This window comes from Balaenoptera borealis, assembly GCF_965194805.1.
Source record: "Balaenoptera borealis genome assembly, chromosome: 10".
Taxonomy (NCBI): Eukaryota; Metazoa; Chordata; class Mammalia; order Artiodactyla; family Balaenopteridae; genus Balaenoptera; species Balaenoptera borealis.
This window is the reverse complement of record NC_138874.1, coordinates 103465821-104619253: the sequence shown is the minus strand read 5'-3', so window position 1 is coordinate 104619253 and position 1153433 is coordinate 103465821. Positions and strand designations below refer to the sequence as shown.

General features: G+C 38.3%; 3 protein-coding genes and 2 long non-coding RNA genes across 13 annotated transcripts; 3 read left to right on the top strand and 2 right to left on the bottom strand.

Annotated features, from left to right (window-relative positions):
* Positions 1-10418: 10418 nt before the first annotated feature.
* On the top strand, positions 10419-232049 carry GFRA1 (GDNF family receptor alpha 1). Of its 4 annotated transcripts, none has more exons than XM_082407847.1 (11): positions 10419-10522; positions 11370-11663; positions 12537-12830; positions 14025-14108; positions 68497-68511; positions 157229-157565; positions 183699-183808; positions 186485-186619; positions 196214-196395; positions 228968-229021; positions 229954-232049. In XM_082407847.1, exons 2-11 carry the CDS (start codon positions 11624-11626, stop codon positions 230107-230109), a joined length of 1407 nt encoding a protein of 468 aa, XP_082263973.1. In that variant the 5' UTR covers positions 10419-10522; positions 11370-11623; the 3' UTR covers positions 230110-232049. The 4 variants fall into 4 exon arrangements, with proteins under 4 accessions (XP_082263973.1, XP_082263971.1, XP_082263974.1 ...); XM_082407845.1 differs by lacking the exon at positions 10419-10522 and adding an exon at positions 10993-11069; XM_082407848.1 differs by lacking the exons at positions 10419-10522; positions 68497-68511 and adding an exon at positions 10993-11069.
* An 80238-nt stretch (positions 232050-312287) lies between these two features.
* On the bottom strand, positions 312288-1017420 carry ATRNL1 (attractin like 1). Of its 6 annotated transcripts, none has more exons than XM_082407776.1 (29): positions 1016529-1017266; positions 990802-990885; positions 989550-989663; positions 982213-982341; positions 980639-980847; positions 967479-967653; positions 964820-964907; positions 953600-953855; positions 924014-924197; positions 899807-899961; positions 880939-881023; positions 879430-879638; positions 878254-878372; positions 873804-873936; positions 869448-869629; positions 860610-860823; positions 858703-858891; positions 847606-847824; positions 828961-829098; positions 811376-811469; positions 793359-793411; positions 773450-773544; positions 769716-769794; positions 767574-767731; positions 728639-728700; positions 701828-701906; positions 555101-555208; positions 441986-442100; positions 312288-327393 (listed from the first exon to the last, which is right to left on the bottom strand). In XM_082407776.1, the coding sequence occupies exons 1-29, from the start codon at positions 1016828-1016830 to the stop codon at positions 327269-327271; spliced, it is 4152 nt and encodes a 1383-aa protein (XP_082263902.1). In that variant the 5' UTR covers positions 1016831-1017266; the 3' UTR covers positions 312288-327268. The 6 variants fall into 6 exon arrangements, 5 of the variants coding, with proteins under 5 accessions (XP_082263902.1, XP_082263903.1, XP_082263904.1 ...); XM_082407777.1 differs by having other exon boundaries at positions 323002-327415; positions 1016529-1017274; XM_082407778.1 differs by lacking the exon at positions 1016529-1017266 and adding an exon at positions 1016091-1016448 and having other exon boundaries at positions 323002-327393.
* LOC309635956 lies at positions 433229-439837 on the top strand. Its single transcript, XR_014249120.1, has 2 exons — positions 433229-433413; positions 438453-439837. It is a non-coding gene; the product is annotated as an uncharacterized lncRNA (long non-coding RNA).
* Positions 1017421-1021259: 3839 nt separating the features above from the next.
* Positions 1021260-1044064, top strand: LOC309635951. The gene is made up of 4 exons (XR_014249119.1): positions 1021260-1021293; positions 1023634-1023690; positions 1038474-1038520; positions 1041247-1044064. It is a non-coding gene; the product is annotated as an uncharacterized lncRNA (long non-coding RNA).
* A 72925-nt stretch (positions 1044065-1116989) lies between these two features.
* Positions 1116990-1152977, bottom strand: TRUB1 (TruB pseudouridine synthase family member 1). The gene is made up of 8 exons (XM_082407850.1): positions 1149363-1152977; positions 1146008-1146106; positions 1139912-1139967; positions 1133678-1133759; positions 1123967-1124039; positions 1122493-1122632; positions 1120400-1120456; positions 1116990-1119595 (listed from the first exon to the last, which is right to left on the bottom strand). Exons 1-8 carry the CDS (start codon positions 1149640-1149642, stop codon positions 1119336-1119338), a joined length of 1047 nt encoding a protein of 348 aa, XP_082263976.1. The 5' UTR covers positions 1149643-1152977; the 3' UTR covers positions 1116990-1119335.
* Positions 1152978-1153433: the final 456 nt, after the last annotated feature.

The following is a 1153433-nucleotide window of genomic DNA, read 5'->3' as shown; positions in this document are numbered from 1 at the left end:
AGCACATGACTTTTCAGAGTTTTTAATATGCTAATATATATCCTAAACTCCAAGAGGGGATAGAGTATCCCAAACTTATTTGACAACAAAGCTTTTCTCCGCCAGTGCATTTCATGGGAATCAGTAGACTGAAGAACACACTTTGGGAAATGCAGACCCAGGACTTTGAACTTAGCTAAGGGTTAAGGAGGCAAATATGCAGTGAGTGAATGAGTAAACAAGTTCTCCCTGAGTTGTGAATAACTAACAGCCATTTAACATTCCTGGACGTTCTCCTCCACAAAGTGCATCTCTAACTGGTAGATGTTGAGGCCCTGTGGAAAACTGAGGGAAAAACTGTCAAGGGTGAGAGGATAAACATTTGGGGGTGATAAGATATTCCATCCTTTTCTCTCTTAACTACCACGCTGATCAAGGTCCAGCTGTATAATTTGTGGGGGCCAATGCAAAATGAAAATGCAGGATCCCTTGTTCATAAATTATTAAGAATTGCAAAATAGTGACAGCAGAGCATTAAGCCAAGCTCAGGCCCCTTGTAAACATGGGGCCCATCTCATGCTCATGAAACCACTCCTTCTTTGATGGATCCAACCTAATCCTTCATGATCTTATACTGCTGTCTATTCATTTCATGAATTACATGTAGAATATTTCTGTATTGGAGGTCCCCCATACCACCCCCAGGTTCAATGATTCTCTAAAAAGATGCATAAGATTCAGTATCTAGTTGTACGCATGGCCATGATTTATTACAGTGATGGGAGACAAAGCAATATCAGAATGGGAAAAGGCACATGGGGCAAGGTCCAAGGAAACCAGGCACAAGCTTCAGAGTCCTCTCGCAGAGGAGTCACACAGGACCCGTTTAATTCCCCCAGCAAAGGGTTGTGGCAACGTGTGAAGTGCTGTCTACCAGGGAAGCTCACTAGAGACTTGGTGACCAAGGTTTCTACTGGGGGCTGGTCATATAGTCACACTCTTCCCAGCATGATCCAAAATTCTAGACTCCTAGAAGGAAAGTGAGTCTTTAGGATAAAGCATATTGTTTTCACAAACTGTTTAGGCATGGTGAGTCATTCCTGTCAGGAAATGCTGGGAACCCTCCTAAAATCCAAGTTCCCCGATGCCAGCCAAGGGCCAACCTCGTAAGCAGGACTTTCTCAGGATAGTGGTTCCAGGCCTGCCACGTTACCTCTTTTCTGCACAGTCCAAAGGTGTGTTTTCTACAACTCATTAGGTTTTGCTAATAAGTGTTTACACTAACAGGGAATAGTGAATTCGGACACTAATCAGCTTCTCTGAACACTCTTTCCAACTCATGGTGAGTTGATATACTTGTCAATGAATTCAGATTTCTTCTGTTCAACAATTTAAGACGACTCCTCCAAGAAGCCTGTAGAAGATGACACACAGTGAGTCTCAGCTATTTGGCAAAGAAATCTTTCCATCTCTACTCCTACAACTTACTTGAGCATGAGGTAAAAGTGGGAATTTATCATACCTTTTTTAGAAGCATTACACTCAAGCATTTGGGTGCTGTTACAAACCAACTCCAAGCTGACCACCAGTTTCCAGAAATGAGTCTCTTTTTGGGAGCTCGATGCTCATATGCTCCAGAACATGGTGTAATTTGGCGCTGCAGCCCTTTCTCCTTCCAAGCAAGTGGCCGCAAACTCAGCCACACTAAAATGAAATTGACTGAAAACACTTCTAAGTTAACTCTCCCAAGGATGTTGGTGTTTGACAGAGGACACTAAGTATATCAAAGCCTTAAAGATGGCTCCTCAGCCAACAAAGCAGGGAATCATTTTGGTAAGATAGGAAGCTATCCTGAAGCCTCTGATGAACATTCTGCACACTCAGAATTGGATGCATTTAACAGAAGTCCCAGTTAGTTCACTGAAAGTTTGCACTGACTTGACATTCTTAACCATTTCTTAGTCTTCACAGTAGGTACAGTGGCAATGACTCAGGTTAAGCCAAGTGTCTTGTAATATTTTTGGAGAGGCATGTAGGAGAAGGGGTCTGGGGTAACAATCCAAACTATCCAAATTCCTATTTGTCCAGATTGTGTTTGGTCTTGATCAATTCTCATGAGGTTACTACCTTAGTATTTCACGAAGGGAGCAATTAGACAATTCAATCATTTTCAAAGCTATATTAGTATTTAACACATCAATTGAATGTACTGGGGAATGTAGAATATAAAAATATGGATTTTGATCTTCAGAACATCATGAAGTGTTATCTTCGATAAACACTGTGGCATACAGGAAGGGACACTGGACTTAGAGCTTGGCTCCTTGACTAAGAAGTTGAGTGGCCTTGGGCAGTTCACTCTTTGGCAAGTCACTAGACAGCTCTGAGCTTCAGTTTCCTCATCTGCTCAGTGGAGAAAATAACCTCTCCATCACAGAGTAGGTATCAGGATCAAATAATGTCGTTGAATTCATGTGGAAGTGGTTGGTAAACTATAAACTGTGTGTGTGTGTGTGTGTGAGTGTGTGTGTGCACTTAAAGAATAAGGAAAAGTGACTGCATTTAAGAAAACCAGCACGTCTAATAAATGATGGCAGTAACCCAGCCCCATTATGGGGAGCAGTTACTGTCACCGTCTGCATCGCTGATGGTACAATTAACTTAATTAACACATACCTCTGTGGCAAGTCCGCTGAAATAACACTTTTCCTTTTCACATGCCCCAGCTTTGCCAGCGAGGCATCTCCAAGTCATGCATCTTCCAAGTTGAGAAGCCAGAGTGTTAAATGGCTTTGAGTTGGTATGCAGAAAACAGAATTCCAGAATACCCACATGGCTGGCATCTCAAATTACCTAAAGCAATATCAGGAACCTCATCGAAATCTTGTAGAATAAGGCAGAACGACACCAATCCCTCCTAAAGTGGAGGTATGCCTGGGTGGGATGGTTGGGACCCCCTAGGGAAGCCATTCTCACCAAATCCAGAATAACTTTCCACAAGGATAACATCCTGTCCCTGCATGAGGTACAAACAAGGGAGCCTTTGGTCTGTCATGATGGTAACAAGGGGTAACAAGGGCTTTTGACAAATGGGAGTGAGTCTGTGTCTAGATAAGGAGCAAGTCTGTTGATGGGCCACTTGGCCATAGCACGGACCTCTGCTGATAGCCTTGGTTGAACGCTCTAGAGGGGTGGTCTGGGGAGACCTGGGATAAAGGGACATACCACTTCTATTTGGGGGTCTTTAGTTTCATTCCAGTTCTTTGGAGTAATTGAAAACCTCTTAGGAACGTTCCTGCTACTCTATTACCCTCTCTTTCCCCCTTTTCTCAAGTCCATGCATCCACTCATTTTCTACTTTTCTACCTATCTCTTCTGACTCTGTACAGCTTTATTTTTTATTTCCATTCATGTTGACAATTCGCCCTACACTCCTTTACCGTATTGATTATTTCAGATATGCAGCTCATCAATGAGATTACACTTTCCTTCAGGGCCAACATTCTTCTGTATTTCCCACAGCAACCTAGCAGGGGGCTGGTCCATGATAGAGGCTCAGGCAATAACTGTTGAATTTATTTTTTCTTCTTTCACTTCTTTCATTAAAAATTGGATGTACTAGTTCCAGTAGATTGCCTGCTTGTATTGCAGACCCAGTATAACACTGGCTTAAATAAGACAAGTTTATTTGTCTCCCACATAATAGTATGGAGATGGAAGGTCCAGGGTAGGCAGACAGCTTTGCTCCAGGAGGTCATCCTGGGACTCAAGTCCCTTCTCTTTGCTGCTCTGCTATCTCTAGTTGCTATTCTCACCTGCCTGGTCAAACATAGCACATCAAGCCGCAGCATAGAAGACAACAGAAAAATGTAGAGTAAGGCTGGCCCTCAGAGATTCTTCACGTCATTTCTGTTAACATCTAATTCATCGGTTCCAGGCCACAGGACCACAACTGGCTGCAACTGAGGCTTGGAAGTATAGTCTTTATTCTGGCGGGCCAGATGTCCAAATAAAAATCAGAGTATGATTAATATAAAGCAGTGATTTTCAAGGTTTTAAACCATGATTCACAATAAGAAACATATTCTACATGACAATACAATACAGGCATCATACACATACAGAAATTAAAACTGTTTGGAAACTATTTTTACCCCTTCTTTGTGTAATGCATTTTTATATTTCACAAATTTTTTTTGTGATGAATGAATGGAGTGTGGCCTGCAATTTGAAAGGCACTACTTTAGAAGGATGAGAGAAGACTCCTAGGGGGTAATTAGGGCTCTCTACCATTGGGAAGGAAGTATTTGGGTCTGACCTTAGGTGAGATCATTTACCTGCATCCTTTGTAGTGTACATCACAGTACTATCCACAGTACTGGAGAGATACAAGAAAATAAATAAATCAACCAAAGTAATCAGACCACAAATCAATTGAGCAATCAATGAAATCTTAGAGGGTAAAGGTGAATCTCTACTGACACTTGAGACAAAATATTGAAGGCTAGAGGGGCTTTTCCACCAAGAGATCCTCTAGGGATGGGAAAAGAAGACATTCTTTTTGTCTATTAATATGGGTTATGTGTAGATAAAACACTCACACAAATATCCATCCTATTGATCCTTCTGTATTTTAAGCTTAACAGATAATTCAGATCAAAACCAAATTGATCTCATGTTAATTCTTTGTCATGGCCTCAAATTTATGAACTGTGTCAAGGGCAGCCTCATATATTCATTGTGCTAGTGTATCTCCTAGACTATCTTAATTCACTTTTGTGCTAGAATAATCTATATACCAGATTTGTCATTCCTGCTATATACTTCAAATCTGGGGAAAACCTCAGATCATGTGATGTTCTTTCCTTGACAGTTTCAACTGACTTTTGTCAGATTTTTGACAGGGGAAAATAAAATCAACAACTCGAAGAACATTACAGTACATTTGTTATCAGAGCAACCGTTTTGGATGAGTTTGAAAGGACTTTTAAATGATGTCACAATAGATGCTTTAAAACAGGCCCATATCCTTTGTGCTACGAGCACTGTTGGCTTAATTAGTTCTGGTGGGGGCTTCATCATTAACTGCGAGCTAATTGTGTTAGTGGGCTCCTACTGCAGTGCTGCCAGAGGTTTTGGTTTTGGTAAACAGTGCATTTCCATGGCATTTATCGAAAGACGCCTGGTAAGTGGCAGGACAAGGATACGCTTCACTACAGAGCTTTTCATTGTTGCAGGCAGGGCCTCTGAACCGCTCACTCCCAAGTTTTTGGTCACCTTTGCTGTTTCCCTGCTTCATCACTGCTTGCAGAGGCCCCATCCCACCACTTCAGACCTAATAAGTAGCAATAGAAGTCAGAAGTTTTTACTGCCTTAAAGGCTGCTAAAAGGCTTCTGAAGAAATGAGTCAGTGTTTTCAGTCTTGTTTTCATTCCACGTCCCAAAGCTCATCCGGATCGGCCTCTGTGTTTGCTGCCTCCGGAGAGAGAGGCTAATTACTGGACAAAGCTGGGGATTAAGCTTCCCTCTTGCCCTTATGAAGGAACAGTCCCACTGGGACAGGGTTTAGGGCTTATTGGCAGAGTAGTGGAGAGAAAAGGTGTCTCCTCAGTACAGCCATTCCCCGTCCTTTTTGGATGAAGAGGAATGAAATGTACAGGGCTTTTCATCAAGCACCTTTGGCAATCACTAAGAGAACCTTGCAGGTCCCCCGCAGATGGGGTATCTTTTGCCATCTATCCAAGCAATAAGACATGACAAGCACTTTATTTCATCAGGGCTGCACACCTTGAATGCATTTCGTGGCAGAAGGCCAAAGTACAAATGACTTTAACTCTCACGAAATGCAATATTCTTTCACAAATGCATTAAAACCCTTGCACTGGCTTATTACTACTAAGAAATGAAAATTACTTGAAAACTAAGGAGGAAGAGAGGTTTCCTAAGACAGGGTCCTAGGGGTCAGGCACCTTGACAGCCAGTAAGAAGCTTCCATTTGCAAATAATGTTCAAAAGACACATCTTAATATAGTCAGCCTGGAAAAGGGCTCTGAAATCTGGAAGCAACTGGCTCTTCCTGTATTGCCAAAGGGCAAATGTTGAAGTACAGCCCTAGAAGGTTAGATTGTGTCAGCATATAGACTGTTACACCAGCCTTCTGGGTTTGGATGAATACTATTTTCTCATTTTCCTAAAAGATTACACAAGGTCTTGTGTGTTTATAAAAGAATTTTTAACACTTTTGGGTGAACTTGGCTTTTAAAAATTTGCCTTCGAGGATGAAGTCTCCAGGGTAACTGCAATCTGGCCCTTCTAAATCCTTCTCTTCCAGAGAGAGACACATTTGTAGATGATTAGAGAACTTCAGGTGGGAACTTTACTCTGCCTCTGGCTTTATGCCTTAAAATATGACCTAAGGCCAGCTATCATTTCCCAGAAATGAAATATGTCATATGTTACTATTAAAGTGAACCAGAAAAAGAGAATTCTATTACAATAATGGGTTTTGTTTTACAAAAAAGTAATGTCAAATCCCCAAAGGAATAATACATATTTGATACTATTATTGGAACAGCAATACCAGTAACTGCATGAGGTACTTATATTTAGTACTGTTCCTACAGTAAAGGGATTTTATGTAAACCTTTCAGTAGAATTATTGTGTCAGAGGAAAATGATAAACAGCATCACTCATTATTCATGCAATCAGTATACATTTATTGGAGGTGACTGTGTGTCATTTATCAGTCTAAATGCTGGGGATGCAAAAATAAAATGAATAGAACATCTTCCTGCCTTCAAGGAACTCACATTCCAGTTGAAGATACAGATATAGCAACCAACTACAATGCAATGTCACAACTGCTGTAATAAAGATTCCAACTGGTCCGTGAGAGTACACACTACAGAGAATGATTCTTCAAACAGGAGTCCTTGCTATCCTTAGTGGCCTGTTAAAGCTGAGCTGGATCTTCACATATTCATCTATCGGGATGAAGTGTATATGAAGCAGATGGAACAGCATGGGCAAAGATGTTGCAGCAAAAAAAAAAAAAAAAATGCATGGCACGTTTAGGTAATAATGAGTGGTTTTGTGTAGCTACGGAGGTAAGCCTGTCAAACTGTCTAATGTCAAATACTTTGATAGACTAGTTTGAGTTAAAAAAAAAAACCTTGAGTGATTTTTGAGCGGTATAATTTGACAAAATGAATGTATTTTGCATTATACTCTATAGGGCCAAGGCAATGAAAGTAGGAGACAAAATACTGCATGGAATAACACTGTCATACTCACCATGACTCAACTGTTAACTTACAAAAATACACTTACATCAAGAAATGCAAGAAAATTGCTTACTTCATGTGCTTATGGGTGGATTGAACCTACTTTTGTAGCATTAAAACCAATTTCCCACTGAGAAAACATGTCACAGAGGATGGCATGAACCTTTCTAATTATTAACAATATTTGATATTTCAATGTCACCTTTCATCCCGAGATCAGTCCTGTACACATGGGAACAGATAAGATCCAAGGAAACAGAGATAATACTAATACAGTAATTCACACTGCATTTCTATCGTCTATATTCCAAGGGCTTCCCAGCCGTGTATTTCTCTTACTTTTACTTTTAGAAGGTGGTGGATACAGTTGTAAAGAAGAGTTTTTTTGGTTTTGTTCTGTTTTTTGTTTTTTATTAGCTCCTACTACAAGAAATCTTAGCATGGAGTAAGGGCCACATCTTTCCATACACAGCTATCCTTGGGAGATCATTCCCCTTTCCTTAGCTTCTTTGCTTGCTGATCTCCTTCTGAGACACAGCAGTGGGTTGTGTTTTCATGGATTCTCCAACTTTCTCAAAAGATTAACATCATCATCATCATCATCATCATCACAACAACCTTAACTACTATTGCTGCTCCTTATAAAACACTCACTTTATGCCTGCCCTGTTCTAGTATTTGAGGAACTTTAGAAATACACCACATTAACTAATTTCACACCAACATTATAGAGTAGTGCTGTTCAACAGAACTTTCTGTGATGATGGTAATGTTCTATATCTGTGCTGTCCAATATTGTATCCACTAGCCACAGGGAGCTATTGAGCACTTGAAATGTAGCTAGTGCTACTGAAGAATTGCATTTTTCTTTTATTTAATTTTCATTGAAATAGCCTCATGGCTAGTGACTACTCCTACTCTATTGGACAACACAGTACATACTTCGTGGTTTATTAAAAAAAAAAAGTCTGTTTTCATCATCAGTAAGAACTTAATGAAGACTAGTGTGAGTGAAGAGTTCAGAAATATCTTGAAGCTACAAATATTTTAAAAGAAGTCCCATATTTTACATTTGGAGAACTTTTATTCCACCCTTTCTGCTCGCTATTAACATTTTATTTAAAAGATGCCTGTGGAATGGTAGGAAAACATAGGATCATTTCTAAACAAAGAACACTTAAAAAAGATGCAGATGATGTCCTTAAATGAAATCTCATTGTCATCCAACCATCCCACATGGTCAGCAATGATAGGCTATAGGCCATCCACTGAAAATTGGGATTCCAATTACTGATTTTTCCAAAGGGAGACATTCAACCTCTGCTTATAAAAAGGAATGATGAAAGAGAATTTTATGTTTTGGGTGTCCATGGAGAAACAGACTTCAGATAAACTCTTAATTCACATTTCCGCACTTCTCTCACTAAAACCACCTCCCCAGGATTTCTCTAGTTTGTGTGTGAAAATATGGGAATAAACTTACTTGACGTGAATAAGCTGATTGGAAGACAATCACATTTCCGTTAGTCCACTCTGTAACTTAGACTGTTACCACTGCCAGAGAAAGAGAACTTAAGTAGCCCTTGGTTTGAACCATCTGCCGCGAAAATATGACATATGTTTGCTTTGTTTACTCAACAACCAAGTGTAAACTGATACACTGAACAAGGAATCCGTGTGTGGTGTGACTACGTGTGTGTGTGTGTTCGCGCGCGTGAGGAAGGGGGTGCTTGATGAGGGCTTCAGTCTCCTCATACCTGCCCCCGAGGAACACGTGCACAGGAGCGCAGATCCATGGGACGTCCCCGGGGTTTGGGGCGCCAGTCGACGTGCAGACACACTCCAAACAAAGCGCCGCACGCAAGAGAGTGGCCGCCGCAGCAGCAAGGGGCGCGCCTGGCTGATGTCTAGTTGAATGGAGAGCTACCCAGCCCTCCCCTTTCCTCCACCCTTTCTCCCCGCTCTTACACCCCGGTTTCAAACTTCAACCAAAGCCCTTGCCCTTTTCAATTACCCCCAGCCCCACCCCTCGATCTTTTCTCTCCTCGGCAGCCCATTGTCTAGTACAATGGGTTTGCATATTTGACAGCTGGGCTCACCCACACTTGATTCAAGCTCTGTTTCCCTAAGAGATGAACTTAGACATCAGCAAAGATCCCTAATACAAGTCCTGAGCGGCCGGATGAGCTTGCCACTGCGAGCTGTTTCCCAGACCCCTCTCTGGACACAGTGTAGACTTCGGTGTCCCGGGCGCCCCCCGGCGTGTGTGGAGGGGAGCGTGTGTTCAGGGCGCGGTATGGGGGTCGGCAGCCCGGCTGAGAACGAGTGGTCCCAAGGATTGCGGTGAAGGGCTGTGCGTGTGTTGAACCTTTAAATTTATTATTATTTTAAAATTTACTTTTGAAACAGCCAAGATGGAGGTCAGTTTATAAATTTCCCAAAGCCAGGTCTGACGCGGTTTAAATGCAGTGGGTCAGGGGTTCCGCTTTTGTCTCCTTGTACAAGCGCGAGGAGAGAGGTAAAGGCTGCGTGTGCATGTGTGAGTGTGAGCGCGTTGGCGTGGAGGATTGGGTGGGCGCATCCCGCGATCGCAGCTCCGAGGGCCGGGGTCTGAGTGTGTTTTTAACACGCCAAATCTTGAGTCACAGCCGCGAGTGACGTGGGGAAAAACTTTGTTCGGAAGAAGGGTCTAGTTTGATTGCGCTAGGACGAAGAAAGAAAGAGCCCTTGTGCATTGTGCCCTCGTGTGTGTGTGTGAGAGACAGAGAGGGAGAGACAGACACAGAGAGAGAGAGAGAGAGAGACAGAGAGACTAGCGGCGCTCGTGGCCGGCTGCAGAGCGCTGTGTGTCCTGTGCGCGCTGGCGGGATCCGGCCCCGGGTCCCACCGCCCGCGAGCGTGTGTATCTGCGGCGTCCCTGCCGGCGAGTATCAGAGGGGGCTGGCGGTGTGCTGCGGGGTGGCAGGGGCAGGGGCAGGCGGAGGGGCCTCTGGCAAAGAACTCTGGCCTCGGAACCCGCTGTCCGCCGCGCATCTCCCAATAAACAGTAACATCCCTAAAGGGCATCCGAGCCGGGGCTCTGCTGGGAAATCATCCTGGCCCAACTTGGTCTTCTGAGCTCTCGGAGATTACTGCATCTTTCTTCGTAGCGCAGAGACGTGAGCCTGGAAAGGGAAGGAGAGGGCGAGAACACCCCCCCAAATAAATAAATAAATAAACTGGCTTCTCGCCGCAGCTGGAAACGGTCGATTGAGCCCAGGTTGGTGGCATTTGGAGAGAGTTTTCTCATTCTGTCGGCTTGGGAACCCGTCGCCGCTCCCCCACTCCCCTCTACCCCTCTTGTAGGCGCCCCTCAACTTTGGGGCCCAGGGGCGTGCGCGGCGCGGGGCTGCACCTGCCCTGGCGCTCCGGGGCTGCGGGCCCGTGCGCTCGGCCTGGGTGGCAGCGTTGATACGCCGGACGCCAGGGCGCCGGGCTAGTGTGTGCGCGGCGCGGACGCCAGGGAGCAAGCAGAGGACCGAGCGGCGGGTAGGGGCGCAGGAGCCGGGTTTCGGCCCCAACCGGGACGTCGGTTCCCCCTCTCCAGGCTGCTTCGGAACGGAGGCGAGCCCGGGGAGGAGGGGATACAGCGACGGGGGGCAGCGATTGGTGGTTTGGGTGGGGAGGGCTGGCTGAGCGAGCGAGCTGGCGCGACGAGGGGGGTGGCGAACTTCCCGGGAGAAGGGGCTTTTTCCGCGAGAGAGAGCTGCCGCCGCCGAGTGCTTCGACTCCAGGCAGCGGCCGGCTCCGCTCGCCCCGCTCGGAAAGTAACGTTATTTATTTATTTGCTTGCGTTCAGCCTGTTGGGTTGGACCCAATAGACACCCCCTTGGACTTCGGGAGCCCGCCTCCGACCTCTCCAGCCTCCACCCTGCCCGTGCAGGCGGCTCCCCGGAATACACGCACATGTACCCCCGGCACCCCCTCCCCGCGCCCCGACCCGGGCAGGGGGTGGGCCCTCACCCGGGCGCTAAAAAGTCCCCCTAGGCGGGAGCAGGGGAGAGCAGAGGGGCGGGGGAGGCTCCAGCACTCTCCGCTCTCGTTTCAAAGCGCGCTCTCCCTTCCAGGTTGGGTCGGACCTGAACCCCTAAAAGCGGAACCGCCTCCCGCCCTCTCGCCAGCAGCCCGCCCGGAGCTGAGTCGCCGGCGGCGGTGGCGGCGGACGGACCGGGGAGTTTCCTCTCGCATTGGATGGAGCTGAACTTTGGGCGGCCAGAGCAGCGCGGCCGTCCGGGGATCGCTGCATGCTGAGCTCCCTCGGCGAGACCCAGCGGCAGCTCTGGATTTTCGGGGGGGCGGGGACCAGCTGCGCGCCGGCACCATGTTCTTGGCGACCCTGTACTTCGTACTGCCGCTTCTGGGTAAGTCGAGGCCGCCGCTAGCTTTCTTATCCGCTGAGTCTTCTTGGAGAGTACTAGAGGCAACCCTCCAGACCCCCCCCAAAAAAATTGCGGCGCGGGCGCGGTGGGTGTGGGACGGCGAAGTTTCGTTTTGGGTAAGGGGATCCTGAATCCTCAGCACCCCGGGCTTGGGAGTGGGGCAGGGGCCCCGCGGCACTTGCCCGCAGCTTTTCTTCCTTGGTTTTTGTTTCCTACGTTTTTAATGACCTAGCCTGGCGGGAAATTAAAGCGTCCGAGCCCTCCAGCCCCAAGCCCGACGCCCCTTGCAAGTTCCGGGGAGCTTGCGGAGGCGTGGGGGTCAGGTGGGGTGTGGGCGAGCACCGGGCCAGGAGAGCAAACTTGGAAGGGAAAACTTTTCCCGGAATAGCATCTCGGTGCTCCCCGCCGGGCGGGCCGGGTATCAGGGCTCGCCCTCTCCGCGTGCAACTCCCAGCCCGCCGCCGTTCTCCCCTGCCGACAGCCCCCGGGCTTCAGTCGGGCCGGGCCGAGAGAGTGGCTGGAGCCGGGGACGGCGGGAGGGCGGCCCTGGAGGCCGAGCAGCCGCTGAGGCTGGTCGGTCCCGGGGCGGCAGGGCCTGCACGCGCGGTGGGCAGCGTTGGCTCGCGGGCAAACCGCGAAAAGCCCGCAAAGCCTCGGGGCGCCCCGGGGGTTGGGTGGGGGGAGACTAGCGGCAGGAGGTGCCCGGGCGGTAAGATGGACTCCCAGGCGTAGGGGGGCGGACGCGCTCCGGCAGCCGGGAGCCGCAGAAGGCTGCTCGCGCGCGCGTCCTCCGCCGCGGCTGGCGCACCGCGCCCCAGCCCAGCCGCACTCACGCTCCCTCCCCTCCCCCCGCAGACGTGCTCCTGTCGGCCGAGGTCAGCGGCGGGGACCGCCTGGACTGCGTGAAAGCCAGCGATCAGTGCTTGAAGGAGCAGAGCTGCAGCACCAAGTACCGCACGCTCAGGCAGTGCGTGGCGGGCAAGGAGACCAACTTCAGCTTGACATCGGGCCTGGAGGCCAAGGACGAGTGCCGCAGCGCCATGGAGGCCCTCAAACAGAAGTCGCTTTACAACTGCCGCTGCAAGCGGGGTATGAAGAAGGAGAAGAACTGTCTGCGCATCTACTGGAGCATGTACCAGAGCCTGCAGGGTACGCGACCGTCTTCTGCCCCCCTCCCCCAGCCCCTGAAGGCAGGCGGGTCCCTAGGCCCGGGGTCGGCTGACCTCATCCTCCACTCACTTCTCCCCAGCTGCAGAATGAGAACCTTTCATTGGGCCTCAGGGACGTGGGCAGCTGGTGTTTGCTGCCGGCCTGGTTGTTGGAAAACCCGTGAGGGGGTGAAGGGACATCCCAGGGACCCCGCTGACCTCTTTGAAACTTGGTCAGAACATCAGAGTAGGAATCCGTTTAAGGCCACGCCAAGGAACCTGCAACTTCTCTCCAAAGAGGAGAGCTGGCTTCACAGAATAATCCAATGGCTTGCACTGCATCTTGCCTGGAGTTTCCCCCTCTCTTCTTTCCTTCTATCTATACTGACATAAGATAAAGAATTGAGAATGAAAGGTCCAGTGGAATCTATTCTATCTTTATCCCCCTCAAACCTGATCAAAGGCAGACATGGGGAAAAAAAATTTTGTCATCTTAGATTAACTGAGTCTTAAACCAGCTGGTGTAGTTCAGCCTTGGTTAATGCAGAAGTGGCTGAGAGAGGGAAAGGTCTCCTTGTCACAGCCATCCATTACAATGGCAATTTTTTGGTCCTTGTGTGCCAGAGGTGGCTCATGTTTATAAATCTAACACAAACATTCAGTGCATTCATTCTCCACTGAGTCTCATGCTGAAAATTTGTAATATACAGATTTGACCTCTCAGCTGCCACTTTCTCCAGAACCTATTAATGAAAACCTGTTTCAGAGACTTGAGTGTTTAATAGCCAGGGTACCTGCTTTCTGACTGCATGCCACTTTTTGGGAGTAAGAAAAAGGGCCAGCTTTTGGGCCATCTTTCTTCTGTTGGCTCCTGGAGGCAAGCTGGGCTTGTGATGTCACTGGTTCCTTCCTCTCTGATTTCATTCCTTTGCAAAGAGTGGGAGAGTTTTCTGGCAAGATCAGGCTGGGTTGCTCTCCAATGTTTTCATGGCACTATGGGGAGAGCAAGGACAACAGAGGCAGAGGGAATGAAAAGAAATAACCAGAGCCAAATAGATGCATTTGAAATCTTTGAAAGTTTCAGCATCTTTTTGTTACACAATCATAACATAATTAGAATTTAGATTCAGTAACAAAAACTGACTGAAATATGTCTATTTTCCAGATCTGAGCCCAATCTTTCTGTTGTTTTTAGGAAATGATCTGCTTGAAGATTCCCCATATGAACCAGTTAACAGCAGATTGTCTGATATATTCCGGGTAGTCCCATTCATACCAGGTAAGCAGATTTATACTTCCACTCTGATGCCTTTGCCTGCTTGAAATCCATTGGCTTACATTCTCTTTGGCTCTCAAGTAGTGTATAAGTAGATAGTTGAATGGCACAGTGTTTCTGGGAAATTAGAAATAGGATGATGATAATGAAGAGGCAGAATGCCTAGAGATGATTGTGTGACTTGAAAGTAATTCTAAATGAAGTAATGTTGTGTGGTGGTTTGAGAGAGGTTGGAAGGGGGTGACTTTGTTGAATTTTTTTTTCCGCATTAAAATATGATTGGCCAACTCTTGCAAAGGGAGTGCCACTTCTGTCTGTAGGTGGCAATCGTATTCCCTTCTTGCTGCATACTGTACACAGTGCCTCCCTGGAAATGGGATCTGTTTAAATGATGCCACTTTACTTTACGAGACACCTGAAGATAATCTTAGATTGTTGAAGAATTTTGGATGGACTCACTTGTCTGCTTTTGATTTAAAAGATTAAGCTCAATCATTTGTTAACAGTTTTTTTGTGTCTAATTTTTCCTGAGCAAGTGTGTGCATATACAGGAGAATGTATTACTGCCCTTTCAAAAGTGGTCTCAATTCCCATAGTCTGTTTTGTCTCTCTTTGCAAATCTACATATGGTTTGGAAGTGACCTTAGTTTTCGAATTAAGTTTTTCATAACATCTGCATTCAGACAGCCCCATAAATAATGAGTAAGGCAGTGATTTCCCATAATGACATACAGATTCCAGACTGATGTTGTCTTTTTTTGTTTACAGTTAAGACTTTTTCTCAAGTGTATATAGCCATCACAAATTGTATGTTTCTTGGTGGTTAAACATGGTGGTTCACGTTGAATTTGTTTCTGTGAGTTGGTGGTTTGGTAGTGGGAGAGTGTTCTGGTGTTCTGAATGTTTTATGTTTTCCTGCAGAAAGACATAGAACCAAGGAAGTGTGTAAATACTGAAATTATGTGTGGGTGTATTATACACACATTCATTCATTCGTTCATTCACGGACATCCATTCTACATACATTCTTGCCTTCGGGATTTTGGCAGTGAGCCAGACAGATGTCATATCTGCCCTCGTGAATCTTAGAGGCAGCCAGCAATTGACATTTATTAAGCTCTTATTATATGCCAGCTACTGTTTAAGATCTCTTCATCGTTAACTTATGTAGTCATCATCAAGTGCGTCTTAGATATTGTTATTTCCATTTTACAGATGAGATGATTCAGGCAGGGTGAACTTAGGAAACCAGCCCAAGATCACAGAGCTCCTAATTGGTAGAACGAGAATTTAAACGTATATTTGTTTGCAAGATTTTGTAACATCTGCCCCTTGCTACCCAGAATGTGGTCCTCAGACCAGCAGCACGGACATCACCTGGGAGTTTGTTAGAAGTGTGGAATCTCAGGCTGCATCCCAGAGCTACTGAATGAGAATTTGCATTTTAAGAAGATCCCTGGGCTGGGTGCTTCATAGGCACATGAAGCTTGAGAAGCACTCCTCTATATTATGCTTTTGGTTCAGAGGAAAAGTGTGTGTGTGTGGTCTGTTTCAGGATAAAATATAAGGGGGCAAGTTTAATATCAGAGGCGTTCATGTATTATCCTGAATAATGCTGATAACTTCCACCGCAAATCACTATTAATGCTCTCTGTCCCTTTGGCCCAGCCAGGACAGTGGCTGAAGGCAGTGAAGTGGGGACGCACAGACAAGAGTATATGACCATCCGAGCTCTCATGGGAGCAGGTCAGTAGGAACTAGGATGGGGTGCCAGAAGCCCACCTGGCCTTCCTAGCACCGTGAGGGGCAGTGCCTCTTGCTGACTGCCTGCTCCACGGAAGCATTACTCCTCAGTCTTTGTACTGATGCCTGGAAGGATACGAACCTCCCCAGGGACCATGAGGGTGAGGAAGTAGGTAAGGAGGAAGGTTCATTTGGGTTTTAATTTCAAAACTGTTATGAGCTATAGGGCTGCAATAGACTCATTTCCCTCTCTCTGGGTCTCTCTTTTCTTGGTATAATGAGGCCATTGGAGTAAAAATCTCCAGTCCTAACAGCCCATGATTCTGAGGGAAGATTGAGGACACCTTCGGAATCCCTCCTCTGTGCTCCTACATTTGTTCTTTTCAATCCTTGCTTTCATTCTCCACTTAACGTGACTTGGTCATTCTCAGATACCACTGGCTTGTCTGGATTTCTTTGATGAGTGTCAGAAATTCTTCCGCACGGACCAAGTCCCCCCTCATTCACCTTTTTGGATCCCTCTCTCAAACTGGTGTCTTTTCATAGCAAATATGATCCTCAGTTTGTGAGACCCAGCCTACCGAGGTCCCAGAAGCCGTAATGAATGACTCAGAGCCAGGAAGGTCTTGTCTAGAGCTACATTTTATATCTCAAGGGCGTTGGATTTAGGTTCCAGCTGTAATGAACTTTGACCTCTGAGAGTGACTGTGTTCCTTAAGTGGCTATAGGAAAGCCAAATGGAGCCTTGAGAGGTTTTAAGTCATTGAGTAATGCGTATTATCCAGTTTGGCATTTGTAGGATGGAGAGGGACAGAGGATCAGGATGATGAGTGTTGCTGTTGATGAGAATCTCTCTGTCTTGAGAGTCTCTCTGAGGAATCCAGGACAACAGGGCCTTTGCCTTTTACAGATGGGGTAGTAATCAGAGTTTCCATATTTGGATTTCTCTGCCCAAGGAGAAGAGGATGTTTATCCACATACACTAAGTGTGAGCTGAATCCTCTCACCGAACAAGACATGTTTGACGTTCTTGAGTTTCCATTTTCTTTGGACTCTTCAAACCCACAGCCATCTTTGCCATTGTTTACTTGATCACCAGTTAAAAGGCCATATTGAGGTATTATCCATGGCGGGAACAGGGAAGGGAACAAAAATAAGGTAGAATCTAAAAACTGTCATCTGAGGCCTGAGCTCCAGAAGGGAAATAAAGCAGCCTAGTCTGGTGAGAATTGCAGTGGGAGGTCGGAGGGATTATTCTCCTGGAAACGCAACAGCAGAAGCGGAAGCGTTGGCCTCTAAGGCACTTTGAAGGGCTCTAGGAAGTGCCTTTTCTGTGAGTGGATGCTGGTGTGGTTTTTAGGGGTCTCACCAGGCAGTGAGCTAGAGGACCCAAAGGAAAAAGTGAGCCAGTGCAAGAGGACGTCGGAGGAGAGGAGAGAACAGGGAAAGTGTCTTGGGAGCCAAGAGGGCAGAGCTCTGTGGGCGCTCAGAGGCTCAGAGGATGGAGTGATCAGGTGGTGTTTCACATCTGTGTCTCTCAGCCACAACTCTGCTCTTGAACCTCCATTCTGCCTCACCTTTTCTTCTTCACAAACGTTCAAGAAGCAGCAAGAAATAGTGATTTGAAAGGAAGATGAGAGCCTGTTTGCAATGTTTTTGGACTCTCTGGAGGGGGAGAACAAATTTGGAAAGTGCAATGGGTGCAGAGAAAAGCCTGAAGATGGAGGACCAGAGGGAGGATGTAGGCCCTCTATGGCAGCGAGAGATTAAAAAAAGGGCTCCAATGTTTAAAAGTATTGACTGGGAGGTTAGATTTTGTAGAGAAGAATCAAGAAATGCCAGACCTTCCTCAAATGTAATCAAAGTTGATGGTATTGTAAACAAGAGTCAAGTGGAGAGATCATGGGGAAAGAGTGATGCTGGGATTTTTTTTTTTTTTTAACATCTTTATTGGTCCTGATGCCGGGATTTGAACATCCTAAATCTGATTTGGTGAACGACAAAGTTCTAGGTCTCTGGCTTTGCCACCATTTCCCTACCAAGTCCCAGGAGTGGCTTAGACCTTCCCGTGAAGCCTTAGGATCTTGAGATTGGTCCCCAAGTAATTGGAAATGGCTTGCCCAGAATCAGATGCCCCTAAACTCTCTGTTGAGTCTGTCCCCTTTTTGAATGATGCTATCAATAATAAGCCATGTTTAGTATTTCTGTTTTAATGTACCATCATATATGTGTAACTATTAAACAAAAACTTTCTTAAAATTTTTTTATGTTGAAGAAGAGCCTGATAAGATCATCTTCTGTCTTGTCAAATCATGATAAGAGAGAAGGGCTTGTAAATACCAGCTGCTAGGGGTATATGGTGGTCCTCTCCTTTCCACTCAGCTCTCTAATCATGTTGTCACTATATTTGAGAACTCCTATAAGTTCTTTTTTATCTATCCTGGCATATGGTAAATTCCTTTGTAGGCTAGCTTGGCCCTGCCCTTCCTCTCTAAGCCACATCACCTCTCCAGTCAAGCTCACTGAGCAATCCATTCCCAGATATTTCATGTGCGTTCACTTTCCCATGCCTTGACACTTGGCTTTGCCTTTGTTTGGGAGGTTTCTATTAGTTCTTCAAGATCAAGATCAGGTTTCATCTCTGAGGGCCATGCTGGAATTCCCCCAGACAGGCACTTCCACTCAGGACTCTCTCATGCTGCAATTCACTCTTGCCTTTATGATAGCTGTTAATCACAGACTATCGAGAGGACTTATTTATGTGTCTGTCTTTCCCACTGGAAAGTTGGGGGTTTGCTTGTAATGGCGGGTGTTTGCTCAGCACCGAGCATCTTTCCTGGTTCTGAGCAGGCGTCTCATTAACCATGAGTGGTTGAATATCAGAGAAAGGACTTAGAGATCGTCTAATCCTCTGCTTTTACAGAATTGAAGTTCAAAGAGGGGAAGCAATTTGGCCAGGGCCACACTGCTTGAGGGTCACCTTCAGAACCTTTACTTGGCACTGCCTTTGGGGAGATCAGTGTCGGCCTCTTTCTCTTCTGCATACTCTCTGGACAAACCTCATCCATCTCTGGGACCTCAGCTACCATGTACAATGATGACTCAGAGCTCCCTTCCTACTCCATCCTCTCCTGAGCTCTAAACCAGCATTTCCAGCTGAATCCTGGATGATTCCATCTGGATGTATCTCAGTTACTTCAAACTCAGCACATCCAAAAAGGATCTCATCATCCCTCCCATTTTCTCCTTACATCCTTCTCTTCCTGAGTCTCCTGTCTTATATAATGGCATTATCTGCCTAACTCATAAGCTTTGGAATCATCTCCAGCATCTCCTCTACCCTCCTCATTCCTTCCACTGGACCCATCACTAAGTCCTGCTGAAATTGCCTGCTGTCTTTTGGATTGCTCTTCTCTCTCCATTCCCTTAATCTACCCACCTTATCTTTTACTTGAACTTTGCAATGGCCTTCTTACTGGCCCCACCCTTGTGTCTAGTCTCTCCCGGTCCAACCTGGCCACCCATTGCCAGATATTACCTTAACACCTTGGTGACTTCCAGGAATGATCTGGTTTCAGTCTGCCTTCATAGATTCTTCTATTAATCAACCTTCTATCTCACCCCAGCGACCCCATGTCTAAACAACCCAGGTTGACCGGCTGCTGTCCTACCAGTGCTCTGGGCAGCTTCATGCCTCTTCATCTTTGTACGTGACGATGAAAGAACATGTGCTCTGGAATTCCACTCACCTGGGTGCATCCCCAGCTCTGCCGCTTACTTTGTCCTGGGCAGGTCGTTTGATCTCATTGTACCTCAGACTTCTTGGATGTAAGATGAGATGATGATAATGCCTCCCTTACAGGTTCTTGGGAATTAATAAGGCTATATGTAAAATGCCTTGCTTAGTGCCTGAACTATAATTGGTCCTCAATAAATCTCAGTCATTCTTAATGCTGTACCAAGGCCGTGTTAGCTGTTGGCTCAGTCCTGACTCCAAGAGTGGGACTCTTTTTCCGCAGACCGTATTCCCGGATCAGGGAACAAGGATCCTATGTCTTGAAAAGGATAGCAACCCCAAGCCTTCAGGAAGGCTGCTCGTAAACCAGCTTGGACAAGAAATAAGAAATCTGTCCAATATATAAAGGGCCCTGGAGGAAGGCCTATCTCTTAATAACCCAGTTTGAGTCTTAAATCCCCTTTGGGGAAGGTCTTCCTTTTTCCTGCTCTGAATCCCCCTGTTCCTCTGGGACCCTATCCTTCCTTAAGCTCTTTGGTTGGAGGCGAGTTTGCTGCAGCTGGCTATCACCCGGGGTGGGAGCTCTTCCTGTGCTTAAGGATTCTTGTGATCAGCCTGCCCTTCTCAGCTTGACTGATTCCCATTCTTCTAACCTCTCCCCATAAATCTTCTCTGCAACGCCCCTCATAGCAGGAAGAATTACTGCTCCCTGAGAAGGGCAGGCCTCAAAGCTGGGAGAGGCTTCCGTCTCTACAGGCTCTGCTAAGTACACTTACATTTCACTTTCACACACCACTACTTTTGGCTTTTATCCTCTCGCTCTCCAGCCCTTCAGCGACCCATTTTTATTGTACAACAATAAGAAATTACAAACAGATAGAGAAGGAAAGCAAATTTAAACCACTCATAGTCTCTGCTCTCAAAGGTAACCACTGTAAACATCTGATACAAGCCTTTTCAGGTTTTTTTCCTATATATATATATATATATATATATATATACACATATATGAATATATATGTGTGTGTGTGTGTATACACATATATATTTATCTTTTTTTTTCCTTTTTTACAAAAATGGAGTCGTAGTCTACACATGCTTTCTTTTTTTCTTTTTTATAAATTTATTTGTTTGTTTGTTTATTTATTTATTTATTTATTTTTGGCTGCGTTGGGTCTTCGTTGCTGTGCGCAGGCTTTCTCTAGTTGCGGCGAGCGGGGGCTACTCTTCGTTGCGGTTCACGGGCTTCTCATTGCGGTGGCCTCTCCTACACATGCTTTCTTCTTACCTGCCGTATGACCTGAGGAATCTGTGTCTTCTTGTGTCACTGGCCACTTCCTAAAGGCAAATTTTATTATTTAGATTAACTGTCAACCTCAAGTTGACAGTTTCATGAGTAAAGTTTCATGAATAAAGCGTCAGGTCATTCCACTGTCTAGATACTTCTGGCAAAGGCTGGAATGTTCCAGTGCAGGCTGTGAACTTAGAGACAGTGAAATGTTTTGCGTAGAGTTACTGTAGGTCCCGTTACCGGAAGAGGGGAGATAAAACATCAGTGAGTGACAAGTAATTGCATGAACTGAAGATTGTTACAAGGTGCAAAATTATTTATAGTTAATATGTCTGTCCTCATTCCTTTTCCTTAGTCCTCTGAAGTATTTCTTTCTGCCATCTCTTAATTTTTCTGCTGTCAAAGCTTATTCTTTCCAAAGGATGTCCATTTTTGTTCTTTGGGATACAGTGGCGAATTCTCTAGAGAAGTTACCGGGATTGTTTGGTCCAAAGAACACTGGTCCAGGAGTCAGGAGACTGTGTTCTGCTTCCAGCTTTACCTCTAACTATCTGGTGACCTTGGGCAAGTGTCTACCCTTCCTTAGAGACATCTCCTCCTTTTGTAAAATGAGGGCAGTGGATGAGGATGACCTGTAACATATTTTCCTTCTTTCTCTAAGGGCCTGCGTGTTGAATCTTGTATTATTCTGCGACTTACAGTTTTTCTTTCTAGCCTTTTCTTCATGCTAGAGAGACTCGTCATCTTGCCATATATATTTTTCATATTAATAACATTTATAAAGTATGATTTATTCAATATGTACCTTACTTTGAACCAGAATGTATTTAAAGCATCTCATTTGAATACATGGAAGAAGATAAAATAAGAAATAAGAGGAGAAAATAAGGAAAAGGGGAAAATGATAGTAGGAGAGAGAAAAGGAAGCCAGGAGTGAGTTCAGAAGACAAAATGCATGTCATAAGATTATATTTAAACAAATTAAATTATCAGAAGTACTGTGTGAAAACAAAGGGGTAAATAAAATCCCTGGATTGTAGGTGCCGTAGGACTTTTGGAGGTCATTCTAGTCCAATCCCCTTATTTTACTGATAAGAAAACTGAGAGTTCCATAAATTTCTGGGACAGTAAAACATAAATTGTCTAGGACAGTGATGACAAGTAAAATTAGGTATGTGTTTGTTTTTAAATGGATATTTGAAACTCTCCATCTCCTGGCATTTCCCTACCTCCTTTAAAATTGTCCTTCACCTGCCCCTCGGCCCCTTTTAGGATACCAGACTTTGTTCATACAGTTAGGGTGAGAAGCACAGCCTTCGACTTCAGTTAAGCGGTTGGCTGTCCATTGTTTCGGAATTGTTTCAGAGCAAGGGTTATTTAATAGGTCTCTGGTAACAGGAGCCAGTGGCCAGAATGTTGATTTTCATATCTTTTGGCCCCCTTCAGAATTGTCTGCAAGGAAAACTGAGAAATTATTTGTCGCTTTACACCCTCTCAGCCTTCAGATTTTTAAAAAAAAATAATCTTTTGTCTGGAATTTTTTGTTAAAGAAGCTAACCGCTTCCCGTAATTTAGAGACTCAACTAGCTGGGTCAGTGATGAGAACAAATGGGTAATTTGCATAAGGGGCTAATTTATTATGTCCCCTGGGCATTTCTTTCATCTCTCTTCCCATTCTAATTAATGTTCTAAGAGGGTCTATCACCATATCAGAAATTAGGGGTGAAAGCAGCCACTGTTAACCTTTATTCTTATGATTTTTTATCTTCTTTGATCTTTTAACCATTTTCTTTTCATATCCAGGGATTTGCACAGATCGGGCTGGGGAAAGCATGGAGAGGAGATTTTAGGGGTGTGCTCTTTTCTGATCTTTCTTCAAATAGTAGGCTGTTGTAAAAATAAAAATGACTCAGGATAGCTCTCTAACCACAGAGGGATTTGTAAAACACACAGAAGGGTACGGTCATGGTACAGAATTGTTTCTAAATTTGAGCCCTCTAGAACATCTATATAAACATGTATATACACATGCACAGATAGAGATATATGTATATATCTGCCTGTTCATGTGTGTGTATATTTATAGTGTGTGTGAGTGTGGATGTCTGTATTATTAAACATTTTGCCTCGAAAAGATCTTCCTTGACACGTGTTTCAGTTGGTTCTGGCTGTGACAAAGGCAGCTATGGGTGAGAGAGTGTGACACAGCTGAGGAAAGGCAAGAGAACAAGCAATTTCTTCGAAAATCAATTGCAATTTACTCCTACTAAATTGGCCCTCGGTCCCGCCCCGTCCAAGCATTAGCATATGACAGACTTTTAATCATTTGGTCAAATGGCCTATTTTTGGTCAAACCACAGTTGCCTCTGGGACTCTGCCCATAGTCCTAGAGCTGTGTTATCTCCAGACCTGCAGTCTCTTTAAAGAGGAGGTAAGTGTGGAGAGAGGAGTTCCCTGGGGAGCCCCTGAGTGCCCTGCACGGGCTGGGCTGCCTGTTCAAGGCCATTATTTCCTTTTGGTCCCCAACCATGCTAAAAGGTAGGTATAATGATCTCTGATTTTTGAGAGGGAAACCTGAGATCAGAGAGGTTGATTAATTTTCTCAGTGCCACACAGCCAGTAGGTGGAAAAGTTAAGTTTCGCATCTTATTTCTGCATCTCCAAAGCCTGTGCTCTTTCTACTGTTATGTGATGAAATTTTAAGTACCGACCTGATCCTTTATTAAGGAGGAACTGTCTAGAGCCTACTCTCCCTCCTTAATTCCCAGCTTCCCTTCCTCTGTCTTCCACCTTAAAACACTATTTGAAAAAAAACCTTTAAAGTTGAAATATAAACCAATATCTATTATTTTAATATTTAGCCTTGCATTCCAATCGGTTCTTAATTGACAAGCAAAATCCAGAACATGCACGCTATTAAAACCATTCCTGCGGAACTGCAGAAATATTAACCAGAGAAGAAATTTCTGAATTGTATCTTTTTTCATTTCAGTGTGAGATGGAAGGTTTCTAAAGTAGAGCAGAATGCCTGGGGCCATTTTTTTTGTCATGTTGTCATATAAATAGCATTACACAGTGGTAAAGAAAGGAATACATAGTTTAGTCCCACTTTAAGGTGACCTAATATGTTATTCATTTGTCTTCCGTCACGCTGGTACTACTTTCCTTTACGTCCCTCCTAATGGTCTAAGAAACACTGTGCCAACTGTTATTTCTGTTGCCTTTTGTACATGATTGTTTTGTGTACAGTTAATTATGTATGAAAATAAGTATTGATTGCATTCTTTGTAGGAATAGGCCAGCAGGTTTCTTAAAGCCCATGTTTATGAAATGTTGCATTGATCCCTGTTAGTATGAGTTTCAAATAAACTCTTTATAAGAAGATACCAGGAGATTGGAGAATTCTGGAGAGTCCTTGATGGAACCATTATATTCTTGTATGCTTCGGAATGGCGAGTGGCATTTGAATGGGAGAAGGAGTGAACAGGCTGGAACTCTAAACATACTCCCAATTGAAAATGGTTACCCTTCCCTTGAGACCTTAAGAGAAATAAAAATAGTAATTACAACAGCAGTGAGAGGCAATGAGCTAGGTGATTTACATGCAATAACTTGTGTCAACCTTGTTTAGTAGAAGGTATTCTTAGCCCCACTTGGTAGATAGGAAACTGAGAGCCAAGTAAGGAACTGGCCTGAGGGCACACGCCTAAGAATGGGTAGAGCCACATTCTAACCCAGGAAGTCTGGCTTCAGAACCCATGCTGCAGCTCCCATTTGCACACATATAACCAGAGAGATAATCCCTGAAAAGTCAAGAGCACAAACTGCATGAAGAAGTCTTAGACACTTTGTACTGAGTTATATATATATGTGTGTATGTGTATGATATACACATATGTAATATATATTATATATTATATATAAAATAAGTATAATATAATGAAGAGAAGAATTGGTCAGTTTCTGTGATCTCTTTTAATTTTCAGTATTTCGGTGTGATGGAATGGCATTTCTGCCAAATTCATTCATCACATATTTATTGAGAACTTACTATGAGCCTAGTGAGAGGCCTAGGTGATTCAGAGGTAAATAGGACCCTGCCATTGCCTTTTAAGAATTCTCTTTTTTGTTTTAGGGCTAGGTATAAAACAAATAAGTTATGTTGGAAAGTGGTAGGTGAGTAAAACTCCGTACAAGGCTCAGATGTAGCCCTAAGAAGGGAATAACTGACTAGATGGAGTTATGGGTCAGAGAGGGCTTGCTGAAGGGGACTCTGAACTGGGTTTTGAGGAGTAGATAGGCGTTTGATAAGGAGGGGTGGTTGGAGAGGGTATTCTAGGCAGCGGCAACAGCATGGGCAAAGGCACTGAGTGTCCAGGGTGCTGTAATAAGCTGCTTTCTATGGCAGGGGCCCTTGGTATGAGCAGTGGTGGGAGAAGAGCTGGGCAGAGAGGCAGGTTTGCCACGCTCAGGGGCTTGGCCTTTGTCTCAGCAGAACCAGGGAAGGATGATGGCTAATGGAACTCAGCATTGTTGGGATTTTTAGGTCGAATCATATGAAATTGCCATTTTTGTAGGTCAACATGGTAGAATGGCGCACATTTCATATGGCTCAACTTTATATAATTTTGTGTCATAAAAGCATATACAGGGCTCTGGATGCTTCCAGACTAGAGAACGACATAGGTCTGCTGTTAGGGTTAGTAATTCCTCATCTCAGAAGGTACCTGTTTGCCTCAGCTCCTGATGGACACAGAGCAAGTGTAGGTCTAGTTCAAGCTTCTCTCTCCCAGGCCTTCTCCTTGGGGGGAAAAGATGCACAAGGCACCCAGTGCACACAGCTCCCCAATTAGGTGCCCAAGGTCGGCAGAGGAGCAGCAGTCAGTGAGGCCGCCTGGGCCTCACAGGGTGGTCCTGGGAAGGGACTGAGGCACATGGAGAGCAGGTGACAGCAGAGCAGAGAGGTGCCAGCAGGAGTGAGTGCGGGAAGCAGGGTGGTCTAGAGCCAGGTCATGAAAAGTCTTCATGCTCAGAGGCATTTTGGCTTGTAACAGGAGAAAAGGTGTCATTGAAAATTGTTCAGTGGGGCCCCTTAGACATTGAGTGACCTAGCTGGTGAAAGGAGGCAGCCTGGAGGCCAGTGGGAATGTGGACAGTCTTGGACCCCCCCCCCCAGAGGAATGGTTCCCCATCTGCCTTCTGCAAAGCCCCAATCCCAACCCCAGGGCTGCCCTCTAGCCTGGAATCAGGATGGGCTTCTGCTTTCTGATTTGGGGACAGTGGCCAGGCATGGGCATTTGGATCTCCAGGCCAGAGCTGTCCTCCTGGCTGGGAGAGATGGCCCTGACCTACCTGTCTGTGGTCCACCTGTTTGGAGGACTCGATGTATGGCTTGTTTCTCTTCTATGTACTATTTTATTCTTCTGGCTCCCTAGTCCTGGGTCGCACTTGGCAGTTTTCTGCACCACATTGTCGACTTGCTTCAGAACATTTCACAAGAGACTGTCTGAAAAAAAACTCAAAGATTCTAAATGCAGGGAGTTGTCTTAATTGAAAGAGATGCCCGCTAACCCCAGGGCAAGCCCAGTGAGAGAAGGATGAGGTGGGAGGGGCTTTGGGCCCCGCAGCCAGTAATTACCACAGCTCACAGAGCAGTTCTGAAGAAGTAAGCAATCCCTCTCTGTCCTTCTTTGAGCCCAGGGTGTGTTTATGACGTTGTTTTAATGATACTGTTGGGGTGGGAGAGGGGAGAGGTGGTGCTACTGCCGATTTCCTGTAAGAACACACCCAGAGCTGGGCAGCTCTATCCTCAAGAGCCACCAGGCAGACTATCTGTATTCATTCCAGAGATTGGGGTGGGGCTGGGGAGGGACAGGGGATGAGGTCCCAGTGATCCTAGGAAATTATGAAATGCAGAATAGCAGCGGTAAAGAGCAGAGTTTGGGGGTTAAACACACCCAGATTTGAGTTCCGCATTCTAGCACTTACTAGCTGTGGGACCCTGGGTTAATAGAGACTCTGTCTGTAAATGGGGATAATAATAGTATCCAATTCATAAGGTTATTGGTGGTAACACTTAGGAAGAGCACTGGAAAGTGGGAAATGGTAGGAGAATGACTGCCAGTCGCTTCCTTTTATATGCACCTTAACTCCCTTCTCCCTCCTCTCCCAATTAATTAGCATGAAACAGCAATAGTAGATTGAGTGGATGTAGATTTTTTCTGCTCTGAAAGAAAAAAAAGACACCAATAGCCGTACCGGAAATGATGATCACCAATTCAGTTCAGTCCAAAACATCAATTATCTTCTCTAAAAATAACAGTAGTCACATTCTCTGAGAACCTACTCTGCGCTTGGCACTGTGCTAGTTGTTGGGGGGATGATGAAACCAGAAAGAGGGTGCAGAGCACAGGGAGTGCCAGGGAGGGAGTGGGAAGAGGAGCAACAAAGGGAACTAGGATGCAGGAAAGAAAAGAAAGCTCTGGAAGGAGGTGGCCTAGACTGGGATGCAGGGCTTCGGGGAGTGGACTCCAGGTGAGCCAAGGCAGGTCGGCAGGAAAGGAGAGGAAACCCAGCACAGAAAATTAACATTAGATACACTAGCCCTGTGTTGAGCGGCTGCTAGCATGGTGAAAACCTAGTGTGTCTTTTTCCTGATTATTCTCAAGAATGTTTAAAAAAACGTAATGTTTGCAAACAAAGTAGAAACAGTTGAAGCATTGTTTTCTATTAGCAGTATAAGGTTCACTGGCTATGGGTATATTTTCATTCTTGTCTTCCAAATTGTAACTTTAAAAGATGAGGCATTTCATATTCAAGAGTTTCCTTTGTCTGAAATAAATTATTCATTTCTACCCACTTTCAGAAACAATGAACATAATACTTAATGCATCACAATTAAGCGGGTGTAGCTTCATATAAAATTATGTTCTGTGCATTTTGTTGGCAAACAGAGCAGTGTATCCTATATCTCGTCAACATTTGTTCCTCATAAGCAAAACATAAAGAAGGAGAGACTCAGAAATGTGTTTCCTTTCCTCTCACGGTGGAGGAGGGGTAACTTTAGACCCAAGCAGCCTTGTTTTTGACATTCCACAGCTGTTGGGGGCTATGTCACTGGGCAGAGAAAGTGAACTTACTGCTGCTATATTGTACATGGGGTCAGGTGAGGGTCAGGATTCTTGAGCACTACCCATTCATCTCAGTCCCCTTTGTCTGGGTTTGAGATCCCTCTAGAATCCTCTTTTAGAAGGGCATTGCCTGGAAGTGACTTCCTTTTGGATTTAGTGGCAACTGCTTCTTGAATGCTGGCTGGTTGGTCATGTGTATCTTTTCCGAGGATCCGGCTTTTTGAAATACCTTTTATTTGTGTGACAAGATTTCTCCTTAGGAAAACAGGCATTGCCAGCAAGGATTGAGATGTCCATGGAAAGCCTCTTCAGGCTTGAAGGTTTAGCTGTGATGGTCCCTAGGAACTCAAGTTCCCAGCTTTGAGGTCAGAGTCAAAGCTGGCTTTGACTGCCAGAGAGCAACTGTGGAAAAACATTACTTGCGAAATGCCTGCTGGCTGCCCAGAAGTAGGATACCAGAGGCCTTCACAGGTGATTTCATTTCATCCTGAGCGTTGGCCCAGAGTGGCACTGGGGCATTATTTACATCTTATATAAGAGGAAACCCAAACTCAGAGAAGTTGAGTGACATGCCTAAGGCCACACAGCTAGTTTTTGGAAGATGTCAAGTTCAAGCCAGGTTTGTCCAGCTCCTAAGGCCTAGGTCCTTGCATGCTCTTCTGCTTGTTGCCTTTTTGATTGCTAGCTCAAGAACAAAAGCAACCAAATGCAAGATGGGTTCTCAGGTACCTCTGATCTAAGCACGGTTTTGTATTTGAATAGAAACAATGGCACCTTTCGAATTTTAGGGAGGCTTAGGAAGAATACCCTGGACTTGGCCAGAAATTTTCCCAGACGCTTCCGTGCCCTTGACTCTGGTTTAGTTTGCTGAGTACCTGCCTGGGCTGGACTGACTGTGCCTAGTTCACAGGTGCTCACAGGGCCTCTGATTCCACCTGCGTGCCGATGCCGCTCCTCTGGGTTTCCTGCCGAGTCCCTTGCTCTGACCAGTATTTCCCTTGGAGTCTCTGGACTCTCAGTTTGAGGAACCCTCTTTGAGCATATGTCCGTCCAGCTGCCTGCTGGGTAGTGCCCCCAAGTGTTTGAGTTATCCTGGCCGTAACTCACACATGCTTCATGTTGAACCCACCTTCTCTCTTAAACCTGGGGAACCAGGAAGAGGCCTGTTTAGAACCTTAGGGAGGTATTTTTATAGGCTGGGGGGAGTCGTGCTGAAGTGTTTGGAGTCCGCCCTGGGTTTGCATCCTGACTTCATCGTTTCATGACTTTGGCAAGTTATTTAACTGCTTTTAGTCTCCGTTTCTTGATTTGTCCAGCATGGATGATATCTGCAGCGTCACTGTGAGAACTGGATCTGAGTTATGAGACACTGTGTTTAAGTAAAAGTGAAGGAAGTTCTTACTAAAGAAACAAGAACTCACTCATCAGCCTCAAGACATTGCACTGCACCGAGGGTGGGCTCGGCGGGCCCTGTGCTCATCCTTCTAGACTTCTCTCAGCCTCGGTGGCTGCTTTCTGCAGACCTCTTAGTGCATTTGTAGTTGCCACCTTGACATGCCTGGTTCGGCCCGTAAAACCGAGCTGCCATGCCACGTGGTGTGTGCGAGCCGCACGCCTCTCTTGCTGTCATCTGCGGTCCTGCCTCACAGCTCCTTGATTTCCCCAAACGTGCCGCAGCCTGGCCAAGCCTCTGCAGTAGCACCCTAAGCGTAGGGTCAGTCCTGGACTTGTTCCTCCACGCCCTTGCCCTTAATTAAGAGAAAGGGCAGCACACACAGAGAGACCTTCCAGAAAGTGTTCTTACGTAGATCCAGCGGCTGCTGGCATCCTGGGTGCACCTTGGAGACTGGGGGAAGGAGAGTGCTTGTGGGTCACATGCCGGGTGGGTACGCTGGGTTGAATGTAGAATTTTCCTATCAGGAGCAGAACCAAACAGCTTTTTAGATAAGCACTCTGACGTGAGCCAGAAATGACTGGCAAATATTTACCCTAGATGTAAAACACTCACTAAGTTAAATGTTGTTTAGAAACCCTGAAATAGAAAAAGTTACACTCGGGGTTTTATATTTGGTAACTGTAAAAAAAAAAAGACCTACTGTCGTTTTTCCTTTCCTCTGAGCTGCCTTTTGTAACAGGGAATGACAGCAGAGCAGTGCTCCCCTGGCCTGCCCAGCCCATTCTGGAACCTTCCCTCTCTCAGTCCACCTTCACCCCTGTGCCCCTCTCATACACATACCCCTCCCCCAACCCCAGTGACTGCTTTTCTGCTTGATGTGGACCTGGCACCATCCCACATGTCCCTCCTCATGAATCTCCACGTGCCAAGTGTGGGATGCTGGCTTCAGCAGACTTCCCTCCCTACCAGCTTCCAGCTTCTATTGACTGAGGTGTTCAGACTCCTAGAGGACCAGCACTAGGGGCTTGAGAAATTCTTTGCCCGTGTCAGACACCTGAGTTTGAGTCTCTGAATGTCCCATTAAAGTTACTTTCCTTTGCTAGACCCTTCTGTTCCTCTCCGGCAAGCAGAGTGTGGGGGCCAGGCCGGTGGTTCTAACCTCGCATCATTAAGCATTTTGCGCCATCACGGTCCTGTGGGGGAGGTGTCTGATATCCTGACGGCTCTCCTCACAACCACCCCAGATGTGCTGTCTTGGGTGAAAGTTGTTGGGCTACAACGAGCTGGTTTCCTTGGGAGCTTTACGGTTCTGACCTGCCTTGTGGTCTTTGATGCTTTTTCAAGGCTCTTAGGATGACTTCTTCCTTCTGTTTATCAACAAAAAGTTCTACCAAGTCAGCCTTTTGTGGGCTGGACACTGAGCGAGGTCCTGAGGACACGGCATGGGTAAGTCAGATGAGGCTCTGAACTCAGGAAGCTGACAGTCTAGTGGAGGAGACATAATGAGTGCAAACAAGGAAGTGGTTTCGATGGCAGTAAGTAATCTGAAGAAGATAAACCAATATGACGGCAGATAGAGGGGAGAGGGAAACCCCACTGCACAGGGACGTCAGGAGGGCATCTATGAGGAGGTGACTTTGCCCTAAATGACAAAGAACTGCCCATTCTCAGCACTGGCTGAAGGGCGTTGTTAGCAGAGTGCAGAGGCCCCCAGGTGCCCTCTTCACAAACAGGGAGGCCATTGTGGTGGGAGACTTGTACTCTTTTGCCAGCGATGATCTACTGCTGCTGCCCTGGGCAGGGGGCCGGCAATGGAGGCAAGGCCACCCCTGTGCGTCAGGAGGGAACTATGATGGTGGGGGGGGGTCCTCGTGGGGGCACTAGGAGACTTTGGGGCCATGGTACCTGCTCTTGGTGGGGGGCAGGGGCGCGCCTCCATGCACCTTACACAAGAAAGCATCCGTGGCTGCATTTTACCACTCTAGAATTCTGCGATGTGAGCAAAGCAGCTGTTGGGGTCAGACCCAGAGATTTTGTGTTTGAGCATTACTGACTTTGCCCTGTTGCCCTTCTGATGTATGCTTTGAAAATGTAATTCTTCAATGAGAGTTCTCTTTTGGGGATGGGTTCGTGTTTTCTATTGATTGGTTTCTTTCTTAAAAGACAATGCAAAGAAAAATAATTAGAGAACGTTGGAGCTGAAAGAGTCTTTTCTGATCCCCAAGTCCAGGCCCTTGGCTGAGGGATGGATGGATGGATGGATGGATGGGTGATGGAACTGGAGACTAGAATGGTTGAGGGGCTTGCTGGGGGGCAAACGGGTCCTGGGGCCAAGTCCCACACTCTTTCCTCTCTCGGCTGACATATGCAGTGTGTCCAAGTAAGGCAGGCCTGAAGGATGGGGAGATTGAAGGCATGATGACTCTGTCCCTGCAGGCATCTGACTATCCTCGGAAGAAGAATTCTTAAGTAATCGGGTCCCTGTCCTCTTTATCTTGTCCCTCATCTTGTCCCGTTCTCCCCGCAGGGAGGGTGATTGATAGATTCTTAAGCCACTCTGCCTTTTTTTTGCTCCTCAAACACATCAAGTTTGTTCTGTCTCAGAGCCTTTGCTCTTGCTTCCCCTGTTGTCTGGAATATTCTTCTGTGTCATCTTCACTTGGCTGACTCCTTGTCATTTTCAATGCGGAGGTCTTCCATAACCACCTAGATAAATCTTTCCCTTCTCCCTCCTTCTTTATTTCATCTCCCTGTTTCATTGTCTGCATAGGTCTTACCACTGTCCAAAATTATGTTGTTGACTTGCTTGTTTGTCCACTTCTCTCACTAGAATGTTAAGTTGCATAAAAGCAAGGGACCCCATCTGGCTTGTCCTCTTCTCTCCCCCGTCCTAGGAAGCTACACAGTAGGCACTTAGCAAATATGTGTTGAATGAATAAATGAGTGAATGAATGTGCAGCCAGCCTAAGCCAGGTAGGTGAAAACAAATTATTAAGTACTTATTTGATGCCCAGCACTTAGGTGGAACAGGACGAAGTGTACAGAATGGGGCTGGGAGCTTACAGTTCTGTTAGAGAGGTCCGTCCATCTGTTGGGATTCTTTCTCTTATAAATGTTGGAAAACTCACCTCTAACAGGCTTGGATGATAAAGATAAATGGTTAGCTCTGAGAATGTGTAAGATATCCAGAGGTGGGGCAGGTTTATGGCAAACACTGTCACCAAGGACATGGCTTCTTGACCTCTGGCTCTTGGATCTGCCCCTTGCATTGAGGGAGCCCCTCCAGGGACCACAGGGCGACATCTTCCAGCAGCTCCGTGCTCCTCCCTCACGATCACAGAAGGCCCTCAACATTTCCAGACCTCACAGCCTCGCACATGCCATCCCTGGCTGGGCACGTGGTCGTATAATGGTGAACACAGTCAGATTAGCCCTGTCCTCGTGGAGTTTATAGTCTAGCAGGGGAGAAAGACATAAACATGTACATAGAAAGCTCCAGGTATAAAGAGTGCTCTTAAGGAGAGGCAGGTGGGGCTTTATAAGAGCCTGTAATGAGGGTCAGACTTGTCTGGGTGGGAAGAGCATTCCAGGCAGGGCAAGGGAGAGGCCGTGTGGTGTGAAGGAGCAGGCCGTGAAGGAGGCCAGTGCGAGCTGAGACTGGAGAAGCCATCTCGGGCTGGTTAGACTGGGCGGGGGAGGAGCTGGCCTGGACACTCAGCCTGTGCGCCTAAATGTCGGAATGCACCGTGGCAGGAACTGTGGGCCCTGCATGGTTTTCTCAGACCATTGTCGTCATTGTCACATTTGAGAAGGACCAACTACAGCCATCTGGGAAAAGAGGCCCCAGAGCACAAGTGCTGGCTTACTAGGGATTTCACTCACTTGCTTTTCAAAGAGAAAAGCGCCCCCCCCCCTTCTCTCAGATGCCCCTCTACCCTCCCAAGCTCAGTGTCCTCAGCAGTGGACTGGGGTCACACTCCTACCCCCTGGGTACTTTATAGACTCACTGGCCGGCCGGCATGAGATGACCCGTGGCATGATGCTTTGTGAATTGCACAGGTCAAAACCAAGTTGTTTTCGGGTGTTTTGATTTTCCTTCAGCTATGGGGAGAGAGATGGATTCAGGACAGTTTGAAATGATGAGTTCTAGGACTTTGGGACCGGGAGGAGCCTGAGGGAGCCTTTGGTTGAACTGTGGAAGGTGAGATGTGAACTGGAGGGGCGGCCTGCCTGTCGGGGATTTGAGGTCATCTCAAGGTCGGCCACCTCCCCTCCCCTGTGGGCACCCCAGCCCCTCCGTGCCCTTCAAGGCTCCGGGCAGGGAGCAGCTGCTCCTTTTGCCACCCGACTGGAGCAAACCCGACATGTTGTAGGTGGAGCTCAGGTCTGGAGATGGTAAGGGACTCGCCCCCAGCCTCGCAGCGAGAGAAACGGGAAGCCCAGCGGCCCTCCTGCTCTCCAGCTCTGTGGGGGCTGCTCTGGTTCTCCCCCGCCCCCTCGACGCCCAGCCCACCCCATTCTAGAAGGAGCGCAGGACCACAGAGCTGTCTCATTCAGCCTATGGAACACATTGGCTCCTCAGTTTGCCTCCTGTCTTTTTAAAAAGGAACTATTAGAGGTAAAGCTGAAGTCTACAAAAACACCACTGAATAATTGATTAATTTTACAAGTAATTTCTGAGTGCCTTCTCTAGGCCAAGGAGCTGTTCTGTATGTTGAGGATAAAGTGAGGAACAAGCCAGGAAAGGGCCTTGCCTCAAGGAGCCCACATTCCATCCAGGGAAAGACAGTCGATAAAGGGATAAAGGATGAAGACAAAGAGAGGAGGGTGGGGGGGGGGCGGTGAGAGCGGTGGAGGGTTGGGGGGTGAGAGCGGTGGAGGGTGGGGGGGTGAGAGCGGTGGAGGGTTGGGGGGGTGAGAGCGGTGGAGGGTTGGGGGGGTGAGAGCGGTAGAGGGTGGGCACTCTCTTAGACAGAGGAAGCCTTCTCTGGTGAGACGTTTGACCTGCAGCCACAGTAGAGTCTTTGAGGTTGAGGAACCAGCCAGTGGCCAGGCCCAATGGTGGGGGGACCGGTGGGTCCTGGGAACACGGTGACAAGTGGGAGTGCAGTGGAGCGAGAGAGGGTAGGAGAGCCAGCAAGGGCCGGTGACATGGTTAGAGGACTCGCTGGGCTATGATAAGGTCTCTGGGTTTGTTCCAAGTGTGATGAGAAGCTCTTGGAAGGACTGTAAAGGGTTTGGGGCAGGATGAAGTCATGATCTTATTTATGTTTGAGAAAGATCTCTGTTGACTGTAGATCTTGTCTCTGGTAGAGAAGTAGAAAACCCGGGTAGAAGGCTGTGTGGCATCAACTCCAGAGCCTATGGGGGCTCACATTGGGTTAGTGACAGGAAGCAGTTGGATTCAAGGGATGCACTGGACTTACTGACGGATTGGGTAGAAGGAATGAGAGATGGAGAGAACTTCTAGGCAGTTGGGGCGCTGTCATTTACCTAGGTGAATGGCAGCACCATTTTCTGAGATGGGGAAGACCAGGAGTGAGTGCTATTTTTGCTTTGGGAGGTGAGGATTTAGAGTTCCATTTTGGACATGTTAAACTTTGAAATGCCTTTTAGTCTTCTGAGCAGATGTCTTCCTCTCTGGAATTCCGGAGCTGTTGTTCATCTTGTCCGTGTTTTATGCTTTACTGCATATATATTTGCGTGAACAATATTCCACTCTGGGTGGGCACTTAGGTTATTGCTTTGTTTTTGAGATTACAGATAATGCCACAGTAATGTTCTGACTCTAGCCTTTTTGTGCATATATGGCGGAATTTATACTTGGAAATAGAGCTACTGGGCTATCAACCATGTACATTTTTTTTTTTTTTTTTTTGGTAACAGTTTTATTGAGACATAATTCCCATACCATACAAGAGCATGTATATTTTTGCCTGTTTTTAAATCCTCCAAAACCAGTTTCATTGTTTTTAAGTAGTCGGTACATCTTTCAATTTACTAACATATTAAGCTGATTTATTTGCTAACCCTTTTGGGTGTTCTTTTTGCTGATGCATATCATTTAATAGTTATTTCATCAACTGTCTATGCATAGTAATTACTGTCCTTTTTTTTCTTTTTTAAATTCATAGACAATGTATTTTAGAACAATTTTAGATCTAGAGAAAAATTGAGCAGAGAGTACAGAGAGTTCCTATATAGCCTCCTCCTCCAGTTTCTCCCATTATTAACATCTTGCATTAATGTGGCACATTTGTTACAATTAATGAGCCACTATTGACATGTTATTATTAACAAATGTACCATTCCCTTTTCCTGTTATTTTGGTGTAGGCTTTAATATTTCAACTATAAGTTTATCTGCAGTGACAATGGCTTTCCCTAGGAGTCCTGTGAAAGACTTGAAGGCAGTATAACTTGGTGTAGACAGAGTCAAGTCTGAAGTTTTGGAAGCCTGCTTCGAAAATTTGACTAAAAACAGAGATCATTTCTTTAAAACTCCACAATCTATAAAAAGTCACTTAAGCAGAGAATGACAGTTTGTCCCCCAAAATGAATCCACATTAAATAAATCATGTCCTTAACTGCCCTTCTTTGTTTCTTTTCATTATTTGAGAAGTGAAGTTATCCATGAAGACAGTTTGTTTGCTTTTTTTTTTTAATGGAGGTATAGTTGATTTACAGTGTTGTGTTACAAGACAGAGTTTTTAATAACAAAGAACCCCTTCAAAAATTGCCGCCTCCTTGCTTCAGAAACAAAATTCAAGACCATAGGGTGCTCAAGTAATCTAATATTGCTTGGCTGGGCCTTATGGGTTTCATGGGTTATGGGCCTTGAAGTGAATTCCTTGGCTTGGAACTCACACATCATGTGAAGGGTATCCTTGGGACTCTAGACTCTTACAAGATTCAAGCTTCTTTCTGTGTCTTGTCCCCAGGCCAGTGAGCAGAGATACTCTGGGCCTGTTTTCAAGTTCTGGATCTTCCAGGCCTCTGGTTTCATGTAGGGAGGTCTTTCAGAGTTTCCTGGTCTAAGGCCTGTGACCACAGTGGCTGCTCTCTCAGGTCCCTGTAACACTGTTCTGAAGATGGGTTGCACATTGGAATCACCTGGGAGCTCTAGTATCCCCAAACCTGTACCCCACTCCCAGAAATTTTTTTAAAGCCTCTATGTGCAGCCCAAGTTGAAAATTACTGCCTTATAAGCACGTGCCCAGTTCCCCAGTTTTTTTCTAGTTTTCATGGGTCTTTGTTGTTGTTACATTACATTTAGTATGGTATCTTTTTTGGGGCGTTGGGCGGAGTTTGTATATCTGCCTTAGTTCAGGTTATCATACTGACCGGAAATGAGAAACACCAAATTTTCACCAGTGTGTTTAGATAAAAGGACTTAAACAGCAGGTTTCAAGAGGCCTCCCAGGCTTATTGAATTCTTCCTGTGATTTTTAATTTCTCTGCAAAAGATAAGTCTTTTTCTGGCACCCTCTCCTCTTCATTTCTTTCAGCATGTGTGCTTATCAAATATCTTTAATTAAAATGAATTTATAGTTTGGGGCTGCATTTGAGTTAGTGGCATTTTTTGCTTCTCCTTTGTGATACAAATATTTGAATATATTCTGTAGTTGGAGATATATTGCAAAATAAGTTAGATTTGGAAGGGTATACATGGGAATTATGGACATTTGAGGGGGGAGAAAGCAGATAGTTCAAAAATCAAGGTGAAAAGAAATGGTATTTAGAAGGGAGGTCATTTTTCTAGTTGATTTAAGAAATATATTTCTGAAGTGAAAAGGGGGCAGTTTTTGAAGGGGTTCTTTGTTACTAAAACATTCGTTTTCATGAATACTTTCCTCAAATAATCAAAGAATCAAAGTAGGACAGTTTTAAGGATTTGTTTTTATTATATATGGATTAGTTTGGGGGGATAAATTGTCATTATCTGCTACAGTGACTTTTTATAAGAGGTGGAGTTTAAAAGGAATGATCTCTGTTTTTAGTCAAATTTTCAAAGCAGGTTTCCAAAACTTCAGACCTGACTGGTCTGGTCTGTGTTGAGTTACATCTGCACATACTTGTGACCATAGACACTTGTGGCCCTAAGTATGTACATCTGCAAATAATTGTATTTTCAATTGCCGATGCACAAGATGGGTTTTAGGCTATGTCTAAATAAGAATAGTGGAGAGATGAAGCAATTATCTGGATAATTCAAGCTAAAAAATAAGAATCCCTCATATTATATCTTCACTTTTCTGGATATTTCAGTTGAGAGGATGTTTTGATTGAAATCATCTGGGTAATTGCCTCAGTTTTCTACTTCACTTTGTATGTGTAAACACAGCTGTTGTATGATAGACTTTTTTTTTTTTTCAATTTCCATTTTGGAAAGCACCATTTTTCAAGATCAAAACTCTTACTTATGGACTGTGTACTTGAGCCTACTTTTCAGATACTTGCATAGTACTCTCTGTCTTCCAGGGAAAATGGCTGGGTAGCAAGTTGATTTTCCAAATTCTAATGCTGAAGAAACTTCTATCTGAATCTAGTGATATTTCTAGCTAATCTTTAGAGAAAATAGATGTCTAGCCAGTGCTATCAAATCCTGCACATTAGAAAAGCTTCAGTCTTCACCTGTATCTAACAATCACAAATAGCATGGCAAATACTCCCATGTTTAGAAAAATATCCAATTTGACCATCCTATCAGTTCCAGATGGTACCTACTTCTGATGAGCCTCTGTTTCCTGCCAAAGTGGAACCTTAGCCAATGCATTTTAATTCCATTCCCAAACTCATCTGCATCGTGTGCCAATACGGATTAATACCCATTGAGCTGCTGCTTGGATCAGCTGAGGATGGTAACACGGTGAAGGGGGACGATGTTGAGACTCTCAGCTGGGAGGCTTCGGAGACCTTCCGAGACTCTGCATTTTTGCATCGGAATGAAAGCAGGATAAGAACTGAGAAATTGTGTGGCTGAGACTTGTTTTGACAGATTTGGTTCTCCAAGGCGTCTCTGTTTTCTCAGTCTCTTCCAGGCAATTTAAAATGCTCACAACAGGAGAGTTGGACCAAAGCGTGGGGACCGTGAACCTCTTGGTGACAGGTTCTTGGAAATGTGTGAATTCGTTTTATCCCACTGTCGTTGATTTTAAAAGTTCTTTAAGTTCTCCTGGCAAAAGACACTCTGTCACTACAATGTCTGAGAGTATTGTTTTTCCAAAACACACATGTTTTGGAATTCCAGTGTATTATGAAATTATAAATTATCCATTATATGTAAATAGGTGCATCTTAAGTAAGGACTTGTTTTTGAGGATTGAGAGCCATTTTATTAATCTCTTAAGTACTTTAGCACAGTGCTTGAGAGCATAAGGTCTGGGGCATATGGGTTGGTATTAGATCCCAACTCCTTAAGTCTTAGCTGGATAATCTTAACCTTTCTAAGCCTCAGTTTCATCATCTGCAAAATAGGATGATCTTAACTGTGGGTACTTTATGGGATTGTCTTGTAGATTAAAAGTTTAGTGTCAACCCTGACATAGAGTTAGCACTCTGTCCGTTAGCTGGTTTCATTCATTTATTCCTTTCAGTCTACACATATTAGTGTGGGCTGCCAGGGTGCAGAGATGCATAAGATCTAGTCTCTCTCCTTTGCCAAGCAGCTCAGGGCTAATGCATTTGAAAGGCAGGTGAAAGTTACCTGTGATACTCTATGATGAGTGGAGGGTAGATAGACAAACCCTTTCTAGTTGTTTCCTACCTATTTGAGGACCCTCTTTTTGCCCCACCCAAGTATTCATAAAGGGCAAATGTTCAAAGTGAGTCATTCACTCTTTGGATTCTTTTGATTTTTGAGAGATGGTAGGACTCAACCCCTTGAAGAGAAATCCATCTCTAGAAAACACCTCTTTGTAAATGTGGTTTTGTTACTGTTTATGGGAAAGAAAATAGTCATGGGTGCTAAGATTTCAGTCTTAATTTTCGCTGCCTGGGGAGATGGGAGGGGCATTGTCTGAGCACAGGAAGGGTGATGGAAGGATGAAATGGAGTAAGTGAGCCTGGGGTTGGGAGGTCTCACCGTCCAGCAAGAACAGAGCTGTGGAGCAGTTAGGTCACAAGGATGGGAGTAAAAAGCAAGTGTGTTAGGTCAGCTCATGGCAAAACAGTAGGAGCTTTGTCCTGAAGATTTAGGATTATGGCAGCTGCTTCCGAACTCAAGTCACTTGGATTTTCTTGGTGGCTTGATGAACCAGATACAGAATTTTAAAGTGCATTGGCTTTCCATTTTTGATAATATACCATAGAGAAATGAGACAAACACCTGCTGTAAATGCCCTTTTTCCCTCGATGAAGTACTCTGATTTCCTGGATCCAGCAAAGCTCTAAGGGACACATTGTGACCTTTTAGTCTGATGACCCTCAACTAATATAATGAGAAGCCATGCTAATGGGGCTCCATTGTGCAACATTTTCAAGATTGCTTTTATGGTTTTGCCCAGATTTAACTCTACAAAAGTTTTGATAAATCCTGGGAGACTTGACTATCGGCTTAACGTTTTGCTATTGTTGTTAGATTAAAAGAACCCCACAAAAACCCAAGTATAAATTATCTTTTAATGAAGACCAGTAACCTTCTTTTGTTGACCATGATACTTGTCTAGTACAAGATAAATAATCATTTTAATTATTACAGTGGCATGAGAAACTACTTTTTTAAAAGAATGTCATTCTAAATGTATGACAGACTAAATTAGCATTTAGGAAGTACTAAAAGGAATTCATTGTTAAGTTATGTTTTTATCTTACAGCCTATCTGGCCTTCTTTCTTTAATTGAATGTTACTATTTTGGACCACATAATATTTGCTGTGGGTAAAATAACAATAACTCATTAGATTCACTGCCTCTGCATGAGATCAATAACAAAATTTCCATTATTTATTTTCCCAAAAGACCTTTAGACACTGCACTTCCAGCATGGTATAAAGGAAAGGGATTCTATAAGGATTTACTTTAAAAAGATTTTCACCTCTGATATATATCTGGCAAAGACGCGCTAGAATTGCACTGTGATAATAATAATTATAAGACAAAAATGTCAAGAAATTGTTCTGTCGTGATCTGCATTTTGACTGTATGTGAAACCTGAGAAATACAAGGCATGCAAAGCATACCAGTGTTTAGACACAGGCTTTGTTCCAACAAAATTTATTAACATGATGTGTTAGGAAGAACCATATATATAAACATTTTTAATGGAAATCCACAAATGAAGATGAACATGTTTGTTGATTGATTGGCTAGCTGATGTCTCTTGCTCTCTTTCTCTCTGGACATCTTGGTGAAATGCATTTTTCTATTTGTTTCTAACATAGCTGGACATGGCTCATGATATTCCTGCTTTGATTTCTATTCTACATCTTCCAGGGTGAGCCCAGTTGAGGACAATGAAAAGCTAACACATAAGCTTTAAAAGTTTCTCACTTTAGGGGACTCGCAAATGCTAATCCTGTAGCTAGCAAGCTAGCCTTCAAGATGGGCAAAAATGATAGATTTTTTTTTTTTTTTTGGTATTGCAGCCTTTAAAAGGAATGGCCATTTGTATTGCATGTCAATAGTTTGAAATTAAATGTGGAGGAAGAGATTGAAATATTGTGTCAGAAGAATCTGTAATGTCGCATAGATTTTAGATTAAATGGATTAGATTAGAATCATTGGAGAGGACATTATTTCTTCAGTGAGCAGATTACAACCAATTAAGTTGTAATTGTGAGCCCTTGTTGAATAAATACCTCTTATTATCAAACACGACAGCAAAGGATCAGAGGAAAGATGGGTGTGTGTTTCTCGAGGCCATTGCTCACTTACCAGAAATTTCACATGTATATGGAATATATACAGAGAATGTGAACACGGAATGGTATATGTCACATTCTGAGTCATTTTAAGCCTGGCCCATCTGAAGGCAGGCATTCCGTATCTTTTGAGGGGCTGGGAGGCTGAGTGCAGATGGCGATGTTTGTAATGTTCTCCTGACACTTACAAGTCAGAGAAATTAAACCATTCTGATACCTTGTGAGGTCACAGGGAGGTTACCTTTCAGGCCAGCGTTCCCCGGGGTCTGTAACGTTGAAAGACACAGCTTTCCTGTTGTCAGATGCTGCACCTTCCCAGCAGCTGCTCACAAAAGAGCCTGTGAAGAAATCAGCTGTGTTTGAACACACTTAATGTTGTATATAATTCCGGTGTTAAATTTATTGGACGGCTGAGCCAAGTGTAAAATGCAGTGTAAAAACAAGGCTGCATGTGTCAGCTTTCTGGCACATTTGGGAGGAGTTGAAGGTTTTCGGGACGTCTGCATTGTAGAGGAAAACCGGCTGCGAAGCCCAGGAGTGAAGTCTGGAAGTTGACCGTCTAATCTGCAGTGATGCTCACATGTGTCAGTGTGACCCCTGGGAATCTAGGCACAGGTGTTGTTTGCCCCCAGGAACTCTCTTTTCCCACCTCCTTGTGACCTTCTTGAGCACACCTTTGGGGCTTTCGGCCAGCAGAGGTGATGTTGCATCCATTCTAGGATGTCCTTCATCCAGAGCTTGAGTAGGAATAAATAATGTGCAGGGATCAGGCAGGACCCAGGTTTTTGGAGGACCTAGGAATGGCTGAAAATCTTTGTTCTACTACTCTGATGCTGTATACAGGAGTGGAGGCAGATATCTAGAGAGGGAAAAAGAACAGTGATAGCAGTGAAGATGAAGGAAAGCGAGAGCAGAGTTGCTCCTCTTGCTATTTTTTCTTTTTTCTTTTTCTTTCTTTTTTTTTTCTTTTCTGTTGGTTTGTTGGTTCATTAATCTACTCATTAAGTATTTATTGAATATCTGCTACATACTAGGCGTTGTGCCAGGCAAAATATACAGCAAATTGCTTAAGAGTTCAGGCTTGAATCTAACCAGCTTGAGTCCTTCCTCTGCCACATAGGAGCTGTGTGACTTTGGACAAGTCGCTTAACCTCTCTGAGCCTCAGTTTTCTCATCTGTAGAATATAATAATAGAAGCATCCATGTGTCTATCAATAGAAGTGTGGTTGAATATTTTCTGGTTCAACCAGAGTGGAATAACATACAGCTGTTAAGAAAAGTATGAGATAGTTTTCTACATAAAGATCTTGAAGATAAGTAAAAATTTCAAAGTGCAGAGCAACTTGTATAATGTGCTACCTTTATTTAAAACATGAGGCTTATATATAAACTCTGATGGATACATAAGACACGAATAATAATAAGTTATATGTGAAGGGGGTGTGGGAACTTGGCATATGGGGGACTGAAGTGGGAGGGAGACTGCACTGTATACCTTTTTTGGTGTTTTTATATTTTTAGACCATATAAATATATTGCCCCATAAAATAATAATAGCACAACCTTGTAAGTTAGTTGTGAGGATTAAATGAAATAATGCACGTAAAGTTCTTATCCCAAAGCCTGGCTCAAAATAAGCACTTAAGTTACATTTTTACTAACATTGTTGTGCTCCTAGTGTTGAAACAAAGTTACATACAAGAAGTAAACCTTTCCTATGTGGTGGGGAAGACAGATAATCACAGGATATTACCATCGTGGTGCCTGGGGGAAGGTATAAAAAATGTACTGGAAGCACAGATGAGCTTATGCGTCAGTTTTTTTAGGGAAAGACAGGGAGCCTCCCAGAGGTGGTGACAAGACTATACCTTCAACTCCTTTCTTGATTAAATAAGTGTGGCATTTAATTCTAACAGCTGGTCCTTCCCTCACATGGGATACCCATAGTGGATGTTTAATTTGTATATATATTAGGGATTTATTCAGTAGTTTTTATTAGTTGCCTTCTTTTAATCTTTTTTTTTTTTTTCACCTCTGGGTCTGTTTTTCCTCAGATCACCTGCCTCTTGGAAGGCAGGAACCATATGAATTTTGCTTGTTTTCTTCATAGTGATTTGTTCTTACTTGGTAATTTTTTGTAAATATGAAACAATATGTACTTTTCTCCTTTTGTATCTGAGAAGGTCCTGGCAACCTTCTTTTTGGGAATGGAGGGAAAATTTTCCACCCCGGGTCCCCTTTCTGTGCTAAAGGGTGTCATTGTTCCCAGTTCTGTGGTTCCTGGCAAAGGCGTTGCCTTCAGGGTCCTGAGGGAGTTATTTGGGTGAAGCAGGCAAGGGAGTGGCAGCCCCATTCTTATGGTGCCCCTTCCCACTGGGGACATTGGGCGGGGGTGGTTATCCTCAGCAGACACTAGGGGGCACCCGTGTTCATGGCCTGCTGGTTATGTGCTTGTAACAAATGTCAAAGCAAACGTAGATAGATTCTGGTCAGAACAGAGGTGACCTTCATCGCTCCCTTCAGTGGACTCCTCTTCTGTCACTGTTCTGAAGGGCAGTGACAAAGCTCAGAGAGGTGGTGTCTTAGCTTGGGCTGCCATAACAAACACTGGGTGCCTTAACCAACAGAAATGTGTTTCTCTTCTGGAGGCTGGGAAGTCTGAGATCAGGGGGCCAACAAGGTGTAGGTTTCACTCTGAGTCCTTTTCTCCTGGCTTGTAGGTGTCTGCCTCCTCTCTGTGTGCTCACATGACCTCTTTGTGTATGCTGGTAGGGAGGGTTGGGAGAGAGGTCTCTCTGGTGTCGCTTCTTCTAAGAGCTCTAATCCCAGCATGAGGAACCTCACCTCTACCTAACTGCCTCCCAAAGGCCCCATCTCCCAATATCGTCACATTGGGAGGTAGGGCATCAACATGATGAATTTTGGGGGGGCTCAGTAACATTCAGTCTGTGACAGATGGACCTCTGTCAGCTTTGGGGAGGGAAAGTCGTTGGAGCTGATTCTGGTGGACTCCCCCCCCCCCCTCACTCAGTGTCGGGCAGCCACTGGCTGGATCAGTTTCCTTGGTTTGGATTGGGGTTCCCGGTGCTGGAGGTGGGTCATGAGTTTCTCGGTGCTCAGAGGTGCAGTGACCGAAGGACTTTAGCAAAATGTTTGGATCTCCAATCAGATGTTGTCAGCACCATTTTACTCATTGTTAGGGAGAGTATATGCACTTGGAGACTCATTTCTTATGCAAAGAAACTTGTGGATCAGAAAATGAAATTTTAATTAACAGCCTGGGGCTACTCTGGATACCATAAGCTTTCAGATAAGCTACAGTGGCCATTTCAGTTACATGCCTCTTTCCTTTGACTGGCCTTGGCAAACCAGCTCCAAGGGTTTGGTGTGGTTTTGTTGTCTGCTCTCTGAGAGGAGTACAGATGGCCCTGACTCAGTGGGTCTGGAGCTTGAAGGTTGTGATTTTCCTAGTGCTACTCTGAGTTAGTGGTATAGGTCCTTGCATAACCTCGGGGCTCCATGTAGGAGCCTGATTAATACAGTTTTTAATACAGTTTTTGTATGTCTGTAGTGTAATTTACATTACAGAATATTTGTATATGTAAGAGGGACATTAAGAGATTAAATGCATAATCTAATAGAGGGCATGACTAGGTTTACAGGCCCATGTCTATGAAAAGTTAGCTAAACTGGACCCAAATGAATGGACCTCCCTTGAGTGAAGTCTCTTTTGCTGTGTATCCTAAGTTTAAGCTATACTCTGAGGATTCAGAAATACCTATCCCAGGTGAAAAAGGCTGGCTAAATTTTAGGATTCTAGACTCTATTTCCCCACACCAGTTGGAGCTGGTTTCTTCTTTGTGTTTGTCCCTTCATTTCACTGGATTCCTAGATGCTCTCCAGTTAAAAGTAGGTAGTTTGACCCTAGCCAAATGAGAACTAAATGGGTTCCCGTAGCTGGAAGTTCTTCCCAGCATTTTAAAAGTTTCACTGGACAGGGAACAAGGTTACCCAATGTGGTCATTTTTCTCGAAAGGTAACCAAAATCAGTGACAGTGGGGTAATCAGAGCTCTGTTCTGGATTAGCACAAAAAGTCTGTATTTATCAGGGTTGTAAATATAAGTACACTTCTACCTTCTCCCAAAGAGTAAGGAGATTTAAAATGCTTATTTAACCCAGGGGCTGAGGAACGAGACAAAAGGAACCATATCCAAAAATGAATCGATCTGCAGCTGCCCATTCCAGGCCTCGATTATAGTACATAACAGACTGTTCCCCAAAGCCATGTTCAGTGAGGTCTAAGGAAGATAATTCTTTTTTTCCCCCTTTTATGTAAGATGGGCTTTTATACATAATTTGTGTCGGGGGGAAAATGAAAAATCAAGTATGTTTTGTTAAAAGAAACCAGGCAAAGTATTTAGATCGTTCAGTTTTCAAAGAGGAAGCCAGTTGGGCCAGACAGATGCCCTTGAAGGAGGCAGATGCTAGTAGATTGGGAGCGTCTGATGGGTCATGGCTCTGGGTGAGATGGTGAGAGGGGCCGGGTGAGAAAGGGGAGCAGGCAGACAGTGCCTCCTTGGAGCTCCTGGTCTAACAGGGCTGAGCAGGGAGAGAGAGGAGAGCCACCGGAGAGGAGAATGAGCCCTGGGTCCTTAAACCAAGGGGGACTCAGCATCGAGGCTGGGCCAGGCCAGGTTGCAGTAGTATCTGCCCAGGGTGTCTGTGCGGGGAAATCTGGATTGCTCTGAGACGCTGGGGATTAATCCTGGGAACTCCCTAAGGCAGGGAATCCTTATAATTTAATATGCTCACACACTGCCAGGTGTACTCAGAAATCTGACTAGCTCAATTCAAAATAAGTACACCTTTTAAATAACCACAAGAAAGAACTGAAGAGGGCTTCTTAGAATTCTGGTTTAGGCCTGAACTTAAAGTACCTTGTCCTTTGACCTGAACAACCAAACTGTATTTAATGAAAGGTCAGAGGTCTCCCTAAGCAGCAAAATACGTGAGAAGTGGGCTTTCCAGCAGCTCCCTCTAAACTGGCTTATCAAGATCAAGGTGGGGCTTCACACTAGTGACAACCCTTAGCTGGAGGTCCTGGGAACGTCTGAGCCTTTGGCACCCCAGAATTGGAGGTGGTCCCATAACCCTCCGGATAACTTTTTTTTCCAACACCGTTGAGGAGTTTAATGATTAAAATGTGTTCCACTTCCGACAACTTCAGAACAAGCTGTAAAATGTATTTGCAACTCTTCCTTTCTCCATATCTATGCCGAATGTGGTGTTTAATTACTCCATAATAGCTTTTTGTTCTGGTGATTTGTTACAAAAATAGACAAGTCCTTTATCATCATTAAACACCAGGATTCGTGTTGTTTTTTTTTTAAACCAAACTCATCTTCTTCCCCCAACTCCGATTCTTTTTTTTTTTTTTTTTAATTTATTTATTTATTTATTTTTGGCTGTGTTGGGTCTTCGTTTCTGTGTGAGGGCTTTCTCTAGTTGCAGCAAGTGGGGGCCACTCTTCATCGCGGTGCGCGGGCCTCTCACTATCGCGGCCTTTTTCCTGTTGCGGAGCACAGGCTCCAGACGCGCAGGCTCAGTAGTTGTGGCTCACGGGCCTAGTTGCTCCGCGGCATGTGGGATCTTCCCAGACCAGGGCTCGAACCCGTGTCCCCTGCATTGGCAGGCAGATTCTCAACCACTGCGCCACCAGGGAAGCCCTGTTTTTGTTTTTGTTTTTGTTTTTTGATTAGGACTCATTTAACTATCTTAAAATGTTTGAAGAAAAATCGCAGAGAACTTTTCTTGATACGAAATTTTAAGCACAATGTCTTGATATTTACAATAAATGGATTCATTCAAATGGTGTATATTTCAAGAGAAGTCAAGGCACTAAAATACTCATCTCTTTAAATCACCCAACAGCTATTTAAGACAAGATCCTGGAGGGTGGCCAAATTACACACTGTAACGTATATTCCCCGGGAGGGTGAAATCGCTGGTGTTTTTGCTCACGGTATTTCTGAATAGTATGGAATATGTTTAATTTTTTTTTTTTTTTTTTTTTTTTTTTTTTTTTTTTTAATTTATTTATTTATTTATGGCTGTGTTGGGTCTTCGTTTCTGTGCGAGGGCTTTCTCTAGCTGCAGCAAGTGGGGACCACTCTTCATCGCGGTGCGCGGGCCTCTCACTATCGCGGCCTCTCTTGTTGCGGAGCACAGGCTCCAGACGCTCAGGCTCAGTAATTGTGGCTCACGGGCTTAGCTGCTCCGCGGCATGTGGGATCTTCCCAGACCAGGGCTCGAACCCGTGTCCCCTGCATTGGCAGGCAGATTCTCAACCACTGCGCCACCAGGGAAGCCCTGGAATATGTTTAATTTTTAACCTGTCTCCTTTAACAGTTTCCAGAGTCCAATAGCAGATTTTGATAGTTTGACATAAAGGGGCAGCCCTGTTACTGAAACTCCCGCCCGTTTGAATCGTCAGATATTTGTTGGCAAGAAGAGAACGTGAGCCATCGAACAGGAGAGAGGTTTGCGTTCTCTCTCTTCTCCTCGGCCACCCTCGTCCTCTTCATGCTGGGGTCCCGATTTGATCCCAGTAATAACATCTACTCATCCACTGTAGACGCAGCCACATTTTAAGAGAATCCCTCTGAAATGGTCTTTTTTGCAGAAGGAAGTGCAGTTGATTCATAACTAGGTTGAATTCGTTTTAAATAAGCTTGTGTGCCCAGGTCTTGATTTAGGGTGCTGTGGAAATGTGCAGTAATGCCTGCCACAGAGCATTAGCTTTTATATTGTAGTTAGAATTTAAATTTATGGGTATATTCCAACAGATTATTTTTCTTCACTAAGCAGGTGAGTTGAGAAAAAGTTGGCAGCTGGTTTTAGTTAAGACAAAGGTCTAGGTTTGGAAAGGGAAAAGAGTAATACTACTTTTTAAGTCTGGGAAAGGAAAACATTATTTAAGCAAGGTAGCATTCAGAATAAGAAGGTTTCACCTGGATTTACATACATTGAAAAAAAAATACTTTATATAAATTATGTCTTTTTACGCCACAATGAGATCCAAGTGATCTTAGGACTAGTTATCTCCATGCTTTTTATGATGCAAAGGCACATTTGCTGTGGTGTGTACAGATTTATAACTTTGAATCATAACATTTTAGAGGTAGATGTAGTTTTAGCAGTTACTTAGTTCAACCTCATCATTTTAGGTATGAGAGGACTGAGTCTCAGGAAGTTTTGATAACTTGACTCATGCGCAGAGTCAGCTAGTGAACAAGCTGGGACTGGAAATCTATGTTCTCAGACCTCACAGACTCTTGGAGGAGTCCTGAAGACTGTACAGGGACCCATCTGCCATTGCTAATCCCCATACCTCTTTCAGGAATTCCCTTAAAGCACAGCTGTAAACAGTTCATTTCCTTGCTCAGAAGTCTTCATGGCTCCCCATGGAATGAATTTAAAATATATATATATAAAACAATATTTTAATGATAGAAAATAAAATCCAAATTTTCCTTAACACCATATTCAAAGTCTGTCTTTCCCAAACTGGAATCTAGCCTTGTCCTACCTTTCCAGCTTCCTCTCCGTTCTCTTCTCCCCTAAGAACACTAAGATGCTCCATTCATCCAGAGATGCTCTGTATTTCCACATCCCCTTGTTTTCCTTCTGCTTCTGCTTGGAGCGTACCTTCTCTCTGATGCTTACTGAATTAATTTCTGTGGCTGCTACGTATTTCTGTAACACCTTTCTAGCTGACAGCTTTGATAAAGTTCTTGTTTTCTGTCTTATAATTGTGTGTATGTGTGCACATGTGTATGCAGGCCTGATTTCTTTAGTAGAAAGTAGGGGCTCTGGCCTGTTTATATGCATGGCCTCTGTCTAGTAGTTGCTCAATAAATATTTCTAGGGTTGAAAACAGTCTTGTTTATGTCACCAAGAACCCTTCCCTGAACTAGCTAGACAAGCTAGATTTCAACTGAGAATTGGCCGTTCTATATGTATATTCATTGTAGCACTTTTAAAGAAATTTCTGGGGAACAAATAGTTTGCATCTTGGAAGGCTGCACAACATAGTGAGAAGAACTTGGATGTTGGCATGAGAAAAACTGAATTTGAATTCAGCTCCTTCATTTAATATCAGTGTGACCTTGAACACTTTATCAGTCTCAGTTTCCTCATCTCTAAAATGGGATAATAAACTCATCTTTTGGGGATGCTATTGGGATTAAATCAGAAAATACATATGTAGTGCTTGGAATAGAGTAAGCACTCAGGAAATGGTGGTAAGAATCATCACGATGGATCAGGAATCCCTTTGGTTAGGAACTGTACTTTAGACAAGTCTGTACGTTCTCAGTTACCCTATTTGCTATTCAGTGATGCTCTTTGGGTTGATGAGATTAAACACTGAGGCCTCCAGAATGTTGTCAAATAGGTGATGACTACTTCCTTGGATGGATGATTTGGTAAAGTACAAAACAGCTCAAAGAGGCTCCAACACAGATATTTCTATCAGTGAGAACTGCTTAAGATAAACTATCATCTCCTCCTTAAGGAAAAAAGGAAGAGGGAGAAGGGTACCCACCAGCCCCTCTGACCTCATAGCCCTCCATCATGAGCTAAGCCCCAACAGTGTCCAGGAACTAACATATTTCCTTGAAACATGTATGTACTGTGGGGAAAGGCACTCCTACAGCTGATTGTCCGTATAGAAGCCTCATAGGTCTATGGTTTAGGCCAGGAGAGGAGCAACCTCCTCATCTTCATTAGTCACTCCAGGTATCTATCCTGCATTGAACACATCACGCAGTACTTAAGGAGGGTCGGGGAGGATCAAAGTCTTAGGAGCAAGACTCTGAGAATACTACCCTTGTGTTCCCTAATCTCCTTCCACGTGAGAAGAGGCCTGTGTGATGCTGTTGTTGGTGTGAGCAGGTTCCAGACGAATAAGGCTTGAGGGTTCTGTGGGACCAACAGGAGCGTACAGAAGCAACCTGAGGTGTTGGCTCCTTCTCTGTGGTCCAGTGCTCTGATTCAGTTTGTACTTTCTGTTTCATCTTTGACGTGAGTTGTACTGGGTCCTTCCGTAAAAATGCTTGAGCTTTCTTTTGGACAGAATTGACGAGTTGGTTAAGCTGATTGTTTTGACTGTGCGGTCACTGTCCCAGTCACTTGTCCTCGTCGCCTGACTATCCCACTGTTTGGTTGGGTATAACCAGTGAGTTAGTTAGTTTTCTGTTGCTGTTCTGAAAATTACCCCAAACTCAGTGGCTTAACCAACACAAAGTTGTCATCTTATAGCTCTGTAGATCAGAAGTCTAGTATGGGTCTTACTGGAATGAAGTCAAGGTGTTAACAGGACTGTGTTCTTTCTGGCGCCTCTACGGGAGAATACCTTTCCTTGCCTTTTCCAACTTCTAGAGGCCACCTGCATTCCTTGGCTCGTGGCTACCTTCCTCCATCTTCAAAATCAGCCTCATAGCATCTCTCTGATCCTTTTTCTGTCTGAACATCTCTCTAAGGAAAGGCTGTCTACTTTTAGGGATTCATGCGATTATATTGGGCCCACCAGATAATCCAAGATAATCTCTGCATCTCAAGACACTTAGTTTAATCACATCTGCAAAGTCCTCTTTGCCATATAAGGCAAGATAGCACAGGTTCCAGGGATTAGAACATGGACATCTTTGCAGGGGCATTATTCTGCCCAGTGTACCCAGAGATGAAGAAGGGGGTGTTGGCCCTGGCCATCCTTTGGAGCCATCTGGCCTCCTAGGAGTCACCAGCTGGAGATGATTGAGGCACCTTTAAATAGAAGACTCCAGACTTATGGTGGCCTGCAGTGACATTTCCATCATAATTCACTTAACTTTCCAAATCACACCACCCAGGGTTTTCTAAGGCAGCCAATTGCTTACTTACTACCAGGCCTGGAAGATAATGGGAGTGGTGGGAGGAGAGTGGTTAATGAGGGCTTTGATTACCCAGGCCCTGAAACAGACCATCGAGAAATAGCCATGTTACAGCCAGTTCTTTTGAAACTCGAAGTCAGGTACATTTTGTAACAACTGCTATAATTTGAGACATCTCAAGCCACAAACCGGCTCCAGAAATGAGCTTTGTTCTTGATGGCACACTTTGCCCCAAACACAGACCCTTTAAAATACCTTGATAGGCACTTAAACTGAGGAACATCCTAGAGGGGCAGAGAGCGCGTTGTGTTCATCTTTGTATACGCCCAGTGCCGCACACGGTGCATGGTCAGCCCTGAGTGCTAGAACAAGCATGGTACAGTGTGCTCTCCATTTGGGAGCGTGTGGAAGAAACAGGTCTAACGTGACAGGACATGGAATGAAGCACTGTGTTCCCCACTTCTACCCACTGCACGCCCGGAGGAGATTAAGGACCCTGAGATATTTTGTCTCTGCTTCCAATATGCACAGAATGGAGGCCATTAAGCCAATGAAACTGTCTTCCATTTCAGTGTACTAGAGATTCTGAACAAAAGTAGGTGTAGGAATTTAAGAGCATCTCATTTGAGGAGGCAGGATTCTAGTGCATATGTCTTTTCAAAAGAGTCACCCTAACCTTCTAATCCCACAGCACGCAGCACGGAGTAGTGTTTGTGGAATGAAAGGGTAACAGTATTGTTCAGTGCTTAAGAAGGGTATTAGCTTTGGAGTTAGGCAGTCGCAACTTGGAATCATGGCTGTGCCGCTTACCAGGACTGGAACTCTGGACACCTTACTTCACCTCCAGACCTGCTCTTTTAACTCTAGAGAGCCAGGAAGTGAAAGGGTCAGTTGGCACAGTTCTTTGGGCATTGGCTGAGTAAAGAAGGAGCAACGAGACGCATTGGTAGGGTCTCTGCTACTCTTGTGATAACACTTTATCTCCAGAGCCTCCCACATCTGAGGTCCATTTCTGTGTCCTCTCTCAGGGCACAGACATACCTCTGGATTTCTTATAAATGTTTCAGCAGAGCCAGAAGTTTAGAGCTTGCCTCTGCCCCACAGGCCCAGTTCTTATTACCCTGGACCTGTGGATCAAAGAGGAATTCGAAGAAGGAGAAGCAAAAATCCCTCTAAACAATTCAGGGTTCACAAGTGAGGGCTGAAGGGGGAAACCCTCACAGATGACATGCAAAGCCCCTTTTAGATGAAACTCCTTTCAGAAGAAGTTTTCTTTCTGTGAATAGGGGGTCTGTTATCTCAGTCTGATCTTTAATCATTTTCAAAAGGCAACTCTTTTGATCATGAGTCTTAAAGAGTTCAGATGAAGTTTTCTGGGCCTGCCTTTTTTGGGGAACATTTGTGCTTTGTAAAGACTCAGGCACGCCAATATTAAAAGGCCAAGCCGAGCATCTTCGTCTCTAGATCAAGGGACCAATTGGCAGAGGGCAGCAAACAAGAAACCTTTTGTGCCTCCATAATTGTAGAGCAGTGGGCATTTTATAACTGCTGAGTGGACTTCAAAGTTAATTACCGTTTAGAAGGCTGCATAAGATAATCTTCCAAAACACTGGGGGTCAGGAAAGTTTCAGTGATTTATTTATATTTAAAAACCTAAACTGGCATTACCCAAGAGAAATAGAATGTGAGCTACAGAAGTAATCTAAAATTTCCTAGTACCACATTCAAAAAATAAAAAAGCACAGGTGAAATTCATTTTAACATTTACTCTCACCCAGTTTATCCAAAATACCATTTCAGTGTGTGATTCAATGTAAACAATTATTGAGCTGTTTTACTTTTTTCACTGACCAAGTTCTTGAAATTCAGTGTCCCTTTTACACTTTTCATTCAGACTCACCACATTTAAGTGCTCAGTAGCCACGCATGGCTAGGTGTAGACTGCAGCACCAGGTGGTGATACCTTGAGAAGAGGGGATGCTGTCTTTCATCTGTGCGCAGCTTTCTCCATGCCCAGCGTGGTACCCAGTACCCGAGCATGGTTCTTTAGATGCGGTCATAGGATGAAGAGCTGGATGCAGTTACAAGATTGGCTTGCCCCACTGTGGCCCAGAGAAGCGGAGGTTGACGTTGCCAGTCATTAGAAATGTAGTCAACAACCCAGGACTCTTTTTTCCCCCCCAAAAAACAGCTTTATTGAGATATAATTCACATACCATACAATTCAGTCACTTAAAGTGTACAGTTCAGTGGTTTTTAGTGTATTCGCAGAGTTGTGCATCCATCAGACATCGATTTTAGAATGTTTTCATTATCCCGAAAAAAACCCTGCACCCCTTAGCTGTCATTACCCTCATCCCCTCTTTCCCTGTAGCCCTAGGCAACTATTTATTTTCTGTCTCTAGATTTGTCTACCCTGGACATTTCATATAAATGAAATCATGTAATATGTGGTCCCTTATGACTGGCTTATTTCACTTAGCATACTGTTTTCAAGATTCATCCTTACTGTAGCATGTATTAGTACCTCATTTCTTTGTATTGCTGAATAATATCCCATTATATGGATATACCACATTTTATTTAAATGTTTACCAGTTGATGACCATTTGGATTGTTTCCACTTTTTTGGCTATCATGAATAATGCTGCTGTGAACATTCGTGTGCCAGTTTTTGTGTGGATGTATGTATTCCTTTTGGGGGTTAAATACCTGGGAGTGGGATGGCCACATCACATGGTAAACTCTCTATTTAACCATTTGAGGACCTGCCAGACTGTTTTCCAAAATGGCTACACCATTTTACATTCCCACCAGCAGTGTTCCAGGTTCCCCAGATCTTTGCCAACAGTTATTATCTTTTTGCTTATAGCCATCCTAGTGGTGTGAAATGCTATCTCACTGTGGTTTTGATTTGCATCTCCCTGTTGCATAGTGATGTTGAGCATCTTTCCATGTGCTTATTGGCCATTTATGTATCTTCTTTGGAGAAATGTCTATTCAGATTGTTTGCCCATTTTTTAGTTGGGTTGTCTTTTTATTTTTCAGTTGTAATACTTCTTTATATAGTCTAGGTACAAGTGTCTTATCAAATACATGATTTGCAATTATTTTCTTTAATTCTGTGGGTTTTTTCATTTTCTTGATGGTGCCCTTTGTGGCACAAAAGCTTTTAATTTTGAAGATTATCTGTTTATCTGTGTTTTTTTGTTGTTGTTGCTTGTGCTTTTGATGTCATATTTAAGAAACTATTGCCTAATCCAAAGTCACAAAGATTTATGCCTGTGTTTCCTTTTAAGAGTTTTATAGTTTTACCTCTTTGATCTGTTTTGAGTTGATTTTTGTATATGGTATGAGATAAGGTTCCAATTTAATTATTTGCATGTAGATATCTAGTTGTTCCAGCACTATTAGTTGAAAAGATTATTTTTCCCCCATTGAATTGTCTTGTCAAACTTCAGTTGATCATAAATGTAAGGGTTCGTTTTATGGACTCTCAATTCTATTCCATTGACCTATGTGCCTAAACTTTATAACCATACCACACTTTCTTGATTACTGTAGCTTTGTGGTAAGTTTTGAAGTTGGGAAATATGAGTCTTCCAACTTTGTCCTTCTTTTTCAAGATTATTTTGTCTATTCAAGATCCCTTATGATTTCATATGAATTTTAGGATCAGCTTGCCAATTTCTGCAAAGAAATCTGGAATTTTGATAAGATTTGTTGAATCTGTATATCAGTTTGGGGAGTATTGCCTTTTTTTTTTTTTTTTTACTGTAGATTAATTTGCCTGTTCTAGAATTTCATATTAGTGAAACCCCACAGTATGTACTTTTATGTAATGCCTCTTCCACTCAGCATAATATTAATGACATTCATTCATATTGTGTCTTGTTATTGTTTCTGTTCCTTTATATTGTTAAGTAGTGTTCTATTTGATGAATATATTGTACTTATGGTTGTTTATCCATTCTTCTGTGTTGGACATCTGGGCTATTTCTAACTGTTATGTAGAAGATTTACATACAAGTTGTTTTTGAGGAATTTGTTTTCATTTCTCTAGAGTGAATACTTAGGAGCAGAATTTCAGGATCATGGTGTAGGTGTATTTTTAGTTTTATAAGAAATTGCTAGACCTATTCCCAAAGTAGTTCAATTTTACTTCAACCCTAGCAATGAATGAGAGTTTTAGCTGCTATTTATCTTCACCAACATTTGGTGTTGTGAGTCTGTTTAAGTTTAGCCATCCCGTTGAACGTATAGTGATATATTATTGTGGTTTTAATTTGCATTTTCTTTATGACGAATGATGTTGGACACTTTTTTATGTGCTTATTGGTTGCTTGTGTATCTTCCTTTGTGAAGTACCTGTTCAGATATTTTCCCCATTTAAATATTGGGTTGTTTGTCTTTCTATTAGTGAGTTGAAGGAGTTCTTTACATATTCTGGATACCAGGCCTTTGTTAGATATAGATTTTGTGAATATTTTCTCCCCAAAATATCTTATTGATTCATTTTCCTAATGATGTTCTTTACTGAGCAGAGTTTTTTTTTTTTTTAATTAATTTATTTATTTTATTTATGGCTGTGTTGGGTCTTCGTTTCTGTGCGAGGGCTTTCTCTAGTTGTGGCAAGCGGGGGCCACTCTTCATCGCAGTGCGCGGGCCTCTCACTATCGCGGCCTCTCTTGTTGCAGAGCACAGGCTCCAGACGCGCAGGCTCAGTACTTGTGGCTCACGGGCCTAGCTGCTCTGCGGCATGTGGGATCTTCCCAGACCAGGGCCCGAACCCGTGTCCCCTGCATGAGCAGGCAGATTCTCAATCACTGCGCCACCAGGGAAGCCCCATGAGCAGAGTTTTTAATTTTAAAGTAGTTTAACTTATTTTTTTTCTTTTATTGCTATTGTTTTCAGTATACAGTCTAAGAAATTTACCTATTCCAAAGTCACTAGAGTATTTTGTTATTTTCTTCTAGAAACGTTATAGTTTTAGCATTTATCTACAGGTCTATGACCTATCATGAATTTTTTGTGTATGGTGTGAAGTAGGGGTCTAATTTTTTTTTTCTCTGTATGGATGTTCCAGTACCATTTGTTGAAGAGACTTGCCTTTCCCCATTGGATTGCATTGACTCCTTTGTCAAAAATCAAATGATTGTAAAACTGAAGTTCTGTTTCCAGACTTTCTGTTCTGCTCCATTGATCTACTTGTCTGTCCTAATGCCAGCAACACTCTATCTTGATGATTATAGCTTTATTATAAGTTTTGAAGTCAAGTGGTGTCAGTCCTCTGACTTTGCTCTTCTTTTTAAAGATTATTTTGGCTATTCTAGATTCTTATGTTTCCTATAAATTTTAGAATTGGCTTATCATTTCCCACAAGAAGTCTGGTGGAATTAATCTTGGGATTATGTTGAATCTATAGATCAATTTGGGGAGAATCAGTATCTTAATAATATTGAGTCTTCCTGTTTGTGAATACTGGAATATTTTCTGACTCATTTATCCTGCTGCTTCTTTTTCTCTCATTTCCACCTTTTGAGTCCTAAGGAGAGTGGTGTCAAGGAAGTGCCCTACAGTCAGGTTGCCTGTGGGATCTTTGGAAAATTAACCTGACTGGTAAAATGGGGATGAGAATGATAGTTACTTCATAGAGTTTTGGGGAGCATTATGTGAAATCTTTAAGAAAAGCCTTTAGAAATGAGAGCTCCATAAATGTTGGCTTTGTTTAGGACTGCCCTTCAGGATCTAGCTTAGATTGTACCTGGTCCTTGAAGACTGCTCCGAGTCCCAGCCCTGAAATATCTCTTTTCCTCACAGTGTTGTTTTCCTCCCTGTGTAGAATTTAGTACCTTTTCCTTGAGTGTGTCTGACTCTCCTTATCACTGTAAGCTCTTTGACTGTAGAGTCTGAATTTTAGCTTCTTTTGGGTCCATTAATTGCTCATTATAGTGTGTCAGCTCCAGTGGACACTAAAAAAGTATCAAGAATTTTAAGTTTATTTTTTCTTAGTGTGATCACATCCACTGTCTTACTTTTTCCTTGAAGAAATAGTTAAGGCAGGCTTTATTCTCAATTACAGATGAGGAAACTGAGGTTCCCCATGAGAGGCTAAGCCACTAGCCCTAACCAGTTAGGGACAGAGCTAGAACTAGAACCCGGCTCTCTGGACTTGAAGAATAACAGCTATGATGTTTTACTATATTATATATTATTTATGTATTATATTTATGTATATATTATATATATTCTATTGTATATGTGCACATTTTATTATGTTACATGTGCATATTATATATTATGTGCATATTATATATGTAATATATAATATGTATATATAGTATACTATATATATTTTTTATATATATATGAAAATTTCTTAAGCTCTGTGAGATGCTGGAATCCCTTTCTTCAGGGCAAGCCAGCTGCACAAATCCTTCATGAAAATGACATTGACATTTCATGACTGTGTTGAGCCAGTGACTAATATCATACAGGTTTAAAAGTATCTTAAACCACCAAATGAACTTCCCCTTCTGTTTTTGAAAAGGCGCTCAGTGGGGTATGGTCTGTGGTAACCACGTTTACTGCCTGCTGACTCTTCTTCACAAGAGTGAACACTTACAACTACAGAGGTTGTTTGTAAGGTGTCCTCAGCATTCTCCCTTCCCTGCGCCTCTGAAATGCCTGGCTTCACTGTAGCAGAGCCCAGTTCCGTGTGAGGTCCTACCATGCACAGCCGTGACTGATGCGAAACGATGGAAGGAGAGGAGCTGTGTTAGCTACTGAGCCTGTGAGTGGGTGACTTTAAAAAATGTACTGTCTTCCAGAAGAAAGGCTTGTGCTCTGACAAATTCATGATGTATCTATAGTTCCCCTTTAATTACTTGCTCCCAGCTACCTCTGAAAAATACTAGCACTTATGTGATCTAGAGTGTGGGGTAATACTTTTAGGGTTGAATGTTTGTTCACGTAATAAACATTGATCTTGCTTCCCAAGAACACATATGACTAGGAGAGAATGAGTGCTCCCGTGCTAGAGATGTTTTCTCATATCTTCCCCCCAGCTGCATTACTCCACGCCGGAGGCTGGTGGGCGTGGGGAGTAGACTTTGTGATATTTTACTGGAGTCTGATTTTTCGGTTTTAGAATCCATGCAGATACATTTTATTCATCACAACAAGTATAGTGGCCAGGGTGCCAAAGAATTTCATTGATCTTAATGATATCCTGAAACTTAATTTCTCCCGAGTCTCTGTCCAAATTACCTGCTTCCGTTAAGTACCTTATATGTGTCAGACACTGTGTCAAGTCTTTAGGCGCTTGATATCCTTTAATCCTCACAACAGCCTCTGTCACTTCCACTGTTTCAGGTGGAGATGCTCAGACTTAGAGAGGGCATTTAACTTTGTCAGTGGCAGAGCCAGGATCAAAATGCAAGCACTCTGACTCCAGAGCCTGCATGTGTATTGCCTGCACTGAGTTACCAATCACCCTGGTTCTTTCCTTCCCACCACCTCTCACACCCTCCTTTCCATGAATTCCAGTAGGATGACAGCTGGATCAGGGGCAGCTGCACAGATCTTTGTAGCTCAGCCATGTGTCCTTGTATTGTTCTCCTTTTCCTGACCCTCTTCTTGGAATTCTCATCTTTTTATCCAGCTCTACATCCTTTCCCCATGCTCTACCTTACCTTAGCGGTTGCCATAAACCTACTGAGATAGTTGCATTTTTTTAAAAAAGAGAATTTGTAAAGTTTTTAAAAAGTAAAGGCACATCTAGGTGTTTTCTGCAATTGGACCCCAAATTCACAGGTAATGAAGGTTGGAGTTCTAGATTTATAGGGATTATGATATTAAAAATATTATGGGCACGGCTCAAGTTAACTCTCTGGGGGGTTTTGGAAAGAATGTGTATGTTTGCGTATTCATCCTTCCACACACCTACTAACTGGGCATTCATTGAGAGACAGTGTAGTGTAGTGGTTAAGCGTTTGGATTGAGAGGATTAAGGTAATGTCTGTAATACACTTAAAATAGTGCCTGATGTATGGTATTAGTTATCATTAATGTTAAAATGTGCCTGCTGTGCTCTGATATTCTGCCCTGGACTTTGGGACTACAATGGACAGAATATCCCTGGAATCATAGTGCTTTCAGCTTAGTTGGAGAGAGAGAGAGAAAATTACAAGTGTGTATCCGTGCACCAAGGAGACATACAGGTGAGGTGCAGGTGTATAGCAGAGGTTCCTAATGAAAGATCCTGGTTGTGTTCATTAAAGAACTTTAGAGCTGGAAAGAACTGCAGAGATTTTCTAGGCAAACCTTCTTTGGAACCTAGAGAGCTTCAATGACTTGTCCCCATTTATACAGGGGATTTATGGAAGAGCCAGGACAGAACCTGTACCTCCTGAAACTGAGGTCAGGCCGATGAGTGTCACATGGCCAAACCTCCTCCTTGAAGACTTGGGCCAATTTGCTGAAACATATTTACTCCCAAATCATTCTCATCAGCAATACTTGATGTCGGGGGCAGCTTCTCCGAACTCAGACTTTAATTATCTCTGGCTCCTGGGAGCTCTCCTGACAGTAATTTGTGCCAAGCCATCAGAATAATGATGATGGCCATTGTTTTATGTTTACTTTAAAGTTGTCCATACTGGTAATGATCACCTGGAAAAGAGAGATTTATTCTGCTGGACATTTGTAAATATCTAGTTTGAATTTAGGAGACTGGGTAACCAATCCAACTAAAACTAGGATCTCACAGATCTGCCCGAAGAATACATATACGATAAAACTAATCAGTTGACTTTGAAATGGAGACGAAAGAGCATCTTTCGGAAAGTATATGTTGGGCGGGAGTGGGGGGTTGGATAGAAACTGATTCAAGGAACTATAACCTTAAAGGTTTCAGATGGTTTATAATTTATCTGTAATGGGAAAAATACTTTACCATCGAGATAATATCTTGGGATAAATTTGAAATAACCAGCTGTATTATGGATGTTTGTGGATGTATGTGAATTGTAGGGAATGAATTCTTTTTCTGTGAATGTAATTTAACATGGATGAGATGACAAATAAGCTATGTGCAGTAAAGCCCATTTGATATAATGTGTGTAATTTTAAACTTAAAACCATCATCTTTAAGAACTGTAACGGACCTTGGAGATCATCTAGTGCAAACTACTTTGCAGATGGAGGAACCAAATCCCAGAGACGATGAGTGGCTTTGCCTATAGTGTGAACTAGAATCCAGATATTTAGATTATTGAGTTTGGAGACTTTTTAGAAGATAAGACTTGATATCCACAGGCTCACTTTTAGTATTTTTACCCATAGTGGTTTCATGGCATTGCTAATCATAGTTAACTGATTTCTTCTGGAAGATGAACCAATTCTTCAGCCCTTTGTATATGAGGATGCTTAATAAAAGTGTTTTCTATGACTTCTAATGAATGCCCAATTAAATAAGTTCAGGGAAATTAGAACAATACTGTTTGTCAACCTCTTCTTTAGTTTGAGCTATTAATGTGGCTTCTTATGATTTCTCAGTTAGCTGATTTAAAAGAATTCAGAGAAAGTCATGTATGCTGTTCTTTTCAAAGAAAAACACTGGTTGCTAGAGGGATTGAGTTTAATATAGTTTCATATCATAGAGGTTTTAATAATGCAGTCTGAAGTATTTGTACATGAATTCATTAAGCCCAGATTAGTCTTATTATAATTACTCAAAAAGTAATTCAATTTAAGAGAAAACATTTTAAATGGATATAAAATACCCTGTTAGCTGGGAAGCCATACTGTTCTACTTTATCAGCTCCATAAAGTACGAGCAGATTTGAACATAACTTTCACAGTATACAGAATGCAGTCATAAAAAGTACTATTCCTAAATCTATTTTTTTATGTTCTTTCAGTAGTTAAGAGCATTGTTCTTCTGTGCTAGGAATGAGATATACTCTGGATAGAAGGTCATAAAAATGTTAGGGACTTACTAGCTCATGGGCCTTGCACTGCCTTCCCAAGTCGCTGTCGGCTGATGGGTCACAAGCACAGGGCCTCAGATTGATGTCGGTCGTACATTCCCTAGAAAATGGAGCAGGAAGAGACTTCGGGGCTTTAAAAACTTTTTTTTCTTACTCACAAATAAAAGACATTTACAGAGCGCCATGTGCCTTCAGAGGAACAACAATGACAGGCCAAGTATCGGTCTTCATTTCTAACATGGTAAAAGGTGAGGGGAGGCCAGGAGCAAGGAAGACTTTCCCTGGCCTGCATCCAAAACGGGACAGAGAAGAAAAAGGAGAGAGAGATACAGACCCACATTAAAGAACGGTGGTATTTGGCACGGAGGGCTGGAGACGGGGAGTGAGGCCTTCCGGTTGGTCCTTAATAACCGAGATGCACCGGGGCTCCGTGCAGTTGGAGCTGCGTGGGTGCGCCTGGGGGGGAAGCAGGAGGGGCGGGGAGACAAGCCACGCGGCTGCCTGAGCTGCCCGAGCTGTCTGGCTTTGGAGACACAGGAAACTAATCACGGTCCCCGTACGGTGCCACTGAAGCCACGCAGGGGCTCTGGAGGAGCCCTTGGCTCTGGCCGTGCTCCAAGAGAGCACAGATCGGCGCTCGGACAGGAAGGGGTTCCACTTAAGCGGTTTTGTTGGGTTCAGACTTTCACTAATTTACTTAATGCAGCAGCAGAACCCTTTCCTCAGGCAAGTTCTTCGCAGCTCCCCACGGCGCTGAGCACAGTGGTTCTCAGGTCAGCTGCCCCGTGCAGCGCCTACCTCTTCTGAACCCTGCGGCTCCACTCATCACACCCCAGGGCAGGGATGGGTGAGCCCCTTATGTGGTGGCCTCGAGAAATAACGACAGGGCCAGAGGAGACAGGCAATGTCAGAGAGTTGCGTGGTGCCCAAAATGAAGGCTGGGCTCTGGGTTTCTGGAACATCTGGGTGCTAATCACAACCCCTTAGATCGTTGGTGTTTGGAGATAGGATGTCATTGGACCTCTGAGTTTAAAGATTAAAAATCATTCGTTCATAAAATAATGTTTGATCATTGCTTTAGAGTTTCTTAATGGCATGTAGCTACATGATGACAAGAAGGAATTAAGACAATCATTTAATTTTAATGGATTTTCCTCTTATGATATTTTACAGTCCTATACAAGTCACAGTTGGTGATATTTTCAAATAGTAGGCAATCGATAAATGTTTGTTGACTAATAATGCTACAATTTATAGAAGTTCTTCTGAATACTAGTTATTGTGCAGTCTTATATGCTCTACCTCCTTTAATCTCCATAGCAATTTATGAGACAGCATAAAAATTAATTATTCTTATTGTCTGTGTGTTGCTGATGAGAAAAGCAAGGCTTGGGGAGGTTAAGTAATTTGCCTAAGATCACACAGCAAGACACGGGGCTCTGACTTCAGGACCTGAGCTCTTTGCTACCCTATTCTATTGCTTATTATTATAATAACATTAACTTTCACTTGTTGAGCATGTACCATAAACCAGTTACACGTGCTACCTGCTTTACAGGTATGATCTAGATTGTCCTTATGAATTTTGAAAGAAGTTTTATTATCCTCATTTTATAAATGTAGAAACTGAGACTCAAAGAGGTTAAATAGTTGCCCAAGATGGCTGTCCAGTGGACTAACAAGAATTTGAACCTGGTATTATGTGACTCCAAAGTCCATGTGCTTCACACTGATTAAATTATCTAACTTGATCCTCATGATATTCCTGTGGCAGGGTAAGAGCTTATCTGTATCATCCCATTTTATAGATGAGAACATAGGCTACAAGAAGTTTCACCTCGAGTTTCCACCTGGTGAGGGGCTGGGACCCAACCTTAGGTCCTGGGATCCAGTGGCCACAATCATGTGGTGACCCGGCACTGGACTGTATCTGGGAGATAAGGAATGAACCCTGCCCTCCCTGGGAAGCCCACCTGCCATTTTTGGGCCTAGACTTCCTCAATTTGAAGCAGAACTACTCTGGAGTACTGGGGAGGCTTTGGTGGGCCCCACTTTTCAACCTTGAAAAGAAATATTTCACTTGAGTTACGGAGATGTGCAGAAGTATACAGACTGAATTCTAGAAATCCTCATAGCCATGCACAGAGCTTGCCGGTTTTTGAAATTTGGTGAGGGGCAGCTCAGCTGATCTTGAAATTGACTTTGGTTAATGGTGAATTTGACCCCATTCAAGGAAGCAGCGTTCATTCCAGCTGCTCCCTACATCCTTTCTCTTGTCCCTGGTTAGTTGGGTCCCAGTGACATTTACAGTGCTTTACTGTAACAGCACTTGTACTTGAAAGAGAATTTTCTTTCTGTAGCTCAAACCACAGGAGGACTCGCAAGACAGCTATCTCCCCAGGTGAGACTTCTTAAATGGGAGTTAAGTGCATGCATTTTCAAGAAACTAAACTCCCCTCATATATAATTTAACCTAGAAAAGAAAGCAAAATTGAGAGAGTAGTATGATTACATTGTTTGAGGACTAGTAACTTTACCTCCCCCAGTCTCATGGAAGTCATGCACGCTTTCACTGTTTGGCATATCTTTAATGCTGTGGGGTGTGGGCTAGATGTGATATTGTAATAATAGTGAGGGTTTCTCTAACCATAGTTACGAGCTGTGGATTGAAATAGTAAATTATTCCTAGCAGACTGAATGGGCAATAAGACTGCCATCCAGTTCTACTCATAAAACAAAGCAATAGATAAATAAAGAAGAGCCAACTCACTTAACCCACGTGGCTCTGTGCACTGCTAATTATTAACCCAGGCACAAGAGAGGGGTTCACCCAGAGTGTGGTTAAATCATTTTTAATAGAGGTAAACAGTAGCCATGTGGATGAGTAGCACTCAAGAAAGTTTTTAATCAGCAACATTTAGGGATCACCCAGCCTAATTGCCATAACTTATTAATAATAATAAATAATCTAGTCTTTTTATGGCTCCTGTCTCTGGAGGACTCAGTGCATTAACGATCTCTGGGGTGTGAAGCTCTCAGTAGCTATGGGGGAGGTGGGCAAATATCCTTGATGCTCGTTCCTAACAGTAGAAATTGGACATTGAGGCTAAGAAAGGCAAAATCTGAGTTCTTTCTTTCTTATTTTCTTCTCCCCACATCTGAATCACCAATTTATAGATATCCTTTCATCTATACATAGGACCAGAATGGCTCCAGGGGGTGGGTGTGGGGCTGGAGAACAGGCTTTCTTTGTTTATTTGAATGATTGGGGTTGAGGTTTTTTCCCTTGGGAAGTGAGTATGAGCAGAGCTTTGTCTGAAGGAGTTCATTTCCTCTGCACAAGTGTCCCTGGTGTCCTTTGGGCTCAACCAGACTGAGGCTTGGCTGGGCGCTGCCAACTGCCAACTCCTTACTTCTGTGATTTCTGATTTCTGGGAGAGCAGAGAAGACGGTGCTGAGTCTTATTACTCTCAGAGTGATTCTCCATAGCACTGGATGGGGGGATGGGGAAATGTTTGTGTGAATCATCTAACTTAACCTTCCCAACACAGTGGTATTAAATATCTCCAGGTCAGTTCAAGTTCAGAGATTATAAGTGATTGACTCCCAAATAATTCTTAGTGGTTGGTTAGAGCGGAAGGAGATGATTGCACTCAAATTTGACGTCATTTGATTTTTATAAGTGACTAGACCCTGTGAGTTGGGAGCTGGGGGTCGTGACTGTGTACACCAGAATAGAAGATGATGAGAGTATTTCTATGGCTAATGTCCTCTGAGGTCTACAGTTTGGGGCGGGGTGGGGGGTAAAACAGCACAGAATCTGCCTTCTTCTCACTTATTTTCCATTCTTCTGTCCATGAATCATTTGAGCGCGAGCCTGGATGGCTGTTTCAGTGTGCAAAAGTGAAATTTTAAGGAAGGTACCCAAGCAGTTATAATTCAGAGCAAAGAGCTAAATAATGCTAAGAATGGAATGATTTATGCCATAGACCACAAAAGACATAAATTTAGAGTGTAAGTTACAAGATAACTCATGTGCAAAATTGTTGTAATATTTATACTAGTGTTTATTAAAATTTACATTTGAATAAAAAGGTGCAAAATGTAAATGAAGCTGAAAAAGGGTTTTTAAAAAATCTAAAATAGCTTATATGAAAATCAGGAGAGTTTTCTGGAATAGAAGATATGAATAGTACTCTATGCAGATTTGTCTGCTAAACCATGATATAGGCAGTGGAATTGGAAGGAATAAGGTCTCTTATTCCTGAATCCCTGCCTGAATTTCCTCCCTCCCTGCCCACTGATACTTTCCAGGGACTCAAATCAGTACTGAGTTTCAAAGGAAGTGCTCCCTGTCAAAAGCCATGGAGAGGAGGGTGAGGATTCTGGATGGATGTCGAGACTAGATCCGTGTTTGAAAGACTAATCTCATTTCATTGATGTTTTCAATGTTGGAAATTTTTGTCTGTATTCATTAGAGGAGAATGATAAATCTCTAATTTGTACTTTGCTAATAATAAGGATGAGCTTTTGTGCTTCATTAAGGTTAAATGAATCTCATGTAGTCCCGGCTCAGCCTCTAACAGACGCCATGTGTGACCTGGGGAAAAATCTCTTACTTCTCTGGGGCTCAGTTTCCTCATCCATAAAATAAGGGAGTTGGATCAAATGTGTGTTGAGACAGACCAGCCCCTCTGTCCTTCCCTCCCGTGTGGGAGCACACCATGCCAGGCAGTTAGGATTCACAAAGGGGATCAAGACACATAGCTCTTGTTCTCAGGAGCTTGTGGTCTACATAAATAACTAATTATAATATGACGTATAATTACAACATGCACAAGTTACTCTGGGAGCACAGAGGCGGAAAGAGTGACTTTCCTCTCGTGGGGATAGGCTCTGAGAAACTTCACAGTGGCTGTGACATTTGAAGGCGGAGGAGGAGGGCTCCTCCAGGTGTGCGAGCTGGTTAGAGGGTGGGTGATTCAGACCGTGCGTTGCAGGCAGCAGATGCGCGTGATCATGGTATATTTAGGGAGCTGCACACGGTCCTTTTCACAGTCTCTGGACAGTCAGGGCATGGGAGCTGAGTGGCATTCTACACACTGCTGCATCAGAACTTATGCCGGTGATGAATTACTGAGGTTAGAGAATAATGTATAGCATATATAAATTAAAGCAGGGTTAAAGTTTTCCCATAATGACACCAGTATTGCCCATTTACATACCAACTGGCTTTCCTGAGTGTGAGAGAAAGGGTGGTGATTTAGCCAATTCCCTTGTGAGTTGTGAGCCTGCATCTGTCTTATCTGTCCCACAGCCATCAGCCTGGGTATGCCCTGGGGAGCATGTGTATTGCATGTGAATGACACCCCTCATGGGGGTCACGTGCGCACCAGTGGAATGAAAACTGCTCTCACTGGTGTTTTCCTTTGAGTCTGTTTAACCCACCAACTACATGTTTCATCCACACCATTTGTGGCCCCTTGGCTCTTTGTGACCTTGTAGGAACTGATGTTTTAGCTGAAGACTGACAGCAAATTTAGATGTTGATGATATAATTCTCATTTAGTTTTTAAGATGCAGATAAGTTTTAAATTCAGATTATGAATGTGAGGCATGTTCATACATGCATGTGCATGGGTTCAGGATACATGTTCCATGTCTGATTTCTTCACTCAAAAATAATAAAAATCTTTAACCATTTTCAGTGGTTGAACCATAATCCATTGTATGGAATATATTATTTTTGGTTTGATTCTCTGTAGACAAACAAATAGGCAATCTCTGTTGTTTGTCCATTATACACAATGCTGTAATGAACATCTTTGTAGACTTTAGGTATTTGAAGACCTTTAGGTATTTCATTAAATGAAATTCCTAGCAGTGGTATTGTTAGGGTAAGGACGTATATTTAACATTTCCATACATGCTGTCAAACTATCCTGTAGAAGTTTTATGCCTATTTACAACCCCATGAGCAGGGCAGGAACTGGCTCACATCTGGGTGGTGCTGTCTGTATTCTTGCCAGTGCTATCTTCCATCTTTAAGTTACTGGATGAGAAAGTAGGAGGAGATAAGAATACTTTTGGGGTGATTGAAAGTGGGTAGAAGCAGGGTGAGCCTGATGTCAAAAAGTACCTTGCATATGCACATATGTTCACCAAAAGATATGGACAAAATATCACAATTCCTAATTGCTCAACACTGAAAACAATCCAAATACCATCCACATTAGGATGGAGAAATAAATTATGATAAAATCATGTGGTGGAATATTATCCAGCATTGAGAATGAATGACCTACTACATGCTACAGCATGGGTGACTCCCATAATCACTGTGGAGCAAAGAAGGCAGACAGAACAAATTCAGTCCATTTATATAAAGCTCAAAAACAGGCAGAACAAATGTGAAGTGTTGTAAGTCATGCTAGCGGTTACCCTTGGCAGGTGTTAGCCACTGCTTATTTGTTTATGCTTTTTGCTAATATGCATGTTTCCTGGTGCCAGACCTAGTGCTTGGCATATGGTAGCTTCTCAAATATTTATTGAAAAAGATGAATTAATATTTTTTCACCTTTTAACAGATTTTGACCTAGGATTTAATATGAAGACATAGTGTTAATTAGTTGTGAGTTAAAATATGGAGAATTCATACAAATGTGCTTATTATGATTTAAATATGAAACTTTATTCATAGGCCCTTCCTCTGTTTATCCTGTTGTGTGCCTTTGTTGCTTTTGTTGTTATTTATAAACCAGCCAGGCAGCTTAGTAGCGGGTAAGAAGATGGTTTCTGGAATCAGACAGACTTGGGTTCAATCCTGAGCTTATTCCTCTGTGGCCTTGGATGAGTTACTTAACCTTCCAGAAGCTCAGTTTCCCTATCTATAAAGTGAGGATAATATTACAACTTGCTTGATAGCATTGTTGTGAAAATAATAATATTAACATGAATAATAACTGGCAACTTTTGTATGTTTACCATGTCCTGGGCACCGATCTTAACCTTTAAAACATGGGACATCATTTGTTTAATCTTTCCAGTACAAATCTATTTGTGGTTTAGGGAACTGTAAGCCACAGAGTTAGTAAGCATGCGGCCAGAATTTAAACGCAGGCAGTTCCCTTCCAGAGCTCAAGCTCTTAACCACTGCCTCTGAGTAGAGGAAATATTGTACCAAGAGTGTTTAGCATAGTCAGTGTATGTTAGCTATGATGATCATCACTGTCATTTTCAACATTATTATTAATTTTTTTTTCTCCTTTCTCTCTCCCTCTCTCCGCCTCTGTTTTTCCTTCCTCCTGGCAGATGTTTTCCAGCAAGGTAAGCTCTCTGTCTCCTGCCTGCTTTTCCATTGCTTGTGCTCTTTTGGGAGAGTATCACCTGCGTGCAGAGGGTTATGGGGCTTTACATTCTTCTGTGGACGTATCATGGGAGCTTTCGGAGGTACCACGAGGATGATGGCCTGAGGTGGCCTGAAGTGCCATCAGCATTCCTGGGCCTCCACTGTCCAGCCTCTGCTTCTTCCTCTGGACCTTGCTTGGGGGGCAGGGTCGGGGCTGGACAGTCGGGGCAGAGACACTGGGGAGGGGTTCATGGCCAGGCGCCTATCCAAGGGCAGGGCTGCTGTGGGGCTTGTGAGACTGGTGGGATCTAGTGTCTCTGGAGGGGATTGGGTGGAGGCCCCTGCATCAAGGCCAGCTGCAGCTTGGTCAGGGCCCCATATGCCACCTCCACCTGGGGGTTGCTTTGTCAAGCAAAAGTGTCGCTGACCTGGAGGTGTGGGCCAGACCATGGCTGGCTGGTCACTTTCTGCTCTTCAACCCAGGGACGCCTCACAACCCCTCCAATTGGTCCAGTGACTGAGAAGAGCCTGGCGAGGGTGTGCACTGTCTTACGTGTTTTGCCAGCCACGTTCACATGCTTGGGGGAGCTGGAGAGGGAAAGTGTAACCTAGACTGTGTCTTCCAGTACGTGTTTTAGTCCCCACTCAGGATACACAGCCACTGTGCTCTGCGAGACTCACAGGCATGGTCTTACTGAACCTGCTAGATACACATTCAGGGGCAACTGCCTCTTTCCCTTTCTTTATGGCAGCCTGAAACCACCAGGAGAAAGTGGCAGGACCTGCCTGTTTATATTCAAGTTGGGAAATACGCTTGTCGCCCACGTCCGCCACATCTTTCTTGAATCCCAGGCTGGCTTAGAATAAAAGAGACCGGTTTAAAAATACATCCAGGCATCCCATAGATAGCTTCCAAAGAAATCTTACAGGCTGGATATTTTCACAACGATTGTTTTCATCCTAAACATGCAGCATGTTATGGAGAAAGTCGGTCTGCTCTCTCTGATAGAAGCGCAGTTGTGGGTAACAATGAGGGGACTTGTGTTGTCTTTTAAGAGTCTGGAGTCATAGACCTACTTTTATAAATAATTCATAAATCCCAACAAGCCGTAAGTAATAAGTTCCATTTGGCTAGAGACGAAGCCATAAGCAAAATTGAGAAGGTGCCACGACTGGGGGTGTAACGCACGTGCTGCTGTCAGGGCACTGGCTGCGGTGCGTTTTCTTCCTTGACAGATTGGGGCTTCAGTGGGATGCTCTGGGAGGGCAATTTTTTTCAATGAACTAGAGAGCAAGCGCCCCTACCCCCAACACTGAATTGCATTTCTCCTTTTGAGACATAAAATGCTCGAGTTAGGAAAGTCTTGCTGGAGCACGTGTGCCGAGGCCCCTGGAGGTTGGGGAGAGAAAAGGTTGGTATCAAATCTGGCTTTTCTACCCACAACTGTGAGCGTTCACGGTTGTTGTAGTCGGTATAAAAAATGGCTTATCAGACTGCTTATGTCAAGTTTGCCTCCTTTTTAATCAGTCATGCCATTCGATTGCTGGGATTTGCCTGTCAGGAAAAATGATATGCAGAGCAAAAGTTATAATCATCTGCAAATCACAGTCTATCGAGACTGAATAGCATCTTCCAGAGACGGAAGCTGCTAGCTACCCGTGGCCCTGCGAGATGGCGGGCAGCAGTTCCCTCATAAGATATTACTAGGATTTCAGATGGGGAGAACTGAACTTGCTTTTGTGAATTATTTACATGGCTCTGGCCTTGCAGGACCATTTCGTACGGAGAGAGACATTCTCTAAAATGATGGCAAAGAACCGCCAGCTGGTACCCCCTCCTTACCTTTGCTTCTGGCCATTCTGCCTGTGAAATGAATGCTCAGTAAAATGTGACAGCAAAAATGTGCCAGTGCAGATGTAGAGAAGGGACTTGAGGACACAGGGAGGGGGAAGGGTAAGCTGGGATGAAGTGAGAGAGTAACACTGACATATATACACTACCAAATGTAAAACAGATAGCTAGTGGGAAGCAGCTGCATAGCACAGGGAGATCAGCTCGGTGCTTTGTGACCACCTAGAGGGGTGGGATAAGGAGGGTGGGAGGGAGACGCAAGGGGGGGTGGGGATATGGGGATATACGTATGCATATAGCTGATTCAACACTTTGTGTTGTAACACAACACTGTAAAGCAATTATACTCCAATAAAGATGTTAAAAAAAAAAGGTGCCAGTGACAGTAACATCAGACCAAAACAAAGGTGTTGGGTCTTACAGACAGCATCTGAAACATGACTGCACAGTATCTTCTGGGGTTGAACTCTTGTTCCAGAATTGTGCCGTTAACTTGAAACAGAGGGGCCGTGAATTGTGCTAGAAATAAACAGTAGAAAGCTGTGTGACTTCAGATGAACAGAAGCCACGGGGTCGGTTCTGCAGCCCATCCACACAGGACAGCTCTGAGTGGCTCTGGACTGACCACGCTGTGGGCACCCAGGCCCTGCTGGCTTTGGCTTGCGCAGGGACTCACGGGCAGCCTGGGGATACTGCTTTGCAAATGTGTACTCTGGCGGTGAGGGGGTGAGGCCTCTTTGCCCAGAGGAGTCCCTGCACACTTGGGCTGCCGTACACCGGGGCGGGCAGAAGAGGGAAGCAGGCTTGCAAGTTGACAACATCAGACGTTCTCAGAGGAAACCGAAGTTCTTTCCTCTGGATCGCATTATCTTTAACTTCCCTACAAATCAATCTTGTTACAGCAGGTGACAGCGCAGCAGCTACTGCCGGGCCTTTCTCTGCTGTATCTGTGGTGTGTGCACGTGGGAGTGGATTTCTACCCTGTGCCGTTTTCAAGCTCATCTAGGTTCTTTCATCTGTAAATGCCACTTGCTGTGGCTGTTAGACCACAGGGCATGAGGACTGTCAAGGACCCGTGGGCCCACAGCTGGGCCTTCTGTATGTATGAGATACAGGGCCACGTTTTCAAGGAGGCTTAATTGACCCACATTTTCTGTTATCCGCAGAGCTCATGAGCCATTGGATGGCTCTCAGGAATTCTGAAGAGCCACAGAATTGCTCTTCACCACATCAAATGCAATTGGAAATGCTATACGTGCACACGTGTCTAGAATCTTGAGTTTTAGAGCACTTTTATACCGATTGTTTAATAATGAAGTCAAGACCACAAACACAGACACACACACATACACACACACACACACACACACAGCTCATTTGAAGTTACTGAAGCACCTTTGAATGCTCATCCATAGGCTTAGCCTTGATTCTGAAATCGAACAGAAACCAAGAGAGTGGCTTGGAAATGAGAACACGACCTCTCAGCTGGGCATTTGAGAGCATCAGAGAGCACCGTGTAAAGATTTCACCATTGAGTTGATTCTCTGCTCAGTGAACTGAAGTCCCTTATAGACTCCTCTGTGCCCAAGAGGCATAGCCTTCCCTCCTCCTCGGTGCTCACCCGGGGCTGGGATCTTGCTATTAGAGAAATGTTTCTTCCAGCTCAACTAGTTTTTGATACCTTTCAAACATAGTGCGCTCGTTTATTTTGTAACCAGTAACCGTGTGCCAGGCACTTTCTAGGCCTTGAGGATAAATGAGTGACCGAGACGGCAAAGACCCCTGTGCTCTCGGAATTCACGGTCTAGCTTGGGGAACATTCAGTGCCAAGCGTGCAAATTAATAAACAAGGCAAATTCCAAGAGGGGTACAAGCAGTGAAGAAAATACCATGGATGGTGCGATAGAGGCTGGGAGGGCCATTTTAGATGGGATGGCCAGAGAATGACAAGGAAGACGAGCTATTGGAGAATCTGGGGGACCAGCTGGGGAACTTGCAAGGGAGTGGCCTGGTGGGCAGGAACACCCCAGTGTTCCAGGATCAGAAGGAAGCTGGAGTGAGAGAGGAAGTTGTGTGAAATGAACGAGGAGAGGAGGGCAGGCGTGTAGTCTCGGGATCAGAGGAAGGAAGTCGGTGGTGGGTTTTAAGCAGAAGAGTCACCTGGTCTTATTTACATTTAAAGTGGCCACACTGGCTGCTGTGAAAATGCACCAGAATGTGTGAGAAGTTAAAACCAGGACCAAGGCTGAGTGCTGAGCAGGCTCAGGCCGGGCTGAGATGCGACCCTGCCCACAGACCCTAGTTGCTCCCTTAGTGGGTCTCTGTGCCCCTGGGCAGTGGGAACGGATGGCCCCCTTCCCAGCCAGCTGCCCTCCACTGAGCGCCACACTTTCTGCATGTGTCGAGTCTTGTGCCATGACTTAAGGCTGGAAAATTATGCTCATCAAAGGCATCTTTAAAATATTCCTCTATGTGTCTTCAGATTTTAAAAAGCCACTTTTCTCCAATACATACCGAAGTGTATATCATCTGGATTACATACACTGATACATCATTAATGTATATATATTGCTATATACCTAGGAGATCCCAGTTTTGCTCACAGCAGTGTTGCTGCCTTTATTGAGGAACTTGGGCCAGCTGCTTTGCCCTGGAGCCTCAGTTTTCCCATCTGTAAAATGGGAGACTTGGGGATATCCCTGACCCAATGTGGCTTTCTGCTGATGCTCTATCTTGATCAGTTTTAAGTGGATTTGAGTTAATAGAGTACAAAATGTCCCATGCTGCAGGTTTTGAGTATTATCCAGAGAACTTGGGTAAAAGCAGAGGTTTCCGAGTGGCTGAGAATTAAGGTGAAAAGAAATGTGGTTTCAGAAGTGTAACCTACTGTCATGGCCATTTGGAAACATCAGTTCTTTCCCACGTGGATTAATACTGGAATTCACACTGGATAGCATTGCTTTTACTAATCTGAAGAGAACAATAAATCATAGTTGGCTTTCTGGCAGCCCAGCCCAGCCCATTACTTGTTGAGGTGGGCTTGTGGTGACAGGGACCACTGCCATTTATAATGTGCTTGACTTAAGCTCTTTTGCATATTTCAAATGTATTGGTCAAACTGCTGGGGCTGGATCTTAGGTTTCCCCAACCACTTCAGAAAACCCATCTGGGGACTTCCCTGGTGGCTCGGTGGTTGAGAATCCTCCTGCCAATGCAGGGGACACGGGTTCGAGCCCTGGTCCGGGAAGATCCCACATTCCACGGAGCAACTAAACCCGTGCGCCACAACTACTGAGCCCGCGCTCTAAACCCACGAGCCACAACTACTGAGCCCATGTGCCGCAACTACTGAAGCCTGCACACCTAGAGCCTTTGCTCGGCAACAAGAGAAGCCACCGCAATGAGAAGCCCGCGCACCGCAACAAAGAGTAGTCCCCCCTCGCCGCAACTAGAAAAAGCCCGCGCGCGTGCGGCAACAAAGACCCAATGCAGACAAAAGTAAATTAATTAATTAATTAATTAATTAATTAAAAGAAAAAGAAAAAAGGAAAACCCATCTGTTATAAAGCTCTGACCCTTTAGCCATGAATTACGGACCCCCTGGTAACGTTACACATTATGAAATATTGTTTGCTTTATGAGTGTGGGATTTGGGTGAATAAATTAAATCTATTGTTACCACTTCCAGGGAAAAACTCCAAGTTGTCATATGATACTAACTAGTAAATGAGAAAAATGCATGAACATTTTTATGGTGGAAAGTGGTTGGTTCCCTGGTCACACTTCCTGTATGCTAATCTTTACCGTGTATATATATCATCCCCCATTCTGTCCAGAATCAGTAGAATAGCCAAGTCATGTAGGAAATGCATCCATCTTTCCAGAACAAACTGAACAACATTACCATTTAATTTCATGTCGACTCACTTTGTGTGTTTGTGTGTGATGTAGGAAAATGATAGGCATATTTAAATAATCCCATTCTCGGAGATGCTTTACCACGTTCTGCGTGGGCTGTGCAGGGTGGCCTGTTCCCTGCCAGGTGGCCTCGGGTGGGCTTTTCCTTGTAGCAGATTCAGTGTCCTCACTCCAGTCCCGGGATATGAGTCTCAGGTGAAGTTTCAGAGCCTCTCCTCCAAGGTACTTGAGTTTCAAAATTGCCAGATCAATAAAGGGGGAAAGTTTTATTGTTGAGATGGTCACTAATAAGAAGAGCAGTTTTTCTTTTTTAAATTTTATTTTATTGGGGTGATGAGGGTGATGATGATGCTGCCAGCATTTGTGCACCTCCCGTGTTCCAGGCATTGGGGCAGGTGCTTTACACACGTTTTCTCATTGAATCTGCCCCCATAGTTTATGAAGTAGGTATTATAACCAATAATCCCACTGTACAGATGAGAAAACTGAGGCACAGAGTAGAATCCATCTAGTGATGTTTATATAACTCGTGAGTGGTAGAGCCTGGATTTTTTTTTTAGTTGAAAGGCCTTATTCTACAGAACAGTTTTAGATTTTTGGAAAAATTGTGAAGGTAGTACAGAGAGTTCCCATATACACCACATCCCATTTCCCCTAACATCTTACATTAGGGTGGTTCATTTGTTACAACTAATGACTCAATATTGATCCATTATTATTAGCTAAAGTCCATAGCTTATTCAGATTCCCTTAGTTTTTACCTAATGTCCTTTTTCTCTTCTGGGATCCCATCCAGGACACCACATTACATTTAGTTGCCATGTCTCCTTAGGCTCTTCTTGGCTGTGACAGTTTCTAAGACTTACCTTGTTTTTGATGACCTTGACAGTTTTGAGGAGTCCTGGTATTTTGAGTCTGTACTGTAGATGCCCTTCTCTTGGAATTTGAATGATGTTTTTCTCATGATTAGACTGAGGTTATGGGTTTTGAGGAAGATCACAGAGGTAAAGCTCCACTTGCATGACATCATATCAAAGGCATTTACTGTCAACGTGATCTATGACTATTGATGTTGATCTTTAACACTTGGCTGAAGTAGTGTTTGTCAAGTTTCTCCACTGCAAAGTTACTTTTCCCCCTCCTTTCCATACTGTACTCTTTGGAAGGAAATCTATGCATAGCCTACTCTTAAGGAGTGGGGAGTTATGTTCCATCTCATTGAGGGGAGGGTATCTACGTAAGTTACTTTTCTGCAAAGGAGATTTGGCCCTTATCCTTCATTTATTAATTTATTCAATCATTTATTTAGATCAATGTGGACTCATGATATTTATTCTATACCTTGGGCTATAAAGCAATACCAATTTTATTTTCTTGCCTTGTCCATCAGGAGTTCTTTCAGTGGGTTCCTTGTGTCCCTTTGATATATCCTTGTCAATTATTTTTTGAGCCCTTCTTCAATACTTTCTGATACTATTGTGTAAGATGCTCCAAGTTCGTCTTGTATATTTCCCATCTCTGTCCTAGACTGTCGTTTCCTTAAGGAGCCCTGGTTCCTTTCATTGGAGAATGATGTTAGAAACCAACATCTGGGTGCTAGATGTGCTTGTTGTTATTGGGGTGTCATTTCTTTTAGGCCCTCTCAGCTGACAGAGCAAGGAAAAATATGTGTGTGTATACTAACCCCTGTATATATGCATATCTATTTCTGTATGTAACCAGTTGTATCTATATTAAGTGTGAGTTCTTACTGGTGTCTCTAACTTTTATCCATTACCTCATAGATCATCTTAGCCTCCTCCCCTTGCTTATCTGTACTTTCCCACTCCCAAGGTGTGACCCCTGAGCCAGGAGTTTGAACGCAGGCAGTCTGACTTCAGGTTTTGCAATACAATGTCTTGATTCCCATTGGAGGACTTTCTTCTACTCCTGGTGAAACACGGTCACAGATCCTTGACCCTCACTAGGCCCAACAGAACCACCCAGGTGCAGAGGAGTGAGTTTATTAGATACCTGTCTTAGTTCTGGCTGCTATAACAAAATACCATAAACAGGGGGGTGGGGCGGGGTGTCAAACAGCAAACATGTATTTCTCATGGTTCTGGACCCTTCAAGTCTAAGATCAAGGTGCCGGGAGTTTCCACATCTGCTAAGGACTGGTTTTGTGGTCCATAGAAAGCTGTCTTTTCTCTGTGTCCTCATGAGGCAGAAGGAGGGAAAGGATCTCTCTGGGGTCTCTTTTATAAGGGTACTAATCCCACATGACGGCTCTACCCTCATGATATAATCATTTCCCAAAGGCCCTCGTCTCCTAATAGCATCATGTTGGGGGATGTGATTTCAACATACGAATTTTGGGAGGACACAAACATTCGGTCCATCGCAGTGCTCCTCTGCCTCCACGTCAGACCTAGGCTTGCTCTTGTGACTTCTCAGCCAGTTCTAGCTCCAGAAGCTTCTAAGTGGGTTTGCCTCATCTCAAGCAGATTGCATAGTGCCTTGTTTCTGAGCAAAGGCATTTGTACTTCCTCCATAGCCTGGGCAGGCTAGGGGTAAAACAACTGGTCTATTTATAATAGCCCAGCTGTTGAGTGCTTAAAGCTCCCTGCACCTTTCTTAGATTGATTGCTGCTCACTGGAGTCCAAGACAGACCATCCTTTAAGTCACTGAGTTTGTCCTGGAGACAGATTATGAGGCTGTGAGTGTTTCCAGCTTAGGCAGGAGGGAGCGTGAGAGGTTGAGCGTGTTGTCTGTTTGGGCTGTCACCCACCTGCCAATTTTCCCCAGCTTTCTCTCTCTGACGCCCCTTTCCAGATGCCCAGGCTGGTACACTCTCCCCTCGAGGCAGAGGGGATGTTCTGACTTGGAGGCCTGCCTGTGACAGCCGCATTCATCAGGCCCGCTGATGGGGGCACCTGTGGAGACAGGTGGTGCCCATTTGCCCATGTCCTCTGCTACCTCTGGTACACTTGGTCCCCTCTAGCCCAGCAGTCAGGGGATGGGGGCTCTGGAACCCCATGATGTTAGGGAACTCCATTTCCATTGTCTTTGGAGCTTGGCTTGCTGGAAGCCACAGAACATTACAAACAATCCTAGTTGATTCATTCAAATTTTTTGATCTTAACTGAAGCAATCTTTTGGGAAGCATTTTGCCAGTTGATAGGAATGTGTTCTTTATACTTGACAGTAGGTTTGGCAGCGTGTTCTCACAGTGATGGCTGGATATGGACACTCATTGACATGCTGCTTTCTTCTAGGAGACACTAGGCCAGGCCTCCTCAAGCCATGCTCACCTTAATTTCTAGCATCCCCCCCCCCATCTCGTCCTGTTTATCCCCAGAAGGCTCTACCCGATTGATCCCAAGTCTTAAAAATGCTCGTCCACACCTCTGTACCTTTGGATCAATTGATTGCTTTATTTGGAATGCTCTCTCCTCTTTTCAGCAACCCTTGTCCTGTTCTGCACCCTGGCCTCAGAAGAGTCCCCAGGTTCTGCCATCACGGTGGGTGGCCCAGGGGTGGGTGCTGTAGGTCCTCAGCCTGATACTGATGCTTCCAATGCGTGTGTGAGAAGCAGACTCTCGTTTTCACGCGGTCCTCTGCTGTCTTGTTAGGACAGTGTCTACAGCCACTGTGATGACGTTTTACCTGGAAATAGTTGAGATTTCAGCTCCCCTCACAGTCCCCCTCCTAGCTATGCCCCTGCTCACTCTGTAAAACTCAGCCTGAGTCTTCTGTGCTGGGTTATCCTGACTCACTCCCACCCCAACAGCTGGGGAATTCGTCCTTCCACTCTGGAGTTACCCATCGCCTCCTCCCGCCTCTGTCAGAGCTTCTCTCACATTGTCATAATGATCTGTCTAAGCCTCCCCATCCCACTCCCGGACAGAAGGAATTGTGTCTTTTAATTTGAGCTCCTAGCACCAGATGCAGTGCTTGGCACAGAGTAGGTGCTCAATAGATGTTTGACGAATGACAATGGAACGAAACGACAGTACTCAGAGGAAGCGGCATTTTGTGTGTCGCTGGTGTGCATGTGCGCACGTGCACGCACATGTACGCGTGTGCATGTGTAAGCATGTACACACACTTCTTTTATGTTTGACAGTTTAGGTTCTTTAATAAAGTTGAGACAGGATGTTGGCAGTGCAGCAGCTGGTCATGTTGACAGCCACGACAAATCATTTTCCTGTCCGTGAGTCCAAAAGTCTTTTTCCATTCTTTGCCTTCACCACTGTTTTTTTCTTTTTTTTTTTGAGGGGACAGTATTTGGACCTAGAATGAATCAGCAGATATTTACCAGCTCCCGTCTGTGCGGGTATGAGCAGGAACATAGGATATTTAGCAGACACTGTTCCTACCTCCAAATGCTGACGGCTTCACTGGAAACTCAAAGCCAGTCAGTCTGTGGGCTGGTGGGCTCTGTCCTTTCCCAGTGCCGGAGGAAGTCATAGAGGACGGGGGTCCCTGGGAAAGGGGCAGAACTGCGGCAAGAGTGGAGCTGGAGATGGTTTTGAAGGAGGTAGAAGGCCTGAGTGGGCAGGACCAGGCTAGGCCTGTGGGTGGGTGGGTTGGAGAGAGAACAGTCTGAATGGAGGTGGAGACAAAGACAAGCATGGTGCTGCGTTTATGGAATTTCGAGAGGGCAGTGAACCCGCCAGGCTCAAGGTTGGGATCGGATGGGACCAGCTACGGAGCCTTCACAGGCTGTCCATAGCCAAAAACTTCTTGTCTTTTTGTGCCCCCAACACTCCCAGTGTGATTGAAAACATTTTGTCTATCACATGCATAGTATTGTTACTGAGCTATCCCATTTTTTATTATTCATTCTATTACTCCTTTGGCTATTTAAGGATGACCAATCAGTGTTGTTGATCTTTACAGTGAATTAGTTATGCCCCTGAGTTGATGGAATTCCAATCCAAAAAAAAAACCAGCTTGATATTTTAGATAGCTTGAACAATGGTTTTCTTGGTTATTTTAAAATCTAGGCAGCAAAATTTAGACTTGTTCTAGGAAGCACAAGAAAGTCATTGTAGCTTTTTGGGCAGAGAAATAGCATGCACTGTGCACACGATAAAAGTGCTGTGTGTCGGGTGGCAGAGGATAAAGATGGCCTCTGCTTACTTAAGTACAGTGTGCCAGGCACATACTTTAACTCCCTTCTTCCCCAGAATAACCCTATGAGTTTCACATACTGATTTGTCTCCATTTTTATCCCCATTTTTCAGATGCTGAAATTGATTCATAAAGCTTACGTAGTTTTACTTTGCAGAGGGGCTCCCGTCTAGTAAAGGATAGAGTCTGAATTCAGACAATTGGACTTAGTCCGAATTCTTATGACTGTATCACAAAGTCATCTTGGAGGGACCAGATTAATGGTTAATGTAGGTGATAACTATATGGGTGTTCACTGCAAATTATTTCAACTTTGCTCTACGTTTGAAGACTTCATAATAAAATATGGAGAAAACAAAGAAAACCTAGTTGGGTTCTTTATATAAATAGAGATCACATGGCCTCAGTAGTCATGGATACAGAGGACAGTCAGAAGGTGGGCCTCCCCAGAGGAGAGGGCAGGGCCTGGGGCCCGGCTGTGGGGCCCCAGGTGAGGTGGAGGACCCAGGTGAGAGAGGGGTGGAGAGCAGGTTGAGTGCTCTGCTAGTTTCCTGGGGCTGCTGTAACAAATAACCAAAAACTTGGTGGCTTAAAACGACAGAAATTTATTCTCTCGCAGTTTTGGAGGCCAGGGGTCTGAAATCAAGGTGTTGGCGAGGGCACGCTCTCTCTGAAGCCTCTAGGGGAGGATCCTTCCTTGCCTCTTCCAGCTTGTGGAGGCTCCCAGCAATCCTTGGTGTTCCTCGGCTTGTAGCTACATCTTTCCATCATCTCATCACATGGCCTTTTTCTCTGTGCGCCCCCTCCTCATCTTATAAGGACACCAGTTACTGGATTCAGGGCCCACTCTAATCCAATATGACCTCATCTTAATGATATCTGAAAAGACCTTATTTCCAAACAAGGTTACATGCGGAGGTTCAGGGTGGACATGAATTTTGGGGTTGGGGACACCATTCAACTGCGATGGGTGACCAACCAATCTGGGAGGTCCAGAAGGAGGAGCGGGGATTATGGGAGGGCCGGGACAGAAAAGAGAGTAAAGGGCTGGAAGATGGGGAGGAAACCCTGAGCAGAGTGGAGAAGGAAATCAAATTAAATTTGGCAAGAGAAAGAAACAAGGGCTCAGGAGAGAGGAAAACAAGGCAAGTAGGTTTTCGAGGAAAGGGCCATGCCTCAACCTTAGGCCTCTCTATCCATTTATCTCCTGAATATCTTAAAGAATTAAAATGTAAATCTCGGAAATTAAATCCGTGGGCATAGTGTAAACAGAGGGGGCTTTTGCAGAACAGACAAAGCTGTTCTTTTTCCTTGTGAAACAGCCATGGTGGGAAACCACGTCTGTATGCACAGAATTTATTTGAGATGGATTAAGGCTAGTGATGAGCGAATCTCTGAAGGATTGGAGGTGCAGTTCTCATAAGCCTGCAAAAGTTCAGCTCCTTATCTGAGGCTTATCCAAACCTGACGAAACCTTTTAGGCCAGCATGGAGGTTAGGGACCTCCAGCAGTTGAAAGTTAATATCCTGCATCAGGAAACCACCTGCATCGCCAGGGGAGGTGGGGAGAGAGGCCTATAAATTAATATGCTCTCGGAAGGGAAGCTGGCTGTGGTTTGGGGCTTCCTGAGCTTGGACCACCTACTCTCTTTGGTGAGGGGATTACAAGTTCAGTCCTTTGAGCACTCTGGGGGAGGGAGGTAATGCATCCTAGTTCTTGAGATCTTTTACCATCTTCAGTTCTCACATCAGCTCAGTCGCCTCCTCAGGCCTCTATTTGGATGCTTGGACCCCGGAACATTCCTCCTGTAGCGGACTACTCTTAGAGTTAGGCAATCACCTCCTCAGAGGAGCCTTCTCTGGCCATCTTTGCTGAAGATTTACCTCTAGACACTTTGCCCATCGCCTCATTTATTTCCTTACGGCACTTCTGCAAAATGGGTAATGGGTTGAATAGAGTGCTCCTGAAATTCATGTCCCCTGGAACCTCAGGATGTGACCTCATTTGGAAATAGTGTTAGTGAAGGATCTTGAGATGAAATCTTCCTTGATTTAGAGTGGGCCCTAAATTCAATGACTGGTCATCCTTTTAAGAAGAGGAGAGGACCCAGAGAGATGCAGAGAGAAGGCCATGTGAAGATGCAGGCAGCGATGGAGTGATGCTGCCACAGCCAGGAACAGCTGGAGCCACCAGAACCTGCAAGAGACAGAGAAGGATTCCTTCCTAGAAACTTACAGGGAACACAGCCCTGCTGACACCTTAATTTTAACCTTCTGACCTCCAGAACTGTGAGAAAATACATTTCTGTTACTTTAAGCCACTAAATTTATGGTCATTTGTTGCAGCAGTCCTAAGAAACTAATACAGCACTCAATACTGTCTGAAATTATTTGTTCATTTTTTTGTTTACTTCTTGTTGGCCTGTCTCTCCAGTTGGAATATAAACTGCTTAGGTACCAGGGCCTTGCTGTGTTATTCATCCCTACATTCCAGTGTCTAGAACAGTGCTGGGCACAGTGTAAGTGCTCAGTAAATATTTGTCAAGTTAATGAACCCTGTGAGATAAACATTGTGGTGTTGCTCTCTGGGTGACAAAACTGTCACCCAGAGAGGTTTATTAACTCACTCAAAGTCACACGTTTGGAAGAGTCAAGATTCAAACTCGGGCCTTCTGGTCCTCAACTTCAGGATCGTTCTACTGCACCACCACAGCTTTATTGAAATAAAAAAAAATTATCCTTAATAAATTTACACCTTATTTTGAAATACATCCTCCCAAAATAGTATAGTATTATACCTTACCAAGTCAGAGCTGGAACTTTCCCTAAGAGGTTTCGCATCTTAGCCTGCCCTGGAGGGGAAGGAAGTTCTCTTAGGCACAGAGACATGCAGCCTGCATGCACACACCAGCAGAGCCAAGACTGGGTTCTCCTGTGGCCTGACCTTCCATGAGGGAACTGGATGCTGATTGCACGTTGGCCGGATGTGTGTGCATTTTCAGACAGACTGGGAAGGGCACGATGCTCAGGTAGATTGTAACTCTGATGGTCACTCCTCCTCTCCTGTCCCTGCAAAAGGAAAAAAGAGAACTTGGATTTGACTTTTCTTTTTCCTGCTCACTCAAGCACATCTGTATCACCCATTAGGTTTTATCTGGGGCCTGCTTTTTGTCTTGGGATTGATGATTGTGGATTTGACTCCTTATGGATCCCTTGATGCCTGCCCTGAACTCTCACCTCTAGTTTTCAACTTCAACAAGCTCGCATCACTCATCCTTTTTAGCTCCTGTGGAACTGCTTGTACCTGCTTCTTTACTAGTCTACTCTAGTGCTGTCCGCCTGCTTTTTTTCTCTCTCAGACACACAGACACACACGATTTTAACTTTTTTTTGGTAAAATGTGTACATACTTTTCACTTTTTTATTTAAGGGAATATGCTTTGATGCGCCAGCAGAACTGCTCTAGTTTCTGCAGACCGTAGGACTATGTGGCTTCATATTTAGTACCTATGAACAGATGTACATTTTTTACACTTTTTAAGCAAAGGGAGTTACATTGTAGGACTTTGGTGTAAAGCTTGTCTTCCCCCTTACTCCAACTTTTTCTCTTTTTTTTGGTAAATAAATAAAACTTGGTTCTTAAGAAAAAGAATAGTATATAGAGTATAGGTTTTCTAATATCCTTTCCTAGTGCATGTGCTGGTTATATGAGGATGACTCTGGATTTTGGAAATAAGGTCAAGGGCATTCAAAGTTCATTCTGCTAAACAAAGTGAGCAAATCATCAGGTGTGGTATTGCCAGTCTGGGTCTGAAATAGGATGTAGTGTTAGGGTTAGCAGAATGGCTTTCCTCTCCGCCCCACTAGACTACAGGCTTCTTGTTGGTGGGACCTATCTTAGTCATCTTTTTATCTCCAGGCCTCGTACACAGTCGGTATTTAATGGATGTTTGAATGAGTGGATGGGTGAATGGATGACTAATAGCCTTACGGTGAGCCTTATTCTGAAAAATAATTTTCTATAGCATTTAGAAAAATGATTACACATGTGGCCACTCTGAAGGTACATATCAGCATTCTATTCTGTTCAAGGAGGCCCCTGGCTGTATGGTCATGGCTTATGTGTTTGAGTGGATCAACGGTATATTAAATTCTTGTCTTATGTTTTCTTATGGCCACCAAAGTGTGGTTGCTCTAAAATCTAGAAAAAGTATAGATACAAAGTAGAAAATTCACGTCATAGTAGACTGGCATTGAGGGGACTTGGGGACTTTTTTGGGCACCATACCTAACTACTGTGTGATATCACGAAAGTTAGTTTTGATGCTTGAATTTTCTCATCTATAAGATGAGGGGATTAGACATCATCTTGAAGACTCATCCTGTATAGTCTATTATTCTGAGGAATGATGACTTCAACCACTTCTGCTTTGATACTCTAAACTCTTTACCTTGTCTATCTCCCCCCCGCCCCGCCCCCCAATTTGGATCTTTCCTTCTTAACTAGCTTTTAGGCCTCTCCTTCATCATGGCATCCCCAGAGGCATGGTGAGCTGAGGCTGGCATGTATATTTCATCTCACTCTGGACTAAGTGTTAATCACCCTGAGACTGCCATGGTTTTTGGAACAGCTGAGGACTGTGTCATTTCTGTGAACTTGCTTCTTGTTTGAAATAGTGGTATGAAGGTTTCCAAAAAGTCAATCAGAATTTTGAGGGGGATTTCGAAGCCTTATTCAAAAGGTTTCTAAGCTAAGTGTGCTGGTCCTTGCCCTTCTTTGTGTCTGGTGAGGATTCCCAGGGGGGGGAACAGCTCAGCTGGCAGCACAGCTCTCCTTCAGAAACTAATGCCTGTCACTTTGTCTCACTTTCCTCATTCTCTTAGACTTTAAAGATAGTATGGTAGACAGAATAGTGGCCCACCAAAGATCTGTGCATCCAAATCCTTGAAACTAGCGAATACGTTATGTTGCATGGTAAAAAGGACTTTGCAGACTTTTGCTTAGGGCACCCATCTACGTGGGGGTGAGGGTGGTAAAACATCATCAAATATGGCTTCTTAAAAAGAGTATGGGATGTATATGGAAAAAGCTGTTTGATAAGTAGTTTGGGATAAGAAGTGGAACCCTAAAGGAACCCCTTCCTTGGTGAGGCTTAGGTTTCACTGCATAGTGTTTGCAGGTTTGAGTCTAAGCAGAATTGCTTGGAACTAAGTAGGGGGATATGAGTGCCCCACTGATGGACCTTGTTACCCTCCCCTAAGACAGCACTTAGTTTGCCTTCTCCAAGAATACTGAGCAACTATGTAAAGGCTATCAGTTTGAAAGACACAAAATCAGCACTCTGCCTGGCATGCCATATATCTCAGTTTGACCGTGAAAGTATAACAGAAAAGATAGAACTAAATCAGTAGGTCAATTTTAAGTACAGAAAAAGTTCTCCTAGAAAGCACTAAGGAAGACTCAATGGGGGATGTTTTTTCTAAACTTGGCTGTGAAAGTATAACAAAAAAATATAGAACTAAATCAGTAAATCGATTTAAAATAGAGAAGTTCTCTCAGAAGGCACTAAAGAAGGCTCAATGGGAGATGTGTTTTCTAAACTTGGCCAAGAAGGAAACAGAAACATTATTTCAGTGCAGGGGTTAACAAACTGTGGCCGCTAGCTGGCTGCCTATTTTTGTAAATAAAGTTATATTGGAACCCAGCCAAGCCCCTTCATTTAAATGTTGTTTATGGCTGCTCTTGCACCACAGTGGCAGTTGAATGGTTTCCACAAAGACTATATGGTCTGTAGATTGAAAACATTTATTATCTGGCCCTTTACAGAAAGAGTTTGCTGACCCCTGCTCTCCTTTGCCTCCACAGCAGGTATTTGGTCAGCAGACATAATGAATCAGAAGTTTCAGCGACGGTTCTCAATCTGTTGAGGGAATGAAGATGAAGATATCGATAGAGTGAGGAAGTGAGCTTACCAGTGTCTCAGAAGGGCTCCTAAGTGTTGGAGTATCTTCTTAATTCATTCACATAGCAAAAAATTATTGATGCTCTGCTGTGTGTCAATCAGTAGGTTAAAGGTTGGTCATAAAAAAAAAAGTTTCTCAGTGGTTTTGTTTCTGTTCTAATTTTTGAGCATTGGTAATCCATGGATATAGGGTAATTCTATGTCAACCAGAATACTTAATTATTCAGGAAACTGGTCCTTGATCCAGCTAAATATTGTGTACTTAGTTAGATATCGACAAGAGCTATACTAGAAATTTTAATTAACCTTTTAAACTCCCTTTCGATTTCTTCAAGATAAATTAGAAAGCATGGGGTGTCTACTGGGTTCATCCGAAGTGAGGGGTAGTTTAAAGTTGACCCTTTAAAGGTCAGAAAGGTGAGCTGGGTCAGGAATGATTCATTGGACATGGCTTTGTTTTCTTGACTTTCTGGTGGGAAAGAATTCATGTGGTTACTTTTAGATTTTCTATTCTCATTTATCAGTCAACTTCAGCAACATGGATTTACCTAACAGACCTAACTTGTAAATAGTAAAATAAATTCGTGGGAATATTTAGAAACTAATTTCTGCATATATAGCAGGTTGAGAGACAGAAAATTATTAGTAACTCATTCGCCATCCTAAGGGTTCTCATTTAAGAGTTTATAATGGGCTTCCTTTTCAGAGATTGTTGACTCTGGTTGGCTTTGGGACAGGGCTGGCACAGGTACATGGACGTGGGGGGAGGGCTACCGGGAAGCAGGTCCAAATGCACGAGGACCCCCACTAGGCTTGGCTTAGAGACTGTCTGCATCCCCTCTGCCTGTCTTCTCAGGTAGCAGAGCACAGAATTTTCCCAACAAAGACAGGATTTGTGTCTCTTAGGAGACCGGTCCTTCTCTGCTGCCTACATCGGAAAATACAAAACAGATGTAATTGATGGTGAGGGATTGGTGACATTTCCATGAACTTGGAACTTAACGAAGCCCTTTATCTTTTATCCCCAAAGTATAGTTTTTTTTTCACCTCCTGTCCCCAAAGTGTATTTGGTTTTAATTTCCTTTGAATGGTAAAGAATATGTTCATAGATTTTTAGGAATCAACTCAAAAAACCCCAAAGTCTTAAAAATCCTTTCTGTTTCCTGCCCCTCCCCAAATTTTAATAGCCCCTAGAGTGGGTGTGGAGGTAGCAGGAGTCTTTTGTACTTTCTAAACCTGCTGTTTGCACAAGTGGCTGTTATGACTGCAGCCACATAATTGCTCTTAAAATGCCTTGGTAATAAAAAAAAAAAAATCTATTTTTATTTTGTAATCCTGATGCTCCTTGGCTTCCACTTTTCTAGGCCACTTTAGTAACTTCTGAAAATTAGCCTGATGAATATGGTTTCCCCGCTTGATTGAAGAACAGCTCTTTGTCATGGGGGTTGGCTGTGTGCGTGGAGGGGAGTTGTGGAGAGATGGAGGGGGTGGAGTTGTAAAAAGGGTGTAGGATTTGATTCCTAGGTGGCAGCTGTTTCTGCCTTCACTTGACCACTTAAAAGAAAACATAAAGATAGAAAGTGTACTTTCCAACACTCCCCTGGGACTGCCTCTGTTTCTCCAGGTCTGGTTGGGAATGAAAGGAAGCGTCTCTTATTCCTTGACTGTTCTTGGTGCCCAGAACTGGTTGCTGGGACAGCCAGTTTGGATCTTCAGCACTGTGGAGGACCCAGCCACATTCATATGGAGTCTTCTGTGCTTTTATAAGCCACGCTTCTAAGAGGATGCACGCAGGCTGAGGCTGGGTGGTCAAGAGCTTGTCAGCTTTGAGAGAGAGGTTTCCCCCTGGGGTGAAGGTGCGCTAGGCAGCTTCTTCTGATTCTCAGATTCTGCAGTTTGACTCTTTGTAGATTCAGCCTCCAAACAAAGCCAGCTCTGTATCTGCTCTGGACAATTCACTTACCCTTCACTAGACCATTGTGTTGATCTGACTTGGGATGCCCTGGAAGTAGGGACTCCCAGGGAGGACCATCCTAGAGGAGTTTTCAGGAGCTAGTGGTGGTGCCGAGGGCAGGTAATTGAATGGCGGTTCCTGGGCAGACCTACCCCTAACATCTGGGGCCCCTGGGCCGGGGTGCACGCAGAGGCCTACCTCAGCTCCTTTTCTAGATGAGAGGCCTCAAGACACCCAACCTGCAAACCCCAACTCCCAGTCTCTGGTAGGAATGAGAATTTATTTGTTTGCATTAAGATAGATATTCCTGGCCCATGGGGAAGAGGAATTGGTCCGGGGCAGGGCATTCAAAACAAGGTTATTTTATATCAGTGCAAGCAACAAGCCCCAAACCACTAAGGAATGAAATTACTCCTTAACTCATGGTGAGGAACAAAAGAAAGGATTCATTTGAATTTTGCACTGCTATCCAGACAACTCCTAACCTGCTGGTGACTGCAGACTAACTTGGAATTTTTCACATTGCCCTGATCACTGAAATACCAGGCCTTTATTTTTCTTTCAAATGCTTTAGCTCATTTTAAAATGTTTTCAAATACAGTCCCCCTCAGTATTCGTAGAGGATCCGTTCCAGGACCTCCCCTTGGATACCAAAATTCAAGGATGCTCAGGCCCCTTATATAAAATGACAGTATTTGCATATAACCTACGCACATCCTTCCATATACTTTAAATTATCTCTAGATTATTTGTAATACCTAATACAATGTAAATAGTTGTAAATGCTATGTTTTACTTTTTGGAACTTTTCTGGAATTTTTTTCTTTTTTTTTCTGAGTACTTTTGACCCACGGTTGGTTGAATCCACAGTGTGAAACCTGTGGATACAGGGGCCAGCTGTTTTTGGAGGAGGCAGTCTAGTAAAAACCTTGTCATGTTTCCCTGGCAGTGTGTGAGTTAGCCCTTCTTACAGGGTGAAAACAATTAAAATTAAGTCAGGCTGTAGGATGCTGTATGGTTTAGAATATCAGTTTTTCACGATGTGGCTGCTGAAAAGTTTATCGCCTTGTGCCAAAAAAAGTCATTCTGATTTCATTTTTGAAAGTTGAATATACTTTCTTTATAATTATGCTTCTTATTTGGCAACATATGGTGAAAATTTATACAGCCTATCAATATAAAAGAACAGAGCTGAGGCTCTAGGCTTTTATGGTGATTACATCTACCTGTATGGGGGCTTTATGTGCTTACAATTTGAATCATTTATAGATGCACACTCAACAGAGTTCTAGCATAACTAGTACTGTGGGTTTTTTTTTTGCTGACTAAATGATAGGCAAAGCAATTTTCAACAAATGTCTCCCAGTAGGCTGTCATCATAGAAGCCTTCAAATATTGTTTTTTAACCTTAGCACTGGCAGCTATCCAGAAATTATTGCATTGATACCAAACCGCCTTGCCCCAGGCAGTTGCCCTTTTCTCCACGGGAACCCGGCGAACTCTCAAGTAGGCGCCTGCTCCCCGGCTCGTGTTCCCTTGTTTTTTATTTCAGGGAGATCTTTTACCTGTTCTTGTTCAGCTGTAGGTAGCCAGGCACATGGAAGTTTAAAAATACAGCAAAACAGTTCTCTGGATTGTGTTATTATACCTTTAATGCATTCAATTAACATTCAGAGCTTTGTCACCAAATAAATGACGCACATTGGTGGCCCAAAGGGAAGGAAGGGAAAGGCTTTGTGTTTTGTTTTTTTTTCCTTAGGCAGAGTCAGATCCCCAGCTTCCTTCCTTCTTTCTTCCTTCTGTCCCAGCTCCTTGCCTTTTTTTCTCTTTCAGAACCTCTTGTAAATGGCTTTTGGGAATTGGTAGATCCTGATTCTGTGTTTGGGGGAAGAATTTTTGAGACTTCTGGGGAAGGACTGAATGAAACACAGATTCTGCCATTTTCCCACATAGGAGGTGGTGGGATCCAGGCACCGTGCTTCAGGTCTCTGCAGGAAGAGAGCCCGCAGCGGGAAGAAATGGCTTCCCCCCACTTCCTGTCTGGGAGTATTGGCTCCGGATGGACCTGACCTCCTGGGAGCCCATTGCTTTTCTTGAACTTCCGCAAGAGGGGTGTACTGCTCACCTCTTCTGTCTAGGTTGAGAGAAGAGCAGTCTGGTGACGATTAAGTTCTAGAAGTTTGATTTCAGACACCCATCAAGTTTTGGGTACACCCGCTGTGTGTCGTGGTGGGCACTGGGTACTTCACAGAGAATGAACAATTCTTCTCTTACTGGATGGCAACCTGCTGTTGTGTTCCTTTCTCTGTCAGCTCTGGGCCTGACTGCTTCCCACAGCTGCATCCCAGTTGACACATGGGAGCCCTCCGGAGCTCTGGTTTCTCTTTCTGCCTTGCCTGGGGCTCTCATTAGGTTTGAAATGCCTCTCGGTGGGGGGGGGGGGGGGCATTTGTCTTCTCCTAGAGCGCTATGCCCATCTTCACCTTCATCAGGAAAAGAGTCCTTAAAAAAAAAACCTCTGGACTAATGCTTTTGCCTTGACCTTCTAAAATGATGAGTGCTATATAAATGGAGAAATAGATAACTATTATATATCTCTGGTTCATAGAAAATTCTGTCTTTGACTTAGAAAAAAAGCATTGTACTGGATAAAATTGGAACTGTAAACTGTAATAGAAAATCAAACTCAAAGCGTTGAATAAAATTGGGGAAGTTAGTGGTTTTCAACCTACTTTCCTTATTTCTCTTGCCTAAGAGATGTTTCACTCAAGAAGTATCAATGAATGGCTGTATGAATGAATTTCAGAACCTGCGTCACAGAACCTGTGAGTCAGTGAAGAGGCAGAACCAAGTCTCTGACTGCAGGTGGATTCATTAACTGGTCCAGGGAGTGTGCTTAGGTGCATTGAAAATGCCCAATGGCTCGCCCACCTGTCTTTTTCTTGTAATTGTGGTAATATATGCCTAACCTAAAATTTACCATTTTAACCATTTTTGTGTGTACAATTCAGAGGCATTAAATATTTTCACATTGTTGTGCAACCATCACCACTGTCCATCTCTACCACTTTTTCATCTTCCCAAACTGAAACTCTGTACCCCTCATACAATAACTCCTCATTCCCCCCTACCCCAGCCCCTGATAGCCAGCATTCTACTTTCTGTCTCCATGAATTTGACAATTCTATGTACCTCATACACGTGGAATCACACCATATTTGTCATTTTGTGCCTGGCTTATTTCACTGTTGCCTACCTTTTTGGGTACTGGTTTGTCATAGGCAAGAGCCTATGTAGCAGGGACGCTGGTATTTGTTCTTCTGAACCTCAGCTCCTGTGGGCATCTCTTCATATGTCTGGACCCCTCACCCTGCAGATATTGGCTTAAATGGTGTTGCCTCAAAAGGCTCCCCCACCCCAACCATCCTATTGTAAGAGGTTCCCTTTCCCCTTCTTGGTCCCCATGTTCTGCTTGTTGCCCTGATTTTTCCGATCTGCTTGTAATTATATATAGGTTTATGGTTTCCTCTTCATTGGCTGACTGGTCCCCCAGCTTATAAGATCTGAGAGGGCTGGGACGTCTACCATCTAGATATCTATCTGGAGCGTAACCCAGTGCTTACTTATCACATGGTAAGTGCTCAGTAAACACTTGTAATGTGGTCGGAGGATGAAGGAAGGCATCTCTGTCTCTAGCCTTGGCTGTGAACCCTTATGATGTCATACGTGTGGCTGTGTTTTGAGTGCCTCAGAGATGAATACTAACTCAATGCTGCCATTCTCATTAGAGTCTGCACAGCCTTCACATAGAGTTTCTAGGACAAATGCTTAGATTTCAAATTGGCCCCTCTACTAGCCCGGCAAGTTGTGGACTGCTTTGCTCTAGCCCCTCCACGGGTGTGTGCTCACAGAAGGTAAACATATTTTAGTACCAACCTAAATAAAACACAAAAGCTAAAACTGCTACAGAAAAGTCAATCCCTGTGTTCTTGTGCCCGATAAAACGATAAAATGCCTTTGGATGAGCTCTTTCATTGGATTCTCCAAGCCACTGACTCCTATGTTATTATGCTAATTAGACTTTATTAATATTAAAAATAAGATAGCAGTTTTCAGGCCTGAGGAATTAGAATATAACTCCTTGTAGAAAGCTGAAGTCTTGGAGGGGCCTCACTGAGCACCTAGTCCAACTCACTCATTGTGTGAAGGAGAAAATCGCAGGCGGGTGACATCAGGGGACTCCCTGAGTTCTCCAGAAATACTGGCCAAGCAAACACTGGACCAGGGTTCTGGCCTCATGACCCCAAATGGGCATTTTTGAATGAAAAAAATAATGTGCAAATACTAAATATTCACGGAATATTTGCATTCAGGAAGAGTTAAGTCTTTTTCTAGAATACTTGGTGCTTTTTCTAAACTAATATAAGTATCGCCCTCATTGTGTTTTATACCCTTGCTGCCTTGAAACCTCACCTTCCATTGAAATGCAGCGCTTTGATCATTTAAATAGCAGTTATCTGAATGCACCTTCTCACGTTAAAGTTCCCCAGGAACATTACTGGTTCTTGAGAAAAGAACGGAGACGTGACCCTGTATGAACAGGTCATCTCTAGCTTTCGGGTTAATAGCTTGAAGGGACATTAGACTGAGCCTGGCTGTTGAGCGGAAGAAGCACCTGAAGCTTGCTTAAAGCTCACAGGGGCTTGAGACACGAACTGCTGTTAAAATTGTTCTGTTTCTTTGGGGGGAAAGTCGTACTCCTTATAAATACCATACTTTCATTTGCTGGGAAAATCTGATTTCTTTTATGTTCTGTTCACCCGAAATGCAAACTGGAGTTTACTTGCGATTAATTAAGCAGATGATAGATGGCACTTAAAATGAACATTCAGCATTTTCCCCCGTCTGTATACAGAGTACAGAGTTAATTGGATGGGAAACAACATGGCGTTTAAGTGTGGATTTTTTTTTTTAAAGAGCCTTTCCCCTTTGACTTATATAGATAAAGAATCTGGCCTTTCAGAATGATGTAGTGTCACCGACTCATGTGTAAACCAATCAGTTGTGCCACATGCCCTCATTTTGTAAGTGCCCCGCTCATTTGGCTGTTGGCAAGACCTTGCTTAGTGGTGCATCAGTAATTAGGAACTGCCACCACCTCTGTGTGAAGTAATGTGGCTTTTTTCTCTTGTCACTTAGCTCCTTGGGGGGTTGTGGAGAGTCACATTTCATCACTGGTAAAATGCAAACCTATTTGGAAAATGACAAGGTGGTCCCGGACTGTTTTAACTGCATTTGAACCCTCAGCAGTGTCTCTCTTTCCTGGGGCCTGTCACTGGGACAGTAGTGCCTGCTGCCCCTCCAGTTAGCGCCAGTGGTTTTCATGCCTGTGGTGTCATTTTGGGGTCCTGTGTCAAGGGCATGGTCAAACCCGGGAATGGCTGCTGCTGGCTGACCCAGTGTTCCCCATGGTACTTCCTCCATCACCACCACCTCCCCCGCCAAAAAAAAAAAAAAAAAGAATAAAGTAAAATAAATTTAAAAGGCTCAAAACTGCAGCTTTCCTGGAGGTACACAGAGTCCATGCCTGGATGTCAACTAAGGCAATGCAGTCCTGTAAGACACTGTGAAAGGCACAATAATAGTTACAATAATAATGGTGCGCAGCCTTTACTGTCCTGCTTTCAGCAGACTCTTGAGATGAGAATGCGTGTGCAAATGATTCCTTCAGGAAGAGCTCCCTGAAGAAATTAGGAAGGGAGCAGGGGAGGCAGGACAGAAGTGGAAGAAGCCAATGAAGATTCAGATGAAGGCCTCTTGGGGGCACGTGGGCTCCCGGTGAAAGGGGTGTCTCACCAAGGATGCTCTCCACATTGGTCCTGGCTCCCAGTTCAAGAAGCTCCCAGTTCAACGGCCAGGGCTCTGGTTAAACAGCCGAGACCCTGGGGTAACTGATGTGGCCAGTTTTCCCTGAGCCTCCTGTTTTGAGAACTCAAGCCAGCCTCACAGCAGGGCAGGGAAGATGCACTGAGAGGGCCTCATGTCCCTGCTGTGACCTCTGAGGTGACATTTCAGTTAGTCCTGGGGCAGCCAGCCAGGGAACCCAGCTGCAGTGCCGCCTCCTCTTGGAGATCAGGGCCTGTGAGAGAGGCAGCCTTCTCTGGTGGCCAAAAGCCACCCCCAGCCTGTTGGGCGATTGATTTGGCACTGTGTCCAGGAGCTGCAGGTCCCTGCCAAGCCCAGTAAGGGAACACATTGCTCCTCTGGGGAATGCTGTCATTCATTGTCAGCTTGGTGAGTAAGGGCATTTCTGAAAACTGGGGAAGCTGATGGATGCTGGCAAGTGGGCCTAGAGAGAGAGAGAGAGAGAGAAGGCTGCCATCCAGACAGAAGGCTGCCATCCAAGCTGTGTGGACCTCTCTTCTAACAGCCTGCCAGGAGGTCCTGGCAGCCCACGATTTTCTGGGGCTCCCCAAGCCATCTGGGGGCTTTGGTGGGCAGCTCTTCGTATGCCTGGAAATTCCACAAACTGGTTAATAGAAGGTCAGGAAAGCTGCCCCCCTGGACCTATCTTTACAGCATAAGGGGAATCAAAGGGTCTGTTAACAGTGTGCATTTCATGAGTAGTTGGGCTTAGGCAAAAGCAAGTGACTTTCTTAGAAGGCTTCCAGGTGTGGTGGGCACCACACCTTGTGGAAATGATCCGTGCAACCTCAGGAAACACTTTTAGCAGCCAGTGCCCTGGAATGCTCCCAAACACTGGCCCAGGCAGTGACCTTCACTCCAGTAAATTTCCCAAGGGAGGCAGTGGTGTGATGTGAAGAACATTCATCTGGTGATCTGGAGATCTGTCCCAGGTCCTGATAGTGAAATTGGAGCATGTCCCTGGGGATGCCGAGATGGAGGAAACACTCTCCCAACCTTCAGGGATCTCGAGCAGAAATTGGACTGATACGTGGGCAGTGATGCTCAGATCAGTGGCCCTGGTGGGTCACCAAACACAGAGGAGCTTGGCACCAAAATGCCCGGTCAAGCAGTATCAGCTGTTGTTGCCCTGAGTAAGAGACCCAGTGAACATAGAGAAAGAATAGGTGAATGAGCAAAGGAAGAGAGGGGGACAAGGTGAAAGAAGATGGAGGACCAAAAACTAGACCTCTCCTCCCAGCCTGCAGGACCCCTGGGCCTTTCCCAAAGAGGAGAAGGGTGGGAGAAGGAGGAGCCCGGTAATGCTTTTCTCTACCTGCTCCTCATGCCTTTATCAGTTGATGGCATATGAGCACCTTGTCCTACATCCATTGAGCTCAACCCACTTGGTGTGAAAGTGGGGTGAAATAGCATGACTTCAGACCCACCGGTGTTCACATCCAGCCTCTTGATCTTGAGCAAGTTAGCCTCTCTGAGCCTGAGAGCCTCCATTGAATGGGTATAATGAAGGGCAGCTCATGGGCTATTGAGACAGTTTCATAACATAATACATTTAAAGTCCTTAGTGGACATTGGCACATGACACGCACTGCAACCAGTGAGTATGAGCTATTAGAATTAGGTTGGATCGATCGGTGTGCTCCTTGAATGGTGGGTAACCTCCCAGTGGGAGCTGCTGTTCTTGCCCACCAGGCTTTATCTGACCTGAGGGGATCAATCAGCATTGAACCCCAGTCCCAGTGAGCAAAGCCTCTTCCTCATCTTTCTGGAATGTACTGATGAGATGATATGGAAATGGTGAAAGAAAAGGAAATTGATCAACAAATGCCATGCTTGTTCTTTCAGAGGAAAAGAATACATTTTTCCTTTCAATACTAAAGACTTGGGAAAAGTCAAGAAGTAAAGAAAAATGAAGAGGGCAAAATGTTTGGGAAAGCCCTTGGGTGACCTTGATTCCAACAGATAAATTGCCCAGTGTTGGGTCATCACAAGCTACTGGGCTACTTTAGGCTGGAAGCATGGGGAACCAGGATCTCAAGATTCCTGTGAAGTGTCTTCCTGGCGGGTTCACCCCTTGGTGAAACTTGAAGGTGGAGGTCATTGCTCGAGTGACTGCAGGCTTCAGACCTAGACTTGGCTTGCTTCCTGCTGCCCTCCAAGCTTGGGCCTGGGCAGCTGTCACAACTGGCAAAGTGATAGCAATGAGTCCTTTGCATTTCTTTACTTTTGTGGTACTTGGGAACAAGATGAGTAGGGTTTCTAGTGCTCCCAGAAGTTGGACATGAGGTAAATGGTAGTTTGTTGGCTCCTGAGTCCCTGAGCTGCTTCTGGGTCATCTCCAATTCAGAAGGTGGGGAACAACTTGATCTGTTTTGGAACGGGCCTTAGCATCTAGGGTGTTCCTGAATGTAGTATAGTGACTGCTACTGGCCACAGAATCAAGAGCTCTCCAGATCTGCTTACTCGGCAACTTTCTGAGTTTCTTGTTTAGTTAACCTTTGACTTTTGGGGGTTTGAGGCAGGGGAGTGAGTACAGACAGAGCAATGTTCAGTCCAAACTCTGCCACTTAAAAAACACGTTTACTTTTTAACTAAACATTTAAGACATGTTTTCTTTCTATGGTTCCTAAATAAAATACAGAGCCAGCAAGAAAGTTATTGTGTTATTATTAATATCATCATTCGGTCAGTCATCCTCCATGATTTATGGAAGACACTTGTCATTGCATTGTCAAAGGGGCAGCCCCTCTCTTTGGTTTATCTAGGTTTCCCCCCTTTATTTCCCATCTCTGCCCTCCTCCCCACCCCTGACCCCCACTCACATGTGTTTAGTCTGTGTTCTTGAATATGTGTGTTCTTGAATATATGTGTATCCTTGAAAAAGATATTTTTATGTGCCCATTTTTTTTTTAATACAAATGATATTGCACTTCAGAGCTTGCTCAGTTTCTTATATCTCCACCCAGAACTTTCAAAGATCAACCCATGTTTTTGGAGGTAGAGCTAGTTCATAACTTCTGCTGCAGAAGTTAGAATAAGTAAATTCTTAGGAATTTATGAAAAAGTGTGCTATTATGGCCATTTTACAGATAACGAAACTAAGACTTCTAGCACAAGGACATATATGAAGGCATACGGCAGAGCTAGGCCTTACTCCTACTCCCGGCCTGTGCCCTTTCCACCACTGGGCCAGTGACCTCAGTTTTTTCAAGCCCCTTGGTGACTTGAGCCTGTAAAAGCTTTTGGCCTTGGTCGTCTTGATGGTTACATCCTTATCAAGCCCTTGGGCAGAGGCTGGGCACCCAGGCCTTTGGCCTCTCTCCCAGCCCTATTCTCTTATTCTCACGATGGCTGTGCTCACAGACCATTTCTACCCATGTTTTCTTCTCTTAGCTACTCAACAAGAGAGCAGTGCCTCCCCCATAGTAGTACAAAGGTAGTATCCCCAGCATGTGATTATTCTTACGGGCATAAGAATAATAGTGTCTTTGTTCCTCGGTTCTCACAAATGGAGTCCAATGGGCTTATTTCAGTTCATTATTATCATCCACCTGAAGAGCTTCATCAAAATCGACTCTCTACCAGGAAACACATTATTTATGGATGACAGTAGTTGCATGTGATGATTTAGAAGGAGGGAAAAGATTGGGCTTCTGAATCCAAGGCCTTTCCCTGTTAAAATTGTGGATCCATAAAAGGCTTATAAACACTGTTCAGAAATGGAACAAAGATCTCAGAAAAGGGATGCTTTCTCAAAAGAGACTGCAGATACAATTTATAGAAGGGTCTAGAAAGAATATTATTTGGCGGGGGGGGGGTGGCGGTGGGGCTGTGGAAGCCCAGAAGGGATGGAGCTTTTCAACTGGAACAAAAAAAGAAGCTTCAACTCCAGAATTCAAAACCAAAACAGAGCACTTAGAACCCTTAAAAGAAGATAGAAGGAGCAGAAAAACAGGTAAAAAGAGGCCAGTGTTGTCCATTGTTGGGTATAGAAGCTAGAAAGTAAGGATGAGGGACAGGCAGACCTCAGAGATACTGCAGGTTGGGTTCCAGACCACTGCAATAAAGTGAGTCGCACAAAGTTTTTGGTTTCCCAGTGCGTGTAAAGGTTATGTTTACTCCGTACTGCAGTCTGTTAGGTGTGCAATAGCATTATGTCTAAAAATATGTACATACCTTAATTAAAATACTTTATTGCTAAAAACCATCATCTAACTATCATCTGAACCTTTACTGAGGCTTAGTGGTAACATCAAAGATCACTGATCACAGATCCACCATAACAAATATAATAATAATGAAAAGGTTTGAAATATGGCGAGAATTACCAAAATGTGACACAGAGACAAAGTGAGCATTGGAAAAGTGGCACCAATAGGCTTGGTCAACACAGGGTTGTGACAAACCTTTAAATTTGTAAAAAAATGCAATATCTCTGAAGCACAATAAAGTGAAGTGCAATCAAACGAGGTCATCCTGTAATTAGTTTTGTTGGGAGAAAAAGTTAAGAAGGTGACAAAATTTGTAGTGACTGAATATTGAATGAAAGTTGATACATAACTTTAATTATATCTTTCTGTCATTTGTTACTCTATTATTACCACCCTTATTGTTTAGTAACTGAATAATGAGAGACTTGATATTGATGAAGACCTTTACGCCAAAATATTTATCATGGGACCCTACTTTCTTGGAATATGTGTCAGGGAGCATAGATTCACAAAAGAAAATTTCTTATTTGTGAGGACAGTATAAGTATTTGGCTTTTATTTATGTTCTCACACGCTGCACAAATAGGTTTTCTGTCCAGTGTGCTGGAATTTATGCTGCAGAGTCTTATTACAATATTGTAAATTGAGCTATGTATGAATTTTCCTTTGGAAATACCATTATTTTTCCTGAATGTTCACCTCAGCCAGGCACTTTAAAACCTATGAGTCAAAAAGGTGTTGTCTGAATTAATTATGTATTTGTTTGGGAAGAAATATTTGCTGACTGGCATGGATAGGAGTAACGATTATTGGGGAATCTAATTCATTTGGCAAATTGCAGATTGCCAGAGTTACAGGAGTCACAGCACAGGAAACAACATGCCTCCTTTGCAAGGTCGGCTTGGTGGGTGACCTAGAGTCTGTGTTTCATTTCTAGGGGACAGTGCACAGGGCCAGTCTCTCTGGGCCAATGACCCCTGGAACTCTAGAATCTGCACCCTGCTCTTCCGTTGCCATGGAACATGCATCTCTCTAGAGCGTCTGCTCACTTCCAGACCCTAGTGGCTCTCCAGAGCCTTCAGGACTGGGGTTAGTTGTCTCCAGCTGCCATGTAGAGGCAACCTTTGCTCCGTGGGAAGCACAGGACACATGCAGCCTTCTTTCCCATGACTCTCTCCGTGCCCCCAACACTCCAGCCAAGTCAGTTTACTCAGGGTCCCTCAGTGCTTTCCCAACTCCTTCTGACCCCTCTACTGCATGGAGTGGCCTGTTCCCAGCCCTCTCTTTCTGTCTAAATCCTGCTCATTATTCCAGACCCACGCCATGCCTCTCCATCTCAGACCATTCTCTCAGACCACTGGCCCCAAAGGGTTGGCTGTGTCTGCTGTCTCCAGGGTCCAGCTCTGGTGTCTCCATGAGTAAAGGCAATGTTTTGTGGTGGTGAGGAGTGTGGGTTCAAATCCCTGCTCTACCACTTACCAGCCATGTGACCACCAGCTAGTCACTTAACCTCCATGCCTCAGTTTTCTCATTGGTAAGACGGTGATGACAGTAGTTACCTCATAAGGTTTTGATGAAGAGTTAATTAGTTACCATTTATAAAGTGCTTATATCAGCGCCTGACATATTACCATAGGCATAATGTGTTAAATCAAATAAAGTCCTGAGAGTATAGCTGTTTGATACTGAGGGCCTAGCTGATTAGGCTGGGGTTGCATTTGGTCTTCTCATCTTGACTGTAAACTTCTTGGGGGCCAGCCAACCCCGTGCTTCTGAGTAATTCCCTCTGCGTCTATCACTGTCCGGTGCACATCGGCATGGTTAAGGGGGGGAGCAGATGGGAGCCGGGCCCTGGCTGGGGAGAGCCCTGAATCCTGCAAACAGGGGTGCTCCACCTACATACGGAGTGCTCCAGAGCGCACGGAAGCTTCAAAGGATGGACCCAAGATTCCTTTCAGTGACCCCGAGAGGATGACCCCATCAAGGGAAGGGCCCTAGAAGAGCACAGGAGAGAAAGCCCTCAGTCTGCGGAAGGCACAGGGTGATGCTGTTCTATTTGTGCACCTGTCTTCCTTCTGGGACATTCTTTCTTTGGTCCCACTCAGGGCACCCTTGGGTTGAGTGTATTTACTGACTTTAGCAAAGACATGTACCATGGGGGACACCCATCAGATCAGAGGTGGGAATTAATCCTTGCCTTCTTCTGGGCGTCCACTGCCCACCATTTCTACCTCCTTTAGAACTTGGTACAGTTACTCATTGGTTATGAATCTGTCTCCTCCACCCAATTTTGAAACCTTGGATTGCTTCCCCAAACAACTGAATTAGATTCGTGAAGTGACGAAGTCGTTGAGTACATTCTGGCTTGGTAACCCATAGAATAGTGTAAATCTGCCCGTTCTTAAGAAGCCTGACATATGGGTAAATGACAAATAATAATAAATCAAGAAGTAGTTAATTAACAATATATTCTGTATGAGTCTTGGGAGAGAGAAAGCGCCCCCCAGCCCACCCCACACACACTTTGTGGGCTGGAGTGTTCCAGGGAAGGGCTCCTGGCACAGCAAAGATCCCTGTGTTTATAATTCGGCTTTATTTGAAAACTTCACGATTTACCAGTTGGGAAGAAGCCAAGCCCAGACAAAATCTGTATGCAGTTCCACCTCAGGTACACTGCAGGCAGAACTGTCCCTGCTTTTGAAAGTGTACATTTTATAAGTCTAATGTGCATACTTATAAAGACGTACCAAAGTACAGATTTTGAAAATGCAATCGTGGCAGTAGTTGTTGGACCCTGTTGTTAGCGGATATGGCAGAATGGGCTCAGACCGGGGTCTCTAGGGCCTCCTACCTCTGGCTGCCATGATCCTGGGCTCTTTGGCGGACACTGTTTCGTGGCAGCTCAGGAGTTGGGACATTTGGCTTTGTCCTCGGTGCTCCCAGATGTACAGGTGTATATACTTATTTGTCAGGAGGAAGAAATAGCAGGGGCTGGGTAGAGGTGTTTAATATTTATAGTGACACCATTCAGATATTCAGGAAGCAATTTTATTGTTTTTTGTCCATGTGATCCATTTTTCAGCCTAAATTACCCTCTCCTTGATGGTACCTCATGTTCCAATGGAGAGCGGGAGTGGATGCTTGGTGCCTCCTTTCCCCCCTGGTGGTGCCATCTACCACCCTGGTTTCAGTTACCCACCTGGATTCTGACACCTGCCAACACCTGCCAATCCTTATTTCTGATGCTTTTCCCTTGGCCTCCTCGGCCTCATTGTTGCCCCCAAGCCCAGGCCTGCCGTCTTCCTGTTTCCTGTCACAGATGGCAGCACCACCTCCGCCCTGAGCCTGGACTCAGCCTGTGTTCCTCCTCCTCCCCCCGAATCCACTCAGCTCACGGTTGCTCGTTAGGATCCAGGATTCCACCTTCTGGGTCAATCTCAAGTCCTTCCCCTCTTTCCCATTCCCATGTCTCCTCTCCTAGCCCAGGCCCTAGTTATTTTCCCTGCACCATCGCACAAGCCTCTTGATGGGCCACGGTCTCTCTGTCCTCCACACTGTCACTACGGTCACCACCATCACACATAGATATGCCCCTATACTTGTCTAGTTCAAGAAACCTGGGTGACTCCTTGTTGCCGGAGGAGGAAACTTACATCTCTTATAAGCCTTTGATGTTCTTCACAGTCAGTCCTCCACTTTCCTTTCCACCTCATCTTCTCTAGCATACTCTATTTTCTATGACTTTTACCATTTCCCAGACAAGCCAGATTTGGTACAGCCTCCGTGCTTTCAATCGTGCTGTCTTTTCGCCTCTGTCTACCTAGTTTCCCTCATGAATGACAGCTCAACCTTCAAGCCCCGGCTCAAAAGTCTCTTCTCTGTGAAGCTCTGCACCCAGACCACACCTCCACATCACCTGCCGCACTGCCTGGCGGTCTCCTGCTTGGCTGTTGGTGCGTTAGTAGAAGATAACTTCTTGAGGGCTGACACTGAATCTTTTTCTTTTTTTTTAACATCTTTATTGGAGTATAATTGCTTTACAATGGTGTGTTAGCTTCTGCTGTATAACAAAGTGAATCAGCTATATGCATACGTATATCCCCATATCTCCTCCCTCTTGCATCTCCCTCCCACCCTCCCTATCCCACCCCTCTAGGTGGTTGCAAAGCACCGAGCTGATCTCCCTGTGCCATGCAGCTGCTTCCCACTAGCTACCTATTTTACATTTGGTAGTGTATATATGTCAATGTTACTCTTACTTCGTCCCAGCTTACCCTTCCCCCTCCCTGTGTCCTCAAGTCCATTCTCTACGTCTGTGTCTTTATTCCTGTCCTGCCCCTAGGTTCATCAGAACCATTTTTTTTTTTAGATTCCATATATATGTGTTAGCGCACCATATTTGTTTTTCTCTTTCTGACTTACTTCACTCTGTAGGACAGACTCTAGGTCCATCCACCTCACTACAAATAACTCAATTTCATTTCTTTTTACAGCTGAGTAATATTCCATTGTATATATGTGCCACATCTTCTTTATCCATTCATCTGTTGAGGGACACTTAGGTTGCTTCCATGTCCTGGCTATTGTAAATAGAGCTGCAATGAACATTGTGGTACATGACTCTTTTTGAATTATGGTTTTCTCAGGGTATATGCCCAGTAGTGGGATTGCTGGGTCGTATGGTAGTTCTATTTTTAGTTTTTTAAGGAACCTCCATACTCTTCTCCATAGTGGCTGTATCAATTGACATTCCCACCAACAGTGCAAGAGGATTCCCTTTTCTCCACGCCCTCTCCAACATTTATTGTTTGTAGATTTTTTGATGATGGCCATTCTGACCAGTGTGAGGTGATACCTCATTGTAGTTTTGATTTGCATTTCTCTAATGATTAGTGATGTTGAGCATCCTTTTACGTGTTTGTTGGCAATCTGTATGTTTTCTTTGGAGAAATGTCTGTTTAGGTCTTCTGCCCATTTTTGGATTGGGTTCTTTGTTTTTTTGCTATTGAGCTGCATGAGCTGCTTGTAAATTTCAGAGATTAATCCTTTGTCAGTTGCTTCATTTGCAAATATTTTCTCCCATTCTGGGGGTTGTCTTTTTGTCTTGTTTATGTTTTCCTTTGCTGTGCAAAAGCTTTTAAGTTTCATTAGGTCCCATTTGTTTATTTTTGATTTTATTTCCATTTCTCTAGGAGGCGGCTGACACTGAATCTTATCTTTGCATCTCCAGTGTCCGGTCCATTGTGGGCTTGATTTTATTGCTGCAGGGATGGTTAGAAAGATGGAAAGAGGGATGGCTGCTAGACGGAAGGAAGGAAGGAAGGAAGGAGGGAGGGAAGATAGGAAGGAAGGAAGAAAAGAAGGAAAAAGGGGGAAAGATGGAAGAAAGGAATGAATGAATTCCATTTAGAATCCTATTCTCCATGCAGGCCTTCTGTCCCATCTCCCTGATGCCTAAGGATGTCATGTACCTTTGTTTTCTGCTCCATATCTAACCAGGAGCACTGGCACACAGTAGGCTTTGTGTATGTGTTTACCAACTGACATGTCTGTGGAAAATGTGCTTTAAAACTCTTGGGCTGTAAAAAAAAAAAAAAAACCAGGCAACTGGTTGGTACTCTTTTTGCTTATAAATTAAAGATTTTGTTTGTCATTTTTTAAAAAGATAGTGCACTTGCCGGGTTATTTGTGGTGGAAACTGTCTGCCTGCATCAGACATTAGTAACCCCTATATTTTTTAAAGCATCCACTTAGGACAAAGCTAAAGGAAGGACATTTGGTAACCAGCTAGGAACTCCATCTCCCATGCGGACCTGCTTTTTTGACTTAATGCTTAGGTCCTACAAAGTTGAAATGGCCAGGGCCCTTTGGGAAATAAGGAAATGAACTTAATAAAAAGAGAAAAATCAAGAAAATATCCATTTCCTCCTGAATATGGACAGCAATGCAACTGAATTCTTTCCTTTTATTACTGTATTGATGTTTACACTTTGTACCTATGATAAAATGGAGCAGCCCAATGGTGAGGCATGTGAGGTAAGCGGTTCCCCGTGGTAGGACAATGGCGAAACATAGGGACCCTGAGGATTGGCGAAGTCTGGGCGGTTACCTTTACTGATTTTTCTGAAGTTCCTAATTCAGCTCACCAAGTAAAGCTAAGCAAGGAAATTCTAAGATGAGGTTCCCGGGCAAGGATTGTAATGAGCATAAAATCAACCAGCATTCATCTCGCCCTTTAATGATCTATGCATAGTAATCTAACACTGCATTTTTTTCCTTCTCCGTCCTTGGCGGAAGGCAGCCTGCTGGGCTCCCACTTGCTCAGGCTTTCTGATAAATGTCAAGCCTATCTTTTGGAGCTGGCATGTAGTTAGACAGCTAAGAAGTCACACATTTCCTCCAAGTCATCCTTTCTCCCAAGGATAAGGCTCCATGTTGAGGATAAAACCCAGTGCACATTCTGCACTCGGCACAGAACAAATGCTATTAACCTGGAGGAAAGCTGACATTTCTGCAGGCTGCCGCAGTGTTGGTATTTTATTTGCTTCCCTTGGGGCCTGACTGTATCCTGCCTCTTCGCTGTGATGTGCTCAGGTGAAGCTTGAATGCTGTGTGCAGGTTTTCTAACAGGTTGTGGAAGAAAGAGATTTCATTTAAGAGTCCTAGGACAGAGGGAGCGAGGTGCACCTGCCACCTGAAATTGATAAGGACAGTACATTTGCAGGCAGGACCCGCAGTTGGGGCTTTCTCATCAGTTATGGGAAATGGTTGTGCAAATCTTTTGGAAAAGAATACAATAAATCCATACCTCTCTCAGAGCCATTTACATATTATATTTTGCTTTCAACATCGAGAGAGAAAAATCATGTTTTAAAGCTTATTAAAATGTTACCCTTATAGATAGTTTTAAAAGATAATTTATATTAGCACTGGTGCATAGCCTTTTAAATTAATAATTCAGTCCTGTGACTGGAGGTTTCAGTAATCTCTAGTAGTATATTATCTGACTGTTCCACTGAGAAATTAGCACTTATGGACTAAGGAATAAAATTGAAAAATCTAACCCATTTGGTAGTCTGTTCTCAGTTAAGAGAGAAAGACTATTAGTGTGAGAATTCTGATTTCTAGAATCAAATCTGTTTTAGGTCATTATGGAGTTTTATAAAGAAAGGCCTCCTCTGCTCAAGCCTAACAACATGTTGAAGTCTTAAAAGTAGGCAGACTATTGATTTTTAGCAAGAGCTTTACTGCCCCAGACACTGAAGAATGATTCTCATGCCTAAAATTTATAGGTTATTAAGGAGAAAAATGCAGGGAAAAGACTAGTTGGAAGATTCACAAAATTAGCTCATTTTGTTCTTTAGAATTCACTTAGCGCTCTTTCCTGAAATATAGATATATCTGAGTCTGGAAAGGGCTTCTTGGTTACATGGTAAATGTATATGGATCAGAAATACACTGGAATCATATTTTAGCCCACAAGGACACTATCACTCTTTGGAGGTTTGCAAAGAAAAAGCAAAGCGATTTTTTAAAGAAGCTTAATTCGAAAAGATCAGGGTTGGCAGATCTGGCCACTGGCGGACTTTTTTCACCTGCAAAAAAACCTGTTCGGCCCAAACTAAACAGACATATTACAGAACACTTTTTCTAGTTTAGGGTGGTATTTAATGCAATGTTTTCTTTTAAAAATATCAAATTCTATGCCTCAGTTTAGAATAGGGGAATCTGTCTGAATCTTTTGGGGGTACTAGTCTATCTTGTGCCCTTCAAAGGGAATATGTAGAGTTATTGGAAAGGCAGTTCAGTGAAAGCAATAGGTGTACTCTTCATCGTACATGGGTTGGAATATAAAATGTGCCTTGTACCAGAGGCAGTGTAGTACAGGAGAAATCATCGCACAGGGAAGGTTTGAAAGGGGCATCTTGTCTCAGCTCCATCACTGAGCCATGGTGACACTGGACACTCTGAACCTCAGTTTCTTTATCTGTAAGATGGGAGCCATGGCACCCATCATGCCTCCATCAGATACATCCTCAGAACTGTAATCCAGCCTCTCCTATAAAGGAATCAAAGACAGCATGGCTCAGCAACCAGGAAAAGCACCAGCCCCTTAGCACCCACCCCAGGAACTGAGGTGTGCTTGGTACCCAGGGCTGTGTGGGTGAGGATGAGACCGAATCATCTATATGGAAGTGGTTTTAAAAGTGTATTGATGTAAGAAACTGAGCATGTAACAACTTCCAACTTTAAAAGAGTAATGGGGCTTCCCTGGTGGCGCAGTGGTTGAGAATCCGCCTGCCAATGCAGGGGACACGGGTTTGAACCCTGGTCTGGGAAGATCCCACATGCCGCGGAGCAACTGGGCCCGTGAGCCACAACTACTGAGCCTGCGCGTCTGGAGCCTGTGCTCCGCAACAAGAGAGGCTGCGATAGTGAGAGGCCCGCGCACCGCGATGAAGAGTGGCCCCCGCTCGCCGCAACTAGAGAAAACCCTTGCACAGAAACGAAGACCCAGCACAGCCAAAAATAAATAAATAAATTAAAAAAAAAAAAGTAATGTATCCAATACCAGACACAGAATATATTCCACAAATATGTGTGTGTGTGTATATATATATATATATATATATATATATAATTAGTGTGAGTGAGTGAATTTATATATCAAAATTGATATTGGCTCCTTCAAAGTAGAGCCCTGAAAGGTGCAATTCACAGTCCACTGAGGATGTTTGCGTATCAGCATTTTGTCCTTACATCCCTGGATGTCGGCAGCAGCTAACCAAGGGGCTCTTGGCTTCTGAGCATGCCTTTTCTTAATACTGTCTTCTCACAGCTGCTAGACATGTCTTCCTCCAGCGCCGAGCTGAGCAAGTGGGTCTGTCCCGTGAGCAAGCGGGTGGGGGGTTGAAACCCTCGGGTGGTGGCTGCCCAGCCCTATTGGAATAGGGTCCCCGCACCTCGGCCTGGGACACACGGCCCTGTACTTTGTGACTCCGGCCAACTCTCCAGCCTCCTCATATGCGGTCTTCCCTCCAGGCCAGCTGGAACTACTCGAATACCCCAAAGTGCCAGTCCCTGTGTGGCCTCCTGCTTTCACACCTGCTCCCCTTTCTTTCTGGCATGCCCTCTCTGAATCTGTTCCCCTTCAAGAAGGGACTCAAGTGCCACTTTCTCTCGAAAACCTTTGCATCCTCTCTTCCAACTAAGTCTGGGCTTCCTCCTCTTTCCCACTGACTACCTCACCGTGTTGTACTTTAATTTTTAGGATCCGTGTCTACCTTCCTTACTAGACTCTGAACTTATTGAGAGGAGGATTCCTGGGCCTTTATTTCTCTTCCATACCACCTCAGCAGGAAACACATCATAGGTTCTCAGTAAATATCTGTTGGGTGGGTGGGTGAGTGGATGGATGGATGGAGGTATGAAAGCTCCCATGTCTTAGCTGGTAACTTCTAGTGTATCAATTGTTAGGAGCGAAGGGCCCCACAAAGAGATTAGGGACTGCATATTCTATTAAGTTTGTGAGTCATCCCAGATTCTTTCTGCTCTTGTTCCAGTAAAACCCCAAAGGCTTTGTAAAGATGGCAGCATCTGGCTCAGAAACAGTTGACCTGGTCTCATCTTTCAAGGGGTTCTCAGGGCTGAGGATAGCCGAGGCTAAAGTCCCGAAGTGTAACCTCAGGACGAGGAAGGCATTCAGAGTGGAGCTGTTGGAGATTCAGGGGAAGGGAAGAGGCGAAACCACCAAACTGGGGCGTGGAACATTTGCGTGTGGGCTAATCTGAGTGTTTTTTCCCTGGCGCACCTCCCTCTGCTTCTTGCCACACCAACACGTACAGAGTGACCCTTCCTGAGGACTCTTCTTTCATTGTGAGCAGGAGGGAGTCAGTAGGCAGGGGCCTTCAGAACCCCCGAGGCCGTGGGAGAGGGCATGTGAAACCGATGCACACTTGGTCTGAGCAGCAGGGAAGTTCAAGGGAAGCTCCTGCCAAGATGTGCTTGTGGTTCAGCATCTGCCAACAATCAGCATCGTTCCAGCTGTGTGTATGCGGCTTCAGGAAGCCTAATAAATCTGGTGATTTAATTACACTAAATTACTTAATCAGAGAAGTTTTTTAATGCTACCAATGATTACTTTAATAAAGAGAGAATAAAGAATTCAAATTTCTTGAATATCTTTGCCAAATCAGTCTAGGCATCTATTTTCAATTTAATAACTAATAGCAGAGGAGATTGAAATAGATGTTATTACAGATTTTTTACAAGGCAAAATATATTTAAGCAGGATCAGAAGGTTAATTAAAATTATAGTTGGGTCTTGTCGTTACCGAGCCACTCTTTTTCTTCTGCACAGTTGCTCCGAGTTTAGCGTCTGTTTGATTAAAATGCTTAAAATGGAATCCTCATTCAAAAGAAAATTATACTCAGGATTATTTCTGAGCCTGATCTCACGTACCTACGTTGGAAATAAATGCATAATTAACCCTTTTTCGTGATAAATTAACATTCATTTTCCTAGGATTAGTAGGAAATAGCATAATACAGGGCAGGGTTTGCCTTCATCCCAACAGTCTCCTGGGACCTCTAACACTCTTAAAGGATTAGCGAAGCCTGTGATTCATTGTGTGTCTATGTGCAGGAAAATAGGTGGCAGTTCCTGACTGTCAAGAGAGAGAGGTTTTCCTAACTGACAGCTTTTACAACTAAGCATAGAAAGATTAGCCTGCAAATATTGTGCGGATGACTTTAGAGCCCTGGCCAGGGTGTGTTAGCAAAAGGAGGTGTCCTGTGAATATTTAACATGGAAAATGAATTCTTCCAGGACTTTTAGACGTCAGGTTAACAGGATCCATGGAAATCAAGGTCCCTGGAGAGCAGATAAGCTTTCGGGAGAAGCTCTTTGTCTGGTGCCTTCTCGTCTAAACTCTTGGGGGTTTTCTTGCTTATCTGAGCCCAGCTTTATTAACTGATAGGTTTAAATTTACATACAGTGTAGTTTGTTTCATTTGATTTATTACGATCAGGTTGGAGAAAGCAGGGGCCTATTGGAGAATAGAATCCTGAGCCTCCCTGAGTCTTTAACTCAAAATTCCCAAAGCCTTGAACAACATGAATAAGTTGCCATCAAATATTTATTGAGCACCCCGAAGTCACTGGGTTGGAGCCTGCATTTTAAATGTTTAAGGGCCGGGGTGGGGGAGGAGAGAGTGGGAGAGACTTCTGCTATTGCAGTCAATAACAAAGAGGGTATAGGTTTCCTTTGATTTGGCCCAAAAGACAGGAGTTTAGCAGGGTGAGTGGCGCACCATCTGTTGAGTAGTTATATTGTCCAGGTCATATTCCAGGCGTTTAGTGTGAATTATGTCAGTTGAGAACTTGAAAGTAAAGAGTGAGACATTTGTGAGCCGTGTAGCCCAGAGAGAGGAGGAGGTTGACCTCCCCCTTCCTTTACAATGCCACACACCTAGTAGATGCTAAAAAATAGTTAAGGATTCTCCTTGATGTGTCTTCTTTACTTAATAGACTCGACCAGCTTGGTGTCACATTGTGGATAACCTTGGTCATTTACCTCTTGATCCTAACCTTAAAGTGAGTTCATTGGAGGCCTTTGATTAGTGGGTGGTTGGGATCAGCTTTGGGAGAAGGAGCTTTTTATTTCACTTTTTAAAGCTTAGGGTCCAGGCGAGCCTTTGGAAAGCAAAGAATGAACTATAACAGTCAAGTCAAGGAGAATCTTAATGATCGCAGGGGTGCTGGGTGAGTATGATAGTGGCCCTGGAGTTAGTCCTGTGCCCTGAATTTGGAGGCAGGACTCCTTGGTGGTGAGGGAAAACCAGTGCAGGGAATGGGTGAGAGGTGAGTAAAGGAAGGAGGAGGCCAGGGAATGGGACCCAGCCCTCGGCCTGCAGCGAGAAACGGCTGCTCATTTCCCAGGGGCAAGATACACTTGACTGTCCCTTCTGGAACCCACCTTTAAATACCACTTAGGGTTTTGTTTTCTAAGGGAAGCTATTGAAGCAATCAGAAGTACTAAGAGACTGTTTACATAGCAGAGTCATGGTGGGTTTTATTTTTGAAAGAAATTCTGGTACGCATGTAATCTGCATGCTGGATGTGGATGGCGTCAAGAAACAGTTGGATCAAATAAGTGATGATGAATAAAACAGCTCTAGCAGCAGCCAGTACACGTGAAAGATTCAGCACCAGCCCCACCGCCTCTGCCTGCCAGACAGTGGAAGGGCGGCTCTCTGGGGACCTTAGGAAAACCCTTGCCCAGACGCCTCAGGCTTGCCCTGACCACCCTCCGCCCCCCATGGCCATAGTCACCTGAAGGGGGACTGAGCATTTACTTCCATGGGCCAGCACCCCTGCCCTTCCTTCAAAGGCCTGCTGAGCAGGTGGGACCAGACCAGGACCAAGGGTGACACAACAGCAGCTAGACATTTGGGGAAGGAAGTAGCTGATCCAGAAGGACATTGGGCCAGGGCCGCCCAGTGTGGAAACTGGTTACACAGGCTATGGACACACTTGTGGTTTGACCCTACTGGAAACTTCAGGAGCCAGTTTTCCCCTGCCTTGTTCTCTTTTGAGACCTGGTAACATGGTTAGGGGTACACTGGCACCCAGGCTCCTCCAGAAGTCAAGCCTCGGGAGGACAGGTTTTTTTTTGCTTTGTCTGTTTAACTCATTGCCATAGTCTAAGTACCTAGAATAGTTCTTTGGACCTAGTAAGCTCTCAATGAATAATTGTTGATGGGCAATCACACTTGCCTGCCTGACCTAAAAGACTCTTGACCATTGACTCTTAATAAGAATTAAGAATTTCATGAATCAGGACTGAATTTTGCACTTGATCCAGAGGTTAACTCTCATGGGTATTTTGTAGGAATGGTTATATTGAAATTATGAATATAAAGCAAGCTTCCTCAAAGTGTGGTCTGGTCTCATGGAGTGCTTGATAAAGATGCAGATTCTTGGAATCCACCCTAGACCCACCACTTCAGCTGATATGAGGGTGGAGCCTGGGAAATCTCCATTTTAAACTCCAGGTTCTCTGCATTGTTCTGCACAGTAAAGACTGAGAGCTTTGGTCTTCCAGGGATGCCAATTGAGAGTCTAACAAAGAAACTGGGAAGGAAAAAAACGACTTTGGTCACAACTAATTTTGAAAATGAACTCCTTCAGCACTCAGCAGGGGTTATGTACCAGGCATTGGGCCAAATGCACAGAGATTTTTAGAGGATTGAGGCAATCTCCACCAGCAGCAATTTTAGGATCTGGCCAGGGAGGGACGATGCGAACAGAGATGACCTTGAGGTAGAGAGTAAGAGGACTGTATCAGATAAAGTGTTACAGTTGTTGGGACTTCCCTGCTGGCACAGTGGTTGGGAATCCGCTTGCCAATGTAGGGAACACGGGTTCGAGCCCTGGTCCGGGAGGATCCCACATGCCGCGGAGCAGCTGGGCCCATGTGCTACAACTACTGAGCCCTCACACCTAGAGCCCATGCTCTGCAACAAGAGAGGCCACCACAATGAAAAGCCCACACACCGTGATGAAGAGTAGCCCCCACTCGCCGTAACTAGAGAAGCCCGCACCCAGCAACGAAGACCCAACGCAGCCAAAAATAAATAAATAAATAAAATAAAATATAAAAAAACCCAAGTGTTACAGTTGTTCAGGGGAGAGAAAGATGGAGGGAGGCAAAGGCAAGGCCTCGTGGGGCTGGACCTGTGATGATAGGTGGGAATCAGACAGTGGGTGACGGCAGGGAGGACAAAGTTCAAGTTTGAGGAATTTTTTAGCCCAAGTATTGATGTAGGAGAGGCTTGCAGAGCAGATGGCATATTAGGAAGACCTTGAGAGTCTGGTGTCAGGGAAGTCCATAAAGGGAACAGTTGACAGTCTCCTATGTAAAGGTTAAAGAAAATATGTCTGAGAACACGCCGTTGGATTTGAGATTAAGGAGATTGTTGGAATCTTTCAAGGGAGGAGGTTCCATGGCACGTTTTGGCTGAAATCAGAGTTCAAGGAATGGGTGGAACTGGCGGATAAGAAAAGGAGATTGAAGTGTCAACTCCACTCTTCCCTCCTCCAGGGTGGGATCTGGATAGTCAGTAGTAGGATGGCAACTTGAGGAGCTGAGGGGAGGTGTTTTTAGGAGAAGGAGGTCTGAATGTGTTTATGCACAGAAAAGGACTTCATGGACAGAGAGAGATTTACTGAAGATGCAAGAGAGAAGGGAAGTGGTCCCACAAAACAAGGATAGATCTGGGAGCGTTAGCGCAGTGGGTTTAAATAGCATGAGATCCTGTTCCTGTCTCTGTCGTCTCTGTCTCTCTCATGTGTATATGAGGGGGGGTGTGTGTGTGTATGTGTGTAAGAGAGAGATAAAGAGATAGATGAGATAGAGACAGACAAACTGAGACCAATGCAGGAACTGGAAACTTCACGGGTGCACGGTGACTTCCAGAATTGTTTCATGGGCTGGGAGGGTAACAATAATCCCCCAGACTTATCCTGGTTAGAAGTGATTTCAGGGACCAAACAAAATGCTGTTAATGGCTGTGGCTGAAGAGTTGATCTGAATTACCCCTGAGAGAGCAGAAAGTATAATTTATTGTGAGTTACAGCCTGGTACTGTGACTAAGAGTTTCTCTCTTGCGATTTCCTCAGTGTTATAAGGAGAGAAGTGGACCAACCATTTCAGGAATATTTAAAGTAATTTCTTATTCATGATAGGAGACCCATACTTGAGTGATAAAAACAAAATATCGCAATGCAGAGTCTTTATATGTCTGCTATTTTGAGCATTCCTAAGATATTTTTGAGCACTAGAATGTGTTGAAGGCACGCCAAGGTACTTAAGATAGAACTGCCAAAGAAACTTAGACTAGTTTATTCAAAACTCACCTCAGGGGCTTCCCTGGTGGCGCAGTGGTTGAGAATCTGCCTGCCAATGCAGGGGACACGGGTTCGAGCCCTGGTCTGGGAAGATCCCACATGCCGCGGAGCGACTAGGCCCGTGAGCCACAACTACTGAGCCTGCGCGTCTGGAGCTTGTGCTCCGCAACGGGAGGGGCCGCGATAGTGAGAGGGCCGCGCACCGCGATGAAGAGTGGCCCCCACCTGCCGCAACTAGAGAAAGCCCTCGCACGAAACGAAGACCCAACACAGCTAAAAATAAATAAATAAATAAATAAATAAATAAATAAATAAATAAATAAATAAATAGAGTAGCTATTAAAAAAAAAAAAAAACTCACCTCAGACTCAGAGATTTTAGGACTAAAAGCTCCGAGAAGCTTGGTGTTTCCAGAGAATAGAGTCTGAAGGACAGTTATAAAATTCAATAACCCATTATTAAGAACTGTCTGTCCCTTGCAAGGTAGAATGAGAAAACACAATATTGGAAAATAGTGCTGGTAACATACTTAAAAAAAACAGTAGTTTTTATAAGAAATCTTACAAAAATTTTGTATAAATGATTTCATGAGTGAGGAACAAAATGCCTGCAGTACTTTTAAAAGACCTTTCTGACAGTGGTCATTGGGAAGGAAACGAGGGGTGGTTTTTGGAGGGAGGACAGGTCGGGTCGGGCTTACACTTGCTAAGGGCAACACTGGGTTGCTGCTGTTTGAAAGTGAAGCAAAGATCTTATTTTTCAAGTGCAAATCGTATTTGACTTTAATAGTATGAATTCTGTCACGTAGTCCATAGAATAAATTTGCACACAGTTTAACATAACACGAGTACATTAAATAGGATTTGGCTTTGAAAGACCCAACACCAAATGGGAATCCGAAAATAAATGCCCACATTTTCCCCAGAAGACCATTCACCCTGAGGCCTTGGGCATTAATTTAACTGAATGAGGAAGCCACTGGGGCAGCTGTCAGGAGCTTATTTGATTTGTGAATACACAATGCCTTCATTTTAAATGCTGTTCACTCTGGCCCAAACCCAAGCAGGACCAAGAGCACAAAAGAGACTAATTGGTTATACAAAAACTACCGAAAAACAAAACAATCTGAGATTTTTTGGGGGGTCAGCGTTAGATTTTTATTTCAAGGGAAATGCAGAATTGGAGAGGTGCTGTAAATTTTGAAGCCCAGTGAATGGTACCCAGCCCCAGGTTGTGTCTTGCTGTTCACGGATACAGTGCATTCAGACATCCAGTGATGAAGAGCTGGGGTGTGACAGGCCATCCAGGAGAGTCTGATCTTTGGGCTTTGTCAGTCTGAATTAGCCGGCATTCTGTCGGTGGCATACAGAACCCGTGTGACAAGAGGGGCTGAGAAGAGTGGCTGTCCTTTGTCGATACCCTCAGGGGATCTAGTGCTGTGCAGACCTCTTCAGGGGTAGGAATGGTGTCAGCTGAAAAAGCACCAGGGGGTTCAGTGGGAGCATCTATGAAACATCCACAGCAAGGACTGTTGACGTTGCACAGGGTCCAGTGGCATTGGATGTCTGCCATCTCCCTGGTGCTGGAGAGACAGATTAAACTTGAGGACACAGACCCTTGAGGGTTCCCTTGAGGTACAGTCCCTAAATGAGTGGGGCCACGTGAAAGAGGTCTGTGGCCAGTGTTGGAGGAGGGTGTGAGGTTGTGGCTCACCTAGGTCCCCCTGCCTCCGTGACCCTCACAGTTACCATGTGCCTTCCAGGCTGAAAACAGAAGGTGGGGGGACCCAGAACCCCCAAGTGGAGGCCATGTGCTTTGTGTTCTGTGGACCTGCCTCAGGCCATCTGTTACAGCGGGCGCGGGGGAGGGAGGCAGCCCAGCCCAGCGGGGAGGGAGGCCTCGTGGGAAAGGCCAAGGCCTGTTCCCAAGGAGCAAATTGTATTTATTCACGAATTCACATGAATTTCAAGATGCTACTGGGCATTTGCACATAGCAACTGACAACCCAAGATGAAATGGGCCTTGAAGGCACCATAGTGATGCTAGAAATCTTGGTCTGTGGATAGGTTGTTTTCAAACAACATCTGTCTTCAGTGAGTTGAGAACGAATAGCTCATCTGTGGTGTTGGCCTGTGCTTTGGCCTCTGGTGTTTCTCCAGCAAGTTATCTGACATGTAGGTACTTAGCGAATTCTGGGCCCAAACAAGGGCTGTGGGATCTACAGAGGAGGAAAAATGTTAGCTAAAGTGCCCACGAGTCCTTTTCCTCCCCAAATCACATGTGTTAATAGAGCATGGGGTTATGCCCTCTTCATAGACTTTTATGGTATTTTCTTTCCTAAAGAGCCAGCAAATAACCAGAGGTGTTTAGTGACCTTCTTTATGAGCGTGTTCCTCTTATGGGTCATTACATTGATTTCCCCATCCAGGCCCGGGGAGATTAAGAGTGGGGCACTTGGCCTTTCCCACACTGTGACCAGGCGTCGCCTGCCAGCAGCAGCATGTGACTTTAGAGTGGTCAACAGCCTTGTGACCATTATGATGAGGAAGTGGCTATCTTCCTATCCTGTTCCACATGCAGGTATATCTTGCCTTTCGTAAGACAGGAGATCCAGATCCAGATGTTGTGAATCTAGTCACATTGTCCATCTACCCAAGGCATGCACACCTCTGGCAAATAACATCTTTTCTAAGTCAGTGTCTTTTTTTAAACAATTGAGATATACTTTACATATCATAGACATCACCCTTCAGAGTGCTTTTTAGTGTGTTCCAGAGCAATCATCACAGCACAGGGTCCTTTGAACAATGGAATAATTGTCTTTTTAAAAATCTTTGCTGATGGTTGAAAGGGTTTTTTTGAGGTTTTATGCTGATTTTTGCCCTCATTTTTTTTTCTAACATCTTTATTGGAGTATAATTGCTTTACAGCGTTGTGTTAGTTTCTGCTGTATAACAAAGTGAATCAGCTATATGCATACATATATCCCCATATCCCCTCCCTCTTGCGTCTCCCACCTACCCTCCTTATCCCACCCCTCTAGGTGGTTGCAAAGCACTGAGCTGATCTCCCTGTGCCATGCAGCTGCTTCCCACTAGCTACCTATTTTACATTTGGTAGTGTATATATGTTAATGTTACTCTCTTACTTCCTCCCAGCTTACCCTTCCCCGTCCCTGTGTCCTCAAGTACATTCTCTATGTCTGTGTCTTTATTCCTGTCCTGCCCCTAGGTTCTTCAGGACCATTTTTTTTTTTTAGATTCCATATATATGTGTTAGCGCATGGTATTTGTTTGTCTCTTTCTGACTTATTTCGCTCTGTATGACAGACTCTGGGTCCATCCACTGCACTACAAATAATTCAATTTCATTTCTTTTTACAGATGAGTAATATTCCATTGTATATATGTACCACATCTTCTTTATCCATTCATCTGTCGATGGACACTTGGGTTGCTTCCATGTCCTGGCTATTGTAAATAGAGCTGCAGTGAACATTGTGGTACATGACTCTTTGTGAATTATGGTTTTCTCAGGGTATATGTCCAGTAGTGGGATTGCTGGGTCATATGGTAGTTCAATTTTTAGTTTTTTAAGGAACCTCCATACTGTTCTCCATAGTGCCTGTATCAATTGACATTCCCACCAACAGTGCAAGAGGATTCCCTTTTCTCCACGCCCTCTCCAGCATTTATTGTTTGTAGATTTTTTGATGATGGCCTTTCTGACCGGTGTGAGGTGATACCTCATTGTAGTTTTGATTTGCATTTCTCTAATGCTTAGTGATGTTGAGCATCCTTTCATGTGTTTGTTGGCAATCTGTATATCTTCTTCGGAGAAATGTCTATTCAGGTCTTCTGCCCATTTTTGGATTGGGTTGTTTGTTTTTTTGCTATTGAGCTGCATGAGCTGCTTGTAAATCTTGGAGGTTAATCCTTTGTCAGTTGCTTCATTTGCAAATATTTTCTCCCATTCTGAGGGTTGTCTTTTTGTCTTGTTTATGTTTTCCTTTGTTGCACAAAAGTTTTTAAGTTTCATTAGGTCCCATTTGTTTATTTTTGTTTTTATTTCCACTTCTCTAGGAGGTGGGTCAAAAAGGATCTTGCTGTGATTTATGTCATGGAGTGTTCTGCCTATGTTTTCCTCTGAGAGTTTTATAGTGTCTGGCCTTACATTTAGGTCTTTAATCCATCTTGACTTTATTTTTGTGTATGGTGTTAGGAAGTGTTCTAATTTCATTCTTTTACATGTAGCTGTCCAGTTTTCCCAGCACCACTTACTGAAGCGGGTGTCTTTTCTCCATTGTATACTCTTGCCTCCTTTATCAAAGATAAGGTGACCATATGTGCATGGGTTTATCTCTGGGCTTTCTATCCTGTTCCATTGATCTATATTTCTGTTTTTGTGCCAGTCCCATACTGTCTTGATTACTGTAGCTTTGTGGTATAGTCTGAAGTCCGGAAGCCTGATTCCTCCAGCTCCATTTTTCTTTCTCAAGATTGTTTTGGCTATTCGGGGTCTTTTGTATTTCCATACAAATTGTGAAATTTTTTGTTCTAGTTCTGTGAAAAATGCCATTGGTAATTTGATAGGGATTGCACTGAATCTGTAGATTGCTTTGGGTAGTATACTCATTTTCACAATGTTGATTCTTCCAATCCAAGAACATGGTATATCTCTCCATCTGTATGTATCATCTTTAATTTCTTTCATCAGTGTCTTATAGTTTTCTGCATACAGGTCTTTTTTCTCCTTAGGTAAGTTTATTCCTAGGTATTTTTATTCTTTTTGTTGCAGTGGTAAGTGGGAATGTTTCCTTAATTTCTCTTTCAGATTTTTCATCATTAGTGTATAGGAATGCAAGAGATTTCTGTGCATTAATTTTGTGTCCTGCAACTTTACCAGATTCATTGATTAGCTCTAGTAGTTTTCTGGTGGCATCTTTAGGATTCTCTATGTATAGTATCATGTCATCTGCAAACAGTGACAGCTTTACTTCTTCTTTTCCGATTTGGATTCCTTTTATTTCTTTTTCTTCTCTGATTGCTGTGGCTAAAACTTCCAAATCTATGTTGAATAATAGTGGTGAGAGTGGGCAACCTTGTCTTGTTCCTGATCTTCGAGGAAATGCTTTCAGTTTTTCACCATTGAGAATGATGTTTGCCATGGGTTTGTCATATATGGCCTTTATTATGTTGAGGTAGGTTCCCTCTATGCCCACTTTCTGGAGAGTTTTTATCATAAATGGGTGTTGAATTTTGTCAAAAGCTTTTTCTGCATCTATTGAGATGATCATATGCTTTTTATCCTTCAATTTGTTAATATGGTGTATCACATTGATTGATTTGTGTATATTGAAGACTCCTTGCATTCCTGGGATAAACCCCACTTCATCATGGTGTATGGTCCTTTTAATGTGCTGTTGGATTCTGTTTGCTAGTATTTTGTTGAGGATTTTTGCATCTATGTTCATCAGAGATATTGGCCTGTGGTTTTCTTTTTTTGTGACATCTTTGTCTGGTTTTGGTATCAGGGTGATGGTGGCCTCATAGAATGAGTTTGGGAGTGTTCCTCCCTCTGCTATATTTTGGAAGAGTTTGAGAAGGATATGTGTTAGCTCTTCTCTAAATGTTTGATAGAATTCGCCTGTGAAGCCATCTAGTCGTGGGCTTTTGTTTGTTGGAAGATTTTTAATCACAGTTTCAATTTCAGTGCTTGTGATTGGTCTGTTTATATTTTCTATTTCTTCCTGGTTCAGTCTCGGAAGGTTGTGCTTTGCTAAGAATTTGTCCATTTCTTCCAGGTTGCCCATTTTATTGACATATAGTTGCTTGTAGTAATCTCTCATGATCCTTTGTATTTCTGCAGTGTCAGTTGTTACTTCTCCTTTTTCATTTCTAATTCTGTTGATTTGAGTCTTCTCCCTTTTTTTCTTGATGAGTCTGGCTAATGGTTTATCAATTTTGTTTACATTCTCAAAGAACCAGCTTTTAGTTTTACTGATCTTTGCTATTGCTTCTTTCATTTATTTCTGATCTGATCTTTATGATTTCTTTCCTTCTGCTAACTTTGGGGATTTTTTGTTCTTCTTTCTCTGATTGCTTCAGGTGTGAGGTTAGGTTGTTTATTTGAGATGTTTCTTGTTTCTTGAGGTAGGGTTGTATTGCTATACATTTCCGTCTTAGAACTGCTTTTGCTGCATCCCATAGGTTTTGGGTCATCGTGTTTTCATTGTCATTTGTTTCTAGGTATTTTTTGATTTCTTCTTTGACTTTTTTCAGTGATCTCTTGGTTATTTAGTAGCGTATTGTTTAGCCTCCATGTGTTTGTGTTTTTTACTTTTTTATTCCTGTAATTGATATCTAGTCTCATAGCGTTATGGTCGGAAAAGGTACTTGATACGATTTCAATTTTCTTAAATTTCCCAAGGCTTGATTTGTGACCCAAGATATGGTCTATCCTGGAGAATGTTCCATGAGCACTTGAGAAGAAAGTGTATTCTGTTGTTTTTGGATGGAATGTCCTATAAATATCAGTTAAGTCCATCTTGTTTAATATGTCATTTAAAGCTTGTGTTTCCTTATTTATTTTCATTTTAGATGATCTGTCCATTGGTGAAAGTGGGGTGTTAAAGTCCCCTACTATGATTGTGTTACTGTCGACTTCCCCTTTTATGGCTGTTAGCATTTGCCTTATGTATTGAGGTGCTCCTCTATTGGGTACATAAATATTTACAATTGTTATATCTTTTTCTTGGATTGATCCCTTAATCATTACATAGTGTCCTTCTTTGTCTCTTGTAATAGTCTTTATTTTAAAGTCTATTTTGTGTGATATGAGAATTGCTACCTTTTGATAGCTACCTTTTGCTTTCTTTTGATTTCCATTTGCATGGAATATCTTTTTCCATCCCCTCACTTTCAGTCTGTATGTGTCCTTAGGTCTGAAGTGGGTCTCTTGTAGTCAGCATATGTACGGGTCTTGTTTTTGTATCCATTCAGCCAGTCTATGTCTTTTGGTTGGCACATTTAAGCCATTTACATTTAAGGTAATTATTGATATGTATGTTCCTATTACCATTTTCTTAATTGTTTTGGGTTTGTTATTGTAGGTCTTTTCCTTCTCTTGTGTTTCCTGCCTAGAGAAGTTCCTTTAGCATTTGTTGTGAAGCCGGTGGTGCTGAATTCTCCTAACTTTTGCTTATCTGTAAAGATTTTAATTTCTCCCTCGAATCTGAATGAGATCCTTGCTGGGTAGAGTAATCTTGGTCATAGGTTTGTCTGTTTCATCACTTTAAATATGTCCTGGCCACTCCCTTTTGGCTTGCTGAGTTTCTGCTGAAAAATCAGCTGTTAACCTTATGGGGATTCCCTTGTATGTTATGTGTTGCTTTTCCCTTGCTGCTTTCAATATTTTTCTTTGTATTTAATTTTTGATAGTTTGATTAATATGTGTCTTGGTGTGTTTCTCTTTGGGTTTATCCTGTATGGTACTCTCTTGTGCTTCCTGGACTTGACTGACTATTTCCTTTCCCATGTTAGGGAAGTTTTCTACTATAATCTCTTCAAATATTTTCTCAGACCTTTTTTTTTCTCTTCTTCTTCTGGGACCCCTATAATTCAAATGTTGGTGAATTTAATGTTGTCCCAGAGGTCTCTGAGACTGTCCTCAATTCTTTTCATTCTTTTTTCTTTATTCTGCTCCCCGGCAGTTATTTCCACCATTTTATCTTCCAGCTCACTTATCCATTCTTCTGCCTCAGTTATTCTGTTATTGATTGCTTCTAGAGTATTTTTAATTTCAGTAATTGTGTTGTTTATCACTGTTTGTTTGCTCTTTAGTTCTTCTAGATCCTTGTTAAATGTTTCTTGTATTTTCTCCATTCTGTTTCTGAGATTTTGGGTCATCTTTACTATCATTACTCTGAATTCTTTGTCAGATAGGTTGCCTATTTCATCTTCATTTATTTGGTCTTGTAGATTTTTACCTTGCTCCTTCATCTGTAGCAAATTTTTTTTTTTTTTTTTTTAATGGGTGGTGCTGTATTCCTGTCTTACTGGTTGTTTGGCCTGAGGCATCCAGCACTGGAGTTTGCAGGCAATTGGATAGAGCTGGGTCTTGGTGCTGAGATGAGGACCTCTGGGAGGCCTCATTCCAATTGATATTCCCTGGGGTCTGAGGTTCTCTGTTAGTCCAGCTGTTTGGACTCAGAACTCCCACCATAGGAGCTCAGGCCCAACCTCCAGCCTGGGAACCAAGATCCCCCAAGCTGATCGCTGGGGGTTCCTCCCATCCCTTTAGGTGTCCATGGTCCCCCACCGATGCCTGGTGGGTGCCCTAGTTGTGAGGAGACATGAATTCCACGTCCTCCTAGTATGCCATCTTGACTCCACCCTTCTGAAAATTTTAAACATGGGATTTTTACTCTCCTGTGAGCTTTTGCCATTAAGTGAAGTGCCCATGTTTGTGCGTGTGCATGTGTGTGTGTGTGTGTGTGTGTGTGTGTGTGTGTGTGTGTGCACGTTCTCCAGAACCTCTGTAGATGAACTTTGAGATAGACTGTGAGGCCTCACCACGTGAGCTTGGCAAGAAGGGCCCCAGAGCCAGCCGAGCTTGGGAAGTCCTGCCCAGGAAGCCAGCAGTGCTGGGAGGCTATCAGGGCTGCCTCAGCCCCCAGCCGCTTCCTGACTGTGACTAGTGTGGAGTTCAGGTGTTCAAGCTGGTGGAGAAGTACACGCTCTGAGCTCTGAGACTAGAGTTAATGCTACTCTGTAGGATCTCTGATCTCTGCCTCTCTCTCCCTAGACCTTGGGTTCCTGGCCTTCTCTGGCTTGACCTCCTCCTGCTCTAACCCATGATATGGCCCAGACCAGTCCTGGCTGCACAGACTCCAGGTCTAGCTACTGCTGGTTAACCCAGTCTTGAGACCTTTGGATTCTGGGAAAGCTGATAAAACATGATGTGGTCAGCACTTAGGATAGTCCCAGAAAACAAAGTCAGGAAAGATAATCCTGCTCAGAAGCTGTGAGCTTGAGAAAAAAACTGGTAAGCAGGAAACAACCTGGAAAACGAACCCCTTCTCAGCCCGGTGTTATTATCTGAGGTTGTGATCTAAAGTAATTCTGAGTGTTTTAAATGGCCCTAAATGCTGCTTCTTGTTTGAACAAGGCCAAGGTGACCCATCTGCAGAGTAGCCTACGATTTTTGTGCACAATAGTAGTAGATTGTACCAAGGATGTCCTTTTTCATGGCATAGATGTAATCAGCTTCCTTCTTGACATAGGAAGTTTCCAGGCTGTATTACAGAAATGCCACTATTTCCACATTTATTCTTGTAAAACATGGTGGAATTCATCATAAATGCGAATCTGCATGTTTGGGAGTTAGATGGTGAGAGTCTTGGATTCAGAACCAACAGGAAAAACAGCACATCAGATGCTGTGAGTCAGGGCAGAAGCATCAGGTTAGAAAATTGATCTTCCAGTGACCTCACTGAAGAAAACTTAGAGTTTCAGAAGCCCATGGAGAGTGTGTTTTCTAGTGGAAAATTTCCCAGACTGTGCTGAAAGATGCACCCACCCCCCGCCCCCTGCCCAATCTGGATAGTCTTATGGATGAACACGGGGCACTGGGGCTCACCTCTCTTCTCCCAGTTGGCATCACAGCTCTCATGCCTATTCTGAGTTCTCCCTCCCAGGCCCATCCTACAGGCTGAAAACCAGCCTGCCTCTCTGGTTACCTGCTGAGAAGGAGACACAGTCCCGGGTATGTCCTGGTTTCTACTCTTGCATGGATTTCCTATGAGGAAGTGAGCAGTAAATTAAGATTCTGCAACCGTAGAATTAATAATTCATTGTTGTTATTGACAGGTGTCCTCCTTTCCAAGTAGTTCAGGAACCCACGGTGGCTTGCATAGAATTGAATGTGGCATGTGAGTGGAGATTCAGATCTATTCATGGCTGTGTGCCTGGTGGTCCCTGCCACTTGGGGGTTGTCTAAAGGCATGATTTGTTAAAGGCAATACATCCTTTTGTGAAACTTATATTGCCCATTAATTGGTCATTGATCTCCAGCCCATTTAGGATAGTTACTCTTACAGATAATTGCATGCCTTTGTCATGTTGTATAACAGTAGATCTTAGTTTATTGCTTGTGGATTATGGTTTCATCCTAGGCACTTGAATGATGTCTAATGATTTCTTACTGACATTCATCCAGCAAATGTTCCTTGAGCATCTACTGTGAGCAAGGTGAAACACCAAGCATGTGCTACACAGAGATGGATAAGTGATGTTTGCTGCCTTCCAGGCATTTTCTGACTGGTTGTGAAAATAAGACATATACCCAAATAACTATTATGGGAAAGTGCTAAGCACCCTTCTTTAGTGTAGGCAGGAATGTAAAATGGCTACAGCAGTTTGGGGAGAGTAATTTGACAATGTCTTTTAAAATTTAAAATATCCTTTCCTTTGACTCTGCAATCCCGTCTCTAGGAATTTAGGGTACAAACGTGGTACATAAAGACATAAATTCCAGAATACTTACTGCAGTATTATTTGTAGCAACAAATAATAAAAGCCAAAAGAAAAAAAAATGGAAAGTCTTTTATGTTCAGCAACAGGGGACTGGGGAATAAGTGACAGTTCTTACAGGTGTGTAAAGTGAAGTTGATGGCATGGATGAGGAGGTTCCAAGTGTTGACCAGGAAAGATGTCCTTGATATACTGGTTGGTGAGAAAAAAAAAATTCACCTTATTCTGTTTGGTAAAGAAAACAATTCTGCATATTGAAATCTTTAGGGTTCAGTTATCAATGGGAGGTGGGATTAATTACTAACATATGAGTTGGAAATTGCAAAATTATTGGTGCTCTTCACTTTTTGCTTTCTGACTCTATCTAAGAGCAGGTGGGGGGGGTGGGGGGTGGGGGCAGGATGTGCTACTCTCTGGCCCTCTGCGCGTGGTCACCTGTGGCCCGCGTGCTGCAGGGGGGCACCTGGTGGTCAGCAGAGCAGGCTTGGGGCCCCAGCCTCCCCGGCAACCACACTCTCTCACCTCACTTGTCCGCGGAGCATGTGAACCACACAAAAGCAGTGCAGGCTAAAGTGAGCTTTCCGAGCTCTCGCTTCCCGCCGGCCAGACCGAGGGCCCAGGCAACGTGGAGCTTTAGACCCCGGAAGGAGCACTGTCCTGTGGGGAAGTTCCCTGTGACACGAAAGGTGTGGCTTCCCCTGTTCTGGGGCCCGTTCTGTGAAGGGAGGGGGGAGACACGTCACAGTGGTCGGTGTCGCCCGCTTGGGGGTCCTCCACACGGTAGCCTGTGAAGGCTCTGAGACGTGCTACAGTGACAAAACGTGCTTGGGGGGAGAGGGACTGGGCCCAGGAGGCAGGAGGAGGGAGGACACATGCAGGAAGGAAAACGAAAAAGAACCGTGCTCCACTTCTTTTAAAGCAGGATGGTCCGAGTTTATTGGACTGAGGAAACCTTCTTCACGTGCCCCTTCCTCCAGTTCTGAGGAGCACATTTGGGAAGTGCTGGGTTGGAAGACCCGTGGGGCTAGAAGGAGCCAGGTGGAGGGGGGTTCCAGGTTACTCTGCCCTCTGCAGAGCGGCTGGGTCAGAAGATAACCTGGGGCCCTGATTTTAGTGACTTCGAGGTCATGATGGAGACAGGTTTATTTTTCCGGCACCATTTTGACCTACACTTACTGATTTTGGTCCACGGCTACATCATCCGTAGTTGAATACAGTCAGGATACATGCTGGCGTTGGTTTTTAACTAGCTGTATCATACTCCGCATCTCAGGGTATGCAGTGTACTGTTTCCTTCAAGTGCAACGTTCCGGTGTGGAGGACGGGCAGCCGCTGTGTTTGGTGGCACCAAGGTGTCCAGGGTGTGTGCCTGTTTGGAAGGACCACGTGCATCGCTCATGGGGGCCCGAGCCTGTGTGTCAGTGGGGGGCCTTCAGCACTAGTACCAAGCTTGGGGCTCCCTGCACCCCTGTGAGTTCGCCCCAGGGCACCCACTGCCTTTGCACCAGCGTAGCCCCCTGGACTCTGGGCTCCAGCTTTGTACGGGAGCCCTCTTTTTGTGGCTCTCCCTGGGGGCAAGAGGAGCAGATCTCTCTTCCCTTCCTTGTTTTTGGTGCCCCCGGCATCCGCTGAGCATTGGCTAGATCCTACTGGCTTCATGCTGACTCTGTCCTCCCAGCACTGCTGGCTTCTCCTCTAGACGTAATGGTCTCCTGTCTGGTGGTCTGGCCGCACTGCAGGACCTTAAGCCACGCGCCTGCCTTGCATTGGAAACCTGAAGTTCAACTCCAACTCGTACAGAGCAACCTCTTCGGGCCTGAGAATTTCCTCATGAATAAAATGGAGAGAAAACCACCTGTTTTGCCCACCATCCAAGTTTTTGCCTGAATCATTCCTTCAACAAGCATCTTTCAAGCCTGGCACCATGCCCATCGTTGGTCCCAGCCCTTGTGGAGCTTGCATTCCAGCAGTCTGGTCATGGAATTTCTGAATGCACTTGATCACTGGCACAAAGGAGATCTTCAGTCACGGGGTCACTCTCACTCCATTGCTCTCTGGGCAGCAGGCTGACCGGGAGGGATGATCTCACCTTCCAGCCCATGGCCGTTGACTCTTTGCAGAGTATACTTACCGCCTCCACTGGTGGTTGGGGGGTGGGCGGCGGATGGATCTGATAGGAATTCTGCATCAACACAACTCAGGGACAGTCCCTAGTGAAGTGGGAATGACAAGTCATACACCACCAGGACTAGTCAGTGGGAGTAACCCAGAGATTGGGGACCTTCCTATTACGGAGGTTTTCAGACCTGCCAACCTTACCCAGTGAGGAATGGAAGGCTCGGGTCTGTTCAAACTGCTGTGCTTATGCAAAACCAGTAGAACATCAGAGCACAGCAGAGATGCCCCTCCTCACCACCCCTGAGATTCAAGGCAAGAACTGGACTTAAGCTGGGACAAAGTGAGAGAGTGGCATGGACATATATACACTACCAAATGTAAAATAGATAGATAGTGGGAAGCAGCCGCATAGCACAGGGAGATCAGCTCGGTGCTCTGTGACCACCTAGAGGGGTGGGATAGGGAGGGTGGGAGGGAGACGCAAGAGGGAGGAGATATGGGGATATATGTATATGTATAGCTGATTCACTTCGTTATACAGCAGAAACTAACACACCATCGTAAAGCAATTATACTCCAATAAAGATGTTAAAAAAAAGAAGAAGAAGAACTGGACTGTGTGGCAGTCTGTCCGTCCGTTCATTCAGTCCTTCATCAGGAATCACCATTGTATATGGTTCTGGGAATACAAAGCTTATTAAGGTAGTTTTGTGGTAAAGAACTCCCAATGTAGCAGGACAGACAGACATGCAAACAGGTGCTGGGACAAGTGTCATTGGCTCTGTGAGGGTGTGGCAGGGCCAGGAGGAAGACGAGCCTCCTTGGAGGCGAAGGCAGGATGGTGAGGTTGGCGGGGAAGGCTTTTTCTTCAGGGACAAGGAGGAAATTGGCAGGAGGAAAAGGAGATGCTCAAGGCATAGGGGCAGTGTGTTCAGAAGAATGCAGGCTTGGCCGAGCAGAACTCTAGATTCTAGGGAGAGTGGTGACTCGGATGGCGCCTCCCGTTGCCATTAGTGACCAGATGCTGGTGTGCTGGGTATTCTCCAGGTGGCTAGTTCAGAAACATGCAAGAAACAGCATCTCTGCCCCTGCTGGGCATTTGACACCCCGATCTCGCAGCTTTTGAGTATCGGGCCCTCAGAAGAAGTCACTAAAACCCTACTTTGGAATCCGCAGGGGGAGCAGTTTGCATTCAGGTCAGCCAGCAGGATTTCCTTGATAAAATACTTTGGAATGTTCCACCTCCACATTTCCCTGTCCACTCACAAATGGCGCCCAGAGAGCTAACGCCAGGGGAAATGTTTGGATTAATCTTCCCCTTAAATTTGTAATCTTTGAAAGCACCTTTTCATTGAGTTCCCGCCTTATTCATTCTACCTGGGAGAGCAACGCGGGTTGCAGTCGAGTCTGTTGTTGTCTGATGGTTTGAAGACAGTCCTGCTGCTAAACTCTGCCAAGGAGTCATTTGGCGGTTGAGTGTCGCTGGTTCTAATTAGCCGGCATTGGCAACATTAAATTTATAAATGAGGGCACCCCAGTGCAACGCGTTGGAGGAGGAGATAATGAACCCTCCCCTAGTTTGCTAACACAATTGGTACAACTCAAATTAAAGAACAAAAGGGAAACAGTGTAAAGCCTGCGATGAAATATCATCCCTAATTGGGGTTTCCTTCCACAATAGCACAGATTAAATGCACAGTATCAACATAACCTTTCCATTTGCCACCTTTGTCAGCCAAAGACAGATGGTTAACATGATTTATATTTTTGTTCTTATTGTAGTTCTTAGCTGTTTAATTGGAAGCAGGTTATCAAACCGTTTTGTAAACAACCTGAAATAGATGTGTTTGTTTTATCACTGAATAAAATAAATAAAGAATAGGTTGAGATGGAATGCATGATCGATTGAACCAGAAAAACACTGCATGGGAGGTGGGTGGGAGCAAGACAGATGTTTGAAACAGTTTTGGTTGTATTTCAGCATTCAGGCCTCCACATGGTTCTTTGCACATGAAAGGTTTTTAAAATCATGTAAATATTATTTGTCTTCTGAATGAAACAAGCAAAATAAAATTTTTGGTAAATTCTTCAGAAAACTGAAGAGAATCATTTAAACCCGTAACTTAATTTGAAATTACTCCTAATGACCTGTAATTTCCTCCTTTGAAATGGTCCCATTACATTAATCCGATTGATGTAGTGGTGATAGATTATTCTCATTAAAAGGAATATTCTTTTGTTGTCCTTGCCCATCTACCATCTAAATCCTCCAACCAGGAACAGTTCAGAAAGCTATGTTTCCACCCCACACTTTGGCTTGGTTTGATGTGGAGCCCTCCATTGCTTCCTTGGGTGACTAAAAGAGACCCATTTGTAGATGGAAATAGTCTCATTCAGTACCTGCTTCATGAGAAACCGATTTGCCTGGGCCACCCAGGCCTGCGTGGAATGGTGGCCTTCTTGGTTTTCTAGCATTTTCTTTCAGCAGGCGTGCTGCAGAGCCTGTTCTAACAGAGGGCTTCTCCCTTTCTACCCGGCCAGATTCATAACCCAGAGTTGGTCTTTACAACCGTCTATTTTTTACGAAGTCCATAAAGCTCTATGGCGCTGGCACTGCCCGCGACTCCAGCATGCATCTAGCGTGATGATTTGGTGGCACAGAAGCAGGGCTGTTTACACCCTGATAGCCAAACCTTCAATTTTTCATTAGGTGCTAGAGGACTAATTGTGCCTTTCCGCATTTTCCCCAGCACATTGCTTTCAGAGCTTGCCTTTGTTAAACTTGTTTCCTTGAATCTGACTATTGATAAAAATTTCCCAGCAAATCAGTGAATCTGGGGGTGAAATATAATCATATTTTATCATTTTGTATTCCATTAATGTTTTACCAATTTCTGGGCTCTGGAAGAAAGGCCTTTGTTTTCATCGGGGCCTTCTCTAGATGTTTGCAGGTGACTCGGAGCAAATCACTCTCATCTTGGGGCTGCCTGTCTGCACGCCGTGAGTGACAGGCGGGTGACAGGTGGCCTCTGCTGTTTACCTCGTCCCTCCCTCCACTAGAGGGTGGAGGATTTAGAGGGAGAGTGTGTCACTGTGCTGGGAACAGCACCACCAGTTCTTAAAGGGTGCATTTAATTTGTTTTGCTCTTCCAGTCCCCAGCTTTGTGACCTGGGGCAAGTTACTTAACCTGCTTTAAGTCTACTTCTGTATTTTAAATATGGGAATAGTAAGATATGTCTCATAGGATTACTGTGAGGATTAAATGACATCAAGTTCTTGACATGTAAGCATTCTGAGAAGCTCTTACAATAGTATAACTTTAAGAGGAGGCTGAAAATAACAAGTATTTTCAGCATGACTCTATCTGGTATATAAATCCCCACCCAGAACACAGGTAATAAGGTCCTGCGCTGTTGATTGTGTTACTCGAGGTGATTCCGTTTTCTGAAGAACTGGTAGAGTGACTTTCTATAGGGCCTCCCCTGATGAGTGTCTGTTTAATAATCTATGGATTTAATAGTCTCTACCGATTAGTCAGCAGCAGCCGGGGGGAGGGGGAGGGGCCCAGGGACTTCAAAGCTGGAGGGCCACTTGGGTGGGAACCTGGTCTTATGCGTGGGCAGATCCCCTCTCCCCTCTGCCTCAGGCCAGGACCTCGTATATTGTAGGTGCTTAATAAGTGTTTGCGATGCAGGTGTCAGGAGTCAGTATTTTTGAAGTTAACTTTTTATTGAAGTTAGCGGAGGAGTGAACGAACCATAACTCGACAGCTAGATGCAGCTTTACAGAGTGAACACAGCCATGGAAGCACCACCCGATGGAGAAACAGGGCGTTGCCAGGATCCAGGAACACCCTCCTTCCCCCTCCTCGTCACTCTCCCCCCCGGAGGTAGCCACCCCGTTCTGCATCCCGTCAGCATGGATTAGGTTTGCCCATTTGCACGTTTCATAAATGGAAATGGTATGCACTTTTTGAGGCTGCTTTCTTTTGCACAAGTTTATTATGTTCACGAGATTTATCCATGGTGCTGCATGGAGTGACAGTCGGTTCATTTTCATTGCTGTATAGTATTCCATCCTGTGACTGTATCACAGTTTATCTGCTCTATAGTTGTTAGACATTTGGTCATATCCAGTTTGGGGCTACAGATAATTCTCCAATGAAAATTCTTGTACGTTTCTTTTGGTGAACATGTATGTACATTTCTGCTGAGTAAAATTGTTAGGTCGTAAGAGAATGCTTATATTCAGCTTAACACTACCAGTTTATTTTTCCAAAGTGGTTGTACCAATTGACACTCCCACCAGCAGACTATAAGAGTACTAGAAAGTCCATATTCTCCCTCATGTATTTTTCTTAAATTTTTTTCCCTTCATTTTAGTCATCTTGGTGGGTGTGTAGTGCGATCTCATTATGGTTTTATTTTGCATTTCCCTGATGACTAATGATGTTGAGCACTTTCCATATTTTTTTTTGGCCACTTGAATATTCTCTTTTGTGAACGCATGTTTGAGTGCTTTGCCCATTTTTCTACTAGGTTGTCATTTTGTGATTCATTTGTAGAGTGCTTATAAAATCCTGACACCAGCCCTTTGTCAGATAAATATATTGCAGTCCACACTGTAGGTTGCCTTTCATTTTTGAAATGGTATCGTTTGATGAATAGAAGTTTATTTATTTAATGTAGTCCAACATAGTTTTCTCTATGGTAAATGCTCTTTGTGTTTGTTTAAGAAATCTTTACCTGTCTCAAGTCGTTAATATATTTTCCTATTTTCTAGAAGTTTTTTTACTTTCACAGTTAGTAGAGTCGCTACTTTTTAAAGAACTCTCAAATAATAGGAAGCTATCCAAAGTGATGTCTTAAGGTGATGGCTGTTGAATTTCCAAAGCAGCAGATAACACCCAACTTGGCAGGAACTCTAGCATTGTTTAGGTGGGATGGATTTGACAAAGCCCTGTTGCTCCACGAAGGGCCTGAACCTGACCAGGTAGTCATAGGAGATTGCTCACTTTTCACAAATATCCTAGTCCTCCTATGTAGTAACCTGCTCCTGCTCTAGAAGTTCCAGAAAGATGTATAAAGGGAGGGGGTATGGTGAAATGGTAGCCCTGGGGGCTCTGAGAAAGGCTTCATCCTCTTTTCAGAACTCCCCTTCCTCACCCTGTCTCTGCATCCTTTGAAAATCCTTGTGTCCACCTTCTAACCAGCTCTCCTGGCTCAGGAACTCTATAGATTGCTGGCTTTGTAGTGTTAGACAAATCACTTAACTGTCCTGAGTCTGTTTCTTGATTTGTAAAATTGGGACCACTTAGAGTATTTATTTGTTGGATGGATGGATGGATGGATGGATGGATGGATGGATGGATGGATGGTTGGTTGATCGATTGTGCTGTCCATTAAATAAGACTAGGTTTATAAAGTACTCAGTCCAGTGTTGACACACATTTCAGCACTCAATAAAAGGACTTGTCTTCCACTCCCTGCCTAACTTCAGCAATAATTATTTGCTAAATAGTAAAATGTCATCAGCTTAGCTAATCTAGTGCAGCAGACACTAAAATAAGTTTAAATTATGTTAAGTCCACAGTGCAGCTTTGCCATATGATCATTGTAGCAAATGTGTGTGATTTTGAAATAATATCCAAAAAAATAAATACATAAAAGACACTGCCTTAAAGTGTTTAAATTGGAGTGTACCTGACTGCTACTGAGTAGGTGAATATGCTATTAGAGAGGTCCTTTGGGTGATTTTTAAATGGTAGTCATGAAGATGATGTTGTGATATTACACAGCGTGGGGTGCTGAATTATTGCAACAGCCTCCAGACTGGTATTCCTGCTTCCTCTCTGGTCCACCTGACACCACCATGCCCATCCACTGTCCACCCAGCAGACATGAATTGGGTCTTGTCACTTCCCTGCTGAGAACCCTTCAGTGATTTCTCATTGCACTTAGGATAATATCCACAGGTGTCTCCATGCTTATGAATCGGTGCATACCTGACCCTTGCCAGCTTTTCTGTCTTATTTCCTACCACTTCTCCCTCTCACATTGTGTTCTAGACACAATGGTCTCCTTCCTGGTGTCTCCAAATCACCAGGCTTGGCTCAGTCCTCAACTTCTGGGAAAGCTCTTCCTTGACTTCTCCCCCTAAAAGTGGGTGGTAGAATTGACTCTTCATCTTAACCATGATATTATCCCCTCCATAATACGTATCTTGTTTATTTATTTGTTTATTTTTCTTGCTTCTCTCCCTCACTGGAATCTAAGCTGTGGTTCACTTCTGGAACACAGTAGATGCTCAATAATCAAATAAATAAATGAATGACCATTTGTTACCAGCCTCTCCACATCCTGGATTTTAAGACCACCACACCAGCCTGCCAGGTCTTCATCATATATTTATGTTCCTGCATGCTCCCCTCACCAACCACCAGGCCTGCTCTCTTCCCCCTTCAGTGTCATGAACAGATTCCAGATGGGCCCTTTTCCTTCAATCTTGCCATAGGAGCTTGCAACCTCTCACCTGCCTAGCAGATTCATCGGTTCCATTCAAGTATATTCTTAAATCCCATTTTATCCAGTGACAAGTTACGGCTCCAATCCCCTGTTAATGATCATCGGCTACCTTCCCCTGAAGAGTTAGTGGTTTTGACGTAATGGGTGCCTCCCCCCCCGTATGGCCTTGTGGCAGGTGTGGGTGTTCATAGCATCCCTGCCTGGGGAGGGACTTCCTCCTCAGTAGCATAAACTATCTCGGCTCCCCTTTGGAATGTTTCTCAGTCAGTGGTCTCTTGATTGGGGATAACAGAAACCAACTCAACCTGCTTAATTCATAGAGGGAAATAAGAACTCAGATGTGTCTTATGGAAACCTAGGCGCCGAAAGCATAGGGGCTTATAAGGGGCCTTACCTTGATATTCTTTCTTGGTTTAAGAGGTCAGCAGAGAGCGCCAGCACCAGATTTCTGGGAGACACCCTTTGATTGATCCAGGTGGTGACCTCCGGTTCAATCAGATGTGGTCAGGGTGGGGAACTTCCAGGGGGATGCTTTTTGAATGTAAGAACAGTTCTTGTGGAGATGGGGACTGTGCAGACACCCAGGGGACCCCTACTCTGGAACCCCTCAGAGACATTTCCCTGTCCCTTGCCTAGGAGATCACACGTCAGGAAAGGCTGATCAGCCCCGATCTGGGAAGCTTCCTGGAGGAAGTGCAGTATGGCCAGGGTTTTTCTTTAATGAAGAGCAGTGGGATAGCTAAGAAGGTTAGAGTAATCTTGTTCACCAGGGTGGAGGGAGGAGGAGGACTTGGAACGTGGTGGCCTGGGGTGGGGAGAGCGAGTCGGGGAGAGAGGAGAAACAATAGGCCTTCAGGAGTGCAGTGGACCCAGAGGTCAGGCATCTGCCTGAATTCAAATCCCAGCCCCACCACTTAGCCTTTCTGGGCTTCCATTTCCTCAGCTTTAAAATGGGGAGGACAGAGTAAGATAATGTGGGTAAAGCACTTAGTTGGCGCCATGCTAGACATAGAGTAAACCCTCAATAAATATTAACTATTAAAAATATAACCAGTAATCTTCAGAAGGCTGTGAGTGCCTCTGCCCCCAGTGGGGTCATTCCTGGAGTACTTGGAACATGTTAAGAAGGAGGGTTTCTGTGTGAATCTCTCGTGGACCCTGGGACTCTGATTTCAAGCTTTAAAATGGTAGTGGCTTTATTTTTAATGATAATGAAGAATGGTTTGATAAATAGTAAACCACACTCATATCTGACCCACCCTGAGGAATTAAGGGACTGATTCTTGTATTTACATCACTGGAAATGTACATAAGAGGAAAAGTCCTAAATCAGTTCCTCCTTTGATGTCCTCAGTGAAGGTGCTGGAAGATGCAGCATTAGGATGGACTGAGTCCTTTAAGTGGATTGGCAGGTGACTCTACTGGAACGATACGAAATGCTTGGAAATTGTTAAGCAGTAATCATGTACCAGAGAAAGAATACATCTTCTACCTCTCAAATTATAGGTGCCTTCCTGCAGGGGGGAAACGTGTTTGCTGCCCCCAATGTGTAGTAGGCAGTTTGTGTGCACACAGTTTAATACCCCTTCAGCTATGCGTTCCCTTTGATCCCGGGCTTATTAAAAAATGCAAATCTAAATTGTATCTTATTAATGTGATCCTTTGTATTAAAGCTGTGCGGGGTTAAAAATCCCAGTTTCTCTAGCATATTTGGATTTTTAATGTGCGACAAGAGCCTGATTATCCGCAGGCCACATTTTCTAATCAACCGTTACGGAAGATTTTTTATTGTGCTGCTATTTCTTGCTTTCTTGGAATTCAAGGAGATAAAGAGTAATGACTTCATTGTTATACCCCAAGTATTCTCAAGCATGTCGAGATCCTTATTAATTTGCTATAACTTCTCCAACATGACAGTGACTGTTTTCCAGGAACATCCTGGAAGCATGTTTTAAAGATACACATAACGTTGGAGATAGTTAATCCATATAATTTACTAGTGACCCCCCCAGGCTTGTGGGGAGCTTGCGTGGTGACAGTGCCCGGCCAGTCCCTTGTCCAGATGTGTGTAGCCACTCTTAGACCCGGTGTGCTCTTGTTATTAGAGCGATTTCTTTCCTTTACAAAAATACTGTGTTTGAGATTTAATTTGAATCAAGCTAAAAATTGACCCCATGAGAATATACAGATGCATTTTTCTCACGTGTCTCATTTCTAGTTCATCCAACTCCTCGTTCTCTCATCCTTCTCTTTCCTCCATGTCCTGAATAAGCTGCCTCCTCGTGCTTAATATTTTTTTCTTAAGATCAAAGCCAATTATTTTACAAAAGTCACCATATGGAAATGCTCATTTTCTGTTTATTAGGCTGTCAGTAGGAACCCCCAGTAAAGCTCTTTCTGGAACAAGGCCTGTGATAGTGGAATCATGGCAATATGGTAGAAGTAAGTGAACCGGTTAATCATAAAACTAAAACAACCAACAGTGTTGGCCCGTCTATGTGTGAGGCATATATTATCTCATTTAATCCTCATAACAACTCTATGAGATTCCTACTATGATACCATATCCCCATTTAACAGATGAAGAAGTAGAAGAATAGAGGTTAAGTAATGTGTCCAAAGTCCCATGCCTGTAGGGGTCTGGTTTGAGGGTCTGTGCCCATAGCCTCTCATGTACTTGCTGTGGGAAGATTGAGTGCTCATAGCTTAGCTGTGTGGCTTTTTCTCACCTTTAAATTAGAATATTGGACTAGATCATCTCTGAGTTCACATTTAGCCCTAAAGTTTTATAATTTTTGGTAATTGTAATAAAGTGTTTGAAGTTTGAGCCAGCAGACAAAAGGCAAATTTCTCAAAACATCTTCCGTCCCTCCTCCCACCAAATAATTTTCATTGTTATCACACTCGATGACAGCACAGTGGAGAGAATTCCAACAGTCACATCCAATAATATCCATCGTTTCATGAAGAAATGGTTACCACTCATATTCCACTCTGTGTGGCTTTTTGACACCTCCATGGTGGTCCCCAGGAAACGGGTATCTGGGGGAGGAACGTTCGTCGGGGGGAGAGTGGAGGGTCTATTTTTAACTTGAGACCTTTTGTAGAGTTGCTTCCTCCTCTGTTGTCTCCAGTTGTAGGAAATGAGATTTCACCTCGTTCTCATTCACCGACGTGGCATCGTGGTTCATAAAGGAAATTTTCTCTTGGTTGCTGTTGACGTGTTTTACAAAAGGAGGTTCGATGTGCTCTGTGAGAGGATGGCATGTGGCAGCTTCTTGTGTCACTCTTTGGCATGTGCCAGCCGATATGAAGTGACATGTGGTGACAGAGTCACGCTTGGGGCTAGCGCTTTCTTTTGTGTTGATAAAACAGGTAGCCTTTCTGTGGAGAGTCAGGAGTGGGGGGCATGGGCTGGCCTCTTCTGGAAAAAAGGATGTGTCACCGCATGCGTTTTTAGAGGCAAAGGTGTGGTGTGAACCACCACCTCCAGCCAGTTGTGCACGTGAGCTTGACCTTTGGTGACTGACAGCTGTCACAGAATCCGTCGGGCTGTCCCTGCACCTGCAGCCCAGCAGCTCTCTCACAACCATTTCTGCAGAACTCTCCACCGCTGTTTCCCAGGAGACTTGAGGATGCAGGCACACTCAGCGGGTTCTGTGTTCCCTGTCTCTATCTCTTAATGGAACATTTCGAATAGACGAACAAATATAAACAGTAACATAAAATGTACATACAAGCACCCACCAACCCAACTTGATCAAATCTTAACATTTTGCCGTATTTGCATCTGATCTCTGTCTCTGTCTTTGTTTCTGTCTCTGTCTCTCTCTCTCTCACACACACACACACACACACACACACACACACAGATAAATAAATCATTGCAGATCCCCTCATCATTCCCAGTTCCCCAGGGATGGATTTACTGTGAAGCTAATGAAACTTAAGATGTTGGTCCCTTCCTTCCACAATCCCTAGGACAGGCCCTAGCAAAGTGTTTCCATGATTATATGTTTTGGTAAAAATTTGTAAAATTCGCAAAAGTAAGAGATTTTAGCTGCAATTGGTGAAATCACCATCTCTGTCCACTCTGACCTTTCTTCCATCACACGTTCCCGCCTGTGTCCAGAGGATTGGACTGTTCTCAGATACTCGAGCATCTGGATACGGGGAGGCTGACATTGGGCATGCGTTTAGGTTGGGTTTAGCAGGATATATTTACATGGCTCCCAGTTACTTCACTGTATTTTTAAGTTACAGCTAGACGTCCCAGTGGAGGCACAGCTTCCAGGAACACCCTCCCCGACCACTGTGCCCGCTCACCAGCAACATGACACACAGGCACAGGACCGGAGGTCATGGAGTAACATGGATGTGTCCTGTGGTGCCCACACGTGATGTCTGTGGGTGGTAGAGGAGAAACAGTTTGAAAGGTATAGAGCCAGAAACTAGTCTATGGAAAAAATGTCACGTCATTCAACAAGTAAAATTATAAGCAATTTATTCTACTCTTATCAGCCCCTACTCAAATTGGAAGTGCTCTCCTATTAGGAATATACTTGATAATGTAGCATGTGCAGTGATAAACACATTGTATTTTCTGTTCAAAACTCTGTGTTCATGTTTCAAAGAGCGCCTCCTATTGTACATGCTGTGACCCCACAAACCTGGGGCCTGCTTAGATATTGGATTCTGTTCCCCTCTTGATTTGGTGTTTCTCATTCTCTTGCATGTTGTTTTTACCGTGTGTGTGTGTGTGTGTGTGTGTGTGTGTGTGTGTGTGTACACTTGTTTTCTAGCTATTCTTTATATAAATGTTGTTAATTCAGTACGTATACTTCTACAACTTTCCTTATTTTCAGACGTTGTTTTGAGATTTATCCATTTTGATACATATAGCTCTTGTTTATTCATTTTCATTGCCATTTATAGTATTTCATGGTGTGACTATACCATAATTTATTTGTCCTATCTTCTGTCAGTGGGCACTGGGTTATAATAATGACTAAATGGAAGTAAACAGCATACAGTGAAAATCTTATTCATCTGAGTGAGAGATTCTTTATAGCCATGGTCTGCAAACTCTTTTTGCTTAGGTATTCCCTAAAAGAATTTTGAAAAACTGTGTACATCTTCATACATTCTTTAATTGGCATCTAAACTATTTCAACCCAAGTTTATGTAGTTGGAAAGGATTTAATCTGCATATATTGTAATATAGATATTTAAATATAAAACTGAAGATTGAAAAAGAATTCAGTGAAATGAAAATAGTGTAATGATCTGACTCTCACTGGCATCCATTTAAATAATATACTACTAAGATATTCCTTAATAGTTAGATAGTTTATATTACTCCCTTTGCCCTCTGAACTTGAAATTATGTTCTTTTCCATTCTTAGAATTTTATCTTAATGCAATATATTTTTACGCTTGACAGTCTTTTATTGATAATCGCATCAAATTTCTCTCCTACTGATTCAGAGGAGTTCTAAGTGACTTCTGGATATCGTGCTCTTATTGTTTTGTGAGTTTAAGTATCTTTTACTAGTTGTGGCTTATCTTTGTTCTGTGTTTTTGGATGTTTTTTGTTGTACTAGGTTTTTAATTTTAATGCAGTCAATTTATTAATATTTCCTTTATGGCTTGGGGGTTTGTGTGTCTTCTTTAAAATTTTCTTTCTTATCTTAAAGTCGGAAAGATAATCTCCTACGTTTTCTTCCAAAGGTTTTAAAGTTTTGTTTTCGTATTTAATTCTTTCATTTGTTTAGAATTCATTTTTGTGTATGGATGTCTTAGAAATCTAATCTTTTTTCCAAGGGAATACCCAGTTGTCATAGGACTGTTTTTAAGTAGTTCATCCTTTGCCAGCTGATAGTTTCTGCCAGATTCCTATATATATCTAGCTCTATTTTATTCCTTGAGTGTACTTGTTCCTTGAGATTTTCAACAAGAAGGGCCTTTTTTTGCTTAGCTTACATTATTTTGTATTCCTCACTGGTAACCAGCACTACAGTTATACCCACGCAACTTGTTTAGTTAATATTCACTAACTTGACCTGAATGTGATAGGGAATGATAGGGGGAAATTTTATATGGCTTAGCCTCATAGTAAACACTATAAATCTTAATTTTAAAATATGAATGAATGAATGAATGAATTGATGAATGAGTTATGTGATAGAATTATTAAAGGATACTTGTTATAGCTTAGATTATTACTGGCTTATCTTGTACTTTAGGATGCAGGAAATTGATCTCATTAATGGATTTAGCTTTCTAGGAAGCCATTTTCTTTTAGCAGAGCCATATTTCTCAAAATGTGGTCTAGCAGAATCACATGGGAAGTGTATTAAAATGCAGATTCCTGGATCTTACCCCAGATCCACTGAATCAGACACTATGGGAGTGGGATCTGAGCTCTCCAGGAGATTCTTAGGCTCAACAAAATTTAAGAGTCACCGGTTTAATGAAATGTCATTCAGAGCCCCTATTCAGATGTTGTACCCAACAGAGCAGTGTCATTTAGGCTGCCTCACCTCTTTTAGCAAAGCCATCACCCTTGCAGGTCAAAACACATTAGAGGGGAGAAAACATTGGCCTGGGATTGGATCCTAGAGTCCCATATTCCAGGCTTCTTTGGAGTTCATGTGACCTCCTCGTGCATGTTTTTAGTTCCCTGTGTATTAATTTCCCCATCTGTGGCTCTTCCTGCTTGTTGGAGAGGTACAATTAAATTGGCCATGTTCGTTGTAGGGGAGAGAGAGAGAATTAAACCAGGACCAGAAGCCCTGCCAGCTGCTATCTTGTTCTCTCCCCCTAAATCTAAATAGCATTCAGGTAGCAGTTGCAATGTATGGATATTTTGTCATCAGCTTAGAGCAAAGTGACCCTTTCTGAAATTTGGCTTGGGGTCCTAGCCTGGAAACTGCCATCACTGCCATTTGTAGGTTGTCGGCCACTCAAACAATTGTTTACACAGACTGCCTGAGGGTTAGTGGACCCATCATGCTATGCTAAAGACAACTGAAGAATTGTATTCAAACCAACCTTTTTAGTAGAGTCATTAGGACTTCTAGGTATTAAAAGAATAAATAAAAGAGAACTGACAGTTCCTGTTTGTTTGAGAAGTGCTTTGCCCAGTGTCCTAAAACCCAGCCTCAGGAACTGGTTCATCACAAGTCTCCAGAATACTCCAGCTTTTTCTCTTTGCAGTAATTCAGTTTGAATGAACATACACTCGGAGTACATGAACCGTACAACTGGTTTTAAGCAGAGATAAAGCTGGGATCATCCCCACCTCCATCCTGAATGGTACAATCATTTTTTATGTCATTCTGCTCGGCAGTGGTGGCAATTAAAGCTCCCAAAGTATGAAATGTTTTCATCAAGTCAGGCATTAAAAATATCGGCCTGTCAGAGGGGGCAGTGGACCCGTGCTTTACTGCAGCTATTCTTCAGCTGCACCAGGGCATGAAGTGGTGAAAAGCATTCATTTCATGCAGTGGGAAAATAAGGCCAACTTCAGCTTTAATCTTTATTATGAGGAGGCTAGTCCCTGTTGGAGTGTAATGAGTGGATGCACCCCATTTAGCTTAAAGTAACAGATCTATATAGACTTGTTTATTTGTAGATAAATATGGGTTTTCTACCATTGACGTTTCTTGATCCACACAAAGTGGTTATATTAATACTGAAACATTATTAATCAATAGTTTGCTGTTTAAAAATACATCAGTAGGACTACCCAATTACCTTTAAGTATATATCAAAGGGCACAAAGCAATCTGACGTATACTAAAAGTCCATTAGAAGTTACCAGACATATTAATTGAAATTTCTAGTTACAATGAACTTTACAGTGTGCATAAAAATTTCTGCTTTGGGTAACAAATAGTTACAGGCTAACTGAAAAGCTGAAGCTTGCAAATCTACTTGGGGGCATGGGAGCGTCTTGGGGATTTTTGAAAATAAAGTCTGGGATGACTTTGTTTTATTTGAATCCAGCATATAAAGGGCTATTACTCAGGACTGTGAATGGAAAGATGCAGGCTTCTCTCCTGTGTGTGTGTGTTGAAGGGAAGGGAGGGATTCTCATAATTTGAAATTAAGCGTTACCAAAGTGGTAGCGGTGCAGGAAGAACTTCACTGGAGGTCAAAGACAAAACAGAACACTAAGATGTGTCTAATACAGCCCTTTCTGATCCTGCTGTGTGGCTGGGCATCGTTGAACTTGATCAATCTGGTTGTGGTAAAAGCCCACAATGAATGATCCCCACCGTATGGTCTCTGCCCCTTCAGTAGCTATTTGTACTAATGGAAGGCTCTGAATTTGTGCTGAGAGGTAAATAATCTTTTGTTTTGTCATCCAGCAATAGCAATAAGCTTTCCCTTCAAACTTCAGTTCTCACTGCCAACAGCCCAGCCACATCTCTCATCTGAGAAGACTCATTTAACCAAACTATTTACCAGACCGACCCCAGAATCACAGACAGTCCAGGAGCTTAAAGAAAAAGAGAAGGCCAAATGTGAATGCCGTCCCCCCTCCCTCAGCCCCCCACACTTGGGTTCCGTGCATCTGGTTACTTATTTCAAGGAGAGAGACAGAGCATACATAAGCCCTTATGGTCCAGGAATGGGATTTACAGTAATATGCTCACTAACCAAAACTCAACAACTAAGACCTCGATGCCCTGAGGAACTTGCTATAATGGTACTGGATTGTACAGCCTCGTACATTTCTAATGACTTTGTCAGAAAGTGACAGCCTCATCAGATCTAAAGGAGGCGGCATTTAGACATGACATCCACATTTAAGCATCACGTACCTGCATCGCTTGTTTGGGGATATGCTCTCCCCCTGCCCCTTGGCGTGTGTCCCTGGGCCATTATCCAGCACAAGTCATCCACCAGACTAGTGTCAGGTGTAACTGATTGTCATTCAGTGCAAGTGAAATCTTTAGTTGAACATTAGTCACTGCTTTAGACATGTTAGCTTCAAGTGGAAGCAGTCAATTATAGACCAGAGGTTTTATGGCTACATTATTACCATCATACGATTAGGTTTTCAGCACTAGCATTCTGTGTGATCGATCTGTGCCAGGACATTGATGGATAGCTTTGTTCTTCAAATGTCAAATATGTGAGACTTCTGTACTTTATGTATTTACTGACACACACATCTCTTGTGGATACCTTTTCCCCTCTGTGATGTTCAGTTTTAGCAGACGATTGTGATTGCTTTCCTTAGAAGACTGTGTGGGGTTTGTAATCACATTTACAATTTCCTTTCTATTCTCTCTCCAGTGAGAAGCACTCCTGAGTTATTGGTACTTTAAAAAAGTCTTCACCACACTAAGAGGACCTCTCTCATTGGTGTCCAGAAATAGATGTGGACAACTGCTTTTTTTTAACTTCTAGTATGCAGGCACCATACTAGAAATTAATCCCCAATTTCAGGGTATAGGTTAGACTTCCAAAACTTTGACTCTCTGTTATTATGCTATTTGACCTATCTTTCTTAAAGCCACGTTTAATTTTTGCTTTTCTTTTTACAAATGTATTTCTAAGTCAAATCTCTGAACTGCATAAGCCACCACTGTAACCCTCAAACATCACTAAATATGTTCCCACTTTTAATATTGAACAGAACTTCTTATGTGAAATCCTTGAAGAGCTCATAGAAGACTCTAGGCTATGGGTCTCCTTTCAGTTAAAACTAATAGCTCTTAAATCTAACATTGAAGGTCATCCATCCCAAAAAATAAATAGCAATAAATAAAGTAGAAACTGGGAGAACCTTGTTCCCCAACAAACGGCCAAGTGAGCTTCCATTTTGTTTTGTTTTGTTTCAAGAGCTTCTTGGAGGGTACCCTGTGGTCCTGGGGATGCCAGCTTTCTCACTGAGTCAAAGCAGTCCCCATTTCTACTCCAGGAACTATAGTTCTACCATATTTTTTGCCTTAGGAACGTTCTCAACTCTCTGGGGCCTTTCATTAGCTAACACCACAGAGAGGAGACCATCCAGTCTTTCCTGGTAAGAGAGGCAGCTCTAGACACATCAAGGGAAATTCTTAGGAGCTGTTCATTATTCATTTTTTAAGCCCAAAGGGTCAAAGGCTAATACCTGTGTTTGACAATATCATGGTAAGAAGGCTAAATCACAGAGACATAAGGTCTGGCTTTTTGTGGTTCCTCCTGTGTCTTGAAATAGGATTTTCTGCAACATAGAGACTCTTCCATGAATGCAGGGGGGTTTGGGGAGCCAGATCTTCTTCCTGTAGGGCAGAAATTCATAGCTGCTTTTTTTCCCTCCATCCCTTCCCCACCCAAGGGCAGCATGGCTGGCCATTCTGAGGCCAGCTTCCTCACTTCTCTTGTCCCTGAATGCCCTAGCAAAAGGGTGACTCTGTACCTCTGGCATGTCCAGGGGTGCTGAGAGTAGCATTAGCAGCTGGCCTGCACCCTGGCACTTGTGCTGAATGTCATTCTGATCTCGCTAAGCATAAAGCTGATGGAATCATCTTGACCCCCCCCAACACTCATATCCAGCTTCAGCCAGTGGTTTAATGTAACCGTTCAAGTGGCCATTTCTCAAAGAAACTAGCTAATGTCCAAGTCCAGCTCTCTATCAGAAAAGGCACTCTTTGAAGTTTGAAGAAGCTTTAGGGTAGAACACATACATTTTGCCTAAACTATACCTGTTTTTACTAAGCAAATAGCTAAGTGGAAATATCAGGCTCTGGAAGCTGGGATTGTTCTCATTTAGCCCAGGGTTCTTAATTTACGTGTCCTTCAGGGACACACCACGTACGTACATCAGTGACACAACCGCTTTCTAGCTGATATGCTCCTGTGAGAAACTGAGGAAAGAAACATTCCAGAAGCAGTCTGCAGAGTGCTGGGTTCCCCACTGCCTCAGCCTACTTCAGCAGCCTTAGAGCATCCCGTGGACAGGAGCCAGGTGGGAGGACGCCTTGGGGAGGAGATGTGGCTTGGTGCCCACGGAACACCACGCGGAGATGGCTGTATTTACTCTGCAAATCCTGCCGGAGACAGAGCCGCAGATTAAGTTGCACAGACACAGTGGAGGTCCTGGCTAAGGAATTTTAATGTAAAGATTCTGGGGTTTTAAACTTAATCCTTGAGCTAACTGGTGTAGTCCTTCAAATGGGGATCTAACTAGAGTTATACTGGGGCTCAGAAGGGTAAATGTGTGAATGCATTTGGAACCAACTTAAAGCTAGAAATGAAATGAGCAGTGACGCTTGCCAACACACCATTAAAATAAAACCCAGAGGTTCACTGAGGTGCACATAGATGGGCGCACACACGCCTGTCCTGCCGTCTGCTTCCTCTGCAGCTCACAGGAGGCCATGGCGGGTTGATGGGGCGGGGCGGGGGGGCTTTGTCTTAGCCCACCTTAGAAGAACCTGGGCTGGGACTACCTGGCAAATCTAGTCTGGGCTTAATTATGAAGTTGCACTGGGAACACAGGCGAAGAAAGTCTTCTCCTCAGCAAGATCTTCATGGAGTGAGGCCTGAATGAACCACCCACTAGAAGGCACCTCTTAGGGACTGCACTCCAGAAAGTGTGACCAGAAAGCCTAGATTTATCAGGAAAATAAGTGGGTGTGCAGGTAGATAGCAAAAAGAATGACTTAACTGACTGAAGACCAGGGAATTCCAAGTCTGATCATTGGTAGTACCTGGGAGCTTTGTAAAAATACAGATTCTCAGAGGGTAGGACAGAAAGAACCCAGGAATCTGTGTGTTTTGGGTTTTTACTTACTTTTTTAAACTTTGTTCTCCAAGGGATTCTGATGCCCCCTGGGTTTGGTCACTGCTTGAAGGAACCAACTTTTCAAACACTTAAAACCTGTTTGCAAGCCGCATAGCACAGGGAGATCAGCTCGTTGCTTTGTGACCACCTAGAGGGCTGGGATAGGGAGGATGGGAGGGAGACGCAAGAGGGAGGAGATATGGGGATATACGTATATGTATAGCTGATTCACTTTGTTACAAAGCAGAAACTAACACACCATTGTAAAGCAATTATACTCAAATAAAGATGTTAAATAAATGAACTGTTTGCAAAAAAAGAGAAATAATGTGCTAATCTTCATTAAAATAGGTCACCTAAGAACCTTTAGCCAAACAAAATTTTATTAACCCAACTTGATATGAAATACCTTCTTGAATGAAGCAAAAACATCATTTAAAAATTATATACATATATATAAAATCCAGATTCACAAATCTGACTAATTAAGATGCACATTCCTTCTCCCCATCATCTTCTGGAATGTGGCTACACTCATTCTAGACATTCTGCCCAGCTAGTGGCTTTCTCTCCCTGAAATCTGCCTCAGCTTCTGGCTACTGTCTTTTGAGAATTCACACCCTGTAAATACAAAACCCTGCCATTATTATTCATGCAGCTTTTGTTTATCTTCCCAAAAGAAACAATTGAGCTGTAGCAGATGAGTGATGGTTGCAGGGCTGTGGCGAAGGTAAAAGCCACTGCAGGTGGAGCGGCTTAATGGGGTATTAATTGGGAAGCAGGTGAAGGCAAATAGGTAGCACAGCAGGTATGTAAATAGGCTCCTGGGGAGAAAGGCATTGAATTTTATGCTCTTTAACTAAAAATAAAGGCCTGATATTTAGCTTATCTTTGCTGAAATCCTGCACTGTGAGGGCCCTGACAACCGTCAACATCATCAATGATTCATTATTATCTCAGCATCATCCAGGCTACTTAATAGGATCTTCAACCTCTTCATTTTTCATTGTTTCAGCTGATTCTTTGGCTTTAGAATGCGTACTTTTTCTTCTCTGTATATATATCATGGGTCAGAACAATTTTTGTAGACTGTATAGTGGAGGTGACATTTCAGCCTGTATCCTACCTTCTGGTACCATCCTTGTGCTCTGGCTCATTGGAGAAACACAGCACATGTACAGTATGAGTATGGATAATAAGACTACCAAGAACAGATACATCCAAATGCATACTGTCCTTCAAAGTAGTCACCTTGAGAAGCAAAACACTTGTTCCAGAGATATCATTGGCTCAAAACCTCTTTAGGAGAACCACTTCATTGGTTATTTTCAGGGCCAATTTGTAGGTGCCCCATATGAAAAAATCTTTATATATATTCATCACTTATTTTCTACCCCTAAACATTGCCCAACATCATCGCCTTTTTCATGACCACACTTAGTGCTAAATGACATTTGACTTTGAAAATCCATCCCTGATACAGAGGTTTGCTGCTGTTCAGAGTATTCCAAAGAACATGCCTTGGGCTTCTAGGGAAGAGTTCCATGAAATGTCTGGAGTGTTGGCAGCCTCTTTGGGATAAGTGTCCAGCTTCTCAGAGCAATGACTTTGCATGGCACACACTTAGAAACTTCTAAATTTAGGTATGCTAGCTTAAAAGTTCAGGCACATTATTTTAAAGCTACCTTTTTATTTTTATGGTAACTTAGAAAACTGTTAAAAACAAACCACTCCATATTTCCCTTCCAGTTGGTGATATGTTGGTGGAAGAGTGACAGGGAACTTAGGTTCTTGGGTACCTGGTTGGCCCACATTTATTGTTTTCTCTGGGAAGAAGGAGCATCAGTTTTGAAGATGTGTTTTTAGCACATTACTGTTGAAATGGCTAAATATCAGTGAAGCTTGCACAGGCTAAATATTAGTGGATTAGTTTGTACCCCATAAAATGAATTAGGTTTACATTATCATGCAGATCTTTTCCTGTAGTTGAAATACTCATTTATTTTATTGCTAATGAGATGTTAGTAATTAAATACCTTTAATTAATGAAAATCAGACAAAAGCAAGGGCTGCTCTTTGTGTCTTCATAAAGATAGTTTGTAGCTCTATCTCATTGCAACTTTTGTCTGTAGGAGGACCACAAATCTGAGCTAGTTGGGATCAAGTGTTCTGGTCCAGAGAAAGTCATTAAAAGATTTCGCTTTTGGAAAATTAAAGGAGTAGGCATTTGGGGATGTTATAAAGATGATCTGAGATTGGGAAAAAAATACTCATAAATGAGAGTCAGTCCTACATGTAATAGCAAATTTCATGGTTGAAGATGCAACAGCATGGAGTACAATTAATAGTTCTGAAGCAGTGGTTGAGTTCTGGGGTAGGCCCCGAACACATAATTAGATTATTAAAAATGGCCTGTCTTAGGCTGAATATTACTAAATTGAAATCCAATTATGGCTTTATGATTTTGCTGGAAAATATTTAGCTGTTTTGCTTGAGTCTTCGTAGAAGATCATTTCCTCTTTGCATCACCATTAGCACATGTCACAATATATTTTCCAAACAAATCTGACCTCAATTATCTTGAATCAATCTTACATTAGATAAAATATATTTTAATGAGTGTTTTTATGTCTGATATTGTAATTGTGCCTCTCCATACTTGAGGAATTAAAAGATGGCGATAGAAGACTTTGCAAAATATCTTTTTAATGAGAGGCATGCCTATTTTAGAAATAACTAAATTGTGCCATCTTAATACACGGAAAGGCATTACGCTCAAATATGTGCCCGAGTGTGCGGCAAGACAAACTTGGTTCAGTTCTCAGTAACTGGCACTGGAACTGTAATAAAGCAGTTGTTTGCAAAGAGATGAGCTTGGAAATTTCATGCACTCCTGCAGTGTGGATTTAAATGCTAAGTTAAATATTTATGAACCCGAGATTTTTATAATTGATCATTGTATGATTTATACACAGTAATTATAATTAGGTTGAAAGAGATTTTAAAAAGCCAGGTTCCTGGTAGCCAAGGCCATTAAATAACGCTAAGCTCCCAAGACAAAAATTAGGTGGGAACCCAGCCATCGAGTTCCGAGCGCCTGTCCCTTTATCCCGTGTACAGTGAGGTACCGCACCTCACCAGGCATCTCACCTGGGCACCAGCTCCTGCATCACCTGCTATCATTTTTCATGCCTTTGTTTCAAACCTAGTTGAACATAAACAAGTAGGAAACTTCAGAGATCCAATGTATAACAAAAGGAAAAGGTGGAGGAGGTTGGAAAGGTTAATTAAAAATGTAATGATCCCATTTGCTGAGACAGCACTATTAATCATTTTGCAGCAGCAAACATGTGACTTACCACTTATAGGAGGCATCTAATTTTTTAAGATATGGATGGTGGGGGGGGGCCACAGTGTGTACTTTATGGAAACGGAAGCTCTCATGGGTGAACTTGGGGTGAGTGAGCATGGGGTGAGCCCATGACTTGTGGTGAACACTGGACACTGTCTTCACCAGACAGAAGAATTATTTCCAAATTCACAGGTATTCAGAATAATTCAGTCACTGTGAACCCCAGAGAAAACTTGGGTATAGCTTGAGGCTTAATGTAGTTGTGGAAGGTATGAAAAAAACGGTGAGGAGGAAATTCATCATCGTGTAATACGATGTGTCTGAAATGGTGTATGAATGACAAAATGGGCTCCAAAGAGCCAACATGTGCCTTTTAAATGTAATTTTTAGCACCCCAGCTGGAAAAGGCCAAGCTCTTGAAGGATCGATTACAAGGGTCACAACCTGTATGATCAAATTTGCCATCTGATCCACGTGGATAGCAGAAGACCAGACTGTAAATGTGAGCTTCCAGAAAAGCTTGCCCTACCTACCCCCTGTGAGGATCTTGGAGCTTTTTACCCATTTTTTATTTGCTAGGATAACACGTTAGAGGGAGCCTATTAGGAGAAGAACAGTAGTTATGTTAACACGGCAATTAATCAAGTCAGAAAGAAAGGGAAAATGAGTTGTGAACTCAATTCTGCAGCCCTAAAAAGAAAGACAGAAAGATATCCGGAAATTGGCAAGCATTTGTAAACAATGGTCTCTCACTGTCTCTTGGGAACTTTCTGCTTAATAAAGCACACCTTCATGCGGGCCATGCAAATTTTAATATAGTTACAGTTCTATTCTACCTCCTAATCTATAGAAATGGATTTCTAGATCCTTGCATCTGTGTTTCATCCTAAACCATTTTGACTGGTTAGCTGGCCCTGGCATTTGCCAATAACAGTGGCGTTTTCTAAGTGTAAGTAATGAGGGGCTGCCAGCCACAGCGATAGCCTCTTTGATTTGGGACAATGTGAGGATTGTACTTGGGATAAAGGCAGTTCCTCGCTCCAGAGGAATTTAGAATGTGAAAGCTTCTCCTAGTGCATAATTCATCCTTGACACCTCCACGTCTCCCTGTCGTTGGAGGGACGTTTTACATTTGCTCTGCCTGTAGGTCAGGGTTGAAATCGTTGGTCCGTGTATACTCTTTGGAGCAGCAGACAACTGAGAGGTCAGCGCCATCGAGCGCTGGGTTGTTTTTGCTTTTTGTTTTTTACATTCTGTCCCTGATCAAGTTTTATCCTAAATAATACTTGATTTTATAATCAGAAAAGGCAGTTTACATTGTAATCGTCAAATCAAAAACCTTGAGGCTTAAACGGACCTTAGATATATCATCTTACGAATGGGGAAACTGAGGCCCACCGAAGGAAAGACACTCAGATAATTGGACCACGTTTAAACCCCCTGCCCCCTAATTCATTGCACCTGACCCTTTTTATTGCATGATCTGGGAGCTGGCCCTCCAGTCGCTGTGAAAGTTATACCTCCCATGCCCAAGAAAACAGGAAACAAGTCACATTAGATGTGATCACAGCCAGAGAGGCTTAGAATGATGATAGAGAAAGCAATATGTAACCTGCAAAGGAACAGCACGGTTATGTGTAACTTTGAAAGGAAAAGCTGGGTAAACGGCCTTCTCCATCCCACAGTGCTGGGCGGGTGCCGGAGGGAGTTCATTAGCCCTCAAAACCCACACGCATACGCCCTCCCCCAGAAGAAAGAATTTCTAGTAAACAGCCTTCATTCTGAGAATGCTTCCCTTTCAGACAGCATCCCAGACATTCTACCGAGTTAAAGAATGAATAAGAGCAGATGGAGGGAGAGATTAGAGGTGGAGGAGGTGGTGGTGGGGTAACATTTTAATGCTGAGCTCTAAAACGAGCTGTGGTGAGGATGGCACTCAGAGTTACAGTAAAGCTGTTCAGAAGCCTTCCTACGCAGGCCAGAAGGCGTGTGTGCCCAGACCGTAAACCAGGAGCGTGCCTGCTCCTCCTCCATGCCGTGTGTGAGTTTATGGGGAGTTAGGTGTGAATCAGTGGCCTAAATTGAATCCTTCCGCCCGTTCCTCCCTCTGCCCTCAAGTCACTGAGGGAGCAGTTTTGTGCACTGGCGGACGCATTTAATACAAACAGGGGATCAATCTTCTTACCAAGTAAAAACTCAACTCTAATTTAAATGTCCTGTGATTTCAGGAGTGTTTATTTTGAACTTCATTACAGCAGGATACCTGAGAGAGAGTTGGAGGTGAATTTGTGAGGACACTAAGAAGGGAGGTGAAATTGGGGCTAAGAGCTGTTTTACATATTCTGTGCATGTGAGACTTTTTTTTTTTAAGAATAGGGTATACATGAATCAAGTTTTTTCAATATTTTGTTTGAACGTTTTCAAACACACAAACAAGTGGAAAAAATTTTACATCAACCTACCATCTAGAGTCTACTATTACATTTGAATGTAGTTGGCTCTGTAAGTATGCATCTACCCATCCTTCTGTCCATCTGTCAATTCATCAAAGTTTTAAAAATGCAGATATCAATATACTTGCCCTAAGTGCTTCAGCATATATACTGTTAACAAGTTTTTAATATTTGTTTATTTCTTTTCCTTTTGAGGTGAAATTTCTATATGTACAAACCTTAAGTGTACCATTCTCTGAGTTTTGACCCAGACTTCTATTTAGAGAACATTACCATCGATCCAGAAAGTTCCCTCTTGCCTCTTCCCAGCCAATCCCCACCTCCATCCCCTGGAAGCAACCACTCTTCTCTTCTGATTTTTTTCTTCGTAAATTAGTTTCACCTCTTCTAGAACTTCACATAAATAGAATTATTCAATGCGTACTTTTTGTGTAAAGCTTTTTTTTTTTTCCACTCAGAACTGTGTTGTTGAGATTCATCCATGCTATTGTGTGTATAAATAGTTCATCTGTTCTTATTTCTGAGTAGTATTCCATTAGGTGGATAGACCACAGTTTGCTTGCCATTCCTACTGATGGATACATGAGCTGTTTCTAGTTTTTCGTTATTATCAACATAGCGCTATCATACTCTTGTCCAAATCTTTTTATGGACATATGTTCTCATTTCTCTTGGATGAATACCTAGAAGTGGAAATGCTGGATCATAGGGTAGGTATATGTGTAGTTTTATAGAAATCTGCCCCAAATTTTCACAAGTGGATGGACCATTTTACATTCCCATTGGAATATATGAGATTCCAGGAGCTCCATGTCTTTGTAAACATTTGGGGTTTTCATACTTTAATTTTAACCACCAGTATATAGTGTATCTCATCATGGTTTTAATTTGCATTTCCCTGATAACTAATGATGTTGAACACTTTTCATGTGCTTACTGACCATTCATATATCTTCTTCTGTGACGTGTCTGTTTAAATATTTGACCCATTTTTCAATTGGGCTGTTTATTATGCTTGAGTTTTAGGCATTCTAAATATATTTTAGATACTTGTTCTTTGTCAGATACATGTTTTACAAATATTTTCTTCTCATCTGTGTTTTGTCTGTTTTTCTTCATTTCTTAAGAAATTGTTTTTTGATGAGTTTTTAACTTTGATGAAATCTAACTTACCATTTTTTTTAATGTTGTTGCTTTCTGTGGTCCTCTCTAAGAAACCTTTGCCTGCTTCTAAGATTATCTTGTTTTCCTCTGAAAACTTTGTGATTTCAGCTTTTATGTTTAAGTCTGTGATCCATCTTGTATTACTTTTTATACATGGTGTGAAGTAGGGATTGAAGTGTTTTTGTTGTTTTTTGTTTTTTACATTGATTTTCGATTATTCTAGAACCATTTGTTGAAAAGATTTCTTTCTGTGTTGTATTTCTTTAGTGACTTTGTAAAAAAATCAGATATGTGGGTATATTTAATCTGAGTTCTGTTTTCTGTTCCATTATCTCACTTGTCTGTGCCTATGCTGTACCACACTGTCTTGATAACTAGCTTTATGGTAAATCTTGAGGTCAGTGTAAAGTCCTTCAATTTTGTTATTCATTTTCAGTTGCTTTGACTATGCTGTGTCCTTTGCACTTCCATATAAATTTTAGGATCTCCTCCATATAAATTTTAGGATCTGCTTGCCAATTCCAGAACACATTATGATTTGGAGATAATTGACATGTTGACAATACTGAGTCCTCTGATCTGTGAACATGGTATATATTTCCATTTACTTACATCTTCTTTAATTTTCTCAGCAGTTCTTTCTGGTTTTCAGTGTAGAGATCTTGCAAATATTGAGTTAAACTCGTTGCTAAGTGCCCCTTTTTTGGTGCTGTTATAAATGGAATTATGCTTTTAATTTTGTTTTCTAGTATTTTTGCTGATAGCTTATAAAAGTACAATTGATTTTTGTATATTAACTTTATGTCCTTTGATTTTGATAAATTCACTTCTTAGTTCTAGTAGTTATTTTGTAGATTCTTTAGGATTTTCTAAGTCATTTATAAGTAGAGATGCCTTCCTTTCCAATACCTTTTACATTGCTTTATTGCAATGGCTACAACCTCCAGTACAGTGTTGACTATAGGTGATAAGAATGGGCATCCTTTCTTTGTTCCTGATTTTAGGCAGGAAAGAATCAGTATTTCACTGTTAAATATGGTTTTAGCTATACATTTTTCATAGGTTCTCTTTATCAGATTAAGAAGGTTCTCTACTATTCTTAGATTGCTAAGCATTTTTTTATTATGGAATGAGTGTTGAAACTTGTTGAATACTTTTTCTTTGTCTGTTAAAATAGTCATATGGTTCTCTTCCTGTCTGTTAATATGGTGAACTACATTGATTTTTAAATATTAAACCAACCTTGCATTTTGGGATAAACCTTAATTGGTCGTGGTACATTATCCTTTTAACATATTGCTAAATCCTACTTACTAAACTTTTTGAATCTATATTTGTAAGGAATATTAGTCTGTAATTTTCTTCTTTTTTCTTATTCATATTCTGCTATTTGGGTAATGCTGGCCTCGTATATCAAGTTGGGAAGGGTTATGAGAATGTTTTGTGTGAGTGAGAATCATAAGCAAAAAGGAAGTCACACATTTACCTGTAATCTGGAAATCAGTTAGTAGTTTCTGCCTCTCTGAATGTGCCAGGTTGTGCATTCTGGAATTTGTCACAGGCTCTGAAATAATGATAAAGAGATGGTGCTCTGCCAGTGTCATTTATTGATGAAAACAGAATCAGCTCAAAGTGAGGCTGAGGCACACCAGGTGCTAAATGGAGTGAACTCTGAGCAATTGGTTTGGACATTAAATCGTTCACCCTATTCCCACTTCATGCAAAACTTTTCCTTTGAAATGTTGCTTTTCTTTTTTGATAATACCAAGAGGAAAACAATTAATTAGTATTTTATGTAGTTTTAACAACTTTGAAAAGGAAGTAAACATTATTTAACAAAGCAGGCATACACTAGGCCAATTTTTTTTCTTCCAGTTTTCTTGAGATATAATTGACATATAGCACTGTATAAGTTTAAGGCATACAGCATAATGACTTGACTTACATATATTTTGAAATGATTACCACGATAAGTTTACATCCATCATCTTATATAGATACAAAAAAAGAAGAAAAAATGTCTTTTTCCTTGTGATGAGAACTTTTAGGGTTTACTCTCTCAGCAATTTTCAAATATATCATACAGCAGTGTTAACTATAGTTATATGTTGTACATTACATCCCTAGTACTTAATTATCTTATAACTGGGAATTTGTACCTTTTAACTACCTTCATCCAGTTCCCCCACCCTCTCCCCTTGCCTCCGATAACCACAAATATGAGCCTTTTTTTCTATGAGTTTGTTTTTTATTTTTGTTTTTTTTGGTTTCACATATAAGTAAGATCATACAGTATTTGTCTTTCTCTGTCTGACTTACTTTACTTAGCGTAATGCTCTCCGAGTCCATCCATGTTGTTGCAAACGTCAGTATTTCCTTCCTTTTATGGCTGAATAGTGTTCCATTGAAAAATATATACCACATTTTCTTTGTCTGCTTTATTCCTTGGTGAATACTTGGCTATTGTAAATAATACTTTAATGAACATGGGAGTGCAGATATTTCTTTGATAAAGTGATTTTGTTTCCTTTGTATATATACCCAGGAGTGGAATTGCTGGATCATATGGTAGCTCTGTTTTTAATTTTTTGAGGAACCTCCATACTGTTTTCTATAGTGACTGTACCAATTTACAATCCCAGCAGCTGTGCACAAGGATTCCCTTTTCTCCACCATCTCACCAGCATTTATTTTCTCTTTTGATGACAATTGTTCTAACAGGCCTGAAATGATATCTCATTGTGGTTTGATTTGCATTTCCCTACCGATCAGCATCTTTTCATGTACCTGTTGGCCTTTCATATACCTTCTTTGGTAAAATGTCTCTTCAGGTCCTTTGCCCATTTTTTTACTTAGGTTATTATTATTACTGCTACTTTTACTATTGAATTGTATGAGTTCTTTATATATTTTGGAAGTAAACCCCTTATCAGAACATGACTTGCAAATATTTTCTTCCATTCCGTAAGTCACCTTTTCATTCTGTTGATGGTTTGCTTTGCTGTGCAGAAGCTTTCTAGTTTGACGTAATTCTACTTGTTTATTTTTTGTTGTTATTGCTTGTGTCATATCCAAAAAAATCATTGCCAAGACCCATGTCAAGGAGCTTTTTTCCAGGCCAATTTTTTAAAACTTGTGTATTATATGGAGAACTTAAAGAGAGAAATAAATTTTCTGGACCTCATGTGTTAAGTTTATTTTTATTATAATTTTATTTGAAGTTTATAAACATAAAACTATCAGCTCTTCTTCTTTGCTTTTATACAATTATAAAGGCAACACACACCAATTAGATATGAACAAAACATTTAAAACAATGAAATACAAATTAATAACATAAATTTAATATGAGGAATGATATTGTTTTGCTGAAACTAAATTGGTGCTTACAATCAGGATGTAGTTCTCTGTTTCAGCATGAGTTCTTTTGAGTTTGACAGGCCTACATTACTGGGTGCCATGTGATGACTTAATTTTTCTGTCATTTTTCTCCATTTGAACTTACATGAACCGTTTGTTCATATATCCCTGGCTACGTCATTTAAGTATTAAGTCAACCTGTGTGCCTCTATTCTTTTCTTTTTAGCCAGAGATCATAAGGTACCATTGAACACCAACGCAAGTGAAATTGTGTTCCGATATCCAGCCTTAAGGGCCTAATCCAGATGACCCAGGATTGGTCATATTAATTTCTTTTAGATTATCATCCCCAAATGCATAATTTAGAAATCTCCTAGCTAGCTGTAGACCTTCAGGAATATCAATCACTGTTGCCAGCGGGCCCAACAGCACATCATTAGAAAGTCTCAAAAGAGGAAAATGCTAGAAGTGTCACCAAAGCCTGGTGGTGGAGGCCCTGGTGATCTGTCAGGGCACATGGTGAATATTTCACTCCTTGAGTCCTGAAGTGCCTGAGTGTGAAAACAGAGGAGCAAGAGAGAAGCCACTTTGGGAAAATCACGATGGAGAAAATGCACCAGGTGTGCTTGTTAAACCAGCAGGATGTACGTGCAGCTGCTGGCTTCCTGCACTGCTCACCTAAGAAGGGCTGAATGTCTTGTTTATTGCCTTCCCCATTAAATTGTTGAATTCAGATGTCATAGGCAGAAACACGCACCTGGGGCATCATAAAATACTGCTTACGGTGCCAGGGTATATCTTTGTGATTCCAGCATATTGGGTTTTCTTAAAGCAAGGCATACCATCAGTAGACCAGGGAGAGTTTTTCATTTCCTGAAATGCTGAACTTGTTGTGTCTGTTCTTCTTTTCTTGTATAAAATTTTATTTTATTTTAGTAGAACATTTAACATGAGATCTATATTCGTAACAGGTTTCTTTTTTAATTTTATTGAAGTATAGTTGATTTACAATGTTGTGTCAATTTCCTCTGCATGGAAAAGTGACTCAGCCTTACACATATATACATTCTTTTCCATATTCTTCTCCACCATGGTTTGTCACAGGATACTGAATATAGTTCCCTGTGCTGTACAGTAGGACCTTGTTGTTTATCCATCCTATATGATAATAGTTTGCATCTGCTAATCCCAAACTCCCATTTCTTCTCTCCCCTACCCCCGCTCCCCCTTGGCAACCACAAATCTGTTCTCTATATCTGTGAGTCTGATTTTGTTTTGTAGATATGTTGATTTGCATTATATTTTAGATTCCACATATAAGTGATATCATATGGTATTTGTCTTTCTCTTTCTGACTTAGTTCGCTTAGTATGATAATCTCTAGGTCCCAATGGGCAGAAGACCTAAATAGGCATTTCCCCAAAGAAGACATACAGATGGCCAAGAGGCACATAAAAAGATGCTCAACATGGCTAATTATTAGAGAAATGCAAATCAGAACTATACAATGAGGTACCACCTCGTACCAGACAGAATGGCCATTGTTAAAAAGTCTATGAATGACAAATGCTGGAGAGGGTGTGGAGAAAAGGGAAGCCTCTTACACCTGTTGGTGGGAATGTAAATTGGTGCAGCCACTATGGAGAACAGTATGGAGGTTCTTCAAAAAACTAAAAATAGAGCTGCCATGTGATCCAGCGATCCCACTCCTGGGCATATACCCAGACAGAACTATAATTCGAAAAGACACATGCACCCCTATGTTCGTAGCAGCACTGTTTACAGTAGCCAAGACGTGGAAACAACCTAAATGTCCATCGACAGATTAATCGATAAAGAAGATGTGGTTTATATATACAATGGAATATGACTCAGCCATCCAAAAGAGTGAAATAATGCCACTTAACAGATTGTTAAGTGCACAATACAGTATTGTTAAGTGTAGGTGTGATGTTGTACAGCCCATCTCTCGAACTTATTCATCTTGCATCACTGAAACTTTATACCTTTTGAATAACAACTCCCCATTTCCCCCTCACCTCAGCCTCTGGCAACTACCATTCAACTCTCTGCTTCTGTGAGTTTGAGAGTTTTAGATACCTCATATACGTGGAACCATACAGTATTTGTCCTACTGGGACTGGCTTATCTCACTTAGCATAATGTCCTCAAGGCTCATCCATGTTGTTGCCCATGGCAGGTCTCCTTCTTTTATTTAAGGCTGAATATCCCATGTGCCTTTTAGATACTAAATGCACTGCCCTGTCTTTTGGTCCCACCCAACCCAGCTAGACTCTGTCTCCTCTCTTGCTAATTCTCAAATGCCTTCATGGTCCCCATCAACTGGACGCATAAAGAGAATGAAAGGGGGTTGCAGAACCCATGAAGGGGCTGAGGCCTGAGCAGGAACTTGCTGGGGATTGAATCCCACGATTGTGTGGTGCTTGTCTGCTGCCTTCTTGCTGTCTCCGGAGGGTCCCTGCTACACCTAATTATCAATTTTCCATGGGCCATCTCATAACTTGGCTCTAGGAGGTTTTTCCATCACTTCGCCTCGCTCGGTAAGACCTATATTATGGGAAATGAGCTTAATTTCCCTTGTCCATTCATCTTTTAACTTTGCCCATTAGACTTGGCCCAGCCAGCCCACCCAGCCACCCCAGTGAGCCCTGCCTCTTCCGTGCTTTCTCTCCAGGCCTCTCAGCGGGCAGCCTGGCAGTGGACAGCACTGGTTTCTCTGACAGCATGAGCACAGAGGGCTTGGACAGAAGGCAACATATGTTTTGTGAGATTCCTAAGGCGTATGGTTTGTAAGCCCATTGAAATTCTATCCAAATTACTAACTGAATTTTTCTAATCTGCAACCTCAGTACTCAGATCCCAAATTTTCTATGCGGTAAGTTAAATGGTAATTGAGGTTTGCAAATTTTTATATAATTTATTCTGGTTTTCTTCCAGTGGCCTGTGAGCTAGAACTTAAATACAGCTTCGATGTAGTTGCTTCTTCCTGTTTAGAGAGCTAGCATAATATTTTGTCTTCTGGGCTCAAATAACCATGCAATTACTCTGTAATCATATAGTAATTAACATGTACTATGTGCATTTATTACATAATTATATTCCTGGAGGATTGCATGGCAATTATACTTACATTCAGCATATCATTTTATATATTATATAATAAACAAGTATATAATTTGTTGCTTTTTTCTTTTATCCTAATTTCAATTTACCAACCAGGAGCTGGAAACTTGTTCTCCTGTTGCCTTGTTTTATATATAGTCGGGCAGGTGCCTGAGCTCCTTTGGCCTTACTCAATACCTCCTAATTATACATCTGAGACAATGCTAGGAGCTTGTGTGCTGCCGTGGGCTCCCAGCCTTTGTGCCCCTGATACTTTCTCATTGTCATGAACTCATTAAGTTATTAGCTTCAAGACTGTACAGAGTTGATCCGAGCTGCCAGCACTGCCAGGTGAATGGCCAGATCCCGGTGAAAGCAGAGCAGCCGCAGCACCCAGCCCTGTGATCACGCTGCCTTTCTCTCCTTTTGCAGCGGAGCGTATCCCGAAAGGGAACAATTGCCTGGACGCCGCCAAGGCCTGCAACCTGGACGACACCTGTAAGAAGTACAGGTCTGCCTACATCACACCGTGCACCACCAGCATGTCCAACGATGTCTGCAACCGGCGCAAGTGCCACAAGGCCCTCCGGCAGTTCTTCGACAAGGTCCCGGCCAAGCACAGCTACGGGATGCTCTTCTGCTCCTGCCGGGACATCGCCTGCACCGAGCGGAGACGGCAGACCATCGTGCCGGTGTGCTCCTACGAGGAGAGGGAGAAGCCCAACTGCTTGAATTTGCAGGACTCCTGCAAGACGAATTACATCTGCAGGTAAGCGCGTGCCGGCAGCCTGGTGATTAAGGAGGTGGTGGAGAGAACCTTTATGCTGCTTCAGTGGCCAGGCTTCTATCTTCTGAATTTCTGCAGGGGGGTGGCGGAGGGGAGTCATTGGGATGGATGGGCCAAAACCTGACCTCTGCCTCCAGCACGAGGTTCTTCAGCAGCTGATCAGCCTTTTGTGCTGAGGAAGGTTCCCGTCTTTAACCTGAGGAAAGCTTTGAGAGGTGCTGGAATGAGGTCAGTAGGACTTCGTAAGCACAGAGGGTCACCTGAGCCCAGGTGAGCTTGAAGGCATGTGCCCCCTCTGTTAGACCTGAGAGCTGCCAGGGGTCAAAAGCGTTAAGTAAGTGGGGTAGCAGGTGCTGGAAATACGGGAGCTCTTGTCATCAAGGTCAGAAAACTGGAAGAGAGCAGCGAGAGGGAGGGATGGAGCTGTATCCAGCCCCGAAGAGGAGAACTTCCAGAATGCCTGAGTCTGTTCTGAGCCATTCAGTCGACGACGTGGCTGAGAGTAGATGCCTTCCATGCTTCTGGATCTCAGCCCCCGTCGAAACCTGGCTGTGTTGTTGAAAAGAGTCACTTCCTTTTCCTTTTTGGCCATTTATTAATTTATTTTAATGTTTGAAGGACTCCATGAATATATTCAATGTGTTTCTTTTTAAAAAAAAAAAAAAAGCAAAAAAGCAATATAGAATTAGTAGAGGGAAAAGGAAGGTTCCGCTTCTCTCTGCTTCTACTTGCTCCCAACCATCACTGTCAACAATTTGATGTGAGTCCTTCCAGAACTTTGGGTTGAATTCATTGCTGATCGAAGCAAGTAGATTTTGGTAAGCAGAGACTTGACTCTTTGCAGCCGGAGGCAAAGCTGGTGCTGCATTCAGAGCACGGGGTGGATGTTGAGTTAGAGATGCAGACGCGGCATCATCGGACAACACCTGTACTTTGCCCCCAGGATAGAGCCAGGAATCTTCAAATGCCATCGCTGACAAAATCCTATGCACTTGATAAATGTTCACAGGTGGGCAAGTAGGTGAGGGTGTGACTTTGTGTTTGTTTTCTTGTAAGTTTCCCATTTCTAAAGAGCAGAGGGCAGGGAAAAAACTGTCTGATAGTTTGAGGATTCTGGTAAACTGAGTTTTGTCAGTTTAAGTTTTATTCTGACAGAATGGAGTCCCATTCTTTCCTTAGACTAGCTCTAATAGTGACCAAAGAAAAATAAAAGTCCTTGTTATCTGTAGATCTCCCGCATGCTGAAGACTTTCTGGAAGTAATATCCCTCCATTTTTTTCCAAGTTTGAAGCTATCTGAGGAAGAACTCAGATGGCCGAGCTTGTCCTGGGAGGAGTCAGGTGCTCAGGCAATGCAACTTCTCCAAAGACTCTTCCTCACCTTCACGCCCCTCTTCCACTGAGACCCTCTTAACTGAGGGCTAGGATCAGGGATCACTGTGCTCTAAGGATCCTGAGGAAGAGGCAGGACCTCCTCGCAGCTATAACCGGGGGAAGCCAATCAGCCAGGGACTCTAAGAACCCCCTGCTCGAGATGAATGTGGTGAGGACAGGACCAAGGGAGAAGCTGTGGGAGCTTAGCCTGGCGTTAGGATGTCAGGGAACAGAGAATCTGAAGACCTGTCCTCTGAAGACCCCAAGTTCCTCTGCCCCTTTAGTCTTTGAGCAGAGGAATCCCTCTGCTAAAAGCAGGACTTTCCAGGGTCTTCCTTGGCTTGAAGCCAGACAGCCCCTCCCTGTCTCTACAGGAGACATTATCCTGTTCGCTGATGGGTCCAAGCCAGGAAGCCTGGAGATGGGAGGCTGCTGTCGGGGGAGGGAATGGAGCAGTGCGTGAGCCCTCCGTCCGCTGGTCCATGGCTGGCAGGCGGAGAGAGCGTGGCGATGGAGCCTTTCCTGCTCTTCTCACGAGGTCTGTCTTGCACGTGAGGTCCAGAGGAGGCTCCTGACACCCCCTGTGCAGGCTCCAAGCCCACCGTGAGGGGTCCATTTGCATTACCTGGCCTGCCCTCCAAAAAGAGAGAATCCTTGGAGAGTTGGTGTGAATCAGTCGAATCAGATTGCTTCCCTGCTAAGCTGTGGTGAGAAATAGCTGGAAGTTTGGGAACTTGGGGTGTTCCGAGGAGGTGGCAGGAGGAATCTGCAGATAATGGGATGGTTTGGGTCCTGTTTGGGGACCAGACTGGTTCCAGGAACTGGTTGTGTTGAGGCAGCCCAAGTAGCATAGCGTGGCCTCAGCTGATGGGGCAGAAAGGAACAGGGGACAATAGGACAGCCCTCACCTAATGACTGACTGCGCCTGGTCACACCAGGGTCGGGCTGTGGTGACAGCGGCCACCAGGCGGTGGGGTGAGGTCGGGCTGGGCTGGAAGCTGCAACCAGAAGCAGTCTCTGTGCTGCTGCCAGATTCCTGGCTCTGGGATGTTTGGGAATCCAGATCCTAGACTCTCGAGGGCCCTCCCAAGTGAAATTTGCTTCCGTGTGATTGGTGGGTTTTATACCGTCTCGAGTCTTCTCTGGGAAAGTGAATCGGTGACTTCCCCTGGTGTTACCTGTCCTTAAGTTATTTATCCCGTAATTTCTTTCCAGAGCCTGAACTTATTACTCATGATTACCCCCTCCCTGTCAGATGTGGTAAATGTAATTTAAGCTGCTAGGTAGGCTAGCGGTGTTTTCTTACATCAGGTTTTATTAATCTTGTCTTTAATTTTATGCCTTTTATTGCATCTCTTCTCAATCCGTCTCGGTGAAGCCCTTGTAGTTGCTACTACGTAGAGCAGCAGCTGGGGCTTCGGCAGGGTTTCGTGTTAAAGCTGCTCTGACACAGACCCATTTGGAGGAATGGAGGTACCCCCAATGGGATGACTAAAGGCCCAATTTGAATATCCCCAAAGCGAAGGGATAGCAAGAGGGAAAATCGCTTCCTAAAAAGCATATTCTTTGAAAGCTTACATTTCAAATGCTCCGTTGCCATCTCAACATCAGGGACTGTCAAAGAGCTGCTGCAGCTCATTAAAACCTCCCTGCACTTAATGTTTTCCAGCTCGAAGCACACAGGTTTCCTTCCCCAGAGTCCAGCGGTGCCTCTGTGCAAAACCTGTCTCTCCTGCGTTGTGCCTTCAAACAGAGGAGATGCAACTTTAGCTTTTCCTTTTGACTTTGTTTTCTTTCCTCCTTTTCCCTTTTAGGGAAGCTGACAGGTTTCTTTCCTCTTGGGGTGGTTGGGGAGAGGCGAGAGCTTGACTGTTTAGGCCTCCAAGCTCGTCTGCAGAAAAGCAAACGCAGAGGTGTTATTAGAAGGCTGTGATGAAATTCAGAGCCTCCAGTTCTTCCCCTGAAGCACAGTGTCTCCCATGCTAGTTGTCCTCCGGTTGCTTTCCTTAGTGCCTGGAAGGATGTCAGGATGGGGTTTGGTCCTAAAGGAAGCATATTCCTTTATTCCCGATGCAAGTGGTTATATATACAAAATTTAAACTTGTGCCTCTCCTCCTTTCCCTCAAATTCTGACATCCACACTAAGCTCAGCACTTGGGCTCTGGCTCAGGATGCTACAAATATGTTCATAGCTCTTTAATTTTTCTAATTAATCACTCAGGCGCCTCTGCTGTTCTTCATTACCAAAAGGGCTGGCATCTTCCTCTTGAGCATGCCCCCTCCTGTTTTCATCTAAGAATTATAGTTATTTTCCAAAACCTGTTCTGCTTCCAGTGCCAGGAAAAGAGGGAGCCCGAGGCTACTGGCCAGCCTGCCTGACCTGTGGGTTTAACTGCTGCCACACGGTGTCGCTGTTGTGGACAGCCCAGAGGTTGCTTTGTGGTTTGGTGACTGTGCCCTTCTTGGTCGTTCTGCACCTGCAGCAGAGGTGCTGCATCTTGGGTGCAGAGTAACAACTCTTAGTTCATACTCAGCATGCAGCCAGCGTTTCCCAAAGCGTGACATTTTGCCCTGGGGGCTGGGTCCTAAGGGGTTCCCGCCAGAGCCAGCCCTCCAACTTGAGCACACAGTATCTCAGACTCTCCCTTTCCTGGCAGTGTGTGCTAGATGGATTTGAGTGTTGTATTTGCATTTTCTCTCTTTTCTTGTTTTATTGTGGTAAGAACACAACGTGAAATCTACTCTTTTGACAGGTTTTTAAGTGCACAATATGGTATTATCTATAGGCACAATATTGTACAGTAGATCTCTAGAACTTATTCATCTTGTATAACTGAAGTTTTATTCCCACTCATCAGAAACTACCTTACAAGGGGATAAGGGGTGGGGGAGGAATAAATTGGGAGATTGGGACTGACATATGCATACTACTATATATAAAATAGATAATTAATAAGAACCTGCCGTATAGCACAGGGAACTCTACTCAATACTCTGCAATGGCCTGTATGAGAAAAGAATCTAAAAAAGAGTAGATATGTGTACATGTATAACTGATTCATTTGCTGTACACCTGAAACTAACACACTATTGTAAATCAACTCTACTCCAATAAAAATTTTTAAAAAAAAGAAACTACCTGCTTACCCCTCCCCCTAGTTCCTGGCAGCTACAATTCTGTTCTTTGCTTCCACGAGTTTGATGATTTTAGATACCTCATGTAAAGTGGAATCATGCAGTATTTGTCCTTCTGTGACTGTTTTATTTCACTTAACATAATGTCCTTCAGGTCAATCCATGTTGTTCCATATTGCTTTTTTTAAGGCTTAAACAGTGCTTGGTCAAGGGTACCTCATACCTTTTGGAAAGATTCTGATAATGCTGAACCTCAAAAGGGAAGGGATCAGGGCCTCTGTGCCCTCTGTCTCCAAGGCTTTTTTGCGCTGGCCCCCTTCCACCAAGATTTACTTGCTCTTCCCGGTGCCCAGGCTGTGTATCCTCATTGTTTCCAAGAGTGGTAGCTTTGACCAAGTGACCAAGTACATATGGTTCTACCTTTTCCCAGGGACTAAGGATCCTATAATTGTATCCTGGAGACCTGTTTTTTTTGTTGTTTTTGGTGGTGGTGGTGGTGGGTTTTTTTGGTTTTCTTTTTTGTTTGTTTGGTTTTTTGGGGTGGTTTTTTTTTTAGCATAGCCAAGAAGATCTCCCTTGGTATAGCTCCAGAAGAACAGCATATGTAATTTTCAAAATTCTGCCCTAGCCAGCACCGCATTTTCCACACTGAGGCTGACCCTATTATACTTAGAGGAAATATGTTGTTGTTAATTTGTTAACTGGGGCAACTGGGGAAACATGTCACAAGACCATGCAGCAAATTTCTTCTCCAGTAACTTACTTGGTCTGACAGTGTTAGTGCACCTTTAAAAGGTGAGGAATGTATTTCCTTTGCTTGGAATCAGTCCTCTTTTGCACAGTAAACTGTGGCTCTTAGAGATCTGGGACATCCTCTGCTGTTTGGGCTACATTCCTGAGTTGAAAACTGGATTCTACATCACTGTATCCGGGCCTGTCTTGACATGTGGCAAAGTGCAGGAGAAAATGGCTCAGAGGATAATTAATGCCTAAAACTAGAAGGGTAGATTAATTTGGCACTCAATTTTACTTTACGCTGATTCATTCACAAATGGAAATCAGCAATTAGACAATGCAAACTTCTGAACCATGGAAAGAAAGGTTTGGGAATATGAGAAAATACAAGTAGAACATTTTCCAGTTCATTTGAGCAGTTTTCATTTCAAATGATTACATGGGTGTCTTTAGCGATGCAGAGTGCCGAATCGCTCGTTTTTTAATGCGCCCCACCTGCGCGAGCTGCCTGCCCCGCCCCGGCCCCCTGCATCTCTTGGCTGGAGGCCCCCTGGACTCCTGGTGAGGTGGGGGGCTCCTGTGTGTGTACGGTGGTTCATTAAGCAAAAAGCACGGACGTCCTCCAGCACGTGCTGGATGGGGGGAGGAACGCACCTCCCGGTGGATCTTCCAAACCTCCACCCCCAGCCTGTGCATCCACTCAGCGCCAGCTAAGCAGGGTCTGAGCTCACCGCATCCCTGGCCAACAGGGGTAACCTGAGCTGTGAATCAGGCGGGAACCCGCTGCAACTTGCTCTATCTTGTTGCCTCCTATCTCTTTCCTTATCTCTCCTTTGGCAGGGACGGGTGTGAAGCCATTTGTCTGTTCCTGCTGGAGCCTGTTGCTAAAAAACACCTGTCCAGATTTACTCAGCGTTTCCCACTCTCCCCAGCCAGCCCCTCCCGGTGCTGCCCAAGCTCAGGGGCTCCACTTCCTTCCCCTCACCCCTTCCCTCACCTGCCCACGTCCTCACCAGAGTCACACTGGCCACTCTTGGCCCTGAGACAGAGAGATTCAGACACTGCTTTACATTTGTACATTCTGCCAGTTATTAGAACCACGTGGACAGATGGAGTCTTGACAGCAGAACTGTCTTTTACTGCCTTTGAGTATGAAAGCGGAGGGGAAAGGAATGGAATTGTATCTGCCCAGAAAGCCCAAAGAGAGCCCCATATTTCTTTGGGGGAAGAGGTGTCATAGTGGAGGGTCTCAGGACCCATATTCAGACTGAGCCTCAGCAGGTGAGAAGCAGGGAACATCAAGCAGAAAGAAGGCACTCAGTTTTGGGAGGACATAGTGAAGGGAGTGGGAGATGTGGGTCTGGGGTCTGTCCTGGAGCCAGAGGGAGAAAAATTAGTGTGATACAAAGGCAAGAGGTTGAGGGCCTCCGGTGCCATGTTGAAGTGTTGGATTTTACCCTACAAGGGGCGGGGGAAGCGAGATATGATCAGCTGGACCTCAGAGAGTGCCCAGGTGGCAGTGTGGGGCAAGGATTGGGGTGGGGAGAGGCCAGGAGGCCAGATAGGACGTGCTTGCAGTGGACCAGATGAGGGGTGACCAGGAGAATAGAGTTAGCGCATAGGAAATCTATCCATTCATCCATCCACCCAGCCACCCACCCACCATCCAATCTATCCATTCATCCATCCACCCAGCCACCCACCCACCCATCCATCCATCCATCCATCCAACCAGCTGGTCTGCAGTTACTGTGCCAGGAGTAAAGACCTGGCTCCTCACCGGCCGTGCAGAAGAGAAGGCAGGTGCACATATGGTCATTACAGCCTGGTGTGGGAGTCTGTGGTCAGGAAGGTACAAAGTGTTGCAGGAGGACAGAGATAAGAGCAGCCAACTTGGCCTTGGCCTGGAGGGTCAGCAAGGCTTCCTGGAGAAGCTGTCATCTGAGCTGGGCTGGAAGGACGAGAGGCATGGGAGAGACCACCAGGGGTAGAAAGGGGACAGAGGCCCGGGGCTGCGGATTTGAGGAAGATGTGGGAGCAGCAACCCGTTTACTGGGTTTTAATGATGAGAGGCACTGAGCCCCATGATCTCAGCCCACGTGGAGGAGCTAAGAACCAGCCTGATCTTGCTAACTCCAAAATCTGGTTTCTGTCATTCTTTCCAAATGATTGTCTTTCATGACAAGAATACAATGTTCTTACACCGTTCAGCCTTACTACCTTTAGTTCCAGACAGGCAGAATGATAATCCCGTCCAGCCTCGGGTCTAGACGCTCTTTATGGCTCAGTAACTAAGACAGCATCAGTTTTAAAGATAGTTTTCACAGAGCGTTAGGACATAATGTCCATCACAGCCTCCTAGCATCACTTAAAACATTAAAAAAGAAAAAAAGCTACTCAGGTAATATGTGGTCATTAAGTTCTTACTTTAATTTCCTTTTGAGCATTCATTGCTTTTTATAGAGTGGTTTCTCTGTGACAGCTTACTGATTGCAAGAGTCATTTCTACAAACAGGAAAAAAATCTTTCCAGACCACACTGGTTTTCTTCTTATTATTAACTCAGTCATTTACTCAGGCACATTCACTGAGCACAGTCTGTCTGACCCAAGGGTCCTAGGTGTGTAAGTCATGTGACCGTTACCCGGGAGCTCCCACGAACCTGGTTGCTTGGACTCCGTAACTCCCTGCTGAAGTGTCACTGGAGTTTAGAGTCCTTGACCCTCACGTCTCCCCAGGCAGCAGATACCAGGGACCTGGCTGTGTATCTCACGGGAGATGAATTCTCTGCTGTCACAGAGCGGCAACCAGCTCTAACAACCCATGGTTATGTCACCAGGGTGGGGTCATCCAGGTGTTTGCCTTCCTACCTTCTCCTTGCCCTCTGGCCATTTCATTAATCATAGGAAAACTTCCATTCTGTGGATTGCATCTTGAATGCAGTGCTGATAAAACGTGCGGGTGAGGGGGGGGGGCGGTGGTGAGAAGCCTGAAATTGTTCCCAGATGTGCTGAAGTAGGAGTGGGTGGGGACTTGAAGGGAGTTTCTAGAACCCAGATTTCAGGCCACTTTGTCTAAGACCCCAGTTGATCCCCTCTGCTGCTTTGTGCAGCTTGTTCCTCTTCAAAGGGGACCCTTCTGCTCTGCCCAGTGAGCATTTCACGTACTAGGACCCATGAAGTTCCTAGGCAGGGTAAACTAGCTCCCTGCTCAAGTCTAGACCGAAACCCAACCATACAGATTTTACAGTCTCTTTTTTTTTTCTTTCAAGGGAAGGGGATGCCTCCATTTTATATCGTTCTCTTTTTCAAATGTGCTTTATCCACGGAGCAAAGAGTGGGGAAAGGGAGACCCCAGTATTCCTAGAGGGCTGCCCCCTTATCCAGACCAACATCCTTTGGGGTCCAAGGGCATCCCATGCTGACTGGTATGCTGGCCCCTTAAGCTGAGGCTGTTACCTCCCTGTCCCGGCCTCCACAGGACACAAGACTTCTTTTGATCATGCATGGTTTGCAGTTGACATAAGTTCCCATAGCCTGTGACCCAGAGCTGTCTCATTTTTGTGCAGGGAAATCTGCGCCCCCCTCATCGGGTGGCTGTCGTGTATGATTAGAGCCCGGGTCTCACAGCCAGGCTTGGAGTCCTGCTGCGCCCAAGGAAACCCCAGACCCCCACTCAGGCACCACCCCAAGTTAGATATCCTGCAGTCACGTTGGCACTTACATTTCTACGGGGCATTTCCAACTCAGTGAATGGGAAATTGCTCTGTGATTTCCAAAAGCAATTAATTACGCAGAAAATTTTACATCCAAGAAAAACAAGAATCTAAAAGAACCATCAATGTGAAAAGTACCACACCAAGCTGGAGTTGGGACTTTTTTTTTCCTTCCCCAGTAACTGTCAATGTGTTTGTGAGTGAGGCGACCCTGGGCTCGCATCCTGGTTATGATAGTTCTAGAACATGGGCAGCTCGTGGCCTCAGTTTTGCATCTACAAAGGGAGGTAACGACTCCATCTTCACAGGGCAGCCGTGAGGATTAAATGCGATATCTCTGCAAGGCATCAGCACAGTGCCTGCCACGTAACAAAGCAAAGACTCAATAAATACGTTTTTCTTTCTCCCTCACACTTTCCACAACTTTTGATCACAGAGGACAAAGAAAGCTTATGATTCCAAATACAGCATCCCCCCGCCATCCCTGCTCCAGTAGCAGACAGAGACCTTTAAAGCAGGATTTGTGAGTGGAAGGGGTAGATTTTTACTGCTTTACACTTTTATGCACCCACAGCATTGAGGGGCACGAGGAAATTCCAACTCCATTATGTGAAGCTGTGTTGCTAAGCTTTGTACATCACCATCTTTTCAGTTGGTGCCATTAGGGAAAAGTGGGGGGCAGAGGCGGTGGTAGACAAAGTCCAAAAGTGTTTGGACCACGTGTCATCTCAAGAGCATTTCTGTCTAGAATAAACAATTATCAGCATACAAAGATACCCACTGAGACGTGGATGGAGCTGGCCACGAGTTTGTTGGGCCTGGAGTCCTAGATTCACTATTGTTTTAACTGAATAGGCAGTGGGGGCACCCCTGGCAGCCTCTTGGGACACGTGCTGCTTCAGTGACCCAGAGTAACTGTGAATAAAGGGTCCTTAGAGGTGCTTGTGTCTGAGTCAGTGATGTGAGCCATCCAGCAAAGGGCAGTCACTGACTCAGTGCCACTGAGTCTGAACCTTCCTCTCGTCTGGGTGGTTCTGTGCCATGAATCATCTGATCATCCTGTTAGGAAGCGAGCCACAAGGGGTGGGGGCAGGGTGGCTCGTTGTACAGGACTCAGGGGCCCAGAATCTGCAGAGCCAGGGACATTATTGCAGGAAGCTGTGGATGACGATGATGGTGATGAAGATGATGACGAAGAGGGTAACATTTATGTGACATTTGCAGTGCGCCGGGTACTGTGCTAAGCACTTCACAACGACCCCGGAAGTGAGGGCCGTCCTCGTCCCCGGCTCACGGATGAGGAGGTGCAATCTTGAGCAACTTCTGCAGTCACCCACGTGGTGCCACTGGAATGAACGCCCGGAGGGTCTGCAGGGCTGCAGAGCCTGGCTTCTGTCCGCTGTGCCCCTGCTTCGGGTGCAATGTGTGCGTCTCTTGAAAACCACCCACATCACCTTCCTCAGAGTGTGTGGAATTGGAGACTGGAGGTGATTTTGTTTTTAACTCTTTATTTATTCATTTTAAAACAAAAATTGTAAGTAAGAGGACTTTGGATCTTGTCAAAGTAAGACTTAAGTGCCCCTCATCAAAAGTATTTCACTTCTCGTTAGAACAGTAGTTTTCAAGCCTTTCAGTTTCAGAACTCCTTTATATTGTTAAAATTACTGAGGATCCCAAAGGGCTTTTGCATCTGTGGGCTAAGTCTATCAATACTTACCATATTGGGAATCAAAGCTGAAGAAGTGTTTACGTATTTATCACTTCATTTAAAAATAACACCGACCCCCTACCCCTCACCTCCAGAGAAGAAAAAAAAAAAAAAAAAAAATAACACCGAGATGCCCGTTACATGTTACCATAAATAACAGAACATAGTTTTATTTTAAAAAATCATTACCTTTTCCAGAACAAAAAAGTTTAGGGAGAAGCATGGGATCATTTTACACTTTTACAAATCTAATGTCGGACCAGATGACGCCTTGATTCTTCTATCTGCTTCGGCATTCAGACTTTTGCAGTATCCCACGTCACGTGGCCTCTGGAAAAACTCCACGGTACTCTCTTGAGAGCCTGAGAGTTAGAAAGATAAATCAGAACTTAGTATGGCTGGGAAGATAGTTTTGACTTCAAGAACCCTAAAAGGCTCTCTGAGATTGCCAGGGTCCCCAGACCTCTCTTTGAGAACTGCTGCACTAGGACCAGAATCATCTTGGGCTAGAAGACGTGTGTGCACAAGTGTCTCCGTGGTCTCCTGGAACTAAGACAGTCTGGGTGTGTGTGTGTGGCTGCCTCGTGCCCACGTGTTCACTCCAGTGTGTCAGGATGGTGAGGCTGGGGGAGGTGGGGATGGGAGCCAGAGCCATGGCCCTTCCAGTTGGAAACGGGTACCAGTAACCAGAAAGCTGCTGAGCTTCCCATCGGCTGTCACTCTGGGCCTGTGTGACAAGGGGATCTGGCTCAACTTGGTTTCCTGCCCTGAGAGATGCCCTCCTGACAACACCTTCCTTCTGGTTTCTAGCTCGACAAAGCATTTCAGCCTCGTATTCAGCTCAGTCAGGCGGAAATCTGTAATGACTTGTAAAAGCACTTTGTGCCCAAGACTCGGTGGTAGGGGCTTGGTCAGAGTGTCACAGGTAAATGTCTGGTCCTTGGAATGTGAGCCATCTCAGGTGCAGCCCCTCTCTGCTCTCCCCACTCCATCATCATTTGCCATGGCAGAAACTAAAGGATTGTAATGACCTTGGGCCTGGGATAGCCCTTAGAATCGGAAATGCCGGGAAGCTGGCAGTTGGAGAGTTCTGTGAGCACCCAGCAGTTGGAATTCCTATTGGAGGGTTAGCTGGCTCCGTCTAACAGCCTTAAACTTCTTAGGATGGGGTCTGGGGAGAGAGAATGTCACCTTTCTGTGGATGTTCACTCCAGCAAAGGATCTTGATATTGTCATGCTAGAAAACCTTTCTGTGGAAGTAGACCAAAGCAAATGGGAAATGCCTCTTCCATGTTCCAAGTTCAAAAATTCGAGTTGAAACATTTTTAGCTGCAGATATGGTTTGAGAAAGTTTTCTGCTCAGCGTTCTGGTGGGTGGTTGGTTCATTCACTGGCTCAGCAGGACTGGAGTGCCGGGTGCTTTGCAGGGCCCAGGGCGTCCACATGGAGTGTACGCGCACACCCCCTGCAAGAGGGGGTCCCGGACTTCTCCCAGGTGCCGTTGCTCCAGGGCGGTGGTTCTCCAGCTTTAGCCGGCAGTCAAGATCAGTTTCTGATCTATGAGGTCCAGGGTGGGGCTGGATAATTTGCATTTCTAGATCATTCCCAGTGATGCTGCTGCTGGTCTGGGGTCCACACTTGGAAACCCACTGCCTGAAGGTGTGTTGACCAGGTGATGACCTAGGCTGATGGGCCTCACTCTGCTCTAGGGGTCTGCAAGCTGAGGATGGGAAGGAGTGAGCAGCCAGATGGGCCCTGTGGGGCATTGAGACTTAGCAGGGGACCTCGGAGAGGCCTCACCACTGTGACTGAGGTGACTGTTAGCCCAGGCTGGGGAAGGGGAGGAGAAAACACCTGGGCAGTTTCTCGGCTGCACTAAAGTTGGGCTTTATTTGAAGGGCTGTGGGATCCACTGTGAAGGACTCGAAGGTCTGCCCAGGTGATAGCTCCTCAGAAACAGAGGCTGCTGAGCTATGGCCAACATGTATCTATTTACCGGCCCCACTGCAGGGCGGAACCTTGCCCTCAGTGTGCAGAGGAAGTAGACAGCCTGTCGTCCATAGGCTGAGCTTGGCCTGAGATTGGAATTCATTTGTCTGAGTTATGCTGGAAAAAAATGCAAAGCAAAACGGTGTTTCAGAGCAATTATTTGAATAGAAATCCTCCTTCTAAAATGACCTTCGGAGCAATCTTTGACCTGAGCTATTCAAATAAGGAAAGCTGACATGCTTTACTCTGCTTTTCTTGTCACTTTTTCCAAGTGGAAGCATCTTTGGTTTTCAGGAGGGAGCGTGGGATGGGCAGCGCCTATGGTGGGGCTATGACACGGGTTACTCAACCACACACGGATGTTCAAGATTCCAAAGTGCTATGATCCCGTGAGCCAAGATCACCGTGAGCCTTGACCTACACAAATAAATATGCAGGCTGTTTCACTCCTAGCTCATTGCTGGTCACAGGAGAGGGCAGGTGGTGGGTGCAGCTGGTGGGAGGTCAGATGCAGTGTCCCAACGGGGCTGTATCTCCATCTTCGTCCTTGTCCCACTACAGCCACTGCTTCACACACAGCATCTTGCATTGTAGGTGCTTAGTGGCCCTGGTCCTTGGAAGGTCGGTGTCCTTGTTGAACCCAGTGCGTCAGACACTGTGCTAGGTGCTAGATGACCGAGTTGGAGATCAGCACCCTTGGTCCTGGGCGACTGGATGCCGAGGCGCCCCTACGAGTCCACTCCACAAGCCTCAGGCCCGGGGCTCTCTCTGGGCTGCTCCCCACCACCCCTAGGCTCAGAGAGAGCAGGAAGCGGTGTTCTCTGGGTACACAAGAGGTGCCACTAAGCACTGCCTGTCCACGGGACTCTATTCCAAGCCGCGTGGGAGAGCGCCCTCTTGAGGGAGCCAGGCTTAGTGTCCTTGTCCGCACTGGGGCAGGGTGTGCTGGCCTCAGGTGCCTCCAGAACCCAGCTGAAGCTGTGACCCTCCTTGGCTGAGGGTCCTGGAGATTGCACGTGCTTCCCATACACCTGTCCCTTCGTGTGAAGGAGGAGAGACATTACCTGCCTCACTAGGCTGTGATTGGAGAGATGGGGCCAGCGTTGAAAGCACCCTGAGAGTAGTAATGGCAGCACTCATATCGGCCCTTCATTGAGCACTGAACTCTGTGCCAGGCACTGGGTTCTGGGCCTTAATCCTCCCACAGCCCTGCTCTTGGTGCTTGTGTTTCATACCTGGGGAGATGCAGAGCTGAAGCAGCAGCAGGGGCTCTTGGGATTGGAACCCACGGTCTGACTTCAGGGCTCACTCCCTCTCCCACTGTGCCCGGCACCCATCAGCTCCGGGAAGGGGCCCACATGCGTGTCTGCCCTTCCCGGAGCCGATGGGTGCCGGGCACAGTGGGAAGGCACCCGAGGAGATGATCCCGGCCAGGCCAGCCCCTGCCTGGTGCCTCCTGTGCCCAGCCTTAGGAGTGGTCCCTGCAGCCAGGAAAGGGTGCTTGAGGGGCTGCTGGCTTCTCCCTGTGGGCCTGGGGAGCCCCACTTTTTGCCCCCCTCACTTCTTGATGAGGGGTGACGGTGTACACAGCCTGGGGAGGTGGGATGCTCAGTGAGGGACAGCCTGGGCCAAGATGAACACGGCTGTGTCGTAGGATTGCATTTGGGCCTTACTGAACAGTAACAACAGATATTATTTTTTTTATGTTTTTAAACTGCAAGCACTATTAAACCAAAAGAATGCCCACTGATTCTGTCATTACACTTTATTGTGCCTAGTAAAGATCACTTACATCCCCTTAAATCAGATTTCGGCTTCTTGTGTGCACAGATCACAGCAAAGTGGCGGCAAATGTCCAAGAACTAAAATGAAAAGATGGAACATCAATTCTTTCATTGCTGTGGGGGTGAGTGTGAGCTGGAGAGTCTGTGGTTTTCTTTTCAAAATCTGGCTCTAACTCTTACCAGCTCCGTGATTGTGGCTGGCTGGTGGCCTTTCTGAACCCCAGGGTCCTCCACTGTAAAATAAGACTAACCTGGCTGGTCAGGTTATTGGGTATTAAGTGACCCAGGCTTATGACGCATCAGGCACAGTGACCGACTCTAGACGAACATAGCTGTTAGTGCAGTGTCTGGAGTAGTTAGACGTGGGCTGCTGTTTCTCCTCATCTGTGCCCAACTGTAACGCCAAGATGTCCATGATGAGTATTGGTCTCTAGGTGATTGGAGCCATAGTGTGTGGCACTTGGATTCATTCATTCATTTATTCACTCACTCATTCAACACATATTTTCTGAACATCTGCTTTACGCCAGGCATAATCCCAGGTGCTCACCTTCTCATGGTGCAAGCAGTGTATCATCAAAGTGAAGATGTGAAGAAGAGAGTGATGGAGGGGAGGTGTGGGCCCAAAGGCCAAAGCCACGCCCTCCATGGGGCTCAGAGCCAGGGAGGGGATTGGTGGGAGGGCTCAGAGGAGACCCTTGAGTTCACTGTGAATGGGTCAAAATAAGCCCTGTTTGAGTGGAGTGGTTGAGGGGACAGTTTATTAGAAAATGGCTTATGCGAACCATGGAAAACAGCTGCTCTGCCCTACAGGGAAAAAAAAGGAGGAATGTAGTTTTAAATTCAGCTGAGAGCTTTAGGTAAAACGTAGAAACGGGTGGCGGGGTGCAGTGGGGTATGGAGCGGGGTGGAAGGGTGCTGTTGACAAGAGGATGTTAAACATGAGAATGGATCACTACCAAGAATATGGATTTTCTGAAAAAAGGGGAGAATTATCATCTGATGGCAGTGGAATAAGTGATTTATTCTTTTGACATGTAACACCACAATTCCGTCTCCCGAGCAATGCCCCATCTAGGAAGGAAGATATTAGGGACTAGTTGTTTGCTGAGCTCAAAGTCTCTGTTGACCTTAAAACAACTTGCCTGGAAGAAAAATGACCTAGTGTGTATTTACTATTGAACATAATTTTCCTTAGGAAGTCTGAAACCCTATTAAGGATTAATAGGAGATCTTCTTTTCATATGTTTCTGCTTAAAGTCTGTTTGTGCAAGTGCAGGCTGTTACCATTCAGACATCCATGTGTCTTCCGCCGTCCCCACACCCACTCCCAGGGCACAGCAACTAGGCTCCTTCAATGTGTGGAAGATAAATTAATATTTGGCTGAGCAGAGCTTGAAGCTTGGGGCTCAGGTACCACAGGGCTGTCCTTTGGGGGTAGGGACAAGGGGGGAGTTTTGCAAATTAGTAAAGTCAAGAGAGCCTGTGTAATTTTAATTTTTCATCTTCTGGGAACACTTGAAGAAGCAAGGTTTGACTGAAGGAGGCCAGACAGCACTTGGGATAATTTCTAGAATTTACCTGTGTTTCCCTGAAGTCATTAGAGTTCAGTTTCTCTAGCTATAAACATCATGGTTTGACATTTGCTTCTGAGGCTGCAGACAGCACCTCCTTAAATTGACACAGGCCTGATGCCAACCAGGCCAGCAGAGGACATCATATAGGAATCATATGTAGTGACCTGTAGAATTGCCTTGACCTGTTTTTCTGTGGGTTTGAGTCCATTGTCCTGTAAAACTCATTTCTCTGCTTGAAGACGTAGAGGACTCACAGGAGAAATCTCTCTTCGGTCCTAATGGAAGTTGTAAGCCCGATGTTAATCGTGAGATTATCGAGCACATACAGACCTTGAATAGGTGAATTAGTGACCTCAGGACAAAGCATTTCATCTGCCAAGTTATTAGCAGATGGATTCTAAGGGAAATACCAGTGCGGTCATCTCTACCCTGGGGCTTCATAGAGGTCTCAAGGTCAGAGCAGAGCAGGAAGCAACAGCGCTATGAGCCCTGTCCTCATCTAGGAATCTGGAACAGTTGTAAACAGGTGCTAGGTGCCAGGTACATGTACGTAATCCTTCAGGAACCCTTGGAAGGACTTCCTGTCATTCTACCAGAGTAAATTAAGCTTCAGAAAAGTTAAGGTACGTGCCCAAAATGTCATGGTTAGTAAGTGGTTGAACTGAAATTTAAGTCCTGGGCCATTTTCAGATTCCATCTGCAAAACCTTTACTGCCGTTTCATAGTGTTTTCATTTTCCGTTGCTGCTGTAACAAATTACTACAGACGTGGTGGCTTTAAGTCACATAGACGTATTCTCTTCCGGTTCTGAAGGTCAGGAGTACTGCCCCGATCCCACTGAGCTGAACTCAAGGCATCCACAGGGCTGAGTTCCGTCCAGAAGCTTTAGGGGCAAATATACTTTATTGTCTTTTGCCCTCATTCCTTGACTCATGGCCCCTCCCTCCATCTTCCAAATCAGCAAAGGCTGGTCCAGTCTTTCTCCCATTGTATTACTCTCACCTCCTTATCTGTCTCCCTCTTCTACTTTTAAGGACCCTTGGGATTACATTGGGCCCACCTGGATAGTGCAGGATAATCTACCCCCCTCAAGGCCCACAACTTCAATCACATCTGCAAAGGTGCTATTACCCTGTCAGGTGGCATAGCCTTAGGTCTCAGGTTCCAGGGCCTAGAGTGTACACATCTTCGTGGGTCATTGTTCGGCCCCCCACAGTTGATTTTCTTTTGAGCATCTGTCTGGTTTCTGATTTTTGGTATATCACGAATTGTGGAACTAGTTACTTCCCCCCTCTTCCCAGTGGTTTCTAGAAAGCACAGAGCCAAGTGCTTAGCTTTCATCTAGCCAGGTGTGTGTGTGCATTTTGTACTGACTGCACCTCTACCTCTGTCTTATCTTTCTTTGGTCCCAAATACCCTCGCTAATTTTTACATTTATTCTGTTGCATCAAAGCTACGTTCAAATTCATGTCAAAATTTTTTCTGAAGCAAGAGTGGGCATAAGTAAATGGAAGCATGGTGGGTGACCTTTGCTGCCCTGGGTACCTGAGCAGTTGACTTAGAGCTTCTTAGATTTCAGGATGAATGTAAGGCAACTTCTGTAATTCACTCCTGAAGGTGGAGGTACCTGCACAGTTCTACATGAAGTAAATTCACAACGTGTCGGTCTGGAGTTTTAAGGTATGGTTCTACTGGCGAAAGATCGGCTGAACATCTAGATTTCTATTTCTCTTTCTCCTTGTGGCCAAAAGTCACAAAACTGATTACTAAAGATTCCCTGCAGAAATATAGAAAACTTAATGGATACGACTTACTCAAAGAGTTTTAGCATCTTTGTCACAGACAGCTGTTGGATACCTGAGAGATTAATGATAATTTCATCATCCAGAAAAACCCCCAATTCCTTTTCTCCCTCAGTTTCTTCCTGTAAAAGCAAGTACCACCAAAGCTACATTTTCTGCGCTAGAGACGTGCTGTAGCATGGATAATACAAAAAAACTTATTTGACTTGACCACGAAGCATAGGGTTGTTCGCAATGTGTCTGTGCTCCCATGATGACGTACAGTCTGTTTAGAGAGTGGCCATCAGTGTGTGCATTGGAGAAATTTGCTGAGGGAGGGGAAGGGAGGAGTCCCAGCTGAAGGGCAGCTCTGGGGCATCCAATCAGGGGCTGCAGAGAGCCTCTTCTAGGTTGGGATGGATTCCGTTGCCAACTTCCAGATTTGCCACGTAGAGATTAGTTGTCAAGCTGTGTCAGCCGCTCTGCAGATGTTGATTGATGGCTGTCAGTGTTCATGCAAGGTGACTTCCTGAGGGATGCCGAGATTGATCTGATGCTGACCTGGGCTTCCCTTGGTGGGGGGGTGGGGCAGGGCTGCTGCAGTTTGATGTGATCAGAAAGGCTAAGGATGCAGTTTGATGTGATCAGAAAGGCTAAGGAGGCATCGCATCTCTGCCCTTGCAGCCTGCTTTCACTGAGCCCTCACCCTTAGAGATAGACCCCAAGCAGGACACATGGGCTAAAATGATGCGTGGCTCCACCTGCATTCCGTCTTCCTGTGGGTCAAGTTCAGAGGGCAGTGACCTCAGCCTCCTGTGACCCACGTGCTAGGCCAGGAGCTGCCAAGGAGCCAGATGAGAAGGGACTCCCCAGGGTGAGGGGCGCAGGTGTGGGGCATTTGGTTAAATGGGCCTAAGAATCTGGATGAGGCTGAGCAGGGATTTGGGGGCAACAGGCATTGATTTCGACTTGGTCACAGGGGCCTTCCTGTCCCAGGAAAATAAAGCATTAGGCAAGTCTTGAGAGCTTCTTGGACCTCACGGCTCTATTTCCCAACAACATGTGGCCGCGGTCTGGCTAAGTCACCAAGAAGCACATCGTTGGCTGAGGCTTTCATCATCCCGCCAGGAGTGGGGACCCACATTAAGGGGCTGAGGAACACAGTGGAGCTCTGAGCATCTGTGCCTGGGGCGTGCAAACCTGCCCCAGGGCCGTTGCTCCAGAGAGGTCACATTGGCTCCCAGGCAGCGGGAGGACCTGATTTCTCTGAAGAGCAGCCCGAGCCCCCCAGCTTCACAGCCTGCCCCTGGCAAACACTGGGCCTCTGCTTCGGGAAGCCAGAATGTTCAGTCCAAAGTGGGAAACAGCAAAGCAAGAATACACCCCCTGCAAAATATGTTTAACATAGGCTCTGATTTGCTGAAGGATGCTTTCCAGATGTGCTCTCCAGTAGGCTGCCGGAGAAGAAGGGCTAAGGTAATTTTCTAAAAACAGAAAGAGGAAAAATCTGTTTTGTGTCACTGCTCCAGAAAATTACCATTCCAGTGCTCTTGCTTTGTCATCCCAGGGCTGATTTGGGCAGCATGTTTTTCTAATTGATTTTATTCTGCATAAAACATTAGCAGTATTAACAAACTTACTGATATTTAGTCATTTAAAAAAATATGTCTTTTCCCCCTAAATGCATGGGAAAAAGTAGCTCTTCTTAAAATGCTTTTATTCTATAAGCTCATATGACTGAGAGGTTTTAAGTAACACCTCAGGATACCTGGCTTCGGACTCGTCAAATTTGTTTTGGTCAGACTTACCGCCCTCAGTTACACAGATTAACCTGTTCTAAATACGTACTTCATTTTATTGCACTTTGCAGAAACTGTGTTTTGTACAAATTGAAGGTTTGAGACAACCCTGCATTGAGCAAGTCTGTCAGCACCATTTTCCAACAGTATTTGCTCACTTCGTATCTCTGTGTCACATTTTGGTAATCCTTGTAATATTTAAAACTTTTAAATTATTGCTGTATTTGTTATGGTGCTCTGTGATCAGTGATCTTTGATGTTATTATTGCAGTTGTTTTGGCATTTTTAGCAATAAGGTATTTTTAATTAAGGTACATACATTTTTTTAGGCATAATGCTATTGCTCACTTAATGGATTGTGGTTTAGTGAAGCATAACTTTTATACGCTATGGGAAACCAAAAAATTCGTGTGACTTGCTTTATAGCAATATCCGCTTTATTGCAGTGGTCTGGAACCAAACCCGCAATGTCTCTGAGGTCTGCCTGTATGTAATATAAGGGCCAGCAGAAGATAAAGATATATGTTTCTCTGTGTTGAGCTTGCTATATGTTTTTGTTGCAAGGGCTTCACATTAGAATGGACCAGAAATTGGGGAGAAAAGATGAAGGGATGTGAAGTAAAAATGTATTGGGCAACGTGTATTCCAGGTTCTGAGCGAGGTGCTTTATATAATTGTCACTTAGGTGTCACAGCAACCATTTAAGGCAACTCTAGATACCATTGGCCCCATTTTCCAGGTGAAAAAACTGAGGATTGGAGATGTTAAATACCTTACTAAGGTATTTAACCATGGAAGGTAGGGCTGGGATTAGAAACAGATGCGTGTCACTCCCAGGCCTGTCATTTTGGGGCTCCTCTAACTGACCCATTGAGAAAGCTTTCAGAAACTAAATGGCTTGAGTTGAAAACCAAGACTTGAAAGCCCTAACATTCACGTTGGATTCAGAGAAAAATGCCAGTGATTTCTTACCTGAGCAGATGAATAAATGGATCCTGTTCCGAGTTTGAGTTGCTGGTGGATCAGCAAGTCTTGTATGGGCAGTGATGTTGCCCCAAAGACTCCTTAATAAAGGGGAGCCTCATTCATTGACAAACTCACCACCCTCTTGGGCAGAGTCTGTCTGCACCCTCTGGCCCCTCCTGAGCCCCAGCATTGCAGGCAAAGCACTCGCTGAGGCTGTGAAATCAGGGGAACCTTAGGTAGAAGGCTCTGAAGAAAAGCTGGTCAGACGGTGGGAGGCACAGAGCAATTAGACACTTGACGACTTTAATTCAATCCCAGGGTAATTAAAGTCCAGCACCCTCCTCACTCGCTCCTTCCAGGGCTGTTACAGGCAGTTGGTGATTCCTCTTCCAGTGAAGGCCCCTCTGCCACCACTTACCATGTGACAGTGAGCAGGGCCTTAACCTCTTTGGCCCTCAGCTTTCTCGCACATGAGACGAGGGGATCCATTAGAAAGATCTGGTCTCTATACTCAAAGGAAACCAAATGCCTTGGCACTAAATCATGTGTAATGGTGGAATGGGATCATGGATGAAAATAATAAGAATTCTTCAAAAACAAGTGGATTTTTTTTTCCAAGTAGCTTCAAGTGTCCAATAGACTGTCTTTCTGAAGTGGAAGGGAAATCCAAGAGCTAAGTAGTCAAGCATCGTGTTCAGGAACTCTGGTTTATTAGTGTCAGAGCCTGGATCTCTTTCAGGATCTCACAATTCTTTGTCCAGGTCTCCATTCCAGCAAGCACACAGCTTGTGTCCAAGTATGGGATTTGCCCTGGAAAAAAAAAAAAAAAAAACATTTAAAGGATTAGAATAATCCACGATGAGTGAAACTGGGCATTACTAGTATGTTTTTTACCTGTTTGCCATAACACTATTTTCCTTAAAATGGTAACAGAAAAAGTAGGTAAATGATTTTCCCCCCACTGTCAAAAGACCATCTGCTGTTTAAGACGCTCCTAGATTTTATCATTATAATCATTTTTCTATTTCCAGTTAGCCGCATGCTTCCTTTAATATGATATTTTCTGCATAAACCAGTGTTTTCTCTTCAGCAGATTTCCTAAGGCCAACTTGGCATTTGCCGGCCTTTTTCTTCTCTTTAAGGGTGGGAAATTTCTCTTTCGCAGGGAGATACATTTCTACTTTAGTGCCTATTCATTTTCTTAGAGAAAAACAATCAGGTTCATCACTGCTGTCGTCATGGAGATTTCATGTCTCCAGAAGAAATGCAGTTGTGGAATTTCTTTGTTAATCCCACACTGGCCATGTAAGCTCTCTTGTTTGCATCACTGCAGCCCAGGCGGAGGAAGCCACTGAAAAAGGTTACGGCGTGATTCTTAACCCAGGGTGGGCAGGAGGTCGTGTGCAGGGGGCGGTCCTGGGATGCTGGGGCTGGTTGGCAACTGGACAGATGAAGGTCCGGGGCTCGCACAACCTACTAGGCGCTTGACTCCCAAGGCGCCATGACCTTAGCACACCCACAGGCCACCTCACTATCTTCCTTGCAGACTGTCCTCTCCCGGGTCCCCCTCCACATTCCATGGCACCCCTGTCTACTGAGCTGTTCACACCCTGATTCTGCCCCCACCTTTTGGCAGTCTTGACTTTCATTCTAGCAACACCCACCGTTCAGGGCATCTTCCTTCCCTCCTCCCCTTCTGGCCCTCAGTTCTCCGCCGGCTGCAGCCTCCAACACCATTGTCCCTCCTGCCTTTGGCCAGTGTCCTGCTCTTCTCATCGCTGTTAGAGCAGGGGGGACACAGAAGAGGTCTCAAGCAAATCTTTGCTTAATAACTGAGACACCCAAGAGTCTTCCTGCTCTGCAGATCTGCTCATGTTACTTCTCTGTTTAAAATCCTTCTGTGACTCCCACTGCTTTCAGGATAAAATCCAAACTCTTAGGTCATTCAAGGCCCTTGGTGATCTTGCCAGCACCATCTCTGTCACTCAGCCATTTGCCTCCCGTGGTCCCACCATCTCAAGTGATCGACTGACAGTTTTCTGGATGATGCACGTGTTAGGTGTAGTGGTTGAGAATGTCCTCCAGCTCTGGAGTCCCACAGAATGTGGTCACATTCCAGCTCCAGCACAGAGCTCTACAACCTGGAAGGAGTTACTTAACCTCTCTTTCCCTCAGTGTCTCCATCTGTTAAATGGGGCTGATAGTATCACCTACTAAGGTTGTTGTGAAAATTAACTATGTGAATACATGCCAAACACTTAGATCAGTGCCTGGCAGGTACAAACACTCCATAATTGTTACCCTGGGATTATTAAGAATATGGTTACTTTATCACATACTGCTTCCTTCTGCCCGGAGTACCCTCTTCCACCTTTTCCTGAAGGATCCTAGCCGTCCTCCAAGTCTCAGTCTCAATATTACAGCCTCTCAAGCTGTGGTTTCCCCCTCTGTAAAATTAGGATAACAAAGTAATAGTCCTTACCTTATTAGAGTTGTCAGGAAAAAATATAAAGTGTATGAAGGCATACCTAATATATACTAAACACTTCATTCACGTTGTGTTATTTTTATTAGCAGCTTTTCTTACCTTTTATCAAGAGCTAGCCACTGTAGTATTATAATCTTTTTACTTGTTTCTCTCAGCTTCTAGATGACAGGTTATTTGAGCTCAGGGACAGGGAACTTATTCATCGTTATTATCACAAGCACTTGACCCATCATTCAGTGAATGGAACGGGCAGGAAGTCAGAGGCTTTGTCAATACATGTAATCATTTGCACACGTTGCTTTGAGAGATTTCAGAGGACTGTGCTGCTGGGATGTGAGGATCTTTGGGGAGGACTGTTTTCTCTCTTTGGAAGATACTGGAGACTGGAGGTTAATTTACGACACCATTTCACATGCCATTTGACACAAAGGGAGAGGAAGCCTGTCCTGGAAGAGCTGGGACTCAACTCCCAAGACCCGACACATCCTTCATCTCTGGGATTGACTACATCATGCTGGTTTTTAAAGAGCACTGTGCCAGTAAATATGTAACAACTGGTTCTCCAAGAACAGCACAAGACCCTGATGTGTAGCGCTTGCTGATTACCATTGTGTAAATACTCCCACCAAGGCCACTTTCAAGCTACCACTGTGATGTTAACCAACTTGCAAAATTCGTGAAAAGGTGCCAGTCTGCCCGTAATGAGCCGGCTCCAGGAACCACTGTATAAACTTCCTCTGACGTCAGTTTTTCTATCTGTAAAATGTGAATCACAGAAAGTGGCCATCCTGTCTCCAAGTATAAACGGCAGGGGGAGGTGGGTCAAAAATGAAGGAACCAGGGAAATGTTAGTGCTTTAGCTACGCTGCATGTGCTCACGATTATTTTGAAACTCTTGCCGTCCACTGGCTTGGTTTTGCCTTAGGACCGGGATCTGTGCGGACAATCCTCTCTCCAGAACCAGCCTGTCTGGGGTGATGCTCAGAGCAGTATATCTAGTTTTAGCCTCCCAATCAGGGTTACGTTCTCTGCAGCAGACGGACTCAATTAGCCTTTCATCCCAGAGTCCAATTGTGAGTCAGTTCTGAGGTTGTTAAGTAAAATGAATCTGGTGACATTAGCCTCGCGCTGGAGGATAGTAATCCGCATCACGGTGCTGTTCAGTTAATAGTCTGCTCAAGAGGCTACGAGAAACAGGAGACTCGGAGACAGCGCGACCTTTCGACCGTCTCCGCGGGGCAGCTGGGAGCGCGGGGCTGCCAGGTCGGAGAGCTGATCGGGTTGTGTGCAGAACTGGAGTCTCAGCTGCCTGAACCACAGTTGGCCTTTGCAGAGTTAGTAGCCCAATGCCATGAGATCATTAACTTTCATGACCAGGGAAACTCTTCTGAAATTAACACTCAGTCCAAGCTGGATGCCATTGGTGCCAGTTGAGTAAGCCTGAGTCACCTTTAGGGATTTCCTCTGAAAGGTAAATCCTTTAACCAGGCTAAAGAAAACGGCCAGGTTTTATGCCTTTCAGTGTGTTCAGTTAGAGTCAGGAAACACCAACTAGGCTTAGACCGTGGGAGAGATCCAGGCACGTACACAGGCATACGCACAAGCCTCATTTGGAGGATTTTGCCAAGCCACTTAGCTTCAGCACATGGCCCTGCTTGGGAAGCGTTCTAAAGGGCCTGTCTGAGGAGTGTCAGGTGCTGTGCAAAGAAAATAAAGCAGAGCTTCAACACCTGCCCCGGGGGGTCACAGTCATGGAACCAGGCACATGACATACGGGATGTACAGATTGGCACAAGTAGGGAAGCTCAGACACGCCTTGTTTACAAGGGTTCAAGGAGAAACCAATCCCATACGAACCATCCTTTTCAATGTGCTGTGGACTTAGATAATTTCATCAGGCCTTTTAATCCCCTTCCAGTTAAAGTTGTAGGAAAGGGACACAGAATGTGCATCCTACAGGCCTTTTACAAACCTCTGTGTTCTCCAGACGTCCTACCTTGCTCAGCTCCACCCAGGCAAGCTTGTTTATATCATTAAGTATGCTAAGTAAATACAGTTTCTTGGGTGGATAGAAGTAAAAACAGCCCTGGGTATGTTGGCTGCCAACTCGGGTGACCTAAAGGGAAGAAAGCTAAGACAAACGTCCGTTGTCTCCCATAATTGCCAGATAATTTAAATTCTCTTGAAGTCCATTGTGTTCTTCACATAGAGCTGTGGTCTGCTCGGATGACCTCAGAGGTGCCCCAGCTCTCATTCAGGATTTCTCCAACAATATCCTCTTTAGACTGAAAAACAGCCAGTTGGCCACAAAGAGCCCTTTTCCTCCCCAGACCGGTGTTGTCTATGGCCCCGTCTTCACTTCTGCACCTTCACCACCACCCAGGGCTTCTGGGTGGACTGAGCTGGCCCCTGGAGGCTTAGCAAACTGCAGACAGATGCTTCGCTTTGATCAGTGGACCCCCTCCACCCGGTCAGACAGTGAAATTGCACCCGAGCCAGCGTCACCCCGTCGCTTTTGCCTTTCCCTTCAGTTCTGGAAAGGCGAGCTCCTCCTCAGTATCACTTGGCTGGAATAAACCACTGCCCCCTCCCTGGGGTGGTGGATGAGACATGACTTAGATGACAGATAACACGTATTTTTAAAGCCACTAGTAATTACAGGAGCAGTTGGGCTATAGCATCCTCTTTTGATGCCAGGGACGTGTTTCTGTATTAAGTAAATATTTTCCCAGTGTGGATCTCCGGTGAGTGTGTGGAGAAGCATATTTCCTAAAGATGCAAATAAGTCTAGTCAGAAATAAGTATTGAATGGAAACTTCAAAGCAGCTAGATTTCTCCAGTTATAGGCCCTGAAGACTTCTCTGCAAGACGCCCACACAGGTGGGCGAGGGGACGGTTAGGGGCACGTATAAGAGAGGATGCTAATATTTTAAGAGTTCACATTCTCTGTATTTTTCGGTGTGGAAAAAGGCCTATCAAGAAAGGAGTAAAGAAAAGTTATGTCTGTCCAGAAGCTTAGGCTATTTTAAAGCATATTCCCCACCCCCTACTTTCTTCCTGTTGCAGATCTCGCCTGGCGGATTTTTTTACCAACTGCCAGCCGGAGTCAAGGTCTGTCAGCAGCTGTCTAAAGGAAAACTACGCTGACTGCCTCCTCGCCTACTCGGGGCTTATTGGTAAGACTGGGGAGACATGGGATGGGAGAAAATGCTGGTTTACAAATACTCAGACTCCTTCCATTGTAGCCTGCAGCTCCCTGTGGATGTAAAAATCTCCTAGGAATGCTCTGTGCTGGTGTTTTGATGTTGGGACTCGCCTCTGAAGAACGGGGGGAGAAAAAAGGAGGGCAATGGATGCGCAAAGGCAGGAAGCAGGGATTATTAAAGAACGGGAAGGCAGCAAGTGTGAAGACCTGGGAAGCGTCTCAGTTGGAGAACTGACCGCACAGAACAAAAGTAGGGGGGAAGGCGTGGTTATGGAAGAGGAGAGCAAGTCAAACCAAGTTAATTGAATTAGGGAACTTTGGAGAGAGGGAACTTGGAAGTCATTCAGTCTGGGGAAGTCAGAAAGGCTGTTTTCCAGAAATGGCCCTTTGGAAAGAAAATCCCTGAGTACTGGGGGTCCTGCTCGCCATTAGTATTCTGGGTGATTCAGCTCCTGGTGGGTAGGGGGTGTTTCACCTAATTTTTTCGCCTGAGAACAGACATAGCAGAAATAGTGTTTTCGGTCTTTCAAGACCTAAGGCGTTAGAGGAACCAGGTTCTTGGAATTCCGGGGAGCAGTGCAAATAAACAAGGCACCAGTGCGAGTCGGAAGAGGGACAGAAAGAGGCAGATCTGTACCCAAGGATAAACGGGGGCAGCAGGAGGAAAGGAAGGGCTCTGGGGTGCCAGGGCTGCAGCAGCCTTGGTGGCAGGGCTCGCTCACGATTGTCGTTTGAGAAGGAACACGTAATGAAGGCTAGGGAAGGATGAGGGAAATCACGGTTGTCAGAAGCCTGATGGCTCAGCCAGGGTGTGAGCGCCTGCCAGGATCACACAAGTCACCAGGCAGAAAGAAAGTCCCACCGAGAGTGACAGCCCAGACCAAATTCTTTGTCGCCAGAGTGTCTTCAGCAAGAGCCACTGGGACAATCACTGACTGTACTTAATGCAGGGATATTGCAGGCGCCTGCACACTCATCCCAACTATTTTTTTGCAAGGATACCTGTGCTCTCTTGGGTAATACCATTCACCAGCTATTGACCATTCTCATGGATAGGTCCCATCAGCTTATCTCCCTTAAGTCAGCCCTCCAAATTTGCATTCACTCTCTCCTTTTCTTAAATAAAGTAGTCCCTAGTAGGATTATTTATCAACTATGGAATTACAAGTTTAAGAAATAACTGAATTAAGTAAGGAGTGCTCATTGTAAAGAGTTTTTTAAAAAAAAATACAGAGAACCCAAAGGAGACAGTGTTAAAGATCTACAGCCCCACTCCAGGATATAATCACTGTTTACAGCTCAGTCTGTACCTTCTAAGTACACATGCTCATTAAATACTCCGTACGGGGCCAAGCCTCAGGACTGCCAGGTGTTTCTGGCCTGAGGATGATGAAATCCTCATTATTTAAGGGAATACCTGGTTGAGACAATGCATTCTATGCACCAAAATTTATTTCTCCCTTGGGTCCAGCTCTTTCCCTCCACTCTGGTCATTGGGTTCTAACTTCTCTCAGGACAGAGCTTGTTCCTACTTCTTCCAAATGTCAGGGATCCATTCTGGTGCCAGGCATACAGTGGGTGCTTAGTAGGCATACTCTAACCTCTTCACCCAGCGTTTGGGGTGCCCGTTCCTTTCTCACCCAAAGTTAGAAGCTTCTCTCTGCTGTGGGTTGACGTTTTCATCCCAAGGTATAATGGGACGTTATTTAGTTCAAGTCAGTAAGGAATGTAGGGCAAAGAAGTTATGCCCTTGACCCAGAAGGGCTTAAAAAGAATATTTTTTTCTGTTTCTGAACCAAATATATCCTGTGGCTCACTGGACTGCCTGTTACTTCTTAATTCCACAAACTGTATAAAAACAGAAGGCTTCTTGGCACGAGTAGGCATTGCCCGGTGTGAGCCACCCAGGAGGAGACATTTGGGTCGTGTTAAGTATAAACGCATCGTTTATTTGTTCCAGTACAGAACTCATCAGAAGAACAATGAATACACGGGAAGATGTAGGCAAGAGCGGCCACCCAGCATTTCTTTGAGGACTTTTGAGGACTCTTAAGACAATACTCCAGGAGCCATTGGCTTAGAGAATTTCCATTGTTTATTTCCAATTCCATCACAACTTGGAACGCTAAATCAGTTGAGAGCCTCCTTGTATACATCCAGAATGTGGGGTAACCCATAAGGATAGCTTCTAAGCTTCTCTGGGTTACTCTGAAGGAGCCCGTTGCTTCCGAGGGAAGTAGAGGCAGCGTCCTAAAAGGATTTTTTAAGATGTGTAAAACCAGCTCTATCTGTTTTTGAAGATTAATGACATTTTCAAGAAAATGCAAGGGATTTGGCAACTCATGCATTCTAAGTTAATTCTCTCCTACTCCATGACATCCATACCGTTTGTGCAGCGAAAAACACCCTAAGAGCAGCTCAAGGAGTTCTGTTAGAATTTTTTAAGTAAATGTGTAAATTATTTTATGTGCTCAAGATAAATTGCCAAGAAAATGCACTGCTTAACCTAATTTTCCACTCAGCAAACACAATGTTTGTAATTATCCACGGTGCATCCGCTGTCAGAGGAACATTTGTTTCTTTTTAGGCTCTAGGAAAGTTTATACCATCACACAAGAATAAAACGCCTTGTTTTTTACTCTTCTAGGTACAGTCATGACCCCCAACTACATAGACTCCAGTAGCCTCAGCGTGGCCCCCTGGTGTGACTGCAACAACAGTGGAAACGACCTGGAGGAGTGCTTGAAATTTCTGAATTTCTTCAAGGACAACACATGTCTTAGTGAGTTTGAAAAACAACAGGCAACAAACACACAAACATGTTTTCCCCTCTAAGTTCAAGCTGTCCCTTTGTGTTTCTTGTGTCTGCCTTGTCTCTCTCTCTCTCTCTGTCCCTTTTTTTCCTGATCGCTGCCGGTGAATCCAGCTCCTTTTGGCCACACTATGTAATGCAGAGGGGCCGGAGCAAGTGATGAACTGGGTGCTGCTAAGATGGCGAGTCCAGAGGCCCAGGAGAGTGAGAGATGCAAATAACCGAGGGTACATTGTGTGGGAAAGAACATTTCTACCCACAGATGAGATTTTGATCTTGGCAACCAACCCCAAGTCAGTTCCAGCAGTTCTTAAAACCTGGTCAGAATATACAATGTGAGACGCTCAGACAAGTTAGATGGGGGTAGGCCTCCAAGGGCTCTCTGCGAAAAATTAGAATGTTAACATCAATAGCCCCCTGGATGTTCAGGGTTGGCTCCGAGGAGAAGTAACAGTGCTTGAGTGAGATCGGCTGGCGATGCAGCCAGGAGCTTCAGGAGGTCGGTTATCTCCGGAGATGAGCTGAGCCGGGGCTGGGGGGCGGGCGGTGGGCTCTGCTTGGGAACAGTACTGGTTATTATTGCAGGGTCCTTTAGGCAACTTGGAAACATGTTTCCCAAAGGGAGAGGGATAGAGAGAAATGTACGGGTGTGAGCGATGGGCCTCATCAGATGAACTCTGTAAGCACTGTGCCAGGTCTCCCTTCTGTCCACCGAGATGTGCACGCTCTAGGCGATGATCCAGCTGAGATGCTTGAATACCTTACTCGCATTTTGCGATGGCAGCCACCATTAATTTATCGGGTGCCTGCTCTGTGTGCAAATTCAGTCTGTGAGAAGTGTACCGTATACATTGTCGCACTGACTGTAACGTGCACCTAGGAGATGCAGGTGTTATCTCCGTTTCACAGTTGAATAAACAGCTGGTATTCACCTAAACCAGCCGTGCCAGAGATAGGATCCAAAGCCCCCTGTGCCCTGAGGGCTTCTGTGTCAGGCCTGATATTGAAGGGCCTGATGGACAAGAACACGTGCCTGCACGTCGGGGACCAGGTATGACTTCCCAGTGGGAAGTGTGGACCAAGGTTCACCTACCCCTCTGAGCACTGTGCCCTCAGGTGACAATTTCTCCATGGTGCTCTGAGTGATTCCTAAAGAATTAGCAAACTATTTACTGCATGCACATGGGAAAGCTTTTAAGTGTTACTTCTAAAACCTCCTCAACTGTTTCTTTTGTTGAAAAGACAAATCTTAGTGATTTGCTCAGTAGGTACTTGGCTATAACCAAATGCTTTGATCATCTTAAAACTAAAACAAGCTTTTGGACACTTAAGTGAAATTTAAACCCATAAAACTAGTCTAAAGTATGGAGACATTTGCCAAGACATTGGGCACACCGCGGAACTACACCTTAAGCCTTTTATTTGGTCTTGACTAAAAAAAAAAAAGAAATATATATAAACACACACACACACATATCCTCTTTTTCACATCCTGCACACTCTTCTGGCAGAATCCAAGTTTTAATGAAGATAAAGCAATGACAATAGAGGTTAGTGTGAGAAAAAAGATTATACTCACTTGGGCTGGAAAACCACTGCCTCATAGAGAAATTAAAGTTGTCCCTGCTTAATAATATTTTGGTGAAGGGGATAATGGTATCTTATTGCTAATGACTTTTCAATAAAAGTAAATGCGTTTGGTCTTCACCGGTGACCAAAGCCAGGCAGAATTTTTCATAGTCATTCCATTTATACTTTGATTAGATGGAACACAGGGCTGTAAATTCAGTCTCTTGCAACAGGCCCTAGAGTAGAAAGAATTAGAATTTGTAGATTCCAGCCCAAACGCAATAACCCAATTCTGCTCCCTTCAAATTAACCAACACCCTCCAATTCCCCTATCGTGAGCATGACTCCAGTCTGTTGTTTACTTCTGGTAATTGGGGAGGAGACAGTTATTTTCAAGTCAAAGTACATGGCCGAGGTGAAGGGAAGAGAGCAGAATGGTCTGGGGGCAGAGATGAGACATCAGTTACTGTCACTCAAGTCTTTTTTCAAGTGCCACCTTCGCCTCCCTGGACCACTCCATCGAAACTCCAGTTCCCCGTTCCCATCCTGGTGCTCCCTGAACCCCACCTCTGCGTCATCTTCCTCCAAGGATTTCTCACCACCTAATGTATTATATACTTTACTTATTTGCTTCCCCAACCAGAATGTGACCTCCACGAGGACAGGGACTTTTGTCTCTTGTTGCTGTCATTGTTGTCCCCTGCCGATTCCCAGCACAGAGCAGTGACTGGCGCTCAATAGATGTTCCATTGACACTTGAACGAATGAATGAGCAAGTAGACAAACAGTCTCCCCAAATGGCAAGGCAAACACGTTGGAAATCACAGACAGTTTCAACAAATGACATGGGTTTCCTGAATCTACATGCCTTAACAAGAAAAAGGAAGGTTTTGCTGCTTTCTTGTTGTTATCCTGGGTCATTTAAGGAAACTGGTCCCCCAAGTAACCTCTTTCTTTACGTTCCTCCCACCAGTTAAGCCATGTAACATGGATGGGAGCATTAGAAGCATTGATATTAATTTGAAGCGGTTTCTTACAGCCTAAAAAATGTAGTTTTAGAAAACAAGCTTACAATTTGCTGAACTTAAAGGATAACAATTTTAGAACAAAATGTCCCTTCTAAGATGAAGATTAGGCTTAAATTATTCTGTCTTGTATATTGAAAAATGCCAGCTAAGAGTCATATATTAAAAATTTACACATTCAGGTCCCAAATGGAAGAGTTTCATTTCTTATACAATGAATATGAAATAAAAAATTCCTAAATCCATGCCAAATCCCCGAGGACCTGATTATAAACTGTTTTTTATTCATCTTGTGGGGGAGAACAACACACAACCAATTTACTTGTGCCATAAAAACAATCTAATCCCATGAAATTATAATAGGATTTTAAAGTTTTACATTTTAAACTTTTCATTTAACAGAGCTGCTCCTTCCTAATTATGCAGATTTTGTTTGGACCACTGGGAACAAAAAGGGAAAAAAATAATCTTTCTTAAATTTTCACTATATATTATTGATGAGGTTTGGGATAGATTTTTCTTTTAAAGAAACGGGTTGCGTTTGTACTTTGAGCAATGCTGGGCTCATAGTAGGTGCTCTGTTGTAGCGAATCACACTTTTTTGCTGTTTGATTTTACTGGCTGCCAAATTTCTATGAATGCCACTGAGTTACCCCAGTATCATAATTAGGGATGTGGTACTTTAAAAAAACAGTAAATAGACTCCCTCTTTTGAGAACACCGGAATCACAACTAACTGCTGAACAATCATCGACACAAAGACACTGGAACTCACCAAAAAAAATACCCCACATGCAAAGACAACGGAGAATCCGCAATGAGACGGTAGGAGGGGTGCAATCACGATAAAATCAAATCCCATAACTGCTGGCTGGGTGACTCACAAACTGGAGAACACTTATACCACAGAAGTCCACCCACTGGAGTGAAGGTTCTCAGCCACACGTCAGGCTTCCAACCCTGGGGGTCAGGAAACGGGACGAGGAATTCCTAGAGAATCAGACTTTGAAGGCTAGTGGGCTTTGATTTCAGAACTTCGACAGGACTGGGGGAAACAGACTCCACTCTTGGAGGGCACACACAAAGTAGTGTGTGCATTGGGACCCAGGGGAAGGAGCAGTGACCCCATAGGAGACTGAAGCAGACCTACCTGCTAGTGTTGGAGGGTCTCCTGCAGAGGCGGGGGGTGGCTGTGCCTCACTGTGAGGACAAGGACACTGGCAGCAGAAGTTCTGGGAAGTATTCCTTGGCGTGAGCCCTCCCAGAGTCCACCATTAGCCCCACCAAAGAGCCTGGGTAGGCTCCAGTGTTGGGTCGCCTCAGGCCAAACGACCAACAGGGAGGGAGCCCAGCCCCACCCATCAGCAGACAAGTGGATTAAGTTTTACTGAGCTCTGCCCACCAAAGCAACAGCCAGCTCTACCCACCACCAGTCTCTCCCATCAGGAAACTTCCACAAGCCTCTTCGATAGCCTCATCCACCAGAGGGCAAAAAGCAGAGCAGGAAGAACTACAATCCTGCAGCCTATGGAATAAAAACCACATTCACAGAAAGATAGACAAGATGAAAAGGCAGAGGGCTATGTACCAGATAAAGAAACAAGTTAAAACCCCAGAAAAACAACTAAATGAAGTGGAGATAGGCAATCTTCCAAAAAGAGAATTCAGAACAATGATAGTTAAGATGACCCAGGACCTCAGAAAAAAAAATGGAAGCAAAGAACTAGAAGATGCAAGAAATATTTAACAAACATCTAGAAGAATTAAAGAACAAACAAACAGAGATGAACAATACAATAACTGAAATGAAAAATACACTAGAAGGAGTCAGTAGCAGAATAACTGAGGAAGAAGAACAGATAAGTGACCTGGAAGACAGAATGGTGGAATTCACTGCCGCCAAACAGAATAAAGAAAAAAGAATGAAAAGAAATGAAGACAGCCTAAGAGACCTCTGGGACAACATTAAACACAACAACATTCGCATTATAAGGGTCCCAGAAGGAGAAGAGAGAGAGAAAGGACCTGAGAAAATATTTGAAGAGATTATAGTGGAAAATTTCCCTAACATGGAAAAGGAAGTAGCCACCCAAGTCCAGGAAGTGCAGAGAGTCCCATACAGGATAAACCCAAGGAGAAACACGCCGAGACACACAGTAATCAAATTGGCAAAAATTAAAGACAAAGAAAAATTATTGAAAGCAGCAAGGGAAAAATGACAAATAACATACAAGGGAACTCCCATAAAGTTAACGGCTGATTTCACAGCAGAAACTCCACAAGCCAGAAGGGAGTGGCATGATATACTTAAAGTGATGAAAGGGAAGAACCTACAACCAAATTACTCTACCCAACAAGGATCTCATTCAGATTCGATGGAGAAATCAAAAGCTTTACAGACAAGCAAAAGCTAAGAGAATTCAGCACCACTAAACCAGCTCTACAACAAATGCTAAAGGAACTTCTCTAAGTGGGAAACACAAGAGAAGAAAAGGACCTACAGAAACAAACCCAAAACAATTAAGAAAATGGTAATAGGAACATACATATCGATAATTACCTTAAACGTGAATGGATTAAATGCTCCAACCACAAGACACAGGCTTGCTGAATGGATACAAAAACAAGACCCACATATATGCTGTCTACAAGAGACCCACCTCAGTAGGGACACATACAGACTGAAAGTAAGGGGATGGAAAAAGATATTCCATGCAAATGGAAATCAAAAGAAAGCTGGAGTAGCAATACTCATATCAGATAAAGTACACTTTAAAATAAACAATGTTACAAGAGACAAGGAAGGACACTACATAATAATCAAGGGATCAATCCAAGAAGAAGATATAACAATTATAAATATATATGCACCCAACATAGGAGCACCTCAATACATAAGGCAACTGCTAACAGCTCTAAAAGAGGAAATTGACAGTAACACAATAATAGTGGGGGACTTTAATACCTCACTTTCACCAATGGACAAATCATCCAAACAGAAAAGTAATAAGGAAACACAAGCTTTAAACGACACAATAGACCAGATAGATTTAATTGATATTTATAGGACATTCCATCCAAAAACAACAGATTACACTTTCTTCTCAAGAGCTCACGGAACATTCTCCAGGACAGATCACATCCTGGGTCATAAATCAAGCCTCAGTAAATTTAAGAATATTGAAATCATATCAAGCATCTTTTCTGACCACAATGCTATGAGATTAGAAATCAATTACTGGGAAAAAAAATGTAACAAACACAAACAAATGGAGACTAAACAATACGTTACTAAATAACCAAGAGATCACTGAAGAAATCAAAGAGGAAATCAAAAAATACCTAGAGACTAATCATGATGAAAACACGACGATCCAAAACCTATGGGATGCAGCAAAAGCAGTTCTAAGAGGAAAGTTTATAGATATTCAAGCCTACCTCAAGAAACAAGAAAAATCTCAAATAAACAATCTAACGTTACACCTAAAGGAACTAGAGAAAGGCGAACAAACAAAACATAAAGTTAGCAGAAGGAAAGAAATCATCAAGATCAGAGCAGAAATAAATGAAACAGAATCAAAGAAAACAATAGCAAAGATCAATAAAACTAAAAGCTGCTTCTTTGAGAAGATAAACAAAATTGATAAACCATTAGCCAAACTCATCAAGAAAAAGAGGGAGAGGACTCAAATCAATAAAATTAGAAATGAAAAAGGAGAAGTTACAACAGACACCGTTCTAAGAGACTACTACAAGGAACTCTATGCCAATAAAATGGACAACCTGGAAGAAATGGACAAATTCTTAGAAAGGTATAACCTTCCAAGACTGAACCAGGAAGAAATAGAAAATATGAACAGACCAATCACAAGTAAAGAAATTGAAACCGTGATTAAAAACTTTGCAGCAAACAAAAGTCCAGGACCAGATGGCTTCACAGGTGAATTCTATCAAACATTCAGAGAAGAGCGAACACCCATCCTTCTCAAACTCTTCCCAAAAATTGCAGAGGAAGGAACACTCCCAAACTCATTCAATGAGGCCACCATCACCCTGATACCAAAACCAGACAAAGATACTACAAAAAAAGAAAATTACAGACCAGTATCACTGATGAATATATATGCAAAAATCCTCAACAAACTACTAGCAAACAGAATCCAACAACACATTAAAAGGATCATACACCACGATCAAGTGGGATTTATCCCAGGGATGCAAGGATTCTTCAATATATGCAAAACAATCAATGTGATACACCATATTAAGAAATTGAAAAATAAAAACCGTATGATCATCTCAATAGAAGCAGAAAAAGCTTTTGACAAAATTCAACACCCATTTATGATAAAAACTCTCCAGAAAGTGGGCATAGAGGGAACCTACCTCAACATAATAAAGGCCATATATGACAGACCCACAGCAAACATCATTCTCAATGGGGAAAAACTGAAAGCATTTCCTCGAAGATCAGGAACAAGACAAGGATGTCCACTCTCACCACTGTTATTCAACATAGTTTTGGAAGTCCCAGCCACAGCAATCGGAGAAAAAAAAGAAATAAAAGGAATACAGATTGGAAAAGAAGTAAAACTGTCACTGTTTGCAGATGACATGATGCTATACATAGAGAATCCTAAAGATACCACCAGAAAACTACTAGAGCTAATCAATGAATTTGGTAAAGTTGCAGGATACAAAATTAATGCACAGAAATCTCTTGCATTCCTATACACTAATGATGAAAAATCTGAAAGAGAAATTAAGGAAACACTCCCATTTACCATTGCAACAAAAAGAAGAAAATACCTAGGAATAAACCTACCTAGGGAGACAAAAGACCTGTACTCAGAAAACTATAAGACACTGATGAAAGAAATTAAAGATGATACCAACAGAGAGAGATATATCATGTTCTTGGATTGGAAGAGTCAATATTGTGAAAATGACTATACTTCCCAAAGCAATCTACAGATTCAATGCAATCCCTATCAAATTACCAATGGCATTTTTTACAGAACTAGAACAAAAAATCTTAAAATTTGTATGGAGACACAAAAGACCCCGAATAGCCAAAGCAGTCTTGAGGGAAAAAAACGAAGGTGGAGGAATCAGGCTCCCTGACTTCAGACTATACTACAAATCTACAGTAATCAAGACAATATGATACTGGCACAAAAACAGAAATATAGATCAATGCAACAGGATAGAAAGCCCAGAGATAAACCCATGCACCTATGGTCAACTAATCTATGACAAAGGAGGCAAGGATATACAATGGAGAAAAGACAGTCTCTTCAATAAGTGGTGCTGGGAAAACTGGACAGCTACATGGAAAAGAATGAAATTAGAACACTCTCTAACACCATACAGAAAAATAAACTCAAAATGGATTAGAGACCTAAATGTAAGACCAGGCACTATAAAACTCTTAGAGGAAAACATAGGAAGAACACTCTTTTTCATAAATCACAGCAAGGTCTTTTTTGATCCACCTCCTAGAGTAATGGAAATAAAAACAAAAATAAACAAATGGGACCTATTGAAATTTAAAAGCTTTTGCACAGCAAAGGAAACTGTAAACAAGACTAAAGGACAACCCTCAGAATGGGAGAAAATATTTGCAAAGGAATCAACGGACAAAGGATTAATCTCCAAAATACATAAACAGCTCATGCAGCTCAATATTAAAAAAACAAACAACCCAATCCAAAAATGAGCAGAAGTCCTAAATAGACATTTCTCCAAAGAAGACATACAGATGGCCAAGAGGCACATGAAAAGCTGCTCAACATCACTAATTGTTAGAGAAATGCAAATCAAAACTACAATGAGGTATCACCTCACACAAGTTAGAATGGGTATCATCAGAAAATCTACAAACAACAAGTGCTGGAGAGGGTGTGGAGAAAAGGGAACCCTCTTGCACTGTTGGTGGGAATGTAAATTGATATAGCCTCTATGGAGAACAGTATGGAGGTTCCTTAAAAAACTAAAAATAGAATTACCATATGACCCAGCAATCCCACTACTGGGCATATACCCAGAGAAAACCATAATTCAAAATACACATGCACCCCAATGTTCACTGCAGCACTATTTACAATAGCCAGGTCATGGAAGCAACCTAAATGCTCGTCAACAGACAAATGGATAAAGAAGATGTAGTACATATATACAATGGAATATTACTCAGCCATAAAAAGGAACGAAATTGGGTCATTTGTGGAGACGTGGATGCATATAGAGACTGTCATACAGAGTGAAGTAAGTCAGAAAGAGAAAAACAAATATCGTATATTAACGCAAACATGTGGAACCTAGAAAATGGTACAGATGAACCGGTTTGCAGAGCAGAAATTGAGACACACAAGTAGAGAAAAAATGTATGGACACCAAGGGGGGAAAGCGGCGGGGATGGGGTGGTGGTGGACTGAGTTGGGAGATTGGGATTGGCATGTATACACTGATGTGTATAAAATGGATGAGTAATAACCTGCTGTATAAAAAAATAAATGAAATTAAATTAAAAAAAGAAAAAAACAAAAAAACACTAAATGGTTTGCTTTTAGTATAGAATTTTGACACAAGCATTTTCTTGGAAGATGGACCAGTGACTGTGATCCCAAATAACAGGTCTGAGGCTGGCTTTCAAAAGGCTCGACTGATGGGTGTTTCAGGGCAAGGATCTTGCTCCACACCTGGTACGTGAATAGGGACACAATACATATTTGTTGTACTTAGAGCAGAGCTAAGTGTCCAGCTCAGGGTTTAATGAATGAATTAATTTTTGAGCACCTGACCCATGGCTGGCTTTCAGCATGTGGAGGGTGGATGGATGGATGGGTTTTGTTCAGAGAAGTCCAGTGCTCTCATCAGAATTTCTAGTGTGCCTCTATGCCTTCATGTATCCTGTCTGTTACATTTGCTGCTTGACTTTGAAATTGAATTTCCTCCTGTTTTACTGCAGAAAATGCAATTCAAGCCTTTGGCAATGGCTCAGATGTGACCGTGTGGCAGCCAGCCCTCCCAGTTCAGACCACCACTGCCACCACCACCACAGCCTTCTGGGTCAAGAACAAGCCCCTGGGGCCAGCAGGCTCTGAGAATGAAATCCCCACTCATGTTTTACCACCTTGTGCAAATTTACAGGTAAGAGCAGGGGCCTGAACTCCCTGTCGGTGCTTACTTCTGAGGGGAACAGAGATTCATTTTCTGAAATGCATTTAGAGATGGAGGGAGAATCTTGGAATGCTGCTCAGGTTTGAGTCTCAAAAGTGCATTTTAACCATGAGAGATGGAGACCGTGATGTTCTCTAGAGTGGAGAGAAGGATGGGCTCCGGAACTGACTCTGCCATTGACAAGGGCTAGGGCTTTGGTCAAGGTACTTGTATTGGCCTTGGTGTCTTCACCTATAAAATGAGGGGTCTGGGCAGATGAATCCTTAAGCTTTCTGTTTGCAGGGTGGTGGAGTTGAGTTAGCTATTTATTTATTTATTTATTATGCTTTTTCAGTGTTCTGTACAAAGCAGCAACGTACAGAAAAGGAAGGAGCTCTTGGATTTTTGTTTTTAATTTTTAAATTAAAAAAAGATTCGCATACAATTTGTAAAGGTTACTTTCCATTTACAGTTATTACAAAATATTGACTATATTCTCTGTGTTGTACAATAATACATCCTTGAGACCATCTTACACCCAATAGTTTGCACCTGATGCTCCGCCATCCCTGTACTGCTCCTCCCCGCTTCCTTCTCCCCACTAGTAACCACTAGCTTGTTCTCCATATCTGTGAGTCTGCTTCTTTTTTGTTACGTTCACTAGTTTGCTGTACTTCTTAGATTACACATATAAGTGATATCATACAGTATTTTTCTTCCTCTGTCTGACTTATTTCACTTAGCATAATACCCTCCAAGACCATCCATGTTGCTGCAAATGGCAAAATTTCATTCTATTTTATGGCTGAGTAGTATTCCATTGTACATATATATACATCTTCTTCATTCATCTGTTGATGGACACTTAGGTTGTTTCCACATCTTGGCAATTGTAAATAATGCTGCTATGAACATTGGGGTGCATGTATCTTTTCAAATTAGTGTCTTTTTCTCACATATATACCCAGGAGTGGAATTGCAGAGTCATGTGTAGTTCTATTTTTCGTTTTTTTGAGAAACCTCCATAATGTTTTCCACAGTGGCTGCACCAATTTACATTCCCACCAACAGTGTACAAGAATTCCCTTTTCTCCACATCCTCAAAAACATTTGTTATCTGTGTTCTTGTTGACGATAGACATTCTGACAGGTGTGAGGTGATATCTCATTGTGGGTTTGATTTGCATTTCCTTGATGATTAGTGATGTTGAGCATCTTTTCATGTGCCTGTTGGCCATCTGCATTTCTTCTTTGGAAAAATGTATATTCAGTTCTTCTGCCCATTTTTTTTTTAATTTTTGAATTTTATTTATTTTTTTATACAGCAGGATCTTATTAGTCATCCACTTTATACACATCAATGGATACATGTCAATCCCAATTTCCCAATTCATCACACCACCACCCCCGCCCACCGCGGCTTTCCCCCCTTGGTGTCCATACATTTGTTCTCTACATCTGGGTATCAATTTCTGCCCTGCAAACCGGTTAATCTGTACCATATTTCTAGGTTCCAAATATATGCGTTAATATGTTTTGTATATATTTGTTTTTCTCTTTCTGACTTACTTCACTCTGTGTGACAGTCTCTAGATTCATCCACATATCTGCAAATGACCCAATTTTGCTCCTTTTTATGGCTGAGTAATATTCCATTGTATGTATGTACCACATCTTCTTTATCCATTCGTCTGTCGATGAGCATTTAGGTTGCTTCCATGACCTGGCTATTGTAAATAGTGCTGCAATGAATATTGGGGTGCATGTGTCTTTTTGAATTACGGTTTTCTCTGGGTATATGCCCAGTAGTGGGATTGCTAGGTCATATGGTAATTCTATTTTTAGTTTTTTAAGGAACCTCCATACTGTTCTCCATAGAGGCTATATCAATTTACATTCCCACCAACAGTGCAAGAGGGTTCCCTTTTCTCCACACCCTCTCCAGCATTTGTTGTTTGTAGATTTTCTGATGATGCCCATTCCAACTGGTGTGAGGTGATACCTCATTGTAGTTTTGATTTGCATTCCTCTAATAATTAGTGATGTTGAGCAGCTTTTCATGTGCTTCTTGGCCATCTGTATGTCTTCTTTGGAGAAATGTCTATTTAGGTCTTCTGCCCATTTTTGGATTGGGTTATTTGTTTTTTTAATATTGAGCTGCATGAGCTGTTTATATATTTTGGAGATTAATCCTTTGTCCATTGATTCATTTGCAAATATTTTCTCCCATTCTGAGGGTTGTCTTTTCGTCTTGTTTGTAGTTTCCTTTGCTGTGCAAAAGCTTTTAAGTTTCATTAGGTCCCATTTGTTTATTTTTGTTTTTTTTTCCATTACTCTAGGGGGTGGATCAAAGAAGATCTTGCTGTGATTTATGTCAAAGAGTGTTCTTCCTATGTTTTCCTCTAAGAGTTTTATAGTGTCCAGTCTTACATTTAGGTCTCTAATCCATTTTGAGTTTATTTTTGTGTATGGTGTTAGGGAGTGTTCTAATTTCATTCTTTTCCATGTAGCTGTCCAGTTTTCCCAGCACCACTTATTGAAGAGACTGTCTTTTCTCCATTGTATATCCTTGCCTCCTTTGTCATAAATTAGTTGACCATATATGTGTGGGTTTATCTCTGGGCTTTCTATCCTGTTGCATTGATCTATATTTCTGTTTTTGTGCCAGTACCATATTGTCTTGCTTACTGTAACTTTGTAGTATTGTCTGAAGTCAGGGAGTCTGATTCTTCCACCTCCGTTTTTTTCCCTCAAGACTGCTTTGGCTATTCGGGGTCTTTTGTGTCTCCATACAAATTTTAAGATTTTTTTATTCTAGTTCTGTAAAAAGTGCCATTGGTAATTTGATAGGGATTGCATTGAATCTGTAGATTGCTTTGGGAAGTATAGTCATTTTCACAATATTGATTCTTCCAATCCAAGAACATGGTATATCTCTCCATCTGTTTGTGTCATCTTTGATTTCTTTCATCAGTGTCTTATAGTTTTCTGAGTACAGGTCTTTTGTCTCCCTAGGTAGGTTTATTCCTAGGTATTTTATTCTTTTTCTTGCAATGGTAAATGGGAGCGTTTCCTTAATTTCTCTTTCAGATTTTTCATCATTAGTGTATAGGAATGCAAGAGATTTCTGTGCATTAATTTTGTATCCTGCAACTTTACCAAATTCATTGATTAGCTCTAGTACTTTTCTGGTGGCATCTTTAGGATTCTCTATGTATAGTATCATGTCATCTGCAAACAGTGACAGTTTTACTTCTTCTTTTCCAATCTGTATTCCTTTTATTTCTTTTTCTTCTCTGATTGCTGTGGCTCAGGCTTCCAAAACTATGTTGAATAAGTGGCGAGAGTGGACATCCTTGTCTTGTTCCTGATCTTCGAGGAAATGCTTTCAGTTTTTCCCCATTGAGAATGATGTTTGCTGTGGGTTTGTCATATATGGCCTTTATTAGGTTGAGGTAGGTTCCCTCTATGCCCACTTTCTGGAGAGTTTTTATCATAAATGGGTGTTGAATTTTGTCAAAAGCTTTTTCTGCATCTATTGAGATGATCATATGGTTTTTATTCTTCAATTACTAAGTATGGTGTATCACATTGATTGTTTTCCATATATTGAAGAATCCTTGCATCCCTGGGATAAATCCCACTTGATCATGGTGTGTGATCCTTTTAATCTGTTGTTGGATTCTGTTTGCTAGTATTTTGTTGAGGATTTTTGCATGTTTATTCATCAGTGATATTGGTCTGTAATTTTCTTTTTTTGTAGTATCTTTGTCTGGTTTTGGTATCAGGGTGATGGTGGCCTCATTGAATGAGTTTGGGAGTGTTCCTTCCTCTGCAATTTTTTGGAAGAGTTTGAGAAAGATGGGTGTTAGCTCTTCTCTAAATGTTTGCTAGAATTCACCTGTGAAGCCATCTGGACTTTTGTTTGTTGGAAACTTTTGTTTGTTGGAAAGTTTTTAATCACAGTTTCAATTTCATTGCTTGTGATTGGTCTGTTCATATTTTCTATTTCTTCCTGGTTCAGTCTTGGAAGGTTATACCTTTCTAAGAATTTGTCCATTTCTTCCAGGTTGTCCATTTTATTGGCATAGAGTCCCTTGTAGTAGTCTCTTAGAATGCTTTGCGTTTCTGCAGTGTCTGTTGTAACTTCTCCTTTTTCATTTCTAATTTTATTGATCTGAGTCCTCTCCCTCTTTTTCTTGATGAGTTTGGCTAATGGTTTATCAATTTTGTTTATCTTCTCAAAGAAGCAGCTTTTAGTTTTATTGATCTTTGCTATTGTTTTCTTTGATTCTGTTTTCATTTATTTCTGCTCTGATCTTGATGATTTCTTTCCTTCTGCTAACTTTGGGTTTTGTTTGTTCGTCTTTCTCTAATTCCTTTAGGTGTAACGTTAGATTGTTTATTTGAGATTTTTCTTGTTTCTTGAGGTAGGCTTGAATATCTATAAACTTCCCTCTTAGAACTACTTTTGCTGCATCCCATAGGTTTTGGATCGTCGTGTTTTCATTATCAATCTCTAGGTATTTTTTGATTTCCTCTTTGATTTCTTCAGTGATCTCTTGGTTATATAGTAATGTATTGTTTAGCCTCCGTTTGTTCGTGTTTGTTACGTTTTTTTCCCCAGTAATTGATTTCTAATCTCATAGCATTGTGGTCAGAAAAGATGCTTGATATGATTTCAATTTTCTTAAATTTACTGAGGCTTGATTTATGACCCAGGATGTGATCTGTCCTGGAGAATGTTCCGTGAGCTCTTGAGAAGAAAGTGTAATCTGTTGTTTTTGGATGGAATGTCCTATAAATATCAATTAAATCTATCTGGTCTATTGTGTCGTTTAAAGCTTGTGTTTCCTTATTACTTTTCTGTTTGGATGATTTGTCCATTGGTGAAAGTGAGGTATTAAAGTCCCCCACTATTATCGTGTTACTGTCGATTTCCTCTTTTAGAGCTGTTAGCAGTTGCCTTATGTATTGAGGTGCTCCTATGTTGGGTGCATATATATTTATAATTGTTATATCTTCTTCTTGGATTGATCCCTTGATCATTACGTAGTGTCCTTCCTTGTCTCTTGTAACATTCTTTATTTTAAAGTCTATTTTATCTGATATGAGTATTGCTACTCCAGCTTTTTTTTGATTTCTGTTTGCATGGAATATCTTTTTCCATCCCCTCACTTTCAGTCTGTATGTGTCCCTAGGTCTGAGGTGGGTCCCTTGTAGACAGCATGTATGTGGGTCTTGTTTTTGTATCCATTCAGCAAGCCTGTGTCTTGTGGTTGGAGCATTTAATCCATTCACGTTTAAGGTAATTATCGATATGTATGTTCCTATTACCATTTTCTTAATTGTTTTGGGTTTGTTTCTGTAGGTCCTTTTCTTCTCTTGTGTTTCCCACTTAGAGAAGTTCCTTTAGCATTTGTTGTAGAGCTGGTTTGGTGGTGCTGAATTCTCTTAGCTTTTGCTTGTCTGTAAAGCTTTTGATTTCTCCATCGAATCTGAATGAGATCCTTGTTGGGTAGAGTAATTTGGTTGTAGGTTCTTCCCTTTCATCACTTTAAGTATATCATGCCACTCCCTTCTGGCTTGTAGAGTTTCTGCTGAGAAATCAGCCGTTAACTTTATGGGAGTTCCCTTGTATGTTATTTGTCATTTTTCCCTTGCTGCTTTCAATAATTTTTCTTTGTCTTTAATTTTTGCCAATTTGATTACTATGTGTCTCGGCATGTTTCTCCTTGGGTTTATCCTGTATGGGACTCGCTGTGCTTCCTGGACTTGGGTGGCTATTTCCTTTTCCATATTAGGGAAGTTTTCAACTATAATCTCTTCAAATATTTTCTCAGGTCCTTTCTCTCTCTCTTCTCCTTCTGGGACCCTTATAATGCAAATGTTATTGTGTTTAATATTGTCCCAGAGGTCTCTTAGGCTGTCTTCATTTCTTTTCATTCTTTTTTCTTTATTCTGTTTGGCGGCAGTGAATTCCACCATTCTGTCTTCCAGGTCACTTATCTGTTCTTCTTCCTTAGTTATTCTGCTATTGATTCCTTGTAGTGCATTTTTCATTTCAGTTATTGTGTTGTTCATCTGTGTTTGTTTGTTCTTTAATTCTTCTAGATCTTTTTGTTAAACATTTCTTGCATCTTCTTGATCTTTGCTTCCATTATTTTTCCGGGGTCCTGGATTATCTTTACTATCATTATTCTGAATTCTTTTTCTGGAAGGTTGCCTATCTCCACTTCATTTAGTTATTTTTCTTGGGTTTTATCTTGTTCCTTCATCTGGTACATAGCCCTCTGCCTTTTCATCTTGTCTCTCTTTCTGTGAATGTGGTTTTTGTTCCACAGGCTGCAGGATTGTAGTTCTTGCTTCTGCTTTTTGCCCTCTGGTGGATGAGGCTATCTAAGAGGCTTGTGGAAGTTTCCTGATGGGAGAGACTGGTGGTGGGTAGAGCTGGCTGTTGCTTTGGTGGGCAGAGCTCAGTAAAACTTTAATCCGCTTGTCTGCTGATGGGTGGCACTGGTTTCCCTCCCTGTTGGTTGTTTGGCCTGAGGCGACCCAACACTGGAGCCTACCTGGGCTCTTTGGTGGGGCTAATGGTGGACTCTGGGAGGTGTCACGCCAAGGAGTACTTCCCAGAACTTTTGCTGCCAGTGTCCTTGTCCTCACGGTGAGACACAGCTACCCCCTGCCTCTGCAGGAGACCCTCCAATACTAGCAGGTAGGTCTGCTTCAGTCTCCTATGGGGTCACTGCTCCTTCCCTTGGGTCCCAATGTGCACACTACTTTGTGTGTGCCCTCCAAGAGTGGAGTCTCTGTTTCCCCCAGTCCTGTCAAAGTCCTGCAATCAAATCCCACTAGCCTTCAAAGTCTGATTCTCTAGGAATTCCTCCTCCTGTTGCTGGACCCCCAGATTGGGAAGCCTGACGTGGGGCTGAGAACCTTCACTCCAGTGGGTGGACTTCTGTGTTATAAGTGTTCTCCAGTTTGTGAGTCACCCACCCAGCAGTTACGGGATTGATTTTATTGTGATTGCACCCCTCCTACCGTCTCATTGCGGCTTCTCCTTTGTCTTTGGATGTGGGGTATCTTTTTTGGTGAATTCCAGTGTCTTCCTGTCGATGATTGTTCAGCAGTTAGTTGTGATTCTGGTGTTCTTTCAAGAGGGAGTGAGAGCACGTCCTTCTACTCCGCCATCTCGAACCAATCTCCCTCTTCTGCCCATTTTTTAATCGGTTGTTGGTTTCTTTGATGTTGAGTTGTATGAGCTGTTTATGTATGTTGGATATTACTCCCTATCAGCCATATCATTTGCAAACATTTTCTCCCATTCAGTGGGTTGTCTTGGGGGCTCTTGGCTTTGTCAACATCATTGCCATTTAGGCTCAATGTGGAATATTTAACTCTATCTAAAGATAAGCCAGAGACAGTGTTACTATCCAAGTGTTAAGGCAAATGTAGAGTCCTACTCGGGTTCATTCTTCAGGAAGCAGAAGGAGATGCTCTTTCGTGGTTTGAGGAGCTATAAGGCACTGCAATGAAAACCCCTTGTGTGAATAGAGTCCAGTGAGAACGGCCCAAAAACTTCTTTGGAGTTGATTCAGATCTCCAAGGGAAAGAAGCACAATGACATACAAACAGTCGTTTCCTAACTTTAGTCAAAGCAGAGTGTTGATTCTGCCTTTTTGTTGATTTTTTTCATCATAATGCGTATTCAGCTATTTTGGAACATCTTCATATACTCACCAAGTATTTTCACACACTTCACCTCTTTGGATGTTACCCTCCTGACAGCTGCTCGAGAGATGCTATGATTGTGTTGTTACTGCAGCCTTGGAGGACATGGGGCTCAGTGAGGGGATGCTTTGGCTTGAGCCTGCAGAGCTAGCAAGTCACAGAACCAGCCCTGGAATCTAGAGGCTTGTGTTCTTTCCACGGTTCTTCCTGGATTTGAGAGGCAGCAGTGACCACATGGTGACTTCTGCCTCCTGCCATGCCAGGGGAGGGGACATGTGCCAGGCACCGTGCTGTCACTTCACACTTGTCACTGGAATCCATCCTCCCATCTCCCCACCACCCCCGGCCCAGGCCCTGCCAAGGATCAGCCTCACCAGAACACTCACCAGAAACTTCTCTGCCAAATACCTTCTTGACTCACAACCCAGTCTGTGTCCTAGAAAGTATTGGGGCAGTTTTTCCACTTGTGATTTGCTTGGTATCTTCTCACCCCCAACACTCCCCTCTTTTTCTTAGATATCCTACCTGCCATTCAGCTGAGCTTTAGTCTCTGTCTTCGTCCTCCTGGGTCCCCACCAACACACACCATCTTATACACCCACACACAAGCCTGAGGAGAAGGCGGGTAGGGAAGACACAAGCTAAGGTCAACCAGATGTTCTTCATACTTCTAAAGTGTTTCCTGAGCCCTTCGCATGTCCAGTGCACTGTGCAGGAAATGCCAGAACTAGGAGGAGGCTTGGGGAATATTATGGCATCTAACTGCCCCATCCTGCAGTACAGCCCTGCGGTTCAGGGCGGGGAAGTGACTTGCACTAAGTCCCCCAGCTGGTTAGAGGTGGGTCTAGAGGCAGACATAGCACCACAGAGCACAGTTTCTTTTTTATCTTTGGCCAGGCCTCAGCGTCCTGCTTCCTCTTAGGTCAGCCTTCTGTTCTTGTCGGGTCTGCTCAGCTTCCAGCAACTGTGAAGACAGGTGGCCAGATGAGGGTAGGACCCTGTTAGGATGAGGCGATGACAGTGGCCAGAGGTGGTTCCTGACCACAAGAAGAGGCAAGCTTTGGCTGCAGCAAAACCGGTTTCTTCTCTGCTCGTGTCTAAGTGCACAGAGCATGACGGCAGAGGCAGTGTTCACCCGGTTTATTAAGCTCCTTTTGTGTTCTGGAAACTTCATGGAGATGGGCATTCAAAAAAAATTCTGTCCTCAGTGAGCGTACAAATAGTGGGCAAGACGCAGCTTGTCAGCATTTTTGGAAGGTCAGACTAAGTTAATAGATGGCATCTCAGAAGAATACTCATCACTGGAAACTCCCTGAAATTAGTTTCCCCCATGAGAGAGGAGTCTGACAGCCATGAAGAGGTGTTCTCCCCATCTCCCTGCCCCCCGGCCCACCAGATCACCTGGCTTCTGCTTCTCGGGGTACAGTGCTTGGCTTGGCCACATGGTATTTACCTCCAACAAGATCTGCCCGACCACCCCTCCCTGTCAGGGGGACTCTGTGCCACTGCAGGGTCACCCTGGCAACGTCAGGGGAGACATGAGCTCTTTTCCCAAGAAACAGCCTTTCCTTCCCCTGTATTAGTGATAGGAACTCTGCCTCATAAACAGAGGGGCAAAGTAAAATTAAAGCATGATGTTTCTCTCAGGGCTGCCATTTAACTTCTCAGCAGAAGGGGAAATGGAGACGTGGGAACACCAAGGAAGGAGGGGGCGGCCACACCTCTCTCCCCGATGACACACACACAATCCACACATCTTGGAGCTAAACAGCATTTTACTTCTAGGGAGCTCTTAAGGGTTCCACAAAACCTCACCTTACCTCCTAAGACGACTGCCTGTCTGAGCCCATTTTTTGCACACATGAGGCAGGGGGTGAGGGCTTGGGTTTTGCAGCCAAGCCTGTGTGCAGACCCAGGCTCTCGTCCTTACCAGTATCATGACCTCTCCAAGCCTCCGCTTCGTCATCTACAAAATGTTACGACTGCCTAGCTGCTAGATTAAGAGGATTAAATGGGGGTAATGTTTCAGTGCTTGGGGCAGAGTGAATGCTCCAGAATGTCACATGCGATGCTTAATCTCAAGTCAGTTGGCCATTTGGCCCTTTGCAAGGGATGGATGGTGGCGTTGTGCCTTGCTTGGGGTGTTACACTAGGGAACATTGGTGTGAGTTGCACTAACAGGTATATAGTGTGTTTCATTTTGCAAAACATTTCACATGCATTGTGCCCTTTAGTCCTCACAGCAGCCCATGAGTCAGGTATGATAAACATCCTTCTCTTTTACAGATGAGGCAAGTGAGGCAGGGACAGGCTAGGAACATAACTGAGATCACACAGTAATTCTGTAGTGGGGCTAGGATTTCTTCTTTATTTTTTTTTTTTTTAATTTTATTTATTTATTTATTTTTGGCTGTGTTGGGTCTTCGTTTCTGTGCGAGGGCTTTCTCTAGTTGCGGCAAGCGGGGGCCACTCTTCACCGCATTGCGCGGGCCTCTCATTATCGTGGCCTCTCTTGTTGCGGAGCACAAGCTCCAGACGCGCAGGCTCAGTAGTTGTGGCTCACGGGCCTAGTTGCTCTGCGGCATGTGGGATCTTCCCAGAGCAGGGCTCAAACCCGTGTCCCCTGCATTGGCAGGCAGATTCTCAACCACTGCGCCACCAGGGAAGCCTGGGGCTAGGATTTTTGACTCTGAGGCCAGTGTACTTTTGCCTTGTTCCGTGACCTTGGACAACCTGGGCTCTTTCTTTCTTTTTTTCTTATTTATTTGTTTGTTTATTTATTTATTTATTTATTTATTTTTGGCTGTGTTGGGTCTTCGTTTCTGTGCAAGGGCTTTCTCCAGTTGCGGCGAGCGGGGCTCACTCTTCATCGCGGTGCACGGGCTTCTCTTGTTGCGGAGCACAGGCTCCAGATGCGCAGGCTCAGTAATTGTGGCTCACGGGCCTAGTTGCTCCGCGGCATGTGGGATCTTCCCGGACCAGGGCTCGAACCCTTGTCCCCTGCATTGGCAGGCAGATTCTCAACCACTGCACCACCAGGGAAGCCCTGGGCTCTTTCTTTGAAGTAGGAATGGACAGAGAGTAAGAAGTAAAAAAATAGTAAAGGAGGTCATGCAGTATTTGTCTTTCTGTGTCTGGCTTATTTCACTTTGTATAATGTCCTCCAGGTTCGTGATCTTATTGATATGTGGATTCTAAAAAAGTTGAACTTTTTAAAGCAGAGACTAGAATGGTGGTTACCAGTGGCTGGGGGTGGGGAAATGGGGAGATGTTGGTTATAGGGTACAAACTTTCAGACATGCAAGTTGAACAAGATCTGGATGCATACAGCACGGTGACTATAGTTAGCAGTACCATATTATATACTTGAAATTCGCCAAAAGAGTACATCTTAGTTGTTCTTATTACCCCACCCCCCAAAATGGTAACTATGTGAGGTGATGAATATGTTAATTAGCTTGATTGCGGTAAACCTTTCACAATGTATACATATATCAAAACATCAAGTTGTATGCCTTAAGTAAGTACAACTTTTATTTGTCAATTATACCTCAGTAAATCTGGGGGCGAGGAAGAATAGTAAAAGAGGAAGGGAGAAGCTGGATTTGAGAGACCCATATGTCCCAGTGCTTCCTGAAGGCGGTGCTTCGAATGATGGGAAAAACAGAAAGCTTGTAGGCTGGGATGCTTCATGCTGAAATCCCAGCAGACAGGGTATAGGGGAAAGACTGAAAGTTTGCCACTAAAACTTTTTGCAGCTTGATTATCTCTTTAGAATGACCTATATTAAGAATGGTTGAAAGAATCATTGGAAGCCAGAGGATTGGGGGTGAGTGGGTGAGTGATGAGAGGGGACTTAGCCTATGAGAATGTGGTCCCTGGCGTTGATTTAGGACTCTTGCTTCAACGTAGGGCTCCCAGGAGACTTATTCTTCCCATCTGTCCTTCCTTCGCCTGCCTGGCTATCTTCAGATAAATTACCATTTGCCAGGGGGTCCTAGAAATATCTTAGAGTGGCGTTTGTCCCAGCCGTATGTGTCATTACTCAGAATAGAACTGACTTAAACCAGCTTGGGATCCATTGGTAACAGATTTGGAGCAAGTCAACTATCTTTGGCAGCTCTAAAGTTCACTACCCTCGAGAAGCACCCTCTTGTAATATTTTTAAATATACAATAATATGAGAAAACTCTGAGGGACTTGGGTTTCTGTCTTAACATTTGAGATAGATTTCCCCTTGGAAGGGAAGAAATAAGAATAAACATTTTCAAAAATCGACTTCAGAGTGTAATTATCAACAAACCAAACACAATTCTGTTTGGGGAAAATGAGTGGCCTTGCGTGTGGTGTATATAGGACTCATCTGCAGTTCCTATGAAAGGCTCAGCTTTAAAAAAAGGAAAGTTGGTTGATTAGTATAAAATGTCATAGAAAAGTCCAAGAGCTAACCCCCTGAGATGATAAAATACCAGGTTTTGGGTAACCAGCCAAGCTCCCATGTCAGGATTAATTGGCAGGCATATTAGTAACAAGCATGACACAGGCTGTGCTGTTGCTGGCATATCCCTTTGACTTGCACAAAGTGGTCACATGACAAAGAAACATTAAAAATCCTACCAATTATTTCATCTTCTGTGCACTTGAGTGGTCTGGTAGCTGGAAAAAGCTCAGAATATTTAAATCAAATGGACTGTACTTGTCACTTATTTAAAGTAAATTTGGGAAGTGTAGGTGTTGGAAAAATCTCTATTTTGCATTATTATACATCACTTAACTCTGGTGGCTTAAAGTGAAGACCTCTTAAAGTGGACTTTATAGGCCCTTGATTTCCATGGTCAAATAAGGTTGTAGAAACTTGGGGAATACAGCCTTGGGACTAAGGCTGAGGACCCCTGAGAAATTTTCACTGTCTCTGTCCTTTTCCCCAGGAAGAGATGCGACGTGTGACTGAGAGGAGAAAGTCTGCTGGATGGGGGCGCACACCCAGAGCAGGGCTGGCAGAAGGGTGTAGGTAGCTGTGAGCACTTACTGGGGGCTCCAGGGAACAGGGCTAGCCACATCCAAAGTCAGTTTTTTTGTGAACCAAATAAAATAGATCTATGAGTGAGACATGGAGGTACAGCAATTGTGGATCTCAAGTTTAAGTCTCCTCCCCCCCCTCATCTTAATGGGACTTTTCAGCAGCGTTCTATATAAAAAGGAATTCGCAAAGCAGCTTTCTCAGTCATAAAAGAGATGTGAGCAGGGTCCAAATGAATAGCTTTTGCAAGAATGCTTACTGCTAAAGTCAGCAATGCAAAGGCTCCCTGTCCCTTTACCCCCCTTAACAATCATGTCATCTACTTTGGCAGTCAGACTATGCTAACCCTAAGAGGAACGGTGCTGGCCATCTGTGGGCCATGGGGGCAAAGGCCTTGAGGTGAGCGTCTTTCCTGGAGCAGAGAACCTGGGTTCAGTGGATTTCAGTCTAGGTCTGCACCTCCCTGGCCTCCCAGGAAAGCCTCAGTACAATCCCTCTCTTGGCCAAGCACAGTCTGAAGCTTATAGAAATGCACTGGGCACTTGCATGTTGTAGCACAACGTTTACAGATTGGTAGTAGGGGCAGGGGGCAGATGCACTTTGGCTCTTTAACACCTGCTTATAACCTGTTTAACTCCTACATATGAAGAATATTTGAATATTGAATTAGAACACTGAATATTAGAATACTGCAAAAATCTCTATCTGAAACGAGACCTTCTTCCATCCTGGAGGAACAGCATGTGTTACCCCCTCCCTGCCCCGGTACCTCATCAGACCTAAACAGAGTCCTTCTGTACTGGATAGGGCCAGACCAGACTGGAAATGATTCTGAAGCTCTTCCCAGGGCCAAACCCCACAAGTCTCAATGTGGCAAGAAGGTGATTATCCAAACCTGCTCAATACCCAGGACTCCACTGGCTGTGACCAAGTGAAAATTTTAAGTGTTGAGTTTTAAAAGGAAAGCTGCCAATGGGTGTTTTGTAAATCATTTGTGCCAGCAGGCTGACCCCATTTGTCAGCTAATCCTGGAAATACAGGACGTAAATTTAAATCTTCTAGCATGAAGCACTTAATCAATATTCTAAATGTTTTTCTTGCAATTTATGCTAGCAGAGCAATGGGGAGCTTTGGCGTCCTGTTAATCTTCTGGAGAAGAGTACTTGAGAGCAAGGCCAGGGTGGTGGGATTTTGCACAGGCTGACTGGTGGGAAGGTGGGAAGCTGGAAGGAGATGGGGAGAGGCGCTTATTTCCACACCAGGCCCCTACTGCGGGGATACTCATCCCCTGTACTCACGCCACCCTTGCCAGTGGTTAAAGCCACCCTCCGGTACCTCCATTTCACCCTGTGGCTGACAGCCTAGGAGTTGCTTTGCTGGGGTCGGAGCATGAACTTTGGAGTTGGTTGAACTTGAGTGAGGTTCCCAGCTCACTTCCTATTGCTCTGTGACCTGGGTCATGTTTCTTACCATCTCTGAATGTCTCTTTTAAGCTATCACCCACCTCTGGGGTTTGTTGTGAGGATTAAAGAACTAGTGCCAGTATGCAGAGGGCCTAGCACGACAGGCCAGCCCTCTGCACTTGGAAGTGGACACCACTGTTATCGTGGTTGGTGACACATGTTAGAGCTTTAACTGTGGACCCTGGGGCCATATAGGAAGGTTGTTCCCAGGGATTGGGGTGGGGGTAGGGGCACATGGATGGAAAAAGATGGAGCTCTTTAGGTTTTGCTTCCTTAATTTGTAAGAAGGCTTTGAACCGAGTGATATCCTGCTGGTTCTATGATGCGGTCATTGTAGAAAGTCCCAAGGAAGGAGAGGAAGGGGTGGGATATTCTATGGACACCAGGCCAAGAAGAAAAGGAAACCACAAGACAATAAAGAAAGAATCAGGTCTTGAACTGGGCTTAGAACTGTTTCAGATTCCATGTCTCCCTGCCCAGGAGTCTCTCAAGAGATCCTCCTAACAATCAGATTCTTGGTGCTGTGAACTTGGAGCTGTGACAGTAGTCAGGTCTTGGTCCAGCCTGGGTGTCAGAGTATGACCACCTGCCAGAGGCCATTGCCATATCTCTTTAACTAGTGCTGACAGTGGGAAGAGGTGACACAACTGTAAACAGGAAACACTCTTATTTGCAGAAAAGATGGTATTTGAGAGCTAGCCCTGCCTCTTAGCCTCAAAGACCAGGAATTTGCAGGCTTTCCCATATTGCATTCCACCAGTGCTATTGTTTGCTTAATATTCATCTTTAAACTCAGTATCGAAATACACTGTTAATAACATTTGTGAAACGTGAATCAATGCAATAGCTCTCTCTACATTAAAAAGTCATTATATAAATATTAAAATGAAAGCAATAAAAATGTTTTTTATGCCACCTAAATAAAGTCATACACACCACTGGTTCCAAAACCCCACTTTGGGAAACATTACAAACGATCTAATCGTATGACAGATCCTAGAGCTATTTTCTTCGGTAACTTGCATCACCTCTGCTTTTTGTGGTTTTGTATTAATAAAGCAAATATGCAAATAGTACTTTCCATGGGTCAAGTACTATTCTAAGCACTTTATATAAATCCATATATATATGTATGTGTGCATATATATGTATATATATAAACTAATTTTGACAGTAACTTCATGAGGTCAATACTATTATTATTCCTATTTCTCAGACAATAGACCTGAGACACAGAGCGGCTTGATCAGAAGAGAAATAGAACAGCAGCATGTTTCTCCTCTATGCATTTTAACTGGCTACACTGTAATACCTAAATCAGAGCATTTTACCTTTTTGTTTCTGGATAACATTATTCATTCAATAGAGATTAAATCAGTCCCTAAATTCTTGTCGAACATCTGGCAGATTGAGGTGCCAGACCGGTTCATAAACGAGCATAAAGGAAGCTAACGATGCCTGTTCTAACACCAACTGGTATCCTGCAGTACAACTCACTCCTGACGCTGGCCCCCTGAGCTAGCACAGATACCGCAGGTTAAGGGCACGGTCCCCAACAAGACTGCCCACTTCAGATGCCAGCCATACTTCCGGAGTCCCCAGGCTCTTCTGACGAACTGGCTACAAATTTAGGTGTTCCCATGATGCCCTCAGGTTCAATTCACTAGAATGACTCAGAACTCAGGAAAGCACTATACTTACAAGTACAGTTTTATTTTAAAGGATACAAATCAGGATAAGCCAAATGAAGAGACACTTAAGCTGAAGCCTGGGAGGAGAGCTTCCATGCCCTCTGCCTGTGAAATTCCTGTGGCGTTCAGGCGTGCCACCCTCCCAGCACATCAGTGTGTTCATCAACCAGGATGAACCAGGCCACTGGGCCTCAGTGACCAGTTTTTATTGGGGTTCATCATATAGGCATGGTTGATTGATCCATTGGGCATGTGATTGAACACAATATTTGATTCCTCTTTGCTCCCTGGAGGTCAGGAGATCAGGCTGACCTCATGTGGCTCAAAGCCCCAACCAACCCCTTGACCCACGGTTGGTCTAAACAGAACCATAACCATAATCAAAACACTCCTATCCTTCATGAACTTCCAAGGATTTAGAACTTATCTCCTAGGAACCGGGAATAAAAGTGAGCGGAATTTTAATTTTAATTCTAAGGACACACTGTGAAACTTCTCACAAGGAAGCTGGAGTTGAAATTTTGAGCATGGGCTCACTTCACCACTTACCAGCCACGAAACCTCGGGCAAATTACTTATCCTCTCTGCCTCAGTTTTATCGCCTGTGAAATGAGGATGGCAGCCAGAGTGCCTCCTCGGGTGTTATGAGGATTAAATGTGATCCTACTTGTCATGCGTTCTCAGGGCAGTGCTCCGCCCTAAGGAAGTTTCTATTAGCTGTAAGCTTCAAAGGGCTTTTAGCACTTGGTTATCACTGGCCCCCTTTGTCCCACCTTTAGTAACAGAGAAGTGCTCCAAGGGGCCAGGCTATAAACTATGCATTGCTTGTGGGTCCTGTTTTCCAATGGCTTTTTTTGATATTGGTGGCCTATGGGGCTTTGCACCTGTAGAGTAAATGAGAACATGTGAGGCCTTGTCACAGTGACGGTTTTGAAATATAGTTTAGTGTCAGATGCCTCTCCAGGGGAAGTCACCTGCTTCCCTGGCATCTTTGCTGAAGATGGGCTACACACCTCACTACCAATCGTGGAAACTTCAGTAAAGGTTGTTTAGTGACTTCTTGGCTATGAACTGAACGGTTCTCCAGGTCAGGCTTACTCAGTCTCAGCCCCATTGACCTTTGGCCTGGTAATTCTTTGTTGTGGGGCTGCCCTGTGCCTTGTAGGATGTTGAGCAGCACCCCGGCCTCTGCCCTCTAGATGCCAGGAGCCCCTTTCCCCGATTGTGATAACCAAAAATGTCCCGCCACACAGCACACGTCCCCTGCAGGACAAAATCGCCCCTGGTTGAGGACCACTGCCTGGGAAACGAGGGCTGCCTCAAAAACCCCCTTTTCTTTCTGCTAACATGGAAAATGGAGGCATGTAAGAGTCTTTTCAGGTTTCCTTCTCCTTGTGTGGTGAGGAGCTTCAGGATATTGAAGAGCAGACGGGTGCATTGGACCAGATCTTTCCTAATTCATGCCGGCAAGAACAATGAAGCGGGGCTCTGGTGACCACGAGATGCCCAATTTGGGACACTTAAATTAATGTCCCCGAGGCAACACTCCCCTCAGAGTGACACTGGGGTAGACTCATACGTGGTGTTAACCGAGGCTCTTGACCTGGTTCTCATCATCCAGGGGCCCGCAGGAGTCCACGGCCTTCGGGGCCTCCCACCCTCACCCTGTCTGAGTGATGTTTTCCCCCATCCAGCATCCCAGATGAGTACCCTGCAGGTGACATGTCAAAGGAGACTTTTGCTGGATGACCACAGTAGATGGAAGTGCTTATACCAGGCCACAGCTGGGTTTCTCATGCATGGACTTTGAGGATGGGGGAGTTTTAGGAGGGGCTGAGATTGACTGCTGACCAGACAGGTCACTGTCTGGATCTAAATGATTGTGGCTTCTAGATGCCATTTCCTGGGCCTTTTGTTTAAGAAAACGGTCTTGGTGCAGCATGTTTTTTATGGCATTTGGTTTATGGTTTTTGTGAGGTTGCCATCATTTCTGTGTAATACACAGTGTTTTCTAGCACCCACTGTTGTTTTCGTTTCATAAAAATAATTCCATATCCTGGCTATACCTAGCATTTCCTTCGCATAATGCTCTCCTGCTTAGAGCGAGTTTAAGTCCTAGGAGAAATGAGCTGTGGGAGGGTCTTACCTTAGCAGAAGTGCGAAGCCACAGGGCACACCACCCAGGCTGCTTCTGGGCTCCCCTGGCAGCCTCCTGACGGAGCTCAGGACCAGAATGCCAAGTGGCCCTGGGGCCCTGTGTGATGGGCCCGGCTACTCGCAGCATGGAGAGACTGACAGTGGCCTCCTGGGATTTAATCTTCCTGGCTTTAGGTGCCAGCAGATGAGCTCAGAGGGAAGCTACATCCCAGAATCCACCCATGTTAGCGCTGGGAGGAAATAGGCTGTTGTAAAAACACTTTTTGAAATAACTGCTTATAGAGCGTTTTCAAAGCCCTTCTTCCAGGAGAGTGCTTGAATTCAGAGCTCAGAATTGCGTATTACTCTGTTAAGGCTGCCATACAATCCAGGATGCCAAAAGGCATTTTCAGCTGTGTATTCAAACCCTATTGGAAACGGAAACTTGCAGGGTATAACTGGTACCAAAAAACAGGAATTTCATCTCGGAGGCCAGGCTTCCTAGTAGGTACATATACATATCACCCTATATCACAGAGTGCAGTGTCATACATTGTATTCGTTTGCTGGGGCTGCCATAACAAAGTACCGTAGACTGGGTGGCTAAAACAACAGAAATGTATTTCTCACAGTTTTGGAGGCTGGAAGTCCAAGGTCAAGGTGTCAACAGGTTTGGTTTCTCCTGAGGCCTCTCTCCTTGGCTTGCAGACGGCTGCCTTCTTGCTGTGTCCTCACATGGCCTTTCATCTGTGTGTGTGCACCCTGGTGTCTGTGTGTCCAAATTTCCTCTCTGTATAAGGATACCAGTCAGATTGGCTGAGGGCCCGCCCTAATGACCTCATTATAACTTAATCACCTCTTTAAAGACCCTATCTCCATCCATAGTCAGTCAAATCCTGAGGTACTAAAGGTTAGGACTTCAACATATGAATTTTTGAGGGACACCATACAGCCCGTAACATACATGTAAGTGGCAGGTACTCAGCAACTAAACATCTGACATTTAAAAAATCTCACCTATGGGGTGACTTTAAGGGGAGAAGATTGCTATTACCACAAGCATTTCCTCAATCCCCAGGGCCCTGCTAAGTGTCACCTGTACAGCCTTTGATTATGAGAGGCTCTGACTATTGGCTGGTTCTGTGGTCGAAGGAATGTGGGGAAAGGCACCTCCCTCAGGGGACCAGCTATCTCACCCAGCCTGCAAATATCAGGTGTTGTCTGCCTTGCTGAATCAGATGCTATCAGATTTCGGGCTTCTGCAAACTTAATTCAAGTAACGGTTTCTTTGTGAGTGGCATATTTGCATTGTAGCAAACTTTGGTTCAACATATTGTTAGAATACACAATACTGTAATTTAAGATATTTTATCAGCAGCAAAGGGTTTTATAATTCATTTAAAAAGTTGTAATGGGTTTGAGCATCTTCATTATAGTTTAATAATATAGCATTTTATACCTGGCTGTAAAATTTTAGATTACGGTTTTATCAATTGTACAATTCTATTTTATAGTTTAATAATTGTTCAAATGAAGGAGAGTGTAAGGTTCCTAAAAACCAATTTAATGACTTAGAAAAATAGCCTTTATGAAAATCTATTTGTATACCTTTAATGAACCCAAATGTCACCTTTTCAACAAAGGCAGATCGCGGCATCTATTTTTCTCAACCACAAAGCCCTGCAAATTAAGCACGTAGAGTGCAGTATCTCTGAGTTATAACTTTTCTTTTTCCCTCTTTTATCCCTCATCTCCTAGAGCTGGAATAAGCCTATTGCCCCCACCGGGCGAACTGCAGCCAGACCAGAAGAGCTTCAGTAGGAACAGGGAGTGAATTGGTTTTCTCTTAAGAAGGTTCTGTATTTTACAAATGGCCCCTTGATCTCACCACTTCAACCCCGACTCTTAACTCTAATCAGGTCTCTTATCTATGCCTCCAAATAACCCCTACTTCACCATTCTGTGAAGTAAGTGGCAAAATGGGGAGGCCTACATTATCATATAATTGTACACTATCATTACGCTTAATAAAAGTGTTGGCATATAGCATCAGGGAGAAGGCACTGTGTCATATTGTCGCTGGAATTGTAATTCACGTTATTATATTTCTGGGATTTTCCGGGGTGTATTTTCAGACCACTAAAGTCAATAAATAGGAGGCCCTGAGCCAGGTACACAAACACGGTAACCATGGAACATATGGGGCATACCTTGGGGATGCGGTCCCAGGATCCTTGGGTGCAGTGAGATTCTTGAGCCGACCAGCTCTGGCTCAGAGCCCTGTTTCTGTTACAGAGAAATGGCAACAGTCAGAGGAAGTCCCACGTGGCTGGGCTCCTTCCTCTTTAAGGTGCAGTCCAGGGACTTGGGGCCCACAGTCCGTTTCTACTTTGTGTTCTATGCAGCTGTGTCTGTGATGTGGATGGCGGGGAGGCTGGCTCTGAGCTGCCCACCTGCGAAGAAAGCACGGGAGAGGTCACCGGCAGTGGCTGCAGCCCCTCTCCTGCATCACCCCGAAATGACACGAGCTTCCCTCCTTTTCTGTCTCCCACTCAGTGTTCTAGTTGCCTCACCCTTCTTAGTCAGCTCCAGAGAATTTCTAGTTGAAGTTTGGTGTTGCTTGAGAACAACATAAAGCTGTCCATCCCAACAGCATTTGGGTAGCTTTTGCCAGGTCACGGTCGTCTCAGCAGTGAGGCCACAGCTGGAGGGTATTCTTGCTGCCCAGGGACAGGCATTTGCTCCAGGCGTCAGCTGTTGTCTGCACCTATTCCCGGCCCCAGCACACGGCACCCGCTACGTTATATCAGGGTGAGGGTAGCACTTAGTGATTCCGAGTTCCTTTGGAGAGTCAAGGCAGTGCCATCATTTGTTTTACTCCAAAACCAAGCTCACTTTCAGGTAATATAACTCAAGCCTTGCTGTTCCGATGCTTGACAAGGGATCATGCAGACAGTAGGCAAACAGCGGCATGGTTGTTTCTCAAAGTTGCTTTTTTAAGAAAAAGGCTGTTGTGCTTAAGAGTAGAAAATACTGAAGGACCAGACTTCTCGCTACGATAAAATCAAGCCTTCCTGTGGACTACAGTGGAGAGTAGTTTCATCTCCTTAATCCTTGGGTTTGTTGTCTGTAATGTGGGACTAATGGGCACAACCACCTGGGAGGGTTGTGATAATTAAACAAATTAAAATTCTTCAGCATGGGAACTGAGCCTCCAGCATAGTAACTTTTTATCATTATTTTATCCTCCTGGTTCGTCTCTGCTGACCATGAGACAGAAGGAGCCTGAGTACTGAGGGACAATTTGGTGACTTTTATCCCAAAATTCATCTGGAAAATGAACTTGGGCGTTGTATAGGGTGTGGACCCTGTGGTTGAAACAATTTTTATGATCACCCTTTTATGATGTCTTCTCCTAAACTTTTTTTTTTTTTTTCTGCTACTTTTCTCAAAAAGTGAGAATAACCACTTAAGGATGGGAACGGGAAGACTAGGCCCCCTCAGTGCATTTCAGGAAAAGCCATTAGGCCACCCACCCCTGTGGTCCAGAGGGTAGTGAGGCTGGCCCATCAGAGGGATAGTAATTCAGCAGTTGGACAATTGCTTAACCCAATTGGTGCATAATAAACATGCTTAATAAAAAGGAATAGGACGTCTGTACCATCTTGGCTATAAATATGCTCTCTTGTTCTGGGCAACCTACGAGAATACTTCTGAGCGCACTTAGATCACATACTATAAATAAATCCAATTTCTTGTATCCCCTACTGACCTTTTATCCTTAGGACTTCTAACCAACTGTGCTTCCCTGAATAATAGACTCTGCCGTGCACTTGAGCCATGCAGCACACTTGTGGGAGGAAAATGGCTCTGGTTCTCTTGGGGGTGAGGTTCAATGCAGGGCTCCCCTCCGCTGTGCTCCTCAGATTTGAGGCCCAAGAGGAGTCACATCATGGACAAGGCTAGAGAGGAAGCGTAGGATGGTGGGCACTGAGAAGACATTGCGGGAGTTTTCCCCAGGGTGGCTGTCCCCTGCCACCCTGAGGGCTGCAGGGACCTCAGATATGACATGCGGGGTGCTCATCTGTGGAGGCTCTCGGGGGAGTGAAAATCACCAGCCCTGGCTTGACCTCTGACTCCTTGGGTTGATTCTAGGTTGCCTCGGCTGGCTCTGTCCATGCTGCCTGTGTGACCCTGGACTTATTACCCTTATTATTCTAAGGGTTGATCTAAGGATTATGAGAGATAATGGTACCGCATCTGGCAGAGTCAGTATGCGTGGGCTTTAGAGTCGAAGAGACTGAAGTCAAAGAGATTCAAATCTCAGCGCAGCCACTCTGGGCTGTGGAATCTTGGGCAGGTCCCGACCTTTCTGAAACCCCTGCTTCCTGATCTGTACAAAAGGGGAGTACCCCCCTCAGAAAGTCACATGAGTCCTTGGGGAGTATTCAGTAAAATGCGGATGGGATCATTACCAGTGGAGGCTATTCTTAAGAGTAATCGACACAGTCATTATCACTATTAGTCTATTTGGTCTTCCTCTATTTTCTTTTTTTTTTAATTAATTAATTATTTATTTATTTATTTATGGCTGTGTTGGGTCTTCGTTTCTGTGCGAGGGCTTTCTCTAGTTGCGGCAAGCAGGGGCCACTCTTCATCGCGGTGCGCGGGCCTCTCACTATCGCGGCCTCTCTTGTTGTGGAGCACAGGCTCCAGACGCGCAGGCTCAGTAGTTGTGGCTCACGGGCCCAGTTGCTCCGCGGCCTGTGGGATCTTCCCAGACCAGGGCTCGAACCCGTGTCCCCTGCATTGGCAGGCAGACTCTCAACCACTGCGCCACCAGGGAAGCCCCTCCTCTATTTTCTTGAATATTTTCCTCTGTCTACTAAAAGTACATTTTTTTTAAAGTTTTAAAATTTTTTGCTTTCACCTTGTTTCTTGCAGCACCACAAGTGCTCCATCTTCCCACCCAGAGACTGAACAAAAGCCCTGGGTCCGTGCTGTCTCCAGACCTGGCGTTTTATATCAAACCTTAGTTACCACCATAAGTCACAGAGCCATTACAGGGCTGCTCTCAGCTGCACATAAATGCACAAGAGAATGAGAGGCTTAATAAATATTATCTGATGGTGATGAGGGCGCGTGTCTGATGAGATCGGCTTCGTGCACTTCTCATCAGGGACCACGATGAATCTTTTCTGCTGCTCTCTGTACACTTGCGTTTCCAAATGCACATTTTGAGAAAACAAATGTTTCCTTTTAGGGCCATCCCCCTAGTTACCATTACACCATGATCACTGAATGTTTGCTCTACAAAACCCCTCCCCCACCCCAAACTAAAACATCTTTCACATAGTGTTTGGCATAATCTTATTGTTAATTGGGCATAATTTTCTAAAATGCAGCTCATAATTGCTTCTTGTCTGAATAGTTTACTAATCAAGCAAGTTAACCATGAACGAAAACACACAGTTCTCTAATGTAGTTGGCAACCTGTGTTCGCCCCAACTTGGGGAAAAGCAAAATAGATGTCAGATGACCCTGTGGAGTTAGGGGAAGAAGAAAGTCCAGCCCAAGCGCCGTGTTAAGCTCCCTGCTGCAGACAGTGTCTGCACACAGCGCTACTTGCCGTCCTGCCATTAGTGTTAAATTACAAACGCAGGGCTGCAGACATCCTTTTATGGTGTGCGGGAGACTGACAGGCAAGCCCGAGGGACTGCTTAGCTAATGGAGGACTGTTGATATATCTTACAGGACTGTATCTCTTTCATTGCATTCATTTTTAAATCCGAGGAAAGAAGATCATGAGCCAGTTCTATTCAGTATCACATTCACAAGCCAAATTAGCTTAATCTTTTGTATTTTTCACACCCCTGCCTGAATCCAAGAACATCCAGTATAGGGACCACAGAGAGGCTAAGAGATCATCAACAGCAACTTGGATTTTAAAAGGACTTCCACCCCGAGTATCACGGGGTTTTTTTTTGTTTTTTTGTTTTTTTTTTTTAATCAGAAGCCTTTCTTGGGGAACTTCTTTTTTTTTTTTAACTTTTTGGGTTATTTATGTATTTATTTATTTATTTATGGCTGTGTTGGGTCTTCGTTTCTGTGCGAGGGCTTTCTCTAGTTGCGGCAAGCAGGGGCCACTCTTCATCGCGATGTGCGGGCCTCTCATTATCGCGGCCTCTCTTGTTGCGGAGCACAGGCTCCAGACGCGCAGGCTCAGTAATTGTGGCTCACGGGCCTAGTTGCTCCGCGGCATGTGGGATCTTCCAAGACCAGGGCTCGAACCCGTGTCCCCTGCATTGGCAAGCGGATTCTCAACCACTGCGCCACCAGGGAAGCCCGAGTATCACGTTTGATTCGCACAACTCTGTGAGGTAGGCAGTAGTAGGGCGGGGGTTATTATAATTATAGGTGATGGTTGAAAAGCTAGGACCAGGACCTTCCTAACCTGTCGTCTTTTTAGCATACCTTATCAGTCAGTCTGGTTCCAAGAGCAAGTTCTAAATCATAGTAGAAGCTCTCTTAACGGACCCTCATTTCACCAGCTCACCACAGAAGCCAGCCTCTCTGCCATTCCCATGTAAACGTCCAATGCCCAAGGCAGGCTGAATGCCCCAAGCTAGTGGGCTCTCTCCCTCTGCTCACCTGGGCCCCTTGCTCTCTCCAGTGGAGGCGCAGGTTTAAAAGATTTAGGAGCATTTGTTCTCAAACCTTTGGGTGCTGTTGTGTTTGGTATTTTGCTTACATAATTTAATTAAATATTACATGAATGATTGAAATAGGAGCACAAAAGAAAGAAAGTTGTTTCAATGAAAACTAGGTTGAATACATTAGAAAAGTTCAAATTCCTTTAAAAAAATACCTTTGATTAGGTGTGGCCCAGACAACTCTAAAAGACTGAGAAAAATTGTAAAAATGTAGAAAGATTCTGCACTGAGATTCCTCAGTGGGTGTCAGACAAATGCCATTCCTGTTTTAATGAAACAAAAACTGGAAATTGTAGATTGTAAATGATAGGTGTAGCTTGCGCAGAACATAAGCCAGGGAATTCCAATCGGCAAACTCTTTCTTTAAAAAACCTTTTTAAGAAAGTGGCCTTGATCATGTATCCAAAAATCAGTCAGTGAATGACATTCAAATTATAAATTAAAATGTTTGATGCAATACATACAGTGGAATATTATTCACCTTGAAAAGGAGAAAATCCTGTAATATGCAACAACATGAATGAATCTGGAGGACATTATGTTTAGTGAAATAATCCAGTCACAAGGACAAACACTGCATGATTCCATTCATATGAGGTGTTTAAAATAGTCAAACTCATGGAAGCAAAGAATAGAATTTTGGTTTCCAGGGGCTGGGGGAGGGGGACACGAGGAGTTGCTGTTCAACAGGTATGTAGGTTCAGTTATGCAAGATGAGTAAGTTCTAGATCTGCTGTACAACATTTGCCTGTAGATAATAGTGCTGTGTTGTACACTTAAAAATTTAAGCAGGTAGACCTCATGTTAAGTGTTCTTACCACAATAATTAAAAAAAGAAGCTTCTAAATTAAAACATGGGATACAAATGTGTAATTTTTAAGTGATTTAATGATTTTGCTCTTTAACGTCATTTCTCAATTGACCAATGACCTAAGGGCCCAGCCCCCAGTGCTGTCAGGTAAAAAAGTTTCTACTCTAGGCTTGGCCCTAAGCTCAACCTAAATTGCACTGTTAAACTTGGAACAACTCACAGGTGCCAGGAATCCAAGACCTTCTAGACTCTAGAACAGGAATCCATATCACCTTTAAGGCTACGACCACCACACACACACACACACACACACATACACACACAATCTGGCCTCACTTCATGGAGGCCTTGTCTAAACAACCCATCTGGGATCTGAGCCTGTGCTTCCTTGGGCTAAGGAAGCATGACTTCAGGCCTCCAGTCCTCTCCCCACCCCTTTTTATGACCAGGCTCGACCTGCCCAGAGCCTGCCAGACTAACTAAACTTGGTACCCAGTGGGCCTTCCTAAACCTGTGCAGGGTGAAACATCTTTACAAGGTCTTCTTAGAGCTTAATGTAATGAAAGCCTTTTGGCTGAGGTTCAGGTAATATGTAGACACAGTGTCTTGGAGGGAGAAGGTAGATGAGACATGGTAGAAAAGCTGCCCAAGAATGATCACCACCCACATCTCACTCTGTCCCTCCTCATGGCCCCTCAGCCCCTCCCCAGCCTGTGCCAGAGCCCGTGGGGCTGGCAGAAATCGGCTTTGAGGAAACAGAGCCGAACACAGGCTCTGAGAGACAAACACCCACGCCCAGGGGCTCAGAGTAGACCTTATTTATGTGTCCACTTCTTTTAAGCACTGACTTGACTACACATTACTCAGACCAGTGGTTGTTACCAAGTTCATAGGAAAAGCAAAACTCACCGGGAAGGTGAGTTTCAAAATAGACAGTGGCAAGGATTTTAGAAAGACTGGCCAATTGCTTGTGACCAGACCGGAAATAAAACCTCCCCTGGCTCTCCCAAATCCAACAGGCAAAATCCAAAAAGTTGAAAAGAGTATAAGACTACAGCGCACTGAGCACATGACCATTCCTTAGCTAGGATTCACTAAGCAGGCAACTTCTTTTTTTTGTCTTTTTTGTGTGCGTAGAAATTAATTTGGGCAAGTGTGTGTCTAGTGCACAATAGAATTGTTATATAGTAAGTTCTACCCGTAGAAGTGGTGAATCCATTTTATTAAAATGCAAAGTGAAAAATGAGAAAGTAATAACGGATTACTCTGCTCAGTTATCCTTCAAATTAGGTACACAGCCTTCTTATGTTTTGCCTTACGAGAAAATGTAAGATGCGTAGATTTAAATTGAGAAATGGCTTTGAGTTCTGAACTGTTTTGGAAAGAACTCATGCAATGGTTTTCCCTAGCAAAGGTCCAATTTATGCTGCAGAAGAGGCTCGTATGCTGATAAACTGATATTGACAAGTGTGATAGATGCAGCTCGGTACTCTTAGTACTGGAGAGCAAAGTTGATTGCGTTTTACAGTCTGTGTATTTCTGTTTATTGCTTGTATTCTGTCATTAAGCAAACAGGTTCTTAATATAGCAAATCTCTCTAATCAGTAAAGCAAGGGAGAAGAGAAGCAGAAGCATCGTTAATTATGACCATTTGGCTGCGGCCTGGACAATCTGTTGCTGTTGGATTGAGCATCTTCCTCTGGTTTTATTTTCTGGAGGTAGAGCAGAAACTGGCTTTTCTTATACATGGAGGAGAGTAGAGAAATGTTCCATGCCCTGCTGGCTGACAGCTGCCTAAAAACCCAAGATTAAACACTGGCTTCTCTACAGAAATGGAGTCCCGGGGCAGCAAAGGCCAGACTGCAAGTGGGTATGCTATTAAGTCTCCAATTCCATAAACAGAGCAAGTGTGCAGCTCCAAAGCCTGATCTGACCCGAGGCTCGGGGAGAACCCACCGCGGGCAGAACGCGTTGTGTACACGGTGCCCGATGAGTTGGCTTGACTTGAGAGCTATGAACTGTACGTGTGCCTGGGCATCCTGTACCGGAGAGCAGTCGGCACCAGGCAGGCTTTCCAAATGCTAATCACAGGGGTAAAAAGCAAGGGAGTAACAGAGGTTAACGGCATCTAATGCATTTATTAACCCTTTAGTGCCAGGGACTGGGGAGGTCTGGCCACAATTACAGTGCCATGGAAATTCTATTATGCGACATGCCTGGACTTGGGGATTACTGCCAGTGACAGTTTTATAAGACTGCTGCAGGGACAAGGCTTATGAAGAGCCTAAAGAACAAGTTCCCTAGTTTTCCAGAATGACAACAAAGCTACTGGTTTGTGGATGGTTTCTCCAGTATCCTCTTCACCTTCTCAAGATGAAAACCTTGTGGTACTGTGTTTTGGTGGTGTTGTTTTCCCCAGCTCGGAGTCAGGCAGCTTCTCCCATAACCGCATAACTATGGGTTAGCTCTTATGAAACCCGCTTTCATAAAAGGGATTAAATAATTCGTTTTTCAACATGCTGTAACAACGGTTAAAATTTACTTTTAGAAAAATTGAAATCCATTCTCTTCTCTTCTTCTTTATTCCTCTCTCCTTTTAAAGAGATACCATATTTTAAAGCCACAAACTGTAAGGTTTGGTGCCTAGATAGGTCTGGGCTGGCCAGGCTCTATGTTGGGCCCCTGCCTATCCTCTTAATGAGCAGGGCTGTAGAGCTTGCAGACAGGACTTGTTCCATTATTACACCCCTGGTTTTACCCATTTAGGGCTCGGCAATGGTGCTCTTCCAGTTTCTAACTTGCCTTATACCTTGCAAGGTCTCAGAAGTTTTTGTTTTCTTTTTGTTTTTTTAATTTTCCTGGGACAGTCCCAATTTTCATCAACGGAGGCAATGTTTAAAATACATAAATACTCTTTGCAATAGTTGAAGGTGAGGGATGCCCTATAATTTTATCTTCTTGCGTTTATCAGACCTGACTAGCAAGACAGCGATAGCTTGATGTTTTAAAAAACGTTCAGGATAAAAACCTTTACAATGTGGAAACAGCAGGTTGCTCAGGCTTCTACAAGGGGCTTTAAGAGCCAGATTTTCCTAAGTGGACTTTGGATCTGCATAGGTAGATTTCTGACCCTCGGTGGTCACCCGAGGGGTTCAGACTGAATACAGGACTTATAAGCATGCCACCAGCTAGACATACGTAGGTCTGAATCCCCAGGCTCTGCCCCTCCATCTGCAGCTTACGAACCCTTAGAGTCACTGGACACCCAGTTGATGCCACTCAGTCCAAGCAGCAGACCCACTGGCCCTCATTTTGTAATATATACCCCAGGTTTGATGTGGGATTTTAAAAGATCTCATGTCTGTGTGCAACGCTTCGATTCTTTTACCAGGTGCTGCCTGCCCTTCCAACAACCAATAACATCTGTTCTTTGCCTTCTAATCACACTCACAGATGTTAGTTTGGTTCATGCAAAGTTCTGGCAGAACTGGGGGGCTGCTCTTCTTTGCCTCTGCAGTTCTGGGGGGTTTCCCGGCCCCCCAGACCTCTCAATGGGAAGCAGTGTTAATACGCTATGCAAGCCGAGGCTTTTGAGGCCAGTGTGCGTGGACCGCTAAGCCTCTGGAGTGCTAGGTGCTTCTGCTGGGTTAGGAAAAGGTCTGACAGGAGAGAAGACATTTTCTCAGAGCCTTTGCAGAGTCCTGGTGGTGTATGACTACGTTCACTCAGCAGTTCATCCAGTTCTGCCCACCAGACTGGTTCTCAAGGCCAGATGAGCTTGGAGCTGCTGCCTCCACCTTAAGTAAAGCCAGTGGGGACACAGGGAGACAAAGCCAGAGGTTGATTATTTGCTTTAGATAGAGGCCAACAAGATGCCTGCTTTGGGGGAAGAAGAGCCCGGAGCCTTCACAGACTTGGAGCTGGTCTCAATGTATTTTCTTGTGTCGTTCGAACAGTCATCCCAGCCATTCTCAGATGGGAGGCAAGAGCATGTCTACCTGGTGGTATGACTCAAATCCTGTACAAAGTTGAACTCTCAGTGACCACTGAGGACCAGAATCTACCTATGTTGATGTAGAGTCCACTTAAGAAAATTGGTTAAGATAGAAACCTTTTCTAGTCCGTTGGTGGAAGCCCCCTTTACAATCATGTAATAGATGGGCATTTTACTAGTACGTTAACAGGTTCCTGAAGTGACTAAGTGTAGCTAGTGAGCCTCTCAGATGGTATAGATGATGAGTGACACACTGCATGCTGGTGCTAATCATATAGAACAAAGTAGGAGGAGGCCTACCAGCCCTTGGATCTCTTAGAGGGCACTGCAGTCTAAGACACTGAGGTGGAGCTTAGCTGTGACCACAGCACGGAAACAACTTGGAGAAATAATGTGTCCCAGACTAGAAGTCAGGCTGCCTTCTCTGCACGTTTTAGTGAACTTCTTAGTTATGCAAAGACCCTTAATGAGGGTTGTCTTTTGTAGATTGCCGCCTAGAAAAGACAGAATGTGATGTTTTAGGGCCATTTTGGTGCCTGGCACAATTCCAAACTTGAACAGAAATAAAACGTGCAAAGTTCTACATATTATTCTCTACAGGTTACAATGCAATGGACCAGATTTGCTATTAATATAGATTAAAAGTAGGCTTTTGAGTAAGGCTCAATTCCTCTTCTGATTTGCCCTCTGATCTTCTTATACATAACATTTAGTGACCTTTGAACAGCCCAGGGATGCTTCACACTGTCTTTTTCTTGACGCCTGTTTAAAGGTTTCTATTTCATATTCACAGCTGGCATATGCAAATAGAGGTAAAGGTTATGACACCTGCCACGTAGCATTATGGTCAATAAATTACTCCTTGGGAGAACATGCTATCGTTTCAGGCTAGCACGTCTTCAACAAGTTGCAAACGTTGTCCTGCAGTAGGCAGCCTGCCAGGGCATTCCCACAGAGCTGGTTGCCCAGATACTCCTAGATTCAGGTGTTTTGCTTATCCAGGGCCATCCTGTCGACAAATGAGTTCTCGGTCTTTCAATGCCAAAGGGCTCCTAGTTTCAGGGGGAGGGGGTTATGGGAGGGATTCTTTGTGTGGATTTTGGGGGCAGGTGGAGCATGAAAAGTCAAGCATGCCAAGGTTGCCTGGGAGAAACACTGTAAAGCAGGAAAGAGCACAGTTCCATTCAGGAGTTTCAGAGACTTATCTAAATCTCGACTCTGAAGTAGTTCACTGTGTGCCCTTGGATAAGTCACTTAACTTCTCTGAACTCTAATTTGTTTTCCTTTACAGAACAAGAGAGTTGTACTGGGTTAGCAGTTTTTATTGTAATTGTTTGAGCAGTGGAACCTTCCCTCCACCTCAGTTCTCAGGTAGAAACCCAGTGGAAACTTGCTTCATTTGTGAGGAAATAGGGAGCTTAAAGCCCTCACAGCTCAGGAACTTGTAACTGCCCTAAAGCAGTTTTCAATAAAATATGTATTTATTTGTATTGCATAGGTAATGTACATGTATTTTTTTTTAAACATCTTTATTGGAGTATAATTGCTTTACAGTGGTGTGTTAGTTTCTGCTTTATAACAAAGTGAATCAGTTATACATATACATATGTCCCCGTATCTCTTCCCTCTTGTGTCTCCCTCCCTCCCACCCTCCCTATCCCACCCCTCTAGGTGAACAGTATGGAGGTTCCTTAAAAAACTAAAAATAGAACTACCATACGACCCAGCAATCCCACTACTGGGCATATATCCTGAGAAAACCATAATTCAAAAAGAGTCATGCACCAAAATGTTCATTGCAGCTCTATTTACAATAGCCAGGACACGGAAGCAACCTAAGTGTCCCTCAACAGATGAATGGATAAAGAAGATATGGCACATATATACAGTGGAGTATTACTCAGCCATAAAAAGAAACGAAATTGAGTTATTTGTAGTTAGGTGGATGGACCTAGAGTCTGTCCTACAGAGTGAAGTAAGTCAGAAAGAGAAAAACAAATACAGTATGCTAACACATATATATGGATTCTAAAAAAAAAAAAGTCATGAAGAACCTAGGGGCAAGATGGGAATAAAGGCACAGACCTACTAGAGAATGGACTTGAGGATATGGGGAGGGGGAAGGGTAAGCTGGAACAAAGTGAGAGAGTGGCATGGACATATATACACTACCAAACGTAAAATAGATAGCCAGTGGGAAGCAGCCCCATAGCACAGGGAGATCAGCTCGGTGCTTTGTGACCACCTAAAGCAGTTTTAAGATGGATGGATCTGGGGTCCGTAATGCCCTTCACGATTCCTGAAGGGGACCCGTCTGAAAGAGTCCTTGCCCTGTGCCTTAGCCCCCGAGCACTGAGTGGTTTTCCCACTAGAGGGCAGCCACATGAGCCCAGGACCACATCCTTTTTTGTCATATCACCGCATGCCCAGCACTGGAAAATAGCTTGGTTAAGTGTTTGTGGACTGAAACAAGTAATAAACAAATGAACAAACACACAAGCTTCAGGAAGACCTATCTTTACGTTACTAATAAATGTGGATTTTTATTGCACCATTTTTACCTAGAAGGCAGTTCCTAAACATTAACTTTCAGAACTATAAATGAGTTCAAGATGTAAATGACTTCAAAATTTTTTCTCTTGTAACCTGTGCAGTGACTTTGAAATGAGGTGGGTACAAACTGAGATGTACTATGTCAAACACACCAAATCTGGAAGACTTAGGATGAAAATAAAAGAATGTAAAGTATCTCATTAATCATCTTTTATATTGATTACATGTTGAAATGGTAATATATTGAGTTAAAGAAAATGTTATTAAAATTTTCTTCACCTGTTATCTCTTACGTGGTTAGGAGAAAAATTTAAATTGTATATGGGCTCGCAGCTGTGGCTCACATATTTCTGTAAATGGCACAGCCCTAGACAGTTGATCATCAGTAATTACTCTTCCATAGTATGTATGAGTGATTTTGTGTGTGTGCGTTTTTGTCTCTTTCCAGGCACAGAAGCTGAAATCCAATATGTCGGGCAGTCCACACCTCTGTCTTTCTGATGTAAGTTGTTTCTTTCTGAGTCTCCCTACATTTATAGGAACAGAGCCTTTGGGACCCTGGAACAGGAAATGATGTGAAGGGCTCAAAGACAACAAGGTTTCAGGTCCAGAAAAAAATCTAAGTTACCCTCAGTGTCCCTCTGCCCTTTGAGCCAGGTGCAGTCTTCAGATCCTAATGCCCAAAGTGAGAACCAAGTGTGGACCCCAGGATCCTCATCTCAGAACTGGACCAGCACAAATACCATTGCCCCAGTACCATGATAATCTCTGGTCACAGTCACATAAAAATCTGGCACAGAGAAGATACATAACAACTCTTGCTCCTTACCAGATGTCCTTTGACCTCCACAGCAACCCAGAAGTAGCCAAGGCGGGCCGCATTACACTCCCCAATCTACAAGTGAGAGGGTGGATGGTTCTGTCACAATCATAGCTCATTGTGGCGGGATGTGGCATTATGGGATTGAGCAGGTGCTAGGGATGGGGATGAGGGAGTCAATCCTGGGGAAGGACAGCTGTGCTGACTGGGAATTTGGGAGCCTGGGTTTTGGTCGGGACTCTCTGACAAGCAGGGCAAGACCCTTCATCTATGAAGTCCATGGTTGAACCAGCCAATGGAGGGAAAGGCTACTGCCTTCTCTGCCAGTCTCCAATGCGATTTGTGACCCACCTCTACATGAACCCATACTTGCTTGGGCAAGGTTCCCAAGATGATTCTTCCTGATGGAGAGAGACAGCAAGCATCCCTCCTCAGTCATTGGTACCCAGAAGGAGAATGGTTCCATGTTGCACAGTTGCTGGGGGACCTTGGGAGTGGGGGTAAAATCTCGGGTCAGCTTTGGTGAGCAGTGAGAGAGAAAGAGTGCGGTTAAAATATGCCTTGATAGAACGAACACATGCAGTGGGTGATAATGAAAACATTCTTTCTTACAGCGTGATTACGAAAAGGATGGTCTTGCTGGGGCTTCCAGCCACATAACCACAAAATCAATGGCTGCTCCTCCAAGCTGCAGTCTGAGCCCACTGCTGGTCCTGGTGGTAACTGCCCTGTCCACCCTATTATCTTTATCTTTGGCTGACACATCGTAGCTGCATTTAAAAAACAATATGGACATGTAAAAAGACAAAAACCAAGTTATCTGTTTCCTGTCCTCTTGTATATCTGAAATTCCAGTTTTAGGAGCTCAGTTGAGACACTGCTAAAACAGTTTCATCCAACTGGAACTTATTTCTTTCTTTTTTTTTTCTAAGAAAGCTTCTTGTGATCCTTAGGGCTTATATGGGATCCCCGATACAGTGCTACATTCCAAACTCAGAAGGCTTTGGGGCATGCTGTATTGTAAAGGGACAGTTTGTTGATTTGGCTGTAAAGCAAACTGGGGCCATGTTTTTCAAGAGGACGATGAGGATGGTGATTTTAACAATTTAACTCTGGCCTTCACTAGCTAGAGAAGGAGTTAGTATTTCTAAAGAATCTTCCATATCTCACGTAATAGGTTTTATTTCTGATGACATGACTGCAGCAGTACGTGGATGCCAAGTTTTTTTTTGTCACAAAGTGAAGATCCTCATCAAGACAATCTTGATGGACTTTGTGCAGACAAGCTTGTACCAATGTTCACTTTTCTATACGTACTAGTATTTTCCGCGCTGCGTTTATGTACTCTAAACAGTTCTGCACTCTCCTACAAAAACAAAAAATACCTGTCACATTCCACTGTAGTGTCTGTCTTCTAGTCAAAATAGAGAGTGAGAGTGGGCGTGAGACTTCACAGAACCTTGATCATTGAGACATTTTCCTAAGCCTTACCTGAGTGAGAAGCCCTTAAACTAACAAGAGTCAAATATAGCTGAAGCATCATTCCAATACTCTTTACACGTATGAGGTTATATGTAGAAAAAAAATTTTACTACTAAATGATTTCAACTACTGGCTTTCTATGTTTTGAAAGTAATGACATTGTCTTCGTTTTTTTACTGGTGGTTTAATACAAAATACACGGAGCTTGTTTTCCTCTCATAAGTAGTGTTAGCTCCGATGTTCGTGAAGACAGCTCTTCAAAAGCAGACTCTGAGGAGCCTCGTGCTTCAGCAGAAAGCTCTGCATCACGTTATTGTGGACAGGCAGAAGGAAACAGAGCAGCCAAGCATTGTCTTTTATCATTTCTTGAAACGCAAGCGTGCATACCTGTGAGGAAACCAGCAGCCACTCGTAAATGTTCTACAGTGTCCAATGGCACCCTTGCCAGTTGACACAGACCAGTACCTTGGTGTTCCTGTTACTTGACAAAGGCAGCCTTGACTGGGACGGGGGGTTGGGATGTGCTGCCCTTTCTTCTGAAGCAGATCCATGCCAGGGTACACAGTTCTTTTCCTAACGATTGTCTTGACTCCCAACTGTCATGGCTTGGGTGCTGTGTAGAGCAGTTTGGTCTGAAGGTCGCAGGGGGTCTGCTTGCACCGTGTTCTGTGTCCTCCGTGACAGACTGTGACTGACTCAGATGCAAAAAAGCAAAAAAGATGAAAGGTTTGTGGATCCAGAGGGTCACCATTAGGTCTGTGGAGCTGAGTTGATTGGCACAGAGACACAGAACAAAACAGGAGTCTGGATATAAGGCATTTGGCTTGTTAACTGCACGTCCTCTTCTATCGTTCTTTTCCTTAAACGAATAGACTCAGAAGTGCACTTTTGAAGTCTGGTTGAAATGGTGAGATTCGATATCTACAAGGATCGCGTGCTAGTAGCCATGTTTCTTTGAAACTGAATAGAGGCGAGGAGATTCCACCCAGTAGAGTATTGGAAGCGTTCGCTTTCTTCCCATTATCAGTAGAGGGGTGGAGGGGGCAGACCCACAGTGCACATTTCATCCTGATTCCCTTTGCCCACGGATGTTTGCCTTGTAGGAATTAATCAAATTACTAGGGTGGGAAATCTGTTAAACCCAAGATGAAGGCATAGCCTTTTAGCTCTATTGGTGTTTGAAGTACATTTATATCCAAATGTTAATAAACATAAATGTATATACTAAGTACCGAGTTTTTTCACTTCAAAATGTTTTCAAGGGAAACTCATCAAACAAATTCAATTAGTGAAAGATTTCGTAAAGACTCTTCCTTTGAATAAACACATTAAACATGTCGAAATACTTGGAATTCCAGTCACCTGTGAAAGCATATCTCTTACAGAGCATATTTTGTTTTAAGTAAGGTATCTCTGTGTATCTACATTGGACTAATTGCACAGAGGTCTGATCCTATGTAATCTACTGTAGAAAGCTATTGATTACTTCTGTAATAAACAGCAGCTCTAATTAGCTTCAGATGACCAAAGAGGAAATAGGAGTTATCAGAGCTAACAAGAGTGGCCTTCAGTGAAGAACGCATGGATGTGCAGGACATAAATTAAATTTTGAAAAGCCTCATCTTTCACCAACACAGATCTCATTTTTCTTCAGAGATAGAAGCATATGAGAGTTACCAAATCGTCAATTTGAAAATAAATTACTGCTTAAGTAAACAGCGGGAAGGATGTTCCATGACAACTTGTTAGAGAGAGTCTTATAAAATCATACCAAGCAAGTGTTTCTGCCGTTCGGGGTGATCTCAGTTTTACACGGTGACCCAGAAACACCATCATTTGCCCCAGTACTGGAGCAGGCAAAACCTTTTACCTATCCAGCTTCCTCGGGCAGTGCTAAAAGCAAAAAATGATTCACTACTTCCTGTCCTGCAGGCCCTGCATGGAAGGTGCCACCAAAATACAAGGGCTGTCTGCTGAGGTTTGGGCCTGTTGGAGAAGGCATCTCATTGTAGTTGATTTTGACAAACAAAAACGGTAACTTACATCCATGGAGACCATGGCTCCCAAATCAAGTCTAGCTATGCCCTACTCATTTCAGAGAAAAAAAGGCAAGATTGCCAAACCGATTAGAAGCACATTCAGTCCCCTTGATGTTGAATATCTTCGACCGAGAGGTGTTTGTTTGAGTATCTTAAAAAAATAGAGCACATGAAGGAAGAAGGGCACAGTAAAGAGAGGGAATTCAGAATGCCACCTGAATATATTTTTCCATATCTGGTTTTTTTCAAGCCTCTAGTTAAAAAAAAGTGTAAGTTGAGAATGACATAGGTTATTTTTCATTAAGTATAGCAAACTGTATCCAAAGTGTGAAAGGAGTGTGGTTTCCATTAAAAAAAATTTCTTTTAAACGATTCTTTATCCTGTAGTAAAAAATGTTTTAGAAGCTACTTCTTTAAGGAAAACAACTATAGGACAGGGCTCCTCCAGAGCTGCTGTGGCCTTTGATCTAGTCTATATTAGGGTTGTTTCTATCTTGCACATGCTCCGAGGATGGGTTGTCTCCAGCTGCATCCCCATTTCCCACCTGCCTCTTTGTACTCTGAATCAGACACTCCCAAACACTCCATCTGCTGAGCTAGGAAAGTGGGAGAGTGGAAGCATTTCTGAATCAGTGTTAAGTGCTTGGGAAAAGACATGTAAGAGCAGTGAGAGTTTATATAATTAGCAAATTCTGTTCTTAGAATCCAGCAAAAATGTATTTCTGTTGTTCTTATTTACAAAACAGTGGCCTCAGAGGAGCTGTCTTTTGGAAAATAAGTTTTCATTCATGTAGTCAGGCATGCACGACTTATTTGAGTCAATAAACTGGGGGCCAGAAAATGACCTGCTTAAATGAATGCACATTTTCTCATTCTCTTTCAAGCTGTTCTTGAGCTCTTGGATTCATACCCCCGCGATCTTTGTTGTTTCTGCTCTTTGATAAAACAAATGAGACCATGTCAGACCCATCGTTTCAAGAGAGACCAAAAAGCAATGACAACACACAAGAGTCAATTACCCATGGCCTGAACATGATGTTGGCCAAAGTGCCTGTCTGCATTGAGTTTGGGGAGTTTGAAGAGATGAAGCAAAATCAAGGTACCACAAGAGACCATGTGCCATTGGTGAACGGAGCATGCAGTCTGATCCAAACAGAAAACTTGTCCCGACAAAACATCCAGAGTTCCTTGAATTAGACACCAGTGCCTTTGTAGGAAGCACGCCACAGCTAATATCTGGAGGGCAGAGGAAGGAATTTCTTTTTGGAAATTCTAAAACAGCAAAACAGCTGGGAATTTGGTTAGATATCCTTACAAGCTATGTTTTTCTCTCATCCCTAAGATAAGCATCTCGTGTGTAGATCTGATACCTCTTGACTTTGACACAGCCTTTATTCTCAAGTGACCATTTATTTGAACTCTGTTGTCTAGAATTCTTCAAGACCACTGTACCTCTGAAATATATTCTCATTGCAGAGGCCTTAAATCTGTGGGTTTTGCCACTGCCTCCATCCTGGGATGTATTCAGTGGGACATTTCATTTCCCAAGAGTCGTTATCTTAAGACATTGGCGGATTCCCTTCTGTCACATATCAATTATTGATAACCCCAGTCCCCACCCTTGTTTCTTATTGCCCAAGTATTTAACAGAATCCCTTCCCATCGATTCTTCATTGTAATCATTCTAAAATTTAGTCCTACCCAAATTAATTCTTGTTCTGTCAGATACCCATCCTACACGTAACCCTGGCTTTTTGAAGACAGAGAAGTCTCTCTGAGGAGCCAGGCGATCTGAAGATGATGCTAATCCCGGAGTAGAAAGTTCATCCATCCAGCCCTCCCCTGAGCTCCCCCTTCTTAGCTCTGGGATTGTCTTGTCTCCTGCATCCTCGCCAAGCATCCCTTTGTAGTTCCCAGAGCTCTCTGACGAGCTTCTCCTCCCTCCCGGAGAAAGCCTGGGTCTTTCAGCGGGATGCACCACCTGCACTTCTGATTGTTCTGAGACCCAGCCCAGAGGGGTGGGGAAGGCACGCCAGCCCTGTTTCAATAAACTGCCTGCAGAGAACCGCAGCCTGTAACAGTCATCGAGCTCCCAGCCCCCTGAGGTCTCCAGGCTCATTTGACCAGCGCAGCTGCGACTTCGGCGGTCTGCCTCTGGCAGGTGCCCATAGCAGCATCTTGTTCCACTGCCACAGGGAGTTTATTTTTGCTCAAGGGCAGCTGCCAAACCCAGCACCAGCATCAATAGAAGGTTTTCTCTGATTTTCTTCTCTTCATCCCAGGTCCGACTATCTTACCAATCCCCACTTTTCGTTTTGCAGGACGTGCCAAGAGACTGGCCAGAGACCATCAGTCTCTTTCTTCTTTTGCACCTCTCTTCCCACCCACCCTAACAGCTTCCCTAGCAGAAAGCACGACCCATAGTAGGAAATTAAACACTGCTGGGTGAATGAAAAACTTTAGGACATTGAAGGGTTTCATTCTGAAATACAGTAGCAAGGACTGGCCCATTTGCATCATCTTATGGCACTGAGCTGTTATGCATCGATGCTGAAGGTGTCCTCCTGAGGTTATTGAGGGTGACCTGGGAGAAAGGGTGAAAAAAAGTGTTAGGATCAAAGCGGCTTTGTCTGATGCATTCCCTGCCGAGAGATGGAAAACTAGCATTTGTCCCCAGAAGAGCTGAGCGTGACCAGCCAATCCCAGCAGGCTCACGGCATCCACCAGAAAGGACAGGACCCCAGGTGGGGTAGACTTTGTGGGAAATTAGCCAGTGAGTCTGCTGATGTTTTAATCTGCCTCAAGTGCAGGATGCTGGCAAGAAAGATGGACCACCCTACCAGTCCTGACCAACCCCAGGGATGCAGCCTCCGCCAGCATCCTGAGAAGTGAACTCAGGTGCTTAACAATTCAGCACATTTATGGAACATCTACTGTACTTGAATGAAGCTTCATTTGGAGCCGAAGCTCCCCCACGAGTAACTTGAGAATATAGGGCCCTTTGACAGCAGCTTAGGGGAACAACCGTCGTTTCCAGATGGGCAGAATCCTTCACTTGGATATCGTTCAGAGAATCTAAAATCTCTGTATAAATAGTCCGTGAAGCTGTTTTTCAGACTCAGTCTCGAAGAGGTAAGTCCCAGCCCACATGCATACAACCCGCCCAGCCCGCCCAGCCCACCCATCGTGAAGCAGGCAGATATACCCACCCTCAGCCTGTGCCCGCAAGGCCACCATGGAGAACCCAGTGGGGTCACCCCTCTGATCCTCAGAGGGCCATGAGCACAGCTAGGCCCAGAGGCCAGTGGAAGTCCCAGCTGTCAGGGACCAGCCATGGTGCTGGTGGGAATGGGAGACACCAGAGCTGTCCGCCAAACATAACACAGATCTTAGAACCAGAGTAAAGTAGGATGAGGAATTGGAACACCCAGTAGATGCCCCGGGTGTAGGAAACGCAGGCTGTTAGAAGTCGGTAAAGGCCTGTCGTCTTGTCGGCAAGCCGGCCGGGCGTCTGCAGGTCCAGGGGAGGGTACTCGTCTTTCTTGGCACCAGTGGCACTTGATAAAGCTCCCTCTCTCTTTCTGTGTCGCAACTGCTACAGGGCTGTATGGTCCAGCTTTATCTTCCTGCCATGCAAAGCATGCTTGATCCGGAATTTGTTTTTTTTGTTTTTTAGCTTTAGCTGAGGGCATTTCTGAAATGGGGTGGGGGGAAAGGAGAATGGAAGCCATAGAACCAAATCACAGATTGCCCTGCCTTATTTGGTTGTGGTCTTCTAGTAATCAGACACTTCTGATGTGCTTTTCTGGATTCAGAAATAGCTGATTGTCCTCAGAGGGTTGAAGAAATGGTTTCAGAAACCTGAAATGCAGGGCCTTATAGTTCTCCTAATTATCTGTTTTTTCTCTTTTTCTCCCTTCTCTCCCCCAAGGGAGGTGGGGAAATGCTTTTTACCAGAGTTTGCTTTAAAGAGTTTTCTCATCCTCTGTGCATTTTCCCTTGATATTGAAATTATTTTCTCTTGTTTAGTCCAGCTCCTGCTGAGAAGCTGTGTGAGCTGTAGGAAGTGGGGTTGTTTTGCTGTATCTTTTGGACGGTGTTGCATTCTTACTCTTAACCCGAGGGTATGTCTCAGTTCTGTTCTGTTTCATGCAAGTTAACAATACAGGTGGAAGAGAAGAAGGATTGTGGTGTTTAGGGTCATTTTAGAATTCTGTCCTGGGAGAGGGGTTCAGACCCTCAGCCTCGCCAGAGCTGGGGTGAGGGGGGGAGTGAGCCCCACTGAAGCCCCCAGTTAGGAGAGGATACGATGAGCAGCTTTCTTTCCGGTCGCCATTTTATATTGTGTGTTTCCTGAGTTTTCCACATGTAGAAGATAACGCGTTTATTTCATCGTCTCGTGTATCTGCTTCCTGAGGAACCTGGACGCTCTCCTGGGGTCCTTCCCTCGCGGCTTCCTCACCCAGCTGTTTTGCAACGTGCTTTATTGCCGTCACCCACGGAAGACCATCTCCATGCAGAAGTACGCGTTTTGTTCTTTGGACTTTGGAAGTAGTTTTGTGATGTTTAAATTTTCTGTTAGCATATTGCTCAAGCATTACAGAATGTACGTACGTAGTCCCTTCAGCCATCTCCCCCACCCCAGAATATCCTAATAAACATTGTTTTCTTTCTTAAAAAAAATGATTATTGTGTCTTCTTCTTTTATCTTAATTCACTGGAAAGTGATATTGAAATCTCCAAATACTAGAAATTCCCAGTGTCAAGACATTGAGGGGTGTCTGGTCCTGTGGGTGTAGGATGTTTAGAAGCATGCCTGGTCTCTACCCACTAGATGCCAGTGGCAACTTCTCCCCTCTGCCAAAGACAATGTCAAATCCCTCGGAGGGGGAGGAAGCCCGCCTTGTTGAAGCCGTTGTTTTAGACCCAGCCTAACAGCTTGTATGTGCAATACCAAAAGGAGCTAGGTTCTAGTGTAGGGCCACGGCTGATACTTATCTCGTCTTCAACATGCAGTTTTATATTGAAAGGATAGAGTGGGTGGGTTCTCTAGTTACTATCATATGTGTATTGAATTATTTGTATAAACTTAGTGTTTTGATAAAAAGTAAAGACAGAGTGAGCCATTTTCTTATTTCCAGCATCCAGCTCAGTGCCTGTCAAGGAAGAATCACTTTGTATCACGTGAGGCCAGATTTTCTCTTTTAGAATTAGCATCATGATCATGGTTGCTCAAAATATGACTCCCCCACTTCCCTGGGGAAGTTATCATTTCTGGCACCTTATCACCACCAGGATTTTTTAAGGCGAATTATTAAAACCCAAATCACAGTAATTAACTTCACCATTGTCGTTTGCTTCAGTCTGAAAATTGCAGCCCACTCAACCCCAAGAAGACCTTGCTGTTTGTAGGACAGAAGCCTGTGTTTCACTTGAGATTCTGTAGAACATTTTTGTTCTTTGTGATTTTTCATTCAACTAGGTTTTCCTACTCCCTTGCTTTCTGAGCTGCTTTCAGTTGACCAAGTTTAGGATGACTTCCGCCAGACTCCACAGCTTGGATCCAAAGTTTGTGAGCCTTTGGAGCTGGGCTTGGTATTTCAAAGGTATAGCAAAACCCTAGATCCCAACATCTTACCCGGCTCTGGGTTGCTCAGGACAGCCTGAGCAGAAATCTCTAAGCTCAGTCGCAGGGAAGTGAACCTCTCATGCCAGCAGCAGTGGGCTGGCCCCAGGAAGGGAAGGACTCTGATGTCCCCTGAACCATCAAACAGAAAGGGGAGGCAGTAGTGCTCTGGGGACCTGGAGTTTCCTCCCACAGTCTTTAGTATTCTGATCATCTCCCTAACACAACCAAATCTCAGCATGCAGGTGATCGAAATTTTAGGAGCTGCAACAAGAAATGACTAATAAAACCCTGAGAGAAATGCCGAGAAAGTAAATAAAAACTGTGACAGAAACCAGATCCAAGACTGCTTGTGTTTGGTGATATAAATAAAGCATAAACGAAAACACAATGATGTGAAAGATACGAGCAGGAGTATCCATAAAAGTCACATAAACTGGCAGTGCTGGCTGCACGGATGGCTTTCATCCTCGTGAAGAGTTCTCCCATCCAGGCTGGTAGACAAAGAATTCACCATTTTTCAAAGATAAAGTGAGCGCTTGGCCTGAGAAAACCTTGGGTGGGTACATTAAAAAGGGCAATCTTTTTTAGAAAACTGTTTGACAATAGGTATCATAATTTTAAATCTTCATCCCTTTTGAGCCAACAATTCCTCTGTAAGGAATTTACCTTGCATTCTTACACAGCGTGGCAAGATCCATGCAAAAGGGTTTTCATGGCAGAATAGTTTGCAATAGCAAAACACTTGAAACAACTTGAATGTCCATCCACACTGAACTGGTGAAAGAACTCATGGTGCATCTGGATAAGGGAATATTATGCAACTATTTTAAAAAGTAGATGTACATCCACTGAAACAAAGTGGTCTGTGGTATACTAAGTGAAAAGGCAAGGTACAGAACAATGAAAAGTATAGTCCTACTTGTACACATTTTAAAAACATAGATGATAGATGTAGATAGATATATAGATGATAGATAGATAGGAGATATAGATGTGTGGATAGACAGACAATGAATGGATGAAAGATGAATGGATGGATAGATACTATCTAGATACAGCATTTTTACCATGTCTGGATTTTTTTTTTACCAATCATTTTAAAGAATAAAGTAAGCTGAACTGTGCCATGGCTGGAACCCAGCTCAGGGTTTGGCCCCTGCTCTTTGGAAGAAAGAGGCAGATGCGGCCGTGGCTCAGTGCATGCTCAGGACTGAAGTTTCCTACTGAGTCCAGCAAAGCCCCGCAGAGTGAGTGTCTGCCCCGCAGAACCTCTTCAGAGATTAATTGCTGCAATTTGGGGAAGAAGCACCTCACGGGCTCTGTGTACACTGTGTGCATAGGAGGATTTTTAAATAATTGCTTACTCTGTGGTTGGTGACACAGGATGAGTCCTCTCTACGCAGGGCCCACACAGCCCAAGGGGAGACTGGGTCGGCTCCTTTGGTGGCAGGTGTGTCAAGGGTTAGCCCACCCTGTGGATAGTGCCCTCAGAACACTCATGACAATAACAGCTGGTGGTACTGGGTGCTCACCACACGCCCCCCACAGCAGGATGGATGGGCTCTGCGTACATGATCTCATTCAGCCCTCACAACTCCCAGGTAGAATTAATCTAACTTTGCTATGAAAGCAACTGAGGCTCAGAGAGGGCAAGTGACTGATGCGAAGTCATACAGCTAAGGGCGGCAGAGCGGGACTGGAATTCAGTTTTTCGATGCCAGTGCCTGTTCAAACTCTGCCCTGAAGCCTTGTGGGGAAAACTCTCCTGGCTTCTGAGTTGGAAACCTCACAGACCCACCCGCATCCCCACTTCATTTCCCTCTACCCACACTTAGGGCCGTGTTATGAGAGCAGCCCAAGCTGACATATTGCAGCATGCGTTTGTCTTCAAAAGATAATTACATTACCTCCCTCGCCTTAAGGAAAAGAACAGCAGATTAAAAAAGAAATGTGACAAGCCATCTGAGTGCCAGGACCGCTCCCCTGAGAGTCCCACTTCCATCTCGGTCCCTCACTCTAGACATGAAACCAATTAAAGTCGTTGCAACATACGCAGTTAACACCAAGTGACAAAAGCCTGCCTAACGGCTTTAAAGATCTAATTTACCCACAGACTGTGCCCAGAAAAACATGGCTGGCCTGTTACTGTGCAACTTTGGAAGCACTTGACCTAGCTCCAACTCTGAGGGGCGTCCAGTCACCCTCTTCAGAACCTCCCCCCACCCCGGCAGCTGTCACTCCTGGGCCTCCTCTGTCTTCAGTACAATGATGGTGGCCCCAGAGAACCGGAACCCTTGCCACTGGGGACGTGGTGAGGGCAGGAAGCAGACCCCTGGCAGGGGGGTTGGCTCAGGAAAACCATTTAGTCCTTCGTAGCCATCTTGCCCTGAATGTTGACCTCTCCCACTTCTGCCCGACAGCTGGAAGATGTAGGGGAAGAGAGCACATTGCTTTGGCAGCCCTCACCTGGAGAACTATCACACAGTTGCTCTCATCTTACCTCAGGAGCGGGGCAACTACTTCTGAAGTGGACAGACCAAGATCGGTGATGGAAAGTGGGTTTTATTCCTTGATTTGCCAGAATTTCATTCCAAACTCCAGGAAAGGATCTTCAGAAAGAAAATGTTACCAAATGGAGAAGAAAATGGACAACAGGCAGAAAGAAAAAGGTGGTTCCTGCCATGCTTGTTGCTTCTCTAAGTTTGCTTCCCTTCCAGTCCATTGAGAATAAATCCCTGACCCCCTCCCTCTGTCTGTGGGTACCAGCATCAGAACAGGAAAGCGACTGCACTCTGATGCAAAGCCCTTTTGTTTTCATTCTTCCAAAACATTTCTGTCCCTGGAAGATCCCTAGGGTATTCAGACAACATCTCCTTAACTTGCAAGGGCTTTACAGTTTGCCAAGCTCCTTCACACACGTTCTCCTTCCATTCTCCCGCTGGCGGGTGGGGAACTAGTTGATCACCCCCATTTTATGGATGTGGAAATGGAGGCCCAGAAAGGCCCTTACCGGGTGAGTGGCAGAGGAGCCCCTGCAGCTCAGCAGCTCTCGCTCATCCCCCCCCACCGTGTGACCTTCTCCTTAGCTTCCTGTCTCTTTGCCGGCAACTTCCTGCTCACTGGGGAATTGCAAACTATTTTAATGGACTCTCAGCTTTTGCCGAGCACATCTAGGGTGTCTTTTTTTTAAATTCCACTGAGTTTTTCAAGGCAGTTTTTAGAGGGTATTAAGTGTTCTTTGAATAATGCCTTCTGTAATCTAGGGAAAGCCAAATCCAGATCCTTAGCGCCCGTCTGCTAGGCGATCTTGCTCTGTGCTGTTCATTTGTTCAGAAGCCTCAGCTGTGATGGACCAACAAATGTAGCAGAGGCAGGGGATGGTGGCTTCCCTGCTGGGGATGGTGGCAACCTCAATAAAATGCCTCAAGGTTGTACACCAAGACCAAGGTGTGTTTGGGGTGGGGTGTGTGTGACGAGGGCAGTGCCCGTGCTGCCCTCTGGTGGACCCAGTTACCTCTAGGTACTGATGAGCTGGCCTTGCCCCACCCTTCAGGGAGCCCCTGCGTTCAGCATGGCCTCACCCTCAGAACTCAGCGCTCACACAAAACCCGCAAAGCCCAGATTGCTCAGGCGCCAACCGGGACCTCCAGGTCTGCCACAGCACCCCACTACCCAAGCACCACCCCCCATATCGACTCCATTTCTAGTTTGGTCCCTGTTTGCCCCTTGCCTTTGCACATCTCCAGTAGAAGACCTGTATTTCCCTGCATCTTTCCATTCACTGAGTACTTACTCTTCTAGGTAATGCTGACCATCCCTTTGGATCTTTGCAGCAGCGCTGAGACAGGTGCTGCTGTCCCAGTTTTGCCGATGAGGAAATCAACTTAGGGGTTAGGTAGCTTGGCAAAGTGCCCTAGGTCCGGGAGAGCCCAGAATTCAAACCCCAGCAGCTCAGCCCGAGGCTCTGCCTTATAACCCAGGTGTTATCCTGCAACCGCCTGGCTCCAGAAGTGGCTTCCTGCACATCACATCATTCTGCAAAGCCCCAGAGGGATTAGGTCTTTAAGCAAACCTGAGGTTTTAAATTGGTGATCCTCTTGGAATGTGAAAACTCAATGTATGTGTTTGGATGTTTTGTCTTACTTTGGGATTTACTGACAATGAAACAGAATGTCTTTTAGGCAATGAGTGAAATGGTGACATTTTCATGAGTTCTGACTGCACGTTGCCTGTGTATCTTCACAAGCGGCCCCCCTGCCCGGGAAGGCTCGGCCTCTGTCCCTCTGCTCTTTCTTGCTGTCCTGCCCTCTTTGGAGAGCTCCTTCATTGCTGGGCTTCAGTTGCCACCTGGAGTGACGGACGGCCCTGGGCTGTCTCCCCTACATCCCCACTCGCTTCCAGTATTTCCCACCTCCCTGGGAAGAACCAGCCCCCTCCTCGAACCAGCCTGCCCGCAAAGGAGTCCTCCTCCCTCCACCTCCTCTGACCCACTGGCTTTCCTGACACAGGTCAGCACTTACTCCGTGCCGAGCATCCTTCCCGGCAGGGGGGATGGAGTGGAGGATGGGAGAGGTCACGCCTTTCTTCTCACTGGGCTTACACAGTCGTGGGAGGAGAATTTATGACGGTAAACACATAAAATGTGAGCTGGCCAGTGGTCTCGGTTTCCTCATCTGTAAAATAAGGATGATAATGGCACATACGTCACAGGGTGAGTCTGAGGATTACGTGAGCTAATTCAGGCAAGGCGCCCATGGTGTGGGCACGCAGTAAAGCACTAAATACATGGGAAGTGGTTATTACTTTGAAATAAATAGGGTGTGATGAGGAAAGGGACTGGGACGCCAGAGGATGGCTCTTTGAGGAGGTGTCCTCAGATATAAAGCCTAAATGTTAAGAAGGCACCAGAAGTGGGGAAGGAGTGCTCCAGGCAGGGGAACAGCAGTGTCAAGGTCGGGAGGTGGGGATGAATGTGGTGCATTCATTCAAGAAAGAAAAGTCAGTCCAGGGCTTCCCTGGTGGCGCAGTGGTTGAGAATCTGCCTGCCAATGCAGGGGACACGGGTTCGAGCCCTGGTCTGGGAAGATCCCACATGCCGCGGAGCAACTAAGCCCGTGAGCCACAACTACTGAGCCTGCGCGTCTGGAGCCTGTGCTCCGCAACGGGAGAGGCGGCGACAGTGAGAGGCCCCCGCACAGCGATGAAGGGTGGCCCCCGCTCGCCACAGCTGGAGAAAGCCCTCGCACAGAAACGAAGAGCCAACACAGCCAAAAATAAATAAATAAATTTATTTAAAAAAAAAAAAAAGTCAGTCCAGGGAGGCTGGAGGCTGGCGTGGAGGGACTGTGGAGAGATGGGGAAGCTGGAGAGGGGTAGGGACCCCAGGCACCGGGAGAGGGCACAGCGCTGTAGGCAGGAGGGCTCCCCATACCCACGCGGCCAGCAAAGGGACAGAGAGAACAGTCAGGGCTGGTACAGGGCCTGTGCAAGAGAGGGTGGGGCACGTTCAGTGGGTAGGAGGGGCGGAAGGAATTGGGAGGTAGGAGTGATGGGACTCGATGCTTGCAGTGAAAGGTGAACAAGCATAGCTCCCAGGTTGGGCTTAAGCAGTGGGGTGAATGGTGGCCCCTTTGCAGAGGACAAGTGAGGGAGTCACAGGTTCCCAGAGGGTGGGGAGAAAGGCATCCAAACTTCTCCTGTTATGTGTGGTGTCTGCACACCCCCGACCAGTGACTGGCCTCAAACCCCAGCACTCTCGGTGATGCCTGTCCCTCTCCTTCCCCGCCGGGCTCTGTAGCTGATTGGCCAGCCCGGCTTTGCCTTCCCTTTGTCCACCCTGCTGTTCCGTTCCTGCTGCCTCCCACCCTCCAACCCGCCCCCCCACCCTCCAGGGGAGGGATCTCACTTGCCTTGAGCCTCCAGCTGTTCCCTGTTCAGCCTGGACTGTTTCTCCGAAACTCCACTGTAACCTGCCTCTGGCTCCAGCTACCTCTCAATTTTCTCCCCTGCTGTCCTGAATGAGCAGAGCCCCCTCACTGCCTTCTATCCTCCCACCTTCACCTACCACTGCCTCTTACCCACCCTGCCACTCCCCCGGGAAGCCTTCCAAGTCACTCCAATTTACAAGGAGTTCTCCACCTTTGGGGCGCCCACAGCTCTCACAGCCCACCTCACTCACTCCTGTGCTCACATGTGACCTTGCATTGTCTCTTAGTTCTGTGGACATGAACCTCCCCTCCCCAGTAAGGCTTTGAACACCCCCCAAAAGTGAGGATAGGCTCCTCTTGTATCACGAATGGGTGCTGAAGAGTATAAACTCTAGAAATAAAGTTCTTGACCTCTCTGAGCCTTGGTTTCCCCAGTTGTCAAGTGGGATAAATAATAGAACCTACCTCAGGGGGTTGCTGTCAAGTTCCCGTGTTGGCAATGGCTCCTGCCATAAAGATAATGACAACAAAAATTAGTGATGACACTGACAGTCAAAAATGAAGGTGACACTGGGACCCAGGCTAGGCACATAGTAGGGATCTGAGCCCATGTAGACTTGGTCTTGAGAGGATGTATGAACTGAGTTTCCCCCAGGCTCCTTCCTTCCCACCCTTATCAAATTCACTGGAAGCCTGCCATGTGGTGGACACTATCTTTGGGAAACAAAGAAATATAATCCCTCCCCTCTTGGGTGTTTAGGTTCTTTTCTTTCTTCCCTCTGTCCTGGCCTGAAGCATGCAGACTTCACAGAGGCAGGAGAGAGCCTGGTTCACACCAGGGAGACCATTCCATCAGATCTACATTTGGAAAACACAACAGAGTCTATGACATCCAACAAGACAGCTGGTTCTTATTAATGGGATTTAGAGTCTTCTGGGTTACAATGCCTCATATACCCCCTCCATTTATCTTGCTAGGAGAGGGTGAAGTCTTCAAAGGACATCTGAGTCCTATCCTACCATACGCTAGATTCTTCTGAGACAGGGTCCTACCCTAGTGACGTGTCTGCACGTTTACCCAGCCAGTTGGATGGCATTGCTCCAGGACTTGATAGAAAAGAGCCACTTATGCATCTACTGATTTCCTGTCACTTAATCGACATTGTATAGGAGTTCATTGATGTTCCCTTAATCTTTTGTGAAGAGTTAAAAGAGTTTCAAATCTAGTCAAACTCAAAACTAGTTTATTTGCCTTTTATGGTGATTGAAATGATGCACACTGTAAAAAAAACCTTATGTTCAACACTCAGCGATATTAATTTCACTTGACTTCATGACTTAAGGTCAAATATGTTAATCAAAGCCGTCATCATTAGCACAGTTTCCTTTTCTATTAAGCAATTATGATGGCTTACTATTAATGAGTCGTGAAGTTTTAATAAATTTTTGCTGCTGTGAAATTGCAAAACAGTAATTATGACACATATTGTATGGATGGCTTGTTCCACGACATCAATTTGGCCTAATGTTGGTAAAAATGAAAAAGAACGTTAAGTAATTAATTAGTTGCCTCCATGAAACCAAAATAAGTGTTTACCATAGAAGTAAATGAATGAAAAATGAAGAGCCTTCTGCTGTCATTAGTGAACTGTTAAACAGTGGGACCTAGCCACTCAAAAAGACCCAATCCCCTCAAAATAATATCTTGACTTAAGCCAGAGGAGAAATAACTTTGCAAGAATTTCTTGCATTGACGTCAATATTTCTGGCATGGGGCTGATTATATGACAGTACGGGGCAGGAGGAGGATTCTGAAATAAAATTAAATGTTGATACACATGGATTGATGGAAATGGGATCAAAGGATTACTGTCTCAAAGCTGAGAGAGGTCCGGTGAGCCTAAGATAGAACCAGAGGCAAGCATTCAACACCCACAACAGCAGTTCTCTGCAGGGCGCATAAGAATCCCTAGATGATTATGTTGAAATGCAGATTCCTGGGCTCTGCCCCCCAGTAAGTCTGAAATAAGGTCTAGGCATCTGCATACACTCAGGATTATTCTGATACAGATGGTCTCTGACCCACACTTTAGGAAATAATGATCTAGAAGCCCAAAGTCACAGTTCTGTAAAACTATATAGGGAGTCAAAATTCTCACTGAGCAAACACTTATGTGTCAGGCCCCATAATAAGTACTAGCTTATAAATTTTCTGGGTTAAGTTTACAATTGAATAAGAAAGGTATGATATGTATGTAAATAACAAATATATCATCATCTAAGATTTCCTGAGCACTTATTTGTAATGTGCCAACCACAGAGCTGAGTATTTTATATGCATAATTGGATCTGACTTCATTCACCCCATTCCAATTTACAGGTGTGGAAGCTGAGACGCAGAGAGACTAAGTAACTTACCCAATGTCACACAGCCAGCAATGCCAAGCTGAGAAGTCGGTTCTATTAGCTGTAGACAGTTTAGGCAGGAGAAGAACACAGCCAGAGGGTAACGAAGATTCCTGCAGTGACAGTGGCATGCAGCAGGCGTTGGGGGCCCTTTGGAAGGCAGTTTCAGTTGTCCAGGGCAGTGGCTTTCAAACTGCTCCCCAGAGCCCTGGAGGCTTTGGGGTGAGCCCCAGGGTCAGTGCTGAGGGGGAGGGTTAGGTGGTGGTCCTCATCCTATTGCCCTCCACTTCACACTTCCCATTCTCATTTGTATATCAGCTACTGAGGAATGCTGCCATGTAACAAAATGTTTGAAAGTCCCTATCTTGGGGAAAGCAAGCAAAGAGGCAGTGGATGCAAGTGTAGGTTCAGAGATGCTTCCAGGGTTGCGACCAGGCAGAGGTGTGAGGTGGGAGGTGAGATTGTGTAGGAGGCCAGGGCCACTCTGCTGGCAGAGTGTTGGTGGGAAAGTCCACCTGGGGGTCAGGAGATGAGTTGGCAGTTAGGAGGTGGGAGACTTGATGCTTGTTTTGTAATCACCTGTGGCCAGTGATTCCTCTGGAAGGTAGTGTAGCCAACCAGTTCAACTCAGAGTGAGGCTGAGAAGGATCCCAGTGTCAGGGATGCTAAACACCCGTCTCCTGCCCTGGGAGCCCCGGACTGTTGCCCTGCCCACTTGGTAGGAAAGGCTCACTGAGTTCAAGTACCACCATTGGCATCTCAGCTACCCTCACACAGCACCCACCATGTGTCAGGCACTGGCAAAGCACTTTACGTTTCATCTCATTTACTCCTCGGGGCAGCCCATAAGGAAGACATGATTATTTCTCCCATTTTACAGATGAGACTAATAAATGCATCTCACTCCTAAGCAAGCACATTGGGAAGTGAGATTCCAAAGCGTGTGTTCTTTCCTCTCCACACATGGTGACATGGATAAGACTTGAACCATCTTAAAAATTTACCAACAAAAGAAGAGCAGCGGGCTTCCCTGGTGGCGCAGTGGTTGAGAATCTGCCTGCCAATGCAGGGGACACGGGTTCGAGCCCTGGTCTGGGAAGATCCCACATGCCGCGGAGCGACTAGGCCCGTGAGCCACAATTGCTGAGCCTGAACATCTGGAGCCTGTGCTCCGCAACAAGAGAGGCCGTGATAGTGAGAGGCCCGCACACCGCGATGAAGAGTGGCCCCCACTTGCCGCGGCTGGAGGAAGCCCTCGCACAGAAACGAAGACCCAACACAGCCATAAATAAATAAATAAATTAAATTAAAAAAAAAAAAAAAGAAGAAGAGCAGCATCAGTTACACAATGTAAACTGGACAGATGGGCCCTGCCAGTAATGCTAATTTACAACAACATAGCTGGGCCATTCAGGCACGTCCCAAAGCCCACCTTATCTTGGAATCACCCCTCCTGCAAGGAGAGGTAGGCTGTCTAAATACAAGAATAAGTGAAGAGTGTCTGGAGACCAGAAGTCCTGGGAAGGGATGCAAAATCTCGCAGAAAATGGGCACAATGTTTCCTATTACCACCAAATACTTTATTGCACTGGATCAGTTTGCCTAGGAACTGATTCTTTCCCCTTAACCATTACATATGTCATTGTGAAGCCATGAGTCTTACAAGAATTTTCTGTTGGGTTCTTCACTAAAAAGTCTCAGACCTCACAACCTGGGCACGGGATCCCTGCCCTTCAGATACCCGTCTGGAGCCACATCCAGGTTTGCCAAGAACAGCGTGAGAACCAAACCCCAGCGGGCAAATGCTGCTGCCCGTGTTCTTCACAAATAGGGTCCTCTCCCTTATTCTTGGCAAGACTGGTGTCATCTGGTCTTCACTTCAAAGTTTTTCTCAATCTTTACCCACGCAGGACGCAAAACTGATAAGTGACTTGAAGACAAGATAGTGCCAACACAGAAAGAAAAATAATGAGTTGATAATCTGCAATTCAGCAACTCACTCTCAACTACTTCAGGACAAAAAGTTATTTGTAGCACTCGTGTCAAATTTTTTGGTAGGTTTGAGATTGTTTCACACAAAGTTTGGAAGTCACTGGCATACAGAATGGATGGGCTGCATATCAAGGTCCTGAACGAGAAGAGGAAGCCACTCCATCTCCACTTGGCCATGATGAAAGATGCACCTGCAGACAGAGCCAAGATTTTCCATAGCGCACATCCCCAAATATCTATTACAAATAGGGATCAATGCCTAACTGTTTCATGTCATATATTGTAACTGTAAAAATTTTATCTTAGGATAAAATAGGAATACTAAATTGGAAAACTAAATACCTACCTCATCCATAAGAGTACACCACTGAGGGACTTCCCTGGCGGTCCAGTGGTTAACACTCCGAGCTTCCACGGCAGGGGCACGGGTTCGATCCCTGGTGAAGGAACTAAGATTCCACATGCCGTATGGCGCAGCCAAAAGAAAAACAATACACCATTGAAACATCTATGGGGTGCAATGCTGATAGTTCCACCCACCTACTTGACCGAGTTGCCAAAATTAACGCCAAGATGAGTAAATGAGGTGAGTGGCTGAGGTGGTTTATTAGCCATACAGCAGTTCTTGATCAGTTTTGATTCTGGCAATAATTAAACAACAAGGCCAGTTGTTCTTGAGACTAATTAGATGAGATCATCTGGATTGATTAATCCAGGTAAGTCCCAAGTATGGTGAGTGGTACAGAGTAAACACCACTGTCGTCATCCTCTGACTCATAATTGTTAATGGCCATTCGCAAGCAGTAACAGCAAGCTATCTCCCTGGCATATTTTTCTATTCTTCATTGCAGGTGGGCACTCTCCAAGCTCATTCAAAAAAGTGGCACCAATCACTGAGGAACAAGTTAAAAAGATGCGGATGCCAGAAATTGTTTCCTCAATGCTGGAAATTATTCACTGATCAGTCCGGCAACCATTTGGGCTGAGACAGTGATTTGCTCAGTGGTGTCCCAGTGTGTGGTCTGGGAGAGCCTTGATAACGAGAATCTGTTAAGTTCACATGTGTTGGCCTATAATTGGTTGCAGCCAGGGAGTCAACAAGGAAGGAAATTTCTTGAAAACAGCCATCTAATAGTGCTCCTGACTTATTTTTCCATCTGCACCTCCTGTAAAAACACTGACCTGAGAAATTCAGGCTAGCTATGCACTATGGATAAAACATGTTTAGTTATAAATGACATGCCCAATAAGCTAATTGGTCTGTAACTAGGGAAAGGAAAAAAAGGGAACTCGATATTCATTTCCAGCAAAATAACAAACGAGGTACCCTGACCAATTTTCCCATTGAAAATAGCTAAAAACCTTGGCAAAAAAATTGTAAACACCTTCTGAAGTGCATTGATGAGCTGGCAAGAAAATAAGGAGCACAAAGGCAAAAAACAAAGTAAAGTATGAACCCAAGAGGTAAGTAGAAAACTGAACCGCTTTCATTCACCCTGGGGCATTTGCAGAGCTAGGTATATTGAGCTTAGTTTTCACAGCTTCACAGGGCACAAAAGACAGAAGGCAGGGTCCACCTAGGAGGATGGGAGTAGAATAGGAGATCCTAACTAATAAAACCAAGATTCCAGGAGCCAAACCTTCTGTGTAAGGATGAATTAGAAATAACTCTGCTACCTCCTTACTACCAATGGGATTCCTGGAAATGTTACCTTGAACTTTGGAGCAAAGAATCCCTGAGAATAGATACCAACCAGTTAGTCTGCACTCAGGTCTGCAGCCAGAATTCTTATGACCTGGAGTCCGAAAACCCTCAAACCCACAATTTAAGTGGTCCTAGATTAGTAGTGATTCCAGGCATCCAGCAGAAGCTAAATTAAATCCTCCCTGAAAAAAGCCACCTTCATTCCACAGATGAAGAATTCCACATATAAACTTCCAAGGAAAATGAGCAACTCATCTGAGGACACAAGGAAAGGAGGGAACAAAAGTAAGTATTGGCAAAAACAAATATCAGTAACAATGACTTTGAATACTGAAATTATCAGAGACAGAACCTAAGAGAATTTTGTTTATAGAAATAAAAGATAATATTGAACGTAAGCGTAGATAAGGAAACTATAAAAAATGACTAAGATAGCTGAAGAAAGAAGTAGTAAAGAAATTATCCAAATTACAGTCCAGAAATAACAAAGATTTAGAATATATGAATAAGACATTAAGAAACAGGAAAGATAAATCAAAAGGTTTAATATATGTCTAAGGAAGTAATTCTCAACCAGGGGCAGTTTTGCCCTCCAGGAAACATTCTCGGTTGTAACAACTGGTAGAGGGTAGAGGGTATGTGCTATTAGCATCTAGTAGCTAGAGGTCATGGATGCAGACAAACAGCCTGCAATATTTTGGACAGCCCTGTGCACAAAGAATTGTGGCAATAGTGCTGAAGTTGAGAAATCTGGGTCTACATTAAGTTCCAGAATTAGAGTTAAAAGGAATGGAGCAAAAGCAATATTTGAAGAGGTAAAAGAAATAAATCACAATGATTCCCCCCTCCCAAATACATAAAAAGAAATACACACATATGAAACTTTAATACACCAAAGAGAAAGAGTAAATATTTAAAAAGCCAGAGTATATTAGGCTTCATTACACTGTTCTGTATTCTTTGAAATTTTCCACATGTAAGATCTGAGGTTAAAGAAGGAATAGAGGAAAGAATGTGTTTAAATTGAAACATTGATTGCCCAGAATGATGATGATGATAATATTACTACTACTAATAAGAGTAATGTCTTGAGGGTTAAATTCTAACCAAATTTCTACTGGAAGAAAGTTGATGATGTCATATTTGTAGCAGATCAAATAGATTTTGAGAAAAAAGCATTAGTAGAGATTAAGATCTTTAAAATGATAAAAGTAAAACACAAAGAAACTTATACAGATTTTAAAGTAATATATCTTCAAAACGTGATACAAATACTGACAGACTACAAGCATGAATAGACATAAATCATTTGGAATATTTTCACCCATCTTCCAGCAACTGAGAGATTAAACAAGCAAAAATTCAGTAAAAATAAAGAATGTTTGATAATAATCAAGTCTGGTCTAATGGACATGCATAGAAGCCTGCACCAGACAAATACTTACTCTTTTCAAACGCACATGAAACGTTTAAAAACTTCAGCACATACTCAGCCGTAAATAGGTAACACACATTCTGGTTTCTAGGACAGTACCAGTTTATACTTCTTGTCTTAACATCTATGCGGTTTAGCATTTATTCCAAACAAAATTGTCCCTCTGTGTACGTTGAATTATATGATCATTCTAGCCATAAGGCAAGTCTCAAAAAATTCCAAATAACTGTTATCATGCAAAGCATGTCCTCTCTATAATATAATTAGGTTGGAAATCAATCACTAGTGTAACTAAGAGGTAGGGGCTTTCTCCTTCCACCCAGCCTCCACTCAAAGGATGAAATCTCTACCTTGATCAAGGCAAGTAAGAATACTGGGTCCTAATCACCCTTGTCCTGGCTCACAAGGTGGTGGTTCCACGTCAGGAGCAGCAAGTTGAGAAGTTCTGAGTCTACTGTCTCCCCACCTACACCAAGTGCTCAGCTCCTAAAAGTAGGGTTGTCACTCAGAGAGAGTCACACCATTGTCCCTACACCCAGCTCCGCAGCTGTAGTGCAGAGACATTGCCCGGGGGGTGGGAAGGTGGGGCTTGGGGAGAGAAGCAGGTTACAAAACAGAGAACTCCTTATCTCTTTTCAAAGTAACTGACTCGATTGGCAATGGAGTGTGGAGAAGTTCAAGTCTAAGTCTAAGTTCAAGTTTCCACCCTGAAAAACAGTGGAAGTTGTGGTAAAAGGCATTTTGGGAGGAGATTGGTAGATTCCTTGGAGATATAGGTTAAATTGTAGACCAGTTAGTTTGCTGGAGAGAACAAGGGAAAAAGACATCTGGGAGGAGCCTTCCTAGGGTCAGAACAAATCTAAAACCTGGACTCTGGGAACTACCCCGTCAGAGGAGCCTGGATTTGATTGTTTATCAATTTGTGCCCTCAGGGCAATGCTGACAAAAATAGAATAATCAGATGGCAATTAGTGGAAGTTAACAGCTGAGTATGGTCAGGGAGAGAGATGTTCAAAAACAACCCTGCCAAAACTACTGTCATCCCTGGGTGATTGTGGGCTTACTCAAAGCCGTGCCCTCTAACAAGTAACATTGGCAGCTTCACATTATCGGGAGGGGAGGTAAGGGATGAATAGAGTTACTTAAATGATCCAGCCCATCACTAAACAAATAAAGAAACAAATAACAATAACGAGTCTTAGGGAGGGGCCACTAACCAGAGTGGCTGAGGTATATTATCTAAAATGTCTACTTTCCAACAAAATTTATGAGACATAACATAGATACAGGAAAGAATGGCCCATAGACTAAGGGTAAAAAAAATTAGGCAACAAAAAATACTCATGGAGGTGACCAGATGTCATATATAACAGAGAAAATATTTCAAAATAACCATTATAAATACATTAAAAAAACTGAAGGAAGCCATGCTTAAGGAAGTAAGGATGACACTATTACATCAAATAGAGAATATCAATAAAGAAATAACAATTTATAAAAAGAACCAAATGGAAATTCTGAAGGTGAAAATTCAATAACCAAAATTAGAAATTCATTAGAAGGGCTCAACCGTAGAATGGAACCAGAGAAGAAGGAATCAGCAAATGAGAGAAACAATAAGGTGTATCACCTGTGAGGTTGGTAAAGGTAAGTTGGAGAGGCACCTCTCTAGAAAATGAAGCTATGGTTATTATTTTTTGCACATTATACATTACTCTTTTGCAATAGGCCATGTGGACTTTGAAGTCAAATAAATTGCTAAGGACAGTGTGTGTTATGTGGAAGTAAAGCTGATAACAGTGTTGCAGTCAGAGTGATTTTTTTAAATAATAAAAGATGCATCTCCTCATCCTGGTTTCAAAAACAAGAAACCAGGATGCCTTTCCCTGCTAACAAATACTCTGGATTATCCATCCATCCATCCATCCATCCATCTACCCATCCATCCATCCACCCATCCTTCTATCCATCTACCCACCCAAAAGATATTTATTAAGCACCTACTATGCTAATCGAACTAGGCACTAGGAATACAGTAGTGAACAAGAAAATGTCCCTGTCATCTTGATACTGACATTCCAATGGCAGAGTGGGAAAAGTGGTAGATATGCAAACAAACAGATACATGAATAAACAAGCAACAAAAAAAAAAGAGAAATAAGATTATGATAAGTGCTATGTAGAATCTTAAAATAGGGAGCAGTTCTAGGGAAACTGGAGGACTACTTTGGCTTGGATGACTTCCCTGAGGAGGTGACATTTGAGCCGAGACCTGAGTGACAAGAAGTTCTGGAGGAAGGGCATCCCAGGCAGGGAGAACAACTTGTGCCAAGACCCAAAGCCGGGCCTTGGTGTGCTCATGACACAGAGAGATGGTCATTGTAGCCAGAGCAGAGCGGGCTGGCGGTGGAGGGCTAAATAAAGCCCCAGGCTGCAAACCTAGTTCTTCAGAATCTCCACCACCTTCAGGGACTTAAAGAAAGAACCTGCTTAACCTCCGTCTGGATCCTGGGGGCATGTGAGTGAGGTGGCAGCTGGGCCAGAGCAGAACAAACCACACAGTCTGCAGGGACAAACCGCCAGCAGATGACCAGCCAGAGAGTCCAGAAGTCTCCTTCCCCTGATCTCAGCACACGGGCGCGAAGGATGGGGCCGCCACATAGGGTACTTTTCAGGAAGCTTCTGATCCTCCTGTGAGAGGAGGTCCCATTGGGCAGGTTTGTGCCTTTATTGATGAGTCTCTCACCACGGCCAGTTGAAATAATTACCACGTGTGTGCGGTGCAGGGTCAGATTTGAGGTTTCCTGGGGAAACTGCCCCTCCTTCCATCGCCCTTCCCTAAGAACTCCCCTGCCCTATGCCTAACCGTAGCTCCCATTTGAGAGCGTGTTATGTGCCCCAAACTGTCCGAAGCAATTTACAAATACTAACTCATGCAATCGTTAAAACAGCCCTAGGAGCTGGATACTATTCTGGTAACTATCTACACGTGTGGAAGCTGAGGCACAGAGAGGTGACGTAATGTGCTCATGGCTAAGAAGTGGTGAACGTGGCATCTGAATCCAGACACCCTGACTCTAGAGCTCATGCTATTGAGTTCTACACTATGCCTGAAATTTTACTATTCCAGAATGTGTTTTCAGATCCCTACCCCTGGGGTGTTTTTTTTTTTTTTTTTTTCTTTTTAAGACAACTTAGAGATATTCTTAAAGACTAATATTAAATTGGTACCTATTTAGGTTTGCTTTCCACCACTCCAGGACCCTGTCACTCCCAGATGGCCAGGTCCAGTGTAGCAAGGAGCCCTGGCACAGTTAGTGGCATCTTGAAGTGGATTGAGCCAGAGAGTGGGTGTAAAATTCTGTCTTTTGGGGGTAGACAAAATTTATAAGGGCTGTATCAGTTTTGAGCTTTGAAGGTTAAGGGTAGGGCCAGCGCAGGGATGGGGTTTAGTGGCATAGATTGATTTCAGGAATGGCCCCAATTTTCCATGGCTCCCTGTACCTATGCCCTTTGTAAGGTGCCTTTGCATCTCCTCCCTCAAGGAATGGCATCTATTTCTCCACCCGTGAATCGGGACTGGCTTGTGACCTGCTTTGCCCAGCAGAGCACAGTGGGAGTGATCTGCCAGTGAGGCCAGTTCTGAGCCCAGGTTTCTAGAGGCCTTGAGCCCTTCCCCTGTCCCAGAACCCTGGCACCACCCTGTAAGTGAGCTCAGCTGGCCAGATGGCGGGTGAGACACCGTGCGAGCAGAGCCCAGTCGCCCTAGCTGAGGCCCCCTTAGGCCAGCGAGGCCCCAGCCGGCCCGGCAGCTCACTGCATGGGTGAGCCCAGCCAAGACCAGAACCACATGGTTCCGACCAGCCCAAATGATCAACTCCTAGAGTTGTGACCCGTATCCAGATGGCCTCCAACTTACCACGGTCTGACTTGGGATTTTTCGACTTTACAGTGGTGTGAAAGCTCTACGGGCTCAGTAGAAACCAAACTTCAAATTTCGAATTTTAATCTTTCCCTGGGCTAGTAAGATTCCCTGTGATGCTCTCTCATGACGCTGGGCAGAAGCCCCAGCTCCCAGTCAGCCCTGCAATCACGAGGGTAAACAACCCGTACACTGACAGCCATTCTGTTCCCAGGCAACCGCGCTGTTTTTCATTTTCTGTACAGTGCTCCATAAATTACACTAGACCTTCAACACTTTATTATAAAATAGGCTTTGTGTTAGATGATTTTGCGCAACTGCGGGCTCGTGTAACTGTTCTGAGGATATTTAAGGTGGGTGAGGCTAAACAATGATGTTCTGTAGGTTAAGTGTGTTAAAGGCATTTTTGACATGATAATTTCAACTTACGATGGGCTTATCCCCATCATAAGTCGAGGAAGATCAGTAAATTGTGGTTGTTTTCAGCTACGACTGTGGAGCGGATTGTAACACAGCAAGAGCTGTCCAATTGGATTAGCGGTGAACCAGGCTGGGAAGTGGGTAAGTGCAGCAGCGGCCGGGAAGCCTGGGCCAGGCTGAAGGCAAGCAGGTCAGGCACAGACCTGAGAGAGGATGGGCACCCAGCCCGCGGAGGTGCAGGGAAGAGCAGGGTCAGGGGCACTTTTCTTCCAACTGGAGGGACTTGGAGGAGCTGAGGGCCTCTCCGAGATACACAGACCCAGCTCTCATGCCGGTCTGTAATGCTCAGGAAATAAGAGTACTTGGCACAGGAAACAGGGGAGGATATGGATGGGGGCCCCAGAGGGGGGTGGGCAGGCTTTCCAGATGTGCCAGAGGCAGCTGACTCAGACTTGACCCTCTGGCCACAGACTCAGATCAGATCCAAACCCTGGGCAAAGGGCCTGCAAAGTATCTTCACCAAGCGCCTGCAGAGAGCCGGGGGCACCGCCAGCCACTCACTTGGGGACACTTTTCCTGCAATTAGTGAAATGGAAATGTGCTACTAACAATCAGCCAGATCGAGAAGGAGGTCTGCCCTTTGCAGGTGCTCTTCTGAAGTGCCATCTGTTGCCACTGGCCTCTCTTCTCAGGGGCCCAGCGTTCCAACAAAAGGGATTACAAAAAAGAAGAATTGGAATGGAGTTGAACTTGCAATGTCTTTATGATTTAGTGCAGGCAGTAGGCCGGGTCAGTCAGGAGTTACAGGGTGAGGTGGTGAACAGGTACAGCCCTGACGAGCAGGTGGAAAGATTCCCCCAGGTCCCTCGCTTGTCCCCAGACAGTGGCTGCTGGGGCTGGAGGTATGGAGAGTGGGGTTAGCTAACCTTCCATGGGTACCAGCCTCAGCTTCCCAGCTCCCCGAATCCCCTCGTGGACAGCCAGCCCCATGGGGCTTCCCTCCATCGTAACACCACCCCACTCCCAGACACCAAGAACCCCCAATCAACCAAATGTACCGGATACCAGCCCCTCCACTGGAGTCAGACACACTGGCTTTGAATCCTGGCCCTGACAGATATTAGCCGAGTGACACGGGGCAAGTTACTCTTCTGTTTTCCTCATCTGCCCCATGGATCTGAAGATGGCACTCCCTCCACCCCCTGGGGCTGAGGTGAGGACTGAACAGCACAACTGAGGGCACGTGCTCAGCACAGGGCCTGGCACAGAGGAGACTCACCCTCTGTGAGAGCAGCTGTCATTTTCAGTGCTCGAATACCCACCGGGCATCCGCTGAGGGCCAAAGTTGGGGGGCGCACCAGGTGTGGTTCCTGCTCCTGAAGGACTCCCCTGAGTGAATGAATGAATGAATAAATGAGTTACAGAGCAGCTGATTTATGAAGAGCTCCTACGCCTCAGTGAGCCCCAAGGAAGGCCATCCTGTAAATTCAAGCCTGAGCTGTCCTCGTTCCCGGAGCAGGAAGAACAGATGGAGCCCTCGTTGGGGGGGGGAGACCTCCTTCTCTGTCTTTCGCCTTTGTTCCCTCACTGTTCATCCACTCAAAACTTGAAAACTGGCAGAAGGGTCATCACTTTTTATAAATGAAAATTGCCCAAGTACAATATAAATATTTCCTGCAAAGGATACTCCAGGGAAGCTGCTCCAGAGACTTCTGTCTTGGAGAACCTTCCCAACAGACCCAGGAAGCTGCAGGATGAGGCTCTCAGAGAGGTCAGAGGCTGTGGGTGACTCCAGAGGCCTGGGGAGGTCTATTACAGCAGCTGCTTCTCTAACTTGAATGTGCACAGGAAGCCAATGACGCTCGTCAAAATGCAGCCTCTGACCCAGCAGGTCTGGGGGCGTGGCTGAGGATCTGTACTTCTAAGAAGCTCCAGGTGAGACCTGTGTTGCCTCTCTGTGGACCACTCTTCAAGTGGCAGGTGTTTCTCAAATCGAGGCCACAGGAGAATCACCTGCGGAATTTTTTTTCTTTTTTTAAAAAAATTTTATTTATTTATTTATTTATTTTTGGCTGTGTTGGGTCTTCGTTTCTGTGCGAGGTCTTTCTCTAGTTGCGGCGAGCGGGGGCCACTGTTCATCGCTGTGTGCGGGCCTCTCACTGTCGCGACCTCTCTTGTTGCGGAGCACAGGCTCCAGACGCGCAGGCTCAGCAATTGTGGCTCACGGGCCTAGTCGCTCCGCGGCATGTGGGATCCTCCCAGACCAGGGCTCGAACCCGTGTCCCCTGCATTGGCAGGCGGATTCTCAACCACTGCGCCACCAGGGAAGCCCCCAACCTGGGGAATTTTTTAAACATGTTGAGCCATAATTCACACACTATACAATTCACCCATTTAAAGTGTACAATTCAGTGGTTTTGTTATATTCACAGTGTTATGCAACCAACACCTAATTGATTTTAGAACATTTTCATCTTCCCAAAAAGAACCCCCATATCCATTAAATAGTCACTTCTCAGTTCTCCCCCATCTCCCCCGAGCCTTAGACAACCACTAATCTACTTTCTGCCTCTCTAGATTTTCCTCTTCTGGGCATTTCAGGTAAATGGAATCATACAATGTGTGTCCTTTGTGTCTGGCTTCTAAGCATAACGTTTCTAAAGGTCAGCCATGTTGTAGCATATATTGATACTTCATTTCTTTTTGCTGCCAAATGATAGTCCATTGCAGGATATACCACATTTTATTTATCCCTTCATCAGCTGATATGCATTTGTGTTGTTTCTACGTTTGGCTATTGTGTATAATGTTGCTATGAATACTCACGTACAAGTTTTTAAGTGAATGTATGCTTTCATTTCTCTTGTGTTTATGCTTAGCCGTGGAATAGCTGGGTCATGTGGTAATTCTACATTTAACATTTTTGGAATTTTCAGGCTGTTTTCCAAGGTGGTTGCACATTTTACATTCCCACCAGCAATGGATGAGGGTTTCAATTTTTCCACATCTTCGACAATACTTGTTATCATCTGTCTTTTAGATTATAGCCATCTTAGTGTATGCAAACTATCTCATTGATTTTCATTTCTCTGATTGCTACCTGGGGAGCTTTTAAAAAAATACTGATTTCCTATCTATACCCTGACCAATTAAATCAGAATATCTGATGATGGGGCCCAGGAAATCAGTATTTTTTAAAAGTCCCTAAGGCTTCTCATGAGGTTCATGTTTGAAAATCTGTTGGGTCTTCTATTAGTTAAGGTTCTCCAGAGAAACATAACCAACAAGAGATATACAGATAGAGACAAAGACAGAGATAGAGATAGATAATAGATATAGTCAGATGTCTGTCTATCTATCCAAGAGATTTATTAATTTTTACATTTAATTTAATTTATTGTTTATACAGCAGGTTCTTATTAGTTATCCATTTTATACATATTAGTGTATACATGTCAATCCCAATCTCCCAGTTCATCCCACCACCTCCCCACCCCCCGCCACTTTCCCCCCTTGACGTTCATACGTCCGAGAGATTTATTTTAAAGAATTGGCTCCCATGATTGCAGAGGCTTGGCAAATCCACCATCTGCAGGGTAAGCCAGCAGGCTGGAGGCCCAGGGAAGAGTTGCAGTTCTAGCCCAAAGGCCGTCTGCTGGCAGAATTTCTTTTGTTTGGGGGAGATCAGGCTTTTTCTATTAAGGCCTTCAACTGATTGGATGAGGCCCACCAACATTATAGCGGATAATCTGCTTGACTCAGAGTCTACCAATATAAACATTAATCTCATCCAAAACAATACCTTCACAGAAACATCTAGAATAATGTTGAATCAGATATCTCAGTACAGTGGCCTGGCACAGTTGACACATAAAATTAACTATCACAGGTTTGTCATCCCTTATTTAGCAACACTGACTACCTACCTCTTATGAACTGCCACAGGCACTGCGGGTACGGAAATGAAGACATGGTCCCTGCCCTCAGAAAGGTCACAGTGTAAAGCAGGGCCATTCTCACTGCCTGCCTCATAGGAAGAGCGTGAAGAGTAAATGGGAAAATGGTACGTGTGGCAGCCAGCATCACGCCTGGCAGCAGCGGGTGCCCAGAGCGGCATCTACACATTAAGAACCAAAGAGCAACAGTTCTAAGTAGTATTTTTCTAGATGATAAGAATAGTCTTATTTTCAGAGCAATTGCATATACTAAGCCACTGCCAGAGCCGTCCCCTGGTACAGTACACAAAGCCCTCACTCGAGAGAGATTGACTGCCATAAAAATATTGCCCTACTGGCCAGGAAAGCCGCGTGCCTGCTGCGCCCTACAGCGGCCCACCGCCCACAGCCATACACACCAATCTAAGCAGGATTATTAAAGCATAAATCCCCATCTCTTGTCTCCCTCTCATTGGGCCGGAGCATTACCAGGTTCATTATCAGGAAATGTGAGGTTATATCATCTAATTTTTATAACTCTCCAAGGATAGTGTGGGTCATACATTAGGCTGAGATTTCAACCTTTAAAGATAAGGGGAATGTCATTTTTATTAAAAAGGACCACAAAGCATAATGAGAATTATTACCCCAAAATAGGCAAAATAACCTGGAATCCAAAGAAAAGAGTGTTTGTAATTCTCTCTAATAGTCTCTGAAGCAGGAGTGCAAATTAAGCAGCTCAAGGGCATTTCCAGGACTAACCAGATGTACCCGAGCCTGGCACACAGGCGCAGGCGGGTGTAGGGCCTGAGTCCTGATGCCTGGATGGCGGAAGTCTTGCCCGGGTTCCGTCTGCATTCCCTGCCTGCGCGTGTGGGGTTCTGAAAGGAAGCAGGGCCAGGGAGGAGCAGATGCCAGGGCTGTCCCCACCTCCCTCCCGCCACAGAAGCCCCTGTGGTTCACGAGAGAAGACGCACTACTCTGTCCGTTCCAGACCTGCACGTGCCAGTGCCGGCCACCCCCTCCCGGCCCCAGCAGCCCCTCTCGGGCCTCTGTGAGCTGCCGGGACAGATGACAGTGCTCCCAGGATGAAAGTGCTCTAGAGTCAGATGTGACCCCATAGACATGGACTCGGAGGCATCAACAAGTCACCAGCATTTGGTCTGTCCCTTCATATGTTCAAGCGATCCCACAATAGGTTTAATTAACTGTGTACAGAAGTGCAAACCCATTGGTGGCCAGCATGTTCTTGACTTTCAGAGTTGCAAGACATTCAAGAAAACTTAAGACTCAAAAGCTTCGACCTCGAATGGAATACAAATCCCTGGTTTCCCTGGTAAGCCCGTGGCTCTGCCATGCTAGTGGCACATCCCACCATGCTCAGGATGTGCGCTCTCACACGTGGGCTGTTTCCCTCTTTGACTTTTCCTGTCGCCAGTCCCCATTCACGCAGCCTTGGATTGGGAACTCATGAATTCAAGTCTGGCTGTTCTCCCACTGATCCACTGCCCTAGCTTCCCCTGGGTTCCCCTGCCTACCGTCTTTGAAGTTGTCTTACTCTGTGGGTGAAACCGTTTCCTGGATGGTCCCCACTCCCTGCCCTTTCTCCTTTCTCACTTTCCTGCAGCTCTGCCTGTGGGTGAGGTTGCTGAGTGCCCATGGCTTGCCTCATTGGCCAGATGATAAGATGTTGAAGGCAGCCACCCAGCACCCAGAACAGTGCCCAAGATCGTCAAGCTGGTCTCAGTCATCCTTCGTAGGTTAGCTCCAGCAGAATCCGTCACAGTTGCACACATGGGAAGTGAGGAAACAAGCTAAGTTTCTTAAAATTCACTTTCCCACATTTCCAATTATGCTGGAGACACTTACAACCTGTCTACTCGGCAGCTCAGGGAGAAGTTCAAGGTCCAAAGAGAAGGAGATGGGATGGAAGTCCGAGGACATAAAGGCCCATCTCAAAGTCCACTCCCAGCCCTTTATTCTCATAACCCAGGGTTGCTCAGGCAGGAAGTCCTGCCTCAGCTAATCTACATCTTTCTTGTTGCAGTTTAAGCCAGTCTCCTGAGTAGTATGATGCACTTTTCATCAAGGACACATGGGTGGCAATTATCTTTGAGAGTGGCTATTACGGGCAGGCTTAGCAGATGACAGACTTTTAAGTTTTCAGAAGTGTATGTGTCTTTATTCCATGCCATATGGACTTCCTGCTCTGTTGTTCTGCATATTTAAACCCGTCTCCTAGCTTATCTATTTGAAATACATTTAATCTATTGGAACGGTCAGGACATCAAGTAAAACCATATATGCAGTTTCTGATCAATACCCCACCAAGGGAAATGCTTAAGCAAAGATGACTTACCCATCAACCCAACCAAGGCTCTCTCAAGAATGTTGCAGACCTTCACTTCTCTCACTCCCTAAAATTTGAAGCTCCAGAGATTTCTGATAAAACACGGAGACAGATGTTTATAACCAGGTCATCCTAACTTCGAAGGTATGTTTCCTTAAAACATATGTGCTATTTTGCAAATGTTTATTATCAGGTTATCCTAACTTTGAAAGTATGCTCCCTTAAAGCACCCTGTGCAATTTTAAATAATAAACTTTTATGTACAATTTAAAACGTTATCCAAAGAGAACGTTGTAGCTGGGATTTTGGTAGCTCCTTTCCCACAAAGAGATCTAGGCCCTGAACACAGACTATGTGGAAATAAATATTAATTGAGATTCTGGTGCTAAGCTAAATCTCATGTTGTCTTTGCAAACTATCCATAGTGAAACCAAACATTGCAAAAAAATTACTCTGCGCTTTAACACAGATCTGGATGAAGACTGAAACTTTAATTAGAAGTGTGTCCCTCACCCCTCATTTTGTACAGGAGATGTGTTTTCTGTCTGGGTGGTCTGCTTTGGGATGACATTAATTTTTCATAATATGTGTCTATAAGAACTTATTCTCTTCCCATCACCCTCCACTTCTCATTAGTGCTGGGTGTGAGGAAAATACTCAAGTTTTGAAATAAACCGTTGAGGCAGGAGGGACAGACAGCTCTTTGCTGAACAAATCTTTGCTTACTATTCAAAACAGGGAAAGTGTTGATATTTCAAAACAAGTTTGGGGGGTTCACCAAGGCAGGCTTCTAGTTTCTAGATGTCAGACCCACTAGATGCCCAGGACAAGGTGCTCTCCTACACAGGCTGGAGTCTCCCCCCAGGGAAGATGGCACTGTTGTGACCCAGAGTAAGGGAAGGTCTTTGTAGGGTCAGGGAAAAATGACACAGTTGTTTTGGTGACAGGGTGGGGTTGGGGAGTGGCTTTTGGACCTCAGTTCTGGGACTTGCAGCTCACAGAATGTTTCTGGAATGAAAGGCCAAAAACACAATTAACTTCAGCTTCCGTGAGTGACTGACCTGTTTCTCCCAATGGTTTCATGGAACAAAACACCCATGGAACATTGGCAGAAAGAAAACCAATCCTGGGCAGGAAACCAGTGAGATTCCCAAAGGGGATGGAAGAAAGAATGGAAAGTTATTTTCCTGATGGAGCAAGAAAGTATTTTTCATCCAGTTATGACTGATAAAACAAAAATCGTAATTGCCATTAAAAATCAAAGGATTCATTGTTCTCTTTGGAGACACCATTGCCATTTCAGATCTGAATAAATCGGCTTGGTTTTTTGTCAGTTCAATAGATGTGTGTGCAATTTTAGTGACAAATTTTTTAAAAATATGTTTATTATCTGGATTTTTCCTTCTAATTTTCAATACTTTTTCTCTCTTCTGGATGAACAGCAAATCAAGAGATATTAGAATAAAAAATTCACTGCAAAACCCCTCGAAAAACCAAGTGCATTTTATTTGTGTCGAAATTCTAATAGCTAAGTCTATCTGTTAATACAAATAGAAAAATATGAAAATCAAAATCACTTTATACTAAAATATCCCATTACTCCCTCTCAGCTTCCACCCCCTTTCCCTTTACTTTATTGTCTTTATTATAGTCAGCACAAGAAGAAATAAGATACAAAAGCAAGGAATCCTGGCTCCAGAGAGGCAATTGCATTTCCAAGCACAAGAATTGATCACCTACTCTTCCTCTTCATGCTGTTCAAACTCCTATTGGTCTTTCTAATTTTAACAGCAAAAGTCAGCTTGGAAAGAACGATTTTGTGCATATTTTCACAATATGTTAACAATTCCAACAGCGAGGAGTCAACCAGTTACAACATACATCATAATCATCACGACTGCGGTAAGAGGAGATAATTATGAATGGAAAAAATATATATTATTTGTGTCTAATAGCGGCTTCGGATGATGAGAAGAGGGCCTTGCTCATGAGAACACATGTTTGGTAATTGAGATCTCATTTTGAAGATTAATTGTTCAGTGACAGCTGTCTGAGACATATTCCCTTGTCACTGACAGAAAATGGCTCCTCTGTGTCTGTCCTTCTGGAGTCCTCAGCTTTGGGCTGACAGTTGAGCAAGCCATTGAGGGCCCAGGGCCACAGTTTTGCAGGGGCCTTTGGTCATGGTTCTGCCTCAAATAAATATTCCTTCCTTAGAAACTCACTCTCCCACCAGATTCTTGGGGCTGTATCCCCCAAAGGATGCTTTGTGTTCCAAAGTTGGTGGATGAAATCATTTTATGTGAGACAGATGTAGATTTCATTTTAATATCTATGTAGTCACTTTCCTGTGTATTATTGAAAATACAATCAGCACACCCAAATGTAATTTCAGAGGTAGGATTACTTAGAATGAGGCAAAGTAACAAAAGTCAGTATGTTTAGGTAAATGCAAATAACAATAAGTAAATTATAAGACAGGTATTACTTAGACATGGCAGGAGATATGAAGATGGTTGGAGAATGACTGAGGTTGGGAAACCACTGCTGTGAAACTTTGTTTCTCCCCAGACAGACAAGACAGAAGTCCTGATTCCTTTCCCTGGGAGACAGAGCTGGGATGGTGGGAGGGTGTTTAGATTGCATGTGTCCAACACTCAACTTTTGGACACTCAACACTTTTTTTTTAAATCATTTTATTGTTTATTACCATAGTCACATTTGAATTGGCAGAACTGTTCCCATGACAGACAAGACAGACCTGTCATTCAAGGAAGAATAAGTGAAGGTTTTCATAAAGCTTGAGGAGAGAAGTGCCACAGTAACTAAACACAAGGATGGCTGCAGCAATCTCAGACAATGGTGTGCAAGTAGGTAGGAACAAAGGGTGTTCCAACAGTAGCTGGCCTATGTGTGTTGGCCTGAGACCACTGCTGTTTCCTAAGGGGAATTTCTTAATATGTGGGTAAGCAGATCACTTGCAACAGACATGCAAGTGGAGTAGGGTGACACTTCGCAGAATAAATTCTATAAGATTCTGGGCAGGTTCTACAAATCTCATTGGTGATAAATGTTTGCTGAATTATGATTCTGCAAAGGTAATCCCATAAACAGACATCAGGGAATTTTACAACTGGTGAAATTCTTAGGCCAAAAATTAAATAGCCATACATACCAAACCTACACACGGTGAATTAAAATGATGCCATGTTAGGCCTTCTGAATTCAGATATGTCAGTGGTCTCTAGTGGGCTTAAAAACAACACCTGTTCGCGTTGCCAGGGTTGTCAACACGTGGTCCTCAAAATTACAATCCAGACTTCGATTCTGGCATCGAAATGGGAAAAGCAGAAGCAAAACAATGTGTGCGTCTTTGAATTCTATGCCTTAAAAGTCTCCCAAGCCCTGCTTCCAGGAAATCTTAACCTCCCGGATGCAGAGACTCAATCTATTATAGAAACACTGAGACCTGCAGCAGCAGCAACAATGTCTGAGCTGTACGGGGGCAGGCCCTGCTCTAGGTCCTTAACCGGAATTATCTCATCCCAGCCGCCATCACTCCCAGGGCGGGGTCGTTAGTCCCTTTTTAAAGATGCAGAAGCTGAGGCACAGAGAGTTAACCCCTTGTACATGGAAGAACCTGGATGTGAACCCAGGTCCAGAACCTGCCCTGGTAACCATCACAAGTGTTATAAATGCCTCACATTTTCTATCACTCAGTGCTCTCCCCTCATCAGGTGCTCTGAAATGTGAAATTCACAGTGAGGCCCAAGTCCAGACCTCCTGAGCCAAGAACGTGGAGGTTGCTGAAGCACAACCTATTCAACCAATTGTCTGTCCCTTCTCCTGAAGGCTGTGGCCTTGGCTGATCAGCAGATCAGCATTTTTCAAGAAAAGAGTAGAGGTGCTGTCAGTAAAAGGTGATGCTTGCAAGAAACTGATAGGTAATTATTTTCTTTCTTTGTGTTTAAATTTATGGTAAGTAAGAAATTTAAAATTGTGGTAGCAGGATGGAAAAAAGTCTGACCACTATGTCTCAGCTTTATCAGGAAAAGGAAACACCTTTAGTTTTTCTTTTCTTCTTTTTTTTTTTTTAAACTTGATTTTCTCTCCCAGACTCCATCATTTCAGGATCGGATATGCCTTTTGAGGAAACATGATTGAAGAGCATCTACACATCATTTCTCAGCTTTCCGTGGCTTTTCCCAAAAAGAGCGCCTGTTAGGGTGCATAGAGGTAATTTTTCAACTCTGCTGTCAAATTGCCTATGAAAATGACTCTTCTTCTCAAGGTCAAATTAGCCTTTGAAGAATATTTAGGATCACTGAAGGAAAATTACTCTTAGGCATCCTAATGATAGGTAATAGAAAGAGAACTCCGGTCCCTTTTTCGAGTTATGAGAATTCACCAAATGCTAAACTTAAGTAGTAAGAAAAATATGCACTGTGTGAAGATACACACACGCCATTTGAGATGGGCAGGCAGTGGGCTATGAGTTAGTTCTGCTTTGGCACTGATGATGGTCAAGGCCAAGTTTCTGACACACACATGGGGAAGGTGCTAGACCAAAGCCCTGGGGTATTTTCAGGTTACAATAAACCTGTTACGTTAGGTTGCAAGAAACACACTTGTGCTTACCAGGGGAACAAGACAAAAAGCCATCTAGAAGCTCTTATCTCCTTCCCTTCGTCTGAACAAAGGTATGAAAGGAACACTTAAAAAAAAAAAGAAAGTCAAACTGTCTGTGTATTTAAAACAGCTTGGAGAGAACTCCCCAAAGCCAATCAGTCAAGATTCACCTAGGTTTTGACATCAGAATTCTCTCCCATTTTCTTCTTTCTTTTCTTCTATCATCTCTATGTCAGACCAGTACCAACCAATGGCAAAACCAGATCCACCACCCTCACTTCGAGCCTGGATTCTGTGGGGCAACCAGATGGAGGGGCTTCAGTGAAGGGCACAGCCAAGTTTATGGCCTCAGTGCTTCTCATCAGGGCAGCTGACTAACACCCTCTAGACCTGTCATTGAAAAGCCCATTCCCAAGAATTCCCTGGCGGTCCAGTGGTTAGGACTCTGCACTTTCATTGCCAAGGGCCCAGGTTCAATCCCTGGTTGGGGAACCAAGATCCTGTAAGCCGTGTGGCACAGCCAAAAAAAAAAAAAAAAAGAAAGCCCATTCCCATTCAGAGCAGTAACAGCCACTGACATCTGCATTCTCAAAATTTCATGAATTAAGGACATTCATAGAGCCCGCACTAACGTCATTGTCTACACTGCCTTTCTCGTGGCTAACACCTAAGGGAGCTGACCAGAGCCATCCTATCCAGTTCAGTGATAACTGACATAGCCCAGTCTCTTACTGTGCCAGGCACTGTGCTAGCAACTTTGCTGAATGAAGGTAGTTTTTCTTTACAACAGCAAAGATTCTCATTTTACAGGTGAGGAAACCAAGGAGGAGAGAGGTTACCTTGCCAGGAAGCACATAGGTAGACCAGGCCTGAGACTCCAGCAGGGTAGTAAACCCCAGAGCTCATATTGTCAATCCTGGTTAGTTCAAATCCACCTGAAGTTGGGCTCCTGAGTGTGGTGCTGACACCCACTGCTGTGCTGTACACATCCTTCAGGAGGGACCCACCCCAAGGGCAGGGTTGCCCTGAAAAACATACTTTTCCATTCATTATCTCCATAAAGATACGAGCATCTCCCATGAACTAGACACTGCTCTGGATACTCAAGATATAGCAGTGAAAAAAAAAGAGGAAATTCCATTAAGCCAAGAAGCTTATATTCTAGTGAGGAAGTGAGAGACAGACCAATGAGCAAAGAATATGGCCAGTGGTTAGTGATAGCAAAAAACAAAGTTGTGTGTGGGGGGGTGGTATTTCATACAAAGGGGTCAGGGAGGTCCTCTCTGAGGAGGAGACACTGAGCAAAGACCTGGAGGGAGTGAGGGAGGAAGTCAGGCAGATAACGGGGAGCAGCGTGTCCCAGACAGTTGGGAACAGTGAGCGCCAAGCCTCTGAGCCGCAGTGCGCTTGGAGGAACATCAGAGAAGGACGGCAGGTCTGCGGTTAGAGAAGGCAGGACAGTGGGACCCTATGACCACTCACTCACTCAAACACACGCTGAGCACCTCCTGTGAGCTGTGTGGCCAAGGGAGAAACATCAAGAAGCAATCCCAGCCTTGAAGGAGGAAACACACCCATTGGCGACTCAGGACACAGAATCACGGAAGAATTCCTGGGGGAAACAAGAGAGAATAATGCAAAATGAGCTAAAGGAGAATGTAAAGGAGTCAGGAGAGATCCCTATGGTCTGGGAGCACCTGAGAAGGTATAGGAGGAAGTGGAAACGTTCTTTGACCTTGAAGGATGGCAGGAGTCCTATAGGTCTAGAGAAAAAGGGGCCAGGTTTATTTAGCACAAGTACGGTGCCTGGCACATAGAAGATACTCCATGAACATTGGTTGCACAGACTGAATAAATTAATCACCAAACAGGGAAGCAGTGGGAGATAAAACACGGAGGCTAATTGGTGTCATTCTTTAGAGAGAGCTGAATGCCACCCTACAGCATTCGGTAGAGAATTAGGGCATTTCTGTTCATCTCAACCTTAAGAACAATTATTAATGTACTGTGTAAATTGCAATCTTATTTTTCATAGGCAACCATTTTGAATGCATTGTCTAGGCTACTAGAACTGAAAAATATTCAGCACATGAGTTTAAAGTTTTTCTTTCAGTGGCTTTGGCCCAACTGTCATTAACAAGATTGGTCTATAAAAGCTTGTGATCACATTGTACGTTCCACAAAGAGATGGAAGGCCAGGCAGTGCCCAGATCTTGTGAAGGAGAAACTCAAAAATTCATAGATAATTGCCTCAGTAAGCCCAGATTCTTGCTAATGTTAGAGGTGCATGCCAGTGTAGATTTAAAGTGCTGATGGACCTGTTTCTTGGGAAATGACTGCAGTATTTTACCACAATCCCTTATTGCACCAAAGCACTTGAAGGAGACTAGTAAATTACATCACGCTGGCTGAGGGGGGTGGGGGAATCTTTGTTTTATTGTGGACAAAGTCTCAGGCTAGATGAAGTGTTCTATTTTCCCCTCAAGAATCAGGGCACATGTTAACTTCAGAAATGGACCATCCATATCCAATTGTCAGGAGAATCGGTTTTGATGTGAAATTGCAGTTTGGACTGAAGACCAATATCTTACATGCCATATTAAATAAAACATCACATACAGCTTAGAAGAAGTAGGAGAGAGAAAAAAAAGTTTGAAAAAATTTAGCAGAGTCACAGATGCCAGTTAAACCCAGGACAGAAGCTCCCTTCCCAAGACACCGTATGACGGCCTATTGCTTCTAAAACAATGCATAAACAACACAAGCAATTGAGCCACCATAGAGCTAGGAACGATTATGGGAGAAAGTGATTTGTTTATGTGATCAGCAGAACTCTCCAACAGCAGCAGCTGCTCTGCAAGAGGTAATTCACAATCAACCATCACTTGGCGCTGTTGCTGAATTTATTAAAAATTAAAATAAAAATCAACTCCTTTTGTCAACTTCTTCTGAGAAAACAAGGCCAAGGTTCAGCATTTCAAGCCTTTGAGATGGGGTGATAATGGCTCCTCAAAGAGGGAAATGTAGAGAGTAGAGAACACCAGGTATCAGCTTTATCCTTTCATCCCCCACTAACCCGTTACCCCTCCTGCTCTTCAGGGCTGTCTAAATACGCCCCATACCAAAGGCTTTGGTGTGGGCTTGGATGCAAGTGAGGTGAGAGGTTTTCTAGCCTCTAATTTCTACACACACACTTTCAGCTAAGCAGCCGCTAAAGGAGAGGGCACTTCTTTTACCCTGTTCTGCTCCCACTTCCACCAATGGCAAGAGGGCACTTAGAAGTAAAGGTCTCAAAACTGAAAGAAAGCTCAGCCTGCCTGGGAGAGATGAAGTGGCTCCTATTTCTTTTAAAAATCACACAAAAGGCTAATAAATGAGTGCCTCCCTGTACCTCCTCAGGGCAATGACTCAGCCCCAAACCCAGGAGAGACAAGTTTGATGAATTTTCCGGAGATTAGAGCAGGGACTTCTGTGATCGATTCCCCAGAACCACCCATCTTTGGGATGGAAGACAGGCGTGTTTCCTGTGCTCTGATGAGGACTTTATCTTCTTAGGTCCAGGAAGAGGAAGAAAAGCTTGACTGATCTTTCTGATGACAGCATTATTAAAACTTTCTATCTCCCATCATTCCCTTTCTTTCTCATTGTCTAGTGACCTTTTCTATTGGATGGTGAAGGGAGAGCCTTGTTGCCTTAAACTTATGATCCATTGCTTCGATTTAGTATTCTATTTACTCAAAAACATATCTATTGCCCAGAACCTCTGGCAATATGTTGGAAATACAGATGGGAAAAATATGACTCTTATCAGCTCAAGTGCTTGGTTTAAAAAATAGCCCAAAGTATTATCTAGCAGAAAATATCAGACATCGTATGCAATGTGTTGTATCCCAAGTGAAAAGGTCAAAAAAGCGGGAAGGTGGCCAGGTATGGGGCTGCTTGTTTTCCAAGGACACTGGTAAGATCCAAATAATGTGGGTACCAAATTGAAGTCACAGATCTGCTCAAAAATATGGGTAAATCCTTATGTTCTAATTCTTCCCTCCTGGATGTAGTTGTCCCATTTATAGATTTGCTTTGATGAATTACAATCATGGTTATGAATGGTACAAGAGTGCTTGCAAAGTATATTTATAGAAGGCTAATTTATTCATCAGATAATCTCCAGGGAAGAGGGCTTGACTGATGGTGTATAATTCTGTGCATGGGGGCAAGCAGCTTTTCTCCTTTCTTCTAGTGGAAAATAAACATGCATTTCCATTGCTGACAGAGGGAATCAGAAGTTCCAGGTAGAGAAATACAACTTGAAATGTCCAGCTCTTTATAAGAATGTCTGCTGTGGAATCTAAAACTTGGAAATGTGTGATTTTCAGTTCAGCTGAACTTCTGGTGACCTCAGAGAGAAAGGCAGTGAGTCAGGATCATCATAACATCTGGGTCTGAGGAGACTGTGATCTTCAGGGGCAGCCAATGAGGAAATAAAACCAAAGAATCAAAACTCCTGGAAGTTGTCAAGCCTCTGTTTAACATCAGCTCTGACAAGCATGTCTCAAGTTCTTAAATGCCTATGGAAGGAGGTGCTGTGAAAACAGAACTTCATGGCTTTCATTCCTGCCCTCTTGGTGATTATAGTGTTAGAAAAACACCTACTGAGGTTTTCACTGGAGTTTAGTTTTCCCTGAATTAAGATTTGGCAAAGAGCGAGGGAAAGACTTTTTCCAAGACTCTTCCAATCCTACAAGACCGATACTTACCACTTTTTTATCAATTGGCCTACTATCCAAATCATGTTAGGATTTAAGAAGCAAACACTAGTCAAGAAGAAAAGGCCATTTTTGGCAAAAATGAAAACTATTCCAGATCCAAGGCAAATTCAAGAGCCAAATGAAAGTTCAAAGAAGAAAGAAATTAGTTCCGAATATTAGGAGTTCTAAAAGTAGTGGCATGGAAAAAAAAAAAGTGGTGGTATGAAAACAAATCACTGTCCCGGGTTTGCAGTAAACCCGCACTCCAGTTAGAATACTAGATAAGCTCAGGACTAGGCTGGTATGTTGACCTGCAGCTCTGTGTCTAGATCTGAAGCGATCCCTGAGGACATTCCTCCAGCAGGTAAGGGTCTCAGAGGAGAAAGAACTGAGACCAGAGGCCCTCCTGGCCTTCCCACTGAGGCTGTAGCTAAATCTAAGTCAGACAAGTCCTTCAGAGGAAAAGAACATGTGACATTAGGACCTCTTCACGCAGCAGGTGCATTTAAGGTGCTGCGTCAGAAGGTGAAGTTCAATTTCTTTGCCTGCATCGGGGCTGGTCCTGTGGCTGCTTAGCCAGAAGAAGGCTGTGGAAGCGACACTGAGCAATTTCTGAATCTAGCCCGATTTCTGAACCCTTGGAGCCTCCAGCTCAGCAGCGGAGATAGCCATGACTATCAAACAAGCAGTTATAACCATGATGGGTGCCATAGAGGGTAAAGACTAGGATGCTGTGGAAGGTGCACAAAATAGCCAGCACCAGACAATGTAAAATTCGCAATGTTTGGTATCTAATCAAAAATTATCAGGCATGTAAAGAACCAGGAAGAAACAACCCATGAAGAGGAGAAAAATCAATAATAGAAACAGACCAAGAAATGACACAGATGCTAGAATTAGTAGGCAAAGATATTTATGACTATATTCCATGACATGGAAGATATTAAAAAGGACTCAAACCAAGCTTCTAGAGATGAAAATTAAAAGAGATGGAAAATACACTGGATAGTATTAACAGCATATAAGACAATACATAAGAAAATTGAACATGAAGACAGAGCAATAAAAAATACCCAGAATGAAGCACAGAGAGGGGAGAAAAAAGACTAAAAAGGAAACAAAACAAAAAACAGTGCTCCTTGAGCCAACATCAAGTCCTCTTGATGGGGAGGAAGGGGCAGATAAAATATTTTTAAAATAAGAGCTAAATTTTTCCCAAATTTGATGAAAACTATAAATCCACAGACCAAAGAATCTCAAGGAACCTCAAGCACAAGAAATACATATATAAACTACACCAAGATACATCATGATCAGGTTGTTTAAAACAAGTAACAAAAAGAAAACCCTTAAAACCAGGCAGAGGAAAAATAGTACATTATGTACAGAGGAATAAAGATAAGAATGACAGGAAATTTCTTCTCAGAAGTAATGCAAGCTAGAAGATAGTGGTGTGACATTGTTAAAGGGTTTTTTTGCTTGTTTGGTTTTTGGCTTTGGGGGTTTTTTGTGGGGGAGGGTTTAGGCTCTCAACCTAGAATTCTATAGCCAGCAAAAGTATCTCCCAAAAATGAAGATGAGAAGCTAAGTCAGCTCATCATCTTACATTTTCTGGCTTCACAACTGTTTTCTACTTTTTTTTTTTTAAATAAATTTATTAATTAATTTATTTATTTTTGGCTGTGTTGGGTCTTCGTTACTGCATGCGGGCTTTCTCTAGTTGTGGCGAGCAGGGGCTACTCTTCGTTGCAGTGCGTGGGCTTCTCATTGTGGGGCTTCTCTTGTTGCGGAGCACGGGCTCTAGGCACGCAGGCTTCAGTAGTTGTGGCACATGGGCTCAGTAGTTGTGGCTCGTGGGCTCTAGAGCACAGGCTCAGTAGTTGTGGGGCACAGGCTTAGTTGCTCCACAGCATGTGGGATCTTCCCGAGCCAGGGCTTGAACCCATGTCCCCTGCATTGGCAGGTGGATTCATAACCACTGTGCCACCAGGGAAGCCCTGTTTTCTACTTTTGAAGTTGAGGAAATAAGCTTGGAAAGACAACTGTCAATTCTCCTCAAGTTGACCTATAGGTTTGACACAACACAATCCCAGTAAAAATCCCAGCATGCTTTTCTTTGTCCAAAATTGACAAGCTATCTCTAAAATTCATATGGAAAAGCAAAGAACCTAGAAAACCAAAACAAACATGAACAAAAAGAACAAATTTGGAGGGCTTGCACTAAATGATTTCATGATATTACAAAGTTACAGTGGTTACGACAGTATGGCATTGGTGTAAGGTAAACATATGTATCATTGTAACAGGATAGAGTCCACACATAGCCCTACTTTGGTCTTTTTGATTATGACAAAGGTGCCAAAGCAATTCAATGAAAACTGTACAATCTTTTAAACAAACGGTGCTGGAATAACTGAATAGCCAATAAATAAATAACTAAATAAAGTCAAAAAGAATAATTGGATTGAAAGAAGAAGAAGTACCTCAACCCTTACCTCATGTGATACACAAAAATTAACTCAGAATGCATCATAGCCTTAAATGTAAATGTTAAAACTATAAGACTTTTAGCGGAAAATATAGGGGAAAAAATCTAATCCATCTCGGATTTCACAGAGATTTATTAAATAGGACACAAAGTACAAAAGAAACAAAATCAATAAATTGGGCTTTATCGCATCTAAACTGTATTTAAAAGGCACTATTATGAATACAGAAATGCAAACCACAGCATGGTAGAGAATATTTGTAAAACATATATCCTAAAAAAGACTCGTCAATAGATTATAAAAAACTCTTACAACACAATAATAAGAATACAAGCAAGCTACTTCATCAGAGAATATATACAGACGGCAAATAAGCTCATGGAAAGATGCTCAACATTATTAGTTATTAGGAAACACAAATTAAAACCACATTGATATACCATTATACACTAACTGGAATGATTAAAATTACAAAGCCTGACCAAAGCAAGTATTGGCCAGGATGGGGAGTAACTGGAACTCAGATATGCTGCTCTCTGGAATGTAAAATAGTGCAACCACCTTGGAGAATAGTTTGACACTTTCTTTAAAATTAAAGTGTACAGCTACCATACGACCCAGTCATTCCACTCTTAGGTATTTATCCAAGAGAAATGTAAGCATGTGTTTACATACAGACCTGTAAATTAATGTTTATGGCAGCTTTATTTGTAATAGCCCAAAACTGGAAATAAACCAAATGTCCATCAAATTGTGGTATAGCTATCCAATGGGATACTACCATTAATAAAAAGGAATGAAGTATTGATGCATACAACATAGATGAATCTCAGAATAGTTATGCTGAGCGAAAGGAGACAGAAAATCAAGAGTGCATACTGTATGATTCTACGCATTTTAAATTCTTGAGAATGCATGCATACCACCACCACATTCAATCCATACCACCTCTTTGGACAGCAACTTGCAATATGTAAAAGTATTCAAATGCACCTACTTTTTAATCTGACAACTCTACAAATATGAATTTATCTTATAAATATCTATAAGATATTAGTATACAAACAACCTAATTAAAAAATGGGCAAAGGACTTAAATAGTTATCTATCCAAAGAAGATATACAGACGGCCAATTAGCACATGAAAAGAAGCTCCACATCACTCAAGATTAGGAAAATGCAAATCAAAACTATAATAAGATACTATTTCACTCCCACTGGGATGGCTATTATGAAAAAAACCAAACCAAACCAAAACAAAAACCAAGAAAATAACAAGTGTTGGCAAGGATATGGAGAAATTAGAACCCTTGTTCGTTGCTGATGAGAATGTAAAATGGTACAGTCCCTGGAAAATAGTATGGCCGTTCCTCAAAAAACTAAACATAGAATTACTGTACGATCCAGCAATTCCATTTCTGGATATATACCTAAAAGAATGAAAAGCAAGGACTCAAACAGATATTTGTACACTCATGTTCACAGCAGCATTACTCACAATAGCCAAAAGGTAGAAGCAACCCAAATGTCCACTGATGGATGAACGGATAAACAAAATGTGGTATGTATACATACAGTGGAATATTATTCAACCCTAAAAAGGAAGGAAATTCTGACACATGCCACAACATGGATGAGCCTTGAGGACATTAGGCTAAGTGAAATAAGCCAGCCACAAAAAGGACAAATACTGTCTGATTCCACTTATATGAGATACCTAGAGTAGTTAAATTCATAGAGACCAAAAGTATCAATAGAATGGTGGTTGTCAGAGGATAGGAGGAGGCAAGGGTGTAGGGTGGTGGGACTGGGGCAGAGAAGAGGAAATTATTGTTTAATGGGTATGGAATTTTAGCTTTATAAGATAAAAAGTTTTGGAGATGGATGATGATGATGTTTGCACAGCAATGTGAATGTACTTAATACCACTGAACTGCACACTTAAAATTTTTATTTTATGTATATTTTATCATAATAAAAATAGAAAAAATGTTAATATAAGATATTCCCTGCAATGTTGTGTATAATAGCAAAATACCAGCAACAACCTAAGTGCCTGTGAATTGGGAGCTGGTCCAAAAAAAAAAGCACATTTAAGAAAATGTAGCCATTAAAAGTAATTAGATGGGGCTTCCCTCGTGGTGCAGTGGTTGAGAATCCGCCTGCTAATGCAGGGGACACGGGTTCGAGCCCTGGTCTGGGAAGATCCCACATGCCGCGGAGCAACTAGGCCCGTGAGCCACAATTACTGAGCCTGCGCATCTGGAGCCTGTGCTCCGCAACAAGAGAGGCAGCGATAATGAGAGGCCCGCACACCGCGATGAAGAGTGGCCCCTGCTTGCCACAACTAGAGAAAGCCCTCGCACAGAAACAAAGACCCAACACAGCCATAAATAAATAAATAAATAAAATTAAAAAAAAAAAAAGTAATTAGATGGCTCTCTATGGGATAGAAGATGATCTCCAGACCTTCCTTGTAAAAGGGAAAAAATCAAGAAAACAGTGTGTGCTCCCTCCCAATTATATAAATTAAACAGAGGGGCTGGGATTTTACACGCAAACTTGGACACACACACATAGTTGCATGTGGAAACATTATCTGGAAGGATATATAAGGAACTGGTACCAGTTACCTCTGGGAAGGGTGGGAGAGACACCTTTTCATTCTCTGAATTTTTACCGTGAGCACGCATAGCTTTTTCATTTAAAAAGAGTTAATTAAAAGAAATTGTCACCTGCACTCTAGATTTCATACTTTCGCAGCTCCTGAGGAGCTTGCTTCCCACACTTAGCACCTCCCTCTAGTAATTTCCCCAGCTTGCTACACACCAGCTTCTTGTCATCTGCGCTCAGAAGAGCACCGTTCCCCACAAAAGCCTCTACTCAGACCTGCTCCCTCCTCTAGAGATGCGTTTTCTCGTCTTCCTCTCACTGACAAGCTTCCCGAAGTGGTGGTGATGGCTGCCGTCTCCACTTCCTCACCTGCCACTCACTCCCCAGTCTCCTGCAATCTGGCTTCCGCTCTCTCCATCTCCCATAATTGCTGTCTCTCCAAGCCCCCGGCGACAGCCGCCTTCTTGCCAAACCCAAAAGCGTTATCCAGGGCTCCCTTCCCTCACTGACTTCTTGGCAGCACTCGGCAATGACCATGTCCCTGTTTCTGAACTTCTGTCTGCTTCTTCTCTCACTGGACCGTATGTCCCATGAGTCTGGGAGACGTTTGGGTTTGGAACATCATCATCACCACAACACCCTCGGCGCCAGCAAGACGCTTTGCATACAGCAGGTGCTCAATGAATATTTGCTAAAAGAACCGAGCCCTCCTTCCCCCTCCTACTTAACCACCTGCCCCGTTTCTTCTGCAGAATGTCCCTCACTGTGGGTGTTCCTCAGTGCTCAGGCTTTGCCCTTCTGCCCTTCTCTATGGCGAGACATCTGCACACATGTCCCCAACATAACCAATGATGTGCCGGCCCCGCATGTTGGTCCCTCTACAGCTCCACCTCCAGTGCTTTGTAGAAGCCATTCCTTGGATGGCTCTTCAGTTCAGAGTAAGAGCTGGTCTGAACTTATCTGCTCCTCCAAGCCAATAACCTCTCCACTTTTCAGGAATTTTGTATTGTTAATTCTCATCTATTTATCCGGTCAGCAATCTGACCAGCTCTGCCTGTAAATGTTGCTTCCTCTTCCTCACCCACTCTCTCCACTCCCGATTCCCTGCTACAAGCCTCAGCTCCTCAAACCCAGTGCCCTGCCCAGACTTCCAACTGGCCTCCCGGTCTCCTATCTCTTGCCCTACTAATACATCCTTCATACGGGCACCACATTAACATTTAAAAAGCTCTTTCCCAACCACAACTAGAAATTAAGGTACTCACTTTAAAATGGTTCATTTTATGCTATGTGAATTTCGCCTCAATTAAAAAAAATTCAATTACTGAACTTTTTAAGATGTTGTAACATCTTACTGGTTCCCTCATTAATTAATGAGTTAAATAAAATCTTCAACACGTGTTTATTTTTAAAAAATTAAGCTACTTTACCCTCATGTAACCTGCTTAAATACCATAAATGATTCCCCGATGCCCTCATGAAAGAGTCCGTATTCTTCAGCTTCGTATTTAGTATCCTCGAATGTCCATTAGAACTTTCTATAGGGATGGAAATCACTGTTCTATAATTGCACTGTCCAATACAGTAGCCACTAGACATATGTGACTATCGAGCATTTGCAATGTGACCAGTGCAACCAAGGAACTTCATTTTTAATGTATTTCACTTTAATTAACTTAGACTTAAATTTAAGTAGCCACACATGGCTACTGACAAGCGTAGTGGACAGCACAGTCCTAGACCATCTGTTGAACGCTGGTCTTTCCTTCCTACCATTTCTCCTGCTTGTCCCCAACATGAACTTTTTTTCCCCCAGCCAGGCTGGTCTCTTTTGAATGGGTTATGTCACTGAAGATTTTCATCCTTTGCTCTGACTGCCCTTCCTACACTCCTCTACTTATCAAAGCCTACCCATCACTCCAGGTCCAACCTCCGTCCCACTTTCTCCCAGGAGTTTGACTATTGGTCCAGTCAACAGTGCTCTCTCCCTTGCTCAGGTCCCAGAAGACTTCACCTGTAGCGCTCACTCTGGTGCTTAGTGAAGCTCTGCTCTTGAAGAAATGGTGTCCTCTGGGTTCATCTAGACTCCCTCTAACCTTCTAGATTGTGAAATCTTGATTAAAACACTTTGTCCTACTCCTTTTCCCCCACCTCCAGCTCTTCCAATGCCTTACTCATAATCCGCACTCAGAGTACAGTTATGGGACAGCTGCGCAGTGAACAGACGACCACAGTGAGACCATATGCTCACACTTCAATTCACACCGACCACGACGATGTGTAAATGAGCATGAAATGTTAAGATGAGAAGACTTCCCTGAGCTTCTATATCTAGAGGGAAAAATGGTGACTAGTGTCACATATGGTCTTTATATTTTTGTCCCATGGGTGGTTTCCTTTTCAGTTTAAACCCCAAAGATTGTTTAATATACCCCACCAATCATGGCATTGTACTGCATGTAAACAAAACTGCAACCCAAGAGGACTCAGATTTGTGCATCAAGCCAAGAGAGTGAGAAGCTGGGCTTGGGCTACTGAGAAAAGCAGGCAGAAGCATTTTGGTGGGTGTTTAGAAGAAAACACAGTCTCTTGTGCAATGGAATTGATAGGTCTGTGCTTAAATATGAGCAAGTCCAAAAGCACAGACTGAGCGAAAGGTGCTTAGTGTGATGAAGAAAAATCTGAGTGCCAGGTAGGAAAACATAAGGGCAGGGTGACGTGCATAGAGAGAATCTGATGATTTGGACAATGCCTGAAAAGCCGTATCACTCTTTGACCACGAAGTCTCTCCTCTTCTTACCCATTTTTACTGAAAGGTTTACTTGTTGTTTAGTAAAAAAAGAAAAAAGAACTAGAAATGAATCAGAACCTCGCTAAATACTAACTACTACTACTGCTACTACTACTACTAATAATAAGGTGGAGAAAAAGGAGAAATTAAGAATAGTAGTTGAAGTAAATAACCCAGTTGACTATGGTAAAATGTATATAGTTTTCCCTCCACACTGTGTTTTCAGTTGTTCTCAACTAATTTGTTGGCTGTCTTTATAAAGTCCCCGAGTGAAAGAACAATGTGATGTGCCCTTACAGATAAGTATCTTAACTGAGCACACCCTGCCTGACTTTGCAGTCAAAATTATAGTGCCCAGAGCAGATAAAAGCATGGAAGCAGTCAATTCCCCTACAGAACTGTGTCTTAACAAAACTTATTTCTCTTGGGGTAAGTGTAACTCAAAGGCTTAGAAGCAAGTGGCCCCGGAGGATGATGAGTTGGTCTTGTGTCCAAGATGTGGGTAAAGGGCTTAACTCTCCCCACCTTCCACAACTATTCTGAGGATTAGAGAAAATGCATGTAACTGCTTGGAGCATAATAAAAGCTTAATAAATGGTGGAGATGACAATGACAGTGAAGCTTCCAGGGACTTGGCAATGGAGTGGTAAGGGCCTTTTTGGCCTATGGCTCTGGAGAAGTAGACCCTGACTCTGAGGGGTTTTGCCAAGCCTGCCTCATGGACATTGGGCCACAGTCCTGGGAGCAGCGGCCAAGCCATGGAAAGAAGATCCAGAGGAGACGGGACCTGCCCCAATCCTCTTCCCACCCAGGGACTGGGAGTAGGTGATGTTGCAGGTGGAGACATGAGGCCAGATCAAGTTTGCAGTGCAGTCAGAGGCCACACACACACATGGAAAATTAATTCAAAGAAATACAAAAGAAACATGAGTATTGTGGAAAACATCAGGCCCCCTAGAGGTGGGCTCTTGTTTTAGAGTCAAACACACACACATACACACACATGCACACATGCATACACATGTACACTGATCATACCAGAATGATCATTCCCAACACCCCTTTCCCCTTCCAAAGAGAGGAAATACATCTCCTCTAGTTGGGCTATCGATTTTTGAAGAGGGCAATGTGACAAAGGGACTTCCTGATCAGAACTCAAGCGATCAAAAATGTGGTACAACATGTTGGAGTTTGAAAGGAAGAAAGTCATGTCTCAGCTTAATGTACCAGGTAGAGCGTTAGTACATGCAAACGACCAACAGGAAGCAATGGAGCCACCCGGAACCTGGCCTCCCCCTTCTCTCCTACCATTCCAGTCTTGAAAGCTCATGACAAGTGACCAGACACACATGGTACCTGCTGATGCTGCTTGTAACAGAAACCCACACTTGACCAACTTTTTACAGTTCTGAACAACACAGAAGAGCTACCATTGGGGGTACCAGCCCCTGAGCCAAGGACTCTGTCACCTACCCTATAAAGTAGGTGCTCCTGTTGTTCTCATCTTCCAGATGAGGTAAACAGACTCAGAGAGGATACACCATTTGCCCAAAGCCCACGGCTGCTAAGTGACAAAGCCAGGATGGCTGGCATAGAAGCCCCTGCTTGATCCGCCTTGCCGTGCTGTGTGCGGGGAGCGTCTCTGAGGGCCGTTGCCATAGCGGCCATGTCCTCCGCAACACTGCGAATGGAGAGGCTGCCCTCTGACCATGTGTCCCTGGGCTGCCAGGAGGTTGACTCAGGGAAGGGGGTTTGGGAGAGGGAAGGGAAAAGTCCTGCCTCAGCGTCTCTGCCTCTGGAGATGCATATGCTCTCAGCCCAGCTTACAGGCTCCTCTGTCCTTGGCATCATGGCACCTTCTGTGTCCTGCCTCCTCTAGAAAGCTTTCTTGGAGATTCCAGTCCCCATCCCCCACCCCCATTCATTTCTTCCTAGTAATTCAGTACAGGGACATGGTGCCCACTTCCCAGGCTGACTTGGCACAGTCTTCCATAAACCATCACACGGCTGTTCCCAAACAGCTGGCAGGCACTGAGAGAGCGGAGCCTGTTAACTTAGACCTGAGCTGCCCATTATGGTACCACCAGCCACATGTGGCTATTGAGCACTTGAGATGCGGCCTGGCTGAACTGAGGTGTGCTGTGTCAGGTACACGGGATTTCCCAGCCTTAGCACTGAAAACGATCCATGAATAATTTTTTTATATTTATTCCACGTTGAAATAACATTTTGAATATGTCAAGTTAAATAAAATATATTATTAAAATAATTTCATCTATTTCTTTTTTACTTTTTTTCATGTAGCTCTTAAAAAAAATGTATCATTTCATAGGTGGCTCATGTTATTTTTCAGCTGGACAGCTCTGACTTAGGCCACCTCCTCCCTTGGGAGCTCAAGGGTACAGACTGCCAGGTGACAGGTCCCTAGAGCCAGGGAGATGCCCAGAAGTGCCCTCTGGGGTCAGCCTCCAGGCACACTTGGCTTCGCTGTTTCCCATCAGCACACAGGACCAGAGGGGAGCCAGGGGCAGGGCAACATTGGGTTAAAACCCAGAAAAATCCACATGAGGCTCTTACGAACTTTGCCTCCAAAGGAGTTTTAAATAATGAGCGGGGGAAATAAAAACTCAATTCGCAAAAATATAAGAGAGAGAGGGAGAGAGAGAGAGAGAAATTAAATTAAATTGAAAAAAATAACTTCTCGGGCTGTCAAACACCAGAAGAAAATTTGCGAAAACATATTATTTTAGTTTCAGGGGTTTACCAGATAGATTGATTTGGTGATAAAGGGCTCTGAAAGCTATTTTCTCAGCTTCAGCAGAAGTTAACCACCTCAGAATGCCTCAGTATTTAGCTCTGCAGCTGACAGCAAACATGTCAGGGAAAAGCAAGATAAATGAATGAACACACTGGATCAGAGCCCCTAGCAGTCTGTACAGCTTTATCCCCCGTGGCCCTGATTAACACTGAGGCCAGCTTAGAAATCTCACATTGTTTCTGTGGGAGCAGGACAGCAGCCGAAGTTCAGGGACATGGAACCTCCTGTAGCAGCCCCACAAATGGACAGGAAAGTTTTAATTGGGATTTTAGCTGGGCAGACAAAAGGGGAAAGGGAGAACTTTTTTGCCTTTTTTAAAAAAAATCTTCTCCTGTAAGCTACTTCCAGCCCCCAGGTCCCAACACCCAAAACACACACACGCTCACAATTTTCACTTGCTTTTGCTCTGATTGGAAAGCAAAGCAAAATCGTTTATTTATGTTCCTTACCGTGAGACCCAGCAAGTGACACACACATAAACATTTGTTCTTGCAGGAAAAAGGAGAAACCTAATTTCTTTTGTGACACTTGTACAACCCCACTGCGTTTGGATATTTTTTGAGATGAGAAATAAAAGCTCTGTCTTTAAAGGCTGCTTTGTTCTTGCCTTTTCTTGAAATAAAAGTGTTCTTGAAAAAAACTCCTAGAAAACGCTCACGAATTCCAGGTGCTGCTCTGGTTCTCTCTCCCCTCCCCCTGCCCAGCCTCCCTGGGTAAATTCTAATTTCCCATCAGATCCCAAACCACAGATATATAATATTGCTCTTCTAGCCGTCAGGGAGAAGGAAATGCCTTTTATTAAATGCTGATAGAGCAGAGTGACAGGTCGGAGGTCTGGATAGGATTCACAAATCCGAGTGTGTCCCTGGTTTTGTTGTTCTGTCTGCCCAGGACAGTTGTCACTCCAACCTCTGTCTGACCTCAAGATTATATCAGAGCAAAATTCACTCCGCCTACTCCTTCATCAATCAACAAACCCATGTAGAGTTAGGACTATGCCATGTTCCTAAAAGACAACACTGAACAAGCCAGCCAAGTTCCGGAGAGCGTGCAGGCTGGGGCTCAGTGGTTGAACTTGAACACCATGGGCTCCCAGCTTAGAATGGTCCAAGGAGTGATGAGACTTTAATCACACGTGATGCTGGTGTGCAAAACACATAAACACTCCCTCTTTCATTAGCCCATGGGTGAGCTTTAATTTCTTACTGAGAATCAAAATACACTTAGTGAGTCATAAATTGGGGAGACAGTAAAATGAAATGGTCACGTATACAGTGTTTAAAGCCAGACAGACCTGGGGTCAAATCACAGCTCCTTCAATTACTGCCCATGTGACCGTGAGTCATTTATTAACCTTTCTGAGCCCTACTGTCCTCACCTGTAAAATGAAAATAATAGCCCTTGTGATTTTGGCTCTGAAGCAGTGCTGTCCAGCAGAAATATACTGAGAGCCACAGATACAAGCCATGGATATGATCCAAAATTTTCTAGTAGCTACTTAAAAATAAGTAAAAAGAAAACAGGTGGAATTAATTTTAACTATTTTTTATTTAACCTAGTAGATCTGAAATAGTAGCTTTTCAACATATAATCAATATAAAATATTAATGGTGTTAATGAGATGTTTTATAATCTTTTTGTCACACTAAGTCTGTTAAATCCAGTGTGCATTTTATACTTACAGCCCATTCAGCTCAGACTGGCCACTTTTCAAGAGCTCAGTAGTCATACATGCAGGACAGTGGGGTTCTGGGAGTTAAATAAGCCAACACAAGCCCAGACACGTAGAGAGCGGTCAATAAATGCTGGTCACTATGATGTCATTAACACTACTCAGGGAAATGTGGCCAGTGGAGTCAAGACTTTCTTCCTCTGTGATTCTGGCTGCACTGAGACAAGGTGAAGCCCACCCACCCAGAAGTCAGCCTGCAAGGACTTACAAGGCTCCCCTAATGTGCTTCGCCCCCAGCTGGGTCTTACAGGGCAAAGTATATCCATGCCAGGAAAATCTGCCATCCCTTCCTGCAAGAAACTTTCAGACTATTGGATGATAGAGTTAAAGAACCATGGAAAATTCTATTAAAGACAAAAAAAATAGAGCTGGAGAAGGGAAGGGACTTATTTAAGGGAGGAAAGAGAGCCCAAGGCCAACATTCTTTACACATGAAACAATCAGCCTCTAATTAAGCACTTGGTCAAAGCAGAGGGCTGTAGCCAGTAGAGGGTGGGATCAGGTAGGGCTGCAGGACTCCAGGAAATTTCACCTCTGAGGTTTGTGGGGAGAGGCAGGGAAAAGCTACTTGTGTTGGGGGCCCCTTGCCATCCTCTCTCCTTTGACCAAGACTCACCTGTCCCAGCCCCATGCTGGGTCGCGTCCTTGGCAGTGTAGTTTGAAGGACCAATGACTTCGGCAGCTACCCCAGGTATAAGAAAATATATTTACCCTCAGCAGGGTGAGCCCTCTCTACAAAAGTCACAGCCCACTAATTAACCCAAGCTCACCACATTAATGGGAATTTTGGCTCTAGCATAGGTCTGTGGGTGAGATGTTTGGGGTCAGGAAGACACTCCAATCCCGTCCCATGGTCTGCTACTCTGAGCGGCCCTGGTAGGCCATCAGGTAGGCATTCATCCTGCTCCATATCTAGCAGCTTAAGCATCACTTTCCTTCTTTGGGGGGGTCTCGAATTTATACAACTTCTGAACAAACAATAGTGCCTCACCAGCAATCAACTACAAAGACCAGGAGAATGTGAAGGAACCAAGTGCTCAAATCAAGCAAAGCAACCAAGTTAAACTCAACTCATTAAATGGTGTGCAATGATGCCACAGGGTATCACATGACCATCTGCCCTGGCAGCAGCCCTGGTGAGGAGTCAGGTGACCTCGTATCTGAGGGTGGGTGAACTTGTTAAAGGGTGACTCTCTGAACCATCACCAGAGGCTCAGGGGGACCCAGATGCTTGGGGAGAGGTCTTCCAAAGGCCACTAGAGCAACCTACCTCTTCAGACCAGATGTCCAGCCTGCCCTGCTCTGCCTTCCTTGCCGCTGCCCTCTCAATTCGTAGATTAAAGGGAACAGACTAAGTCAGGAACCAGGTACTCAGAGCAGCATGGTTTCTCTTTGACCAGGTCAACAGCCAGAGAGAAGCTGGTGTAGAAAGCCTGACTAGCCCTGGTCAGAAGCCCTGTCTGGTCACCGCCTCCCCTCCCCTCACTAGTGAGTGTGCAAGAACTCAGAAAAAGGTTCAGACTTGACCCTGGACGATAACCCGTGGCTCCTGAGAGTTCCTGCTTGGAGTCCAATCACTTTTCCAGGCGACTTTGTGCTCTGAGCAAGGGCAGGCCCCAAGTGACTGGAGGTGTCCCCACCCTGGTCTGGGTTGGGAGACTTGAGCTGCCTGGAATGTCTCCCCATGTCCTGGGGGGCTGCAGCTGTTAAATGACATTGAATAACACCAATACATAGATTTCCTAAAATACCTCTTTTGTTTTGCCACCCTGAGCTCAAATTTTCCCTATGGTCTACCACATGAATTCTTTTCAATACCAGAATTCCCTTTTCAAACAGCTTCATGTTGAATCCCAGTATATGATGGAATTGGACCCTGAGGTATCGGCCTTGTGCTATGTTCTTCAGAAGGTCCCCACAGGTGCTGACCGTCTTTCTCCTTTTAGCCACAGGGGCTCAACTCCTATAGGGGGTAGGTGAGCAGCAGATGCCATGATATACTCCATCATCTTCTCCAAGAGAAGCCCTAGCCTGATGTACAGTTTCCTAGGGCTGCCATAACAAGTACCACAAACTGAGTGGCTTAAACAATAGAAACGTATTCTCTCACAGCTCTGGAAGCTAGCTAGCAGTCTGAGATCAAGGTGCTGCAGGGCCATGGTCCCTCTGAAGCCTCGTAGAGAATGTTCTGTTCCAGGCCTCTCTCCTAGCTTCTGTAGTTCTCTGGCTTGTGGTGACATGGCATTCTCCCTGTGTGGGAGTCTGTCTCTGTGACCATAATTTCCCTTTTTTTATAAGGACACCAGTCATATTGGATTAGGGCCCACCCTAATAAACTCATCTGAACTTGATTACCTCTGCCAAAACCCTGTCACCAAATTTAATAATGTGGCCCCTACATTCTGTAACCTACATTCTGAATTACTGTAGGTTAGGAACCCAACACACCCTTTTTTGGGGACACAGTTCAACCCATCATCTTTGCTTCTGTCCCTCAACATTAGCTAACTTCCCTCCCCACTCCCACAGCAGTTTTTAGCTTCTTAAAGCTATGCCTTGAATCTCAAATACCTCTCTTTCAGAAAAGGGTCTTTTCTACATTTCCATAATTAAAAACCTCAGTTGGATGTTTTTCTCAAAACAAAGAAACCATTTACCCCAAAGGAGGTCTGACATCACCACTTCTTATAAGATGATCAGTTTTAGTTTGTTAAAAGGCAGGTTGGGTTTTCTTGGTTGCTTTTTTTAGCTTCTGCTCAATAAGATTTCAAAAATCTTAGGTACCCTACAACATTAATATAAATTTATTCCATAAGTCCAAATGATTAAACATTTGTGAATACAATGAAGTCACTCAATGAGAATAATGAAACTGATTTGAGCAACATAGAAATTTGAAATCTGGGTTTATGGAAGAAAACAGTAATCTTATATCAGCCTCAGCATGTAATTTATTTCTCTATGTGATTTAAGTTGCATAAAATGAAGAAAATCTTGATTCGCATCAGAAAACCGACACCCTTTACAGCTTAATAGCACATGGCAATCTCAGAATAATCTTCAATTAAATAGCAATGGCCAGAATTTTATTCAGAGAATTGGTCAGTAGCATAAGTTAATTGACTGGAGGTCAACAACGTGTTAAAATTTAGTGTAAACCAAATTTGTGTGTGCCGATGTAATTGTATTACTGTTTAAAATATGTAATTTGGAAAATTAAATTTAAATTATTTTCAGAGCTCCAAGAGCACCTCTGCTTGCCTTGGGGTTTCTTGGAAGAACATAATTAGAAAACCTCTGACCTACTCAGTCAGGGCCGAGCTCACATGCATTTCACTTTCCCCTTCAACCTCATTCCCTTTGCTCCTACGATGGTGATGGTGGGCACTTCCATCCTCAGGGCGGCTGATATCTCAGGGCCCCTGGTTAAGTCTTTTTCAGGTGTTTTGTGTATGCTGCACCCCTGCCTGGAATCTCAACAACCCCTAGATTTCAAGCCCCGCCCATTCTTCAGGTTCAAGTCCATCCACCCACTATCGCTTGCTGGGTGTCAGGCATCTGCTGGGCACTGCCAGGTACAGCCCGGCTATAAAGACAGCAGACCACAGCCGTGTCCTGTGGGGCACCCAAGGGCGGGGGGCCGGGAAGACAGGTGTGAGCAGGCATTCAAATGCAGTGAGGTCACAGCACGAGCTGTGCCTCCCTAGACACAGTTACCTGCAGGATCACAGGGAAGCTAGGACCTCATTCGGAAGCCCCCAGCACACCCCCATTTCTGTAGTTCCTGAACTTCAGTTCACTGCTGGCTTTTCACTTCATCATTCATGAATGTGTTCACAGGTTCTACCTCTCTTCCACAGCCCCTCTTCCATCCTAATTTCTTCAGGGGCGGGGCCTCAAACACCTCTGCGTGCCCCTCAGTGCCAGGCACAGGGAGAGTCTCATTAAATGTTCAGGAAATGCATGTTGTTTAGTGTTACTGACCAGCAGGATAAACAAGAAGACAAGTGCGGGTGGGGTCAGAGCAGAGAACCATTGTAGGCAGAAGGGTGTGGGGAAGGGGTGCCCAGAGGGCTCTACAGTATAGCCCAGAGGGTCACATTGGCCCTCCCAGTGTGGCATCCTGTAGGGCTACATGTGGCTCTCATGCTGGCAGGTGTTCCTTCTTTCACACTCCCTTGAATTCAAAAGTAAGATTTTGTATCTTCAGAATGGTTATGACTGGCTGGCCCAGAGTCGGTGGGCTCCCTCCATGTTTAATTTTAAGCTACCGATATGACTTCTGAACAGGGATCGGGAAGAGATGTGCACCATCGGCCGCGGTGAGCTGGCCAGAGCACAGCACTGCTTGGAATCAATGTTTCGTACAAGAGATCGCATTCAAGGAAGGCCTCTATAATCAAACAGGACGTCCTGTCTTTGATTAATTTCAATTACAGTCAAAAATAGAATATACAAGAGCTTATTCACAGTACAAGACAGAGACAGCCTAATGCCTCCCTTCCTTCTAACTGTCTGTTTTGATGAGTAAATAATGACTGACTGGCTTATGGATGAGACAGATCAAAACCAAGAAAAAGATGCTCTGCTTGCAGGACTGTGTGAAGGCCCCAGCTCCCAAGTGTCTCGTTACATTTGAATTCCACAAGCAAAGGCTGTCTTTCAAGATCCTACACAATGCACACCACCCTGTGGGGCTTGGGATTTGTGCAAATGCAGATCTTCATCCCATCCCAACCCCACCCTCAGATTCCAATCCAGTAGGTTGGCAGTAAGGTCCATAAAATCAGCACTAAATTTTAAGACCCACCCCTCTGTGTGATCTCGGGCGGCCTCAGCCTACAGTGGCTTGAAGCAGGATTTCGGTTTCCAGCCAGAGATGGAAGTCAGGCAGCAGCAGTGAGAGCGCTGAATCCCAGCCACTAGGCCACTAGGGACCAATGACCAGCGACAGGGCCCTGGCCCATCAGCTGTGCAGAAATGAATTTCCACATAGAGACGGAAAGTAGTGAAACAAGTCAAGTGTTTATTGGGAGGAAAAAGGCTACGTGTGGCTAGACACATGGGTTTCCTGTGGCCAATCATCTTGCTTTGCCTGGTTCTGAGTCCATATTCGGTATATCTCAGGGTTCTCCCCTGTGTGCACGTGCATCTCTTAGCCACAATGGATTCTAGTGAAGAGGTTTATGAGTAGGTTGACATCACCTACTATGGGGTGGCGCCCCCCCCCACCTTTTTGACCTTCAAGGAGGCTTTCTGCGCGTGCGTAGTCAGGAAGGCCTCCTTGACCTCAAGAATGAGATACATGTGGTCTCTTGTCGGGGCAGGGCTTGGCTTCTCCTCCCTCCTGTTATTTTGGAGGATCTGTCCACAGGGGATGAACTCCAGCTGCTCAGCCTGGGACCCATCTATCTCCTGCGTCACGTGGAAAGACTTTTCGGAGATAAGCAAGAGTGTTCATGAAACAACCTACTATGAGCCAGTCTCTGCTCTGGGTGCCGGGGAAAGAGTGACAAACAAACCAGATGCAGAATTTAAGATCTATTGGAAAGAAAGTATTTTAAAGCGTGGCTGGTTTCCCCTTTCCCACTCACCCTGCATGACTCTATCCCTCACCCCACCTAGTCTTACTATAGGACCTTGCTCCCCAGAGAAGGGCTGGACTTGGCTCAGGTGGCCCATAGGAGCCTTCAGGAGCTAAGCCCCTGACCCGAGAGGGCACAGGGGATGTGCTCAGCCCTTTGGCCCCCCCATCATCTTGCTGTAGGAGTCGGAGAGAACAGGGACCTCAGACTCCACAATCCCAGCATTCTTCAGAGATAGATGTCTTGGGAAGGAGTTGAGCTTTGTCAACACACACCTACCTATCAGGGAGGAAACTTCTCTCAGAAAGTCACAGCCCCACCACTGTTCCAATGCCCCACTTTGACAAGTTCACTGCAGATCTTTTATTAGACTCATCATTTTCTCCATTCAAGGTCACCAGTTCCGACTCACTGGGAGTAGCTTAATGGGCTGAAGAGAATTCAAAGCGATTGGGGTCTCTTGGCTACACTTTAGTATCAGATGTATGAAAGCTGCTTGTCAGCAACAGTTGTTGCTTTGACTGATGAGCCAGCCTCCAAGAGCAATGATTAAAAGTGACGTCTGTGAGATAGTTATTCAAACTTCTCTTTCCATCCCTGAGCCATCATCTGCATGTCTGCACTGATTTTGAAATGCAGATGGCGGACATCATTGTTCTGTATCCGGATACCCTCCTTAGAAAGCTTTTGCTGCCATGAAGGAAGAAACAATCCTCTGAAGTACATGTATCTACAGCCCATCTGTTGGAGCCCTCCTCTGACAGGCGCCATGGGTGCAGGCACTCTTAATTTGTCTCTGTCTTTACTGCTGCACCGTCCCATATTCATGAATGGGAGTCTTCGCTCACCTCCTGTAATTAATCTCTGTCTCATTGGGAGAAAACCCAGCTAGCAACAATGCAGCTCGTGTATCTGCAGGCAGCGGACACCACACCTATCAGAAGTGCATGCACCAAGTTCATTTTCCCATCATGAACTCCCTCACGTTTCTAAACCAAGACAGCTGGGTGAGCACACAAATGAGCCTGTGTAACTGGGCCACCAGGGCCAGCGAGCAATGGACAGGGTGCATCAGGCCCGAGGACTTGATGCTGAATGCCCGCCCCAGGGAGCACCTTCCTCCTCGGCATGTGTCTATAGTGGAGTGGAGCAGGACAGACCAGAAGCAGTTTTCATTCAGTCAAGAGGCCATGGATCCCTTCTGCTGTGTAACACCCACCACTCCTGCACTGGCAATTAAGGTGGATGCCATAGTGGTTTTTAAGAGGTGCCATTTTCCTTAAGTGGGCTCCATCTGTGAACTTGCTGAGCTCTGGCCGCGTCTGTGTGTGCGGTGGGGAGGGGGAATAGCACGGCCTTGGCCATTAAATTTCTGGTTGGAAATTTTTACTCTCTCCTTTTCTGCAGAAGAATGACATCTGTGATGGGAAGCACACACATGCACACAGTCCTGCTTCAGAATACGGTCATCGGTCGCTGGACATTTGCTGCTCTGGACCATGGGAGCTGCTCTCCATCTTGACAACACGCTGAGTGGAATCTCTTGGCTTGTGGAATCTGTTAAAGCAGAACAGATGGGGCATAGGTGGGAGAGGGGGGGACGAGAAGTGGAAGAGGGTTTTTCAAAACATGGATGTTTATTACCTGAGGCCAACACATGCAAACTACCTTTTGGATGAAGGTTAAGATAATCTTTAGAGAAAGTGTTTACCTTCTAGAAACTCCTCCGGGCCTGATGTGCCTGATGCCTTGGGTGCCTGTTCTCCTCCTACCTGTCTGGCTATTTCTGCTCAGTCTTTATGTGGAGACTCTTCTACTGCTGCTCTGTAGGACAGCCTTCCTCAAACTGGATGTACAAAAATGGTTCTGTGTTTAAATCAGAGTGGGGAAGTATGTGCCTTCTCTTGGAGACCCACCAGCCCTATTAGTGCTTACACGCTCTGGGTGGATTGGTTGACATCTAGACACTTATTCCAACCCTTCTCCCCCACTCAAAATGATTGGTTCAAGACAGCTGATTCCATTCCCCTTGCTGTTGACTGATTTAGGCATAGGCTTGCAGCCCAATCCAAGCCAACACAATCTGAGGGAAAGAGAAACCTTAGGAAGAAGCACTTTCCTTCCTCCGTTTAGCAGAAGTGTCCAAGTCTCCACCCTGGTGAAAGAAGACATCCCTGCTACATTTTCAGTCACCACGTCTCTCCTAGGCACCCCATCCCTGTTTCCAGCTGCTTATAGAAGTCCCAGCTGGGTGCTTCCGGAAAAGCCATGGGCTGGCATTCAGGAGAAGTGTTGTCTCCTAACCTTTCTGAAACTGTTCATCTATTGGGTTGATCCACATGACTCATGCTAGGATTCCATTTTTACAACCAAACTCGACTCCCACCTTCTGAGCCCATGGCCCCTAAAACAACTAGCTGCTCCTCTGTCATCTCTGTTGGTTAATGTTGTCACTATTCCTCCTGTCAGGGTTCTGTAATTCCTTCTGTAAAGGTTTCCTTCTTTCCAGGCTGAAAACCTCATGTTCCCCTGCAATTCTTCTTTTCCTTTATTCTACCGCATCCAACCAGTGCCCTTCCCCATAATTCAGTCACGCTCCTGCCCCTCTCTGTGGGCTCTTCTCTTTACAGATAACGAGAAAAATTATAATAGCCCTGGATTTAGGATGCTTTGTATAAGCTCTTCCCTCTGAAATTATCTACTATGTGGATACCATACAGTGTCTAAAGGCAGTGATCTGACCCCCCTCTATCTCCTGTTCAGAATCATTGAAAGCCAACCCATTGCCTTTAGAATAATTCCAAAACTTTCTTCATAAATCTGCATGATTGAGCACTAAATTAAAATCCCAGCTTTATCACTTGCTATACTCTCATTTCTTTGATGCATCCTTCACAGAGCCCGGACAGGTTAGTGTCCCCACACCCCAAATTCGCTTATTTCCAGAACATCAGAATGTGACCTTATTTGAAAATAGAGTCTTTGCAGATGTAATTCATTAAGACAAAGTCATACTGGATTAGAGTGGACCCTGATCCAATGACTGGTGTTCTCATAAAAAAGCTATATGGAGACACAGATACACACAGATGGACGGCAGCCAGGGGAAGGAGGCAGGAACTGGGAATTGTGCTACCACAAGCCAGGGGACACCAAGGATTGCTGGCAAGCACCAGCAGCTAGAATGGGCATGGAAGGACCCTCCCCTAGAACCTTCAGAGGGAGTATGACCCTGCTGACACCTCCACTTCGGACTTCTGGCATCCAGAACCGTGAGGAGCTAGTGTTCTAGGCTAACAGTCAGTTCGTGGCCCCAGGAAAGCAACAGAGAACCTCTCCTTTTCCTTAGGATTTATTTAATTTCTCTTAGCAATGTCTGGATTTTCAGTGTACACGTCTTTGCTTGATTGTGCCTGCCACTTCATACAAAATACTCCAGAGTGTTATACCCAAAACAGGGACACTATTCCAGGGAACCAGCACATAACCTCCCAATGAGGAATTATGGTTTCCACATTATAATCCAATCCACAGGCCCACTTAATCTTTCACCAGTTGCCCCAAGAACAGCTATCTTTCTGTTAGATCAATCCCTATGTTTCATATTTTGTGATGCTATTTTAAGTGATATTTTTGTTTCAATTTTCAATTGTTTGTTTCTGGTAATTAAAAATAAAACTGATTTTTTTACATTGATCTTGCCTTCTGCAACCTTGCTATAGTAACTTATTGGTTCTTATAGATTTTCAGCTTTGTTTTTGTTTTGGTAGATTTCTTATGCAGACAATGACATTGACTGTGAATAAAGAGTGTTTCACTTCTTTATTTCCAATCTGGATGTCTTTTATACTTTTTTCTTGCATTATTGCACTGGCTAGCATCTCCCAGTTTTGAGTAGAAGTGCTGAGAGCAGAAATCTTTGCCTTGTTCAGATGTTAGGTGCAAAGCAATCTGTCACCGTTTTATATGATGTTAACTGTTGTGATATTCTGATGTATAATAAGAAATATACGTTTGATCTTCCTCCCCTTTTCTGGCACAGAATTCCAAAACCCTTGGGATTTCCTTGATGAAGAGAGCTATAGAGGTGTCTTTTGTTGTGTTAGTGAAGTGAGTTTTGGAAAGCCATAGGTATAACCAAAGGAAAAGGGCTGATTGTCAGAGGAGCCAACCATGTGATTAGAGAATTGAAACGTCCAGTCCCACGCCCCAGACCTCTCGGGAGGGGAGAGGGGCTGGAGATTGAGTTCAATCACCAATGGCCAATGGTTTAATCAATCATGCCTATGTAATGAGGCCTCCATAAAAACCCCAAAGGAGAGGGTTTGAAGAGCTTCCAGGTTGGTGATCATTTGGAGGTGCTGGGAGAGTGATGCACCCAGAGAGGCCATGGGAGCTCCAAGCCCCTCCCTCATGCCTTGCCCTATGTAGTTCTTCCATCTGGCCATCCCTGAGTCATAGCCTTTTATAATAAAATGGAGATCTAGGAAGTATAATGTTTCTCTGAGTCTGTGAGCCACTCTAACAAGTTAATCAGACCTGAGGAGGGGGTCATGGGAACCCCTGATTTATAGCCAGTTGGTCAGAAGCACAGATAACAGCCTGGGCCTCCGACTAGCTTCTGAAGTGGGTGGGGGTCTGGGGCAGCAGTCTTGTAGGACTGAACCCTTAGCCTATGGAATCTGATGCTGTCTCCTGGTAGACAGTGTCAGAATTTAGTTTCATTCTAGGATACCCTACTAGTATCTAAGAATTGTTTGTTGTATGTGTGGGGAAATCTACCCCACCCCAATGCTGAAATTGAGTCTCAGAACACCAAGAGCTGTGTTTTTCAGATGTCTTTCTCTACCTAGTTTGCCAACATCTTCTACTAGGAATAGATACTGATTTTGTCAAATACTTTTTTTTCTTCCTTCCTTCCTTCCTTTCCTTTCCTTTCTTCCTTCCTTCCTTCCTTTCTTTCTTTCTTTCTCTCTTTTTGCATCTATTGAGAGGACTGTATCAATTTTCTCTTTTATTCTGTTAACATGAAATAAATTGATTGATTTTTGAATGTTAAACCAGTCTTGCACTCCTAGTATAAATCCCACTTGTTATGGTGTATTTTTCTTTTGATATACTGTTTAATTCTATTTGCTAAAATTTTGTTAAGAATTTTTACATATATGTTCATGAGGGATATTGGTCTGTAGTTTCCTTGCAATGTATGTCTAGTTTTGGTATCAGAGTAATGCTGCTCTCACAGAAAGACTTGGGAAGTATTCCATCCACTTCCATTATCTGGAAGAGTTTGTGTAGAATTGATATCATTTGTTCCTTAAATGTTCAGTTGTAATTCAGCAGTGAAGCCATCTTGGTCTGGAGTTTTGTTTGGTTTTGTTTTATGGGTATGTTTTAAATTTATTTAAAATTTAAATGAATTCAGTTTATTTAAAACTATAAGGTTATGCAGGTTACCTATTTCTTCTTGACTGAGCTTTTGTAGTTTGTGTCTTTCAAGAAATGTGTCCATTCATCCAAGATTTTACATTTATTGGCATAAACGTGTTCCATTTATTGGCATGAATTTGTTCATATTATACCCTGCTATTCTTGCAATATCTGTAGAATCTGTGGTAAAATTACCTCTCTCATTCCTGATATTAGTAATTTGTGTCTTTTCTCTCTCTTTCTCTTTTCCTGATTAATCTGGCTGGAAGCTTATTAATTTTACTGATGTTCTCAAAGAACTAGATTTTGGCTTCATTCCAGTCTTTCTATTTTGTTTGTTTCCTACCTCACTGATTTTCACTTTGGTCTTTATTTCATTTCTTTTGCTTATTTTTGGTTTAATTTGATTTTCTTTTTCTAGTTTCTTAGGGTGGAAACTAAGGTCACTTATTTTAGATTTTTTTTCTTCTCATATATAGGCGTTTCATGCTAAAAATGTCATTTTAAATACCACTTTAGCTGTATTCCACAAGTTTTGGTACATTGTGTTTTCATTTTCATTCAAAGTATTTTCTAATTTTCCTTTTGATTTCTTCTTTGGTCATATGATATTTAGATGTGTATTATTTAGTTTCCAAATATTTTGGAATTTTCCAGATATTGATTTCTAATTTAATTTCACTGTGGTCAGAGAAATAACTTTGTGTGACTTAAATCCTTTTGCATTTATTGAGGCTTGTTTTGTAACTCAGAATGTAGTCTGTCTCGGTAAATGTTCCTTGCATACTTGAAAAAAAAATGTGTATTTTCCTGTTTGGGGGAAATGAATGTTTTATAAAAGTCAACTAGGTCAAGCAGGGTGATATTGTTGTGCAAGTCTTTTACATCCTTATTGATTTTCTGTTTTTTCTTCTTCTTTCAGTTATTGAGAGATGGCTGATGAAATCTCTAACTGTAACTGTGGATGTCTCTATTTCTCTCTGTAGTTCTTGGGGGGAGAGGGATGTGGAGGTCAGAAGGTTGAGTACCACTCCCACCAGAAGCTGAGAATAAAACCCCATAGTTGACCATGTCAGGGAAGGGCAGTGGCTTGAGAGTCTACAGGAGAGCAGGGTGCCAGGAGAGGCCCCACCATACTGCCAAAGATGGAGGTAATGTCTCTTCCAGAAGGAAAGACGCTCAGTTGGGCTAAATTCTGGTCTAAACACTTTACAGTTCCTCTAACATGGTGATTCTCAGACGAGGATGTGCATCAGGATCACTGAGAACTTGTTAAAATGGACTTCTGGGCCCCGCCCAAAGAGTTCCTGATTATGTAGGCCTTTGTTGGGGCCCAAGACTTCACATCTCTAACAAGTTCCCAGGTGATGCTCATGATGCTGGTCGTGGACTGCTGCTCTAGTGCAGCCTCCCCTCCACGCTGGGCCTTACACCTGCTCTCCCATTGCCCTGAACCCTATTCTGCCCCCACAGCTCCCACCCAACCTGGTTAACACCTATGCAGCTTCCCTGAGGCTCCATGTCCAGAGGGTTGCCTCCCCAGATGCCCCTCGAGCCCCCATACATCTCCACGTCACATTACACAGTGACTGCCTGTTACCTGTCATCCTGTCCTCCCCCGGAATGTCAGATCTCGGGAACAAAGGCTCCGTCCGGCTTGTTCACGATTGTACTCCTGGAGCAGAGCGCAAGCTCAGATACTCACTGCACAAATGATGTCTAATTCCTCAAAGTGTGAGTGTTCACAAAGACCTCACCTGAGCTTTCCATACATTCTGTGAACTGAATACTAATCGTAATGTCAACATTAAGATACCTGGAAATGGATCCAGAGTCTCCTGAGACCATTCCTTCCTTCCTGGGTGTTAGATTTGGGCAAGAAGCACATGAAGCAGGATTGGGGTTTGGGAGGGCAATAATTTCAAACACACATCCCCTCTTTGGAATTTCTCCCCCAAATGCACACATTACGAGTCGGGGGGTGGTTTTGGCTCCCTCCCAGAGGAGTGGTGCCTGTCACTTCTTAGCCCTTCGGGGCAGCGTCTGCTTTGTGTCGGTGGCAGCTGCCAGGTGCAAAGATGAATGACCCAGGTTCCACCTTGATGGATAGCTGCCCCCAACAAACTGGCGCATGATCTACGGAGATCTTCTTTAGGAAATGTGACAAACAGTGATAGATGAGGAAGGTGAGGGGCTCTTCTGCTGCCAGAGACACCAGCTCTGAAGACACTTTTCTGTGGCCGATGAAAAACAGTCCACAACACAGATCCAAAGGGAAAAAGAAAACAAGACGCCAGTTCAAGTAGTGGAAATTAACAGTACCTTGCATTTGGATAATCTGCACTTCTCAGAGATTGCTTTCACTCAGTTATTATAATTACTAGTGAGATAGACAGGATAGGTATTAGTATTCTCATTTTTCCCTTGGGTAAACTGAGGCTGGAAGAGGTTAAATGTCAATTCCAAGGTCACAAGTACACTGCGGCAGAGCCAGGGCTACAGTCTGTCATCTGATCTCCCACCCAGCGCTCCTTACACCCACTAGCCGGACAGTGGGGTGGGAAAAACACTGTCACCTATTTTCCTACAAAGCAGTAAAGAAAGTGCTGACTGGTAAGAAATGTTTGTCTACGCATGCTTTATTCTCAAGGCTGATTTATGGGAGAAAAACATAATGGGAAAGCATTTGGTTGGAGCTGAGAATTAAAAAGTGCTTTTTGTCATTTCAGGTATGCTGCATGCCACGTTACCCAGCAAGCCCGAGGTGAGCGGAGCTGTAGCCGGTGGTCGCTGCCACCTGCCTTTGATGTGGCGACACCGAGGCTTTATTCTTCTGGTGAAAGGCCTTGCCAAAGCAGCTCCCCCCACTTTCCGACTGCAGTGCCACGTGCATTGCTTTAGAGGACAAAGCCGGGATCCATGTACCAGCCTCAGGCCAATTAAGCCTAAAACAAATGCTTAGGCTGCCAGAGCACCGATGACACTCGCAGTGCCGTGGGCCCCGACCCACAGCAGAAAGGCTGCCAGACATGCCCCAGGAATTGGACTGACGCACCGGCTCAGCGTCCACGGCTTCCCTAATGACCAGTGCTGCCGGCTCTTGGTTTAGGAGCACTTAAAATGCGAAAGCACTAGAAAACGCAGTCGGTGAGCCCACAAGCCAGGCCCCCCTTGAGGCCATTTGCTGGACACACACTCTGGATTTTTCTACCATGTCTAGGGGCATACATAGGAAAGCTGAGATGCAAGGTCAAAAAAGCCAGAGTTATTAAAGCAAGGGCTGAGAAGTCTCCAAGGGTGAGAGGACCCTCAGATCAGGTGGGAAAAAATCATGGATTTTTCATCAAGAAAACACAAGCTCAGCATGGAAGAGGAAACAATTATTCACAAAACCCACACGTTGTAAATGCATGACCTCTCGTCCCATCCGAGAGAGATTCCAAATGGCTAATAGCTTCAGGGTGATTAACTTGAGCTAGACTAACTTTGTGTTATAAATGGATCAAATCCACACAGTTTAGAGGTTACACAATTGTTTGTTCCCACCAGTGTATTTTCATAAGCAGCAGAAATAAGAAAATGAGACTTAAGAAGAAGATAACTTCATCTATTTGATTCCAGAAATGTTTCCTGAGTGCCTACTATGTTTTGATGAGAAAAATGCCTCCCTTTGGGAAGAAAGAAACAATCTCCCAGGAGTTTACAGTCTCCGGCAGGAGAGGTGCACTGACAGAGCATCTGGACGGGGAGGGACCCTGACAGTCATCATTTTCACCAATTCATATCAACCAAGGAACGCACATCAAAATACACAGGCTGCCCCTTCCTCGGAGACTATCAAATAGGTCGGGACCAGGCAGGTGTGGTGTTAGAAAGCTCTCCAGGTCATTCTGCCAGACAACAATCTAGTCTAGTTCTTCTGTTGTCCAGATATACAAACTGAGGCAATGCAAGGTCTTTTACTCCTTCTTGCTACATCTTCTTCATCGTCACTTTTTTTCACTGACTCACTGACAGTCACCTCCCATGTTGGGAGTTAAGACAGAGAGGGAAGGAAGAAACCGAATTCAGCTACTTGCCGTGACGTGGACGGGGAAGGGCTGGGTTGACGGGGCCACCATCCTCTGTGAACGTCACCTTGTCCACATCCGTGACATAGCATCAGAGAGTGACCCCTGCTGAGGTGGCTCCCAGGACAGAACTGGAGGCCACAGACACATCAGATGGCCTGCTGCCCCCATAGCTCTTGACTAAGATGTAAGGTGCCATTGCTTTATTCCTCATAATATCAGAATGACTTTTACGTCCTCGTGCAGGCAGGGATCACTTCTTCTTTCTTTTTCCCCTTTACCTTTGATATTCTAAATTGCTTTGGACACACTAGGAGGAAAAGCCAGAAAGGGGCTAACGCAAGTCTTCCCCAGGACCTGGGACTCTTGGAGACATGGTGCAGGATCCCAGCTCTTGAGATCAGAGCTAACCTGGGAATAGAGTCAGCTTTAAAAAACCCAGCTCAAGAAAAAGCCCCCTCACCTAGAGGGGTGGGATAGGGAGGGTGGGAGGGAGACGCAAGAGGGAGGAGATATGGGGATATATGTATACATATAGCTGATTCACTTTGTTATAAAGCAGAAACTAACACACCATTGTCAAGCAATTATACGCCAATAAAGATGTTAAAAAAATTAAAAAAAAAAAAAGAAAAAGCCCGAGTCGAGCAAAAACTGCATTTGTTAGGAGAATTTATGGAGAAAAAGAAAGTCTTCATAGGAATAAACACGATTTTTTATTAAAACTCAAAACTTGCCAAGTATGTGCAGCTTGCTGTCTGATTATCGTCCACAGGGAATTTGAAAATCTGGGGGAAAATAATGCACTGAGGAAAAAGTGCTGGATCAGGGAAACAGAAGAGAAGCAGCGGAGGGCCCAGGAGGCCGGTCATTACCGATGCAGGAGATGCAGGGTGTCAGGGATCAGAATATCACTTGGAAGCTTCAGGGGGAAAAACTCAGCCAGAGGGAAGGATGGTGTGGGATCCCTTCCTCTGCAGGCCCCTCTCCGCCTCCCCACTGCAGCACCCCAGCTGTGCAAGGGCTCCTTTCCCCAGATCAGGACAAGGGGCAGGTGAGTATCACTGAGGCTCGTGATCACTGAAGTCGCTGGTTCTACCCAAGTCCAGGGGCTCACGTCCCCAAGAGCCCTTTCAGCTGGGATCAGACTCCATCTTTGCCTCTCAGTGATACTGAGAGAGTCTGCTTCCTGGTCTGTTAAGATGCTTCACAAGAAGTCTTTGCTGGGCAGATGAAAAGAGAAAATGTAAAGTCCCTTGGCCCAACACCTGCGTCTTCCAGCAATTCAGTGCCCATCAATTCATCCATCCATTCATTCATTGTCAGTAATTTGATGGCTCTGATTTTTCCCCCGGCAATAAACCTGGAGTGTGCCCTACACAGAATTGCCAGGTAAAAAAGTTTCGTTAAATAGCAAACTAACCCAATAGAAATGAAACAAATCTTATACAAAACTCTCTCTCCCAAAACACAACCAAGAGTCTTAGGCAATAGGTATAGTTGCTTCAAACATCACACTTCTGCCCAGTGCTTCCCAAACGTCAACCTGTTTTTGTGTGTCTGAACTATCTGTGTTGGTGTGTGTAGTAATACATGCTCCTGTTTGTTGAGTGCTGCCAGAGCTATGGAACCCAGACTCCATGAGTCTCCCTGTGGTTGCTGAGAGCACAAATGTGAAGATTGGCTGCCTCACCCACAGCTAGGGAGTCCAGAGCCCAAATCCACAGCCCCTTCCACAGGCATCCCTCAAAAGCTCAGGATTCCTCCAGCCGAGGCATCTTATGGGGACAAGGCTCAGGGTGGGGATGGAGTCTCCCCCCCTCTCCCTGAGTCACCTAACTCATTCTTAACAACAGCACCAAGCAGCTGGTTTTTAACAGATAGCAGGTGAAATGGATCACATTGCAAAAGGATCAGAGCCCTGTTAAGTAGCATCTTCAAATCTTCCTTTGCAGGTCATTAAATACTTAATCTGAGATGAAGCCGAGGTGTTTTAAATAACTGCTGATTAAGGAACAATTAGACATATTTAAGAAAATAAATTTGACACCATAGCGACAAAAAATATTAAAAATCCTCACATATGGAGATGCAGTCATTGAAAGTTGTACTCTGCTGTTTGTTTTTATTGTTTGATTTAGTGTGGGTGCCTCCAGGCCTCTGAGGTCCCCCTGTAGCCCTAATCCCATCCCCGCATCAGCCTTCCTGAGGTGGGACCCACGGAGACCAGGGCTGAGGCGCACCCTACCTGGGTCTAGGGCATCTGCTTTTTTGCTATTGCAAGTCCAATTTCTGAAGCTGACTTCTAGAAGGGCCTTTTGAAAGCCCTTGAGCTGAGATGCATGCAGAGCTGCTTCAGACTAAGGGTTTATAAATCCCTTTTCCCAGGGAGAGACATAGCTCGGGGAGCATTTCCAAAATTGGTGCAGTTTGGGACAATGAGATGTTTAGTCTAACAGGCCTCCCTTCCCACGAGGCAGTTTCCAAAAGTAGAGAAGATTCTGGCTGCCTCCGAAAGAGCCTGCTGTAGGCTTTCTTTCCCGGGGCTTTGCAGCATTCTTCCACAGCAGACAAGATCCTTAGAAAGAACTGGAAGGCCTTCTCGCTGCACTCCTGTGCTGGCCCAAACCCTCTACCTCTCCCCGTGGAAGCAGAGAGAGGCTGCTCGGATGGGGCAGGAAGCTGCCAACCAGGAGACGGGGTGGGTCTGGAGAAGGAGCCGAGCTGGGCCCACCCCAACCCTAGCAGAGGCCAAGGGACCTGCTAGAGCCCCACTAGCAGGGGCAACTTCCTGGGCTACAGTTTCTGTCCCCACTCAAAGGAAATAAGCCAAGGGCTCAAACTGAAGCCCAGAGTTTCCTGAAGTCCATCAACAGCTTTTTTGGAGCATCTATTAGAATGCCAGACACTGTTCCAGGCAGTGAGGATCCAGAGGGGCACAGATGCCCTCTCCTGATGGAAGAAGACAGTGAATACACAAACTTGGAAGATAAAGGAAGATCACCCAAAGGAGAACAAGCGGAGGCTATTTATTCAGAGCTTCCCAGAGCAGCGAGTCAGCCACTGTCACTGGTGTTAGGCAGAGCCAAAGGCGGGCAGGAAACTGGGACGCCTTTAAGTTGGACATAAGGGAAAGACTTCCGGTGTGCCCTGACTGGAGGTTGCTGGTCTCAGGAAGCTAGAGAGGGGTTAATAGGGCATCCTACGTGCTTCGTTAGGGGAACATATTTGGCTCTCTTGGGTAGGTCCTGAGTTGGAAAGGGGGGCAAAAATTAGAGGGAGCTGGCACTCTCTGACTCAGTCTGGACCGTTCTGGGCTGGCCGCTGCAGAAGTGGTGGGTTGTAGTTTATTGCCATATGTGCTCTAGCCACTGTCCTTTTGTATATTTAGTCTCTCACAAATCAACACGTAATGACGGGACCATGACGAGATACCACTGTACACTGGTTAGAATGGTGAAACAAAAAACAAACCAAAAAACCAGCAACACTAAGTGCTGGTGAGGATGCAGACCAACTGCAGCTGCCATCTCTTGCTGGTGGAAATGTAAGATGGTACAGCCACTCTGGCAAAGGACTGCCAGATTCTTGTAAAGTTAAACATATAGTTACCGTACAGCCCAGCAATTCAACTCCTAGGTATTTACTCAAGAAAAAATGAGACCTTATGTGTTCACAAGAACTTGATCACAAGTTGCTGTAGCAGCTGTAATCATGTTCACTCAAAACTGAACACAACTCAAATATCCTCAGTAGGGAATAGATAAACAGCCTATAGCCACCCACACAATGGAATACTACACAGCAATAAAAAGGAATGAACTGCCATATCCAACACCGTGAATGAACCCCAAACGCATTACCCTAAGGAAGGAAGACAGATGCAGAACACCACCTACTGTATGACTTCATCATTTATGTGATGTTCTGGAAAAGGCAAAACTGTAAGGACAGAAAACAGATTGCTGAGGACCAGGTGTGGAGGGCTTGACCCCAAGGGGGCACGAGTGAATTTGGGGAGTGATGGAACTGCTGTATATCTTGATTGTGGTGATGATTAAAGGGCTGTAAGTTTTTTGTCAATGTTCAGAGAACTGTGCATTAAAAGGGGTGAATTTTACTGTATATAGATTGTATCAGAAAAACGGAAAAAATATAATGGGAAGTTATAACTATTATGAAGAAAAATAAATCAGGCTAGGGGAGAGAAAGAGTGAGCTAAGGGGATGCATTTTAGATGGGTGGTCAGGGAAGGTAGGGGAAGTGACATTTGAGCAGAGAGTGAATGGGGGAAGTGGGGCATGTGAATGTCTAGGGGAGAATGTTCCAGACCAAGGGACATAGTGCAGGGGCCTGAGGCCTGTGCCGCAGGGAGGGTTTCAGGAACAGTTGTCTGGAGAGTGAGAGAGAACATTAGAGTTGCAGCCCTAAATCCCAGCAAGCACGTTAGATTTTAAGTTGGCCGGTGGGCATCGGAGGGTTTGAGCCAGAGAGTGACATGATGTGACTTATACATTAAAAGGCTTACCCTGGATGTAGCATGGAGGATGGAGCAGGGGGCTGGTGAGGTGGTAACAGGTGGTGATGGCTCGGACCAGGCAGGTGATGGTGGTGACGTGAGGGGTGGTCCACCGATCTGGATTTGGGGCACCTGGGGTGGTTGAGACAGGATTTTGCTGATTGGTTCTCTGTGGGTGGTGAGAAAATATGAGAAGAGGAGGGTCTGGAGTGAGTTAAGTGGTAAGCCAAGTAGGGCAGGCCGGGCATTGGGCACAGACAGAGCAAAGGCCAGGGAGGCCAGGGAGGTGGGAGACCCCTCTCCCTCAGGGATCTTGCTCTGGATCCCAGGCTCTGCCTTCACCAACCTCAATCCTTGGAGGGCCCTGAAGGAAGTCTCCACCCCACTGTCGCCAGGTCTCCACCTCCACCTCCTGCCACTGTTCTCCCAAGACATAGCCATCGGTGTCCAGCCCGAGGCCCCGCAGGCCGCCCCTGCATGCGTCCTGTCTCCCATCCTTGGGCTCCTCTTGTCCCCTCATTCTTCTCTGACAGCCTGGCCTTGGCTTCTGGCCCTGCCCCCCTCGCCTCTGTCGTTTCATGTGTCTCTTCCATTTCAACGTCCGGCTCTCCCTTGGCTACTCCCGAATCTACCTTCCGAGTCCTACTCCTTTCCCATCTGCTGCCCCATGTTTCCTTCTGACTGTGGGAAGTTCTTTGGCAACTCAAGTTCAAGAGTTCGAAACGCGAGTCTTTGCTCTGTGCCCTCTGAATGCGCAGGGCGTCCCCAGCCGCCCACGCTGGAACTCCCATCTGTCCCCAGTCTTCAGTGACAAGCTCCAGAGACGTGGCAATTAACCTCTTGGGCGCCTCTGGTCAAGTCTGTCCCCTTCCTGTCATTGTCACAGCCATTGCCTGGGCTCAGGCCCACATTCTGGACCCCGGCCATGACCTCCTGATAGGTCCCTCATTTTTCTCCAACCCCTCCCCCCATGCTATCGGGATAACTTTTCCAAAATTTCCACCTGCTGTCAGAGTCTTCCTTACAATCCTCACCAAAATAGCTCAGTTGAGAGAGTGTTAGACTGAAGATGCGCCTTCCTTATAAACACCTGTGGGGTGAAAGTCTTGTTCCTTAGCAAGAAGCCCCTCCTGGCTTCTCCTTCTCGCCCAAGGTAACCATGCAATTTACCATCCAAACCAGGACACTTCTGAACAAGAGGGCGCCAGTAGAGGTCAGGCTGGGACGACAGCATTTACCAGCAAACAAGGGCACCTCACTCTGGCCTCATCTGCTGCCCTGTCTCCCATCCCCACCCCAGTCATGACCCCCATGGGGTCACAGGCACAAGATCAGCCTTGTGTCCGTGGGCCACATTGTTCTTTTTGTTTGTTTGTTTGAAATGACTCTCCTCCTCCCCCGCTGAATTTAACCCTGCTTCTCCTTCAGACCTGGCTCTACCCCCATGTGCCTGTGAAAGTCAGCTAGAAAGTTCCCGGGGCGCCCTCAAAAACCCCTCCTGTTCCCTCTGGCTCTGCAATGGTGAGACCTCTGGCCCTGGACTCCTGCAGACAAGGCTGCAAACCTCCAGCAATTCCTTAAGATTAGACACCTCAGTTTCCACACCTATAAAATGGGTGTAACAGCACCATCTTTCAGGCCCTTGTGGGCATTGAACGACTGACATAATGTACGGGAATCACCCAACTGTGGTGGGAGACACTCAAATGATTACAGTCTCACAGAACTTATCACACTGCGGTGCAGACAGTGGTTACCCCCATAAAACCAGAAAGCTTAAAGCCATGGTTTTCTCCGCTCTACACCCCCGGCACAGTCCTGACTTCCTAGCAGGTGCCAGCAGACATCTGAATAATGGAGGACTCCGCGGGGAGGCGACAGAGAAGGCAGGCAGCCTGGCTGACTGACTGGAGGCTCTCCTCTCAAGTGTCAAGTGTAATCACTAGCTGCTCCTTTGCAAGGGGTCCCGGGGAGAAGCCGAGTCCTAGGAAGGTCTGGAGAGAAGAGATGGTTTATGAGATGCAGACTTGAATAAAACATCTACCTGCAGGATAACCCCCTGGGCTACTCTTCCGATGGTTCCACTGAGTATGCTGTGAGCTCATTAGTCGGAAGCTCATGTCATTGGTCTTTAATAATTGAATATTTCCCCATCTTTTGGCGCATCTTATATATGTGTTTAAATCCCATTAATGCCACATTTCACTGCTCTTCTATGGCCTTTTGCATTACGCCTGTTCTCAGCAGAAGCTGTGAGCACTCCTACCAACTTGCAGTCACCACAGGGCAGTTCAGAGGCCTTTCTTAATGAATCCGGCATCACCACGGACCTCGTGGTCCCCTAATCCAAGGAGGTGAGAGAGAGGCAGCATGCAGGACCTGAAATACAGGCAAAGGCTATTTGCTATTTTGCTAAAGCTGGAACAAGGGAGCTTCTTTCATGGAGGATAAAAGACTAAAAATCAATGACAGGGTTGTCTGTAGGCTCAAGTTTCATCTCATCTCAAGAAAGAAAAAAAAAAAACACACACAGGAATCAGTTACTCCAGTCTTTCTCTATTAGATTTATTTCAAAGATGTCTCTGGCATTGGCAGTCAAGGGGTATTGGCTATTTATCTGAAGGATACTTGATAATCCATTTGTTTATTGATTGGGTTAAGCAGGTGTATGTAACCTTGTTTACTTGGAAGGAAAAGAGATCTTGTATTATGTGAAAGAGAAATTTTCTATGGGTTCAAAAGAGTTCTGTTAACATAGCAAAAGACAGAAAGTTATTGGGGTGGAAAAATAAAATCAAGTGCTGTCTAAGCTCTCAATAAATTCAGAGGAACCCAGAAAATTATGTGAAATTGAAGATCTGCAAAGAGTGGGGACATTTACTCATAAAATCATAGGTGGAGAGAAATGAACCAGTGCCCGGGACCTGTTGGAGGGGTGGGAGCTCAGGAGAGATTGCTCCCCAGTTTTCACGCTGGATGCCTGCAGACGTGAATTCTTGTGAGGAACACGAAGAGGGAGTTGGAGACTCAACTGTAAAGACGGCAAAGTGAAATGTTAGTACGTGTGAAGGAGGAAGCTTGCCAGAGGAAAATCACTGGAGCCTTATAAAGGGTCAAGCATTTTAGACAACGGTGAATTTTCGGTTGCTTAAAAAATGTTCAGAAAACAAGCTACACATGGACAAAGTTGTAAGTCAGTTCCTCTGAGACTGGAGCAAAGAATCTTATAAGCAAACCTTTGTAACTTTGAATGGCAGTCACATCACCATGAGCATGGTTTTCTTTCTCTGGGAAGAAAACCATTTAATAAACACTTTGGACTGATTGCATTTACTCAAGGCTGAAGTCAGGATTTTCTCCTTGTCAGGTGCTGTTGTCTGAATGCTTGTGCCCCGCCCCCCAATTCATATGTTGAAATCCCAACCCAAAAGGTGATGGTGATAGGAGGTGCGGCCTTTGGCAGGTGATTAGGTATTGATGGTTGAGTCTTCATGATGAGATTAGTGTCCTTATAAAAGATATTCCAGACAGCTGGCTGGTCCATTCTGCCCTGTGAGGACACAGTAAAAAATCACTGTCCGGGGGCTTCCCTGGTGGCACAGTGGTTGAGAATCTGCCTGCCAATGCAGGGGACACGGGTTCGAGCCCTGGTCTGGGAAGATCCCACATGCCACGGAGCAATTAGGCCCGTGAGCCACAACTACTGAGCCTGCGCGTCTGGAGCCTGTGCTCCACAACAAGAGAGGCCACGACAGTGAGAGGCCCGCGCACCGCGATGAAGAGTGGCCTCCGCTCGCCACAACTAGAGAAAGCCCTCGCACAGAAACGAAGACCCAACACAGCAAAAATAAATAAATAAATAATTAAAATGAGTTTAAAAAAAAAAAAAATCACTGTCCGGGAAACAGGCTCGGCAGACACTGAATCTACTGACGTCGCGATCTTGGACTTCCCCGCCTCCAGCACTAAGAGAAATAAATTTCTGTTGTTTATAAACCGCTCAGTTTATGGCATTTTGTCATAGCAGCCTGAATGGATGAAGACATCGGGGCTAAACCCACTTTACTATAGTGAGAGAATCACAGTGTGTTGAAAGTGGGAGTGGCCTCAGCTCTCCCCAGCGCTCTCATCTTGCAGAGGAGAATGTAAGAGAAGAGGTAACTGTGGTTCTGAAGAACCTAGGGGCAGGACAGGAATAAACACGCAGATGTAGAGAACAGACTTGAGGACACGGGGAGGGGGAAGGGTAAGCTGGGATGAAGTGAGAGAGTGGCATGGACATATATACACTACCAAAGGTGAAACAGATAGCTAGTGGGAAGCAGCCGCATAGCACAGGGAGATCAGCTCGGTGCTTTGTGTCCACCTAGAGGGGTGGGATAGGGAGGGTGGGAGAGAGACGCAAGAGGGAGGAGATATGGGGCTATATGTATATGTATAGCTGATTCACTTTGTTATAAAGCAGAAACTAACACACCATTGTAAAGCAATTATACTCCAACAACGATGTTAAAAAAAAAAAAACAAGAGAAGAGGTAACTGATCCCTCATCATGCAGCTACTTGCTCAGCAGAAGAAACTGATCCATGACCACAGAGCTAGCTGCTGGCACCCTGAGGACCATGCCAGGGCCAGCGTGTGTGTGTGAATGATGGCCACCAGACGGAGAGGACGGTCATTTGAGGAGATGATGCAAGGCATTCCTGCACCAAAATATTTCTCTAGACCTCAACCCCTCCCCACCTCACTACTGATGTGGGTAGGAGAGGAGACAGCCAGTGACACTTGGGCCATGCCTAGCTCTTTCACTTGCCGATGGCATCTCTTGGATTTCTAGGTTCTGTGTCGGATGCCATGGTTATACTAGATTCTGCTATGCATCTTACTCTTTGACTTCTGTGGGCTTATGATTTTCCATGTGATGTCCATTTAATCAGACCCTTTGGTGTCCTGCGACCCACTGTTTACTGATTATGCCTCATCTCAAATTATTTCCTCAACTACCATCCACCAGACTGAACCCCAGCCTCTGGAGAGGGAGTCCCCCGGGTTGAGGCGTCTCGAGTCCCGTAAGGGGTCTGATTTGTTCAAAGTCAGCATTTTCTCCCTTCTACCTCTTAGGTCTCCTGTGGATCTTATGTTCAGTGTACTTCTGAGTTTGCTTGGCAGGCAGCTCAGTGTGAGTCCCGCCTCCTTGCGTAGACCAGCAAAACTCTGCTTCTCCCTCTGTAAGTGGAGAGTAACAGGTGACTGGTGTGGACTGAATGGAGCGAGAGGTCATATTCTTAGAACAATGGCGTCACAACAAGTATTAATAAGTGTTAGTCCCCTTTGGATGGCTCTTTGCTTATATCGTGGATATTTTTAGTTCATGTATGAATCACATTTGATGAGTTCACAGGGTGAATGAGACCACCCAGAGGAAGCCATCATCTGTTCAGATTAGCTCTGCTGGGAAGGCAGTAAAAGTGGATAAAACGTCCACCCAAACTCTCTCCAAACATTGAGCTGAAATCTACAGCTTACAGTAAATTTTTCGTTCATGGTGGCTGAAATAAAGTTGTCATATTGGGTATAATACTTCATAAGCCACTTAACTCAGGTGTGTAAGAAGGGTAACTATTCCCCGCTACTCAAACTATTTTTTCCCCTCAAGCTTCTACTCCAACTGTGGCAGAATTTAAGGCAAGTTAAGGAAACTCAGCTACTTGAAGGTCTCTCCTAAGGTTTCCAGTCATTATCAGTCCCTCAAGGCACGTCTACCCTCTTGTGGGTAGGGTGATGGGAAGCGGGGTATGTCCCACGTCAATGGGGAAGATGCTCTTTGTCCCCTGCCACCTTCTGTTCACGGTGGCATCTCTGGTGATGGCCACCACCCTGTGTTGCTCTGCCTACCAGCATCCCCGTTGGTATCTGCCGAGGCAGCTGGTCCTCCACTGGCCTTGGACTTGGGCGATCCACAGGCTGTTGCCAACAGCCGAGACCTTACGGCCCCGATGTACACAGGTGTGCATATGCGTTCTCCCACGCCCTGTGGTCTTAGAGCAAAGAGAGGGACAAGGGCTTCAACTCTTCGTCCAGCTTTCTCTTCTTCTCTAGATTCCCCCCGTTGTCCATGTAGGCATCCTCAGCCCATTTCCATGGCTGAGGATGTCTGAAGGCAGAGGCCCATTGGCTAAACATCCTGTCATACCTCTTGCTCGTGCTAAGCCTTGGACCTCAGGATCTCAAAATCCAGAACTGAATGTTAATGTATTTTCTTTCTTTTTATATTTTACTTGGTCATTCTTTCTCAGGGAACAAGGAGCCAGATCTGCTTTGCTTGACCATCTGCTTTATTTGTGGGAGGTGTACCACTAAGATGATGTAAACAAAAAAAAATGAAAGGACAAAGTCCAAAAAATAAAAACAGAAATAAAAACAGAAGCCCACCCAATAAACGTCACATATCAGCCCTCTCCATGGGCAAAAGTTTGTGATGCAAGGCACAGCAATGGTGGCCAGAGAGCTGAGCAGTGAAAGGTAAGCTGGCGCTTTCCAAACAAAGGAGTCAGGACCAGGGGCGAGGCTCTGTGCGTCGCAGAACTGGAGGTGAGAAGCCGGCTCCGGAGCGCCCCGACTCCCTGCGGTGGGATGGGCGGTTACTAGCATCATTTAGCAGCACAGGGCGTTTAGGAGCAGACATCAAGGCTGAGAGCTTACTTCTGAGAAGAAGCTGGGCTTGCAAGATTGTGACAGCTTCTTCCCCCTCCTTCCCAGCAGTGCAAACAACGATTCTTCACATTAGTCTGTCTCACTTCAGACCCTCATCCATCTCTATCCGAATGGCCTGTGATGAACACTGTCCAAAGAGCTTCTTTAAAAGCCTCACTTAGCATAAATGTGCCAACGCCAGGAGTGGCTCCTTCTCCCTGCTGGAGGTCAGGCCCCACCGTCTGCAGAATTACCGTCCCCCTGAGATGGGAGCTGTGGCCTCTGCCCACCCGCGGCAGCCCCTGCTTTGCATGAGACCTTCTCATCCCCACTAAGTCTTTTCTGGACCCCTCTTGCGTCTCTCCATGGCTGCTAATGACCACCCTTTATTCATTTCAGTGGCATGTTTAGTCCCCTCCGAGCTTCTGCTTTTGACCTTTCATAGTCTTTATCGTCCTGTCAAATGGTTTTGGTGGAGAAAAGTGCAATTTACCCAGCACTGGAAAGCACAGGTAAAGTTGGTTTTCTAATTGTACTTCTTTAGTCTGAGCTGCTGAAGTCAGGCTCAGCGGTGTGTGTGTTGAGGGCGGTGCTAACCTCATGCCTCCCTCCTCCTTCTCTCCTTTCCCCCACATGCCCTTTCTGCATCTGGTTGGGGCAAGATGATGACGGTGACCAGGGACCTGCAGTGATCACGCACAGGTGATTGCCTCCCTAGGCTTCCTAGGTCTAATTTCTTATCCTAACCCAAAGAGGATCTTATTTTGACAGTGTTTGAATGTCTTATAAAAATGAATCTATAATTCCATCTGCAAACTATATTAAAATAGTGAAAATGCAACATTGCTGGATTAAAAATTGTGCCACAGGGAATTGTAGGGACTGAAAGACGGGTGTATTACCTTCCTGGGGCTGCTGTAACAAATTACCACAAACCTAGTGGCTTAAAACAACAGAAATGTATTTTTTTACAGCTCTCGAGGCCAGTAGTCTGAAATGAGTCTTATGGGGTTAAAACCAAGCATTTGGCAGTGCTGCTTTCCCCTGGAGGCTCTAGGAGAGAATCTCTTCCTTGCCTCTTCCAGCTTCTGGTGGCCAGTGGCATTCCTTAGCTTGCAGCTGCATCACTCCAATTTTGGCTTCTGATGTCACATTGTCTTCTCTTTAGCTGAAGTCAAACCTCCCTCTGCTTTATTCTTATAAGGACACTTATGATTACAATTAGGGCCTAACTGGATAATCCAGGATAATCTATCCATCTCAAAATCCTTACCTTAATCATATCTGTAAAGTCTCTTTTGCAGTAACTTGTACAGGTTTCAGGGATTAGGACATGGATATCTCTGGGGGCCATTATTCAGCCTACCAAGACAGGGAGACCATTTTCAGCTTGGGCCCTACGCAGGAAGGGATCTTTCTAGCCAAAGGGAGTGGGTGACACCTGTGCCCTTTGCCTCAGCACTCGGGGAGATCATCAGCATGATCCAAGTGCCGGCAGATGAGGGACATTGCTGCAGGGCCACTCAGGTGGACCAAAAGTATTCCCTGGGTTAGCACATACTGTAAGCAGACATCATTTTGCAGAGATGTGATGGAGAGAAAATCATAGTCACCAAAACAAGTGATAATTCCAAGTGATGAGAGATTAGAAGATTGTGGCAGACACTGCTGGTTGCCCACCCCAAGGCCCTTCCCATCTTTATTGCAGGCATAATTCTGATTTTCCCAAACTGAACATGCCCAGCCCCAGGGGATGAATCATCATTGGTCACAGTTTCATGCCCACCTGATCACCATGGGGCCTCTTGTTAAATGCAGATGCAGACTCAGTAGGTCTGAGGTGGGTCTAAGACCCTGCAATTCTAACAGGCTCCCTGGTGAAGTGGATGTGCTTCTCCTTGGACCACACCTCGAGTAGAGAGGATCTAAGCCAATCACAGCAATCACATTGCCCCTTGCCGGGGACTAGTCCAGGGTGAGCATGTGACTCAGTCTTAGCCAATGAAAGCTACAAGAAAATGAGCTGAAGGTCAGGGTGGACTTCTGAGAGAGATTTCCTTCCTGATGAAAGACAAGAGAAGTCTAAAGAGAAAACAATATTGCCCTCACCCCTCCCTTCCTGCTTTGTGCAATGTCATCTGAGGACATGAGGCCTTGAGCTATGGCAGCTATCTTGTCACCAAGACGCACATACTTGAGGAGAAAAGCGCATTCACTGAGGAGGGAAATAAGGGGAACATCTCTGAGTCTTCAAAATCCCAGGACTCCTACTGCCAGATTTTCTTGTTAAGTAATATATAAATTCCATATGGTTTAATCCACGGTTGCTCAGGTTGCTATTGTTTGTAGCTGGATACACCTAACCTCAGAAGGAACCTACAGAACAAGGAAAGGCACAGAGAATTGGAGTCCAGACACGACCACCAGAAGAAGACTAAAGACCCACCAATTCTTCATAGTGAGGAGCGACTTTAAATTGCTGTATGAACCTCACTGCACGGCACCCAATCATTACTATGAGGCTTTATGCAGTTACTATATGGTAAGTGTGCCTTTGGTTCTTGTTCCTGAGTTTGTAACAGGGTCTCAAGAACCCTTTAATCATCTTAATAAGTCACAATTGGGTAAATCCTACCTACAATAATTAGGATTCTGATGTTGACACTGAACTGCTAAACCCTTTAAGTCACACACTTCCCCTTTTATCTAAGATATCTAAAACCCCTCCATGTTAGATAGTTCGCGCATGTCCTTTTCAGTATGTTTATTTCAGCCGGGGTACCACATCTCATGCACACACTTTCCACATCAGCCAGATGCTCCTCAGCTCCATGCATCACAGCAATCAGTCACAGGATTGATTAATCCTCAGTGTAACTTAAGCTGCTTTAAAGAAAATCCCAGGCAAATAGACATAAATACCTATTTTTCTTGCTGAATTGTTTGTTCGAATTCCCTCTCATTCCCTCATTGAGATCAGACTTAATTATGCAATATCGTAGAAATACACAAACATCTGCGGTTATTTCTAAGCACATTTGAATGACAAAGATTTCAATGTCCTGTGTGGTTTCAGGAACATGATGAACCTTCTTGAGGCTTGGGGTAGGGGCAGTGGGGAATAAAGAAAGAAGGAAAAAGTAACTTCCTTTATTCAGATGATATGGAATTCAAAATATGTCAAACAATCAAAGGAGAAAGACCTGTGACATTTCATAGTGCAGGTTCTAGGTTCTATACTGATTTTTCTTTTAAGGAGTAAATCTTAAGGACGTCACCATTGCCTTTGGGATACGGTTATAGCATGCCTGTAGCACTGATTAGCTACATAACTTTTAATCGAGGAGGTTAAATTATGTCTGACAACTCCCCTCCCATCCAGCGCTATCCTTCTATTTTCTGAGTCAGCACACTCACTCTTAGAGGAGCCTGCATCTTGCAGAGCTGTCACTTCTATCAAACACAATGCCCTCAGGGCTTATGCTCATCATTAAAGAAAAAAAAAAAAAACTTGTTAGAGTATTAGCCGAGCCCAGTGCAGCGCCGTTAAATTAATTTTTAGGGATGTATCTAGGTCATACATCTGCATGTTGCATATAAACACACCAGCTAGTTACCCAGTATTTGCATGTTTCTGAACTGTTAGAGCCATGCTTGTTGGAGAATTGCTGTTTATTTTGGCCCTGAATGGAGAATAATTGTTTCTCCATGATACAATCATAAAGTAACTGGGATGTTTCTTCTGAAAGTTGGCCACCACAAAAATATTTCCAACCATCTCTTTTGGAGACTAAAGGACATTAACATTCCCGTTTCTGTTAACTAGCAGTTCTTTATATAGAAGAATCTTTTGATGCCCAAATGATTTAGTAATTCTCCACATCTCATTTTATCTTCTGAGTAGAAAGAATGTCCCTTTAGAGGCAATGAAGGTTCGACACACAGCTGAAACAATGAAGTCACAATATGCTGTCCTTTGGGTAGAAATTAAGCTTCATTGAGAAATAAAATAAGAATTGAGTATTTTGGTGGTGGTGAATAAAGAATATTTGAAGTATGTGTACCTCAAAGTCTTTCTGCTATAAAAGATAAAAAAATGTGTGAGAAGCCTGCAATACCCATTTCTTTCAGTGTGATACCATGCCAATCCGAAATGTAACCCAAGCGGGCCAAAATCAGAATAAAAACTTTGACCTTGTAAATGCCACCCCTGTGAAGATTTGTGTGCCATTTTAAGGACATGTATTTCTTGTGAGGCTGAACTAACCTGATGGGTTCTAACACAGCCTTCTCACAGCTGATGTCATAAAAATCTAAGGAACAGGAACCCAGGAAAGCACAATAGCATCGTCAGCCGGTAAGAATTCAGAGACAACCAGCCAGTATGTCCTGAGATGGACCTTCGCGAGACGGATGAGAAAACTGAGACTGAGAAAAAGTGAAGGACCCTGACTAGTTCCATGATCACACTTTAATTGAAAAGTGCTGTGCGTCAATTCCTATTATTGTGGGACCTGTGTAAAGAAAAGTCTTCCAAATGTAGCTGGCATTTATGATAGTAACACGAGAGTTCTAGGAAAGAACTGTAATGCTTCTCATAGCAACTTGTAATGCGATTTGAACTGATACAAATTTAGGGCACCCATTATAACCTGTGCTTTATTCTCTGAGAGCTCAGAACCCTGGGAAGAGCTGGGTAAGCGATGGTGCAAGACAGAATCCAGCAAAGGGAGGATTGTTCAGTAAAGGGTGAGGAGAGAGTAGAGGAGGGTGGTGTGCTGAACGTTATCCAAATGGAGTAGTAACGATGAACAAGTGAGTCCCTGTGAGGGCCCTGACCGCCTTTCTGATGACCTTTAGCACTGAGCTTCAATGAACATTCCAACTACAGTCTAGAGATTTGTCAGTCCCAACAAAGTGGAATACTGACAGTATGATCACATCAAGATGTAACTTGTAATTGCAAAGTCACATTCGATTAGATCACTGGCACTTTTGTGACCCAGTGATATGACATGATTAGGTCTGAAGCCAGCCCATGAACACGCACGATGATTGTGTGATTAACTAGGCCGACTAATGGGCACGGTGAGTCACAGGCAGCTGAAAGTCTGAGACCGCCTGGAGCTGGGGAGAGTTAGAGCTCATTTTCATGATAGCTCCAAAAGATGAGATTGCTCACTAGAAAGGGGAAAATATCCCTTCGATTAAAAATGTTTCAGTCATTAGATATTATAGTAAGGGAATGATGGCTGGAGTTTCTGACATCATTTTTCTTGCCATTGTCTGAAGGTTTTGTGTTAATTAATCACCACCAGGTTCAGGGGAAGCAGCACACTGTGATAGATTCTTTCCCATATCTGCCACTTGCACTTGGGAAGCTTAATACGCTAAGCCTTAGTTTCCTCATCTGTAAAATAGGGATTCTAATATTCCTTTCTTATTGGTTGTAAGAGGATTAAATAACATGCAAAGTGCCTGGCACATAGTAGGTGCTATTAAATATTTGAACTTTTAGGAGATACATGTCAAAACAGAATCATCTTCAAGAAGCTTGTTCCATACCCACTGATTGATTTTAAGGGCAAATGTAAATGCAATTAAATTACCATTCATACGTATACATGAGAACCTAGTCTCCCCAACCCCCAAACTGCCTTATGATACGGGAGTAAGAAAAACCCTACAGCACTGATGGAACCAAAGCAAATCACAATTGAACTTATCACATTACGTGGGATAATTATACAGCTGAGGGACACACTAGGCCAATTCATGACCCACATACATAATTATGCCACATGTCAAGGAAAGCTGAGCAAACGAGGTCAGCCTGTGCAGTGGGTGGGTGGGCAGTTGCCCAGACAGAGGCTTTATGAACGGGCTTCCCTCCGAAGCTCTATATCGGCAATTTTAGCACCACTACGAGAAAGGAAAAAGAATTGGGCCCTTAAGTAGAGTTCCCCAAACTTGTCTGTTGAATTAATTGGAGCCCTTATTAAAAACATAGATACCCGACAGAGCCCCAGATCATTCCTATCATCAGCAGGGCTGGAAAACATCAGCCTGGTCCAGCTCTTTACAAGCCAGTCTGGCTTCTGGCATTGCCCATTAGCACAGGTGTGCTACATTGTTATTTCCATTCAAAAGTTTGTTTTCAAATGTTTGTAATTCCAGCAAAGCCCTCAGGGAATCTCCATGAATTAAAATGTAGGCACTGATGTCATCTCTCTGCCCAAATTCCCCACTTAGCCCCTGCCCATCTGGTCCAGAAATTCACCCAGAGTTCACCTCAGAGACACACAAGGCCCACTGCTTTCTGGTAGACAATCTCTGAAAACACACTGGAATGTATGAGGGACATGGACTCATTGCTCAGTGCTGCACTCAAACCATGGCTGCCTCATTCTGATTGATTTGTTTACAACAGGAGTTCTCAAAGTGGGGTCATCAGCTCCTGCCTCAGCATCACCCAAGAACTTGTTAGAAATAAAAATCTCGAGCTGCATCCCAGAACTTTTGAATCAGAAACTCTAGGATTGGGCCCCAGAAATCTATTTTAATAAGCCCTCCAGGTGATCCTGATGTACTCTAAAAGTCTGAGAACCACTGGCTAAAAAAATTTTTTTTCTTTCTCACTTATTTCAATACAGTGAACCAGTAAGTATTTAACTAGTTAGGCCTCTCAAGCATTTCTTGAGATTGTTCTATATTCGGTTAGAGGAAGGAAAAAAAAACCTACCTCATTTCACATGATTGACATTCCTGCAAAGTGGTCTTGATTTGAGGACATCAAAATGAGATGATCAAAACCTGATCGTTAGAAAAGAAAGGCAGTATTTTAATTTCATTACTTTGAGTATTTATGTTCATAAGCCATAGTCACCTGATGAAGTCATTTTTTACAAAAACTATGGTCTAATCATACTGTAATGCCTCTTCAAGGTGCAACTTCTACATAGATTATGAGTGTTTCCATGTACATAATGCAATGTGACTCAGCAGCCCAGATTGTGAATAGCCATTCAGGACATTGTCCAAGGGGTGAAAAGAATTTTTTAAACCTAATGCTCATTTATGACTCAACTTCTGTTATTCATTTGTAACATATATGTGAATATACTGTTACATAAACATGTTCTACATTTCCAAGTGTATATAATAAATAAGGGTATGAGATGTATGTATAAATACATCCTATGCAAAGAGAGAAATGTTTGTAAATAAATAGGCTTTAAATGGGAGAAGAAGTCCATGAAATATACACACAAATATATGAGGAAAACCATATTATGTAATACAATATACTCTATTTAATAATTCTCATGTTGGTTTATAAAACTCAAAAGAACAAAGTTAAATGAACAGGAATTGAAAGTGCATGATGGATGCATCCCTCATAGCATTTAAATCTCTTCCACTTGATTAAAAATTCCTAGTTCCTCTTCACTGAATTGTTTAGAGTTTTTGAGCAGCCTCTGCCCTGATTAAAACAAATTAGCATCAAAGATCCCCTGTTGAATGAGAAATCATTAATTGAGAAACATGCAATGCTCCTTAATTACCTTTAGAACAGTGAGAGAACAAATAATCTCAGGTTCCAGAGGGACCTCCTGCTCTGCACTGTGGACTCATTTCGTGTAGCTGCTGGAATAAAACTCAAGTTGCAAACACTATTGGAGAATATCAATGCGAGCTTCAGTAAACACAATGCCGATCGTTTATCTAAAAGAAAAATATCTAGATAACGACTAAGAAGGAAGAGGGAAAAATATTTTAGTTTATTATCTTGTTGAGAGCTTTAAAAGTGTTTTACATGTGCCAATAGTGATTGAGAAATAATGTGAGCTGTTCCTTCTGATACAAATTTTAATGCTTTGTGTAAAATACTTCATTTACGTAATTACCTGCTAAAATTTCAGATGCTTATGTACAGATGAGTAACTTTGTCACTTAACAGTGGAACAGAAAGCACCAGTGTCAAACTTCACCAAATCCAGCTTACAAATGGAAATTCAAATCATGATGCTGCACCTGAGTCATTTATTCCTTTATCTATCGACACAATAGTTACAAGAGCTTCTGTAGGTCAGTGAGATATGATGCATCCCTCTACCTTCAAAATCTAGAAAACACTGAATACTAACCCATGGGAAAAGCATTAGGGAATGAAATTGTTGTAGGTGTTATGACAATGTAAAGAATATTACCAAAGGCTTACACACAGTGCCATCTGGACAGCCTTCTGATAACAACAGTCATATGGGACTGGATCTGAGGTTCTGAAAACTCTCTATTTCTCATAAGCACCCTGGAAGGAAGGAAGCATGGTGTGTGAGACTTGTCATTCAGCTGAGGATAGAATCTTGGTTTTATTCTAGTTTTCCCGGGTCTCCATTTTAACCACTAGATCATGAGTCAACAGCCTTTGAAAAAATTGATGGAATTGATTCAACTGCCTCTGCTTCCTTGGATATTTTTGGTTCATGTATAGTTTACAGACTGGTTCATATAATATAAAGCACAAAACTTCCAAACAATGCTGCCATTTTGAATTGATATTAACGTGGTTAAGACCCGATTCTGGAAATTTGCTTTAATTTTAGTGACACGAAGTGACTTGTTTTATAAGTGGAATTAAACTTTATACCAACAGTCACAGTAGATTCCAAACTTGTAGAAATGACTAATTATTATTCTTTGTTTTCTATTCCACCAAGATGATATATTTGACATTGCCATAATCTTTGCAAATATTGTAAATAATCTCTTAGAGACTACACTGCAAGGGCAATTATCAAGACTACATCAAGAATATGTACACAAAGTAATTTGCACCAGAGAGAGAGAGAGAGAGAGACAGAGAGAGATCATTAATTGCATTTATGCAGTGTGAAAGGATATAAGAATCTTATGACATATTGAAACAGTAGAAAAATTGTTATTTTTTTCTCAAGGGATTCCCATGAAGGTATATTCTTTCTTTGGCCATTCCACTTTAGGACAAAGTAATTCTCAATTCACTAATGTGCAAAACCCATGTGGTTCATATGTGCTATCAAAGTAAGAATTACTACTGAAAAGTCTACCACATAACCATCTTCTAAGTATGGTTTAGAAAAGGAAAATCTTGTCACTAAAACATTGCATATCATGTATGAAAACACAAACAAAACATCGTTACATATCCTTACAAACTTCTAGTTTGTAAAGCTCATCATGGACAACTGCTTCCTGAGAAACAAAATGATGCTATTTGGTATTTTTCCCTTACAGAAAAGCTGTTTCCTTTAACAGCCAACATCTTGAATTTCTGCACTGGAAGGTCAAACTGGAGCTGTCGCTTCAGAAATCAGCAAGGAGTGGATGTTGTATATTCAGTCTTTGTTTCCTCTTCCAACTAGTTCATCTGCACATAAATGTTCAGGAGACCATATTTTTTTATACTCCCAGGGCAATGAGCTTCAAATGAACCTGGAGTTCTAACTCTCAGCAGGGAATTGTCCTGATAAGTAGAATATCCCATTTGCCATTATCTATTTGTGTTGCAAGGTAATTCATTTTGGGTTGAAATCAAATTGTTTTAAGCTGAGCTGGTATTTTTATTGGTGTCCTTCCAGACGGCCTTCCTTTTAAGTACCATCGTATTTCAAACAAGCTGATCTAAAGGAAAAGATTACTGCTGCCAATGTGTGTTGTCACAAGGGAACAAAGATGTGCAAGACCTATTTTGTGTTATTTATTTATTTTTAAAGCATTGATAGAGGTTTGAGAGCACTAGTCTGCTGCTGGGGGAAATAAGCTGACTAATCGATGAAGGGTCAGGAAAGATGTGTGATGATGGGAAAGAAAATCTAAAACACTCTGGTGGTATTTGCTGTAAAATTACCATTTAAAGTTGAGGAAGGTAATATTTGCAAAATGTAATAGACACTGTAAAAATCCTGAAAAGCACCACTCTGAATTACCAGGTAACATATATCAGTAGTTTCTATTGCAATTTAATTATTTGGGAACTTTGGCACATATATGCCCTTTAGTGTTACCAAAAATAATCAAGAGAAGAATCGTTGCTCATGATTCCCCAAATTTAACCTTAAATCTTTTCATAGTGTAAGGATAAAACATTTAACTCTAATCTACTTCCTATTTCAACAACATAAACCCATCATAACACCTAAGTAAGGTAGGTGAGCATTTTTATCCCAGGTTACTTAGAAATAGTTTAGACAACTGTTCCAAGGCATTAAAAAAAGTTGGCATTTGAGTTCACATTAAAACTCAAGTGTGTCCCACACCGGACCTATTCCAAGATAACTTATACATAACTGAAAAGCACACTGTTTAAGATATCTTTCAGCAATAGGGGCGACAGAGGCACAAAGAACTGTTAGAAGAATTTGCTCACTAATGCCATTTTCTTAGGTGGATTTTCTAGAGTAGGATCTCCTATCTGACCACGCACACAGCTGGTTTAAAGAGGCTTGTGCTTAAACAGCTATCTCGCCTGAGTGAAAATTTCACTTCTGCCCAAAATAAAAATGGTCAAACCTTTTGATGGCGAGGAGAATACAGTGTTTCTGCAGGGATCTTTGAGGGGTTTGGTTTCTTGTTCACTTAGGGCTGCTCCACAACCAGTCCTTGAACAGGGCAGAATTATTTCCTCAACAAAGGGTGGGAGCCCTGGAAGGCAGACAGGTCAGAATGGGGGAGGGGGGTGCAGTTTCCAGAAGCTCATCCAAAATACAATGTTGTCTCGTATTTAGAAAGCAAAATAATACTTGCTGTTTTCACTTGAACAGCCGGAGAAAGTAAAGCTCAACAAAATTTCTTGGCTGTTATGGCTGTGCCAGGCACCCTAATGCTAAACAAGCAGGGGAGCCTGTTGGAAATTGGAGAGGGAGTTGCATGTTTATCAGAAAGGGCTGTGTGTTAGACCTGAAAGAATGCCGGCCCCTCACTTCAGCCACTCACAGGTAACTTCCCTAAGGAAACCTCTTCAGGGCAAAGAAAAATAAATTTTGAGTTGAAATCTTCAAATCCTTTGATAACCATTGATCCACCATCAAGAAGCTGAAGAGGCGCATGTGCCAGGCTCAGATGTTCGGAGAAGCTGCTGCTTTTTAATTTTTTTATTAATTAATTAATTAATTAATTAATTAATTAATTTTTGGCTGTGTTGGGTCTTCGTTTCTGTGCGAGGGCTTTCTCTAGTTGCGGCAAGCGGGGGCCACTCTTCATCGCGGTGCGCGGGCCTCTCACTATCGTGGCCTCTCTTGCTGCGGAGCACAGGCTCCAGACGCGCAGGCTCAGTAGTTGCGGCTCACGGGCCCAGCTGCTCCGCGGCATGTGGGATCTTCCCAGACCAGGGCTCGAACCCGTGTCCCCTGCATTAGCAGGTGGATTCTCAACCACTGCGCCACCAGGGAAGCCCTAAGCTGCTGCTTTCTGTTGTAAGGGAAAGGCGCTCCAGGATTCAACTCCGAGGCCTCCCTGCTTCAGACACATCTTCATCTGGGCTCCTCCCCAAAACTCTTCTCCCTTCTCTAATGCTTCTGGGGCATGCTAGCCAGGCTGGGCAAGTTTCTCAGGGCAGAGTGGTCCTCTTCCCTGGCCTGACCTCTGGGAGGTGTGGTGTAGGGCTGCCCAGGAGAAGGGGGTCTGCTGTTTTATCCCCCAGAGCACAGGCAGGACCACCCTCAGGGTTAGGCCTCAGGTCAGGCCCTGAGCACAGGAGGTGCTTGGTCCTCCTGTGGGGTTGGAGAGAAAAGAGGCATTTGGATCCTCTTGGCTGCTCTGCCTCAGTAACACTGGACTGAGGCCCAGAAGAGCAGTCAGTAGCACTGACATAGGCCAGGACCCAGAGGGCAATGTGGGGACTAAACCCAAAGCTTGCCAAGGAACAAGCAGACCTTTCTTAGAAAACTCCTCAGCTGTGCCATGGCTGCACCAGTCTTGGAAAGAGGACTTCCATTGTAAGTAAGAACAACTTATGTAAACACATGGTCAGGGCAGAGACCCTCAGTTTTGGCTGGAATCCTGGCCACTTAGGCTCTTGTGAGTTTTGCTTCCATTCTCAGGAACAGTCAAAGTGTTCAGCATGTAATTCAAAGAGAACACGTAGAAAAGGCCAAGAAAAATCAGGTGAAGAGAGAAAAATGGATTTTGAATGTGGAATTCCATAACCAAATTTTATAACCAAGTCTTAGATGGCAGATGGGCTTTTCCCGCGGTTGAATGCTTTTTCCTGGATGATCTTGGGAGGGTAAAAAATATATATAACAAAACTTCATTTGGCAATGGGGGTTGGAAGATCCAATGTTTTTATTTCAGTAATTAAACTCCTGATCAACAGCATACTATATCATAAAATGTTGGCTTTTTAAAGCCGGTTTGAACTTTCACACAATCTGTTTTAACACTGGCATGCACACCTACATACATATATACTGAGATGGTTCTCATTCACTTAAAAAATTTGATAAAACTAAAATGTTAAATGTACACTGTAATGAAAACACTGTTGTAACACCAACCAGATGGCTTGTATTCCTCAGAAAATTATTTAAAGCATTTTGACTTCGATAATTTCGTTATTTAAAGACATTCTTCTAACTGTAAATAAAGGCAGCTCTTTGGCCCAGTGCAATGGCTCCTTAATTTGCCTAATCATAAGAATCACCGAGGTGCTTATTAAGCATATGAATCTCCAGGGTTCATCAAGTCCTTCCGTATCTTAATCTCTAGAGGTAAAGGTAGGAATCTGCACTGACCCAGGTAGTCTTACGATCAAGTAAGTTCCAAACTCACCTTAGTAAAATAGCAAATGGTCTTTGGAAGCTGATATTTTTTTTAAGTCTATGCGGGTAGAATTAGTTCATTTGATCAGTTTTAATTTTTTAAAACTTTTTACATGAAACACTTTTCAAATCATAGTTTTATGTTCAATGAAAAAAAGATGTATTATGTATGACAACCAAACATAAGGATCGATCCTTCTTGCCAAATTTTGACGAGAAAGTGACAATTGATGTTTCTGTCTAAATGTCACCAAGCAGTCATTTAAAAAATGCTTTACTAAAACTGTATATATTTTTGAAAGAGTTAGAGCCACTATTGATCAAAATATCCAAGTGGTTTTTTAGAAATCTCTATATCCTAGAAATACAGGAACTTAAGTTTTTATGAAATCTTCATTTGTAAAAACCTACTTGGCTTTTACCTATGGTGAAAAGAATGAATGAAAAATTAATAGATGAATTCATAAAACAATCGGTAGAAAAAGAGCGGCCTGGTGGTCCCATGATTGTCAATACCAGCTACAGTGCACTGAGGGCCCGTCGTGGAAGCTCTATGTCTATTATCTTCTAGGCTCACAACAGCTCTGCAAGGTGGGCACCAGTACCTTCCCCCACAGATGGAAAGTCTGAGGCTTCAAAAGGTTAAAACGTGCCAGCACCACACAGCTCAAAGCTGGTTGCAACATCTGTTCTCAGGTCCAGCCACCAGTCTGCACTCTAAATGATCCTGCAGCAACACAAAGCCAGGCAGTCACTGCTGTCTTACTGGAACTCAGAGAAAATGAGATATTGAGAAGCATAGCAAGTATCGATTACAGGTTGAAATATATTCTACTTGAAGTTTTCCTATTGAACATAACACAGTAGTATATGGCATACATTTTCCTTCTATGTGTATCACTAAATAAATTTTCATTTAAAAGCAATTACGAAAATCCCAATCCTCTTAAAATGTATTAAATTGATCTGTAAGCATGTGCATCTTTTTTCAATGAGAATTCTCTAACTGTCCAAATAGTGTCCCCAGGTTAATTTTTAAAACTCCATTCCACTTAACCAAAGTTTTTCATATTTGGAAGAATAAGAAACCCTAAAATCTAAAGAATTTTTCAAAGTCATTCTAAACTGAAATGTACACAATTCCATTAAGATGAGTTTTCAAGAGAATCAGTCATTTAATGCCTAACTTCTTGAAGAGTATCTGCATATACTTGTGGTTTGATTTAAAAAAAAAAAAAAAGCTTCCAAATTAAAAGTGTTTGGGATGTGGGGAAAAAAAGAACATGACACAGATTCAAAGTGATTATCCCTAAGGTCTTTTCAATCCACTTCACCTGAGGGTGAAGAGTTTTATTGCCAGTAAAAAGCTTTGGAAAGTCGAGAAGATATTGCATAATTAGTCACAGAGTTAGCAATATTTGGCCCAGAAGGGTTTAGTATGACTTTAACTTAACATTGCATTATGTCCCGTAATTGTCTGAAATTCAAATTTCTGAATTTTAAGAACCTGATGGGATTCGAGGTGAATGAGGATTGACAATTCTTTCACAGTAATTCTGTTTGCTTAGCCTCTCTAAAAATATAGATGAAATAGATTTTACGGACAACTCTGTATGTTTCCGTATTTTTGTTATATATGCTTTCTCTCATGACAGTTGTTACAGAGTATTAAACAAATTGGGCAATCATTTTATTTTTAAATGATTATATTTTTGTATTCACCAGTTTTGTCAATTTATTTTTCCAGGAGAAAAATATCAACATTTAAAGGGCCCCCCAAAAAACTAATAAAATTGCTTGATGGTTTTCAGGAGACATTTACAAACTTCGCTCAATTTTCTTTTCTTTTTGAGAGAGAGAGAAAATATCATAGGGAGGTAAAAACAACCAGCTCTACTCCCTAGCCCCCAAAAAACCCCATAGGCTATAGATTAAATTGATCTAAGAATTAGTCTTATTTTTAACGCATGGAAAATAGCAAAATTATCATGCCAACATAAGGAATATATACTATAATTCATAAATGCCTAATTATCAAAACAATGACATAGTCATGGTTAGATGCAACCTAGCAATCTTATATATGATGCAACTACATAGTGTATGATCATTCCTGTTATATATTACATTCGTTCCCATCAAATTAAGCTGGCTATGTCTAAATGGCATTGTGAAATAAACATTTAATATCACAATAGGGTCATATTCTGCTACTGCACAACCATAGCATGCAAGTAACTATGCATTAGCTGTAAACAGTAAAGTGTCATTACCTTCCAGAAATCCAAAGAACATGATAAGTACATAGATAGTACTAAACATCAATTATAGTTAAATGACTTTCATATTGAACAAAACTATATTGTATAAAGCAGTTTTAGATATTTCTGTCACTGCTCTCTACATATATTTTGTAGTTCCCTTGAAGTTAAGAAACTGCAATTCCAAACAAGATCTGTTAATCTACTGAGTTCTAGTGAACAGTTGTCAAAATTAGGACACAAATGATTCTATGTTCCAATGTGAAAGCTGTCTTCTATCATTTTTCCTTTCTGCCGTAATTCAGATTTTTGAATCATTAACAATATGCTAAATGTGGGCAACAATGAACTTATTTTATTTCTTAAACTGGAGACTCTCTCACGACACCAATGTGCTTGTGTTAGAAACAGGAATACTGTAGATGCTTGCCAGCAAATGCTCTTCTCTACTTGTGTTCTAAGTGAAATAGTTGGCAGGAAGGAACCTGGGTCATTTTATGACTTGGAGGAGGCGCTGTCTCTAAAATACTTTTCATAATGTTTGTAAAAAGTAGATAAAATCTAGCCGCTAGGAGAGGAAGGCCAAAAGAACATGATCTGTTCTTATAAAAATGCAGATGGATCATTTAGGTCTGATCCAATGATTCCTAGGCAATTAAAAAATTACCATATTAGAGCAGAAGCTTGCACACTGTAAAATAACTATTTCAGCTCTCTTTAGGTTTGTGGTATTGGAGGCTGGTTTGGGAAGGAGGGCAAAAATTGATTGCTGGACAGGCTTTTCCATGCTCTATCAGCTCTGATAATGAGTTAGGCGGTTGGCATGGACGAGAGCAATGTCCTCTTCACTCAGAATTCTAATAAACCTCCTGTGAAGTTGCATATACCATCCATCCAAATGGACTCATTTTGGTCTGCATTCCAGTTAGGTGGAAAATAGTCACATTTGAAAACTGAGTTTGGACATGATATGGTCCTGTGAAATATTTAAATACATTGCTTACATCCTACTAAATCAAAATCCTGCTTTTACGTTTACATGAGATAAAACAGCATCTAAAGCCATTGCAATTTGTTCATTTCCTGCTCATATACAAGTGACTTAAGTTTGCTTATGAGGCAAAAACTGTACAATTTTCATCATTCAGGCATTATAAAATGTCTTTCTTTAAAGTCTTGGGATATAAACAGTTTGGTTTATATGAATTACATATTTTTTATCTCCATTAAGAAACAATATACATTTTTTTCCAGAGTAATGTTATCTGTGATAAGCCTAAGATAGTCTTAAAAACTAACTTTATCACCTGTGACCATCAATACTGTTACTTTGATAAAACTCATGAACATTCTTTGGCCACTCGGGTCATTGCCCATTTGCAGGTAACTGTATCTGGGCCCTGGGACCATACAGAGATTTGCCTCCATAAAAATCGAGGCCACAGACCAGCCTTAATGGAAGCCATTTACAAAGTCAAACATTACAGAACCTCCAGGAGCAGTTTCTGCTTCTCAGACACACGTTCCTTGACGTGTTGAGAGGTGGTGTTTTCGATTTCGGACTCCTGAAGTCTTGTCTTTACTATCTGAAGGTTTCTGTTGTGAAATATCTATTAGGGCACTGGCAATTGCAAGGCCTGGAAAAACAGGAAAAAAATACTTAAATGTTTGGTTACATATTTCTGTGATGGCAACAGTGGTGGCCTAGCATTGTTTTACATTCAGCAATCAAACATTTAGCTGCTTATTGGAAGTAGTTTACCCTTTACTTAAAATATTTTTTTTAATTGAAGTATAGCTGATTTACAATGTTGTGTTAATTACTGCTGTACAGCAAAGTGATTCAGTTATACACATATAATATATTCTTTTTTTAAAAAAAAATTTCTTACCTTGGACATACGAACTGTACACATGAAGAAGAGCAAGGATCTAACAAAATTAACAGACTGACATTGGACAATCAAATCAGTGTGTGACAAAACATCACAATCAGTTGTGGATATGACTCCACACCTTTGTTTCTATGTCTGAACACACATTTGTTTTAAAAGTATAAAGAATTTTCAGTTTTGTGTGTGTGTGTGTGTGTGTGTGTGTGTGTGTAACAAAAGTCAGTATATTAAGATTTTTTTAAAAAAATTAGAGCAGCTTTAGGTTTACAGAAAAATTGAACCAATATTGATACATGATTATTAAGTAAGGTCCATAGTTTACATTAGGGTTCACACTTTGTGCTGTACACAAGTTCCATAGGTTTTAACAAAAGCATATTGTCATATACTCACCATGAAAGTATCATACAGAATAGTTTCACTGCCCTAAAAATCCCCTGTGCTTTACCAATTTATCCCTCCCCTTCTCCTGAGCCTCTGGTTATCACTGATCATTTTTTAATATCTCTATAGTTTTGCCTTTTCCAGAATGTCATATGGTTGGAATCATACAGTATGTAGCCTTTTCAGATTGTCTTATTTCACTTAGCAATATGCCTTTAAGTTCCACCATATCTTTTTTTTGGCTCGGTGGCTCATTCCTTTTTATTGCTAAATAATATTCCATTGTATCGATGTACTACAGTTTGTCTATCCATTCCCCTATTGAAGGACGTCTTGATTGCTTCCAATTTTTGGCAATTATGAATAAAGCTGCCATAAACACCCATGTGCAAGTTTTTGTGTGGACATAAATTTTCAATTCCCAAATACCTAGGAGCACAATTGTTGGATCACATGTAACTCAATGTCTTAGCTTTGTAAGAAAGTGTCAAACTGTCTTCCAAAGTGGCTGCGCTATTTTGTATTCCCACCAGCAATGAATGAGAGTTCCTGTTGCACCACCTCTCTGTCAGCATTTGGTGTTGTCAGGTTCTGGATTTTAGCCATGTGGCTGTATCTCATGGTTGTTTTAATTTGTAATTCCCTAATAACATATGATGTTGAGCATCTTTTCATATGCTTATTTGTCATATGTAAATCTTCTTAGGTGAGGTATCCGTTCAGATCTTTTGCCCATTTTTAATTTTCTTGTTTTCTTATTGTTAACTTTTAAGAGATTTCTTTTACATTTTGGATACCAGTCCTTTTTCAGATACTGTAAGTTCCTTACATATGAATGAGTTTCATTCTGAGAGAGTGTTTGTAAGTCCAACAAAGTTAGCCTAGGTACCCAACTAACACAATTGGCTATATAAGTACTGTACTGTAATAGATTTAAAATACTTTTCACACAAATAATACACAAAAAACAAACACAAAAAATAAAGAAAACATTTTCAATCTTACAGTACAGTACCTTGAAAAGTACAGTAGTACAGCTACAACGTCACTGCTTTTATGTTTGCTTCCTGACATCCTGGGCTTGAAATAAAGATAATGTACTACTGTACTCTATACAGTACTGTACAGTAAAGTACACAAAAGCACAACCACTTGTAGCGGATGCAAGCACATGACAATGTACACCAGACATGTAAACTAATTACGTGATTGGACATGTGAAAGCACGTTCACATCTTTGACAGTTCACAACTTGAAGGTTCGTATGTAGGAGACACTGTATATGTTTGGAAAATATTTTCTCCCAGTCTGTAGTCTGTCTTTTCATTCTCTTAAATTGCTTTTAAGAAGTAAGAAAGTACCCCAGGGACAGAGTTGTGGATGCACATAGAAGAAAGACGACTTGTAGAAATTTAGCTGATGTCTTAAGTATAAGAAAAAGACCATTAGTATTATCAATAGAATATCTACACAAAAGTGGATCTCTAGTTATCATAAGTAATTGAAAGAATATTGTTTTGTTACATTGTTTTGTCCATTGATTGACAGGAACATCTGGTAAGATGTTCAGGAATAGTAAAGCCTTTTCTAAATTTACACAAGAAATGGCTCAACCAGATACCCTGGTTTATCACAGCTACATAGGAATCATTTTATCTAGTTTTGGTTTTTGAGTAAAATAAAATGTGCCAAATCCCCATATTAAACCACGAGACCAGACTGCTTGCTTTGAGAAGAGGTCACCAGTTTCCCTTCCCTAAGGTCTTGGAGGCTTGACTGTGAATTGAGCTGAACCAGTCCCTGAGCTCTCACAGACATCTTCTCCATGTGCTGCTCTTAGAGGAAGGCCTCACTTTTGGATCTCATCCTATACAAGGTGTCATTGAATTATTTCATTCCTGTGGGTCAATTTATTCCAGGTAAGTCTCAAATATGACCCGGCAAGAACGGACCTCCAGAGATTCATGAACAGAAGGAAATGCCAGTGGGGGGAAATGGACACTGTAAGAGGAAGTTCGACTAGCCTAGTGCAGTGCTGTGGAAGTCAAGGGAGGAGAGAGGTCAAGGCATCTGCAAAAAGTACCTAAGGGGCCAGCATGTGAGGCTTGCCAAAGAGGCCTTTGGATTTCCTCAAGGAAGATTCTGGTGATCCTTGAGTCATTTCCATACTTAACTGAGGATGGAAGCCTGACAGTTAAGCAGGGAATGGAGTGAGAGGGAGTGTGGCCAACAGGCATAAGTCTCATGTGCAAGATGTTTGTCGATGGAAAGAGGTAAGTAAGCTGGTACGTAGGGGAAGCAGCAGGGTCAGATGAGATGTACGTGAATGCATACGATTATCTGGGTACATATATTTTTTTTAAAGATAAAAGGAGTTTCAAGTACATTTGAAAACAGAAGAGAAGGTATTTATGGAGAAGGAGAAATTAATGGTGTTAGAGAGGGAAGGGATTAAAAAGTTACAGTCATCACTGGCTAGGCTGATAATCTTACATATTTACCTTTTAAGGGTTGATGTTAAGTAACCTACTCTTTCAGGATATTAATAATTATCCTGAGTTTCTTAGAGACAACATAAGTTCAAAGGTTCAAATTTAAGTAAAATTTACTTTCTTGACCTTTGAAGAGCACAGATGAACTTCTGAAGTGTCCAAAATAGATCTTTTAACCACTTATTAATGCTGTGAGAAATAATTAGTTTGTTATTTCTGTAAGGGAGGGAGCTGAAGCACATTATTTACAAAAAATGAGACCGTGGTTGTGCTAAGTGAAAGTTCAGTACAGACAGACCTTAAGTTTCCACAGACCTCCTGGCACACTTCTGGCAAAATTTACAACCTTTTGTTATTTCATCTTTGGTACCATCTTATCCAGAGACAGCCAAATATGACAAATAATATACACCTCTTTTAATGTGAACAGAGATCACTTACACTAATTCCAGTGATCACAGCATCCAAATATGAAATCATGTTATTCATTAAACTACGGCATGACCTCGTCCAAAGGAGCCCTGAGAAACAACACTTTCCCACTTACATGTGGCTGCAAACATTGTTTTCCATACAGAAGATACAGAGCCAAGAGAGAAGTAAACAGTTTAAGTGGCCAAAACAGGAAATTCTATGCTAATCCTAAACTGTCACTGTATCTTTGTATTTTGGGGTATGTGAATGTGAAGTCTGGGTTTACTAATGATCTGTAAGCTTAGAAACACATTCAGTTGAAAGTAATCAATCATAAACCATATTTCAGTCCTTAATTTAAAACTAAAATTACAAAGCATGCTTATTTTTAATTTAACAGCTTTTTGTCCTTTCCTATGAAAACTGAACAATCAACTGAATTTTCAGATTCTGTATAAATGGCAATATGTATGCGGGAAACCCTGCTTTCCTCCGTGCAGTGATATTTGAGTGTCCACCACGTGTACTCACAGAGGACGCCCAGAGGGCCACTTGCCCAGGTCTTATCGTCTTAATGGGCCAAATGATGCTTTCATTCAAATTTAAGCTTGAGTCCTTCCCTGGACCACACAGCTGGTGGCACACCATGAGTTCTTCTGCATTTTAAATCCTGTAATTTAATTACAAACAGCACAATAATCATAATAACTCTGTGTGTGTGTGTGTGTGTGTGTGTGTGTGTGTGTGTGCACGCCTTGTGTCAAATTGTTAAGTGTAAGTTTTTATTACTATGCTTGAATTTCTTCATATTTTAGAACCTTAAAACACAGCAACAACAACCCAGAAATTGCTAGGTCCTCCTTCAACCTGTAAGAGGCCCTGGACACAAGAGTAAACAGGAGAGACAAGAACCCTGTCTTCTTAAATTGTCTAGTGTGTGGAAGACTCATGAAAAAAGAGAGAAATTAATTTCTATCATTACCTTTCAGCTAAGGAATCTAATTTTCTTAATTGAGAAAAAGAAAAGTCAAGTCAGTAGCTCTTTAAAGAAAGACAATATTGCTCCCCTTCTCCCCCAAAATGTAACAGTTATATGCTGGTGAGAGACCGAGGATACAAATAGACAATGGCCAGACCATATATAAAAACAGAACTCTGGCCCACAGGCTGTAGCAGCCTGCACAGGAAACCAGTCTCTTATCTATAATAACCAGCCCAAGAAGCCAGCCTGCTATGTCAGGCTTGTAGGAGTCAGACTTCCATCTCTAGTAACAACCCAGGGAGTCAAACAATTACCCTATAACAATGGGCCCCAAACAGCCAGGACTTGATTAATAACTGACAGCTTCCCTAATGTTTGTCCCTGCTTCCAACTTAGGACCAACCAGAGAAAGGGAGATATGCACCCCTCACCAACCACAGAGAATGCCCCGCTTCTAGTTAGCCTGCCGCCAGCTTTCCAGCCTTCTGACGCCAACAGCCTCCAATAAGCATATACTTGAAGCTTTCTCTTTTTTCCATTATAAAATGTTCCCACACATTTGCCTGTCGTTAAGTCTCTGCCACAGTGCAAGCAAGCGATGGTGGATGACTCCCTTGCTATATGGCAAGTTCTGAATAAAGAATCTTTGCTTGTAATTGGGTTGGTCTTGGTTCATTTTCACAATGACAGTGAAGAAATAAAGGTAGCTTGATATCTTCCCTGGATTTTAAAAAAAAATACGTATCAATAAAATAAAAGCAACTTAGAAGTAAGTTCTCCATATCGCCCTTTGACGCAAACGCTCTCTCCCGGTTGAGATTTCCCGAGGAGCTTTTTCCCAGTGAGAGGTTTTCTGCCGATGACCCCACACTCTCCGTGCCCTAGGAGAAGGTGTTTCCTCCTGGTAGGAGGCCGCACAGTGGCACACCCCCGTGCCATTAGAGTTCCATTAAAATAGGGTCAGTCCAGAAGATCATTTTTCAACAAGTCACACAAATCATCTGGTGAAATCCACTTATTGTGTTCTCTAGGCCTAGCATAGTTCCTTGTTATCAAAGCAATACAATTAACTGGGGGAACAATTCATTATTTTAGACTGGTGTTCTAAAGGAATTTCATTTACCGTGTCAAGATGATGCACAGACACTGCAGGCTAGCAAAATTTACATCAAAATATGTCAGTAGATTCAATCAAAATGCTGGGGTTTAAATATTTATTATAAGCTTTACCTTTTTTGCACTTTTAGTTCTTAAATACCAGACACTATGACATTTAGATTATTTAAATATGAATTATAAACCTCATAAGAAAGAAAGTGCCATCTTCTATTTCCTCTTCCATTTCCCATGGCCTCTTGGCATTTTGAACTGGTGCTCGATGATGGGGAACATCACCAGTGGCTGCTCTGGTTCGCCCAGGGCAGGACAAGCTGGGAAGGAAGCAGACTTCTTTGGGACCATGCAGATTTCTTTCCGAACATGGGCACAGTTTAGTTGTTACTGGTTTGGATGCTAAGAGCTACCAGAGATATTTAGTAAAAGTAGAAGATGCACCCAGATCAGGCCTTTACCCAGGACCTTGGATAAAAACAATATTTTTCTCCTAAATTTAAGAACTACGTTTCTCAATAAGCATGTGCAGGCATGCCCTAAAGAGGAAGCGACGGAAATGAGTAACAGCTAAATATTTAAATCGTAAATATATCTTTCTAAAACCACTAAATTTGCAAAACCACCAAGGAGAAACATCAGGAATTTAGGTATCTTTAGTAAAACTCTAGCTTTTCCTAATGGAAGTGAAACGGTATTAGTAGATGCCAGCAGTAACAATCTAATCATAAAATTACTGATGTGTGTTTTTTTTTACAATTATGCAGAACAATTAATAAGTACAGTAATAAAATACTGCATATCAAATGAAATTGCCTCATTTTATATACAAACATAGCACTTCCATTTTACATTTGAACAAAGCCTCAGATAAGTCATTCATTTTGAAATGCTCTCCTCCCAAGTCTGTGTAAGAGCAGGCACCACTATATATTTTAATTTCCCAAGAAAACAGCTTCATTAGGTGTGAAAGGTTAATTGCGGGTGTAAGTGGAGCTCAGGGAATGGTTCAGGGTCTGTAGTGAATTGCACAACCTGCTTCAGGAAGACTTGAATGAGCGCTGTTAACTGTTTGCCCTGCTGAAATGTTTTTACTACCTCATTTACTATGTCTTCTTTTACGGCTTATATTTGTAGTTCTTCTAAACCTTTAATGGCTACAGTTTTACTTCACTGTAATCAGATTTAAATGGAAATACCATGCTGGGATGTTTAAATGTTTTCCCTCTGATTGTATATAGCTACATACTACTGATCAGAGCCCTGGCTATCCTTCACACAATTAAGAAAGTGACTTTGGGAAACTTTGATGTTGCATAGACTCTAGCTGTTGTGCAGACTTAATTTAACATTCAGTGTGGCCACCGTTGCCAATATGCAACTAGGGCTGGATGCATAATTAGAAAATATGCATTTCCACTTTAATTTATCTGTTGGAAGGCCAGCACAACTGAAGTCATTATTAGGCAAAACTCCAAAGGTTACACTGTTGGACAAAAATTGAAATACTTCAAGTGCTGAAGACACCGGAATGACAAATGGACCGTATTTGTCTGAGAGTTTAAAGAAATGTTTCCCTTCACCTACTAGAAACCAGTGACAACTACAGATGTCAATGTTTAAATACAAATGATAATTGTATTCTGGTTATAAAATTTTGTTTGGCCTTTAACACATCCTTTTTTTTTTTTTTTTCCTGTGCTGCGCGGCTTGTGGGATCTTAGTTCCCTGACCAGGGATTGAACCCTGGCGGGCCCTCGGCAGTGAAAGCTCAGAGTCCTAACCACTGGACTGCCAGGGGATTCCCAACACATCATAACATTTTAAAGTTTAATTCAGACATACAGTAAAAGTTCTACAAAATGTAGAACTCTAGCACCACAGTGCTGAGCACTCCCTGAATTTTATGTGAACTCTTCCCTCAGTAGTTAGAATGAGCTGAACAAATCATGGCCATTACTGTCTCAAGTCATTGTTTACTGCAAATCCTTACGGTTCTTCACGAGTAAAGCTTCTTTTAGATCGTTATCAGTTTTGATTTTAATTATATACTAGGAAATTTTATTGATTCATTTAAAATATTTTGTGATTCTTTTTTTAGAGCCACAAACATTATAAGAACCAGCTCTGCAGCTACCATGTTTTTAAGTAAATTTCCAATTGAGAATTTCCTGTTTCCAAGGCAACTGGGAAAATATTTCCTAGTATTTCCTTCCTTCAATTAAACAAATCTGATATATGATAATCCCTTATTTAAAAAAATTATCCTTAATTTAATTGAAGAGCTTACTGTTCATTGAAGAAATTGAACCATAGCAGTTTTGTAAAAATAGCAATATTTTAATTTCCATTAGGTAGAGACATCATATTTTAGCATTTCTAGTAGTACCATGTCATTGTTTGCTTTAGATTAAAAGGGATTATATGTGAAAGTATTTACAAACTATAGAGTATTATACAAAGTGAGTTAATAATTTCAATAACAGAATAAGTTACTACCATTAATAATAAGAAATCACAAACAAATTACAAATATTCAGAAAACTCCAAAGTCCTAAGGGTCAAAAAATTGTTTAAACAGCAAATCACTTCATTCAATTATTACTTCTCGAGTGCCTACTATATGCCAGGCACTGCTCTGGTCCCTAAGGGTTAAGCAGTGAATAAGACAGACAAGACATAAAAGATTCTGTACCTCATGGTGCTTATTACATTATAGTGGATCAAGCTCATATATTCTTTTGACCAAGTTATTGTGAGGCCTGAATGTAAAGGGCTTAGAGAAGTGTCTGGCACATAAAAGCTCAAAAATGTCAATCATCATCATCATTAACAGCAAGTGGGAAGTTTGAAGTCAAATTGGAAATTGATAAAACATTGGGCACTCAAGATTTTGCCTCTATTCTTTAGGATCACTCATTCATTCAATAATGTATTCAAAACCCAGTATGACTATCATGTGGAATGCCTAATAAGGGACAAAATTTGATAGAAAGATGGATTCAAAGACTCACAGACAGTATCAGTTTAGAGCAACACCGTCTGTGAGGTGATAACTGTGTATAGAACTCAAGCCAGGATTATTTTGATGTTTTGGATAATAAAATTGAGAACTTGCTCACGAACGTATGGATGACTCGTGCGTGTCACCTGCTCATTACGGAATGTAAAAATAATTGAAAGTGATAATGGCAAAACAGATGAATGACAATATTCAACAGAGAAAACACTGTATGAATATTACTTGTACTATTAGAGATACCACTAATAATTAACTTTCATCCATTTTTTAGAGTTTAAAAATGCTTTTACGTTAATTATCTAGGTTCTGTTGAAGTGGGTCAGGAAGCTATTTTTGTCCTTGCTTCACCGATGGTCAGAACGAGGCACAGAGTGATTAAATGACTAGTTCAGGCTTGCACAGCTGGTGGTCATGGGGGGGACCTGAACCCAGGACTCCAGATCCTTTGACTTGCACTCTGCTCACTCTATAGCCGTTAGAAGGAAACTGCTGATTTGGTGCAAATGACTAACACGCGATTGTGAACCAAAAGAAAAAGAAAAGCAAAAATTGGTAGGGATGTAAAATCAGTTATGGTCAAAGGCATTAATTAATGTTGATGTTATAAAAACAACAATAATAATATAAACAATAACTATTCTGTTAACATCGATATGATATGCCAGGCATTGCCCTCCGCACTTTACATGCATTATTTTATCCGTTTATGCAGGTAGGAGTGGGTGATAATACAGGGTAAACCCATAAACATGCATTGAGGGCATATTGCAGGCAGCGTGGTTGAGGCTGGTTGTTGTCAGAGTCATTACCAAATAGCATCAAGCGAGGACAACGATGCAAGAGCTCCTAGATTCGCTAACAATCACACAGACAAATTCTATGAAGTTGGCACAAGGCAAGAGGGAAAGAAAGATAAAGGTGAGATCTGCAAGGTGGGTGCGGAGATCAAAGATTCCCAGGGGAGATGATCTCTGAGCTGAGGTTTGAAAGAGGAGACGGAAGTTGTCAGATAAAGAACACTGGCATGAGGGGTGTGGTATGTTCTGGGTAGAGGGAACTAAAACTTCAACAGCATGGAGAGAAAGGATATTTGGGAAACTTCAGGACATTTGCTATGGGTGGAACACAGGTGCAAATGGGAGAATGATGAGAGGGAAGAAAGAGAGGTAAGCAGAAGAGGGTCACACGATTTTTAGGAGTGGAGAGGCACAATCAGATTTTTATTTCAAAGAGACACCTCTACCGGTAGCACTGACAGACTGGAGTGGTGGGTGAGGCTATGATTATTAAAACCAGATAAGAAAGCGACAATAAGGAGAGAGAAAAGGGATGAACAGGACAGATATTTAGGAAAGATTAATACGGGAGATTAAAAATAGGGAGAAGCCTAGTATGACTCCCACGTACAGCTTGGTACGCCTTGTATGCTGGATGCATACAAATGCTATTTACTACCATATGAAGGAGGAACAGGAAGAGTCAGGGTATGTGGAAGGTGGTGGATCATTTCTTTAGTTCTGGACATCCTGAGCTTGATGACCTGCGGGGCGTCGTAGTGGAGATGTCTAGTTGCATATGCAGGTGTGAAGCCCGGGAATAAGTCTAGCCCAGAGAGGTAGAGTTGTGGTGATCTGCATGAATTGAGTCTGAAGACTGTAATTGTGTGGATGGGTAATGCTAGTTGTTACAATAGTTAAACCCTGCAATCACAGTGGCTTAGCAAAAGAGAGGTTCATTTCTCACTGTATAAAGTCTGAGGTAGGAGTCCTGATTGGTGTCAGGACATGTGTGGGGGAAGAGGAAAGAAGCACGGCACCTGCTTTATGTAGTTATTCGGAGACCCAGACTGATGATGCTTCTGCCATCTTCGATCTGGGGTTTCCAGGGCTGCCTTGAGCACTGATGTCTAGGTGGCAGGTGGGAGATGAGAGGGTAAAAAAGGTTCAACCCCTTCTAAACCACCGTGGACCAGAAAAGCTCAAGACACTCTGTTTCAATGCCATTAGCGGGTACTACTTCCCAGAAACAAGTCTCCACCAGGGGAGGGAAGCAGAAGTCTTGGGTGGAGAGCCAGCAGTCTCTGCCACTGGAGTGGGTAAGGTCTGGTAGAAAGAGAGTAAGACAGAGAGAACGACCAAGAAGAGGCCTGGTAATGGAGGAGCAGAGCCCATGAGAAGATCCGAACACCCAGCGAGGTAGAAGAAAGCCAGGACCGAGAAAGTCCACAGACTCTGTAAGACTAGGCAGTGGCTGGCCATGACCTGCGGATCCTGTTCCTGTTTGCAACAAATAGCCCCCAAATTCCATGACAACTGTAAGCCAGCTGAGTTTGTGGCTTCCAAGCTTTTCTTGATTTGAAATTCAGAACGTCCCTTGAGAGATTTCTCCTGGAAGGAAGTTGGAGTTGGTGGCTGCTAAGGTCACTTCTGGCTTGACGAATTTATGACTGCAGCTGCCCTTCTTCAGCAGGCCAGCAGCGAGGACCCAGTATCATTGCTGGCCTCCTCTCTCACACTGCTCTCACGTGGCTGCCACAAGCATCACTGTGAAGTCAGGGGACTGGCTGCGTTCAAGAATTTCCTTGTTAGAGATCTGCATTCGCTTTTGCTAGCTGGGAAGGAATGGACATACTTCTACCCCGGTGAGAACCACACTGGTAATAGGAGGCGTGGGTTGTACTTACTGTTTGTTAGGTGTGGTTTTTATGATGCCAATAACACGGGTAAAGAAACTGGCTCTAAGTCTCAAATTGGAAAAGTGAAGAGACTGGGCAGCATCAAAGACCAGCCTGGGACTTGATCTTACATCTAGCAATCTGAGAACAACCTAATAGACATTTTTTTAAGTTTAGTTTTCTAATTTTTCAGATTATATTACAATTCTGTCTTTATAACTCTGCCTACCCCTCACGATTGGGAGCACCTTGAAAGTGGGGATTATGTTTTCATTCACTTTTATATCCCAATGCTTAGTCTATGACGGGTGGTCAATAAACATTACTGGAATGAGAATTAAATGATGTATCACGATGCTATGTGCTTCTAAGGAGGTGAATTCTGATTAGAATTAGATTACAAGTCTCAATGTTACTTTACCTTAAAGGTATTTGGAAATATAGTCTGGCCTCCTCCTTGTTTCTCTAATCCTTGTACTTAGTTGCAGAGAAGTTACTGAGAGGAGGGTGGGAATCAGGCAGGGCGGGGGAGGGACACCACAGCACCAGTGTGGCTATCGTTAATCTACTGTCCAAGAAGGTGACCCAGGGGAGAGTTACCTGCATGATGCCACTGTGCTGCAAAGGTGTCCAGCCCCTTCCTGAGAACTGGGCGTGCTCATGTCCCAAGTGTGAGAGCTACACTCGTGAGCATCGGGCTTGGTATTTTGGTCAACACTGTCCCTAAACAGGTTTTAATATGTGTGGCTGTGTGTACAATATTGATGAAAAACTGAAACAGCTGCCACACTTGCTTGGCATCAAAGCATTAGCAATTTAACTCTCCCTGAATGTCTTTGCAGAGACTTTTAGTATTTTAAATCAACTTTGGTAGTTTGACCATAAGCTTCCCTCGTTCCTGGATGGACCACTTCCCAAAAGGAAAAATCAGTTTACCTTTCATGTTCTGAGATCTCCCTGGAGATTGTTCAAAGTTAGAGCCAACACAAACACACAAATGATTTTTTTTTAAAGAAACTAGATTACAATTTTAAATCAAGGTTAAACAGTGTTGGGTGGTGATGTGAATCATTGCTTTCCAATCATTGCTTGCATTTACAGGAGAGTATAGGAGACAGTTACAGGGCTTATATCCTCTATACAGATAAACTCCACTGAATATTAAAAAACAAGCTATCAACCAAAAAAATGAATTTTAGTATCATCCAAGGTGATGTTTCTGCTCCTCTAAGTTCATAACAGTCAATATTTTAAAAGATATTTCAACATTAAAAGAAGTTGAAAACATACAACTATCTCTGCAAAGTCAAAATACAATTTTAACAAACTCCAATGGTAAAGCAAATTTATGCCTTCTATATAAAAACTCAGATCATTACAAAAATGGGAGGGAAAAAACAGATAAAATTATGCAAATCCTCACCTCTGGCCATTTAGATAAAATGGATGAGAAAATGCTATACAGAATCATGATTTTTCCATTAATATTACTATAAATTTCTTAGACCTTACCAAAAGTTATTACGGATAACTTAATGGCCAAAGGCATTTTAACAAAAACAGATGTGTCTGTAGCCAAATTGATCCTTGATAAATCTCTTTTGCTGAAGGAAAAGGCAGTATAGTTGGACAGTATATTTCTCAAAATGGACTTCAAACCATTCCTCTGATGTTTGCTAAGTGATCCAGGATCCCAGATAGTACATATTCTCTCCAGTAATTCAAAACAGGGACTTTGGGGAAGAAGTTTGTTTAAATGACCACCTTTAATCTCACAGAGGATAGTATAAAAGAAACCTTCATTCTCTGATGCAATTTTGAGAATCTGACTGAGTACATCCCATAAATGCTGACCCTTCTGAGTGAAAAAAGTATCAGTTTGCCCCACTTTGCCTTTGGGAGGAATGAAAGTGGACTCTGAGCTACTGTAAATTGAGAAGTGTCACAAAGAGTCAGCACTAGTGGAAACCTTTCAAACCCTACAGGCAAGTAAATCATAGAGAGAGCAGACTTCAGAGTCACCTGGAACTTTCTCATGTTATATCCAGGGGGATAAACATTGCTCTGCATTCACTCCAAGTTATCTCCAGACACAAAGAGAATTCTCACACATTGTTCCACAAGCCTGGACTACAGTTTCCTAAGTGAGTTGCCAAGTGTATCTGTAGAAGGGACATCTTGCTGACCATAGGTTCCTCACAGGTAGCAATGAAGTGGGTCAAGAGATGATGGATGGAGACAGAAATTCTTACGAGCACATGTGATTACAGAAGGCCCGCTGGACACAGTCAGAATGTCACTTGTGGGGAGGGATGGAAGACTTTGCCCTCTTTATCTGGCATATTCACTTTAGATGTTATCCACTTACTTTCAGTAAGTGCCTCAGCTAGCAGAAAGATGAAAAAACTTGCTTTCAGGTCAATAAAGGAAATCTCTTATGATCAATGGTTGATTAGAGCAGGATCTTCTAAGCAGGACGCTCTGGCCTGCATTTTGTAAAGGGTTTTCAAATTAGTCTTACTATGAGATCTGGGCAAGGGGCCAGTTCACCACCCAGCTGCCGCTGACTTTCAGCCCAATGGTCCATGATGAGTTCCCATAATTAGAGGAAAAAAATTTTTTAAATAAGGAAAAGAAACTTATATTTTAGAGGCATTGAATCTAAGAAAGTAGAGTACAGCAGAAGCATGGTACTATCAGGTTTTAAAAAGTACATATATTTTGTCAGATTTGGTTTCATATTCCTTACTCCAAACACTTACTAAAGTTGGAGAAATGCAGATTATAATTATTATTCGCAAAGGTATTTATGACTTGCCCTAAAAAAAACATAAAAGGGGATTTTGAAAGGACAAACTATAAATGGCTTATTTATAATTGACTAAGTATGTTGAGTCTTCCCTGCTTTGTGTGTGTGTGTGTGTGTGTGTGTGTGTGTGTGTGTGTGTAAAACTACCTTTTTAAAAGCATTTTGACAAACTGGGATCATGATAATCAAAACAAAAGCAAGTCCTCTATGAATAACTGCATATTTTAATTAATCATATATCATTCTCATTTCACTTTCTATAGTTGCAAATAGTCAACCAGTTGTTTGTGTTTCTTTGGTCAACAGAGAATTGAGAGAAGAAAACAGAGAAGCAAAAATATTGATCTTGAGCTAATGAGCCACAATGCCAAAGGGCTACCCATTATTTCTACAGAGTTAGAATAATTTGCAAAGGATGGAAAGTCAGTGTTACAGAAAAGCAGATCCTAATGCTCATGACTTAGATGTCCACCGTCTATCAGTAGGACTCTTAGTTGCAAGTTTAGAGCACTCTTTGAAGGGGATTATAGACAACGTGATCTGTAACAAATGTTGGGTGAGCTACCTGAGATGAAGTATGACTGTCTTTGTAAAAAAGAACCTACTTGCTTGGCCAGAACTGTCCCAGCTGAATCAACAGCTAAACCAGTTATATTCAAAATTTAATTTTAATTCAAATAAAAGCAATTGAATTGTAGGTGACTGAATTACCTGGCTGTTTCAACTGTTCATATCAGTATCCAGTTATGGTGCCCTTTGTGTATGACTAGATCATATTCTGAAGCTTATTATCCAACATGAAGAGTTGTTACACTCCAATTCTGAGCATGGCCTTTATTTAGATGTGTAATTAAACATGGCAGAAGCAATGTTCGGGGCAAACGTCTAATAAATCTCTAGTATTCCTGTGGGATGAAATATATTATTTAGTAATTTTAAATGACTAAGTTTTAATTTGGGGAAAAGCCTGTTTAGAAGAAGGAAACAGGACACATGATGCCACATGAAGATAACTTTAAAATATGGAGCATTGGCATTAAAATGTGAATTAAACATAGCGTATCAACCATAGCCACACCACCTTAGACCAGGTAATGAGGAAATATTTCCTAAACTTCCCGCAATGGCCAATATTTTAATATGCAAGGATCTCTAGCACAATCTTTGAAAAAATTTTAGGAACTATACCACCAAACTTCAAGAGGTGCTTCTCTCACAGGTTATTTAACCTTTCTCAAACATTTACATTGGATTGATATTTGAAAAGAAAGGTGAACTGAAAAGAGAAAAAAATATATTTTATATACAAAAGCAATCTGTTCAACTTTCAATCTTTAATATATTGACATGTGTTTTGTTCTAGCATTACTCAAAATTAGCTTTGAGATAAAAGTTCACATTAATTATCGATAATGTAGTCTAATCACTGCTGACATTTTGAAAGAAGATATTAAGGCAGCCAAGATAAACTAAAAAGTGGGTGAAAAATATTACATATGTTCATCACAGGAAGCCTATAGTGCTCCTCAATGAGTTCATTTTTTTCTTAAACTAAAACCCTGGAGTCAAGGTAAATTAATTGGGCCCTCTGACCTTCTCAAGCATGAGCTCCTTCATACTTGGCACTTCTCTGGTTCTTAGATGATGAGACAAAAAGATTTTGGATGTATTTCAGTTTTAATTTCATCGTTCTATCGATTTTTATGATTTTAAGTATGACATAAAAATAAGATAGGGTGTGTCAACGGTTTCCCTTTCTCAATTTAAATAATTAGCCCTAGAATTAAGTGAAGATTAAATCTAAGCTGGCACTACCTTTTGAATTTAGTGAATATTGCAAATTTTACTATTTAAAAAAACAGGTACTTTTATTATTATACAAAAATTCCTAAATCCCAGTATGAAATATTTGCAACCAAACTCAGCATCTGCAAATTTTTCCTTTTAAAAAACATAAGCATAAATTAGCTCCAATAGTTTGTTTATTTAGTCAATATAAAAAGTTGAAATTTCTCCTAGTTGAACTGAGTGAACAAAACAAGCATTAAATGCAGTTATAATACAAATGCAAAAGAAAATACTGATTTTGATTGTCTCATGTTCTTCAGGATAAGTATTCTAGAAAATGAGGTTTGTGGGATAGTTACCTCAGTGAGTTTGGAGATGCCTTTATTTCTTACAATCTTATTGAAATGAATTTAATAATCTTAAAAGTATGAGGGAATCAAGCTCACAGGACGCGTTTCTAAAATCATTTGTAAAATCTTATCCTACTAAAAAGAATGCTTTTCACACATATAAACACATACGTATATGCATGGAGTTTTAGATTAAGTCCTAAGAACCAAGAACTTACAAAATATTCTATTAAATTTATACTGGTTCTCTTTGTACTATCAATATGAACAAAAGCAAAATACTCCCTATGTAAAAAAAGAAAAAGAAAAAGAAAAAGAAAAAAACCTTTTATTTATGGTTTTGATGAGAATATTCAAACAAGGAAAAAGGTAAGACAGTGATCATCAAAAACTAAATCTGGGGCCCTTGGTTTGAGATAATTAACTAATCAATAGACAATTCTTCTCAGGGACACATAGGACCAGACATTTATTAAGGAACTCTTCAGAGTTTCATACAAGGTAATTAATACAGGCTTCACTATAGAAAATTACATTTTAATGACTTTCTGTTCAAGTTACATGAATTTTATGTAAGGAAAAGCTTATAAAGTCTAAAATTTTCTTTCCACCCAAGTTATTAAAATTTGTATTTGAATATAGTTCCTTTCATTAACATTAAATCCGTTAGCTTTAATTTATGAAAAAGGACTGCTAAGTTTTACCACAATAGTTTGCACGGCTTTGATTTGCATTCATGAAAAAACACAATAAATTAATTTGCTACTTGGAAAGAATTTGACAGATGCATTAATCATGAAGAAACCTAATTCACTTTTCTTTACTCTTTCTCACAAAGATAGATCTAAGATAAGAGACTGCTGATTTAACATTCTTTAAGCAAAATGAGGTGTAATGATAATAATGGAGATATTCATAGAACTAGAGAATTTTAGAGCTGGAAGGAATCTTAGAAATTCCCTGATTTAACAAATGCGGAAAGAACAATTCCGTCTCCCAAACTGTCCATGGAGCAGAGTAGTGAAGAAGGAGTATTCTCATTTTCTCCACTGGAAATCAGCACAGAAGTTAGAATTATTCAAGGGCTGACTAATTTGGCTTTTAAATGACTTTGGTTCCTCCTGAACCATGCTACTTCTTGTCCCTAAGGTTTTGAGAGTATAGTCTGAGCTCAGAGATGATGCTGAATCATAACATGAAACACCTATTGCAGAATTTAGATTTTTTAAAAATAGCATGAAAACAGCACTAAAACTGTTCCCGACATCTACACTGTGCACTGATTCTTTTGACAAGTCAATTAGATATTGTCAAATACATTTACAAGTTTGTATACTGTGAAAAGATTTGGGTAAAGATATTCAACAACAATATATTGTACTGCAAATATTTCTCTAATTTTGTTATTTGTCTTTTTACTTTGTTTTATTTTTCTTTCTCTTAGCATCAAACTTTTGTTTTCAGATGTAGTGCAAGTCACAGATCATCTTTATGACTCCTATGTTTATATGCTGCTTGGAAAAGCCTCTCCTACTTAGACCATCACAAGGTATTCCTACGTTGTCTTCTATTGCTTTTTTAAATTTAAATTTTGGTATTAAACAAAATACAAAAATTACTGAAAGCAACAGTAATCACAATATTCTAAGCAAATGTTCAAATTTTAAAAATCACTTTTAAATGAAATGTAATTGTGTTTTTGATGCACTACCTACATATTACATACCTGTATATATATATATAAACATACATATACATTAATTACTGAGTTACATGAAGATTTTGGTATAAAAATTTAAATCATGGGACCATTTCATCAGAGTCACTTCACCATCATTAGAAACCTTTCAATCCTCCAGTAAAGGCTTTGGACAAGAGAATACTGTAAATGCCTACAGAATGATCTTAATATAGAATCAAAAAGCTTTTTGTGGTTCACACATTATGTTGAATCATGGAAATAATTTATATTCTCCCTTTACTGTGGGGCAAAGAAACACTAGTATCTTAAGGAAAAGAAGAAAATAACCCAGGTGCCAAACTTACTACACTTGGGTTGTGTTTTCCTTGTGCTAAAGATTCTAAATTATTTTTACTCCATTGGTTCTTTGTTTCTATGGAAATAAATTTAATTTCTTCTTCTCTAAGCCTACAACTATTTTCTCTCTCTGTTATTCGCTATATAAAAGAGCTTGCCTTACTTCTTATTAGTTTTAAAATTTTAAAATCTGTTCTTATACTACCACATATGTCAGCATGGAAAAGAGTATTTTTTGCTAGAGATAATCCTACTGACTTCTGAGAAAGAATATTATCCTGGTTACTTATTTATATATGTAGAAGGGTCACGTTATTTTTTAAAAATTATACTTAATTTTGATGGGCTATTTATCTTCAGGAAATATTACTGATACTCAATTCTAACCAAATGATTACGGACAAACCATTCTTCATTCTGTTTTCTTTAACAAAACATACAAATCCCAGTTGACAAAATGTACTGTTTCTCCTAAAAGATAAGAACTAAAGTAAAAATATTCTCCCAAGCTCAAGGAATGCCAACTGCCTATGTATATCCACAGAATTTGTCACTTCAGGTAAATCTTAGTGCCAAAATATTTGGTGGGGATGTGGGACCAGGTTCAGAGAAGTTTCAGGCCCTGGTCCTGCACCATCTCACCTACAGCCCGACAGGGTAATTACCCGACAGGATAATAAGGCTGACAGCAGCCTCACTCAGCCAAGCAAGCCTTAGCCTGCTACTCCAGGTGGGTCAAAATCCCCAAGACAGGGAGCCCACCAGTGGTTAAGAAACACTTTCACTCATAAGTTTGAAACAGAAAGTTTTGGTTAACCCTGAATTATCCACGATATTCAGTTAATCTGTTTTTATTTGACAATATTTAAAAATGCAGTGTTATAAAATGGTTATTAAATTTAAGATACATTTCACTTCAATATGAGGGGATTCACCAATATTTTATACTGACGTGCTTCTTAGAAAATCAATGACTGCACGGGTTAATTCACGTTATATTTCTTCTGGTATCGGTAGTAGGTACACTCGTGTGGCACCTGCTACTTGCTGTTCTCAACACCTGCGCGATCCCCTTAGGACCATGGAGAACAGCTGCAGCTAGCAGGTAAATGGGGAATGTATTCTCAAACTGCAGCGCAGTACAGACTGGAAGCAAGGAGGCAGGAGGTATACAAGAATGAAAGGACCTTAACGTTAAAAGGTATTGTGGTTTGAGCCTCTCACCTCATCCTTTTCTCACAAAAAGGTGCTAATTTCTACAATTTTATTTTTTATCTTTTAACACATATTAATTCATACATAAATTTTTGAGGAAAAAATACTGCAGAGCTACACCCATATCTTTTAGATTGTATGCAATTATTTTTTCGCTTCCTTTTGTCATTTATTCATCCTCTGCCTCTTTTTAAAACACTCCCTTTAGTTCCTAGCTTCTTTTACTTTAAAAAGCAGGTGGTATGATGGCTGGGATTTGACATTCTTGATTAAATAACTGCATTATCTGAGCCATCTTCTAGTTTTCAGGGACCTCCTTTTGTGAAACTACAAAACTGTCTACTATAATTTCTCTAATGCTCTCTCCTTCTGTGAGCAACTTAGACTGTCATATCAGTATTTGATACTGTGAAACTTAGAGGAAATTTCAGATGGTTTCAATAACCATTTCTGTTATTGTGCTGCTTTTAACTTCTCATTTTGGTTCACAGACAATTTATATTTAAATATCTTCTATATATACATCAGTAATAGAAAGAAGTACTGATATTTTGATAATTCTTAACATCTTCATTTTTGTCTAAAAAGTTTTTTTGCAATTTTAGTACCAATATCTATAAAACATTGAGTTTAGATGACTTCATTTTATGTATACTGACTAGAAGAGCTCCCTCTTTTACCAATGTTTCCATCTAAGGTTATGAAGGTGATTTTTTCAAAAGGCTCAATGGAGGGAGTTCCTTAGTGGTCCAGTAGTTAGGACTCAGTGCTTTCACTGCCATGGGCCCAGGTTTGATCCCTGGCGGGGGAACTAAGATCCCACAAGTGGTGTGACCAAAAGAAAAAAACAAAAAAAGCACGAGGGAAGTGAATCCAGATTTTGGTTAATAGTGCAAGGTCACTTTAAGGGACAGCTTAAAGCCATTCTATACACTTTGGGGCTGCTCTGCCCCTTCTAGGAGTTCCCCTTGAGCATCTCTACCAAATGAGTCTCATGCCAGATCTGGCTACCTGGGGTCTTGTGCCCGCCTCAGACTCTGGGTGTCTGTAATACAGATAAGCAATCAGATTCCTCCCCAGCAGAGATAGTTGAATCTCAGAATTACTGTCTTAATATTACCCCTTCTTGCCCACAGTCTGGCTTCTGCCATTTCTTTGGAAGTGCTTGTGATAACTCTAGCTTTTGCTCGTTTGAGTTCCATGAGTAGCAGCAGTGGGGACTGAGACGAGGACAAAAATACGTTTTAGCACAACTCCTCATATGTGCTAGTGTCAGAAAGAGGTTCTATTCACCAATGGGCCCAGAGGAGAGATCAGAGGACAGCATGCATCAGAACACACCAACTCTCGGACTCCCCCGGTGGCGCAGTGGTTAAGAATCCGCCTGCCAATGCAGGGGACACCGGTTTGATCCCTGGTCCGGGAAGATCCCACATGCTGCGGAGCAACTAAGCCCGTGCGCCAAAACTACTGAGCCTGCGCTCTAGAGCCCGTGAGCCACAACTACTGAGCCCGAGTGCCACAACTACTGAAGCCCGTGGGCCTAGAGCCCGTGCTCTGCAACAAGAGAAGCCACTGCAATGAGAAGCCCGTGCACGGCAACGAAGAGCAGCCCCCACTCACCACAACTACAGAAAGCCTGCGCACAGCAACAAAGACCCAAAACAGCCAATAAATAAATAAATAAATAAATTTAAGAACACACCAACTCTCAATACTGACATCCAAGTCATCGTGTCCTCATGAGAGGAGGGATGTGGAAGGCGGGGGTCCATGGTGACTATGGGAGAAGCATAGATCCCAAATTCATTGTGTTTTATTGAAGCTTTGGTACAACACTTTGTATGGCATGGGTGACAGTCATTCTCTGCATCAGAAATATAACTGAAAATGTTATTCCATATTGGAAAAAATCAGAGATACCTTAGTTTGCTAATCATTTTAATGCGTTACTTTCAAGCTCTCAACTGACTGAAGCTCTCTTTACTCTTCAGCTAAATGATACCTTATATCTCATTGGGCTTCTCTATTTTTATTTTTAAGCATAACTATTGTTAGGTTTCAGAATCAAGCTGGCATCCTACCTAGCACACCTGGGAGGAAAAAGCACACCGATTTGCCTATTACAGAATGGATCAAAACAGGTACTATTACTTACCAAGATATGAATCACTGTTACAAACCCACAGCGGGCCATGCACTACTCTGAACACTTAAAACATTAACTCTAACCCTACCAAAAATTTGCAAGGTAGTTGTTATTACCTTATTTTACAGATGAGAAAACTTAATCCGGAAAGAGGTAAAAGCTGCTAACTCACAGTAAATGGTAGAACCAGAATTTGAATCTGGGTCTCTCTGTCACTCTACTTCGCCTCTCAACACATCTGTAATGACTGAGAGCAATGGTTCTCAATACGGAATGCTTGGATATGGCTCTAAGTAGTCATATACTTTTACTTATTTGTAGAATCACCAAGAATTCTTCAGGTACAAATTCAGATAGTTACCAGTGTCTTATTGGTGAGGCTTGAACAACACTAGAAAGATTATAAACCAATAAAAGTATAATCTGCTATCAACCTACATAGTGGTTCTACTTCTGGGAAAATTCAGTATATATTAAAACCATTTGAAATTGAGTTTAATATAAAAAAGAAGATCCAAGTTCAGACAATTTATTACAGTTTTTGCTTTTACCTTCAAGAATGTCCAGCAGGTCACTCTAAACTGGTGAGGGAGTTAGGATGACTCTTTATTGTGTGCTACTGTCCATGTTCTACCGGGCATCTAGGAGCCCTGTGCCCTGCTGCTAACTGACTTTATAGTGGCCCCAATCATTACGAAAACCCAGTGTCCTACAGATTTCTGAAAAAAACTTTAGGGGGCAGTATTGCCCCCACTGGGAATCACTGCTGTCAATGTGTTCCTTTGGCTAAGATGTGAAAAATAGTAGTGGTGGACCAAGGCTTATTCAAAAAATGAGGAATTCTCACCTAACTCCTTGTATTTTTTTTTTTTTTTTTTTACTTCAGGATAACACATTACACTGCTAGGTCATTGTATTAGGTCACAATAATATAACAAATTACCCCCAAAGGTAGATGCTTCAAATAACAAGCATTTATTAACCTCACAGTTACTGTGAATCAAAATTGGGGAGCAGCTTAGCTGAGTGGCTCTGGCCTAAGGCCTCTCATGAGGTCACAAGTAAGATGTTGGCCATGGCTACAGTCTTCTGAAGGCTTGATTAGTATCTGAGGATCCACTCTGAAGCCCACTGGCATGGCTGTCAGCAGGAGGCCTCAGTTCCTTCCTGGCTGCTGGCCAGATGCCTCAGTTCCTCACCACAGGGGCCTCTCCATACTTTGTGTCCTCATGATCCAGCAGAGAGAGAGAACGAAGAGAAGCTTAAAAGCCTTTTATAACCCAGCATCAAAAGTTGCACACTGTAACCTTTGCCTCATTCTATTTGTTAGAAGGGAATCACTGAGTCCAGCCTATGTTCGGGAGGAGGAAAATTAGGCCCCATTTTTTGAAGGAGGGAGTATCAAAAAATTTGTTGACATATTTTAAAACCACCAAAGTCATCAAAGCCAGGGACAAGCTGTCCCTGTTTGGAATACAAAAGACCTAGAGAATTAACAGGATTCCCACAAACGTAATATAACATGGGCATGGCGTAATGGGAAAGAGTGTGAGAAGAATGGCTATCAGTGGGTCTAGGTTTTGAGATGAGTTAGGAAGGATGGGATTGGAGAGAGGTGAGAAGAGGATGCTGGGGGGCATGACACGGGCAAGTGAGCAGACTCTTAAGACAACTATAAATTTCATTTTATGTATCATCTATATATATCTAGAACTATACTTATATTTACATATATCATCTATAGTGCAGAATTCTAATACCTTCATCATCATTTTATCTGAAGAAGATAAAATTCACTGTGATTCTTAAATGTTTGCATTTGTTGATGACAGACTTAGCTGGGAATAATTAGAGATGTGGAGAGCTTCCATATGCCTTCTGCACCCATCACTGGAGTTGCTGAGGTCGTAACGAGTAAAGCTGTATTAGAAAACATTCTCCATCCTGCTACACTTCCTCCAGGCTGAATGAACCCATCATTTCTTATCAAGTATTTTCTATTTAGTATTTCAGCCAGCTTTCCAATTTAGCTAACTTTCAGGTTCTCTTGTTTACTATTTACTTGTGCTCCCAAGTAGAATTCCAACATCTCATTTGCATAAACATAATCTGTTGACCCCTTATCCTTTGAAGATCTGCATGGAAAAACTCAGGGCAATACTGCATGCCAACTGGAACAGTGGGCCTCAGTGGGAGTATTCCCTCTTCCCATGGGTCATCTCTGAAGTTTTACTGCTGAGTAAGGGCCAATCACTTCAGCCACTCATAGTCAAGTTCTTATGTTTGCTAATTATCTAGAAATGTTTTATACACTCAATAATGTGAAAGAATTCACACTTTATGTGAATACACAAAATAATGTGAAAGAGTCTTTCCACTACAGATCAGAAGTGCAAAACACTGAAGGAATATGCTTCCTCTACATATCCAAATTCTGTTCATCTATTCTTCAAGACACAGGCTAAGACCTGACTTCTCCAGCAAGCTCTTCTGATTACCAAAGACTGCACTAAAATTTCTCTCCTGAACTTCTTTAGTACCTGAAGCCTGCATTACATAATTCAACTCTTGGTGGTTTTTATTGTTTATTGTTTTATCAGCTAAGACTGAAGAGGATCCTCAAATCCCTAACCCCACTAAACCTCTACTATAGAAACACTCATTTGTTAATGTTTTTAAAAATCTAATTATTTCCTAATAACTGAACTAATTGTCATAAAATTATTTAAACTTTTCCTGAGAATTTCTTAACCCTATATTCTACAAGGCATGTAAGCTAGCATTATTTGTTCATCTATATAACCACTCAGAAGGCAAAAAGAAGACACTGGAAAATAAATTGCTGTAAGCTAGAATACATATCACTCAAGTCTCAGATGCTTCATTTATAGCAAGGCAAGAAACACTTTTAAAAGGATTTTAAAATGATAGTAATCATTATTTCTGGTACCTATTATTTACAATTTTAACAATTAATAGAAATAGGATTTCATATAAGAAAAGTCAACCAATCAAAGAATACTTGTGTATCATAATTATAATAGCAGGGATTTCTGTTGTTCCCACTTATTTTGTTGTTGCTTGTTTACATGGAGAATATCAGGTGAGTAAGAACTGAGATGACCTGAAATATTAATAATCAAGCCCTGCAGAAAATTTTCATTCAAGTATTATTATGAACAAAATATAGTTATCATAACTATTTGGTGAGCTTATTTCACAGAGTCTTTGTTTTCCTTTTATGAAATAGCATTTGAGAATAATAAACAAGAGTTTTTTTCTTTAAAATATTAATCACATATGGACTTTTTAAACCCTAGAAAGTCTATAACATTTAAATAACCCTTCTCATTCAAAACAAAACCAAACAGAAAACAGAAAACCACTACATACTGAGTGGGCTTTTGGCATACTTTAATATGTCTAGTCCACACAATTACTCTAGAAGGTGGATATTATGGCCTCATCTTACAAAGGCCATAGATTGAATCCCAGAGATCAGAATCCCAGAGATTGCCCAAGGTCTCACAGCTACTAAAGTTGAAGGCAGAATTAGAACCCATCCCAAAACCCCTACAATATTCCCTTCATCATGCTGCAAGATGGTACCATTTGCAGGGTTTCCCTATGTGAGTGGGCTGGACCTGCAGGGCTGTATATGGCAGCCCTCTTCATTTGCATTGCAAAAGGGAATACTCTGAACTCAATTTTGTGCCCCACCTAGAGAGGACTTCTGATCGAGACCAATCCTAAGCCTGGTCCTATTAAGCATTATAAATACTGGGACAAAAGGAAAAGGAGGGGTGTTGGAACATGAAGGCAGGGTATTTCAGTGTGGGAGAAACAACTTTCTAAGGGTCAGAGAAAGAGTGCCCAGTGAAGAGAGATCCTGAGCTCCCAGGGCTGCAACTCGTTTCAGCATCAAGAAGCACCCTGCAGACCCAGGGGAGCTGCGGAGCTGCGGTGTCTGGCAGTTCACATCATCTGGATCTCTCCCCACAGAAGTTTTCAAATAAGACTTTCGTGAATTCTAATGCACGTGGAATTATAGAGTGGAAGTCAGTAGAAAAATAGGATTTGCTTTACAGAAATTTACCATGTAGCCAAATGCTATAACACATAGTCCATAAGGTGAGGGAAAGCTGAAATCACAATGCTGTGCTCACTGGCTGTGTAAGTTCAGTTGCTTTAAATGTTATATTTACAACCATTTTCCCTCTTTGCACTATGTTGTTGCGGGACTGACAGACGGAGACTATTTCAAACAAAGGGTCTCTGAGGGTCAAGGCTATGTTGACTTAACTTGCAAATGTGGGACACGGGTCATAGGCATTCTATGAATTTATAATGTATGTTATTTGGGGTTGGTAATTATGATTGGGCTACAGCTTCAGTCTGAAACAATTCAGCAGTAAAATCGAGACTAAAAGGTGAGGTCATTGCCTCCCAGCAGTCATAATCAAGTTACTGGTGCATGAGTATGACACGGAGATTTTAGGGAAGGAGACTGCCTTTTAAAACGCTCCATTCAAGCTGGAAAGCCTTCTGGACAAACGAGTGAGAAGGAGCTGACTCACTAATGTGCCTGAAAACACTTTAAAACTGTACTTTAAATGATGCTCTGCTTTGAACAGATAATTAGCCCAATTCTTCCCTTTCTCTGTGTCTGTAACTCCCATTGAAATCAATGAGAACTGCATATTCAGAAGGATGAGAGAACAAAGTTGCAGGTTGAATTAATGGGATAAAGGACTGCAGATCTCTTAAAGCTTGTGCAATTAAATTGTGGCCTCACACAATTCTCTAGGGTCACCAGCAATTTGTTGGCCTAGGAAAGCTAGCCGACTTCGTTTTCAGAGGTGTCACAATTTATAGAATGCATGCTTTTAAACATCAACACGTGAGCCTTCTCAGCTCAAAATCTACCTCCTCACTCTAATCTCTTTAGGACCTGATAGCTTGGAGTCTGGGATTTTATTCACTTGCCCTTATCACCAGCTAAGATCATCAATCAGTCAATCAGCAAAATCTCCATTTAAAAGTCATGCAGGGGCTTCCCTGGTGGCACAGTGGTTGAGAATCTGCCTGCTAAGGCAGGGGACACGGGTTCGAGCCCTGCTCTGGGAGAATCCCACATGCCGCGGAGCAAGTGGGCCCGTGAGCCACAACTGCTGAGCCTGCGCGTCTGGAGCCTGTGCTCCGCAACAAGAGAGGCCGCGATAGTGAGAGGCCCGCGCACCGCGATGAAGAGTGGCCCCCGCTTGCCACAACTAGAGAAAGCCCTAGCACAGAAACGAAGACCCAACATAGTAATCAATCAATAAAATAAATAAATCTTAAAAAAAAAAAAACTCATGCAAACTAAGCACGTGTGAATATCTCATTTTTCTATAAAAATATCTGTCTATGCATCATTTGTATGCATATTAATTATCTGCTGTCTCTCCCAACTAGAAAGAAAGTTCTAACTGGCAAAAACTTTGTCTTATTTATCATTACAGCCTTAGCCCTTAACCTGTTTGTAACTGTCAAATATTTTTAATCTTCAAAACACTATGAGCATGTTTGATTAGATATTCCTAAAGCCACAAGAACAACACTGGCCTTTAAATATTGTAAATGTATAAAATGCAATATCTGCATTTAAACATTTCTCCACTGAAGAGAAAGAAGATATTTACTGTCTACTATATGCTAGTTTCTCTACAAGTATTTCTTTTTCACTGAATTCTCACAATAGTGGGGTGGGATGTAGTATTTTTATATTTATGTTACAAATAAGAAATGGAGGCTTAGAGAAATTAAATAACTTTCCCAAGGGCACAGAATTAGGAAGTAGCAGAGCTGAGGTCTGAATCTTCTTCTGACTCCAAAGCCCAGGCTTATCTCCCATTATTTCACTGCTTAACGTTCGAAAAATAAGGAAAGGAAACACATTTATAAATTGGAGAGGGTCTCAACCTGTGCCTCATAAGAAAGGATGATGATTACAGAGCCATCAGCCTAGAGAAGTACTGAGCAGGCGTACAGACAAGCTGGAGGGACGTAAGGTGACAAAAAGGAAAAGGCCCGGGATTGGCTGCCCATCGGAAGTCCACAAGGCACCTGGAAGGCTGAACCCCTCGCTCGCTGGCTTGCTGAGGACCTGACGACTCTAGCTGGGTACGTGTGTGTGACACAAGCATATTTCCGTCTGCTTTGACTCATTTGTGGCCTACTTCTGACCCCCAAATCCCTGCTCTCTGGTCACACTACTCCAGGATTCCATCATTGCCACATGCTTTATGGATCACGCCGGATTTCTTCCTCTCCATGCATATCTTTCCCCAGTGTTCTGTTTCCCCCGACACACTATCCCTCCCAGTCTCTCCGTGAAGTGTTTTCAAATGCTAACCATTCCCAGTTTGCACTTATACTCAAAACACACATCAAGGTAGGGGTCTACAGTTTCGGGTTCACAGTCTGAGGGGATGCACCAGCAGTCCGGACATCCGTCAAGGTTTCCACCATGTTCTGTAACATCATCTATGTTTTCTGCACTGACTGACATGTCCTGGGCTCCTTAACCAGACCGTGATGGGAATGCTGGGAAGGGCACAAGCACTGCTCTGTAACTGAAAACTGAAAGTTATCTAGGAGTTTGGGGCAGTAGTAATAATAATAAATCCTACCATTGGTCGTTGACTCTGTGCCAGGTGTTGCACTAGCCAAGCCCTTACCTGGATTATTTCATTTAATCCTCCCACTGTCCCAATGAGGTAGAGGTTCCTATCTCCACATACCCATAGTTGAAGGAACTGTGGCTTTACAGCAGTATAAGCATGACGACTTAGGTTTTGCAACAGGTATTGTGATAAAACTGGTATTTGAACCAGGTGTCCTAACCCCAGAGTTGGTCATCTTAACCACATCGCTACCCTCTGGGTGAAGCTGAAGCCATCTTTGGGTGCTGGTGTAGGTGGGCGTGATCAAAGGACCCAAGACTGTTTGTGGAGGTCATCACATAATCAGGCAATCATGATTATGTTTAAGATACTGATGACAGCCGGGGAGATGAATGCTCTCTATGTGGGAAAAAAATGATAATTAGGAATCAGTTAAAATATCGTCTTATACATATACTACAAATTAGTTTATAAAGTACTTTCACAGTTTATTCTCCATCCTACTAATACTTTTCTATCTCTAGTGCCTGCATTCTGTGCTAACAGCAGCCAGCTTTCTCACCACAAGGCAGGTTTATACACTTCATCTCACAATTCTCCTGCTGAGGTAGAAGCAGGGGGCACCGGGAGGAATTGGGAGATCTGGGTAGTCTAGTGGCTTTGCCAAGGCCACATGGTTAGTAAGTGGGAGCGGCCAGGGCATCTGGTCCTCAGCCCAGTGTCCCCTCCCTGCCTTATATGCCCTCCCAGGTGTGGAGAAGGTCCCTTCTTACTTCACTGTTCCCACCATATGAAGAGCAATTACATTCTTCCAAGATTTTAGGTGAATGAATTTTGGCGTTTAACAACTTGACATTTCTCCATGTCGTTAAATATTCTTTTCATTATTATTATATAAGACAAAGCTATATAATTCATGTAAATTTTTCTTACCATTGTTTATCTAAGTTTTCAATTTTATACTATTATAAATAATGTTGGGTTGACCATCTCTGCCTTCGATTATTTGACCAAACTTCTGATCATTTCCTTCAAGTATATTCCTAAAAATTAAATTACTAAGTGTAAGAATATGAACTATTTTGAAGCTTTTGATACACAGTCCCAATTTATTTTACAGAGACTTATACCTCTACCAGCAGTGTTTAAAGTATGCCTGTTTCATCATGTATATGTATAATATATATTTAATTTTTCACTAATTTGACAGACGAGGATCACTGTTTTCATATCTCTTTTATTGACTACTAGTTACACTATAGGCTTTTAATATTTTCTATTGGTCATTAGTCTATTTATCAATTGCTTCCTTGTGTATTTTGTCCCTTTCTGCACTGATACGTTAGGTTTCCCTTATTTGTATGAGCTTTCCCTATAATAAAAACAATCAACATTCTGCTGGATTTGTTGGTGACAGTTCCCTGGATTTGTCCCTCCTCTTGCTGTGGTTGCTGCTTGGTGTCTTCACTATCAATAAGGACCTTCAGGACTGGGGTGCCACTGCCTCCTGTGGTTCTTCCAACCAAGTTCTTCCTGTCACCCCGATGGATGGAAGCTATTTAAGTCAGAAGCATGACTATTAAATCATTTTATAGTCTTTTGTTAGCACATGGTGTGGTGGTAAGAAAAACAGTATACAAAGGAAGCACACCCTACGGAGCTCTGTTAAGGTATGCAGACGTAGGACATGAATCACAAATTATGACTTTCCAGATTTCAAACTCTCCAACTGAGCATGGACCAAATAATAAGTAGCTCAAATAAGGAGTAAGGGGGAGAAACACAGGATGGTGTATGGGGAAAGCAAGGCAGCAACTCCTTGAGAGGAGAAACTATAGCTTGTTTATCTGTGTCTCCTTGTGCTGTTAATATGCCCAGGACATGTCAGCTATCTGCTAAGGGCTTGCTGGAGGATGGGTAGATGGATGACCACACCCTCCTCTCCTGACTGCCACCCACTGGCTCTGTTACTTTAGACAAGTCAATTGCCCTTTTTGGGTCTCAATTTCACCATTTGGTAAAATGGTTACTGAACAGGGTTGTTGCCAAGATCCAGTGAGATAATGATATGAAAACAACCTGTGAACTATAAGGGCAAAAGAAAATATAAGTCATGCATTTTCATGGAAGTTGTGCTGTTGTTATTTACTATCTTAAAGGAAAAATTCATCGTCAAGCAGGATAAGAAGCCATGGTTTTTCTCAGATGATTAGTCTGGTTTCTTTTCATTCTCCCTCTCCCTCTTGCCCCTGACCTGTGATATACATCTAAATGTCCCTAAAACACAGGCTTTGTAGTCATTCAACTTCACTTCCTATGGTAGCCAGCACAGCCTGCTGAACAAAATTATGAAAAGTCTGCAGGAAAATTCTGTTATACACACATACATTCTGTATAATACATTAAAGGTTAGCATGCACTATTGATTAATGACCTGCCCTTGCTTTGTGCGATGGGGTGTGCTGGTCATCAGGCAGAGCTTCACAGATATGATGCTGGGTACTGACAACAAGCAGGAATTGCCTGGTGTGCAGGTGGGGAGGGTAAAAGGGTGGTTCGGTTACTGGAAGAGCACGTACAAAGGTCTCGAGGTGTGAAGGAGCATGGCGTGGGTCCTGGATGGCTTCTCTGAGAGGTGGAGATGGGTGCTGGGGAAAACAACCTGTCAAAAATTCATCCACCCAGAACAATCAAATTGAGCACCCTTAACACAGCTCTTAAAAAGTAAACGAGGTCTGGGTAAAGGGTATAAGGGCAAAGAATGAAGCTGAGAATGTAGGAACAACAATTTCTTTCCTCTGTTATCACAGCCCTGATCCCTCAGCACAATATTCTTGTGGTTTAGGCGTCCTGTCTCATAGGAAAGTGACCTGAGGAGGATGTGTTAATGACCCTTAAATTGTTTTTGGTTGCTTTTCACCAGGTAACTGGTGCTAAGAGATCAGGTGACTCCAAAGAGGGACCCTTTAAAGGTGAAACTTCTCGATGCCCAACCCTTCCCAAATCAGGTTGCAACATCCCAAGTAGAAGATGATTTTCCATTTATTTGCTTACTCTTAATGTCCACTGAGTGAAGTAGAAACTCATTTATTCTTAACTCTCCCATCTACTTTATTTAGGGAAGGTAAGGCTTAATTAATAATGCTTCAAACATCCTTCTGGCTTGGTATCACTAACCACTACAATGTTACGTCTGATTAGCTGTATGTTTTAACTGAAGCATACATTTTACCTGAATTTAAACACACCATATTTCCTCTCCTCTTCCAAGGCAAGATGATCATTCTAATATTTTAAAGAATCTCTCGAACAATGGGTGACACTTGCTCTTCCCCAGCCCCAATTTTTCCCATTTATCAAAGTGAGAAAAAAAAAACCACACAGAGAGAACTTTAAGTCATCTCCTCTCTTTGGCATGTTTGGGGCCAGGAAAGAAGAAGGGTTTTGTTGGAAGGCTGCGTGCAGTGGAAGCAATGGAAGACAAAGCTGGAGAGTTAGGGTAGGATCAGATTTTGAAGAGCCTCTACTGAAGAGTTTGGCCTCTATCTTGTAGGCAGGCTTGATGGCTATTTTGGAAATCAAATGTGTTTCAGTAAAAGAGAAAAGTGAAACACTGGTTGCTGAGTGCAGTATGAAGCAGAAAAGCTACCGCCACTCACATTTTCTGTGTGAGGAAACTGAGGCACAGAGAGAATCAGAAATTTGCAGAGGACTCACAGCTACACGGCAGATCTGACTCCGACAGCTTTACTTCCCTGCTGCCTTCGATTCTTTTCAATGACAAGGAACAAGGAAGAAGAGACGTGGGGACCGGCACAGGGAGAAGGAGAACAGGGTCATTATTAGCCACGTCCATTAGCAACTCACATGACATCCTGAAAGGATTCCTTGCCTGTAGCAATTTTCTTAAAATTTTTTTCTGAATAAAAAGTAGAGAAAACAGAAACAAATATGGGATAGAAAAATATCAGTATGGATGTGCAGACACCTCACACACGTTTCTGCGAACATAGCTGTCGCTCCCATTAAGGGTCTCTCCTACAGGGTATTATTATCAAGAGAATAAAGAAAGACAGTGAATCATACAACTTCCCTATCATTAGGTTTAAGGGTAAAGTAATGAGTAGGAAGAGGTGGCAGCGTCAGCTTTAGAGGCAGAACGTAAGGTACGTTAGGGGAGCCTTAGGGGGAACACAGCAAGAGGAGGCGAACTTGCCTCTGGAGATCACTCAGAGGCCCCAAGGGGTCTACTCGCCTCGGCTTTGCCAAGTGCCTCCGTGGTGGGCAGAACGATGCCAGCTCTCCAAAGACGCCCACTCCACGTCCTCATCTCTGGAATCTATTTTACATGGCAAAAGGGACTGATGTGATCAAATGAAAGATTTTGAGATGGGGAGACAATCCTGGATTATCTGGCGGGGGGGGGGGGGGCATATAATCACAAGGTCCTGAAAAGTGGAAGAGAAGAGGGAAGGGCTGGTCAGAGTGATGCAGTGTGAGAAAGACCCCACCAGACACTGCTGGCTTTGAAGGTGGAAGAGAGGGGAGGGGTTGGGGGGGGGGTCAACTGCCAGCAGCCTCTAGAGGCTAGAAGAGGTGAGGAAGCAGGTTCTCCCCCTAGAGCCTCCAGAAGAAATGCAGCTCTTCAGACGTGTTTTAGATTTCTGGCCTCCAAAACTGTAAGATAATAAATTTGCCTTGCAAGCCACCTGGTTTGTGGTAATTTGTTACAGCAGCGTTAGGAAACCAAAGAGCCTCCGACACGCTCAGAACTGTAAGAGGTGCTGAGAGGGAGTCATGGGATATTCAAAATAATGCAAATGGGCCAAGGGCTCTGGTTTTATGTATTCATAGAATCCAAGTTTTCTGGACCCCAGATGTGTCATCATCCTTCAGGAGTTTATGATCTGGGCGGCGAGCTAGTTCATCCGTCACTTCCAGCCCTCCCCCCCTCCCCTAGTTCATCCATCACTCCCTCTCCTCCCCTCTCTTTTCCCTCTTCCTGATACTGCTGTTTACTGCTGCTTCTTACAGGAAGTATTTCTCAGAATTACCAAGTCAGAAAATGGAGGAGTAATAATTCAAGTATTTCCATGGCAGTACTTAGGAAAAATACCTATTGATTTTTAAAAATTGGTTACTTATGAAACTCATAAATCAGACAATGTACACTTTGTTCTTTGCTTCATTCAGCATGGCTTCTGCTACAAGTACAGGGAAGCAGGCTGCTTGCTGTGCAGTTTGTTAAGGATTGAAGTGAAGTGAGTCGTAACAAGCCTCCTTTAAGACCTTCATAAACACTTCTATATGTCATACCAAACACAGTAAAATGTACTGACATGAAATATTTATTATACAGTATTTGAAAAGCTTTTTATAATTTTATTTAAAAATATTTACTATAATATCTCATAGAACACATGATTGATTATGATTATTCAGTGATGATCCTGCCTACTGAGGAATTCTAATGAAGTAGGCAAATTAAACCTAGATTGTTCGCAAGTGTACTGAAATGTTTATGAATGCTAAATTGAATAGTTAATAAAGTTGGCATTATATTACATTGGGTAGATATTCCTTAATTTAAGTTTTATTGTTTTCTTATTTTAGAGTAGAATTTTTGTTTCTGTTCTTAAACATTTTCTACGCCCAAGGCACTGTGCCCACAATGCTGCTAGATAAGACGGTCCCGTGTACCAACACCACGGCCACAACACACGGAGCTCAACTACACCAGCGCTTCTTCTATAATGTACACATCCCACGACGGAAGAGTTAAGGTTACTATGGAAACCATAACACAAAATCTAGCACTGAATGATTGCAAATTCAATCCGCTTGCTTTTGCAACTCCCTTTTCAGTGATATGATCATCATTTTCATTAATGGGAGTCAGCACAGTGCAAGGATCAAGAGAACGGACTTCAAAGCCAGGCAACGTTGAGCTCCATTCTGGCTCTACCACTTTCTTAGCCATATGACTTTGGTTAGGTCACTTAAGCTCACTATGCCTCAGATTCCCCATCTATAAAATGGGGGTAATGAGAGTAGCTGTCTCAGAGGATCAAGAGGATGAAGTGGGTTGATATTTACAAAGCACTTACAACAGAGACTGGTACATATAAGTGTTCTATATGTGTTTCCTGAATTAAAAAATAGTATTTATTCAGAAGTTACTGAGTTTGACTACATGGCCCCCATTGTGAAGATGAAGACTAGGGTACAATTCCTGTCCTCAGGGCCCTGAAAGTCTAATGGGAGGTGTGTGCTGGAGCAGAGGTGTAAACAAAGTAATATAAAACACTGGAAAGTGTTTCATTTTAATAATAAAAACCACTTTACCCAGTTATAGTTGAAATTGTTTAAAATAATTAAAGTATCTCCAAATATTGAAAATAAAATTAATCAAAACATTTATTAAGTACCTATTTTGTTTGCTGTCCTGTATGGTCCACTGTGACTGCTTTGTATAAAGGCATATAGAGAGCTGCTCTGTGCCAGGGGCTTTAAAAATTTTATTTAACTCTCTCAATCTTGCAACAAAGTTTGAGTTATGTATAATCACTCTCATTTTACAAAAAAGTTACCTGAGTCTCAAATATGTTAAGGCAGAGAAGAATTTGAATCCAGATAAAACTCTCTGGCTTAAAGCTAATTTTACTGTTGCTGAATCAGTGATTTTCAAACTTTATTAGCAGAAAACTAGCTTTAAAAAAATCATACTTTGTTAAATGAATTATTTTACTAGTATAAATATAAATTCTGTTTATAGCCTTTTAAACAGTTAGTTATAACAGTAAACATTTGTCATAAAGTCAGTCAATGAAAATAATGGCTATAGTGACGAATTTGAAATCAGAGGTTATAGATGACACTCACAGTTATACTGGTCTCACAGCCTGACTTATTTCTGCTTTTCTTTTTTTTGCATAGTATTTAGAAAATCCTGCATCACATAGTTGTAAATTATAACAGATTTTTAACAGGTCACCTTGTAAACCAGGCTATTCTTCAATTAAAGTCATATAGAAGCTTGAATGACATGAGTAGGAATTAAATTCTATTAAATTCTATTTTATTACAACAGTTGTTTATCAACCCCCTTCTATATGTTAGGCACAGTGCTGGATGCCAGAAACTCCATGGTGCACATGACAGACGTAGTTCTTGGCCTCAGGATAAGTGCTTTGAAAGGAGAAGTACTGGGTCAAGAAAATTCACTGGAGTGGAACATTTACACAGATGGATTTTTCCCCATAGATATAAATGTATGGGGTCTAATTAACCTCTTATGGAAAGATTTTTCCCAGTTGAATTTATTCTCACAGATCATGAATTCTGGGCATCAGGCATAGACTGACTGGAATCCTTGGGAGACTAAAACCAAGATTTTCTCCATCTATCCTCCTTCACTCACTTACCACTGAATCCCTGCTGTGGTTTTGGTAACCCGGGGGGGTGGGATAATTACTTTAGGGGCTGGGGACAAGCTCCATTTCTACTGTGGATAAGTATGAGGTCAGGGTTGTAATAATCTCAAGGTTCCTATGAACTTTTTGGACTCTTTCAAAATTATGCTGAAGTACTGAAGGAACTACATCCATCCTATTTCCGGACAGTCCAGGATGAAGCTGCTACGGAAACCCTAACTTCCCGTAGGTATCAAGAACCCCAGTAGCTGGCACTGAACAACATAAAAAATTGGAGAGAGTGCACTCTAGATTTAAAATTTTTTTTTAATTCAGTAGGGCAAGAGGGGCAAGAGAACCTGATTGCAGACTTTATTTTCTTTGAACTTCGATTTGTAAAGTAATTAAATATTTGGACTTAAATTTTTCTCCAGGAATTTGAACATGGGAATAGGTTTATATTCAAACTTAGGGCATCTTCGCGTTGGCAGTCTATTATTAAAGTGTCTTAATGGTGTTTGAGCTCTATAACCTGTTACATGCTCTATTAGAAACATGGTTATGCATAATTTGGAATGGGGAACAGTAAATGGATTTTCAGCCTTGGCTACAGCACTGCCTTGGAGCTAATTTAACTGATGTATGATTTGCATCAATTTCCGAGTTTTCGGGGGGAGGGAACAATCTGCATCGCCCATCAGTGATCCCATAATGATTCCCAAAGGAGCAGTAGTTGGTACTGGGAGATTGGCCAGAAGGAACAGATTGCTCTCATGGTTTGCTGATATCTTACCCTGAGGGCAATAACCGCACTGCAAGTGGGAAAACAAATAGCTGGGTGTGGCGGCCTACAAAGGTGCCGGTCAGATCTCCTAGCAGTGGCCTGACAGCCCTAACTGTCACCCCTCAGGTCCCTGAGGCCAGGCTTCTCCCAGGTGGTTCCCAGCCAGTGCTGAGCACGGTGGGGGTACTAGTGCAGCCCCGTTCCTGCCTGATGAGGGACTTCTCTCGCAGCTGACTGGCTTGAGGACTTCCCCACCGGCCTGACCAAAGCTTTCTGAGAATGGCGCCACACGTACCCCATCATCCTTCCTCCCCCCTCTCCTTTCAGAGGTGTCAGATGTACATCCAGGTCTGAGGCTCTCTGTACCATGCTTCCTCCCTGTATCCTTCACAGGCATTTCCCCTAATAAAGCTATTGTACATCTAATATCATCTTGGTATCAGCTTCTTAGGGGACCTGAACTAACACACTGGGGAACGTTAGGGGAAATCAAAGTACTTTAGAAACATAAAGTTAAAATGAAATGCCTATGGGGCCTCCTTATTGTCATCCCCACTTACCCCAACACCACTTTTCACTGGATACATTGCTCAAACCACTTCACAATACCAAGGATGGAAAAAAACACGGTTTTGTTGTGAGGGGAAAAAAAGGATGATTCTTTAGGGAATTCGGACCAGAGCAGATCAAGGTTGAATTGGATCCCAAGACAAAAGAGAGGATATTAAAGGTGATAAATAAAGGACAGGGATATGGTCACATTTTAAGCTAAAAAAAGAATGCTGGTTACAGGAGTTGAATTTCTTTTGGCTCCAAAGAAAGCTGCAGGTAATGCTCTGAAGCAGGGCATTTGTCACAGTTAAGAAAGGAAGGAATTCAAGTAGGAAACATCTCAGAAGCATTTTCCGGGTCAGTATGAATAGTAACAGCATTCCAGAGATAGTGCTAAGCAGTCATTGGAAGGGAGAGACTGCAGGCAGAAAATGATACTGCTGAGCCCCTCCAGGCTAAGGAAATGCAGGGCAGACTGAAAGATACCAAGGGGAGGGCTGCTAGTCAGAAGACTGCTTCTACCCTTGAAGCACGTGTTCAAAGGTTAAAATCTAATCTGAATGCAACATTCACCAGATGCAAAATGAATGTGTCAATACTTTTAAAGAAAAGATGATGGCATGGGGACCTAGTCACACTTTAAATAATTTAACTCCCAGGCAATTAACCAAAAAATAAAATAAGCAAGAAACTTCCCCAATTTGTGGCAGATATTTGTCTAAAATTTAAAACTTTCATAAGGTACGCAAGAGGGCCAAGAGGATCACAGATTCAGAGGCTACACTGTAAAGTCAGAAGCAGTTTCCAGATTTTGATAGATTTCAGGCAAGATGTGTCAAAAGGTAGGCTTGACATAGACAGCCTGTCTCCCCTGAAAATGAAGCTTCTGTGTACAGAGTTCTTCAGGTAACCAATTTCTACTTTCACCTCTGCCTCCAAAAGCAGGTCTCACAGGACTCTGCTTCAGCTATAACCTGTCAAATCCCCCAACTGCTTTTCATTACTGAATTCCTTCTGTAAGTTGTGTCATTTGTGTTACAATAACAAATTCACATCCGATTGACTTGTGGAGGAAGGAAGTGCCTCAAAATTATTCACCGATTTTCTTTAATATACAAACAACAGAAAGCGTAGGGGGAAAACACATTTGTGAATTGAGCTGTTTGCTCTTGGTGCAGCTTCTCTAGAGAAAAACATGGAGATGTTCATTCCAGATTCTGCTTTTTTTTTTTCTTTTCCACTTTCTAATATGATGGCTCCACTCATCTCCATGCAAGTGTTTCCCTTCCATTAATGTTAATGGAAGTCACTCTTGTGTATCAAGGGGAGACTAGACCCCTTTGTCTTTTTAATTGGTCCTATAAAACAATAAAGGAATGCACTATGTGAGTTCTATCTAGAAATAGATTCTGGCCATCAGTACTATGCTGCTTTAAAAAAAAAAAACACGTTTTTTTAAAAAAGAAGATAATATGTAGCTTCCTGGTTGGATACTAGCTAGAAACCAAATACATAAAAAAGTACATCAAAATTAAAGGGATAATAGGTAATTTCGTTCTTTAGGAAGGTGATGTTACTAAGTGTGTCTGCAGAGCATGAGGCAGAATACAAAGCACAAATCGCCTGTTAAGATGAAGCAATTGCAACCGCAATTTAATGGAGGACAAGAAAGCAATTAACAGTGTAAAGTCATTGATGCGAAGGATAGACCTCGAGATTAGAATCTTATTAAAACAAAGGCTGGTAAACTTGATTATAATGAGTAAAGTTGAAAGATCTCCAAAACAATCTCAGCGTGCAGCTGTGAGAAAGAAAACATAATTTACCCCAATATTATACTTTGGGCCCCATAAGCTGCTGATAACATTGGGATGTTTCACAGATCAATACCTCAAACAAACTGAACAGGTGCCACCTCGGGGACTTAATTCTGCAGGACTGGACCGAGGTTTAGAGGGGCGGTTTTTGTTTTTTCTTAATCACTACAAACTATGATAGTTCAAAGCATGATGATTTTTAGCACTGATGTTAGGAAACTTTCTAGAAGAGGAAGGCTTTTTTTTTCTCTTAAATTCTTTTCTTTTCTGGCCTTTTTATAATAACATCACTGAGACTCTTTTGCAGGCCAGTGTAAAGATATGCAGTGGTTTGAGATGAACTGAGCTGTAATCTTCTGACACTTCTCTTACTGATTCACTATTTTAAGATAAATATCATACAAGGAATAGTGAGAAATGAGGCAAAGGGCACCAGATTAAATGATGAATAAAACGCAGCCTAAAACCCTGCAATCAATTAACAGTTATAATTTTGGTTTGTCAACCCCTCCAAACTGGTATAAAAATCCTTCTTAAATAGACTCAAGAACAAATTAAAAAAATTTTTTTCACTCAAGTATGTACCAGATACTTAATTAAAATAGACTTGGGCTTCCCTGGTGGTGCAGTGGTTAAGAGTCCGCCTGCCAATGCAGGGGACATGGGTTCGAGCCCTGCTCCGGGAAGCTCCCACACGCCTCGGAGCAACTAAGCCCGTGCGCCACAACTACTGAGCCTGTGCTCTAGAGCCCTCAAGCCACAACTACTGAAGCCCGGGGGCCTAGAGCCCGTGCTCCACAACAAGAGAAGCCATCACAATGAGAAGCCCGCGCACCACAACGAAGAGTAGCCCCCGCTCACGGCAACTAGAGAAAGCCGGCACGCAGCAACGAAGACCCAATGCAGCCAAATAAATAAATAAATAAATAGGTACATAAATAAATAGATAAATAAATAAATAAATTTATAAAAAAAAATATTGAATGAGGCCCAATTTTTCCATCAATGATGGTTATAGATCACTGTATAAGTCAGATGGCACAAATCGGTGTTTTGTGAGTCAAATTTGACCTATATATGTAAATAAAACCCACATGGTGTTTTCTTTTATCATTAGGTTTCAGAATCCAATTTCCAGCTTCTTTTCCAGAAAACTGGAAAACCTGGCAGCCTGGCTCAGCGTTATCTCACAGCAAGAAGTAGCTGGAGCTGAGAGTGGTGGCCGTCCCCTTGAGAAAGTAACTGTCCTCCTCCCATTCTCTCCAGTCCCCATCGCTCCCTACTGTCGCACAGCTGACCCACTTCCCTCAGTTCACTCTCATCATAATCCATCTCGGCATTTAAGCTTTTTATATCTGTCTAGATAAACTGTATCTCCTTCTGATTAACATTTAGGGCATTTCTAACTTCATTATTATACAAAATGCTGAAATCGACAGCCTTGAATCTACCCTTGAATACTCGTTCAAATATTGTTAGTTCCTAAGAGAGACTGATAAAGTGCACTCCACATTTTGATAAATGTTGCCAAACTATCCCTCCAACAGTGCATGAGCATGGTCCTTTCTTCAAACACTGCTAACATGGATATTATGAAATTGTTTCTTTTTTGCTTATCTAATAGGTCATTAAAGGTCATATATTAGAGTCACAACTTGCATTTCTTCAATTATTAGCAAAGTTTAATACATTTTCGTATTCTGATAGGCCATTCCTATTTCTTTGTTTAGTATGTATGTTTGTCAATTCCTGTTCACTTCCTTTGCCTAGTTTCCTATTGGCACATTTATTTTTAAAAATTAATTAATCAGGGCTTCCCTGGTGGCTCAGTGGTTGAGAGTCTGCCTGCCAATGCAGGGGACACGGGTTCGAGCCCTGGTCTGGGAGGATCCCACATGCCGCGGAGCAACTAGGCCCGTGAGCCACAATTACTGAGCCTGCGCATCTGGAGCCTGTGCTCCGCTACAAGAGAGGCCACGATAATGAGAGGCCCGCGCACCGCGATGAAGAGTGGCCCCCACTTGCCGCAACTAGAGAAAGCCCGCACAGAAACGAAGACCCAACACAGCCATAAATAAATAAAATAAACAAACACAAAGTTAAAAAAAAAAAAATTAAAAAAAAAATTAATTAATGAGGATACTTTATGTTAGGAATATTGACTCTGCTATAAATGTAAATAGCTTGTCGGCTGGGTTTTAATCTTTCCCTGTGGCTCTGGTTGTGGAAGTTATGTGTCAGTATTGCAGCCACAGCCACTAGTCTTTTTCTTTGTGGGTCTTCCCAATGAAAAGTTATAAAAATGTTTACTCATATTTTGATTTAATATATTTATGTGTATCTTTTAATAGTGCTATTTTATCCATCTGGAACTTATATGAAAGTAAGGAGTGATATATGAATTCATATTTTTTAATAGTATAAGGCAACTGTCCTGATACTATTATTGAAAAATCATCCTTCTTTTACTTATTTGATATTATTATTGCCTTGAGTTACCATAAATATTTGTGCACATTTCTGTACTCTTTATTTTATTGATCTGTGCTTTAGTCTAAGCCCCACAGGGTTTTAATTTCTATAGCTTTATATTTTAATATCTAGAATAATTATTCTTTTCTCATTATTATTTTTCCAGGCTTTTACTAGATATTTTTATACCTTTATTGTTTTAAGTAAACTGTATAACCATTTTGTCAAGATATCCTTTCACCGTGCTTTCTTTGTCAGGTTTTGCGTTATAGTATAGTTATACTTGCTTCAGAAAGAGTTGACTTAGTCCTCTATGCTCTGAAATAGTTTAATTAGCATTTGAATTATTTTTTTCTTAAAGGTTTAAAACTATTTGCTTATAAAATCATGTGGATCTAGCACTATTTAGAGCATATGTTTAAAATAGCTTTCTAAAATTATTTTGTGATTACTGGTCAATTTAAGTTTTCTGACTTGTGGGTCATGAGTTTCTTTATATTAATAGTACAGCACAGGCAGAAAAATAATCCAAGAGTACATGTTATACATTAGGAAGACAACATACCATTGGATCCATAGAGAATGGGCAATATGGCTTTTTTATCCATCTGCTGACTACATTAGGGGAATGGATTAGAGAAATCCAGTTTGAGGATGATGATGGTGATGAGAATAACAGTGACAATAACACAGAGAAAGTTAACTGGGCTTCCAACATGCATCCCATTTCCTCCTTTTATGGGTCCCTTTCTTGGTTTATGGCATCCTTATCCATCTGGTTGATCAAATTAGCAAATATAAAGCCATCCTTTCTGCCTTCACGTGTGCTCTTTCCTCTGTCTGGTAACATCTCTGCTTTCTATTTGATCCACCTGACGGAACTCCTCACATCTTTCTAGACCCAGTTCAAGGACTAGCTCCAGTGGGAAGGTTTCCATGAATCCTCTTCTGCACATCACCTTTACATGACGCCCACAGAACAAAATGCCATGAGCAAAAAGGAGAGGGATAACCTAATTGTCTAAAGTCTGTTTCCTTCATAGGACATTAACATCTTTGAGCACAGGGTCGGTTCTTATTCACCTTTTACCTGCCTGGTGTTTAGCGGTGTCTTGAATTCAGCTGTGTCCCCCGTGGACCAGCGTGGATTTGTTCCTTCAATACACACAGCCACCTTGGACTTTGTACCTCTTGTTTCATTTCAGATCATGCAAATCTCTGAATATTTGTGCTAAAGTTATGAAGGTAAATTGCTCCTTTTATTTTATTGCTTTTTTAGAAATGATCTGTGGAGGAACTCAGAGAACATTAACTGTATAACAGCAATTTAAAATAAGAAGCTTTTGATGAAATTGCTTTAATTACATAGCCCACTTTGGCGTACTTCAGTTTTGATCATTATTCTGGATCTCATGCACACGGCAATTTGAGTTTTACTTAAGAAAACAAGTAAACTAGAATGACCACACACAGCTTATGAGTAAAACCACAGTTACAACTGAGCGATTAGGAGCCATTTAATTGACCTAGAGGTATAGTAATCAACCACCAGGGATAAACTAAAAGCTCATTTTGTAGACTACAAGTGTTTCTACACAGGCCCCCGTGTTGTCTCAGTCTGCCAGAAGCAAAAGTCATTATGGTTGCCTTTGTATGAACAGAAGGAGGTAGATATTTGTGGTAGATTTTAGAAGAAATGCTATTGCCACTCTCACTGTCCAGGAGTATTATGTGGTAGCATCCGGACACCACATGGTTTTGCTGTTATCTTAAACAAACAGGATAAAGATTTCTTTTGTAAGAACATACTCTTGACCATTATAATAATGCAACAATGATTAATATCTTGGTAGCTACCTCAAAAACTAATTTTCTTCAAAAAAAAAAAACAACTAATTTTCTTTGGGAGTTTTTGGAGATTGCCAGAATATTTATATTACAACTCCAGTATTTTGCAGAGGCCTGGTAAATGTCTTTGAAATTATAAAGAAGGAATAAAATTCCCTTAGGTTTTACTGCCTTACGTACATTGCACCTGTCTATAGCCAATTTCAAAGCTCTAATATTTTTGTGGAGGTGAGTCTAAAGTACTGCTTACTGGATAAATAGTGACGAGGCCAGCAAGTTCCTGAACAAAGCTCAATGTGACTTCCTAAAGAACAGCAAAGTTAAGGAAAAGCAACACGATGCCAAAGTTCTGTTCCAGTCATTAATTTCATAGCCTATAAAGCAGAAAAATATAACCATCACCTCAGTCCCATTCCTCCAACCACTTGCTGGACAGTGGGCCGTCAACAATCCCCTCTGGTGCATCTCCAATCCAAAGTTATGCCAATTAGATCATTGATTCAGTATCAATTATGTTTAAGAAACCAGGCTTTATATGCAGCATAGGAGCTAGCTCAGGGCTTCCTTGTCCCCTGAAGTCTCATTAAAATTTCCCTACATTCCTCTTGCCTCTTTCCTCATCCTGTGGAAGCATAAAGTACTTCCAAAGATTTTTGTTCATTCTTTAAGATGAGATTAGAGTGGTCTTTTAAATTTCCTTGAATTCTGGCTTCCTTGGGAAACTTTCCTTTGTCATGTTGACTCAGGTATGTAATAAAGATCCTTATTTGCTTTACATCATAAAAATATCCATACTGAGCATTTGTGAGTTCAGCAGACATTACAAAAATTATTTTTGGAGGGGGTTCCTAGGAAAAAGTCACATTTCATTCTATGTCAGCTGTCTGTCCCATTTGCTGGCCTTCCACTCCCGACTGCCATCCCTGCTGCCCAGCCCCTGCCCCCTAAATCACCTCTGGGAGCAGCCAGATCTCTGTGCTCTAAATGTAGAGCAACTCAGCTCTCCTCAGACCTGCTCCCAAAGTGTTTCTGCTAAATCCATCAGTGTGCTCAGCACAGCACAAAGTCTTCCAATTGGACAGGACTCACCCTTCTTAGAAGAAAGGTGAAATATAAATAAGAAAAAAAAGTCTGCTATATAATCTACATTTAATTTTATCCCCCCAGCTATCTTTTTTAAAAAAATTGAAGTTTAATTAACACACAACATTCCATTAGTTTCAGGTATATAACATAATGATACAATATTTGTAGATCTTGAGAAATGATCACAGGAAGTCTAGTTAACATTGGTCACCATAAATAGAATTTTTTTCTTATGATGAGAACTTTTAAGGTCTACTCTTAGCAACTTTCAAATATGTAATACAGTATTATTAACTATAGTCGCCATGCTGTATATTACATCCTGATGACTTATTTATTTTATAACTGGAAGTTTATACCTTTTGACTCCCTTCACCTGTTGTCCACCCCTCCTCTCCCCACCTCTGAGAACCACCGATCTGTTTTCTGTAACAATGAGCTCGGTTTTTTTTTTTTTTTTTTTTTTTTTAGATTCCACATATAAGCAAGATCATACAGTGTTGTCTTTGACTTATTTCACTTAGCATAATGCCCTCAGGATCCTTCCAGGTTGTCATAAATGGCAAGATTTCATTATTTTTTATGGCTGAGTAGTATTCCATTGTATATATATACCCCATCTTTTTATCCATTCATCCATTGATGGACACTTAGGTCGTTTCCATATCTTGGCTATTGTAAATGATGCTGCAGTGAAAACTGGAGTGCATATCTTTTCAAATTGGTATTTTTGTTTTCTTCAGATAAATAGCCAGAAGTGAAATTGCTGAATCATATGGTGACTCTATTTTTAATATTTTTGAGGAGCTTCCATACTGTTTTCCATAGTGGCTGTAGCAGTTTACATTTCCTCTAAAAATGCACAAGGGTTTTCTTTTCTCCACATCCTTGCTGACATTTATTATTTCTTGTCTTTTTGAAAGTAGCCATCCTAACAGGTGTGAGGTGATATCTCATTGTGGTTTTGATTTGCATTTCCATGATGATTAGTGATGTTGAGCATCTTTTTAAGTACCTAGTGGCTATTCTTCTTTGGAAAAATGTCTGTTCAGTTCCTCTGCCCATTTTTAAATCAGATTGCTTGTTTGTTTTTGCTATTGAGTTGTATGAGTTATATATTTGGGGTATTAACCCCTTATCAAATATATGACTTACAAGTATTTTCTCCCATTCTGTAGGCTGCCTTTTTATTTTGTTGGAGGTTTCCTTTGTTGTGCAGAAGCTTATTAGTTTGACGTAGTTCCACCTGTTTATTTTCACTTTTGCTGCTTGTGCTTTTGGTGTCATTCATATATATATATATATATTTATTTATTTACTTATTTCTGGTCTCTCTATTCTGTTCCACTGAACTATGTGTCTCTTTTTATGCCAATACCATACTGTTTTGACTGCTATAGCTTTGTAATATAATCAAGGAACATGATGCCTACAAATTTGTTCTTCTTTCTCAAGATTGCTTTGGCTATTTGGGGTTTTTTGTGTTTCCATACAAATTTTAGAATTGCTTGTTATATTTCTGTGAAAAAAAAAGCCACTGGAATTTTGAAAGGTATTGTACTGAACCTGTAGATTGCTTTGGGTAGTATGAATATTTTAACAATATTAATTCTTCCAACCCATGAATGCAGAATATCTTTCCATTTATTTGTGTCTTCTTCAATTGCTTTCATCAATGTCTTACAGTTTTCAGAGTACAGGTCTTTCACCTCCTTGGTTAAATTTATTGCTAGGTATTTTATTCTTTCTGATGCAATTGTAAATGGGATTGCTTTTTTAATTTCTCTTTCTGATAATTCATTGTTATGTACAAAAACAAAACAGATTTCTGTATATTGATTTTGTACCCTGCAACTTTACTGAATTCATTTATTAGTTCTAACAGTTTGTTGGTGGCATCTTTAGGGTTTTCTATATATAATAACATATCTACAAATGGTGACAGTTTTACTTCTTCCTTTCCAATTTGGATGCTTTTAATTTTCTTTTCTTGTCTAACTGCTCTGGCTAGGACTTCTAACACCATATTCAACAAAAGTGGCAATAGTGGGAATCAATGTCTTATTCCTAGTCTTAGAGGAAAACCTTTCAGTTTCTTACCATGGAGTATGATGATAGCTGTGGGCTTGTCATATATGGCCTTTATTATTTTGAGGTACATTCCCTCTATACCCACTTTGTCAAGAATTTTTATTGTAAATGGATGTTGAATTTTGTAAAATGCTTTTTCTGTATCCCTTGAGATGATCATACAATTTTTACTCTTCATTTTGTTAATGTGGTGTATCACATTGGTTGACTTGCAGGTGTTGAACCATCCTTGCATCCCTGGAATAAATCCCACTGGATCATGGAGTATGGTCCTTTTAACGTATTGTGGAATTTGGTTTGTTAATGAATGATTGAAGATTTTTGCATCCATGTTCATCCGGGATATTGGCCTGTAATTTTCTTTTCTTGTGGTGTCCTTGTCTGGTTTTGGTATCAGGATAATGCTGGCCTTATAAGATGAGTTTGGAAGTGTTCTCTCCTCTTTTATTTTTTGGAAGAGTTTGAGAAGAATTAATTTTATTTCTTATTTGAATATTTGGTAGAATCCACCAGTGTAGCTGTCTGTTGGGAGGTTTTTGATTACTGATTCAATCTCCTTACTAGTAATTAGTCTGTTCAGATTTTCTATTTCTTCATGATTTAGTCTTGATAAGTTGTACATTTCCAGGAATTTATCCATTTTTTCTAGGTTGTCCAATTTATTGGTGTTTAATTGTTCGTAGTAGTCTTTTATGATCATTTATATTTCTTTGGAATCAGTTGTAAAGTCTCCTCTTTCACTTCTGATTTTATCTATTTGAGTCCTCTCTCTCTCTCTCTCTCTCTCTTTTTTTCTCTTGTCCATACCTCTGAGGTGAGTCTTTTATAGGCAATATATAGTTGGGTATTTTTTTAATCCATTCAGCCACTCTATGTCTTTAGATTGAAGAATTTAGTCCATTTACATTTAAAGTAATTATTTTTTTAAATAGATTTTATTTATTTATTTATTTATTGGCTGCGTTGGGTCTTTGTTGCTGTGCGTGGGCTTTCTCTAGTTGCGGCGAGCAGGGGCTACTCTTCGTTGAGGTGCGAGGGCTTCTCATTGCGATGGCTTCTCTTGTTGCGGAGCACAGGCTCTAGGCACACAGGCTTCAGAAGTTGTGGCATGTGAGCTACAGCAGTTGTGGCTCATGGGCTCTAGAGCGCAGGCTCAGTAGTTGTGGCGCATGGGCTTAGTTGCTCCACGGCATGTGGGATCTCCCCGGACCAGGGTTCGAACCTGTGTCCCCTGCATTGGCAGGCGGATTCTTAACCACTGTGCCACCAGGGAAGCGCTAAAGTAATTATTGATAGGTAGGTACTTATTGCCATTTTGTTAATTGCTTTTTTGGCTGTTTAGTAATTCCTCTACTACTTTCTTCTTCTCTTGCTCTCTTCCTTTGCTGTTTGATGACTTTTTTTAGTGGTATGCTTAGATTCATTTCTCATTAACTTTTGTGCATATACTATAGGTTTTTGCTTTGTGGATGCCATGAGAGTTACATATAACAACTCTATAACTTCTCCTTTCTCACCACTTCACCTGGCTGCTGAATGATCCACATAGTCAAGGTCTCCATATCCTACACCTATCTCCCTCCACCTCAAGCTTAATATCTTGAAATTCAGCTTTTGCTCTCACACATTTAATGAAACTTTAACCTGGCCGGTCAGCAGTGGCTTCTGAGTTGACAAATCCATGGTCTTTTCATATTCTTTATTCTCCTCCTATTCTTGAGGCATTTGACACAAGAATTTGACTCCTTCTTGAAACCCTTTCCTCCCTAAGTTTCCATGACATACATGAACACGTATAATTCAACAGCAATTTTTTAAAAGCAACTTGTCTTGATTAAGTAATTCTAAAGCATTAATTTTAATTGAAACAATTTTTGAGCTAACATTTTACTAGTTTACAGAATATATAATTTGAACACTTAATTATAATACAGTACAAATATAATTAGAGTTAAAATTACAAATGCAGGTGCATAAACAGGCTTGTGAAAGAACTCAGTCCCTCTTCTTTTCCCAGTTGTCTGAATTTCCTCTTTCTAAATATACTCTCTGATCATGAAAGATTTCTATCAGAATTCAAATCCATTGTACAATATGCAGTGCTATGACTTATTAATATGGGTGGCTTGAGGGGGCTTTAGGTCTTCTGTAATCTCCATTTGCTTCCTCCCCCAATAAGTATATAGGATGGTATAAATGATATACTTGCTATGCCTGCTTTCAAAGAATTCATAGTCTTACAAGATACATATTATCAGCATGAAACAGTGCTAGCCTAGAATCCATTATTCTTAGTAAAAGGCAATAAGAAAAGTGGTATCACTCTGAATGACGCTGTGTCACATACAAGTTTTTACGATTTACTGGAGATACTGAAATTACTGGTGGTTAAATAGGACAGAAAATGTATTACCAGATGCATAAATTACAAGGAGAAATTGGATGGCTTTTACATTACGCTTTTGGAAACTGTAAATTCCCCCTTATTTGGTAAATGGTCTCTTACACAAAACTTTACCATACTCCTTCAACATGGAATAGTAACTGGTTGTGTTTGTACTGTCTAGCAGGTTTCTGAAACAAAAGCCATCAAATTTTGCTTTAATGAAATCCACCTTTGTAATGTCTTGAAATTTCAGAAATATTGTTCTGAGAGGAAAGAAAAAAAGACTCATGTGACCTGACTCCAGAATAAACTTTTTTTTTTTCTAGGAGAAAAAATTCCCCAAACTATTTGATAGGGTTTCAGCAGTCTTAATAGACTCTTATTATCCCTATTCACATTCAGTCTTAGTTCACAAATTTTACTCTCATCCACATAAGGATGAAGCTGTTTTTTTCTCTTACCCTGCATCCTATCATTCAGTAAGTAAATGGGTGAGCATTTGTATCACACATTTGTAATGAACAGATGAATTGAACTAATAATGTCCTATTTAAACTGTAAACTATTTCCCATATGTAAAATTATCTGATCAACATAGCAAAACACTATAAGTTTTATTAAAGAAAAACAAACTTTTACTAGCTTACTGGACTACGTTAAATGAATCTCAGTCAGATAACCTAATTGCCAAAACAAAAGAAAACTAAAGCTATCATTTCTTGGGACATTTGAAAGTTCTTATCCATTTTGAGGAGACAAACTCTCTACAACAAAGAACTAAATGATCTTATAGTACAGTGTTTGGAGATGACACATTTTGAAACAGAAGAAATTACGGAATAAATATCTAATGAATGGATCCAAGGGTAGAGAAATAACTGATAGGAAATCTATGATAATTCACCTTGAAGCTGAATCATTGTTCCAAACATGGCATAATTCTAGGTACAATTTAATTTGATATACTGTCCACATGAACTTTTTGCTTGGAAATAATTAAGTATTCCTCCATTTATTTGCCAAACTCCACATTTCAAAAGAGAAGGGCAAAGCCAAAAAGTCCACTCCCAAGTCTGCTCTTGGATGAGGTTAATAGGCTTAGGCAGTTTAGGGCTAAAATTTGGCCTTCCCACTTCCTCGGGACTTCCAGGAGTCTATACCTTGCATTCTCTGCTTCCTGACCTGAATTTCTCCTTCCATAAATGTCCTCACTCTCAATTTTCTTCTCTGGCTACCCATGTTTTAAATATAACAATGGATCCTATTTCATATATTGCAAGCTTTCATTTATCATTAAAAGAATATGCTTTAGGGAACTCTACTCAATATTCTGTAATGACCTATATGGGAAAAGAATCTAAAAAAGAGTGGATGTAATGTATAACTGTATATGTAATGTATAACTGATTCACTTTGCTGTACAGCAGAAACTAACACAACAGTGTAAATCAACTATACTCCAATAAAAATTTTTTAAAAATCAAAAAAAAGAATACGTTTAACATAAGATAAACATATGATTTTTTTTTTAATTTTTACCCAGGGAAGATAGAACACATTTTTTAAAAAGTTCCCATTAATGCTGTGGGCTGGAGGTGCCCTTACATACCACACACCTTGACTTGCTCCTTTAAAGTCAACCAAGAGTTTCTTTGGCATGTCATGAGTCCCCTGGCTGCACCAGCAGTAAAAGGTACCATTAGAGATAAACCAGGCTGACCACCTACAATTCGATGACCATAACTCTTAACATTCAAACTGAATATTCTTCTCATCAGAAAACTCTCTCAACACTAATTTGGCACAGAGGCAAACAGGCCATTGAGCAAACATGTAAACCAAACGTGTCAGATACAAAAAGGTATTCTTAAACTGATAAAATATCTCTGCATATGAGTAGGCATCATTATGGGGCTGTATTTCTTAGTACCTAAAGTTTATTGGCTCCTTCTTCAAACCTGACAGTGTCCTTCATGAACTGCCAAACATATCACAACACAAGCTTTTAAGGGAAATAGAAAGTGTACGTTTCTCTAAGCAATCTTTTCCTGTAGCAGGCAAACTTAGTGCACTTCGAAAAAAGTAATGTGAAATAACGAGAACGACAATTTTCAAAAGATGATCTGAGAAAAAAAATCTTATTTTATAGGCATGATGACCCACATAAAGTCCCTTTATACAGCACCATTATTGCAAATCTTAACAAAGATACAATGAAAACAGGTGATGAGTGAGAGTGGTAGAGAAAGATTCATACTACCAAGTGCTCAATCAAATGTCTTTATGTTCAATAAACAGCTTTAAAAATTAACCATACTAGAGCTTGTGAAAAAAATGGAATCCTTCAACTTCTCAATCTGTGCTAATAGGCTCCACATTACATTCTTAACACCACACAGGCTGCCACTCCTCCCAGTGTGCTTTCATGACCACCACCCACAGCGATGTGGGTGCAGAGACAATGATGAAAGGGCTTACGAGGGCTTCTCTGGCTTTCCTGTGATGAACACTTTCACAATTTAATGTTTTGACTGTATGTAAAGCTAAACATAAAGCCAAGGCTAGTCTGACTTATGCAAATGTAGATGAGTATATACAACAAATAAAAAAAGGACAAGGCACTTTGTGGCCATTGTCTCAGCTGGAAACCTCCCTCCCCCACAAGAAACACAACCAAAACAACACTGACCAATTGTGGGAATATCACCTTGGCTTTAGAATACATAACTCAATTAAATACAGATACTTACATTGCTTGGAATTTGCCTACAGTCTTGGAAAATTCTACAAGTGATCCCTCAGGGTCGATTACCTAAGGTAGGTCATGGGGATTACAATGGGTAGATTAATTACACTACTTGTATGTACTCATTCTCAAGGTTGATAAATATTCAGATGTTTAACAAACTCTTCAGTGTGGCATCGTGGCTAAATACATGGGTTTTAGAGTCAGGCAGATCTGACCCACATCCTGAGGCAGCTAATTGTGACCTCTGTGTTCTGGAACAAGACACACAAGCTCTGAGATAAAAATGATTAGACTGCAGAATTGTTGACAGAATGGCTGTATGGCAGTGCATATAGACTACCTTGCACACTGTCCAGCACAAAAACATTACAGCATACCTCATTCTTGTTTTATTGCACTTCACAATTGCATTTTGCAGACATTTTTTTTTTTTTACAATTAAAAATTTGTGGCAACCCTGCACTATCATATGATGGTTAGCATTTCTTAGCAATAAAGTATTTTTAAATTGAAGTATGTACATTGTGTTTTTGGACATAATGCTATTATTGCACACTTAACAGACTACAGTATAGCGTAAAATAACGTTTATGTGCACTGGGAAAAAAAAATTCATGTGACTTGCTTTATCGAGATATTCACTTTATTGCATGGTCTGGACTGAACCTGCAATATCTCTGAGGTATGCCTGTATTGTGAAAATTTTTGTTAATTTCATCACAGTATAGGAAGCCATAATATTACAACAAAACCTGACTTTTTTGAGGGGAGGTGAGGCTCAGGCTGTTGACCAGGTTAGTTAGCATTACCCAAGTGTACGTCAGTACAGGAAGCAGCAATGGGTTATGAAAGAAATGTCTGCTAGTCTTGTTTTGTATCTGCCTTTCTGTTTCTCTCTGGTTTTGTCTCCCTCTCAGCTTTTACCTTCTGAAATCTTCAGTTATTCATTAAACCAGTAATTTGTATTAATTGCCCAACATGTGAAAGTTCAAATACTTCAGTGTTCTTGTAAAGTTGACTCAGACTTTGACCTTGTCCTCTTTCAGGAGTTTATGGCTTGGAAGAGAATACTAGTTTTCACTCATATCTGGTTCTGTGCACATTCCAAGGCATATGGGAGGATTATACTCCATTGTCCCATCCATTTAGGAGGGGTCAGATTACTAGTTTAGTAGAAATGACATGCCACTTCTGGGCTAGGACATTTAATAGACTGTGAGGCATCTCCATGCTCTGTGACACCCTTGGAAGCCACATGCTGGGAAAACAGCACAAGATGAAGGGAACATAACCACTGAGTCACTGGATGGAGGACTGCTTCACTCAGCCCATTGGACTGGGTGTGATGAAAATTAAACCTTTGTTTATTTTTTAGCTAGGAGGGGTTACTTACACCAATTAACAAAGAGAGAGAAAAAATATATAATTATTGTAGAAGGTAGTAAGTACCTTATAAGAGGTTTTGAAGAGGACTTCAGCTGGGAAGACCACATGCAGGCACTCAATCTTGAAAGACAGGTATTATTTGCTATCTGACAATGGGGGAGAAAGGAATTCAACATGGAAGAACTACTCACGAACAAAGGCAGAGTGGTAAGAACTTGCAGGACTTTGCCTGTTATCTGCCAGGCCCTGAGCTAGGTTACAATAGTGGGAAAAATGATGTATGGTCCCTGCCTTAATGGAGCGTGCAGTCTCATGGGGAAGTTAAATATTAACCAAAGACTTACCAAAGATATTAACGAAAGAAATGAATGTTGAGTTACAACTGTGACAGCTATGCAGGAGAATAAGTGGAATGGATGAGATCACAGAAGAAGAGGAAGGGATGTAATTACAGAGGCCAGAGAAGGTTCTCTGAGGAAGAAATGATTGATCTAAGGTCTAAGGAAAAATGGGAATTTACTAGATAAATTGTCATGGTGGGTAAGAGAGCAAGGTGTGAGATGACTGAAACCTTAGAGGACATGGCATGGAACAAGTCTGGAGAGGCAGGCAGAGGGCAGATCTCCCATGACCACATTACAGATTTTCATCTTTATCATGAGAACAAAAGAAGGTCATTGGGATGTTCTAAGCAAGGTGGTGATATGATCTAAATGTGTATCCAAAAGATTACTCTTTTCCAAAATTTATTGTGGAAAATCAAAATAAATTGGAGCGGGTAAGAATCAAAGCAGGGGAACCAGTTGGGTAGCTACTGCAAAATGTCCAGGTAATAGACAATGGTAGCTCAGACAAGGTTGGTGGCAGTGGAGAGGGCAATGGACAGAACAGGAAGGATGTGTGAGATTGTGAACTTGGTGATACATTATATATGGGGGATAAAACAGAGCAAGGTTTCCATGTGCGTGGCAGAGTGGATGACTACGCTGCTCATTGAGATAAGGTAGCCCGGAAAAAGAACTAACTGTGGTGAAAAAAATATAAGTTCTACTTTGAATATGTTGAGTTTGAGGTTCCTTTGAGACAGCCAAGAAGAAATGCTAGGGAAGCGGTTCTACCTCTGGGTCTGGTTCTTAAAACAGTGCATCTTAAACTTGAATATGCCACAGATCACTTGGGAGTCTTGATAAAATGCATATTCTGACTCAGTAGGCCTGGGGTGGGTCCATGATTCTGCGTTTTTAACATGCTCACAGGTGATGCCAATGCTGCTGGTCTACAGACCTAAGTAGCAAGGGTTTGGAGGACAAGTTTGGTTGGAGCTAAAATTTATGGGAAACTATAATGAAAGCCTTGGGTGTGGGTGGGAGTGCTTTAGAGGGAGTACAGAGTAGTAAGAGATGATGGTCTAGAATTGAGCCATAAGTACCACTAACTTTGAATGTGGCTGGAGAGAGGCATATAAACCTGTAGGAAAGCAGAAAAGGGATAGATAGAAAGAAAGGAGGAAAACCAGGAGAATACTGTACAAGTGAAGTCAAGACAGGGGAGTATTTTAAGAAAGAGGGAGCAAGACTGTTTTGGTGTATGAGGGGCCAGAATGTAGGCTGGAGTGGAAATGAAGAGATGCCGTCAGTGCACATGGAAAATTCTTCAAAGAAGTTTGATGTGAAGAAGATTAGAGAGATGAAGTAGTAGTGGGAGGCAAATGTGGGCTTCTGGACTTTTTGTTTTATTGATATATCCTTAAGCAAATTCCCTAATCTTTGAGTTTCAGTTTAATCATTACTTAGCTGTGAACCCTTTCCTGACTTCCACGCAGACTGAGGCGCTCTTTCTCTTATTCTGTCACAGGGCACGGTGCATCCATCCATCACATAATAATCATACTTCAGAGCAGGGGTTCTCAAAGTGTGGTCTCCAGACCCTTAGGGGTCCTTGAGGCCCCTTTAGGAGGGTAATGAGATCAAAACCATTTTCATAATACAAAGACATCACTTACCAAAATAAGATATCATTTGCCTTTTTCATTGTGTAGATATATTTGTACTGATGATGCAAGTGATATGCTGGGTAAAACTGCTGGAGCTTTGGTGTGAATCAAGACTGTGGCAACAAGCTGTAAGCGCAGTCAGGTATTCTTCATCTGCTACATACTCACGGCAAAATAAATAAATAAATAATACCAATTACACATGAAGCACTTCCGCTGCATACCAAAGTTGTCTCACGAAAGCACTTATGTGACTGAATTGCCGGCTGAACTAGCTGTAGTTTTTTTCTTTAACTGGACACCATTTCTTTCTTAAATGAATGACTGACAAATTTTTCTTTTTAACATTTTTATTGGAGTATAATTGCTTTACAATGGTGTTAGTTTCTGCTGTATAACAAGTGAATCAGCTATATGTATACATATATCCCCATATCCCCTCCCTCTTGCGTCTCCCTCCCACCCTCTCTATCCTACCCCTCTAGGTCATCACAAAGCACCGAGCTGATCTCCCTGTGCTATGCGGCTGCTTCCCACTAGCTATCTATTTTACATTTGGTAGTGTATATATGTCCATGCCACTCTCTCACTTCGTCCCAGCTTACCCTTCCCCCTCCTCGCGTCCTCAAGTCCATTCTCTATGACTGCATCTTTATTCCGGTCCTGCCGCTAGGTTTTTCAGAACCATTATTTTTTTTCAGATTCCATATATATGTGTTAGCATATGGTATCTGTTTTTCTCTTTCTGACTTACTTCACTCTGTAGGACAGACTCTAGGTTCATCCACCTCACTACAAATAACTCAATTTCATTTCTTTTTATGGCTCAGTAATATTCCCTTGTATATATGTGCCTCATCTTCTTTATCCATTCATCTGTTGATGAACACTTAGGTTGCTTCCACATCCTGGCTATTGTAAATAGTGCTGCAATGAACACTTTGGTACATGACTCTTTTTGATATATGGTTTTTTCAGGGCATATGGCCAGTAGCGAGATTGCTGGGTCGTATGGTAGTTCTATTTTTAGTTTTTTAAGGAACCTCCATACTCTTCTCCATAGTGGCTGTATCAATTTACATTCTCACCAACAGTGCAAGACGGTTCCCTTTTCTCCACACCCTCTCCAGCATTTATTGTTTGTAGATTTTTTGATGATGGCCATTCTGACTGGTGTGAGATGATACCTCATTGTAGTTTTGATTTGCATTTCTCTAATGATTAGTGATGTTGAGCATCCTTTCATGTGTTTGTTGGCAATCTGTATATCTTTGGAGAAATGTCTATTTAGGTCTTCTGCCTATTTTTGGATTGGCTTGCTTGTTCTTTTTCTGTTGAGCTGCATGAGCTGCTTGTATATTTTGGAGATGAATCCTTTGTCAGTTGCTTCATTTGCAAATATTTTCTCCCATTCCAAGGGCTGTCTTTTCGTCTTGTTTGTGGTTTCCTTTGCTGTGCAAAAGCTTTCAAGTCTCATTAGGTCCCATTTGTTGATTTTTGTTTTTATTTCCATGTCTCTAGGAGGTGGGTCAAAAAGGATCTTGCTGTGATTTATGTCATAGAGTGTTCTGCCTATGTTTTCCTCTAAGAGGTTTATAGTAAATGGCTTTACATTTAGGTCTTTAATCCATTTTGAGTTTATTTTTGCGTATGGTGTTAGGGAGTGTTCTAATTTCATTCTTTTACATGTCACTGTCCAGTTTTCCCAGCACCACTTATTGAAGAGGCTGTCTTTTCTCCATTGTATATTCTTGCCTCCTTTATCAAAGATAAGGTGACCATATGTGCGTGGGTTTATCTCTGGGCTTTCTATCCTGTTCCACTGATCTATATTTCTGTTTTTGTGCCAGTACCATACTGTCTTGATTACTGTAGCTTTGTAGTATAGTCTGAAGTCAGGGAGCCTGATTCCTCCAGCTCCATTTTTCTTTCTCAAGATTGCTTTGGCTATTCATTTGTCCATCTGGTCCTGGACTTTTGTTTGTTGGAAGATTTTTAATCACAGTTTCCATTTCATTACTTGTGATTGGTCTGTTCATATTTTCTGTTTCTTCCTGGTTCAGTCTTGGAAGGATATACCTTTCTAAGAATGTGTCCATTTCTTTCAGGTTGTCCATTTTATTGGCATAGAGTTGCTTGTAGTAGTCTCTTAGGATGCTTTGTATATCTGTGGTGTCTGTTGTAACTTCTCCTTTTTCACTTCTAATTCTGTTGATTTGAGTCTTCTCCCTTTTTTCTTGATGAGTCTGGCTAATGGTTTATCAATTTTGTTTATCTCCTCAAAGAACCAGCTTTTAGTTTTATTGACCTTTGTTCTTGTTTCCTTCATTTCTTTTTCATTTATTTCTGATCTGACCTTTATGATTTTCTTCCTTCTGCTAATTTTGGGGGTTTTTTTGTTCTTCTTTCTCTAATTGCTTTAGGTGTAAGGTTAGGTTGTTTATTTGAGATTTTTCTTGTTTCCTGAGGTAGGATTGTATAGCTATAAAATTCCCTCTTAGAACTGCTTTTGCTGCATCCCATAGGTTTTGTGTCATCGTATTTTCATTATCATTTGTTTCTAGGTATTTTTGATTTCCTCTTTGATTTCTTCAGTCATCTCTTGGTTATTTAGTAGCATACTGTTTAGCCTCCATGTATTTGTATTTTTTACAGTTTGTTTCCTGTAATTGATATCTAGTCTCATAGCATTGTGGTTGGATAAGATACTTGATATGATATCAATTTTCTTAAATTTACCAAGGCTTGATTTGTGACCCAAGATATGATCTATCCTGGAGAATGTTCCATGAGCACTTGAGAAGAAAGTGTATTCTGTTATTTTTGGATGGAATGTCCTATAAATATCAATTAAGTCTATCTGGTCTAATGTGTCTTTTAAAGCTTGTGTTTGCTTATTTATTTTCATTTTGGATGATCTGTCCATTGGTGAAAGTGGGGTGTTAAAGTCCCCTACTATTATTGTGTTACTGTCAATTTCTCTTTTTAGGGCTGTTAGCATTTGCCTTATGCACTGAGGTGCTCCTATGCTGGGTGGATAAACATTTACAATTGTTATATCTTCTTCGATTGATCCCTTGATCATTATGTAGTGTCCTTCTTTGTCTCTTCTAACAGTCTTTTATTTTAAAATCTATTTTGTCTGATATGAGAATTGCTACTCCAGCCTTCTTTTGATTTCCATTTACATGGAACATCTTTTTCCATCCCTTCACTTTCAGTCTGTATGTGTCCCTAGGTCTGCAGTGGGTCTCTTGTAGACAGTGTATATACGGGTCTTATTTTTGTATTCATTCAGCCAGTCTATGTCTTTTGGTTGGAGCATTTAATCCATTTACATTTAAGGTAATTATCGATATGTATGTTCCTATTACCGTTTTCTTAATTGTTTTGGGTTTGTTATTGTAGGTCTTTTCCTTCTCTTGTGTTTCCTGCCTAGAGAAGTTCCTTTAGTATTTGTTGTAAAGCTGGTTTGGTGGTGCTGAATTCTCTTAACTTTTGCTTGTCTGTAAAGGTTTTAATTTCTCCGTTGAATCTGAATGAGATCCTTGCTGGGCAGAGTAATCTTGGTTGTAGGTTTTTCCCTTTCATCACTTTTAGTATGTCCTGTCACTCCCTTCTGGCTTGCAGAGTTTATGCTGAAAGATCAGCTGTTAACCTTATGGGGATTCCCTTATATGTTATTTGTTGCTTTTCCCTTGCTGCTTTTAATATTTTTCTTTGTATTTAATTTTTGATAGTTTGATTAATATGTGTCTTGGTGTGTTTCTCCTTGGATTTATCCTGTATGGGACTCTCTGCACTTCCTGGACTTGATTGACTCTTTCCTTTCACATATTAGGGAAAATTTCAACTATAATATCTTCAAATATTTTCTCACTCCCTTTCTTTTTCTCTTCTTTTTCTGGGACCCCTATAATTTGAATGTTGGTGCATTTAATGTTGTCCCAGAGGTTTCTGAGACTGTCCTCAATTCTTCTCATTCTTTTTTTCTTTATTCTGCTCTGTGGCAGTTATTTCCACTATTTTATCTTCCAGGTCACTTATCCGTTCTTCTGCCTCAGTTATTCTGCTATTGATTCCTTCTGGAGAATTTTAAATTTCATTTATTGTGTTGTTCATCATTGTGTGTTTGCTCTTTAGTTCTTCTAGGTCCTTGTTAAACGTTTCTTGTATTCTCTCCATTCTGTTTCCAAGATTTTGGATCATCTTTACTGTCATTACTCTGGATTCTTTTTCAGGTAGACTGTTTATTTCCTCTTCATTTGGTTGGTTTGGTGGGTTTTTAATTTGCTCCTTCATCTGCTGTGTATTTCTCTGTCTTCTCATTTTGCTTAACTTACTATGTTTGGGGTCTCCTTTTCGCAGGCTGCAGCTTCGTAGTTCCTGTTCTTTTTGGTGTCTGCCCCCAGTGGGTAAGGTTGGTTCAGTGGGTTGTGTAGGCTTCCTGGTGGAGGAGACTGGTGTCTGTGTTCTAGTGGGTGAGGCTGGATCTTGTCCTTCTGGTGGGCAGGACCACGTCCGGTGGTGTGTTTTGGGGTTTCTGTGAACTTATTATGATTTTAGGCCACCTTTCTGCTGATGGGTGGGGTTGTTTTCCTGTCTTGCTAGTTGTTTGGCATGGGGTGTCCAGCACTGGAGCTTGCTGGTCGTTGAGTGGAGCTAGGTCTTAGCATTGAGATGGAGATCTCTGGGAGAGCTCTCACCAATTGATATATGTGGGGCTGGGAGGTCTCTGGTGGTCCAATGTCCTGAACTCGGCTTTCCCACCTCAGAGGCTCAGGCCTGACACCCGGCCGGAGCACCAAGACCCTGTCAGCCGCATGGCTGCTGGTCTTGGAGTCCCCTGGAGAGGTGGTGGCAGCTGCCCCTCACTCTGGGGTAATTCATCCACATTGACTAACAAAGTATGCTTATTCAGATTTGAGTATATGGCAGACATTTTCTCAAAAATGAAAAAAGTAAGCCTGTCATTTCAAGGAAAACAAGTAACAGTATATGTGGCCAGTGATAAAATATAAGCTTTAAAGTGAAAGTAAGAATCATGGCATTTAAAAAATTTATCTGTTTTCTAATACAGTAAATATCAAGACATAACTCACACCCCCAAAAGCTGTTTGGGGTCCTCAATCATTTTTAAAAGTGAAAACAAACGTTTGAGAACTGCTGTCTTAAGCCATCACCTCCCTGTGAGTGGGTGGGCTCCAGGGCAGAGACTGAGTCTTTGAAGGCCCAGTGACAAGCATGATGCCTGTGCGTGGTCAACACTCAATAAATATTTGCAAACTGAAGTGAATGAATTATTGCAGAAAATATTAAAAATGAAGGTGAAACTAAAGGAAGAAAAAGTAACTTCAAAACTCTGAACTCAAATTTGCCAAAAACATCAAAAGCCTTAGAATGTTTACAACATTTGACAGTAATTTTATGTCTAGGAAATTTCCCCAAGGAAATACTTTATTCTAAGAATATGCATAAAGCTGTAGCTATGAGAACAATGCAACCCAAATTGAGAAAATGTATAGACCCACTTTAAAAAAAAGCTTCTTACAGACCCCTCAATGTTTTTTGTTTTTTTTAAACCAGTCATCAATTTTATACACATCACTGTATACATGTCAATCCCAATTGCCCAATTCAGCACACCACCATCCCCACCCCACCACAATTTTCCCCCCTTGGTGTCCATACGTTTGTTTTCTACATCTGTGTCTCAACTTCTGCCCTGCAACCTGGTTCATCTGTACCATTTTTCTAGGTTCCACATACATGCGTTAATATACGATATTTGGGGCTTCCCTGGTGGTGCAGTGGTTGAGAATCCGCCTGCCAATGCAGGCGACACGGGTTCGAGCCCTGGTCTGGGAAGATCCCACATGCCGCAGAGCAACTGGGCCCGTGAGCCACAATTACTGAGCCTGCGCGTCTGGAGCCTGTGCTCCGCAACAAGAGAGGCCGCGATAGTGAGAGGCCTGCGCACCGCGATGAAGAGTGGCCCCCGCTTGCCACAACTAGAGAAAGCCCTGGCACAGAAACGAAGACCCAACACAGCCAAAAATAAATAAATTTAAAAAAAAAATTAAAAAAAAAATTTAAAATATACGATATTTGTTTTTCTCTTTCTGACTTACTTCACTCTGTATGACAGTCTCTAGATCCATCCACGTCTCAACAAATGACTCAATTTTGTTCCTTTTCATGGCTGAGTAATATTCTATTGTATATATGTACCACATCTTCTTTATCCATTCATCTTTCGATGGGCATTTAGGTTGCTTCCATGACCTGGCTATTGTAAATAGAGCTGCAATGAACATTGGGGTGCATGTGTCTTTTTGAATTACGGTTTTCTCTGGGTATATGCCCAGTAGTGGGATTGCTGGGTCATATGGTAATTCTATTTTTAGTTTTTTAAGGAACCTCCATATTGTTCTCCATAGTAGCTGTATCAATTTACATTCCCACCAACAGTGCAAGAGGGTTCCCTTTTCTCCACACCCTCTCCAGCATTTATTGTTTGTAGATTTTATGATGATGCCTATTCTAACTGGTGTGAGGCGATACCTCATTGTAGTTTTGATTTGCATTTCTCTAATAATTAGTGATGTTGAGCAGCTTTTCATGTGCTTTGTGGCCGTCTGTATGTCTTCTTTGGAGAAATGTGTATTTAGGTCTTCTGCCCATTTTTGGATTGGGTTGTTTGTTTCTTTAATATTGAGCTGAATGAGCTGTTTATATATTTTGGAGATTAATCCTTTGTCCGTTGATTCATTTGCAAATATTTTCTCCCATTCTGAGGGTTGTCTTTTCGTCTTGTTTATGGTTTCCTTTGCTGTGCAAAAGCTTTGAAGTTTCATTAGGTCCCATTTGTTTATTTTTGTTTTTATTTCCATTACTCTAGGAGGTGGATCAAAAAAGATCTTGCTGTGATTTATGACAAAGAGTGCTCTTCCTATGTTTTTCTCTAAGAGTTTTATAGTGTCCAGTCTTATATTTAGGTCTCTAATCCATTTTGAGTTTATTTTTGTGTATGGTGTTAGGGAGTATTCTAATTTCATTCTTTTACATGTAGCTGTCCAGTTTTCCCAGCACCACTTATTGAAGAGACTGTCTTTTCTCCATTGTATATCTTTGCCTCCTTTGTCATAGATTAGTTGACCATAGGTGCGTGGGTTTATCTCTGGGCTTTCTAATTTGTTCCATTGATCTATGTTTCTGTTTTTGTGCCAGTATCATATTGTCTTGATTACTGTAGCTTTGTAGTATAGTCTGAAGTCAGGGAGTCTGATTTCTCCAGCTCCGTTTTTTTCCCTCAAGACTGCTTTGACTATTCGGGGTCTTTTGTGTCTCCATACAAATTTTAAGATTTTTTGTTCTAGTTCTGTAAAAAATGCCATTGGTAATTTGATAGGGATTGCATTGAATCTGTAGATTGCTTTGGGTAGTATAGTCATTTTCACAATATTGATTCTTCCAATCCAATATATCTCTCCATCTGTTTGTATCATCTTTAATTTCTTTCATCAGTGTCTTATAGTTTTCTGCATACAGGTCTTTTGTCTCCCTAGGTAGGGTTATTCCTAGGTATTTTATTCTTTTTGTTGCAATGGTAAATGGGAGTGTTTCCATAATTTCTCTTTCAGATTTTTCATCATTAGTGTATAGGAATGCAAGAGACTTCTGTGCATTAATTTTGTATTCTGCAACTTTACCAAATTCATTAATTAGCTCTAGTAGTTTTCTGGTAGCAGTTTTAGGATTCTCTATGTATAGTATCATGTCATCTGCAAACAGTGACAGTTTTACTTCTTCTTTTCCAATTTGTATTCCTCTTATTTTTCTTCTCTGATTGCCATGGCTAGGACTTCCAAAACTATGTTGAATAAGAGTGGTGAGAGTGGACATCCTTGTCTCGTTCCTGATCTTAGAGGAAATGCTTTCAGTTTTTCCCCATTGAGAATGATGTTTGCTGTGGGTTTGTCATATATGGCCTTTATTATGTTGAGGTAGGTTCCCTCTATGCCCACTTTCTGGAGAGTTTTTATCATAAATGGGTGTTGAATTTTGTCAAAAGCTTTTTCTGCATCTATTGAGATGATCATATGGTTTTTATTCTACAATTTATTAATATGGTGTATCACACTGATTGATTTGCGTATATTGAAGAATCCTTGCATCCCTGGGATAAATCCCACTTGATCACGGTGTATGATCCTTTTAATGTGTTGTTGGATTCTGTTTGCTAGTATTTTGTTGAGGATTTTTGCATCTATATTCATCAGTGATATTGGTCTGTAATTTTCTTTTTTTGTAGTATCTTTGTCTGGTTTTGGTATCAGGGTGATGGTGGCCTCATAGAATGAGTTTGGGAGTGTTCCTTCCTCTGCAATTTTTGGGAAGAGTTTGAGAAGGATGGGTGTTCGCTCTTCTCTGAATGTTTGATAGAATTCACCTGTGAAGCCATCTGGTCCTGGACTTTTGTTTGTTGGAAACTTTTTAATCACAGTTTCAATTTCATTACTTGTGATTGGTCTGTTCATATTTTCTATTTCTTCCTGGTTCAGTCTTGGAAGGTTATACCTTTCTAAGAATTTGTCCATTTCTTCCAGCTTGTCCATTTTATTGGCATAGAGTTGCTTGTAGTAGTCTCTTAGGATGGTTTGTATTTCTGTGATGTCTGGTGTAACTTCTCCTTTTTCATTTCTGATTTTATTGATTTGAGTCCTCTCCCTCTTTTTCTTGATGAGTCTGGCTAATGGTTTATCAATTTTGTTTATCTTCTCAAAGAAGCAGCTTTTAGTTTTATTGATCTTTGCTATTGTTCTCTTTGTTTCTATTTCATTTATTTCTGCTCTGATCTTGATGATTTCTTTCCTTCTGCTAACTTTGGGTTTTGTTTGTTCTTCTTTCTCTAGTTTCTTTAGGTGTACAGTTAGATGGTTTACTTGAGATTTTTCTTGTTTCTTTAGGTAGGCTTGTATAGCTATAAACTTCCCTCTTAGAACCGCTTTTGCTGCATCCCATAGGTTTTGGATCGTCGTCTTTTCATTGTCATTTGTCTCTAGGTATTTTTTGATTTCCTCTTTGATTTCTTCAGTGATCTCTTGGTTATTTAGTAACGTATTGTTTAGCCTCCATGTGTTTGTGTTTTTTACGTTTTTTCCCCTGTAATTCATTTCTAATCTCAAAGCGTTGTGGTCAGAAAAGATGCTTGATATGATTTCAATTTTCTTAAGTTTACTGAGGCTTGATTTGTGACCCAAGATGTGATCTATCCTGGAGATTGTTCCATGCGCACTTGAGAAGAAAGTGCAATCTGCTGTTTTTGGATGGAATGTCCTATAAATATCAATTAAATCTATCTGGTCTATTGTGTCATTTAAAGCTTCTGTTTCCTTATTTACTTTCATTTTGGATGATCTGTCCATTGGTGTAAGTGAGGTGTTAAAGTCCCCCACTATTATTGTGTTACTGTCGATTTCCTCTTTTAGAGCTGTTAGCAGTTGCCTTATGTATTGAGGTGCTCCTATGTTGGGTGCATATATATTTATAATTGTTATATCTTCTTCTTGGATTGATCCCTGGATCATTATGTAGTGTCCTTCCTTGTCTCTTGTAACATTCTTTGTTTTAAAGTCTATTTTATCTGATATGAGTATAGCTACTCCAGCTTTCTTTTGATTTCCATTTGCATGGAATATCTTTTTCCATCCCCTCACTTTCAGTCTGTATGTGTCCCTAGGTCTAAAGTGGCAGACCTCTCAATGTTAACCTAAATTATTTTTACTGTTACTTAAATGTGTAAAAATATGAAATTACATAGTAACTCTTTGTGATTACAGTTCTTATACAACCCAAATTTAATACAAATCTACAAATTAAATACAATATTTACAAACATAATTCAAACCAACAGCATTAATTTAGGGTGACTAATGATATTTATTTGAAACTTGATTACTGTTTGCTATGTGAATATGGTATCAACTTCTTGGGTATCTTGATATCTTGGTATCTTCTTCTTTTGTATCTGCACTACTGCCATGTGATGACTCAATCCTGCCACCACTTTTCTTTATTTTAACTTCCATTTGTCCTGCACACTATGAAGTCTTTTGGTTTCGTTTGGTGGTACGAAGTATACCAGCATTTGCTTAAGTCAACCTCTGCCATTTCTCATTAGTCCATGACAATGAAAGTGACACACCAGAGCTCTAGTACACTGTGCATACAGATGAAAACTCAGGCACTGGAACTGTCACAAGGTAATTATTTAGGATGGAGAAACTAGAATATGCTTTCATGGAAATATAATATTTAAAACTTCTCTTAGAGAATCCTCAAACAGTGAAGAGCAAAATAATAATGATTAATGGTGAAAAACGGGAAATAACTTAAATGTCCATTAAAATGGTTAAATAATTTCGGGACTATTGGTATTACAGTGTATTACAGGATCATGGGAAATATGAGAAATCATACTTCATTAGAAGGTTCCTAATACACTGCTTTAAAAAAGCAGGTTGCAATGTTTTATATATATGTATACACACATTTATATACATATATGTGTATATATATATATACATATACACAGAGAGGGAGAGACTGATTCATTTAAAAAAGATACTGAAACTCCTCAGCAAGTGGTGTTGGGAAAGTTGGACAGCCACATGTAAATCAATTAAGTTAGAACACACCCTCACACCATACACAAAAATAAACTCAAAATGGCTTAAAAACTAAAATATAAGACATGACACCATAAAATTCCTAGAAGAGAATGCAGGCAAAAGATTCTCTTACATAAATCGTACCAATGTTTTCTTAGGTCAGTCTCCCAAGGCAATAGAAATATAAGCAAAAATAAACAAATGGGACCTAATGAAACGTACAAGCTTTTGTACAGCAAAGGAAACCATAAACAAAATGAAAAGACAACCTATGGACTAGGAGAAAATACTTGCAACTGATGCAACTGACAAGGGCTTAGTTTCCAAAATATACAAACAATCCATACAACTTAATAAGAAAAAAACAAACAACCCAATAGAAAAATGGGCAGAAGACCTAAATAGACGTTTCTCCAAAAAAAAAGACATACAGATGGCCAACAGGCAAATAAAAAGATGCTCAACATCACTAATTATTAGAGAAATGTAAATCAAAACTACAATGAGGTACCACCTCACACCAGTCAGAATGGCCATCATTAAAAAGTCTACAAACAATAAATGCTGGAGAGGGTGTGGAGAAAAGGGAACCCTCTTGCACTGTTGGTGGGAATGGAAATTGATACAGCCACTATGGAGAAGAGTATGGAGGTTCCTTAAAAAACTAAAAATAGAACTACCATATGACCCAGCAATCCCGCTATTGGCCACATACCCTGAGAAAACCATAATTCAAAAAGAGTCATGTACCACAATGTTCATTGCAGCTCTATTTACAATAGCCAGGACATGGAAGCAACCTAAGTGTCCATCGACAGATGAATGGATAAAGAAGATGTGGTACATATATACAATGGAATATTACTCAACCATAAAAAAGAAACAAAACTGAGTTATTTGTAATGAGGTGGATGGACCTAGAGTCTGTCATACAGAGTGAAGTAAGTCAGAAAGAGAAAAACAAATACCATATGCTAACACATATATATGGAATCCAAAAAAAAAAAAAAGTCATGAAGAACCTAGGGGCAAGACAGGAATAAAGACTCAGATCTACTAGAGAATGGACTTGAGGACATGGGGAGGGGGAAGGGTAAGCTGGGACAAAGTGAGAGAGTGGCATGGACATATGTACACTATCACATGTAAAACCGATAGCTAGTGGAAAGCAGCCACATAGCACAGGGAGATCAGCTCGGTGCTTTGTGACCACCTAGAGGGGTGGGATAGGGAGGGTAGGAGGGAGGGAGACGCAAGAGGGAAGAGTTATGGGGATACACGTATATGTATAGCTGATTCACTTTCTTGTACAGCAGAAACTGACACAACATTGTAAAACAATTATACTCCAATAAAGCTGTTAAAAAAAAAAAAGTCTACGAATAACAAATGTTGGAGAGAGTGTGGAGAAAAGAAACCCTCCTACACTGTTGGTGAGAATGTAAATTGGTACAGCCACTATGGAAAACAGTATGGAGTTTCCTCAAAACACTAAAATAGAGTTGCTATATGATCCAGCAATCCCACTCCTGGGCATATATCCCGAGAAAAACAATTCAAAAAGATACATGCGCCCCTATGTTCATAGCAGCACTATTCACAATAGCCAAGGCATGGAAACAACCTAAATGTCCACTGACAGATGAATGGATAAAGAAGATGTGGTATATATACACACTGGAATACTACTCAGCCATAAAAAGGAACGAAATAATGCCATTTGCAGCAACATGGATGGACCTAGAGATTTTTATACTAGGTGAAATAAGTCAGAAAGAGAAAGACAGATACCATATGATATCACTTATATGTGGAATCTAAAACATGACACAAAAGAACTTATTTACAAAACAGAAACAGACTCACAGAAATAGAGAACAGACTTGTGGTTGTCAAGGGGGAGGAGGGGGTGGGGGAGGGAAGAATTGGGAGTTCAGGGTTAGCAGATGCAAACTACTATATATAGAATGGATAACAACAAGGTCCTCCTGTATAGCACAGAGAACTATATTCAATGTCCTGTGATAAACCATAATAGTTTATTATGAAACCATGGTTTATTATGGTTCTAATGGTTTATTAGAACATGAAAAATTATATATATACATATATATATATAACTGAATTACTTTGCTGTACAGCAGAAATTAATACAACACTGTAAATCAACTATACCTCAATATAATAAATTTTAAAAAAAGAGAAAAGAGACTGAAAGCATATAAAGCAAAAAGTTAACACAATATGGCATTATAAGTGATTTCTATTTTCTTCTGGGTTTTTCAATATTTTACAAACTTTCTACAAAGAATACATATTAGCATTATAATCAGATAAAAATGTTATATTTGAAAAGAATTCTTACACAAAGCATCTGACACAAAACTATTGGACTTAATAGCTTAGAGACAGGCCATATTTAGTAAGACAACTTCTAAGTATTTGGGTTTTGATGTACACCCAGAGAAAACAGTGAGCACTGCTTGGTGCAACTCATCCCTCATGGTGAGATGAATCACAATGGACATCTTCCTGACGGTGGGGCAGTACTGCCATCTTCCCACCTCCAAGGAGTTGACAGTATTATTATTAATTCTTGACATGGTATACAATCTCCTTGAGAACAATGTAATTTACAATGAGATGTGGTTCTTTGAAACTGTTTATTTATTTATTTATTTATGGATAAGGCACACATTTTACATAAGTACTCTCTACTTACACAGGCACTGTTCATCAATTAATTATACAGCTAATGCCACGGATTACAATAGCAAGTGCACAAAGATGTAATTATGGGATAAGTACCTGGTAATTTCTATTCTCTAAAGTGAAGATGGAATGTTAATTAGCTTTAAGCATATTACAGTAGGTGCAATTATCAGGTAATCTTTGAGAATGTGTACTTTTTGGATCAGCATTTATTAAGGAAATCCTATGAAGTTACTGAGGAAATGTCATAAAAAGCTGCAGACCTTTGTGCATTGATAAAAAGAAAGAATAATTAGAGAAGTTAATTCCACTGTCACTTTATTGGTATTACTATATTCCCATTGCTTCCTTGTAATTCTGTCCCTCTAAATGCTCAATTATTCAATATTCCCAGCTACCTGGGAAATTTGGAAAAGCTGTACATGCGGTGCATATCTAAGTACAAAATGCCAAAAGAAGCCAAGTCCATCAGCAGTTTTTGTATTTAACTCTGAAGCCATAATGAAGTGTCCAGGTGGCAAAATTTTTGCTCCAGCAGCTGCCGTACCAACTCAGGAATTCAGAAGCAGAAGCCCAACAGATTAACGATTCCCCATAATATTATCTCTGTAACATGCAATTTGTTCTCAATGATAATTAGATATTTAGAGAAAGCCATAATTAGGAAGAAGCGGCTTAATGCTTTTTGTTGTTTTTGTTGTTTGCTGAGAATCTCCTGACAGCCAAGGGATCCATTCTGGGAATAATATGATTCTGATACTGGGGTTTGCAGTAGCTGGCTATGTTGAGAAATGGCTTAAACATTCTGCATGGTGAAATAAAACCATCCTAAATCCAAACCTTTCTATAGTTAATTGGTGTGTCATATGTCGCATCCTTGAAAATAGGCCAGAATTCTGTTTATAAGTGCTTTATAAGCATGGATTACCAAAAGAAATACTGAACCAGATATAAAGAGAAATAAGATACAAGTTCAAATCCATTTTGGAATGATGATGGCTAAAACAGCCACGGAAAGGTAAGGTCCAGATGGGAATTGCTATTTTCTTTTGCCTTGTTATGACAGCTGGTTCCCTTTTTCCTCAGCTCTAGCACTGCTGCTACCAGAGCCCATATCTAAATGCACAGTTTTCCCTGGAATTTTATTTACAGAATCTACCACTAGGTTTCTTCCTCTGAGCAGAGTGGACAAGCTACTGAAAAATGTCATTCCCCACGTCCACCTTACATGTCCCTCCACAGGCTGTCAAGTAAAGAGGACAAAAAGATCCAGGCAACTTTTGAACGGGTCAGAGATCTTTACCCCAGCAGAAGGTCAAACTTAGTCAGAACATTCACTCCCCAAAGTCACAGTTCTCTCTACACCAAAACCCTAGAAGGCTCGCTCTGCTCTCCCCTCTCCAAAGGTAACCACTAAACTGACTCCTATCACCACTGATTAACTGTTGCTTAAAAACCTCTGTATAAATGGGATCATACAGTACACACTCTTTTGTGGCTCGCTTCTTTTGCTCAGCCTCACGTGAGGCTCATCTGCACTGCTGCAGGTAGCCATGGTTTTATTCCACTGTTACAGACTATTCCTGTGAATACTACACTTTAGATATCCATTCTACTGCTGATGGCTGTTTGGCTTGTTTCTAACTTTTAGCTATTCCATTATGCTGCTATGAACATTCCTGTTCAAGTCCTTTTGTATACATATCTACCCATTTCTGTTGGGCTTATTCCTAAAGATACAATTGCACTGCAGACTCCTAACAGCTGTAACTCACTAACTCATAACAGAGAGTTTTGTTGAGGAATGGGTCTGAGTTGGAGTGAGAAGTATAGAAAGAAATGGCATCTATTTTCCCACTGGGGCTTGTGGACTGGATGTAATTTCCCTGTGAAGGAGGGGTAAAGAGGTGCCTACAGGTTGGGATGGGTATGAAGTGAGGTAGACCAGATGGTTCATTCCCACTATCCTGTGCAAAGCTGAACCAAGAAAGTAGAAAGTAGGAATTTGGGATTATAAAGAGGCTGCAGCCTTGGACAGCTACTGGCATCTGTTCCCCTAATAGGCCAAGGGAGTGGAGGCATCTAAAGGCTTTGTGTGCAGGGGACATGGACAAGGGACAGCTCGAGCCAGAGGGTTCAAACAGAGCTGAAGTCACATGGCAACAGTGATTCATTTCTTTGGAGACTTCCAGGAATAACTAGCAGCCCATTGGGAGGCAGGGAGGACTAAAGGCTCACTGTCTGGCAAGGGTGGAGGTATCTGCAGACATCCAGCTAATTATAAAACTGGCCAATACACAAAGTGGTTAATGCTACAGCAGTATGATGAGCAAATACCCAAGAGCCAGTAATGAATAGATGCCATTCCATTCCCCTCTCTGCTTCTCACTCCTCAACTCAGACCCCTTCCTCCCCAAACTTTCTGTCTACCCCTCTGTTACAAAACCACAGAGAACACTTTTAACCCAGCCTAGAAAGAGTCTGGAAGGCTTCACAGAGGAGACAATGATGTTTGACCCCAGGGAGTGACAGGATTTTTCCAGGTGACAAAATGCCTTTATAGGCTGAAGGGATATCATGGGTAAAGGAATGGATGTATGAACATACAGGGCACCTTCAGGGAACCATGAATAGCTCAGTACGATTAGAAAGCAGAATGTGAGTGTCAGAGGCTGGGTGGTGCTTTTAAGGCCACTTATTTAGGCTGTTCAGTAAAAATTGCCCCAACAGCACTGGGTGGGGTGAACCTGGCCACTAGTTTTCTCCTGACACTCACCACACGTCCAGTCGTCTGGGCACCCTGAGGGCATCACAGTGTATGTGGTTACTTGCTCAGCTCTCAGTTTTTATTCAAGGCCTTTTGTGGCTCAGATTCCCCACCCCCAAATCCCTTTGTCAGAGACAACACCTCCGTGTGAAGGCTGATCGCTGAGCCTGAGGGTCCCCCAGTTACCATTTGTGCCCAGCACCTTGGTTGTGCTGGTCTCAGTCTGGCAGTGTTGGAGATGAGTCCTGCGTGTTAGAAAATTGGACTGAAAATATAAGTGAGGGCTGCCACGCTGTGGGGTTTGAATTTTCCGTGTCAGAAACGGCTAGCCCTCAACGATCTTTGAAAGAATAGACTGAATGTGTTTGAGGTCTTTACCTCTAGCTCCTGTGTGGGTGGAAGATGGCCTGGGGAGGTGAGAGTGAGGTAGGGAAGCCATTTAGAGGCCCTGGAGCAAGTGATGAGGACAGTGCGGTGCAGTGGAAAAGTGCGTGGGATTTGCAGTCACGCAGGCTCGTTTGGAGTCGAGATACTTAAATCGTCTAAGCATGAGTTTCCGCATTTATCAAATGGACATAATGGACGAGAAAGATAAAAGATATACAGTTCCTAGCTTTTTGAACTACAGAAATAGTCTTTCAGAAATCAGAGTTGGGATCAGCACTAGTGTTCCACTGCACGGAGAGGTTGAGGGAGGAGTGAAAAGTGATTCTAATATTCTGATTAAAGCAAGCACAGAGGATAAGGAGTTGTGGGGGAAAGCTACTGGGTTCAGTTACGGCCTTGGTGCATCTGAGTTGCCCGTACATTACCATCCAGGCAGGAACAGAAGCAATCCTCAGGGGTGCTCTGAGCGGCTGTGCGAGCTCACCACTGTGCAAGAATGCCCGGGGAAGGGGCGAGTGTGGCCCGACGTGCAGCTCACACTCTGGGTGCCAATCCACGAACGCTGGGGTGGAACTGCATTGGCTCAAAGGCAATACGTGAGCTAGTGGCGGCCTTGGCAATACAAGACCCCCAACTCTAACTGAGCGGTGAGCAGGGTGGGCAGCCTGGCCCCCAGAGGAGGACTCAGGGATGGGAAAGCTCCCACTCACACCAGCCAGGCATTGCCCAAGCACAAAACTGAGAAAGCCCTCGGGAGAGGGAGCCCCCTTGCCCCTGAAAACACAGGTCAGGCTCTGGGGGCATGTGCACCAGTGCAGCTCCACAAACACATGCGTACCCCGTATCTCTGAGTAATTTTTACTCTAGGGGGATCATGTGATTCAGAGATTTAGGATATGTCAAAGTGGGAAGGGGCCTCATAACTATCCACCCAGAGCTTGTTTGTTTTGGTTTTTCATGGGGAAAGAAAACCTTTCTCTTGGGATTCACTGCCTCCCCCATCTCTTCTAAGGCAGTCCTTTCACCCTCATTCACTACATACACAGTAAATACTTAAGAGCGCAAAGGGCTTAACTACACTGAAGTGCACAAAAGAGTCAGGATAAAAATTCAATCCTAATTAGGCAAATGACAGAGACACAGATGGTCTAGGTGTTTCATAACATTAATTACATTCTTCTAGGCCCTTTCAGTTCCACTCCTTTTCTAATGATAACAGGTCTTCTTCTCTAGCCAGAGGCCGGAATTCCCTCGCTTTTCTCCTAAGTCCACCCTCTCCCATGGCCAGGCTCAGGTTGAACCCACTGTCTCAGATCGCTGGGTCCTTCAAAAAGTAAGCTTTTCAGTCTGAGCTACAGATCTACGTCCTGGGCTGGCAGCACCTGGCAGTCTAGGTAAAGCATTCTACATGAGGGCTTGAGCAAGGTGACTTTATCCTGAAATAATTCTGGTCCGGCATACAAGATGCTTCATGTCTGAGGCAATCTTTGCTTCATTTCCGGATACTTTTTGGCATCAACTTCGCTGTGTCAGCTTTTACCAGCTGGTGAATTTTGATTTCTAGCTTCTGAAAATTTTCTTGGCTCCTGAACTCAGCTTTTACTGCTCCACTGTGACTCCAGCCTCCTTCATACTGTTATTTCATCTAGTTCCCATCCATCATCCATCGCTTCATCTTGGCTTTGATTTACTGGTGCCCACGAGTGAGGGCAACCTTAGTTTCAGGTTGAAAATGTTTTCCTTACAGCCGTAATTTGAATTTCCTTGCAGCTACTTGAACCACAATTTGACCAGAATCTTTCATTACTTCTTTAAAAAAACTCTTGGTGATTATTATTTATTTATAATTTATCCACTATCTGTTTCTTAGAAAGAATTTACAGCAGCTAAGCAACTACTATTTTTATTTTTATTATTTTTATTTAATCATCATAGTCAAGGTCTTCCCCAGTCAACCTTTTTCTTGATTCCTTTCAAAGTTCCTAATTTCTTTCCTCACAATTTCCTTTACCTTATTAAACAGCTTCATTGAGTTCACACTCTCCTTTAGGCTTATAAAGAAATCTGCCCTCTACCTACATACCCTGCAGAGGGCTTAACTAGCCCCGTGGCTGCATAGCATTGTGCTGAAAGCATTGACTGGACAGCTAGACCGTCTGGATTCAAATCCTGACTGTCACTTATTAGTCGTGTGATCCTGGGCAAGGTGTTTTACCTTGGCCTCCCTATCAATGAAGTTTCAGCAGCACGTATGTTTATCTATGAGGCTTTTGTAATGTTTAAGTGAGTACGTGAATGCACGCACATATATCATTTTAATATTGATAGTATCTGGGTTAGAATATGCGACATACATGTGATAGCCATTATAATTTTTCTCTTGTACTATTATTATGCCTAAAATCCCACATTTTCACCTTTCTTCATTCCACCACTGGAATCGACCAATCCTTCAATCAAACAGTTAATATTTGAGGGGTTAGGGGGTCAATTCTTCTCCATGTACAGGCCATGTCGCCGCCGGCCCAAGAGGCTACTTGTGCTACTCTGCGTGCACAGTGTCAGGGGCACTAGCATTGAATGGTAACGGTATTAACAAAACATATACGTTATACAGCAGAGAACACGGGATCTTGAAACTATAGGGTCATAACACAATGTCAAGTTGTACCTTCTTACTCTCATTATAATTGAAGCACATCTCCAGGTCCCTCTTGAATAGGGAATGAGCAAAAGAAAACTCCTATAGGGTATATGGCCCCTGCCCCATTTATCTACCAAGACTGGAGACACAGTGATTGAATTTTATTGAATATGATACTCTACAAGTTTAGATCCTTTTGGCAGTTTCAAAGCATTTGGCTGACATGCAGGTTTGTGTGCGTGTGTGTGTATGTGTGTGTGTGTTTAGGTATACTGAGGTTTCTTTCAAGTTATCCATATCTATTTCTTTCTTACAGATACCCATTTCCTAGGAGAAGAGTCTTCCTAGTGGTACTCTCTCCTGCCTAAACCATGGTGACAAATAAGATTTGCCCCTCATCGCAAAGAGCAAACTGTGGCGCATTAGGTTGGTTGGAATGAAGTTCTGTGCCCTTGGTGTGTGGCCAGAGTGGGTAGGCTGGCCAGCAAGATCTGAAATAGGTTTAGCCAGGATGGTGTCCTGAAGAGTAGAGGTTTCCCCATCTTTCTATACATCCGACCACATGTAAAGTGGTTTTCAAACTAGGTTCTCAGAGCCCTAAAGAGGTTGACCAGAGGGCAGTGAAGGGAAGAGGAATGGCAGGTTTCCTGCCCTGTTCCACTTCTGCCAGAGCTGCTCCATTTTTATCTCTTGGGAGTCCTCCAAAGATGTCATTTGCAGAAAAGATCTTGTGGTACCATTTGATTCCTGTCTCCTGCACTAGACTGTAAAGGTCCAGAAGGGCAGGAGTCGGTGTTTACCGTATACCCAGTGTTGTATACTCAGTGCTTAGGATTTTGCCTATACTCGTAAATAATTTTGAATAAATGAGTAAATATATGTCAAATCTACTTGTTCAGGGAAAAATAGCGTCAAGTTCCTAGTGAGGTTAAATGAACATAGCATTTATGTAGATATGTGGTTGGCTGAAATATTTGAAGTTAATTGTGTAAATTTTGTTTATTGGTTGTATTTACTAGGATTTTCACATTCTCAAGTCATGCTTTTGTCCCCAAAATCCAAATAAAATAATCTTATCCAGGTATTATCACAGAAGAAATATTTGAACATGAGTGTACCTTATTGATTTGTCACTAACCTATTCCTGACCCAACCGTTTATATGAATAGGGACTCTCTGGATTGGGTCTATCTGCACTGCTATATTCTGAAGGAAGAGCTAAGGGGAGTTTTCAGTAACTCCCTGCAGACATTCTTGATTTGAGCAAATCTATAATAATCTTCCCACTGTGATTTCCATAATGGTCTCCTTGGGTCTGACCAGATTCAGGGATGCCTAAGTCTACACAGGCAGCTTCATTTCTAACCACGTGTATTGGCTACAGATCTGTTTTGCAGGCTACATTCTGAAAAGGAGTGATCTCTCTATTCACATTAATAGCAAATAAAATGACTGCCATTCTGCCTAAAGTGAAGTACAAGGCAAGTAACATCCTAGCTTCAATCAGATAGATTCCTTCTTCTCAATTTTGTTCTCATGCTTCTAAGAAAGCTGGATAGGTATTCTATGGTAACAGCAGCTCAAAGCAGCTCTATTACAATATACCAGTTACTCATTTTAGTTTGCAATTGCTTATAAAGCACAAAAGTTGTATGGTTTTTGGCTGGGATCCATAAGGCAGAAAATTTACTGTACTATGCTTCTAATTGTCTGCTATTCTTTTAAAAGGGAAAATCATTGTAGATAAATTGTTTAGCTGAAATGCTAGAAATGTTTTAACAGAAAAAATGTTTCCTTTCCTGGAACTGTCAGAACAGTTATCTAATTAAAACACGGTAGGCGTATAGCTAAGAGAATATTCAGAGAGCAAGAGGTTAGAATTCAGTTTACCAATCACTTCAAAACACAAAATACATAAAGATGTTTTAAAATTATTCTTTAATATACACTAACTTAGCAATTAATTAACTACTCTTATTGCTATCAAGTCTCTGTAATTATACAGTAATCATTCATTCATCAAATCTTAATTGAGCACACACTGAATCCTATGTCTAAGTGACTATATTTACATGCTAATCTCTTCACCCTCCTCTGATCTGAAGATTTCATTTCAGAGAGCCTCAAAAGTATGAAACACAATTAGAAGTCGAGAAAATGGTGGAAAGGACTCAGACAAGTTTCTGAGCAGCAAAGAAAATGTCAGTTATAAAGTTCATGCATTTTACTGTGTATATAGATATCTTCATGTTATTACCCAAACAAACATGAACCGAATAGAATAGCAAAAGGATTGGTGACATGTGAAGGCAGAGCCTATTTGTCTGTCAGGCACTGAATTAAGCATGTTATAGGCATTATCTCTTTTGAGCCTTACATTATTCCTCAGAGATAGGTAGTATTTTCCCCATTTTACAGAATAAAAAACTAAAGGTAAGAAAGGCCAAAAGTGTCTTCTCCGATAAAACACCTAAACACCTAGCAAGTGTCCACATGCATCTGACTGCAAATCCAACGCTCTGACCAGTAAGCCACACTGCTTTTTCCATTTAGCTTGTGCCTACAGGTTCTGGGAAGGATAACATGGGAACCGCACAGACAGTAGTTCACCAGCTTATGTTTACTTCTGTCCCATTTTCACTCTGTCTCCAAGATTCTCAGTATTTGGTTTCTTAATTTGCCTTTCAATGCCCCTATGACTGAACGCTGCCTCAAACCTCGCTCTGGTCTTTAATGGTTGGTTTGACTCAGGGATTAAGCTCTCTGCACATGAACTCAAGTCTCTTGATGACTAGATCTCAGCCCTTGCTGCCACATCTTTGGAATGCTAACAGCTCGCCCTCTGGCCCCCTGCAAATCACTGGCTTCATTTGTGCCCCGAATCTCTTTCTTCTAGTCTTTGCCTGAATAATTCCTGGTTATCAAAGTTATCAAATTCAAAGTTTCCACTGCAATGTCATTTACTCAGGGAGGCCATTTCTGACTGTCAAATCCAAATGAAGAACCCTTGCTATACTCTTCACTGCAATGACCACAATTTGTAATTAGATACGTATTCATGTGATTATTTGTTTGATGCCTGTCTCCCACACCAGACAGTAAACTCCAGAAGGTCAGGGACCGTTCCTGCTTTGTTCACCCTGAGCTTACATCTGGTAGGTGCTCAATGCACATAAATAAAACAGTCTATGCAAAGCCCTTAGCACAAAATAGGTGCTCAGTAGACATTAGGAATATTACTGCATGAATGAATAAACTCTACTTAGATCCTTGGATCTTTAACCTCATTCCATGTTCCGTTTTGTCTCAGGGACTGATACCTTGGTTTAGAGGGATTTGTTTTGGAGTCCCTTTCCTGGCTATTCTTAGAAAAATCAATCCTGAACTTTTTCTTCCACTTGTCCCTCAGGATATCTAACCTGGAAGTACTTTCTGACTGGCTAGTCACTCTCCTCCTAAAACTGGGTAATGACATTAAGTTTCAATTGTCTCAATGTTTTATTTATATAGATTACCTAATTTTTGATGATGTCTTGCTTACTAAGATCTTTAGGGTAATTCCGATAGTCTAACAAATTTATTCAACTGGCAAGGAGCTCTCAAATCAGCTTACATTAAGAACTTTGCTGTTAACATAAAAATATCTTTAACGAGTTCACTGGTAGAGATATATAATGCCGAGATGCACAAAAGAATACATGATATATTAGTGAATTTAATTCAATTTTGTCACCAAATGCTATCAATTCCTACTTTGCAGTAACTTTCAGATTCATCAGATAGTCTCCTTTCCTATCGCCATCTGGACCCTTACCTGCCTGGATTACTGTAATTTTTTCCTAAGTAGTCTTCCACTTCTACTCAATCTTGTACAATTGAATTTGTGTACTGCAGCAAAGCTAATTTTCTTAAAACCCTGTGTTTTAGGCCTTTCCCTGCTCAGCAACCCATAATGGTTTCCTAATACCCACCAGATCAAATTCAAATGCATCCTGGGAGTAAGGGCCTTCCTCTCACCTTCTATCTGCCTTAGCAACTCCCCACTTACAAGTCACTCTGACTTCTGACTCTTCTTTATTCATGAGTCCCTTGGCTTAGATTGACCTTTTCCTTCTATACTGTCTGCCCATGTCCTGCCCATCACTTGAAAATCTCAAGTTCTACTGACTCCATTTAACTTTTAATGTATTAGTCTGCTGGGGCTGCCAGAACAAAGTATCACAGGCTGAGTGGCTTAAACAACAGAACACCAAGATCAAGGTGTTGGCAGATTTAGTTTCTCCTGAGGCCTCTCTCCTTGGCTTGCAGATGGTTGCCATCACTCTGTATCTTCACATGGCCTTTTCTCTATGTGCACACACCCCTAGTGTCTCTTCTTGTTCTTATAGGGACCCCAGTCCAATAGAATTGGGCCCTACCCTGTGACCTCATTTAACCTTAATTACTTTTTTAAAGGCCCTATCTCCACATTGTGGGTTAGCGTGGCAATGTATGAAGTCGGAGGAATACAGTTCAGTCCATAACATGCAGTAAGTGTTTTTTCTCCTCATTTTTTAAATATAAATTTATCTTATTTATTTATTTTTGGCTGCGTTGGGTCTTCATTGCTGTGCGCGGGCTTTCTCTAATTGCGACGAGCGGGGGCTACTCTTTGTTGCGGTGCGTGGGTTTCTCATTGCGGTGGCTTCTCTTGTTGCAGAGCACGGGCTCTAGGTGTGCAGGCTTCAGTAGTTGTGGCTCGCGGGCTCAGCAGTTGTGCTCATGGGCTTAGTCGCTCCATGGCATGTGGGATCTTCCCGGACGAGGGCTTGAACCCGTGTCCCCTGCATTGGCAGTAGGATTCTTAACCACTGAGCCACCAGGGTAGCCCTCTCCTCATTTTTATCTTTTGTAGAAATGTTAACTTTCACATACTTATCATCTGTCTGAGGAGATTACAGTCTCCTTTAGAAAAATAATTATCCAAATTTTCTTTTCTATTCCTAAAGTTTGTACATAATTAACATTAATTTCTTTCTTCAATAATGCTCAGTACTTGAGAAACAGATTCTCAAGAAGCACCTGTAAAGGTAAACAACATATTTCCCCAAGTCAGAAATGGAGGGCAATCTAAAATAAGGCAGGAACCTGATTCCAGTAGGTGATTCAATCTGCTTCAATCAGTACTGGTCAGTGTGAGAATGGAAACTTCAGTTGAGAGGTAGGGCAATGAGGGAGGTAATCTTCAAGGTGGAGGAACTCAGCCCAGCAAGTACAAGGCACCTCTGGCTTTGGACTCTGTATTCTAAGGAAGCCATGTGGTGTAGCCAAGATGTGGAGGCATATGTCACTGACAGGCAGAAAAGGCAACAGATTTTCTCCAGCAGGCCGTCAGAAAGACAGCAACAGCAATCACTCTGCCCCCGAGTTGAGAAGCATGGAGAGCTGTGCAGGAAATAAGGGGACGGGAAAGACGAAAGAGAAAAGAGTGGTGGTACCACCTCTGGGCATTACTGTGCTGTCTCAGTGTGGTTCTATTAGACCTATTACCCCTAGCAATTCCCACTACATTTTCAGAACCTTGTTTTTAACCATTTCAGCAGTTATTTGTATTTGGGTTAATATCCCTGCCTGATTAATCAATGGAATTACTTAAAACCTTCTTAAAGAATTCTCAATATATTTCTTCAAAAAACTAAAAATAAAACCACAGTATGATCCAGCAATTCCACTCTTGGGTATATATCCAAAGAAAATGAAAACACAAATTCAAAAAGATGCATGCACTCCAATGCTCATAGCAGCATTATTTACAACCACCAAGGTATGGAAGCAACCTAAGCATCTATCAACAGATGAATGGATAAAGAAGATGTGATATATATATATATATATATATATATATATATATATATATATATATACATATACAATGGAATACTACTCAGCCATAAAAAAGAATTAAATTTTACCATTTGCAACAACGTAGATGGACCTAGAGGGTATTATGCTTAGTGAAATAAGTCAGACAGAGAAAGACAAATACTGTATGTTATCACTTATATGTGGAATCTTAAGAATTAAAACAAACGACTATAACAAAACAAACAGACTCATAGATATAGAGACCAAACTAGTGGTTACCAGTGGGGAGGGGGAAGAGGGGAAGGGGAAGATAGGGGTAGGTGGTTAAGAGTCACGAACTACTATGTATAAAATAAATAAGCTACAAGGATATACTGTACAGCACAGGGAATATAGGCAATATTTTATAATAGCTTTAAATGTATATAACCTATAAAACTTTTGAATCACTATGTTGTACACCTGAAACTAATACAACTAAACCTCAATTTAAAAAGACAAAAATAAGGGACTTTCCTGGTGGCACAGTGGTTAAGAATCCGCCTGCCAATGCAGGGGACACGGGTTCAAGCCCTGGTCCGGGAAGATCCCACATGCTGCAGAGCAGCTAAGCCTGTGCACCACAACTATTGAGCCTGTGCTCTAGAGCCCACAAGCCACAACTACTGAGCCCATGTGCCACAACCACTGCAGCTCGCTTGCCTAGAGACCATGCTCCGCAACAAGAGAAGCCACTGAAATGAGAAGCCCGCGCACTGCAACGAAGAGTAGCCCCCCCTCGCCACAACTAGAGAAAGCCCGCGCACAGTAATGCAGACCCAATGCAGCCAAAAATAAATAAATAAAATAAATTTATTTAAAAAAAAGACAAAAAAAGACAATTCTCAGTATCATTTTTCCTACCTGCACACTAAAATTGTTATTAATTAAAATGTTGTGAAATCGTCCATAGGTGTTCTGATATTAGTCTTTGAACAACGAATGAAAAGTCTATTTTCCTCCGTCATTTTGATTGAAAGTAAAAATGTTTATCTAATAGACAATCAACAGAGTAGATCCCAGAAAAAACTTTGGAGCAACAAAGTGTTTTCTCCTTCTGGTCCAAAGGGCCCTCACTCCTCCCTTTCCCCAGGAAATACTTCTTTAAGGCATAGAATTTCAGACCTGAGCAAGTCAGGGGGAAGTATTTTATGGATGGACTAGAGTGGTGAAGAGAGAAAGGCCACAGTTCTTAAAATCATAAAGTATGCAACTTCTCACTCTGAACAGGAGCTTTTTTGGTCCTACTCAGATTCACCTTTTGGATGAATTTAGCAGGATGTGAAATATACCCAGAAGACTCCTCTGTCTCATATTTGCATCTCTGGTGTCTAGGTCCTAGCTCCTGGTCATCCTTGCTTTGGCAATAGCTCTCTTTCTCATTGTGGCATCACCAGTGACTCACAAAAACAGCTTCTCTGCTGACGGCACAGACAGAGCTGTATGAAGGTCACAGACAAGCAAACAGGTAGACAAAGGGATATCTTTCTCAAGCCAGCCATATCCGGCATGTGGGTCTCAATTGATTATGCTCATTTGTTACATAGCTATTGTCTCCCATTTCAGGGTACTTACCTCACAATGAGGAAAACAATGAAAGGACTCTGTGAAATATGATCGGAAGGATCTTCTTAAATGGCCAATAAATAGTGTGTACAGCTTGATTTTAAGGAAGAGCAGCTATGCTGTAATCTTTGAAGATTCCCAGAAAATCTAGGCTTCCCAGAATTCTGGCCTGATTTACATAAACAAATCAAGAAAATGTTTTACTCATGGATTCTTCATTATGTCTCTGACAAACGGTAGAAAAATTGGCAAACTGAAGCATCTGCCTAATTTACAGTTGCTCTTTCTCTGGAGCTCCTGCAGTCAGAATATAACAGTATCTCCAGGAAACTGCAAATATTCACTTTATTTCAATTAGTTTTCTCCACACAGTCCACTGCCTCTTCAGCCATCTCAGAAAACCTGACTTTTAGTATTGCTTAAGCTGCTTGACTTGTGGGATAAGCACTGAACTCCTACCTCGTCATTCCCTAGGAAGATTGGGTCCTTTGTGTCTTATCAGTTTACCTGCTGGTATTTATTTAACACCATTTATGATGAGCTCTCACTTTTTTTTTTTGTCCATTTGAATTCTGACTTGATATTAATTTATCTTTATCTTCCGATTAACACAATTCTACCTTTGTGACCTAGAGTCAAATTTTTCTTTCAATAGGCTCATCTAAACACAAACCTCGGAAATGAACAGTACCCACTTCTGAATAAGACTTTTAAGCTGGCACAGTCTCTATCAGGCTTTTGAACTTTTAACAAGAGAAAGCACTGACATCTTTCTGTCAACATTTTCCTGAACCACAAATTGCTCATGCATTAGAAATTCTCTAGAAATGACATAAAAAAAGCTACGAAGCAAATGTATTCTTGTGGTACAGGTCTGCAAGTCAGGGTAATTTCAGAATATACCACATAAGCTGAAAAGATGGCAGATGCAAGAATTGGATTTAACCATAGATGATAACCCAATTTTCTCCATAGCATTGTAACTCAATAAGTCTTTAATGGCTTCTTAGATAAACAGATGGATGTCATCAAAAGGCACAGGATGATAAATCTGATTGGTGTCTGAATAATTTGCACTGCTTTATCCCCCAAACAAGTAGCAAGAGCAAAATGGGAGAACCCACCCTTAAGCCCCAGCATGGGAGTTTAGATTATTCGATTAGAAACAGTTGTATTTTCCCAGGGGCATAATATTGAAAACAACCAGAATGGCAAAGTTCAGGAAGTGCAGTATATCTTTTTAATTAGGGTTCTTCTTTTGAAGATTTATACTATTTAGTTTATTAGCTGTGTTTATTCTTATTTAGTTGACTCAGCTTATTTTTATACAGATTTCCAAATATTCAATTAAAGCCCTTTGGAAGATTATGACTTTCAATTATCTGTGATGGCCCAGAGTTTATAGACTCTCAAGTCCATGGCCCAGTTTCTGCTGCTCAAGCAGTTCCTGATTCTTTGAACAGTTCCTTTACTTGGATGCTTTCTCATTTAGCTCATTTTTTCACCAGGATCATTCAGTGGAATTAGATTTCAAACAGTTCATTGTCCGAAGTTCAATATATATATGAAAAATCTGATCAAGCCTTTCCAGGGACGGAACTGTCAAATTCTAAACACACACGGATAACCTTAGCGAGATTGTCCAAATGAATCCAAGAGAAAGGATATGGCTAAAACAGTTCTGAAAGGAAATAGGTTGTTTGTTCTCATTACCATTGTTATATCTGGGTTGTGAGATTATGGGAAAGTTTTATGGTTTTTAAGTGTTAATTTAGGAAATTCCTTGCCTTAAACAGAAGAGAGGGCTAGATTTTTTTAAAGATGTTTGATGCTAAAGTGTATCATTTTTTTTTATATTAGAGGGAAAAGTATCAAATGGGATGGTAATGCTAATGGTCTTTGTCTCTCATAGAAGATATAGTTTTCAAATATTTCTGAGAGATGCAAAAATTTACTTAGTTGTAACCAAAAGCTTTCTCCCTTCCTCCCTCCCTCCCTTCCTTCCTTTTCTTTCTTTCCCTCTCTTTCTTTCTTTCTTCCTCTATCTATCTATCTATCTATCTATCTATCTATCTATCTATCTATCTATCTATCATCTACCTACCTACCTACCTATCTATCCTTTTCAAGGACAGAACAAGAATATTCTTGGGAACCTATTTGAAAAATAGTCTTCCTTTTATCCACAGAATCCAAGCAATTGCTTTAAAATATTTTTATTTTCTAATATTGTTTGTCTGTTGAAGTTAATTCTTAGGGATTTGAAAAAATAAAAATGGGAGATTCACATATAGCATTACCATGGGCCTGAATACATATGCTAAATTCCTAGTATTTTAGATATATTAACCCATTTACTCTTCATGACAATTCTAAAGGAAAGAACTACTCTTATCCTCAGTCTATAGATGAGCAAACTAAGGCACAGATATATTGAGTAACCTGCCAAGATCACACAGCTATTAAATGGTAGAGCTAGGAATTAAACCTCAGGCAGTCTGGCTCCAGAGTCTATGCTCTTAACCATTTACATATTTTACTGCCTTTCTTGATTGATGTATAAAGATATTCATGATGTTATCAGTAATCAAGTAGAGATGGATTGATTAGGTCCCACTGAACATGGCGATAATAATCTCTGCTCTGGAATCTGGTTACTGAGTTATACAGGTGGGGGAGCTCAGGGAACACTCCAGCAGGAACAGTCTCAGACGGCCAGGGCTCACTTCAAATGCTTTTAGGATGCCGGTGGGGTGTAAATAATAAAGCATATACTACCAAATGTATAGATATATATTGATAAACTTTACTACCAGCTTCTTCATATGCTAATGTGTGGCCTTGTCTCAGTTTCAGATGACTTCTACTGTACTCTTCCTCTCCTAGGCCTCTGCAGAGGCTCTGGTTTGATGAATGCAGGGGCCTGTCACTAGTCAGTTGCAATTAATCTTTTCATTGTGGAATCTGTCTCCCTGTGTCCCATGGGCATTTTCATTAGGGAGGGGATGTGGCCATAATTCACAACAATAGTTTTCATGACACTCAAAATGCCTCAGTTGGCTGAATATAAATTGGTAAAATTTTCCTGAAAAGCAACTTAACAATATTTCTTGGAAACCACCCCCCAAAAAAGGTTCATACCTACCAGTTTCAGAACTAATCTTGTATCCTTAGGAAACAATCAGAGATGTGGACAAAAGTTTTACATGAGAATCTTTATCACGGCATTATTTACAATACCCCATCCTCCCCCATCCCCCCCCCCCAAAAGAAGCAGCAGCTGCCTGGGGACAACATAAATAGCCAAGAAGAGGAGAATAATTAAGATGTTTATGATACATCCATAAATGCAGTATTATACAGTCATTAAAATTGTTTTTGAAGAATTGTTAATGACACAGAGAAATACTCATTATATAACATTCAGTAAAAAGTCAGAATACAGAACTTCATAAGAAACGATGCACTTATAAAAAAGAAAAGAAATCTAAGTATGTCTAAAGTCCTGAGAGGAAATATATCTTTTGTTCATTATCTCTGAGTTGTAAGATTTTGATTTCTCTTTTCTAAATTTTCTAAAATGAAAAGATACTAATTTTAAAATCAGAAAACCAACCAATAAAACATAAATACCCATGAGCTACAGGGGGAAGAACTGGCAGGTATTTGTGTGGTGGTGGTGTTGGTGTTGGTGGCAGTGATGGTGTCGGTGTTGTTGTTGGTGGAGGTGGTGATGGTGGTGGTGGTGATGGCAGTGTTGGTGGTCATGGTGGTGGTGGTAGTGATGGTGTTGTTGTTGTTGGTGGTGGTGGTGGCAATGTTGTTGTTGTTGGTGGTCATGGTGGTGATGTTGTTGGTCGTGATGGTTGCAGTGGTGGTAGTGGTGTTGGTGTTGGTGTTAGTGGTGGTGATGTTGGTGGCGATGATGGTGGTGGTGGTGGTGATGGTGGCGGTGATGGTGTTGGTGGCGGTGATGGTGTTGGTGGTGATGGTGGTGGTGGTTGTGGCAGTGATGGTGTTGGTGGTGGTGGCCGTGGTGGTGGCAGCGGTGTTGGTGGTGATGGTGTTGTTGTTGGTTGTGGTGGCGGCATTGGTGTTTGTGGTTGTGGTGGTGATAGTGTTGGTGGTGGCGGTGATGGTGATGGTGGCGGCAGTGGTGATGGTGGTGATGTTGGTGTTGGTGGCAGTGATGGTGTTGGTGGTGATGGTGTTGGTGGTGGTGTTGTTGGTGATGGTGGTGGTGTTGGTGGTGATGGTGTTGGTGGTGGTGGCAGCGGTGGTGTTGGTGGCGATGATGGTGGTGTTGGTGGCAGTGATGGTGTTGGTGTTGGTGTTGGTGGTGATGGTGATGGTGGTGGTGGTGGCGGTGGTGGTGTTGGTGGCGATGATGGTGGTGTTAGTGGCAGTGATGGTATTGGTGGTGATGGTGTTGTTGCTGGTGGTGTTGGTGTTGGTGGTGATGGTGATGGTGTTGGTGGTGGTGGCAGTGACGGTGGTGTTGGTGGTGGTGGTGATGGTGTTGTTGGCTTTGGTGGTGGGAGGCAGTGGAGGTGAGCTGCAGAAGAGAAATGAGGCCTCGTTTTCCAGAAGAAATGTCCCAGTGCCTCTTCATCCTCCTCCACCTGCCCAGTCCTCAGCAGCTGTGTGTGTGAGATGTGTGTTCACCTGTACATACACATGTACAAACACCTGATCACCAATCTCGTGTAGCTATTTCCTACAAAAGTTGAGGATTTCTGGCGACTACAAATATAAACAAAGCTAACTCATCTCAACGCATATTTTTAAGCAAATTACTCTGAAGCCTGGCTCTGATAATGCTCCCACAATGGGGCCTTAAATTCTTTAGGGTAAAATAGTCCTTTCACACACACCTTCACAGATTTTTGTAATGCATCATGGGTTGTGATACTCATTGGCACTTCATCGTTTTGCTGAATACCAAGTTCCTGTGCATCTTCTAACTTCCATTTAGTGAGCTAAAATAATATAAGATACGTGAAGACACTAGCTCAATCAGTGCTCATTTCCTTCCTCCCTCTGTCTTTACAGGTTAAATCCTTTTTTTGGAAAGAATATGAATGAAGATGAGTAGGATTTGGGCATTTTAGGAGTGAGAGAGGAAAGACATTCCTGGCAGAAGGAACATCATAAGCAAAGGCCTAGAGCTGGGAACACCGGGCTCTGTATGAGAAACAGTGAGGATCCTGCTTCTGCGGAATGACAGATCTGCACGTGGGAGTAGTGGAGAAAGGTGGCTAAAGGCCAGATCACAGAGGCTTCTGGTAACCTTCTGATGCCAAATATAAAATCCACCAATCAAGAGAATATAAAGATTCAAGAGACTACATTGCGGGCTTTGAGAGCAGTTCAAACGAGTAAGCCAAAACTTATTTTGAGCAATGGCAGTAGGGTATGAAACCAACTGGCCTGGGAGTTAGAAGAACAAGGGTCATATGCTGGTTCTGCCAATAATAAGCTCTTCTGCCTTGGGCAAATTGTACGCCTTCTTTAGGGCTTCTGTCTTTGTATACGTAAAATTAGAGGGACAGAATCTGTGAATGTATTCATTCATTCTTTCATTCAGCTAAGTGTTGAGGACTTGTTGTGTCAGGCGCTGTACTGGACACACAGGACACTGTGATAAAGGAAGATGGTCCTTGCTTGCATGGAGCTCACAGTCTAGGTAAGGAAGCTTTCAGTGTAATGGGTGGGTCCGGGAAAGTGAGAGGTCACCAAATTGCCCCCATTAAGAGAGATGGGGGTCACTGGTGACCTCAGTAGGAGAGATTTAATAGAGAAGTGGCTGCTGAATAGATTACAGTGGGATGGGGGGGGGGAGATAAATGAAGATGGTGATAATAGACACTGAGTATGAAGTTTGGCTGAGAAGAAGATTAACAAGAAGGAAGGGGCAAGAGCTACAGTGAGTTTAAGTCCTCTGCATTTCTAAAATGCTAAGAGTCATATCACTCCGATAGGTATATTTAACCTTCCAAGGTAACAGCCTTGAAGAGTTAGCAGCAACCAAGGGTCAGCCTTGTTAACTTCAAGGGTTAGCCTTGAAGGGGGCAGCAACAAATTCAATGCATAAGCTCTAGTATGTTTGTATGAAAATCAATCATGCAGTGGCCACATTCCAAATACTAAAAGGAAATTAAATCTGGAAATTATTGCAGTGAGAACCTGTATTGTCTCAATCCGTGGATATGTTTAAAAATATGAGATGGGAGCTGCGCAAGACAGGGGGCTGAACAAAATGAACTCTAGTTGTCTGATCCTGTTATGCTAACAATACTGAGACAGGAAGGGAGGAAGGAGGGCCAGTTCAGGGAGGAAAAAGCATACCAGGAACCCTAAGCCGCCAGCCAGGCTGCTGCTTCCAGTAAGCAGGCCTTGATCTTGTCTCTACCATTCTTTTGTTACTAAAGATGGTGTAAATAAATGGAAGCTTCCTCTGATTATATGACATTAGAGAGATGTTAATGCTTAAGCAGTTAGTTGCTTAAAATTCCTAGATGTATTATCAAGCTGACATTAAAGCCAACAAGTGACAACATGGAATTCTATTGTTCTAAGAAAATGCAACAGTGGAATTTAATTTTATAAAACAGCTAATATTTGCAGTTAGAATTTCTGGTAATCCTTACATTACCACTTTAATGCTAATAATTTTTTTTAAAACGCAAATGTGTCTATTTTTTAAGGGAAATTTTTTTTTTTTTACTGTATGAAAATATAGGGATTTCAGAAAGGCAGTAACATTAATCTTTGTGGTCAGAATTCAGAGTTACTATGGTAAAGGGTTGGATTTACTTTTTCATTAGCATTTTATTGATTGGAACAATTAGCCTGAGCAAGCCTGAAATTCCCAAGATTTCCTGAAACTGACATCTGTGCATTTCTTAAGCTGCTGGTGACACACATGATGTAAATTTACCAATTACAAGACAGAGATTGATGTACATCAGCAGCGGTGAAGCCTTGGGTTTGAATCTGAAGTGCTCTGGGACAAAAGATAAAATAATGTTTGATCTCTCAATCACTCTTTAAAATCCCTCCTTTCTTTTGGCTCTTTTTTTAAAAAAATAACAAAATAGAGCAAATTAAATGTAAGCTTAATATATTTCATGTAAATGCCTTTTTTCCTTCTTAATTTTCTATGCTGTATTTAATACTTTCCTGCCAGGGAAGCATTAGAGTATAGGGATTAACGGCATAAACTTTAGAGTCAGAAAAAAATCTAGGTTGAAATCTTGATTCTGTCAGTTATTAGCTCTCTAGACAACTGGCAAGTATTTGAACCTCAATTTTCCTAACTTGTAAAATACAAGTAGCAGTATCTAAGTTATAGGATTATTACAAGATTAAATGAGAAAATATAAGAAAACAATTGTTATAGCAACTGACTCATAGTAAGTACCAAATAAATGGTAGATTTTTTTTTGGTTGTGTGTGTGTCTGCTCACTTTGGACATTAATGTAGCCTACCGAATATATTTTTTAAATTGAGAAGGGTCCATAATAGAAATGGCATTTGCATTAGAAGCCTCACCCTCTATAATTGTTCAGTACAACATGTCTATGTCAACATAATTTAAGAATATTTTTAATAGGAAGAGCTTCTTAGTCTCAACATGGTCTTGAGATGCCTAATTATTTCAAACACTTTCAAAATTTTAACCAAAAATATGGTAACACGTTGTAAGTATCAATACAAATAATTCAGTAAATGAGTATCATCTTGCTTTAAGCTTTTATTAACCTTGCTCCTCCTGCTGCATGAGAAGTTCTACACTTTCTGATTTACCCATCAAATATGATTTAAAGACGGGAGGAAGAAAAAATCCATAAACTACTTAAAGTTAATATTTTAAGAGTAAGGCATTCTAATGGACAAAATAAGAAATGAACATGTAGTTCAAGGATCAGGGAACGATTCAATGGGATAGCACAGAGGCATCCATAAGATTTTCAATGTCTCCAATACGTGAGCAACTGGATTGGCAGATGGGGCCTCAGAGACTTCAACAATGGGGCAGCTCAGCATACAGGTCACATAGACCTGGCTCTAAAATCAGCTCTACAACTTGCTTGCTCTAACATCTTTGGCAAATAAAACATTTTTGGCAAGTATAAAACCTTTCTGAAGCTTGGTTTCTTTAGCTGTAAAATAGGCATAAATTCCCCTATGGGCTGTAGTAGGAAAATGAGATGATTTTATACGTATGTGCGCGCACGTGTGCGCACACACACACACACCCCCCTGGGATAGTGACTGTACATGGCAGGTACTCAGTAAATCTAATGTTGTTATTTAGTTACTGTAAATTAAGTTTTCATTTATATTTTAACACATCACATAATGGCTAGATAGACTTTCACCAAATTTGGAGGTATGTTTGGGATGGCCTGGCTTAATATACACTGTGTGGTTTATACAAGATTCACTTTGGAAATTCTGAGGAGGAGCTTCAAAGACTGTGATACCCATTCGCTTGAACAGCTGAAACTGAGGCACAAAAAGCTCACGTGCCTGCTGACTGGGAAAGATCATGGGCACAGACAGCAGAGCTTTAAATATTTGAGCCCCAAACTGAAAGTCACACGGACAGATACTCCCAACTGAGTTGCAAGAACAAGAGCAGGTTTGTGATTAGGCTGCTTCTCATCTGGGCAACTCTGTGTAGCATTTTCTACAGTGAGAAGCAGCAATACTCCTGATGATGATCAATCATTCTTTCTAGAAACACAGGAGGGGCCAGGGAGCAATCATGAAAATGATCATTGTGACCATCTCTTCTCTCTCTTCTCCCAGAGCTTCTTGGCATGCTATTTTCTCATTCTGCACCAGTCCCTACTTTGCTAGATCCTGTGCAGGACCATTTTCAGAATTTAGAATTAGAGAAATCTGTGTCCCCAGTGTTCAAAGGTGTATGTGTGTGTGTGTGTGTGTGTGTGTGTAACCTCACATGCATAGGGACCCTCAATATGTATTATCTATTCTTAATCTATTGTTCCTCTTAAAACCCTAAGGAACATGGCCAGAGTAAATTGTTTACATTCTAGAATACGGTGAGGATAGTTAATAAATAAGCAGAGACACACAAACATACAAAAATTCTAGGCTAAGTGAGCTCTTGAGTGCTAGCCCAGGAACCATATAACCAGGGAAATATAATTTCTATGAGAAAATATAGCCTGTAATCTATAGATTAACTTTTGGAAGGCAGCTATGCTCACCACTATACCACCAACACGGACTATAGATTAAGTTTTGGAATATGACCCACTTGGAGAAGAGGCCTGAGAAATACTCTTTATTAACTTTTCACTTTGAAATAACTTTAGACTTACAGAAAAGGTACAAAGAATTAGAGTTTTCATTTGCCCTTCACCCAGCTTCTCCTAATAACAACATTTTACATAATCACAGTATAACTGTCAGAATCAGAAAATGAACATTGATATAATACTGTTGAGTAATCTGTAGACCTTATTTGAATTTCACCAGTTTTCCCACTAATGTTTGGTTTCTGTTCCAGGATTTAATTCAAGATCTCACTGCATGTAATGTCATTAGTCTCTAATCAGTGTTAATTCCTCAGTCTTTCTTTGTCTTTCATGATCTCGACACTTTTGAAGAGTTCTGGTCAGTTTGTTTTATAGACTGTTCTTCAACTTGGATTTGTCTGATCTTTTCTCATGATTACATTGGCATTATGCATTTAACAAGAATACCGCAGAAGTGATGTTTTGCTTCTTTTCAGTGCAACATATCAGGGGTATACGATTTTTATGTCCTATTACTGGTGATATTAACTTTGATCATTTGGATACGGTCATGTCTGCTACATTTTTCTACCATAAACTAATTATTTTCCCCTTTGTAATTAACAAATGTCTTGTGGGAAGATACTTGGAGGCTATGCAAATGTACTATTTATATTATATTTTCTCCCACTAATTTTAGATTTCATCAATGGTTCTTGCCTGCAATAAGTACTACTCTAGAATTTACCTAATGGTGATTTTTCTGTTTTCCTTATTTTCTATATATTCATTAACTGGAATTCTACTGTAAGGAAGAGCTGCCCCTTCTCTCTCATTTATTTATTTATTCAATTATATATCTCTGTTAGTGTAGACTTATAGGTATTTAATTTATTCTTTGAGCTATAATCCAATAGTATACTTATTTATTTTTTGTTCAAGTTGTTCCAGCTTTGGCAATTGGGTGCTCCTTCAGGTGGGCTTCTGTATCTTTTCAACATGTCTTCATAATTTTTTGAACACTTACTTTCTGGAACCAGATGTTCCGTTTCAACTTGCATTTTCCCTTCCTAGCCTTGGAGTAAACTATTTCCCCGAAAAGCCCTGGTTCCTTTGATTGGAAAATGGTGTTAAGAAACCAAGATATGGGTGCTAGGTGTGTTCACGGCTACTGAGTTATCACTGCTTCCAGGCCCTCTCAGTGGACACAGCTAGGAAACATGCATATGTATACTAACGCACTTACACACATCTGTATTTCTATATTTCTCTATTTATCTACCTGTATCCTCGCACATAGTAATGTCAGAATTGCTAACACATGCCCCTGTTTCCAGAAGAAACAAATGTACTAACCATAGTACGATGTTTGTGTGTGGTTCCCTTTGCCTTTAGCCTTACACTATACAGGCAAAATACTATTTTCCAAAATTACTTAGGTTGCTCTTTTCTTTCCTATCTCCTCAGTGTAGTTATGTTATTCATTTGTAATGCATTTAAGTTCATGTTTCACCATTTGTATTCCATTTTGGGTTCTTCACATCCCAATTTTATTTATTTATTTATTAGGTATGTGAAACATTCCAGTGTTTCTAAGAGTCAGAGATTTTTAAAAAGGTCCACTCAAAGAAGTGTCACTTCCTCCTCATCCCTAAAACTCCCTCTCTTATTTCCCCATTTTATACTCCAGTCCCACTTCATTTCCTGTAGGTAACCAATATCATTAGTTTTTGATTTATCTTTCTTATAATCTTTTGCAAAATTTAGTAGTTATCTGCATATTTGCTTAAATTTCTTTATTTCTTACATAAAGGATTGCATGCTCTAGGTATTATTTTGCACTTTACATTTTTCACTTAATAATATATCCTGGAAACAATCTCATATCAGTTCATAGAGATCTTCCTAATTCTTTTCTACTGATGCATTATACTCCATTTGTGAATGTATCATAATTTATTTTACTACTTTCCTATGTATGGTCATTTAGTTCATTCCCAATATTATGTGATTACAAACAATGCTGAAATAAATAACCAATGGTTGTGTATTTTCATACTGCTGCAGGTGTATTTTAGGGTATATTCCTAGAAGTGGGATTGCTGGGTCAAAAGACTACAAGTGTAGTTTTTTTAGGTATTGCCAAATTCTCCTCCAGGAGGGCTGTACTAGTTTGCATTCGAACCAGCAATGTGTTGTCATATTTTAAAATTTTCACCAACATGATAGGTGAGAAATGGTATCTCAGTATTGTTTTAATTTGAATTTCTTAGAAATACTTTTAATGCAGATGGACAAAGGAAGTTGAAGGGAAGCTCAGATGAACAGGCAAGACCTTCACAAAGAGATAAAATGGAACTTAGGAGTGTCCTAACAAGACTAAAAGTCACCTAAAGAGCCTAGGAAAAGATGATGTTTCTGAAGCACTGAAGAAAGCGAAAAGCATTAATGTAAAGACTGAAGTGACCCACTGGAGATATAAAGGGAAATAAAACATTATCTGTTGTACACCAAGCATAAGCTAGGTTTAAAGAGACAGACTTGTTTTTACATGCAAGAGAAAAGGTTAATAAAAATTATGCTTAAAACAGACTCAAAGTGCTAGAAAAATCTCAGTCTTAAGAACAACTGTGATCTGAATACCAGCAACAAGAGATGTAAAAGCCACATAGCCCAGCAAGAATTAGAAGATGCTGAATATCCATGGTCCAAGTAGCAGAAGCAGGGTCTGGTGACCCATCTAGGCCACCAAGTCCCTGGTAGGGACTCTGATACCGCTTAAAGCACCAAGAATGAAGAAGAGCCTATGAAACATTCATTTTTAAGAATAGGAAAAAAGAATGGTCTTAGAAATGATCAAACAATGATCTTTAGAATGACCAAACCATCAAAGTGAAATTTTTATATGTGGAAAAAATAACAAAACACCCAAAGAAATCTGTTAATAAGCATAGAAAAAAATCATATTGCAAAATGAATAACATGACCCATGACAAATAGGTCTCCAGAATGAGGCTGAATAACAGCCCTGGTCAGTAGTGAGGAATCAGTCATTTTAACTTCAGTAAAGTTTTCAATTCTACTTCATAAGCCAAAATTTAGACCAGAGATTAAGGAGGGTTTTTTTTTAAACCTAAGAAGTATTTTGAATTAATTTACATTAAGGTACAAATAATAAGTACATGGATAAAATGCAGTCAAAAGTATGAATTCACAGGAAGCTTAAGAGCTGGACTCTGGGAAGTTATCACCGATAAAGACAGGTGAGTAGGAGAAAGAAGGAAAATAATTAGGCAAATATATTGTGTTTCTATTATGCTCTAGGCACCACTTAGCCCCTGGAGATATAATGGTAAACAATGGGGAAATCCCTGCCCTTAGCTTGTCTGGGTAGAGTAGTCATAGTGTAATAAAATTTTTATAGTAATAAATTAAAAAAAAAAAGTATGGTTGGGCAGAGATGGGGACAAGCCCCACAGAGGAGGTGACCCTTGAGTTAGAAAGCCTCTTGGGGGAAAGGGTAGGTGTGTGTATTGGAGGACAGTCCAGGCAGAAGGACTAGTACTTGCAAAGGGACAGAGGTATGGTGTATTCATAACAAGTGGTATTTTAAAAGTCACGTTGGAATCCAGCAGTGTGAGGCATTTAATATCTCCCTGAAATCATCATATTTGCAAATAACACAAATAGGGACAGGGCACGAGACTGGCATTTGGAATGATAGGATTAGACTTCAAAAATGACCTTGAAACATCAGAGAAATGAACTGAAACTCACTGCTCCCTTTTCTTGTGCAAGAAAAGTAGTAAGCATAAATACAAAATGCAGAATGGCAGAAAAGGTTAGGACTCCTCCTACAGAGGAGTCCCACTGAACTGTAAGTGGGAAAGTAACCAGCGAGGCAGGGCAGTTCATTTTACAAGAGAGGTTAGGCACTGAAAAACAAACAGTGAGAATAAAGCCAGAGAGAGCCCCTTGGGTTCTAGCATTGGTCCTGCCATGTAATAAATATCGGACTCTAAGGAAGTCTGTTCAGGCGAACCTCGGTATCCTCATCTGTCAAACAAAGGGACAGAACTACCTCTAGAATCCCTTTCTGCTTCATGGTTCTTAAGCCAGAGATATCTGGGAAGGTCAAAGAGCATTCTGAGCGTCACGAGGTGACCTAAGCTGGAAGTCCTAAGGCAGGGATGGAAGGACCTGGAGTCCTGTACTGAACCTGAACTGAAGGCTGGGAGGTGATTTCAAAACTGCCTTCCAGCACCCAAGTGACAGATAATTATAAGGAACAAACTCAGCTGTTCTCTATTTCTGGAAAGATGAGAACAAGAAGAAAGAGAACAAAAGAAAATGGAATCAAATTGCAGTGAAGACTGTTAAATAACAGAATGAATTAGTCCCGGAAGTTATGGGTATGTCTTTTGGGAAAGTCTTCAGAAACAGTCTGTCTGTCTGAGATGATTCTGGACAGGGTCACCAGCTGTGGCTGCAAGCAGTTGGATGAGCCAGATGTCATTTCAGTGCCCTTCCTATCTCTGTGTTTCTGCAGTGGTATAATAATATCCATCAATACAGTAATACCAAAGTACCCTATTTATACATTTTGTGTATCTATTAATATGGACAACAGTTCCTTTCTATTTTACTGGTGGAGTTTTGAATACAAATGTGACTTGGCCCCTCGCCATTGCAGCTCTACCGTCAGAGCTAATTGCCTCACAGAAAACTTAAGGAGTCATTTTTCATTATGATGGAAGCAGGTGGCATAGTCATGTTATTGATTTGATGATCCTTGCCTGGCTCGCTGAATAAATGGAACTCAGTGTATGGTCACTGCATCCAGACTTCTAGGGCCTTCAAGGTTCAGTTCAAATTATGTCAGACAGCAGGTTCACGGGGCAGAAATCCATTTATTCCTCTAAGGCTTCTAAATGACGATCCCAGGGACCATGCAGACTCTTCAAACCACCTCCTGGGAGTCCTGTGGACCCATTTAGCCTCCCAGCTCTTAAGGAAGAGGATGAGCTCTCTCTTAAGTTCTGCCAGTGCTTTACCTGAACTTGCTGCCCATCAGTTAGGGAGGTCGGCCCAACTTAGATGGGTTATGCTAATTTGCAAATAATTAGGTGAATGAAAGGAGGTAAGTCACTCACTTTTCAGAAGGCCGTTAACTCTTTCCCTGAAAGCCCTTAAGCCTTCTGGTCTTAAGGAGTTAATGTAATTATAATCAACATTTACCTTTTTTTAGAATTCAACATTACTACTACTGGTGCTTGTTCCTCCACTGGACCTTTCATTAAGAATAAAGGCATATCGAAACTCAAAAATGCCTTTGGTAGATATGGCACCATTTTACAGGAAAAGTAGGATCTGAGACTAAATCAGCTAACAGTGTAACATAGAATTTTTATGAAAACTTGAGTGTACTCCCACCGGGTTTGCTAAGGGACCACCGGCCCTTTGAAGTGGTCCCCAGAAAAATGTTTATGTGAGAAGAAGGAACTCCCAGGGCCCTTGACCCACATTTTCTTAGCATTTTGTCAGTTTGCTGATAAGGAGACACATTTTCTCAAGTTACTTAATTTCCCTTTTTGGATCTAGGGAGTTCCTTTCTGTCTGCCATTTCTGCCCTGGTGGCAGAACATATGCGGTACTGCCTTCTAGTAAGAAGTGGATTGTTATTAATTTTTTCTGGTTATATTTTGCAACCTGGCATAATAAACATGAGGGAGGGGTAAAGTCCATTCCTGCATGAGGGATGCAGAGACTCTGGCTGTAGTCCCTGCTCAGCGTTGACCTGAGACAAGTCCCTCCCAACCTCTGGCTCTTCAGGTTTCCTCTGCAAAATGTGGGATAGAACTAAGTGATTTCTAAGGCCATTTCTAAAGCTCCAAAAATTCTAAAATTCTCTGACACTCAGGATTAGCCGTCTATCCTTGTTAAATGCAGGAGGTAGCCTTCTGCTAAATTCCCCTAAACCTACGTAATGCAGGACTACTTAATTCATGACCAATTAAAAGTAAAATGTTTTACTAATTGGCAGTTTTATATATAGACCATGGTGTTACCTATCAAAAGAAATACGGGGGCAGGGGGTGATTTAGCCTTTAAATTTTATTCATACCCACAAAATTCTTATTTTGTTGTTTTGTGGCTTCAAGGGCAGCTTGCTTATTCCAAACAAATCTTGATTTTTCCCCTTTGGCTTTGTAAGTTGATTTGTTGAGTTGCTTACTTTTTCCTATTTTTCTCTTTGACCACAATAATTATTTACCAGTCAATTCTAGAAATACCTGAAAGGGGTGGCACGTGGGGAGAAGAAAAAGAAAAGAAAAATGTGTTGGCCATGCTTTCAGTGCTGGTGGTCTCATTTTTCATGTCCATAAATTCTGACTTTTTATGTGAGTTTGTTTCTAATTGTTCTATCTTGAAAGTATTTGAGTGGGTTAACTTTTAGGGTATTTCACTCACTTCTGCAGCATGTTCAATTAGCCATGTTCACTATTCTTCAAGTTTGTTGTCTTTATTTTCTTCTTTGTTTCATTTACACATTCATCAATTTCTCTCAATTGACAATAGCACAGAGATAAACTTTAACATCTCAAATGAGAGAACGATGGCCATGCTACTTCACAGTGACACTGTCAGTAAAAGAAAAAGCTCGTGAGCCTGTGCTATCCCCAAAAATCCACCCCCCGCATCCCCAAAAAAAGATATGGAAAGAGCACCATGGTGTGAAATTCTCTGGTTTTAAATTTTGGCTCCATCACTTATTTACTATGTAGGCAAGTAAGCTCCATGAATTAATTTTCCTCATCTGTGAAATAAAAGTGATAATATATACCTCATAGGGCAGTGATAATTCAAAGAATAGTAATGAGCATAGAATAGATTGTGTTAATGGTGTATGTTAATGGTAACAGCTACAAGAGCAATTGATACTTTTTATTTGCCAGGTGTATCTTGTGACATTATTTGTCCTGTGTATAAGTAATATGTGGACATTTATTCCACAAGGTTCAATATTATTTTTCTGATCATAAAGGGTGGAACTGAGTTGTGCTTTTTCAAATTTAAATTAAATGGTTTTGTAAAAATTATTATCCAAGAAAACAAAGTCCAAATTATAAAAACAGAATAACTTTATGATAGGTTTAGTATACATTACATTGGAAATATAATTTGCTTTATTATTTTGTGTCATCTTTCACTAATATTCTGATTTTCATTGAACCTTAAATCTGAGCAAGTAAGTTTTATAGATATTTTTTATCAAAGGTTCAATGTTGGGCTTGATTTTAGTCCCTAAGAAATGTAGCTTGACTCCTACATGAATCATGAAAACATAAAATCCATTCTATCAAAGAGTATGGGCCTGAAGTGAAATTTTACCTAGTAAAGTTTACATTTGTGTAGTATATATCTACATATTTCCTACATATTTTTTTGGTGAAGAAGTTCTACCATTTAAGGATAATTAACTTTATTCATTAATTAAATACTTATCAAGCAACTACTAAGTACCAAGAACTTGTTAGCTACTAGGGATTCAGCGATAAACTAAGATATAACCACTGCCCTCAGAGAGCTTACTACCTGGGAAGAAAGTTAAGAAAAGTACACAGTGACTTTGATATATGTTAGAAAGCAGTAAAGAAGTGACCCAGTAAATGCTATAGGATTTCAAGGAGAATGAAGTCACATTTGTATGGAGGAAACTGAAAAGGCTTCATGGAAGAAGAAGTGGCATTTGAACTGGGCTTTGAGCACAGGCAGCTGAGAGGGAGAGGGCATTTCAGGAACAGGGAACAATAGTGAACGTGACAAGAACACATACACACTCATGGAATCACAGGGAGAGATACACATGCGGAGTTACAGGCCTAACAGCAATCATAAAGACATTCTACCCAGTCATCTTCCTTACCTTACAGACGAGGAAACTGAGGGTTCAAGAGGTTAAAATAATTGCACAAGGGCCCCAAACTAGCCAGAGGTGCTGTGCAGGTGGGCACTGGCAAGGACTCTGTGCCTGCTAAACCTGAAAGAAGGTTGGAGAGAGGTCAAGGAGGACCTTACAGCCCAGTGTAAATGTCTGGACTTATTTCATCAGGCAATGAAAAGTCAGCAAAGGTCTATGACGAAAGGAGCAGTATGATTCGAACTGTGCTTTCCTTTGGCAGAAGTCCAGGTGAGAGGCAACCAGGGTCTGAGCAAAACATGGAGGGAGTAAGAATGGCAGAAGGAAGTCTGTTCTATCTGCCTCGGGGGTAAAATCTAAAGAGCTTCGTGGTTACTTGGAGGTCAAAGTGGAGAAAGAGAGAAGAAGAAAAGCTAACTCCAAAGTGTCAAACTTGAGTCACTCTGAAATGGACTTTACAAAAGCAGTAAAGTCGGGGTAGAAGAGCTAGTCTGGGGAGCAGGGACGGTAACAGGAGAGAGGGGGAAGGAAGAGTGACTTTATACTGAAACACTATCAAATCCAGTGTTGGCTGGAGACCCATGCAGTTGGGAGTTATCATCTGAAAAGCCCCCTAAATGAGCAAAGAGAGCATCACCCTAAAGGGAGAGAGTGGAAAAGGAAGAGAAGTGGGCTACGGACTAATCCTCAGGGAATGCCTATCGGTACTCAGAGGGCAGAAGAAGTCGGTAACGAACGGAGGGGAGGTGCTCTACATCCATTATCTCTAAGTAAATTCTAAGTAGGCACCTGTGATAGACTGAGGTAAAGAACACCAGAGGGAGTTTCCAGAAGTTGGAGAGGCATGATGGGGAATATTCAACAAACACTACAGAGACGTGATGACAAGTGAGAACTGAGGACAGGGCATTTTAATGACTACGTTTACCATTTTGTTACTACTATGGAAAGATATTAAAGCTTAGTAATTGTACATCAGTTTTATTTCACCTCTTTCTCATAACACTGTCTACTCTTTACTCATAAAATAACATATTTTATAATTACGGGTTTATTTGCATGATTATTTGTTCATGTTTATCTCCACGTAGGCTCTAAAATCTGTGGGGGCAAGAATTCTGTTTTGTTCACCACCATATATCCAGTGCCTGACACGTAGCAGATACTTTTAAATATTTCTTGAATGAATAAAGGTAACAAATGAAGATTCATAATAACTATATTTTAGATAGAAGATAAAATTAGTTCCTACTGTTGATTTTGTTTACTTTTAATATCAGGGTTGTTTTTTTTTTATTTGATACAAAGTCGTATTATTAACAATAATCTCAGACATTTGTTCTTATCTCTGTCATTCCCTGGGCTCTCTCCTAATTTTGTAGTTTGTTTTGCCATGAGTGCCCACTTTTTCTTTCTTTTTATGAAGACCCATATGTTGGATGTAAACAATATTTGAATTTGCGCTTAAAAGGTCACTAACATGACAGATTTTTAGAATGAAGTTTTGATACAATTCAGTAGTTTTATTTCTTATTCCAGCCACCTCAAACAAAGAGAGCGCTAAGATTAGATCAACAGGTGTGTTTCTACAAGTGTGAAGATATTGTGGCAGAGTTATGGAAGGAAAACAGAGTCCTAAAGGACAGGAAACTCCAGAAGCTTCTGGAAAATGCAAATTAGCTTTAAAAAACTGGCTTCAGATGCATGAGTACTGCACTGAGAGCCAGCAGACCTGGAGTCTGCTCCCAATTCATCTCTGAGATTGTAGAGACCCTCTACCTCTCATTGGTGCTATGAGATTTCTTTTACTTATTTCTAAAGTGGGGCAATATGAACGATCTACATCTGCTAAACATGCTGAGAAGATTGAGAACTAGCCTTTATTAATAAAATTATTAAGAATTTTTTTTAAAATTTAAGGATCTGGGACTTCCCTGGTGGTGCAGTGGTTAAGAATCCTCCTGCCAATGCAGGGGACACGGGTTCGAGCCCTGGTCCTGGAAGATCCCACATGCTGCGGAGCAACTAAGCCCGTGCGCCACAACTACTGAGCCTGCGCTCTAGAGCCCACAAGCCACAACTACTGAGCCCATGTTCCACAACTATTGAAGCCCGCGTGCCTAGAGCCCATGCTCCGCAACAAGAAAAGCCACCGCAATGAGAAGCCCCTGAACCGCAACTAAGAGTAGCCCCCGCTCGCCCCAACTAGAGAAAGCCCGCGCGCAGCAACGAAGACCCAAAGCAGCCAAAAAATAAATAAATAAAATAAATTAATTAAAAAAAAAGAAATGGACTAAAATTATTTAAAAAAATTAAGGATTGATGCTAATTATTTTTATTCACTAACAAGCAATATACATAGGAATATAGCTTCTTAACTGGTCCTGAGCCGCTGGAAAGATAAGGTACTACTTAGAAACAAGTTATTTGCTCTTCCTACCCCAAACTGGTGTGACTTAGCATAATCTGTAGTAGAACTGTACAACAGGAGTAGAGTGAAATCCATCTTAGGATTTCCTAGCCCAATCCAGTCATTTTATACATGAGAAACCACGACCCAGAGATGAAAAGACTTGGCCAAACAGTTGGCTGGTGGCAGAGCTGGATCTACAGCTTGGGACTTGTGACTCCCAAGTCCATAACTCACACATACAAGCCGAAGTTCTTTTCCTATAAATACATGCCCCAAGTTGTTATTACACAATGGAGTCATACTTTCATTAGCAGATGTGTCATGGCACGTGCACCTTTGCATTTTACCAAATTTCTGGAGTTAAATCACCAGGAAAGGTAAATATGTCCTTCTTGCCCCCTTAAGTTCAATGCTTAGCAGAACCCTCCAGGTCCTTCCTCTTTGATCTGAATATAAAGCTTCTTCTGGAATATGGGCTATCCCGAGTAACCCTGTATCTTTATCCAGAGAAGCACAGTGATGAGGGAGAGTCTCACAGCCTGAAGATCTAGATGGCCCTGAATTTGAATTCTGGTTCACTCACTCACTGGCTGTATTGGCCCTCGGACAAGTCATTTAATCTCTCTTGAGTTTCCAGATTTTTTTTTAATCTGTCAAAGTGGGATAATAATAGCTACTTTTCAGGTTCATTACGAGGGTTACAAGAATTAGTGTATGTAAAGAACCTGCTTCAGTGCTCAGAATTACTAGTTCTTGTTCTCCTCTTTTCATTGGACTAAACCAAAGTTCTCTTTTTGTCATTATTACCCATGACACTGTGGGTAGACTATCGTTTTTAAACATCGTACAATATTTCTAGATTTTTCAAAATAATCCGGTCATCCTGCCAAAACTTCTAAGCCTAAAGAAAAAAGTTTCAAAACCTTAGACTTTCCAGCAGTTTCTGTTTGTTTTGTTTTGTTTTTTTGCCAAACATAAGGCAAGATTAGGGCAAAATTCTACATTTAGGTGAAGCACTTAGCTCCCTTTTGGCAGTGGACATTTGGGCCACTGGATTTTTAATCCAGTGAGAAAAGTTAATCTGCTTCATATTACTAAGAATCCATAAAGTATGAAATCCATAATCCTTCATCACAAAGTGACACAATCATGATCATTTTCAATTTATGCTTTTGAAGAGCTCTATTTACTTTGTCCACATTTCATCTTAATGTGACTCTAAAATGCTTGGGGACTTTGCTGTCCAAGGTGATTGGAGACATGCAGCAGGGTTACTTGATATGCCCTGTTTTTTACAGGGACATCAGTCTTCCAACCACTTTGAGACAGAAGAGAAAGTGGCTGTGTACATATGTCAACAGCAGAAATCCCACTTTAGCCCAAGAGAGTCTGGCATTGTTGGCAGTGGTTGCTCACAGAAAATACAGGAATGAAGCAGCAGGTTTACAGGGCTGGGGAACAGGGAACCTAATTAGCCCAGCTCCAGGAGTGCCAAAAAGCCTATTTAATATTTTTTGCTTTTACTCTTCTAAGCCACCTAGAGGGAGAATTGCTCATAAACGTCTAAATTCATTACATGGAAAAAAAAAAAAGAAGAAGAAGGAAAAGATTACTGCATGGGGTAATCTAAAGGATGAATCTGCAATTTCTCTTTTGACCTCTGTTAAGATGAGAGCCATGCAAGGGACTTCACACATTTTAGACAGACATTAAAGGGCCATGTCTAATTATTACTTGCTAAATATTACTGAAATATATGCTGGTAGAAAGAGAATAACGTCCAAAGACAATGCCATATTTTGAATTAAAAAAAAAAACACCACTACTTGCTACTTAAAAGAGATGGCCAGAACTAGCCCCTGCTTCTTTCCGAATCACTTATTTGTTAGTGCTGACATTCAGGTTCTGAGAGAAAACCACCATGCCCATAGGATGCTTCCACCTTCTCCATACCCCCAAACTTGTCCTTCTCTTAAATGCTTTTATTCATAGTAATGAAGAGTGCATTATGAAAAGCATCACTCGACATTTAGGAAGCTACATTTCAAAAAAGGGCCTGATAAAAAAAATTAGAAATTGTGCAAAGTACTGCAAGAGGACTTTTAATCTAATAATGAATGCTTATTCCTCATTGAATAAATACACTCACATTAGGAGACATAAATAGCCCAAGAGACAAGAGAAGACTCTGGGCGCCCTGCCCTTCACACAGTGGGGATGGGGTCAGGAGTCTGTCCACGAAGCTACTTCTCTACCTCCTTCTTAACTTCCCTAACCTCTAACCCTGCACCAATGCTGGAGGAGGCGCTTCAGCACGTAAGGCTCCTAGCTGTGCAATTTGAGAATCAATGAATGGATTCTAGTTCAATTGCTCATTTTATTGTTGTTCACTGAGTCTCATAGACAGAAGTGGTTGCTCAAGGTCATGTTTCCCAGGTCTCCTATCATTATCATAATCATCAAGAACATTTATGAACTGCTTTCTAAACATAGGGCACTGTGATAAGCCTAGGCACACAGATGGACTTCCTGTAAAGATATGAGATAAACCAAACTCTAGCAATGAGATAAACCAAACTCTATCAATGAGATAACCAATGTCAATATTTCCCTCCCGAGAGCCAATATGGTTCCCAAACTATCACTGGAAGGCATTTCCTCTCAAATATTGGATGAGACTATGTTAAGTTTTAATTGACTGGGTACACACCAAATATCTTGGTGAAAAGTGAAAAAATAAGCCATTTCATTTGAATACTGGTGTCAGCATTTGCCTTGTTTAGGGAAAACATAGATGTGAACATTAGAAAATTTCTCTCTATAGGCACTGCCTTTACTTTCCCCCAGTAAAGTCAAGAGTTTTCAAAAAATTTTATTGTTTCCCACATCTTACCATAAAAAATTTCAAACATACAGCAAAGTGGAAAGAATTTTACAATGGACTCCAGTATTCCCATCACCTAGATTCTACCATTAACATTTGCTTTACTTGCTTTATGACATATCTGTCCATCTACTCATCCTACTATCCATCCATCAATAACATTATGTCTTTGATGCATTTCAAAGTAGACTGCAGACAGAAGACAATGCTTTATTTTAAAGGAGTAGAATCAGTGACTCTTCCTCTTCCTACTCCTATAAAGTTAGCTAGAGAAATTTTATTAGTTTTTTTTAAACAAAGAACAAACTCATCCTGAATTATTCACACAGATATTCAACATAGTTCAATCTACAGTCACTGTAAAAAGTGTTGTGAATTAACTCAAGGTTTTGTCTACTTGTGTTAACCCTGGGGACATTTTCAGTACTCCTCCAAATGTTTGGCTTTGTGAAGACATGGGCTGTAGATTATAGAGAAATAAGCTCTCTGCTATAGATCATCAGGAAAAATTACCTGGAATGTTAGTAATAAGTATTTTTTGTTGTTGTTTTGCTCTGTACTCTAATAGTTTTCTAATTATTCCTTGAGTATAGAAATACAGAGATCTACATACACCAAGTCTCTCATTTATAAAGTGAGTTTTATAACACCTATGGCACAGGCTTGTCATAAGGATCAAATGTGAAAAATAGGAAAATACTTTGTAAAGAGTAAAACACTATGCACATCTAATTTAGCATTACCATTAGTAATTGCAATGCATCTGTAATAAAACACAGCTGAGGTAATGGTCCACACTGTTATTTGGCTTTTTCAAATCAGTCAAAAAGATTTCAGAGGTTAAAGGGACAGCATATTGGCAGTTGCCTTCACTCTGCCCATCAGTACATCATCTTGTCAAGGATCTATCTAGAAGAACCTTGGTGTATATCACATAGACTTGTTTTCATTAGTAAAGTGTTTGTTTTGGAAATCATCCCAGCTTTGAAACAATACTTCCATTAGCTGGGCACAGTACCTACAATTATCCATCTTATCTGCCCAGTGCCAAGCTATTCTATTTACTGCATCCCATTTACCTTGGTTGTTCTGAAAGGAGAAAAGTGAGGCATTGGCTCAACATATGAGAAGGTTTGTTTCATTGAATAAACATCTACAAATGAACTTTGGGTAGAAACTCCTGCAACAAGATATCATCAGGTACCATAAATGACAAGTCTAAAGGTGATGGAATTCGATGGAATTCCTCTGTCCCTGTATGGGAAAAATTCCGTTACATAAATATCTTAAAATTTATAAGGTATAAAGTAGTGTAGCTTCCACTTTTGTGTCTCATTGGACACAAATCATGAAAGTGAGGAGCAAGGTCAAAGCTAACCAGGGAACTAAGGAAAGAAAAATAAGCAGGGAGCTGTGGTGGCCCCCAAGCTGTAAGCTTATTCAGCTTTCTGCTTTGCGGAGAACTGCTTGTCTCTTTCTTGGTATGCACTCCTGACGCTGCGGTATTGAGCGTAAAAAAGGAAAATGGCTTGCGGCCAGTTTCGTTCCAGGTGCCTGCTCTGGATCTAAGAGCCCCTGGTTGCTCCCCAGAAGAAGGACGTGCTGCCCTGAGGGGGAAGTCTGTATCTCCAAAGAATGGCCCATAAGGCATGCTGATGCATAGATAGTGATGCATAGATAATGGCGCATAGATAATGGCGCATAGATAGTGGCGACAGAATTATGTGGAAATACAAGGTTTGCTGATTTGTTGTCTGGTATTCGTTCCGTACTAAACCTATATATACATTCATGCTCTTTGAATAAACTAGCCTTGCAACCATCAGTTGTCTTGGCCCTTCTGACCCCATACTGGTGCTTTTCAGTTCCTTACCCCTCACCGCCAGGAACTTCTAGCTTTCTGCAGCCGGTCTGCGGCAAGTGGCGCCCGAACAGGGACCTGAGTGCGTGAGGCATTTCGGAAGATTTCAGGTAAGTAGAACTCTCGAGTGAGATAGTGTGGCCACAAGAAATAATTTCGTTTTTAGGACGGTAACTCGAGAAAGAGTCAGAAGTAAAATAATATGGGACAAAAGGGCTCTAAGGAGCGTGATTTATTTGCTCAGGTTTTGCTTTCAATGTTAAAAGCCCGTGGAACTAAGGTAACTACCTCACAACTTCTGGAATTTTTGCAATTAGTATATGATGCTTGTCCTTGGTTCCCTGAAGGAGGATCAGTGGACTTAGCAATTTGGACTCGTGTAGGAGATGAATTATCTAAATATCATGAAGCTCATGGACCATCTTCTGTTTCAGTTTCCATTTTTAGCTTGTGGAATTTAATAAGAGATTGTTTTAATCCAATTTATGATTCAGTTCCAAAATTAACAGCTAAATCTGTAGAACATATTGCTGCAGTAGCTACTGCTCCTCCGTTGCCACCGAGGATAAAAAGTGTTAATTCACTTGATGATGATGACTTTTCTTTTGATTTAGCGGGTGAAGAAGCCAAATATGAGGCTGAAAAATATCCTGATGAAAATATTCTTCCGCGGTTACAGCAATTACATGTCTCTGTCCCTATCCCTCCTAAGCTTAGTCCTTTACAACAAGCAGTACGGGGAGCTCTTAATAGAGGGGAGGATCCTTTATTCTGCTGCCCGGTGGTGGAACGACCCAATCCTCAAAATCCACAACAAAATAATCGGGAATATCAGCCTCTCTCCTTTAAGGTTTTGAAAGATTTAAAAGCAGCCTGTGCACAATATGGGCCTACAGCCCCTTTCACTATTACTATGTTGGATACTATTGCAACAGAAGCATTGCCTCCAGCAGACTGGAAATCTATTGCTCGTGCTTGTCTCACTGGTGGCGACTATTTACTTTGGAAATCAGAATATTATGAAAAGGCTGCTGAACAAGCTGAAAGAAATACTGCACATAATGTGCTAGTAAATTATGAGATGTTGATTGGGGAAGGACAACATCAGTTATTACAGGATCAATTAGCTTTCCCTTTTGTGGCTTATGCTCAGATCAGTCATATAGCTCTACATGCATGGAAACATTTACCTGCCTCCACTAGGACTGAAGACCTTGCTAAAATAAGGCAAGGGGCAGATGAATCTTATGCTGATTTTGTGGCTAGATTATTACAGGCTGTTGATAGAATTATTTCTGATGGTCCTTCTGGAGCAATTATCGTCAAACAATTGGCTTTCGAAAATGCTAATAATATTTGTCAAGCAGCTATACGTCCATGGAAAAGGAAAGGAAATTTAGAGGATTATATTCGAGTTTGTTCTGATATTGGATCATCTTACTTACAGGGAGCAGCTATAGCTGCAGCCCTAACTAAGGCAGGATTTGGGCCAAATGCTAAAAGTAAAAACTGTTTTAAATGTGGGAAGCCAGGTCATTTTGCAAAAAATTGTACTGTTGATACTCCTAATATGCCTATCGTAAGTTCTGTGCCTCAAGGTAAATCTCCTCCTCCCACAATTTGTCCCCGATGCAAAAGAGGACGGCATTGGGCTAAAGAATGTCGATCAGTGACTCATAAAGATGGAACTCCCTTGTCGGGAAACTTCCGGAGGGGCCTGCTCCGGCCCCATCAAACAATTGGAGCAATGTCAATAATCCCCCCACAACCTGCTCCACCGCCTCCAGCTCAGACCTTTGTTCCTCAGGGAATGGAATCTCCTCCCTTCAAAGGGCCACGCCAAATAGTGCAGGACTGGACCTCTGTGCCTCCACCCAATTCTTATTAACCTCGGATATGGGACCCCAAGCCCTTCCTACGGGAACTTTTGGGCCTTTACCCCAGGGAACGGTTGGTATAATCCTTGGAAGAAGTAGTATGTCTATGAAAGGCTTAACTATTATTCCTGGGGTGATTGATGCTGATTATGAAGGGGAATTAAAGGTTATGGTTCAAACATCAAAAGGATCTTTTCTTATCACACCCGGTATGCGAATAGCTCAGCTTCTATTAATTCCATACATACCAGAAGGAAAAATTTTACAACATAACAAAAGAGGAACTGGGGCTTTCGGTTCCTCTGATGCAGTTTATTGGATTCAACAAATTGGTAGGGAAAGACCACAATTGGTATTAAAAATAAATGGAAGGCCTTTTTCTGGGTTATTAGATACTGGTGCTGATGTTTCTGTTATTTCGTTTATACATTGGCCAAAAAATTGGCCCGTGCACCAAACCATTACACAGTTGCAAGGTATTGGCCAATCTAATTCTCCACAACAAAGTTCGCAATACCTACATTGGCAGGATGCTGAAGGTAATCAAGGATTATTCAAACCCTACGTATTGCCCGGATTGCCAGTTAACCTTTGGGGAAGAGATATATTACAACAAATGGGAATCCTATTGCTTAGTCCCAACCCTACTGTAACTAATATATTGTTAAATCAAGGGTATGATCCTAGGAATGGTTTGGGAAAAAATCAACAGGGAAATAAAGTACCCTTACAGACTGATAATAAACGGGATAAAACAGGCTTGGGTTTTTTCTAGGGGCCTTGGATTCTCCTCCACCACATGCTGACCCTATAACTTGGATTTCTGATAATCCTGTCTGGGTGGACCAATGGCCCCTTTCTAAGGAGAAATTAATGGCGGCTCATAATATAATTAATGAACAGCTTGCTTTGGGCAGACTAGAAAAGTCTAATAGCCCTTGGAATACTCCTATATTTGTTATAAAGAAAAAATCGGGAAAATATCGTTTATTGCAAGATTTACGTGCTGTTAATCAAACTATGGTAATTATGGGAGCTCTGCAACCAGGTTTGCCTTCTCCTGCAGCCATACCTAAAAATTATATGATTATTATTATTGATCTTAAGGATTGCTTTTTTACTATTTCTCTATTTCCGGCTGATAAGTTGCGATTTGCTTTTAGCTTACCCTCTTTAAATTTTATAGAACCTATGCAACGTTATCAATGGAAAATGCTGCCTCAGGGTATGGCTAATAGTCCTACTTTATGTCAACAGTTTGTAGCTCAAGTTATTGCCCCTGTTCGTAAACAGTTCCCTCAGATATATTTTATTCATTATATGGATGACTTATTACTTGCTTATTCTGATAAACATATTTTACTTAAGGCTTATAATTCCCTTCAAAGTCATTTGTCACGATCAGGACTAGTCATTGCTGCTGACAAAGTACAGATGAACCCACCTTTCTCATATCTTGGTAAGTATATCACAAATTATAATATTACACCTCAGAAGATAGAGATACGGACTGACGTTCTTAAAACTTTAAATGATTTTCAAAAGTTATTAGGAGATATTAATTGGCTGCGACCTTCTTTAAAATTAACTACGGGTCAGTTACAGCCTCTTTTTAATATCCTAAAGGGAAGTCCTGATCCTTCTTCCCCTCGTATTTTAACTTCTGAAGCTCAACAAGCACTCAAGCTTGTAAACAAAGCAATACAATCTGCTCAGCTAACTAGAATTGAGCCTTCTTTACCTATACTATTAATAATCTGTGCTACGTCACATACCCCTACCGCCTTATTATGGCAAGAAACAGGAATTCTTGAATGGATTCATATGAAAAATACGCCTAATAAAGTCATTACACCTTATTATGAGTTAATAGCAACCCTTGTTCAATTGGGTCGTAGAAGAAATATTCAGTTGGTAGGATATGAACCAAATTCTATTATTATACCTTATACTACTTATCAATATTCTTGGCTATTATTTGTCTCTGATTTTTGGGCTCTTGCTTTTGCTGGATATTCAGGAATTATTGATAATCATTATCCTTCTAATAAGCTCCTTCATTTTGCTACTCAACATCTATTTATTTTTCCAAAAACTATCTGTTCAACTCCTATTCTCAATGCCCCAAATGTTTTTACTGATGGTTCTGCCAATGGCATCGCTGTGGTTATTTCTGATGACTTACTTCATAAAGAACAAACAGATCATACCTCTGCCCAACGAGTTGAATTACATGCGATTTCCTTGGCTTTTCAAATCTTTTCACATTGTTCTTTTAATCTCTATACAGATAGCCATTATTTGGTTACTATTTTGCGTAACATAGAAACTGCTATAATTGGCAATACTGTTGATTCTCAATTGTTTCAGACTTTCTTTCAACTACAAAAGATTATTCGTCAGCATGAGTTTCCTGTAGCCATATTACATATTCGAGCCCATTCAGGTCTCCCTGGCCCATTGTCTTTGGGAAATCAATTGGCTGACGAAAATACAAAGATTATAGGCTTAAGTTTATCTCAACCTCAGGATCTTGCTACTCAATCACATAATTTACATCATCAATCTGCTGCTATGCTTCAAAAACAATTCTCTATTTCTAGAGAAACAGCCCGATACATTGTTAAGTCCTGCTCTAAATGTTTACCCCACCTTCCTGTTCCACAATTTGGAGTCAATCCTCGGGGTTTACTCCCTCATCATCTTTGGCAAATGGATGTTACTCATATTCCCTCTTTTGGTAAATTACAATTTGTTCATGTAACTGTTGATACTTACTCTAATTTTATATGTGCTACGCCTTTGGCTGGGGAATCTACTAAATATGTAATTACTCATTTATTTCATTGTTTTGCATCTATGGGAATTCCTAAAGCTTTAAAAACAGATAATGCTCCAGGATATACGAGTAAAGCTTTTGCCAATTTTTGTGCAACTTTCCATATTTCACATAAAACAGGCATTCCCTACAATCCTCAGGGTCAAGGTATTGTAGAACGTGCCAACCGACAATTAAAAATTACATTACAAAAAATAAAAAAGGGGGAATATGATAGATCTCCTCAGATTATGCTTAATCATGCTTTATTTATTTTAAATTTTTTAACTTTAGATGCATTTAGTCACACGCCTTATGAACGATTGTTTACAGGTCTTTCTGGAACCCCTCCTGAAAAAGCGCTTGTTAAATGGAAAGATCCCATGACTAACCTTTGGCATGGACCAGACCCTGTTTTAGTATGGGGCCGAGGCCATGTTTGTGTTTTCCCTAGGGAGGCAGACTCTCCGCGGTGGCTCCCGGAGCGCTTGGTTCGACATTATCATGCCATCACCAATAAACACCCTGACTCGAAGAATGCGTCGCCTGAGGCTCTCGCAATCGACCACAGCACACCCCAACCGGTTCCCCCGGCGGACGAGAAGAATGCGGCGACGGAGTAGGAGACAACTTGTCAGGGAGGCGAGGGGAGATCGAAATCAAATTACTTGGTATCAATTGCAATGTTTAGTATTTCAAGCACGTAGGATTATGGAGGAGAGTGCTCATCCTCGCTCTCCTCTTACCTTTTTTTTAGCCATGATAGCTGTATTGGCAGCCCCACCTATAGAGGCTAAATCTTATTGGGCTTATGTACCCGATCCTCCTTTATTACAACCTGTTACATGGTCTGAAGCTGACCTTCCAATTTTCTATAATGATTCTACTTTTGGAAGAGTGCTAGGAAATTTGCCTATTACTAATACTTCTGTTAATTACTCTAATTGGCTTAATACTCCCCCTGTTTGTTTAAGTCCTATGAGTACCAATTCTGGTTGTGTTAAGGCTGTTGCTTTAGAACATGCTATTTCTTACCAAACCACTGTAAATTCTCAATTTTTTACTCATTTACGTAAAAATTATAAAGCTGTGGGATCTAATATTTGTCTTCCTTGCAAACAGACTGTTCCTAGACGAGAAGATTTATCCACCTTTGTATTTTGGTATAAGGATAACGTTCCCATTCACATGAATGCTAGAGTAACTAAGCTTGCTTCTAATACTTCGTTGGATCATTCTCTATGCATATATCGCTTGAGAATTGAAGATACTGGACATTATTTGTGTATTGAAACTACCATAGGTAATCAAGGGACGTTATTAGCTGGACATCAAATTACGGTCGTAAAGACTGTCACAGGACTACAATTTCCTGCTTTTATGGCTTCTGAATTCCCGCAGTTTGATTTTCCTGTTTGTAATGATACATGGACTAAAGCCTCTGTCTGGTGTACTTTAGATTATGATAATGGCACCATACTAGTTTCTTCTGTCCCCGTTAATAATAACAGCCTTGTTTTTTACAAGCAATGGGAATTCTGGAAACTTGCCTTATCCTTTTCTTATAGACCGGTGATTACTTGCGTCGCTCCTCCTTATGCTTTATTGATTGGAGATTTAATTGTAGAAAACACTATGAATCCTATAGGTTATAATATTACTTGTGTTAATTGTATCTTTAGTAGTTGTGTTTTGCCCGTTAAAGGATCTGCATCTGTTATGATTATGAAGCAACCTTCTTATATAATGTTACCTGTTAATTTGTCTGAACCATGGTATCATAACACTGGCATGCAAGCCTGGCTGGAATTGACTGAAGCATTAAAACGACCAAAGAGATTTATAGGTGTTCTAATATGTGCAATCCTAGCCTTAGCAGCTTTAACTGCTACTGCGGCCACTGCTGGGATTGCTCTTTCACAAACTATTCACCAGGCTCATTATGTTAATCAGTTATCTAAAAATACTAGTGTAGCATTAGCCCTACAAAGTCATATTGATACCCAACTAAAAACGGAAGTAGATGAATTAAAAAATGTTCTAATAGGAATAGGGGATCAAGTTATGGCTTTAAAATTAAAAATGCGTTTGATTTGTCATGCCAAATATACCTGGATTTGTGTAACTCAACATTTATATAATGATTCACAATGGGATTGGGAAAAAGTAAAAATGCATATATTAAGTGTATGGACTGATGGACACATTAGCCTTGATATTCAAAAGTTAAATGCCGAAATACAAGCTATTCAAGAGGCCCACCTGGACGAAGATGGACCCCAGAATTTGATTCAAGGATTATTAGATCAACTACAAGGGCTAAATCCGATACAATGGATTCATGGAGGGCTCTCAGGCCTGATATCAATTGGTGTACTACTTTTATTGGTGATCGGTTTATTACCTTGTATTGTTAGATTTGTAATGGGGCGCTTCGCTGTCTTGCGTCAGGATGTTCATGGCTTAAAACTACATTATCAAGCTTTAAAAAATAATAAAAAAGGGGGAAATGTGGTGGCCCCCAAGCTGTAAGCTTATTCAGCTTTCTGCTTTGCGGAGAACTGCTTGTCTCTTTCTTGGTATGCACTCCTGACGCTGCGGTATTGAGCGTAAAAAAGGAAAATGGCTTGCGGCCAGTTTCGTTCCAGGTGCCTGCTCTGGATCTAAGAGCCCCTGGTTGCTCCCCAGAAGAAGGACGTGCTGCCCTGAGGGGGAAGTCTGTATCTCCAAAGAATGGCCCATAAGGCATGCTGACGCATAGATAGTGATGCATAGATAGTGATGCATAGATAATGGCGCATAGATAATGGCGCATAGATAGTGGCGACAGAATTATGTGGAAATACAAGGTTTGCTGATTTGTTGTCTGGTATTCGTTCCGTACTAAACCTATATATACATTCATGCTCTTTGAATAAACTAGCCTTGCAACCATCAGTTGTCTTGGCCCTTCTGACCCCATACTGGTGCTTTTCAGTTCCTTACCCCTCACCGCCAGGAACTTCTAGCTTTCTGCAGCCGGTCTGCGGCAGGGAGCTGAGTTCATCATCAACTACTGTTGAGAACCTGTCAGATCTCTGGCACTTTATTTTATCCTTAAGGGGAACTGAAGAGAAAGATTTGAAATCACCCTGACCCTAAAAAAGCATCCATTTCACTGAGAGTCATTTAAAGAAAACAATCAGGAGAAAGAATAATCAGAAATTGTAAGCAGATGGAAAAGGATATGCACAAAGAGAGAAATAAGTGTGGTTTGTGATTTAGTTACAAGTTATACTCAACATTGGGCATGTTTACAATGTGGACAATGTGGAAGCAATGAGAAGATCTCTAAGAGGATACATAGAGTTACCTCGAATTCAAAATATACTTTTTATGCAGGAAAAGGAGAATCAGAGGAAAAGGCTGGCTGTGATCAAGTGAAGGAGAGGGTCCCTGGGTCCATGAACCCCACCTGTCTTGTGCTGACAGCAAGAACTTATCTTCAATATTCCAGGATGGTTGCATCAAGCTTTTATCCTCCGATGCCGTAAAACATTCCAAACATGTAAGTAAGTTCCCTAATTAGATTCCATATTTATGAAACAAGCTTCTAATCATATTTATAATTTGGCATCCCATATGACACACATACTGGGAGAAAAGAAGCTGCCCAAAAGGATCACTTTGCCCTGCTAGTGAGATTACTCATTGTAATGACAACAACAAATTGAAGTGTTTCCGTACGTACATACATGTGTTATGTTACACACAAATACACACATATATTCAACACGTATTTTTTAAGAGAAACACTTGCAAATCTGAATTTATAGCAAGGCAGATATCTAGATATTTGGGTAGAAGTTTGTATTCTAGTAAAATTTTACCATGCTGTAAATTAGAACCTTGTAAATATCTTTATTGTGCTATCTGGTAGTATTATTTATTTCTTCTGTTCAGTCTACATGTTTTGCTTAACTGCTGATGGTGCCTCATTCATCTTACCTGACTGCCCTGGGGGAGGGGCACCTGATGATCCTCGTGGTAGACAAAGAAACACAGTCAGAACTGCCGCTCTGTTCCCAGCACATGGTTCAATGGCTATTGGTTTGGGTGCTCCCTGAAAAAGAAAACCCATTCTAAATTTGCATAGTTTACATGACACTGCTATTTTACTTTTTTCCTACTATGCTTCAGGCAGCTAAAATGTTTATTCCTAGTGGTTGAAGGCACACCATTTCTCATTTTTTAATAGTTCAATTGAATATTTTATTGTAGTAATATGTAGTTTTTTTGTAATGGTGGTCGTTTACATTTAGAAGACATTTTTCTTGGGGCATTATATATTAGCACATATTTTTGCAATTTTTGAAAAGTACTCATTGCTTTGTTCTATTTTTATCTTGTTTTTTTTTCTCTAATAGATTTTATTTTTTAAAGAAGTCTTAGGTTTACAGCAAAATTAAGAGGAAGCTACGGAGATTTTCCATAAACCCCCTGCCCCCATGCATGCCCAGCCTCCCCTATCATTAACATCCCCCCCCAGAGTAGCACATGTGGACAAGCTGAGGAACCAACACTGACACATCTCTACCACCCGGAATACATAGTTTACATTGGAGTTCACTCCTGGTGTTGTACATTCTATGGGCTTGTCAAATGTATAATGACATGTATTTTTCATCATAGTATCATACACAGAGAAGCTTTCCTGCCCTAAAAATCCTTTCTGTTCTGCCTATTCATCCCTCACCCCACCCCCAACCCCTGGAAACCACTGATCTTTTTACTGTCCCCATAGCTTTGCTTTTTCCAGAATGTCATATAGTTGAAATCATATAGTATTTAGCTTTTTCAGATTGACTTATTTCACTTAAAAATATGCATTTAATGTTCCTCCATGTCTTTTTTTATTGGAGTATAATTGCTTTACGATGTTGTGTTAGTTTCTGCTGCACAATGAAGTGAATCAGCTCTATGCATACATATATCCCTTCCCTCCCTCGGACCTCCCTCCCCCTACCCCCATCCCACCCATCTTGGTCATCACAGAGCACCGAGCTGAGCTCCCTGTGCTATACAGCATGTTCCTACTAGCCATCTATTTTACACATGGTAATGTGTTTATGTCAAACCTAATCTCCCAATTCATCCCACCCTCCCCTTCCTCCCGTGTCCCCAAGTCCGTTCTCTACGTCTGCGTTTCTATTCCTGCCCTGCAAATAGGTTCATCTGTACTATCTTTTTACTGTCCCTGTAGTTTTGCCTTTTCCAGAACGTCATATAGTTGAAATCACATTGTACTCAGCTTTTTCAGGTTGACTTATTTCACTTAAAAATATGCATTTAATGTTCCTCCGTGTCTTTTCATTGTTTGATAGCTCATTTATTTTTAGTGCTCCATAATATTCCATTATCTGGATGTACCATAGTTTATTTATCCATTCAGCTACTGAAGGACATCTTGATTGCTTCCAAATTTTGGCAATGATGAATAAAGCTGCTATAGACATTCTTGTACAAGTTTTTGCGTGGACATGAATTCTCAACTCCTTTGGGTAAATATTAAGGAGAATGATTGCTGCTGGATCATATGGTACCATGTGTCATTTTAACACTAAATCCTGGCACATTGTAGATGTGCAACAGGCCTACATTTGAATAAATGAATGCAATTTTTTAAGGATTTTTTTAGATATGGACCATTTTTAAAGTCTTTATTGAATTTGTTACAATGAAACTGTTTTGGTTTTTTGGCCACGAGGCATGTGGGATCTTAGCTCCTTGACCAGGGATGGAACCCACACGCCCTGCATTGGAAGGCGAAGTCTTAACCACTGGACCGCCAGGGGAAGTCCCTGAATGCATTTTAGTATATTTGATATTTGATATGTCGTCTGTGAGCCACAAAGTTATGCAATTTCTGTTGCTTTTTCGCAACTGTTTCCTCTCACCAATGATAACAGTTTATCTCCTCAAATTATCACAATCCAAAATATTCTGTTGACGTATCTTTTAAAAATTTTTTCCAGTTTTATTGAGCTATAATTGACATACAGCAAGGCATATCTTTAATATCATTTCAGTGAAATACATATGTAATAATCACCCACCAATGCATTTGTATAAATAATATGACTTTAGAAATAAAATAGAGTAAATGAATATATGATAATGATTGTAACGGTAATGCTAGTATGTTATTAAATACTTACTATGGATTAGGTGTTCAAAATTCTTTACATATATTAACTTATTTAAATCTTACAACAACCCTGTAAGATGAGAACATGAAAGCAAGAAGTTAAAAAAACTTGCTCAAATTCACACAACTAGGAAGTAGCAGGGCTGGGATTTATACTCAGGTAGGCTGCTTCCTGAGTCCATGTTCTTAGCAACACAATGCAGTTTATCATATTGTGAATGTACAAAAAAATCATGCACCCACACACACAAACATAAACACATGTGCAAGCACATGTGTGTGAACATACACAATCCAGGCATACACATGTGAACAAAAACACACAGAGAATTTAGGTTTAAATACAACATCACCTTTGAAACAACAGGAACATCATTTGGCTGAGGAATGGTGGTTTTGGCTATTTCACTCAAAAAGTACAGGTGAGACACGGTTGACTTAATCAAAGTAACATCTATACATAAAGGCAAAATTAAATGGAAGAAAAAATACCACTACTTTAATTATTAGAACAAATGATTTGTTTAGTCTTGTTTTTTTTTTTTACTGATATTTGAATTTTTCAGGAGGAATACAGACATATGTAGTCATCCACCTAGAATATTTTAGAATATTGCCGTTTCCAGAAAGTTTAATAAGGCATTAAAGATAAAATATGTTCCCTTTCATGTAAAACTTAGACTGAAATTTCTGGTGACAACGGTTTTATGTGGTTTTATGTGGTTATAAAGGATTTCTCCTTTATAGCAGCATAAATCTCATGTTTTCAAATTATCCTCATACAGATACATTTTGGGAATTTTCAATATAAAGGTGAAAGTGGCCATGGTAGTAGAAGTAAAGGGCATAAAAATCTTCCAAGAAAATGCTGTAAGCAATGTTGCAATACTTGTATCAAGTTACAAGATCTATGGTTTTCCCCTTTAAAGCTTACATTTAATTTAACAGACTTATTTTTGAAAATGTTAAGCCAAAATCAGCATAAGTACATAGATATTCTCCAATGATGTAAATATTTAGAGAATAGGCTTGTCATATTCCAAGGCTAAAAGAAAAACACTATGAATGTTTTGAATCGTATTTCTAGGCTACTAAAATTTATCCTAATTTAATAAATGCAAAGTATATGTAAAGGTCAATTGGTTAAAATATACTAAAGGAAAATAAAATGAATTCAGGTTTAAATGATGGCGATATATTAGAAATACCCAAATCCCTTTTAATATACCTAAGAAATAATTTATCATTTCTACCATCAGGCAAGGTTTTCTTTGTCATTTTATTCGTAAGCGCTCAACGGCACTACTCAAAATATCCAAAGCCACGTTAAAATACTTGATTATAAAACTCAGAAAAGAATTTCATGATTACAACAAAACAAAACAAAACAAAACAAAACAAAACAAAACCACCAGTTGAGAAACAGTGGTTCTTGGTTTACGAGATTTAGAAAAACAAGACACAATTTGAGAGTACATCAGTTGATGAATAGCTAACATTTATTAAGTGCTTACAATATGCCTTGTGCATATTGTGTGTTGTCAGGCTACCTTTCCTGATGCTTTTAACACTAGAAGAAAAGGTTTTAAACATCAAATGCTGACATGAAAAGCACCAATTGAGAGGAAAAATTAGTGAAAAATAACTGTAAGTTTCAAGTAGAAAATGGCTTATTTAATACTTTAAACTGAAGAGAGTCAGCAACGGATAGAGTATAGTAAGATATGTTGACCATGGGAAAGGAATTATGTTTGCATAAAAGCCACTTCTGTAAAATCTTCTTTAATATAATTCTCTCACTCTTAATTCTACTGCTATTGCACAGAAAACATTCAAAAATTTCATTATATTGATAAGCTCTATGAAAGGAGATTATAATCCTATTCTGAAATCAAATTGGCTTACAACTTTGTCTATTTTTAGCTATAAAATTTTCATAAAAGGATATTAGCAAAAATATGAATTATTCATTATGATAAAAATATTAGTGACTAGCACAGCTCTTTGACACTGCTGGCAGAAATTCATATAATTTAAAAAATTATTTCCAAAGACTGTGGCAAATATCACTTTCAATAAAGTATTTTAAATAAAAAAGAAAAACACTTTATAGCACTTGAATTTTGCAAGAGAAAATAGCAAAACCCCATGAATGATATTTCTGATACCTTGAGGTTTGTCAGTTGTTTAGCAATAAATACGTAACCATGAATCAAAATCATTTCACAATGACATAACATGTTCACTGAACTGTGCAATTTATCATGTATTTTCCATGGCTGCCTTTGAAAGAGATAAGGCATGGGTTTGTTTGCCCACGGCACTCAGCAAATGTGATTCACTTTTAGGCATTTTCGTATTTGTTGTACCGAAAGAAGCTGGCGTTAGACCGTGCCAGAAAATATCACTGACAGTTATGTAATTAGCAGTCCTTGATTATTAAGCACACGGAGCTTTTACAAAAGACTTGTTTTGTTCACACTAGTGTTTTTCAAACTGTTGTACTCATATCTTCAAGTTCTTGTTTTTTTGGAGCAACAATTCTATGTTAAACTCTTTTCATTTTTCAGCTATTAAAGACAAGCAAATTACCAGAGAAGCTCCTGGAATCATAAGGATTTTCAAGATTACAGTTCTTAAAACTCATAATAACATGTCCTAAAAAAGGAAGGCCACCATCTGAACCTGGGATCCAGCCTGGGAAACTGCTGCTATAAGAATCACTGGATGTTTAGAAGATACCAACAGGCAAAGCTGGCTACTTGCTCCTTCCTCCAGTGGCCTTCTCAAAGAGTGAGTGAAGGAGTAGGTGGGTGACACTGGAAACTAACCCGAGCAGCTAAGGATTTAAGAGAATTATCTGATGTCCTTGGACTAGTCATTGCAATTTAAGTAGGGTTTTAGTTCAATGCTCTAGAACTCCAAACATTAGAAGGATGGTATTTCCCTTCTCAAAAAACTTTCAGTACTATGGAAAAGAATCTGAAAAACAGTACACACACACACACACACACACACACACACACATATATAACTGAATCATTTTACTTTACACCTGAAACTTTGTAAATCAACTATACTTCATTAAAAAATAAAATGAAATAGAAAACAAAAGCAAAACTTTCAGTACTGCCTCAGTAGGGCTTGCAAACTCAAATCTCTTCAAGGAACAGCTAACATTTCTTAAGTGCTTAAAATATGCCTTATGCTATGCCAAATGCTTACATGGGTTTAATTCTACCACAAGAGGTAGGGGATATTCCCATTTCATAATTTGTGAAACTGAAGCTCAAAGAGTTTAAATAACATAACTAAGGTTGCAGACCTAATAGGTGACCAAACCAGGATTTGGAAAACTACAGTCTATTTTCTGAGCTTGTATGCCTAACCGTTATGCATACTGTCTATAATAGGTAAGAAGACTGCCTTAACTTGCAGAATAAGACAATAAAAAGCGGTCGGCACCACAGTGAGCTGAAAAGTACAAGATTTATTTAAAACATTAAATCTCAAAAATTTTGCTGCCAAAAAAACATGCCTATGTGTCAAAACGGGCTGAGAGCTGTCACTTTGTAAAATGGAGTCCAAGATGTCATTTCAGGGTTGCCAGGCTCTTGTGTCTCCCCACAAACTTCATCTTTTATTCTGCACAAGCTCCATGTTTTAGTCGATGTAAGTGCTCACTCTTTAACGTCTGCGCCCAGGGTTTCCAGAATCTGTTCCTTCCTTCATTCATAATATTCCTACTGTCCAGGAGATCCTTCCTATAGGCCTCTAACTTTCCTAAAATTATATATCCCTCAAAGCCAACTCACCCATGAAGCTTTCCCTGGTCTGAGGTATTTAGTCTCTCCCTCCTTAGTTCTTTAATTGTTACGGCCCTTTTCATTTTCCACCTTGAATGACACTTGGGCAACTGTCCTGTCTTCCCACTGGAACAAGCTCCTTGAGGGCAGGTCCAGTTTATTATTCACGTCTATTGGCCCTGTACTTACTTCCTCTCTTTGAAAAGCCTAAGCATGGCACCTGTGTTACCTTTTGGGGACTGATGTTTCCCAATCTTTTACTACAGGTATTGATGTAATTGTTGTATTAGATTACAACATAGGAATCTATTAGATTCCTACTCTTCCAAGGCAGGTATCATATTGGATTCCTTTTTGCCTTACCTATAGCAGCTAATGGAGTGCATTTTACTCAGAGTAAGTGAATGAATAAATGAAAGAATAAATGCAATTGTCACATGGTGAGATAACTGGGAGGTATGACTCAGTTTCTACACACTCATCAAACATATGAGTGGGTAGAAACTGAATTAAATTAAATTATGGATATTAAAGGGATAAAATAAAACACTGAAAAATAATATCAGCTAACATTTATTGAGTACTTACTAGGAACCAGGAGCTGTGCTAAGCACTTTATATGCATTATTGTGTTATTTTCTATTTTATACAGATGAGGGAATTGAAATTCAGAGAGGTCAGATAATATTCTCTGGGTAACACAGCTAGTGAGTGGCAGATCCAGGATTGGAACCCAGGTCTGTTTGATTCTAGTATCTTTATTCTTAACCACTATACAACACTGCTAAAAAATATAGCTTAAGAAGCCAAGGAGTCTCTCATTCTCTCAGCTTGACTATTAATAGGAGGAATATAAAAATTATATATGCGTATACTTGCCCCATTTCTGAGCAGGGTTCAGAACACTTGAGTTCTAGGACCAGTTCTGCCAGTATCTAGTTGTGTGATCCTGGGCATATTACTGAATCAGTTTTCCCAACTGGAAAATGAACAAGTAGGCTGGATGATTTTAGGATCTCTTCAACATTCTGTGACTCTGATTTATGGACAACCTCCAGAATGTGTGACATAACAATATCTAACACTTAGTCTAAGTACAGTGAAATTTGAAATTTCCAATCCTGAGTAATTTTTTTTCCTGTTCAAGTACTTTAAATGACACATCTAATTTTTAAAGCACATTATTATACCATATGATGAATACATCACATAATACTAAATGGCCACCATTGCATGCCAAAAAAGCAATTAGAAAATTGAATCAAGGAATTAAGGATTAATGTGGATATGTTATACCTGTCAGCAGTAATAAGTGTTTTGACAAGGACAGAATAAAGTCTGACAGTATGCACAAATACTAATCTGATATATGAGTGAAATATTAAAAATGCAAACAACTGCACATTAATCACTCTAACATTTCCCTATTAGAACACTTTTAATGCTATTCTTATCAGAATCCATTTATAATTAAAAATGAGTCTTTTTCAACAGCTTGCACAAGTTGGTATTTGCAGTTTAATGACTGTTTATATTGATATAAAATTTAGTTTTTAGTCACATTAGTATAATAGAATTAATTTACTGAACATTGAATTAAGTCAGCCTGATGATTTGGCTCACAGCTGATGAACTGTGTTGATTCTATAGGATCAACAAATACCAAGACTCCAGATCTCAGAAACAGATTCTCTGATTTCGTTGTTTAGACTTGGGAAAAAACCAAAAGTGAAAATCATATTCTCTCCTTATTTACCATCTGCATGAAATGATAAAGGGAAAAACACATTAGCTAGCTTTCCTCGCTAGGAGAATAATTCATATTAGTAAAAGAAATTAAGCTGATGGACATTCTCAAAACCAGGGTTAAACTGCATTAGAAGAAAATTCAAAGAGAATAAAGTATTACATGTGGGAATAGGTAAAGGAATAAAACATAATATTCACAGAATTAGTATGCTGCTCCTGTAGTTTCAAAGGTATTTCTATCGTAAACTTCATTTTCATATCGTACCAAATATTTTTTCCTTTGTTGAAATGTCTCTACTTTCAATCTCTGTTCAAAATCTCTCACTACACACATATGCACACACACTCACACACACACTCATGTACACACATATTTAAGGTTTATATCCATAGTAAAATATATAGTTTAACTGAGTTTTGCTGTTATTTTAATTGTGTGGCACTGATTTGGGGAGTGAAGAGGTTGGATTGTGATAGCAGTTACTTTGCCACCTATTTTTTCACAGGTATTTAGGTCCCAGAAAATGAGGATATTATCTCTTTTCGAGATATTATATAATCATGCTCTGCCCCTGAGTTGGTCAATACATATGCATGTTAATAGGAGATGACTTTGAACAGATTATCTTTAAAAGTTGATTCCTGATAGTATTTTTCAAAAATCTGAAATAGATTATCTATTAAATAATTGCCATAATTAGATTTTTTACAACCTGTAATTTTCTCCATAGCTCTGTGCAAAAAGCAACCTAACCATTATACTTCATATACTAATTTCAAAATTGGGACTGTCCTTTTTGACCTCAAAAAATACTGCTAAGTATGAGAGACAAACGTGCCTCCCAGATCAACTGACTTCCCATCTTGCTTCAGCCACCCTGTGCTCTTGGTCATTTCAGCCACCTAGACTACTTGCCAATGTCTACCATTTCTGCAAGATCCAGCTCAAAACTCTCAGTCGGCAAGAAGCCATCCCAGGTCGTCCTAGGCCACTCCAGGACCTCCTCACTTTATTCTATCTCAATAATCAGGAGTAAGTTATTTTTCCTGTTGTAACCATTGAGAGGAAGTGTAATGTAGTGATTAAGAGAACAACCTTTAGCAACCACTGCCTGGGTTCAAATCACATAACCTCTCTGTACCTCAAGTTTCTCAGCTGTAAAATGGAGCTAACAATACCTTCCTCATAGTGTTGTTATAAGGATTAAATGTTATATATTATATACATATAGGATGTATATTATATACAGATATAATATACATATAGAATATACGTATTTTATGTATCTGTATGTATATATATATATACACATATCCACATAGGTATATATATCACAGTACTTGGTAAAGGTCAGCTATTATTATTATTATGCTATTCTTCCCAGTTCCCACTTTGCCTTAGAATTATTTTCTGTTCCACTAAAGAATATGCTCAACTCAAAAGTAAGCTATTTGAAGGCAGGTACCATATTTTTAAAAGCTCTGTTAATGGTTTGAAATTAATTAATTAAGAAATTAAGCCTCCGAGGGAGAATTTTATTGACGGCTTATAGGGTGGGAAAAATCTGATCTCAATGCCAATTTTTCCTCATTTTTGTTCTCTGCTTTTATCAAAGAGTCTGATCCGACGGTGAGCATTATGTGCTACATAGAGTAAACTTTTCCTGGCACCTAAGCTGTGTGTTCAATAAGTATTTCACGGATGAATGAGCATTTGATTTTTCTTTTCCAAATTGTGCACAAGGTAAATCTCTACATGTTGTGACAAAAAGTTATAAAGAGAAGCTTCGTCTATAGCAGATGGATATAAACCAGCAGGAAAGTTAGAAAATCAGGATCTTGGTATTACCCTCCATGTTGGTCCTTTCCAAAACACATTATGTCGTAAATGCAAAATGTGACCTTAGTCATGCCGCTGATAGATCAATTCAATTTAAAACATAAATGTGTTAGGCCCCCTGCTGGCAACTGGGGGTAGAGCGCTATACAGGCACAGTGCCTGCCCTGGGTAAAGCTTCCTTCAGGGCAGTCGGGCTGAGGGCAACTAAGGCTATGTCAGAGCTAAACGTGCTCACAGAGTTATGCACAGAGCCCTGGGGGTGGGAGCGGAAGGAGGAGGAGGGACGAGTAGTTCTCATGGGGAAGGACGTTACCTTGCAGAGGATGACTAGGAGAATGAAGGATGGAGAGTTCTGGTAGCAGGAAAAGCATGGACCCAGAGGCATAAAGGCACATAGCTTGTTTAGGAAATTGCTAGAAGTTCATTGGGGATAGAGCCTCAGAAGTGTTGACTAGACAGGGATGAGAAGAGGTCAGAGAGGAGGCTGAGGTCCTCTGTGAAACAGGGCTCTCATCATCCCCTTCTCATTCTTCCTGGTCATGACTGACATTATCAATACCTGCTTAGAAAGTTATAGCTGCTCAGATGGAACCTGACAAGTGCAGAACACAGTGGGCCTCTGTTCAACCTTCACCAAGACATGCTGCAAATCATCCCAAATGGACATCAACAAACTTTTCTTTATCAGGAACTCACAGCGCTTTTTTATTAAACTATTGTTCAAATCTGTTATACCAAGTGAACATTAAATTAAAACATTTATTTCTGAAACTTCAATCATAAAACTAAATCAAGAAACTCTGTGAAAACTGTCAGCAGAAAAAATACAAGTGCAGACATGGCAATATTCTTAATGAGGAATCAAATGTTAATGGATCCAGCATAATAAATGACTTTCTGGTATGATTATTATGCCAATCACAGCCTATTATAAGTAACGAAAGCATGGACAAAACTCTGAATGAAAGATCTTATCTGACTGGTTGCAAAAATATGTATATAATTAAAATACAGTAAAACCTACCTAGATGTCTAAGGGAATGAGTCATTCTGGATGACAGAGTTTTCCCAGAAAGTTGAACATTAACCCTATAAAGACTTCGCTATTTTAAGGTATATTTTTTAGTAAGTGTGAAATCTCTTTCAATACCCACTTCTCTGCTTCTCAACCAGACTCTAATATACTAAAGGTAATCTAGCATTGTCTCCATGTCCAGTGATGGCCCTTATGGAATATCAACTTCCATAATATACTGAAGACACATGGAATTTCAAATGTATGTATGAATATGTACGTTATATGGATTAAAGACCTGAAACCATAAATCTCCTGAAAGAGAACACAGGTAGAGCACTCTTTGACATAAATCATAGCAATATTTTTTTTGGATCTGTCTCCTAAGGCAAAAGAAACAAAAGGAAAAATAAATAAATGGGACCTAATTAAACTTAAAAGCTTTTGCACAGCAAAGGAAACCACTGACAAAATGAAAAGACAATCAACTGAATGGGAGAAAATATTTGCAAATGATATGACCAATAAGGGGTTAATATCCAAAATATATAAACAGCTCATACAACTCAATATTAAAAAAAATATGATTAAAAAATGGGCAAAAGACCTGAGTAGACATTTTTCCAAAGAAGATATACAGATGGCCAATAGGCATATGAAAAAATGTTCATCACTAATCATCAGAAAAATGCAAATCAAAACCACAATGAAATATCACTTCACACCTGTCAAAATGGCTATCATCAAAAAGTCTACAAATAACAAATGTTGGCAAGAATGTAAAGAAAAGGGAACCCTAGTGCACTGTTAGTGGAATTGTAAATTGGTCCAGCCACTATGGAGAACAGTATGGAGGCTGCTCAAAAAGCTAAAAATAGAACTACCATATGATCCAGCAATTCTGCTGCTGGGTATATATCTGGAGAAAACAAAACATTAAGGTGAAACGGTACATGCACCCCAATGTTCATAGCAGCATTATTTACAATAGCTAAGATATGGAAGCAACCTACGTGTCCACCAACAGACGAATGGATAAAGAAGATGTGGTATATGTATACAACGAATATTACTCAACCATAAAAAAGAATAAATTCTGCCATTTGCAACAATGTGGATGGATGTAGAGGGTGTTATGCTTAGTGAAATGAGTCAGACAGAGAAAGAAAAACACTCTATGTTATCACTTATATGTGGAATCTAAAAAATAAAACAAACAAATGTATATAACAAAACAGAAACAGACCCACCAGATATAGAGAACAAACTAGTAGTTACCAGTGGGGAGTGGGAAGGGGGAGGGGCAAGATAGAGATTAAGAGATACAAACTACATGTATAAAGCAGATAAGCCACAAGAATATATTGCACAGCACTGGGAAATATAGCCATTATTTTGTAATAACTTTAAATGGAGTATAATTTGTAAAAATATTAAATCTATGTTATACACCTGAAACTAAAATAATATTGAATATGCACATTATAGCTATAGCCCTAGGAATTTCTTTTCTTTTCTTTCTAAGAAGTTACCAATGCAGAGCTTGCTTTTTGTCTGCCTCTTTATATAAAGGCAAATTGCACAGCTGCCAGTGAGTAACATGGCTGCTTTTCTGTAAAACCCGTGAATAATGCAAAAATTAAAGTGATCTTCCCCTCAAGGGGTTTTCACATCCTCCCCAGTATCTTTTTACCTGTTGCTATCAGTGTGCTGTGACCTGTCGGCATCATTCAAAGCAGTGACTACATCACCAATCCCATGGACCACAGACATCTTCTTGACAGTTTATAACAGTCCTCGTACGTCACTTGAAGTTTGTGGGCACAGCAGTCTTTCTGATTTCAAGAATTTTGACCATAGTGTTTGGGAATAATCTTATCATAAAGTCTTGAAGTACTTCATCAGGCCCAAATGACTTTACTAAATGTGAAGCAGACTTGGGTTCAAATCTTATGGGACCTTGGGCAAATTACTTAATTTTCCCTCAGCTTCGTCAATAGAAATTAGAGTTTATAACGCCAATCCTGCAAGGTTTCTCTGAGGATTATAAAAGATAATATATGAATAAGGCACTTAACATAGTGCCTGACAAAAAGTAGATGTTTAAATTTTCATATTACGTCAAATCATTTGCAAATGCAATTTTTGTTAATTAAAAACCAATCGAATATCAGCCATTTTTATCGGGGTCCACCTTAATACTTCCCTTCCCCTTTGTTTTGGTGATACATGGTAGGGCAGTAAAGGAGGTTTCTATATCCAGATCTCTTTTTTTATCTTTCCCTCCTGAGATTTTCACTAAGACTTGGCTCTGAGTAAGGGACCAGTATTACAAGTGTCTGTGCATTAAAGGTGGAACCAAGCTCCAAGTTTTTTAGAGATGATAATTGATCAATGAAAGTGGTGAAAAGTTCAGAGGGAAAATACCCATAAAAAAGATAAAGATTCCCTGAAACCTTTCTGCCTAAACCGCAAAGAGAAAACTATCTTATGGGCATATGTAGAAATGGTTACTAAGTGTGCTTTTATGTGTCTCTGTGTAGCCTGGGAAGCCTCTTGCCTACTAGCCCTCTCACCATTATTTGTTAGATTAAAATTGCCTTAGTTTTATAATCAAGAGGGCTAAGAGGGAAAAAATGAGAGGAAAGTGGATAGTAGGCAGTAGATGCTTTTAGCAGGACCATGGGGTCCTCATGCAGTCATCTTGGTCATTCCCAGGGTCTCTGGAACTCACAGGATAGGCTTGCTGCCCCACTTATGATCTGAGATGTGTGGATCCCTTGAGTGACCAAACTAAATATATTTGCATTCCTTTTGGCTTTTTCCTCAAATGATTGGATTGTGTGAACTCAACTACCTCATCAGAGCTTGCTTTGGAAAAAGAAGTATGTAAAAGTGAAAAAAACTCTCTCCAAATCTGTTTTGGTTTTTTTTTTTTCCCCCCAAAGCTCCTTTTTCAGTATAACTAAAAGTTAATGGTCAGAGTCTGTGTAATGATCCTTCCTCCGGTTTTACCCCTGCTGCTTTACCAATTCCCTCCTGGTCCTACTAATTATCTAATTGATTAAGCCTTTGAGGAGCCTTCTGTCACTGGGTGTGGCCCACTGCACATAACTGTCTCACTGTATTTTCTTCAAAAAGAACAGCAGGGTTAATTAAAAGATTCACAGCACAAATAAAGCTACCAACAGGGAAGCAAATCTTGTTTGCTTCCTGACTTGGTCTCTGAAGCGGGCTGAATAGTATCCTCCAAAAGTTCATGCCTACACAGAACCTCAGAATGTGACTTTATTTGGAAATAGGGCCTTTGCAGATATAATTAGTTAAGGCAAAGTCACACTGGATTAGGGTGGGCCTGGTGTCCTTATGAAAAGAGGGGAGGCCATATAGAGACGACATAGAGAAGAAAATTCCATATGGAGACAGAGGCAGAGATTGGAGTGATGTATCTACAAGCTAAGAAATGCCAAGGTTTGTTGGCAATTACCAGAAGCTAGGAGAGAGGCAGGGAACAAATTCTCCCTCAGGGCCTCCTGAAGGAACCAACCTTGCCAAAACCTTCATTTCACACTTCTGGCCTCCACAGCTGTGCGAGGATACATTTCTGTTGTATTAAGTCACCAAGTTTGTGGTAATTTGTTATGGCAGCCCCAGGAAACGAATACAGTCTCCCTAGTCACAATCTGACCCCTAATTGAATGGCCAGAGAGTACTGATTGGCTGCCACCCTTTCCCCCCATTGTTTTGGAAATGATCATGACGTATAATACTGAAACTATGACTAATACTAGTCCCTCAGGGCATTTCCTCTATTTGAGGTCGTTTAAGCTACATTCATTTGAGAAATAAGCTACATAGCACACAGCATGGCAAATGTCAGTGGGAAAATTCACTAGGTTATGGGAGTTTTGTGATCATCATAAAATTGATGACATTCATAAAATTGGAAATAGTGATAATAATTGTTCCTTAGAATGTACACATAGTATATGTTGTATGTCCAGGTTTCCTAGGAAACAGATTCTGAGACTCCAAGATTTGTGTGCATGAAGTTTATTGGGAAGCACCCTCAGGAGTAACATCTGCGCGGGGTTTTGGAGGCAGAGAGGGGCAGAGGGAGAAGTGGATCTGTGATGCATTTGCAACAGAGGCCTCTGGGGAGCAGAGGGTGGTCCTTTAGAGTTGCAGCAAATTGAGGCAAGAGGCCAAGCCTTTGAACCTCCCAGTGGGTGTAGGCTGTCACCAGGGAGGTGGCATAACACTGAGTGAAGCAGCTTCTTTCAGCAGAGGGCAACTCAGCTGTGGGCTGTGAAATAGGAGGCTCAGTCCTGAAGGAGGATCTGGGCAACATATCCCAGCCCCACCATAATATTCATAATTCAAATAAACAACTGTCCTTGTTAGCTAAGCAAGTGACTTGGGCCAGACCCATACGAGATACGTTATGGCATAGAGAAGGTTATTGGACATGTACACTTTTGTTCCTTACAGGGTGGAGCTGCTGTATTATTGCCATCACTAATCTTCCCAGAAGAATGCTTGCTCTTCGGAGCCATGATTTCCCTCTTTAATTTTCCTACCTTGGCTAGCAACTCTGATAGCTACTTTTCTCTTCAAAAAAGGGCAAAATTATGATCTCAGTGCTAATTCCATGGCTAGGTCAATAGTCTAAAAAACTGAGTAAGCATTGCTTACCCTTCACATTTATTTTGCAAATGACTCAATGTATCTTAGTCTTCGTTAAGTCATGAAGCTTCTAGAGAAAGAGGTCACCCTTATTTTGCATGCAGGCACAGTGGAAGATGAGATCATTAATATCAGTGAAGTTTTATAAGGCATCAGAAGGAATGGCAGAGAAGATACCAATTTCTTCTTTTTGCCTGCTAAGTCATATTCTCTTCTGGTAAACTGCAAATTTATATGGCTTTTCTCCAACAATAATAATGGCAACTACTATTCACTGAGCACTTACTATTTATTGAGCACTCCCTTAGGCAGAGGGAGTAGCTGGAATAAAAAGCAGTTACTGGGCACTGTGCTAAATACTAATATATGCTCCAAGTAGTAGCAAGATTTAAAAATTTTTTGAACGCAGAGCATATTTAAGTCATACTTGGTTGTTTAAAAAAAAAAAAAAAAAAACTACTGCTGGAAACAAACTGAACCCTTTGGGGAGAATGTTTCCATCAATACCTTTAAGATAAAGATCGGCTCCTATCACAGTAAGGCAAGATGATACACACCAGGGTAGAATACATAAACTTGAGGAGGAATAAAAGGCACTGGGGTGACGTATGAGGTAACAAAAGTGCAGTACTACAATGCAGACATCCAACTGGAGAATAAACAAGGATGATGCTTTCTTAATACCGATTCTGAACCTAACACTAGCTACGTCTCCTGTCAATCCCATTCTGTTCAATTCAAGGAGAAACTGGTCCTATTACCTAACTTAACTAAGAGACAGATTCATTTCTCAGGCTAAAAGAATAGAGAAGCTGATATTCTGGTCTGGTTCTAAACCACAGAGAACTTAACAGGAATGGTAAGAACTTTTAAGAGTGTGACCATGCTCTTTTAGAATTTAAATACTGGGCAAAAGCATTATCCCACAGATACTTTTCAAGCACATACTTTGAGTAGGACTGTTCCAGGCATCAGGCACAGAGCGCTGAGCAAGACAGACAGGATCTTCCCCTTCATAAAAAGAATCTAAAATACGGCTCAAGACACAGGAAGGTTTAAAATGTCATTTAAAACACGATAAAAAGGATAAAAAAAAGGAATTTTGTGTGTCTAATGGATGGCAGTAAGGTAAGCTAGAGTATGCAACCTCAGACTCAACAGGCGGAGCAAGTTCTGTGAGTGCACCAAGGGTGTAGGGATAGAGGGATGTGATAGACAGCTGGCTCCTGAGAGTAAAGTAACTGCAAATATTTTAACTCTAGGTAGAAAAATGGTCGGTTACAGGCAAGTCCATTCTGGTGTACGAGTGAAGTGCCCCAGAGGCTGGGCAGGGCACAGCCGTGGGGAATCACTCCGTGAGAAGTATTTGCGCCCTAGCCTCCCTCACAGAGAACATCCAGATATTAAATACAGCTGGTGAAGGTCACTGCTGCTTATGAGAGAGACCTTTTCACTACAGCTTTCAAAGACAATACATTGTATAAAAGAATTCAAAGAAATGAAAATAAAGGAGTAAAATTAAGTAGGCAGTTGATATAGGATAGAGGTTACAAATATAGCTTCTGATACAATGCTACCTGGATTCAGTTCTTAACTCTACCACTTACTATGTGAACCTTGGCACATTTCTTAACTCTCTGTACTCAGTCTCCTCATCTGTAAAATGACAATAATGATAATATTTACTTCATTGGGTTGTTGTGAGGATAAAATAAGTTGATACGTTTAAAGTGTTTAGGATACTGCCTGGCATAAGCCAAGTGTTCAATAAATATTAGGTATTGCTATTTTGATTTGTTACTCTTTAATGGTCTGTTTAATTCACCATACACTTTTACTATAGGAATAACTTATAATTTAGCTTTAAATCTTCTAATTTATGATGGAACATCTTAGGCACTTATATGTGGCTCTGGTAAGACACAAACTCTGAGGAGCCTTTGCAAGCAGGTTCTAGATTCAGCACACTGTACTATGAAAAGCAAAACTGAGTTTGAATCCTGGCTCTACCACTTACAGAGCATGTAACTAGGCAATGAGACAATATTTCTAGGCCCAAGTCTCTTCAGCTGTAAAACGGGAATAATAATAGTGCCAAAAACTCATAGGGTTTTTCAATGAGTAAACTAGATAATTTATGTAAAGTACTTGGTATAATGTATGGCGTTCAATAAATGGCAGCCATGTAATTATTTAGCCCTTTTTTCTCCTTGATTGGAGATACCTTTAACTTGCCTACTTATTATAATTGAATACCATAAATTTCTAGTTTGCTATTTCAATTTCCTCTTTTCTCCTTTCTTACATGTCCTGAAAGAATTAAAAAAAAAATTCACTAAAATGAAATACTGCGTCATGAAAATACTTGTGATGGTCATTTTCCATTTAGAAGGGAATTACCTTGCCACTTAACTGCAACCCTCAACCATAGATCTTTGTACGTTGAAACTATAATTCATGTTATTGTCAGCGCTGGGGCAGGGGCAGTCAGGTGTCAGTGGCCAGAAGAGAGGGAGAGATGAAGCATCAAGAAGGGATGGATTTGAAGCAAGCAGGGACAGCATAAGTAAAGAGAGAGAGTGGATAAAGTCAGCTGTGGATTTAGAAGTGATATACGTAATTATAATAGACATTTTTGGGTACCTAATATTTCCCTTGCCTGTGCAAGGTAAGTGGAAGAGTCAGGACTTGAACCCAGGCCTGTCATGATTCTAATGCCTGGCTCTTTCCCTCCCTCCAGACTAGCATCTAGAAGTTATGAGATATCACAGGAGGCAGGCAGACACATTCAAAGTCCAAGGCTCAGAACCCAGATATTCTGTGAGATTTGAAGGAAGGAGACAAGAGCAAAAAGAATATCAAGTTAGAGGAAACGTAGAACGACCCTCCAAACTCTCTCCCTCCTTCAGCACTGTCTTCTGGTTCTTGGTGATAGGAGCCAATTTCCCCACGGGGTCGGTGGAGGCAAGAGATGACTAACAGCTCCTGACCAAGGTGAAGCTCACAGGGCAGACACCATCAGAACAAACCAGTTGTGAGGAAATCCTACATGCTTCTTTATTTTACCCTGGCTCCCAGACAGCTCTCCGACCTAGACTACAGTTTTATTTTAAAAAGGAACATGCCCACTTTCCACAGAACTTAGATTATTTTTAAAAACAGAAATACAAATTAATTTCTCCATTTCTCGCAACCATGAGGCCTCAAATTTTTCATGACCTTAGCTTTTTTCTTTTATTTATCTCATAAAAGGGAAGTTAGGACCTATTAATCTCTGTAAATAGCTCTGTATTTTTGGAGATCACCTCAGAAGAAGACTATTTGCATAAGATGAAATTACTATTTGTCAGAGAATTTAATCATATTATTTTTCTTCTTGTTGGTTGTAAAAGTTGCTTAATGCCAGTAGCTAATAGCAAGCAGCTACAGTAATTTTAAAGTCTCTTTCAGTAATAGCAATCTCTACTGACTTTTTGTTTTTTTCAGCACTGAAGAGTTGACAAAATTCTTCAAAATCTCACTTGAAAAAAAAAACAAACCTCCCATGACCCTCATAGCTACTTACTATCTAAACTTTACGAATAAAGCTGGGGCTCTGGGTGTTGAGTCATGAAGACACAAAGTTGCTGTACTATGTTGGCAGGTGCAAGATGTGAACATCTAAGTACCGACTCCTGGGCTCTTCATAGTACAGATTCACACCTTCTGGTTTGCCTTCCATATCCTGCTCCACCCTCACCCCAATACCTTTGCCGTCAGAGACTTTTCTTATGAGATACCGTGGGCTTTATCAAGTTCATCCATTTGTACTCATCTATGAGATGCTTTTTCCTGTTTATTAAAGAAATATAATTTGTTGAAAAAAAATTCTAGATCTCCAGTTCTCTCTCCTCTGACAATTCCATACACTATTGTAAATATGGAGACGTAAGAGCAAGAGGTTGAAGGGAGACACGCAAAAGGAAGAAGGAGGACAAGAAGTGCCAGGAAAGGAGAGAACCACAAACAAGCATCCTTCGGTCCTCTGTCCTCACTCTCTTCTCTCCCAGCTGCAAACAGTCAGTAGTGGCACTCAGGGAAACTTCCCTGGGGCTACTGAACCACAAAGAAAAGGGAAACAAGCAAACATCAACAAACAAACAAACCTGGGTGTGTTTCTTGGTGAACAAAGGGAAGGTATTATTGAAGAAGATGGCTTTTCTTGATATTTTTCACAAAATATGCATACGGGAAATCCTTTCAGGAATATGAAGAGAAGGAAACAATAACCAGGATGGCATGGCTAAGTGTTAGCCCACAGCCATGGAATAAGGTTGAATCCTGATCTTTGTTTCGGTTTTCCCATTGCAGATTTTCATATGAACTAGAGAAAAGTCACTCGGGCAGTCATAGTGAGGACGGATGAACAGAAATTAGCTGACAGGGGAAGGGCTATCAAGAAGCCATCTTAGCACCACTGGCCAAAAGCATCTCATTTGCCATGAAAAATGACCAGGAAGCTGTGGCCAAGGTTCCCCAATGAGCAAGATTCAATTGTAAAGCTTCTTCAATATGTTTCCAAGTGCTCCTGGTCCCATCTACAGCCATCAGTGTAAAATAGTCCCACCTCTGTGCCTTTTATTTGAAAAGCAATAGATTTCCAGATACTGCAATATCTTCTGACAGAGGGTCTACATCTATCTCACTTTAATTTTAGGAATTTGTGAACACAAACCCAATTTGAACTATCATCATCACAACTCATCCCACTCAAGCAGATGGTCAGACTAAACCCTCTAAAGCTTATTGCTGTAAAGTCTTGGTAACAAGACAGTCATTCAATAAATGTTTATTGAGCATAGCCTACGTGCAAGATACTATAGCCATGCTAGATTTCTTATTACTCAGTGTACTGCTCCACATAATGAGAAGGCGGGTCTTGCTGAATTCCAAACGAGAGATGCCTCAAATCTTACCTCAACCACTTCCAACAGCGTAAGGAGAAAAGAACTTATTCTGTTTGTAACTCTATGTCTACATATTCTTAGCTCAATTGGTCAGATTAATTCGTTTTTGCTAAAAAAACCTTTTGTACATATCCACACACCAAGTATTTATTGAGAACCTACAATGCACTGGGCACTGCACACATGCAGCTAGAGCTGCAGGCCTTCGGCAGTTGTGGGCAGGAGAATTTTGCACTAACAAAGGATTGTCTTGTTGCAGGTCTACTGATTAAGTAATAGTAGGTAACCTGTATTGCACTTCCTGTAGAATAGGGTAAGTCCTTATATGAAGTGTTTCACACAGCATAGACCAAGATGAATTCCTATCATGTAAGTAAAATTATGGAGCATTAATAATGTAAAGTCCAGAAAAAGTGGGGCTAGGGTGGCATCACTGTGTGTTGGTAAACGCCTATGGAACCATTCCCAGGTTAATCAGACAAGAGGCTGAACCATTAAGAATATATCTTCTAGGGCCATCTAGTGTTGACTTTTTTCCTGCTTTAGCTCTTAGGGAGTCCCCACAACCAGAAAGAAAACAAAGCAAAACAAAAGAAAACAAAAACAAACCCATCCCCCATCCCTGCAACTATTGAATTGGAATTCCCTGGTGGCATAAGATACAGAATCTTGGGAAAGGATATCCCTTCTTCTTCTTCTTTTTTTTTTCTTAAAATAATATGATAATCCGGAGGGGAAAGGCATAATCTATACCAGGGAGCCCTGTGCTGCTCAGCCCTTGTTACAAGCAGCAGTACTTTACTTTCTAAAAAGATTTTCTGAAAAGAGTGTAGAAAGGAAGCCTGTGGAAATATCCTGAAGAAGAGACTGCAAAGTGGAAATCAACATAAACTTGATCATATAACACAGAATAAGCTTTCCTAAAAGTCCTCCCTATTTAGGGTTGTGTCTCGCCTGCAACTCTCTCTTTGTTCTTCCCTATGAACCCCACCCGGGCTGTCTCCTCTCCACACTCTGCTCCTCCTCCTGACGCCTCTGATGCCCTCAACTCTCGTCTGCCAACAGTTTTCCTTTTTATCCTAGAGTAGGGAACATTCGTAGGGATAGAGGACCATCTTGCTGCGGGTCTGGTCATTCTCTGCATTTTTTCCCCTCAAATGCTATGTGGCACATCCACCTCGTGCTTGAAACCGTTTATAAACCATTACCTGTTGCTTCTGGTCCTCAGGTGATATTTATGGAGGGAAATTCCACAGATAGGAAGATTGGGGGAAGAAAAAGGATGATATAGAATAATGCCCATCTGTAGAAGTTAGAACTCTTTATCTTTAATCCAAGGTCCTCTCCCCTGAAAATGCTGCCAACATACCTAGATCTTGGAGCTTCTAATAACATCAGGAATTTGCAGAGGGCTAATAATGTGACACTGCATTTTTTCAAACAGGAATTTAGTAACACTCTTAAATTTATTTGAAAACTCTTAGGTGTGCCCTACAGAGGCTGACAGATGCATACATCTTTCACTATTTGCACAGACTGGACTGAAGAGAAACCTGGACCTGCATAGACTACTGCGAAGGTTAGGTTAGCAACTAACCCCCACAAACAGACTGGTGAGATAGTGATGAAATTTAGGGAGGTAACTATAATGACTACCCTTTGAGCTTGTCCAAAGAATACAGAAATGTAAAACATTAATAAAACCCTGAGAAATTAGACAACAGCTCCAGCGAGAGAAACAGGTAGACAGCTGCCACCATGCTATGGGCTATGCGTCCCAGGGAGAAGCAAACATTGCAACTGCAGCTGTCCAGCTATACCTTCCACTGCAACTGAGATGTCCTTTAGAGTAAAATAATTGACAAGCCATGACGAATCTCCGCTTTATTTCCTTGATTTCTATTTTCCACAGCGCCCTCCCACACAGCCTCAACAGCTGCATGCAGTCGGCTCTCCTGAGCCTCATGCCAGGCTTCGTGCTTCCTGAAGCATGCATGTCAGTCCGCGTGTGTTAGGGCCCTTGTTAACGTCTCTGTCCGCCCTCCGTCCGGGCGGCCACAGTTCTCTAAGGGCCACTTCTTTCGGGTGCTGAGCGAGAATTAGCTCTGGTGGCAGTGCCTTCAGAGGCAGCCCTCTGGGAACATTCTTTAGCCATGATTTCACTGTGACCACTGCTTAAGGGTAGTCTGGGTTTCATACTTGACCACTTGCATGCTCACAGAGTCCAGGGTCATTCCCTTGTGTCAGTATTTGACAACTGTCTTTGCTCTTATGTCATCTCTTGCCTATGCCAACATGTGGCACATGGAAGCCATCCTGTTGACAAGGGAGCTCTCATCCCTTCTCTGATTTAAAATCTATCCTAGGCAGCGGTTTTGTACAGCTGTTAGGATGTTTTCGGAATTCTTCTGCCCGCAAGAAAAGTGAAACCCACACCACATTCTGCAATAGGTTCATGATGTGCTTATTCCTTTGGAGAATCATCAACATTAACATCAACCGATACCCTGCCTCTGACCTCAGAGGGCTTCAGACTGATGCAACAAACATGGGAAACACAATCTCTGAGACAGCTTGAAGCCTGCCAGCATTCTTTGCTCAACTGGTATGTGAATGCTTAGATAACACATTAATTGCAGGCACTAATCGAGTATATTTTAAATTGTGAAATCCCAGAGCATGGGCCAATGTTATGCTTTTTCTATCCTGAAGCAGTTTATAGGAATGTAATCCTATAAAATTGGTAGGCTGAGCTGCAATACTTTGGCTCTTCCCTCATGGGTTTAGTTGTTCACACCTTTAATAAGGCAGTGACTTGGAGTCATGCCATCGGATTTCAGGCTTCCGGGGACCCTCTAAGGCAGGGACACTGTCTTGTGGAGCTCTGACTTCGGCATTTTAACGTCCTATCATGCATGCCAAGAGCGGGGCAGCCACGATGTTTACCTCCACTCAGTTTAACAAATGAATCTCTCTGTGGGGCTGTCCACTTCAATAAAGTGTAGCTCCTTGATGTGTGCTACCTGAACATAGGATGCCAATAACTCGAGAGAAATTGAGACAAAGAGATCTGAAAAAACTGGGATAGTGTTTCGGTTGATCCATTTCTGAAAGCGCAATGGGGTTACAATCACGGCTAGTGTGACCATCTATGGTTTCGCCAGGAAACAGTTCTCAAGAAGCCAGTTTTCATCAAATGTGTATATTTCATGTGAGTTCAACCTGGCAAAAGGTTTCAAGATGTTTAACAATAAATGACCAAAAGCTAAATCAATAAAAGTTAAAATCTCATGTGCATATATACTAATTTCTGTTTACAGTGCTCACTTATTCAGCAGACTTAACTGAGCACCATTTATGTGCTAGACACTGAGCACCAAGTTCCCCAGGTGGAGTAGTTACAGTGGGAAAGACACCTAAGGAAGCAAAGCGTCATGACATTGCAAACATGGGCTGTGCAAGCTTATACAACTTGACTGCCTGGTCAAGGACTAAATGCTGGGGCCAGGGACCTTCCCAGAGAAGACAGCATTTGGCCTGAGAGCTGGTCTTAAAGGACTAGCATTTATTAGTGTGTGTGTGAGGTCCTGAGAGAACCTGGTATGCAGCTTGACATGATTAAAAACAGGGGTCGTGAATAGGGAAAAGGCAGGAGATAAGGCTAGAAAGCCAGAGTGTGGACAGGTCTCAAAGGGACGTCTATGCCAAGGATTTAAAGGCCAAGGATTTAAAACTTCAAATATCTTTTAGGTAATAGGAAGCCATGGTTGGGCAGGCGGTAGGGCTAGAAAGGTTTTAAAGGTGTAGCATGTTAATAATGCCCAACATATATAGGAAGGTTACGACATGCTAGATGCTTTTCTAAGTACATCACATATATAAACATATTTATTCTTTATGATTACCTACGAGGTAGGAGCTTTTATCATCCCTTTAGTAAACCAGGAAATTGGGGCACAGAGAGGTGAGACAGAGGTGACAGAGGCAACACATAATGCAGTCAGAACAGTTAACTGCGGAGTGCACACTCTTTACCGCAACTCTGACCAGCCTCTCAGATAAGGATCCAGAGGAAGAGGAGGTCTGGAGACTGTGAAGAGTGAGCTGGACCCAGAAAACATTGGGGCCAGAACCCTTTGCCTCTGACAGACTATAGTAACTTGGTGTGATATATAGTTCAGGCCTATCTGCCTTCAATAAGAAAAAAATAATTTCAGAGGTCAGTTGTTAACTTGTGAAAATCCAAGGCCTTGACATGTACTGCAGAAAGCACTTAGTGATTTTCCTCAAAGACAGCTCTATCTCCTTTCTGGATCCCGATGAAGGAAGCATTATAGTTCTGGGGCACTCAGGTAATGGGGCCCCCTGCAAAAACCACTGTGCAAAGGTAAAGACGCACAGAGCCGGAGGAGAGGAGCCAAATCAAGATATTCTGCTGTGACAAAACCTTACTAATTAGTCCCAGAGTGAATGCGATGGGCAGGAAGATGACTTTTACTTACGTGTGACAGAATGGAATGATGGAGAGGAAGATGAATATTATGTTCTGATAATTTATGGAATTTCTGCCAGTGTTAAAACCACAGTGATTTTCAGAGTGAGGATCAGAGAAAGAGGTGTATGTCACCCATACCTCAAAAAGGGATTTACATAAATGACAACAGGACAGCAGCCTCGTATTGGGCTACCTCTGGAGACCATTTCTACATGCGGGTTTGGGGCTGTAGTGGCAGAGTGGCGTCAGGGCATATTCTAGCTTCATCTCCTACTGAACAGCCTCACTGCTGCCTCCCCCACCTAGGCCTATTCCTCACTTTAAAAGATGTTAGGATTTAAAAAGGATGTGTTTCCTGGAAGTGGAATTCTACCTCCCAAATGAAAGAAGAGGGCAGTAAAGAGAGCTGCTTATGAGATGAGGCAATGGTGACGTTTAATTTGGAGTTTAGTGGCAAGGGCCAGTGACTTGGGGTGAAAGAACACGATAGACTCTGCATATCTCAAGGAGCTGCATCTGTACTAGGTATTTTATAAAATAAAATTGAATGGGTGTGGGGTCCTATTGAGAGAGATAGAGATAGAGATAGAGACAGATACAGAGACAAAAAGAGTGTCTTAACATTATAAAAGAAAAGGCTTAAACTAGGTAGAATGTTGTGACAATAATGACGAGGGGATGAATTCCAGAGAGGTTTTAGTGGTACGATTTTCAGGACTAAAGAATCCCTTGAACCAATGTTATTAATGGTGTGGGAGACAGAAGATTCAAGAAAACCTCTACTCTACTCAACACATGCTTTTCATACCTAAGTTTATTAAGAACTAGAGACCCAGACCTGGGCAGAAAGGTTCTCTGTGCTCATAGAAAACAGTAGTGAAAACATTCTAGGTAGAGAGAGATGCTATTAGCTAAGAAAAAGTATAAGTGGAGGGGAAATAAAGGTCTGAAGAAAAGATATTAAAGCTAATGCGTTCGACTTTCAACGTGCTGAGTTTGAAGAGCCAAAGGGCCCCTCAGGTGGTGATGTCTAGCAAGCTGCTGGCTAACGGGTTTTCAGATCAAGAGAACTGGCATCACAGGCACGTCGAAGGCCGATGAAGTCTGATGAGATCACCTGCAGGGAACAGGTAGAGCAAAGAGAGGGCCTAGAAAGGAAGCCTGAGTAACAGCAATAGTTAACACAAAGAAAGAGCTTCCAGCAAAAGATATCGTGATGGAAATGATTGAGAAAGGAAATAAACTCTGGATTGAATGAAGTCATAAAAATAAAGGGGAGAGAGTTTTGTTTCCTGTAATTGCCTGTTTTCTTTGAATTCTTCATTGGACAGTAACCTCCGTGTGGGCAGTGACCACTGCTACCTTGTTCGCCTTGTCTTCCCAGTGACTAGCAAGGTAGTTAACATGTATTTCTGAAAGACTTAAGAGAGGACAAACCAGCCGTAAAACATGCTACAGCCAAGTCAAGTAAGACAAGGACTGGAGAGCATCTACTGGGTTCACCAATTAGGAGATTCCTGGCCGTGTGAGGAAAGAACAATTTAAGTAACTGGACGGAAAGACCCATAATAAATACCACTGGCTTTTAAACTATTAGATGTGTAAAGAACTGTTAGGGAGGGCAGAGTAAACACATAGTTTATAGACAATAAGCCTTTCTTTGACAACAGTTTCTTTAACTAAAATGGAGTTGCATTACATTAATTGCTTGCTGATTGCTAGACTGATATGAAAATATAATACAGAATAAAATAGTTATCATAAAAGTATTACAAATTTTAAAAATGGCATTCATCCATCAATATAATGCCAAATTACTTTAAAATCCTGAATAATCATTTTAAAATCCTGAAGCAAAAAAAGCAATGTTGCTTAACCAGAAACAGTTTAGGAACTGTTAGGCCAGCTTATGGTGTGGCTTCATGGACCAAATGGACTCCAAACCTGTAAAGCTTCAGCAGCTCCATGTTCTGGCTCTTATTCACAGAAACTGAAATTATTGAGTAAAGGGTTGGCTGATTGCCAAAAAATTAAATCAAATAAATCTTGGACTTCAGCTTGGACTTAAGAAAATTTGTTTCTAAGCAAGCACTTAGAAGCCCTGGAAAGCAATAAAATGAAAGGCAATTTGCACAGACCAACGGAGCAGCTAAAAGAGGAGTGGAGAATGGGAACTGCGTAATAGCAGAAAAGTTTCGTTTTGGAATTTTGCTGTAAAACAGTCTTTCCCTCATGATGAACCACTGGCTAATGACATCTAGGATTTTCTGTTGGTGCCATGATAACTTCAAGTTTGTGTGACTGCACATTGAAACAGAAAACAATACAACATAAAATCAAAGCCATATACTAAAATTTTGTATTTGGGGAAGTATCCTATGTTACAGGGCTAAATAGCTCTCGATTAAAAAGCAAAACAAAACAAAAAACCCACTTTTTATGGTTTAGCTTAGATATTTAATGCTAAGTGCTAATTCAGCTCATGAACCATCTTGACAGTTTTCTTTTTTCTTTTCTTTTCCTTCTTGTATACGAGGTGGTTTTATTTTCCTAGCTAAACACAAAAGGTATAAGAAGGAAAACTAAGATTAATAAGGTCGACCTCAACACAGTCACTCGTAAGTATTTATGACTGGGTGCACGCATGTGGCTCACTCTTTTTTTATATTCTTCTATCATATATGCACATGTCTCTCTTTATTAGATTGTATATAACTTTAAGGTCAAAAGCTGTGTCGCCTTCATTTTTGCCTGAACATTTTATTTTATACTTAACGTTTATAAACATTGCTTAAATAAACCCATGATGATCTTTCAGGTGCTTGAAGCCCTCAGATACTTTAGTCTCATGAAAACCATACTAGGAATCTAAATCACATTTATTATTACCTCGTAAATAATTTCATAATTTTTTTCTGAAATTAAAAAAATAATAGTAGGCCAGCATAATCATATTTGCTCCCCAATTCAAAGGTCAAGAGAAAAACCTTATGTTCTTGGTTATTTAAAGTAGACCAGGAGGTGGAGCTTAAATTCTTGGCTTTAAAGATGTCCTCAGAGGCCTCCTGTGTTCCACTGGCTCTGGGGCCAAATCTGTACAAGTAAACATGCAGGTGGAAGGATGGGGATTCCGAAGGGGAAGTGGGATGATACATAATACCCAAAAACGGACTACGAGCTCTTTATTTTCAATCTGGCCTGGGATTTGTGTTTAGAGAAGCAATTTCCTTGCAAATTATCCAACAGCTCAGTAGGAAAAGGAACAGTTAGGTGAAGGAAAAGAGTTTCTGTTTTACATAACAGACAAATATGATTTGGGGAGTACCTGCCATAACCCACATGCAACTCTAGACATGATTTTATTCTAATTGTTGAAAGAGAGTTGAGGGGTACATTATGGATCAGAGCTACTAATTTTCTTCCCCCATAGTGAGGGTCTATGATATAGATGAAAGGGGACAGGCATTAAGGCATTACAGCCAGAAATATCTGGATTTGAAATATTTATTTGTTTATTTACTTGTTTATTTTAAATAAAACTATATGTATTTAAGGTGTACAACATGATGATTTGATATACTTATACATAGTGAAATGATTACTGCAGTCAAGCTAATTATCATCTCCACACAATGATCATTTTTAGTGTGTGATAAGAACACCTGAAATCTATTCTCTTAGCAAACTTCCAGTATTCAATACAACGTTATTAACTATATCCATCATGTTATATATTAGATCTCTAGGCTTACTCATGCTACGTAACTGCAACTTTGTACCTTTGACCATCATCCCTGCTGCTCAATTTTCCCTATCTCCCCACTCCTGGTAACCACCATCTGACTCTCTGCTTCTATGTATTTGACGTTTTAGATTCCAAATAAAAGTTCTTACGATGTGTGCCCAAGTGTCTGGCACGCAGTAGATGTTCACTAAGTATTTGTTGAGTGAATGACTTATAATACATCTCATTCTTTTTTTTTTTTTAACCACTATATGTTTATTATAATAGATTTGGCAAAATATTACCAATACAATGTGCTGGCAGAGATGTGAAGCAAATGGGTCTCTCCTACATTGCTGGTGGCTGTATAAAATGGAACAGTCACTTTGGAAGGCAGTTTGCCAACTTCTTAAAAAGTTAAACGTATACTTAACATAGGATTCAGCAATCCCTCTGTTGGGATTTATCCTAGAGAATGAAAACTTATATTCACACACAAACTTGTATATACATTTTCAAAGTATCTGTTGTAACATCCCCAAACTGGATGCATCCCAACTGAATGGATAAAAAATCTATAGTATATCCACACAGTGGAATTCCACTCAGGAATTAAAAGATGTAAACAAACACAAAAACACAAGTTGGTACATCTCATTCTTAACCTCCTGCCATGGTCAACTGGATTTCCCATTGTTCAGTATCACTCATGTGGGGCAACAGCCAAAAGAACTCAGTGACACATGGCAGCCAGGGGTCCCTTGCAGACAAACTGGCAGATTGTGAGAAGCTGCAGTTGGCAGATCATGTCGTGTGATCACAGACACAACGAATCCCAGCAGTTTAGCAGGTAGAGCTAGATTTAAGTGATTAAAGTCTGCGCTCACTGACTGAAGTTCAGTGATAATGTGAATGTTTCTTGTTTTCTACTGTCACACTGAAGAGGGATTTCTTTTCACTTAAGATTATCTTGTTCAGCCCCAAGACTGTAATTCACTGAATCTGTTTCTAGAGAGTGTTTCCCACAGAACATAATTAGCCCCATACTGCATGCTTACGTGGAACAGTACTGAAGGTTCATGCAATCAGCTTGGCTTCCTATTTATCCTCCCTCTTATCCAGCAATTTGAGATTGAAATATAATTTTTAGAAGAATTTTAAGGCAGGAAATCACTGAGAAGATAAAATGTACAACATCTATTCAGAGTCCCACCACTTTCTCATTTTCTAGCCTTTATAACATAGATGTGGGTCTAGAGGCTTCTCCCGCTACTTCCACTGATTCTGTGCACACATTTCTACTTATGTATACACATATTTCTGTTCTGTTAAATCCTACCTGATAAGGAGAGAAAGCTAAAGAAAAAAATCTCTGTCCTCAAGTCAACCTCCACTTAAAGATAGTCCACTAACACTGACTTAAAGATGGGAGGCTAATTTGTTGCTAGGTTAGTAAGTCTCTTTGGATATTTGTCAAGCTTCACTCAATTTGTGATTTAAGAAAAGCACTGAAGAAAACATAATTAAGAAAAAAAACTGGATCTGTGGTGGTGTAACTTAATAGCAACTTCATTTTTAGGTACTTGAAATAAAATTCAACTACATGAACAGAGTAATTTTATTACTTTCAAATAATAAAACTGTATTTTTCTACAGTGCAGGGTTCTCACAATTTAGAGCACGTTCTCCGCACCCAGTCTCAGCTTCTGAGTCTTTATTATTCTCAATTTGAAGTGAGAATAAGATAAGCCTGAAAGAAGTGTAGAAATAGACTGGATTTCATACTACTACAGGGACAAGCTAGGGACTGAATTTTTGGTGTTTGTTTGTTGGTTTGCTTAATGGCTACCACCTATTCATACCAGCATAACATAGGGATGTAATTCTGGAAATGTGCTCCTAACCTGATTATGTATGTGAGCTGTGATTAATAAATGTACCATGCTTTGCCATTTGAGAAAGGTTTTTATTCCCACATGACTATGGAATTTAGATAACGCAATAATTCTGTGAGGTAGATACTACTATCATATTTTTAATAGATGAAGAAACTGAGGCCCACAGAGGCTTGATAACTTGCCTCAGATTTTACACCTAATAGGTATGTAGAGGTTGAACTCACACCCAGGTCTCATGACTACTTCCTGTGTGCTTTCTGACAAGCTAGACGGTAAGATCGGCGCTGTGAAAATTAAGAGTGCTTTCACCTATAAACACACCAGAACCGCCTCCTCCTCTTCTTACTGCCTTACCCTCTTGGCTAAAGCCCTTCTTGAACCCTGATGGTTAATGCTCTCTAGTAATTCAAAGACATGTTGAAGAACACTCTAAACAATCACACTGAAGGAAGACAACATTCAGACTGCCTGGTCCAGCTGGCCAATTGCTCTTTTTAACGCTTCTGTCTCTACATAGCTAGTAGCTCAGGGTTGCATACGTCTCTATACCTGGAATGCTTCCTGCAAATTAGGAACTTATTTTCAAGAACTAAACTCTATATTTTGATTTTAATAAGATGTATTGGGTAGATTAAAATAATCAAAATGATAAAAATAAGCATATAACCTTTTTATTAAAAAAGGGACCACTACAATATCCTGATCTTCAGTCAATGACTAGTTCTGAAAAATCGCTTTGGAAGTAATTTTTTTAATTAAAAAAAATATATATATATTTCGGGGAAGGCAAATTACCATTGCTGACCAAATCAACATCTTGATATTTTCCCAATATGGCTGATATTATGATGACTCAAGTAGGATCTTTAAAAGTATTAACTGATTTACAAATTATACTTTCATATTTGCTCCCTAAATTAAGGTACAGGAATATTTAGAAGGCTGAATTAGATCATTCAGTTACTTGATCTTACATTTATGTGATGCTCAGGGATTGAACTGGGTTTTGACCTATTTTATTAAGGTTTTTTAAAACAGGATATCATTTTCTCCTCTTTCCAAAAACAATACATAACTGTAGCTTCCTACCACCAGCATAATGAAAATGATATTCACCATTATGGTTCAAATGAAAACAATAAATAACTCTTACAAGATTCTTCTCTTCAGCTTGCACTTGGTTGTCAAAGAACATTTTTTGTAGGTACAAGATGTTCTAAGAATGTCTGATTAAAGTTAATTAAGGGAGTAAGAAAAAATATACTTGAAAATGTCTGCTATAATTGTTTTCTATAAATAGATAAACCACATTTCTCATCAATACCTATTACTGTAATTTGTCTGGTAAGGATTTTTTTAAACACTACATATTGTTCTTTAGACATCTATCTATTATTTAGTACCACTTACAATTGCTGCTGTCTTGATATACTAATGGTAATGAATTTTGTTGTGGAAATTTAAAAAATCAATTTAGAAAAAGTTATTTAAATTTTTTGTGATAATTTAAGGGTACCAAGCACAATCAGCAGCTATACTATTGCAATAGCATAAAGTCAGATTTTGATACTCTGCCAGTGATACAATTCAGATTACTATTAGTGAAAAACAACAGCATTGAATTTTCAACAACTCAGCTTCAGTTTTCTAAACATATACACATGCTTCTTTAGTTTGGCAAAAACAGAAATTATCTGAAAGAGAGCCTCCTTTGGGCCTCACTCTCTAAAAAATAACGAAACAAAAATGCCTAACTACACTGTGGTGAAACAGACTACATGTAAGGAAAATACATCTCTGCGGGGATGTCAGGGGACTCTCATTATTTTTACTGAGATGATCTCAGGCAGGATGGGTAAGAGAACTCATAGTGTCACTTCAAAAGGAGATTCCAAGAGTGTGGCAGAGTGTCAGACTCTCATGGCAATCTGTCTGAGGGGTTCTCCTTTTGAAGAGAAAGGCATCTTCATTCATTCTCTAGCCTATTCCTTCTATACAGAGCTTAAATTAAGCAATCAATGCTAATATGACAAACTCTAGTGTAGGTGAACCAAAGGTAGGGAAAGGCACTTACCCCAGACTTGAACTATAAGAAAAGCTTCTTAGTGGAATACAATTATTATTGTGGTATAAAGGATGAGCAAAAATTAGTCAAGTGAGGTTGAGAAACAGGGGAAGACAGAGCAGAGAGAATTAGGCAGAGAGAAGAGCTTGTGAAAATATCAGGAGGCTGTCAAAATGTGGCCCATTGAAGGAATTAGAATAAGCTTATAATGTCTACATGTAGAGTAGGAGAAAAGAAATGTTGTGAAACATGTATGAGACTATAGAGACAGGGCAAGGCCCAAACAAGGACCTTGTAAACAAATAATAAGATAATAGATTTTAACCCAGCCATATTGATAATTTCATTAAAAGTAAGTGGTCTAAATATATAAATTAAAAGACAGAATTGTCATATTGGACAAAAAAGCAAAACCTAACTATAGCTGTCTACAAGAAACCCATTTTAAATATAGATACACAGATAGGTTAAAAGTAAAAAGATGAAAAAAAGATATTCCATGCAAGCACCAATTAAAAGAAAGCTGGAGTGGATACATAAATAGCAGGAAAAGTAAATATCAAACCAAACATAAAATTATCAGGAAAAGGGAAGGACATTATATAATGATAAAGAAGTCAATTCATCAACACAAGGTAATAATCCTAAATGTGTACATGCTTAATAAAAGAGCTTTGAAATACATGGAGCAAAAACTGATAGAATTTAAAGAAGAAATCAATAAGACCACAACTATAGTTAGATATTTTAACACTTCTCTTTTAATAAGACCATAAAACTAATGACAGATCAGTAAGAATGCAAAACTAAGGATACAGGAAACATGAATAATATTATCAACAAAATTGACCTCATCGGCAATTCTAGAACTCTGCACAAGAGCAGAATATATATTCTCTTCAAGAGTACATGGATCTTTCACCAAAACAGATCATATTCTGAGCCTCAACAAATTTAAAAGGTAGTTTTGTAGGGAAAACATACAAGAATATTCTCTGACCAAAACAGTATTAAACTAGAAATAAATCACAGAAAGATATCTGGAAAATTCCCAAATATTTAAAAATTAAACAATGTGTCTTTAAATAACCCAAGAATCAAAGAGGAATTCATAATGAAAATTGGAAAGTGTTTTGAACTGAATGAAAATGAAAAAACAACATACCAAAATTTGTGCAATGTAGCTGAAGAGTGTTTAGGGGGAAATTTATAACTTCAAATGCTTATACTAAGAAAGAAGAAAGGTCTCAAATCAATAATCCAAGCTCCCCTTTTAAGACACCAGGAAATAAACAGTAAATTAAACCCAAACAGATAGAAAGAAATAAAGATACAAGTATCAATTACATACAAAATAATAACAAAAGAAAAAAAATCCATAAAGCCAAAAGCTATTTCATGGAAAAATATCAATAAATTTGATAAATCTCTAGCCAGACTGATTGAGAAAAAGAGAAGACATAGATCAGAAATAAAAGAGAAAACATCACTGTAGATTCTACAAGCATTAAAAAATAATAAGGGAACATTAAAAAGATAATAAAGGAATGCCAATTGATTTGACAATTTAGATAAAATGACTAATTCCTGGAAAAACACAAACACCAAAATGTACTCAGAAAGAACTATATAACTGGAATATCTCATAACTATTAAAGAAATATAATCTACTAAAGAATTTGTTAAAACTATCCCCCTCTCCCATGCCCCACCCCCACAAGCACAGAGACCAGGTGGCTTTACTTAATAATTTCTAGCAAACACTAAGCGTGATATAATACCAATTCTATACAAGTTCTTCAAGAAAACAGATTGAGGAGGGAACATGTTCCCACCCATTTTATGAAGCCAGCATTACTTAAGATACCAAAGTTGCACAAAGACATGGCAAATAATCAAAATTACAGACCAATGTACCTAATGAACATAGAGGTAAAATAAAAACCTTTAAAAATAGCAAATTGAATTTAGCCATACATAAGGAAGATAATACATCATGACTAAGTGAGGTTAATACCAAAAAGACACTGTCAATTTGACACTGGAAAATCAATCAACTTAAATTATCATACCAACAAACTAAAAAAGTAAAACCATGAGATTATCTTTAAAAATGCAGAAAAACACTGTCAAAAGTCAGCAGTGAATCCTGACAAGAATTCTCAGCAAACTAAGAAGGAAATTTCTTAAACCTGATAAAGAACATTTTAAAAAACCCTAAATTTAACATCATATTTAATGGTGAAAGACTGAATGTTTTCTTCCTAATATAGCAATAAAGCAAAGATGTTGGCTGGCAACACCTTAATACAATAGTGTATTAGAAGTCCTAACCAATGCAATAAGGCAAGTAAAAGAAATAACAGGCATACGAATGGAAAAGGAAGAATTAAAACTGTTTATTTGCAGAGGACATGATTTTCTATGTAGAAAACCTTAAAAAATCTACAAAAAAAAACTATTAAAATTAATAACGAGTTTAGAAAGATCACAAGATAAAGGATCAATATGAAAAATTAACTGTATTTCAGTATTCAATGGCCACAAAAATTAGAAATTAAAATGAAAAAAGTGCCATTTACAATAGCATAAAAAAGTGAAATAAATACAAATTTAGCAAAATACTTCACCACAAAACATTGCTGAGAGAAGGTAAAGAGAACCTAAATAAATGGAGAGGTACTATCACGTTTATAGATTAGAAGACACAAGACTGTTATGATATCAGTTTTCCCCATATTGATCCATAGATTTAACCCAACTCCAATCAATAATCAGCTGGGTTTTTGTTGTTGTTGTTGTTTGTTTAGAAATTGAAAAGTTGATTCTAAAATTTACATGGAATTTCAAAAAACCTAGAATAGCCAAAACATATCTGAAAGAGAAGCACATATTGTAGGATTCACACTACTTTGTTTTAAGTCTTACTATAAAATCACAATAATCAAGACATTGTGGGATTGGCATAAGGATAGACATATACATCAATAGAACAGAATAGAGTTAATAAATAGAAACACACATATATAGTCAATTGATTTGCAATGAAACAGCTGAGGTAATACAATGGGGGCAAGGAAAGTACTGGACCAATTAGATATCCATATTAATAAGAAGAACTTAAGCCCATACTTCACACTATATCAAGCAAAAAACAAACAAGAAAAACCAACAAAACAAAATCTCAAAGTGCAATATAGATCTGAATGTAAGAGCTAAAGCATAAAACTTCTAGAAGGAAACAAGAAAACCTATGTGACCTTGACTTAGGCAAAGATTTCTTAAATTTGACACCAAAAGCATAATTCATAAAAAAAAAAAAATTCAATAATTTGAACATTAACAAAAGAACATTCGTTCTTCAAAAGATAACCTTAAGAAAAGGAAAGGGCAAGCTGGGAGGAAATATTTGCAAAACACATATATGATAAAAGACTTGTATCCAAAATGTATTTTTAAAAATCTCACAATTCTTGCAACTTAATAGCAAGACAAACAACCCAATTAAAAGTGGGCAAAAAAAAAAAAAAAATTGAGCAGAGACTTCACCAAACAAGTTATATAATAAACAGCCAATAAGCAAATGAAAAGATGCTCAACATCAGTAGTCATCAGGGAGCTGAAAAATTAAACCACAATAAGACATCCTATAGAATGCCTAGAATTGAAAAGTCTGACTATACCAAGCATTGGGATGTGGAGCAACTGGAACTTTCATAGATTTCTGGTGAGAATGTGTAGCAGTGTAGCCCCTTTGAAAACAGTTTGTCAGTTTCTCATAAAGTAAGACATCTATTTATCACACAGTCTACCAGTACAGTACACTCCTAGGTATTTAACCAAGAGAAATAAAAACATGTGTCCACAAAAAAAGATCTGTTCGTAAATGTTCATACCAGCTTTACTCATGATAGCTTCTAACTGGAAACAAGATGAAAGTCTATAAACTGATGAAAAGATAAACAAATTATGAAATGTTCATACTAAGGAATTCTATTTACCTTCAGTAAAAAGGAAAAATTTCCTCCTAGCACTAGTTTAAGTGTGCTACACTGAAAAAGACATCACTTTGAAAATGTTGCAAATGTCATCTTAAGCATGAAAAACAATAAATAAGCAACATTTTCCAAACAACAACCTTCTCAAGTATAGTCCACTTAAACCAGTGCTAGGAAGAAAAAAAAAACCACACCAATGAATGTGTTAGCATGTATATTTTAGTCATTTTATTAACATTTGTTTCAGTCGCTCATTATTATTACTTAATAAAACATAATAGCTTAATAATTCATATAGCAAAGATAAATCATATTAAATGGAATGATAAAAGGTACTACTCCTCCAACTTCTCCCTGTCTCAGGAAAAACAAAAAAAAAACTCTCAAAACTAGGGAGCCTGTAAATGTAAGAGAAACCTTTAATTAACTTGGGAAATTAAAAGCAATTTTAAAAGGCAATCCTAGTAACAAGACACAACCAGGTGAGCACATAAGCACGTAATAAAAAAGAACAAGAAGCTATCTCAGGTATATCACTGACTAGGCATTTCAAAGGCATTCAAAGGAAGCCACAACTAAAATTTGTTAGTGCTATGTAGATAAACAATACAGTCAAAGCAGCATACGCCTTAATTCTACATTGTATTATGTCCTTATTTAAATCGCGATACATATTGATTGTAGAATGAGCATAGTTATAGCTATGAAAAGGCAACCACACTCTGAAGAGCCAGCTGCCCTTACCAGTGCAGTTGAGTTGCATACCTAGATGCTGGTAATTAAAAGTCCCTGTGTTTCTTTAAGTATCCTGGTCAATTGGCAGTATTCTCCCAAATATTTTTTCAAGAATTTTCTAGAATCTCAGCAAGAGGAATCTTTTTACTCAAAAAAAATATCAGACACTTGGATTTAGTACTCATAATATTGACTTAAAAGTATGTACGTACAACCAAGAGCACCCATTGGATTCCCAGGCAAATCACTTAAAAAGTAAGCAAATAAATGGTGAAAGACTCAGAAAAACAAAACAAAATTTGGGAATATTTTTAAAAATTCAATTTCTCTTCCAAAGATTTGGTTCCAGTGGTTATGGGAAGAGATAGCTTAATGAAAAGATACTCGAAAAATAATATTGAAGAAAAAACAAACGCTAAGTGCAGTCAAGTGTAGCACTTACTGTGTTCCAGGTACTATACGTATTAACTCACTGAATTTTCACATCAACCCTATGAGATAGGTGTTATTTTGGTTCTGAGTTTAAACATAAATGTAAAGAGGTATAGAAGGTTAAGTGTTATAAATTGCCCAAATTGCCACTGCTCGTGAATGGCAGAGGCAGAATTCAGGGAGTTTATTTCTAGAATCTATTTTCTTAACCATTGAGCTACACTACTTAGCAAATTTCTACATCTTAACCAGTTAATTAAATAATACATTTTATATTAAATTTGAACACTTTTGGATTATTTGTCACTTTTGTTCCTTTGTCAAATTTGCCTTAAGAATTAAGAAACTTCATAGAGGGCTTCCCTGGTGGCGCAGTGGTTGAGAGTCTGCCTGCCAGTGCAGGGGACACGGGTTCGAGCCCTGGTCTGGGAGGATCCCACGTGCCGCGGAGCGGCTGGGCCCGTGAGCCGCAGCTGCTGAGCCTGCGCGTCTGGAGCCTGTGCTCCGCAACAAGAGAGGCTGCGATAGTGAGGGGCCCGCGCGCCGCGATGAAGAGTGGCCCCCGCTTGCCGCAGCTGGAGAGAGCCCTCGCACAGAAACGAAGACCCAACACAGCCATAAATAAATAAATAAAATTAAAAAAAAAAAAAAAAAAGAAACTTCATAGAATTAAAAACAAAACTGTGTAGCTTAATTTATTCTGATGAATTTTAGTGACTTGCAGCTGTAGCATGTATTTATTCTTGCTGGCCACCCCCCTCTTTCATTTTATTAATTTCCTACAGGAAATTGCAAGTTAATAGAAAAAGCAGCAGTGGAACTGCCTCACATCCTATAGTTATTAATTAAAGCAAAGTCTGGTTCAGTAACTTTGGATCCTAAAAATATAGAGTTAAACAAAGCTGACTGCCTCTTGAAATGAAATTTCAACTTCAATAGTCTGTCTAAAAAATTTATGCATTAAAATCCACATCGTCCCTTAAAGAAATTCTCCAGAAAATTTTTAGTGAATAAAGCAACTCAATATCTGACCATTTCTCTCTAAGATTTCAGAAGTGAAAAGAATCTGAGAAAACACCGAAAAAAATGACTCAAGCTTAAATGTTTCTTTTAAAGGCAGTTAGTCACATCATTCTACTATATTCCCATCTACAGGTTATTACTCACAATCAATAAAGCAAGAAACTGTATAAACTATCTTATTAATTTTATATAATGGTTAGTAAACTTTAAACTACTGTACTATAAAACTTTTAAACGTTTCTGATGGTTTTAGATCACACTGGATAATTTATCATTTTATGTAGCATAAAGTGTTAGGTAAGTGGATATCATGCTGGGAAAATGAACATAATTTCTGAATGTGAAAATCTATTCCATTGTAGATTTTTCTTACATAATATAAGGTTATTATTGGGATGATTTTTAGAATCTAGGTCTGTAAAAGTCACTAACGGACAAACTGCCGGCTATGTCTTCAAGCCACAGACTGCCTGTGTGTATAAGTATCCTCCCCCATCCTGCGGCTGGAGAAAACAGGATCCTGTCAAGTTAAAGTTGCTTTTTGGTTCTGTCCTAGTACATAGAACTAAACTCCCTGGCACTCTCTCAACACACCTCTAGCCAAGCAGAGGCAAGTAGGTGATGTAGCAGTGGAATGAAATAGCTGGAAAGAAATAGTGAGCAGTAAATGTTTGATTTAGAACAGCTAAAACATGAGTGGTATGAATTTCTGAATTATCTAACCACTGTTTCATGTATTTATGAAAATTACAGAATCATAAATGGTGAACAGAGAGAGAATGGATCTGTGGAAGTAGATAACTACCAGATGTAAAGAGAAGAAAGAATCATGACACTGTTAAAAAAATAATACAGCATCTTGAAACCAACACAGTATGCTTTCACGGGAGAGTGAGGCATGCAAGAACAACCTTAGAATGTCCTCTTCTGGGACTGGCAGAACTTCCTATAGTCAAGGGAATAGGATAGACTAATGGGATTGTAGATAAGGCCATACTGGATTTTTAGGCTGAATAACGAAGGAGCATCCTTTTCTACCATTCGTAGGGAGATGGGGAATGTTTGGGTGTGGGATGTGTACCCCCTTGAAAAATATCTCCATATTTTCACATATTTTCCTAGTGGGCATACTGCTCTGAACTCCATCTCTGCCCACCTAACACACACACATAACATATACACAGTTTGCAAATTATTCTTTTGATTTAACCTATACTTTGTTAGACTAACCTATAAACTAACCTACAGTCTTTAAAATAAATTGATATATATTTCCAAGGAGTTGTAGAAAATACTTTGCATATTTAATACTATTTTCAAGTTGACTCTCCTATAACTTAATGTGTTCCCACTTGGGAAATGTGTAGGAGGTAGGAAATCTACCTCTACTGCATAACGTCACAACAAAAAGTCATGGCTTTCATTTTAAGGTTCCTGTGCCTTTGTTCTTTGTGGTATGCATGGATTCAAGTATTTTTGTGTGTCCTGGGGATATGTTAGGGTCAATCAAGACAAGTAAATTTGAAAAGCAGTGCATGAAAGTATTGGGTTGGCCAAGAAGTTCGTTTGGGCTTTTCCATAACATCTTACGGAAAAACCTGAATGAAGTTTTTGGCCAATCCATTAGTTAAGAGCTCTATCTATCTAGCGAGTGTAGACAAACCTAGATTCAAATCCTGGACAACTTTTAGTTACTGTGTGTCTTGGACAAGCTATTTAACCTCTACCACCTTAATTTTGTTCCTTTCTAAAGTAATGCTACAATAGTTCTTGTAAGAAATTTAGAAGACAGTTATGTGATATGCCATCTTAGTCATTTCAGGCTGCTATAACAGAATACCGTAGACTGGATGGCTTAAACAATAGACATTGATCTCTCACAGTTCTGGAGGCTGGAAGTCTGAGAACCAGTGTGCTCAGGACTCTCCTTGTATAGAGAGCCAGTTTTTCCCTGTGCTTCACGGGGCAGAGAGAGAGAGATCTTCTCTTTCATGTCTCTTCCTTTAAGGACACTAATCCCATTCACTCCACCCTCATGACCTAATTAGCTCCCAAAGGTCCCACTTTCAAATATCATCACACTGGGGATTAGGGTTTCAACATCTCACCATGGTACCTGGCACATAGTAAAAATGAATTAAATGTCAGCTATACGAACCTTACACATTCATTTAAAATGCACATCAATTATTAATTATCAAAAATGTATTTCATAGTTCATAAGCATCTCATGATATTTATACTTATTGGCAAGGCCATGACCCTAAGGACCAAGGAGATGTTTGTCACTGGAGAAAAACACAAGATATAAAACTGGAATAAGTGAATATTTACATCACAAAGTACACCTGTTCTGACTTCGCTCTTGGAAGAGTCTATTTATATGCTAGTAATTATGGTTACTAGTTCCATAAAAAGGCAACAAATACACAAAAATGCTCTATACTGAGAATCTCATTAGTATTCAACCTGTAATAAAGATTGTGCTTAATAAGAAAGGTATACAAAAAGTCCAATCATTTAAAATGTAAAAAAAAACACTATGACAAAAAATTATGCCAGAGTAAAGCCCCTTCCATATTTCTAGTGGAAAGTGTCCATGAGGGGAAACAAGAAATAGAATGTGATTCTATTTGTTCTCATTAACTGTTTAAATAGTGATGTTTTATTTGCAAGGTCACATAAAATCATAAATGTAGTCTATGTAAAAACGTAGTCCTTGCTCCTGTTTCAGCAATGGGTTAATTTACTTCTTTCTTTAATGACTGTTGGTAGATTCATGTCATTGCAATATATTATATCATTCAAGAAAAGAATGATGCACCATTTAAAAATATTAACATATAAATTTCATTGTAAGAGGATTAGGTCCAAAGTAATCCTGCCAAATTAATTTAGATAAGTATACTAGGTAAATAAATCAGCATCCTTTTACTTCCAGAAAGCACTCCAAGCAATTTCAAGTCATTAAAAATACTCTTAGCTGCAACATTTTGCCTTTTAGTGCAGTCTTAATGGTTACATGAGGGCATTTCTACTACTGGCTGCATGGCTTTTATGCCCTGATAGCAGTAGCATTTTAGAAAACTCCAAAGAAAACTAAAATCAGGAGTAATTTTTGAACAAGTCTTCCAAAATTGTTAAATCAAAAATGACATAAATGTTGTAAGCTCTTGTAAATTCTAATTGTATGCATTCCTTTTGCCAAGCATTCAATGGGAGAGGAACCCTTCCTAAAAGGAAATATAAAACAGGTAACGAATTGCAAAGGAATAAGGAGTCCCTGGATAGTGTTCTGGAAAAGTTTTATCAATTTTCTGATTGGCTGATTTATGAACTAGTCTTACAGGCTTGTGACCTAATTTCTCTTATGTCTACAAATGTCTCATATAGATGAATGTCAGTATGCTTCATATCTATTTAGATTAAAAACCAAGTGCCACAAGGCAAGAGAGTCAATTATTTTCATTTTATACTGTTATTATGAAATATTGCTGTTTTAAAAATGTACTTCTGGAGAATAAGAATTGTTCACCAACATATTTTAAAGTGAATTTCAGGTGTCTGAATGCCAGGGAGAAAATAATGTAATCTCAAAATGTAACTTCAAATGAATTGTTTTTATAGTGATTTTGTATTTTTTCCCACTTAGTTTCCTCTGACAAAGATGATTAATTCTTTTTTCCATCTCCGCGCTTACTACTGTAAGCTTTTGACAGTTGGTATACTTTCTCCCCAAAGAAAAATGTGATGAGTTTACAGATTCTACAGGATAAAGATGAGAGGCTTCTCTTTCCTCTAATTCCTAAAGAATTAGACCTTTAATTTAATTTCCTAAGCCTGAGAGGAAATGGTTTCAATCACCTCCATGTTGAATGTTGGCTCCCTCAAAATACCATCAAAATAGGCTTTTTCAAGCCTGTCAATAAGCTGAGTTCACTGCTTACCAGCAAGAGGGAGACAGCTTCCTAGGCACAGTTTTAGAGGTCCTTCAGAAGCAGGAGGGCAAAGTCTGGATATTTAAGGAGTTTTCTGGGTGGGAGTTGAGGGTGGACATTCTGGTTTAAGGCAGGTCTTTCACTAGGGCAGGGCTTGACTGAGATTGGCTAAGGATTACAATATAATAATTTAGGATTGTTAGACACACAAGGTGAAAGTTTCAAAGTCGATCTTAGAGATTAATCAGTTATTTGATTCCATCTATTGAAAGTTGAGTAGTTTAATATTCCTTTAAATAGATTTCCCAAAAGTTCCTAAAAAGAACAAGAAAGTTATTTGCAATTTTTATCTTCCTGAGCAAGAGTTTCTTGGAACGGTAAAATCATGCTGATGAAGATGGTAGAACAGTGAAGTCATATTAATGAAGACAACTGAAAAATAAAGTCGCAGTAATGCAGACACTAAGCTGTGTGGGTAGAGATCATTTGGGTGTAGTCCATGAACAATATCCCCTATCCACAAGTTAAATGGTCAAAGAGTTTAGAAAGTGAAAAATGGTTAACCACATAATTTGCATTTCAAAGATAATATTCCAACACATGCTTATTGCAAATAAAGGGGAGAATGGTTTATTAAACACAATTGGAAGCATAACAATTCACTGAAATTTCAGAACCTTCTGCACCGAAGTTTTATTTCTCTTTTCCTCTTACTGATCTTTGCTCTCTTTCTCTCCTCTTTGTTTCCTCCATGGCAAAGTACCCTACTCCACTGTAAAGTATTCCAAGTGGCCATAAAGATTATATTTCCTACAGGACTCATTTCCTCAAGGTCAAAACAGGCAATCATTTAAGGTCAGACAAGACAAAGGGTTAACTAGCCACCATTACCAGAGGTTCGAGTCCCCAAATGATGGAAAATACAGGGCATTAAAGCAAGAGAGGAAGGGCTTACCCTTACCAGAGATAAGGACCAGACTAGATCTAGATGGCTGGGAAAACCTTGGGTTCAGGTGCAGAAAACGACCACAAAGACAAAAAGTCTGCCATCTCCATCAAGAGCTGGGAAATGGGAATGTGAACCTGCCTCTGAGATGGGTCTGCTTGAGCAAAAGGCCTTTCACTTGAATGTTTAAAGAAAATGCAAAGTCATTGTCTCAGTCAGCTCAGATGCTGTAACAAAATATAACAAAAGATTAGATGGCTTAAACAGGCATTTACTTATCCCAGTTCTGGAGGCTGGGCAATCTGAGATGAGGGTGCCATCATGGTCAGGTTCTGGTGAGGACCCTCTTCCTGGCTTGCAGGAGGCTGCTTTCTTGCTGAATCCTCACACAGGTTGTGAGGTGGTTAGCTCTCATCTCTCAGGTCTCTCCCTATAAGGGCATTAATCCCATCACGAGGACCCCACCCTCATGACCTCATCTAAACCTAATTATCTCCGAAAGGCCACACCTACTAGTACCATCACATTAGGGGTTACAGCTTCAACCTTCAGGAAACATGAACATTTAGTCCATAAGAGTCTTGGTGGGAGTCTCTGGTGTGGGAGATAAGCAGGAAAGGAACAAAAATAATGGACAAAGTTAGAAGCTTCTTTTTTCCTGGGCAGAATCGACCTCTGGGGTAAAGAAAACAGAGAAGGCAACATACTTCAGTTATTTTTCTCCTGTTTCAAAAGTGCCTTTCTCTACCTTTCTTTCTCCACTATTTTTTCCTGATCTCCTTCCTTCTTTTATGAGTGGAATTATGAAGAGTATGACATGAGAGTCAGGCTTAAATCCAATTCTTACTTAGGTCTGCCAGTTACTTAGCTGTACAATCTTAGGCCAGGGACTTTTCTTTTCTTAGCATCAGAATTTTTACCAACGGAATAAAGATATCTGTACCTACCTCCTTGTAGGCTACTGTAAGGATTAGAAATAAAGCATGTAAACTGGCTGGCACAGTATCTGGTATACAGTAAGATCTTAGAAAATGGTATAAAAGTAGAGCCCTGCCATAATGCAATCAGTGGTGTCTGTTATAGACAATGTTTGTGTCCCCCCTGCAATTCATATGCTGAGATCTTAACTCCCACTGTGATGGTCCTAGGTGTTAGAAGGTGAGGACTTTGGTAGGTAATTAGGGCATGAGGGTAGAGCCCTCATGAATGGGATTAGTGCCTTATAAAAGAGGTCCCAGAGAGCTGACGCCTCTCAATGAAACAGGAAATGGGCCCTCACCACACATCGAATCTGCCCACACCTTGACCTTGGACTTTGCAGCCACCAGAACTGTGAGAAATAAACTTCTGATGTTTATAAATTAATCTATGACATTCTGTTATTCCAGCTCAAATGGACTAAGACAGTATTCAAAAAATTTAGCTGTGTGAAATGTGAAGTTGTGATATTACAAGATTAACAAAATGACCAAGCTGAGCCTGGGCAGCAGGCCACCTGGGAGTGCAGCCTCCATCTGATCCAAACTCCACCTACTCTGGTTTGAAGTTTGGCGCCACCTAGTGGTGATCACTCTAGCTTAAAATTGATGGGGACAATTCTGGAACCTGCTGGGACCTCTTGGACAGCAGCTGTGATTCCAGGAATCTTCTGGTTAGTTGACAGACATTTTATTAGCCTGATCCAGAGAGACTGAGCTGGGAGAATACTGGGGACCTACTCCCCACCTCCCTGCTTCCTGAGATAGGATTGCCTGAATTTTCCCTGTCCAGCACCACCCAATCCTCCATGTTTCCCCCTCTTTTTCCTGAGGAACTTTGAGTAAAGAGATCAGGTAGAGGACAGGAATCACTTGCCAATTATTCTATGTTTGAATTCAAGTTATTCTAATTTGCATTATTGCCAGGTACACTATACAGGATTTATCACTTCACAACTAATAATATTAATTGTATCAATAATATTAAATTCAACAAACATGCATTAAGTATATATTATACGCAAAGCAAACAGATAGGCATTATGAATGTAAAGATAAATAAGATAGGATCTCTGACTTAAGAAAAGCTTATTGTCTAGTGGACAGAGTAATATTTAAATAAAACTGAAGCCAGGTGAGTAGTTCATTGTAACTGTATGGAACAGGAAACATTTCAGGGAGAAGGTGGCATTGGAACTGAGATTAGAATTATGAGTAAGTTTTCAACAATTGCGAGACTGAAAGAAGTTATTCCAGAAGGAGAAAAGGCAGGGATGTATAAATGTACAGGTGATACTCCATAATAAGAAATAATCAGTTTGGTTAGAATATGGGGCAAATCTTCTTACGGTATTTTGGGAATAACAATGGTCCAACACTTCCATATTTTGGTTGGATATGTGAAAGCCACATGACTGGTTTTCTGAGTGAGAGGACACGGTCAGCTGTGTAAGGAAGATGGGCAGCAAAAGGGGAAGGGGGCAGAGAGATTTGAAGCAGGGAGTTAGAAGCCTCATGTAATAAGTGAGAGATGACAGAAATCTCAACTGGGAGAAGTAAATTGAGAAAGGAGAAAATGGAATAGATTCCAGAAACAAGATTAGTGATGTAGAAGAAGGGACAGAATGAGGGGGAAAAGTCAAAGCTGACTCTGAGAAAAACAGACTTTCTAAATTGGAATCTTTGAGGCATTTACTGAAGAGAGTTTGCATTTGCTCTGGCCTCTGCCTGCAACATTCTTGCCCCAGATATCCACAAGGCCGCCTCTGTCACACTTGGGTCTTTGCTTGAGTGTCACCTTCTTAGTGAAGGCTTTCCTCATCTCCCTATTTTAAATTGCAACCCTACTCTATCCCCTACGCTGAGCAAACCCCTCATTTCTGTTCTGTTTATTTAGTGTCACAAAACTTATCACTGTCTAACAGATACTACACACACAAACTTTTTATTGTGTCTTCTGCTGGAACATAAGTTTTATGATGCAGAGACAAAATTTGCCTGTTTTGTTCACTGCTGTATCCCCATGTCAGTCCAGCCACTGGCAGGAGGAGAAACCCTACGTGAGGTGGCCTTGTGCGTCTGCAGCTCCCACCCACTCCTGCCCCAGGTGCAGCTCCCAGTGCCTGTAAAGATACACACTTGTCTGGCAAGTATCCCAGTGCCTGAGGAAGGGTAATAGCAAACAAAAACACCATACAGGTCAAGAGAGAGACCAAGAAAGGAAAAAGTTATATTTTAGTGCTTTTAAGAGTATCTTTTTCCTACTTTTTGACCAAGGGACCCTGCATTTTCATTTTGCACTGGTCCCTACAAATTATGTAGGTGGCCCTTAGTTGTTCAATAATTACATTTTGAATGAATGAACAAGTTTCCCAGGAATGATACAAACAAATAAAACTTGTTCCTGCCAATGACTGGAACTAAAGGTCTAGGCCTTATACTTCAGAATAAACCCTCATTTTTTTTGTATTCCTATGTATTGCTTAATTCCAAACATCATTTACTTTAATTTCCTTTCAATGTATTATGTTTCTTGGATTAGCTATTAAGACTGAGCATATATAGAAGCTAATACATTTATCTGTATTATAAAAATTGAGGAAATAATGCATAATTCTAATCACCTATGATTTTTGCTACTAAATAAGAATAAAAGCTGTGCATCTAACATTGCTGTTATTAAATTTATGACTTCAAAATAAATCATAGATTTGGTTCAAATTATCACAGATTGTATATAGAAGGCCCAGTCCTGTGAAAAAATAAGTTCATTTTGTTGTACTCTTCTAGAACTACCCTCTTTGGAGTACAACCGGCAAAAAACTGCTTAAGAGTCACTTTCCTCTCTATAATAGTGCCCAGAAGATTTTACTGAGATCATTGATAACAGCAAAAGACTGGAATTAGGTAAGTTCTCAGCTTTCAACTTGGGTAAGGTTAATTTAACAAGCATTTATTGAGTAACTGTCTCTGTGTGTCACATACTGTGTTAAGAGCTGAGAAATAAAAGATGTAAAAAATGTGGTCCCTTTCCCCACAGACTTCAGTCTAGTAGGTGAGGAAGACATGGCCAGTTAAAGTATCATGTGACCTTTTCCCCCTCCCCTTCCCTTTTGCTTCCCTTCACTTCCCTTTCTGAATAATTCAGTCTACAGCCATTAGGTGGGGCAGAGTGAGGGAGGGGTCCATGCCAGGGGAAAAAGGGAAGTCACAGTGTGCCAGAACAGGGTGTCACAGCCCTGGTGGCCTGGTGCAAAGCTGTCCCAAGCTGAGTGATGAAGGCACCTCTACAGAGAAGCAGCCAAGCATGAGGGGTCAGAGCCCCAGCAGGCTGGGGAGGGTGTGGCCAGTGTGGGGATTCAGAGCCCGAGTGGGGTGAGAAGGGATCCCCCCGCAGGGATTTGGGATTTGGAGACCTGGTGTACAAGCGGAATGAGGAGGGAGTCCAGATGCAGGCATGGTCTGGCATGCAGTGGGAGAGCCTTGGCAGGGTGAGGAGGGCATCCAAGTGGGACAGGGACCAGCCCAGTACGGGGTGTTAGAGACCGAGTAGGGGGAGAAGGGATTCTGCACTGGGGAGGGGATGACAGCTAAGATGGGAGACTGGTTACATAAAAGGGATCTTTTTTTTTTGAAGTAAATATTTTAAGGGTAATGGAAACCAGGTTCATCAGCTGGTTAGGGAAAGGAGTTATTAATGTGGAAAAGGGAGAAGTGAACCCTGTGATACTGGATTGAAATTATAGCTGTTAGTATGAACTCATGATTATCAATATATAGATAGATAAATAAATACACATGCAAGTGTATTTTCTATATTCACATATTTTCTACTTCTGTCCACCAAGAGGCCTGGGAGCGGCAACACCTCAATTAGCAAGAGAACACCTAATGCCAGACCATGACTTCTACATGCCATTCTCACCAAAAGGAACGAGGACTTCTTGGAGAAATGACTGCAGCAGAGGAAGAACAAGATGAGACTGGGAACATCTTGTCCAGAAAGCAAGGAAGTGCTCAAAGAATATGGAGACTTATCCAAAGGACACGGAAGCCATCTTAATGAAGCTCTCAATGCCCAGATCTTGAACAATTTGAGCATCCAAAATATTTATTGTTCAGTGAATAAAACAGGAAAAACTGTTATATAAATAAGTGAATAATAAATTGAAAGTTTGATGGAGAATGTGAAATTTATATAGTTTCAACACACCTTTCACATAATATTATTAATTATAAAAAGAGAAAGAATAACTTTTATATTGGAGAAGCCCTGCAGAGACCACCTTAATCAAATGATTAAAGTGAACATCATCAGTAATGGGACAAACTGAAATTGTGCACATTTTGGTAGGATGCAATGAGAAGAACATAGGATCCCTTCTGCAATACAGCTGCTGAAGATTATATTACCTGAATGTAGTCATTAGGAAACGTGGGAAAACCCAAATTGAGGAACATTCTAAATCCATTATAAAATAGTTCTTCAGAAGTGTCAAGCTCCTGGAAGTCAAGGAAGGACTGAGAAACTATTCCAGATGGAGGAAGACTAAATGCAATGCATGGGTCTAAACTGGATTTTTTTTTGCTATAATTTTGCTATAAATGACTGAGACAACTGAGGAAACTTGAGTGGGGCTTGAAGATTAGATAGCAGTCATATATTAATGTTAATTTCTCCATTTTGATGGCTATATTGTAGGTATGGAGAAGAATGTTCCTATTTTAGGAATATACACAGAAGTATTGGGAGATAAGGGGGTTTCAGGCAGCAACTTACTCTCAAATGGTAAAAGAAAGAAGTTGACGTAAATTTTCTGTAAATTTGTGATTGTTTAAAAAAAAGCATAATGTGTTGCTAGGCCTGAGCTTCCTTGCACATCCAGAGTAGAGCGACCACTAATCCCAAATCCAAGTGGTCTACCTTCTTCAGGACTGCCTTCTAAACTATTTGACGCACACTTGCTTCGTTGGTCAACACTGGCTTGAAGCCAATATTATACTCTCATTATGATGTTTTTGTCTTCCATCAATAAAGCTTTGTTTCTAAATAGCTTTATTGAAATATAATTCACATACCATAACATCCACCCATTTAAAGTGCATGTACGTAGTTCGGTTTTTATTATATTCAAAGGTGTGCAACCATCGTTGCAATCTAATTTTAGAACATTTTTATCACCTCACCCCAAAATCTCACACCCACTAGCAGACAGTCCTCATTTCCATCCTTATTAATTTTATTTTTAAAACTTATTTAATTTTCTACTGGTTCAGGATGTGGTGGCACATAGGAGGTGGTCAATAAATATTTGATGAATGAATGCACTGCCAACTGACTGATATTACAGCTATTTATGACTGGCATCTTTATGGGTGTTTCCCATCTGCTACTTTCCGTATTTTCATTTTTTAAAAAAGTGGTTCTCAAGCACCTTGTATGAAAATAAATGAAGCTTTCAGTTTCTTGAAAGTTATTTTATAAAGCCATGGTAGTAGTATTATCTTTATTATGGTCTAATAAAATATGGATGATGAGCTACTGTTCCATCAATACGTTTTGGAAAGTGTTGAGGTCACTCTAACATAGATGATAATAATCAGCATATTTGAACTTGCAATGTTTGCCACACTGGCAACCTACCATCAATTTCTATGATGACAGACTAAACAAACTTCTTCAAATGCAGGATAACTTTATTACATGATTGAGCTGGAGACAAACACATAAAAGAAGATATTTCTTCCGACACAACCTTATGAAAAAAAAGTAGAGTGAGCACAGATTATGCATAACCATAAATTACCTTTTTTATAAACCACATTTTCTTTTTATTTAAGACTGTCACTGAGACCTTCTTTTCAAGAGCAATTCAATGAACAACCTCAAAAATGATCAAATTATTATTTTGTGGTAATGGTGAAAAAATGTTTAAGCCTCCACTTTAAAGTATCTCCTTAAAAGTTTAGTACTTACATGGATACAATCACTTGTATAATTGTATTCTTCCAAATACTAGTTATTTTTAAATGTTTAGCAATAATAAGTCTCTCAAAGAACTGGTTTAATTTGCCACAGAAAATAGGTACTATCTCTAGAAAGAATGACTTTTGTTATAAATTTCTCAAACTGAAAATAGATACTTCAATTATATGTTTTGAAGTACAGTTTTTTTTGTGTGCTTTAGCCTATTTAAACTTCAATTTATTAAGCAGAGGATATAATAATCTCAACCATTACTTGAAATCTGTTCTTTGAATGAAGAAAGGAATGCAAAAATACTAACATTATTGAAGAAGAGAACTAAGCCAAAAAATTACATTTTTACAGAACTTTCAGTATTTCTCCTTTACCAAAGTAATTCCCAGACTATGTCTAGATACTCTATTGCTCCACGACTTTTGTTTCTAGTAAAATGCAATCAATGTAGAGAAAAGGTAAAATAATGATAAATGCTACAAGGGAAGTTAATTTAGATACATACTGTCACCCTTACTGCATACTGCTTTGGATAGGTAAAATGGCAATATTCTAAATAGAAGATTTAAATGCTACACCTAACATATGTTGATAGTGTAGTGATTGCTGAATCTAAAAATTCATTTCAGGGGCCAGTGACACAGTGATTGCAGCTATTGTAGAACTCAGATTATGGATGAATGATACATCTAATCCTAACAACATAAAAAGAAAATGAGCACAGTTCTCTGGACTCCATAGTGTACAAAAGAAAAGTGGACATTGTTCAACTGAAACTCTGTAGAAGAGAATAATAGCTAACTTCAACTAGATAAGGATGAAGGACACTTGCAAATAGGCAGAGGTCCCAATGATGAAAAAGTTTCATTTGCATAACCTCTGATTACACATTTTGATTGTATATGAAATGATTGAGCACACTATCAAAACAAAATGAGATCACCTGTGAAGCAGTATGCTTCCTAGAATCTTTGGGATAAATGGAAATGGAAATGGTGACTTGTTCACGCGATAACCCTCAGCAAAGCAAAGTCACTCTGAGGACTGGACCAGAGAACAGATAGTTTGGCTGTCAACACAAGCCTGAGCTTCCCTGCTACGAGAATGGGTAGCAAATATCAGAAACTCTATAACCCCTGATGTTTGTTTCGGGAATTAAAGAAATAAAAGAAATGCCTGCCATTTGCCCAATAGGTACTTTGGATTCTGAGGGGTGAATAATTTTCAGTAAAATTAGATTACCCTTGGTCAGTTGATTCTGACCTAAGTCAACAGTGAAGATTGTCCTGTTAAGAGAACTGGGAAAGAATCTGAAAATCCAACAACAGTAAATATCAGAGATTGAATAAATGCCAAGCTAGGGAATAAAACTTGGGAGGAAGTGGGAGATTGGAGGTAGAATAGATATAGCTGACATAGCTGGTGAAGGAAGAGGTAAGTTAGTTGGACTAAGAATGGGTTTTGGGGTGCTCTAGAATAGGTCTAGAACTTCATTTGTACAATGAATGCCAGATATTTTGGTCTACTGTTTTAACTATAATAAATAAGTAAATTATGTATTATTATTAATATATACCTACGCAGATGATAAAACAATAAAGAAATGTAAGGGAATGATTATCAGAAAAGTTGAGATTGTGGTTACCTCTGGGAAGAACATGGGAAGATTCGTATTTCCTATCCTGGATGGCGGTTACACAGGTATTTGTTTACCCAGGTGTTTGCTCTAAATTGTACATACATGTTTTATACACTCTCCTGTATGAACGATACCTTTCACAAATAAAATGAGAAAAAGCATATGTAAGATGCTGATGGGTGTTATGGAGAAAAGTAAGGCAGAGAGGGGAGGTGACTTAGAGTGTGTGGACATGGGGAAAGGGGAAATACAATTTTAAATAGGCAGACTTGGCAAGGCCTCGCTGAAATGGTGACATCTGAGCAAAGACTGGAGGCAGGTGAGGGATTAAGCTATGTGGGTCGATCTCTGGGGGGAAAAGATGCCCACGAAGAAGTAACAGGAAGTTAAAAGGCCCTGAGACAGGAACATGTCATAATATATTTTTCTTAAAATTACCATGGTTACTAGTAGTTGCCTGACAGATTCTTAGCTTCACTCATGTCTCTAACTCCTTTGGGTTGCTTTGTGTGAATCACATAGAAACTGCATTCGGTTGGGAGATGGCAGAATAAGAGAAAATGTGTTTGTTCAAAACTCCCTAACATTCTTTTCTTTAATACTAATGACATTTCTACACGAAGCATGAAATATATGTGAAGTGAGGAACTGAGAGTAAAGAAAATAGATGTCTTTTAATTTTCTTCTACTTTTAAGTTTATTAAAATAAAGTAGTAGAAGATAGAGAATATAGCTAGAAAAGTAAATGAAATATTACCTTAAGCATGGACATTCTAAAAACATATATCCAGGCTAGGTCTCTCCGAAACCAACATATTCAGTTAAAATTTTTTTTTAAAAAGTCAAGCTACAAGTTTTTATAGCTAACCGAGGCAGAGTATTTCATTTTCCCTCCCTCCTTCTAGCCTCATCCCAATTTGAATAGTGTACCTCTGGTTGAATGTAAGTTTAATTAAGCTATTGTCTTGCTATTGTTTAAGAACAGACAGCTAGGAGGGAGACCTTCAAGATGGCAGAGGAGTAAGACGTGGAGATCACCTTCCTCCCCACAAATACATCAGAAATACATATACATGTGGAACAACTCCTACAGAACACCTACTGAACGCTGGCAGAAGACCTCAGACTTTCCAAAAGGCAAGAAAGTCCCCATGTATGCGGGTAGGGCAAAAGAAAAAAGAAAAAACAGAGACAAAAGAATAGGGATGGGACCCACACCTCTGGGAGGGAGCTGGGAAGGAGGAAAAGTTTCCACACACTAGGAAACCCCTTCATTGGCAAAGACAGGGAGTGGGCAGGGGGGAGGGGTTTCGGAGCCACGGAGGAGAGCGCAGCAACAGGGGTGTAGAGGGCAAAGCGGAGAGATTCCCACACAAAGGATCGGTGCTGACCAGCACTCACCAACTTGAGACGTTTGTCTGCTCACCCAGGGCGTGTGGGGGCTGGGAGCTGAGGCTTGGGCTTCAGAGGTCAGACCCCAGGGAGAGGACTGGGGTTGGCTGTGTGAAGACAGCCTGAAGGGGGCTAGTGTGCCACAGCTAGCTGGGAGGGGGTCAGGGAAAAGGTCTGGACCTGCCAAACAGGCAAGAGGCCATCGTTTCAGGGTGCTTGCGGAGAGGGGATTCCTTCCCTGTGTGCCCCCAGAAGGCAGAGCACCGCCAAAGTGAGCTCCAGAGATGGGCGCGAGCTGTGGCTACTGGCTTGGACCCCAGAGACGGGCGTGAACCGCTAATGCTGCTGCCGCTGCCACCAAGAATCCTGTGTGCAAGCACAGGTCACTACCCATACCCTCTGGGAGCCTGTGCAGCCTGCCACTGCCAGGGTCCCGAGATCCAGGGACAACTTCCCCAGAACACACGGTGCGCCTCAGGCTGTTGCAATGTCATGCCGGCCTCTGCCGCCACAGGCTTGTCCTGCATTCCAATTATGACTACCATACTACTCCCTCTCGCAGGCCTGAGTGAGCAAGAGAGCCCTAATCAGCTGCTGCTTTAACCCCCTCCTGCCTAGGCAGGGAACAGACTCCTGAGGGTGGCCTACAAGCAGAGGCGGGGCCAAAACCACAGCTGAACCCCAGGAGCTGTGAGAACAAAGAAGAGAAAGGGAAATTTCTTCTAGCAGCTCAGGAGCGGCAGATTAAATCTCCACAATCAACTTGATAAACCCTGCATCTGAAGAAAACCTGAATAGACAACGAACGTTCCCAAAATTGAGGCAGGGACTTTGGAAGCAACTGTAGGCTTGGGGTTTGCTTTCTGTGTCTAATTTGTTTCTGGTTTTATGTTTATCTTGGTTTAGTTTTTAGTGCTTATTATCATTGGTGGATTGGTTTATTGGTTTGGTTACTCTCTTCCTTTTAAAATTTTTTTAATCTTTTCTTATTTTTATTTTTAATTTTTTTATTATTATTTAATTTTTTATCACTTTTATTTTTAAAAACGTTTTTTCCTTTTTCTCTTTTTGTGAGTGTGTATGTGTATGCTTCTCTGTGTGATTTTGTCTGTTTAGGTTTGCTTTTACCATTAGTCCTAGGGTTCTGTCTGTTCGTTTTTTTGTTTGTTTTCTTTCTTTCTTTCTTTCTTTCTTTCTTTCTTTCTTTCTTTCTTTCTTTCTTTCCTTCCTTCCTTCCTTCCTTCCTTCCTTCCTTCCTTCCTTTTCTTTTCTTCTGAGCCGTGTGGCTGGCAGGGTCTTGGTGCTCTGGCTGGGTGTTGGGCCTGAGCCTCTGAGGTGGGAGGGCTGAGTCCAGGACATTGGACACCAGAAACCTCCCGGCCCCATGTAACATCAATCGGCGAGAGCTCTCCCAGAGATCTTTGTCTCAATGCTAAGACCCAGCTCCACCCAATGGCCAGCAACCTCCAGTGCTGGACACCCCATGCCAAACAACTAGCAAGACAGGAACACAACCCCACCCATGAGCAGAGAGGCTGCCTAAAGTCATGCTAAGTTCACAGACACTCCAAAACACACCACTGGACGCAGCCCTGCCCACCAGAAGGACAAGAAACAGCTTCACCCAACAGAACACAGGCACCAGTCCTCTCCACGAGGAAGCCTATACAAGCCACTGAACCCACCTCACCCACTGGGGGAAGACACCAAAAAGAACGGGAACTACGAACCTGCAGCCTGTGAAAAGGAGACCCCAAACACAGTAAGTTAAACAAAATGAGAAGCTGTGGCAGCTTTGGGGTATAGAAATAGGACAGGACCAGTGGGCAGAAGTTACAATGAGGGTGTCAATTCAAATAAGGAATCTCCTTCAAACAATGAGAATTTTTTTTTTGAAACTAATAAGGCTGCTTTGGGAGTCACTGGGTTCACCATTAGGAAGGGGCTGGCTGACTACTTGCCAGATTGTCCTTCTCTCAGTAGATGGTATCTCAGACCACATATTCTATGGCCCCAAAACTGATTTGGAAAATATACAAATACACACAAACACACAAATAAAATGTGTTTTTGGAAAACGAAAGCAAAAAAAAAATGTTTAGTGGCATGAAAATATCTTTATTCTCTGGTCAGTAATATTGTTTTAAACTACATTTGAAGCAAAGTCTGCTTATTCTTTATTTGTCCTGTTTTTAATCCTTCCTCTGTGGTATATCCTTCAATCATTGCTAATTTAAAAAATAACCTCTTGATGGTGTATTTATTTTCAATATGTTTTCCAGATTTTAATCCTTAATTGTGCTGCAACATTAAGCTGCTCAACCATAATAGCAGATTTGCATTTGTTTTGACTTTTACTTCAAGGTAAATTTTTTCCATAGTCTTAGACATTTTGCCCTGGTTTGCTAGGCAGGAGGTCCTGACTGAAGTAAATGACTAAGACGGGGCAAGAGGCATGATGGGAAAATAGGATACAGAGCAAAGAAATTTAAAAATAGGGAAAAAAAAGCATTTTTCCCAGTTTAATCATTAATTCGTCTGGCATATTTCTTCTATTTTTGCAAACTCTGACCTTACCCCTCCTGAGCTCTTCCAGGCAACAATCTGTGCCCAACCCACACAGTTGAACCTTTTTAGCGGTAAGACTTGGTGCTGTGGGCGGAGCTCTGCAGTGCCATTACCACCAGCATTACCACCAGTGCCATTACCGTTGAGCACACTATAATTTGTGTTGTGTGCACCCATTCTGAAATGTGTCAGGAAAGGTGGTGATTCAGGCTTTTGCATTTTTCTTGACAGTAGATTTAGTATTTTCAGGTATTTAGAGCACCAACTTTCTCATCGAGTTTTATTTTCTTGTTACTTGAGAGAGAAACTGTTTGACTTGCTGTCAGATAAAAACAAACTTCCCTATTTCTACCCCTTCTCATTCCCATGGAGTCACTGGTTTCTGATCGGGTAACAAAGAACAAACAGCACAATCAGAAGCTTAATCGGGCATAAAACCTGCGGGGATTTCAACAACAAAACCTGCTAACCACAGGAAGCTTTCTGCTAAAGGTGAATTTGCTGAAACATTTGACTGAAATTCTGTGAACTTGAAGAGCTGGTCGGGTACAGTGGAAAAGCAACCAAAACCAAAATGATGTTCCTTACAGGACCCTTTATTTTACAACATGTGAAAAATGGATGCTGATAACACACCACCACCAAAAATCGCTACTCCAGAATGGATTTCACAGTGTGTTAGTCCCAGAAATGAAAGAACTTTGAAGATCATAATGCTCCTGACATGGATCTAAGTTTAGGTGCAAATTTTTTGGCAGGTTATTATCATCAATAGAGAAACTGTCCCAACTGCAGTCCTTTGCCAGAGGTAGAAAGGCTCTGACAGCCCCTTCAGAGAAGGTTGCATATAGATCCAGGTAGGTCTAGTTTGTAGTTTGTTTTACAGCTTCTCATTATGATATTGCCAGATGCACTAAGTCTCCTATCACTTTCCAGAGACTGGTTTTTCTGCCCAGTAGACATTGGTACCATTTTGGTGGGTACAGTTTTCATTCTTGTAATTAGGTATGGGCACTACTAATTGCTTTTCTATTTACCTGCTTGAGAATGCCAATTATCTCCTTGCCCCAACATAAGCATATGCAATTGGCTAATTAGACCTTCAAGTAGGCAACTAGAAATATAATTAGCCATTGGACAGAACAATTAGTTGTACCATCAATTTGGCACCCATAAAGGAAGGAAGCTTGGTTTAATTTGTAATTTATAATGGTGGAATGAAAACTGAACAGAATTTGAGCCCTTATAAAGGAATATGAATGTTTACAGCAGGAGGAAATCTGAAATATACTATTCAGGTAGAGAAAGATGTGCCTCTTTTGAAAAGACATCCCTGAAATAGTCTCCCAATTCTGTAGGAAATTTCAGAGTTAATTTTGATAGCCAGGTTAGGTATTACTCCTAAGGTCAAAGGGGAGAGATGTTACTCAAAACTCACAGGAGGTTCTTACTCCATAGAACTGCTAAGAAACATAATTATTATATATAAATCCAGTATGCTTTTGGTAGGGTATGGTGTATCTCACATCTTCTAACAGAAAATGTTATACACCTGTATTAGTTTCCTAAAGCTGTTGTAACAAATAACCCAAATTTGATGGCTTAAAGCAACAGAATTTATTCTCTCACAGGTCTGGAGGCCAGAATTTCGAAATCAGTTTCATTGGACCAAAATCAAGGTGTTGGAAGGGCTACATTCTCTCTAGAGACTTTAGGCGGGAATTTGTTCCTTGCCTCTTCCTGCTTCTGGCCTTCCTTGGTTTCTGTCTGCATTACCCCAATCTCTGCCTCTGTGGTCACATTGCCTTTTCTCTTCTGTTGTCAAATCTCCCTCTTCCTCTGTCTTATAACACTGGGGCTTCCCTGGTGGCACCGTGGTTAAGAATCCACCTGCCAATGCGGGGGACACGGGTTCGAGCCCTGGTCTGGGAATATCCCACATGCCGCGGAGCAACTAAGCCCGTGAGCCACAACTACTGAGCCCGCGTGCCTACAGCCCATGGTCTGCAACAAGAGAAGCCACCTCAATGCGAAGCCCGCGCACCACAATGAAGAGTAGCCCCCGCTCTCTGCAGCTAGAGAAAGCCCGTGCGCAGCAACAAAGACCCAATGCAGCCAAAAAAAAAAAAAATTTTTTTTAAAAACACTAGCGATTGCATTTAGGGCCCACCTGGATAACTCAGGATAATCTCTCATCTCTAGATCCTTAACCTAATCACGGAAAGTCCCTTTTCCCAAATAAGGTATCATTCACAGGTTTCAGGGGAAAGCTGGGATTTTTTGGAGCAGGGAGAGTTTTAGCCTACAATAATACCTAAATGAAATAGGTGCTTGGAGCATGTTTTCATCAAGAACTTCAAGAGACAACACCCCAGCCTATAGCTAGTATGAGGTATAATTTCTAAATATAATATCCCTAGTACATGGATTGCTATGAAGATAAGACAAGTAAAATCTAGTAAGTGTATTGGTGAGAGAAGGGGCTTCCCTAAAGCAAAAAAGGATATTGTTTCATAGCTTTCAAATGATAACATAGATATACATTTTCTAAGAATCAATCAAGTAAAGAATAATATTCTTGGAATTATCTGCATCATATGAAAAGAATAAAGCTGTGAGCATCAGCCTGAGTAACCTGAATAGGAAAAGCTCAACCACACATTGATGTTGCAAATCTCTACTCTCAAGGGCTTAGAAAGTACAATGAATTTGCGGTCTTGGATATCATTCTTTTCTTAAAGAATGACCTTCAATTACAAACAAAGTACAAGACTACTGAATACAAAGACACTTTCAAAATCACTAGCAACTTACACATTGACTTTGCCATTGACATGTTAAAGTAACAAATCCCAGGCTGGGTAACCATGGCAGACCATGTACTAAATATCAATTCACGGAATCATTTAAAGAACGCTTGGTATTTTCAACTTGAGCAAGTAACTAACTATGAATAAAAATATTAATATTTTAATAATATCTGCATTTGCAGGTACTTTACAATTTATACATATTTTAACATTTATTATCATATCTAATAGTCAGAACTTAGGAATTATTGGCCTTTTTCAAAATGAGTCTGCTGAGGTGAATTGTATATACTACAATTTATCTATTTTTATCTCTTTTTTGGGTGAGAATATTTAAGTTCTACTCTTAGCAAATTTCAATTATACAATGCAGTGTTATCAAGTATAATCACCATGTTTTACATTAGATTCTCAGAACTTACTCATCTTATAGCTGAAAGTTAGTACCCTTTTACCCACCTCTCTCTATTTCCCTCACCACCCGCCCAGTCACATATTCTCTTTATACATTCATCCACTTAAGTACACTTAGGTTGTTTCTTGGCTACTGTGACTAATGCTTCAATGAACATGCGTGTGTACATGTCTTTTTGGCTTGGTGTTTCATTTCCTTTGGATAAATATCCAGAAGTGAAATTACTGGGTCATATGGTAGCTCTATTTTTAATTTTGTGAGGAACCGCCATACTGTTTTTGAAAGTGGCCTCACCAAACACATCCCCACCAACAGTGCACAAGAATTCCCTCTTCTCCACATCTCCATCAACACGTTACTTCTTGTCTTTTTGAGGACGGCCATTCCAACAGATGTGAGCTGATATCTCATTGTGGTTTTGATTTGCATTTCCCTGATGATTAGTGATGTTGAGTACCTGTTGGCTATTTTTAATCAGATTGTTTTTTCTTGGTGGGGGGAGGGTTATTTTGCTGTGTGAGTTCTTTATATAATTTGGATATTAACCTCTTATTAGATATATAACTTGCAAATATTTTCTCCCATTTGGTAGGCTGCCTTTTCATTCTGTTGATGGTTTCCTTTGCTGTTCAGAGCATTTTAGTTTGAAGTAGTCCCACTTGTTTATTTCTGCTTTTGTTGCCTTTGGTTTTGGAGTCAAATCCAAAAAATCATTCTCGAAACTGATGTCAAGGACCTTACCCCTATGTTTTCTTCTAGTTTTATGATTTCAGGTCTTACATTTAAGTCTTTAATCCATTTTTAGTCGATTTTTGTGTATGGTATAAGATAGGGATCCAATTTCATTCTTTTTCATGTGGCTGTCCAGTTTTCCCAATATCATGTATTGAAGAGACTACCGTTTAACAACCCATTTACAATTACATAAAAAAAGAATAAAATACCTAGGAATAAATTTAACCAAGGGGGGGAAATGTACACTGAAAACCAGGACATTGATGAAAGAAACTGAAGAAGACACAAATAAATGGAAAGATATTCTGTGCTCATGGATTGGAAGAATTAATATTGTTACAGTGTCCATATTACCCAAAGCAATCTATGGATGCAATGCAATCCTTATCAGAATTCCAATGGTATTTTGAACAGAAATCGAAAAAACAATACTAAAATTTGTATGGAACTACAAAAGACCCTGAATAGCTAAAGCAATCTTGAGAAAGAACAAAGCTTGAGGCATCACATTTCCCGGTTTCAAACTATATTACAAGGCTATAGTAATCAAAATAGTATGGTATTGGCATAAAAACTGACACATAAATCAATGGAACAGAATAGTGAGCCCAGAAATAAACCCATGCCTATATGGTCAATTAATTTACAACAAAGGAGCCCAGCTTATCATTCTAATCTTGATTGACATATGGCTATCATGAATAGTACTTGCTCAAGTGCTTTGTTCTTTTTCTCTATTGCTTTGACTGCATCTTTTCTTGTTAATTTGAAGGAGTTTTTTTATATATAATGAGGCATGAGTCCTTTGTTAGATATTTATGTAGTAAATACCTTGTCCCATAACATGGGTTACATTTGCACTCTCTTAATGGTATCTTTTGATTAAAAAAAAAAGGGCCTTAGTATAGTTTAATACATCACATTTTCCATTATGGCTACCACTTTTGTGTCCTGTTTAAGAAATCATTAAATATTGCCAGGTCATGAAGATGTTCTCTTGTTTTCCTTTAAAAACTTTATTGCTCTATTTTTCACACTTTAGGTCTGTGATCCATTTGAATTTGATTTTTGTGTATGGTGTGAGATGGGAGTCCCAATAATTTTTTCCTATATGTATATCCAATTAACCTATCATGATTTATTGAAAAGGTGATTCTTTTTCTAATACAATGCAACATCACCTTTGTCATATTCATACAACACTACCCATTGGTCTATCTGGCTATCCTTGCACCAACTCCAAATTGTCTTAATTAATAAAGCTTTATAATAGGTCTTGATATCTAGTAGCACACAGTTTTTTTCTTTGGATGTTCTTTGCCATTCAATTTCTACAAATATTTTAGAATCAGTTTGCCAATTTCCAAAAAAAATATCTCTAGGATTTTGATTGGGATAACACTGAGTCTATTCTCAGTTTGGGGAGAACTGACATCATTATAATATTGAGTCTTCTGATTCTTGAGCATGGTATATCACTCCATTTACTATGACATTTTTGGTTTTCAATAATGTTTTCAGTTTTCATTGTAGAGGCTTTACACATTTCTTGTGTTATATTTATTCCTAGGTATTTAAAACTTTTGATGTTATTTTAAACAGTAAAAATTTTAAATTTTATATTGTGTTGGTTGTCTGCTATCCCAGTTTCATTCTAAAATCATAGAAAATTAAGCTTAAAATGTTCCTTACAGACCCAGAAAAAATAGCTAGCAAATGACAAAAACATATTTTGGATATATATTCTAAGAATAGAGCCTTGATGAGTGGGTAAAACACATGTTGTGGAAGTTAGTGAGATCTTTGTTCAGTCGCCAGCTTCACCACTAGAAAAAGTCACTGGCTCTCTGAGCCTTAATTTTCTCCCCTATAATATGGTGATATTCTGGTTACTAGATATAATTATGTAAACTACCTAACACCATATACGTATAAAAAAATGGCAGCTGTTGTTGTTATTTAAATTATAGGAGTAGTACTTTTTCCCCCAATATACTGTGTTATTCTTTCTGGTTCTTCCTTTTTGGCTACCTCCCCAACCAAACTTTTAAAAAATATTGTTTAGGGACTTCCCTGGTGGTGCAGTGGTTAAGAATCTGCCTGCTAATGCAGGGGACACGGGTTCGAGCCCACGTCTGGGAAGATCCCACATGCCATGGAGCAACTAAGCCCGTGCGCCACAACTACTGAGCCTGCGCTCTAGAGCCCACGAGCCACAACTACTGAGCCTGCATGCCACAACTACTGAAGCCCACGTGCCTAGAGCCTGTGCTCTGCAACGGGAGAGGCCACTGCAATGGGAGGCCCGCGCACCACAACGAAGAGTAGCCCCCGCTCACTGCAACTAGAGAAAGGCTGCACGCAGCAATGAAGACCCAATGCAGACAAAAATAAATAAATTTATTAAAAAAATAAAAAAGAAAGAAAAGAAATGTTTGTGAAAATGAAAAAAAATCACTATTTCAAAATAAATAAGTCATGGGGCTGCAGTGTACAGCATTGTGACTATAGTTAATAATACTGTGCTGTATATTTGAAAGTTGCTAAGAGGGTAGATCTTAAAAGTTCTCATCACAAGAAAAGATAAAAAATAAAAATAAATAAATAAAAAATATTGTTTAGCATCATGCTTCCAACTATTTATTATTATTATGCATAATTTATAACCTGACTTATCTTCTAAAATATTTGGAATAGCTAACAGTAAAACTCATATGTATACCAAGGCAACTAAGAATAAAGCCTAAAAGAGAAGTCCATACCCATTTAGATGAACTAGGGAGACTGTTCTACCAGCTGTTTAAGATAAAATGGTTAATGCACTTTATCATTAAATATAGTTCTAAAATTCCTAACAGTCAAGATCAAAAGGGATCTTCACTGCCAGACAAGAGGGAGCATAACAATTACTGAGAAAAGAGAATCATTTGCCAGGAACCAGATTATAAAAGGCACAAGTCTAGTGTGTAAAACAGACAATGTGTTTAATGCTAGTCTCGCAGACTACTTTGACATTTTATGTTTTTTTACCAACCCTGGAGGAATGTCAAGCCAGAATATTACCCTGTAAATCATTGAAAGCATTTCTTTAGGCAGTTAAGTTCTAATGTAGTCAATCTAAACTAAATTCTATAATTTTCTTTTTGTGTGTGTGTGTTAGTTTCTGCTTTATAACAAAGTGAATCAGCTATACATATACATATATCCCCATATCTCTTCCCTCTTGTGTCTCCCTCCCTCCCACCCTCCCTATCCCACCCCTCTAGGTGGTCACAAAGCACTGAGCTGATCTCCCTGTGCTATGTGGCTGCTTCCCACTAGCTATCTATTTTACATTTGGTAGTGTATACATGTCCATGCCACTCTCTCACTTTGTCCCAGCTTACCCTTTCCCACCGCCCGTGTCGTCAAGTCCATACTATAATTTTCTAAATTTATTTAGGTATAAATAATTAGTCAATCAACTAAGTTGCAGTGATAGAATTTAGAAAAAAATAAAAGGAATCTACTTAAAATCCTTCTTATACTTAGCTTTCAAGTATCAATGATTTCAACTGTAGTACTGGCAGGAACTGAAAGGAAGGCAATTCGAGATGGAGCTTTCTGGCAAGTGGCCCCGACTGTACATATCCTGAGTATTATTTGACTTATGATCCATATGCTTTAGAGACCAGATAAGTGGGTGATATTATAGATACTCAATTATAAATATCACAGCCCTCAAAGCTAGACACATTCCACCTGCTTTAGCTGTCCCCACCTCTAAACAGATGACTCCCCAATCTAGATGTCTGCTCTAACTTCTCAGCTGAGCTACACCCACTCCCACATTTCCAATGTAGGATATTATCACTTGGCTATTCTAGCGGTAACTCATATTTAACATGTACAAAATTGAACTCACTCTCAAATCTGCTCTTTTATCTTCCTAATTTATTTTTCTATTAAAAGCTCCCTCAAACGCCCAGGTGTTAAACTTAAATCTGAAAGACTTCTTTAACTGCTTCCACTCCTGTGCAGTGGCATACAAAGGTGGGAGGTGGTGGGAGCAATCTTCCCTGGGTGCAGGCAATGAAGGGGGCTTTGTCTGTAGAGAATTAAAGAATAATAAAAGTGGCTAAAAACCTGTTGTCTTTTTATTATCGCCATTTATTGGCAATTCTAAACAATGTCAATCTCCCACCACACTCTACTTTGGTACATTCTGCTGTCCCCCGGCCCTTGATGTTGAACTAGGTTATGTCCTTTTTCTCTGAAATAGCTCCTCCTGTGTCCCTGGTTCAGGCTCTCATTGCTTTATGGTCATTTTGCACCTAGACTTTTCTTCTTCCAATTCACCCTACACAACCTGCCAAATTAAAAACAAATAAAAAAATTCTGAACATTTCATTCCTCAGCTCATAATCCTTTAATAGCTTCCTACTGCCAACAGAATAAAGTTCAAAGCACTTAAGCTTGGTATTCAAGGCCCTGGTGGTCTGGCTTAATCTCCCTTTCAACCACCCTTCTCTCCCTACAGTCTCCAGAAAGAACCATGTACTTTATTTCATATATAGGCTTTACTTCTATGCCTTGGTTCATTCTTATCAATTACCTTACTCTTACTGCCTCTCTGTCCACATTCTACTCATTCCTCTTCAAAGACCAACTCAGTATTATCTCCTGCATGAATATCTCCCTTATATGTCAAATGTAAGAAAACTTTCTTCTTTAAATTCACCTAGCATTTTATCGGATCTTTTTTACTGCATTTGCTCTTTTATACTCTGTATTATCACAGATTTTTTTTCTTAGCTCTTCTAATAGACTGTAAACTTGAACTAGCCTGCCATATACTTGGCATTTAATAGCTAATGCTGTTTAATGTCACTCATAAACTCCTTGAAGTTAGGGCCAAATCTCATTCATGTTAGCCCTCGGCACATATCCCAATTCTTTATACGAACTAGACAGTAAATAAATACCTCTTGAAATGAAGGAAGGGTATAACATTCAGCTACTAATCTTGTGATTGTTGTTACATATTCTGTTCTCATTCTTCCCTCCTGTTCATAATTCTCAAGGAAAGGCCTGCCCCGAACATTACTATCTACTCAATTGTGTTTTGTGTTCCTCCAAAACCACATGTTCTCAATAAGATTCTTTCATATTTCAAAGGACTTACAGAGGCAAGGAAGCCCCAAAGCTTTCACTTCAAGGCCATAATGATTTTTTTCCTCTTCTGAACTCTCAGCACATATTATCTATATTATTCATTCGGTTCTTAATCATGTACTTCTTTGTTACTTGTCTTATATTTTTAACTTATGCATTGTTCTTTTTTCCCAAGGGCTGGATATTTCTTCCTAACCACACTGAGAGCCTTTTATGGGTGAAAGTCTTGTATTAGGCTCCATTTTCTCTCCCCTAGCATCTAACACTGGGCTATTTTTTGTTGAATGAATTGTTTTGTTGAAAACAATGTGTTGGCTAGAGTTTTATACTAGATATCTCTTTCTTTCTTGTTAGTAAACTAGAGTTACATTTAAATTTGGTAAATCTAATCTTAAAATACATCAAATATCGGAATTTACGTCAATTACTTTTCCTTAATGCTACAGAATTATTGCTCAATTTGGATATTATAGGAAATATATTATTTCCTTAGGAAGAACTTTACCTTTCTTGACATAACAATTAAAGTCACAATTCCAGTAGAGAAATTAATCTTTTAAATTTAGAAACATTTTTAAAGGAAATTAAGATGTATAAATCATTTTATTCTATTCAGTTACTAGCAGACATAAAAAGTAGTAAAAATTTGAAAAAACAATAACTTGTACGTTTTCAATATTTACTCAATGTCAGATACTTCATATATTTTTAATTCTTACATCTACACTATACAGCGGGTATTATTACACTCCTTTTATAGACGATAAAATAAGAGCTTAGTTATTAAATTAACTTGGCCAGGGTCACACAGACACTATGTGGAAGAATAAGGAGTCCCATCTTGGCCTGTCTGCCTATAAATTCTGTGTTCAAGTGTGTAGGTTGACTGCCTTCCCAGTCAGAGAAATGATTGTTCCCCTTTTCTACTGATAAATGCATTTCCCAACAACATGTCATTATGAAAGTCTTCAAGCATGCAGAAAAGTTAGAAGAACTGTATAGTAACCACCATATACCTGTCACCCCAAATCTATAAATCTTAACAATTTTCTATATTTGCTTTATCATAGCTTTATCACAGATCTATCCATTTGTCCATTTTCTCAATCCATTGTTTTGGAGACATTTCAATAATAAGTTGCAGACATCAATACATTTCATTGCTAAAGCTTTCAGGATGTATTTCTAATCGATGTTCAAGCTTATTTGTTCTGGGGAGAATCTTAATTTGATCAGGTGGCACTTTGTCGAGCACACAGACTTTCAAAAATTCTTTAGAAACATTTTTCTCTATGCGGCAGTTCAAATCTTCAAACTTTCTCTACCATATCTTTCAAAGAATATATCTGGATCATATGGAATGTGATATGAAAGTGCTGGTTCTTGTATTTCTTTAAATGAGGCGAGCATTCTACTCCCAATGTCAGTGTCAAGCTGGTAGGCCCAAGTCTGAAAATGACAGTCCCTTCAGGTTGTATTTGTCCAGTTTCTTTGATACACATGCACAGAAGAAAAAAGCCAGTGATGTCATGGTATTTTCTGTGACACTTATAATCCAAGAGCCCCAATAATAAAACAATTCATGTGTTCTAAAGATTTCCTATCTCTCTGACAATTATGCACATAGGCACCTTACCCTTTGTACCCACTACATGCTACTGTGATAAATTGTTTGCTTGGTGATAATTGTCAGTGAGTCATATTTAAGCTGCTACTGGCCTCCTAAGGCCTCCTGACAGTTTTCTTGGAGTTTTGTGATGGTGTTGAGATAACAAAAGTGAAGGTATCGTGGAAGTGAAGCTTTCCAGTTTCGGGGTTCATGCTTTAAGAGGCTGGAAGCTTCCATATCCTGTTCATTATTATGAAAAGCTTCTTTACCCTTCACCAGTTCATATTCTTCCAAGGAGGCCAAACGGAACTTGCGTAATGATATGTAACACCTTGCTACAGATACTCCATGTCAGGATTGACATATGCTTTATATGATTGGAGGCAAAAGTCTAATTTGGAGTAAGGTCTTGGAGGCTGATTTTGGTACTGCACATACTTTCTAGATAACACACTATTGACTCTTGGAGTATCTCATTTATTTTAAAGATGTGTTATCTTGCATATGTGATTAAGCTTGGTAATCCACTAGATCATAGACTAATTTGCTATGCCATCAAGAAAGCATAAAGCCTATAACACTGCTTAAATGTTACCTCTAGCACACTGAAATTCCTTCAATAAAGAGTATTTGAGAACAGGATAGAAAGCCCAGAGATAAACTCACGCGCATATGGTCACCTTATCTTTGATAAAGGAGGCAAGAGTATACAATGGAGAAAAGACAGCCTCTTCAATAAGTGGTGCTGGGAAAACTGGACAGGTACATGCAAAAGTATGAAATTAGAACACTCCCTAACACCATACACAAAAATAAACTCAAAATGGATTAAAGACCTAAATGTAAGGCCAGACACTATAAAACTCTTAGAGGAAAACATAGGCAGAACACTCTATGACATAAATCACAGCAAGATCCTTTTTGACCCAGCTTCTAGAGAAATGGAAATAAAAACAAAAATAAACAAATGGGACCTAATGAAACTTAAAAGCTTTTGCACAGCAAAGGAAACCATAAACAAGACCAAAAGACAACCCTCAGAATGGGAGAAAATATTTGCAAATGAAGCAACTGACAAAGGATTAATCTCCAAGATTTACAAGCAGCTCATGCAGCTCAATAACAAAAAAACGAACAATCCAATCCAAAAATGGGCAGAAGACCTAAATAGACATTTCTCCAAAGAAGATATACAGATTGCCAACAAACACATGAAAGAATGCTCAACATCATTAATCATTAGAGAAATGCAAATCAAAACTACAATGAGATATCTCACACTGGTCAGAATGGCCATCATCAAAAAATCTAGAAACAATAAATGCTGGAGAGGGTGTGGAGAAAAGGGAACCCTCTTGCACTGTTGGTGGGAATGGAAATTGATACAGCCACTATGGAGAACAGTATGGAGGTTCCTTAAAAAACTAAAAATAGAACTACCATACGACCCAGCAATCCCACTACTGGGCATATAGTGGGATTGAGAAAACCATAATTCAAAAAGAGTCATGTACCAAAATGTTCATTGCAGCTCTATTTACAATAGCCAGGACATGGAAGCAACCTAAATGTCCATCATCGGATGAATGGGTAAAGAAGATGTGGCACATACATACAATGGAATATTACTCAGCCATAAAAAGAAACGAAATGGAGTTATTTGTAGTGAGGTGGATGGAGTTAGAGTCTGTCATACAGAGTGAAGTAAGTCAGAAAGAGAAAAACAAATACAGTATGCTAACACATATATATGGAATCTAAGGGAAAAAAAAAAAAAGGTCATGAAGAACCTAGGGGCAAGAAGGGAATAGAGACACAGACCTACTAGAGAATGGACTTGAGGATATGGGGAGGGGGAAGGGTAAGCTGGGACAAAGTGAGAGAGTGGCATGGACATATATACACTACCAAACGTAAAATAGATAGCTAGTGGGAAGCAACCGCATAGCACAGGGAGATCAGCTCAGTGCTTTGTGACCACCTAGAGGGGTGGGATAGGGAGGGTGGGAGGGAGGGAGACACAAGAGGGAAGAGATATGGGGATATATGTATATGTATAGCTGATTCACTTTGTTATAAAGCAGAAACTAACACATCATTGTAAAGCAATTATACTCCAATAAAGATGTTAAAAAAAAAAAAAAAAGAGTATTTGACTTTTCTGTAGATTACTTTCTCCTAAACATTCCACCTTAAAAATTATTGTACTGACCCCTCTGGTTTTCTTACATATTATGAAGTCCATATACTACATTTGTCTTTTTAAGTTCAAACATGGTAACTTTTCATATTTTGTTCTAGAGACTTGATTTCATGTTTATTTTGTTATATTGGATTATAACTGGAAGCCTATTAAATTTTAAAAAGATCCAGTTCAGAAGAATAATCCAACACCATAAAATGATACTTAGTGGGTAAACACTTTTTGTTTGAAGAGAATATACTATTAATACTGTTTCCTAAAGTCAAAGTATCCTATTGATAATGCAACACTTAGAATACAGTACATTGAATTTAAAAAGAGTACTATTTTATTTAGGTATTTTCTTTTAAAAAGATAAAATGATTATACTATTTTAAAAATCCAGCCAGATATTACCAGGATGATTCAACAGTTTTTAACCAAACTATTCACATTCACTTGCTATGAATTTGACAAGCTATGGTTATATATGTTGTAGAAGGAAAAATTTGGAGGTAAGTATTTTAGAAGTATGTACTTAGAATTACACTAGACTTAATGTAGTTACTACACATTACTTAAAAATAGAGTTTTTAATGGTCAACTCTGATCAAAGGCAGGATTTATCATTATATTCTAAGTGTAACATTAAAAATTAACAGTTGATTGTTCAAAAACTCAATGCTGTTCATTTCTCAGCTAATGTCTTATGACTATTCATCAACATTATAAAAAATGCCATTGTTTCATTTAACTTTTCTTGATGCCTGTGGGATGAGGCTGGGAGAAAGAAATGACAGCCTTAAATCAAAAGAATGACCTCATTTACTCCAAACAGAACTGAGTGAAAGATTAGAAGGTCAGAAGTATTATCAGCCTTTTTTTTTTTTTTTTTAAAAGGAGTTCCCTGGCAGTCCAGTGGTTAGGACTCTGTGCTTCCACAACAGGGGGCGAGGGTTTGATCCCTGGTCTGTGAACTAAGATCCCCCAAGCCGAGCCACACGGCAAAAAAAAAAAAAAAGTGTTATCAGCAATACCTAATCTTAAAAAATAAAATAAGAAAAGAAGTCCTGGGGCATTTTGTCTGTCATGGGATTAATGTAATAATAATTACAGTGACATGTCAACAAAAGATGAGTAGAGAATTTAATAGAGGGATCAAAAAGCATGCTACTGTCAGACTGAAGTCAAAATATGTTAGAAAGGAAATGAATAATGGTTTACATAGCAGTTTACTCAATTTTGAATAGGAATGTGAAATCTATTCTACCCAGAGGTGCTTTTTATAGCTTAGGTGACGAAGACTCTTGTAGGCTTAATTTTCCTATTACCTGGGACCTCAGAGATCCTTACGCTAAAAAACTCCTAGCTCTCATTAATTTAATTCTAGGATTTGGCATAGCCAGGTATCATCCACACGCATGCTAACCTCAAACCTGGGGCTGGGAAAATGGCTGGTTGTTTATTCTAGGATGAGTCTTGGCTTGGGGAGGCTAGAGGGAGCAATCCTTGGGGTTTTGCACCTGGATGGCTCATGAGTTAGAAATGGCGAGTGGGGACAAGGCTTTTGAAACTCAGGTTTAGTGATGAGGGCACGCGGTCCAAACCTGCAATGATAAGATAGGAACTCATGAATCCTATGTATTCCCACAGAAGTCAGGCAAATAAGGAAAGATGGATAAGCAAATAAGATAGATCAGTTGGATAGAAAAAAAAAAAAGTTACATTTAGTGACTTCTAAAGCCCCACATTAACCTAAAAAGAATTTGGGTTCAAATTTTTGGTATTAGTGTTGAGAATTCACAAGTCAAAATGTTTAGATATCTTTAATGAAACACGTTCATTAACCCAGGTGGGAGTTCGCCGTTTCTACCATTATAATGACTAAAATGAAGGCGGACTTCATTGGCATTTGGCCTGTGCAGTTGCACAGAGCCCTACGCTTAGAAGGGTCCCAAGCTTGTGTAAATGCTCTGCTAAAATTCTTGAAATTCTCGAAATTCTCCTTCTTGAAATTTTTAATAATTTTTAAACAAAATGAGTATTTTTATTTTGTACTGTAGATTATGTAGTTGGTCCAGGATATGATCCACTATGACTAGGTTATATACCAATTGTGAGAGACAATAAACCAAATATTAAGCAAAAATGGGGTGCGGGTGAGGTTAAGTCATACAGCAATCTTTTTAAAACACTCCACTCTTCTGATGCCCCATCCTCCCAAAGCAATTTTCTTGTGTTCTCCTTGTGCAAGTCCTACCTGATGTAGAAATATTTTAACTCCTTCTGGGAATATGAGTTTTAAAGGGAACTGATGAACAAACATGATGAAGAAATCTAAAAGGAATGAATTGCTAATGCTGGACGTTTAGGGGAAGTGTTTTGGTGATGGATTTTCCTTTCCTTTTATAAAACATACACACTTGATTTACTTTCAATGCCCGAGCTGAGAACTATTAAAAATAGCCATTTACCCTGCTCTTGCTCCCTACCTTGACATCACTTCTCACAGCAAAGGAGAGTCCCTCTTTTCCTACTTCCCAGCAAGAGTTTTCTTTACTAAATCTTCCCTAATGTTCTTTGCTAGCTCCTTGTATAAAGGAGGTAGCAGGAAAACATTGTGTCCCCAATCAAATACCAATTGACACTGCCTATTGGCTATGGTTGATTTTTACCTCAGTCACAAGCCACAATTTCCAAGACAATTCCCTTTATGCTCTTTTACATCACCCCCAAATCTCTCCTCTTGCAGCATAATGAATCTCAATGCAGCTGAATCATGCAGGTCTGATTTAGCCTGCAAAAATGTCAGTCAAAGCAGGCAAGATGTACTCTTTGACCTTGAGTGCTCTAAGCTGCTGTGAATCACAGGTTTAGTTTTTGCCAAATGAAAAGCAATTTCACTTGCAAAAAAATATCTGTGGGGATAATTATGGCTTTTATTTAATACATGAAAATGTATTAAAATTGTCCAGGGAAAAGGAGATTGTGTGTGTGGATGTGTGTGTATCAATCTTTCATGAGACTAGAAAAAAGAAGAGCCCGAATTTACTGCATTTGCTTTCAATTAAAATCTTTTCATTTCTCAGCTTCATCTAACAGGTATTAACCATTAGACTAATAAATTGCTTCTTCAAATGGACCATGTCAATGAGTAAGATACTTAATAAGGTTGAAATTTTTGTAGGGGAGCGATTCAGTTAGACTTGGTTAGGGAGACTTTTGTAATTAGTTGCCAAAATATTGAGCAATATGATATTTCTCTAACTCCTACTTATAAGCACCAGGCATAGTATAAAATTGTCTTTGTGAATATTGTATTCAATAATTTTGGAATTTCTGCTGTTAGGAAAGAAGAATTTTTACAAAAAATTGTTAACCTTCTTTTTCACCTTGGAGTCCAATTCCACAAATTGCAAGCTCTGTTCTGTTAGTATGGCACTTCATCTCTAGCCACAGAACACCTATAATGGTCAAAGGAGCTTTCAATTCTTATGAGGACTGTCTATCCTGACTTTTAAAGTGCAACTTAAGACATTGTTCAATACGTTCAGTCTATACCAGCTTTCGGTTAAATCCAAGACTCCTCTAAACAATGGTTATCTAGTACAGTGGCAGCCCCATTAAGCTGTCTGAAACATCTCACCTTATTTTTTTCTCCAAGATTGTTCTTGTTATGAACAATTTTTGTAGTGTAGAAAAGAATTATGAAGGAGTAAGCATTTCAGATAACATTTCAGATTAGGCTATTATAGTAAAATTGAGCATCCCAATCAAGTCATCGAGCTTCTAAACTGATTTACTGCACTATGATCTTTTATATTTTTAACGATTTGGAAAAGATGGAAAACTATAACTGATTTCTCTCCTGAAAGTGTTCTCAAGGAAGGAAAGCATAGAAAAGAGGAAAGCTGGTATATTAGATTCACAATCTGCTGAAGACATAATAAAAAATGCATTTTCTAAAAACGCTGAGAGATGATGTGAACTAACAAGATTAAGAAACAGACTGGAAGCAAGAATCCTATGAATGCTTGTTCTGGTTGCATCAGTAACCTTGGGGAGATTATTTAATCCTGGTTATTCTTATATTTCTTTCTCTTTAAAATGGGAATGGTGTTTTGTATCACAATGTTAGGGTAACATATTTGATAGATAATAGATTTTTTCTGTTACTAAGTGTGCTTCAATTTCCATAAAATCTGGCTTCCTAAAAAGTTAATATCATCTGTTCATTAAGATTAAAATTTTGTATTTTTTAGGTGAAACATTTTTAATACACTTTGTTTACCTTGAAGTAGATATACTCTTTTAAAAGGGGGGGGTACACATTTTTTAAAAACCTGCCTTGTAAATCAAGAGTATTTTTCTGAACTGCTTTACATTATATTTTTCATATGTCACACCTACTGAACATGTAGGTATAAGAAAATCCATCAATAAGTTCTTTTAAAGACCAAGATTAACAATATAAATTACAAGGCATTTACAGTAATTTTATTAAGGCTTTATTCAAACTCACTAACTGATATCACCAGAAAGACCTCAAATCATTTTCTCCCAAAGTTTTGAAGCTAACCATTTAAAATAAGAATATATTTTCTGTGGACTGCAGCTTATTTTTGTCATACCAGGGTTTCTTTCATTGATTTCAAATATGTAATTTTCTCAGCTTCAATTATTGCGTGTGTAGTAGACAATTTATAATTTGTTGGAAGATCTGTGCTTCAATATGCTTTTGACACACTCTAACTTGAAGAGGAACTGATATTTATTTTGAATAAGTTTAATCAGTTAACTTCCTCACTGATCTGTTAAAACTATTTTCCTTTCTTTAAGAAAAAGAGCTTAGAAAACACTGAGTATAAAAACTTAGACAATTCTGTATCATTGATTACATTTGTTTAGAGTTTTACTGCCACACTCAAGTTACCTCTAGTTTTCATTTCTTAGCATGCCATTTTTACTTGCAGCATCATTTTGGAGTTGAATGTACAACACAGAATTTATGGTATTTGGGTTTAAAATAGTAATTTAATATAAACTAATGTGTTCATTAGGTGGGATAAATTTTTGGACTTCCTCTTAAAGACTTTCCTTCAAATTTGTCAGTTAAAAAGCAAGAACAACAACAAAACCTTCAGGGTAGCAAAACCTAGATCCAGGTTTTGCTGGAGTCTTGGAGTTTTGGAGGCCCTCTTTAAGAAAAAGAATATAAAATTGAGAATACAGTAGTAAGTACAAGTCTTTGGAAGGGGCCTGTGCAAACGAGGAGCCTTTAGGCTTAAGGTTCATCAGCTTCAAAGTCAAAATCCACTTCTGGGCAGTAGGTGTTTCCCTCTTCCATATTGTTCAAAGACATGCAGAACCTGAAACACTGTATTTAGTAGTAAGAATAAGAGTAATAACAGCTACTACTTATTGAGTCTAATAATGTGTACCAGGCACTGGAAAGCCCCTTACATGGATGACTTCATTAAATCCTCAGGACCACCCTATGAGGCTGCTATTTATTTTTATTTTATTGACAAGGAAACTGAGTTCAGAGAAGTTAAGTAATTTGGCCCCAATCAGCCAGCTATCAGGTGATAGATCTGGAATATAAAACCAGGTGTGGCTAAATTTGAAGTCAGTGATATTCAAGACTGATCTAACTAAGGAACTCCTTTTTTTTTTTTTTTTTTCCCTTAGAAATCTCATTTGAGGCCCATAATAACACACAAGTAAAAAAATAAAGCCTCTTGAGAATGACTGCAGTCAAGGCTACTCCTCTCACCACACCACCTTCTCAGAACAGCACGTTCCATTACTGCAATGAACTAACTATGTGGCAGGCCTCATACTATGCGAATTCAATCCTTCTGATAATTTGATGACGTACCAATATATTCATGTAACAGGTGAGATGAGAATCAAACATACGTTTGTCTGACCCCATAAATCTACTGTAAGGAGGGTAATTCACAAAATTTTTCAAGTGCTTTCATTTTAACTCTGAGCCCTCAGTATTGTTGACATCTGTGTAACTTTCAGCTATAAATATTATGGGAACCGAAAATGTGCACTATTTAGCCATGCTGTTTCTTTAGGTTTTACTATTTATGGGAATAGCTTGCATGATTAAAGGGCATTCCAAACTCACCTGTACAGTTTCTAGTTCTAGTGCAGGAGGGGATGGCTTCCATATATTACTTTTACACCTTTGAACCTGGAAACCCAGTATAAATGACCATGGTTGAAGAAATAGTATCCTTCGTTTAATTGCTCTGGACATTTTCTCCTGTCTTACGGTTGACAATGTGCCACTATGGTTAATTCCTTAGTTATTGTTTTCATCTAATGGAGACAAGTCATTAACTAATATTATTTTTTCATATGTCTATACTTTAAAAATGAAATTTCAATTTTTTCATTAGTAAGAAAAGAAAAATATGAGAAATGACTCATTTAAGATAGAACTTAGTTAACAAAGGTAATTTAGGTAACAACTTTTTTTTTCCTGTGGAAAACAAAGTGCTTTATATTTTCATGCAATTCTCACAAGAACATGATCAATATTATGAATCTGAATTTAATAGAATAATCTTATTAATCCCTTAATTTTAAAATTAAATTGAACAACTATAAACTGTAAAATAAAAGTGAGCTAAATTAACAAATAAAAATCTTCTACTTGACAGTGTCAGGAGAAGTGAACAGGATGTCCAACTATACTAATAAAAGAGGTCACCATTTATCAACTATTTAGCTGTGATAGATGATTTATATCTTAGCTCTACTCATCACACTTAGAAACATAGATGTTATTATTATCTTTCTACCTATGGAGATACATGAGGCTAAAAGTTCATAGGTAATTTATACAAAGTCATGGAGTGAGAAATTGGGAGAGGTAGGATGCAAAAAACAGGTTTTGCACAAAATGAATAAGAAAATTAAAAAGAAACTAAAAATGAGTAAGAAAAGTGAAAATTCAAACTATCAGTCAAATGATCAATTACTGACCATGAATCGTCACCATTCTCACCACCAAGGTACTTATAAATCCTTGGTTAGGAAAAGAAAAATGAAACACTTAATATAACCACAAGAATGTTCAAACCACTGTGTCAAAACTATAATGACTAAGCTCCACCCAGAACTAGAGTCTACAAGAGTGGTCCTGGGATTAGGAATCACAATAACAAACAAAACCTTCCTAAGGTGATTCTGATGTGCAGCCAGGATTGAGACCCTCTATGATACATTAAGGGAAACTAGCCAAGAAGAATGAGTTAAGCAATAAAGAGATCAAAGTAAGCTGAAACATGGAGAAAAGGAGAACACAGAGCAGTGGGAATGATTAGGTCTTGAAGGATGGTGCTGGTTGACAGGAGAAAGAACAGATGAAGAAAATTCTAGGGCAGAGACTACTATGAACAAAACCATAGGTGCAGGAATGAGCCTGGGACAAAGAAAGGAAAAGTAGTTAGGATATTGAGTTGGTGAGGGTAATGAGAAGTGTTAATAAGAAATACTTTGGATTTGAGGTGACAGCCAACAGGAGACAAGTTCATAATCAGAGGGAGGGAACTGAAAAAGGTACTCTACCATAGTAAGTCTGGTCAGGGCACTCAGGAGCTACAGGACAGGGAGCACAAGGTAGATGACTGCAAAGTTCCTACCCTCAAGGCTAGACTAACAATGGCATTGATTAAAATGGAGCTGTTGGAAAGGAAAGCCAGTTTAGGGAAAGATAATAGTGTTTATTTAATGTACATTAAATGGATGAATGTATGAATGGTAAGTCTCTCAGGGACTTGCTCAGTTATAAGGAACACTGCACTGTAATGACTTAAGACCACAGAGTTAGAGCAAAGGTATGGTAAGGGTATGAAATGCCAATGTTGAATAAATAAATGAGTGAGAACCGTTTGAAAGGGTTACTGAAGCACTGAGAAGAGATAAACTCTTGGGACACTAAGAGTCATAAGATAAAGCAGTGGGTCATAAAAACTTCATATAATTATCCTAAGCTCTTGCAATTGTGAAAGGCTTCACACTCTAAAAAAAAGAATTCTTACAATAACTCAGTGATGTAGACAGAGCAAATGTTATTCTCCACAATTTCCATATGAGTAAATTACAGCTCAGAGTTTATGTGACTTCCCCAAGGTAACATAGCTAATAATTAGGAAAACCTGCATTCAAATCCAAGTCTTTTGAATTCAAATTTTGTTCATTAATTAAGGTCAACTTCTCTAATTCTAGAGAAGATTCAGTCCATGAAGTCATAATAGTCTGCAGATAAGAAAGGATCTGTAAAACTTAGATATTTTAACAAAGAAAAATACGAGCAAGCAGCATTGTTTTCCAGATGATTCTAGATTTCATATATTCAGTCTATCCCCTTCCCTCTACAATGGAAAAACAAACTTACCTTCATCACTACAGAGTACAATGCCAGGGATTCATTACACCAATGTCTTATTAAAATGTGACTTCATGTGCAAATTAAAACTATGAGATAATAGTTTTCATCATCAGATTTCCAAGCGCAAAATGTTCGCTAAAACTCGATACTGGCAAGGCTGTAGGAAACCACCATTGTCATGACTGTTGGTGGGACTCTTAAGATAGCATAACATCTATAGCAGTGCTTCTTAACAGGGGCCATTTGTAAAATCTGGAGACATTTCTGGTTGGTCACAACAGGGGGATATTAGTCGCATCTAGTGGTTAGAGGCCAGGGATGCTGCTGAACAGTGTACAATGCACAGCACTCCACAGCAAAGAATTATCGGGTCCAAAATGTCTATAGCACCGAGGCTGAGGTCTCTTGCTCTATAAAGGTCAATTTGGCAATATCTGTCAAAATTACAAATGCATATTCCTCTGAAACTAGTAATTCTACTTCTACCATGTCTTCCCAGATAAAGTTATACATGTGCAAAATTTTTGTGCAATAAATATTCATTGACAATTTATTCTAGGAGCTAGGAACACAGCAGGGAAAAAATCAAAGAAAAATCTCTGCCTTTTGGAGCTAACATGCTAGTGCAGGGTGGGAGTGGGGATTGACAATAAAACAAATAATGAAACAACAGTATTAGATGATGCTTTAGGCTTTAGGCTGGGGTGGGGGGGAAGGGTAATAAGGAGAGATGGACAAGAATATTCACTGTAAGATTGTTTGAAATAGCTAAAGCTTGGAAAGTCTAATTGTACATCAGAGGGTGACTAGTTAAATGACAGTACTGTGGAGCACTATGCAGCCACTGAAAAGGTAGTTCCCTAAGTGCTAACATGTAGTTATCTAGCAAGGTGAAGAACACTGCATCTATAAAGAAGAGAACACTAATACTAGCATCAGCATAAAATATCTCTGTAAAGAAACACAAAAATTCTGAAAATAGCAGATACCTCTAGGAAGACAAGTAGGTGGCTAGGAGATCTAAGTGGGAGAATGGTTTAATTTTCACTTTCACTGTATCTTCTTTTGTATCTTTTGATTTTTGAATATGAATGCTATATAACAGGCGTTTAATACCTATTCACCAAACATGCACACACTTTCTTAATTTATTAAAAATACAACATAAAACAAAGGATTACCTAGAAATCACCCTTGTCCTGGATGAACAACTCAGCTGGGGTTGGGAAAAGGGTGCCTGAAACCTTTCCTGCCTAGGATATAAAATTCAGGAGCATAGGAATTTTGTCTGTTTTTTCAATGCTGAATCTCTAGTGCCTAGAACAGTGCCTGACACATAGCTGGAAATCAGGTATTTGTTAAATAAATGAATGAATGAATAGACTTAGTTTACTCCTGTTTCTTTTCTGACCAGATAGCCTCCTAACATCTTTTTCTGTCTTCAGTCTTTTTCTTCCAGTTTATTCCCCATAATACCACCAGAAGGATTTATCCAGAATACAGATGGATTGTGCTTTAAAATCTTCTCCAGTTCCCTGGGGTCTACAGGATTCAGACTTTGTGACCATCCTCTACTCCCCTTCCTTGCCTCTCACCATTTTCCCTTGGACCATATTGAGCTTGGCCAACCATACCATGCTCCCTCTTGGCTAGCTTTGTGTAATGCCCTCTCTTCTCTCGGGGAACTCTTACTTTTTCCCCACAGGATTCTGCTTATATATTACCCTTTCACTGAAACAATGACTCCATTTCCTCTCTGATTATAACTGTTCCTCCTTTCTTTCTGTTCCTAGAGAATATGTACATCTTTTATTGTTATGTCACACAGTCAAGCGTCTTGCCTCTCCCTCAACAGACTCTGAGTGCCTCAGGGGCAAGGCCCAAGTTTCATTAATCTTTTCATATGCAGCTTAGCATAATGTCAGACCTATGATAGTTGTTCAATAAGTGCATTAATTTATGAATAAATCCTAACCTTTGATACAAATTGTATACAGTAATAGGATTAAAATGTATATGCAAAACATAAGAAAACCTCATTGGTAAGAATGTCAGTACATTATATTTATTGCATTATAATTTTTATGACAACCTGTACAGATTATTTAAACGTTCACAATCTAACTAAGATGTAATCCAATATTATACAAATGCTATAAAAAAGTGAAGAGCATATTTTAAAATAATATAATGCCTTTATATTTTAAGTATTAAGTATTTAAATTTTAAGTATTCTATAGACGTAATTTTTAAGTTGAAAAGGAATATTTCAATAATTTAAACAAAAGTGGGTAAATATATTTAAACACAATTTAAAAACTATAAGCTGTTATTTTGTAAGCCACTGAAGAAATTCAAAAGTAAACTTGTTAAAGAATGATTATTTTAATCATTAACTGTTTAACTTCAAAATTTTTCTATAGTTAGAATCTGTCAATATAAGTTATTGATAGTTATTTTTAAAGTATGGAGTAATATTTTTATTATTATACTTTTATAGAGTATTTATATAGTATTTTTTTGAGAGGCTTAGCTTTAGATGGGCTGTAAGAGCACTCTTTTTCCCCAACTCATGTTACAATCAAAAGAAATTACATGAAGGTATCAACCCCCTAAGTCCTGATTTTTTTTTCCAGCTATTGAGTTCTATACCACTGCATTGTTTCTTCTCATATTAAGTGACTATCCTATCAATGAATCCTTCATGTTGAACTTTTCATTATTAGCTAGGAAGTGTTAGATTTTATGCATTCAATTAATCTGTGTCCTCTGTATATTTCCAACCATCATGGATGAGATCATACAAATCCTAGTCAATCTGCCAAAAGAAAAGGCAGGCTTTTTGAAGAAGTCATCACTGCAGTCTGAGCCAGGAGGAATACAGCTCCCAGGCTTACCGACATATCTACTAAGAGTTTTCAAAACAGGAAGGAAGAAAGAAATTGAGGTTTCTTCTAATTCCTTTTTCCGAGGATCCAAAAGGTCCTTGTTGGGGCTGGGGCATTATAACTATTTCTCATGTCCTCCATAGTTCATATCTAGGTGTGTTACACAGAGTAGATGCTCAAAAAAAGTTGATGAGTAAATGAATGCTGCCAATGGACAAATTCATACATATGTAACTTGGATACTCTTTCATTATTGTGATCCTGGATTCTTAAAAAATGATTTGAATGTATAATGGAAAAGTATCTGAAAAAAGAATATATATATATACACACACACAAATATATAACTGAATATATATATATATATATATATAACTGAATCACTTTGCTGTACACCTGAAACTAACACAACATTGTAAATCAACTATATACTTCAATTAAAGAAAAAATGCTTTGATGGAAGAGGGAGAAAAGAGCCCTTCTGGGCAAGCGTCCTTGGAACCTCCATATTCTTAGGGAAGGGAAAAGCGGGGGGAAAGAAATGTTCATTATTGAGCCCCACTTTGATCCAGGCGTTATGCTAGGTATTTTACCTACTTTAGCAAATTTAATACTTGCAAAAATCCTTACGTAGTCATTATTGTGCCTGCTTTAAGGAAACAGTTCAAAGAACTGAATTAACCTACCCAAGACAAATAAGAGAAAAAGCTAGGATTTATATTCAAGCCTGTTTGACTCCAAAGTTTATTCTTATATGCCACTATTTACTAAAAAACAAACAACAAAAACCACCACCAACAACAAAAGCTGTGCTTTTATTTTGTCTGTCCCGTTCACTGTAAGTCACCTCAATTCTCTTTTGGAAATAAGAGGGAATATAAAAATAGGGAAAAAATCCTAATGCTGTCAATAGGACATTGCTCTTCAGTATTATTTGCCCAAATGGAGACTTTAACTGTAGGCAATATATCACGAGGGAAAATTATTTATGGTTTTTGTGTCTCATCAACACATATATGGATCATGAGGTGCTGCATCCTTCTTTTGACATCGGGTCACATACTATTAATGAATGTGTGTTTTTGCTTATCTCACCCAAGTATGGGTGCCTTCCCCACCTCTCAAATCGTCCTACTAGTAGACAACAAAGGGTACCTACAAAGAGGCGAACTTACAAAGTGTGATTACTGTCATCTTTAATATGTGTTAATATTACCTGAGGCCAATTTCAAGCACTTCAAATAATGTATTATTATAAGAAAAATTTTTCTAATAAAAACAGCTTTTTGCTATCATCTCCAGTTTTCTATTGATAATGCGAATTGATTTTTTTTAAAAAGAGCTCCAACAGCACAGTCTCTGAAAAGCTACCTCAAATAGGTCAGAGTCTTACTCCCCTGGTTGTGCCTTATAGTATGAAAGGCTGCCTGCGTTTTCTCATGACTTTGCTCCTCGGGGGACCTCCCATGGATCATTTCTCTTAGTAAAAAAAGAGTTCATTGACTGAGCCTATCCTAAAGCTAACAAACTGAGCTTTCCATGGGGAAACAACGGCAAATTGAGTACAGCTATTGACCAGCCTTCTGTAGTTAAAAATACAACAAACTCTACCTTGTCCGATCTATTCTTGAATTACTGGTCATTTTCATGCTCTGCTGGCATTACTTACTACTTGATAATCTTTCAGGCAACTAGAACAAAAGTTTGCCTACTATCTTTTTTCTGTTTTTGTTATCTGTATTTCCTTTACTCATAGCTAATAAGAAATTGTGATGCTACATATATTAAATACATGTTTTGTTTCAAAATAAACGGTGTTTAAAATTCAATGGCTTAATTACACTAATGATAACCCAACATTAATATTTATCTTTCTTTCAATCAAGGATAATAGGATAATAGAAAATGATATACCCTGATAAGTAATCTAATTAGATTACAAATTGTTTTATTCAGCATTTTAATGTCTTCTAGACATATTATTTAGGAGTGTTTAAAATTATGAATTATTTTAATTAAAAATTCAATCACAGTTTAAAATATTAAAATATATTTTTCATTTATTTATATATTGTTTTTTAGAAGGAGGAAAATGACATGTACTTTTGGAAAAAAATCTTTGGAATGATAAATGTACTAGAACAAATATAAATAAATAAATGAATAAATAAATGAATAAATAAATAAACCAACTTCTTCCCTCCTCAAATTTAATTAGTATTTGTAAAATCAAAAACAAAACCAATGAAAACTAAAAACACAAATACATTTAGTACAAATTTAGTCACTTTTTTTTTGTAAAGAGAGTAAGGTAATGAGCATTGTCTTGTGGGAAGCATTAATTGAATAAATTGTATGCAATAAAGTATATGGAAAGAAATATATATACATCTATGTGCAATTTCTCTTTATTTTGACTAAAATTCACATTTTTATTTCTGTAAATTTTTATCAGAATAATTTCATAGGTTCACAATTATAAAATTCCATTTACTCAGATATTTAGTGACTGTACCATCATAAAATACCTTAAAAATCATTATGTTTACTTTCTACTAAAAACAAGACATATTAATCAGAACCTAATAATTAAAACTTTGCTATGCTAAAGTTTAAAGCAGTGGTTCTCACTGTTTCTCACTTGCTCTCACTCATTTGTTCTCACAAATGTCCCCTAGTTACCCCCAAGGGGACACCTGACAATGTTTGGAGATGTTTTTGGTTGTCACAACTGCAACAGGGGTGCTACTGGCATCTAGTGGGTAGAGACCAGAGATGCTGCTAAACATCCTACAATTCACAAAACAGCCCCACAGCAAAGAATCACCAGCCCAATATGTTGATAGTGCCAAGTTGAGAAACCCTGGTTTAAAGATAAAGGTAAATCAAAACAAAAAGTATTTTTAAATGCCTATTTCCTCAAGACAGGACACATTCAGTCTAACTACTCAGAACTTCTGCATCTGCATAAACAATACAGGATAATGAGGGCTAATTTTCATAATGGTGTGTCTGAGCTCACTTTTTAAATCTCTGAGATGGGGACAGTAAAAATGCCTATCTCAGTGGACTGCTGTGAAGACTGAATAGAGTATTTTTAAACTGTAATACAAATAGTTTGTTATTGATATTAATACAATAACAAAAAGGTTCTCATACAAATAATTGATTTTGTTACATGTATTCTACTTAAAAAGGTGGGGAAAGAACTAACTTATTTTTTCATATATTTATGCTTAACCTATGAGAATTGAAATATATATATATTTTTTGAATACTTTTTTAAAATTTTATTTTATTTATTTTTTTATACAGCAGGTTCTTATTAGTTACCTATTTTATACATCAGTGTATACATGTCAATCCCAATCTCCCAATTCATCACACCACCACCACCACCCTCCCCCCTTGCTGTCCATACGTTTGTTCTCTACATCTGTGTCTCTATTTAAAAGGGTTGATAATTAAGTTAACCTGAAAATTTTTTATCATTGATAATGATACGGCATTAATAATATCAGCAACTCCATCCGTCTATCTCATTTCACGTTCACAACATATGAAGGCAGGCATTATTATCCCTGTCTTCTAGATGAAGAAATGGTGCCATTGGTAAGCTAATTCACCTAGTATCACACAACATTAAGCGGAAGGAGGGAGTCTCCCAGGTTTGTCCTTAGTCCTTGACCAAACTCAAACATAACAGTTCTCTCTCTGGACAACTCAATTTATCAAAGTATTGGAAACATTTTGTTTCTGTGGGATTTCATTGGTAAAGCAAATTAAATGAAACGGATGACCACCATACATTTTGTTGAAAAGAAAGCTCTCTTTCCAGTAAAGCCTCCCAATCTAGAGGCCAAGGACCCATGGAGTAGGGGACTATGGAGTTATGGGGAAGAGTCTTTTATATTTATATAATTAATAATATTTATATTTATATAATTAATATTATAATTATATTATATATAATTATAATATTAATAATAAATAATATAGTATTATAATATTATATTATGATAATAAATAATATTAATATTATTGATAAATATATAATAAATATATTTATATAATTAATAATATTTATATTATAGGAATTTTTTATATTTCAAACATCATCTACATATTAAAAAAATAATGTATCTTGCTTATATATTATTGCTTTTCAAATGTATGTACTTATAGTGGGATAATTAAAAAGCAAATTAACTTTTAAAAACATTGTTAATTTTATTATAGTCTTTGATAATTGTATTTTAATTCAATATCGTTATTTTTTCCTTTTATTGTCATTAATAAAGTAATGCTACTATGTAGTTAAAGAATCTCCAGAGGAGAAAATCAAATTGAATTCTTTTCTCTTTACAGTGAAATCTTGAGTTATAAATCTAAATGGTACACAGGACCGACTAATTATTCACACATATCACTTACATAATTAAATGTTATTAATACACTTAAAATTTATGACAAATTATTTTTAAGGTTATAAAATCTATGATTGGAATTATTTTAAGGTTCTAAGACATAGATTGCTCTTTGATAACTAGACAAGCTGTAATTTATGAATCCTCTCAGCAAATGTTCCCTTACCTAATGATTTGTCAAACGGTATTTAAGTTTGTCTATCTTCGTAAGCTATGTGAGGGCAGCGGTTTTGACTGTTTCAATAATTGCTGAATCACAGTGCCTACAACAAAGTTTAGCCCATAGTAGGTGCTCAGTAAGCATCTGCTGAATATCTAACCAACTAAATGAATCCAAAGTTTTACTAGTCTCCTAGGTGAAAGTACTCTCTCCTTTTTCTGAAATCCAATCACACTTCTCTTTTGGATGTATTTCTCTTTCTATACTCTAGAAGAGTTTAGATAGCATTGACACCATTTGTTCCCTGAAAGCTTAGTCAGATTCCCCTATGAAACAATCTGGATTCAACCACTCCTCTTCCCTCCTTTTCCCTCCCCTTTCCTCCTCCTCCTCCTCGTCTTTGTCTTCTCCTCCTCCCCACCGGACCTTCCCCTGGTCTTTACTCTTCTTACTTTCTGATAACACTCTCTATATTTTTTATTTTAATTGGTTGGTCTCAATTTTCTTGTTTTGTACCTGATATTAGTGGGAAAGCTTTGAGTTTATCACCATTAAGTATGATGTTAGCTGTTGGTTTTTTGTAAATATTCCTTATCAAGTTGAAGCAGTTATCCTCTATTCCTAGTTTACTGAGAATTTTATATAGTTTTTATAGGAAAAGTAAGATAAATACTTGATTATATCCCTATATTTATCAATTTTCAAAATAATTACTTGCTAGCATTCTCCAAACATGACAATTTTAATTATAATTATAAATTCATAAATTTTAACATTTCTGATGTGTTTCAATTAATAGTAGTTATTATTTTTGTTAATATAGTTTTGTTAATTGTTCAAATTGTACTATCTCTGAATAACAAGAACTTCTTCAAACTGGTTCCTGAATTTTTCTGATGTGAGCAAAATAGTCATTGATAGCTTTCTTGTCTTTTGCCTATTCCAGACCTGGAATCAAACATTTCTCTAAGGACCCTTTCCGGGAAATGGTATTTAGAGACCTCATTCTGGATACAAGAGGTATTTATTGCTACTGGGTTGGTCACTGTTCTAGGAAGTTTTGGGCAACAGAACTCAGTGTCATAAATTCCTTGAACTCTCAAGGAAGCAGACCCTCTGGAAGATGGAGTTAGCAAGCAGAAGTTCCTATGGACTAAAAAAAAATGTGGACGGGGAGAGGAACAAAGTCTAACTGGACAGAGGGAAAGGGTTAAGATATCTAGAGGACATCTAGAGCTAGAATAATCTTTCAACAATCAAGTTGGGCCAAGAGGGCCAGGCCTTTATACTCCCTCAGAATTTTTTTAAAGAGGAAAAATATATCATGAATTCATAGTGATATTGCCAACTCAGAGTTAAGTTGTTTTACTTTTGTATCTCTTTTCTCTTACATCAAAAATCTTGATACCTAACAGTATTGATAATTGCTTTTACACTATAATACAATTTAACATAATATTATATATTACATCTGACAATACAATTAATAAAAACAGATTTATTTGTAGTTTTAATGTCTTAAGGGTATATCCCACTAAGGTATACAGTCAAATACTGTGTATTTAAAATCACTTGAAATAGGTTCTCTCTGCATGGTTTTGCCACTGACTCAGTCCCAATTTAGGTTAATTTGTTGATTCAGACATTGAGTTTTTAGAGATTGCTCCCTTTTCCATTTTTATTTAATTTTGCTTTGTAATTGTAACCCATCTATATGATTCCAGGGTCAGACTTCCAATATAAAGTACACTTAAAGAGGTCTGTCCATCCTTGTTCCTTTCATGCTATTCCCTTTTCATCCCTATGAATAACCACTAAACAACAACAACAACACAAAAAAGGCTTAATTTATCCTTTCACTTTTAAAAGAAAATATGCAGTATTTATTTATATTTACATTCTCCCCCTTCTTAGCTAAATAGTGACATATATTATTTACTTTTTTTCCACCTTGCTACTTTCACTTAACAATATTGCCTGAGATCATTCCATAGCAAAATATAGAAATTAAAAAAAATAACTACATGGTACAACATTTTACCGCACTTCATTTAACCAGTCCACTATTGATAGATATTTGAGTTGTTGCCACTCTTTTTTACTATTACAAGTAGCAATGCAATAGCCTTCTGCATATCTTTTCATATTTGTCAACGCGGTAGAGATGGGTTTGCAGGATCTAAGAGTAAGTGTATAAGTAAACATAGTAAAATTCTCCTCCATAGCAGTTGTACAATTTGCATTCACAACAAGATATGAAAGTGTCTGTTTTCCCACAACCTTTCTCTTAGAGTATTGAATTAGTTGTCTACTGCTATGTAACAAATTACAACAAATTTAGTAGATTAAAGCAATACAAATTTATTACCTTACAGTTCTGGAAATCAAAAGTCAAAAAAATAGGTCTCCCTGGGCTAAAATGAAGGCGTCAGCAGGTGTTTTCCTTCTGGAGGCTCTAGGGCAGAAACTGTTTCCTTGCCATTTCTCTGTTCTAGAGGCAACCCACATTCCTTGGCTTGTGGCCCCCTCTTGTCCTCAAAGCCAACAACCGCATCACTCTGACCTCTGCTTTGATTGTCACATCTTCTCCTCTGATTGACTCTCCTGTCTCTCCTCTTCATTGGTAAGGACCTTTGTGATAATAACATTAAGCCTATCTGGATAATCCGGGATAATCTCCATGTCTCACAATACTTAGTTTAAATCATACCTGCAAAGTACCTTTCCCCATGCAAACTTCTGGGGATTAGGATGAAGATATCTTTGAGGGCTATTATTCTGCCTGCTACAAACATGTTACCAATCTTTTGGATTTTTGACAATCTTATTGATAATAAAAGTAATCTCAATTAATTTTAATTAACTTTTTTATTGTGAGTGAATTTGAACATGGTTTTCTATATTCTGTGCTCTTTGCATTTCTTTTCCTGTGAACTGTTTATAATCGCTTGCCTATTTTTATAGCTGGTCTCTTTGCTTCCCTTTAAAAATCTTTGGATCTTTGTAGAATTTGATTCTATTCAATTTGGAACAGATTCTGTTTTCCCTTTTTCTATATAGATATTCAGTTATCCCAATGCCGCTTACTGAGAAGCCCATATTTTCCCCACTGATGCATATGCCTCTTTTTTCATATACTAAATTTCCACACATAATTTGATCTATATCTAGATTTTTAATTGTTTCATTTTAGATATTTTCTTTTAAACTTTCATAATGTCTCTTATTAATATAAGAATTACTTGTCCTTGGAAAACTTTCAACCAACAACATTAAAGTCAATGACTGAAATGAAAGTATTTATTATGCGTTCCTATGCTTTTCCCCACTAGAATTTGAGGTGGTTGGGTATTATATTACCCACTTTTATTTCCCTGGTCTCTAGCAGTGTTCCTTGTACATTAAGGATAATCAATAAATCATTATTAAAAATGTATAAATGAAAATGTTGGATAGTAAATCTCTGCTAGAATACTTTATGCTTAGCTAGCAATGATGTGTTTGCTATCTAAATGTAGCAGACCTTATTTGATCCAGTGAGGACTCTGAGTGCTAGGCATACAAGGTATTTCTTACCACTACTTTACAAATGAGTCAGAAAAGCTTAAGTTACCTTCTCAAGGTCACAAAGCAAAAAGTAGAACTGGAACTGGAATTAAGTCTTCTGACTTCAAATTTAATGTTCTTTGCATTAGAGAATACACTCTTGCCCTTGATTTCATTCCTCTTTATTTCTCTTACAATTCTAAAACAACAGTCCTCCAAGAGATGTACATGTTACTAAGATCTAAACCTGATTACAATGAAATGAACCAATTATTCTCCACCAAAAGGAATGCATGACAGCCAAAATAACATTTTCAAATGATCAGTTTTAAACATTATTCTGAGGGTGTTAATATTAATTACATGTTTAAAGGTGATACTAAATAATAAAAGTACTTTTTGTTCAACATTTTAATGTTTAAATGTCTTTTACTATTTTTATACTTTATTTTTTACTAAAAGATTATGAAGACTATTTTTTTATTAATTTTTAAAATTTATATATAAATCTGTATGTTCAGATACACCACAAGGCTATACATAAAAGAAGCCCAGGGAATGGCAATGCTGAGTTTCTAAGTACAATTAACAGGACAAAAAAGAATGAATGAGAAGAAATATAGTGAGTTTTCCTTATTTTGGGATTCTTGGTTCATTGTTTCCAGTGATATAGGAGGAAAGAAAATAAAATAGATAGGACAAAAAACATACTAAATTATTATAACAATGTAGTTGAAATCCACTATGTTCTCACATTTAAAAAGTATAAGTTGTGTTTAGCAAAGCTGCTCCAATAATATGGTATCATATTTTAGATTTTTAGACAATACATTAACTGATTAACTTAAGAGCATAAATTTTGCATCTGAACTCTCTGGTTCTTCTTGAATGATTTACTGTAATATTTGTAATTTAAATCAGTTTCATTGTGATTATATTTAAAATCATCATAGACACTAATAAATTGCCATATACATTTTAACTGTTACTTATAGATCTATCATTTAAATATGTATTATGTAAGCTAAAATACATTTGCATTTAATAAATGAACATTCTGAATCTAGATGGGATGCTCATTTCCAGAATTAAGGTTCCTAAGGGAGAAAACAAAATGTCTGCTTGTGGAAGCTAAGCATAATGCTGTGTAATCGATTGGTTCACTTAAAGGCAGCAACCATGCTCCCTTCGATGACAGATTAAGTAAATATGAGAGTAGACAGCACAAACATTATGGGTATTATACAGCATATTGTAGTAAAGACTATGAAAATTGGTCATGCTCTAGAGCAAGTAATATGGATGAAAGTGTTTTAAGAGCAATGTATTCATAAAGAAATTGAGGAAAATGATTATATTACATAAGTGGTGAATAAATAGTGACATATAGGGTAAATTAAAACCAAAACAGTCTTTAGGCTTTTCCAGAAGCAGAAAGGAGCTCCAGACTTTTTTTTTTTTTTTTTTTTATAATTTTTTTATTGAGATAGAATTCACATGCCATAGAATTCACCCTGTTAAAGTGTGTAAGTCAGTGGTTTTTTTTTTTTTTTTTTTTTTTTGGCAGTGATGGTTTGTTTGTTTTGTTTTTTTTTAAATTTATTTATTTATGGCTGTGTTGGGTCTTCGTTTCTGTGCCAGGGCTTTCTCCAGTTGTGGCAAGCGGGGGCCACTCTTCATCGCGGTGCACGGGCCTCTCACTATCGCGGCCTCTCTTGTTGCGGAGCACAGGCTCCAGACACGCAGACTCAGCAATTGTGGCTCACGGGCCCAGTTGCTCCGCGGCATGTGGGATCCTCCCAGACCAGGGCTCGAACCCGTGTCCCCTGCATTGGCAGGCAGATTCTCAACCACTGCGCCACCAGGGAAGCCCCAGACTTTTAAAAATAGCCAAAGGTATCATATAGGTTTATTCTTTATGCAAAGAAAAATCTCCATTTGCACATGCATGGAAAAATCCAAAGTGAACAAGAAGAAACTTTAAACCCTAAAAATTTACAACAGAGCGGCAAAAATGATGCAACTGATCACTAACACTAAGCAAATGATTTATAGATCAGATGAGCAGGATAGCCTCTTAGCCTTTCTTAACTGTATAAAACAGCATTGAAACTTCAGGACCCGTAAGAGTGTGCTTCCACATTGCCAGCTGCCCTAGGGGTAGATTTCTGTGTTAAATCACACCAGGAAGACAATGACTGTACACATTCACCAGCTTGACTAACAAAGCTAGTAGGGACAGCCACTGTAGGAGTGGCTTCTGCTTAAGGGCTACAAAGAAGAGACTGCTGTCAATAGCAGCCTTTTTCTCCTCTGATCTTACTGAACCCCACCAGTGATCTTCACTAGTTCCTTCTCTCCCTACGACTGTAAAGTTAAAAAACGAGGACATGTCTAATATAACACAAAGAATGACGCTGTACTTGGGTCATACTCATTACACATGCTTTGGTTAAAATCAGTACCCTTAATAAGCATTTGGTGAACTTTCAAGTAATTTGAATCTATTCCCAATGTGACCACTGATTTACTAATCCAGCTTTCCAACCTGCAAGAAGGGGCCAATACCTCGATCCCCTTTCTTAACAAAGATGTGATAAGAACAAATGCTTTCAGCTATTTGGAAAAATGAAACACTACAGAAATGAAGGTGTTCTAGCTGCAACTGAAAGATCCACCGGACCATCATCCTAGCGCCAGTCTGTGAGAATGAACAGACATGAATTTGAACCCAAAGCTGTCATCAATAGCAGGTGACATGACACAATATGAAAGGCTGAAGGTTGTACTTCGTTTCCTTTCTATCTATGATAACTATGTTCCTTATCAAAGTGAATACCAACTCCTACTGCTCATTAAGGCTGTCATGTTTTTCACAGTCTCATCTGCCTTATAATTGAAATTCTTATTTTAACAGTATTATCTTAATGTTATTGCTAGCTGTGGAATGTCTTGTGAAGACTGCAGCATTAAAGTTAATTTGGCCCTACATCTTTGGTAACGGATACAGTCTGGAATATAATAAACTCTGGATACGCATACTTGGACTGAAATATGTCAAGGTTACTTCCCCAATTATTATAGTTTATCATAGGTGGCCCTTAAAATGGTTGGTTATCATTTCTCACATCTGATTAATCTCATATTGCTTATGGTCTTTTTTGTTAGAGTGGCAAAAATAAGAATTCCTAATGATGTGAAGTTTCTTTTTCTTTTTTTTTCATTCTTAATTAAAACCGGTTATGTACTTCAGTTGAGCTTCCCAGTGAGAAAAATTAGATCAGTATTATAATAAGAATTAAGAAAGTACTCCTAGGATTATAGTCAATGTATAATTTAAAAATTATAATGCAGTAAATAAAAAAATAGATCAAATGACCTATATTGTTAACTTAAGTAGCACCTTCCATTAAGCAGACCTGCAATTCTTATAATTTAATGTCTATACAGTACTACCAAAGAAACTATATATACAATATGCTAATAAAGTAAAACAATCTCACTTAATGAGTTTTTATTCCCATTCAGCTGTGATGATTTCCCATAGCTTATGAAATAAATGCTTGGAATAATATACCTAGCAAATACTTTACACTTTACATATAAATAGGTCAAACCAAAAGACTGATAAAACCTTAGAGATAAATACTAGAAATTAATTTTAAAAATTTAAACATTTAAAAAGAGTTATTTTTGATACTAATATGATAACTCAAGAGCACTGAGATTCAATTAAAATTTAATCTTTGGTGCCTGGGATTTGCTTCAAAATAACCACTTGTGGAGCTGGGGGAAAAGGGGGATAGAGATGAAACAAGATTGGCCATGAGCCACCAACTGCTAAAGCTGGGAATAGAATTCATTTTTCTATTTCTACATATGCTTAAATTTTTTCATTATAAAAGTTAAAAATTAATCTTTGATATTAATATTTTATTTCTTATTTAATGGTGTTATGTCACTAAAGAGGGCCTCATAGGAAGCTGGAAAAATACAATGGTATTATGAAAATAGTTTTCCAAAGTTACATTTCTGGATTCCTATTTTATAGGCATATATTAGATATCCCCTACTCCCAGTCTTTTATTTTAGAATATCCTTTAGTTGATGTCTATGCATATATATCTATGGAAAAAATTAATATTTGAGGATATGGATACCTATAAATGGATAGGCAGGCTCTATCTATATTGAAAAGAAGTTTAGGTATCCTCAAAACCAAATACAACAATGATATACCACCATACACATATTAGAGTAACAAAACAAAATTCAAAAAGTCAACAATACCTAGTAAGAATGCAAAGCAACTGAAACTTTTAGATGTTGTTGATGGGAATACAAAGTGGTACAGCCACTTTGGAAAATTGTTAAAGTTAAATATACTTTTATGTTATGACCCAACAATTTTACTGATAGATATTTACCCAGGAGAAATAAAAACATATTTCCATATCAAGACCTATATGAAAGTGTTAATGGCAGCTTTATTCACAATAGTTCCAGACTGGAAATAATCCAGATGTCCATCACCTGGTGACTGGACAAATAAATTGTGTGCATCCATACAATGGAATGCTATTCAGCAACAGAACAAACTACTGACACCTACAATGACATAGATGGATCTTGAAAGCATTATGCCAAGTGAAAGAAGTCAGACATCAAAGGCTACATAGTATGTGGTTCCATTTATCTGACCTTCCAGAAAAGGCAAAACTATAAGGAAACCATCAGATCAGTTGTTGCCAGGGGTTTAGGGAAGAGGGATGGAATTGACTGCAGAAGGGCATGAGGGAACTCATTCTCTATCTAGACTGAGGTGGTCACTACATGACTGTGTACATTTGCTAGAACTTACAGAGTATGGATGAGGCTTAGGTTTATAATATACTTTCTTGTATTTTCCAAAGTTTCTATAATTAGAATGTTTTAATTTTCTAATCAGAGAGAGAAACTAACATTATATAAAATTAATAACTGATGGTATGACGTCTGTATTGCCTTGATAATTCAAGAATACATAGAAAAATAGTTAAATAATATGTCATTAAGTCAACCACATTTTCTCTCAGTACTTAATAAAAACTGTGCCTACGCATTTATACATGCATTTATGTACTCATACACTTACACTTCATTCAATACAGCGGGAGACTGGAGGTATGCAGTTAATCAAATGTTATGATGGAAAGAGTGATCTTATACTAATCTCATTACAATAAAATTTCTTTTATTACTAATTATACTAAAATTAAACTTTCTTTAATGAATCAAAAGTATTATGGGATCTCATTGTGCTTCAGGTTTATTATCATGTGCGTGAGCTATTATAATGTATGAGAGCATGTGGAGTAACAGAACTAATCTGGGAGAGAAAGAAAGGAGCAGCAGGGGCAGAGGAGAAGGGGATAACAGAAGGGGTGGGGAAACTGATGTCATTCTCCACAGTAGGCGCTAAGATAGTCTAGAGCACTGATTGTATCAGAAACACCTTTGTGTTGTCTGGAGTGCCTACTATAGCGCATGGCACGTTTTCTTGTTATTTTCTTTCCCAATAAATGGGATCATCAAAAGGTGATGTACTTTTAATAAAATGTTCTATGGAACTTCTTGAAATTCAATTTATATAAAGTAAAATTACTCTATTTTGAAAATGTACTTCCTAAAAGTTCCCCAAAACATACACACAGAAGTCATAATGTATCATTTCAAAGAGAGATTCAAGGACCACATATACAATACACACTTCAAAAATTCATATAATTTTGAAAGTGAATATTCTAACAAGAAGTTATAGGCAAAAAACTTAGGTAGGGTATGTGTGAGAGCAATGGGCAGGCATATGAGAAATCTCTGTACCTTCTTAATTTTGCTGTGAACCTAAAAGTGCTCTAAAAAAGTAAAATCTTGAAAAAAGGTACGTAGGCTTAATAATACTCAATATTTACTCACATTTACTCACATAGAGTACATAAATCATTTACACTTACTTTTCCCCTGTGTGAAGATACATGTGTACACGTGGACAACATAGTCTTTAAATACCATTTTCCAATTTGGTCACCAAAAGATTTTGTCTGTTCACTCAAAATCACCATCTTCAAAAAAAAAAAAAAATCACCATCTTCTCTAAACAAAGTTGTTTTTCGTTTTTTGATTTTTAATTCTGGGCCATTGTGTGTGTGTTTCAGTGCATTAAAGTGAAGTAAGGAAGTTGTAATATTGGATGATTAGAACACATATCTACTTAATTGTTAATGATCAATAAAAAGGCAAAACCAGGCAGCCCTAATAACTCAAATCTCTTTAAGATCTTGAGCACTGAATTTCCACCTCACTCCTAATTAACTGTTATTCACAAGAGTAGGGACTGTGCTCCTATATTAATTTCTGTATTCTCAATGCTTGACATAAAGGAAGTACGCAATAAATGTTAGATTAGTAAATAAATAAGGAGTTAACTAATTAATTAATCTCAACTCTCTACCCCTTGAGCATCCATAACGTCAGCCACAGCCCTTTACCTGCCTTCCCTATCGAACTCCTGGCTCCCACCCCCAGCAAATTTAAAAGAGGCTCTCTTACTGGTATCCCAGCATCTCTCATTAACTTGATTATCTTTATTCATCTTGCCAGTATCTAACCCTGAGTGAACCCTACTAGGTGCTTTCCTCATTTCTTTTTTTTTTTTAAGAAATTCACGTTCTTTTTTATTTATTTATTTATTTATTTATTTATGACTGTGTTGAGTCTTCGTTTGTGTGCGAGGGCTTTCTCTAGTTGCAGCAAGTGGGGACCACTCTTCATCGCGGTGCGCGGGCCTCTCACCATCGCGGCCTCTCTTGTTGCGGAGCACAGGCTCCAGACACGCAGGCTCAGTAATTGTGGCTCACGGGCCCAGTTGCTCCGTGGCATGTGGGATCCTCCCAGACCAGGGCTCGAACCCATGTCCCCTGCATTGGCAGGCAGATTCTCAACCACTGCGCCACCAGGGAAGCCCAGCTTTCCTCATTTCTGATCCTAGTTTTAAGACAAAGTCCTTGTCCTTACTAAAATTCATGCTAAGTTCCTTTGGGTTTTCATTGCTGCTTAGCAATCCTTTTTGTCACCTTAAGATAAGGTTTTTCGTTCATCTCTTCCTTTATTCAAATGTTCTTTCTTTTTTTTTCAGACCAGAAGAATTTGTTGAATTCTACCAGATAGGCAACTTCTTCTAGGACAAGTGAACAGCAGAAACAAGGATAGAGGCAAGGGATGTTGGGTAGGGATCAGGTTATTGGGGTGAGAGGGCAAGAAAGATGGAATAAGAAAGGAAAGGACTGTAGGATATGGTACAGTATGCAGAGGAATTTGAATTTTCACTGTAAGAGATGAGGATCCATTGGGGAATTTTGAGAAGGGTGATACACACATATCTGCACCCTAGAAAGATCACTTTGGTAGCAATGTGGAAAAAAGCCTGGAGGAGGGAGGTAGACAGAGGCAGGGAGACCAGTAAGGAGGGTAATACAGTAAGATCAGGAAAAAAAGACCTTGAGGCTTGAAATCAGAAAAGTAGTAGTGAGGATGAATTTAAGATATATTTACATTGTAGAAATGACAGGGCTCAATGACTGATAGAATATGGAGAACAGAGTAGAAGGAGAAATCTTGGATAACTCCCAGTTTCCTGTCTTAACCAACTATCATAGCCTTTCCAACAAGTGTTCTACATCTCTTCTGTTATTCTTAAGTCTCCACCTTACACCCTCAGCTCACGCTAGTCAGGTAACCTTACTTCTAATAGTACCATAAAAAATAAGAACATCAAAAGGTAAACTATCACATGGAACTGCTCAAAATTCCCTTTAATCTTTACTCATCATTTTCTTATCCTCTCTTATCTTTCCAAAATTAATCCTTATACTTGTCTCCTTGGTCCTCTCTCTGCTTTTCCCTCTCCTCTATCCTAACCTACATTTTTTTCCACATCAGTAATTCTTCTCCCAGAGGAACTTCTCTTGAACCTGCCAGTTTCTTAAACTACTGTCTCATTTCCTTCCTTCCTTATGACATTATCAATTTCAAAACAGCAGTCCACCTTGTTGCACCCATGTTCTCATCTTCAACCTAGTCTTTATGGTCTTGTTTCTGCCCTTCAATAGAAACTACTTCCTCAAAAGTCGCCAATGACTACACAATCACCAAATTCCATCTCTTCTCCCTAGTTCTCAGCTTCACTGACTGCTTATGAAATGGATGGCATCATTTGTCACTTCATCCTTTTTGGCATGCCTTCTTTTTCTAAATTCTAATGGTCTTAAACATCTCAATTTGCTTCTTTCCCGTTCTGTCATTTGATACTTTCTTTCCTCCACTAGGCCTCCAACATTTTAATTGTAGCAATTTCCAGAGATTCTTTGTTTCTCTTTTCTCTTCTCACACCCATGACTTCTAGCATGTATGAGGAACTCGCAGCATTCTGGTCCTTCCCTCTCTGTGCCCCAGACTCCATTTCCATATTTAATCAGCTATTTAGTTCTGTAAATTCTGCCTCTTCCTAGTTTTCAATATGTTTGCTCCTTTACGTTTTGACAGCCACTAGTTCAGGGCTTAAGTGGCCAGCTTGTTTCTCCATCTCAATTACTCTTCAAAACAATTAATGATACAGAATGCTGCCAAGTAGACATTTTCTAAAACCAATAGCAAAATTCTGCTCAAAAAATTTCTGTGTGGTCCTTAGCATCTCATTAAAATTGACTTCCATAATATGTTCCAACATCTACCTTGAACGCCACAATTTCTTCCTCATTCAGCTAATCCTGCCTTTCTACCGTTTCACACACATACAACACTCTTTTCTGTCTCCTGTCTTTTACTCATATTGCTCCCTCAACTTGGCATGTCTCTTTACTCTTCCCCTATCTCAACTCTACTCCTTCCTCTACCTACTGACATTTCATCTATCTTTAAAGGCCAAGAACTACTATAATTTTTCATGAAACATTCAACAATATACGGAGTTTTAAATTTTTTTCTCTCCTTTGTGTTTTTTGTCCCTTTTTTATGGAAAGCTTTTTATTCTAGGTATAGAAAAATATTCATATTTCTTAAAAACACAAGTTTGAAATTTTTGTTGACTACATAATCCATTCACTTAATTCAAAGTTCACAAAATATAAAATAATGCATTACTGTCCCTTAGCCACCCTGAGCATAAAACTCAAAACTGCATGAGTTTTGAGGTGTAGTATGTAGTATTTTTGTTACTCTTTTCTATGTATTCTACAATTTTTTTTTTATTGGAGTATGGTTGCTTTACACTACTGGGCCAGTTTCTGCTGTACAGCACTATTTACAATAGCCAGGTCATGGAAGCAACCTAAATGTCCATCAACAGAGGAATTGATAAAGAAGATGTGGTACATATATACAATGGAATATTAGCCATAAAAAGGAACAAAATTGTGTCATTTGCAGAGACGTGGATGGACGTAGAGACTGTCCTACAGAGTGAAGTGAGTCAGAAAGAGAAAAACAAATATTGTATAATATCACTTATATGTGGAATCCAGAAAATGGTACAGATTAACTTATTTGCAAAGCAGAAAGAGAGACACAGATATAGAGAACAAACTTATGGATACCAAGGGGGTAAGGGAGGGTGGCATGAACTGGGGGATTCGGATTGACATATATACTCTACTATGTATAAAACAGATAACTAATGAGAACCTACTGTATAGCACAGGGAACTCTACTCGGTGCTCTGTGATGACCTAAATGGGAAGGAAATCCAAAAAAGAGGGGATATATGTATATGTATAGCTGATTCACTTTGCTATACAGCATAAACTGTTTTTTGTCCTTTTAGCATTAATCACATTGTATATACATATATATGTACATATATATAACATATAAGAGGTACTTCTGCATCTTATCTTTCCCATTAGTGTATAAATTCCTGGAAGGTAGAGACAGTATCTTTTCCATATCCATCTGTACTGAGTTGCACATAGTAATTTTGGTAAATATTTGTTGAATAAATTTATTATAGTATAGAATTTCTTTCTAAGATTGACTTTCTATTATGAGACATGGAAAAATAAAATTGGGTTATTTTTGCTTTTGTTTCCTAAAATGTGTTAGAGATGAGAAAGTCCTTAAGAAATAACGACCCTTTCTCCATGAAAAATTGCATATAAACTATCTATTTGAAGTCTACTCTATTTTTATATGCCATTAATGGTTAATCCTGTGCCTTTCTTCATGAACCAAAAATTAAATGAGACTTAAAATAAATATGAACAAAATTATAAGATATAAATATGAACAAAGATCTCTGGTATGAAAAATGTAAAACTGTAATCCTTGATTAAAAAGAAAATGTATATTAAGATTTAAGGTAAATTTTCAGATTTAATACCCTAAATTTTGACCTGGTTGCTATTTTATTTTCTAAGAAAGCAAAGTATGAGAACGTATGAAAATATTTACTTAGCTAAAGTATAACATTATTGGTTTCTTAGATTCTACATATAAAATATCTAGCACTACACTTCCAATATCTGGGATTATACTTATAAGATTTCTATTTGATGTAACAGCATTTTATAGAATTCTTACAGTCAGTTATTCCATTGAGGATATGAACTTGATCAGATTATCTACTAATGCATGTAATGGAAAGAAAGAAGAAATATAAGTTAAATTAGTAACTGATTTTACATGAAATGTAAGCAGAAAATATATTAAACAGAGGCATAAATTTAGTGTAATAACAACTGCCATAGGGAACTATAGCCTAATAAAATATTTAAACAAAAATCAGAAAATAAAACTGCACACAATCAGACACACAACAAATCCCTCAAGACAATCTAAAAAGTTAGAAAAATGAGCCAAAAATATAGCTAGCTCTTTGTTATTGTTACTGAATAACCAGTACTAATTAAGATATTAATATTAGTTTTATGTTAATATATTAAACATTAATATTTTAACACATATACAAGGAATGAGTGTTGAAAGTGTTTGACAGTATTCAAAAATACCCTTGAATACTGTGTGTTCTTGGTTGCAGCAGATATAATCTGCCCACAGTTTTTTTTGGATGGGTCCAATATACTATCTGTTTTACCTGAGAGTAGGTAAAGGATAAGGATGGGGAGTGGGGCTGGAAATTCAGTCTTTTTTACTCAGAGCTGGAACACTGCACTCAAGAATTGCTAAAGTGTATTTATGACTTTCCAACAAATGATATTGTAGCCTACTTTACACAGCCACTTCTTATCTGCAAGACTGCTATATAAAAATAATTTATGCTAGCATTGCTTCAACTATGATACGACAGTATCCTTAAGTAAAGTATCATTCTGCTGAATGACAGCCAATATGAATATAGGTGACCAGGGTTATGAGCCTTTTGTATTTGTAAATGTTTCTGTTTATCATTATCAGACACCGTGAGGTGAAACTGGGCTTACGTTTTCGTTGTTGTTTATTTTCCTTTATATTCTTCTGCATCATAGTTTATATTCATTTTAAGTGATTTAAGATGATAACCATAAAGTTTTAATAGCTCAATGAAAACTTCCATTTATAAAATTTTAATTTTGAAAGTGCATAAAAAATATAAATACATATCTTTAGCTTTGAACTCAGTGAATTCTGAACGAAAGATGTTAGCAGTACTTTACTTACAAGTACAGTTAACCTAAGGCATTTATAAAACTAGGTATTAAGAATATAAACAGATGACTTTTCTCATGCCTAAACATATTGTGACTTCTGCTTATATCAATTTAGAACCATGCAGATTCCAGTAATTTAAGTATTATATTATATTCATCCCATGTTAATGGGTCCTATTCTTATCATGTTAATTCTGAAGAATCAATCATCTTTAATTCTTAATTCATGCTCCATTCAATCATGAAATCCATTATAATTTTGTTATAATTCCAAATCTTATATTCCTAAAAAATTTTTTGAAAACATTTTCTGCTAAACGGTCTTGGTGAAGAGAAGTCTTTTTATAATTTTAAAAGAAAGATAAAGAAAATTCTAAATGCACCTGGGGAATCCATATCCTTCCCTACTTCAAGAACCAAAAATGTACCTATAAAAATCTCCAATTTTTTCTAAATAATTTTCTTAAAATAAGAAAGCCTTTTGTCTTCTAAAGCATTTGTTATGAGAAATGTGAGAAGATGTGACCTTAACAGTCTACTTCTCTCTACTACCAACTGAAAATCATCTTCTTTGAGGCAAACGGCTCCTGTGGCCTATGGGTAGTTATGTGCAAACAGGGCTTGGGTCCTATAAAAGCTCTGGTTGAGGGAACTCCTGCCGAACGCTACCCTCTTTGAACTGGGGAAGTGCACAGAAATTAGCATCAAGACCCAGGGTATGAATTTTACAGAGACATGGTCTAGAGAGCTCTGTAAATACCAAGAGGAAGGTCAGTATAATCCCTAACAGAGTATCCTTGGGCTCTCTGGTGCCTAAGAGGCTAAGAAAAAACATAATAGGTATTCCAAGTCCTCCTTGTTCTTGAGCCTTAGGGAGTACAAAAAGATTAGTAGGAAATTTGTGGCTTGACTGTTTCTATACCACTAACCATTTACAAGTAGGGAGAACCGTCCCACCCCTGTTGCCTTCCACCCCCTCAGAGGTTGCCAATACTGGAATCTCAAAGTGGTGATAATGAATATAACAAGCTAATGCCAGGAGAAGAACATCAATCCAAAAAGAAGAGAACCTGCACCCAGGAAAACTGAGCTGCTATTGAAGACTAACTATAATTTAAGTAGGGTCCTCTCACTACAAAATAACCAAATTCTTTTTAAACCATCGCAGTTAGGGAATGTTCCAAGGCAACCAGCCAAAACTGGAAAGGGGAGCAGGGAGCAGCAAGCAAACATGAAAGCAGAGCTGACCTGAGGATAAAAGCTGATATAAGTAACTTACAAGGCAAGAAAGCTGAACTTGAGATCCCTGCACTTTGCCAGGGACCCTGGAAGAAATGATTAAAGAATAATGGCAGGTCTTGGTTTCTAGCAGAAGCAATCCTCTTTGGAGAAAAGCATTGGATATTTAGGCCTCTAGAAAACCACAGATAAAGATCAAAACAAATGCAAGCTCATAAGAATCACTAAATACACCAGGAAATAAGCCACAGTGAATGAAAGCCCACAGAAAGAAACTGATAGATTTAGATTTCCAAGGATTTCAGGTATTAAAATGATTGGATATAAAATTTTAAAAAATATGTTTGGAGTAAAATGTGAGGGAATGAAAACTAGCAAGCAAGAAGAGACTTTCGAAAACTGCTAAGCAGATTTGAAAAGAACCAAACAGAACTTTTAAAAATGAAAAAAATATGTGTTGAGAGATATCTAGTGGCTAGGGTAGACAGCAGATTATATACTACTGAACAAAGAAGTAGCGAACTGTAACAAGGCTCTGAAGAAATAAACCAGAAGAAACACAGAGGGAGGAGATGGAAAACACTAAACTGAGAGATTAAGAGATTTTGAAGGTAGAATGAGAAGATCTGACATCCATCTAATCAGAATCTTAGGAGAACACAGAAAATGGAGGAGAGTAAAACTCAAAGGGATAATAACTGAGAACTTTTAGTAGTAAACAAAGACTTTGAATCCTCAGACCTAGAAAACACAAAATCTTCCAAGAAGGATAAATACAAATAAATTTATGCTTAGGAAAATCATGGTAAAACTGCAGAACACCAAAGACAAAGAGATTTTAAAAGTCATTGGTAAGAAAAGCTAGATTTGCTACAAAAGGATGACAATTATACTGTCAGAAGATTTCTCAGCTGCAACAATGGAAGCCAAAAGCCAGAACAATTTTCATATAAACAAAATGTTTGAGTATGGCACTCCTACTGCAAAGAAACTGGATGCTTGATAATGTGTATTTCCAAAACATTTCTTAGACTGCAAGCAATGGGGATGCTCCAAGGCTTCAGTGAAACTGAAGAGGCAGGCAGGGAGACACAAGCTAAGAGTTTATTCTCAGAAGACATGTGCCAAAGCGATTTCTAAAGATAAATAATAGGAAGATGGAAACATTTCAGAAGGAAGCTCTGAATGCAAAGAACAGTGAGCGAAGAAAATAGTGACTATAAAGGAAAATTTAAACACATATCGATCAGGTAAAACAGCAACAATAATAATGTTTAATTCAAGGGGTGACAAAACTCATAGAACTACAAATAAGATAACTGTGACATATAAGATGAAAACAAGATGTAAATTGTTTTTAGGACCTTTTATTGTTTGGGAAGAGCTCATTATTTTCAGACTGAAACTATGCCTGCTAAAATTTTAAGAGTAATCACCAAAAGAGGAGAAAGAGTGTATAATATGAATATCAGTTGAGGAGAAAAGGAAAGATTGATTTTTAAAAATCTTCAATTCAAGAGAAGGCCAGCAAAGAAGGAAAAGTAATTAAAAATTCAGGATAAATCGAAAGCAAAAGTAATGTCTGAAAATATTACTAAACCAGTTTGATTAGTAGAAAAAAATAGAGAAAATATAACATTTTAATAGCAATATCCAGAAGGGAAATATCTGTAACAGAAAATTACAAACATTTAATAGATGTGATTTATAAATAAGAAGCAAAAAATGTTCCAATAGAAGGATGAAGAAATATACTGAATAAGCTATGAATCATTTCCAAATTTTCTGTGACTAATATAGAATTTCTTGTGTAATCAGATTACTATCAGTAAATGCTATTAAATAGAAGAGGACATGGGAATAATAGCCAATAAAATGAACTAGGAGAAATACAGATGGTTAAAGACAATATGAAAATATTTGATTTTGCTAATAATAAGAAATCTGAAAGAGAATATAACATTTCATATTTCAAATTACCAAAATTGTTTTTTAAATGCTTTAAAAATCATTTTTGACAAAGATGCAGGAAAACAGGAATTCTCATTCTTTGTTAAAGGTAGTTTAAAAAAGAACATTTCTGGAAAGTAAGTAAGCAATATATCTCAAGATCCATGAAAGGTCATAATTTTTGATCTAGCAGTTTACCTTTTATAGGTTAGGATCAAGAGTTATGTACAAACATTAATTAAAGCCTTATTTATAATAGTGTGAAATTAGAATCAAACTAATTGAAAATAAAACAGCCAAATAAATTATGTTATACTACAAAACAACATGGCATTTTAAAATCAAACTTAGAAGTGCAAAATGTTCTTATTATACTACTTGGTGAGAAAAACAGAATGCAAAATCACATATAGAATATACTTTCAATTCTGTAAAAATACATATATGCAAGAGGAAAATATTGCAGGAAGGAAATAAAAGTTCTGGCAATAGATATTTATGAATGGAATACTTTAATTTTGATTATTTCTGCATTTTTTTCTACAATGAGGATTTATTATTTTTATAATCAGAACACTGATAATAAATGTTAATAAAATAATTAAAATATCAAGTATCACAAGACAGCTATAAATCTCTGAAAAATAAGAAACCCAGGAAATCCTCAGTCCAACCATTGAAACTACTGTCCATGAAGATGCCAGGCCAGGAATGAAATGCCAGAGGGGCCACTGGCTGTACCCATCAGCAGAGAACTGGGCTCACGCTGCTCTGGGAGCAAAGCCAACAATGCTCTTAACATGAGAGATGCTCACTGCGTCTGGCCTTGATTTAAACAATGTGCCCGTCACCTTTTTTCTTACGTAGTGTACTAGGCTGAACTGTCGCAATTACTCACGACTGTACGAGCATCTACATAAATGTTAGGTAATTCTATGCTTATAAATAGCTTTACAAGAAAAAATATTCCAGAGATACGTTGGGGCCTAAAATGTATTCTCAATTTGAACTAAAATCAGAGTATTTAAGAATGCTGTGAAAAAGAAATTTCTTGGGCCAATCTGAGATACAAACCCTGCTCTTACTCTACTGGTGACTAAACTGTGATCTTCACCAAGGGTCTTAAGCTCACAGAGCCTCAGTTTCTTCAATAGTAAATAGAACAAACAAAATCTGCTTCGGGTTTTATAAGATTGACCTAGGTTCACATGAGATTGAGACAGTATATGTAAATAAATTTTGAAAAATAGTATCTTAAACTCAATTTAAGCACTTCACTTGTTCCCATGACCTACGAAGCTCAAGTTCAAGCTTGGCATATAAATCCTCTTCTCTATTGTTTGGAAAGCACTCTCTAGTGCATACTTGGTGAACACCTAAGCACTAATTTTGTAGAATATAACCCAATGGTCATCTACATTTTCAAACATTGAAATGTGGATAAATTAATTATGATGAGTAAAAAGGTTAACAGGGCAGTCCAGAATATGTACAATATGCATAAGAGTTTTTGTTCCCTAAAACAGAAATGATGATTGAAAACATTCATGTTAAATACCTGGCAAAATTTCAAGCCCCCAAATATGCAGTCAATATAAGGGTCTAAAACTTAAGGGAAAAAACCTTCACATTTTATATTTTCACCCTATTGTTGGTTTTATTTTTTCCTGTTAAAAAAAAGCCATGCATGCTATTACAGAAAGGACAATACAGATATGCAAAAAGAATAGCCCATATATACTACCCACCTAGATACAACTATTATTAAGAATTTATTAGACCAGATCCTTTTCAATGTTTATCAAAAATTAGATCACAATGTATATACCGTTTTGTAAAATATAATAAATTAACTAACAAATCCTTTAGTTTTGGCCATTAAAGTGGTTTCCAGTTTTTCAATATTAGAGGTAGAAGAATAATTGGTTAAAAAAATTAAAAATAAAAATAGAAACAAAGAATAATATCCCAGCAAAAACTGTCAATGACAATTGAGGACTCATATCAGTTTATAAAACTGCCAACTCCCTCCCTCCTTCCTTCCTACCACTACTCTTCCCCCAAATAACCATGAACAGGGAATGTACATTCTTAACAACATCATCATTTCAACCTAAGGGGCTATAAATTAACTTGTTTGTGATCAAACTGTATGCTATACTTTTCATGTGACACCAGATCTAACAAGCTTAGTCAATCTAAGTCACTTAAGGGGCTCTAGGTTCTTGTACCTCATTTTCTCATGGTTTCTATCAGTTACCTAGGAAAAGCATATATTTTGTTGTTTGAGAGGGTATACTAAGTGAGAATGTGACTATTCCTCTCAATGAGTAAGTACAACAGCCTCAGAAGTTTTAGAGCTATTACAATGCCAGTTAAAGAGAGAAAATCCTGTCTTATTTTCTATTTGGATTTTACAAACACAAAGTCTCTAGAAAGGTTTTCAAAATGAGAACGTTATACTCATAATGACTTTAAAAGCAAAGTCCAGAATCTGACCACTTCTCATCTCTTTTACTGCTATGACCTTGGTCTCGCCTCTCGCCACCATTATATCCCTTGCCTGGATTCCTACAGTAGCCTTGGAACAAGTTTCTCTCCCTCTATTCTTGCCCTAGTAGCAGAAACTTTGGGTTGATTTACACTCCTCCCCCACCGCCACCAGTTACCACGTCAGTTTTCCGCTAACTTCCAATGCCAAAGCCTTAATTTCTTTGCCTGAGGGCTTCCTCTGGCCTTCTGGGAAGTGGCCCTCAACCAGTGATTGGAGGGAGGTGAGGAATTGTCCTGGTGTCTGTAGTCTGACGTGCATTTTACCCTGACTCCCAGAGTTTCCCCGATGGGATTAAGCCCTAGTTGTCCATAGTGGTACTGACTGCTCTCCATTCCCTTTCTCATGGCTCCATGTCCCTACCAGCATATTCTTCAAATGATTCTTCCTTGTCTTGCTGTCTGCTTCTCAGGAAACTATACAATATCACCTTTCAAACTATTCTCAACCCAAAAGGCAGAGTGATCTTTCTAGAAACAGATTATGTCAGTCCTCTCTCAAAAGCCTGCAATTGGTTCTCTCCCTTTCACTTAGGATTGAATGTCAAGATCCTTACAAAGGTCTACAAGGCCCTATATCATCTGCCTCCTCCTGCACCTGCCCCCACCCTATGCTTGCTGTTTCATGAACTTGCCCAGCATCCCCACCTTAGGGCCCCTGCTCTAGCAATTGCCTTAGCCTGGAACACTTTTCCCTAGGAATCTGCTGCCTGTTTAACTCCTTCACCTCTTTCAAGCCTTGCTCAACTCTCATCTTCTCAATGAGGTCACCCTGACCACCACCCTATTCAATACAGCACACTCTCCCCACCTCCACAAAGCACTCCCAAAACCCTTATCCTGCTTTATTTTTTCCTGTTCCATTGTACTTACCACCTCCTAACATATTAAATAACTTACTTTCTTGTTAGAATATAAACTCCATGAGGACAGGGTTCTTTGTTGTGTTCCCTGATGTTTCTCAAGTGCTTATTAGAACAGTGCCTGACGTATATGGAGCATTCCATAAAAATCTGTTAAACAATTACCATAAATTATCATGCTTTTACTTGGCGGAAGAAAACTGATAAATATATACTATATGGGTCACAAGGTCACCACAAAAATAACCCCCTTTTTTTTTCCCCCTTTTTTTTTTCTGCCGTGCTGTGCAGTATGCGGGACCTTAGTTCATTGACCAGGGATAGAGCCCAATGCCCCTTGCAGTGGAAGCATGGAGTCTTAACCACTGGACCTCCAGTGAAGTCCTAAAAATAACCCTCTTTTAAAAATAAGTTTAAAGCCAACTAATAAATTGTGTTTATATATAAATTTACATTCTAAGTGCATTTATTAAATTTTAATAATGTATTTTGTCACTATAATTTAGAAAAATACAATGATTCAGATATTTTAACGGATAATTTAGGGGGGGATTATTCATACTATATATATATTTTTTTTACTCACAAAGAGTTTTACACCTAGGGTTTATACAAAGTTCTTGTGAAGACTGAATACTCCTCATTCATTAAAAAATATAATTAGCTTATACATAAAATTTTCAGGAACACATCTACTTCATAGAACAGGACATTTTGGTGTATAGTACCATTACCTACAGATGTATCAAAGGTAATTAATTTCATATTATACCTTACATTCTCCCTCTGACTGTACAGATTTGGAACTCAGAGTGGCACATGAGTCCAATTTAATTTAAAAGGAATCCATTCCTTAAATTACCACATTATGAATACTCAATGAATATTTACAGAATAGTAATAGCCAGCTTACTTATGGCTTTGTGTTGAATTTAATCACTGAATTTTAAGAAAAACCCAGCAGAGGGACTTTACAATTACTTTGATTTTCTAGGTTTAAATAAAGTCCTTAATGTTATTTCAGGATAGGCCCAGGCTTCAGAATTTGCTGTGTAAGCAGATCAATAAACCACATCATACTAAGTTATGTATATAAAAAAGAGCAATTTGGACCAGCTTCCAGTGTACTGTGACAATGGAAAATAAATCTCACATATAAATGTATATGTACACATATGTATGTGTATATACAGCAGATAGATAACTTCTACTTAGTAGTAATTATTACAAAATGCTTAGAAAAGGAGAAAACAAAATATAATTTTAAACTTTATGCTTCTACCTCTATTATTTTCTAAAGTATGTCAAAGAAAGAAATTAGCATTAGCTGCTGATATTTACTTCTGATGTTTAATTTTTACAGGAAGAAGTAAACAATTTAAGATCTAAAAACAATCTACTGAACAACAGTATTTTCAACCTGAATTCAAAAAAAATTTCTAAGTTGTCAATTTACTTGAGATTATTAGACATGTGAATATAGGGAACTTTAAATATCAGAGATCATAATTATTTATCAAGATGAAGGAAACCTGGTACTGAACTTAGGGTTTTGAGGATGGAGGATAAAGGCACTCAATTAACAAAACTACCACCTTAATAAAGTGAATGTTAAAATACTATATGTTCTCCTAAATTGATCTACAGATTCAACACAATCCCTATCAAAGTACTAACAGGCTTCTTTGCAGAAACTGACAAACTTATCCTAAAAGTCATGTGAAAATTCAAAGGACCCAGAAGAGCCAAACAATCTTCAAAAAGAAGAAAGTTGGAGGACTTACATTTTCTAATCCCAAAACTTACTACGAAACTATAGTAATCAAAATAGTGTTGTACTGTCATATGATAGACCTATAGATTAATGGAGTAGTATTGAGATTACAGAAATAAATTCTCACTTTTATGATCAATTGATTTTCAATGAAGATTCCCAAGATCATTCAATGGAGAAAGAAAGTCTTTTCAACAAGGAATGAAAAATTACCATATTACCCAGAAATTCCATTCTTCGTTACATACCCAAAAGAAACAAAACTTGTACACAAATATTCATAGTAGCATTTTTCAAAATATCCAAAAAGTAGAAACAACTCAGATGTCCATTAACTGATGAGTGCAAAAACAAAATATGCTATATCGATAAAATCGAATATTATTTGGCAATAAAAAGGAATGAAGTACTGATACATGCCACAACATGGATGAAACTTGAAACTATAATGCTAAGTAAAAGAAGCTAGTCACAAAAGACTATGTATTGCATGATTCCATTTATATGAAGTGGAATGAAAATATACTAGAGGAAAACTCATAAGGACAAAAAGTACATTAGGGCTAAGAGAGAGGCTTGGGGAAAAAGGGAGCGGGTGGTGACTGCTAAAGGGAATGGGGTTTCTTTTCGAGATGAATTCAATTTTTGAAAATGTTCTAAAATTGATTTCTGGTGATGGTTACACAACTGTATATATACTAAAACCCATCAAATTTTACAATTTAAGTGGGTGAATTGTATGGTATATGAATTACATTTTAATAAAGCTGTTTCCAAAAAACCAACAAGACTATACATTTGATAAGTAGAACCTGATCCCCAGATAAAAAGGGCTTTCTAAATGGGAGTATGCAGGTACGTATTTTTCTTCTTTGAGGTTTTGAATTTAAGTTTTAGAAAACAAGTGATACAAAAGAAATAGAGGCACACCAGTTATTCATATAACTGAATAATAATAAAAGAGAAAATAATAATACCAACATTAACATAAAGCTTTATGGAGTACAAAGCACTTGCACATACGGTCCTGCAGCCAAAAAATGACAAGCCAGAATGAGTCACTTGTCCCTCCCCTGAGTTCAAACATAGAGATAACGTATAAGAAATCAGAAGGTTGATGACTCTCAGGACACACTCAGAGGTTAATACAAAGTCTTGAAGAAATACTAGGAAAGACTGAAAGTGATTGGGACTCTTGCAGGGAGTAAATGGTGACCTGTATTAGAAGAGGACTGGAGTCCCCGTTGTCCTGGGTGGACTGATGTCTACCCTGCCTGCTGTGGGGCAGAAAAGCATCAGAACCAGGCCAGTGCCAGCCCAAGGCTGCAAACTAATGACAGAGGAGTTCTAGAGCTCTGCTAGGGCGAGGGATCCTACAGCCACACTAGCAGGAGGCTGGGCAACTCCTAAGCATTCACTTCTCCCCACTTCAACTGCTGACCTGGCAATTATACCAGAGGGAGGCTACCCTCTGATAATAATGCTTGGGAAAGAAGTACTAGATAGAAAGTTCTCTGCAGTGAAAGGGACACCCGTGGCAAATGAGCGGTAGTGCTTGAGCCTAGATTATTCATTATGAGCAGCTTCCTCACCTCCAACCTCTAAATTACCTATAAGAGCACTATCTAGAGTCAAGGATATTATGCCTATTTTTAAGTAGATCTTAATGACAAAATACCTGTTAATAGAATAACATAAGAGTGAAAAAAAGACTGTAAGCACCATGAAAGAAATAGAAAAATGAAACGGTCTACACTAAAGGATGGCAAATATGAAACAATATTTAAATTAAATATAATAAATGGTTTCAGAAAAGTAAGGGAGGGTATTAGAAATATGAATCATAAACAAGCAGTTATGAAGAAAAATCACTTGCAAGTATTAACAACAAAATATTTAATTGTTGAAATGAAGTCAATGAATGGGTTAAACAGCAGAAAAGATACAATCTAAGAAAAAAAATTGTATACTGGAATACCAGGTTGAGGAGTGTTCCCAGAGGCATCAGGAAGAGATTAAAAAAGTGGAAATAATAAGAGAAAAGCTATGAAATATAGATGGTAAAAGAAGTATCAAGAGTATCTAATAGGAATTCCAGAAGGAGAGAGAATAGAGTAATAAATATTTAAAGAAATAGTAAAAAAGATTAGCCGGAACTATACAAAGTTACAGGTCTGCAGATTTAAAGGGTACATAGAGTGCCAAATAGGATCATATTTACATATCAGAGAGAAATTTAAGAACCCTGAAAAACAAGAGAAAATTCTGAAAGATTCCAAAAAGAAAATGGAGCTCATTAGTAAGGGACAAAGAATCAAACTGACACCAGACTTGAGACAATGAAGTAATATCTTTAAAGTTTTGAAGACAACTTTGAAACAAAAATTTGTATCTAATTAAACTATTATTTACATGTGAGGACAAAATCAATATATTGGTATATAGGTATTTAAGGTCTCAAATACATAAAGTTTCTCTTTGAAGAAAATATTTTGAGGATTTACTTTAGTGACAAGTGAAAGAAATGCATGAGCAAGCAACTAGACACAAAAAGTAAAGGAGGGTAAAGGTGGTTCATCGTTATTTAAATATGCTGTGATGGAGAAAAAGTGCACCTATAATATCTGGGTCAAAAATTCCAGGCAGTATTAACGCAGGGTGGGAGAAACAGAGAGAGCTGAAAGCATGCTAAAGTAATAACTGTGTTTGAGATGGGCAGGGCAGGAATTTGTATTAATAAGCTTTAGACACCGATAGGGAAAAATAGTCATTTCTATGAATCTTGGTAAGTAAGGGATAACTACCAGAAACATAGGAATAGAGTATTTAATACTCAGTTTAGTAGAAGAAAATCAATTTATCCAAAAGAAGCTGTGAAAAAGAACCAAAAAGAAGCAAGGCCAATAACACCAACAACGACCAACACACACACACACACACACACACACACACACACACACACACACACACACCAGAGTAGCTAAAATGAGCCTTGGTAGACCAGCAATTATTGTCAACGTAAACAGATTAAATTTACCAATCAAAAGACAGAAACACAGAGTGACCGGGAAAATAAAATAAAAAGCTAACAGTCTTTTCTACAAGGGATAGGTGTAAAACAGAAGGGTACAGAGAAGTTGGGAATAAAGGAATAAAAGAAGGACTACCAGGCAAATATGGGGGAAAAGAAAGTAGAGGTAGAACTTTTTAAACTCTACAAAATAAATTTAAGGTTAAAAAAAACCTGAGAATACTTTCTTGACCACTATTAAGCAGCAACTGACTAGCTATGATGGTACATAGTTATTACATTTGTTTCTTAAGTTTATGAGTTTTCTAGTTCTTTTGATTATTCCTTTTCTACCTTGGCCTACGTACGGTTTATATTCGTTTGTCTCTTGCCACTTGAGTTTTAGCAGCATTTGAGAATGTTTTAAACAAGTGAGGAGAAAAAGGAAGTTAGATTCAAACAGTTCAGGTTTTCTATTTGTTAAAGGTTTGTACTAAAGTTATTTGAAACTAAGGGCCAAAATGAAATCAGAGCACTTACTGTAAAATTAGAAATTAGAGCACTTCTCCCTAAGTAATGGAAGATATACCCATAAATTTTCTAATGTTCTAAGCTTCCATGGCAACCTGTGATCTAGAGTAGTAAAAAATCAAGTACACAAAAGCTACTAATAAAAAAATTTCATAGAGAAATGCCCTCTAAAATCTGGTCCTTTGTATAGCATCCATGAGGTCTGACTTTATTATTTTCAGAATGACCAAAAATTCTATGGACAAAATCAATTATATCTGTATCCGGTATTTGGAGGAGTCTGTTTTTATATTCCTTGCTTTCCTCAAAGAAAAGCAAAGTCTAAAAATAGCAACATGAAGTTAATCACAAAAGGGTACTTTTTAAAAAGCGAATAAAATATTTCAATTATATAGTATTTTTTAATCTTCCTGCTTAAACATCTTACCACATATGAAATATAAATTAAAAAGGTAAGCATACAATAAAATTACTATGTCTCAAAATGCTTTGATTAGACGTTAATCACAATCTGTGGATTTTTCCTCTTTGGGGGTTATTATTTTCAGAAATTTCATGCATTACTTCAGGATTCTAATATCACATTTACTTGCACATAATCATTTCTCTTTCACCATACTCTATTTCTGCATTTGCAATAAAAGCATATACTAATACAGCCATCATATAAAAATATTCACTATATTCTACAATTCTCAATGTTCAAGAAGTGAAACTATGTAATTAAAATACAACTCATCTCCACCCACCTTTTATAGCCAACTTTGTTAATAAAGAATGATGTAAATTGTTAACTGAGGGGCACTGAGCACTCCAAGGACTAAATACAGACACTATGTTTCTTCCATCATACCTATATCTTGAATTCCTTCAGCTCCTATTTATCAGGGAAGGGCTGCCAGGTGAGCAGTCTGTCACTCCTGCCTAGACTAATAGGTTCTCCAGTGGCTTTTGTTACAGCTCATGTCATCCTATTAAAACTATGTGCCTTGAAAATGGCATAACATATGTAGCTGAATCTTGTCAAGTCTAGATAATCAGACTCTGTTTGGCTTCACCAGATGCAGCTTAGAGAAGTAATATACATATGCAAATCACAGCGGTCCCCTTTCAGCACCACTGTTCCTACCTCTAATGACCCTCGCAGAAAGTCTGTTTGTTCAGCTCCCACTTCCAGGGCTACATCAACAGAAGCAAAGGGACGGCTGGCCATCTGCTGTCGTTCTCGAAGCAGTTGCTGGAGGGGGTTAAAAATCACTTGTTTTAAAACATGTTAAATTCAACAATATCTAGTTCCATTTTGAACAAAATGGCATTCAAAATTGAGAAGTCATCTAATACACATACTCATATCTAGATCATTAAAAATGAAAATTATTTTCTCCCCATGGCCTGGGTTATATTTCCATAGAGGCTTTAAATGTATGGTGCCTCCAAAGAACATTTCCCTTGACCTCCATCCCACAAGCCTAATGAAATGTACTCAAAAGCACTTTGAAAACTTCAGATGAGAGCTGCTACTTAAGTAAAAAGTGCTATTATGATGATGGCTATACCAAGTTTTCCCACTCAGAGTAACTCATGCTTTTGTCTTAGCTGAAAGCAAGTGACAGTAAAAATGTTTAAGAAAAGATAATCAAAAGTCGTCAAAATGCATTAATAGAGATTAAAGGAACATATACCTGCCAAGACTAAGCCTTGTAAGTCATCAAGATCCCCTGTCAATTACAGGAATTGTTATTGTCAGTGTTTTCAACTTTATTCAAAGCCTCTGTTCATTATTTAAATGAGGAATGATTAGTAGGTTGCAAAACATGTGTGCCAGGGCTTCTAAAACATTTCCGGATATTTGTTTCTTTCTATTTGTGTCTCTTCTGGGCTTTGCTCAAACTAAAACCAATAAACCAGCAAGTCCCAACCAAGTACCCAGCTAATTTATATTTCTGCCTCTCCTTGTAATTATAATACTCATTAAGTCATGATAAGAAAAAATTGATGACCAGCACTAGATATTGCAAATCTTGCCCTTCTCATTCTGCACAGCTAATAAAATTATTATTAAATATTAAAAGTGGATGAGCAATGCAATTAAATACTCCTTCAAATGAGAAGAAAATCATATCATTGAAGAAAGGCAAAATCCTTGAACACAATGAATGGCTTCATTATTCACACAGATTTTTAAAGATTCACTGGAAGTAACTTAAAACATTAACAACTGGTCTCTGAATGTAAATGTATGTAGCACTGTGATGCATCATTCATAAATTCTCTTTCAGATGATGAAGGAACAAAAGCCAACGCTTGATGGCAGTTTATTATTTAACATTTTTATTTTAACGCCTGTGACACAGCAGTAACAGTGTTCATGTAATGAGCATCTAAAATATAATTTAAGGCCTTGCTTTTATTATTAAAGAGAGAACATCTACTTGCTAATACGGGACAGAAATATTACAACTATTACTCAGTAGTAGTTTAAATTCTTAAATTATATGTACTTTTAGGAGTAATGAAGACATACTAAAAACATATTCAGAGTAAAAAGTAAATGTGATTTAAACAACCGAATTATTCAATTTAATATAAACTCAGATTTGTACTATTAAAAATACAGCTGCTGGCAAACAGAATCTTGTTTGTGTCTCTCTCAATAGGAGTGGCCAATTGATCTGAATACCGTGTCTATGCAAAATGCAAACATAATGTTACTCCAAATACCAAGGGATGCTAAGTGTAGAAGACACAATGCTCTTTTTATCTGGTAAAAACATAAACACACACACATACAAATATACAAACTGCCTTTGTTACCGTAATATAAAAATTCCCTTGAGAAAACTGTAAATTCTAGTCTGGATTTTAACATGATTTTCTAACATCTGTATTAAAGTTTCTTCATTTGTACTAGTTTTCCTTAGCTTATAAATGGCATCTCATATAATTGATTTTTTTAAAAAAATGAACACTTTCTCTTTCCTCATCTTACCTTTTCCCTACACCTAAAAGTAAAAGGTCTACAAAATATAATTAATGAATACTCAATACCACAAATTGTAATATAAGTCTACAAATATTCTACAGTCACTATCTTTGATAAAGAATAGATTCCTCTAGAAAATAATGTATTATTGTGACCCCCACCACTCATAATAAAGAAAAATCAGTGACTGATACTTTTATTCATTTAAAAAAATGTACTATAGGATAGAAAGGCATTTTAAAAGATTCCAGTTTGTCTTCTGAGCTTTGAGTTTTCATCACTTTTTAAGAATTGAATGCTTATTACAGTACTCTTTGTAAAGAAGAAAAATGTTGTTCTTGTCCAGGACCATAACACTGTAGTTTGTAAAATAAGACATGGCAAAATAAAAATAATAAGAGCACAAGATAGTGTGCAGTAAAGGATACAAACAGGGAATTAGCCAAATGAATTCATTCCGGGTCACTTAGCAGAGGTCTAGTTCGAGGACTTTGGCTGACATTCTGACTTTGGGAAACTAATGCAAATGTTCTGACTGGGAAACTTAGGGAGGGTAAGTAATTTTATCCAAAAACACTCTTGCTTTGATATGATGGCCCTAAAATAATAAAATGGAACAAGTGAGATTCTCTTTGCTACTAAGTCCCTGGCTCTTAGCCATATCCTTAACAATTGTCCTTTCTCTTGCCAGTTAACATCTACATGCATTACTTCCTGAATTTTGCCCCGTCTATGTCAGAACAAAAGAGATTTAAACTATATGCTTACAACTTAAATTCTTCAAAATTTAGTGGAAATATTGACAGGCAAAATACGTAGACTCTGGAATTAGGACCTGTGTTTGAATATCAGTTTTTCCACTCTGTAGCTGTTTGACCTTAACCAAATTATTTAGACCTCTCAGCGCCTCAAATATTCTCATCGCAAAGTTGGGCTATTAATAGTGCCTACACCTAGACCTCAGAGGACTTGTTTTGAATCCCAGCTTCTCCACCCATTACCTATTGTACCATCATCAAATTCCGTAGACTTTTCTAAGGCTTTTTTTTCCTCTCTATAAAACGGGAATAGCAATAATATCAGAAGATTGGGACTAACAAGATAATGCACTTGCACTGCTCAACACAGAATCTAGCACATTGTGAGAACTCAGTAACGGTTCATTGGTACAATTATTATGTTAAATTTCAAGCACTAATTTTGTCTTTAAAGATGGCACGTTAATTACCACAGGCCCATTTTCTTCAGCACTAGTGACACATTTTGCTCTATTAGTCTCCCTTTTAACAAATGTTGCAAATTTATGAGACAGTTGGAAAATGTCATGATTGTGGTAAAATGAATTTAGATTTGGAACTGCTTTCTGCCATTTGTGACTAAGAATGATAAAAACTCAACCTAAAACTTATGGGGAAATATAGAGTACTTCCTTAAGAACTTCCAAAAATTGATTAACTTACTTTGTGATTGTGATTTTTATATAAAATGAAGTTTGACATTTTATATATAGATAAGAAGCCATATAACAGATGATTTATTTTATAACTAGCCTGCAGTTGCCAATTTTTCAGGAGAAAGAAAAGGCCAAAAGAACAAATTGATCATAATACAACAGATTATAATCATGTTGCCATAAACATTGTTGTGCAGAACATTTTAAAACTATGGATGTTCTTAGTGTCATGTTTGTTATCTATAATAATTGTTTTATTATTCAAAATCTCTTACAAAACAAACCATGAAATTGAAAATAATATGAAAATCCATGCTTAAATTTGGCAACCGGGAACAGTCATTGATTCTATCAAATGTATATATGAAATTCTTCCATGCAATACTACTACTTCGAATATCGTATCATTCCCCAAAAGTTCATATTAATCACCTTTCCAACCACTGCGAAGGCTACAACTCTAATGGATTTCGGATAATAATCCTTAAAAACACGCACACTAAAGAAAACAGTAACTACCTCTGTTTCCAGTTGTCTTCCTATGTCTTTCCTCCTGTGTCCAGGTTCTATCTGTCCTCCCCCCACACCTCCAAATGTCCTTCTACTCCATCCAAGTTTGAAGTGATCATCTCACCTACAAATTATTTATGATATTAGTGTGGCACTATCTCTTTAAATCTTCATGCTTTTTTGAAATCTTTAAGGCAAAAATCCACTTTTTATTTGTTTTTTTATTCCCCACAGCACTTAGTTTGTAGTCAAGAGTATTTGATGAATGAACAATGAATGACTGACTTAAAGTACAGAAATCTGTATCATCTGAATGTGATTGAAGGCAAGTTTTGATAAAACTTATTTTAATTGTGAAAAAACCTTTAAAAATATATGTCCTCTGATATTCTAGAATTTATGTCTTATGCTCAAATCTAACTGGATATTCATTTTTTTAGAATGGGCAATTTTGTGGACCTAAGAAATCACTATCAGGTTTTTTATTTCTCTTCATCCACTTTATTGCAATACTGTAAATATTATGAAGAAAACTGCCATAAACTCATCATAATGCATTCATATTTTAATAGCAATTATTCCTAAGATTTTTGAAAGGTATAAAAGGAGAAATCAAAATGATTTAGTCATTATTCCTGAGCTAACATAATAAAATTAACAAGGAGTTTGAATTAGTGATTAAGTAACATTTCATGAGACTATTTCTATTATTAACACAAACACATTTAACATAGAGGAATATAAGTAAAAAACCAACTTTGGGTTTTTGGTGGTAGGATGGTGTGAGGAAATAAAGAGAAGTGGCAACATCTCTTTGCATCAGTGAATTAGGAAAGCATGATATTCTATCATTTTATAACTAAATCTGCAAGGCACAAGCTTACTCAGTTTTTCTTCATTGTTTGAAAGCAAAGTGTCCTCAATTGTCAAACGGCCACAGCAGATTTTCAAGGCAGGTTGTTCAGGTATGCAAGGATGTTGTTTGAGCAGTAATGTGTCAAAAACAAAACCTACCTTTCCTCTCATCGAGCCTGATACCAGACAGAGGAAGAAAAGAGGAATAATGGAAAATTTTTCTAAATCTTCCAAAATATAAAGTACTATATTCCCTCTAAATGCTAAGAGATTATAACAGTATAAAACCTACTCATGTCCACCAGAAGGCAGACAGCAGAAGCAGGAAGAACTACAATCCTGCAGCCTGTGGAACAAAAACCACATTCACAGAAAGATAGAAAAGATGAAAAGGCAGAGGGCTATGTACCAGATGAAGGAACAAGACAAAACCCCAGAAAAACAACTAAATGGAGTGGAAATAGGCAACCTTCCAGAAAAAGAATTCAGAATAATGATAGTGAAGATGATACAGGACCTCAGAAAAAGAATGGAGGCAAAGATCGAGAAGATGCAAGAAATGTTTAACAAAGACCTAGAAGAATTAAAGAACAAACACCTAGAAGAATTAAAGAACAAACAAACAGAGATGAACAATACAATAACTGAAATGAAAAATTCACTAGAAGGAATCAATAGCAGAATAACTGAGGCAGAAGAATGGATAAGTGACCTGGGAGACAGAATGGTGGAATTCACTGCCGCAGAGCAGAATAAAGAAAAAAGAATGAAAAGCAATGAAGACAGCCTAAGAGACCTCTGGGACGACATTAAACGTAACAACATTCGCATTATAGGGGTCCCAGAAGGAGAAGAGAGAGAGAAAGGACCCGAGAGAATATTTGAAGAGATTATAGGTGAAAACTTCCCTAACATGGGAAAGGAAATAGCCACGCAAGTCCAGGAAGCACATAGAGTCCCAGGCAGGATAAACCCAAGAAGAAACACACCAAGACACATACTAATCAAATTGACAAAAATTAAAGACAAAGAAAAATTATTGAAAGCAACAAGGGAAAAACGACAAATAACACACAAGGGAACTCCCATAAGGTTAACAGCTGATTTCTCAGCAGAAACTCTACAAGCCAGAAGGGAGTGGCATGATATATTTAAAGTGATGAAAGGGAAGAACCTACAACCAAGATTACTCTACCCAGCAAGGATCTCATTCAGATTCGATGGAGAAATCAAAAGCTTTACAGACAAGCAAAAGCTAAGAGAAATCAGCACCACCAAACCAGCTCTAAAACAAATGCTAAAGGAACTTCTCTAAGTGGGAAACATGAGAGAAGAAAAGGACCTACAAAAATAAACCCATAACAATTAAGAAAATGGTCATAGGAACATACATATCGATAATTACCTTAAACGTGAATGGATTAAATGCTCCAACCAAAAGACACAGGCTTGCTGAATGGATACAAAAACAAGACCCATATATATGCTGTCTACAAGAGACCCACTTCAGACCTAGGGACACATACAGACTGAAAGTGAGGGGATGGAAAAAGATATTCCATGCAAATGGAAATCAAAAGAAAGCTGGAGTAGCAATACTCATATCAGATTAAATAGACTTTAAAATAAAGAATGTTACAAGAGACAAGGAAGGACACTACATAATGATCAAGGGATCAATCCGAGAAGAAGATATAACAATTATAAATATATATGCACCCAACACAGGAGCACCTCAATACATAAGGCAACTGCTAACAGCTCTAAAAGAGGAAATTGACAGTAACAAAATAATAGTGGGGGACTTTAACACCTCACTTACACCAATGGACAGATCATCCAAACAGAAAATTAATAAGGGAACACAAGCTTTAAATGACACAATAGACCAGATAGATTTAATTGATATTTATAGGACATTCCATCCAAAAACAGCAGATGACACTTTCTTCTCCAGTGCTCATGAAACATTTTCCAGGATAGATCATATCTTGGGTCACAAATCGAGCCTTGGTAAATTTAAGAAAATTGAAATCGTATCAAGTATCTTTTCTGACCACAATGCTATGAGACTAGATATCAATCACAGGAAAAAATCTGTAAAAAATACAAACACATGGAGGCTAAACAATACACTACTAAATAACCAAGAGATCACTGAAGAAATCAAAGAGGAAATAAAAAAATACCTAGAAACAAATGATAATGAAAACACGACAACCCAAAACCTATGGGATGCAGCAAAAGCAGTTCTAAGAGGGAAGTTTATAGCAATACAAGCCTACCTCAAGAAACAAGAAAAATTTCAAATAAACAATCTAACCTTACACCTAAAGGAACTAGAGAAAGAAGAACAAACAAAACCCAAAGTTAGCAGAAGGAAAGAAATCACAAAAATCAGAGCAGAAATAAATGAAATAGAAACAAAGAAAACAATAGCAAAGATCAATAAAACTAAAAGCTGGTTCTTTGAAAAGACAAAATTGATAAACCATTAGCCAGACTCATCAAGAAAAAGAGGGAGAGGACTCAAATCAATAAAATCAGAAATGAAAAAGGAGAAGTTACAACAGACACCACAGAAATACAAAGCATCCTAAGAGAGTACTACAAGCTACTCTATGCCAATAAAATGGACAACCTGGAAGAAATGGACAAATTCTTCGAAAGGTATAACCTTCCAAGACAGAACCAGGAAGAAATAGCAAATATAAACAGACCAATCACAAGTAATAAAATTGAAACTGTGATTAAAAATCTTCCAACAAACAAAAGTCCAGGACCAGATGGCTTCACAGGTGAATTCTATCAAACATTTAGGGAAGAGCTAACACCCATCCTTCTCAAACTCTTCCCAAAAATTGCAGAGGAAGGCACACTCCCGAACTCATTCTATGAGGCCACCATCAACCTGATACCAAAACCAGACAAAGATACTACAAAAAAAGAATATTACAGACCTATATCACTGATGAATATAGATTCAAAAATTCTCAACAAAATACTAGCAAACAGAATCCAGCAACACATTAAAAGGATCATACACCATGATCAAGTGGCATTTATCCCAGGGATGCAAGGATTCTTCAATATATGCAAATCAATCAATGTAATACACCATAGTAACCAATTGAAAAATGAAAACTATATGATCATCTCAATAGATGCAGAAAAAGCTTTTGACAAAATTCAAGACCTACTTATGATAAAAACTCTCCAGAAAGTTGGCATAGAGGGATCCTACCGCAACATAATAAAGGCCATATACGAGAAACCCACAGCAAACATCATTTTTGATGGTGAAAAACTGAAAGCATGTCCTCTAAGATCAGGAACAAGACAAGGATGTCCACTCTCGCCACTATTATTCAACATAGTTTTGGAAGTCCTAGCCACAGCAATCAGAGAAGAAAAAGAAATAAAAGGCATACAAATTGGAAAAGAAGAAGTTAAACTGTCACTGTTTGCAGATAACATGATACTATACATAGAGAATCCTAAAGATGCAACTACTAGAGCTAATCAATGAATCTGGTAAAGTTGCAGGATACAAAATTAATGCACAGAAATCTCTTGCTTTCCTATACACTAATGATGAAGAATCTGGAAGAGAAATTAAGGAAACACTCCCATTTACCATTGCAACAAAAAGAATAAAATACCTAGGAATAAACCTGCCTAGGGAGACAAAAGACCTGTATGCAGAAAACTATAAGACACTGATGAAAGAAATTAAAGATGATACAAACAGATGGAGAGATATACCATGTTCTTGGATTGGAAGACCCAATATTGTGAAAATGACTATACTACCCAAAGCAATCTACAGATTCAATTCAATCCCTATCAAATTACCAATGGCATTTTTTACAGAACTAGAACAAAATATCTTAACATTTGTATGGAGACACAAAAGACCCCGAATAGCCAAAGCAGTCTTGAGAAAGAAAAACGGAGCTGGAGGAATCAGGCTCCCAGACTTCAGACTATACTACAAAGCTAAAGTAATCAAGACAGTATGGTACTGGCACAAAAACAGAAATATAGATCAATGGAACAGGATAGAAAGCCCAGAGATAAACCCATGCACCTATGGTCAACTAATCTATGACAAAGGAGGCAAAGATATACAACGGAGAAAAGACAGTCCCTTCAATAAGTGGTGCTGGGAAAACTGGACAGCTACATATAAAAGAATGAAATTAGGACACTCCCTAACACCATACACAAAAATAAACTGAAAATGGATTAGAGACCTAAATATAAGACTGGACACTATAAAACTCTTAGAGGAAAACATAGGAAGAACACTCTTTGACATAAATCACAGCAAGATCTTTTCTGATCCACCTCCTAGAGTAATGGAAATAAAAACAAAAATAAACAAATGGGACCTAATGAAACTTCAAAGCTTTTGCACAGCAAAGGAAACCGTAAACAAGACAAAAAGACAACCCTCAGAATGGGAGAAGATATTTGCAAACGAATCAACGGACAAAGGATTAATCTCCAAAATATATAAACAGCTCATGCAGCTCAATATCAAAAAACCCAAATAACCCAATCAAAGAATGGGCAGAAGACCTAAGTAGACATTTCTCCAAAGAAGACCTACAGATGGCCAAGAAGTACATGAAAAGCTGCTCAACATCACTAATTATTAGAGAAATGCAAATCAGAACTACAATGAGGTATCACCTCACACCAGTTAGAATGGGCATCACCAGAAAATCTACAAACAAATGCTGGATAGGGTGTGGAGAAAAGGGAACCCTCTTGCACTGTTGGTGGGAATATAAATTGATACAGCCACTATGGAGAACAGTATGGAGGGTCCTTAAAAAACTAAAAATAGAATTATCTTATGACCCAGCAATCCCACTACTGGGCCTATACCCAGAGAAAAGCATAATTCAAAAAGACACATGCACCCCAATGTTCATTGCAGCACTATTTACAATAGCCAGGACATGGAAGCAACCTAAATGCCCATTGGCAGCCGAATGGATAAAGAAGATGTGGCACATATATACAATGGAATATTACTCAGCCATAAAAAGGAACGAAATTGGGTCATTTGTAGATACGTGGATGGATCTAGAGACTGTCATACAGAGTGAAGTAAGTCAGAAAGAGAAAAACAAATATCGTTTATTAACACATATATGTGAAACCTAGAAAAATGGTACAGATGAACTGGTTTGCAGGGCAGAAATTGAGACACAGATGTAGAGAACAAACGTATGGACACCAAGGGGGGAAAGCGGCAGGGGGGTGGGGGGGGTGGTGTGATGAATTGGGCGATTGGGATTGACATGTATACACTGATGTGTATAAAATGGATAACTAATAAGAACCTGCTGTATAAAAAAATAAATAAAATTTAAAAAAAAACCCATACTCATGTCAATGTATGTGTGAAAGTGTATATATGAATATTCTTAAAATTATATATAATTCAAAGTAACTCAAACTCAAATTAAAACTAAAAATCTTATATAATAGGCCAAGATAAGGATTAAATAATGCCAGCAAATGAAGGTCTTTGTTGTCATTTGGATAACACTGAGCATATTACTGATATGACTAAGACATAGCCTTCACAGATTCTTAGATCCGGAAGGGACTTATAGATCCTCTAGGCCAGAGATTCTTCAACCTGTAGATCACAGACCTATAAAGAGTAAACAGACGAGCACTAGAAAAATCTATGAATCTGGCACTAATGATACTTTTCTTCAAAACAAATTTTTTTTTCAATTTCAGTGGATTCAGTAATTTAACTTAGTACTGCCTTTAGAAGCTAATTGGTCCTCATTCAGAACCAAAATGTGACTCCACTATTAAATTCTTTTAACAAAAAAATCTATCAGCATATATTCATGCTTAAAAATAAAAAGGAATTGAGTAAATTCTAAAAGCAAGCAAGGCTATTTTAGAATTCCCTCCACATCCCTATTTGCTACATAAGAACTTGAAAATTATCTTAAAGGCAGAATGGTTTTGAAGCTCAAACATATATTTCTAAAGTTTCCTTTTATTTCTTCCCTTTGTCTAGCTCAGTGTTTCTCAAACTTTGGGGTTTATGCAGTTGTATGTGCAACGTCACCTATACCCTAGACTGAATTATTTTGTGTCTACAAGATATCAGCCTTTGATACTGATATTAGATCATAATGTAAAATATGTAAAATAAGTCTCAGGGAACTCTAAAAATTGTTAATATTATCAAGAGGAGAGTGGCACAAACCATATGGCCAAACAGTATCACCACCATTTGCATACAATAAGGTCTTAAAAGCTTTCTACTGACAGGAATTAAGGAAGATATATCCAACTTATAAGTATGGGCATTTTAAGTATGGGCTGTCTTTGTTTAGGTTAATTTAGGCAATGTCAAAGAAAAGAAAGTATGACAGATCTTCCTTATCCTCATGTATTCATGGTTATGCATTATTAACTGAACATCATGGAAGCCAAAACCATACTTCTTACATGGCATAAGTCTTCCCAGTTCACGTTTGAAGCCAAGAAAATGGAAAGAACATCTGGCAACTGTCTATACCTATCAATCACTATAAGTCTTCATGGAAAGTAGGTTTAATTTTAAAAGGATGGAACTTTGCAAGATCTGAATTTTTCTTAATACAAAAAGCTGTATCTTGCAGCATCCTACAAGGTTGCTTATCAATAAGTTAAGCTTCCTATCTTTGGATAGATCTTGGTCAAACCACTTTGGAGATATCAAGCTGGTTTGTGATATGTAGCAAACAAAGAAAAGTAAAACAATATCCCTACCAAATTACCACATCCACTCCAGAAATTGCTAACATTTGCCAACATTTCTCTTAATATTTTTAAGTAAATTAAGAAAGAATGCACTTAATGCACAGTTTTAGCATTTCCCTTTAGTCTAAATGAATTACTAACATGTCCCAGCATAGTCAATTACTGGTTTTCATCAACTGTGTGCCTGTTGACTGCATTAATGGAGAATTTCATCTTGTGAACATTTTTTCAAAAGAAAATCATTTGTATCTTAATAATAGTAAATAGTTGATTTTCCATGCAAAACTTTGATTTTACAAATGATATACTTGTGTATACTTGTTTTTATCTTGTATTTGGCAACATATTTAATTCACTAATGAGAAAACAAGCATGACTGTTACATAATGTGGTACATCTCTTCATGCATTAGCAATAAGAAAACAATTCTCAGTCAAGTGTTACTGTCCTGTCAAGAAATTTAACTAAGGAACAGAAGCAGATGCTGAAATTCTTCTTTACTTGGCATTCCAAACAGTGAATCTTGAAGAGTTTAGACCAAAATTCTATGCAGATTTTTCATTCCTTCTTTTCTCTTCCCTTCCCTCCTCTCCCCTTCCCTTTCTTTCACTCTAAATAAATAAACAAATAAATTCCTATTCTTAGAAAAATTCAATAGGGAGTTCTTGACTTACTTAGTGCCTAAGTTTGGCTGTGATCATTCATTCATTGGAAAAATTTTTACTGAGCTCCTACTGTGCTCCAGACACTTTTCTAGGAATGAATATATGAGGTGACTCTTGTTTCTATTTAGCAAGCATTTCCATGCTATTAAAAAAATATCAGGGACTCTTCTGGACCATCTACCAGGAGACTGGAGGTAGACAACTGGGGGAACATTCTGATTTGGAGGAATTATTTAAGTAGCCTGGATTTGAAAGCAACAAATCCTTATCTATTTCTTAGTGGGCTAAAACCTGAAGATATGTAAAAATATTGGAAAAATTTTTGAAGGTTACTTCAGGCGATTTTAAAATTAAAATTTGGATTCTTAATTCTTTCTTTGTTGACAGAGATGGCATCACGGATTTAGACTTTGCCAAAGATGATCTCACTTCTGGATGAAAGAAATCATGCAGAATGGATTCATCTAGAAGAGTCAAAAATTCAGTTATTGCTTGATACACGACCATCCTTTCTAACGAGCAATGGAAAATTCAACAGAGCTTTGTGCTGCAGTATTTTGTTTTGTTTGCACTTTTTGACATTAAAACAAAAAGTCAAAGAATGAAATGCTTATTGACAATTTTAAAGATTACTCTGGGCACTTAAAAGCCTAATTAACAGCATATAGAAGTCTTGTTTGTTCAACATATACATACATAAAAAAATGAACAAATTAAAGAAAAAAATCACTACAGAAAACATATAAGGGTTGGGAGAAAGAGAGATAGTGGAGAAAGAAAGTGCTTTAGATAGGGGGATTACAGAAGGTCTCCTAGGAAATGATGTTTGACCTGAAACCTTGAATATTCAGTCAGAGTAGGTATGCTTTCTCAAAACTCAGTTTAACACAGAAAAGTGTATTTCTTGCTCACACAAAATTTTCTATAGGTCCAGGTAACTTCCCATCTGGTAACTCAGCAATATAGACTGCTCCAGTCTTGAGGCTCTACCATTTCAACTCAGAGATTCCTTAAGTGTAAAGGCAGAAAAGAGACTAGTGAATCCTGCATGGACTTTTCAATGTCTCACACCAGAAGTGATGTATATCATTTTCCATAAATAGTCACAGAACCCACCCTAACTAAACAGAGACCACAAAATGTAGGGGGAAAAGTGGAATATTAGGTGAATGGAACAAGAACAAATAAAGCCAGAAAAGAATATTTCAGGCAGAGGGACGAGCAAGTGCAAAGTTCTGGAGTTCCTCAGACTTATAAGTCTGAGCTTAGTGTTCAAGAAAAAGAAAGAGGGCTGAGTTTTATTAAGCAAGGTGGCAAGGAGCAGATGTTCAAAGGATAATTTTGGCTTTATCAAGGTTAAGAGAAATTGAAATAACACATATATATCATCAGGCATAATAGGATCCAAATAAATCAGATTCATTATTTTTTTTAAACACAATTTCTCTTTGTATTGCTCTGAGTCCATTCTTATGGTATTAGAAGTAGCTTGGAACAAACAGGCAAAAGTAATAGGCTTTACCATCCTCAAATAAAGTTATTTAAGATATAACCAGAAAACAGCAACAGCAGTTAATCTCAAATACAATGAAACTAGCTCTCCCAATAAGTATCAAAAGGTCAATTTTGTATGTAACCTTCTTTAATACAAAAGGCCAGGTGGTTGTAATTTATCTGAGCAAATCAAAATGAGCAAAGGATGAGTACTGAAAAGGTCATTTAAAAGCTAGATCTGCAGAATGGATGTTTAATACATATTACTCCTCAAAGAGCAAAAATGGGAAGCTAAATAATTTCAAATTTTGAACTTGCACTTAAAAAATTTTCTCACATAGAATATCCCCATAGTCATATTGTTGAATATATTATTTCCCCAAGTTAGAGGCCTAAGTTGAAAGAGAAATACTTATCCTACTCTCGTGAAGAAGAGCAAATGAATGACTTTGACATCCAAGAGGTGCACAGTATGATCAAATCAGCCTTGCCCGGTGGAAATATAAAAGCAGCTGATTACAATAGAAATGACACATCGACTCTTGCTTGTGTGCCAGTAATTTATGACTGGAGGCTCTTGTTACAATAAAGCTCAGAGCAATCCTTCAGTAGCTTTTTCCCCCCCTTAAGAATTAATTTAGTAAAGAAAGATTTTTTTCTCCCTGATTCTGGGAATCAATACAAAGCTCAAGATTCAATTCTCAACCCCAACATGCTTGCTTCTAGGTTAAGAAATTTTAAGTGCAACAGAATCCAGTTAGCTTTTTCATTTAGTGTATAAGGAGTTCATGTTGAACATTTAAGTAGTTTGTGACAATAATTTTGAAGTTTTTCAAGAGGTACTTAAATCTTCCTGGAGACATAAATGACTCAAACACTGGCATTTTCCTCTTAATCATTATTTTTAAAATATTTTTTTCCTTTAAGGAAAATGTGATTATTTTGCTATTAGCTAATGGAGTCATTTTCAGTTCCATATTGAGAAACTCTAAAAATGGTTCTTTTGTAATATATTTCTTTGTGAAATAAGACATCTACTTACTATAATTTTTTAAGTCTCTATTGGAAGATACCTATGATGCTCAATGACTAATCAGTGTGATATATTAATATGCAGTATTATTTGTTTTCAATTTTCTGTGAAAGTACATATGATAGAAATATTTTTTAAAAACTAATTTCAATCATTTGAATTTTTTAAATGCAAAGGGCAGTTTGATGCAGCATAGATGACTCACGACTGGTATAAACTGGCTTTCCTACGCATGTGGAATGGTGTGTTAAACCACAAATATCAGAATGTAAGAAAATCAGTGGTCATAACAGATTCATTGGAATAACTCATTATCAGAGCTGGAAGGAATCCTAAATGTTACCTGGTCCAAATTTCCCATTAAAGCGGGATCAAAAGTGCTATGACTTTTCTGACGGATGGTTATCTAGCACCCTCGAATATATCTAGCAAAGAACCACTTTTTATCCAGATGATATTTTTTCCCCAAAGCTTTATAACATTAGAAAGTTCATTATACTGAACAAAAAATTTATATTCTTGGGATCTTTTGGGACCATTAAATATACTTCTAATCTCATTTACTAAAATTCCTTTAAATACATATTATATATTTGAAACTTTTCTCACATATTCAAATAAACAATTCCAATATTGTAAATTTTTCATTATTTATGCAACAGACACTTAAGGAATACTCCAATGTTCTGGGAAGAGGGTCAGGCTCTTGTGTTTAAGAAATATGAAACATAGTCCTGTCCTCAAGGAGTTTACCCATAGTCTCATAAATAGGAAAAACTTTCTCATGTAACGTGGTTTTCAACATTTAGTTTTTCAACGCCCTTCTTAAAATGTAGAGTGAACACAAGATTCTAGTTGTGATCTGACTACTGTAGAATATGGTAGAAGTCTCCCTCAATGTATTCTAAATTAACATGCCTTTTTTTCCTCTTTTTTAAAAGGTTTTTTTGTTTGTTTTATTTTTAGAATCACACTGTTGTTGGAACCAGTCAACAATTTCAGGTCTTTCTCACATGAACTTTGATCAAAACAAGTGTGCCCTACTTAATATGAGTGAATTTTTTAATCTAAATTCAAAACTTCACATTGTATTTGTCTAATTTTTCATATTTTATTGTTGTTGCTACTGTTTTAACCTATTTTTCCTTCAGTGCAGAATCCTCTTTGATCCTTTGAACTTCCAACGTAACTAACAGTTATCCTTCCCCATATTGTCATTTGTGTTGAGCCCCTATTCCATTCCCTTGACCAAGTCAACACCATTTGATGGCAAAGATAACAATACGACAGTGAAGTGCCTTACTTGCTAGCAATCCAAGGTAAATCAAGAGCATGACCAAGAGAATCAATCAAGAGAATGCCTTTTGCTTTTTCTACTCCAGCATTTCCTCTATATAGTGATGTAGAAAGATAGACCAAATAAGAAACATCTGGTTTATTTTTACAGCCTGTATCCACATATCTACACTGGGAGAAAATAGATCTATGGTACCTAAGAAATTCCCCAGCTAGCAGACTAGGAACACTCTTTTATTTTCAAACCCTGTGAAATCATCCATTGTCCACTGCAAAAATTTTTCCAAAACATATCCTCCCTAGACCTTCGCCTGAAGTGCAGCTTTTTGGATCATATATCGTTGAATCATAATTTTTGTACATTGTATTAATATGAGGAGTGGGTCCCAAACTTGGGGTAACTGAGAAAGGTCCTGGCACACTTCAGTCTTAGCCAGTACCTCACCAGTGATGACTAAACAGCTTTCCTGGCTCATTCAATATCCTGATCCAAGAATGCTCCCAAGAACTTTATATTTCTTCCTATGTATCTTATCTGCTTCACCTATGGACTGGTACATGTTCTCCTGAATTTACTGGCTTATGATATATTCATACTAATAAAATGTATCTAACTATATAATTGTTTTCCCTACACCAAATATATTTTAACTCTTACCAAATATACTCTATATACTTAGCACTTAAAAAACTTAAGCTATAAATCCCCTTTACTCTAATACAATATATGTCCCCTCTACCGGTTTTCCCATAAATCTCAAAATTTTATAATCAAGCCATTTATTTCCTGGTTGATGAAAATTTTAAATGGATTAAGGAAGATAAATGAACCCTTTATTATCTTATTAGAGCCCTTTCTCTAGAAGTGGAGACTTATTTAGCAATCAACAATCTTTTGAATTGTTGGGGTCTCTGTTAAGGTTTCCAATAAGCCCCTTCTTATCTACTTGGAATTCTGAACAAGTTGAAAATTTAAAGGTGAAGATAAAGGACATAATATCATCTTTATTCCCTCCACTTCCTTAAAGCTAGAACAATTGATGGGGCAACCTAACGAATGAAGACGCAGATCAATGGGCTTCAGCTAGGGCCAAGGCCTTAAGATGCAACTTACCATGCAGGTGCAAGTTTTCTTAAGCAGGTAAGCTGAGACAGTGATTTAATTCTATGGAAAAGAAAAGTCTTTAGATATTGTTGGGCAGAATATTATTTGCTCTTATTAAACAACAAAAAAGTCAAGTTCCATATATATATATATATATATATATATATATATATATATAAACAGAACCTGAGTGAGCTTTAAATGGTTACTGTTAGCCCTAGGTAGCCAGCACTAGCTACTCTGCCTAAAATTCCATCCTGTACTTCCTTCCTAACAACCTCACTTGAAATGTCAATCACCGTCTCACATCTACACAGACACACACACACACACACGCACTGCCACTACCCCTCTTCCCTGCTTTGTTTTTCTCCATAGTATTCTTTACCATTTGCCATGCTATTTTGTTTATTGTTTGTTTACAGTCTTTCTCCCCATTGAGAATACAATATATTTTTAATCTATGTTAAAATCTCAGCATATAGAAAGTATCTAGTACATGTCAGATGCTCAGTAAATATTTGTTGAATTAAAGAATTAACTCTGGACCAAGGAGGGACCTCTGGATGAATCTTACAATCATGTGGTTGGAATGCAGGCTCAAGGTCACGCTCCACTGTGCCGTCTCAGGTTGTTTCTGAATTGGCTAATAACACGAGAGCCGAACTTTTCCTTGGAAGCAATGTCATAAAGATATGCGGTGACAAGAGCCACAGTAAAGTAAGACGGAAGTGCCTGCTCTGTCCGCTTAGCGTGGGTGCTACCTGCCAAATACAGTTACTGTGAATTTAGTATTGGGGGTGAGTGGAAACAAAGAGATTTTGAACATAGGTCTGGGGAAAAAAAAGGCATCTGAGTAAGATGTGCTTGGGGCTGATACCATTACAAATTTCTAACCTTTGCAAGGGCCACACTGTCTCTCTGAGGGATAAGTATGCGTAAGACCAAAATTAACCTTTTACTTAGAGATTTCCCTCACTTGGACTTAAACTCATAGGTCTTCGATTTTGGACAATTTGTATAGACCTGTTTACTTCAGATACTACTGAGTCTCTGCTATAGTGTTTGGCAACACTAAGACCTAGGTTTAGGGAACATAATTTTGCTTGAGATAACTCTTATAGAGGCTTAGGATTGGGCTATTTTCTAAACTTGGTGATTTCCGGGCCAGTGCTGTGAAAATGTTCTGTGTATTAGTAATGATTTGTACTCTTTAAAAATAAGGCCTATGAAAAGCTTGACACTGAACTACTGTGTTGACCTTGAAGGAACTTTCATGCATTCTGATGAGAAACAGACAATCCCAACTCTACCTGTGAATAGAGAATGCTTCTGACTGAAACTAAAAAGAATAAGAAATATTAGGGGCTTCCCTGGTGGTGCAGTGGTTAAGAGTCCGCCTGCCAATGCAGGGGACACGGGTTCGAGCCCTGATCCGGGAAGATCCCACATGCCACGGAGCAACTAAGCCTGTGTATCACAAATACTGAAGTCCACGCGCCTAGAGCCCGTGCTCCGCAACAAGAGAAGCCACCACAGTGAGAAGAGCCTGCGCACCGCAACAAAGAGTAGCCCCTGCTCGCCGCAACTAGAGAGAGCCTGAGCACAGCAACGAAGACCCAACGCAACCAAAAATAAATAAATTAATTTAAAAAAAAAAAGAAAATTTAAAGGATAGTTTCTGGAATTTATTTGAAGAATTTTTAACTCACGAAGGCAAAATAATTTAATTTTGGACTTTAACTTATGATTTTAACTTAAATATAATATTTTAAACTTGAATAATTTTTTCCTGGAAATTTGATAAAGTGAAGAGACTTTATTCAATTCCAGGCATTTCTATGTTGCCGAAATTTTATTATTGATGTGTCTTGATGAATTTTAGTATTTAATGCAATTTAGTGTTTAATTTAGTATTTAGTTTTTAATGAGGTATTTAATGTGGCCATATAAACAGTGAGACATAATTTGAGGTGGGGAATAGACTGGGGATAAAGTTCCAGCTTTAGGTTCAGAGTGTCATTCGAGTTGATTTGATAAACGTACTGTTCTAACCCATTTTAGAGCTTTCTGAATGTAAAATAAAAACTGACCACTATGGGTACCAGAAGAATTTCCGGAGAAACAGTGTTTGGAATTGGCACCCTCTGTCCTGAAGCTGGGAACAGAGTTGTCTTGACAAGTCGCTGATCTATTCCCCCAGGGTGTATAGCCACTCTCATGGTTGACAGTAGGAGGTGAAGTGACTTATTCTGTTGATGAATTGGGGTGTGTTCAACTCAGGTCTGCCTCTCTTCCCCTTAGGAGAAATCTGTGGATTCTACTCTGATCATCCATCTCATAACTTCTTACCTGGAAAGATCACCACATGGAAATCATGCCCTATTCTAACATTACCCATGGCAGGTGACTAAATCTGCCTAATTCTGGAGTTCATTAGGTTTATATACCCAAGGCCATTTAATTGTTTAGTTCATGTTTGCCTAGAATCTAGGCAGAGAAGAGAGTGCTAATTATTGCCCCCCCCACCCCCCAAAACCACCAACAATAACTACAGTATTACAATTTTTCTATTTCAGAAGAATACCAGATATTGTTAAATCCCTTGCTGAAGTCCCTTGCTGAATTGATACATTGTATCTGCAGCATATCTTTGCTGTATCAGACAAGTAATCCTAACAAAAAAGTCAAAAGTTCAGTTTTGAAGTCTTAACCTACTTGTTGCTTTAGACTTTCTAACACCATTGCTTTTACTTGATAAATTAAGGAATGAATAAATGATTAATTAAGATACTTTATTTTAGCATCTCTTGCCATTTGATCAAACAGCTTTTCTGTAAACATTTTGAAATCTATCCTGCTAAAATCTGGTGTATGTATATGCTTATCTCCAGTATTCCTTTTCCTTACTTTTATATAATCTAAAATGACATGATCAACTTTCCCTCTCTCAGGACTTCGACTCCCCCAGCCTGGACTGCCACTATTCTCTCTACCTGCTGAGAGTGGAAGCTGTCAGCAAAGCGAGGTAAGAATTGATCCTATCTTCAGCTTTCAGTGGAATGTGCCTTCTACGAGACGGTTTCTATTCCCCTACAATTACTCTTGTCATTCAGTGCCAGTTTTATAATCTGTCTTGGGACAAAGACAATTTATCAGAAGTCATGCAATTATGACTGCAAACATTCAGCTCAAGAGATATATTTTGGAATTAATTCAAATGCAGTACTCATTAGAACCACCATCCCTAAAATGTAAATAATCTGATTCATGTACCCCTTTTCCATTTATTACACCCTTTATATTGAGATCCTCCATCTCAGGACTATTGCATGATGAAAATAACTTACTGATAAACTACATGTTTCAAAACTTTTAAATTTCACCCACGTCTCTGCATGCTTTCAATGCTATTTTATCTTTTTCTCTTTTTTAAAAAAAATATTTATTTATTTATTTGGTTGCACTGGGTCTTAGTTGCTGCAGGTGGGCTCCTTAGTTGTGGTTCATGGGCTCCTTATTGTGGCTTGCGAACTCTTAGTTGCAGCATGCACGTGGGATCTAGTTCCTTGACCAGGGATTGAACCCGGGCCCCCTACATTGGGAGCGCAGAGTCTTATCCACTGTGCCACCAGGGAAGTCCCTCTTTTTCTCTTAATATAGGGTGAGTTACTTTATTTGGTGAACACTGGTATATATTATACTCAATCAATCATTAGAAAATTGAGAGTCCTCCATAATGCAAGATGCTTTGCTAAGGCTGTGGAGACAAGAAATAGGGCAGAGTGCTTGTCTTCCAGATTTATACTCTACTTAGAAAATTGAGATTTAAAGCATGAAATGTTAACTTACCGTAGAATATGTTAATGACAAAACAAGTCAGAAATGCAAATGTGTGATCAGTCGTCAAGTGAGTGACATAAACAAATGCTAAGATCTCAGAAAAAGATAATATCTCTGTAGGCTGGACTGGTACTAAAGGCCTTAAGAGTTCTGTGAGACAAAGCTGACACTTAAAGGATGCGTAGGATTTGAATGAGCCATATTATGATATTTAAATAATAATTTGGGTCAGAATAATTATTTTATTTCACAATTCTGTGTTTTGAGAATAAATGGAGACCTTTCTTCTTCTTCTACATACTACAAATTTCTGTATGTTATCCCTTGTAATATGTCAAACACTACATCTTGTTTTCTTTCAGGCCTTCTTTCTCTTAGAATCTCTCAAACTATCTCACCTCTGAATCATACATTTTTTTTCACCCTGACTTTTCTATTCTTTTTTAGTTACAGTAACCACAGGAAATAAGTTTTTACCCTTCAAACACATTGGAATTATTTTGTGATCCAGGATTTGAAAAACATAACTACATTTGTATCAATCATTCCTTTGACATAAGCTTTAATCACCAAACATTGCAATATATAGGAATTGGACGTGCATGGTATTTGAGTGGGTGACATGCCAACAAATACCAAAAGAATTCTGCCACTGTATTGTATGTTTTACGCTTTGTTAATTAAGAAACCACATTCTGTTCATCAGCGATTTGAAAGCCAAGTAGATAAAATTTCAAAGAAATATATAGACTATTGGAAACTGAATGATTTTTATAAATACAATTAAAATAGATGTGAAAATATAATGGACCTCTGCTACTTTTCAAAAAGCTCTTCTCTACATCAGTAATAAAGGTAAAGACTATAGCATAAATTATTACTCAATCCACTGAATGCCATAGTTTTTAACAAAACACATGCATGTTTCCTTTCTAAGAATCCTAAGTAAACAATTATAATTTATTTTCCCAAACTATTGCCTACTTGCAACAAAAAAAGTGAGATGACTAACAAAGCAAATATTCCTCTAATTTAAATGTTGTATTGACCTCAAAATAAAAAGAGACAGAGAGAGACCAAAACCATAATTTAATTCAAGTTAGAAGCTACTGTAAGCTCATCAGTCTAAGGAATATATACCACAGATGTTAGCAAATACACAAAGCCAGTAAGAGTCAAACGCTACTCTTTAGCAATTCTCTTACTAACATTTCAGTTTGAACTTACAATAACATTTATGATAATTTACCGTATTCTGCTGACTTAAAACATTTAATTGGAAATGATGTGAACCTACCTTCAGAGAATAATGTATCAGATCTGGCTAGATTTTCTTTAGTGCAAACAAAAGGAGGGGAAGACACAGCATAATGTTGTTGGAAATAGTACCCTCTTTTTATAAAAAGATCTCTTAACCTTTTCAAATAAGTAGTATTAAAAAGGGATCAAGACTTTGTGAATTTTCAAATGTAGTCTTAATTATTATCTACTGATACACCTTTTCATTAATACAGCCATTCCTTTAGGAATATCACACTTTGAAAGTGATTGAGTCTTCACAAGAACCTTGTGAGGCTAGGCTCCAATTTTCTCAGGGAACAGTAACTCACAAATTATATATGGGACTTGCTAAAGTCTAGTTAAGATCTACTTTTATTCTCTTGTTTTTCTACTGCAGTACTGACAACTCTGATCTACTCGAAATAAGAAGCTAGAGAACCCTACGCTTATTAGGTAAAGAGCATTCTCTGTTTCAGCTTATAATTCCTGACATCTTTAGAAATTATATTTATCCTCCCAACATTAGTACAGTAGGCTGGATAATGATGATTTTTATATCAATTTTATTAAATATGTAATTTCAATAATTTAAAAGGAAAGAGATTCATAAGATAAATTGGTAACAAAAAGACATCAAAGACTATTTAAATCTAATTAGTAAAAATTAAATTAATGAGGAGCTTCAGTAATTGTATTAAGAGAATGCAATTGGTTTGGCCTTTTTGAAAAGCTATTTGCTAATAGATATCAAGAACATCATAAGTGCATACATCCTTTGACTCAGTAATTCCACTTTACGACTCTATATTAATGAAGTAATCAGAGACACAAGCAAGATTTATAAATTCCTGCCAAAGTATAGTTTATAATAGTGAAAAATTGGGGACAATTTGGTTATACAAACTGGAGTACCAAAAAGGTTAAATATTTATGACCATTAAAATTATGTTTTCAGTTGCTAAGAGAGTAGATCTGAAAAGTTCCCGTCAGAAAAAAAAAAAAAATTATGTAACTAACTATGTTGACAGATGTTAACTAGTCTTATTGTGATGATCATTTTACAATATACACAAGTATTAAATCATAAAAAAAAATTGTTTTCAAAAAATTTTTAATGACATTGGAAAATATCAAGGATATAACTTTACATGAAAAGGATAATATGTATACAAAAATACACAAATCATATAAAATTATATATATGTAAAATAAAAATATGATTTGGAATGATGTTTACTTCAGGTTGGGGGATGAAGGGAGATGGAATGGGGGAGGACCAGTACAATTAATATGATATTTTGCATGAAGTAAAAAGAAAAAAGATCACTGTAAAGAATGATCCCAATTATATATCTATAGTTATATTATCTATATCTACATCTATACCTATATCTCTATGCCTGGGAGGAAACAGAAGGAAGTCCTATCTTTAGAACATGAACTTTAATTCATTTAAATTTATATTTTTCTCCAACTTTTATACAGCAGTTTCTATAACAGAGAAAGAAGGGGAATATTAGCCATTATTTTGATGCCTCTGAATTGTCTGAACTGTTATCATGAGGATGTATGACCTGGAAAACAAAAATAGTAGCATAATAAAGTAATAACTTTTGGTATGGTAGAAAGCTGGCATATTTTGCACATTATTTATATTATATATTATGTGATACTACAGGATAACATTGGCAAGGATTAGTACTTGCCTGAGATAAAAGTATTAATAAAACAAGTTTTAGAAGAAATCCTGTATATAAACAGTTACCATTATGATAAATAATAGTCAGTTACAATTAAAATAAATATTAGTCAATAGGCAATTATTTATCTTAACTGCAATTATTTATATGTAGTCAATGAAATTTAGGAAATGTACAAGTAGTTTCTGGAAAAATAAGTGAATGCATTACTGGAAGAATCTTTTGTTAAATGCTGATGTTAGAACTAGATTAAGTAATTATGTTTCGGAGGCCATTAAAGTAGCTCAGAGGACAATTTAAAAAATCTGATTGTGTGTAGTTATTCTCATCAAAAATGATCTAGTATGATAAAAATTCAGTAGATCCCAAGCTGCATGGCACTATAACTGACTTTAAATTAGCATATTTAACTATTGAATTTAGACTGTAGATTTAGTTTAGATTAGGATTAAGAATGCAGTAACAAAGTTTGCCATCTGGTGGTCAGTGTGATACAAATCAGATGTCTTGACGTATTATGTTTCTGTGTCAGATTTTGAACTGGGTCTAAAAATGTGAAGACAATATTGGTACTAAATAAATTCATGGATAAAATTAAAGCCACAGCAAAGAAAAGTGTATTGTGTGATTTGGTCACATAAAAGCTGTGGTAGGCTGAATAATGGCCCCCAAAGATATCCAGGTCCTAATCCCTGGAGCCTGTGAAAGCCATTTTATACGGCAAAATGGATTTTGCAGGTGTGATTAAATTAAGGATTTTGAGATGGGGCGATTAGCCTGGATTAGCTGGATGGACCCTAAATGTAATCATAGTGTCTTTATAAAGGAGGCAGAGGAAGCTCTGACTACAAAAGAAGAAGCAAGGGCAATGTGACCACTAGAGCAAGATGTGACACTCCAGGCTTTGAAGATAGGGAAAGGGGCCAGAAGCCAAGGAATGTAGCTCTGGAAGCTGGAAAAGGCAATAAAATGGATTCTTTCCTAGAATTTCTGGAGGGGGTGTGCCCTAACCCCTTGATTTCAGGTCAGTAAAACTGATTTCAGACTACTGACCTCCGGACTGTAAGACCATAAATCCATCACCCAACTCAAGAATTATAATGTTACTAAAACTTCCAGCCACCTGTGTGTTCCTTTCCTATTTCATTCCCCTGCTTCCCCACTCCAAAGGTAACCACTATTGTCAATAGTTCTGGAGCTTTCTGATGTTTATTAAAATGTTCTCTAGCTGTGAATAGTCCTTTACAACTTGTTTTTTTTCATTTAAGCTTATGTTTCTAACATTTATCCATGTTGTTTGTTGTATGAGGCTACAATTTGTTTTATCCCCAGTGATTTTTCACTGACATATATCAAGTTTCCAAATGGGTTTTTGCTGGCTTTTTTATTCTGTTCTCTTGATCTGTCTATCCCTGTGCAAAAACATGATGCTTTCTCAATTACTTTGGCTTTATATTAAGCCTGGATATCTTGAAAGGCAAGTTATCTAATATTATTCTTCTTTGTCACGGGTGCCTTGGATATTCTCAATACTTTGCTCTTCCATGTATATCTTAAAATTATCTTTCATGTTCTATAAAACCCTGTTGCAATGGTAATTTCATTATTTCTACAGATCAATTTGAGTAGAATTCATATCTTTACTACATTAAATCTTCCTAGGCATGAAGATATTTCTTCCCATTTAGTTGGATCTTTATTAATGTTTCTCAATAAAGCTTTAAAAACTTTATAATTTATACATAAAAATGTTGCACATTTGTTAGATATGTTCCTAAATAGCTTATATTTTTGTTGTTACTATAATTCTTTAAAAATTGCATTTACTATTTGTTGCTTGTGTATATAAATATGAAATTTTCTTTCGTGTATTTAGTTTATTTTTGGTTACTTTCTAACTTTTTAATATTTCTAATAATTTTTCCATAGATTCATTTCGATTTTCTATGTAGACAATTACATAATCTGTAAACAATGCAAGATTTATTTATTTGATTGTGATCTGCATAAGTTTTAATTTTTTCTTGACTTACTGCACTGGCTACATTCACCAGTACAATTTTAAACAGAAATGGGATAGAGGGTATCCTTCCGCTGTTTACAATTTTTAAAGGTGTGCTTTGTACATTTCTCCACTGAGTTCCGTATTTGCTGTATGTTGGACTGCCACAGATACTTTTTATCAGTTAAGGGAAATTTGTTTGTATTCCTAGTTTGCTAAGATTATTGTTTTAAATCATGAATAATGTTGAATTTTTTGTATCTATTGAGATGACCATAGGATTTTTTCTATAAATATGATAAACACCAATATTCGGAAGTTAGGAAATAGACAAATAATGAGAAGGAATAATCATAGAGGTGGTTAAATAACCAAAACTGCATAAAGTTACAGATGCTAAAGGAAGAGAGAACTTCAAACAGTAGGAGTGTTCAAAGGTAGAAGACATACCATATTCCCGATTTTTGTCTCTAACCTCTAACAGCCTGTGTGATTCAATCATTGCTTCTAATTCCTCTTGATATTGTCCTGACACTAGCAACACTTAAAAAAAAAAATTCATCTGCTTTACTGAGTTTATGTACCAGTGTTTTTGAACTTAGTTTGGCAACAGGTTTCCATTTCTAAAGGACTGACTTTACTACATAATTCATTCATAATTCATAATTCATAATTCATTCATAATTTCATTGGGCATTTAATTTTCTTGGCCCTAAACTGTTCTGTGCTCCTCATCACTTAGAAGTTTAAGAGGAAGACTCTGGCTCTCTTCTCCTGATAATAATTTTTCACAAACAGGGAACTAAAATTTCTGTAGGTTGTAGCTGACTACTTCTTACGAGATGCACTTCTCAGCCTATCAATAGCTCTAGACGGTCCTTACTCTAAAGAACTCTCCTTGTTGCCCGTGTGATTTAGTACCATTATAACTCCTCAAAACAAAATAAAATAAGCAAACAACAACCAAAAAAAAAAAAAGCAGATACTGCACAAATGAGACCGTGGTTTGGATTTGCAGTTCTATTCACATTGGGCAGCTGTGTAAAGTTTTTGTTTTTGATTAAAATCTTATTTTATAACTTGTCACTTTCTGAGTATGCTTCAGTCTATTTGTAACATAACAATGTTACAGATTGATCATATGAGTAAAGAAGAGCTCCAATATCTCAATTCAGTGGCTATGAACTACCAAAGTTAACGACTGGCAGCCTTAGTGCATAGCCCTTAACATTTCTGCCAGATAGTAAAAGGTGTGAGAATATTATTCAAGAAAGTCTTCATTTTCTTTTTGTTCCTCTGTGTGAGCTATCCTACACAGATTGTGTGAGCAGAGAGCACAATTCTGTTGATGTGCACTGTTGATGGTCTTTTTGACATAACCTAATGGAAAAAGCACTGAACAGAATATTGATAGTAATGGTAATTTCTGGATAGCTGCTTTCTTACACTGCTTCTGGATACTAGTGACAACTATAGCATCTTTCAAATTCTACTGAACTTTAACAGTGTGCCATATGCAAGGAAGTTTCATCATGCTGAGATGCCTATAATAGCTCTCCTCTTGTAAATTCAGGTTCAAGGGCATTCAGATTCACCAAAATTCACAAAAATCATAGTGACACATGTCCAGCATTTTACTTGGATTTTTTTTACTTGACTTTTCTCTCTTTTAGAATAGTCTGTTTCACAGCATTTAACTGCATTAATATTAAGTTGGTAACCTCTACATGCCTCCTCTCTCAGGTAGCATTTCTTTTCTTTTCTTTTCTTTTTTTTTAATGGTTACTCTAGCAGTATATTTAAGCTGACTGTTGTACAGTCAAATATAAAGAAACTATGAAAGTATCCATAAAGAGTTAACTCCTATTTCTCTATCACTACAATGTGTTGTTCAATATCCATGTGACAAAGAGCATAAATCAAAATACTCTGTCTGGAATTTTAAGCTCTACTCAATGTGTTTCAGAAAGGAAAAGTGGGACAATTTAGACTTCATCAATTATATCACATTAAATTAGCCTCCATCATTGACTTGGCTCAACAGCCTTCATCTATTTTAATTTACAACAAAAAGGACAGCCAAGTACAGGAGAGCAGCAATGACACGGTCAAATGGAGGCTCTGTCTTCTTAGTTATAAAAAGTGCTTTGCTTGGGTACCATTAAGATAGCATTAAAGTAAAAACCTCTAACTCAAAGGAAGTTTCAAAATAGCATAAAATACGGTATAGCCCATAATATTTACAATCATAAAAATTGATTATAATAGATTTCTATATCTAACACTAAAAGTAAAATTTTTTACTTTTTTCATTAAGTAAAAAATAGATGATATGCTTGTATTATAAATTCCAACTGTGATATTCTGTTAATTAGGCAGAATGCAACCAGTTCTTTACACTACTCACCATTCTGTTCCTTCAGACATACATATTTCTCATATAAATAAAACAGTATTTTACAAACATTATTGGGTGAAGTATCAGCCTACCCATGACACCAAACAAGAAGACTTAAAACTTTTTAAATTCAGTTAACTGAAATCAAGGCAAATGTAAACAACAGCCAAGGCAGGTTGTGCTGATTTGTAAAGCAGTTCTTGGCTTTGCAGTTGAATAATAAAGGCAGATAAATAGGGAGGACTTGATCACATTAACTGACAACTCCTAGAGGCAAAGAAATAGAATACAGGGTATAGAAAGACATATCTTTATACTTCACTTAGTAGAAAACAAGAAGATTCAAGGAAAAGATAAGTACAATCTTAGAAAGACTGTAAGATGATAAGCCTTTGCATATTTAAAAATAGTATATTGATTTAACAAACATTAGTTGAACATCCTATTAGATGCCTATTAGATGCCTCGTACTGTGCTAGGTGCTGGAGCTAAAAGGGTGAATAATACACAATTTCTGCCTTTTAAAAATTTTGAAAAAATCTGTTGTAACATTCACTCTTCAACTATTATTGTGTTACTACTAGATAACTGGAAATATTTAGTCAACTAATTTCTTATTATTTTATGATTTTCCTCACTACCTACAGATGAATATGTAAAGGTTTTAAATTTTTATTTAACAATATTATTAATATTTTCTTTATGTTATAAAGGATTATGATATAGCTCTAATATATATAGGGTTATCAACACCATGAATGTGTACTCTACAGAATGTAGATTAAAATACAAATCACATTTACTCTTTGTGGTTTTATTTAAAAAAAAATTTTGTTGGTGTTGGACTTTTCTTTGTTCCAACTTTATTGAAGTATGATTGACAAATTAAAATTATATATTATATATTTAAGTAATACAATATAATGCTTTGATATATGTATACATTGCAAAATGATGACAAGCTAATTAACATATCCATCACTTCACAAGATTATCTTTTTTTTTTAATAGTGAGAACACTTGGGATCTGCTGTCAGCAAATTTCAAGTACACATTATTATTAACTATAGTCACTATGCTGATACATTAAGTCTTCAGAACGTATTCGTCTTATAACTGAAAGTTTGTACCCTTTGATCATTATCTTTCCTTTTTCCCCCACTTCCCAGTCTCTCTGGTAACCACCATTCTACTCTGTGTTACTATGAGTTCAACTTGTTTCTAGATTCCACATATGAATAAGATCATGCAATGTTTGTCTTTGTGTCTGGTTTATTTCACTTAACATAACACTCTATAGGTTCATCCATGTTGTCACAGCAGATTTTCCTTCTTTTTATGGCTGAACATTCCAGTGTGTGTGTGTGTGTGTGTGTGTGTGTGTGCGCATGCACGCGTGTGTGTGTGTGTGTATCCGTTCATCTGTTGACAAGCCACTTAAGTTGCTTCCATATATTGGCTACTATGACTAATGCTGCAATGAACTTGGGACTGCAGATATCTCTTTGAGATAGTGACTTTATTTCCTTTGGATATATACCTAGAAGTAGGATTGCTAGGTCATATGGTAGTTCTATTTTTAATTTTTTGAAGAATCTCAAAATATTTTCCATTATGACTACACCAATTTACATTCCCAACAAAAGTGCACAAGGGTTCCCCTTTCTCCATATCCTTGCCAACACTTATATTTTGACTCTGAAAATAGCCATCCCAACAGGTATGAGGTGATAATATCAATGTGGTTTTGATTTGCATTTCCCTGACGATTAGTGATGTTGAGTGATCCTTTCATGTACCTGCTGGTCATTTGTATGTCTTCTTTGGAAAACTGTCTTCATGTCATTTGCCCATTTTTTAATTATATTATTATTTGTTGTTGCTGATGTTGGTGGTGGTGTTTGTTTGTTTTGCTATTGAGTTGTATGAGTTCCTTATATATTTTGGATACTAACCCCTTATAAGATACATGGTTTCCAAATATTTTCTCCCATTAAGTAGGTTTCCTTTCAATTTTGTTGACTGTTTCTTGTGCTGTGTAGAGACTTTTTAGTTTGATGTAATCCACTTGCTTATTTTTGCTTTTGTTGTCTATGCTTTTGGGATTAACTTCAAAAAAAATCATTGCCTAGGCCAAATGTCAAGGAGCTCTGTGGGTTTTAGAATGACATTATGCTAGGTTCAAAATACTGAGAGCCTGGACTGAATGCTGGTAGATTCAAATACTCACTGTTTACCAATTTCATCTTCCATCCTTTTTAAAAAAGAATGTTTAAGTATTACATATATTTATAAATACTTCACAGTTTTCAAAATGAAACTGTCACAGAAATAAGCTATATTTTCACAGTATTGAATTTCAGGTGCAGTTTAAATTCTTGGTTTTGATAATGGTCCCTTGAGTTTAGACCTGATGATCATAGAAGGTTCTGCTTCAGATTAGCATTGCTAAAGTCAAATTTGGAAGATGTCAACCTGCTGACATCTGTCTGTTTCTAGACTAAGAGAGTGTCTGGGATTTTCCTTTTTAATTTTTAAAAATTTTCTTTTTTAATTTGTTAGTTAGTTGATCTTTCCCAAAGCATATTTTTGAAAGTATCACTTTTATTTCATCAAAATCAGTATGCTTTTGATATTTAGGACATATTAGCTAAATCCAAAACATGTTTCACAACCTCTTTTATCTCCACGGAGTCTTATAAATAGATAGAGATCTTCAGTGTTTGTGTGTGTGTGGCATTTTATAACATTTGTAAATGGCTGGAAAAACAGAACTCAATCCCTTGAAACTGCATTTCTACCATCCTCTGCCCTCCCAAATGAAGAAAGGAAAAGTGAATCTAATATTTAGCCTAATCATAACAAATGCCTTATTCCCATCTCGGGAAATTCTTTTCCAAATGTAGCCTCTTTTATAGTATCTTTGTGTTCCACTCACAACTTTGTTAGTTGTGTTGAAAATCAAATCACGTTTAAGTAAGTTTTACTACTCCCCCAAATATTATTTATTTACTATCAAGAGCTTAAAAAAAATGTCAGAAATGGTGTTAAATGCATACAAAGTGAATATAACTGTATCAATTTCTTTGGAAATGCATTTTATAGGTAAATTTAAAAGTCATGCTTCTTCATATAACAGTGTTACCTGCATTCTACTTTAAGCAAGATATCTGTCTACTATTTCCTTCCTAAGAACGTACCCAGATTAGTTCCACAAGTTTAGAACATCCAAAGTTCCACAAGTTTAGAACATAACAAACATCTACATTTGTTATGTAGACATGACATGACAAATCACTAACCCTTTTATAAGTCCCTCTATCTTTTGTCCCAAGCTTCCATATTTTTATATTACTGTATCTGTAATAAGCATTTATGTTTAATTCTGATTTTTCTTTTTAAAATTATAACATCATATTTTCCCAAGTTTTTATGTAGTTTGTATAATTTCATAATAGCTATTTTGACCTTTTTATAATTCAATTATGTTTCCTGCCTGACCTTTCTAGTAGTGAATTTTATGTTTACTACCAACTCAATGAAGTAAAAATTCATTTTATTTGTTGCTTAATCATTAAACTTCAGAATCCAAAAAACAAAAAAAATCACTAACCCTTTCAGCCTTGGTTTCTTTAGCTGACAAATGGGGATAGAATAGCTGCATCACCCACCTAACAGTCTTTTATGAAGAGCAAGTGAGCTAGTGCAGTTTCTCACGTTTAAATACTTCCAGAACTGCCTTACTAAATTTTGTCATTTCCTCCTGTGCTATTATTTATATAACCTTTTAATTTAAATGTACTCACCTTTTTACTGAGATAATTTATTTCAAAATAAAACTAGCACTGAAATGAGGCTTTCTCTTTGGGATTTCAAAAGATAAAAAGATAATTTACAAAAGAACATATAATTCAGCGTTATTTAATTCCAAGTGTTTACATATCGCCTAAAACTGCCTTAGCACATTCCACATCAGTGATAGCCTGGTTCTCATATTTTGGGAAACACTCACTGACTTACTTCAAGAACCTAGATTATAAGCACTATAAAAATCTAAGATATCATTATTAATATACAAATCTAAGATATCATCTTTATTAGGTGGTCACCCAGCTGTATGGTATTCATAAAAATATTTATTTAACCAGTCCTATTACTAGAGTTCCATAAAACTTAAGTCTTTGTAGTATGCAACTGAATATAACTATTGGGGTGTTAACCATGATGAGGGAAGGGAAACTAATTCATTACATATTACTAACATCAATATATTAGCTATCTGTTTAATGGATGTATGTCAATTATCAGGACTTTGAGAGAATGAACCCGAGCCTAGAACAGACTGACTCTGATTGAAAGCAAACAGTTGAGAAAGTTGAACGAATAGGTGCCACCCAGAAAGGAGGTAATGGCCAGGTTCTGTTAGTGAAAGATTACCGAGAGAGGAAAGAGATTAGTGATGGAATGAAGATCTTCTTCACCTACTTTAAAATTTTACTTTTGATCTGATCTTTGGCCACCGTAGGATGTATTTAAGAAGCTGACAGTGATCAAGAGTGGGATGTGTGTACGTATGCGTGTGTCTGTGCGTGTGTATCTGTGTAGACTGTGGGAGTGGAGGTGGTTACAGGGGTGGAAGTGAGAAGTAGGAAAGTGGTGTCTAGAAAAAGAAAAGTGGCAAATATAAAAAAGAGGTTAGATCAGAAAATAGTATTATGACTGATGTAGGATTTATAATTAGTTTATCAGAAATACCAATAGTCATTTAATTTACATGTTATTTGATTTTCCATTAAAATATCCTTTTTACCACCAAATGTACTTTGGTGGTAAAGACATGGGGCTAGGGACATAGGAGGATAAAAGCTGGCAAGGCTCTGGTCCCTTCTGCCCCCGACCCCTGTCAAATACAGCAATTCTTCTTGTATTTATTTTACATTTAGAATTGTAAGTAATTTTGGTTCAGATGAAGGGTACTGAAGTTAATCAAAAAATGTGGAAACCAATGTTCTGTTGAAAACTATAAACTAGCCACCGGATAAAGAGATTTTTCTGGTCCAAAAGCTTTGCTAAATCTCAGCCCATGTTTGCTCACATGAAATAGTGATGCATTTATAGCTATTAGAGTAATGGTAATAATCTGAATTTAAGTACAGTTTCATTTCTGCCCACAATAGGACATTAAAGAAAGAAATGAGTATAAAAACATTTTGAAATAAGTAGTCACCTTTCTGCTATTTAAGTATAGCATTACCAGAGTATTGCTATGAATCATAAAAACAAAGGTTGGCGATTACCCTTACTTGAATAAAACCTCCCCTTTTTATTCTATTACATATTAAAAATCCAACTAATTTAGGAAAGAACTTTGCACAGAAGTTGCTCCTCAGTACCTAAATGTATCAAATTTCAATGGTTTTGCTAAGTGCTTTTTTAAGAATGTGGCAACTTGGAAGCAATAATGCCGATATATAAAGAGGTATATTGCATTTAAAAGAGGCTATGGAAAAACAAATCCTCTCCCTTACCCATAGATTATATAGTCAAATGATAATGGCCTAGGCATACGCTTAACAATGAGTCAAAATATTATTCTCTAAAATATCAACATTTTCTACAACTACTATTTGGTTTTAAAACTATTTTCTACATATTTATGTTGGATCTCAGTAGGTTAGAAAACTTATTCTACAAATTTCTTACAGGGCTATTTTTAAAAAGTGCTTTAGCAATCTAACATCTGTTGTCAAATAAAGCCTTCCAGGGCCCATTGGCTCATAAACGTAATAGAGTGGTCTTCACCTGTAACATATCTAGTACAACATGTGCTTAGGGTTCATGGCTCCTGACCGCAACTTTGTACACTGCCAGCACCATATGGCAATTTATTCTGCAAGTTCCTGCACTGTTTTGCTTACTGACAATTATTCCTGAACTCCTGCCTCAAAAGTCTAGTAATGGAAAAACAATTCTGGGTGCAATGAGGTCCTTAAAGCAATGAGGCCCCATCAGACGCCTATCAGCTTCACACATTATTAACAAGAGTTCAGCTATCCATTAATAGCCAAAACTTTGATTTACTGTAGTTGAGGGGAATACTGTTTTCTTCAATTGTTCAGGAGTTAGGAATTCAAATTATATTATTTTATTCCACTCTAAAGAAGAAGATCAGAACATTAAATATTAAAAATGCTTCATTGGTGAAGTTCAGAATTTTATACTCATCACTCAATATTTATACTCATTACTCTATAGAGTACTGGGCCAACTTGTGTTCCAAATGTAGTAATCATGGTTTCTATCACTTCTTGACAAACACGTCCAGAGAAAACTGGAAGAAGAAATTCGGATATCAAGCCATGAGTACAAAACTTGAATTAAATGACTTACTTGAAAGTGACTTTAAAATTAATCATATGTTTGACATGTGCGGGTTTGGTCCATTGGCTTGCAATCTATTCATCTTCAAATGCTCACTGAGTACCCACTAATGCGCCAAGCAAGCATCATACTAGGTGCTAGAGATGAAAAGTGAAGAGTCCCAGGCACTCAGACCTTACATTCCAGAAACAGAACTTTGTTGTTGCCACAAAAATGCAGATTAATAAGGGTTTAGGGCAGCTTCTGCCAGACCTTCCCATTCTCTGTCTTGAGGACAAAGGGCAACATTTTCATATTTAGGAAAAATGTGACTGAGGTTTCTAAATGAAAATATCTCAAAAAAGGGTCAGACTAGAATGCTCTAAAACAAAGCCTGTAAGGGAGAAATGCCTTTTGCTATAAAGGAACGATTTGCAGTGCTGCATTGTTTTCTTCCCTCAAAGGCTATGCTTTGCCTTCAACCATTCAAATATGTGGTTGTCGGTTTTTTTCCCCCATGGTGTGGCATGCCATTAAAAATTCAAAATTAACACAATAGCACTTCCTCCTGAGAAAACAGAACAAATGCTATTCAAATTAAAGGAAATGCTAAGCTTTTTATTAGAAAGTTATCTAATTATTGTCTTTCACCTTGTGATGCCTTACAAGAATAGCAGAAAGAATAAATTACAAACACCACTCTAATTTTCTTAAACTTCTAGAAATAAATTATATAAGCAACTCAATGTAAAGAATTAAAAATTATACCTCATATTTGGTAATTATTTATTTTTATTTACAATAAAACTATGTAGGCCTCCATCGTTGTGTAGTTGGTATATAGAAAAGCCTTGCTTTAAGAAATGTGGAGGGACTTCCCTGGTGGTGCAGTGGTTAAGAATCCGCCTGCCAATGCAGGGGACACGGGTTCGATCCCTGGTCCGGGAAGGTCCCACATGCTGCAGAGCAACTAAACCCGTGTACCACAACTACTGAGCCTGCGCTCTAGAGTTCGCGAGCCACAACTACTGAGCCCACGTGCTGCAACTACAGAAGCCCATATGCCTAGAGCCCATGCTCTAGCCCAAGTCATTGCAATGAGAAGCCCGTGCACCACAACAAAGAGTAGCCCCCACTTGCCACAACTAGAGAAAACCCGCATGCAGCAACGAAGACCCAATGCAGCCAAAAAAAAAAGAAATGTGGAAGAATTAAGAAAGGAAAATTTTAATAATTTAGATGCAAAATATATAATGTAGTCATAAATTGTTTTCTTGGGCTCATTAACAAAAGCATCAAAACCTAATCTAATATAAAAATAAAGACAGGACTTTAAAAATCCCCAAATAATGTATGGATGGTGTTCAATGACAAGATTCAATTTATTGCAGAAAATAGGGATATTTTGTAAAATACTTTCATATTCAATCACAATCTCAATGTCTACAAAGACTATCTCTGACTTTAAGGTATTATATCATCTGCAAATATAAGATTTCTTTACTTTAAAGGTGATTTTGGCATAAGATGAATTACTAAATGGATGGCTCCCAGCATTTTGGATTCACAGACCAGTGATGGTGACTGTGAATGTTCCCTGCTATGCTTCATATTAAAGTTTTAATACATCTTTCAAATGAACTGATTTTGGAGGGCCCAAGAAAAATTAGTTTCTTAGAAAAATCTTATTAAGTACATAAATATTATGTAAAACATACTAAGGAAACAATATATTGTCAAGTAGTAGCAAGTTTAAATTAAAAACCTTCAGCTAATAAAAATCTGTTTTACAGAAATTACTAGGTTTCTAATAAAACTTTCCTTTCAATTAAACTACTATATAATTATTAATATAGGTTAACAAGAATATCTAAATATGGAAACAATTATCATGAACGGTATACTGATACTAGAAGAGCTCATGACACATTATTAGATAAAACTGTATATATTGAATATCTAGAATACTAGCCCAGAATCTAATTAGGCTAAAACACATAAGGTCAATGAAAATTTTCTTGAGCAGGATTATTTATATACTATATCTATGTTTGTATACTTTATCAATGTTTATGAAACTTATAGTAAATCTTTTAAAAATATTGATGTTTATACAAATTTCAACCCAGAAATTTGTTTACTAGGTTGTACAATTCTCTATGATTCATCTGAATTTTAATTATGTGCACTTTTTGAGTTTTGGAGGTAAATCTGGAGCATTACAACTTATTTATTACAAATTTTAGTCAAGTATTTTCATTGTTAAATAATCTAGCTAGTGGGGCTGTTGTGGGGTTAAATGAGTGAAAATATCAAAAGGTGTTGAATATGTCAGGCATGTGAAAAACTGCTCGCCCTCTTCTTCTTCCAGACACCTTGCTTCTTTATATGATTCCTTTCAATAAAGAAAGCACTTTCTTTCTGTTCCTTATGTCAGAGGATCTTCACAAAAATTCTGCAGGTATATAGGTTAGAAATGATCATTTCCTAACAGATAATGAAATTAAGTCTCAGAGAGTTTAAGTGACAACAAATTAAATACTAGCAAAAAGCTTCTTTCTTATTCATAATAATGATTATATAAGTGAGTCTCTTACTTTTTGCCTGGTCTTCTAGCTCAGAGTCAAATCTAAAGTTTAATATTTACACCATCATTGGTCCAGAATTGCACAATAGAAAAGATCTCTTAGTCTGGAACAATACGTGTGTTGGTAAAGTATGTTTAAAATTTTATTCATTTACTTTAGAAACACTTAAGTGATTCTAATATGTACTTAATAAGAGAAAAGAGTCCTATGAGAAAAGGACTATGATTGTTCCCTCATCCCGTTTTTACAGAAGAGGAAACTGTGTCTCCTGAGAAGGTAAATAACTTGTGAAAGGTTACATAGCTAGTAAAAGCCAGAGTCAGGATTCAAATCCAAGTAATCTCATTGCAGATTCTGTGCTTTTAATCTCTTTTCTAATAGTGCCTCTGTTGTGATATTTAAAGAAAACTGTAGTTCCTATTCTATAGATTCTTGTAAGAAACAGTATGACTTAGAAGTATAAAGCCGCTTGGAGCTATCAGCGGCCAACTGTTTTGCCCTGTTGGTGGGAGATTTCCACAGGCAATGGCATAAGAACATAAAGGTAGTGAATTAGCTAGCTCCTCTCACATAATAATCTTCACCACCACATCCATTATTATATATTGAGTGCTTACTGTATAAGAGGCACATTTCTAAGCAGTTTACTTACAAGTAGTCACTCATTTGATTCTCACAACAACATAGGAAGTACATATTCTTATTTTTCTATTTAACAGATTAGGAAACAAAAGCACAGAATCATAAAGTAACGTGCCTGAGTTCACACAGTGATTAAGGTATGGAGCTAGGACCTAGGCCCTATATTTCATTTATCCATCTAGCCATCAAAGGTAACAGAAAGAAAAACCCAACAGACTTTTATTCTCACAGCTGGAGTAAGAACAGTGTTAAACATAAAGGCTTAGTCTGAAAAATATTATTACAACAATGAAAGGCTGCACACGTAGTTCACACCTTGTTTGATCATGAATCCTTCATGCTCAACCACTGGAGTACATTTCAGGACCAGAAACGGTAAGCCTGCCTGAGACCAGAAATACCTGCATTTCTTTTACATGTTACCTTTCCCCTTACATAGCAAAAGTAATTACCAACATAAACTGGAGGAGTGGGTTGCAAGGGAGGTGGTAGGTGGGAAGGTGCATGTAAAAAAAAAAAAAAAAATGACAGTGTTTCTTAAAGATACAGTCACTAAGTAAACATATGGGAATGGGTGACAACGAGGATAGGGGAAAAGAGTAGAAAAAATATCTGTGAAACCTGAAAAATTCCCCTTAGTTGACTATGACATGGTAACTGCAATGAGGTGAGAAGTTTTACATAATCAGACAGAGGAGGAGATCAGGATGGTGGAGTAGGAGGATGCTGAGCTTACCTCCCTGCATAAACACATAAAAAATACATCTACGTGTAGAGCAGTTCTCACTGAAAACACACTGGAGACTGGCAGAAAGACTCTTCCATAACCAAGGCTGTGAAGAAAGATCCACATGGAGTTGGATAGGAAGGGAGGAGAGGTGATCAGGTCAGGACCCATGTCCCTAGAAGAGGACACAGAAGAGGAAGGGGAAATCCTCACCCTGGAAGTGAGCTCTTTGAAACACATATTGGGCACCCTGGCCCTGGGGTCTGACGCTGGGTATAACATTTGTTAACATATATGCACCTAATATAGGGACACCTAAATATTGGGCTGGCCAAAAAGTTCATGTGGGTTTTCATAGCAGCTTAAGGGAAGACCCAAACGAACTTTTTGGCCAAGCCAATATATAAAGCAAATATTAACAGACATAAAAGGAGAAACTTATGATAACAAAATAATAGTAGGGAACTTTAACACCCTACTTAGATCAATGGGTAGGTCATCCAGACAAAAAAATCAATAAGGAAACAGTGGTCTTAAATCACACATTAGGTCAGCTAGACTTATTAGATATCAACAGGACATTCTATCAAAAAAATAGCAGAATACACATTCTTTTCCAATGCACATGGAACCCTCTCCAGGAGAGATCACATGCTAGGCCACAAAACAAGTCTCTACAAATTTAAGGTGAGAGAAATTATACCAAGTGTTTTTCTGACCACATGTATGAAACTAGAAATCAGTTACAGGAAGAAAAACAGGAAAAACACAGAGATGTGGAGACTAAACAACATGTCACTGAAAAACAAATGGGTCAATGAGGGGATCAAAGAGGAAATCAGAAAATACCTGAAGACAAATGAAAATAAAAACACAATTTTCCAAAATCTACAGGACACAGCAAAAGCAATTCTGAGAGGGAAGTTTATAGAGGTACAGGCCTACCTCAAGAATCAAGAAAAATCTCAAATAACTTAACATACAATCTAAAGGAATTAGAAAAAGAAAAACAAAACAAAAAGCCTGAAGTCAGAAGAAGGAAGGAAATAATAAATATCAGAGAGGAAATAAATAAAATAGAGACCAAAAAAAAAAAAAACCCAATGGAAGAGATCAATGAAACCAAAAGCTAGTTTTTTAAAAAAGATAAACAAAATTTATAAGTCTTTAGCGAAGCACATTAAGGAAAAAAGAGAGAGAACCAAAATAAATAAAATAAGAAATGAAACAGGAGAAATTAAAACCAATATCACAAAGATAAAAAAATCATAAGAGAATACAAAAAACAATTATGTGCCAAAAAATTAGATAACTTAGAAGAAATGGATAAATTTCTAGAAACATACAATCTTTCAAGACTGAATCAGGAAGAAATAAGCAATCTAAACAGACTGATCACTATTAGTGAAACTGAATTAGTAATCAAAAAAAAAAACAAAAGCAAAAAACCCAGCAAATAAAAGTCTAGGAGCTGACAGCTTCACAGGGGAATTCTACCAAATATATAAAGAAGAGCTAATGCCTATTCTCAAACTACTCCAAAAAACTATAGAGGAGGGAAAAGTCTGAAATTCATTCTATAAGCCAACATTACCCTGATACCAAAACCATACAAAGACACTACAAAAAAATGAAATTACAGGTCAATATCTCTGATGAATATAAATGTAAAAATCCTCAACAAAATATTGGCAAACCAAATTCAACAATTTATAAAAGAGACCATGCACCATGATCAAGTGGGATTTGTTCCAGGGATGCAAGGATGGTTCAATATCTGCAAATCAATCAATGTGATACACCACATCAACAAAAGGAAGGATAAAAATCACATGATAACCTCAACAGATGCAGAAAAAGCATTTAGCAAAATTCAACATCCATTCGTGATAAAACTCTCATCAAAGTTGGTTTAGAGGGAACATATCTCAATATAATGAAGGCCATTTATGACAAACTCACCGCTAACATCATACGCAATAGTGAAAAGCTGAAAGATTTTCCTTTAAAATCGGGAACAAGTCAAGAATGCCCACTTTTGCCACTTCTATTTTGCTACTTCATAGTATTGGAAGTCCTGGCCACAGCCATCAGACAAGCAAAAGAAATAAAAGGCATCCAAATTGGAAGAAGTAAAATTGTCACTATTTGCAGATGATGTGATGCCATATATAGAAAACCCTAAAGTCTCTACCAAAACCTATTAGAACTAAAAAATGAATGTCGTAAAGGTGCAGGATACATGATTAATAATGGAAATATCTTGATTTTCTACACACTAATAATGAACTATCAGTAAGTGAAAGCAAGAAAACAATCCTGTTTAAAATCACACACACACACAAAAGAATAAAATACATGGGAATAAAATTAACCAAGGAGGTGAAAGACCTATACTCTGTAAACTATAAGACACTGATGAAGGAAACTGAAGATGATACAAAGAAATGGGAAGATATCTCATGTTCTGTATTAGAAGAATTAATATTGCTAAAATGTCCACAATACCCAAAGCAATGTACAGATTAAATGCAATCCCTATCAAAATACCCGTGACATTTTTCACAGAACTAGAACAAATAATCCTAAAATGCATACAGAACATTTTATGGAATGTATATACATGTCTAATGAGCTGTGAGTGGAACTGACATCTATCACTCTGGGCCAAAGCAGAGATGTAAATTCTTTGTGAACTCTCTACAGCTGCCTTGGTTGACCAATAAAAATTGACCAGTGAGAATCTAGCTGTTGATCTTCTGTTAGTCTAGGTCTCTGAGTGCTACATAGAAGAGAGGCCCCTGGCTAACTTCCTGTAGACATGTTATGGGGTAAGAAATCAACCACTGCTGTATAAAGCTTGAGATTTCAATGTTAATTCATTATCAGAGCATTACAAAGCATATCTTGACTAATCCATAAATTGGTACTTGGAGTAGGGCACTGCTGTAACAAAAACCTAAGCTATGTGGCATTGATTTAGTAGTTAGGTTATAAGAAAATTCGTATTGGAAGTGAATAGATAGCAATCCACTTTATCCAATGGAAAAAAAATTTGGTTACATTCTGTCTTTGATAACTTGGGAAACAGATCATGTACTGAGTATATTCAAGCTTTAGGGGAAGAGATTGGAAAACAGAGCATTATTAGAGTGTGTTAACTTGCATCTGTCAAGGTATTAAGGAAAGACCTTTGGTCACGAAATAATTAGTCAGTTTCCAAAGAGACATGAAGGAAAAGAGAGAGTCCAAAAATTTGAGGCCTTGAAATAGTGAGAAAGCTAACTGCTATAGACCCTAAACGGTAAGAAATACAGCTGAGAAAGAGTTTGAGTGACAAAGGCCCATTAAAATTTAATATTGTGTCAAAGATCACATTAAAGTTATAGCCTTATGCCCATTTTAAAAGTTGCTGATCTGATTATGATGCCACAGGACAAATAGGATATAGGGGTGATGCACCCTAAAGATATTTCAATTGGATAAAATAGCTTAGAGCAAAGATAAGATTGAAAGCTCAGCCTTTGCACAGAAGTCAGATAGCCTCAGTGCAGCCCCCATTATTTCCAGAGAGTGAGGTATGGGGAGAGAAAGCAAGTAGCAGATCTGAGAATTATGTCTCTAAAAGAACCATGGGCAGGGTTACTGGTACATGGAACTCACTGTAATCAAATAGAGAAGAAGCCCCATGAGTTTCTGAGAGGTTTGTACTGCCAAAGGAACCACAAATCTGTAATAAAAAAAATGTTACCATTCAAGACGTAAAATTACCCTCAGGCTACCAACTTTCTTTAAGCAGGAAGTAGAAAGAGAAAGCTTCACAGATTCCAAGTAAGGTATATTCCACAACACCTACTTCAGATATGGCCAAGAAGGATAATAGAAAGGAAGTTCCTTCCTGAGAGTACAGTTAGGGACTAAGAGAAACAATTGGAATTCAATTGGGATTCCTCACCCTCACAGTCACTGCACAGTGAGTTTTCAAAATGCTTAGAGACAAGAACCTGCTGCATATCTTCCATTCCTCCCATTTTTGAATGGAAGTGTTTGCTATGTTTATCCCGTCCCTCTTCTACACTATCCACTGAGTATGGCGTGAACAGAGACATTATCTTTGTAGTTCATAGGTCAGGACCAAGAAAGCCAAGTCCAGACCTAATGTGGAGACTACCTGTTATCACCAGATATCTAGACCTGAGCTAGAGGCAGTGATTGGATAGGACTTTTGGGTTGTTCCCCTTGCTGGCATCTGTGACATATGACATCCTTAGTGATATCTGTGAAATAAATGCATCCAAAGCATTTGACTTAAGATATAAGTTCCTTTGGGGAGGAGACAGATAATACAAGAAAACGTTAACTCAAATATTTATTATATTATAGGTACTCAAATGATATTAAACAATTACAAACAATCTCTCTCTTGAAAGAGAAGCTAGACTGAGTTTTCCTAATACAAAAGTAGAGTGGTAATAAAAATATAATTATGATTCATTTTACTTCAGAGGGTTTAATTCATTCTCCCATAATGAATTCTCCACATAATATTCCTTTTTTATATTAATAAAAGTGAAAGTTTATTTCAAAATCAATTTTTATAAAAACTTCATAGCTTATTTCTTAATCTATAGAGGTTGGTATTTATTGTTCAGTTGTGCTTTTCATATGAGTATGTGTACAGTGGTATAAATTTGTTTCTTAGCATGATATATAATCTTCTAGCTTGATGTGCCTGAAAAAATTAAGTATATGAAATAATGCTTGGTAAAAGCCAATAGAATCACTTCCTCTCTTTCTTGAATTATTATCTTTTATAACCTGCTTAATTAACTGTTATATAAACGAGCCAGAGATGGTCTCTGTGTATTGGCACTTATGTTGTTTATTTCTTCATAGCAGGATGAGATCCATTAGCTCAAAAGCCCACCAGCACCAAACTCAAATTTTTACACGTTCTATTGTTTTAAACATAGCCCAGATAAGCAGATTTTTAGCTAGAGCCTGCCTGCTTTGCACACCCCAGGAAACTGCCCTACATATGCTAGTCCCAGGCTATTGGTAAGCCCTGGGCTATAAAGACCCAAACCACTGATGCCCATTGGAGCTCTCTGACCTGACCCAGAGACTCCCCAGGTGTTGCTGAACAACATCACCTAGACATGTAAGCTCCCTCTCTTTTCCTCTTCTCCCCTGAAAGTTTCCTTTCCATCTTCCCCTTCTGGATGGTGGCCCCTCATGGTAGCTTCTAGACAGTCTCCTGCTGTGAAGGACTTGTCAGAGTGTCACCCAAATAAAACTTGTGTGTGCCGATGCCACCTGTGGTCGTATATTTTTCACTAACCGGCCCCGAAATCCCTCGACTCCCCTACACACTTACATTCGTAGAGTCTATGCCAGGAGACTAATTATGCATATCAATGACCCTTTATCAGCTTGTTTTCTTTTGTTCATTCATGAACACAGGCATTTATTCAACAGATATTAACCAAATGCCTACTATAGTTAAGACACTATGCTGGGTACTGAGAAAATGAAGATAAAAAGAGCATAATCAATTCTCATGGACGCTTATACATTCTAGTAAGCAACCAGATACAAAAACAAGTAATGATAGCAGTGAAATAAGTACTGTAGAAAAGATAGGTAACAGGAACTATAAAAGTTCAGTTATGGGCTTCCCTGGTGGTGCAGTGGTTGAGAATCCGCCTGCCAATGCAGGGGACACGGGTTCGAGCCCTGGTCTGGGAAGATCCCACATGTCGTGGAGCAACTGGGCCCATGAGCCACAACTACTGAGCCTGCGTGTCTGGAGCCTGTGCTCCGCAACAAGAGAGGCCGTGACAGTGAGAGGCCCACGCACAGCGATGAAGAGTGGCCCCCGCTTGCCACAAGTACAGAAAGCCCTCGCACAGAAGCAAAGACCCAACACAGCCATAAATAAATAAATAAATAAATTTTAAAAAGTTCAGTTATCTTTTGTTTCTATCTTAACTGAAATGTCGGTCACGGTTTTTGTAGAAAAAACAGGAATCCAGAAAAGAGTTCAGTATTTACACATATCTGACATGAATGTTCCCTGTGGGTACCTCCATTCAGCAGGTGCTTAAGTAATTTGACACACCCTCCCTTTCCCCATTGTTATCCTTTATCTTAATTCTTTCCCCCTCCTCTATATGCTCCTTTTCCCTTGACTCATGTTTGCCTTTTCTCTACCTTTCTTTTAAGACTTAAAAAAAAAAAAGACTTAATTTGTTTAGAGCAGTTTTAGGCTCACTAAAACTTTTAGTTTTAAAAATTGAGGGGGTAGTACAGAGATTTCCCATACACTCTCTGTCCCCAAATATGCATAGCCTCACCCATAATCAACATCTCCCACCAGAGTGGTACATTTATTACAACTGTTGAACCTACATTGACACATCGTAACACCTTTCTTTTAAAAAATATATTTGACATGATATAAACTGGCACATTATAAGTTAGAACATTCAGGGTTATGTTCTCAACTTCATGCTTACTGAACTATAGATAAGTGGAAATACAGACATAGAGAAATAGAGGTCTCAGTCACTCATTCCAGGCCATATATAATTAACCTGCCATTCTTTTCTCATCTGCAAAGTGAAGCTGCAGAAGAATTAGGATTACTTAGTTAACTAAGTAAATAATTCTACTGAATTTTGCACTAACTGTTAAGCCAAACATTTGCTCAATAAATATTTTTTGCTCAGAAATATTTTTGACTATATTCTTTAATAGGCCAACCCGTGTTCTATGCTCAGCAAAATGTACAATAGCTTTACAATGGCTTTTTGTTCCAGACACGATTACTTGGAAAACTTGCTTTCTTTAGTTTTTGTAACAATAGTGCATCACAACATCCTTTCCTTATCGTCACTGTGGGTGGTTTCACATGCTAGGATAAATTTCATCTAAGTTAAGAATTACCCTTTGGAAACTGTAATCAAATGCACTGTTAGCTTTTTGTTCTGGGTTACTAATCGCTGAAATTTATTTAGGAACAACTACTCAGGTTTTAGAATTTCCTTCCTTGCTTATCACACTGCCACGGGTGCTCTGGAGACAGAACCCTGGGGTCCCGGGGTGATCTTGACTCCCTGACTCTCTGTTCATTAGCTTCCTAAGCTTTTTTGTCTGTTTGCTTCTTTGTTTTTGTTTTTTACCTTTTAATAAGGTTATTTAATTTTTCCATGCCAGATTTTCTTCATCTATGAGATGGGAATAGTAATAACCCAGCTCATAAGGTTGTTATGAGAATTAAATTGAACAATAGATGTAAAGCACTTACAAGACTAACCGGCACATAGTGAGCACTCAATAAAAGTTATGACAGTGTTATTAGTGACATGAGCCAGGTATACAACCACAGCAGGTACAACACAGAAGTCCCTTGATCTTTTGCATTTTCCCATTCTTATTTGCTGTAATAAAAATATCTGTGGTGAATAAAATGAACAGTGAACCTTGGAATTTAATATGTCTACAGGAACATCTGGTAAAAGGACCTTCACTACATACCTTACTATGTATTTCCAGGGGAACAGGAACATAAGGCAAGACAGAAGCTCCTAAAGAGTCCGTTTGGCTTAAGCAAATAAATAATGTGGCCCAGGACAGAAAATAAGATTTCCAGTCAGAAACTAATGAACGTTGCATTGTCTTTGGTTCACTCCAAATGTTAATATATTTTAATTTCTGAGTTTTATTGGATTTTGAAGTCAGAGTTGATCATCCCTGTAGTTTAGTGCATCTTTCTCTTCACTATACAAAAATCTATACCTAGAGGTGAAATTTGTTAATTTAAAAGCACTCAATATTAAATCATTAAAAAATGATCAACTTTATACATCAAGTTTAGATTCATGGATGTTATATTTTATAGGATTGTTGTGTTCATATTATAGTTCACATTTCAGGTCTTTTTTCTCCTCCTCAACGGTTTTGATATGGCAGCCTTCATTTTATAAAAATAATGTCAAAGGATAGTAACTGGAACCCCATTTTCGTATATTCATACTATTTCAAATTTGTCTTATACTTTTGAAATCCATGATGCATTCATGAACAAATGATGCAGGTGCAATTCAAGGCACTGTGTCCAACTCAGTGCAATTCAATACATATTTGTTGAATGCTTACTGTGTGGAATATTTCATTCTAGGCGGTATATAGGCTATAGACAAAAAAATAAGTAGCCTTTGTTTTCAAGGAACTTACAGTCTTTCAAAGATCTCTTCTGGAGAAAGTCTGTAAGTGGCAAGAAAACAATTAAGTATTTAGAAAAGTTCACCACAAGACTCTGAGCTCCTTAAGAACTGGGACTACATCTTACTCATCTTTATATTTCTAGCATGTAGCTGGCATATGGTAGGAGTTCATGTCATGAATGAGTGATTAAGAAAAATGAAAAAATGAAGAATTTAGAGAGTATATTACTCAACAACAATCTAGACTTTTCTGCTCCACATAGTGACTTAAGGATCTAGGCTACCTAAATATCAACTGATATGTCATTGCTTATTCATAACCGGCCTTCTCTGCTACAACCTGGAAGTGACATATACCACTGCTGCTCACAGCCTATTCTTTAGGCTTTAATTAACTGCAAGGTGCCTAAGAAATTTGGAAGAACACATGGACTATTTGGTGAGCATTAGTGTCTCTGCCACAATGCATCACTCTTACTATGATACTCATCACCAAATATCTCTTTGCTTTCTTCTTTGCACATACAGAACTTCACTCACAGGTCTGAGACCTGGGTTGAGAGGACTTGGAGGCTGGGCCCAGCTGGGTGTGTCAACTGAGTGCCTGCATGTGACCTCTTCATGTGGCCTAGACTTCTAACAGTTTGGCAGCTCCCAAAAGGAAGCATCCTGAAAGGAAGACCCAGATAGCAAGTGTTTCAAGAGACCAGAACAATAAGGAAGAAGCTGCAAGGCTTTTTCTGACCCAGCCTTAGAAGAGATACACAACACTTCTGTTGTAAGTGAGTTGCTAAGGCCAGTTCACATTCAAAGGGAGAAGAATAAGATTCTACTGATTGATAAGGGAGTAGCAACAGTGGTCTAGTTCCCACTATTCATTCCATAAGGAAATAAATGTCATATACATTCGAACTTGAACCTTGATATATATTTTTCCAGTAGTTCTTGGATTCTACTGAGTCATTAGCACTATAATTTTTTATTTAATATAAATTACTTAAAGATGTTTTTATAAACATAACTCCATTTATAAATATTATCTTAGGAAAATCCGTTACAAATTTAAACACTAAGTTATAAATGAACACTTGGCATCTTCTGTATAATTCTATCATCCACTAAAATATAACTTCTATAAGCACAGGAAATTTGTCTTTTGTTCATTGCTATATTGCTAGGACCTAGCTCAAAGTTTGGTATATAATAGTTCTCAAAAGATATGCATTACAGTAAATGAATGAATCATTGCACTTATTATATGTAATGTTCTGTATCTGCAGTGGGTTTTCAATGATTTGAGGGAAAGTTTCAATCTTTTAATGTTCTTTATTGCTTAGAACAGTTGTATCTTACATTTATTTTTTATTAATTAAAATCATAAAATATCTCACATGAGAATACATAATGATAAATGTGCATGAGAAAAGAACAAAAATTAATCCCTAGGTCACTGTAAGAGAAATTAAAGTCAAGGGCATTTGTATGGAGGTGAAAGTGGAGGTGGAAATAAGGAATAAGGCATCTGACAATTCAAAAAGAGCTCATTCCACAAACCTATGAAGCTCTATCACAAAAAGCTTTCTATCCCTAGAACCAAAAGCTGAGATCTAAGCTGGGTAGGGAGAAAGAGAAAGACATGAAATATATGATGTTTTCTACTGTGGGTTTTGCAACCCTTAGTTCTAAGTGCCTCAGTTTTAAGTGCCTGGTGTTGAATGCTTAATTTAATTAGCCTTATGCAAGTTAGAAAGGAAATTGAAAATGTCATTATTGTAAGTTTTCATCAGTGAATTAGCCCTATCCTGGGCTCATTGTTAACAGTACTGTAGTTGTTGGCTCATTTGTCTTTCTAAAAGACTTAAGCCTTTTTAGTGCAGAAATTGTATTTAATTCTGTTTTTCCAGACGTATGCAATGACTGGCATATAATCATATCTCCAAAAGTACTGGCTGAACGATAATAACAATGCAAACATATGCATACATTCTTACACAGACATATAGCCTTATAAAATAACACATTAGGTTATTTATTCAACAAATATTTATGTGAAAGATACTAATCTACACAAAACATATGTATATAAAAACAGAATAAGGTTATGGTACATTGCATAGTTGTTAAAATAGAGAACTTAAGATTCATTTATAATTGTATTTAGTCATAAAACATATACTTGAAGAATATTTAATTATATGGGGAAATAGTCATAATAATAACTAAAAATAGCACAATACTAAATCATACAGATAGCATGATACTAATATTCTTAAAAAAAAACCCTGGTATATAGTAGTATCACCCAAAGCATTGGCTGAATGAATAAAACGATACATATATACATACATATCCTTACACACTTACCCTTTAAAATAACTAAGTTATTAATTCATTTTTGTGATGATTAGCATAAAGGGATGGAGAGATATGCTCTAAAATCTTAGTAGTGGCTATCTCTAGAGCTATGGGTGATTAAGATTTCCTCTTTAAACAGTTCTGTTTTCTAAATTTTCAAAAATGAACATGTATTATTTTTACATCAGGAATAAGTAACTATGTGAAAAAGATACCATTCAAGGCTTATGGTGTGCAGAGATAAATAAGACACGGTTCTTGTCCTCAAGGAATATATGATTGAATAGGGTAATATTATACCCATAAATATTACATGATAATTACCACAAGAGAAAGATGTGTGATTTTCATAGAGGTATAGGGGAGAGGGATTACTTACTATATTTGGGATGATTAAGAAAGACTCCTTGGAAGAGGTAGCATTATATTCACATCCTAAGATATAGACAGATTGTGACAGGGAAATGAGGAGTAGAGAAGGTCTTCAAATTCTTCATTAGGGTTTTTGAATTTTGGGATTTTCATTTTGTTCAAAATTTTAAAGATATTTTAATTTTGGTTTTATAGCTTTATAAAGGCAGGAATTTATTATACCTCATTTAATATTTATATACATAGAAGTAAGAGAATAAAAATAAAACAAAGTCAACCATAAGGATGATACAAGTTCTTTTTTCAAAATTTCCTTTAACGGTGGCTGTTACATCCCACAAGTTTGAAACCACTTATCCTAAGCTCTGACTTCACTTGTATCATCCTAAACACCTGCTGGGTTTCTCCATCAGAATCCATCCCCATGACACTTCAATAACCACATGCTTTACTCAACCCTTGGCGAAAACACACATTTCTGGGGCACCTCTTAGCAAATAAGGAGACCAAACACATTGTTTTCTCAAAATCAGTAAAATAAAATATTAACTGGATCAGACACAGGAATAAATAAAGTGAGAAGTGGTAAGATTTGTCAGTGAACTAAGTTGCTGCAACAAAGTGTGGTGGGAGTGGGGAAAAACTACTAAAGCATCACAAACTGAACAAGTAAGACTATTTAATTTACTATGAACACACAAGGATCAACAACGATTTAATAAATATAAAAATTATCCAACATAAATAATTCAGTAAGGAAGTTGGAGACACAACATGTGACTAGTCTTTTTTTATAGTAATCAGTGTTTACATAAAATGAATGTTTTCTGCCACAGGAAAGGTTATTGCTTTGAAAATCTAAGAAGCTTATATTCTTAACTTCTCAATGTTCAGCTTAAATTTGCTTAAATTAATACTTATTGCTTTGGGTTATTTTTATCCTCTTAATCATTTTCTTTGTACCAATCCAAATATGTTCCATTTTTTAATATACTACTTCCAAAATGCTATAATTTAAGATTTGATATATGAGATTATAAATATAGAATTAATGGAGATCCTTCTATAAGTAATTGCTAAAATAAATTGTGTTCTTTCCAATGGAACATAATAACTTGGAAAGAGAATAGGCTTTTGGAGTCAACCTCAAGTGAAATTCCAGCCCTGAAATTTTCTAGCTGTGTCATCTGGGGCATATCACCTTAACAACTGTGCTTCCTTATTCCCATCTTTAAAATAAGGATTTCAACATTTACAATGTTTCAAGTTATTGTTAGGATTAGATCATATTAAAACACCTAGAATAATTCCTGGTTGTGGTGCTCATATATGGCAGTAGTTTTTATTATCAAAAGGATAATGTAATACATATACTCATATTGTTTTTATTGACTTATTTTGAGGCTATGACCAAAATATTTACCATTTTAAAAATTGTACTTAAAGTGAACATTATGCAAAAATCTAGTGGTATTATCTCTGTATTTTTTGAATAAATCTGTATGTGAAATTTATTAGGCAACATTTTTTCTCATTTTATCGCCAGTCTCGGCATAATATCATATTCAAAATTAACTCCAAGTATGCACAATCCAACTCAAAAGCCTTTAAGTGAAATATAAAATTTCAGTTATGATTTTCTGGTACAAGAAGAGAGGGTTACATTACTTGCAAACAAACTTCAGAAACAATCTTCTTTAAACCTCATGCCCCAAAGTACCACTTCCTTTCAAAGTTTCCCCACTTGCTCCCTCCCTCCCTGTTGAGTCAGTGGTCTGTCTGTCTGTGTTCTCCCCTCCCCACACCCAATTACCCACGCCCTCATCTTTGCCTTTACTCAACATCCTTTTAGGAAAACAACGGATCTCTTTTAGGTAGCTTGGGAAGGAGGATTATAGATACTTTGCTTGATATATGTCTTTCTTCAATCAAACTAGAAGGATCTTGAGGCCAAGGATCATCTTTGCAACTCTCTTGAAATGTGTAGCACAATAAATATTTGTTAAAATAATGTAAATATTTTTCCTTTTTCTTATACAGCACTCAGTGAACTGGTAATTGTTTTCTATTATGAGCATCAATTGTGTCCACCATCATCATCATCCTCATCCTCATCATCATTATTATTGTTTTCCTTCTGGCTATAATCTAGAGCACTTAGCACCTCCACCCTGAGTAAAGATGAAAAGGAGAAAGAATTGAAATGTGTTCATTCTGTCATTTATTAAAAATCCTTAGGAAAATCTTTGATAGGAGATTTCTCAAAAGATTTCAAATAAAAATAAAGCTTCTAAATCATCTTTTGGACACCACTGATCTGCCCTCTAGTTTGAATCAGGGATTAAGAAACTGCCACTTCTGCCAAATGCAGCCTGTGCTTTACCATCACACGATTCTGAGAGTCACCGTCCCACTCTAAGAACTGGCTGGAAATCATCACCGTCCCTTTCCTAAGCATGAACATCAGCATGTTCTGCAATACCTCAACCTCACTTCTCTACAATGCACATTAAAAACCAGTTTAATCCTTAACCTCTTCAGCAAGGTAAAGGTAGAGTTGCTTCTAATCAAAATTAACAATAATATTGCTTTTTATTTGTATGGTATTTTCAGTATCCAAAGTGTTTTTGCACTAATTCTCATATTTGATTTTTACAATAATTACAGAGTTAGGTAACAAAGAAACTGTAAATCACAAAGGTCAACTCAGGATCATACAGCAAGTAAATGGCAGTGTCAGGGCCAGAACTCAGGTGTTCTGCCTTCTACTCCATTGCTCATTTTACCATATCTCATTGCCTCACTCAAGAAACACATGGAAAAGTTGTAGTACATATATAAAATGGAGTACTATTCAGCCATTAAAAAGGGAGAAATCTTATCATTTGTGACAACATGGATGGATCTTGAAGGCATTACGCTGAATGAAATAAGTCTCACAGAAAGAGACAAATACTGTATGATCTCACTTATATGCGGAATCTAAAAACAAACAAACAAAACTCACCAAACACATAGAAAAAGAGATCAGATTTGTGACTATCAGAGACGCAGAGGGAAGGGAAACTGGAGGAAGACGGTCAAAAGGTACAAACTTCCAGTTATAAGATAAATAAGTACTAGGGATACGATGTACAACATGATGACTACAGCTAACACTGCCGTATGATATACAGGAAAATTGTTAACAGAGTAGATTCTGTAAGTTCTCATCACATGGAGAAATTCTTTTCTTTGTATTGTATCTATATGAGATGATGCTAACTAAATGTACCGTGGTAATCTCTTCATTATATATACAAACCAAACCATCGTGCTGTAAAATTTAAACATATATGTATATCAATTATTTCTCAGAAAACTGGAAAAAAAAAAAAAGAAACACAGTGGTATTCTTTCCTTCTCCTTCATAAAGAAAGATATCTTTTATAGTCAAAAGAAGGTCTTAATTTTTAATCAAGGTGAGAAACAAAAAAGTATCAATCGTTAAATGCTTAAAGAATAACATGTATACAGTACCCCAAAAATAAGATGATTTTAAAGAGACTACTTGCTTAGTAGTTAGTATAATAATTTGTTTTCCCTAGTTAGGATGGTGTTAGGGTCTCTGGGAATGGAGACAACACATATTATTGTTAAATTCCCAATATCTAATATATAGCGAAACATTATGGGATATGTTATATATAAATATTAAAAATACAACTTAAATTATCAAATAATGGCAAAGGAATCCATTGCATTCTTCTTCACTGTAGGAAAATTGAAATAAAAGAAATTAACAGCAATGATTGGAACTAGTTACGCACAATGACTGGAGCAAATGTATTTTCATTTTCCTTTGATAGCAATAATGATAACAAACACAGAGAATTTACTATATGATATTCATAATATTAATCACTGATATATATTAACTCAAGCTTCATAATAACCCTAAGAGCTATTGCTCCCATTTAGATGAATATAATTTCCATTTTTAAAGATGAAGAAGCTGAAGTATTGAGAGGGTAAGTAATGTGCACAAAGCTAAAAGCAAGTAAGGGGCAGAGCTGAGATTACAAACTCAGGATGTCTGGCTTCATAGTCTGAGTTTTTAACCACTGTGCTAGTACAATCCCTCTCAAATTATTCTATTTTTTATATAGCAAATATGAAGACTTCTAGGAGTATAACACATTTCTAAATCAAAGAAGAAGGAAATGACAAGTTATGAAATTGAAGAACTGTTAAAAACACCTCTAAGTAACAACACCTCTCCTTGTTCAGTTTTTATATTCAGCTGGGAATTCAGTTGAAAAACATAACAATGTATATATGAAGTTCAGAAACATAATTATATATAAGAATTAAATACCTGAAATTTTACCAAAGCTGCAGAAGAAAGTGCATTTAATCAAAATTTTACCTGGTATATCACTGAAATATTTTTGTGCTCCAGTGAATATATAGATGACTTATTGCTTGGCAGAATGTTTCTGGCCTATTGTTACAAAGTAATGCTTTGCTGGAAAGCTTTTGCACTTGTATTATGTCAATAAAAAAGTCACTGTAGTTCACAAGGAAGAGATTCTCTCATGAAAGGAGATGATGGGAATATGTCACAAACACAATGAACCTGAACATAGAATGTCAGTTACAAAAGTGATACATGTTGCAAAGTTACCATTTACCTTATGATAAGTCATAAATTTCTAAAATTTCTAACAGCTGCAATGAAATACCACCTTGTTGTGAACTCAAAAAAAGGAAATGTAGAGTTTCTATATCTAGATACACTCCAATTCTCATGTATATCTGCTACATCCCCATTTATAAACATCCTATATTCTCCAGAAAACTATTAAGTTCTACTGGCAATATGAATAAGAAACAAAACAAAAATTCAGACTTTCAATGATATAATATGAATGTACTTTAACATAATTAGGGCCACATATAACAGATCCAGAGCTAACATCATACTTAGCAGTGAAAAGATGAAAGCTTTTCCTCTGAGATCAGGAACAAGATGAGGGTGCCCACTTTTGTCACTTCTATTTAATAAAGTACTGGAATAGCCAGAACTATTAGGTGAGAGAAATAAATAAAAGGCATATATATGGATAGGAAGAAATAAATTGTCTCTGTGTGCAGCTGGCATGCTCTTAATTATAGAAAACCCTAAAGACTTCACCAAAACACCGTTAAAAGTCAACAGTGAATTTTAACTTAGATGTCCACTGACAGATGAATGAAAAAGAAAATGTGTTGTGTGTATACACAATGTAATAGTATTCAGTCACAAAAAAGAAGGAAATCCTTCCATTAACCACAACATGGATGTACCTGGAGGGCTTTATGCTAAGTTAAATAAGCCAGATAGAGAAAAACAAATACTATATGATCTCTCTTATATGTGGAATCTAAAAGAAAATAAGTCGAACTCACAAAAGCAGAGAGTGGAATGATGATTGCTAGGGGCTAGTGGGTGGGGGAAATAGGAAGATGCTGGTCAAAGGGTATGAAGTTTTAGTTTAAGATGAGTAAGTTCTGGGGATCTAATATACACCATGGTGACTATAGTTAATAATACTGTACTGTATACTTGAAATTTGCTAAGAGAGTGGATTTTAAGTGTTCTCACCATAAAAAAACAAGGTAACTATGTGAAGTGATAGATGTGCAACTAAGTTGATTATGGTAATAATTTCACAATATATGAAGTCATCACATTATGTACTTTAAATATGTACAATTTTTTTCAGTCTTTTTTTAAATTAATTTTTATTGGAGTATAGTTGCTTTAAAATGTGTTAGTTTCTACTCTACAGCAAAGTGAATCAGCTATACATATACATATATCCCCTTTTCTGGATTTCCTTCCCGTTTAGGTCACCACAGAGCACTGAGTAGAGTTCCCTGTGCTATACAGTAGGTTCTCATTAGTTCTTTATTTTATACATAGTATCAATAGTGTATATATGTCAATCCTAATCTCCCAATTAATCCCTCCCCTTCTCTCTTGGTATACATACGTTTGTTCTCTACGTCTGTGTCTCTATTTCTGCTTTGCAAATAAGATCATCTATACCATTTTTCTAGATTCTACATATATGCGTTAATATATGATATTTGTTTGTCTCTTTCTGACTTACTTCACTCTGTATGACTGTCTCTAGGTCCACCCACATCTCTACAAATGACCTAATTTCGTTCCTTTTTATGGCTGAGTAATATTCCATTATATATATGTACATATCTTCTTTATCCATTCCTCTGTTGATGGACGTTTAGGTCGCTTCCATGTCCTGGCTATTGTAAACAGTGCTGCAATGAACACTGGGGTGCCTGTGTCTTTTTTTTTTTTTTTAAGTATTTATTATTTTATTTATTTTATGGCTGTGTTGGGTCTTCGTTTCTGTGCGAGGGCTTTCTCTACTTGTGGCAAGTGGGGGCCACTCTTCATCGCGGTGCGCGGGCCTCTCACTATCACGGCCTCTCTTGTTGCAGAGCATGGGCTCCAGACGCGCAGGCTCAGTAGTTGTGGCTCACGGGCCCAGCTGCTCCGCGGCACGTGGGATCTTCCCAGACCAGGGCTCAAACCCGTGTCCCCTGCATTGGCAGGCAGATTCTCAACCACTGCGCCACCAGGGAAGCCCGCCTGTGTCTTTTTGAATTATGGTTTCCTCTGGGTATATGCCCAGGAGTGGAACTGCTGGGTCATATAGCAGTTCTATTTTTAGTTGTTTAAGGAACCTCCATATTGTTCTTCATAGTGGCTGTATCAATTTATATTCCCACCAACAGTACAAGAGGGTTCCCTTTTCTCCATAAATACATACAATTTTATTTGTTATTATATCTCAATAAAATTGTGTGGGGGGGGGAGAAATTATTCAACACAATAAACCAGGGAGAGGAAATCCCTTGAGAAAAGGTCTTTTTGGTTTGAATTATCAAGACCAACTTCCTCTATTGATACAGTTTTCAACTTGACTGATTTGATGAGAGTCAAAACATTGTTTAAACATCAAAATGCATGAAGACTAAGGAAAAATAAAAATAAAACTTTCATTATAATGTAAATATATATATATGTGTGTGTGTATGTATGTGTGTATATATATATATATAAAATGTGGCCCAACAATTATACTATTAGGTATTTACTGAGTGATTTAAAAACACACATTCAAGGGGCTTCCCTGGTGGCGCAGTGGTTGAGAATCTGCCTGCCAATGCAGGGGACACGGGTTCAAGCCCTGGTCTGGGAAGATCCCACATGCCGCGGAGCAACTGAGCCCGTGAGCCACAACTACTGAGCCTGTGCGTCTGGAGCCTGTGCTCCGCAACAAGAGAGGCCGCAACAGTGAGAGGCCCGCGCACCGCGATGAAGAGTGGCCCCCACTCGCCACAACTAGAGAAAGCCCTCGTACAGAAACGAAGACCCAACACAGCCAAAAATAAATAAATAAATAAATAAATAAATAAATTTATATTAAAAAAAAAACACACATTCATACAAAAGCCTATACACAAATGTTTATAGCAGCTTTATCCATAATCACTAAAAACTGGAAGCTTCCAAATGTGGTTCAACAGGGGAGTAAATAAGAAAGTGTGGTACATCCATACGGTGGAATATTTTTCAATGATAAAAGAAATGAGATATTGATTTACACAACATCATGAATAAAATTTAAATGAGTTTTAAGAAGCTGGACCCAAAGGTTACATATTGTATGATTCTATTAATATAACATTCCAGAAAAGATAAAAATGTAGGGATGGAAAACAGATTAATGGTTGTCAGAGTTGAGGGGTTGAACAGTGACTGACTACTAAGAAGCCATACAAAGGAACTCTTAAGAAGAAGGAACAGTTCTCTGCATTACTGGGGTGGTGCATATGTGAAATTATGCATTGGTAAAAACCCAGAGAACTGTACATCAGAAAGAGTGAACTTTTATGTATGTAATGACAATAAGAGGAACTTAAGTAAGTATGGAAAACAATGTTTTGACTTGAAATTGAAAGGACAGACAAAAAAACAAGACTACAAAACTCCAGTAACTCCAGTTGGCAAATTCGTTTCTAATAGGAGTAAATGCTAATCATTCTGAAACTGCTGTACATGTATACTGGAGTTGAACAATTAAGTACATAGATGACGGATGGTGGGAGTCAGGTTTTTCACTGTAAGAGAGGAAAGTCACAGAAAAAACAAGAAAGGAAAGTTCAGATGAGCCCCATGGTACTGGGTAGAGTCAGAGATATCACTATGAACTCATGTTTAACTTAATACGCACACACAAAACACACGCACACAATGGACAGATACAGAAATAATTATAGATATGTATGTGTACACGAGTTAGTAAACATATATTTATCGCCTACCTCTGTCTGCTGAGAGGGCCTAGAAACAATGACACCCCAGTAGCAAAGAAAACACCTAGCATCCAGATGTTGGTTTCTAATTACCATTCTCAATTAAAGGAACATTTGGTGAAATGAGGCAGGAAAATTACATTCCTGGGCTGAGGCAGGAAAAATACAAAATAAGCCTGCAGAATTTTGTAGCTCCAGAAAGTAAGGAAGTGTTCAAAAAGCAAAAGGATGGGGGTATGTCAAAGGGACACAGGACGCAAAGCACTCCCAATGTCCAAAGCTGCAACAATTTGAGAAACAAAAATAATAATATAGTTTGTGGTTAGGACTCAAAGTATAAAATACACATGTATCCATACTGATATAAATTAAAGACTGAATAAATAAATAAATGAGGGAGAAGAAACAAATCTTCCTTACAGAAGAATTCTAAATAATATCTAAATAATATAAATATATATAAATACCATCCAGGAGGTGGGCTTAATTCCTGTCTTATTCCTCTCTTTCTTACCTCCCCACCTCCCCCAGAGTGGGCTACACTTAGTGGCTTGTTTTTTAAAGAATAAAGTAGGGAAATAGAAAAAGAGTGACTTTAAAATGTAGAAACCTGGCAAATAATAGCTTAACCAAATGATGAAGTGTAACATCATTAGGATCTGATATACCCCCTAACATATGCCCTCATAATATGATGTACTCCCTTAAATGATGTGATGAGAAGGCCACTTCACTTCTTTGGAATTCTTTCCAAAAGTCATAATCCCAGTCTAATCATGAGAAAATATATCAGACAAACATAGATGACGGAACATTCTATAGGATACTTGGCCAGTACTCCTCAAGACTGTCATGCACATGAAAAAACATAGAAAAACTGAAAACTGTCACAGATAAGAGGAGGCTGAGGAGACATGACAACAATGTGGTACCTTGGATTGGATCCTGGAACAAAAAGAGGAGATTAATGGAAAAACTGAGGAAATCCAAATAAAGTCTGGAGTTTAGTTAACAGTAATGTACCAATGTCAGTTTCTTAGTTTTGACAAAGGTAACATGGCTATAGACAATATTAACAATAAGGAAATGGGTTGAGGTATACATGGGAACTCTTTGTACTATCTTTGTAACTTTTTATAAATCTAAAATTATTCTAAAGCAAAAAGTTTATTAAAAATTAATATTATTACATTTTATGTGATATCAAGTTGACAAGCACACCATTGCGCTTTTAGCTTTCATCTTCCACTTTTAAGATGAAGTGAGGTGTTATTATTTTGTCAGTCTAAAAACTCTTGAGGTTGCTAAAAAGAGAGTGGTGGTTGTGACAGTCAGTGCTGTCTTAACTCAATATCTACTGAGTACTGGAATGCTTTTAGAACACCATGCACTGTGTTATGCATTTACTGATTCCTAGCTTACCACTGCTCAGTCAAGCAGTTAATACACCTAATGCTAGGTTTCTCAACCTTGGCGCTGTTGACATTACAGGCCACATAATACTTTATTTTCTGTGGGGGTTGTCTTAGTCTGTTCAGGCTGTTATAATGAAATGCCATTAACTGGGCAGCGTATAAACAACATTTATATTTCACAGGTCTGGAGGCTGGAAAGTTCAAGATCTAGGCACTTGGCAGACTTGGAGTATCATGAAGGTCTGCTTCCTAGACAAATGTCTGCTTCTTAGATGAATGTCTTTTCCCTGTAACCCCACATGGGGGATGGAAGGGACGAGTTAGCTCTCTGGGGCCTCTTTTATAAGGGTTCAGCCCTCATGGTCTAAGTACTTCCCTAAAGGCCCCACTTCCTAATACCATTGCATTGGGCATTAGGTTTCAACCTATGAATTTTAGGGGACACAAACATTCGGTCTATATCAGGGGGGATCTGTCTTGTGCATTGTAGGATATTTAGCGCCATCTCTACCTTCTATTTACTAGGTGCCAGCAGCATACATTATGACAACAAAACCTGTAGCCAGACATTATCAAGCATCCCTTAGAAGTCAAAGTCACACCCCTACCCCCACTGAGAACCATTTCTGTAAGGCAAGATATTACATATAATCATATTATATAATTATATAATCACATAATTATATAATGTGATTATATGTAATATATGAAATACAGACAATTAGTTTTCAAAAAATATTGCTGATTTCACAATGGCAATGTATCAGGAGGTAAATTACTGCTGTACAGAACAACACTGTTTCCTTATGAGTTCCTCGGAAAGTATCTAACATTCAGAGAATAGCCAAATAGTGCAATAGAATTTGACTCAGCATTCCCAACTTGTATCTTAACTGAGAAATGAGATGAGAAATGATAATGTTCAATCTAAAAATCCTAGTTATATGTATCAATCTAAAAATCCTAGTTATATGTATTAAGGTTTTATTTATTCATTTGAAATTATAAATTTTAAAGTTTTAAAAAATATATAGAATGAACTCATCTTTTTTCCCAAAAGGTAACAATATTAAGAGTTTCTTGTATATTTCCCCCCAAATGTTGGTGCCTATAAACACAAGGACGCGTCTGAATTTTTTTTTAAAGGTCACTAGGGTACTGGCTGAGAGTAATGAGATGGAGTTCCAGTCTTGGTTAATATTAACTGGCTGGGTGCACTTGTGTAGGTCACCTATTTTCTCTGTGCCTTAGTTTCCTCTGGGAAAATGATAAGTTTTTACTAGAAGATCTTTAAGTATTTTCACAGTTTTAATAATCCATGACTGCAATATATTTCTAACAGAAATAATGCCTCAATCCCTCTCCCTAACTCTTATCCCCCATCCCACAGCAGTCTTTAGTGTCTTGATAATTTTTAATGTTGGCCACCACAACAAACATATTGTTTCTTCTACAGCTGCATTTTCTGTATTAATGAGAAACCATTAGATGATTTCCCACGTGGTCTTCAGATTCAGTAGCCAAATGACCAAGTACACTTAAAAAACATTTCCGGGATAATGTTGCTAAGCCAAACCAATTTAGCTGTGGCTTTAAAGGTAAATAAACAGGATTAGAAGAATCAACATTGTGAAAATGACTATACTACCCAAAGCAAATACCACTGGCATTTTTCACAGAACTAGAACAAAAAATTTCACAATTTGTATGGAAACACTAAAGACCCTGAATAGCCAAAGTAATCTTGAGAAAGAAAAATGGAGCTGGAGGAATCAGGCTTCCTGACTTCAGACTATACTACAAAGCTACAGTAATCAAGACAGTATGGTACTGGCACAAAAACAGAAATATAGATCAATGGAACAGGATAGAAAGCCCAGAGATAAACCCACGCACATATGGTCACCTTATCTTTGATAAAGGAGGCAAGAATATACAGTGGAGAAAAGACAGCCTCTTCAATAAGTGGTGCTGGGAAAACTGGTCAGCTACATGTAAAAGAATGAAATTAGAACACTCCTTAATACCATACACAAAAATAAACTCAAAATGGATTAAAGACCTAAATGTAAGGCCAGACACTATCAAACTCTTAGAGGAAAACATAGGCAGAACACTCTAACAAAATCACAGCAAGATCCTTTTTGACCCACCTTCTAGAGAAATGGAAATAAAAACAAAAATAAACAAATGGGACCTAATGAAACTTAAAACCTTTTGCACAGCAAAGGAAACCATAAACAAGACAAAAATGACAAAATTCTAATGACAAAAATTCTCCTCAGCATGGGAGAAAATATTTGCAAATGAAGCAACTGACAAACGATTAATCTCCAAAACATACAAGCAACTCATGCAGCTCAACGTCAAAAAAACAAACAACCCACTCCAAAAATGGGCAGAAGACCTAAATAGACATTTCTCCAAAGAAGATATATAGATTGCCAACAAACACATAAAAGAATGCTCAACATCATTAATCATTAGAGAAATGCAAATCAAAACCACAATAAGATATGATCTCACACTGGTCAGAATGGCCATCATCAAAAAATCTGCAAACAATAAATGCTGGAGAGGGTGTGGAGAAAAGGGAACCCTCTTGCACTGTTGGTGGGAATGTAAATTGATACAGACGCTATGGAGAACAGTATGGAGGTTCCTTAAAAAACTAAAAATAGAACTACCATACGACCCAGCAATCCCACTACTGGGCATATACCCTGAGAAAACCATAATTCAAAAAGAGTCATGTACCAAAATGTTCATTGCAGCTCTATTTACAATAGCCAGGACATGGAAGCAACCTAAGTGTCCATCAACAGATGAATGAATAAAGAAGATGTGGCACACATATACAATGGAATATTACTCAGCCATAAAAAGAAACGAAATTGAGTTATTTGTAGTGAGGTGGATGAACCTAGAGTCTGTCATATAGAGTGAAATAAGTCAGAAAGAGAAAACAAATACTGTATGCTAACACATATATATGGAATCTAAAAAAAAAGGTCATGAAGAACCTAGGGGCAAGACGGGAATAAAGACACAGACCTACTAGAGAATGGACTTGAGGATACGGGGAGGGGGAAGGGTAAGCTGGGACAAAGTGAGAGAGTGGCATGGACATATATACACTACCAAACGTAAAATAGATAGCTAGTGGGAAGCAACCGCATAGCACAGGGAGTTCAGCTCAGTGCTTTGTGACCACCTAGAGGGGTGGGATAGGGAGGGTGGAGGGAGGGAGACGCAAGAGGGAAGAGATATGGGGACATATGTATATGTATAACTGATTCACTTTGTTATAAAGCAGAAAGTAACACACCATTATAAAGCGATTATACTCCAATAAAGATGTTGGAAAAAAAAAAAAAAAACTTCCAGGAACCTCCAAAAAAAAAAAAAAGTAAATAAAGAAAAACTGAGAGTTTAATGTCTAATAACATACATTTTTAAATACAGAAACAGTTAAGAAGTGGAGTAGCTTGACACAGAGCAAGGTGCCCTTGATCCTGTACAGTTCACCACTGGATACAATCATTGTGAGGTAGATTAAAAAGTACACAGTAAGAAAAACATTTCTACAAGTGGTTTGGATTCTGATTCTAGGAGTGGAGGGAAGAGAAAATAATCTGATTTTCTTTTCTATATCTAAAAATAAACGTTGAAATGTGAAGAGAACAAAATTTTGTATCCAATTATCCATGTGATAAATTTTCATGTATTGGAAAGTGATTGTAAACCTTGAAGATAAAAATAGAGTAACTTGGAAAATGCACAACTATTTTACATCTGAATTTGTTTTTACTGCAAAACATTAAATTGTTTCAAAGCTGTATGGTTATTCATACACAATGACAGAATATAAAAAGTTAATAAGTAAAATAATGACTATCTTAAACAAAAATATTTTCTTTCTATACATGTATTCTCATAGAAAATTAGAACAGAAATTATCAAAAACCTACATATTTTCCTCGTAAATTATCATTGTTCGCATCTAATAGCATGGCGAGAAAAATGGCATTTGGGATTTAAAATGGTGAGATGATTCACTGCCTTTGTTTGCCATGCCTTTGTCATGGTGAAGCTGTTCCCTCTACTAAAACCAAGTTCAGGACATTTGACTCTGCTATGGAGATCACAGCAAGTGACTGACTGTTAGGCTTACTACAGATTAGTACAGAGAGTCAGCAGGTGCTGAGGCAGTTAGCCACAGAAGCTGGCAAACACTTAGCAACCCCTTTAATGGGGAACATTGATAAAGGGACCAGGAAGGTAAGCTCAATGAGAACAGAAACCAGGGAAGGATGCTACAGTAAGAAGGTTGCCTTTAAATGGGAATATGGTGGAGCACATCCTCCAGAATGAAACTGAGGAAAGGCAGGAGTTGTTGGGAAATAGTATGGACCAAGCAGAGAAATTTCTCAATTAGCCAAGATAGGTGTTAAGATTCCAAGTAAAACGCCTTGGCTGCATCACAATAATATAGCCACTGTGTTAGAAGTACCTTCAGAACCAGAAAATGAAAGGTACTATTCAGTTTTAGAGGAACTTTAATCCTAAAGCAGATGAATCTCAGCAAGTCCATTCTGTGTGTCTAAATCAATTCAAGTATTTTACATCCATTAATGCTTGCTGTCATCTCCTCCAAAAAGCTCTCCTAATGACATATGCCATCAAACTCTTCTTTTAAAACCCCTAAAGAATTTTATTTTAAAACTCCTGTACAATTTACAAACATTTTTGCATATTATACCATTATATAATATGATATAGCATATGATTTGGACTCTACACTTCACTAATTATTTTATTTATATATGTCATCCTTTTCTAGCTAGATTGAATATTCCTTGAGAGTAGATAGTTTATTATACATTTTGAAATCCATAATGCCTAGTGCTGTTCTATGCATAATAGGTACTACATAAATATTTTTAATACATTTAAAAATATAAACTATAATACCCAATTATATTATGATTGTATAAATATTAAAGTATAAATCAAATGTTACAAATTGCCAAGGTTATAATATATATGTGTAGACAGCAAACCACAGTGGTCAAGAGCATTGGCTTCCAAATCAGACTAACCGGATTTGATTCTTGTTTTGCCTAGTTAGTAGCTTATGACCATATCAAGTTAATCCAAACTCTCTGAACCTCAGTTTACTCATTGGTAAAATGGGAATAATAATAGGTAATAGAATTGTTGTGTAGATTAAATGAGATTATGTATGTAAAGCACTTGATACAGACCCTGACATATACTAACAATGCAACAGAGACATCCAGTTTAGAAAAATTGTACTAAATTTTAATTTGCATTATAACAAAAATTTTAATCACTTTTCAGGAGCGATAACAGTATATGTTTTTTCATTTACCAGTTTCCATGTTTATATTATTTACTTTAAATGTTAACAGAAATTAATCTAATTTCCATCAGCTAATGTTAAGGATATGTCAACTGTTTTCTATTTCCCTTAAATAAATAAGATTTTCAGTAAAATTATTTTTGTCTTATTTGGAACATTATTTCTTATGATATAAGAAAATCAAGTTACCATCAAGTTAATAATTCTACCCTTGAAATGATCAGTAACTGGGATTTATCTTCTCCTATCATTTAAAAAATAACTACTTTTTGGTGTTTTCAAATTCTATTATGAGGGATAGCATCTAAACTAATAAATCAGATGGTATCCCCAAATCACCAAAAATCCACAAAATCCTCAAAATATAATATATTTTTAAGAATATGTGATTACTCAATACGCTTCAAAAGAAAGTATGACAATGGGCTGCAGAGAATACACATCACACTCCCACCAAAATAACATCCCACCACCACCAATATAACTAGATGAAATTTCATTTTAACTGAGTCATCATAGCCAAGATCCATGAACTATATCATGATTTATTGTTATAGAATCTAGATAACTTCTGACCATTTATTAAATTTTAAAGTTTAGCATGACAGAAAACCATGTGGCTGGTATACAGTCTTAATCTAATGTAAACAGACTTAAGTCTCTTGAAATTGAATCAATCAATAAAAAGGAACAGGTGAGATATGGGGCCGAGAAAGCAAATGCTGTCTGTACGTAATCATCTTACTCTTATTGTGGAACCTATGTATTAAGGAAGTCTTTGTCACATATCTCACTGATATTACTGTGGAAATAATATAGGTTCTTCAATTTGTATTTTATTAAATTTAAACATACTGGTTTTACTAATTTCTCAAACTTATCACTTTTTTTTCATTTAGTGCATATTAGAAGAGCACTGAAATTATACACTTTAATACCAATTCAAAATTATTAAAACTGTTATCTAATGTCTGAGATGGATAATTTAAAAATGTTTCCAGAGATAAAATACATAAGGAACATATGTTTGACAATTTTTAAAGATGGGATATAATGAAAGTATTGGCCCAGGATCTTGGAAGAGTTCTGAGGGAAATTAACTCTTAGCAGGCTGTTGTTTCCTCTTTCCATCAACTAAAATACAGAAGATCCTATTATTCCCTAGGTAATGTTTTAAGTGCTGAGGATACAAAGAAATGTGTAACTTCTGCCTTTTCAGTGCTCAGGCTAGTAGGAAAGAACAATATAAAATGATAATAACAGTACTGTTCCTCTCCTACCCTCTCATGAATCTAAATCTATCAATTACTCTCCTTTTCCTGAACCCTTAATACACTCCCTATTGCCTGTTTCCATTAGCATTTAAACCTCCTTAAGACACCTCCATTGATGTACATGCCTGAATGCACATTTACGTGTGTCCTTACATGTGTACATACATACATACATCCAATCCATGTCCTTGAGCCACCACCATATCCACCAAAACTACAGCTGTATCTTCTTCCTTGCAAAGAAAAAATACTTGAGAGAGTTGTCTATACTCACTCTCTTTACTTTCTCACATTTTACTTCTCTAATCTGATTTCCATCCTCACCTCTCCATCAAAACTACCTTAGTCAAGGATTTTGTCAACTTGTTCATTTCTTTCCCTGAGCCCATCTCAGTCCTTATTTGGCCTTCTCAAAGCATTCTTAAAATGTCCTTTTCTTGGCATACGATACAAAGATATTCTTCTGATCTGCCTACGTGGCTGTTCTATCTTAATCTCCTTCACTTCAACGACCACCTTATATTGATGACTTCTAAAGCCATATTACCAATCCTCATCTCACCCATAAAATTTTGCACTTGCATTAATGGGGTTATAATATAAAATATTATAAGTAATATTAGTTAAAAGATATACTATTAAAATTATGAAATTTGTTAAGATTTATGCATATAGAATTTATTTGGTAAGAAATGTCATAAAGAGAAAGTTATAATTATGTCATTGCATAAGTTTGGTAACATTTTGTGTTATGTTCAGTTAGGAGAAATTACATGTCTTACCTCAGAGAATTCAGGAAGCATGTACTGTCAGCAAGATGCTGGGGTATAAACAGAGAAGATGAGAAAGAAAAGAGAGAGTGTTCAAAGCAGAAGTTCTTAACTGGTGGAAGTGCCATCCAGAGGGGTATAATGGAAACTTGTCAGGTGTGTGTCAGAGTGACAACTCTTACACTGAATGGGAGAAATAGCTGGGCTGGCATTTAATGGACAGAAGCCAGAGATTCTAAAGGTCCTTCAATGCACAAGATACTTCCCCACCTCTAACTGTTCTGATTCCTGCATTACATTCAAATGCTTTACCAACCATTCATTTGTTTATAATTTCTAAGCCCAACACCTAACTACATTTTAATACAAACACTAAGTATGTTTTGCACATACTTAGTTACGAGCAATGAATTTTTCAGGAATGCAACTACAATGTATGTTAAGAGAAAACTGTTCTTTGCTTGGTTCCTAACTTTACCATGAGCTGTTCAACCTTTCAGAAAAATCATGTCACTACACTGCAATGCTGCTCTTATGGATGAGTCACCAATAAAACAAACCTCTGTCAGCATCTGCAGCTGTCACATTTGTGGTAAATCTATGAACAGATGAAAGCATCCGACAGCTTCATTATGTCTTATAGCATAGACATATACAAACGTTAATAGATACAAACATATTAAAATACATATTAATTTCTTCATAAATTACTTTCCTTTTACATCTCTTTTACATTAGGGCATTTTATTGCTTATTAAAATCATGTGTTGATGTATGTTATATTGGTAATAAGTTTCATTCCATGCTAATAAAGGGGATACTACAAAATATTTGTTATTACGGCATGAAGTTGAGAATCACTGATTCAGATTTTTGGAAGGACAAAAGTGATAGCCAATAACAATGTTGGAGATCAACAAGTACAGCGGGGGGCCTGGCTAATACCAAACAGTAGACATGCTATTCCTAGCTAATAATATAATGAGAAAACCCATGTGCTAATAAATAGTATTTAGCAGCAGCAGTACATATGGTCCAGCTTATTTTCACACTTAGGGGATGGTCTAAAGAGGAATTTGGGGAGGAATTTTTGTAGTAGATAAAGGATAAAATCACAAGGCAAAGAATTTTAGTTATAAATGAAAGAAAATATACTAAGCCTAACAGCTAAAAGTGTTCTTGCCCCTGTCACTGACATGTGTCAGGGTAAATAAACTGTTTCATTAATTCACATTGCCTCAGCATTTTAAGTTTTAAATATTAATATATGGAAAGACGTCAAGTCAATTTGGATTACTAGCAATTTGCAACAGTTTGTTGCCCTTATCTTGCTGCCACCTAAGTGGGTTGGGCTTGCCCCAAAGGTGCAAAATTAAGCCTCAAAAAATGCAAATCAAAGTGTTTACAAAATTCAGAAGAGATAGTTCTCATAGAATGAGACAGTCATCTTGGATTCTACTTTATCCCCTAAAATTTTATTCTTTCCAGCCCCCAAAACTTTTTACATGCCAATATTTAAATAATAAAAACATAATTTGAATAATTTATTAATAAGAAATATAAAAAGAAACGTTTGGCAACATGTGACAGTTGCCAAGGATGATAAAGATACAACTCATGATCCACTCTTTTTAAAGCTGTATAATAAAGACATTTTCAACATCCCTTAACAGCTTGTAATAAAATAAAATAATGGCCTTGAAAAATAATATATTTTATACTTATTATTCATGAAGTAGAGACTGAACTATGTTAAGCTTCCATGTCATTACCTTTGCTCTGATTATGTATTGTAGCTTAACAAACCATACAAAGACTTAATTCATAATTTTGTGAGTCAGGAATTTTGGAAGAACTGGAGAGGTGATTCATCTCTGATTCATACTGTGTCAGCTGGGTAGGCTGGGAATGGAAAATCCACTTCTGAGATGGCTTTTTCAGTCATATATCTGGCATCTTGATGCTTCTTGGTATAGTTCTCTCTCCCTACCTCTCTCTCTCTCTGTTTTTCCCTCTCTCCTTCTCCCTCCTTCTATCCACAGCATGGTGGTCTCAGGGAAGACGGACTCTCCGACATGATAGCTGGCTTACCCTGAGTAAATATTCTAAGAGAAAGTATTCTAAAAGACACGAAGTAGAAGGTGCCAATCTCATAAGGTATCGGCCTGGAAACTAGCACAGTGACATTTCCACAGGGCACAATGGGACAAAGCCATCATAGAGCTCACCCTGATTCAAGAGGGGGTGACATAATGTCACCTATCTTCTTGAGTAATGCCAAAGGATTTGTGGTCATCTTAAATCCAACACATCTGTTTGAAGCAATAATGAAAATTATTCAATTTCCTGTCTAATTCTCATACCTACCTAAACATGAACAGCTACATGTAAAGCTAAGAGCTATATATAAAACACAGTCTCTTACTACAAGGGATTTAAAATTTCACTCAAAAAATGAAAATGTAACTATAAACAGTTAAAAAACTAGTTTCCCAGGTAATATTTTAAACTAGACAAGGAGAAAATGAGAATGATAAGAGTGAGAAACAAATTTATTACAAATCCACAGATTTTCATTCTTTCTACAACAGCAATGCCAATCTCTCCCATATGCAAAAGACTGGAAAACATCCCCTATTTTGACAAAATGTCAATAATGCATAGAATGTTTCAGACTGCATATACTGCATTCGGATCTGAGGATAAACACATTTTCAGAGACAAATATGGAGGGCTATTTCACTGTCTCACAGGAGAAACCAGAGATAATCATATTTAATAGTAGCATTCAAGACACATTATCTAAACTTAGAAATGATGCATTAAAAGATGTGATCATAGGCACGATTAAATATTGCATGTGTAGGTGAGCCTCATGAATAATTTTGTTTGATAAACATTAAGGAAACAAACATTTATTTAGTGCCGGCTATGTGCCAGGGCACTGTGCTGTATTGCTTTGGAGATATAAAGATTAAAAAAGACACTATCTTTGCAAACAAGGAGCTTAGAGAATTGGTGAAAGAAATGAGTAAGCAGAGAATTCTATAACAGCATAACAAGTCCCACGATAGGGGTAAGTGCGGGCTGCTGTAGGACAGAAGGGAAATATTTAGCTCAGACTGAGGGTTGATATGCCAGGGAAGACCCCCCAGAAGACAATGACAACCTGACAGCTGAAGGTCCGTTACAAGGATATTGTTGTTTGAGAATGAAGGCCAGTTTGGAGTAGTGGAGGAGTTAGTAAACATTCAGAGGGGCAAACGTTATGAACAGATCTGAAAAAGAGATATCATGGTAGATTCAGGGCAAACCAGTGTGTCTTGAGGAGAATCTGGGGCAGAAAGACATTTTGAAAGGTATGCCTGGGGGAGATAACTATGATCATATGACTTAGTGCCTTTTATTTGGTGCAGATGAGTGTGAATTTCATACTGAAAGCCACGAGGAGGCACTAACGGACAAAATAAATGAACATGATAATTTCAGATGAATACTTACATATGCATAGCCACATATATAAAAGCATACTTGTAATTAACCAGTATAACATTTTTGAAAAGTCACGTATCAGAGCTCATAAATAAAGGCATATGAAAGCTTTTAAATTTAATGTCATAAATCTGAAGGGTTTTATTTATGAGCCAAATGTGTTCTTCTAGTTGCTTGCATTTATTAGATTACCTATTGATTTAGTGTTTAGTTTTACTGTTATAATTATTTTTTGCAGTGACAAGTATAAACTATTATTTAAAAAGTGACTATTACAAAAGCTTCAGTTCTAAGTTTTTCACTAGAAACTATATAATATTTATATTGGTAATAATAGACTTTCCATTTCACTACATTGAAGGGAAATCTACATTCACTATAAACTTCTAATAATGCATCTATAATAAATAACCAGTAATGATTTAGAGAATAAACTCAGAAAAAAGTCTACCTTTGTCAAAATAAAATTCAGACAAGTAGCAAACATTTCTTACCTAATGTTTTGGCTTAAAAAATGTAATAGAATAGTCAGTTATAATATAACAATGTAACCATTACAAACAAATATTTAATCTTTATGTGCTCTAGATCTCTTAAAATAAGATGTATGCAGTATAGTATGCTCTCATTCTGATGCTTTGAGACAATATGAGACCTTGAGTATGCTGCTTCTTTAAGGTTTTGTCCTTAAAAAATCAATGACATTTTATTGTCAATTAGCAGGAATGTTTCCATTATTCTGGTTCTCCTAAATGTTTCCTCCATTCTACAAGTTATCTGGCCATGTTCACTTGCACTGGCTAGGTGTATTTCACAAATAGATGGAAAAAAGTATGTTATTGATGTACTAGAGACAAAATATGCATAAGAACCTATTATTGTTGGTCAGTGCAAATATTTTCTAGGCATCTAGTTTTTAGCTTACATCACACTTAGTGAATTATTTTCTAGTAACTGAGAATGATGAATGATGTTATCATCTCAAATATATGATGAGAAAGATACAAAAGAGGAAAATCTCTAACTCTCCTTAGACTACATCAGTCTAGCGGTAAAACAAAAAGCAATGATTTCTGGAAGGTACTTTCGAAAAGAGAAATGCTATCTTTAAAGCTACGTAAATATGAAAAAATATATAAAAGGCTAAAACTGCAAAGTAATTCTTTACTAACAATGTTTAGGACACCACTTTGTAGCATGAATTTATTAAAATCTATAACAAATTAGTTCACAAGATGGTCCCTGAGTATATAGAAAAAATAAATTCCTATAACTTATTTTATAAAGGTTTTCATCAAGAAAACTATAGTTGTCTTCATGATCACAATGGTAGATAACTAAAGAGTTCATCCTAGTGTATATTTCCTGCTAGTATCATTTGGTTGGCTAATTTAAGTTGCATATAGAGCATTTATATATTGCTGCTATATAGAAGAGAGACCAATTCAGCACTAACCAACCATTGATAAATGACAAAAGAACTATAAAAGTCAACTTCAAAGTAAATAATTAAAGCAAATTGGTCAGAGGTACCATTTCATCTCCTTATGAATCCCAATAGAAGCACATTTAATAATTCCTAGCAAGATGCTTTCTGTAAAGGGCCCCCCTCTCTAGTTTCTCATAATCTGTATGACCTTCATGAATGCTTTGGTCAGCTTTTCAGACATAACTTTTCTTTTAATTCGTACCAACTTTGGTAACATTGATCTTCCGCTTATAAACTATGTGGTGGTCAACAGCTGCAGTAAGGGGTTGTGGTTAAATGTCTCTCCATGGCAGGCCAACAGAACACTCAAACTGACTCTTGTTCTGCCTAGAACTAAGTACATTCACTGAAGCACATGTGGATATTCTTAGACAGCACACGTGCCACATGGTCAAACTGAAATATGTTCAGGGTTATAAATTAGGAGATTTACTTCAGTGACTGGTCCAAAAAGACTACTACAGAGAGAAATTATCCAGGTTGGAATAATCAACCAACTAAATGGCAGAAATGGGGACAAGTTAATAATAATAATAATAACAAATCTGAACAACACTCTATTAAGCTTTTTGTCTTATGAAGTAGCATTTAGTACTTTTAAGATGGTTGACTTAAGTGTGCCATTTAATTTTTATTGGCAAAAGAAAGCAAAATGATAGAACAAGTTAAAAAAGAAGACAAAGTAGCAATCCAATCCACTTACATTTTATTTTCCTCTTTGGTTTCTTCAAAAATCTTTCAAAATACACATGGTCAGTTTTCCTATTCAAGCAGGTACGTGTGTGTGTGCGTGTGTGCATGTATGTATATTCTATTGGAAGTTATTTGTTTTGCTTTGGCCATGTCATTAAATATCAAATTACCTCCCAGATTTGATACCTCTTCAATAATTAACAATAAATATCTATTAAGTATGTTACATTCAATCAGTAACTTGATTTAAGAAAAAAAGTCTCTGACCAATAAAATTTTATTTCTATATAAATCATGATAAGCAAAGACAAGATATGCAAACCCTCCATGATATGAACAAATAGCATACAGACTGAACTACTAGCATGTTGGACAATAATGTCCAATTACATCCGCTCTGCATACACTAAGGCCTCAAAGTCTTTGCACATACGGGGATGAAGGTCACTGAACTGATTTATTCTGCATGTGCACAGCTTAAATACTATAATAATGAAATCACGTTCCCTTGGAAGAAAATTGTCCAGTGTTAAGTTGCCAATGGCCATGTTAATAAGGCTTCCTACCTAACTTGGCTGATAGAAGCTTCCGGCTCAAATGCTATTAATTTATTTAGTAATTCTAAAACTCACAAGCGAAAGAAGGAGAAGAGATACTTTCTAAAGAAACATAGATAATTCAGGAGGTCTATTGTTGTTCTTTATAACAATGAGGCTTTTAGTTCTATTCTCTAATTTACTGTCACTTTATCACTCTTATCTTCCACTTTAAGTCTGTTTCTTTTATTGGACTATCTTTTCAGCTGATAATTCATTTAGACTTCTGAAGTTCTATGCCATAAAAATTCCATTTAACTGCTTCCTGAATGGTGGTTAATCTGCACAAATTTTGAATTTGACCTTAATGGAACAGCTTACTCCTGAAGTTATTAGGACATTGGAAAACAGATCATGTCCTTAAAAGTGTACTTATTTTAAAGGTTTTTTTTTATCATCCAGAAAATGAATTTTGCAGAGAGATATTTGCAAAGTGCATCCTTTTACAATAAAATGCAGTCATTTTCCCATTTGAATTCCTTCTACACAGTTCAGAATCTCACTCAAGCGTCAGATGAGGTGTCAAAGTGCTTTGTTAACAAACTTATTTCCCAGATGTGGATAGCACAGGGACAGAAGGCACAAATGCTGTAACATACCTAACAATTCAATTACAGTTATCTTATGGTGCCATCACATATTTTTCTTCAACAATCAAACAACCTCAGCTGGAAACCTCTAGCAATAACATAAATAAAGGACCATCTGGCTAGAATAATTAAGGAAGGCTGGAAATAAAACATTAATTAGTGCCGTATTCCAAACGACCTTCAGAGGCGTTATTATGAAGTTATATCCAAACAGGTAATCATTTATTTCATGTTGCTGTTAAATTTAACTAGGCATGAATAAATACAAATACCCAAATTTTACTCTTTCAGGAAGGACTACTGACTTAAAATGATAATGATATTACATTTCATTTAAATTAAAGTGACAAATAAATAAGTGAAAAAATGACACTACAAACTTTAAAAATTTGCATAACTTAAATATCAGAATTTTAACATTGAAAGGACCTTTGGAAATCATAACAACTCCTCAATGGATGAGGAAACACAGGCTCAGAGAGACTAAATGATTTTCCCAAGGTCACACACCTAGAGAGGGGAAGAGACTAGAGGCAAACACAGACCTGATTCTCATTCTAGAAATATTCTTTGCACTGACTATGAGAACTTACATGTAAATGTTCTACACAAAGTGTGGTGGTTGCTATTTTGCCGCTCCACTGAATTAAAACAAAATTTCACAAAACCTGCTAATGTACTAAATTACAGGGCCACATACTGAGACAACACCTCAAGTAATAAATACCTTAAAAGAGTCTGTGCCAGAGATGACTGCTATCCATCAATGGATAAAACTACTCTTTTAAGGTCGTTTATTACTATTTCTCATTAATGAAATGCAGCAGATGTGGATGTGTATCACTTCAAGACCATAGTTTTTAAGAAGCTGCTGTGCCTTCTGCACTAAATATTCACTATTGTGCCCACTGGAAGATGGAGGGAATGAGGGAGCCACAGATGGAAGAGAAAGGGGTCCTAGACTCACTATATGGACATTAAACTGGTCCATGAGAGAGAAATAAATTCCCTTGGTTACTAAACTTAGCATTTCTACATTATCTAATTAATAAAGGGTCCAAAGCAGATCTGATGGAGACTAATTTTCATGCTATAGCAGCCATTATTATAAGGTATCAGTATATAGTTTCAAAGGAACATTATAATAAAATTTTACCTATTTCTTAAAATCAGTAAGACTTTAAGACCTATTCAAAACAATTATCCCTTTTATATGTCTTCCATAACTTCTGATACTCCCTTGGCTTAAGTGTGTATATCACGCAAGTTTTAAAATACACAAAAGAGAAAACGTGGGCTGGAGCATAGTACAGAAAAAAGAATATGGGATCTGAAGGCAGAAGTCTGGCTTCTAGCACCAATTTTGCCTTGAGATGCCAAGGACTAAAACATGTCTGTGTTCATCTTCACCATCTTCACTCTTCAGCTTCTACTTCAACACAACCGGGTTGGGGTGGCTCGAAATGAATGGGACTTCAAGAATAGCTCAATAACAACTTCAGGCTAACTCCACCCTGAATCACTGCCAGAAACAGAGGGAAGAAATAAAACCACTAGATAAACATTCAGAGCGTGTTGCTAATGTCTGCTTCATCAAGTCTTCCAGCAGGCATACTATGGATCCACATGGTATGACACAGATCTTCTCTTCTTCTTTTTTTTTTTTCTTAATTTATTTACTTATTTATTTATTTTTATTTTTGGCTGCGTTGGGTCTTCGTTGCTGCGCACGGGCTTTCTCTAGTTGCAGCGAGCGGGGGCTACTCTTTGTTGCGGTGCGCAGGCTTCTCATTTCGGTGGCTTCTCTTGTTGCAGAGCACGGGCTCTAGGTGCGCGGGCTTCAGTAGTTGGGGCACGCGGGCTCAGTAGCTGTGGCTCGCAGGCTTAGTTGCTCCATGGCATGTGGGATCTTCCTGGACCAGGGCTCAAACCTGTGTCCCCTACATTGGCAGGCAGCTTCTTAACCACTGCACCAGCAGGGAAGCCCAGATCTTTTCTTCTTAATGTTTGTGGCAAGAACCCAGTTTGGTTACATGCCAAAATTCTTAGCAAATCCTGTGGCTCTTGTATGTGCACAAAAAAGGAAAAATCTCAGAGAAGGATTTATATATATATATATATATATATATATATATATATATATATATATATATATATGGAACTAATAATAGTGGAAACCACTAGGAATGAGGTGGGAACTGTGCAGGATGAGGAACAAGGGATGAAGAAAATTTTTCACAGTATTACTTTTTTGATGACTTTCTCTAAGAGGGACGGTGTATTTAAGAAAATACATTTTTTTTTTCTCATGAGTAAGGTATAAGTTTAAATAGAGAAGTTATATTGTTTCTCATCTATGTTATAAAATCTCACGGAAGCGTGAATGGACAAGCTGGATATATATCCTCCTGCTATTGAACATGGAAAACATAATAAGCAATGCAAATCTTATTAAGTGTTTTATAGAGTCTCTTGGAAGAATAAACTATTCAGCCTGTACATTAGGCTTGAGTGATGAGGCAAAATCTTGATATCTCAGATAATGTCCCTGATCATATAGTTTTTAAACTCAACTGAGAAATAATATGAAGTGATAATATCTAATTCTGTCTTGCAAATACCTAGTTCAGAGCTGTGAGTGTTTCACTAGAAATTTTAGATAAAATGCTGGGCACTTAAAATGATTTTAAGAATGAGCCTACTATTACAAAGGTTTCCTCAAATAATCATGTACAACAAATGCAGGAATGATAATTACAGTTACCACTTATTGTTTGCTAACATGCCAGAAATGTTGCTTCTAAGCACCTCACACATAGTTTTCTAATTACCACTAAATCCTGCTCCATACAGATGAGGAAAGGCACTGAGGCATAATAATAATTAACATTTATTTGGTATTTACTTTGGACTACATTTTACATCCATTCATTTAAAAAATTCTCACACACTGCAAAATTGGTACTATTGAAGTTTCACTTAATAGCCATCAACTCTGAAAAGTAGTAAACGGGTAGACAAGGATATGAATACAGGTCTGTCTGCCTCCAAGCCTGTATACTATGTGATGAAGGTTTTGGAATAAAGCCTGAATATGAAAAATTTTGGCTGTATGACCTTGAGCAAAGATACTTCATCTCTTTGAGACTCATTTTCTTCATATGTAAAAACGTGTTCAAAATGCCTACACACGTTATTGTTGTGGAAATGAAATGTGAGAATGTAGCAGTGCATGGAACAGTACAGTGGGGCTCATGGTTGTTACACTAGTTAAGGTAAGGCTGGCTGTTATAATAAAGAAATCCAGCAACCGACTGATTAAAGAACAAAGGAGTTTACTTCAGTATCACAGAACAATCCTAATGTGGTTGGTTGACAGCACTTAGCGGCTCTGCTCCTGTGGTCACTTGGGACCCCTGTTTCCTTCCAAGTCGTTGGTCTTTCACTTTTCTCAAGCAACAGTTCTCAAACTTTTTGGTCTGAGGACTCCTCTTCCCTCTTAAAATATATTAAGGATCCCTCAAAACTTTTGTTTTTGTGGAATATTGCTGTCAAAATTTACCATATTAGAAATAAAAACTGAGCATTTGAAAAAATATTAATTCATTCAGAAGAGCAAAAGTCATGCATTTTTATGAAAAAATTATTTAACGAAATAAAAATTTGTGAGAAGAGTGGCATTGTTTTATATGTTTGCAAATCTCTTTAATGTCTAGCTTAATGCAGGATGACTAAATTGTCATATATGCTTCTGCTTTCAACATGTTATGACATAATGCTTTGGTCGAAATATATGAAGAAAATCCAAATGCACACATATGTAGTTGGAAAGAAGAGCAAGCAGGCATATTATTTATTTATGTATTTCAATTTTATTTTTATTAAACAGAAGACACTAGGTTTTATTTGTTATTATTTTTTAAAATTTTGGGGTCAGGATTTTTTGAGGTAAAACTTACATACTGTAAAATTCACCCTTTAAATTACAGTTTTATGAGTTTTGATAAATGCATACAATTGTATAACCACCACCATAGTCAAGAAATTGAACAGTTCTATCACATCAAAATATTCTCTCATGGCCCTTTTTTTTAGTTAAGCCCTCCCCTTATGATGAGATAGTGATCTATTTTTTCCCCCTATAATTTTGTGTTCTCCAGATTTCATATAAATAGAATCAAATGGCACCCTTTGAGCTTACTGAGTTTCACTTCTTTCACTTAGCAGAATGCACCTGAGACTCATCCGTGCTGTTGTGTCACTAATTTTGTTTTTTCTCAGTACTGAGTTAGCATTCAATTATGTGGATACACCATTTTGTTCATATATTTATCAGGTGATAAACAATTGGATTGTTTCCATGTTTTAGTGTTTTGAATAAAGTTACTATAAGTGTTCATATATAGCTTTTGTGTGCACTTAGGTTCTTATTTCTTTGGGGTAAATATGAAGAAATGGGATTGTTATGACATGTGGTATGTACCTGTTTACGTATATTAAAAACTGCCTGTTTTCCAAAGTGAACATGTGACTCTGCATTTCCAACAGCAGTGTTCGGGAGTCCTAGTTGTTCTGCATCCTTCTCTGGTATTGTAAGGTTTTTGTTTTTGTGTGTGTAGTAGTAGTAATAATAATATAGTAATAGTAATATAGTAACATAATAATAGTAAAATAGTAATATAGTAATAGTGGTAGTAGTAGCAGTAGTATTATATTATTGTCTTAATTTACATTATGCAAGACTAATGATATTGAGTATCTTTTCACGTGCTTATTGGGCACACATATATATTCTTTTTTTTTTAAAGGGGATCTCTTTTTATTTTTTTTTAATTTATTTATTTTTGGCTGCATTGGGTCTTCGTTGCCGCGGGCAGGCTCTTCTCTAGTTGCGGAGAGCGGGGGCTACTCCTTGTTGCAGTGCCTGGACTTCTCATTGTGGTGGCTTCTCTTGTTGCAGAGCACGGGCTCCAGACATGCAGTCTTCAGTAGGTGTGGCTTGCGGGCTCAGGAGCTGTGCCTTGAGGGCTCTAGAGCGCAGGCTCAGTAGTTGTGGCGCATGGACTTAGTTGCTCCACGGCACACAGGATCTTCCCGGACCAGGGCTCAAACCCGTGTTTGAGCATTGGCAGGCGGATTCTTAACCACTGTGCCATCAGGGAAGCCCTGAATTGTACATTCAAGTCTTTTGCTTATCTTAAAAATTGCACTGTTTGTTTTCTTGCATTTTGAGAATTCTTTACACGTTTTAGATATAAGCTCTTTGTCAGATATGTGCTTTGCAAATATTTTCTGCCAGTCTATGGTTTGTTGTCCATATTCATTTAGTAAGTCCAATTTATCAGGATTTTGATATCATATCTATAAATTGGGAGATTGGGATTGACATACACACTACTATATATAAAATGGATAAATAATGGGGGCCTACTGTATAGCACAGGTAACTCTACTCAATACTCTGTAATGACCTATATAGGAAAATAATCTTAAAAAGAGTGGATATATGTATATGTATAACTGATTCACTTTGCTGTACAGCAGAAACTAACACAACATTGTAAATTGACTATACTCCAATAAAAATTAATTAGAAAAAAACTATGCTGAGCACATGAAAGAGCTGATCACACACAAAAGAAATAAAATTAAAATTAAAAACCTTTGTCTGACCTAGGTCACAAAGATTTTTCTTCAGTGTTTTCTTTTTTTATTTACCTTTTAAATTTTATTTATTTTTGGCTGCGTTGGGTCTTCATTGCTGCACGTGAGCTTTCTCTAGTTGCTGTGAGCGGGGGCTACCCTTCATTGTTGTGCGCGGGCTTCTCATTGCAGTGGCTTCTCTTGTTGCAGAGCACGGGCTCTAGGCACGCAGGCTTCAGTAGTCGTGGCACGTGGGCTCAGCAGTTGTGGTTCGCAGGCTCTAGAGCGCAGAATCAGTAGTTGTGGCGCATGCGTTTAGTTGCTCTGCAGCATGTGGGATCTTCCCGGAGCAGGGCTCAAACCCGTGTCCCCTGCATTGGCAGGCGGATTCTTAACCATTGTGCCATCAGGGAAGCCCAATGTTTTCTTTTAGATATTTTATGATTTTAAGTTTTAAATTTATGCTTATAATCAATTTTCAGTTAATTTTTCCCTATGAATGTGAAGGATGGGTCGAGGTTTATTTATGTTTTGCATATTGATATCCAGTTGTTCCAACACGTTTGATAAAGAGTCTAGCCTAGCCTTTGTCTATTGAAATCGCTTTTCATCTTGGTTGAAAATCAATTGACTGAATATATGCAGGTATATTTATGTTCCATTGATCTATGCATCTATCCTTTCACAAATGCCGCACGGTGTTGATTACTGCAGTTTTAGAGGGGGGATTTCTCAACCTCACCAGTATTGATATTTGGGGCTGCATAATTCTTTGTTTGGGGCTACACTGTGCATTGTAAATGTCTAACATTATCTCTAGCTCTGTCCACTCAGTGCCAGTAGCAGGGTCCCAGCTATGAGAACCAAAATGTCCTCAGACATTGCCAAATGTTCCCTTTTCCTGGGGGTGCAAAACAGTCTCCTGTTGAGAGAAATTGCTTTAGAATAGCTTTGAAATCAAGTGTTGTGAATCCTCCAACTTGGTACTTCCTCAAAATTGTTTAGGGTATTATAATTCCTTCACATTTCCAGATACATTTTAGAATAAGCTTACTGATTCATATTAAAAATATACTGGAATTTTGATTTGGATTATGTTAAATCTATAGATCAATTTGAGGACTATTGAAATCTTAACAATACTGATTCTTCCAATTCATGAAACAAAAGCAGATTTCTTCACTTAAGTCTGATTTCTTTCATCAGTGTTTTGTAATTTTCAGCACATATTTCATTAAATATTACCTAAATATTTCATGTTTCTTGGAGATATTGTAAATGTCACCTTTTAAATTTATTTCAGTTTCTCATTGTTCATTGAGAGTATATAGAAATACCCTTGATTTTATGTATTGGCCTTGTATCCTCTGACCTTGCTAAACTCACTGATTTTTGAAACTTTTGAATACTATGCCACATAATGTACTTGTTTTTAGTTTTATTGAGTTATAATTGATATACAAAAAAGTGCACACATTTATTGTATATATCGTGATGAGTTGGGACATATGGATACATCCATGATACCATCACCACAACCAAGGTACTAAAAACATCCATTATCTCTAAAATATTCCTTGTGTTCTTGTGTGTGTGTGTGTTTGTGTGTGTGTGTCTGTTTTGTTAAGGACAATTAACTTGACATCTATCCAGATCTATCCTGCTGACATATTTTAAAGTAAAATATCACATTTTAAAATATAGATACTATGTTGTACAGCACATCACTGGAAATTATTTATCTTGCACAAAAGAAACTTTATACTCTTTGAAAAACAATTCTCCATTTCTTCCTCTGCCCAGGCTCTGGCAACCACCATTCCATTCTCTGCTTCTATGAGTTTGACTATTTTAGATTCAGCATATAAGTGGAACCATGTAGTATTTGTCTTTCTGTGACTATCTTATTTCACTTAGCATAATGTTTTCTAGCTTCATTCATGTTGTTGCAAATAGCAGGTTCTTCTTTCTTTTTAAGGATGAATAATATTCCACTGTGTACATATACCGCACTTTCTCTATCCATTCAGCCATCAATGGACACTGGGTTGCTTCCATATCATGGATATGGTGAATAATGTTGCAATATACATGGCAGTGCATATATCTCTTTAAGACACTGATTTCATTTCCTTCAGATATATAATCAGAAGTGGGATTATTGGATCATATGGTAGTTCTATTTTTATTTTTTGAGGAACCTCTATATTGTTCCAAAGATGTGGCACCATTCTACATTCTTGCCAACAGAGTACGAGGGTTCCCATTTCTCCACATCCTCGACAACTACAACACTTGTTATCTCGCATCTTTTTGACCATAGCCATCCTAACAGGTGTGAGGTTATATCTCATTGCAATTCTTAGATGATTAATGATGCTGAGCAACTTTTCACATACCTGTGGCTGTTTGGATGTCTTCTTTGGAAAAAAATGTCTATTCAGGTCCTTTGCCTATTTTTCAGTCAGATTATTTGGTTATTTTTGCTATCAAGTTGTAAGAGTTCCCTACATATTTTAGATGTTCACCCTTGTCATACACATGGTTTACATTTTTTTCATGTGTTGATTGTTTGCATTGCTGTGCAGAAACTTTTTAGTTTGATGCAGTCTCACTTGTTTATTTTTGCTTTTATTATCTGTGCTTTGGTGTCATATCCAAAAAATCATTGCTCCTCCAATGTCGAGGAGCTTTTCCCCTATATTTTTTTCTAGAAGTTGTAGAGTTTCAGGTCTTATATTCAAGTCTTTAACCTATTTTGTGTTAATTTTTGTGAGTGGTGAAAGACAGGGGTCCAATTTTATTTTTTGCATGTGGATATCTAGTTTTCCCAACATCATTTATTGAAGAGACCATTCTTTCTACATTGTGTGTCTGGCACCCTTGTCAAAGATTAATTGACCATATACGAGTGGGTTAATTTCTAGGCTCTCTATTCTGTTGACAAATTTCTTAAATAAGGTGATAGTTCCATTTAAATTCCAGCCCAGAAAACCATTCATAGCTCATCAACTGATTATATATGTGATCAAGTTGAAATCAGATTTTGAAAGGAGGCTGCAATTATTATATGGGCAAATAATTAAAAAGCATTTGTAGATAGATTTGTAATTATCTACAATAATGAATTATCTTATTGTTAATGCTAACTTTTCAGTAGATTCTATTCCATTTTTAACACATATGTTTCTTATCTAGTTACATTGGTTCATCTTCCAGAACAAAGCAAAATATCAGTGGCTATAAGTAACTTCATTTTTTTCCTACCTTTAAAAAGCATACTTTTTAGCATTTCATCATATACACTGTATGTGTGTGCTTCAAATCATGCCAATGCTGAAACTACAAAGGTAGTCAGTGAAAAAGTAGTTCAAATTAAATTCTAAGGCCATATATACACTATTGATACTATATATAAAATAGATAACTAATGAGAACTACTGTATAGACAGAGAACTCTACTCAGTGCTCTGTGGTAACCTAAATGGGAAGGAAATCCAAAAAAGAGGGGATATATGTATATGTATAGCTGATTCACTTTGCTGTACAGTAGAAACTAATACAACATTGTAAAGCAACTATACTCCAATAAATTTTTTTTTAAAGTAGGAAGAGAAATAAAGGGATGGAGAGGAGTGAAAGACTAAAAAAAAAAAAAAAAAAAGAAAAGAAAAAAGATTCTAAGACCTATGGTAAAATAACCAAACCTTAAGTGGTGAGAAGGAAATTCTTGCCTTGCTCCTGATGTTAGAGGGAAAGCATTCAGTCTTTCACCATTAAGTATGATTATTAGCCATAGTTTTTTGTAGATGCTCTTGTTTAAGTTCAGGTGATGCTCCTCTATTCCTAAATTGTTGATTTTTTTTTATTAATCATGAATGGATGTTGAATTTTGTGAAATGCTTTGTCTGCATCAATTTATATGATTATACGATAAGAGTTTCATTTGCAGCACATTCTTGACAAACTCAGTATTGTCTACCTTTTCATTTTGGCCATTTGGTAGATGTGTAGTGTCATCTCATTGTAGTTTTATTTTGCATTTGTGTAATGACTAATGAAACTGAAAATTTTTACATATGCTTATTGGGTATTTGGATATTCTTTTGTGAAGTGTCTGTTCAAATTTTACCCCCTTTTCTACTGAGTTATCCATCTCTTCTTACTGATTCGTAAAAAGTTCTTTATATATTCTGAATATGAATCATTTGCCAGATATATGCATTGAAAACATTTACTCCCACTCTGTAGCTTATTTTTTCACTATCTTAATCATGTATTTTGATGAAGAGAAATTATTAATCTTAATATAACCTAATTCATTACTTTTTCTTTTATGGTTAAGATTTTTATATCCTATTTAAGAAATATTTGCCTACCACAAGGTCATGAAAATATATTTTAATAAGTAATAAATATTTTGTTTCCACAAAATTTTGTAATGTATATTTAACAATACATCTAAAATATTTAGAAGTATAATCTATCTAGAATTGATCAATTGCATCTACTATTTAAATGCCTGAGAATAATGTTTACTTCTATGCAGTAGAAAGATTAAATAGTTTAAAATCTTTTAGATTAAGCATTTTTCTAAATTTCATTCAAATAGTAAAGGATGATGATGATTTTCCAAAATACAATTTTACTCAAATCCATTGGCTTATGTAGGATACGGCTACACTAGGTTTAATGGACTACTGAATTACACGAATTTTTGACACCTTATTTGCTTACTGTCTGGTGGTCAGTTAAACTCAATTGTTCCAGTATGAATTCTATCAGCCATAAAATATGTTTCCTTTTACCAGAATCTAAGACTATCAAAATCCAAGTATATGTATCATGATTCTTTGAACCATTCTGGAAATAGGCGAGGGTTTAATATGGTTGATTGAATTCAAGTGCCATTATAGACACTGATGAATTGCTACTGTGTAGCATGAAATGGAAAATCTGTTTGATTGTAGTGACTTATAAAATGGCAAGGATAATTTGGCAAAGATAATAAGAGTACAGAATAATCATGGTGTGTTGTATATATCAAAATTTGAAGTGATCTAAGATGTTTTATTGGATAAAATTAGTTTGGCTGACTTTCATTGATACTAATTTTAATTTTCAGATCTTGGTATCATTAATATTATCAAGATATTATATAAAACACTTGCTTTCCCCCCCTTTTCTCTATTATAGTAATGATGACAGATTTTAGAATAATAAAAAATAAAGATAATAAAGGTAAATTTCTTCTACAATAAAAAATCTTTACCCACAGCTAATACCAAATATAGACCTTCTCTCATGCCCACCATGGGAAATATGAAAAGGCTCTTTCTAAGGCATCCCTGGTGTCAAAGTACCTCAGGATCTCTATCTATGTTTGATTATTTCTAGAGTATAAAGAATTTGTTACTAAAAGTATTAATGAGAAAAAAACATATTAGCTCATGTTTACAGTATCTACAACTTTTAAAATGCATATGTCACACACCCAATGCTAATAATAAGCTATCACACATTCTGTTTATGTTGGAAACAATTAGAAACAAATGCAAGTAATCATTTGTTAGCATTACTGACTGAATTTATTTTTGAATCAGAGCCCATGGCTATAAGTTGGCTACCAAAACATTTCAACTCATGCCTTTGAAATGACTCTAAAGCCTATAGAAGAAAAGAATGTTTGTTTCCTTACAGTGTATGTCTATAGACCAAATTCAAGCACACAGAAAGAAACTGTCCAAGATGAATCCCAAAAGAACCCAACCTACAAATTTATAGTGCTAAAAAATACTTACATTAGCATAGACAGAACTAAGACTCAAAGATCTTCTGTATTTCACGATAGAAGTGGTTTTCCCATTAGAGATATGTGCATTTTTGCAATGAATAATGGACAAGAATATTGTCTCTTGAAATTTTAGCTTTCAGGCCTAAGGTTTGTATTTATAATATTGACTCAGGATTTTAAAACTTAGTTTTATATTATTCATGTACTGTGGCTTATCAAAAAACTGTATGTGTATGTGATAATCTCACTATACCTACTAGGATTTTCTAGTGTGATAAATAACAAAAAAATGATAGGACATATTCCATCACCAGATGTATATTCCCTTTGTATTAATGGTTTTTGAGAACACTAAAGAAATACCAAAAATATCACAACATGTAAAATTAGGTAGCTTGCTAATATAAATAAAATCAGCTAGATAGTTGAGTGAAATAAGAAAAAGACAGTTGATGCCCTATGTCAAATTGATTCTTAAAAAACTATAAAATGCTCATTTAAAGAAACATCTTATTTCTCATCTCTATTTTTACTTTGAACACAATTGATAAGGAGTTCTTATTTACAGTCAACTTGCTTATTCACTGAAGATCACAGAAAAATAATCTAGCATTGATTTTTTTTCTTTCTTTCTTTATCGCAGCCATAAAGATATGGTGCTCCTTTCCCAGTAAGCTTTATTGGATTCACACAATTGCATTCATTTCCAACCTCATAAGCCTGTAGTATTATTTATTACTTCATAACCAGAAAACTGGACTACCTACTTATATGGTCTCCTTGTCTCTACCTAGTCCCTAGAAATCACTTATTCCCATGGATTTATATAACACTATTAACTGTTCTCCAGAAGTAATTCTTCCCTTCTTCCTTTTAGTACTAGAATACGCTGCAGGAAGAGGGCTGCACAGTAAAAGCCCATATTTTCCATAGTGCTTTGCAACTAGTATTTAAATTTTGAGCAGTGAAATGTGAACAAATTGATCGGTACAAACACTGATATATATTCCTTAAAAATTAATTTGGAAAAGTTCTGATTTCTCATTTCTCATGGTCACATGGGCTGGAAGGTAGGATGTGGTGTTTGAGAGCCAGCTGCAGCATGTACATGAGGCCAACACCCCAGAGCACAGAAGAAAATGAGAGAATGGACCCCAGGTGCTGGATGAGCTTGCGGAACAGTTTCCTGCCTGCCCTGAACCACTCTCCAGCCCTGGGATACTATAGTAGACAAACACATTTCTATCATCCTGTTTTTTGAAGGGTCTCCATTACAGCATTCAGCCTGTACCCTAAATAATACAAATAATACAAATTATATGTGTATGCTATGAGAAATTAAGATGTGTTTACTATAATTCTGTTACACAGTTATACCATACATGATGCTTATGTTAATGAGTGGAATAAAAAAGTTGTTCTTGAGGAACTAATGCACGATTACCTAAGTGCTATGTTTTCCAAGAGACCTTCCCACGTCATCTTTTAGCAGAACTCGCTCTAGAATGAGAAGTATCCACACAGCAAGGGGTATGATTTTTCAGGAAATGTGCTGCTTTTAACCAGCAGAACCTCTTTGGAGAACATCAAACTGTACTTGCTTATATAAATCCTATTAATCTGAGAACAAGAGAAGCAGAAAAGGGCTAGAAAATCTTATATTTTCATTATACAATGAAATGACTACAGGATTATAGAGTCAGATGACCAGGGTTCATGCCCCAAGCCCAACAGGCACTTGCTCTGTGACACTGGGAAAATCACTTTCAATCTAGGAGTCCATTTCCTCAATTAGAGGCTACCTTGCTCTCTCTACTGTGGTATGAAATGATATCACGCTTGCAATGGATGAAAGATAATGATGTAGCCCAAGGATACTGGCCAGTTGCTCAAGTATATCTTTTAGCAGGGATACCTCAAGTGGCCTAATATAGAACAACTTCTGGCCCTTGGTCTCATAAACCCCAAAAGTTGTTTTTAATCAATGTTGTAGAAGGACTCAGTCCTGGAATAACTGAATAGAAATAAAATAGCTATTAGAATAACATTTACTGACTACTAACTTTATGCCAAGTACTGTTCTAGGCAACTTAACATGGATAACATTTAATTCCCACAACAACTAAATAAGAAAGGTTCTATAATTATTATCCCTTCATTACAAATACGGAAACTGAGGCACAGAACTTAAGTGGCTTTTGGTAACACAGCTAGTATGTGACTAAGCTGGTATCTGAACCCAGACAGACAGTCTGGTTCCAGAGCATGCAGTCTTAACAAATACACCATACAGCGTTATCAGAATCACACCTCAAAAAATACTGAAAAATAACATAACACTCAAATTCATTAATTTATATTGAGAAAAAACTGTCAGGTACAATCAGCAGTTTTGTCAGCCTGAAAAGGGGATTCTTTCGTTGAACCCATGCTATTTGGGAAATTAAATCACAATGAAAATATAGTGTGGTAAGCATGATCATCTGAAGAAATGAAGTTTCTGCCACAGTTGGAGGCATTCCTCCCTGTTGCTAAGTAGACTAGATCACCATTTTGTCAGGATATCAATAACCAGTGCTCAGTCCTAGAAACCCACTAAAAATGGTCTCAAGGTGTTTTCCTCCTTTCAAAATATGATCTTGATCATGTCAGAAGGTGTCATCATCTTAGATTTGATAACAGCTCTGTATGCCACAGATTTAATATATTACTATATATATAGGCAGACATTAACTAGATCTCTTAACAGGATCTCTTGATTACGACTTTGATGCTTTGAAAACTCCTCAGGCAAGTTATTACTTCAATGTGGTATCAGCACATCTGGCTTCAACAATTATTTGTTTATTCAATCATGTTTCTGTTGAGTTCTGGCATTTCTGAGTGTCTCTCCTACCTAATCCCTTACACTCACTTTGTCTTTGTAGATCTATATTCTATTATTCTAATTATACTGTAAAATCTTTGTTAGCAGAGCTCATGCTTTACTCTTTGTAATCCTCATTTCATTCTCCTTCTTGCAATGTCACTTTCCTTCTTCTTTGCTTTGCTCAGTGCTATTTGTTCTTTAACATTCAATGCAAATATCTCTATTTCTGGGAAGCTGTATCTGATCCTTAGTCATACTTAGATATACCTCTGGCACTATGCCCCCCATAATCAGGACGTTTCAAGTTCAGGAAACGTAATTCCATGTTCAGACTACCATAAATAGTAAAGAAATTTATGAGGCAGTTCAGTCTTCAGGGTTGGCTGAGCCAGTCGTTCAATGATGCCATTAAGGACTCAGTTCAGTTTTGACTCTCTATTCTGCAGTCTCCAGCGGTGCTTCACAGAAGACCGCTGGTACCATTTGGGGAACACATTTCCTAATTCATTTCCATTGGAAAGAGATCAACTTTCTATGGCTTTCATTTTAGAGTGATAAAACTTCATTTCCAGAACCCCTCAGTAATCTCTCCTGGGGCCTCTCCTGGCCTCAAGTGACTTAGGCTTACCCATCCTTGAAAAAATAATTCCTGGCAAAGGAGGTAGGGTCCCATGGTTGATTTAGACTAATCACTTGGAGTTGAATGGACATTGGTGAACATACACTACACTCCTATAGCATTCTGAGCCCATCTCAATATTAGCACTTATCAGACGGAACTTAAATTGTTGATTTATTTATGGTGGCTCCACACTGAACATTAAGCTCTTTCATGAGGGTAGGGACAGCGTCATGTTCAACTTTACGTTCCCTCTGCCTAGCACAGTGCCTATGACACAGTAGCTATATAACTGTGACTCAATGAAAATTATAGATTAATAATTTTAAAAGAGTGTAGATAATTCACAATTTCTATTGTATTTAGCTTAAAATATTTGTAAGATTAAACATATAAGCCAATGGGATATAAACGAGAGTCTAGAGATAAACACATACATCTATGGCAAATTGATTTGGGGGCCAAGACCATTCCGTGGGGGAAAATAGTGTCTTCAAGAAATGGTACTGGGGACTTCCCTGGTGGCGCAGTGGTTAAGAATCCATCTGCCAATGCAGGGGACACGGGTTCGATCCCTGGTCCGGGAAGATCCCACATGCCACAGAGCAACTAAGCCTGTGTGCCACAACTACTGAGCCTGTTCTCTAGAGCCTGTGAGCCACAACTACTGAGCCCATGTGCCACAACTACTGAAGCCCACGCACCACAACAAGAGAAGCCACTGCAATGAAAAGCCCGCTCACCGCCATGAAGAGTAGCCCCCGCTCGCCACAACTAGAGAATGCCTTTGCAGCAACAAAGACCCAATGCAGCCAAAAATTAAATAAATAAATAAATAAATAAATAAATAAATAAATAAATAAGGAAATGGTACTGGGACAACTGGATATCCACATGCAAAAAAAAAAGAAAAAAGAGAAAAAGTCAGACCACTAGCCCACATGAAATACAAAAATTAAAGTGAATCAAGGACCAAATATGAGGTAAGACCATAGAACTCTTAGAATAAAACATAAAAGTAAATCTTCATGATCTTAGATTTGTCAATGAATTCTTAGCTAGGACACCAAAAGCATAAGCAACAAAAGAGAAAACATACAAAACAGACTTCACCAAAATTTAAGACTTCTGTGCATCAAGCAAGATTTGCAAGAAAGTAAAAAAACAACCTACAGAATGGGAGAAAATATTGCAAATCATATATTTTATAAAAGCCTAGTATCCAGAATATATTACAATAATAAAAAGACAAACAACTAAATTAAGAAATGGGCAAAGGACTTAAGTAGACATTTCTTCAGAAAAGATACACAAATGGCCAAAAAGCTCATGAAAAGATGCTCAAAAGTATTAGTCATTAGGGATGCAAACCCAAACCACAGTGAGATACCACTTCACACCCACTAGGATAGCTGTAATTTTTTAAATGGAAGATAACAAATATTGACAAAAATGTGGAGAAATTGGAACATTTATACATTGCTGGTGGTATAAAATGGTTCATTTTATACTGTGGAAAACATTTTGGTGACTCCTCAAAAAGTTAAAGATAAAATAATCATATTAACCATAAATTCTACTCCTAGGGATATAGCCTCAAAGTGGAAAACTGGTACTCAAATACATGTACACTCATGTTCATAGCAGCACAATTCACAACAGCCAAAAGCTGGAAACAATACAGATATGTCCATCAATGGAAAAAAAATTGTGGTATACACATACAATGAAATACTGATCATGCTACAATATGAATGAACTTTGAAAACACTGTGCTAAGTAAAAGAAACCAGACACAAAAGTCCACATGTGTGATTCCATTTATATGAATTATTCATAATAGGTAAATCCATAGAGATGATTCAGGTTGGTGGCTGCCAGCGATCTGGCCAAGGGAGAGGTGTATCGGAACAACTGCTTAATGGGTACAGGGTCTTATTTTGCAGTGATGAGAAAGTTTTGAAACTAGATAGAGGTGGTGGTTGCACATCACTGTGAAAGCTCTAAATGACACTGAATTGTTTACTTTAAAATGGCTAATTTTAAGTTTTGTGAATTAAAAATTTTTAATTGACTCGTTTATCTGCCTAATTATATTTCTAACATCAAGGCATGAAATATGGAGGTTATAAGGAGGCAAGAAACATGTTAAACATCAGAATTGGGAAATACATATGTGCCAAGAATTTTCAAAAGTGGCTAATCAAGATCATGCCATATTTATTGATGATTTCTCCATGTAGAAATGACTCCTATTCAGGTGCTAGAGCACAGATTCCCTTATTCATATGTAAGCTAAAAATAATGTCATAAATTGAGTTAGAAAAAATATATTTTTATATTATTTCTATCTATCAATCAGTGATAAAATATCTCCCTCTGTGACATTTCACTTATTTTTGTTTCAAATTAGACCCAATTTAGTTTGTGCACTCTGCTAAACTGATTTGCAAGTGAATCACTAATATCAAATATGAATAAGATGAAAAGCAGATTTATTAAGAACTTAAAAATTTAATTTGCTGCCTGTCTAAGGGAACTTAGTAAAAATTTTCCAAGGGCTATTAGAAAATCTATGGTTTTATCTCATTATTATAACAGAACCAAATATGCCAAACATGAACCAGAACATATTGAAAAATAACAAAAACTAATTCATGGACAGATGCTTAAGCAATACAGAGACCAAAAATAAATCATTTGAGCCAAAGTACTGTTAACTCTAAGTGTAATTACCAGGACAGCTGATGCTTCCAATGAACCTATGGTGCTTTGGCTACTGGGCAATTTATAAAATATAATTATTCCTAATCCTTCCCCAAAACAGCAATTGATACAGGAAAACAGACTATTTATCCCACAATTTATAGGTTATAGATGTCATCATGTTTAAGTTTTCTTTCATTATAACCAATATATTCTTAACAAAACTAGTATATGTGTGTATATGTGTCTGTGTAAATGATGATTGATATATATCCAATCTATTCAAGAAGGGTTTATTACTGTTGGATATCTTGTTTCAGGTCAGTACCGGTCTCAGGTGGCACGAAGATATACCATGTAGTAGGAATTATTATTAATAAGATATTTGCTCCGCAAGGCAGGCTGGGGCAAATTCAGGAGGTGAGAGAGAAAAGTGTGGAAATCAGTAAATTAAGGGTGCATAGTTGAGCACGATGTTTATACTAACAGAGGGGAAAGTTGGGATGCTGGAGGGACTTTGATTACGGGCATCGAAGTTTACTCTGGAGAGAGAAGAGGTTGTTCCTTGAAATAAAAAATATAAGAATGCAGGGTCATCCCTCACCTTCAGCATCCAAATCCTTGAACAAATTGGTCTCAGAAGAACAATGTCCAGGAAACTAAGGGATGTAGCAATTATCCTCCCAGCCTCACTTTTGGTGACACAAATTGGAAAGTACCACAAATAGCAGAATAAACGATGATTGTTAGAATATCAATCCAATAGGGGAAACTTTTGTCAAACACTGAACGTATATACAATGATATTAGTTACAGACGCATTGCATGGGTGATTGCTTAAAGCAGTACCCAGTTTAAACGTTAGATTGTGTTACACTCCTTTCGATAGTCACATCATTGTGATGCTGAATTTTCAGCAGTTGCTATGATAAAAGGCAAGAATCACATGAAAATCAATATGGAATAGGACATTTGCATAGCACAATCTGATTCCAAGGCTTGTGAAGCTGTGCAGTCTCCAACAGGCATATACATCCCATTAGTAAGTGATAGGAGTTATTTACAATGAAATAAAATATTAATTTTTCTTTTACTTTGCATGTATTTTTAAAATAGCTGGTAAGTCATTAGACTAGAGATACCTGTTAAGCTGTTTGAACCTATTTACTGAACAGAACAGGTACTACTTTTAGCTTACGAGAACTGTGAAACAGTGACTGAGACTCTAAAGGTACTAGAACTGAAAAAATTTTGGAAACTTATCTTTGGAAAATATAGCTCATATCACACGAAAGTTTCCTAAAACAGACAAATTTAAAAAAAATACTTGGCAATAAAACCCAGTCAATTAAGAGAGACATCAAAATAAGAGTCAGCTGTGGTAAAAGGCCTGGTAGTGTGTATCAAATCCATCAAAATATATAAACAATACTACCCAACCACAGGAATTCATAGAACAGACGGTGAATCGTACAAACCAGTACAATATAAAGAATATACAAATATCAAAATTGGGAGGATGGGGGAGGGGAGATGTGAAGTGCAGATAAAAGCACTAATATTCTCTTTTATCAAAGCAGCTAATCAAAAGATTCTCTATCATAAAGTTAAGAAATTCAGTTGATTCCAAAATCTTAACATTTTTCATAATTTCTTATTTTAATCTCAGAGGAATATTTTAGGAATTAATATCTCTCATGGTAATAAAATTTTTGAATTTCAGGAATTATTTCACTTTCACTTTAGTTTCCATTTCTTCTATTGAATTAAAGTAAAATGAAATAAAATTATTTTCATCAAAGTAGCATCCATGTTTACCATAAATCTTTCTGCCTGCCTGTTGGTCTTCCTTCCTTACATCCCTCATTCTTCTACACTTATGGATGGAAAAATGCCTGGAAAGATTTCCAGAATGTTATGGATGATGGTTTCTAGACAGAGATATTTGGATTCTTTTTTCTTTCATTCTTACATTTTTCTTTTTTGTTTGAATACTTTCAATAAATATGTTTAATAATTTTCAGCAGCAATAGCCATTTTTTTTAATTGAAAAGGAGAAAAACCACAATTAAATATTTCAAGATATTATTCTGGGTGTGAGAATATGGATAATTATTTCCTTCTTTGTATTTTTACTGTATTTTAAAAATATTCCAAAACAAAAAAATTCAGGTAATCCCAAATTTCTATCAGCTCAAGAAATTTGCACTGACATTCCTCCTAGTTTCAAATTTATCTACACAAACACAACTTCTAGGTAAATTCTTTCTTTGAATTAATTTTTATTGGAGTATAGTTGAATGTTGTGTTAGTTTCTGTTGTACAGCAAAGTGAATCAGTTATACATATACATATATCTACTCTTTTTTAGATTATTTTCCCATATAGGTCATTACAGAGTATTGAGTAGAGTTCCCTGTGCTATATAGTAGGTCCTTATTAGTTTTCTATTTTATATACAGTAGTGTGTATATGTCAATCCCAATCTCCCAATTTACCACTCCCCCCGCCCCTTTCCCCCTTGGTAACCATAAATTTGTTTTCTACATCTGTGATTCTATTTCTGTTTTGTAAGTAAGTCATTTGTACCAGTTTTTTTGGTTCCACATATAAGCAATATTATATGATATTTGTCTTTCTCTGTCTGACTTACTTCACTCAGTATGACAATCTCTAGGTCCATCCATGTCGCTGCAAATGGCACTATTTCATTCTTTTTTATGGCTGAGTAATATTCCATTGCCTATATGCACCTAGCTAACTTCTGATCATCAGTGTATGTGCCTACAGAAGGCACTTGGCTTGAAGAACAAAACACATACTGTTTCAAATATATTAATACTTTTCTCATTAAATGTAACATCCATTAAAACTGTAAAGTACCATATATGCCGATATTATGAACTTCATGATCTTATTGAATTTCTGCCCAGATCTTAGGTGGAATATGTGATTTTGTTTCTGTCATTCAACACAGCTTGTTTCCCAAACCCTCACTTCACAAAGGATCACTCTGAATTTCAAAGGATATATGTTTTGAAATGTAACATTACAATAGTAAAACCATTCCCTGAAAATACTGCAGTCTTCTAAAGGGAATTAGGAAGTAGTTCTGGTTACAGATTCTAAAGATGCAGCAGACGCCACTTTGAAACTGTGGGGACTTTATGAAAAGGAAATACATCTTGTAAAAAAAAGTAGAATTATGCACACAAAGGTAACTTCTTTATCCTCCCCAATTATTTCATGTAATAGCATCACAGAAACTACTTTTATGTATAGTGTGCTTCACACAGTGGTGTGGCAGTAAATGTTTAACAATCAGTTCTCCAAAAAGAGAGGGAGAGAAGCCTTGATTTGCAGGTTTTGTATAATTTTGTGGTGTAAATACTCCTACTATGGCCCATTTCAAGCTCACAAAGTGATATCACTAAACACTGAGTTAGGAAAAGATGGACACAATCTCCTACAAATCAGCTCCAGCCAGCTCCTGCAGGCCACTGTCACATTGCATTTATATCTTATGCTTATCAATTACTTAATAACATGTCTAAACATATGTCATTCAAGTTAATATTCAAGTCATGTATTCTAAAAACTATGAAATACATGTCTGTTGGCAACAATTTACTTTGCAATAATAGATTAAAAATTGAGGGCTTCCATGGTGGTGCAGTGGTTAAGAATCCACCTGCCAATGCAGGGGACACGGGTTCGATCCCTGCCCAGGAAGATCCCACATGCCGCAGAACAACTAAGCCCGTGCATCACAACTACTGAAGCCCACGCGTCACAACTACTGAAGCCCGCGTGCCTAGAGCCCGTGCCCTGCAGCAAGAGAAGCCACAACAATGAGAAGCCCGCGCACCGCAACAAAGAGTAGCCCCTGCTCGCCGCAACTAGAGAAAGCCCGCGCTCAGCAACAAAGACCCAACACAGCCAAAAATAAAAACAAATAAATTTATTTTTAAAAAATTGATTCTGAAAAGGACCTTAATAAAATGTTATTTAATATTTTGCTGTCTACCTTATGAAACATAATTTAAATATGTAGTTGCAAAATATATTAGGAGGTATTTCATATTCTTACAGAATTACCTAATATACATCCTCTTTTCCATGGCTTGAGGTGTTTAAATTTTTTTATCCTACGCTTATTATGACTTTAGTGGGTACTGAGCATTTTTGCCTTTGTGGGTCACTTCCTCCATAAAAATATATTTTAAAAAAGAAAGAAATTCAGTCAGAGAAATGGAAAAATTGTATTTTATGACTGTATTGATATAGAAGCAAACATAATCCTGGCTGGATTCATTTTTATATATCCATTATGATTATTTCTTTCCTGATTTTGTACAAAAGTAAATTAAAACAGTTTTTTGAGCCTTTAAAAATATTCTGAGTCCTAGGCACTGTGCCTACTGTACCCAGTGGATAGCTTAACTCTGGTTGAAATGTAGCAAATTTATAAACATTGATATGATACTTATAAACATAAGTATCAATTATTTTTAATTACTAGGAATCAGAGAAAGTGCATAGCATTCCTTTATATCTACCTTTTCAAGCCTGTTATTGATTATTTGTGCCATCTCCTTTTTCTCTTTAACCACCTTGCTAATCTCTCTCATCTATTAGTCTTTTAAAAAAACTGACTGAATCTGTTTACCAGGGGAAATTTTTTTAACTTTTGTTACCAACTTTATTATTTTCTTCCCTCTACTTATTTGGCTTTTTATTTTGTTCTTCTTAAATTTCTTGCATTAGATATACAGCTCATTAATCTTTACCCTGTGAGGTTTTTTTTTAATACAAACATTTAAGCCTACAGATTTTTCTCTAAGCACTGCTTTTGCTATATCTCACAAGTTTTGATAAGTAACATCTTCAGTATCATTCAACTCCACATATTTTCTGATTTCTACATCAATTTCTTCTTTGTCCCATTAGGCATTGTTTGCTTTTTAAAATTTTTCTAATTCTTGTAATTTTTAAGTTAGATTTTTTAGTGTTAATTTCCAACTTCTGTGCACTAGAGTAATAGAATGTGATTTGTATGCAACTGACTCTTTAAAACATCCTGAGACTTACTTTTTGGCTTCATATGTAGTTAGTGTTTATAAATGTTGCATCATGTGTACTTTAAAATCTGTTTTTTTTTTTTTTTGGAATCAAGGTTCCACATATCTCAATTAAATGAAGATGACTCATTGTATCATCAGAATATTCTCTTTCCTTAATGATTTTTATCTGCTGAGATAAGTTATGCTAAAATTTCTCACTGATGGTAGACCCTAATTTTGTCATTTTGTTAATACACTGAGGCTATGCTGTTAAAGGATTATAGATTTACATCTAATATACCCTTCTGATAAAGATAATCATTAATAGTAGAGGTTTTCTATCTTTATCAATTGAAATGCTTTCTGTTGTAAACCTTATTTTATGATATTAATACTACATCAGTTTTCTTTTGCTTAGAATTTGCTTGGTACATTAGTAAGGGCTGTGCCAGGAAACAGGCTGCCCACTCAGTCAGGTAGTGGGCTGAGTTTACTGAAAGAATTGTTTAAGGAAAAGTGGGCAAGACGAAGAGAATCGTAATCTTAGGAGAGGAATAAAACCGCAACTTAAGCTGCAAGGTTCTAGATGTTACTAGAACCCAGAGATAAGCTGTAGCTATAGATGGCCATATTACAGGAGTTGTAGCTTTTGGTAGAGGGGCACAGCAACTGCCAACCTATGGTCCATCAGGAAGGAAGCTGGGAGAACAAGTACGCTGACCCTTCTCTCTTTAACCGTCTAAACTCCTGCTGGTGTCTGCTACTTGTCGAGCCCATCAGAAGACAGAAGGCAAGGGGACCTTGGGATGCACAGAGCTGGGGTGGGAGGTGGTGGCGTGAGACAGAGAGGCTGAGAATGGATCTCCAGAGCCAAACGGCTCCTGCATATCTGGCTTAACATTTTCCAGCCTCTTATTTTCAACAGTACTATCTCTTTATGCTTTGGGGGTGTTTCAGTGTAAAAAATTTTCCTTTTATTATCCAGTCTGATAATCCTTGTGTGTCACCTACTGAGTTTGGAGCATTTACATTTATCCTGTCTACTATTATAACTGGATGTACTTTCTGTGTTCCGTTTTGTTCGTCTTTTTTGTCTCATTTAAATTAATGAATTCCTCCCCCATTCTCCCTACGATTCCATTTGTTTTTCTCTACTGGTTTAGAAGAAAACCAGTAGAGAAAATTTTATTATTTTATTGGCTAATCCAAATATTTTGACATGTATACATAAGTCTAATTTAAATGGATTTCTTTACCCACCTTCTGAACTTTGTAAGGCCTTAGAATTCTTTACCTTGGATCGATCTCCCTCCTGACATACACATTATTGTTGTCCAATATTTTAGCTCTATCTTTTCAAAAATATTTTTAAAATCTTAGATATTTTAAGTAATTAATTTTAATTTGCATTTACCAAAATAGACATTTTAATTTTTCATTTTGCATGTCTGAGTTTTAACATATGTACAGATTCTATGAATTTTATTACATGTAAAATATATGTATAGATAGTTTTAAAACAATCAGAATACAGAACAGTTCTATCACCTGAAAAAACTCCCTTGTGCTGCACCTTTGTAATCACAGTCTCCCCTGACACTTCCCCCAACAAACATTGATCTGTTCTCCATTCCTATAATTTTTACTTTTACAGAATTCCATATAAATGGAATTATACAATATGTAATTTCTTGAGGCTGTTTTTTTTTTAACTCATAATAAATGCCTTTCTTGTATGTACCAATAGTTAATTCATTTTTTCCCCCCGAGTTATATTCCATGTTTGGATGTATCACAGTTTGTTTACCATTTATTTATTGACAGATATTTGTGTTGCTTCCAGTTTTGGGATATTATGAATAGAGCCCCTGTAAACATCTCTGAACATGTTTTCGTTTGAATGTAAGTTTTCATTTCTCTAGGGTCACATGGTAAGTCTATGTATTACAATGGTTAGTAACTTTTCAGAAATATCCACATATTACATTTCTTCATGCATATCAGACATTCCTCTCCCCTCAAGTATACAGCTTTTAGAGTTTCAATTAGTGAATAATCTGTTGGTGTCAAACTCTCTTAGTCTTTAAACATGTCTATTTTGCGTTTATTCTAGACAGATATTTTCACTGGGCATAGAGTTTTAAATTAATTTATTTTTCAATTCTACAAGTTCTATTTCACTATGTTTCAAATCTGGTAGGTTACTTTTTATAGTTTTCTGTTATTCCCAGATTTTTTCAAACTTCTTGTTATTTCTTTCAGAATAGTAAGCAAGGCTCTTTGTAATATGCGTTCTATGATTCCAATATTTTAAATCTTCAGGTCTATTTTATTCATCTATCGTTTATTCTAGTTCTTGCTCATAGTGCTTTATTTATTATGTGTTTGGTAATTTTTGACTGTGTGCTGCTTATTTTCCTTAAAAAAAAAATATGTTGGCAGATTCTTTAAAGCTTGGATGAAGGTGTGCTCCTTTATAGAAGATTTCCTTCTTCTTCTTCCAGAAGCTGCTTTAAACTAAACTCATGGTTCAAGATATTTTTGGATCATGCAGGTAATTAAGGGATAGTTTGTGGGTGGAAAATGGTGGGAATGTTACAGACTGACTTCCAATTAACCCTTACCCTGAATGTGCATATCCCTCTGAACTACCACCTTAAAATGGAGAGCATTTTCTATGGACAAATGCCAATAGGGCAAAACTTCCTCAATGCTTGTCTACTCAGCTCACTGATGCTTTTAATAATTAAAAAAAAAATTATCTAGTACTTTAAAACCCAGTGGGAAGATTGGTCTGATTAACCTATTCTGTCAATAGAAGTCCCTAAATTACTGGTCCTGATTTTTTGTATTAAACATTATTCTAAGTCACAAAGTATGATTTAAGTAATATTAATCAAATTAATATTAAACAAAAGCTCTTTGTGTCTATGTGCATTAGATGAGAACTGATGGTATTTAATTAAATATATCACACCATTTAGCTATTTAAAATTGTGCTTTTTGAAATCAATAAAAAGGATGTTATAAATATGATACTTCTTCCCTCATTACATAAAAGTTTGCATTAGAATAAAAACACCTGAAAGACAGTAGACTGAAATGCTTCATGAATATACTTAAGACATAAACTAAATCTATTGAATTATATATTCATAAAAGGGTATACAGTAGCCATTCTATTAATTTATAGTTTCTAATATGTCTACCTCTGTTTAACTTTAAATGCTTTATTTTGTTAGTATACAACAAATGATATGTGAAATAGAATCTAAGTAACTTGATATAAATAAAATTTCTCTCCAAGTGAAATGTATATATTTTACAAGCTCAAAAATGCCACCTATTATTAATAATTGTACATTAGAAATCATTTTTTTCCAATATTCTTATTATTTTCTTTCTTTATGTTATAATAATCTGCTTATTTAACAACTCAATCTCATGCACAATTAAACAATAACCACAGAGGTATACAAATGTCCAATCCAATCAGTTCCACCTTATTAAGTTCTTCCTTCACTATTTCATTGTATCATGGAGTATATAGTAAAAAAAAAAAAAAAAAAGTCCTTTGAAAACTACTGTGCTGTTTGGAGAGGATTTATATTTTGAAACTCTACATTTGTGTAATACATCATCTATATATTCAAAATTTTAAAACAAAGGTAAGTGATTATATTTGTTATTTTCTTTTCATGATAATCTTCATTAACTCAAAATGTTACAATAAAAAGTCTTTATTCTATCATTTTGAGTGCTGCTTAAGTATGTAATCAAAATTGATGATATTTAGCTTTACTCTGTTAAAAATAGAATTAACATCAGATTCCATAATTCTGACATCCAATCCTCTAACAAAATTGCTAACTAAATAACTTAAGTGTTTAGACAAGACAAGCACTGTTCTAAGAACTTTACATGTAGTAATTTATTGTTCACAACAACTCCATGATGTAGGTATTATTATTTTCCTTAATTCATAGATTAGAAAACTGAAGCACAGAGAAGTTTAGTAACATGATTTGAGTTCAGACATACTGGCTCTAAGCAGTCATACTATTCTAACTCTCTCTATTAAAGATTAATCATACCCCAAATGAATTTACTTATAAAAATAAAATTATAAAAGTTACAACTATCACTTTGAGAAGCCCTCAGGAAAAATAATGAAAAATTCTTGATGAGGCTTTGGCTCATTATTTCTATAGAAATAAAGCTACCAAGAGAAAATGGAAGTCTTTTGTAGACAAATAGATTTTATAGTGCTAAACAATTTTCATAGAATTCAACTGCTTTCATTTGTTTATTAAATTTATTCTATTTGCTATTCAAATTTGGTTTTATTGCAAGTTTGGAAAGACAATGTAATGTACCAGAAAGGGAAGTTAAGAGCATAGTTTCTGGAATAATGACACCCTGGTTTGCATTCTGGTTTCTCCCGTAATAGCTGTGTCATGTTGAGTAGTTGCACAGCCTCTACAAGCTTGATTTAGAAAACGGGGATAATAATTTTATCTACCTCCCAACCGTGAAGGAAAAAAGCAAAATACGGTTTTTAAGAAGGCGCTTAGCATAGAATCCAGCATATTAAAAGGTAAGTAATTTTATAACTTTTGTCAATTATCTTATGTCCTCCTGATTAGACTCTTAACAATCTCACAAGATCAGCATACATATGCCCTATTGTCCCACCCCGTGGATGCAACTACTGGCAGGTCAGAGAAGAGTTTCTTTCTCTGGATTTCACTGTGGTCTGCACCAGCGCTCACTACACGCATCCTGGCTACTCCACTGTCAGATACTCAGTGCGCTCCATATCATATCAACAGCGACCAGGGAAACTAAAGAAGCAGTGATGCTTGTGGAGAAAGCTATATAATTTTGGTAGAGAAAAGCCTTGATAGCCTTACTAAAATTATATACCATTTTTAAAAATTCAGAATTTTCACCAAACATTACTCATAGTAATTAGTGTTATTTCATTTTATAACATTAAAATAAACATTTCAACTTAATTTCTATTTTTAAATGTATCTGTTAGCTATAAAGTATTTATGTTAATAGTAAAGGACTTATATATACTTACACATATCTGTAATTCATGTTATCCAAAGAATTAGAAATTTAAAAATAATTCCCAGTAACTATTACCATTTATACACAGTAAATCAGACAAAAGTTTGGAGCAATTTTTTCAATTTTGTCTACTGAGATTTTAAACTATCAAGGAATTCATTACCTCCAAAAAGTTCAAATCATATTTTTTTGAAAGTAAAAGCTAAGAAAACTAAAGTGTGTAGCTTTAACCTGTGGGCACTCCACTGAACCTAATCCTTTTAAGAACTTAAGTTTCCATAAAAAAACCCAAAAACAAACAAACAAAAAAAAAACAATAAAAAAAACCAAACTTCAAACTTCCAACAATGGAAATTCTTCTACTTAGTAACAGTAATATATATTATTGGTATACAATGCATTTTTACTTTATAGATCTTTAATTAATAAAAAAATCTAGTTACTGCCCATACATCACAATTAAAATGGCTGAAGATATGAATGCATATTTTTTGTAATAACTTTGAATTCACTGTCACACATATGAGCTACTGCAATATATGGTTATAATAAACTTTTGTCCAAAAGTATCTACATAAGCATGTAGTGTTCATGATCCTTGTTTTTTTTGCCTACAGGGAGCTTTCAAAATCAAAATTCTGACACAGAACTTAACAGTTCAGGTACGGTTTTCAAATTACCTCTTGGTGCTACTTTATGGATCTTGAGGATTTTTAAACAGCAGAGTTCAGATTTCCAAATTATACATTTTACTCTTTTAGATGCTTCATTGTAGAAGGGTAGTTATAAGTAATGGAGTTACTTTATGTATATGACATTGCTAATAATACAGAATTTAAAAGATTTACAGAAACTACTTTGAATAATACCGTTGGATAGCATAACTCTGAATGAAAATTATGTCCTTAAAAAGTCTAAAATGCTATGGGGAAAATTAAAGACCATTTATGACAGATAGGTAGATTGTAACTGGAAAGATGGTTGCCATTAAACCAATAGCATATGCTGGGTTCTATTAAACCAATAAAATGAAATTATCCTGTGCCAACACTTGTAATCAATATGTACTCTACTCAGTGAAATGAGATCAACTACAGTAAATGAAAATCTACAAACAATGGTATTTCTTATCTGAGTAAATATCTCCCTTGGAAAATATCATATGGTTATATGAAGGAGGAATAGGGTTGGCAATGAGCCACTGAAGTTTCATGAGCAATGAGGTGACACCACTTAGGGTGATGATTTAGAAAGACTAATCCAGAAGCAAAAAACATTTAATTCCAGTAGTGGTAACTTTGTTATTCTATAAAAACACAATGTTATATTTATGACAGTGCTATGGAATCCTCAAATTCTCAATAAATATAAACAAATATGAATGGAATAGAAGGAAAGATACTGGATTTGGAGCCAAAAAGCCTAGCTGTTTGAGCCTAGGGTATTAACATCCCTGAGTTCAATTTCCTCACCTGTAAAATGGGGGTAACATTTTCTGAAATATCTACCACACAGAATTGTTATCAGGATGAAAATACATATTGCCTGTGAAAGAAAGTTCTAAACTTTAAAACACTATATAAATAAGAAATGATTACTGAATAAATAGAATGAATGATTGGCTATCATATAACAATTATTATTTTATAAAATACTTTTCCTATTCATTGAAATCACAAACAGAAAGAGAATTTAAATAGATTAGAGAAATCTAGAATCCTACCTCTGTCATATTTCATAAGTAGCAACAAAAAGAACAAAAAAAGGCCATTTTATTTATTTAAAAAAATAGAGAAATCATAGTTGATTATTTAGAATAAAATTAGGTTAAAAATGACAAGTTCTTCTTTAAATTGCAATATATATTTGCCTTAAAATTTAAAGAGTACCTAAGAAACTTAAGGAAACAGGCTAAGACGGAAAATATATTGATTAATAAACAAATTGATGAAAAATACAGATGAATCTCATTATTCTGACCTTGAGTAAGAAGTCATTGGGAGGCACTTCCCTGGTGGTGCAGTGGTTAAGAATCCGCCTGCCAATGCAGGGGACACGGGTTCGAGCCCTGGTCCGGGAAGATCCCACATGTCGCATAACAACTAAGCCCGTGCGCCACAACTACTGAGCCTGCGTGCCACAACTACTGAAGCCCACGCACCTAGAGCCTGTGCTCCACAACAAGAGAAGCCACCACAATGAGAAGCCCGTGCACCGCAACAAAGAGTAGCCCCCGCTCACCACAACTGGAGAAAGCCTGTGCACAGCAACAAAGACCCAACGTAGCCAAAAATATATAAATAAATAAATAAATGAATAAAATTTAAAAAAAATAAAAAAGAAGTCATTGGGAAATAACATCCTGCATTAATACATTTAGCAGTGCAGGAAGACAATGTCCCTCACACTTTCTCACGCATCACTGAACTATAACAAATGCTGACAGTTAGAGAGCATATCTCTAAACATTATGACACCATCTTCATGACAGCTAAAGAAGAAAGCTGAATACAATCATTGTTTCATATTTACTACCACAGGCCTGGCTAGAAAATATAAAAATAAATTGATTTAAAGCATTTGGATAAACATCTTTAATTCTGGCGCTTTATGGGAACAAAAGGTGGGCGCATTTGTTTAGTCTTTTACCACCAGCAATATATCTTCAGGTCTTATGTATAATACTATCATAGACACATTTATTTAAAAAAGAGTGTTCAATAACCTTGCTCCATTACAAAGCAATTCATGACAAAGGTCTTTTGCAATAGCAATAATATTTGCATAATAACTGCAAGTGCAGAAAAAAAAAGCTTGAAATGCTACAACCATATTCCAAGAGTTTTCTTCTTCATAAATTAAATTTTCACAAAAAGCACTTCAAAAAGTCAATATTTTACTTCTGAAATTTGTTAAACATTAATTTTTAACAGAATATAACATTCTCTTGTACTTTGAAAATGAAAAGTAGATATGAACACTTCTTAACCAGTTTTTTTTTTAATTGAAAATATTGAGCAGGAAGGGATATATATATATTCATTGTGGCACTAAATTAACCATGCAGTTCTCATTAACAGTTTTGGTAGCTGTGCATTTGATTCTATGAGTACCATGCTGAAAATGTACATTCCTAGAATCAAATATGCAAAGCCTAATCTGTATAACTGTTATCTGAACTTTTGCCTCTCAATTAAAGAGTCTCTGTGAAAAATATTTCTGAAAAACACAACATTGTACATTTGCAAAATGACAATCCTTGTCACCTCTAATACATTTCAATTTATTCCAGAACATCCAATGTCAGAGAATGGATCTTGGACTTTTAACACATGAGGATATGATAAACTCAGGTCAAAATACCCTAGTTTTATGGTTTTTTCCCTCCCATTTTTTTTTAACATCTTTATTGGAGTATAACTGCATTACAATCGTGTGTTAGTTTCTGCTTTATAACATAGTGAATGAGCTATACATTTACATATATCCCCATATCTCCTCCCTCTTGCGTCTCCCTCCCATTTTTTATTCAAACCATTATGTATGTAAATTTCTTGCTAGTGTAGTAAGGATCATGACACTCAAAATTTTATTTAGAAAAACTAAGTTTTATAGCAACTCAGTCTGTAGAAATTAAGATAAAAAAATTTAGAAAAAGTTAGCATAATATAAAGGAATTGAATACTTTGATGAATGAGATCCACTGATATTTTACCTGTGGATTTCTGTATAACATACTGAAAGACACTGCTCTACCATGAAAGATGTTTGAAATATAAAGATGAGAGTTAATATTTAATCTATGTAAAGGTGTATCATTAAAATATTCTCTCTCTCTCTCTCTATATATATATATATATATGTATGTATTTGCTAAGTGTAGCTACAGAACTTTCTCTTATTAGCAATTATGTTTGTACATTCCTCTAGAGTTAAGCCTAATCCATCATCAAGATCTAGCATATTATTTGCAAGTAAGCAAGGCAAATTACTACCATCAAATGGAGAGGGAAACTAACAACCTGTTCTATTTCCAGTGATCAGAGCTATTTTTCCTGGTGAACAAGACAGCAGCATTGAATCTAGAAAAACTCTGTGATCCAAGGCATTATAAGGAGACAACTGTGGTAAATGTAAAAATATTACAAAATGTTACAATTCTTTATTACTTAGAGTCTTTCTGCACAAAGCTCACAATTGAAGAGAAAAATCTTTGATAATATATATTTTAGATACCAATTTTAGAAACCAAATTGGAAAAACAGTTTTTTAAATTAAAAAGCAAATTAAGATTTCCACATCTGGTTATGATTGAGTTACAGAGATCAGATTTACCCTCCTGCCAGAAACAATTAGAAAAGTGGACAGAATATATGAAAGAATTGCTTCTAGATATTGGACAATAGGCAGAACAGTACTACGATTCCTGAGAGAAGAGAAACAAATGAAGTGAGCCAACAATTGCCCTGGTTCTCTGTCTGGTGGGATATCACAGCCTGGGGAGTAGGAAGTAGTACATCCTAAAGGAGAGCCGACTTAAGGAGTAAAAGACCTAAGTTCAGGAAGGCTGAAGTAGCCAGCTGTAGGGCTTCATTCTGGAGAGGAGGGATGAATGCAGAAAAGGAGCTGCAAATGTCAATATCTTTAAATTTCCACTGACTACTATAAGGAATAAGGCCAGACAAAGAACGACCAAAGAATAGTGACTTGCACAGTTTTCTGAACTCACAAAGGGCTGGAAGACATTTGAGCTCCAACCAGCCAGGGTGCTGAGTCTTTGCTAGTAACTCGGAGTACTCAGCAGAGAACACAGAAAGCCAATACCTTAGTGGTCTGAATCCTAGAGAACAGGCTACTCTGGACGGCTCTAATAAAGCTCAAAGTAAGCCTCAAAAGAATTAAATCTAAGCACAAGTAACTTAATTGCCTACCAAAATAAAACTCACCTATTAAACACTTATTTAAAAATCATGTATTAAAAAAACAAAACCCAGATAGTTAACAATGTAAAATATACATCTTGAATCAAATACAAATTTACTAGACAGGCCAAGAAGCAGGAAACTGACCAAAATGAGGGACAAATAAATCAGTGAATAAAAACATACCCAAACATAGACATCCAAAGAAAATGACATATTATGCGCAGATGAACAGAGGAAAGACAGACAGTAAACTTAATCTTTTTCATCAGAGACTATGAACTTTCAGCCCTTTAAAAATGCCTTTCCTGGGGCTTCCCTGGTGGCACAGTGGATAAGAATCTGCCTGCCAATGCAGGGGACACAGGTTTGAGCCCTGGTCCAGGAAGATCCCACATGCCACAGAGCAACTAAGCCTGTGCGCCACAACTACTGAGCCTGCGCTCTAGAGCCCGCAAACCACAACTACTGAGCCCACTTGCCACAACTACTGAAGCCTGTGTGCCTAGAGCCCGTGCTCCGCAACAAGAGAAGCCACCGCAATGAGGAGCCTGCGCACCGCAACGAAGAGTAGCCCCTGCTCGCCACAGCTAGAGAAAGCCCGCGTGCAGCAACAATGACCCAACACAGCCAAAAATAAATAAATAAGAATAAAAATAAATAAATAAATAAATAAATTTTAAAATGCCTTTCCTTTTTCTTCCTTGCATAGTCAAACCATACTCCAAAATTAACTTGAACTGATCACAGACTCAAAACATAAAAGCTAAAACCATAAACTAGAAAAAAACCTAGAAGAAATGTTTTTGTGATCTTTGAATAAACAAAGTTTTCTTAAATAGTACACACAAAAAGCACAAACTATAAAAGAAAAAAATCCATAAAATTCATCAAAATTAAAAACTGTATATATTTTGCAAGACACTAAGAAAATTAAAAAGCAAGCTTTTAGGCTTGGAAGAAATATTTTTATTGCATAAACCTAACAAAGACTTGCATAGAATGTATTAAGAACTCTTACATCTCAATAAGATTAAAAATAATTTAATGAGCAGATTAAAGACAAACTTGACAAAAGAAGTTATACAAATGGTAGATAAACAGGTGAAAAGATGTTCAACATCATTAGCCAACAAAAATGAAAATTAAAACCACTATAAAATCACTATAATGACTAAACTTAAAAAGACTGACAGTATTACATGTTGACAAGGATGTGGAACAATTAAGAGTTCTCATGTATTGTTGGTGGAACATGAAATTGTTCAGCCATTTTGGAAGAGAGTTTGACATCTTCTGATAAAGTTAAAACAGACATTTAGAGTAATATCCAGAAATTTCACACCTAGGTATTTATGCAAGAGTAATAAAAACAAATGTCCACTAAAAAAATTGTAAACAAATATTCGTAACAGCTTTGAAATACAATTCAGCAATAGAAGGGATTGAACGGGTGTCATATACAAAAATACTGATATATCTCAAGATTGTTATGCTGGGTGAAAGAAGCCACAAGAAAACGTACTGTATGATTGTATTTACTGAAACTCTAGGAAAGAAAAATAAAATTTATAGTGAGAGAAAGCACATCAGTGCTGGTTTGGGGTGCAGATGGAAATGGGGAGAGACTATGAAGAGGCACAAGGGAACCTTTTGAGGTTATGAAAATATTTTTTATCTTTATTGTGGTGGCAGATAAATGAATGCACACTTTCTTAAAATTCACTAAACTGTGCAGCTAAAATGGTGTACTTTATTGTATATAAATTATATTTTAATAAAATTGATTTTTAAAAACACTACCTAACACTGTACACAAAAATAAACTCCAAATGGATTAAAGACTTAAATGTAAGACCAGACACTATAAAACTCTTAGAGGAAAATATAGGAAAAACACTCTTTTACATAAACCACAGCAAGATCTTTTTTGACCCACCTCCTAGAGTAATGGAAATAAAAACAAAAATAAACAAATGGGACTTTTTTTAAAGCTTTTGCACAGCAAAGGAAACCATAAACAAGACAAAAAGATAACCCTCAGAATGGGAGAAAATATTTGCAAATGAAACAACAGACAAAGGATTAATCTCCAAAATATACAAACAGCTCATGGAGCTCAATATCAAAAAAAACAAACAATCCAATTAAAAAATGGGCAGAAGACCTAAATAGACATTTCACCAAGGAAGACATACAGATGGCCAAGAGGCACATGAAAAGATGCTCAACATCACTAATTATCAGAGAAATGCAAATCAAAACTACAATGAGGTATCACCTCATGCTGGTCAGAATAGCCATTAACAAAAAATCTAGAAACAATAAATGCTGGAAAGGGTGTGGTGAAAAGGGAATCCTCCTGTACTGTTGGTGAGAATGTGAACTGATACAACCACTATGGAGAACAGTATGGAGGTTCCTTAAAAAACTAAAACTAGAACTACCATACGACCCAGCAATCCCACTACTGGGCATATACCCTGAGAAAACCATAATTCAAAAAGAGACATGTACCACAATGTTCACTGCAGCACTATTTACAATAGCCAGGATATGGAACCAACCTAAATGTCCATCGACAGATGAATGGATAAAGAAGATGTGGCACATATATACAATGGAATATTACTCAACCATAAAAAGAAATGAAATTGAGTTATTTGTAGTGAAGTGGATGGACCTAGAGTCTGTCATACAGAGTGCAGTAAGTCAGAAAGAGAAAAACAAATACTGTATGCTAACGCATATATATGGAATCTAAAAACAAAACAAAACAAAAAAAACTGGTACTGATGAACCTAGTTGCAGGGCAGGAATAAAGAATGGACTGGAGGACATGGGGTGGGAGAGGGAAGCTGGGGCGAAGTGAGAGTAGCGTTGACATATATACACTACCAAATGTAAAATAGTTGGCTGGTGGGAAGCAGCAGCGTAGCACAGGGAGATCAGCTCAGTGCTTTGCGATGACCTAGAGGGGTGGGATAGGGAGGATGGGAGGCTCAAGAAGGAGGGGATATGGGGACATGTGTATGCATATGGCTGATTCGCTTTGTTGTGCAACAGAAACTGAAACAGTATTGTGAAGCAATTATACTCCAATAAAGAGCTATTAAAAAAAAATAAAAAAGCATTTAAAACAAAAACAAACAAACACAATTAGCAAATTGATATACAGCAACAGTAGTGTGGATTACAGATTCCAGGAAGTTCTATAGAACGCTTCTGGGCGACCACTAACTCAGAACTATTTTAACAGTAATTCTAGACTGTCATTTGCCTTTTGCACTGTATGGACATTTGCACTGACGGTGCAAGAGCAATGGTGGGTAAAACTGCTGGGACCTTAGCACAAATCACAGTGGCTCCAAACTACTAGTAGTCATGGAATTTCACTGCCAAGCCCTTGCAGAGCAATGAAAAAAAAAAACAAGTTCACTTAAAATTTTCCTTGATGTAACAGTAAAAATCATTAATTTTTAAAAATGTCAACTCTTGAGTGCATAAAATGGGAAGTATGCACACAGCATTTCTGCTGCATAATGAAAGGTCTCCCAGAAATGCACCTGTGTGACTGAGTTGCAATCTGATCTAGCAGCCTTTCTCATGGAGCACCATTTCTCCTTGAAGAATGACTGAAGACAAACTATTCAGACTGGGTATTTTGTAGACATTTTCCCAAAAAGGAACAAAAGTCTGCCTGTCACTTCAAAGGAAAATAACTGACTGTATTTGTTGGCAATAATAAAACAAGAGATTTAAGAAAATTTTATCATTTGGGGAAAATTATATCATACACTTACAGCTTCCCAACACTTAAAGACTATTTTTATTATATTGGTGGTGATATTTTTTGATATTATAAAATGAAATGGGTCAATATTTAGAAGACCTGCATAAATCAGTGAATCAGTATTCTCCAAGTGACCAATGCATGATGCTATAAAATCATGCATGGGTACAAAAATTTCACTGCTATATTTTCAGATTACATATGAAACTAACTTCAAGAAATTATCACTTGTCAGGCTTTGTGGATCTCTGAGCTGTATTATTTTTAATATTACATATTAAGAATAATAATATTTAAACTAATATTCTAAAAAATAACTGGATTAATAATATTAACTAATTACTTCATACTACCTTAAAGGTTGACAAAGAAATTTTTCACATACAATCTTATTTCCTATTGCCTATCATGTTAAATGTCAATTCATATGACACTCACAGGTATCCAATACTATCCTAGTGCTACCTTTTCCCGAATTCAAGTCAAGTAAATCTGCCCACTCATTGAATATGACTGTTCCTTCTACTCCTTTATATTAGCCCATTTTCTCTACTATAAAGTGTTAGGTGACATCATTAAGACAGAAAAAAGCATAAATACCTTCCATTTGTTGCTCTTTTTATTTATTTATGAATGCCTTTGTGTTTACTATGTGTTGAAAATAGTATTTGGACATATATTTAAATGGTAACCTATGCCTATTAACTCAAATTAGAATAATAGGTAATTCAGGTGTGACTTTTTTCCAAATACAAGCACAATGTAAATATAAACTATTAACACTGTTCCTAATAGCACTTATAACTCATATCTGTTTTCTAGTTATGAGATCACAGAGAGAAAAAAAACTGAAGGAGAACTTAAAGACGGTGTTATCTCTAGAATTGTGCTGGAGTACTCATGATCACTGACTGTCAGATATACTAGTGAAATTCTCACCCCATTCAAGTAGCTTCACAATAAATATACTGACATTTTGATTTCAAATTCTAATTATCAATCCTTGATGCTTCATTATAATTAAATCTAACCTTTCAAATTGAGAGCAAATTGTAACATTTCAAGTGAACAATAAATCAATTCATAAAATGCTGAGTCATAAATATAAAAATCTCAACAGCCATATTGCTTTTTTCATGTCTAAAAAGATTCAGGACTTCCCTGGTGGTGGAGTGGTTAAGAATCCGCCTGTCAATGCAGGGAACACGGGTTCGAGCCCTGGTCCGGGAAGATCCCACATGCCGCAGAGCAACTAAGCCCGTGTGCCACAGCTACTGAGCCTGCGCTCTAGAGCCCGTGCTCCGCAACAAGAGAAGCCACCGCAATGAGAAGCCTGCGCACCACGACGGAAGAGTAGTCCCTGCTCGCCGCAACTAGAGAAAGCCTGCGCTCTGCAAGGAAGACCCAACGCAGCCAAAAATAAATAAATAAATTTCTTTTAAAAAAATTAATTAAAGAAAGATGCAAAAGAATAAAATATTGTGACAGCTGAATCTTAAAGGAAAATAAAAAATTGCTCTGCCTACTAAATAAAATGAGTAAGAGTGTGATGTATAAGTGTTCAAGGAAATGAAAAAAAAAACCTGTTTTTTTTGCATAAAAATTGAGCTGTTCACTCTTGCTTTAATAATTTTCTTAACATATTAACCAAATAATAATTTAAATCTAAAAATGAATAGAGTACCAAAGAAAGGTAGTACGGCAGTTTTTAATAGCTATTTTTACTAGATAAAACATAATATTACAAATCTCATGGTGGTCTCTATTTAGACAAAGTAAAAACATTTCATTTATGCTTGAGATTTTCCATTTGGAAATGGATGATATTACATAGATTATATCAGTGTCTCATATTTGACCCATTTTAAATTAAAAAAAAAAAAAAAAAAGGAGGGATGAAGGAAGGGGAAATTTTTTTCAAATGCCCAGAGTAGCCAGAGATGATTTTAATTAAAATGTTGGAATAGTCATTATTTTGAAGAGGACTGTGCTTGGGAAGGGGCTGAGTGGACATTCTGTGGTACAATTCTTTATGTAAATGTATATGGATGGGGTTTTCCTGGTGGTACAATGGTTAAGAATCCGCCTGCCAGTGCAGGGGACACGGGTTTGATCCCTGGTCCGGGAGGACCCCACATGCCACGGAGCAACTAAGCCCGCGAGCCACAACTACTGACGCCCGCGCGCCTAGAGCCCATGCTCTGCAACAAGAGAAGCCACCACAATGAGAAACCCGCGCACCGCAACGAAGAGTAGTCCCCGCTTGCTGCAACTAGAGAAAGCCCGCACGCAGCAACGAAGACCCAACGCAGCCAAAAATAAATAAATTAAATAAATAAGTTTTTTAAAAAATGTATATGGATGATGGTTACACAGGAGTCTTCATTCTGTGACAATGCATCAAGCTACATACTTCTGATTTATTGATTGATTTATACAGATTAATTTAAGTTTAATTTTTACAGATTAAACCTCAACAGATATAGTCCTTCACTTAATAAATAACTAATGAAGAAAAGATTTGTTTTTTTTTTAATCAAAGAAAGAGTTGCTAAGCATCCATGATTAGAGACTTGAAAAGGAAAGATGGCTCAAGAACGATGACATTTAACTTCTAAGAACTCTGCTTTGATTTGGAGCCATCAATCGCCTGGTGACCTCTTTGGGGAACTAGAGGATTTCATGAAAATAGGATTACGGAGGAATTACTTTCTGATCCTAGAGTTCCTGGTGAGGAAATGCAAATTAAGACACATCCAGATTCACACTACCTAAGACTCTTCGTCTAATTCAAAATTTCAGAACCCTTAAATGTTTATGGAAGCAAAAGTGAAATTTCCCCAGAAAAAACAAGAAAAGGGCCTAAAAATCAGCTAACACTTAGCTTGTGTTTATAATAAAAGCAAATCAATTATATAATATGTAATATTTAAGGGGGGATATGAAGTAGGTAACATTTTATTTATGATATATAATTCATATATGACTATATATAGTATTTAGAATCTTGAGGCATTTTTTGCATTCAGATATTAAAGATGGGCTGTTTCTTCCTCTTCCAGGAAGAATGATAAATCACTCACAGTCATATGAAAGTGTAGTTTTATTCATTCTGAACCAATAAAAGTAAGTATGAATCATGGTACAGCTGATATAAATACAGCAAAAACAAAGATATTTGAAATCTTACTGACCAAATTATACATTTTAGAGTTTATTTCATAGCACAGTATGAAAACCAATCTCTCTTGGGTTATTTAAATAGATTAAATAAAATATATATTTTTTTGAATAAAATAATCACATACTACCTGGGGAGGGGAAGATAAGACAATCAATTAAATATTCTTTGTAAAATAATGATAATATGTATGAGCAAAATATCTATTTTATAGGATAAAATTACCCATTTTACAATAATCTCAGAATGATTACAAGGAAGTGCTGATACTAATTTTCTTTCAATGTAAATTTTAGATATAATTGTTAAAACTGTCATTAAAATAGAGATGTGTTGGAAATGTTTATGATATAATGTTCATTAAGAAATAATGTAAATTTCCATATATACAATGATCCTAACAACGTATTAGGTACATATGTGAGTAGACATTTGTGGTAAAGTGATGAGACTATTATGATTTGTTTTGTGTTATTTTCAAATTTTACTTTAAGGTCATATTATTTTTCAACATAAAGGAAAAACTTTAAACATTGGAACACTGATACATGGTTTACTACTTAGAGGTGTACTACTACAAGAAACCTGTTAGTAATCTGTCACTTGATTTGCTGATAAACTGTGGAATAAAAATGGAATTCAGATCATTTATGTATCCCCATACCAAACTCTTTGCTCCATGAAATTTACAGAATGGAACACATTCAAGCATTTGTAATATTCTAAAATGGCAAATGAGCTACTGTTTTTTAATGGGTCTCAGACAAATTACTTTATGAAACAGAATCATACTGTGCTTGATTTAGAAGCTAAAACAAATTTCAAAAATACTGATTTTCCAGATTCTCATAATCAATTTTCAGTGTTGCATCATCAATATTATCAGCCCACATTTGAAATAAATCTTTAACTCCATTATATAATGGAATTGTTTTTCTTTTAAAACTCAAATATAACAATAAACCACACAGAATATCTTAAAAACTGGGAGCTGCTCACTGATACAGAGAAAAAAGGCTCATATTTTCTTTCTTTTCACAGCAGATAGAATTATTGATCACAAATACTCCTCTTGCCACCCAATCTTCCCCCTCATGTGTCCTGGGAGTATTCTTCCCAACCTATTGATTTTGGACTTGATCATGTTACTTGCCTTGGTCAATGAAATGTGTGCAGACATGATATATGCCATGTCCTAACAGAACTTTAAATGCAATTACACAGTTTGCCCTCTGCCATAAGAACAGCACATCCTCTCAGATGGGGGGTTGCCCCTGTGGTTAAAAGTCTTAGGATGAGAAGACCATGGAACAGACTCAGAGTCAATCTGCTGCCTGGAGCAGGGCCATAGTTAACTGTCTCCGCCGTCATCCAGTATGAGTGGTTTTGTTAACTACTATGATTTGGGGGTTGTTACTAAAGAAAAAACTGATAACCAAAAAAAAAAAAAAAAAAAAAAAAGGTACCTAAAAGTTGGCTTGCTACAGGAAAGTAAAATATTTAGCATTGTCTTCAAAGCTAGGTGATAAGAGGACAGTATACTTGGAGGCTGGAAAAAGGAAACCCTTGTTATATAGTGTCAAAACAGTTGGTAAATCTATAACATTTTTTTTTAATGTATAACAAACCATTTAATGTACAATCAACATGTGATTGTGGACAACCAGTTCTCAAAGGACAATATTACTAATGTGAACTAGTTATTACTGCTAAAAATAATAAGCTAACACAATAAAGAAGCAAGCTCAGAAAAGAATTGTCATGTTTTCAGGAAAAGATGAAAGAGAAAACAGAGAGGTCAGAAATTCTGTGACATGCATGCCTTTTGTTGAAGTCTGTGGTTAGATTAAGTTGGTCCCCAGTAAATCCATTCAGTTGGGCAAAATGTCTCAGGGAACACAGGTAAAAAATATATACCAAAAAGCCTGATAAGCCCAAAGTATCTATAATTAGATAGGGGCAGACAGAGAGAGAGAGAGAGGGAGAGAGACAGAGAGAGAGATCAGACAGACACTGGCTTTCCGGTAAAGAACTGTGAGTAGGCACATGTGTAGCTGACCGCAATCAAGTAAACAGAGAGTAACAACAACAAAAACAACTAAGTTTTCAAGGGTTTTGTGCTGTCAAAAGTGCCACCATCCTGGATGTAAAGAGACAATGATTGCTGGAAAAATAAAAAGACCATATTTAATATTCTTCAACAATAAACAGGGATGAAGTACTGATACATGCTACAACATGGATGAATGTCAAAAATATGATGTTAAGTGAAAGACATCAGAACTGGTATGGTATGATTTCATTTATATGAAATGTCCAGAATAGGAAATCCATAGAGACAGAAAATACAGGTGACTGCCTAGGGCTTGGTGGGAGAAAATGGAGAGTGACTTTTCATGGATATGGGGTTTCTCATTAGGGTGATAAAAATACTCTAAAATTGTGGTGACAGTTGTACAATTTTGTGAATACATAAAAGCCACTGCACTGTACACTTTAAATGGGTGAATTGTACAGTGTACGAATTATATTTAAAGAAAGTAGTCATAAAAAAAGGACCATCTTTGGACACCCAAACTTCCAGGCAGGAGACAGGCTGAGAAAACGTCTCAATGCCATGAGACAGTGCTCCATGGATATTTTCAAAGCACAGTCAAGACTTTATGAAAAAAATTACTGGCAAATTGGGTTAAAGGATGATTAAATAGCAAACAAATTTTGTAAGGTAAAGATGAGGACCTCCGAGAAGATTCAGGGGCATCTCCCCCAGAAATATTTGCTTACATTCCAGAGCAAAGGTCCCTCTCTCCATATCTGGATCTGGAAGGGAGGGGCACATGTATGAGCTACCTTATAGAAGCTCCAAGATTCACAATTCCTCCTGTGGTGCAAACTGCATTGCATGTGCAGAATACATCTGGTTCTCACTGTGTCACCCTACGGGAAAATGAGGCACAGGGAAGTGACTCAAGCTACTGTGTGAGCAAACAGTCTGTCTCTGAACCAGAGTTCTCAGATTCTGTTAATATAACATGTGTGTGTCTATGTGTGCATATGTACAAGGCCTATATATACACATGGGTATGTGTGTATATATATATATATATATATATATAAAACTATATGTGTTTCCATATATGTATATCTGTGTAAGTATAGTAATGTACCAAACCCTTCATGGTTTTAGACTCAACACTTAGACTCCAAAGAAGGTAGGTTCTATAATGCCCTCTTCATATATGACGAAGCAAGATGGTGGTAACAGAAGGATTTCCCAGAGGGCAGAGTCAAGAGTCATGAGCAACGGACTAGGGAGTTGTTCCCAGAAAACCTAAGTGAAGACTTCTGACTCATAGGGAAGAAGATGATAAAACATTTGACCAACAGGAGTTCAGAAATGCTATGATCAGGGACTGCTGTATGCCTTCTGTTCTTCCCTTTTCAATGGAAGTGTTTATTATGGTTATCCTGTCCCATTTCACCACTGAGTGTTGAATGTGGAGGGAGAGGGGGCTAGATACCTTGCATTTTTACCTCAAGGTTGTTAAACAATTAGATGAGACTTTTAAGTTTCCTCCTGGAGTAGAGAGCTGGGCAATGAGTGTAGGTTATATACGAATGGAAGGGAAGATCTTACATCTGAGAAAACAGACTGTAGTAGATTTTACTACTGTTTACAAATATCCCTCTTCTCCCTTCCCCACTCCATGAAAGGAGTACATTTTCTTTTTATATTTACTTACTTATTGGGCAAGCAATGGATTTATAACATAAATAATGGAAAGCACAAACAAAAAATATTAAATATCTACCAAAAAACAATAATTAGGCAATTAAAGGTTAATACACACCTTTTAGCAAATGCATACACTTCTAGCAAAGTACTAAAGCAAAGAACTTAAGATCATGATGAAAATAGGACGACACTGAAGTTACATGCCTCTTCCACATGAATGAAAGTACAATTCATATGCCAGAATAAGCCTACTAATCTTGTTAGGACATGCATTCATGTAAAATTAGGCTCTGCGTCTCTGTCTAAAAGAAGCTCTTAGACCTTTTTAATTTTTGTGGCCTATGGCAGGAAATGATTGTAGTCATTTAACAATCAGACTCTTTACATTCAGATTTATTCTTAAGTCTAGTGGAGTCAATACTTTCGATTTAACTAACACAACAATGAAGTCATTTATTTTGCTATAGTACAATATATTCTATACTGCGAATTTCACATCGCTAGAGTAAACTGCTATATTAGAGCTTTTTCTTTTTTTTACAGAGAACCAGCAAAGCTATGTCAGCTATAATTTAGTTTCACACAGAAAATGATAAACAGCAGCAATGGAGATGGCGTATTGCCAAACGGAGCTGTCTGATAAGACTATTACTGACCATGGACTCCTGACCTTTCTATTGGAAGGTTAACAGCTTCATCTCTCATCAATAGCCACTCTGACATTTTTGATTCAAAAGACTTTGGGAAAAGATTATGTGTTACATAAACAAATTGAATTCTAAACAATGTCATTCCAAGTTAAAAACAAAATTGATAACAGATGTTAAATCTTTGTCAAAAATTATTGCCAAAAACATAGCCACAAGTGTGTACAGATGATCTAGGCCCAGGAAATATTTTATCCTAAACACTCAAATAACAAAGAAAAGTTAAACTTCCTTTTTCTTTATGAAAGTCATCTTTATACAACGAGAATTCGAGACCAGCTGTGTGAGGTCTGGAGCTCCTACACAGTTACTGTCAAAGGGCCAGATATTAAAATATAGTCCCTATGACAATTCAATGTGTTTTCTTCATTAAGCAAATAACAATCCAGTGACAAAGCAAGGATATAATGATAAAAGACTGTGAATAAATATGATAATCTCCATACTGATCTAGGTAGCCCTTTTGAAAGATAAGGACTTTTTGCCCAAGACTACTGCTCAAAGAGTAATTGATTTTAAATATATTATTTAAATATTCCTCAAGCTTCATGTAACTAATAACCACTGCAAACATTTCCTTGACATTATTGGCAGAATTTAGCTTATGCTTTATAGATCATAAGCATGTTAATAATCTTTAAGGCATTTTAATGTATTATGTTATAGTCATGGCATAATTTTATCTTAAACTATTCATTTTTCCCAGTACCCCCCATCACAATTCATAGATATGTGTACATTCCTTCTATTTCTTATTTTGCTCGCCATTTCTCTACTGTTCAATTTAATGTCAGAAGGAAGGATAGAGTCATAACTTCTTTAATACTCAATATTAATGGTCTAATCATCTGTAAAAATGCTCTACATGGAAAGTGCTACAAATGTAAAGAAATAACTTACAGTTGTTTTAAATCTACCTGAGTTCTACATCTAGGATGTTTGCAAAAATATAGCTGTGGCAAGCAGATGTCATTAACATGCAGAAAGGAAAAAGGTTTCTAACACTTGGAAAACACTAGTGGGAATGGAAATGGCTATGTGATCAACAATGAAAAGAGAGTAAACCACATTATAAAAATGTTGAAAAACACTCCAGATGTCAACAACATTAAACCTTCAGACATTCAGATAATAATAAATGCAACAATGTACACAGAGTTTGCTTCTCAACTTGATCCTAGTTAGGGCAAAATTCTGACACCATTGCCTGCTTCACTGCAAATGAACATGAGCATTCTTTAATGCACTGCATTCTGTTTTAAAGGTTTTACTACACACATAATTGCTCAGATCTCAGTTCTAGCTTAGTAAACAAAATGACTTGAAAGTGGATAGCCCATTAGCAATATACATTTTCTAAACTCAACATTAAGTAGAGAAAGATGAATATGTATTACATGCTCTACTTAAATCACTTTCCAAAATCTGATGTTCTAGAATAGTGTAATTTATATATTCTTGACATAAAGAGTATTTAAACACTTTCCATTAAAACAATGAGTTTAACAGGTTCAAGAAAAAAAGCAGCAATGTTTATTACAATTCTTTTAAATGTTATCTGTATGTTACACTGAATTATTTTCTTTAAAACTGAGCCAAACCTAAAGAGCTGTATATTGTTTGAAATACTATGTCAATAATTTCCCACAACTTACAGCCACTTCAAAATGATTTATAACTGCTTTTTTAGCAATTTTATTTAATTAAGAGATATTTCTAAGTGTACACAAAGAAATTAGGCTATGTCTGAGATGAATATGCAAGGAAAGAGATGGAAAGTTTTGTCTTAGCACCCTGTGAGTAGAAAAATCGTTAGTAAAGAACAGGATTGAGTAAACTCTAACTGGCTTTGATGCTAGCAATGACCAGGGGATTTCTGGGGCTACTGGAAATCTGCATATGGAAATCAACTAAGAAACATCTGGCATCCAAGGAACACAGAGTTTAAACATGATTAGGATAAAAGAAAATGGTATAGTGCATTTAGCAAGGAATTTCAGCTAGATATTCAGCATAGGTTGCAGAAAAATTATAAAAGGTTGAGAAGGTAGGTTTGTCATTAAAATACTCTTGATAGTTAATGATATACCAGTTACTATCTTTTGATTTAAGTACATAAAAACAGGAAAAATAAATTTGAAAGAACTTGTTTCAATGTAATAATATTGGCAACTATAGGCATTTTTCTTGAAAAGTGAAAAAAAGCATGTTACTCTAATGCTATATATATATATATATATATATATATATATATATATATATGGGTATTTTGCTCTAGTTAGATCCTTATAAAAAGCAGGAGAAATGGCATTATAATTTCATAAGGAATAATTGAGATAACCACTTTCCAAAGATTATACTGCCTTAAATGATTTTTCCGATTCTGTTTCCAATTTTTGTTCTGCCTGTCATAACTTCTTTAATCAGACACAGAAGTATCTTTTCACTTCATCTTTCAACTCACACTTCCACATTGGATGTTTCAGTATTTTTAAAACAATGGGTATTTTACATCTTCCAGTATTTTCCAATGCTATTTCCTCTACCTATATTGACATTGAATAACACCCTAACCAATTTCTCCACTGAGCAAACACCTGCTCATTCTTGATAGCTCAGATGGCGCCTATTTGGTGAGGCCTTTTCTAACCAGCTATGCTCCATCTGGTGGTGAAAGTTAGCACAGTTTGTGTATTCCCACTTCTTTGTGTTTGAGTATACTTGCTCACTGAGCTGTGAGTTAGCTCCCCAAAGACATTCTGACCTCTGCTCTTATAACAACCCCTGGTAAACAACATTTAACATTCACCCAGTCCTAGGGCTTAAATACCATTTTTATGGCAATAATTTGCAAACTTACATATTTAGCCCAGACCTTTCTCTCTGGAAATCCAGACCTATACATCCAACTGACTTTATGTCCAACTGCCTATATGACCTCTCCCCGTGAACGTCCACTGGGCATCTCAAATGTAACAAATCCAAATGATGTTTTTGATTGCTGCCTAACTCCCCTCCCTGAATTTTTTCTCTCCTAGTTCTTATCATTTCAGGTTATGGTACCACCATATACCCGGTTGTTGAAGATAAAACTGTGGGTGGTATAGTGAGACCCAGTCTTTCTCTTTCCCTCACCCATTACATTCACTCTCTCAACAAGTACTATACACTCTTCCTCTAAAACAACTCCTTAATTTACCTCTGTCTCTCCATCTCTACTACCACCTACTTAGTCCAAACCACTATCATCTCTTAAATGGGCTACTACTCTAGTCTACAAATTGGTCTCCCTACTTTTGCTTTTTATTCCCCTATAATCAATTCTCCACTCAGTAGCTAAAGCTTTCTGATTTTCTTTTATTTTAACAATTTTACTGCAATGTAATATACATATCATAAAATTCCCCATAATGTACAATTCAATGAATTTTAATATATTTACGGAGTTGTGCAACCATCACCACAATACCTAATATTAGAACATTTCCATCACCCAAAAAGCAACCTCTTGCCCATTTTCAGTCATTCTTCATTCTCACATTTAGGCCTAGGTAGTCTCTACCTACTTGCCTTTTCTGCACATTTCATGTAAACATAAGCATACAATATTTATTTTGTGTCTGGCTTCATTCATTATCATTTTCTTTATTCCTTAACTAGTAGATGGGTAATTGAATTGTTTTCACTTTTCTGGCTATTATGAAGAAGGCTGCTATGAACATTCACATATACATCTTTGTGTGGATAATTTTTTTCATTTTCCTTGGACAGATACTGAGGAGTGGAATTGCTGGGTCATGCAGTAACTCTATGTTTAACATTTCGAGAAACTTACAACTGCTTTCCAAAATAGTTGTACCATTTAAATTCCCATCAAAAATGTCCAATTTCTCCACATCCTTGCTAACACTTGTTTTTGTCTGCCTTTTGCATTGTAGCCATCCTAGTGAGACTGAAATGGTATTTTATTGCATATGTGTACGCTTACTACTTTTTCACTGTGGTAAAATATATATACCAAAATCTGCCATCTTAACTCCCTTTGAGCATAAAATTCAATGGCATTAATTACATTCACAATGTTGTATGACAATCATCTCTATGTATTTCCAGTATCTTTCATCACCCTAAACAGAAACTCTGTAGGCACTGGGATCCATGCCCCCCAGTCTCATTGTGGTTTTGACTTGAATTTCCCAAACGGCCTTGATGGTGAGCATTTTTAATGTGCTCATTGGCCATTCATATATATTTTTTGGAGAAATGTCTAGTCAAAGCCTTTGCCCATTTTTAAACTGGATTATTTGTCTTATCATTGAGTTGTAAAGATTCTTTATATTTTCTGGTCATTATACCCTTATCAGATAATGTGACTTGCAAATATTTTCCTCCAGTTTTGTGGACTGCCTTTTCACTTTCTTGATGGTGTGTTCTGAAGTGCAAAATTTTTCCATTTTGATGGAGTCCAAAGTATTACTTTTTTCTTTTATTACTTGTGCTTTAGGTGGTATATCTAAAAAATCATTACCTAACTCAAGGTAATCAAGATTTATTCCTGTTTTCTTCTAAGAGTTTTATAGTTTTAGCTCTTATAATTTTTGTCTATGACCCATTTTGAGTTAAATTTTTTATATGGTGTTGAGGTAAGGATCCAAATTCTTCCTTTTGCATCTGGATATCCAGTTGTCCCAGCACAACTTGTCGAAAAGCCATTTTTCCACAATTGAATTGTCTTAGCAACTTTGTCAAAAAGCAATCAATCACAAGTCTAAGAGTAATTTCTCAACCCTCAATCCTATTCCAGTGATCTATAGGTCTATCGTTTGCCAGTATGACACTATCTTGGTTACTGCAGCTTTGTAGTAAATTTTGAAATCAGGAAGCATGTGTACTCACACTTGGTTCTTTTTCAAGACTAATTTGGCTATTTTGGGTCCTTTGCATTTTCACATGAATTTTAGAATCATCTTGCCAATTTGTTCTAACATGGATTGTGTTGAATCTACAGATCACTTTGGGGAATACAAAGCAATCTTTTAAAGATATAAATCATATCATTTAATTCCTGCATAAAATCAAATGGCTTCCTATCTTACTTAAAATGGAACCCAAATTTACTGATGAATGAATTCAAGAGGAGAATCTAAATTATTCGGAAGGGCGAGGTAAATCTTTGTTAAGGAAGTGACGTTTGAACTATAATCTGAAAGATAAATAGCTATTGACTAATGAACAGAAAAGAACCCTGAGTAAAGTCAGCATTTTTGGTGGAGAGAACCATGTGTGTGAAGACCCTGTGGACTTCTTGTGTCTTCCTTGAAGTTTATCAAGTTGATTTTTTCAAAGAATCAACTTAGGGATTCACTGATCTTCTTACTGTATTTTATTTTCTATTTCATTAATTCCTATTTTACATTTTTATTTTATTCCATCCATTTTATTTGACTTTAATTTTGTGATTTCCCTAACTTTTGATATGGAGACTTATGTCACTGATTTTCAGCTTTCCATCTTTTATGATGAAAGTATTCAAAACTGTCACTTTCTTGGTAAGCATTGCTCAGCTGCATGCCACGAAATTTTGATATGTAGTATTTTATTTATCAGTCAATCCAAAACACTATTTAATTTCTGTTATAACGTTATCTAGGACCCATGGGTTATTTAGAATGTATTCCTTAATTTTCCTATTTATACTCTTGTTATTTAGCTCTAGCTTAATACCACTTTGGTAAATGAACAAACTCTTTATGAGTTTAAATGTATTCAGATTTTTATGAAAATAAGGTTAATAATCTGGTTAAAATAGGTAATTCTTGCAGATAGTCTAAACTGACAATTTCCACAGAAGAAGAAAAACTGTCTGAGTTAGCCCTCCAAAAGGCAACAGTCCAGACATTTTCGCAGAGGAATTCTACCAAACCTTTAAATAACAGAAATTCCAATAGTATTTAGACGTTCCAGAGCAGAGCACGAGAAGGAATACTTCCAAATCTTATTGATGAAGTGAGTATAATATTAATGCTAAAGGTTGAAAAAGACTACATGCACAGAAAGAAAACTATAGACCAATATCACTTACAGATGTTGATGAAAAACTCTGAATTAAGCAAGCACACAGAATCCAGTAACACATTAAAATAATAATTTATCATGATCATGGAGATTTATCACAAGATTGTAGGGATGGTTAGTTATTAGAAAGTATGTTATTACAATGTAACATATTGCTTAATTTAAGAAGAAAATGTCATAGTTACACAGATCTTAAAGATATTTGATACAAATTCAACACAAATTCTTAATAAAAATACTCAATAAAATAGAACTATAATTTAATATAATTTCATGGATGGATAGATAGATTAATGAATCAGCCCAAAAGCCACAAAGCATATTACTTAATGGGAAATCATTGAAGAGGTTTCCACCAAAGTCAGGAACAAGACAAGGATGTCCACCATCACCACCACCACTATTAACATTGTACTGCAGATGTTAGCCAGTATAATTAGGCAAAAGAAATAAATCGAAGGTATAAATATTAGAAAAGAAAAAATAAACCTATTTGCAGCTAATGTGACTGTACACCTGGAAACCCATAAGCATGGACTGAAACACTATTACAAACAATAAGATAATTCAATACAGCATAAAGATGTTAAATTAATAAATATAAATCAATAATCTTTATATTTGCACATATATGTGTGTGTCTGTGTTTATGAACTTAAAATATGTAGAATCTACTAGAAAAAAGCTTTAAAACATTCCTTAAGGACACAAAAGTAGAACAGATGATAAGACATACTATGTTCTTGAACAGGAAGACTCAAAATCATAAAAGTAACAGTTCTACCTAAATTAATTTATAATTTTAATTCAATCTCAATAACCATACCAATAGTCTTTTTTCTCCAGAATGTGACAAACTGACTATAAAATCTATTTATAAAAATAATTATGTAAGAATATGCAATAAAATTATAGAAGCAAAAGAATGAGAGGTAGCTAGCCTACCAGAGAGAAACTATTATAAGGCCTCAATGTGGTGGTGGTGGATGGACAGACAGGCTAATGGAAGCAAGCAGAAAGCAAAGAAATCATGGGAATTCAGAATAAATGCTAACAAGTGGTAATAAGAGCATCTCAAAATATTAAAAGAATTTATCAATAAATAGTGTTGGGATAACCTAAGCGCCATCTAGAGAAAGATAAAATTGGATTAAATATTTTTAAATGTGTGGTAGATTAAAGATATTCAAAAAATTTTAATCACTTCTTCCATAAAGACAACAATCTATTTTTCCATACCTTCGAATATGAGCTGGTCCTGTGACTCCTATTGCCCATATAGTACAGGGGAGGTGATACTGTGAAAATTATAGGCCAAGCCTCTAAGAGGAATTGCAGCTGCCACTTCTTCCCTCTCAAAACTCGGGCTTCCCTAGTGGCGCAGTGGTTAAGACTCCATCTGCCAGTGCAGGGGACAAGGGTTCAAGCCCTGCTCCGGGAAGATCCCACGTGCCGCGGAGCAACTAAGTCCGTGCGCCACAACTACTGAGCTTGCGCTCTACAGCCCGTGAGCTACAACTACTGAAGCCTGTGCACCTAGAGCCCATGCTCCGCAACAAGAGAAGCCACCGCAATGAGAAGCCCACGCGCGGCAACGAAGAGTAGCCCCCGCTCGCCACAGCTAGAGAAAGCCTGCGCGCAGCAACGAAGACCCAATGCAGCCATAAATAAATAAATAAATAAATAAATAAAATTAAAAAAAAAAAAAAAACTCATCTACCATGCTATCAGAAAAACTAGCAGTCACATGAATAGGCTCACATGCAGGAAAACTGAGTCCTTAGCCAACAGCCCCAGCTGAGCTCTTAGCCAATGGCCAGCCTGTCATTGGCCCTCTTTCAAGAGGATTCTCCAACCCCAGTGGAGCCGCTACAGCTGATGCCATGTAGTGAAGAGATGTGCCATCCTGATGAGTGCTGCCCAAATTGTAAGCAAACAAATGATTTTTCTTATTTTAAGCCACTAAGTTTTTTGAGGTGGTGTGTAATAATTTAGTGGCTTAAAGTAACAATGCATTATCTCTCACAATTATGTTTGTTATCCAGAAAGTTCTGCCCCACTTGATGTTGCCTGTGTGCTGGGATGGCTGCAATCAACTGGAGGCTCAATTGAGAGCTCACCTGGGCTGAAAGGTCTAGCCACCTAGATATTCTGCCTCAGCTGGAGATGACTGGAAACTCAGTTGAAGCCATTGTCTGGTGGTGTTGGTTCTCCCTGATATGGGCCTCTCAGCTGGGGCTGCTTTAATACACAGTGGCTGGGTTCCAAGGAGTGTTTCATAGTGAGCTTCCAAGATGGAAGAAGAACTGCCAGGTTAATTAAGGACTAGGCCGCAAATGGGCAAAGCATCACTCCAACCATGTTTGATTGGACAAAGTAATCAGAGCCTCACTGGAGAGTCAGGATAGAAAGGGTATACACAGGGTGTCAACATCTGGAGTAGAGAGTCTTTCTAACTCTGAACTCAAATTCCAGAAGCCATAAAAGAAATTTGAGAGATTTGACTACATTAAACATAAACAACATCTTCATATTAAAAGAAAAATAAATGAAGAATCAACAGCAAGCTGGAAGACATATTTACAACTCATACCAGAGGAAAAAGAAGGCTAATCTCCCTAAGTATAAAGAATTTCTAGAAATAAAGATTAAAAAAATCAACAATCTCATAGAAAAGTAGGCAAAGAACATGAAGAGTGCAGGAAAAGAGAAACAAATGTCCCTTAAACATAGTAAAATATTCTTGACCTTTTCTTATTCAAGATGTCAATGATCCAAAGTTTGACAACACACTCTTCCTGCAGTTGGAAAAATGTTGCGCTAAAACTGTACTTTCTGATAAAAGCTATAAAAATTACAAATGTGATTACCATTAAGCCAGTAATCCCATTTGGAATTTATACTGTAGTTATACCTTCAACACATAAAAAGTAATCTACATACAAAGTTTCAAGGACTAAATAAAAGCAAGTGTTATTTATATGGTCTAAACAACCTAGGGTACAATCATTCTATGAAATACTCTATACCTGTAAAAAAAAAAAAGGAATAAAGAAGCTCTGAAATGCAAAGATATTCAGGTTATATTGTTAAATGACAAAAGTTATGTGTAGCAGAGGATACATACTACATTTCTTCATTCTAAGATGTGAATTTTTTCACATTTTAATATTTCTGACATTGTAATGCACTTAATAATCAATGTCATGTCACAGTTTAATTGCCAGCATTTTTCTTTCTTGGTGATACATAAAAATGCACATTATACTTCATGATGTCTCAGGTTTGAGAAAATACAGAACTATATTATTTTGTGTAAGAAATGAGACAAAAAATATTACATGTTTGCATATGTTGATATTTGTATTAAAAATCTTGGAAGGACACATAAACAGTGCTCTATGGGAGCATGGGCTGAAGGGGTGGACAAAGTTATAGTTAGATGTGAAACTTCTCAATTTATAAATGTTTACTTCCTTCTTATTTTTGAACTATGTGAATGTATTACTTATTTAAAAATTAAATTTTATTAAAATAAGAAAATGCACTGAAAAATCAATTTAAAAATATTGTTCAAAAGAGTCTACATTTGCTTTTTAATCATCGCATCATATTCTTGCTAAGATAACACGTGAATTTTGGCCAAAGATTAAGAACCTGCTGAGAGCTTTATATTTAGAATCTAAATTCTGGCAAAAAAAAATTATGGGGTAACATCCAGTTCCTATAGACATTATCACTATGTCTTTATGGTCAATACTAACTAAAAATATTGGTACCAAAGTATTGCTGCTGTAATTTAAAATCTTTAATACTACAACAAAAAGCTAAAACAGACTTTAGTAAATGGATATCCTGTCTTCAATGGCTATGCTTTATTTTGTTTAATGCTCCTGTACTCAGATTATTAAAGCTCACTTTCAATATTAAATTTTTGACATACAAAAAGATGAAGCCAATTAGAATTTGTTCCATTTCTTGTGAACTTCAATACTGACAAAAGACTTACCATAATATCCTTTTTCCTCTACTGAAATAACACATATCACTAAGATTTAATAGCCTGCACGAAGTGTGCTGGCCACTTACTGTGTATGACAATAACCTCTGCCAGACATGATTCTATGCACCCACACTCATAAAAAGTTATTCCACTGTTATCGTTAACTGCCAGCTTTCAGTGTCAAAGTCACCTTCATTTGAAATCCAACAAACATTTATCTTAAGAAAAATAAAAAGTAATTCTAAGCACAATAATGAGGCATATTAAGTAGAGTAACAACTAGATAAAGGATGATAGTACTCAAGCTGCCACCAAATATTTCACTCATCAAGTAGCAAGACTATAAAGGTTTTATAAAGGTTAAACAAAAGGAATTCACAGACATTGTGATTGTTAACTTATTATGCATTATTCTCCTTGCAAGCGCTTCCTAGAGAATTTGTTTGGTTTTCACCATCCTAATTAAACTTACTGTTATTAAAATGCCTCCTAGTTGTTCACTAATGAGCAGATAATTTGCTAATTAGGAGATGTAAAAAATTAGTAAGTCTTAACAAAATAAGGAAAAAATATGTTCTTGCATTGATCTCAAATTACACCTTAACAAAGACTGAATAAGTATATGATTTTACTTTTCAATTAAAAATAGACTAAAACTATCAACAGAGGCATCAAAGTGAAATGAATCTTAACAATTCTTGATCTTTTAATAGACTGTTGGCATGCACGACATCCCTGACCAATTCCCTGATACATACTTTTAATTAATATATATTTTCTTGATAAAATAGATCCATCAAACAGAATGAAGTAAGTCAGAAAGAGAAAAACAAATGCCGTATGCTCACACATATATATGGAATCTAAAAAAAAAAATGGTTCTGAAGAACCTAGGGGCAGGACAGGAATAAACATGCAGACGTAGAGAATGGACTTGAGGACATGAGGAGGGGGAAATGTAAGCTGGGACGAAGTGAGAGAGTGGCATGGACATATATACACTACCAAATGTAAAATAGATAGCTAGTGGGAAGCAGCTGCATAGCACAGGGAGATCAGCTCAGTGCTTTGTGACCACCTAGAGGGGTGGGATAGGGAGGGTGGGAGAGAGTCACAAGAGGGAGGGGATATGGGGCTATATGTATACGTATAGCGGATTCACTTTGTTAGCAGAAACTAAAGCAATGTAAAGCAATTATACTCTAATAAAGATGTTAAAAAAATTAAATGAAAAACAGGTTTAATTAGCAAACCCCAATTTTTAATTAATCTCTGAAACAAAATGAGATGTTTCAGTGGAAAAGAAATTACCCAAATACATCTCAAAGAATTATTAAAACAGTAGTCCATTTTACCACAACACTAAAGAAAAAAAAGGAACAGCAGTCAAAAAAAGCATTAATTCTAATTTGTAAAAATTTAAGATTACTAAGCTATTATCCAAGATATTAAAATTCTGGAAAATAATAATATAGACATATAAGTTTCCAGCCAGCACAAGATTCTACTTTCAATCTTTAAAAAGCCTAAGAAGTTTTTGGAGTTTTAAAATGAAATGCAACAATTGTTTACCCAATATTGAGCAGTTGCTAAACAATGTGTGTTAAGCAAATAAGACGTTCTTGACAAATACTTTTCATATGACCTAGCTGACAGACAGGTACACCATTTACCATGTTTTCTCCAAAACTGGATTTCAGCTGCCAGTAACTGATGTATGGTTCACCAACTGATGTGCAATTAATTGGCTGTAAATGTGTTGATGCCCTCACTTTTGGGGCAGCCTCCAGGGGTCTGTGTCAGAGCCTCTGGGCAGGATGCCTACATTCACAATAAGTCTTCCCTCTTACCTAGTGTATCTTACAAACTTATCCTTTTAATGTGTGCCTGACTTGAAATAGGCCAGGTAGCATAATATGGCAACAACAGCACTATTTCTAGTACTCTTTCTATAGTATATATAAAAAATGCAATACTTTAAATACTTTGACAGTTTCACTTGTTTCAAATGATTGATTAAAAAACCTATAGTAGTGCATAGAGGTTACAATTTAGCTTCCTTACACATTCCATTCAGATTCCTCAAATATTCATAATAGTCTCTATAGTATCATGTAGCAACACAACTGTCCTAAAATAATAGTGCATTTTAATTAGATTTTGCATTTCAAAGCATTTTCCATATAGAAAACAATTTTATGCAACTTATATCAATACCCTAAGATAAAAGAATAGCCAAAGGTTATATGTAAATTACTAATTATCTAAAGGAAGTAAAACTGATTTACTGTTTAATTCATGTTAGCTCATCTGTTAGGCAAATAACTATTCTGAAAGTAACAATAAATTGTCCACAGCTATTTATAATGATATAATACAAAACCAGCCTAAAAGAATAGTGTATTTCTCTCATTTTGATTACAAAACTATGGGCTTCATATAGAATTGTTTAAACAAATATGTATGGTTTTTGAAAGTCAAAGATGATGTTCCTCCTCCTTTCTGGAGTCCACAATGTCAGTACTTCAGGAGGTAATAAGAATAAATAAGAAGTTAATATTTTTAGTGAGGCACTGTAAAAGGAACAGACTAAATAGGATCTTGCTAACCTGTGTTTTATAGAAACTAATGTTATTTTACAGTAATAACTTGGAATTTTAAAGAAAAATACAGTTTTATACAAGTAGAAAAATTGATAGAAAGCAATAAATAAAAATAAAGATAGGATATTAAAGATGAAGGCAGAGCAATTGTCCCCCCACCCCGAAAAAAGATAGTCAAAGGGAAATTTCCAATACACAAGTGATGACTTCTGGATTTTTAATTACAATCTTACATACTTTACTTAAAAATACTGACCATGTATAGGTTTTAAATTTAGATGTTGGGACTTCCCTGGTGGCGCGGTGGTTAAGAATCCACCTGCCAATTCAGGTGACACAGGTTTGAGCCCTGGTCCGAGAAGATCTCACATGCCATGGAGCAACTAAGCCCAGGCACCACAACTACTGAGCCTGCGTGCCCTAGAGCCTGGGCACTGCAGCTACTGAGCCTGTGTGCTGCAAATACTGAAGCCCGTATGCCGCAACTACTGAAGCCCGTATGCCTAGAGCCCGTATACCACTAGAGAAGCCACCACAATGAGAAGCCCACACACCACAATGAAGAGTAGCCCCCACTCAACCCTACTAGAGAAAGCCAGTGTGCAGCAATGAAGACCCAACGCAGCTAAAAAATAATAAAAGTGATAATACTAATAAATTTAGATGTTACCATACTTCAAATTATTAGCAGTTGGAGAGTCTGTGTTTCAAAATCATTGTAAGTCAATTTCCAAAGCAAGGAAATAGGGCCAAGCAAGGTAAGCAAATACAAACTGCTCTAAATGCACTAGGTGGAAGACCAGTACATGAGTGCCATAAGTCTGTACCACCCTTTAACACAATGCTATCGTACAAACTTATAATTGCATGATATAATGACTATACAATTATATAGTCTTTCTACACCAACATAAAACTATTTACATAGAATTATTTTTTTAATTTAAATGCAGGAAAAATAGCAGAAGTCAAATTTTCTTATTATTTTCCATTTATTCATATTTCAAAGAATTTACAACATAGACTAAAGCAGTTTGCCAGTATTTTAATTTAACTCTCTAAGATTATAATTTAGCTTTCTGTTCCTTAAATTTCTTACTGAAATCCTTAGTAATTTTCCTTACATGATTATTATAAAGGAGTAAGAGCAATGAGTTTTTGAGAGGTACTCCACTGGGGTGTGGTTTTAAGAATTATTTCTCAGTATCAGAACGGGAATGCAAACAAACAATCCCTTTTCAATTGCCTCAAAAAATAATAAAATATTTAGAAATAAAACTCACCAAGGAGGTAAAAGACATATGCTTAGAACTACAAAACATTAATAAAGGAAACTGAAGATGATTCAAAGAAATGGAAAGAATATCCCTTGCTCTTGTATTGGAGGAATTAATATTGTTAAAATGGCTATACTACCCAAAGCAGTCTACAGATTTAATGTGATCCCTATCAAAATACCCATGACATTTTTCACAGAACTAGAACAAGTAATCCTCAAATGTATATGGAACCATGAAAGACACAGAATTGCCAAAGCAATCCTGAGGAAAAAGAACAAAGCAGGAGGCACAACCCTACCAGACTTCAGATGATACTACAAAGCTAGAGTAATCAAAACAGCATGGTACTGGCACAAAAACAGACATACAGATCAATGGAACAGAATAGAGAGCCTAGGAATAAACCCGCACACCTATGGACAATTAATCTTTGACAAAGGCGGCAAGGATATACAATGGGGAAAAGACAGTCTCTTCAGCAAGTGGTGTTGGGAAAGTTGGACAGCTGCATGTAAATCAATGAAGTTAGAACACACACTCACAACGTACACAAAAACAAACTCAAAATGACTTAAAGACTTAAATATAAGACAAGACACTATAAAACTCCTAGAAGAGAACATAGGCAAAACATTTTCTGACATAAATCATACCAATGTTTTCTTAGGTCAGTCTTCCAAGACAATAGAAATAAAAGCAAAATAAACAAATGGGACCTAATCAAGCTTATAAGCTTTTGCACAGCAAGGGAAGCCATAAACAAAACGAAAAGACAACCTATGGCCTGGGAGAAAATAATTGCAAATGATGTGACCTACAAGGGCTTAATTTCCAAAATATACAAACAGCTCATACAATTCAATAACAAAAAGACAAACAACCCAACCGAAAGGGCGCAGAAGACCTAAATAGACATTTCTCCAAAGAAAACATACACATGGCCAATAGGCACATGAAAAGGTGCTCATCGTTGCTAATTATTAGATAAATGCAAATCAAAACTACAATGAGGTACCACCTCACATCAGTCAGAATGACCATAATTTAAAAGTCTACGGATAATAAATGCTGGAGAAGCTGTGAAGAAAAGGGAACCTTCCTACACTGTTGGTGGGAATGTGAATTGGTTCAGCCACTATGGATAACAGTATGGAGATTCCTCAAAAAACTAAAAATAGAGTTGTCATATGATCCAGCAATTCCTCTCCTGGGCATATACCCAAACAAAACTATAATTTGAAAAGATACATGTGCATCTATGTTCACAGCAGCACCATTTACAATAGTGAAGACATGGAAACAATCTGAATGTCCATCGACAGATGAATGGATAAAGAAGATGTGATACACACACACACACACACACACACACACACAAACACACACACACATAATGGAATACTACTCAGCCATAAAAAAAGAACGAAATAATGCCATTTGCAGCAACATGGATGGACCTAGAGATTATCATACTAAGCGAAGTAAGTGAGAAAGAGAAAGACAAATACCATATGATATCACTTATATGTGGGATCTAAAATACAACACAAATGAACACACCTCTGAAACAGAAACAGACTCACAGACATAGAGAACAGACTTGTGGTTGCCAAGGGGGAGAGGGGGTTGGGGAGGGAATTATTGGGAGTTTGGGATTAGCAGATGCAAACTATTATATATAGGATGCATAAACAACAAGGTCTTATTATATAGCACAGGGAACTATATTCAATATCCTGTGATAAACCATAATGGAAAAGAATATGAAAAAGGACATATATGTGTGTAACTGAGTCACTTTGCTGCACAGCAGAAATTAACATAACACTGTAAATCAACTATACTTCAATAAAATTTTAAAAAAGAATTATTTCTCAGAATTAATAGCTAAAATGGTATCCTGGAATTCTTCCAAAAATCTCTTTGAAAGAATATTCTAAGTGCATTACTTCACGATAGAAATAAATAGTAAAGAGAAAAAAATTAAAAATGGTCAAAATGTGATACACCACGAAAATACTAGTTTTACATTTTTGACTCCTCATTATTAGATATGAAATATTCCTTTAAAAAAGTAATAATTTAGAATTATAAGAATTATTCAGAGTTTTAAAGTTAAATGTTAAAATCTTCCAAACAGGTGTATATAGTATGCTATCATTAGAGTAAATAATCAAGGGAAAAAGGTATGTTCACAGTTACTTGTGTATGCATTAAATAACTTCAAAAGAATACAAAAACAAAAAACCCTGGTAACACTGATTGGCTCTGGGAAGGAGAGAATTGAGTGATTAGGGAACAGGGGTGCAAATTTTGAATTTTGAAACATAGACATATCACTTATTAAAAATAGATATTAAAAAATGCAAACAAGGTAATAAAAATGATGTTTGATTTGTTAGCAATGTGCCCAATGTTTACTTCCAGTAGAGAGACTGACTTAATATTCTCTTCCACTATTAGAATAAAATTTTGTGAAATAAATTACCAAAGAAATGGAAAACATGTCTAGAAAAAAAAGGGAGGGGAAAAAAAATCGTGCTTGTCCTTAGCTACTCAAGGAACAGAAACCATTTGGCCACATGAAATGAGTTTTCATGAGCTACGGGAATAAAGAATCAAGCTGTGATTGCCTGCCCTTGTTCAAACTATTGGTTATAATATAACAGTGATTTCAGACTCAAGTTAATTAATATACTAAAATAGCTAATACTTTCAATATTAGATTCATTCATGTTCTATGAATACCATGTTCATTCAATACTACTCTAATAGTGGCTTTCCTAGATATTACAATTAAAGTATATGAATCATTTCAGTGAATGACAACAAACCAAATTAGACCATAATTATGCAGATATTAAAAGACTTTAAAAATAAATAAATGCAATATACTATGTAGCAAGAATACCAGGTAATTTCTTGATAATGACAGTATGTGTCAAATGCCAATTTAGCATTATTTCCAGTACAGCTGTGACTCTTGGGGATGAGAAAGAAAGGAGAATTGCCCCTCTAAAGGGGACATCAAAATCAACCAGAGGAGGCTTTTTCAAATTATACTATTTTGAAATGTCCTCTTTGATTGAGAATCCCTATTACAGTAAACCACTACCAGTGATGGAGGGTGCACAATATCTAGATGTTTCAATTTAATACTGTTTTTATGTTCCTTATAATGTGGTTGAATTATTGGGAAAATCAATTCTTCAGGATGCTGATATTAATAAAAGCATTTTTATTTTGAAATAAAAATACTAAGTACATGATTGAGATAACTATGTACTGTTAGATAACTAAACTAATTTTGGACAGTTAATAAGGAATGCATTACAGTAACCATGTTCAGTCATAATTTTTAAAACATTGCTAGAAGCAGATTTTCTATCCAACTAGAATCAGTAGAATGTATCTTAAAAGTTCACAAAGAGAAGAAATTTTAGCTCATAAAATTATACATAGTGCTTAATTATGTATTAGGCTTAAATGTATATACAGGGACTTCCCTGGTGGCACAGTGGTTACGAATCCGCCTGCCAATGCAGGGGACACGGGTTCGAGCCTTGGTCCGGGAAGATTCCACATGCCACGGAGCAACTAAGCCCTGTGCGCCACAACTACTGAGCCTGTGCTCTAGACTCCGTGTGCCGCAACTACTGAAGCCTGCACGCCTAGAGCCCGCGTTCCGCAACAAGAGAAGCCACCACAATGAGAAGCCCACGCACTGCAACAAAGAATAGCCCCCGCTCGCCGCAACTAGAGAAAGCCCTCACGCAGCAATGAAGACCCAACGCAGCCAAAAATAAATAAATAAATAAATTTATAAAAATAAAAATTATATATAAATGTCCAAGTATTAATAGTATACAGCTAGCAAAAAAGTGTGCAGTCGTGGACTGGGGAGGACACTGTAGGAAGGAGGTAGGAGGTAGGCAGAGGGACCCTCAAATACAGATGTGAAAATTATGGCATATTCTTAAATGTGACAATTCTTTTATTTTAAACAACAATTTACAAAATATGAACGATGTTAATATGGAATGCTGGTAATACTATCACCCATACACTCAACTTTTAATGTGCTAAATCCTGGATCTGAATACAATCCTGAGAAATTCTATTTCCATCATTCCACAATAATTTATGCAATACAAAAGATCATATACCTTGAAATAATATCTTTTACTTTAAAAAACATATTATTTCAGCAAAAGCAATGCAACTTTTGATAAGACAAAATTCTTCTTTTACTAATCAGGTATTTTAGATGTAAGAGAGAACATACTAGTCCCTAGTCATCTAGCAGGTGTAAATAAAACCAAAAATAGATTTTTAATTCTGTTTCCTTTTTATATCGACCCACATAAATGACTGTGAATGAGAAGCATCTATGTTAGACTTCAAGAATAAGATATAATTTACTTGCTTTGTTGTACTATATTAATGAACGTTCCATTTACATTACAAAACACCAAAATTAAATAACCAGTTTAAATGTGTGTGCTTGTTTTGTTTAAGTTCAATCAACTATATGGTTGCCTTATCTACATGATTCAATGAGGACCATCCAGTGCACAAGTGGAAGGATTAGTTTTAGACTGAAGCACTGAAAGTAAATTCCTCTACAACAAAAGGCAGGAGTGTAAAGTATATACACTCTGCCCCATTGAAGCAAAAAACCTCTTAAGAGTTATCTACACTTCATGCTTTAAGTTCTCTCTTCCTCCTCCTAACCTCTCTCTCTCTTATTTTTTAACAGGTATTTTGAGATATTCATATACAATACAATTCAGCCATTTAAAGTGTAAATTAAATGGTATTTAGTATATTCACAGAGCTGTGCAACAGTCAACACAATCTAAGTTTAAATATTTCCAATATCCCAAAAAGAAACTCTGTACCTATTAGCAATCACTTGCTATTCAGCCACCCCTCACTCCTCACCCACCAGGCACCCCACAGCCCAAGACAACCACGAATTTTCTGTCTCTATAGATTTGCCTAATGCTGTCAAGGTTCATCCATTGTTACAGCGTCTATCAGGACTTCATTCTTTTCTAATACAGTGTAACATTCCATTTACAAACATATCACACTATTCATTCATCTGCTGATGGACATTTGGGATGTTTTGCTTTATGGCTATTATGAATAATGTTGTTAAAAATATTTATGCACAAGTTTTTCTGTTTATCTATGTTGTCATTTCTCTGCGGTATATACCTAGGGGTGACATTGCTGGGTCATAAGGAGACTTGAACCTTTTGAGAAATTGACAGACTGTATTACAAAGTGGCTGCACCATTTTACACACCCAGCAACAATGTATGAGGCATTAAATTTCTCCACATCCTCAATTTATTATTATCATTTATTATTAGTGATAATTGGTGATACTTATTGATGAATATTGGTAGTTAATGGTGATAATTATTGGTGAATAATAACATATATTATTGCTGATCATAACCATCCTAGTGGGTGTGAAGTGGTATTCTGTGGGTTTTATTTCTATTTTCCTGGTGGCTAATGTTGCTGAGCATCTTTTCATATGTTTATTGGCCATTTAAATATCTCATTTGGAGAAACGCCCAGTCATAATCTTTTGGCTATTTTTAATTGAATCATTTGTTATTTTACTGAGTTGTAAGAGTTCTTTATATATTTAGATACAAGTCACTTAGATAAATGATTTACAAACATTTACTCTCATTCTTTAGGTTGTCTTTTCACTTTCGTGATGGTTTTATTTGAAGCACAAAAGTTTTTAATTTTGATGAATTCCAATTTATCTACTTTTTCTTCAGCCACTTGTGTTTTGGTGTCATATCTAAGAGGACTTTTCAAGGTCAGGAAAATTTATTCCTGTGTTTTCTTCTAAGGATTTTTTAGTTTTAGCTCTTACATCTATGTGTATTGTTCCCTCAATTTTGTGGATGGTGTGAAGTATCGGTCCAACTTCATTCTTTTGCATGTGGTATCCAGGTGCCCAACATCATTTGTTGGAAAGACTAATCTTTCCCCAATTTAATTGTCTTAAAACCCCTGTAGAAAATCGACTGACTGTAAATATAAGGGTTTATTTCTGGACTCTCAATTTTATTCTGTTGATCATACGTCCATCCTTATGCCAGTAAGCTCACCAAACTGATTAATGTAGCTTTGCAGTGAGTTGAATTTAGGAAGTGTGAGTCTTCCGGCTTTGGTCCTCTTTTTCAAAATTGTTTTAGCTATTCGGGGTCCTCTGAATTTTTACATGAATTTTAGGATTCTCTTGTCAATTTTTACTAAGAAGCCAGTTGGTGTTTCGATAGGGATCATGCTGAATCTGTGTATCAGTTGGGAAGTATTGCCATCTTAACAATATAAAGCCTTCCAATCTACCAACTAGGAATATCTTACCATTCATTTAAATCTTTTTAATTTCTTTCAACAATGTTTTGTAGTTCTCAGAGTATAAGTTTCATACTTATCTTCTTAAATTTGTTCCTAAGTAATTTATTCGTATTGATGTTATTTTAAATCAAATTGTTTTCTTAATTCTATTTTCAGATTGTTCATTGTTTGTGTATAGAAATAGAACTGATTTTTGTATATTGATCTTATATTCTATAAGTTTAATGAAATCATTTATTAGTTCTAATAATCTTTTGGTGGTTTCCCGAGGATTTTTATACAAAAAACATGTCATCTGCTAATAGGGATAGTTTCACTTCTTTCCAATCTGGATGTCTGTTACCCCATTTCCTTGCCTAATTGCTCTGGCTTGAACATCTGGGTACAATGTTGAACAGAAATGTTAAGAGTGGACATCCTTGATTTGTTCCTGACCTTAGGGAAGAATTCCTTAAATATGATGTTAACTAGCTATGTGTTTTTCATAGACACCCTTTACCAGGTTAAGTTTGCTTTCGCTCTTAGTTTGTTGGGTGTTTTATAATGAAAGGGTTTGGCTTTTTTTTTTTACCATCTATTGCGATTCTCATGTGATTAGTGTCCTTTATTCTATTGATATGGTGTATTGTATTGACTTATTTTCATATGTTGAACCAGTCTTACATTCATGAGATAAATCCTCCTTGGCCATAGTGTATAATTCTTTCATGTGTTTTTGGTTTCAGTTTGCTAGTATTTTGTTGAGGATTTTTTTGTGTGTATTCATAAGGGATATTGGTCTGTGCTTATGTCAAAGTCTGTATTTGGTATCAGGATAATACTCGCCTCACAGAAAGAGTTGGAAAGCGTTCCTTCCTCTTCTATTTTTTTGGAAGAGTTTGTGAGGACTGATTAATTCTTCTTTAAATGTTTGGTAGGATTCACCAGTCAAGCCATCTGAGCCTAGACTTTTCTTTGTGAAAATTCTTAAAAATAATTTCATTTTGTAATAGTTTTAGATTTATAGAAAAATTGCAAAGATATTTCAGAGTTTCAGTATGTCCCATACCCAGTTTCTCCTATTAGTATCACTTTGCATTAGTATGGTATATTTGTGACAATTAGTGAACCAATATTGATACATTATTATTAACTAAAGTCCATTTTTTATTCTGTTCCAGGATCCTTTCTAGGATATTACGTTACATTTAGTAGTCATGTCTCCTAAAGCTTGACAGTTCTGATGAGTACTGATGAAGTATTTTTTAGATTCAGGTATTGTTCTTCAGCTAGGACTGAGCTAATGTTTTCCTCATAATTAGATTAGAGTTATGGGTTTTGGGGAGGAAGACTGCAGAGATAAAGTCCCATTCTTATCACATCATATCAAAGATACATACTATCACCATGACTAATCTCTGTTGATGTTGACCTTGATCACCTGGCTAAGGGTGTGTCTGCCAGACTTCTCCACTGTAAAGTGACTCAGTTTTACTCTTTTTACCCCATTCCATACCGTGTGCTTTGCAAGGAAGTCACCATGTTCATCTCACACTTAAGGAGTGTGCAGCTATGCTCCACCTACTCAAGGGCAAACTACCTACTAAATTATTTGGAATTCTTCTGCATGGGAGAACATCAATTCTCCTCCATTTATTTATTTATTCAATAACTTGTTTATATCAGTATGGGTTCATTGATACTTATTTTATATACCCGCTTATCATAAAATATTACTTTATTTTACTGCTCAAATTGTTCCTGTTTTGATCATGGGAGCTACCTCTGGTGGCTCTAGTATCCCTTTGACATACTCTCATCATTGTAGTGTTTGTGTGTGTGTGTGTGTGTGTGTGTGTGTGTGTATGTGTGTTTGTGTATTTGAACAATTCCTTACATTCTGGCACTACAAGAAACTCCAGGCTCAGTTTGTGTATTTCCCGTCCCAGTCCGAGAATCGGCCAATTCTCCAAAAATCCCTGGTTCCTTTCATTGGAAAATTGTATTAGAAAGCAAGATCTGGGCGCTACATGTGCTTGTTGCAGACAGGACATTGATCCATCTAGTGTGAAATTTTTAAATTACTAATGCAATCTTTCTGCTTGTTACGGTCTAACTCATTTTATATTTCCTCTTGAATCAGTTTTGACAGTTTATCCCTTTCCAGGAGTTTTCCATTTCACCTAAATTATCCAGTTTGTTGGCCTACAGATGTTCATAGTGTACCCTTAGAAGCCTTTTTATCTCGAGAAGATCAGTAATAATATTGCCTCTTTCATTCCAGATTTTAGTGATTTGAATCTTCTCTCTTTTATTCTTGGTCAGTTGAGCTATTTTGTCAATTTTGTTGATCTTTCAAAGAACCAGCTTATGTTCATTGATTTTCTATGCTGTTTTTCTGTTCTCTATTGCATTAATTTCTCCTCTAGTCTCTATTATTTCCTTCATTTTCTGCGAGCTCTATGGTTGGTTTATTTCTTTCTCACACCACCCTATCCATCTAATCCTGTTATTATCTTCAATACGTACTCATAATCCAATCACTTCTTGCCATATCCACTGCCACCTCTTGAACTGAGCTATCATCATCTCTCACCAGGTATGGTAATAACCTACTTACTAGTCTCCCTGTGTCTACAGGTGTCTATCTGTAATCTAGTTTTAACACAGCAGCAGAATTATCAGTTTAAAAGCAGATCATTTTAGCTCAAATCACTTAACTCCTCTGTGGAAAACCCTTCAATGGTTTTCCATCTCTCTAAGGGTAGAAGTCAAAGCAGAGTTTCAATGCTAATGGTGCATATTACAATCAATTGTGGGCTTAAAAATAGATACATCAAGCTGAGTCTCAAAGAAATTCTGATTTATAGGTCTGATGGGGGTCGAGTAGTGGAGTGGCACTCAGGGATATATAAATATATTTTTTAAGATCTACAGGTGATTCTAAAGGACTGGCTAGATTGAGAACCACTGTGTTAAAGTAGATATGGAGGAGGAAAAGAATCCTAGATATACAGGAGTTGCTGTTACTAATATGAATGCATAATATATTGCTAATCATTCTTTATTTTACGTATCAACAAACAATAATTGCTAACGTTTGTTGAAGTCTGGTAAGTAACAGGCAGTGGGGTATTTAGCACATATTAACTCATTTAGTACTATAAACCTTATAAAGTAGGCCCTACCATATTTTATAGATTCTAAGCCATACTTTGTTTTCACATTTTAATATCTCTGAAGTCTGATGTGTCTTACAATCAATGAAATTGTACAATCACTACTGGCCAGATGGCAGTTATGATATAGTTGTCATTGCCTGCACAGACACAAACTTGATTACTCTAGTCAATGATACTATGTGAAATAAACAAAACGTTTTTTTCCTGAGTCAAAGTGATTTATGAAAAACTGGACTATGAACGTGAACAAGTTTTGGTAATGCCTTACCCAATTTATTTTGCTTTTACTTTCCTTTCAATGTATATACATGTTGATATACAATAAAATCTATACCTAAGTAATTCTGTATGAGTCCTTTGAATAGTATAAGACAAATATTCTTAGTGGCAAGACAGCCATAGTTAATTGGCACTGTTTTTTCTTTCTAAGTGGTACATCAAATGATTGATTTGTGTCATAATATTACAGAAAATATTAAGCAAAAATAAGTTGATACTAAGGCCATTAACTGCCAAGATAAACATTTATTTGAGCTCATTATTTAATAATGATTTTTAAAACTTCTTGCTTTTCTGACAAAGCAACATGTTTTATGGAAAGCTTTATCTAGATATTGCAATGTTTGACCATTAAAAATAAAATACAGATTCTTAAATTACTAAGAAATTATACAAGAAGTTTCATACAGTACCTAAATGAATTAATTTTAATTTTTCCACCCAAAGTAACATTTTCTCATTACTCTCTTCTCTCTGCCCACTCTCCTCTCCCTAAATAAGTTGGGTGTATTTCTAAAGAGGTACAGTAACTTACTTTGTAAACAATGATGCATTACATTAATAATATTTAGATGAGAACCCATTTACCACAAATTTAGCCTCTCAGAGATGATTTTATCATAAATTGTTGACTCATGACATTTCCTGAGTAAAGTATAACTTAATGATACTAATTCTTTTTTGTTTTTTTGTGCCCATGAAACAGAGGAAAGAGTTAATGTGTTTGCCTTAAGAAAAGTAGTTTGTCACTCAGAGCTACTATTTATGGGTTTTAGTTTATTATTTTTAACTCAAATTTCAGGTTGATTATGTTAAATTCAAATTTAGGTTTTATGCTGCGTGACTGTGAAATGTGCAGGAAAATAGAGCATCATGAACACAAGATCAGTTACTCATTGGACACTGACTTATCCCAGACAATATTGTTCTTATTGATTTTTAAGCATTAGAGATGCATACTATACTATGAAGTATAAGCAAATAATGTGGTAACGATCTATATTAATATATTTTTTATTCTTTAAAGAACTGTAAAGAGAATAAAAGAAATAAAAGTTCCTGGTACAGGAAATGTAATCATTCAAATACACAAACCCACTAGTAATATGAAGTTGATTAATATAACCTTACCTTTGCTTATGGGATCTATTATTCTATAGATTTTCCAGTTAGATTTTAATGGAGGTATACTAAAGTTAAACCACCCAAAATATATGGGAATAAATATTGTTAACTGAAAAAATTAACTTCTTATAACTATTAAGATATGCATGATATTTCCACTTATGTTAGTCAAATATAAGATTAATACCTTTATTGCAAGGAGTAATTATAAAATTTTAATGGGTTTGTGCCTTTAATACCTATTAAAAACTCATAGTTTAGTTTAAACATGAAAATTATTAAGTATGACGATGCTATTTAAAAAGTCTCCTTTTAACATATACCTGGCCCTAACAAATGTTTTTGTAATATAATGACTATTTATCTAAAATTCAAGGTGCCATTGAATCTCAAGGTTTTCAAGACCTCTGTAACAAGCATAAGCTATAAAAATAAACTCATCCTTCTTGTATTTTATAATATTTCCACCGATCAATGTCCACTTATTGTTTCCATTAATTAGCACAGCATTCCCTCCACACACATGCACACAAAACTTTCATATTTTTAATAGGGTTATTACAGAAATGAGTTTCGGGCTCCCATATGAAGAGGTAACATTAAAATTAAGGTCCTTTATAGTTTCATTTTTGTGTTTTTAAGAGCCCCTGAATTCAAGGGGTATTATTCAAAGGCATAACATTATTAATGGGCTTCTGATATTAAAATTATAACACAAAAAATGTACGTGTGTGTTTATGAGACCCAAACCTTCGAATAGTTAAAAACAAAAAAGCAATATGTCTGGTTTAATTAACACAATATATTTTTAAAATGTCTAAAGATTATTTTCATTTTAAAACAGTCCTTATATTTAGAAAAGCAAGTAATACAATTCCGATAACAAAATTACAGAAATACCAAGAAGGAAGAATCCTTTAAATAACCTTCATTTACTATTAAAGATAAACTGTCATTCTACTACTCATAGGGGTCCTCTGAGGTTTACAATAATTGATGTCTTAATGCTTTGGAGAAAGTATCATCTCCATATAAAGAAAAAATATTGAGGTATTTTCCTTTGGGGAATATTAGTGTTAATCTAATAGTTAAAACTGAATAAAGAGAGATAAAAACACATTTTTACTCCATTTACATAAAGTCTATAAATGGGATTATCATATTAGCTACAACTGTGTAGTTAAAAGTCATTGGGTCTCTAAAACCAAAATGACAATCTTTTAATAATATAAAAATTATTAGCTAAATAGATTTCTGGTAGTCATCAAAATAATATCATCTTTACTTTGGGCATCAACATATGAATGGTTTCTAAGACATTAGAAATTTGTATTTAAAAGATTTAATAAAGTTAAAAATGATAAAATCCCCCATAATATTTTTTAACTATGATATTGTAACATGACATGACCTCTCAACAGGACAGATTTTGTATTTTGGTAGAGGTAGCAAATTAAACGCAAATATTGTTATATTCTTTAACAAAGATTCATTACCTGGAAGACGTGGAAAGAAGGACATTAAATTGAGGATTATCAAGAGGACATAGTAACATTTAGAACCACAGATTAGAACTGGCCCAGAGGTCCCTAATCTAGTTCTCCCTTCCTTCCTAATTTTCCTCCATTCTCACATGTGCAACACATACTTAGATATTGACTTCTAATCAAAAAATAAATTCATATTTGTATTTTAAAAATTAAAGTAATATCAGCTGGCCAGAGCTTCCGATAATATGCAATAAACTACATACTACACTGAGGTGATATATTAACCAAAAGCAATTTGTCATTTTGAAAAGTGTGAAAGTTTCATAGTTAAATGAACAATTCCCATTATTTTTATCAAATATTTAATCGTTTCTAAACTTTAGTCATTACATATAAACATTCCTAGAGCTCTAGGAACCTCAAACTGAGAATAAGTTATGTAGTACGACGCCTCTCTTTAGAGGAAACTGAATTCAATTAGACTGCTTACCCACCCAGCTAATGGCAGAGTTGTACATCGATGTTTTCACAATTCTATCTTTATACAGTTACATTTTATAAACTTTAGAAATCAGATATTTAAACATTGCTAGTCATAATGAAGTGAGAACCCAGGCTCCCTGATTGAGCCTAACTTCTTTTCTAATGATACGAGGCATAAGTAGTCACTTGCTCTACTCCATTATGGAAAGTTTTCAGACTGCCTGACTACCACTTGTTTTTTCCTTCCTGAATCCATACTTTTACCTTAATAGATTGTCTAGCATGTGTAGAAGATTGTTTATCTCCACACAGAATTCCACTTTTTGCAAAATATTTATATATTAATATTTTTTAAATTCCTTTTAAATTGGATTACATTTTATCACAGGACCATACCAAGTAAATTCTCACTGATGTTGCACTGCCCATGTATAGAAAATCAGAGAGGTGGAGAGAATTAGGGTAAGTAATTTATTTGCAGGGGAGTGGTGTCAAGTTTGCAAATATATTATAGGTAGGCACTGGATGTTTGAAAATAGGAGAATAATTAAGAAGAACTCATGTCATTTACTAATTCTATAATTTGGAATATTCTGGATTGTTTTTAAATATAATCTTTTTTGTGGAAAACAAGAAGGTAAGTAATTATATCTCTGCTATACACTGTTTCACAAAATTAAACGTATAAAAATATACTGGGAAATGCAACAGCAAATAAAATGCTAATAATACTAATATTAATAGTAATAGACGGACTTCCCTGGTGGCGCAGTGGTTAAGAGTCCGTCTGCCAATGCAGGGGACATGGCTTCGAGCCCTGGTCCGGGAAGATCCCGCATGTCGCACAGCAACTAAGCCCGTGCGCCACAACTACTGAGCCTGCACTCTAGAGCCCGCGAGCCACAACTACTGAAGCCCGCACATCACAACTACTGAAGCCCGCGCACCACAACAAAGAGTAGCCCCCGCTCGCTGCAACTAGAGAGAGCCCGTGCGCAGCAATGAACCCAATGCAGCCAAAAATAAATAAATAAATAAATAAATTTATAAAAAATAAAATGTAATAGAATATAATAATATTAATAAAAACAGAAACGCTTTTTCATTATATTAGGTATAGAACAATAAATCTACTGCACATTTAGAATCCTCATATTATTATATTTCTTTGTTCCTTTCAATTAACTAATACATACAAAGTTAGGAAACTATATTTGTATAATATATTTACATCAACAGTTGTTCTGTAAGAGTATTACTGTTTTTATCAATTTTAAGATTATAAGGGACACACATGATTAATTCTGATATAGATATGTATCAAATTGAGGTGTAATTCAAACAAACTTGGATTATCAGATACCCATGAAAAAGATCTGATTACCAAAAAAAAGAATTCTACACGACACAAACAAAAAATTAATATTTATTGCTCAGAATATTCTTTTAAATTGTAAGTTATAAAAATAATGTTTTTATAGTATAACTACCTAAATTAAAGAGATTGCAGGTTATTTAATCAACAAAATTAATACTGGTATCCACTATAAATTCTAACACTATTTTAAAAAAACTCTGCAACTAACCAATGCTTCTACAGATACTGATTTAAAATGACAGTGGCAAATTTTGATCTAAAGCTTAAAAAATACTAGATTGACTTGCTCAATCTTTTTTTTTTTTTTAATTAATTAATTTATTTATTTTTAGCTGTGTTGGGTCGTGCGAGGGCTTTCCCTAGCTGCAGCGAGTGGCGGGCCACTCTTCATCGCGGTGCGCGGGCCTCTCACTATCGCGGCCTCTCTTGTTGCAGAGCACAGGCTCCAGACGCGCAGGCTCAGTAATTGTGGCTCACGGGCTTAGTTGCTCTGCGGCATGTGGGATCTTCCCAGACCAGGGCTCGAACCCGTGTCCCCTGCATTGGCAGGCAGATTCTCAACCACTGCGCCACCAGGGAAGCCTGACTTGCTCAATCTTAATAAATGAAACTGATTTGAAAATCTCTGTTTGAAAGGAGGATGTCAATTAAGGAATACAGATCCATATGTTTGCTTGAATCTTTAAACAAAAGATTAAGTAATATTACTGTTACCTCTCTCCGTCGAGAAGCCCAACATGTTTGCTTGATCTTCCACACCACAGCGGCCACCAGTAGTAAGGATAAAAAACAACTAGAAAATAAAACACAAATAATTTTTGCTTAAAACACTTGCAATGTGTCATGAAATGATAAAAGAATATGTAGAGGATTTAAAAATATATAGAAATAATCACTTTGCCTTGGTAAATATTCAAGCAAAACAGACAAATTAGAAGTTTGTAAAACATTCTCAAGTAAAAGCAAAGTACACAGGTAGAAAAATTACTTATATTCTTTAATATATATTATAGTCTATCTTTCAGATTTTCTCCGTCAGAAGGAATGTAACTTTATAATTCTGTTGGTTTTATACAGCAATAAATTTTTTTAGAATTGCTATTGAGTCGTAAAATCTGGCAATTTCATAAATTTAAATATCACACATTTATTCATTTTACCTTTATTAGCAACTATCTTATATCTGAGAATATTCCTGTAGTTCTCAACTGAAGGTGATTTAGCCCTCCCCCCCATCCCCCCACTGGGACATTTGACTGTGTCTAGATGCCTGTCTGATTATCACACTGGGAGAGAAGTGCAACTTGCATCTAGTGAGTGTAGCCAGCGACGCTGCTAAACATCCTGCAATGCACAGGACTGGTCCCAATGACAAAGAATTATTCTGTCCAAAATGTCAGTTCTACAGAAGCTGAGAATCCCTTGTATATGCTAATGTTTAAATTAAGAAATAATTCAATTACAATGTATATACATGTGGTCAATATGTATTAGGTACCATTGCAATAGACTATGTAGCAGAGGATACTTTTTTAGCAGTAACTTGAGACTGACAAATCTCAAAATAACAGATTTATGTGAATCTGGTTAACCAATCCCAACCATGCATTACTGTTTCTTTTCCCTTCCTTTGCTCTGTGGTCAAAGATTATGCTATGAAAAGACCCAGAAATGAGCAGGACAGTGCCACTATAAATTCACTGGTCACTGACCACTACCGAAAACCTGGTCTTCACCCTTAACTGATAATCCTTGTACTCATCAACTGATTCACTCATAAGCAGTGTAAATGTTGACACTTTCTACTCTTGTCAAATCCTTAATATATTTTTTCTCCTTGCCTCACTTAAAGAAATCTTAGAATATCTTTCAATGATGCTGACAATGACATTGATAATTCTAGCACCCATCCACTGAGTGCTGAACACATTCCAGATACTGTGCTAGATACATCACACTGACTGGGTTTAGTTTTATAAGAACATTTCCAGATAGGATATATTATTCTTATTTTAGAAAAGAAGAATCCAATGCTCAGAGAAGTTCAAAGTAAATTGCTTATAGTCACACAGGGAGTTGAAGTGGTAGAGCCAAAATTCAAAACGAGCCACGTAAGCCTCAGACTCTTTCCTTCCCATCTGTTGGGAACTCTGAACTCTGAGCTTGCACACTATGTCATAACAGTTGTTTTCCATATGCCCCAGTATCAACCACTGAGGTACCTTTCTGCTTTTTACATAATTATCTTTCCCTCTAGTATTGATAAACTCATTCTATTTCACCTAAATTTAAATTTTCAGAAGTTCTCAAGTCCCACATCTCTTAAAAAATAAAAAAACAATAACCCTATTTTATTAACCCTGTAGCTTCCTCTAGTTTGTTGAGCAAGTGGTCCATGTAGCCACTTCCATGTCAATTTCCTCATAACCTAGTCTTATTTAACGTCTTATAATTTGGTATCTAATTTGTATACTAATAAAAATGTTAATATTAATAATTAATGTTTATATACTATGCAATATTTTAGTGGGTACTTCCTCATCATGACTTTCTAAAAATTAAATAAACTAGTCTTTTCTCTATCAACTGTCTTTTACTTCTCAATTGACAATACCAACCGTCCATCCTTTAAAACCCATCTGAACACTTTATTTTCTTGGCTTCCTGCATCCTTCTTGACACACTAGGGAGTCAATGAGAGTAGAATGCATTCCCAACTCTTTGTTTTAAATTATGGACATTCCTGAAAATTCATTCACAAGACCATGCTATTACCTATTCTTGCTCTCAGAAAAAGAGCTCAGTTATTCTCATAGCTTCAACTATGAATATAAAAGATATCGATGACATTATTTAGTTCAGACTCCCTCCCAGGAAAGAAATTCCCAGCACAACTCTGATAGTGATCCGGTCCCTAATTAAACACACGTGGTAGCTTCTGCTGGCTCATAAGTTGGTGCATTTTATTTTTAGCTAGCTCAAACTATGAAAATTTTCTGTTAAGCTGTCTTTCTAACTTTTATTAATCAGTGCTGCTTCTGCCTCTGGGTTACACTGAATCAGCCATTTCCTTCTTCTATATTCTAACACTTCTTTATATATTTGAAGACTCTTACATGATTCCTTCTAGTCCACTGGTTCTCAATCAGGAGAGTTTTGCCCTCCAGGGACATTTGGCAGTGGCTGGAGACATTTTTGGTTGTCACCACTTGGTGGACATCAAGTGGGATGCTGGTAAATATGGTACAATATAGAGGTCAGTCCTCCTCCCCACAACAAAGATTCTCCCAGCCAACCTGCCAATAGTGCCAAAACCCTGTTCTAGTCTGAATTACTGCCATAGCAGTTACACTTCCCTTGTTATATCCAGGTTAACAATGCAACTGTTGAAATATAGTAGTGAGAATTGATACTTTATATATAGTCCAAGGATCCATTTATCTGAATTTAAGTCTTACCATAATACCTTAAGAATTTTAACAAGAGAGATAAATATCACCTCAAATCTACCATGTCCAAACTGTACTCCTGAGTAACATTCATAATAAAAGTAACTAACATCTATTGAGTAATATGTACCAAGCACTGTGTTACATGTTTTACATGCATTAATTCTTTCATTACCACAATCACACATGATATACTGTGTATTCTGTTATGTACTCATTTAAAAGATGAGAGTTGAGGTCATGGAGAGTTTACGTAAATTGCCTAAGTTACAAAAGTCTTAAATTGCAAGTTCTCCCCTTCCTGTTGACTTCTTGTCTCACCATTACTTTCCAGGTAAAATGTAAAAACACATTCAATTTTATCATCCCTTATATTCAGTCAGACATCATATCCTGTCAACTGTTTCTCTCACAGTGTCTGCAGTAGTAGACAAAGTACACATACCAAAATTCATTTACATTTAATAATTAAACGTAACCTAAATACCAAAAAGTATTTTTATTTGACAATTTGTAATTCACAATATCCTCCCCCCATAATAGTTACGTGATCAAGATTCAGTTTAGGACAGTGAAGACTTGCTGAATTTCTCCACAGGGAACTTAAATTCTTTCTGATCTAAATTTCATAACATAAGTGAAGAGTGTCACTTTTATAATGATAGAGGAAGCCAGTATAAACTTTTTCAGTTTTCACGATTTTACCTCCTTGAGAAGAGGAGATATACACGTTAGGGGTTTGTATGCTCTCTATGTTAATTCATATTAGGCTAGTAATAAAAAGTAAAGAGCGATCATGCTGATGAAAAATTGGTAAAATCAATAAATAGTTTAAGAAAATATTCTTCTAATAATATACTATTATAGGAATAGATATGGGATTATACCAGCAGAGACACCGAGAGTTTAAACTAAAGGGTACAGAGAAAACAAGATGTAATGAAAGAAGGTTTTCAGGCTTCTTGGATTCTATGGGATGGGAACATAGAGCTATTCAGTTGGAAGCAGGCTTTATCCTTTAAGAAAAGGGAAGAATGACCCAGAAGGGTATCAGAGACCTTTAGGGCTCCCACTCCCACCACGGGCCCAGGAGGCAAGGATGGATCCTCCTCAGTTTCAAAGGGTGGAGCCTCTTGGCTTTTAGAGGACAAGGATACCCCTGCCAAGAGCCTTGGCGCCAAGGCTGCAGCACAGTGCTGCAGCATCAGGGCCACCTTGCCAAGCTAACGTGGCAGGGCCGCACCACAGAGCTATGGGGTGACGCTGCCACCTCAGGGGACCTGGAGGTAGGGCACTGAGCCAAGGAGGGTTATTCTCAAATCTTTAAGTTCTGATGGGATTAGCCTTCCTTGGGACCCATCACCCCTTTCTTCCTTTACTTTTCTTCCTTTTGAAATGGGGATATCTATTCTATGCCTATACCACTGTGGTATTTTGGAATCACATAATTTGCCTGGTTTCACAGGCTCACAACTAGAGAGGAATTTTGCCTCGGGTTAACTTGACCCCAAATCTCACCCATATCTGATTTAGATGATATTCAGATGAGACTTTAGACTTTAGTGTCGATTCTGGAATGAATTAAGCCTTTTGGGATTGCTGGGATGGAATAAATGTACTTCGCATGCAATAAGGACATGATTTAGGGGGCTAGAGGCAGAATGCTACAAATGTTCCTCCAAAAGTTGTACGTTGAAGCCCTAAACCCCAATGTGATTATACTTAGAGAGAGCAACTTTTGGATGTAACTAAAGTTAAATGAGAAGAAATGGTCATCTATAGGCCAAGAAGAAAGCTCTCACCAGAAGCCAACCATGCTGGCACTCAGATCTTAGACTTCCCAGTCTCCAAAACTGTGAGATTATAAACTTTCTGTTGTTAAAGTCACTCAGTCTGTGTTAGTTGTTTATGGAAGCCTGAGCAGACTAAGACACTCCCCAAAGTCAAAAGGAAGAATAACTTCCAGGTTTGTTCTGGTCAGGGCCCTGGCTACATTTCTTTCTGTTTTCTGACCCATACACTCTGTTGTGCATCAGCTTTATTCTCAGGCTTGTTTTTCTCTTAGATACAAAAACGAATGCCGCAGTTCCAGACTTCTATCACATACCATTATACATGCCCACTCTTCGCCAATCACTTGGCGAATTGAAGGGTATGCACTTACTGGCTTTAGCCCACCCATGAAGCTGGTGAGGGATAAATTCCTCCCAAACTGAAACCTCACTGCATAGCCACATGGAAGGAGTTAACTGAAGGCTGGGAAAGAATCCATAAAATCTACTTCTGATATCATTTATGTAAAATTCATAGAAAAACACCTAAACGAACCCCCCCAAAACCGGTAACAGATTTACAAATCTAAAGAGCACATTTGATAACTCTTCAATCCTTTCTTGAAGTATTTTACAGAAAATAGAGTGCTCTAAAGCCTCCTTGGCAAAGTATTAAAAAGGCAAGCAACATATAGTAAGGAAGACCTTCCTGGTTAACTACTCCTGTTACAAATCATGTACCTGGACAAAACCTTAATCTCACAAACTTGCACCAAAAATTATAAAGGTCAATGTATACAGTGTTCTTTTCTACACTCAACTTTTACTTAAAGCATACCTTTTGAAACCATGTAGTCAGGATAAAAGTTTCAATTACAAAATTCCCCTAATATTTTTAAAGTAGTAAATGCTCTTCCTAAAAAGCTTTCCTAAAGCACTAATGCATAACACACATACAGAAATCATAAGTATACAGCTCAATGAATTATCGCAAAGAAAATATACCCATGTAACCACCACCCCAGTAAAGAAATAGTACTTTGCCCATCCCCTCTTCATCAGAGGTCACTAGCATAATGATTTTTAACACCATAGTGTTATCTCTGAACTTTATACAAATGGAATCCTAAAATATTCATTCTTTTGTTTCTAGCTTCTTTTGTTCAAAACTATGTTAGTGAATGCCATCCATATTGTTCTTTTAGGATTAGTTTGTTCTTTTCATTGCCCCATATTCTATTATTTTTAGGTATTTGGGTTATTCCAAGGTTTTGGTTATTTAAAACACACTGTTATAAATATGTTTAACATGACCTTTGATGGAATGGAATTGTTGGATCACAGAGTATGGGTAAGCTCAACTTTAGAATACAGTCAAATTGTTTTCAAAGTTGTTGCACCAACTTCTAGACCACCAGAAGTGTCTAGAGTTCCACATCCACTCCAACATTTGATATCACCTATCTTGTTCTTTTTAGTCACTATAATGGGTGAATAGTAAATAGTATTATATTGTGGTTTTAATTTGCATTCCCTGATAAAAATTAAATGGAGCACATTTTTATATTTTGTTAGCCACTTATCCTTTTTTGTAAAGTGCTTATTCAAGTCTCTTGCCATTTTGGGGGCGGGGAGTTGAGTTTTAAGACTGCTTTTTACTGATTTATATGAGTTATATATTGTGACTATAAGGCCTTTATCTTTTATATAGGTTGTGAATATTTTATACTACTGCATGGCTTGACTTTTCACAATGTTAATGACATCTTCTGACGACAAAAATTGTTAGTTTTACTGTAGTCTAATTTTATTGAAGTGCTTTGTGTGTCTGTTTAAGAAATTTTCCCAGTTCTAAAGATGTGAAGAAGAATTCCCATATTACCTTCTAGATGATACTTCATGTTTTTCCTTTTCTCCTGGTATTGATTTTTATGATTAGTATGAGGTAGGAGTCAAATGTTACTTTTCTCCATATGGATGGTTAACAGATCCATCACCCGATAAAGTTTTTCTTAAAGCTATAAATAAATATTGACAGACAGTCCTTGACTTGCTAACCAAGCTGAAGAATGGTGACTTCCATCACAGCCCTTTCTGCTGTATCAAATTTACAGAGGGACTGAGGTCTTATTTGTATCTTATAGAAAATGTCGATATTCTCTATAGAGATATTTTACTTTAGACATCTGTAGGCTGTGCTTACAATCTACCCAAAGCTTTTTCAGTGTTATTTGAGTCTGCCATGTGGGTTCAGTCTGGGGCCTGGGCAGAGTTCTAACCATTAGCCACTTCTCAAATTCTTTGGTATGCTAATTAGGATAAGAACCTCACATGGAAGATCCCAGGAGTTCAACTTTATGGGATGGCTTTTCTCTCTCTGTTATTTCCCAGACTTTTTCTGGTTCTCTGGGCTTCACTTTTCCACCCTCTGGCCAGAAACTACCCGCTTCTGTGATTGTGCCACATTCTGCATTGGGAGGACAGAGAAGAGGGAAAAGCAATGGATTTGTATTGACCCTCTTGTACCCATAGTTCCGCCTTATGTAGAAGATTCCCAACCCTTGGAGATTTGGCTCTAGCAGCTTCCTGGCCATTTTTGCTGCAGCCAATGTTCCTGCTTCAAGACTGTCTGGAATTGGGGGTGAGTAAATATTTTAAAAGAGAGGAAAAATTGGGGGGTGGATCTCCCCTACTCTCTGAGCTTTAAGGGCTTCCTTTTCCACAGCACAAGTCAGAACTAGAGTATTTTTCCAGGATGTTTTCTTCATTGAGGCTCAAGGCAGGGGATACTGGAGGAAAAAACGGTTAACTTCCAAATATTTCAGGGTGCTCTGAATTCTGGTGTTCTTCCCTGATCTGCCTAATGATACTTACTTTTCACAATTACCAAATAGCTGCCCATGCATATATCATCCAGGTTTTATAGTTGAGACCCATGGGACATAAAGAGAGATGTATGTTTATGTAGTGTTTCCTGGAACTGGAAGCCTGACGGTGAATGGATTTTTGACAGAGCTGCAAAGGCATTTCAAAAGAGAAAGACCAGTCTTTTCCAAAGGCTGTAAAAACTGGATATCCATATGCAAAATAATGAACCTTGACCTACACCTCAATCATAAACAATAACTAAAATGGATCACAGACTCATAAACAAAAGATATCTGAAATGGATCATAGACTTAAATGTACAATGTAAAAGTATAAAACTCTTAGAAGGAAATCTATGTGACCTTGAATAAGCAAAGAGTTCTTATATGACACCAAAAGCATAACTTACAAAAGAAAAAAAAATACATTGGATTTTATCAAAATTAAAACATTTTTTTCTCCACAAAAGACACTGTTAAAAGAATAAAAATACAAGTCAAAGACTGGGAGAAAATTATATCAAATCACACTTCTGGCAGAAGATTTACATCCAGATATATAAAGAATATTCAAACCCAAGAATAAGAAAACAAACAATAAAAAATAGGCAAAAAATTTGCAAAGACACTTAACCAAAGAAGATAAAAGTATGGCTAATAAGCACATGAAAAGATATTCAATGTCATTAGTCATTAGAGGAATGCAGATTAAAATCATGATAAGATACCACCACACACCTATTTGAACGGCTATAATAAAAAATACTAACAAGACCAAGCACTGAGGATGTGGAACAGCTGAAACCCTCATACTTTGCTGGTGGCAAGGCAAAATGATACAGTCACTCTGAAAAATAGTGGCAGTTATTATAAAGATAAACATACATTTGCTATATGATTCAGCAATCCCACTTCCAGATATTTATCCTAAAGTGAAAACTTATGTCTGCACAAAACCTATACAAGTATGTATCTTGTCCACGGCAGCATTATTCATAGCTGCTGAAAAGTATAACAATTAATATCTATCAAAGGGTGGATGGATAAACAAACTGGAGTATATTCATACAATGGAATACCACTTAACAACAAAAATGAAATGGACTATTGATGGAAAAAACCAACTTGGATAAATCTCAAATGCAGCATGCTAAGGGAAAGAAACCAGTCTCCGGAGGTTACATACTGTAAGAGTCCACGTATATGACATTCTGGGAAAGGCAAAACTATAGAGACAGGGTGCCAATCAGTGGCTGCCAGGGCTTATGGCTGAGGAAAAAGCCTCATTGTAAAGGAAGCCCTATGAAAGATTCTTTGAGATTCTGGAACTGGTCTATATCCTGATAGAGCTGATGATTACAAGAAACTATACAGAGGAGCTTCAAGATGGCTGAAGAGTAAGACACAGAGGTCACCTTCCTCCCCACAAATACATCAGAAATACATCTACATGTGGAACAACTCCTACAGAACACCTACTGAAGGCTGGCAGAAGACCTCAGACCTCCCAAAAGGCAAAAAACTCCCCACGTACCTGGGTAGGGCAAAAGAAAAAAGAAATAACAGAGACAAAGAATAGGGACAGGACCTGCACCAGTGGGAGGGAGCCGTGAAGGAGGAAAGGTCTCCACACACTAGGAAGCCCCTTCGCGGGCGGAGACTGCGGGTGGCAGAGGGGGGAAGCTTCGGAGCCACGGAGGAGAGCTCAGCCACAGGGGTGTGGAGGGCAAAGCGGAGAGATTCCCGCACTTCCCGCACGGAGGCTCGGCGCCGAGCAGCACTCACCAGCCCGAGAGGCTTGTCTGCTCCCCCGCCGGGGTGGGCGGGGCTGGGAGCTGAGGCTCGGGCTTCGGTCGGATCGCAGGGAGAGGGCTGGGGTTGGCGGCGTGAAGACGGCCTGAAGGGGTTAGTGCGCCACAGCTAGCCAGGAGGGAGTCCGGGAAAAGGTCTGCAGCTGCCGAAGAGGCAAGAGACTTTTTCTTGCCTCTTTGTTTCCGGGTGCGCGAGGAGAGGGGATGCAGAGCGCCGCTTAAAGGAGCCCCACAGACGGGCGCGAGCCGTGGTTATCAGCGCGGACCCCAGAGACGGGCAGGAGACGCTAAGGCTGCTGCTGCCACCACCAAGAAGCCTGTGTGCGAGCACAGGTCACTCTCCACACCGCCCCTCCCGGGAGCCCGTGCAGCCCTCCACTGCCAGGGTCCCGTGATCCAGGGACAACTTCCCCGGGAGAACGCACGGTGCGCCTCAGGCTGCTGCAACGTCACGCAGGCCGCTGCCGCCACAGGCTCGCCCCGCCTCCTCCGTACCCCTCCCTCCCCGTGGCCTGAGTGAGCCAGAGCCCCCGAAGCAGCTGCTCCTTTAACCCCGTCCTGTCTGGGCGGGGAACGGACGCCCTCAGGCGACCTACATGCAGAGGCGGGTCCAAATCCAAAGCTGAACACCGGGAGCTGTGCGAACAAAGAAGAGAAAGGGAAATCTCTCCCAGCAGCCTCAGGAGCAGCGGATTAAAGCTCCACAATCAACTTGATGTGCCTGCATCTGTGGAATACCTGAATAGACAAGGAATCATCCCAAATTGAGGAGGTGGACTTTGGGAGCAACAATATATATATATATATATTTTTTCCCTTTTTCTCTTTTTGTCAGTGTGTATGTGTATGCTTCTGTGTGTGATTTTGTCTGTCTAGCTTTGCTTTTACCATTTGTCCTAGGGTTCTGTCTGTCCTTTTTTTTTTTATTACTTAAAAATTTTTTTCTTAATAATTTTTTATTTTTTATTTTAATGACTTTATTTTATTTTATTTTACTTTATTTTATTTTATTTTATCTTCTTCTTTCTTTCTTTTTTTTCTCCCTTTTATTCTGAGCCGTGTGGAGGACAGGCTTTTGGTGCTCCAGCCAGGCATCAGTGCTGTGCCTCTGAGGTGGGAGAGCCAAGTTCAGGACACTGGTCCACAAGAGACCTCCCAGCTCCACATAACATCAAACAGTGAAAATCTCCCAGAGATCTCCATCTCAACGCCAAGACCCAGCTCCACTCAACGACCAGCAAGCTACAGTGCAGGACACCCTATGCCAAACAATTGGCAAGACAGGAACACAACCCCACCCATTAGCAGAGAGGCTGCCTAATATCATAATAAGGTCACAGACACCCCAAAACACACCAACAGACGTGGACCTGCCCACCAGAAAGACAAGATCCAGCCTCATCCACCACAACACAGGCACTAGTCCCCTCCACCAGGAAGCCTACACAACCCACTGAACCAACCTTAGCCACTGGGGACAGACACCAAAAACAATGGAAACTACAAACCTGCAGCCTGCGTAAAGCAGACCCCAAACACAGTAAGTTAAGCAAAATGAGAAGACAGAGAAACACACAGCAGATGAAGGAGCAAGGCAAAAGCCCACCAGACCTAACAAATGAAGGGAAATAGGCAGTCTACCTGAAAAATAATTAAGAATAATGATAGTAAAGATGATCCAAAATCTTGGAAATAGAATGGAGAAAATACAAAAAACGTTTAACAAGGACCTAGAAGAACTAAAGAGCAAACAAACAAAGGTGAACAAAACAATAAATGAAATTTAGAACTCCATAGAAGGGATCAATAGCAGAATAACTGAGGCAGAAGAACAGATAAGTGACCTGGAAGATAAAATAGTGGAAATAACTACTGCAGAGCAGAATAAAGAAAAAAGAATGAAAAGAATTGAGGACAGTCTCAGAGACCTCTGGGACAACATTAAACGTACCAACATTCGAATTATAGGGGTCCCAGAAGAAGAAGAGAAAAAGAAAGGGACTGAGAAAATATTTGAAGAGATTATAGTTGAAAACTTCCCTAATATGGGAAAGGAAAGAGTCAATCAAGTCCAGGAAGCACAGAGAGTCCCATACAGGATAAATCCAAGGAGAAACACGCCAACACACATATTAATCAAACTATCAAAAATTAAATACAAAGAAAAAATATTAAAAGCAGCAAGGGAAAAACAACAAGTAACACATAAGGGAATCCCCATAAGGTTAACAATTGATCTTTCAGCAGAAACTGCAAGCCAGAAGGGAGTGGCAGGACATATTTAAAGTGATGAAAAGAAGAACCTACAACCAAGATTACTCTACCCAGCAAGGATCTCATTCAGATTTGATGGAGAAATTAAAAGCTTTACAGACAAGCAAAAGCTAAGAGAATTCAGCACTACCAAACCAGATTTAAAACAAATGCTAAAGGAACTTCTCTAGAAGTTTCCTTCTCTAGGAAACACAAGAGAAGGAAAAGACCTACAATAATAAACCCAAAACAATTAAGAAAATGGTAACAGGAACATACATATTGATAATTACCTTAAATGTAAACGGATTAAATGCTCTAACCAAAAGACATAGACTGGCTGAATGGATACAAAAACAAGACCCGTATATATGCTGTCTACAAGAGACCCACTTCAGACCTAGGGACACATACAGACTGAAAGTGAGGGGATGGAAAAAGATATTCCATGCAAATGGAAATCAAAAGAAAGCTGGAGTAGCAATTCTCATATCAGACAAAATGGACTTTAAAACAAAGACTATTACAAGAGACAAAGAAGGACACTACATAATGATCAAGGGATCAATCCAAGAAGAAGATATAACAATTGTAAATATTTATGCACCCAACATAGGAGCACCTCAATACATAAGGCAAATACTAACAGCCATAAAAGGGGAAATCGACAGTAACACAATCATAGTAGGGGACTTTAACACCCCACTTTCACCAATGGACAGATCATCCAAAATGAAAATAAATAAGGAAACACAAGCTTTAAATGATACATTAAACAAGATGGACTTAATTGATATTTATAGGACATTCCATCCAAAAACAACAGAATACACTTTCTTCTCAAGTGCTCATGGAACATTCTCCAGGATAGATCATATCTTGGGTCACAGATCAAGCCTTGGTAAATTTAAGAAATTTGAAATTGTACCAAGTATCTTTTCCGACCACAATGCTATGAGACTAGATATCAATTACAGGAAAAAATCTGTAAGAAATAGAAACACATGGAGGCTATACAACACACTACTTAATAACCAAGAGATCACTGAAGAAATCTAAGAGGAAATCAAAAAGTACCTAGAAACAAATGACAATGAAAACACAACAACACAAAACCTATGGGATGCAGCAACAGCAGTTGTAAGAGGGAAGTTTATAGCTATACAAGCCTACCTTAAGAAACATCTCAAATAAACAACCTAACCTTACACCTAAAGCAATTAGAGAAAGAAGAACAAAAAAACCCCAAAGTTAGCAGAAGGAAAGAAATCATAAAGATCAGATCAGAAATAAATGAAATAAATGAAGGAAATGATAGCAAAGATCAATAAAACTAAAAGCTGGTTCTTTGAGAAGATAAACAAAATTGATACACCATTAGACAGACTTATCAAGAAAAAAAGGGAGAAGACTGAAATCAATAGGATTAGAAATGAAAAAGGGGAAGTAACAACTGACACTGCAGAAATACAAAGGATCATGAGAGACTACTACAAGCAACTATATGCCAATAAAATGGACAACCTGGAAGAAATGGACAAACTCTTAGAAATGCACAACCTTCCGAGACTGAACAAGGAAGAAATAGAAAATATGAACAGACCAATCACAAGCACTGAAATTGAAACTGTGATTAAAAATCTTCCAACAAACAAAAGCCCAGGACCAGATGGCTTCACAGGTGAATTCTATCAAACATTTAGAGAAGAGCTAACACCTATCCTTCTCAAACTCCTCCAAAATATAGCAGACGGAGGAACACTCCCAAACTCATTCTAAGAGGCCACCATCACTCTGATACCAAAACCAGACAAAGATGTCACAAAGAAAGAAAACTACAGGCCAATATCACTGATGAACATAGATGCAAAAATCCTCAACAAAATACTAGCAAACAGAATCCAACAGCACATTAAAAGGATCATACACCATGATCAAGTGGGGTTTATCCCAGGAATGCAAGGATTCTTCAATATTCGCAAATCAATCAATGTGATACACCATATTAACAAACTGAAGGAGAAAAACCATATGATCATCTCAATAGATGCAGAGAAAGTTTTCGACAAAATTCAACACCCATTTATGATAAAAACCCTCCAGAAAGTAGGCATAGAGGGAACTTACCTCAATATAATAAAGGCCATATATGACAAACCCACAGCCAACATCGTCCTCAATGGTGAAAAACTGAAACCGTTTCCACTAAGATCAGGAACAAGACAAGGTTGCCCACTCTCACCACCATTATTCAACATAGTTTTGGAAGTTTTAGCCACAGCAATCAGAGAAGAAAAAGAAATAAAAGAAATCCAAATTGGAAAAGAAGAAGTAAAGCTGTCACTGTTTGCAGATGACATGATACTATACATAGAGAATCCTAAAGATACCATCAGAAAACTACTAGAGCTAATCAATGAATTTGGTAAAGTAGCAGGATACAAAATTAATGCACAGAAATCTCTTGCATTCCTATACACTAATGATGAAAAAATCTGAAAGTGAAATTAAGAAAACACTCCCATTTACCACTGCAACAAAAAGAATAAAATATCTAGGAATAAACCTACCTAAGGAGACAAAAGACCTGTATGCAGAAAATTATAAGACACTGATGAAAGAAATTAAAGATGATACAAGTAGATGGAGAGATATACCATGTTCTTAGATTGGAAGAATCAACATTGTGAAAATGATTCTACTACCCAAAGCAATCTACAGATTCAATGCAATCCCTATCAAACTACCACTGGCATTTTTCACAGAACTAGAACAAAATATTTCACAATTTGTACGGAAACACAAAAGACCCTGAATAGTCAAAGCAATCTTGAGAAAGAAACACGGAGCTGGAGGAATCAGGCTCCCTGGCTTCAGACTATATTACAAAGCTACAGTAATCAAGACAGTATGGTACTGGCACAAAAACAGAAATATAGATCAATGGAACAGGATAGAAAGCCCAGAGATAAACCCACGCACATATGGTCACCTTATCTTTGATAAAGGAGGCAAGAATATACAGTGGAGAAAAGACAGCCTTTTCAATAAGTGGTGCTGGGGAAACTGGACAGCTACATGTAAAAGAATGAAATTAGAACACTCCCTAACACCATACACAAAAATAAACTCAAAATGGATTAAAGACCTAAATGTAAGGCCAGATACCATCAAACTCTTAGAGGAAAACATAGGCAGAACACTCTATGACATAAATCACAGCAAGATCCTTTTTGACCCACCTCCTAGAGAAATGGAAATAAAAAGAAAAATAAACAAATGGGACCTAATGAAACTTAAAACCTTTTGCACAGCAAAGGAAAACATAAACAAGACGAAAAGACAACCCTCAGAATGGGAGAAAATATTTGCAAATGAAGCAACTGACAAAGGATTAATCTCCAAAACATACAAGCAACTCATGCAGCTCAATATCAAAATAACAAACAACCCAATCCTAAAATAGGCAGAAAACCTAAATAGACATTTCTCCAAAGAAGATATACAGATTGCCAACAAACACATGAAAGAATGCTCAACATCATTAATCATTAGAGAAATGCAAATCAAAACTACAATGAGATATCACCTCACACCAGTCAGAATGGCCATCATCAGAAAATCTACAAACAATAAATGCTGGAGAGGGTGTGGAGAAAAGGGAACCCTCTTGCACTATTGGTGGGAATGTAAATTGATACAGCCACTATGGAGAACAGTATGGAGGTTCCTTAAAAAACTAGAAATAGAACTACCATATGACCCAGCAACCCAACTACTGGGCATATACCCTGAGAAAAGCATAATTCAAAAAGAGTCATGTACCAAAATGTTCATTGCAGCTCTATTTACAATAGCCAGGACATGGAAGCAACCTAAGTGTCCATCAACAGAGGAATGGATAAAGAAGATGTGGTACATATATACAATGGAATATTACTTAGCCATAAAAAGAATGAAATAATGCCATTTGCAGCAACATGGATGGACCTAGAGATTATCACACTAAGTGAAGTAAATCAGAGAAAGACAAATATCATATGATATCATTTATATGTGGAATCTAAAAAAAGGTACAAATGAACTAATTTACAAAGCATAAAGAGTCACAGATGTAGAAACCAAACTTACGGTTACTGGGGAGGAAGGGGGAGAGGGATAAACTAGGAGGTTGGGATTGACATATACACATTACTATATATAAAATAGATAACTAATAAGGACCTATTGTATAGCACAGGGAACTCTATTCAATACTCTGTAATGACCTATATGGGAAAAGAATCTAAAAAAGAGTGGATATACGTATATGTATAACTGATTTACTTTGCTGTACAGCAGAAACTAACCCAGCATTATAAATCAACTATACTCCAATAAAAATTAAAAAAAAAAGAAACTATACATATTTTAGAATTCATATGGCTGTATCCCCCCAAATGGAATTTTACTGCACATAAATTTTAAAACACTTTACAAAGGAATGAAAGAGAAAACAAAACCAAACAAGAAATAAACCAAATACCTCCGAAGAAAAAGCGACTGCAATATAATAAATTTGTGGAGAATAATATGAGAGGAGGCAGATAATTAGGCCTGGTTTCAGAGGAACTTGTAAGTCTAGTCTGAATTATATTATAAATGTGAAAGGAAGCTTTTAAACAATGGATTCTCATAACTCAGTTTATGTTAAAAAATCACTTTGGTTGTTTTGAATACAATAGATTGATAGGCAGAAGGAAGAATCAGGGTTCATGTAGCGGATCAAGGAAAGAGAAACATATTTAGTTAATTCCCAGGTATTGAAGTTAGGTTAATAGTGGTAACCGTAACTGAGCTAGAGAATACTGGAAAAAAGAGCTGTTTGCCAAGATAGCAAGTTTAATTTAGGACATGTTGATTTTGAAGTATTAGGCAATATTTTAGTGAAAGAACTAAGTTTCAGTCTACAGTGTTCCAAACCTCAGCACTGAAAACTAGACATGGAGCACTGGTTTAGCTAAGTTGCAATAAACTTTGGGCAATTACTATTTTACTCGAGCTATATTTGATATTTTGGTTTAAAAGAAGAGTTGGGATCTAAATATCTGTTTTCTTCTATAGCAAAGCCAGGGAGAGAATTCCTGAAGAAACCTCCAGTATAATAAGATGTAATTTATGGTTTCTACTTAGAGAAATCTGTATCTTAAGGCCTCATTTCTATTAACATATTCATTATCATAATCTCACTTTTGAAAAGGAGGACTTCTATTTTTCATTCTTCCCAGAGTTCTTCGTTCTTGTACCATTTAAAAAAAAAAATTTTATACCACATACTCCTTCTGGGATATGCCACTTTGATGTAGACATTCTGTTACTAATGATTTCGGTTTACTTCTCTCCCTGTAGGGAGTTACATCCTTCCTTTTTCTCTTTTGAAATATCTTCATGGACAACATCATTGTTTCATTTCCCAAAATCTTGATCACAGTGTTTATTTTGCATTATTCTTCCCACTCACATGCTCACTTCTATAGGGTCATCTTTGATTATTCTTGTTTTTTAATTGCTTAACTCCTAATTTTTCTCGCTTTTTCTATTCTTTAAATTCCTCTAATTAATTAAAATCCTTTCTGGATCCTCCAAGATAGCATCATCATCTCTTTTGGCACTTTATATGCACTAAGATGGCTATAATAAAAAAGAGATAAAAAGAAGTGTTACTGAGAATATGGAGAAATTGGAACCCTCATACATTCCTGGTGAGAATGTAAAATGGTGCATCTTCTTTGGAAAATAGTTTGCCAGTTTCTCACAATGTTAAATCTAGAGTTACTATATGACCCATCAATGCCACTCCTAGGTATATACTCTAGAGAAATAAAAACGTATCACCACACAAAAACATGGACACAAATGTTCATAGTGGCATAATTGATATGAGCCAAAAAGAGGAAAAAACCCAAATGCCCATTACTGAAAAAGGAGAAATAAAATGTGTCATATCCATACAACGGAATGGTATTTAGCAATAAAAAGCAATGATATACTGATACATACAACATCATGGATAAACCCTGTAAACACTGTGATAAGTGATAGAAGCTTGTCACAAAAGAACAAATACTGTATGACTTTAATTAGTATATGAAAATGTTCAGAATAGGAAAATCTATATACAGGAACTAGATTAGTGATTGTCTAAAACTTAGGGTGTGGGAGAGGGATGGGAAGTGACTGCAAATGGGTACACAGTTTCTTTTTGGGGTGATGAAAATGTTCTAAAATTGACTGTGATAATGGCTGCAGAGCCACTGAATTGTGCACTTTAAACGGGTGAATTGCACTGTATATGAATTATATCTCAATAAGGCTATTTTAAAAAATAAAATTAGAAATTAGAAAATGAATTTAAAATTAGACAATTGTATGTAAAATTGAAAGTTTCAAATTTTCTAGTGTTCTTATATGATTCAGGAGTAAAAAAAGACACCGATTAACATTATTACTGGTTAGGAAAAATATACATGTTAAAATTTAAGGACATTCATTAAAGAAAAAATATGAAATGTATATTCCTAAACTGCTAAAAGGAAAAACAACTAAAGAATATTAAAAGGGCATTCAATTTAACAGAAAGCAGGGGAGAAGAAAAAAATATTGCTCGAGAAAGCATTTTAAAAAGTGAAAAGGTGGAGAAAAAAATTAAAATACAACAATAATTGCAATAAATAGAAATTCACTAACTCTGTTTCTTTAAAAGTCAGAGATTTTCAGATTAGTACAACAGGATAAACAATGTCCAGATATTTGTGGTGTACATGAAACACATTTAAAATCTAGTAAAATAAAAAATATTGAAAGTAATGAAAATAGATTTACCATGGAAATTCTATATGATACTATATCTAAGTTTATATAAGACGAGTTATAAATTAAGACAAAAATTTCAATAAAGACATAGAGAATTCAAAATGGTTAAAACAACAATTCAACTCCACTCTTAATAATGGATAGAAACACCAGACAAACGTAAGTAAGGAAACAGAGGATTCGAACAACACAATAAACCAACTACATTCAAAGGACATATGTAAAACACTATTCCCAACAACAGGATACACATTCTTCTCAATTGCACATGAGATATTGTCCAGGATATACCATATTTTAGGTCACAAATTTTCTCAATAAATTTTAAAAAATATATCATGAAAAGTATCTCCTTTAACTACAGCAGAACAAAGTCAGAAATCAATAACAGAAGAAAACCTGGAAAACTCACAAATTTGGGGAAATGAAACAACATACTCTTGAACAACCAACAGCTCATAGAAGAAATCACAAGGGAAATTAGAAAGTACTTAGCGACAAATGAAAATGAAAACAGAACATAATAAAACTGATGGGATGCAGTAAAAGCAGTGCTAAGGAGGAAATGTTTAACTATAAATGTTTACATTGAAAAACAAGAAAGATCTCAAATCAACAACCTAACTTTAAACTTAAGGAACTAGAAAAAGAACTAAACCCAAAGTTAGCAGAAAGAAGGAAATATTGTAATAAAGATTAAAACAGATAAATGAAATAGAAAATAGTAAAATAATAGAGAAAAATCAACAAAACCAACGGTTGGTTCTTCAAACCAATCAACAAAATTGGCAAACCTTTGGCTAGATTTACTAAGGAAAAGAAAGAGAGAAGATTCAACTTACTAAAAATAAATAAAAATAAATATAGTATAGATATTACTACTGATCCTATGATAATAAAAGGGATTTATTAGAGCGTACTATGAACAACTGTACACAAATTGTATAACCTAGATGAAATGGACAAATTCCTAGAAACACAAAACCTACCAAGACCGAATCATGAAAACATAGAAGGACTGAATAGAACTATGACTAGTAAGGAGATTGAATCAGTAATCAAAAATCTCCTGACAAAGAAAAGCCTGGGACCTGATGGCTTCACTGATTAATTCCACTAAACATTTCAAGAAGAACTAATACCAGTCCTTCTCAAATTGTTCCAAACATTAAAGAGTAGAAAACAATCCCTAAGTCATCCTATGTGGCCAGCATTATCCTGATACCAAAGTCAGACAAAGACACAAGAAAAGAAAAGTACTAATATCCTTTATGAACAATGATGCAGAAAAGGGGAAATTATTATTAAAAAAATTATATACTATGACCAAGTAGGATTTATTCCTGGAATGCAAGGATGGTCTAACATATGGAAATGTAACACTCCATATTAACAAAAAGAAGGGGAAAAACTCACATGATTACTTCCATATCCATATGAATTTTAGTACCTCAAGGGACCTCAAGTAGCCCAAAACATCTTGAAAAAGAGCAAAGATGGAGGACCCACACTTCTTGATTTCAAAATTTACTACAAAGCTACAGTAATCGAGACAGTGTGATACTGGCATAAAAATGGACAAAAGACTTAGACATTTCTACAAAGAAGATATATGAATGGCAAATAAGCACGTGAAAAAGTGCTTATCAGCACTAATCGTTAAAGAAATGCACATCAAAACCACAATGAGATACAAAGTTGCACCCTCTGGGATGGTTACAATCAAAAAAAAAAAAAAAGAATGGATAAAGAAAAGAAAGAAAGAAAAAGAAAATTACAAGTGTTGGTGAGAATATGGAAAAACTGGAATCCTTGTGCACTGCTGGTGAGAATGCAAAAGGTACAACTGCTATGGAAAACAGTATGGAGGTTCTTCAAAAAATTAAAAATAGAATTACCATATGACCTAGGAATTTCTCTTCTGGGAATATATCCAAAAGAAGTGAAAGTAAAATCTTGAATACATATTTGTACACTCATGTTCATAGAAGCATTACTTACAATAGCTAAAACATGGAAGCAACTCAAGTGTCCATAAACAGATGAATGGATAAACAAACTGTGGTATATACATACAATGGAATATTACTCAGCCTTAAAAGTAGAGAAATTCTGACATATATCACAACATGGATGAGCTTTGAGAACATCATGCTAAGTGAAATAAGCCAGTCACAAAAGGACAAACATTATGATATCACTTATATAAGATACCTAGAGTAGTAAAGATCATGCAGACAGAAAGAGGAATGGTGGTTGTCAGTGGCTGGGGAAGAGGAGATAGGGAGTTACTGTTTAATGTGTATAGAGTTGCAGTTCTGCAAGATAAAAAGAGTTCTGGAGATGGATAGTGTAAATAGCTGCACAATAATGTAAATGTACTTAACATCACTGAATTGTTCACTTAAAAATGGTTAAGATGGCAAATTTTATATTATTTGTATTTTACTACAATAAACAAATTGAAGGGAAAACCACAACAACTCATAAGAAAAATTGAAAATTCTAACTTGTTTGCACTTAAAAACATAATATTAAAGTGGATAAATATTAAGGCAATCTATCACTGTATTCACACTGAGGCCACACTTCCTGAGAGCTGTTCTCAGTCAATGACTGAGCATGGCGGTGACAGTAAGGAAGGCCTGATCCTGAGAAATGCATAACTCCTCTTTTAGGATACAGAGTTTGGCTCAAGGACTCGCCACTGGTCTTGTCAAACTTTCAGGCTCTTTCATTCAACTTTCCTTTCTTCCTGCTCTACTTCACGAAGGTCAGATTGGCACTGTGGTCTAAAAGATCTCTCACATTATCCCTTGCTCTTTCCGTCACAGGAGTTCCCCCTAATCCGTTTACTGCATGGCCAACGCCATTTTGGTCTACTTCTCTGAGGACTTGTGGTCTGAGCAATCAGGAGGTAAAATGGGGATTTGAAACTGGCTCACTCACTACTTGGCAGGCTAAAAAGAAACCATCCATGTTGCTAGATGAAAGACAGAGAGTCCCTGGAAGAAGGCTTCAATTGCTAAATATTTCACCAGTGGTGACCTGGGGAAAATGCTTTCAAAAGAGAGTGGAGTTGGCTGACTACTGCTATGTTTGTATTGACCCTACAGAGGGATAATGAGAGACTGAAGGCCACTAATAACCATTACAGGCTAAATATACGAGCTAGAGAGTCTCTTTTATAGCTTTAAATCAGGCCCTTACCTCTGACAGTGGAGGAGCCAATATGAATGAGCAGTAGACTGACGATCTAATTGTTAGAACTGCAGAGCTCCAGAGATGATGGACTGCTCAGCCAAAGCAGTCCTCTTATGCAAAGACAACGGCCACTGTTGGAAAACTGGAGCTCTTGAAATATGGGATAGGAATACCTAGAATGCACTATCTACATAGATGTTTCTGAGGATGTTGGTTCTACAACTCCCATTTCTAGTAATAGAGACAACAGGGTCGCCCCCCTAAAGGCTGCCACCACCTCCTCTCCTGATCGCTAGACTAATAACTGAATTTAATGACAGAATAATGCATCTTGGCCTGAAAAGAAAGGGAAAAGATTATATACTTGAAAAAGCTGCAAGAATTGGCTAGCATGTACTGGCAGCAGCCAGGAGATCATGTCAGGAACTGGATTTTGGTGGTATTTGATCAAGGGGGATGGAATGTAAGCCTGGATAAACAAGAATTCATGAATTTTGGTGCACAGTCTCAGGACCAGGTGATATAATACCCTATGGAGGACTCCAGGGGATGGGGCAAAACTTGATGAGGAAGTGATTCTTATAAGCCTGGAAAAAAGCACTGGCCAAGGCAAGGTGAAATGGAAATGCCTGAGTTGCCCTAGAAGATGGAAGAGAAAAGAATAAAAAAGCTGACAGGAGGGAATGTACCGGAATGGATATATTATGTAAGGCCGGTAGATTACTTTCTATGGGACGTACCAGTCACCAAGGCCATGAGAAATTTGCTGGTGAAAGGGGCACCAGCTTCACTAAGAAGTTCACTGGTGGCTTTCTTCTGCAGACCAGAGCTGACAACAGGAGAGGCAGTGACAAAGGGAGGCGTTAAGTGATGGGGCCCCAAAGTAAAAGAGATCAAGGGTCAGTGCTTAACTGACAGAATCCAGGGTCTACAATGAGGATAAAGTTCAACAAGACTGGAGGAGCAGCCAAGGGTGTTGGCCCACAACGAGCTGTGGGATGATTAATAATGGATGTATCTATCTCGAGAGGCAAAATAGATGGGCAGCCAACAACAGTGCTATTTAACATTTACTTTTGTTGTAAGAAGGAATGGAGGAACAAACGCTGAGCGTTGTTGCCAAGAGAAACTCATGATCCTCTGCTCAGTTCCCAGATGAGTTAATTTACAAATCCAGAACCCACTGAATAGGTGGCTGAGTCCATAGAAGAAAAGACATTTTGAAACATCTTGGAAAGTGTATAAAATGATCCCCAAAGGGACCTGTGTATGATTCCTTTACAAAGAGCCCTGTGTATATTTGGGTATATACACAGGTATGTACACAGTGTAAGAGGAGTAAGTAGATATTTTGATTACTATAAGACACAGGGTTAGAGACCACAGAGATACTCAAGGACTAAAATACCATCATGAACCCTTGTTAGACTTGAGGTATCTCCAGGGTCCAGGTAAGAAATTCTGGCTAAATTCTGGATCATAGTGGGCAACTGTGTCTATGCATCCACCCAGTGATAATTTCCCTAACTTCTCAAGTGTATAATTAGAACTTATGTACAAGGTGATTAGAGTAACCCCCTACATTGCATCCCTGACCTGTGGGGTAAGATCTATCATAGTGGGAAAGACCAAGTGGCAACCTCTGAAAATACCTGCCATCTGGTCAAGATGGTAAATCAAAAACATTATGTAATTCCAGTGGGACAGTGAAAATTAGAACCCCCATTAAAAATCTAAATGGTATAGGGGTAGTGGTCCCTGATATATCTCCATTTAATTTACCAGGCTTATTCTTTTAAAATTCAGATTCACACAGACTTACTTTTCCATTTTACATACCAGAAAAAAGTATTTATTTTTAAAATAATTCCTTTCAGTTTTCTAATCATTCACTATATTATAGTACACACTCTAACAACAACATCCTTTAATTCTAGATATGAAAGGACTGAGATTTAAAGATGCTAGGTGACCTACTTAAGATGGCACAGAAAGCTAAGATCAGAGCCAGGCTATGCCTATAAGTGATCTTCCTAGTACTGACTCAATTATGTTTACCACCAGAACTATGCCCAATATAAAAGTAAAAAACTGACACAAAGTTTATGAACTGGCCTCCATCAAACCATGGCTAAACTGAAAGGCTGACACATTCACCTATGCTACTTCAATAACTCAGAAACAGCAATAGCAGTAATAGTGGCCTGATTGAAGGATGTCCATAAATGCCGACCTGTCTAAAACTCTCTTTTAAAATTTAACAGTGGCTTTATTTAAAAAAATAATAAACTTAAAAGTATTTGTGCATGTTTTTTTCTTAACAATGAGACAATTAGAAAACTGTCTAATTTACATTTTAATACTGAGAAAAATTTAAATGATAAAAAACCCATTAAATATACTTTATCTCACACAATGCTTAGAATATTTTATATTACTTTGTCCATGATGACAACATAATAAATAGGATCATCTCTAAGACATGGTACACATTAACACTAGCTTTCTTTTACTTAATAAAAGAGTTATTGAACTTAAACATGCACACAAATTCAAAAGCTTAAAATAAAACCCTAAACATTTAAATAATTTACATATATATTCAGCTTTGTGAATTTTTACACAAAACTAAACTTTTTAGCATATTAACATCCACATTATTCTGTCAAAAACTTTTATTTTTATGCATTAAATAAGGCTCATTCAATTACAACTTCTCACACTTTTCCAAAAACATTGCAACCTAATTAATAGGCTTAATATCCCTTAATATTCAGTAGTACAAAATCAGAGAACGTTAAGTATATTTAAGATGTTTCCTCGGAACTTCCCTGGTGGTGCAGTGGTTAAGAATCCACCTGCCAATGCAGGGAACACGGGTTCGAGCCCTGGTGTGGGAAGATCCCATATGCCGCAGAGCAACTAAGCCCGTGCACCACAACTACTGAGCCTGCGCTCTAGAGCCCGAGAGCCACAACTACTGAGCCCACGTGCCACAACTACTGAAGCCCGCGCACCTAGAGCCTGTGCTCCACAACAAGAGAAACCACCGCAATGAGCAGCCCACACACCGCAGCGAAAAGTAGCCCCTGCTTGCCCCAACTAGAGAGAAAGCCCGTGCGCAGCAACGAAGACCCAACACAGCCAAAAAAATAAATGAATTAAAAAAAAAAGTTGTTTCCTCAAATTTCATTTTTAAGGGACAAATTTAAAGTATGAATAGACTTTGCACATGTTAGTGATATATATGATTTAGCATTAAATTCTGGAAATTAATACTTTTTAAGGGACAAAGACAAACATGATTGCTTTCAGAGCAAAGTGACCAACATGGCAAGGATTTTGACAACAAGAAGTGAATAAACGAACAGAGAATGTGTAAATTGGAGAAAAGAGTGTAGAAAACTAGAGGGCTGCAAATGGAGATGAGAGAGATTAGACTTGCTATGTATGGGCCCATATGGGTAAATGAGAAGAGCTATTACAGGGAGGCAGATTTCATCGCAATTATAAAGAACAATTAGTTATCTGAAGATAGAAAATGGTATCTCAAGAGATGGTGTGTTTCCTGTCATTAAAGGCATTCAGGCATAAGTTAGATCAGGGGTTGGGCAAATTATGTCCACAGGCAGAATTCAGCCTAGCAGCTGTTTTTATAATAAAGGTTTATTGGAACATAGCCACTCCCATTTGTTTTCATACTGGCTGAGGCTGCTTTAGCACCACAACAGCAGAGTTGTTTAGATGCAACAGAGACCTTATACCCCACAAATCTTGAAATATTTACTAACTGGCTCTTTACAGAAAATGTTTGCTAACTCCTGTGGATAAGGTATTAGGAATTCAAGTATTGTATGGTGTCGTTATAAGATAACCAATAATGGTTACTTTGGTGTTGAGGAAAGTGCTTGGCATATCATCTGTGTCAAGGATTTGGTTTAACAGGTTCTTCGCTGTTCAACGCAGCCCAGACAACTTGGTGAGTGAAGGTCAACATTACATGCACTGTAAAGTTGCGTGCTGTGATGTGGGGCTATGCCTGCCAGAAGGAGGCACAATTGTCTAATTTACACAAAGGCACCTAGTGGACCAGTATAAGCGGTACACATCATAATCATGTTAACAAAAATAACATTCTTTCTAATCCAGATGATCTCAGGTGCCATCACACAGATATTCTACCACTAAAATTCAGCTGCTTCTCCTTGCCCAGTGTTTCTTTATTTACATCCCATGGAAATGAAAATAGATGTTCTATGAAGAGAGCTTTTAGGTTTTGAGAAATGCTACAAACTCCGCCCTCTCTTTTAGAAAGATACACTGCAAATTAACATATTAAAAACTGTGAGGAAAAAAAAAAACTCTGAGAAGTAATGTCAGTTAAAAACAAACCAAAAGGGGCTTCCCTGGTGGCGCAGTGGTTGAGAATCTGCCTGCCAATGCAGGGGACACAGGTTCGAGCCCTGGTCTGGGAAGACCCCACATGCCGCGGAGCAACTAGGCCCGTGAGCCACAACTACTGAGCCTGCGCGTCTGGAGCCTGTGCTCCACAACAAGAGAGGCCGCGATAGTGAGAGGCCCGCGCACCGTGATGAAGAGTGGCCCCCGCTTGCCACAACTAGAGAAAGCCCTCGCACAGAAACGAAGACCCAACACAGCCATAAATAAATAAATAAATAAATTAAAAAAAAAAAAAAAAAAACCCAAAAAGCCCTATTTAACTTCAGTATACACAGCATTTTCCAAATGTATTTAATTATGGAACACTTTTTAATGAACCTACTGTTAATATCTCAAATAACTAATATTCTAGGAAATTATGCTATATCCTAAGTCATATTTAGTACTTCCAGATTATAAGCTCTGTGAAGGCAGAAAATACATACTTTTTCTCATCCCCTACAGATTTCATCACATTGCTAAGCACATATAATAATTGCCTAAGAAATCCAAGAAATAACTGAATTGATATGGATTTTAATGCTAGGAGATGGACCTAATCAATACAGTGAATGCACTGTTAATTTTATTAATTAAAACAGGCTTTAATTACTTATATGACAGGGGAACACAGGGTTATCGTCCTCTTTCCACTGAATCAATTAGCTATTAAATAGTACTACAGCAAAATAAACTTGCAAAAGTATATGTCAAGTATGTTTCTTCTGCTCTGTGGTATATATTTAAGTATATAAAACTATTCAAGACACACTGTATCATATTTAAGGGTAAAGAACTGGTAAATTACCTAACAGATTTATAGAACATACATCAGAATATAGGTTTAACAAATTCAAAGTCAGTAAAAGCAAATTACCTGAAGAAGGTGACAAAAAACTGCACAAGATCCATGATTGTATTATGTTGTGAGAATGCAATCTGAAAAATCAAAATAAAAGAAAGTTTGAAACTTACTGAATCTATGCTCTTCTTCAAAGTGGTGATGTTTCATGGCATTTATAAATACAATACTTTTAAATCATCAAGAAATTTGGATCACCATATTATAAATCATATGTGCTGGAATCAAAATTTCATTGAGAACACCTAATATAACCAACTACTGATGACCTTTGCACAGGCTATAACATTAAATGGCTTAAGAAAACTATCATATATGGAATCTAAAAAAACGGTACTGATGAACCTAGTGGCAGGGCAGGCATAAAGACGCAGACGTAGAGAACGGACTTGAGGACACGGGTGGGGGGGGCGGGGAGGGAAGCTGGGATGAAGTGAGAGAGTAGCACCGACATGTATACACTACCAAATGTAAAGTGGATGGCTAGTGGGAAGCTGTTGCATAGCACAGGGAGATCAACTCCATGCTCTGGACGACCTAGAGGGGTGGGATAAGGAGGGTGGGAGGGAGGCTCAAAAGGGAGAGGATACGGGGATATATGTATACATACAGCTGATTCACTTTGTTGTACAGCAGAAACTAACACAACATTGTAAAGCAATTATGCTCCAATAAAGATGTGAAAAAAAAAGAAAACTATTATAAAATTACTTCAGTAATGCATGCTAAGACTTTCATGTGAAATCCTATGACATATTAAATGTGTCTAACTAAAACATGCAAATGAGTTTCTTCATCTAATAATTATCACATTTTTCTATCAATACAATTGATAATTGCTTGTGTGCCAAAAAACTTAATTTCAACTGTATTAAGGAAACTGAAGGAACTAGTTTTTCTTGTATATTCTTGTCTAGGGAAGCTGCATACAACTATTTTGTTATAAACCCCTGCAAGAATAAAATACACCACCTCAGTTTATATTTTCATGTTAATGAATTTTGAGAGGAGAAATAAATCAATAAGCTAAAATTGTTCTCCACTTTTGTTAACATTATAGAGATCATACTGTAACATGTTTCTTGAAGAAGTATTATATAGTGTACTAGTCAATAATGCAGCATCTGAATAGAGAATATCTATTTAGATAGAGAAATAGAGAAAATCCAACTTTTTCACTTACTAGATGTAAATATTTTAGAAAACTATTTAACCTATTTTTGTCCCATATGTGAATGGCAATAATAAGAGCATCTACCTCATAGTGTTAGAGAAAAGACTAACTCAATTAATAGAAATAAAATTATTGCCATAATATCTGGTATATAGTATAAGTATAATACAGTAAATATTATACTTTTACATCATGTATAAAGGAGATGGTCAACATAAGTGAATTTTCCCAGACAGCTGAAGCTAAACAATTAAGTTCTTGAAATCTTCTCCTTTAATAATCTTTTATGAAAAATTTTCAAAAACATGTAATACAATTTCCACTTCCAGTGAAAATGGACTAACAAGGATGAGATTTCTCTCTTGTCTCACAGAACTAGAAAACTATATAAAATGTATGGAAAAACCATATTCAGACATTAGACAAAACGCAGAGGAGGATATAATCCATGAGTGACGGAAAAGAAAGGAAATGAGTCTCACAATTATCCCAGCTTTCAGGGCAAGGAATTGAAATGGCATTCTAAAATAAGAAATACTGTTTCTTATATAAAATAAAGAATTACAGCCAGTCCAGAAAATGGTTAAATTTTTGGTATATACATGAAAGCTTAAATATAATAACATTCATTTCCAAAAAGCTTCTAAGCATTTGAAGAATTACCGAGCATTTATACAGACACTGAGGAAAGACAATTGCTGTAGGAGATTGGTTCTAGGTGAAAATGTTTTAAAAGATTTAAGAAAAAACATCTTTTAAAATAGAGAAGATACAGATGAATTTTCTCTCCAGGTACTGTTCATGAGAGTATCTTAGAAACAGAGCTTATCAAACAATATTGTCAACAGTATCTTAAAACCATGGAAAGATGATTCTGAATACAGCAATTGAGAACTGGATAATCTTCAAAAGGATAATTATTTTGAAATCATAATCAATGAAATTGGTTTAAGATAAATTGGAATAGGAAGGTAAACTTAGACCGTGTTGAGAAATATCTAAATGAAAAAGAAGAAAAAGGACTTCAATAATTAGCAAATGTATGGAAAAGAGAAAAGAAAAAAATAAATAAATAATACATGTAACATAAAATAAATTTAAAAATAAAGGAATAAGATAAAGTATATAGAAGCAATTGCACTAAATGTGAACAGACTGAATCCTCATCAAAAGAGAGAGATTTCCATAGCACATTAAAAAGCATAATTTAGCTTTATGTTTTTTATAGAAAGCACATCTATAGCAGTGACACACTTATATCCAAAATATAAAGGATTGTGAAAAAAAAAAATTGGCTCTTAAAGACAACAACAATGAAGGCATGAAGGATAATATCAATAGCAAAGTGAAATTCAAAATCAAAACCTGGTCAAATAAAATGTATAAGGCACAAATAATGAATAAAAATAATAAACCTATATGCACCAAAAACACAGGCCAAATAAGTGAAAACACAATGTCTGGACTTATAAGGAGAATTAGATAACATAATTACAGAATAAATTTTAATATGTATATCTCTTTAATAACCTATCTGATCAAGCAGACAAAAATTAATTTATTCAGTCATTCAAATCATGAAGAAATATTCAAAGAAATATTGCTTAAGCAAGCTCTGTTCTAGGAGCTGGTGACAACCTTGTAAATAAGACAAAGTCCCTGGTCTCTTGGAGTTTGCATCCCAATAGCAGGAGGCAAAAAATAACCAGGTAGACTCATAAGTGGATTATCATAATTTTCGACAATGGTAAGTGTTCTGAAGAAAAACAAGGTGATGTGATGCAGTGGAAGGATATGTAGCTAGTTGAGATTAGGCAGTTAGGGGCAGCCTCACTGAAGACATGATATATGAGCTGGACATACAAATAATAAGAATGGTAAAGCCACACAAAGATCTGTCAGTGGAGGATTCCAGGCTTCGGGAATAGTACACTTAGGCTAGAGATGTTTGAGAAACTGAAGTCACAAGAGCTGGAGTATTGTGAGCTAGGGGCAGAGAAGTTAAAAATAAGTTCAGAGTGACAAGCGGGGGTTAATTCACCTAGGTCCTTGGCATGATAAAGAGTTTGGAACATATTATAAGACCTGAGCCATGTAATGACATGATCTAACTCTCAAGAAAAATATCATTCTGGCTGCTGGGTGGGAAAGAGATGATAGAGGAAAGCAGGGACATTAGAAAGAAGGATATTGGATTTTTCTAGTTATGATATGATAGTAGTTTGCACAAGAGTAGTCGCCATGGAGGCAAAACCAAGTTGATGGGCTCATAATTTAGAGTGAAAGGTGAGAAGGCTTGGTGAACATTGGATATGACTCATTTAAAACTTCTAAGAGGATGTTCAGGGCCACCTCATTATTAGAGCTAACAACAACAACAAAAAAGTGAACAATTAAGTAGGAGGAAACCAGGAGAATACTGTGTCAAGGATGCCAAGGAAAAGGAATCTTGCAAGAGGAAAGTAGTGGCTGGTTTTGTTGGTTGAGAAAGATGAGGATGGGACTATGACCATTAAAATTGCCAACATCAACTTTGTGGGTAAAAAACAAATGCACTTTCAGTGAAGGGGTGGGAATGTTCATCTAAACAGAGAACATAAGACGAGTATGTAATGTGAGGCAGTACAGACAGCAACTACAGACTGAACTTCCAAAAAGGTCTGTTGAAAACAGAGCAGAAAGAATCAGGAGCATGTAAAATAGGAAAACAAATCTTTTGTTAAATCCACAGAGCATTTAGAAAAGTAGACAGTGTACATTATGCAGAGAAACTACTTAAAAATTCTGAATGGTAGTGATTTTATGTACTATATTATCTGATTAAAATCAAAATTAAAGCTATAATTTTGGATATAATCAAAACAAGTTAACTATTTGGAAATTAAGAAATATAATCTGTGAGGCCGAGTTCTAGGTGGACAGTGGCAGTGGTAGCATAGTTTTAAAATATCCCTGATTTTCCACATTAAAAAAAAAACTCAATATCTATCTATCTATCTACCTACCTACCTATGGCAAGTAAACTGCAGAAAGAAAATACGTAGAAAACAATTTCAACAAAGTTCAATGAAAAATTATCCTCCTCTTGAATGCCGAAACATGAACAGGTACGGATAAATCACAACACCAGACACATATGGTACCAGGATCTGCGAGGGAGTAAGAAGACGGAATCTACAGGAAAATCCAAAAGGCCTTCAATGGAACCAGGCAGGCCACTGAATACAGAAGGTAAAAATGTAAGTGGTCTGCCTAGTCCAAGAGCATATGAGTGCAAAGGGTCCTTGAGAAGTTCCAAAAGGAGCTAGAACAGCTTGGGCCACATGAATTTTCAAAAGCAACCAGTCAAATCTCTATTCCAGGACAGGCTCCATATTGAGGAAAAACTGTTGGAAGTGAAATCAAAATTGAGCAGAGCGAGAAAATGGAAACAAAGGAAAAAAGTTCCAACTGGGGAGAGGAACAGAGCCAAGACATCTTTAAAAACCAAGTGATACATTTTGGGGGGAGGAAAAAATACATCTATATTCAAATATGGGTCTTGCCACTAATTTCTTTGCATACTGTCAATGCAAATCATTACCATCACTCTGATTCTTTAACCTATAAAGGGTTTTGCATTCCTTCAAGATAAGTTATGCATAAACAGTGGGAATAGCCAACAGTGTTAAAATCAATTTAGACTGGCAAACTACATGATTCAAGCTGGTACTGCAGAATTTTATTATGGTTTGCTTGCCCTTTCTGGGTCCATATAGCTAAGTAACTTGGAAAAAAAAGTCATGTTTTGAGGCAAGTAAGCAAAACATAGACCCAAATGAAAATATTTACAATGTCCTGCATTTTCCCAAAGAATATCTGAGTAAATAAAGCAGTCAAGTGAAGGATCTACAAGTTACAATCATGAACTAAAGCACTAAAACATTCTAAAACTTTAATTATATTATCTATCTGTAACTAATCTGTTAATATAATTGTACTCAAGAGTAAATGTAGATGGCACAAGCAGTCTCTATACTTAGCATACCGTCTGGATTCTGGGGACTCAAGCTAAACAGCATTTGATATTGGTTGTTCAAATGGAAAGTCAGCAGTACAATGTGTTGTGCAAGTCTTTTTAAATGTTTCTCCACCTGAGACTTTCTATAGGAAGTTCCACAGGAGATAGCCTACGGAACATACTGTGTCAGACAGTTCATTGTCAGGCACAGGCATAAAAATGGAAGGCAGACACAAGGAGATTTGGTTGCACTGGTGAACAAGACCAAGCGAGCACTAACTCAATCAGATTCCCTCTCAATATTCTCTCTCTGGAGTGTCAAGGTATTCATCCATCAAATATTTCACTGAATATCTATTATATTCTGGGCACCATGTCAGGTTCTTGGATATATCAGTGAAAAAAAGATTCTTAGTGGTTGTGGCAGGGTAGACAGAAACAGTAATAACAATTATAAATTATATAGTGTTTTAGAACTTGGTAATTCTAATGGGAAAAAAAACCATTAAAAGTATCCTATTTTCTATATTAACATATGTGGGACAAGAAATCACTCCTTGATAACTAAAAACATGCAGAAGTACTGAGAACAGACAGGAGAAAAAAGCAGGGGTAGCAGGAAGAAATGATACTAGCATTAGTTGCAAATGTATCTGACTATTTTCTCAGCATTTCTCTCTCTAGGAAGAGCATCCAGCAACTCCAGGCCCCTTCCAATGAAACTGAAAGACCTACAGAGACAGGAGTAAGTATAGACAAAGGGAGAGCATTCTAAGTGATACCGGGCAACTGGTCTTCATGTGGCTGGCTCACTATCATCTAGAGCTCACCTCAAATATCACACTTCTCTAAGACACATATAAAGTAGCTGCCCTCTCCCTTATTCTATATTCTTGTGTAAACCTACTTCTTTTATACTTCAGTCTGAAATTATCTGATTTATTGGTTGATCATTGGTTAAAATATCTTTCCCCACTAAAACGTAAACTCCTTGAGAATAGTAGCCTTGTTCATAATGTCCACGGCACTATTCCAGTACCTAGAACAGTATTTGGCACATAGTACATAGTAAGCATTTAATAAAAACTTGCTGAATAAATGAATAACAATAGCAAAATTCAGCACAAGAGTATTCTTAGGACTTCATATATCCTTATTAAGAGCCATGAAAGGAAGGAGGTACAGATGTTATTCTGAGAAACATTAAAAAATTATTTATTTATTTGAATTTCTTTTATAAATCAATAATCACATAGACTATAAGTGCCTTCTAATTTCAGATCATAAAATACTATTTTCCCCTATAAAATTTACATATATTGTAGAGTTCAGATGTTATGAAAAATATGCATTTCTGTATAAAATGTTTTTCTTTGTTTATAAGCACAGAAAAAATTTTATAATATCTACCATTTATAATTTTACCTACAATGTAAATAATTTGAAATCAAGGTATCAGAAATGGTTTCTTAATATGTATTTTTACCTCAATTTCTTAATTTCAATGATAAACATTTTTAACTATGTTGGCTTCTTGGAATTTCTTTCAGAAGGTGACTTAGTTCAGACTACAATCTTCCTGTCCAAAACAGAAGGTATTACCTGAAACATTATTTTTTAACCAATGGGGGAAAAAAATGAGATTGCTTTAAAAGAGTGATCACTTGATCATTTAGCTAATTTTATTTAGAAAACAGTGAGACAAATCGATAACAACAAAAACAACCCTATATTCATAGTTTCCCTGAGAGTGTATCTCTAGAGGATACGGGACATTTCTGACTCTAAAATCTCTAATTGTCTAATTAGAAAGATTTCTATTGGCTGGTGCTATGGCTATAACATGACTCTTTACATCCCCGTGAAAAATATGCAAAGTTTACTTAAGTCGAATTTAAAGTTAGTTTTAAAACTTTAGCCAGAAAAATGCACTTTTGAAATTCTCTTTTCTTTAATGATTTTATTCAAGTTATCCAATATCATTTAAAGAAAATTAATCAAAATCAGGAAACCAATTAAAGCTTCATAATATCCTCATTTTCCCCATGTTTTTAAAGTGCCCCAAATAACCGATAAACTAGCATGCTGAAAATCAGAGTGAGCCGAAACTACAGCAACAGTGATATTTTGTCCATTTGAGCTTAAACGCAAATTCATATTGAAAACACGTCCAAAATCTAAAGCCTGATTTAAAGATGTGCTATATTTTTCATTAACATAATGATAAACATTTTGAATTTATGAAAAAGTTGCATTAAGTGTGCTTGGAATAGAGAAGTAGATTAATAGCTTGATATTTACCATAAAATGTCAGATTTTGTAAGAGAGAAAAAAATGTTCTTATTATGAAGGACAAATTGGTGTGTTTGTGCAAAATGTCAGATTGCCATAAACTCTGATATAACACTGAGATATAAAAAAGTGAAAATATGAAGGGATGTGCTAAAATGATCAAATTCATCTAACAAACTGAAAGTAAAAGAGAGGTTCTTCAAACCACTATTTGGATTATAGTCCTTCAAAATGATGACATAAAAGCAGAGTTAAGTAATGGAAGTTAGTCATCTAGTCACATCTCAAAGACAACTGGGCTATGTTTCAGGCAAGCAATTCAAAATCGTATTAGGTCTTTATCTATTCATTTTTAAAAATAAAGCAGACTGGGGCTTAAATTAACTATTACTGAATAAGATCAACTATGATAATCTATTCAAGGTAAACATAAATTTCCTATAGATAATTAATACAGTGCTTATTGATAATATAATTTGTATCATTCCTGATAAATATTTTTTAAAAATACCGTTAAATGGAAAATGGATGATTTTTAAAAGACAATAAAACCTAAGAGGAACAAATATACTGGCCAATTCTGCATAAATACTACACAAATTACTCTGATTATGAATCCTTGAATATTGTCTATAAAAATTTAATGGGTTTAATTCTTTTTAGAGCAAATAAATGCCTTAATGAAGGCACTCATCACTTTCCTCCTGGTTTAATGCAAAAACTTAACTGGTCTCCCTGTCTTCAACCTCATAACCTTTGAATCTTTCTGGTCATTCTTTACCCAACTGACAAAATGCTCTTTTTTTAAAACTGAAGGAGTTTCCCATAATTCCCCTCATCAAAATTCTTCATTCCCCCGCTTAAATTTCCTCAGTGTTTTTCCACCACTTTTAGCTTGGACTCCAACTTCCTTGACATAGCAATAACGATCTTCAAAATTTGGCCCTTGCTTCTCTCTCTACGCAGAGCATTGACACTGCAGTCTGATCTTGCTGCATACATTATCAACCTCTGTGCCTTGTTGGGCATAAACCGTTCCCTCCTGCCCTAACACCTTCTTCTCTGGGGTAACGTCTATCAAAATGATTCACTTCCTGGCAGTTCTAGATCCTGTTTTTTGGCCCTCAGTTGTTTGCCTGTTGCCCCTACCATACACTTTCACCACAGTACTACTGAAAAGAGCTAACATTTATTAAAGTGCTTACTATTGCCCAGGCGCTGTGCTAAGTGCTTTTCATACACTAATTTATTTAATCCTCAGAATAACCCCATAAAATAGGTAATGTCATTATATTCATCTTATAGATGAGGAATTAAAGGTTTATAGATTACCCAGGCAACAAGCAGTGGAGCTAAAATGGAAATCAATGCATTCTGAATCTAGTTCTTAAGTTCTACACTTTCCCACCACCAATTAATCACAGTACCCTGTGATAATTAGCATAGCCATCTTCCCTTTCCATTTGATTTCAAGATATTTGAAGTCAGGCATTACAATGTTGAGCTATACGTTCCTAGCAACTAGCAAAGAACCTAGCATTTTTACTTATATGTGTTTAGTGGATGAATTGCAGTAACTACTGGAGACGTATACCTTAATGTTCTAAATAGAAAGTCTTAAAACAGTTTCATTTTACTAAAGGTCAAGCTGTACAGGAAAACAATTACTTTTACATCAAGATTATGTCAGTTAAAATACATAGAGCTTTCAATCTACATGTCCAGAGAGTACATTTTCTTTAAGTTAAAGGATATTATTTTTTCAAAAACAGTATTGTTATGTGTTAAAAAATGAAACCAAACCTTTAAAATGAAAAGACAAAACTTTGCATTTGTAATGCTACCTGTTCTTCATTATAGTATTAGCATACTTATGAGGTTTCTTGAAGAGTCTCAGGTTTTAATTCAAGATATAAAACTGCAAGAGCAATGGCTAATATAGAAGTCTATATGCAATTTATGCTTGTAACACCACTTTCTATAAATTACAATTTTCTTCACAATCTAGTTTTTCCTCTATAATTTAAGTGACCAAAAGGGAGCTTCCCTTTATAGAGTGATGTTCACTAGACCAACTACATCATTCAGTCCTACCTCTAAAACTTCAGAAACCAGGTTTATGTCTAAAACCTCAAAGTAGCAAGTGTAGCCAACGGTCTTAGTTAGGGCATGTGGTACTATTCAAATGTCAATTTTTCATACATATGTACTCCTACTAAATAAGTAATATAACCATCTGCATTCAAAAAGGCATTAATATAATAGTTGCTAAGGAAACAACTAAAACAATAAAAATTTCAAACAAAGAATATTTTCTATACACATCTGATTTTGGATACTTTGAAGGTTAATTCTCTGTTCTCTTCTCTCCATTAAACCTAGACTAGACTAATGGACCAGAATGCAGTGAGTAAGGTGCTTTCCAGAAGAAAGTGCTTTTAAAGATGATTTAGTAGGTCCCCACAATTGCTCTGATGTTTTTGCTCCTATATGGATAATTTCCAGTTTTAAACTACATGAAAAACAATGGCAACATAGAACTTAGGTTTCATTATAATAAAACATAAAATTTTAAAACTCAAATTGAGGGGTCATGACTTTGCAATAAAAAAAAAATCATGAAGTAATCATATGGTTATTTGATGTAGTAGAAAATAGAGTTGAAAATTATGGGATGTTAGATAACATAATCACAGGAGTTTTTCTGGTAAGTTTTAGAAATCCTTTCAACTCTGGTCTTCAGCATGCCCTTTACCCCACAGGGCACTAGGCAGAAAAAAATAATGGGCAAAGGAGACTGAAAAAAAGATTAAATAGGTCAACACTATCCATATTATATTTTAATATTATACAATCTTTAAGTATTATTTTCTTAATCATTGGTAAGTATAATATTTAAGTTTAATCCATAAATTCAATATCCTAGAATGGACAAATTCACTGAAATGCACAAAATATCATAGCTCTCTTAAGAAGAAATAGATAACCTAAATACTACTATAACTATTAAACAAATTAGATTTCTTGTTTAAAACCTTCAAACAACACAACAAAAACAACAAAACAAATCAACTGCAATCAACTATATATAATCAACTATAGGCCCAGATGGCTTCACTGGAAAATTCTACATTTATAAGTAAGAAATAATATCAATCCTACATATCCTCTTTTAGAAAATAGAAAAGGAGATAACACTTTTATTAACATTTATTTTATGAGATCAGCACTACTCTGATAACAAAACTAGACAAAGACATAATAAGAAAAAGACATCTAAAGAGAAATACCTTTCATTAATATAGAAGCAAAAATCCTCAATAAATATTAGCAAATTGAACTCAACAATGTATAAAAAGGATAATAAATCAATACTAAGTATAGTTTTATCTCAGAAATGCAAACCTGGTTCAACATGCAAAATTAATCCTCGTAATTTACCAAGTTTAAAGACTGAAAGTGAACTACCAAAGAATCATCCCAACAAATGCATAAAAAGTATTTGAAAAAATTCAACACTAATACTTGATTTAAAAAAAAAAAAACCCTCAGTAGAACAGATATACAAAGGAGCTTCTCTAACTAAAGAGCTTCTTGATAAACCTTTAGCTAACATAATACTTAATAAAAGATGAAATATTTTCCCTTTAAGATTGGAAACAAGGCAAGGATGTCTGCTTTCACCACTTCTCCTCAATACCACAATGAAGCTCTTTTCCACTGCAATAAAGCAAGAAAAAGATCTGGAAAGAATTGGAAAGAAGAAATAAAACGATGTCTATTTGTGGACAGAATGATTGTTAATCCCCAAAACTAATACAAATATTAAATGAATTCAGCAAGTTTGCAGAATACATATTAAAGTTACAAAAATCTATTGCATTTCCCCAACTTACAATGGTTTGACTTACGATTTTTCAACTTTACAATGGCATGAAAGCAATACGCATTCAGTAGAAACTGTACTTCAAATACTGAATTTTGATCTTTTCCCAGGCTAGGGATAAATGGCACGGTACTCTCTCGTGATGCTGGGCAGCAGCAGTGAGCCGCAACTCCCAGTCAACCGCTCGATCACAAGGGTAAACAACCAACATACTTACAAACATTTTGTACCCATACAACCATTTTGTTTTTTACTTTCAGTACAGTTTCAAAAAATTACATGAGATATTCAACACTTTATTATAAAATAGGCTTCATGTTAGATGATTTTGCCCAACTGTAGGCTAATATAAGTGTTCTGAGCACATTTAAGGTAGGCTAGGCTAAGCTATGATGTTCAGCAGGTTAGGTATATTAAATACATATTTTTACTTATGATATTTTCAGCTTACAATGGATTTATTGGGACATAACCCCATCGTAAGTCAAAGAAGATCTGTACTAACAATGAACAACTAGAAATAAGAATAAAAAGCTATGCAATTATATAGTATTAAAAAACTATAAAATTGCTTAGGTATAAGTCTGATAAAATATATACAAAACACACATAGAATATTACAAAACCCTAACAAAAGAAATCAAATTAGACCTGAATAATAAAGAGATGTACAGTGGTCATGAATTATAAGACTCAACAGGATTATAATGTCAATTCTCCCCAAACTGATACATAAATGCAATGCAATCACAATCAAAATCCCAGAAGGATTTCTTGCAGGATTTTTTTTAAAAAGGAGATTCTAGAATTTATATGCGAAGGCAAAGGCACTAGAATAGCCAAAACAATTTTTGAAGAGAAAAACAAAGTTGGAAGACTTGCACTGATTTAAGGTTACAAAAAAAGATTTAGTGATCAAGGCAGTGTGAACCGATGAACAAACAGACACATAGGTGAATGGAGCAGAATAGAGAACCTAGAAATATGTGTACAAAACAGAATCAATTGATTGTGACAAAGGTTCAATGGTAATTCAATGAAGGAAGGATACACTGTTTAATAAATGGCGCTGGAACTATTAGACATCCAAATGCAAAATGTAAACATCAGCTCATACCTTTAAACTTATAAAAAGTTAACTCAAAATGAACCATAGGCCTAAAGTAAAACTTAAATTTATAAAACCTATAGAAGAAATCAAAGGAGAAAATCCTCATTATCTGGGTTAGACAAGGATTTCTTAAATATAACATCAAAAACATGTCCATTTGTGAAAAAAAATTATTGTATTTGGCTAAAATTATAAACATCTGTTCTTTGGAAGACTGTTAGGAAAATGAAAAAACAAGACATAATGTGGGAGAAAATGTTTGCAACACACATCTGAGAAAAAAACTTGTAAGGAAAATATATAAAGACTTCTCAAAACTCAATAAAAACCAAATTAAGAAATGGGCGAAGGTTTGAACAGACAGTTCACTAAAGAAAATATATGGATGCAAAATAAGCACATGAAAAAATGGTTAACATCATTAGTCTTTAGGGAAAGTCAAATTAAAGGCAACAAATTACCACTCATATCTCTTATAATAGCTAAAATCAAAACAACAAAATTGACAATATCAAGTACTGTTGGCAATGAGAGAAACTAGGACTCTAATATATTACTAATGGAAATGCAAAATTGTACAACCATTTTGGTAGTCTGGCAGTTTCTTACAAAGGTAAACATACACTTACTGTAGGACCTAGCTGTCTCACACATAGATATTCCACGAGATAACTGAGAACACTTACACAAAAACCTGTAGGTTAACATCTATAGTGGATTTATTAACAATTGCCCCAAACTGTAAACAGCCCAAAAATCCATCAACTGGTGACTGGATAAACAAATTATTGTACATCCATTCCATGGAATACTACTAAACAATACAAAGGAATAAAATGTTTATACAAGGGTAATTTCCAACTAAATACACACTCTATAATTATAGAAAGGCAAATCTATAGTGATAGAAAGCATATCAGTTTTTTACTAGAACCTGGGGTCAAGGAAGAATGACTAATAGCAAAGGGATGCAAAGAACTTTTTGGTTGATGAAATGATTTTATATCTTGATTGTAGTGGAGGTTACATAATTGTGTGTAATTGCCAAAATTCATAAAACTGTGCACTCAAAATGGATAAATTTGATTTGTGTAAATTATATATTTTTTTGATTTGTGTAAATTACATTTTAATAAAGGTAAAATTTTTAAAAATACTGCTGAAACAAAACTGCAAGTCTATATACTATATGGTGCAAATTTCATGACATTTTGGAAAAGTCAGAATGTCAAGAGGTTAGCGGAACTACTCCATGGTACTGCTGCCTCAGCATCCATTTTGTGTAGGCCATGCAGCCTATCGGGGTATTAAACTGAAATTAGCCCCCCATGCAAGTGCATGCCCAAGATAGCAGCCCATAGAGTCACAGATAAATGTAAGTTCCCTACATGACTGTGCCAGTGACCACGGTAAAGTCTTCCTCTACCTCCCAGGGCTTTCCCCTTGTGTGAGCCTTAGATAAGACCCTTGGGAAGTTTGACAAAATCCCAGTGTTTCTGGTTTGAATTGACCAGTCCAGCCTTAGCCTGGTAACCCCAAAGTGCTCCACACATGAACCCTAATAAAGGCATGAGCCCCAAGTCCTGTTGCTTCCTCTGCCTGCACCCTGCCTTGACCTTCCTGTATGGCCCCTGGAGGCACACCATATACCTCCCCTAGGACTTCTTAGTAATAAACTTCTCAATTTCAATTTCCTTATGGTCTTTTGTTGAACTACAGCCACCATCCAACTTCCCAGAGCTCTACTTAACAAATGTTAATTAAATAGAGTAACAACACAAAATTACAAGAAAAGAAAACAGATCAGTGGCTGTCAAAATCAGCAGTGAGAAGGGTTGACTACAAATGTACCCTATAAGGGATATTTGGGGAGGGATGTAAGTTTTCTATAACATGATTGTGGTGGTGGTTACACAACTGTATGTGTCAAAACCTAAAGAAATGAACAATAAACTGATAAGCAAATTTTTAAAGTGAATAAAAATTTTACAAAGCCATCTTAGATAAATACAATGGCTAATTTATATCAAATTATTGATTATAACAATAAGTGTAAATAGCATTAATTCATCTTTTTAAGAAAGACATTTTAAATTGTTTCACAAAGCAAGACCAGACTAAATGCTGCAAAAAAAGAAAAAACTAAAATAAAGTGATTCAATAAAGCTAAAGATAAAGAGATAAAGAAAAGTTTATCAGGCACATGAAAACAATAAAGAAAGCAAAGATAGAGATCCTGATATTAGACAAATTGTAAGTCAAGCCAAAAAGCACTAAACTTGAAAAGAAGAGCACTTTTAATGCTAAAAGCCAAAATTCACAGCAAAAATATAATAGTAATATTTGAAAATATACTACTACCACTCCTACTACCACCACCACCGATGGACCAAATAACACAGAAAACACTGTGTGGAGCAAAAGTACAAGAGAGGCGAGGCAACAGAAACACACTAATTAAAAGAGACTTTAATACAACAACAATATAGCACACTATACTACTTAATCTGATTAAGATATAATAAAACTTGAAACTAAAAAAGAATACTCAAAACAAAAGGGCCCTTCCACATGGAATTTTTTTTAACTTTCTAGTTATCAAATCCGAGGTAGAAGAGGAAAGGCAAATCAAAATTATATGATTTCTCAAATATAATGAAAAGAAAAACACTACATAAAGGGATCTATGAGACATATTTAAAGCAGTAATCAGAAGTATAGTCATAGCACAAACACTTTAATAAAAATGAAAAAATTAAAATAAATGAAATAAATCCTCAGCTCTAAAAAGTATAAAATGAGCTATAAAGTAAACTAAAGCAAGCTAAGGAAATGATAAAGAATATTAAATGTAAAAGTAAACACTAATGATGCAAGAAGAGAAGAATAAGAGGTCTAATTAAATCAAAATCTTATTTTTGAAAACATAACAAAATAGAAAAACCACTAGGTAAATTGATCAAGAAAACAAGGGAAAAAACAAAAATATACTAAAAAAGAAATGAGAACAGGGAAATCACCATTGAAGGAGAAGAAATTAAGAGACTAGAGACTACTTTTCAGACTTCTATGCAAAAATTTAATAATCCCTTTAAAAATATAGAGCATAAACAGAACCGATTCCATGGAAGAAACAGAGTAAGTTCCCCAAAATAAGTTAGCAAATAAAATATAACTGAACAAAAAGAATATTTATTGCTGCATTTTTTTAAAAAAGCTTCAAATTTCCAACTATACACAATGAAACCATATGATCTGATGAAAAATTATTTTAGTTTTAAAAATAATAACAAAGATTACATAGAAACAAAATTGCTCCCTTTTATATAAAAACATGGCAGTCTATAACATCAAATTATATTATGATGGCAAATATCTAAAAATATCTATGAGGTTATATGGATATTTAATGACAATGCATTAGAAATTTTAAGAGTTCAGATTTCAAAGGAAAATTAATGACTTTTTAAAATTACTACTATAAAGAAGTGGGAGAATTTCTTTACTTAGATTTATTTCACAAATAAAAAGATTGAAAATGTTCTTTATAAGTCATTTTCTTAGAAAAATATTTTACACTTAAGCTATCTTACCTAATTCAATTTTATTGTTTATAAAGAATAGCATTGGTAGTAATATTTTATATAAGGAGTCAACAAACTTCTGTATAGAACCAGATAGTAAATATTTTCAGCTTTGTGAGCAATAGGGTCTCGTTTTTACTACTCAACTCTGACATCATAGTGTAAACTTGACATGTCTTCCTTCTCTGAATCTCTAGAACATCTGTATCTACCATAACCAATCTTATTTTGTAGCTGTCATAAAAACTTACCATTTCTCTCTATAAGAATACGTGTCTTATCACAGACGTAGAGAATGGACTTGAGGGCACGGGGAGGGGGAAGGGTAGGCTGGGACTAAGTGAGGGAGTGGCATGGGCTCATATATACTACCAAATGTAAAACAGATAGCTAGTGGGAAGCAGCCGCATAGCACAGGGAGATCAGCTTGGTGCTTTGTGACCACCTAGAGGGGTGGGATAGGGAGGGCGGGAGGGAGGGAGACACAAGAGGGAGGAGATATGGGGATATATGTATATGTATAGCTGATTCACTTTGTTATAAAGCAGAAACTAACACACCATTGTAAAGAAATTATACTCCAATAAAGACGTTAAAAAAAAAAGAATACGTGTCTTAAATATTTTATATATTCTTCACATTTATATTTTCTGATAAGCAGAATTAATATATTAGTTGAGTAACTGATCAAATTGATTAACAATTTTCAATACTATTTCTTGAACTTGTGCTAACAGGTTTAATGTAAAGAGAGTCTTAAAAGGAAAAAGTATTTGAAAATATATATGACAAATTCCTCAAGCCTACAATTTGGAAGATAGTAATAACAGCAGATAATAATAATTATTATTATTAATTATTATAATGTGTCCTTTGATTTAATTTGGGAAAAAATTATACAAGGAAATCTTTATCAGCACATGTATATTATAACCCTTACTTTTCAAACCATACACACAAGATAAAACTTCCTGTTTACTTCAATGCCTGTTTATCTAGTAGCTTAGCATCTTATTTTGTGCTCAAATGACTCATCTTCTATGTTCAAAATACTAACACACTTGTGATAAAAATTTACAAACATCACCATTAGGATTCCATTTTTTCTCTATTTTGTTCTGTATAACTTAACCATTATTAGTAAGAGGATATCACCTAGACTATGGAAATTAGATTTGCAAATTGAAGAATGATTCCTAGCATCATTCTCATTAAAAAAAATCAAATCTAAATTATGACATCAATTTGCAGATTGACTTAATAGTGTATTACCAAATCCCATTTACTCAGAAACAGGTAATTTAGATTCAATCTAATTTAATTTAATTTTAACAGTGATGTATAAGTGTTGATGAGCAGCACTATTGTAGGAGAATATAAAGTACTAACGTTCAATATGCACTCTTTCTGTTTTTCAAGTTATTAGCATTGCAGTTATAGTAGTAATTTCTTTTTTCTTTTCTTATTGTCAAGATTCAATTGCATGGCATTACAAGTCATAAAGAATGTGTTACCAAAATAAAATCTCACTCTGGAAATTGATGCAAATCAACTCAACAGCATGATTCCTAACATTACAAAATAAAAAAATTTTTCCTGTTTAATTACTACATTATCAGCATATTTATCACAGAACACTGCTACGTGTCTTACAGTCACAATTAGAAGTTTTAAGGATGTCTGAATGCTAAAGTGGTTGGCAATCTAAAATATAAAATACTCTATCAAAAACAATGAAGAAAATTTGTTTAAAATTAGAACGATTTACTTTTTTAAAAAATTTATTTATTTTATTTTTGGCTGCGTTGGATCTTCGTTGCTGCCCGCGGGCTCTCCCCAGCTGCAGTGATCAGGGGCCACTCCTCGTGCGGTGCGCGGGATCCTCATCACGACGGCGCCCCCCCACCCCCGCCGTTGCGGAGCACAAGCTCCAGGCGCTTGGGCCTCAGCAGTTGTGGCACGTGGGCTCAGCAGTTGTGGCAGGCGGGCTCTAGAGCGCAGGCTGAGCAGTTGCGTCGCACCGGTCCAGTTGCTCTGCAGCACGCAGGCTCCTCCTGGACCAGGGCCCAAACCCGTGTCCCCTGCATTGGCAGGTGGACTCCCAACCACTGCGCCACCAGGGAAGCCCTAGATTGATTTACTTTAAATGGAAACAGCCTTCTTAAATATATAAATTGATGAAACAATATGTTAAAATGGCAGAGGCTCAATGGCCAAAAGAGTCTGATTAACGGTGTACAAATAGCCACCTACTTAAAAACGTCCTACTCTGGTAGACATATTATGTATCTGACAGAAAAAAATAATCATTATCTTGATTTCTAGAATTCTACGGTAAGAATAAGATTTATGACACTATAAGAATTAAGCCTTTACAATACATATAACTCAATAACAGAGTAAAAAGAATGGTATAATACTTATAAAAAAAATAATAAAATCCTTAACAAAGATGTTTATTCCTCAAACATCTTCAGAATATTTAAAAAAAAACAAAACACAAATCATGGAGCCAGTGTATTTTGGCAGCAATAATGCTTTTAGAATGTCATAATCTGCCTTTTAACTTAGCAATTATCACAATCTCTACCCATGTGCAGTCTTTATTACACAAGGGCAGTTGGTCATGTAATTCACACTAAAACATTCTATTGAATAATAAAAAAAATAATAATAAATTTAAAAATTTAATGGGGGGCTTCCCTGTTGGCGCAGTGGCTAAGAATCCACCTGCCAATGCAGGGGACACGGGTTCGATCCCTGGTCTGGGAAGATCCCACATTCCGCGGAGCAACTAAACCCGTGAGCCACAACTACTGAGCCTGCGCTCTAGACCCCATGAGCCACAACTACTGAAGCCTGCGTGCCTAGAGCCTGTGCTCCGCAACAAGAGAAGCCATGACAATGAGAATCCCGCGCACTGCAATGTCCCTGCTCGCTGCAGCTAGATAAAGCCCGCGCACAGCAACGAAGACCCAACACAGCCAAAAATTTAAAATTAATTAATTTAAAAATTAATGGGATTACTGAGGAAAGGGACAAAAGATAGGTAAAAAACAAAAACATATTTAATAATACAACTTGTAATAAAATATACATTATTGAAGAGAGAAACTACAAATATTTCAATGAAAATGTAATACAAATATTAACATTCAGTCAAGATCTTTACTTTATAATAAAATCCAGTTTAAACAACTTTCCATTTATTTTTACTTTTACCTCAAAATCTAAAGATCAATAGACAGACATGATAGATAGATGTATACAGATACACACACATATTTTTACCTAGATAAATATAATATCCCATATTCACTGACATATGTATATTTATAATAGTTCACTATTTACCAAAAAAATTTGAAATGGTTTGCTTTTATCTACTCAAATTGCACTTAAACTATTTGTATTTCAGCAGCTCTGACTTTTCCAGAAAATCTAATGCCTATCTAAAACAAAATATGCAAGTGACAGTAGCTTTAAAATCTCTAGTGAGAAACTTTTCATTAATCAAAGACATACAATTACTATAAGTATTCTAATAATTAAGTGGTAAAAAATTTTTCTCATCTATTTAAAATGTAAAATCTTATATTGTGATTAAAAATTATAGAATCATGAAGTACCATAGATAGAAGGCCACATATATCTTCTCTACAATATTTTTTTTTAAGTCTTTACTGAATTTGTTACTATATCGCTTATTTTATTTTATGTTTTGGTTTTTTGGCCAAGAGGCATGTGGGATCCCAGCTCCTTGACCAGGGATCAAACCCACATACCCTGCATTGTAAGGCGAAGTCCTAACCACTGGACCGCCAGGGAAGTCCCCTTCTCTACAATACTTATGATGGTAATAAAGCCTCTACTTAATTTTGGTAGTGGAGTGCTCATTATTAAGGCTGGAAAACCATTCTTTTGGACAATTCTATTCATTAGAAATTTTGCTTTAACTTGCACTATATTTCTCTATAATATCTATTGACTGATTTTAATTCCAATCTCTACAGTTCCATAGGAATAGTTAAAATTCTAGTCCATGTAAAAGTTCCAATTCATTAAACCTTATTCATATGATATAATTTCCCATGTACAGTTTACCTTTTCTGGATGTATCCCAGTTTGTCAATGTCCCCGTGAATATGTGGCAACTAGTACTGGATATCCTCTATATGCTTATAATACAATGGAATAAAGCTGGTTTTTGAGAAAGGATCATAGACTATATTTTTGGGCATGTTTTAGTCTTTGAAATGCCTATTATACATTCAAGTGGGCATATCAAGAAGGTAGCTAGATATGCAAGAAGTCTAGTGTTTATAAAACAGGACTGGGTTGAGGTATAAATTTTTAAATAACAGTTTTCTAGTGCCCTGAAGATTTCCATCTTAGACATTTTCAACATCCCTTCTACCACCTGAGTCATTAGGTCTGACACAGACTGAGGTCTACCTAGCTTTCCCCATATGCAGTACTTTTCAGAGCAGCCAATATCCCTAGGCCCCCAAATTTCAAATTATCCCCATAAGTATATTAAAAAATTAAGGGAAAATATGAACAATGTGAAAGGAGAATCAGAAAACATTTGAAAAATAAAATAAATGAAATAAAAAGTAGAATGAATGGATGTATGAATACAACAAATTAGCATGCTGAAAGAATGGATTGAGGAGGAGGGAGAGAAAAAAGAAAATTTAAAACAAAAGCTAAAAGATATTCAAGATAGAAATAGAAATGTGATCAAATAATAAGAATCTCAAAATAGCAAAGAAAAATGGAATGGAAGAAGTATTTGAAGGTATAATGGAGATATGTTTCCTTGAATTAAAAAGAAAGATGACAAAAATCCTTCACCTCTACACGTTACAGTAAAATTAAATAATATCAAATATAAAACAAAAAATTCTTGGGCTTCCCTGGTGGTGCGGTGGTTGAGAGTCTACCTGCCAATGCAGGGGACACAGGTTCGAGCCCTGGTCTGGGAAGATCCCACATGCCGCGGAGCAAATGGGCCCGTGAGCCACAACTACTGAGCCTGCGCGTCTGGAGCCTGTGCTCCGCAACAAGAGGCCGCGACAGTGAGAGGCCTGCGCACCTCGATGAGGAGTGGCCCCCGCTTGCTGCAACTAGAGAAAGCCCTCGCACAGAAACGAAGACCCAACACACCCAAAAATAAATAAATAAATAAAAATTAAATTTATAAAAAAAAAAAAAATTCTTAAGGGAGAGAAGAGAAAGTTTCAGAGAGAAAGAGTGTATCACATAAATAATAAGAAATAGAGTGATGTGCCATTAATTTCTATAATTTAAATCTAAGTTGATATTTTATCAATAAAATATATATCTAGTTTATAAAACCAGCTGAGAATTACTTTACAACTTCTTCACATTTGAAGGCCATTTCAGTTTCACATGACTACTTCTAGTGAGAATCAAGAATCTTGCATTTAAATAATATTTAACACTGATTAAACACTTACTACACGTTTTGACATGTATTATCTTTTTAACCTGCAAAAGTATCCTAAGACAGAATGGTAGGCAAAATTCTAATATGGCCCCCAAGATTCCCAGTCCTTGATGTACACACCCTGTATATCCCTTCCCCTGAATCTGTGAAAATGATGGAAGTCACTCCATTAATTAGGTTACATTATATGGCAAAGGTGATGGAATAGTCACTCCCATGATTATTACATTATGTCAGACTCCACTTTAGTAGACTGAAGAGAAAAATTTTAAACAAAAGAGATTCTACAGCTGGCATTGAAGAAGCACCATGCCATGATGAGGACAGGGTCAGGTGGCAGGGAATGGCAGCCAGCTTCTAGGGGCTGAGATCATACCCTGACTGAAAGCAGCAAAAAAAAGTGGAGACATCAGTCCCACAACCCCAAGGAACTGAATTCTGCCAAAAACCAGTGAGCTTGGAAGCCAAGTCCTTGTGCCACAGATGAGAGCCTGACTGACACCATGATTGCAGCCTGGTGAAACGCTAAGCAGAGGAACCAGCTATCTGTGTCCAGATTCCTGACCCACCAAAACTGTGAGATAATAAATGGATGTTGTTTTAAGCTGATACATTTGTGGTAAATTGCTACGTAGCAAGAGAAACTAATAAAGGTAGACCCTATTATCATCTCCAGTTTTGTATGTGAAGAAATTAAAGTACTGACACACACACAAAAAAAGTTCTTCCCAATCATACAACTTGAAAATGGAGAATGTAAAACTGATGTAGTCTGATTTAGGATCTGTGTTCTTAATACCTACTCTTTACAGCCACCAGAAAAGCAAGCAACTGTCAACTGAAGACATAGATTAAAAACATTCACGGAATAGGCACTGATGAAAAATATTGTATATAATTTACCTTGCACCAGGTTAATTAATTGTGTATTTTAAAAACACAGGAAGCGAAGCCTCCTTTCTCACTTTAATAACAACTGCATCATTTCCTCAGTCAAATCTGTAATATTTTCCTAATGTAGGCAAATAACAATTTCAGAAAGATATTCTTATTCCCTAGATACTGATATACTTTTATCAAGGTTACCTATGATAGCATATATTTGTTGATTTCTGGTCACTAGCAAACACCTCCTGTCCCAACAAGGAATTATTTTATTCAAATACTTGTTTTCTTATTGGGGTAGTCCACTCTAGTCTTATATCTTCCAGTATGGAAGCTAAAAAAGCTCTTTCTGGGAGATTTTTTTTTGTCTTCCACCCTCTGGTACAACAATGGGATAGACAGGTGATCTAAATTTGCCAGTCAGGTTCATTCACCTATGATTTTCAGATCTTAACTGAGTAATATGGATGAACTGAAAAACCATGAGACTTCATTCACTAGAGTAGTCATGCTTAGGCAAGAATGTAAAGCACTTCATAACTGAAAACTTCTGGGACTAACAGCTTTCTGCCTATTGTAAACCAGATTATTTATTCTCCCCTTCACACTGTTAGCAGCATGTTATACTAATAATACATTTTCCATCTATTTGTTATCGGAGATAGTTTCTGTTCCTTACAAAGAATCTTAACTAACAAAACTATTTACTATACAATTTCATTTTTGGAGAAGAAAAAAATGTTTTGTTTTGTTTTGTTTTACAAGAAGCCTTGTGACTATTTATAAAGATGGGGGAAATCCTTTGTTGCACTAATAAACTATCTACATTACATGTTAAGACTTTTCAAAAGAGTACTATAGGAAAGCATATACTATCCATACATTTCTCCCTCAGGAGAAATACATTACTCATCTCTTAATTTAAAAACTATTCATTGAATTACTTCACCTAAGTGCTGAGGACAGTTTCTACTATATCAGAGTTTTGAGGCTAATAGGGGATAAAGAAGTGAAACAATAATTACAACAAAATGTGATAAGCTGAAGGATGTAACAGTTTAAGAGGAGAGTTATGTATAAGGGGAGGTTATACTTGCACTGAGACAAAGGCTAAGCAATAGTCAGGAGGTTAAGACAACAAAGGTCATTGAAAAAATGCAGAATGTAAAAATGCCCAACAAAGACATGAGAGTAGACAGATGTTGGGGGAACTACAAGTAATTTGGTATGGCAAGAAGTAGAGATAATAAAGACAAAGAGAATATTTCATAAAAATAAAAGGGTCAATACAGCAGGAATATTAGCCAATGTAAATATTGTATAAAATAGTGCAACTGCAAAGAATAAAGAAGAAAATCTTACAGTATTGAAACAAGAAACAAACAAATCACCAAACATAGCTGGAAATTTCAAAAACACTAAGTAATTCACAGAAAAAGTAGAAAGAAAATAAGGATACAGAACACTGAGCAACACTATCAACCAAATATTCAATTAACATTTAACAAATAACAAACAACTGTGAAGCACACTTGTTTTTTTAAACACATATGGATTTGCAGTAAAAGCAACCATATTCTCTGCAAAAAGCAAACAAACAAAACTCGAAACCAATAAATTTAAAGGATTAAAATTATACATAGTTTTCTCTGGCCACAGAGAAAATTAAATTAGGAAATAATGAAAGGAAGACACCTGGAAAATTCCCAAGTATTTAAGAATTAAATAAGACACTTTTGAATGACTCATGAGTCAAAGAACATATCTCAAGGGAAATAAGGAAATATTTAGGTGTGAATGAAAATGAAAATAAAACTTTTCAAAATTTGTGGAATGTGCCTAAAGCAGTGCATTGAGGGTAATTTATAGTTTTAGAGGCATATAAAAGAAAAGAAGAAAATTCTAAAGTCAGTGATCTAAACTCTCACTTTAAGAGGCTAAAAAAAAGTGAATTAAACTAAATTATTTAAATTAAACTAAATATTTTGTTTTCAACTGATATGTAAGCAGGTATAATTCTTGTACTACTTTTTGTTGTAAGTTATGAACCTAATATAGATAAGTAAAATAGAAAACATTTATCTTAAATGTTATGGGAAATTATAGAAGGATTTAAACAGGTGAGATATATGTAAGAAGATAAAAAACACTCTCACATACCAATGATGATAATGGTGCTGAGGAGGGAAAAATGGTGATCACCTATCTACTGCTTACTGTAATATTTACTGTTGTATAGGCGTGGTTCTATTTTACATAATTATGTCATTTAATCATCATGATAACCCTATAATGTAAGCACTGCTGTCTTCATTTTATAGATGAGTTAACTAAAGCTAAGATAAGGGAATAATTTAACTGAGGTCACAAATGGGGGACAGACAGATTTAACAGAAATCAGAGAAAAAGTAGTTCAGAATGAAAAAAGAAATCGGTGAGAAATGCTACAAAGAACTGAATAGCATTAGGATTAACAAGTATCCATTGGCATGGTAACTAGGACATTATTACTGACAAACTGACAGGTATAGTTTAAAGCTGTTTTGTTACATGCTAGCGGTCTGATTTTCAAAATACATGACATAATACAAATAAATGGTAGCAGCCAATCATTATAGCGATTGAAAAAGGTGGAAATTTTCTGGAATTTTAGAATTGGTTTCTAATCGTACTTACAGTCTGTTTTCTGCTCTCTTTCACTACAAATGTGTAGATATAAAGGAATTTGTGCTCCTGTGAATTGCAAAGATGCCATCAATTTCTTCTTAAAATTATCCTTTTTTTGTTGTTATGGCAGTGGCCCAATATTAGTTCAGTATTCAAAATCTTAGCAGTGTTATACGGATCAGTCCCACATGTGTGCTGCCTAGTTGGCAGTATGAGACCTGGGCAGATGTTTACCTAGCCTGTAATAGGTATCTTTGGTATCCTAGTTCTCAAAGACTTTGGTATCCTCATTAGGATCAGTTCCATTCACTAGCAGGTCAGGGGTGAACCAAGCAGTTAATAAGCAGCTTTACGGAACCGATCATCTGAATTCTTACCTTCTGCTCTTTCTTCATACTTTCTGGTCACCTGGAAACCTCCTTTATAGTCCACTGGCCATAAGCTGTCCACCTCTGCAATTGTGCAATGGTGGCAGGAAAACAAAAGAGGGCAAATAAAACAGTGGGGTTTAGCCCCACCCTCTGGGAGTTGTGTCTCTATCAGAGAAGAAGGCTCCTTGCCCTCAGAGTTGGGACTTTGCAGCTTCCCTTTCCCAGTGGCTTTTGTAGCCACTACCACACGACCATTGAACTGCCTGACTACTGAGGCCCAGGAAAGTGGAGAAAAAGGGAGAGAAAAAAAATGGTGCATATTTCCCATCCTCCCTGAACTTTAGGAGTTCCCTTTTCCACTCTTTAGGCCAAAAGTAGAGAGTTTCTTCATCTCACTCTTTCTGCACCACAGTGCTCACTTCTGGGTCTGGGGCCAGCAAATTCAATGGGAAAAAATGTTAATCTCACCACCAGTTCAGTGGTACTGTGAATTCTAGTATTTTTTTCCAATCTGCCTCCTGATAATTACTTTCAGAGACCTCAAATTGCTATATCATGCATTCTGTCCAGATTTTTTTTGGTTGTGTTCAGTGAGAGAAAGGTCAACATGTGTTTACTCCATCTTACCTCTTACGTGGAATAGGAATGCTTCCAAGGACTAGTCCAACAAATAGTCTTTTATTAGTTTTTATTAAAAGTTCATGTGTACTTCAGAAATATGTCAATTCTGTCATTGTTGGATGCTATATTATCTCTTTCTCTCATGTATATACACACACAATTATGTCTATTGTGCTGTATAGATCTTCTTTTATTTTAGTGATACAAAGATACTCTATTCCTCCTTATTCCATTAGCAAATGAGAGTTAAAAGTGGGTTAAAGCAGGGGGGTCCCTAACCCCGGGGCCATGGACCAGTATCGGTCCATGGCCTGTTAGGAACCTGGCCGCACAGCAGGAGGTGAGCGGCGGGGAGCAAAGCTTCATCTGTATTTACAGCTGCTCCCCATCGCTCGCATTACTGCCTGAGCTCCGCCTCCTGTCAGATCAGTGGCGGCATTAGATTCTCATAGGAGCACGAACCCTACTGTGAACTGCGCATGCGAGGGATCTGGGTTGCGCGCTCCTTATGATAATCTAATGCCCGATGAGCTGAGGCAGAGCTGAGGTGCTGATGTTAACGCTGAGGAGCGGCTGCAAATACAGATTACAACAGCAGAGAGGTTTGACTGCACAAAGACCACAATAAATCAATTGCTTGCAGACTCATATCAAAACCCTATCAGTGAGTGACAATTAGCTGCATCTGTTGTCAGGCTTTATAGTGGCAAGTGAGTTGATGTACTTCAATTGCACAGCTGCATCTGGTGTCAGGCTTTAAGTCAGAATCCAATACTTATTGTAGTCTGCTCCTAGCCCGCCCATTATTTTATTTACCACTTCCGTCCGCGCCTCTTTCCCACACTGTGCACTTGTCTCAGTCACAGTTTTGGTAAGCCCACAAGCTAACCCTAGCCAAACTGAGTAAAAAACAAACGTCGCTGGAGAGCTTTTTTGAAAAGGGGGAAAGACTCAATGATGAGACAGCAGAAGACTCTGGCTGCCAACAAAAAGGAAGCTGCATTTAAAAGAAAATACCAAGAGTCCTACTTAAATTACGGGTTCACTGCAATAGGTGACTGACATTCTCCAAGCCTGCTTTGTAAAACATGTGGCGACCGGCTATCCAACGAAGCAATGAAACCTTCAAAACTGCTTCGCCACATGGACCAAGCACCCTGCATTAAAAGACAAGCCTTTGGAGTTTTCCAAAAGAAAAAAATGTGAACACAAAGAACAGAAGCAATTATTGAAGGCCACCACTTCATCAAATGTGTCTGCACTAAGAGCATCATTCTTAGCGGCTAACCGCATTGCTAAAGCTAAGAAGCCCTTTACTACTGGTGAAGAGTTGATCCTGCCTGCTGCTAAGGACATTTGTCGTGAACTTTTAGGAGAGGCTGCAGAAAATAGCAAATCAATCAAAGGTACATACTTCTAGAGAATCAGGTAATCTCTCAGAGAATTGCTAAACAGCACCTACCATAATACTGTTAAGTTAGATGGTAATCACTTTTGCCTAATTCAAAATTTTAGACAATTTTCTAAAACCACCTCCCTTCAAATCATAAATACTCTTCAAAAAGTATTCTTCAGCCCCCCAAGAAGGTGATTTCATGGTGTTTTCACCTAATTCATACACATGGGTGTAGCAACAGCAAGAATTGTTAATCAACATACATACAATCTCCTTGTACGCTTGCCAACAAATCTAAAGCCACTTGGTATTAAGCCACTAAGTCAAGAGAGTTAATTTCTGTCTTGAGGTTCCTTAAGGTATCTAGGACTGGGTATTCAATGGCTTCTATTTTCACGAAGATTTTTTATCTGATCTTACTTTTTCTTCTGTTCTGAGGCTAGAAACCAAATCTAAGCAATCTGTCTCTGCCAATTCTGTCTTCAGAGCCTAACGAGTTAGTGAATTATTCTTCCTCCAAAGTCCCCCAAATCTGCTAAGGATCCAGATCTTCCAGGAAATTACCCTGACAACTGCATGTAAGGCTGGGACACTAAAAGCCATAGAACAATTACCAGACAAGTCTTCTAGAAGGCTGTTTAGGTAATGACTGCACATTATTAATACAACGCTTTTTCCTTAGTAGTGGGCTTGTTATATCTGACTAAAGTTATTCTCAAATTTAACACACAAGGGAATGCTTTAATTGGACAATCTGTTGTCCAATTATATTCTGGAAAAAATGAGGACACATACGTATTAAAACTATGCAAATAACCACATTGATATAAAAGAGACTTCCGCTCTTTTAAAAAAAAGCATGTATTCCTGAATTCTGTAGGATCACTGAGAGCAAGATATCATTCAGAGTGTTTTATTTATTTGGCATAAGCATAGATCAAGAAGAAAGAGAAAGGCCTTCATCGTATATCTATCAGAAAAGAGAATATTAAAAATAATACCACAATATTCCCACCCAAATTCCCATCCACATTTAAAATTTTCTCATTAGTTCATGTAGCCCTATGTATTTAAGTATTATTCCATTGGATTGTGAAACAGCAATCTGTTTTCATTAACTTCACACATTTTGAAGCTACATTTTGGGCACATACAGATTCAGGATTGTGCCATCTTTCTAGTGGATCTGCTACCTCTTTATCATTGTGAAACATACCTCTTTAACTCTAGTAATGACTCTTGCCTGAAAGTTTACTTTGTGTGATCAATAGTTTTCTTTTGGTTAGGTTTGTATAGCATACTTTTGGTATACTTCTACTTTCAACCATTTTGAATCATTATATCTAAAGTTTGTCTCCTTTAAGTATCAGGTTTTATTCAATCCTGTATGACAGTTTTAGGCTTTTACTTGGTGCATTTAGTCTACTTAAATTTAATGTAATTACTGATATAGCTAGGTTATACTTAACTTCTTACTATGTAATTTTTATTTGAACCACCTTTGTTATACACCATTTTTCTCTTTTCATACCTTGCTGTGAGCTCATAAAATATTTCTATTCGCCAATTCAACTTCTCAATCAACTTATTTCATTCTTTCCTTTCTTCTTCTTTAGATTTACCCTAGAAGTCATAACAATTAGAGACTCTTAAGATTTATTACTTTTACCATTTCACTGATATTGCTAGCACCTCAGACTACTTTAGCTCTATTTACCCCATTGCTCTTTGCATTACTTTCATCATCTATTTGTTGTTCTACAGAAATTTAAAATACATGAGCTATTTTTTAATCCAGTATTCATTTACGTTTACCGATTCTGTTATCCTTCGTTTCCTCTCATGTTTCAATGTTTATATCTGAGATCATTTTAAAACTTTCCTCTGCTTAAAGTCCTCTCTGTAGTATTTCTTTTGGCTCCAATCTAATGTCAGTAAAATCCTTCAGATTTTTTTGCTGTTGGAAAATGTACTTATTTGACCTTGATTTGGAAAATGTGTTTGCTGTTTATAGTTGACAGATATTTTCCGTCAGCACCTTTTCTCCCCGCTAGTGGTTTCCATTGAGAAGTCACTTGTTGGTCCTGGGACAAGTAGGCTAGTCTAAGTGTGACATTCTCATGGAGATGGCAGGAAGGCAAACGGAAACATGCAAGTCCTCTTAGGTTTTAGGCTCAAAACTTGCATATCCGCACTACTGCCTCATTAAATTCTTCTCCATCTTCCAAGGCTCTTATATCCCACACCACCACCCCAATCATTCTACACCACCACTTTTCTATCATACAATCTAGTTTCCAGTGATTAAAAAAATCTGTTTGCTCCCTGATGAAAATTCTTTCATTAAACTTTGAAAACCCATCTCTCTTGCCTAGAATTCCCTCTCATACCTCTGGTCCATGAACTCCTATTCATCCTTCAAAATCTTGCTTCAATATAACTCTTTACAAGACGCTTCCCTGCTTCAATATCACCTCTGTAACATTAACAAAGGTGGATATACAATTTAGACTCTCCAATTCACAAATACCATTCACATTGATGTTAGCCACAGTGAATAGCTCAGATAACATTTTATGACTGAAACAAAACCAAAATATGTCCCTGAAATTTTACATAAAGGCTCTAGGAAAGAGTCTTTTCCCTTTTCTGTCCGGGATGACTAAATTAGGATTCTATAAATCCAACTAAAATAGAATAGAATACAGTCAACATACTTTGTGAAACAGAACCCACAAACAGAGAGGGAATAATTACATTAGCCAATTCAAAAATTATTTACATAACACAGTATAAAGAATGTCAAGGGATGCAGTTTTAGGTAAGATGGTCATAAGACGAGATATTGAGTTCCTGAAGTTCCCAGAGACATTTCCTTTGGATGCCCTGTTTTTTCAAGCCTGTAATATCCCTTGTGTTACTTCAAAGCTAATTTAAAGTTGGATTTCTTTACCTACAACTGAAAGAATGCTGATTAACATATTTTATGAGCTACTTGAGGGCAGAAACTACTTTGTGTACCATTTTATCCCCTAGCAAAGTATCCTGTGTGTGACTGAAATTTAAGAAATATCTGCTGGAGAGTGTAGCCAAAAATTTATATAAATGTTCAATATCCACCCCATTTCCATAGGAAGCACTACTTTATATTAACCTTTGACTGAATAAATACAGAATTAAATACTAAGTAAATAACAATCATTACCATTCCTTTTTATTTTGTTAGTTTCCTGCAGAAATTTATAAAGTTCTATTATCATGCTAGTAAGTTTCATCCTATTAATAGCAAGATTAGACCCAAATTGGATCAAGCCAAATGAAATATTTTTCTACTTTCTTACATATCAGTAAAAACTTCTCCTTATTCATCTAATACTTTTTAAATTGATCTGTTAAATCTGTCCAAACATATATGGGAACATTATAACTGAAAGTAGTCAAAAGAACTGAATAGGAAAAAGTACCACATAAAAGTATGAAAATACTATTGACATTAATTAAAGCAAAATCTATGTGAAATGTTTGGCTTACAAAAAGGATATGATTCAAAGATGTTTCGTTATGCAAACAACAAATAATTAAATATTAAACTCTTCATACATTTTTTATGCTATAGCATATAAAAAAGAATTAAATTACAAGTAGAAAGTTCTAAAATAACTTGAAGTGCTTTCTTTCAGCTGTACACACAAAGTGCTCTCCCTGTGTAACAAGTCTACTGAAGCAAATATTTTAAAAAATTAAGTAAAAATGATCATAAAAGTTAAATGTTAATTTTTATCAGAAACCATTTTTGCTTGTTTGAAGCATCACTGATACAACTTTGTGAAAAGAAAACAGTGATTTTTATCTTTGGACAGAGGATTCTTGGTACCTCATGGTCTGATGGATATTTTTCAACAGGAATTGGGTTTTTTGTATTTTTTAATTTCAGCTACTTTTCAAAATAACTGCCTCCATAGAGTGTAGTTTGTAAATATTTATGAACAATTTCATCTATGGATTGTAAACTTTCTCATAACTTGCAGCTTCTTGGAATTTGCAATAGTGTGTGCTGAGGAAATCTAAAATATATACACATATGTCTACAAACTGACTGCCATTTATCTGAAAAGTACTTGAAAACTTAAATACAAGCTATTAATTAAAACAATTTACAAGTAAAAGCATAAAACACATACATAGTAACAGTCCCATCATTCAGCGAACAAATTTATGGCTACCATATTAATCCAATTACCATTCAGACTCAAAATTAAATGTAGTATTTCTACTTCCTTCCAAAATGGAGTGACAGGGAATGGATTTATCCTCCTGCCAAAACAACTAGTAAAGCAGACAAAATGTATGAAACACTGGTGTTCAGGTATTGGATATCAAGCAATGCAGGACAATGATCCCTGAGTAGAGAAAAAATGAGGTAAGCCTTCTAATGCCACAGATGATTGTGGTTTTAAGGCTGGATCAAAAGGAGAGTGAACACAGGTGCAGTCCAGAAATTTTCCTGAATTGAGGAAATGAAGCTGGGAATTCTGGAAAAGCCAAGGTGGCTACAGTGTACAAGACAGTATACTGGAGAAGACAGAACCGCCCAGAGTCCCCGTGAGTCTTCAGGCGAATACTACTTACTGGTGAAGAAACTATCCAAGGCTGGGGAAAGAACCATATGAAAGGAGCAGAGAGAAGAATCCTCAAAACTCACATAGGGTTGGGAACAGTTCATGGTCCAACCAGTCAGAGGTGGATAACCTGTAATTCATGTCTCACAAAGTAGAGTACCCAGAAGGGCAGTGCATCAGGAATGGAAAGATTAACCATAGACTAAATTATGCTTTGTTCCTGCCGATCAAAGCACAAAAATAAGCCTTGAAAAGATCAAATTTTTCCAAGTAAATTAACTCCACTGCAGAAAAAAGCTAAAACTTATCTATCAAAATTAATAAATATCTAGCACCCAAAAAGGTAAAACTCAGGAATGTCTGGCATCCAATCAAAATATGACTCATAAGGAAAAGCAAAATAAAACAATAGGAAAAAAACCTCAGAAATGACACAAATGATAGAATGTGCAGACAAGGACATTGAAAGAGTTATAGTAACTGTAATTCCATATGTTCAAGATGGCAGAAAATCGATGGAGCGTGTTAAGTAGAAACATTTTTTCTAAAAACCTTACCAAAATTCTAGAAATAAAAAATATAATGTCTGAGATGAAAAATACACTGGATGGGATTAATATGAGATTGGATACTATAGAAGAAAAGATTAATGAACTTGAAGATATAAGTACCAAAAATATATAAAGTGAAACACAGAGAGAAAAGAAAAGAATGAATAAAAACCAAGAACAGAGCATTAGTGGGCAAAGGAACAATTTCAAGCAGTTTAATATACATACAATTGGAATTCTTTAAGAAGAAGAGAGAAGTGGGGAAAAAACTGAGAAATAATGGCTGAACATTTTCTAAATTTCGTGAAAACTATAATTTTATGAATTTATGAAGTAAAACCCATGCACAAGAAACATAAAAAAACCCACACCTATACACATCATAATCAAATTGGCCAAAATCAGTGATAAAGAGGAAAAAATTTTTAATGCAGAAAGAGGAAAATGAGCCATTACATACAAAGGAACAGCAAGGTTAAACACATTTCTCATTAGAAACAATAGAAACCAAAGGACTATATACAGAAACATCTTTAAAATAATGAAAGGAAAAAGCTACAATTTAAAATTCTTTAACACCACCCCAAGAAAAGTGAAATAAAGATTTTTTCAGAAATACAGGCAGATATAATGCATTGTCAGCAGATCTCCACTAAAGTGTTAAAGGACGTCCCTTAGGCAGTAGGAAAATGATACTACATAGTACACACTGCTATATTTAAAACAGATAACCCACAAGGACCTACTGTATAGCATGGGGAACGCTAGGTTATTCTGTAATACCTAAATGGGGAAAGAATTTGAAAAAGAATAGATACATATATATGTATAACTGAATCACTTTGCTGTAGACCTGAAACTAACAGAACATTGTTAATCAACTATGCTCCAATATAAAATAAAAGTTAAAGAAGGGCTTCCCTGGTGGCGCAGTGGTTGAGAATCTGCCTGCCAATGCAGGGGACACGGGTTCAAGCCCTGGCCTGGGAAGATCCCACATGCCACGTAGCAACTGGGCCCGTGAGCCACAACTGCTGAGCCTGCGCGTCTGGAGCCTGTGCTCCGCAACAAGAGAGGCCGCAATAGTGAGAGGCCCGCGCACCGCGATGAAGAGTGGCCCCCACTTGCCACAACTAGAGAAAGCCCTCGCACAGAAACGAAGGCACAACACAGCCAAAAATAAATACATAAATAAATAAATTTAAAAAAAAATTACTTTAAAAAAAAAAAAAAAGTTAAAGAAAAAAGAAATTTGGATTTACAAAAAAGAAAAAGAAATGATGAATACTGGAAACAGTAAATATGTAGGTAAAAGAGAAGATGTTTTCTTATTTTTAATATCTTTAAATAAAACTGACCATCAAAAATAGTAAAAGTGTAGTGTGAATTTTATAATACATGAAGCAGTAAAATATATTCAACAATGGCACAAAGGCCGGGGGAAGGAAATAAAAGTACACTTTTTAAGGTTAATATACAAAAAATGAGTGATGTAATATCTCTTATAGACAATGAAAAGTTTAAGATGTATATGATAAACTATAAAATAATCACTAAAATAACACAACAGAGTTGTAGCTAATAAGCCAACAAAAAGGATAAAATTAAATAATAAAAAATGCTGAATTCAAAAAATACGGCAGAAAAAAGAAAAGAATGAACAATGAACAAATAAGAAAAATAGAAAACAAATAGCAAGATGTGAGATTTAAACCCAAAGACATACAGTAATACCTCAAAGATACTGTAGGTTCAGTTCCAGACCACTGCAATAAAGCAAATAATGCAATAAAGCATTTCACATAATGTTTTTGGTTTCCCAGTGTATAAAAAATTATATTTGTAAAAAAAAATTATATTTGTACTATACTATAGTCTGTTAAGTGTGCAATAGCGTTATATCTAAAAAAATGTATTGGGTTGGCCAAAAAGTTCATTTGGTTAATGAATATGTTGCTCAATAAAGTTCTTGATGAAAATGAAAAGATGTGTCTTTTATTTTTACTTAAAACCAAATGAACTTTTTGGCCAACACAATACACACCGAAATTTAAAAATTCTTTATTGCTGAAAATGCTAACCATCATCTGAGCCTTCACTGAGTCCTAGTAGTAACATCAAAGATCACTGATCACAGATCACCAAAACAAATATAATAATAGCGAAGAAGTTTGAAATATCATGAGAATTACCAAAATGAGACACAGGGACACAAAGTGACCAAATGTTTTGGAAAAATGGTGCCTATAGACCTGCTCAACTCAGGGTTGGCAGAAACCTTCAATTTGTAAGAAACGCAGTATCTACAAACTGCAATTAAGGAAAGCTCAATAAAATGAGGTATGCCTGTAAATATATATACGTTACATGTACATGATTCAGGATTGGAGAAAAAGACAATTATATGCCGCCTAAAATAAATCCACTTTAAATATAAAAGCACAAATAGGCTAAAGTAGAAGGATGAAAAGTAACATAGCATTCTAGCAGTAATTTTAAAAAGCTGGAGTGCCTTTACTATTAATATTTGGCAAAATAAATTTTAATTTTTTGTAAATAAATTTTAAAGCAAAGAATATTACCAGGAATATAGAAAGTAATTTCCTAACAATAAAGAGGTCAAGTCACCAATTCATCAAGAAGACATAAAAACACTAAACATTTATCCATCTAAGTAAGAGAGTTTCAAAATACATGACGTAAAAACTGCTAGAACTACAAGAACAAATAAACTAACCTACAGTTACAGTCAGAGATTTGGACGCTTATTTTTCAAATTGACAGGGCATCAATGTGGACACTAGACGACTTGCAAAAGCTATCAACCAACCTGCCCTAATTGACATTTGTACAAGACTTCACCCAACAAGAGGAGAACACGCCTCTTTTGCAACTGTCCAAGGAACATTTACCAAAATAGATTCATATCTGGGTGCTATGGTCTTTGAAAGGTGATTAGGTAGGTCATGAGGGTAGATTGCTCATGAATGGGATTAGTGCTCCTATAAAAGCAGTTCCACAGAGCTCCCCATCCTCTTCCATCATGTGAGGACACAGCAAGAGGACACAGGCTATAAACCAGGAAAAGGGCCATCACCAAAACCTGACCATTCTGGTGCCTTGACCTTGGACTTCCCAGCCTCCAGAATGGTAAACAATGAATTTCTGTTGTTTATAAGCTACCCAGTCAATAGTATTTTTTCATAGCAGCCCAAATGGACTAAGACACTAGGTTTATTCATTTTCTATTGCTGTAGTAACCAGTTAACACAGTGTTAGTGGCTTAAGACAATTCATATTTACTGTCTTATAGTTCTGTATGTTAGAAATCTGATAGAGGTTTCAGTGGACTAAAATCAAGGTGTCAGCAAGGATGCGTTTCTTTTTAGAGGTTCTAGTGAAGAATCTGTTTCCTCAACTTTTGCAGCTTCTAGAGTCTATATTCCTTGGCTCGAGCCCCCTTCCTCCATATTCAAAACGAGCAATGTTGGTTCCCTCTGACCATTCTTCTGTAGGCACATCACCCTCTGACCCTGACCTCAGCCAAAAATGGTTACATTAAGATTCATGTAGTTAGGTTGGTCCACCCCGGTAACTCAGAGTAATCATCCTAATGTCCTAAAGTTAAGCACATCTTCAAAGTCCTCTTTGTCCATGTTAAGATAATATATCCATAGGTACCAGAGATTAGGACGTGGTAACCTTTGTGGAGCCATTATTCTGCCAAAAACACTGGACCATAAGTCTCAATAAATTTTTTAAAATTAAAATCAAAAAAAAAATTCAAATCATTCAAAATATATTCTGCAACTACACTGGAATTAAATTAGAGATAAGTGACAGAAGCATTTCTAGAAATTCTCTAAATAGTTGGAAATAAAATATCCCACTTTTAAATACCCCACTGATCAATGAGGAAATCAAAAAGGAAATTAGAAAGCATTCACCTTAAGACATCAGAAAAAGAAGAGCAAATTAATGTCAAGGAAGCAAAAGAAAGGGAATAATTAGAGAGAAGAAATTAATGAAATAAAAAATAGAAAAATAAGTGAAATTGATAACTCTCTAACCAGACTGACCAAGAAAAGAAAAAAAGAGAGGGGAAACTAATTACCAATACCAGGAATTAGATGACATCAGTGGATGATATGTGAATATTATTAAAAATCTTTTGCCAATTAATTCTACAAATTAGGTAAAATGGGAAAGACACAACTGAGAGACACAAACGGACAGAGCTCGCTCAAGAAAAAACAGATAACCAGAAAAGCTCTCAATCTATTAAGGAAATTAAAGTTGTAGTTAAAACATTCCCATAAAGAAAATCACAAGTTCAAATTCATTCAATGTTGAATTCTACCACAAACTTAAGAAGGAAATAATATGGATTCTATATCAATTCTTTCAGAAAATTACACAGGAAGGAAAACTTCCCAATTTATTTTATAAGGCCAGCAGTACCATGTTACAAAGTCAACAAGATTATAAGAATAAAAAACTACAAACTAACATGCCTCATAAACATAGGTACAGAAATTCTTAAAATTTTAACAAATCAAATGCAACAATATATTAAAGGTATAATACAAAATGACTAAGTGGAGCTTACCCCTGATTAGAAAGGATGGTTAAACATTCAAAAATCAATGTCATTCAATTCTATTAGCAAATAGACCTCAATTCAAATAATTTTACTATTTTATGTTTAAAAATGGAAAGTTTATTACAGTTCTCTAAACAAACACACATACTCATCTCCCTTAATATAACATATCCCATAGGACTAATGTGATGATTTTACTCAAAGAGTAAGAACTGGGCTCTACCTATCTTGACCATCACGGTTATTTTCCACATTTTATTATTTTGGGAGAGTGAGATATTTTAACTTCATTATTCAAATTCTGGTTTGGCTTCCAGAACATATTACTAGTATGATCTCAAAAGAAAATCCAATTTAGAAAGTTAATTTCTAACCATTAAATATTCATGAACAGTCTAAAGTAACTGTGTAATTTGCTTAAAAATAAAATATAATTAGATAGCCATGAAATAAAGGGCAGGAAACAATAAAAAATGTAACAATTCTTTCAATTTTAATTACTATTTAATAAGCTCAAGGATGAGCCCTTTTGTCACCTTCAATCATAATCTGAATAAAACAAGTGAAATCTGATTAACATTTCTATATAAATCTTAGAAAATGAAATGATATATCCAGCATCCTCAAAGTCAAAATTCTAAAAAACTACAAGGAAATATTTCTGGCATTTTTTTTTTTTACTATATTAGCATCTAATTCAATCACCATGAAGGAGTAACTTTATCAAATTAATTTTTATTACTATTTACTGAGTAGTAATTTGTACTAATATTTCTTGAACAGGTAAGTAATTTCCTTAACTTAGACATGGAATCAACCTTACAATAAGAATTTTTCCAGCAAACAAATGATTTTTACAAATCACTCAGTCCTCCCACAAATCACATAGAAATTAATATAAATAAAACATGCAAATTTTTCTATATAAAAGAAGAATAAATGATCTGTAATTTTTTAAAGATTATAAAACATAATGGCTCAGCACAGAGCTTGGCACATGTGAGCTATTTAGTAAACTAATTTGAATTCATTCTAATCAAACAGTCATAAAAGGATGATAAATAAATCCCAACATTAAAAAATATAAACTTTTTCTTTTATAAAAGCATAAATTAAGACTACAAACCTTGACTCTTTCAACATAGAAAGAACATCCTAAATGTTCCTAGCAATAAATCAAAAGCCTTTAGCAGCCTATCACTAAACACAATAAAAATAAAATATACAACATATAGAGAGTAGATAAAGAAGTCAATAGTGAAAGGTAGTGAGCCTTAAAGAATTAGCTATTAGGTATTGCTAATCCTAAATTTTTAATGAAGGTTTGAATTATGTTCAGTATATAATAAAGATTACTAAACATAGCAAATGATTTCAAGTTGTATTGTAAGAAAAGGGTATCTAACCCTCAAAGAATAAAATTAATCAGAAAATAAAAACAATGTAGTTATTTCAAGTTTTGATGCATTTTTAAAGAATATAATCTCACTGCAAAATTAGTACATTCTTTGGTTAATTTAATATTATTCGTGTAAACATTTTTTACGAAGACATTCATCATCACAGACATTCACTGTATCCTTTTTATGGAGGGTCAATACTTGTTTTCATATTGCTCAAAATATAGAAATCTTTATCACTTCTTTGAACAAAAACAGCATTCTTTTTGTAATGAAAATACTCAGTGGTCATTAGATTAAATACTATTAATACTTACCTGTATTTTAATGGGCCATGAAAAGTTGCTGACGTACACATAGAACGTAATGTTTGGATTGCTTCTAAAGTTAAATTTTTCATAGGAAAAACTATCTCTGTATTCTTTTATATTAGTCTTGGAAACTATAGGGGTCTCCTCCCCAGATATTGTTCCAGCTAAAATGTAAATAATAATAACAAATTTAAATAATTCATATTAGGAAACAGGTATCTTTATTAACATAATATATACATATATATGATATTTACTTAATTTTTATAACTATACTTATAAGAACATAACTATCCAAATAAAGTCATGTTTTACAACTTAGACTGACAAAGAAAAAAGAAAATGAGATTTGTCATACATATTGATATAATGGAAACAGATTTAGTATAAAAATTATTTTTTAAAGTGATACCACTGATTAAGTGCTACGTACTAGGCACTGGCTTAGAGACTTTATATTCTATTCTAAAAAAAAATTTATCCCAGAGATATTCCAGCTCTGTTTTTCAAACTGAAAACTGAGCCTCAGAAAGATTAAGACACTTGCCTTAAGTTTATAGCTACTGAACAGTAAAGTCCTTTTTGGAACTCAGGTATATAAGGCTTCAGAAACTGAGTTTTATCTACTTCTCCACAGAGCCTTTCAAAACAAATCAGGACATATTTCACATGTCTCAATCCAATTTAAAAACGGAAAAGAAATCAAATTTTTTTTGTTTACCACAAACTAAACCACCACTACTTTGAATAAATTGGGAGGATATAATTTAAAATATGAGTTAAACGTTCAATTAGTTAAACACGTATTGGGTACTCAATAAATATTTACTGAAATTAACCAAATGGAAGAAAGAATTTCCAACAATCTTACCAAGCCCTCCGCCTTAACAGTAAAAATAATTAGGATACTGAGCAACTGAATTAATTTCTAACTGATGACCTCTTCCAAAATAACCTTGGATGCTTTTTAAAAATGCAGATTTCCTGATGACATCTTCCAAACTGATAAATCAAAATTTCTGAGATTTGGTTCTGGGAATCTGAAGGTTACAAGTGATCTCTTGCATATTAAAACCACTGTTCTAAAGTGATTACACAGGTTTTATGTATTTTTGTTGACAAATTTTAAAACTCTTGTAGAGTCAGTTTATTATGCAGAATTTCAAATTTACAGTACAAGTTATCATGAATTCTTATTAATGAAACTCACAGAGCCAAGATTTCACTATATGTTTGCACTATTGGAACAAAATATCTACATAATTGTCTAATCTTTTCCATTTTTACACATGTAATATAAAATCTGGAATTGCAAAGACCTCTTCACTTTTGAATTCTGTTTCCATTATTCTACATATTAAAATAGCATAATAACTTAATTTTAAGAAATCAAATATGGATTTCTAAGGATCCATATATTTTCTTTAAAAACCTTCCAGCACTTTTATGCAACAGTGTATCTTTTACATAGAAAGTAGAAAGCAATAGAATTTCCTAAAATGTAAATATAAAATGGTGAGAATACTTTTTCATAATCCAGCATACAGATTTGTACTTCTTCTTAGTTATGTTTCTTAAAAGTTAACAATTTCAACTTATAAACCTTATTGTGGAAGAACTATTAAGTGCAGGGTTTTTTTACCCTCTCTCAGCACCAAAGCTGACAAAGGTAAGGGGTAAACTTAAAAGTAATAGATAAGTTGGTAATTTATAAGCATATACAGAAAAAATTCACTGTCTTATATCAATATTAAGGTCAATAATTAAATTTATAGCTTCAATGGTGAATCAAGTAATTGAAATCTCAGCCTCTTTAGTCATTAAAGAAGTAATCTATCTTAATTAAAATCACAGGAATTCATAACACTGTCATAAAAAAAATTAAGTAGTGTAAAATGTTGTTATCCACCTAATTTTAATTGAATTAGGGAGAAAGTTAACACAGTAATGAAGCTTTATTAATAATGCTACTTATTATTTTTATCTGAAACAGCAGGTATTATTATATGCATAATTATGGCATATAGTATATATATGTCATATAATATTTTTTAATTTCAATTATTTAAATTAACATAAAAGGTCATATTAGAACACCCTACATATAGGAACAGAAGTGAAAGACTCATGACAACAAAATTCTCTTACCTGTTGAACCAACTGACCATGTAATGTTGAGATTAAAGTTGTTTGATGCATTTATTGAAATATCCAAATTTTTGTTTGACTACCAAGAAAAAAAAATATTGTGGTTAAAAAAATCAAATTATACTAGATAGATATGTTTACTGTTTTAATTATGTCCATGCTATATTTCTCACACTGTAAACATCATGTGAATACTCAAGTGAGAAAGTGCAGACGCCAATTACACTTTTTTAATGAAAAAATATAGGTGATAAATTCAAAGGTATATTTAAAGTTCCCATTTATCTTCCCTACTATAATCTGGCCTTCTCTATGTAAGCCAGAGGCTGCTATAATTCAATATTTTAGCAATTGTGGCTTCGTATTAATTAAATCATGTTCATGAGGCAACAAAATGAGTTTATAAAGACTATGCATCATTGAGTCAGGCGACCTTGGGGGGGTTCAAATCTTAGCTCTTTAATGTACATGCTGATTGATATAGGGAAGGTTACCTCTCCTTCCCGAAAATCAGTTTCCTTATCTCTGAAATGGGGATTTCATGACTTCCCTAAAGACTTTCTTGTGAACATTAAATAAGATTCTTCATCTTCTTCCTTACCAGGGGACTCAGAAAGAAGACATGATTGCTGACTTCTGAGAAGGGGTTGATTTTTTTATTATTAATGGAGTGGTTCAAAAATAGTTGCTTTTCTACGAAAACAAAACATGGTAGAAACAGTGTACCCCTAAGAAAACTTAAATCATTATTTTTATCTTGAAGTCACATCTTCATGATTGTGTGTGCCTTATTTTGGGTCGGGGAAATGTGAGAATAACTGGTATTATTGCTAGAAAGGTCACACAAAATTTGCAACTGATATAGGAAACTATAGAACTCTTCCTGAATTTTTAGTTCATCCTCTCAAGTTTAGGCATTACTGAAATATGTGGTACCATAACTAAAGCCCTATAAAATACATTTAAGGTCAAGGAAATATACTGGACTGGAAGAGGTAATACTGTGACTACCACAGTAAACGACAAAATTAGTCATTTAGAACATTGTTGTTAGATGTGGATAAGTTCAGCAAAATATTATACAAGAAACTACTCCAGAAATTGTTCACATGAAAGCATTGGCTGGAGATGATGTACAGTGGGTTAGAATTATATCTGTTTTCAAAATATAATAAATGCATAAATAATGAAGGTACCTATTTTTTTATTTGTTTTGTAGGATAAGTAGGAAGCCCAGACCAATAATCTATTTTAATTTCAGAAATTGTTCCAAGTTGAATTTCTCTTTAATTATAAATTGTATAAATCTAATTACAAATTATTTATAATGAAGTTACAAGCATCCTTGGTGGCACTTCTCATGATAGTTTAGTGTCCTTCAGTTTCCAAAAACATGTGTCTGGGCTCTTGGCTTCAACTGAACAATACAGCAGAAAGTAAAACTGAAAGCTGTGACATTTGTAAGAATTCAAGTTTTTCTGGAAATTGAAGGAGGAGAGGATAGCCAAGAGAGAAGCAAACCAGAATTATGGCTAATCTGAGCCCATGTGTATGACACTATGGATCATATTGGAGAGAAGTATTACTCACTTCCACATTGTGAGTCAGATATCCCACTTATATTAAATGTCTTATATCCTCCATGAACTCTACAAGTTTGGAATTACCATTAAACATTCAAGAAGCCAAAGGTAAAGACTAAATTCTGATACATGCTGCAACATGGATGAACATTGGAAACACTGAAACATTAGGCTAAGTGAAATAAGCCAGACACGGAAGTACAAATGTTGTATGATTACACATATGAGGTACCTGGAACACAGAAACTGATAGAGACAGAAAGTAGAATAAAGGTTACCACAGGCTGGGGGTAGGGGAGGAATAGGGAGTTATTGCTTAATGGATACAGAAATTCTATTTGGACTGATGAAAAATTTTGATGATGGATTGTGGTAATGGTTGCGTAACACTGTAAATGTACTTAAATGCCACCAAATTGTACACCTAAAAATGGTTAAAATGATAAATTTTACTTTATGTATGTTTTACCACAGTAAAAAAAGAAGTCTACAGTGTTTACAATGCACTTATTAAAACATTCTTATTATACAGAAAATGTAGTTTCTGACATATTAATATGTCTTTATAAAAATACACACCATCAGTGAAGAGAGTATTATACTTGTACGAAGGCATCCTCAAAAAGCCTTATTTAAAAGTCAAAACTTTAAATGTAGTCCCAAGAATGTAGGCTTCCCTTAAAATCTAAGGAATAAGGAGAATTTCCCTATTTTGGGGAAAGAGGGCTCTTACTTTACTGGAAACTGAAATTTTAAATTATACTATTTGTTGGCAAGTTCAGTAAAATATTTTAGAGGAAAGAAGCTAGCGAATGCCAGGATACATTTTGAGGTTTCACCTATTTGAAAAACTATTAAAATATATGATATAGATTTAGTAAGCTGGATTAATGTATAATAAGAATACAGCATTTGAGAAAGAGTGACATCAGTAGGGTGGTGGAATAGGAAGTCCCAGCGCTCATCCCTGACAAAAAGAAAACAATTTAACAATGATATATGGACCAGAACACCTCTATGACAGGACCAAAATCCAGTTAAGAAGTTGCAGTACAAAAAAAAGAATACAAAACTGAGACTAGCCACATTATAATGGGTAAAAAGAACAATTTCACTTTACCAAGGTCAGCACCTCCCCCAAGCCAGCGCAGCTCAACATCAGAAAGATCAACTTGGCCAATGACTGCTCCCTCAGGGGAAAGAGAGAGTGTAGGATATATCCAACATACTTGTCCTTTAATGGTACTGCCCAAAGGACCTATTTCTGTCTCCACTAAGACAGAGAGCACTGAGAGAACAAGCATGTGTGGACATCTGACATCAGCTAAGAGAAAACAAAATGTGGGTGGCTCACTACAGCCAACATGACTCAGAGAGATTGGGAGAAGGTGCACAACCCTGAGAACTTCTCCCCCAGAAGAAGTTGTTAAAGGGTACAAACTTGCAAACAGTAGGTAAATCCTAGAGATCTTATGCACAATATAGTGTTTATAGACAACAAATACTGTATCATAAACTTCAAAGTTGCTAAGAGACTAGATTTTAATTATTGTCCCCCCAAAATTACAATTATTTGACATGACAGAGGTGTTAGCTCATGCTATGTTTGTAATCATATTGTAATATATGCACATATTAAATCAGCATATTATACAGTTTAAACTTACACAATGTAATATGTCAATTACATCTCAATAAAAATAATTTTTTTTAAAACCTAGCATTCATATAACTCAGATAAAACAGTTGATTTAGAAAAAATATAATGAAAACTTACTACTATGTAACAGTATATTTAAAAAAAAAGAAAATATATATAAGATAGCCTGTGTTCTGAAGCTTTGGGTTATATTTTCAAAAAGACCACTCCCAGTTTCAGAACAAAATTAAAAGCATAAACACTGCTGTGAGCCTGAAAAATAACAGAAGTAATGCATAAATTGTAGGACTGTTTACAAAATCTGAAATATCAAGCTCACAAATTCTCTGAATCACAAAGGTAACTAGGTCTTACGAAAAGAAAAAATTAACAGGATTAGTCTTTCTACAAAAGCCCTACAGTGTGATAATTCTGAGAAGAGGTACAATTACAATGAAAGATGATGAAAAGCTGTATCCATTGATATTTTAAAAGTTAAATTATCTTCTTACCTGTTCTGGGTTTGCTATGAAGTTTATGGCAGTATGGTGGCGATCATCTTCCTGTAATAAGCTGAATGTAAACTGATAATCAATCAAAAGGCTGTCTGTAGGGAAAAAAAAAATACAATCCGGATATGTACTTTTAAAAATTGTTTGACAAACAAAAGTTAGGTGAAAATATATTGCATATCAGATTTGAAAATTATTATCATTAATTATTAGTGGCCTATTCAAGACTGGCAAAATATAAATCTTTATCAAGCAACAAAAAACAAAATATAGATATGAAAGTAGTCCTAACTCTTCAAAATTCTATTACTTCTCTTGCTATTATAAAGGTTCCACAAACACTGTAGCCATTCTGGAAACTACACAAGAGAATAAAATAAAGTCATCCACAATCTTACAATCAGAGAAAAATACAGGTAACATTTTGGTGCATTTTATTCCAGCTATAATTCTATAGATAGAAAGACAGGGAGACATTTTGGTATCCTAGTTTCATAAAATCAAAATTCTTTGAAACATGAATTTTAATAGCTAAATAATATTTCATCACATGCCATAATGCATTTACTTGGACCTATTATTGTAGCAATTTTTACTTTCAGCAGTTTTTAAATGAGTCTGTGATAAGCATCATTCTACAAAAGTGACTCTTATTAACAATTGGTAAAAAGAATTCAGTGGTAAACATTTTTAAATTTTGTCCATGTAAAATAATACTGAAACCAAGGTGAAACATTTAAATGTTATAGGTCATGAATAGCTTCACGTGTTATACAAAGGTGAAGTATTACTCATAATGTTAAACTTCCACCTTTTAAAAAATATTTCCAATTATTTAAATAGAAATGACTTCTATCTTTTGGATACATACCTTTCATGTTATCCCCTCAGCCATTAAACACTATTAAAATTAAAAGTAAAGATAGGAACAATATCACTGGATTTATTATCAAAGCATCATTCTTTATGTTGCTTACTTTATGCTTTATAAGATCCACCCTATATATTTCTTATATAATTTAGTGTAAGGCAACACTCTGTCTTTCTAAGAATTTATTATAGGCATACTTATCCGTGATAATGAGAACTATGTAATAGGTCACATTTCATCTGACTGCCAGAAAATGCAAGGCAAATTCAATGGGCCAGAGCTGTTCTAGGCACTGGAGATATAAAACAATAAAAGATACAGATTTCTGTCCTTATGCAATGTATATTCTATCAAATGGACGTTGAAAATTAATAAATAATTTGAGCATATAGCATAACATGACAATAAGTGTAAGAGTAATAAGCCAGTGAAGAGGAGAGAAATTTCTGTCCAGGTAGGAGTAGGCTTGCAACTTTGAAAAGAAACATTTAAAGATCAAAGGTAGTAAGAGAATAAACCATGGTGTTTACAAGAGAAAACGTAATCCAGGCAGAGGAAACAAGTACAAACGCCTCAACGAAAGAATGAGCCTTAACAGATTCCTGTGAAGAGGCTGCAGCAAGAATGCTAGCAAGAGGTGAAGGTAGAGACGGGAAGAGCAGTGGAGGTACTTGGAAGGTGTAACAAACAGGGTGAGCTAAATAAAGAGATGTGGCATTTTACAGAAAGAAAGGTAACTTTTTTTGACCCAAGATGGAGCAAAAACGTCAGTACTAACTGAGACGGGTGAGAAGAATAGGTTCTATTTGTTGGGAGTGTGGAATAATTAGAAGCTTAGTTTCGAAGATGTTACGTCTGAGTTACTCATTGAATATATAAGGGATATGTTGAGCTCAGGAGTCTAGTGGATAACAATTTGGAAATCATCAGCATTTCTGATGGGATTTAAAGCCGTGGAGCCAAGGAATCACCAGTTGTAGATGGAGAAGAGGTTCAAGAGATGAGCCCTGAGGCAAACCACTGTTAAATAATCAGATCCTCAAAAGAAGCCTATAAAGGAGACTGAGAGGGCAACCTATGAGACAGGAAGAAAACCAGAATTTAGCGTCCAGGGAGCCAAAGAAATACAGTGTTTAGAATAGAGAATAGTGATCACCTTGGTCAACTGCAGCTGAGAAGGTTTTAGAAGTACGGCGCAATATTAAGGAAAGATAACATCAATTCAGAATAAAGGGAAAATACCACTGAGAAAAAGTAAACATTTCAAATCTATTTGCCAAAGCTTGTCTGAATAATTATCTTTACTTTTTTCTAGCTTGAAACTAAGCATGAAGAAGTCAGGAACCGACGGCCTTTAGGAGGTAGGGACTGGTGACTTGGGACACCTGAGCAGCTCTGGGTAGAGGCTGCAGTGTCCCAGGTCTATGGACATTCTTTTGCCTTTATGGACTCTCACCCTCAGCCACAGTCACCAAATTCTTGGCCAGGCATTCAAGTTTGATTTCCCTATTGTTATTTATTAGAGTTGGAAGTACAAGGTCAGTACAATGTATATTATGTATGGTAATGATCAATCCAAATGTCAGTTGGCCTAGAATATAAGCCTGAATCCTGGAACAAAATTAGTAGGAGCATTACTCAATTCAAGTAATATTATAAATTGAAGAGAGTTTAGAATTCTACATAAAATGTTTCCTTTTAAACCTGCTTAAAGTCTTCCAGAAGCCAACTGTACAATTTTCCACTTAACCAGGAGATATATTTCTCTCCCTAATTTTAAATATCATGTTGCTGTATTTTAGGGGGTTTGCAAATGAATAATTAACTGGCACTTAAAACATGTACCTTAATGCTGTAATTTAGTCTGAACTTCTTAGCTAAGTAGGGTACAGAACATAAAACGTTAAAATTTTAAATACACCCAAGTTTATGCAAATGTGCGTAATTTGAAAATAAGTTTTTGTACTGCTTTAATGAACCACTTTATTATGGTATAAAAAAGAAAGTTATGTTTGACTATAAATCAACTCAAAAAACTTACTGAATTATTGACAAGTACAAAGAAATGACAAAATAGCAGGAGGAGTAAGTGTGATAAAGTGAGGGAAGAGAGCTCCTCTTTATATTGGGAGAAAGAGCATGTTTTTATACTGCTTGGCATACATAAAATTTAGTAGAAAAGAAACAGTTGATAAGAAAGGAGAGAGAAGAAATTTTAGAACAATGTCCTTGGGTAGGTAAAAGGCAATGACCTCAAAACTCAAGGGATGACCCAGTCATAAGTTCCCTGGGTTTGTAGGGGTTTTATTTGTTTGTTTTTGCTTCCTGTATATCTCTCCCCACCTGCGTGCTAGACCAGCAGTAATGTGGAAGCACCAACAAATTCATACCAAAACAAAAAACAAAAAAAAGGAAGTCTTAAGAAAATCCTGCTGCTGAGATTACAGGGTGGAGCCCTGTAAACTGCACCCACCCTGCACTAAGGTTAGCAGAGGTGGAGCCTATGTTGCTGCAGGAAACATAGCGAAGTGTTAAGCTTTATTAAACCCACTAGGTAAATAATTTTAAAATTTTATGTCCTACAAAGGTATATATACTATACATATGGCAATATATATACTATAATTTTCAGCATATTTTAAACTTTCATAGTCAAAAAAAAAGACAAACTGCATTGTGCATTTTTAAATATATTACTGACTAGAGACAATTATTTGAAAACTTTGTGAATAGAAAAAACACCAAAGATATATTTCAAAGCTTGAAGAAAACCATAAACACTATGTAAATCAATCCTTTGATTTCATAGACTCAGCCCTGAAGTTTGGAACAGCTGTAAATGATACAGCTGGCTCTTAAATATTCTGGCTAACAATCAGCAAACTACCTCTGATAAGTCCAGGGAAACTAGACACTGGCAATTAATTTCCCAATTGGATCTAAAAATGAAGCCTACAAATATGGGTAAATGGATATGAAGAAGAGCCACTCTTCTTTACACCTCTTTCACTTTTTTTTTTTTTAATATTTATTTATTTGTATTTTTTGGCTGCATCAGGTCTCAGCTGTGGCATGAGGGCTTCTCTCCAGCTGCAGTGTGTGGGCTTAGTTGCCCTGAGGCATGTGGGATCTTAGTTCCCCAACCAGGGATCGAACCCGCGTCCCCTGCATTGGAAGGAGGACTCTTTAACCACTGGACCTCCAGGGAAGACCCTCTTTCACTTTTTATATGAACTTGGTAGACCTTAAGGTTAATATGAGGCTATTCATACTTCTGGCTCCAAATTCTGATTGTATAAATGAAAAAAAAAATCATGAAAATAAAGAGAAAGGAAAAATTAACATCTGTTGTATTGTTGAGTTAGTTTGACTTGCATAGTGAGAAAAGAGAAAAATATTTTGTCAATAATAGAGTAAGTATATATAATTATTTAATATGAGTAAGGTGTTTAGTCATTTAAAATATCTATGCAGTATACACGAAAGGAAAAAGAAAATCTAAAAAAAACCCACATAATTAAAGATGAAAAAATGAGATAATAACACTGAAGACTACAATAAAAAGAGAGTTAGGTAAGTTAAAAGTGTAAGAAACAAAACAAAAACAAAATGTAATGATATGGCAAAATTAAAAATAATGGATCAGAAAATAAAGGAATTAAAACATAATTCTGAACCAGTTCATGTAGGTCAAATCTGAAAAAGCCTCCCAGAATAGAACAGAGATGAAAATCACTCAAGAGGAATATTAGACATAGAAATTTTCAACATATGCAGGGAAAATGTTGTTAAAAGCAGACAATCATAACAAATTGAAAAGAAGCACATATATGTTAAATATATGATAAAAAATCTGTTGAAGATTCAAACCTAAATGTTAAAAGGAAATGCCCTGCATAAAAAATAAAAAGAATCCAGTATTATTCAGAATAGCCCCAGAGTAAAAACAACCCAAATGTCCATCCGTTGGTGAATGGTAAACAAATGTGATATGTCCATACAATGGAATATTATTTGGCCATAAAGAAGAATGAAGTACTGATACCTGCTATAACATGGATGAACCTTGAAAACATTATGATAAATAAAAGAAGCCATCACAAAAACCACATATTCCATGACATCATTTATACGATATTTCAGAGTAGACAAATCTTTAAAGAGAGAAAAAAGGTTGCCAAAGGCTAGAGGAAAGGAGAACGAGGAGTGACTGATAATGTGTACTGGGTTTCTCTTAGGAGTGAGGAAAATGTTATAAAATTAGATAGTGGTGATGTCTGCACAACCTTGTGAAAATACTAAAAAAATCACTGAATGTACACTTTAAAAGGGTGAGACTTTAGGTATATGAATTATATCTCAATAAAGTTGTTATTTAAAAAATAGACATCCAGGCATATCCATATGGGCATGTGCACACATGCACACACACACACACACACACACACACATATATTCATACAAACAAATTAGTTATTTAGAAAGCAAGATTAGGCAAGATGCTAGGTGATCTTGAGTAACAACATGTCAAAAGACAAGAAACTGAAGCAATATTTTATGAAATATACATACTCAACCATCCTGTCTACATAGAAAAACAACATAATGATAATTCCAGATAAGCAAATGCCCTAAAATATAAGACCTACATACTCATCCTGAAAAAAATTATTTACACAAATACTACAACTAAGAGACAAATACAGATATGGAAATAGCATAGCAAAAAGGTCTGGCAGTGAACAGATGACAGATTTCAAGTTAGAATAAAAGAAGAAAACAAAGTTAACCTTCTTATGTCTAAAATCAGATTGTTTACAAAGAAATATAACACAACTAAAAAGCTACTAAAATAATAAAAAATTTCAGTATGTGGCCAGATATAATATAAAAATATAAATACCTACAGTTCTTATTTGGGGGCTATTTTAACACAAAAAAACCACACCACCTTAATTGCTATAACTATATAGTCAGCCCTAATATCTAAGATCTCCAGACCACTTTCAATGTATATCCTCTGCTTATAATAAAGCTATCCTGAGAGTACAGAGTATTCGAGTCCTATAAGCCTTCTTGGAAACTGAACACAACGTAATTAATGCATAATTAAAGTACATGTGGAAATTGAAATCAAGAATGATGTCAAGAGAGAAAATAGGCAGGCGAAAAAGTATTAAACGGATAGAAGATTAAATGGGGTGCACAGGATTTCAGTGCAAGGCAGCAACAAGGAGAGGTAAAATATTGCTTCAAAGGAGATGAAATTTTGAGTGAGTAAAGAAAAGCGGTTATTTGTCAAACTCAGAGGAAGAAAGGTTGATACTATTTCTACATCTAGATTCTAAGGGGTTGACACTGGGAAAGAAAAAACAGTCAACACTTCCCTTAGAGAAGAGTCACGTTTCAGGATACAACAAGTTTCTGTTAAAGCAAGATAGTAGAGTTTCAAAAAGAGAGTAAGAATATACTTGGTGGTTTAATTTAAAAAATAATAACATTTTTTAAAGGAAAGAAAGATGAATGCCCCAGAACCAATGAGCATACTTAGCTCCCAGGTTCTTTCTAAACACCATTCTCCAATATAAGGAACCATGGCTTCTTGGAAAAATGGTTGATTACAGGGCTAGGGCTGGAAAGTACACCATGAGTCTGAAATTTCTTATAGTGTCAGAAAATAAGGAAGTACTCAGAGAATGATAGAGTCTTGCCAAAACAACAGAGGAGACAATTTGAGGGAGTTCCCAATGGCCAAATCTAGAACAATTTCAGCTGTAAAATAAATAATAATAGTAATTTATCATAAGCCACAAAATGTGTGTGTGTGTGTATCTCCATGGGTCCATACTGATAAATACAAATAAGTGAATAAACAAATAAATGAAGGAGAAGAGACAGCTCTTCCTTATAGTTAATAAATGTAGAGGAAACAGAAGAAATAACAGAATAGAAAATCACCATTTGGCAAGAACATCAATGTATGGTAAAAATAGTGGGTGATAGTATGGTGAGAAATAGGACATTTACATAATTTCAAAGAATTTCCCCATAATACACTCACTAAATACAATAAAAACAGTAACTTTAGAGTGGAAAAACTGGTAGACATTGTGCATTAACAAATGACCAAAAACAACACCACCAATAATGGAACAAATTGATATCATATGCTTCCCGACAGGATGTACTGAGAAAAACACACATTACTTTTGTGGTATCCTTACTAAAAATGCATAACCTGAATTTCATCATGAAAAAACATCAGACAAAACCAAATTGAGGGATATTCTATAAAATAACTGTCCAACACTTTCCAAGGGTGAAAGTCATAAAAAAAAATGTGCACATTTTTTGTAAATCTGAAATTATTTCACATGGAAAATTTTAAAAGAACTTTTAAAAAAGCTGCCTGTATGTCCTCAAGTTTCATTCATGTCATATATTACAGTATTTCCATTCAACCGTCAGTGAACATTTAAGCTATTTCTACATCTTGACTCTATTAAACAGTGTGGCAATGAACACTGTAATGCTATTATCTCTTCAAGATCCTGATTTCAACTCTTTTGGATAAACACCCAGAATGATATTGCTGGAGCTAAGTGAAATAAAACAGTCACAGAAGGACAAATACTGCATAATTCTACTTATATGAGGTATCTAAAATAATCAAGCCCATAAAATTAGAGAGTAGCAAGATGGTTGCCATGGGCTGAGAGGAGGGGAAAAATAGGAGTTGATAATCAACAGACATAAAGTCGCAATTATGCAAGGTGAATAAAAATTTGTTGAGGGTAGATTTCATGTCAAAAATAAGATAATTTTTATTTGATTTTAAAACTGCCAATACGGAAAAAACAATGAATAAAATTAATTTAAAGGTTTGATATGCTGGTAGTTACAAGAGAACAGATGACACACCTAAAGATATTAAGGACAAATTAAAGAAAAATAATTCTGAGAAATATTTCCTTTGTCATGCCATGTTTGGAAAAGAAATAAATACACTAAAAGTGTATATTAGCTTCTTATTGCTGCTGTTACAAATTACCAGAAACTTAGTGGCTTAAAGCAACATGAATTTATTCTCTTATAGTTCTGTAAGTCTGAAGTCCAAATGAGTCTTACAGGGTAAAACCAGAGTGTTAGGGGTGGTTCCTTCTGGAGGATATTCAAAAAGAATCCACTTCCTGCCTCTTCCAGCTTCTGAAGACCTCTCATTCTTTAGCTCATGACCCCTTCCCTCCTCTCTTTCCAACCTCTTCCTTCCATCATCACAGTTCCCACTACTGTAGTCAAATCTCCCTCTGTACCCTTTCAGAAGAACACATGTAATCACACTGGGTCCACCAGAATAATCCAGGAAAATCTCATCTCAAAATCTTTAATTGAATCATATCTGCAAATCCCCTTTTACCATTTACGGTAATATATTCACAAGTTTCAGGAATTAGGATGTGGACTTCTTTGGAGGGGGAGGCCATTATTCAGCCTACCACAGTGTCATTACATAGATAAAAGACTGGGAAAGTATCTGATACAATGTTACCAATAATTTTCTCTGGATAGAAGGATTTCAGTGATTTTTAATTTGCCTTTTTGTCTATTTCTTTTCTAGAATGAAACACACATTACTTCCATAACTGGGGCCAAAAAGGGGGAAATTTGTTAAAAGAAGTGTTCAGAGAACTTTTTTCTTTTGATCCTTGATCTTTACTGTGTTTTTCACATGACTTACACTTACATGTTAAGAAATTAGATTTATATGGTTGTATATCTTTCCAGAAATGGCATATCTAATTCCTAATTCACTTATTTCTTAGGTATAGACAAATAAAAACATGTAAAATAATTAGTCTCTCTGCCTAGTCTTCTCTGGCTAGAGCAAACCGAGGGTGAAGTTCCAATATGCAACAGCAGACTTTTTTAGGTAGTTCAGCCAATACTTGACTAGCAGTCCTGGAGCAAAAAAAAAAAAAGTGGCTGCTATTTACCACAAAAAATTAATAACAAATTATATACAAAATCAAGCTCATGAGTAAGACACAGACAGCATGTTAAAAGGAGTTTAAGCAAATAAAACATCAAGAGAAAAGATTTTAACATGCACAAAATGTTTTAAAAGGTCAGATATTCCAGCAAACTAATGATTAATTGTGAAGTGATGACTAAAAATTTATACATAGAAAAAGACATTTTGAAAGAGAACTTGAACTATGAAGAAAGTTTCTGAGTACATTACATATGGGGGTGATGAAGAGCAAATGGTGAATATTTGTTTTACTCTTTTAACAAAAGCTATATAAAATAATGTATTTTTAAGAAAATAGTAACCAGTGATAAAAACCATCAAACATATTGGAACTATCTATATATCTGAGGTCTAAGAAGGCAAACATGCCAGAATCACAAGTGAAATCAACCTTGACTTGTGTATGCTGTCAATGCACTGTTCATACAAATTTCAGAAATTCTTAATTTGAATATTTTGAGAAAGGAACTAAGGCCTAATGATTTGCTTTTTTACCAGTGAATATTGTATTTTACTTTTAATTTAGCATTATGCACAGTATTTAAGGAGAACTCAACTGTAATCTCCCATTTACCAACTGGGTTATCATATGCAGGTTAACTAACCTCAGTGAGATTCAATGGTACAATGAGGATAAAACTGCCTACCTCATAGGATTGCTCTGTGGGTTAAACATAATTGTGTTAGTATGTATTTGGCTTGACTGTCTCACAAAATAAAGGCATTCAATAAATATTATTTCACTTTCATTATTCACTATGTTGGCTCTGAATTAATTCTAAAAGATTTCAAAAGTCAGATTCTCATATGCGTATTTATATAGAGTTTTATATTTGTTCATAAATATATGAGTTCATGATCATGTAGTCAGCCATCCTGAGGGGTGTGAAAAGGATGCATATAGACTTTGACAACAACATCAAGAATTCAAATATGTTTTAAACAATGGCATATGTATAAGTACATGCATTTGCCAACTTAGACAATTGTTTATTAAATGATAAAACTTATGTTAATATAAGTTCAAGTATACTCACAGTCTAAATGTATCACAGTCATATTTAAAATGTAGCTGCAGGAACAATGCCTCAGAAAATGAACTAAAATGATCCTTTCATGCTCTATTGCCCTCACCAAGCTGTTTGACATACTGCAAGCAGCCTGATTATTTTAAAATTAAAATTTAACATTTTACTCTCCTCTTAACATCCTTCAATGGCTTCTCATTTTTCGTAAGATTTTTCTTAAGTCCTTACATGTCCTATAAAGCGCTACATGATTTGACCCTTCATATCTCACACACCTCATCCCCTAACCCCCTTCACCTAGTTGTGTGTGTTAAAGTATTAGTATATCATATGCCATGTTCTTTCCAGCCACTGACCTTTGTGCAAGCTGCCCCTGCTGATTCTACTCCTTCCCATACTCACACCATCACCACTACGCTACCAAGTCATCTTTCACATCAAAGCTCCATTATTCTCTTGCTTCACCCACTTCTACTCCCGGCTCCACAAATTAGGTCAAGCTCTCTTGTAATCTCTTGTAATATATTCCCAAAGCATCTATAATTCTCATTCAGAGTTCTTATGACAATCATATCTAGGTAACTATATAACAAGTTTAATATCTATCTTCCCTACAACCTTATAAGCTTCAATGGAGCAGAACACATTTTGTTCTCTGTAATATCCCCAGAGTCCAACAAAGTAGTTAGTCAATAAACATATGTTGAGTGAATAAACAAAAGTGAGTCAATTCCAATAACTGACAGTCTCTCCAAGCACTAACAGTATAGCTCTTAAGTAAGTAAAAATTAAGGAGAAAAAATATGTCATCCTTGTGCATATTAAATGAAATAATATTAAATTGTTTCACACATAATAAATATTCAATAAATACAATATTTCCTTGCTTGCTGAACAGTACTATCCATGCTTACAATTATTAATTAAGAATTTCTATTGAACTTGAAACATTTAGAATAATTGCAAAGGCAAAATCTGTTGCAGGAATTTTGCAAGTTGAACACTTGCTAGATATAATATCACAGAAAGAGCACAGAACCTTTGTTATTAACCACACTCTGAATGACTCATTGTGTGGCCTAGGATAAACACTTCAACCCATGGAGTCTTACTTTTTTCATCAATGAATAAAAGAGGATGGACCATGACCACCAATGCCTCTATGTCAATGATTCTAATTTACGGGTTTTCATATAATATACCATGATCTCTTCAGAAGCCACCTTCCTTTGCTTCATAGTATCTCCAAGTAGCTAAACTTTCCATTATTCTGCAATGACATATGGAAAACTGCTTAAATTTTATTTGTAGCAAATATTCCACAGGCTAAGTAGAAAAACAAAGATTGAAACTCATTTGTATTTAAATCAATGGCTGGTGCTTAAAGCTGTATTACTTTATGTAAATAAATTAAAAAATAATGTAAAGCGACTTTTACTTGATAACGTATAACATGATCTCCAAACATTTTTGGTCAAACACCCTATCAATAAAAATACTTGCCCATACAGCCACAATACATGTGTATTCATTCATTTGTTAGTAATTTACATGTGTACTCCAGTATATATCTCCTGAAAGCCTTCCTAGGAGCCACAGGCCTTTCTAAGTATAGGTTCCAACAACAGAAGGTCTTGGGTTCACAGATTTTCTTTCTAATGAGTAAAGAAAACCCACATTCAAGTAAACAAATAAACAAGTGAGATAATTTCATTTCAGTGTATTAGGATGGAAAAAAAAAGTTACTGTAATACCTAAAGGAGTCTATTTTAGGTAAGAGTTGACTATTAGTTAGAGATGGAGTATTTGAGGCAGAAAAATAGTAAATACAAAAGCCACAATCTAAGGTAAAGTCTGGGATATTTTAGAACAAGCAGATTAAGTCATTAAGAACTTTTATAAAAATAAAATGACTGCCATATAAATTCCCAAATGTTCAAGAATCTAATCCTGACCTCTATTTTGTCAATTGATTCCTGTACCAGAATAGGAACCAGTACAGTTAGAGTTACCCTATGTCTGAATATCTGTCAGGTGGGAGTTTCTCACTAATTTTCCTTTTCACAATTTTACTGAATATTCTAAAAGTGCAGCATATAAAATAAACTTTAAGATAATTTATTCTATGCATACCCTTCAAAATATTGAACTGAATGAATTCTAATTAGAACTGCATAAAATTTATATATCAATTTTGGTAAGCATATTTTCATATGAAGACTTCATTTGAGAAAATAGTTTAAATTTTTAATTATTTAGGCCCTGTTTTCATTTCTTTTAACATGATGTTTTTACTTTATTCATATAAAAACAACTCTTAGGTTAAATATACTGCGAATTTTTGTTGCTCTAGTTTTATTACCTGTGGTTGAGAGTGAGTGGTATAGATCCAGAGGTGGGTATAGACCCACGCTGCCTGGATTGAAACTGGCTTTGACATTTCCTAGCCGTGTGATCTTATACAAATGAATTAAACTTTCTCTGCCTCTTTTCCCTCAAATTAAAAAATGGCAATAATAAGCATACCTTAAAAAACTAAAAATAGAACTACCATATGACCCGGCAATCCCACTACTGGGCAAGTACCCTGAGAAAACCATAATTCAAAAAGAGTCATGTACCACAATGTTCATTGCAGCACTATTTACAATAGCCAGGACATGGAAGCAACCTAAGTGTCCATTGACAGATGAATGGATAAAGAAGATGTGGCACATATATACAATGGAATATTACTCAGCCATAAAAAGGAATGAAATTGAGTTATCTGAAATGAGGTGGATGGACCTGGAGTCTGTCATAGAGAGTGAAATAAGTCAGGAAGAGAAAAACAAATACCGTATGCTAACGCATATATATGGAATCTAAAAAACGGTACTGATGAACCTAGTGGCAGGGTAGGAATAAAGACACAGACATAGAGAACGGACTTGAGGATGCAGGCAGACTGGGGGGAAGGGAAGCTGGGACGAAGTGAGAGAGTAGCATTGACATATATACGCTACCGAATGTAAAATGGATGGCTAGTGGGAAGCAGCCACACAGCACAGGGAGATCAGCTCAGTGCTTTGTGACTACCTAGAGGGGTGGGATAGGGAGGGTGGGAGGGAGGCTCAAGAGGGAGGGTATACTGGGATATATGTATACATATAGCTGATTCACTTTGTTGTACAGCAGAAACTAACACAACATTGTAAAGCAATTATACTCCAATAAAGATGAAAAAAAAAATAACCATACCCTTCTCATTTGAGGATTAAACAAGCTAATAAATGTAAAAAGCTTAAAATAGCCTGGCACAGTAAGTGCTCAATAAAGTTTAACTAGTATTATCATTATTTTAAAATCAGGTGGTTTTCCAGTCTTATTTAATAAATGAAATAATGAGCTATATATCTGTGGAAAAAAGTTGTTCACAATAGGAATATTATATATGCTATTACCTCTTTTATGTAAAATCGTTCTCAGGACATAATTTATTTAGAAAGACATGCATTCAGCATTTCCCAAGAAAAAGAGGAAATTCTCTTCCAAGGAGGAGCCACTCAGCAGTGGACCTGAAGAGGCTGCTGCCAGCAAGAGCAGCAGCTCCAAGAAAAAGAAAAAGCTCCGAAAGCTACCCCAGGGAAGTTAGAATGGACATTTCCCTAGTAGGGCATAACTTGCAGAGATATTTCCCAACGCATCCCCTATAGCCCAATAAAAATAAAAACAAATTCACAAGTCAAAAAAAAAAAAAAAAAAAGAAAAGCACATTCAACATCTTCATACAAATAAGGAGCTATCAACCCTTGCTCAAGACAGATAAAGCGAGAAGAGGAAGTTCAGGAGATGAGGTGCCACTCGGCCTCGCAGCTGGGCACCTTTGCAGAGGGCACAGACAGCACAGCTCCACTCGGGAGCCCTGGTGGGAGGTTTGCAGACATTTTTGTTTTCCTCATTAAACTTTCTTTTGCTTTATTTAATTATTTTTACAGTGTGTTTATGTTATTTACATAACCAGAATAATATAACACTTTTATTATAAGTATACAGTCAGATAAATTTTCATCTCTCTCTTCTAGATTAATTTAGTAGCAATTTTTTTTCTCTCAGCTATTTTTTTTTTTGGCTTAGTTCCCAGACCAGGGATTGAACCTGTGCCCCCTGCAGTGGAAGTGCAGAGTCTTAACCACTGGACCACCAGGGAAGTCCCTCTCTCAGTTATTTTTAACTTTTTCATAATTGTGCTGTATTGTCCTTCATTTTGTAATATGCTAAAATATTTAATTCTGAAATAAACATTTTAAAACACTAGCATATAAGCTTCATAAAATTTAATAAGAACACATGAATCAAAGAATAAGATTAAAATGTCAACCATGTGATTCATTTATGTTTTGTCAGATAATCTTCAAACCATCGTGTCTTCAATTTGTGAAATGTAAGAATTTAGACTTTCTGTGTTGATCAAGGTCACTTCTGCTCTATCTGCAGATGGACCAGCCAGACCCTATTTAAATTGCTATTTATACTTATTAGTTAAAAAGTCACATAAACCATTAAAGTACAGTATATTTCATTTAAAAGGGGAGAACCTTTTAGAATAGTTAAACTAAATATAAGGTTAATTCAGGTTTTAATTGCTTTCACTGTTTTATATGACACAGCATTTTAAGTAATAAAACTGAGACTGATACTTGTTATTTTAATTTACAGCTATAATAACACTTACTAGAAATATTATCTCTCTTTTATCAAACAAAAGAAAAAAATCAAATTCAATAAATAATATGCTTATAAATAATGTCTTTCAGTCCAAGACAAACATTAATAAATCAATAATAATTAAAGGGCTTACAGTGAGATGAATAGATAAGTATTTTGATTTTTAGTAATATAATCTAAGGTAAGATGTGATGAGTGGTAGAGGTGAACACTGAATAAAAAAGTAGTAATTAAATTTCTTACTCTTAAAAGAGGCAGTGTATTATTTTCATCACAAAATTGCACACTGAACTCTACAGAGCAATAGGAGAAAATCAAGTAAAAGAGTAATTTTTCAGAGTAACAGGAGAAAAAAACCCAAATATGTTAGATTACTTGGAAATATACTGAAATACAATTGACAGTGTGGACATTACACATAGTAGGAGCAAAAAGTAGATGATTTCAGTAAGTGACTTTCCGTACTCTGATTCTACTCATTGAAATATACCCTCTATATAACATTTTCATAGTCAAGTCTTTCATCTTGTGTTTAAGGTTTTCTTCATTATAATTGTTGTTATAATTTTTTAAAAAGCATTTAAGAATAAAAGAAACTATACTACTTTGTGGCTACTACTTTTCATATTTGCCAAGATAAATTGAGTACTTCAATGTTTACAAGGGTCAATCAAATTTGATATCATTGCTAGAAACTCTTTTTATTCCATGTGATGCATGATAACTATCTAATACATTTGGTTTGGGGTTTTAAATTGAAGTTTAAAAAACTACTAAGACTGTCTATAGGATATAACTGCTGAAGTATTACTTTCAATTAAATTAACACCACATTGCACTCAATTGCTTCAAGTTATAGTGTGGACCTGCATTTTAAATTTCACTCCAATCTTTAAAATCAGAATAGTTTCCATTAACACTATTACAAGAACTACTGACCTTTTCTTTTTTTTTTTTTTTTAACACCATTTCTTTTAAATGTTATTAAACTTTAAAGGTCTCATAACAAATGACAAGACTGCCATCTAGTGCTTCATGACTATCCTTTTAACATTTTTAAAAGAGGGTGAGAGGGTGGGAGGGAGGGAGATGCAAGAGGGAAGAGATATGGGAACATATGTATATGTATAACTGATTGACTTTGTTATAAAGCAGAAACTAACACACCATTGTAAAGCAATTATACTCCAATAAAGATGTTTTAAAAAAAAAAAAAAAAGAGGGTGAGAGTCCTATATAATAGGTGAGCTGTCCAATATGGTAGCCACTATTCACATGTGCCTACTGAGTAACTTAAATGTGACTGATTTGAATTGGGGCTGCCATTAGTATAGCATACAAATTGTATTTCAAACAGTTAGAAGAAAAACTAAAAAAAAAAAAGATAGGTCATTGATGATTTTTTATACTGTGACATATTAAAATGACATTTTAGGTATGCTGAATTAAATAGAATATACTATTAAAAATGATTTCACCTGTTTAATTTTTGTGATGTAGCTAGTGAAAAATTTTAATTACACATGTGACTTACATTATATTTATTTTGGATAGCACTGATCTAAAGAAAAATCAGCTTAGTCTCAAATATAAAAGGCTTAAATATTAGTGTATTTATTATTCCTAAAAAAATGGAATGTAATTTACTTGTGTCCATAATTGTAACTAGTTACTCCTTTGGGACACAAGAAACACTAAAGATTCAAGAAGAATCAATTAAGAATATCTAATTTTAAGAAATCAGACAAAAATACGTCTCCATAAAATCCAGGATGTTTGAGAGAAGTAAAACAAAATGAATGTGGAAAATATAGACAACAAGGATCAATTAAAAGACATAGAAAATAGATAATATAAACATCAGTAAGGAAAATAATTGCAAGTGGATTGAAACATATTAAATATGTTTGTGTCCATAAGTTTACAACACAAAAACAACAAACCTACTTGTCACCTTGGAAAGATATTAAGCAAACAGTTCTTTATTTTGAAAACCACTAATTAAAAAATAAAAAATTAGAGCATTTATCATGCCTTTCCTATATGACTGTACCAATAAAAAAGCAAATACCTCACATGAGGAAATTTGTTTTTACAGAAGTTTTTCAATCAAGAAATAAAGGAGTTAGAATACCAGCTTACAACCCTTAATCAACTACAATCTAACATTGAGCATCAGTGTCTGCTAAGAACATAAAAAGAGAGACTCGCAGGCATTATTTGCTTCTGCTACATGAAGAACACAAACCCACCTGTGAAATAGTGTTTCCTCCAAAATCATATCTGGATCTGATTAAACCTCTAATTCAGGATTTCTCAGCCCCCACAATGTTGAAATTTTGGGTCCGATAATTCTTTGTTCTAAGGAGCTCTCATGTGCATTGTAGAATATGTAACACCCTCTACCCACTGGAAGTCCATAGGACCCACACACCACACCTACTTGTGATACATAAAAATGCCTCCAAACACTGTCAAATGTCCCATAGGCTACAAAAATACCTTAGTAAGTTTTGGGATCTTTTTATGCCACATTCTCAAGAAAATTAGAAAACATAATTAAAAGATGATTTTAGTAAGATTTACTTAATTGAAATTAAGAAAATTCTTACATAAAATACAAAAAGAAGATAAAAATTGAACCATAAACTATGTAGAAAATAATATTAATAAGAAAACATATCAAATGTAGGCAAAACAACAATTATAAACTATAAAAGAGAAGGACATTACTAAAGACAAAACCTAAAATTGATGAACTAGAAAACAAAATCAGTGGAAAGGATGAATAAACCCAAAGCTAATGCTATAATATGGGGGGGGGGAAAGAGGAACAACAACAACAAAAAACTACCAATAAAGAAGCACGAGACTCAGAGATCTCAGTTGAATTTAGCTAACCTTTGAAGTTCCCTTGATATTTTTTAACTATTCGTGTTTTAAAATATATACACTACCAAATGTAAAATAGATAGCTAGTGGGAAGCAGCCACATAGCACAGGGAGATCAGCTCGGTGATTTGTGACCACCTAGAGGGGTGGGATAGGGAGGGTGGGAGGGAGACGCAAGAGGTAGGAGATATGGGGATATATGTATATGTATAATTGATTCACTTTATTATAAAGCAGAAACTAACACACCATTGTAAAGCAATTATACTCCAATAAAGATGTTAAAAAAATAAAAGAATAAAACAGCAATCTTGTCAAATTCAACTTTAAAAGTTATTACCATAGTTACACAATATGAAGTTAGAAAAGATAAACAACTCAAAGGTGAATTCATCAGAAAAAATACTGTAAAAATATAGTCTGCATTCATTTATACTGACAATAATCCTAAATAAAATGTAAACAAATAATATTTAGCAGTATCCCCAATAATAATATACCATAAGTATGTTCGGTTTACCCCAGAATGAAAAGATGTCTAATTAATGAAAATCTATTAATTCAGCTTCACATATAACAAGGTAAAGGAAAAAGTCACTCATGATGAAATCTTGCAGCACACTAATATAGACAGGAATTTTCTTAACTTGATACAGGGAATATTCTATAAATTATAGCAAACTCTCAACTTGATGGTAATGTCTACTACCATCACTTTGACTCAGCACTGAAAGAGAGATCCCAACCATCCCAGTAATGGGATAAAAAATTGGAAAAGTGAGGAATAAAAGTTATTTGCATGTAATATAACTAACTGCATTTAAAAATCAAACATTTATAAACCATTAGAATTAAGAACAGAGTTCACTGACCTTTATGAATGTCAGATCAGTATACTAAAATGAAGTTCATTTTACCGTATCAAACAAATAGAAAATGTAGTTTTAAAAGATACTATTTGAAATAGCAACAAAAGTATTAGGAAATTAGTATTTTACATATCTAACAAAACATGTTCAAGACATGGACACATGAAATTGAACTCAGAGTTATTAGTCATAATAGAAATGCAAATTTAAACCACAAGATACTACTAATACTCTAGAATGGCTATAATCAAAAAGATAGACATTATAAAGTGTTGATGAGAATGTAGAAAAACTGAAACATATATAAATTGCTAGTGGGAATGTAAAACAGTATATCCATGCTATAAAATCATTTGACAGTTTCTTGACCATAAGCATATCATCTAACCTCCCAATTCCACTCCTAGGAATCTACCCCCCAAAAATGAAAATATATAGACTATCTAAATGTCAGCATTTTTCTAATAGCCAAAGCCTAGAAATAATCCCAATGTCCATCAACTGGTAAATGGACCAAAAAACAGTGATCTATCCATATAATGTTATACCACCCATTAATTTTTGAAACTAAAATGACTATACTAACAAAGTAAAATAGAAACACCTTATGGTCATCTCAATTGAGGTAGAAAAAATGTATGACATAAAAATCATCCATTCTTGATAAAAATACTCAGCAGAGTAGGAATAGAAGGGAATTTCCTCAACTTAATAAAGGCATATATGAAAAGCTTACAACATACTTAATGGTGAAAGACTGTGTGCTTTCCCTCTAAGATCAGGAACAAGTCAAAAATAATTGCATGCTTATCATATCTTTTTACATGATACCAGAGGTACCAATGCAATAAGACCAAAAAAAAAAGGCATCCAGCGAGAAAATGAAGTAATTAAATTCCATTATTTGCAGAACACATTATTGTCTACGTAAAAAAAGATATGATGAAACCTACAAAAGGTTTTTTTACCGAGAGATTCTGAAGAACTGAAAATCTCATACACTGCTAGTGGAAATGTAAAATAATACAACCATTTTGGAAATAGTTTGCTTGTTTCTTGAAAGTTAAACATACATCTGCCATATGATCATTACCCAATAAAAGGATCTTTCAGTACAAAATCAGTGCAGCTTTTTAGTAATAACCAAAATTGCCTCCCGGAAAAATCTATCACAAAATTCTATCTGTTCAAAATTTAATCATAATGAAAAAGATTACATCAAAATCCAGCTGAGTTTACTCAAGTTCTATATTTTGTTGCATGTTCAGAATAAGATCTATTGCTGTTTTACTCTTCAGAGTAGAAAAAAATGCACCAAATATAATTAGAGAATATAGCAAGAAGACATTGACTTTCTTAGCAATATACATGGAGTTAAAAGATTTAAAAATAGAAATGGTAACATATTAATGACAACATCAGTTATTCAATATGAATTTTATTACCTGCAAAATCACCTGAAACTAATAAAACAAACCAACTATTTAAAATAAAAAATACAAATACTTACAATAACATGTTCCTCTAAGTGGATTACCAACATAGCGATTTTCAGAGTCACATCTGTAGAAATACAAAAAACTCATTTACTATTAAGCAACAAAATTCAAAAGCCTCATGTTTTTCCTTCCAGCAAAAAAGTAATTAAACTCCACATTAAAACATCTTAAAAACTACTATTAATTGAAGTTTTAAAAACAAATCTTCAAAAGAATTAATGTAGAAAGCCTATATACGGGAATGCGTGAGAGAAGAAATAAGTGGAAAAGACAAACATACACAAGAGGAATATAGGGGATGGGATAAAAGCTTGGGGGATATGTATTCTCCCTTAACAATATGAGGAAGAATTTTCAAGTCTGGATAAAGATTTAAAGACATTTTTAGGCAGGGGGAAAAAGTTGTGGGAATTCATAAATCACATCTTTTTCTTACTTCTGGTATTCTTTGAAATTAATATATTTTTCCCCAGTTTCTAAACCAATGAATCTGTATTTTAAAAAGACCTCCTCAATTGTGTAATGGAGGAAAGTTTTCTCTAAATCATCCAGTCCTAAATTCAGGAGTTCAAACTCTAAATTCATGTAAGCAGATTATAACAAAATGAAAGAACACATGAGCATTCAAACTCATGAATTCTAAGTTAAATTATTTAAAATTATGGTTAACTATAGCAGTGGGAGAAAATCATAAGTATTTTGAAAATTTCTGAAGTCCATACTTTTTCAATCCCTATTTCTACAATTCAATTAAAATGACAATTAGTGACTAACAGAGATATAGCTTGGCTTTGCATAATGCTACTTCTTGGAATGCCATCCAAATTTAATTATTATAAAATGTACACAAGGGTAGTTGTATAAAGTGACTCAATATTTAAATTATATGCAGAATTTTAAAAGGTGAGAAAATTCTTCCAAAAATGTCTTTAGTTTTAGTAGTTACTTAGAACTGTGGGATAATTTTAATACATACATATATTAATTAACGAAGGGTCGAACAGTTGAGATAATAAAGTAAATAATCAGTTACATTCTGAATGCAATTTTCAGTCATGTGCTTGATAATTTTTTGCATCCATAAAAAAAATGAGTTGAAGAGTAAATACTTTTCTACAGTAACTACAAAATTAAAGTAGAAATATATAGCCCTTTATACCACTGACTTTATCCTCTGGAAGAAAGGAACTTAGGGGTAAACTTAGGTTTTCTGTGACTTCTCCAAAAGTTACTTTTAAAATGTGTGTTATATAGTAGTTTTCTAGCTTTCAAAAATGATCATACTCATTACTGCTAGGTTAAGCACTTCAGAATCTATACTATTCCTATACTATTGTCCCTTCCTTTAGACTCACCTACTTAAATCCTATCACTTTGTACCAAGTATACACATAAAGAACTGATTTACAATACCGTTATAATTCCTTTTTCTCTCACAAAAAGTTAACTTGACTTGTTGCAAATGGGTATCACAATACTATTTTTAGAATAGGAAAATATTCAACATAATATTCCCTGCAGTGTTATGCATGGTATTCCCTGTATATCTTACTGCCTAAATAGATGGCTTTCAAGTTCACATAGCAATCTAAGATGAATAACTTTGACAAATGACAAGGGATTTCATGTACTTTTTAATTTATCTATGAGTTGACTTTAAGAGCTCCAATACAAACCTATTTTCCAATACGGAAGACATGAAGCTTTCATTTTTGTTATTAATAATTAGTTTATTCAAATTATATAATAACATATTGGACTGGAAATTATTGTAACATGTTTACCTCCAACATAATATAATTTTTTTAACATAATATAATTTTTAAAAGGAATACTTAAAATTATATTTTCTCCAAAACACAAATTTTCTCATAAGGATGAAATTATATGCTCTTGTTTCGAAAGTAACTTCTGCTGGCTTTCATAACTCAAGCTCAGAATTTTGACACAAATAAGGAATAAACACCACCTTGTTAAGAATTAAACTCAGAGGCTTTATAGAGTCCTTGAAGGTGTCCAATATAAAAACGACATTCTCTTTTATATTTTCAAACTCAAGAAAGCAAATTAGAAACATACATTGTCTAAAAGGTTTTATATTAATAATTATTGAAAGAATTTTGAATGTATCAAAAGTATTTTCAAAATATATAATTATGAGTTGAGTTTAAACACCAATTTCTGGTATTTTAATTTCAGGTATTATTTAAAGAATCACCAGTGCTTACAAACAACTGAGGAAATAAATAGTTGCAAAGGAAACATAATGAAATTTTAGGCATAAAATTCAGCCTGAAAAACACAAAAGTAGATATAAATAAACTGAAAGATATTCCTCATTTTTCATTAGGCTATCTCAACATCATCAGGTTGTCAGTTAATTTCAAAGATAATGGTTAATTTGATCTAATAAAAATTCTAATGAGCTTTAAAGGAGCTAGAAAAGTTGATCTTAATGTTCACACACAGAAATAAACATACAAGAATAGCTAGAAACAGCAATGAAAAGGAAGAGCTTTGAGGGGAGCTAGACTGAAAAGACATTAAAATATACTCAACATCTATAAAATTAAAACAGTATGGCATTAGTACATAAATAGAAAGATAAATGGTACAGAAGAGAAATTCCAGAAACAAAATTCCAGAAATTCCAGAAACTAAAAATCTAGTATAACATAAGCATAGGGTTCTGAATGACTGGAGTAAAGACATTCATCGTCTTAAATGGTATTGAGACAACTGGATGACCATTTGGAAAAATATAAGATTAGACCCAATCCTCACACCATACACACACACAAAACACTAAACATAACTATAGAAGTGATATCCCATCACCTTTGCTAAATTTTCTAGTTTAGAAGCAAGTCACATGTCCTGCCCAGACTCAATGAAAGGGGATTATACAATAATGTGTGAATACCAGAAGGCAGAGATCAGTAATAGTCACCTTAGGATTTGTCCACAATAATATTTTTGTTATACATAAAGTTTTTATTATATTTCAATACAATTATTTGAGATATGAATATGTACTAATCTAATTCATATCATAAATAATTTGAGAAGTTAAAGTATTTGATCAAATTCAAACTCAGATTATAAGAGGTAAAGAGAATATGAAGGGAAAAGTATAGATATAAATAACAATTCTTTAAACAAATTAATATTGTACTATATAAATTACATTAAAAATAATTCTGATATGTAAGCTAAGTAATGTTTTTAAAATTCAGCATCTTTCTCTATAAATATTAGATACAAACATTAAAAGCCTCAGAAGTCTTCTGCATGGCTTAATTAAAAACATAACTTCAAAGTATTTCTGTGTCTAAGCAAAGAGATAATCATCCTATTCCCACTAAGCAAACAGCCAGACCTTTTTATAAAACAGATTTAGGCTGAAATATTCATTAGGGACTTTGAAAGGGTAAGTATTATCATTATATATCACCTAAATAATGGTTACCATTTATGTGAATGATCACATTACATGATAAGTATCACTTTCTAAAAAACAGAATATAAAATAATTCTACATTTCTACATGTTAAAATATAGCATTTCATTTTGTCCCTATTGATTTAAATATTTAAATATATATACATATTTTATCATAAGATATAATTTTTCTACTCAGAAGCTAAAAAGAGGGACATCTAGTTGCTATAATTTTGAAATATCATAACAGATTATTTAAAACAGCTGAGAATCTGATAAATAAATTTGTGTTTTTATGAAAAATTATGAAAGTCATACATAAGGTAAAACACCCTTGCTTTTGCTTTGTTCTTCCTCTAAAGAAACCCATAAAAATAATACCATATAATATAAACAAAAATATGATATTAAGTACTATAAGAGTATTAATATTGACACCACACTTCTCAGACAATGTATCCTAAATAAACAATAAAAATTCAGACATGAAGGTATGGTAAATACTGAAATAGAACCTGAGGAGATACAGGTTCTAGAATTGTAAGGCTGTTTATGGATTTCAAAGTCCGATAATAATAAACAGAAGTAACTAGGTAGTTGAAGACTACTAAAAACAGTAGGTTTTATTTTTTTAATGCTTAAGTATTGGAGAGCAAAGAGTGAAAAACTACCAGGTCAGGATGCACAGAAGAATGGACTCCCAGGACGTAGAATCATTTTGGGGATCCCTTTTTCACCAATTATGAATAGGAACAGCATTTCACAGGAAAAGGATTGGACTCCAGGGCCATCAAAGGTTCATGAGCTTAGTCCCAAAGTGTAATCTTAGGTTTAAGGTCATAAAAAGGCCTTCCAGAGACTGCAGATCTACTCTGAACCATCCTTATCCCTGAAAATGATTAATGCTATGTGCCCTCAGACACATAGCAGAATCAAATTCCCCTAAGATTTAATCCATGGTCTCAAATTTTCTATAAATATATTTTGCAAATATGGTATCAGTACAAAATAAAAAAATAACTGAGCATGGAAATAGGTAAGAAAACAAGAACAGGAACCAGGAAAAACAAAGGATGATGGAAATAGAGCCATGGGAATTTAGATATTATCTAGGAAAAGCCAAAGGCTTTAAAATAGCTATTATATTGGAGGAGGTAACAGGCAAGATTAAAAATTTGTCTAAATTTTGGAAACTATAAAAGGCAATTAGAAACTATAACAGATTAAGAATAAGAATTTAATCTGAAAAACTGGAAAATATAAAAACAAGAAAATGAAAATACAGTAACCAAAATTAGGAACTGAATGGATGAGATTAACAGCAAATTATACACAGTGGAAAAAGAAAAGTAAACTGAAAAATAGGTCAGGAGAGAGTGGAAAAATATGAAAAAGACATAAAGGTTCTGGTGTTACTGGACTCCAAAAGCAGAAGACAGAGAGAATGGAGAAGAAGCAACATTTGAAGAGTACTGGCTGAACTTTCTGAAATGCTCAACATGATAAATGAATAAATAATAATAATAACTAAGCAATCATAGTAAAACTGATAAAACAAAAAGAAAAAATTCTTAAAGCCAAAGAATAAAAGAGACTTAGGATGAGATTAAAAATCTGAATAGTTTATTACTTTTAAAGAAATTCAATAGTTTATATCTTATTTTAAAGAAGTAATTAAAACATGTCCACAAAGAATCACCTAAAACCATCTGGCCACCTTGGTGATATTACCTAATACAGGGGAAGACAAGGAAGTCTCAAACAGAACCCCCCCATAATGGGAGAAGCTATGCATCTATGGGGTAGGGGTATATTTCTGTACTTTCTGTTCAATATTGCTGTGAACCTACGACTGCTATAAAATTAAAGTCTATTTAAAAAATCCAGATTTACAAAACAAGTCAATGAAGATATTTTTTTAATTAACAATTTAAAGTCTTTGAAATTAAGAAACAATTTAAAAATAATTACTGGATCAAAATAAAATAAAAATTGAAATTACTGATAATTTAGAAAATATTTCACATTAATAATACAAACTGATGAGTGATTAATTTGAAACAGCGAATAACTGTGTGTGTGTGTGTGTGTGTGTGTGTGTGTGCGTGTGTGTCTGGTTTTGGTATGAAGGAGATGCTGGTCTTACAGAAGAGAGTTTGGAAGTGTTCCTTCCTCTTCAATTTTTTGGAAGAGTCTAAGGATAATTAACTCTTCTTTAAAGTCTTATAAAATGCACCTGTATAGCTGTCTGGTCCTGGACTTTTGACTGTTGAAAGTTTTTTGATTACTGATTCAATTTCATTACTGGTAATTAGTCTGTTCATATTTTCTACCTCTTCCAGATTGAGTCTTGAGAGATTGTACATTTCTAGGAATTTATCCATTTCTTCTAAGTTGCCCATTTTATTAGTGTATAATTGTTCATACTAATCTCTTATGATCCTTTGAATTTTTCTGGTGTCAGTTGTAACTTTTCCACTTTCATGTCTGATTTTATTTATTTGCACCCTCTTTTTTTCTTGATGAATCTGGCTACAAGTTTACCAATTTTGTTTATCTTCTCAAAGAACCAGATCTTAGCTTCATTGACCTTTTCTATTGTTTATTTTATCCTCTATTTTACTTATTTACGCTCTGATCTTTATTATTTCTTTACTTCTGTTAACTATAGGTTGTTTTTCTTTTAACATCTTTATTGGAGTATAATTGCTTTACAATGTTGTGTTAGTTTCTGCTGTATAGCAAAGTGAATCAGCTATACGTATACATATATCCCCATATCCCCTCCCTCTTGTGTCTCCCTCCCACCCTCCCTATCCCACCCCTCTAGGTGGTCACAAAGCACCGAGCTGATCTCCCTGTGCTATGCGGCTGCTTTCCACTAGCTATCTATTTTACATTTGGTAGTGTATGTATGTCAATGCCACTCTCTCACTTTAACTATAGGTTTTGTTTGTTCTTCTTTTTCTAGTTCCTTTAGGTGTAAGGTTAGGTTGAGATTGTTTCTTGAGGTAGGCTTGTATCGCTATAAACTTCCCTCTTAGAAGTGCTTTTGCTGAATCCCATAGATTTTGGACCATTTGGACCACTGTGTTTCCATTTTCATTTGTCTGCAGGTGTTTTCTGATTTCCTCTTTGATTTCTTTATTGATCCATTGGTTGTTTAGTAGCATGTTGTTTAGACTCCACATGTTTGTGTTATCTGTGGTGGGTTTTTTTTTGTACAATTGACCATTAAAATATGCAGAGGTTAGGGGCACCAACCCGTTGCACAGTCAAAAATCCATGTATAAATTTTGACTCCCCCCCAAACTTAACTACTAATAGCCTATTGTTGACCAGAAGCCTTACCAATAACATAAACAGTCAATAAACACAAAGTTTGTATGTTATATATATTATAAACTGTATTCTTACAATAGAGTAAAAAGAAAATGTCATTAAGAAAATCATAAAGAAGAGAAAATACATTTTACAGTACTGTACCCAATTTATCAATACCATAAGTTTATGTCATCTGTTTACAAGATGAATCATCTATCAGTACCTATATCAATGTTGTCTTATATGGTACAAAGCACTGTAGATGTTATATGTATTACTAATACTAGACATCAATAATGAAAAAATGTGAAAAAGAAATTTATATTTATTTACAAGTATAGCAATTCATGCTTTGATAACAAAAAATCAGCAATATGATTGTTTTATGGTAGTGTAGTGTAATCAATAGGGTTGCTTCACGGTAGCTTAGCCTATACACTAATGAATGAGTAATTATCAAATTTTTAAAAATCTACAAACAATAAATGCTGGAGAGGGTGTGGAGAAAAAGGAACCCTCTTGGGCTGTTGGTGGGAATGTAAATTGATACAGCCACTATGGAGAACTGTATGGAGGTTCCTTTAAAAACTAAAAATAGAACTACCATAAGACCCAGCAATATCACTACTGGGCATATACCCTGAGAAAACCATAATAAAAAAAGAGACATGTACCACAATGTTCATTGCAGCACTATTTACAATAGCCAGGACATGGAAGCAACCTAAGTGTCCATCAACAGATGAATGGATAAAGAAGATGTGGCACATATATATACAATGGAATATTACTCGGCCATAAAAAGAAACGAAATTGGGCTTCCCTGGTTGCACAGTGGTTAAGAATCTGCCTGCCAATGCAGGATACACGGGTTCAAGCCCTGGTCCGGGAAGATCCCACATGCCGCGGAGCAACTAAGCCTGTGCGCCACAACTACTGAGCCTGCGCTCTAGAGCCCGTGAGCCACAACTACTGAGCCCACGTGCCACAACTACTGAAGCCCACGTGCCTAGAGCCTGTGCTCCACAACAAGAGAAGCCACCACGATGAGAAGCCATCGCACCGCAAGGATGAGTAGCCCCCGCTCTCAGCAACTAGAGAAAGCCCACGCGCAGCAACAAAGACGCAACGCAGCCAAAAATAAATAAATAAAAATTTAAAAAAAAAAAAAAAAAAAAGAAACGAAATTGAGTTATTTGTAGTGAGGTGGATGGACCTAGAGTCTGTCATACAGAATGAAGTAAGTCAGAAAGAGAAAAACAAATACCGTATGCTAACACATATATATGGAATCTAAAAAAGAAGACAAAAAATGGTTCTGAAGAACCTAGGGGCAGGTCAGGAATAAAGACACAGACGTAGAGAATGGACTTGAGGACACGAGGAGGGGGAAGGGTAAGCTGGGACGAAGTGAGAGAGTGGCATGCACATATGTACGCTACCAAATGTAAAACAGATAGCTAGTGGGAAGCAACCGCATAGCACAAGGAGATCAGCTCGGTGCTTTGTGACCACCTTGAGGGGTGGGATAGGGAGGATGGGAGGGAGATGCAAGAGGGAGGAGATATGGGGATATATGTATATGTATAGCTGATTCACTTTGTTATAAAGCAGAAACTAACACACCATTGTAAAGCAATTATACCCCAATAAAGACGTTAAAAAAATCTTTATGGCATACAGTATTACAGTCATATTTACAATACAGTATCGAAAACATTGTTACTGTCATTTAGAAACCACTCAGTGATGATAGGCTGATATGCAGTTTCTCCAACTATAAGAGAGAGAGGCATACTGTACAGTAAGGTAATTCTTTGAAAGCAAAGTTATAAAACAGTAAGAAATCTAACACATTAATTTTATATTAATATCACTCACTTTATGCCTATGTAAGGATAGACTATCCATTTCAATACATGTCTTGCACACAATGACCTACATGATGACTACTTAGATGATGAATGACACAAAAATGTCTCACACAGTTCTGCTTCCTCTACATCTTCTTCCTTACTGTCTGGCACTGGTTCAGAAGCACTCAATTCCATCAGCCATCCTTAGTTAATTCCTATGGTGTGGTATCTATCAGCTTTAGAATTTCTCCGAGATCCATATCTTGAAACCCTTCAACCCCCACTCTTTTTTTTTTTTTTTTTTTTGCTATATCCACAATCTCTTCCACGATTTCCTGTATCTGTCATAAATCCTGTGAAGTCATGCTCATCATCTGGACAGTTTTCTCCAGCAGGAATTTATTGGTTCAAGCTCTGTAGTTTTCACAGCTTTTTCTATAACACAACGGCATCTTCCAGGGCAAAATCCTTCCAGACTTTCATGATGTTCTCCCTATCCGGGTTCCCTTCCATAGCACTGACAATCCTGTGCATAGAGTACTGTGCGTAATGAGGCTTAAAGATCCTTATGGATGCCCTGATCTACAGGCTGAATTAGAGATGTTGTTAGAGGGCAAGTAGACCACTTTGATGCCATTGGTGTTGAACTCATGGAGACCTGGGCGTCCAGGGGGCACTGTCCAATGTACGGACACCAAGGGCAGAAAGGGGGGGCGGTGGTATGAATTAGGAGATGGGGATTGACATATATACGCTAATATGTATAAAATAGATAACTAATGAGAACCTCCTGTATAGCACAGGGAACTCCACTTTGCTGTACAGTAGAAACTAACATATCATTGTAAAACAACTATACTCCAATAAAAATAAATAAATAAAATTTTAAAAGGGAGTAATTAGGAAAAACAAAGTCCTAAAATACATTAATTCATATTTGTTTTATAAAGCCCTTACTATGTGCCAGAAACTAGTCTAGAAAGGAGGGCACAAGTTTGATTGTCCAGAAATGTAAAAGGCATTATTGGCATCATCCTCTGCCTCCTGCCACCAAAAAAAAAGAGAGAGGGAGAGACTAGATATAACAAAATAGATTAAAATGGGTAATAATCTTAGATATTGCTGGTCTAAAGGCAAACTAGTGAGGAAAAAATGCTCAGGAAGAAGATTCTCCTATGGCAAGGACTATGTATGTATCAAGAACTATTAACTCACAGCTGTTTGTAATGCTTGTAGTAAAGCAAAATTTTGATCCCCATCATAGAATTTAAGTCACCATTTTCCAGGAGATTCTTCTTTACCTTAATTTTGAGAACCAGTGTCTTAATCCTAACATAAGTAGCTATGAAGAAGTTATGATCACTAAAGAGGAAAGATATAAGGAAGAGAAAAGGAGATTCAATTATGAATTAAATTACTAAACTTAAAAGATCCTGCTTATTAATTGTGCCATATATCTCAGTAATTATACTTATAATTCCTAATATGTTTGAGAAATTTTATCTTCAACTTACTGTGGATAAAAACTAAAACATGATTCTGGATCAATCCACCAATTTTGATTAATCTACCAACATAATATCTAACAATATCATGAATGTGTATAATTTTCTCCAGAAGGAACTAAATTGCTCTAAGATCTTATATGCAATAAATAAAGCAACAAAAGTTTTTTTGGCTAGATAAAGGAAAATACTAATTAATTAGATCAGTGGTTCTCAGTGGGGATGAATGTGTGGGTAGCAATGAATTACCTCTATAATTATGGAGTTCTAATGGAATGTACTACAATGGCTAAAAGGGAGGCCAAGGATGACAGATATCCTGAATGCACAAGGCCACTCCACATAACAAAAATTTGATCCAAATCCCACACAACTTTTGGATAAAATAGCAGATCAACAGTTTTTGTTCATAATTATTTGACTGTTGAACCTAATTCCATTTTACCTATAAACACAGAATAGTGTTGCATGTTTATAACAAACAGTGAATTTTCTAGGAATGCAATTACCATGTAACTTGAAAATAGACCATGAATAATTTTATTCAAAATTTAACTAAGATGTGTTCATCGTTTTAGAAAACCTCATCAAAAATAGCTATGCTGTTCATGGTATATACAACACACATCTTGGAGTATGCCATGTGTCTAGAGAATATTTGAGACTCCTTTTAAGAAACTAAGAACCAAATTTTATTAGTAGTATAGACTTGTGAATAGCACTAGATTTCATTAATAAAGTGATGAAAATTGTTATTTTATTCCTATACTATATATTTTTAAAAAATTTGTAGCCCTATGATATAAAATCTATGTGATAAAAATCACGTATTAAAACTATGTATTTGGGCATTGCCAATTATTTTTCAGCTGGGAACTCTGAAAATGTTCCCAGAAGCCCCAAACAACTCTACTGGCTCTGGTATTACTATATCTTTTTCCAAATTATCCTCTATTACCTATTTCTAAGAAATGATATAGTTTCCAAGGTCTTTTCAAGTACCTTTTCAAGAAATTGAATGTGTGCCTTGACATGCGGTATGGTTTCAGGATAGAATGTATATTTTCTGTGACATTTTATCATAATCTTGCCCATATTTTAATCTAGGGAATTATTTTGGCACTACACTTACAAATAAGACCCAGCTAATATTTGAGAATATAATACTTCCTCATTTTCTCTATTTCAACAGCCTGTTATTTGTCTTGGTATAAGATCTCTAATTTCTGATTTACCATCTTCACCAGGTCCAGAGTGAATGGAAGGAGTTTAAGGGACTCCTTCCACTTGACCCTTTCTACCTAACGGCTCCTTTCCCACAACTCAGAAGATCAACCTGAAGAGTCTGCCAGCTGCTACGTTTATCCATTCCAATTTTGCACTTAGGAACAGGAAAATGACCACAGGGTGCGCTTATAGACCAATGTATTCAATTAAACAGATCTGGACCAAAATTCCATTTATTACCTGGTCCCGGTAAGTTCCCATTCTAATAAAGGGGCTATGACTCTTCATCTCTAAATGCCAGTAGCATTCCTTAATTTTTAAGATAATTAATTATGAAAATCCATAAAGTTCTAGAAGGTGCTATTCCATCACCATTGAGAACCACCTAATAAATTAGTGTTTTCCTTTGTGCAACCAAAATATTTTGAGCTTCATAGTTACTGTGTACAATATACAACAACACTTTCTGTAGGATTTTTAGATATTTTCTGGTAATTAGAAAGATTAGACAGGTCTAATCCAGGGCCGATCCAGAAACATGTTTTTTGTTTCTTTTTGTTTTTTTTTAAACATGCAATAAATGTTAAGGTAAAATTTCCCAATGGTGTCTTCTGGAATAGTCATATAACTCCTTAAATACACAGTAACAATACTGAACAGATTTTTAAGTGAATATATTAATGTTATTTTGGTGACCAATACCAGGCCAAACACCTTATCCCAAAGCCCTTCAAAAGTATGTGTGCGTCATTTTCCAGTGACCAGTTATGTACTAAATGGCTTGAGGTCCCATTGGATAGAATGGAGGAGAATGTATTGTGTGTATTGATGAGATGGCATGCGTGGTTCCTCAAAGGAACCCAACCACCATTTTAACTGATGGGCTCTGGGAATCAGAGATTCAAATCAGAATCATGAAAAGACTGAAGGATCACAATTTTCTACTAAGGCAGCTGACATCAACCTTCTGCTTATTGGTTCATGATCTTTTCTGGTGATACAAGTCCAACAATAATCTAGTTGGCTGCCAATTTAGCTCATCCCTCAGAACTCACTTAGGCATTTCCACATATCCCTGCCAACCAATACCCCCTGTTGGTCATCTGGTCTTGCTGACTATTAAGGTAATTATATCTATATTTAAGAGTTAAATGTCACCACCTGGTTTCTACTGTTCTGGAATCCTGACATACACATTGTCACTAGAGAGCCCAGCTGACTGGAATCATTTTCTACTGTCTATCAGGACCTACAGAGAATAGCCACCACTGAGCTCCACAGATTCCAGGGCTCCCCTTACTGTTGTACTCCTTATTGTCCTAGTGAAGGAAGTGTTCTAGAAGACCTCCAAGAAAATATAGTCAGTTAACGGGCAGTCTGATATTATGTAATACATGCATTCCAATACATCCAACTTCCTGAGTTTCTGACCCCAGTGCTCAAAATTTCCCAAGACAGTTCCAGCAACTCCCACCTCATTAACTAGAGGCAAGCCTCACGTCCACACTTTAAAAAGCCATCAGCGGGCTTCCCTGGTGGCACAGTGGTTGAGAATCTGCCTGCCAATGCAGGGGACACGGGTTCGAGCCCTGGTCTGGGAAGATCCCACATGCCGCGGAGCAGCTGGGCCCGTGAGCCACAATTACTGAGCCTGCGCGTCTGGAGCCTGTGCTCCGCAACAAGAGAGGCCGCGATAGTGAGAGGCCCGCGCACTGCGATGAAGAGTGGTCCCCACTTGCCACAACTAGAGAAAGCCCTCGCACAGAAACGAAGACCCAACACAGCCATAAATAAATAAATAAATATTAAAAAAAAAAAAAAAAGCCATCAGCAACTCCAGGTAAACTCACTAAGATATGAAATCCTGAAATATAGGAGAGTGATGCCGTATCAATATAGTCTCCCTTCTCCAGTCTTATATCCCATGTCCCCAGGTCCAACACCCTCACTGTGCACTCCTGATTCCTGCCTCTGCATACTTGCCAGGCTCTGCAACTTTTTGAGTGAATAAGCTATCTCTTCCTATAGCAGAGACTGTGTTTTCCCATTCATGCTACACTGAGACCTGATGCTTTTTACTGATCTGAAGACAATAAGTAGAGGCAGGGGACACTGTGGAGGAGGACATCTTTTTAGGAAGCATAACCCTCAGGTGAAATCTTTGCACTGTGTCCAGAGAAAAGGAAGCTATTCTACTCTAGCAAATGACAGAGGGCTACTTCTTCCAGTCAGGAGTGCTCAAGGGAATCTAGGATTCAGGGTTCTAAGGTCGTACTCGTAAGTGTCCCCACTGTAGGCCTCAAAGGCTTACTCCTTGTCATCAGGCAACGACTCTGGCATGGGTAAATTGTCATGACTGAGCCTTCAGTTTCATCTGCAGTCTGCCAACCTTATGATTAAATCCTGGGCATAATTTTCAAGATACTCTGCTCTCTGGCTATAGAGGATGAGGGTCTTTAAATGCTGTCATGAGGGCCTCTGATGTTCACATTATGCCTTGAATTGATGGAAGCCTCCTTCTTTAAGCTTTCATGGCAATTAACAAAAGCTAGCCAAGTTTGTAAGCATAATTACCATCGCCCCATGACTTTCAAGTGCTAAAGTTGCTACATAAACTAGTACTTCTCCCTCAACCTATACTTTATCCTATCAAACACAGTTAATAGTCTCAATAATTATTATAGCACACCAGGATAATCACTACCCCACTCACCATTAGCATTGTAGTGCTATTGCCATTTGATAAGTCATCCAATTATAAAATCCTATGCTGAGGGTCTATTATCTAGAACTGCTTCCAGTAGCAACCAGTTTAGTCAGAATAACCTCAATAGCAGATGCTGAAATAAGGACTTGGATGTGGGTACTTGCCAAGGAGAGTTATCTCAGGAAGCATTGGTGACAATATGGGAAATGGAGGACAAACTCCCATTTCTCGTTGGCCAAGGATTACCCATACTGGCATCAACTGCTTTACACTTCCTGGTTGCACCTGGGCAGAAATGAGTAGCTTTGGAACTAAAAGAGAAACAAAGATTCTCATTCTTTATGTGGAATATTGGAAAGTACAGGAAACTGTCCACTGCAGCCTTGATGAAACCCTAAAAGCCATGAGAGTTGGCAAGATGTATCGTTAAGTATCTGCCACAACATTTTATCAAAACTTCTTCCACCTATATCTGATTTCCCCTTTATTTCCCACTGAGGAACATTAGTTTCTATCAGTAGGGTTGTTAGAAGGCTGAAGGAAAAAGCAATTAAATACTACTGACCTTCATTACACATACATTGAAAATGACACATTATATTTTACATAATGCAAATATGGGTCACCTTCACATTGTAAATTGAGAAATTTTACAAAAATAATATGTGTGTTTTCTTTAAAGTCTGCATGTTGCTCCTCAAAAGTAAACAATTTTCCTAGACAATACCACTTCACTGATTTTATATTTACATTTATATTATAGTTTACTTTTCCATTAAATTAATTTTTAACTTACCATTTCTGAGTTCCAACTGTGTTTAGGCCAGGGCCAGAATGAGAACTTTACCTTGGCAAGATTAATAATTTGGTGTCCCTTTAAATGAATATTTTGACCCCATACTGAAGCCCTGCCCACTGTGTCTGCTATTCCCTTCCCCCAGCATACACCACAAGAAATTATCTCCAATTATTTCCATGAGCAACTGGTGCGGTTCATGAAAAAAAACTCTAAAAAGTGTGTGGACCCACCAATTCCTCAGCCCCAGGACCTTCCCACTATTGATGATGAGCACCTGAGCACCAATTTATCAGCCACCTCAGCTGGACTCTGCTTTTAAGCTTCCCACTGGCTTCACTCCAGGTTAGCCAGTGTTCCTGTCTCATTTCTCCCTGACAGCTCTCGTTTCTCTTTAGAGTTTCGGTCATTTGGTTACCCTGTAATCTCAGTTCTCCAACACTTTCAAGAAAACTCATGAATTTGCAGTTCGCCCAGCTTTTCTTTCTTTCATTGTAAAGGTGGGAACAATGCTTTTTCCAGCTCTCTACATCTTGAGCAAAAACTGGAAATGCTATCGTTCATTTTTACTTGTTTGCTTTACTGATGTGGTTTCTCTTTCCGTTTATCACATTCTATACCCAGAAAATTTTAACTCTTCCTTCAAGTTCCATCTCAAATATGCTTTGCTCAAACTTTCCTTATTCTTCTATGATAAATCAATCATTCCCTTTCAGTACTCCTTCACTACTTTCTTCATTCTATTCCATTAAATAAATTTATTGAACACTTACACTGTAGTACTGATGCAATGGTCCCTAAAGAGGTTCACTTAATAAAGGATACAGGCAAGTACATAGATAATGCAAGGAAAAAATTAGTAAATAGGAAAAGAACCAACTTCAATTTGGAGAGTTTATGGAAAATACACAAATGAGATGTGATGTCTGACTACATACTTAAAGCCAAACAGAAATTATCCTGGGAAGAGGAAAGAGTTCATTCATAAGCATCTCAAATCACTAATGTATCAATAATAAATTAATATAGTATATTTTGGCTAGTGTCTCCACTGCTAGCCTGAAAGAAGCTTTAAGTAAAAACCATGTGTTATTCATCTTCATTAAGAGTAGCAACCACTCATTTAATAATAGATTACTGACTTGAGTGACTAGCTTTGCTTCTTAAAGAGAGCTTTTTTTCCAGTATAAGCACACTGCAGGAAATTATTGCTTTAAGTATGAAGACCCTATTGTCATCACTGCCCTACACTCAAATAAATAAATTAAATAAATAAAACAAATATTTATACAAATATAAATATATATTTAATATTAATATGTAATTAATATACATATATTTCTATTTTATAAATATATTTTATATTTGTATACAAATAAGATATGATATATATTATTATATAATATAAATTTTATATAAATAAATAAAACAAATAAATAACTAAAACAAAAAAGCAATGAATGTAATTCTATCTACAAAAACTGTCCACAAAATACTCTCTACAAATTAGTATTCCAAATTTTCCTCTGCTTACAAAAAATTTCCCGTTTATAATAACTAGGGCAAAATGGAATTTCACCATTCAGAACTATAAAATTTATTTTTCTAATATTTCATACATATGCCAAATCCTGTAACTCTGTATATATAAGCTTAGAAGCCCATGAGTTCAGTGAATTAAAATACTGTCTCTCTTACCTGGAAACAAAAATACGTTTCTAACGTACTGCATCACATAACGGATAATTATTATGGATGGTTATACCATTTGTGAAAAAGTAAAGTACAAATTTAAATTGTCAGTGTTTATAATGATGATGGAATCTCACAACAAAAATAAAGTATTTGTTGCTTAAGACCAAGAGCTACTACACAATTCATTGGGGGAAGAGAGATGCAAGGAGCAGTACAAAATGAAAATGTTCTCGTTAAAAATTTATTAAGAATTTTAATATGGCGACAGAAGAACATTCAATCAGGCATGATGCCCTTCTAAGCATAAGGCCCTGTGTAAATGCACATGTCACACACCCAAGAAGTTGGTGTTACTTATGACAACCAGTATGTAGCACTGCAGAATACTGGAGGCATCTCTCTGACTTAAAGCATAGGACTCTGATTTAATCTCATTGGTACTGAGAACAAAATAGCCTTCCTTAATAGGAATTTCCCTAAGATCTTATGCTTTGACCTCATTTTTAAGTTTAGAGACTATGGAGAAGGAATAAAAACTGGTTCTGCTCACCTTCTCTTGAAAACCTCAGTGACTAGTCAAAGACATGACCATCTAACTTGAAATGTTTAGGGTAATTCTATTGTAAATAATGTATTTGTTCTAAATAAAAACAAACAAAAAGATCATTTTCCATGGCTAACACACCTCTTTGGATATAAATTTTTACATATAGTTTTAGAGAATCTTTTATTAATTTTTAAAATAATTATATAATTATTATAATTGGAATTTATGGTTTATGTCATACAGCATATTATACCTAATATAAACGTAAGTGCATATATACAACTCAAAACTATAAAAATGATTTTAATATATGAAGAATATGAATAATAAAAAACATTTAAGTAACATGAGACAACTACTTTTTAAAGTTACTCCTTTTGGAGGTAGGTGAGAATAACAACTAAATTATAAAAAGACAAAAACCACTCATAAAACTATTGAAAGCAGAGTAACAACAAGAGTGGGTTCATGTCTAATGAAATAACAGAGAAAAAGAAGATGAGTATAAGAAACCACTTGCAAGGCCTAAAAGACTATAATGATCAGAAATAATAATAAAAGATTCAAGAGAAGGAAATGCATAGAAACATTGGATTTCAGTTATTTAACAAGATATAGAGAAAAATTTTAAAGATAGCAATGGAGGTTTGATATATAAGATATTTTTCCAGAAAAAATAAGAATGTTTCTTTTTATCAGAGAGATACAAAAGACAAATATTCTATGGGCTCTGTTTTGAAGGCTCCACAAAATTGTCATTTTAAAGGCTTAATTTTTTATGAAACTTGATAAAATGCAAGTAAACATAGCTTAAAACAATACTGGTTGCTTAACTAACACAACACTAAACTTAAAATGGAAAACCTATAACAATTAGTTCTACAGCACAAATTCAACCCATGAAAGTTCTAGAAAGTAATTTTTACTTACAATTGGCATTGATCACCTTTTATTCCTTTAGTTGTGCAGAAACATTTTCCTGTGTGCATATGACAAATATTTGCATGTCCACTGCATGTACAAGCTGTAAGTCAAAACCAAAATGATATTGAATATTCCCCATCAAAAACATGTGCATCACATTTCAGGGAAGGTTGTATTATCTTATTTGTAAACCATCAATTATCCTCTTGCCATCCAAAAACTAGGGTTAGCATACAAGTTATTTTTAATTAAGGGGAAGTAAATTCACTTATTTAAAAATTTTGTGAAACTCTTCAAAGTCTTTGGGGTATCCTGAAGTCTAGTGTGGATCCAAGTATTTATCTCATCCTTCTTTGGACTTTTTTCCATTTCTAATTTTGTACATCTACTTAATGAAATGAGTTTCAAAGAGCATAAGATCTTTGGAGTCAAACAGTTCAGCTTCAAAATGTACATCTATAATCACTAGCTATGTGACCTTGGGCAATTTATGTAACCTCACTAGTCTTAGTTTCTTCGTCTTCAAAAGGAGAAAGGAGCTCTCAGGACTTAGTGAGAATTAAATGAGATAATGTATTTTAAATTCCTAGCACCTATCAAGCATTTAATAAATACAACTATTACTTCCACTACTGTTACCACTGCCAACAATAAAAAAATATAATTTTACATATTGTATAAAAAAGCATATCTGTTTATTTGCCCAAAAATCATCCTTTTCTGAGATCATTCTCAGTTTCAGTATTCCAGAATACTACCTGAAACATTCCATAGTATAACAGTTACATATAGTCAATTTGGTTCATACTGAACTCATTTCATTTTCTTACTTTGCATTCATTTGTTAAAGATCAGTGTTCCAATTATTCAGGACACAAATCTCACACTTTATTGTGCCCAACATCCAATCAGCTGGCAGGTTTAGTTTCTACATGCAGGATCTTTCTTGTATCTGACCTCCTCCTTTCCACTATGGTAACACATCATTCAAGTCCTGTCACTCATGCTCTCTTACTGACACCAATACATTACATAACTGATCTTTCTGCCTTCAGTATGGCTACAACTCATTCTCCAATCCCGAGACATATTCTCAAGAGATAAGGCTGATCATGTCATTAGCTCTTTCAAAAACCTTTAATGAGAACTACTGGGTTCCTGCACACCACCAGCTAGTTAAACCATTCTATTGATAAAAATGAAATAATGATTTCATTCCTGATTTTCATACACATTTAAAAATAAGATAATGAGTCACTGATTTTGATCAAAATATAAAATATTTTAGAACACTAAGCTTCTTATTGTTTATGATTATTTGCTTTGAAAAAAATACATAATTAATATAGAGTAAATACATACAACCCTACACACACATAAAAAATAAATTTTGGTATTAGGTAGATTATTAAGAAGCCAGGCTTTCTTTGCTAAAAGAGGCTTCTACATAAAAGTGTGGGTTTTCCTTTATAAAAACTATTTAAATAGATCAGTATAATCTTCCTTTAAGTTTGTAGAATTAACTATGGAAACACAACATGTGAGAATTTTAGAAATGAATGACAAGATGCAGAAGTGCAAGGAATAAAGGAAACTATCATGAGCAAAAAAGGGACTCATATATTGATAACATGTAACTTCATAAATAGTGAATATACCATGGTATCTTTTAATATTAACTTGCCGTTTCACATTAATACTATCTTGTATTCAGAACTTCACTAAAAAACAAATGATACACATTAATATTTTAAAACTTGGGTAAACTTTTTATTTACCCTTTATGGCAGAACTAGATAATAGTCACACTTGCAGCATTTCTTTAAAGAATTATCAATGCATAGTAGCTTTAATAATTTCTGAGACAGAAAAAATATTGTGTTAAAATACCTTTTAGTGAAAACTCATTTTGAGAGAATTCCCTTCTGGTGCTACACTTCAGGCTAAAATGGCACAAATGTATTTTAAATTCAATCGTTTAAAATTTATACTTCATGACGGTGCTGACATCATTCTGTTGTTGTCAGCGTTTGAGGTTATCTTTTTATGCTGAATAAGCACCTATAAAATCATCATACTGTGGCCTTTTGTTTGGTAAATTTTATATGATGATGATTTTATAGCCTAGCTATACATTACAGGAACATTATGAGGTCACACGGTATTTATGTTTCCCTATAATATAAATTTGCAATATCAACTTGTAACTAAAACTAAACAATAAGGATAGAAAAAAAGATGCTATAAGAGTTATTCAAATAAATTGTATATAAAGAATATACTTTAGAAAAGGAAATCAAAAAATAGTCATTGGCAGTACTTGTTTCAAAGTCAGTTTATGTGCCTCGGTCCTTTAATTGCTATGTCATTGCTATTTGTCACACACATATACAACAGCTTCTGGGAGTTAGGAGATCATGTCCACTTAATTTCCTTTATATACTTCTAGCATAATTATACTTGATATTTAGTAGATATATTACATTAGCTTTCAAATATAGTAAGAATTCTGGCAAAGACAAATGTTCAAATAGCCACATGACTTAAAATTATATTCTTCAAACTTATATTTTTATTTACAGCTCTAAGCCCAAATATCCATCATGTGTGGCTTATAAAAAGGGAAAACACAACATAGCTGTTTCCCTTTGATATAAATAAACATGAAATGTTGATATCAATAATATCTTAGCAATCTGGTTTTTCTCACTAAAAACTCAAAAATTATAACTATTGCCATGTATTAATCTGTTGCTGAGAGTATGATTTTGTTTTCTCCTGGAAAGATGACAAGTCTCATAATTTAAAATATGTCATTTGACTTACAGAGATTATTTTGTTTACTTAGGATATTGGGCACCCGTATTTGCCTAAATAAAGAGTAAATGAGAAATTAAGAAATGATTCTTTCTCCAATAAATAAAGCACAGTGAAACTCAGTTATTCAGTCCTTGTTCCAGTATTTGTTGAACGCTGTTGGGTGAAAGGCACTGCTCTAGAACTAGTCTGAGAATATGATGGTGAACAAGAATCTAGCACTTAAGGACTGGAACTGCCAAGTAAATGGTACTGTTTTAAGGATTTAAGTTACAGGTTGGAAAGTGATAAAGTGCCAAGAGGGCTATTAAGATTCATATTTTACATTTCAAAGCCGTCTAACATATTGAAAAATGAGGAGAAACTCTAACCATCTGTTTTAAGGGTCAGTAAACGATACCCGTGAGGGCAAGTCCTCACTTCCTATTTTTTATGGCCCATAAGCTGAGAATGGTTTCTACATTTTCAAAGGATTGTGGATAAGAAGGAGGTGAAGCTGGAGGCAAAGGAGGAGGAACAAGAGGAGGCAGCAGCAAAGCAGCAACCATACCTGTACCTGGATCACAAAAAATAAAATATTTACTACCTGATCCTTTAGAGAAAAAAAATTTGCCAAGCCCTGACCTATAACCACAAAGCCTGGAAACACATAACTTGTCAGTTCTTCATTCTGACTGAATGTTCAAAACACAAATCTCATTTAAAACAAACAAGGTTTCGGTTTTTTCTTTTTTGATAGAAGAGGGTTAAGCATAAGCACTGAAAATATTTGACCAAAATAAATTTCAACCCAACTCTTCTGGAATTGTATTTTTAATACCTTGTGTTTAGCTTTGATAAAGAATAACTTTAGTCATATTTCATTTTCTAACTCTAGCAAGATAAATTTCTTGAACACGCCTAATGACTACCATTAAAGTTTTTAAACCCTTTAAATTTTACTTATACTTATTTCTTTAATCTTAAGTTTTCATTCATCTAAAAAAGTAGGGCAAAATATTAATACCCTGGGCTACAGATGAGGCAAGAATGACACATATTATTAGAATCTATTCACAAACCAAACCTCAATACCAATGAAATACCAGGCATTTTTTCCCACATTCAGTTCTACCACCAAAAATTACTACTTGCCTTAAGTTCAAATTCTTAAATTCCAATTTATTGAATTTTTATTGCATCTCTTTTTAAATCTGCATTGTTTTCAATGAGATTGTTTTTAAAGGTTGTTTTGAATAGTTATTAATCAATGAATCAAATCATCTGAAAAAAGTCGTTGAGTATTCATTATGTTAAAAATATAAAACATCAAGTAGGTTAATGACAAGAACAATATTTTGCAACCATATATGACTGCACTATTTCCAAAGTACTTTCATACACATTACCTATTCAATCTTTACACCATATGTATTATACTCATTTGACAGAATGGCCTCAAAGAAATGAAAAAAAAAAGTCCACATTTATACATCTAGTAAGTAGTAAAGAATTATATCCTGAGATTCTTTCAACTTCTTGATAGACAATATATATGTGTGGATGGCACATATAGATAACATGTAACATTCTTGACCATGTATGCTTTTTAATTTCAAATATATAATGTACTTTTTTAACAGTTTGAAAGCTGAAACTAACCTGAAAACATCAATGATAATAAGCTATTCAGTAAATACACCGTTAAATATAAGTACTAAGATTGCAAGGTTGATTCTTTATTAAGAAATTCATTAATACACCATATTATCAAATCTAAAAATTAAAAAATATGATTATCTACACAGATGCTAAAAAGTATTTGACAAAAGTCAATGCCCATTCCTGATAAAACATTCAATAAAATAGTAATTCAAGGATACTTTCTTAGCATAATTACACACACACACACAAACATATGTATATGTGTGTATATATATTTATATATATATCTATATCTATATATATATATATATATATACACACACATATATATAGTAGCCAGTATCTTGCTTAATAAGAAAACACTGGAAGCTTTTCTTCCACTAAGATCAGGAATAAGGCAAGATTCCCCAATAGATCTATTACTCTTAAAACTGTATTAGAGATATTAACCAATGTAATTATACATGAAAAATTAATTGATGTGTAAGGACTAGAAAAAAAGTAAAACTATCTCTATTTGTAAATGATATGATAGTATGTCTGGAAATGCTAGAGAATCAGTGTTAAAACAAATTAAAACAATAAGGAATTCAGTAGGGTAATAAATTTTAAAAATTAATATACAGAAATCAATAGCCCTCTAACAATAACCAGGTAAAGGATATAAAATCTTATTTATAATTGTAATGAATAAAATACTTAGGAATAAATTTTAACAAAAAATATGCAAAACCCATGGGAGGCATAAAAGTAGTTGTGAAAAAAATGGAAAGACACACATTGTTCTTGAAAAAAAAAAAAACCCAATATCATAAAGATGTCAGTTCTATTTGAATTAGTTTATAAATCTAACCCAATCTCAGCAAAAATACTAATATTTTTTAATGGAACTTGATAAATTGATAATAATAATCACATACAAAAATATGCATTCAGGAATAGCCAGGACAACACTAAAAAAGAAAAGCTAAAAAAAGGGGGTGGGGGAGTAGTTCTAATAGACATTCAAACATTTATAAGCCCTCTAAAATTAAAACACTGTGATACTGGCACATCAATAGGCAAACAGATCAGTGGAGTAGAATAGAAGATCTACAAATAGAACTGAATACATATGAAACTTTCGTATATAAAAATAAATATATTTTTATTGATATAAATTAAAATATATTTATTGTCAATAACTAAAGTTAGATTATTTGCTGTCAGAGAAGGAAATTAAAAATTTGGAAAGGAGGAAGGATAGAATGAACCCTGTAGTAAAGGACAGGAAATGAGAGGTATTAGTGTGAACTCATGGATTTTACTATAGAGTACAGGTAGATACAGAAATGGGTACTGATGTGTTTATATTTATGTATGAGAATTTATTGGTGTCTGTTATGTATACATACATCTATTTTCCAGTTCTGTCTGCTAGGATGATCCATAAACAATGATGGCCCTGTAGCAAAGAGACCAGTAAAGGAACCAGGGATGCTTGAGAAATGCCAGCTTCCAGTTAGGGCAGGAAAGGTACAAGATGAGTGCCAAAAACATAAGGAAACGCTCAAAGAATGATAGATAGATAAATAGATGGAAACACAGACAGATGCATAGATACACAGATAAATACATAGATGCACAGATGAATACATAGATAAGATTCAAAGACAGACAAACTAGAGAAGACAAATCTTTTCATTGTAGAAGAAAGCTAACTAATTATTGTAGAATGAATGATGGAATTAGAAAATCTCTATTTGGTAAAAATCACAAAACTAGTGAGTAAAAGTTTGAGAAGTAACATGATATTCACATAGTCTGAGTATCTCCTACAAGATATTTTTTCATTAAAGGATAAAATAGTGACTTTATAGTGAAGAAATCTGGCAGACACCACTTTAACCAAATGTTTATGAACATCTGAAAAGCTGGGAATACCTGTATTCCTAAAAAATGTCAATGTCATTACATAAAAAGAAAGACTCAAGAAATGTTCCAGATTAAAGTCTAAAGAGACACACAAATCAATGCAACTAGTAATCTTGAATTTTCTTTTGCTCTAAAGAACAATGTTGGGACAATTGGTAAGGTCTATGTTTAATAACAATACGCATCAATGTTAATTTCCTAATTTCTATAATTATAATGTAGTTAAGAGATTTCCCAACTTTTAAAAAATAAACCCTAAAATCTTTAAGGAATAGAGGGATATCAAGTCTGCAATGTTTAATTGAGAGATAGGGAGAGAAAGAAGAAATCTGAGGGAACTTATTGAATATCCTTACAACTTTTCTGTGTGAAATTGTGCCCCCCCCCAAAATTAACAGACCTTTCCAATTTTGAAAAGATTAAACATTTCTACACGTTAAAAATAGATAATAAAATATACTTTTATGTCTTTTACTTGTATGTCAATAATAACATTATGTTAACAACTTTATTTGAAGAGTTCTTTGTTTTTCCCATATGTTATTAAGGGTTTAGTTTCTATACTTCTGACTGGAAGGGATGTTGTTAACAATATGTAAAATAATGATTCCATTTCTCAAGAAAACATTAGTCTCTATCTTTTCAAGAAAAACCAATCATCCTATGTGAATAATTACCCAAATGCCTACAGTTACCAACAATGGGATTCATATAAGCACAATTTAGCTTTAAACTTGAAAGAATTAGCTGCTGGCAGATAGAAAAATAAACAAAATATACCTTAAAATCATTTAAAATACAAATTATATGGTATACTGGAATAGATATTTTGAAGTTAGCTACAAACATTTATAGGATAACACATTTTGTTAAAATGACCCCAAAATTAATAGAGTGAAGTGAAATGTAGATGGTAAGCTTTGAGAAGTCAGACACCAATATTCTACTTATTTTCTCTAGAAGAACTAGAAACTGAAAGGAATTATATAAATTTCATTTTTCTTCCTTACCTAAACTTCATATAACTTCTAATCAGTATTTAATGAAAAATTTATGTACAAAATATTAGATTATTGCTCAATAAGTTATGAGTACAGAATGAAACACCATTGGTAATTATTAAAACTAATCCTCATTTAGAACAAAATAAAACATAGAATTTGGAACCAATATTGCTTCACTTTTGCCTCTATTACTAAAAAATAAAAGAAAGCAAAATCAACCTGAGAAATATAGTAAGCTACTTTTTACCTCTTGCTCTAAAGTGAAAATATTGGTTGAAACGTGAAACCCACCTAGATAGAAAGTCTGAATTACATTTTCTCTTAGATCATATGAAAATGAGTAAAACATATGACACAAATATTATATTTTCTTAGTAATATTAATATAGCAATGGGCTAACTATATACCAAGCACAGTACTACTACCTATGTAATAGCGTCAGAAAGATAATGTAAAAATGATTTAAAAAAAAAAACAACTAAGACAAAACTTTTCTCATCAAGAAGTTCACATCCTACTTAGAAAGATAAGTGAACAATGACTTACAAAAACACTGATGGCTATCACCATGGAGGTACCAACACTGCCTGAAGTTAGGAGGGACATTACAAGTTTTCAGGCTGAAATTTCCCGAGTTCAGATTTGAAAAATGAGTAATGGAGTCCAGAGGCACAGTAGTGTCCAGGGAAGCAAAAATAGGAAAAATGGGTAAATAGTTGGGTTTATATGAAGGAGTGGTTTGATATGAGGTGAAAAGGAATACAATATTGTGAATGTCCTAGATACAGAATAAAGGATCAACTAAAAGAAAGTGAGGCTGATCTATTTAGAAACTGCTACAGTGGGCTAAGTTAAGGTAAAGGTAGACACAACTAGACAATGGCAGTTCAATATTATGGCTTCGAAATGGATTAGAGCTGACCACTGATTATATGTGAGATTCAAAGATGTAAGCACACACTTGCTTTGGAGTACAAGAGTCTGGTAGTTCACATTTGAATCCTGGTTCCATCACTTGCTGGCTTAACCTTTAACATGACTCTTTAGGCCTATGTCTTTGGGTTTACTCCTCTGTAAAATTGACATAATAGTATATACTTGACAAAATGCTTTGGAGAAAATGAAAAAATTTAGGCAAAGTTCTTAGCAATGTTCCTGGTATAAATAAAATACCATTAAATATTAGTTATATATGTTTTTAATATAATGCTTGGAGCTTGGCTGACAAGGAAAATGTTAATATCTTAACTTAAATGTGGACACAGAGAAAAAGAGAAGTAAAGGTGTGGTAGAATATGAGAAACATGGTAGGATATGAAACCAGAAAAATCACTCTGGGTCAGAGCATAAAGGCCTTGAACGTCTTGTCAAGGAGGTTTTAATTTATTTCACAGACACTTTGGAGGCAATGAAAGATTTTGGAAATGGTCATAAAAATCACTGAATGTTTTGGGGAAGAAAACTATGTCTTTATCTTCTGATAAAGGAGATACAAGGGTGGATTACAAATGGAGAGACTGCATATACAGAGGGTAATCATTCATTAATTCAACAAATACTTAATAAGAACTTATTCCATTTTAGGTAATCTGTAACATCCAACAGCAGTGGAAGAGAAGAGGAATCATGGGGGCCTAAACTAATAAGGGTAATGGAATACAAAGGCAGAGATAGGTATCAGAGACAGTGCAGAGTCAGAATCAGCTTGGGACAGAATACAAGGGCTGAAGAAAAGGAAGGAATCAAAGGTGCCATTGAAATTGAGCCCAAAAAGAATTGTATTGCCATTAACAAAATGCGGGTGAAGTGAGAACATTTTTTAGATAATAAAGTTACTGAATTCAGTTTATAAATATTGATTTGAATAATAGTGGCCTGTACAGAAATGCTTAATAAGAAGTCAAAAAATAAGTTAAAATTGCTTAATAAAGTAGGCTGCACTATTCACTAAACATACAATTAAATGTTTATATACTTGCTTTAAAGCCTAAAAGTATAGACTGCGATTATTACAAAATCAGTAAATTGGCCTTTAAAGAAAAAGCAAGATAAAAGGTATAAAAAATTATATGTGATTAAGAGAAAGGCAAATATTTGCATTCATGTCCTAATATATAAAAATGAACATTTGAAGAAAAGGCATTTCTTCTTAAATAATATGTTAAGGAGGATTTTAATATGTTTATGAAATATTTAAGGGAATATTTATGCTGGTGCTTTTTTACACCTCCTCTAGGCATTTCTAATATATAATTAACTTCCCCACCATCACTAAGTAGTTTTTGAGATATGAAAAAGTGTGTATGCAAATTGGTATTTAGCTTGATTTTGGTTTTTAAAAAATCTTTAAATATCAGGACAAGGTAAGTACATGCTTAGAGTTTCTTAGTTAAACTCTAATTTTCTGTAGCATACTAAATAAATGTTTTATATGTTTTAGAATACAAGAAGTACGCCCCACTTTAAATTCACCTCTTACTTTTTTTCATCCTAGGCCTGTCATTTGAAGCTAATAGGAATTCCTCAACCTTTGTAGATTAGGGTAAGAGGCATTTTTATTTTTAAATTAAATTATCTTACCTTACTTATTAAAAAAAAACAATAGTGCCAGATCCTTGTAACATAAAACCTAAAGCAATACATGATGATAAGCATCACGTCAAGTGAAATTAAAGAGAAATATTGAACACTTAGATAAAATAATGGTTTCTATCTTGCCCCAAATAGGTAAGTATTGTACTTGTAGACCTAAAACCATTGAATAGTTTTTTTTTTTAATTCCGTAAGAGATATACTAGTGAACTTACTAATGAAAAGAAAACATTCAAGTGACACACTTCATGGTCAAAACTGATAAATCAGAGATGGAGATAGTCTGTAACATCAAGTCTAGAAGCCTAAAAACCACTAACCCAATGCCAAAAGTCGAAGTAAAATTTTATTTTAAGTTAGGATAGGTGGAAAGTAGAACTTTGTGCAAATAAAAAGTAGGAAAGGAGACCTTGAGAAAGGTGTCAAAGTAAGTCATGCATGGCAAAGTTCCCCAGCACTTAAAACTTCAGTGGCTAACATCTCTAGCAGTTTCATGAGACTCAGCCCACAGACAGTTCTTGCAAAAGGAATCTAAGAGAAAAGAGTAGTAAACTGCATCTTCTAATAACCCACAATCAAAGGTCATTCTAAAATAGCTGAGAATGTCAGGGCCAAACAGTTTTCATAAACGCAGTTCTTCTTATCCTTAACATTCCTTTTGAGAACAAAAAGGATGAAAAGAGTTTGAAAAGATGGAGTAGATAAAGAAAACAGGGTTACTGAGCAATTTGACGTAGAGCAACACTTCTACAAGGAAAACAAAGAGTTTCAAAAAATTAGTATACAGAGAAGAGAAACTAGCTACAAATATTATAGAAGCTATGCAATAAAGACTGTTTTTAAATCATGCAGTTGAAACAGGCAGTTCTATATGATTTTAAAAGGCTCTCTTGTTTTCTTAAATTTACATAAAAATGTCATTCTGAAGAGAATTTTAGATCAAAGTATAACTTTATGACTATATCATATACTAAATAGCTACATGTAATTATATAATTATTCATTTAAGGGCCATTCTTTGAAATATTTAAAATCTCAGATTGGCTTTTCTCTGCCACATAGGATGATACTGTGTACTCAGAAAATACAAACTTTCAACTTTGTTGTGTCAAAATAATTAATAAAAACAAGATTTCCATATCAAGTGATTTTCATTTATCTGCATTTTTAGATTATTCAGGTCAATGCTTCCATTTTGAGAGAATTAAACTTCTTACATTTATTTTAAGAAATGCTCGAGTTCATTTGGTTATGAACTTTCAGCTGAACAATCTGCAATATGTAAGAAGGGTTTAAAATGAAAAAAATCTCCCATTCTAGTAGAGAGAAAGAAGAGTTCACTTATCTTCTTCTTTACCACCCTCAAGTCTCAGAGAATATCTGTGTCATAGCCCAGTGTGTTTATTAAAGTTTTAAATATTTCTGTAAAAGCCTGCTACGGACAGATATTAATACTATGCCAAAAAGAAAAACATAAGTTTTGCTAATAAGAAACAAAGGTAAAAACAGAACTGTTACTATGTTGAAAGAACTTTTTTTTCCTCAACCTGGAAACTAACAGTTTCTTTATCACTATTAAAAGTAAAAAATATAGAAAGAAAATCATATACTATTTAAGAACCTAGAAAACGAATAATAAAATGAACTAAAAGTCATAAATAAATACAAAATTACATTTTACTAAAACCAGTTATGAATGCAATGTTAAAGGAAAAGAATTTATTCATAATACCAACCAAACCCATTAGACATCTCACAATAAACTAACTAAAAACAGTAAGACCTAGATGAAGAAAACTATTAGTCATACAAGACTGCAATTTTTTAAATGTCTGTATACCTCATATGGGGAGCTTTTTTCTTAGAGTCCATTTTTTATGAGTAATTAAACAAAACAAATACATGTAAAGATATTAAAATATTTTTAAGATTAATAACATTATAGCTTAGTTTCTTACATTTAGAACAAGTTATAATGAAAAACATGCAGCAAATGATAATTACAGAAAATTGAAGCATGCAAATTGCCTCAACTCTCAAGGGCCTACCCAGATCCTCCCATTAAAATTAATCTCTTTGTCCCTGATTCTATTGTTCAACTTCTACATAACACTATTACAGCACCTACACAATGTTCAGTTGACCCTTGAGTAGGGAGGGGGTTAGGGACACCAACCCTCTGTGCAATAGAAAAATCCTGTATAACTTATAGTTGGCCCTCCATATATGCAGTTCCTCCATATACCAGGTTCCTCCTATACACAGTTCTGCATCTTCTATACACAAGATTCAACAAACCGTGGATAGTGTGGTACTATAGTATTTACTATTTTAAAAGTCCACGTATAAGTAGACCTGCGCAGTTCAAATCTGTGCTGTTCAAGTCAACCGTAAATAAATTTTAGTAAGTCCTAACACACTACTTTGCATACAGTAAGTAGTCGGTAACTGTGGAATTCAAGGGTAATCCTTCATCGCAAAGTAGTACAGTATATTGAGTGTTGAGCTGCTGTAGCACATTGAGCTGTTACTCTATTCAATGAAACTTTCATTTATTTTCTTTTACTAAAATTTATGTTAAATTGGAGATAATACGGCAAAAATAATACTGTCCCAAAAGTCTGATTCATACATTTATATTAACATACTTAAGCCTAATGATGTTATAAATAGTAACAATAATAATTTGCAATAACAGTTTGCATTATGGAGTTAACATTTGCTGGAAACACATATTATTTCATATGTTTACTTAAGCCTCACAGTAAATTAAATTAGCTGCATTTTGGAGGTGAGGAAAGTGAGACACTAAGAGGTTAAATAATTATCCAAGGTGACAGTGCCATTGCCAGAATATGGATCCAATCAGTATAATTCCAAAGCCCAAACTCTTAACAATGTTACATTCTTTTATAGCTACAAAGACAGATGGATAGATAGATAGATAACCAATGCCAGAGCAAGTTTGTATCAGAGAATCTTCCTGAACATTAATAAGAAATAAAATAATTTTAATAATAAAGCACTTTCAATAATTGTACTAACAGAATAGCTATAAATATAACATAGTTTAAAAACAATCTGAAGGACGTCTACAAGTACATTTACATATTGACAACATAGTTAAATGGCTTTAGTAGGCCGACTTTTAAAAAAATATCTAAATCTGCAGTGCATTTAAAGCCTTACCATTCAAATGTAAATCTATTTCCTTATTTCCCTTAACATCACCATGGACTTTGAATTTTAATACGTGCAACTACTAATGAAAAAATGAACTTTTCTCAATAAGGTGAACTAAAAATGAAAAAATAGTAGAAAACTTTTACTTCTCATATTTTATAGATTGATTTTAGCCATTGCCACATTAAATATAATTCACCAGATGTGACATATTGTTTATTTAGTTAGATTGCTAATGTGGCCCTAAGAAATAAAAATGAATTTCATACATCACATCACTGTAGAAAAGTCATAGACAGAAAAATACTATTTTGCCAAATTTAGGAAATAAGGAAACTATAAGGAATTGTTTAAAGCTTCATAAACTACCAGGGAATGTGCAACAGTGAATAAGAAAGGTATTTATCTTTCATTCTCTTTTGTTTTCTATTGCATTGTACCTCAGCTTTCCACATGTATAATGTCAGCAACAAAAATAATATGAAATAACTGAAGTAGTCTTAAACCTAGCAGAGAAGTATATCATCCCCAAAGGGAAACATATTTCTAAAAGTACTATGCCTGGTGGAATGATAAAACTTACTATTTTAATTTAAAACAGTTTTTAGCTAATATATGTATTCAAACGTTCCTTTTGCCTATGTTGGCAAAAAATTAAAATAATACTTTGGTAATCTTCATGACATTACATTTGGCAATGGATTCTTAGATATGCACCAAAAGCACAAGCAACAAAAGAAAAAAGAGATAGACCGGACTTCATCAAAATTTAAAACTTTGGTGCTTTGAAGGACACTGTCTAGACAGTGAAAAGACAACCTACAGAATGGGAGAATATTTGCAAATCATTTATCTGATAAGGACCTCATAACTAGAATATATGAAGAACTCTTAGAATTCAACAACAACAACAAAACCAAATAACCCAATTAAAAAAATGAACAAAGGACTCGAAAAGACATTACTCTGAAGATATACAAGTGGCCAATATGCACATGAAAAGGCAAAAAGACTCAAACAAATATTTGTACACCCATATTCATAGCAGTATTATTTACAATAGTCAAAAGGTGGAAGCAACTCAAGCATCCATCAATGGATGCATGGATTTAAAAAATGTGGTATATACATACAACAGAGTATTATTCAGCAATAAAAAGGAAGGACACATGCTACTATATGAAAGAACCTTGAAGACATTATGCTAACTGAAAAAAAACAATCATTAAGGACAAATACTGGATAATTCCACTTATTTGAGGTGTCTAGAGTAATCATATTCATAGTGACGAAAAGTAAAATAGTGGCTGCCAGGGGCCGGTGTTGGGGAATGAAGAGTTATTATTTAATGGTTATACAGTTTTAGCTTTGCAAGATGAAAAAAGTTTTGGAGATGGATAGTAATGATGGTTGCACAACGATGTGAATGTACTTAATGAAACTGAGCTACACACTTAAAAATGGTTAAAATGGCTAATTTTATATTATGTACATTTTACCACAATTTTTAAAATTGTTTTAAAATGGGCAAGAACTTGAATACACATTTCTCCAAAAATAACATATGATGGCCAACAACTTCATCACTAGTCATTAGGGAAATGCAAATCAAAACTACAATGAGAAGTAGTTTTACACCTACTAGGATAGCTAAAAGTTTTTGAAAATGTAAAATAACAACTGTTGGCAAGAATGTAAAGAAATTGGAATCCTCCACGTTGCTGGTGAGAATGTAAAATCGTGCAACCACCATGGAAAACAATTTGAACAATTTGGCAGTTCCTCGAAAAGTTAAACATAAAATTGCTATATGACCCAGCAATTCCTCTCCCAGTTTATACACAAAAGAAATAAAAACTTGTATTCAAAAAACACTTGTGCAGTAATGTTCATAGCAGCACTATTCACGATAGCCAAAAGGTGGGAAAAAACGCAATGTCCATCAATGAATAAATGGGTAAAAATATTGTGATATATCCATACAATGGAATAATATTCATCCACAAAAAGGAATGAAGTACTGATAGATGCTACAACAAGAATGAACATTAAAAACATTATGCTAAGTAAAAGAAGCCAGTCACAAAGTCACATATTTTATGATCCAATTTACATGAAATATCCAGAATAAGTAAATTTATAAAGAAAGAGAGCAGATTAGTGACTGCCAGGGACTGGGATGACTGCTTCATAAGTATGGCATTTTCTTTTGGAGGGAAGGAAATTTTCTGGAACTTGACAGAGGTGATGGTTGCACAATATTATGAATGTAGTAAATGCCACTGAATTGTATACCTAAAATGGTTACTGTTATGCTATGTGAATTTGACCTCAAATTTAAAAAATGCTAAAAATGGGGTTATGGTTGGAAGCAATATATAAATAACAGAAGTATATGAAGTAAATTACTTCACAAAATCCCCATGGACTATTATATAGGCATTAAAATAATTTGGAGACTGTAAATGAAATCATTTTCATAAAAGTAAATTAAAACAACAATTGTATATTAAATATATGAAAGGTTGCAAACACATATAAATTGCAATGTGGAAAAGAAACAACCCAGGAGTGTTTTCTTCTTAAAGTTATGGAAACATTTATATATATAACATAATCTATCTGAAATACACTTTTTGTCCAGTGAAATTCTTGGCTATAGAAAATTCAGTAGTAAAAAGCTTTTTGGAAAACAGGATGGCTCCAAAATCCTTACCTTTTTACTTAATAAACATAAAATACTATGACTATTACTACAAAATACTACGACTAATGCTACAAAATACTATGACTCCACTAGGTAAGGTCTAAACTTCGTGGATTCCGTTGTACATATGTCTACTGCTGCTTCTGTATACAATGAACACAGCACTAAGCTGCGGCTTTTGGCTAATAAGGGCTACTGGATCCTCCCTGTCCATATTAACACCACTTCTGCATTAATAGTTAAGAGTTAGGCCTAAGAATCAGACACTTTCTTCCTCTTATTAGCAGTATGATTTGGGTATTTTACTTAACTTCTTTGTGTATTTGGTTGTATGTAAAATGGAGATAATTGTGATTCCTCCCATACAGTTGTTGTACAGCTGAAATGAGATAATGAATATAAGCTATGAGTACAGTGCCTAGAACACAGAAAATGCAAGCGTCAACCAATTTGTGCATTACAGCCTCAATCAGGGCAGAGCTTTCCACATCACAAAATTTCAATCAGCACCAAACCTGCTATTTCCAGGGCAGTTTTGTTGACTCTAAGGCACAACTCATCATTCTGTGTTTCTCAACCCTGAGTGTATATTAGAATCATTTGGGAAGACTTTGAAAGGAACCAAGAATCACCCTACGATAAACTAAGAGACTGATTTAATTATTTTAGGGATTGACCCAGACATCCGTATTTTTTAAAAGCTCTCCAGGTGGCTTTAATATGCAGATAGTGTTAAAACGTTTTATCTAAACCAGGCCCAGGCCCAACTCTCTCTATAAAGATTTCTCATCTTATCACAGCCAACAACTGAGGCTTTTCTGTGAGTGCTCTACAGGCTATTCCATTTAGAAAAAGTAGATTAAAGATTTAAGGAACAAAGACTAATCTAGAAATGAAGAAGGATTACTGAAAAAAAAAAAAAATTTAAAAGGAAATTTTTTAAAGAAAGACCAAATTTCTTTTTTTAAAAAGTAGGAGAAAGAAGCAGCAGGACAGAGAAGAAAATAGAGAAAAGAAGGGTTTCATGATCGAAAAATGATATGATAATAGTTAGCTCTTATAATGCTCTTTTAACGTGCTTCAATTCCTATTATATGTGACTCTATTACATATGATCTCATTTGATCTTTACAATAATCCAATGAAGTATTATCATCTTCCTTCTACATATGAGAAAAATGAAGCACTGAGATGCTAAGTGAATTAACTAAAGCCATACATTTAAACAGTGGCAGAGTTGGAATTTCAGCCAAGGACTGATTCTAAATCCATTCTCTTAAACATTATGTTATACTATCACCATGTCAAAAAAACAAAAAAAACAAAAAAAACTTATGTGACGTAAGGCATACACAAAACCTTTCTTACTCCTATAGTAAAATGTAAAATGATAACTTACTATTATTAAAAAACAAATTATCAGCAGTGATTATTTTAGAATAGTAAGATTACAGGTAATTTTAAATTTTAATTTATCTGCATTTGGTAAATTTCCTATAGTAATCATGTATTCATTTTGAAATAAGAAAAAGTAAGATTTTCTTAAAGCAAGTATATCACAGAATTTTTATAGTTCATAGTCCCTAATAAATATATATTACCTTCCAAAATATTGAGACTTAATGGAAAAAAACTTCTTTAATAAAATATATTTTCCACAAGAGGCATATCTTTCTCAATTTTCTTTTCTGTAGTAAAAATACACTGAAGTGAAAGAAAAAATAATTACCTGTACACTGTCCTCCGTTGGTTGGATCTCCATAATAACCTGGCATGCAGTCTTGACACTGCTTTCCTGTGGTAAGATTTTTACACTGTTCGCACACGTTATTATTGATGCAAGTGCTATGTCCATTACACTGGCAAGCTAAGGAAAATAGTAAAAAAAAAAAAAAAAAAATTAAAATATCTACTTAACAGTATCAAGTATAACTGCCATCAAGACAAAGAATTTATTTTACAAATCTGAATGGTAGCAGAGTCCAACGGGCATTTCCCAAGTTTTTTTTTAATGTGCGTCTCAAAATATTAATATAGGACACTATATACAATAAATTCTGTGTTGAAATTTTGCCTATGATCTGTAAAATGTAGGGGTTAGAAATTTAAGTGAAACATAAAAGTTATAGCTAAGGAGGAAATATCTTTTAACATATTCCTTAAAGATTCATGTGACAATTATGTCTATTAACAGGAATAAATAAAAGAGCTTTGACAAAGAATGTTAAAATGCATCTTAATTATATTTACATATAATAAAAAAGGATCAATAAATATAGAAAATTGTGTGGTAATAAGACCTTACTTCAAGAAAATACATTAGTGTAAAATTAGCAAACATAGCACTTTTAAATTACTTTGTATAAATGTTTATCTTCTCTGGGCAAGAAAAGCTTCAAGGCTTAATTAAAATTCTATTTGAATGTGAACTAAACAGAAACAGATTTAAAGCACGAGAATTTTTTATGTCTTCTTAATATGAGGTCTAATATGTTTTCATATTAATATTACAATGGAATTAAAAATTTCAGATGAGAGATAAAGTTCGTATATGAAAGCTCATGTTTAGTGTCTATTGGGGGCATAATACTGACTTAGTTTGGTAGCGTCTTGTCGAAACATCATCATCACTGTCACTTTCATAATCATTTTCATCATTATTACAACTAAGATAGCATTTAATTGAGCTCTCTCTCGCTCAAGCCAAGAAAGCCAATGTTTAGTCGATTGCAGTTGTTTGTCGCTGGAATCTATATTCTGCTTGGTCAGTTTACATATTGTATCAGTTTTTAAAATATTGTAAATACTACCCCATGGCTAGATAGTGAACCAAGTGGCATACATGAATTATATAATTTAATCCTCACAACAATTTTGTGTGGAAGGTACTATTTTTAGGGTTCTTTCTAAGATCAGGAGGCCTGAATTAAGCAACTACCCAAAGCCACACATTTAAAGAACGGCAGAAACAAATGCACAATCAGGATGTATGAATCAAAGACCAGACATTAAATCTTATGCCTATCATATGTAGAAAATTTGAAAGTAAGAGGGAAATCCCAAGAGACTAGCATAAGGTCATCAACATGAGTTAACATCAAAGAGTAAAGAAAAAAAAAAGTAAAAAACAAATACCTATATCTTACAGAAATTTTCAGAGGCATAACTCTATTGCAACATAGTATAGAAATGACATGCAGTCATCATGGAAAAATGTTAAGTAATCTTCCTCTTTATGAAACTGAGAAAATTACAATATAGTTTTCAAATTTTATATTACATTATGAAACAGCTAGGAGAAAATTTAATAACAAGAAAAATATTCATAATAAATTGAGTGAAATAAGGATTCAAATAATATATTTAGAATGATCACAATTTTGTTTTTAAATGCATTAATATGCCCATGGAAAAGTTAATGATGGTTATCTTAGTTCAGTAAGATTTTTCTGCATCATCAGTTTTCTAAAATAAATTCATATTACTTTTATAATAAGGAAAAATAATGACAAGAACTTTAATTTTTTAACACTGTGCTTAAAATTTTAAGTAATTTTTTCATAGAAAATTTTATGTAAAACCACTAAGGTTAATTCACTCAGGTAAAAACAAAATTTATTGAGTGCTCACTACATGCAAAGCATTATCTGAAAAAGTCAAAATGAGAGATGCGTTACTATAAGCATTTTTATGAAACCCTGGCTACATTTTTTCATCAGAAAAACAAATGTCTTAACTTCTGAATAAAATGACTAGATTTACCAATCTCATCTAATATCCTCCTCATAGATTACCACTGTAATAATAACAAAACTTGCCAGCAACAACAAGAATTGGGGTATGATGACAACTACATAAGTAAAACTAGAAAGTAGTAACCTACTATACCTCTGGGAATTAAAAGAGGACTCCTGGCATAATGCCACTCAACTGTAACTTTCCTGAAAGCGACAAGTTCTGAAGGCAGTTCTGGGCCATGGTGCAACCAAGAAGCATATCAGCTGCTAGAATGAGATACAGGAAAGTCTAACGTTCCAAGTAATGAATATACCATACAGAAAGCTGGTATAATTTAGACCTAACTGCTGGCAAAATTTCCAGCAGAAAAAGGATAGTCATCGTTGCAGCTTATAACTAGTATGGCAGCAATGGCAAAGGATAAGGCATGTTATAGAAAGCAGGACCCAGCTGTAATAATGGCTGTATCAAACACAGGAAAAGGCTGTACTATAAAGCCAATGATGATGTTTTATTCTCCACTGCCATCAGGGGGTTGGATCAACAGGTAATGTAAGCTTGTATCTAATAGTTCTTCCAGGATACACTGTTACTTGAAAGGTTCTAATAACAACCTGGTTCTCGAACATGAATGAAACTAAAGAGAAGTCATCCATACTGTTTTGTTTAAATTTTAAAACCAGCCCAGATGGCTTCTCATCTATGTACACACAAACAGAAAAAAATGAAAATAAAACATAATGAAAAACACAGCACTTGATATGCAAATAAAGTACATCGTTTTGAAAAATATGTGCTCTCTAAAACATATGTAAAGCATTAAAAAGTATCTGTTTGGCATTCTCAATAAAATTCAAAAAAAAATATACACAGAAAATCAAGGCTAAAATTTACCCAAAACTTTTTTTCAAAACATAGCCCTTTAGAAGAAAAGGGAATTATCATTGCTAAAAATAAAACAGGGATTCAAAACAAGAATGTGAAAGAGAAGTGTGAGCTAGTGACAGAACTTTACTATACATGGGGATAGACTAGCAACAGCTAGTAGGTATGGGTTTCAAAACCCAGCAGGGCCAGGAGATATAATCTCTGGCATACTCAAATCAGAGAGCTAAACTGAACCACATTTAAAATGCTTAAAGCCTTCAATTGTAGCCCCTATCTGTGAAAAAGGTACTAAAATACATCACAAGCCCAAAGAAGCAGAAAGGAACCTTAACATGGGTACGAATGTATGAAAGACAAAAGTCACTTGTGAGAACTTAAAGCCTATACCGATCATATGGGTTGGGTTGAAATTCACACTTTCCATATGGTAGAGAAACCCCAACATCAAACAATAGTGTTAAAACCTGTTCTGTAAACAAGAAAAGCCTCATGCAAAAGTAGATATAAATGGACCCTTGAAATACTTCTTCAACTCAGGTCACACAGAACAGAAACTGGAAAATCTTGATTCTGCAAACTGCAAGATAGTAAGTATTTTAGGCTTTGCAGACCATAAAATCTCTTCACAACTACCACTGCTGCCACTGCAGTACAAAAGTAACCATACACAATACACAAACAATTGATAATAGCTATAATCCAATAAAACTTCATTTACAAAAATAGGCAGTGAACCAGGTTTGGCCATCACACCTTCGTTTGGAAGCCTTTGATACAGAAATAAAAGACAATGAAAACAACAACAACAACAACACTTACTGAATTAAACCTCAAAATGAAAAATCACAAAGCATCATAAAGAAGAGTCAGGCAAAAGAGAGAGAGATAATAAAAATGAGAATTGACAACCCAAGAATTGGAGTAAAAGGACAATTAGAAGACAATAAAAATATTCAAAATAATTAAAGGCAGAAAAAATGAGAAAATTATGCTTAAAGAACTAAAGGTACGTATGATGACAATGTCTCAACAAAAAGAGAGTATCAATAAAAACACAGAAATTATAAAAAAGAACGAATGGAAATTATAAAGTAGAACAGTAAAATAACTGAAATGCAGGACCTCCCTGGCGGTTCAGTGGTTAAGACTCCACACTTCCACTGCAGGGTGCATGGATTCGATCCCTGGTCAGGGAACTAAGATCCCGCACGCTGCACAGTGCAGCCAAAAAAAAGCGGGGCAGGGGGGGGATAAAATTCTACACATACTAACAGAAATAAAATAAAAGCACTTTAAAAAACTGACATGAAAAATACACTAGAGATTCAACAGTAAATTTGAACTGGCAGAAGAATTAGCAAATTTGAAGAAAGATCAGTAGAGACCATGGAAGCTGAAGTACAGAGAGACAACAGAATGAAGAAAAATAAACAGAGCCTCAGTTAAATGCAGGACACCACTAAGTGCACCAAACTATGTGTAATGGGAGTGTTCGAAAGATAGGAGAGAGAGAAAGAAGGCTAAAATTTATTTGAAGAAATAATTCCTGAAAAATCCCCAAATTTGATAAAAATGTTAATCTACACATCCAAGAAGCTTAACAAAATTGAAGTACAATAAACATGAAGAGATCGATAAATACATTATAATAAAAGCGATAAAAGCCAAAAACAAGTAGAAAATCTTGAAAGCAGCAAGAGAAAATATGACTCCTCACCTAAAAAAAATCCCAATAAGATTAATAACTAGCTTTTAATCAGGAAAAATGGGGGTCAGTAGGCAGTGGGATAATATATTCAAAGTCCTGAAAATAAAACTGTCAACCAAAAATTTTCTATCCATCAAGACTGCTCTTCAAAAATTAAAGTGAAACATTCACAGATAAACAAAAATTGAGAGAATTCACTGTCAGCAGATATGCCTTACAAGAAATACTAAAGGAAGCTCTTCAAGAAGAACGCATGTGACACCAGATAGTAATTTAACTCCACAAAATAAAACAAAGAGCACCAATAACAGAACTGCCATTATAAAAGAGAGTAAAAATATATCTTTTGTATTCTTTCTTCTTTTACATGATTTTTAAAGATTGTATTTTAAATGATATAAAAAATGGTACTGTTGGGCCTATAAAACATAAAACGTAATGTATTCCCCAATAACACCACAGAGGAAGTGTATCAGAGAAAATCTATATTGGGCTAAGTATATGACACGGTATTACTAGATGGTAAACAAAGATCCACAGGAACAAACAAAGAAAACCAAAAATGGTTAATACAAAGATTAATATAACAAAAGTTATAAGTACATACTCATCCTCCTTTTTTTCCTCAGATTCTTTAAAAGACATAAAATTATATAAATAATAACTATAAAAATGGACTGTTAGGTTTGCAACATATACAGATGTAATACATATAACAATACCACAAAAAGGGAAGAAAGAGACTAGACCTATATGAATAACATTATTTCATCTCACTGGAATTAAGTTAGTATAAATCTGAAGCGTATTTTAATAAGATAAGCTATATATGGTAAACCCTGGAGTAACCACTAAGAAAATAACTCATGGACTTCCCTGGTGGCGCAGTGGTTAAGAATCCACCTGCCAATGCAGGGGACATGGGTTCGAGCCCTGGTCCGGGAAGATCCCACATGCCACGGAGCAACTAAGCCCATGCACCACAACTACTGAGCCTGCGCTCTACAGCCCGTGAGCCACAACTATTGAGCCCGAGTGCCACAACTACTGAAGCCCGCACACCTAGAGCCCATGCTCTGCAACAAGAGAAGCCACCATAATGAGAAGCCCGCACACCACAATGAAGAGTAGCCCCTGCTCGCCACAACTAGAGAAAGCCCACACACAGCAATGAAGACCCAATGCAGCCAAAATATAAATAAATAAATCTATTTTAAAAAAGAAAGAAAATAACTCATAAAATATAATGAAAAATCATTAAAAATTAAAATGTTATAATAGAAAATATTCACTTACTGCAAAAAAATAAACAAATGAAGAGTGGAAGAACAGAAAATTCATGATATACAGGGGAAAAAATAAAATAACACACATAAATCCAACTGCATCAAAAATTACATTAAATGTGAATACATCAAATGATTTAATCAAAAGGCAGAAAAGACAGACCAGATAAAAGACAAAGATCTAACTATGTACCCTTCATAGGAGACACACCTAAATACACAAAGAGATTGAAAATGAATGGATGAAAAAAGATATAGCATACAAACAGCAACCACAAGAAAGATGGAATGGCTATAGAAATATCAGATAGACTTTTTAAATGTTACTGAAGATGAAGAGGGACATTTTATAATGATAAAAAGGACAATCCATCGATAAGATATAAAAATTGTAAACATACATGCATCTAACAGAGCCTCAAACTACATGAAGCAAACACCAACAGAAATTAAAACAGAAATAAAGAATTCAACAAAAATAGTTGGAAACATCAATACCTCACTTTCAATAATGAATCAAACAACTAGACAGATGATCTGTAAGGGATTAGAAGACTTGGACAACACTATAAACCAACTGGACCAAACAGACATAAATAGAAAAATCCACATAACAGCAGCAGAATATACATTCTTCTTAAGTGCACATAAAAAACTCTTCAGGATAGACAATATACTAGGTCATAAAACAAACCTCAATAAATTTAAAAGGACTGAAGTCATGTAAAGTATGTTCTCTAACCACAATTGAATAAAACTAGAAATCAATAACAGAAAATTTGGGAAAATCACAAATTGTGGAAATTAAGCAACACATTCCTAAATAACCAATGGATCAAAAAACAAATCATAGGAAAATTAAAAATTACTTTCAGGTATATTAAAATAAAGCGTAATATACCAAAACTTACAGGATGCAGCAAAACATTGCTCAGAAAAAAAAATTATGGCTGTAAAAGCCTACATTAAAAAAGAGAAAAGGTCTCATATCAACCAACTTTGCACCTTAATAAACTAAAAAATTAATAGAAAACTAAACTCAAAGCAAGCAGAAGAAAGGAAATAATAAAGATTAGAGTGAAAATAAATAAAATGCAGAGTAGGAAAACAATAAAGAAAATCAATAAAGCCAAATACAAACTGTTCTTTGTAATGTGCAACAAAATCAACAAAGCTTTAGCTAGGCTAACAAAGGAATATACGAAGACACAAATTATTAAAATCAGGAATGAAAGTTGAGACATACAACTGACAAAGATTGGGGAAAAGGACTATAGGGAAATACTATGAACAATTGTATGCCAATAAATTAGATAACCTAGATGATAGGGGAGATTCTTAGAAAGATACTAACTACCAAGACTTACTAGAGGAGAAACAGAAAATAGGCACAGGCTATAACAAAAAAAAGACTGAGTTAGTAATCAACAAAGTGCCAGAAAAAGTATAGCCCAAGATCAACTGGCTTAATTCATGAATTCTACCAAACAGCTAAGGAGAATTAACAACAATTATTCACAAATATTTCCAAAACACAGAAGCAAAGGGAAGACTTCCTAACTCATTCTACGAGGCCAGTATTAACCTAATACAAAGACAAGACAAACTTATCACAAGAAACGATGATGCCAGACCAATACCTCTTATGATTATAGCTACAAAACTTCTCAACAAAACACTAGCAAACTGAAGCCACTAGAATATAAAAGGATTATACACCATGACTAAGTTGCATTTACCCCAGGAATGCAAGATTATTTAAATATATGAAAATCAATCAATACAACATACTATTAGAGAAATAAAGCAGGGTGGGGGTGGATCACAAGATCATCTCAACAGATGGAAAATACTCAATGAACTAGGAATAGCAGGGAATTGTCTTAACCTCATAAAGGGCATGTATAAAAAGTTCATAGCTAACATCATATTTAATGGTAAAAGACTGAAAGTTTTCTTTTTAAGGTCTGGAACAAGACAAAACTGTCCTCACTTGTCACTTCTATTCAGTATTGTACTGGAGGTTCTGGACAGGGAAATTAAGCAAGAAAAAGAAATGAAAGGCAACCAGATTGAAAAAGAAGAAAACTAACTTTACTTTCAGATGACATAATCTTCCATACAGAAAACTAAGAAATCCAAAAAAATTATTTAATCTAATAATTGTCTTCAACAATGCTACAGATCAATTGTAGAAATATCTTTTTTATTGTATTTTTATACACTTACAAACTGAAAAGTTTGAAAGTGAAATTAAGAAAACAATACCAAATACAATAGCATCAGAAAGAATAAAACATTTAACAATACATTTAACCAAAGAAATGCAAGATTTGTACACTGAAAACTACAAAACATTGTTAAAAGGAATTAATGAAAAGGCATCTGTATTCATGGATTGGAAGACTTAATATTAAGATAGCAATTCATCCCAACTGATCTGCAAATTCAATGCAATCAAATTCCAAAAGACTTTTTTTATAGGAATAGACAAGCAGATCCTAAAATTCATGTTTAGAAACAGAGGGCTCAGATTAGGCAAAACAATCTTGATAAAGAAAAACAGAGTTGGAGTACTGACACTTCCCAATTTCAAAACCTACTTCAAAGTTACAGTAATCAAACCATGTGCCATTGTCATAAGGATAGACATATAGACCATGGAATAGAATTAGATCTAGAAATAATACCATACATCTATGGTCAATTGATATTCAACAAGGGTGTCAAGAAGTTTAACTGGGGAAATAGTCTTTTCAACAAATGGTGCTGGGATAGCTTGATATTCACATGCAGAAGGATAAATCTGGACCCATACTTCACACCATATATAAAAATTAACTAAAAAAGGATCAAAAACCTAAAGGTAAGAGCTAAAATTACAAAAATGTTAGAAGAATATATAGATGTAAATCCTCATGACTTTGGATTAGGCGACAGTTTCTTATATATGGCACCTAAAGCTTAAGCAACTAACAGAAAAAAAAAGATATACTGGACATTATCAAAAAAATGTCGTGCCTCAAGTGACACCGTCAAGAAAGTGAAGAGACAACCCACAGAACAGTGGAAAATATTTGAGAATCATATGTCTGATAAGGATCTCATACCCAGGACACATAAATAACTCTTACAATTCTACCATTTTAAAAAGAAACCCTCAATTTAAAACTGGGTGAATGATTTGAATAGACATTTTCCATAGAAAGTATATGAGTAGCTAATAAGCACATGAAAAGAACACCATAAGTCATAAGGGAAATGCAAAACAAAACCACAAAGAGCTACCACTTCACATCAACTAGGACGATAATAAAGAAAATGATGTATTAACCCATATTGGTGAGGAGAGTAATTAGAATACACCGCTGGTAGAAATGTAAAATAGTACAGTAGCTCTGGAAAAAGTCTGGCAATTCCTTAAAAGGTTAAATATACATTTATCATACGACTAAGAAATCAACTCCTAGATACATACCAAAGAGAAATTAAAACATGTTTACACAAAAACTTAATTACAAATGTTCATAGCAGCACTATTCATAACAGCAAGAGAGTGGAAATAAGCTGAAGATCCATCAACTGATGAGTATGAATATGTGGTTTAATATTATTCAGCCATAAAAAGTAAAGGACTGACATATGCTACAATATGGATGAACCTTAAAAACGTATGCTAAGTGAAAGAAGTCAGACACTAAAAGACACATTATATGACTGCATTTAAATGAAATGTCCAGAATAGACAAATACACAGAGAAAGAAAGTAGATTAGTGGTTTTCAGGTGTTAGAGGGAAGGATGAACAGGTAGTGACTGTTAAAGGGTATGGAATTTTGTCTTGGGGTAATTAAAGTGTTCTGGAATTATATGATGGTAATAGTTGCATACCTACTGACTATACTAGAAACCACTGAATTGTACACTTTAAAATGAAGGATTTTATGTCATATGAGTTATAAATCAATAAACAAACAAAGTAGTTAGAACTAATTAGATGAGCTGAAAAATAATTTACACAAATTCTTCATATCTCTGTATGTACAAAATTCATAATATTACTTTATCCTTGCTCTCATCAAAAAAGTACAATTTTTTCCCACCTTTTGAACATGGATTGGTATGAAGACTTTTTCAGAACAGTGGAGTTCAGAAGTAATGGTATGGAAATTTTAAGCTTAGGCCTCAAGAGGCATATATACTCTGCTCTCTCCTTCTTGGAATTCTATTCTAAACATACTATGTATAGCATGCCAGTCTACACCACCAGAGGATGATAGGCCAAATACAGCAGAGAACAATCATTTGCAGCCTGAGGACCCCTAGGTCAAGCAATCAGCCCAAACCACCAGACGTGTGAGTAAAGAATTCTGAGATCATCCAAAACCAGTCAAGCTGCCAGATAAATGGAACCACAAGAGAAAAATCAGGAGAGACTGGCAGAAGAACTGCCTAGCGGAATTCAGCAAAATAGATGATGCAGAATCATGTGTAAAACTGTTTTAATACAGTGAACCTCGCATGCTATGTTAAATAACAATAACTAATTAAAAAACAGGTTTAAGAGAAAACTGGAAACACTTAAAGAAAGAATTAGTGAAACAAAATATAGATCAGAGGAGGTGCAAGGATATAAAATACAGACAAGACAAAAAGAAAACTTAGGAACATGGTGAAAAAGCCTAACATAAGTGAATCAAACTTTTAGAAATACAGACTAGAGTGGCACAGTGGGACAGATGCAATATTTGAAGAGATAATGGCAGAAAACTTTACAAACATGATGAAAAACACATGTCACAATTAAAAAAAGAAAGATGATACTTAGGTACATCACACTAAAATTGCTGACATCCAAAAACTAAGAAAAAAATATATTTTAAAAGGTCAGAGGGAAGAAAAAGACATATTACTTTCAAAGGAGAAACAATAAAACTGACAGAGGAATTCTTAAGAGAAAGTAGAAGCCAGAAGAAAAGGAAATTACATCTTCAAATTATTGAAAAAATATATCTGTCAACTTAGAATGCTATTATCAGTAAAAATATCCTTCAAATATGAAGACACACACATACACAATAAAAACTTTTTCAGATGTATAAAAGCTAATTTATAGCCCAATTGAGAAACACACTACTTTAAAATGTTACATAATGTTCATCAAGCTGAAGAAATGTTATAGCAAAAGGTAATTCAGATCAATAGGGAAAAATGAAGATCACAGAAAATGGTCAATACATGGGTAAATAGAAAGATTTTTTTTATTATTATGATTTCTTTATAAGAAAATTGTCTTTTTAAAGTAAAACAAATAATGTAATGTGTGGTTAATAACATATATAGAAGTAAAATATATGGCAGTAATCACACAAAGGACAGGAAAAGAGCAAATGGAATTATTACACTTTTGTAATATTCTTACCTTATACATGAAGTAGTATAATATTGATTCAAGGTAGACTGTGATAAGATAAAGATGACTATTACAATCACTACAGCAGTCACTAAAAAAAACACAAAAGAGGTATAGCTAAAAATCCAATAAAAGTGATAAAAGTGGACTTTAAAAACACTCAATTAATCTAAAAAAAGGCAAAAGGAGGAACAAACAACAGAGAAAAAAAATAAAGGAAATTTTAAAATCGATACCATGATGGTAGGACTAAATTCAATATTACCAATATTATATTAAATCTAAATTGACTAAACAATTTGATAAAAGACAGAGATTATCAGAATAGATTTTAAAAACACATCAACAACAACAATAAAAAACAAGACATTTATGCTGCTTACAAGAGATTCACTGTAAATAAAAACACATAGACAGAAGATTTCCACTTCTGCTCATGAAGGTTTAACTGCTGTGAGAACTGACCTCTAGTGTAAACATAAGAAAACTGAACAAAATATATGAAACAACTACTTTCAAGTATAACAGGCAGCTCAGGAATGGCATCCCTGAGAAAAAGAAGACAAAATATGACTGCCCTGGCTTGCTATCTGGAGGCAGATTTGAGGATGCAGCCCAGGAAGGAAAACCCAAACCCTCGTTCAGTTGAGGAAACAAAGAGCAAAGTTCAGGGAGGCCATGGTGGTTAGACTTTGTGGGGCAAAATACTAGAGAAGAGAGAGTTGCACACAACAATCTATAGACAGGTCCCCTTGAACCTTTGGTTAAATAATGAATTGAACACAGTGTGAAACTCTGTGAAGCTGGAGAAAGAACCATCAGAAAAAAGTAAGTAAAACAATGTCAGGAACTCACATAGGACTGGGAATAGCTTATACTCCCAAGAGTCAAAGTGGAGAGACCTCTTAATACAAAGAGCATTGTATAGAGAACACAGAAAGGCACTGTCTTAGTAGTGGAAATAAATTAGCACTGAACTTAGGGCTGCTATGTACAGGCCATGACAAATATTAAAAACAGTTTTTGAAGTAACACAACTGAATGCCAGAATAAAGTCCAACACACTTAAAGAAATAGAACAAAATTGAATAAGCTAGAAAAAAATCACAATGTCCAGGATAACACCACCAAAAATAGCCAACCTGGAAATTTTGATCCATAATCAGTTAAAAATATATATATATATATATATACACATATATATATATATACATACATATATATACATATATATATATATATATACACGTGCCAATAGAAACAGAGAAAGAAATGGCATACCAACTGGGATGAGTAGAGAAGGATTTTTAAAACAGCTATTAAAAGTATGCCCCATATACTCGAGAATACAGAGTAAAATATCAACATAAGAAGGAGAGAAATGGAAAATATAAAAATGACTAAAATTCAATTTCTATGATGAAAAAATATATACAAAATTTAAAATAAATTTAATAAGGAAAAAATCATCTTTTCAACAAATGGTGCTTATAGCCATGAACAAAAGAATTAAGCTGGATCCCTATCTCACACCACACACAAAAATTAACTCAAAACAGATCAAAGACCTAAATGTAAGAGCTAAAACTACTAAAGTCTGAAGAGAAAACATAGGTGAAAACCTTTGGGATCTTTTATTATACATGATTTCACAGGCATGAAACCAATAGCACAAGAAAGAATAGAAAAAACAGATAAAACATGAAAATTTAAAACTTTTGTGGGGACTTCCCTGATGGCACAGTGGTTAAGAATCCACCTGCCAATGCAGGAGACACGGGTTCGATCCCTGGTCCAGGAAGATACCACATGCCGCAGAGCAACTAAGCCCACGCGCCACAACTAGTGAGCCTGCGTCCTAGAGTCTGCGAGCCACAACTACTGAGCCCACGTGCCACAACTACTGAAGCCTGTGCGCCTAGAGCCCATGCTCCTGAACAAGAGAAGCCACTGCAATGAGAAGCCCGCGTACCACAATGAAGAGTAGCTCCCACTCGCCACAACTAGAGAAAGCCCTCGCACAGCAATGAAGACCCAACACAGCCAAAAATAAATAAATATATAAATAAATTTCTTTTTAAAAAAAAACTTTTGTGCTTCAAAGGGCACTATCAAGAAAGTGAAAGACAACCTACAGAATGGGTGAAAATAATTGCAAATCAATCTTTAGTAAGGGACATATTCAGAATATATAAAGAACCCTCACAGTTCAATAATAAAAAGACAAATACCCCAATTAAACAATGTGCAAAGAATCCGATAGACATTTCTCAAAAGAAGAAATACTAATAGCTAATAAACACAAGAAAAGGTGTTCAACATCATTAGCCACCAAATGACTGCAAATCAAAACCACAATGAGATACTACTTCACACCCACAAGGATGACTACAATCAAAACGATGTGAATGGAATATTAGTCAGCGATAAAAAGAAACAAAATTGAGTTACTTGTAGTAAGGTGGATGGACCTAGAGTCTGTCACAGAGAGTGAAGTAAATCAGAAAGAAAAAAATAAATACAGTACGCTAACGTATATATATGGAATCTAAAAAAAACAAACAATGGCGCTGATGAACCTAGTTGCAGGGCACGAATAAAGATGTAGACACAGAGAATGGACTTGAGGACATGGGGTGGGAGGGGGAAGCTGGGGCAAAGTGAGAGTAGCATCGACATATATACACTACCGAATGTGAAATAGTTAGCTAGTGGGAAGCAGCAGTGTAGCACAGGGAGATCAGCTCCGTGCTTTGTGATGACCCTAGGGGAGTGGAATAGGGAGGATGGGAGGGAGGGGATATGGGGACATATATATGCATATGGCTGATTCGCTTTGTGGTGCAACAGAAACTAACACAGTATTGTGAAGCAATTATACTCCAATAAAGATCTATTTTAAAAAAAAAAACGATATGAAATAAGCAATGTTGGCAAGGATGTAGAGTAATTGTAACCCTCATGCACTGTTGGTGGAAATGTAAAATAACACAGCAGCTTTGAAACAGTCAGGCAGTTCCTCAAAAGGTTAAACATAGTTACCATATGACCTAGGTATTCCATTCCCAAGGTAATGAAAATATGTCCACACATAAACTTGTACATGAATATTCATAGATGCATTATTTTAAAAACCAAAAATTAGAAACACTCAAATGTTCATCAAATGATGAATGAATAAACAAAATGTAGTATAGTCATACAATGGAATATTATTTGGTAATAAAAAGAAATGAAGCACTGCTATATGCCGCAACATGGATAAACCTTGAAAACACTATGCAGTGTGAAAGAAGCCAGTAGAAGAAGACTACAACTATATGACTCAATTTATATAAAATGTTCAGGATAGGTAAATCCATAGCTGACAAGGGTGGGGGGTGGTTAAAAAGTGTTTTTAAACTGACTGTAGTGATGGTTGTATAACTCTGAATATACTAAAAACCATTCAGTTATACACTATAAACGGGTAAACTGTATGGTATGATGGTTAGTCTTATGCGTTGATGAAGCTGGGTTATAGTACCTCAGGTATTTAATCAAACACTAATGGCCTCCTCCTGAGTGTGGCAGGGACCTGAACATATGATGGGATAGTCATTCTGATGATTAGGTTGTTACATGGTACAGTTGGCTTTGAGAAAGGGACATCATCCTGGATGGACTCAGTCAGATGATCCCTTAAAAGGCATTAGTCTCTACTTGAAGGAGATTCAAAGTGTGAGTGATCCCATTTCGGTTGTCGAGAACGTGAGCATTCTTTCAGAGCCGAAGTGGTCACTGGCTGACAGCCAGCTAGAAAACAGTCACCTCAGCCCTACAACTGCAAGGCACTGAATTGTGCCAACATGTGAATGAGCTTGGAAGCAGATTCTTTTCTAGAGGGCTGGTCAAGTATTTTGTAAAATGTCCTTCAATGTCGTTTTGTCTGATGTTTTCTGATGACTAAACCGGGTTATAGATTTGGGGGAAGAATACCACAGAAGTGAGGTGCCCTTCTCACCACATCATATCAGGGGGTATGTGATATTAACATGACTTATTACTGGTGTTGTTAACCTTGATCACTTGTTTATGGTGATGTCGCCTTACATCCTCCACTGTAAAGTTACAGTTTTTCCACATCCACACTCTATTCATTAGAAGTGTCACCATGTCCAACTCACACTCAAGGGGAGAGAAATTAAGCTCCACTTCCTAGGGAAATGAGTGTCAAGGTACTTGTGGACATATGTTCAAACCACCACAGTAATTAATAAATATTTTTGAGGAAGATATTTGGAAGCTACACAAATATATTTTTTCTCCTTAAAGTTTCACCTACTAATTTGAACATTCTTAAGAAGACTATTCTTACGGCACTTATTACTGTGGGGTTCCAACAGCAGTTTTTTATTTCCCTCATTCATTCTACATTTATTATTTGGAATTTTCTGTAAGGAATATTTATCCATTCTCACCCATTTATTATCTATTCAATCACTTAAATCACTATAGAATCATGGATATGTATTATGTTCTTTGGGTTACAATCCAATACAATCACTATTTTTTGCCCAGATTTGACCCATTAAGAACTCTTTCTGGTTGGCTGTGTCCCTTTGACATGCTCCCATCCTCCTTTATTTTGTTTTGAGCACTTTCTTACTTTCTGGCATTAAACAATACTTCAGGTTCACCTTGTGTTCTCCCTGCCCCAGCCCTAGAACCAGCCATTACTCCAGAGAGCCCTGGTTCCTTTCATTGGAAAATGGTATTTAGAAACCAGGACTGTGGGCACTGAATGTGCTCATTGCTACTGGGGCATCATGGTTTCCAGGCCCTCTTGGAGAACTGAGCTAGAAAATATACGTATATATACCTCTGCATATATATATTAAATATTAAAATAAACTTGAATTCATGCTTATACTCTAAACCAATACCACAGGATTCTTTTTTCTTTATTTTCTTTTCTTTTTTTTTTTCTTTTGGCCATGCCGCATGGCATGTGGCATCTTAGTTCCCCAACCAGGGATCGAATCCGTGGCCCCTGCAGTGGAAGCTCGGAGTCCTAACCACTGGACAGCCAGGGAATTCCCCACAGGGTTCTTTATAGTCTTCACTCTTTGCATGTTTTTTTAATAGATCTTCATTGGAGTATAATTGCTTCACAATACTGTGTTAGCTTCTGTTGTACAACAAAGTGAATCAGCCATATGCATACATATATCCCCATATCCCCTCCCTCTTGAGCCTCCCTCTCATCCTCCTTATGCGTCATCACAAAGCACGGAGCTGATCTCCCTGTGCTATGCGGCTGCTTCCCACTAGCTAACTATTTTACATTTGGTAGTGTATATATGTCGATGCTACTCTCACTTTGCCTCAACTTCCCCCTCCCACCCCGTGTCCTCAAGTCCATTCTCTATGTCTACGTCTTTCTGTGACAGTGGGAAACCTGGCTCACATTAAACACAATTTATTTATTTCTCCAAACCTACTAAACATATAAAGTATTGTTAGAATTGTTAATCTGTACTATGTGAGAAACAAATTTACCAATCAGAATATAATGTTTATGTAGGTTTTTTTCTTTAGTTTTATAGTATCCAGCCAAAAAACACTGTTTTCCAAGGTTACTTAGGTCAGCTCATTATTTTGATGAGGTTATGGCATTTGTAATACAGTTAAATTTATCTGTCACAGTTTGCATTCCCTTATGGGATCCCCTGACATGCTGGTTGACTTTTTTTTTAATTTGCCGTCAGGAAAGTTCATTCTTTGTGGTATACAGTATGATTTGACAAATGCATAGAGTCATTATGAACTACCACAGTGTCATAAAGAACAGTTCCACAGCACAAAAAATTCCATTATGAGGTCCCCTTGAAGGCAATCCCTACCTTTACTACTTCTGGCAAATAACTGATCTCTTTTCCATCTCCATAGTGCAATATGTAGCCTTTTGGTCTGGCTTCTTTCACTAAGTAAAAGGTATTTAAGATTCAGCCATGTCGTTGTATGAATCAATAGTTTGTCCCTCTTCTTGGTTTTCATATATTCCAAAGTTTATGTAGAAGTACCACATTCCCTTAGTCCATCTGGTTTCAGTGCAATACACTGTCAGTGTCTCACCTAAAGCAAGTTCTGCAGCATCTCCCCACTCTTTTGCCTCAGAATGTTCACTGGTATCATGATAAGCTATTAATCAGACATGCTGGCGCAGCTCAGAAGTACAATACCCCCAGAGGCATCACTCAACCATCAATGGAAGAGAGTTAGTGGATAAATTCCCCACCCCCACCCCCAATCCCTGAGGGTTAACTGAGGAGCATTCTGCATAGCTCTTCATAGGTCCCTAGTGGGTCTGAGTTCAAATTTCCCAGTATAGTAGCCAGCCTAATCATGTACATATTATTGGTTTTTCTCCCATCTTTGAAACTCTCTATTCCCTCAATTGTGCTTCCTAGGTTCATCTCGTAAATAAACTATCTCACCCAAGTCTTTGTGTCTTCTGGAACACTCTTTCCCCAGACAGCCGCATGATTCACTCCCTCATCTACTTGAGGTGTTTATTAACCATTACTTCTAAGTGAGAGCTTCTCTTACCACTCTTTTAAATTGCAAGCTTTATTCCCCTTCCTTGCTTTATTTAATAGCACTTATCACCACCTAACTTCATATACATATGTATGTGTGTGTAATTAATTTTATTAATTTCAATTCGAATACAGGCTCAATTAATGCAGTGATCTTAGTCTACTTTTTTCATTGTTATGTCTCTAGCACGTAAAACACTCTTTGCACATAGTAGGCACTCAATAAAAATATACTGAATAAATTAATTTTTCAAGAAGGTTGATTTTATTCCATATAAGAATAGACTCCCTATTTTAAAAACTCTAAAAACTTTACTGACCTTCAAAATTGAATGGGACCAAATACCAAGGGTCAAATGACTCTATCATGGATATTATACAAAATATTCCCATACTTAGCTTGACTGGATCCTCTGAGTTGCCTTTGAATTCTAAGATAGTATAATATTATAAACAATAAAAGACTACACTACAGTATAGAAATTTGGTATGAAACCAATATTTCTTTTCCTTTTAACAGTTCACATGAAACCAAATCTAACAATTATATACCATGCATCTGGTCAGCCTGTTTAATGATTCCAAACATAATACCACCTATACAACAAACATGGATATAGGAAAGAATTTTTTTAATCCTTTAAATTTGAGTCTCATTTTCATTGTTTTTTTTTTTCTCTAAATCTTTATTATAAGAAAGGAAAGTAATTCTTGGTGTCCTTGAGCAGAAGTTAAAATTGCTTTCATCACATTTTTATTACCTGGACACTGGATAAAGGACCACTCATAGTTCTTCTCTTTAGGACAAACACTGGTGTCAAGAACCATCTCATTATTATGCATTCCAACAAGCTTCATTGGTCCCCGGGAAGACCCTTCAATGCAGTGTCCTCTTCCTGTATTACTAGGATCGTTGCACCAGCCACACCCAGGCTGTTCCAAACATTGTCCACAGGTTCTCAATCCAGAACAATTTTGAGCTGCATGGCAGGAACATCATTAACAAGTATGTTATATGACTTTATATTCAAATAGAATTGCAAGCTAATGTAAAAATAAATATGATCTGAAAAAAGACAGTAAAAAGTCATCTATAGTTAACATAAACATTTTATGTAATAATAAGAGACAGTAATTACTTCAAAAGCAAATAAAACATACATTATGAACAAAGAGGAGATGAATGGATTGACGTGAGGGTGAATAAAGGTGTGGTACCATGACATGGAGAAAAACGAAGTCAGCATTTAAACACTCCTGAGAACTTTGCCAGTATTAAGACCTTTTGGGAACTGATCCAGGGGCCTACAGACAACATTGTCTGTTATATAGAGCAATGTTAGTTGTTCTTGTTGTGCCTAGGGAGGGCCTTCAAGGAAAAAATCCTCATCTTCCTGTGAATGTCCAGTGTAAGTCATGCTTACCCACTCCCTGGGATAGCTGAACCCAGCTGGACTGCCTCTCATGGACAATGCTCTTCCCAAGGGTCCAAGATACTAGCATTTGCCTGCCATGTGATGTTTAACAGCAATCTCACTCAAAGAGCCAAACTGAATGGGAATATGGAAACTGGATACTCTGCCTTAGCAGGCAACCAGCAGGACAGGCTCTCTCTTGACTTTCAGGGCTTCAGAATATCACCTCAAGAATCATTCACTGAAGCTCAACCTTTTTTTGTTTAACTGATGTATAGACTATGAGCCTCAACTAAGCCTGCGAATACTGTGATGTCTTTTCCAAGGATGAACATATTACAGTCTGCCGTAATAGTCATAATAGCTGCTATGTGATGTTTTATATTTTTAATTCACAAGAATAGTACCTTATATCAGGCTGAGACTTTTTAAAATTAGTTTCACTGATGTTTTGCTAGCAAAGGTACACTGTCTTGGGAATTGTTTACCCATATAAGATAGTGCATAGGTACCAAGTACCATGAATGATGCCTTCTAATGGCATGCTAGAAAAACCTCAGAGGAAAAAAAATAAAACAGTAGACTTCTGACAGTCTCAATTTCATTTTTGTCGTGGTAATAACTTAACTGCCACTCAGTGTTTTAATATTACTGGAAACAGAAATGTTCCTCAGAAAGCTGCAAATAAGAATAGTGCAAGCTTCTCAGTGAGCATCAGGAACTCAATATAGTAGGCTGTGCAGGGATAATACAACACTGGATTAAAGAATTCATCAATTACAGTATGATTTGTTGTTATGAATTTTTTCAGTGCTGAGCATTTCACAGACTGGATGTAAGAAAGTGAAGAATGAGTACCATCTCCTATATTTCCTTAATAATAAATTTAAAAGGAAGAATATTCTTTGAGTCACTGAACACAAGTCATTAATGTTAACCCTGTAGATAAATAATTCAGTGACATGAACATACTTCTTTTTGAAAAATTTTTTAAGTAGTAAATGGTGTTAAATGGCACTTCATTTAAAATATCCTTAGATAACTGAACATTTTATATATTACCATACTCCTCCTTAGACTTTTTGCTGTGAAATATTTCTCTTTTATCTGCGATTGTAGCTAGCCCACAGTATCATTGACTAGATTATTCTAATTGTCTTCAAAACTATATTGGGTTGCTATGAAATCAATGGGGAACAATGTAAAATATCAAATTAGGTATGCTATCTTGACATTTTAATTATTTACTATCATGTGATGAATTGAAGTAAATCTTTACTAGGTCGCACCCAAAATAAATCTAGGCTTTATATTTATAGTCTATAGATATCTCCTAGGAAAATAAAATTTATTTTAGGATTACCTTTTTAAGGAAAGATAACCAATCAAATGTCTTGAAGAAGCATAATGTACAATTAAACCTAAACTGTTTTCAAACACAACATACCTGTTATTGCTTTTCAAACAACTGGGTAAATCTTAGATGAAAGAATCCTGCCTTTCTTACACTGACTGAATGACAAACTATTAATGGTGTCTTTATCTATTAGACTTTAGGCTTTAATAATGAGTTACAAAATGTCATATTCAGAGCAACATTCTATTCTCTTATGTTTTATTTTAGGTATGAAACTATTACAAAAGGGAATGTTGGTTTAGTTATTGCTCAAGAGTGGAGAGCAACATGCATTGCTGAAAAATTAACAGAATATTCATTCTTTAGTTTGTAATGGAGACTAAAAAACCGAAAGACTCTAATATTTATTCTTTTCTTACGGAAAACAATAATATAGGAAAGCTTTTGTAGGCTGTGCTATTTTGAGTAGGTTATGGGTAGTCTGAAAACTATGTATGAGCTATAAGTAATTAGAGCAATTATTTTTATTTTATTTTATTTTATTTATTTTTGGCTCTTTGAAAGATTAATTCTAACAGGTCCTCACGGTGAATATCGAAGAAAAACCCCTTTGTGCTTCCAGCATGGGAGGGGAAAAGGAACAATTTTGAGATATGCCAGAGCACTGTTTTTCTTACCAAGGCCTGGAGAAACAATTTAACAGAGCCTAAACTGCTGTGGTTTTATCAGAGCCTAACTGACCTGGCTAAAGGGAAATAACCAACTCTAACCTGCTCTAGTCTTTCATGTGGGGAGAAGAGAAGTATACAACTCCAGCTCCCTCCAGCCATGCTGTACCACCTAAGAATGGAAAAAAAGACTGAGAAGCACTAGTGAAGTGAAGTTCACAGAAGAGTATGGGGCACAGGCTCACCAAAAGAATGAGATGTAATCATAGGACTGTAGAATACTTCCCCTCCTGCACACCCTACTACTACATTACTAAAAGCCTACTTACAGCAGTTTCTTTCAATGTTTGTTGGTTAAAAACATGGAAAAGAATTAAATGTAATAGAGAAGGAGCTTGTTTTCCATAAGGAGTGGGTCACTGCCAGGTAAATACTATTTCCAAAAGACACAAGGGCTCCTTGAGGCAAAGTAAAATGCCCCTCTTCCCCACAAGGATACACAGGGCATATAATTTTAAAAGCTATGGAACAATAATAACTGCTATTAGACATCATCAGTTCAAATGAGCTATATATATAGCCACAGGGAAGGCAAATGTGACAATAGACATAACAGTGAAAGAAAAGACCTATGGAAATGAAAAATCCAGCAGATTAGACTAACTGCTCAAGGAACAAACTGCAGAAGTAGAAAATAAGCCTCTATAACAATCAAGAAAACAAAAGAAGCAAAAGATCAAAAACAAGAGATGCCAAAGCAGGACTGAAGAAGTGACCTGTGCATGCCTAGCTGACAATCCCACCAGCAGCAGTTATCATCATTTAGTTCAGCAGTGGTAAAAATGCAATTCATACCTGTGTTCAAAGAGTTAATCATTTTTAATTTACCCTTCAAAAAATGCAGTTACAATTTTTACAGTGGCGGGTTCTCAAAAAAATTCATTCTGAATAGATAAAAAGCCCCAAATTTTTAAAAACCATAAAAAAGGAAAAATATCTGAATCTCACTTAGCAAACAAAGAGATGGAAAGTACAAGTGAATTTAAGAGATATTAAGCTCGTAGGTGGATCAAGATGGCAAAGTGGAGCTCACCTCCCCCCCACAAACACAACAAAAATACGTCTACAGGTGGAACAGTTTTCACAGAAAACTAACTGGAAACTGGCAGAAGATCTCTTATACAACCAAAGCTGTAAGAAAGATCCCCAAGTAACTGGGTAGGACAGAAAAAAAAAAAAAAAAAAAAGGGCATCAGGACAGATCCAAGGCCTGTGGGAGGAATCTGTGAAGGAGGGAGGGTACACACAGGCAGGTCCTTGCCCTGAAAAGCCCCCCTGCAAGCTGGGAGGAGCCTGGACTCTGCTCAGAAAGAGCATGCACCTGCTGGCTTCCTAGCTATCTGTGCAGACAGACCAGTGCTGACAGCTGCCACCTCACTGGACTTCCTGCAAGGGAAAATCCAGCAACCTAGGATACTCTACCCGGCAAGCTTATCATTTAGAATAAAAGAAGAGACAAAGAATTTCTCAGACAAGCAAAAATAAGAAGAATACAGCAATATTAAACATAACCTAAAAGAAATATTGAAAGGTCTTCTCTAAATAGAAAAGAAGCAAGAATCTATAGGAAAGGGAAAATCACAATAGGAAAGACAAAAATATAACAGGATTGATCACTTAAATAAGCCAGTACATACATTTAAAAACAATCAAAAAAATTTTTTAGAAGTGATTATAACTACAATTAACAGCAAAAGGATAAACACGAAGATGTAAGATAGAACGTCAAAATCACAAAATGTTGGGGAGGGGAGCACAAAACTATAGATTTTTTAGAATGTGTTTGAACTTACATGACTATGTCTAAAGCAAACAGATGTAGTTATGGGTTAACATACTTTAAAACCAGGATAATCACAAATTAAAAACATACAGTAGATTCACAAAAAAGAAAAAGAAACAACATAATACAAAAGGAAACCATCAAATCATAAATGGAAAAATGAAAAGAAGAAATGAACATAGAAGAACTATAAAATCAACTAGAAAATAAGGTTTAAAATGGCAATAAATACATATTTATCAATAATTAGCTTAAATGTCAATGGAATAAATACTCCAATCAACAGACACAGAATGGCAGATTGGATTAAAAAACAAGAACCTACAATATGCTGCCTACAAGAGACTCACTTTATGGCATATAGACACATATTGATTGAAAGTGAGGGGATGGAAAAAAATATTTCATGCAAATGGAAACAACAGGAAAGTGGGGGCAGCAATGCTCATATCAGACAAGAAATACTTCAAAAGAAAGTCCATAAAGACAGACAAAGAAGGACACTATATAATGACAAAGGGATCAATCCAAGAAGAGGACATCATACTCATTAATACATATATGCACCCAATATACAAGCATCTAAGTACATAAAACAAATACTAAGAGACATAAAGTCAGAAATTAAGAGAAAAATAATGATAGTAGGAGATTTTTAACACCCCACTGACATCAATGGACAGATCTTCCAGACAGAAAATCAATAAGGCAACAGAGACCCTAAATGACACAATAAAACAGTTGGCCTTAATTGATATCTACAGGACACTACATCCAAAGAGACCAAAATACACATTCTTTTCAAGCACACATAGAACATTCTCTAGAATAGACCACATACTAGTATACAAAAGAAGCCTCAACAAATTTAACAGGATAGAAATTATTTCAAGCATCTTTTCTGACCACAATGGTATGAAACTAGAAATCAACCACAGAAAGGAAAATGGGGGAAAAAGGATCACACAAAGACTAAAAGGCATGCTATTAAAAAAACCAATGGGTCAATGATGAAATCAAAGAGGAAATCAGAAAATACCTCAAGACAAATGACAATAAAAACACAACCTTACAAAAATCCATGAGAGGCAGCAAAAGCAGTCCTAAGCGGGACGTTCATAGCAATGCAAGCCTTCCTCAAGACACAAGAAAAATCTCAAATAAACAACCTAACCTACCACCTAAAAGAATTAGAAGAAGAAGAATAAACAAAACCTATAGCCAGCAGAAGGAAGGAAATAAAGATCAGAGAGGAAATAAATAAAATAGAAATCAAAAAACAAGAGAAAAGATCAATAAAACCAACAGCTGGTTTTTCACAAAGATAAAATTGAAAACCTCTAGCCAGGCTCACCAGGAAGAAAAGAGAGAGGACCCAAATAAACAAAATAAGAAGTGAAAGAGGAGAAGTAACAACTGACACTGCAGAAATACAAAAAGTCATAAGAGAATAAAAGAAAAAGGCATAAAAATATGAAGAGTTATATGCCAACAAACTGGACAACCTACATGAAATGGAAAAGTTTCTAGAAATATACAGCCTACCAAATTTGAGGCAAGAAGAAACAGATAATTTGAATAGACTGATCACTAGAAGTAAAATAGAATCTGTAAAAACAAAACAAAACAAAACAAAACAAAAACTCCCTGCAAACTAAAGTCCAGGACCAGACAGTTTCACTGGGGAAGTCTACCAAACATTAAAAGAAGAATTTATACACATCCTCCTCAAACCATTCCAAAAGACTGAAGGGAAGGGACACTCCCAAAGTCATTCTATGAAGCCACCATCACTCTGATACCAAAACCAGACAAAGACTTACAAAAAAAGAAAATTACAGGCCAATATCTTTGATGACTATAGAGGCGAAAATCCTCAAAAAAATAGCAAACTGAATCCAACAATACATAAAATGAATCATACACCATGATCAAGTTAGATTCATTCCAGGGTTGCAAGGATGGTTCAACATACACAAGTCAATCAATGTGATACACCCGATCAACAAAAGAAAAGACAAAAACCACATGATCATTTCAATACACGCAGAAAAAGCATTTGATAAAATTCAACATCCATTCATGATAAAGACCCTCACTAAACTGGGTATAGAGAGAACATATCCCAACATAATAAAAGCCATTTACAACAAACCAAAAGCCAAAATAATATTCAATGTTGAAAAGCTGAAAGCCTTCTCACTAAATTCAGGAACAAGACAAGTATGCTCACTTTCACCACTTCTACTCAACATAGTATTGGAAGCCCTAGCCACAGCAATCAGACAAGAATTGGAAAGAAAGACATAAAACTGCCATTATTTGCAGATGACAGTGTACGCTATATATATAGAGAACCCTAAAGACTCCATACAAAGACTATTAGAATTAATAAATGAATTCAGCAAGGAAGCAGGATACAAGATTAACATATAGAAATCTGTTGCATTTCTTTACACTAACAATGAAATATCAGAAAGTGAAAGTGAAAAAACAATCTTGTTTAAAATCGCATCAAAAAACTAAAATACCTAGGAATAAACTTAACCAAGGAGATGAAAGACCTACACACTGAAAACTATAGAACACTGATAAAGGAAACTGAAGATGATTCAAAGAAATGAAAAGATATCCCATGCTCTTAGACTGTAAGAATTAATATTGTTAAAACGGCCATACCACCCAAACCAATCTATAGATTTAATGCAATCCTTATCAAAATATGCATGGCATTTTTAACAAAACTAGAACAAATAACCTTAAAATTTATATCAAACCACAAAAGATCCAGAATTGCCAAAGCAATCCTGAGGAAAAAGAACAAAGCTGGAAGCACGACCGTCTCAGACTTCAGACAATATTACAAAGCTACAGTAATCAAAACAGCGTGGTACTGGCACAAAAACAGACATATGGATCAATGGAACAGAATAGAGAGACCAGAAATAAACTCACACACCTACAGCCAATTAATCTACGACAAAGGAGTCAAGAATACACAATGAAGAAAAGGCAGTCCCTTCAACAAGTGGTGCTGGGAAAGCTGAACAGCTACATGTAAATCCACGAAATCAGAAAAATCCCTCACACCATATATAAAAATAAACTCAAAATGGTTTAAAAGCCTAAAGATAAACATGACACCATAAAACTTCTAGAAGAGAACATAGGCAAAACATTCTCTGACATAAATCATATCAATGTTTTCTTAGGTCAGTCCCCCAACGCAAAAGAATTAAAAGCAAAAATAAACAAATGGGACCTAGTCAAACTTAAAAGCTTTTGCCCAGCAAAGGAATCATCAACAAAATGAAAAGACAACCTATGGAATGGGAGAAAATATGTGCAAACAATGTGACCAACAAGGGGTTAATATCTAAAATATACAGACAACTCATACAACTCAATAACAAAAAAACAAACAACCCAATCAAAAAATGGGCATAAGACCTAAATAGACATCTCTCCAAAGAAGACACAGAGTTGGCCAAAAGGCACATGAAAAGATGCTCAGCATCACTAATCATCAGAGAAATGCAAATCAAAGCCACAATGAGGTATTACCTCACACCGGTCAGAAAGGTTATCATCAAAAAGTCTACAAATAATAAATGCTGGAGAGGGAGTGGAGAAAAGGAAACGCTCCTACACTGTTGATGGGAATGTAAATTGGTGCAGCCACTATGGAAAACAGTATGGAGGTTCCTTAAAAACTAAAAACAGAGCTACCATATGATCCAGCAATCCCACTCCTGGGCATATATCCAGAAAAGACAAAAATACTAATTTGAAAAGATACATGCATCCCAATGTTCATAGCAACACTATTTACAATAGCTAAGACATGGAAAAAACCCAAGTGCCCATAAAGAGACGACTGGATGACTGGCTTAAGAAGATGTGGTGTCATAAAAAAAGAATGAAATATTGCCATATGCAGCAACATGGATGGACTTAGAGATTATCATATTAAGTCAGACAGAGAAAGACAAATATTATATGATATCACTTATATGTAGAATCTAAAAAAAATGAATCTGTATACAAAACAGAATCACAGACATAGAAAACAAACTTACGGTTACCAAAGGGAAAGGAGGGGGCGGGGGGGAATAAATTAGGAGTATGGGATTAACAGATACAAACTACTATACATAAAATAGATAAGCAACAAGGATTTACTATACAGCACAGGGAACTATATTCAATATCTTATAATAACGTATAATGGAAAATAATATGAAAAAATAATATATATATGTATATATATATAACTGAATCACTTTGCTATATACCTGAAACTAACACAATATTGTAAATCAACTATACTCCAATAAAAAAAGGCAAAAACAAGAGATATTGATATATATCCAAAAATTCCAATGACTATTTTAAGATTTCCAATGAGAGTAAATAGAAGAAAACAAATAATTTGACATTAAGGAACATTTTTAGCAGATGAAAGAAAACTACTCTCCAGATTAAGAGCAAATGAGAATCCATTTTTGAAAACCACATCAACTACTGTAAAACTGAATTCAAATAAACTGCAAAATTTTGAATGCCAAGGATAAAGAGAATAGTCTTAAAAGCTCTCAAAGAAAGGGAAAAAAAAGATGTCCCACAAAAGAATGAAAATTAGATTGGCATGAAAATTCTTATCCACAACACTGAATGCTAGACCTTCTAAAGAAACAATTTATTTAGAACTCCACACCCAGGCATTTTATTGTTCAAGTGAACATGAAAAATGCACTTTTAGACATGCAAAGACTCAAAAAGTTTACTAGCCACAAATTTATTTCGAAAGAATTACTGAAGACTATTTTCCAGAAGATGAACAAATGAAAAGAATGGAATATAAGAAAGATTTGTGAATGGAGAAGACAACTTAGACTTAACTCTAAATAATTTTTAGAAAGTTCTTAAAAGTTTAAGAGCTTGGAGACTTTCCAAGTTCCTTTTTCCCTACATTTTAGCCTTTTTGCATTGTGAAATATAACACACATACATAGAAGTACATAAAGAAAAATGTGATACTAATAAATTATTTTAAATGAATACTCTGTACCTGCATGCAGCCTAGAAGCAGAACATTGCCTCCTTTGTACCCTTTTCCTAATCAGCACCCCTAATCTTTTCCAGCAGCATCCACTATCTGACACTTATAAGAATAACTTTTTACCTTACCCTACAGTTCTACCTAAAAAATTCATTCCTAAACAATATAGCATAGTTTTGCCTATTTTCAACTTTATCTAAATGGGTCATACGTATATAATCTTTTGTGAAACAAACACAACAATCAAGGCAGGAGAAGCTGAGCAATGTCTCAACTCCCCACAAGTCTCCAGGACTGGTATTTCAACCTTCCTCGGCAGCTGGCTCCTAGTTATAAGACGTTTTCTGTGCTAGCAAGACCATTTTATGCCTGCAACACCCCCTGTCACACACTTGATCACGTACGTCCCCATTCCTTATCAAAATTCCTAAAATGGGATAGCAACAGGGAGCTCAACCCATAACAGGTCGAGCCATACCCATCCCAGGAACACCTCTCCACTTGACGCCAAGAGCCTGGAAGAATAAATGCACACAACAGCTACAGCCTGCAAGTTCTAGCCTACACTGTGGCAATTACCACTTTGTCCCAGCTCTTCAAGCAACATTGGTGCCCAATATGGAACAAATATGGATTTGGTTGGGTCCCTAGGGGAAGGAAACATCCTCCCTGGGAGGAATGTAAGGTCTGGAAGAGACAGTGAGTCTCCATCTGTATTGGCTTAAGCAGCTGCCTCTAAATGAGGGCACTCATCTGAGCAAGAAGGGCTCATAACTGGATGACCATGCTGCCTCATAACTACACAGGACCCGGTAACACAGACTGTCAGGTGCTTCCTCATTCTATAGTCCTTATAAAACATGAGACCAGCAAGGGGCAGGGTCTTCCCCCGAAGCACAACCCACAGTAAGTTCAGTATTGGCCTGGTGACACAACTCCCCATGTGACGCCAAGATTATACATCTTGCATTTGTAGCAAATATACCACCACTGATATATCCTTGCCAAAAATTACTTAACTTGAATCTAATCATGAGGAAACAATTAGACAAATCCAAGTTGGGAAACCTACAAAACAACTGGTGTAGTTTCTTTAAAAAAAAAAAAAATCACAGTTATAAAAAAGACGACACAGGAACTGTGCTAGATTAAAGGACACTAAAGAAGCACAACGAAGCAATGCGATCCTTCTGAAGTGAGCACTTTCATGAAGTGTTACTCTGTCTTCAACACACGCTCAGAATTAAGGGGAACACAAATGTGGCAAAATGCTCATAGTAGGGTAATATACTTAGGGGAATTCAAAATGATGGTATGATGTAAATCAGGGGCTTACAGCATTAAGAGGTTTTAAAACTAGCTTTTACTTGTAACTAGCAATTTTTAATTGTAACTAGTGACAATATTTTTTCTCATTTTTTTAAACTTCCGCAAATGTTCAATTTCTCTGTCCATCACAGAAAAGTGATTTATGTTGCAGTTAAACAAAAAGGGACTCTAGAGAAATACTTACGAGAGCAGGTGGCAGTCTGCCACTCCAGACACTGTCCATATGGAAAAGAGATTATGTAAGCATTCGAGTCAACGCATCGCTTCGTGCTGCTGCACCACATACACTCCATGCCGTTGCTGGTACAGTTGGAACACGATGTCCTTAAAGAGCATGGCTTTTTGCAAGGCCTTGCATTTTGATTTGGACTAACTGGAATAAATCAGCAAATATAATTATTTTCTTTGTTAACTGCTTTCTAACACAAGTATATGAGTTTCGTTCATTTTGTTGTTTAGGGAATGTTTCAATTAAGCCAAGTGTGGGATAAAAATTAGAGTAAAAATTGTATGATAAGGTAAATGAGAATGAAGATGACATGTCAATACTTCTTAAATTTATTATCTAATTTGAAATTTATAATACCTTGGAAATTTTTAATCATTTACAAAGTACATAAAATTGTATAATTTAAAATTTTTTAAATAGAAATGTAATACATGACCTAGGTTTTTCTATCTTTTGGCTAAATATTATGTACACTAACATTATTTACTTTTCTATCTAGCCATAATTCTATAAACATTCCACACCTTATCAAAGCAACAAACAATAAAAATAAAACAATTTACTATAAAATTTTTATATAAAATATAATATTTATCACACCCATTAGGATGATTATTTTTTTAAATGTTGGCAAGGATGTGGAGAAATTGGAAGCCTGTACGCTACTTGTGGGAATGTTAAAATGGTGAAGCTTCCATAGCAAACAGTATGGCAATTCCTCAAAAAATTAAACACGGAATTACCATATGATACAGCAATTCCACTTCTGGCTACATACCCAAAAGACATGAAAGCAGGAACTGGAACAGATATTTGTACAACCATGTTCATAGCATCATTATTCACAGTAGTCAGTAGGTGGAAGCAACGAGTGTCCACCAAGATATGAATGGATAAACAAAACGTGGTATATACATACAATGGATAATTATTCATGTTTAAACAGGAATGAAATTCTGACATATGTTACAACATGGGTGAACTTTGAAGACATTATGCTAAGAGAAATAAGCCAGTCACAAAATGGACAAACACCTTATGATTCCACTTATATGAGATGCTTAGAGCAGTCAAACTCATAGAGACAGGAAGTAGAAGGTGGCTGTCAGGGGCTGGAGGAGGGATGAGTGGGGAGTTATTGTGTAATGGATATGGAGTTTCAGTTTGGGAAGATGAAAAAGTTCTGGAGATGGATAGTGTTGATAGATTAACAACAATGTGGATATACTTAATGACAGTGAACTCTATACTTAAAAAATGTTTTAAAAAGTCAATTATATCTCAAAAACACTGAAGGGAAAAATGGTTAAAATTATAAATTTTATGTTACGTATATTCTTCTGCAATACAAAATATAGTATTCAAAAAAAGAGAAAAGAACTCAATATTCCTTTCTCACTTAACAAAAACCCATTTCAAAAGATGGAACAGCAATGTTTCTCTTCATTTGCCAACTGAAATAAAAGCTCTGTAAGATTAAAATGATTCTAAATTAGTTGTTGATCTTAATGATAAATCTTTCTTACAAAGACTATTATTATGAAAGTAAAACACATTAAAATACTAAGAACAGATTATTACTATACTGTAACTACAACCATATGTTCATAATCTCACTATTTTAACCAAGAAATAAAGATTGTATAAAACAATACAATTTTGATATTTTCATAAGTTAAGGCTGAGGTCACTAATAGTAAGTGGGGAATGTGAATAAAGATAAAATATACATTGAAATCAGCATCATAAAAAGATGGTGAAAGTTACTTCAGGCCTACATAGCATCACACCATGGAAGAGGGTAGTGGGAAGAAGGGTTGAAAACATATTTTTAAAGAATACTAGTTTACTGGACTACTTACCAACAGGTTTTTCACAGACAAGACCATCTGCCATAGAGGTACAAGGATTAGCTTTTAAGCCTGACACTGCTGCCCTTTCTAGATACGCACAGAATCCAGAATCATTGGGTTCACCAGGAAGCCACTGTAGTGTTGTGTTTGTAAATGGCGACATGTCTTCCCATCCCCAGTAGGATATATTGATCTTGCGTAAGCCTACCCAAGGTGATACTTTCTGTAAACAATAGCAAAAGCGACATTTTTAAAAAGTGAGATGTAAAAATCCTGCATCATATTCCTTAGCAAACAGTTCATTATCATTACAAATTACATTTGAAAATATATAGAACTGCCTTTCTAAGGACTTCGAGTACTAAGGATAATTAACAATTGCAGCACATCTTGGAGAATGATGTATAATAGAACACTATGTTTAAAACATATTTTGTGTTTAGTGACATGACTGGGGTCATTTCTTTAGCCCTCGTGAACCTCAGTTTCCTCTTCTATAAAATGGTGATATCTGATATAAATACCTATCTTATGAGGGAAGATCATTAAAAAAACTTAACATATTGTGTTGCTGCTACTATTACTGCTACTTCTGCTGCAGCTACTATTACTACTGTTAACTACCAATCTAATCAGTTGTGGAGTTAAGAATCTAAAGCTAAATTGACATTATATGCACTGTGAGAAAATAGAAAACAAAATCAATGAACAGTATATAAAGGCTGAGTGAAGACTTCACAACAGGTTCACAAAGGACTAGGAAGAAGAAGGGCCTCTCTCCTAGTTCAGACCTCTACTAGTACACAAGGAAGGACTTTAGCGCAGTTCTAGATAAATTAATGTCATCTACTTTCATTATTAAAGAGATCAAGAAAACTAATAAATCTTTGACCCTGATGCCTAAATTTAATTAACAGAGGTTGACAAATGCCATCAAACTAAACTTTCTTAGTGCTCTCAATAATATTTCAAAAGTAGCTTAAAAACAAAATATATGCTGTATTTATATACCTTAGTTTAATCATTACTCAATTTTAAAATACGTTATTCTAATGAGACTGAAAAAATAATGATATATTCTTGGTCCAAGGCACTCTCTTTACAAAAGAGATTTTTTAGATTACGAACACCTCTTTTTCTTTCCTTGTTTCTGCTTTACAATTATGCTTTTCTTTTTGAGATTTTATTTTTCATTTTTTCCAGCTTTCTTGAGGTATAACTGACAAATGAAAATTATACCTATATAAGGTGTATGATTTTTTTTTGGTATATGTACACATTATGAAATGATTACCACAATCAAGCTAATTAACATACCCATATGTATATATATCATATTTTCTTTATACATCCATGTATCCATTGATGGACACTTAAGTTGTGTCCATAGCTTGGCTATTGTGAATAATGCTGCAATGAACATAGAAGTGCAGATATCTCTTCTAGATACTGACTTAATTTCCTTTGGATATATACCTAGACATGGGACTGCTGGGTCACATGATAGTTTTCATTTTTTGAGGAAACTCCATACCATTTTCCAAATTGACTATACTGCTTACATTCCCACCAACAGTATACAAGAGTTCCTGTTCTCCTCATCTTTGCCAATATATGTTACCTCTTATCTTTTTGATAACAGCCATTCTAACAGGTGTGAGGTGATATCTCAATTGGTTTTGATTTGCATTTTTCTGATGATTACTGCTGTTGAGCTTTTTATCATATATCTGGCTGGCCATTTTTATGTCTTCTTTGAAAAATATCTATGTCCTTTGCCCATTTTTTAACTGGGTTATTTATTTTCTGTTGAATTGTTTGAGCTCTTTATATATTTTGGACATTAAATCTTTATTAGATGTATGGTTTACAAACATTCTCTCCCATTCCATAGGTTGCCTCTTCACTCTTTTATTTTTTTTTTTAATTTATTTTTGGCTATGTTGGGTCTTCACTGATGTGAACAGGCTTTCTCTAGTTGCAGCAAGCAGGGGCTACTCTTCGTTGCAGTGTGCGGGCTTCTCATTGCGGTGGCTTCTCTTGCTGCGGAGCATGGGCTCTAGGCATGCGGGCTTCAGTAGTTGCGGTACGTGAGCTCAGTAGTTGTGGCTCATGGGCTCTAGAGCGCAGGCTCAGTAGTTGTGGTGCACGGGCTTAGTTGCTCCGTGGCATGTGGGATCTTCCCGGACCAGGGCTCGAACCCGTGTCCCCTGCATTGGCAGGCGGATTCTTAACCACTGTGCCACCAGGGAAGCCCTGTCTCTTCACTCTTGATTATCTCCTTTGCTATGCAGAATCTTACTAGTTTGACACAATCTCATTTATCTATATTTGCTCTTGTTGTCTGTGCTTTTAGTGTCACATCCAAAAAATCATTGCCCTGACCAATGTCGATATTTTTCCTCGTGTTTTCCTCTTGTAGTTTTACAGTTTCAAGTCTTAATGTGTAAGTCTTTTTTTTTTTTTAATGTGTAAGTCTTTAATCCATTTTGATTTTTTTATATGGTGTGAGATAAGGATCTACTTCCATTCTTCTGCATAAGCATATCCAGCATTATTCATTGAAGAGATTGTCCTTTCCCCATCGTGTGTTCTTGGCACCTCTGTCAAACATCAATTGATCATAAATGCTTGGATTTATTTGGGGCTATTATAATGTGTCTTGGTGAAAGTCTCTTTACGTTTAATCTATTTGAGGTTCTTTGGGATTTATGGACCTGGATGTTCTTTTCCCTCTCCATATTTGGGAAATTTCCTGTAATTATTTCTTTAAATGAGCTTTCTGCCGCTTTCTCTTTTCCATGAGGGCAAGCCTGGAGCCTGAGTCTGTGGGTGCAGGCCTGGATCCTACGTCTGAAGGACCAGTCTGGCACAAGGATCCACCGGGGTAGGACTGGTAACTGAGTACAAAGTGGTGAGCCTGGAACCGGGTCCACAGTGGCAGGCCTGCAGCCTGGTCCATGGGCCAGTTTGGAGCCTGGAACTGTGGGAGCCACCCAGGAGCATGGATCCACAGGGCTTACCTGGCACTGGATCAGGCCATGAGCCTGAATCCTGTGGACTGGTGCTGGGGCAAGCCGGGCACCTGGGCCAACAAGTATGGTCATGAGGCTGCAGGGGCTAGCCTGGTACCAGGGTCCACTGGGGCAGGCCTGGTCCTGAGTCTTTGGGGTAGGTCTGACGCCTGAGTCCATGGGGGTGGGCCTGGTACCTGGGATCATAGGGGAGGGCCTGAAGCCTGAGTCCACTGGGATGAGCCTGACCCTGGGTCTCCAGAGGCCAGCCCAGTGCTGGGGTCTAATGGGGAGGGTGTGGATCCTAGGTCTCCTGTAGCCTAGGCATATGGGGGACTAGCCTGGAGGCTGAGTCTGCGGGTGCCAGCCTGCAGCCTGAGGCCACAGGAGCCAGTGTGGCAGTGGGATGTGCCTGGCGACTGGGTCCACAGGGATCATCCAGGCACCGGGGTTCACCAGAGCAGGCCTGGAAGTAGGGTCCAAAGCAAAATCGGTGCTCATTTCATTCTCCTTCCCCTTTGCAGAGGGTATTTCTCACCCTTTCTCACCGTGCTTCCTGTACGGTGCAGGCTTAGGGGAAGGATGATGCAGGTAATGTGAAACTGTCCTTTCTACCATCTTCAATGAGTGTTTTCTTATTTCTGTGTTCCCCCCACCGCCCCCAACCCAGTGCTATAATCTCTTACCTGGACTCCTTAGCTTTTGTAAAGGTATTTTGTATATGGATGATTGTTCAAATCAATGTTTCTGTGAGGGATGAGTGCTGCAAACTCCCATTCTATCACCTTGCTGATATCATTCCTAAACATTTCTACCTTAAATATACATACTAATAATTTATGTTCTCAGTTACCAAGCTAATAATATTATAATGTGAAGTAGTTTCAAAACTCCACATCATCTTTTTTTTTTTTTTTTTTACATTACTGACTGTCAGGATAGAGAAAAATATGTCCCTCCACCTGAGTCTTTAACAATATAGAAATAAGATATATAAATCCAGTATTTATTCTAAATATGTTGTACAAATGGTCCTAGAGAGCTTATAAAGACCCCGTAGACCTAGAAATTTATAGTATATAAATATAACAATTTTCACACAGAAAATACTCAACAAATATTTCTTAAATGAAATTAAAGTATTATGAATATTCATTATAACAGTAGATCTCGTATCACCTAGTAGAGTACTGTACACACAGTAGGTAGTCAACAAATTTTGCTAAGCAAGGCCATGAGTACAGAGTTGCTTATTTTCCAACATCCAATTCCTGAGACAGAGATAGTGCTTAATAAATAATGTTTCTAATTATAAAAATACACATGCTGCTTTGCCTTGTGATCATCATATATTTCATACTTATTCTCAAAGATATTTTGATAACAAAAAAGCTATAACATTTTTATAGTTTTTGATAATAACAGCAGGAATCAATCCAACATAGCTATTTCAGATTAATGACTGTGCTTCACATTACAGCAACTCTGCCTGTATTTCCAAACTATCTATAGTAAAAACAAGTCATTTAAAATGAAATATTATTCTCTAAATCATCATGGTAAGAATCTGCAAGGAAGAGGAGAGGAACAGAAAAATAAGCAGTTGATAAAACATTTAAAGTAACTATTACGCAGTAAATGAACTGGACAGGCAGTTGAAAAATGAAAGATAAATTACTATATTATGAAAATTCACTGCAGCACACCATAAATCATTGCAACATTTCATTAGCCATTTCTGATAAGTAAATGATCATTTGATCCAGGATACCTATTTAAAGTGCATGAATTTGTCAATCTTTATTTGCTACAGAAGGGTTACCTTAAGTTTATACAACTGCAATGACTCAGGATATAATTCATTTTATATAAAGATATGCTTAGCAGAATGTCACCTTGCAGAAAATTCCACCTTTGAAATTTTGCTAAAGCTCATATTTCTAATGAAATAAAACATTCTTCATTTACAGGGCAGGCTATGCCACAAACTACTGAATCTAAGTCCATCATACGTCCGAAATAATTGTTGGTCTAATCTTTATGATTTATAATCATAAGCATATACACACTACTATATATAAAATAGATAACTAATAAGGACCTACTCTATAATCATAAGCAAGAAAAAATGAGCAACTTACATAAGAAATCTTGAAATATGAAACTTCTAAAATAGCATATTTCAAGGTTAAAATGTAGAAACTAAAAATAATATATTTTAAACAAGGAAGAAAGCAATAGAGCTCGAATGCCAAACACTAGTACTTTCTAAAACTCAAAGAATGTGGATCTACCAATAAGATGCTCTTTATAAGTTATACATATTCAGTAGAACTAATTTCCAAATGTTCATTGATAACTGAACCTCAATTTTGTAATTAAAGAAATGAAGCTCTTGGTAGTACAAGAATATAAATAGATCTTAAATTATGTTGTATGCTCCATATGACTAAAAATAAAACTTTACAAATAATACTGTCAATATTTTCTAAAATATTTTTTAAAAAATCAATAGATCTCTCCTAGATGACACCACTTGCATCTTATCCTCAACCATAAGGCTGGTAGCTCTCAAACAAGGCGAATTAAGAGAAAAAACAGAGGCACTTCTCTGACCTCCTTACAAATATCTTCATGCACTGGCCAACTCGAGGTCCTGCAATAATTAACTACAGCATTACTCTAGGAAACTCCTTAAGCCCACGTTACTGGTCAGGTGTCCATCCTCTATCTTCATACATCACCCTGTGTGCATCTATCATTGCAATTATCACACTTTGGTATAACTGTGTTTGTATTTCTCCCCCATAAGCTCTTTAACAACAGTGATTGTTTTTAATCTCTATATTCTCAGCAAGCAGTAGACTGCCAAGTACAATGAAGGTGCTCAATAAATTTGTACTAAATGAATGAAGATTAGCCCATCCTTCCCAGAAATATAGCTTCAGTTCACACAAAAATGGTTTTACAGATCAATTTTTCATACAAATTTAATTGTTATAGTTTTTCTTTACCCTATTAATATCAAGCATATAACAAATGTTTGACAGACAAGTATCACAATGTGATATCCATGTAAAATTTTTGAATATTTATAAAAACTGGGGGTATAATAAATTTATCAATTTTATTAATGGGGGGAGGGCTTTGACTCTACAGATATAAAATGGCATTAGAAATTAAATTATCTGTATCGATACTCATGAGAAATACACACACTAATACCACCACAAAAATTATGGCAGGCAGTAATAACTGAATGTTCATACAAACATTTCAAAAGAGTATGTGTTTAAGTCCCTCTAATTTTTTAACATTTATACAAAACTGTTCTTATATCACTTTTTAAAAATCAGATGCTTATTCCCCTGTTATTAGCAAAAGGAAAATCACTAACATATATTCCTATTCTTTAGCATAAATCAGAAATGATCTTAAGAAGGAAAAGGTCCTAGTATAATTAGTGGGGGTGAGTGGAGGAAGGCTTTGTAAAGTGGAAAAACTAAAACACTAGTCTGGGGCAAATATTTTTCTACAGTCAATATCAATATTATTAACTATTCATTGAATAAATTCATTTAGTTACTTAAGAATTCATTATCTAATTAATGATTCTTGGAAATAGTAGTTATAGCAGTAGTGGAAACAGACATACAAAAATAATCTTTAAAATGCAAACAATAATAATGATAACTTTAGTAAACACTAAGAAATAAAATTTATCTATGCTCTTCACATACAATACCTCATTTATTTCTCACAATAAACATATAATATAGCTATGATTACTATCCCAGTTTATAGATGAGGAACATAAGGCTGGGAGGGTTAACTTGCTACTAAGCTGTGGAGATAAGCAGTATGTCCAGACTGCATGCTCTCCATCATTTTGATATGCTGTCCTCGATGCTGCTTAAAAATCAGCTATACCAAAGAAGTATTACTTAACTGTTTCAATAGTAAGCAATTGGTAATCTTTGCTCTGAAAAGTTTTCAAGCCAAAACCGTATCCACTGCACTGCGGAGTGGAGTTCTGTAGCACCAACAGACCCTTGTCCAATAAAAGCCATACCCTAAGGTCAAAAGAAGTCGTTGAGATCTAATATAGTTTTCAAAGCAAGAGTTGAATTATAGCCATATCTCCATTATTTGTATAGAAATCATACCACTTTGTGGATTATTTACCACAGGGTGTCCATGTGTGTGTATGTATCTTAAACATTGGCCGAATCTTGTACATACCTCAGATCTGAGGTATTTATTATTGTTTAGCTTTATCACTTACCTCATCTATATTGAGTTCTAATTTTATTTTGACACAAAATACAAAAATCTTCAATGATGCTATGACAGTTTATATTATCTTAGTATATTTCAAGTATGTACACGAACTAAATAAGGTATCTTAAATTAGATTTAGTAAATTATTTCTAAATCTCCTATAACTTAAGAGTTGACTATATTTTTTCTTTTTTTTAATTGATGTATAATTGACATATAACATTATATTAGTTTCAGATACACAAAACAATGATTCAATATTTGTATATATTATGGGATGATCACCACATAAGTCTACTTAACATCTGTCACCATACACAGTTTTCTTGTGATGAGGATTTTTAAGATCCACTCTCTTAGCACCTTTCAAATACATAATACAGTATTATGACCTATAGTTACCATGCCATGAATTACAGCCCTATGGCTTGTTTATTTTATAACTGTAAGTCTGTACCTTTTGACCCCCTTCACCCATTTTGCCCACCCTCCACCCTTGCCTCTGACAACTACCAATCTGTTCTTTGTATCTTTGAGCTTGTTTTTTTGTTTTTTCGTGTGTATGCTTGTTTCTTTGTTTTAAATTCAACACATAAGTGAGATCACAGGGTACTGAAATCTTGCCATTTGCGACAACACAGATGGCTCTTGAGGGCATTATGCTAAGTGAAATGAGTCAGACAGAGAAAGAAAATGATCTCACTTACATGTGGAACCTAAAAAAAATTCAAAAACAATACATATCACAATATTACAAATATCAAATCATTATGTTGTCTACCTGAAACAACATGTCAACTATACCTCAATTTTTAAAAATGTCCTCAAGACATTTCAAGTAAGTATCTAAATAAGATATTTCAAAACAATATTTAGTAAATTATTTCCAAATCTCCAACTTAATCTGTTCTTAAGAGTTGACTGTATTTTAACATCCCAAGAACAGAAAATACTGTGAATTCTTATTTAAAATTTCTTATAAAATGATATTTGACATTATTTCCAAGGAAATATTCCATTTTCTATGAACCAACTCTCTAGGAAATTGAAACTGTTCCCAAATGCTGTATGTTCCAAATCTCCCATGTACTTTAAAAATCGGTTTAAGTCCTGCTAACTATTTGTATATTATTTCAAGCAAATCTATACCTAGGAAAATAGCATAATTCAAAAACCTAACCCACAGAACACACACACAAAGATACATATATACAAATATAGCCAATGTGTTGGTCTAGTGTTCTAATTATAAGGGACATCCCAAAATTATTACACTTCAAAACAAATTCTTAAATTATATGCACAAGTTTTAAAGTATATTTAAAGTATATTTATTCATATGAGATGTCTTCTTGGTAAGATAATGCAATGGTTTACTGAGCAAAACATGAGATGAGTAATTTAGAAAACTTTATTACCAAAGAAATCAGTTCTACTTTTACTTCGACGATTTAGTAAAAATAATGTATTAAAAAACAAAAAGAATGAACCATTGCCAATGGTTACAGGATTATCAGCATATTTCCATAATAAAAACAAGTATAGTTGTTACCTGTTGCGTATACTTCTGTATTTCATCCAGTACAAATTCTACTTCTTTCGAGGTTGTTAATGAAGCAAGATTTCCACTAAGATTATAGCAATAAAGTTTTGCATTGTCATAGTTTTCTCTACTGGAATTAATTCTAAGACAAGCATCCCCAATATGATTCCATCCTTCTCCACAAAGATGAGCTAGTCAAAAAAAAAATTATATCTTATTCTTAGATTACCAAAAAGCATGTGTATTTTTCAGTTATTTCAGAATTCTAAATACAACTTCGGTATTTGTTTAAATAATTTTAACAATAAAAATTTAAATATATCACTATAACATACTAAACTAAATTTGTCTAATAGTTTGATGAAGAATAAGAAGATTCTAATTTTTTCTTTAAATCTTAAACATAAGAAAAGCTATGGCTCTATAACATCTGTTAAAATGTGTTGACTGTTAGGTTTTCTGTGTAAACCTAGTGTACTGGCATATGGTTTCTCAGCAAGTAAAATCACTACTGCACTTATGTCCCAAAGTGCAATTTATATAATACAAGATCACTTTAATAGAAAAATAAGCAGCACATAACAAAAGCAATCTCAAAGTTATCCTACAAGTGAGCTAATTGTCCTCTAAATCTAATTTCCATAGCCCAGGTGTACGATTTTGATATAAGTTGGGTTCTTTGATTCTTTAATTATAATTGTGGGGCGAGAAGTCTCATTTCATTTACGTATAGTAAAGAAGCTATAAGCTTTGCTTTCTAATATTTATTTTTACACAGTCATTCAGGTCTTTCGAAAGTTCAAACATACCACTCAGTAACAGTGGTTTATCCTTAGAGTCCAAACTGAACTTAAAACAGTGCCTATTTTCTAAAACATGGATTCATAAATACAATATAAAGTTATGGTCTAGTGTGCATTAATTAACATTGCAGTGTTTTATTAACACACCGATCTATGAAGTTTCACTACATTTTAGTTTCCACATCACTAAATATATCAGTGCCTCTTGCCCTTTCAGCCTTGGATGCATTAATACAATCTTTATGGAATTATTATAGAGCAGCAATTCTCAAATATTTTGGTCTCAAGACCCCTTTAACTCTTAAAAATTATTGAGAACGCCACATATTTTTTCCCTTATGCATTTTATATCTATTGGGTTTGACCATATTAAAAATAAAAACTGATCTTTTAAAAATATACTTATTCATTTAAAATTATAATTTAAATTTTTATTACAAACACACTTTTCCAGTTTCTGGGATGTCTTGTCCCTTTATGCTATTATAGGCTTGAAGAAGATGTACCATCAAATTTTCTCCTTAGAAACAGTTCAAATCAGGTCCCTGGCATCAAAACATTGAGATGGGTTGATAAATGAATAGGGCATGGATAGGCAGTGAGATCAGGAATAAGGCAGAGCAAAATGTGCATCGTAGAATCTAGGGTGAGGGTCTTGGGTATCCTCTCTACAATTCTTTCCGTTTTTCTATATGTTTGAAATTTCTCATAATAAAATGTTGCGGGAAAATATAACAACTTAAAATAAATAGCATATTTAATTTTTTAATTATAGTCTCCAAAAAACAAAACAGTGAAAAGTGTGGCATTGTTTTATAAATATTTTTGCAAATCTCTTTAGTATTGGTTTAATATAACTGTATTCTCGTATCTGCATCTACATTCAATCTATTGGAATCACATATTATGTAGCCTTTGGAAAACTATTTACATAGTAAACCTATAACAGAATGAGAATCACAAAAGCAAATAATATCTTAGTATTACAGGGTCCTCTGGTTCTTTAATAACTGCTGTCCTGTTAAACTAGGTAATGAGAATAACACACAGTGCTTGGAACACAGTAACCCCTCAATAAACTGGAGTCATTTAATAAGACTATTTCAAACACGTCTGTTTTCATTTTCAGGCTACACATATAGCAATCTTCCTTGTGTTCTGAAATCTAAAGTACCAAATCACTTTAAGGAAAGAGTGCAAAAGTTTTTGTCAAATTTCGGTTATTTCTTTCCTTACTAAATCAAGGAAGGATTTACATTAGTTTTGGCTGTCTCTCTTTTTTTTATAAGATCAAAAATACCTGGTTGATAAATCATACAAATGCAAACAATGCATGGGCCTTTGAGGCTAAACTAAATTATAGCCCTGAAGCAAATGTTTTGATGTTTTAGGCTTCTGTAGTATTGAGCATCAACTCAGCTTTAGAGTTAAAAGGATAGCAGTTAATTTTTTCAATAAGTTTAGTTAGACAAATTCAAATTGCCATTTTTTTTTTTTTTTTTAATTTATTGGCTGTATTAGGTCTTCGTTTCTGTGCGAGGGCTTTCTCTAGTTGCGGCAAGTGGGGGCCTCTCACTATCGCGGCCTCTCTTGTTGCGGAGCACAGGCTCCAGACGCGCAGGCTCAGTAGTTGTGGCTCACGGGCCTAGCTGCTCCGCGGCATGTGGGATCTTCCCAGACCAGGGCTCGAACCCATGTCCCCTGCATTGGCAGGCAGATTCTCAACCACTGCGCCACCAGGGAAGCCCCAAATTGCCAATTTTATATGAGATCAATGGGAAAAATGCAATTCACAAATTTTCATGGAAAAGTGCAACTACTGTACAAGCTGGGCCCTCCATTTAGAGCATTCACTTCCTTGAGACAAGCTGAATGGAAACCAAACTATATGTATACCAAGCTGGTTCTTAGTAAATATGAACACAGGGCAAGGTAAGTTAGTACATAATGAAATATTTTATTGTATTTATTATTCTCTAAAATAATAGTCTGGTCAAGTAGAACCCTTATACCAAACCAAAATATTTTCCCAAGCAATGAATAGATGGGTACTACCAAAAATAACTTCACTATTATTTTTCCAAATTTCCACTGGTAATCGAATTCCCTTCTTATTGAGTAATATTCCTTTAAACATATATATTCCTTCAGTCAAATCTTATTTTAGTCTAGGATTTTCTTTGTCTTTTTAAAGAGACTTTAAAAGTATTTTTACTGATCTACATGTTATTTTTAGACTTTAACACTTAGAAATCATTACTTTCACGTTTAGTGTCATATCACTAATGCTTCTCAAATCCTGCCTACTGCATTAATATTCTCTAATTTACTCAAAGTGAACACACATGCATATATCACTATTTAAAAGCTTCAAAAGTCAGTACATAGAGAAAATGCCAAAACCTCAATGGTACTTTTAAAGGCAATCTAATTTTTATTTTCTTACATGAACTTATATAAGAAAGACTTAAATCCTGTGATGGAATTTTCCAACACTTTCTAGAACTACATAGGTTCAGAAAATTTTTCTATGAAAGAATTAAAAAAAAAAAATCATGGTATAGAAACAGGCAAAAAACTGAACAGAGATAGAACTCCTAGTTACTAGTCCCCTCTGCCATTTACAAGTCATGCACTTTTACGCAAGTCACATAAACCAGTGTGTCTCAGCTTATCTGTATAACAAGAAAATGGAACTGGTTAAATAACTATACAAGTTTTCGATTTTCTGATTTTCTCTTTCATATTTGAAAGAAAGAATACTTATGGTCCACTAAGAAGAGTGTTAGCTATAAAAATTAAATTGAAATTTCTTTTTTAAATGAGTTTTGGGACTTCCCTGGTGGCACAGTTGTTAAGACCCCACACTTCCAATGCAGGGGGCCCGGGAACTAGATCCCATATGCATGCCACAACTAAGAGTTCACATGCCACAACTAAGGAGCTGGCAAGCCGCAACTAAGGAGTACACATGCTGCAACTAAGGAGCTGGTGAGCCACAACTAAGGAGGCTGCCTGCCACAACTAAGACCTGGCACAACCTAATTAATTAATTAATTGATTGATTATTTTTTAAAAAATAAATAAAATGAGTTTTGCTCTGGTTTGCAGAACTTAGATTCTCATTAAATCATATAACAATTATTATAAATGTTTCAATTTGTAACAAAAAAGCAGTCAGTAAAAAACAGTTCCTGGAATTTAAAAAATAAAGGGCACTTAAAAAATAAATCCAATATGCTAAAATGTTAACATTGCTAGATCTGGATACTAGTCTGAGTACTTTTTATTTTCTATGTTTTTAAGACATAATTTTTTAATTGAACAGTATTCTGATCAAGTCAATAGCATAATAAATACAAGAAACCTTGAACATCTTAAAAGAATTAGAAGTGAATATACAAACTTTTCTTGTAGAAACACTGCTATCATTACTCCAATATTATTGTTTATTTGCTACTGATTTAATTTTAGAAAATGGAATGTTCTTACTAAACGTTCTTTACTATAATGGCATTCATCTGTGGACTATAAAACTCATTTACCAAATTGAAATTTTTACCTGGTAAAGCCTGGCACTCTTGTTGTCTCTGATCCCACTGGCAATTCAAGTTTAGTGAACAGCTTTTACAGCTGGTAAGTTTGTTACAAATCTGCTCATTTCTCACATGACATTTGGTATAGTTTTTCACAGACTAGAAAATTAAAAGATAAAGCATGTTATTTTTCACTTTTGTACAGCAATGACTCTTAAACTTCAGTGTATATATAAGTCACCTGGTGAGCTTTACAATACAGATTTCTAACACCAAATCCAGTTGTACTGAATCAGAATTTCTCTTACTCATTTCTTTATTTAAACAAAGTTCTTCGAATTAGAATGTGTGCTTACTGGAAAAACGTGCAAATTACACAATTTGAAACAGAAACCGTGTAATGAAAACCTATTCTATTGAATTTGATAACAGGTTTCCAATTCAATAAATAAAGCCAATGCACAAAGTCATTTCTCTCAATGATCACATGAAAGAATTCTAGTCATAATAAAACTATCATACAGACCCTTGGGAATGAAGTAGAAATGATGAGTAGGAAAACTTAAAGAGATGCTTTATCAAAATCCAATAAAATCTAAAAAGATAAATTATTTTCTCAATAACTCAAACTAATTTTACTTCTACAGACATTAAATAATGGTTTTGGTTAATTGATGTTTCTCCTGTATGTATCTGTCACATTTCCTTAATGGAGGTTGAAAAGAACCTGCAAAAGTTACATTTTGATCAGTCCTATTATACAACTATCATATTTCAACTAATTCCAGCTCTAAGAGGTTAAAGGTTAAAAAAGAAAAAAAAAGGCAACATAGGAACTTTGGTGTGAGCTCCCTGCATATAGGAACTTTGGTGTGAGCTCCCTGCATTTACCAAGGTTCAATATTTCACGTAATATTTTTAGCATCTATGATAATGAAAATCAAATTCTAAAATTTTGGGCTCAACTCTTCCTGTTACTCTTTTTTGAGAAAAAAAACAAAAAGGAAAAAAACACATGCTGCACCCTGAGGCCCCTTATATTTCAGTAGGCAGATATACTTACCTCAGGCTTTCTCATGTAAGGGTGTTAAATAGTTCTTTTCAACCAAAAAACTTAACAGTTAAAATTTGCTTATAACTCGCCCATATATAAAAATGGTTGAAGCAATTTTTATCCTCTTAGACACATACTTTAAAATGTCACCCATCAAATATTTATTTATAAACTACTATACTTTCCAACATAAAATACATTGCGGTCACCTCCATTTCAAAGATGTTAATTTCTTTAGAGCAAATTGCATATACTATAAGGTCACAGATTAAAAGTACATAGATACTAATGTTTATCTTATTCATCCTAAAAAAATCACAGAAGATACATTTTTTTAAAACCCAAATTACATTGCAACTCTTATTCAACCATCATGTTTTCATTAAGAACATACAAATTTTCTTAATGTTGTTTTTCTGATTCATAGCTTTTTGTTCTCATATAGCATATAAATCTTAGTAGTATTCTATACAATTATTATAGTTCCAAACATCTGTCAACTAACTGAAAATAAATTTACTTGAATCATCTGATAAATAAAATAACCTATAAAAAAGACAAGAAAAAAAATAAAATAAAATAAAAAAATAAAAAAGACAAGAGAATGGCTAAACAACATGTTAGAATAAGAGAAAGAATAACAGCTCAATGCCAATCTTTAGAATAACAGTGGTAACATCAGAGTCATCATCCAAATAACTCAACTGCTCTTCATTAAGAACAGTATAATCGGGACTTTCCTGGTGGCACAGTGGTTAAGAATCCGCCTGCCAATGCAGGGGACACAGGTTCAAGCTCTGGTCCAGGAAGATCCCACATGCCACGGAGCAACTAAGCCCGTGCACCACAACTACCGAGCCTGCGCTCTTAGCCCGTGAGCCACAGCTAATAAGCCTGCATGCCACAACTACTGAAGCCCGTGCACCCAGAGCCCGTGCTCTGCAACAAGAGAAGCCACTGCAATGAGAAGCACACGCAGCACAACAAAGAGTAGCCACTGCTCGCCGCAACTAGAGAAAGCCCGTGCACAGCAACGAAGACCCACTGTAGCCAAAAATAAATTTATTAAAAAAAAAAAAAAAGAACAGTATAATCATGTATTGATACTGAAACAGTACAATAGATGAAATTATATTTCAGTCACACACAGGGCCAATTTATTCAATGATGGAAGAAAGCTGACTGTTACTTTGAAACATGGCTGGCATTTTTTGTCCTAATGAACCAGATGCACATTAGTAAACAGACTATGAAGCATAACCATTACTCTACTCATCTTCATCCTAATATATTTAGATGTAAATTTAAAATGAAAATCTATAAGAAGTAAGGTTATTGGAGCTATTAGAGCACAAAATATGCAACTTGCAGTAAATATGACTAAATAATGAAATAGAATCTCAGTGGACATCATTTACACTAAAATCTCAGACCTTTCTGTATCCATTAGCATTTGGTTTAGCTTAATCATCAGACATTCTGATAAAACCGTCCAAAAGACACATTACATCAAAGTCTAAATTACAAGTGAGTACCATCTGCTCACTTATACTATCTCACCCAGTACTTTCCTTGTTAACACATCATTATCAAAAATAAACTGTAAAGCAAAAGGCCACTTTTAAAAATGAACACTTGATAACAATGTGCATAATACAATTTTTGAGATATGTGTATTTTCATATAGTGTAAATGTCTAAACACAAATTAACTCAGTTACCGAACAAAGCTTTAAGTAAAATCTGCTTGTAATTTTTATCTAATAACATTCTCCATTTTAGTCCCTTATTCCTATATTTTGTTTTACTTAGCTCCTACTTCCACATTATTCACTAATATAACTCCCATTAGATGAATATTATGCAAATATAAAAAAGTAATTCAAATTTTCAAAGTGAGTCATGTCATATTAACATTAAAACTCAAATAAAATTATCTATTATCATTACAGCAATTCCTCACTAAAAAGTATACACCAACACAATATGTATGAAAACAAAAGGGTTCAATTTGATTAGTCAATAATTCAAAATTTTCCTTCATTTTAAGTTTTAAATATTATTTTAGAATAGAATCATATAACTAAGTATTTTGAAATATGACTGGTTACTAAAGAAAAATTTTAGATGATAAAATAAAAACTTTTTACTTAGTTTTCAAATTCCCTTTTCTTTACCTTTTACTTCTGCCTGGTATCTTGGAAAACAAGTGGATAGTTTTCTTAATAAAAATTCAGAAAAAAGAAAAAATAATATGCATTTAGTTGAAAATCTGTATGCACACTATTTAGTTATTTAAGCTATACTCCAATAAGAGAATCTTTGACCCTACTAAACATAATTGTTAATACTTTAAAATTTTTTTCCTTCAACTTGTTGACATCTTCTAAAATATATGAGACATTTTGATGCTACCCACTTAAAAGGTTAATTTTTGCTGCTCTTAATCCATTTTAATCTATCATCAATATTAATTTTATAATTTTTTCAATACTCTTATCTATAATAGGGTCTCAACCTCATCACTAGTGAAATTTTGAGCCCGATAATTATTTTTTGTGGGAGGGCTGTTCATTCACTGTAGGATGTTTACCAGCATCCCTGGCTTTCTCCATAGTAGATGCCAGTAGCAGCCCCACAGTTGTGACAACCCAAAAAACACACATTGCCAAATGTCCCTCCGGGGGACAATATTGCCTAAGAGAACCAAATATCTAAAGACAGATAAAAGGAAAACTACCACTGTCAATACTTCAGATTAAACTTGCACACAAAGTATATAAACAAAACCTAAACCACACCACTATTAATGCATGTCTGACAAGAATCTCACGGAAATGACTTACTTATATAATATAATCCTTATATAATCCCATTTTCATCAGCACAGAAGATAGTGTTTATAGCTACAGTCTTTTTTTAAAAAAAAATTTTTGAAAGGATTTTCCCAACCTTATTTATGAAAAGAAGTAAAAGTTTCCAGATTCAAAATGGAAATCTAGACTGACAAATATGAGCAAGAAACTACAAGCTGAATTTACAACATACCAAGAAGTAGGTGATTTCCTACATATTTTCTAAATGTCTTTTTTTTTTTGAAGTATAGTTGGTTTACCATATTGAATTAGTTTCAGGTGTGCAACATAGTGATTCAACATTTTTAAAGATTATATACTCCATTTAACATTATTACAAAACAATGGCTATAATTCCCTGTGCTGTACAATATATCCTTGTTGCTTATCAATTTTATACATAGTAGTTTGTATCTCTTAATCTCATACCCCTATTTTGCCCTTCCCCCTTCCCTATTCTAAATATCTTGATACGGAAAGTGCTATTTTGTACAGTGTTACTAAATGGTAAGCTAATGATTATCAAGTAGCATGTTAGCTACAACATCATTTACCCATAAATACTAACCATACTGCAGTTACTGTTTGATGAAATGCATTTCTTGTCATCGCACCACTGGCACCCATTTGTATTGGCAGTACAGCTGGCACAATCTGCATATCTGTAACATCTGTCATCAGAAGCAGCTGTGATACAAATGGGAGAACACATCAGGATGAAAAAGAAAATGTCACACGTCTTAATTCACATATTTTTAACGTCTGTTAAGAATCACTAAGACATTTTTAAACCATAAATATAACCATCAATATCAAAATAAGTTCTTCAATATGAACTCAGTTTTGTAATTTAATTGGATTTAAAGGGATTTAGATACCTCCTAGACTCATCTTTATTCAGTCTACCAGGATCCTACAGCTATTTAAAATTTACACATTAAAATAAATAAATTAATTAATTAATTAAAATTTACACATTATGGAGGGAGAAAAAGATTTAGAGGTATTTTACTAAACAAAATATATTACTATATATCTAAAAGAAAACATTATAACAAATACTCATTGCTTATTATTCTTCATAAAGATATTTAGAGACATGACTTGATTAGCAAAGCTTGATTTGTTAATTGTAGCACCAAAAATGTATAAGAGCCCCACTCATTTAAAGAAAATTGAACAATTTTTATCCAAATCATTCTTCATAAATAAATACTTACTAGTAATTATTCATAAGTTTGATTTATTTATTCAATATTTTATAAGAAATATTAAATTATAACAAAACTCATCAAAATTCTAGAAAATTTTTAACTTTATGGTCTGCCTTGGCAATAATTCAGAAAGAAAAAAACTACCAAATGCAGAATAAATTACTTCATTTTATTTCTTTGAAGCATACAGTATATCTTAGAAAGGGTGTATTTGAAAGCATTTTTTACTTACATATGAAAATAATTCATATATATGGCCATGTTACATATACAAATTGATATATAAATATTACATACAGAATTCAAAAAAGAAAACTAAAAATAGCTAATAAAGATATTAAATTACTAATCACTGCTAAATTCAAACATTAATCACTGCTAAATTCAAACATTAGAATTCCTAATTAGAGGATTATGAGTTTTTAATTTCTGAAAGCTACTAAGGTAATTCTTACAAGCAGAATGCATTTCCATTTCTAGCCAAACAGAGAAGCTTTGTTCCAAATATAAGAAAGTAAAAAAATTTTTACCTGTTTTCAGAGGGCACTTTGCTCTAAGAATATTATTAGTATTCCCAGACTCCCAAGATTCACAGTGATTTTTATTCCAAATACATTTTATCCCTGGACCAGCATTTTTACAAAGTTCTTCATCTCTGAAAGCCTTGCAATTTGGAGGCTTGTATACAAGTATATCATTAAGGAGTACACTAGAAAATCCTCCAAATATATACATGGACCTATTAGAGACAAAATAAGAATCTTAATGAAACAATATTATGAAAAGTGTCTGTCTAATGTATTAGTTTTAAAAATAAATTTAAATACACATTTTACATTATCTTATCTAGTTAGGAAACAATTTTTTAGAAATATAAAGTAGCTGAATATACTATAATAAGATACACTTTAGACACTTTAGAAATGCTATATAGAATTATAATTTTTGAATACAAAGAATTTAGAAATTAGATAATAGAGTTCTTCATATAGTGTTTTACTATTCTCTTATAAAATAAAAAGACCAAGAGTAAAATTATCAAAAAGATTTTCAAAGTTTCAATTTGAAAAGCCGAGATGATTACTGAATTAATACTACCAATGCCAAAAAATTTGACATGCCCTCAAAACAGCCTAATTTTTGTTTCTAAAAATATTATTAACACAATGAATGGAAAAGATCAGAAAATGCTTCAAGAATATCTTTTATTATTTAAAAAAAGTAAAATAAAAATCAACCAAAATGCAGTTTTCAACAGAGACGCCCAGAGGTTTTATGTTTACGCTCTGAATTTCATTTATTTCAGTTTCAAAAGCTAACTGATATCAGTTACACAGCTTCATTGTGATTAAGTTCTGACTACTTTTAGTATTATATTGGAGAATTTTTATATAATTAGAATAAGGTAGTAATAAAATGAACTTATGAAAAATGTCATCATGAATTACAAATTTTAAGCTAATGAATGAATGATCTAGCATATTGTTTACTGTCACAAGTCCACATTAACGAACTTTTGCTATAGAAATAGCAAAATCATAATAACTTAAAGGATGAAGGTAACTTAATGATCATCCAGTCCAAACTCCCAGTGGATATAGCAGTCTTAAAGGCCAGAGAGGTTAAGAGACTTGTCAAAAGTCACACATTCAGTTATGACAGAACCAAAATGAGAATCTAATTCTTCTCACTTCCCTTGCTCTCCTCAAAAGAAATATGTGGCTAGCCTTTCTATCACTTCAGTCTGATCTTTTTTAAGGAAGTCATTCATGATCTGATCTCTGGAAAAAGGAAAGAAGGCAGCATGACTTTTTAAAAGAGTATCTGAAGTTCTATCTCAGCACCCTTCCTTTGATACTCCCCTGCCCCTTAAATAAATTTAAACAAAAAAGAAATGAAGGATATGGTTAATGAAGCAAAATTCATTCCGCGGTATTACAGGGATATATAAAATCCAATGTCATTAAGTACAAACAATAATTTTTTTAAAGAATAACAAAATATGTGGGTAGTATGACTGATAAATGTGCTTCTTTTACCCATTAATGACAACTGCAGAGTGTCCAAATCTGTTGACATCTCTATGAAGGTTTGGTTTCGGTAATATTTTCCATTCATCACAAGCTAGGAAAAGGAAAACAGCAAAACAAAAAATGAAATAAAAGAACTATTTAAGACAAATACTATAAAATAATCATTGGCCAAATAAAGATACAATACTTAAAATTAGGAAGCCTTTCATTAATTTTCCATGACCTACAATTTAGTATCATTACTCAACTAGCATTATTCCTTAAATAAAAATAACTTCTGCCTAAAATTCTCACAAATAATTTTACATGTATGAGAGTAAAGAAATCAAAGGAAAAAAATTAGATGAACTTTATATTGGAGGATAATTTCAATGACATATTTTATTAAATAAACCAAGAATCATATAGTAAAATTCATGAATGTCAATATTGGGCAAACCTATCAGAAAGTTAAATCACTAAATCAAATTTTACATGCATGCATGCAAAATTAAATGGAATATATAATACTCAATGAAAGAATGCCTAAAAATGGAATCATCAAAATAAAATATTTAAATCAGTTTAATGATTCGATATTTCAAAGGAATAGTTTTCATTTTATGTAAAGGAGAAGAGCTTTAGTTGCAAAAAATAGAAAAAAATGAAAAAAAAAAACCCTAAATAATTCATGAGCTACATAAAGACTATGGAAAGAAAAATGATTAAAGAAAACTGTTTATCATTTAAATATAGCCTCAGAATCGACACATATATTAATAGAGATTTTGAGATGTCAAATAATTCAGTATTCAGTGACTAGAAACATTCTCAGGACAGTGTTTTAGATTTTATCCTCTTAGACATGGCATATCTAAAAGCAGGCCTTGGTATTTAATACAAGCACATAGATGTAACAAGGTTTAAAACAAATTTATTTCATTTTTTGGTAACTTAGAGGCCCTTCTGAAACAAGAAAATAATCTCAAATACAATTAGTTGTAATGAATTACTTGTTCTCTTATATAAGTAATCATGTCTATTACACTAGAAATGAAATAATAAATTTGGCTTTAATTCAATATTATTACTAGTAAAGATCAAAGGAATCACAAAAACCAAAACCATAGTTTAGAACATTAAAATGGAAGACTGAGAGCAATAAAATATATCTTGAGTTATATCTCCCACAGTGTATTCTGAGGTTCACAAATCCACCCCAAAAGGGGTATTCCTTAGTTGATATAATCTCTCTCTTCAGTTCACAAAGTACATGAACCTATTAAATACTCTCAAAAGAGAGAGTACAAAAGCATAGAAGCCTAACTCTACTAATCCCAGTGTTTTCCCAATGTTTTATCCATAGAAGCACTTTTCACATAACACCTATTAACATTTCCAGGAGCCAAGGCTCTGAAGATCACATTTTGAGAACTACTATTATAAAGGCCTACACATAATATTCATAGTCTACCAATTTTATGCGTTAGAGTTCACTTAAGAAATGTACATTTCTTAAGTGTACATTATATGCATGCAGTAATATAAAACTTCCAAAGTGCTTTCATCTATATAACTTAAAATAGTCTGTATAAGAATCCAATGAGGCTGATGGAGCAGGTATCACCATATGCCAGAAATGAAAAATGAGACCTAGGAGAAGTTAAGCAATGTCCTTAAGGCCCATTAGATTACCTTTGTTTTTCTATAAATTATGTTTATGAATGCCTGATGTTATAAAAGTATATTGAATGGATTCTGAAAGATCATTCCCATTTGGAGAGAAGGGGTGACCTGTAAAAGGCACAGACTTTGACAAAGAAACAGATGAAAATGTTAGAGACAGATAATGAGTTAGGGCAGACAGATTTTAATCATTCCACCAAAACCCAACACACACACACACACACACACACACACCACATGGCCACTGATTCATAAATTGTGTGTTGAATATTGTGTGTTCCAACAACAGAATTAGAAACCTGAATGTGCGTCAAAGAAATGAAACAGAAAAGAGTCAGATGAAAGAGTAGAACTTCCAGAAATTAGGACTTCCAGAAACCAGTTTTTTATAAAAATCTCCAAAGAAGAATCATCTTTGGGACATGTGGAGTCCAGAAAAGAATGTGGCCCAACAATCTGAGCCTATCCAGGACTAAAGAATAAGTAATTTGGCCCAGCATCCAAAACAAATCAGCAGAAGGAGGGAAGAAAAGCAGATTTCCAAGATGAGAACCAGGGAAAATGCTCAGAAAAACCATTTAAGAAGTGAGTCAGGAAAAAGAACTGAGAGAATAAAGGCCAGCATTTACTAAAAATTAGGCCTTTTGAAGATTTCTTGTAACTCTATACTCTCTTTAGGGAAAAAGAAAAATTTTTAAGCACACAGAATAGTCTAAAGAATGTTACTATAAACACCTATATACCACTACCCAGATCTATCAAACCCAATATTTTACCACGTTTACTGTAGACTTTCTAAAGAAAGAAAATATTACAGATATGATCGAGGCTCCCTGTGTACTCCCTCTCAAATTCAACTGCTTTATGTCTTCTGTCTTTGGACACAACCACTATCCTATATTGGTTTATCAATGTTCCCATATTTATGATCTATATAGAGTATTTTTGTAGGTTATAAAACAATATAAATGGTATCAAACTATGGATTCTTCTCCACCTTGCTTATTTTGTTCAACCTATTGAGTTGTTTTTTGGTTTTTTAACCATTTTTAAGTGAACAGTTCAGTGACATTAAGTACATTCGCATTGTTGTGCACCATCATCACCATCCATCTCCAGGGTTTTCTTCATCTTGCAAAACTAAAACTCTGTACCCATTAAATAATAACTACCTATTCCCCTCTCTCCCCAGCCCATGGTAACCACTATTCTACTTTTTTGTCTATAAATTTGACTATTCTAAGCACCTCAAATGAAGGAATTCATACAGTATTTGTCCTTTTGTGACTGGCTTATTTCCCTAAGCATGTATTCAAAGTTCATCTGTGCTGTAGCATGTGTCAGAATTTCCTTCCTTTCTAAACCCTGAATAATTTCCATTGTATGTATATACGACATTTTCTTTATCCATTCATCCATATATGGATATGTAGGTTGTTTCCAGATTTTGGCTATTGTGAATAATGCTGCTAGGAACATGGGTGTACAGATATCTGTTCCTGCCCCTGATTTCAATTCTCTTGTGTGTATACCCAGAAGCAGAATTGCTGGATCATATGGTAATTATGTTTAACTTTTTGAGGAACCTCTATACTCTGTCCTATAGTGGCCACATCATTTTACATTCCCCCTAGCAGTGCACAAGGGTTCCAATTTCTCCACATCCTCGTCAACACTTGTTATTTTCTATTTCTTGATAATAGCCATCCTAATGGGTGTGAAGTGGTATCTCACTGTGGTTTTGATTGGCAATTCCCTAATGATTAGTGATGTTGGGCGTCTTTTTATGTCCTTATTGGGATATTTGTATATCTTCTTTGGAGAACTATATCTTCACCAAAAAGCCTGTACATTAACTTGGTCAAATTTATTGTTTTCCACCATAATTCAAAAAGAGACATGTACCACAATGTTCACTGCAGCACTATTTACAATAGCCTGGACATGGAACCAACCTAAATGCCTGACAGATGAATGGATAAAGAAAATGTGGCACATATATACAATGGAATATTACTCAGCCATAAAAAGAAACGAAATTGAGTTATTTTAGTGAGGTGGATGGACCTAGAGTCTGTCACACAGAGTGAAGTAAGTCAGAAAGAGAAAAGCAAATACCGTATGCTAACGCATATATACAGAATCTAAAAAAAAAAAAAAAAAAATGGTACTGATGAACCTAGTTGCAGGGCAGGAATAAAGAGGCAGACATAGAAAATGGACTTGAGGACATGGGGTGGAAGGGCAAAGCTGGGACAAAGTGAGAGCAGCATCGACATATGTACACTACCGAATGTAAAACAGTTGGCTGGTGGGAAGCAGCAGCATAGCACAGGGAGATCGGCTCGGTGCTTTGCGATGACCTAGAGGGGTGGGATAGGGAGGGTGGGAGGGAGACGCAAGAAGGATATGGGGACGTGTGTATGCACATGGCTGATTCGCTTTGCTGTGCAACAGAAACTAACATAGTATTGTGAAGCAATTATACTCCAATAAAGATCTATTAAAAAAAATTTATTGTTTTCCTTGTGATTTGTGCTTTTTATTCTTAACTCAAGATTGTAAAGATAATCTCTAATTTTCTTCAAAGGATGTACAGTTTGGCTCTTACTATTCTGATCTTCAATCCAGTTGGAAGTTATTTTTGCATTTGTTGCATGGATCTAACTTAATTTTCCCCATATACAATATTTCCCAGATTTTTCTCAGTATATTTCCATATACCAATTGCCCAGAACCATTTTTTGAGCATTTATCCCTGACCCACTAATTTGTGTCTCATTTGACTTCTGTACTGCTGTGGTTTGTTTTTATTCCACTTGTTTTTAACTAAAGATATATATATGCAAAGTTTAAAAGCAAATAATCCCACAAGGCTCATCACAGGAAAGTCTCCTCCTCCCTATCTATGGGCTATGGAAGCCCGAAATTGAAAAGCACATAGTTGCTTCTAATAGTTAAAAAACATTTTTAATTACTATTATAATATTATATAAAATTAACTGAAGAATTCATCAAACCTTTTATAGTCTTTTTAAATAGGTAAAGATTCCTAAAGTAAGTGGCGGCCATGACCTTTACCTAATAAAAATAACATGCTAATTGCTTATCAATGCTATAAAATATTTAACTCTCAAAACAACTCTGAGGAGTAAATATTTTTGTCACCATGTTTTAAATAAGGAAAAGAGTCTTTAGAAGTTAGGTAACTTCCTTAAAGTCATTAAATAGTAAAGTCAAATCAAAACCAGATCTCCTTAACTTCTTTACGTTATACTGCCTCATCACACCATCAAAATATCCTTTTTGATATAAACATTAACTTCTTGAAAATAAAAACACGATAATACAGTTTTTAAAAAAGTACACAAGTCCCTGCAGAAGAAAAACATTACAGTACAGTAATAAAAAAAAATTATACATTAAGAGCAATTAACTCAGACAAATAATAATACGACCCAATTCTACTTCAAGAAGTTCTTTGCCTTTTAATATATGTGGTCGTAGGAGGTGAAGGCTTTATTACTATCTCCAGGACATAACCTCCAATTATACTAAACGTTCAAAAATAATTACACACAATATTTGTGATAGACTTTGGTGCTGCTCAACAAATATTCCAGTTGTCGTCCTTAAGGCCTAGGCAAAATGATACTCCCACACTCCTTAGAAGTTGGATGTGACAATATGACTTGTTTTAGTCAAGGAAATGCAAGCTAAAGTGATAATTGTATTTCTGGATGGAACCATTTAATTACCAATGAAAGAAAATGCAATTTAGCCCTGGTCCCTAAGTGATGACAGTAAGCAAATCTGCCCTCCCCACCAACACTAGACATGTATGTACCATGGGTGAAAAATAACCTTTTATTGGTGTTAAGAATAAGACCCTGACACATGGGATGGGAACATCTGAGTTGATGCCCTGAAAATCTCCCCCAATTTTGCATTCCCAAATTTTCCTGAATCTTCTGAGACTGCAGAAGTGGTCTACCTTACTGTACTGAGAGACAGTACTCTACCCTTGCTCTGAACCCAGTGCAGCAGCTTCCCTCCAGTAACACCTGTACCCTAGCTCAGAATCTGCTCACACCTTCCCTATTGGTCACTGGGTCTATAACTTGGCTCAGCATAACGCAGCCTGTTACATTCTGGGACTGCTAAGAACAGAAAGGGACTACATCTCAAAGGATCTGTAAGACCTAGATAGCATATATTGGCAGAAGTTGGGGGGAATACACACGGTTCTAGATTCTGAAGGGAGTTTGATCAAAAGCATCAGAACCTTACATTGGATTAGGAAAAAATTATTTATTTATTTAAAAGCACTCTCCAAGATGCAGGATTTAGGATTTATCCCCTTATAAGAACCCTGGGAGATGGTGTGAGCTCACTATTAAGATGACTCCTATACACAGCAAAGGAAACCATCAACAAAATGAAAAAGTAACCTACTACTGAATGGGAGAAAATATTTGTAAATCATGTATCTGATAAGGGGTTAATATCCAAAATATATAAAGAAATCACACAACTCAATAGCAAAAATACCCAAACAACATGATTTAAAAACAGGTAGAGGAATTGAAGAGATATTTTTCCAAAGAAGACACACAAATGGGCAACATGTACATGAAAAGGTACTCAGCATCCCTACTCATCAGGGAAATGCAAATCAAAACCACAATGAGATATCACCTTACACCTCATAGAATGGATATCACCAAAAAGGCCAGAGGTGGCAAATGTTAGCAAAGATGTGGAGAAAAGGGAACCCGGGTGCACTGTCAGTGGGAATGGAAATTGGTAAAGCGACTATGGAAAACAATATGGAAGTTCCTCAAAAAACTAAAAATCGAACTGCCACATGATCCACCAATCCCACTTCTGGGTATATACCCAAAGGAAATGTAAACAGGATAACAAAGAGATATCTGCACTCCCATGTTCATTGCAGCATTATTCACAATAGCCAAGATACAGAAACAACCTAAGTGTCCGGCAATAAATGAATGGATAAAGATGTGGTATATATATACAATGGAATATTATTCAGTCATTTGAAAGAAGGAAATCCTGCTGTTTGTAACAACATGTATGGAGCTTGAGGGTATTATGCTAAGAGAAATAAGCCAGACAGAAAAAGACAAATAACAAATGGTATCACTTACATGTGAAAACTTAAAAAAAAAACAAAGTCAAACTCATAGAAACACAGAGTAGAAAAGTGGTTTCCAGGTATGGGGGAAATAGGGAGAGGTTGAGGAAAGGGTACAAACTTTCAGCTATAAGATGAATAAGGTCTGAGGATCTAATGTATACTTGGTGACAACAGTTGCTAACCCAATATTGTACAACTGAAATTTGCTGAGTAGAACGTAAGTGTTTTCACCAAAAAGAAAAAAGATGAACATGTGAGGTAATGATGGATGTGCTAATGAACTAGATGTGGGGGGATCCTTTCACAATGTATATTTATATCAAATCATCAGAATGTACACTTTAAATATCTTACAATTTTATCAATTACACCTCAGTAAAGCTGGGGGAAAAAAAGATGACTCCTAGAAACATGGAAAAATACAGTCTAAATGCCAGAATTGTCATAGCAAACACTAAAAGCAGGGGTTAAGTCTAGGAAAGTGGTGCTGTCACTGTTGGAAAAAGCAGCATGTGTAATATATAGAAAGCCCCTGTGAAATAATCCCAGTGCAGACCCTACACACCTGCCAAAGGCCATGCCATATGCAGTGGAAATTTTTATACCTCTAGTCTTGTCATGTTATTGAGCCCTGGCAGAGATGGAGTGCTTCACATGTATTATTAAGTGACCATGTGCTCAGAGTTTTCTATCATGATATACTGTATAACATCAGAAAACCCACCAGGTCGTTTTACCTACAGCAGGGCCAGAACGTATGTCATTTACCGAAGCCATGAAGAATGTGATGGTGAGAGGGATACCGGCATCACTGAGAAAGCGGTGGCTTTCCTTCATAGACCAAAGCTGATGGTATGAAAAACTGTAACAGAACTGTGCTCAGCGATGGAGACAATAGGAGAATAGAGGCCAGCTGGTGACACTTAACCATCAGAATCCAATCCAAGTAGAGAGCCATTACTGTAATAAGCAGCAAGATCGAAGTGTCAGTCAAGAGGACTGACCTATTGAGAATTATAGAGATGTTTAATAGAACACAGCATCCCTAGAAGTAAAACAGATGGGCAGCCAACAAGGGTACTACCTAACTTATATCATCAGAAGAAATCAAGGATAAACGATCAGAAAGCTGATGGCAGATGCTGCAATAAAAAGTCATAATTCATTGCTCAATTTCTGGATTTGAGCCACTTTTTAAATCCAGAGCTGATACATTTAAAAGTCTGGGGCCCAGGAGGAAGGACCCTGTAATACCACAGCAAGTATACATGGTAACAGTGTCCCTAGTTCTTCCTCAAAGGTACCAATGGTCATTTCATTGGGTAACCCTAGCCTAGAGAAAAAAGCAACCACAAACATTGCAAGTACTGCTGGACACAAGGTCTGAGTTGACACTGACACATCATGGCCTCTCTTTATAGCAGGGATAATATGGGAATGATGAAATTAATGGCATCCTGGCCAAGGTTCTTCTCAAAATGAGCCAGTGGGTCCGCAGACCTATGTAGTGGTCATGTCCTAAGTCCCTAGATTAATAATTGGAATAGACATTCTTGGCAAATGGAACCACCCCAACGTTGGGTCCTTGGCTGTTAACAGTGGAAAAGATCAAGTTGAAGCCTCTGGAACTGTTACCCCCTGGATAATATAATAAGTTTTAAAATAATGTTGCATTTCAGAGGGAGTGAATAGCATTAATTAGTATTATCCTGAAGCATGTAAAGAATGCTCGATAATGTACCCCCTCAAATTGTTTAAATTACCAATCTGGCCCCTGTAAACTAAACAAGGCCTGGAAGATGACAATAGCTCACTAACAAGTAGTAGCCCAAACTGCAGGCACCACGCAAGATGTGTATCTTTGTTAGAGCAGATTAACATGGCCACTGATTTGGCAAATGTGTTCTTTGCTAACCCTACCAGAAAAGAGGACCAAAAGCAGTATGCATTCATATGGAATAGAATAGGATACATCACAATTTTGCCTTGGGATTATGTTAACTTTTGTCAGAACACACTTGGCCCAATTGGACATCTTGCAGAACATTTCATGTTTCCACTACATTAATGGCATCATTCTAATAGTGCCAGATGAACAAGAACAGTTAATGCAGTGGAGGCCTTGTTAAGACATATATGCTTCAAAGGGTGGAAGATAAAACCTACAAAGATTCAGAGACCTTCCATGTAGTAAGCTATTTAGGGGTCTAGAGGTCAAGAGCATTCTGAGACAGCTCATCTGAACTGAAACACCAACTATTACATCTTTCAACTCCCATTGCAAGGAAGAAAGCGAACATCTGATAGGTCTTTTGGGGTTCTGAAGGCTGTATATTCCACTCCTGGGAATACTGTTCAAGCCCATATACTGGAAAATATCAAAGGCTGCCGGCTCTGAGTACACGCCAGGGCAGAAAATAGCTCTGCTATAGGTCCAGGACACACTGCAAACAGCCCTGCAACTAGGGCCACATGACCCAGTAGATACTATAGTTATTGGAGGAGTCACTGTTAGAAAAAGAAGCATGTGGAATATATAGAAAGCCCCTGTGAAAGAATCCCAATGCAGACCCAACACACATGTCAAAGGCCATGCCATCTGCAGTTGAAAATTTTATACCTCTATTCCCACCACACTACTGAGCCCTGGCAGAGATGGAGTGCTGGACATGGGTTATTAGGTGACCATGTGTTCAGAGTTTTCTATCATGAGCTGTCTCTGTCATCAGTAATCACGGGAACATAAAGTGGAAGCTGCACCCAAGATGAAGCATGAGCAAGAGCACAGTGCACAAGCAATGTGCATGAGCTGGTAGCTCAGACCTAGTGCCATCTACCCCTGCTGCCCCCGCACCCATCCCGCATCTTACAGCTATGGCCGTATGAGGAATCCTTTGTGCCCAGATAACAAGAAGAGGAAAATGAAAATATGTAAGCTTCGTACGTGGCCGCAATTCAAAAATGGTTATCACTTACAAGACAGCTTCACTCAGGGGTGGCCTGGAAGAACAGCAGAAAAGGAAAAAGCCTCCCAATTGGGTAGGCCTTTGAGAAGTGTGCCTCATGTACATCGTGTGGAAAGAGAAATGGCCCAGGAGCAGTAGTTAATGACCTAGCTGGCTGATCAGGAGCCTAGAAGCAGAAATATTTAAGATCAGAGACAAGGAGGTCCTAGAGTAGAGACATGTGGATGAATATATTTGAACGAGCATGAAATGTGAAGATCTCTGTGATACAAGCTAAAGGCCATCAGAGAGCATCCAACATGGAAGAGACGCTAAACAACCAGTAAACAATTGACTGAGACAGCTAATGTCAGTCTCTATCGCAGGACACCTCGGTGCCAACAAAATGAGCACATGAACTAAGTAGCCATATGGCAGAGATGGAGGCCATCCAGGAATGCAATAACATGGGCTCCTTCTGAAAAAAGCTGATGGAGTTACTCTTCCACTAAATGTCCAACCTGACAGCAAGATATCAGTCCTGATCCCCTGATAAGGCCACTCCCCAAGAACACTAACTGGACATTTGGTGGCAGGTTGACTACGTTGGGCCCCTTCCACTCTGGATGGGCCAACATTTCATTATGACAAGAATACATATTTTGAGGATGCATTTGCTTTTTCTGCCCACAGGGTCTTAACCAGCACAACTATCTTAGAAATTATGAAATGTTTGATTAACCAGCATGGGATCCCATGTAATCAGGAGACACACTTCACAGAAAAGGAGGTACAGAAATGGTCCTATGACCATGAAATCCACTGGATCCCAAACCACACAACCTGACAGAGATTTTGACAGGCACAACTGAAGCACCAGGATGCAGGATACACCTGAACTAAAGACCTTTAAATAGTGCTGTGTCCCCAGTAGGAAGAATATATAGGTCCAAAAACCGGGGAGTAAAAGCCACTTCTTGTGGCCTCATATTCAGTTACAAGGTTGGGAAATTTGTGCTCCTCATCCTGCAATTCTGGGTTCTGCAGGATTAGAGGTCCTATTCCCCAAAGGGAAAAATATTCTGGCAGAAGAAGTAGCAATTAACCATTTAACTGTAAGCTACAGTTGCCACTTGGGTACTTCAGGCTCCTTGTGTCAAGGGACCAGCAAGCAGGCAAAAAAGGAGTAGCATCTTGGCAGGGGTAATTGGCCCCGACCATCAAAGGGAGGGACTGCTGTTACAAATAAGGGCAGGGGAATATATTTGGGACACAGATGATCCATTTAGGTGTTTCTTGGTATCCCTTTGCCAAGTGTGATGGTAAATGGGCAAGTACAATAACCCAGACTAGAAGGTATATGATGATCAGGAGCTCAAATACCTAAGGGGGAGGGAGTGGGTCATGCTACCAGGTAAGACACAGAGACCAGAAGAAGTGCTAGCTGAGGGTAAGGGACATGAAAAAACAATGGATGAGGGACATGGTGAATATCAGTTGCAGCCCTGAGACCAGCTACAAAAGCCAGAGCAATAATCTAGGCTCCCACCAGGGAGAAAGGCCCACTGGAATCCTGGAGGAGTTGTTTAACAAACATATTTGAAGAAGTGGGCTAAGTGGCCCAAAGAATGAATTGTGATGAACATGGAAAGGCACTGGCTAAATACACCTTCAGGGAAGGACTTATCAGTGGACACCATTCAGCTGCCAGCCCCTGCAGAGACTGCCTTAGCTACAGAGAGCTTCTGCACCCAAGGTCCTGGGAGTGACCCTCGTACAATGACCGACCAAGACCTGTTTTATCCTAAAGAGGGACAACTCTGAGGGGCATTTCAACTCCAGAGTTGTCCTGGAGTTGGCTGAGGATGTTAAGTCTGCTTGACTTTTACTTTTCGCCCAATCCTGTTTCTTCCCCTCCCTTTTACAAATGTTCAATCCAAGGACCTAGTAAGTACCCTGAACACTAAACTCTGTCTCAGAGTTTGCTTTTCAGAGAACTGTGACAGGATTGTTTGTTACCTCAGTCTAACATAAACCGTACTGACTGATACAATACAGTAAGTGTGAATATTCCTCTACAGTGTCTTAAAATAGCTGGCAAATTGTTTTCAACTCACAAAATTGTTTAGGAAGAAGAGAATTTAACTTGCAAGCTTATGAAAAGCTAGTTGAGGTACGCAACTTTTGCAACTATAGGGACATTTCATGCTTGCTGATATATGCCCACCTGCCAGGATTTTTCAACAGAATGAGAAGAGAAAAACATAGGAGCAGCTGCAGCAAATACACGTTCCACTTATCCCTTGCAGCTTTTTCAATAATGACTAAACAGAATGTTGGGTTAGATAAATTCTGTTGCTGAGTTTTCAAATACTTGATCAGGATTCTCTGTAAAACACAGGTTAGTTTTCCTGTAAAATGTAGAAGGTATCAAATGCCTTAAAGCTCAGAATTAAATTAATATAATTTGTTTACACATAGTCTCTTTCCATTCTTACAATATAAACTCTCTTACATTATTAACATCTGACTGCAATCTATAATATTTTTTGCCAAGAAGAAAATATATTTCCAGAACACTCATGTCATTATCACTTCACAAACAGTTCAAGGCTAGACAAACTAAAGCAAATTCCAAAGTTACTGACATCATGAAAATTGACAGAAATACCATCCCATACTGACAGAAAAGCCACACAGCAATAAAGACCACAGTAAAATATACTCTCTAGAATATAGACTTTTAAAAAAATCTGTACTACAAGGCACTAAATATTTATTTAAAAACCTTATACACTCAATAAGCATAAGATCAAGAAATTAGAGTTACTATTCTCTCAAACACAAATCTCAGCAATCAGAATACTGTGCCGTTAGGACTATTCACATATGAGAGACAACATAATTACATTAAAAACATATGCTGAAATCTAGAGACAGGTTTATTTTATCAATTATGCATAAAATAGTACAGGTGAAAAATGCACATTCATTGGCTAATTTTTCTGCAAATACTCATATTCTTTTATGAAAATATGCATCTATAATACTTTAAAGACACATTTTTAAAATTCTTTTTTAAATTTATTTATTTATTATTTTTATCTATGGCTGTGTTGGGTCTTCGCCTCTGTGCGAGGGCTTTCTCCAGTTGCAGCAATTGGGGGCCACTCTTCATCGCGGTGCGCGGGCCTCTCACTATCTCGGCCTCTCTTGTGGCGGAGCACAGGCTCCAGACGCGCAGGCTCAGTAACTGTGGCTCATGGGCCCAGCCGCTCCGCGGCATGTGGGATCCTCCCAGACCAGGGCTCGAACCCGTGTCCCCTGCATTGGCAGGCAGACTCTCAACCACTGCGCCACCAGGGAAGCCCTAAAATTCTTTTAATATTTCATTTGAAACACCAGTTCTTACCTGTCTTAATAGCATATTTGAAATACATTAAAAAGAGTACATATGTTGTAGGTATAAGACTCAAAACTAGATGAATACAAAGAAAAACTTTTATTAACCATTTGGATACTTACGTAATAGAAAACCAAATTTCTGGATGTTGCCAAAAATCTTTCCCCACCTTCCCCTGAAATGCTGATGTTTCACTGGGTCCCCCTCCCCCAGGTAAAAATTTATCTTACTATTCTAAAAGGTGCACACTTTTGCTACCCACAGTTACACACCCACAGTTTCTCTCAGGATTTTGTCCTCTGGCATTCATTCCATAAATATTTATTTAGCTTCTTACCCTCTGCCAGGCAAAGTGGGCATCACTATTTGACAATCAATCTTAAATGAAATGATTTTATCATGTTTTAACATACAGTGTTATTTCCCGTTGGCTTCAGTAAATAGTCTTGAGGTAATAAATTATATTTATAGATTCCCTGATAATGAATCATACTTGAAATCCTAGAATAATTCCTACTTGGTCATAGTTTATTATAATTTTGAAACTGTTGAATTCTATTTGCTAATATTTTATTTTAGATGTTTGATTCTATATTCATGACTGTTTTCCCTGCCTTCTTCCCCAGAGGTTTTGTTGAGACATTTCAACACTTTTCTTTCAGTGTATATTCTATTTCAAGAATCTTTATTTAGCAATTTTTGTATTCAAAACAATCTCTCAAAATGCTTATAGATCTACTAAGAGAGATTCATTGTTCGTTACTCTTCTTGCTTCTCTACCTTGAGGTCACTGATTAAATATACTGATAAAACTAATTTTCTTGAGTGTCATGCTACATTAACAAATATTATATGCCTTTTTTCCCAATTAAAGATCTTTCAAATTTTTTTCCTGTTAAATCAGGAAAACATCAATATATAGTACAGTGGTAGAATCAAAAGAACTTTGAACTTAGATTTGGGTTCAAATTCTGAATACACCATCCTACAACCTATGCAAGTTTGGGTCTAACCATGCTAAATCACAGTTTCTTCCTGTATGAATGAATATAATAGTACACGCTACACAGATGTTATGAGAATTACATCATAAAGCATATGTAAAGTGCAAAACATTACAGGAAGCTTTCGGCGAATGTTAGTTCTCCCTTTTCACAAAACGAAAGGTCGCTTTTTCCCTTACTTACTGGCCTCTTTTTTAAAGAGAAGTAACTACTATTTCTTCTACACAATAGTTTATTATAGAAAGAAAAAGAGAACCTTGAGCAAAGGATACAGTAAAGCTTAAAACAGTCAACAGTTGGCTAAATTCATTGAAAAAGGGGTATGATGATTTTAAGAGTGTTTCTTACAGACCAAGAAACAAATGGGTTTTTTCAGGTGGCAGGGCAAGGAGTGCTGCTTTTGTCAAGGAAGAGCCCTAAGGAGTTAACAGAGCGCAGAGAGAAATACTGATTAACAAAGAGAGGGACAATAAAATAACCTCCAGAAAATAAAAATAATTATAAACATGAAGAGCGAGCAAGTTTGAATTTTTATAGTTCTGCTGGATTGTTCAAAAAAATTAAATACTTAGATGTTTTAATCTGAATATGATTTTTTAATGAAATTATGTGCCTTACAAAATTGTATCCATTATACTGGTGTGTGTGTGTGTGTGTGTGTGTGTGTGTATACACACACACACACACACACACACCCCCGTATCACTCTACAGGGTTGTACAAAAACATGTATACTATGTTTCATAAACTAGTTAAGTGTTTTGCTTTCTGCAAGATATATTTCTGATATAAATCTGACTCCCTATCCTATTCTGAAATAATCTAACTCAACAAATTACATTTTCATGACTCTACTATATTTTTGAGGAAAAAAATTATGATCAATGTATCTATGAGTTATCCTTCATCTTGTACATTCTCTTACCCTTAGGTAAATTTTCTTATTGAAGAAGAATAACTACCATTTGTAATTAAAAGTATCATAATAATATGTTAGGCCTACTGAAAATTCTATAATAGCTATTAATTTGATGATTCTGAAATACTGTCTCAAGATTCAATCCAATTTTAAGGTATGTTTCAATTCAGGAAAATCTCTCATTCGTAAATGTTGATATCTTCAGTCAAACCACCAAAAAGATGGGTAGTTTACTAAAGAGATATGAAAAATATACAGACTACTTGATTCCTTTTTTTCCCACTGACCCTAGAAAACTAAATTTTATGACACTACTTTCCACAGTCAAGTAGTTTATAAGTATAAATATGTCTAGGGGCTTCCCTGGTGGCGCAGTGGTTGAGAATCTGCCTGCCAATGCAGGGGACACGGGTTCGAGCCCTGGTCTGGGAAGATCCCACATGCTGCGGAGCAACTGGGCCCGTGAACCACAACTACTGAGCCTGCGCATCTGGAGCCTGTGCTCCGCAACAAGAGAGGCCGCGATAGTGAGAGGCCCGCGCACCGCGATGAAGAGTGGCCCCCGCTTGCCGCAACTGGAGAGGGCCCTCGCACAGAGATGAAGACCCAACGCGGCCAAAAATAAATAAATAAATACTGCTTTATAAATATGTCTAATAACCTGAGATCAACTCAGTGAGACATGCTTTTCCACTGCATCTTTAGTCTCATTATGTACTAGAAGGCTATCTTTACCAGAAAGATCACTTTAATCTTGAATCAGGTGCAATAATGATACCACTAACAATAACAAAATATATATTAATAAAATTTTCAGGTTTGAAATGTCTTCGAGTTAGATTTACAAACTAGAACATTAAGTAACGTATCATTGTATACGTAACAGTCCATCCAGTCTTATTCGCCAGTCCTGGCTCCATTATCAGTTGCACTTGAGTCACTTTTTAAAAATATAAATACCCAGTGCCTAATCTAAGAGGATCAGGTTATAGAGGTCTGATTTTTCTCCCTTCAACCTTCAAAGGGAATGCCAAGGTACAGCCATGTTTGAAAATCACCATTATATGCCTTCTACATCGATCATGTATAGTATAATGAGAACTGGGAAGGCAAGGTTATGTCCTCAAAGATTAATGATATTGGCTATATAAAATTTACTATGGCAGTAGGGCTGAAATAGTACATTTTAGAGCAATGAAAAATTAGTATTAGCATACATATTTTTATTGTTTAAACATCATAGAACACAATCAGCTAAATCTTCAGGTGCATTCCAGTTAAATATGCCATAAAAGTCCCAGTGTACTGTACAAAAGAGAAAAACTAGCAACACAACGCTTTTTCCCCCAAGAGGATCTATTTTCAGGTTGATTCATATACAATGGTTATATTTTATTTCCACAAAAATATACTTCATAAGGAAAGCAATTATTTTGGAAGACATTTTCTGAAATAAGAAAAATAATTTTCCCTAGAAAATATTTCAGCATTTGATGCTACAAACCCCGGAGAATAAATACAGATTGGGGGAGGGGGGGCTTTATTGGGAACTGCATAGAAACAATCAAATAAGGTAAAACAAAACACCTTTATCCTGTTTTGATTGTATTGCTTTATGTTTTTGTTGTTAGTTGTTAGCACAGGGAAAACAAAATCCTATGTTAAAATACAGCATTGTTTAAACTATGTTATTCTTCCTCCAATTTGAACAATTTGTTTGAAAAATGAAACTGATATTTGCTTCTATCTTTCCACAGCATTAAGAAACCTTACTAAACATAAAGTGTCTGGTAATTTGTTGCGAAAATGAAGAGCATACAATGGACCCGACTAAACAGCACAGTGTAGTCAAGAGGAAAGACTACCACTTTAAGAGTTAAAAAAAGCTTGATCTACCACCTGCAGGGCTTTGGGCAAATTCCTTTTACTCTTGTGCATAATAATCTGAAAATGAGTTTATTAACACCTTGTTACAAGGTTATTAGAGAGGTTACAGATATTGTAAATAAAGCTCTTAGTAAAATACCTAGCTCTTAGAAGACACTTAATAAAGAGTAGCAATTAGAATAATGATAATCTGAGAGCTCGCCCTTTCTCTCTCTCTCTCTCTCTCTCTGAAAAACTAACACCTCTAATGTTTTTCACCTTGGTAAACTTTTTGGATGCATAAAACCTAAAATATGGTAATCCTGAACAATATGGAAGAAATAAAAATAAATTCCCGATATGTCAGCTACAAAATAGCTCAACATTAATTTCCTCGTTAAAATACAGAAATTGGGTGGAAGCTCCTTGAAGAATCTTTTTCAAAAGTTCAAAATCTCACTTCATGGATTTTTAACAATTACAACAAAATTCTACACTTTTCCTAGGATTTTTATTCCTAGAAGAAAAACAAAATGTTCATCCATCTCCAGAGAAATAAGCATACTGTCTCATCACCATAGCAAAATAATATGTTGACAGTGCCAACCTGGCAATGAAAGATCATAATAAGCCAGCCTAGATTCACTACTTCATTTAACCGATTTTCTGGATCTCAGGCACTGATTTAAAAGCCTTCTGAAAGCCAAGATAATCCCATTTTCATCATGAATCATAACTTCAAATTATTATTTCAAAAGGTAAATATTTAATTATTTAGGATCTAAAAATCCAGAAGACAGTGGATTCTTTTCAATGATTACTCACAGACAGATAGTCATAGAATTTAAAGAGCATGCCTAACTTTATTACTAGGAATTTCCTTCCAAACAAGCTTACAATAGTTTAGAGATCAAAGTGCTTATTAATAGTCATAATTTTCTTTATATGCTGCCACTTGAAATAATTTTCCAAAGTAGACTATGTGCCTTTATGATGTTTAAAAGTGAAAGGATACTTCTTACATCTATTAAACGTGTTATTCTTTGGTCTCTCTTATTTTTATTTATCAAAATGTTCCTTAATAGCTTAAAATTGGATTATTATTGTACTTTACACAATAAAAGGTACTCTTAAGTACTGCTAAAGATTTAAAATATCAGCTATGTTTTATCTATAACATGATATATAGAGAAGAAATGTTTTCACTACAATGGTCAACCAGGTAGCTAAATTTAGTATTTCAAAAAATATATTCATTTACTATTCAGAAATTGATAGGACTATAGATAACATAATTAAAATTGAGTTGTATAGATGCATTGTATTTCTAGGTTCCCTGGTAAAGATTCTTCTTTAGTTACTTCCATTCCTAGATATGTTCTGGGTTTCCATTTTGTCCCAAAATATTATTTATTTAGCTTTTCTATCTCTATATTCCTTTCTCTAATTCTATCAGTTTCGTCTGTGGAGTAAATATATCTGATGAGTTTAATTTAAATGCATCTTTGCTCATCCCCACTAAGTCTAAAATGCTTGCGTTCCTACTCTTTGTAATGTAAACTTGCTAATGCTCCATATCTATCCATTATCAAAACTAATATGGTAATAGTCAAACAAAATAGACTGATAAAGTGCTCATGTAGGTATACAATACATAAAAGCCTTCAAAAAGACATTCAAACCCAGATTTCTCAATTCCCCTGCCTCCACCACTGACTCACCTCAGTTCATCTCTTCTCCTGCCCTATACTACTACTATGCTGAAACTGGAGAGAATTCCATTCATAATCTGTCACTGAATTTCTCTCTCTAAAATGACATATACACATGCTATCAAGTAATGTATCTGAGAATCTCTACATGAAAAATTTCTGGTATTTCCTACTTTGTACAGTCCTAACAGATACATACCTATGTCATATGCCAGGAAATCGGCAGAAAAACATTTTGCACCGTTACTCAAGGAAGTGTCATTATGGGTATTTCCTCCAAAAATAAGCATAGCTCCATTGATAAGAACAGCTGAATGAAGGTATCTGGCAAACCCACTTTCTTTCAAAATAGTCCTACAGGATAAAATTTAAAAATGTATTACAAAGGATAAAAAGACCTCCCTGATTTTATATATATTACAGAAAGGATCTAATTTGCATATAGAATTTTCCTTGGAATTGTGAAAAAACATGCTTTATTATTTTCAACAACTTATAAATGGCCTCTAAATTTCAGTATTTTTAAAAAATATTTTGAGATTCATAGTACCTTAAAATGCTTTCAGGAAACACAATATTAAACATAATTGTTAATGATTTTATAATAATTTATATTTTGAAATTTTGTTTTCATTTATAAAAGTAGGAAACAAGCCTCCTTTAAACTAGAGGACCAAATTATCATCAGTTTTAAATACCAAAGTAAATATAAAGTTAAATATAATAAATTTACTCTGAACAATACTCAGTTAAAACTACATGGCTCATATGGATCTCATAATATGCTTTCTAAGTTTTTAAATATGATATAACATACATGAAAGTGCACACATCATAAGTCTAACACTCAATGAATTTTTACAAGATGAACACAACTAAGTAACCAGTACTAAGATCAAAAAATAAAAAATTACCACTATTCTGAGTCTAACGGCAAATATTTCTATTGCTGCCTTTGTACTTTACAAAATGGAATCACATAGTTTTTATTAATTTGTATGTATGTCCTGTTGCTTAAGATTATTTTTGAGATATACCCATACTGTGTATAATTGAAAATCACATTGCATTTTTGAGAAACATTCAAATTAAATTAAATGTTCTTTTAATTAAAGTGTAATTATGAGAGAAATACTACAAATATATGCTCACAATTATATTTTACCTGAATTCACTGATACATATATAATAAAGGTTCATGACAATATGAATCAGTACTTTATAAATACTCTATAAATAAATCCCTGGTACAAAGAATCAACATGTAAACATAGTATGTATAGTATAGTTAGTAAGGTATATACAGTATCTCAAAAGCTATAGATTATAATACCAATTAATGCTTAAAGAATACGGAACTCACTTCCAGAATGTCAATATAAGGAGTTCCATGAACAATCTCCCCAGGGAAAGAACTATAATTGGTAAAAATTAAAAAAAAAAAAAAAAAAAAACAATTTGGATCTCAAAAATGTTGCCAAGAGCAACAACAAATAAAGAAATATTTGCTCAAGAATATCTACTAAATTTCATTAAGAACAGCAACAGTCCATGATATTTTACTCATTACCAACTCCCATTCTTGCCATCACCACCACCTCCCCACACATACACAACCAGTTAGGCAAGACTGTTCAACCACAGGCTGGTAAAGTCAAGAACAGCATGCTCCTCCATCCCTCAGTTCCTAGTCCAGGCCATTAATATACAACTAGGAGCAACAGACTGCCAATACTTCCCACGCCCCCTAACTCTTAGTGGCAGAAGCTCTATTCAAGGAGAAAGCATGCGAGGTCCGAGTCCTCATTCCCTACCTAGCCACCACCCACAGGGTGGAAGCTATACACCAGGCCTCACAGATTAAGAACAAGAGGGCCAAAAAGTCTTCACCCCTAATTCATAGGGCAGCAGTTCCAAGATAAAAGAGGCAAGCTGAGGGCTTCCCTGGTGGCGCAGTGGTTGAGAGTCTGCCTGCTGATGCAGAGGACACGGGTCCGAGCCCTGTTCCGGGAAGATCCCACATGCCGCGGAGCAACTGGGCCCATGAGCCACAACTACTGAGCCTGCGCGTCTGGAGCCTGTGCTCCGCAACGAGAGGCCGCGACAGTGAGAGGCCCGCGCACCGCGATGAGGAGTGGCCCCCGCTCGCCGCAACTTGAGAAAGCCCTCGCACAGAAACGAAGACCCAACACAGCCAAAAATAAATAAATAAATTAAATTAAATTAAAAAAAAAAAAAGAGGCAAGCTGAGAAGAGCAAAGGCTACCATACCCATCCAGTTCTCTGCACATAACACAGTGGTGTCAATGAAAGAACAGGCTACAAACCCCACCTATATTTCCAAAGCAGTGGCATAGAGGTTTTCTCCCACGGGGAGAGACAGCCTAAGAAAAGGAGAGCCCCAAAGGTCTCAAGGGAACTTGACTTTATTTGGTACAAGGTGGCAAATTTCAAGCCTTAAGGGCACTCAAAAACAATGGAAGTAGTGGTTGTAAGCAATTAAGAGATAGCTACATGAGAACAATAAGCTAAAACATAGACAAGCTAGAAGTTTATCAGAGAGAACCAGGGGAAAAGACAGCTAATAAGAGCCTTACTGGGGTCAGAACCTCAAAGACTGGCCTCAAAGACTACCCCTGAAAAAGGTTTGAAATGGAATTCAGACTGTGGAGCAATTTATGCCCCCAGAGCATTGTTGAAAATAATAGAACTATCAGTTGGCAATTAGTGGAGGCTACCAGGTGAGTATGATACAAACAGAGGCAGAAAGCTTAACAAAGAGCTCAGAGGAAAAAGTCAAAGAGCTCTGCTAAAATTACTATCATCCCAGGGTGACTGTGTGCATACCCAGGCTGTACCATCTGAGGAGGAACATCAGAGGATGCATTTGGAAGAAGAAACAGACTTCTCTAAAAGAGTTCAGCCAAGTTACTAAACAAATAAAATTACAACAGCCCCAGAGAGGAAGGAAAAGTCAGGATCCAGCGTTGCTACAATATATTATCTAAAATGTCTGGTTTTCAGGGAAAATTATGGCATGCAATGAAATAGTAAAGTGTGACCCATACACAGGAATAAAAGCAAGCAAAAAAATTACCTTTAAGAGAACCCAGATGTCAGATGAAACAAAAAAGACTTTAAAGCAGCTATTATAAATATAGTCAAAGACTTAAAGAATACAATGTTTAAAGAAGTAAAGGAAAATATGACAACACTTTATCAAATATAAAACATTAACAAAGAGAAATAACAAAAAAAGGAAAATTTGGAGTTGAAAAGTGTAATATTGAAATTTTAAAATTTAGTAGAGAAGCTCAACAGTATATTTCAGCAAGCAGCAAGAAAAAAAATCAGTGAACTAGTAGATAAATCAATAGAGATCTTGCAATTCAAAAACAGAGGAAAATGAACAGAGTCTATGCGAAATGTAGAACACCATTAACAGCAACAACATACATTTACTGGGAATACTAGGGCAGAGGAGGAAGAGGTAAAAGACTTTTCAAGAAATAATGGCTGACAACTTCCTAAATTTGATGAAAAACATTAGCATACACATCCAAGAAGCTCAACAAACTTCAAGTAGGAAAAAATACAGAAAAAGCCACACTCAGACATAAAATAGTAAAAATATTGAAGGCCAAGGGTAAAATCTTTAAAGCAGGGGGAGAAAGAAGGTTCTTCCCATACAAGAGAACCCCAATAAGATAAATAGTTGACTTCTCATTAGAAACAATAAAGGCCAGAAGGCAATGGGATGGCATATGAAGAGTGTTGAATTTTTTAAAAAGTCAGAATATGAGGATACAGGGAGAGACATCAGCAAGACGTAGGAATAAGTTTCCTACTGTGAATAAAAAATATTGCCTGCCATATGGTAAACAAATGAAGTTGCAGCCATTGAGCCATCACACTGCAACCATGACGGTGAGCCCTGAGAGAACTCAGAATGGAAACAGAATGCCCACCACTGCAGCCACCCAGGACAGTGCACCCTGAGGAGACTCAGGATGAGAAGCACAGGATACTGGCCCCAGATAGCTGAGGTGCATATCAAAGGAATGATCTCAATGAGCCTAGACTTTGCATCTTTCCATACACAGAAAAGCGCTAAATTCCTTAACTTGAGATATCTGGTTTTCTTTAATTAACAGCAATCTTTTGATGTTCTGACTACCTGTTCTTTGTTGCAAAAACTGCTATATACCTGGCTCCCGCTTGCCTCTTTGGAGCAGTCTCTCAGTTATCCGAGATGCTATGTCACGGGCTTAAATCCTCAGATTTGTCTACCGAATAAAACATAACTCTCAACTTTTAGGTTGTGCATTTTTTTTTCAGTCGACACTGCCTTCATCCTCCCACAGAAGCACTGATTTTGTCAACTACTCAGAGACAGGAGTACCTTTGTAGGTGCCCAGCAGTCCAGCAGAGAAGTCCTAGCACCACTTGGAGCAAAAATTCCAAGAACAGGACTGAAGAGGGCAAGAAGAACAGTTTCACTTTACCACATCACCCCCACCCCCTAAGGCAACAGCTCACTGCCAAGAGAAACTCATTCAATCTGCTTTTTCTCCCATGGGGGAAAGTGAGAACCTAGTAAGTGCCTAGCTTCCATGGCCAAGCAGGATGATGCCCAAGAAGCCCACTTCTTTCTCACCCCATCCAAAACAATGACAGGATGGGCAGGGGAGGGGAAAGGGGGCTCATGGCAACCAGGGTAAAAAACCCAACAGGGCTAAGGTTTCTACTAACTACCTCATGAACTCTACCGAGAGGCCCACCCATAAACTTCATAGAGTGTATTACCTGTAGATTCACCTCAACTAGCACACCCCTGCTCCCAGCAATCCATAAATCCCTCCCCCACGTAGCCCGCACCCCATACACACCCCTGCAGACAGCACACTTTAGCTTCTGCAGGTCATGAATGAGCACACACATATAACCGGCTCAACTCTGTTGCCATGGCAGAATGTGCATAACCTTGAACACTTCAGGCACTGCCCTGGGGAAAATAAATAAGACGCTCTCAGTATCAGGCCTGGCTTTGTGTGATGGAGAAAATTCAATCTACACACTATATTAAAAACTCATATAACTCAATAGAAAAAAAGAAGAATTTAATTTTAAAATGGGCAGAGGATCTGAACAGACATTTTTCCAAAGAAGACAAACAGAGGGCCAACAGGTACATGAAAAAGTGCTCGACATCACTCAACAAGGAAATGCAAATCAAAACCACAATGAGGTATCACCTCACGCGCACACACGCAGCTGTTGGAATGGCTATTATCAAAAACACAGGAAATAAGTATTGGTGAGGATGCGGAGAAAAGGGAACCCTTGTGCACTGTTGATGGGAATATAAATTGGTACAACCACTGTGGAAAACAGTACGGAGGTTCCTCAAAAACCAATTTAGAATTACAATTACAAATTACAAATTACAAATCTAATTACAAATTTAGAACTACCAAATTATCCAGCAATTCTACTTCTGAGTATTTATCCAAAGGAAACAAAATAGCTATCTCAAAAAGATATCTGCACCCCCATATTCATTGCAGCATTATTTACAATAACTAAGACATGGAAACAACCTGAGTGTCCATCAACGGATGAATGGATAAAGATATATATACAAAGGGGAATATTATTCAGCCATTTAAAAAAAAAAAGGAAATCCTGCCATTTGCAACAACATAGATGGACCTTGAGGGCATTACACTAAGTGAAATAAGTCAGACAGAGAAAGGCAAATACTGTATGACCTCACAAATATGCAAAATCTAAAAATGTTTTTAAATGAACTTATAGATACAGAGAATAGATTGGTGGCCACCAAAGTCAGGTGGTAGAAGGTGGGTGAAATGAGTAAATGTGGTCAAAAGGCATAAACTTCCAGTTTTAAGACAAATAAGTCCTGGGAATGTAATGTACAGCACAGTGATTATAGTTAACAATACTGTATTATGTTTGAAAGTTGTTAAGAACTTAAAAGCTCTCATTACAAGAAAGAAATAATTCATAACTATGTATGTGATGGATGTTAACTAAACTGTTGTAATCATTTTACAATATATACATATAACAATTCATTATGCTATACACCTAAAACTAATACAATGTTTTATGTCAGTTATATTTCAATTTAAAATAATTAATTAATTTAATTTTAAAAAGATAAGTGTTTGCAAGGATGTGAAGAAAAGGGAACCCTTCTACACTATTGGTGGGAATGGAAATTGGTATGGTCAACTTGGAAAACAGTATGAACATTCCTGGAAAAATTAAAAATTGAACTACCAAGAACTATAATATGATCCAGCAATCCCACTTCTGCATATATATCCAATAGATGCAGCTAAAGCCTAGAAAAAATACAACACCCTTTCATGATAAAAAGCACCCAACAAAATAGAGATACAAGGTAACTTCCTCAATCTGGTATGGCTGAATAGTGCACCACCACAAAAGATGCATCCATGTCCTAATCTCCAGAACCTGTGAATGTTACCTTATTTGGAAAAAGAGTCTTTTCAGATGTAATTAAATTAAGAATCTTGAGATGAGGAACTCATCTTGGATTATCCAGTGGACCTAATCCAATGACAAGTGTCCTTATAAGAGACACATAGAAAAGAGGAGAAGGTAATGTAACTGTGGAGGCAACTGGAATGATTCAGCCACAACTCCAGGAATACTGACAGCCAAAGCTGGAAGAGGCAAGGAAAGGAATTTCCCCTAGCATTTCTGGAGGGGGCATGGCCGTGGTCACACTTTAATTTTGGATTTCTGGCCTCCAGACCTGTGAGAGAATATCTTTCCATTGTTTTAAGCTACACAGTTTGTGGTAATTTGTTACAGCAGCCATAGAAACCTAATACAAAGGATATCTACAAAAAAGAAAAAAAAAAAAAAAAAAAACCAGAGCTAACATCATACTTAATGGTAAAAGATTAAATGTTCCCCCTCTAAGATCAGGAATAAGACAAGGATTTTTGCTCTTGTCACTTTTATTCAACTTTGTATTAGAGATTATAAGAAGGAAAATGGGCGAGACCATAAAATTAAATGCATCTAAATTGGAAAGGAAGAAGCAAAACTCTCATTATTTGCAGATGACATGATCTTATACATAGAAGTTCAAAGAAATCCACAAAAAACTGCTAGAACTAATAAATGAGTTTAGCAAGTTTGGAGGTTAAAATAAAATAAAAATAAATTGTATTTATAAAACCAGAAATGAAAAATCCTAAGATAAAAATAATAAAACAATTCAATTTATATTAGTATCAAAAAGAAAAAGTATTTAAAAATAAATTTAATGAAACAAGCATAAAATTTATACCATGAAAACTAGAAAATATTGAAGAGAGAAATTAAAGATAGCCTAAAAAAATGAAAGGATATCCCATTTATATGGATTGGAAAACAAAATATTGTTAAGATGACCATACTCTCCAAATTGATCTACAGATTCAACTCACTCTCTATAAAATCCCAGCTGGATGTTTTTCTCATTGACAAACTAATCCTGTGATTCATGTGGAAATTCAAGGGCCCAGAATAGCCAACTCAAAGAAAGGGAAGAATACTCTTTTCAACAAATGGTGCCGAGGCAACTGGATATCTAGGTACAAAAGAGAGAAACTGAACCCTTCCCTTACAATATATGCAAAAATTAACTAAAAATTGATAAAAGGCCTAAATTTAAGAGCTACAAGTGATAAAACTCTTAGAAGAAACTATAGAAGTAAATATTCCTTGCCTTGGGTTAGGCAATGGATGCTTAGATATGACACCAAAAGCATAAGTGACAAAATATATAACAGATAAAATGGTCTTAAAAATTAAACATTTCTGAGCTTCAAAGGACACTAAAAATAAAGTGAAAAACAATGTACAGAATGGGAGAAAATATTTGCAAATCACATATCTGATAAAGGATTTATATCTAGAATATATAAAGTACTCTCTCAACTCTAGGAATAATAACTCTAGAAATAGAAGGGCATTTCCTTACATTGATAAAAAAAATTATCAAAAAAATTAGAGGCTGAGTCAAGATGGCAGTGTGGGAAGACATGGGGTTAGCATCTCCCCACAATTAGGGCGCCTGCTGGCCGCTAATGGGGGACTCTGACACCCAAGGATAAGGGAAGAGCGGGAGAGGAGCAGAGGGTGATGGCCCCGCCCACTCAGGGCCAGGGAGCCTGCTGAGCTCCCAGGCCGATCCCCTGCCCTCCAAACCCCCCTCCAGGCTGCATGGGCCCTTGGGGGCATAGGAGGGAGGCCAGGGAGATCAGGAGAGGCAGGCGGGAGGGGCCCTCCCAGACTGGAGGAGCAAGAGAGGAGAGTAGGGTGTTTGCCATGCCCACTCAAGCCCAGGAAGAATGCTGGGCTCCCAGGTGAGGTCTCTGCCCTCTGCGACCTGGGGTGGGGGGCACACCTCAGCCCCTTCTGTTCCTTGAGCCTAAGCCCCATGCCCCACATTCCCTAGGGTCTTTTGCAGCCCTGTGGGCCCTGAGCATTGGCCCCGCCCACCGCCCAAACCTCACCCTTGCTTAGGCTCCACCCTCCACAGCCAAGGCCTTCCCCCCACACCCTTTTCTTTTCCCCCTCCTTGTCTTTTGTACTATTGTGGTACTGTTGTACCTCCCAGTTGTTGATTCACCTATATTTTTATTTTTATATTCTTCCTAACATATCTCTTAGTTTCCTAGTCTAATTTTATTTTTTACTTTGTTATTGTTCTTGGGTTTTTTTGGGTTTTTTTGGGGTTTTTTTTTTGCCACCAGAGGTGGCTTGCAGGATCTTGGTTCACGAGCCCAGGGTCGGGTGAAAGTTCCTGCGGTGGGAGTTCCAAGTTCGAACCACTGGACTAACAGAGAACCTCAGACCCCAGGAAATATTCATCTGAGTGAGGTCATGGAGTTCCTCATCTCAGCACCAAGACCCAGCTCTACCCAATAGCCGACCAGAGCTGGAAAGCTCAGGTCAGGCCAAACAACCAGTAAGACAGGAACACAATCCCACTCATAAAAAAAAAAAAAGAGATGGCAAAAAAATATGTCACAAATGAAGGAGCAAGGTAAAAACCTACAAGACTAAATGAAGAGGAAATAGGCAATCTACCTGAAAAAGAATTCAGAGTAATGATAGTAAAGAGAATACAGAATCTCCAAAACAGAATGGAGGCACAGAATGAGAAAATACAAGAAGTGTTTAACAAAGATCTAGAAGAACTAAAGAACAAACAAACAGAGATGAACAACATAACAACTGAAATGAAAAATACACTAGAAGGAATCAATAACAGAATAACTGAGTCAGAAGAATGAATAAGTGAGCTGGAAGACAAAATGGTGGAAAAACTGCCAAGGAGCAGAATAAAGAAAAAAGAATGAAAAGAATTGAAGACAATCTCAGAGACCTCTGGGACAACAATAAACGCATCAACATTCGAATTTTAGGGGTCCCAGAAGAAGAAGAGAAAAAGAAGGGGTCTGAGAAAATATTTGAAGAGATTGTAGTTGAAAACTTCCCTAACATGGGAAAGAAAATAGTCACCCAAGTCCAGGAAGCACAGAGAGTCCCATACAGGATAAACCTTAGGAAAAATACACCAAGACACATATTAATCAAACTAACAAAAACTAAATTCAAAGAAAAAATATTTATATTTTTTTATTTTCTAAAAGCAGCAAGGGAAAAACAAAAAGTAACATACAAAGGAATCCCCATAAGGTTATCAACTGATTTTTCAGTGGAAACTCTTCAGGCCTGAAGGGAGTGGCAGGATATACTTAAAGTGATGAAAGAGAAAATCCTACAACCAAGATTACTCTACCCAGCAAAGATCTCATTCAGATTCAATGGAGAAGTCAAAAGCTTTTCAGACAAGTAAAAGCTAAGAGAATTCAGCACCACCAAACGTGCTTTACAAACAAATGCTAAAGAAACTTCTCTAAGCGGGAAACACAAGAGAGAAAAAAACCCACAAAAACAAACCCAAAACAATTAATAAAATGGTAATAGGAACATACATATCGATAATTACCTTGAATGTAAATGGATTAACTGCCTCAATCAAAAGACACAGACTGGCTGAATGGATACAAAAACAAGACCCATATATATGCTGTACACAAGAGACCCACTTCAGACCTAGGAACACATACAGACTGAAAGTGAAGGGACGGAAAAAGATATTCCATGCAAATGGAAATCAAAAGAAAGCTGGAGTAGCAATACTCATATAAGATAATTCAGACTTTAAAATAAAGACTGTTATAAGAGATAAGGAGGGACACTACATAATGATCAAAGGATCAATCCAAGAAGAAGATATAACAATTATAAATGTTTATGCACCCAACATAGGAGCACCTCAATACATGAGGCAAATGCTAACAACCATGAAAGGAGAAATCGACAGTGACACAATAGTAGTAGGGGACTTTAACACCCCACTTGCACCAATGGACAGATCAGCCAAATAGAAAATAAATAAGGAAACACAAGCTTTAAATGACACAATAGACCAAATAGATCTAATTGATATTTATAAAACATTCCACCCAAAAGTGGCAGAATACTCTTTCTTCTCAAGTGTACATGGAACATTCACCAGGATAGATCACATCTTGGGTCACAAATCAAGCCTCAGAAAATTTAAGAAAATTGAAATCATATCAAGCATCTTTTCTGACCACAACGTTATGAGATTAGAAATCAATTACAGGAAAAAAACTGTAAAAAACAAAAATACATGGAGGCTAAACAATATGCTACTAAATAACCAACAGATCACTGAAGAAATCAAAGAAGAAATGAAGCAATACAAAGAAGCAAATGACAATGAAAACACAATGACCCAAAACCTATGGGATGCAGCAAAAGCAGTTCTAAGAGGGAAGTTTATAGCAATACAATCTCACCTCAAGAAACAAGAAAAAATCTCAAATAAACAATCTAACCCCACACTTAAAACAACTAGAGAAAGAAGAACAAAGAAAACCTGAAGTCAGTAGAAGGAAAGAAATCACAAAGATCAGAGCAGAATTAAATGAAATAGAAACGAAGAAAACAATAGCAAAGATCAATAAAACTAAAAGCTGGTTCTTTGAGAAGATAAACAAAACTGATAAACCATTAGCCAGATTCATCAAGAAAAAAAGGGAGAGGATGCAAATCAATAAAATTAGAAATGAAAAAGGAGAAATCACAACTGACACTGCAGAAATACAAAGGATTATAAGAGACTACCACAAACAACTATATGCCAATAAAATGGACAACCATGAAGAAATGGACAAATTCTTGGAAAGGTATAATTTTCCAAGACTGAACCAGGAAGAATTAGAAAATAGAAACAAAACTATCACAAGTAATGAAATTGAAACCATAATTAAAAATCTTCCAACAAACAAAAGTCCAGGACCAAATGGCTTCACAGGCGAATTCTATCAAACACTTAGAGAAGAGCTAACACCGATCCTTCTCAAACTCCTCCAAAAAACTGCAGAGGGAGAAACACTCCCATATTCATTCTACGAAGCCACCATCATCCTGATACCAAAACCAGAAAAAGATATCACAAAAAAAGAAAATTATAGACCAATATCACTGATGAACACAGATGCAAAAATCCTGAACAAAATACTAACAAGCAGAATCCAACAGCACATTAAAAGGATCAAGTGGGATTTACCCCAGGGATGCAAGGTTTCTTCAATGTATGCAAATCAATCAATGTAATACACCACATTAATAAATTAAGGAATAAAAACCATATGATCATCTCAATAGATGCAGAAAAAGCTTTTGACAAAATTCAACACCGATTTATGATAAAAACTCTCCAGAAAATGGGCAGAGGGAACCTACCTCAACAAAATAAAGGCCATATATGACAAACCCACAGCAAGAATCATACTCAATGGTGAAAAACTGAAAGCGTTTCCACTAAGATCAGGAACAAGACAAGGATGTCCACTCTCGCCACTCTTATTCAACATAGTTTTGGAAGTCCTAGCCACAGCAATCAGAGAAAAAAAAGAAATAAAAGGAATACAGATTGGGAAAGAAGAAGTAAAACTGTCACTGTTTGCTGATAACACGATACTATACATAGAAAATCCAGAAAACTACCAGAACTAATCAATGAATTTGGTAAGGTTGCAGGATACAAAATTAATGCACAGAAATCTCTGGCATTCCTATATACCAACAACGAAAAATTAGAAAGAGAAACTATGGAAACACTCCCATTTACCATTGCAAGAAACAGAATGTAATACCTAGGAATAAACCTGCCTAAGGAGGTGAAAGACTTGTACTCAGAAGACTATAAAACACTGATGAAAGAAATCAAAGATGACAAAAACAGATGGAGAAATATACCATGTTCTTGGATTGGAAGAATCAATATTGTGAAAATGACTGTATTACCCAAAGCAATCTACAGATTCAATGCAATCCCTATCAAACTACCAATGGCATTCTTCACAGAATTAGAACAAAAAATTTTACAATTCGTATGGAAACACAAAAGACCCCAAATAGCCAAAACAATCTTGAGAAAGAAAAACAGACTTGGAGGAATCAGTCTCCCCGACTTCAAACTATACCACAAAGCTACAATAATCAAGACAGTATGGTACTGGCACACAAACAGAAATATAGATCAATGGTACAAGATAGAATGCCCAGAGATAAACCCACACACATATGGGCACCTAATTTACAACAAAGGAGGCAAGAACATACAATGGAGAAAAGACAGCCTCTTCAATAAGTGGTACGGGGAAAACTGGACAGCTACACGTAAAAGAATGAAATTAGAACACTACCTAACACCATACACAAAAATAAACTCAAAATGGATTAAAGACTTAAATGTAAGACCAGACACTATAAAACTCTTAGAGGAGAACATAGGAAAAACACTCTTTGACATAAAACTCAGCAAGATCTTTTTTGACCCACCTCCTAGAGTAATGGAAATAAAAACAAAAATAAACAAATGGGACTTAACTAAACTTAAAAGCCTTTGCACAGCAAAGGAAACAATAAACAAGACCAAAAGATAACCCTCAGAATGGGAGAAAATATTTGCAAATGAAACAACAGACAAAGGATTGATCTCCAAAATATACAAACAGCTCATGAAGTTCAATATCAAAAAAACAAACAATCCAGTTAAAAAATGGGTGGAATACCTAAATAGACATTTCACCAAGGAAGACATACAGATGGCCAAGAGGCACATGAAAAGATGCTCAACAACACTAATTATTAGAGAAATGCAAATCAAAACTACAACAAGGCATCACCTCACACCAGTCAGAATGGCCATCATGAAAAAAATCTACAAACAACAAATGCTGGAGCGGGTGTGGAGAAAAGGGAACCCTCTTGCACTGTTGGTGGGAATGTAAATTGATACAGCCACTATGCAGAACAGTATGGATGTTCTGTAAAAAACTAAAAATAGAACTACCATATGACCCAGCAAACCCACTACTGGGCATATACCCTGAGAAAACCATAATAAAAAAAGAGACATGTACCACAATGTTCATTGCAGCACTATTTACAATAGCCAGGACATGGATCCAACCTAAATGTCCATCGACAGATGAATGGATAAAGAAGATGTAGCACATATATACAATGGAATATTACTCAGACATACAAAGAAACGAAATTGAGTTATTTGTAGTGAGGAGGATGGACCTAGAGTCTGTCATACAGAGTGAAGTAAGTCAGAAAGAGAAAAACAAATACCATATGCTAACACATATATATGGAATGTAAAAAAAAAAAAAAATTTGTACTGATGAACCTAGTTTCAGGGCAGGAAAAGAGATAGACATAGAAAATGGACTTGAGGACATGGGGTGGGAGGGCAAAGCTGAGGCGAAGGGAGAGTAGCATTGACATACATACACTACCAAATGTAAAATAGTTGGTTGGTGGAAGCAGCAGCATAGCACAGAGAGATCGGCTCAGTGCTTTGTGATGACCTAGAAGGGTGGGATAGGGTGAATGGGAGGGAGGCTCAAGAGTGAGGTAATATGGGACATGTGTACGCATATGGCTGATTCGTTTTGTTGTGCAACATAAACTAACACAGTATTGTGAAGCAATTATACTCCAATAAAGATCTATTAAAAAAAACAATTATACTAATGGCAAGAAAATGGAAATATGTTTTCTTTCTAAGAAAGAGCAAGGCAAGATATACTCTCTCACCACTCCTATTCAACATTTTACTGGAAGTCCTAGTTAGTGCAATAAGACAGGAAAAGGGAATAAAAGATATACAAAATGGGAAGGAATAAATAAAACTGTCTTTTTTCACACATGACATGATTGCCTATGTAAGAAATCCCAAACAATCAACAACAACAACAAAAAAACAAAAAACTCCTGGAACTAATAAGTAATTATGGCAAGGTTGTAGGATACAAGGTTAATATGCGAAAGTCAATCGCTTTCTTACATATTAACAATGAACAACGGATACTTGAAATAAAGACACAACACTTATATAGCACCCCACAAAACTGAAATAGGTATAAATCTAACAAAATATGTATAAGATCTATATTGGGAAAATTACAAAACTTTGATGAAAGAAATCAAAGAGGTAAATAAAGGGATAGCCCATATATAATACATGGATAGGATGATTCACTACTGTCAAGATGTCAGTTCTTCCCAGCTTAGTCTATATATTCAATGCAATCCCATCAAAATTCTCACAAGAATAGCCAACACAATATTGAGAAAGAGGAACAAATTCAGAGAACTAATGCTACTTGACTTCAAGACTTACTGTAAAGCTACAATAATAAAAACAGTGTGGTACTGGGGAAAGAACAGACACATAGATCAGTGGAACAGAATAATGAGCCCAGAAATAGACCCACAAATAGTCAACTAACTTCTGACAAAAGAACAAAAACAACTCAAGACAGAGAGGACAGTCATGTCAATAAATGGTGCTGAAATAACTGGACATCCACATGCAAAAAAAAAAAAAAAAGAAGTTTGACAGATCTTACACCTTCTACAAAAATTAACACAAAATGAATCATAGGCCTAAATGTAAAATGCAAAACTATAAAACTCCTAGAAGATAATAGAGAAGAAAATCTGGGTGACCATGAGTTTACTGATAACTTTTTAGATAGAGCACCAAAAGCACAAATCATGAAAGAAAAAAATAATAAGTTGGGTTTCATTAAAATTAAAAACCTTGACTCTGTGAAAGACACCATTCGGAGAATGAAACAGTAAGCCACAGACTCGGAGGAAATATTTGTAACAAATATCTGATAAAGGACCTGAATCCAAAATATAAAAAGAACTCTTAAAACTCAACGATTAGAAAACAAACAACCCAATTAAAAATTGGCAAAAGGTCTGAACAGATACCAAAGAAGACATACAGATGGCAAAACAAGCATATGGGAAAATGCTCATTATAGGTCATTAGGGAATTACAAATTAAAACAATGAAATACCACTACCTATTAGAATGGATAAAATACAAAACACTGACACCAAATGCTAGCAAGGTTGCAGAGCAACATTCATTGCTGGTGGGAATGAAAAATAGTACAACCACTCTTACAGAACTAAACATACTCATAAAAATAAACACCCTTACCACACAATCCAACAATTGCACTCATTGGTTGAAATTTTATGTCCACGCAAAAAAACTGCAAGTGGATGTTTATAGCAACTTTATTCATAACTGTCAAAACTTGGAAACAACCAAGATGTTCTTCAGTAGGTGAATGGATAAACGACTGTACCACATCCATACAATAGAATATTGTTCAGTGATAAATGAAATGGGCTATTAAGCCATGAAAAGACTTGGAGGAACCTTAAATGCAAATTGCTAAGTGAAAGAAGCCAATCTAAAAAAGGATATATACTGTATGATTCCAACTATATAACATTCTGGTAAAGGCAAAAACAATGAAGACAGTAAAAATATCAGTGGTTGCCAGAGGTTGGGCAGGGAGAGAGGGAGGTGAGCACACATGATTTCTAGGGCAACTGAAACTATTCTATATGATGCAGTAGCAGTGGAATATGTCATTATACATGGTGTAAACCCACTGGACCAACAACACAAAAGTAAGTCCTAATGTAATCTATGGACTTTAGTTAATAATAATGTATCAATATTGACTCATCAATTGTAACAAACGTACCACACTAATGCAAGATGTTAATAATAGAGGGACTTGGGGTGGTGAAGATGTGGGAGTATTGGGGAAATCTCCATACCTTTTGCTCACTTTTCTTTAAACCTAAAACAGTTCTAAAAACTTAAGTCTATTAATTAAAGGACAACAAAATAAAATGGTGGTGATAAAAACTGCAGTTGCTTTTCCAGATATGATATCTTTACTGCAATAAATAAACCCAACCCTTAGTACCTGGTAAGCAGATAATTTTTTAAAATATATGAATTGTAAAGTGGGATCCGGGTTTCTCACTTTCAAAAGGAATTTACAAATATGGAAGACAGAAGTCTAAAATAAATCCTGTAATGTTGTATTACATCATTATGCAGTTTAGACAGACAGGGTTTAGACAGACAGACATATATACAGAGACAGAGCTATATACCCACTTCTATAAATAAGTATAAACATCTGTGTCTTTGTAAATTTTCTGGCTCCATCTTCTGATAGGGTCTATAAACACATCAAAAAAGTAATAAACATACCTAGTCCCCTAATCTTGGTTTTTAAATACCATTCTCTACTAAAAGTAATCTAGGTTTCTTGGGGGAAATGACTTACTCCAGCAGGGAAACTACAAGATGTAAACAGATTTTTTTTTTTTTTTTTTTTTTTTTGCATCTGTGCCAGAAAGTGTAGAAATGCACTAGAGTGACTGGGGACATGTCTAAAGAATAGAGACATGAAAGAAATAGAGCTTTCTTACTGAAAGAAGCTCATGATGGCCAAATCTGGGACACTCTGAACACCAAAATAAAGAATAGTAATTGATTATAGAACATTGATTAAAATAAAAATCCATCAATTGATACTGATATAAGTGAACACACAACTTGGGATATTTACAAGGAATAATATTACAATATCACCATTTGGTAACCATCACAGTGATACCAAGAATGATCAATGGATGCTAAAACTAGTGTGTAAAAGTTTAATGAGAAACAAAATATTTACATAGTCTCAAAGTATCTCCACACAGTGTTTATTAATTTAAAAAGGAAAAATTGTATCTTTACAGTGGAGAAACGTGGAAACACTTTAACCATTACTTTAACCAAGATATGAAAGTTAACCTCTGCATGAAAGTTCATAGCAGCCTCATTCAAAATAGCCCAAATTGAAAACAACCCAAATGTCCATCAACTGATGAGTGGATTAACAATATGAGGTATATTCATACAGTGGAATATTATTCAGCCATAAAAAAGAATTAAGTACAGAAATATACTACAGCGTGGATGAACCCTGAAAAATTATGCTAAGTGAAAGAAGCCAGATGCAAAATGTCACATACTGTACATTTCATTTATATGAAATATTGAGAATAGGCAAATCCATAGAAACAGAAAGTAGGTTAGTGGTTTCCAGGAAATGGAGGGAAAGGGTATAGGAAAGTATAGGATTTCTTTTTGGGGCTGATGGAAATATTCTGGAATTAGTGATGGTTGCATAACACTATGAATATACTAAAAACCACTGAATTGTACACTTAAATGGCCACAATGGAGAATTTTATGTTATAGGAATTTTATTTCAGTAGAAGTTTTTTTCCAAAAAAAAAAAAATTCATAGAACACATTTTAGTGATCTACCAAAATGCAAACCCTGAATCTAATCATGAGGAAACATTAGACTCACCACTTTTCTTTTTTAATATTTCTAGAAGTATAGTTGAAATCTTTTTTTAACTGGAAAAAACTGGAAAAAATACCAAATTTATAATTACAGTTGCAAGTTGTAAATGATAATGTTTAATATGTTCCTTATGTGTTAAAACATATTGTGCTTTTATTATTGTGTTTTAAAGGAACACAATAATAGAGAAAACGACTTCAACAATAGGACAAGAAAATTTGAGGTCTCTACTATCACAGAAAAGCCTTGACATAGAAGAAAAATGAAGATGTGGGCTCCTACTACAAGCTCTACAAACACATATGTGCAAAAAACGTTATGAGACACCTCATCTAACAAGGCTAAGAAATCAAGACCATAATGGCCCTGGTACTCAAAATCATTACAGCAAATTAAAAGTCTCTTAGCAAAGGATAATACAGTACTAATTAATAAAACATCCTAACAATACAAAAGGAATCATTTTTGAGAAATTGGAATTCTTATAAATACAGGATGTTTTAGATAGTGCTTCTGTGGTACTATATTAATTCTGTACTTTAAAAAATCTTTGAAATCACATATACTTGAAATATGTTTTCATATTAATGCTAATCTGGTTACATGAAATGATTTCTTCTAGCTTCTTAAATTTGGTATAATGAGAATTAGTTTTACATTAAAGTATCCAAAGCTAGTTTATTAAACTATCAAGTTTTTGTGATTTCCTAAAAATGTAGCTGTCAGAGGTTTTGGAAAATGATATAAGACAATTTTATAAATATGTTATTAGTTACTTATATTCTACTAAATACTGATGAACATGCTATTCATGATGTTTATCCTTGACAATTTCTCTGCATAATGAGTGTCTGAAATATAGTATATATGTATACTATATTTGTATTGCATACATATATGCATTTGTTGAATATATAACTAAAATAGCTATTTCATAGGATACATACATTACATATGGGTGTGTGAATGTATTCAAATTTAGGAGAAACTGTCAAAAGGTTTTTCAATGCTTCTACTGGTTTATACACACTTGGATTATCAATCTTGTAAATTTTAACCATTTAAGTGGATGTGTAGTGGTACCTGAATGTTATCTTAATTTAAATTACCCTGTAGCTAATAAGGTTGAGCAACTTTTAAAATGCATTTTGGTCATTTGGATATCCTTTTGTTCAAGTCGCTTGCCCATTTTCTCTTGAGTCATCTGACATTTTCTTGTTGATCTGTAGTACTTCTCTACATATTCGGGAATAGAGACCTTTGTTGACTTTATGTGTTGCAAATATCTCCTACACTGCAGCTTGCCTTTTCACCTTCTTAGTGATATTTTTTAGACATACATAGTTCAGTCTATCATTTTTCCTTTATTAAGAGTACTATTTAAATACTATTTTTAAAGTCTTTCTTTGCCAATAAAAACAAAGATATTTACCCGTTGTCTTCTACAATATTTATTATTTTACATTCCATACTTAGATTTACAATTGATCTGAAACTAATTTTTGTGCATGATTTGAAGCAGGGCCCCAAATTCATTTCTTTCAATTGTATACCAATTGGCCCAGAATAATTTATTGAAAAAACGACTCTGTAGTGCCAACTTTGTTACACTAAGTGCCAATAAATGTGTAGGTCTGTCTGGGGAATTCCTATTTGCTACAATGATCTATGTCCCTATCTTTGCAGCAACACTTAATTACTGTAGCTTCGAATTCATGAAATCTAGAAGTCTTCCAGCTTTGTTCTTCTGAAAGTTTTGGTTTTGCTATGAATGGTTTTTTGCATTTTCATATAAATTTTTGAATAAGCATGTCAATTTCTAAAAGAAAAATACTTTCTGCAATTTTGTTTTGGGATTACATTAAATCTAAAGATCAATTTGGGCAGAATAGATATCTCTACAATATTGTTTCAATTAATTATCATTATGTATCTTCCATTTATTTAGGTCTTCAATTTCTCACACGGTTTTTGAGTTTTCTATGGAAGGATCCTGTGTATATGTCATTACATTTACGTCTCAGGTTGTTGATGTTCTGATGATAAATTGTATTGCTTTTAAATTGTATTTAAAATTGTATTGCTTTCAAATCATCATTTTCTAATTGTTCCTGGTATACAGAATTATATTGGATAGGTTTTCTTTATATTGACCTTATATCTAGCAACCTATTACCCATATATCTTTTATATTTTGTTATTCCCTTTAACTTTAATTGTATTATTGCACTGGCTGGAAATGCCAATACAATGTTGAATAGAAACACTGATAGTAGCCACTCTTATTCATTCCTAACCTTAAAGGAAAATTTTTCAACATTACACTATAATGTTTGCAATAAAGTTTTTCTATTGGTTTGTACCTTTTACCACACAAATAGTTTGCTTCTATTCCTATTGTATTTGAGTTTTTATCATGAATACTTGTTAAATTTTATCTAAACTTTCCTTTGCAACATTTGAGATTATATGCCTTCACTTCTTTATTCTTTTAATGTGTTAATTACTCTGATTTTATGAATTTTTAATTAACCTTATATTCTTAGAGTGAACCCAAATGATGTATTATACCTTTCATAAATTGCTGGATTCACCTAATATTTTGTATCTATTTTCATGAAAAATATAACACTATAATTACTTACCTGTAATATCTTTTTCATAGTTTTGTATCAAAGTTTTGCCAGCCCCATAAATTGCAAAATAATTATTTCTGTTCTCTGAAATTTTGTGAAGGACTGGTATCATTTCTTAAATATGTACTTCTTAAATGTTTGGGCAAATTCACCCAAAGTAAAGTGATCTGGGCCTGGACAGTTTTTGGTTTTATTCTGTCTTGTTTTGTTTGTGTTTCTTTTTTAAGGGAAGAATGTTTCAAGTATAGATTCTATTTCTTTGCTATAATGTTATTCCAATTTTCTATCTTTCCATGTGTCAATTCTGGTTTCATTTTTCTAGACATTTGACATGGTTCATTTGATTTTTTTTTAAATTCACTGTCATACAGCTGCTTATCATATGCTTTTATTACCTTTTAATGTCTGTAGAACTTAATGTCTGTAATGTCCTTTTTCATTCTGGATTTGGGTTATTTGCGAGAGATTGGTTCCATCCCTCAGTATCTGTGAGAGATTGGTTCCAGGAGCCTCCTGGATACCAAAATCCACAGATGCTCAAGTCCCTTATATAAAATGGCATAGTATTTCCATATAACCTACACACATCCTCCTGTATACTTTAAGTCATTTCTAGGTTACTTATAATACCCAATACAATGTAAATGCTATGTAAACAGTTGTAAATACAATGTAAATGCTATGTAAACAGTTGCTGGCACATGACAAATTCAAGTTTTCTTTGCTTTTTGGAACTTTCTGGAATACTTTTTAATATTTTCAATCCATGGTTAGTTGAATCCACAGATGCAGAGGGCCAATTGTAATCTTTGTTTCTAAATCTGGGTGGGGATTTACCTATTATTCTTCACAAACAACCAACTTTGTTGATTTTTGGTGGCTATATGATCATCTCTACCATATGTTTGTTTTCTATTTCACTAATTTGTACTTTATCTCCTATTCTCTTTCTTTTCCCTATCATTATTTACTTTATCCCTTCTTTGGGATTAATCTGCTGTTCTTTTAACTTTTTTAACTTCTTAGACAGATTTTCAAGCTTTTTAAAATCTTTCCTAATAAATGCATTTAAAGTTATAAATGTCCCTCTTGGCAGCATCATAATCATCTTGATTTTGATTCAAAAGTTTTAAATACTTTTATACTTTTTGTATATTTTCTAAGCAGCATAGGGCTAGGTTTTATTTTTATACCCAGTCCAAAAATCTTTAGCTTTTGACTGGAATATTTGTCTCCTACATTCAGTGTAACTGGAATATTTACTTCCTCACATTTAGTGTATTTATGACATATTTGGAGTTAAATATACCATCTTCCTTTATATTTGTCCCAACTTTACTTTGTTTCCTTTCTATTCCTTTCTTGTTTTCTTCCAAATGCATTAAGTACTATTCTCATTTTTCCCTCTATTCACCTGTTAGATATACAGTGTTTTACTTTTATTTTTTGTTGTTACCTAATGATTACAATATAAATCCTTAACTATTAATGTCTACTATAAATTAGTTTCTTATCAATTCCCATATGATACAAGGACCTTAGTAATGTTGAACACCGTTTACCCTTCTTCCTGATTTATGTGCTGCTATTATCATGCATTTAAATTTTGTATATATTTAAGCCTCTATTACTATTATAGTATTATATAATAAATAATCTCTTAGATATACCCTTTCCATTTCTCTATTCCTTCTAGTATCTAGGATCATTTTTCTTCTACTTCAATATTTTGAAGATCTATTTAGCATTTTCTTTATTTAGTGTTTGCTGTATTGCAGGTCTGCTGCTGTCAAATTCATCTTGTTTTTCTGAAAAGTACATGTTTTCCTTTCATTTTTTAAGGGTTTTTCACTGGGTGAAGAACTTTGGACTGATGACATTTTCCTTCAGCCATCTGAAGACACCATGTCTTCTAGATTCTGTTTTTTCAGTTAAAAAACCAGTTGTCAGTCTTAGTGTTGCTTCTTTAAAGAGAATATGCCTTTTTTCCCCTCTGGCTGCTTTTCTCATTCTATTTGGGTTTTCATCAGTTTTACAGTGACATTTCTAAGCGTAAGTTTCTTGGTACTCACCCCCTTGGTACTCAAGGAATTTCTTCAATTTGTAGCTAGCTATCCTTTGTCACTTTTGAAAATTCTCAGTCATTTAAGACTTCAAACAGTGCTCCACATTATCTTCTCAATCCTCTTCTTCTGGACCTCAATTACATGCATGTTAGAACATTTCCACAAGTCCCTTATATTTCTTTCCCTGTTTTATTTTTCATTCTTTGTCTTTCTTTATTTCAACATGGGTATTTCCTTCTGACCCATCTTCCATTTCGTTAATCCCCCCTCAGCTGTGTCTAACCTGCTGTAAACATATCCAAAGAATTCTTAGTTCATTTAATCTACTTTCCATTTCTATAATTTCCATTTGATTCTTTAGTAAAAGTTTCCAGTTGTTTGTTAATATTTTCCTACTTTATATTTTAATTCCTTGATCATAAAATCCTAATTATTTTAAAGTTTCTGTCTGAAAATGCCATTATCCTATAGGTATATTTCAAATGGCTGGGTTTTCTTCATGGCTTTTCTTTTCCTAAGCCTTATTATTTTTTGTTTTGTAACAGATATTGTATATGAAATAATTTGAGGCTCTGTATGATATTGTCTTCCTCAAGAGAGGATTTACTTTTGCTCTGCCACAAGTTAGACTATGGGCACAGCACCAAAACCAATGAAAGACCATGATGATTCAAAGATAAGTTTATACTCACTCATAGGTTTAGAACTTCAGGAACCAGACTACATCGTTAAGTGTCTAACAAGACCCCTATTCCTTGGCACACCTAGAAATCCATTTTGGTCCTCCATATTGATTGACCAAAGCTCTGCTCAGTTTCTCAGGCAGTTTTCAGGATTTATAATTGTCTCAAGGACAAAAGTTGTGCAAAATGCCAATCATACCTCCCTTTTCATTCTATCTCTCCTTAATCTTGACCAACAAATAGGACTGTCTTTATAGTCCTATGATGCCTTTAAAAGATGTAATTCCTAATTTTTCTCAGTGGAAATAGTAGTCCAGAATAATCCATTTCCCCATTGAAAAAGAATTTCTCTAAACACACATTTACTAATAGCTCAACAACGTAGCCTATCTACTAAAATATAATACTGCATTTTATTAAACTAAAAAAATGAAAATTAGGAAAATTACCCAAAGGAAAAGTCTTCATTTTTTAAATTTCATCTCCCTTTTTTCAAATAAAGTGTGAATTAGAATATATGTTTGAAAGTGACAGTGAAGAGGATAGAACAAATCACAATTTGGTGGAAAACTGTATTTCATTTAAACACATAAAGTAATTTCATATAAGTTTGAAAGAATGTTTAGTGTTTAAAAACAAAAAGGGGGTCACTTCCCACGTCCTACAAAAGAAAATGAGTAAAACAAAAATTCTATTTTAAAACTTGTATACCTAGAAAAATCAATAAGCAATTCACTAAATAGAAAACACGAGTGCAAATGAACACATAAAAATATGCTTATTCACTATAGCGATCAGGGTATGCACATTAAAATATCAGTACGATACCATTCACATCCACTGCACTGGCAAAAGGAAAACATCCTCATAATTACCAAGTGTTGGTGAGACTACGAAGAAACAAGGACACTTATACCCTGCTGGTGGAAGTGTACATTATCACAGTGACTTGAGAAGCAATTAGGCAACGGGTAGTAAAGTTAAGGATGTGAATATCCTCACACACAGCAATTTCACTTTTAGTTATGTACCCTAGAGAAACTCTGGCATATGTGAAATGACCAGTACAAGATGTACAATGTACTTTTGCCCAATCTACTCACCAAGTCTTAGTGTTAACTTCATACTTATAAAGGTCATCTACCAATCCATATTTGTTGCCTGGTAATGCTTTATAGCCTCCATGAACATAAATGGACTTTGTTATTTCATCATACACACTGGTATGGCCATATCCACCTTGAACAATAGCTCCTTTAGTTTCTGGAACAAGCCAAGTGTTTGATGCTGTAAGAGAAAGAATATAAATCATGAACTCTAATAGTATTTAGAAATAAAACTAATATACCACCAAACTACCAACAAGTTCATTCTAATACCACATTTTATGAGTAAAGTATACCTAATAATCATTTAATTAAAAAAATTATTAAATATGTGCTAGGTGGTTAAGAATCCGCCTGCCAATGCAGGGAACACGGGTTCAATCCCTGGTCTGGGAAGATCCCACATGCCACGGATCAACTAAGCCCATGTGCCACAACTACTGAGCCTGCACTCTAGAGCCCACGAGATACAACTATTGAGCCCATGTGCCACAACTACTGAAGCCCACATGCCTAGAGCCCATGCTCTGCAACAAGAGAAGCCGCCGCAATGAGAAGCCCGCGCACCACAACAAAGACCCAACGCAGCCAAAATAAACAAATAAATAAATAAAGTTATTTTTTAAATAAATAAATATGTGCTACTTACTACGTTGGGTGCTAGGGATTGAAGGTAAGTAAGACTGGTCTTTTTGCAAATTTTAATTAAACTCTGAAATACTGAAAATATCTAATTTTTGTATGTGAGAGAGAAAATGAAAACTTTATTCTCACATACATTTCTGTACTTGTAAACAAACCTGGAAAAAAAAGACTTAACAAATAGTTTATGAGAGCCTATTATGTCACAGGCTGTGAGTTTAGTCACTGATATTACAAAGACTAAAATTAAGATATGACTCTTGCCCTTAACAATTTTTAGCACTCTGCTGGTCTTTTATCTCTTGGTTATGAGTCCCACTGTCCCTTCTAAGAGTCCTTTGTATTATTGATAAAAACCTAAAAATTAAATTTCCAAGACTCGCTGACAGATGTGTTACTGTCAGTTTCCACCAATGAAAGTACTGGGGAGAGCTTAGAAGGCAAAAGGAAGAAAGATTCTGCTTTCTTCCCTAACAGAAGGAACAGGTAGGTGACTACAGTAGGTAATGGCAGTGGTGGTTTTATAGCAACAGCAGCAGGGGTAGCACCTGCGCAGTGGCAGCAGTAGCACCTATAGTAAGTAGCTCAATTACAAATGTGGTCCTAAGCTCCAGCCTGGGTATGTAGCAGCTCCAGATTTCTGGGTGATACCCTCATTTTGGTGTCTCTAGGATTTTTGTAATTAACTCCCTATATTAAGTTCCCATTCTGCTTGATATATCTAGAAGGGACTCTTATTTCTATGGCAAATTCACTAAAACAAGCCCCAATCATATGCAAGGCATATTTTTAAAAATATGAAGATGAAAACACACATCTCGTTGGCCTTAAAAAATTTATATTATAAAGAGCAACTATACAGAAATCTATTATTAGTCTTTAAATAGGCCACACTTCCGTCTTCCCCCTAACTTTTCACATCAACTTTGGCATACTAGACAACTCACTGAAAATACTCAAAGCAAATAACAGAAAATAGAGATGATACTTAAAAATTCTTCACACTTACACAATTTTAAGGTAGTGTAGAATGTGATACTTCAACAGTCATAAAAGTAGTCATAAAAGAAGTATCAAAAAGGGTTGTTAAAGCCAATTTTACTTAGAGAAAACTAAACATATTTGAAGAAATTTCAGAGTACTCTTGTAACTAATGGGCATTACATTTGGAGGTAATTTCCAAAGAATGAAGTTAATAATAACTTATCAGGAAAAATTTCTTTAATATACTTCAAACACTTATTAAAGCTATATATATATATAAAGCTATATATATATAGCCAAACTGAAGGTTTTCATGTTTTTATTCATTCTCTTTTTAACAAAAAAAGATAAACATACTTCTTACCAAAAAATATTGTAGCAATAAAGAGGTGTATAATGCAAAAGTGAATGTTACCTTCTGCTCTAGCCCACTATCTAGAGGTATTTTTCACAAATTATTATGTTCAGAATATTTTCAAACTATAATTCTGAATATTTTATTACAATATACAAAACAAATGTATATGACTTGCATGTACATACATACCTGTAAATATCTGTACCAAAAAATCATGCTATTTTACAACTATTTTTTCACTTAACATCTGGGACATCTTTTCAGGTCCCGTTTTTTATTTTTTATCAGCTAAATTCCATTGTATTGATGATACATAACTTATTTAAGTAACTCTACACTGTGACTCATTCAGGTTTCAATTTGTTCTTAAAAACAATGATGCCATAAACTAAAAGTTGCTCTGGATCCACTCTAACAGACCTCAGAAGCGATCCTCCAAAATGCTTACACTGGAAGCTTAACCCCATGTTAGTACAAAGTCCAACACTCTTTAAAGGAATACAGCAAAGTCCAGCAGCCAACAAGGTAAAAACATACAATGTTCAAAATGCATTAAAAAATTAACAGGCACAGAGGGCAAAGAAAATATGACCCATAACAAGAAGGAAAATCAATCAATAGAGACAGAAATAACAAAGATGATAGAATTAAAAGAAGAGAATGTTTAAAAAGCTATTGTAAATATACTCAAATATGTTCAATAATGTTACAGAAAACATGAACATGATAAGGGAAAAATGGAAGATAAAAAAGACTCAAACAGAACTCCTGGAAATGAAAAATACATTGTATAGAATTAACACAAGATTATAGATACTCTGGGAGAAAAGAACAATGAATTTAAAATATGGAAATAGAAACTATCCAAAATGAAGCACAGAAAAAAACAAACAAAAACCCTGAAAAAAAACGAACAGAATATCAGGGACCTGTATGACAATATCAAGTAGTCTATTCTACTATGATAGAAGTCCAAGAAGTGTGGTGGTAAGGTAGACAGAAATGATGTTTGAAAAAATAGTTTCTCAAATTTAATGAAATCTATAAATCCACAAAACCAAGAAGATCAATGATATACAAGCAGGAGAAAAAAAAAGAAATAAAGAAACCTACGCCAAGGAATAGCATGAAGTGATTAAGATGAACAAGCAGAACAAAAATAAGAATGCCACTTGACTTCTCAACAGAAAGCATGCAAGTCAGAAGACAGTGAAGTTACACTTTTAAACTACTGAGAATGGGGAAAAAACCCATTAACCCAGAATTCTATACCAAAAAATAACTATCAAAGTAGAATTCTATATCCCACAAAATATTTTCCAAAAGTGAAAGTAAAACAAAACCTTTTTCAGATAAAGGAAAAAAAAAAAACCACAGAGAGAATATATTATTGCAGCCTTGCCCTATAAAAAAGTTCAAGCTGAATGAAAATGATACTTGAAACCAGACAGAATCTGGATTTATATAGATGAATGAGGAGTATAGGAAGTATCTGATACGTGGGTAAATATTAAAGGTGTCATTTCTCATCTTCCCTCCCAGTAAATGATAATTAAGTGCCCAAAACAAAAATTATAACAATTTGTTATGGTCTTCATAACATGAGATATGATATTAAAAGAGGGAAATGCAGGGATACTAGTCTGAGTTTCTGACACTATATGTGAAGTGGTAGAACATTAATTAAAGGTAGAATCTGAAAAGCTAAATAAGCATATTGTAAACTCTAGAGTAACCTCTACAAAAATAAAATTAAAAAGTAGTTAATAAATTAATAGTCCTACAGATTCAAGAAGCTGAGCAAACCACGAATAGGATAAATTCAAAGAAATTCACACCACAATGAAATCATTGAAAACTAAAAGTGCAGAAAACATCTCAGAAGCAGCTACAGAAAAATAACAGATTACCTATAGGGGAACAACAGTTAATGACTATGATTTTATCCTAAGAAACCATGCAGGACAGAAGGAAGTGCTGAAAAATAACTATAACTATAAAAATAACTATAACTCAGGATTCTATATCTAGCAAAAATATCCTTTAGTGATGAACGTAGAATGAACAGATTCTCAGATGTAAAAAAAATTAAGCTGATCCATGGCCAGCAGACCTACTCTAAAGGAAATACTAAAATAAGTTCTTCAGGCAGAAAAGACAACAGAAGGAAACTGGGACTGAAAGAGGGCAATTTATCATTAGAACCAACAATTCTAATTGTGTAACACCCAATAACAGAACATCTAAATGAGTGAAACATATATGTAAAATAGATAACCAACAAGGACCTACTGTATAGCACAGGGAACTATACTCAATATTTTGTAAGAACCTATGAGGGAAAAGAATCTGAAAAAAACAGATATATATGTATGTATAACTGAATCTCTTTGCTCTACCCCTGAAACTAACACAACACTGTAAATCAACTATACTTCAAATTAAAATTAATTTTAATTATATATTAAAAAATTTAAAAATAAGTAAATGAGTGAAGCAAAAACTAATAGAACTTAAAAATGAAATAGATATATCCACAATCATAACTGGAGGTTTCTACACTGGTTTTTCAAGAACCAAGAAAAATACTGAACAGAATATCAGTAAAGATATAGAAGACGTGAATAACTCCATCAGCCATAATATAATTGGCATTTATAGAACACCCCAACCAACTACAGCAGAATGCACATCTTTTCAAATTCACATGTAACATTCATCAAGGTAGACCATATTCTGGGCCAGAAAATAAGACTCAAGAAAAATTTTAACTTTAAAAAACATAGTCTTTGACAATAATAGAATTAAACAAGAAATAATGGCAAGAAAGATATCGGAAAAATCTTCAAATATTTGAATCAAACAAAATACTACTAAACAACCCAGGAGCCAAAGGAAAGAAACACACAAAAAAATAGAAAACATTTTGAACGAAATGGAAACAAAAAATGCAACATTGCAAAACGTGTGGGATACAGCTAAAGCAGTACTTAAAGCAGTCATTCTCAACAGTGGTTCCCTGAAGCATCAATTGGCATTACCTGGAAACTTTTTAAAAATGAAAATTCCCTGGCACCAATCCTGACATAATAAGAAAATCAGGGATTAGGGCACAGCAATCTATTTTAACAACCTCCTAGGTGATTCCTATGCATCAAGTGTGAGAACTACTGGCTTAGAAGGAAATTTACAACGATACTGATATTTTTAAAAAGAAGAAAAAGGTCTCAATCTCATTTCAATGATCTATTCTTCCATCTTAAGAAATCAGTAAAACAAGAGCAAATAAAACTCAAAGAAGAAATGTAACAAAGCATTAATCAATATGATAGAAAACAGGAAACAAAAGCTGGTTATTTGAAAAGGTCAATAAACTTGATTAACCTATTAATCTCTAGTCAGACAGACAAGAAAAATAGGACACACATAACTCATATCAGATATAAGAGGAGATATCACTACAGATTTCACAAATATTAAGTATAAGGGAATATAATGAACAGCTTTATGCCAATAAGTTTAACATCTTAAATGATATGGACATATTACTTGAAAACACAAACTACCAAATCTCATTCAAAAAGAAATTGATAATTTGAATATTGCTAACATTTATTAAAGAAAATAAATGCCATAGTCAAAATCTTTCCTACAAAGAAAGTTTCTGAGCCAGATAGTTTCACGGGTGAACTCTACCAAACATTTAAGAAAGAAATGATACCAATTCTAAACAAACTCTTACAGAAAATAGAATAGAAACACTCCCCAAATTTTATCACTCCCCATTTTACCACTCCCCAAATCATTTTACCATTACAGCCTGTAAAAGCAGACAAAGACATTACAAGAAAAGTAAACTATAGTCCAATATCTCTTATGAGCATAAACATAAAAATCCTTAACAAAATTTTTGCAAATCAATTCTAGCAGTATATGAAAAGGGTAATACATTATGGCCAAGTGGGATTTATCCAAGAATGCAATAGTGGCTTAACATCTGAAAGTCAATGTCATTCACCATATTAAGAAATCAAAGAAAATAAAAGAACAAATGATCTTCTCAATAGATGCAGAAAATTAACTGACAAAATTTAACATTATTCATGAAGAATACTCAGCAAGCTAGGAATAAAAGCGAATTTCCTTCACCTGATAAAAGGCATTAAAAAAACATACCGCTAATGTAATACTACAGTAATTAAAAGACTGGAGCTTTCCCTCCTAAAATATAAAAAAAAGACAGGAATGTCTGCTCTCACTACCTCTACTCAATATTGTACCAGAGATCCTAGCAGTATAATAATAAAAGGTATATAGATTGAAAAGGAAGAAGAATGTTTATTAGCATGAGCATAACACATGATCATCTATATAGAAAATAAGAAAGAATCTACCAAAAAGCTACAAGGAATAGTAAGTGTGTTCAGCAAAGTTGTAGGGTGCCAAATGCTGAAATATACCATGCCCATGTGTTAGAAGACTCAATATTGTTAAAGGCTCAATTTTCCCCTTTATAGATGTAATGCAACCCCAATTAAAATCCCTACATGCTTTTTCTTAATAAACTGACAAGCTGATTCTAAATTTTACATGGCAATGTGAAGGACCTAGAAGAGCCCAAAACTTCTGAAAACAAAACAAACAAAAACAAATGATGGAGGACTGACACTGCCTGATTTACAAAGCTACAGTAATCAATAGAGTGTGGTATTAAACATAATATACATTAATGGACCAAAGGTCGACTCATACATACATGGTCAGTTGACTCTTCAACACATGTACCAAGGTAATTCAATGGGGAAAGGAAACTCTTTCAACCAAAGAACAATTGTATATTTATTTCTTAAAAAAATCTCAGGCCTTAAGCACCCAGGCTGGTCACTTTCAAGTGAGAAGCTCCATCCATTTACTGCTACACCTTATAAATATTATCATTCATTATTTTTTAAAATTATAATTAATGAGTGAATTTACTGCAGGGGCTCAATTTTAAAAATGTACATAGTCATTGCCTTTCTTCTATACTTATCATAGCTATTGAAAACTGTAATTCTTTTTTTTTTTTCTTATTTGAATTTGCAGACTTTTATGTAATTGTTATTTATTACTTGAGTAATTAAAAAGAGCAGTTGATAATGAGAAAAATGAGAAAAAGTCACTGGTGTTAAGCAATTTGATTATGTTGTAAATCATGTCTTTTTCTACACGTTTCTTATTATCATTTGCTATTGTTCTCATGACACAGGAAATGCGAGGAAACACTGGGTCATAACTGCAAATAACCCAGCAATCCCATTCTTCAGCACTTACACAAGAGAACGGAAAACATATGCCTAAACAAAGACTTGTATGCAAATATTCACAACAGCTTTTATTCAAAAGACCTAAAAACTGGACCCAAATGTCCACTAACTAGTGAACACATAAACAAATTATATCTTATCCACACAATGAAATACCACTCAAGATTAAAAAGATTAAAAAGAAGCCAACTACTGACACAAGCAAAAATTTAGATGAACCTCAAAATTATTATGCCAATACAATGAGACCACATACCACATGATTTCATTTATATGAAATTTGAAATGAGGCAAAACTATATTGACAGAAGGATCAGTGGTTACCTGGAGCTAGACGATCATGAGAGATTGACTGCACAGGGTCACGAGTAAACTTTCTGGAGTAATAGAAACGTTCTATATCTTAATTGAGGTAGCACTTAAACAACTATTATCGATTTGTTAAAGCTTATCAAGTTGTACTCTGAAGTTTTTATACACACACACATATGTGCTGGGACAAGTAAATCTGCCCTTCTCAGCCTCCCTCACTTAGTATATGGCATCTCCATTCTTCTAGTTGCTCAACCAAACATCTTAGAGCTATCCTTGACTCCTTTTCCTCACATTTTACATGACCTCTCAGTGATTCCTGTTGTCACCACTTTCAAAACAAATCTAGAATCCAACAACTCCTCACCACCTTCCCTGCTAACACATTATTCCAAGACAATATCATTATTCATGTGAATGACTGATCACTGGAAGTACGTAATACAGGAGAAAAGATTTTTATTAAGTTAATTGCTAAGTGATTTGTGAAATAGACTGGCAAGGATACCTTGGGATCACTATAAATAAAGCACCAACTGTTTTATTACTCCCCGCTATGGTGCCAAGGGGAAATTTAAGCCAAGCAAGACCCAGCTTGCATGAATGTTTCCCTTACTTTACCCACACTGTAAAATTACATAACCAAGCCAATCTCCTTTCCCTGCTCTCTCAAGCCATTTTCAAACCTGCTTGGGAGCCTGCCCTGCACACGTCAGAAAGCCTCATTTTGTGAATAATAAGTCTTTCATACTTTCTTGGTATTCGTGTTTCATACTCTCTTGGCACCATCAGCCTCAACATCCAAAGCAAATATTGGGGATTCCCTTCTGCGGGATGACCACAATATATCAGAATACAATAGTAGTCTTTATGGGAAAAGCAGCAAAAAGATTACTAAAGGTAAAGATCACTACATATGAATTTTAAAAGACCAATATTCCAAGAGAGTAATAAAGCTTCAAAATATATAAAGCAAAAATTGAAAAAATTATAAGGAAAAATTTACAAAATCAACATCATCATGGAAAACTTAATGTACCCTTTCCAGCAATTGACAGAACAGTCAAAATATCAGTAAAGATCTAAAAGATTTGAACAACACAAGTAATTAACTAAACTTAATAAACAAATGTATTAGGTCACTTCGGAAAAAAGGTCTGGCACTTTCTTAAAAAATTAAAGATATATCTTCCTCCTGACCCAACCAACATCCTTAGGTATTTAGACAAGAGAAATAAAAACGTCTACTAGTTGACTTGTACAAGAATGTTCACTGAAATTTTATTCATAACAGTCCAAAACTGGAAACAGCCCAGGTGTTCATCAATGAGAAAATGAACAAAGAAACTGCAATGTATTCATACACTGAAAAAGCACTCAACAAAAAGGAACAAATTACTAATAAACACAACATGTATAAAGTTAAAAAGCATCATGGTGAGTGAAAGAAGCCTTATTTTAAAAAGGGTGCATGATGTGTGATTCCCTTTACATGAAATTCCAAAACAGGCAAAACTATTTGATGATGAAAAAAATCAGGAAGCAGGGCAGGTATCAACTAGGAAGGATCAGGAGAGAACTTTCTCAAGTAATGGTCAGTGTCCTGTAACTTGATATGAATTTGGGTTACAGATGTATGTTCTGTCAAAACTCATTGAATTGTACACAAAATTTGTGCATTCCACTGTATGTAACTTTTACATTAAAAACATGAGTACAGAACTCTAGTTAACAACAGGCATGCTATTATGTTTAGAAGTCAAGTGTACTAATGTTTGCAACAGTCTTTAAAATATACCAAAAAAATAGATAGATGGATAGAGAAATATCATACACTGGTAAGTGAAAAAGCAAAAGATTAATTGTAGAAGGTAAGTAGTATGTCTATGAGAATTCACTGCACAATTCTTTCAACCTTTAAGTATTTTTGAAATATTTCCTAATAATTTTGAGGGAGGAAGCCTATAGGATATGTTCTGTGACCATAATACAATAACCTAGATATTAATAATAAAAAATAAATAACTAGAAAACCCCATGTTTGAACATTTTAAACTGCACTTCTAAATAACCCATTAGTGAAAGAAGAAATTAATATGGAATCTTAAACACATTTTGAGCTAAATAACAATTAAAATACTACATACCAAATCATGTAGGATACAACTATAGCCATGTTTACATTGTTTATGTTACAGCTTTAAATGTATATATTTTTAAAAATTCAATGAAGAAAACCTGAAAGATAATGAATTAAGCATCAATATAAAAAGGAAAAAAGCATAACAAATCAAAATATATTAAAATGAGGTCATAATAAAAATAAGAATTAATAAAATAGACAAATGAATATATTAAGAAAATCAATAACCCCAAAAGTTGGTACTTTGAAAAGTATTAAGATTTACAATCTTGTGGAGAATCTGATCAAGACAAAAAGTAAGAAGACCCAGGCAGCCAATATTAGGACTATAAAAGGGGATAGGGCTATAAAATATTTTAAACTTCACTAAAAGCACATTATGAAGAACTTTAGATCAATACATTGGAAAATTTAGATAAAATGAACAAATTCTGAAAATAAAACCAAGTTACCAAATCTGACAAGAGAGAAAAAACTTGAGTAGTCTTAGAACTATCAGATAAATTGAATCTGTGATTTTAAAATCTTGCCACAAAGAGAACTCCAGATGACTTACACCAAGCATTTCTAGGAAAAGCAGTAACAACTGAAAGTCTTCCAGACAGTGGGAAGAATTATACTGGCTAGCAAAACAGAAACTGTTTCTCAAAAAGTTATCTGTAGAAGAGATTATGGCTTTACTCCAAAACCCCTAGAGGTTTGCATTGTGATTCTCCAAAAAAAAAGTTAATAATTTTTAATATCAGCAAGTATCCAATTAGTGTTCAGATTTCTAACTATCTTATAAGCTTCTTTTTTTTTTGGAAGTTTGTTGGAATCAGGATCTAAATGAGATCCACACATTGAAGTTGCCTGATTTGTCTATTGAATCTCTTTTAACCTATACATTCTCATCCTTATTTTTTTTATTGCCAGTAGTTTGCTCTTCAACATTTTTTGTCAATTCCTAGGACGAAGGCATAGAAGTTGTACTTATTAAACAACCACTGACTTAATAAAAGGAGGAGTTAATTAAATCTTTAGATACCAGAATTATGAATCAAAAGTAATGATGAGCTGAAACTATTTTAACAATATATGTTAAGCCCTTCACTGAGATTACAACATTAAATTGACAAGTACAGGATAAAGTATACCTTACTACCCAGCAGTTATATAAAGAACAAAAACCAATGAACTAAGTAAGAAGTTTTGTTGTCTGTAAGCTAACTATAAGTCAAAATAATAATATTAGTATAAAATATAAGTTTAGGTTGCAATAAAAATATTAATAAAAGATGCCCAGAACAAGGGAAAGCAATGGTCTCACATTAGGTAACACATCCTGCTCTGTTAGGCTCTGATAAGTTTGAATAGATCATCACAGTACAGTCTGTCCTGTGATAGGAGTGTGATAAAGATGACTAAGGGTCAACTAAGATAATGTGTATTTTATATTTACATAATCCTGATCTTGCCGTTTACTAGCTATGTGATCACTGGCCAGTTATGTGAGACATCTGTGCCTCAGTTCCCTTATCTGTAAAATGGGGTAAAAAGAGCACAAATTTGCATGTTCACGCTGAGGACTAAATGAGTTAATACTTGTGAAATGCTTACACCACCACATAGCACAGAGTAAGGCCTGTTGTTATTATTAGAAAATATTCTTTAAATCATTAACATCTGTGTTAAGGTAAATCATTAACATCTTGTTAAAAAGATGTGAGTGGAAAGCTTGTTATGTGAAGACTGAAGGAACTAAGATGCTTATCTAAAGAATGGAAGATAAGCTGAAAATAAGATATCTCAAAATATTTTAGGGCCAATATGTGGAAGAGTGATTAAATTGCACATGTACAGTTCTATATAGTCATGAAAAACCAAGTGCAAATTACAAGAAATGCGTATTTCTTCTAAACATAAATAAAATTTTTAAATATGTAAAATAATCGGATGGCTGCCTTTTAAGGGACTGATACTTCCATCAATGAAAGAATGTTAAGCACAGACCGAAAACCAGAATTTTCTGAATCCTGAATGCACATCTACTAAAATTTTTCAATATAACCAATGCATATTTTCAAATATATGTATAATATTTACATAGCTTATAAAGTTTTAAAAGCAAATGGTTTAATTCCACTTACCAAAACTAAAGTATTTTTATTGTGGTATTTTTGGAAACATTTAGTAAATATAAAAATGTATACCATATTAACAGTGGCCTCTGTCACACAAACCCAGCAATTTATTAAAATATTTTACTTATTACTTTGCAACTGTTTCACTTTACCTAATTAGTTCTGAAAGTTCTTCACAAATGAAACTACACCACAAATGCCAAACCTAATTTAAGCACAGTTAAAGTTTGTGTTCTGATTCCTATGATTATTTTTAAAGGAGAGATTTCATGTATTAAAAATTCCTAATTCCCACCACCTAACATTGTGTTCTGTAAATCTATATTTCCAGATAACCAGTGGGTTGAAAGCAATGTCCAATTTACACTTGAAATTCACCACAGAATTTTGAAAAAACATGTGATGTTAAGAACTGAAGAGAAGAGAAAGCCATATAGTATCACTACACTTAACAGAGAAAAAAATTACCTTCCTAAAAATACAATATCTAATGGTTTTTAAATCAAAAGAAAAAAGTTAACATAAAATGACATTAATAATGGCTTCCCAACTATACCTCCCAAATCCTAAAGGCATGAAAAATAGTACAGTGAAACATTAATATTATACTAACATTGAGATTCACATTGAGATTCTTAGAAAGTTTATGAGGTATTGCTAACCTAAAGTGAAACAAATTTCCCTCAGGACTAACCCAGAAGAGCTTTATGGTCCAAGTTAGTAAAACCATGCACATAAACTCCCCTCTGAGATTTATAGATTCCCTAAAAATTCTATAATTCTAAGTATAGCAAAAAAGACAAACTGACATTTCCTTTACTGCCAGCTTAAGTTCACAAGAATTCTTATTGAAATATATATCCTATATAACCAAATAAGAGAAAACATACATCTCTTTCCTCTAATCTATTTTAGCATTTTTAGGTATAATTTCAGAGATACAAACAGGTTGCAAGAACAGTCAAAGGATTCCCATATACCCATTACTCTGATTCACTAATTGTTAACATTCTGTCCCGTTTGTTTTATCATTAGTTTATTTCCCCTCTCTCCATCTCTCTTTCTTTCACACGTATACATGCACGTGTGAACACACCACACACACAAACACACAATAGAAATGATCATTCCTATTACCCCTAAGTATTTTGGTGTATATCTTAAGAACAAGGACTTTGTTTTTACAAAACAATATTACAGTTATCCACGTCAAGAAGTTTAACATTTACACACTGTTTAATACACATATGTATTTCATTTTGTGAATTGAAATGTGTCCAGTGTTGAATCCAGTCTTATATCACTTACCACATTCAGCTGTCAGATTTCTCTAGCCTTCTTTAATCTGGAACAATTTTTCAGCCTTTCTTCCTCTCTCATGACATTGACATTCTTGAAGAATATAGCTCACCCCCTCATTAAATAAAATGTTCCTCATTTGAAGTTTATATGATATGCTTCATGATTAGATTCAGGTATACATTCCCAGTCAGAATACTGTAAGCCAGAGGTCAGTAACCTATGCTTCTTGGGCCAGATCTAGTCAGCCACTCATTTTCGTAAACAAAGACGTACTGGCACACTGGCATGTTCATTCATTTACATATCATCCATGGCTTGCTTTCAAACTTCAATGGAAGAATTGAGTAAATCAGAGACTGTATGATCTACAAAGCCTAAAATATTTACTGTGTAAGTCTTTACAGAAAAAGTTTACAGAACTCTGCTCTAAGTGATGTTTCCTTTAGCAGGTGCCATATTCGGCACAGAATGTCCAGTTTCCCGTGGTTTGTAATGTTAATTTTGATCACCTGGACAAGGTTCTAACCGATTTTTACACTACATAGTTACTATTTTTCCCCTGAACCCTATAAACAATCCATGGGAAAGACACTTAAATATCATGCACATCTCATCAAAAATTCATTCCCAACCCCTTAGATTTAGCATCCATTGTTGATTCTTTTCTAGATCAATTTTTACTATGATTGTTGCAAAATGATGATTTTTCAACTCCAGCAATGCCAGTCGGCATTCTGTGTAGGAAAGAGGCTTCTTCTCCTCTATTTGTGCCTATCAGTTTGTGTAAGCTCATGGATTCCTATTTTTCCAGTGGTTTGTAGTTTATTACTTTCCTATTCTGATGCTCATATTATCCCAGACTGTACAATGGAACCCCCTTCAAGCTGACCCTTAAGTTCTTCTGACATAACCCAGAATTTTCTTGAGCACTTCCATATTTAACATAACAAGATGTACCAGGCTCATCTTTATTTTTCCCTACCACAGCCCTAAAATCAGCCATTTCTCCAAGGAGCCCTGTTTCTTTTCATAGGAATTTTATTAAAAACTATATCTGGGAATATGTGGAATCAACAGGTTCACTACTACTGCAGTATCTTCGCTCCTAGACCCTTTCTGAAGAATCAACAAGTATCTGTAACCATCTACCTTCTAATCATAAGCTCATGCTGATACCTCCAATTCCAATCCATCCAGGCAGGACTCTCCCTGGCCTTCTCCATTTCATATTTGTATCTCCTGTCTTCCACATTGGGAACTCTAGTTCCCAACAATATCAACACATTACTCATTCCTTCAGTCTAACCATACATCTAAAGTAATTTCAGAATTGTTTCACCAAAACCTTCAAAATACAAACCTAAAAGACTTGTTGGCAGTTCTTCCCCACAACCACACATACACTAAAGGCAAACACCATGTTAAAAACTCACTTGGATTAGTTCTTTTCTCCCCCTTTCAGCATGACTATTGTTCATTTGAAACACAGTTGGGTTCATTAGTTTCAGTTTGCATTACTCTAGAGCTTTCTTTTCTTCCTTTCCTTGTTGATTTAATTTTTATATATAGATAATATATGTTTCTAAAGGCAATACGCTTCTGAAAGTCCAAACTATTTTTAAAAAATACAAACTCAGGGAAACATTTTCATTTTCCATTTCCTATCCTTTCCACACCATTCTCCACTGCCCCTTGTAAGTAATCAACATCACTGCTGTCTGGTTCATCCTTCTGATGTTTTTTGCTCATATAAGCAGGCATAAGTATATTTTCTAATTTCCCTTACTTCGCTAATGTACAAAAAGTAGTACATTATATATACAATATACTTGATCACAACATATCCTGTAAATCACTCCATTTAATTTCACAGTTCATCATTATTTTCTACAAATGCATGACCACTAATGTGGGTGTACCAGAGTTTATCCACCACTCTCTTACATTTAGCATTGAAGTAGTTTCCAAATAATGTTACAATAAATAACCTCGTGCATACAAAAAAAAAAAAAAAACGTATTTTTGTGTTTCTGGAGATGTTATCTGCAGGATAAATTCCTTGGAATGGAACTGATACGTATTTCTGTTAGATACGTAAACAGCTTTAAAACATAGCCCAAATTCTCTTAAACTCTTACCACTGGTAAGTGGGATCGATGAACCCTCCCTTTGAATCAAAGGGTTTGTGACTGCTTCAATCAAGACAGTACAGACGTGTGCTGTGTGATTTCTAAGGCTAGGTCGTAAAAGCTGTGCAGCTTCTGCCTGGTTTTTGTGGAATGCTTGTTCTTCTGAGGTTCCTTCTTAGGACACACTTTTAAAACTCAGCTGGCGTGCTGAGAAGTCCAAACTGTATGCAGACCGTGTAAGTTACCTAAAAACTGTCCCAGTTGAGATTAGCCTTCAGCCATCACAATTGAGATACAATATATATGAGTGAAAAGCCTGCAGATGATTCCAGCCCCCCACCACATTCAAGTCACCCCATCTGTTCAGGTCTACCCAGATGAGGTCCCAGATATCACAGAGCAGAGAGAAGCCACCTGTTCTATACTCTGCCCATCATAGACTTCCTTATCTAGTTGACTATGTTTCTGGACTTTTATTCTATACTATTGTCCTTCTGTACATGCATGCCACATTATCACACTGTCACACTGTTCTAATTATGGAGACTTTGCAGTATGCTTTAAAGCTAGTAGGACAAGTCCCCTCATAGCTCTTCCTTTGTAATCTTTTCCTAGCTATTCTTACACGTTTACATGTAATTTTTTCGGTGCTAAATGTATGAGGTTTAAGTGGCAATGTTATACTTGCTTTCTAAAAGAAATTTGTGAGTTTTCCTTCCCTTTTTATTCTCTAAAACAGTTTAAGAGAATTGGGACTATCTTGTTACCAACTTTGCTAAAATTATCCTGTAATATGACCTAAGCTTGGTGCTTTCTTTATTTTTTCCTATGGAAATTTCTCTATATAAACTTTCTATCTCTACTGGGTTCAATTTTGGGAAACTGTTATTTTCCAAGAAATCATCCATTTCTTCAAAATTTTCAAATTTATTTGCATAGATATACAAAGCAGTCTCGTATTTTTTTTAAATTTCCTATCAATATTATTTCCTCGTTGTCATTTCTTATTTTGTATATTTGTGGTTTTTCCCTTGCTTCTTGATTAAATGAGCTAGTGGCTTATCTATTTTGTTTATTATTTTTTTAAAAAGTTGTAAGCTATAAATTGATCTATTGTTTTTTCTGTTCTTACATTAATTTAAGCTTTTATTTTTATTATTTCCTTTCTGGCACTTTTTTTGTTCTTTTTCTTGCTTTTTGAGTTGGGGATGTGGTTCATTTAGTTTCATCATATTAATATAGTTGTTTAATGCTAAAAATATTCCTCTGATAACTGCTTTAAAAGTATTTCATAGATTCTTATAGGTGTTTTTACTTATAGGTGTTATTACTTTTTGGCAATTTTGTAATTTAAGCTAGTATTTACTTCCCTTTTCACCCAACAGAAAAGCTTTATTTAATATTCAGGTATTTAATTTTAATATTTCCACCTTCTGGAAACTACTGATGTTTTCTTTTTACCCTAACATATGATCAACTTACTTTTTGTGAGTTTTCTGTGTGCACTTGAGAAGATAACATTGTCTACAATCAGGCTGTATTGTTTGATATATATATATTCTTTTGTCCTGTCAAGTACTGAGAGCAATGCTTGACCTATTTTCTACTGACAGTGATGCTATCTACTTCTCTTTGCATCAGCTATAATTTCAGTTTTATATAGGTGGTTGCTGGGCTATTTGGTGCATTGATATTCTTCTATTACATATTATATCTTTATGGTGAATTGTGGGTTTTTTTTATATTATAAGGTGTTCTTATCTCATATAATGTCTTGGTGGCCTGAATTCTACTTTCTCTGGCATAAGGATCACAACACCTGCTTTCTCATTGTATCTATCTTCCTAGTAAATCTTCCTTCATCCCTTCATTTTAGCCTTTCTGAATCAGTGTGTTTCAGATGTGTCTTCTATTTGCAACACAGAGTTGGATTTTGCTTTATGCACCAATTTGAAAATGTTTTCTTTAAACAGGCAACTTAATCTCATTCATGTTTATTGACAATATATATGTTGGATCTCAACTCTGTCATATTATTTTATAATTACTGTGTGAATTACGATATTTTTCTGAGGTTTTTTTTTTTTCTATTTGATGTTTTCTTTTTTCTTTTTGGTATTTAAGAAAGTTTATATTTTTGTTCTAGTGGTTTCCTTGATGTTTATACCTTTCATAGTGCCCTTAATTCTCTTCTTTCCTACTTAATTTTTAACATCTATATGTCAGTTTTAGTCCTAGGTATACCAGGAACAATAGTAATCAACATTCACTATCTTGGTTCAATTGTTCCTTTTATTTGTTTTATGTTATCAAGTCATGTTATAAATAATTTATAGAAGACTAAGACGATAGTGAAAAACTATGTTTTGCAAATTTCAGTAAGAATTTAAACATAGCAAACCTCTTTGTGTCAAATAAATGTTGGGGCATAAATAAACTAAAAGATAAAAATATATTGTTCACTCATTGATTCTTGGGCTTGAAAAAATTATTTAGGATATCATTTTATGAAGAGTCATAATCTGAGATTTAATGTAAATGATCAATTCCACTATCATCATTATAGGAATAAATGAAAAATTTTTAATTCTCAATTGTGTTCAATAAAAGCTAAAAACGGGCTACTGTGATGATGCCTCCAGTCTTCTCTTATGCCTTCTTTAAACTTGATAAAATAATTTGGGCACTGCAATAAGAAAACTGAAAGATGACAATATAGACAATATATTTCACTGTGGCATCATCGTTCTAAACAGCTTATTTTCTTAGTAATTTAATATTTTAGCATAGTTGGGAACAACTGATGTGCAATGACTTCCTAGAATGATAAAATAACAAAATATTTCAAAATATAGGAAAAATAAGAACACGAAGGGCTTCCCTGGTGGCGCAGTGGTTGAGAATCTGCCTGCCAATGCAGGGGACACGGGTTCGAGCCCTGGTCTGGGAAGATCCCACATGCCGCGGAGCAACTAGGCCCGTGAGCCACAACTACTGAGCCTGCGCGTCTGGAGCCTGTGCTCCACAACAGGAGAGGCCGCGATAGTGAGAGGCCCGCGCACCGCGATGAAGAGTGGCCCCCGCTTGCCACAACTAGAGAAAGCCCTCGCACAGAAACGAAGACCCAACACAGCCAAAAATAAATAATAAATAAATAATAAATAAGTTTAAAAAAAATTAAAAAAAAAAAAAAAAAAAAGAACACGAAGATCCCACCATGTATCTTAGACTTGTAAAAGGGTCCAACAGATCCATCTTGGTAATTACATATAGAATATTTTATTCCGTATGTTTTAAATAAGTAAATGTTCTCTTTGTTCTTTGGAAGACTTCTAAGAAAGAATGAAATTTATGAAACAACAGTCTTCATAGATAGTTAGGCCTGCTCAAAAAAGAAACTAAAAAACTAAAACTGGGTCCAACAGACCCTTAGGTATGCCAAGAATTAAATGGCATCCTTTGATTCCTACCTATTATCTATGCAACAATCCATGTGCTTTTTCTGCTTTCCTCTTTCTCTCTTCCTTCTCTTCCCATTTTTAGTTGCATTATTTCTACCTGGACAGAACATAAAACATTTGCATACCAGTTATCTACTGACATCCCCACCACCCTTGTTTCAGTCTTAGCTCTGAAATTCAATACATGAAATGTTCTCGATCAGTCTTTTACCTGAAGTGTTCCCATTCACCTCTTCATTAGATGGAGCTTATTCTCTAGGAGAGATGTTGGTAAATTGCAGCCCACAGGCCAAATCCGGCTCACCAAGTGTTTCTGTAAATCGAGTTTTATTGGAGCAAGGCCCACTCATTCGTTCATGCATTTTTTACAGCTGCTTGTGGACAGCTTCAATGACAGATTTGAGTGGTGACAACACACACTGTATGGCCTACAAAGCCTAAATTATATTTACTATCTAGATCTTTACAAAAAAAGTCTGCACATTTCTACTGTAAAAGAAATAGGGCACATATGTACAGAGTTATCTGAGTTTTGCCACGTTCAAACTATTTTTTCTATAGCCTTGACACATGAAGGACTGTTTGCCAAGAAATAAAAACCCTTAGCCTGTATTTTCTTTCCTTGAGTTTCTTGAAAAATTTGCTCCATAGTTGCCATGAGTTGTAGGTTGCTTTTGAGAAATCTGATATAATCTCTTGCCCTTGTAAGATATTTCATCTTTCTGCCTGAAGAGCCTAGGAATTTTTTTTCTTTATCTTTTAAAATATAGTATTTTTATCAAGATGTCTCAAAATTACTGCTGTGGGTGAATTTTACCAGGTATCCAACTCAGAAGCTCATAAACAGGAGAATGGATAGGCAAATTATGGTAGAGTCAGACAATGAAATACAGTAATGCAAAAAAGTTAACTGTAGGAATACATAACAACATGAATTAATCTTGGTTATATAGTGATGAAGGAAATAAATGAAAGCCTCAGAAAACTGCATAAAATATTATTTCCTCCTCATAAAATTCAAGAACAAGTAAACAAAACAATATGCCATATAAGCATACATGTATAGGTGATAAAGCTATCTTTAAAAAAAAAATACATAATAAGAAATTCTGGATTTCAGACTAATGGAGAGGCAGAAAACTTTTTTTTTAAATAAAATTTTTTATGAACATGAATTATTATAAAGAGAAAACTTCAAGGAACACAACAAATGGTTATCTTTTTAAGATAAATATTCTCTCATCAGATATACTTTTGGGGGTGACTTTGCTAGTAAGACATGATTAGTTCTATATTGATGACATAATAACCAAATAAAGCTGAGTTAGAGTAAACATAATTATTAAAAAAAACTTAAGAATAATCAACAAATGGTTTTTCTTTAATAATTAGAAAGCAGGGGGCTTCCCTGGTGGCGCAGTGGTTGAGAATCTGCCTGCTAATGCAGGGCGCATGGGTTCGGGCCCTGGTCTGGGAGGATCCCACATGCCGCGGAGCGGCTAGGCCCGTGAGCCACAGCTACTGAGCCTGTGCGTCTGGAGCCTGTGCTCCACAACAAGAAAGGCCGCGATGGTGAGAGGCCCGCGCACCGCGATGAAGAGTGGCCCCCGCTCGCCGCAACTGGAGAAAGCCCTCGCACAGAAACGAAGACCCAACACAGTCAAAAATAAATATAAATTAATTAATTAAAAATAATAATAATAGGGCTTCCCTGGTGGCGCAGTGGTAAGGAATCCGCCTGCCAATGCAGGGGACACGGGTTCGTGCCCCGGTCCGGGAAGATCCCACATGCCGCGGAGCAACTAGGCCCGTGAGCCACAACTACTGAGCCTGCGCGTCTGGAGCCTGTGCTCTGCAACGGGAGAGGCCGCGATAGTGAGAGGCCCGCGCACCGCGATGAAGGGTGGCCCCCGCTCGCCGCAACTGGAGAAAGCCCTTGCACAGAAACGAAGACCCAACACAGCCAAAAATAAATAAATAAATTTATAAAAAAAAAAAAAAAAATAATAATAATAATAATAATTAGAAAGCAATACATAGACAAATAAGAGTGCTAATTATTTAAATTCCAGTTCCCTGGTCAGCAAACTAATATCCCACATGCCACACGGGGAGGCCAAAAATAAATAAATTAATTAAATAAAGTTTAGACCTTATTTATTAAAAAAAAACCCAAAAACAAGTGTGAAGTCCTCTCACAAAACACCTCTTTCTCCCAACCTCCAGGATCCTAATACCTAAGTACGCATGAAGGACCATTTAGGTTAAAAGTTATATTTGAATCTCCAAGAACTAATAGTAGGTGCAATCAGACATGCTCAAAATGAGTAATTGTAAAGAGTCTAATAAAAAGACTGTTTACAAAATTATGGCTAGGGTAATATCCTGGGACTATCAGAGCAGAAAGCCTTTACTATCCTGCGTCATGAAATAAGCAAGAGGAGGGACTGTTTTCTAGAACTCTAGAGAGTAGCTGTATGGGGAAGAACACCAGAAAGTTAAGCCTTCAGTAGGACAACCCAATTAACCCAAGAAGATCCAGCAGGGAGGGAGTTGGAGGAATAAAATACCTTAACCTCACTCATCTCCCACCTTCTGATCTACTGATGGTGCCTCCTACCAGCTGATCCCAACTGAAAGCTGGAGGGCATGGGAGCAGAATGGAATGGTGAAGGGTAGATCTGGAGAGACAAATGAAGAATATCAAACACAGTACCATATGAATCACATCACCACTAGAAAAAGAATAATATGCACAGTACACAATTTAAATAATTTGGCTAATATACTTTTAAAACATTCAGGAAATACATAGATTCACTTTTAAAGAATACTGCTGAAAACCCTATTCATTCACCAACAAATATTTATCAAGCACTTAATACATGGCACTTTACTAGAAGTAGACATACAAAGAGGTATACAGCAGGATTCCTCTCTAAACTTAACTTCTTGGGAAAAAAATGCAAGTACAAAAACAATACCTATAAAAAGCAGTATATGTGTCATATTCATTTATAAACAAAGAGATACAGGAATTTAGAGGATAATTAAACCACTTCCAGAAAATGAAAAAGGCAGAAAGTATAGCTGTGGAACACCCAGAGTCTTTCATCATTACACAATTATAAAGGCCACCTCCACTTTGTTACTTAAACAAGTTTATAGAGCCTTTACTGCAAGCTTATCTCCTCATTATACATTCCCCTGATAATTTTCCTGATCATTTCCAATAATTTTTTCCATGAAGCTTACAGGTTATTGTCACTCCCGACCACTTAATAACCATACACTTTTAGAAGTTGTACTCTAGGGTGCCTGATAATAAATTTCTCTGCCAGATCTATTTACGTGTGCTCCACAGAAGCTATTTTCTCTAGTATTCTGTTGTTATACATCTACACACATTTTCATATAAATCAAGCCACACTCAAGGAAACAAATCTTCAGCTAAAGAATGGATTGACTTTGGAGAGACAGCCCACAGGACTCAAATACTATGTGTTGATTTAATGCCTGGGTAATTAAGTTCCATCACCACTGTGGTAAATGCTTTATTAACAGACACTTTAATGGCTGCCTTCTCACGCCTGCATTACTTCTCATCTCCCCTAAGACTGTTACCTGCATTTTCCAAGTGAGATTCACTTGAATCCTTGTTTCATGGTCTGCGTCTGTGAAAACCCAGGTTCAAAAACATCCTATATTTCCTGCCACTAACTTCTTTGCTCCCCTTCACAAGCAAATTTCCTTGAAAGAACTGACTTTGCCCATTGTGCCAGATTCCACTCCTCTAACTCCCTCTTAAATCCAGTCAGGCTTTTAACCCCAACACTACACAAAAACTGTTCTTGTTGGGACTTCCCTGGTGGTGCAGTGGTTAAGAATCCGCCTGCCAATGCAGTGGACACGGGTTCGATCCCTGGTCCGGGAAGAGCCCACACGCCACGGAGCAACTAAGCCCGTGCACCACAACTACTGAGCCTGCGCTCTAGAGCCTGTGAGCCACAACTACTGAGCCCGTGTGCCACAACTACTGAAGCCCGCGCACCTAGAGCCCGTGCTCCCCAACAAGAGAAACCACCGCGATGAGAAGCCCGCGCACCGCAACGAAGAGTAGCCCCCGCTCGCCGCAACTAGAGAAAGCCCGCGTGCGGCAATAAAGACCCAACGCAGCCAAAGATAAATAAAATAAAATAAATAAATTTATAAAAAAAAAAAAACTGTCCTTGTCAAGATCACCAAAGATCTACACAGTACTAAACTTAACGGTCAATTGTTAGTAATTATTTTACTCGACCCATCAGCAGAGCAGCACTTGGCACAGTTGATTACTCTTCTGTTTAATAATCTTTCATCACTTAGCTTCTAGTTCACTGTACTCTTCCTTGCTTATTTCCTTCTTCCCCCCTACCTCTTATCATTGGGCTCAATCCTTTTCTCCTTTCTATCTACACCCATTTCCTTAGTGATCTGATCCAATCTCATGGCTTTAAATGCCATCCATATCCCAAGAAGTCCCAAATTTACATCTCCAGCCCAGATCTCTCTCTAGAGCTCCAGATCTATACAGCCAACTGCCTACCTGACATGTTTACTTTAATGTCTAATGGATATCTCATGTATAACATGTCCAAACTGAACTCCTGACCTTCGAATCACCTTCACCTCAAACCTGCTTCAGAGTCTTCTACACGTCAGTCGATGGCAACTTCACTGTTCCAGCGGCTCATGACAAAAACCCTGGAATCATCCTTGACTCCTCATTTTTTCTCAGATGCTACCTCCAAACCCTCAGCAAATACTATTTATTCTACTTTAAAATCATATAAAACAAATTGACTGATTCTCATCATCTCCAATACTACCACCCTGTTCTAAGCCACCATCATTGCCCAGATTACTGTAACAACTTCCTAACTGGCCTCCTTGCTTCTGTTCTCGTTCCTCCCTAGAGTTTATTTTCAACACAGCAACCAAAACGATTCATTTAAAAATTATGTCATTGCTCTACTCAAAATCTTGCAGTGTCTCTCCATTTCACCCAAAGTAAAATACAAACACTCGGCAGAAATCTGATGATCTTGCTCCTTGTTACTTCTCTAACTTCATTTGTTAATGTTTATTCTTTCTCTATGGAGAGAATAACATTAACAAAACATTTCCAGACTCCTTACTGTTCCTTGAACATGCCTGCATATTCTTGCCTTTACACTAGCTGTTCCTACTTTCTGGGAACTCTTCTCCCAGATATCCACATAGCAAACTCCTTCACTTCATTCAACTCTGATCAAAATTCATCGTCTCATTGAGGCTTACTCTGGCCTCCCTATTTTGTGACTACCTCCCACCCTCACAGTATTCTTAATCCCCTTCCCTTGCTCTATTTTACTAAAAATTACTATCTTCTAACACATCATATATAAGCGTACCTATTATGTTTATTATTTATTGTCTGTATCACCCTGCTAGATATAAGTTCTGCAAAGATAAGGAAAAATACCTGATGCATCATTTGCTGAGAAGAGTTACTGCATATCTCTGGAACCAAGTGGAACCAAAACTGTGCTCCTATAAGCTACAAAGTCAACGCAATATTTGGAGGTACTCCTTGGCTCAACAGATACTCTAAAATTCATAAAGAGCAATGACAGTGCCTAAGACTTTTAACTACAGTTTCAAGAGCTAAAAAATATTCTGCAGTATTTTAGACTTTTTTTCAAATGTTAATGTACAGTGTTCAAATTAAATGATTAAAGATAAGTTAACCAGATGGTTCCTTTGTTTTAAATCATATTATTATCAAAATCTCAGGGAAGAGTCACAGTACCAAGAATTATCTGCAATATTATTAGAAGTTGAGTAAGTGGTCACTTGGAGTATGTTAATTGGAAGTTTTTGTCTCTTTTTAAAATTTCTACATAATGGTGAGATCAATATCCTTAGGGTATACTTCAGAGTAAATTTTTATCTAGTAAAATATGGTTTTCATGAATTACTATGCTATAACTTCAGCTTTCTTTTCAGTTACCCTCACTGCAATGCTGGTTAAAGTGATAGCCTCTTGTTTAATTAAAAAAAAAACAAACTTTTTTTCTTAGTTTCCTAGAAGCTTTAAACATGTAAGGTTAATCAAAGTAAATCCAATCTACATTTGGGTAGTTGATGCCATTAAAATCAGTCTAGAAAAAGAGCCTAAACTCACATCACAGTGTAGTAATTCCCACTAAGAACAGAGGGAAAAAATTTTAACTCTCTCCACAGAGATAAGCATTCACTTATAACTAAGATGACAAATTATCCCATTACTTATATTCAGAGCAGCCTTACTTAACATAGTATCGTTCCCTAAAGTAGCACTTGTCTATGGTATACACAACTTAATTACTCTGACAACATCTTTAGATATACCTATTGTTTTGTATTCTTTCATAAGTACTTTCCAAAGTGGAAGTACTTACAGATTATTTTTTTGACATCACATACTTTAACAATAAGCGACAAATTCAAAATGCTTTAGGAGTCAAGTAATATGTTAACTTTATATTATTAAGATATCATTTTAGAAAAATTGATGAGTTTTACTTTGTACTTAAATAATTTATAGCATTTTAAAACTACTCATAATTCACCTACTATTCTTATAAAACTCATAAATCATGTATTCTTCCCATTTCCACCTTATATACATTCATAAAGGTATCTAACAAATAATACAATTAATAGGACAAAAATCAAACCAAAAATACCCTGTTGATAAATTTATTTAGAAATACTATTTTGGTTATAGAATAAGGCAAAAAAAAAAAAAAAAAAAAAAAAACCCTCTGTAGAAATACTTTAAAATTTACCAAAACTACACTTGACATTTTGTAATCAAATTATTCCAAATAAAACCGAAAACCTACCAACCAATGAATTAACTGGTTAACAATCCATACCAACATTTACCATTCAGAGAAGATTAGAATTAATTTGTTGTGCCTTCCTAACCATCTGTGGAAAGTATAACCACCACCATGTCTCAGGACTGAATAAGACTATCCTTCAATAAAGCGAAATATTAAAAAAGTAAAATATATTCCGTGAACTGTAAACTATATCCAGTAGGGAGATGGGGTAGGGAAGGCATGTACCAATCAGGTGGCCTATAGATTTGTTTCAATGGCCAATACTGCAGGTAAACCCATGCAGGTATGTCATCAAAGAACTTCTATATAAAGTCGGGATCCCTAAAGGGTTATACCATCAATGAAAAAGTGAGGCTTTTAAAAATCTGTTCTGGGCACAAGAGAGGTCGCGATAGTGAGAGGTCCGCGCACCACGATGAAGAGTGGCCCCCACTTGCCGCAACTAGAGAAAGCCCTCGCACAGAAACGAAGACCCAACACAGCCATAAATAAATAAATAAATAAAATTTTTTAAAAAAAATCTGTTCTGCAGAGGCAGACAGAAAACATCTATTTCAGCTCTGGCTCTACATAGAGGAAAAAAGGAGTTTGGGCATAGACTAAACATAATGTCACTTTGGGGCATAAATTCATCTTACATACAAACTCAAAAAAAAAAAAACCACATGCCAAAAGTTTAACTTAATTTGGACCTGCGTTGCTAGGCCCCCAGAAGTCCACACTCTCTCTCTAGAGCAGGGGTAGGCAAACTAAGACCCAGGGCTAAATCTAGAACAAAGCCATGCCCATCTGTTTATGTTTATGGCTCCTTTCATGTTACAACAGCAGAGTTGATTAGTTTTGACAAAGACCATATGGTCCACAAAGCCTAAAATAGTTACTATCTGTCCCTTTATAGAAAAGATTGTGACCCCTAGCATAAAGTACTTATAATAACGTCAAATGTGTTCAAAGTAAAACAATATGAATTAAATTAGTAGAAACAGTAGCCTGTAAATTGGAGGTTGATCAAAGAGTAAAAGTACTGGTTAACCGTCAACTTAAAGTATTCATTTTAAAACTTAAAAAGTCATCACCTATGGTTCAAGTACAAGCATGGTAATAGTTTAATCCTGAATCTTCCCGTTTTCCTCAGGGAAGACATATAAAATAAGGAAAACATGGGGAGGAAAAGTGAAAGAAAAAGAAAATTAAATTTCCAGAGAAATTAGGAATGAAAAAAACTCACCAACTCCAAATCAGGTGCGAACGTGCAAAAAGCCAGTGAAACTAAGAGAATCAGATAGAGAAAGCTGCAAGAATGCAGAAAGGAAGACAAGAAACAAGGAACATGGAAGAAGCCTAATGGCAGATCTCAAACATTACCTATCTTGTTCCCACAAAAAATGGTCCTCACCCTCCCTAATCATGAGAAGAGCTATAATTAAAAACAAAAAAAGACAACAAAGTAACTTTAAAAAAACATAAAACGTATATAAAATGTACAAAAACCAGAGGGATCACAAAGCAAAATCCAACTTTCTCTTGTATACAAGAGATATATTTAAAACAAAGTGATTCTGAATGGTTAACAATAAAGGAATGGGCAAAGGTACACCGGGAAAAGACTGACTTCCCCACCAAAAAAAAACCAAGAGCCATAATACTAATAATAGACAACGTTGAAATCAGATCAAAAAACACTGAACAAAGCACTTTATAATATTAAAAGATACAATTTGCAATAAAGATATAACAGTTATTAATATCTATAATAGCAACTTCCATAAAGCATAAATTCCAGAATACACAAGAAAAAATAGGCAAAAATAAACTAACATTTTTAGACTTTTATTAACTTTCGGAGCATGATAGATCAAGTTAAAAAATATCATAAGTAAGGAAGAGAAGACCTAAACAGAATAATCAATAAAGTAGATTTTATATATATGTATCAAATGCTATACTTTGATATTATAGGATTTACCTCCTTTTCAAGTGTCTATAGAACATTTATGAAAATTGGGCCCCAAAGAAAATCTCAATAAATTACAAAAAGTAGAAATAATACCTACAACATTCCCTGAACACTATAATAAAACCAAAAATTAAAAACAAAATCAAAAAAGAAAACAACCTTTTTACATAGAAAATTTGTCACTCTTGCTTAAACAACTCTTGGGCCCATCTGAAAAATGAGAATGACTCACCCACATTTGCTTCACTGCTACCATGAGTTTGTTATGACAATAATGTATGTAAACAGGCTTATTTAATGCAGCATTTATTAACCACTACACTCTAAAATGTTCCTATCACCAGAATTCTTTAGATTTCTTCTATTTTCTCAGTAAAATAAGAAGTAAGAGAGTAATGATGAAGAGTGAAGTGTTGGAAGTTTGAAGAGAAAAAGGAAAACATATGAAACAGTCATCTTGGAAAACTGTAAGACAGATCGGTGATTATGAACTTAAAACTCGGTAAATAAGAAGTACGGACAAGAGAGGGTGAGAGAGAGTGAAGCACTGACCAGAGGCTCAACCGACTAAAGGCTCTGGTAAGGCTGAAGAATTCCCAGAGTCCGGACACTCTTCAGGAGTAAGCGGGAAAGATCAGCAGCACTTGAAGAGTAAGATACTTGAAATGGAAATTATGGGATTCGTAGCAGGTACACAAGGTCAAGAGTACCGCAATGCAAGAGAAAGACCCAAACAGGATGGAAAACAAGATCTTTGTAAGAGAGATCAAAAAATTGAGAGGACAGAAGTATTTAAATGGATCCTAAAATATCCATAAAAATATCTGGCTAATATATGTAGGAAAGAGACAGTGAGCCAGAAGCTATATTCTTCCAGGAATTAAGCACAGTGATCAAAGGAGCAACAGAGGAGTGTAAGATGGAGAAGTAGTAGGTGGTATAGTCTGATGATGTAAGATTCAAAGTTGAGTGATTTAAAGGAGGAAGGAGTAAAAATAGAGTGGAAATGACAGTAAGAAGTAAGGAGGATACATATCCCAATTCCAGCCCAGCTGTACTGGGGATATGAAAAAGAAAAGATCACTTAAAAGGACTGACGGGGAAACAGTGGAGAATTTAGAAGGGAGTCTTCCTCTGACACACAAGCACTCTCTTGTTGTTGCTAATGGTGATCTGCAAATGAGTTTTCTCATTAAGACTACACAAGGACTCTAAATAGTTCAATACAGTTGTCTATACACAAAAGGGCCAAAAACTTGAGTTCATAATCCTGGCCAGAACCAGAAATGGAGTATGTTCCTGAATCTAAATAGCAAACATAGCGTATATACATTTGTAGGCAAATTAAAAAAAAAAAAAAAAAGCTTACAACTGTTTGAAAATGTCATAAAGAATTCAAAGAAATAAAGTACCAGAAAAATAAATTCGAGTATTTAAGAGTCATATGTAGATTGCCCCAGTCACCTTCGCACACCAGATATAATCTTTTATAGAAGCCAAAAGACTGTCTTTGGGAAGCTTACTTTAGAAGAGTAATACATACATAGAGATATTGCAATAAGATTAGAAACAGAACCTTGAAAAATGAAAAATCCTGAAATCATGGAATGCATAGTAGAGAAACTGGGGTAGTTTTAGCTTTCGGTTCTTAAGTAAAATCCAAAGAAATAGCACCATCTATTGGAATTTCAGATATTTAAAATACATATTCTCAATTCTTAGAAAATGTGTCTAGTATGTAACATTTCTGCACATTTGGCTAAGAAGATAACTTACATATTAAAGGACACTAACAAAATAAAAAAGTTTATAGTAAAAAGTATTAATTCTTGGTTTATAATTCTAATTTCAAGTAACTAACCATTTTGACTAAATTCATATGAAGATTTTATTATAGATAAAATATTCTCAACCAATAAAGAAGAGTACATAGTTACATGTTCAAAGTAACTCACAGATATGGTATTCCTGTATGCTGCTTGTATAACCATATATTGCAGAATATCCAAATATTATGATCATGACAACATCTCTACTATCCAACTCCATAATATGTGCTGAATGTCCCTCCACAGCATACTGCTGACCATGTCCAAGCACAGTAGGAGTTTTTGTACTCCACGACTGACTATGTATGTTAAAAACCCATAATTCATCTGTGACATTGCCATCACTTGTTTCAATTCTGCCTCCATACATAAAGATGTTTTCCTGTAAATTAAAAAAACATATGTTAATAAAAAGATATTTGTATCTTAGCAAGGTATATTAATTAAAAATAAAGATTAAATTTAAACATTAAATTTTAGTAATTGCTCACAACATGCATAAGACATAGTTCTTCTTTGTAAAAAGTCAAATGGGAACACATGAGTAATGATAATTAATTCTTTTACTTACAAGAAGGGGGAAAATCCACACTTACAAAAAGTTACTTTAAGGTATTTTATTTAAAAGTTATGTAGTCAATTAACCATGTTTTTAATTATCCTAGTTGTTGAGTCCCTAGTTGTTAAATTTGAATTTTACCATCTATTTGTACTGCTTTGTGCTAGTCTCAGTCATTCACTGTTTTCATCATTGTTCACCGGAAAGGTAGATCACATTTGTGTATATTATGTGGAGTACATTTTTATTACCACTTCTCATGGCTATGAGCAAATACCTTATAGCACTTATAAATGATACAATTTCAATATGATTGAAATGAATGATATATATGAATCATTACTATTTCAACAACCTAGAAAGAGAAAAGAATTTCTTCAACCTAATAAAGAGCATTTAAGAAAAACAGAAAGCTGATATTACATACACTTAATGGTAAAAGACTGAATGTTTCACCAAGGTCAGTAATAAGATAGAGATGCCTGCTTTTGCCACTTACATTCAACATTGTACTCAAGGGTTTAGCCAGAGCAAATATGCAAAAACTGAATAAAGGTATGCGGATTGGAAAAGAAGAGTAAAATATTTCTATTTGTACATGATATGAACTTGTATACAGAGAATACTAAGCAATAAAAAAACAATTAGAGGGGGCGGAGTCAAGATGGCAGACTAGGAGAAGGCAGAATTCGTGTCTCCGCACAACTAGGGCACCTACCAGGCACCGGTGGGGGACCATGGACACCTAAGGGGATGGGAGGACCCCCCAGCAACTGGGTAGGACGTGGGGCATTGGGGGAGTGAAGGGGGAGAAGTGGAGGTGGGACAGGACTGGAGCCCCTGAAGGGCAGCTGGGGGAGGGAAAGGGAACTCAGGCCGGAAGGGGGAAATTGAGGAACCACGTGGAGGGCAGAGGATCAAAAGGGAGCATGGCCAGGTTTCCCCTGCCCACTTGGACCCCCAGGAACCTGTTGAGATCCCAGGCCTGATCCTCTGCCCACCGAGGCCCCCTCCAGCCGTGCAGGTCCTGAGGAAGTGGGAGGGAAGGGGGAGCAAAAGCAAAGGCTGGACCTCCAGAACCGGCACACCTGAGGGGCAGCTGGGGGAGGGGAGGAGTTCCTACACCCAGTGGGGCCCACCCATAGTTAGGGATCCAACGGGTTGGGGGAGACCCTGGGGGAGACGGTGCAGGAGGGACGTGAAGGAACGGAAGGGAAGGGGGCCAGCGCTTTCCCTGTCCACTTAGGCACTGGGAAGACTGTTGGGCTCCCGGGCCTAATCCTCTGCCCTCGGAGCCTCCCTCCTGCCGTGCAGAGCCCAAACCCTGCCCCTGCACCCCCAGCCAGGGCCCCACCTCTACACATGGAGACCCCCTCCAACAGGCTGGGCCTAAACCCCACCAACACACCCTCACCCAGGGCCCTACCTCCAAACTCTGGAACTCCACCCTCCAGAGGCCCTCCTTTCCACTTGCTGCCTCTTCCCTCCTGCCAGGTCCTAACCAGAGGCCCTGCCCCACGCTTGAACGTTGCCCCACACACGCCCCGCCCCCAGTGCCTTTTCTGGCTACATGGGTCCTGAGCCTAGGCCTCGCCCCATGCTCAAATGTCACACCTCCCCACCTGCCTAGGTCCCGTCCACCCTAAACCCCACCCCTGCCTAAGTTCCACCCCCAACTAAACTCCTCCCACATAGCCAAGGCTTTTTATTTTCTTTTTCTTTTTCGTCTTTTAGATTGGGGTTCTGTTTTACCTTGTTGATTCATTTATATTTTTATTTTTCCTAATAAATCTTTTATTTTCTAATTTTATTTTATTCTTTTTTTTTTAAATAAAACTATAGAATTTAATTAATAATAACATATCATTACTGGTTTTTTAAATGTAATAAATATACCATACTAATATAAGACGTTAATAACAGGGGAAACTGCAGCAGTTGGGCAAATGGGCACTCTCCATACTATTGGCCCAATTTTCCTGTACATTTTTAATTGTTTTTTTTTTTTAAACATCTTTATTGAAGTATAATTGCCTTACAATGGTGTGTTAGCTTCTGCTTTATAACAAAGTGAATCAGTTATACATATACAATATGTTCCCATATCTCTTCCCTCTTGCATCTCCCTCCCTCCCACCCTCCCCATCCCACCCCTCTAGGTGGTCACAAAGCACCGAGCTGATCTCCCTGTGCTATGCGGCTGCTTCCCACTAGCTATCTATTTTACATTTGGTAGTGTATATATGTCCATGACACTCTCTTACCCTGTCACATCTCACCCCACCCCCTCCCCATATCCTCAATATTTTATTCTTTATACTTGTTATTGTTCTCTCCTTTTGGCTTATTCCCCCCACCGTTTTTTTTCTTTTTTCTGTTGTGGTTTTATTTTACCTTCTTGCAGTTGTTGCAATTATATTTTTACTTTTCCTAATATATTTTTTATCTTTCAAATCTTTTTGTTTTTTTATTCTTTGATATTGTACTGCTCCTTTTTTCTTTCATTCTTTCTTTTTTTTTTTTTTTTTTGCTTGGTTCCCAGGCCAGAGGTCAGGCCCAAGCTCCTGTGGTAGGAGCTCCAAGTCCAAACCGCTGGATTAACAGAGAACCTCACACCCCAGGGAAAATTAATCACAGTGAGGCCTCCCAGAGGTCCTCCTCTCAGCACCAAGGCCCGGCTCTATCCAACTGCCTGCAAACTCCAGTGTTGGATGCCTCAGGCCAAACAACCGGTAAGACAGGAATACAGCCCCAACCATCAAAAAAAAAGAAACGACAAGAAAATACATTACAGACGAAGAAGCAAGGTAAAAACCTACAAGACCAAATAAATGAAGATGAACTAGGCAACATACCAGAAAAAGAATTCAGAGAAGTAATAGTATAGATGATCCAAAATCTCAGAAACAGAATGGAGAAAATACAAGAAACATTTAACAAGGATCTAGAAGAACTAAATAGCAAACAGTGATGAACAACACAATAACTGAAATTAAAAATACTCTAGAAGGAATCAATAGCAGAATAACTAAGGCAGAAGAATGGATGAGTAAGCTAGAAGATAAAATGGTGGAAATAACTGCCAGGGAGCAGAAAAAAGAATGAAAAGAATTGAGGACAGTCTCAGAGACCTCTGGGACAACATTAAACACACCAACATTCGAATTATAGGAGTCCCAGAGGAAGAAGAGAAAAAGAAAGGGTCTGAGAAAATATTTGAAGAGATTATAGTCGAAAACTTCCCTAACATGGGAAAGGAAATAGTCAATGAAGTCCTGGAAGTGCAGAGAGTCCCATACAGGATAAACTCAAAGACAAACATGCCAAGACACATATTAATCAAACTATCAAAAATTAAATACAAAGAAAAAATATTAAAAGCAGCAAGGGAAAAGCAACAAATAACATACAAGGGAATCCCCATAAGGTTAACAGCTAATCTTTCAGCAGAAATTCTGAAAGTCAGAAGGGGGTGGCAGGACATATTTAAAGTGAGGAAAGGGAAAAACCTACAACCAAGATTACTCTACCCAGCAAGGATCTCATTCAGATTTGATGGAGAAGTCAAAAGCTTTTCAGACAAGCAAAAGCTAAGAGAATTCAGCACCACCAAACCAGCTTTACAACAAATGCTAAAGAAACTTCTCTAGGCAGGAAACACAAGATACGGGAAAGACCTACAAAAACAAACACAAAACAATTAAGAAAATGGTAATAGGAACATACATATCGATAATTACCTTAAATGTAAATGGATTAAATGCTCTAACCAAAAGACACAGACTGGCTGAATGGATACAAAAACAAGACCTGTATATATGCTGTCCACAAGAGACCCACTTCAGACCTAGGGACACATACAGACTGAAAGTGAGGGGATGGAAAAAGATATTCCATGCAAATGGAAATCAAAAGAAAGCTGGAGTAGCAATTCTCATATCAGACAAAATAGACTTTAAAATAAAGGCTATTACAAAAGACAAAGAAGGACACTACATAATGATCAAGGGATCAATCCAAGAAGAAGATATAACAATGGTATATATTTATGCACCCAACATAGGAGCACATCAATACATAAGGCAAATGCTAACAGCCATAAAAGGAGAAATCGACAGTAACACAATCATATTAGGGGACTTTAACACCCCACTTTCACCAATGGACAGATCATCCAAAATGAAATAAATAAGGAAACACAAGCTTTAAATGACAAATTAAACAAAATGGACTTAATTGATATTTATAGGACATTCCATCCAAAAACAACACAATACACTTTCTTCTCAAGTGCTCATGGAACATTCTCCAGGATAGACCATATCTTGGGTCACAGATCAAGCTTTGGTAAATTTAAGAAAATTGAAATTGTACCAAGTATCTTTTCCGACCACAACACTATGAGACTAGATATCAATTACAGGAAAAAACTGTAAAAAATACAAACACATGGAGGCTAAACAATACGCTACGAAATAACCAAGAGATCACTGACAATATCAAAGAGGAAATCAAAAAATACTTAGAAACAAATGACAATGAAAACACGATGACCCAAAACCTATGGGATGCAGCAAAAGCAGTTCTAAGAGGGAAGTTTATAGCAATACAATACTACTTCCAGAAACAAGAAAAACCTCAAATAAACAACCTAACCTTACACCTAAAGCAATTAGAGAAAGAAGAACCAAAAAAACTCTAAAGTTAGCAGAAAGAAAGAAATCATAAAGATCAGATCAGAAATAAATGAAAAAGAAATGAAGGAAACAATAGCAAAGATCAATAAAACTAAAAGCTGGCTCTTTGAGAAGATAAACAAAATTGATAAACCATTAGTCAGACTCATCAAGAAAACAAGGGAGAAGACTCAAATCAACAGAATTAGAAATGAAAAAGGAGAAATAACAACTGACACTGCAGAAATACAAAGGATCATGAGAGACTACTAAAAGCAACTATATGCCAATAAAATGGACAACCTGGAAGAAATGGACAAGTTCTTAGAAAAGCACAACCTTCCGAGACTGAACCAGGAAGAAATAGAAAATATAAACAGACCAATCACAAGCACTGAAATTGAAACAGTGATTAAAAATTTTCCAACAAACGAAAGTCCAGGACCAGATGGCTTCAGAGGCAAATTCTATCAAACATTTAGAGAAGAACTAACACCTATCCTTCTCAAACTCTTCCAAAATATAGCAGAGGGAGGAACACTCCCAAACTCATTCTACAAGGCCACCATCACCCTGATACCAAAACCAGACAAAGATGTCACAAAGAAAGAAAACTACAGGCCAACATCACTGATGAACATAGATGCAAAAATCCTCAACAAAATACTAGCAAACAGAATCCAACAGCACATTAAAAGGATCATACACCATGATCAAGTGGGGTTTATCCCAGGAATGGAAGGATTCTTCAGTATACACAAATCAATCAATGTGATACACCATATTAACAAAATGAAGGATAAAAACCATATGATAATCTCAACAGATGCAGAAAAATCTTTCGACAAAATTCAACACCCATTTATGATAAAAACTCCCCAGAAAGTAGGCATAAAGGAAATATGCTTCCTTTTAGAGGAAAACATAGGCAGAACACTCCATGACATAAATCACAGCAAGATCCTTTTTGACCCACCTCCTAGAGAAATGGAAATAAAAACAAAAATAAACAAATGGGACCTAATGAAACTTAAAAGCTTTTGCACAGCAAAGGAAACCATAAACAAGACGAAAAGACAACCCTCAGAATGGGAGAACATATTTGCAAATGAAGCAACTGAGAAAAGATTAATCTCCAAAATATACAAGCAGCTCATGCAGTTCAATATTAAAAAATCAAACAACCCAATCCAAAAATGGGCAGAAGACCTAAATAGACATTTCTCCAAAGAAGAAATACAGACTGCCAACAAACCGATGAAAGGATGCTCAACATCACTAATCATTAGAGAGATGCAAATCAAAATTATAATCAGGTATCACCTCACACCAGTTAGAATGGCCATCATCAATAAATCTACAAACAATAAATGCTGGAGAGGATGTGGAGATGCACTGTTGGTGCGAATGTAAACTGATACAGCCACTATGGAGAACAGTACAAAGGTTCCTTAAAAAACTAAAAATAGAATTACCATATGACCCAGCAATCCCACGACTGGGCATGTACCCTGAGAAAACCATAATTCAAAAAGAGTCATGTACCACAATGTTCACTGCAGCACTATTGTCCTGAAGTAGACAAGACATGGAAGCAACCTAAGTGTCCATCGACAGATGAATGGATAAAGAAGATGTTGCACCTATATACAGTGGCATATTATTCAGCCATAGAAAGAAACGAAATTGAGTTATTTGTAATGAGGTGGATGGACCTAAGTCTGTCATACAGAGTGAAGTAAGTCAGAAAGAGAAAAACAAATACCGTATGCCAACATATATATATGGAATCTTAAAAAAAATGGTTCTGATGAACCTAGGGGCAGGACAGGAATAAAGACGCAGACATAGAGAATGGCCTTGAGGACATAGGGAGGGGGAAGGGTAAGCTGGGATGAAGTGAGAGAGTAGCACTGACATATACACACTACTAAATGTAAAACAGATAGCTAGTGGGAAGAGCCGCATAGCACAGGGAGATCAGTTCGGTGCTTTGTGACCACTTAGAGGGGTGGGAAAAGGAGGGTAGGAGGGAGACACAAGAGGGAGGGGATATGGGGATATATATATACGCATATAGCTGATTCACTTTGTTATACAGCAGAAACTAACACAACATTGTAAAGCAATTATATTCCAATAAAGATGTTTAAAAAAAAATCTAAAAAAAACCAGTTAGAGTTAATAAATGACTTCAGCAACATTGCAGAATAAAAGATCAATGTACAAAAAATCAATTATACTTCTATAAGCTTGCAATGAACAATCCAAAAATGAAACTAAGTAAACAATTCAATCTACAAAAGCATCAAAAAGAATAAAATAACTAGGAATAAATTTAACAAAAGAAATTCCAAACTTATACTCAAAGCTACAAAACATTGTTGAAAGAAATTCTGAAAGATCTAAATGAATGGAAAGACCTCCCGTGTTCATGGATCAGAAGACTTGATATTATTAAGATGGCAATACTCTCCAAATTGATCTACAGATTCAATGCAATCTCTATTAAAATTCCAAATGGCTTCTCTGTAGAAATTGACAAGTTGATTCCAAAATGCATATGGAAATAAAATTGGAGGATTAGCACTTCTCAACTTTAAAACTTACTACAAAGCAAAAGTAATCAAGATAGTATGCTACTGGCAAAAAGAGAAACATACAAATCAACAGAACTAAGAGTCCAGAAAAAAATCCATATATCTATGGCTAATTGATATTTGGCAAAAGTGCCAGGACCATTCAATGGGGAAAGAATAGTCTCTTCAACACACAGTGCTAAGAGAACTGGATAGTCACATGCAAAAGAGTGAACCTGAATCCTTACTGCACATGACATACAAAACTTCAAGTGGATAAAAGACCTAAACGTAAGAGCCAAAAAAACTATAAAACACTTAAAAAAAAACATGGGCTAAATATGCATGACATTAGATTTGACAATAGATTCTTAGATATGACACCAAAATCACAAGAAACAAAAGGGAAAAAAAAGATATACTGGATTTCATCAAAGTTAAAAACTTTTGTGCTTCAAAAGACACCATCAAGAAAGTAAAAGAAGTGGAATAAATATTTGCAAATCATGTATCTGATAAGGGACTTGTATCTAGAATATATAAAGAACTCTGACATATCAAAAATTTAAAAATGGGCAAAGGACTTAAATAGACATTTCTCCAAAGAAAATACAAATACCCAAAAAAGCACATGACTAGCATCATTAGTCAACATGGAAATGCAAATCAAACATGAGGTACCACTTCACACCTATTAGGATGGCTATCATCAAAAATACAGATTAACTAGTCTTAGCGAGGATGTGCACACGTTGGAACCTTCATACAAAGTTGGCGGGACTATAAAATGGTGCAACCACCTTGGAAAACAGTCAGGAAGTCCCTCAAAAAGTTAACAGTTACCATATGATCCAGCAACTTCAACTCTATATATACCCAAGAGAAATGAAAGAATATGTCCACACAAAAACTTATACATGAATGTTCATAGCAGCATTATTCATAATAGCCAAAAGGGGAAACAACCCAAGTGCCCATCAACTGATAAATGGATAAACAAAATGTAAAATATCCATACAATAGATATTATTTAACCATAAAAATTAAGTACTGATATATGCTGCAACATGCCAGTCATAAGCTACATAGTAAACAATTTCATTTATATGAAAGACAAATCTACAGAGAAAGGAAACAGCTTCATGATTGCTTAAAGCTGGGAGAATGAGAAGGTTTGGGGTGACAGCTGAAGGGTACAGGACTTCTTTACAAGGTGATGAAAATATTCTAAAATTGATTACCCAAAACTGCAATTTTGACAAACCTGCAAGAGATAATTGCACAACTCTGAAGATACTACAAAGCATTCAATTGTACATTTTAAACACATGAATTGTATCGCATGCCAATTATATCTCAATAAAGCTGTTACAAGAAAATGAAATAAATCAAAAAACTAAAAAACAAAACTGAAAGAAAACGAAGAAGCATATATCCACATACATATGTACATAGAGAGATTTTTATTTAATTTCTTAAACATGTATATGCATAGCAAAAAACAGTGGTAGTTTATTCTTTACATTGCTCCTGTGTTTTCCAAATTTTCTTAAACAAGCACAGAAAATATATAAGTTCTGATTTGAAGAGTGTAGTCACAGTCGACAAAATACATGAATTTTTGTTGATTCAAAATAAAAACCAGTTAAGTAGCCTGATTTTAATCATGCTAAATTCATGAACCCCACAAATACATAAAAATAACTGATTACAAAGCAATCCCTATCAAAATCCCAATGACATTTTGCATAAGTAGAAAAATCCATCCTAAAATTAATATGGAATCTTAAGGGACCCCGAATAGATAAAACAAACTTGAAAAACAAGACTGCAGTTGGAGGTCTCACATCTCTTCATTTCAAAACTTACTACAAAACTACACTAATCAAAACAGTGTGGTACTGGAATAAACACAGACCTAGATCAAAGGACTAGAGAGCTCAGAAATAAATCTTTGCATATATGATCAAATGCTTTCAACAAGAGTGCCAAGACCATTTAATGGGGAAAAAAGTCTTTTCAACAAATAATGCTGGGAAAACTGAATATCCACATGTAAGAGAAAAAAATTGGGCCCTTACTTTATACCCTAAACAAAAATTAACTCAAAATAGATTAACAACCTAAGAACTAAAACTTCACAATTCTTAAAAGAAAACATAGGGAAAAGGCTTCATAATATTGGATTTGGCAATGATTTCTTGGATATGACACCAAAAGCACTGACAATAAAAGAAAAAACAGATAAATTGGACTGTTTCAAAATTAAAAACCTGCCCGTCAAAGGACACTATCAATGGAGTGAAAAGATAGCCCACAGGATAAGAGAAGATATTTGCAAATCATATATCCAATTAGCGGATAAAATCCAGAATATATAAAGAACTCCTACAATTCAACACCAAAAAAAAAGTTAAAAATGGGCAAAAGACTTGAATATATGTTTCTCCAGAGAAAGCATACAAATAGCCAATAAGCACTTGAAAAGATGTTAAATATCACAAATCATTAAGGAAATACAAATCAAAACCACAATGAGATACTGCTTTACATCCATCAGGATGGCTAATATAGGAAGGAAGTTAGGAAGGAAGGAAGGAAGGAAGGAAGAGGAAAATAATGAGTGTTGACAAGGATATGGAGGAATTGAAACCTTTGTGCACTGCTGGTAGGAATGTAAAATGGTTACAGCTGCTGTGGAAAACAATATGGCAGTTCCCCAAAAAATTAAAAATAGAATTACCATACAATCCAGCAATTCCACTTCTGGCTATCTATCCAAAAGAAATGAAATCAGGGACTTGAAAAGATAGTTGTATACCCATGTTCATAGTAGCATTATTCATAATAACCAAAAAGGTGGAAGCAACCCAACTATCTATTGATGGATGAATGGATAAACAAAATGCAGTGCAATATATACATACAACAGAACATTATTCAGACGTAAAAAGGAAGGAAATTCTGACACATGCTACAAGATGGATGAATCTTGAGGACACCATGCCAAGTGAAATAAGCCAGTCATTAAAGGACAAACACTGTATGATTTCACTTACATGAGGTACCCAGAATAGTCAAATTCACAGAGACAGAAAGCAGAATGGTAGTTTGCAGGGTCTGGGGAAAGGGGGAAATGAGGAGTTACTGTATGGGTATAGAGTTTCAGTTTTGCAAGATGGAAAGAGGTCTGAAAGTAACAGTAATGGCTGTACAACAACTTGAATATACTTAATGCCACTGAATGAATTCTACTCTTAAAAATGGTTAAAATGGTAAATTTTTGTAATGTATATCATGGACAAAAACTCAACCTTCATTTCTTCTCATGTTCAATGGAGGACTGTATTAAAATCTCTTTTTTTTTTACTAAAATAGTATAAAAGTCTTTGACATCTCAAGTTATTGTGATTCATATGATCTACTGTTCTTATTAAATGTTTGAAATAAATCTGAGATTTAGTATTTTTTCCTCTAAGGTAAAGTCTAAAAAAAGAAAAAAAAAGATTAAAATTTAAAGCAGGATTCATACCTGATATAAAGCAAGAGAATGCCCATATCTCTGGAGAGGTCCCCTTGATACAGTTCCTACATTCCATATACTGCTTTCTAAATTGTAACTAAAAACAAGAAAAAAAAATAACTTCATAAGCTAAGATTCATTTTCAGTTTTGTAATTTGCATATGCTTTCTTGTATTTAAATATTCATTAAATTCAAAAACAATTAGAATAAACTCATAATTTCATATACCATATTAGAAATTTCTAATAGAGACTCACTCAAGATATACCTAGTCTAAATTAGGATTCAATCATCAGAATGTATAATATACAATAACTTGACTAGGCTATTTATTACCGGAGTTAATTTGTTCTGAACCAGCTGATTAACCTAAACAATAGTGAGCTCCTCTACACTTTTAAAGTCACCTGGGCCTCCTTGTAGCTCCTACCGTAAGGCTTTTTTCTGGCTTTCTTTGCTGCCAATGTCTGACCCCTTCAAGTTTTTGCTCAGCTCTCACCTTTCCCATGAAGCCTACATCACTACATTTGTGACTGCAACTCCCTCCTCTTTGGCATTCCTGATTTGCTTACCTCTGCTACCTATCTTGCTATCTATCTATATCTATATATGAATATATGTGCATATATATAATTTATTTATAATATTCATATTTATCATGCTAATTACATTTTTTTCTAATTGCCTGTCTTTCCTCACTAACTTCACAAAGATGGGATATTCATTATGTCCACTGATAGATCCCAAGTACTAAGCACAAAGTAAGTGTTCAAAACAATTTGCTATGCCCATGAATACATATTAATTCTAATGTTGATGTATAAATGTTCCGTAAAATACTCTCTAATTTAATAGACACTAATACAAAACTTTTATATTATTTACTGAATAATTTGTCTTAAGCATAACATCTACACCTCAATTAAATTCTACTACAGAAGATAAATCAACTTATGACTGACACCATCACTTCTAAAAGCTTTTAAACATCCTTACCTCCAACTAAACCACATTCAGAAAAATGAAAAAATATTCTCTAACCTGTGAAAACAGCAACAAAGTTGCTGATTACTTCTAAGCTGATACCTCTAGTTTACTATAAAACTAAATAAACACTGTAACCAAAGGAGCCAGGTTTCAGACAAAAAAAAAAAATTAAACTATCTGGTTCAAATGGAAAATATATGTTTAGGAGAATATCAAGTAAAATTCATCACTTAATTTAAAATATGCTATTTAACTTGTACAGAACACAAACTTTTAGGATCTCCATGTTTCCTTGACAACTATACTCTGTCTTCACAACTCTACTTCGCAAATACCACAATTTAATCCAAAGTTCTACTTTATTTTCACAACCTTTTCATTTTCATGAATCATAGTTAATTTGCTTTTCTTTTCCACATTTAACTCTCGGTTCCTCAGGTTCTTTGCATATCTTAACAATTCATTTTAATCCTACCAACTCTCTTTCAATTCTTTCTACTATATTTTATCCTTCATTTATTGTGTTACAGAATTCTAATTGTTCACTTAAATATTTACCTAAAATTCTTCCTCCCTCTCTCCAGAATTTATTTTATTTTATTTCATACTTTAATTGCAGTCTTATTCAATCATAGTTTTAAAGCAATCTCCTCTTATACACAGAATTTTTTAATCCCCAAAATTAATAGGACGAATATTTTCAGAAATTGGAGTTTACAGATAAAATACAGAATGCCCAGTTAAACCTGAATTTCAGATAAACAACAATTTTGTAGTATAAGTATGATCCATGCAATATTTGGGACAAAACCAAAAAATAAAATAAAATTACGAGGCCTACGCATACTAAAAAATTATTCACTGTTGATCTAAAATTCAAATTTAACTGTGTGTCCTGTATATTTATCTACTAAATATGGCAACCCTTTTGGGTATACACCTTTATGGTACACTGTCCAGGGTCGGTTCCAACTGGTTGATGCCCAAGTTGCATCAGTTATTACATATTATGAATATCACCCCTGAAAACAACATTGATAATCAAATTATTCTTATTTCCTCTTTTATTCTGTTATTGAATAGTTCATAAAATAAAATTATCAGCTGAAAAAAATCAGATAAAGCTAGCATCCATGCAGTTCTCCTTGTCATCTAATCATGCAAAGGACAATCTCTATTGAGTCAACAGTAAATGCATAACCTATCTTATAATACTGGCACTGTTCTCCGAACAAAACCCTGTAAAGTAAATGCAAAGTAAAAGTTTAGGTAAATTAAAATTTGCAGAAAAACTGAAAGTACTTTTATATAAGCAATTATACTTCATTCTGAAAAAATAAAAGGTAGCAGTATTCATAATGCCCAATATAGGCTTGGCCTGGTCTGGGCTTATTTAAAGTTAATATTTTCTTATTCAGAATTTATTAAAAGCACTCTAGAAAGTTAATGAAATATCTATATAGAACAAACCTATATGCCCAATGACAAATAACTTATTGATACACTGAGTTTATATATTCTCAAATCAGTCCTATGCGGCAAACAGATACTATTACAAAAATAATCATTCATAAATTTGTATATCAATAACATAAGGCATTTAGGATAGTCTTATTACCCAAAAATATCCAGCTTAAAAATTAGACTGTGAAAGTCTGAAAAAAAAAAAAGAAAACTTACTTCAGGACCATTTGGAAAGAACTGTAGTTAAAAGTATATCCACCAATCACCCACATAAATTTCCCATGTAAAACAGCTTTATGGGAAGCCCGACCTACAGAAGGACTGAAGGGTTTAACATTTGGCAGAATCCAGTAAGACTCAGTGGAAGGAACATTCAAAGAACAATCAGGACCTATTTAAAAAAATCAAACAACACAATGCATTAAACAAAGACCTTAGATTGTGGAAACAGAATACATGGATTAAGAGAATTTAAGAATCCAATGCTCATCGTATTAATAAATATAATGTACATAAATGGTCTGAAATATAACTTACAGGAAAACTCTAAAAGCAAATGTTATGCTTACAGAGGAAAAAATTATACACTCAGATCAGACTTGGATACGTTCAAATAAATAATACAATCTGAAAGAATTACTTAAATGATATAAATTTCAGATTTATTTCAGTATGCTAATAGGATATTAGAAGAGAAAACAATGTACTCAAATCCCACTTCTGTCTCTTACTGAAAGTGTGACCTTGGGAAAGTCTGCTTACCTTTGCCATCATCAAGCCTTCATCTATAAAACAGAAATAACAATCTACCTCCTAAGGATTATTATAAATATTTAATTTTTTAAAGACAGTGGAAATTAAAGCATTCATAAATTGTAAACTATTAAAGAAATATAAAAATAAAATTACATTTTTTCTTAGCATCATTCTTATTAAGAACAACCAAAATTGGCATCAGTAGAGAGGCTTATTATTCTCAAACAGAAAAAATTATTATGCATAATAAAATAAAAACTATTAATCAGTGCAGGATAACGTAAATACTCCAAGTTAAAAACACTGCCTTTTCCTATCCACGTTCATGATGTTACTCATGAGTCTTGGTTCCTCATCTGTAAAATGTAGCAGGCTAGGCTAGATCAGTGTTTCTCAAACTTCAGTTATGGAAGGAATGCTCCTAAAGGAAATGTATTTTCATCAAATTTAAGGGCTCACAGATTAATTTAATTCTAATGAAACTCATATGCTTAAACAAAAACTAGAAATAAAGTCCTTATGTTTAAAGTTCTTTTATAAATATAAAACCAACATAAACTTATAAATTATGTATATAAACACACTTATAAAATCATTAAAATTAATTTTTGCTTAAAATGATGGATGGTGTTGTTCTGCTCAAAGTAAATCATTGGTACTAAGTGGAAAATGATATCAATTCCATAGCACCTTTTTTATGCAACTTTAAGATACCTATATTATTTTGACAACATAATTCTCCCAGCACTTTTCTTTCAATTATCTTTTACAAACCTTTTTTATCCATATAATATGCCATAACATCTGTTGACCTTCACTTATCACAAAAGTATCAGTACTCTTCAATATTCTTTTTAGCCTGCAATAAGGATACTACTTGGTCCTAACTAAACAGTCAACACAAATGCCGGCACTGCAATCAAGTGGCATTTTTACACAATTATGAGATCAATCACTTGATGTTAAGTTTGCTTATATCAAAAAGTTCTGGATTATCACTGAATCACAAAATTTTAAAGCTTCCAAACAGACCCTAATTTCAGAAATATTAGCCTTTACAGTTTTTATTTTCTCATTTGTTCACTCACCCATGCATTCATTCATTCATCTTCCAAGTCCTTTTCAATGCTTACATTCTATGAGTCTGTATTTTTCAGGTACAAATTAGATAGCACCCTAGATTATCTCTTTGATAACAACACAATCTTTTAAATCAAATATAGAAAACTTTATAACTTCTGAGTGAAAAGACTGTGAACTATTCCTTGGTAACCAAAGAAATTAAAGGAGCTCACTGGTTTTTGTTTAAAAAAGTTAAACTACAATTCTAAACCACTTAGAACTCATTTAACTCAGGTTGGCAAACAACAGCCCATGAGCAAAATCCAACCCACTACCTGTTTTTGTAATAAAGTTTTTTAAGAACACAGTATGCTCATTCATTTAAGTATTATCTATGACTACTTTTGCAGTACTCAGCAGAGTTGAGTAGTTGCAACAGATATCATACAATTCCCAAAGCCAAAAATAGTTACTATATGGCCTTCTACAGAAAAGTTTACCAACCTCTAACTTAACTGAAGAGAAATAAGATCATATGGACATTACACATAAGAGGTATACCTAATTGGTCTGAATGCTATATCTTGTTTTCTTAAAAAGAAAAATATAGATTTATTTTAAATCAGGAATAATAAAGCAAAAAGGGTAAAATGTTAAAAATAGGTTGATCTGGGTAAAGGGCATTTGTATATTCTTTGTACTATTTTTTTTTATTTTAGGTATTTTAGGTATCTATTCTTTTTTTTAATTTATTTATTTTATTTACTTATTATTTTTGGCTGCACTGGGCCTTCGTTGCTGCGCACAGGCTTTCTCTAGTTGCGGTGAGCGGGGGCTGCTCTTTGTTGCAGCGCGCGGGCTTCTCATTGTTGCGGAGCACGGGCTGTAGGCACGCAGGCGTCAATAGTTGTGGCATGCGGGCTCAGTAGCTGTGGCTCGCAGGCTCTAGAGCACAGGGCTCTACATGTAATCACAAGTGTCCTTGTAAGAGAGATTTGACTACAGAAGGAGAAATCAATATTACCACTGAAGCAGGATGCTGTGCTCCATGCTTTGGAGATGGAGTAGGGGAAAAGAGCTAATGAATGTAGGGATTGAAACTCTATTACTGGAAAAGTCAAGGATGCAGATTCTTTCTTAGAGCCTCAGAAGGAGTGTGACCCTGAAAACACCTTGATTTGGGCTCAGTGAAACATATTTCGGACTTTTAACCTCCAGAATGGTAAGAGATTAATAAATGTGTGTTAAGACACCAAGTTTGTGGTAATTTGTTACAGCAATTATAGGAAACTAATGCTAATAACTAAATTTATTTTATTTATTAACTTCAGATAAATACTGTTATTTAATACAAGAAATTGGATTTTAGAGATTTTTTAATTTTTACTCTATAATCTAAAATATCTACTTTTCTATGCAAACCAGCAGTCAAATTCTTCCTCTTTGTTACTACCTTATTTTATGTAACTTCTAGCAGTTATTAGAAGGAATGGTCTATAACCAAACTCTACAGATTGTCTTTATTTTACTCTAAATTAATAAGTTTATAAACAGAATGAAAGATTTATGAATATGACTTAAAAGTTTAAGGAAAATTAGATATCTTAATTTGTAGTTTTCTGCACTCATAACTAAAATGATTAAAAATGTAAATTTATAAACTGAATATTAATTTAAAACACAAATAACTATAGAGAACACTTTATACACACAAAGGCTTCACCACCCATTAAATATCATTTAAAGCCATCCAAGATTCCCTTTTTATAAAAACACATCCATGAAAAATCTACCACTTCATTATCTGTCCTGTTATGGAACATCTCTGCATAATTCTCCCTGCATAACTTTTATCAATCAATATGGGAATCTCCTCAAGGTAAGCAGATCACAGCTGTCTTGGAAAAGATGTAATAAACTAATTCACATTACAGTGGGTTTTCATAAAGATTTAATATGCTACCTTTTCCATGGGTTAATCCAAAGAGCATAAATGAATTTCTAATGATGTAACTTTCGGCATTAGTGACAGGCTACTGCGAGACAAATTTTTGAGATTGTTCTACAATCCAAAGTGGAATTATACTCATCCCTCTTAAATTTATACCTCCATCCTCACAATCTCTCTTGAATTCCAGACTCAAAATGAAACTACCTACATGACATTTCCACTTGGATGTCTCATAATCATCTCAAACTTAACATGTCCAAAACTAAAATCTTGATTTTTTCCCTTCCAAATCTGCTCCTTCACCAGTGTTTACCATCTCAGTAAACGGCACTTCCATTTATTTACCCGGTTGCTCAGGGCAAAGATCTTGGAGCTATTCATGAGTTCTCTTTTTCTCCCACACCCATATCCAACAAATCCTGGACTGACATTCATTACGTACGCAGGAATACAGCCTTTCCAACTGTTAAAACATGGAAATGCTTCACTGATTGTTAAGTAGATGCTGCTGTAGGTACCAGGCCTTCCCCTTCCCAGTTCCCCTTGCCCCTCTGAGATAATCCAGACTCGTCGCAAAAGACAACTAAAGGGGTAATGCCTGGCACAGCATGGCTCATCCAGGATCCTGCCCCAGTCCTAAAGTCAGCATCAGTTGTGATTGGTTGGTGTCTAAGTGTCTGTACCTTACCAATTATAAACATTTTTAAATTCGATCACCTCTATCAGGCTCTCAGCACTGATCCTTTCCTTTCCAACTACCATCCTAGTACAAGCCACCATCCAATCTCACCTGGACTATTGCAACAGTCTCCAAACTGGTCTACTTATTTCCATTCTTGCTCCCTTCCTATCACATTCAACTCTCCACAATGCAACCAGAATGATTAAAAATATAAATCTACTCTTACCATTTCCCAACTCAAAATCTTTCAATGATTTCCCATCACACTAAAAATAAAAATCCTTAACATGGCCCACAACTCTTACATGACTGGCCTCAGTATTCACTTACTGCATGAATGAATGAATGAATGAATGAAAACAACCTTAGAGCCATAAAAGATTAAGAGCAAGAGCTATGAAGTCAAACCTCGCTTTCCAACTTATTAGCTATGAAACCTTGGACGAATTAACTTCTCTAAACTTCAGTTTAATCATGGAGATTATACGTAGAAGAACATAAGATTCTGTGAAAATAAAATAAGATTGAATGAGATTGTACTTAACATTAAATACTATAATGAAACCTTCATAATAGTAACGTTATTACTATTATGAAGTCCATCCTCTCATTTTAATATACAAGGAAATTAAGTATCATTAAGTCTACAGGCAAAATATGTTAATGAAGCCTAGCATTATTAGGTATAGTAAATATACATGCCAAAAGAAAACAGTAAAATTACAACTAAAAATTTCTATAATCAGAGGTAAATACAATTGAGAAATAATTGCAAAGGACAAAACCTAGAATAAAGAAAGTACTACAAAGTTTTGAAAGTTTCTCCAAAGCAATTCCAGAACTACTGAATTATATTCTTTCTTCCTTCCCAAAGTAGTCTATTTTGCACTGGAAAAGTTTTTCTAAGGGACTCTATCTCTGTTTTGATACTGGAAATCAGTACAAAATTTTTATTTGCTTTATATAAATTAATTTTCTAAAATAACTTTTCTTCCATAAAGAAGGATAAAAATTTAAAGTCTTCAAGTGAGTTTAACAGCAATTCCCTGAATAGTACCTCTAGTGTAGTATATCAGCTAGATTTCTTTTGTTGTAAGCCACAGAAACTACTTTGGGCTAGGTTAAGGAAAAATGGATATTTGTTGGAAAAACATGGGGAAATTCAAAGAATTTTTAAAAAGAGGCTGAAAAACCAAGCTTAAAATAGACAGGTATCTGGATTTATCATCCCATCAAGACTACTCTCAATGAGTGAAAGGCAATTTCCCACAAAGAAACTGGACTGCTAATAGGAAAGGAAAAGTATGCTGAGAAGAAGATTTGAAGAGAGGTACATGTAACTTACTGTAATCACTCCAGAAATAGTCTTATGATCATACTGAATCTGAAGTTCTCCACAATAAAAGGCAAAATGAGACAACATCATTGCAAGAGTCCTATCTTCTAACCTCATCAGAAAATTTTGATTTTGTTTCAGTATCCAAAGTATTCTAAACATTTTCTAGGCCCATAAAACCAATCTCCAAAGGACAGTTATCAATTTTAGTGTATTTTCAATGTCCACAGCTGTTCTGACAATATCCTAATTTTACAGAACAATGAATTTGTGAGTGGTAATCACTACACCAGATCTGTTCCAAGAATACTTGGTTCTCACAGTTTAGGTCAGTGATGTGATTACAGTATGGAAAGGAACTGCCCTTCTGTTAGCAAAGATCAGTGCTTTCCAATTATTATTTTTGAGTTGTGAAAGGCTTGAAAACAAAGCTTTATAGACTGGTTCTGATTAGTTGAAAATGACAAATACAGAGATAGCTGGGATTGAAAGCAGGATTTGTTTATCCCACCTATCTAAGTCAGAGGCAATAAAGTAAGTGGTTGTAAATATTTCAACATTAGGTAACCTTCCACAAGGAAGGAACCTATGTCTAGCACAGAATATTCGGTGAATTTTGTTGTAACACACAGCTCAGCCCTTTGTTCTATTCTCTCTCTCTACACTCCCTTCCCTCATGATCTCATCTGATCTCGTGGCTTTAAGTATCATCAACCATTTTCAATTTAACATTTTTAAGCCAAGCAGCCCCAAACAATACAGACCTCTCTCCACTAAACTCCAACTGCCTTTTCAACATCTCCTCTTAGATGTCTAAAAGACATCTCAAATGTAACATACCAAATTCAAACTGATCTTCCTCCTAAAATCTTCCTCATGTCAACTGATGACAACTCTATCTTACTCTAAGGTCAAAAAAATCTTCAAGTCATCCTTGACTCTTTTCTTTCTCCCATCCCCCATATCCAATGCATCAACAAATCCTATTAACCCTGTTTTAAAATCACATTCAGTATTAAGCAATTCTTACCTTCTTTGCTGCCTGCCCACACTACTATCATTTCTCATCTAGATTATAATTATAGTAGTAGTCTCTTAACTGGTACTCTGCTTTCGTAGTCTATTCTCAATATAGAAGTCAACAGGAACCTTTTAAAACTAAGTCAGATTATATCAATCACCTGCTCAAAATTCTACAATGGCTCCCCATTTCACTTAGGGTAAAAGTCAAAATCCTTCCAATGGCCTACAACACTAAGGCTTAGCTCATCTAGCTCCATTCCTCACAAACCTCCATCACTCCAGCACCTTACCTCCATATCCCCGATCATCTCCTTGCTCTGCAACTTCTCTGAGCTCACATCTGACAACCTGCCCCTCAGTGATTCAATTCCAGGCACACTGGCCTTTTGCTGGCCCTCACACACACCAGGCATGTTCCTGCCTTAGGGCCTTTGCCAATGGCTATTCCCTCTGCCTGAAATGCCCTTCTCCTAAATATCTATATAGCTAACTCCCTCACTTGCTTCAAGTCTTTACTCAAATGTCACCTTCTCAATAAGGCCTAACCTGATCATTTTATTTAAAATTGTTAACTCCCATCCCTAGATCTATCTATCCCCCTTCTCAGCTCCACCTTATTTTTCCATTACACTTATCCCTTTCTAAAATATTGTATGTATAATATATATGTTATGTTGATTATCTATGGTCTGTCTCTCTTAGCTTGAATGTAAGATCCACAAGGATCTTTACTTTCTTTGTTCCGTGATATATTCAAAGGTCCTAGAATAGTACCTAGCACTTGGAAGAAGCTCTAAAATTTTTGTTACATAAAATGAACAAAAATAAATGAATGAATTAGTAAATAAAGCTTGTTATATATACATCCTCAATACTATTTTTATTTTTAAACAACTTTTCAAGTAGCTGAGGAATAAAAACTTATTGCCTCTTGCAAAAAGTTGGATTTGCTGTTTTTGCTAGGTGGGGAAAATGAACAAAAAGAGAAGAATTTAATCTAGCACATTATCTGTTGTTTGTCTCTCCACAGAGTTAAATAGAGAGATCACGTTCATTATTATTAAATTTCTAAAGGAAAACGTAAGCTATGCTGTGAATTTCTTTAAAGCAACCTATAGTCTCATGTGTACTTATACACACTATCCTAAAGTAACTAACTCTGTCCTAATATGTTATATGACTAACCCAGAAAAAAAAATAATGTATGATAAAATATTCATGGATCTGAGCTAAAAGATTTTATATTTTTCTAAAACAAACAAAATCATCAAGTTTTTACAACCTGAATAATGCCATGGAGTCTAAGTGCATGCTCTGGTAGTCAATACTGCCACCCAATGGCAAATGCTAAAATCTAAAACCAAAGGACTGAAAGAAAATAACTGACCAGATGCTCAAATTCAAATGTTTCCCTCAATATTTAAAATTATGCTTTATATATCAAGTAAATTGCATAAGTTATTGAAGTACTAGTCTTCTAAAACATCTATACTTAAATGTCCACATATCACTAAACCAGCAACTAATACATTTCTAATTCATTCATTCAACAACAACAACAAAATTTGAGCGCCTACTACACAACAGGCACTACAGAAGATGCTGTGGGCATAAAGGTGATCAAAACATAGTCATTCTTAACTTCATGGAGTTTGTATTCCAGTAGGAAAGATAATAAAGAATCACACAAACATAAATGTGATAAAAGCTATAAATTTAAAAGATAGGGTCCTATGAAAGCACGTGGGGGGATGTGACCCAGTCTTAGAATGTTAAGGGGTGAGGGTGTTGTAGGGGGAAGTGCAGAAATAAGAAAGGCCTTGAAATATTTAGGGACAAAGAACATTCAAGGAACTGAGATAAATCCAAAGTGTAACTTTCAATAAAGAATCGGAAACACTATGAAAAACTATCAAATTACCTGATTTACATATTAAGATACTGTCTTTTAATCAATCATCTAAAGGCTGAAAACAACCAACTTCAATCCTTACATGAAAACAGTGTCTGAACCGCACTGAAAAGGAACACTGAATATCTATAAAGAATATCCTGAAGACATGTAAAAGGACTGAACGATAGGATTGAACAGGGCATTCTGGAATAGGAAAGGACTGGGGACAAATTTTAAATGGCTAAGCAGTGGTCTTGTATATAAAACCTGGCAACCTGTTTTTCATCTCTATAAAACAGGTGGAAAATGTTTTGTTGTAATAGATTAAGAAAAGAATTGTACCCTGAAGTCTGCTCGTTTATCTTTTCAACCTGTCTACTCCTACCATCTATTCCACATTGCAAAGTTTTTCTGAGTAGGCATGAGAGAACTATTCAGCCCATTCCTTGTCAATTATGGCAACAATCTACACTTTAAAATACTTTATTTGGATTTTTTAATTTATTTAGAAGATTCCAATCATTTGAACCCCCTTCCTAGTTTGGGAAAATCTCTCACTGTGTGAATTTTGTTCAGAAACGGAATCCTTTCCCACTATACAATTCAGAAAAGTTAAAGTCTCTATTTCTATATCTCAAGGCAGCCAAGCAAGGTATGGATAAGACCTAAGTTTAGCCAAGTAGATTTTACTAAGCAGGCCTTCAAATCTTCAAAAGTGATACAAAGATGTGGGGAGAATTTAGAATTTTTTCTACCCAAGCCTGTAGCATACAGTATCCACAGTAAAGACACCAGTGGTGGTACCCCAGGGCCCAGTGGCAGTAACAGGAATATCCTAATCAAATTTTCCTGTGGCTTCATCTTTGCTGGGAACCAACCCACCTAGCCTTCTGTTACACCTACCCCTTTCTAACCAAGGTTTTTCCAGCCTTCCCATCTCCTTTGTGAGCTACCCAGTGTCCTTTTGTATTAGTCGGATTACAGGTTTAGAGAACAAAAAATAAGTTGCTTTAAAAAACTGAAAGTTAATTCCTCTCTCATAAAACATTCTAGAGGCAAATGGGCAAGTGCTACTGCTTACTACAGTTACTGCCATTTACCAGCCATTGGAAAAGATCTCAATGATGTAAAATTCCCACGCAGCACTTCCACTCACATCCTACTTACCTAAACTTAGCACAATAACCATACTAGACACAAGGAAGGCGGAAAAATGTGGTATGTAGCTGAAGACCATGTGCTGAGCTAAAAACTCAGTCAATTCTATCACTAAAAAGAAGGGAAGAATGAATGCTGGGAGACAGTGGTCCCTGACATACTTTCCAATAACTGCCTTTTCTGCTCAGATAAGCCAGAACTGTTTCTGTTGCTTACAATCAAATCAAAGACTTCTAGTGGTTCCGATTTTTTAAAGTTATGTAAGAGAGAAACCTGGAGCCACTCTGATTAGGGAGTTGACGGGGGTCGGGGGGTGGGAACACACCGTATCTGAGAGTCTGCTTTGAAAATTAATGTTCTACTGTATTATTTACATATGAACATAAATCCAATTTATTATCTCTTGATTTTCATGCCTTTTAAAAATTCCTCAGGACTTCCCTGGTGGTCCAGTAGTTGAGAATCCGCGCTTCCACTGGAGGGGGCACAGGTTCAATCCCTGATAGGGGAACTAGGATCCCGCATGCCACGTGGTGTGGCCAAAAAAAAAAAAAAAAAAAAAAAAATCCTCATCTATCCCAATGTTTGGAAGCCATCTTAAAAGAAAAAATGCTCTTCAAAGTTGTCTTTCTCCCTCCTGTGACTTATTAAGACTTACATTTTATTAAGTGAAAGATGTCACAGAAGCAGATGAATCCACACAGGTCTCTACCCTTTAAGTAATCTATTTGATATGTATATATCATTGTCTTTGAAAACTATACATTATAACAAAATTAAACATTATACAATAAACTTGTGTGCTTTTCAAAATGTTGCACTAGCATTTTCTATATTCTTTACTATTTCAGCTTTTGGTTGTTATAAGTGCTCTCCACAGAAAAAGGGGGACAGTTGACTTTAATGGTGCCCTCTAGTCTTAAAATATATTTCTATTGCCTAAAACAGTAAAAAGGTGACAGCAGATGGTTAAGGAAGAAACACTTACATGAGAAAGTTAAGGGGGAAAAAAGTATAGTAATGGCTAAGCAAAACTCTTAGGAGATGTTACATAGAAAAACTAAATTTGGAAAACAAGGAGATGTGAAGCCTAGGTGGGACAAGCACTAGAGAAATGTGAGGAAGGGGATTCAAGATTCAAGGCTTAACAAAAATCTAGGCTTTTCCTCTGGATTCTCTTAATAAAATCTGTTTCTAGAAAACAACATTTATTTTCTTTTTATATACTAGCACAGAACCAAACAAAGTAAGTAAAATTAACCAACATAAATGGATAAAACATAATGAAGGTAGCAACAATCTGTTATTCTTAACCCAAAGAATCCAGTTCCAAATAACACATTACAAAAAAACTGCCAGACTCTGAATCTCATACAGATTGCCTCCTCAGCTCTCATTTCAAATATCTCCAGTTCTTTGATCATTCCTCAGATGCCCTAGAAACAAATCTCTCTCTCCATTTCCCCTCAATGATTTCTCCCATTCCATATATCTAAAATTAAAACCTAGTGATATAGTCAACAATCCCACCTACTTTAAGCTATGCTTCCTTAGATATAGAATCAGGAGTCAGTTTGGAGGCTCAAAGAAACCAATCTGCACATCATCTGTCTTGAAAGACGCACAATATCCATTTCACCAAACACTACCCATAAAACATTCATATCAATTCAGAGATGAATTATTTAATTACAAAGAATTAATAGTGGTATAAAAATGTATCTGATTTCTGTATATTTTATAATAAAGCACTTCAACATTATTCTCATTTTTTTAAATATATGTGTACATGCGTATATATGTGTTAATACATATATATATATATAAACTTATTCATATTATCACTTTGCTTTAAAAGTAAACGAACCCAGCATTGGCTTCCCCATTTTCATTTGCTTATAGACATTTAAGAGCCAGGAATTTTTATGATTTCAGGCACTCCTGACAAGAATAATAAAATGCGAAATGCTGATAAACAAAAGCCAGAAAAACAAAAGATAACATTTTCAACCAGATACATATTACAAAACCTCCAGAAAATAAAGCATTTTAAAGAAGAACTACTAAAAGGAAGTAAAGAACAAAAAAGGACAGAGCTGCTCATAGAGAATATTATACAAATATATCCCTCTTTTGCTTTCAAGACTGTTAGAATGAGATGGGGACTAATAGCAGATGAAGACCAGTCAGAAAAACGCCATGCATATAAGCTATACTTCTATCTCTCAGGCCTTAATTTAAATATATTCTTGGTGTACTATTCTCTCCATAGAAAAGGACGTTATTTTAGTTTCAAGACTGAAACGGAAAAAAAAAGATACCTCAAGGCACTTTTTAAGGGAAGAAAGGTCATGATTTATTAAAATAGCCACTCAACAAAATATATGCCTCATATATATAATTAAAAACACTGAGAAATTTGTATCTGTCATAATCATAGTAGGAAATCAAATTTAATTCAATAAGAAATCACTGGTATTTCATATGGTTGGAGCAACTAATTTTTTAATGAAATAACATGGGTTTAAAATGGGCATAATTTATGGAAAGCCTAAAATAATTCCTCTAAATAAGTACTCAGCACACTCAGTAACATTTTTTCTAACTTGTCTCAAGAATGTTGAATATGAAACCATTCTCTTTGGTTTTTACTTTAGACAGCTCTGGTAGGAACTATTGCTACTACTGTTACACTGTATTATAATAACACATGATCATGTAACTTTGGATTATGTATTTCTTGAGTCAAAGTTCCCCCATCAACAGGATTAATACACTGGCACAAAGTAAGTTCTCAATACGTAAATATAATCTGCACAAAGCAAGTTCTGGGTGGGTAAGTATATAGATAACTGGGACCTATCTCTTCATTAAATTCCACAATGACAAGATTTATGATTTTATACCCAAATACTTAAGTAAGCTAAAACTCTTCAATGCAGTCTAAAATTAATCTTTAATAATATATTTATAAAAATTGTTTAGAAATTCTTCCCCAATTCTTCTCATTGCTTTTGCAATAAGCAGCTGTAAAACGTCTAAACTTTTAAAAATACTCTATGTTCTTTTAAAACATAGCCACAAGAGGTCAGTCTTTCCCAAGAAACAACTTTGATATAGTCCAGTACCTTCCCAGATAAGCATCTATTTTTGCAATATACTATTTATATTATCCATTATAAATCAAATTTGAATGTACCGCGTGTTAATTTCAGCCACGTCACCAGATCTTTGGGAACTCAACAAAAAATTAAAGAAGATCATAATGACCACATGTCTACAATTTAAAGCGTTTCATATATAACTTCACTTGATTCTCAAAATAGCACGTAGACAAAATCTTTACTGATTTTACTTGTGAAGAAGCAAGCTATTAAGAAGTTGACTGTTACTGAAATTCTAAAAATAAAACAAACACATGAGATTTGGGTGTGTAAACTACAGCAAAACAAATGAGTGTAGAATTTGTATTAATATATTAGATACATAAATCAATGTTTCAAAAGCCACTTACCTTGCCAACTATCATTGCAGACGCACAGCTTTTCTCCTGTTAGGTCACAGTAACCATGATCTGGACTGCCGCAATTGGCTTTACAGTAAGGAATGTCACAAGCTTCACCCTTCCAGTATTTATCACACTCACAATATACTCTACTTGGAACAGAGACACTAGTTGTACACTTCCCATGACCAGAGCAATTGTTAGGACAAGAATTGATTCTGTAAAATATAATTCATATATATTCAAATTCAAGATAACTGAAAAAGAACTTTGGCTAATATTTTGTTAACTTTATAATTTTTATGTTGTGTCTACGTGCTTCATTTAATGCAATTTTACAATGCGACTTCAATTCTTTACTCTGTACCTTTTAAACCCTAAAGCAATTCAGTTACACACATTTGTAATTGGCCTCAGTTCATTCAATGAGTTTACTCTGCTACCAAGACTACATACTCAACATCTGCAGGATCTATACAGTTCCAAGCACACTGTTTTGTAAAGACTTAAGTACTCAACTGCTTTGAATATATATTTCACAGAAAAAAATTAAATTCATGAATACCTGAAACAATATAAGAAGCCAAGATTTAAACTGGTTATATAATACTTAAACAGCATGCTATCACCTATACACTGTTATGGAAGTAAAAGGATATTTACCAAGTTTTATTTTAAGGCTCTCTAACTGATTATATTCTACTATATATTTATTCTCCCTTGTGTAAATTCTTGATATAAATAAATCCTATAATAAATTGCTGATTCAAGGATATTTAGAATATTTTATTCCTCGCGAAAAATTCTCTGGTTATCATTCTCTACGTTCCTGAAGAAAACAAACAAACAAAATGTATCAAGTTCCTCTGTGGCCATTCTTAATGAAAGCAACTGAAAGCATCTCTGGCTAATTCACTTCACCCTTGGACTTTCAGATATAAAAATGTATATAGAGTCTATACAATAGAAGCTCAATAAATACTATTTTCTAATTTTAGAGAAGACAGTGGTATATAGCCACTTACCTTATCTCCTAAGCCTCAATTTCCTCATGTGTAAAATGGGAAAAATACCCATTTGACAGAACTGATGAGAAGAGAATTAAAGAATATAATATATATAAAGCATCCAGTACAGTCTTTGGAATACAGAAGGACTATGAAAACTCAGCTCTCATTCACTCTCCAAATTAGGTATAAAATACCTCGGAGCACAGTAGGGCAGATGAGGGCTCCCTGCAATCCTACACATCTGTTATTACCAGTAAAGTTACACTAAGTTTGTATAATATATTTACTTAATCGTTTTCCAAAAATTTTTAATCTTGTAATTAATTTTTAACCAAACTTAACTTGTTACTATAGTGTCCTGAGACTTAGAAACTATCCTATACAAGCTTGGAAAGTATTTTGGGATATATTATTAAAATTTTACGTCACTTAGGAAGAGACGCTATATACTTTGGAATTTAACACACTAGCCTGCTCCTGGTATATAAGACATTTATAAAAACAAACAATAAACTCTTTTATGTCAAATTATAAGAATCGTTACAATATGAATTTTTTTGAAAAAATACTTACGAGTAAAAAATGTTGAAGCCAGTTAGATTATATGCCGCATCACTAAAAAAATGTAACAGTGCATAGCCAGACGTTGTAACAACTTCAGGTACAGTTTCATTTCCCCTTATTTCAGGGACTATCAAACCACTGTAAGAGAGCAAAATTGAACACTCTGTATATTAATGTACATATGACAGTTAATCACACAAAATTTACTCAAAATATTCTTGTCAGAATCACTAAGTATCTACATTAGAATGGGCAACTAGAAGAATAAATCTAAAATGAGTTCCTAGCCATTTCTCACCAATTAGCTCTGCTACTGTTGCCAACAGACTAACATCTACTCTCATGCCACCATATTCCTTTTTCTCTTCTCACTATTTGGACTGCAATGTCCCATTTCTTCCTTTTGGCCTGCCATCCATCCTGTCATAATACTATAGGGTGATCATTAACTTAAGTCATATGTAAACCTTCATTTAAAGCCACCTTGGAGAAGAATTAATACAGTTAAAATGTCCATACTACCCAAAGCAATCTACAGATTCAATGCAACCCTTATCAAAATACCCATGACATTTTTCACAGAACTAGAACAAATAATCCTAAAATTTGTATGGAACCACAAAAGACCCTGAATAGCCAAAGTAATCTTGAGAAAAAAGAACAAAGCTGGAGGTATCACCCTCCCTGACTTCAGACTACACTACAAAGCTACAGTAATCAAAACAGTAAGAGTACTAGCACAAAAACAGACACATAGATCAATGGAACAGAATAGAGAACTGAGAAATAAACCCATGCACTTATGGTCAATTAATCTATGACAAAGGAGGCAAGAATATACAATGGAGAACAGCTAGACTCTTCAACAAATGGTGCTGAGAAAACTGGACAGCTCCATGTAAAACAATGAGATCAGAACATGCCTTCACACCATATACAAAAATAAACTCAAAATGGATTAAAGACCTACATGTAAGACCAGAAACCATACAACTCCTGGAAGAAAACATAGGCAGAACACTCTTTGACATAAGTTGTAGCATCATTTTTTGGATCTTGTCTCCTCAAGCAACGGAGACAAAAGCAAAACTAAACAAATGGGACCTAATCAAACTTAAAAGCTTTGGCACAGCAAAGGAAACCATCAACAAAATGAAAAGACAACCTTGCTGTATGGGAGGAGATATTTGCAAATGATATGTCTGATAAGGGGTTAATGTCCAAAATATATACAGAGCTCATACAACTCAACATCAAAAACAACAACAACAACAAAAAAAACCTTGTTTAAAAAATGGGCAGAAGACATGAATAGACATTTTTCCAAAGAAGACATACAGATGGCCAACAGGCATGTGAAAAGATGCTCAACATCACTAATTATCAGGGAAATGCAAATCAAAACCACAATGAGACATCACCCCCCACCTGTCAGAATGGCTGTCATCAAAAAGACAACATAATGAATGTTGGGGAGGATGTGAAGAAAAGGGAACCCTCGTGCATTCTTGATGGGAATATAAATTGGTGCAGCCACTATGGAAAACAGTACAGAGGTTTCTCAAAAAATTAAAAACAGAACTATCATGTGATCTAGCAATTCTATTCCTGGGTATATATCCAAAGAAAATGAAAATACCAATTCAAAAAGATATATGCACCCCAATGTTCTTAGCAGCATTATTACAAAGCCAAGATATGGAAGCAACCTAAGTGTCCACCAAGAAATGAATGGATAAAGAAGATATGGTATACACACACACACACACACACACACACACACACACACACACACACAAATGGAATATTACTCGGCCATAAAAAGAATGAAATTTTAGAAGAATCTGACACATCTTGGCCAAAAAGCAACCTCAGGCTGCTGAGACACGACTCCCCATTCTCCTGCAAAGGTATAAAAGAACTCATCGTGGGCTTCCCTGGTGGCGCAGTGGTTGAGAACCTGCCTGCCAATGCAGGGGACACGGGTTCGAGCCCCGGTCTGGGAAGATCCCACATGCCACGGAGCAACTGGGCCCATGAGCCGCAATTACTGAGCCTGCGCGTCTGGAGCCTGTGCTCCGCAACAAGAGAGGCCGCGATGGTGAGAGGCCCGCGCACCGCGATGAAGAGTGGTCCCCACTTGCCGCAACTAGAGAAAGCCCTCGCACAGAAACGAAGACTCAACACAGTCATAAAGAAAGAAAGAAAGAAAGAAAGAAAGAAAGAAAGAAAGAAAGAAAGAAAGAAGGAAGGAAGGAAGGAAGGAAGGAAGGAAGGAAGGAAGGAAGGAAGGAAGGAAGGAAAGAAAGAAAGAAAGAAAGAAAGAAAGAAAGAAAGAAAGAAAGAAAGAATGAAATTTTGCCATGTGCAGCAACATGGATGGACCTGGGGGGTATTACGCTTAGTGAATTAAGTCAGACAGAGAAAGACATATACTATATGTTTTCACTTATATGTGGAATCTAAAAAATAAAACAAACAAATGAATATAACAAAACAGAAACAGAGTCACAGATACAGGGAACAAACTAGTGGCTACCAGTGGGGAGGGGGTGGTGGAGGGAACAAGATAGGGGAAGAGGATCAAGAGGTACAAAGTACTAAGTATAAATAAGTAAGATACAAGGATGTAATTACAGCACAGAGAATATAGCCAATATTTCATAATAACTTTAAATGGAGTATAATCTATATAAAAATATCAAATCACTATGTTGTACACCTGAAACTACTATAATATTGTCAATCAACTATACTTCAATTAAATAAATAAAATAAAATAAAACCACCTTGGTACTCTAACAAGTGACCTTATAGCCTTACTTTTCCCCACTAGTTGCAAATTCTCATGAAGCCAGATAGAACATTCCACATCAGCTAAGTGACTACAATGCTACTCTAATTAAAGTTGTACATTTCCAATACACTAATCTAAGTATTTTAGTTCATCTGAAAATACACACTTTTTATATTTCTTTAGAATTTTGCATACTTATGCAAATTACATTAATATATAATTATTCCAAAAGACAATATTACTCATACACACACAAAAGAAAATGAAGTTTGTGGGGAGAAATATAAATGTATAAAAGCAGGAGTTCTAAATTAATAACTGGTACTTCTCCCTTTTTAACCCTACTTGTTCATGGGGGAAAACTATGTATCTTCATTTATTTATACATACTATCCTCTCTAAATCTATGAAAGCACAAAATCTGAGAAAGAAAAGAAGCTGCTAACAACAAATTACATTACTCAAAATAGTCAATGCCTTTAGACACTGTTAAACTTATGTTTAGGCACCACCAGGATCTGAATTCCCTAATTCAAATCATATTTGACAGAACAAAATGAAATATTATAGTCAAATAATTTATTTTGTAAACACATTTTGAAAAGCAAACAAATTAAAAAGTAATCAATGCTTGATGTTGTAATACTTATTACATCGACTAGCTTATGTTTATGAAAGAACAAAAGATTTTAAAAGGAGTCTGTCAACACAATTAAAATTCTGTAAGACCAGTTTTAGTTACACATATATATTTTTCATTGCAGTGAGATTATATCAAATGAGTACATTACTAAAAATAATATTCCCAGATGTTTATAACAGATATGATTAATCCCTCTGAAACAGATGAAAAGAGCAGATTTGTTTGCTTGGTTGTTTGTTTGTAAGTGTTGTGAAAGCAGTAAATGAAAGAGGACTCACACTTCTCACATAACATACCAGTTTGGACCAACCAACCCTCCCACTGAAGTCAACTAGAAAAAATGACAGTTAAAAAAAATCAGCCTGAAGGTACTGGGAGAACTAAGATAAGGGTAATAAGCCCACGAATTAGAGCCATTTCTCCTTATGGGCATTCACTGATTTCAAAGTTGGAGGTGAGGTCTGAAGGGCTAAGAAACTGGGCTGTTTTACATAGCTAGGAAACCAAAAAGTGGAACACAGGGCCCTCACTTTGACCTGAGACCCCAAAGACTAGGTGTAAAAGTGAACTAGTAGAAGACAGGCCCCTCAGGGGACTGAACTTCAGTTTGGTGTGAATTACCTCAACACCTGAATTAGAATTCAGTTGATTGTGGATTTCTAGTGTCCCCAGGCACTCTTTGGGAATATAATAACTTTCTAGGCCTCAAATTATCACTACCTATGACTTTACAAACATGGTGTCCAGCACATGATTGTCTAGCACACAATAAAAAATAACAGGTCTCCATTCCAATCCATTCTCCATATTCTAAAAAGTCTTTCCTACAGAATAAAGTCCAATTTCTTTAGTGTGGTAACAAGAAAGCAACACTACAGTGATTACAGCATTATAAAATCAGGCTCATATTCTGACTCTATCACCAACCAGTTAAGCAACTTTGGGCCACTCACAGAATCTCTCTGTGCCTTAATTCTCCATTTACAAAATGGCAATAATAATACCTACCTAAAAGGTTATTGTGAGGATTAAATGACTTGATATATATAAAGAACTCTTGCACACTGCCCCTCACATAGTAAGTATTCAGTAGATGTTACTGATTACCATTTATTGGGTAATCTGGCACCTACCTATCCCTTCACATTTCCTATGATCAAGTTACTCGTAACTACTTACTACTGTCGCAAAATATAATGTTCTTTAGTGTGTACATGCCTTTGTACGTATGTTTTTCTCTACCTAGAATGTCCTATCTGACCCCCACACTTTGTCTATCATTCTTCTACTCATGATGAAACTCACCATGATGAATTCATTACTTCTGAAATCATATAGCACTCTTTTCATAACCTGATTATAACACTTATTGTGCTGTGTAAAAAATCTGTTTACATACCACCACCAGTGCCCAACTACTGTGTGGTGATGTAGCCTCCAAATTCTTGGAATTTCCCAAGTGATAGGAATGTCTCTGTTATTCATGGTGGGCTCAGAGTTTATGCTAATGAGGTGACTCAGGATGGGAGCTGGCCACACCAGAAAAACCAAGCATGTGATTGGCTGGGGCTTTAAGCCACAAGAAATCAATCTGACTTCCAGAGTCAGAATGGGGCTAAAGATTGCGTTCAGCCTTATGGCCAATGATTAGATCAACAATGCCTACAAAAGGAAACCCCCCAAAAAACTCTGTACACCTGTAAATCAGGAGAGCATCCTAAGTGGCAATACACACTGATATGTTGGGGAGGCAACATATGTCCTGAGGACGCAGCTTTGAGATGCTCCCAGATCTCACCCTATGTGTCTCTTCATTTGACTGGTCCTGATTTTTATCCTTTATAATAAAACTATAATCACAAGTATAGTGCTTTCCTGAGTTCTGTGAGTTATTCTAGCAAATTATTGAACCTGAGGGGGTCACAGGCACCTCTAAATTTGTAGCCAGCTGGTCAGAAGTGCAGGTGGCCTGGAGACCCCTGAACTTGCAGCTGTTATCTGAAGTGAGGGCAGTTTTGTGAAGGACTGTGCACTAAACCTATAAAGTTGGGTGCAACTTCAGGTAGCTGGTGTCTGCAATGGCCTGTATCTTACTCCTTACTGCATCCTCCAGGCTTATGACAGTCTCTTGAATTGAGGAGGTTATCAAATGTTTGTTGAATAATAAATTCTTATACAGCTGGAATAATTCAAACATTTAGATTCTGAATTCTTAGTAAAATGAAGTACAAACAGTATAGGCTTTTAAGTCCGGAGATTGTCAAGTCCAAATCCTGGCTCTACCATCTATTAGAAGTAAAACTTTATTTCTCTGAGTCTCAATTTTCTCAACAATAAATGGGGGATAATAGTACTTCTTCCACAATATCCTAACAAGGACTGATGACACTTAAACTGCCTAGTACAGTATTTAGATTCAAGTGGATATTCAATAAACATGAGTTTTCCATTTCTCTCAGGATAGTTAACAGGAATACTTGCTGATGAAAAGTCACTGGTTCCACCTTCACAGTCATATACTAAATCCCATCCTGCTAATTATCTTACAAAAGCTTCCTTTAGTATCAAGAAATGGCTGGTAAGAGTGTTAATGAATCACTGTTAATTAATGCAGTCATCACAACTACTAGAAAAACAAATGAAAAGGCACACATCTAAATGATGGTCAGTCAATAATGTCATAAAAATAGAGGAATGATAACAGTTACATCTAAATTGCTAAAAATAAATGTTTGAACCTAGTATCTTATCTAATTGTTGCAATAAATTATCTTACAATGTAATTATTCACAAGGCTCTGCTCCATTTTCTATCTATTGGTGTTAGATGAAGGGTTACTCCAGAATACCCTTTCTATAATTTTCAAACAACTCAAAAATTAAGTTCTACAAGTATCTTGAGCAATAGCAGTATCACAGAATAAGCATCTAAGCTCTCAAGGAGTCATTTTGAAACAGTCATTCGGAAACACAGCCCTTACGTATTTGTCCAAAAAAATAATAGTTTACATTCCTGTTAAAACAGAATATTTACAACATAAATAGTAAAAATAAAAATAAAATAAAAAATGTTGAAGGGAACAATAAGCTTTTACCCATATTTAAATTTTTAACAATGACAGGACATATAAGAGATACTGTATAAGTAACAAAAGTAAGGAATAATGTAATGAATAACTCTGGTCAACAATCATGTTAGTTAAATTGGACACTAAATCTACACTATATGCTCAAAAATTTTTCTATCTAATATATTCTCTCCTGTTTATAAAACATTTCATAATAATTTGTACATACATAATAAAGAGTTTTAAATTGATACTGAAAATGCTGTGATTTTAAAATTTTTAAATTAAATCTTACTACCTGACTACTAACAATAAAATATTTGGAAACAACCAAAATTCCCAAACTGTGAGAACTGATAGAAACACCTTCTTTATTAAACCACTACATAAAGCATAACTTAACCTTTTTTTACAGAATTTAAAATTTTATAATTTCTCTAAAATAAAAAGATAACTATAAAATATATATCTATTAATTCCTTTGTCAGCTAGAACTCACATTAATCTATCCAAATGCAGATAGTTCTGAAAACAGATTCAATTCACTTTAAAAGAATGAACTATGTACAGCAAGAATAAGGGGTATTTATTAATAAATCTACATTTCTGAAACAGTAACTACTTATCTCTGTTATATCAATGTTTACATTATTATATATACCCCTAAGTTGACAGTCACAGTATCATCATAGTCTTATACCATCTTTGAAGTTTAGCCATCAACGCCTATGCTAAATGTACTTTTGCAGTAAAGATGAGTATATATTTAAAATTAGTAAATTATACAGTTACTTTTCTACAACTGACTATAAATTCATCAATTAAACGTAACTACTCACCTAAGTACAGCTATTAAAGGTGCATATATTGAATCTCCATCATAAACGTACATATGATCCCAGCTACATTCTGTAGCAAAATGATTGAATCTTAATCTTAACACTGCATTTGGACTGAAAAAAAATTAAAATATTTTAAAATTAATATGTAATATGTAAAGCACGGTCTAAAGAAATCTTAGAGTATTTTATTAAAAACCTATTTACAGATAATTTAGCTATAAATCCATAAGTCATCAGTATAAAAGATTGATAACCAGTCATATCTAATTTGTAAAAATGATATACAACTCCAAAATCTATTAACCAGCCATATGTATGTATCATCCTTTTCTAAAAATTTAGTCAAGAGGAAATGTTCTATGTCTTGACTAAGGTGGAGGTACATAAATTGTATACATTACTGAAACCTTATTGAACTGTACACTTAATATGGGTGTATTTCATTGTATGCGAATTGTACTTGAATAAAGCTGATTTTTAAATTCAACACTCAAGACTGTTCTTATTTCTATGAACTCTTAACTAGAGGTACTAATAAGGTCTTCAAATTTTAATCAAAAGGTCTCAATACAATATACTGTTATTTGTTAACAAATATATGAGAGACCACAGGTACACAGGGAATTAATAACCTTGAAGTTTTAAAAAACCTTTAAAGTAACAAAAATAAAAACCCAGTTTTCCAAATACACTCTGTAAAATCATAAAATAGTTCAAAAACAACTCATATCATTTATGATCCATTCATAATATGTTTAAATAGATAAATTCAGTCTCAAGCCCTAATTACTGAAAAATGCCTCTAAAAGGACAATTAACTCTCTCTTTTACAAAATGTTCTTTTTTTAACACCCTTAGAACTAAAATGCTGAATAGTATGAACCAATGGCATAATTCAGCATGGAATATTTTTACACTTTCTATGCAGTCTTCAAATTCCATAACAAGCGATTTAAAAGAAGCCAAAAATGCATACTTGACTTAATGCCATAGTAACATAACTTAAAAATAAATATATGTAAAAATCAAACTATTATCACAAGTAAAAGGGTATTGTAATTTACATTAAACATTAAACATTATATCTAAAATTCATCAATCCCAACATCATGAATAATGTTTTCCAATAATAAACAACAGAATAAACTATATAACTATGAAGTTGTTATATTTTAATGCTTTAACACTGATATAATCACCTTCTTTATCATTTCAGAATAAATTAATTTAATGCAAATTGTATACTTACTAGCCTTCAATTAGCCATGTACATTTGGTTTTATACTTATAGTTAATTGGACCATCTGTTAAATATCCAGAAGGTTCTGTTAACCTAGAAAACAAAATCATGAAAATGATTACCTTAAAGTAACTTTAAGACACACAGTAGCATAAAAAATTTAAAAAGACACTAAACCAAACTTCCAAACAGGAGAATTTATTTACAACTTAAGAAAATTTTCAGATTGCCATATATCATCTCTCTAAATCTCAAAGGAAACTTATTTTGAATTTCTTTAAATTTTTATGTATTATGATTGTTTCATTTTACAAAGTGGAAAAACACATTGAAAGACTGAACATTATACAGATGGGTTCAATGCTGATGCAAAATAGATTAAGTTAAACTTCCTCTGCACAAAAATTAGATGGATGCAAAAGGAAGAAGATTAAATGCATTTTGAAAGATGCAGATCTATGGAATAGAGAAATAGTATATGTATCTAGCACTTTTGGAGGTTACATTGTTAGCTATGTTTGCTTTTCATGCAGCAAGACTAAAGTAGCTGTCACCAGACTTTATTGAGTTCAGCTACCTGTTTTTAGAATCATTTTCCTTCGTCAACTTTATATCTAGTCCAAGAACTCAGTCAATTTTAAAAATAGGGTAAATCAAGGGTTTTGTAATTATCCTCTATTTTAAACACAAAAAAGAAAAAGATATTTAGAAAAGCTTCAAATTTTCAGAATTTTAAAATATTTAAACAACCCAATGCTACTTCATTTTGTTCTCCTTAGCTCCAGCCCAATTATATTTTATCAACAAAAGACAATATTTTAAATAACTAAGATATCTTCCCATTTAGCCTTTATGTATTTATGTAGACATACACACACACACATACACGCACGCGTGCACATGCACATACACACACACACACACACACACACAATGGCTTATCAGTCTTTATATATCCCCATATACATACACACACATATATTTATACATACATACATACATACATACATGTATACACAGATATCAGGGTAATTATCTAGTTTTAGACAAAATTAAATTTTCCTTGTAGCGTTGAGTCTCAAAAACATGAAAGGAAAAGAGTTTCACTTGCCTAAATCAGGGTTAACAGAAAGGTCAATTAATGTAAATGTTATTTGAAAGTCTTTCGTAATCCCTGCAAATTAGTTTGGGTTTAAAAAAGGGCTAATTCATGCCTGGAAAAGTTTTTAAACATTCCAATGTTCTCAAAGTAATATAATAATAAATTGAGCATTTTTAGTATTAGGTATTACTGTAAGCTCATAATGTGTTACCTCACTTAAAAATCTCAAAAGCCCCACAAGATAATTATTAACCCCATATTACAGATGAGAAAACTGAAGCACATTTTAAATAACAAGTTAAATAGCTTGCCCTGATTTTTCACTTCCATTAATAGCTCCAGATGAGCTAATTCAGACAAACCTCCACTGAAGATAACTTAAAAAGCTAAAGAACAATTTTTAAATCTTATAAGTAACAAAATGGTAAGACCTACTAAGCCAAGATCCAGAAGTTGCAAATTCTTTAAAGAGGAACCAGGCATCCAGAGCTACTTCTGTTATGGAGAATTTTATCTATTTATTAGAGACTGCCAAAAGGCTGAGAGTACTTTTGACAGCCTCAAGGAAGAAGGGGGACAAAAGCTGGAGGCAATAACCTACAAAAGGTAGGGGCTCAAATAAACAACACGGCACTCTGAACTGGGACACAAAGATTTTCTATAAGGGTAAAGGTGTACCAGAAATCAGCCATTACGTGGACTGCAGCCCAGCTACAAGTCATCAGGATGACAGAAAACCCCAAGACCTACCATTGGCTTAAGGTGATACTAGAACTATTATGCCAAGGCTCCTAACGGAAGATACAAAAATATTCTCTGAAGAAAGGTAACATTATCCTAGTCCTCAAATTATTTCTACCAATAATTTTTCAAATAAGATATCTACTATGATCAAAGATAATAAGACACATAAGGATAGAAGACAATAAAACAAGAACCAACAGAATATCTTCAGGAAGAGACCTGAAGATATTCCAATTGTGGAGATTATCAGATGTGCCCTATAAAACAAATATGACGTACTAAGTTCAAAAAGACAAAAGACACGATTTAAAATTTCGGCAGTTAACTGAAAACTGTAAAAAGTAACAGTATATTTGAAAAAAATAATGGAAATTTTAATACTGAAAACTACATTAATCAAAATTAAGAATTCGATGGACGGGTTTAACAACACATTAAACACAGCTAAAAGAGGATGAGAGATCTAGAAGACAGGTCCATAAAAAATATCCAAACTACAGCAGGATGATTGAGGGTTCAACCCATTGGGTGTGGGTCACTCCACCAAGTAAAACTCCAAGGAGCCAAGATTCTAGTTGAGGGCAGGGGAAATACGGTATGGGGAGTGGAAGAACAGAATCATACACATCAGTTATGGTCTTTTAACAAATTAAATAGGTAAGTATCCTAACAACTTTACAAAGTTTCTATTTGATACACACACACACACACACACACACACACACACACACACACACACATATCCTCTCTCCTTCACATTTTTATTTTATTTACAAGCTGTAACTTTACAATTTAGATTTTAGATAATGGAATATTTAGTGTGACTATGACTGAATATGAAGAGCAATTAACATAACCAGTGATAGATACAATGACTCTCGAAACCGTGTGTTTCCTCCTTTTGGACAAAGGATGAGAACTTCACTTGGAAAAAGTGTATCTTCTTAGGTAGAAATACAGCTTTGTTGGTTGCTGGGGAGTTCACGTGTGTTTAGAAGGATGCATACAGAAGAAGCTGAATAATTAAAGGGCAGACTGGCAGTTATCCATTGCCTCCCACCTCAAAATTCAGACTTTTTGCCTACTTTATGAAAATGGATCTGGGCCCTTTAAATATTTTTTTTTTCCAGATGGCAGGATGCTAAGCCTGCAGGCTTTGTCAATAGAGCACGCTGGAGAGACTGCAGGAGGAAACAGATTTGCTTCCTGGTTCCAATGTACTCACTCAACAAGCTCCTGCAGCACTAGGTACTAGGCTCCTACGTACCTGATGGCCACCAGCACCCAGCCACCAACAGTTTCCCCCAGCACTTCCCCTCAGGCAGTTCTGCAGCAGAGGCCTCCAGTGAGACACCACTCTGTGAACAGCTTTCCCCAGCATCCCATAAGTAACCATGGCAAGTTCCAAAGGGCAGATGTTAAGCAAGTTCCGCAGGTACAGCTTTACAGTGACTTTTCTGCCATTCAGTAAGCCACAGCCTGCTCTCCCAACAAGGTCTGGATCTCAGGCCAGGTCACAGGGACTCTCACTTAAGAGTTCTGTCTCAGCCATAACAGTAGTAGTGGCTGCTCCTTGTATCTACTACTTCTGTATTTTGCAGAGTTCTCTTTACTTCTTACTAGCCAATTTCTCGGTTCCAATCTGTGTTACAGTCAATAATCCTTTACATTAAACTTTTCCTATTAAAATTACTGTGTGATCCTCTTTCCTGATTGGACCCAAACCAACCAATAACAATAAAGGATATGCAAAATAAAATCACAATAGCGTACCACTATGCACCCAACAGAATGGCTAAAATTAAAGAGATTAATAATACCAAATATTGGTAAGGATGTGGAGATAATTCTCATAGGATAAATCAGTACAACTTTAGAAAGTAATCTCATATTATCTTGCATAGCTGAAAACAGACAGTTGCCAACAGTGTCAGCATTACACCATATCCTCTCAGACCCTCTGACCATTTCCATACACTCCAGCCTGACTTTCTCGGGCCAGCACCTGCATCAATGTTGAAGGGCTCTCTCTGTCTACTAGAACCCACTCTTCCTATGCATGTGGTGGGCTGAAAGTGCCTGTGAATCAACATCCTCCCAGGGCAGCCCTTAGCCAATGAATGATTTGGAAAAACTCCAAACTTGCTTATCTCTTTGCTGCAATAATAATGAAGTGCACTTCCTTGTGGGATTTGGCTCCAGTCACCCAGTGTGGTACCTGACTTGATAACATACCTCCCTTATTGGCTCCTTCTCTTCTTTCACTTCTGTCAGTGTCCCTGAATCTCCCAAATATACTACATGTGCTCAATTCTTATCTCAGGATCTGCTTCAAGGTAGTGGAGGGGAGTGTGACCAAACTAACAGTACCAGGAAGCAGAACTTCAAGATGGGCTCTGGGGCTGGATCACTCACTGGCCAGATGGCAACAAGAGTCACACTGGGGGTGGTAGAGAGAGTGGCAATAACCTGTGGCATGCTATAGCTCACAATGACAAAGACTTTCACTTTTGCTGAATTGAGAGAGGATACCAGAGGAAGGTGATGCACTGACTAATGCAATAGACTTATGTGATATCTCTAATATTTGAGAAATAGAATAGCAAGGGTAGTTACAAGGACTGTGGAATTAGTTGACTGATGTTAAAAGCCATTGATATGCTAAAGGCAGAAAACTGCAGCAGAGTGCCTGTACTAAGACACCGACCCATAAGCAGCTTGCCCCAAGATCCTGTAAGACTCAATTCACCAACCACCAATTTTAGATACAGTGTAAATACCAGGGGACTCTGTAACATTTAAAGAGACTCTATTTCTGAGGCCAGAGGGTTGACCAAACTGGAAAACCAGCCCAGGACCAGATTATGAGAGGAGCAGAATTACAGAAAAAGTTTAGTTCACAGCCCTGGCAAGACTTCAGTGCTAAAGATAGTGCCCAGATACCTAGGAGGGTGCCACCTGGTAGATGTACTTGAGAACCTTGAACCTCTAGATTTATTTAACCGTTTGGGCGTGCAAAAGTCTTTTAGAAACCAGGGCTGACAGTGAGAAAAATAAATTCTCACCCTCTTTAAATGACTACAGGCGTATCTTGTTTTCTTGTACTCCACTTTATTGTGCTTCACAGATATTGAATTTTTTACAAATTGAAGGTTTGTGGCAACCCTTCATGGAGCAAGTCTATCAGTGCCATTTTTCTAATAGCATTTGCTCAATTTGTATCTCTTTGTCACATTTTGGTAATTCTCACAGTAGTTCAAACCCTCCACCAGCAAAAAGATTGAGACTTGCTGAAGGCTCAGATGATAGTTAGCATTTTTTAGCAATAAAGTATTTTTTAATTAAGGTACGTACATTGTTTTTTTAGACATAATGCTATTGCACACTTAATAGACTACAATATAATGTAAACATAACTCTTATGTGCAACTATATTAATGGGAAAACCAAAAAATTCATGTGATGCTTTATTGCAATATTGGCTTTATTGTGTTGGTCTGGAACTGAAACAGCAATATCTCTGAGGTCTGCCTGTACTTGTTCTTAAGCCACAACAAGCAGTAACACCAGAATTGAATTAAATCAATGTAATCAATCAATGACAATTGGCTACAGGAACCATGTATTTAAAAGCCATGTAATTAGTGGCAGCCCCATATACAGTGACCATTCAAAAATAAATAAACTGAAAATCCCCAAAAGTTTGACAATTAAGCAATAGACTAATAAGTCTCAAGGACAATTAGAAAATATTTTTAATTGTTAACACTAAAACCACACCATATCAAAATTTATGAGATGAAGCTCAACCATTGTTTTAGAGAGAAATTTATAGCTCTAAATGTATATATTAAAAAGTTGAAAATCAATTATTTTGATATGGGAATTTGAGAAGCCACATGCATGCCCAGGGAGACTTTTCTTAGACTACAAGCCCAGAAAAGACCTGAGAAGACTCTACACTTCCACCTCTGGCTAATTTTCAGACTCAGAGCAAGATGGAAGTGAAGGGTAAGGCAGAGTCATAAACAATGTGGCTAAGCACTGAAGCAGTGTCCCAACACAGTCAATCTGCACAGACTGGGAGAATTCTTTATTTTTTCTTGACTCCAGGCATTTGAGGAAATCTTTGTCAAAACACTAGCTTACCATAAACTAAAGGAACAGAGACTTTAGAAACCACACAAAACAAAGAATACAGTCATTACAAAAAACAGTTTAGAAAAGTCATTAAACAAATATACAACTACAACCACATGTAAGAAAAACAAACCCTGAAGAGGGGGAAGAACTCGATTTCTAGAGTTATCACATTATAATAATCAAATGCCCAGTCTCCAACAAAAAAATTACAAAGCATACAAAGAAACAAGAAAGTATAGCCCATTCACAGGAGAAATTAACAGATACCATCTTGCAGGAAACACAGAAATTGCGCTTGTTGGACAAACACTTTAAATCAACTGTTTTAAATATACTCAAAAATTCTAAAGGAAATCATGGACAATAGTTACAGGAAACCAGGAAAATGATGTCTCAACAAATAGAAAATATCAATTAAGATTTAGAAATGTTATGATCACAACCCTCATCAATAGGGTCCACTAAACAATCCTTCTCCCTAGTTTCTAACTGACAGTTGTAACAAACCCTTAAAGTCAAAATATTGTTATAATTTAAATTATAAAAACCCCAAATCAGGGCTGAATCAAATGATACAAATTATCAGACATAAATTAAGCCTGTATGATAACAGTCTAGAGCCTCAGAGACTTAATTTTAAAGAAAATCCTAATTTGTTCCATGACCTTACACAACCACTTCTATTTCAATTTCTTCTCTAATGGAAGAAGAGAAGTATAACATATTCAAAAAGTACCTTAATACATAGTCAAGAAATATATAGCTCTTTTAATAAGAAAATAAAGCCGGAAATTTAAGAACAGGCAGCTTTGCAACTATCACCTACAATATAATCTATCTTCCTAGTTAGGAATATACCTCCCAAACTGCGTATGAGGAAATCTAACACTACTGGGGATTTCTTTCCCCAAAACCCCTCTATTTGTCTACCACCCCACCTACTCGAACTGACCCAGTCCTGTGCTATGTTGGGAAATTCCTTACCCTTAGTTTAAAATATATCTCCCCTCCTCTAAAGAAACATATACTCTAGGAGCTACAACTATAACCCTTATCTCCCACCTATAAGAGGTGATGTGAAAGAACTGTTATGTTTCCCCACCTAGGCTACACAACAGGAGTACATGAAAACCACCCACTCTGTCCCATCCTCTTCACCTTCAGAGGCACAATTACACAGACTTAAAAGAAAACTCTACTCACCACAGCCCCTGAAATCCTTCTGTACCTTCATCACCCATTCCTAGCAAAAGCCCCTACCAAGAGCCTACCTTTGCCTCTACTTACTGCAAAGAGGTTTCCTCTTTGCCACTTTCACTCTACTAGAAACATGGAGGGGCTGACACCAACCAAGATAAAAGGATGGAAAATCCTTTCTCACCATCAAGAGATAGGAGTAAGGGGGGAAAACTCCTACCACTTCCACAATAAGGAAGGAGCAATTCCCCCTTTGTAGTTTCCTGATCTCTTCTTCAGCTTGAAGAATGTTCACCTCCATGCCACTTGAGCAAAGAACTCCCATTACACACTTTGGACATCTTCACCACCTGGAACTGTTCTTCTAAAATTCAGAAGTCTTATGCTCCAAGATTACACTCTGACCACAAACACCTAGTTTCCAATCTATTTCTTCACTTCTTACTCTTAACATCACCTGTACATTCCAGCTGGGTAGAGATTTTCAAGAATTAGGCAGCATATAATTCAGCTACGTAAAAGGTAAAACAGGCTTCTTCTATTTCTAATGCCGTTTCTACAATGCATTCTAAGTTTCAAGTAGTTAACTTATTTTTAATTTGTAGCAATCATGTTCTTGGATTGAGAACCATATTGACATGGTTAATCTAGATCAGGGCTCCATAAACTACTGGCCTATTGCCAGTTTGTGTAAATGAAGTTTTATTGGAACACAGCTACACCCATTTGTTTACATATATCTAAGATTGTTAACATGCTACAAGAACAGAGTTGAGTAGTGGCAACAGAGACCATCTGGTGTACAAAGCCTAAAATATCTACTATCTGGCCCTTTACAGAAGAAGTTTTGCCAATCCCTGTCTAGATGCCTGCACATGCCCATATGCCTTGCCAATGTCTCATCTAGCTGAAACTGCCCAATCTAGACTCCTTAATCAAATAAGCATGCTGAGCTGTTTATAACACAGGAGTGGCCACTACTAAATGCAGGAAAACCAGCACAAACATTAAACAGAACTAAAATTAAATCAATTAAAGTGTTATTCTCTATCCTGGCCATGAATACAAAATTTGGTTAAGACATTTTAAAAATAAGAAAAATGCAATAGTTTTAACATTATAAAGTATTACAGGAAACAATAAATCCTGTTTATCAAAGTATCTGGTTTTACTGCCAGCATAACCACTCTACAAAGAAGAGTCGGATCCACTCAGGGCTAGTCTTTACACAGAGTTGCCTTTGGAAGCCAACCTCACATGCAAGTCTTTTTTTAAATAGTGTTTTTATTTAAAATATTATTTAATATTTATTGATTTCTTTTTAAACAATATGAAGAGAACCTCTAGATTATATTATGGGTATTTTTTTCCTCTCTGCACTATGATACGTTATTGTATTACACTGTGTTGAGCTTGCATTTCTTCTTGTTTTCTTTATAGTGCATTCTGCATCCCTCACTCCCAAAAGTCTGCATTCTCTGTCCACCTGATCCCTAATAAAAGTTTAGGTGACCTTGTCTGCTAGAGCAGAAGTCTCCAAACCTTAATTATCATGCTCTCTTATCAGTAAGAATTTTTATTATGTAACTCAAATAAATGTATATTTACATGTTAATAAATATATACTATTCAAAATATTGTGCACTATAAAGTATAAATTTAAAAAATCAAAATTAAAAATAATAGTAGTAGAAGCCCTAATGCTTTCTTCCCACACTCCAGTAAGTCACCTTGGGTATCATCCCACTTTGAATGATCACTAATTTGTACAAATCATTTCCTGGCCACAAAGGTACTGACTTTATTAGTTAATATTTTCCCCCATGTAAGTACACTAACGAAGCTGGCTATACCAGTTGGACTGGCCATCAGCACACTAACTAAACTGTCTACAGACTGGCCTCAGTGATAGCAAACAGTACGTGCTTAGTTAGCTATCAAGTCTAATATCAAAGGAAGGAGCTAATTATACCTCACCCTCCCAGGATTTGTGGTGGAAAATCACTGAGATAATCTCCCTTTTGCCATACAACATAAAATCATGAGAGGAATACCAGCGCGCAAAGGTCATGAGGGCCATCATAAAATAAATGGCAAGCAATATTCTTGGCATGGGAGATAAAACTGTGAATTATGGAAGGTCTCTAGAAAGCAGATTAGTAGTAACCTGGGGAGCAGGGAGAGAATGGAGAGTGAATGCTCTTGAATACAAAGTTTACTTTACGGAATGATAAAATGTTCTAAAATTATGGTTATAGTTGCACAACTCTCTAAGTGCATCTTAAAAACGATTAAATTGTATACTTTAAACTGGTGAGATTTATGTTATGTAAATTACATCTCAATAAAGCTATTAAAATAAAAAAGAAAAACTAAGTAAAAAAAGTCTCTGTCCTTCTGGACCTTACATTCCAGAACAATGCTGTCCAACAGAACTTCCTGCAATGATAGAAATGTTCTATACATGTCCAGTACGGTAGCCTCTAAGCACACGTGGCTATTGAGCACTTGAAATGTGGTCAGTGCAAAAAAATGAACTGAACTTTTAAAATTTAATTTTAATAAATTTTAACAGCCACATGTGGATAGTGACTGACACACTGGACAACTTAGTGCTAGAAAGAGGGAAGACAATATACAAATAGCAAATAAATGTAGAGCATATAAAGTCATGATACATGTCATATAGAGGGGATGATGGAGCACTCCCCATCATGCAGATAGATATCTATAGAAATATGTCAGGTGCGTGTGTGTAGATACATACACACACATATATGTATACATATAAATATATATAGATATTCATTGTATCTATATGTGCCTCCATGTAATACAGATATTCAGATTATTTGAATACTGTAATATTTCAACTAATAGGAAAATTTTTTTATCCTTGTATAATCTTCCTAAGCCTTTTTGAAAAAAATAAATTAAAAAACTACTTTTGAAATCATTCCATGTGTTAAAAAAATGGTTTTTAATTCTACATACACAGTGACCATTATTTGGGTTCCTTTTCTACAGTACAGTGATTCTTACCATTTTGAGATCTGAGATCACTTTTGAGAATCCTGTAAAAGCTATTACCTCCTGCCTAGAAAAATTCGTATAAATAATATTTTACATACAAATCTGAGGATTCACCAACCACTCACAGCCTATCCAGGAACGTGACATTAAAAGTTCCTGTTATAATATACATTTAAATAATCAACAAGCTTGGAGATAAATAAAATATTGCTACATCATAGAAAATTATTTAATGAGCTTAGACTTTTCTTATGGTATCTCTGTGTACTGTAAAATGCACTCATTCATACTAACTTCATAAAGGACACGTAAGAACTCTGTAGAACAATACTCTCTTTTCACTGAAGAATAAAAAAGACATGACTGAGAAACTAGAAGAAACAGGCAAAACTTTAGAAGAGCTACAAGAATCTCAGCCTGGTCACCTAATGGGTATGTTACTCAAACTCTCTAAGCCTCAAGTTTCCTTGTGTGCAAAATAGTTATAACAATAATGCTTATTTCACAAGATTGTTTTAAAACCGTAATGCCATAAAACTTATCAAGTGTTCAGTAAAGCAGCAAACTAAATCCATGCAACATTAATGGCACATTGGCAGAAATAGATCTCAATCTCATGTCAATTTGGTATCAAAACTCATGATCCTAAGTACCCCTATGCTATCTGGAAATCCAGAAGATTATGAATTTATAACTGAGGAGAAACTTCTTATTGAAGAGTAGAAGATGGCTTGCTATGGAAAAAGAGCCAGAAAGACATGTTTGGCAACTCAGCTATCACTTAGTAGCTATCAGACTTTGCATAAATAATTGCTTCAGGTCTTTCACTCTCTATTCCCACTGTAAAATGAGAATAACAACATCTACCTCACAGGATTTTCATCAGCAATAAAAAAGGCAATACAGGTAAAAGCTTTTTCCACCACATAATATCATTTCTCCTCTAAACTCATAATTTAACATGTGAAATGTTAGTTTTAATGCTATTAATACTAGTCTTACATGAAATAGTTAGAATAATAAATTCTACTTTCTGGAAAAAATTCATTATTAGCATAATTATACTGTCATAAAAGTACAAATGAAGCCTGGCATAAAACTTAATACATCAAAACGTGAAAAATGATCTTAAATCTTCTATTTTTTTTATGAGACAGAGAATCAACTTGAAAATTCCTAATTTACACAGTGCTTTTATTTTTTAAATGCTTACATTTTACCTACAAAAAAAAAAAAAAAAAAAAAAGGATCTCTCCCTCCCCACTGGGGGAGAATGTGTGGGTGGAGTCACTTCAACCATCCCTACCATGTACTAAGCAAATGCCAGCAAAAAGGCAGCACCCTTGCCCCTCACCACTAGGGGTGCAGCAGCTGCAGAGACTGGGGGGTGGACCATCTCTGCCCTGAACCAGGCAAATGACAATAGAGTCAGCTCCCCTTATCCGCCTAACGAGAGAATGGAAAGAAATTACAAAGATGAGGAAGGTGAAAAGGTGACAAAGGGGATTCTTTTTTTTTTTTTTTTTTTTTTTTTTTTTTTTTTAAACATCTTTATTGAAGTATAATTGCCTTACAATAGTGTGTTAGCTTCTGCTTTATAACAAAGTGAGTCAGTTATACATATACAATATGTTCCCATTTCTCTTCCCTCTTGCATCTCCCTCCCTCCCACCCTCCCCATCCCACCCCTCTAGGTGGTCACAAAGCACCGAGCTGATCTCCCTGTGCTATGCGAAGTAAGTCAGAAAGAGAAAAACAAATACAGTATGCTAACACATATATACGGAATCTAAGGAAAAAAAAAAAAAAAAAAAAAGGACAAAGGGGATTCTTTAAATCTGTGTATGAAGTCCTGGGCATGCCCTCGGGTGCAATATGTGAAACTGATCAGAATCAACACAGCAGAAACTTCTAGTACTGAACTATGGTATGGAATACCACCTGCGTTTCAGAATGGTCTCTGGGTAGCAGACAAGCGAGGCAGAGCAGAATAGCACAGCCAAAACCGACTGAATTGTAACTAAGTGGGCAGTCGAATCTCAGCACAAAAGACAGCCAGCACACTCCTAGGATATCCCCAAGAGAAATTAAAGCATATGTCCATGCCAAAACCTGTACACAAAAAATTCATAGCAGCATTATTCACAGTAGCCAAAAGGTAGAAGAAACAACCCAAATGTCCATCAGCTGATAAAGAGAAAAACAAATGTGGAATACCAGTACAATGAAACTTGACAACATGCTAAGTGAAAGAAGTCAGTGACAAAGACCATATAATTATATGATTCCATTTCTATGAAATGTCCATAATAAACAAGCTCGTAGAGAAAGTAGATTAGCAGCTGCCTAGATTAGTGGAATTGGTGGGTAGGGAAAATGGAAAGTGACTGCAAATGGGTGTGGGTTTGCCTTATGGGGTGATGAAAAAGTTCTAAAACTAGAGAGTGGTGATGGTTGCACCACTCTCTGAATATACTAAAGACCACTGAATCATACACTTTAAAATGGTATTATGACATGTATGAATATTATGGTATATAAATTATAACTCAATAAAGCTGTACTTTTAAAAAGTGAGCTAGGTCATACATGCCAAAACGAGTTGACTGCCTCCTAGAACAGAATGTTTAAATAGGAACAAGAGTCTCACACATAATACTCAAAATATCCAGGATACAATCCAAAATTACTTGCCATACAAAATCTCAACTCATTTGAGAAGAGATAATCAGCAGGTACCAGCACTGACATGACAAAGATCCTGGAATTATCTGTCAAGAATCTTAGAGCAGCTCTCAGAAAAATGGCCCAACAAGCAGCTGCAGACACTTTTGGAACAAATACAAAAATATAAGTTTCAGCAAAGAAACAGAAGACATAAAGAAGAACAAAATGGAAAAATATAATAAATGAAACTTTTTATAAAAACTCACAAGAGGTGTCCAAGAGCAGAATAGAGAAGATAGAGGAAAGAATCAGTGAATATAGAGATACGTAAATAAAAATCATCCAGTCTGAAGAGAGAGAAAACAGATTGAAGGAAATGAACAGAGCTTTAGTGACTCAAAAGTTAGTAACAAAAGATCTAACATTTGTCTCATTGGAGTCACAGAAGGAGAGGAAAAAGTGTGGAGCTGAAAAAAATATCTGAAGAAATGATAACAGAAATTTTTGCAAATTTTGAAAAAGATATAAACTTACAGAACAAGAAGCTGAGCAAATAATAAACAAGGTAAACAAAGAATTCCACACCCACACACATCATAACCAAATTTCTGAAAACCTAAGAGAAAAGAAAAGAAAGAAAGAAAGACAGAGGAAGATGACACACTACCTAGAGGAGAACAACAATTTGAATGACAACACATCCCTCATCAGAAACCTTGGCACCACTCACTACCTTAAATACTCCAGTTCTTAGGCAAAGGAAGATATGATCAAATTTGTGTTCTATCAAGCAAACTCTGGCAGCAATAAAAGACAGATTAGCAAGAGAAAAAAACAGAAACAGAGAGATCAATTAAAGGGCTACTGCAACAACCCAAGAAAGAAAACTTCAGGACTTTACAAAAACGATAGCTGGAGAGATGGCAAGGATGGCAAACCTTGAGAGAACGGCAGCAGCACATGCATATGCAGATCAAATCCTAAGAGAAATTCTGTCTCTTCAAAAGCAAGAATAACCGGGGAAAAGTGCCCGTTCAAGCCAAAGAGTGTGGGGGGAATCCTAAGGAAGAGGGAGCTGAAGATGGAGATACCCTAATTCCGTATATGAACCCACATAAGACTCAAGCTCAATCTGAGCTGCTCATGTGTGGGACAGACCAAAAAGCAGCTTATCACAGGCTCTGAGAAGTGAATTAAAATTTAAAACATCACAAAGTCTCAGACTAATCCCTGAGTGGCATGTGTGCATTTAGATCCAAAGGCTTTGAAAATGGAACAAAGATTAGAACCACTGCCCTCAGAGAGCAAGATAGAGAATTTGCTACTTGTACCTAACTGGTTAGTTGCCTACTAAATAAAAATAAATAAGTAAATAAGTAAATAAATAAATCAGCATTCTCCAGGGAATAACAGGACCAAGAACCTACATAACATTCAGAACATCCAGAATAAATCCAAAATCACTCAACATACAAAGAACCAGGAATATGTAACAGATTCTCAATGGAAAAGATAATCAATAGATGTCAATCCTGAGAAAATCCAGAAATTGGAATCATCAGACAAAGACGTTAGGTATTAAAACTGTACTCCATGGGGTAAAGGTAAAGACACTTAAATGAAATGAGAGAAGTTTTCAACAGGGAAATAGAAATCATAAAAAAGAACACGACAGAAATGTGGGGACTGAAAACTATATCTTAAATTTGAAAATGACTGGATGGGTTTGAAAGCATAGTGGAGATTGCAGAGGCAACAGTCAGTGAAGTTGATGATAGTTCAACAGAAATTGTACAATCTAAAGAGAGAAAAAAAAGAGTTAAAAAAAAAAAGAGAGAACAGAGCCTTAAGAATTTTGTTTAAGCCTAACATTAGTATCACTGAAGTCCCAGAAAGAGAAGGGAAAAAGACTGGCGCAGAAAAATATATTTGAAGAAATAACGGTTTTTAGAAAAATCCTATATTTGTGAAAGACATAAATATAAATTCAAGATGCTCAGCAAACCCTAACCAGGGTAAATTCAAAGAAAGCTACACACAGATACATCAGAATCTGAACTGCTAAAAACAAAAGTTGTATAAAAAGCTTGAAAGTAGCTAGAAAAAAAATGTAATTATACATACAGGGGAAAAATAATTAGAATGACTGCAGATTTCCCTGCAGATTTCATAAACTATGCAGGCCAGAAGAGAGTCAAGCAACATCTTCAAAACACTGAAAGAAAGGAACTGTCAACCCAGAATTCTGTACTTGGGAAAATATCTTTCAGTAAAAAAGGCAAAATATTCTCAAAACAAGGAAAACTAAGAAAGTCCATCAGCAGCAGTCGTGCTCAAAAAGAAATCCAAAAGAAAGTGATGCAGACAAAAGGGAAATGACACTAAGAGTTAATTTATAACTTGAGAAATAAACAAAGAGCAAAAGGAAGAGCAGATATCTGAGAAAATATAAAAGACTATTTTCCTCCTCTTAGGTTCTCTGAAGTATGTATGATTGTTGAAAGCAAAATTTATAACTTTTTCAGATGAGATTTGCCTACATGTAGATGTGATTATATGAAAATTACAGCAAAGGTCAGCAGGTGAGGATAAATGGACCTATATGGTTCCAAAATTTCTTAATTTTCCTGAAGTAATATATTACTAACTCTAAATAGACTATAAAAAGTTAGCTATGCATAGTGTAATCACTAGCACACTAGCATTACCACTAAAAAATAATACAAAGACATATACCAAAAGGGCCAACATAAAATTAAAATGGAATGCTAAAAAATATCCAAATACATTAAATGTAAAGAGTCTCAACAAACCAATATAAAGACAGAGATTATTAGACTGAATTATATATATATATATATATATATATATATATTTCCATACACATACATACATACACACACACACATCATTCTTTCCAAGTCAAAAGGATACATCATGCAAACAATAAGCAGAAGAAAGCTAGTGTGGCTATTAATATCAAAGTAGATTTCAAAGTAAAAAGAATTACCAAAGAAAAAGAGATGGGAAATTATATTATGATGAATGGGTCCGTTCACCAAAAAGACGTAACAATTCTAACTGTATGTGCATCTCAAAAAAAGCTTCAAAATACAAGAAGCAAAACTGACAGAAATAAAAGGAAACAAATGATAAATTCATAAATACAGTGGGAGACTTCAACATTCCTCTTTCAGTAATCAACAGAACAAGTAGATAGAATATCATTAGGGATACAAGAGATCTAAACAATATAAACAACCAACTGACCTTCTTGACATTTCTGTAACACTCCATTCAACAGCAGAATGTATATTCTTTGAACTGCACATGTAACATTCACCACGATAGACCATATTTTGTCCAAAAAACAAGTCTTAACAAATTTATAAAAACTAGAATCATAAAAGGTATGTTCTTTGAACATAATGGAATTTAACTAGAAATAAATAAAAGAAAAGGCTCTGGTAAATTCCCAAATATTTGGAAATTAAACAAAACAGTTCTACATAAGCCAAAGAGAATGTCTCAAGGTAAATCATAATTTGGTTCAATTACACTGAATGAAAATCAAAGTACTACATACCATAATATGTGAGATTCAGCTAATGCAGTGCTTAGAAGAACATGTATAGCATTCAAATGCTTTTATTAAAAGGAAGAAACATCTCAAATTAATGATCTAAGCTTTTCATCTTAAGAAACTAGAATAAAAAAAGCAAGTTAAAACCAAAGGAAGCAGGGATTCCCTGGCGATCCAGTGGTTAAGACTCGGGGCTTTCACTGCCACGGGCCTGGGTTCAATCCCTGCTCAGGAACTAAGATCCTGCAAGCTGCGTGGCATGGCAAAAATAAAATAAAATAAAATAAAAAAAGGAAGCAGCAATCAATGCAACTGAAAAAACAACAAAAGAAAAAATAGCAGGAATCAATGAAACCAAACACATATTCTTTGAAAAGATTGATAACATTAATGTCCGGCCAGACTAAGCAAGAAAAAAGAAAGAAAACATAAACTACCAATATCAGAAATGGAAGAAGAAATATCACTAAAGACCCCACAGACTTTAAAAGGATGATAAGGAAATATTATGAACAACTTTATGCCCATAAATTTGAAAACTTAGACGAAATGGAACCATTCTCTGTGAGATACAATCTACCAAAACTCACTCAAGAAACAGATAAAATGAATAGCCTGCATCTATTTAAAAAATTGAGTTCACAGCTGCAAGCCTTCCACAAAGAAATTCCAGGCCCAAATGGCATCACTGATGAATTTACCAAACATTTAAGAAAAAAGTGATACCAAGTCTACATAAATCCTTCCAGAAAACATAAGAGGGAGCATTTCCTAACTCATTTTATAAGGTTAGCAATACACCATGATAAGGAAACCAAAGACATTTCAAGAAAAGAAAATTACAGAACAATATCTCTCATGAACACAGAAGCAAAAATCCTCAATGAAATATTAGCAAATTAAATCCAGCAATATATAAAAAGTATAATAAATTGGGACCAAGTGGAGTTTACCCCAGGAATGTAAGGCTGATTAAGCATTTTAAAATCAATCAATTTAATTCACCAATATTAACAAACAAAAGAAGAAAAACCAAACGACTGTCTCAATAGATATAGAAGAAACATGTGACAAAATTCAACATCCATACATGACTGTAAATGGAAAAACTCTCAGCATTTTTCCTCCTGTGTAGGAAAAAATCCAGTTCTTCTCTGCTGTGTGCTTCTTCCCCATAAGTCTCCTTTACTATTCACACAACCTTCGCTTCCGGTCACCAAATGTACAGAGGTGTTTCCCCACCACCAAGGAATTCACAGGCAACAGCAGAGTGTCCAAGAACTCAACTCAATTCTGACACTATCTAACAGGAAACAGCATCAGATTCCACAGGTTAAGGTTTCAGTCCCACAAGACTGCCCCCCCACCGAACCCTGCCCCACTTCAGAAACCAGTTGCAAGCCCAGATACCACCTATGCTTCTGACCAACTGGCCATAGACTGGGGGATCCAAGGACCCCTTCCTTGGGTTTAATTAATTTGCTAGAGAGGCTCACAGAACTCAGACAAACATTTTATTTACTAGATCACTAGTTTATTATAAAAGGATATAATTCAGGAACAGCCAGATAGAAGAGCTACATAGGGTAATACATGGGCAAAGCGGTTCAGTGTTTCCCTGTCCTGTTAAGGTGCATCACTCTCCCAGCACCTTCATGTGTTCACTAGAAGCTCTCTGAACCCCAAACTTTGGGGATTTTATGGAGGCTTTATCATGTACGCATGATTGATCGTATCTCTACTTTCAGCCATTCTCCCTTCTCAACAGAACAGGGCCCAGGGCTGAAGATTCCAAGCTTCAAACCATGACTTGGCCTTTCTGGTAACTAGTCCTCATCCAGAAGCCATCCAGGAGCTACTACTATCACTGGGGAAATTACAAGGGTTTCAGCAGCCCTGTGTTAGGAACAAAGGTAAAAGACGAACATTAGAACAAGAGATGCTTCTAGTGTTCTTATCACTTAGGAAATTATAACGGTTTTAGGAACTCTATGCCAGGAACCAGGGGCAGAGACCAATATACATTTTTCCGTTATCTCAACTCTCAAAATTAGGAATAGTAGGGAACTTCTTGAACCTAACAAAGGGCATTTATTTTTAAAAAGCCTGCAACTAACATGATACTTCATGTTTAAAGACTGAATGTTTTCCACCTAAGATTGGAAACAAGGCAAGGATATCCACTCTTGTACTCATATTCAACATCAGGTTGAAGGTCCTAGCGAGTACAACAGAACAAGAAGAAAAATAAGGGCATATAATGGGAAAGGAAGAAGTAAAACAGATGCTATGATCATCTGTATAGAAAGCCCCAAAGAATCTACAAAAAAAAGCTACTGAAACTGAGTTTAGCAACATTGCAGGATACAAGGTCAATATACAAAAATCAACTGCATTTCTACATAATGAAAAAGAACAATTAGAAACTGAAATTAAAAGAAACTATCAATTACAATAGCATCAAAGAATATAAACTATTTAGGTATAAATCTAACAAAATATATACAGTATCTGTACCTGAAAAAAGAAATCAATGAAAACCCAAATAAATGAAGAAATATATCATGTTGATGGACTAGAAAATTCAATATTGTCTAGATGTCAATTCTTCCCAAAATGATCTCTTGAATCAACACAATCTCAATCAAAATCCCAGCTTTTTATTTTTAAGAAATTGACAAACTGATTCTAAAATTTATGTGGAAAAGCAAATGAACTAGAAAAACCAAATGAATTTTCAAAAATAGAAGCAGAGTTGGAGGAATCTCACTATCTAATTTTAAGTCTTACTATAAAGGGACTTTCCTGGTGGTACAGTGGTTAAGAACCTGCCTGCCAATGCAGGGGACACGGGTTCAAGCCCTGGTCCGGGAAGATCCCACATGCCACGAAGCAACTAAGCCCCTGGGCCACAACTACTGAGCCTGCGCTCTAGAGCCCGCGAGCCACAACTACTGAGCTCATGTGCCGCAACTACTGAAGCCTGCACACCTAGAGTCCATGCTCCACAACAAGAGAAGCCACCACAATGAGAAGCCCGCACACTGCAACGAAGAGGCAACCACTCGACACAACTAGAGAAAGCCCTCACGCAGTAACAAAGACCCAACACGGCCAAAAATAAATTTAAAAAAGAAAAAGACTTACTATAAAGATCCAGTAGTCAAAAGAAAGGCATTTCCCAAAGGACAGACACATAAATCAATAGAACAGAACAGAATCAAGAAATAGATACAGAGAGAGAGACGTCCACCTGATTTTCAACAAAGGGGCAAAAATGTCAATGAAAAAAGGATAGTCTTTTCAAGAACTAGTCATTCCATAATGAAAAAAGGATCAATTTACCAATAGGATATAATACAAAATTTCATGCACCTAATAACAGAGCTTCAAAATACATGAAGCAAAAACAGATGCGACTGCAGAGAAACAGATAATTACAAAATTATAATTGAAGATTTCAATACCCCCTCTCAATAACTGACAGAAACAGAAAATCAGAAAGGTTTTAGAAATCTTACACATAACATCATACTTAATGGTTAAAGATTGAATATTTTTCCTTTAAATCAAAAACAAGACACAGCCAACCACTCTTATCACCTGTATACATCACTGTAATGGAGGTTCTAGCCAGTGAAATAAGGCAAGAAAAAAGAAATGAAAGGCATCCAGATTGCAGAGAAAAGGCTTATAGTATTTTTACTTGAGGACAACATAATCATCTATGTAGAAAGTCATAAGGAATCTACAAAAACTACTACTACTACAGCTAATAAGTGAGGTCAGCAAAATTGAAGGATACAAGACCAAATACAAAAATCAGTTGTATTTCCATATTTTATAAACACACACACACACACACACACATACATATAATTTACAACAGCAGCAAAATATATTAAATACTTAGGGGAAAATCTGACAGAAGAGTTGTAAGACCTGTTCACTGAAAACTTTTAAATATTTTTGAGAGATTAAAGAAGACCTAAATAAATGGAGAGATATACCATGTTCACGGGTGAGAAAACTCAATATCGATAAGGTGTCAACTGTCCCCAAGACTGATGTATAGATTCAATACAATCCCAAATAAAACCCCAGCAGGCTTTTTTGTAGAAACTGACAAGCTGATTCTGAAATTCATGTGGAAATGCCAAGGACATAGAATAGCCAAAATAACTGAAAAAGAACAAAATTGAAGGACTTAAACTCCCTGAATTCAAGACTTATAAAGCTATAATAATCTTGACATACAAATAGATCAGTGGAACAGAGTCCAGAAACAGACACACAAATATACGATCAACTGGTTTCAACAAAGTTGCCAAGCCACTTTAGTAGAGAAAGGATAGTTTTTTTCAACAAATGGTCCTAGAATAATTGGATATCTATATGAAAAAAAAAAAAATTGAGATCCATACCTCTCACTAGATGTGGAATTAACTCAAAATGGACTATAAACCTAATTGTAAAATCTAAAACCACAAAACTTCTAGGAAAAATAAATAATCAAAGAAAATCTTTGGTTTAGGCAAAGGCTTCTTAGATATTGTGCCAAAAGCACAATCCATAAAAGGAAAAAAATGATAAACTGGAATTGAAATTTAAAACTTCTGTTCTTTGAAAGCACTGTTAAGAGAATGAAAAGACAAGCCCCAACATGGGAGAAAATATTTGCCAATGATATATCTGATAAGGAACTAGTATCTAGAATATATAAAGAACTCATAAAAATCAATAATAAGAAAAAACAATTTTAAAAATGTGCAAAAGATATGAACAGATACCTCACCAAAGAAGATCTACAGATGGCAAGTAAGCACATGATAAGATGCTCTCATTAGTCATTAGGGAAATGCAAAATAAAACCACAATGAGATACCACTACACACCTATTAGAACCGCTAAAATTTAAGACTGACCATACCAAGGGTTGGTGAGAGTGTAAATTAACTAGAACATTCACACCCTGCTGGTGGGAATGTAAAAGATACAACTACTTTGAAAAAGAGTTTTGTCATTTTGTTAGAAATCTATAGTGAAGGAAAGCGGCTCAGTTAGTTGCCTGGGGACAGGGAGAGGCAGCGGAAAGGAGAGGGAGGGAATACAAAGGGGCACATGGAACTTTTGAGTGTGATTGATATTTTTATGATCTTGACTGTGGTGATAGTTTAACAGGTACATACATATGTCCAAACTTTTAAAATTGTACAATTTATTGCATGTCAATTATACCCCAATAAAGCTCTTAAAAATAATTTTTTAAGAAAAAATTACAATTGTAATTAAATAATTCTGAAAGTGCTAAAAAGTAAAAATAGTACTATAAGAGTACATAACGAGGGGTCACATAGTCTGAGGAGTCAGAAAAGCTTCCTTTAGACACTAGTATAAGCTAAAATTCAAAGGATGCTTAGTAATCAGTCAAGCAAAGACCACATAGGAAAGACGGTTCAGAGACATGTATGCATGTGTGTGAAATGCCCTGAGTCCAAAAGGAATGTGACACTTTCAAGGAACTTTAAAAGACCCAAGCAGGAAAACAGGAAGGGTGAGTCTGATCTGCTAAAGGAACCAAATTATGTAGACACATGGTCTTGAAAACCATGCTAGTACAAGCAATTTATCAATTTAGGATCTTAGAAACACTCAATTTATTTTAAAATCTATTGTGTGATTTTATGGTTTAATAACGTAAAAAGAACCCATGGATATAAATTGCATATTATAATCTTAGTTTGAAATAAAGAAGAGCTGGGGACAGGGAATATTCAATTTAACTTTATAGTTACTGATAGCTTCCCTATTATTATTAAAAAGGATTCCAAATATGTACGTGTGTGTGTGTGTGTGTATACACACATATGTTGGGGTTTGTTTTTTTTTTTAATAATAACTTAGGGAAAATATTGACACATTTAACCCTGCCACTTTCTGTTTACAATAGCAACCTCACTCCTGATATTATATCTTCATTTTGCTGTCAAAATAGAAATAGACTACTTCCATTATAAATGTGTGAAATACATTATCCATACTCGACTGACTTAAGAGGTTTAAAAAATATCTATATACATTAAACACACAATAAGATTTAATAGATGATTTTAGAGAAATATTCAATAAATATGTTTTAATAATAAATATACATTTATAAAATATTCACAATATAATGAGTTATTTTCCAATCTCAGAATGTTAATATCAGTTATTTTGTTTACCTAAGAGAAATTAGAAGTCTTAGGTTCCTAAGTCACATAAGCAAGAAAATGTCCAAGTTTGAACTCAAATTATTAATTTATAAAAACATAAATCTCAACTACTCTACAAAAATAATTCTAAAGAACTGGCTTCTAATAGAGAATGTTATTCATTCAAATAGTTCATAGCAAAACATTTTCTACTCCAATGTTATACTAAGCTACCCAAGTAAATGTAATTCACATTTGCATATATATCCTTGATTATTATATTTCAAATTGGCACTGTCCTCTCTGATTCTCAGTCCTAAGTCTTTTAGTCCAGCTTTAGCTGAAGATCAGTGTTCATTCTGTTTTACCTATGAGAGGAAGGGCTTGTAATTCTGAGAGTTATATTCTTTTCAAATGGAAACAGAAGACTGAAATCAATCCTAAGAGAACTGAAGTACCACTTTTGATACCATATTTGCTTCTGCATTTCTCCCCCAACCATCAATCTTCCGTTCTAAAGAAGCATTTAAAGGATACTCATTCCCTAGTGAAATCCCTACAGTAGGAAAAAAGCTATGTTACCATGGAACCAGCCAATTAATTTTGACACCTGCTTACCAAGATTGATCATTTTTGATGTCTGTTTGTTAGGTGGCTATCCTTCAGTTAAGTAAAAGATTTTCAAGATAATTAATGAAGTGAGAATTTCCAGTTAAAGTCTTTCCCACTGTGCTATTATTTCAAATGCTGGATAAAACAAGCCACCATCCTCAAATAAACCTTTCTTAGCTTAGTATGTACTTTACCAGGAAGAAATCTTTTCTTCTAAATTGATTCTTCCCTTTAACATTAAATACCACTTTTTTCTTTATGCTAAGAGAATACATAACAAAACACAGAGTTGTACCAGTTATATTTACTCTAACTAATAGCTTGTATTCCACAGAGAAATGAAAAAGTACTTACTAATAGCGTACAATGAATCATAGGAAACAGCTTCCAAGGAAATGAATATTCAATGATTAGTCCAGGGCTTATTGTTATTTACCTATATCTATATTAAAAAAAAAACAACAACTAGTCCTCTTTTACTCACTAATGTATCTTTCACGAACACCAACCATCTCTCTATATTATTTAAGCTGGTTTTAACTTGATCTGTGATCTTTCCTACTAACTGAGACAACCTCTGCTAGTGAGGTTACAGGCTGCTGATCTAGCTGATTAGCAATTCCACTACTATAAAATGTAGACAGAAGCTTCTTAGAACTGCAGCAATTTCTGTCCTCTTTAGAGAAATGGAGCAATTCCACCCACCCAAAGGCCAATGTCCCTAACTTACACATGAATCAGGCAATCTTCCTATTTATGTACCAAAGGATATTAAAAAATGGATGTGGCTTTTTTCATTGTTGACTACCAGTTCATATGTTCAAAATCCTCTCTTGCTAGGTAAAGAGGCTGGCTGTTATGATCAAAGCAAAAGTTTAAGAACATTTAAGTTATAAAGACTGCTAATAAGCACAATTCGATAAGATATCTTTGCAGACCTTGAAACACTTGTTTAAACTTTTAATTAGTACCTCCACCAAATTTTGTTTAAATATAAAACTACAGTACTATGCTAATTTGTGAAATTATGAAGCTAGGAAACATTTTAACTTATTGCTACAAATGACTTTCATAAAACTTCATTCTGAGATTTCACTTCCAAAAACTTCCTGTCAATTAATTTAAATAGTAAGATCTACTTAAATTAAAAAGTCCCATTTTTAAAAATACATTTTTACAATGAGTTTTCAGGGGCACTGTCTTAACTGGCAAGTTTTTTTTCAAAAAAAGGAAAATATGCTGTTTAAAACTCCCAGGAAATTTTCCTGTCATACATTATTAGCAGGTGAACCATATTCCTACCTTTGCCTTAGAGCCCAAGAGACAGTTCACTGAGATTTTGCTATCACCCGGACAACAAGTAATCTACATAGTGCAATTTCAGAGCTACTAACCCAGTCAGCAAACTTCATGTGAAGTATCTAGAAGACCAAGAAGTTGACGTACTTAGTGACTGTTATGTGCAAGTTGTCAGATGGACACCCTATTGGCCTCAACTATCTTATCTGCTGCTCCCCCCACATTCACCCATTTCTTTTCTTATCAGACAGCAACGCAATAAACATCAACCAATGGGGGAAAGTATCTTTACTGTCCTAAAGCAAGCTCCTTAGGGCCTTGAGCTTCAAAAAAACGAAAGTGATGCTCCCACACAACAGCTGACAGTCAAAGAACCAGTTAGAAAAATCTTTTATCTCCACCACATTAAAAAGTCCAGGTATTTCATCCTCTTATCTAACCCAAAGTCACTCTTGCATTTCTCAATTCAAGACTGTCCTCGCAAATTCAACATAGTATATTGGCTTAAAGTAAACGTTCTAGAGTTAGGCTGGCTGATTTGGATTGTCTCGATTTCCCTCTGTAAAACCAGTAAAGTAATTCTAGTAACTCAGAGTTGTTGTGAGAAACAAACAAGATAACCCACGTAATGGGCTCAGAACAGTGTTTGGCACATAGTAAGGCCATCATAAACTCTACTTATGATCACTATTACTAAATACACTAACATGTTAGCAGTGCTTACCTCTAGAGAGGGGAGTAGGATGGGGAAGAGGGAGGTACTGGTAGACCAGAACTTTTAACCTTTAAACTTCCGTATTGTTTGAATGCTTCACAATGCGCAAGTATTTCACGAGTTACGTGCATAATTTTTGATTAAAAAATAGTGTCCTAACAAAATGGTGTTTGCCACCGTAACTGAGTGTGAAAATTTTGACGATCAGGGGACCAGAGTCGCTGCGGACAGGTGGACCATCGGGAAAGGCTTCGCGTCCACGGCGGTCGGTGCGAGACGCAGGGCCCAAAGTCCCCGAGGCGCGAGGGCTGGAGGGGGACAGCGCGGGCCCCGCTCCCGCAGCGCTGCGGGTCGCTCCCAGCCAGGGGACCCGGGGCCGAGGGAAGGGGGGAGGCCGCGACGGGTGCGGGGCAGGGCTGAGGTTCGGGGTCCGGCGAAGGCACTTACTTGAACCTGCCCTGGCAGTGCTGGCACTGGTCCCCCACCCAGCCCGGGTCGCAGAGGCAGGTGGAGTTGACACAGCGGCCCGAGAAGCAGGAGCCGGTCCTCTCGCAGAGCTTGGACTGGGACACCTGCGCGTAGAGCGCCAGGTAGAGGAAGCCATAGCACAGCAGCCAGCTGTTTCCGTCCAGCAGCCAGAAGGAGGCGCCGCCGCCGCTGCCGCCGCCGCCGCCCGCCGGCCGAGCTCTCCACGGCCCCGGGGCCGCCGGCTGCGGGGGACCAGTGCGGGCCCGGCTCCCCGGTTCCATCTTTCCCAGCGCCCCTGCCCGGCCGGGATGCGCTCTCGGGCGCCTACAGGGATGCTTCAGAGGGGAAATCTGGCCGGAGAGGAGAACACCGCGCCGCTGCCGCCGCCGCTTCTCCTCCTCCTCACCGGCGCCTGCCCCAGTCCCGCTCCCCGGTCAGGAGGGACAGATCCCAGCCGCTGTCGCCTCCGCTCGGCTCCCTGCAGTCGCACTCGGGCATCGCCTCTCCGTCTCCTGACCTTGTCCGCGGCAGGCCGAGCCCACCGCCACGGCGCCCCGGGCCGGGCCGGAGGCGGGGAGCGGGAGATGCAGGCTGCGCGGGGCGCTCCGGAGGGGACCTGCGGGAGGGGGAGGGGGACCCAGCGCGCGGCCCCGCCTCGCCCACGGCTCGCGCCAACCTCCTCAGCTCCCAGCCCGGCGCGCCCGGGAGGGCGGGGGCCACGGGAGCCCCGAGGTGGGCGCGCCCAACGCGGGAGGGGGGACTCGGGAAGCGGGGTTCAGCCTCGCCCGCCCCGGCCGGCCCCCGGAGGCCCCCCAGAAGCCATTTTCTCTCCGGTAACGTTAGCCAGATGCCGTTGCTGCCTTTAGAGCCCGCGGCGTGCTGGGCCGCCTCCCCCTCTCGCGCGTGCCTCCGCTCCTCCCCACACAGGCCCTGCGCGTGGTCTCGCCCCGCCCCGACAGGGACCAGGGACTCCTCCGCGCGTTCGCACAGTCCGGCCCGCCGGCTGAGGGGAGAGCGGCCCGCCAGGTGTGGCGCGCGGGCCCGCCGTGCCCTTCCCCTCGGCGCGCCTGGGAAGTCGGCCCCGCTCGCACCGCGCGCCTCCTGAACCCCCCCAAACGTAAGATCAGATCGGGACCGGCTTCGCAGCTTCAGCAGAAAATAAGCCCTTCCCGTCCGCTGTCTACAGCTGCAAAAGTGCAGCACTTTTCCCCCAGCGCTCCCCGCTTCCTCCGTCCCATCCTCCAGCCTATTTCTTTTTTTCTGAAAAGAGAAAAACTCCAACAACACACAAAGAGCTGAGCATGTGCAGCAGGCAAAAGTCTTAAAGGCACCGCACTCCGACCACTTTATGGGGTCCGCAAGAACGGAAAGGGGTGGGGGCTAGGGCCTGCGGGGGTCGCGGAGCCGGTTCCGCAGAGGGACCGCTCCCAGGGGGAGCCATTTCTTGCGCGGAAATAGTGACTCCTCCGCCCCCAACAAAGAGCTGCGAGGTTCTGAGCCCCGGGCACGCCGCCCCTCTCCGACGCTGCCTCGGAACCCCAGGTATCTCCTTTTCTGCTTGTCAGTGTTTCCTCCTCCATCTGGGACAATATTCTGCCTTGAAAAATATTGCAACATCGGGGCTTTTTTCAGAAGAGCAGAAATGATGCCCAGAAAAGAGCCGTTTTTCCTTCCTTGGTAGCAAGCTCTCCTCCTTTAGATGACTTTCCAAGATTTGATGGCATATGCTGAAATTTTTGCTTTGTACTTTTGTCCCTTCACTAAACAGGCTGTTTGAACCCTTGAGAAAGGAAGCCAAACACAAATTGCAGCCTCGTACACTCGAGTCACAGCAATATTATTGGATCCCCACCAAAGAAGAGCAGGCAGTATGAAAAAGAATTTGAAATCTACCAAAAGCATTTCTGACAGCAAAAGGAGAAAAAGGTTTTGTTGTAACCACACAGTCATAATATTGTTAAGATTCAACTCATGTATATTTGGGGCATAATGTACCCATGTCATCTCTTTTAATCTCTGTTATCCCCACTTTGCAGATGAAATCCTCCATTAACCCCATTTTGCAGATGAGGACAGAAAGACTCAAAAAGGTTGAAAGATTTGTCAGACAGGTTAGAAGAAAGCAATGAACCGAGTGTTAAACACAAGTCTGTGCTTTTTCCACTATTTACTAGGCTGTTTCTATTGGCTTTGTTCTAGTTTGGTGAATAAAATGTAAGTGTTGGCTTGGTTTGCAAACACCTCGGAGATGACTTAAGGAGGAAAAAAAGGTCCAGAAAGAGGTGGCTCCTTCGGAAGTAAAAATGAAAAAGGAAAATCATGATTTTCGTTTATGGAACAAACAAATCACAATTCCCCCAAAATATCAGTACCAGAAATGTCAATCTCAAACCTAAAAATTAGGACAGCTCCTTTTTCTTTTCACATCTTTTCGATATCATTATGCCCCTTAGAGACTGCTTGGGATGGGGGAGAAGGAGAGGAGAACATTTTGGAAAAATAATTAAAAGGAGGATATTGTTCTGGATCACACCTTTTAATTTCCATGACTGTAAAATCCGGAACTCTTTCTAGTATTAACTGTGCATGAACAATCCCTGTTGCCTTCTCCATTCTTTTCACGCCAACCAAAGTTTAAAGTCAGCCACATCTTTCTCACATCTAATGTAGAGTTGCTTTCACACATGTGGAAGGTGGCCAAGCTCTTAAAACCATCACTGAGTGTGAAGGTAACTCAAAGGATACACAGGAGCCACTTTAACAAGAGAGATCACTGCTCAGCCACATACTGACGGTAGGCTATATTTAAGCAAAGGGTTTGCCCATTAAAAATATATATCTTTTAATCTTCTAACCACTAGAGTCAGCTCAGTACTTTAGGTTACACTGAAGAACATGCAGCCCCACAGGCCTCTTCTCAACATTGCCTTTAGAATCAAGCTGAATACATTAAATTTATATAAAATTATTCTCATAAGGATCTCACAGGATTTGCACTTGCCCTATATCCTGTTTTTCTTTCAAACTCTTTCAGTCAGCATTTACTGAGTAACTATTATGAATTTAAGCAGGAGAAAACAAAGATGAATAAAACATGATTTCTACCCCTGGATAAGCTTATCTTTTATTAGGCTCACTAGATTGGGAGTTCCTTGTACAGCTGAGTGGCACATATTTTACAAATGTAGACACAGAAAACTTAAATGATTTACAATGGTCGCACAAAATAGTCAGTGATAAAGCTTGCCCAGAATCTTGACTGATGTTTCAGTATTTTCTTTGATCAAGAAATTTTAAAACTCCAACATGATGTTATCTTTTTTCCAAAGAAGAAGAGTCAGCGTCCTAGCTGTGCTACACGACACTGCAATAATTCATAGTATTGGTAATAGCAGTCATAAATCCAGCAGAAAGGTGAAAATTTACTCCAAAGAGGTAGTAGGGAAAAAGTCAGTTTTACTGAAGTAGGATGAAACTGTTAAGATTGGAATTATCTATTAAAATTGCTCCAAGGGGAAAGATAAGTATATTTTCTCAACAACTAGCCTTATGTCAGGACCTTTAGATATTTGGGGGAGTGTATTTCATTTCCATTCATACCTCCTAACAATGGTACTATAAAAGGCAAAAATCTAAGACTTCACGTTGCCAAATTGTTTGAAGGAAATGCAAATTTTTTTTTTTTTTTTAAAGAACAAGAGAAATGATAGATCCACTGCTCTGTTGATTGCTATTCAAAAAGTAAAAGATCCTATTTGGGCTAATGAACCAAAGGAGCCCCTTCTCAGTTGCTTGACTGAAAAATGATCTCTACTCTGGATATTATTCATCATTTGCCTCATAGGAGGCTTCTGAAAGCAGCTAAGGTAATGAGAGCTGTAGATAGCCTGGCCCCAAGAACCAGAAATGCATTCATTCAAAGGGACCCTTAGTGCAATTGGGGCAGTATTTTTAAGACACTGATAGAGCATTAATGGTCTGTGAGATTAGACAGTAAAAAAAAAAAAAAAAAATCACCTTTAGGTACTCATTAAAACATTATTGATCATATTGAAAATGTTGATATGACTTTGACCTGAAACCCCCCTCCCCGTACCACCAAAATCTAACACTCTGCTTTCTCTTGGATTCATTCTTTTCTTCTATCAGTTTCTCTTGCTGTCACACTTGCAAACACACACGTACAGTCTGATCCTGCCAATTTTTCAACTTAGCACATTTCAAACATATTGTCATAAGTAAATCCAAGGGAATAAATCCAAAGATTCTAAAGTTACTATGCTGGGCTAATACATTTTTTTTTAACTGGGAAATAAAATTTAAAAACTAAACTTTTTATCCTAAATATTCAGACTTGTTACCAAAAAAAGTTGACTGCAGCAGTCAGTTGCAAAAATTTGTCTTTTGTGAAACTAAATTCAATAAAATTATGGGCTAGGACTTCCTGTTAAGCATAGTGGACTAAGTATGTGTATTTACCTCTGCTCTTAACTCTACCAACATGGCAGAAAATGTTTTTTAATTTTTAAAGGTATGAACTCACAATGACAAAGAAAATGAGAACATAACCAACTAGTAGATGAACGATATCAATGTATTTGGAAGCGTCGATTCATTGGAAGGAGGAAAGTGAATGGAGAACTGGTACATGCCTGCAAAGATGAATTATAATAAGGAACAAGCCTGTTTCTCCTGAAGAGCCCAGGAAAGCCTCAGGGTTCAGAGGCAAGAGTTACCATGGAAGGTAAAGATGGGGCTTTAGGATGAAAACTGGGGGAATGGATGAGGGCAATATAAGGACCCACAGTACCCTTCCTCACCCTAAGCAGCTAAAACTAACCCAGACCCAACTCTGACAGGAGGTTAAATCTCTTGAGAAATTGAATCAGAGAGGTTCCATACTTGGGGCACCAGGGATAATAGAAGGAGGGAGTGAGGTACACAGCTGAAAATGGAGAGATTAAGTGAAAATCTATATATTGAATGGTATCATTTTGCTGCCTCCTTTGCCTACCTGTTCCCAGAACACCATAGCCAACTGAATAACCCCAGGCAGAAACCTGATACCTATCTGCAAAAATTGAATAGTCCAAGAGAAAAGATACTCTCATTCAGGGTCTCCCAACAAAATGGCAAACCTGCAACGACTGAAGCCAAATGATCACCCTACAATGAAGACCGCTAGTCAATAAGCCCCACTCAATAATTTTTTTCATGACTCCCTCTTAAATATAGACAGCAAAAGTTCATTAGACATAAAATACAGAAACCAAAACGGAGAAAAGGAAATTAGAGAAAACATAGTCAAAGTAATAAGGGAAGGTTTTACAACCATGAAACAAGTACTGGATACTCTTTAAAAATATAAAAGGACACTCAGAAAACAGAAAAATAAAAAACAGGACAGCCAAAATTAAAATGCAATAGAAAGTTTGGAAGGTAAAGTGTAGGAAATCATCTAGAAATTAGAATACAAGACAAAGAAGGTGTCTCCGCTTATGGAGAAGGGAAAAACTAAGAAAATTAGAAGCTTTGTTAAGATTATGTATGATTATAAATTAAGCATTTATCATATGAGTACATTTATTAATGTGATAATACATTAATGCACAACTCCTATGTAGGAGCAGAAAAAAATTGTCTAGATCAATTTATTCAACATAAGAATATTTCCCAGAACTAGACTGAGCCTCCAGATGCCTAAAACACTGAGTTTAACAAGACTCACATATTGGGGGCAGGAGGAGAGGAAGGAAGGAGACAGGCAAGTGCAATGGTATCCTCAAGTATGAGGATAAAGACATTTTCAGACACACAAACCTTCATAAATTTTGTCTCCAAAGGGACCCTTCTTTAGGAAACTCCTGGAGAATGAAACAAAGGGACAAGGGGCTGAACATAAGAGAACTGTGAAGGGATATCCTAGGATGATGAACAGCTGTGCCCCAGCAGCCAGTCCAACCTGGAAACAGAGGCTGGGGAGGGAGGTATCCAGGAAAGTAATGGATATGCGTGCTTGAAACTGTTGGAGCTTTTGGAAAAAATATTAACAATATGTGACAGATCTTGGAGTATTTGGGTAGAAAACGGAATAAGCCCACAGAGACCTAAGTAAATGAACAAAATGAAGTGATTGTTGGCTAGAAGAAAGGAAGAAAGGAAGGAAGGAAAGAAGGAAGGGAGGAAGGGAGGGAGGGAGGGAGAGAGGGAGGAAGAGAAAGAAAGAAAGGAAGGAAGGAAACCTATACAAGACTGTTCAGCAGGAAACAATAATTACATAGTCGTAATAAATGCTAACTATTTATTTAACCAAAAATATATAAAATGTCTCTATTAAAAAGATGGGGGGGGATAAAGAAGGATAGTGCTAAATCTTAAATCCTTAATAAGAAGTAATTGCAAGTCCAAAACTGATAAATCCAGAAATAGCAGTATAAGTATACTACACTGAAGAAAAGTTGAAAGCTGCTTTCTCTTAGGAGATAGGGAAGAGGAGCAGGAGATGCAGCATTTTATTATAAAGCTTTCAGTACTCTTTGATTAAAAATTACTTCTAAAATATACAGAAATAATAAATAAATAAACAAAAATATAGGTCCCTAAGAAAATAAAGAAGGTGGCATGGGGCCTAAGACTCATAGACACTCGAGTTTGATTTCTAATTCTGCCACCTATATGTTGGTTACCCTTTCATGATCCATTAACTTCTGTGATTCAGTTTTCTCACCTATAAGATGGGTATAATCAAACTACCTGTCAATGCCCATTTCAGAGCTGAGATGAGGGACCAAACAGAACAGTATATGAAAGAGCCTACTAAATGGTAAACTACTATACAAATTAATACTGTATATTAATATAGTATATACTATATTTTGTACTATAATATATTAAGATATATTAATAATACTGACATTTAATGTTCAAAAATTACTCTTAGGAACAGAATTAATTCTAATCCCATGTGATGGAAAGGATTATTGAAAGAGATTTGGTCAATACAAAAACACAAAGAATGAGGCAGAGCTATAAGAAAACTGTGTTATTTTAAAGATGAATCTAGTCCAAGATCTTCATTTTGCAGATGAGATGCTGGGGCCCAGAAAAGTGAAGTTTTATGCAAACTCACACAGTGGCAGAGGTAAGTCTAAAACCCTAGTTCTCCTGAAAAGCAGTCCAGTTTTCTTTGTTCTATACCTTAACAGTTCAGGCTAATAGGAGAAATTTTCAGGTTGGTCATCCATACCTAGCTCCAGAAAGGCCTTCCAAGGCTCAATAAAGTTAAGTGACTTGCCCAACATCCATAATAAGTTAGCGACAGCAGAGGCAAAACTAAACCAAAGGACAGACCATCAATGAATGAATCCTGTATCAAACACTTGGAACGGAGTGAAAAGTTGCCAGCAGAGCTAAAGGCAGATATTGAAAGCCCAGCTCAGAGTCTGCAACATACAGATTATCAATTAATACCAATTAACTGGCTAACTAAAATTCCTGCCTAAGTATGGAGAGAAAAGGCAGAGAGGAAATAGACATACTTTAAAAAAAAAAAAAAGGCAATTAGAATAAGCCAAGTCAGCAACAAAATTTCTCTTGAAAATGAAGGTATAAGAATTTGACTTAATGGGGACTTCCTTGGTGGTGCAGTGGTTAAGAATCTGCCTGCCAATGCAGGGGACACGGGTTCGATCCCTGGTTGGGGAAATCCCACGTGCCGCACAGCAACTAAGCCCATGAGCCACAGCTACTTAGCCCACGTGCCGCAACTACTGAAGCCCAAGCGCCTAGAGCCCATGCTCTGCAACAAGAGAAGCCACCACAACAAGAAGCCTGCGCACCACTATGAAGAGTAGCCCCGCTCGCCGCAACTAGAGAAAGCCCGCACACAGCAACGAAGACCCAACGCAGCCGAAAATAAAAATAATAATAAATTTATTTAAAAAAAAAAAAGAATTTGACCTACTGAATGGGAGAAGGAGAAACAGAGAAGGAAACCAAGGAGGAAAGGGCATGGTCCAGTGATTGACAAAAAATGTCAAGAAAGGGTGACTAAATTTAGAAATCGCCAAAGTATTCCAAGACATCTAATAAGCCTCCCTATCTTCTCCTTGTTGGGACAGTGCTGAAAGGAATTAAGGCATGGGGGAGGTAAAAATGTCAGGGACATTTTCTCTATTCCATCCCCAGGATGTCATTTGCTAGTACTTTCCTTCTTGCAAAAGGAGAACAAAACCCTTTTTTAAAAAAAATTCAGTTCTATCAATAGAAATGTACAAAATTTCAATTTGAATCAGGTAACAAAAAAGGAAATATTATACTCTTGTTTCCAGAAGTCATAATTTTTCCCCAACAGATAATTCTGATTTCTCCAGATGACTCATTAGTTATCACTGCATTATGCTGTATCACCTTACTTCCAAATAAACCAACTTTAAGAAAGGTCATACACTGAAAAAAGAATGTCATTGAACACAAAGGGACTTGTAATTTTGAGCAATAGAAAGAATTGCTTTAGTTGTGAGAAAACCCAATAACTACTACACACTCTTAAGACACTGCCCATATGTAGATAAATCAGGTAGAATTTCTATAAACCTTAGTCGAGTTGAGGTTTGCTTCATGTTCCCTCTGTTTTAAGAAAAAGTGAGTCACAGTAAGAAAAACAGGAAGTACTTAAAAAACAAAAACTCCCAAGCGAAATAAACAATTCATATGAACAATAACATATTAGCTTTTAGAAAGCTGCTTGGGGTCCTGACCTAGGAAAATATGTTTATGTTTAGTGGAAAAGAACATGAAAGAGAATTATGGACTCTCTGATCAGGAGAGACTAAGCCATCAGGGTGCAGCGAGGTTTCCTTGAACAGAGCTCAGACACAGAGAAGAACCACAAAACAGCACACATATAAAAAAAGAAAAATATCTGACAAATGATAGCCAGGCCCCACAAATCCTGATAACATGACATTCTACTTATTAAAAACATCAGTCTTGGATGACTCCAGGCACAGTAATTTTGAAAATGTACACAAGTAAATTAAAACCAGCCTTATGATTCTTCTTATTGTAAGTCCCTCACCCGTATCCCTCTGCAAAGCTGATGTGAAATTTAAAATTAAATGAAAAAAACGGTCAACATGAACATTGCTGATTTTAAGCAAAAACCCCAAGTTTTCTATTTTTAAATTTGAATGTAGTCGGAAAGTCTTTCTGCACATGAAGAGGACGTATATTTTTCTAAGAAAATTGCTTCTACAGTAAACAGAAAAAATGTTATATCCACAGCTAGGAAGCATGTGCAAGAGTTGTATTTATTAAATTATCTAAACCACTTGGTAGCAGACATTTCCGAACATGCTTTATGGCCATGTTCTTCATCACTGGACACAGTCCTTTAGTTTATGGAGGTAGCACAAGATAGTGCCAAGAGGACTAGACAAAGAGCCAGGAGACTCAAACTCTACAACTAAACAGTATGTGCCTCACTCGCTCTCAGTTCTTGCATTTGTAAAACAGCAAAAAATATTAGCCCTCCCTTAATGTTATTGGGAGAATCAAAATTCCAAATGAGATAAAATGTCAAAGTTTTTGAAAAACTGTGAAGCCCTATTTGTGCCTCCTTTTGTTCTTTCTGGGAGAACACTGCACTGGGACCCACTGGGGCCATGTGACACTAAAGAGCCACGAAGCAAGCTCAGTAATTCCTCAGCATCTTGATCCGCTGTTGCAGCAGCCCAGCACATTGCCTTATGCCGAGGTCAGATAAGCAGCCACACGTGTGGGTGACTACAGTGACCACTAGAAAGGCCCAGAGAACAAAACACACTATCCCCACACTATAGCTAAAACTTGGAACTCAAGTTCAATGCTTTTGTCTTTTAGCTTAAAGTTTTTGGGGTGCTTGCTCTATTGCAAATGCCTTCGAAGGGCTAATGTGCTTAGTTTGTACCAGTCTATAACATCTGAGTATGAATGACTTTGTACCTATTCCTGAGAATAGTTTTGATAAGGAATATAAGAAAAGTATAAAGATGTATCACCTCCCCATCTACCCCTCCCCGCTACCCAGAACACACAGCACACACGTAATGTGAACATTCTTTGACTACTACCTGGCCTGTTCGGAAGAAAATGAATCTGAGATGCCAGTAACACCCTTCAGTGATTTAGTATAATATGGTGTCAATGGAAGAAATGTTTCTATGTTTTAAAAGAAGTCCAGGGAATTCGCTGGTGGTCCAGTGGTTAGGGCTCCACACTTCCATTGCAGGGGGCACGAGTTTGATCCCTGGTCGGGGAACTAAGATCCCACAAGCTGTGTGGCGGAGACAATAATAATAATAATAATAAAAATAAAAGAAGTCCAACAAGAGAAGAGACACAAAAGAATTAAATAGTAATGGTGGGATTTTAGACAGTGGCACCTGGGTGAAAAATTTGACATGTACCTCATGGTGAGTAGCTACCTACTTTAGGTGGAGATTGGACCAGCAGTAGGATTTTGGCATCTCTGACTACACAATGAATGAATTTAAAGAAAGAATCAGAGTAAGAGGCTAAGTATTCACTTGGAAACACCCTCCGCAAACTCGATTCTGGTAGGAATCATCAGCAAAAATCCTGACTATTTTTAACGGCTAGGAGGATGCTTAAGGAAATGTCAATCTCTAAGATTACCCCAAGTCTCCTCTGCATAAATAATAACATCATTGCCGACAGATTCTTGGCTCAACTGATCTTCTTTTAAACATGCAGACTAGTCAAAACGAAATACTTATTAGAGAAAGACTGGAAGGGATGAAACTGGAAATGATCACTCAAAATAAGAAAAAAATCAACCTCATTAATAAGAAAAAAATATGGGCATTCTGAGCTAGCCAGACACCAAAAATATGTAGGAATAAACAGCAAAGCAATACTGTGTTGGTATGATGCCTTTAAGTGTGCAATAACTCAAGGGAAACCACTGAAAAAGCTAGTGCCAGCACCCCAGCACATGCTCGGAAGGCTTGTAGATGCCCGACAGTCCCAGTGGGTGGACAATATTACATCAGGTGGAACATTTCCTCTGGCTTATGATCAGTGTATGCCCTAAAGCCTCAGGACTTGCTGGTGCTCATTATTTTTATTCTAACTGTGGCTGCAAACAGTACCCTCATTCACATGAACGCTTGATCTTTCTAAATCATCCCAAACTACCTGCAGCAATTATCCCATGATTAAATTCCTAAAGTTAATTGTTAAATTAAAAATAGGCTCTTTTATTAGTTTAAAATTTTTCTGCTTTTTCATTTTATCAAGTGTCCTTTCAGTTCTTAATTATTAGAAAATATAAATAAAAGTGTTCAATTATCCTTCTCTTTAACATTTATCATTTTATAGCTCTTATCAGAGTTCTACCATTTTTCCCCCAGCTAAAAAGTCCTAGCCATTCATCTCTGGGTTCTGTCTTGCTATACGTGCTGTAATTATTTTAGCTGACCTTGTCTAATTTATTTCTTATCTACCTCAGTCATTTTTGAGATAAAGAAGAGAAACTGAAACAGGCCATTCAAAATTAGGGTGTGCATTTTGTAAAATGAACATAAATTTATTACAATATTTTCTATAACCCTTTTTAACCAGAATAGCTTCTTATTACTTATCTGACTACCACTACTTTTTTTTTTTTTTTTTGCGTTGGGTCTTCGTTGCTGCGTGCGGGCTTTCTAGCAGGGCTACTCTTCGTAGCGGTACACGTGCTTCTCATTGTGGTGGCTTCTCTTGTTGTGGAGCACGGGCTCTAGGCGCCCGGGCTTCAGTAGTTGCAGCACGCGGGCTCAGTAGGTGTGGCTCGCAGGCTCTGGAGCGCAGTCTCAGTAGTTGTGGCGCACGGGCTTAGTTGCTCCCCAGCACGTGGGATCTTCCCAGACCGGGGCTTGAACCCATGTCCCCTGCATTGGTAGGCAGATTCTTAACCACTGCACCACCAGGGAATTCCTTACCACTACTCTTTAAAATGTATTCTTTGAACTATTCTTGATGATGTCTGCATGCTTCTCCAACAGGGTTAGAACAAATTCAATACCCATGAGGATATTATTTAAATTATTCCTTTCTGAGATGTATTAGAATCAAAGAATCTCAAGTTAATTTCCATCTTTGGTGTGATCATCTACTTAGTTAAGTAAAATGTCTAGGTACTTCTAGATTTCCATGATTGTGGGTTTTGAGTAATCCACTATTCCTTTCCCATCTGCAGATAATTATGATTAGAGATAAGCCCTCAACTTCTTTTGAGGAAAACTGTCCTTCCCATATCCTCCACTGATAAAGCCTACTTAGGCAGCCATGTTTTGTACACATGATTCTGCTCTCCTTAAATACTGATAATTAGCACAGACGCATGCGCCAACCTGGGGGCAGCCAATCTTTAGGCTCACCAGCAGTTTTACAAGGTAACTTGACACAAAAGCGCTAATCAAACAGAAATGAACTGGATCAATCAAATTCTCACATTTGAGAATTTGAATTAGGAAATATAGAAAGAATTAAGTAATTAAGAGCAGCAACTAAGGTTGAAAATTTGTGCAGAAAAAGGCAGAGAGACCTTTGGGTAGAGGAGGGGCAAAAAGGATGTAACTCAAGGTATGAGAAGGTAGAAATTATGAGAAAGAAGAAATTATAGATAAGTAGCAACTCTGACATAGAGAAATGATAAAGTAGACGATAAGGAGATAAAAATCTCTATTAGTAATTAGACAAAGAATCAGACACGTGGAGAGTTGTTGAATCGTGTTGCTAGCTAAGCAGTAGAGCGATGAGCCATGAATTCCTGCTGCTGAGGATTCTAGAGCTGCCTTGGATTCAAAATGGCCACTGAGTTCCCATCTCCATGGCTCCCATTCATGGATTTTCATGAGATTCTACCTTGTATACATATTTATCCAATAACTCCATTACTTGAGCTGGCTTGAGTGAGTTTCTTAACCTAGAAATCCCAAGAGCCTAACTATGAGTATCACTCTGATCCAAATTTTAGCTCAAGTCACCTTCCATTACAAGTACTTTTTCCAGTTTATGTCACCTGTCCTTGCCTTGTGCTCCCACTCTGAACTCCCACGATGTCTTCTACATAGCTCTGCGATAACATCTACATCATTTCATGTTATATGGTCTCCTTTTCTAGCCAATGAGCCTACAGGAGGAAGAGACTGCATTGTTCCAGTGCTGGAAAATAGTTGGTACTTGATTAATAGCTGTAAAACTAAGTGAATAAATGAATGACTCTATAATCTATACTTTAATATTTATTCTCTCCTCCAGATTATTAATAAATATATTAAACTTAGAAGTGAGCATTGAAAACATAAACAATCCAATTAAAAAGTGGGCAAAAACTTGAATAGATAGTTCATAAATGAGAGTGTCCAAATGGCCAATAAATATATGAAAAAATGCCTAACATCAATAGTGCTCAGTGAAATGCAAATTAAAACCACAATAAGAAACCACAACACAATGATCAAAATAGCTAAAATTAAAAAGACCAATGACATCAAACATTTCCAAGGATGTGGAGCAACCAGAATTTCATACATTGCTGATGAGAGTGTAAGGTGATACAACAGTAGTTTAAATACCTACCTACTTACGTGCATACATACGTATACACACACATACATTTATTAATCATGATATACTCGTGTCATGGAACATTATAAAGCAATAAAAAAAAAGAACTACAGATATATGAAACACCATGGCTGACTCTCACAGATACGATATTGAGCAAAAGAAGCCAGGCACAGCCAACTACATAAGGTATTATTCCTTTTAAATAAAGTTAAAGAATGGGCAAAACTGATGCGTATATATACAGACATCAAAATCACTGTAACCTCAGGGTGGAGATTACCAAGTGCTGAAAATATTCTATGACTTGGTCTGAGTGGGGGTTACACAGAAGCATACAAATATCAAAGTTCATTGAGCTATATATATTTAATATTTGAGCACTAAACTGTATGTATGTTATAACTCAATAAAAGGAGAAAAGTGAGCCCTGGGAAGCTGAAAATATACTCTTTGCTAGAAATGTACTCTTTGCTGGTATGTTTTGTAGATTTACTACATATATTAGTATGTAAACCTTATGGAGTATGTTTTGCTCAACAGCATGAATCCTTATAGCCAATAGCATGGTGTATTGGAAAGATTTGGGATTAGAAGACCTGTGTTCCCCTAGGTACATAAACAGACCAAGTTAATGAATCTGAGCTTCAATTTTCTCCACTCTTACTTCCCTGCTCTAATGGGAGAAGATAACAAACAAGTAAGATAAACAGAGTGCTAACAAGAAAAAGAAGTCAAGAAAGGACAACGGAGAGGGCAGGAGCAGGAGGGAATCGTGATTTTAAATAGAGTCGTCAGGGAAGTGCCCACCGATAAAGTGACATTTGAGCAGGGGTGACTGAAGCAGACAGTTAGAAGAAGAGGGTCCCAGATGAAAAAACAGCAAATGACAACACCCTGAGGCAGGACTGCGTGTGGCATGTTTGAGAAGGCCAGAGTCCCTGGAGCAGATTGAGTTGAGAGACAGCACAGCAGGAGATGAGATCAGAAGGGTGGAGGGTGTGGGCAGATGATGACATAGGGTCTTATAGACCAAATGTAGGGACTTTGACTTTCATGAGAAGCCGTTGGGAGGTTTTTAATAAACCTGTAACATGACCTGGTTTAGGATTTTAAAGTTTTTTAGGCAGCCATTCAACCTGCATCATGAAGATTATACTGTAGGGGGCACAAGGATGGAAGAAGGAAGGTAAATTGAGACTATTACAGTAATCCAGGTAAGAGATAATGGAACAAAATGATGACAGCAGAGGTGGAGAAATGTGGCCAAATTCTGGATATGTTTTGAAGTTAGAGGCTTCACAATATGCTAACGGATGGAAGGCGGGGCTCGAGAAAGAGAGGAGTCAAGAGTAACTCCAAGGTTTTTGAGCAACCCTGGAAGGATGGAATTTCTATTTACTGAGATGAGGAAAACTGTGGGAAAGGCAGGTTTGGGAGGAAAGAGTAGAACTTCACTTCTGGACCTGACAAGTTTGAGATGCCTATCAGATATCCAAGTGAAGATTATTGAACAGGCAGCTGGATACTAGAGGCTGGAGTTTAGGAGAATTATCAGGAATGAAGATATACATTTGAGAACTATAAGTATAGAGATATAGTATATATCCATTATTAAATACATATACAGTATAGTATATAGTATAGTATTTACATTTAAAGTTTTTTAAAAGATGACACTGAACGAGATCACCCAAGAGTGAAAATAAATGGAGAAGTGGTCCAAAGATTATAGAAAATAATACGTGTAGAATATGAACACAGTAAGTGTAGACTCCTGGGGATTCGACACACTTCCCGACTCCCTTTTAAAACATCAGGAATTGTAATCTGATTGGTCAGATTCCAGGACACTGATGGATTATTTATGCTAGTGTTCAGGATCACTGTGTGTATAAAAAAACTGCATATGTGGATGTGGCAGTCTTTTTTTTTTTTTTTTTTCCTGCTTCATCTGCTCAAGTAGCTAGAGCAACAGGAAGATGGCCTCCTTCCTCCCCACAAGAAGAAGAGGTCATCATCTCCCTCTCCTCTCTGACCAAGTGTGCTTGGATTCTCTCATTTTTTTATCTCAGTGGAGTGGCTGTAAGATTTAGATTTGGGCTTAGGAGGAAAGAGAGATTTCCTTCTGTACTTCCCATGCCACCCCCTTGGGTCTTGTCTCTAAGCCCTGTAATCCAGTCCATTTTACCAGCAAGTTCTGCACTGATGCGTGGGGCACAAACCCCGATAATAACAAAGTGGCGCTCTGATCTTCTACTGTCCATTAGTCCTTGTACATGTATCTATCGCACCTCAGGAACTTCAAGGCAGAGGGGTGGCTGTAGGTTAAGGTAGGATTTTAGCATTCCCGGATCCCAGGCCATAATGTCATCAAACTAGTGTTAACCCCTATCTATCAGTAGGCACTTAATATGTATTCATTCTTTTCCTTTAACATTCCAATAATTCCTATTACATAGACACTGAACTAGAAATAAAAGGGAAAGCTTGTTAGTAAATAGAAGACTTACTATTCCTTTAGTCCTTCATTCTTAGAGCAGCCCCATTTCCAACTTGCCTCCAGGGTCAGACACCAGAGACAAGAGGGAAGGAGCGGAGTGATGGGCACAAGTGAAAAAATTATAGGAAAAATAGGGAGGTGAATAGATACAGGTCTGCCAGCTTGTCTGATAAGTACTTCTCGTTACTGATACATACCAATGTGACAAAATCTAGAAAAAGAGGTGCAAGAATCAGGGAGGAGGGTGTGAGGAAGGCTCTGAGGCACTCTTCTAGGAAAAGTCTCCCATCAAGGGCCATGATGCTGTGAGCACTGGCGGGGAGCAGAGGGGGGGCCGGCCACTTCCAGGCTGCAACTCCCAGGACAGGTATCTTGCCACCTTCTAAGGTTGTCTCACCAAACATTGGACTGTCTTAATTCTGTGCAAGCAGAATACATCGAGTCCTCACCATGGTGCCCAGCACTGGTGCAGAGCTGTCTGGGCCATTTTCAGACCTGGTTCAATTTTCTATTGTTCTGTAAAGTCACTGAGTCTATGTTTTCATCCTCAATGGGCTACCAGAAAGCAAAACAGTTTAATATGATTTATAAACATGTCCTGTACGTGGAGCCACTCCAATGACCTTTCATTCACGGAATACACTCATCATTTATGTAGCCCCCCTGCCTTGATCCATCTTCTAGGCCTGAATTTCCCTGCCATGGACTCAGCCCTGCCCCCGAATGCTAGACAGAAAGTGCTTGAGCAGCTTCATCCTCGGCCTGGGAAGGTTACATAAGTTCATTTAAAAAGCAGTGTCCCGGGCTTCCCTGGTGGCGCAGTGGTTGAGAATCCGCCTGCCAATGCAGGGGACACGGGTTCGAGCCCTGGTCTGGGAAGATCCCACATGCCGCGGAGCAACTGGGCCCGTGAGCCACAACTACTGAGCCTGCGTGTCTGGAGCCTGTGCTCCGCAACAAGAGAGGCCGTGACAGTGAGAGGCCCACACACAGCGATGAAGAGTGGCCCCCGCTTGCCACAACTAGAGAAAGCCCTCGCACAGAAACAAAGACCCAACACAGCCATAAATAAATTAATTAATTAATTAAAAAAAAAAAATAGCAGTGTCCCAGCAGTGATCTTTGGGTTCTGGCATTTAGGTGGGCTTAAGTGCCACCTATCTTGTCCTGCTGAGATAAGACCTAACCAGACTTAGCCAGCTCATCCTGAGTTGTGGTCACCTGATACATGGGATAACTTCAATGTCCAGTTGGCTCACAGAACATTTGTATTTCACATTCAGTGCCAAGGTCATGTACAGCTGAGCTTGCTGAGACCCTACCTACCTCTCAACCTGAAATCCCACAAATTCCAACATCTTGGGAATGTTCCACCAATGTAACTACCTAGGATCTGTGGCAAAGATTTTTCTGTCAAAGAAAATTGACCTGTTTGCTCTTGAGCCTAGATTTAAATGTCTATCCCAGGCAGCTTTCTGAGTGCTCCCTCCATCTGTGCCTCTGTATACTAACTCTAACTCTTCGTGATAACAGGTTTTAGTCCTCCAAAGGGCTCCTAGTCTCATCTTTACTATTGATGACAATAATAATAAATAATAATAATTTAAGACTGTGTTTGTCTATTTTTCCTGTTTTAAAAGACAAATAAAAATCTGCTATATGCCGAGAATAAGAAATAATGAAGGGGCTTCCCTGGTGGCGCAGTGGTTAAGAATCCGCCTGCCAATGCAGGGGACACGAGCCCTGGTCCACAAAGCCCTGGTCCGCGAAGATCCCACATGCCGCGGAGCAACTGAGCCCGTGCGCCACAACTACTGAAGCCCGCACGCCTAGAGCCCGTGCTCCACAACAAGAGAAGCCACTGCAATGAGAAGCCCGCACACCGCAACGAAGAGTAGCCCCCACTCGCCGCAACTAGAGAAAGCCCGCACACAGCAGCAAAGACCCAACTCAGCCAAAAATAAATAAGTAAATTTGTAAAAGAAAAAAAAAAACTTAAAAAAAAAAAAAGCAACACACACACACACACACAAAGAAATAATGAAGATATGATCGGGCAATCCCACTCCTGGGCTCATATCTGGAGAAAATGATAATTCAAAAAGATACGTGCACCCCAATGTTCATTGCAGCACTATTAACAATAGCCAAGACATAGAAAGAGCCTAAATGTTCATCGACAGAAGAGCATTTAGAAGAAGATGTGGTACATATATACAATGGAACACTACTCAGCCATAAAAAGAATGAAATTACGCCATTTGCAGCAACATTGATAGACCTAGAGATTATCCTACTAAGTGAAGTAAGTCAAAAAGAGAAAGACAAATGTCATTGATAGCACTCATGTGTGGAATCTAAAATATGACACAAATGAACCTGTCTATTAAACAGAAACAGACTCACAGACATAGAGAACAGTCTTGTGGTTGCCAAGGGTGCGGGGGATTGGGAAAGGATGGATTAGGAGTTTGGGATTAGCAGATGCAAACTGGTATATATAGAATGGATAAACAACAAGGTCCTACTGTATAGCACAGGGAACTATATTCAATATCCTGTGATAAACCATAATGGAAAAGAATATGAAAAAAATGTATATGTATGTATAACTGAATCACTTTGCTGTACAGTAGAAATTAACATGACATTGTAAATCAACTATCCTTCAATAAAATAAATTTAAAGAAAAAAAGAATAATGAAGAAAAATTTTCCTTCTTTATGAAAAAAATGTGAATGTTTTCAATGTCGGCCAAAATGTCAATATATTAATCTTAGATTTAGGGGGCTGGATGGGGATGGTTCCTTGTCTTTTCTCTAAAAAAAGAAAAAAGCGATTTACTTGTGAAATATGGATTTTAACTCATATTCATTAATTTTTAAAAAATAAAAATTTAGCATGTAAACTCCTATATGACCAACAGTTATCTTGCAATTAGAAAGAACATTTCAATCATTTAAACTTAGAATTTTGCACAGATGAGAATTCAGTCATTCCAGGGTCCTTTTAAATAAATTCTATTTAGATTTCTATCATCTGATGCCATAGTTAAGAATATTTTTGACAAAAATTCCCAGAATAAGTAGCATTCTTTAAATGCAACTAAAGATCATGTATTTGAAGAGCGTTAATAGACACAGTGTACTTACCAGATAGTCTTTAATTTTGCTACTTGCTGTCAGCTCTTTGCTTGTTGATCAAACCCGTGGTGAAGGGCATTAGACATAATTTAGAAAGAATGTTTAAGAGTGCCCAGCTGATTGATGGTCCATTTTGGCTTCAGTATCTAAGATCTTTGCTTCTTTGTCAACACAGAGAATATTTTCCAGCCATGGTAGGAGCTGTGTCAGGACTTATCTAAAAGTAACATGTTAGATCAAATTCAACAAAGAATAAGAACCTTTTGTTTTGCTAAAAATAAAGGTAACCAAAAATAAATAAATAAATAAATAGAAATAAAGGTAACCAGAACTGTTCCAATAAATTTTATAAAAATCTCCAGATGTAAACTTGACTTCAGACTACATTTGATTTGTTTTGCTTGTTTTACTGCGGAAACAAATTTCCCCTGGCAATCAGAGTTGATACTTTCTTAAATTATTTTTTTCTTAATTTTTCCTATGAAGGGAAAACTATTTAAATTGACATTTATCACAAGACAGAATAAGAATCATTTCAGTTCTAAAATTTTGGAAGAAACATTTCCCATCTGTTTCAATAACCCAACCGGCTAATTACATTGCCAAGAATAATTTGTCACAAACAGAAAGACCATTCTTTGGAGGAAAATGCTTACTGCTTTATCTTATATTACATACTGATTGATGAGTAATTTATAGAAAACGCATGATGCTAACTTATGCCATGAATTTATTTCATGAATTAGACTCCAAAAAGAATCTCAGAATGCTGGTTAATAATTTACATTGCTTTAAAAACAGGGGATGGAGTCTCTTGGTTAGATCAAATTATATCAGAGAAGTTGCATATATATTAGCCAATTCTGCTTTTAAAGTGTAGCCCACTGGAGTGTGAATGGATTGACCTAACAAGGAGGAGACAAAATGCCAGCAGTATGTCTGCAATTCGATCACCACTCTCTGTGATCTCAGTAGTGAAGTATGGGCACTGATGCTAGACTGGGTTTGGATCCCAGCTTGAGCGCTCACTTGCTTGGCAAATTATTTAAATTTTTGGTGCTTTGGATTCCTCACCTGTAAAATGAGTGTATTAATAATAATAGTAAGTATCTCATAGAGTTGTTGAAAATTAAATTGGCTGACACATTTTAACGTCAATGAATATTAGTTACTCATATTAATAACAGTATTACTATTATTACTGTTATTGTTAATATTGTTTTTATATTCCCCTGGGTGTTAACAGTTCTCTGGTCTTCCAAATCTCCATGAAAAGCAAACTCTCCCTGGGAAGGGCCACCCCTTGAGCTTTAATTATCAGTGTGGTTCTCAACTCTGGCTGAACATTAGAATCACCTAGAAAGTAGCGGGAGGTGGGGGAGGGAGGGAGGGGAAGCAACGCCCAGGATCCACAGGAAGAGATTCTAAATTAAAAGGTCTTGGGGGGCTTCCCTGGTGGCGCAGTGGTTGAGAATCCGCCTGCCCATGCAGGGGACACGGGTTCGAGCCCTGGTCTGGGAAGATCCCACATGCCGCGGAGCAACTAGGCCCGTGAGCCACAACTACTGAGCCTGTGCGTCTGGAGCCTGTGCTCCATAACAGGAGAGGCCGCGACAGTGAAAGGCCCGCGCACCGCGATGAAGAGTGGCCCCCACTTGCCACAACTAGAGAGAGCCCTCGCACAGAAACGAAGACCCAACACAGCCAAAAAATAAATTAATTAATTAATTAAAAAAAAAAAAAAAAAGAAGGTCTTGGGTAGGGCCCAGACACCCATTTTTTAAAAAATTTCCCCAGGAGTTTGCTGATGTACAGTCAGAGTTGAGAACCACTGACAGCTGGATCTTAGCAAGGACAGCTGAATGCGAGCAGGGCGAAAACCTTAGGAACAAGCACACTAGCACCAGAAAGGCAGATAGAAACAAAGCGCTGAAGTCCAGGAGAGTAAGTGAAATTGCTGGGAGGACCTCTCTTTGCGGAGGAAGAGCCATGCTGATGTGCTCGCATCTCAGAGCTCATTCTAGCATAATCATTTCTTGATGTGGCCCTAAGGTTAGGCTTGACAACCAAGGCTCCTGGTGACCTCTGCCTTTTCCTCTGGTTCCAACCAAGCATCTTACTGTTACCTTTTGGCGCCCCCATTTAAAGAGCACCAGAACCCTTCTTTGGGTATTCAATTTGTAAACTCCAACAAAGAGCCTCATTTCTTTAGTGATAAGTGAAATTTCAGACAGATGGAGTATAGTTACCATGATGAATGGTTTCAGCTCAAGGGACTCTTAACCACTAAATAGATGTGCTTGTTCTTTTGAAGGAATGAGAGACTCCAAACCTTGAAGGATGAACTAGGTTATTGTTCTTATTTTGTAATAGCTTCAATAGCTCACTTTACTCTTAACTAAAAAGAGAGGCAGGAGGGGAGGATGATAAGCATTAATATCCACATTCAAAGAGTCAGAGAAATGGGCCACGTGGAAGAAGCAGAAAAAAGTCTTACATTTCTGAAGTTTTACAAATCTGAAATTCTGAGTGATCCTATCCTTTCATTTCTGTCTTCACTCCACACATTCATTATAGGAAAATTTCAAAAAGTAGTGCAAAGCACAAAAAGGATGTTAAAAATCACTCATAATTCCAATACTTTTTTCTTTCCTTTATTTTTAGAATATAAAGTCAAGAGTGAAAGTCTGCCCTCCTCCATTTCTCCAAAGGTAAACACTTCCCCAAATGTTTTATATTTACGTGTTTCATAAAGACATCTTAGCATTCTTATGTTTCAGTCATGTGATAAGGGAATTATCTCACTTAATCCCCACAATAACCCTCAAAGGTAGTTACTATTGCTATCTCCTTCCCCCAACCTCCATTTTAGGGGTGAGGAAACAGAGCTTTAGAGAAGTTACCTTTACACATATTCATCTCTCATTTATTCATTCACTCAACAAATATTTATTGTGTCCCTACTATGTGCCAAGTACTATGCCTAGACATAAGGGGTATAAGAGTGAATGAGCTAGACATGCCCATCATCCAGCTCCTACCTCCTCTACTGCTCTCATCCAAGCCTAAACCACCATCATCTCTCACCTAGAATGCTGTAATAGCTCCTAACTTGTCTTCCCACCTCCACTCTTGCTCCCCAGCCATCTACTCTAGACAAAAGGAAACCTCAGGTTCAGAACTGTAAATGTTTACGCTTCACGTCTGATATAAAAAGTACAGAATTAGGCCTCAATAGTTGACTTTGCAATGAAGTTAAAAACATTGTTTAATGATATGGGGCAGGAACAGGAAATTAAATTTAATGCCCAAGAACTGAGTGAAGTGTTACAATGATAGTACAGATTGTTCTGAGAACTTTCTATTTAAATGACATGACACTGTGCAAGGGATACAGATTGAATCATAGTTTACTTCCAATATTTTGAGATGAGCCAAGGCTAATGAGCATATAAATTAGGTTTAGGTCCATCAGCTCTGAAGTCTTTTAGCTCTGATACCTTTCTTTTACTGTTTTCTTTTTTATAGAGGATTTTCAGTTGCTGATTGTAATAAAAAATACATTTAAGAAATATACTGTAAATAGGCAGCACAAGACAAATTGGATATTCTGCTCTTCTGCCAAATTTTTATTAGTTCTAGAAACCGGATGAACGTATGTAAAAAGAAACTGTTCCAATAAGAAGCACCACCCATACCGTACTATCAAAGCACAGTAGTTCTTCTCATTTTTCTCTGTATCTGTCTAGTCTCTGTCTATAGGCTCACTCTTAAAAAATACATAATTTCTCTTTAAAGAAGAATTGGGTCACACACAGAGTTGAGCTAAGTTGCTGCCACATTCTTTCTAGAAACCCCTCTAAATAGAAACTACTTGATATGCTGAAATCACAGCATTGTAGGGCTGGAAGGGACCTTAAAGATTATCTGGTTCAACTTTTGCATCTCAGCAGTAGCTGCATTGTCAGAATGGTCAGCCTTAGTAGTTAGTTATAACAGTTGCTGCCATTCATTTGTCAGGAATATGTGCTAGATACTCCCTATGTATTAATTCTAATTTTCCTGGCAATTCTGCAAAGAAGAAGTGACTACAAATGACCTGGGTTTAAGTCCTATAACATGGGGACAACAATAGCACCAACTTCCTAGGTTTATAGAAAGGATTAATTGAAGTGACATGTGTAAGTCACTCAGCATCGTGCCTAGCTATTTTTATTATCATTAACCATTTTTTCAGTTGAAGAAACTGAGGCTCAGAAAGGTTAAAAAACTTGGTCACAGGGCTTCTCTGGTGGCGCAGTGGTTAAGAATCCGCCTATGCAGGGGACATGGGTTCGAGCCCTGGTCCGGGAAGATCCCACATGCCAGGGAGCAACTAAGTTTGTGTGCCACAACTACTGAGCCTGCGCTCTGGAGCCCGCGAGCCACAACTACTGAGCCCGTGCACTACAACTACTGAAGCGCGTGCACCTGGAGCCTGTGCTCTGCAACAAGAGAAGCCACCGCAATGAGACGCCCACGCATTGCAACAAAGAGTAGCCCCCGCTCACCGCAACTAGAGAAAGCCCACGCGCAGCAACGAAGACCCAATGCAGCCAAAAATAAATAAATTAAATAAATTAAAAAAAAAAAAAAAACAACTTGGTCACATAAGTTGTGTGCTTCAATTTCTCATACAGTCACCTGAGCTAGTGCCTAGGGCAAAGTTTCACAAGTATGTCCAGTGGACCACAAGCTTTAAAATCACCTAGGGTACATGATAAAAATTGAGTGGCCTTGGCCCTTCCCAAACAGACACTCAATCAGACACTCTGGAAGTCGAGAACAGGAACATCCATTTTAGAAGCTTTGTAGGTGCTTCTGTGCACTAAAATTAAGAACCACTGGTGCTCAGCTTTCCAAACTCACTAGCCGAGGGCTCTAGTCCAAGTTTCCCCCTCTGTGAAATGAGAATAACATTACTGCCCCTCAAACTAGTTGGGTAGATGAAACTAGCATATTCTTTAGGAAAGTGCTTTGTAAACTGTACAAATGTGATGGTTTCTCTTCATCTCAGTCAGGCCCTTGCCAAATAGGAAAGGACAGTGTCCAACATCTCCAAATTAACAGCACCATCGCGGACACAGCTCATGTTGGGCCCAATCAGATAGCCAATGAAATTGTACTTCATTTGTTTTTCTCTCATTATTTAACCTTTGCTCTAAACCTATAAACACTGTTCTAAAGACTGGATGTCATTCCCTTCTATCCCCCATTGCCATGGTCTTCCCAGACAAAATTGGACATTGCTACAATGGCTGTTAAATACTGTTCTTCACTATGTTCTTTCCTTGCCTGTTTCATGTGTCTGTTGGCAATGAGAAAGTCTACAGTTTGCTTTGTACTCCATGTTTTATATACTGAGCTATTAAAGTGTGTCTGACATTTTCTTTTCCAGGTATATGATTATGAGTTAAATCAACACATATTCAAACCAGCCCACTTGACTAATCTCCCTGTTAATAGAGTCACTTTTAGGGAAGGGAATATGAGCAGTATGCCAAGAAAAGAGAAAAAGCCCAGAAGCCACAAGAGTGAGGAATGACATGTGAGCTGTGGGAAGGACAGGACGAACGTAGCAGTAGGATGTGCCCCAATAAGAAACAGCATGAGTTGTCTTCTTCCTACTCTCCCACGAAGCTAGCCTCTCCATGGAAACTCCTCACAAAGAGAATGGAAACATTTTAGCTGGAAGAATGTGGATTTTCATCTGCCTAAAAGAAAATGTTTAGGTCACCTCGGCTCTGGATATCTGCTTTCCTAGAACCAAGTACTATAAACTCCGTGGAGATCTGTTGTTTTCTGTTTGACTAGTTCCTACTTTGCTCTGTTCTTGTGAGTCTTGTGGAACTACCAATGCTGGTTGAATTCCCCGACTCAAAGGCCAGGGTTGGACACGTATACCAGGCCGAGTCAATAAATGTTCTTCCCTGGGGTTCTTTTCAAAATTTGAAGCCGGAAGGAAAGAAGCCTTGCATTTTTGGTCACAAAGCTGGAAAGATATATTGTTGGTTGTCATCACCATCATGGATAAAAGTCTGTTTGCAGAAAGAGAGAAGAAAGCCTTGCAGAATTCAAGAGAACTGGGAGTGAGAGGGGACACCTGCTTCCTGGTCCCTGCAGTTTCCCTTCTGAGAAGTTCTCTATGGCTTAAACTAGTCTGAATTAGCTGTCACTTGGAACCAAAGGGTTCTCACTAGACACTGCTGTGTCCTGCCCAGGTCTCTCCTGTCTCCTCACACTGTACCTAGATACACAACATTCCTCATTTCCAGACTCCAAATCTGCAGTAAGTCATCTCTACCTGTTTCTAATCTTTGACAAACCATCCTTTTGGGAAACAGCATGAAAAGGCTAGTAAACTAATCCTCTTGGGGCAGCTCATGACTAATCCTGGCTTAATGTGTTACTTTTCCCAGGTTACGGCGCATCTTAATACTACTGTCGCTAATGATAATAATAGTAACTGCAACAACAGCCATAGCTACTATCTATTGAGTGGCAGGTACTGTGCGAAGCACATATATGTATTAACTCATTTAATACTTACAACAACCCTGATATTATCTCTCTTAGGAGATGTGAGGGGGTGGCAGGGGAGAGAGAGGAGCCTTTTAACCCAAAGGAATAATCCCCAGCAGTGTAATTTCAGGGACTGTAGCTAGGGTTATCTGCCTAACCATCCTTAAACCTATGTCACCACCCATATTCTACAGCTTCCATGGATAACTGGTCAGGGGTACAGGGGCCGGGCTGGGCAGGGAACCCCATCTTTTTCTTTTGATTTGGAGACTTGATGGCTAAGAGAGGCCAAAGTTCTGCATTTGCCAGCAGAAAGGAAGGCCATGTACTGTCTGTTTAAAGCAGGCAGGGTGCAGGCTGGAAGCCAAGGAACCCTGGCCAAAGAGACCAGGGCAAGAGAATATTTATTATCAACTATCACCCACAAAGTGAACACATGATTGAATAACTCCCCAGAGGAAAGGGATCAATGACATTGGGAATGTGGTTCAGAAAGATGAGCTGGAGTTTTCTAGCCAAGCCCCCTGCAAGATTGAATCTTGCCAAGTTTAGGAACAGGACAAGCTCTACCCCAAAGTTTCTTCTCCCCTAGTTGCTTCTCTCCCTCCCTCTCTCCTTCCCTCCCTCTCTCCCTCCTTCCCTACCTGAGACAGAAAGGCAATTTGTCTTTCCTTTCTTTAATAGATTTTTAGTCAGCCTCTACCACATACTAAGACAAGATTCCTGCCTCTGGGGAAGTTATAATTCACAGGAAAACCAGGCAAGAAAGCTAGCAATAACAATAGAGTATGAAGTGTGTGGTGATAGAGTATAAAGAACATTAGGTTTAAGAGCCAAATAGATTTAGCTCAGAATCATTACTCTGCCTCCTACTGATATGATCTTGGGCAAGTTATTTAACTGTATGTGCCTGCATTTCTTCATTTGTAAAAAGAAGATAATAATCATGTCTATTGGATAGGGTTGTTGGAATGATTAAATGAGATATACAATCCATGTGCGACACTTGGAGTGGTATCTGGCAAATACTTAGTATTCAATAAATTTTTCTGCTACTTCTCTACAAGTGTTTGTCCTGAAGAGGCAAGCTGGTAAAGCAGCACTTCGTTGTTTCTGATTTCATTCAAGAAACATTAAGAGCCTACCAAGGGAACGGTATCCTGGTAGATAATTTAGGAAAAAAATCAAACAATTTAAGACTCAGTCCCTATCATCAAACAATTTGCAGACTAACAAAGGAACAGGATAGATGCATAGGAAACTGTGTGTATCTAAGTGCTAAGAAGTGTGATTCGAATAATAAATGTCCTTGGGGAAATAGAGTGGTCAGAAAATGTTTCATGGAAGAGGTGGGCCTGGAACTGGGCTTTGAAAGAGGATAAGATGTGGTCAGCAGAAAGAAGGTATCCAGGGTGGAGAAACGGCTTGAGTAAGTACTATTCTGGGGATGAGGTAGAACAACCTGACTAGCGTTTGCTTCCTATTGGGGATCAGTAGATCAGAAGGTTGGAAAGGTCCCATAGGTCCTGTGTACCAGGCTGGGGAGTGAAACTTCATCCTGAATTCAATGGGTAGCCATGAAGGTTTGTATATTGGAGAAAGGCACAATTTGAGTGCAGGTTTAGGAATGTGAATTGCTCCATGCAAGCAGGGTACATTGCTGGGGATCAGCTTCAAGGGGGTGGAGGAGGGGAGACTAACCTGGTAACTATCCTTGTACATACCTGCGGCAGCGAGGAGGAAAAGGAAGCTGACTATAACATCTATTTTTAAACTGGTTTTCTAAAAATTGTGAAAAAGGGCTTCCCTGGTGGCGCAGTGGTTGAGAATCTGCCTGCCAATGCAGGGATCACGGGTTCGAGCCCCGGTCTGGGAAGATCCCACATGCCGCGGAGCAACTGGGCCCCGTGAGCCACAACTACTGAGCCTGCGCGTCTGGAGCCTGTGCTCCGCAACAAGAGAGGCCGCGATAGCGAGAGGCCCGCGCACCGCGATGAAGAGTGGCCCCCGCTCGCCGCAACTAGAGAAAGCCCTCGCACAGAAGCGAAGACCCAACACAGCCATAAATAAAAATAAATAAATAAATAAAAATTGTGAAAAACATACACATAACATAAAATTTACCTTCCTAATCATTTTTAAGCATACAGTTCAGTAGTCTTAAGTATATTCCCATTGCTGTGCAACCCATCTCCAGAACTTTTTCGTCTTGCAGAACAGAAACTACACCCATCAACTCCCCATTTTTCCCTCCTCACAGCCTCTAGTAACCGCCATTCTACTTTCTGCATAACAGACATTTTTATATCATTTAGAACTCTTGATTTCAAGAGCAAAAGAACTTTGACATGCAAAGGGGATGGGAAAGGATGTACTATAGATTTATGCAAGCAGATCATGATGCTCCCAGACAGGAACGCATCTGGGCCTCTGAAGTGGCTAGCACGTAACCAGAAAGGTATCAGGCTTCTTTGAATTCATGTCTGCTTCTCTTTGCTACTTCATTCTCTCTATGCAGGCTGGCTTCCTCTGCTTCTCTCTCCACTTCTTAGAATACTGCATCCCTCCATCTCTGAGTTCATATATTTCAGTTCTACCCACATGTAGAGACTAAATGGCTGTTTCTGAATCTCAATTCAAAATCCAAGAGAGAGAGAGAGAATTTGATTGGTTCAGTTTGTGGCAATTGTCCATCACTTTTCCAATCAGCTACTGCCTCTGAAAGAGTCATATAGTACAAATATGGCTGGTAAGGCTGATTTCAAGAGAAGACAGTGGTCTTTGGAAACTGGCAGACATTCTAAATAAAAGGAAGCTAAGACACACTTCAGAGAAAGGATTAAGATGGCTTGGTAACAGATTGTTGAAATCCTGTGGCATGGGAGTGGCTGAGAAGATCCAGGAGGAGTAAAGGATATAGCTGCCCTCTTAAAGGAGTTCACAACCTAATTGGGAAGACAAGTTATACAAGGAGCCCTCAACTCAGAGTTGACTGCAAAGAACTCCCCCATTTTCTAAAGTAGCCATCGTTGCTGCACCTTGCAGAAGTGCTGCTGTATTCCCATAAATTTAGCAAGATATCACAGGACTGGGAAAGAAGACTATTAATATCACTTATATTCCTTTGTGAGAAACGGAAGCGAGAACCCCTTCACCTCTAGGATCATTGCAAAGGAGAGCTGACAGATCTCGGGCTGTAGCCTAAGGGGTGAGAATTATTGTCCTGATTTATGAAACCACCTCCAAGTTCAGGGTAGTTTCAGTGGCCTTTTTTGTAGCCAAGCTCCTGGGGAGATTTCTGCAAAGGCACAGTTTGTTTCTACTACTGAGGATAAAAAGAGAAGGCAGAGTTGAGAGAGAATCCAAAATTAAAAACAAAATTCAAATTAAATCAGTCTTTGATACATCCTGAGAACCTCCCACAAATGATTCCAGACTTTGTTATCAACAGATCAGTGACTCTAGCTGCACTTAAAATGCAATAAACAGAATTAAATACAGGATTCGAAAGGATAAAATGATATAATCACAAAGCTACTGGAGGTTTCCTTTCTTCAAAATACTTAAGCTCTAGCTTCTTTAAATTTAATTTCACCTAAAAATTTCAAGAGATCAGTTGACTTCTTTGAGATTACATATTCTGTTTCAGATGAAAGCTGAGTAGTTCAGTGAATTATATTTCAACTCATTTCTTTAGACGTCAGTTACCAGAAACCTTTTTAGTGAAAGCTTTGAGGACTGTCTGTCCATTATGCTGCTAAGGAGCCTGAGTCAGCAAGCTCATTCAGATTTTAAAATTTAACTGGCCCTCACCCAATCTTTAATCAAAAGCTAATGTACTTTTCCAACCTAAGTCTTTTGCATTCACTGTCTATGGAGGATATTGGATAAAACATTCTTGGGAAACAGCTGGTTCAGTATGTAAACTGCCATCACCATTGTTTTGCAGCAATACTGTGTGTGCATGTGTGTATTTTTTTTTTTTTTTAAAGAAAGGGCCTATAGAAGGTCCTCAATGTCATCCAGCATTAATGCACTTTTGTAAGGTCAGCTTTGCCACAAATGCTTTTTCCAGTACAGAAAATGGAGCAGGATAGGGACATTTTCTTCTTGTCTGTTTTCCAGAACTTGTGGACAGAATCAACAATTAAATGGGTTTGAGTAATGGAAGGGATGATAGAGATTCTGCAGAAATCTAAGTTTCTTCCCTAGATCTTTGCAGTAAGGCTGAGTATATCCTGGAAGGCAAGTTGAACTTTTGTTTACAAATATTGAACTATAAGGCTCTACACCTGAAACTTATATAACGAAAAGAAAAAAATAAGTTGAACACTTAATTCCCTGTGTTTAAATTGATCACAAATGAGAGAAAAATTAGCAGTGTCAAGGCCTGGGACAACATTTAATGAATTAGAAAAGGTAACTACTAGATAGAACTCTGGCAGAATAACTTCCCCAAGGATGGAAGAGGTGTTCTCACAGAGGGATTTGTTTATTCTTTTTCATTCACTGAAAGACTAAAATATAATCCAGAGTGCTTTTAAAAGCAAGCCAGGGCACTTATCTCTGTACTCATGCTAGGTGAGATTTTATGGCAAGGCCACCATTCTAGGTAAATACAAAATGCCAGAGAGGTTATCACTTACCACTTGATTCAAGATAGTTCTCATCATAAAGAAAAAAATATTTTAATAGACTCTCAATGATCTGATTAAAGAAATACTGTCTTTCATGCAGTTTCTTTTGTCTTATTTTTACATCAGGCAAAGTCAGTCTGTTCTTTTAATTGCATGGATTTTCCTTTTTTGTTCCTGAGCTAATGATGCCTTTGTTACAAGTGAGCAGAGACATGGACAAATCAGTCTACCTCAGCAATCCAATGAATTCTTTACATATGTAGAGAAAAGATCTTGGTATCATGGTACTCAATATCCTTTGTATGTAAGCCAAGAGCCATAACACATATAAAACATTTACACTTAAGAAGTAGCTCTCATTAATACATATGTATTAGCAAAGCCAAGCATCGCATGAGAGAGAATTATGTATGAATGACTTACATGAAAATTGTACAAATTATCAGTGGATTCAGAATAATTATGCAATAAAATGAGGGGGCCTGTAAAAAACAAGGTTTATCTGAAGAGCTCAGCTTTCTCATTTCACTCCCATAATCTGTCACAGGCTTTGGAGCTCCAGCAGTGGATGCTTTCTGTTACCGTCAGGAGTACTTACTACTCCAGGTGATGGTTTTGAGGATTCAGGCACTGCCTTTCCATGGAGAGTCAGCAGAAAACACAGCTGACTTCTGAAGGAAGGAAGGCTGGCCACACAAAAGAGATTGGCTCCACTTCTGAAGCTGCATTGCATGAGACCAACTCCATGAATATGACAGACTTAAGTGGTGTTAATTTCAGTGCTGTGCCCTAAGCACACCTTTTGGAGAATATGTTAAGTGCCCAAAATACTGCTCTCTAGAACATTCCACATTTAGTCCTCACTACAGTTCAGGGGCAGCCTGGTTGATATTGCTTTTAGTGGGGTAATGCTTTAGTTCCAAAGTATGGATAACTTTCACAGCATGTCAAAAACAGTCAGATTCTGGAATGTCTACTGGGAACTAGGTTTTTCACTAATCAGGAATGCTTGACCTAAGCTAGGGTGAAGGGTGCTGGGAACATGGCCCAGTTGGAGCAGGGGGAGACTGTAGCCCAGTGGCTATAGTTTATTTGGTTCAGGGTAATCTGAAGACTTTGTCCTCCAGGATGAAAACAAAAGCAAAGTTAGGCAGTTCATGCAAACAAGTCATCAGTCCCGGGGGTCAGGAAATGAGGGAGCTCACCGGTGTGAATCAACAGGGAAGGGACAGAACCATATGAGGAGCCCAGTTCGAGAACAACTTTGTAGAAGCTTTTTACAGGGAACCGATAGCCTCAGGCAAGGCAGTGAATGAGCTGTTCAAGGCCAGCACCAGGCTCATGACACAAGCACAGCACACACCAGTAAAGTCCTTGTGTTCTTTTCCCTGCGTGCTACTTTGTTGGAAGTATTTGCAAAATTTAAGAAGACGTCAAAAGAAACCATTTTTTAAAATGGTTTGGTGGCCCTTGTCCTTGTATGCTTACCACCACCCTACCATACACCCACTCCTCTAATAGGACTCCACTCTCACCACTTCCACCTCTGGGCAACCCACCCTGGATTAATCCTAGTATCCCATTCCCTTGTCCCTGAGGCCTTATCCACTCTGACCTCTCTGTGACAAGGTTGTATGAACCAATATATTTTCCTTTTTGACTCAGGTTGGTTTGAACTGAGTATATGTCACATGCAATCAAAGAGTTCTGAATACTACATGACAGTCTAGTTTTCACTTTTTCTGTTTCTCTCATCAAAGAAAGATGGGCTTATCATAAACACACACCAGAGAACTCAGTATTTATACTGCTATGATAAAATAAAATAATGATTTTCTCTATATCTGGCCCCTTTACTCTAGGGACTTAATCCCCACAGAGAGTCCAGAGTGAGTCCACAGGGTGAGCAGAAGAGGAGATGATCAAAAATAGATCCCACAAGCTCTGCTATTTGCCATGGGGCTTCAGAAGACTGAGGGCCTGATGCCAGGGCAGGATTATATTTGCCTTCCTTGGTTATCATTTAGCTGCTGTAGGGATGGAACCATAGCTGCAGGTAAAGCTAAGTGCTTTTTCTGGTACTCCATGGAGATGTTTGATATGAGTGGGGAGTTGCTGAAGCTAAAGGAGAAAGTGGAACAATCAATCAATAAATGTCTGTTGTATACTTCCTTTGTGAAAGGCACTGCCAGGTGCTGTATGACACTTACGGGTGGATGGAATGTGGTCCAGCACCCTTGAGAAGACCACATTCTATCTGAGGAGAAAAGACATGCACACAAACATACACAAACAGAGATTTGACAAGAAAAGCTGCATCAGTTCAGCAATGACATAGCTCGCTGCAAACTGGTGTTCGGTTGCAAGGAGGCTCTGGCTAACTTAAGCCAAAATAGGAATATAGTGAAGGGGCGGCTCATAGAACCAGCAAAAAGGTTGAACAACAGACTTCTGGATGGACAGGAACTAGGGTGGCCCTAGAAGACCTCCTTAGTGGTCATCATGATGGTGTAGTTGGAGAGAAGGGACTGACTGGCAGAGAGGCAGTAAGAAAGAAAAGGGAGCAAAGAGAAAGACATTTCGAAGCTCTCCTGTCCGCTAAACCTGGTAGAATATGCACTTAACACTCTTGGAGACTGGAAAGAGACAGTTGATCAGATATAACTGATTCAGGGAGCTAAGAAACTGGGGAAAGATCTGTGTATACTAAAGGCAAAAATATCTTAGCAGAATCTCAGCCATAAGTAAGAATTCTCCAGACCCAGATTAAAGACCAGCTAGGGATTTTAACCACTTAAGAACCAAGACTAATGTTCTAAAACTGAGTGCCTGGGAAGTGCTTCTGCACTGAGAAATCTGATCCAGCAAATTAGTATGCAGAAGGGAACACTTGGCCTTGTGGCTTTATTGAGTACTATTGACAGGACCAGGCAACCATGACAGCTAATCACAAAATTCCCATCAGCTCTTGTCTCCTAGTGTCCTTCCACGGGGCTTCTGCTGCCCAGATGCGGCTGGCACACACTTGGACCCGAAGGGGACCCCAAAGAGAAAGAAAGCAGCCCAAACGCTGTGAAAGGGTTACATCAGAGAGCGAACAATGCAAGCATTCTGACAATGGTCTGTATTTCATAGGAGAGGAAACACATTTCATTTTTTAAACGAACAATTTGAAGGCCACGTGGTGGGGAGTTAAGGAGTGGGTGTGGAATTACAAAGTTGACAAAATCATATGCAGCAGCCACAGGTGGCTCCCTTCAGCTCAGCCACAAGGGAGGCAGAGAGAGTTGAGGGAAGACACCCTCTGATCCTTGTTTTCCTGTTACTAATAAGGATGGTGATTCTTCACTGTTAAGAGGGAAACTGTCTTCTCCCAAACCTCATATTTCCATATCCCCATAAAGATTCCCGGGTTGGTAAAACTTGGGAGGAACTCTTGCTCTCTCTGTCTCTGCACCACCTCACTGGCTTTGTCCAGAATGAATGATGTGATTGTTTACTCAGGAAGGAGGACCTGACCAGCTGTGGCTCAGTGCCGTTCATGCTCTGCTTTTTGGAGTAGGCTGTCCTCAGCCAATTTTCTCCTCCATTGCCATGCAGTAAGAGGTTGCCCTGTGGGAGAGACACAAAGTGTCCAGATCTGCCGGTGTCAGGTCAGTGATCTGTCTCCTTATTCAGTCATGAAGTATTAGGAAGCCCGTCGTGGCCACACACTTAAACCCCATCCCAGTCCAGTGATAGCTCATTCTCATCTGTTGGACTTGTGTATGTATCTCAACTGCTTCAAAACTCAAGGCAGAAAAAGAGGAGTGGGTATCCCAAGGCCCCAGTATTCTTTATGACCTCTCACAGAGGTCAGAGATATTTCTCCATGGTGTTCACTACCCTAAGTAATCATGCTAATACTTTACATTTGTAGAGCACTTTCCCACATTATCTCTATGTGTTTCACAAAGTCCTATGAGGTAGGTAGAGTAGGTATTATTGTTTTAGTTTTATAGATTAGAAAACCAAGATTCAAAGAAGTGGAGTGAATTCCCCAAGGCTATCCAATAACTATGTGGTGGAGTCAGGAGTCCAACCTGACTTTCTGACCCCAGGTTCTACAGGAAGAGATGGTTGAGATGCAGTTTTATAGTAGGGTTAAAAGCCACATGGATTTGGGTTCTGGCCCCAGTACAACCTGTGGGAAAGTTAATCAAGTTCTCTAAGTCTTCCTTCCCTTACCTATAAGTTAGGGATAATAGCAGGGTCATTTTGAGAAGATCATGGGATGATGCAAAGCCATTTGCAAAGTGTACATCAAATATTCAGTAAGTGTCAGCTTTTTTATTACAGATTTAAGTTTGTTGAACAAGCAATCTGTTTATTATCCTATGTTTGGTATAGATCAACCTATAAATGCCTGTTTGGCCAAAACAGTGTAAGATCTCATAAACAACCCAATTAAATGGTTTAAAAGTTAAACTGAAAGCACTCTATATTCCTACATCAAGTACTTTCAACATAGTTATCTATTATAAGGTCCTCTGAACAGAGAAGCAAATTTTTGTAGTATTTTTCAATAGTACTTTCTGTAACATATATTATAAAATGTAAATTGTTATAATCCTCTTAAGAAACCTTTGAGTAATTTATATTAAGAATCAGAAAAATATTCATATCTTTTGACTGAGTAATTCCACCTCTGGGAAATTATTTAAAATGTATAAAAAGCCATTATACATACATATGAGCATACACACAAAGATGTTTGTCACAGAAGTATTCAAAATAGTAAAAATAACTAAAGATGCCTAGCAACAAGTTTACCATTTGGAATTCCTTGGTTGCACAGAACAGAAAACAACTCTAGCAATCTTCAACAAAAAAATATATTGGAAAGTTTGGGTAGTTCCTCAAATCAATGGCATCAGGAAGGATGGGAACCAGGGTAACTCCAGAATTCTCAGTATAATGGACAGTATTTCTTAGGGCTACTGCTGTTAGAATGACCCAACTTCAGTCACCTGCTGCTCATCAACCAAACTTTGAGTGGGGTCATGCCTTGCTCAGGACTATCTGCAGATCGTATCTGACTGGCCTGGCCTGGCTTGCGTCATCTGCTTACCTGCTTATAAAATGTAAATTGCTATAATCCTCTTAAGAGGATTATAGGCAAAATGAGGAGTGAAAACATTGTGATCAACCATCTTATTCAGATCACATGCAAAGGGGGAGAGGCATTTCCCGAAAGAAAAGAGAGATGCGGAGAAGAAAGAACAACAGATGTTCACTAGTGTGGCAGAATGACCCAATAAATTATTATGTATCATTTGGAGAGTAATTCCTTACCTTAAAAATGACATTATATAGATGATATTAAATGTTTCTAATGTATCTTTAAAGAAAAAGACGGGATATTCAGATATGTGTGTGTTTCTGTCTGACTTAGGCCCACCCAAAAGGGATGCCTGCCTCATGGACTCAAGCCAGAGGGAGGTCTAGGGCTTAGCTCTGAAGGAGTGGTCCCTAGTTACCAGAAGAGGGTAGAGGCAGACGGCTAGACCGACCAGAGGGAAGGAGGAGCATTAACCATCAATAAGCCAATCAGGTCCTAGGACTTGAACTGAAAAAAAGCCAAAAGTCAACTGTTGAGAACGTGTTGGAGGAGAGGAAATGGGAGGGTCAGTGGCTTTGGTCTGATCAGGACTGAGTTGCCCAGACATCCGTCTTGTGGGACATGGGCTGCACACTAAGTAGGGGCTGTGGCCTGAGGAAAAGGCCTAGACTTGAAGGAGATAGTTGGGGAGAGAGAAAGTGGGTTATCTTTTGCTCCCTCCTTCTTTCAAACTTTTTGTGATGTTTTAAAATTTTTATGTAAATAAAGAGAATGAAAAAAAGACACATTATAGTTTTAAATTGTTCATTCATTCTATTTATTTTCTTCTTAAGGGCAGATGTCTATTAGCACAGTAAAAGAAGCTTTAAATTTAGAATGTCAGAAGTCTATTAAACTCGACTGCTGCTAATACCCCTGAAATGTAAAAATTTACTTGTTTGACTTACGTTACCTAGCTTTATCTGAATCTCAAAATGCAATCTTTCTATTCTTCTATAACTTAATGATCCAAGAGGAAATTTTGCTTATGCTTAAATGTAATGACTTCACGATTGTTTCTCTTGTAGATGCAGTAATCTGTTTGTTTTTATAACTCCCCAAAGATTCAGGAATGAAAACATTGCCTAGAGCTTTCTTTAAAATAGCTACAATTTTTCCCTTAATAATATGAAGACAAGGAAACTGTGAATAACAAATTACCTTTCCCAAAGAGAAGGGCCTTTTTGCAAAACAAAGGAAAAAATAGGGGGCTTCAGAATTTCATATGCCTGGTTGGGGATATGGCACTCCTCTTTCATCTCTAGGTTAAAAAAAAAAAAAAAAAGGACATTGGTCCCAGTGTCATGCCAAGAAACATCTGAGTTTCTGGAAGGGAAAAAAACAATCTGTGAAGAAAAATATATTCATGATTAGGTACAGGTTTTTCAGTACATTGAAAAAGTTTTATATACATATATGTATATAAATATGGCTTTCTAACTGCTGATATGCACATTTTGAAATACACATTCTTTTAGAACAGGAGGAAAAATACCTGTATTTTACAGAAAGAGTGCCAGCCTTATTGTACAGAGCTATTTAATGCTTCCATGAGGAAAGATGTGCCATAAGTCAAACGAGCTTCTAAAGTCGTACCATGAAACTTCTTTTGATCTAGAACTGTATCCTCAGGACTTCCCTGGTGGTACAGTGGTTAAGAATCCGCCTGCCAATGCAGGGGACACTGCTTCCAGCCCTGGTCTGCGAAGATCCCACATGGCGCGGAGCAACTAAGCCTGTGTACCGCAACTACTGAGCCTGCCCTCTAGAGCCACCGAACAACAACTACTGAGCCTGCGTGCCATAACTACTGAAGCCTGTGCACCTAGAGCCCATGCTCTGCAACAAGAGAAGCCACCACAATGAGAAGCCCGTGCACTGCAACGAAGAGTAGCCCTTGCTCCTGGCAACTAGAGAAAGCCCACACACAGCAACAAAGACCCAACGCAGCCAAAAATAAATAAATAAAATAAATTTATAGAAAAAAAGAACTGTATCGTCTATTCTTTGACATGTTCTTCAACCACAGAAGATTTTTTTCTTTTAAAAACAATCCTACAGAATATAAAGAGAATATCGAGAAACACAGGTGATGAGAGAGAGGAAAGAAGCTCGAATGTGCACAGAATCCTTTGCAGGGTTGGAGAACATCTTTTTTTTTTTTTTTTCAGGTTTGATTTTTCTTTTTTTAAACATCTTTATTGGAGTATAATTGCTTTACAATGGTGTGTTAGTTTCTGTTTTATAACAAAGTGAATCAGTTATACATATACATATATCCCCATATCTCCTCCCTCTTGCGTCTCCCTCCCTCCCACCCTCCCTATCCCACCTCTCTAGGTGGTCACAAAGCACCAAGCTGATCTCCCTGTGCTATGCAGCTGCTTCCCATTAGCTATCTATTTTACATTTGGTAGTGTATATATGTCCATACCACTCTCTCACTTTGTCCCAGCTTACCCTTTCCCCACCTCATATCCTCAAGTCCATTCTCTAGTAGGTCTGCGTCTTTATTCCCGTCTTGCCCCTAGGTTCTTCATTTTTTTTTTTTTTTTTAGATTCCATATATATGTGTTAGCATACTGTATTTGTTTTTCTCTTTCTGACTTACTTCACTCTGTAGGACAGACTCTAAGTCCATCCACCTCACTACAAATAACTCCATTTTGTTTCTTTTTATGGCTGAGTAATATTCCATTGTATATATGTGCCACATCTTCTTTATTCATTCATCTGTTGATGGACACTTAGGTTGCTTCCATGTCCTGGCTATTGTAAATAGAGCTGCAATGAACATTTAGGTACATGACTCTTTTTGAATTATGGTTTTCTCAGGGTATATGCAGTAGTGGGATTGCTGGGTTGTATGGTAGTTCTATTTTTAGTTTTTAAAGGAACCTCCATACTGTTCTCCATAGTGGCTGTATCGATTTACATTCCCACCAACAGTGCAAGGGGGTTCCCTTTTCTCCACACCCTCTCCAGCATTTATTGTTTGTAGATTTTTTGATGATGGCCATTCTGACCGGTGTGAGATGATATCTCATTGTAGTTTTGATTTGCATTTCTCTAATGATTAATGATGGTGAGCATTCTTTCATGTGTTTGTTGGCAATCTGTATATCTTCTTTGGAGAAATGTCTATTTAGGTCTTCTGCCCATTTTTGGATTGGGTTGTTTGTCTTTTTGATATTGAGCTGCATGAGCTGCTTGTAAATTTTGGCGATTAATCCTTTGTCAGTTGCTTCATTTACAAATATTTTCTGTCATTCTGAGGGTTACGTTTTCATCTTGTTTATGGTTTCCTTTGCTGTGCAAAAGCTTTTAAGTTTCATTAGGTCCCATTTGTTTATTTTTGTTTTTATTTCCATTTCTCTAGGAGGTGGGTCAAAAAGGATCTTGCTGTGATTTATATCATGGAGTGTTCTGCCTATGTTTTCCTCTAAGAGTTTAATAGTGTCTGGTCTTACATTTAGTCTTTAGTCCATTTTGAGTTTATTTTTGTATATCGTGTTAGGGAGTGTTCTAATTTCATTCTTTTACATGTAGCTGTCCAGTTTTCCCAGCACCACTTATTGAAGAGGCTGTCTTTTCTCCACTGTATATTCTTGCCTCCTTTATCAAAGGTAAGGTGACCATATGTGCGTGGGTTTCTCTCTGGGCTTTCTATCCTGTTCCATTGATCTATATTTATCTTTTTGTGCGAGTACCATATTGTCTTGATTACTGTAGCTTTGTAGTATTGTCTGAAGTCTGGGAGCCTGATTCCCCCAGCTCTGTTTTTCTTCCTCAAGATTGCTTTGACTATTCGGGGTCTTTTGTGTTTCCATACACATTGTGAAACTTTTTGTTCTAGTTCTGTGAAAAATGCCAGTGGTAGTTTGATAGGGATTGCATTGAATCTGTAGATTGCTTTGGGTAGTACAGTCATTTTCACAATGTTGATTCTTCCAATCCAAGAACATGGTATACCTCTCCATCTATTTGTATCATCTTTAATTTCTTTCATCAGTGTCTTATAATTTTCTGCATACAGGTCTTTTGTCTCCTTAGGTAGGTTTATTCCTAGATATTTTATTCTTTTTGTTGCAATGGTAAATGGGAGTGTTTTCTTAATTTCACTTTCAGATTTTTCATCATTAGTGTATAGGAACGCAAGAGATTTCTGTGCATTAATTTTGTATCCTGTTACTTTACCAAATTCACTGATTAGCTCTAGTAGTTTTCTGGTAGCATCTTTAGGATTCTCTACATATAGTATCATGGCATCTGCAAACAGTGACAGCTTTACTTCTTCTTTTCCGATTTGGATTCCTTTTATTTCTTTTTCTTCTCTGATTGCTGTGGCTAAAACTTCCAAAACTATGTTGAATAATAGTGGTGAGAGTGGACAACCTTGTCTTGTTCCTGATCTTAGAGGAAATGGTTTCAGTTTTTCACCATTGAGAATGATGTTGGCTGTGGGTTTGTCATATATGGCCTTTATTATGTTGAGGTAAGTTCCCTCTATGCCCACTTTCTGGAGGCTTTTTATCATAAATGGGTGTTGAATTTTGTCGAAAGCTTTCTCTGCATCTATTGAGATGATCATATGGTTTTTCTCCTTCAATTTGTTAATATAGTGTATCACATTGATTGATTTGCTTATATTGAAGAATCCTTGCATTCCCGGGATAAACCCCACTTGATCATGGTGTATGATCCTTTTAATGTGCCGTTGGATTCTGTTTGCTAGTATTTTGTTGAGGATTTTTGTATCTATGTTCATCAGTGATATTGGTCTGTAGTTTTCTTTCTTTGTGACGTCTTTGTCTGGTTTTGGTATCAGGGTGATGGTGGCCTCGTAGAATGAGTTTGGGAGTATTCCTCCTTCTGCTATATTTAGGAAGAGTTTGAGAAGGATAGATGTTAGCTCTTCTCTAAATGTTTCAAAGAATTCGCCTGTGAAGCCATCTGGTCCTGGGCTTTTGTTTGTTGGAAGATTTTTAATCACAGTTTCAATTTCAGTGCTTGTGATTGGTCTGTTCATATTTTCTATTTCTTCCTTGTTCAGTCTTGGAAGGTTGTGCATTTCTAAGAATTTGTCCATTTCTTCCAGGTTGTCCATTTCATTGGCATATAGTTGCCTGTAGTAATCTCTCATGATCCTTTGTATTTCTGCAGTGTTGGTTGAGAACATCTTGAGAAGAATCACACACTTTAATCTTCAGTGCTGTCTTCTTTTCATGATGAAAGCTTAAAACCTTAAAATCCAAACTAAAGTTTCCAAGGAAAATTAATTTGTTAAATTAGAAGGGAAAAACCCCCCACAGCTTGTCATTTGAAATAATGAATGTCATAATTCTGTGCTTACATGGTATGTCTTAGACTTAAATATGCAAATATACCCATTGGGTTTTGAATTGGACGTTTATGCTAGTTGAGCTTTCTTCTCTAAAAAGGAATAGGAAAGATAGAAAATGTTTATTTCTATGGTCCACAAGTCTGCATGTGTAACCATTACATTCATGGAGTTTACAGAGGCTCTCACTGCCCTTTTAATCTGCTCTAGGACCTCATTCTTCCCCTGCCCCTTCATGAACACTCAGTCAGGACCCCGACTTTTCTGGATGCTCTTTTATCACTACAAGCTTCAAAACAGGGTCTTGGTTTAATAATTAAAATATCCAATCCCACCATAGTCAAGCTATAAAATGCTTTTAAATTAAATGATAACATTAAGTTTTTCACTTTAAAAGTAACATTTCTGGGGCTTCCCTGGTGGCGCAGTGGTTGAAAATCTGCCTGCCGATGCAGGGGACACAGGTTCGAGCCCTGGTCTGGGAAGATCCCACATGCCGCGGAGCTACTGGGCCCGTGAGCCACAAGTGCTGAGCCTGCACGTCTGGAGTCTGTGCTCCGCAACAAGAGAGGCCGCAATAGTGAGAGGCCTGCGCACAGCGATGAAGAGTGGCCCCCACTTGCCGCAACTAGAGAAAACCCTCGCACAGAAACGAAGACCCAACACAGCCATAAATAAATAAATAAATAAATAAATAAAATATATCATTAAAAAAAAAAAGGGTAAAATAATATATTTTTTTAAAAAAGTAACATTTCTTTCCCTCGCCCAGCCCAAACCTGTGGCAAGGGAGAATCCTGCAGTTGAGGAAGGAGGAAAGCTTCTGGCCTTTTTTTCCCACCCAGGGTTTCTCCTCCTCCTCTCCCCTTCTTGCTAACCCTACCAATTAGAGAAAACAAAGGAGAAAGAGATAAGGGAACAGCAAAGTTCTTACTTGCCAGGTATCCTGGTGGTGATTTAGTATCTGAGTTTTTCAAGGCTTGGCCTGAGTTTACAACTGACTGGTTAACTGGCTGTGTGGGTATGTGTGTGTGTGTGTGTGTGTGTGTGTGTGTGTGTGTGTGTGTGTGGTGAGGGGTTGTAATTGTTAGAGGTATCCCCACTCCCCATTACCAGGGGTCTTTCCCATGTCACTCTCTCCACAGGGTGAATGAATTCAGGTCCTCATTGGTGGCTTACTCTTCCTTCAGCACTGAAGGTACCTGAAGCTTCTCTCTGCTGCTGTGTGCTGGTTCCTCCAGGGCCATCTCTTGGACAAGACCCAAGGCAACATTTCAGACGCCCCCCAGTGGGGGCGATCTTGACTCTACCATCAAAGCAACTGGCCAATCGGTCTCCCCCACTTTTGCTGAGAGTCGGAAACCAGAGCACTTTGTTCCCTAAGCCACAGTTTCCCCAGAGTAGGTTCTTGAAGAGGCCCTGTCGAGGGCCCTGTCCAACCGTGCTGGAAGGGAAGGACAGGCCTCCTCTATCCTAGCGCCATGAGGGGAGAGGGGGTGGGACTCATTCACAGCAAACCAAAACCTCTCTCCAAAAATGTTCACTTCCTGATTTCCAACTTCCACCCTTGCATCCTCTTATCAAGGGTGAAATAGTTAGGAGCAGTAAAACTGATTTTCTGCCATCTCTCCCCACCCCCAACACACTTTAAAAAAAAAAAATTCTGTATGGTGGTCTGGCGTTCATTTTGGAATCTGGTATTTTTACTGTGTTCAGTCTTAGACAAAACTTCCATTTTGATATCTGATATTGATGTTCACAAGAATGTTCTAGTTCAGTCCTAAGACTTCAGAGGCTGCAGATGTATGTCAGGGATTGGATGCTCCAGATTTTTCTAAAAGTTACAGATCCTCCGCGTAACCCAAAGGTAATATAAATGTGAGTGATTATAAATTCAATAATGCAAAAGCAAAATATCAGAAAGGCAATGCCTACAAGCTATGTTTGCTTCTGCTATTGTCCTATTAAGCAAGTCCAGTATCAAAGAAAGTATGTCGAGAACATGTTAGCTGCAGAAATTATTTACTTTTATCAAACAGCCATTGTTTTCATGCCTGTTCATATTCTTAACACTATATTTGCTGCCTCCCCAGAGACAGCCTAGTCAATTACATGGTCTTCCTTTTGCACTTACATCAAGGCCAAGAGTAAACTGTTCCAAGTACAATGCAACAGACTGTTTCTTTTGAAGCAAACAAAATAGGGCCATGGTTTTCAATCTTTTTTTTTTTTTTCTTCTGAAAAGTGACAGGATAAGAATTAGGCTAAAGAGAGAAGCATAAAGAAACATTTTCTTCCAGGAGGCTGAACAGCGCTATATTAACAATACACTTCCTGATGGGTAAGCAGTGAATTCTTTTGTTTACTAAAAATACCTCAATCAATTTTTCTTTTAATGACTTTCATCACCACTACCTATATAGTGCTGAAGGATATTTCAGTCCTCTTATCTTTCCTCCTGTTCTTTATTGTTCAGAACAAGTACACACACTGTGGTCATGTGATATTCCTTATTAGCTGTAACTGAAGCTTAACGGATATAATTAACGGATTATTCCAACCCTCTTTTTAGTTCTTCGGTTCCTTTTATTCTTAAAGAGATGAATTCTAATAGTGGTATTATCAGATTCTACATACAGTAGAGACATATTAGAAGAATAAAATGCCCCTTAGGACTTACCATGTGGCTTATTGTAGTTAACAGAATAAATGTCCATCCAGAGGGATATTGTTAGCTTTTTAGCACTTCACTCTTGACTATTTCTTGGAGACTAGAAATCTGTGTTCCAGTATTCTCCCCTGTCCCTTACTAGCTGTGTGAGGTTGGCAAGTCACTTACCCTCTCAGTTACATCATCTGCAACATAACCCCAGCAAGAAAATGACTAGCCTAGATAATTTCTTAAGTCAAATATGCTTCTCCAAACTTCAACCTTCAATGCTACACTGTATTCCTAGCATTTACTTAGGGCTTAAAAAAAATCAGAATGTATGGTACAATTATGGGTAATGTTTATTTTATTCCTTTATTTATCTACTATTTTTAAGGTTTCCACAATGAACAGGAATTATTTTTATAATAAGATAAAAAGTTATCTAAAAAGAACAAAAGGAAAATAAAAATTAACAAAAATATGTTTCGGTATCTTACACATCCCCAAGCCTCACCCAGCTACATTTTAAAATTTAAAACAACTTGATGTATAGAGATCACTATGATACATTTAAGAAATCTAACCACGGGAGTTTAAATGTAGCATTGTATCAGATTTTAATAACAATTGTAGAACGTCTATACATGGAAAAAGTATATAAGCAAAAAAAAAAAGCAAAAAAAAAAAAAAAAAGCTTAAGGACAAATCACATGTGATCCTAGTTCCCAGTGCACCAGACTATGATCTATGATCAAGAAACCTGGACTCCTAGTGTTCTGTAGGACTGAGCACCTGACTCCTTCCAACACAGGCATTAAGTTACAGAGCTCTTCAGTTCCAATCCCGTTTTCTCAGCCAATTTTTCATTAGCCTGTTGCCGCATCTAATTATTTATGGTATTTTAAATAAAATTCTCATTTTAAAATTAATAAAACAACTTCAGTTTGTAACAGGTAAAAAAAAAAAAAAAGAAACCTGGGCTCAACTCAGTTTGGTTTAACCAATATTTATTGAGGCCAAGGCATTGGAAAATGAAAATGAATGAGAAGAGTATGGTATAGTAGAGGGGATAGATATTTAAACAACTCCAAAATTAGTCAGACTGGCAACTGTGGTAAACCGAGGCAGAAATGAGACCCTGTCAAGTATGAGTTAATTCTGACTGGGAAGATCAAAGGCCTTGCATGTTTATGTTAAGGGGTTTGCATTGTAGGGTGATCTGTGCTTTGTGTCCTTAGACCAGTTATTTAGCCTCCGTTTTCCCAGCTGAAAACTAAAGAAATTGGGTTTTTAAAATGTCTGATCATATCAGTTGTTTTTCTAAGGGTCCGTGATTTTATGTATGACAATGACGAGGATCCTTTATCTGGTGTTTCTTTTAACTTCTTTTTCTAATCCCCCTAATCACTCATGACTGTCGTAATTCTCTATCACTAAATCCAGTCTGCAGTTATACCTCTGCCTCTATTCCCGTTTCTTCGTGACTATTAAACTACGGAAGCACCCAATTTGCAGACGGAAAACTCAATGTTTTGAGTGTACACAATAAAGCAAATTTGGTTCAGAGCTTCCCTTTCTTCATTATTTCTCTTTAAGGCTTATTGGTTAAATGCTAGGTAGGGCAGGAGGCAAATATAAAAACCATTTAAATTAGCTGTTTTTATAATTAACTGGTTTTGGCTGTCATTCTAATTTAAAGGCATGCAGAGAGATCATACTTTCTTTTTAGTCATAGTGATTTTTCCAGTTTCTGTAAATCTTACAAATTAACCTTGAAGCCACATGCTTTTCTGACATTCTTTGAATTCTTTAAATAGATCTGGGGAGTTGGATTCATGTCTGGCTTTTATTAGCGTTACACTCTCAGCAAATAATAGCCACTTGGCTTTCTTTTTTAAAGAGCATTATTATTGGATCCATTCAAAGTGAAATGCATGTAGCCTACGTTTAATGATCCACTCAAGACAAATACAAGAACAAGTTAAACATATAAGAAGTCATCTTCCTGTTATTTATTAAAATACATATAAAAGTAATGTTTTAATTTATTCATCCATTTAATTAAAAAATACTTATTGAGCTCCTGCTGTGTGAAAGGCAAAAACATCATTAAGCGAAATGACCCATCCTTTCATGTGAATTTATTCTTTTCTTGTGATATTAAAATAATTCAGACCTTTAAAAATTCTTCAGAAACTGCTGGGGCAAGAGATTGTTGGATGGATCCTAATGCTGAAACAATTGACTAGAATGTGATAAAAGGGAAAAGGAAGCTAGAATAGGGTTTCTTAACTTAGGAACTATTGACATTTTGGGCTGGATAATTCTTTGTTGTGTGAGACTGTCCTGTGCATGTAGGATGTTTAACAGCATCCCTGGTCTCTACCCACTAGATGACAGTAGCAACCCCCAGTGACAACCAAAAATGTCTCCAAACATAGCCAACTGTTCCCTGGAGACAAATTCACCCCTAGTTAACAACCACTGAGCTAGAATGACTCTCCCTCTGATAAAGTGCCAGTCTCTACTCACAAGTTTATTCTTTTTATTCTTAGAGATGATAGCAAAACCTATGCACTTCAACCTGTGTACACTGAGATTTCATGTAAAGCAAATTCCATTTCTGTGTTTCTACCTCCATCACCAGGGGTAATGATCGTAATGGGTGGTCCCTTCTTGGAAATGACTGAAAAGGTGACTACTGGCCTGGAGTCAGGATTAGAACTTCGTTTTCCTAAATTGGGTTAAATTTTTACTAATATATGTATACTTGTAATAGGGAAAATCCTTTGTATTCCATTACAAGTTAATCACTAATGGTGTGTTGGCAAATTTTAACAGACAGCACTCCAGAAAAAAAAAAAAAAAAAAAAGCACCAGTCTCCATGGTGCAAATATTCACATTTCCACCAGGGTCAATTTCAAGCTACTAGCCCAATGGCAGTTTATGTGGAGTTAGGAAGAGAGTACCTCATTATAAAGTATTGTCACCATATGTATACAATAAATGTAAATAATCTTGAGGCATAGATAGTAAAATAATTATGAAGGGAAGAGTATGGAGTAACTATTGCCTTGGTTTTTATTTTAATTTGTTTTATTTAATAGTATAGTAAGTTTATTTATATGTTAATTTAAAATAGTAACTGTTTTTAACAGCCAGTTTACAAAATTCCTGAAAATTTAGCAATTGGCTCTCGTGAGCTGCTACAAGCTGGCTCCAGCACACCACTGAAGGACTAACTTTTATGGACTAGTTTGGGTGAGCAGATCACCTTCCCCAGATGGCCCCTCTGTTTCAAATGTGCATATTTTTTAGAGTATCTATGTGGACATAGAACAGGGTCAATCTTACTACCCACTTGAGCTTAAAAATCATCAACCTGGTCTCATTAATCCCTTCTTTTTATAGTGTACAAAGATCTGTCATGCATATAATTTCAACTGATTTTTATAACCATTTCATGCATGGAGTGTAACAGCTATTTCCCTCATTTACAGATGAAGAAACTAAACTGAGAACAGCTAAATTACTTGCTCACAGTTAACCAACTAGGATATGGCAGAGCAGAGAAACAAGGAAACTACCATTTATTGAATGTCAACTGTAGACTAAACATTAACATCTTGGCTAACCCTCAAAACAATCCTATGAAATAAATATACTTGGGCCAATTTTAAATATGAGGAAACTGAACTCAGTGTGATTATGTAACTTTTTCAAGATCATGTCCCTGGTGTGTCTAAGTCAGGATCAACTACACAGTGCTTCTCAAACTCTAATGCACATCAGAAGCACAGGAGAGCCTGCGAAAATACAGATTTCAGGGCTCACACCTAGAGATTCTGATTCACTGGGTTTAGGGTCAGACCCAAGAATTTGTATTTCTAACAAGCTCCCTGGGGGGACTCTGATGCTTGTCTGAGCACCACTCTTTGAATAGCCCTAAGTGTACCATGCAGCCTATTAATTCCTGGGAACCCAGGTGTCCTGACTTCTAGTTCTGTACTCTGTCCACTGCAATAACGTCCACTGTATATTGCAATAGTTTATTCTGACCTCTAAACTGACCAGACAAAAGGTGATATTGTGTATATATTTGTAAAAATTTATTACATATAATAAATTAATGTTCTCATTAATATATACATATATTTAATCAATCAACCTAACGTGGTGGTTCTGAGCATTTGTATGAACTGATATTATATAGAAAATTTAATTGTCATGAAAACCATTAGATAAAAACATTTTAAAAACCTCTCACTGGGGTTTATTATTAAGGTTCTGAACATTCCTGGAAATAAAACATTTTAAGTCAAATGTTGTTGTCCATAGTCCATGTAGAATACAGATTGCCAACAAACACATGAAAGGATGCTCAACATCACTAATCATTAGAGAAATGCAAATCAAAACCACAATGAGGTATCACTTCACACCAGTCAGCGTGGCCATCATCAAAAAATCTAGAAACAATAAATGCTGGAGAGGGTGTAGAGAAAAGGGAACCCCCTTGCACTGTTGGTGGGAATGTAAATTGATACAGCCACTATGGAGAACAGCATGGAGGTTCCTTAGAAAACTAAAAATAGAACTACCATATGACCCAGCAATCCCACTACTGGGCATATACCCTGAGAAAACCATAATTCAAAAAGAGACATGTACCACAATGTTTATTGTAGCACTATTTACAATAGCCAGGACATGGAAGCAACCTAAATGTCCATTGACACATGAATGGATAAGGAAGGTGTGGTACATATATACAATGGAATATTACTCAGCCATAAAAAGAAATGAAATTGAGTTATTTGTAGTGAGGTGGATGGACCGAGAGTCTGTCATACAGAGTGAAGTAAGTCAGAAAGAGAAAAACAAATACTGTATGCTAACACATTTATATGGAATCTAAGAAAAAAAAAAAAAAAGGTTCTGATGGACCTCTTGCCCTGCAAGGGGCAGGACAGGAATAAAGATGCAGATGTAGAGAAGGGACTTGAGGACACGGGGTGGGGGAAGGGTAAGCTGGGACGAAGTGAGAGAGTGGCATGGACATATACACACTACCAAATGTCAAATAGATAGCTAGTGGGAAGCAGCCGCATAGCACAGGGAGATCAGCTCTGTGCTTTGTGACCACCTAGAGGAGTGGGATAGGGAGGGTGGGAGGGAGGTGCAAGCGGGAGGGGATATGGGGATATATGTATACATATAGCCGATTCACTTTGTTATACAGCAGAAACACAACATTGTAAAGCAATTATACTCCAATAAAGATGTTAAAAAAGGAAATAGTCCATGTAGAAAAAAATTACGTATGTGTTGCAGAACACTTGTAATCATATAAGGCAAGATGAGCTCCCCAAATTTGCATTTTCAAATTTCATTTTTGCTTCAGGGAAAACTGACTTCTTACTCAGCTGATATTTATACTTGGAAGATCTGCATTGAAGCAACACTTAAGGATAACATTAATTACAATATTTATAAGACATCTTTCCATGAGGCTCTCAAATAACTACATACAGTCATGTAATCTTTTTCTCAGTGTGGGCTCAAGATAGGTAGAGAATTATCAATGCCATCTTAGAGATGACAAGCCTGCAGTTCTGCACACACCTCAGGTGTCTTGCTGAAGGTCATTCATAGACTTAGCAGTAAAGGGCGAATCAGAACCCAGGCCTTGGAAATCCTAACTCAGGAGAGCCCACTCACATAACCATTCTTGAACAGATGACAAGCCTCTGCACCGGAGGGTCGGGAAACTGTGAACACAAAGGTGAGACTCCAGCCAGCCAGCGTGGTTACTTGGCAATGGCTTAGGGAAGAAGGACAGGAGAGGTGGAGAGTCAAGCTACTGGCTAAAGTTAAACCACTGGTTTGAATTACCCATTTCTCTTTATTTCCCATTATCATGGAAAAAATATGAGTTGACATTTGTTCTTTATGGCTTATCAAATCTGACCTGGGAGAACCTAGTATAGCTTCTGAAAATTGATGCTTTACTAAAAGAGCTTAAGTAGAATGTATCGGATTCGCACACGAACAATTAGGAGGCAATTCATTTTCAAATAATAAGGGCTCCATGAGTGCTTAATTAAAATTATAATTTAATTATCTTCAATTGCAATATATGATTGGGGGAAACCTATTTAAAGTGTTTGCCTAGCCTCCACTATTCTTCCCTTTGCCATCCTTTGAAAATACCATGTATTCCTGGTGAGTACTCATTTTGCCCTGCTTGAAGGTGATGCAGCAACTTACTGTATCTCCCCAGAATGTTCACTTCACGGATGACTGAAACTAATGATGTTCATTGTATTGCGGGTGCTTTACCACTTCCAAGTGATAAGCGGCTTTATGAGTTGAGGAACTTGGATTCTTTTTATGAGCGACATGCAGGGAGTTCCAGAGCCCAGGCATTACACTGCTGGCAAGGCTCCCCATTTGTTAGGACCTTGGGCCAGTCCCTGGAGGCCCAGAAAGAGCCTGGAAGCACATCCATAGGTACAGCGCTGAGTGTGAATTTCGGAGGAGGCTGAGTTGTCAGGATTCAACCTCTCTCAGTTCAGCCCCTCCTTTCACCCCACTGACACTGAACTAGTTCAGGCTTCCACCGTGTCTAACGCCTAGCTCATTCCCTGGCCTATCGTAAGTGCTCAAATGTTAACTGTTGTTGATATTGCTTTCCAGTCTTTTAAGACCACCCAGCTTCTCCCACATCTTAGCATTTCCTCTGCTCCAACCTGGATGTCCTCTGGTTTCCACCCTGCTTAAAAACCTTCAATGTCTCTCTAACACTTTGAGTGTTTCTCAAAGTGCGTCAGAATCAGTTTGGGTTGCTTTTTATACAGTTGCAGACTTGCACATTTCACCTAAAAAGTACTGTATCAGACCCTTTGGGAGTCGAGCCTGGGAATCTGAATTTATAACAAGCTCAACAGGTGTTTCTTATACACTCTATTAATAATTCGAGACTCACCGACCTGTAGGATAGTGTCCACAAACCTTTGTGTGGCTTTTTCTCCTTAAAACTTGGCCTATTTTCCCAGTCTTACTTCCCGCCACACAAAATCACTGCTACAACTGAAAAATTGTGGAAGACTTTGGAATGAGAAAAAAAATACTGGGTGTCCTGTCTAGCCTACCCTTCTGTGTTATCTCGGCCTTTCACTGGTTTCGAGCTATTCCACAACTCTGTCAGTTGTAGAAAATTGATAATGATGCAAACTATCCCTGTCCATAGAAATGCAACAGAGTCATGTCTGGTGGAAAATAATTGATTATCGCTCTATGGATAAACCTGCTGTGCATTCATTTGCAAATTCATTTCAGCATTCCTCATTGCCTATATATGCATAGTTCTTTGAATTCTCCTTTGAACTGGTTGTAACATCTTACTGGTTCCCTCATTAATAAATTAATAAATAAAATCTTTGGCATGTGTTCATTTTATATTTGTATGAGGTCATGATTTGACCTTTAAAAAGTATCCTTTAACCCCCTGAACATGCTCTAGTATCTTCAGGCTCTCCATCGTGGGATGTTTTCCTCTGCCCCCTTGCCTCCTCCACTCCCTCTCCCCGCTGCCCACCAGTTTCTGTGGTGAAGTCCCTCTCACTCTTCAAGGCCCCACAAAAGTCAAGCATCAGCTTGTCCATCAAACTTTAAGCCCAATCCATCCATCCATCCATCCATCCATCATTTATCCACCCAACATTTATATAACAAAGAGTAGCCACTTACCTGGCTTTTCCTTGAGTCAGGCAATCTGCACTCTGGGATAATGGAGAAGCTGGAACTTTTAGCCCAGCCTTCAATGAGCACCACATTGGATCATTTGATCACTGTCTTGACTAACACCCTGATACATGATTACTTTCTAAGTCTCCATTCTACAATGAATACCTCAGAGATAGAAGCAATCGGTGGGGTTTGGAGAAGAGAATACCTATTCCTACGTTTGCAGGAGTCCGAAGAGGGTAGCTATTCTAGAACCTCCTGATTGCTTTTTGCTCCATGCCCACTCCCTTCTGATAACTGCAAGGACTAGATGTGATTATACAGTAACGCACTTAGCACAGCGGTTGGCACACAATGAACACCCAGGAGATGTAACCTTCTATTATAATTCTGGGACGATAGCCATGTCCTTCAGTCCTTCCCTTCACCATTGTCAGAGCAAGAATGTTGACCAATATACAAGGTACATTCCGTGTGTCTATGCAGGAATAAATACCTCGGCCTTAAGAAGTTCCTCTAATATCTGCAATAGGTCCTTGTGAATTTTGCCAAGTTATTTCACAGAAGTTACCAAAGTGATAAAGTTACTAGAGGGGTAGATCCTTTATTTCATGGTCAGCACCGCCAGCCTGACCTACACACACATTTCATCACCCATCTTCTCTTCAGTGGCCCTGCCCACGAGTGACCCTCATCCAAATTCCCTCTGCTTCAGAAGCCATGAGTGTGGGGGGGAGGGGAGAGAAGACTGCAGCTTTGCCAACTCTTGGCAGCAATCTTTCTATTTTATATCATATAGAGGACTGCTTCTACCAGGCCTTTTAGCTGTGCAAAGATAAAGGCATAAAGCATTGTTTCCTTGATTAAGAGCAAGGTTAGTCAGCACAGTTTTCAACAGAATGAGGTTTCTTTCCAAGAGGTAGAGAAACAACTCTATTACTGTTGGCAGTGAATAAGTAAGTGTGTGTGTGACAGAGAGACAGAGACAGGCAGGTGGGACGGGAGGGAGGGGATAAGTACGTTCCCTGCCCTGCATATAGAAAACGTAAGCATCTTTTCACAATGCAGTTCCACATTGAAATGCCGTGTCATGAGAAGTTAGACGTTCTGTGTTTTTCTCCTCTGTGAGCATTTCATTTCCTCAGTCTGCTGGGCAGTTACTTGAAGAGCATTTTCCAAAAAGGATGATGCAGCACAGTAAATGGCCCAGGGGGCGGCTCTGTTCAAACCTAAATCAAAAGTCACTAACACTGTCTGATGGCTACTTGGCAGTCCTGGTGAAAGGAGTTCACAGAAGCAGCTACGCACCCCCTGAGCTCCTGACAGCTCCAGCCCACTGACCAAGTCAGGACTGAGCTGGCTACTGTGCAACGGGCAGTAAAGGTGACCAGGCAAGTCCCGATCCACATGGCCAACCCTGCAGAGCCACAGCTTCCGAGACCACACAGGCTGAACAGGACCCACGGCCTGACGTGCCCAGGCTGTAGTGTGCGCCACAGAGTTGGATATTTAGGAATATCAGACTGCCCGGTCATCACACATATCAGGCCCCCAAAATGTCTACTTTGAATCATTTAGATACATCAAGAGGTAAGAATAGGTGAACAAATACTCTTGCTCTCTTCATACCATAATACAATTAAAATCAATGTATCAACTCAGGATGGACCAAAAATTATATACAATTATTTGCAGGAACATGTCAGATAAATATTAACTGACTTTAAATTACTGGCTTACAAAGACATACGGTGAACAAGGAAGACAGAGAGTCAGTAAACAAATAACCAAGTAATACACTTTAAAAGTTAAAATAAATATAAGTTATGGTGGGTGCTAGAAGGAGATTTACAGGGTAAAAAGAGGGAGAGTGCCTGGAAGGGGGTCACTTGAGGCAGGGCGAGAAGACATCTGAGCTGAGTCTGGCAGGATGAGAGGAAGGCAGCTTTGGGAGGAGGTGGGACAGCAGTGGGGTGGGACAGCAGTGGGGTGGGACAGCAGTGGGGTGGGACAGCAGTGGGGTGGGACAGCAGTGGAGGCAGGGAACTGCTAGGTCTGTGAAGGACCAGAGAAGAGGCCCCGGTGCGGCGGGCGCGCAGTGACCAGGGGGAGGGAGGTAAGACGTGAAGGTAACACATACTAAGACTTGGAGGGAGAGGAAGAGGAGCAGGGCGTGCAAGCGTTCCAGACCACGGCAAGAATGGATGGCACGGGACTTCCCTGGTGGCGCAGTGGTTGAGAATCTGCCTGCCAATGCAGGGGACACGGGTTCGAGCCCTGGCCCGGGAAGATCCCAAATGCCGCGGAGCAACTAAGCCCGTGCGCCACAACTACTGAGCCTGCGCTCTAGGGCCCGCGAGCCACAACTACTGAAGCCGTGCGCCTAGAGCCCGTGCTCCGCAACAAGAGAAGCCACCACAATGAGAAGCCCGCGCACCTCAACGAAGACCTGACGCAGCCAAAATTTTAAAAAAAGGGATGGATGGCAGATAAGTGCCTTGTGAAGAACTTTCCGGGTGAGTGCTTTGTGAAGAACTTCCCAACACCTCCAGCTGTCCAAATGGAGTGGGCTGCTTTAGCAGGAAGAGAAGTTCCCATCAACCAAAGCTCAACTCTGCTGTTCTCAAGAGTATGATGCTCGCTTTTTTGGGTCTGGAGTTTGGTTTCACGATTATCTATATCACATATCATCTTATTAGATTCAATCCCCGCCTCCAGCCTGAGGAGCTCTTTTCAGATAACTATGCCCCCAATGTTCTCATTTGAAAACCATGGATAAAAATTGACTAGGATGAGGCTGAGGACATGGTTATCCCCAGCTGGCTGCTAAACCTGCCTGCCAGCAGTGGCTAGAAGCCATCCTTAGGAATTTGATGTAGGGGGTACCCCTTAGATGGGGAGTCGATGAGCTTTACTATCTCTGTTATTCCTGAGAGCTTATGGGATCTGTGTGAATACATTACAAAGCACAGCGCACTTTCTCGTGTTACTGGGTATTTAGGGGAACTTGGCTTCATGAAAATTTAGGATGTAGATCTGGGGGAAGCAAATTTCATTTTTTGACAGTATGTAAGTACGACAATTTTTATTATAACTGATCAATGTTTCTTTTAATGCCAAAAAAAATGCTTCCAAAAGTGTCAAGTACGCACAGTACCTTTTCAGCAATTGCTTCATCATTTGGACCCTGGGAGATATTATGAAATACATGAGGCCATCCATCCACTCACCATCCTCATCATCTAAGAAGAAAGGTGTGTGACAACCTTCATGCACTGAGTCCCTTTTTAACCTAGGTGCAGTCTTTATTTTTGCCACGATTAGAGTGTTCCTACTTAAGGAAGCTAGGCTTAGAAATCTAGCGTTTTGGAGAACTACTTCCCTTAAGCATTGAAGCACAAAGGCAGAACCAATTCTTTTTGGAAAATGCAGAGCATCCAACAATTGATCAATATTTTTGCACTGTGACTGCAGTCCCCCTCCAGCTCCACTACTGTGAATCACCTGGAGCTGAAAACGTTCAGCTTTGGTAATTTGTTCCTCTAAGTGCAGTGTTTAGAATTTTTCTTATTTTCAGAATGACTGAAATGGGATTCATCTCATAATAAAAATGTTAGTGTTAGAAAAAAAAATCATCTCCTGAAAATACAGAAGAGTTGGAGAAGGAAGCTGCTAAGTGTGGCCAACACAAGATCCACATCTGACCATGACAGTGAGACACAGCTCTGCCTCGGAGGAGACTGCTGGTGCATCTCAGGGTTCTCACTGCCTGTCACAGAAGAGGCCCAACTAAAAGAGCAGAAATTACAGAAGAAGACCTTTGACAAAAGGCCTTAGAACCTCCTTCTCTCCCGTTATAGATATGCCAGGTAAGAAATGGGATGCTTCCATATAATTCTGTTTCTCAAAGCCTGGTGCTCAGAATCACACGGGGTGGGGGTGGGGAGATGCTTGTTTAGAGTGAAGATTCCTGGGCTCTAGTCCAATCTAGCGGATGAGAATCTCTCAGGATGGAACCCAGGAATTTGCTTTATTTGAGGTGTTATCCGTGTGATTGTTAGATTTGCTAAAGTTTGAGAACCACTGGTATTGTTTTCTGGATGGACTTTTTGATCTATTTTTAGTCAAGTAATAAAAATAATGGCAATCAGTGCTTACTCTGTGCTAGTCATCATTCTAAATACTTCTATTTATATATTTACTAATTTGACCCTTATAACAACTTTATGACACAAGTATTTTATAAGCCCCATTTTATAGAAGAGTGGACAAAAGCACAGAGAGGTTAAGGAACTTGCCCAATATCACACAGCCAGGATTCAAATGCAGGCACAGTCTGGTTTCAGAGTCCACACTCTTAATCCTAGATGAGACTATTTCATACCTTGGCTTTCTATAATGTGACCACAGCCTCCATGTCCCATTCATTTAGCAAACACCTCTTCTTTCAAGGCTAGCTTAGCATTCCTGCTTCCATGAACCCTTTCCTTACCCCATGAAGTAGAATGCCTCCTTTCACTGTGTGTGAGAGGAGAGACGGGGGCACAGGCAAGTGGCAAAGCTGCAGTCTTGCCTCTTGGCCTTCCCCTCCCACCCCCCGACACCGCTGTTAGGGAACCATTGACCGAAACCCCCTGCCTTGGCCAGGCACGATAATAGCCACTTGCATGAGTTGTCTCACAACAGAAGGTCCTGATGAGGAGTACAGTGCTGCCACAGAAAACTAACTGGGAGAATTCGAGAGCGGCCAAAAGGAGGGGGGAGATGCCAGCCCATAATATGTCCTGCCCACCTGCCAGAAACCCTTACACTGGAATCCATCTTGGCTGAGAGCTTCACGTGCTGCCAGGAAGGGCCTTGAATTGGACAGATATTGGCACAAGCAAGAAGATTGTCCAGAGACAACCCAGAAACTAACCCCATCACCATAAAACCCTAGACCGTGAGCCACATGGCAGAGCTCTCCTCCTGGGTTCCCTTACCCTGCTGCTCTCCACCCGGGCGCCCCTTCCCAATAAAGTCTTTTCCTTTGTCAGTATCTGTGTCTCCTCAGACAATTCATTTCCAAGTGTTAAAGAGCCCACTTTAGGGCCCTGGAAGGTGTCCCCCTTCCAGTAACACTGTGACATCTACCACTTGTTAGCATTGGCATTAAAACCACAGTTCTTAGATTAATAAAAGTAACCATACCCAATAAGATTCACTGGCATTGAGTTTACTTGTCAATCAGACCATGAAAATCCATGCCAGATTTCCAGATGTGAGGTGAAAGTCCCCCTCATTTACTAATCAGAGCAGCATTTACTAAAAGGCTGACACAGGCCAACGTACCAGTGACCTCCTAAGGCAGGACCAAGGCTTACATCATGTTTTCAAATGCCCAGGACAGTGCAAGAGTTCTATAGGTGTCTGTTAAATGAATGCATGAATTTGGTATGACCACGTATCACTTTCTGTTACCTCATCAGTAGAAACATCAGTGCCCAGGGAACATTTCCTGTCCTTATCAAACCTCACCCCCTCCAAACCAGTGACCCTGCTTTACTATGGAGGACCCTTACCTTTCTGTAGCAATTGGAAATGAGCTTATTTGACATGATAATGCCCCATATTTATGTAGTGTATTTACACAAAAATAGATTGCAAATCCTTTTGGATTGTCTGATCGGTCCTACAGTAGTGCTGGGAATTGGGCTTTATTATCTTCTTCATTGTGTGTGCAGAATCAGAAGAACTAAAGGATGTTAATGACTAGCCCAAGATCACCACATGTGAGAAGCTCAGCCAACCTCAGAAGCAGGTTTCCTAACTCACAGGCTGGCCCTGTTCCGTCCTGGGGTCCTTCCTGCTCTTTGACTCCTAACGCCATTTGTTTCAGCGCACATCGGCAAGCTCTGGTCACTTAGGCGTTTCCTGGGATCTGATACTCTTTCACTACTCACCAAGTACATTTTCAGTGTGACGATTACTCCATCAGCCTTTCCAAGCAGGAGGATTTGAAAGGAGGGCCGTTATTTTCCATGAGTACAATTATTTATGTGCACAAATAATGGTGCCCATAATTGGCTAATGGAGAGTGCAATCGGCCACATGTGGGCATAATTAGCCACTTGCCCCTCAATTGGAGGGTGTAATTATCAAAGCAGGCAATTTTATATCTGCAGATAATTGTACATGCAGAAGAGAATGACGGGTAGGAAATCCGGTCCTTAATTACTTTTCATGTCGTTATTTCCAGAAAAGCATTTTAAGGTAAAGGTCACTTTCTGTTTTCGATTGCCTGCTTGGGTCAACCATCAGATCTAGTTGTGGGGAGGAGGAAGGCAGCAAGACGTAGGAAAGAATGAGCCAGGACCCGTGCACCAAGCTGAAGTCTGAATCGCCCTTGCCAGAAAAACCCCAGCAGCCAATTACCCTGGACATTACACCGAGGCCCACCTAGTGGTCAGCCATCTGCCTATGCAGACAATGGAGCTCAATTTTTATCCTTCTCCACTATTGTGTATCATTTTTGCTTTAGCAGTTTTAATGTTTTCCCCACTTTGTGGTTTTATAATCCCAGAAACGCCAGTTGGCTTGGCACAGTAAGTGATTTTGTTCACTGCTGGAAGTGGGTCATTTAAAATGCTTTAACAATACCTTTAGCTAGTCATTCATCTGGGGATGTACATAGAATAATAAATTGAGAACACGTCTCTCCTTGATTTTTCCGAGACCTTAGGTGGTAGAGATTTTACAGTGTCTGCTGTGCCCCCTGCATTCTGGCTTAAACAGCTCTGCAAAACTTTTCCCACTCTCCCACTCAATCACACAAAAATACACTTGCTCACAGCAGATCCTAAAAATACATGTCACATGCGAGCACAAGGGAAATTATTTCTTAACATGAATCAACTCTTTAGGAATATGCAAGCTGAGTAATTTTTTTAAAAGAAACTCCAAGTCTCCTATTATACCATCCTTCCTCTCCATCAGAGTTTTATCTTTAAGGGTGGGGAAGGGCAGTATGCTCAGTGGTTGGGGGCAGACTTTTTGGCATTAGAAAGGCCTGTGTTCCAGGCTTGGTTCTGCCACTTGCCAAAAATGTGTGACCTTGGACTCAATTTCCTCATCTATGAAATGGGTTGTTCTAAAGATTAAATGGAATGCAGGGAAACTTAACACAATGCTAGGCACATTCTAAAGGCTCTGATAAGTGGCATCTATCATTAATATGAAGAGCCTCATCTTTTAATCTATAGCATACCTTATCTGTACCAGTCTCAAGACACTCCATAATATCGGTGTACTGGCCTCATTTCCCTACTAAATGGACAGGACTATTGTCCTCTGCATCTTTATGATCCACACGGTGTCAGGCCCATAGAAGAGGCTCAATAATGGGTGATGAATGACGGCCCACAACATCACATGAGATCTGACTCCAATGTCTGCTGGTCTCGAGCACAATGTCACACTTCCTTCTGTGGCTTCTGGACCTGGATCAAAAACTCCATCCTCCACCCCATCTATGCTCACCCTCATAGATTTCGGGTGCTTTCTAACCTCTGTTTCCAGCTCTTCAGCTTCGTGACCTCTGCAGTCACTCCTACAGCCACCCTCAGTACAGCCGCTCTTCAGTGGCTTATCACCCCTCAGACCTGAGGCACCTCAAGATCTCGAGTTTTCTTTGACCTTGTTGATTTCACATTCCTTACTTTCCTCCTTGGCTGGGGACCAGTCGTGCACATCTCTTCCCAACTCTGCTTTCAGTAACTTCACGTTGATAGCTTGAAACCAGTCATAGCGGGAACATTTACACGGCCAAAATAAGCAAATGCTACAAGTCAGGACTTCCCTCCACTCCTAGGAGAGCCAGGTGCTAACCATCTTCCAGTATAACGCAGTGTGTGTTTACATATGTTTACATTATAATCCAGAATCCCTTCACACCTAATTATTCTCCATCATCCCCTAGTGATTTCATTGACCTTCCTATTTTGTACCCAAAGTCAGCTCTCACAATAATATATGTAACACTACCCTTCCATCCCATGCCCTTTGATGCTCTGCTGATTCTACTTTTCTAGTCTCCGTTTCTGGGCATCTGGACCGTTCTCTTCCTCTGATTCCTTTCATTCCTCCTGTTACCCATCTCTCACTGACTCCTAATGTGTTCCCCATAGTGGGTATTCTTAACCATCACCACCTAATGCCTGTATAGTAGGCAGTATTTTAAATACGATAGACAACTGTCTGTATGTACTTATGTGTTCTCATAGTCCCATTATCTCTGAGAGAGAGAGAGAGAGAGAGAGAAGAGAGGTCACATGCAGGTCTTTTAATGGCTGGCCCATCAGTCCCTTTAGAATTTTTTAAACTCAGTTTTAATACTAATGTAACCCTTCAGGCAGTGAGTTTCATGTGACATTTGATGCTTTTTTTCACTCATTTCAAAATGGAATTCGTTATCGTGCATCCCTGCACAACTCTCTCAATGCGTCTCAGCCTCGAAGTGTTTACCAAAACTGATAGAGCCTTTCCCTGAAAGAAGCAAATCATCAATATTGCCCTTTATAAAATTAAAAATCTACAGCACGGTGCTTACCACAGGAGTAATGGATCTCAACGTTGTTTCTACCGCACCCGCAGTGGACACCCAGTGTTCCTCTCTGGAATGTTCACTGCACCTGGGCCTGGGGCCCCAAGGGGGCTGCAGGGAGAAGAAAGGCTACAGGAAGGCAGGAAGGAGGAAGGAAAAAGAACGATTACAAGGGCTTTGCTCACGGCTCTCTGTGACCGTCCTGCACGTGGCTAAGTGAGAGCCTGCAGACTGAGCGGGGTACATTTGGCCTGTACAGTCCTTTTGGAAATTTGAGAGATTTTACACAAAAATCGAGATTTCTGGCTTTTCCTGAGAAAGCTTCAGTACTGGCCATACTCAGCCTGCATCTCTACATGGGAACACAATTGGCTGGAAAATGAGTAGCAGCTGCCCCTTTAAAACAAGTGTGAGCTCTCCAGCTGGCAGCAGCCCTCGCTCCCACCCACTCGGCCATAATTGTTTTACATCCAGCCAAAATCATTCACTTATGTTGTCAGCTGGGCCTCTGCAGGCGTGTGAGTTTGTGACTTCTAGCCTAAAGGAAGCCCTGGAACTTAGGCACATTTAAAAAATTTCCCAAAGTGTTGGTTTATAGGATATGGTGCAATATCAGAATTTCATTCATCTCGGATGAATCTTTATGAATCTCCATAGCGCCCTATAGACAAAGTAGGTGTTCAGGTAACTAGAATGAAGTGCTCAGTGAATTAGATGGATGGAACATCTGAGCGAGACAGACCCCAGGTGGCCTTGCTGAAGCTCAGGCACGTGAGTGCTGCTGGGACAGGAGCCTCAGAATGTCACTCACAACATTTTAGGCTTTGCTCTCTCAGCAGTGAAGGTGAAGTCCCCTCCAGATGTGTGTATAGGATGTGCAGGCCCTTTGGAGAACACCAGTTAGAACCAGTATGTTAGGGATGCGCCTTTCATTGGACAAATTTATTACTGAGCCAAGATTTCAGGGCTTAATAAAAGAACCAGAGCACTAATTAGTCATTTAATCCACAGTTTACCACCGTGGGCCTGTTTCCTCATTAGAGAAGCAAAGATTTGATGGTGGAGTGAACATTCTACATGATTCCATTTCTGGCTTCCTCCAGAAGAGGGGTTGGTGAACTAGAGTTAATCCCAGCGCTTTCACAGTAAATGTCTTTATAATTAAGCTTGTTACTGACTTTAAAATAGTTTTTTTTTTAATTTCTAAATTCCAATTAAAATAATCAACTTTGTCTTTCTGATGTATAAGAAAATGGGAGATTATGAGAATTCTATTTTCTAACCCTCTTGACTTGTTCTGCATAAATCCTGGCTTGGGTTGGTTAAGGCTCTGTGATTGCTTGTCTTCCTGAGCTGTTACCTCCAGTCTCCACAGTTTAGAAGCAAAAATCCTGCACAGAGATTAACGAAGACCTGTGTCACACCGCCTTCAAAGCATCTGCCTGCTCTCAAAAGTCATGCACTAGCTCTCATACTAATTAGAGCAGAACAAAATGGGTGCCTTTCCGTTTTGGTAGAAAATTAAAAACCAAGAAACTGTTCCCCCCTGTTTTGATGTAACCTGACACCACTGTGCATGTGAAGCATCTCTCCTATTGAAATGAAGGATAAAGAAAACACCAAGGTGCTAATTGAATTCATATCTCCTCCTCTCCCAGAAGCCAGAAAAACAGAACTAACAAAGCAGTTTCAGTTCTCAGAATCTAAATAACCCAAACGGACCCTTTCTCAAATTAAAAATCCTTTTAAAACATCTGAAACTGTTGCCAATCAGATTTGATGCTTAACATTGCTGTGTACAAACTGTTTCAATGGAGGAAATTCCCCAAAAGGAAGCAAGAATATTATTTTATTAAATAATGTGTTTATCACATAACCAATGATATAAAATCTGTAAAGGCTTAATTAAGAGCTGCCAGAAGCACTCATATCAAGTCAGAATAAATGAACAAAGATGAATTTCTTAAATGAAGACTGGTATGACACATTTAGATCATAACAGAGCTTTTGAATCATTAAGAATATTTACGAGTTTTAGTTTTTAAATTTTTATTTAATAATTTGTAGTACAAAACTATAACGCAAATAAATCTTCAGTAGCAGCTACTACTTGTTAAGTACCTATTTCATATTAGACACTATTCTTGACACTTCATAAGTTTATTCCTTAATGCAAGCCATTATTATTCTGTCTTATATGTGGAGAAACAGAGGCTGAGAGAGGCAAAGTCATTTGAGGTCATTCAATAAGTGACATTATTGGGATTTGCATCCAGGTCTAACTAAGCCTAACACCTATGCTTTACACTATAAAAGCATTTAAGATTATGAATTTGACAATAAGCACAGCTTTGACCACACCGCATAAGTTTAAAAATTCACTGTTCTCGTTATTTTCTAAATTGTTTATGACAGTTTTTATTTCTTCCTTTTCAGACACATCTCTTGATGTCATAAAATTTTTTTAAATGTATGGCTAGAAGTTGTTATACTACAAAATTATTAGCTTTTTGTTGTTGTTCATCATATGTCTTAACTATTTCCTTCTACTTATGAATACTGCCTATCAAAAATCTATTGTCGGGACTTCCCTGGTGGTCCAGTGGGTAAGACTCCAAACTCCCAATGCATGGGGCTTGGGTTCAATCCCTGGTCTGGGAACTAGAACCCGCATGCATGCTGCAACTAAGACCCAGCACAACCAAAATTAATTAATTAATTAAAATTAATTTAAAAAAAAAACTACTCTCCCTAATTAGACATTCTGCCATTTTTTGTCTCATTCTGGTCAGGAGAATTAATGGATGGGAATGAATAATTAAGAGATGATGGAAGGATGTGAGGTTTAAAAAGACTAAGCAGTAAGACAACAGTGGTATTTGTATGGGTAAAGAAATGTGCAAAATAAAATAAAAGGTCTTAGAGGAAGTAGCGTGGCAAGATTTTGAGTTCCCAGGTTTCTAGTAGCTCTTAACAGCTATTTATAAAAATACCAATGCGTTTATTTATTCATGTGTTTAACTGTGAAAAACAATAAATATCATACTTCTCCAATAAAATACTCAACAAGTCCCACATCAAACCCTCGAATGAGCATCTGATTAAAAAAGTGAATAATGTTTACCTCCATGGCCATGTATATTTTTCTGTATATTTTTTTGCACTTGTCCGCTCACTTTTCTGTCTCTTTACTTCCCCTGTTAGCAACTTTGGGACAGTTACTGTGTTTACTTACCCTAGCATCCCCTGTGCCTAGCACAATGCCTAATACAGAATAGACACATGGTAAATTTTCATTGAATGAATAGAGGTATTGCCTGGAAATCCCTACTGAACACTGACTGGATTGGACCCTAAGAACTAGTACTGGTCCAGGCCCAGCACAAGTTTTCCAAGCCCTTTTGAATACCAAGTGTTACGCTGCCAGATTCCCCCCACCTGGAGATGGGTCAATTTCCCTAGCTTTGGTTTGACCTACTTCCAGCTTCCTCCTCTTCTCCATCAATGTCTTAGCGAGCCCGTGTACAAGAATATACGCATTACGATACTAACCATGCAACTAATCTGAAGACATCCTGGAAGAGGGGATGCTCCAGCACTGAGGAGAGTGCAAAGTGAGAAGCATGAAGTAAAACCTGGAAATGTAGACAGCGGACAGTCAATTAAACAGAAAACTTGAACTCAAAATGGATTAAAGACCTAAATGTAAGGCCAGACACTATAAAACTCTTAGAGGAAAACATAGGCAGAACACTCCATGACATAAATCACAGCAAGATCCTTTTTGACCCACCTCCTAGAGAAGTGGAAATAAGAACAAAAAGAAACAAATGGGACCTAATGCAACTTGAAAGCTTTTGCAAAGGAAACCATAAACAAGACGAAAAGACAAACCTCAGAATGGGAGAAAATATTTGCAAACAAAGCAACTGACAAAGGATTAATCTCCAAAATTTACAAGCAGCTCATGCAGCTCAATAGCAAAAAAACATACAACCCAATCCAAAAATGGGCAGAAGACCGAAACAGACATTTCTCCAAAGAAGATATACAGATTGCCAACAAACACATGAAAGGATGCCCAACATCACTAATCATTAGATAAATGCAAATCAAAACCACAATGAGGTATCACCTCACACCGGTCAGAATGGCCATCATCAAAAAATCTACAAACAATAAATGCTGGAGAAGGTGTGGAGAAAAGGGAACCCTCTTGCACTGTTGGTGGGAATGTAAATTGATACAGCCACTATGGAGAACAGTATGGAGGTTCCTTAAAAAATAGAAGTACCATACAACCCAGCAATCCCACTACTGGGCATACATATACCCTGAGAAAACCATAATTCAAAAAGAGTCATGTACCACAATGTTCATTGCAGCTCTATTTGCAAGAGCCAGGACATGGACACAACCTAAGTGTCCATCGACAGATGAATGGATAAAGAAGGTGTGGCACATATATACAATGGAATATTACTCAGCCATGAAAAGAAATGAAATTGAGTTATTTGTAGTGAGGTGGATAGGTGTAGTGTCATAAAGAGTGAAGTAAGTCAGAAAGAGAAAAATACCGTATGCTAACACATATATATGGAATCTAAAAAGAAAAAAAAAAAAGGTTCTAAAGAACCTAGGGGCAGGACAGGAATAAAGACGCAGTTGTAGAGAATGGACTTGAGGACACGGGAAGGGGGAAGGGTAAGCTGGGACGAAGTGAGAGAGTGGCATGGACATATATACACTACCAAAAGTAAAATTGATAGCTAGTGGGAAGCAGCCGCATAGCACAGGGAGATCAGCTCGGTGCTTTGTGACCGCCTAGAGGGTTGGGAAAGGGAGGGTAGGAGGGAGACGCAAGAGGGAGGGGATATGGGGATATATATGCATATAGCTGATTCACTTTGTTATACAGCAGAAACTAACACACCATTGTAAAGCAATTATACTCAATAAAGATGTTAAAAAATAAAAAAAATTTAAAAAGAAAGAAAACTTGAAAAATTCTTTTAAATTTGCCAATGAGATTGGAGGTCATCGGCAAATCTTTGCCATATAATTTGGGAGATGAGAAAATGGAGACAGACTTGCTAAAAACCTTTAGTGCCAAGGAAAAGAGAAATAGGATGGTTAGATAGTGGGAAAATCGGGACCGAGGAAGATTTTGTTTGTTTTTGGCTTTTGTTTTAACTGCTTGGAAACAATGCAATAGACAAAATGTGGAGCAAAGGGAAGATAGAACTCCTCACCCTCAGAACTCACACTGAAAGGAGGTCATAATAATTTAGAAAGTGATCTGAAGTCAGCCATGACATAACCTTCAAAGATTACAAGAAATCAGGAGGAGAAGCAAAGGCCTTAGAGAATGTGACTGTACAGCTAAATGTCATTTTGACAGCTTCTTTCTTGAAGGTACATTTAAGATTATTTGAGTTGTCATTTTCTCTAAGAAGACTTTATACAAATATTGAATATTTTTCAAGACAAAAATGGTAAAGGATTTGCTTTGAAGTCTTTAGCCTTCGAACACTATTATGTGAAATCCTTCTTGGAGAAACAGTGAGGAATATGGAAATAAGTGCAATTTGGCCTCATAAATGAGGAACTGTGAATGTTAATGGTGCAGTTTTACCACAAACCTTTTAAAGGGCCAATGGAGAGCCTTTATTATCTCAAATATCACAGATCTGAGGGCTCCCTAAGGGAAATAGTGATAAATATTGGTAAAATGACTATAAAGACAGCAAGGCAAAAATAAGCCAAAAGTTTGAGTTGGCCATTTAAAAAGCCTCCTAACCTTTCATTTAATTGCCTTTTTGCAGCAAACCAGACATAGGAGTTGAACGCAAAATGTGCTGGTTACCCCGAACATGCTCCAAAATATCTGCTATAAGGGGATTTAAAGTGCAATTGCTTTGCTCTCACCTTGAGAGCACCCAACTGGGGACAAACTGAATTTCAGTGGTGGACTGTGGCCGTGTGTGTCCCCTGCAGGGGTGGGGGTAGAGGGTGGAGGGGAGTCCAAAGAGGTGCCATTATGTGATGGGCAGCCTGGAATAGTGGAAAGAGCAAGACATCATTTAAATGCCAGCTCTTCTCTTTTGTAGCTGAGTGATCCTGCAGAAGTTACTGAACCTGCCTGAGCTTCATTTTCCTCATCTATAAAATCGTTGCATTAACATCTAATTTAGACACTATCATTAGGACTGGTAGACATAATTCATTCATTTGATAAGCACTTATTGAATACTGTGTGCCAGGCTCTGTACTTGGCTCTGGGACTAGAGCTGTGAACAAAACAGGCTGGCATTTTAGTGTAGGAAGACAGGCAACATAGAAGACAAGTCAATTAAATAGCTGTTAGGTGAGAAGAAGAAAGTAAAAGAGGTGTGGCTGGTTGAATTGTTCACAGGTGGCATCAACAGTATCTCCCATCCTACAGGCTCTGATTACAATGTGACTTTGACCCTTCTCCAATTAAGAGATGGGTTCTTGGTTTCCTGCCCTTGAAACTGGATGGGGTTTTGTGCCTTTTCAACCAATAGAATATGTGGCAGTGATGCCATGTGAATTCCAAGGCTAGAGGCTAGATCATGAGACAATGTAGCTCCCACCTTACTTGCTGGAATGCTCACCTACAAAGCCTCGGCCACCGTATAAACAGCTCACTGCCCTGAGGCTACCATGTTGCAAGGTAGTTCAAACTAGCCTAAGTGGAGAGACTGCATGGAGGGGCCCTGAGTCTGTATGAAGAGAGAGAGACAGAGACAGACATATGCAGATGGCCCCAGCTACTTGAACCCTGCTTTGTTCCAGTTCTAGCCACCATTTGACTACAACTATATAAGAGATCCAAAAACCAGAACCTCCCAGCTGAGCCCTTCCAGAATTCCTGACCCTCAGAAACCATGAGAATAAAATGTTTGCTGACATTTTAACCCACTGCATTTTGGGGGAGACTTGTTACATGGCAAAAGATAACTGGAGTGCTGGAGAAAGGAATAGAGTACATTTTCACTTAGGGGTGAGAGAGAAGACTTCACTGAGACATTTGATCAATGAATTGGGAGTTAGGGAATGAACTAAGATATCTGAGGGGAAGTATCCCAGGCAAAGAAAGCATGTGGTGTCTTCAAGGAACACAGAGGAGACCCAAATGTGACTGGAACAAGTAAGGGAGGGAACTAGAAACAGCAGGTGAGGTCAAAGACCAGATAGTCTAGGATCTTGCAGGCCATGGTAAAGACCAGTTTTTACTCTGAGTTGAGAAGCTACTGGATGGTTTTGAGCAGAGCAATGACAGGATGTGATTTATGTTTTAATAGAAACACTACAGGTGCTCTGCTAAAACTGGTACCTTGATTATTACTTTCATTACAGCATCTCTATAGAAAGCAAAGGTCAGTTCGGTAAGGTTAAGTAATTTATCCTGTCACTAAGCTACTAATAGCAGAGACAGGATGCAAACCCATGCTATCCTTTCAATCCTAAGGAATAAGTCTTACAGACACTTAACACCCTACCATAATTTTAGGGCTGGTCATTGCCATCACCTCAGTTCTTCTTGTGCTGACCCCTTTTGTAGAGGATGTAAAGCACAGTAGTCACAAGCTTGGACTCTGGAGTCAAATGGAGTTCAAATCCTGGCTTTATCTCTTACGAGCTCTGTAATATTGGGTGAGTTATTTAGCCTCTCTGTGCCTCAATTTCCTCACCTGAAAAATGAGGATAACCGTACCTGCCTCAGAGGGATCTGGCAAGGGGTAATAGACAAGCATCTCAGGCACTTAGCCCAGCAACTGGCACATAACGATGCCACACTGATCATAAGCACAGGCATCCAGTGACTCCCCGAATTCTGCCTTCCTCTACTCTGCTTTCAAAAAAAGTACCATCCTACCTTCAACCCCCTCTCCCCTGCCCCCTCCAGCTACATTCTCCTTCCTTTTGGCCTCAACAGCACCTTTCCTCATGCTCTCCTAGTTAGAACTTATGATCTTATACTCTATGCCCTGGGTTTTTCCCTCTCTGTGTTTCTAACTCCTCTCTATGACCACTTTGTCAGTACCTCCTTAGGAGACCTCGCTTCCCACCACCCCTTCCAGGCTCTCCTCCCACCTCTGTTTTGCAATAATGGCTGCTCTTAGGTAGCCCTCATTGTTTGCATATTCCACCCATTCTCCATTCTCTTCTACCTCTGGAACACTTTCTCAGCTTCCTGGATGATTCTAGAACATGGTTCATGGTCTTTTTCTCTGCTGTTATTCTGGAAGACTTTCCAACATCCCTGCTAATCGTTTTCCCCACACCCTGGGCTCATAGCTCGTCAAACTCTTATTTTTCAGCACCTTTGTCTTGGCCTCCTCTCAGTCACATCACAGGCATGACTGTGGCATTGTTCTCGTGACTTCTCAGAGCTGCTTCACCTCTGTGATTATGTTAGTCTGCTTGGGCTGCTATAACAGGATACCATAGGCTTATAAACAACAGAAATTTATTTCTCACAGTTCTGGAAGCTCAGAAGTCTAAGATCAAAGTGCCTGCAGATTTGGTGTCTGATGAGAGCCCGTTCCCTGGTTCATAGATGACTAAGACCTCACTGAGTCCTCATGTGGTGGAAGGGGTGAGGGAACACTCTGGGGTCTCTCTTATAAAGGCACAAATCCATTCATGACGGCTGTGCCCTCATGACCTAATCATCTCCCAAAGGCCCAACCTCCAAGTGCCATCACATGGAGGATTAGGTTTACTGGGGGCATGCACTCAGTCCACAGCACTGAGCTACGGGGTGGAGGAAAGGGCACCGGGCTAGGAACCCAGAAGTGCTGCTAATGGACTGGGTGACTGGAGCAAGTCATTCTCCTTTTCTGAGTCTTAGTTTTCTTCACTGAGGAGACAGGAGCTCGGACATTAATCTGGGAGCTTTAGTCCTAGCTTATCTGTGTGACCTTGAGTAAACCATCTAAGCTTTCTGGGCTTTATTTGTTTAACTGTAAATTGAGGTGGCTGGAGGAGAATGGCCTTTGATGGTTCCTATAAGCATGAAAACTTTATGTTCTCTAAGATCGAAATTCTATTTTTGATCCCCTCTCTCCTTTCCTGGTCTTCCACTTCCTCACTTGGTCTGGAGCCATTTTTGTTCTCACTGTGGTCCAGTCTTCACCTTGGCCTTCGTACCCTCCCAATCCCTTCACTGGCCCACCTGCAGTTTCCCAGGTATCCATCCCCTCTCCCTCTCTGCTTTTGCTCTTGCTATGACCTCAGTGTAGAAAACCCTCACTCACTTCTCCTCCAACACAGCTCTGAGTCCTCCTTTACAATCTGGCTCAGGGTCACCTCCCTGGAAGCCTCTATAGACACCCTTGTCCCACACCTTCTATCCATCTCCATAGCTCCCACTGTTCATCTCTAGCAGAGCCCTTATGCCATGAGATCATCTATTCAACTTTGAGACCTAGAATGGTATCAGTCATTTTCATATCCCCAGCTCCTATCATAGCACATGATAGTTGGTGAACTGCTACTCGGTGAGTGAAGAGATCCCAGCACAACAACAAGGGTGTATGTGCCTTTGGACATGGGCTGTGGGATGTGCCTACTAAAGAAAGACCAAAATTAGAATCTCTATCCCCTCATTTTAAAAGGCATATACCTTCAATGGGACATCTCTTTAGAGCACAGCATCAGGACATCATGCTCTGTATCCCCAGTGTTGAATCCACCTTCCCTCCCAGGTCAGCCACTTTTGTGTTCCCTATTTTTCAAGAAGCTCTGTCTCCTAAAGGCTCAAACCTTGGAACCAACTTTGACTTCTGCCAATACCCTTATCTCATTGTGTACTTCCTCTTTCCTGAACTTTCTTACTGGTTTTCTAATGCACCCCCTTGATTCTCCTCTATCATACTTGAATATACCCTACAGATTAATCTTCCAAAACTTCAATCCCAATCATGTCATTTTTCTCTTTAAAAAAGTCTTCACTTCCTGCTAAATAAGATCTAAACTCCTCCGCCTCTCATTCAAGCCTTTTATGATCTCATGCTAACCTCACTTTCCTAGATCAATGATCCATCAATGGAAGCAAAAAATACTGTCTTCAAAGTTGAGGGTCTTCAGCTGGGTTTTGGAAAAGATGGACGGAATTCAGCATGGTCTGGTGTTCAGAGCTATGAATATGTGAAGATTCTTAATCACAGTTCTGTCACTTACCATTTGAGTGACCTGGACAGCCACTTCACTTCTCTGAATCTTAATTTTCTTAATTAAAACAAGAGTTCTGACAATTTCCCTAGATTCTATTGGGGCAGAAAAGCAGAGGAAAGCTTCCATTTGGTATGGGAGTCCTTGCATTCATGTAGCTAATTTCTTTGACCAACCAAGTCTAATATGATACATACGGGGGTAAAATTTACTTTGATTTTTTTCTCCCAAGAGAAATTCACTGGACAGGCAGTAACAGAAAGTCTCCTTGGAGAGGACCTTCTTTGTCTTAATACTGAGTTTCCTGGGTGGTTCTGAGGCTTATGAAAGTGCAGGCAAGCAGGGACCTATTATCCTAGGTGAAGCTTACATAACATGGTATTTTGTTTCTTGGTGTAAGAGTTGCTTTCAGCTATGAAGAACTTTGGGAAGGGTAGGTGTATGTATTTGCAAAATAGCACAGGGGCTGTTATGGGTTGAATTGTGTCTCCCCAAAAGATATGCTTAAGTCCTAACTCCAGTACCTCAGAATGTGACCTTATTTGGAAATAGGGTCATTGCAGATGGAATTAGTTAAAATGAAGTCATACGGGGTGGGTGGGTGGGGGGCCCTTAATCCAAATTAACTGTTGTTCTTATAAGAAGTTTAGGAGAGACACAGAGACACAGGAGGGGAGAACACCAAGAAATTCCAAGGATTGCCAGCAAACTGCCAGAAGCCAGGAAGGATTCTCCTCTACATGTTTCAGAGGGAACATGGCCCTGCCGACACCTTGACTTTAGACTTCTAGCCTCCAGAACTGTGAGAGAATAAATGTCAGTTGTTTTAAGCCACCCAGTGGTACTTTTTTATGGCAGCCCTAGGACACTAATACGGGGGCATTCTGGAAGTAAAGGAACTCTACTCCTGCGCCCCAAGAGTCTAAATAATCCCTGTGGTTGATAAAAGTAAAAATATCTCCGAAATAAAATACCTTGAAGAAAGAGGGTGTCAAGAATGGTGATCCAGGTTTTCCACAGCTCTGGAGGTGGGCTGGTTCTAGTACAGCATGTGGTCCAGGCTGGAGGCGCCTCCAGATTCAGCCACTTCAGCATGGTGGGAGTTCTCTGGTGGAAAAGGGCTGACCATGTGCGGGGGAGCTGAAAAGGACTGTTACCAGGACTAATAACCAGCTGGTAGTCTCTACTGCTCTACCAGCTGCGTATAGTTGATTACTCAGCACCTGCTGTAACTTACAAGTTAAACATGGAGCACGATTGCAGCCTGAACAGGAAGCTGGTCCGGCCAGTGTACCATTACCAAGCGGACAAGGGTCCAAAGATCTACAGAGGACCCGTTTTCCAAAGTGATACTTTGCAGATGACAATAGCTACAGTTCTTTTTTTCTCTGATATTTAGAAAGAAGACTGACCCCTTACAGACCAAGTAAGTTCCTGAACTGAGAAAAGGAAATTTTCAAGAAGATTTTGGGCTTCCTGCTGATGAAAGAAAGTGGGAATTCAAGTAATTAATCAGAAAAATAAAAGAAATTTTATTCTTTATCCCAAGTTGAAAATGCAGGTCATAATAGCAAACACAGAACACAGTGAACAACAAAGCTATCCACATGCTTGGCTGGGAAGGATAAAGTGTTCCAGGAATAATAGATGAAAAAGTCTATTATTGGAAGGTTCAAAAGAGATTTTCTGAAACCTGTAGCCCAGTTTGTTGAACCAAATCTCTGAATGGACTTCAAATAAAATCTCCTTTCTACAGAAGTGAAGCTATTACTCAAAATCAACCAAGAGCAAAAGAGCCACATTGCAGCAAGGAAAATTGGTCAACTGTTTCCATGCAGAACTGAATTCAGAAAAATTTTCATTTTCTCAGCGACAGCTTGTCATCAGCTGTAAGTTCTGCTTGGAAAAAGCCAAGTGACGCTCACCGTCCAACATTACATGGATATAACATGGATGCAGTAGCCACTCCTCCATGGGCAAAATAAATAAGCCAGCAAAAAGTGATGAAAGACATCATTTGCATCCCCTGAGCGCTCAGGATCAGCATGGCGGTGCTTAGCTCTTCATGCCACCTGCTTCAGCGGGGTCTTGGTGGGACCTGCTGAGAGTACAGTGCTGTGGATTTTCTGTGTTAAAGTGGGAACCCTGTGTGTACATAATGATATACAGTCAGTAAGTGCTCAAAGAACACTGACTGGTGATGTTATTGAATGTATAAAGGAGGCTTTAAAGGGACTGTTATAATCCTAAGGGTGGTGAGAAACAAACATGATTTTCCTATGCACAAGAAAAGATCAGAACTTTGGGGAGAGAGACAAAAGGTGAAGAGTCACAAGCTGGGAATCCAAATTCTATAACCCGCACCTGGAGGTTTATGCTTCGTTTCTATGCCATGTGTCCTTGTTTAAGTCACTGATAATTTGAGCTTCCCTATCAATATAATGAACATAGCAGCCCTTCTTATCTCCAGGGATACTGAAAACTTTAATAAGTTAATGTCTCCTATGTGAATTCATCAAAACTAAGGTGAAAAAAAGTGAACTAAATACAAAGTGAAGAAAGATTATTGCTTACCCAGTTTACCTTCTTGGATGCTCCTGAATAAGAAAGTATGGTTTTTCTACATATTATTCTTACTTGCCCCTCGTTTTCATGGTTCCTCTTTTTCTTTTCTCTTGCGCTCCTTTACATGAATACACACAAAAGACTGACCGTACAAATTTTTTTTTAAATTTTTGACAGGATCTTTCATGGCAAGACCATAGGGAAACAGATTTGTTCATTCAACAAATGTCTATCCCTTGCTTTTGATAGATGAGGCACTATGTTAGCTACTATGGAAGATAGAAAGTTATTTAGAGTATCACTTTTGCCTTCAAGGAGCCTAAAACGCTTTGAGATCATCTAAGGGCATATAAGGAATGAACTTACAAATAACAAAATCAAGTAAGTATTGTAATAAGTGCCAAAAAGATTTGTGAAACCAAGTTCATAGACTTTCAGAAAAAGGAACACTCTTCTTGGAATTTGAGCTAGCATTTAAAAGTTAGGGTATGGAATTCAACACAGGAAGATGAGCACAGGACATTCCAGGAAAAGGTGATGGTGGAGCGAAGGCTTGAAGGGGTGGTGGACTACTTGATTTCCATAGGTGACAAGCAGTAGTCTAGTTTGGTTAAAAAGTGGATTGTCTGAAGCTGGTTAGTCGTATGTTAGTCTGGAAAGTCATTTAGAGTTTGATCGAAGAGGGCATTAAGTATTAGGCTAAGGCTAAAACAGTAGTGTTGAAAACATTTTTTTAGCTTTTAAAGACAATTATTCAATGGGAGCAGACAGAGCTGCTGTGGCTGGAGTGCTTCCTCCCATTAAACTCATATACTTTGGTGCCTTTAAGGAGCTCCACGGAACCCTTAGGGCTCTGCAGAGTGCTTCTGTCTTTTGCAGTAGGCAAAGGGCAGCCGTTAAATGTTCCTAAGCATGGAGATGACATAATCAGAATAGAATATTCTGAATACACACCTGGCAGCACTTTTGAATTAATTGGCAGGGGATCAACTAGAGACAGGAAAACAAAACAAAACAAAAATGTTTGGTGTATAGTAAGCACTCAATAAATATTTGCTGAATGAATGAATGAATGAATGAATGATAATAGCAGGAAAGGAAGTATAGAAAGATTTTATCAAGGAAAAACTGATAGCAGTTGCTGATTAATTATGGGAGACAAGAGGGAATTTGTGACAAAATTCAAGGTTTCAAGTCTGGGCTCCTGGGAGAAGTGTGGTATCACCAAGAGGAAACAGGAAAAGCTGAAGCAGAACTGATCTGGTGGGAAAGACTATCTGTTAGATATTCAGCAGGTTAAATATATTAGAGAGATATTCAATTGGAAATGTCTACGGACTTTTGCAAATGGGAAACTGGGGCTTTAGAGAAAGACCGGAGTTATTGACATAAATATAACAATGTCATAAAGACATGTGTGTGGACAGCATGGCCTGGGGAAGACAGAGAGGTGAGGCCGATCCTGGGAAACAGTGACATCGAGGACACGAGAGGGGAAGGGAAGCTGAAAAGATAACGGCATGGCTGGAAAAGGAAAAGAAAACCTTATCACTTCATGTCCTGAAAACCAAATGAGAGACGCTTTAAAGGAGGAAATAAACAACACAGTCAGATGCTCTAAGAGCATAAGAAGGAAGAGAAGGAAGAAAAGGTGACTAGATTTGGAGCTTATGAGTCACCCTCAGGGAGAAGTTTCAAGCAGTGAGGAAGGAGGCCTGACTATCCTGGATTAAGGAATGAAAAGATGGGAACGAAACAGAAATAATGATACAGGCCAGACTTTCAAGAATTCCAGCAATGAATGGAACAAGGGAATCAGACAGTAACTGGATAGTAAGAAACTTTTTCTTTGCTTTTTAAAGCTTGGGGAATCCTGAGTGTGTTTATAAGCAAATTGGCAAAAGGGAAAGAGTTGATGTAGGGGAAGCTGATGGCGAAAAAAAAATTACAGTCATGTTATATTTTCTGAGTGATTAAAACCATACTTTTCAGAGTTGGAGATACAGTCAGTGAAAATAGAATGGATGAAATGTGAACATAAGTCTTGTAACTGGACGATTATTGCATATAAGCCTGCATTTTAAGAAATCCCAGGAAAGATACTTTACCTGCAAAAATGCTCTTGCATACCCAATTAGTCATCTGGCAGGAGACTAAGCAGCAGTTTTTTCAGTTGGCACAGAAAACAGGGATGTTTACTACCTTGAAACACTGCTGTGAGCCATCATAACATTAGGCTGTTTGTACAGCGCTTGAAAATAAGGAGCTGTGATGCTTCAAAGGAACTAAGCTAACATCCTCATTTTCTGCCTAAGGCAGGTTAAAACTCAGTCCTAGCCAAGAGGAGCCTAAGGGGCATGAAAATCAAACGTCACGTGGATTCCTGGAAGAAAAAAGGGACATTAGGTAAAAAGTAAGGAAATCTGAATGAAGGATGGACCTGAGTTAATAATAATGTATTAGTATTGGTTCATCAATTGTAACAAATGTACCATACTAATGTAAAATGGTAATAATCATGGACTCTGGGTGTGGGGTATATGGGAACTCTGTACTGTTTTCTCAATTTTTCTGTAATCCAAAACTGTTCTAAAAAATAAAGTCTACAAGGAAAAACAAAAACAAAAGCTCAGTCCGAACCTCAGGGCCTAGAAACCACACCTTAACTCTGGCCATTTTTATTCTGTAAGACATTAGAGCATAAATGCATGGGCCACCTGGAGAATATCAGTGAGGTTGGTATACACAAACACACACTAGCAGGGTGTGTTCATCAAGACACTATTTCTTTGCCTTGAGATTTTTTTTTTTTTATTAAAGTGAGATCTGATCACACTTTCTGTTTTGGCTACTGGAAAACACAGAAGTAGATTTGGGGCCCACTTCTGCCAACGTTGATATTCACTTCGTGCAGCGACTGAGAACATGGATCAGAGTCAATTTCAGGTTCAAATTCTACCTCCACCACGTGTCAGCTATGACACTGGGCCAGTCGCTCAGTCTCTTTGGGTCTCATCTGTAAAATGGGGAGGATCATGTCTGCCTCAGAGGGCTGCTGTGTGGATGAAATGAGTGAATGTATGTCAAGTGATTAGAAGAGTTACATCATAAGAGCTCAGCTATCAGTTTGTGGTACTTTTCCATGTTAGTCTTACCTTTTGCTTTCATTCAAAAGCAAGTTCATTTCCCAGCCCTCATGGTGCCTGTGCCCCAATGTCCTCATTTATTACTCTTCATTCCTTTTTTCCATCCTTTTGGGTATATTTCATTATGCCATTTTGAGTCTTTAACCACATTAATTTTCCCTCAGGTAATTGAGGGTTGATTGTGAAACTATTGATATTTTTCTTACTAGCAATTTTTTAAAATAATTTTAAAAATTGTAAAATACACGTAACATAAAATTTACTATCTTGATGGGTTTTAAGTGTACAGTTCAATGGTATTAAGTACATTCATATATTGTGCAATCATTACCACCATCCATCTTCAGAAATTTTTTCATCTTGTAAAACTGAAACTCTGTACCCATTAAACAATAATTTCCCCTTTTCCCCTCCCTGCAGCCCCGGGTGACCACCATTCTACTTTCTGTCTCTATTATGATTTCAACTATTCCAAGTCCCTCAAATAAGTGGAATCATATGGTACTTGTATTTTGTGACTGGCTTATTTCACTTAGCATAATGTCCTCAAGGCTCATCCATGTGGTAGCATATATCAGAATTTCCTTACTTTTTATTTCCTGAAAATGTTCCATTGTACGTATAACCACATTTTCCTTATCTATTCATCTGTCAACAGACACTTGGATTGTTTCCACGTTTTAGCTATGATTGTGAATAATGCTGTTATGAACATGGGTATACAGATATCTCTTCAAGACTCTGTTTTCAATTCTTTTGAGTATATACCTAGATGTGGCATTGCTGGATCATATGGTAGCTCTATTTTCAATCTTTTGAGGAATCACCACACTGTTTTCCACAGCAGCTGTACTATTTTACATTTTACATTCCCATCCAGCAGTGCACAAGGGATCCAATGTCCCCATATCCTGGCCAACACTTGCTGTTTTCTGTTTGTTTGTTTGTTTGTTTTAATTGTGTCTATCCTAATGGGCATGAGATGGCATTTCATTGTAGTTTTGATTTGCATTTCCCTTATGTTTAGTGATGCTGAGCATCTTTTTCATGCACTTATTGGTCATTTGTGTGTCTTCTTTGGAGAAATGTCTATTCAAGTCCTTTGCCCATTTTTGAATTGGGTTATTTGTTTTTGTTGTTGTTGAGTTTTAGGAGTTCTTTATATATTCTGGATATTAATTCCCTATCAAGTGTATGATTTTCAAATATTCTTTCCCATTCTGTGGGATGACTTTTTATTCTGTTGAAAGTGTCTTGTTGTATAAAATTTAAAAATTTTTATGAAGTTCTACTTGCCTTCTTATTTCTTCTGTTGCCTGTGCCTTTGGTATCATATCCAAGAAATCATTATCAAATTCCTATGAGTAATTTTTGAAACACAAAAATACACATTTTATATGCATCTCTGTTGTTAGGATGAAGTTCTGTGTCCTGACATTTAGGACTGAATTTTGATATTATATAATTTCTAAATGTGTGTGTTAGTGTGTATGTCTTCTTTTCAAGTAGCTAAAATCAGCCTGTTGAGGAAAATAGTTAACATAAACAAAATGTATTATTTTGCTAGGCTAAGCCAAGATCATTTTGATATGTTAAAAATTCCCAATATAAACTGCATCTGTTGGTTCAATAAACAAATTTAACCATAAAAGTGTCCAAGCAGGTATACTCTACTAATTTTGCTTGGTGTTAATAGATGTCAGAATTAGCTCAACTTTAACTCTGACCCCCTATGCAAAGAACTACCAATCTCCTGGTCCTTCAGGTATAACATTTAGCTCTAACCGGGCCTAAAAAAAACTGGTCCACTTATTTTTTAAATATGAGAGGTTCCTACATTGAATGGAAGATTGAGTTCATCATTTGAGAAGGCAACTTCCATATTAATGCTCATTCAGCGAGTCAGTGCAGAATGTTAAAAATAAAATTCTTTTTAGGGAGAGGGAAGGGAAGAGAGGCAAGATAGGGGTAGGGGATTAAGAGATACAATCTACTATGTATAAAATAAATAAGCTACAAGGATATATTGTACAGCACATTTTATAATAACTATAAATGGAGTGTAATATTTTATAGCTAATATTTTATAATAACTATAAATGGAGGGTACTATTTTATTACACTAATATTTTATAACTATATTTTATAATAACTATAGAGTGTAAGCTTTAAAAATTGTGAATTACTATGTTGTATACCTGAAACCTGTATAATATTGTAAATCAACTATACCTCAGTAAATTTTTTAAAAAGTAAAAAAATTTTTTTAATAAAATGCTTTGATAAACTGGGTCTGTTTTACAGTTCTGCATCTTTATTTGATCAGTGGCATGGTTGGTTCCAGCAGATATTCTAAAAAAATATTTTCAATGGATTTAGCATACACAGATGTCTTTTATCCATCTCCAATTCATTTAGTATAAGGAATGAAGTAGGGAATGAGCTTACTTCTCTCCCAGTGACAAGCCAATTACCTCAATATCAATTATTGCGTGATCAATTTTCTTCCACTGGTTCACCATGTTACCTTTATTTTATATTAAATTACTTTGTGCATTTGAGTCTATTCCTGGACTTGATTTCTGCCTCATTGATCTGTTGATTGATCTGCCTCATTGATCTGTTGATTTATTCCTTCACCAGTTCAGATTTAATAACTGTTGCTTCACAGTACTTTTTGATACTTTGTATTTTATGTTACAGAAATGCAATTTAACACTTCCTAGGATTGGGATCCTTTGCTGTGCAACACTGGGGAGGATTTCAATGGTGGATTTGGGTCAGGAGTACATTTTAAACCTCTTACAGCACCAAGCTTTTCTTTCACAGAGTCGCTTTTTTCCTTTTCCATCTAAGACACTTGTGATTTTGGAGACTGAGTAGTAAGAAACCCTGAGTGTTCTGCCAGTGAACTGCCTGCTGCCTCGTTCTCTCACTCTCTCTTTATAGTCTCCTTTTTTTCCCGTTTTATGGAGATATAATCGACATTTAACATTGTATTCATTTAAGGTGTACAACACAACGATTCGATATTTGTGTATTTTGCAAGATGATTACAACAGTAAGTTAACACCCATCGCCTCCCACAGTTACAAATGTTTCTTCTTGTGATGAGAACTTTTAAGATTTACTCAGTGACATTCAAATATACAGTACAGTATTGTTAACTACAGTCACCATGCTGTACATTACATCCCCAGAACTCATTTATCTTCTAACTAGAACTTCGTACCTTTTGATTACCTTCACCCATTTCTTCTGCCTTTCACGCCTGCTTCTGGCAACCAGTAATCCTTTCTCTGTTTGTATGAATTCGGTTTTTTAAGGTTCCACATATATGTGAGGTCATACAGTATTTGTCTTTCTCTGTCTGACTTATTTCACTTAGCCTAATGCTCTCACAGCCCATCCATGTTGTTGTAAATGACAGGATTTCCTTCTTTTTATGGCTGTATACATACCACATCTTCTGTGTCCATTCATCCATCAATGGACACTTGGGTTGTTTCCATGGCTTGAATATTGTAAATAATGCTGCAGTAAACATAGGGGTGCAGATATCTCTTTGAGATAGCAATTTAATTTCCTTTGGGTATACACACCAAAGTGGGATTGCTGGATCATATGGCAGTTCTATTTTTAACTTTTTGAGGAACCTCCCTACTGTTTTCCATAGAGGCTGTACCAATTTACATTTTACAATTTACATAGTGTACAAACTTACATGTAAATACAGTTTATGTATCTTAATTACATTAAAGCTGAGTCTTAAACACTTCATAGTTTAGAGCAGGTGAGTAACCATTCCAGGTAGACACAGCACGTGCTAGGGTTTTACATTTCTTCGAATCTCTTCTTAATTCTACCCGCAGCTCTCTTTACTCAGAAAGGATCAGATATGATCTCTATAAATTTTACTCTATAGAAATATACATGAGTATAAACAATATCTACTTTCTCTGATGTGATTTTTCTAACAAATATGTCATTCCGGTTATTATTTTGGTCCTCTCTTCTCTCTTTTCTTTTTTCCTTCCTGTCAGTTTTTAATTGAGTCAAATATCTTCTCATTCCTGTTAGTATACTGCCTAATTTATATTTTCATTTTTACTATCAATTTTTATTTCTTTAACTGATTCCTCATTCAGTAAAAGGCAAGTGGCTTCCATGTCTTTCCATTTCTAACAGAGCAGAGGGAGAGGCAGACATCATAGGATAATCAGAGTAGGCGCTGAAGGCATAGAGCTCAGAATAAGGAAGAAGGGACTTCCCTGGTGATGCAGTGGTTAAGACTCTGGGGCTTCCCTGGTGGCGCAGTGGTTGAGAATCTGCCTGCCAATGCAGGGGACACGGGTTCGAGCCCTGGTCCAGGAAGATCCCACATGCCACGGAGCAACTAGGCCCGTGAGCCACAGCTACTGAGCCTGCGCGTCTGGAGCCTGTGCTCCCAACGAGAGAGGCCGCGATGGTGAGAGGACCGCGCACCGCGATGAAGAGTGGCCCCCGCTTGCCGCAACTGGAGAAAGCCCTTGCACAGAAACGAAGACCCAACACAGCCAAAAATAAATAAATAAATAAATAAAAAAAAAAAAAAAAAAAAAGAATCCATCTGCCAAAGCAGGGGACACGGGTTCAAGCCCTGGTCCAGGAAGATGCCACATGCTGCGAAGCAACAAAGCCACGACTACTGAGCCTATACGCCACAACTACTGAAGCCTGCACACTTAGAGCCCGTGCTCCGCAACAAGAGAAGCCAACACAATGAGAAGCCCTGCACCGCAACGAAGACCCAACACAGCCAAAAATAAATAAATAAATAAATTAGTATGTTAACTTAAAAAAGAAAAGAAAAAGAAAAAAGGAAGAAAGACAGGTGTTTATGTTTTCTTTTTTCTTTTTTAGTACACTTTATTGAAGAGTTGTAGATTTACATAAAAATTAAGCAGATAGTACAGAGTATTCCCGTATACTTCCCCCAAAACACACACACAAACACACACACACACAGTTTCCCCTATTGTTAACGTCTAGCATTAATATGGCAACACATTACAATTAATGAATCAATATTGATACATATTTATGAATTAAAGTTCATATTTTGCATTGTTATAGTCTTTTTGCACTTTTTGTTGTATAGTTCTATGAGTTTTGACTAATGCATAATGTACTTTATCCACCATTACAATGATTATAGAGAATAGTTTTACTGCCCTAAAAATCCCCTGTACTTTTTTTTTTTCAAGTTTTGAATTTTATTTTATTTATTTTTTATACAGCAGGTTCTTATTAGTTATCCATTTTATATATATTAGTGTATACATGTCAATCCCAATCTCCCAATTCATCCCACCACCCCCCTGCCCTGCCACTTTGGGCTGCCTGCCAGGTCGGTGTCAAATTTTTCCAGGCTGGGAATTTCCTGGCGGTCCAATGGTTAGGACACAGTGCTTTCACTGCCACGGCCCAGGTTCACTCCCTGGTCGGGGAACTAAGGTCCCGAAAGCCCTGGGGTGTGGCCACAAAAAAAAACAACAAGTAATTAAAATTTTCTGGGCTGTCAGAGAGCCTATCCACCACAGGAAGAAGAGGAAACTTCCATCCACTCTTATTCCTGCTGGGAAAGGCCCTTAGGTCTTGCCCTGCAAGGAAGGGATGACTTTCTGGCACACTGTGTTCTCTAAATTCTGATTCTAAGGAAGAGAAGGAGAAAAGGAGACCTAGCAATGGAAATGTCCATGGGCTTCTGCAATCAGAAAGTGAGTGGCCCATAGGTCCTTCCAGTGAACTAGTTTCTGAGTAGGATATGGTGACAGCCCTTTCCTAGGGCCTGGTTCCACGTTCGTGTTACTACTCTGTGGAGAAGAGGACCCAACAGACTTGTGGGTCCCTGAAGGTGGTCACACTCCAATGCCAATGAGTGGATGTGAAAAGGCAGCTCTGGGAAGTCAGAAGAGCTGACCTAGAATTTCCCCATCACCTGGCAGCTCCGAGGCTGCTCCCTACGGGAGGCCCTCCCTGACCCCTGTGCTGCACAGGGCAGCTCGGAGTTCCTCCCTGGTGTGTATCAAGCTTCATCAGGCATGTCTCTTTCATCCCTCCTCTGTACTTCATGGGCACAGACTATGTCTGTTTCACCTCAGGACCTTTCCGAGCCTAGATTCAGTGAGCCTATCATCTATGGCTCAAGCCCAGAGAGGACCCTTTCCTTCCAATTTTTGCTATGTCCATGCTGGGTTCACATTATCTTATTGCATCATACTTTGGCATTACTCTCAGAAGAGGGAAGTAGTCAGTGTGCTCTGTGAAATATTGCAAAGAATCCTAACAGTTAAGTTTGTTACTGGCATTCAGTCAAAAGATAAGACATACTGGAAAAAAGAATCTGTTAGAAGCTCTTTATTAGATTAGCCAGTTGGATTTACAGGGTAATAAGAGACCAGAAGCTTGATGATCAGAAGTGAAAACTAGTCAATACAAATTAGACATATGCTTTAAATCCGTAGAGAAATGAACAATTTGAAAGAAATGTAATATCAGCATTAGTTATTACAGAAATATGAAAGGAACCAGATAATTTTCCAAAGATACTCAATCATTGAAAGTTTTACTTAAATGCATTACTTCCAAAATGAATAAGATAGAAATGAAGGCTTGAGAAACAAAATATAAGATCTGAGAGAACATAATTAAATACTTCTGTGAAGAATTTCAACACTGAAGTAAGCTCTCTTTTGTCACACATGGTTAAAAATCTCCCTATATTGGGTTTTGAAGCATTTTCGTGGAGTTTGATTTGGGAGTTACACTGGATATAGTGCAACTATTGACAAAAAGTTTTTAAGGGGTATATATTATTCTACCAGATTCAGGTGGGAATGAAGACATAAAGGACAACCCTTTAACTATATCCATACAAGAGTTCACATTCTGCATAAAGAGTCTATTAATTTTTACATACTTATGATCTGCAGTCACAGTTTCCAGCCTCTTGTAGGAGATTGTTAGGCAACACTCAAGTGACACATCCCACCATCTCTCCAGTCCACCGGAGAAAAGGAGGCTACTGAGATCACAGGCAATTGTCTCTTTACCCAACTGGTTGTGCCACTGAAGATGTAGACCCTGCTCTGAAGCTCAAAATTTCTGTAATTTCCTATTGGAACCACTAGGCTTGAGTCTGGGCTGAGCACACTATGTTCAAGGGGCACTAAGGCCACCTTAGCTTCTATAAAATTATTCTTTCAAGAGAATTTACATGGATCCCAATGCTTGTTGTAGCTCCTTTGTCTTTGGGTATTAGGTGATTCCCAAGAATCATTTGCTGAACTCATGAGTTGAAATCAGCAGTATTTAGAGACCAAGAGAAGAAATGAAGCAGGAAGGGGCTGCTAGAGCAGCCCCTGAGTTATGCTGAGCAAATACTACCTGGCTCCTGGCACACTGGTTTCACTCTATTGAATCCCCTATCATGATTCTGATTTGTTTCACTCGGTTTGGGAATCCGGCCAAAATTACAGTACCCTGCTCCTGGGTTGTCGGTAAGATCAAATGAGATCACGCATCTAAAGCACTTTAATATAGAACCTAGCATATACTAAGCACCCAATGAAGAGATAAGAATTGTGGAATATTCTGCGGCAATTAGAAGCAATAGATTTGATATGCACATAGCAACAAGGATAAATCTTAAAAACCTAGTTGAGTGAAAAAAGAAAGAGAAAGATACATAACACAGTAAGTAGCATTATGTAGATTGATAGTACACAATTTGTAAGAATGCACACAAATAAACAAATACACAGTAAACACATTAGAGCAATCACCTATGGGGGTAAGGGGGAGTGGTCAGTGAGAGAACAGGAATGGGGAATAAATACATGAAAGAAGAGCAGGCATTGTAAGGCATGGCAATAAAAGTGTGCCATGAACTGAGCAGTATAATTGACTCCACTCCCTGCCTCTGAGGTTAAAAATAAAAAGATAGGGGCTTCTCTGGCGGCACAGTGGTTAAGAATCCACCTGCCAATGCAGGGGACACAGATTCGAGCCCTGGTCTGGGAGGATCCCACATGCCGTGGAACAACTAAGCCCGCGAGCCACAACTACTGAAGCCCGCGTGCCTAAAGCCCGTGCTCCGCAACTAGAGAAGCCACCGCAATGAGAAGCCCACTCACCAAAATGAAGAGTAGCCCCCGCTCGCTGCAATTAGAGAAAGCCCGCACGCAGCAACGAAGACCCAATGTAGCCAAAAATAAATAAATAAAAATAAATTTATTAAAAAAAATAAAAAGACAATAATTATTAATACTCCCAGACCTTCCACATCCTTTCAACTGTAAAATGTCGGAATATCCTTCAGATAGCATCCTTCTTGCACCTGCTCAAGCATCTTCCTCCAGCTTTCTGGGTGATTTAACACATCAGGGAATAAGTATCTGAAAAGGCACGGCACTCCCATGTAGCCATTCTGGACTTCAGAGCTAAATTGCAAAGTTGGTTCTACACATGTGATTTCATCTATGAAATTAGGGAAAGGTAGGAAACTGACACAGAAAAAAAAAAGATTTCTTATAGCGTTGCTATCCCTTACAGTGGAGGGTCAGCTGCCTCTTTTCGTCCATTAGTTCAAGGCAAGATTGACTGAACGTGGCTGTAACCACATCCCTTCAAAAGCACAGCCTGTGAATAATGCTTCAGTAAATATGGGAGTGCATATTCACATTAGCCAAAATATGGAAATGACTCAAATGCCCATCAACAGATGAATGGAAAAAAAAAACACATGGTACGTATACATAACAGAATATTATTTAGTCATGAGAAAGGAGGCTATCCTGCCATTTGTGACAACATGGATGGTCTTTGAGTATATTATGCTAAGCAAGACAAGTCAGACAAAGACAAGTACTGTATATCACTTATACATGGAATCTAAAAAAGTCAAACCTGTAAAAAGTAGAGAGTAAAAATGCTGGTGACTAGGGAGATGGGGTGTGGATAAGATTTATGGTGTTTAAGGGTACAAATTTGTAACAAGTAGTAAATAAGCCATAGAGATCTAATGCACAGTATAATGAATACAGACAATAATATCGTACTATAATTATGTAATGTGATAAATATCGCTAAAACATCATATTACAATATTACAATACATAAATGTATCAAAGTAACATACCGTATACCTTAAGCTTACACAATGTTACATGTTGAATTAATTCAATAAAACAATTTTTTTTATAAAAGAAAAGACAGCCTATGGAATGGGAGAAAATAATTGCAAACCATATATTTGACAAGGGGTTAACAATGCAAATATGTAAAGAACTTCTACCAAAAAAAAAAAAAAAAAGCACAGCCTGATCCAGCGGCTGCAGGAGCTGGGCTGTCCCCATCTGCATGTCCAGGGACATAGTGAGTAATCTTGGTGTCTTGATGTTGCAAACACTCGCACTTAGCTTGATCAGTGCTGGCACAGCAGAAAAGAACGGATGGAAAAATGTTTGGATTTTAAAGGTAACAGAGAGAAGTTGGAAAACAACTACTGGCCGGCCAAGACTGAGAGCTTTGCTGGAGGCTGGTACGGGATTGTATTTTTCCGCTGACAGCTGAAAATAAGCCCAGCTTCAGTGGAGCTTTTTTTCTTCCTTCCTCAAGGTTACCCGCAATTCTAATGATCAGTTCTCTCAGGAAAGCAAGAAAATTGATTGGGGGGTTTCAGCTTGTTGTTCTATTATCCATTATAGGTCTGAAAATGTTTTCCCACCACGTTGTCTGCTTGTAAACACAATATCCATTTCCTTACACTACTGCATATGCACCAGTGTTATCACCAAGGTAAACAGATCTCAGCAGCCCCCGAAAGGAACTCTGTCCTGCGCATCCAGCAGCGCTCCATTCTCTTCTTAGACGAGAGGTCTCATCCCCTGGGCTTCACTACGAAAACCTGTCCCAGTCTCCTCTCTTGGCCTCTGACTGACCCTCTCTCAAATGGCTCATTCTGTTCCACTTTCTCCTCCCACCTGCCAAGTCAGGGCTGCTCCTGTGTGTGTGTGCGTTGTCAGCCCCTGTATAGACACATATCAGAATCTGGGATTAAGGGTTGAGTTCAAAAACAAAGTGGCATTTTGTCCATTGCTTTGATTTCCTTCACAATATTTAATGTGACTTGCATTATAAATAACATTACAGGAGGATATGAAGCTCTTGTGTTCATCAAAGGCGATGTGAGTTTTTCAGAGTCTAAGAAACCTGGGTCTATCGGTAGATATTTTCAAGGGTCTAATCCTCAGCCGGTGATCAGCTCACTGTCCCTGGGATTGTTGGGTCTCTCTCTCTTCCACACACTTAATTTCACTCTCCTCGCTGATCTCATTCACAACTACAGCTTTAATTTTTACTTCTGTGTAAACAATTCCTAATTCTCTAGTCCAGAGGTGCTCCCTCCCCTTCCCTCCCCTCTTCTCCCTCCACTCCCCGCCTCTCCCCGCCCCTCCCCTCTTCTCCCCTTCTCCCCCTACCCCCCCCCACAATCTTCTATGAGCATCGGCCTAGTAATTAAGAGCATGGGCTCTGGGGTCACAGTGCCTGGGTTCAAATCTTCGCTCTGCACTAATCAGCTGGTGTAACCTTAGGCAAACTACTTAGTTTCTCTGTGCCTCAGTGTTGTCATCTGTAAGATGGGGATATGGTACTTATCTTACAGGGCTGCTGGGAGACCTCGGTGGGGATAATACAGAGCGGGGCATGCAGTAACTGCTCAGTAAGTATTGGTTGTTTTTCTGGTCATTTGGCCCAGAATAATGCAATTACAAATAATTTCAAATGGTCTCTGAACCTACTCTTTTCAAGATTACCAACAAACTCAAGTTCTCCAGGTTCGGTGATCACTGGTTCTGACCTGACCAGTTCCCTCATTAGCACTGACCAGTACCCCCTTCATTCTCCCCGGGCTTCCTCCTACCACATCGGCCTGATTTGGGATGACTAAGGACTCAGAAGTCATTCAGCTTCTCCATCTACACTTTCCCTAGAAGGATGACCTGATCCTAGCCCACGAACATCCGTCACACATTGAAGAATCTCAGCTCTTCAGCCTCCATCTCTCCTTTGAGACCAACCCAACTGCAACTCCTGAATATAACACTTCTCAAACCAGCACAGGCACGTCTCAATATCCTCTGGATTTCCACACCTGCTTCTCCCCCAGTCTCACCTCCTTCAGGTGCTCAGAGAACAAGACCTGTGCGTGGAGAGAAAGGAACCCACTGCAGAGTCCTGTCAAGAGCTGTGTGTGGCTTGGATTAGAGCTGTGCTCTGGGGAAGATGAGTAGTGGGCATATACCAGATTGCCTTGGCAAGGGATGGGGTGAGGAGAGAGGCAGCCTTGGGGGCAGGTGCCAACATGCAGTGTATGTGAGATGGGCAAGGTTAAGAGAGAAAGACAGAGTGAACCTCACATCAAAGACTCTTAGCAGCAAACCATGGGGGATGTTCCGGGCACCCGAAAGAATGTGTGTTGTGCTGCCTACCACTGAATAGGTGTGGGAGAAAGAAGACTCTTTTCATGAGAGAGTTTTTAGGGAAGCTAAGTGACAATTAAAGGAAATGGAATGTTGCAGAAAAGGGTAGATAAACCCAACACAGATCCTCATAACCGGATGTAATTGCCCAGTTCCCTGAATTCTCCTGGTACTATATAGATATAGCGATATACAGCTTTAAAATGTTTTTAAATGATATTTCAAACCTGCAGAAAATTATAGACTTGTGTTATAAATATCCTTATACCCACCCCCCCCTCCGCTGTAACGTATGTAGCTTTTTAATGGCACCTGCCTCTGTAGTACTGTATTGTTATGCATTCACTTTATTTTTTTGTATTATAAAAAATGCCTTGAGGGCAGGGACTCACCCTTCTCTTTGTATCTCAGAGGTATCTAACACACAGAGTAGGTCCCCTAATATTTGCTAAGTTAAACTGCATTCTTGAAAGACCTTGAAGAGATCTTCAGGAAAAAAGAAATTGTGGCAAGCAACATACACTATTCTTACAGATTTGAGAATCCACAGCTATTTTTAAGGTATATTAATTCAGAAGGAAGACTGTAAGTGAAAATAGGGCAGTAGCTGCATCTCATGACATGTAACAAGGAAAACGTATTTCATTTGCTGACATCCTTCGCTAATATTTCTGATTCTGGAATCAAAGGCACAGGCAACCCAAATCTCAACTTTCCCCTGTAGGCTATCAATTTCTGTGCCCTCCTACAAATGCTAAATATATTTGATTTACTAAGAAAGATGTTTGGCCAATAACAATTAACCATCAGCTATAGTAGGTTTATCATTAGGCAGTGTTAAAGCCTTTGTCAAGTCCCAGTTGCTCTGTCTTCTGCCCTAACACGCCTTTTACCTACTAGAAATCCAGGAAAGTGTTATACTGCCTGATATATTAGAATTCCTACCATATCACTCCTTGATACAGCTACATCAATGACCTACGAGAATTCCCAGAAGAACTTGCTATATACCATGGTAAATGAGACTTTAAATAGTAGTTGCAAGTAGTTAGGGTGACAATGGCATCTGGTTGTCCTGGATAACCCCAGTTTAGACCTGCTGTAGATCAACAATGTCTCAATTATTTTAGGACTCCCATTTCACTCTCACAAGCATCGGGGTTGAGATACTAAATTATATGGTCACCCTATCAATCCCCTTACCTAAGCTTTTTACATCACATGACTGCCTTATGTGAATGAGACTTCCATTTTTTTATTTGTGTAGTGTCCTGACAAATGAATTAAGTAAGACTCTTTGCTTTGTTTTAGGAAGCCACACTAGACATCACAAACAAGTCTCTGTTTTTGGCAAGCTTTCTGAACAGAACACAAACTGAAATAAATCCATTCACCCAGATGTTACCATCACAAATTGTGCTGACACGGCACAACTGCCTTTCCACAGGGAAAGAGTAAACCATCAAAAAACAATAGGAACTAAAACTTAAATTACACAATAAAAATGTTCAACATTTAAAGTCTAGGACTATGCTTACTGTATTTAAGTCAAAACGAGCTTAAATTTCAAGACAACAAAAATCGAGGATGGCTTTTTATTATAGATAGGATCTCTCCCTCTCTCTTTTATTTCTTCTGCATCAACTTCAAGAAAGGAAAAATAGGGCTTCCCTGATGGCGCAGCGGTTAAGAACCCGCCTGCCAATGTAGGGCACTCGGGTTCGAGCCCTGGACCGGCAAGATCCCACATGCTGCGGAGCGATGAAGCCCGTGCACCACAACTACTGAGCCTGTGCTCTAGAGCCCTCGAGCCACAACTACTGAAGCCCATGCTCCTAGAGCTGGTGCTCCACAAGAGAAACCACCGCAATGAGAAGCCCTCCCACGGCAACGAAGAGTAGCCCCCACTCGCTGCAACTAGAGAAAACCCGCGTGCAGCAATGAAGACCCGACGCAGCCATAAATAAATAAATAAATAAATAAATAAATAAATAAATTTTTTTAAAAAGAAAGGAACAATAAAACAACACTAGAATGACATGTAGTTATAACTATATTTTCAGCCTAGAAATTTCAGCCCAATTTTCAGCAGCAATGTTACGTTAGAATCAAACATTTCCTATATGGTTTAAAAACACAATGAAAATCTGGCACTTTGGGAGCTTATGTGAATACAGCTTTAACTTCTTATTTTCAGAGAAAAATGAGATTTAACTTAAAAACAAAAAAACTAAGGTAATGTCCCAAAGGTCCTTAAAAAAAAAAAAAAAAGAAACTCAACCTGCTGTACACATTAAATAATTCAAATCAATGATCCTTTTAAGCCCTTAGCAATGCATGAACCAATGGGGGAAAGCAATCTAATACTTCGTGCATTTAGGGGATTGCATTAGAAAAGCTTTTAGGCTGCTTCTGCTTTTATAAATGCAAATATATGCAGAGCAGACAGATTGGGATCTGTACAGTTTAGCAATGATCGAAACTTGTAATTTTTGAAAATGGTACAGATGTCCAGACTAGTTATATTAAGATGCTTCTTACTGAAGAAGAAACCAAACAAACAATCCAATTCCACCTCCTCCTTAAAAAGGAAACAAATAGGGACTTTGCTGGTGGCACAGTGGTTAAGAATCCACCTGCCAGTGCAAGGGACACAGGTTCGAGCCTTGATCCGGGAAGATCCCACATGCTGCGGAGCAACTAAGCCCGTACGTCACAACTACTGAGCCTGAGCTCTAGAGCCCGCGAGCCACAACTACTGAGCCCATGCGCTTAACTACTGAAGCCCACGCGCCTAGAGCCCGTGCTCTGCAACAAGAGAAGCCACCGCAATGAGAAGCCCACACACCTCAACCAAGAGTAGCCCCCGCTCGCCGCAACTAGAGAAAGCCCGCACGGAGCAACAAAGACCCAACGCAGCCAAAAATAAATAAATTTTTTAAAAAAGGAAACAAATAAACAATGCTACCACAAATCAGAATAAGCTATGTATCATCTTGTTTCTTTCATAGAATCTGAAAGTTGAAAGACAGCTTAGTGTAGAGGAATAAATATTTCTAGACTGTATCATTCACTGCATTACTCATATTCCTGTCCCAACTACACCGGAAATGGGGGGAAATGCTTCCTCCTTCAAGGACCACTGATAGGCTAAAGGTTAACTGAGAGATCAGCTAGATCTCTGGTCAATAAATAAAGGCTGAATGAATGTCCTTTATTCAGGACATTTTTATTTATAAAAATGTATTTTTTTAATATTTATTTTATTAAATATAAAAAATTAAATGTATTTTATATTTATTTTAAAATATAAAAAATAAAATGTATTTTATTTATAAAATAAATAAGCATTTATTTTATACTTTATTCACGCCCTTAAAATTGTTGAGTGTCCACTGTCTTCCTATACTTGGCATATTATGGCTCCTAAGGCTTATCTGATGATACGGAGTGCCTAGAACGTGCCAGGCACTGGGGAAATAAGATGAAAACATAGTAATTGCCCTCAAAGAGCTCTCAGTCTGGTGGGGAAGACAAGTAAAGATATGATTAAAATGGGGTGCTAAGTATGGTAATGAACGTGTATACGAGGTACCATGGCAACTGAGATGAGGATGGATTGATTCTGACTGAGCCATGATGAAAGATTTCATTACTATACACTTGGAGTCTTGAAAAATCGCTGGGTATAGGTGCTAAGAGTTTAAACAGAGGCATGACATGATCAGCTGTGTTGCAGAACAGCCACGCTGGAGGCAAAGTGGAGGATGACGGCAGAGGGAAGGGCTAGCGGTGAGGAAGTCTAATTACGGCGACTGCAATAGCCCACGTGAGAGATGATAAGGGCCTGAGCTAATCGAGTGATGCTGGGGCTGGAGGAAGGACATCTGGACACGAGAGAGACTCAGACAAACTTGTCCACCATTCAGCATCTGAGACATTTCCAGACAGCTCCAGTGGCTACCGGATCCATTCTTACACTGAGCTGGAATCCGCCTCCCATTTGCTGGCCTAGTGGTGCACTCTGGAGAAATTCAGACATGACAGGTCCTCAAATGCTGGGTCTGTATTCATGCTTGATTGCCATTAGTGAAATTCAGACAAAATATTTATATTCCTCTAACAAACAAAAGAGCAGAGTCGGGATACACATTTCAAATGTTCCCTAAATCTCTTGCCCTAAACATTCACCTGCAAGGTAAGGTGAGATCTGCCCTGAGAGGCTAAAGGAGGGATGATGGTTTTTTAAGAAGTTTTTAAAAGCTTCAGCTTCATAGACGTTTGCTGGGTTTTGAAATCATTCACTTCGTGAGTTACCCCGCTTCTTGCTTTACAAACTCTACAAACAAGGGGGCAATGTTTCTTCATTCAAGAGAATAGGATATGGCCATTCTGAAGGCACCTGGTTCTCTGCTCAATGGCCAGTACTTTCCATGAACAAGGGACAGGAGAGCAGGAGAGGTCAGTTAATGGTTCAACAGCCCTGCTCTCTGCTCTTTCACTAGAAATTCAACCTCCTGAAGCTACCACTAGAGGACTACAATTCTAAGAATTTCCTCGGATCTCCCTCTACAGTTTTAGAAAGAGTCCTTCAGCCCAGCCCCATCTATCTCCCAGAGTAAGGCGGTGAGCAGAGGCCTGGGTCAACCAGAAGTCTGTGTGTGGGGCCGTAAGGCTTTTCTATTCAGGGAGGCCAGGGAGTAATAAGACACTACTGAGTTTTGTTCAGGAAAATTTAGATTTTTTATTATGAAAGTTTTCAAATAGACATAAAAGTAAGAGAAGAGTAAAACGAACTCACATATGACCTTCCTTCAGATTCAACATTATCAACATTCTATCACTCTTGCTTCATCTGTCCCTTTTTTCTTTCTCCCTCCCTCTCTTCCTTCTTTACCTTTCCTTTTTTCTTTCTTTCCCTCCCTTCCTTTCTTTCTCTCCTTCCTTCCTCCCTCCTTTCTTTTGTGTAGTAGTATTTTTAAGCAAATCTTTTACATCATGTTGTTCTACCCCTAGATTTCAGAGTAACACTAAAAAATGACATTTTCTTATATAAACACAGTATCACTATCACACCTGACCATGTTAATAATAAGTCTCTAACATCGTCTAATACCTAGTTCACAGGAAAGTTTTAGAAGTCAGAAGGCTTGCAATCTCTATTGCTTCTCTAGGGAAAGACTATGCCACGGAGTGCTTTCCTAGATTATTAGGAAATTTCTCCTTACGTTCAGCTTAAATTTACATCCTATTACTGCACATTACACCCCCCATGTATCACGCTAAATAATTAATCTACCTTTTTTATGTCTACACATTTCAGATATTTGTACATAGTTAGCTTCTCTTTCCGTAGTCTGTACTTACCTGAACTATACATATTTAATTCTTTTTTAAAAATTTTATTTATTTATTTATTTTTGGCTGTATTGGGTCTTCGTTTCTGTGCGAGGGCTTTCTCTAGTTGCGGCAAGTGGGGGCCACGCTTCATCGCGGTGTGCGTGCCTCTCACTATCGCGGCCTCTCTTGTTGTGGAGCACAGGCTCCAGACGCGCAGGCTCAGTAATTGTGGCTCACGGGCCCAGTTGCTCCGCGGCATGTGGGATCTTCCCAGACCAGGGCTCGAACCCGTGTCCCCTGCATTGGCAGGCAGATTCTCAACCACTGCGCCACCAGGGAAGCCCCCATATTTAATTCTTTTAATCTTCCCTTACTCATCAGTGCCCTCAGCTCCTAATCATTTTGGTGCTTTGCTTTGAACCTTGTCCAGCTGGTTTCCATAAGCCCAGCGATGAGTAGGCCAGAACCAGATGCAGTGTTCCAAGAGTAGTCGCACCCAAATTCAACTGTTCCCCATTTCTCCTCTGAATGCTCAATCCCAAACCACAAGAGCCTTGCTTTCTGTCACATTATAACAGAAACAAATGTCTTGTTTTCTGCTTTTATTCCCAGTTATTTTTTGGCATTACAGCATGTGTCTCATTCTTCCCACTAAATATCTGTGCTTCAGATCACTTTTCTCCAAATGTAATATGACAGCATTTGGGAATCAAAAGAGTACAGACACCCAGCTCTGCCACTCTGGCGATGTGACCCTGCAAGTCACCTAGTACTCAGAACCACTTTGAGTCCTTCACCTAAATAACAGATAAAGACTAATTCTTCCTACCTCACAGGATTGTTGGAGGGTCAAATGAGGTGATGTAAATGAAAAAGGCTCACTAACTTTAATGGCATGTATGTTTATATGTGTGTGTGTATATATCTACATTAGTACACTAAATATACAAAAGGTGAACATCTACGGTTCTCTAAAGATTTTTCTACTTGCATCAATAGCCTATTGTACCATTTAATAATCATTGCTGTCAGGAAATTCTTTATTTCAGCTCAGTTCTTCCCACCAAAACAATGTCTTATAAAGCCTCTTAGACATATATACCTGGAATCCATAAGCCATGAGAATTTCAGATTTATCCTTCACTTAAATGTAAATCAGGTATATGGCATTTGCTTCTGTTTACTATTTACTGAGGTCTAAGAAGTATGCTAACCACTTTATCTGAATGACCTAATTTAGACTTCATAATTTCATGAAGCAGTCGCTATTAATATCCCCAATTTACATATGAGGAAACTGGGGCTCAAGAAAGTTAATTAACTTTCTTAAGGTTAATAGCTGAGTAAGCAGTAGAACCTGGAAAACCTAACAATTCCAGAGCCCATGCTTTCAACCACGGGCATGATTTATATAATATTTCACATAATAATTAGGAACCCCTAATTACAGATTAAATTCAACAAACCTACCATAAGCCAGACACTTAGAGGAGAAGTGAAAAGGCGTAGTTCTTTTCAGGAGGCTCACTGTTTGGTCACGGAACACATGGCTATTAAAAAAGGAATAAGCAAGTGGTCATCGTTATCATAGGCAGCTGTACCAACTATCCAATGCCTAAGAAAATGCTTACTCCTATGCAAAAACTCAGATTTGTTTCTTTTAAGAAAAACTATTTGATGACTATTGCTAATCATTTTTCCTCCAATTCCCTGGCTGTCAATTATCTAATAAATCACTGAATAGCATCTAGTTTCCTTTAAACTGTCCATTCTAAGATCTATTATCTGAGAATACTCTAGTTCAGAGTTTTTTTATTACCTCAGTCCTGGATTACTGTACCAGACTCAGTTCCAACCGGACTTTCTGCCTCCTGTTCCCACCTCTTTAGTTCTTGCCATGCATCACTGCCAGATTAACCTCCTTAAAACAAAGCTTCCATATGAACTAGTCCCTCCTCTGAAGCTTTACTCAATTCTGCCTTTCAAGGCTCCGAACGATGTAATGCCAATCTGCTTTTCCAACCACGTATCAACATAAATCCTCCTCTCCACCCAGACCATTCTCCTCTTTCCTGACTGAATACGCCTTGTACACTGCCGTCTTTGCTGGAACTATTCTCCCCTCTGTCTGGCTTTTCTCCTCCTTCAATAGTATCTATTGCTCAAGGCTCAGCTCAGGTCCTCCTTCTCAACGGAGCTGTACTCATCACTGAACATCCATGTTCTCCTGCCTCTGTTCTCAGTAGGAGCTCAACAAATGTTTGCAGAAATTATTGCTCCATTAAACATCAATAGCATTTTTTGGCAATATCACTCACTGATACTTATGCATTGTCTTATGGCGCTACTTACATTTTTATATGAACATTTCTTGAGTTCCTATTTGAAGTAAAGTGAAACCTTCTTAAAGGCCTGAACCATGTCTTCAAGACTTCTTTTGTATGCCATACATTGTTTCCCCATGCAAAGGCACTGGTGAATATTTGACTATTGATATATTTAAATAATATGGAATAAAATCACCTAGTCAACACCTTTAGATAATATAGTCAATTCTGCAAGCCAAAAGAAGAGTCATGACTCAAGATATCTGGCCTCTAAGTCCTATCCTTACTAATGCATTAATCTGGAGTTGGGAAAAGTTACTTTTCTATGTGCTAATTTTCTCACCTATAATAGAAGAACTAAAAGTCAAATAATTTCAAAGCACCCTGAATAGATGAATGCTAACTTATTAAATGCTTTTCCATTAGTCAAGGGCTTGACAGATTATTTTCTAAGGATATAAAATTAACTACAATGTAATGGTGTTGCAAGTCATTAACTTTATCTGTCTTAATCGCTCTTTGGATATGGAGAGTTTCATTTCTAGCAAAAACAATAGATAAAATAACCTCAAAATCCTCACAACTATAAATCCTGGGGAAATTATATATAAGCAATTTTTAAGGTTCTGCTTTCACTTAAGACATAAAAAGCTTTAAGAGAATGTCAATCACACCCTGACAGCAAGAAAAAACTGCGTTAACTTCTTGAGCCCACCAGGGAGCTAAGGTTGGGAGGTAAAACGAGTTCAAACGGGTGATACACTCCTCAGAGGAGAGATGGGAAATGAATTGTTTCACTTGGGGCATAGTACAGAAGGAAGAGCAAGTCATCATAAAAGCAGGCAAGACGAGAACAGCTGAAATTTGAAATGAATTCTTAAAGGCCAAGAGTGACAGTTTAGAAACTTTGGGAGCCCCACACATAAAAGAAGTCACTTCCTAGTTCTTTTCCAAGGGTTTCCACTAGTTGCTCGTAAGAAAGATTAGGGGCAGGACAGGAGACCTGAGAAAGACCCTGTAGGTGGCACCAAGTCATGAAACCCACCTGCTACATGAACCTTTCTCTTATATGAAGCAAAAGCTATAAGTGCTGGGGGGAGAGGAGAGATCCAAGCAAAGACGCACTGCCTCTGGTGAAAGGGTAGAAGCAAAAACTGCCCACTACTGGAGGAAGGGGAGAAAATAAGTTCAGCTCAGGATCCTGCACTGATACAAAGCAGTGATCTGCTACCACTGGGGAAGGGGCAGAATTGCTCAGAGACTCCACCCCTGAAGTCCAGGGCTGCAGGGCCTAAGACTGAGGCTGGAGTGAGAGAACTGAGAAACACCCCCTTGAACCTCACTATGTAACAAGCAATAGCAGTTTACCACCGGGAGGGGTGAAAAAGCATGGGTCAGATTCCTTCCATTCCATAGGTATGATGGACTTGCTGAAATCTGAGCATGGAGAGGAACACTGAGAAAAATCCTTCCACAATCCAGACTCCCACTAAACACGAAGTAGCAGCAGACTACTCCTGCAGTGATTGGAAGTCTGGTACACTGACAGTAAATATAACAACACTAAACCCAACCCTTTTTCAACTACTGACTAGACTGCCCCAATCCCCACACTAATGGCCCGACAGAAGATGTGTGCCCATTTCTGAATTTATTTCAATGTATATTTATATACAATATTTGGCATTCAATCAAGAAATATGAAACATACACATAAGTAATAAAAAAGACTGTATGTGACAAAGCAATCAACAGAAATAGGCATGACCCAGGTATCAGAAATATCAAAGACTTTAAAATAACTTCGATTAATATAATGGACCTATATAGTGGAAAAGGTAGACAACATGCAAGAAGAAATAGGGAATTTCAGTAGAGAGATGGAAACGAGAAAAAAACACTGAATTAAAAAACGTGATATCAGAGATGAAGAAATTTTTTAGCAAGTGTATCAGCGCACTAGATGTGGCTGAGAAAAGAATCAGTGAACTTGAAGACAGGTCAACAGAAATTGTCCAAACTGAAATACGAGTTTTTTAAAAAGGAGCAGCGCATCCAAGAGGTATGCACCAATATCGAAAGGTTGAACATAATAATTTGAGTCTCAGGAGAAAAGAGAGAGCAAGGAGTAGAATAAATATTTGAAAAGATAACGGCTGAGAATTTTTCAAAATTGATGAAAATAAACTGAAAATGCAAGAAATTGAGAAGACCTCACAAGGATAAATACAAAGGAAAACACACCTAGACACATCAGAGTCAAACAGCCAAAAACCACAGATAAAAACCTTGAACCAAAGATAAAACCCTGAAGGTAGCTAGAGAAACTAAACAAGCCAGAAGATAATTAACAACATTAAAGTGCTGAATGGAAAGAAAAAAAAAAAAGTTAACCAATCCAGATTTATATATCCAGCAAAAATATCTTTCAAAAAACGAAGGTAAAAAAAAAAAAACACTTTTCAGACAAACAAAAAACAAAAGCTGAGAAAATTCATTGCTCTCAGACTTGTGTTATAAGAAATGTTAAAGGAAATTATTCAGAAAGGAGTATGATACCAGATAGAAGTTTGGATATACATTAAAAAATGAAGAACAGCAGAATATACGTAAATATAAAAGTTTCAGAAATCTTTTTAGAAGATAACTGACAGTCAGGGGTCAGCAAGCTACAACATGAAGGTAAATACAGTTTTATTGGAACATAACCACATCCACTCATTTATGTGTATTGTCAAGGGCTACTTTCACGAAACAATGAAAAAGTTTGCTGACCCCTGGTCTAAAGCAATAAAGTAAAAATAAAGATCATCAACAACAGAAAAAACCCAATATATTATAGAGTTTATAATATATGTAAAAGTAAAAAGTATGAAAACAGCACAAACGATAGAAGATATGGAAATATACTCTTGTAAGATTTCTACAATATACATGAGGTGGTACAGTACTATTTGAAGGTAATCTGTGATAAGTTAAAGACATGTATCATAAATTCTACAGAAAACAGTAAGAAAAAATTTTAAAGAGGTAACATTAACAAGCCAATAGTGAGAAATAATGAGTAAGATGTAACACAATGCCAAAAATACTCAAAATTGAAAGCTAATCAAGTGTCCATCATTCAGTAAAATGGATAAATGTAGGTATATTCACACAATGGAATACTAAACAATAATGAGAATGAATGGCCTGTGAATGTGTGCAACAACATGGAAGAACCTCACTAACATAATTTTGAGCAAAAGAAGCCACACATGAAAGAGTGTATACTGTATGCTTTATTTATATAAAGCACAAAACCAGACAAAATTAACAATCTATAATGTTAGATATGGTTACCCTTGGCAGTGGGGTGGGGTTGGGAGCTAGTGACTGGAGGGGAGCCTCTAGAGGGCCTCTAGTGGACTAGTAATGTTCTGAATTTTTTTTTTATTTGGTTGTTGGTTGCACATGTTTGCTTTGTAAAAATTTATCAGGTGATACATTTACGATATGTGCAATTTTCTGTAATTAAATATCAGTAAAAATTATATACACACACATATAAAACTTTTATTGATACTTATATAAATATATGATATATATTTAAACTAAACCCCTGATGAAAGACAACACACACAAAAAGAAGGATTTTGAAAAAAAAAGTTGATGTTCTATAAACTTTTAAAAACCACAGTAATCACTGAAACAAATACATGTGTAAACAGTAAATTAAAATAGCAGAAGAATGAATTCATATCTGGGAAAAAGGTTCAAAGAAATTCCCCAAGAAGAAGCACTGAGATAAAGCACTGGAAAATATGAAAGAGTAATTAGACACAATAAAATGAGAAGACATAAATCTAACAGGAGTACTAGATGTAAAAGATGTGATATTCAAAGAGATAAGGGATGAGAATTTTCCAAAACTGATGAACAACATGAAAATTCAGGCTCAGAAAGAACGAGCTCTGAACAGAATAAATACGAATTGCCTACACTCACCAGCCTATTTTAGTTCTGCAAAAGTTCTTAGAGATAGACTAGTCTGTCTCCTTTGTTTTAAAGATAAGAAAGCTGAGGCCTGAAAAGATTAAGTGATTTGCCTGGATCAAAAAGCTGACTGTTAGTAGAGATGGAAATAATCTTAATATGTCATATTTTAAGAGTTACAAATAAGAGGAGCAAAATATAGTTTCTGACTTCAACTTTCCTACTGGTATGATTATGTAAAACAGCAATATGAATATGAACAGCAATATGAACAGCAATATTCCTGTTCAAAGAGAGAATTTTAACTCAAGTTGAAACTATGAAGGCACTACTGATTCAAGTGCCATGTAATAAGTGTTTAACAAGTGGCATTTAATAAATGATTAGGCCAGGCTACAGCTGCCCACACACACCTTAAAGAAATAGTTTCAAGACAAGTCGTCTATTTCAATTTAATTACAAGACCATTACAATCATTTCAAGCCATAAAGCTTATATTTATCATATTCCTCTATTTAAATGTTTCAATATTTTAGAGTGCTTTTTGAATTATAATTTTTCTATTATATACATCATGATATGAGGTAAATTACTTTCTTCTTTTGAAATACAACTAATTAAACCTCTAAATGTTCACTGTAAGTCTGATACAAATTTCAAACTGATCAGAGAGGCATAAAATGTACTGAAGACCTTTTAACGTACTGAAGCATTCTTTTCTTATGTAGTACAATGAATCATTTCTGATGACGGATCAGTAGCTTGTATTAATTCAAGTATTTAAGAAGAAAAGATCTAGTCAGTATAGGAAAATGTGAGTTTAGCCCTTATTCAAATTTTATAATTTTGAATTATCAAAGAAAAAAATTATATTATTTTAATGCTCATGGATCTTAAAACTGTAAATAATTCTATGACCACTTTTGATGACTTTTAAAACAATATTTTCCAGAAATATAAAAAACTAAGTGTCAAAATGAAGTCATTTGTATGTTCCAGGTTGAAACATTTTCGGAAATTTCTAACACATCTTTTCTTACAAGTAAAACAACTTTATTATTACATGAAGAATTAGGCCTAGAAATACATAAGGCACAGATATTTCTTTAATATTTTGATTAAAATGAAAAAAACAAAGCAGTTGGTATTCAAATACCAGACTCAAGAGAAAACTAATTTGTTTATGGATGAGTCTTAAACTTTTTAGAGAATCTTGATCAGTTACAGCTGCTTATGAAAGTTAAGAATAATATCTTTAGTTTTCAATAAATATTAACTATTCATACTCATATATCTGGTGACTCTAAAAGGGGAAGAATTCTTAATATTAGTTAGCAAATGTGGTTAGTAAAAATGGAAAATGAAACTAAAATAAAAAAAACAGCCCATGAAAATGCTTCTACAAGTATTTACTGCACAAATAACTCACACAAATGTATAAAGAAACCATTAAGACATTTATTTACATAAGTGAACAAAGTATGTGAAAAAGTCACACAAAGGCAAATCAGAGCAACTCTGAACCTGTATAACTTACTAAATGAGCAACGACATATAAATCCCCCACCCAAAGCTGTAGACTTTTAGTGAACTGACATACTCAAATGATGACACTGTAAAATGTTACAACTCTTTGGGAAAGCAATAAGGCAAACTCATTAAGGAAAATTAAATTGTTCCTATTATTCCATTTAATAATCCTGCTCCCAGGAACTTACCCTAATAAGATTGAAAATAACCTAAGTATTCAGCAATAGAGAAATGGTTTAAACAAACTGAAGTAATATGATTAAAATAATCATTGTCAAAACTAAATACAAATAGTAAAAGAAGATGAAATTTTAAAAAGTCAATAAGAAAGTATAGGTGTCTTCAGACTGTAATTATGTGAACAAAAGAAGGGAAAAGAAAAATACGAAATTAAAGTTCTGAAGTCACTGTATCAGGATGGTGAGGATTTGGTAATTTTTTCATTTGGCAACATTTTCTTCAATGTTTTCAATAAAAGAAAAAGATTGGGTACCATTTTAAAAAGTCACTTGTCTTTTCAAAAAATTTATACTCTTCTCCATTAGTAAATTATACATGTTAAATTTTAAGTTAAGAAATAGAGCAGAGAGGCCCTAGTTGTTTTATATTCCTCTACTTGGACCTTAGCTGGCAGTGTATGAAGATATACTGCAACCTGTGCCATTCCAACAGAAAGAGGCAGCCACTGCCACCTTTGGTTACACAAACTGCAGGGCACTAGATATGAATATGTAAAACTGTAAAAGCTTCAATTTACAACTTTGTGTGTTTGGTGTTTTATTTAAGGCATTATGATAATTAACTCTTCTTTATAATTTTCTGTGTCATACTAAGAATGTTTTAATATTTCCATTTCCACTTGAAAAATGTTGCCAATACGCTGAAAGTGCTCTATTGAAGCATATAACTTTTTATACTGAGTTTATATTAGGTTAACCACAAATAAGATCACGTTTGTCTACATATTTAAAATTTATAAGTTAGAGGTTGCAAAGCAACCACCTTTAAAAGAAAGACAATCCATAAAAATGTAAAAACTCTTATATGATGAAAAATTTAACAAGTCTTCCTTTTGAAACTATTTATTTGGATAAATGTAGTGGGATTTGAAAATTTCTACAGATACTGCATTATATATTGCTTTCCTATAACAAAAATATGAAGCACTCATTACATATGAAATTTACTATTTCAGAACGTGACTGTTTTCAAAACTACGGTAAAGAGGGACAGGGAACTTTCAGTAGGCTACCTGAATGAAAACGTTTGAGAATAACTGTTTTTAAACATTTAGAGCAGAAGGGATTAACTGGAAATGCAGGGTAGCAATCTCAGCATCTATAAACATCACTTGAAAGAGCAAATTGAAAGCAAAATATCATGGGGATTAATACCCTGTAAAGATGTATAAATAAGTACTAAAGAATAAAGAAAAGAAGTTTTTCATTGAAGGCATTCTTTAGCTTAATTTTTTTTAATTAGGTTATTTAGTAAATTGGTACAGGGTGGTCGACTGTATTGATTAAATTACCAGGAAACTATCTCATAGCTGCCAAAACATAAGCCATTGGAGCTGTCCTGCTAATGGGAGAGTAGAGGTGAATTTAATTAAACATTTAGTCTTCTATTTACATTCCATTAGTGGTAGCAGCAATAATTTGGTTCATCTACAAATATTTACGATAGAAGTTTATTAGCTTCTAAGATCTAAACAAACACAGCTATTACCAAGATAAGTGCAGCCTTATCAAAGAAATGTTCTTAATAATCATAAACTCTCTAAAACATGAGTTAAATAATGGCTTTTTCCAACATAGTTAAGGAATTTCAATAACCAGAGTCACGAGGAAGCCAAAATAAAGCCAAAGAAACTAATATACATTCACTTTGTCACACCAAAGAAATATTTAGCTCATTTTTTTTCCTCTGATTAGAAAATGTGGTCAACTTTTTCACAGGAAAAGACTTTGATGAGAGATCAGAATCAGAAAGTTGATTTTCCTGAATCCAATCTAACAACAACATAACATCCTAGAAGAACATTCTATAGTACAGCAAGAACTGAACAACTGCAAGGCTATTTATAATGTACAGCACATAAATTGTGCACCGTAGAAACCATAAATGATGGACATTTTTCTTCATGCAAAAAAAAAAAAAAAAAAAGAATCGTTTGTCTTGGCACACAGCTTGTCATTCTGCACACAGGATTCAAATATCAACCAGGAAATGAAGACAATCCCAAGCCAAACTTAAAATGTCTTAATTACATCATCTTCTCCCTTTATCTCACTTAGAGTTATGTACTCACAGCTCAAAACTTGCTCACTAGACTCCTCAGGTTTTGACTTTTTAAGTGCCATCTCTGCTGGGAGAAGGGATGAGCACTGCTCGAGAGACTGTGCAATGTCATCAATTGTCCATCTGTCTTCGGGAAGGGCATGCTCCTCCAGGGTAAAGGGTCCCTGTTTGGTTCGGGTCAGCTCCAGCACATTGGCACAGGAAGACAGTTCTATGGCAACAAAAGGTGAAAAGAAACCACAAGATAAATGATTCAGTATTTCATTCAAATACTGAATCAACATAAATGATTCAGTAATTCAGTATTTCATAGTCTTTAATTTTTCAAATGACAGAACTTGATTCAAACCTCTCAAAACCACCTCAAATGTAAAACTGTAATTATCCAATATAATAACCAAGAGCCTTGAGATTAAGAAATGATTAAGGAGCAAAATAACATTTAATAACTCACCTAATAAACTGCTTTAAAGTCTACAAGGAAGTTGCACACACTTTTCTTATTTAACCCATGAAACAACCCCATGAGGTAACTATTAGTCTCACTTGGCGGATGAGGTAATGTGACCTGTCCAGTGTCACAACTGCCAGAAAATGGCAGGGCCAGAACTGCAACTTCCTGGCTGTTTGTAAGACTATGGCTTCCAGTTTTTTAAAAAAATTTGACTTGGAGCGATAAAAATAACTTTTAGAAGGGTTAATCTTTTCTTCTTATCCCTACTTTGAGTTAAAATATTTTATACTTGAAAAAAATGTTGGTCCTTAGATTCATTATCCACATCTCCATTTTCTATTCCTCTTTTTCTCCTCTCTCCCATTACAAGCATTTCACTGCAGCTGCTTATGCTGATTAATTGTCTTCCATAAACCTATAACGCTTTGAAGGCAGAAGGGCAGGAAAAATCCAGTTCCTAAGGCCAGTACTCAGAGACATGGAAAATGGAAAATTCCTTCTTCCCATCAAAAAGGAATATTACTCTCTAAATGATAATTCATAATTCATCTTTATGCTTACCTTTGCCAATGTCACTGACCAAGCTTCTGATATAAAAACCTCCTCCACATTCAACATCTGGAATGTTAACAGTGACATGGTAAATTGCTAACTGCCTATGAAATCCACTTTACATAGAAATGATGCCCCTAAACAAATGTAAAAATGCACTATGCAAACAATCGAGTGATAAAACATTTATGCGCTAAAATATAAATTATTCATCCAGTAGCATATGTGTTTGTGAGACTGAAAAGTCAGAGTGTGGAGAAAGCAAACAGCAGAAACTCTTGAACACATTTTAAATTACATGGCAAGTCATACCACTTCAATACTTCAGCCTTGTCCATTTAATAGGTTTTAAATAGTTAGAAATCTCAGTTTTGCTATTATGAGCTGCAGATTTAAAAAACTATTTTCAGATTTGTACATCTTTTTCATTTAATAGGCTTTAAATGGTTAGATATCTCAGCCTTGCTATCATGAGCTGTAGATTTTTAAAATATTTTCAGATTTGTACACTCAAAAAATACAACAAACAAAAAAACCCTTTTCAGTGACAGGAATTATGTTTGGGGTAATATACTACATGGAGAACTCAGCATATTTAAATGTTCTCTTGGAAATATTCCTGAAAAAATCATGAAATAACTTAAAATTACACAATGTACCAGAATTGAATGCATAACTAAACATCTTCTGAACGCAGTATAATACAAGTTTATTGGTTAAGAGCAGGGCTCTGGATTATTTTTATTCATCCACAAGACATCCTGAAAAGAACTGTATTTTCACACAAAAGGACTACTTTCTGTTTCTAGCTTAGCATACAAATAAAGCTATTTGAGGGAATTAATCAAAACTCCCCACCTGGGGATTTTAATTTCTTTTTTTTCCCATCAGCTCAAGGTTGGGAGCCACTGCTGAGATAAAAAAAATGAGCACTACACAAATGTAGGTGTTCTACATTCTTGCACTATATTTGACTTGGGTGAAAAGAGTCAAATTTGGCCTACTACAAATTCCAGTGAACAAATGCAATTGGAAAAATTTGAGGTTTTTTTACTTTCATAGATAGTATCTATTGTGCCAACACAGCGGCCGCATTTTCATGGAATGGAGTGAAGCATTTTTTAGTATGTTTGTTTCATTGTTTGTCTAATATTTTAGAATCAGGAAACTTAAGGAGTGACTTTTTAAGAAAATTGTACAAAAACCCACCATCTACAGGAACTTAATACACACTAAATAATAATGTCAATGGGAAAAAAAGCAATGAAGTTTAGGAGAAAAGGTTTTGGGAAATTATGTCTAAAAGGAATCCCATTCAGTATGCACCACGAAATTAGGAGCAGGATCAATTTCAGGGAGCCTGAGGATTAATAAGAGCTACAGCTTTTGAGTCTCCAGAGCTCTTATATGTTCAGGGTTTTAGCTAGGAGATCATAAAATCTCCAAACAATAGAAAAAAACTTTTTGGGTTTTAAATTTATTTCAAATATGGATTATAGATAAATTCAAATTGATAACTTGAGTTAAAATTTACCACATGTCTAGGAATACACTAATGCCTTACCCATTACTCCTATATTTTCATGATCTTTAGCAGTAATTTATTGGTGACAAAGAAGCGGGGGGGGGGGGGGGGGGTCACTCCACTCTTAGAATTTCTTGTCCAAAAACTGAAAATGCATTGTTTTAAAAGGACAAATTAACGTCAATAAAAAACTGAGTGTAAACTATCAGGTAGTAGCCAAAATGGGGAACAAGTATCCATAAGATAATAAAATACAAAATACAAAATTTTGAAAATATGTACTCCTTACCTATTCTTCCCCATAGAGATCCAAAGTATGTTACTTCCAACTTTATAGTAAGATAATATAATATATGAAAAACTCAGACTATTTAGGACATTTCTGAACCTCCATATAGCTAGAGGTATTCTCATTATTTGTGTTGTCAAAAAGGTATTAACAAATTCTAACCTTCTTTAAATTCAAATTTTAAAAAATCTCCAATATCCTAGGGATCCATTAAAATTACACAAAAGTAGCCAAATATCAAATAAAGGCACATGTAAATACAAATGTTTTCAAATTTCTCCATCTTACCTATTGTGAAAAATGGTGGCTGGAATTTTTGAAGGGAAAGACTGTACACGGTAACTGGCCTGGCAGGTTTTGCTTCTACTACTTCACCTCTCTTCATCAAAGTTGAAAGTCTCTGTCCATCTTTCTTTAATGCAGAATAGCTTGCAAGGTACAAGAGGGAGACAGGAAGAGAAGGAGGGAGGTAGAGAGAGATTGAGAAAGAAAGAGAGAATAATTCCAGATTACAGCATGGAAAGAAAGGATGATTAGCAGCCCTTTAAACTGAAAATCCTTCTAAGAATGAACTAATTTTTTCTTCTAATCTACTTCACGATGGTGTCATAGATAGAGTTCCTAAATATCTTTGAGGCTAATACAGCTCATTCTGGCACTCAGTGAGCAATGTTGTCAATATTTCTCTTTAACCATCTTCCTGGAGGTGGTCTATTCATGTCTTCACTAGTCCTCATTCTGGGTTAAGGGTCTCTGGTCACAATGATCTCAGCTATATTTCCTTGAAACAATATATTTCCATTATAATAATATTCATTTTCACATATAAGTTACCAAAATGTTTCCAAAGAGCAAATAAGCAAATAACAGATCTTATCTTTGTGTGATTAAATTTTACTAGACCACAAAATCCTTGGAACAATCACAGAGAAGAAAATTCTAAAACGATTCTTATAAATATAAATGTTTACTACATCTTAACAATAATGATCCAAAATAATGTTTATTCAGATCCTGCTACAATTTTTAAGTCTTCACATTTGAGGTAAAATTATGAAGAAACATTTCTCCATAGATATTTCAGTGTTCTTGAAAAAACTTAAGATTTTTTAAAAACACAAAATATATTCTAAATTCTAAAAGAACTGTTAGTAACATATCCTGACACATCCTATAAGCCATTAAAAAAAAAAAGCAGCAGCAATTTGCTTGAAATGGTAACATGCACAAAAATATGGCTAAATGGTAAATCAATATCATTATACTTTTAATAAGTTATAATTCTCATCTGTTTCATTTATTGCAGAGAATTGTGAAGTATAAGATTCTGGGCCCAAAAGGAATGGTCCCAACACCTGACAGGAAGTGCCAATTGGACGCTGAATCACAGCTCTGATGCCTGTACCAGACTGGACTGGTCCCTTCACAGCAATTCTGGGAAAAGTGACATCTCTGCTCTCCAGAACTGCCCTGATGTCTACAGATGGAATCAGAAGAACCAATAAATCCTGGAAGAGCACAGATGTCAGGCTGTGGCAATATCCAGAGACAGAGGAGACTACATCCCAGTACCTCTTAGAGAGTGTCAGAAGCTCTGCATCCTGTCTGAATCAGGTTCACCTTGCTTGATCATTTGTCAGATTTAAAACCTGCCTCACCATATAGTAAAAGGAAGCCCCTCTTCTTTTTTTTTTCATTAAAGTGATGTTAGCCACTGGAAAATAAAATTAAACATTTATTCAAATTCATTAATTGAACTTACAGGGGAGGTACTTGCATTATATTCCCAGTAAATTTCTGTAGAATGCCTTCAATATCTTCCTGTGTTATTTTATCTGCCAAAAATGAACCAAAAAGTGACACTAAAACAACCACAGAAGTACATGTGCTATTTTTACAGCACTGACAACTCTGAAAATTAAAAAAAAATTTCCAACAAAGCATTTATTACAATGTACGTTTTGCAGGTCAAATTCTACCTTGTTGAGATGGATAAAATACATGCTAATGAGATAAAAGGGGGAAAGTCTTATATTGTCCAATATTAAGACTAAATTTAATTTCGTTTGCTTCATTTTTTTCTCCATTAAAAATGATCCAATCATCTTATATGCATTTACTACATACTTACTATGGCCTTCAGAAGACCTGAGAAAAATGTTGCATAAAGCTATAGGAATGGTCCTGCAGTGACCAAAAACAAAAATGTGGTGATCAGAAAGTAAGTAGAAAAATACCCATAAAGTTCATTTCTAAGGTTTTCCAGGCATCAAATATTATAAATAACTGAATAAGTTATTGAAGATTATCAAGTACTAACCACATTTAAAATTTTACCTGATAGATTTCAAAACTGTTGTATGGTATATGGTATACATTTTCCACACTCACATTAACTTTGTCCCCAAGTAAAGTTGTATTTATGTCTCCTTCCCTCCCTTCACTGCTCTTGGAATTGCAGTCAGGAGTCTGACTTTTGCCTCAAAAATAAGCCAGTGCAAAAAGAGAATATACATAGCAAAGATTTTATCTGTCTTACTCAGATAAAGCTTTTCAGCTTTTATTTGATACTCTTTCAAACAAAATGATGCAATATTAAAGTACTGTTCTATAATTTTAACAACTGAAAACTATAACACACTGAAATTCAATATTTGGGATTTTCACATATAGATAGATGACTATCCATATTTCATATTCAGTAATAAACTAAGTTACAGAAATATTCTATAACTTGTTTAGGTTATAGCAATGGAAAGAAATTACAGTCTTCTTTTTCACTTTGCAGGAAATTTATTTAAACTTTTTATTCTGGTGTATACATGTTACATTTGATTTTATTTGAACAATATTAAACAAAAACTAACTAATGCGCTCTGAATTACTGTTCGAACACCAGAATAAAAATTAAAAGACAGCATGGAACATGTCCAGATTTCAATATCAATGCAGCAAGAGAGTCTTAACCTCAGTGTGACCTTGATCCTTACAAGCTAAACATGAACAAAAGACCAGAATCTACTAGACTCAGAGGAGAGCTACAGAACTCAAAAGAATTTCTCTAACACCTAGCTCCAAAAAGGCAGATCTAAAAAGCCTATTCTGTTCAAACTGCTTTTCAAACAGATGTATCTCATGATATGAATGGATTTTTCCACGAAAATTTTTTACTCTACTGAAACATTAAAACATAATTACTGGTGGCACCTTAGTTATGCAAAACTTCCAAATCTAGACAGCCAACATTACCACCATGCTGGCAATTGCTGAAAGAAATGCCACTGTTGATAAAATTGCTATAGTTCACAATCTAGTCTGCCACACATTTTTGAAAATAAGACCAAACAGCTTTCTACTTCCACCGAATTGGTCTCTTTACTGGCATTCCTGCCAATGCGTGCGCCTTTGTCCTGCTTCAGTGGCTCTCGTTTACTGCTATTCCCCCACACAAGGTGACAAGATGCGCTCTTTCTCATTCTACTTCTGCCATTCATCCTAGGCATTTATGGTTTTGCTGTTCATTCTGAAATTAATCATTCACAATTTTTAACTGTTACCTACTATATATATGTAGGTGTTACCTCACCAATGGAATTCTTATCTCCTTAAAGGCAAAGATAGCTTTTCCTCTTCCATAATGCACACAATTAAGATGGTACTAAAGACATTCTTGTTGAATTTAATTTGCTGATGAATAATAGAATCTCAAGGTTAAAAGAGCATTTAAAAGTCACCAAGGAATCATTCATTTGATGTTCGAATCACCAGACAGAAAGCCTATGCAGCAAGTTATTTTACAATAAAAGCAAATATAATATTTTAGATATTTTTAATATGTAGTGAAGCATGCTGGCTATATCTGAAACATGATACTAGTCTGATCCAAATAATAATTGTCCCTATAAGAATAAAGACTCTACCTCCAAAGGATTTAAAAAGAAATCAAGAATAAAATCTCTAAAGCAAGTACATCCAATAACTGGCCAAAAGAAGGACCTTTGGTAGAAGATGATAGGTACGATAGAAGTACCATAGAACTCGAGTAATTATTCTTTGTTTAGCAAATTAATAAATCATCAATGTGATAGTATTCATTTGAAATTAATTTTTTAAAAAGTCACTCCCATAAAATTAATATATACAAGACCATGTTACATGTTATTATTTGCTTAAAATTTATTGGCTCTTCCAGTGAACTTCCAACATGAAAGCTGGTACTTAACTGAATATGGAGTTAAAAGCAGGATGATGGATTTTAAAACAATATTCAGAGACTCCCCTGGCAGTCCAGTGGTTGAGACTTTGCCTCCCAATGCAGGGGGTGTGGGTTCGATCCCTGGTCGAGGAACTGAGATCCCACATGCCTCATGATCAAAACACCAGAACATAAACAACAGAAGCAATACTGTAAACAAATTCAATAAAGACTTAAAAAAAAAAAATTCAACCAGGATAGAGTTAAATGGTTACTGGACAAGCCTTGTCACCAAAAGCAGCTGTTAAACTGGAAAAAATACAACAAACAACTGTTTTCAAACATTAGACAACACATAGCAAGGACTATCATCCCTGAGATAAGGGAAAAAAAACAAGGTAAGGCCCACAATCACTTGCTTTTGCTTGGGGGTGCTTTCTGAACTGTACTGCAGGGAGGGGAATAACAAACAAAGCACTGAGCAAAGATCAGAATTTGGGGAAGTGGCAGCAGCTAGAATTTGAGAGCATTACACAGAGAAAGTGATGTCTATAGGGGTCCACTTGAAACTGGCTAAATTCCAAGCTGCGCATATATATAGTGAGTCTTCACAAAGTTAAAAAAAGAGCTACTACCAAACCTCTTACAAGGCTGGAAGATGTCCAAATTCCAACCCCTCAGAATGAAGAAACTTTGCTGAATACCCCAGCACTCGATAGACACCCAAGAAAAGCCATGCCTTTGGAGTAGGGCTAATGCAGACCTGAAAAAAAAGTCTACTTTAGACCCATCCTAACAAGGAATCTATACAAAAGCGACTAGAATTAATAAGTGAGTTTAGCAAGGCTGAAAGGCATAAGATTAATACACAAAAGTCATCTCCATCTATGTATATCTAGCAATGAACTATCAGAAATTGATATTTAAAAAATCCAATTTATAATAGCGTTAAAAAAACAAAGTACTTAGAGATTTCATATACAAAAGAAGTGAAAGATCTGTACATTGAAATCTATAAAAATATGGCTTTATTTTTGCAACTTTTCTCTAAGTTTGATATTATTTCAAAATAAAAAGAAAAATCTTAAAGGAATACTATGAACAACTTTATACCAATAACTTGGAAATTTGAGATGCAATGGACAAATTCCTAGGGGAAAAATTATCTAGAGTGACACAAGAAATAAAAAATATTAAGTTTGATAGCTAGTAAAGGAATCTAATCCATGATTAAAAGGCTTCCTAATAAAGAAAACTCCAGAATCAGATGTCTACCAGTAAATTCTACCAAACAGTAGAAAGAGAAATAATGCCAATCTCACATGAATTCTTCCAGAGAATGAAAAAAAAGAGAAAGAATACTCCCCGTCCCATTTTATGAGGTTGGTATAACCTTGATATCAAAACCAGTCAAGGACATTAACAGAAAGGAAAAATACAGGGTAATCTCACTCATAGACAAAAATGCAAAAATTCTAAACTAAATATTAGCAAACTAAATCCAACAATTTATGTAAAGGATAGCATATTATGATCAGGTTGGGATTATTCTGGAAATGTAAAGTTAGTTTAACATTTGACTAAGGAGGAAAATCAACAGATACAAAAAACATTTGATAAAATTCAATGGCTGCTCATGATTAAAAAAACAAACAAATGGCAAATTAGGAAGAGAAAACAATTTCCTTACTTTGATAAGAAAGCTATAAAAAAAACCTATAAAAGAAAATCTATAAAAGTAAGGTAGGGGCTTCCCTGGTGGTGCAGTGGTTAAGAATCCGCCTGCCAATGCAGGGGACACGGGTTCGAGCCCTGGTCTGGGAAGATCCCACATGCCGCGGAGCAACTAAGCCCGTGTGCCACAACTACTGAGCCCACATGCCACAACTACTGAAGCCCATGCGCCTAGAGCCTGTGCTCCACAACAAGAGAAGCCACCGCAATGAGAAGCCCATGCACCACAACGAACAGTAGCCCCTGCTCGCCGCAACTAGAGAAAGCCTGTGCGCAGCAACGAAGACCCAACACAGCCAAAAATAAAAATAAATAAAATAAATAAATTTATAAAAAAAAAAGTAAGGTAGCAGGGCCTCCCTGGGGCACAGTGGTTAAGAATCCACCTGCCAATGCAGGGGACACGGGTTCGAGCCTTGGTCCGGGAAGATACCACATGCTGCAGAGCAACTAAGCCCATACGCCACAACTATTGAGTCTGCACTCCAGAGCCCGCGAGCCACAGCTACTGAGCCCGTGTCCCACAACTACTGAAGCCCAAGCACCTAGAGCCCATGCTCCGTAACAAGAGAAGCCACCCCAATGAGAAGCCCACTCGCCGCAACTAGAGAAAGCCCGCGAGCAGCAACGAAGACCCAACACAGCCAAAAATACATAAATAAATAAATAGAAAAAGTAGGAAAACTTGCTCTTTCAGATAACAAGACTTATTCTAAAACTATAGCAATTAAGATAGTTTGGTATTAGCACAAGGACAAACAGACCAATGCAACAAAATGGATTCCAAACAAACCCATGCTTATAAGATGCTTGATTTGTAATCCAGGAAACAAGGTAGTGGGGAAAAGTGCTGGGCCAACTGGATATCCATATAGAAAAAAATGGTGCATTGTAGATGTAATGTGAAAGGCAAAGCAATAAAGCTGCTAGAATATAGAAAAATATCTTAATGCTTTTGGAGTAGGAAAAGTTTTCTTAAACAGGACACTAAAAAATTAACCATGAAGGAAAAGACTTGATAAATTAGACTAAAAACAAGAACTTCTGTTTTCCAAAAGACACAACAAAGAGAGGTAAAAGACAAGCCACAGAGAAGGAGACAATATCTGTAAACACGTACAACCAAAAAGAAGAGCACATATCCGCAGCATATGAAAAACTCGTACAAATCAATCTTTAAAAAGAAAAAAAAGGTGACTCAATAGGGAAAGAACAAACAAAACAAAGCAATGGGCAAGAGACCTGGACAATACACAAAGATGGCTTGGTAGCCAAAAAACATATGATAAAGTGCTGAATCTCATTAGGAATGAAATCAAAACCACGATAAAATACCACGACACACTTACCAGAATGGCCAAAATTAAAAACATTACTAATTGCCACGTGTTGCCAAGGATGTGGAGCAAGTGGAACTCTTACACGTTGCTGGTAGAAATGCAAAGTTATACAACCACTTTAAACTGTCTGACAATTTCTAGTACAGTAAAATATTCACTTACCCTACGACCCAGCAATTCCACTTGGGTATATATTCAAGAGAAATTATTGCACATGTCTACCAAAAGACAAGTATAAAATACACAGAGCAGCTTTATTCATAAAGCCCCAAACTGGAGTCAACACAAATATCTAACGACAGAAGAGTGTGTGTGTATGTATATATATACACACACATCTCTCTACATTTTTTTTCACACAGTGGCATACTACACAGCAATAAAAAAGTCCAAAACGGGCAAAACTATACTATAGTTCTAGAATTATCAGCATAGTGTTGGATGTTAGAATAATAGTTATCTTTGGAAAAGAGAGATGTTATAGTGACCGGGATGGGGCATGAGGGGGGTTTCTAGGAATTTTCTATTTCTTGACTAGATTGGTAGCTGCATGGATATTTGCTTTGTGATAGTTCATTAAGCTGTAAATTTATATTTTCTCCACTTTCCTTTATTTGTAAAAATACTTTATAATAAAAAAAGTTTAAGTACAAACAAAAGGCACCATGGGATGACTGATACCCAGTTACTCACTAGCCCTACTATAGTGTGTGCCTTATTTGTTTAAATGACAATTTGAGACCCAATTTAACTTTTCAGCTTCCTCTAGGAAACGTGGGCAGCCGAACCACAATCCAAGAGGAGCCACTCCCATTAGATACAACATTAGCTGCATCCATTCCAGAAGACTTGGCCACTTTCTATTTTGGGACTAAGAGGTGGTCGTGCTTAGAACAGAGGATTAGGGGGCTTCCCGGGGCTTCCCTGGTGGCGCAGTGGTTGGGGGTCTGCCTGCCAATGCAGGGGACATGGGTTCGAGCCCTGGTCTGGGAAGATCCCACATGCCGCGGAGCAACTGGGCCCGTGAGCCACAACTACTGAGCCTGCACGTCTGGAGCCTGTGCTCCGCAACAAGAGAGGCCGTGACAATGAAAGGCCCGCGCACCGCGATGAAGAGTGGCCGCCGCTTGCCACAACTAGAGAAAGCCCTCGCACAGAAACCATGATCCAACACAGCCAAAATAAATAAATAAATTAAAAAAAAAAAAGAACAGAGGATTAGCAAGAGATACCACTTTCATTTTACATTTCTTGCCTCCCAAAAGAAAAGCCACAGGAGGTATAGAAAAAATTATTCCCATCACAGGAGCTGTTAGGGCTTTCCAGAAGCTTGGCCCATGTCCAAGACAGCCTGGGAAGCCACAACCTTAGTGTCCTGAGCTCCCTGAAGAACAGATGAGCACATTGAAGCCACATGTCCTCAGAGACACCAGCAACTGTACCTGAGACTTAATACCTCGGTGTGGATGAGAAAAGAGCAGCGGAAGGTAGGAAGGTGCTTTGCTTCTCCTGTGACTTCCCTGCAGTCAGCTTTGCAAACGCCTCTATCACCAGCCTTGTTTATTCATACACTAAATGGTTTATTCTAGATGCCACACATTGTTCTAAACACCAAGAACCAAAAGAGACATGGTCTCAGCCCCAGTTCAGGAATTAACATGTAAATATATACTTAATAAATGGTGAAAAACACTATTTAGAAATAACAGAAGGTGTCAGGATAGAGAATAAAAGAAAGGGCCCTATTAATATGGTTTGAACGTTACGTCTACTGAGCTACAGACTCATTTTCTATGGCTAAAAATAGTATTTGTCTAGATAGGATAAAATGACCTAAGATCATTCACTTGCCATTTACTGCATACTGCCTTACTTTATCCAGATGTCAGTTGTTCTCAAGAGGTTAATTAAGAACCGTATTTTTGATTGTTATAATGATTGGGTAGGGTGGCGACATCAGCAGCACTTAATAGGCAAGGACCAGGGATGCTAGGTTTCCTGCAATGTGCAGTGGTACAGCACAGTGAAGAACTGTCCTATGCCCTTGCATGACTTCTGGAGGTCTGCCAGATGTTCATGTGGGTGAAAGTCTGTTTATAATTACCTTAAGCTAGAACATAACTCCATTTCCCATTTAAACGCAGAATTTTTTGTACAGTCTTACATATACTGAACTTTCCAGTACTGAGTCATCAATATAACATTCCTGTCAGTCCGCATTTGACTTGTGGCAGTCACAGTGATTTATGTATAAGTATCTGTTATATATAATATATATATGACTACTTCATGAAGACTTTCCATGTAGTAATATCTGTGTATTTACATAATGATGTGGCTATTTTACTATAAATTACCTTTATTTCTTCTTTATAGTCCATTTACTGTATTACATTGATTTTTTTTTTTAACGTGTATGTAGCGGAGAATACCTCTGACTTTTATTTCAGGATAATAAAGAAGCCATTAGAAAATATAGGTTAGAGGTCTTAGTATTAGTTCACAGAGGGTTGAGAACATAGGTCCTAGTTCTCTATATGACAGAAGTTCCTTAAGGAAACAGGGTAGGTCTTATATTTATCTTCCCCCTGGTACCCTGCTGTACAGCTTAAACAGATGACAAACATTTACTGATTTACAGAAATCATACAGAAAAATCATGTCAATCAGCAAAATTCTCTGAGCTCTCATTTTCTGGGACTACAAATACTATTCAATAAACTATAGCGAGCTCTCCTTTTCAGGGCCTAAAGAAAGTTGCTTTTCAAGATTACAATGAGACGATTTTAACAAACTAATATGCTTTCTTTAAGGTAAGTAAATAAGGTTATAAATGATACAGTACAAAGTGGAGTTTTTAAAAATTCCAAAATGCTTAAGGGCAGGAAGGAAGAGTATGTCTAAGTAGTTCCATCACCCTGGTCCTCTTCTAACATCACCTACTCAACCAACTGCACCATCATGTAACCAGTTTTACAACCCAGAAACCTAGGTCGTGGTTAACAACCTCCTCTCTGTCATTACCCCATCCAACCAAGTCTCACCAACTTTACTTCCTCACCATTCTTCTAATTATATGTGTACTAACGTATACTGTAGGATACTCTGGAAATCACTGACATCCTCCTAGGCCGCTTTAATCTTAAAAGCATTCTGGCTGAAGATTACAGTTGGGTTTCCATTAAGTGAGCATCTGCTATTATTCCATAATAATAATCATTTCAAGGCTAATTCAACATCTATTTTTTAAAAGACTCAAAATAAATCCGTGATTTTTCTTTTCATTTTGGTGCTTGATTAATCATGCAAGATACTAAGCCACATATAAATGTTAACAGGACAAGTGAAGCTATTATGAACAAGAAGAAGGTTGGTCTAACTACTAGAGTAATATGTAATATATATTAAGACCACTCAACACAAAAACATAGGGAAGCAGATGCTAGACTGCCTATAGGTACATTAAAAAAAGATAACATTAAGCCCAGGCAGAAAAGAAACCCAGGAAGCTTACAAATAATTCACAACTGATGACACAATAATGTAGGTGAACTGACTGTACAAAAACCACAACTGCTGCATTATAAATAGCATAAGCACTATGAGAATTGCTAGGAAACCATTTCATTTATCTATCCTTTCTTAAAGTAGTGCAAGAAGGAATGGTAGAAAAATTAAGGTGGGCCCCAATGAGTTCTGCTTTATTGCTAGAGAAACAGCTTTCCTTTTGTCTTATCTTTTTACATACTCCAAAAGCACAGGAATATGATCAATTTTAAAGTACTAAACCTAGTACATTTATTTCAACAGCTAAGAGATAATTATAAAAAACAAGACCAAAACAACAACAATGGCAAGATGCAGGTAAAATCTAGCAAGAGAGTTTCTCTGCTTTATTTCACATTCACTAGGAAAAATGTCCTAAATCCTAGCTATAAATGGTTTTTGGCAAGGGAGTTATTTGGAAGAATTCTGCACATTAAAGAAAAACTGATTATAGGAAAAGAGGCAATTATTATAAATCTTTCTTAACAGACATACCAAATAAGCAAATATGTGGATAAACCATTTCCAACCTTCTTAACACAAAGAAATGTACTGACAATTAAAATCACTGGGAATATGAGATTTATTTTAAATTCTGAATTCAGAGAAACTTTCTCTAAATATTAAAAACAAGGACTACTTAAGATGAACTTCATACCGTAAGGTTTTTCTTCTGTTACTTTCCCTGTAGAATCTAGCGTGTCAGTAGCTTTCCCCAGTTCGCCAGTGGCAATATACCTCTAGAGGAAGAGAAACAAGGGAGAGATATAGGCCATAAGGTAAAGAAGAACTGTTATGCATATCTTAAAGTTTATACAGAACCTTACTAATACTACCTGATACAAAATAAAGGCAAAAATCAATAGACTGTAATTGCTTTGTTAGTTTTTTTATAAATTTATTTATTTGTCTATTTATTTTTTGGCTGCATTGGGTCTTCGTACATGCTTTTTTCTCTAGTTGCAGTGCGTGGGCTTCTCATTGTGGTGGATTCTTTTGTTGGGAGCACAGGCTCTAGGAGGGTGGGCTTCAGTAGTTGTGGCACACGGGCTCAGTAGTTGTGGCTCGCGGGCTCTAGAGCACAGGCTCAGTAGTTGTGGCGCACGGGCTTAGTGGCTCCGCGGCATGTGGGATCTTCCCGGACCAGGGGTCGAACCCGTGTCTCCTGCATTGGCAGGTGGGTTCTTAACCACTGTGCCACCAGGGAAGCCCCGCTTTGTTAGTTTTTGATATGTGGGAAGTATTGTATAGATTGAGGAACATTCACAAACTTCCCACACCAGCCAACATGACAAGGAAAAGCCTGATTTTATTGATAATCATGGCTTATATATATACTGTTACTGTAAAAAAAAATTTTTTTAAACCAGTTTTCTACTGGGCAGTTTTGACTTTGAAGGAAAATTTTCAAATATACCTATGAGTAGAGAGAATGGTACAATAATCCCCTACCTAGTCATCTCAAGATTCAACGATTTTACCATACTTAAAAGTAAAATTAATTTTTAATCAATTTATTACTTCTTACATGAAATACCAAGAGTAATCTTAGTAACTTGTTTATGCATTTAAACAAAAGCTAAATATGTAGAAAATAAGGCAAAACTAGTATAGCATAAGTAATGTACATATGTGTTTCTTAATAAAGAGAAATTGCTACTTCTTAAGCTCTCTGAAAGGATAAAAGTCACTTCTCAGAACTGCTCATTATTCACAAGTGAAGAAGTAGATCACTGAGTTAACTGAAGATTGTTCTGCTTCCCATCTCAGGCCACACTTATACTACATATTCTTTGTATTCCTCTCTTTTGATCAAATTCAAATTTTATTTGGAGGTTCACATGAAGTAGTGAGAAAAATGCAAGGAATATAATTCCCACTGAAAAGAATCTGTAGTTACGCTGAGCAATTTAAGCTGGAGAACTTTGCAGAAATATGTTTATTAATGATAAGCTTATTATGCTACCACACCGAAAACATGTGGTTTTTAATATCTTCATTAAAAAGCAATAGCTCTATACAGTTCATAAATGTAAGTCCTTCAAAATTTTCAATATAGTACTTATGACATGTATGAATATTAATAGAGTATAAAGAAAAGGTACAAATTAGACTACCTCTGGAGAAAGTAGATTAGAGATGCTCTAATCTCCGAGAGTTGCTAAGTTTCAGAGGAACATTATTCAAGTCACACTTCAGAGTTGACATTGACTGGTTAACCTAAAAATGTTACTGTATACCTGGGGGAAATTACTGCTCTCTGAACATATCCCGGGGGAAAAGTTTGTATATCCCAATGATAACACTTGTTCAAGGGTTGGAGGGGGATACAAAGCTGCTTTCTGATGAAATGCTGGCTTTGCCTACAGGTACTATTATGGTTTATCTCTGCATATATATATATATATATATACATATATATACATATATATATGTATATATACACACTATATACCTGGAAAATGCTAGTTAAGAGTCTTTATATGGCATCAGTGATTTCCTAATAGAACATCAACCCTTCCATCGCTCACTGGTTTCAAAAGCACATATAAGTAACCAACTTATAATTAGCAATATAGAAAGCTAATAAAGATAATACTCCAAAACCTCATCAAAGTCTGTTACTTCAAAGTACATCTGTCATCCAGATTCTGCTGAATGACTGGCTCAAAGAAAGTATAATTTAGGGAAGAGAGTAAAGGGACTATGCATCTATTGCCTTCTTCTAGGTAATCTGTATTCCACAATTAGATCAAGTTAGGTCAAAGGGATGTATTAGCCTAACCCCTTAGAATTCTTTTACCAACGTTATATTTCATGCAGATCCCTTCTTCACCTGTTGTAAACTATTTTGAGAACCACTATCTGTCACTCAATATCCCTTACTGTAAGAAATTTCTTTCTGACTATAATGCCCAGAGTAAAGTCTCTTCCTTAAAAAACTGGCATGCTTTCTCTTTCTAATGAATGTCGTATTTTTGCTTAGGCCACCAAAAATCACAGATAGAAATAAAAGCAACGAAATTAACTGTATTCAAGATTTCCAATAGAAATTGCTTGAGTAAAATTAATGTCTATGGAACATGTAGCCAGAGAGACCCAAGAGGCCTGAAACTCAGGAGAGGGAGACTTGGGGATAGTGAAACACTTGAGAACAGTAATAACAGTATTTATTGAGCAACTTTTGTATAACCGGCACTGTACAGAAAACCTATATGCTTTATGTAAACATTATACTCATAATCCCAAAAGAGAATGCAGTGAGAAAAAAAATGACTCAAGAGAAAGTTGATCATTGGCAGAGCAAGGCTTACCATACGACAAGAGAGAAAGCTAATGACGAAGACAAGGAAGGGCTCTTTTCTTAAATCTTACTCCAATCTGATTGGGAAGGAATGCATGAAAGGAGTGGGGTGGTCTAAATAATCTGTGGTCTTCACAAAATGGAGGCAAATTAATCTGATGGCCTAAAGATTTTAGGTAAAGGTCAGCACTCCACCCATTACTTGATAGTGTTGGTATGAACTGGTATTTATTACACTGAACAGGATTCTAAGGATATTTCTTGGTTCAGCAGGAAAGAGTGTTAGGCCACATTCAATCAGCAATGTCTCTCCTTAGGACTGGATAGTGAGGCAACCGTGTACTACGATATGGCTATAACATGAACAGTGAATATCTGCCATCCTAGAACTAAATATTTCTATTCTTGAGGTAACCCCACTCTACACATACTAAAAGTCTAATTTTTCTAGTAGCACTGTGATGCAAATAAAAATTCATCTGTAAAAGTGGAAAAAGTAAACATTAGGTCAAACAGCAGGTCTGTGCCCCATTAGAAGGCTGCAGACAATTTTTTAAATGAAAGAAAGATATCAAGAGTACACTGTACATAGGGTTAAAGTTGTTTGATAAAATTTTTGGTTCTTATACATGAATGGATACATAGAGTCATGGTGTAAAATGAAATCCTTATTGTGGGTCTTCGTCAAAAAATTTTTGAAAGTCACTGCATAAGAAGATCTCCAAGATTCCAGCCAGTGCTAAAAACAAAATCTATTTTAAAAAATTCATTAACAGGGCTTCCCTGGTGGCGCAGTGGTTGGGAATCTGCCAGCCAATGCAGGGGACACGGGTTCGATCCCTGGTCCAGGAAATCCCACATGCGATGCAACTCAGCCCATGTGCCACAACTACTGAGCCTGCACTCTAGAGTTCGTGAGCCACAACTACTGAGTCCATGTGCTGTAACTACTGAAGCCCGCAGGCCCAGAGCCCGTGCTCCGCAACAAGAGAAGCCACCGCAGTGAGAAGCCCATGCACCGCAACGAAGAGTAGCCCCCGCGTGCCACAACTAGAGAAAGCCCGCGCACAGCAACGAAAACCCAACACAGCCAAAAATAAATAAATAAAATAAATAAATTTTTAAAAAATTCATTAACAGCTTTTAACTACTTTTGATAAAAGTGTAATGTCCAACATACTTACAGGTAAAATTTAAAAGATTTAATTTTTTCAACAAGTACATAATCTAAAATTAAAAGTATAAGAAACACAAATAGCTAACAAGATAATAACGCTTATTTTTGAAACATGAAACACCTAAGAACTAGGTCTCTATAATAAGATGCACCTGGGATTTTCTATTTACTTTATAGTCATCTGAGGATCGGTGATTTCACTGTATGACATTCAGCTTTCCTAGCTGAATACCAAAATGGTTTGTGATAAATAAACTTAAGCCAGAGCCAATGATGTATTTATATTTCCAGTCATCATATTTCTGGAAATATGCCTGGAATTTACAGTGTAAAACCTTTCAACAACACATAGTGTGTTACATGTACTTGTGGTTTTGGAGGGGAGGGCTGGATAATGAATATTCCAGTGAACTTCACGTATTTTATCTTGGGGGGAAAAAGAAAACAAACATGTTCCTTAATATAAATATATCTTTTTGCTATTATTATAAAAGTGACTTTTCATTGTAAAGATTTTGGAGAATACCAAATAATGTGAAAAAAGAAAATGAAATCATCCATAATCCTGTATCAAGGTAACCATTGTTTATATTTTAGAATTAAGAAACATACATCAGGGCTTCCCTGGTGGCGCAGTGGTTGAGAATCCGCCTGCCAATGCAGGGGACACGGGTTCGAGCCCTGGTCTGGGAAGATCCCACATGCCGCGGAGCAACTAGGCCCGTGAGCCACAACTACTGAGCCTGCGCGTCTGGAGCCTGTGCTCCGCAACAAGAGAGGCCGCGAAAGTGAGAGGCCCGCGCACCGCGATGAGGAGTGGCCCCCACTTGCCACAGCTAGAGAAAGTCCTCACGCAGAAGTGAAGACCCAACACAGTCAAAAATAAATATAAATAAATTAATTAATTTAAAAAAAATGTACTTTAAAAAAAAAAAAAAAAAGAAACATACATCAAGCAACTGGCAAATCCTGTAACAGAAACAGATTCTAAACTCTATGTGTCAGTATTTAAGTACAATGTTCAAATTTACTGTAAAACTGTCAAACTCCTCCACTCTAACACAGTTTTTATATTCTGTGATTTTTTCAACACCAATATTTTGAAGACTGCAGAGCAAGCTGCATGGAGATTTTCCATTTATCGAAGGTCTTAAGATCCTTCCAACTTAAAGACACAGGTTTTTATGCCAGTTAATAACTAAAATGGGATATCAAAGGCAACAGGCTCTCCAGGGCTTTTTATTTTAAGAAAAGCTTACTTAGACCCCTGGCACTCAGAGTATGGCCCAAGGGCCAGTATCCACCATGAGGTAAGTTCAGAAAATGAAGGTGCTTAGAAATTTCTTTAGCAATTTGACATTGCCATAACATTTTAATTGTATTTTATAAAAGTCATCAATCAGTCTGCAACGAAATGGGAAGTTTTTTAAATGGTCTTTGACCACATTTTTTTTTTTTTTTTTAAGAAACAATTTAGACAAAACCACTTTATCCAAACTATTTATATCCTGCTTGGAGCAAGGGTTTTAAAACAAATAAAAAGTTTAGTCCAGGAAATTGCTGAAATTCTTCCCGAACTAGTGGCATATTAATCTTCCTTCCACAGGCATTTTCACTGGCCCCTAGCCCCAGCTATCATAACCAGCACCTAGTTGCTAATTAGAATACAGATATTATTATCTCTTTTAAAGCTAGAAGAGACCCTTGAGAGAATCAAAACCATTTTTCCTAAGGAAAAATTGAGAGGCCCGGAGAGGTCAAACACTGACATCTAGACTTGTCTTAGGGCTCCCCTGCTATTTCGATGAGGGTTCTCACTCAACAGGTTTAGAGCCTCTCCTGCCTCTGCCTAACCCCTCCTCCCTCTCCTAGCAAAAGCCTCGAAAGATGCTTTTGGATTTAGTCAAGGAATGATGTAACATCATCTTAAAGAGGCCCCATTCTTTTATTTAGTAAACATTTTATAGCCATTGAACAAAGCATATCTTTTGCTGGAAACTGCATGGTTTACAAAATGGTATTGCTTCTACAAAAATTCCAAGGTTTAAAAAAATCTTCTGGTAGAATTTATGATCTGTAAGTTCCCTTTCATTTAAGAAATACGATTATACAAAACCAAAAAAACCTAAATACGTATGTTTAAATTATGGGCATCACAAAAGTTTTGCTTCTATGAGTCAAATTTGTTTTTCAATCATGAATTTATAGTCTCAATATTTTGAATCTCAGATATCATGATTATAGACATTGTGATTAATACTCAGTGTTGACACTCATTCATGCAATTTATACAGCTTATTTTTTAAGCTCATTCATGCAATTTATACAGCTTATTTTTTAACTGATAAAATGCAACACATAGGTCATTAAGAAAACACTGAAGAAAAACAGAACCATTCCAGTATTCTTACCTTGGACCCTGACAACATACTGGTCAACAGTTTTGTTCCCCTTCCAATTCCAACCACTACAAATCAAAGAAAGAAATATCATGACACTCTATTGTGAAAACTAGGTTTTAAAAATGTTTTATGACATACACTGGTCATAATTTCCTGGCATATGTAATATACAGTTGGAAAACCATTTATTTAGCATAATGTGAGGGTTCCTATTACTCCAATCGGTTGAACTTGTCCTGCAAGTAAGAAATTCTGAAGTCGGGGTGGGAGACTTTTTTTCCTTTTCCGAAGTGTGAAACATAATAGAAACCTCAATCCAGACAATTAGATAACAAAAAGTTTTGGAAAAACCTCAAAGGACTCACTGGAATTTTATATGGGCATCAGTGAAAATACATGGTACAATTAATCTTGGTATGATAAAATATTTGACAGAGTTCATTATTAAACAAAGCAAAAGCCATCATCATAACTAATGAACCATTTAAAGATGATTAGTGCCCAGCACTATACAATCAAGAAAATAGAAACAACAAATCAACCCAACACAAACAAGAATACAGGGTAAAATGAGAGCCTGGAGAGTGTATGTTCGCGTAGGCCATACACAAAGTACAATGGCTCACATGTCTCCTCAATTTCAGACATTATCCTTATGACAACACATTTCACCAGCCGAGGATGAGAGGACATAATCATTTCTTCACCTAAGAGCAAGCAAATTTTTGTAAGAATTGAAGTATTTCTCATTAATGGATACAATTTTGTAAAAGAACACAATATAACCACCACAATTCAGAATTATAAGCAACAAGGAGAAACGACTGGCAAGCTAAAAGAATTATCATGAATATTTATAGCAGATTCACTGAGTTTACTATGAATCAAATTCTACTCTAGATGTTTTCCATTCATTAGCTCATTTAATCCTTATAACAACCCTGAAAGATAATACAATTATCCCTATTTGATAGGTGAGGAAAATGAGGCATGGAGAGACTAAGAACTTTGCCCAGCATCTCACTACTAGTAAATGGTGGAGTTAAAGTTCAAACCAGACTGACAGCAGACCCCCTTCCTCTCATCCCCCTGCCACCTTACTCATCTAGCCATTCTTCCCACTGCTACCAGCCTAAATCAGCCTATATACTGTAAACCTAGCTATTCTACATCTTATCCCTTCCTCTTCCAATTCATACCATTTCTGAAAACCTATACTGCACAAAGCCCCCAAACAATCCTCAATAGGGTCCCAATGCCTACAGTACCAACTACTTAGTAAAGTATTCAAAGTCCATCCTTTGAAACACAGCTCACATCCCAACTCCTTCATAAAGTCCATCCCAAACCCCCACCCCTCTCGGCTTCTCTGACAGGCATATTGGTTCAAGGACCAACATAAAAACTGTCTGCCTTCAGGATCCTCTGTTGAGCATAGCACTCTTCAAATAACAGCAGCTCCTGCTGAGGCAAAAACTTTGTACAATAATAAAAGATTCAATTCAATTTTATTCCATTCAAGAATCCCCAATCAATATTTTGCAAGGAGCTCCCATGCACTCAATCCCAAGAAGAACACTTTTAATGGAACAGCACATTTCCTGACTTTGAAAGAGCTTATAATCTTGTGGGAAAAATACAATACAGATAAGGGAAACTGCAAGTGCTCAAAAAAATGTTGCCTGAATTAATGAGCAAATAACTCTAAATAACAATACAACAGTATATGATTGTGTCAAAATGAACACAGAGAGAATAACTGCTGTAGGAGGTCAAAGGAGGGAGCACTCTAAATGGCTACAGAGGCCAGAGGCCAGAATGCTTCATTCAAGCATTTAGCGTGAGTTAGCGCTTAAAGGATGTACAGGATTTGAAGATGCAGATAAGGGAGAAGCATGTTCTAAAGAAGGAACAAACTGACAAATTCTCAGATGCAAGGATGAGCACAGTGGGTTTCTCAACCAGAGTGCAGGGTGTCTTAAGAGCTGGCTGATGTGTTTGATTCTGTCATGGTTTCAATGCTGGACTGACAACGCTTTCTCTGCTAGTTCAGTGATCCAGAATGAAACAAGACGGCATCTTAGAGTTACCCTGCTTAACCCTCTCATTTTATATCCGAGAAGACCAAGGCCCATCGAAGTTAGGTGATTAGTGAAAGCAGAATTTTAGGAAGACTAATACAGAAGTGGTACACAGAAAAATTAACTGGAGTTGAGACCTAGCCAACCAGCAGCTTTTCATTCAAGGGACAGTTTATGGGACAGAATTTTTATTCAGCTTTTTCCCACTCAACCATTCAAAATTTTATTGTATAGGTACAGAAATAAATAAGACCTGGTTTTAGCCCTCAGGGAGTTAACAAAAACAAAGAATACAGTGAAGTTTTACATTAGCAATATAAAAAAGCAAGTGGGCAGGCTTCACATGTAGGAGACAGCATTTTAACCAAATCAGGAAAGGTTAGTAGGATTTCCAGAACTAAAGAAGACAGAGGTGAGCAGTTTATCTGAGAGGAAAAGCATAAGCAAATACACAACAGTTTGAAAAAGTGTGCAGAATTAGAAGAATGAATGAAAACCAGGATTTTCCAAGTACTGTCTCACAATTACTACTCTATCTCCCAAATTTTCTGTGCGCAGATGTTTCTCTATTAAAAAAAAAAAGCCACTATCTGCAAACCTATACAAATGTCCTAATACTCTATTCTCAAATCATTGAATTTATTTATGATGAGAGTCACTTTAGGGCCGGCAAGTCTCTTACACATGTAATTCCAAAGCATTTTGCAGTTGGAAGTTTCTACTGCCATTTATCTAACTCTCCAAGACCCTTGCAACCACCTTAAAAGACCAGTATCTTTCCACTTCCAGGAATTTATCTTAATAATCCAAAACAAAGAGGAAGTTTTATTCATAAAGATGATCCTTACAAAATCAGTCCTACTAACAAAACTGGTAATAACCTCCAATGACCTCAAATAAGGAAATGGTTAAATCAATATGACATCACATAATGTTGCCATTAAAAATAATGTTTATTTTCCTCTTAGAACTGCTTTTGCCGCATCCCATAAGTTTTAATATGTTGTATTTGCATTTCATTTGTCTCAGGATATTTTTTGATTTCCCTTTTGATTTCTTCCTTGACCCACTGATTATTCATAAGTGTGTTATTTAATATCGTTTTCCTCCTGTAATAGATTTCTAGTTTCATACCACTGTGGTAGGAGAAGATACTTGATATGATTTTAACACTTTAAACATACACAATTATATTGGTCAATTATTCCTCAATAAAGTCTAAAAAAAGAAAAAATCATGTTTACAAATATTTTTAATTAACATGAAAAAATGCTACGTTATGATGTTAAGTAAAAAAAGAATACAATGTACATATATACAGTAAAACAGCTCAACTTAAAAAGTCTGCATAGACAAAAAGCTAGGAAGAAATATAACAAAAATGTTAACAGTGATTATTGCTGGAAGGTAGAAAATGTATAAGTTTTATTTTCAACTTTATTTTTTTTGTATTTTCTAAATTTTTTCACTGTAATTTTCTAACCTCTAAAGTTAAAAAACAACTTCTAAAACGGTGTATAAAAACTTAGTTTCCATTTTAAGCAATTTATAATAGATGGGTATATTAGTTTCCTATTGCTGTTGTAATAAATTACCAACATAGTGGTTTAAAACAAAACAAACTTATTATCCTACAGTTCTAGAGGTCAGAAGTCTGAGGTGGGTTTTACTATGGTAAAAATCAGGGTATCAGCACAAATGCATTCTTTTCTGGAGGCCCTAGGGGAGAATCTTTCTCTGGAGCCTTCTTAGAGGAGTTTTCTTGCCTTTTCCAGCTTCTAGAAGCTGTTCATGTTCCTTGGTTCATGACCCCCTTCTTCATCAAGGCCAGCAATCTCATCACTACAAACTCTGCTTCCATTGCCACATCTTTTTGACACTCCTCTGTCTCCTCTTCCACTTTTAAAGACCCTTCTGATTACGCTGGATCCACCAGGATATTCCAGCATATCTCTTAAAGTCAACTACTGAACAACATTAATTCCATGTGCAACTTTAATGCCCCCTCGTTACGTAACCTAACATATTCATAGGTTCTGGAGATTAGGACATGGACATCTTTAGGGGGGCCATTATTCTGCCGATCACAGCAGCACATTTTATCCTCTTTCTTCTTGGATTTATGGTGCTGTGCCTTAGAAAACAGACGGTTATAACAAATAGGCTTCAACTCTAGAAGAGTTGAACTGATAAGAATCCTGAAGCCACTTCTAGAACCAATGGCAGAGAATGCTGTGATTGATTGGTAATTTCTGCTATGGACATGGGGAGCAGGGAACAAAGGCAGGAGTGCCAGGTATTTGCCATCCCAGGTTAGGACAGAGACTTTAAAACTGAGCAGGTCCAGGTTCAGCTCCTGACCTTGCCACTAACTATGGGACGGACCTCACATACAATAAGTGCTCAATATAAATGATTATTATTAGTTATGGTAAGAAACAGTAATTAAGGTGTCAGAATTTGCCCATTCAAGTTCTCTAATTCAGGAAAATGAATTTCCATGTTTTTTTTTCTATTCTATTCAGGTAAAGATGTTTTTGTCAACATGCATCAAATAAAATCTGTAATTTCAGAAAATGCAAAATCATAAACTGCTTCTAATTTTCTTGAAAAATACAATTTTATTCACCAATTTTATCCTTTTCTTCTAAGTAAGCATTCACTTCCTTTGGCTAGCTTAGATCAGGTTTGTTTTTATTTGTATCTAATTTTAGCTCTAATAAAATGGATTGGATCATGTAGCACAGTATTTTTCAAAGCATGAGTCACAATCCATTAGGGCAGCATGAAATCAATTTACTGGATTATGATCAACATTTAAAAAAACTGGAATACAATAAAATATAAAACACCAGGGCATGTAAAAAGGTAAGTATTGTTCCATAAAAGTTTTTTTCTAGTATGTGGGGAAGGGGGAGATAGGGAGAATCCCAACTTATGTATTTCTGTGATTGTGGATACAGTTACAAAAAAGTTTCTAAGAACATACTCTGTCCTGTGGATACACACTTTAGCAGTCTATAAAGATAGACTTTAGAACCTCTACTAGACGCAAAAAAAAAAAAAAAAAAGGATGGAAGAAAAAAGGATAAATGACTCTTCTCCCCTCAATCAATTCTATCAATTTTCCTCCACATGCAATAAGACACTGAACTAATGTCCCCAAGACAAAGTGACTTCCTCTGAAGAACTATAAGGTTCGCCTTCTCAAGAGAGCTAATGTCAGAGTTAGATTTGATATAAGCAGAACAAAGAGCCATATACCTTGTCAGGAGTCCCCAAGACTATCCCACCCTGGAAGATTCATTCATGGCTAAGATTTACCTACAGTGACAACCTAAGGTTACACAGCTGTATCCTAAGGGTAAAGACACTGGAGAAAATCCATGCTCAGGTTCCTTATTCTCTCACCCTCTTATGAGGGGGGACACTTGAGCACATTCCTTCCTCCAACAATCCAACAAGGAATAACATGTGTACAATGTTCCTGCTCAAGGGAGCCCATTAGAAACTCAGCACTCAAAGTTTTTATTGGAGGGGATGAGAGGAATGGTCACCCAGACACCGTCTGCCTGCATGGTGGGACAAAATCCCAGATTCCAAGACAGAAAGCAGGCGTTTAGCATAAACCACACTGTTCACACCAACAGTCAAGGCACAGTAAACCCATCCTTATCGGATGGAGAAGGGTGGGAACACAGCCAAATCCAAGTCCCCAGATGCAAGCAGGCCTTTCTAAAGATAGTGATTTCAGACCTGCTGTGTTAACTCTTTTCTGCATAGATACAAACTCTTTCTCAAAGTCCATCCAGACATAAAAGGGGCTATTTCTAACAGCCTTCTATACCTTGTGCCAAATGATACAAGGGCTTCTTGAGAAGATGGCACTATAAATCCAGTAGATCTGAAATCTTCCAAAGTGGACTGAAAATGGCATGGCCTTAGTTAATTTTATCTGTTCTTAATCAATATTTCTTTCTGATGTAAGTGGCAGTTACATCAAACTTCCATTCATATCTCTTACCCAGGACTCCTCGGGCTGCACTGTCTAGAGTCCCTCCATGCCCAATTTTCAAAGTCTGCTTTTTCCTCTTGGTCCATTCTGGAGAAGGCATTCCAGCTTCTATAAGAGTAATTGGGACGAAAAAAAGGTAATTACTGAGACAAATGAAGTAGAATCTCCATAAATACGGGATGAGGCAGTGTGGATGGAGTACTCAAAACAAATAAAAAGTACTGTACAAACTTAATATATTAAGATTATGACGATATTACTAACAAAGAACAGACTTTAAAATGTGCAGACGCTCCCTAAATTACAAAGAAATAGTATTCCCAAATTAGTTGTCTAGAAACTAGAATTCATTTTCCAAGGAAAAAAAAAATTTTTTTTAAAGTGGGTAGATATCCACACGAACCCACAAAGATCTAGTAAATTCCTGGTAGTAGTGGGCTGGTAGATAGAGAATGATGAAAAGAAGTTAGTTTTTACATAGGCAGCTAGTTTAATTTAAAGTCCTCAATTTCATTTCTAAAATCTCTTTTGTTCCCTGGTGTTCTTTGCTGGTCTCTCCAGCTACCTAAATGTTGGGAGTACATCTCATACAGGGTTACTTCTGAGAACACTAAGTCCCCAAACTATCTGTATGTCTGTCCTCCTCTCCTAATCAAAACTCTCAATTCCTTAAAGAAGCTAATCTCAACAAAAGGTTATGTGGGAAGAGGGTAACAGTTTAAGTTGCCACTTATACTCCAAAGCATTTAGATATAAAAAAAAGAAAGAAAGAAAAAAGATGCCAACCTGGCCTATCTCATATTCCTATTGTAAAAATTAAAATGAAATGATGCTATCTGAATGTGCTTTGGAAACTCAAAGCACTATAAAAATATGCTATTATCATCATCCTCATCATCATGGCATATAACATTATATTGAGAGAATATTGGCTACTAGGCTTCAAATGAGAAAGGAGAGAACAGCAGGAAGAGCTCTATTGATCTGTACCCCTCCAAACCCATCAAACCTTCCTTATTACCACTGACACAGAGAAGATGGAAAATAGAGTAAAAGAAAATGAAAAAAGAGGACAGAAACAGGAAAGGAGGGAAGGCAGAGTAACAGTGAAGAAGCCAGGTTAAATGGCCCAAAGGATAAGTTGGGTTGTAATTACCACCTTATTGAGTCAGAACTCAGTCTGGAACACAGTCCTATTGTCACTCTCTGATTACAACATCACCTTGCTTGGAAGGACATGACCATATGCTTTAACATAAATCTGTAAGGCCAGGCCTAGGATTCAAACCCTTCACTTTCACTTGCAACCCATTATGGATCTCTTGTACTGTATTCATAGAAATACTTTGGGGAACTCTTTGTATTTTTAACTTGACGGTCCTTGGAGTGTGGAGGCCCTAAAATTTACTGTCTTCCCTTTGTGTCCAAATTTACTTCTTTCAAGTTTGAAGACACACGGTCTCTACTATATTGGAATTTGGTTCACCCCACTGGTACCATTCATAGATGAATATTTATTAAGATCTTTTCTAGCTATAAAATTCTGTTATGTTTTAGTCCTTGAAGGATTCAAAAAGACGGAAGAGCAGAGATCTTAGTACGACATGAATCAATGTAAGGAAAGGCAAGGAATGTTAGTGGAGAGCATGACAATTGCCTGTGGCCTAAATCAGCGGTTGTCAAACCTGGCTGGCATTAGAATGTCTTGCCCTGGAATCTGTATCTTTAAGAGAACCTTCCCAGACAATTCTGACAGCCAGTTAGAATGGCATTTGGGAAGCCCTGGTCTGGCTAACATAAATATAGAATAGGCCAATCACAAGCAATATAGAAATGGAGAGTAATGAGAATGTCTACTTCTGAGTGAGTGGCTTCCAGAAGATGGTCCAGCAACAGCCTTGAAACAATCAATTTTAACTAAGTTTCAAGAGGAATTTCAGTTCTTTATAGGCAGATTAACCAGAAGGCCAGGGTATGGCTTTAATCCTATCAGAAACCTGTCTGAAAGAAAGAATGATAATCATTACCATGAGGATCAAAAAAGCCTTAGCTTAGCTAACAAATCAGGCCAAATGAAAGCAATTCTATGAAGGAAACAACTCCATGATGACACCACAAAGCTTGGCCTTGATGTAATTCCTTCCTTCAGCATCCCGTATATGACCCATCCTTACAGGTAAAAAAGTATAATGAAAATATAACAAAAGAATAAGCAGATATAACACAGGTATTAAACATCTTCAGGAATATACCTCTGCCAATAAACATTTGAATCTGTACTGTGTCAGTTTTAATTAACAAATTCCTACCAGAATATTTTGCTTTTGAAGTAAAAAGGGCAGGGGAGGCGGTAACATTTGCCAGGGGACACTAAACAAAGAAGAAATTTCCTGTACTGATTTCATAGAAAAATAAGCCAGGGCCAAACTCTGGAGGGCCTTGAAAACCCAGTTAAATAGTTTTATCACCAAAGTTTGCAGAAATTACTGCTATGAGCTTAGCAAGACACAGTGTCTTTCACCCTCCTCTCCATAGGCTAGCACAGGTCTGGCTTATTGCAAGAGTCCAAAAAAATCTAAGGTTCCTTGATTCCACTGTCTGAAATGATCTACTGGACTGATGAACTGAGAGATCCTTCAGGCTTTTCTAATATTCTCCCAGTGTATATGAGGAAACAAACAAACAAACAAAAAGAATGCTCTTAGAAGTGACCAAGTTATATTTAGTGTTCGTCAAAATGTGGTCCATTGACTAGTTACACCAGAATCACCCGGAGCAACAGTTTAAAAATGCAGTTTCCTAAAAATACCCCATATCCTCAGAATCACAGTCTCTGAGGGGGGCAAGGATTAGGAATCTGCATTTGTACAAGGGACTCTAAATAATTCTTATGCCCACTATATGAAAACCACTGTGCTGAGTCTTGGTTAACTAAGTAACATCCGCATTTCCAACGTATTTTTAAGAATGCAACTTTGGGGTGTATAGAGCCAGTGATTCCGTTGTGTAGAGTTCATCTACGTGAGCCAAACAAAAGGCTTCTGAGGGATCAGATTGTAGAAAACTCGTCTGCAGGCCCAAGAGCAGAGATTTATTTGTGGATGCGTGGGTTTTGCTTTTTGTTTTTGTTTTTTTTCCCTTGAGAACGACAACTGCCAACTAGGCTACAGGAGTTCACGTCAGGACAAGTCCAAGCCGGAGATGCCCCAGATTTCTGTCCAGAGCTTACACTGTGGCCGTGCTCCCTTTCCCTTCCTCTTATCTCTCGAGCCACGAGAGCGCGAAAAGCCCAGTGTGCTCTGTGCGGCTTCCGCTCTCACGGCGACCGCCTCGCCTCGGCCTGGTCCCCACCCGGCTGTAGTACCTGCCAGCAGCTTCTCCTTCAGCCGATTCAGCAGCTCGGCTGAAGTGGGCCCTTTGGGCTTGTGCACGGCGAACACGCCGCTCAGGGACAGCAGCTTAGTAGCCAACGCGGGCTTGGAGACCCTGGCTTCGGATCCGCTCCTGGACGCAACCGCCGCGGCTGCAGCCATCGCTGAGGATGTGGCGGCCGTGGCTGCAGCCATTCCTGCACTTTCGGGGACTGGGGCTGTGTCTGGTTTCAAGGATGACGACGATACCACCCCCGCCTCAGCAGCTGCCATACTTTTGTAGCCCAGACCTGTTTTGTATCGTGGAGTCGCACGCTAATGACGCAACAAGGAGTGCGCCCGACAACCCCCAGTCTTTCCCCTTGCTTCGAAGTTGCCCGGGCGGGGTGGGATCGCAAGGGCTTGTGGGAATTGTAGTCCGTGGCTTTCCCGTGCTGGCCGAGAGTCGCTGAGTCTTCCGAGGGCTGTGATGGAGTAGTTTTTCTCGTATAATACCGCCTGCTTCTTAGGTGGGGTTAGTTCGGTGCCGCAGGTGTAATTTGGGGTTGCCGAACCCAAACACCAAGTCTGTGTATATTTTCGGCGAGAAATCTCTTCACATCTCTCCCCCCGCCCCCTTCAAGAATTAAGCAGAAGTCAGCAACCAAGAATAGAAAACTTAAAATGCTGACTTCTAAAAAAAAAAAAAAAATGCTGACTTCTGCTGCAGCTTGTGAAGAACCACGGCTCCCGTGGTTCACTGCTTTATTCAATTTATTGTGCTCTTGGATTCATGGTTCAGAATTAAAATACACCTGAACGTAATCTCTTTTAGAGCAAAGAACATGTTTACCTTGTTCACTGCTGTATTCCAGTGCCTCACACATAGTAGGCACTTAAATATTTGGGAACAGATAAATGGATACGAGTTCTTCAAATTCCTGAAAGAAACCTCTAGGCCAAGCCAGTGCTAAATCACGTAGGCTTATTTTGATGCCCTTCATGCACTCCTTTCCACCCCCCAAACCCCACAACTCACATGTAATTCTTAAGAATTCTAAGATATTTAATACTAACTCTTCTGTGGATTGCATCCTTTAGGAACACATTGCTTAGGCATTATTGCAGTTCATAAAATTAAACTTTACTTTAGATTTGAGACCTGTCTAGAAGTTATTCACTCCCCAACAAAATTCAGGAACACTCTTCTGATCCTGGCAGAAGGCAAAGTGGAGAAAAATTCTTCATTTTACTTCTGCTTCAGATATATTAAATGGTATTAACAAGTGTTGTGAGACAGATAAAGTTTGTCTTCATTGTTCCTACAAATTTCCTTACAGCCACCCTTTCTCCTCATCATCCTTTTTCACATTAATATCTATTATCCTAATGATGCCTCTTAGCTACTCAGAATCGCCAATTATGGGATCCCATTTGAACTTGCCCCATTCATTCAAGAAGAACGAAAAAACGTTTTAAATACAATAATTATTTCTTCCTATATTTCCACCCTTCCCTGCCTCAGTCAGATCACCGGACTCTTATTAAATCTTTGGGGTGCACAACAATGTAAATGTACTTAATGCCACAGAACTGTACACTTTAAAATGGGAAATTTTATGTAACGTATAATATACCACAAAAAGAAAGAAAAAAAAAAAACCCAAAAAACAAAAAAACCAGCATCTGTGGAGGAGTGGGAAAGGGAGGGAGAGTTTTTGTAGGGTGGAAAGCTGAAATTCCTAGAAGCAGTTTACTTACTCTTGTGGTCTATTATAAAAACCTAAGCTAACTGAAAACATTATGCACAGGATGCCTTGGAGGCCAGAAGAGAAGAGAATTGTTTTGAGAATCAGGAGAGAGAAACTGAAAGATTGACAGGTCCCATGATTAGTGAATACCTGAGCCTGCTTCAGGATTTTCCCTTCTCCAGGAAGGTGGCTCGGCTTCAGAGGGGATGGCTACACCCTAGGGAGCAAAGCGTCCTTTAGCCTCGGTAAGATTTCTGTGCTCTTCTCTTGGCATACAAGCAGAGAACCAGGGACTTTAAGAGAAAGTTTAAAGCAGGCTTGAACAGTGATGACTTGGAAATTAGAGAGCCTTTTCCCAGTTGTCTAGACATCAGTAAGCTTCCCTAATTCTGCTGTGACTCGGATGGGGGGAGTGGAGGGAGGGCATAACTAGGGGTGAAAAATAACGCTTTCATTTGAATTTTCCACAAGCCCAGTGCAGAATCAGAGCTCATTTGATTAATAGAAAACAAAGAAATAAGTATTTCTTGTACATTTTATTTCCTGGATGCTAGGGAACAGCAAAATTAATTCAAAACTCTGCTATCAAATCTGTATTATTGGCGTCAGAAGCATCAAGTTCTAATTTTCTGAGGTAACCAACATCTCCCACTATGGGCAAGCCTTGCATTTATAAGTTATCTTAATATATGTGTGAGTTAGGGTTCTTTGGTTGGGAGTGACCGAAACTGATTCATATCAGCTTAGAATTTATCAGAAGGATTCTTTTTAAAAAGGGTTTATCAGAAGTGTATTGGAATATTTTGCAGAACCTGGGAAGTTCTCTCTTTTTCTCCCTCTCTCCCCACATCCTCCTTTCATGCTACTCTCTTGTGTCTTTTTCATTCTTCTCTTTTGCTTCTAACAGGCTTTTTTTCTACTCCTTACTCCACATTCTTGGTTTAGACCATCCTGTTTTGATCCAATTCCAAAAATACCCTGGATGAAGCCACTCCTGGCCACCTACTGAACATAGCACTTCACTAATTTCATTCCTCAATCACAGCACTTGCCTTGATTATTTTCCTGCTTGATTTTTCTCCATAGCCTGTTTCATCTGACATACCAAATATTTATTTATTTTGCTTAATGTCTTATTTCCTCCATCAGAATGTAAGCTCTGTGAGGAACTTTTGTGTGTTTTAGTCGCTGCTATATCTCCAGGACCTGGAATAGTGTCAGATATAGCACTCAATAAATAGTAGTTGAATAAAGGAATGAATAAACATGGCAGCTCCAGCAGAAACCATGTAGATAGAGGGGAATTAGCGCCAGTTCCTGGAAAGGTAGAGTGCTGGACACATAAAATATGTATATTCCCAGTGTAGCTTATCTCATGTGGCCTCAGATGTTTTTATCTCCATTTTATATGTGTGGAACTGAAGCAAAGAAAAAATAAGACTACCTACTGCTATGTAAAACTTCAGCTTTCTAGACTAGCTTCCATGCTGTCCTCAACTACCCATGTGCCTCCAAGGATTGTTAATTAATGGGAATCAAAAATTGATAAGACTTTCAGCTTTTATTCCAAATCTGTCACTGGCTCCCCCATGGTTGTATCACTGGGGCACTTCTCTGGTCCTTGCTATAGGGATGTGTGCCTGAGAGAGCTGCTCTTTACAAAGGCTTCTCCAACTGTTGCTCATCTGTGCAACTTTCTATAGATGACAGAATCATAGAAAATAGTGCTTGATGGGGACTTCCCTGGTGGCGCAGTAGTTAAGAATCTGCCTGCCAATGCAGGGAACACGGGTTCAAGCCCTGGTCTGGGAAGATCCCACATGCCTCGGAGGAACTAAGCCCGTGCACCACAACCATTGAGCCTGCGCTCTAGAGCCCGCAAGCCACAACTACTGAGCCTGCGCTCTAGAGCCCACGAGCCACAACTACTGAAGTCCAGGCACCTAGAGCTCGTGCTCCGCAACAAGAGAAGCCACCACAATGAGAAGCCTGCGCACAGCAACAAAGACCCAACGCAGCCAAAAGTAAAAAGTAAATTAATAAATTTATTTAAAAAAATAGCGCTTGATGAGGACTTATAGACCATATAGCCCGAGACTCTCATTTTAAAATGTGCTCCTGATACCCAAGAAGAGAAAGCCCAAATCTATACCATGGACTTGATAAAAGCATAGATTTTTAAAGTTTAGAGAAAAGATGGGTATGTTTCATTGTATGAAATTTGAAACAGCTGGAAAACTCTCAAAAAAAAAGTCTTCTGTTTATGCCATTGAGAATTATACTAATAGGGAGAAAAATGGTAAGATAATTAAAGAAACCAGTAGTTGGTTGCAC

Bases quoted from the DNA above. Each gene is read 5' to 3' on its own strand.
- GFRA1 (XM_082407847.1), top strand. From the start codon at position 11,624: ATGTTCTTGGCGACCCTGTACTTCGTACTGCCGCTTCTGG. The intron at 157,566-183,698 runs GTAAGCGCGTGC...TTCCTGTTGCAG, and splicing joins AAGACGAATTACATCTGCAG to ATCTCGCCTGGCGGATTTTT. The intron at 196,396-228,967 runs GTAAGAGCAGGG...GTCTCTTTCCAG, and splicing joins CACCTTGTGCAAATTTACAG to GCACAGAAGCTGAAATCCAA.
- ATRNL1 (XM_082407776.1), bottom strand. From the start codon at position 1,016,830: ATGGAACCGGGGAGCCGGGCCCGCACTGGTCCCCCGCAGCCGGCGGCC. The intron at 982,342-989,549 runs GTGAGTAGTTAC...GCTCTCTTACAG, and splicing joins CCTTTAATAGCTGTACTTAG to TGGTTTGATAGTCCCTGAAA. The intron at 442,101-555,100 runs GTAGGAACAGTG...TTTCTTTTTCAG, and splicing joins TTCTGCGAGGGTCATTAGAG to GGAGCACCCAAACCAATAGC.
- TRUB1 (XM_082407850.1), bottom strand. From the start codon at position 1,149,642: ATGGCAGCTGCTGAGGCGGGGGTGGTATCGTCGTCATCCTTGAAACCA. The intron at 1,133,760-1,139,911 runs GTAAGAATACTG...CTCTTCCTCTAG, and splicing joins GTATGTTGTCAGGGTCCAAG to AGGTATATTGCCACTGGCGA. The intron at 1,119,596-1,120,399 runs GTAAGCATAAAG...TTGTTGCCATAG, and splicing joins GGTCAGTGACATTGGCAAAG to AACTGTCTTCCTGTGCCAAT.